The 1153433-nt window shown below is 46.4% G+C and overlaps 6 protein-coding genes, 1 non-coding gene and 1 pseudogene across 8 annotated transcripts; 4 read left to right on the top strand and 4 right to left on the bottom strand.

Annotated features, from left to right (window-relative positions):
* Positions 1-41344: 41344 nt before the first annotated feature.
* LOC133762245 (mortality factor 4-like protein 1) lies at positions 41345-42271 on the bottom strand. The gene has a single exon (XM_062195256.1). The coding sequence runs from the start codon at positions 42269-42271 to the stop codon at positions 41360-41362; it is 912 nt and encodes a 303-aa protein (XP_062051240.1). The 3' UTR covers positions 41345-41359.
* A 30790-nt stretch (positions 42272-73061) lies between these two features.
* On the bottom strand, positions 73062-80758 carry LIG4 (DNA ligase 4). 2 transcript variants are annotated; one of them, XM_062193950.1, is made up of 2 exons: positions 80685-80758; positions 73062-76731 (listed from the first exon to the last, which is right to left on the bottom strand). In XM_062193950.1, the coding sequence occupies exon 2, from the start codon at positions 76701-76703 to the stop codon at positions 73968-73970; it is 2736 nt and encodes a 911-aa protein (XP_062049934.1). In that variant the 5' UTR covers positions 76704-76731; positions 80685-80758; the 3' UTR covers positions 73062-73967. The 2 variants fall into 2 exon arrangements, with proteins under 2 accessions (XP_062049934.1, XP_062049933.1); XM_062193949.1 differs by lacking the exon at positions 80685-80758 and adding an exon at positions 79993-80335.
* Positions 80759-83183: 2425 nt separating this feature from the next.
* On the top strand, positions 83184-99556 carry ABHD13 (abhydrolase domain containing 13). The gene is made up of 2 exons (XM_062193948.1): positions 83184-83240; positions 94651-99556. The coding sequence occupies exon 2, from the start codon at positions 94671-94673 to the stop codon at positions 95682-95684; it is 1014 nt and encodes a 337-aa protein (XP_062049932.1). The 5' UTR covers positions 83184-83240; positions 94651-94670; the 3' UTR covers positions 95685-99556.
* Positions 99557-123728: 24172 nt separating this feature from the next.
* Positions 123729-156137, top strand: TNFSF13B (TNF superfamily member 13b). Its single transcript, XM_062195255.1, has 6 exons — positions 123729-124079; positions 124184-124271; positions 138041-138097; positions 149636-149748; positions 149840-149990; positions 154830-156137. Exons 1-6 carry the CDS (start codon positions 123729-123731, stop codon positions 154940-154942), a joined length of 873 nt encoding a protein of 290 aa, XP_062051239.1. The 3' UTR covers positions 154943-156137.
* Positions 156138-189984: 33847 nt separating this feature from the next.
* On the bottom strand, positions 189985-190721 carry LOC133762243 (rRNA-processing protein FCF1 homolog; annotated as a pseudogene).
* A 162773-nt stretch (positions 190722-353494) lies between these two features.
* Positions 353495-419937, bottom strand: LOC133762581 (plasma protease C1 inhibitor-like). The gene is given in 6 exon segments (XM_062195558.1): positions 353495-354003; positions 354006-354422; positions 355012-355135; positions 381607-381762; positions 419663-419749; positions 419836-419937. Coding segments are annotated over 6 exon segments (1395 nt in total).
* A 21268-nt stretch (positions 419938-441205) lies between these two features.
* LOC133762603 (U2 spliceosomal RNA) lies at positions 441206-441403 on the top strand. Its single transcript, XR_009866284.1, has one exon. It is a non-coding gene; the product is annotated as a U2 spliceosomal RNA (small nuclear RNA).
* Positions 441404-502392: 60989 nt separating this feature from the next.
* On the top strand, positions 502393-1016621 carry MYO16 (myosin XVI). The gene is made up of 34 exons (XM_062195254.1): positions 502393-502648; positions 561822-561892; positions 575392-575535; positions 628402-628510; positions 636898-637022; positions 648703-648828; positions 665326-665401; positions 668273-668426; positions 688020-688170; positions 696546-696656; positions 702774-702839; positions 709094-709221; positions 711411-711516; positions 719129-719246; positions 732305-732452; positions 769303-769414; positions 772603-772720; positions 773443-773514; positions 775572-775713; positions 800075-800147; positions 816100-816252; positions 820340-820540; positions 853497-853572; positions 865304-865479; positions 867906-867986; positions 869398-869603; positions 907845-907947; positions 925951-926047; positions 931267-931513; positions 933054-933268; positions 947204-948121; positions 972449-972607; positions 984486-984577; positions 1015530-1016621. The coding sequence occupies exons 1-34, from the start codon at positions 502423-502425 to the stop codon at positions 1015755-1015757; spliced, it is 5328 nt and encodes a 1775-aa protein (XP_062051238.1). The 5' UTR covers positions 502393-502422; the 3' UTR covers positions 1015758-1016621.
* Positions 1016622-1153433: the final 136812 nt, after the last annotated feature.

Raw genomic sequence — 1153433 nt, 5'->3', positions numbered from 1 at the left:
CAGGTTCTTGCCCTAGAACTTCTCTACAGGCAAGCTTTGCCAGGCTACACACGCGTGGGAGTTCATCCACTAATTCACCTGCGGCTGCATGACAACACATGGAAAGCATGAACCCTCACAGCTGCCTTGTAAGGCGTGCATATATACAAATAAGCAACAACTGTTTTAAATGCTCATTGAAATGTACCACTTAAAGAACACATAATACACCTGTAAAGCCATTTACTCTGGAGTTACTGTAAATAATAAAGCACATTTTACTCGCAAAAATGGAAGTAGTTTCCAGAGATTGTTAACAAAGATCATGGCTAAAGTGATGTGCGGGATAAATTCCCTTTCATGTATTTTTCCATTTATGTGTGAATGGACACACTGGATACTCCTGGAAGGAAATATAACAAATTATTATTTCTGAGAAGTGGGACAGAGATTTTAATGCACAGAAAGGAGACTTCATCTTGCATATTCCTGATTTTGAAATTGACAGGTGAATATCTTACATTTATATTAAAAAGAAGCAAATTTAAGAATTTTTAAAAACTGATGAGCAGTTAAAATTAGCAAACTTTTACTTATGACAAGAAGAAAGCCAGAAAGTAAACAAAGCAAAACACCCAAGAAGACATACATGCACATTTAGGGATATGACACAACATACAAGGTTAAGTTTTCCAATTAAAGGTGATGAGAATATAGAAAAAATTTATCCAAAACAAAATCCTTCTTGGTTCCTCATTTCACTTTATACCAAATTAGATTCTAGACAAATTCCAGACTCAGCTAAACAAAATACTAAGCTATTAAATACACCACAGAATAATTTGATCAAAATATAGCTAATTCTTAAAAAAAAAAAAAAAAAAAAAAAAAAACTTTAGGAGAAAGATTCAATAAATTTCAGATTAACTCAAAAGAAAATTTCTTTTTTTTTTTTTATTTGAAAAGCAGAGTTAAAGTGAATGAGAGAGAGAGATCTTCCAACTCCTGGTTCACTCCCCAAATGGCTACAAAGGCCAGGGCTGGGCCAGGCCAAAGCCAGGAGCCAGGAGCTGCTTCTGGGTCTCTCACATGGGTGCAGGGGCCCAGGCTCTTTCACAGGCACAATAGCAAGGAACTGGATCAGAAGTGAAGAAGCCTGGACTCAAACTGGCACTCATTTAGGATGCCAGATTACAAGCATGATTTAACCTACTATGGCCACAATGCAGGCCCCAAAAGAAAATTTCTAAAGAAAGTGATCTTTCTTGTAAAACTGGATTAATTTGTTTGGATGTTTCCAATGGAACCCACTGGGCCAAGCACAAAGGTACTCACAGTGCGGTTTGCAGGGAAGGCCCGTTGTCCCTCCCAGGTAGTTCCGATTCTTCAGGACTCCAGGATGCCCAAACTGCTGTTGCCAGAGTGAGCCAACTCAGCCTCAGAGCTGGCGTTGCAGGAGAGCTGACGTCTCACTCCAGTCCACGAAGCCCATCGCTGGCCACAATGTTGGCTCAGGGAATGCCCAGCAACCAGAGATGGAAGGTGTTCACTGACATTTCTAGCAGTCTCTTCTTTTTTCAAGGGAAGATGTGAGAGAGGCCTTCTCTCCTCTTGTGCCCTGTAGATATGAGAACAATGTCTGACCCAACAAAGCCATTCTGCCCGTTACACGAGGAAGGGCTAGAAGGAATCCACCCTCGGTGTGGCAGAGGAAGCCTCAGAATGAAACAGGGCTCTGGATGCACTGCTCGGCTTCACACATCAAACCCTTGTGAGCCAGGTTTTTAGTTACAAAATTCAGTAAATTCACTTTGTTGTTTGAAACAATTCAAGTTGAATTTTCCATAACTTGTAACACAAAACACCTGAAAGGATGCACATTTAAATAGATATTTTCTCGAGGCTTTCTCTTTTATTTTGAAGAGGGTTTCAGAGTCATTCACAAACAGTCCCCAAAGTATGAAAACCCACAGTTATGCCTCAGGAAGAAATTGTTCACTTTATAAATAATTCATGATGGAACTCCAGTGAATATAATCCACCCTAGTACACTTAAAATGGAAACTGACTTATAAACAATTTATATTCTTCTAACAGGAAAGTAATAGCCTTCATCTCTTAGGATTTCGCCGTTTGTAAAGCTGTTTTATGTGCATTATCTCACTCAGTCTAGGAAACCAGAAGACACCTGAGTTGGCCAGAATCCCAGGAGGATGCTCTTAGACAGAGTTGCTGTCTTCATTGCTTTGAGACTGATACTGATGCACCTTGCTGTCCTCTGTATCTGGCCAGCGCCATGCACCCAGAATAACTGCACCCCACCATTCACATCTGACCCCACGAAGTCTACCCACCATATTTCTGTTTGACAGTCACTGGTTCAGTAGCCTCATTGCCAAGTGAGGAGCTCTTGGTACCCTTGGAAGACAGATTGAGCTTGAAACTGCCCACATTCACTAAGTATATAACATTTGGAAAAGATATTTAAACACCAAGTCTCTGATTTATCATGAGAAAGTGGGAATAACAAACACCCACATCACAGATTTTTAAGTACCAAGCAAGAAAATTCCCTTCACATTTTTCATTTTTCCTTTGACCTGTCTTATCGTCTTCAATCCTATGTCCATAAAATATGCAAAAGTTGTTAGGCTTTCAATTTATAAGTTAGATCACTTTGTTCCCATGCTTAAAATCTTTCATTGATTGTTTGCTCCTAAGAAAATACATCCTGAAAGGTATATCAGGACTTCAAAATTGTCCCTACTCTGGGTCTACCTGGCCCTGGTGCTCACTTGCCAGTCCTCAATGCCTGAGGCTCTGCTCCAAGGGAAAAGATCCTGCCTGAGACAAGTTCCTCTTAGCAGGACTAAATTCCCACAGTTTATCAGAGCATTTGCTTTCCCTGCCCCAGTGTGATGTATTCATATGTAAATCTTAGCCTCAGGCAAGGTTTTACAACCAAGACTGCCTTTGTCAAGGACCCTGGAGTCATCTTTTTTTGAAATGAAAACCTTAAGGGAGTCAGTGCTCCACTTTGCATTTCCCTGGAAGGCAGAGGCACCTTGTCCCAAGTTGTGAAACTGTTTACTTTTGTTTTGGGTGAAACCAATCAGCTAACACAGATAATGAAACACAGGACATCTTGCCATTTGTTTGTATCTTTCTCAATTTCTTTCATCAAAGTTGATAATTTTTGGCATAGACATCTTTCACTTGTTTGAATACAATTATTCTAGACATATTGTTTTTGTAGCCATTATAAATGGGATTGTTTTCTGATTTCTTTTTCAGATAATTCACTATTAGCTATTCATTATTCATTAGCTACGTAGCATTATTATGTTAGCATTATTCATTAGCTATGTAGAAACAGTATTGATTTCTGTGTGTTGATTTTGCATCCCGCAACATTTGAATTTTTTTATTAGCTCTTATTTTTTTTTGTTTTGGCAGTCTTTAGGGTTTCCTATATATCAGATGATTTCCTCTGCAAACAGGGACAATTTGAGATCTTCCTTCACAAGAATGGCTTTTACTTCTCTCTTGCCTAACTGCTCTGAGCAGGATACAGCATTATCTTGAGTAACAGTGGTGAACATAGGCATTTAGTCTTGTTCCAGATCTAAGAAGAGGAGAAGCTTTCAACTTTTCCCTGCTCAGTACGTTATTAGCTTTGGGTTTACCATATGTGAACTTTATCACATTGAGGTACACACCTCCCATATCTAATTTATTGTAGCATTTTTGTCAAGAAGGGATACTGAATTTTGTCTAATGTTATAGTTCTGGCATAAAAACAGATATATAGGCCAATGACGTGCAACAGAGGGTTCAGAAATCAATCCACACATCTATAGCCAACGGATCTTCTATGAAAGTGCCAAGAACACACATTGGGAAAAGGACAGTCAACAATTAACGGTGCTGGGAAAATTGGAAATTCACATACAAATGAAACCAGATCCCCATCTCTCACTTACATACAAAATAATCTGAAAATGGACTAAAGACTTAAGTGGAGGATCTGAAACTATAAAAATACTAGAGTAAACAGGGAAAATGCTTCACTGTGTATGAGTAGGCAACAAAAGGGAAAACAGATAAATGAGATTACATCAAACTAAAAACTTTTCTAGAGTAAACAGATAACTTATGGAAGGAGAGAAATATCTGTAAACTGTACACTTGACAAGTGGTTAATAGCTGATATATAAAGAACTCAACTCCATAGCAAAAACCAAAAACAATCCAAATGAAGAAAAATGGGCAAAATGGGGGTGATCATTTGGCACAGTGGATAAAACATTGGGAAGCCTACATCCCATATCAGATGCTCCACTGCAGATTCCAGCTTCCTTCAGGGCACACCCTGGGAGACAGCAGGCGATGTCTGAAATAGAAGAGTCCATGCCACCCACACTAAGATCTGGCTGGAGTTCCAGGTTCCCAGCTTTGCCTGACCCAGCTCTAGTTCTTCTGGGCATTCACAGAATCAAATAGCAGGTAGGAGAGCTCTTTCTCTCTTTCTCTCCCTCTCTCAATAAAATAAAATAAATAATTTTTAAATAGGCAAAAATTCTTAACAGATATATCTCAAAAGATACGCAAATGTCCAACAGGTATACAAAAATATATTACCAATCAACAAAGAAATGCAAATCAAAATAATAATGAGATATAACTTCATTCTATTATGATGGCACTTATCAAAAAGATAAAATATGACAAATGTGGGCAAGGAAGTAGAGAAAAGGAAATCTTTGTTACACTTCAGGTAAGAATGTAAATTTTTGAAGCCATTATGGAAAACAAAATGGAGGTTCCATCTGGTATGGGAGTTTTTTAAAGTAGAACCATATGACCAGCAATCACACTACTGGAGTAATTATATATATATATATATATATATATATATATATATATATATACACACACACACACACACACATATATATAATATATATATGGAATGAAATCAGCACATGGGAGAGAAATCTCATCTCCCATTTTCATTACAGCACTACTCACAATAGCCAAGATTCAGAATTAACCTAGGTATCCAGCAAGGGCTAAACAGATTAAAAACGTGATATAGATATATAGAAGATTAGTTATAAAGGAGTACTATTCAGTCATAAAGAGAATGAAAGCTTGTCATTTTTGACAACATGGATGAATCTAAAAGACATTACGTTAAGTAAAACAAGGCAGACACAAAAACACAAGTACTGCATGATCTTACTTGCACGTGGAATTGAAGAAAGCTGTTATCATGGAGAATGGAACAGTGATTACCAGATACTGGGGACAAGAAGGAAAATGTTAGAGAGGCAGGTCTAGGGGTTTCTTGAAGGCAGATAATTTTATTTAAATGTTTGTTCTGGAAGTTAACCCATCATTATGGGCTCACTGAACACTCTACAAATGCTTGGTGTCTGCCAAACAGTGCACATCTTTTCTCATTTAGCTCCCTGTCTTTGCACCTGACAAGTGAACAAATTAGGACCAGAAAGGAAGTTGTATGTCAGAAGGAAGAGCCCCTAAGTAACAACCAGGAAGAAAACGCTGCCACTGCTGCCCAGAAAGATGACGGGGAAACTTGAATCACGTGCTCCTTTATTTCAGGAAACAAACTACCCCATGTGAGGGACGTGGGGGCTCCCAAGGAACCCTCAAAAGTGCAGCTCTCCAAGTAAAGTGGAGCCACCGCTTTGATATTCCTATGTGGGTCAAGAATGCAGTTCTCTTCCCAAGCATACATTAAAATGGCACATACTGAAAAGTAACAATTATAAAAATGGCAGGAAGAAGAAAAAAGAGAAAGAAGACTCAACATGTCAGGTACTTACAGTTTTCCAGGAACCACTGCCAGCAATCATAATGTGGCTGCGAAGTGAGCAGCATTTACACTGAGGAAACAGGCTAATGGAGGCTAAGTGGTGTGCCCAGGCTCAGTGAGCCAGGAAGCAGCATCCCAGGAATCAAAACTGGGCACTCTGGGAGCCTGCTGATCTTGCTCATTGCCTTATGATAAAGCAACACACTTGTGGATGAATTCAGAAATTGTAATGCAAATGACCCTGCTAGTGTTAAGAACCATTTGGATATGTATTTGAATTTTGTAATGAACTTTATAGAAAACAATAAGATTTTGCCTACATACAACCCAAGATTCTGGGGAGAGGATTGTATAAAATTCTTCTCCATCTTGCTTGACCAACCACATCCAGGTCACACAACACAGCTGGAAAAAAAGAAAAAAGGAAAAAAAAAAAAAAGCAGAATCTGTGTAACATAAGCCAAAGTTAAAAACAGAATTCTTTTTCCTTCAATTGGATGTAAGTACCTGGAATATTGTATCAGCCAGCAGAGAAAGCTACATTTGTGTGTACACACACATACACACACAGGGGCAGTTGTACTTTACAGACTATCCTGTTTAGAGAATGATGACATCCACAGAGGAAATCATTGCATTGCTGTAAGGGGCTCTGCCATTTAAAATTGCTTGGTACCTCGATATTAAATTACAGAAAGGTCCCATTGGTCACTGTTTGTTAATGTACACTGAGCTTGCAAAGGAACTGGCAATTGAAAAGTGTTTTCAGAGGAGAATCAAATATATTCATTTAGAATTTTAATAAGAAAACCCAGAAAAGCTTAATATGAAAATACTTAAATTAACTTTTAATTTTCTTGCAAAGGTAGAAAGTAGGAAAGCAATTTGGATGGGAAATAAATTAATTTTACTGTACTTTAGAATTTTCACATGGATATTAAGTACAACCCCTGAAGGCACAGTGGTTACATATATTTGGGAATTATAGTAGATAAGACGTTAAAGGCCAAAAATAATCGGGGGGAATGATAAACTGAATTTTGGTTTGAGGCATGTACTACTCACAAATCTAGGATCATATAACCTGTCATTTTAAATTTTTTTAATTTTAATTTTAACTAGATTTTAACATATCCAATGTGCTTTGTAGATACAGTTCTAAGAACATAATGATATTCCCTTTCTCCATCCTCTACCCCCCACCCCCGCTTCCCTCCTTTGACCTCTCTCCCTCTCACTTAGTTTTTGAGATAACATATTTTAAATTTACATTACAGTAAAAAGGCTTAATATGTCACCAAATAAGTTTAACAAGTAAAAAACAAAAAGACCAGGGCCGGCGCCCTGGCTCACTTGGTTAATCCTCCGCCTGTGGCGCCAACATCCCATATTGGCTCCTCTTCCAGTCCAGCTCCCTGCTGTGGCCCGGGAGGGCAGTGGAGGATGGCCCAAGTGCTTGGCACCTGCATGGGAGACCAGGAAGAGGCTCCTGGCTCCTGGCTTCAGATCGGCGCAGCGCCGGCTGTCGCAGCCATTTTGGGGGTGAACCAAGGGAAAAAGACCTTTCTCTGTCTCTCTCTCTCACTGTCTAACTCTATCTGTCAAATAAATAAATAAAAAAAACTCTTAAAATTAAAAAAAAGACCCTAGTTTAGTAGGAATATAGACAACAGCTATAAGCAATAATTGAATGGAAAAATGATCATCATTTCACCCATATGCAGTAAATTTTAAAGTAATCACAGATCATTAAAACTAGAGTAGCATAACTTTCGTTCATATTATCTGAGTAATTATTCTTTCTGCACTGAAAAAAGTCAGTTTACTTTTCAGTAAATTGCCCCCTGGATAATATAATTCTGGATAAATATATAGAACTCCTTCCACAACTATGTTAGCTTATTTTAAGATAATATTGATGTTGGCAAGAAACTTGTGTATCTAAAGATTAATGCTTTGTTCTGATTCTTTTTTTTTGGGGGGGGGGGGAGGTAAAATAGCAAGGTTTATTAGGAAGGGACATCTGTAAGGATGGCTGGGCACCTCTCCAGACAGAGCCTGAGAGACTGGGGAGGAGGAAGGAGGGAGGTTACATGTTGAGTGGAGAGATTACACCTGACCAGGCCAGGCGGGCGGCTCAGCAAAGATGCAGAGAGCTGAGCGCCTGTTCTGATTCTTAAATTTGACTTTTTTCTGGAATTTGACGCTATTTAATGCTTTTAAAACTTTTCACGTGTGTGTGCATACATATATGAAGTTTAACATCTGACTTAGGAAATCCAAATGAACAGCCCTGCATGACTGAACTTCCTTCTCTAGCTCTTGTTTCTCTTTTCAGGTTGAGATGGTAGTGCCACTCCCCACTCAGATAGCTAAGAGTAAGGTCTTACCCTTCTTATCCATCTTGTACCCATCCATCTATCCAGCCATCCAAGACCAGGCTGTCCACTCTCCATTTCTTTATATCTGCGTTTTCTCCAAGCATTGTGGGTTTTGCCTTGTAAACGTCACAACTATTCTTTCCCTTCCATCCTCATTGTCAAACAGGGCCTTGCTTCAGGCTCTCCATGTATTTCTCAAATGTCTCCCTGACATTACTTCTTATCACCTAACAGACTAGCACCACTACAATTCTACCACTTGAATGAATCTAAAATGCCATTGTGATCCCAATACTCTTCTTTGCAAATGTCTTCAATAGTCTCTCGTAACTCATTTGAGGAAAATCTAAGCTCCTTAGGAAGTATTGACCCACGTGTAATCTCCGTCTGCTTCGTCCCCTCCATGTGCATTTTATGCAATAACAATGCTGAGCTACTGAACATTTTGCAAACATAGTTCCCCTCACGCTCCTTCAAGTGCAGGTCCTTCCGACTTGAAAATCAGACATGCAACCCCACCCCTCTTCCATCTATCTATTTTCCTGAGAAGTCTGTGTTCACCCAACCTGGATGTCAGCTCCTCTGTGAAATTCCCTCATCTCTTGCTCCACTATCCCCCAAATTAGTCACTTAGGTTCATTAACAACTCCAGTAAATCACAGATTTCCCATGATTATTCATAGGATTGTACATTTAAATATCTGAAGTCAGAGTGCATGTCTTACTTTTCTACTCCGCTTACTTGAAGAATGCATGGTATCTGATAAAAAGTCAGCACATAATAGCTATTTCTTACATTGAGTAGAATACAGAGGTTGGGATTCTTGGATATTGAAATGACCCTTATTGACTACTTTTTATTTTACTTGCTTTTAAAGTGTCTTGAAATAATTGCTGAAAATTAGTAATCAGTATTTTAGATCTCTAGCTCAAAATTAAGATGCAAGTAGATGTGGTAGTCCCACCTTACTACCTCAAAGGGCTAAGAGGGTGTAAAATACTTATAAATATAAAATAACCATGTAAGAAAAAGTTTGTGCAACTTAATGGGCCATAAATTAAGAAATTCTGGAAAAAATAGTAAAATGGGATTTTCTTGTAGAGTGAAACATTGATCAAAAGGAGTCCAAAAGACTATGGCTGGAAAAGATGGGCTAGCACTCAGGGTGAGCACCATGAGAAACAGGGAGTTTTCAGTGTCAATCAATGTTGTGGTTAACTGGAGCATCATAGCAGAAGCACCAGGTGGACCTAGGCTTTCAAAGGACATTGCCCCCTCCCCAGGCAGACACAAACATTTCCCTTATACCAGTAGCCAGTGTGGCGAGGGGTGCAAGGAGTAAGATTCCAAGTAAAAGCAATGGACCTAAGAGATCAGCTAAAGGAGATAGATATATACTCTGTATTGCTAAGACTGTCCAGGCAGAACAAGGGCTATTCATCTACCAAACAAGATAAGCTGTCTGTTAGGAAGTGGCAAGCTTGCCCTGTCCTAAATAAGGTGAGAGCAAAGGCCTCAGGGCTGATGGTCCACTTCGAGTAGACCTTACATCAGCTCAGAGGCTGTCCAGCAAGGAATGTCAGCCCAGCACCAGCGCAGGATAAGGGGACAAAGCACTTGGGAAGACTGCACACCACAAAAGAGACAATGCACTTAGAAAGAAAAGAATTTACCGGCCAGGCTGGCACTGTGGGACAGCAGGTTAATAACGCGGCTGCCTCTGATGCTGGCATCCCATATGGGTGCCAGTTCAAGTCCTGGCTGTTCTTTTTCTTTTTTCTTTTTTTTTTCTTTTTTTTTTTTTTTGGACAGGTAGAGTTAGACAGTGAGAAAGAGAGAGACAGAGAGAAAGGTCTTCCTTCCGTTGGTTCACCTCCCAAATGGCCAGGAGCCAGGTGCTTCCTCCTGGTCTCCCTTGCAGGTGCAGGACCCAAGCACTTGGGCCATCCTCCACTGCATTCCTGGGCCACAGCAGAGAGCTGGATTGGAAGAGGAGCAACCGGGACAGAATCTGGCACCCCGACCGGGACTAGAACCTGGGGTGCCAGTGCCACAGGCGGAGGATTAGCCTAGTGAGCCGCAGCGCCTGCCATCCTGGCTGTTCTACTTCGGATCCGGCGCCCTGCTAATCCACCTGGGAAAGCAGCAGAGGACAGCACAAGTACCTGGCCCTGCACCCACATGGGAGACCCAGAAGCTCCTGGATCCCAGTCTCAGCCCAGCTCAGCCCCAGCTGTTGCAGTAGTTTGAGGAGTTAACCAGCCAATGGAAGAACTAACTCTTTCTCTCTCTCTCCCTCCCCCATCTCTAACTCTGCCTTTCATGTAAATAAGTAATCTTTTTTTTAAAAAAAAGAATGTACTTGCAGAGTGAGAAATTTGTGAAGATATTTAAAGCTCCCAGCAAAAAGTAAGGCAATAGTACCTAAATAAAATGCAACAAATTCTGGAAAATGTTCACAAAAGGGTTTGTTGAAATTCATATTTCCATAGGTGGCCTGAAATGTTTACATCTAAAAGACAATTTACTGAATTGAAAGGATGACCTCAGAAGTCTTCCCAAAAGCAACATAAAAAGTGTAAACGTAAGATTGCAAAAATAAAACATGGATGATGAATTCCAGTCCCAGCAGCCTTCTAATATAGTGATTCTCAAGCTTGACGAAATGTTGGGATTGCTTCCATATCTTTAAATAACAACGATGCTTATAACACACAGGCACTTCACACATACAGAAAAAGATATTGGAGTGGCCAATAAGCCTATGAAATAGCTATCAACATCAACACTAATCAAGAAAATGTAAACTAAAAACACAACAATATCCTATTACAAATCCATTTGCATGTCTAAAATTAAAAAGACTGAAAATGCCAAGGATATGGAGCAACTAGAACCCTATCTCTGTGCTCCAAACATTGCTGCAGGGAGAGGGAGATGGTCAGTGACCTCAAGGCCTTGGACAGTTGCCGGAAGTATTAGATCACTATATGCTCCAGCAATCCACTCCAAAAAATACAGCCAAGATGGATCAGCACAGATAATCACAGGAAAAGACTTGTACAAGAAGGTTATTGGTAGTTTGAGTCACATATTCCCAAACTGAAAACAGTCCCAAAGTCCATGAACAGGAAGATGATGGGTAAACAGAATAAATAAATTGTGGTACATTTAAACAATTGAATGCCACATACAGAAAAAAAGTATTAAAAAACATTCGCGAATATCATTGAAACAATGGAGAGCAAACAAATCAGAAAGAACGAATACATTTATAAGAAGTTCAAAAAGGAAAATCAGGGATGATGATAAAATGTAGGATATTCAGTGATGCAGTAAGCTCAAGGAACAGACGACAAAGATTAAGCTATAGTAGTCTGGATTAGTGCACGTGTTTTCTAATATGACGGAACTGATGGTTTTATGACTGTGTGTATATGCAAGTCTCTGTGTGTCTAAAATAAATATGTAATGTATATTTCACATTGATTTCTCATCCATTTTTCATATTTTATATGTTAATTTCAGAATGGAGGGGTCGGCATTTTGGCACAGAGGGTTAAGCAGCCACCTACAATTCTGGCATTCCCTAGAAGCCCCAGTTCAAGACTTGGATGCTTCACTTAGGATCCAGCTCCCTGCAGATGCACGAAGGGAAGGAGAGTAAGGTAGCACAAGTTCTTGGTCCCCTGCCATCCATGTGTGAGATTCAAATGGAGTTCCAGAATACTGGCTTTGGCCTGACCCAGCCTTGGCCACGATGGGCATTTGGGGAGTGACTCTGCAGATGGAAGATATTTCTGTGTTTGGTTGGAGTTACTGGCACTGGGGAGAAGGTCTCAGAGGCCAGAGGCGATTCTCTTCATATCACATCAACGGACATCCCACCTGGATGACCTTTCCTTGTTGATGTTATCTAGGCCACCAGTTGTCTTCTCCACAGTACAGTAGCTCTTTACCTTCTATTCCATACCACGGTATTAGAAGGAAGTCACTAAGTACACAAGGGAGTGAGCAGTAACTCTTTGCTCCTTGGAGCAGAGTGTCTATTGGCCAACACTTATGGAGAGGGGAGTGATACTCCATTCTCTGAAGACAGTGTCCATACACATTTTGGAATTCTGTACCAGAGAACTGTCTCTTTAACTATTTATTTATGTATCTAATCATTTGTTTAAAGTAGCATAAATCATGGATATTTATTTTAGACTTTGTGATATAATCCAATACTACCTTATATATTTTATTCCTAAATTGTTTTATTTTGGCTTTTGTGAGCTGTTTTGAGGTGCTTCCTGAGTATCTTTGACACACTCCATCACCATGGAGGTTCAGTGTGTGTGTGTGTGTGTGCGCACGCTCACTTGGGAATTGTCTCAAGACATTTCTTATTTTCTGGAACTATAAGATGCTCTAAATTCATCTTGTATACTTCCTGTGGGAGTATTAGGATTACTCATTTTTTAAAATTTATTTGACAGATAAGTTAGACAGTGAGAGAGACAGAGAAAGGTCTTCCCTCTGTTGATTCACCCTCCAAATGGCCGCTACAGCCCGAGCTAAGCCGATCCGAAGCCAGAAGCCAGGTGCTTCCTCCTGGTCTCCCATGCAGGTACAGGGGCCCAAGTACCTGGGCCATCCTCCACCACCTTCCCAGGCCATAGCAGAGAGCTGGACTGGAAGAGGAGCAACCAGGACTAGAACCGGTGGCCATATGGGATGCCGATGCCGCAGGCGGAGGATTAACCAAGTGAACCATTTTTACAAGAAGCCCAGGTTTCCTTTATTAGAGACCAGGATGATCCTAGACTGGGCCATGCTCATTGCAACTGGGTGGGGGGTGTCATCACTTTTTGGCCCTCTTAGCCGATGCAGAGAGAAATTTATGTGTATAAATTACTTTGCACACACATACATGCATGTAAATATTTTATATATAAACATCTGTATGCATAGAAAAGTAAACCCGACTTCTTCTCTGGCTCTGGCTTTGGCCTGGCCCAGCACTAGCTGTTGTGGGTTGTTGGAGAATGAACCAGCAAATGTAAGATAGCGATCTCTCTCTCTCTCTCTCTCTCTCTTTCCCCCTTCCCTCCGTTGATAACTCTGCTTTTTTGGATGAATGAATGAATGAATGAATGAATCTATCTTTCAAAATTTTTAGAATTCAGAAGAGAGAAAGATCTTTTTTTCCATTCAGGAACTGAGTCCTTCGTCTGGGTCCACGTCCCTCACCTGGGTGTGTTTGTTCTCTCTGCTCTGTCACCATGAGAGTATATCCCGGTTTGGAGGCTGGCTCTGGTTTTGGCCTGTAGAAGTCCTGGTCCAGACTGGACATCTCATATGAGGTAGACCTCAGGTACTCAGCCACGCTGCAGAGCTGAGGATGTCAAACAAGGAACTCCTGGCAGGCCTAAAACTGAGTTTAATTCTCTAGCCCTGCCGACTCCTCAGCCTGTAAGCGGAGTTCCCGTCTGTTTAGCTTCTTGGTGGACGCTGGATCCTTTGAGTGGAAAACAAGGCCGCACTGCCAAACCCGGCTTGTGCACATCTCTTTCTTTCAGGGCTGACCTTCTGAGTCCTACTCGTGCTGGTAGCTGGAGTTTCAATTTTAGTCTCCCAGTGCGGAGATGCCCCAAGCTCTGCTTACCCCTTGCTTTCTGCTCAGATTTCTCCTTGGGTTCTCAGCCTCTCGTGCAGATTAATTAAAAAACCACCAAAGGTTTCAAGGGCAAATGCAGGGTGGACGTCAGGCTCTACTCAATGATTTTATTTTCTCTCGGGATCTCCAAGTGTTGGCTGCCCGAGCTGCTTTCTGATGCTCCTGGACAAGGTTTTGTTTTCATTTTGAGGGAGGAGAGTTGCTTTATATGTAGCTTAAATAATATCTTTATTCTATGTGGGCTATTTAAATATTTATTTATTTGAATGGCAGAATGACAAAGAAAGAGAGAGTGACAGAGAAAGAAACCTTCCATCCACTGTTCACTCTCCAGAAGGCCACGATGTCCAGGGCTGGGCTAAGTAGAAGCCAGGAGCCTGGAATTCCAGTGCAGTCTACCATGTGGGTGTTGGGCCCAGGTACTTAGACCATAATCTGCTGCTTTCCAAGGCTCATTAGCAGGGAGCTGGGTCAGAAAGTAAGCAAATGAGAGCCAGCACTCGAGCCAGCACTTTAATATGGGATGCCAGCATCGCAGGTGGCAGCCTAACAGGCTGCCACTCCCTATCCTATGTGTTCTCATGTAGGCTAAAGAGGTTTGCTTTGTATTCTTTGCTTTGCAAGAATACAGTCCATCATAGCTAGAAACAGAAATTCCACTGGAGTATTTTAAGGCAAATCTCAGTTAACACATAATTTTGCCTGTAAATATCCACTTAAGTATTACCAGCAGGTATGTTTTCCTTTTTATTTATTTTATTTTTTATTTTTTGACAGGCAGAGTTAGACAGAGAGAGAGAGAGAGAGAGAGAGAGAGATCTTCCATCCACTGGTTCACTCCCAAATGGCTGCAAGAGACAGGGTTGGGCCAGGCCGAAGCCAAGAACAAGAATTTCATCTGGGTCTCCCACATGAGTGGCAGGGGCCCAAGTACTTGGATCACCTTCCACTGCTTTCCCAGGCACATTAGCAGAGAGCAGCACTGGAAGTGGTGTAGCTGGGACCCAATTGGTGCCCATATGGGATGCCAGCACTGCAGGCAGTGACGTAACCCACTCTGCCACAATGCCAGCCCATTATGGGACATTGTCATCTTCATGCTCACCCCAGTGTGTAATAAACACCAAGACTTCTTCCTCCTAACTAACCTAATTAACCCCTTAATCAGCCTATCCCCCACCTACTCTCCCTATGCTCTCACAATCATCATTCTACTACTCTCAACTTCTATGAAATCAACTCTTTTAGATTCCACATGTGGGTGAGATCATGCAGTCCATTTCTTCTCCTGCCTGGATGATGTATTGTATGTTTTTAAAGGTAGAAGGAAGGATTCTGAATATTTCCTCCATAAAGAAATGATAAATATTCCAGGAGATAGATGCGTTCACCCTGATTTGAACATTTCACAGTGTATACTATACAGAACCCTATAAATATGGAAATCTATGTGCCAGCTAAAATTCTTACAAGTTACATAAAAGGTCATCTTTAGATTCCTCACTCTTCCTAATGTTTACACAAAGAGAAAAACGGGAGTAAAAATGTTCTGTAAATGCTGCCAGGTTCCCCAGTCCTGGTGCTCTGTGATCACATTATGGCACAGAGAGCGTCAGGAGGAAGAAATTCTCCGGGAGTGAGACAGGGTCAGTGCAGCTCAGGACACAGGCATGCAGAGGCAGGCCCTCCCCGGCTGCTCCCCTGGACCACACCCGGCTTCTCTCACTTCTGGACCCTGCGCGACCCTCGTCTGTGCCTTGCATCAGGCTGCTGCAGTCATACCACGAAGCCCAGGGACTCCTGGAAGTCGACGTCTTTCTCTCACTTGAATGATTTGCAGTTTGATCCATAAATTTCTGTATTACTTCTTGGCTCCTAAATGACCTAATGACCTCTATGAACTAAGAGTGCAATCAGTGATCTCCTTGTGCAGTTATCTCTAATGAAGTCTCTTTTTCTGCAAATTTACTGTATTTTACCCAGCATTTTAAATTTTAAGCAGATATTATTTTTCCAACAATTAAGCAACTGAAGCCAAAATCACACCTCCTGTACAGAGTAGCTGTGAACAATTGGGCAAGTCCATGTCTGAATTTCCTTGTCTGTAACATGGACACAATAATAACACCATCAGGAAGGTGATGAGCATGGAAGATGATACATAGCAAGCAGTTAGAATAGTAGGAGTCACAGAATTAACACTCAATAAATTTAGCCATTATTACTGACCTTAGTATGATTCTATCTCCATACTGAAGTTATTTTCTTCTTTGCACATACTTTGCTACTTTCAAGTTAAAGAGGGAAGGAAAACTCAGTCACATGAAAAACCCTCAGGAGTGCATTGGCACAGACAGATATTTAGAGGCGATTTGGTGCTTTTATGGAATTATATACTGCCACCTGCTGGAACTAGTAGGAATTGTTCTCAAAACCATGAGGTCATTTAATGCTATGTTTGACATAATTTTACATTTACGCAAAATTAAAAAAAGCAAAATATGCTATGCAAAACTTTCAATAATAGCCATCTGTGTGGTCTCGTTCAATAGGTGGTTCTATTAATAACTACATGTACTCTTAAAACTCTTGCAAAGGCTGTATAGTTTGCCACAAGACACCAAACAATGAGTTTTGTTCTATTTATGTTAGGACTAAACGATCATCAAGGTTCTCTTAGTTACAAAATGCACATTTTGGCAACATCGTAAAGAAACATTAAATTTGAGATAAACGTTGCATTTAACATATCAATTTTCATTTAAAAGGAATTTAAATTATTGGTATAATAACATAGTTCTCCTCATTTATAAATACTTTTGTATAAAAATTTTTAATTTATTGCATACCAGGTGACCATGACATTAAAAAACCAAGATGCTCCTATCAAAACACTACAGAAAAATAAATATTTTAAACCCTTCCCCCGAGTTTTCCCACAAGATCAGACTTCTGTTTCACAGAGTATAGTGTTCTGCAGTGGGAGGCATATTTTTGTTATATACTATTTCTAAGCTTGGACCCAAAGTCAGAGATAAATTCACATGAAAGCCCAGAAAATGACAGACAGAAATTCCTAAATAAAACTTAGAAGACACAACTTCTTGTGATTTTAAAGTACTCAGCCTGCCCTAAATAGTGTATGAGACGGATTCCCGTAGCATGAGCACTGCAGACGACAAACCCGAGCAGTGGGTGCTGGGACACGTTTCCGGGAGCGCTGTACAGGTGTCAGCACCGGTCTCCCAGTGGCCACCAGAACACACAACACTGGGCTTCCCATTTTCAAGGGCACAGTGAGGGCCAAGCACACCAACAGGAAATGCGAAGTTTGGGCAGTTCTCCTCACTTCACTGCTGGAGGCACCTGTTCACAGGCTGGGCGTCAAGAATGCATCCTCCCCAGAATTCTGATCTCCATTCTCTCTCCCTGCCCCCCACCCCCACCCCCGACACACCCTGCCAGACCCTTGCATCTCTTGCTTGGGTCTTAATGGTAAATAACCCATAAGCTATCCCACATCCAGGGGAATTTTCAACACTAAAGTTCAAGTACTAAATTTGGTCTTGGTTTTAAAAAAAATGCATGAAAAAAATTGAGAAGGAATGATGCATGGTTTCAAAAAATTTTAAAAAAGGAACCCATGTCATAGTTAACACAGGCTGATTCGTGCACTTGGATTCTCAAGATACAACTTGTGAATTACTATTTGAATCTAGTCTTCTTTGGGCCAGAAATTTTCAAGAGCAGTTTTAAAACTTCCGTCTCTCTTATCACAGGATATTCCAGCCCAAGTCTAGTCCTGAAATGCCCTTACTCATGAAAAAAGAGAAGCCATCTGAATCTCCCTATGTGCAACATAAGCATTGAAAAATACTACTGTAACATTGTATTTAAACTATTGTCGGATTCACACGCATGATGTTACACAAATGCTTGGATATAAGTGGAAATTAGATAACTGATCCAAAAATCAATCAGTCTGGTTATATATCAAATATGAATTTCATTTTACAAGCATCAGCAATGTGCAGTAGGTTCCTGCCGGGAGACGTGGTGTGACAAGTTGGGTACTCAGGGTGTTTTTCCAGTAGCAATGTACAGAGTTGGCAAGAACTGCAGATGCCTCAGTTTGGGGCAGGGGCCACAGCAGGATGGGGGTGCAGTGCCCGGGGGGCCTCAAAGGCAGAGGGAGGCGGACAGGGTGCTTGTGTGTGGCAGCAAGGAGTGGGTAGTGTTAGGAGGGAAGCATGCATTGCCTCTCCCTGGGAAGCTGGAGGGACAACAGCTTGTAGTGGGTGCATTTCTCACAACGTGGGGCGAGGGCGCATAGGAACCCAGGGAGATGTCTCTCATCATCAGAGGTTCAAAACCGCCAGGCTGAATGCCCAGGACCCTGTAACGTGAGGGCCACGCGGGCTGCCACCTGCCGCTGTTTAGAAAGCCACCCCATGCCTTCGCTCCCAGAGTCCGTCTGGCCCCGTGCAGCGCATGGAACCCTTCCTGCCTTGGAGTTGGAGTTTCCGGGGTTTTGTCACACTCGTTATGCATGCACCCTGCTGTCAGCTCCCTAAAGAATTACTGGGTAAACAGAGTGGGCCTGACGCAGCGGCACTGACACCAGGGTGTGATGGCTGCGTTCAGTCTATTCTTGTTGCCTAACCCTTCTACACCTGTCTCCCTGTCTGTGAAAATGGTATGGAAACCTCAGGCGACTGCCTGAAGACGTCAGACCCATGACATCATATGTACTTGCCAGAGACCCCTGAGGTGCTTGTCTGATGGAAGAGGAGGAAGGAGAAGAGAGAAACTGGGGGGGCTGGGGTCACAGAGCTTTAGAGCACCTGGAAGATGCTTCAGAGCTAAAGGAAATGCCTTGTGTTGCTTTGGGGATGAAGGAACCAGCTTGGAACAGCCAAGGCAAGCTCCAGAAACGAACACATTCATCTTCTGCATTGCGATCCAGGACTCTTCCCACTGAGGAGGGGAAAGAGTGAGGCAAGAAAGACCCAAGCAGAAGAGAGGGCACAGGGCAGAACCCAGGCAGCTCTGGCAGTGACTGCATTTGTAAGTTTAAACTGGAATTCCAGCACTGAGACCAAAGCTCAAATATTGTCCTAACCAGTTACGGGGATGGAGGTGAGACTGCGTCCAGTTCCTCCCTCTGTTTTTCTCCAGGAGATATTTCCCCAGCTCCGACTTCTCTTTCCGTTTCCTGAGTAGAAAGGAGCACAGATGCGGCAATGTGGCTGCTGCTTCAGCACGGAGGCGGGATTGCAGGGGCAGCAGCCGTCCTGAAAGGCCTTTCCTTACACCTCCAGGAAGGCTCAGAACTGCCCAAGGCACAGCAGGTGCAGAGCTGTGGTGCCCGGAACCCGGAGAACTCAGGGTGCTCGGAAGCAGGGCTGCCCTACTCACTGCTCTGATTTTCTCTGAGTCCTCAGTCAACGGCTTTTGCTTTTCATCCTTCACAGACTCATCCTAAAGCAATGGCCCCAATTCACTCCTGACATCCTCTTCATGGTGTGCGGTGAATACACAGTATATCTCTATACCCAGGGTCCTTTATGGAGGGGGTCTATTTTCAGGTTATAAAACTGAGAGTCTGAATCCCAAATTCTGCCATCCAAAGCATTGTGGCTTCACGATGTTTGGCCACACGTGAGTCCTGAGACGCGTCCATTCTCAAGTGAACAGGCTCATCACACAGAAGCAAGAGCTGAGAGTGAGGGATAACAGGCAGGGAAGTGGCTGCAGCTCCCACTGGACTCTCCCTCCACATTCAGGAGCCACAGTCCACAGAGGAGAGCAAATAGTGGCCCAGTTGCTGGGTTATTAACCGGGTCACTCTGAACACATCCCACCTGCATAAGAAATATACGCACACAGACTTGCATGCATGTTAATTTTAAATCTAACTCTTTCCTACTTGCTTAGGCAGTTGCTCTTCCATGTTGGTACTTGTCCTCCGCAACAAGAGGAATCTCCTGAGAACAGGAGAATGCAGAAATTTTATCTGTGCCCAAATTTGATGAAAAACATGAGGTTCTAAATTGGTGGTATGAACTCAAAGACCCTCTCCCTTCTTTGTAGAACTAAGATAACTTTGATTTTATACCTTTGGAGATAAAATAACTTTTGAAAAGATTAAGCTTTTTTAGATTTTCTAAAAAAATATCTCAGCAGGATTAGCTGTAAGGGTTCTTGTTGTTTTATTGCTTATTTTTAAATTAACAGTTTCAAGCTTTGGATACTTAAGGCTTTGGCTTTGTACAAAGATTGAGTTATGTAGGATTTAAATAAAATTTTGCTGCCAAGATGATTACGTATTCAATATGAATAGGTAACTATTAAATTCTTTCAATGTTTATCTGCTATTTCTGCAAACAATGTAGATTCTATGGAAGTATAAAACAAGGCAAGCCTCAGACCAGCAATAAATTATTCACAGCAACCCTAAAAAGGAGACAGAATAGATGGCCAAACTGGAGCTCAAAGAGGTTGAGATTCTATTTGAAGTCAGATAACTTGGAAACCGCTGAGTCAGGCTGATATTGTGGGCATGCCTGGTGCCCACAGTACCTGATAACACATCCTCCCTTACAGCCAAACAGCTGGCACCCTTGAGGATGGGCTCAAGCTCCGCTCCTCTGTTTATCCACTGATGTTTTACCTTCATTAGAGAAGAGAACTAATACACAACCAGCTTAAATTGGTCAGAGGGAGATGTTGTATAAATAACACAGAGTGATTTCTTATAGAAAACTGATGCCTTGTTTTCCTGTCACACATGGTTCCTACATTCCATTTTTTGGTACAGATTTCGGGGAAAATTGGCTAACACGTTTCTTGTTTACTAATGCTAACCATTGATTTTCTCAGCAACTCCAATGTCGAAGTGCATTTCCAGGTTTAAAATGGTTGAGTAATTTATGCTTCCCATGACTTCACTGGAATAGGTTTCGCTTTCTCGTTGTCTCCTAGCTGCTGGCTCCCAGAAGCCTCCTGGGAGCCAGTCTTCTATCTTTTGCCATCATGGCTACAAACCAAAATGAAACTGTGAGTTCAGACATCTATCTTTCGAGTCTATAAAGAAAAAAGCCATGTGATGAAGTCAACTTTAAAATTCAAGTTAAGGAACGACGCTGCATCACCTGGCATTGGACATACTGTCCTGAGGACCTCCAGCTCTTAAAGCTTTTGCTCTAAATAATAATTTTCTGCTTCTTACCAATACTGATTTTCTGATTGGATTTCTTACATAAGCAGTAATAGCCTGACTTTTCCAAGAACAGAAGACAAGAAACAGAACAATTGGTTGCAAGCTAAATCAGCCTTGACGTGTGTGCTAACACAGAGATGTTATTGTTATCTCTCAACAGGTGCAGCAAGCTCTGTGCTTCTTGAACTGAATCATTCTGTAACAACATGAAGGAGTCACTCCTCACGTTCTGGAGCCACCAAGTCCTTGGCAGTGATAGCATCCAGGATTATCTGATTTCCCAATGGAAAGATTAAAGCTCCCAGACAAGACACACCCCTTCTATGACACAGTAAGGTAAGTGTAAGAATAAAATTTATAATGATATAGAAAAAATCAATATTTGCAATCTATTCTCTCTACAGCAAAGCAGGCATTTGGAAGGGGAAATGCATTTTTCTCTTCTGGAAATTGAAGACAATTTCATGGAAGAAGGAAAGAATGCTCTGAATTTAAGTTCTCAGCTCAATTTTTTTCCTGACTTTGGTTGATCACTGATCTTTTCTGGGTTTCTCTTTTCATTTGCAAATTTTATTTCTGCATCTTGAGACCTCATCTTCCAGCCGGAAAATGTCAGTCCAACTTCTGGACAATCATTGCCTACAGGGTCTCACACAAAACCCTAATTTGAACTACTAGCTTCTCTCTATGTTACATCTCTCACCAACTCCAAAATTCATACAATCACCTCCTGTTTTAAAATCTGTTTATAAGTTTCCAATAAACACCTGCAACTTAAAATATCTATAGAAAATTTTGATTGCCATGGTTTATCAAAACTATTTTCCTGAATCTGAATCAATATTTAATAATATTAGGAAAATACCATTCGTATCTTGGGAAAAACATCATGTGGTTGTCTTAGAAAGGATGACTTACCAAACAGATAACAAAAATAAAAGCTATGAAGCCCGAGATTTTCTGAAATAGTCCAGTGCAGGTGGTGGTGGTGGTGTAGGGAGAGGGGAACAAATCAATGTAAAGAGGAAGCAAGGATCTCAGAGAGTTGATGAGCGCTATTGTTGGACAACGGGCATGTGGGTTTCTACTGTGCTGGCTTTTCTAATTTTACTTACCCTTACATGTTCCCCTGATAAAACTTTCAAAACTACCTTTTTTCCAGCTGAATAAAGGGCATAATCATTAACTCAGTTGGTTTGATCAAAAATCTTGCTTTATTTTTTCTCACACAAGGGCTGTAAGTTAGGAGAGCCTGAATGTATTTGTGTGACTACAAGAAGCCTGCGGTACTGCAGCCATGTGTGTGAGGATGGAGGCAGTGGGCTCAGGGCAGTGTCTGAATGATCTATACAGTCATAGAGGTCACAATTAAATGCTTCTACTTTATGTTCGATTTCACTGTGTATGATGATAAGGGGTCAAGAGTGGAAAAGGCAAAGCAACCAGGTGCAACTTCGACAGTCCAGGGGCTACTTCAACAGAACAAGTGCTATTTCAAAAGGACAGGTGCTTCTTTAATAGTTTACAGGTTGCTTCAGGGGCTGGTGTTCTGGCTTAGCAGGTAAAGCTGCTGCCTGTGATGCCAGCCTCCCATGTGGATACCAGTTTACGTTCTGGTGACTCCACTTCCAATCCAGCTTCCTGCTAATGGCCTGGGTAAGCAGAAGAAGATGGCCCAAGTGTCTAGGCCCTGCTTTTCACGTAAGAGACCCAGATGAAGCTTCTAGCCTCAGCCTGGCCCGGCACTGGCTGTTGTAGCCATCTGGAGAGTAAATCCGTGGATGGAAGATCTCTCTCTCTCTCTCTCTAATTCTGACTTTGAAAATAAATAAAAATCTCTTTATAAAAATGTACAGAGGTTACTTTGGTAGTTTAGGTTCTATTTAAGTAGTCAAATTGATGCCTCAGTAGTCCTGTTGTTATTCCTTAGTTTAGAAGCGTCTTTAGCATCCAATTCCTTCTCACAGACAATATACATTCTATCTCCAAAAGCCTCATGATCTTAACCTAGTTCAAATTTAGTGCAAAAGTCCAAAGTCTCATCTGAGACCCAAGGTAAGTATCCTTAGCTGTGAACCTGTACAATCAAAAACATACTTGCAAGATACAATAATGGATCAGGAAGAAGGCAAAGATTTCCATTTCACACAGAAGAGATGTGGTTAACCAGGGCAGCATAGCAGAATAAGTATCAAGTCTTTAGGCTTCCTTGTCTGGCATCCTAGGCACGCTGTGAGGGATCGACTCCCAGTGACTGCCCTTTGACTGTGTTGGTCACAGCCCATGCTTCAGTTCTCACGGTTGGAACCTCGTCTCTGCAGCTAGACTAAGCATTGCCCTGCCGGGGACTCTGCAGCAGTCTGACACCACATTTCTGCTTGGTATTAACCTACTGGGCGCTCTCTGCAGTGACTGCACCCCTGCGACCAAGCCTGCCTGGGCCCCCTCTGTGTACACAGCGTCCTCTGAAATCTAGGTGGAGGCCTCCACACCTTCCTGGCTCTGTCATTCTGCTCACATGGCTGCTCTCTGACGCTGCACACCAAAGTCTGCACTTTCCCAGCCTGGATCACTGCTTGCGCTGTGCCCAGCAGGTGCCTCGTGTTGCTAGCACCTCTCTTCCCTCTCTTTTCTAGAGTCTCTTATGCAGTTCTACTCTCACAACTTCCCTATGCATTGCTCCATGCAGGGTCTCCAACCACGCAGCGCAACTCTGCCTGGCCACCAAGGCTTTCTTTTTCAAATATCGATGTAAGTCCCCTTGGCCCCATCAATTTTGCATTCTATACATCTGCAAAACTAGCATCCTGTGGAGAATTTCAAGGTCAGTAGCCTGCAGGAGTTGGACTTGGCAAGTCAGAATCCTGAGCTGGTCCTGGGCTAGCAGGGCACCCAAGGTTCTTTCCTATATGGATTCTGGAACAAATCTGTACTTGGAGGCATGAGATGAGATTGGGATGGGAGGGCAGTCAGGGACATATTGGAGACACCACAGGGTCTTTCTCCCATTGAGTGCAAGGCTCTCTTTTGTCTGAGCTAATTCTCCTTCAGCAAGCAGTTTCTCTATGTGATTTTCCTATCCAAATAGACATTTTCTTCCTTACTTTCCTGGCCAGGCTGCAAATTTTCCAAAATTTTTAAGTCTGCTCCCCTTTGCTCCTGTTTGTGACTGTAAGACATACTAACAGCAGCCAAGGACATCCATGCTGCAGCCTGAACACTTCCCCTTCAAATGTCCTCTGTGAAACAAACCAGTCCACCACCTTCAAGTTCATTCACCCAGAAAGTCTCAGTATAGGACACAGAAAAAGCTAGGTTCTTCTGCACCATGCAATGAACACAGCCCTCAGTCAAGTTCCCAACAGAATTTTCATTTCCAGCAGAGATCGCATCAGCATAGCCTCTCCTGTCCACATTTCCACCAGGATTCTCATATTCTGAGCCCTCCCCAGAATTCCCACAGTCTTCCAAACTTTCTCTAGCCTGCTCCTCCAAACTCTTCCAACGTTTTCTGGTAAACCAATTAGAATGATTCCTCCACATCTTCAGGTATAGTTAACAGTAATAGCCTCACTCCCAGGACCAATTTTCTGTATTAACCAGCTTTTCATTACTTTAACTAAAATATCTTAGAAAAATTGTTTTAGGAAGAAAGAAGGTTTAACTTTGGCTTAGAATTTTGGAGCTCACAGTGCAAGATCACTAGTAATCTCGCTAGTCTGGAACCTGATGAGGGCAGAATGGGTGTGGCATAAAGGATAGATGGTGCACCAAGAAGTGGAGAGACACAGGAAGCACACTTGACTTACATAATCAGTGTTCTCATGAGAACCACTTTCCAATGCCATGGCCCTGTGACCCAGAGACCCCTCATTAGGCCCACCTCCAAGACATCATAATTACATCAAGTCTGCACCCTTAATCCATTAACTGCTAACACAACACTTTAAACAGCTGCATGAATTCAGGATCCAAATGCTGTTCAAACCATTACCCCTGCAAAGTCATAGGAGAATTAAATGAAGCAGCATCACACTCTCCTGTATACGTCTATGGCAAGGCTGAGAAAACGAACCCCAGTCTTTCTCATCAAACTACCTAGCCTTTACCGAAGCATTCTGGGATGTTAGCCTACCGTGGACGTTGCCCACTTTCTTACACAGGATTCCTAGAACCATGGATCCTCTTCTTGCCCTTTTGTCTGAATATTTACATGTATTAGAGTTGAGTTGCCAAATCCTAGTCTTCAGAGAGGTCCCCCTAAATGGGGAATAAATTAAAAAACATCTTGAGTTTGAATTTTCAGTTGTTTATTTGCTAATTCATCATATCCAAGTCAAGAATACTCACATAGGGTCAGTTTTGCCTTCACCTTTCAGTAAAATCTCTTCCAAATGCAAAATTAATTATAAAATAAAACTTTCATCTACCCACATGTAACTACTTTATATTTATTTGTATTTTTCTTTCATTCCTTCCTTTCCTGTAAGCTTCAAATACTGTTCTACATGCTAATGTACATTCTGATAAGCAAAAAAGGGTAAGGGCATAGTGGGTAAAGCTGCCACCTGTGATGCCAGCATCCCATATGGGTTCAAGTTCATGTCCCAGCTGCTCTGCTTATAATCCAGCTCCCTGCTAATACACTTGGGATAGCAACGAAAGATGGCCCAGGTTCTTGGGCCCCTGCCACCCACATGGGAGACCCAGATGAAGCTCCTGGCTTCTGGCTATGGCCTGTCCCATCCCAGTTGTTGCAGTCATTTGGAGGGTGAACCAACCAATGGAAGACACCTCTCTCTCTCTCTCTCTCTCTCTCTTTCTCTCTCTCTCTAACTCTTTCAAATAAATAAATAAATATTTTTTAAACAGGATAGCAGGATAGAAAAATTGCATTGACAATATTAGTACACAATCTTGAGTATTTTAGTGGTACCTTCATTTTATTAATATTGGATAGGTATCATTTGGTAGTGACAAATCCAACTTTATGTAAAAATTAATGTTATTTGGGAAAGTGCAATCTTCTTTAAATTTATTACTATATTTCACTGCATGGATCTTTTGATAGAATACTCATTAGATGATAATTCTTCAGCTTGTAATTTAAAAATTATTATGGCAAGACAGCAGATTTCCAACTAAGTATAATGATATCTTGCTAAATCATCAATATCTAATGTGAATCATGACAGCACATGTTTAGATGGTCCAGTTATGAAGACAACAGAAAGAGCATGTGGATAAAACCCCTGGAGATGTGTCTGAGAATTCCTTCTCAGGTAATTACTTCTCTTGCTTCTCTTGGTGTGTAGCAGAGAAACCCTTTCTTCTTCATCCTGCTTCAAGTCCCCTCTGAATCTCTACAGAATTAACTACCTCCTTCTGCACCACCTTCCTCTCTTACAAACAATAAAACACTTCCAGACATTTCAAGCTGAATCTTCTAATTTTATCACCTTGTTTCAATTGTTTTTCATTTTTATTGTGTAGTAAGAATATCCTCAATCACATGACTATACAACCCATTCATCTTCATGCCCTGCAACGTGGCTGCCATGACTCATTCCCCCCACGAATCAAGCAGAATAAGGGTTTTCAATAGGCTCTCACTAGTTCCTGGTCGTATTTTTTACATAGCACTATCACGTCTAACCATGATGATGTGATTTACTCAAAATCTCTTCCCATTTTCAGCTCCATTGGTCCCTGAGGGTCAGGATCTGGTCTTATCCTTGTTGGGACTCTTCCTCTCTCCCTCAGCACATCCCGATTTCTTACACAGTTAGCATTCAATAAATATGTTTTGGTGGAGTTTATGGATAAAGAAAGTTTATGGATAAAGGTGTATATGGATAAACAACAACAAAATGGACATAACATTGAACTAAATCCTTGTGAAAGTATTGAACTAAGCACTTGTGAAAGGCAATGGCTGATCTTGGCAAACTTGCACTGTGCCTGTCTCTGTTGTCCACACTTTCACTTGCCTTCTAAGTGATGCCTTCATTCCTCTCCAACTCGTTCTCCCTATTTTAATGAAAGAGAGTCAAAATACTGAAAATAAACATTCCCAAAGGAGAATGGCTCTGCACAATAGAAATTTCTTTCTCAATTAAAGGTGAAAAGATGAGTATTCGCAGCCAACAGGCACCTTCTTCTTTGTGTTACTTCAGAGTAGGGCCCAAGTTCCTTTCATCAGTGGCTCCCTAATCCATCAGGAGGGAAGAAGAATCGAAGGCCTACAAGGTCTTGGCCCAGAGATGCTCCACAGCCCTGTGCTTACATTCTCCTGGGGATGCAGGTAGAGAGGCTGGGCAGTGTAGATGGTGGATCAGCAGTTGCCTCCCAGTACAACACTAAATATGGATGGTGAGCATAAACCAGAATGCAGCTGGCCATTCTCACCACCCCACCTGACTTGCCACTGAGGAAATTTAATCTTTTTAAAAAGAGTTTTGTTTATTTATCTTTATTTATCTGAAATAAAGACAGAGACAGAGAAAGAGATCTTCCATCAGTTGGTTCATCCCCCAAACACCTGCACCACCTGGGAATGGACCAGACTGAAGCCAGGAGCCAGGAATTCAATCTGGGTCTCCCATGTGGGGACACAGACCCAGGTCCTTGAGCCATTATCCGCTGTCTCCCTATGTGCACATTAGCATGAAGCTGGATCAGCAACTGAGTGAGATCAGCAACTTGATCCCATGCACTTCAGTATGGGACGAGGCTGTCTCCCAAGCAGTACCTTAGTCACTGTGCAAAATGCCAATCCTGGAAACTTAATTTTAGATACTTAATTCCCAATAAGCTAAAAATGATTCATAAAGCTTACTGCTTTGCCTCCCTACTGGCCATCTCATTTTTATCTGAGGTTAGTACTAAGATCCCAAGTGGGATTATAGTTATTAATAAGCAGACAGAAGGTGGTGGTGATGAGAATGTGAGAATACCTCTGAATTTATGCAAGACACGCAGTTACCTTAAAATCATGCATCATATCATCACAGCTGTGTGTCTGAAGCATTCCAAACAGATCCTCACACTACAGCTTGAGCCTACAAGAGTAAACATGTAATAAGACCTGGCATAAGTTCACATCCAGGTAATTCTCTGGAACAGAACTGCTTCCGTTTCCACCTAAAGCTATTGCTCTATCCAAAATATAACATTAAAGCTTAGACTATTTTTAAAAGATTCATTTATTTACTTGAAAGTCAGAGTTACACAGAGAAAGAAGGAGAGGCAGAGAGAGAGAGGTCTTCCATCCACCGGTTCACTTCCTAGATGGCCACAATGTCCGGAGCTGCATCGATTTGACGACAGGAGCCAGGAACCTCCTCCGGGTCTCCCACCAGGTGCAGGGGCCCAAGAACTTGGGCCGTCTTCTACTGCCTTCCCAGGCCATAGCAGAGAGCTGGATTGGAAGAGGAGCAGCCAAGACTTGAACAGGCGCCCATATGGATACCAACAATGCAGGCAGTGGCTTTACCCACTATGCCACAGAGCCAGCCCCTAAAGCTTAGAATATTAATAAAGATACTTCAGATGCCAAAGAAAATGCCCCTTTGGTGCAGTTACGGCCCAGTTCTAATGAACACTGGATTCCCTGTGGTAGGAGTGGGAGATTGGTACCATTGTGAGCCCAGGGAGAGATGGTCCTCAGGTGATGCTACTGCTCAGTATTGTGTGCAAACCTCTCATTTCAAAACAAATTGGCCTACATTATATAAAAAACAACAGAATGATGGCCTCATTTTGAAACATTCAGCTTTGAAGCTAATAAACAAGAACACAGTTCATTTGCTTTTGTGCATTTCCTACTTTAATTTGTTAATGCAGAAAAACTCAAATGTGATGATTTAATAGAAATGGAAATTTTTTAAAACGGTGATTTTCCTCAATTTAAGCTTTGCATCTGAGCATCATGAAAGTCCATAATTAAGTACCTTTAAAAAGTCAGTCACACTGTGAATTTGAGCTTTTTATATAAATAGCTACAAGTTCTAAAGATCAGGTAGATAGTCCAAAGACTACAATATCTATTACACAAAATAAACTGTGCAACATACAAGGGCACTGCACACAGTTTATGGAAAAATGGAATTAAAAGGCAAAATAAATTTTTAAATCCATGTGTAGTTTTTCCACAGTGCACAATGTCCATGCACCTTTTAAATATCCCTTATAAATTATCCACCTTTATTTAACTCTTGTGATCTTGTGATTAAAAAACTTTCATCTTTTTAAAAATCCCTTGAGGGGCCAGCTCTGTGGCATGGCATGTAAAGCCGCTGCCTACAGCACTGGCAGCCCATATGGGCACCAGTTCAAGTCTTGGCTGCTCCTATCCTGTTCCCTGCTATGTCCTGGGAAAGCAGTAGAAGACGGCCCAAGTGCTTGGGCTCCTACACCCACATGGCAGACCTGGAAAAAGCTCCTGGCTCCTGGCTCCTGGCTCCTGGCTTCAGATTGGCCCATCTCCAGCCATTGTGGCATTTGAGGAGTGAACCAGTGGATGGAAGACCTCTCTTCTGGGTCTCCTCCCCATGGGTGTAGGGGCACAAGGACTTGGGCCATCTTCTACTGCTTTCCCAGGCCATAGCAGAGAGCTGGATTGGAGGAGGAGCAGCGGGGACTAGAACCTGCACCCATATGCGATGCCGGCGCTTCAGGCCAGAGCATTAACCCGCTGCGCCAAAGTGCCAGCCCCCATAGCTTTATATCTTGATGCATCTAATTTATATAAGCCAGGCTTTTATAGCACAGGCTTCAATTATCATTCCTGTCTCTTTCTACATGCAGAGAACTGATTACACGTGGAAATGTCCCCAATAGAAAAACCTACTCCTGGTGCGTTATTGTGATGTCGTAGGAAGAAGGGGCACTTCAGGTCTCTTAGGGAAAGGGGTAAAATACAAAGTTCATTTTGGAAGGACACAGATGTTGCTAGAAATGATGATCTATCACATGGCATGGTGGACACCTTGGCCATATGGAAGGACAACAAGTGAGGCAAGGCAAGTTCTCCTCCTTCATGCCCAGTGACCCTCTCCACCCTCAGAAGGCAAGGTAAGGGGTAAGCAGACCCTGTTCTCTTGGGTGTCTGCCTCCACTTGGCCTTGGACTGCATCCTTGGTCCATGTTCCTCCTGTTGCTTTTGCTGCTGTTTCCTCTGAGATGGACTCCACTTGGGTTTCTATCCTGTGATTGCTGCTCTAGCTTTCAATTTGCTTATTATTTGGTGAGTTCCTTTCCTCCTGTCAGTTAGTAAGTGATCAAATACAAATGTACTTCAAAAAGTTCATGGAAAAATGGAATTAAAAGATAAGTGAGCCACCAGATGGAGGAGTACTCTGTCTCTCTGCACTTCAAATAAAATGAAAGTAAATTAATTAAAATTTTTAAAATGTAAGTTTAGATGTGAGTGGGACTGTGGTGTGGTACAGTGGGTTAAGCCACTGTTTGCAGTGCCGCCATCCCATACATTCCAGAGGTACAAGCAGCAGCTCTCTGTCATCCTGTGGAGGGTGATCCTCCCACCGTGATTTGTGAAAAGCCCCACTGCCTGCAATGAGACTGCCTAGGTTACTGCTGCTCTGTACACGGTACAGGTGCTTCTGATGACAGGGTATAGGGAGAGGCCAAAGGGCTCTCCCAGGAGGCCAGTGATGCTGGGCCAAGGGCCACAGTTGTTTCCAAAATGTGGAGGACAAGAACATGTGCCCATAAACTGCCGGATGTCTAACAACCTATGGGTTATGCTTGAGTGTACAAATACATCTTAATTACATTTTGACTTAACCAGGTTCCAATGTTGACTAATTTTTGTCAAAAAAGTCATTTCCTTTAGTTATCTCTATATCTCTGCTGAAACTGATCCAGAATATAGCATTCTAGTTATCTATTGTTACTTTTAAACAATAATTTCACTCCATCTCACAACGTCACAGTTACCAAGGTCACCCAGAAATCTGGTCTGGAGTGTCCAGGGCGGCTCCCTGTACATAGGTAAAAGTCAGTGGCTAGAAGGTTGAGTTCTTTCTAAACCTCTCTTCATTCCGTAGTTCAGGGTCTCATTGGATAGTCTCTTCAGCAGGGCACTGGACACCTCCCATGAGGCTCAGGTCCCAGGACCAAGATGAAAGCAGCTTATAGGCTGCTGTGGAGCTGGCAGCCTGCCACTTCCACTGCAATTGCGACAGGAGTCTCAGGGACGCTGCAGCTGTCTTGAATTCCCAAGTTGGCTAATGCCAGTGAGAAAACACACCTCATGCAGCCAGTGCAGCTCTGTATCCTGTGGGGAAGGGTGTGGTAAGGATGGGAATATTTATATTGTTCTTTCTCCCTTTATAATGTTGGCCATATATTTCAAGTTGAATTGTTTTTATTTTTATTTTTTTGACAGGTAGAGTTACAGACAGTGAGAAAGAGAGAGACAGAGAGAAAGGTCTTCCTTCTGTTGGTTCACTCCCCAGATAGCCGCCACGGCCAGCACTGCACCAATCTGAAGCCAGGAGCCAGGTGCTTCCTCCTGGTCTCCCACACGGGTGCAGGGCCCAAGCACTCGGGCCATCATCCACTGCCCTCCTGGGCCACAGCAGAGAGCTGGACTGGAAGAGGAGCAACTGGGACTAGAACCCGGCACCCATATGGGATGCCGGCGCCGCAGGCAGAGGATTAACCATCAAATTGAATTTTTATAGATCTCTCTTCCTTTCACTTGACTATTGTACTTGTAGTATGAAACACATTTAGGTTTGTAAATATGTTTTTGTTTCTATTGGAAATGTATATAGTCTCTATAGGTGTCACATTTCTTATTAAATTAAGAGTATGAAATTATAAAGTCACTGTCTCCCTGAAACTCCCCACAATTCTAAGATATTTAATCTATTCTACTGTCTCCTATGTAATAACTTTATAGTGATTTTTAAATATTTAACATATTTAATGTCTCAGGAGTATGCCCAACCAAAAAGTGTATGTGTGTGTATGTATATACACACCCACATATATCATTAGCTATTTATAACCTAACCATTGAATCTTTATTGCTAGCAGGTTATTCAAGATCTTCTGCATAATTTACTACTTATTTAAAGATTTATCACTTTAATTATAGACATTCTCCCTCTTTGAAAATCCTTTAGATGCTTAGAGATATCTTATAGTGCATTCAAACCATGTGATTTATTTATATTACATATTTTTAAAGCTTAACTAAAACATTCCCTAGGTCAAAATATTATTGACTATTTTAAATCTTTTGATTCTTTTATTTCCCTATTAGCATTCTCTTGTGGCTACAATTCTAAAATGTTAGAATATCAGAGATTAGTACCAACTTACTACCTCTGATCTATTCTAAAAAGAAGTTATAGTGACTCTTTGAATTGGTATGTAGGACATAGGATAAGGGAAGATAAAGTGATTACATTATCATAGAAATGACATCAACACTTCTGGAAGGTTCTTGTAAACTGCAGAACATACTGACTTTTAAAGGAATTAGAGGCGGGTGTTCTGACACAGTGGGTCAGGCAACCACTTGGGATGCCCTCATCATCCTCTATTGGAGAGTTAGTCAGAGTTCTGACTCCTCCACTTCCAAACCACATTCCTGCTACTGTGCATCCTAGAAGGCAGCAGATAATGGATCTAGTGTCTCGGCCCCTGCCACGCATATTGGAGACAAGAATAGAGTTCTGGGTTCCTGGCTTCAGCATGGCCCCGATGGGGCTGCCACAGGCACTGGAAGAGTAAACCAGAGGTGGAATCTCTCCCTCTCTCTCTCTCCCCACCCCCAACTCCTTTGTGAGTAGATGAAAATAAATAAATAAATATTTTCTTAAAAGAATATTAGGAAAAAAAAAACCCTGTGTGTGGGTATTGGCACAGTGTTTAAGTCACCATTTGGGGAGTGAACAGTGGATGGAAAATATGGAAATGCTCTCTCGCTCTCTCCCTCCCCCTCCGCCCCTTCCCTGCCCCCTTTCCCTGTCAAATAAATAAGTAAATTTAGAAAAGAAAAAAAAAATCAAATGCCTGATCATGACTAAACTGCATGAGTTCAAAGAAAGGGATTGGAATTAGAAAAGAAGATGTATTTAGACTTAATAAACTAAATGAGAGGGAAGAGAAAGACAACTCTGTTTCTGGAGAGAAATGCAGCAGTGTAGGGGTCTGAGATGTGGGGCTGAGTAGGTGAGGCAGATGCAGCTGCAGGATCACACAAAACACACACAATGGGCACCTACAGGAAATGCAAGCAGGGGCTGCGGCTCCAGACAAGAGCTTTACTCTCCTAGCTTTGCCAAAAGAATCATCCAGCCCACTAAAAATGTTAATTAATTCTTTATATTGACCCATAAAAATTGTACAAACATATGGGGTAACATGATGATTCAAATTGTATCTATGTTGTATAATGTTCAAATCTGAGTAAGCATGCATGCCTCTTCAAACACTTATTATTTCTTTGAAGTAAAAATATTCAAAATCCGGGGCCGGCACTGTGGCTCAGCGGGTTAACGCCCTGGCCTGAAGCACAGGCATCCCATATGGGCGCTGGTTTGACCCTGGCTGCTCCACTTCTGATCCAGCTCTCTGCTATGGCCTGGGAAAGCAGTAGAAGATGGCCCAAGTCCTTGGGCCCCTGCACCCACGTGGGAGACCTGGAAGAAGCTCCTGGCTCCTGGCTTCGGATCAGCGCAGCTCTGGCCGTTGCACCCATCTGGGGAGTGAACCAGTGGATGGGAGACTTCTCTCTCTCTCTGCCTCTCCTCTCTCTGTGTAACTCTGACTTTGAAATAAAACAAATCTTTATAAAAAGTATTCAAAATCCTCTCTCCTAGTGTTTTTAATATACGCAGTGCATTATCATTATCTATGATCTGGTGCAATGGAGCACCAGAACTGCTTCTGCTCTCCAACTGAAACTTTTCACTGAACAATCTTTCCTCACCCCCTTTTATTTTGTTTTTTGTTTGTTTGTTTGTTTGTTTGCTTTCATTTTGCATTTGAGCATTTATTTATTAGACGCTTATGTGACAGGTGATCGTTGCTCTTCTGCAAATATTTAAGCACTGAGAGAGCCCAAGAAAAGCACTTTGGCCTACCTTCTCGCTCCCTTTTAAACTGCAAACTGGAATCGTACTTCAGATAATTCTCAGAAATACATGCTTTCATCCCCTATATGGAAAACTCCTGTCACAGGCTGAGCTGTGCTTCCCCAAAATTCTTATAACAAGCCCTTAGCCCCAGCACCTCAGCATGTGACTGTATTTGGATACAAGGCCTCTAAAGAGAGGATGGAGTTAAAATGAGGACATGAGGGTGGGCTCTAAACCAGTCTGGGGTCCTTATAAGAGGAAAGTTGGACACGGAGAGATGGCAGGGATGTACACACACAGAGGAAAGACCCTAAGAGGAGAGAGCATGGAGATGCAACCTGAAGCCAAGGAGATAGGCTTCAGAAACCAGACCTGCCAAAACCTTGATCTTGGACCTCTCACCTCTAGAATTGTGGAAAAAAAAAAAAAAGTATTTCCGTGGCTTACTTCCCAGGCTGCAGTATTTCATGAGGGCAGCCCTAGGGTACTAGTATAGTACATTTCTATAATGCAAACCCTGGGAGTCTGAATCTCAATTCCACCATAAACTATGTTCTCTCAGATATGTTTCTAAAATAGACTTTAAAAATTTAGAATAGTTTTAGATCTACAGAAAAGGTACAAAGATAGTATAGAGAGTTCCCATAAACTCCCAATTCAATATTCCTTACTCTGGACAATCTTAGATTAATATGATACTATTAAAGATAGCAATAATTGTCAAAACTGATCAATCAATATTGATGAACTCTATCAAACTCACACTCACTTGACTTATCGTAGTTCTTCCCCAGCCATGTTTTGTGTTCTAGATCCCATCTGGAACATTTCAATTGTCCCTCAGTCTCCTGAGGCTCTCACTGTCTGTGACATTCTCTCACACCTCCCTCATTTTTGATGGCAGTACTGGTCAGGCACTTTGTAGAGTGTCCCTCTGTAGGGATTTGTCTTATGTTTTCCTCTGGGTTAGACCTGGGTTATGGGCTTTTGGAGGAAGACCACAAAAGGAAGAAAGGGTCTTTCTCATCACATGGGCCAAGGGTTTGTCACTATTAGTGATGACCTTCATCCTCTGATTAAGGTGCTAGGGACCAGGTTTTCCTTCAAAACATCAGTATCTCCCCTATCTGTATAATAAGCTGAAATTTAACCTATGCAAACCTCAGTTTCTTCTTAAAAATAAAAATAATACTGTCTCACATTGTTTGGGGAGCTTTTCTTTTCTTTTCTTTTTTTTTTAAGTCAGAGTTACAGAGAAAGGTAGAGACAGAGAGAGAGAGAGAGAGAGATCTTCCATCCCCTGGTTCACTCCCCAGATGGGTGCAACGGCCAGAACTGCGCTGATCCAAAGCCAGGAGCCAGGAGCCTCTTCCAGGTCACCCACGCGGGTGCAGGGGCCCAAGGGCATGGGCCATCTTCTGCTGCTATCCCAGGCCATAGTAGAGAGTTAGATTGGAAGAGGAGCAGCAGGAACTAGAACCAGCACCCATATGGGACACCAATGCTTTAGGTTAGGGCTTTAACCCGCTGCGCTACAGCGCCGGCCCCTTGGGAGCTTTTCTAAGAAATACTGCAAGCTTCTGGTTTTCAAGGCGCACATGGAACCAGGGAAAGGGGAACAGGAAGAGGGCGACTCAAAGCACCACAAAGCTGAGGTAGTTTCCGTTGTTTTTCTTGAGCAAACATTCTCTGGACTGTTGTGAACCTTTAGCCAATTATTAGAGTGCTGAAAAAGTGGATTTTGACAAGTTTTGCTGGTGTTTTTCTTATTACTTTCATGGAGAAAAGGATTTCTGAGAACTTCACTATGTCATCCCCACCTGGCCTCTTACACAACTTTGCATTCTTAATTTTAAAAGACTTTTTTTTTTTTTTTTCAGAAATGCTGGAAAATTTTATAACTTTAGGCCTCACAAAAACGTACCTGTCCCCAGAACCAAGCAACTATTTTTAGCCCTTTACAGATATTAACTGCTATAATCTTTAGCACAATCTCGTGAGGGAGAACTTGCACTATCACAGTTTTACCTAGGAGTGGACTTAAACTCAGTGGTACTACGTTGACGGCTGAGGCCATGTAACTTTTCAGTAAGTGAGCAGCCCAGCGCAAGCACCAGCAATGTGACTCAGGCACGCTGATTCCAGAGTCCCAGCACTACAGAATAACAATGTAAAATGGACGGCAGGTGCTTCCTGCTATTATCAGAACCCACTCCAAAGACACAAGGAACCATCCGACTTCTGCAATCTGCTTTGGGTATTTTCTAGGATTAGCGTCAATCCTTCCTTCCACCTATTCTATGCTTTCCTCTGAAATTCAACATAATTGAGCCACCATGGATCTTTCCTTTTTGCTCTAAATATTCACTAAAGAAATGAGCATTTACAGAAGTTATTCATCACCAAGCCTATGGGATATTTGCTTACCAACTTTTCCACAATTTTCCAATATTCATGAAAACATTGTTAAGGCAAAAAATATAAGCATAATGCATAACTGTACCATGGCATCCAATCAATTCTTTGATAGCTATTGACCGATAATTATATATAACTTATAAATTGAAATGTAAAAACATGTAAAAATATGATTTAAGAAACTAATTTTCTCTGAAAGGTCTGTTAAGACACCCTAGATAAAAGAAAAAAGAACCGTTCGGTACCACATTATATAATTAGACTAAAAAACAGTTTGAGTTCAAAGAAGGGAAAGATTGGAGGTGGTGTGTGAAGCACATGAGACCAGAAGGAGCTGTGTAAAATACCGTGAACTTTCACAGTGGGTCGGGGCACTTGGGAATCACCGTGAATACAGGCAGATGGGCAAATAGTGACACATGGATATTTCCCGAACTTTTCCAGAACTAATTTATGATAGGCTAGGAGAGCTGAGTCAGTGGGAACCTGAGGATTAGAGCAAAGACAGCTTGTTGAGAAATGGGAGTCGAATTTGAGTTACAGAGGCAGCAATGGTGACTAGGGATGGAGGTTACTGATGAGCCAGGGCACCTTTTATCACTAGGAGGTGAGAGTCTCTGGTTTTCAGGCCCACATTTTTGTTTATCTTCCTTATTAGCACAAACTTCCAGCAAGATGTATGATTTACACAGGGGTTAGGGAAGCGAAAGGCCACTAGACATGAGCCCCATCCCAAAGAGCCCTGAAAGAGAACAAAGAGACCAGTAGTCACATGATTGAGTTACAATGCAGACGCTGCTAGCCTCATAAACCACAAACATCTGGTAACTTTTACTTTTATTTTACTTTATTTTGATATGCAAAGTCAGTTATCTGTCTAAAGAATGTAGGGAAGAGCGTGCAGGGAGGTCTACTCTACAGGACTGCACGGTGTTCAGATCTGGAAGTCGTCATCTTCACATGACACTTCCCAGCAGGGGACTGAGAGAGGATTATCAGACTCCAAAATGTGCAGTGTCGGCAAGAGCAGCAAGTGCAGCTACTTTGTACCTGACCTATAACTAGGTGAGAATATATTCCCATCTTACCATAAATAAAAACCTGTGAGATTAATTGAATGATTAGAAATGAAAAGGCTTCTACAAAATTAAAATTACTCAAAAGCAAAAAAAAAAAAAAAAAAGACCTATCTTATGAATTCTGTGTGGAAACAAACTAAGATTTCTTATTTCAGGGTTAAGTGTCAATATATCCTTCTTAACTTCATACTATTACCTTTTCATTAGAATTTTCTTGTTGCTACATAAGTACTAGAAAAACTCAGGACACATACAAAGGAGAGAAATCATTCATAATTATTCCACCTATGGATAATCAATGTTCACATTTTGATATATGAAGTACACAGTTTTTTATGCATTTAAAGTTGTTTTTTTTTTGTTTTTGTTTTGTTTTGTTTTGTTTTTTACAGGCAGAGTTATACAGTGAGAGAGAGAGAGAGAGAGAGAGAGAGAGAGAGAAAGGCCTTCCTTCCATTGGCTCACCCCCAAAATGGCTGCTACAGCCGGTGTGCTGCGGTGATCCGAAGCCAGAAGCCAGGGGTGCAGGGCCCAGCACTTGGGCCATCCTCCAGTGCCTTCCCAGGCCACAGCAGAGAGCTGGACTGGAAGAGGAGCAACCAGGACAGAACTGGCCCCCCAACCGGGACTAGAACCTGGAGTGCTGGCACCGCAGGTGGAGGGTTAGCCTAGTGAGCCGCAGCGCCGGCTAAAGTTTGTTTTTAAAAACTGCATGCTAAACCAACAGTTTTACATACATCGCATGTCACTAAATCTTCCTCAACAGTTTAATGACTGTGAATCATATATCATATGATGTATTTGATTTTAATTATTTACGTTATTCCCAATTGCCAATAACACTGGGGCAAACACCTTCCTTATACTTCTTTCCATTTAAGTTTAATTTCACTTTAAAAAGTGATGATGACCGGGTCCGGCACTGTGGCACAGCAGGTTAATGCCCTGGCCTGAAGCGTCGGCATCCCATACGGGCGCCGGTTCTTGTCCTGGTGCTTCCTCTTCTGATCCAGCTCTCTGCTGTGGCCTGGGAAAGCAGTAGAAGATGGCACAAGTCCTTGGGCCCCTGCACCCACGTGGGAGACCTGGAAGAAGCTCCTGGCTCCTGGCTTTGGATCAGCGCAGCTCCATCCGTTGCAGCCATTTGGAAGTGAACCGTCGGATGAAAGACCTCTCTTTCTGCCTCTCCTTTCTCTGTGTAACTTTGACTTTCAAATAAATAAATAAATCTTAAAAAAAAAGTGATGATAACCAAGATCAAGATTATGAAAACGAACACTCCTTCATTCTCACTGTGTTCAAACAAACGAATATAATTAAAATTAGAAATATCATCTCCACCTCTCCCATCAGGTATTTAATGGTAACTGATAATTAGCAACTGCCCCTACAGTGATCTCCATTACACTAATTAACAAAATCAAATAAGGTTGAAATTTATTGTCCTGCTCAGTGAATCAGCCATGAGTCTGATAGCTGTTATGACCAAGGCAAGCATTTGTGCCTGGCTGTTAACAGATTGTCAGAAAAAGGCATTTTGCTGATTATCATCTAATAAACTTATAAAAAGACAGCATGAGGAGAAACACATCACCAGACTTCTCTGTAAAAAGGTTTTACATACAAAAGGGGAAGATCCTTCAATTAACACATTTCTGTTAAAGGAAACCAGGATACTTTGGAGAACATTCATTTGCGACACCTACAGAAGAAGGAAGGACTCTGGTTAGAGAAAGACAGCACTGCCAAGTGGAAACTGAATCCATCTGACATTTAACTGACCACTTCGCCGCCAATCTGAAAGACCCGTTGTGGACATCCTGGATCTCATCTTTTTATTCATATTCACAGCTCAAGGACCAATAACCAGTCATGTTTGGTACAATAACAATAAAGAAAGAAAGTGGATAATGTCTGCTGTGATTGGACTAAGCTCTTAGACTATCAATCTCAGGAAACAAAGACAAAACAATTTAGCTTGTTCTCATACCAAATATGAGTGCCAGGACAATCTAATCATTATAAAATGTGCCAAGAATATACTCAAGGCTTTCCAATCTAGGCTGCCCCACTCAGATGACATCCTTAACCCCAGTAGAATTTCTATGTGATTAAAATGGATTGTTTGCTTTTTGTGTGTCATTTTCAATAAAAACACATTTTCATTTTTTAATTTCTATTGATAGAATAACCAAATTTTATATCACTGCAATACCAAAACCAATACAAAGATACCATTTCTCCACCAGAAATATGGTCACTGTACCACATCAGCAAGGACAATGACTTTTCCGACATCTCTGAGCAGATGGCATGCACTTGCCTTAGCAACCAACAAGGCCTGGGGGGACTACGCGTGTTAGCGTGAGTGGGCATTTCATGTGGTGGGCCTTCCAATTTCAGTACATAAACACGGCATGAGGTTTGGGAGGCACAAGTGGTTGTGAAGAGGAAGAATAAATGCCTTTCTCGCATCTGCCTGCTGGATCCTGGCTTTCCTTCTTGGAGGGACACTGACAGTTCTTGTGTACCCTTGAAGAGATGTGACACCACACGTAAGCACATGAGCTAACAGCTCCCTTAAAATAATACAAATGGTAAAAACCTTACCGAGTGTCCCGCCCCTTTCTTTTCTCATCCTGCTCAGTGTATCCTGAGCATCCTTCTGTCAGCATGCATGGAGAGCCCTTGCCCACATCCACATATGCTGCTGCACCACCATTTACTTAACTGAACTTCTCGCGTGGAGAGCCCTTGCCCACATCCACATATGTTGATGCACCACCATTTACTTAACTGAACTTCTGTTGACTCCATGTGTTCCCTTTTCTTTAGCATATTTTACACTGACTTCCTTGTAATATACCCATTTTGTACATGTATAACTATATTCATAAAATAAATCTCTAGAAATTAAGTAATTTGACCAAAGTGTAAATGCATCTTTTTTTGAAATTTAAAGAAAAACTTTATTGAAGATCTGAAAAACAATTCCTAAAAGATCAACTTTTCCAGAAAACTGTAGCTACACAATGCATTGCTTCTGTTGTGTTAAAACGTGCATTAGACACAAATACAAAAACCATGAAACAAGCCACCGTTCTTCAACAATTTGAGCAAAGATAAAATGCCTAAGGAACCACGTGGATGACTTGCCAAGGAGGGCTCTTTACTTTAAGCACCATTAAAAAAAAAAAAGAGCACAAATGGATGAGTGTGTTCAGTTACATACACTGAATTGAACCTTTGGCACTAAGAATCAGAGCATCTTGTCACACAGCATTAACACATATTATAAAAGTGCGTAGTGTCAAAGGAATAGAACCACCAGCATTCAAAGCAGCTTTGTCGACCAGGCAATAAAACACTCTACAGCATGTCCCTCTGCTGTCCAGCACTGAGTACACTGGTAGCAACTTTGAAATGAAAAAGTAAGTAAAGAAAAAAAGGAGCTGCAACCCCTTTTATCTTCTCTGTTCAAAATCAAGCAGAAAACAAACATCAATTCTGTTATACACTAACATCTTCAAAGTACATCATTTGTACAAGAGAAGGACTAAAACAAAAATGTGTTTACAGAGATGCCAATGTTAGTGAGTGAGTGTGCCGCCTCTCACACAGCTGGTACCAGGGGGAGCCACTTCGTAATCACTGGCGCTAAACAAAGTTGCAGGATTCTCTGTACTTTAGGAAATCGTGAAGGTAATTCAGTAACAAAGCAAGGCTCTTCTCATCCAGAGGTGTATAGGCCAACATCGCTCCAATTCGCACAAATAATCGCAGTAGATGTGGCGCTCCACACACCTGGGACATTGGTGTGTCAGGATGATCTGCGAGGATTTCAGCGCACTGTGGTCTCTCAAATGTATAGAGCAGCTGAGTGCCCAGCATTACGTTGAAGCATTCTTTTATCCCTGCCACTACTTCATTAACAGCGTATTCCTTATTATCTGTGTTTCCACGAGATTTCTTATAATTTGCATAATCCTCCAGAATGGAGTCCACATTCTTCTTCGCAGGAAGATAAAACAGCTGTTTCTGTCTTGTAGTTAAGTCCCAGTCATCAACAAGCCATGGTTTGCGCTCTTCAGGAATCTTTAACTTCACTCTGTTCATGAATGTTGCTTCATTTTCAACAGTAGGATCTACACGGGCCCTCTTCTTCCGAGGAGGCTGAGGCGTCTCACTGGCACTGCCGCCGTCTCCATTTCCAGGTGTTTTCTGTTTGTTCTTTTCGGTTTTCACTTCTACATTTTTCAGTTGCAGACCAGAGGTCTTCTTTCCCGGAGCAGCCCCTCTCATCTTCCCCTCTGCATACTGCTCCTGGTTGGCCTTCTGAAGTTCTCGCTGTTTCTGCAGACCGGTGTCCACATATTCGAGTACTCTGCTCTCTGGAACCCATTCATCCCAATTTTTATTCCAACCACTGTAATGTATAAAATATTTCACTTGTTTGTCCTTCATAGCAACCTTTACACACTTTGCTTCATAAAGAAGGGGCCCGTGAAAGCACAGTACTCGCTCACCCTCCTGGAATTTAGGCTTCTTCGGGTCCTGCTTGGGTGCCATTTATAAGGGATTCGCCGCCGCCTGCTCCTCCAACCACCCCCGACTACCGCCCCCTACTCTCTACCCCACCCAGCTCAGCGTCAGACCAGCCGTCAGAACCACTGGCTCTCCATCCTGGGCCCGATTTGCCAGCGTCCGCACACCTCACTGCCCCGCGACCCGCGCAGGCATCACGCTTAAATGCATTTTAAAATTGGTAGGTGTTGCCTTGTGCCTGCATATAGAATCCTTAAACATATAACATAAATATAAATATTTGTGTAAAAAACTCACGAGGGAATTCACTTATACCTTACCAAGAAAAATATTGTTATAGTGTGTAATTTGAAAACAAAATCAAACTTTGTTAGGGTTTGCAATTTGAAAAGAATAATCCAACTTTAATTAGTTTCTTGTTGTGGAGGAGGTTGATATCTAGTAAGTTTTAAGGCCGTTGGTTTCCTTTGATCTATATTTTTGTGTTTCTGTACACTATATATGTCTATTTATTGTCATCTAGTTGATAGCTTTTATTATAGTATCCTCTATACAATAAAGGAAATAACACTTTTTCTATTTTCTTTCAAGTATTTTTCTTCTGTGTCACATACCTTGATTTATTTATGATGTTTTCTATGAATTTTATAATTTTACACTTTTATACATTAAATTTAGCTTTCTTTCATCCTTTAGCAATCTTCTGTTTTTCCTTTTTTAATGCTTTAAACATTCTTACCACAAATTTATATTTTTGTGTGGCTTCAACTAGTTGGATGACTCCAAATTCAGTTTTCCTAATGGCTACGCAGTTATTCCCAAACTCTGTATTAAATAATCCACATTTTCCCCATTTGACATGAGACATTGCCTTCCTTATAGGCAAAATCCACATACCATTGGGTCATTTTTGGTCTTTGCAGGTGTTTGGGCTGTCTGTTTAGTCATGTCACAGGGACATACTGTTTTAGTTACTAAAGCTTTGTGTACTTTATACTATCTTGTACTTTTCTCACTAGTGAAACTCAATTTCTAAAACTTGACTATAACCATTCCCTTCATTTCCCTTCCTTTCATATTTCTTTATCTCCTTTCATAATATTTTCCAAGTAATTTTTCAATCTTATTTCCTAGATTTAAAAGTGTTTATCACTTTATTTTTAAATCTCTATTTTTTCCTGATAGTATACTATTTATTAGGGTTGAGGATGTATAAAAGATATAATGTCTGCCATCCAGGAGCTTAAAATCCAAGGAAGTGAACACAGGTTTTGTCAGCAGAGATGGGTGGAATAGGCTCCCGTCTTCACCCAAGAGAGAATTCAGGCATGAGACAGAGAAGCGGTAAGCAAGGCAGCAAGGTTCAATGGGGTAGTGCAACGGCAGCTTGGCAGATGTTAGCTTATGTGTTTAAGACGGGCTGAAGAAAATGAGAAGTTTTAAAGAAAACAAATTTAAGTGCAATGGAATGAGGAAACAAGTTCTGAAAGCAAAACAAAGCCTCTCGTCTGCCTCCCTCAGCCCAAGGAGTCCTTGCCTGTCCTCCATCAAGAGGAGCTCACAGACTTGAGGGAGTCATGCAGCTGTCCTGACACGGGTCTGATCGCTGACTGAAGGACACATTTGCCTCTCTGACAGATGGATAAAAACCATGGTGTCAGGATCTTTTGTTTAGGGGAATTCCATGCCTAAAGTGACTGCTCTTGCTTTATAACCCTGTTAGGTGGGATTCAGCCCTCTCCCTGGGGCTTCTCAGGAGAATCTCCTCTGCCCTTCACCACGGGGATGGGAGAAGTCCTGGGAGGGGTCCCATGCCCAGAAAGTCCTCCACTCAGTCATATCCCAGAGAGGGTGGAGGAGAGACCAAATGGGGGCCCGTACTCATGTCCATAAAAACCCCAGTCTTTTCTGAGATGCTTGTATGCTCTATCAGGTGTAGGAGTTTTTCCTCTCTGATTTTTCCATAAACTATGCCATCTTGTCTGCTTGATCATTGGCCTCATACTTCGTTGTCCAAGGAACAAGTTCCTAGGATTCAAATCAGCAGTAAGAGCAGCGTATCCAGATGGGATCAGACAGACTATCTGTTCACACCGGCGAAAGCAAGGTTGCATGGTTAATGGAGAGAATTCACCTGACAGTCCAGGCGAGCGGCTTAGGAAAGAGCTGAGAGTCATTGTGCAGTCTGTATTCAGACTGGGGCTTATTTCAGAACAGGGCCTAGCTCTTCTCACTGTTTCTCCTTTCCTCTTCTCTTGGACAAAGGGTTTACTGAGTGTGAAACAGGTAAAATTCCTCCTCAGGTTTTATTATCCAGTGTTACAGACTGAGTAGCAGAGACAGTTCCTCTGGGGTGCCTGAAGGCTGAGACCACCTGTGAAGTTATCAGGGTATGAGCAGGACTTTGTGGTGTAAAATACTGTGCTATTTCCAAGGTGTACTTCTGAGCTTCCACTGATGTTTTGTTTTCCTTAGAACCCTCTCACTTGGGGCCAGCATTGTGGCGCAGCAGGTTAATGCCCTAGCCTGAGGTGCCAGCATCCCATATGGGCACCAGTTCTAGTCCCAGCTGTTCTTCTTCCACTCCAGCCAGCTCTCAGCAGTAGAAGATGGCCCAAGTCCTTGGGCCCCTGCTCCCACTTGGAAGATCTGGAAGAAGCTTCTGGCTCCTGGCTTCGGATCGGCTCAGCTCTGGCTGTTGCGGCCAACTGGGGAGTGAACCATCAGATGGAAGACTCCTCTCTCTCTGTGTAACTCTGACTTTCAAATAAATAAATAAATTTTAAAAAATGAAAAGAACCCTCTCACACACATAGGCAGACTTCTAACTTCCTACCTAACAGATTAACTTAAAAATCATTTAGAGGACTCGATCACAATTTTTCTGAGTGATCGGCAGCATATGCAGAAAAACAGATCTTAGTAAATTAGCACACACCTCTATTAGGCTAGAGAACAGTTCTTGTGCTCCAGGGTCTGCACAGAGTTTTCAGGAATACTGAAAATTTCCCCAGTTGAACCTCAAGGCTTCCTTGGCAACTCTCCTATAGCTGTTGTCTCTTAGGGTAACTAAGTTTCACTCTCAGAACGAGGCACCCAAGGGAAAATGCCTTCAGTATGGTTGCGAAGTTGACCCTCACTTGGGAATATGTCCCATCAACCAACCCAAACTCCATCGCCCTGACTTAGCCCTATACATGTCTGCCCAGATGAGATTTCTCCAGTACATCACCAGCAAATGTTTCATCCAACCTGACACCAAGTTAGAGACGGTGCTGCAGGCATTTCAGCACAACCCTGTAGAATTGCTACAGCTACAGAACTGGAGGTTACTCTATAGCCTAATGGAAAGAAGTCATAAGCAGTAAGACTGTCTTACAGTTTAAATACATTCATACTGTCAGAGTGCAACATCGTGTTTACAGGACATGATTCACATCTAGAGGAAAAACATTGTATCACTGCCAACACTTTGCTTGATCAGGTTTTTGTAAATCATGTTATTGCTTTCATCAGTTCCTATCTAAATAACAAACAGAAATTTATTCCTGTGAATTATTCCTTTTAATTATAATCATTAAAACTTGTTTCATATATTCTTGTTACTACCCTCTCATGTGTACATATGATGTAGGAAATTGGAAAAAATTTACTCCAAAATAGCAAATGTCTCAAGTAGCTCCTATAATTTTTCTGATCTTAATGAGTCAATTTATATACAGTCTATCCTAGATATCTAAAATTGGCCAGAACTCCTGATGACTATCTCATTATAAACATTCCATGTTATCAACAATAGTTCAGTATTGCTCAGGTTTGAGGCTTGGCTTGGCTTGTGAGCAAGCAGGGTCACAGCACGGGTCTTCCAGAATGGTAATTAATACTAAGTAGCGTTTACATGAGACTTTGCATCTTCAAAGCATTTGCAAACACTAATTAACCCACATACTAGCCCTTTCAAAGGAAGTAAGCAGGAGTTAGCATTTGTTTTATGAGCTGAAAATTGATTGCAATAAAGCTGTGATTACACATGGTCTAAAGGGGTACTTGAGAGTAATGCCGTTTCCCATTCTATTCCAGATGATTCTACAACATGCTGCTCAAGCTTTCGTCTGGAGAGTTTCTTGTGGTGGGGGCTGTCCAGTGCACCACCAGATGTTCAATAGCACCCCAGTGCCCAGTCACTAGATGCCAGGAACACCACCCTGGTCTTGAAAAGCAAAAGCAAAAATCATCTCTCCCCATGAACTACAGTCTAGAAGAAAAGACAAGCTTTCCAGTGCCTGTTGTAAGGCCATGTTTTGCCATCACTTTTTTTCCCTCACCATTCCATCTTGTTTTACTATTGTATGCCACAGCACCTCTGCACCTACCATTTTCCCTCTTACTCCACGCCTCCAAATGACGGCTACTGCATAGCATTCTAAGCATCAGTCTAGTACACACACACCCTTAATCTTCAAAACGACTCTATAAAATAGATACCATCATTATCCTAATTCTAGAAGAGGAATCTCAGGCATGGAAACTCACATAACTTGCCCAAGCAGAGAGTCAGATTCAAATGCAGGCTCATTGGTTTCAGGGTCTGTGATCTTTAGCACTGAGCTACAAAGTTATGCAGGTATATTGTTGTTCTCAAAGTCAGTGGAGATGGTGAAGTTCACATGTGACAGCATTAAATATATAAGGAACAACAGTGGTGCTGTAGATGAGAAAAAGAGGAAAATTTCAATGAGGAATAGGGCAAAACAACATAGTGTAGTTATACTCCAAAGAATTTTATGAAAACTGCAATAAACACAAGATACACTGATTTGCACAAGATTGACATAGAATGATTCATAGCTTCAAAGAGCCAAACCAAGGGATGATATTAGATAAACAGACTGTGAGGCAGAAAACTGTAAGTAGTTCACACAAAAATTTAAATTCCGAAGTGATAGGAAGAAGGGATTGACTCATCACAAATAGCGTATTGGCATGGATTTTGTGGATAAAAATGGCATATGATCTGTGACTGGAGAGGTGAATAGGTAGTTTGAGGTAGTTTGAAGACAGGGTGTTCTAGATGGAGACAACAAGATATTTGGGAAGTAAGCAATTGAAGCATAATGAGTCAGTTGGGCCAGAGCTGGCTAAACAGAAGACACATAAGAACGAAAAATAAGCTTGAGGTCGGGCCATAAATCAATTACATTCAGTTTGGATTGATTGAAGGGAAAAGAAAGGAAGTGTTTCTTTGTGCCTCCTGTGCACTAGGGACTGCTGAGCATTTGGAAGTCACTGCCTTATTTAATCATTGAAGAGTTTCAGAAAGAGGAGAGAGTGTGATGAGTGGTGAGTTAGATTGCTGTGTTCTCATCTGGAGACTCAACTGGGAGAACAGACGTTTTCCTGGAGCTGTCTGTCACAATGACTGCCGGTTTCTATACAAGTCAGCGAGGGAGAGAGGAAGACAGAGAGAAGACTGGGCTAACTTCCCTAGTCTAATCATGGGAGTATAATTCCCTTATCTTTGTCAAATTCTATTGGTAAGAAGAAAAATCACAGCTCCTGCCCCCAACCAACTGGAAGGGATTCTACAGGAGTGTGGACACCAGGAGGCAGAGATCATGAGAACCAATTTAAAATCTCGACACACAGTCCGTGCTCTGATTCCCTGTCCCCGCATAATGGTACACCCCTCCCAAGATTCCCAAGAGTCTCATCTCATTGTAGTACCAGCAAAGTATGAAACACATCATTTAAAGCAGCTTTGGGTACGGATGAAGTACCTGGTGTCCAATTGTTAAGAATAGCTCTCCAGCTATGGATCTGTGAAACTGAAGAGAACGTGTGACCCAATGAGCAATGGTGGGGAAGACATGCGATGCAGCAACTATAGACTTTCCACTTCAAAAGAAGAGGAAATAAAAGGTCAAAGGAGCAGATCTCAAACCCAGCCAAACAAATGCGAGCAGTTCCTTTGCTTTCACAACTTGAAAGCAATCAGGACTCTAGGCTCCACCCTCTAGACTCCTGGTTCTCCCTCCAGCACATCCCTCTGCTTTCATCAAAGAGAGCATAGCAGTGGAATGGCTCCCTGAGGCTGCCCCCTGCCAGCAGAATTCGGTGGTCCTCTGGCCTCTTCTCATCTCATGCCCTCTCTACCTTTAGGCCCAAGCTGGCAGTGTTTCTTCTGAAACCATTTCCTCAAGGTCCTTGTGGGACTCCTGAGGATTTCGACTGGGTTCACTACGTTAGACAAGAGCACCATAACAGAAGCATTGCTCTGCTTTGTGCCTTGGCTGAATTTGCTCAGAGACGACTGCTTCAATTTCCTGTAATCCCTGTGGGCTGAATAAGAGGATCTCTTAGAAGAACCCATTGTGAAGCTGAATATTCAGATCCTTAGGTGTATCTGAGGTCACAGCAAACCTTGCACAATCACACCTTCAGGGTTTTTTTCATAAACCATTCTTTTGGAAGAAAGTTCTTAATTTTGGCCGGCGCTGTGGCTTAACAGGATAATCCTCCGCCTTGTGGCGCCGGCACACCGGGTTCTAGTCCCAGTTGGGGCGCCGGATTCTATCCCGGTTGCCCCTCTTCCAGGCCAGCTCTCTGCTATGGCCCGGGAAGGCAGTGGAGGATGGCCCAAGTGCTTGGGCCCTGCACCCGCATGGGAGACCAGGAGAAGCACCTGGCTCCTGGCTTCGGATCAGCGAGATGCGCCGGCCGCAGCGGCCATTGGAGGGTGAACCAACGGCAAAAAGAAAGACCTTTCTCTCTGTCTCTCTCTCTCTCTCACTATCCACTCTGCCTGTCAAAAAAAAAAAAAAAGTTCTTAATTTCAGTAGCTTTTCTGGAGATGGTGAGGATTTTCAGGATCATAATTTGTGTTTTTGGTTCACAAGTAAAAACAGACTTGTTTAAATCACTCAGCATTTTACTATAAACAAAAAACCAGGCAGTCTCTTTATTTTTTTATTTGAGAGGTAGAGTTATAGACAGTGTGAGAGAAAGAGACAGAGAAAAGTCTTCCTTCTGTTGGTTTACTCCCCAAATGACTGCTACGGCCGGTGCTGCGCCAATCTGAAGGCAGGAGCCAGGTGCTTCCTCCTGGTCTCCCATGCGGTGCAGGAGCCCAAATACTTGGGCCATCCTCCACTGTTCTCCTGGGCCACAGCAGAGAGCTGGACTGGAAGAGGAGCAACCGGGACTAGAACCCAGTGCCCATATGGGATGCTGGCGCTGCAGGTGGAGGATTAACCAAGTGAGCCACGGCGCTGCCCCCCCCCCCCTTTTTTAAGATTAAAAAATATATAACCAACTATATAACCAAGTTCATCATCTGCAAGTTCTCCTTTGCTTTGAAAGAATTATTTATTTGGAAAGTCAGAGTTATAGAGAGATGGAGAAACATAGAGAGAGAAAGAAAAAGCTGGTTCACACAGCCAGTGCTGGGCCAGGAGCTTCATCTGGGTCTCCCGTAAGGGTGACGGGGGCCCAAACACTTGGGCCATCTTCTGCTGCTTTTCCCAGGCCATGAGTAGGAAGCTGGATCAGAAGTGGAACAGCTGGGACTTGAACCAGCACCCATATGGGATGCCGGCATCACAGGCAACAGCTTTACCCACAATGATGGCCCCAGGTTCTGGTTTTTACATAATTACAGTAACCAATTCCCCTAAGCTGTTAACCACTGTGTAACAATGATCCTCCTTCCTCCAGTGGCTCACTTCCTTCTGAGACCCCACTGGTGGCATCCTTAAACCCAGATTTTTATCGAGAGTCTGCTCAGTGACTAGGCTTCTTCTACCACATCCCCTCAGATTTCATCCAAACTCAGCTCACTACCCATTTGCAGAGTCACTTTTAAGGTATTTGTTAGGTAGAACCCCACTTCTGGAGCCAAATATCTATATCAGTTTTTCCATTGTTGCTTTCCCATCCTTTCCTATTCTCATAGCTATTGTTAGAACGCAGTGCCTTGAGGCTTATATCTATGATCTCTTGATTTTTCCCAAAGCAGCTGAAAGACAGCGAGAGAAAAGAGAGACTGCTCCCAACTGAGTCCCCAGATATAATGGAATCAGGATAAGACTTTCTTGCTGTCTCTAGTCTGAAGATCTATAATTAAAGTGGCTATTTTATGCCACTAAGTTTTGGACTGGTTTGCTGGGCAATAACAAAAACTGAAACATTCATAATATATGAGATCAATATTTGTATTATAATAAGCAAATTCAGTTTCATTTTTAAGCATTAAATTATCAAAGTGCTTGTGGATTGCGACAGAAATTTGAAAATTATGCTATGTGCTATTTTGGAACCTATTATGTATAAACATGTTAAAAATTAATTGTTACCACATCAAGAATATGTTAAAAATAACTTACTGATGTTTTGACACTTTTTATCTGTGTATTTAGGTATTTACTTATTTAAGAGGTAGAGAGAGAGAGAGAGCGAGAGCGAGAGCGAGAGAACTCCAATCTGTTGATTCAAACCTCAAATTCTTGCAGCAGCTGGGGCTATGCCAGGCCTGAGTTTGCAGACAGGAATGCAATCCAGGTCCGCTGCATGGACGGCAGAACAACTTGAGCCATCATCTGTTGCCTCCCAGGGTGCGTATTATCAGGAAATGAGATTCTGGAATCAGATGTGGAGCCTGAACCCAGGCATTCTCATATGGGATATGGGCATTAACCAATACGCTAAATGCTCTCCCATATGGCATATGGGCTTCTTAGCCAACAGGATACATGCTTACCTGGTTTTTAATTTTGAAAATAATACTTCAATAAATCAAGTGAAGTTTTTGAATATGGTCTTTTTTTCTCTAAGTGGTTACAGAAATGGAATGTTTGGAGTTGTTTGTAAGCATCACTCTACAAATAAACAAACAAACTGGCATTATGAAAAAATAGCATATTACTAACAAGTAACAGGCAAACTGGATATAATTGTTTCTTCTTTGTTTAACATTGTTTTGGAACTGCTATGGAAAGTTTTATATGAAGTATAAATTTTGATCAAATGAATAGAACTTATTAATCTGGTAACAAATCGCCCTTATATATTTCATATTATCTATATGTTATTCACTAAATTGTTTTCGCTTAATGTGCCTTATTTTCCTTATTTCATTAAAGATATGTTACTGGATGAGTTGTTACATATTACAAATGGCCTTCACCTCTATAGCAAGCAATGCTCAGCTGAGTGATCGAATAATTCAGTAAAGGAGCCATCAGGCTACCAGTCACACCAAACTAGTATCCATGCTTGCTTAGTTTTGACTCACAGGCCTACAGATTACTCCATTCAAAAGAGAACATTATCTTGCTTATAATTCATATGAAAAAATCAAAGATGTTAAAATAATTCTGAAGTTTAGGTGGAAACATATTTGTTAGCTTTATAGACCCCCAAACTATCAATTGAAAAATGACGCACTACCCTAAAGCCAGACACCCACTGGATCTCCTGTTGTCAGTTAGTGATGAATTACATAACTTACAACACTCTTGCTACACATTCTGAGAATTACAGGTGCCAGGTCTACACGTTCTGAGAATTGCAGGGGCTAGACTATGCCAGGTCTACATGTTCTGAGAATTGCAGGGGCTAGACTATGCCAGGTCTACATGTTCTGAGAATTGCAGGGCCTGGACTGTGCCAGGTCTACACATTCTGAGAATTACGGGTGCTAGACTGTGCCAGGTCTACACGTTCTGAGAATTATGGGTGCTGGACTGTGCCAGGTCTACACATTCTGCAGGGGCTGGACTGTGCCAGGTTTACACGTTCTGAGAATTGCAGGGGCTGGACTGTGCCAGGTCTACACGTTCTGAGAATTACGGGTGCTGGACTGTGCCAGGTCTACACGTTCTGAGAATTACGGGTGCTGGACTGCGCCAGGTCTACATGTTTTGAGAATTACGGGTGCTGGACTGCGCCAGGTCTACATGTTTTGAGAATTACGGGTGCTAAACTGTGCCAGGTCTACATGTTCTGTGAATTATAAGTGCTAGACTGCGCCAGGTCTACACGTTCTGAGAATTACAGGGCTAGACTATGCCAGGTCTACAGGTGCTAGACTGTGCCAGACTTTAACAATTACCTACAGTTCCTTTTCCTCACTTGCTACATATTTGATTGTGGAGTTTCAGCTGCTGTTCTTAGTCTTGCCTGTTGTGCCTTCTAGTAAATACCCGTTGGACACATATTTTTGAGTATCCCAGGTCCCTCAGAGGTATAAGCAATTCATTGGTTTTCTTCACATGAATTAGAACACCACACAGGTCTATAGCCTGCCTGTTTGTCCTCACTTAGTTGTGTTTGGCTTACCCAATAAAATGCTAGTGACCTGTAGCTTGCCCAATAGAATTGTAACACAATCAAATATGCTAATGCTGTGGTTTTAAGCTTTAAATACTCTGTAAGCTATTGTTTGCGGCCGCTCTCTCTCTCTGCACCTTACCAGAGGGTGCTGCTGAGACGGCCCATTTGCAAATGTAATAAACTTTCCTCTTGCCTTTTGCATCAATTGGAGTGGAGTCTGTGTTTCTGGGGTCCGGTTTGTGGGTTTGTGGGACGCCTGCTTAAGGGGTCTTACAATAACCTATTCCTCTAAATGCTACCCCTGGATTTCTGGTTGCTATCTAGTTGTTCTACATAGTTTTGATGAGGGGATTTGTAGTGATTCAAAAACTGTGTTGTCACTGCCATTATCTTAAAATTCCAAACACTACCAACTTCTCTTAAAAAATGTTTATGTTCTTAAGAAGTCTACTGCTTTTATTTTACTTAGTTTTGTTATCATTTTAAGGAAGAATGCTGTTTCAAATATCAAATTTTTATTGCCCCCTTTAATCTATTAATACAGTTACATGCCATAATATATTTTTAAATATTGGATCATCCTCACATTCCTTGCCATTGGGCTTGTTGTGGCACAACTAGTTAAGTTGCTGCTAGGGAAGCTCACGTATTATGTCTGAGTAACAGTTTGAGTCCCACCTGCTCTGCTTCTGATTCAGCTTCCTGTTAATGAGCCTGGGAAAGCAGAAGATGATAACCCAAGTGCTCAGGTCCCTGCTACCCACACGTAATGCCCAGATAAATTTCCTGGCTCCTGGCTTTGACCTGGCCCAGTCCTGTCTGTTATGGCCATCTGGGGAGTGAACAAGCAGATGGAAGATCTCCCTCTCCCTCTCCCTCTCTCCCTCTTCCTCCCTCTCTCTTTTCCCTCTCCCCCTTCTCTTTCTGTCCCTCCTTCTCTGTCACTCTGCCTTTCAAATAAATAATCCTGTTTAGAAATTGAACATTTGGAAATATGTTTTTGATCTTCTCTAATATTCATTTAAAATATATTTTGGGATTTTTGTCTCTAGGTAATCAAAAGCTGTTTTTAGTCATTTTTAATATTTATCAAATGTATTGTATATAATTGACACAGTAAAATGAGAAAATTGTGGTTTTAAGAGCTTTGACAAGAATGTACAACACCAAATATGACACACAAACTTCCATCACTCCAGAAAGCTCCTTGTGTTCCCTTCAGTTAACTGTCCTTCCCAGAGAGAAGTCTGATCTCATTTCTGTCACCCTAGATTGGTTCATCTGAGGCTCTTCACATCAATGGAAACACGTTACATGTATGTTCATGCTGTCTGGCTTCTGTCACTCAACGGAATACACTTGAATAAATTTTCATTCTTTTTTTTCCCTCACACATTACTGTATGAATTGGTTGCTGTCCTTTTGTTGTTGTTGAGTACAATGCCATCGAATGAACATAACACAACTAAACTATCTAGTCCCCTGATGAACAAACGAGTTGCTTTCACTTTGGGCTATCTTCAACAAAGCTTCTTCAAACACAGTTGTACAAATTGTCATGTAGACAGTGTTTCCTTTCTCCATGCAGACGATTAGGAGTAGATTTGCTGAGTCGCACAGCTGGTGTGTAGCATTTAAAATTACCTGTTTTTTCAAAGTGGTATTATTTTACATTTCAACTAGTGATATACAAAAGTGCTGGAAGATAAAAACACAAAATATCAAAATTATGTGATATTTTTGTGAAGTGGAAGTATCAAGATCACAATATCCTAAGAAATGATCTAGTAACAATCCATGGTTTCTATGCGCTCCAAAATATTTCAGATGTCAAGGGAGTTACATTGCTTCAAAGGCAACCTTCCCATGGGACCTAACATGAAGCCGCCACTAGCATTCATTTGGTTAATTGGTTCACCAGGTGGGTGTTCTGAAAACAATTGCACTTCTTTCCTTGGTGAAAGCAAGATGTCTGCCTCCCTTAGCAGTCTACAGCAAATTCTTCCCTTTATGAGCTATAGCAACAAAGATATTCAAGACTTTATTAGAAAATTATGTGTGAAGTTTTAAGAGTGAAAAGCATAAAATGAAAAGAAGTTTAAATAATTGTTTAAAAATGCTTGCACATGGAAAGAAATATTAAGAAAAAATTATAGGGTTGTTGAAAGGTCAGGGAAAACAGCCTCTAAAAGGGGGTAGCTGGGAAACCAGAGAGACAAAGAATCATAGATTATTCTTCATGTCTACACCACTAAAACAAACTCGAGGAAAGCAGGAGTTGCACCCATTTTGATTAATACTGCCTGATCAGGAGTTAGAACTGTCCCTAGAACTCAGGAGGCATTCATATTTGTGAATGGTTAAATAAAAGAAGGCAGGAGGAGAATCAATCAATAACGGTTACTTTTGGAAGTAATGGTAAGTTTATGGCATGGCCGGGCTACACTGATGGTCTCACACATGTATACTTATTGCCAAACTCCTAAATGGTATACATCAAATTTACAGAGTTTTGGGGTATCAGCCTTGTCTCAATAAAGTGGTCTAAAAATAATAAAATTAAAATTACAACTGAAATTGAAATTTGTTTTTAAAATAAGGAAAGATAGATAGGAGACTAATATATCTTGCCTCCTATCTAAGTATATTCAGTGCACTTATCGTGAGTTCAGAAACAATCCCCCACTGTGTACTATGCCATTTAAGACCTATCAAATTAGCTGGCACCACGGCTCACTAGGCTAAACCTCCGCCTTGCGGCGCTGGCACACAGGGTTCTAGTCCTGGTTGGGGCACCGGATTCTGTCCCAGTTGCCCCTCTTCCAGGCCAGCCTCTCTGCTGTGGCCCGGGAGTGCAGTGGAGGATGGCCCAAGTGCTTGGGCCCTGCACCCGCGTGGGAGACCAGGAGAAGCACCTGGCTCCTGGCTTCAGATCAGCATGGTGCACCGGCCGCAGCAGCCATTGGAGGGTGAACCAACAGCAAAAAGGAAGACCTTTCTCTCTGTCTCTCTCTCTCCACTCTGCCTCTCAAAAAAAAAGACCTATCAAATTGACCCTATTTCCCTATATCATGCCCTCACATCTAAATGTATTTAAATATAATTTTTAAAATATTTTATAAATGTCACCACTGACTTTTGAATTCTCACCACCCTCCACTGCTGTGTTTATAATCTTCAGCTAGGATCAAGCTACCATATCATAATATAGATGAAATTTTATATACTTTCCCAGAATCCATTCACTTATTAATCCCCTTGTGGCTAATTAATCCCATTGTGAAGGGCCTGGGTAAGAGAAGCAGATAAAAACAAAAACTCTTACTATATGCTATAATTCCATCCTCAAACATGCTGGTGGCATGGGGATCCAATACACTTGGAAATTAAACCACAGGTTAAAATAGGCACTGATTACAAAATAACTCAACTATTGGTGGTAGAACCGGAATTTAGCCCAAGATAACTTTATTCTAAAATTTTGTACTCTTTTCCCTGTACCCATCTGGCTTCCCATTGCAATCTGTAATTCCTTTAACTAGGAAAACACATATTCTGTGTTCCAGTTAGCTTTATTTTTCAGTGCACTGTGTGTTCTTTGGAGGCAGGGGCTGTCTTGTTCATCTTGTTACCCAAATAAATATAAAAGAAAGTCAGAACTTATACCAACTGAAAGTAAATTGTAGCCATTGTTTTCTGAATAGCTCTAGTGCTCAAAGAATTATGTATAAGGTATTCTGAAGTTAAACTCAACCTATTTTCCCCAAAGCAAGTATTGCAAGAGTCAAGAGGAGCCATGTGCATTCAGATCCCAGACAAAGCACATGAGAAGCAGCTACCCAGGCACCCTACAGCCTGAAGACAGCTCTAAGTCATCAGCTCTGCAGAAGAGGGTCTAGGAGTTCTTAGTAAAGGTGCTGTCCTCCTTCTAGCTAGAAGATGATAGCCTTGGATCAAAAAGCAAAATGTGATTCTCAGTCTGCTTCAGAATAAGTATTCCATAAATAACAGAGTGACTGACTACAACATTGGACAAAGCACATTGACGGACTTCATTCACAGATTTCTATTCTAGCAGTAGGAAATAAAGAGGTAAGAAATACAGTGCCTTGGAAAATAAAGCAGAATAGTTAGCAAGTGTTGGGAGTGTGGATGGGGCAAAATATAAGGAAAGACCTGAATGAGTTTCCAAGGAAAAGTAAAGGAGCCATAAGTGTGTCATAAGTGTGGTGAGCAAGGGGAGCAATTGGCAGGAAATTAAGTCAGAATGCTTAGAGAAGGTAGTCCACAACCAGCAGGCCACATTACACACTTCAGACTTCTAAGGAGATTCCAAGATGGTGGAATACAGAAGGAGTTCACTGCTCTAGGCTAAAGGAAGACAGTTTAAAACCAAGTGGTGCTAGTGTTATCTTCTGGGAAGAGTAAGGGACAAAATTTCAGTGGAAATTTCATGGAAGAAAGAGGGACTCTGTGGATCTATGTGGAGGGTGTGGACACACAACATGAGCATGGACACAACACAGAATCCTAGGAGCCAAGAACCTGAGCACCAGCTTTGGAGAGTGAGATGAGACAAGAATGCAGCAGCCTGTGCCAACATAGCTGTGGGGAAAGTCTGGTATGAGTCCGAACTGGAGCCCTGTGGGGGACAGGGTACCTGCCAACCTAGAGGAGAAAAGGAGGCATGTTTCTCCTCCCCATTCTCCCAACAACAGGGCGCAGCATCTGGCTGAGAGAGGGTGGGCACCAGTTTGAACATACTTAACAGCTGTACCAGCAAGCGTGCACACACCCAGCAACCAGCACAGAGGAGATGACTGAGTATGGCTAGGAGGATTGACAGGGGGCTGAGCACTCACATAGGACTGTGAGGTGCCCCCAGCCTCCCAACACATCACAGGCTCTGGGGCTCAAGCTTTCTAGGTGGAGTACCCACAGGCAGCTGGCTCTAGGAGCATCTCCCCCTTTCTGTGGAGGGACAGACTAGTGGGGCAGAGTGGTACCCAGTGACTGCGGGAGCCTTGTGGACTGAGACTGTGGGAACACTGTGACTGCATGAGAGGTCACAGGGTGTAGCTGTATCTCAGGGCAATCACTATCTGTGGGAACACCGTGACTGCATGAGAGTTCACAGGGTGTAGCTGTATCTCAGGGCAATCACTATCTGTGGGAACACCATGACTGCATGAGAGGTCACAGGGTGTAGCTGTATCTCAGGGCAATCACTATCTGTGGGAACACCGTGACTGCATGAGAGGTCACAGGGTGTAGCTGTATCTCAGGGCAATCACTATCTGTGGGAACACCGTGACTGCATGAGAGTTCACAGGGTGTAGCTGTATCTCAGGGCAATCACCATCTGTGGGAACACCGTGACTGCATGAGAGGTCACAGGGTGTAGCTGTATCTCAGGGCAATCATTATGAGCAAATCCACACGCGCAAAGCTTCCTGATTGTCTGGGGTGGGTTACTGTAGCGTGATCTCTGCTCACACTGGGGACTGCACAGATCCATTGTGGGAGTCTTGCGGCAGTGAGGATGAATACTGTACCCAATGGGGCTACTGCCTAGGTAATGATCACCTTGGAAGAGAGAAGGTGAGGGTATAACTACACCAACAGAACTTCAAAACATCTCCTCTGATAAAAAAGAGACCTACCACACCCAACTTGGGTGTCACTCTGGATACCCACTCTACCCTGCAGCACTGCCAGAGCTGTCTAATCACACCCAGCACACACCTCTGGGTATTCACTGAAAGAGCAGAAACTCCACTAAGCCACAGAGGGATAGTCCAAAGATAAAAGCCATTAGAGGGTAAAAGAAAGCCCAACAAGTATTTCCACAAATGCCTAAAAGTAAATGCAGAAATGCAAGAACAAAGAATAAGATGACAACATGATGACCCAAAAGGAGCACAAGAACACATCATTATCAGAATGTGAAGATAAGAGAATGATGAAATGCTGGAAATTGAAATCAAAAGATTAATCATAGGATTATTCAGAAGCAAAGCCACAAATTAAAGAAATCCACAGGGGCCAGAGCTGTGGCATAGCGGGTAAGGACGCCACCTGCCAAGCAGGCATATGGGATCATATGGGCACCAGTTCAAGTTCCAGCTGCTCCATTTCTGATCCAACTCTCTGCTGTGGCCTGGGAAAGCAGTAGAGGATGGCCCAAGTCACTGGACCCTTGCACCTGCGTGGGAGACCTGGAAAAGCTCCTGGCTCCTGGCGTCAAATCGGCACAGGTCTGGTCATTGCAGCCAATTGGGGAATGAACCAGCAAATAGAAGACCTCTTTCTTTCTCTCTCTGCTTCTCCTTCCCTCTGTGTAACTCTGACTTTCAAATAAATCTTTTTTAAAAAAAGAAATCCACAAATCATATGAATTAAATTTTTTTTCCATAATATTGAGATTTTAAAGAAAAATCAAAATGAAATGTTAAAATTAATTCAATATATCAAATAAAAAATGTGGTGGAAAATTTTAACAGACTAACTGAGGCAGAAGAAAGAATATCCAAGATAGAAGATAAATCTTTAGAAATTTTACAATCAGACAAAAAAAAAGGAAAGGAAGAAGCATTTAGAAAAATTAAAAATTAAAAACAATGTTGTAAATTTATGAGATACTATCAAATGAGCCAACATATGGGTCTTAGGAGTTCCTGAAGGCATGAAAAGAGAGAATGGATTAGAAGGCCTTGTAGTAAAATAATTACAGAAAACATTCTTAATGTGGAGAAAGAAAGGAACATCTAAGTACAAGAAGCACATAGAACTCCTAATAGATGTGACCAGAAATTCACCACGCCATATTGCAGTCAAACTTTCAACAGTAAAACATAAAGAAAGGATTCTAAAAGGTGCACAAGAGAAACGCCAGATTACTTTCAGAGGATCTTCAATTAGACTCACAGCTGACTTCTCATCAGAATCTCCACAGGCTAGAAGAAAATCGAGAGACATAGTCCAAGTCTTAAGAGGAAAAAATCTGTCAACCCAGAATACTATACAATGCAAAGCTCTCATTTATGAACAAAGGTAAAATAAAGACCTTCCATGACAAACAGAAATTGAAAGAATTTGTCACAACCTGTGCAGCCCTGCAAAAGATGCTTAAAGATGTGCTATACACAGAAACATAGTCATCACTATGAAAGAAGGTCAAGTAAGAAAGTCTCCCAATAAAAGCACAAATAAATCCAAAGTAAAAAATAGTAATATTTATGGAAAAATGATGGGGCAAAGTCATTTATCAATAGTCATTTAGAACATAAATGGCCTCAACTCGCCAATTAAAAAACACAGACTGGACAAATGGATTAAAAAATAAAACCCATCTACTTGCTGCCTACAAGAATCATATCTCACCAACAAACGTGCAGGCAGACTGAAAGTGAAAGGATGGAGAAAGATATTCATGCTAACAAAAACCAAAAAAGAGCTCTTGTAACCATCCTAATATCAAACAAAATAGACGCTAACATAAAAACTGTTAAAAGAGACAGTTGTAATGATGTAATGATTAAGGGATCAATTCAACAGGAATATGTAACTATTATAAACATATAGGCACCTTATTACAGGGCACTTGGCTATTAAAAGAAACCTAATGGATCTAAAGGGAGACACAGACTCAAATACAATAGTAATGGGGGACTTCAATACCCCATTGTCAGCAATGGACAGATAAACCAGACAGAAAATCAGCAAGAAACAACAGAGTTATTCGACACTATAGACCAAATAGACCTAATATCTACAAAACTTTCCACCCTACAGTTACATAATAGACATTATTCTCACCAATGTAGGGAATTCCTCTAGGATTGACCACATCCTAAGCCATAAAGCAATACTCAGTAAATTCAAAAAAATCAAAATCAAACCATGCAACTTCTAGGCTCACAATGGAACGAAGCTGGAAATCAGCAACTCAGGACTCTCTAGAACATAAGCAAACACATGGAGTCTGAACTTCATGCTCCTGAATGAACAGTGGACCATTGAAGAAAACCAAAGATAAATAAAAAAATTTCTGGAAACAAATTAAAACAACATACAACGTAACAAAATTTTGGGGATACAGACAGCAAAAGCAGTGTTAAGAGGAAAGTTTATAGCAATTGGCACCTACATCAGGAAATTAGAAAGGCACCAAATGAGCTATCAATGCATCTCAATAATCTAGAAAAACAACAGTAAACTATCCAAAACTAGTAGGAGAAAAGAAATAATAAAAATAGAGAAGAAATAAGCAAAATTGAAACAAAAGATCAGCAAAACGAAGAGCTGGTTTTTTGAAAAAATAAAGAAAATTGACACACCATTGGCCCAACTAACCAAAAAAAGGAGAGAAGACTCAAATCAATATGATTAAAGATGATAAAGGAATGTAACAACAGATACCACAGAAATAAAAAGAATCATCAGAAGTTATGACAAAGATCTATATGCCAACAAACTGGAAAACTTAGAAGAAATAGATTTCTGGGCACATACAATCTATCTAAATTGATTCATGAAGACATAGAAAACCTCAACAGATCCATAACCAAGAAAGAATTTGAATCAGTAATAAAGGCCCTCTTAACAAAGAAAAGCCCAGCACTGGGTGGCTTCATTGCTGAATTCCACAAGACATTTAAAGAAGAACTAACTCCAATTCTTCTCAAGCAATTCAAAAAAATTGAAAGGGATGGAATCGTCCCAAATTCTTTCTATGAATCCAGGATCAACTTAATTGCTAAACTTGAAAAATAGACAACTGAGAAAGAGAACAAGAGACAAATTTTCCTGATGAACATAGACACAAAAATCCTCGACAAAATTCTAGCCAATTGAATCCAACAACACATCACAAAGATCATTCACCTGGACAAGTGGGATTTATCCCTGGTATGCAGGGATGGTTCAACATTCACAAATCAATCAATGTGATATATTACCTTAACAAATTGATGAAAAAAACATATGATTATCTCAATCGATGCAGAGAAAGCATTTGATAAAATACAACACCTTTTCATGATGGAAACTCTAAGCAAATTGAGTATAGAAATAACATTCCTCAACACAATGAAGGCAATTTATGACAAACCCACAGCCAGCATCCTATCAAATGGAGAAAAGTTTTAAGCATTCCCACTGAGATCTGGTACCAGACAGGGATGCCCCACTCACCATTGCTATTCAATATAGTCCTGGGAGTTTTAGCCAGAGCCATTAGGCAAGAAAAATAAATCAAATGGATACAAATTGAGAAATGGATACAAATCAAAATATTACTATTTGGAGACGATACGATTCTATATATAGGGGATTAAAAAGACTCCACTAAGAATCCACTGGAACTCACAGAAGAGTTTGTAATGTACAGGATATAAAATCAATATACAAAAATCAACAGCCTTTGTAGACACAGAAAATTCCACTGCTGAGAAAGAAGTTCTAAGCTAAATTCTATTCACAATAGCTACCCAAAAAATCAAATACCCTGAAATAAATTTAACCAAGGATGTCAAAAATCTCTATGATGATAATTAAAAAACACTAAAGGAAGAAATATGAGATATGAAAATGGAAAAATATTCCATGTTCCTGCATTGGAAGAAGCAATCTCATCAAAATGTCCATGCTGCCAAAAGCAACTTACATATGTAATGCAATTCCAATCAAAACACCGAAATTATTCTCAGATCTAGAAAAAACAATTCTGAAATTTATATGAAAACACAAGAGACCTCAAACAGCTAAACCGATCTTATACAACAAAAACAAAGCTGGAGGCATCACAATACCAGATTTGAAGGGCGGGAATAATCAAAACAGCCTGTTACTGGAAACAAAACTGATGTGTTAGATAATGGAAGAGAACAGAAACTCCAGAAATCTAACCAAGCATCTACAACCAACTTATCTTTGACAAAGGAGCTAATATCAGTCCCTGGAGTGGGGACAGTCTCTTCAACAATCAGTGCTGGGAACACTGAATCTCTGCATGCAGAGGTGTGAAGCAAGGCCCCTACCTTAACACCTTATATGAAAATCCACTCAGAATGGATCAAAGAGCTAAATCTATGACACAATACCATCAAATTACTAGAAAACAGTGGGGAAACCTGCAAGGCATTGATGTAGGCAAAGACTTCTTGGATAAGACCTCAGAGGCAACAGGCAATCAAAGCCAATCAATTCACAACTGGAATTACATCAAATTGAGAAGCTTCTGCACTTCAAAAGAAACACTCAGCAAAGTTAAGAGGCAACCGATGGGATAGGATAAATTATTTGCAAACTACGCAACTGTGTAAGGATTAATATCCAGAATATATAAAGAGTTAAAGAAACTCAAAAACAACAAACAACCCAGTTAAGAAATGGGCAAAGGACTTAAAAAGGTATTTTTCAAAAGAAGAAATCCAAACGGACAACAGACATGCAAAAGTGCTCAGGATCACTAGCCATCACAGAAATGCAATTCAAAACCACAATGAGGTTTCATCTCACTCCCAGTAGAACAGCTTTCTTACAGACATCAACAAAAATGATGGCGAGGATGCAAAGGAACAGGTACCCTAATCCACTGTTGGTCGGAATGTAACCTGGTCCAGCCACTGTAGGAAACAGTACAGAGATCCCTCAGAAATCTGAAGACAGACTTACCATATGACCCAGCCATCGCACTCCTGGGAATTTACCCAAACAAAATTAAATCTGGGGCCAGTGCTGTGGCACAGCAGGTTAAATCCCTGGCCTGCAGCGCAGACATCCCATATGGGCTCCAGTTCATGTGCTAGCTGCCCCACTGCTGATGCAGCTCTCTTCTGTGGCCTGGAAAAGCAGTTGGAGGACCCACGTGGGAGACCTGGAAGAAGCTCCTGGATCCTGGCTTCGGATTAGCACAGCTCCAGCCATTTTGGCCATCTGGGGAATGAACAAGTGGCTGGAAGACCTTCCTCCCTCCTTCCCTTCCTCCCTCTCTCTCTCTCACTGCCATTCTGTAACTTTGCCTTTCAAATAATTAAATAAATTTTTACAAAACAAGAAATTAAATCAGCATATGAAAGAGTTATCAGTACACCCCATGTTTATTGGAGCTCAATTCACAATATCGAAGATACTGAATCAACTCAAATTTCCATCAACTGAAGAATGGATAAAGAAATTATGGAAATGTACACTATAGAAGACTACACAGCTATAAAAATAATGAAGTCCTGTCATTTCCAAAAAAAAATGAACGCAACTGGGAACCATTATACTTGGAGAAATAAACGAGTCCTAAAAACAAATACCTTAAGTTCTTCCTTATCTGTGGTAATGAACAGAGTACCCAAAAGGTAATATATAATCTATACAAGTGAAACTGACACTTTGAGATGCAGTGATTTTGAACAGCCCTTGTCTTGACTGTTGGGGAACAGTTTTTATTTTTTTATACTATTTATTGAACTCTTTACTTAGCATAAGGTTAATCTTATGAGTATAAATTAACTGAAAACAGATCTTTGTGAAAAGTAAGGATGGGAATCAGAGAGAGAGGAGGAAGTATTGGAGTATGGACAGAAAGATTTTGGACTTCTTAGTGATGATAATTCAGTGGTTTTGACCAGGGGAGTAATACCTAATTTAAATCTGTAAATATAAAAATTTTGTTGTGGGGGCTGATGTTGTTGTGTGGTGGGTAAAGCAGCTCCCTGCTACACCAGCATCCCATAAAGGGACTGGATTGAGTCCCAGCTATACCACGTTCCATCCAGCTCCCTGATAATGCGCCTGGAAAGCACCAAAAGAAGGTCCAAGGGCTTGGACCCCGGCACCCATGTAGGAGACCTGGAAGAAGGTCCTGGCTCCTGGTTTAGGACTGGTGGAACCCTGTCTGTTTCAGACATTTGGGGAGTGTGCCAGTGGATGAAATATCTCTATTTATTTCTCTCTGTAACTCTGCCTTTCAATTAAATAAAGTAAATCTTTAAAAAACTGTTTTTGGTTTGGAGAACAGGAAAAGTGTAAGAGTAGAAAGAGGACGACCAGTGGAGAAGCTCTCAGAACAATCCAGGAAGGATGGCACAAACGATGGTTATGGCTGAAACCACTGAGGGCCCAGACCCTGAATGCCTTTGAAATTCTACCTAACAATACTTGCTATTTATTGAAGGTATGAGAACAGAGGAAAAGATGATTCCAGTTTTTAGGTCATGTAGTGAGGTAAACAGATGTACTATTTAATGAGGAAGGGATTACAGGGAGAGAATGTAAATCTGAGAAATCAACAGTTCTATAATAAATTTCTGAAGATGAGATCATGTGTTAGAGGATTAATTCAAATAAAAGGTACATAATTATGAAAAGTTGATGATTTATAATTTTTGAAACTGGGAGATGGGAAAACACAGGTCTGTTTTACTATTCTTTACAGCATATTTTAACTTTTATGAAGAATAACTATACACATATTAAGATTGAGGGGCCCATTTGATTTCACGTGGAGCTGCAGTGCAGACAGATACCTGAACAGTAGCTCAGCAGTGAAATTGCAGGTAAAAGGAATCTGAGTTATCAGTATACTTAACACTATGGGGTGGGGAAGAACAGACATGTAGCACAGTGGTTAAGTCTCAACCTGGGAAGCCCACATCCCATATCTGAGTGCCTGTGCCTGAGTCCCAGCCCCACATTAATTCCAGTTTCCTGCTGCTATGCACCCTGGAAGGTAGCAGGTGATGGCTCTAGTTACTTGCGTCCCTACCATCCATGTGGAAGACCTGGACTGTGTTCTTGGTTCCTGACTTCAGATTGGTCCAGCGCTGACTGTTGTAGGCATTCAAGAAGTACCCCGAAGAATGGAATATCTCTCTGCCTTTCAAATAAATAAAATAATTAATGTTTTTTAAAAGTCACAAATAGCTAAGCAATCTTAAGCTATAAAAACAACACTGAAGTTATATTACCACATTCAAGACATGTTGTAGGGCAGTTATAATCAAAACATCCTGGTCCTGACATAAAGTAGACACATGGACCAAAGGAACTGAACAGAAACCCCAGAAATTAATCCACACATCTACAACCAACTGGTTTTTTTTTTAAAGTCATTTCATTTATTTGAAAGTCAGAGTTACACAGGGAGAGGAAAGGCAGAGACAGAGAGAGAAAGAGAGGTCTTCCATCCGATGGTTCACTCCCCAATTGGCCGCAACAGCCAGAGCTGCACCGATCCAAAGCCAGGAGCCAGGAGCTTCTTCCAGGTCTCCCACGTGGGTACGGGAGCCCAAGGACTTGGGCCATCTTCTACTGCCTTCCCAGGCCATAGCAGAGAGCTGGATTGGAAGTGGAGCAGCTGAGTCTCGAAACAGGTGCCCTTATGGGATGCCAGCGCTTCAGGCCAGGGCATTAACCCACTGTGCCACAGCCCCAGCCCCACAACCAACTAGTTTTTGAAAAAACAAGCCAAAATCTCTTCTGGAGAGAGGACAGTCTCTTCAAAAAATGGCATGAGGAAAATCGGATCTTCTCATGCAAAGTATGAAGCAAGACTCCTACCTTACACCCTATACAAAAATCAACTCACAGCAGATCATGGATCCAAAACTAAGACCTGAAAACATCAAATTACTCGAGGAAAACATGGAGGGGGATACTGCAAGACATTGGCATAGGCAAAGATTTCTTGGATAAGACCCAAGTAGCTCAAGCAATAAAAAGAGACAAATGAGATTATATCAAACTAAGAAGCTGGTGCACAGCAAAGGAAACCCTCAACATAGAAGCAACTGGAGAGATTTCAAATGGTGGAATAGGGAAGGAACAAACTGATCTAGTCTAGGTGAAGATAGTTTAAAAAAAGTGGAGAGAGCATAATCTCAGGGAAGAATTAGGGAAAAAACAGCAGAGGAAACCACACAAATTAGATGGGCACTGTAAATCTGCATGGAGGGTGTAGACATGCACAACTCAGTACCCCACAGCCAAGAGTCTCAGTACCAGCCTTGGAGAGTAAGGCAAGACCTGACTGCAATAGCCCAAACCCCTGATGGTAAAGCCGCGGGAAGAGCCTGGCCTGAGTCCTGCTTGGAGCCCTGTAGCAGACAGTGTACCTGCCAAACTAAGGGGAAAATAATGGAGAGGCACGTTTTCCTCTCCCAGAACACCCAGCACCAGCATCCTGTAACTAGCTGAGAGAGAGTGGGCACCATTTTGGACATATGTAACAGCTGCACCAGCTTGCGTCCATGTGCTCAGCAACCAGATGAGAGGAGACAACTGAGGCCAGCTGGGAGAACTTACAGGGGGCTGGGCACTTGTGACTATGGGAATCCTGTGTGCAGGGACTGTAAAAAACGCCACGGCTGTGTGGGAGGGCACAGGGTGTGGCTAGGTCTCTGGACAGTCACTGTGGGTGGCTCCCCACACTCAGGTCTCCCTGATTGCCTGGTGAGGGTCATAGCTGCAGGATGCATGCTCACTCTGAGGACTGCAAGGACCCTTTGTGTGGTTCTTGTGGCAGCACAGATAAATGTTGCACTCCCTGGGGTTAGCACCCTGACAATGGTCGCATCATAGAAGAGGTGAGCATGAGACTGCCAACAGAGCTGATCAAAATCATGATTTTGATAACAAAAAAAAAAAAAGAGGAGATTTACCATGCCCAACTTGGGTGTCAACTTGGACACTCCTGTCACCCTGGAGTACTCAACTAGAGCCCCCTGGCCAGACCAAGGACATGGCTCAGGGTAGTCACTGAAAAATCAGAAAGTCAACTAAGCCACAGAGGCATAGTCCAAAGATAAAAGCCATCACAGGGGGAAAAATACTGAAAAACCAACAAGTATCTCCACAAATGCCTAAAAATAAACACAGAAATTCAATAATAAGAAAGAAAACATGACGCCCCAAGGGAACACAACATTTCAAAACTAGAATGTGAAGATGAAGAGACTGATGAAATTTCAGAAACAGAATTCAATAAATTTATCATAGGATTACTTAGAAGTAATCAGAAGCAAATATACAAATTAAAGAAATTCACAGATGACATAAAATTATTTCCATGAAATTGAGATTATAAAGAGAAATCAAAATGAAATATCAGAAATGAAGAATTCAATAGATCATATAAAAATGCACTGGAGAGCTTTAACAACAGACTTGGTGACGCAGAAGAAAGAATATCTGAGTTAGAAGACAAATCTGGAAATTCTACAGTCAGACCAAAAAAAAAAAAAAAAAGAAATTATAAAACTAAAAAACAGTGTTGAAGATTTATGGGATACCATCAAATGACCCAACAGACAGGTCTTAAGAGTACCTGAAGGTGTGGAAAGACAGAATGGATTAGAAGGCTCTGTAGTGAAATAATTACAGAAAACTTCCCTAATTTGGAGAAAGGGACATCCAAGCACAGGAAGCACATGGAGCTCCTAACAGACATGAACAGAAAAGATCTTCACCATAAGATATTACAGTCAAACTTTGAATAGTAAAACATAAAGAAAAGATTCTAAAAGGTACAGAAGAGAAGTGCCAGATTACTCTCAGAGAATCTCCAATTAGACTCTCAGCTGACTTCTCATCAGAAACCACACAGGCTGGAAGAGAATGGCAAGATATATTTTCTGTCTTAGGAGAAAAAACTGTCAACCCAGAATACTATACCTAGCAAAGCTCTCATTTATGAATGAAGGTGAAATAAAGACCTTCCATAATATACAGAAATTGAAAGAATTTGTCAACATTTGCCAAGCCTTACAAAGGATGCTTAAGGATGTACTATACACAGGATCACAGAAACATGGTCAACACTATGAAAGAAAGTGAAGGCAAAAAATCTCCCCAAAAGTACAAATGAAATTCAAAGTAAACAATAGGGATGTTTATGAGAAAATGGCAGGACAAGGTCATTATTTATGGATAGTTACCTTGAATGTAAATGGCTTCAGCTCTCCAGTTAAAATATTCATACTGGCTCAATGAATTAAAAAACAGGACCCATCTATTTGTTGCCTACAAGAAACACATCTCACCAATAAAGATGAATGCAGACTGAAATGAAAGGATGGGAAAAGTTATTCTATGCTAACAGAAGCCAAAAAAGAGCAGGTATAACCACCCTAATATCAAACAAAATAGACTTTAACACAAAAACCGAGACAAAGGGTCTTATGTAATGATTAAGGGATCAATTCAACAGGAAGATATGACTATAATAAATGAATATGCACCTAATTACAGGGCACCTGGCTATCGAAAAGAGACATGTTTCTAAAGGGAGACAGATTTCAATGCTCCACTTTCAGCAATGGATGGATCAACCAGACAGAAAAGATTGAATAGTAAAGCAAGGAAACACCAGTTAATCAACACTTCACGCCAAATGAACCAAGCAGTTATCTACACAACTTTTCTCCCTGCAGCTACATCATACACGTTATTCTCATCAATGAAAGGAACTTTCTCTAGCATAGACCACATGCTAGGCCATAAAACAGTATCAGCAAATTGAAAAAAAAAAAAACAACAACAACAACAAATCAAACCATGCATCTTCTTTGACCATAATGGAATGAAGCTGGAAACCAACAATCAGGAATCTCTAGAACATAGGCAAATACACAGATACTGAGCAATATGCTCCTGAATGAACAGTGGGTCACAGAAGAAATTAATAGAAATAAAAAAAAATTCTGGAAATGAGTGAAGATGACAATATAACAAATCAAAACATATGAGATACGGCAAAAAACAGTGTTAAGAGGAAAGTTTATACCAATAGGTGCCTACATCAAGAAATTGGAAAGGCACCAAATAAATGAGCTATCGATGCATCTCAAGGACCTAGAAAAACAGCAAACCAAACCCAAAATTAGTAGGAGAAAAGATTTAAAATTAGAGAATAAACAAAATTTAAAAAAATACAAAGATCAGCAAATGAAGAGCTATATTTTTGAAAAAATAAACAAAATTGACACCCCATTGGCCCAAATAACTAAAAAAAAAAAAAAAAAAGAGGGATAAGACCCAAATCAATAAAATTAGAGATGAAAAATAAAGGTAACAACAGATACCACAGAAATAAAAAGAATAATCAGAAATTATTACAAAGAGCTACATGCCAACAAACTGGGAAACCGACAAGAAATGGATAGATTCCAGACACATACAACCTACCTAAATTGAGCCATGAAGATATAGAAAACCTAAACAGACCAATAACCAAGACGGAAATTGAATCAGTAATACAGATGCTCCCAAAAGACAAAAGCCCAAGATCTGATGGCTTTACTACTGAATTCTACTAGACATTTAAAGAACTAATTTCAATTCTTCCCAAGCTATCCAAACACTTAAAACGAAGGAATCCTCCCAAACCACAATGAGGTTTCAGCTCACTCCCATTAGAATGGCTTTCATACACACATCAACAAACAAATGCTGGTGAGGATGTGTGGGGAAATGTACCCTAATCTACTGTTGGTGGTCCAGCCACTGTGGAAGACAGTATGGAGATACCTCAGAAATCTGAATATAGACCTACTATACGATCCAGCCATCTCACTCCTGTGAATTTACCCAAAATGAAATGAAATCAGCATATCAAAAAGTTATCTGTACCCCTCCATGTTTATTGCAGCTTAATTCACAATAGCTAAGATATGGACTCAACCCAAAAGTCAACTGAAGTCCAGATAAAGAAATTGGGATATGTATAGCATGGACTACTACATAGCAGTTAAAAATGAAATTCTGCCATTTTCAACAATATGGATGAAGTGGAAAGCATTATACTAGTGAAATAAGCTACTCTCAAAAGGACAAAGACCCTAAATTCTCTCTGATCTGTGATAACTAATAGAGTACCTAGTATATAATCTACAGAAATGAAATTGACACTTGAGAAGTGATGATTTAAAATAGGCCTTGACTGTTTTGAAGTGTTTAATTTTTTTTCATACTATTTGTTAAAAACATCCCTTAGCATAGAGATAATCTTATGTGTGTATAGTTAATTGAAAATAGATCTCAGCCAAAAATAAGAATGGGAATAGGTGAAGGAGGAGTAAGAAGGGTTGGAGTGGGTGGGAGTGGAAGGGCAGGTGGGGTGGGAAGAATCACTATGTCTTAAAGTTGTATTTATGAATTGCATGAAGTTTGTATACCTTAAATGTTTCTCAGTTAAAAAAAAAAAAGCAACTGACATAATGGGAAAAATATTTGCAAACTATTCATATAATACAGTTTACTATCTAAAATATATAAGGAGCTCAAGAAAATAAACAATAAAGCAATCAAGACAGGATAAGGAAATGAACAGGAATTGTTCAAAGGATGAAATTTGAATGGCCAAAGCACACATGAAAAGATGCTCAGGATCATCTGCCATCAGGGAAATGCAAATCAAAACCATAATGAGGTTTCACTTCACCCATTAGAATGGCTATCATTGAAACATCAAAAAATAAATACTGGTGAGGATGTGGAGGAAAAGGTGCCTTAATACATTATTGGTATTATGTTAACTAATACAATGTTTATGGAAGACAGTATGGAGGTTCCTCAAAAATCTGAAAATAGATCTATCATATGTCCCAGCAACCCCACTCCTGGAAATTTACCCAAGGGAAATTATATCAGTGTATGAAAGAGTTATCTGTACCCCCAAGGCAGTAACAGCTCAATTCACAGTAGCTAACATATGGAATCATCCCAGATGTCCATCAACTAATAACTGGATAAAGAAAATGTGATAGATATTCACTATGTAGTAATAGTCAACCATAAAAATAATGAAATTGTCTTTTGCAACTAAATGGATTCAACTGGAGACCATGTTGACTGAAATGTCAGATCCAAAAAGACAAATATTGTGTTTTCTTTGATTTGTGGTACCTAACACAGAGAATAAAAAAATACAATGTAATTGAGTGAAATTGACATCTTGATATTTGATTGTTTATAGCTCTTGTCTCTACTCCTTCAGAACAGTTGTCTTTCTACTTTCTTTTTGTTGAATTCTTTATTTAGTTGAGGATTAAGCTTGTGACAATAAAATAAATTGAAAGTATGCTATTATAAAAATTTTTAAAATAAAGGAAGGAAGGAGGGAGGGAAGTACCACTGCGGGCTTAAAAATATATATATGAAATACATGAAATCTTCTCTTTATATAAAGGGAAAAAAAAACATGAAATATGAAAAGTGACTAAACAGAATAGGCCCAGCACTGTACAAATGGACTCTTCAACACTTAGCAATGAGGAAGATAAGAGGAATCAAGAGAAACCAAGATTTTTCAATGTTTATCAAGTCATTGAAAACACCCAACTCCAGGCCAGCACTGTGGTGTACAGGGTTAAGCCAAGGCATGTGGTGTCAGCATCCTATATGGTTGCCAGTTTGAGTCCCAGCTGATCCACTTCTAATCCAGCTCCCTGCTGGCCTGGGAAAGCAGAGATGATCAAGTACTAGGGCCATTGCACTCACAAGGGAGACGGTTAAAGCTCCCAACTTCAGCCTGGCTGTTGCGGCCATTTGGAGAGAGAACCAGCAGGTGAAGACTTCTTTCTCTGCCTCTGTATCTCCCTCTTTAAAAAACAAACAAAACCCAGAAAGACAGAGTTACAGAAAGGGAGAGACAGAAAGGTCTGCCATCCCCTGACTCACTCCCCAAATGGCCACATCAGCACAAGGTGGGTAGATCTGGAGCCAGGAGCTTCTTCCGGGTCTCCCACATGGGTGCAGAGCACTTGGACCATCTTCCACTGCTTTCCCAAGCCACAAGCAGACAGCTAGATGAGAAGCCAGGACACGAACCAGCGCCCATATGGGATGCATGCATCACAGGTGGAGTCTTAGCCTACTACATCACAGTGCTGGCCCCAAATCTTTAATTTTTTTTAAAATACCTAACTTTGAATCAGCACTTCTACTTTTAGGAAATCCTAAGAAACTAATAGGACCAGTAGATGCTTAATTAGAAGATTTTAAAAACCTGGGAGGTGGCATGGCCAGATAACCTTAAACAATAATGGACTAACAAGATACATCATAGTATTTAACAAGATATTGTAATCAATTAAAAATGACATATATTTTAGCAATCTGTAAATACTTCACAATTCATTAAGTGTGAAAAGTTGAATAAAGCTTTATAGTTTGCTTTATGCTTATTTGTTACACTAAATCTTTTACACTTTCTTTACCACTGATAACCTGAAATAATAAATGTTATTACCCTGGGAGGAAAGTCAGACATTTTCCCCCTCTACACCTACTTGAACTTTGTAGTTTTTCTAAATAGACATAAAAATATAAAAACATTTTTCGATGAAGCTCATTTAGTGAGATTAAACACAAAGGACCTTAAAGGGAAACCTTATTCAAACCATTAAAAAATTGTATGAGTAACAAAAATCTACATAACTGAAATCATGCTTATGAATTACTTTGAAATAAAGTAATATAACACAGAAAATGATGTTAATAATATATTAAATATTTTATTTAAGAACCAACAAAATCACATACATTTGTTCCACTATTTGAATAAAGCTTTGTTACTTTCAAATCATTTCCACAGTATCCTATGCACCAAATTCCATACATTCCAATACTGTCATGAACGTATTTTTCCAAAATATATAGGCTGTATTCCAACATTTGATATAAAAACCCAGAAATAATATTATATATATTCACTTTATTTAAATAACATAATTATAAAGTCATCTTAAAAAATGAGAACATTTCCCTCTAATGAAAGTTACAATGTGTATGCTATGTTGAAAACTGCTCAATGGATTATATCTAGGACTATTACACTTTGTGAATACTATTTATATTCAAGTACAAATTCACAGAAAAAATACTTTCTTAAAAATGTTTTATTTCAGAAAAAAATTAAAATCTGGTCTGCTTCTAAAATTGTATTTTTTTCAATTTTAAGTATTTAGACTTAAAATTTTCCCTAATTTAGTTAAAAAAATTGACAATACTTTAAAAAAAATTTTAAAGGTTCAATTATAACAATATTCCCTTTGTCTTGCAATGCTTTTATTAGCTAATGACTATCATTTAATTTTTAATTTTAATTCATAAAACCATGTTTGGAAGGTTATTTTTAATGCCTCAAAATTCTATATTTCTATAACTATTATGCAAATACTTCTTAAACTGTTAAATTATTTCATCTTTATAATAATCAAATATTACACTACCGAGTTGCTTCTTCATTTTGAGTCAGTTTTTTCAATCTTAAAAGGTAAAATTATTTTCTTACATCTAATAATACTTTTTTGTCTTTTAAAGTTTACACTTAAAAACTTTAATGATGTAACGGATTCACCAGATCACAGAGCTTTCCTCATTATTATGGACAGCTTTAAATCAAATACTGATTTTCTTCTTGTAATTCAGACTTGTCTATTGAATCAGTTATCCAACCTTCTTGCAGGATCTTAAACTTTCTCTTAAGAGTTCTTCTAAAAGCTTTAAAATCCGGAACACGACTATGATCGTCCCCAATGATTACATGAGACACTCCCTCAGCTAAACAAGAAACTAATTTTGCTCCGTGAAATCGAAGCTGCAAGGCCTTAGTAGCTAATCCTATTGCCTCAATTTTGGTGCTCAAGTCATTAATCACAGCATACAAGTCCAAATAGACAGTGTGGTGTCGAAACATACTGAGAGGAGACTGGTCCCAGGAATAACGAAATTCTAAATCAGGAATCACAGAAGCCATTTCTTCGGGAGTCTGCTCATCAGAATTTTTAATTCCTGAGAATACTTCCTTCAGTTGGTTCACATCTGTGTCAACAAAATAACTATCCCCATAGCAATCATATTCAAGGGCAAAATGTTTTTTTGTTGATGGACACATGTGGATCATAAAGCGTGGCTGCCAAGGCACGCAGCTTTTGGACTTAAAACACTCCAGAAGCCATGCAGGCTTGACAACGTCGTGCTTATCTGAAGAAATAATATTTTTCACTCTGATGTTCTCAGACCCTGCAATTACACAGTACGTGTCCGGGCCTGGATTCTGTACTATATAACCACCAAGTTCTGCGATTCTGTTCTCTAGGTCAGGCTTTGGATGGCTGTCTGTTCCACTCATGACACAAAACTCTACATCTTCAAATATATTAGAAACCTTGTTTATGTTAGAAAGGTTCGGTGCTTTTAAATGTTCAATAATTCCAATAACCTTCTTCATCTTGGGGGCAGCTTTACGCTTTTTTTCTTGGGGTTCATCATCAGCACCTACACAGAGGTGTTTAGATGCGAGCTTCCCAGATGCTCTTCCCCTGAGTTGTTCTAAGTCATCCAGAGTCATGCATTCATGCCATTCTTTGTCATCTCTTATCTTCTCAATTCGTGGAAAACGCAAGGTGCAGCCAGTTTTATACATAGTACTGGGGACAATCTCTGCTGCCTTAACTTGGACAATGACAGAATTGCGAGGTTCAATGTATACTTCCGGCTTCTCTGTTCCACAAGAAATACTACCTGGAGGAGCTTTTCTATGAAATGGCTTCCAGTGTTTGGCCAATTTCAAACCCAGATTGTATAGTTCTTTCATGGTGTATCCTGAGCCAACACGACAGAGAGTATGAAATACTGATGGCTTTTCACCAGGAGGGGGCCTCTCTGCCACAGCACACAAAAAGTGAGACATCATTCCACCCCGTAAACCTTTACCCCAATAGCCCCCAACAATTAAGATGTCCAGTTTATCCATTAGTTCACCGACATACTCTGGCTTAATTTTCAACCACCCTTCACCCTTTTTGTCTGGCTTGTAAATGGACAGAGGATGTTTTATCATGATTCCTTCTTCTCTCTTATCTATGGCTTCGTTCAATGCATCAATTACTTCACTCTTGGTATGAGCTAGTGTTTTCTGCACAATTTCTATTCTACCTGGCACTGGTGTAAAAACACTACTAAGAATCTCGTATCTGTTTCTCAAGGTCTCACGTCCAAGTTTTTTATTATTAACCATCAATACATCAAAAACACAGTAACATGTTTGCAGATCAGAATCTTCTACCATTTGTTTAATGTCAGACTTACTCCCCTTTTGCATAAAAGTCTGTGTATCTGGGCTGTAGGTCATCATCTCCCCATCGAGGATACAACTCTGTGACTCTGTTTTGAATGCACTGTGAATGAATGGGGTAAGAGAACCTTCATGTGGAGAAGCACCAAACTGGTCAGTGTAGTTATATCCATTTCGGGAGAAGTACTGATAGACATCCCCATCCTTGTGCATCTGCATACGCTCACCATCTAGCTTGGTTTCAATGTAGAAGCTCTGGTGCTTCATATCCTTTTCGATGCGCTCAATATCTGCTGCAGCAGCTAACATTGGTTTAAAGGCAGAAAATAAAGTGATAGAAATATCACTGAGTCCCACGGAAGGATTATGTAGTTGCCTACAGACCTTTTCCAGATCGGTGGTAACATTATGCAGCTCAACAGCATCAGCATGAAAGGCAGAGAATATAGTTTGCTCACCGACACCAAGCTTTAAGTCCTTTACGATCATCCGTATGAGCCACTTCTGTTCAAGTGCTGAACTCTGTGTTATGAGCTGAAGAAGACTCTTTTTGGTTAGGTCTTTTCTTTTGGCAGAGTTATTGCTGGCAACCGAGTCTAGAAGGTCGTTTACTTGCTGTATGGTTAAGCTTCCCTTCTGCAAACATCTTGGCTTCAACACAAAGTATGCAGTCATTGCAAAGTCACCAGCATCTCCATGTGTCGCAGCAGGTGTTCTGTAATTTAAAAGCTTAAGGGCATCTTTTCCCTCTCTAGGTAAATTAAGTAATTCAATATAAAGCTTAGCAAGCATAGTTTCCTTTATTCCATAGGCCATTCTCTCTCTCTCTAGGTGAGGAAGAATAAGTCTCATTGCTGGATAAAATGAGTCTGTGACATCATTTTGGTTCTTATGAAGAGCATCATGAAATTTCCTCCAAGAGTCCAAAAATTCACTAAAATGTCTGATTTTGTCTGCACGTCCTTTACTTCTCTGTATTCGTTCTAAAGTTGAACATAGATCTGCAAAAGGAACGTGAGATGCAACAGTTTGTGCAGTCTGTGAGGCAGCCATTGAAGCGATGGTGAATCCTTTGGTTTAACTAACAAGGCAAAAAGAGAATAACTTAAGAAAAGGCAAACTTCAACTAAATATAAAGATCTTATGACAATTAGATCATAATATTAATGCTTGCTAAATAAAAATATATCAATGTTATAAATGATGTACCTTTCAGCCTCTACTTTTAGTAACTATTGATTTTCAATATAAGTTGGTATTTATAACCAAAGTAGGGATGGGCAACATCCAGTCCACAGACAGTATAAGGCCCGCGGAGGCAACCATAAGTGGGATTCAAAGTTCATTAAATCTATAGAATCTATAGTAGGCTAATTTGTAAGTTAATAATTTTGTATGGCCCATGAATGACTTATAAATATTCAAATGGCCCTTGGCAGAAAAAAAGGTTCCCCACCCCTGATCTAAAGGATCATCATCCCCATTTCCTATAAAATGAAAAAAATCACTTTATATTTCTCCTTAAATTTCAATATTCACTGATTTATTTTATTGCTTGATTAGTTAGCACATATGCAAAATAATATCAACAGGGACAGGCAGAATTCATTTCATTTGTAAGGCCCTTCTTTTTATGTCTCTTCTTTACGTCAATTACCACCTAGCAGCAGAAACAAACTTCTGAAATCATGTTTTCAACAAGTCACAAGCTCACTAGATTGAAATGTGATTTCCTAGGATGTTTGAGATTCCAATCATTCATAGGGACCTCTTCTTACAGTCAAACAAAGATCACAGCCTACATCTACTTTTGATCTCATGTCTTTGCTGGTAGCTGTTCTACATCACTCCAGTGCTCAAAACCAACTCAATAAGCATCCTCACTTTCCCTATGTACTTTATCAGGGGTACTCACAGTCCTATAAATATTAACGCATCAGCATACTTCTTTTTGTTAGCATATCTATGCCAGTCATTCTCCAAGTAGCCAGTAATTACTTAAGAGTCAATCTCTGTGCTACAGGCAAATGCACTATGTTTCTACTCTCAAAGAGCATATATTCCATTAAGAAAAAGAGATATAATGGGAACTAATCATAATAAAATATTAAGTGGTCTCTGACAAACACAATGTAAGTACAATGACTTGAAACACAGCTTTTTATTGAAGAATCTTCTAAAATCAGCAAAGAAATAATGAATACCTTGATGGGGTAACATTGAGAATATTTCCTAAAGTTGTTAACATGGTGTGAAATTTACTTAAAGTTTTATACATTCGTGCAAATCCTATTGGAATTATAGCAGAGTTATTTAATATGGTTTAAAACATGTAACACTGGGGCTGGCATTGTGGCATAGCAGGTAAGGCCACCGCCTGTGATGCCAGCATCCCATGTGGGCACTGGTTCCTATCCCAGCTGCTCCACTTCAGATCCAGCTTCCTATTTATGGCCTGGAAAAAGCAGTGGAAAGTGGCCCAAGTACTTGGTCCCCTGCCACCCACAAAGGAGACCTGAAGAAGCTCCTGGATCTTGCCTGGCCCAACACTGGCTGTAGCAGCCATCTGGGGAGTGAACCAGCAGTTGGAAGATCTCTATCTCTCTCTGTTAACTCTGACTTTCAAATAAGTAAATCAACCTTTGAAAATAAATAAAATATGTAACATTAAAATAAATTAACTATCCCCCCACAAAAAGACATCCAAGTAAATTGTACACTCCAGAAATATAAACCATGTTTTATCTTGTGCCACATCATTATGTAGACCAGGCAGTAGGGAATCAGTGAAGTATCACAGGGAGTGGGGAGACCTATTACAGTGCAGAAACCATGAGATTTCCCACGCCCTAATTTTCCAACCCAATCAACAGAGAAATACACATAATCAACACAAGCTATATGATCTAATATCTAGTCAAACTGCTATTATGTAACTACCTAAACTCCAGTCTCTACAGAAACTATGCTAGAAGTCTTGCCAGAGGGGTGGGCATGTGGCACAGCAGTTAAGAGGATGCTTGGGACACCTGCATTCCACAGCAGAGTGCCTGGGTTCAAGCTCCAACTCAGTTTCCCATTCCAATTTCCAGCTAATGTGCACCTTAGGAGAGAGCAGACAATGGCTCCACGACTTGGGTGCCGGCCACCTGCAGTGAGTTACTGACTCCTGGAGTTCCTGGCATCAGCCTGGCCCAACCCCAGCTGTTGTAAACATTTGGGGAGTGAACCAGAAGATGGGAACATTTTTCCTCTTTCCTCCTTCCCTCTCTTTGCCTCACAAATATAATAAGCAATTGACAGAAAAGGATTCTATCAGTATTGGTGGATATAGAGTAGGTTTGTTTGCTGAGTGAATTTTTGAACACCTAGAGTTGATTCTTGAAAAAACATACTAGGGAAGGCTAAGGGATGGCTAAACACACGCACCCAACTTAGCTGGTGAGATTCAATTTGATTAAAAAATACTCTGCAACTCTGACTGCACCAGCAATGGCTCACAACAAACATTTGGTAGCCTACAAAGAAAAAAGCTGCATTTCTCAGTTTATTTTCTGACCAAGGAAACCCACCATCTACTGAGTGGATGAGTTCAAGACATCAACCCCTAAGAGGCCACTTCCCTGAGAGTTCTTTGATTGCAGTTAACTGCTTCCTCTGACTGCACCTGGTTTGCATAACTGCACCAGCTGGTTGAGCATGCTCACTGTGGTGCCTCCCAAAACATGCTCTCAACAGAATACACTAAGGTTCATCACGTTGTATTTACAATAACTTTACATCAATACAGCACATAGTGCTGTATGTACAATCAAGATATGTATGCAAAGTGAAGTGTATTCAGAAATGCTGCTTTGAATGTTCAAATACTAGTGTATAGTTTCTATCTGTAGAGCAGACATAGATATCTCAAAGCTTCCTTCAGCAAATCCCAGGCAGATTCAAATATTTTCATAAAAATGATGAAATTTAGGTGTGGGTATACATGCATCCTAAACTGGTTATATGATAAGGGTTGCAAAATTATTACAAAATGAGTATACCTCTGCTCCTTACACGTGCGTAAAAAGTTTAAGGGTCTCCATTGCTCCTTACCTGTTCTGTAGCCTTACTCTTTGGATTTTTGAAGGTTTATCAAATGCTATTTGCAATAAGACAAACCAGGAGGCTTTCGGTTAAGAGAGACTAAGTCTGAGTTCAAATGTGGACTCTAACATTTCACACCTGTGTGACGTAAGGGCAATTATTCAATTGCTGTAAAACTGAGTTTCCTGAAGCATAAAACGGGGCTGAAAACTACGTAGAACGCAGGATAATTCGGCTGAGGTGCTTAACACAGTACCTGGCATTTAGTAAGCGCTGAATGCGTTTAGTCCCATACTCGTGATGCCTGTCGATCCACAGAGTAGCAAACTACAACGCATCCGGGGCGGGTGGAGAAGACGTCACTCCAACGGTGGGTCCGCGGTGATGACCGCACCCGCTCCGCGGCCACAGAAGACGGCTAAGTGCTACCTCCCCAGCGACACTGAGTACCGAACACAGGTCAAGGCGGGGCTGACAGCAGCCCCCAGGGCCCGGCGCCTTCGGGGGGGCCCGGGAGAGACCCGGCCGCGCCCCCCGAGCCCGCGCTGCGCCGCTCCGGTCCCCGCACAGCGGCCCCGGCGGAACCGCACGGCCTCCACAGCGGCCTTGGAGTCGGCGGCCTCAGACACGGCGGCCTCAGAGTCGGCCACGCGGGCCGGCGCCGCGCGGTCCCGCCGGGAGGTCGGCCTCCGCCGAGGGCCTCCCCGGGACGCGGACCCCGGCGTCCGCCCCGGGAAAGCCGGGAGGCACAGCGAGAAGAGAAGGACGGCCCGAGAGGAGACGGCCCGGAGGAGACGGCCCCTCACGCACCCGGCCCCCGCGCCCGGCCTCCGCCTGCTCGCCGGGCGCCCCCGGCTCGCTCCGGGGAGGCCGCGGGCCGCTGTACTCACAGCCCCCGGACCGCTCCCGCACCGCAGCCCCCACAGACTTCTCCCCACAGACGCGCACCTGACGTCAGGCCGGGGGCGCGGCCGCCATGCCGGAAGCCGGGGCTCCGCGAAGCCGGTTCCGCCAGCTGATCGCCGCGCAGGCGCACTGGCGAGGTGAGCGCTGGCCGGCCGTGACGTCAGGGGGCGGCGTGCGCAGGCGCGGTGGCGTTCGGCTGTGGCTGGAGGTGCAAACAGCCCGGGTTAGCCTCAGCGAGCAGGTGCATCCATCGTGCAAGCTGTGGAGCCGCACGTCGGTGGATGACATGGGGCGTTTGAAAGCTGGGGCCGGTGTGAGGCCTGAGCGAGCGTCAGCCTTCCCGAGTGCGTGCTGTCCTTGGGCCTTTGAGCTGGGTGCTTGCAAAAAGTGTAGCTTCATTTAGACAGCAGAGTGGGCTTTTGCAAATTAGGTAGGGCTGTGTGCTTTTCATGTTGGCAGCTGCGGTCTGTCCTCTTATTAGGGAAACAACACACAGTCCACCGTGACACACAACACAGGAATCAAGACTGCATGGCTGTTCAACGACTCAGTTGTAGGGTAAGCCTGTGGTGCGCGTCTCGTGCGGTGAGAGTAGTTGTGGTAGACACTCGGGATGGCGAGGTGAAAACAAGCCCAATCCCAGGCCCCGTGGCTATTGATATCCACGGAAACTCTGCCGTGGTCTTGTCTGGAAGCTTGAGAAATCGCATATAAAGCACGGAGGAAATAGTTTGTGCGAGTATCGCCTTTTAGTATAAAATATTCTTGCTTCAGAATGAAAGTGAAATTCTCTGCAGTAGATTCTGACAAAGCAGTTTGGAGCTGTTCATTTTATTACAGGTGTCTAACCCAGAAACCCCCGCACTGATGCCTGTCATACAGTGAGAGTCTAAGGCCCCTGTCGCCCAACACTCAGTGACTTTATCAGTTACCTTCTGGGGAACTGAGAATCATTCAACGTAATTTTTCTCTGAAATCACGTATAATAGTCACGTGGTACTGATTTGCAAATTATTCCCATAATTGCTGTTCAGCTTAGATCAGCGCGCTCCGGAGAAGCACCAGCAGTTGTAGGCGCCCTCACTGGTCCACCTTGAGAGACGGGGCCCTGTCTGCACCTCGTTCAACATCTACTAAGCTGTGTATCCGCGGTAGGAGAGGAGCCCCAATTACGAAACCGGGCAAAACGCAGATTGAGGCCAGGCTCCAGTGTATCGAGCAATTCTGGCTGCGTGGTGCAAAGCAAAGGCGCCAAGCACCCCCAGCCGCAGCTGGAGGTGGGTTTATTGGACACCCAACAACCGGACACGGAGTCAGGATCCCGGCTCTCACCGGGCGCTCTCTCAACTGTAGCAGGACAAATACGCTTAAAAACGAAGCGGAGGGGGGAAAGCACCTGATGTCCTGTTTCTCAAGAGCTGTGCCGACAGCAGGGGACAGGGAGGCTGCCCCTGGGTAACAGGTGTCGCCGGGCGGTGCCCGGCTAGCAAAGGAGAGGGCGGGAAGGCAGCGCTCTGAGACGGGCCGGGGTCCCTGGTCCACCCCAGGCCCAACTATACACTCCTGGTGGACACCCGCGAGCGCCCGGCGGGCCTGACGCAGACGCTCAGGGACCCCTGGGCGCACCCGCGAGGCCGCGCCAAGGCCCTGGGGCTCCCTGCGGCTCCGGTCACCCTGCCAGTCCCGGGGCTCCCTCCGGCTCCGGTCACCCCTCCCGCTCTGGTCACCCGGACAGTCCCGGGGCTCCCTGCGGCTCCGGTCACCCTGACAGTCCCGGGGCTCCCTCCGGCTCCGGTCACCCCTCCGGCTCTGGTCACCCTGACAGTCCCGGGGCTCCCTCCGGCTCCGGTCACCCCTCCGGCTCTGGTCACCCTGACAGTCCCGGGGCTCCCTGCGGCTCCGGTCACCCTGACAGTCCCGGGGCTCCCTCCGGCTCCGGTCACCCCTCCGGCTCTGGTCACCCTGACAGTCCCGGGGCTCCCTCCGGCTCCGGTCACCCCTGCGGCTCCGGTCACCCCTCCGGCTCCGGTCACCCTGACAGTCCCGGGGCTCCCTGCGGCTCCGGTCACCCCTCCGGCTCTGGTCACCCTGACAGTCCCGGGGCTCCCTGCGGCTCCGGTCACCCTGACAGTCCCGGGGCTCCCTCCGGCTCCGGTCACCCCTGCCAGTCCCGGGGCTCCCTCCGGCTCCGGTCACCCCTCCGGCTCCGGTCTCCCTGACCCAGGTCAGCGCCCGGCGAGGCCGCGCACAGCCCCGCGCAGACGGCGAGGCGGGCACAGCGGCCGCTCGAGCGCCCTCCGCCCGCCCTCCCGCCGTCCGGGCCACCGTCGCGGGGCTCCCGGCCCGGCTTCTGCGCACGCTCGGGAGGGCGGGCCGGCTCCGGTCGGCGCCGAGGACGGAGGGCCGGCTACGTGGGCGCCGGCGACGCCGGGGCGCGGGCCGGAAGCGCAGCGGCGGCGGCTCGGGGCTGGCCCGCGGCGACGGCCCTGCGGCGGCGGGAGGACGATGAGGAGCGCCGGCGGCGGCGCGGGGGCTGGCTGCTGCGCGGCGCCCGCCTCGGTGCGCGCGGCCCACGGCGCGGCCTGCGCGCGAGCCTGAGTGAGTGCGGCCCCGGGGCGGCGCGGCGCCCGGCGGGGCGCGGGGGCTGGCCGGGGGCTGGCCGGGGCTGGCCGGGGCTCCCGGTCCCCGCAGCGCGGCACGCGGGGCGTCGTTTCGTGGCCGGACCCGGAGCGCTCGGCGTTGGACCCGCGGCCGCTGCCCGGACCCGCCCTGCCACGCAGGGGTGGAGAAGTCACGCGGGGGACCCGGTGCGAGCGCGGTGGGGTGCAGAACCGCGGGCTCTGCGTGGGGGTGACAGCTCCGGACCCGCGTGCCAGGAAGTTCTGGGGTGTTCGGCAAAGCCGTCCGGTTGAGTGGTGCGGGTTGGTTTTCTTTTTCTTTCTTTCTTTTTTTTTCTTTTTTTTTTTTTTCCTATGGTTCGTTTGGTGCAAAATGCGTCTTCCGTGTCCCTGGCCCGGTATCGTCGCGGAAAATAAACGGGTCGTTTTGCACCTGCCTCTGTGCACTGGGCGTCGCGTGGAGGACCCGGGCGGGGAGACGGGAGTGCGTGGACTTTGGTTCGGATGCTGGGTTCGAAGCCTCGGTGCCCCTCTGCGGGTCTGCTTGGATGAGAGCTTCCACGGGGAAGTTCAGCGCGGTCCTCTTCCACCAGTGTGATGTCATAACTGTCGCGCTCCGCGGTGGTTAGGAGAAGCCCACCGTGGTGCAGGCGCCGCTCCGGAGTGGACAAGCCTCAGCCCGGGCGAGCGGGGCAGTTCCTCCGCCACAGTGCGTGCCACCGTGCACCTGTGCACGGGGTGGTTGATGGACACCAGCGAGCGGGGGTCCGGGGAAAGCCTGCGGCAGGTGCCACGATGCACCTGTGCAGGGACTACAGTATAGGGGGTGGTTGATGGACCCCAGCGAGGAGCGGGGTCCAGGGAAAGCCTGCGGCAGGTGCCACCATGCACCTGTGCACGGGGTGGTTGATGGACACCAGCGAGGAGCGGGGGTCCGGGGAAAGCCTGCGGCAGGTGCCACCATGCACCTGTGCAGAGACTACAGCATACAGGGTGGTTAATGGACACCAGCGAGGAGCGGGGGTCCGGGGAAAGCCCGCGGGCAGGTCAGCTTTGGGGATGTTGAGGCATTGCCCTATTCACTTCCAGAGTGTACACAGGCTCTGGGCCCAGGGAGTCCTGCGCACTGTTTACTGCAAACCTAGCAGGATTTCTGGGTGTGCTTGCCTTTGCTTGCTTACCCTGCTGTAGCAGGTAATACAGTACCTGATTTCTGTCTCATGGGGTAGCTTGCGTTTTTACATTTGATCCCGGCAGATTTCAATTAAGTGTTTCAAACTCGTCTTTCATGCGAGAAAATATGTATTCAGAGAGGCTGAGTTGGTCAAAGCTACCTAGCTATTAACAGACCACGCCCCAAACACTGTAGGCTTCTTCCTGGGCTCCCTCTAATAGCCGGCATGGAATGGTGAAAGCCAGCAGCCTGGGAGCAGGTGTGCTTCAGGTAGCCCTGGGGGCTGGGCTCTTAGGCAGTGGACGCCACTGTGCCACCTGAGAAACAGGTTACTAAGTGGGTGTGGGCCGACGAAGTGGCTCACCCGGAGGTGCAGAAGACGGTAAGCCCTAAGGTCTTTCCTATCCTCTTTCCTCTGCTACTGCTTATCTCAGAGGAATCCTCTATTTCTCTGCTTTATTCATTACGAACCGGTTGCGTCATTGCTCAGAGAACCTAAAATCTTTGTTTAGTTGCCCCAGGAAGATCTGAGACTGTGAAAAGTAAAAGTACAGTACCCCTCTTTGAGTGGACCTCAAAATGGCTCCAGTTCTCCCAAGTAAGATTGTCCCCCCTCACAGATGCATTATTGCATCTTCCGTCGCTATTGCAGGAAGCTTAACACACAACAGTGCGCGCTGCTGAAATCCCTCCCAGGTGAAGTGTCCCAGGTCAAGACCCAAGCTGGCATGAGAATCTACTTGTGCATTGGTTTTATGTAAGAAATTAAATCCGAAGTTCACCCACCTAGTTTATAGGTAAATTCTAGAGCATTACCCGTTCAGAAAGTTGAAAAACTGAATTTCGGTATCCAACGTCCAACATCACTCTTCAGTTTTAGGCTTGTGGGGTTGTATCCCCCGCTGTGTTTTTAGCTTACGGACATTTATAATCTCAGCACAAATTGTGATTGGCTTCTGCAGTGACAATAATCTGCCATCTCAGTCCTCCAAAAGTTGAGTGTGTTTGCCAAGTCTCTCCTGCTTCAGGAACAAAGAAAGCACAAAAACGCTAAGTTGCTCCCTGGTGTAATTTTTGAGGGAAGCGCTCCTGCAGATGTAAATCCCGGTTTAAATGCTCTCCGAACTATTCAATTACTGTCCAGCGTTCTGTAGGCAGTCACTGCTCATCCGTCCCACGGGACTGTTAATACACACTTTTTCATTATTGATGGCATGTGGGCAGCCATTAGGGAAATAGAGAATTCATTCTGTGGTGTCTCCAGCACACCGAGAGCAGCTGTCTGTGTTTCGGTTTCAGCTGTGCAGCCTGGGTGCCGGCTTCCCCGCCCAGTGCTTAGCAGAGAGAGGGAGAGGCGAAGGAGTGCTGCGTCTGAGTCTCTCACTTGAAGTGTGCGATGTCTTAGCTCCGGGCGGTGCTGCGGATGCCCGTCACTCGTGGGCTTGCCTTCCGCGCTTTGCAGTCCTCGGAGGAACCTGCCTGTTGTCCTGCAGGTGTGTTTTCATGATGTGTGAGCAGTTACTGTTCTTACACAAGCTGCTCCTAAACTCACCAACTTAAGATGAACTTAAAATCTGTAAAAATACCAGGACACTTAAGACTTGCGTCTCGTGTATCATATTTATAGTTAGTTTTTAGCCAGGTTGTTTTTGGGGAGTTAATATTTAATCTACATGTAGGTAAAATGTCTTCTGTAGCTTACATCGCGCTTTTGCTATTGGCAGAATTAAAAAACATAGTATAGAGTTTTGCAATGAAAAATAATTAGAATTTTATGGGACAGTTCCATTAAGTAATCATTTTTAATTTACAGATAAAGTGCTACTGAGTAAAGAACATTGAAGATGATTGAAAGAAATATATTAACAGTGTTCCTTTAAAAAAATAATTTGAAAGATTTTCCATCTGTTGGTTCACTCTCCAGATGTTTGCAACAGCTGAGACTGGGCCAGGCTGAAGCCAGGAATCAGGAGCTCCATCCTGGTCTCCCGTGTGGAGTGCAGGGACCCAAGTATTTGAGCGATGACTTGCTGCCTCCCAGGATGCACCCAGAGCCGGAAGCTGAAATTGAAAGTAGAACTGGGACTGGAACCCAGGCCCTCCCACATAGGATGTGGACATCCCAGTGGTGCCTTAACCACTGCACAATACACCTACCCAGCGTCACTCTGCATTTGGAAGATGCAAGTCTCTGGGGGCAAAGGCAGTGAAGTTACATACACTTAGTACAGAACAGCGGTTCTGAACTCTGGTCCGAAGTCCTCTTTACATTAAAAAAAAGAAGAAAAACAAAGATCCTGTGTATTTAGATTATGTAGATATTTGTTGTGTTAGCAGTTAATACTAGGAGTTCATAAATTAATTCATTTAAAAATAGCAGTATGAATCCATTACCTATATATGTAAATAGTACTCTATGTGAAACAACTGTAATTGCAAAAAAATAGGGGTATGGTGTTGCTGTATGTTTTGTAAGTAACTGTAATGTCTGCTTAATAGAAGACACATTATCATATGTTTCTACATTCAGGATCTTTTAGGTGAAATACATGAAAATCAGGCTCACACAAACCTACACTTGTAAATGAAGGGGTATTTTAATCTCAGAAATGAGAATATTCTTTGGTACTGCAACATTAGGGCACCTGAAACCTTAATCAAAGTTCTTGTCTCTGTTAAAATTCACTGGTTTGTCTTACAACGAACAACCTGCCCAGGTCCCAGTGACTGTTTTGACATCACTCTGGTCATTTGGTTTACAGAGTTAGTAAATACTGGTTTGATGTGTTATACAGGTTTTCCGCATGGTGAAATAGAATATAAAGTAATAGAAACTCAGGTTTGTTAGCATCATGCCTCCCAACCCCTACAGTGCCATTAGAAAAAAAATCTCAAAAGTGTTGGGGAGCTATTGGCAACATCATTCATTTTCAAGAAAGTGTTTCCCCAACACCTGAATCTGAATAATCATACTAGATCAGTTGTCTTTTTAAATTAAAATGCTACCATTGGGCTGGACTTGTGGCTTAGCAGGTTCAGCTGCAGCCTGCAACACCATCTGCCTTGCAGACATCCATTGTGGGCAAGGTTTGAGTCCCAGCTGCTCTGCTTCTGATCCAGCTCCCTGCTAATGCACCTGGGAAAGCTGTAGAAGATGGCCCAACTCCTCAGGCCCCTACACCCACGTGGGAGACCCGGATGAAGCTCCTGGCTTCAGCCTGGTCCAGCCCCAGTCTTCATGACATTTTGGGGCGTGAACCAGCAGATGAAAGATCTCTGTATCTCTGTCTCTGTGTGTAACTCTGCCTTTCAAATAAAATAAAAAAATCTTCAAAAAACAAATGTCACCTGAAAACAGCTGATTTAGCTCACAGTTCAGATGTGTTTTGTTCAGTGTACAGCCTGTGTGGTTTCTGTATTTCCCATGTGGCCACAGGCTTATATGTGCAGTTGAGATACAATGAATACTTTTTACTGCTGCTTCCCTGATGTGCTTAAGTAAACTGGATCTGCTTTTCCCCCTTGGCTGCTGTCATCTCATGAGCATAAAGAATGATAAACAGTGACTGTGACGTTTGACTGCCACTGCAGTGACTCCCCTTCAGAGACCTGTAGCTTTACCCATTATTGCTTGCGCGCCGTCATGGGGAACATCAAGCAGTGAGAGGTAAGCAATGTGTCAGTATCATGACACTGCTGTCATGGACTCCCCAAAAGGGCCGTGGGGACTTCTAGGAGTCTGCGTCCACCTTTGGGGAGCGATTGGCGTTAGAAAGACCTCAAGTTTAATCATGGATCCAGCTTCATGACTGTGAATTTCCTCCAGGCTACCCCAACCGAGGATTATTTAGACTAGCTTGAATGCGTCCATTTCCTGGGAAGAACTGTGCTCAATGTCTAAAACAAGTGGTGCACATGGGTGTGTGATAGAGAGTGAGAGAGATTCTTTACCTCCCGAGAGGTGTTGTCTTGTTTTCAGAAGTGTATAGAGGATGCCAGTTCTCACAAGTAATCAAGCCTGGGGAAATCCGGAGTTTACAGGAATTCTGTGGTGAAGGATCCATAGTTCAGCTTTTGATTCCCCTTTGCGACGTAAGCGTGCCTCAGAAAGTTGGTGGAAAATGAAATCAAAAGGTAATGTACATTTCTGTGAACTTTTTGAAGACCCCTTCATATTGAAAAACAATTGTGATCTTTGGTTTTCCTTGTCTTCTCCATAAGTAAATGAACTTTAGTATATGGTCGTACATGTTCACGTCTGTCTGCTGAGTAGCTGGGAGTTGCCTAGGGGTTACTGATGATACCATGAGTCCTGTAGAGCAAGAACTGTAGCTTTTTTTTTTTTTTTTTTTATAGCCTGCAGTGCCTGAGCACTGCTTCACATAGCAGGTATCTGCACCTGTTCCTTGTGTCTTTGTCTTTAGTCCTGCACTGCATCTGATGAGCATCTCTCTGGGAGGAAGCGGGGAGGCCCGGCCTTGGGAGTGCCTCAGAGGTCCACACTGGGTTTGACAGCCCCCCTGGGAATATGCAGTGGTACTGAGAAGACCCCTGTCAGGAGAGGTTGGCATAATTCCAGTCTTGCACTCTGTTTTTCTTTTTAAACATTAGTCTATGAAATAATTATCTAATTTTCTTAAAAACAGCACCATTTGTGATCCCCCACCACCATGTGTGAGGGGAGCTCTTATTTAGATAGACTTCAGATGACTGGCCATCCCTCGCTGACTTACTCATTCACTCACTGTTAGCTCACACAGCCGGCCAACACCATAGTCTGACAGCTTACAGCTCTAAATTGTTTGTGTTCTCGTTCTTAAATTGGTTATTTTACACCCATAAGGACATGAATTTAAAGACAAGAAGTATAAGGAGCCCTAGAAGTGGCTGAGTTAATGAGGACCAGCCCATTCTCAAATGATCAGCATCATATCTGCTATTTGTATCATAGGACCAGAGTTCTTGTCTATATCTTCTTTATATTGGAATAGAGATGACTTATGCTTTCAGTGTATCATTCCGTGAGAACTTAGAGGCGTCACTTTTATATCAAATCACTGCATTTTGAAAGCACAAAAATTATTTCTAAAGCTGATCTTTTTCATTCAGATACAAAACCGGTACATGTTATAATGCACCTATTTTTTGATAACTGTTGCATAATTAATTAGTGGCTATATTGTGTACTGTAAAATAACTGCATTTCAGTCTACATATTGAGCCTCACAATCAAGCTTGTTTTTGTAAGAATGTGTTTGTTTATACAACATACTTTCTTGCTCATAACTAACAAAAACCTTGGAAAAGCTTGGATGGGAAGGAAGCTAACGTTTGGGTAAGTTTGGGATGTCAGTGAAGTGACGAGTAAATTGAGATTGTAGAAGAACAGTGCGCCTGCAGATTGGGAATAATTCATACCCAGCTGTGGTAGTTGGGGCCAGGAGAAGGAATGAAATCACAGATGGAATGAACGTAGTAACCTACGAGATGGTGGACAGGACCCTCACAGATGCCTGCATGTAGGGGACTGGCATAGAAAGCAGCAGGGATTTGAGTATCCTGGACGCTGGAGGAGGCGTCTGCAGTGACGGCCACTTTGGGGAGGTGTTGTCACGGTGTGGGCTGAGAAGTCCTTGGGTGCAGTAGTGCTGAGTTTTGCTTTTTATGAGGCCTCATTCTGAGAGCTTGCTCCTCACAGCCTCGGTGTTAAGGGGTTGATGAGTTGTTGGAGGTGATTACAGCCACTGATTAGTGGATTTTAGAGATATTTGACATGTGCGTCAAGTCTGATCATATACAAAGGCAACATTGAAAAATGAAAGTCAGTTATTCGTTCAAGATGTAGACCTAGGGCGAAAAATATAATAATGGTGTTGAAGAGATTTACTGATCTTTCCCACTAAGCAGCCTCACTGGTACAAACTTTGATTTTAGTACATTAAGCTCATCATTCCTCATGAGTTTTATGATGCTGAGATGTTACCAGCAAATGCATTTCAGTGTGCATGCAAAGGAACTTGACAAATAATGTCTCCTCCAGTGACGCAGTTCATAAATGTTTTGCATAGGAAGTCCTTTAAGGGATAACTAATTAATTGCCTTGCTTGTTCCTCATGACTACTCTTGGTGTCCCCTGGACACTTACACTCACTGAACTCAACAGACCATACTAGGCCCTAGCCTCTCTGAGCATTGTTGAAAGACAAGGAATAGAAAAGGCAGCACGTTGTCCACAGGTAACAACTCAGGTGGGTGGGAGTGGGCAGCACCCTGGCGTGGCTGCTTCATGCCCCACAGGAGACAGAACCCCTTGCGGCAGTATGTGGGGTGGCGCTCATTGCCCAGCGAAGAGCAAGCTGCTTCCCCAGTCGGCCCTTTCCACCACCACTGCTGGGTCTCAGAAATACAGCTGAAAGCTCACCCAATCCAGGTCTCCAGGGAAACAGTGCTGCAAGGTTAAATGGAGGTCATTTTTATATGGGAAAGAAGGAAGCTCTTGTTAACCTTCTTATTCAAGACGTAACTGAGGAAGTAAATAGAAGACTCCCTGCAGGTGCCACTGGGGTCATTGCGGCTGTCTTTAAGTTCCTTCTCTATGACCCAGAACTTCTCGGACGGGTGAAGTGTTTCACTCTAGGCAGAAGACACCCACTCATTCTGCTTTGCTGAGAGCTGAAGCATGTTGAGTGAATGAAAAAGCCTTCCTGGTATTAAGTCCACTTTTCTCAGGTCATTTGAGTTGGAAATACACTGATCAGGGAGTAGAGATGACTGGCAGGTTGGATAAGTAAAAGAAGCCTGGCAGTCTGAGTGGAAGTCTCGTAAACTGCCAGGATGCTAGAACGTGTTAAAAAGAGAAGACTCAGGCCACACAGCCAAGAACTGCTCTCGTTAACCTGTGCTTAACAAACTCTCATTTGACGTGATTCAAAGTGAATTGACTTCCATTCCGACTGCTGTAGTGCTAGCAATCTGTTTGTAAAATTGTTTCTCAGTCATTTAGTCAAAGTGACTGCAGGAATGTTTGTGAAAAACTGAAAGTTTATTGTATGATTCCTGACCAATTACAGATCCAAACAGATATGCCAGTTTTTCTGACAACCAGTCTTAAAGAAATATGCTCAGTTTCTGAGGATACGTGTCTATTTTCTTGGAATAATAATTGGACACCTTATTGGATTATTCATTTAAAAGATGTTTTAGTCTTCAGTTTATTTTACCTACTATCCTTAGCCAGGGCTGCCTCACAAAATCGGTTTTTGACATTACAGATTTAAGTTCAGTATTGGGTCTGGCTATTGTGGTGCAGCATGTTAAGCCACTTCTTAGGATGCCTGCATCAAGTGCTAGGGATAGGTCCCCACCCCCCACCACCCATTCCAGCGTCCTGCTAATGCTCACCCCGGGAGGCAGCAGCTGATGGCCTAAGTACTTGAGCTCCAGCCGTTGACATGGGAAACCTAGATGGAGTTCCTTTGCCCTGACTTCATCCTGCGCCAGCTCCTTCTACTATGGGCATTTGGAGAGTAAACCAGCAGGTTAAAGACCTCTGTCTGTCTCTGTATTTAAAACAAATAAAAAGAAACCTTAAAAATAGATGTTTTACTGGTGAAATCAAAAAGCTAGATGCTACTTTTAAAAAATACCTTTTCAAAGTTCTATAGTTGAAATCTTTAAGTTGATTTAATCCAAACAAATGTGAATATAAGCTTTGCATTTCAGAATCTGCTTTATCCATCTGTTGGGAGCTTTGTAGTTTGGGTATTGTAATACTTTTTGTAATGAGGACTTTGATTTGAAAACTGAATCAGTTTATCCCAGTGATCTAGTTACTGGTATGCTTTGCTTTGTCCTCATCAGACTTACAGATTTTTGAATATGTATTTGCTGAAATCTGATTTTTGGATTAATTTTAGCAGAACAGGGTTAAGAAAGTAGCAGCACACCCAGAAATGCTAGTCACAAAAGCAAATGAAATTAACATATTAACATGTCTTAGTTTCGAATGTGTTTATTGTTCATTCTACTTGATATTGCTTCCCAGACTTACATGGAGACATTTTAAAAATTCTTATTCTGACAAGGACTTTCCCTCTGAAGCAGGTGATAGAGTTATCAGCAAGTATGTGATACAGGAAAGCCTTTAAGGATGATGGAACTTAAGTATGCTTTTTCCTACTAAAGTCACCAAATCATGTGTGAATTGCACACTTCTAATACCTCTGTCATAACAGGACTTGACTATGGAAAAAACAGTAAATATTGACTTTTTTTGGCCAAAGAAAATCTTATTTACCAAATATTGTAGCTCTTTAATGCATATTTAGGATTTCAATCCTTGTTAATCCTAACCATTACACAAATGTTAAAATTCTTTTGATATATAAAATTAATGCCAGTATGGTTTCAGATCTGCCAATACAACTTATGGGCACAAATGAAAATCTTTAAGATATCACTTGTACTTAAAAAACAAGACTAAGTAAGTATTAGATGAGAATTTTAACTAACCAGTTGTGATAGAGATTTGTCAAAACATGAAGAAGTATAAATTGGCCCCGTCTAATTAAGCTGCTGACAAATAACAATGATAATAGATTAAAAAACAATTCTGTATAATAGATGTTTTGTAGTAATGTTTTGTAGTAATTTCTTCTAACTGGATTTTTAGCCAGGTTTAATACCTGCAGCGTTCAGCTGTTTAAGGATTTTTTTTTTTTTTGCCTTCCAGATTGTTTTTTTCTAGATTGCAGCTAGGGCTCAGTGTAGTAAAACTTGCTACAACTGGGTGGCAGTGTTGATTTCTGGGAAGCCAGAAAAGATGCTGCTGGGTTATGCTTAGAAAGATTCTTTCCAATAAGAGCTGAAATGTGAACGTCTTCATTCAGTGAAGTAATAGTGAAAAACCAAATGTACTAAGTCTTCCACCTCCTTGTCTTTAGTCTGATTTTATATTTTCAGTGTGTGTGCACTTCTAGTTTAGTACATAGAAAAAGGGCACATATTATCAGCTAATGGCACACAGCAAAATGTTTAAGAATCAATAATTATTAAAATGAAGAATGTCTTGTTAATAGTAATTTTGTTAGTGAATAAAAGGGAATTTTGCATTTTTTAAAATTTGGTAAGTAAATATAACCAGATTAATAATATATTAGATGTTTTGCTGTGTTAATACAACACATAAAGGTTTTTAAGAATTTATTTGAAAGAATTAGAGCAAGAGGGGGAGAAACAGGTTTTCTATCTGCTGGTTCACTACCCAGATGGCCACAGTGGCCAGGGCTGAGCCAGACCAGAGCCAGGAGCTTCATCTTGGTCTCCCATGTAGGAGGCAGGGGCCCAAGCATTTCAGCCATCCTCTGCTGCCTTTCCCAGGCCAGCCGCAGGAAGCTGGATCAGAAGTGGAGTAGCCGGGCATGTACTGCTGCCCACATGAGCTGCTGGCTTCGCAGGCAGCAGCTTTGCCAGTTATGCCACAGTGCAGGTAAAATTTTAGATTTGGTAACAAAATTATCTTCTGGTAGTTTCTTTTCTTTGTTATCTTTATTTTTTAATTCCATTCTATTTTTTAGTAATCTTTAATTTTTTTTTCTCCTGTAAGTAATTTTGCTTCATTCATTTCTGGTTCTCAGAGGTGACTGCATTTGTTTGCCACTTCCCCCGTGTGTACGTTGCCCTGCATCAGCGTGGTCAGTGTTGACCCTCTGGTGTGAGACTTCAGTAAGGACTGCACAGTGTTGCATATAATGTAAACATTTTTAATCACGTGCAAGACAAATTTTAAACTTAAAACTATGATAGTAGAGTCTAATGGTTAATTTAAATACATTAAGTTCCTCTGTGAATGCTCTCAGGTTGAGATGTTTTTATTCATGTCTTATATGAGCCTCTGTTTCGTCATCCAAAGAATGGGGAACATGGCATGACTTTGTTTTTCTCTCAGATCCGTGAGAACAGATGATTGAAGGTATCTGGCAGTCATTAAGGACTGTTTCTTTAAGTGGATGCATTTTATGAATATTTACATGTCCCAAGTGTGGCAATGGATGGTTACTATGGACTGGAGACGGTTAAGAGCAGAAGGTACAAGGGGATTCCGGTACCTGTTTTGTGCATAGATTTATGTAGGACCCAAAGACACTAGGTTTTTTATATCATGGATCTTTTAAAATAATAGATTACTGATCTTCTCTTCCTCTCTTTCTCCCTCTAGGGTACTTTCACAGAGCTACAATGGAAAAGTCCTGGATGCTGTGGAACTTTGTGGAAAGATGGCTGATAGCCTTGGCTTCGTGGTCTTGGGCTCTCTGCCGTATTTCTCTTTTACCTTTGATAGTGACTTTTCATCTGTATGGAGGCATTATCTTACTGTTGTTGATATTCATATCAATAGCAGGTATTCTCTATAAGTTCCAGGACGTCTTGCTGTATTTTCCAGAACAGCCTTCCTCTTCACGCCTTTATGTTCCCATGCCCACTGGAATTCCACATGAAAACATTTTCATCAGAACCAAAGATGGAGTTCGTCTAAATCTTATTTTGATAAGGTACACTGGAGACAGCTCACCCTACTCCCCAACGATAATTTATTTTCATGGGAATGCAGGCAACATAGGCCACAGGTTACCAAATGCGTTGCTCATGTTGGTTAACCTCAAAGTTAATCTTTTGCTTGTTGATTATCGAGGCTATGGAAAAAGTGAAGGAGAAGCAAGTGAGGAAGGACTCTACTTAGATTCTGAAGCTGTGCTGGACTATGTGATGACGAGACCTGACCTCGATAAGACAAAAATTCTTCTTTTTGGCCGTTCCTTGGGTGGAGCGGTGGCTATTCATCTGGCTTCTGAAAACTCACATAGGATTTCAGCCATCATGGTGGAGAACACATTTTTGAGCATACCGCACATGGCCAGCACTTTATTTTCCTTCTTCCCCATGCGCTACCTTCCTTTATGGTGCTATAAGAACAAATTTTTGTCCTACAGAAAAATCTCTCAGTGCAGAATGCCTTCCCTTTTCATCTCTGGACTCTCTGACCAGCTGATCCCACCAGTAATGATGAAGCAACTGTATGAACTCTCGCCATCGCGGACTAAGAGACTGGCCATTTTTCCAGAGGGAACGCATAACGACACATGGCAGTGCCAAGGCTATTTCACAGCGCTCGAACAGTTCATCCGAGAAGTCATGAAGAGCCATTCTCCTGAAGAAATGGCAAAAACGTCATCTAATGTCACAATTATATAATGTGTCTCTTTGATTAATGCATTGTGTTTTAATGTGTGCAGAATGATGAAGAATGTTCCCTTCCAGAAGTGCGTTACGTCTGTACCTGTCTGAAGGGTGACTTTAAACTATGAAAGGACCTCAGTGCTCCTTTGTTATGATCCAAATGGTTTTTTTACGTTTTTGGAACTATAATTCTTGGGATTATTTCATACATCTCCATCAAAACTTTCAATGTCATTATGTATCCATATCTTTATTATGTCACTATAATAGAGATGATTCAAAAGTTTCTTGTTGCTAAAATGATATAATCTGTGTTATACTTGGGTTACTGGCTATCTGTGGAAAGATATATGTAAACAAGAAACCTTTGGATGTTAATCCTGTAGTAAATATTGGACAATCACGGTAAGCAAACTTATTCTGTAACTGCATTTTTCACCTTAAAAGTTAAAATGAGATGCATGATGGTATTTTATTCCTTGACTTATGCAATGCAACATTTTTAATGTAAATAGCACTGATCATATACGAATGTATATGGTTACCTGGGTTATATCTATTTTTATGTAAATTCTATTTTGTTTTTGGCAAGAAGTGAAATTGAGGCCTGTGTGCAGGTTGCCATTGAATTTTGCTCTGGTAAATGCTGAGGTCCAGCTTTTTGTTACAAATAAATGGGACCCTGTTTTCCAATAGAAATGTACCGTGTTTTTGTTAGGTACAGCCTGGATCACGGCATGTGGAAATAGAAATCTAGAATTTTACTGCAGCTTTGGTGTGCATATTTGAACTTTTTAACATTTGTAATTTTGGTGGCAAAGAGAATTTTAGCTTCTGTCCATTTTGTAAGTCTACAGCTGAAACACTAATAGCAGTCATAGTGAAGATTAGAACTTGATAAAGAATTAAGTTAGGAGGTCTCACTTTACTGTACATAGTATTTTACAAAAATTTTCGTATTTGATTCTTAAGTTCCAATACCTAAGATATCTCAAACCCACCAAAAGTGAGATATCAATTATTGGACTTTTAAAAAATAAAAGTTAAATAAAAACACTATGTTCTTGGTTTGATGTTCCAGTGGTTGTAAGATAGAATTCCTGCATCAAAAGAGAATTTTAGAAGGTCATTTATTTACTTACATTAAAATATTTTACATGTAGGAATATGAAAGGAATTCTAGAACATTTTGATCCAGAACCCATTGCCATATTTAACTGTTAAATTGTAGGTGAGATGTAGTGTTTAGACATATGGAAGAGAAGAAAAATGTTTAAAAGATACTTGAGACCTACAGAATTTATTTTAACAAAAATATTAGCTATGCGGCATAATAATGCTTTTTGTCCATACTTACTCCAGGTTGTCCTCAACAGTTAGACATAACTGAACTGTGTACATTACTATGCCAGCTTTAACATGGTGTTTTGAATATTTCAGCTGTTCATTGGCTTTCTTCAGGCACCTAGAGCAGAAAAATAATCATTAATCTTGACTTTAATTTCAAACACTTTCCACAGAAACGGGGCTGGAAGTGCTCCTGCCAAACAGCATTACCGTTCACTTTGTGCCAGTATTTAGAAAGAATAAATTATAGCAAGTATGTTTCTAAGGAAAAAAAAAAGTTTTCTATAAATTATGAACTGTAAAAAAAGTCTTGCTTTTTAAAAAGAGTCAATAGTGTATATCATGGAAGGTGTATTTTGTATCTATAAATTCACCACAGTCAAAGGCTACTTGTCACCGTGTCAATCTTTGCAATGTAGAATGACTATCCTAAATAGCAATGTATGAAGAAAAAGGTTTATACAACAAAATGTAGTATATTTAGCCATGTACTTAACATGGAAACCCTTGCCCTGGGGTCATTTTTTAAAGTTTACAGAAAGCCTTGTGTTTTTGTGTAGTCCTTTAGTCTCCTACACCTGGAGGAATGTACCAGCTTTAGTTTTAAATGTTCCACTGGTGAAGTGTAAAGTTTTTCTTCATAGGTGTTCTGCTTTTATGCTGCTTTCCTCTGATACCACAGGTTGATAACTCGCGTCTGTTGTGTATGTGCACTTTTTTTTAAGCCACCAGTTCAAAAGATGTGGAGCACTTGTGGTGTGCCATCCCCTGCCTTCATTCTCTGAGATTTACAGAACCTGTCTTTTTTTTTTTTCCTTTTGTACCAAGGGCAGAGGCTGTGTCTAGGATTGTAGTCCACCCGTCTTCCCTGGCTTCTGTTGGAGACCATCTACTTACATAGGAAGGGGGTGGAGAGCGCACTGTCACTGCGGGGCCCTGAAGCCCGTGGCATCATTTTCTTGTGGCCAGGCTTCTTCGTGAGTCACCGCTTTGTTTTGGGCCTCACTCTTGGTGGGAATGGCAGTATGTCCATCTTGTACGTTAATTTCTGGCTCATTAATACAGGAGTGACCCTGAGTCCCTGTGTAATATCCAGTATTCGGCAATCCTAGAATGATCTTAAGTATGGCAAACCAATTCCTTTGGGGTAAAATCCAAAATCCAATATTTAAAGGGGATTTTTGGGGGGCCTGGGGGTAACACTGTAGAACAAGAGAAGAAGCCATTTGTGACAGGTCAAAGAATATTAACAGGATTGACTCGGGGAAGTGTGGCAGTTCTCAAATGTAATCAATAATTGTGAGATTGATGAAAAGCAAACATGCAAAACAGAAGCATTTCTGATGAAGTGTTGGGTCCCTGGTACTGTAACAACCCTCTGTTTCTGCAAGTATATTTTTGAGTGTAAAGTCGATATTTTCATTAAAATGCAACTCAATTTTTTTTTTTTTTACAGGGATGCTTGAATTTATTTTACTGTGATGAGTTGTAGTAGAAAATGGTGATTACACAGGTGACAGCCTTGGAATATTGATGATACTGAGGTCCTTACTGTTGAGAATCGGTGTGGTCTGATGCTTTTAAGAATGGGCTTGGGTGGGAATACCTGTTGCACACTGAAGGCCATTTCAGCCTCGCAGAAGGCACCATGCAAGCTCAGACGGTGCCAGAGTCGTTTCCTGTCAGGTTCCTCCCTCCTTGAGGTTAGGGAGGAATGAGACGTGGATGAGGTCGACTTTTAAGAGGGACGTCACGAAGTCGGGTCACCAGTGAAATACCACAGTGCTCCATGGGTCTTTCTCTTTTTCCTGTCACATTCGATGCTTGTTTCCTTAAAAGAACTGTGAAAGGAAAAATGAGTCATAACTTACCTTTGTGGATTATCCACTTAATTTTGTGTATTTTCGTATCACTCAGGTAAAGTTGGAAATGACAAGAGCACAGACATCTATTTTTTAAATTGATAAGGTAGAAAATGAAAAGCACTTCTGTTTATTCTAATTATCATATATGCACATCATCTTAGCTAATCAGAAATAATATATTCATTTGTTTGGAGAATTAAATACAGTCATCCTATTACTAGTCAAGAAATTTTTGCCAAATGGGACAAATATACCTCCACTTATATTTTGTATATTCAAAATGCAGTTTAAAATAGGAATATGTATGAGACACTTTTTTACAAAAAGTGCCAGATATACATATATAACGGGTGTGTGTGTAACATAATTTATAACAATTTCTGTCAGTGCAGCCTATACTGAAACTCAAGTTGTCTTCAACATAGTCAAGAACATTCAGAATAAAAGAAGGTAATCCAGTTTCATAATGTAAGTTTATTTTTGTTATTTGCCATATTTGGTTTCAAGCAGTAATAAAGTTTTATAACTCAGATTTGAATGTCATAGTACATTGTATGGTAACCACAGCAAGCAGACATTTACATTTGTTTTTTTACACTCAGTTTCTTTTAAAAGTATACTTTCTATTTTTCTGTACTGACATATGCAATAAATTGATACATTAAAAGTTTGATTAATGTCTTAAGATAGTCTGTATCCAGTCTTTTTAATTTTGTCTTCATCTAAATTCTGTGGTAGGACATTAAAGTTTCCTTAATGATTGAATGAAATTTCTGAATTTGTACTGAAATTAATGGATTTTGCTCTAATGATGTGTATTAAAATAATAGAATTTGGCCTTATATTGCCCTCCCCCATTAGTATTACTGTCCCACATACATTTTATTTAATATTAATATTTTCTGCATATGAAGTACTGGTGAATGACTAAGCCCAAAGCATTTCTTTAGTTGTTGTAGGAATGAACAGATTTTAACTACATAATCATGCCCTCAGATTTCATAAAATGCCTTTTCCAGAAATGTTTAGGGTTTGTTTTCCTGTCACTTGAGTTTTAATTAATGGTTTCAGAGGATTAAAAATGGCTGCGTATTCATTCACCCTTTAAGCGTCTGTAGCTTGCTTTCCCTAAGAACAAACTTTCCTGCTTGAACACTATCGGAATCAGTTGAGTGATAGGAAGTGTATGGTGCACCCTACATGGGCCCTTGCATGGGAAATGAAGAACTGGAGGCTCTCCCTGACTGGGTAGATCTGGTGGGAGGAAGAATCAAGTTCTACTCTGGAAGGTTATCCGCCTGGATCCCAGGATGAAGCAGTTGTTAGGCATCTAATACTTTTAAAGTGTGTGAATGTGTGTGTGTGTGTGTTGCTTGTGTTTCAGTCTCCAGCTATACATTCTATTAGTCTGAAAGGCATGAGCAGTTGTATCTGGCTAGGGAATGCAGTGCCTCTGTCTTGAGAGAAGATACTGAATCCCTGTGTAATATCCAGGTGTTCCATAAGTTAATGCCATTGAGTTCTTAAAATGTAAGTCATTTGTAGTCCCATTTTACAAGACACAAGCTCTGAGTGGCTGAGTAACGTGCTAAAGATTCCCCGGGATGGAGGCAAAGTTTGAGGCAAGGTCTCCAGTTCTAAATCTGGAACAAGTAAACGAGTTGACTCATTTCCTCAATAAACCAATTTGAAAGTTTTTATTCATGTTGAAATACATTAAACAGAATTACAAGTGGGCCGGTTCTTCAGGGTCATTCCCAAAGAATTGCTGCAAACTGAAAATTAAAAGTCTAACACAATAAACTACATTTTCTTCAAAGCAGGTAAACAGGTGCTCGTGCGAGAAAAATCTAGAAGTTAAACACATAAGACGTATCCTCTTTCCTTGGCCTTTTATAAATAACCAAGAGTATTTACAGAGTGATTTGTGGTAACCCCACACACATGGCTTCCATACCAGTCCCTGGAATTATTTTATAATAGTCTACATTTTTATTGAGTACTTGCTATATACCAACATTTGTTATGACTTTTTGTTTGTTATTTATTTTTAAATGAATAGACTACAAACTGGTTTATAATTTTACTGTTCCCAGTCCATGACCATTGTCCCTGTTCCTAACCATAAAAATGCAATGGTCGTCCCTGCCCAAGGGCTTGCAGTGGCTTCATTTCTCAGTAGTTCAAAGTCAGACTCCTCAGCCTTTTACACACTAACCTTAACACTGTAACAGGCAAATGTTCTTTCTCTTTCACGAATCGAATGCGTCCTCCTCCGGTGCATGGACTCATGCCTTAACTTCTAGATTCAGTGCCCTCTCACCTCTCAAGGTCTCTGAGTCTCGAACCCAAATTCATTGTAGCTCTTGGGACTATTGACTCTCCATTCCGAATACCTATTGAACTCAGTGTATTTATTTTAATACTTGGTTATATTCAATTTTGTTGTTGTTTTCTACTCCAAACTATCTTACTTTTTTCTGTGTGTCTTGTTCCTGTTGGCTGAATACTGGATCCAAAGGTAGCAGGTCCTAATCCCTGGAATCTGTTTGCTGCCTTATAGGAAAAGAGGATATTTGCAAATATAGTTAGATGAAGGCTCTCTGTGTTAGCAGCTTTGTGAATCCTAGCACCAGTGTCCTGGAGTTGGAGATTTGCAGCCACTGAGAAGGATGCATGAAGACAGGTAGATCACAAACCAAGGAAGCCAAGAGGTGCAGCAGCCACTAGGTCCTAGAAGAGGGAAGGAAGAGACCAGGAGACCCTCCACAGGGAGTGTGGCCCTGCTGACATTTGATCCCAGACTCAGAGCTTTCAGAGAGAGAATGTCTGTTGTTTGAATCCTCCAGGACTGTTGTAGTTTGTTTCAGGTTCCACAGGAAACAAATATGTTGATATTGGAAAATAGGATGTTGCTGCAGTAAATATCTAGAAATGTAGAAGTAGATTTGGAATTGCATAATGGATAGAGGCAGGACCTTGGGAAAGCATACGACAAGGGAGATTGCCTTGAGGACAGTTGCTAGACATACAGTCACTAAAGGCACTCTGCTGAGATTCAGAAGGAAGAAGGAACATGGTCGAGAAAGTCTAGGTCTGTAAATAGTCCAGTAGTCTTAAACTAAGGGACCCTACCTCTCACGTCTAGTGAAAGGAAGACAGGGTGAATATTAGCTAAGATTTAGTTACCTTTTAAGGTGTCAACAAATACACTGTGCAAACCAGAGGGACCCCAACTGCCTTCAGTCTAATGTCTATCTCAAATATGGAATTGAAATTTAAATAAAATATACAGTAAGGAACCTTCATGGTATTTTCACTCCTCTTTGAGAATTTTAAAAATGTGGCTGGCACCGTGGCTCAATAGGCTAATCCTCTGCCTGCGGTGCCGGCACACTGGGTTCTAGTCCTGGTCCGGGCATTGGATTCTGTCCCAGTTGCCCCTCTTCCAGGCCAGCTCTCTGCTGTGGCCCAGGAGTGCAGTGGAGGATGGCCCAAGTGCTTGGGCCCTGCACCCCATGGGAGACCAGGAGAAGCACCTGGCTCCTGGCTTTGGATCAGCGCGGTGCGCCGGCCACAGTGTGCCGGCCGCGGTGGCCATTGGAGGGTGAACCAACAGCAAAGGAAGACCTTTCTCTCTGTCTCACTGTCCACTCTGCCTGTCAAAAAAAAAAAAAAATGTATGATGTAGTTTACAGTTTGAAGTCCAGCTACATAGAATGTGTTTTCTCCTTGCAAAAATGTGGTTTATATTTGTACCAGGTGTCTTCCTGAAGTCCAATTTTACTCATTCATCTTGTGAATATAATTGAACTGCTCTTGAAAGTAATTTTCTAATATCATTATTTTAAGGAATTTTGTGACTGCAGGGTATTTCCATTCCTTGTCTTGGTTTCCTCATACACCAGATGGGATTTTGCTTAGTACCATTGTTCTCGTGGAAAACTAGAGCCATTATAGATTTCCACAATTTTGATCAAAAGCACAGGCTGTCTCCTTGTAAACATATGAATTTACTTTCAACAAGAAAACTCATGTACATTATGGATAAATATAATTTCCACTTTTCACTATTCTTCATTCAGTCATGGAATAGAGAAAATTTGTTAGCAGTCATTGAACAGGCATGTCTTTTATCAATTTAAATCCCCTGTGCATCACTCATGAAAGAACTACGAAAGTCCCTGTTTTCACATGGTAGTTGAATATTTAACTTCATCAATAGTTCTCACAGGCCAGTTGCAAGATCAATTAAATTATGTCCCATCTAAATTGAGTTTGTAGGCTCAATTTAGCGATTATACTATTCTAGGTGCTGACACACAAATCCTAGCATTGACATAGATAATATACTTAGGATATGATCATACAAAAATATTTTAAGTTGACATATCAATAACTTTCCTTAATATTATCCAAGCCACAGCAGCAAATCTTTTAAGCTTTATAAGTACCCTTTTAACTCAAGCTATAATAAAATTGTATGTGTATTTATTGCATTCGAGAGGTAAAGATGTTAGTCTTTCAAGAGAAATACCAGAATTTATGCTATACCAACTGAAATGTTCCGTTCTCTTGCAGTATGCTTGAGCAAGCTCCTACTGTATCTTGTAGTCACATTTGTAGAACAGTTGACCCTTAGAGAATAGCTATGATGTTGGATAATTTTTTATTAAAAATGAACAGCTTTTGTATCTTCAAATAGAGGACATTACAAAGAAATTATTTTTAAAACAAAGCAGGAATTATGGAGTTGAAATGTACAATAACTAAAATGGTAAATTCACTAGACAGGGTTACGTGTAGCCTCCAACTGGCAAAAGAAGCTATTAGCAAACTCAAAGATGGTCTAATGGATATTATGCATTCTGAAACACAGAGGGAAGGCATGAAGAAAAGTAAAGAAGGCCTCAGAGAATTGTGCCAAAATATTCATAAGGGATACCCAAAAAAGATAAAAAAGGAGAAGAAAAAGTGTCCAAAGAAATAATGAATAGAAACTTCCCCAATTTCATTGAAACATCAATCTAAGATCCAAGAACTCTAAGTAGAATAGGCACAATGTGACCTGAACCTAGAAACAACATAGTAAAAATGCTGAAAGAACATTTGAAAATACAAAAAGAAAATCATGTACAGTGGAAGCTGGGTAAGATTAACAGCTGACTAATTATCACAAATAGTGAGAGACAAAGGGCAATGGGATCATATATTCAAAATGAGAAAACTGTCCAACAGGAATTGCATTAAGAAAAACTCAGAGAAATAAAATATTACTGGAAGCAATTATGGAGAATTTATTACTAACAGAACCTCCCTTTTGTAAGTACTAATGGAAGTTAATTCATCATGAAGACAAGGGATCATAAGATAGTTTGAGTACACAGGCACACAGAAGGGATGAGGATAATTCTGTAATTAAAATAGGCAGAATAGATGCATATTCTCTTTGCCTTCTGTTATTTAAAAGGTAGTTATAAACTATAAAACATAAATATGTTTGTTATTTTACAATAACAATGTACAGGGAGTCTTTAGGAAAAAAAGTTGTTTTGCGGTAATGGAATGACCCCAGAGAGTAATTTGAATCCTTAAAGACAAAAAAGAAGACCTGAAATGATAAATAAGATACATAGCAAACTACAAATATATACTTGTTTTGTTTATTCTAGGTTTCCTCAAGAAGGAAATAAAGTTAATTACAGAAGTATTTAATTTTAATTAGAATTTATGTTGATTTTATAATGTATGGACAGTTATATGTATAACTTTGCCACACAAAGCACATAGAGAAGAGAGGTATACTGGAGTTGCATGTCTTTATATTGTTAGAATTAAGTTAGTATAACCCTCAAGTAAATCTGATATAATGTATGAGAAGCCCTAGAGCAACCCAATAAGAAATAACTTAAAATATACATGGAAAAAAGACATTAAATGAATTGTATATTACATTATATATTGTACATTACATTGAAAGTATTCTAACTGAAAAAATAGAGGACTGTAAAAGCCATTAGACATACAGTAAATAAAAACTGAAATTGCAAATATACATGCAACTGTATCAGTAACATTAAATGTAAATAAATTGTAAAATAAAAGGAAAATAAGTGATACTTAAAGCAAAGAGCAAGCATAAGAAAACTAAAGTGGCTATACTTCTAACAGACACTGTGATACGGTGATCAGTGCTCCCAAGTGAGATGGGGAGATCCTGGGTTATCGGTGAGCCTGATGAGTTTCCCAGTGTCTTTATGAGGGAAGTGTGATAGCAAAGTTAATAGTAGGAGCTACAATAACAGGAACAAGAGATAGTAGTGATGTGAAGAAGGAGTTACTAAGGAATGTAGGTAGATATGGGAAACTGATTTTCTCCTTACTAACTCCATAGAAGCCAGCTCTGCCAGTACCTTGATTTTTAGTCCATGGGAACCTATCTAGGTTGTTGCAGAATAGTAAAAGAATATTATAATTAAAATATGTTATTTTAAGCTACTGAATTTTTAATAATTTGTTATAGCATCAATAAAAGATTAATACAGGCAGAATAGTTTTAAAATTAAAAATGGTATTAAAGGGCACATTTTATAATGATAAAGGATCAACCCAGCAAGAAAATATAGCAACTATAGACATATTTGCATTTTACCATGACCCAAAATACACAAACAATGACAGATATTTAGGGAGAAAACAGACAAGGTGTAGAGTTGAATACCACACATTCAGTAATGGGATAGAACAGATCAGCAGAAGCTTAGCAAGGGAATAAAAACACTTTATACAGCACTAGTGACACTACAAACCAACAGACCTAATGCACACTTGAAACACTGGACACACACACGCCAGCGGAATGCAGAGCCTTCCCAATAAATGTGAACATCTTCCAGGCCACTACCTGCTAGGACACAAAATCTCAAAAGGTTTTAAAGGGTAGAAATAACACAAAGTATGTTCACTAGTGTAATCACAAATATTTGGAAATGAACACAATACTAAATAACAAAAGGGTGACAATAAATTACAAAGTAAATTTGGATATACTTTGAAATGAATGGAAATAAAACAGCCACCATAACAAAATTTAGTGTACAACTAAAAGCTTAAGTATACAGTTTCAGGGAAAATTGCAAACCTTAAATATTATCTTAGCTAATAACCTAATATTTCACCTTGAGGCACTAGAAAAAGAAAAGCAGATTAAACCCAAAGCAGGCAAAAATGATAATAATAAATATCAGCACTGAAATTGATAAAAAAGAGATGCATGAAATAATACATGAAAATCAATTAAACCAAAAGTTAATCCTTTGCAAAGGCCAATAAAATATTTAAAACATTTTACTACACTGATGAAACCAGAGACACAGAGATAGTGACAGCAGTAGGTACAGAGAGAAAGAAGAATCATAATAATAAAATTAAAAATGGAAGGCACATTACTATTGAAATTATAAAAAGGATTATAAGGAAATATTACAGCTGTATGACAACAATAATATAATTAGGTCAAATGGAGCAAATTCATAGAAAAACATGAACTCAAACATAGAAACTCAGACTTGTAACAAATAGAAATTAAATTAATAATCAATGTTCATGAAAGACAATTAAAAGATGTTTATTTTGGTGCAAAAACTTTTAAATCCATGCACAGTTTTTTCATAACATGCATTTCCATGAACTTTTGAACCTTATGCATGAATTTCCAACTTTCCGTACCAAAACAAACTCATCTTTTTGCTTTCATTTTTACAAACCTTTTGAAATGCCTTCGTATCTTCTTGATGTAAGCACAACCATCTAAGATTTAAAGGAAATGTATTATTTCATAGTGCAAGCATTTACAAAATAGTTAACCTCATACCTAATGATAAGAGACTGGAAACACCCCCAATATCAGGAGCAAGACAAGAATATTATGTCTTGCCACTTCTCTTCAACACTGTACTGGATATTAGCAATAACATAAAATAAAACTTTCCATTTGTGATCCCGAGATTGGACATGTTCGGGGTGGCATAGCCATAGATTTGTTGAAGTCTTAACTATTGGTACCTATAAGTGTGAACTTATTTGGAAGGAGGATTTTTGCAGATATTAAAATGTAAACTAAAATGAGGTCCTCGTGAGGTAGAGTGGGCCTTGAATCCAGTATGACTTCTGCCCTTGTAAATAAGAGAAGAGGGGAGAGACACACACAGATAGAGGGACACACACACATCACAGTGAAGATAGCCTTATGTCAATGCAGGCAGAGGTTGGAACGGCGTAGCTCCACTCCAAGGATTCCCATAAACCATTAGAAACTGCAAGAGAAATCACGGCCTGCTGCTACATTGATTTCAGACTTCTCTCAATAACTGGGAGAGATTAAATTTCTGCATTTTTTTAACCACATAATTTGTGGTCATTTATTATGTCAGCCCTAAACCAGAAAACAATCCCATATAGATTAGCATCAAAATGAATAAAATGCCAGCGCTGCAGCTCAATAGGCTAATCCTCCACCTGCGGTACCGGCACCCCAGGTTCTAGTCCCGGTCAGTGCACCAGATTCTGTCCCAGTTGCTCCTCTTCCAGTCCAGCTCTCTACTGTGGCCTGGAGTGCAGTGGAGGATGGCCCAAGTCCTTGGGCCCTGCACCCTCATGGGAGACCAGGAGAAGCACCTGGCTCCCGGCTTCAGATCAGCGTAGCGTGCCGGCCGTAGCAGCCATTGGAGGGTGAACCAACGGAAAAGGAAGACATTTCTCTCTGTCTCTCTCTCTCACTGTCCACTCTGCCTGTCAAAAAAAATGAATAAAATACTTTGAATACAATTAGCAATAAAAGCAAAATATTCTCCATATGCTGAGAGAGAAAACAAGACCCAAATCAATGGGAAAAAAGCACATTTTTATGAAATAGGAGACATTAATATGAAGATGCTAATTTCCTGCTGCTATAACAGAATACCATAGACTGAGTCACTTATAAGAAACAGAATTTTATTTGACTTGTTGTTACGGAGGCTGGAAGTTTAAGAACATGGTCCAACCAGCGCCGTGGCTCACTAGGCTAATCCTCCGCCTTGCAGCACTGGCACACCAGGTTCTAGTCCCGGTCGGGGCACTGGATTCTGTCCCAGTTGCCCCTCTTCCAGGCCAGCTCTCTGCTATGGCCCGGGAGTGCAGTGGAGGATGGCCCAAGTGCCTGGGCCCTGCACCCCTTGGGAGACCAGGAGAAGCACCTGGCTCCTGCCTTTGGATCAGCGCGGTGCGCCGGCCGCGGCGGCCATTGGAGGGTGCACCAACGGTAAAGGAAGACCTTTCTCTCTGTCTCTCTCTCTCACTGTCCACTCTGCCTGTCAAAACAAACAAACAAACAAACAAACAAACAACATGGTCCCAGCATCCAGTTAGGGCATTCATGCTTCAAGGATTTATTGAGATTCAGCCCCCTTGTAGATCAAGGAGCATCTGTATTTACATTCAGCAGATGTTTTATAAGAATTTGCAAGGCAACTCAATGGAGAAAGGAAAGCCTTTTCAGTGGATAGTGGTGTGTCACTGGCTATCGACATATAAAATCATGAATTTGGACTCTTATATCACACAATATTAAAACATTCAACTCAAAATGGTCCAAGGACCTAAATGTAAGAGCTAAAATGAATTAGCTCATTGAAGAAAACACAGATGTCAACCTTTGTGACCTTGGATTAGGTGACGATTTCTTATATATAACACCAAAAAACAAAGTGGCAAATAGAAAAGTTGGGCTTGTTAGTAAAAAAAATATATGCTTCAAAGGATATTATCAGCAAGGTGAAAAGATAAAAAAAGGAATGAGGGAAAATATTTGAAAATTGTGTCTGGAAAAAGACTTGTTTATAGAATAAGGAACACCTACAACTTAATAATATTGGGACAGAAAATCAATTTAAAAACGGAAAAGGATTTGAATTGACATTTATTCAAAGAAGACTACAAATAGACCATAAGCACATAAAAAGATGCTCAATGTCATTGTCATAAGGTCTTGCAAATCAAACCCACAACAGGTATTAGTTCATACACAGTAGGTTGACCGCTACCAAAACGATAGGCAACAGCAAGTATCAGCAAGAGCTATGCTGTGCAAAAACTCTGAGCACTCACACACTGCTGTTGGAAATGTAAAACTGAGTTACAATTTTGGAAAATAGTTCAGCAGTTCTTAAAATCTTAAAAATTGAGTCACCCTATCCAAGAGAACTGAAAATACATGTCCACACAAACACTTATACCTAGTTATCTATAATAACATTCAAAACAGAAGTAGAAGCAACCCAAAATTTCTTTAACTGGTGGTAGATAAATTAAATACGGTATATTCATACAATGTAAAGTTATTCAGCAGTGAAAACAGAGGAGGTAATAGCAGATGCTGCAACCTGGATGATCCTTAAAGACATCATGCCGAGTGAAAGGAGCTAGGCTGAATGATTGCATATCATATAATCCCATTCACTTAAAATGTCCGTAATAGACGATTCTGTTAACCGCAGCAGAGAAATTATTGTTACTTCAGTTCTTTGTCTCACATGGAGGAAGAATTTCCAAGTGGACAGCAAAGAGATTTAAAAGTATTTATTAGAATCAAGGACCTCCAGCCAGAGTGGCATGGAGGGGAGGCTTCCAACAGAGGAAAACCCAAAGGGGGCTGGTAGCAGTCAGCTTTAAGTACAATTTGGAAGGAAAAGAACTTGACAATCATATTGGCATTCGGTTATCAGGCAGGGACAAAATCATCAGAAGACCTCATTTACAATTCCCCATCCTGTCTGGCCTGCTAAGGGTGGGGTAGATAACTATAAGCTGCTAGCACAGGAGGAGCGTCCCTGCTGTTCTTATGGTAAATTCCCAGGAAGGAGGGCGGCCTGTGTGTTCTTGCTAAAGATGAAGTTTTGGCTGTTGAAATCTTCACTTAGTATATACTAAATTGATCTTCTGTATATAAATACAATTGAAAAAGAATCTTGATGTGAATGGGATGGGCGAGGGAGTGGGAGATGGGATGGTTGCGGGTGGGAGGGAGGTTATGGGGAGAAAAGCCACTATAATCCAAAAGTTGTACTTTGGAAATTTATATTTATTAAATAAAAGTTTAAAAAAAGATTAATTTTGGGGGAAAGAAGTAAATATTTTACACCCCAAATTCCACTGGGATCCCCTAACTATCTATTAACCCATCTGGCTCCTCACAATTCTATTGAGACATAAAGTAGTGCAGAAACTTCTTTGCTTGATGTAATCCCATTTGTCAGTTTTTGCTTTTATTTCCCATGCTTCTGGGATCTCTTCCAAGTAGATTCATGTTTGCTAATTAGGAGAAATGAAGAGTGACTGCTAATGGATGAAGGGATTCTTCTTGGAACTGAAGGAAATTTTCTAAAATTGATGGTTGTGACAGTTCCCCAATTCTGAAAATTATTGGCACTTACCTTTAAATGGGTTTACAAAAAATATTGCATATATGCTATACCCCAAAATTTTTTGTATTTAAACAACAGTAGTGGACCTGAAGAGATATGGATCAATTTTCTTTCTTTTTTTTTTTTTTTGACAGGCAGAGTGGACAGTGAGAGAGAGACAGAGAGAAAGGTCTTCCTTTTGCCGTTGGTTCACCCTCCAATGGCCGCCGCGGTAGCGTGCTGCGGCCGGCGCACAGTGCTGTTCCGATGGCAGGAGCCAGGTGCTTCTCCTGGTCTCCCATGGGGTGCAGGGCCCAAACACTTGGGCCATCCTCCACTGCACTCCCTGGCCACAGCAGAGAGCTGGCCTGGAAGAGGGGCAACCGGGACAGGATCGGTGCTCCGACCGGGACTAGAACCCGGTGTGCCGGCGCCACAAGGCGGAGGATTAGCCTGTTGAGCCACGGCGCCGGCCGATATGGATCAATTTTAAAGATATCCTTGGGTGTAACTGACATGGAGGGACTTGGGAAAGTATAGAATAAACACTTCTGCATTCCTGCCCTTGTGCCTGGATAAGTAGAACACAGGATAGGTTAGGGAGAAATGCCAGGAGCTTGCCTTAAGTTCTTGATGAGTCTGAAGTGCACACAAAACAAAGTGATGGGCATGTTCCATTCTTTTGGGCGACCAAAAGAATACCACAGTTATTTCATCCATTGTGATAGAACCTGCCTCCCACTTTGGGATGCTCCTGTCTCAGCGGTGGCACAGGTTCTGTACAAGACGCTGGTTTTTTCAACCAGAGACCCTTACTCTACCCTTGCTCCAAGGCAGGACTCATTCCTTCCATCACACACTCCATCACAAGTTCATTTTCATGGCTTCTACAGACAAGATATTAACTGTTTTTTTGCAGCACCCACAGTCATCTTTATCAGATACAGATATGCTACCTGTCAGAAACCTTGGCCTTTCTGGTCTCAGTCTCTTTCTCCTGTGCCTATCTGTCAGTATGTTCTGTGATTAAAAGAATTCACAATTGGCTGAGCGTGTAGTGGGCGTAGATTCTGAAGGATAAGGGTAGTAAGAAGGTGATATGCAAGAGAAGCAAGAGAAAGTGGCATTCAACCTGGAACAGACATTTAGCTGGAGTATTTTCACACCATACATTCAATTTCAAATGCAGTGCTATAAACAAAGAAATTATGGCCAATCAAAAGGCCATTTTGTATCCCAAATTTGCATCATTGTATTTATTTTTTTAGGAAAGTAGGACATAGTTGTGTAAAATGAGAGTTGCCTCCTACACTAATTCTGGCTTTCAAAAAATTGTAAATAGAAAAAAATGTGATTGAACTTTTGTTCTATTTAAATGATGCAAAATTTTTCATACCTTCAGAAATATTGAGAGAATAGTAAAATAGACAATCACTTATCACTTGGATTCAGAACTTGGTTTGTGCTTTTCTTCATATTTCCTCTAACTCTATGTCAATTTGTTACAACTCTCATATGCCTGGCTTATAGTTTTTGAGGCCAGGAATTCCAGGGTCAAGGACTTGCATCCAGTGAGGGCCTTCCTGTTGCGTCACCCCATGGTGGACGGCAGAAGGGGGAGAGAGTACACCGAGGGAGCAGGAGGTCAAACCTCATAACCTCAAGCCCTCTTACAGTTGGCATGGATCCGATCATGAGAGCGGAGCCATCCTGACCCAAACGACTCCCATTTGGTCCCATATCTCCTCACTATTGTATTGAGGATTAACTTCCCAACACACGATTTTTAGGGGGACACATTCAGATCCCAGGATTCTGCCCTAGCCCCTAAAATTCATCCCATTTCTTACGAGAAAACTACTTACTGCAATAGCTGTAGTAACTTAATTCATTCCGACACCAGTTCAAAGGTCAGAAGTCCAGAGTCTCACCCACATCAGATATGAATGAGATTCAAGGCACAGTTCATACTGAGCCAGGTTTCCCTCCAGGGTGAGTCTGAAATTAAACAGGTGACCTACATAGAAAACACGATGGTGGGATAAGCAAAGATCTCCCCATTCAAAAAGGGAGAAATAGGAAAGAAGAAAGGGGTAACTGCTCAAGTAAGTCCAAAAGGGAAAATAAGATTAAACGCTTAACCTGGAGGATAATCTTTGATTCTAAAATAATCACTCACTGTATGTGCCACCCCTGAACACACTGTGGCAGGAGTTGAGCCCTGGTGCCATAGTAAGCTCTGCCCTTAGGGCTTTCCTGGGCTCAGCCCTGGCTTCAGCCCTAGGTTAGTCTTATGCCTGAAGCTCTCCCAAGCCAGCATTGCATGCTACTAGCTCTCCAGATCTGGCTCTCAATGGTGACCTCACTCCTACAGCTGCACGGGTCACAGCCCTTGTGGCGACTTTGGCTCCACCAGACACAGTCCTCTTGGAGACCTCTGGCAGCTCTGCCCCTGTGGGAGGTTTCTGTCTGGGCCTCCTTGGACTGCCGTAACTGCATAGCTTGTGAACTCTTTGTGCCTGCAAACTTGGTACCATATGGATACTGCCATGGTTCTCTGCTTGGGTTCTCCAGGGTGGTGAGGAGTGAGGTGGTGCAAGGCAGAAGATGCTGAGGTCCCATGGATGGCTCTCTGGAAACCTTGTAGTCCTGGCCCTGCTCTGGGCCTGTGATGAGAGAGCCTCAGAGATCCATGAACTGCCTTTGGCAACTTTGTCTCACTGCACTGGTGAATAGCACCAGGCCCCCTTCTATCCATGACAGCTTTTAGCAAAGACTTGCCTGAACCTTGTGCTTGGTTTGTTTTCTTAAACATGGGCTTTTCATTCTTTACTTGGACAGGATGAAAAACATTTCAAACATTTTGCTTTCTGCTTCCAGTGTAGTAATACATTATGTCTTTAAATCATTGTTCTCTTCTCTCACTTTACTGTACGGAGGGAAAAAAAAAAAAAAAAAAAAGCTCTGTAGCCCATTGAAGGCTTTGTTGCTTGGCTGTTTCTTCCTCCAGACTTCAGTGCTCATCATCCTTGAGTTCTACCTCCTACCAACCCCTGAGACACAGATACAATTCCACCAAATTCTTGGCTTCGGTATAACAAGGATGGCCTTTACTCCAGAGCCAGTGCCTTGTTCCTCCGAGAACACATCAAGATGGCCAGATTTCTACCAGCATTCTGATCAGGACTGCTTAAGTCATCTTAAAGAGGTTTGGGCTTTCCCTGAAGGTCTCATCTTCTTCTAATCCCTCACCAGAATCACCCTCAGCCCCTCACTCATGCCTACCTAAGCTTTGTCTAGCTTGCGCCTCCAAATTCTTCCACCTCCATCCAGGTCCACATTCAGGTATGTGTTAGAGAAGCAGCCCCACTTGTTGGTCCGTTCTGTGCTGCTCTGACAGAAGAGCAGACACTGGCTGGTTAGTGCAGTAGAGAAGTTTATTTGGCTTAGCAGTCTGGGGATAAGGTGCTGAGCTGCTGGGGGACTTCATGCTTCATTATCTCAATGGTGTAAGATGGAAGGTCAAGAAAGCCTTCCTTGGGGCCAGCGCTGTGGCGTGGTGGGTAAAGCCACTGCCTGCAGTGCCAGCATCCCATAAGGGAACTGGCTCAAGTTCTGGCTGCTCCACTTCTGATCCTCCTGCTAATGTGCCTGGGAAAGCAGCAGAGGATGGTCCGAGTGCCGGAGCCCCTGCACCCATGTAGGGGTGCCTACATAGAAGAGGAGGACAGTATTTGTGGGAGAAAGGGAGATGAGATGCTAGGATCACTTTATAATAGGCCATTCTCATGGTAACCAGTTTAGTCGTGGGAGAACAGAAACTCATTCCCGTGAGAAAGGCATTAATCCCTCTAATAACCTAATCATCTTTTGAAAGCTCACCTCCTTCCAGCAGCATTATTTTGGGGACAAAGCCACAAGATGAATTTTTCCGGGGACAGCCGCATTCAATGCATAGTACAGTGTATAACCTGACCATATTTGAATCATAATGCTGTGTATATCCTAACCATAAGCAAAACATGGCATGGTATATATTCTAACCATATTCAAACTTCACCACAATGTGCCTCCTAACCATTTTCAAACCATAGTACTGTATGTATCCTAAGCATGTGCAAACCATAGCACATGTTCAAACCATAGTACTGTGTATATCACAACCATATTCAAACCATAGCAATGTGTATATCCTCCTTAATTTACAACATCTATAACCAGCAGAGATTTGCAAAATGAAAAACGTTCCTTCATCTGTGATGGAGTGAACATAGCAAATTCACAAGTCATAATATTAAAAAGAAATTGTTAGAGTGACTTTTAAAAAATAGCTAAAGATGATGAATTTACCATGAATTTTTTTTTTTTTCAAAAATAAGAAGAGGCTTTGGTAAACAATTCAAGACTGGTGTTCTAAAATGTGGACAGATTTCAGTAGTCACTTGCAGAGTGCAGCTCAAATGTTACTTTCTGACTTGGCTCGCCATCTTTGGTTGATTGTAGGTAGTTGTGGTGGTTGGTTAAGTGATGGTGAGAATTTCACGTGTATCTTGTGCTACATTATGACTGCTTGCCTTGAGTGTGGAAGCATCAAGGGTCTGGGTTGTGTTTAAGTGCTGAAACTGTTGCAAGCTCACTATTGAGTTTAAAATATGTAAACAAATGTGGCCATGATTGTGCTTTTAGTTAAAATTCTGGAAACCACCTCTACTTTTTCTTTATACCAGTGATAGATCAAGAGGTTTATATTTCAAATGAGTAGAAAAAAACAGCAGGTTCATCTTACATTCACTAAATTCAGAAGGAAATAATCCTATTTAAGCCATATTCCTAAAGTTTGGAATTCCTACTAAGTTCTCCAGGACAAATTACTGGAAACACACAAGAAAACAAATTACTTGTAGGAGAATTTGTCCATGTCCATTAGTGTGTGACAGATCATATAAATAAAAACCATAAGGACAATGCAGATTAAAATAAAAAAAAAAAACTAAGGACATAACTTCTTTTTAAGTGTTTGTGCCATATTTATATAAATAATAATATTGCTAATCCCTAAAGAAACTCTTATTAAGCTTTGTAAATAAAAATTATGAGAGAAAATTACTGAATGCAATAAAATAACCTAGAAATGATTAAAAATGGAAAAATTCCTGGAAATTAAAACAAATAAACAAATATATCTTGAATGACTTTTGAGTCACTGTGGAAATTCAAGCCAAATTTTCAGAATTTCTAGAACATATTAATAATAAGAATATATATCAGATACATTTGAATTTCAATAAGCAATAGTCATGGGAAGTTTAAAAACCTGTATTATTTATATAAGCAAACTAGAAAGGAAATGAATGATGAGAAATTTGGAGAAGTTAAAATGAAGAGCAATAAACATAAGGAAAGCAAAATGCAACAAACCAGAAAGATAATATAAAAGCTTCTGAAGATTATTTAAACAGGAACAACAAAATAGTTAATTTTAGCTATCCTTTCTTTTTTTGTTTGTTTTTTTTTTTAAGATTTATTTATTTATTTGAAAGTCAGTGTTACACAGAGAGAAGGAGAGGCAGAGAGAGAGAGAGAGAGAGAGAGAGAGGACTTCCATCCGATGGTTCACTCCCCAGTTGGCCGCAAAGGCCAGAGCTGCGCCGATCCGAAGCCAGGAGCTAGGAGCCTCCTCTGGGTCTCCCACGTGGGTGCGGGGGCCAAGGACTTGGGCCATCTTCTACTACTTTCCCAGGCCACAGCAGAGAGCTGGATCAGAAGTGGAGCAGCCAGGACTCGAACCGGCGCCCATATGTGATGCCAGTGCTTTAGGCCAGGGCATTAACCCACTGCACCACAGCGCCGGCCTCAATTTTAGCTATCCTTTCAAGAAATAAAGGAAGAACTCATATGCAGATTTAAAAAATACAATTAACCACAGACATAAGAGAAATTTGAAGCTACTCGTATTTTGCATAAATCTATCATGTGGTTTGAAATTGTTTGAAATGATCTTATACAATAGAAATTGACCTCCATTAGATAAGAGTTTTCAAACCTCCCTTCCCTCCCTGTTCTCTTGCATACCCAGTACTGAGAGCATTATTAAAGGAGTGAGTGGCTAACAACTTTCTTCTGACAACAGCTTTTCCTGTTTAACTTTGTCATTTCTGTTGTACTCCAAAGAAATGTATGCATATTCCAATTCCCTTTGTTTCCACTGCAAAAATGTGTTCAGGATACCCTTGTTTTATCTTCTTAGCTTCCATAATACTTCTAGAAATATCTTTTTCATCTGTTACTGAAATTTTATTTTTTTTTTACTTAAAGTTGTCTTCCTACAAATTATCAATTTTATTTGTTGTGCCAGAAAATGAAAAACTTCAAATCTGTCTATTGTATCATTATTTACCATTTCACTTATTTCTTCTCTTTTAAAATATTTCTTGTTTCAAAAAATGTCTTTATCAGTTTTGATCCAAATATAGTCTTATAAAACTTTGTTTTATACCTTTGTCAAATCAATGGTTAAGTGTTATACTATTATACTTTTAATGATCGGTGATTACTATAAATTTATTGTATGTAGGTGAAATGGTCATTTTTCCATTCAATTATTGTTTATAGCCTTTTTCTATATTCCCACTAAACTAGGGTCTTTTTGCTTTTTACTTGTTAAACTTCTTACTTGATGAAGTGTTATGCCTTTTTACTGTAATTTAAATTTAAAATGTTATTTCCAAAACTAAAAAAAGAGAGAAAGAGATAAGGAAGGAGGGAGGGAGGGAATCTCATTATGGTGTTAGAACTGTATCTAGAAGCCATATTGAATCTGTTAAAATATATTAAAAATTAAAGTAAAAAATTAAATAAGATAAAATAGTTCTTACAGCAATCTTTAAGCTTAATTTGTCTTCATCTCTTTAATTTTTATAATTCGGTCAAATGTGTGCTCCACTCATTGTTACCTGTTCTCTTATCTAAAATATGCAACAAAGCTGTCAGTTTCCCCATCAGCAGCTCTGCATGCAGCTCACACATTTGGATCCGGCTTTATCCTCAGCATATCCCACAAGTCTGCGGTACTCAGGAATGTCAGCAGACCTTGCTTGGAGGTGTTTTCTCAGCATTGCAACCTGGAACTTGGTGAACACTTTCAAACTGCAGTTTTAGGTCTTTCACGGATTAAACAGATTTTTTTCCCTACAGTTTTTTGTATTATTGCTTCTCTTTCATCTATATCATCCCTATATCATGCAAAACAGTGTTGGGGGCCAGCATTGTGGCAGAAGGTAAAACCACCACCTGCAAAGGCATCCCATATGGATGCCTGTTTGTGTCCTGGCTGCTCCACTTCCGATCCAACTCCCCACTGATGTCCTGGGTAAAGCAGCAGAACCTGGCCCAAGCACTTGAGCCCCTGCCACCCACTTTGGAGACCAGAATAAGGCTCCAGGTTCCTGGCTTCAGCCTGGCCCAGTGCTGGCTGTTGTGGCCATCTAGGGAACGAACTAGCAGATGGATCTCTCTCTCTCTCTCTCTCTCTCTCTAGCCCTGCCTTTCAAATAAATAAATCTTTATTAAAAACTACTGATTTTGAGGTTTCACTTCCGCTTGAGTCTGCAGGCCAGGAATTCACAGCTCTAAAAGGGCCATCCTCTCCTTCAGGATGTTGGAAATGGTTTACACGGAAAACGACAGGACCGTCCTTGCAATCGAGTCTTCTGAAGACCTCTGCCGATTTTTAGACATCACCTGTGTCGTGTGTGTGCTGCGGAGCTGGGTGCTTTCCCTCTGGGACTGTTTAGCTCCCTTCAACATCTCCTTGGTCGCCCTTGAGGGTTTGGCTGGTGCAGGGTGGTCCCAGGTGGGAGGAGATCGAGTCGTCCTCGGCTGGGTGAGCCAGCAGGGGAACGTCCCGTCTACTGGTGAGGCATTGAGGGGAGGCTCCTGTTTCCTGTGATCTGGGCCGTCTTCCAGGCCAGGGCCAGGGAGGATGAATAGCTTTACTTCCATTGGAGTCTCCCTGAGGTCCAGGAAATGGTGCCTTTGTGTGAAGCTCGTGGGGCCCACAGATTGCTGGCTCCCCGATAGCCACTGACCCTCCATTCTCTGTTCCAGGACTGTCCGCTCTCTCTGTGGAGCAAAACCCTCACCTTCTTCTTCTCTCTGGGGCCGACTGCTGCAAAAGACCTCACCAAGCGCCACGTTCTCTAGGCTCTCCACAGGTTAGCTCTGAAAAGAGAGGGAGAAAACCCGTGGAATGCCTGCTGCGTTCTCTCAGAACACCCTGGGCCTCCTTGGTTTTTCTTTGATTCTCTCCTTCTTGGAAATCAACAATTCTAACTTCATAACCTCCTTCCTGAAGGAGGTGAGTAGACAAGACAGATTCATTAAATACATCTTCTCATGACAGCAATGTGAACAATGTTATTCTCTTACGTTTCCTGATATCGAGGGTTTAGCTGGTGCAGTGTGGTCCCAGGTGGGAGGGGCCAAACATATCTGTGTGGTAGAACTGGACATGACACTTCTTTTTTTTAAACATTTGTTTGATTTATTGAAAGGCAGAATTAGAGAAAGAGGAGAGAGAGGGAGGGAGGGAGGGGGAGAGAGAGAGAGAGAGAGAGATACTTGGCTGGGGCAGGCCAAATCCAGGATCCCAAAATTCCTTCCAGGTCTCCCTCATGGGTGGCAGGGGCCCGAGCACTCGGTCCATCATCTGCTGCCTTCCCAGCTGCATTAGCAGGGAGCTGGATCCGAAGCCAGGCACTGGGACTAGAACTCGCACCTGGATATGGGATGCCAGCACTGCAGGTGGTGCCTTAACCTGTACGCCTATGGATGCTGACCTTTGCTCCTCACACTCTGGTTTAAAACAGTGGACATTTGGAAAATTTCCAAAAGAACTTTCTTGAAGTCACTTGCTTTTCAGGATACTATCCTCATGTGAGCAAAACTAGGATTCCTTTGGATGTCTTGTCTCAAAGTGACTTAAACAATAGAAAAAAGGAAGACCTAAATAAGGACCAGGAAGAGTTGGTTAACTCAGCAGCACCTCCTATCCTAGGAGACCCAGGGTCCCTCCAGGATCCCAGCCTGCCGCCTTCCTGCCCGAGTCCGTAGCGCTAGGTTGTCACACGCAGACTTGCAATGTCCAGTGAGGGAGACGAGCTTCTTTTAAGGTGAGGAGCACCCAAAGACCACCTGACATGGAACAAAAGTCCCTCTCGTCCATCCGTCCTTAGCAATTGCTGGTGGTGTTTCCACGACCAACCGAACACAGACAGTGGGTCTGCTGATGGGCGGCTGAGTCGGCCCAGGAGAGGCACCTTCCAGACTGTGGCAGGAAGGAGCCTGCACCCAACAGTGCCGACGGACACCCTGACTTCTCACATTGAACAAGGAAATTTCAAACAAGTAGGTAAAGCTTTTGCAATCTCTGCTTTATTTTTAATGGGGGGTGAGTCATAAGTAATGTTTCCTGCATGAGTAGAATGAAATTATCATTTCCCAACAATGTTTTTTAGATGATTTAATCTGACCCAGCATTACCCCTGTGTCTAAATGCATAGCCCGTATGATTGGGTATGGAGAAGAGGAAAATTCACCCTAAGTGACATATTCATCTTAATATAATTTAAATTATTCTTGTAAGTAATGAAAAGGGAATGAATAGCAAAGTGGATTATACTGTAATTGAAAATAGTATTGAAATAAACAGAAATTCTTCAAAAAACACATACTTAAGCTGTGATTCAAAAATATTAAGTATGAAAACAATTGCATGAAAAATTGAGGACATGATCACACTTGAACTTGATATATAAACTCTGGTGTCCAGGTTCTTAGAAACAGACTCTTTCCACGTTCTTCTTACCCAACAGTGGTAAAAATGAAGTTCCAGTGAGGGCACATTCCCTCCTCTCTTTAAACTCTGTTTATTTGAGGGACAGAGAGACAGATAGACATAGTGGGTCTTCCTGTTTGTTCAATCCTCAAATGTCCACAAAGACCAGGACTGGGCAGGGGTTGAAGCCAGGAGCCAAGAACCCAGTGCAACTCCCTCACATGTGGGGCAGGAACCCAATTACTCCAGCCATCACCTGCAGCCTCCCAGTGTGTGCGTTAGCCAGAACGTGGAGTCAGGAGCCAGAGCTGAGCACTGAAGCTGAATACTCCAGAGATGTGAGACGCAAGCATCCTAATTGGCATCTAACTGCTAAGCCAACTTCCTTCCCCCACACTTCTGTTTTAAATCTATTTATTAGGAAATAGAAATCACCATTTCCAGTCATTCATATTACCTTTTGTCTGTTGTAAGTAACATAAGCAATAGCCAGCGCTGTCTATTTTGAGTAATATCGCTACTTGTTGGTTCAACTACACAAGTAGCATTTGGCTTCCAAATCAAGTGCAGCTAGAACGGCCGCTGACTCTATCTGTGAAGCATACAGTTCTCTTGACAGGTGGCAGTCATCTGCAGGCAACTCCTCTCTGTCCTGAGCGCTCTTGGGTGCACATTGTCGCTGTGCCTGTTTGGGGTATGTCTGCCATGCTGCAGAGCTGTGCTCCCCGGTCTTCAGCGGTCCAGACCCTTCTGCAAGACATCTCTTTGCTCAAAGAATGGAGCATAGGACAGGTCCTCCAAGCCTTCATTCTTCACATGACTCTTGAGCCAAGAATTTATAATTACGCTTTTGGAACATTTATGAAATTGTCCATGTTAGAAGCGAGTAGTCAACAGGTGAAAATTTAGTTTGCTCTGTGGTTCTGGCCCTGGAGTAAACTCACAGCTTATTCTTTTCAGCCCTATGTGCTCAGTCCTGAGAGAGGAGGGGACAATGTGTGTGTGTGTGTGTTTTAATGCGATCGGTCTCTATTACAGAAGACTTTACGCTTGAGTTGAGGAACAAGCTTGAAAACGCAGTGAACACTGACTGTGTCATAAACCTCGCTGTATAATCTGTGGCTCCTGCACCATAGCGTTTTCTCGCTGAGTAAACGTGTGGCATGGTGTATTATTCAAGGCATATGAATATGCTCTTTGTTTAACAGAATTTCAGTTACGTTATCTTCAAACCATTTCCTCTGCAGGAAGTAGGTCTTCGGTTTATGGTGTAATAACTCCTCTTTGTTCTTCTCATAGGAAATTCAAGAGCCAGCGATGCCACTGCATTTTCTACCAGCCTTTAGCGAAAATTCTCTCATGTGATCTCCGGTGAGGACAGGCAGACACCAATGCTGCTGCCCGGCTGACCCACTGGGCACCGCGTGGCTCACAGCAGGAACCAAAGCCAGGGGCTCATGTTAAAATGGGCTGAGCGTAGGCTGCTCACCTGTCTCTGCAGGTGGTGGGGCAGGAAGGTCTCAGGCCAACAGACCAAGGGAGGAACCCGTATTTCCCAAGGCAGACAGACATAGCATTCCCTCCGGATGCCTGCCACTGAGGAGTGCGATGTCTCTGCCACACAGAGCAGGCAGTACCGCGTGTCCTGCACGTAGCCAGAAGCATTGGGTTCTAGCCTTGCCTTGAGTCTTTTGCTTTCTTTACGTATTCAGATAAGGTTAACACACACACACAATCTGCGGGAGTCTCCATTGCTCCCAGACCTTGATACATTCCCCAAGCTATTTGCATTTTTCGTTACAAGATTGTGCAGGGTGCCTCATCCTGACTGTTCCGGAGCATGACGGCCAAAAGAATTGTATGGTGTGACCCTAGGGTTAGAGTTAGGGTTAGACACAAAAGAGTCCCCATGCTTCCTCATCAAAGAAGAATTCCACCTAGGAGATTAGACAACAGCTTTCATAGGGGCCAGGAGAGCAACAAGCCATGGTGAAAAGGTCATTGGAACTTGTTGAAGAAAAGGGAAAAAGCAAAATTCTCGAAGACGGCATGGGTTCTTTGGATGACGTCACTGCACAGTGAGACAGTGAGAAGAGAGACCTGTCAGGTACCTCGGTGAGGCCTGTTAAAAGTGAGGATGTGCCTGGCCCTCAGCAGCTGTCTACTGGGGAACCCCTGCAGATGTTACAAAAGACTTGGACAAAGCTACTATTGGAACACAACCTGAAGCCATGAAATAATAGCTCATTCACACTTGGAATGCACTGAATGAAACCAAACGAGAAGATGAATGCGTCCAAAATGTGGTTTCCTTTCTTCCTTCCTGTAAACCTCCCTGCAAATCCATGGACAGCTGCTGCCCCCCTCCGCTTCCCAGACGAGGAGGCTGCATCACAGACAGGGGAGCCAGCATGTGGCCTCCAGAGTCTTCACTTCGCGTTGTGCTATTCCTGTAACTTCATTTCTTTTCCTTTTTTAGATTTATTTATTTGTTTACTTGAAAGGCAGAGTTACAAGGAGAGAAGGAGAGACAGAGATCCATCTGCTGGTTCACTCCCCAGGTGGCTGCAATGGCTGGGTCTGGGCCTAGCAGAAGCCAGGAGCCAGAAGCTTGGGCCATCTCCCACTGCTTTCCCAGGCTGTTAGCAGGGAGCTGAATCAGAAGTGGAGCAGCCAGGACACAAACCAGCCCCATGATGGGGTGCCGGGTCACAGGCAGAAGCCTAGCATGCTATGCCACAATGCTAGCCCTCCTGTGCTGTCAGGGAACACAGGTGACCATGGGAAGGCCACAGTGACACGGACACCTCCAAGCAGGCCCATGCTGTCTGTGGATGTGCTTTAACTGACTCGTCAGCCATGAATCTCAGAGGGAAAAAACTGCGCATGTTTCCCTCAAAACACATTCGCCCTGACATCCAATCCAAAATGCACTTGCATTTCTTGTCGCACTGGTAAATCCCAAGAATAATCCCCGCTGGATTTCCATGCCTTCCTTAAGGACTGCAAACACACCACTCTCCGGCTAAGCGGACGCCAATGCTAATGCACTTAGCTTATCTGACCTTCACATTAATTACTTTTATTGCCCAGCAGGGCGTTTAAGGCTCCCTCTCCGGTCCTTATGCAGTCACGTGGCCCCCAAGTAGACCCGAGTTCTCTCCTAGCACTGAAGAATAAGTGCTAAAGCCCTTGCATGTGCTGCAGGCTCTGTCCCCACCGGGTGCCCGTCTGGACTCCCAGTGTTTCGGGAGACTTACGGGACCTTAAATCTCCTTGAGCAGGAGCGTTTGAGATGGTATTAAAATTCTTGCAAAAACTGAAAGTGAAATGAGGAAGGCAGATTGAGCAATCCATGGAAAGGCGAACGCCAGTGCTGCGGCTGCACGGTTGGTGGTGGCAGAGATGCAGAGGGGCAGCGAGCAGCGAGTCGAGGAGAACTCTCCTGAGGGGCAGAGCCGGGTCCTGCGATGTAGTCAGTGCAGGGCACACACAGATACCAGGAAATGATCCAGCATCCCCCGTGGCCACTGTCTCTGCAGGCCCCAACCTTCCAAGGTCAAGTACCGAAATGGATGACTCCACGGAAAGGGAGCAGTCCCGCCTTTCCTCTCGCCTCAAGCAGGGAGAAGAAATGAAAGTGGAGGAGTGTGTTCCCCTCCTCCTGCAGCAGGAAAGCCCCTCTGTCTGCCTCTCCAGAGATGGCAAGCTGCTGGCCGTGGCCTTGCTGCTGGCCCTGCTGTCCTGCAGCCTCTCGGTGGTGTCTCTCTACCGGGTGGCCGCCCTGCAGGCGGATCTGCTGAGCCTCCGGGCAGCAGTGCAGGGCCACCAGGCGGAGCAGCTGCCTGCGCGCCCTGGGTCAGGAGCAGCAGCCCCCAAGGCCACCCTGGGGGAAGCTCCAGCTGTCACCGCGGGACTGAAAGTGAGTTCACCAGGACAAGTTGCCACCCAGGCACCAGTCTGCCTCTCCCCTTCTGCGCGCTGTGTGCTGCGTGTCCAATAACCTGGGGTTTTTCTCTTTCCTAGGGCATCTTGGCACCAGCAGCTCCAGGAGAGAGCAACTCCAGTTGGAGCAGCAGGAAGAAGCGTGCCATTGAGGGTATGGAAGAGACAGGTATGTCTGGGGCACAAAAGCATTTAGGAATGAGGGGATGGTGTCCACAGGTGACGCACACAGCACCTGGCTTGGGGGAACAAGTGGTGAACATGGCCTCAGGGAATCCATGAGTACAGCCTGTGGCACCGCTCTCTAAGGCAGTCAGGCTTCAAGCAGAGCTTGAACTACACACACACACACACACACGGCGGCACTGCATGCTCTCTCCCACATTGAGCAGCGTGTTGGCACTAGTGTTTATCTGAGCATCAGCAAATATTTATCTGTGCTGTGCAGGAAACACAGAGGGGACAACAGGGATGCATGTCTTCCTCAAACCCACAGCCCATCCCTGCAAGGAACAAGAACAGAGAGAAACCTAGGTCACCGTGGAGTTGGACATTGTCCATCTGGGTGCACTCATATCATGAAAGCAGGAAAAGATCAGGATGGGAGCCCCTGTAGGAGTGCGCTTCATTTTTGTGTCTTTGATAAAAGGAGTATTTTACACACTCAAACACACACACATGTGATTTTCAAGCTATTCTTAGTGCACGCTTTTCCAGGAGATCCATGCATTTACAACCTTCTTGTAATAGTTCTTCAGTGACTTGTGCCTTTCTTGATGTTCTGTTCCTTCCACAGAATTCTACAGAGTTAGCCAGGGCCATCAAAATAGTCAGTTCTGTTTTCCAATTTCCAATTCATTTGGAAGGTGGAAAGGGGGTGCTTGGGTTGCACAGACTGATCTTACACCTAAAAGATCCTCTGTGTGATTTCTTTTTATGTTCAAAGAACATTTTCTGAGCACGTGGAACAGGACAGGCAGACATGGTCAAGAACAGGAATTTTACACTGTTTTCTGGAGACTCTGCAGTGAGGTCCACAGAACACACGTCCTTATTTATCTGTAGCTTTACTTCTGCAGAGACGTGTGTGTCACAGTGAGAGATAGACCAGGTGCACTTCCGTTACACAGATGAGCACCAGGGGCTCTGTGCACTTGTTTTTTCACTGTATGTCTGATCCAGAAAAATAAATTATTCTTTATTTGGTGAAACCATCACTCTTTGTACCTGGTTACCTTATTTTTGTGTTTAGAAACAGATAGGTTTAAACATTTTCAAATTAACATACACATTTTTATTATAATACATGAATTATTTTTACATTTTGCATTTCTCTGTGTTTTATACATAATTGACAATGATACAACATATATACTAGATTTACTTTGTACTTACACTGGTAAGCATTTTTCATATTTCTATGTAATTCTCATAGAGTTTTGTTAAGTTATCACACAATTTTTAACATGCATTTTTTTGCTGTGGTGGCACACGCAAATTTTGTGCGTGTATCTTTGTTTCTGAGGAATTATATATTCAGTTTAAATCCCATAAGATGAAATTTCTGAGTTAAAAGGGTGAGCACCTTTATCATTCTTGCTTGCTTATTGCCATAGTGTCCTCAAAATCAATTGTAAGTAGATGCAGTCAAAAGTGTAGTATACCAGTTCTCCACATTCCTATTAACATTTTATCTGTTAAAATTTATTTTGGTTCATTTAACAGTTGTAAAACAGTTTCTAAAATTTATTTTAATGTATTGCATATTACTAATAAGAATGAAATTCTTCTTATTTCAATGAATTCTAACTTTACTTCCTGCTCATTTTTGTTTATTTAATTTTAAAGATTTATTCATTTATTTGAAAGCCAGAGTGACAGAGAGAGATTAGAGAGAAAGAGAGAGAGAGAGATCTTCCATTCTCTGGTTCACTCCCCAAATGGCCACAACAGCCAGGGCTGGACAAGGCTGAAGCTAGGATCCTGGAACTCTATCTGGGTCTCCCATGTGGGTGGTAGGGAGCTGTATGGGGAGTGCAGGGAACAGGACTTGAACCATGCTCCCATATGGGATGCCGTCATCATAGGTGGTGGCTTAACCTTCTGCATCACAAGGCTGGCCCCTAATTTTTATTTATAACTCCTCCCAACTGTGTATCCTAATTTTTAAAATGATTTTGAGTAAAGTCTTTCTAATTAGACATACTGATTTTTTTTCTTTTTTTTTTTTTTAGATTTATTTATTTATTTGAAAGTCAGAGTTACACAGAGAGAGGAGAGGCAGAGAAAGAGAGAGGTCTTCTGTCCGATGGTTCATACATACTGATTTTTTATCGAAGTTTTAAAATTTTTATGTTTCCATTTATTTGAATGATAAGGACACACACACCCAGAGACAGAGAGAAAGAGACAGAGACAGAGCAGAGAGAGACAGAGCAGAGAGAGACAGAGAGAAAGAGACAGAGACAGAGACAGAGAGAGAGACAGAGAGAAAGAAAGATAGACAGAAACAGAGAGAAAGACAGACATAGAGAGACAAAGAGAAAGAAAGATAGAGACAGAGAGAGAGAGACAGAGAAGGACAGAGACAGAAGACAGAGACAGAGACAGAGAGAGAGACAGAGACAGAGACAGAAGTAGAGACACAAAGGGAACCTCTATTTAGTGTGTCACTCCCCAAATGCCGGCACCTCGGGCCGTGCCAGACTGAAGCCAGGAGTCCATAATTCGGTCCGGGTCTCCCTTGTGGCGGCAGGGATGCCGGCGCTTGAGGCATCTGCTAACTCCCAGGGATTTTAGCCGGGAGCTACAGTTGGGAACGGAGCTGGATCTCGATCCCAGGCACTGATACGGGCTGGGATGCTCCGAGGGGCATCTTATCTGCAGCGCCAAATGCCTGGGCCTGTTTATCAAAGTTTTTGTGCAATATTTCCACGGGGTTTTTACTTGTGCAGAGACTCTGCCTCTATATGTAGTAATTATTTTCAACCTTTTTTGGGTTTTCTCCAATACATCAAAACTAAACATATATATGCTTGTGATTTCTTAAGTGGTCTACTCTATATTCTACTGCTTTGACTCGAAGCTTCGTATTTTGTTTGATTTTAATTCATAAATCCTTCTTGTGTTTACTTTCATGAATCATTTCGTACTGTCCTTAACTTCCTCCTTTCTCATCTATTTTTCCCTTCTAAACTGCTATCTCAACCAAATATATTAAATAATTCTTAATGCCTCTGAGTTAGAGAACTTACTGCATTGTATCAAGTCCCTCAGATATGATGGGATCTATCTGAAGAACTTTATTTCATTGAGTTGTTCTATTTATCTTCGTCAAGTAAATTATGTTAAACAGCTCTGTATTTCAATATCTAATAAGGTCACATGCCCTCCGTCTTCTTTAATCTTATCTGCCAGTATCCCCCTGCTTCTAAATAGTAGTTCTAAAAAGGAACCTTGATTTCATTATTCTAAATACAATATAGACTTATTTTAGCAAATTTAAGAAAAAATAAAGTAAGAAATAATCCCTGAGTCACACTTTCTTCAAATATTCTCAATTAAAAATTTTAAATTTGCTTAAATGTGCATATTTTACATGTTTGTGTTTTTATGACATCCAAAAATCTGATATTGATGAAAATTTTTAAGTAAATAATATGTGATTTGTAGAAAATTTAGGAAACAGCAAAATATTCTAAGTGCATAAAAACGTACTGATTTGCTTGACCCAGAAATAATCACTATTGCTATTATCATCACTTACCTTAGACCTTTCACAAACCTTGACTATGGTATGCATAAATATTATATATAGGTTATATGTGTTGCATAATGTTCATAGTCAACATTCACAGCTTGCATGTTGTTCTAGATACTATCCCTTGGTAGAGAGGAATTTTATTTTTTTGAGCACTACTCCAAAATTCGTGCTTATGTATCTGAAGAGTCCTTTGAACTTCAGTGATTTTTTTATTTAGTAGGGTCATTATTGGAATTGAGAAAATTCTATGTGGCTTAAATCTGAGCAGCTTATTTGATTTTTGTGTCCATTCTGGCTGTTGGGCTGACTTTTAGTAACTCAAAGTCTTATGTTGCCCTAATGACTGCGAAGTGTCCACCTGTGTTCTCCCTGCCAGGAAGTGAAGCACTAGTTTTAGAAGCACTAGTTTCCTTCTGTAACTCTACAGAAGCAGTGGTTGAAGGGATGGACATTACCATCACCGCAAGCCCCTGGACACCCCCTCCCAGCTCTCCCAAGGGTGAACGCTGACCTTACTTAATTTTACAGTTTAGTGCTTGGCTTCAGTTTTGTTTTTCTTAATTATTAAATGTTTCAACTAAAGCCTTATTACGCTGAGTGTGTTTCGTAAGGTCATTTTTGATTATTGTATAATAAACAGAAATGTGGGGAAATCCAAGATCAAAAAATTGCCAAGTAAGTCGTATCAGCCAAAAATTCACTTTTAAGCCTGCAAGTGTATTTGGAGATATTCCCAACAAAAGAAAAATAATTAAAGCAATATTACTTTTCAAATATTACAGAGTAAAATATTTCCAAACTGAATCATATTGATCTCCATTTTGAACAGAAGTTTTATTCATTTTAAGAACCTAAAAATAAGCACTAGAGTCTATCAAAAAATTGAATTATTTCAGATGGGTTATTACTGAATTAAACTGTTGATAAAATCAATTTTTCTCTTTGTTATTCAGCAGGGAATTTAAAAGCTATTAGAAATCCATGTGTTTTAGGTTATACAAAGACAATATTTGTATTGATAACATTTACTATAACATTCTTCATTGTGATGTTAAATTAGTGATGAGGAAATGAACAATTTAAAAAATACAAAGAAAATGGGAAAGATTGCTCCTATTTTACACTCCAAATAATTATTATAAGATTTTTCCCAATCTACTTCACATTCTTTTCCTCCATTTAAAAAAATAAGTATGGATTGTTTGAGTTGCAGAAAGTTTGCATAGAAAGTTCAGGGCCTATATTAACTCCTCATCCACTTTTTCTATTGCTAACATCTTAGTGTCCTCCAGTGTCTTGTACAACCAAGAGGCCAACACCGGGACTGAACTATTCACTAAATTCCAGACTTCGTTTGAATTGTACCAGGTTTCCCACTACTGTCCTTTCCATGTTTCAAGAGCTATCCAGGATACCACATTTCATTTTCGTAAGCTAGAATTTTGTATATAGTACATATAAATTAACACCGAATATTGTGACTTCAGTAATTCTCTGGCTAAAATCATCAATACGCTCTTCAAGTCTTCTTTTTCGAAATCTACAGTCTAACCCTTGGCAAGGAAAGCAGAGTTCCAGCACGTCCAGCCTTCACTCCGTTAACAGTTCTGGCTTACCTGACTTACAGGGCTGTACCACGAGTGCGGGAAAGCACGGAGCAGAGAGCGTGGCCACCCAGCCAGTGGAGGAGCCGGGCTCGCTTGGGCGGCTTACCCAGCGAGGGCACACTCCTGGAACACCGCCAGCTGGCTGGTGTGCGGATGGTTGACCCGTCCTCACTCAGCATTATTTTTCTCTTCATCTGCTTCAATAGTGATTCTATTTTTCAGTGTTGCAAGAGCTGGCTTCTTGTCAATTTCAAAAAAAAAAAAAGTATTTCAAAAAAGAAAAAAAAATAGTGACCTGATAACCAAATCCTTGAACCCTTTTCTCGTTAAGCTTGAAATTTTGGGAAACAGAAGAAGCAGGAAGCAAGGCAACCAATTCAATAAAGATGAACTCTGTGTCTCTTCCAGATTCTTACATGACAGTGAGGAAGAGACACACAGAAAATAAACACAATAGATGAGTACTTACAATTCTAGAAAGTGATCAATATATTGAAAAATTCAGCAAGTATGGTTAGGGTCATGAGTTTCCAAAGTGTGACAGGTGAGGCTGTGTTTCTATTTTAAACAGGGAGTCCAAACAGGAAAAACTCTTTACACTTTAAACTTTTTTTTTTTTTGCAGAAATCAACAGGTATTTTTTAAACTAAATTCAAAATATTGAAGAATATGTGTTTTTATTACTATTTCCATGTGAATGCACAGTATTTGTTTTATGTTTAATTGTTGCATTTGTAAGTGAACTTTCAAGAACCACACTGGGCAGTGGCAGTTTTGTTGTGGGTTTTTTTTTTTTTTTATGATTTATTTTGTATTTATTTGAAAGGCAGAGTTACAGAGAGAGGAGGGGAGACAAAGAGAGATCAGTCATCCACTGGTTCACTTTCCAAAAAGCCGCAATGAACTGGGCTGGGCCAAGCCGAAGTCAGGAACCCAGAGCTTCTTCTGGGTCTCCCACTTGAGTACAGGGGCCCAAACACTTGTGTCATCTTCTACTACTTTTCCAGGTGCATTATCAGGGAGCTGGATTGGAAGTGGAGCAGCCGGGACACAAACAAGGGCCCATATGGGATACTGGGGTGGATGACGGGGCGCTTAACCTGAGCTGGCCCCTGTTGTGGTATTTTCTTTAAAGGACATTCCCATTTCCAAAGAGTTAGAGAAGCTGTGAAGAGAAGCTGACAGAGCTGTGAATTTTCACTGTAGCTCTGTCTTTGTCTCTTCCATCTGCTGTTCTGGGGCCTGCTCTGGGAATTAGAGAGTAAGACATTCTAGGGAAATAGCATATAACCCTTTTTTTTAAATTCAAGTATTATAGTTACATGTATGAAGATTGAGAACTTATTCTTAAAGTTTTGTGTTAGGAAACATTTTATACATGACTGAGAGCTCAAAGTGTTGGTCTTAGTCCACAAATTATGCAAATAATTTTGTTTTATGGAACCCCTTTCCCCAAAACATTAAAGCATTAATTTGATTTAATGTGTATTCAAAATTTGCATATAAGAGTTCAGTGTCTAAGAACTGTTTGGAAAAGTCCAATGCTACTATTATGCCTATTTTCTTTCCCAAGTTGTGCACAGATCCTTTATTAAAGCAGGTTGTAAATCAGACCCTATGACAATTTGTAAAGGATGACCCTTAGTATCAAGCGACACACAGCCTAGAAAAGGTCACTGCTAACAGTAAAAATTACTATGCACAGTAACTTGCATTTCAGTACATGTATATGGCAGTGTCGTGGGGTGAAATATTCAGCTGGGAAAAATGAGGAAAGCACTGGTAGATGGTAGATGATCTGAGGCTGAGTGGAGCTCACCAGATGGAGAGGGAAGGTCTTTGCCAGAGGGAGCAGTACGCTGACAGTTATGCAAGCACTGAGGACGACCTCTTGTTCTGAAGTGTAAGTGCAGCTGGGAGCAAGTGGGTGACATGCATGAGTCTGTCAGGGTAGGCTGGGGCCAGGGCGCGGTGGACTTGGGTTTTGTTTGCCAGGCAGATACTTAAGGGATTATAAACTTTAGAATGAGACGATCAAGTCTGGTTTTGGGAAGATAATTCTGAAGGAAGTACAAGCGATAGGGTAGGAATTGTGAAGAAGAGGGGAGACACACTTAGAAGGCTAATGCTAGGGTTGAGAAGGGGATAGTGAGTTCTGAACTTGGACTGTCCCACTCCTCATCTCTCTCTCTCTCTCTCTCTCTCTCTCTCAGAGCCTCTCCCAACATTCCCTGGACTATCAACTTTGTCTGAAATGTTCCTACCTCCCCCTCCCTCTGATTTCATTTTATAAAATTTTGTTCTTAATTGATTCTTAATAATTGTACATATTTCTTGGGTTTAGTATAATGTCTTGATACATGTATGCTTTGTGTAAGAATAAAATCAAGGCATTTAGCATAGCCATCACGTCATATACCCATCACTTGCTTGTAATAAAACAATCAAATTTCTCTCCTGTAGACATTTTGAGATACATATTAAGTTACTGTTAACTAAAGCCATACTACTATGCTATAGGACACTAGAACTTATTCTTGCCATTGGGCTGCACCTGTGACCAGTTGGCCAGCCTCCCCATCCCGTGCTCTCCTTCCTTCCACACTCCCAGCCTCTGGTAACAACTCTTCCACTCTTGACTTCTATGAACTCATCTCCAGATTCCACAAATGACTGAGACCAGTCTGGCCTGTCTTTCTCTTCCTGACTTCATTCTCTAACGTAGTGTCCTCCAGGAGCCTACACATTACTTCAAGTGATGGGATTCCATCCGTTTTTGTGGCTGGATAGTATTCCAGTGCATGTATACATATCACATTTTCTTTACCCATCCATCTGTTGTTGGATACTTGGGATACTTTGTATCATGTCCACTGTGACTAATGCTACATGAACATGTTTCTCATACATACGCATTTCACTTACTTTGGATATACTTCTTGCAGTGGTATTGCTGGATCATATGGTACTTCTATTTTAAATTTTTTGGAGGAGTATCCATTCTGTTTTCTATCAAGGCTACAGTACTTTATATTCCCACAAACATTGCAGAAGAATTGCCCTTTCTCTTATCCTTACCAGCATTTGTTATTTATGTTCCTTTTTGATAATAACCTTTCTAATTGAAGTGAGGTGATATATTATTGTGAGTTCTTTTTTTAAAGATTTATTTATTTACTTTGAATGACTTAGAGAAAGAGGGAGACACACACATACACACAGAGATCTTCAATCTGCTGGTTCACTCCCCAGTTGGGCACAATGGCCAGGGCAGGGCCAGGCCAAAGTCAGGATCCAGGAGCTTTTTCTTGAGCTTTTTCTACCACGTGGGTGGTAGGGTCCTAAACACATGGCTTATCTTCTGCTGCTTTCCCCAAGCATCAACAAGGAGTTGGACAGGAAGTGGAACAGCCAGGACATGAACAGGCACCCACATGGCATTGCAAGTGATGGCTTTGCTGGCTTCACCAAATGCTGGCTCTTTGTGGTTTTGATTTGTAGTTTCCTGATTACTAGTGATGTAGAGCATTTATTTTTATTTTTTTCAACTTTTATTTAATAAATATAAATTTCCAAAATACAACTTTTGGATTATAGCGGCTTTCCCCCCATAACCACCCTCCCACCCACAACCATCCCATCTCCCACACCCTCTTTCATCCCATTCTTCATCAAGATTCATTTTCAATTACCTTTATATACAGAAGATCAATTTAGTATAAACTAAGTAAAGATTTCAACAGTTTGTACCCAAACAGAAAGACAAAGTATAAAGTACTGTTTGAGTACTAGTTATGCCATTAATTCACATAGTACAACACATTAAGGGCAGAGGTCCTACATGGGGAGGAGGTGCACAGTGACCCCCCGTTGTTGATTTAACAATTGACACTCTTATTTATGATGTCAGTAATCACCCAAGGCTCTTGTCATGAGCTGCCAAGGCCATGGAAGCCTCTTGAGTTCACCAACTCCAATCTTATTTAGACAAGGTCATAGTCAAAGTGGAAGTTCTCTCCTCCCTTCAGAGAAAGGCACCTCCTTCTTTGATGGCCCGTTCTTTCTGCTGGGATCTCACTCACAGAGATCTTTCATTTAGGTCATTTTTTTGCCACGGTCTTGGCTTTCCAGAGCTTTTTTTCTGTACGTATTGGTCATTTATATGTTTTCTGATTTTAGTTCAGTTGTCATCTTTCAGGGAAGTCTTCCTGAACAAATCAAATATCGGCCCTATGCACCATACCTCTATTACAGTTGCCACTTGGATGTTGCTGTCCATTCTGCTTGTGTGATAGTGAGTAGTGCCTATTCCTTCCCCTGAATTTTAAACTCAGTAGGGCTAGGGCTGATTTTGTTTGTTAACCTTAACACAACATCTGACATAAATTGAATACTCAGTGAATTTGTTGAGTGAGATGAATGACAGGTGGGATCTAGACTAAACAGATGTTAGGAATTCAGACTATTTGATCTTGATTGTTAGCTGAATTTCCAGACACAGGAGAAAGGAATCAAGCATGTTTATAAAGTTGCTAGCTTAGACAACACAGAGGATAGTTACGAATATGCCAACAGAAAAAAATGGAGAAGGAAAAGGAGATGGGCATTCAAGAGAAAAATGCAGAATTAGATTTGAGTTTGCCATGGTATGAAGTCCAGACAGAAACGTCCCTGGGGAAGTTTAAGATGTAACAGCTGATGATGCAATTTATTGGTATCTTTTAACCAATACTCAAGTATGTTTCTATTTTTGGCTTTCACGTATTGGGAGATATTAAAATACCATCTTTCTTTAGTCTGCTCTCTGTGAGGGCAAATCATTAGCTGAGTAGTAATTTATAATCTCAGATCAGATCTTTGGTAGGTGGGAAAGAGAGGCTTAAAAACCTGCATTGGAGTTGCTCTTAGATGTCAAATTTTCTGAAAGAAAGAGGTGCTTGGGACAGCCCAGTGACTGTCTGGGACAAGGACAAATGAGGAACTGCCCTGGCTTCACGAAGTGCGACTCAGACACCGCTGTTAGCTGTCATTTTGACAGCCGGTATTCTTTTCTGAAATAGGTCTTGCTTTCTAAAGCACGTTTTCTTCTAAAGTTTCAATTTCTGCTACTGCATCACAGAGTAGACCATTGTCTTTCAAAATGTTGCCTGTGGCCAAGTTTTAGTTGGGCTACAGGATTAAAATTCCCACACCCTCCTATCAGATAGGCAGTGTGTTGAGTGACTTCCTAGGTAAGCCTCTTTCTGACCAACCACAGTATCCGAGACCCTGTCTTTGCAGACCCGCATTGCTGTAACAAAGGACCATGGACCAGGTGACAATAGCAAGGCACCTGCAGACCCAGCATCCGGCAAGCACCTGCGTCCTGCTTCCAGATGGTGCCTTCTTGCTACAAGCTTGAGTGGGCTCTTTTACAAAGGCACTAATCCCATTCACCAGAACTTCACCCTCGCATCCTAGTCAGCTCCCCAAGCCCCGTATTCTACAACTATCAGATTCGTGGTGCAGCTTCAGTATAAGCCTCTGGGGGATACACTCAGACCACAGCGGTCTCCTGCAGAAACAGTCAGAGAAAGGGTGACTTGACATAGGAAACTATGTATTCCAGTGTTTCTTCAGCCTCTAGTAGGTTTAGTTGGGCTACATGCTTTCACAGTCTTTCCACTAGATTTCACATTTATTTGACTTGATACCATGAACAATGAAAATGCTCCCACCACTACCGCTAATAACCAAGATTTAATTATTTTTCATAATTATATGCTGGGTAGAAGGCTAAGTATTTCACATGTGCTGTTTCAGTTCACCTTTACAATAGACATACACACAGAACTGCAAAGGACAGGCGGAAAGTTTAACGTTCAACATCGTCCTCCCCCTCTTTGGTGTGGAGCTGGGGACACTCTGGTTAACTCTTGTTTCTCCTACTGAACCTGTGATCATGCCTTGTGAATCAATTACTTAAGAACAGTTTGTTGGGTGGGGCCTGTGCTGCGACGCCGCAGCGGGTTAACACCCTGGCCTGAATCGCCGGCATCCCATATCGGCACGGGTTTGAGACCCAGCTGCTCCACTTCCGATCCAACTCTGCTATGGCCTGGGAAAGCAGTAGAAGAGGGCCCAGATGCTCAGGCCCCTGCACCCAAGTGGGAGACCCAGAAGAAGCTCCTGGCTCCTAGCTTCAGATTGGCTCAGCTCCAGCTGTTGCAGCCAATTGGGGAGTGAACCAGCAGATGGAAGACTCTCTCTCTCTCACTCTCTCTTTGCTTCTCCTTCTCTCTCTGTGTAACTCTGACTTTCAAGTAAATAAATAAATCTTTAAAAAAAAAAAAACTTTGCTGGAAAATTAGGAGCATTTTACAAGGGGTCTAAGGAAGCGACTCTCCTGTGTGCTTTGGGCGTAGCTGCCTTGCTCTTCCTTTCTGTAAGTTTCTAGTGGACAGAGGCCTCCACCGTAACTGCAGAGCCAGCTGCCTTTGTCATTACAGGACTCACGGCAGCATCGGCACTGTGGAACACATGCTCTCTACTTCTGTCAAAGTGATCAGGTTAACACCAAATCCATCTGCAGCAGTGCAGTTATAAAGAAGTTGAAGTTTAATGTAATATTTCTACCTTTCAAAACCAAGGAGAATTTATTAATATACTTTCTTATATGATCAAATTTTTAGTGTGAATATGAACAACATCAAAATATTATATTTGCTGTTCCAAGTTGTAAATATTAGAAACTTTACTGTTTTAATCTCTGCTATTTCAAGTTCTGAAATTGAGAAACAAGTTTTTTTTTTTTTTTTTTTTTTTTTTTTTTTTTTTTTTTGACAGGCAGAGTGGATAGTGAGAGAGAAAGACAGAGAGAAAGGTCTTCTTTTGCCATTGGTTCACCCTCCAATGGCTGCCGCGGCCAGTGCGCTGCACTGATCCGAAGCCAGGAGCCAGGTACTTATCCTGGTCTTCCATGGGGTGCAGGGCTCAAGCACTTGGGCCATCCTCCACTGCTCTCCCAGGTCACAGCAGAGAGCTGGACTGGAAGAGGGGCAACCGGGACAGAATCTGACACCCCAACCGGGACTAGAACCCGGTGTGCTGGCGCCGCAGGTGGGGGATTAGCCTGTTGAGCCGCGGCGCTGGCTGAGAAATAAGTTTTAAAGAATTACTCCAATATTGAATAAAAAGTTTGCTAGGAAATAAGTAATCCAGATTAATAACTTTTTTAAAAAACACATGTTTTTTCCTTTTTTTAAAGATTTATTTATTTATTTGAAATGCAGAGTTACAGAGAGGCAGAGGCACAGAGAGAGGTCTTCCATCTGCTGGTTCACTTCACAGAGGGCCTCAATGGCTGAAGCTGCACTAAGCTGAAGCCAGGAACCAGCATGGGTCTCCCATCCAGTTGCAAGAGCCCAAGGACTTGGGCCGTCCTCCACTGCTTTCCCAAGCCATAGCAGAGAGCTGGATCGGAAGTAGAGCTTCTGGGAGCCCGGGCACCCATGTGGGATGCCAGCACTGCAGGTGGCAGCTTTACTGGCTAGGCCACAGTGCCGGCCTCTAGATTAATATCTTCTTAAAATAAAACATGCAAGTTTAGAGATATGCCTTGTGTTTTTCACAGATACTTGTGGCTTTGCTCTTTTACCCCTACAGATCCAACAGGTGGTCTTAGCCAATGGTGTTTCTCTTTATTCAGTGTGGTTTTTATTTCCTTCCTTGGAAATCCTCTGGCAAGTTTCGCATGTAACGAGTGGTGTGAATTGACGTTTCCAAGATACTTTACTTATTGTGCGGCCTCGAGAAATCTCCCATCTTATTTTTAAAAGCTATCTCTTTTTGGTCCAAGATATTTTACCAAAAAGCTTGATTTTGGATTCTAAATGAAACAGATGTGGCTTCAATTCTGGCCAAGTCACTTTCTGTCTCTGAGGCTCTGAAGAAGCTACTGATTCTCGGATTTGGAGCCTTAATTTTTTTTTTTTTAATTTAAAAAGAGTTATTAGAGTCAAAGACCTGCAGCCAGAGCAGCATGCAGTGGGGAGAAGCCTCTCTTCAAGAGCTAATCCTGAGGATTCCTGGAAGGACAAAGGACAAAAGGTGCTAAATATATTGTCTGTATTCACACCTGTCCAATACCCTTAACAATTATTTTGATTTTCCCCCATGTTAGCATGAGTATGGCTTGTAGCAGTTAATAATTATATAATGCTAGTTCTTTTTAAAATAAAAGATTGTTTTAGAATGACCTGAAGTTCTGTTGTTTCATGTATTTGGTGCACTTGAAAAATAAATGACTAAATTTGCTTTCTGTACAGCCTTAATATTTCAAAGCAGATTGGGCTAAACTGTATAGATGATATACTTATTGTATAGAGTTTTTCTATACAATTTCAAGTTCATGCTAAAATCAGTGGGCAAATTTCATAAATTCACTTTAAAATAATATCATTCAAGTGATGTGAAAAGCATAATTGATTTGGTGTTTCTGCAAGAATGGGTTTCCACCTTTTCCTCAATATCTTGGGTCCTTTGCAATTTCTGTTCAAGTAACTAAAATGATACATTTTTGCTTTTCAGTCATTCAAGACTGCTTACAACTGATTGCAGACAGTGACACACCGATCATACGAAAAGGTAATAAAATAGCTCGCTCACTTTTTCTACTTTGGATATAGTACCAGCCCCAATACTTGTAGGCTTCACATCTAAAGATTCTATTTGAAATACATCTCAAATCAACCATCCGCCTCAAGCCTTAAAATCAGAAGTAGCATGATAGATTTATATTTATTCTATATAACTGTAAAATAAATATGAAGCTTAATAATAATCTTATAGACAGAATATTATTATATATTATTAATAATTAACATATGTTATTTATTATATATTATTAACAGCAATATTAAAATAGTATTAGATATATTATATATAATACCTTACAGGCATAATATTTAGAAATTTTAAATAATTAGAAAACAATAAAATAAAACTATACTGAATCAAACTTAATTTTTTATTTAAAAATCATGTAGCTTCTAGAATGACTCGAGATCATTCTCACAAATGTTAATTCTTCTATTATATTCAATTGTAGAAGTCATAATGACATGAAGTTCAAACTGAACATATAAAATTGTTTTATGATATATATCTAGTGTGAAATTATTACTTGACAATTTACCATTTTATCTTAGAAACAAAATGATATAACTATTGCAGTTATTTGAAGTTTTGGTTAGCTTTAACCCAGTAAGTCACAAATTCTCAATTCTATGAATGTTTTAATGAAATTGACACAGTTGCATTTTGATAGGTTGGAAACCATAACCTAGAGTTTATATATCCTTTATTATCACCAAGAATAAAACTACAGATTGTTCTATAAGTAGGACACTGGGACAAACTAGTGTCAGGATAAGTAAGTGTTTTCTAGAATATGGCCTAAAAGTAGGTTCATGGCAAACAAGCCTTTATCATCACTTCCCAACATGTACCACCTGGAGCCTTCATCCAGACGAATGGTGCCTGAAATAGGGTTCTCATCATCAAGTCTGGAAATGCAGCATATATATATATATATGATATATCATAAATATATATAAATATACATATATTTATGAGAGTCACAAGGCTCATTTGGAAACCCTCTGCCAAAAAAGTGCCTGTTTAACTCCTTTTACTTCAGTGTCTCACACAGTCATGTGACCCTGCCACTCTAACACGCGTCAACATCTTCTTGAGAAACTATTTCGGGAATCACTGCTGCCATACAGCACAACTAATGAGAAAAATGTACTGGCAAAGATGACTCATTTATCCACTCACATGCTCATTAATTCATTTATTTTTGCATTTGTGAAAACCATACAATATTCCAGGACTGTCTGGGTTCTGGAGGTGGTGTGAATGAAATATGTGTGGTTTTCCATGTTGATGAAGCCAACCTTTGATGAGGAGAAAATGGAAAAGGAAACTCTCAAGTGAAGAAGTAACGTGAACCACAAGGAGAGGTCATGGTTATCAGGAGAGTGAGGAATGAGGACACGACCAGCAGAGGTGATAAGTGTGCCCTGGACTTTGTAACGACTCCCTGATGCACTATTTGACATCAGTCTTTTCTCTGTGGGTCTAATTACTCTATCTGCAACACAAGCACCCGACTATTTGAACATCTATTATTATTTATTGCTCAACATGTTCCAACTTTTAATACGCACCAAACTATTTCCTAAGAATTAAGATAAAGCCAGTAGAAGGCCCAAAGGAATAAAGATAAGATTGTAAATTATTACTTGGAAATGGTTTGGTCACAAATTTGGCTTCAATAATGCTGTATACTGCCCGAAATGGTGCAGCTGCTCTACCCCCACGTGAGTTGAGCAGTATGAGTTGTACAGTGCGTCATGAACTTCCTGGGGTGCCAACTGCTTCCCTCTGATTTAAGAGTGCTGATCTGGAATGCTTGAGCAAACACAGCTTCTAAGAAATAGTGCACCATCCTTGTAATGCATAGCATTTGAAAACAAGATTGTAATTAATTACTTTTCTAATTAATGTGCATTGCAGATTTTTTATATCTGTACATAAATAATTCCTATTTATTTTTAAAAGCTGCATGGTATTTTATTGTAAGAATATAATTTATTTAACCAGTCTCAAACCAATATGCTTCTTTTTAAAAAAAGATTTATTTATTTATTTGAAAGGTGGAATCACAGAGAGGGAGAGGCAGAGAGAGAGAGAGAGAGAGAGAGAGAGAGAGATCCTCCATCCACTGGTTCACTCGCCAAATGGCCACAATGGTTGGAGCTAGGCCAATCTGATGCCAGGAGCCAGGAGCTTCTTCTGGTTCTCCTACAGGGATACAGGGGCCCAAGGACTTGAGCCATCCTCTGCTGCTTTCCCAGGTATATTAGCAGAGAGCTGGATCAGAAGTGGAGTGGCCAAGACTTGAACCAGCACCCACATGGGATGCCACCACTGCAGGCAGTGGCTTTACCTGCTACACCCCAGTGCTGGCCCTCAATAAGCTTCTTGATGACAATCTTTTAAATGACAATGCTTCCAAGAATAACAACATACATTTATAATTGCTCATGTGTCAGTCTATATGTTGGATAGATTTTCAGTTTTGACAGTTATTGCCAAGTGGTTCTATAGGAGTTATAAAACGCTATGGTTCCGCTGGCAATGACAACAAAAATCCCTAAAACTTATTATCTCTTTTCTTCTAACAAGAAATGCATGAACCATTATTTTTACATGTTTTAAAACCCATTTGTAGCCCTGTCTTTACATTCCTCCAATTTTTGTTTGTATTTCTGTTTTTTTTTGTTTGTTTGTTTGTTTGTTTTTTTCCTGTGGGCTATCTGACCATATCCTTTCCATTCTCTATTGGATGTTTGGTCATTTGCCAACTGATTTTTGTGAGCTCTTTAAACAGATTAATTCTTTGTATTATGAATTGTATGCATTTACTACAGTGTTGTCATTTTCCTTTTTAATTTTCAAAGGGTTTCTTTGTAAATTTATTCATTTTTTAAGAATTTGGATTTTGACTAGTGATTAAAGAGATCCACTTTATCTTGTATTAAATTCCTTGTGTTTGGATACATTTATCTATCTTCCAGGTTTCTTCCCCAAATTTTCCATTACATATATTTGTCTGCATATTCATATTTCCCTTCCCCACCTCCTGCAGTGACTTTTGGTTTAAAGCGCTTTACACAAGCATTATTACCTGGCACTTCTAATCCCTGTTCATTTTTCTTTCACTTTCAAGGTTTTCATGTCCTTTATACTTTTCCCATAAAACTATTATCCACAGGGGCAGCAATATATCATGTTCCCACCAGCAATGTGTGATGGTTCTAGTTTTTCCACCAGTGTATGTCATTGCCATTATTACCATCACTATTGACCTTCTTTTTAAAATTTTTTTAAAAATCTATTTATTTATTCAAAAGTCAGAGTTAGAGAGAGAGAGAGAGAGAGAGAGAGGTCTTCCGTCTGCTGGTTCACTCCCCAATTGGCTGCAATGGCCAGAGCTGCACTGATTCAAAGCCAGGAGCCAGGAGCTTCTCCCAGGTCTCCCACGTGGGTGCAGGGGCCCAAGGCCATCTTCCACTGATTTTCCAGGCCATAGCAGAGAGCTGGATTGGAAATGGAGAAGCTGAAACTTGAACCAGTGCCCATATGGGATGCCAGCACTGCAGGCGGCAGCTTTAATCACTACACCACAGCACGAACCCCACTATTGACTTTCCATTTGGTGCAGAGTGGCATCTCATTGCAGTGGTAACTAGTGATGTTGAGTGTATTTTCATGTGTTTGTTGACTTTTTGTGTCTCCTTTGGGAAAAAAAAAAAACTATTCAAATCCCTTGCCCATTTTTAAAATTAGTTTATCTTTTTTGCTCTTGAGTTGTAAGTTTATATTTGATGAGTGTTAGACCCTTAAGAAATAGCTGATTTAAAAATATTTTCTTATATCATATGCTGTCTTTCTACTGTCTTGACAATGTCGTTTGATGCACAAAGGTAATCATTTTGATGAAGCCAACATATCTATTTTTCTTTTATTTCTTACCTGTTTGGTGTCATTATCAAAAGAATCTGTTACCCCTTGTAACATCGTGATTTACTCTTATGTTTTCTTCTAAGAATCTTTTGAGTTCATGTCTTACTGTAGGTCATTGACTTGTTTTTAGTACATTTCTGTACATAGTATGAATCAGGGCTCCAGCATCATCCTTTAGCATGTGAATGTCTAGTTGCTCCAGATTCATTCATTGATGAACAATTTTCTCTCCATTGAATGATCTTGGCACACTTGCCAAATAGCAACTGCTCATGGATGTATGGGTTTATTTCTGAATCAGTTTTATTCTGCTGGTTGATATGTCTTTCTTTATTCCAGACCACCATGCATTAAAAGTAATAAGGGTTTTTTGGGCCTTCATTTTTTAAAATTATGTAGAAAGCAAAAAAAAAATACAATACAATAGCAATGGCTTTTATATTTATCTAGAAAGGTGCCTTTATCAGTGGTCTTTTATTTCTTCATATGCCTTCCCGTTATTATCCAGTGTCCTTTTGTTTTAAGCCATAGGATTTCCTTTAGCATTTCTTAAAGGTTAAGTCCATTACTGATGAACTCCATAGTTTATGTTTACTTATACCATATTATTTTTTCCTTCATATTTGAAGGACATTTTTCCCAAATATAGAATATTTTATTGGCATCTTTTTCACTCATCAAATTAAATAGGTCATCTCATTGCCTTCCGGCATCCATGATTTCCGACAAGAAGTCAGTTGTTAATCTTAATGAGCACACCTTGTTCTTGAGGAATTTCTCTCCTTGTCATTGCCTTTTAATAGCTTGATGTATAATGAGTCTCAGTGTGGATCTCTTTGTGTCTACCCTAAATGGCCTTTCAAAATGTGTAGATTTATCGTTTTCTTTGAGGTTGGGAAGAGTTTGGTCATCATTTACCCAATTATGCAGTTTTCCCCTCCATTATCCCATAAAACGTATGTTAATCTGCTCGATGGTATCCTAGCAGTTCCTTATGATTTATTCACTTTTCTTAATTCTTGTTCTTTATTCTTGTTCTGAACATTTTTTAGAATAGTTTAAGAGTCACAGGAAAATTAAGATGAAGCAACAGAGGTATCCAATATCCCTCTGATATGCATGCATAACCTCTATGACCAAAATCCCCCACTGTAGTTCTACATCTGTTAAAAGTGGTAACCCATTTTCATACACAGTTCATGGTTTATGTTAGAATTCACTCTGTTGCAGATTCTACAGGATAGTAGCACCTATCCACCATTATATTATCCTAAGGAGGGTTCTCACTGCCCTCATGTTCGTTTGTTCTGACTATTCATTCAGTCCCTCACCTTAATCTGTGACTATCATTGCTCTTTGTTTTTAAAGATTTATTTTGTATTTAATTGAAAGGCAGAGTTACAGAGGGAGTTAGAGATAGAGAGAGAGAGAGAGAGACAGAGAGAGATCTTCCATCTGCTGGTTCACTCCCCAAATGGCTGCAATGGATGGAGCTGAGCTGATCCGAAGTCAGGAGCCAGGAACTTCTTCCAGGTTTCCCATGTGGGTGCAGGGGCCCAAGGACTTGGGCCATCTTCTACTGCTTTCCAAGGCCATAGCAGAGAGCTGGATCGGAAGAAGAGCAGCCGGGACTCCAACTGGCACCCATATGGGATGCTGTCACCACAGGCAGAGGCTTTACCTGCTATGCCACAGTGCCAGCCCCAAATTTTGATTTTGGTAATTATTAATAAAGCACTTATAATTATCTAGTGCAGGGTTTTGTGTGGATTTAAGTTCTCAGCTCCAGGTAAGCACACGATTGCTGGTAGTGAAGAGAGAAGATAGCTGTTGGTCAGGGAGTGCCAGCAACCTCTATAAGGTAGAAAAAGCAAGGAGGCAGATTCTTCCCAAGAGCCTCCAGGAGATGTGGAGTCCTGCCTGCATCTTGATGTTAGTCCAGTGAGACATCTGATATACAGATTTGTGAGATAATAAACTTGTGTTTTTTTAAGCCATTATTTGTGGCAATTGGTTGCAGCAGTGTAACAAATGTCATAAAGCTATACTGAACCAATGTTCCTCGGCACAAGCTGGGCCTGCAGTTTGTGGAAACTCTAGAATACTGCTCAGTTTCATCTTGTGTGGTTGGTGGGTTTGTCTTCTGCAGTTCCAATTCTGTATACGCTGTTGATCCTTTACCTTATATTGTTTTCTGGTTCCATATTTTTATTCAAACCCTGAACTCTTTACTTCCATGTCATTTTATTCAGTATCAAGTCTATTTTTCCTTCTGAAATTCCTCCTTTAATTAAATGGGCTTTGTTTTCTCAATTCCTCAAATTCTTTTAGTTAGCACTGGAACTTTCTGGATTGTCTGTATGCAAAAGGAGTTGGTGTGTGGGGGGTCCTTCCCTCTCCTGAGTCTTTGTGCGGCTTGTTGCAGCCAAGCCCTCTCAACACTGTCTATGATTCTCTTCACTTTACTGTGATCTCGGCTCCTTTGTCGATGCTTACAGCTGCTTTGAACATATGCACCTCTCTGTTTATTTCACATAAGTTTCAGGGGGTAGAGAAGGAGAGACAAATTTTCTACAATTGCGTTGTAAGTGGAAGTCTCTTATTTCTACCTTTTCATGTAATTATGTCATGAAGGCTGTGTTGAGAATTACTTCTAAATCTTCTAGAATTTGTTACTCGGTGACTGCCTTCTTCCTGATGCACATGGTTTCATTGGTTGTTTCTCTAACCCATTTTTCCCATCTTGTGGCCACTCCTTTTTAAGGTTTCACAACTTATTATTAAATGTAAATTGTAAATGTTGATGTTTTTTAGAACTCTGGCAGTAGTCCCTTTCTCTTTTCATTCTTCTTATTTCTTCATCGTCCTTACATTTTCTTATGGTGTTATTATCATCTATTTGCTAATTCTTAAGTACATTCCCAAATCACCCAGATGTTTCCCAGAGCTCCAGGCTGTGTACACCTTGGTCCATTGATCACCTGGAGTGTCCTGGCCTTGTTTTGGCTTGAGATCCAGAACTTACCCTGGATCTGTTCATCTCTCAGGGTTCCCTGTTCCAGGAGGGGCTATAACTATGCAGACAGTTGTCCTATGCAGATATTTTCTGGAATACTCCCTACAGCTCAGCACATATATCTCAAAAAATATATCAGTTATTCCTCCAACATATACTTTAAAAATATTTATTTATTTATTTATTTATATTTGAAAGGAGGGTGTGAAAAATTGTCCAACCATACATGGGTCCCTGGCTCACTCTCCAAAGGTCCACAACAACCAGACCTGAGCTAAGCCAAAGGTAGGATTCTGGAACCCAATCCAAGTCTCCCACTTGGGTGGCAGCAACCCAGTGTTTGGGCCATCCACACTGCCTACCAAAATGCATGCAAGAAGCTGGAGCCAGGACTTGAATCCAGGCACTTTAATATGGGATGCAGATTTCCCAAGCAGTGTTTACCTGCTTTGCTAAATGCCTTCTTTCCTTTGAATACACTTTTATTTAATCTATCTCCGTCCACAGTTCCATCTTGCTATCATAACACAAGCTACTGCCACTTGCATTTTGATCAATTTTCTTGCCTCCAGATTTGCAGTTTTCTTAACTGGTGGTCATATTGGGATGTTCCTAAAATGCAGTTACAATCACATCTCCCCTGTGCTTATAGCCCCTGGTGGCCTCCAGTGCCCCTCAGATGCTTCAGCCTCCTCGATCCTGCTGTCAGATTTGTGTGTTCTGTTGATTTTTCTGACTCCTCCTCCTCTACAGAAACAAGAATATGATTACTGTTAATTACAGTGCCAAAAACTCTGTATTTCTAACAGAGTTACTATTTCTTGATTTTCTCAGCTACTTTCAAAAAGCATTATCAGTATCTTCTGTCTTAAAACTATTTCAATCTGTTTTAAGACAGTAAAATAGGAACTCAAGAGAAGTAACCCAAGATGACAGCTTTGAATGACAGCTGCTCTTTGCGGCATTGATTTTCAGCCCTTGCGGGAGGCAATGCTGCAACTGTGACTATTTGGGAGGAAATGTCCTCTCTAGACAATAGAATTAAAAGCAAATATTAGTGAAAATTTATTTGCTATAAAACTTTTCATCCTGAAATTTATCTACACCTTTCCCACATACATCAGAAGAGGGAAAATGCTATTTTTTAAGGGCAAATGGTTTCAGAAACACATGCGAATGGTTTCACTTATTAGTACTGAAGCTATTTTTACTTACTTCCAGATATTAATGTAATTATTAATTTGCTCAATTTTCAAGGACATTCTAGTAATCAAATATTTAAAACTGATGGAGGTTGGAAAGCTCAGACATTTCAAATGGAGTTAGATTTGTATGAAGATGCACCTGTGTGTTTTAGCTGCTGTGTTATAATAAGCACTAATACTCTTGAAATTTATTTCTAAACTCTTAAATGTCTGCTATAAAGAGCGACAAATGACAGTTTAGAGAAGAACACTACAAACTAAGCAGTAATGCGTGTTGTCTTGTTTGCATTTACCTGTAGTCTCACTAGCATGCTAAAAATCTAAGACTATTTTAAGATGTAGAAACATGCTATAGGATTATTTTTGCTTAAGTTTATAGGTACTCTGACCTTAAATTTGTTATTTAGTTTGTGTTCTTAAAGTGCTTGGAATTCATTCACCAGCACATATTCATTGGCTGTATTGCTGTGTGCTAGCTTCTATTCCTGGCGTTTGAGTGTAAATGTGACTGTGTGTTGCAAACTCAGATCCCATGGAGGAGAATCCCTGTGTGTGTGTGTGCATTTATGCTTATAACAGTGTGAGTGTGAAGTGAGTGAGGCATACAGACAGCAAATAGAGGCAAGCAAACATGCACTCAGTCTCATTAACAGAAATGTTGCCAGAAAGAGCTGATGGATGCCAAGAGAAACTAAGAACGCAGATCTCATCATCAGTTTTCTTTCTGCTCTGACAATACCACCAAGAAATTTATGAAGAACTGGGTCATTAATTTGCTCAATATAGATATGGTATAAAGAAATAGGAAATGCATTTACATGATTACAATAGAAACTTTAGCAGATGAATATCTCTAGCCAGAATAAACACAAGTGCTTGTAGAAATATGTTTCACTTCAACTCAAGAGTGTATATGAGCTCCATGACAGAGTTTATTTCACTTCCCAGAATTTCAATAATTGGTACAAAATGTTTTTAAAAAACAATCAAATGTTTGTGATGAACTGTCATAGCATGCTGCTATTTTGAATTATTTTATGTCTAAAATTGAATTGGTTAAGTGAAAAACTACTTGCTGTGGGTGCTTTCACCATTTTAAGCCCCTGGGGAAGCAGGAGGGAGCCAAACATTAATTAATATAGATAGGTAGGTAGATAGATAGATGATAGATAGATAGATAGATAGATAGATAGATAGGTAGATAGATAAACAGACCTTGAATTCGCAGATAATAGTAGCTAAGACACCCACCAGCATTGTTCAGAGAGACTAAAACCCCTTTTGAACAGAGCATCAAGGCAGTATCATTAGACTATTGAAGCAATCACCTTCAAAGACACCTGTCTGCATTTTACAATTGTAGCAGTTGTTACACTAATTCCTCCTCATAATTTCCAGCACTTGACATTTAAAAACATGTTGGCTGCATCATCTTATTTACACAAAGTAGACAATGATTTTATTATAATCTTTTCACTGAAATAATAAAGTAGGTGAAGGTGATGCCACTTCTGTCATTTGCAACGCAGGTGATCTTTTGTCATTGTGATTGGCCATTGTGATTGACCATTGTGCCACAGGAGGAGTTTTCATTTAAGGCAAAGGTTTCCAAGAGCTCTTCTTCTTCCAGAAGGTTTACGTGTCAGGGCAAATGCATGTCCAGGGAGAGACAGTGATGGAGCCGGCCCCTGGGATGGGTAGAGGCACTAAGAAGGTGGTGGGGTCTCCCCAGCCATCATCTACCCTCCTCCTTCTCACTTACCCCCATTTTCCTTGGCATTTTTCCTCCCTCTGCCTGAAGGCACAGTTGTTCATTTTAACCTGTACTAATGGACTAATTGGCTCTAATCACCCAGAGTTCTCAACTCCTTAGAAGCATTCAGAAAACGTGTGGTTCTGGCTTTATATTCTTCCCTCAAGAACCTAACCTGGAAAAATTTCGAATACAGTCGGTTTCCCTGGAGGGCAGTCTCTGAAGCAGCATGCACGCTTGCAACTGTGTTTGTGGAAGGTGAAAGTCACCGTCAGCCCCGTGCCACACTGCGCCCTTGTGTGAGAACCCACAGGAGATTTTCTGCCACCAAAACACAAGGAAAACTCAATCTTCTCTTGGGCTTCTGGCCAGTTGTCTCTTTCAGATTCTGAGTTTTCTGTTACTTTTGTCAACTTTCTTATGACCAAGGAAAAATATGGCCCATCCTAGTCTGTTTTGTGTTGCCATAACAAAATACCTAAGATTGTGTAATGTATAAATAAAAGAAGTTTATTTTAGCTCAGAATTTTGGAGGCAAGAAAGTTCAAGATCAGGGGCCACATCTGATAGTGGTGGAAGCAACCTTGCTTTAAAATGACTTGTGCTCTGGAGCCAATCCAGTCCAGGAGAGCCAGAATGCCTGTGCCCACACTCATCCATCCATGAGGAAGAGCCCATAGCCTAACCAATACCGTTCCAATACCACTCCATTGAAAATCAGGTTTCAACTGAGTTCCAAACTTCAGCACCCACCACTACCCACTTTACAGGGACAGTTTAAAATGATTGCGGACTACCAAACCTTTGTTTTCCGTTGCATCCCAACGTGGCCATTTCCCTAATCTCCAGTCACATGTGTTGCACCACTTTATTTGTACCCCTCAAAATTCCCAGTCTCTACCTTTGGAGCTCACCCTTCCTCCAACCCTCACACAATGCAACCGTGAAGACCCCGGAGACTTGGGCTGTGCATTCTCGGGGAAGGAGTGTCTATATTGCTCATGTCCAGGGGCACCCAGACCTGCCCCGCCTCTGTGGCTGGTGCTCCCCACTCTGCAGCTGTTGGTTTCTGTCTGCCCAGGGGCCTCCCTGATTCCTCCCCAGTGATGCTCCAAGGATAATGCCGGGGGACCGGTGTTCTGCACAGTAGCCCCACGGCCGTCCCAGACCCTGGTCACAGAGGCCCTTGACCTTTGCTGTTGAGCGTCTTGTCGTGGCCACTGACTTCCTTCTTCCTGGCCTCTGCTCTGCACTGTGTTGTGGGGTACTCACTCGCTCCTGATGCCCTCTTCTTTGGGAACCCCAGAAAATCCCCCCAAGAGTTGTCCATGATTGAGTTCCAACTCACTCATACATATCAGGGTTTCCTGTGAATAATCTTAAACCCACAAAAATGAAAGAAAACCCAGACGCTACTTGCCATTGGTGCCAGGTTCCTGTATCTGATAGACACACAGGTTAACACATAAGGGATGGGGGGATCCCCAGGGAGTATCGTGTTTGGTCTCCTACTCTTCCGTTTTTCAAAGATGGAACCCTCCAAGTTTCAGATTCGGTTAAGCAACAAAGTTTGAGTTTTCTGTTTCTTTTCTTACAAATAATGCTCTTCCTTGTAGGGTCTTACACATTTGTTCCATGGCTTCTCAGCTTTAAAAGAGGAAGAGCCCTAGAAGAAAAAGAGAATAAAATAGTGGTCAAAGAAACCGGTTACTTCTTCATATACGGTCAGGTAGGTTTGCACCCAGACCTGCGCCCACAGCCCGCACCTCCCACCTTGTGCTGTGATCCCTCCTGACCACGCTCTTTGCCTTGTCTGTCAGGTCTTGTACACCGACAACACCTTTGCCATGGGGCACCTGATTCAGAGGAAGAAGGTCCACGTCTTCGGGGACGAACTGAGTCTGGTGACTTTGTTCCGATGCATTCAAAACATGCCGGAGACACTACCCAATAATTCCTGCTATTCAGCTGGTAAATATTAGCTCTCAGACTTGTTTGTTGTGGAATCAAGGGAGGCAATGGGAAAACCTGAGCTGCACGATGCAAACCACAAAGGAGGGTGTCTGAAACACAACTAGAAAAGACATTCTTTGGTCTACTGTGTGTCCTGTATCGCCAGTGAGGAGCTGAGACAGCCTAATCATTGCTATAGAAATGTAGGCAGGGGGAAGCAGGTTCATACATTCTATGTAGATCACTTCCTTCATCATCAATAGCAGCAATAATATTACCAGACTTTCACAGAGCCGTGCCAATCTGCCAGGCACTCTGTCCTATACTTGACACTGGCTTACTCATTTAATCTTCCCATGTGAGGGAGGTGGACTCTGAGACCCTGAGCTGACGTAATTGTCCCAGGATACATAGCTACTATGTTCCCGAACTGCGTGGTCCCCTGGGCTCTCCTGCCCAGGCTACAGAGACGGTCCTCAGAAATGCTGAGGGTGGGGTGAGTGACGCAGAGACTGCTCTCGGACTCCCACAGAGGTGACAGCAGGTGCAATGGGCTGTCCGACAGTGACCATGGATGTGACACGATGAGGAGGCAAAGGCAGGGGGCAGGCCTTGTTAATTTCAGGTCTGTGTTAGCTGAAATTGCCAACCTCCCTTCATTTTATTTCTGGAGGTCAATTGTAAATTAATCAAGGTTGATGATCTATTTGGAACCTGGGGACTGGCTTCAGTTCCATACAGTTACTGAGGACAGCCTGAGACACTGATCAGGGACTGGCTGTGCAATTGGAAGCACTAGGTTTCAAAGGCAGCTTGACAAATGCCCAATGAATCAGCTAGAAATGAAGAAAAATGGTTTATAATTACAGATGATGTCATTCTGGACCTGCAGACTTCAATGGGGGGGAAGAGGAAGTTCATTAAACAGGAATTCCCTAATTTTCATAAAGAAACATTTCTTGTACCCTGTGCTGACCAGCATTTTGGTATTGCAAAATGTTTATAAATGGCTAGGCCACCCCAATCTGCTATTTATCTATGTTCATTAGTACTTGGAGTTTCACAACTCTTTTTAAAGTTTGTAATCATCTGTTCCCTTCTCATTTCACTCCGGTTAGAGGCTTTGCCAGACTCCTTGGTGCTTTCCTTCAAAGGAGCAGTTGATTTGACCCTCATGGTTTAGTGTTGTGTGTGAGAACCACCAGTCTCAATTACACTGTAGATTTGCAATTTCATCTTCTGGGGACAAATTTTGTTTTAAACTATTAAAACATCACATTAGTGTATAAGGGCATAAAGTGCTTCCATAAAACCCTGAAAAAAATTAAGTGGCCAACTTCATAAGCCCAAGATAATTCCGGGGTCAGTGTCGTGGCACGAGGAGTTAAGACACTGTTTGCAGCGCCAGCACCCCATATTGAGAGCCAGCTCCAGTGCCGGGTGCTCTGCTTCTTATTCAGCCTCCTGCTAACATGCCCAGGAAGGCAGTGGAATATAGATAGCCCAAGGACTTCAGCCCCTGCCACCCATGTGGGGGACCTGGATGAAAATCCTGGCTTTAGCCTGGCACACATCCAGCTGTTGTGGCCGTCTGGGGAGTGAACCAGCAGATGGAAGATCGATCGATCTCTCTCTGTGTCCCTTTCAAATAAATAAATCCTTGAAAAAATACAATAAAGTAAGGAACCACTTCTATACACGAACCTGACTCTTACTTATTAATTCATTGACAAATATGTTCATTGTAGAAAAAGTATACAGTTCTTTATGGCCGGTTGTTGTCATCTGGAGGAATTGAAATAGCCACTAGCTCAGTGTTGGGAGGTTAAATAGAACCAATAGGTTCACACCCACTTAGTTGTTAATTGAGTTAATGTCACTCAGTATTCTACATTCTTTTTTTAAAAAAGATTTTATTAAAAAAAGATTTTATTTATTTATTTGAGAGGTAGAGTTACAGACAGTGAGAGGAAGAGAAAGAGAGAAAGGTCTTCCTTCGATTGGTTCATACCCAAATAGCCTTAATGGCCAGAGATGTGCCAATCTGAAGCCAGGAGCCAGGAGCTTCTTCTGGGTCTCCCATGTGATTTCAGGGGCCCAAGCACTTGGGCCTCTTCCACTGCTTTCCCAGGCCACAGCAGAGAGCTGGATTGGAAGAGGAGCAGCTGGGACTAGAACTGAAACCCATATGAAATGCTGGCACCCCACAGGCTGAGGGCCTATTGTGCCAGGGCACCAGCCCCCTCAATACTCTATATTCTACACCCTTGGATAAATCATGAGGTCATTTTAATTTCTACAATAATGACAAATATCTATTTACCAAATAAGTGTTTTGTTTTTTAAATCATTTGAGGCACTCTTCAAATGCTCTGCCGATGCTAGGAACCATGGACATTATCCTTGCACTGCAAAATCGATTCTGCTGTCTGTTGCTGGTTTGGGTTATTACACATACGTAGGACTTTTGGAGAAGGGAACCTGTCCACTTGATCATTACTCTGTGCCTGCTGGAAGGGTGTCTGGCACACAGGAAGTGCTCAGTAAACAAACTCTGGCCGGCTCTTGCCTCCGAAAAATCTGGGTGCTTTGGGCTTTAGGATAGAACAGACATCAGTGAACGCAGGTATTTTTATATTAGCAAATTTTCACTGTATGTGAAAGAAATAATACAGGCCAGCGCCGTGGCTCACTAGGCTAATCCTCCGCCTGCGGCGCCAGCACACCAGGTTCTAGTCCCGGTCAGGGCACTGGATTCTGTCCCCATTGCTCCTCTTCCAGTCCAGCTCTCTGCTGTGGCCAGGGAGTGCAGTGGAGGATGGCCCAAGTGCTTGGGTCCTGCACCCTATGGGAGACCAGGAGAAGCACCTGGCTCCTGCCATCGGATCAGCGTGGTGCACCAGCTGCAGCGGCCATTGGAGGGTGAACCAACGACAAAGGAAGACCTTTCTCTCTGTCTCTCTCTCTCACTGTCCACTCTGCCTGTAAAAAAAAAAAAATACAACTACTCTTTAATTTGTTAGTTCTAAGTATTAGCTACTCAGAAACCAGTGATTTTACTTGATAGTTTATTTTTTCTTCCTTGTTCCTCTTCTTTCTTCTTCTTCACATTTTCCCTTAAATCATCTGATAACCTGATTCCTCATTCTTAGATTTACGACCTTTTGTAGTTTAAGTGCATGCATATTTTTTAGTCACTCTTAAGGAACTAATTAATTTGGTGCATTTGATCATAGCAAGAAACTGCCATTTAGGGGAATAGAATATGGAAGGCACTAAAAGGGAATCCACATGATGCCTAAATCCATGTGCTTGATTCTAGAGAAAAACGATGTTTGCAGTTGTTCTGTGTTAACAAATGTTGTTTTAAACATTATTTGGGCGGCACAGAGATAGAGAGCTCCTATCTGTTGGTTCACTCCCTAAATGCCTGCCACAGCAGAGGCTGTGCTAGGCCATAGCTGGGAGCCAGGAATTAATCCAGGTCTCCCACGTGGGTGGCAGGAACCCAACCTCTTGAGCCGTCACTGCTGCCTCTCAGGGACCACAAAGGTGAGAGTGGAGTCAGGCCCTGGAGATCCAGAGCATGGAAGCCAAGTTCTCTGATATGGGATTCAGGCGTGTTAGTCACTAAGCTGTGCTCACCCTGATGTTCTGTTTTACTCTTTTTAACACCTACTGTTTTCACTCTGCCTCAGAATCAACCCTTGGGACATTCGGATCTGGCTAAAAGGTCCGTGAGAGTCTCACAGGCATGGAAAGCCATGACACAGTGGCAAAAAACAATCTAAATGAAAGACCCTGGTGAACAAGACCCCAGCAGAAGGAACAGGCCATCAAGGAGAGAGGCGCCTTTCTCTGAAGGGAGGAAGGAACCTCCACTGTGATATGGCCTTGACTAAACAAGTTCAGAGTCAGTGAACTCAAGGGGCTTCCATAGCCTAGACAGCTCATAGCAAGAGTCTCGGGTGATTGCTGACATCATAAATAAGAGTGCCAATTGTTAAATCAACAACGGGAGTCACTGGGTACATGCTCCCCACGTAGGATCTCTGTCCTTAATGTGTTTTACTATGAAACTTAAAAACACTACTAGTCAAACAATACCCCATACCTTGTGCGGTTGTGTGAGTGCAGCCTGTTGAAATCCTTGCTTAGTATACACTAAGTTGATCTTCAGTATATGAAGGTAATTGAAAATGAAACTCGATGAAGGGCGGGATGGGAGACGGAGAGGGGAGGGCCACGGGAGGGAGGGAGGTTGGGGGTGGGGGAAGCCACAACAATACAAAAGTTGCACTTTGTAAATTCACATTTATGAAATAAAAAAATAACTATATAACAAACAAACAAACAAAAAAAAAAACACTTACTGTTTTATGTGCACATTTAAAATTCCGTAAGGACTATTCAGAATGTGTGTATGGTATTTTTTTGTGTCTTTGGACTATTAAATATGAATATGTGTGATTTTTGTATTTTTGACTATCATATAAGTGAATATGCATTTTTTTGCATTTTCATTTTTCTATTATTGTGAAATACCTCCTTGTCAATAAAATTAAGCAAAACCCATATTTAACTATACAATATTCTATCAAGGGATGTGCTATGATTTACTTACTTTTTTTTAAGCTATGATAAAAATGCTTACATCTGTTGTAGCTCCCTCTTCTTATTTCGCTGATTGTTTAGGCTAAAGGAATTGTACCTAGTGTGGAAGTCCATTGGGGTGTACTTTGCAGCATGAGTGCCTATGTCAAGTCTTCTAAAACAAAAAGCTTTATGTAAGAATATTTTTTGGGTCTCTTTTCCATCATACAAACACTTACATTCTTGCAAATGGTTCTTTCCTAGGCATTGCAAAGCTGGAGGAGGGAGACGAACTTCAACTTGCAATACCACGAGAAAACGCACAGATATCGCGAGATGGAGATGGCACTTTCTTCGGTGCACTGAAGCTGCTGTGACCTGCTCTCCTCTCTTTCTCTTCACCTCCACCGGGAAAACACTTAGCGGAAGGAACAAGCAGTAGTCACCGCAGCCTGCCCTGCGAGCTATTTGTTTTGGTTTGCTGAAACTAGTCCAAAACAGGAAATTTAACAGACAACCACAGCCAGAGACTGTCATGTGAATTACGAGAAATAAAGCCCATTTAAGGAAAGATAGAAAGACATGCCACTATCATTCCACATTGAACAACTGAGTCATGGCTTCCTGTCTGGGAGGAAGCGCAGAGCTGGAAGGGGAGGGGATGGTTCCTTCCAAAGCGGGATTCCACAGTTTCCAATGGCAGGAGTGCCCACATCTGGGGGCCATCAAGGTATCCATGGGGAATCTCAGGATTTGTTCTTTACTGCTTTATTAACTATGTCCCTTTCCTTGTCAGTTAACATTTTAGAAGTAAAAGTAAAGGCAGATTTCTAGAAACCGTGCATCAAGTGCACAAATGAATGATTACAGGCTTAAATTTTGAAACTCAAACTGTTGAACTGACAGCAGGATACTATTTATGTCGTTTAGGACTTACGTTGTCATTTTTACGAGTTTACCCGAACATTTTTCACAGGAGGGAAGACTTTCCTCATCTGTCTGTTTATGTGCGTTTCTCACATTGAGTTTCAGCTACTTCAGAAGTTTTAGTGGAGGACAATTCCAGTTTATGCATAGAAAGCATATATTGGAAAATAATTGCTCTTCTTATGATAACGCAATATGGTTTCTCTTTATTTCCTGTTTTTCTGTTTCAAACGGCTGCTATGATAGTTCACATGGCCCAGACTGTCTTTAAAAAAATCCCATTACTGCGATACAAAAGCTGAGGTTGATTGAACTTCTTAGCACCCTGAACTCTGCAAGGGCCATGCTCTCTTACAGACATCATGCTAGCTCAGACGCCATAATCCTGACTTTCATTTCGTAAAGAATCGTACTTGAGAGCTGTAGTCCTGACCTTTGGTAACATCCCTTGCTTTGCTTGTCTTATTTCCTGTGTCAGCAGGTTTTTGCACTAAACAGTAGATGGAAAAATAGACCCCAGTCTACACTAATTGTCCCATCTACTTTTACAATATTTTTAAGATATACTTTTCAAAACACAGAACATGATTTAAATTTTGTGTCTAGAATCAAACTTGTTTAAATCTATCATTCTTGCTTTTTGGTTCAAATAAAATATATTTTTGCCACTTATTTCATCTTAGAATGTTATACTTAATGAAAAAATGATAGATGGAGCGGGAGTTTTGATATTGGAGGAATGGGTGGTATTTTTCTTTGTGTTGCTGCTAATTTGTATGTCAAATAAAAAAACACAGTGCCTTTTGCCTCATTGTCTGAGTTTATCTATCAACATCCATCTTTGGTTTCTCAATTCACAATTAAATGTTATTCTAGAAACCTAGTGAGGGACCAGTATTGTGGCTCCGTGGTTTAACCACCACCTGCAACACCAGCATCCCATTTGGGTCCCAGTTTTAGTCCTGACTCCTCCACTTCTGATTCAGTCCCCCAACACGTGCTCAAGAAAGCAGTGGAAGATGGCCCAAGTGCTTGGGCCCCTGCCATCCATGGGGAGATATGGATGGAGTTCCAGGCTCCTGACTTCAGCCTGGCTCAGTCCCAGCCAATGTAGCTATTTGGAGAGTAAAGCAGCAAATGGAAGATTCATTCTTTCTCTCTCTCTCTCTCTCTCTCTCTCTCTCTCTGTTTTTCAAATAAATAAAATAAATATTTTTAAAAATCTGGTGAAATATTGTGAAGTATTATAAAGTAATGTGTTGGTCGGCGCCGTGGCTCACTAAGCTAATCTTCTGCCTGCGGTGCCGGCACACCGGGTTCTAGTCCCAGTTGGGGCGCCGGATTCTGTCCCGGTTGCCCCTCTTCCAGTCCAGCTCTCTGCTGTGGCCAGGGAGTGCAGTGGAGGATGGCCCAAGTCCTTGGGCCCTGCACCTGCATTGGAGACCAGGAGAAGCACCTGGCTCCTGGCTTCCGATCAGTGCAGTGCGCCGGCTGCAGCGGCCATTGAGGGGTGAACCAACGGAAAAGGAAGACCTTTCTCTCTGTTTCTGTCTCTCTTTCTCTCTCTCTCTCTCACTGTCCACTCTGCCTGTCAAAATAAATAAATAAATAAATAAAGTAATTTGTTATGATAAAGTAGTTAAAGTGTATGAATATTTTTCATATTTTAAAAAGAATCTGTGAATATCTATATTTGTCTATATATAATATTCTTTCTTGGAGCTTAATGTTTAAAATATATAATATCATAGGGCCAGCGCTATGGCATAGTGGGTAAAGCTGCTGCCTGCAATGCTGGCATCCCATATGGGCACCAGCTCGAGTCCTGGCTGCTCCACTTCCAATCCAGCTCTCTGCTATGGCCTGGGAAAGCAGCAGAAGATGGCCCAAGTCCTTGGCCCCTGCACCCATGTGGGAGACCCGGAAGAAGCTCCTGTCTCCTGGCTTCGGACTGGCCAAGCTCAAGCCATTCATTGCAGCCATTTGGGGAGTGGAAGACTTTCTCTCTCTCTCTCTCTCTCTCTCTCTCTCTGCCTCTACATCTCTATACTCTGCCTTTCAGATAAATAAATCTTTTAAAAAATATAACATCACATAATTTGCTCACATACTAAGTTATTATAATGAACATCTTGCAAAATTGTTCTTTTAAAATGATTTCACACATTTTGTTAGCAAATGTAGAATACAGCCATGTAAAATATCTTACTTTACTGTTGTGTTAAAATATAAGTCCTGTCCTCATATGTGAAACTGGGACAAGAACAGACCCTGTTCAGGGACGTGCATTTGCATAACTGCAGTAGACGTAAGATGAGGCAGGTGCAGTGGTTGTGTGGGCACCTCCATTGCAACAGCAGAGGTTGGGCTCCCTTTCTGCAATATTTTTTTTAGGTAAAAAAGATGTTATATTGGGATTTCCTACAGCAGAGCGTATTTAAGGTTTAAGTGAATGAGCCCAGCCCAGATTTTCTGTTGACTTAAATCCCACATCAAGAGTCATGCCTGTAGATAAGTACTGGGGACTATTAAATTATCCCCTTGTGTGGGAGGTAACTGAGTTACTGGACACCCAGTGTAAAATAATGTGCAGCTCTGACTGGCACCTGGAGAGCTGCTCTGTAAGTCTCTGTGCAAAGAAGAGATCGTGCCAGCGAGGCTTGTGGTGGATACAGCAATTATTGACAGAGAACTTAATCTAAATTAAATTACATGTGTGACCTTGCATTTTCACAAAGTGGGCAGATTCCTGTAACACATCCAGAGTCTAAGCATCCCACAGACTCCCGTCCTCTCCTGTCTTTGAGGGCCACTGCCAGTGTCCCGACTTCTGCGATGTCGGAATCCTTTTGCCTGTTTCCCTTTTGGCACGGTGCGGCTGCCCCCATCGTCCCTGCTGTCTGCCTTCATTTGTGCACCAGTTTGTCTGTGAAATTTTCCCTGCTGTTGGAGGGAGCTGTACTGCATTCCTGCTCATCGACACACAGACTTTCTCTCTGTGACTGTATCACAATGCATCTCTCTATCTTTCTACTGAACAGCATTTGGAGTATTTTCAGTTTGGGACAACTATGAGTAATGTTGCTATGAGTACTTTCTTAAAATATTTGGGGGAACCCGTGTACAAGTTTCTGCTGGGTTTATATCTGGAAGTGGAATTGCTGCAACATAGGATGTGTGTACGGAGTGCTTCAGGGAATATTGCCAAAAATGATAAACAGTTTACAGAAGATCTAACAGAATAAGGTTTTGCAAAGCAGACTTGACTGGGCTCAACACCATCTACCCTCTCCAGCCAGACACACGGTCCCCTCTCCTGGACACCTGCTCCCACCTGGGCCACACCACATCTCCAGGGGATCACGGAATTAAATGCATTTCTAATGACCTGAGGACACGAGACTTTGTAAATTGATTTTGTAAGTGTTTAGAAGCTTTTATAACTCGGAGAGGGGATCCCAGCTCTGAGAATGGTTTCTCCTTTTGAATTCCTCTTGCCCTGAGATCCAGGCATAGGAATGTGGGTCTGGCACAGGGCAGGCGGCAACTAAGTGCTGAGGAGGGGCTGTGAGTCTGTTCCCAGACAGTCAGGAGTCAAATGCAGTTTTTAACTCAGCTTGAGGCTGTCCTGATTTCCTTGTGTTCATCATTGCTATTGTCCAAGTGGACTGAATCTTCTCTAGTTTGCAAAATCAAAAAATGGAATGATGTTTAACATAATTTTAACATAAAAAGTAGAAGTATACTAACAATAAAATACTGATTTTATTTACTAATAATGCAAATAATAATACAAATTTATGCTTATCTAGATCTACTCTACAATCTTGCAGATACTTAGGACATACAATACCTTTTTGCACAGTTAATTTTGTGCATGTGAAAAGGCTCACGGCATTGGCTTCATTTACCTAATCTTAGTTTGATCTCATTTTTGAGATCCTGCCTCAGTCATGCGCTGTGTTTAAAGCTGATAACAAAGATTGGAACAAATGGACTGAAACAGAACGTGTGGCTCTGTGTGACGGGGACCTGGTTGATACGGTTTTGTGACACTGTCTTCTTGGACCGCTCGGTGGCCAGCCGATGACTTGACATTCTAGAAGACTAAACAACAGAAACAGTGATGACTGGTACTCACAGGGTCTCACCTTGCACTGGGTCTCACCTTTTCCATCTGTAATCTGTGAGTTCACAAACCCCAAATCCACGGTAGAGTAGAGGGAGACACGGATCTTGCTCTCACCTGTAGGGGTGTATTCATGGTAGTAGGATACGTTCTGTGAGGTTCTTTGGCATGATGTTGGACAGAGCAGTAAGAGACAAAGTCAGACAGGCAGGCAGAGGAAGACCCTGACGCTGCAAGGCCTTGCTGGCCATGCTAGAAGTCCCTTTAAGCCTGCATGAGAAGAGAGGCCACCGGAAGGTTTTGAGCAGAAAGTTAAGGTGCCCTCACTTACTTTAATCATTTTCATTTGATTTTTTAAAATGATTTATTTGAGAGGCAGACAAACAGGGAGCAGTTTTATCTGCTGATTCACTCCCCAAATGCCAAAAATGTGCCCGAGCTGTGGCCAATGCCCAGAGCCAGGAGCTCAATCCTGGCCTCTAATTCGAGTAGCAGGAACCCAGTTACTTGACCCACCCATAACGACTTCTTCCCAAGGTCTCACTAGCAGGAAGCTGGCTCGGGAGCTGGAATCTGGAGTGAAACCCAGGCGATCTGAGGTGGGGCTCAGGTGTCTTAACTGCTAGGCTAGCACTCATCCTTGCATTCCTTTGAAAAGAATCACTTTGGATTCTGTGTTGAGGTTAGGAAGCAGGGAAACAAGGGTGCAATGAAGGAGACTAAAGGATTTATCAAAATAAACCAGGAGGTGCCGGCGCTGTGGCTTAGTGGGTAAAGCCGCCATCTGCAGTGCCAGCATCCCTTATGGGCGCCAGTTCCAATCCTGGCTGTTCCACTTCTGATCCAGCTCTCTGCTATGGCCTGGGAAAGCAGTAGAAGGTGGCCCAAGTCCTTGGGCCCCTGTGCTCACATGGGAGGCCTAGAAGAAGCTTCAGGCTCCTGGCTTCAGATCGGTGCAGCTTTGGCCATTGCAGCCAATTGGGGAGTGAACCAGTGGATGGAAGGCCTCTCTCTCTCTCTTTCTGCCTCTCTCTCTCTCTCTGTGTGTAACTCTGACTTTCAAATAAATTAATAAATCAGGAAAGGAATTATGATAGCTTGGATTAGGTGGGGGTTGAAGTCTCTCTCCTCTGCATGTGTGTGTGCCAGCATTTTGTATCTCTAAAGCTGGCCCTATTTGGAAATCAGATCTTTGAAGGTGTAATTATGATGTAAGTTAAAGTGAGGTCACACTGAAGCTGACAGGCCCTGATCTAGTAGTTACTGTCCTTACGAGACCACAGAAACATGCACGCAGAGGGCGGGGCACTTGAGCACCAAGGCAGCCATCGGTGGGATGTGTCTAGAAGCTATGGAAGGGCAAGGATCTCCAGAAATCTCCAGACGCCAGCAGAGGTAGGGACGGAGTGCTCTCTGGGATTTCAAGGGAGGCAGTGACTTGCCAACACCTCAGTCTTAGACATCCAGCCTCCAGAACAGTGAGAGAACAACTTTGTTATGGCAAGTGTGAGGTGACAAGGAGATGTTAAAAATGGTCAGATTCTGGGGGCCAGCACCGTGGCTCACTTGGTTAATCCTCCACCTGCGGCGCCAGCATCCCATATGGGCACCGGGTTCTGTCCCGGTTGCTCCTTTTCCAGTCTAGCTCTGCTGTGGCCCAGGAGGGCAGTGGAGGGTGGCCCAGGAGGGCAGTGGAGGATGGCTCAAGTGCTTGGGCCCTGCACCTGCATGGGAGACCAGGAAGAAGCACCTGGCTCCTGGCTTCGGATTGGCGCAGTGCGCCGGCCGTAGCGGCCATTTGAGGGGGTGAACCAACGGAAGGAAGACCTTTCTCTGTCTCTCTCTCACTGTCTAACTCTATCTGTCAAATAAATTTTAAAAAATGATCATATTCTGGATATATTTATAAGTGTAGTCCACTGTGTTTGTCCATTCTCTGAAAGTGAGGACTGAGGGAGAGAAATCCTGGATAATCCAAGTGTTGGCCAGAGTGACCCGAATGACAATTGCAGCCAAAGCCAGATGGCAAGGACCAGAAGGCACAGCTCCAGGGGAGCAAGAGGGGATCAAGAATTCAACTGTGAACATTACATGTGCATGGTAGACATCAAAATGGCTATGTCAGATAAACAATTGGAATACAATCCCCACGTGAGTGAGATAGAACGGAAGCCAGACTCATGCCACCAAGCCCCTGGACCCACCTCATAACCTGATCATGCCTCCAGCTCCAGTCCAAATCAATACGCAGTAATCAATGTTCAGGCCCTAAGAGCAGAAGACCTCCCTTCTGCTCTGTTAGGAACTTCCCGGACCTACACACCTGCCACAGCCATGGCTGGCTCAGGAAGAAGTCAGGAGCCAGGAACTCCATCCAGATCTCCCATGTGGGTGGCAGGACCTAACCACTTGAGCTACTAGATGTTCCTCCCAAGGTTCACATTAGCAGGAAGCCGGATGGGGAGCCAAGGCAGAATCCCCAGGCCGAACTTGATCCCAGGTGCTCTGATGGAAGGGAATATGGGTTTACCAAGAAATACCACACACTCATCCCAATAGATAGTTGGTGATATCTATTAGCTCTGTGACGGAAGTGCTGAGGACACGTCTGCCTTGCATATTGGAGTTTTCCCAATAGTTGTCTTTTTCCTTTTTCAATCAGGGCTACCCTGAACATTCTTGCGCTTGGAGCCTGGTGTGCATGTTCAGTTATTTCCAGTTATAACCCTTCCTGGGCACACAGTGGAACTGCTCCATCCTGTCACTGGGTGCACCATTTCAGGCTAATCAGTTGTGAACAGAATTCTTTTTTTCTATCTGCTCTGCAGTCCCCAATTTTTCAAAACAGTGCCAGTTGTCCCATCGTCCTGGATCCCTCAGAGCCTATGTGAGCAGAGAACTCCTCGCCCCCCAACCCACTCCCAAGACCCTACCAGCCAGCCACCCATCCTCCCACCCCCAGATTCATGCTGGAAAACTAAGGTGAGCAAGAAACAGACTTCTTGCCCAAAGCTGTTGAGATCATGGACGCGTTCATTTCTGCAGAAGATGAGCCCATCCTGCCTGCTTCTCTGGTGCACTGGTGAACTGCGCGGTGGCTTTCCAAGAATCAGAGTTTGGCAGTGCCATACCCACTCGTCCTCCTACAGAGCCCCTAAACCATAGCCCGGGCACGGATTTCCCTCTGTTATGGCCCTCACATGGCCCACCGCTGTCAATGGCCACAGCCTTCCTGTCAATGGCCATGACGTTGTTGTATGGCTCACCCTGCCAGTCTCACCAGGGACCTCAGACACTACGGGCCCTGTGCTCTACGCACAGCACCTTCTCAGGAGAAACAACATCACTTGTTCATTTCTGCAAAATTACAGTGAAGGGACCAAGCTGAAGCTTCTACATGGTCTCAGTAAAACTCACCCTGCCTTGAGTGGAAGTAATAACCCTTCGACTGCCAAACACACATGCACACAGTGCACACGACATCACAGGGCCACCCCACGTGTGCCCAGGGCCCCACACTCAGAAAGATGCAGTGCTTGGTGGAAAGTTCTGTTCTTGTAGCCTTGAGCTGCTTAATCATCTTGGACCAGGGACCCTGGATTTTCATTTTGCACTGCACTGGGTCCTACAATTGTGCTATGGTCCTGTTGGCAGGAACAGAGCAGGAGGGCAGGAGTAGAGACTGACAGTAAACAGCATCTGGTTCAAGCCCAGGCCTGAAGATGCAGACTCCAGCCTGCTCCTGACTGGTTTTATAATTGGGGATGTCTAGATAATAGGACCACCAACCCTGTGGAGTTGTGAAAATCTAATAGAATAAGAATAAGATGGGGGCCGGCACTGTGACTCACTTGGTTAATCCTCCACCTGCGGCGCCAGCATCCCATATGGGCACCGGGTTCTAGTCCTGGTTGCTCCTCTTCTAGTCCAGCTCCCTGCTGTGGCCTGGGAGTGCAGTGGAGGATGGCCCAGGTGCTTGGGCCTCTGCACCTGCATGGGAGACCAGGAGGAAGCACCTGGTTCTTGGCTTTGGATCGGCGCAGCATCAGCCATAGAGGCCATTTGGGGAGTGAACCAACAGAACCTTTCTCTCTGTCTCTCTCTCACTGTCTCTAACTCTGTCAAATAAATTTAAAAAAAGAATAAGAATAGCCCCTTGCATATAACACATGGCCAGTGCTTTGGCTTTGGGTATCTCTATTCATTTACACAGGCAAGGGGATATCAACGGCAAGTCAAAAGGAAAGAGAAGTAAACTGTCTGGTTTTTATTTTAGCAAGAGATCTAAAAACTCAACTGGCAGGAAATTGAGGAATGTCTGGTTGTGCTGTTTTGTTTTAAGACTGTGAACGAAATGAAGTCTCCAAAACAAAATGGAGACTGCAGAGGCCTGAGTCAGCCAGAGAACTCCATGCTAGGGAGAGGCCACGTGGTAACTTCTGTGTTACCTTCCCACCTGTCCACGGGACACGTGCTCCAGCCTGCAAAGCGAAACCGGGTAAAAGGAGTCAACTTGATGTCTCAGAGCTGCTAGAGGAAAATGACTCATCGCACCAGTACTAGCCACTTCTCAGGTTAGATAATACCAGAAGAAGCATGCCCTGCACCCCTTGTAATCGGTAGCCAAGAGCTTCTCTCCTCCCCCTCCCCTCCCCCTCCCCTCCCCTTCCCCCTCTCCCTCTCCCCCTCCCCCTCTCCCTCTCCCCCTCCCCCTCTCCCCCGCAGATCAGATGCCTTGTCACCAAATCTGTCTCCCAGAGCTGATTTTTTGCCTGTAGCAGTGAGGACAGGTGGAAGGGGCAGGAGTTCGGGGCAGTGGTTAAGGCCTCACTGTGAAGCCTGCTTCCCATATTGGAGCACATGGGTTTGAGTCCTGGTATTTTTTCTGATTTCAGCTTCCTTCTAATGCACACCCTGGGAAGAAGCAGGTACGGCTCAAATAGTTGGATCTCTGCCACCCACATGGGAGACCCAGCCCTGGCTGTTGCAGCTGTGTGGGAAGTGAACCGGCAAATGGAAAATCTCTCTTTTCTGTCTCTCTCTCTGCCTTTCAAATAAATCTTTAAAAATTAAAATTTGTAAAACAAGATGGACATAATACTTGAGCCTTAACAAAAATGGACCAAGCTGTCTGCTTGGACTTACCCACTGTTCCCCTGGGCTGTAGCCCTCACTCTAACTTTGAATAAACTCTGTATTTCACTCTTCAGCCAGACTGTGAACAGCCAACAGGTAGAAGATCGGAAACAAGAAGGAAGAAAAGAACAGGAAGGGAGGGAGGGAGGAAGGGAGGCAGGGAAAGAACAAGGGAAATTGTTCACACTGCTCCGGCCACTCTCTCGGGCCCCAGATGCCTTTGTCTTCCTAGCAGGGCAAATGAGGAAGAAAGCAAGTAGCCAGAACTGCACCCCAGCCTGGAGAGTCCATACTTCCAAGACTTAACTGGTGGAGCAAGGACTTCAGCCGGGAGCAGAAGGTGGCCTGAAGCTGGACCCAACAGGAGCAACCAGGATTAGAAACCCCATGGCAGCAGCACGAAGATGGAATAAGAGGGTCTTGGACAGGAAAGACCACATGTAGGGAGAAGATTCTTCCTGGGGCCCAGGAGTGCCCATGGGAGGCCACCCTGGAGATGGGTCGGGGAGAGGTGTAGGTGCAGTGTGCCGCCTACTTGCACTCCCCTGGACCTCTCCTCACAGCCTCCCTCTGCAATATGTTTCCATCGGAGGGAGTGTAGCAGAAACCCAAGGTGTGACCCATCCTGCATGCACAGTGTGGTTTAGCTGTTGCATGGGAATGAACATTGCCACATTTTTATTTGCATTTCAGAAAGAACTCTTGCATAATACACGGTAATCTGACTCCCTTGGAACTGAAGACAAATTGTTTCATTTTTCTCTTGAAGTGTAAGCTTCAAAGGGCTTCCAGACTCCTGTCCAAAACTCAGAGTAGAAATGAAGAAAAAGTTTTAAAACCCACAACCCTCCCAAGGAGGAATCCCCTGTGCCGCCCAGAGAGGTCCCAATCCAGTCCCACAGGAGACCACCTGTTCCCGGATTTGAAACCCAAGTCCCCCTGAAGGGCACGAGGACCTGGTTCACATGTTCTGAGCCCCATCTCACCACATTCCAGGAGAGGAAACCTGGCACACTCAGCTCCCCGTAGGCCACGCCACCTGAGTGGATGCAAAACCAGGAGGTAGAGTCTAGCCTCTTACTAGGGTCTGGGAAGCTGCAGTCACTGGAGACGTGCTGATTGCAATTGCAGAAGCCATTGCTGAGTGCTAACCCTTTCGCAAAACTCCCTTTTGCAAACGTGCAGTGAAAGGAATCCTGAGTTTCCAGTAGCCATGGCAGGTGACAGCTGCAGGAAGATGGGGCCACACAGGCTTGTTGGGCACCTGCCCTGGTTGTGAGCCCAGATGATGCAATGATAAATGCGGAGCCTCCTGCCCTCACAATGCAGTCCCCTGCACCAACCTCAGCCAATACCACAGTGTCCGCTTCCAAAGTAGATCCGTCCCATGAACTTTACAAATTAAAGAATTGTGAGAGCAATCCAGTGGGGACTCCACTGGGGACTCCAGTGGACGCGGGTTTGTCCATATATTCTGACCTGAAAATCAAGGCAAGCGATGTTACTTAAGCGGGAGGCAGGACATTTTAACTCACAGGAAGACTAAGAGCACAGCTGCTTATTGACTACACTGAGGACAACTGGATGCGTGTTTGAGAGCAGAGGCCCCGGCTTCCTGATCACCGGTCTTTTGAGATAAATAGACACACGAAGATAGATGATGGGTGGATGGGTGGGTGGATAGATAGATAGATAGATAGAGATGGTAGATTACCTGGCCCAAAACAAAAACACAGCTTTAAAAGCTAGGGACTGGTGTTGTATGAGTGGGTTAAGGCATTAACTTCAATGCTAGCATCTCATATCAGAGTGTTTCAAGTCCCTGCTCTCCTGCCTCTGATCTACCTTCCTGCTAAGGCACTTCCGGAAGGCAGTGGAACAGGTGCTTGGGCCCTTGTTTCTCACGTGGCTCCTTGCTGGTGCAGCACTTTGGGGAGTGAACCAGCTGGTGGAAGAACTCTCTCTCTCTCTCTCTCTCTCTCTCTCTCATTCCCGGTTGCTCTGTTTCTCTGCCTTTCAAGAAAATAAATAGATTTTCTTAAAAAAAAAAAAGCATATAAATCATTTTCCCATTTATTTTTTTTTTTTCAGCCCCCTGAACCTTTGCGGGCAGCCTGGGAGGCCTGCGAGCTCTAGAGCAGGGCCTAGGGCAGTGAGTTAGGTGTCGGGGTGGGAGGCACACACGCACAGTGCTGCGTAGCCCAAGACAGCACGTTGGGGACAGGGCTGAGCTCAGGTGCCCGGCCAAATGCAGGGCCAAATGCAGGCCGCGGCTTGAGAGAGGCCCGCGGTCAGGCCAGCAGGCCTGGCCGCGCTGGGCTTGGTCTGCCTCTCGCCCGGTGCAGGGCACGCAAGAGCCAGCCCGGCGCTCCAAAGGGGCCCCAAGTCCTACCTAGAGGCTGAGGCTGGCCTCTGGGGGCCTCAGGCACACTTTCCATTTATTTTAAAATATAAAATTGATTATTTTGTTTGCTGTATTACAGCAAGTAAACGTTTCGGTTTAGAATCAAGCTCAACTCATTCAATTCAATTTCTCCTCTGGTTTCTAGCATTGTATTGTCATAAAAGGACATTTCTCTTTTATGGGACAAGCAATTACAGGAACTGAAAAAAGGACTTGGTGTCATACAACTGGTTGAGACATTTCTTTCTCAATGGGTCACCCAAAGAGAAATGTTTTCAGACTTGGGGACGTGTCTAAGAGGTAGTGACCTCAGTGGAAAATATGGGAACTGTCAGATAATGAAACGTGAAGGGCCTAAAACTTCTTATATCAATGGAACAAAAGACACCTCCCCACTTCCTCAAATAGACAATCAACAAAAGGGAGGAGGAATGGAAGGAAGGGAAAGGGAAAATGACGGGGACTTTTTAAATAAAGATTTATTTATTTATTTGCAAGTCAGAGTTACAGAGAGAGAGAGAGGTCTTCCATCCGGTGGTCCACTCCCCAATTGGCAGCAATGGCCAGAGCTGTGCTGATCTGAAGCCAGGAGCCAGGAGCCTCTTGCAGGTCTCCCACGCGGGTGCAGGAGCCCAAGGACTTGGGCCATCCTCCACTGCCTTCCCAGGCCATAGCAGAGAGCTGGATTGGAAGAGGAGCAGCTGGGACTAGAACTGGTGCCCATATAGGATGCCGGCACTTCAGGCCAGGGCATTAACCTGCTGTGCCACAGTGCCGGCCCCGATGGGAAACACTTTCAACAAGGTTGTGGGTGAAGTTAGGAGGAAAGGACAGAGCTTGCAAGGTTTTTCCCAATAACTTTCTTGAGAAACAATACACATATTATAAAATTTACTTATTTTTCTGTAAAATTCAGTGTCCTTAGTACATTTACATCATTGTGCAAGAAATTACAGAATTTGTTTAAAAAATCAGGAACTTAAAAAGTAGATCCTGGGAAGGAAGGGACTTAGAGGATGATGCAAAATCAAAGAAAGAAAAAAAACCTTATTTTCCAGAAAAATCCTTTGAGAGAATAATTTTAATGTCCTTTTTGCTTGAGAACTGATGCAGGTTTAGAGTTACGAGACGGCACAGAGTCCCCCGTACCCCAGCCCAGCGTCACCGCCTGCTAACGCATCACCCACAGGACCTCTGTCCCAACAGGGAAGCCGCTGTCCACCACACCCCACGTTTCTAGTGGATGCTCATGGCCTTTGCACTTGTTTGTGCTCAGCTCCAGAACCCAAGCCAGCCTAGCTCATTGCACGCAGCTGATCTCTCCCATTTCTCAGTCTCTCCATATTTTCTTCGACCGTGACAGTCTTCCACAGTAAGGGTGCCCCCCAGTGTGAGTTTGTTGGTTTTCTCATGGGGTTGCACCTTTTAGGGAAGAAAACAACGTATTGTTCTCATCACACCAAAATCAGGATCCATGATCACCTTTCTAAGTAGTGTTTGCCATATTCACAAGAGATCACTTTTAAATTCATATTTTCCCCCTCTGTCTGTACATGCTACTCAACTGTACAGGCTACATTAATTTGGAAACAAACTCTCAAAATACCCAGAGAAGTGCAGCAGGTTTGTTCCTTTGCCTGTAGTGCATACAGACAACCACTAGAGGGAAGCACCTGGACAACCAACATAAACAGGTTGTGTTAGTCTAAAATGCAAGTAAACGAATCAACGCAAAAAGTGATAAAACCGTGAACTGGAAGAACGTTAAGAGTCCTAACAGGCACGTCTGGGGAGTCCTCAAACCACATTCCGTGTGCCACCAAAGTTTGCAACATCGCAGCTTCTGCTTGCTTCCTGCGGGACCCAGTTCAGTTGTATTAACTCAGCTGTTCATCTGAGAACTTTGACACAAGGAGAGACCTGCTGCAAGGGGCAGGAGGAATGTGGCTGGGCTGAGTACGAGGGAATCTGGGGGCAGGCTCCATCCTCAGTCGGGTCCAGTCCTTGGATTTCTTCCCTTCTCTGACTTTAGTGGCTCCTTCGCAAACTAGCCCAGAACTACTAGGAAAAGGCTAATGGGATTGTTGCTGGGTCAGACACAGGTTTTTTGTTTTTTGTTTGTTTGTTTGTTTTTTTCTGGTTTTTCGACGCCATAACTTCCCAATCCCTGTTGAGATTAGGCACCTTTTTTTAAAGATTTACTTATTTATTTGAAAGTCAGAATTACACAGAGAGAGGAGAGGCGGGGGGGGGGGGGGGGGTCTTCTGTCCAATGGTTCACTCCCCAGATGGCTGCAATGGCCAGAGCTGCGCCGATCCAAAGCCAGGAGCCAGGAGCTTCTTCCGGGTCTCCCACGAGGGTTCAGGGGCCCAAGGACTTGGGCCATCTTCTGCTGCTTCCCAGGAGCAGCCAGGACTAGAACCGGCACCCATATGGGATGCCGGTGCTTCAGGCCAGAGCGTTAACCCGCTGTGCCACAGCGCCGGCCCCTAGGCACCCTTTCTTATCCTCAGTCAAAAACATGCACATTTGACCAGTGCACAAGGACATGTGTCACAATGAGGACACAATGAATACACACCTGCCCTTTTCCTGTTGTTCTTTAATGCTGTAACACCTATATTTTTATTTGTCTACTCCTGTTTAATCATCAGACTATTTGTGTATCAGTCATTGCACTGAAACATTCCCCCCATTACCTAATTGGATTCTTAGACATTTTCAAAGAAGCGTTGGGTTTATAACAAAAGCAGAAAGGCCATTTTCAAGAGTCCCCCTCTTTCTCACTCTCTGGGTCCCCCACTGTGACCATCATCTCCACTACGGTGGTGCATTTGCTGCCATCAGTGACTGTTCTGGGGGTTCATTGACGAGCATTTATACATTATTACCAACCACACCTATGGTTGGCACTGAGGTCAACTCAGCATTGTTTAGTTCTGAGCTTTGACAGGTGTGCAGTGCCATGGGTCCACCTGTATAGAATAGGCTCACTGCCCTAATGTCATTCCCATGACAAATCCCACGGGTCAGACGGGTTAGCCCTTGTGGTGATGCTACTTTGCCTTCAGGTGGCACCTATACACTCTGGTAACTACTCATCATTGCTGTTACAGGAAAAACAAACACAACGATGAACATGTAAAGGAAAACCAAAGGACACAGCACCTCCCTTTAAGAGCAGGGTCTTGCCAGAGGTCCGGGTCCCAGCTCTGGCTGCCAAACACAGCAGTTGCCTGTCACATCTCCCTCTGACTTTTCCTTTTTGTAAGTCTCATGAAATTCTTGTCCAGAAAACAGACGCTGTGTCACCTTTTCAAATGAGACAAACAGCTCCCAGTTCCAAAAGTTCCCTGTGAGCTTCCGTCTTCCTGCATTGTTTTATATAGAGCATTTTGGGCACCGATTTTCAGGAATTGTTAATAATGTTTGTCCTGTGGAGGCTACGAGTTATTTTGAACAGGCAGTATTCTTATGTCCCAAGATGACCAGGAGATATTTACCTAATTAATATTCATGAGTGGACATGGTACAAGGAAGCCGCAAAGCAGCTCCTGTGCATCAGCTCTGGTGAATCCCTTCTCCTGATGCTCGGCCAACTCTCACAGTTTGTCAGGGGGCTTGGCGCTTAGTAACAGCAAATCTAAATCTTCAGTCATTTTTAGACTGGCCACGTCGAGAAAGCTTTTCCAGACTTTCAAGGTGATTATGGCTTAAATTGTGTCTTCCTCACTTCATCTGTTTTTTTTTTTTTTTAATTTTTTTTTTTTATTTTAAAGGAAGAGTTACAGAGAGGCAGAGGCAAAGGCAGAGAGAGAGAGAGAGTTCTTCCTTCCACTGGTTCACTCCCCAAATGGTCACAATGGCTGGGGCTGGGCCAGGCTGAAGCCAGGAACCAGGAGCGTCCTCCAGGTCTCCCATGTGCGTGCAGGGGCCCAAGCACATGGGCCACCCTCTGCTGCTTTTCCCGGGAGCATTAGAAGGGAGCTGGATCGAAAGTGCGGCAGCCAGGACTGGAATCTATCTGTGCCCACATGGGATGCTAGCACTACAGGTGGAGGCTCGACCCTCTGTGCCACAGTGCCAGCCCCTGTCTTTCCTTCTAACACAGGATTTTTTTCTTTTTCTGTGAAGCATAGCTGGAGTATTCAGCTACCTTGCTTTCCATTGCAGCATTTTCGTGAGGTCGGCATTTCCCACGCTGCACGGGCTGTGGAGCATGGATTGTGTAATTCCTCAGCACCAATACCAGCAGGGAGGAGCTGGGAGAAGCCCAGGGGTGGAGATGGAGCAGCCACCACCCAGTGCAGGAAGGCGGAGGGAACATGACTCTGAGTGTGGAGGTGATTCCTCCCCACAGTGGGGAGCGTCCCAGTGAGAGGGCAAACATGGAGGAAGGTGCTAGATTGCAGGTGGTTTGATGACCAACGCAAATGGCCTTTCAAGTGACTGGAGGATGACAGGAAGTGAGGGCAGGACCCGGAGGGGCTCCCCTGCAGGTGCACAGGCTGATATGTGAATTCAGAGACTGTGCAGGGAGCAGTAAAGGGGGATCGTGGAGGTGAGGGAGGTGGGGGCGGGGGTCCTGAGTACAAGCGGGAGGGAGCTTGAGCCAGAGCAACCTACTGAGAGGCGGGCAGTGCTCAGAAGTGCTTCTGTTTTTCAAACAATTTAATGAGCACAACAGTGAGTGAGATTGCTTTTAATAAATGGTTTGATGAACAGCTGGTGGTACTATAAAAATGAGCTGTACCTAGGAGAATGAATTTTCAATGCTCCCTGCAAAAGAAATAAGAAGTATTTGAGCTGATGGATACACGAATTGCTCTGATTTGGTCACACATTGTTTACATGGATCAAAATATCTCGCTCTACCCCCATAAACATGCACACTTGTCACATTCAGTGGCAAAGCTGTGAGCTGTGGGAACTGTGCAGTGGTGGGCTGGCACTCCCCCTAACCACTGACCAATTTGCTGGGCCAGCCCCACTCCCCCAGTGACCCTCACTCTTGTCCTTGAGAGCCACCGGGCATATGAAGGTGACAGTCGTCAACACAGAGCCCCCCTTTCTGTCCTCGGATGGCAAAGCTAGTTTTGTTTATATGGGATATCTTCAGGTCTCACTCAAGTTCTTAGCCACGAAGCTCCATTCAAGTTTTGATGAGCAAAACGCTCTCATTGTCTCCCAACCACAATACTCCAGCTCATGGGAGAGAAGGCATCTACCTTGCACTTTCTCCTCAGGTCTAATTAGCGTTCAAGTTTAATAATGAATTAAGTTTAATAGACCTGGGCCCTAGAGACAGCCTCATTGAATTTCACTGACTTTTGTTTGAAGTGGACTCTCCACGCATCACTAGGATTAATGACATTCATCAGTATTGTGAATGGCATTAATAAAGTGCTATGGAAATAGCAGACTTTTAATTGTTACGTTACTAATATCTAGCAATATTGTAATTTTAATGACTGTGGTATTCATAGTTATCTTGGAGTTCCAAATCATCAGTTTCCTTTTCAATTAATGCACCAGACCAAAACAATGGGACCAGCCAGTGCATCTTTGAGAGCTGAAGGGCAGTGCTCTTCCTTAGCAGGGAAAAGCCTTCTGAGAATCTTCACCCAAACGTTTCTCTGAATTTGCAAGCTGTGAATTCGTCATTGTGAGGGAACGTGCAGAGGCGTCGAAAATGGCAGCTGGAGTGGAATCACTTTGATTTTGTTTTCATTCTTCACGATAGGATTCCGTATTTCTGCTCACACTGGATTTCACTTTCTTTGCCAAGAACATTTTGCACACTTTGCTCTGACGCTGTAGCAGGATTCGTGTGCAGAGACGAGACCCCAAGGCCTTTTAGGGAAGTGGTCTTCTGTTTTTATGTGCATAAGGCCCAGGTGGAATTTCTCATCCAAAAGCTTGCGCCCAGAACAAAGAGGGGCATTTCCTTATCATGATTTTAGCTTCTTTCCCTCTCTTATATGGTTACATGCATCCATTTGATTGGATGTATCTAATGCTACACGGCAGTGGCAGGAATTGATACGACATGGTGCACGTGTATGTAGTTACTGATGGTGGTTTTTCCACACACATACTGAGCCATACCTGGGGCGAGCGTTGACACCACTGCTCAGTACCAGCAAGCAGAACCTGAAATGGTAACATGTTGTGGTTGAGTTCTCAACAATGTTGCAGTGGATTCCTTTCTGAGAGGAGGAGCGTGGTGGGGGCAAGAGGCACGGAGTCAACACACAGACCCCGGGAGTCGGGTGAAAGCAGGCCAGAGGTGAGCAGCCCGCAGACTTGTTTATTTCAGTTAGAACAACAGCTTATATAGCCAAGACCAGCCAATCCGGTCAAGGGGCGGTCTATGCCCCATCCAATCACAGCCTGTTGCCAGGCAGGCTCCAGCCAGGTGGGTTTCAAAGCCATTCCTGAGTAACTGACGCTCGCTTGCCAGCGGCCATCTTGGCATGGCCTTCTTCCACCACAGTAACATAGAAGCAGAGAATAACCACAGTTGAAGCACACACAGGTGGGCAGAAAATGACCACTTTCCATTCCCAGGGTGAGTTTCTTCCCGTCCGAAGCTCTGCGTCTCCAGCCCAATCCAGTTAACAGTTTCATGCAATTACAGAAAGTCCCTCATCTATAACACGTAAAACTGAACAGGCCATTGTGTATATGTGTTATCTTAATAAAGAGTAATGGGGGTAAATGAGGAAACAAGAATGTCTAATTTAAGTCTGTTTGCTAATGTTGTTTGGAAGGTTCAACGATTCTCAATTTAACCTTTCAAAACACAAAACATCTAAGAAAAATACCATATTGGTTTTGTAAATTTTTTTTTAAAAATATTTCTTTATTTGAAAGCAGAGTGTCAGACAGAAAAAGACAGAAGGAGGGAGAGAGATCGTCCATCTGGTGGGTCACTCTGTTAAAGCCCACAGCAGCCAGGGCTGGGCCTGGCCAAAGCTGGGAGCCTGAAACTCCATCTGGGTCTCACACATGGGTGGCAGGAACTCCTGTATCCACTGCCTCCCAGGCATATTTCCAGGCAGCTGGATAGGAAGTAGAAGTGGGACTCACTCCCAGCCACCCCGTGTGGGATACAGGTGTCCCAAGCCAGAGCTTAACTCCCTGTTGCCACAGTACCCACCCCAGTTTGTCTTTCCAGAACTCATTGCAGTTTCTCTTGGATTTAGAGTTTGTGAAAGCATACTGCTACCTCTGTTTATATTTTTTCATTTATTCATGATTAGCCTAGTTCATGTGGAAAACCTTTACCTGGTGTTCGTCCGCTTAGATTCAGATTCATTGCCTTCAGCCAGCATCATCGGGCCCACCAATCACACTTTGCCTAATGAGTTAAACGTCTCCCGAGACAGAGAACACTTGTGGTGGAAACTGGCACAGTCAGACGCTTGCTTTGCCACAACCCTCCGCGGCAGGAAAGTTTGCCTGGGTCTGCCAGTCTCCCTGGTGTCACGAGTTCTTCCTTTGTCCAGTCACTGTCTTTTTTTATGATTTTTTTTAAACTTTTATTTAATAAATATAAATTTCCAAAATACAACTTTTGGATTATAGCAGCTTTTCTCCCCCATAACCTCCCTCCCACCCACAACCCTCCCATCTCCCACTCCCTCTCCCATCCCATTCACATCAAGATTCATTTTCAATTATCTTTATATACAGAAGATCAATTTAGTATATACTAAGTAAAGATTTCAACAGTTTGCACCCACATAGAAATACTAAGTATAAGGTCCTGTTTGAGTACTAGTTATATCATTAATTCACAGTCACCGTCTTTGGCCATGGGTCGAAGGAAATTTGCCCCACGGGCCTCGCTCTGTCCTAACAGCATCGCCAAGGGGAAATTAATTCACCACTTTATAGCACTTCAGATTTTGTGGGGTGGCAATTGAGGAGGGGGAGGGGAAGGGAAGGAACAACTCTGGAACCTGGATTTGCAGAGGGCACAGTGGCCTGCTTGGAGGATGAGCCAAAGTGGAAGGAGTAGGGGCAAATAAAGAGTTAAAAAATGCGGAGTCCGGGGAAAAAAGGGGATCACACAGAGGTTGAAAATAGAATGATGGTGGCAGCGGCTCAACAGGCTAATCCTCCGCCTGAGGCGCCAGCACCCCAGGTTCTAGTCCCGGTCGGGGCATGGGATTCTGTCCAGGTTGCTCCTCTTCCAGGCCAGCTCTCTGCTGTGGCCCGGGAGTGCAGTGGAGGATGGCCCAAGTGCTTGGGCCCTGCACCTGCATGGGAGACCAGGACAAGCACCTGGCTCCTGGCTTCGGATCAGCGAGGTGCACTGGCCGCGGCGGCCATTGGAGGGTGAACCAATGGAAGGAAGACCTTTCTCTCTGTCTCTCTCTCACTGTCCACTCTGCCTGCCTGTCTAAAAAAAGAAAAGAGAATGGTGGTTATCAGAGGCTGGGGAGGGCAGAGGGCGGGGTGGGGTAGGGAGTGGGGAAGGATGATGGATGCTTTGATTCAAAGGCTATCCCGTAGAGAGGAGTAAGAAGTCCTGGTGTCTCCTGCGCAGTAGGGGGACTGTAATGTTAAAGTCCTATATATCTACCTATTAAAAACACTAGGAGATAGGTTTTGGATGGTTTCATTATACCTAAATGTTAGGTGCTTGGAAGGATAAACATGCTTACCCTGAGTGGACGTCACACAATGTGTACCCGGAACAAAACTGCACAAGGTACCCCACACATCTGTAAAACTGTTGCATGTCTGGCAAAAATTTTCAAAAATTTTAAAAAGACTAAATAAAAAAGAATCAGACAGAAGGCTTTGTCCACCTGTAAAAGTAGGGGCAGAGGCAACACCCCCAACACCCTCTTTTTTTTTTTTTTTTTTTGCTGTTTCTTTGAAATGTATGCCAATTCTTCATTTTCTTTTCAACATAGAATGTCACAGTCAATGCTTTTTCATTTTAATAAACAAAGTAGGAAACAGATTTTTTAAACTCTAAAAGCACTATAAATTCCTAGCATTTTTTTCCTTTGAGGTAAAATATTATATGTGACTGTAATAAAACATGAAAGTCACATGATCAGAAAATTTAACACAGTGTGTAAACCAAATGATTACACTGTAACTCATAGGTATGTAAAATTATTGTCTGAATTAAAAGTTGTATAAAGCAAAAGAAGATACATAGGATAGAAAATCCTTGCACATTTACTTGCAAGTGTTTCGAAGTCAGACTTGTCAGTTTCACAGCCGGTGACTACCTTTCTCAAAGACCTGGGAGCCATCTCTTTGGAATGTATGTAAACATGTACATCCCTTGACACTGTGAAATACCTGGAAAAGTAAACATAGGTCGGGAGGGAGGGTAGGAGGCAGGTTGGGCAGGTACCACGCTCCAAGTGGTAAAACTGCTTCCCGTCCTAAAGAGGGAAGTTTCTTTTTCCACCCAACTTAACAGGTGACCGCCCAGATGACCAGGTGGGTTCAGGGTGGGTCGCGTGGCGTAAATGCTGCGGCACGCGCTCTTGTGTGGGCGCAGAGAACACGCAGGTAAGGGGAGCGTGTCCTTGCTGTGGGAGGCGGCCTTTTCTTCTGTTCTTGCTCTCTCTTAGCGGCTGACCCGGTGGATGCATCACGGACAGAGTTAACGCTTATTCCGTGGTAAGACTTTCCTTGGTCCACCAACTGTGGCGAGCAGTTCTGGGTTGGAGGAAGAGTACCTTGCAAACTGTATTTCTCCAAAAGGCTAAAGTTTGAGGATAGGAAGGGGGAATTCCTGATGTCACTGTTAACCTTCACTGTAGTGTGAACATGTCAAGATTTGCTGTTAGACAATTTCTGCTTATTCAAATGCAATTGCTTTTCTAGTGGGTGGGCAAATTCACCCCTCCCGTCTGTGTCTTGTGTTGTGTCTTGGCTGCCCTTTCTCGAGCCATGGACATCCCCCACGAATCTGATGATTCTCTCCAGCTGAGCCCTGGGGCCCACCTGCGCCTTCACTGATATTGTTTAGCTGAGTGTAAATGGGACAATGTAGTCCAACAATAAGGATTATTATTTAAAATGTAAGAATTATAAGAAATGTAAGAATTATCATGTATTCATCCAACAGTGATGCTTCTGCCACATCACTAGAGTTTATAACTTTGAATATTTTCATCAAATGTATAGATCTTTATCAACATCTTTAATTTTGCCTTTATATTTTTTTCTAATGGACTTAATTCTGTTTTTAATATATTGAAGTAGAAAAATAGAAATAGCCTCTCTCAAAAGAACACCCACAAAACTAATCACCTAGAGATTCATGATCCCCAAGATTTGGGCATTTGTGTTTTCTTACAGTTTTGTTATTGTGAAGAGAACAAAACTGGAATGAATGAATTTAAATCAGAAAGACAGAGAAGAGACAAAGTAGAACTTTCTCCCTTCAATTTCTCATAACACATCATAACAGATCATTTTAAGGAGCACCATACTTAGAAAAAAAATCATCTGACAAATATTCCTTTTCAATTAGGTTTTATGTTGAACACCTTGGTTTCCACTCAGTTGCAGTAAGCCAAATTGCCTTGGCTAAATTGCTTTCAGCCTAATCATACACTATTTCTTAACACAGTGCCTTGTGTAACTACTACCTATTAATTGAAGTAATCGTAAAGAGTTCTTTTCCATTAGAGGGAGTTTCTTCAGGGATTAATCAATCATTTCCCAGGAGATGGGAAAAAAAAAAAAAAAAGGCAGGATTGAAACTGCTTCCAAATTGCAAAACATTTCCCATATTCTGCTGCTTGCCTTAATTTTTTTTTTTTTTTGATGTAAGCATTTAGCAACCCCTAGACAAACAATGGGTCACATTGCACAAACACAGCCACAGTGAGAGCTTCCTGGTCAGAACGCTAAGTTGGGCACTGAAGAATTCCACCAGCCGCGCAGACCTCTGGCAGGAGGAAGGGGTTCCACAAGATGGAGGCATCGTTTACTTAAGCTAATTGCAGGCTGTAAGGGCCTCTCAAAGTCCTCTCTCCTCTACTTTTAATTTTAGAAAAACACTTGCTTCTCTTCATTAAACATTAGGCTTGGGCTCCATGGGCTCATACTCTCACTGCCGAGGAAATTAGAAGACCCTTCTAGCTGATTTAATTTAGAACGAGCAACTAGGAGGTGTGAGGAGAGCTGGCTTTAGTCCCGCCCTGATTCTCAGTTTTGAACACAAAGGGTTGCTGGGCCAGGGATGGTACTCGTTCCCCACTTAAGGATCTAATAACAGAAAGCCTCTCTTCCCAGGAAAGACAAAAGCTGTAACCTCAGACACACGCACACCATCGTCCCTGGAAATTGAGAAACTGGTAATTCAATTACAGTGGAGCCTCACCGTGTGTTCTACCCGTTACCTGGTGTGAAATGGCCCAAGGCTGGGTCCCTGACACCTCTTTTTATCCTACCTCATTCACTTCTCATTTGCGGCAGGCACTGACGGCAAAGCTAGGTCCTGACTTACGGTGACGGCTACCGGGTGAGTGCAGGCAGTTTGGGAAACCAAGAACAGAGGGCATAAACTCTTTTATTGATCTATTTTTTAAAGATCTGTTCATTTATTTGAAAGTCAGAGTTACACACAGAGAGAAAGAAGGCAGAGAGAGAGAGAGAGAGAGAGAGAGAGAAAGTCTTCCATCCACTGGTTCACTCCCTAGTTGACCACAACGACCGGAGCTGCGCCAATCCGAAGCCAGGAGCCAGGAGCTTCCTCCGGGTCTCCCACGTGGGTGCAGGGGCCTAAGGACTTGGGCCATCTTCGCTGCTTTCCCAGGCTACAGCAGAGAGCTGGATCTGAACTGGAGCAGCCAGGATTCAAACCACTGTCCATATTGGATACCAGCACTGCAGGCGGCGGCTTTACTCACTACACCATAGCATAGGCCCCTTATTTATTCTTTAAAGATCTACTCATTTATTTGAAAGGCAGAGTTACAGAGAGGCAGAGGCAGAGAGAAAGGGGGGGGGTCTTCCATCTACTGGTTCACTCCCCAGTTGGCCACAATGGCTGGAGCTGGGCCAATCCGAAGCCAGGAGCCAGGAGCTTCATCCAGGCTTTCCACATGGGTGCAGAGGCCCAAGCACAAGGTAGAAACCACATCGAGTAAGTGTACAGTGTGGGTGCTGCCTTGTTGGCCTCTGATATGCACTCTCCTCTTCTGTTTGTAGAAACTGAAGTTTCTGTGAGGCTCGATGCTCTCACAACAGGGATTTCATCGCCTAGCGCCTCACGACATGAGTGTGTCTCAGCCGCAGACTAAGTAAAAATCTCGGGTGAGAGCCTGGGGTACCTTCAATGGGAGATGTCTGCGTATCCCCTTGGCTCTTTCTCCTTGGCCGGTACCACGCGTTGCGGTTGGAATACAGTCGTGGCTGGTGCTGGAACAGTAGCTTTTATGCATGTGCTGAGTTTGGGAATGACAGGGATGCCCAGCTGAGGACCAAGAACGCAGCTCCATGGGGACACTGCTGAACAGCACAGTGGCTGTGGGCAGGTGTCTCTGTGTTATGGGAAAACGCATCTGTTTCTATATTGCATGAGTCTACGTTATTTTAGGCCATGAATTTTATCCCTCCAGAAAACATGTGATCAAGTCCTTACCCCGGTACTTCAGAATGCCATCTCGTTTGGGCATTTGGTGAAGCGGTCTCTACAGAAGTCATCATGGTGACGTGAGACTGCTCTGGTGAGCCCTAGCTCAGTCCTTACACAGAGGGAAGGACTGGAGGCACACGCTCAGATCTGCTCAGGATAATGCCTTCAGAACACGAAGCCACTGTACATCCACCAAGAGCAGACGTGGCCCTCACAGGGAACCGGGACACCCGGGCCTGGGAGAGCCACCCCAGCCACACCTGGTTACCGCAGCCCTAGCAAGCTAACATTGTGTCTGGGTATGACGGGTGTTTCTTCAGAACACAGAAGCCGTTCTCATTGGTTCACATGCAGAGGACCTAACAACTCGGGGTTTCCCAAACCCCACACCAGGGCTGCTGCCGCTCACACAGCCCCCTGCTCGCTCTCCACGTTTTAGATAGAGCAAAAATAAAGCATGTTGAGGGGCCGGCGCCGTGGTTCACTTGGTTAACCCCTGCCTGTGGCACCAGCATCTCATTTGGGTGCCGGTTCTAGTCCTGGTTGCTCCTCTTCCAGTCCAGCTCTCTGCTGTGGCCCAGGAGAGCAATAGAAAATGGCCCAAGAGCTTGGGCCCTGCACCGCGTGGTAGATCAGGAAAAAGCACCTGGCTCCTGGCTTCGGATGGGCGCAGTGCCAGCCATAGCCGCCATTTGGGGAGTGAACCAACGGAAGGAAGACCTTTCTCTCTGTTTCTCTCTCTCTCACTGTCTGTAACTCTACCTGTTAAATACATTTTTAAAAAAATGTTGAAAGATAGAAGGGGCTGGCCTTGTGGCGTGGTGGGTCAAGCCTCCACCTGCTGTGCCACCATCCCATATGGGCCCTGTTTCACGTTCTGGTTGCCGCACTTTTGACCCAGTCCCTGCTAATGCCCTGGGAAAGCAGCAGAAGGTGACTCAAAGGTTTGGGCCCCTGCCACCCACGTGGGAGACAAGGATGAAGCTCCTGGTCCTGGATTTGGCCTGGCCCAGCGCTATGTGGGCAGCAGATGGAAGACCTCTCTGTCTCTGTCTCTCCCTCACTCTTGGTAACTTTGACTTGCAAATAAATAAATAAATCCTAAAAAGAGACAGAGAGAGAAGAAACAGACAAGCCTATACTGTGAGGGCCTGAACTCCAGCGGTCAGGCAGAGGAGGTGGAGAGCAGCCTGGGCCGGGTGCTGCAGGCCCACGGCTCAGAGAGGCAGCGATGGGCGATGTGGAGGGGCATGGCTGTGGTGTTCTGCCCCTCACCTGCAGCAGACAATACGTAGCGAGCCTGCAGTCTGGGCTCCTCCGGCTCATCCAGCAGCCTTGACCATGCAACGTCCTTCACACCCTGTGAGGGCCTGGGGAAACAGGGAAACCGTTTCTACGGGAGGTGGGACTTGTTCGCGGCCCCACAACATACACACTTGGACACTGCCTCCCTGCAGGCCCCAGCCATGCTGTGCATGCTGCTCTGAGCCCTGACCAGCCCCTGGGGCGTTGTCACAGTGCTTCCACATCATAACTAGACTGACAAACATCGCCAACGCACTGCAGCAGTCAGGAGGGCCTGGTTGCACAGAGATGAGGAAGCAGGGACTTCGCTTGTCTGTGAAGGGAAGGCGAGAGAGAAGGCAGGAGCAGCGTGAGGACGTGTCCCCTCATGTCGTCAATAGAAGCATTTTTACATTTGGTTAGCTAGATGGCACTTTATTTTAAAGCTTTGCAATCAAAGTCATCGATTGCATGATTAAGCATGACATGCCAGGAAAACTGACTTTCATCCTGTGATTTTTTTAAATTCCAGGTTACTCCTTAGCCATCAGTAAGAGCAAATCTGTAAACAACACGAACAAAATGTAAATGTAGGAAGTGACCTCACATGAGGCCGGCCGCTGTAAGTGTTAAGTGAACCGTTACATGCTTCGCTCTTTTTTTTAAGATTTGTTTTTTATTTATTTGAAAGACAGAGTTAGAGAGAGATCTACGATCTGCTGGTTCACTCCCCAAATGGCTGCAACTGTCAGGAATATGCCATTACTGAAACCAGGAACCCAGAGTTTCTTCTAGGTCTCACACATGGGTACCAGGGCCCAAGCACTTGGGCCATCTTCTGCTGCTTTCCCAGGTGCATTAGCAGGGAGCTGGATGGGAAGTGGAACAGCCAGGACTTGAACTGGCGCCTGTATGAGATGCCAGTGATGCAAGCAGTGGCTTTACCCACTATGCCACAAATGCCAGCCCCATATTTTGCTCTCAAGGACACATTTCAAAATACTCTCTCTTTTTTTCTTTCTTTTTTTTTTTTTTTTTTTTTTGATAGGCAGAGTGGACAGTGAGAGAGAGACAGAGAGAAAGGTCTTCCTTTTCCATTGGTTCACCCTCCAATGGCCGCTGCAGTCGGCGCACCATGCTGATCCGAAGCCAGGAGCCAGGTGCTTCTCCTGGTCTCCCATGGGGTGCAGGACCCAAGCACTTGGGCCATCCTCCACTGCACTCCCAGGCCACAGCAGAGAGGTGGCCTGGAAGAGGGGCAACCGGGACAGAATCTGGCGCCCCGACTGGGACTAGAACCTGGAGTGCCAGCACCGCAGGCGGAGGATTAGCCTAGTGAGCCGTGGCGCCGGCCTCAAAATACTCTCTTACTTCATTTGTCATAGACCAAAAAACTTTCCCAAATGAAATACTCAGGTCTACTTTGCCAGCAACAGATCCTAGCTCACGGGAGACACCACGTCGGAATCTGGACCCTTGAGTGGCTCAGACTTGCTGTCTTGTTTGTTTCAGGCACACTTTGTGTTGTAGAATAAACACTGATTTACAGGGGGAAAACGTGCAGATTTCTCACGAACTCTGTACCATGTGCCACAGCTAAGGAACCCTTGGCATCACATTTCCCCCATTTCTGCTCGTTAGTCTCTTCCTGTGCCAGGCCTATCCAGAAAACCACACATCTTAGTGCATTTTATGCTGCTATAACAAAATGTCACAGGCTGCATAATTTATAATGAACAGAAACTTCTTAGACTCATGATCCTGGAGGCTGTGACGTCTAAGTGAGGGGCTATATCTAATGAGGGCCTTCTTGCTGGCACCACTTGGCCCAAGGCATCACGTGGGGAAGAGAGCATGCCCACAGGAGAGGACCCGGCCAAACTCTTGCTGTGATCCAGAACCCACTCCTGCCATAACTAACCCACCCCCAAGTGATGACGTCAGACCAAGTCTTTGTGACCTCATCACCTCCCAACATGGCAGCACTGGGGGTTCCAGCACATGGGCGATGGGGGGCGCCGTCACCTTTGCATCATGTCCCTTCCAGCCCTCGCGTCCCCATCCTCTAGGCTGGGACACATCTTAGACTTTGCTTGTGCTTCGTGGCTTTGCCAGTTGTGCCAAACGCTGCTTGGCTGGCTTGTGGGGTGCCCTCTACTGGACGTGTCTGGTTATTTATTTTATTTTATTTTTTATGAGACTGGAGTTACGAGTTCTTGCAAGAAGCACAGGAGCGAAGGCAGTGTGGTTTCTGTTACAGCTCGAAATGTGCACATATTAGCAGCACATCTATGACTGACGACGTTGGCCTTGGTCCTCAGGAGGCAAGTCACTGTGTCAGACCACGCCTAAGGAGGAGAAAGGTTTGCATCACGTCTCTGAGGGAGGACGTAGCACCAATTGCTTGGAATTCTTCTATCTGGGACATTTAACTCCTTTCCTCTAGTTATTAACTTATTCAGTCATTTCTTTGTATCTCAGGACCCATGGGTGTTTGCTTTTACCTTAGGATATAATCCAGTGCCACTTGATTTTGTTCCTCAACCTGTCCCATTCCTGGCCATGGTGGCTGCTGGGCTCTTGGGCACGCTCCCGTCACTGAGGCTTTGCTTGCCATTTAAACATCTCCTGCTGTCTGTGTCCTGTGCTCTATGTGCAGGAAAAGGTGTCTGACTAAGGGGGGCTGTCAGGAATTGCACCTGGGGTTTTATCCTGATTGCTCTTCCGCCTGACATCGCTTCACCAAGAATGTGCTTCTGTCTTGCATCTCCCACGAAGGAGATTTGCATTGCTTGTGTCACTCGTTTTACTTCATGCTTTCTGTATATTATTATGCAACTGTTAATAAATCCTGTTTGATTTGACTCGTTCAATATTTTTGGCTCAGGTTCTACTTTGCTGTCAGGATCGCCACCTGGGCTTTCTCATTGATTGCATTTCCTTGTCCATCTTGTGGAGCCCTTAGTCTAGCTTTTCAGAATCACTGTGTTTTGCCTATGTCTTGTGTGCAGCCTGTGGTTGGCTCTTGCTTTGTGAGCCAAATTGAAAATATGATTTGATGGGTATGATTGGCCTCGGCCTGCCCTGTTACTGTTGTTGGATTTGTTACGTTGTCCAGTGAGTTTTCCTTCATGCCTGCAGGTGACCTGCATGGTTTCTGGGAATGTGGGATTCAGATTTAAGTGAGTGCCAACATCTCAGTCCCCCAGAAATGCCCCACCCCTATTTCCTTTTGATGATTCTCATTCTTCCCTTGCTCTCAAAGCAAATCTAAAAAGACAAAATAGCTTTGGGCTGCCCAAAATGGCTGCTATGATTTGTCACATCCCTATTGGAAGAGAATTAATACGCCATTCACAAAGAAATTAAAATGTATCTGACATTTCCAAAAGCCAATCAAATAAATTATACTTCAACAGTTGATCTCCTTGATATTGATATGCAAATTTAATGAAACCACAATTAAAATTCTAACAGAATTTATCCAATTTGGATTTGGAGGATATTCTTTTAAAACTCATCTGAAAATGCAGGTCTTGGGGAATAGTCAAGAAAACTCTTTGTAAAGCCTGCTTAGCAGATGTCAGCAAATATGATAAAGCTACTGGAGTACACTCGACGTGATGTTGGCAGTGGGAGAGACAAATAGATTAGTTCCACCAAATGGGATCCAGAAGCAGAGCCCAGTGTATGTGAGATGAAATATTACACAAAAGTCATATTTTAGTCTAAAGGAAAACGTGGCTTATTTATCAAGTGGTGCTGGTCTCAATGTTCTTCCTATGAAAGAGAGGACCTAAGGCCTTGAGATGGGAGCTGTGTGTCCCACCAGTGGCCCCACCTGACTGTGTGCATGTGATGAGAAGAGAGCGACAAGGGGTAATGCCGGCACGTGGATGGCTTTTAGACACGAGAGCCTTCCCATGCCGCAAAAGGAGTGTGAATTCAATCTTGTAGGGAAAAGGGGACCATATTTTGCTATCGAGCAGAAGCAAGACAACCGCGTAAATGATTTAGAAAAAGTCAGTGTGGATGGGAAGAATTTGTTGGGAGGGAGAAAATTGCAAGTGTTGCAGGGACAAGACAGGTGTGGGGACAGGAAGTGGGGAGAACCAGGAACGGGCCCTTGCAATCAGGAGGCGGAAGCCGGTGCTGACCTGAGCCTGTGTCAGACTTCGTCCTTTTCTTTTCTCTTTTTTGACAGGCAGAGTGGACAGTGAGAGAGAGAGACAGGGAGAAAGGGCTTCCTTTCCGTTGGTTCACCCCGCAATGGCCGCTGTGGCCGGCGCACCGCGCTGATCCGAAGGCAGGGGCCAGGTGCTTCTCCTGGTCTCCCATGGGGTGCAGGGCCCAAGCACTTGGGCCATCCTCCACTGCCTTCCCAGGCCACAGCTGAGAGCTGGCCTGGAAGAGGGGCAACCGGGACAGAATCCAGCACCCTAACCGGGACCAGAACCCGGGGTGCCGGCGCCGCAGGCGGAGGATTAGTCTATTGAGCCGTGGCGCCGGCCAGACTTGTTCCTTTTCTCAGAGCTGTCCCCTTCCCAGGCCGTGTAACCCTGGTCTCACGTTCCTTTCTGGCCTGTCCTGAAGTTACAGGGACTCGAGATGCAAAGACATGCAAGAGACTGGAACAGCGACGTCACGTTCTGCTGGGCTTTCTGTCCGTGTTTCGGAAGCTCTGCCACGCTATGACTGATGCCATTATCGTTGCACGTGTTATTCTTACCTTAAAGTCTTCAGTAAATATTTTGTGCCAGATGTCCTCAAAGGAATATTTATTCCCATTTATCCTTCATTCTGAAATCCTCTTATTCGCACAGAAATCTTTATTGTATCCCCAAGGATGCAAGATTAAGTAATTTCCCACAATCACGGCTGGGAAGAGAACAACTTGTAGTTTAACCCACGTGTATGGGACTCACAGAACAGGCTCTTCCCACAGCGTATCCCTGCTGAAGAGACCCCAGCCCCTAATAGACATGACCTGCTAACCCATGGTGCCTTTAATACAAATGGTGTTGGAGCCAGCCACCTTCACTTCGTTGGACAATCAGCCAATCGTCACGGTAGGAACACTGACTCTGAAGAGTGTGGAGCTGACGTTGACCATTTCTCCTCAGCCCGTGACTGACCAAGGTTAGTATCTGATATTCAAGAGTTACTTACAACAGGTCACTTCAATTCTTTAAACCATAGTTCACTCATCCATAAAATGGGCTGCTCCAGACATTGCATAAGAATAAATGTAAGCATATACAAAGAATCATAACCACTAACAGCGATGGTCTCTTTCCTCTCCATCATATATCTGCCCTCAGATCTACACTTGAAGTTTGTACTTTACATTTTTAAATAAAGCTCCTGTGGAAATGCTGGCATTTAACCCTAAGGACACATTACTCTTTTTTTCTTAAAGATTATTTTATTTATTTGAAAGGTGGCGCTACAGGGGATGGGGAGAGAGATATCTTCCACCACTGGTTCACTCCCCAAATGGCCACAATGGCCAGAGCTGGACCAAGCCCGTACCAGGAGCCCAGAAATACAGCCATGTCTCCCACGTGTGTACTACGGGGTCCAAGCACTTGGGCCATCTTCAGCTGCTTTTCCAGACCATTAACAGGGAACTGGATAGGAAGTGGGGCAACTGGGGCATGAACCAGTATCCATATGGGATGCTGGCATTGCACATGGTCCCAAGAATACATTTCTGATATTGGCATTTTAGTACTCTGGTGAATAAGGGAAAAATAATTCCAGTTACACGATCTTGGAATGCTTTCACATTTCAGCAAATTCTTGTCTCTTTCTTTCAAAAGTGCTGTGAAGTGTCAGTTTTGGCTAGGAGTCACAACAAAGTTAAGCTCTGCAAAGATGGGATGAATTGTCTGGAAGTGAAAGAATAGGACCGGAATGCAGAGGTTAAGGCAATGAACAGATTTCAGTGAAGACGTTGAACCTTGTGAGGGCTTGATGAGAACAGTCATTAAGCAAGCCATTTTGATAGGAAGCTTTGAGTGTGTTGTTAGCGCTTCCTATTTTCATTTCTGTGCTACTGTTGATAATGTTTTAAGCCATTTGGTTTGATACCAGTCCAGCAGGCATTGCAGGTCATCTAAGCCAGAGAAGCCAACGAAGCCTGACCTTCAACATCGGGGCTGCCCTCACTGGCGACAGAAGGCGAGGAGAGTGACAGAGAACAAAGCGCCTGGGGCCCATTGTTCCTGCAGGTAACAGACGCACATCCTGATTGAGCACTGAGGGGATTCACGTGCCTCTTTCTCTTGAGATTTCAGCGTGATTCTGCCGGGAAACCGTGTCTGACCCCAGTCTCACGTTCTCCCTCCTGCCCTTGGCTGTTACAACTCGGCATTCAAAGAGCCCAAGTGTCCTCCTCTGTGTTTCAAAGCACCTGGCATTCTGTGACAACCAGAGCAGAAAGAATGGCACTGTGCTGCTGGCATTCGTTGGACTGAAAATATAACTCAAAGTCTTTGCCAAGTGCTCCCCTTCCTGAGATACTCCCCCAAGGGCCATTATATTTAAAGTCAGAACGGAGCTGGGGCTACGCGTGACCTCCCCGTGGTAACTCAGGGCTCTCTCAGCTGAACAAGGCCCTTATGTCCAAAGTGATATACACAAATGTTCAAAAGCATATAATGTCAAAGAAGACAAACTGTGGAAAGTATCAAATGTATTTTTAAATTCGATGTAAAAAATGTCCTGTTGTTGGGACTAGGTAATTGAAGAGTCACAGAGTTGAAGCCTACACAGAGAGACAGGGAGATGAATTTAGCTTTCCTCTTCATCAATATAATATTGACGGGGTAGCCAACAAAATAACTCTTAGATGAAAAATTGTCAGTCAGGCTGACAGTGCCACTGCTAAGGTCTGTTCGCTTGCCTTGTTCTAATGGGTTTTCTGTGGTGACATGCCAGCCTTACTGAAAACATTAACTAGAAAATTGGGATGCAGTCTATTCTAAAAGCTTCACGTGTCTCACTTCATCAGTGACCGTTTTTGAGTGAAGCAAAATATATCAGAGATCCGCAGACTCAAAGACGTAAGACACATGGGCCCCTTGCCAAAGATCACTGTCTCCAGGGTTGCACAATTTTCCATCTCTCCAGAATGAACACGGGAGGCATTCGTTCAGTTTTGCTCTACGTCTTCCCTGGATCAGCAAATGAGGGGAAATTCATGCAATACTGTTTGATCCCCCGACATGTTTATGGTGTTCTTTTACTGCAGATGAAACCAGAGAAGGGATCACAAAGATGGACATACTTACCCAAGGAAGGACAGTGACCCTTTGCTAGTATTTAACCCATCTCCTGGGCAAGATCCGGAGTGATGCTCCCAGGACTGCCTCCACCTGAGGACCTCTGATGAGCCCTTAGAGGTCAAGGGTCTGAGTAGTGTGGAGTTCCATTGTGCTTTTCCATCTTATGAAGATTACATTAGTCACCAGAGCTGTTCAGTCTCCATATGAGAGAAGGTGGTGACCAGCCTATGGTAGGCAAGAAACTCCCACTGATAGGAAAATGATCGAAGTTCACATGAGACATATCCATTCCAGACCCCTTGTCATATACACAGGCCATGCCTCAGATATGAAGAGGGACATGAGTCTAGCTCTGCACAGGCTGTTGGTCAGCAGATCACACAAAGGCCAACTCTATTTCTCTGTTCATTTAACTGAATTTGCTCCGTTGACTTTCAGTTTTGCACCTGCAAAATGATACCCTTTGCCTGCTGTCTGAACCACAATGTCGAAGCTTCATTATTAAAGGACTTTGAAACACATTTTCATTGACAATCTATTGTGTGCAGCATCTTGTTCTATTCTTAGAGATGTAGTAGGGAACAAAGCGGACAGCAATCTCCGTCCAGTGAGTTCATTTTCCATGGAGCATGGAGGTAACAAATAAACTGAATAAATAAAATGCATGCTACAAGTAGCAGTTCTAAGGGTTTAGGAGAAAATATGAAAGAGGCAGTGAGTGTTGGCATTGAGGTAGCATGGCCAGAGACCACCTCACAGAGAGTAACTTTTGTTTTGTTTTGTTTGACAGAGTTAGATAGTGAGAGAGAGAGAGAGAGAGAAAGGTCTTCCTTCCGTTGGTTCACCCCCCAAATGGCCGCTATGGCCAGAACTACACTGATTCAAAGCCAGAAGCCAGGAGCCAGGTGCTTCCTCCTGATCTCCCATGCGGGTGCAGGGCCCAAGCACTTGGGCCATCCTCCACTGCCTTCCCGGGCCACAGCAGAGAGCTGGCCTGGAAGAGGGGCAACTGGGACAGAATCCGGCGCCCATATGGGATGCCAGCGCTGCAAGCAGAGGATTAACCAAGTGAGCCATGGCGCCAGCCGAGAGTAACTTTTGAGTTGAAGCTGAAGGAAATGAAAGAGCCAGTTTCACAACTAACAGGGAGGGGAATGCCAGGCTTCTATGGGCACTGGAAAGGCCAGTCCCCAGAAGACCTTGCGTGGACATTCACTTTTGATGCTCGTATGATTCCAAACAGGGCACAAGCAGGGTTTCTAGAATGTAGGTGAAAGGCTGAGCCACACAGTACATTTGGGGCTCATGACAGGTGGTTGTTAAAACTGTGAAGCTCACGTGTACCAAGTAGAGAGTATGATTTCTTAGAAATCCTCATCAGAGAAAGAAACAGAGACGTGGACAAGCTGGTAGGTGTACAGCAGGTCTGTGGAGGTTACTGGGGTGTCAGGCGAACTGTAGGCCCCACCTCTGTGCGCTGCTTCCACCTGGTACTTACACTGGATCACCTGCTCGCTGGGTGTGACCTGGGGTCCGGATATTACACCTGTAGAAGCCAAGGCTTCGTGTGCCGAGGAAGATGAGCTGCGATAGAAACAGGTGTTCATTTTTTTTTTTCAGGATAAAAAATTGAATATATTTCAACAAATTCAGTTCATAATACAGCAAAAGTGTGTAGAGAATAATAATTCCTGCTATAGCATGTTTAGTGAATTGGCAACAGATAAAGTTGGTCGAAGGAAGGCCAGGAAACTTTTTGTCTTGGAAGAATTAGAACCGAGGGGCTCCATAATCATCCGGCATTCGCTCGATGTTGTATCCGTGGTTAGAAATATACATGATAGGAACTCCCGGAATCTTCCGGATTCTTTGTTTTAGGTCCCAGTCAACTGTGGCCACAATGTAACACTTGTGCTGAGTCACTCTCTGGACTAGGCAGTCATCTGCATAGGTTCCTTTGTGTGCGCACGGTAATCGCTCGAATCTTGGATCCTTGGCAATCCTTAGTGCCACTCGATACTTCTGCCCCAATTTCTCAATTTCTGCCATTACACAATCAGTTATACAAGGAATACACTTGGCATATAGACAATCCATCATTGATTGTATTAAGTCCAGTTTGGCTTTAATGGAAAAGTTGATAAAGTTGGTATCAACGAGGATATGGTAAGGTGGGCCCAGCTGAGTGTTATATTGGAAGAATAAGCAGGAAGGGTGCTGGGGGACTTCTCTTTCCTTCAGTGCACTGGGGTCCTTCTTTTCCTTCTTCTTAGGTTTTAATCTATCCTTTTCTTTAAGCCTCTCATCTCTTAGACTAAGCATTCACTTCATGGTCGCATACTTCCTTGCTTTCTTCTGCTTCCCCTTGAAACAGAAATCGTAAAGTTAAAAGAGTTGGAAACGCACTGCATTTTGAAAAGTCCCTTCTTTATTCGTGTCCATTCCTGACCCCTCTTCCCGCGGATACACCCCTCTCCCCATTCGCTAAGGCATAACTGGCTCCGCTCGGGGGATTTTTAAAGACCAGAATGAGCACAAACTAGGGGAATGTGGGTGACATTTTGCCAAGCACAGAATCCCTCCGTACAGTGGCCTCAGACAGTTTAAGCAAATATCCTATCATAAAATAAGTACATATAGAAGTATACAATTAATATATGAAATATATTAACATGAAAGTCTATGCACTGACTATATATGTGCATATATATTTACACACACGTATTTAAACAAAATCTGCTATTCACTGAGGTTGTATCTGGCATCTTTGAAACCATTAGTAATCAATGATTGTGAGAGCTTTTAGTTGATTCATAATTATTTATCACAATAGCATGTCATTTAGAATTATTGATAATATATGCTGAGATTTTAAAATAGCACATAACTCAGAATATGTTAATACCTTGAGATTTATTGTCAGGATTGGCATCATAGCACACTGGGTTAAGCTGCAGCCTGTGAAGCCAGCATCCCATATGAGTTCCAATTAAATGAGCCCTGGGTGCTCCATTTCTGATCCAGCTCCCTGCTAAGGCATATGGGAGTTGGCCCAAGGGCTTAGGTCCCTGTCACCCACATGGGATACCAGGATGGAGCTCCAGGCTCCTGGATTCAGCCTGGCCCAGCCCTGGCCGCTGCAGCCATTTGGGGAGTAAACCAGTGATGGAAGATTCACTCTCTATATAAAAATATCTCTCTCTCTCTTTTTTTTAAATTTCATTTATTTATTTGAAAGTCAGAGTTACACAGAGAGAGGAGAGGCAGAAAAAGAGAGAGCGAGGTCTTCTATCCGCTGGTTCACTCCCCCAGATGGCCTCAATGGCTGGAGCTGCGCCGATCTGAAGCCAGGAGCCTGGAGCTTCCTCTGGGTCTCTCACACAAGTGCAGGGGCCATCTTCTACTGCTTTCCCAGGCCATAGCAGACATCTGGATCAGAAGAGGAGCAGCCGGGACTTGAACCAGTACCCATAAGGGATGCTGGCACTTTAGGCCAGGGTGTTAACCCGCTGTGCCACAGCTCTAGCCCCTCTGTCTCTGTCTCTATCTCTATCTCTACCTCTATCTCTATCTCTACCTCTATCATCTCTGTCTCCATCTGTATTGCTAGCTCTATATTTCTCTCCATCTCTTGATTTCTCTCTGTATCTCTGCCTTTCAAATAAACAAATAAATCTTTAAAAAAATTTATCATCAATGTTCATGTCAAAGAAAGTGCTTTGGATTTATCTTAACATGAATATCTGTGTTTAACAGTCTCTTGAAATATATATTTATTATTGCCAAAATTTTATGTAATAATTTGTGATGGTGATAATTTATCCATAAAACAATAGACTTTTCAAATAGTCAATAAATATGCACAGTAATTGAAAGGAAATAGCAGTAATAACAGCAAGTGCATTAGCTACTAGATATTGCTAAAATGAACATTGCATGATATTAATTGAAGAATTGTATATTACAGAGTTGGACAGTACCACAATATAAACCTTAAGGAATTATATGTTCCATTCATAGCATAAAACAACATAAATTTTAAAGCTGTACTTGTTATCATCAGTTTGGAATTTTTCTTTGATTTTTTATTTCATTTTTAAATTTTTAGACTTTTTTATTTAAAGGGAATAAATTTCATGTATTTCACGTATCGTTTTTTTAAGGTTTAATTTATTTATTTGAAAGAGTTACAGAGAGACGTAGAGACAGAGAGGGAAGTCTTCCATCCACTGGTTCACTCCTCAGATGGCTGCAACAGCCGGAGCTGCACCAATCTGAAGCCAGTAGCCAGGAGCTTCCTCCGGGTCTCCCACGTGGGTGCAGGAGCCCAAGGACTTGGGCCATCCTCCACTAGTTTCCCAGGCCACAGCAGAGAGCTGGATTGGAAGAGGGGCAGCTGGGACTCGAATCAGTGCCCATAGGGGATGCTGGCGCTTCAGGCCAGGGCTTTTACCTGCTGTACCACTGCACTGGCCCCTCATGTATAGTTTTAATAGCATAATGATACTTCCTACCCAACCCTCCCTCCCTCCATCGCGTCTCCTGCCTCCTTTCTTTCTTATTTTTCTTTTAATGTTTACAATGACATACTTTCAATTTACTGTATAGTCACAAACTTAGCAGCCTTCCACCACAAAAAGAATTCAATAAGAAGTGAGTAGAAAAACTACTGTTCCTCGAGAGTATAGACAAGGACTACAAACAATGCTCAAATTTCAAAATGTCAATTTCACTCACACATTTTTGTTTTGTACTCTGTTACTTACCTCAAATCAGGGAAAACAAAAGATATTTGTCTTCTGGGGACTGGCTTATTGCAGTAAGCAGAATGGTCTCCAGTTGCAACCAATTAGTTAAGAAAGACAGGATTTTGTTCTTTTTTATGGCTGAGTAGTATTCTATCATGTAAATACACTACAATTTCTTTAGTCATCAGTTGATGGACATCTGGGTTGATTTAATAGCTTAGCTACTGTGAGTTAATCTTCTGTAAACATGGGGTAACAATAACTCTTTCATATGCTGATAACATTTCGTTTGGGTAAATTCTCCGGAGTGGGATGGCTGGGTTATATGGTAGATGTGTTTTCAGATTTCTGAGGAATCTCTGTGCTGTCTTCAAGAATGGTTGTTCTAGTTTATATTTACAACAACAGTGGAATCGGGTATTTTTCTCCACATCCTCACCAGCTTTTGTTGTTTTTTGATTTTGGGATGAGAGCCATTCTGACTGGGGGGAGGTGAAACCTCCCTGGGGTTTTACTTGCATTTCCCTGATGGCTAGTGAAGCTGAGCATCTTCTCACGTGTCTGTTGGCCATTTCATCCTTTGCAAAATGCCTGTTTATTTCCTTAGTCCGTTCCTTAACTGGGTTGTTTGTTTTGCTACTGTTGAGTTTCCTGAGCTTCTTATATGTCTTGGATATTAATCCTTTATCAGATGTTTAATTTGCAAATATTTTCTCCCGTTCTCTTGGTTGCCTCTTTATGCATGTTTCCTTTGCTGTACTGAAGCTTCTTGGCTTGATGTAATCCCATTTGTCTCTTTCTGCCTTTATTGCTTGTGCCAATGTCTTGTGTGTTCTCCAGTGTTTTTTTGTTTTGATCTTGAGTCTTCTGAATACAATTTTGGTTTTGGCATTCTTAACATGTTGTAAAAATACATTAAAGCAGATGATCCACTTGATTTTCAAAATTTCAAAAGTAAGCGTGTATCCAAAACCATGTAAAAATTATCAGTGATTGTGTTCCTTAGAGGATGTGCGGATGGTGAGTGAGGGGACAGACAATGAGGCCCTCTGTGCAGGTACCACCTGTCGAAAAGAGCACGTGTCGGCTAGGTAAAGGTGGGTGTACTGCGGGAGGAGCCAGCCCTGGGGGAGGGTCCTGGGTCCCCTGCCATGCCAGACTCTGAAAATGAAGCCACTCCAGTTTTAAGAATAAAAGCCTTATAGTTTAAGAATTGACACTGCTAGGTTTGTTCCTAGGTTGAGAGGTTTATGCTGCGTCTTTGGAAGAATATCGGTTTTTAGACTCAGCCATTGGGAAGCTGAATAATGTGGTTTTGGTGTTTTTTCATCCTCTGACTCCCATTTTCCCAACAACTGAACATTTTTTGTTCTTGGTTATTTATTCTTTACAACCTAGAGTACCAACTAGGTAGTACTGTGTTTTCCTTAATAGGGAAAGAATTTTTTGCAGTTTTTGCACAATTCATAAGATCATTCGACACCTAGGAAGCACTGGATGAATACTTCTTTATTAAGAAATGGTGATTTTATAACCATGTTTCATTTTGTACCAGAAATGGTCGTGGCCCTTATTCTAGATTATTATGGGATTATATTTATATTTGCAATTTTATATTTAAATTATCTATACATATTATTGACATTTATAAATATATTATACTTTAGTTTGTTTAGGATTATACATAGTGTTAAACATATTTGTGTATATTAGAATAGTATTGTAGGAGAGATGAGACCATTGAAGGTGCATTGGTGATTTCCATTTTCCCAAGTGTATTTTGTCATTACTCATTGCTCCTCTCATACAGCTACCCTTAAGATCTCTATGCTTTAGCCATTCTCAGAAAACAGTAATTTAAAAAACTGCATGTCCGTTCTCAGATGCTCCACAGCGGCATTCCCTCTTCACTGTATTTTGACTACTGGTTCCTGTATGTAGACAGAATAAAGCTAAAAATACCAGCTGGGACAGCTGGGCTGTAGATTACAGAAACTGCAGCTGTTCTGCAGGGAATGCTGGATCCGCGTCATCTGGGTACCAGTTGTTAATTACTATCATAGCACAAGTCTTCTTTTTCTCTAAAAAACTAAAATAAAGTCACAGCATTTGTCCTTTGATGCAGTATGGAATACCTTTAATAGCCCCCCACAGTGTGGTAATAACGATGTATGTGGATTGAATACCACTTAAAGAGCAGTAACCAGATATGTGCAGCGTCATTGCCTAAACTCTGATAGAAAACAGCAGAGCAGGACAACGTCTTCAGACGACTGATGGCAGACGCAGTGATGAGCCTTCTCACACAGCCCTGCTGAGCTGAACTGAGCCCTGCACCTGAGAGTTGTGCTGGGTATTTTCACACACATGGTCTCATTTAACCCTAACAAGGATTTTATTTATTTATTTGAAAGAATGACAGGGAGAAAGGGATAGGCACAGAGACAGAGCTCTATCCACGGATTCACTCCTCAAATGGCCACAACAGCTGGGCCAGGCCCAAGGCAGGACCCAGGAACTCCAGCTTGTCTCCAACAAGGGTGCTGCACCCCAAGCACTTAGGCCATGTTCCACTGTCTTCCCAGGTGCATTATCAGGGAGCTGGGCCAGGAATACTGCAGCCAGGACCCAACCAGCATTCTGACAAGGGATGCCAGCATCGCAAAGATGGTTCAATATGTTGCACCACAACGCAGGGCCCCACACAACTCTGCAGATGTGTCTGTTTTCAATATTTCACAGGTGTGGACACTGCTCTTCATGCAAGACAAATTACCTACCCCAATTACCCATGAGTTGTTGTAGATTCACAATGTAAAATTAAAGGTTGCAATTTGAAAATCAAATTAGAAGGAATGGGAACTAGCAAAGGAGAAAAGAAGTGAAAGAAATTTGTGCAGCGATCTGCAAACCCATCCACAGGATGGAGGAGGCTCCAGGTATGCCCGCCCAAGAGTAGGTCAAAAAGGTCACCTGATACCAGACAGCACATTCCATGAAGACTGCAAGCTTAGCATCACAAGTGGCTGCCATTACTATGTTTTCACTTGTGAATGGAGGTGACAATGACATCCCTGAAGTCCATTGCCAGGCAACTAGATATTTTCTAGTTTTATAGTGATGCAATTATACAGCCAGGATGCTTTCAACCATGGTAGAAGAATTAAGAATTATACTCTTTGCAGAGTGACTCTCTATTTGATGGATTAAGTTTTACTAATGCAGTTTCGCTAAAATGTTAATGTATTCATCCAAGGTAGAAGTGTGATGTAAAATAGCAAGCATTTTCACCGAGAGCTCCTGCCTCTTTGCATTACCCATGTCAGGCCGCCACAAAACACGCCAAACACCGGAGTAAGGGGAAGGGTTTGTTGATGGGGAGATGTGATGGGTCGGAGGGAAGGGGTGAATAGAGAAGGAGCGCAGTGTACAGGAGCAGGGGGCAGGCAGTGGCAACAGCGAGTCTCTTCACGGTGGGGGTAGAGCTGACCCTGGGGCTTGGGCCATGGGGCTTAGGACCAAAGCTTACTGTGCAAGATGGCATCGGGGCACAGATGGCGCCACAGAGAAGATGGCACCATTTTACTAACAGCCCTACTTTGTGAAGAAAGAGAAAAACAGAACCTATAGACGTAGGTCCCATGGTGAAAAACACAGCTCACCCCTTACACACCATCAGCCTATAATTAGGAGTGGACCCCAGGGGTCTCTGTCACCAGGAACACCCCCTACTCTTCCCCAGGAGGGCAGGGATCCTGGTGGGACACAGGGACCTTGACTCCTAAGACTTGGCCCAGCCCTGTGCTCTGGCTGCTGATATCGGACACGACCCCTAAAATATATACAAAAATATGGCCCCTTAAAGGTCCCCAAAGTCCCATCTGGGGTGTCACATATGTTACTGGAATTCAGGGTGCCATACGATATCCCCACATGCTTATTACTAAATCCCCAGTATTAATAAACCTGAGAAGGTTCTTGCCTAATATTTAGAGAAGAATTCTAAATACCGGCATCAATGAGGCAGCATGGTACATTTTAAGCTTTTATTTAGTGAGAAAGATGCATAGGAGAGTGAGAGCTTTATTAAGAGAGAGGGGTAAATCTGGGTTCAGCCGGCGCCGTGGCTCAACGGGCTAATCCTCCGCCTTGCGGCGCCGGCACACCGGGTTCTAGTCCCGGTCGGGGCACCGATCCTGTCCCGGTTGCCCCTCTTCCAGGCCAGCTCTCTGCTGTGGCCAGGGAGTGCAATGGAGGATGGCCCAAGTCCTTGGGCCCTGCACCCCATGGGAGACCAGGAGAAGCACCTGGCTCCTGCGATCGGATCGGCGCGGTATGCCGGCCGCAACGCGCCTACCGCGGCGGCCATTGGAGGGTGAACCAACGGCAAAGGAAGACCTTTCTCTCTGTCTCTCTCTCACTGTCCACTCTGCCTGTCAAAAAAAAAAAAAAAATCAAATCTGGGTTCATACCGAGCACCAGGAACCAGCCACGTGGAGGAGCATCTAGGCCAGGAAGCCTAGAGCACGTGGCCCAAAGGCCACATGCACTGGGGGCGCAGGGCCACAGCCAGCCCCCTCCTGGCTAGAGGCCAGGGAAAAGAAAAGAGGGCAAGAGACACCGTGTCCCAGGCTTTTAACCCACTTCCAAAGGGGAGTGGTTAATTAACCTGAGTGGCTGGTGGGTACCCAGGTGTGGCCAGGTAGGGCGTGAGGTTACACAGGGGCGTGGCGAAGGCGTGGTCTTCCAGCTCACACAGCTAATCAGTTTTAACCTGTATGCCTGCCTACTTCAGCTGCCAGCTGTGCCACGCCAAGTCCTTCTGCACAAAGATGATGTGGCCTGTTCTGACCGCATCTCAAGGATCCAATGAGAGGGCTGGCCTTGGAGAAGAGCTCTGCATCTCTGCGTGGTGCCCCGAGAGGCAGGGGCTCTCTGCCTTGGCTGCACACTGGAATCACCTGGAGAGCTGAAAATTCCGAAGGCCAGGCCACGCTACAGGGTAAGCCAATCAGAAACGCTGGGCATGGGACCCAGACCGCACGGCCTGGATACTTTACCAAGCAGCCCAGAGGAGTCTGCTGGGCAGCTGAGGCTGAGAAGACCCCGCAGACACAGGCCCAGTCTTCCTTCCCAAGTGCCTCTCACAGCCGCTGGGGGCTCACATAGTGAGCTCCAAGGGCCACAATGCTGCCCTTGGAGCTCCTCTGGGACAGCCCTCCAGCCCCTGGGGTCAATGCTCCAAGTAGAATCTGGTGAGAAGGGCCATACGGCTGCAGCTTGTAGAACACCGGAGACCATGGCCAGCTGAGCTGACCGCCCACCAACTGCCCTTGTTGCTCTGTGCTATTTAACGCTGCATGCTTTAGCCCGGTGCAGCTGCTCACTGAGCCACTGGCTGGCTCCACAGGTCCCTCGTGTGAGTCAAGGTAAGCGCTACTCCCAAACGGACTTCTTGCTGGCTTTCTTTGGAATTAGTCAGTGTTTAGTGTGAGCTGTCTTGGACTGTTTTTCCATAGCACACAACCCATCATCTCTCACAGCCCACACCGTACACCTCCCACTAAGAGAGCAGCAAGACTGGAAAGTGCTAACAAATTGACAATTTGACTTCTGAGGAAGCGAGATAAAAAAGAGTCACGTACAATGTTTTGGTGACAACCCACAATGCATTGCACGTTTTTCCCCCAAGAGTCAGTTCCAGCTACAAACACGAAATAAGAAAATGTAACCCAGGGTAGGAAGAGTCATCTATTTACAGATACATGAACATCTCAAGTTCTGATTTTTTTAAATATGGAGGATGTGTTTAGCAAATGCTCCTAGACTTAACCATAATTATGACAAAATGACACTGTGGAGCATAGAAAGAGATGTGGTACCGCAGATTTTAACTGTGTTCTTAATAACGAGTGATACATAGTGTGTGGATTTCAACCGTGCGGTTACTCAAGTAGTAGCCTGCAGGTGCTTGTATAGGTTCCAACTGTACTTCATGTAAAGAAAATGTGTTTGCATGGATTCTACCGTGCTCTCACTCAAGAAATGGACCAGATGTAGCCTTATGGGTTCAAACCATGCAGTTACTGGGGAACCACATGTCAGCAGATGGATTCTAACAGTGCTTTTCCCCACCTCCTGAACCGAATGTGGTCACAGGAAGTTACGACTGTGCTCTTACTGAAGTAATGTACAATTGTACGTGGTCCATGGCTGCTAACTGTGCTTTTACTGTAGTATTGAACCGGATATGGTCTTGTGGGTTCTACCTGTGCTCTCTGTCAAGTGAGAAACCAGATCTGGTCGTGTGGATTCCGACTGTGCTCTTCGTCAACTAGGGAACCAGGTGTGACGATATGGATGCTGTTAGTGCTATTGCACATGTAGTGAACCAGATGTGGTTGTATGGTTTATAGCTGCACTCTTACTCAAGTAATGAACCTGATACGCTCATCCAGATTCCAACAGTGCTTTCACATGGACTGTCTGTGATCGCATGAAGTATCTCTGTGCTCTAACAAGTCATCAACTGGACGCCAACTGTGCTGTGATTCGGGTCGTGAACCGGATGTTGTCTTATGAGTTCTAACTGTGCCTTTCCTCAAGGAATGAAGCTGATGCCATCTGACAGCGTCTAACTGTGCTCATATGTGCACATATGTCTATATGTGGTGGACACATGTGGTTGTATGGAGTCTACCAGCTCTCACTCATGTAACTAACCAGGTGTGCTTGTGCAGAGTATAACTGGCCATAAGTGAAAGACTGGATGTAGTTGGTTGGACTCTACATTCTTCATGTAATGAACTGGATAAGGACTCACAGGATGAACCAGATGTCCCCTTACGGAATCTCACTGTGCTCTTTAACGAACCAGTTCTTAGGTCTTGCGGATCTAATGGCGCCGTGACCTGAGAGTGAAGCAGATGTGGCTGTGTGGTGCTTAACTGTGCTCTCACTCGTGTGATACAGCGAATGTGGCTGCGTGGATTCTAACCCTGCCCTCACTCGTGTGATACAGCGAATGTGGCTGCCCGGATTCTAACCCTGCCCTCACTCGTGTGATACAGCGAATGTGGCTGCGTGGATTCTAACCCTGCCCTCACTCGTGTGATACAGCGAATGTGGCTGCGTGGATTCTAACCCTGCCCTCACTCGTGTGATACAGTGAATGTGGCTGCCCGGATTCTAACCCTGCCCTCACTCGTGTGATACAGCGAATGTGGCTGCGTGGATTCTAACCCTGCCCTCACTCGTGTGATACAGCGAATGTGGCTGCCCGGATTCTAACCCTGCTCTCATTCAAGTCGTGACCAAGATGTGGTTTATGGATTTGAACATTGCTCCTACTTAGATAAGTCGATTTGTCTTTGAATGGCTGCTGAAAGCTACTTCTATTGCCTTTGGAGTTTAAAATATTATTTCTGGAAAAAAGGTTTATTTATCTAACTTTTGAGAGTCTGTACAATCCAGGAGGGTTCCAGAAATGTGTTGGGAGATCCATTTTTCCTCAGAGCCGGTCAGCAGCTCCTTACTCATCAGTTGTGTGATTAAGAGGCAGTAGCTCAGTGGTTAACAGCACTGCTCACAGTCACTCTGCCTCTCTGGGTCAAGAATTTTAACTCCGATTTTGCTTTTCTCCTGTCAAGGTTCATCAATTACAATCAACATTCCTCATGGCAAGTGTATATACAACAGAATCGCAACCAAAGAAGGTTGTGAATTTCAGGACATACATCCGGTGGGCGGTATTAATCTTTGCATTTTATTTTTCAAATGAACAAGCAACACAGGGCTCAGGGTAGCAAACACCAAATGCCTGATTGTTTCCAGAAGTCCTATGAAGAAGGCAGTGCAGGCTGATGGGCTATATTAAGCCTACCATGTATCTTAAACCTCCCTGTCTTCCACGTGCCTGAGAATTCCTATTTGATGAGAAATAATCAGATGAAAATCTACCTGAAAATTATCTAGAGAAAACATATTCCAGTCATTGAAGAAGGCTCTGTTTCTGAGTTATCTTTTTCTTTGCTTAACTTACTATCACTTTGTGTGAGAGGCTCTGATCTTTTGTTCCAAGGGAGTCAGGAAAATGAATGCATTTGGCATCCTCACTTCTGCATGCCCCTTGAGAGCCCAGAGCAGGGAGGCAGGTATTGGGAGTGTGTCCAGGAATCAGGTTGAAAACAAACGAAGTCAGTGTAGATTTAATCTGACAAGATAGGCCGACAACCTTCTTGGGCAGAAAACAAGGCCCAGGGAATCCGAAATGGAGGGAGGTAGATTGCAAACAGGATCAGAGCCAGCAACCTAGGGTGAAGCAGACAGGTGAGTGGACAGGCTGAGGACACACGGGAGCTTCCAGACATTGGGAGCGCCCAAGTGGGGTGACAGCCATGCCAGCAAGTTGTGCAGCTGCCAAACTCGGTGCACGGCGGCCACCTTGGTCGCTGGCCTGCAGGGTGGAAATGAGCCTTGCGTGAGAGACAGCGGATGCCGGTGGCTGGGGATGAGGCCAGGACACAGGAGCAGGCACTGCTCGAATGGCCCAGGGGTTTCCTTGGCGCTGATTCCAGAGAAAATGCAGAGCACAGCAAGGACTTCGAGTGGAGTCGTTGTGCTCTTGTTTATTCGTGTCCACTCATTAAAAGGTCAAGGTCAGCATGAAATGGACAGGTGCTTATTATACACCCATGAATATTTTGGGCTGTGAGCTAATACAATATGTGGCATCTTCAGAAAGTTCATGGAGAACATGAATGATGGAAAGTGAAAATTTTTTGCAATAAGATAAATGTATGGTTTTTTTTTTTAAGATTTTGTTTATTTGAAAGGCAGAGTTACAGAGAGGCAGAGAAAGAGAGACAGAGGTCTTCAGCTGCTCATTCACTCCCCAAATGGCTAGAATGACAGGAGATGGGCCAATCCAAAGCCAGGAGCCTGGAGCTTCTTCCTCGTCTCTGGGTGAGTGCAGAGGCCCAAGGACTTGGTCCGTCTTCCCCTGCTTTCCCAAGCACGTGAGCAGGGAGCTGGATCGGAAGTGGAGCAGCCAGGACTTGAACTAGTGCCCATATGGGATGCCAACAGTGCAGGTGGCGGCTTTACCTGCTATGCCACAGTGCCAGCCCTGAAAAATGTATCTTTTAATTCCATTTTCTCCAACAACCCAAAGTCCTCTCGTCCCACCATTCCGTGAAGGGAGGCAGCGGATGTGGAGGGGAGTGGCTCGGGTCACTGTCAGATCCCGACACTCTGGTGTCTGCGTTTGAGCCGCTGTGGGCCACTCTCCAGGCCTCTGACAGCTCCTCCACCTTTCTCTACTTCCGTTTCTTCGTGTGGACAATGGGATCTGCTTCTCACAGCCTAGGGTTGTTGCCAACATAGATACATTTTCTCTTGTGAACATATCATCAGCTATGATATCCTGAAAAGCCTTCTACACAGCAGATTAAACATACTCCTGTACTGTCATGGAACCACGTGAGTTGTCTTGGCCCTTTCGGCCCTGGTTGGCTTTATGGGGTGAATTCTTATGGTGCGCACCTGTGGCTCTCACAGTGAACTTCAACAAGGTATTGAATTCAGTGCGTTGGCAGGAAAGCAGCAACACTTGGAAAACTTGAAACTTCAAAAATGTAGCAAGGAGAATGCTGAACAATTTATGTTTAGAAGTCTTTCAAGAAGTTTGTGGGGAAAAAGAATTGGAAGTAAGCTTCTTTTAGTATAAAAAATTGAAATCCATATAGAAGGGGTCTTCAAAAAACTATGCATGATTTCAAAATTTTTGCACAAAAAACGAAAAACTTCTTTCAATTTCATTTCCCACTAACTTTTAGAAGTCCCCTACTGTGTTTAAGGAAGCAGTCAGAAGCACTTAAATAAAGCTGTTCAAATATTCCCTTCCCATATTTACTCCTCCAAAAGTCTTTTGTAACTGAAAATTAACATATATGTACAGGAAGCCCAGTGAATTCTAAGTGCACAGGATGAATTTTTCCCAAGTAAACAGTCTTGTGGCCACCATATGAACCAAGCTATAAAATGTGATGTCTAATATGTGTGACCACTTAGCATGGTCCATGCACTTGAAAAACTCACACTGGATTCATTTGTAGTTCATTTACACAACTCTTAAGTATATTTGGAAAAACTTGGGTATGTGAATCTACCTTGTATCTGTAAAGTTTACAAAGTCTAAATATAGTTCAAAAACAAAAGAATTAGGATCTGAGCTGACATGGGCCATAAATATCTAATATATAACTGATTTCAGTGACAATAAAAATGCAAAATATTTCATGAATACATTGTAAAGTGGTTTCATATTGGCTTAAATAAAATACATGACAGTCTTATCTGTTTTTAAAAATTTTATTTTTAAAAAGCTATTTATCTGGCCGGCTTCACGGCTCACTAGGCTAATCCTCTGCCTGCGGCACCGGCACCCCGGATTCTAGTCCCAGTTGGGGCGCTGGATTCTGTCTGGTTCCTCCTCTTCCAGGCCAGCTCTCTGCTGTGGCCTGGGAAGGCAGTGGAGGATGGCTCAAGTGCTTGGGCCCTGCACCTGCATGGGAGACCAGGAGGAAGCACCTGGCTCCTGGCGTCGGATTGGCGCAGGGCACCGGCCGTAGCGGCCATTTGGGAGGTGAACAAACAGAAGGAGGACCTTTCTCTCTGTCTCTCTCTCTCACTGTCTAACTCTGCCTGTCAAAAAAAAAAAAAAAAAAGCTATTCTCTGACAGGCAGATTCACAGGGAGAAAGGAGAGCTGGAGATGGAGAGAGAGAGACAGAAAGAGAGAGAGAGGTCTTCCATTTGCCAGTTCACTCCTCAAATGCCCACCAAAGCCTGGGCTGGACCCTGCTGAAGCCAGGAGCTAGGAGCTCCATCTGGGTCTCCCAAGTGGGTGGCAGGGGCCCAAGCATTTGGGCCATCTTCTGATATTTACCCAAGCACATTAGTAGGGAGCTGGATAGGAAGTGCAGCAGCTGAGACTCCAACCGTGTTCTGACATGGAATGCCAACGTCACAAGTGGGTGGCTTAACTCACTGTGCCTCTTCTCACTTTTAGAAATGTGCCAGTAAGTATGGGAGATCACGCATAGCTCACATGATGTTATGGTCTGGAACGAGGCCAGCACCCCTGAATCTGGCCTTGTGCTCACGCCAGGCCAGCAGCTGTGGTTGGTTCCTTTCACCACTCTTCTGTACGCCAGGGCTCGGGAACACTAGCATCTGTTGACCAGTTCTTGGATGCTTTGCTTTTCGTTTCCTTCCTGCTCTCTGATTCTAGAGGCCAAATTTCTCTAAGGTTTGGGGCCCTAATTTTTACTGTAGGGAGTTATACACTTATTTGTCCTGTCACCCTTCCTTCCCTGTTTTTTTTTTTTTTTTAAGTTATTTATTTATTTACCTGTTATTTGACAGGTGTGTGTGTGTGTGTGTGTTTACTGTGGTAGGGGGAGTTCTTTTTTTTTTTTTTTTTTTTAAGATTTATTTATTTTACTGGAAAGTCAGAGTTACACAGAGAGAGAAGGAGAGGCAGAGAGAGAGAGAAAGAGAGAGAGAGAGAGAGAAGTCTTCCATCTGCTGGTTCACTCCCCAATTGGCCACAATGGCCGGAGTTGTGCCGATCCAAAGCCAGGAACTAGGAGCTTCTTCTGGGTCTCCCACATGGGTGCAAGGACCCAAGGACATGGGCCATCTTCTACTGCTTTCCCAGGCCACAGCAGGGAGCTGGATTAGAAGTGGAGCAGCTGGGTCTCGAACTGGCCCCATATGGGATGCTGGCACTGCAGGCAGTGGCTTTACCCGCCACGACACAGCACCAGCCCCAGGGGGAGTTCTTATCCACTGGTTCACTCCCCAAATGCTTGGGAACCAGGAATCTGATCCCGGCCTCCCATGTGGGTGGCAGGGGCCCAATTAGTTGAGCTATCACCTGTCACCCCCAGGGTGCACATTAGCGGGAAGCTGGAGCTGGGAGTCCAGCCAGGAGTTCCTCCCAGGCACTCTGATATGAGATGTGGCTGTCCGTGAAGCAGCATCTAAACGCTGGCTTCTCCTCCATTATTTTCTTTTTTTTTTTTAATTTTTAAAAATTTTTTATTTTTTGACAGGCTGAGTGGACAGTGAGAGAGAGAGACAGAGAGAAAGGTCTTCCTTTGCCATTGGTGCACCCTCCAATGGCCGCCGTGGCCGGCGCGCTGCGGCCTGTGCATGGTGCTGATCCGAAGGCAGGGTCCAGGTGCTTATCCTGGTCTCCCATGGGGTGCAGGGCCCAAGCACTTGGGCCATCCTCCACTGCACTCCCAGGCCACAGCAGAGAGCTGGCCTGGAAGAGGGGCAACCGGGACAGAATCCGGCACACCGACCGGGACTAGAACCCGGTGTGCCGGCGCCACAAGGCGGAGGATTAGCCTAGTGAGCTGTCGCGCCGGCCCTCCATTATTTTCTTTGTTCCTTTCTGGTGCTTGATGAATGTGTGCATTTATTGCTGTATTTTGAAATCTATTTTTGAAAACTGATACACAATAATTGTACATTTTTATAGGGTATAATGTGTGATATTTTGATACATGGACACAACGAGTGATGATAAGATCAGGACAATTAACATTTCCATCTCAAACATTTATCATTTCTTTGTTTTGGGAACTTTAAAAATCCTTTAATCTAGCTATTTTGAAATATGTAGTAAATTGTAGTTCACCAAAACACAAGCTGAGTGAAATGAGCCAGTCCCAAAGGGACAAATACCATACATTCTCCCTGATCTGTGACAACTAACCGAGCACCAAAAAGGAAACCTGTTGAAGTGAAATGGACACTATGAGAAACAATGACTTGATCAGCCCTTGTCCTGACTGTCAAGGAACAACTTACTATTTTATTCCTTTTGGTATTTTTTTTGTTCTACTTAATACCATTGGTTGAACTCTTAAATTAACACACATTTATTCTTAGGCATTTAAATTTAACTGAAAAGTGATCTCTGTTAAATATAAGAGTGGGAATAAGAGAGGGAGATGTACAGTTTGGCACATGCTCACTCAGACTTACCCCTAATGGTAGAGCTAGAAATGTCCTAGTGGATTCCAATTCCTATTCAATCCCATCAAGGTGACATGTACCAATGCCATCTCACTAGTCAAAGGGATCAGTTTAAGTTCACAATTGATCATAATGATAGGATTAAGTGTCAAAGGGATCACATAAATAAGACTAGTGTGCTAATACTAACTGATAAGATTAAAAAGGAGAGAATGATCCAACATGGGAAGCGGGACACACAGCAGACCCATAGAATGGCAGATGTCCTAAAAAGCACTCTGGCCTCAGAATCAGTCCTTAAGGCATTTGGATCTGGGTAAAAAGCCCATGAGAGTTTCACAGGCATGGAAAGCCAAGACACTGTGGAAAAAAAAAATGACCTAAATGAAAGATCTCTGTGAGATCCCAGCAGGAAGAATGGGCCATCAAAGAAGGAGGTAAGGAAGTACCTTTTTCTGAAGGGAGGAGAGAACTTCCACTTTGATTATGGCCTTGTCTAAATAAGATTGGAGTTGGTGAACTCAAAAGGCTTCCATAGCCTTGGCAACTCATGACTAGAGCCTCATGTGATTAATGATATCATAAATAAGAGTGTCAATTGTTAAATCAACAACAGGAGTCACTGTGTACTTACTCCCCATGTAGGATCTCTGTCTTTAATGTGTTGTCCTATGCGAATTAGTGGTAAAACTACTACCCAAACAGTACTTTATACTTTATATGTCTCTGTGGGTGCAAACTGTTGAAATCTTTACTTAGTATATACTAAGTTGATCTTCTGTATATAAAGATAATTGAAAATGAATCTTGATGTGAATGGTATGGGAGAGAGAGCGGCAGATGGGATGGTTTTGGGTGGGAGGGAGGTTATGGGAGAGAAAGCCTCTATAATCCAAATGTTGTACTTTGGAAATTTGTATTTATTAAATAAAAGTTGAAAAAAAAATGTAGTTCACCAGAGTCACTTACTGTGCTTTAGGGCACTGGAACTCATTTTCCTATCTAACTTAATCTTGTACCTATTAACCAACTTCTCCCTACCTCTGCCTACCCCCTACTCTTCCCAGCATCTGAAAAATCACATCAGGTTTTTATTCTATGAGCTCAACATTTTTAGCTTCCACATAAGAGTGAGATCGTATAGTGTTTGCCTTTCCGTGTCTGATCTATTTCACTTAAGGTCCTCCACACTCATCTCTGTTGTATTTGTCTTCTCACGTCTGTATGTGGTCAAATGCCAACCTATATGTTCACTTCCTGTTTTGAAAAGTTTTACCTAGACGCATGGTACACAGATGGTGTTTTCACCATGCACTTCCTCATGGCAGAGCATGGATTTCCCGCCATCTACTTTATAAAACTGTTTGCTGACACAGCACCCTATTGCAAGGCCAAGACCACATATTTTAGATTTTTACTATAGCAACAGCTCAAGTCAAGAAAGCAATTTCTCCTTTGGACACAGTGTGTGGTCTGATGAAAAAAGTCCCCAGAATCTCATCTTACACAACAAAAGTTCACCTCTGCCCCATCTCACGGCATTGGCTTAGCAGTGGGTGCTTGTGGCCATTGGCACATCAGTCATTCATGAAACCATGGTTGTTGTTCTTTTCCCTTCAATTGCCTCCACCATTTTCAAAGATTTCACTATGTGAATGGGTTATTTGCATCCAAGCCGTACAGGAGAGGGAGAGAGAAGAAAGAAAGACAGACCAGGGTAGCTGAGAAACAAGTGGGAGTTGGCAGTAGAAATGGCTTGAGTGTTGAGGAGTCCATGTCCTTTGAAATGTTGTTTTATGTCTCCACTTGAATTCTTCTGTACTTCAACATTGGACATTTTCTTGTGTCTTTTTTTCATAATTTACTTCACTCATGCTTGGAAATTGCTGTAAATCTTAGGTTGTGCCTCCTGCATTGAAAGTCTATGCCATTGATCTCTCTTTGCCAGCTTCTTTTTCCTCCTTTGTTTTTTGATGTGTGTGGCCCTCGTAAGCAAAGTTCTAGGGGTGCTTGTTGTCGTTTTCACTTTCTGTTTCTTGACTTTGCTTCCTGGGCCATTTTGCTTGGTTTCCTTTTCCTTGGCTTTTCCCTTTCTGCTTCTTCTGCTTTTTTTTTTTTTTTTTTTTTTAAGAATCATTTTATTTATTTGAAAGTGTTACAAAGAGGTAGAGCCTGAGAGAGCAAGAGGTCTTCCATCTGCTGGTTCACTCCCTCAATGACTGCAATGGTCAGAGCTGAGCAGATCTGAAACCAGAAGCCAGGAGCTTCTTCAGGTCTCCCATGCAGCTGCAGGGGCCCAAGGACCTGGTCCATCTTCCACTGCTTTCCCAGGCCACAGCAGAGAGCTGGATTGGAAGAGGAGCAGCTGGGACTTGAACCAGTGCCCACAGGGGATTCCGGCACTGCAGGCTGGGGCTTTAACCCACTGCACCACAGCGCCAGCACCCCTGCTTCTTAAAATGACTTTGGTTGCCTTGTTGCTCACATCACAGAAAACGATGGAAACAGCTAAGCAGGAGTTGTGTGCTGTTGGACCTGTTACCTGGATGAATTCCCTCTGGTGACTGAGAAGGAGCCAGCCTGCAGCTGAGGGCTTTGGAATCTGAGCAGTGTTGAGTCAGCTTCCCACTGGATCCAAAACTGCTCAGCGTGCTCACCACCCTCTGTCCGTGTTTGCGGTCGTAGCCACAAGCGGTATCTGTCGTGTTTTGCTTATGCTGTGGATGTTACCTGGAAAGGTGGTTTTGCAGATAGCGCCAGAGAAGGTGATAAATATCCTATCTCGTTTCCTATTGACTCGTCTCCCGGGCTTGTGTCCAGTAGGTGGGCTCCTGCCTCTGCTCTCTGAGCCCATTTGTCAGCTCGATTCATCCATCTGTTCCCTTCCGTCTACGTTGTCTTCCAGGGTCTTGAACAAATCATTGTCCTCTGATGGCTTCTACACAAATCTCTTCCTTTGTATGTGCTTTCACGTTGTTTTCCTTTCTTTGCAATTATATCAGAATGTGGGAAGGAGAGGAGATTCCTTATCTATCATGAACAGAAGTCCCAGGTTGTTGCACTCCGATTGAGGGCCATTTCTTTTCCTGGAGGTCAATTGACAACTGACTGATGGAGTGACGGGTCAGAGTGTAGTGGAGCAGTGGGCAGCATATTAACTTCTCCAAGCTGGCCAAGGAGAGAGCGGAGCCAGGAGTTTGCTGTTAGGTTCTGGGGCTTTTCAGGTTCATGACAAGGTCTAACTGACCACACAGCCAGGAAATTACCTAGTTTTCCTTTCATACAATTCGGTATCAGTGTTATTTCACAAGTGTGGTTTACATTGCGTTTCTCCAGGCATTTCAAGTGACAGGGGTGAATCCAAGGTCAGCTTCCAGGAATGTCACCCCTCAGCCAACCCAAGTCTCAGGCCTGCCTGAAGTCCATTCCCACACATCAACAAACGGAGCTATCACACAGGATTGTTCTACACAATTTAACTAGATGTCATTATCAGCCAAGGCTCCATCTCCATGTCTGAATTGTTCTCTTTCTTATACATATACAGATGAGAAATCTGTCATAGTCGGTTTGGACTACCATAATGAAAATACCGTAGACGGGGAATTAACCAACAGAAATTTGGTTTTCTTTTAATTCTTTTTTTTTTTTAATTTATTTAACAGAGTTAGACTGTGAGAGAGACAGAGAGATAGAGAAAGGTCTTCCTTCCGTTGGTTCACCCCCCAAATGGCCGCTATGGCTGGAGCTACGCCAATCCGAAGCCGGGAGCCAGGTGCTTCCTCCAGGTCTCCCTCATGGATGCAGGGGCCCAAGCACTTGGGCCATCCTCCACTGCCTTCCCAGGCCACAGCAGAGAGCTGGACTGGAAGATGAGCAACCAGGACTAGAACCGGCACCCATATGGGATGCCAGCGCCAAAGGTGGAGGATTAACCAAGTGAAACCCGGCGCTGGCCCCAAAATTTGTTTTTCATAGTTATGGCGGATGGAAATACAAGATGGGTACCAGCTCTGTTGGGTTGTGCTGGTGATGATTCTGTCTACCTTACAGATGGCTGCATTCTTACTATGTCATTACATGATGCAAAGAGGTCATGTATCACGTATCTCTTGTATCATCATGAGGGCTCACCATCCAAGGGATCCCAGAGCCTCACCTCTTCCTAATACTGTAACTTTGGGAATGAGGACTCAGCGTATGAATTTTAGGGGGCACAAACGTTCAGTCCATAGCAGATCCCTATTCATTCTGACATCCAATTTACACTTCTTCCATATTAGCTAATACTTGTAAAGGTAAATTAAATAGGAAAAATAAAAATCTTACTTTGTGATTAAATGACATTGGATACATTATGTAGGTATCACCTAAATGAGTTGAGGTATAGTCTGTCTTTCATATCTCATACTTTGGGAAACTATACGCTGACTATTCCTAAAGTACCAAACCATTAGTCAACTTGGAAAACACTATATCAAACAGGTGGGCTATAGTTTTTTTGTTTGTTTAATTTACAAAAAGGTAAAATTGACTTCTTTTGTATGTAGTTCTGTGAGTGTTAACCCTTAACCAAGTAGCTTTGTGTAATTGCCATAGGATACAGAATCCTTCCATCTCCTCCAAACTCAGCATACACCTTTGAGATCCATCTAAGTTGTTGAATGTATCAGCAGTTAATTCCTTTTTATTGCTGGATAATATCTCATCCTGTGATGTTACCATAGTTTGTCTATCATTATTCAAGTTGAGAACTGGAGGTTACTTGGGTTCTGTTTGTGTTTTGGTTTTCACCATTATGAAAAGCAATTTCATAAACATTCATTGTAATCATACCAGTTTTTCTTCAAATAGAAATTTTGCTTCTTTAGAATAAATTCCCAAGAGTGATATTCTGGCAATAGGGTAAGTATATGCTTAATTGTATAGGAGCCTTGTAAACTAGTTCCAGAGAGTGGCTGTGTTATTCTACATTCCCTGAAGTATTTCCAGCAGTGTGTGAGCTCTCCAGGTGCATAGTCACCAGCACTTAGGATTGTCACTTATTAGACATTCATGTATTCACGTACTCACTGTCTTAACCATTCTAATACATGTGGAGTGCTGGCTGTTACTTTATTTAGCATTTAACTAGTTGGTAGAAATATTCAGCACCTTTGCATGTATTTATCTATTCATTGGAAAAGTGCATGTTCAAATCTTTTCTCATTTTTGTTGAATTGTTTTCCTGCCTTTGAATTTAGATAATTCTTTCAACATTCTGAATACATCTCATTTATTATATTTGCAATTTTCAAATATTTTCTCATAATCCATAGCTAGGTTTTTCATTGATGTAACCAGGTCTTTCACAGAAAATGTATATATTTAATTTTTCTGAAGTCCAAATTATTTATTCTTAATTCTTATACTTTCTAAAGATTTATTTATTTGAAAGGCAGTAATAGAGAGACAGAGACACACACAGAGAGAGAGAGAGATCTTCCATCTGCTGGCTCACTCCCCAAATGGCTGCAACAACCATGGCTGAGCTGGGCCACACCCAGGAGCCAGGAGCTTCTTTCCAGCCTCCCACGTGGTTACAGGAGCCAAGTACTTAAGCCACATTCTGTTGCTTTCACAGGAGCATTAGCAGGGATCTGGATCAGAAGTGGAGCAGCTGGGACGCAGGGGCTCCCACATGAGATGCTGCATGGCAGGTGGCAGCTTAACCACCTACACTTTTTGTTTTAAATTAAGAATTCCTTGCCTAACAAAGTCAGGAAGTTTTTCTCTACATATTCTTTTAAAAAATCATAGTGTTGCCCTCTACATTAATTCTATCTTTTAAAATTTTTATGTAAGGCATGAGGTTTGTGTTGCGGTTCACTTTGCTCGCTTGCATGTCCTATGTGTGTCAATGTCCCTTTACCATTTGCTAAGGAGATGATGCTTCCTCTATGAATGGGCTGGATTTCTGTCTTGTTTCATGACCGGTGCATCTGTTCCTTCATCGATATCACACTGTGTTGGTGAATATAGCTGTACTGTACTGTGCAATAGACATGTTAACACTGAGTGGTGTGACACTTCTATTTTCTAATTCTTTTGGCTAGTATAGTTTCTTTGCATTTTTGTTTACATTTTAGAATCAACTGTCTACATCCACACACTCAAGATCTCAGAAATTCATTTTACTTTGATTTGCAGTGATGTTTTCTCAGCACAATTATCTCTGATTCTGAATCTTAAACCGACGTTCCAAGTTACATCCCTGCTCGTGGTTGGAGTGCCATCCATCTTCTACTGAAAACTACTTAACAGCAGCCGCTCTTGTGCTGCAGTGACATAAGCCCCTGGTTGCTATGCCGGTATGCCACAGGGGCAGTTCAGCTGCTCTACTCTCTGACCTAACGCCCTGCAAATGAGCCTGGGAATGCAATGTCGACCCACAAGCCTGGAGCAAGGTCGGGAGCAGTCCCACCTCGATCCTCAGTTAAAGAGGGATGTGCTCAAACTGCTCTGGTGGGATGACCCAGTACAGGCGTTTCTGAGATGCCCACCTTTTAGAAAATGCACAGGCATGGTTCTGTTGTCTTACTCTTCACACCTGCGTATGCAGTTGCATTTATCTGAGAAGAAAAAAAAAAAAAAGCACTTTTGTTGTTGTTGTTGATCTGGTTCTCATGGGAGCTCTGGAGCAGGATTCCATCCGGGCTGAGTGCTTAAGCCGTGAGCAAATGTCCTCTTGAGGCGTTCAGCCGAGTTCCCACAGCACTTATTTCACTGAAGAACAATATCACTTCTTGTGAATTACAGTGGCTAAAGGATATGAGACAGAACATTGGACATAAAGTGCATACAATTTAATTTCCCCAACTACCATACCCTCCTCTAAAATCTTCCCCCATGAAAACTTGACTGTCTATTTGCTAAGTGTATTTGCAAGATATGTTAAGCAAGCTGTAGACAATAGATGCCTAGAAAATAGTTTATATTTAAGATTTTGAAAGTTTTTACATAGCTCATTTAGTTTTTTTTTTTTTTAAGATTTATTAATTTATTTGAGAGGGGGAAAGACAGAGAGATCCAGTACCTGCTGGTTCATTCCCTATTTGTAGCAACAGTCAAGGTTGGGAGAGGACAAAGCTCAGATCCAGGAATTCCATCCAGGTCTCCATATGGGGCAGGAAACCATGTACTTGGGCTGACACCTGCTGCCTCCAAGGCACGTTAGCAGTAAGCTCAACCAGAACTGGAGGAGCTGGGACTTGAACCAGATGTTCTGCTATGGGATGCTGCCACGTTAGGCGTGGCTCTACCCTCTGACTCACAACACCTGCCCCTCCATTCAGATTTATAGTCTCGGTTTATTGGGTTTTCCCAGCTGTGGTAGTATTGACCTTTTGGTCAATATTTCTCTGTTTCGGGGCTGTCCTATGCCTTAGAATGGTTAGCAGCATCCTGGACACCTGCCCACTAGATACCACTGGCCCTCCAGTCAACCCCTCGTCATTACAATCAAAGTCACCTCCATAGTTAGCAGACTGGGGGAGGGGAGAAAGTGGCCCGTGGTTGAGAACCACTGAGTTGGAAAATAATGGAAGCAGTAAGCAGTAGTCTATGTTGGCACATTGTTGGGGACTTCAATTTGGAAAAATGTTTAAGACAAAAACAAATCGCATTTCAGAAAAATTGTGTTAAGATCAGTAGGTGAAAGTGAGCTATAAAATGCACTGACATTTATATTAAGTGATGTATTGAGATAGTCCAACACCATATCATTTCCCAAATTTCCAACATCTCTTTTTGGGGCATGGGTTACCTAAAAATCAATCATTACACGTAGATGTCAAATTTATTTACTTCCCAGATTTATTCTTGCTGTGAAATATTTACTTTTCCTTCACAGACAAGTGTCATTTCCTGGCTGTTGGATATTTCTATTTTATGCTGAACTTAATGGACTATTATAGAGCAGCTATTTGTGCAGTTTTATAAAAATAGTCAAGTCATTTTATTTCAGACTCACACATCTTCATATTCAGTGATGCGATTTTATGTGCTTCGTTTATGAAATGAGCCTATTTTTCCAGTTTTTAAAAACTCATTCACACCCATCTAGGCACCTCAGAAGGAGGTCTTCAGCAACCAGGGGGCGGTATTTCTCTGTTTTGCACTGTTCCCTACAGAAGGCCCGTGACAGGTGGTCTCTCTCCTGCACACTCCAGCCTGTGGTTTGTGAGGTTAGACTGTTTTCTGTTAGATTTTAAGTGGACATTAGAATTATTCACTGCAACAATACATCATAACATCTTTCATTCATATTAGAGCCATTGATCATTCAAGGATATGATTGCAATGAAATAATGATTCAAGGATAATTTTCTATTTACAAGTAAAACATTTTAAACAATACCATTTATATCACATTTTTTAATATTTCCACACCCAGATAAACCTCAGGTAATTCAGTAGTAATAAGAAATGTTTTAATAGTTTCCAAAAAATTCAACATTACAGTACAATTGAGTTATATTTAAAAGTATAAAATTTTAATTTTTAAGCATCACTTATTAAAATGGTATGGGAGATCTGGTATTAAAATAAAACACTATACTGAAACATCAACTAAAAATGGTCACTTTGTTCTTTGGAAGCCATTGGTAACAGTAAATAACATGTTGCAATCTAGAATAGCTGTTGTCACTAGAAGCATAATTCATCTTTTCCCCTATCTTGGTGAAGGTGACTTTCATGGCTGCATTTAGATTCCCACTTGCCTCTCACTGCGAGCAATTGCACTTAATAGCTTGAGATTTGTGAAACAAAAGCAAAGCTCAGGGCCCAGGAAAGAACCGGACTTCTAATTCCAGTTTAGCTTGAAGGGGCTGCAGTAAGTTCATTCTGTCTGGAGTAGAAGCTCACTGTAGGAGGAACCTGCATTAGTGGCAGGTGGAGACAACCTAGCGTGATGGGGCAGGTAAACTGAAACCTGTAGTCCAAGGAAGGCGCAAAGCCACAGCACTAAGGAGAGCCCAGCACTCCTACCGGGAAGTAGGAGTGAGCAGGGATTTTCAAAGGGTTGGTGTATTTTTGGCACGCTTTAGCATACTTCAATTTTTGGTGCACATCTAAAGGGATTAGCAGACTTGAACAAAGCCAAACCGGACCCCAGAGATGGCACCGTATGCATTTACATCACACAGGTTCTTAAAGCACCCACACAAGCATTCGGAACAGAGCAGAGGGTGGCAGGAGGTGGGTGAGGTTTCCTGCCCCCAGGATCCTCTCTCAAGTGTGCCCACAACTTTGTGTTCAGACCTTTGCTACCCACAGTGTGGTCTCAGCCCCCACCATTTGGGAGGTTGTCAGCCCCACCCCCCATGAGTAAATGTCCCAAGTCACACAGGTCTGGACTGTCCACCTGGCACCCTGTCCTCCTAGCTCACAGCCGGTTGTAGGACTCCAAACCGTGTCCGTGGCTTGCTGCTTGAAACACGCCAGCTGACATTGCTCTGGACTCCGTGTAGACAGTTCTCATTTCGATTTCCTTAGTAGCACACCTGTGATGTTGCAAGGCGTCTCATGCCTCATCTTGTCAAGTGTCAGCAAGAGTGGCTGGTCTGGTCCGGGGTCAGCTGTCCCTCCCGTGACCCCCGCAGGGCAGACATCACCGACAATCAGCAATCAGCGTGCTGTCGCCAGCACTCGGGCTCAGCCCTTCACTGAACACCCCGTCTCCATCAGCCATTGCTAATTTACCAAAAAGGGACTGGAGGTGAAATTGCTACCATCCTCATTTTTAAGTCTTGCTACCACTCGAGTGTGCTGTGATTTTGAGCCAGCTTTATCCTAGGTCTTGATTTTTCATCTGTAACATAAAAAGGCACTCATTTTCAATTCTACCATCAGCAGCCTGACTCAAAGAATGGAAAAAAGTGAAATGTATGAAATTGGACATCTGTTCCAATTCATAGTTCTATTATGAAAATATGTAATAATAGGCTACCCCTGAGAATTTCAATACTTCACATGCTTATTATGACTTAGGTGTGAACAGATAACGTTAATCCAAAGTATTCTAGCTCTTAGAATCTGTTTCTTGCATTTCTCTTTATAAAATTAATCTAGATTACCCAGAAATTATTTCTTGATGCTGGTCAAGAATTCTGTAAGCTAAAGTCAACTAACATTAAACACAAATGTGTTTTTTTAAAGAATTCATTTTTCAAGAATTCCTTTGTAAAATTTCTCAAGTCTCAGTAATAGTAATTAACTCCAGCTTCCAATTACACTGTTTTTAGCACTGAGTGTTCACATGAGAACGACCCAGCCCAAATTCACTTAACATATGGCACTGCAGCTGTTCTGGAAAATGAGCTGCCGAAAGCTGATGTTCTCTTAGGTCCCAGGTAGAGTGACTCAAGCATCAAATTAAAGATTGCAATCTGCACAACTGGATCTGATTGCAAGAGCTCCCGCCACTGCTGGCAGTGAGGTTATGTAATAGACCCACTAGAAATGGCTCAGTTTTGGGGTGGGGTGGGAAGAGCCGTCCTGATGAGGCATGTGCCATAAACCACCAGCTTCTGGGGACAGCTGCCCTGGTGCATACACTTGTGTGACCTTGTGTGATCTTGGCAAGCTATTGAACATCTTTGTGTCTTGTTTCTTTTTTTTTTTAATTTTTTTTATTTTTGACAGGCAGAGTGGATAGTGAGAGAGAGACAGAGAGAAAGGTCTTCCTTTTGCCGTTGGTTCACCCTCCAATGGCCGCCGCGGTAGCGCGCTGCGGCCGGCGCACCACGCTGATCCGATGGCAGGAGCCAGGTGCTTCTCCTGGTCTCCCATGGGGTGCAGGGCCCAAGCACTTGGGCCATCCTCCACTGCACTCCCTGGCCACAGCAGAGAGCTGGCCTGGAAGAGGGGCAACCGGGACAGGATCGGTGCCCCGACCGGGACTAGAACCCTGTGTGCCGGCGCCGCAAGGCGGAGGATTAGCCTAGTGAGCCGCGGCGCCGGCCTGTGTCTTGTTTCTACTGTGCTAAAAGGGATAGCTCCTATCACATGGCATGCTTACATGGCAAACTTGAAAACTATACATGCGATGCTTAGAAAGCCAGGTGTCAGCCAGCAAAGGCCCAATATATGAAGATGATTCTTGTTCACAGAGAAGTGTTCCAAGTTTTTAGGTGTCGTGGCTGTTGACCAAGACTCCCGAGCCTGCACCCAATGCATCTCCTACAGTGTCCTGTGTCTGCAAGGCAGCCTGTTGACTTTCACACCCACAGAGCTGTGGGGCTGCACACCCCTGTGGCCTGGTGGTTGGGGCTTACGCAGGGTTCAGAGTTGTTGCCTTACAACCTGGGTCAACTGTGACTTTGGGATCAGATCAGAAGGCCATGCCCTGGACGATTCAGTTGCACCTGAGGCAAGTCAATGACCAGTGACGAGCTAGCAAGTGGCCTCTGTTCCCCTGTGGGACCTGTGTTCTCAACCTCGGAGGATCTGACAGTGCTGACGACGAGGAAGCAAAGGGCTGCTCCCTTCCAGAGGCTGCTCCTGCTTTGTGCTGGGCCCTCTTGGGCAAGGCTTTCCCTCACTCGCCCGCTGAACAGGGGCTCTGCAGAATGGGCCTCTCCTATCCGCCCTTCATAGGACGAGCAACTTCTCCAAAAGAACCACTGAGGTCCAATGCACCTTGAGGACAGGTCAGATAACATCTGGTCTCTACGGAGGCGGTCATCTTCAGCTTCCAGGGCCTGGCCTCGGTGCTGCGGGGCTGTTCTCCTGAGAAGGGCAGGGCTCTTGGCTTACAAGCAGATACTTGAACCTCAGCAACCTGAACACACTGGCTGCCCGTGAAACCAATGAAAGCAAGCATCTCAGGCATGGAACAAGCACATCACAGTTTCCCTCCTGCAGGTGTAGCCAGTGCGCCGTCACGGCTGAAAGCCACTTTGCATTTAGACCTTTGCTGCTCACGTGTGATGTCAGCACCCTCTCATTCGGGAAGTTGTCAGAAACAGAATCGCAGCCCCACCCGCAAACTGAATCAGAACGCTCTGCTGACTTGTGTGCAAAGTTTGAGAAGTTGTGGCACAGAAATGGCCCTCACGTTCAGCCATCCTCAACGACATCCATGCAGAAACATAGCTGGCATTTCCTGCGGCCCTTGGGAGTTCATGGGTCTGCGGAGTGGTATGACACAGCGATGTCGAAACACTCCTCCCAGGACTGACAACCACTGCAACTCCGCATCGTGGCCTTGACATCGTGGAGAAGAGGGATTGTCAGTAAGACTGGGTGTAGAATACAACAGGTCCAACAAGAAACTTTGAAGATACCAAAAAATAAATTCTTGAACTTTCATCCAGCGCTAAATTTCAAGCCTCAGAGTTCTCTTTCTCTAAAAGTTTATCTGTTTTTTACTTGATTTGATTTGAGATTTGGGAGACAGAGATAAGGGACAAGAGGAAAAAAGATCAATACAGAGAGAGCTTCCACCTGCTGGTTCACTCCCTAAATGTTCACAACAGTTCCCAGCTGTGGTGAAAACTGGCCGCCAGGAAGTTAATGGAGGTCCCTCATAGGGGAGGCAGGAAACTGGTTACTTGAGCTATCCCCACTGTCTCCCAGGCTGTGAACTGGCAGGAAACTGGAGTGGAATAGTCAACCCAGATGTTCTGATGTGGGGCATGAGTATCTTAACTGCTGGGCCAAACACCCACTGCCCTAAAACTTTAAGAACTAAACCACTACCACACTCAAAAATCCGTGCTGGAAAATACTTGATCATTTTTGACCTTTGCCTTCAATAGGTGTTTTTATTACAATGGATCACATAATTTCATTCAATGTTTTCCCCTAATACTATTGGTGGATGCTACTATTTGGAACTGCACGGTAACTATGTAGTGTGCACAGCATGGAAATGACTCACTTAAGATTCTGTTGTATTCTATACAACTGTCAAAGACAAATTTCCCGGGGCAGGGTTAAACAGGTGAAGAAGACTTTATTCAAGACTCACCCCAGTGGAGACGGATTGGAATGGACCCCATTAGAACACAGTGGGGAGTTTCTAAGCGTATGGAGTCAGCTGGAGAGGAAGAGGAGAATGGCCAATGTGATGAGGCCATCTGAACCCAGTGATCATTTCTGGGAAGCCAGGTTACAGAGATGGGGGGCCAGGGCCCTGTCCTCTCTGAAGGTTCCATTCAAAGCCATGGCTCCCAAGATCTTTTTTTTTTAACCTTTATTTAATGAATATAAATTTCCAAAGTACAGCTTATGGATTACAATGGCTTCCCCCCCCCCCACATAACTTCCCTCCCACCCACAACCTCCTCTTTCCCGCTCCCTCTCCCCTTCCATTCACATCAAGATTCATTTTCAATTCTCTTTATATATAGAAGATCAGTTTAGTATATATTAAGTAAAGATTTCAACAGTTTGCCCCCACATAGCAACACAAAGTGAAAAAATACTGTTAGAGTACTAGTTATAGCATTAAATAACAGTGTACAGCACATTAAAGACAGATCCTACATGATATTTTTAAAAAATTGATTAATTTTGTATGCAATTTCCAATTTAACAACAGGTTTTTTTTCCATTTTCAATTATCTTTATATACAGCAGATCGATTCAGTATATGCTAAGTAAAGATTTCATCAGTTTGCACCCACACAGACACACAAAGTGTAAAAATACTGTTTTAGTACTAGTTATAGCATCACTTCACATTGGACAACACATTAAGGACAGATCCCACATGAGACATAAGTACACAGTGACTCCTGTTGTTGACTTAACAATTTGACACTCCTGTTCATGGCGTCAGTAATCTCCCTAGGCTCTAGTCATGAGTTGCCAAGGCTATGGTAGCCTTTAGGGTTTGCCGACTTGGATCTTATTCCGATAGGGTCATGGTCAAAGTGGAAGTTCTCTCCTCCCTTCAGAGACAGGTACCTCCTTCTTTGATGGCCCCATTCTTTCCACTGGGATCTCACTCGCAGAGATCTTTCATTTAGGTTTTCTTTTTTTTTTTTTCCAGAGTGTCTTGGCTTTCCATGCCTACAATACTCTCATGGGCTCTTCAGCCATATCCGAATGCCTTAAGGGCTGATTCTGAGGCCAGAGTGTTATTTAGGACATCTACCATTCTATGGGTCTGCTGTGTATCCCGCTTCCCATGTTGGATTGTTTTTTCCCTTTGTGATTCTATCAGTTAGTATTAGCAGACACTAGTCTTGTTTGTGTGATCCCTTTGACTGTTAGACCTATCAGAGTGATCAATTGTGAACTGAAATTGATCACCTGGACTAGTGAGATGGCATTGGTACATGCCACCTTGATGGGATTGTATTGGAATCCCCTGGCACGTTTCTAACTCCACCATTTGGGGTAAGTCCGATTGAGCATGTCCCAAATTGTACATCTCCTTGAGAAAGACAATCCTGGGCTGGTAGCTGGGAGAAGCTTCCTAAGAGAATTACGTACATTTCAGAGGAAGCCCTGCCTGGGCTGGCGGGTTATCCTCCTGTGGGGGTTTGGTCTTTCGGCTCCTTTCTGGTCACTGCCACTGCAGAAAAAACAAGGGTCAGGTCTAGACAAGCCCCAGTGGGCAACAGAGCCCTCCTCCCCGGTCCTCTTTCTGAGAGGGGGTGCCACAGATAGGGCTTCTCAGATCTATGGCTCATTGGCGATGGGCTGCTTACACAACTTGCATTCGGCCAAGTCAAAAGGAGGCTCTGTTTAGACCTTAGAACACAGTAACACCCTCTACTTCATTTACGCCAGGATGAAAAAGTAAGCTCTTGGCTCACTGACATCACACAGACTTTGGTTTTCTTTATGTGTGGCTCTTCTCGGAAGCTTACAGAAAGAAGGCCTGAGTCTTAGGAAGCAATTCTCATACTCTTGGGTCCATACATTTATGTTTGCTTAACAAGTTTCTTTTCAAAAAATTATTTATTTATTTGAAAGGCAGAGGCAGAGAGACAGAGAGAGAGAGAGAGAGAGAGAGAGGTCTTCCATCTGCTGGTTTACTCCCCAAATGGCTGCAATGGGCAGAGCTGAACCGATCCGAAGCCAGAAGTCAGGAGCCTCCCCTGGATCTCCCACATGGGTGTTGGGGTCCAAGGTCTTGAGCCATCTTCTACTGCCTTGCCAGGCCATAGCAGAGAGCTGGATTGGAAGTGGAGCAGCTGGGACTCGAACCAGTACCCATATGGGATGTTGGCACTGCAGGTGGTGGCTTTACCCACTACGCCACAACACCAGCCCCTGCTTAACAACCTTAAGTGCTGTCTTCACCCCTCAACAAGAAGCCAGGCTGCAGTGCACTGGGCAATCCTGAGCTGAGGAATGGCCACGGGGAGTGCAGCCTCCTCCCCAGAAGCTGGGCTGGAAGAGAGCAAACCTCTCCTGCCCGTGACCTTCCTGGGCACGCCAAGGACAAGTCTTTCAGGATGATCAGCCCTACAGACTCTTACCCCTTCCTGCACTCTGTTTTGGGGAATCCTCCACATATTCAAAGAAAAAGGTGGTTGGGGACTTCCACTTCTTTCTTTCGGCAGTCCTACATCCAACTCTCCAGTGATGATAACTTTCATCATTCCTATGTGTTGCACACTCAGTGCTCCTATTCACGCAAACTTGAACCTACTGAGGGAACCCAGGACTAGAAGCCGACCACAGGGGCTCCTTCCTGCAGCTTCCTCCCAGCAGGTACACATTAAACAAACCAGGATGAAAGCTCCTTGTAACAAATACTTATCAGCGATGACAAGGTCTAGGTCTCGATAAAAATAAGCCAGAAAGGGCTCCATGAGAGTCTCCCAGCAATCACAGTAACTAAAGCTTGACCACTACCTTTGTTTCTTGGAGCGAATGCGGTAAGGACATGCAAATACAGGTAGACTGGAAGATCTCAGCGGCTTGGTCACTCTACCAGCCCCTCCGATCGTACTGTCCGGAGCTTCTCTTTCTCTTACTTAAGTAAAACTTCCGCTCTAAGCATTGTGTCCAGCCTGCTAAATTTTCAACATCAGGACATGAACTCAGACTCATCTTGCCAGGTTGCCCGCGACACTGCTTGGGCAGTGATGTTATGTTCTCCTTCCTACAGCATGCATGGATAAGCATCCAGAAAGGCTCCTTGGTGTGCTCTGTGTCTCTCGCCAACCCATCCGCACATTCTCCACAGATCAGCGTTCCCAGGGTAGCAGCAGCTTTGCAAGATGTAACACTGGAGGAAAGTAGGTGACAAGCGCATGGGATGTCTTCATATTATTTCTTACAACTGAATGTGAATTGGTGATCCTTTAAATGCAAAGTAGCGGAAATTATTGTACAGTAGGCTAAGCTGCAGCATGGGAACCTACATCCCACATCAGACTTCCTGGGATCAAGTCCTGTCTTTGCTTCCCCCCAACCACCTCAGTTGCACACCCTGGGAGGCCACAGGTGATGGCTCAACTACTTGGTTCCTGCTGCCTCCAAGAGAGACCCAGATGGAATTCCTGACACCTGGCTTTGCCCTGGCCCAGTCTTGATTGGCATTTACAGAATGAACCATAGGATGGTAGAAATCTCTCTTTCTCTCTGCCTGTCACTCTGCCTTTCAAATAAAAATTAACAAATTAAAAACCTTTTTTTAAGTTTAAGAAAAAAATTGCAACTCTCTTTTCCAGTAAGATTCTTGAATATCTTCCAGATTCTTCAGTTTCCACCACAACCTGACTTTCTGTGGGCCCAGCCTTACTTCTTGACATACTGTCATGGTTCTTTTTTTGAAAAAATGATTTTTAATTTATTTTTAAAGGTTTATTGTTTATTTGAAAGGCAGAGTTAGAGAGAGACATGACAATCCAACATGGATGTCGGAGCCCAAGCACTTGGGCCATCTTCTACTGCTTTCCCAGGCATATTAGCAGGGAGCTAGATGGGAAGTGGAGCAGCCAGGACTTGAACCGGCACCCATATTCAATGCTGGAATCCAAGGTGGCAGCTTTACCTGCTACACCAGAACATTGGCCCCATTAATTTATTTAAAAGGCAGATGGAGAGAGAGTGGGAGTGAGATGTTCCATCCACCAGTTCAGTACCCAGAAGCCCATAAAAACCAGGGCTGGGTCAGACCAAAGCCAGGAGTCAGGAACCCCACCCAGGTCTCCTGCATGAATGGCAGGAACTTGAGTACTTGGCCCACAGTACAGTGTTCTCCCAGGCACATTAGCAAGAATGCTGGACCAGAAGTGGAGTAGCCAGGGCTTGAACCGTCACTCCAGGATGGAATGCAGGTGTTCCAAGCAATGGCTTTTACAGCTGTGCTGCAATGTCTGCCCCATCACCAGGCTTTTCATTCAGCCATGTAGAACTGCCCACGGGTACCCGGCTCTCCATTTCTCTCACACTCTCGTCTTTGGAGGTGAGGCTTCTTTGGGCTTGGCGGCCCAGGGGGTGGGGCGGGCGGTCCTCAGCCATGTGTCAACCTGCAGAACTCATTTTTATTCCTCAAATCTCTGCTTGTAGCTCTCTCTATGGGACCTTTGTAGATGACCCAAGGCTGACCTAGAAGTTTCACATTTAAAACTGTTCAGCAGTTTGCATAGACATCTACATAAGCAAATACCTAGCATGCAGTCAGTGGTTTCTGGATGTTTGCCTACTGTACTGGGACTATGTGCACTATCCCGATGTCTTTTAGCTGAGACAAAACAGAGATTAATGAAGGTTTGTTACATGCATGGAGAAATCTGTTCTCTAGCTTTGACCAACAGCCTCGGTCTAAGCTGCATTGTTGTTTCCAAATATCATTGAAATTTATGATATTTCTGATACTAGTTGTCTACTCTGAGAACTACGTGAATGTTTAGGAAACTAAATAATCTTTTTGCTTCAGATAACTCAGTGAGAATAAAATGATTGAACAAGAGATTATATATTCAAACCATATCTTGCATTCCAATTTTTTTTTTTGCTTTTAAGATTTATTTATTTATTTGAAAGCCTTTCGGAGAGAGGGAGAGACAGAGAGATCTTCCATCTGCTGGTTCACTCCCCAAATGGTTGCAATGGCCAGGGCTGAAGCCAGGAGCCAGGAGCTTCTTCTGGGTCTCCCACACAGGTGGGTTCTTGGGCATCTTCTGCTGCTTTCCCAGGTGCATTGGCAGGCAGCTGGATAGGAAGTGGAGCAGCTGGGGCTTGAACCAGCACTAAAGGGGATGCCAACCTCACAGGCAGCAGCTTTACCTGCTAACCACAATGCCAGCCCCAAATACTACATTCTTGTCAGATAAATCAGTAAGAGGTCTAGTGTTGTGGTGCAGTTGGTAAAACCACCACCACCTTTGATGCTGGCATCCCATATGGGTACCAGTTTGTGTCCCAGCTGCTCCACTTACTATCCAGCTCCTTGCTAATGGCCTGGGAAAAGCAACAGAAGATGGCCCAAGACACTGGGCCCCTTCTACCCTAGTGGGGGACCCAGAAGAAAACTCCTGGCTCCAGGTTTCAGCCTGGCCCAGCCACAAACATTGCAGCCATTTGGGGAGTGAAACAGCAGATGGAAGCTCTCTCTGTCTCTCCTCTCTCTCTGTAACTCTGTCTTTCAAATAAATAATAAATCTTAAAAAAAAAAAAAATACTGGGGCAAGGAACCCATTGGAGTTCCATTTAAACAAAAATAAAAATGAATCAGGAAGTAACTAATTTCACCATTTTCCATGGGTATTTATTAGCTAATCTTCCTGGTTTTCATTTTTTTGTTTAACTGAATGGTTTTCACACAGAATGATGAGATATAAACCAACATAGGAACAAGTTGCAAACAAGTTGGAGATGAGTATATTAAAAATTAAATAGAAAAGTAAATAACACCTCAAGAGTAGCTATGCAAGTAACCTCAAACTGTGTGTAAGTTATTTCAAGGTATGCAGGCATGTTTCCACCTTGGACGAGAGGGCCAGCGGTCCAGGAACGGAGCGTCTGGTTAGTGATGTGAATACCCACAGTGTCGCTCCCGTGTGTCCTCCCAGCCTGCTGACCAGTGCCATCAAGACCCTTCCCTCCCCTCGCTGGAACCTGGCTTCCAAGAGGTTTCATCTCTGGGAAGAGACTGCTAACTGGGGAACGAAGGATTACAAGAACATTGCCTCTCTATGTTCCTGTAGGCTTGGATTGCAGTGCTGTTGGCATGCCAGAACACAACCACCACCGTGGGCTCTAACAATCAAATTTCTGAGCCTAGGAGAGTGCGAGCTCTGTTGGAATTAGGTAATTACACCAGCTTAACGCCACCCTAGGGGTCCTTCCCTTTCTGGGTGATCAACAAAGCTCGATTTCTCACCAGAAAAGCCTTTAGACCAGAAACAACTCTCCTGAGCAGATAACAGTCCTGGAGTTTTTACTAGGCCATCGGCATAATGAAAGTAACATTGCACAACTTGAATTAAATCAAAATTTCCCCATCACTTTCCTCATTACCTTATCATCCACGTATTGGGGTATGATTAGATCACAGTTGTTTCCATCTTCTTTCTTTCCTTCTTTTTAGTGGATATTTAGAATAAATTATATCATGTGTTAAGTAGGTATTTTACAGTTGAATGCTTTGTCTTTTAGAAAATGTGATTTAATTTAATTTAGTTTAAATTAGGAAAATAGCTTCCTTTAAATTATTAACTGTATATGTTTTTAATTTAAGCCAAACATAACAAGCTTAATGTGTCAGTTTACTACAGTCATTAAAAAGAAATATAGGGGCTGGCACTGTGGTGCAGTAGGTTAATCCTCTAACTGCGGTGCCGGCATCCTATATGGGCACTGGTTCTAGTCCCGGCTGCCTCTCTTCCAATCCAGCTCTCTGCTATGGCCTGGGAAAGCAGTAGAAGATGGCCCAAGTCCTTGGGCCTCTGCACCCACGTGGGAGATCTGGTGGAAGCTCCTGGCTCCTGGCTTCAGATCAGCACAGCTCTGGCCATTGTGGCCATTTGGAGAGTGAACCAGTGAATGAAAGACCTTTCTCTCTGTCTCTCTCTCTCTCTTGCTGTCTGTAACTATACCTCTCAAATAAATAAATAAAATCTTTAAAAAAAGAAGAAATATAATGTAATGTGTACTTAAAAAAATTGTAACTAATTCCTTTCAGGTTTTATCTGAGTGAAAAACAATACTACATTCCTTATTTGTAGAACAGTAATTTCATATAGAGCAATAAAACCATTGGTGAATATTATTTACATAAAATGAATCAATTTGTTTTCAGCACCATGGCAAACATATATCTTTTTTTAATTTTATTTTTTTTAAATTTTTTTGACAGGCAGAGTGGACAGTGAGAGAGAGAGACAGAGAGAAAGGTCTTCCTTTTTGCCGTTGGTTCACCCTCCAATGGCTGCCGCAGCCAGCGCATCATGCTGATCCGAAGCCAGGAGCCAGGTGCTTCTCCTGGTCCCCCCTGTGGGTGCAGGGCCCAAGGACTTGGGCCATCCTCCTCTGCACTCCCAGGCCACAGCAGAGAGCTGGCCTGGAAGAGGGGCAACCAGGACAGAATCCAGCGCCCCGACTGGGACTAGAACCCGGGGTGTTGGCGCCACAGGCGGAGGATTAGCCTATTGAGCCGCGGCGCCGGCCATGCAAATATATATCTTTTTAAGATATTTGTTGGCCAAATTCTATGAAATTCTGTTTAACAGAAGAATTTATTCATTAAATGTATATGCTGTAAGTGTAACAAACATGCCTTCCTCTACAACAAACCCAAGGAAGGGTGGTGAGCACACGGTGCTGGATTTTGCAACAATTTGGAGTAGCCAGTGATCCAAAAATATCAGCTTGGATCATTGTAAGCGGAGGTGTGTGCGTGATGGTGAAAGGAAAGCTACCAAGATGGCTCATTGGCTATCCAGGAATGGTTTTGGGGGCTTAGAATTTTGAAATAGATTCGAGATTTATTAAATGGTGAGAAGTATTGAAAGACAGAAAAATGACTCTTGGGTAACTGAAAAACAGGCACAATCGGTTCCTTCATGTCTCTGCTCCTGTTGCCATGCTCTGTATGCCACTGAGTCAGTTTGCTCATTTGTGAAGTGGAATAACCAAAATCAACACCTGGCGCAGGTGTCGCTCTCCGGAAGTGGCCCCTGATAGAGATTATCCACTCGTCCTCTGCCTTGTACCTTTCGGGTTCCTGTCACTGCATTTGCCATTGCAAAAGGTTTTGTTACCCGCCTCCCATTCTATAGACACCCCCCCCACACACACACACACACGCACACCCACACCCACACACGCACACACACACGCACACCCACACCCACACACGCACACGCACACCCCCACACACACACGCACGCAGAGTTTAAGTATTTCCAAAGATAGACCAGTGCCTTACAGTATTTCCTGCAGGGAACTCAACACATTTTAAATTAATTGAATGACATGAAAAGTATTGATTCTTCAGGAGAGTTATATGGATTCACTGAAATCCTTCATGTGAATGGACACAAAATGCTTCACACAATTTAGTGCTCCTTGTAAAGTTTAGGGTTTTTATTTTGTTTCCAAATGGCACAAAATGCCAGTTTCCAACTCCACAAGATTTAGGGCTAAGAAACACTCTCTAAGCCAAATTAAAATACTTGTAGAGGCACTGTAGACACAAAAAGTCAAAGACAGAAGCATTTCAGGGAGCTCAAACAGCCTTGGATCCCTCAAGGACAAGGCGTGCGTCTGTCCGCGAGCCTAGCTTGGTTCTGAGAAAGTGTTCAGTTAGCATCCTGAACATCACTGTTGGTGTCACTGTCACCCGGGTCTGATTGCTGAGCGCCCTCCGTTTGTCAGTAGATACTGTAAAAGGGACAGAAAACTCAAAAACGAAAGAAAAAACCTGTTGCCACCACTGACAGCTCAGGTTGCTTTTCTTTTTCTTTCTTTTTTTTTTTTTTTTTTTTTGACAGGCAGAGCAGATAGTGAGAGAAAGACAGCGAGAAAGGTCTTCCTTTTCCATTGGTTCACACCTCAATGGCCGCTGCGGCCGGCGCACCATGCTGATCCGAAGCCAGGAGCCAGGTGCTTCCTCCTAGTCTCCCATGCGGGTGCAGGGCCCAAGGACCTGGGCCATCCTCCACTGCACTCCTGGGCCATAGCAGAGAGCTGGACTGGAAGAGGAGCAACCGGGACTAGAACCCGGTGTGCTGGCACCGCAGGCAGAGGATTAGCCTATTGAGCCGTAGTGCAGGCCAGGTTGCTTTTCAACTATGTTTAATTGTGTTCGTTTTTATGAGTTTTTAACAGGTTCAGTGTGCTTGTAGATGCAATTCTAAGAACATTATGAAATTCCTTCCCTCCCTCCACCTCTCTGCCTCCCACCCCCTTCCCTCTCCCTTTCTTTTCTATCCAATATTTGAGATAACGTTTTAAATTTACATTACAGTAAAAGGCTTAAAAAAAGCATAATGACCCTAGTTTGGTGGGGATATAGACAATGGCTATAAACAATAATTGAATGGAAAAATGACCATTTCACCCAAAACCAGTAAATTTTAAAGCAAGCACAAATCTTTAAAACTACAGTATTGATTATTAGCCATTGGCTTGAGAAAGGAATAAAACAAAATTTTACAAAATTATATTTGCAAAATACTGATACCCACAGACATTTCTTTATTTTTTAAATTTTAACTCCCTCAAATAAGGGAGAACATGCAGTGTTTGTCTTTCTGGCTCTGGCTTATTTCACTCAATATTATGTCTTTCAGTTGTGTCCATTTTGCTGCGAATGGTAGAATTATAAAAATATTCCACTGTGTATGTATGCCACATTCTCTTTATCTATTCATCTGATGATGGACACCTTAGTGGACTCCAATTTTCGGCTACTGTGAGCGGCATCTCTTTGATTCATTGTGTTCAAATCTTTTGGGTTCATCCCCAGTAGTGAGATTGCTGGATCATATGGCAACTCTATTTCTAGTTGTTAAAGCAATCTGCACACTGTTTTCCACAGTGGGTGTACTGATTTGCATCCCGCCAACAGTGTGGAAGTATTCCTCTTTCGCCACATGCTCGCCAGCCTTTGTTACTCCTTGCGTTTTGTGTGTTAGTCATTCTGACAGGGGTGAACTGATATCTCATTGTGGTTTTGATTTGCATTTCCCTGATGGCCAGTGATGTTGAACATTTTTTCATATATTTGTCGACCATTTGTATTTCTTCTTTTAAGAACTGTCCATTGAAGTCTTTTGCCCAGTCCTCAACTGTATTTGTTGTGGGTTTTTTTTTTTTTTTTTGCTATTGTTGAGTTTTTTAAGTTGTTTATCTATTCTGCATATTAATCCTTTGTCAGATAAGTGGTTTGCAAATATACTTTCCCATTCTGTTGGATGTCTCTGCACCTAATGATCATTTCCTTTGCTGTGCAGAAGCTTCTGAGTTGGTAGAATCCCATTTGTTTAGCTTTGCTTTTGTTGCCTGTGCTTTGGGGATCTTGTCTGAGAAGCCCCCTACACCAAGGTTTTGCAGTGTTTGCCCTATGTATTCTACCAACAGTTTCATAGTTTCAGGTCTCAAATTTAGGTCTTTGATTGATCTCGAGTTGATTTTTGTATATGGTGAGAGGTATGGATCTGATTTCATTCTTCTACGTTTATACATCCGATTTTGCCAGCACCATTTGTTGAAGAGATTATCCTTACTCATAGATTATTTTCTAAAGTACAGTTCAGGTCCGAATCTTCAACCAAAGGGCAAGAGACAGAATTGCAGATTATTGGTTCTAATATATGTTTTAGTGAAAGATTATAATATAGAAATGTCTCTCATTAAGTTGAGAGAGCTCATGATTCTTTGGATATGTATTTCTCATCGTTGCAGATGTTGAAAACCTTATCAATCCCATCAAGGTTGCATGTACCAATGCCATCTCACTAGTCAAAGTGATCAATTTCAGTTCACAATTGATCATACCGATAGGTCTAAGAGTCAAAGGGATCACATGAACAAGACTAGTGTCTGCTAATACTAACTGATAGAATAAAAAAAAAAGGGAGAGAATGATCCATCATGGGAAGCGGGATACACAGCAGACTCATAGAATGGCAGATGTCCTAAATAGCACTCTGGCCTCAGAATCAGCCCTTAAAGCATTCAGATCCAGCTGAAGAGCCCATGAGAATATTTTAGGCATGGAAAGCCAAGATACTGTGGCAAAAAAAAAAAAAATGAGCTAAATGAAAGATCTCTGCGAGTGAGATCCCAGTGGAAAGAACAAGTCATCAAAGAAGGAGGTACCTTTCTCTGAAGGGAGGAGAGAACTTCCACTTTGACTATGGCCTTGTCTAAATATGATCAGAGTTGGTGAACTAAAAAGGCCTCCATAGCCTTGGCAAGTCATGACAAGAGCCTAGGGTGATTACTGATGCCATAAACAAGAGTGTCAATTTGTTAAGTCAACAATAGGAGTCACTGTGCACTTACTCCTCATGTAGGATCTCTGTCCTTAATGTGCCATACATCGCGATTTAATGCTATAACTAGTACTCAAACAGTATTTTACACTTTATGTTTCTATATGGGTGCAAACTGATGAAATCTTTACTTAATATATGCTAAATTGATCTGTAAATAAAGATAATTGAAAATGAATCTTGATGTGAATGGAATGGGAGAGGGAGCAGGAGATGGAGGGTTGTGGGTGGGAGGGAAGTTATGGGGGGGGAGCCATTGTAATCCATAAGCTGTACTTTGGAAATTTATATTCATTAAATAAAAGTTTAAAAAAAGAAAAGAAAACCTTATCGATCCCATTTGTGTATGATTTTTATGATTGCATTTTTCCCTCTGCGTATTGGTAGAGTCATTAGTTGATCTAATTATGTGAAAACCCAACTTCCTGCTTCAGTCTTATAATGAAAGGTCTGGACTTAGAACTGTCACCACTGGCAAGGGAGTCAGTTCAACAGATCAGCAGCAGGTCTGACTTTCAACATATTATATAGTTAGATTGCTTAGCCCTGTGATATGAGCAGTATCCCAATTGCTTTACTGATTTTCACTTGTAAATTATGAAATCCATGCCATGATTTTTTAGCTACAGAAGATTTTATATAAATTGAGCTTTTGTTTAGAATGCACAGATACCACATCTATGTGTGCATCTTCTTTAAAAAAAAAGATTTATTTTATTTATTTGAAACAGAGTTACAGAGAGAGAGAGGTCTTCCATTTGTTGGTTCACTCCCCAGACGGCCACAATGGCCAGAGCTGCACTGATCCTAAGCCAGGAGCCAGGAGTTTCTTCCGGGTTTCCCATGTCGGTGCAGGGGCCCAACGACTTGGGCCATCTTCCACTGCTTTCCCAAGCCAAAGCAAAGAGCCTGATTGGAAGAGGAGCAGCCAGAACTCGAACCGGTGCCCATAAGGGATGCCAGTGCTTCAGTCCAGGGCTTTAACCCGATGAGCCTCAGCACCAGCCCCTGTGTGTGCATCTTCTAAGAGGACTTGTAGCTCTTCAGAGATTTTTCAACATACATTTAAATAGTAGATGACTTTTCAGTAGTCAGAAGTCCAGGAGAAAATTGCTAATTGGCAGTCATTTGCTTATAATTGTTAGAAAAACTGAAGATATCCATTGACATGCATTCCACCCAAAAAGACATTATGGCCAAGCATATGAATGTATGGCTGCCATTTCATCAAGTCATTTTTAAAGCTTCCAACTGTAGAGGAGGCACAAGAACACACATTCACACATGCACACATGGGCCTTGGGGCTTGGGCATTTTCTCAGGTTCAAACCACATCTATCGTTCTAGAATTTTAGGTAAACGCCATGGTGACAAAAACCCCACTGCCATGATGACCAGGGTGCTGTAACTGCTGTGTAGTCTAGAGTCTCACAAAACATCACAGTGTCCTCCAACGTGTGGTCTTTGCCGTGAAATGAAAGATTGACAAGTTTGCATAAAAATGTACAACCCGCGTGTGCAAGGAAACCGGTCACAGAGCAGAGACCAGGAGATCCTCTGTATCTGATGACGGGGCCGTCACACACGTTTTCCGCTGTGGAATACAAAACACTCGCTAACACTTTCAGAGGTCTTCTTCCACGCATGGCTGAGCAGGTGAAGAATGAGGAGAGCTCCTACTTGTCCCAATGCAGCAAGCACAGGAGTCCAGGAGTGCAGGCAGCACTGGACCTCCTGGCCGTCCTGATGAGATTGCGGAAAGCAGGGGAGGACAGCTGAGGGGTGGCCTCTGGCCAAAGCAGGACCCCAAGCAGCCTTATGATCAGGAAGACTGCCCCGGAGACGACCGCCAGGAAACAGCTTTTCCCACGGGGGTCCTGGCAGGCCCTGGGAAAAGCACACACCAAATATTTCCCTCGGAATTCATCTGCAAACACAGGTTGCTCCTTCCGTTGCTATGGGTTGAATTCTCACCACATGTGTGCTTTTAAATACTTTGGTGTGGGAGGATCGATTGAGCTAACTTTAGAGAGGTTGACTTGGCAAAGCAATCAAAATGAAAAATGCACTTCTTTGAAGCAAGAATTCCACTTCTAGATTTAGCTACTCACACAGGTGCACACACGGAAAAAAATCCTTAAGAATATTTTAAAAGTAAAGAACAAAGGAAACAAATGAGTACCTATGCACCACTAAAAATAGCAGGCAATTATTTTACCCAAAAAATAATGGGTAGCTAGTCAACAAAATATAACAGGGATGTGTTTAATGCAGTGGCTTAAATCACACGTTCGACGTCTGCCTCCCAAATTGGAGTGTCTGGTTTGAGTCTCTGCTACTCCTGCTCTGATCCACCTTCCTGCTAATGTGCACCTGGGAGGTAATAGATGATGGCACAAATGCTTGGGTGCCTGCCACCCTCGTGGGAGACCTACCTGGAGTTCCTGGCTCTTGGCTTCTGCCTGGCCCAGCCCTGCATGTTGAAGGCATGGAGGGAGTGAACAGTGGATGGAAGATCTGTATCTTTCTCTGTCTTTCAAATAAAATGAAAATAAGTAAATAAAAATTCAAAAAGTAAATACAAACTATGATGATGGGACCAGCGTTGTGGTGTAGCAGGTTCAGCTGCAGCCTGTGACACCGGCATTAGAATCCTGGCTGCACCACTTCCGATCCAGCTCCCTGGCATTGAGCCTGGGAACGCAGCAGGAGATGGCCCAAGTGCTTCGGCCCCTGCACACACATGGGGATCTGGAAAAAGCTCCTGGTTTCAGCCTGGCCCAGTCCTGGCTAATTGCCACCATTTAGGGAATGAACCAGATGGAAGATCTTGCTCTGCCTTTGTCTTCTCCTTCTCTCTGTGTAACTCTGCCTTTCAGATAAATAAATAAATCTTTGAAATATATAATTAGAGGCCAGCGCTGTGGCTCAACAGGCTAATCCTCTGCCTTGTGGCGCAGGCACACCGGGTTCTAGTCCCGGTTGGGGCACCAGATTCTATCCCGGTTGCCCCTCTTCCAGGCCAGCTCTCTGCTGTGGCCAGGGAGTGCAGTGGAGGATGGCCCGAGTGCTTGGGCCCTGCACCCCATGGGAGACCAGGAGAAGCACCTGGCTCCTGGCTTCGGATCAACGAGATGCGCTGGCTGCAGTGGCCATTGGAGGGTGAACCAATGGCAAAAAGGAAGACCTTTCTGTCTCTCTCTCTCACTATCCACTCTGCCTGTTTTATATATATATATATGTATGTATGTATATATATAATATATATATAATTAGAATGATCCTTTCAACAATTTGTTAAATGATTTTATTTATTTATTTGAGAGGCAGAGTTATAGACAGTGAGAGGGAGAGAGAGAGCGAAAGGTCTTCCTTCTTTTGGTTCCCTCCCCAATGGCCGCAATGGCCAGAGCTGTGCTGATCTGAAGCCAGGAGCTTCTTCCAGGTTCCCCATGTGGGTGCAGGGGCCCAAGGACTTGGGCCACCTTCTACTGCTTTCCCAGGCCACAAGCAGAGAGCTGGATTGGAAGAGGAGCAGCCAGGACTAGAACCAGCGTCCATATGGGATGACAGTGCCACAGGCAGAGGATTAACATATTACGCCAGGGCGCTGGCCCCAACAGTTAAAAAAAAAATCTTTAAATCAAGGTAAGTGTGAATCTCTTTACTGTTTGCTCCACATCCTGATTTCTGTTGTGTGGCATCGAAGTGCTGATATTAAATTCCAGTTAAGAAAATAATTCTGGAGGAAATGTGCCTGTGGCCTGAAAGAGTAGAGGTGAATGTTAGCACTGAACATACAGCCAGAATGTTGACAGCAGGAATCAACACAATGCAACACCTTTTAAAAATGTTGGCCGGTGCCGCGGCTCAATAGGCTAAACCTCCACCTTGCGGCGCCGGCACACCGGGTTCTAGTCCCGGTTGGGGCGCCGGATTCTGTCCCGGTTGCCCCTCTTCCAGGCCAGCTCTCTGCTGTGGCCTGGGAGTGCAGAGGAGGATGGCCCAAGTGCTTGGGCCCTGCACCCCATGGGAGACCAGGAGAAGCACCTGGCTCCTGCCTTCGGATCGGCACGGTGCGCTGGCTGCAGCGCGCTGGCTGTGGCGGCCATTGGAGGGTGAACCAACGGCAAAGGAAGACCTTTCTCTCTGTCTCTCTCTCTCACTGTCCACTCTGCCTGTCAAAAAACAAAATGTAACTGGGCCGGCGCTGCGGCTCACTAGGCTAATCCTCCGCCTACGGTGCTGGCACCCCAGGTTCTAGTCCCGGTCGGGGCCCTGGATTCTGTCCCAGTTGCTCCTCTTCCAGTCCAGCTCTCTGCTGTGGTCCGGGAAGGCAGTGGAGGATGGCCCAAGTGCTTGGGCCCTGCACCCGCATGGGAGACCAGGAGAAGCACCTGGCTCCTGGCTTCGGATCGGCTCAGCGCGCCGGCCATAGCAGCCATTTGAGGGGTGAACCAATGGAAGGAAGACCTTTCTCTCTGTCTCTCTCTCTCTCTCTCACTGTCTAACTCTGCCTGTCAAGAAAAAAAAAATGTAACTGATATGAATCCCAGCCCACAAACTCAGGTCAGTACCTTAAACATATTTTAAAAATTGTACTATATCCAAAGTTTGGATTCCTAGAAGAAAATGGAGAATACAAGTTCATTTATTTTCTTTTTTTAAAGAATTACTTATTTATTTGAAAGTCAGAATTGCAGAGAGAGTCAGAGAGAGAGAGAGAGATCTTCCATCCTCTGGTTCACTCCCCAAACGGTCACAATGGCCGGGACTGGGCCAATCTAAAGTCAGGAGCTGGGTGCTTCTGAGTCTCCCACATGGGTGCAGGGGCCCAAGCACTTGGAGCATCTTCCACTACTTTCCCAGTTGCATTAGCAGGGAGCTGGATCAGAAGTGGAGTAGCCGGGACTCGAACCAGCACCCACATGGAATGCTGGCATACAGGTGGCGGCTTTACCTGCCATGCCCCAGGACTATACCCACCAGTTAATTTACTTTTGGGCTCTGAGGTGATGTAAGCACTCCCTGAGGCAATGGTGATCTCTCTCTCAGCCAGTTCACCCAATTCATGCCAACCGTGCATGTTCCCAGCCCACGGGAGCCCCGGCAGTGTGCTGGGAGATGCTGGGGACCTTACTCCCAGTTCCAGAAATAAAGGTGCACATCTCATCTAGTCTTGCTACCCACGGGGTCTCCGGGGGTCAGAGCTCCCAGCCCCAAGCTGGGGACCTGGAAACCGCAGAGCCTCCTGTGCCCGAGGTCGGAGACCCTTCTTCCAGAAGCTCAGACTTGGCTCCCCTTCCAGGTATCCCGGAACCAATCCCACTCCCAAGGCTTTCCTCCTACACAAATCCCCTCCGTGAACCCAAGGCACTGCCTTCCATGAGCCCAGGAGGAGACACTGTGCCTTTGCTGCCATTTGAACCCAAGTCCCGTGAGAGGAAGACTGTGTAGCAGACTTAACAATCCTGGCTGCATGCTCACTGCGAGGACAGAAGCACATCACAGGGAGCACAGAAACAATTGTGCTCTTTCGATTATGTATTTTGGCCACAGAAAGAAAAGATTTGTGTCTGTCATGTCTGAACCACAGCAAAAACGCTTATAGCAGGAACACTCGGGAGAAAAGTGAGACCGTTGTCCTGCTTAAAATCAAATTTTAAGTGAACTCGCCGCATCGGATTCAAAGAGAATTGCAAATAAGTCTCTGGATGCTGAGGAAGGAGCCGGACACAGAGCATTTAGAAACCGCAGGTTAGCAGTTTCACAGCACAAAGTTGTCTAGCACAAGATCCCAGCTCTCAGTGGGCTGCAGGACACTCAGGGTCGCAGCACCCATGGAGGGAGCCCAGGGAGGCACCCTCTGCTTATTCGACCCTGGGGGCAGCTGCACAAAAGATCAAATTCACCCAAGGCTGCTGCACACAGAGGTCCCTTCAGAATTCCTGATAAATAGAGAGCAGGTGGGGTAGTTAGAGCCTTCTACATCAAGCTGATTTTTCCAGAATAGTAATCATGTTTATCCTTGCATTTTTCCCCACATTGCAAAATGTCAACTGGAAAAAGTAAGTCGACTCTCTTCCACATTTCACCATCCTGGTTAAAAAATCCAAGAGAACCAGCCAGAGGCACGCATGCTTTTCCAAAGAGGCTCCGTGTAAATGCCCCTGACAGTTTTGCCGTGAGGAGAAACGGAAACAGGAGTTGGCAAAAGGACAACCAGAAGCTTGTTTTCTGCTTGTTTGTGAATTTGTCTCACCGTGACAATTAAAAGCTGTGCACGCTACTCCTAAACGAGACAAAGGGGGCCCGCATGAGTGAGTGGTGTCACGGTTTTGAGAATGGGGGCGGAAATAGTGCCCTGTGGGCTAGTCCTGCCGTTGACCTGAGCTGGGATCACGGTCAGGCTGTCCTTAGGAACCCGTGAAACAGAACCAGCGGCATTGGAGCTGAGTGCCGGCTGAGAACGTGGATGGTTCTGCTTCCTCTGTGCGTGGGAAGCCAGCACAGTAGCAGAGCGAGAGCTGCAAGCTTCGTGCAGCCCCACAGGTGCCCTTGCCTCCTGCTCCACGCAGGTCCTTGATGCCCTGAAACTTCTTCTTCTGTGGCTTCTTCCCCCTTCACGTCTGTATAATGCCGTGTCAGAGCTTGTCTCACCTTAAATAACCACAACCAACAGCTGCCTTTGGCCAGAGCCTCAGCTTATGCTGGGATCCAAGACAAATGCCATGCAATTCTGTCTTCTGGGGTGCCAACCAGCCCCTCCGCTCGCCTTCCCTTGGTGGGTGAGTGTCTGGGAGTGGTGTTTATGTTGCCGTCTGTACTTCCTACTTCCCTGGGCACTGTGATTTCTTTCCTGGCCCCACCAGTTCCCTGAAATTCTTCCAGGGTCCATCCATCTCCCAACTCAAGCACTGATCCGTCAAGTCCTCTGCAGAACATTCCAGATACTGCTACCTCGGCGATCCCACCTGCTAATGTCCACACTCTCCGTGACTCTTCTCTGGAATGCGGGCAGGATCTGGGACTTGCTTCCACCCAACAGAAGGTGGCGGAAGGGAAGGGATGCCATGCCGATGATTGTGGTACAGCATGTAAGATTCCTTCTCGGTAGATGGGAGCGAGTGGTTCTCCTGGCTGGCTCGATGAAGTAAGACATGAGGAAGTGTGCAGAAGCGTGGGGGCCTCTAGTGTCTGAGAGTGGCCACAGCCAACAGCCAGCAGAAGGCGGGGCCCCTCAATGACAGAGACACAGAAAGAAGCCAATAGCCTGAGGGGGCTTGGAGGCAGCTCCTCTCTGATCAAGCATCCAGGTGAGTGCACAGCCCGGCTGACACCTTGGCGGCGGCTTCCAGAGACCCTGGGCAGGAGCCCAGCTAGGCAACGTGCAGACTCCTGACCCATGGAAATTGGGAGCTAAGGAAAGACAAGCGGGCTGTCTTAGCTTCTGAGTGTGTGACCATTGTTACACAGCAGCAGAACAGGAGTGCGCTGTGCACGAGTTAACGAGCATTTGCCACTCTTTGCCATGTTCTCCCCCTTGAGATTCTCTCCCTAATTTCTTCTGTGGTGCCATATTCCTTTTTCAGTTTCCTGCTTCTCCTGCAAACATCCATTCCTGGTCTGGCGTACGGGCTGCTCCCGGCTCACATTCCGCTATCAGTGTCCCTCAGAAGTCCTTGCCCTTCCTGGCTTCTCTGGGAATCTGCCTCCCACTAACTCCTCAGCCACCCTCCGGGCAGCTTCCTGGAGCAGCGCTCGCTCGGCGTCGCTCTCTAGGTGTGTGTGCCTCATGCTGGAGATTGTGATGAACATGTGTTAGCTGATGTTAACTTGTATTTCCGTATCCCTTCCCTCTTTGTCCCTGCACTGACAACGCCGTGGTGTGGACAGTCATTTCTGGGCCACTTCATTGCAGCACACGTCACGGGATTCCAGCTTTTTCCTCTTTGTTGGTTAAGACCATTTTTCCGGAATGGGGGCAGTGCTGGGACTAGGGAATGGAGCACCCAGTCAGACACACCTGATGAGGTCACACTGGAGCCTGTGTATCTCACATCCAGAAAACTCAGCAGGGACTGGAGGCCAACATCTAAACAGTAGACCCCAAAGTCCTGCCCCACACACAATTAAGGAAACTGAATACAAATTGCCGAATGGTGTCTTCTTCAGCAAAGCCTATTTTCTTAAAAAAATCCTACTGAACAAAATAGTTAATGAAGTAGCTGGTTTAAATTCTGGGTGGGCTTCTTTTTTTAAGATTTTTTTTTTTTTGGCAATTCATGAAAGAGCCTAGGGTGATTACTGATGCCATAAACAAGAGTGTCAATTTGTTAAGTCAAAAACAGGAGTCACTGTGCACTTACTCCTCATGTAGGATCTCTGTCCTTAATGTGCTGTACATTGTGATTTTATGCTGTAACTAGTATTCAAACAGTATTTTTCACTTTGTGTTGCTATGTGGGTGCAAACTGTTGAAATCTTTACTTAATATATACTAAACTGATCTTCTGTATATAAAGAGAATTGAAAATGAATCCTGATGTGAATGGAAGGGGAGAGGGAGCGGGAAAGGGGAGGGTTGTGGGTGGGAGGGAAGTTATGGGGGGGGGGAGCCATTGTAATCCATAAGAAGTGCTTTGGAAATTTATATTCATTAAATAAAAGTTAAAAAAAGATTTTTTTATTTATTTGAATGTCAGTTACAGAGAGGGGGACACACACAAACACACACACACAGATCTTCAGTCTACTGTCTACTGGTTCACTCCCTAAATGGCCACAAAGGCCGAGGCTGGGCCAGGTCAAAGCCAGGACTGGACCCCCATCCAGGTCTTCCATGTAGGTGACAGAGGCTCAAAACTTGGGGCCATCTGCTGCTGCTTTTGCAGGCATTAGCAGGGAGCTGGGTTGGAAGCAGAGCAAGTGGGACACAAACCGGTGCTCACATGGGATGCTGGCTTCACAGTTGGCGGTTTAAACCACTGGAGCCGGTTCTTACCGTGTCTTGGATCTGTCAGCAGATGGTTTTCAGGCTGACAGGGCATCTGCAGACAGTGCATGTGTTAGGTAGGAAGTCAGTTATGAGCTTATGTGTGTGTAACAGGCCTAAAGAGAAGACATCTATGTCCAGCATATGCATCTGCATCTCAAAGTCATCCCCATAATGTTTCAGGGGCAGCCTGGCCCTCGCATCCTGCCCTGCCCCCTTCTGCCTTCCACAATCTCCCAGGTGCAGCCTAGTATCTGCATGTCAAACACCCTGCTCCCTTCCTCCTGTCTGATAACATTTGCATCCATAAAGTCCTTTGTTTCAGACCTTCAAGAGAAGTTTTTCTATTTACATCCAAAAAGCCCTTTGTTCCAAGAGGAGCAGAGGTGGGGAAGCAAGACCCATCTCCTTAAAAACCCCCAGCCTCAACTGGACTGCGCGCTCAGCTCTCTGCATCTTTGCTGAGCCGCCCGCCTGGCCAGGTGTACTCTCCACTCACCCATGCAGCCCCGCTCTCCCAAAGTCTGAGCGACTGGGCACTCTCAGGTCCTGTCTGGACCTCCAAGAAGTAAAAATGCCTTCTGGAAAGTAGGAGTTGTGTGGCGGGTAAAGCTGCCGCCTGCAGTGCCAGCATCCCATATTGGTGCCAGCTCAGTCCCAGCCGATCCAGCTCCCTGCTAATGCACCGGGGGAAGCAGTGGAAGTCAATCTTTCCAATGCACTCCACCTGGGCCCCTGCACCACACGTAAGACCCGGAAGAAGCACCAGGCTCCTGGCTTCGCATCAGCTCAGCTCCAGCTGCTGCGGCCATCTGGGGAGTGAACCAGCAGATGGAAGACCTCTCTATCTTTGCCTCTGCCTCACCATAACTCCACCTTTCAAATAAACAACTAAATCTATTTTTAAAAGAAAAAGAAAAAATAAAGTGGGAGTTGTGTTAGAATGCTTTCCCTATTCCGTACTCACATGGCTCTCTTTCCTTTACCAGATATTCTACAAATTCTTGTATTGAAAGACCTTAATGAATGGCCTCTCTGTTCCTAACTTTGTACTTTATTTTTTTATTCTATTTATTTGACAGGTAGAGTTATAGACAGTGAGAGAGAGAGAGACAGAGAGAAAGGTCTTCCTTCTGTTGGTTCACTCCCCAAATGGCCGCCACGGCCAGTGCTACACCAATCCGAAACCAGGAGCCAGGTGCTTCCTCCTGGTCTCCCATGCAGGGCCATCCTCCACTGCCCTCCCGAGCCACAGTAGAGAGCTGGACTGGAAGAGGAGCAGCCGGGACTAGAACCCGGTGCCCATATCGAATGCTGGCGCCGCAGGCAGAGGATTAGCCAAGTGAGCCACGGCGCTGACCCCTCAACTTTGTACTTTGGATTATGCTCCAGGCACAGTGAACCATCCCTGTTTCTGTGACCTTGATATTTTCTCTCCATTACGTTCTAAGTTACTCCTTCTATCCAAGAAGTCTCTTCTCGCCTCTCCTTGCTAAATGCTAACTCATTGCTCAAGGTCCAGGCCTGTGCCAGCACCCCTGTGAACTGCACTCTGCCTCAAGCTGTTTGGTACACAGCTGTATTTTAGTTGCACACTCTCTTTGAGGGTAGTATTGCCATTCGCTACACCAAGCTCTTTGAAGGCAATGATATTGTCTTAATCATCTGGGCCTTCCCAGAGCACGGCACAGTCCCTGGGTCTTGAGATACATGCATGGGACCAAAATCAATGAGTCTCGTCTTGGTCTCTCCACCCTTGGAACTATCCTTTCTCAGGTCTCCCATGTGCTTGCCTGGCACGTAACAACAAAGCATTCTGTATATTTCTGTGTTTGTCCCTAGAGACACTCATGTCACTGTAATAGTACCTTAAAAACAAATGATGGAAATCGGGCTGTGGAAGGACATCCCTGGGCACCACGATTTTACAGCTGATGGAATCTCATGCATAACTCACGCCCCTCGCTCAGCCCTGCTCTCCGGTCCTGCCCAGCGGGAGCGCTTACTTGGCTGTTGGAAACGGCGATGGATAGAGAACGGCGTGGGTTTGGAGCGGAGGCGAGGACCCGCGGTGCCTGTTTTCTGTCTGTTTTCTGTTCCCATCAGTAGGACCTAGGCTGAGCTTTTTCTCCAGTGAGCTGAGTGGTACTTCTGATGGGGAGGGTCCGTGAGCTGTCCTCAATGGGATGACAAAGGGAACGCCGATGCATTCTCAGTGCCCACATCCGTCTCCTTCTCAGGATAGGAGAGTCAGCCTGCACTAGAGTGGGGGCTACTCCACAACAGCCGCTCCCCAATCCCTCCCTTTGGACCCTGGTACTCCCACGGGTCTCAGATACCACTTGCCCCAGTACCAGCCGGGAGGAACTGCTTTCTTTCAATAGTCCTATTAGAGTCAGAATTAAACTTGCCACCTAATATTTATTAGCAATTTGCTCTTACTGATTTTGATTACTCATGAATCCCTTAACCAACCAAGACACTGGATCAATTTGAAGGGAGAAATCCCTAACCCAATGGCTTGTTTTTGATTCAGTAGCATGACAACAGGATGCTTCAGGAAAGAATGAAGAAGGCCAATGAGTGACCAGTTATCTTCTCATTTACGTGAAACTTAAAGGATTTGCATCACCACCATGTGTGCTTTTAGTCAACTGATCTGCAGATCTTTTACTCAGGAGCTAGTTTATAATGCAACTTTTTAAAAGAAAACGATACTTCAACCAAGAACTTCAAGTGTAATCTGCTATTCCGGATTAAGTCCATCTGAAAGAATAAAATTGGTGGCCACACAGCATGAATTCTCTGCGTGTAAAATGCCCGGGATGGACACATCTGTAGAGGCACAGAGCAGAGTGGAGTTTGTGTGGGGCTCAGAGGAAAGCGAGCAGAGGCGATGCCTACTGCTTGGGAGCCTCTGTGGCTGCAGACAATGCCCTGGCCTTGGAAGCCCCTGGAACGTACACTTCAGCAAGTGAGTTTGATCATATGTGCAGTAAGCCTTCCTACAAAGTGCTGCACACAAGGCCTCAGGCCCCTGCATTGCAGAGAGAGAGTTTTTTTTTTTTTTTTTTTTTTTTTTTCTGACTGTGCTCACTGATTCGAGAGCGGTGGCTGACATGCAGACTTGCTGACATTATGGTCTGTCACAGAGAAGGGTGTATACATTTCTGTTGTGCAACCTGTCATTTTGTAGCACCAGCTAATTAGCACATGCATCACTGCACATAGTTGTCATTTTTGTGGCGAGAACACTTTACCTCACTCTCTCCATGTTTTTCCAGAACACAACATGCTGTTCGCCAGATTCACTCCGCTGTACAATAGAGCCCTTGATCTCATCCTCCCATTAACCGTAAAAAAAAGTAGGCAATCCTGTCATTTGGGATAAGCTGGATGGAAGTGGAGGACACCATGAGGGGTGCAATAGGCCGGTCACAGAAGACATGCTGCAAATACACAGGTCTAGTGGGAGCGGGGAGTGGAACAGGGGTCAGCAGGTCAGGGAGGTGAGTGTTGGGCAAATGCTAAGACAGTCTTCTAGTTGACAAAATACATGGGGTTCTAGCATATGTGTTTTAGAAGCACTTTATGTTGAGGACTCCTAAGAAGTAAAAGTCTAGAAACCTAAAATGTCTTGGTTTTCCGTTAAGGACGTTTGTCCCCTGCACACATCTGCTAAGATTTTAGCCTAAGGATTGCTCCTCCCTGCTCAGCTCCCCGGCCCCTCCTTGCAGCAGCACAGTTCCCAGCACAGAGGATCTCTGAATCTCCTCCCTGCTCCCCTCAAGGCATCTGTCTCCCATCCTGGGAGCACGGGTCAGGAAGTACCGCTCTGACAGCCAGTCCTCTACTCTACCCTTCCATGGTGGCCTGATTCCTGTTCAGCCTTTTGTTCTTTTCTTTCTTAAGATTTTCATTTATTTATTTGAGAAACAGAGTTACAGAGAGAGAGGTCTTCCATCTGCTGGTTCACTCCCCAATTGGCCGCGATGGGCCAGAGCTGAGCCTATCTGAAGCCAGGAGCCAGGAGCTTCTTCCCTGTCTCCCTGGCAGGCGCAGGGGCCCAAGGCCTTGGGCCATCTTCTACTGCTTTCTCAGGACATAGCAGGGAGCTGAATTGGAAGAGGAGCAGCTGGGACTGGAATTGGCGCCCATATGGGATGCAGGCAGAAGCCTTAGCCCACTGCACCACAGTGCCAGCCCCCTGTTCAGCCTAAGTAAAAATGCAGCAGGGAAATGCTCATGTGTCTCTGAGGAATGCTTTGCATTTAACTCAGAGGAAATCATAAAGAGTGCAACACCAAAAATGTGCAAACGTGGAAAGAGCGCCCAGGAGCTGACTTGGAAGCACGTGCAGATGCGCCTGGTGAACTCTGTGTTAAAGAAGGAAGTTGAATATTTTAAGATTTTTACTAATTTAAGAAGCTTTGCCAGTGCTTTTTCTTTCTTGAGAATTCAGGTAAAATTAGCTTCCTCTCCAGGCAGAATTTGAATACATTATTTCATAATAGTTGTCTTTCATATAATAAATCAATTTACAATTTTTCTTATCATCTAAAAAATTTCACCAGACAACGAAGTGTATGTTAAGTCGTAGAACCAGGTTTACCCAAAATTAACAGCGATTCGCCAGTACAGATGGTGGTAACGTTTCCATTTTTTCCCCGCGGCTTATAAAGAATGCTGGACCAAAATGAAATGCACAGAAGATAGCAGTTACAGCCAGTCTAGCAAAAGCCTCAACAATTTCTGTTTAAAGAAGAGCTGATTTTAGAGCAGTAGCTAGACCTTGGTGTGTGAATGTTTTATAGTATATGCTAGTCTTTGTCCAAATTCAAGGGAGCAGGAAACCAGCAATGTCTTATCAAGCAGTAGAAACACACTGAAAGTCTCTCTCTCTCTCTCTCTCTCTCTCTCTCTCTTTAAAAGGTTTTGTTTATTTAATTGAGAGGCAGAATTATAGACAGAGACAGAGAGAGATTTTCCATCCACTGGTTCACTCCCCGACTGGCTGCAATGGCTGGAGCTATGCTGATCTGAAACCAGGAGACAGGAGTCTCTTCTGGGTCTCCCACATGGGTGCAGGGGTCCAAGGACTTGGGCCGTCTTGTTCTTCTTCTTCCTTTTTTTTTTTTTTTTTACAGGCAGAGTGGACAGTGAGAGAGAGAGACAGAGAGAAAGGTCTTCCTTTTGCTGTTGGTTCACCCTCCAATAGCCGCCGCAGCCGGTGCACCGCACTGATTCAAAGCCAGGAGCCAGGTGCTTCTCCTGGTCTCCCATGGGGTGCAGGGCCCAAGCACTTGGGCCATCCTCCACTGCACTCCTGGGCCACAGCAGAGAGCTGGACTGGAACAGGAGCAACTGGGACAGAATCCGGTGCCCCGACCGGGACTAGAACCCGGTGTGCCGGCGCCGCAAGGCGGAGGATTAGCCTAGTAAGCCGCAGCGCCGGCCTGAAGTTATACTTTAAAGACAGCGCCTAATGGATAATTTCATTAAACATTATCGATTCCAGACATGCTAAAAATGAGTTGTGTAATCAATTTGTGTTGAAAAGCCTTTTTCACTGTATACAAATAATTGTTACGAGTGTACAACGTGTAAAAAGCCTTGATTTATAACACAGTCACTGCTTGTACCATACAGGTGGAAAATCACACACACTCAGTGTCCTGGAAAGAGTGCCCAAGGGAGATTTGTTGGTTTTTATGTTTGCTTGTGTTGTGCTTATTTACTATTATTTTTTTAAGACTGAGCAAAGTTACTCAACAACTAAATAGACTTCCTTCCCTAGTAGTGGACACACACAAGCACGAAACATCAGGGGTATATTATCATTTCCACAGACACACACATGGTGGACTTCAAGCAGTTCATGCAAAGTGGAATTAAATGATGTTTAGTTTGGTGAAAAACTTTTTTGAAATCCATGCATAGCTTTTCCATAATATGCCCTTCCATGGACTTTTTTGATGACCCTTGTGTACCTTTTTGGATGACCCCTTGTGTACCAGGATATCAAAGCGTCAGACCCTCTTCCAAGGGAATGGAAGACTTTTGAGGAAAGACTGAATCTGTCCCAGTACCTAGAAAGTGCACACAGTAGGTGCTCACTAAATACTCGTGAAATTAATACTATGCATTCTGGGCAAGTTCGACTGAAATTACCTTTGGTATCCTATTATTTAAATAGAGTATGGAATCATTTGACAGAGAACTGTTAGGAAAATTGTAGGCCAGAAATGTTGGCTAAAAATCTTAACTTTCTCTGTGAGCTGCTGCTTCTTACTATTCTAGTTTTTGGTGGCTTCAAGATTACTAAGAATCGTGAAAAAGTAGGTATGTCATGATTGTCCACATTTTTCTTGAATTTGGGGCTAATATTATCGAGTGCTGTTTTGATCTTTTTAACTTAATCTTTGTGAAAATAACTGTTTTGGGGGCTGGAATTGTGGCATAGCAGGTAAGGCCACCATCGGTGATGCAGGCATCTCATACGGGCACCAGTTAGTGTCCCTGGTGCTCTACTTCTGATCCAGCTCCCTGCTGATGGCCTGGGAAAAGCCACAGCAGATGATCCAAATGTTTGGGCCCCTGCCACCCATGTGGGAGAATTGCATGAAGCTCCTGGCTCTTGACTTTGGCCTAGTCCAGCACTGGCCATTGAGGCCATGTGGGAAGTAAACCAGCAGATGGAAGATCTCTTTACCTCTGTCTCTCCTTTCTCTGTAACTCTGACTTTCAAAATAAATAAATAAATCTTTAACAAAATGAAAACAGCTGTGTTTAGCATTCCAATAATTAGTTTTATTTGTTTCCATGGGAAGTCAACAGGGAATCCAAACTACTGTTTAATCATTATACCTTTTCACCTTTAGAACCATGAAATAAGATACATTTCCCTTACTGTAAAAATAATTGAATATTTAATCCATACATGACGAAATACCACTCAACCATAAAAAAAGAATGAAAACCTGTCTTCCACATCAAAATGGGTACTTGAGTGCAATTGGAGACCATTATGCTTAGTGAAATAAACCAGTCCCCAAAAGACAAGTTTCATAAGCTTTCTCTAAGTTGTTGTAATTAATATATAAAGCACAAAAAGTGCAATGGATAGGAGTGAAATTGACATCTTGAAACTTGATTAGTATTGATTGCCTTTGTCTATACTCCCGAGGAACCGTGGTCTCTCTGCTTACTTGCTGAATTATTTATCTAGTGGAGGATTAAGCTTCTGATTATAAAGTAAATAGGAAGTAGATCATCAGAAACATTGAAAGAAAAATATGAAACAGGAGGAAAGAGTGTGGATGTATCATAATGTTCTTAAAACTGTGTATATGAAATGCATGAAATCTGTTCTATTCATACAAAGAATTTAAAAATATTGAGGTTGCATTCAGTTTCCTAGCATTAACTATCTGCACCCAAATGGTCACCAGCTTTTGGATTACGTGGGTTCTTTGGTTCCGACTATGCCAATCTTTAGTATTTCTCAATTCAGTTTCAGCGCCCTCGTCTAAGCACAAGTAGCAGGTGCAGAGTTGCATGCAGGACTCAGCTGCAAGGGATTCTGGAAAATGTGCCTTTAGCCATCCTACCTTCCTAAGTGCAGGTTTGGAATGGAGTTTCTCTTTAGAAGGGCACCAGGCACATTTGCTCTCTGTGTGGTTGTGGTTGCTATCTCACATACCGGAGGTGGAGGGAAGAGACAGAGACAAACCACATAGTCAGGCCAAGGCCGGGAGCTGGAAACTTAATCCAGGATTGTCATGTAGGAGTCAGGAACACAGACTGGGCCATCACCCCTGTCCTCCCAGGGTCTGCGTTAGCAAAATGTGGGGTCAGGAGTTGGGGGTAGGTACTGAACTCAGGGATGCATATTTAGGACATTCTAACAACTCGGCTAAATGCCTGCCCAAACTTGTCATTTAGCTGAGAGGCCCCTGTCTCTGACCAGGCGCCATCTCTGTGTTCCAGACATGATGCAAGGCCAAAGTCCTGTCTGTTCTGGATCCTTCTCTGGTGCCACACTCCTGTTTCCAACAGCATCGTACCCAGACCTCATTGCTCAGGAAGTTCTCATGAGCCATCCAGAGCTGCAAGGGAGGAGGGCAGAGGGCAGGGCTCTGCTCCGTCTCATCACCCCACGTGCAGTGTGGGAGTGTGTGGTCCATCCAAGCGCCAGTCAAGAATCAGAGAAACAAAAGACTTATGTTCAAGGACCCCTGCTCTCAGGAATCACGCACTCCAATCACATGTCCCCTTCCAGGGCTGTGCTGTGGGCTCCGAGATATGGGGGACTGCGTTTCAGTGAAGGCATCTGGCAGGAGATGTTGCCCAGGGCCATCCTAGCTTGGAGTCCCAGGGTGAACCCTGACTGAGCGGAGCTGGCCCCAGAGGGTTAGCAGGCTCTGTAAAGGAAAGCGAGACATAAGTCTGCTGCCCAAGGCAGCCGGAAAGGACATGAGCTGGTGTAACTTCAGTGTGCAGCGACCATGTAATGTTTCTTCCAACCAGGACACTTTGGAGGTGAAAGTTGCACTGTTTATAGCCATGGTACAACAGAAGGCTGGGATATATGGTCACTCTAAGTGGAAAGGAACAGAATCCCTGGAGAATTTATAACTGCAACCCTCTTCTTCAGCCAGTTTCTAACATGTGTGGACACTGCCACAAGTCAGTGAGCAATCTATGCAGGCAATTTAACTTCCAGAAGTCTCAGGGAGCAGGCGACCCGAGGAGCCTGGAAAAACAGGCTTTCCTCCTTGGAGGCAGCTTCATAACTAGGCTGAAAGGATTTACACACACATGTACATGCACATACATACATACACAAGTATAAACATACACACATATACACACTTTCACACACATATACACATGTACACACATATGCACACACACAAGTATAAACACACACACATAAACACATACACAAATATAAACATACACACATATACACACTTTCACACACATACACACACATACACACATGCAATGCATATGCACACACACATATACACACTATATATACCTAGACACACACATAGAGACACACATATGCACACACATACACAAGTATAAACATACACACATATACACACTTTCACATACATGCAATGCATATGCACACAATATACACTATATATATAAATATATACATAGACACACATGCACACATTCACACAGTTACACACGCACACTGGATGTGGACTTAGGAACAAATATCAGAGAACACACCAGGAATAAATTTTGAATGAAAACAGCAGAAGAACCAAGAACGAGTAAGACCCTTTTTCCAAAAATTAAAAATTTTCCATGGAATGCAAGACAAAGAGGTAAATGTGAAATCTCCAGCTAATTATTAATTCAGTAACACAGACATTTGAGAATTAGTCATTTGTATAGTAGCAGTGGAGTAATTACAAGGCAAATAAGACAAAATACACTAAGTAAAAGTCACTAAAGAAATACAAAAGTAATGAAAACAGCTATATGTGATTACACTGCTAAATGCAAACCTAATAACTTTAAATAACCATTTAAAAATTGAATGAAATTATTACCTAGGACAAACTAAATGTGTAAAGTTGATCTTAGGGAATGGGATCTAAAACAGAAGTTATTAAAATTTTTCTAAGAAAGCAAATACTTTCCAAATAGAAACAAATGAATGCATTAGAACACATTAATGTCCTGAAGGGGGAAAAGCAATATCTTGATGGAGGCCACAAATCTAATTGATAAAATTCTACATTTTCCTTGATGAAAGCTGTTTAATAAATTAGGAATTTGCAAGCACATTTCTCAAATCAAAACGCAGCAGATACTTAATAGTTCAAGACAAGAAATATTTATAGGGGCCGGCGCTGTGGCATAGCGGGTAAAGCCGCTGCCTGCAGTCCCGGCATCCGATACAGGCACCTGTTCAAGTCCTGGCTGCTCCACTTCTGATCCAGCTCTCTGCTATGGCCTGGAAAAGCAGTAGAAGATGGCCCAGGTCCTCAGGTTCCTGCACCTGCACAGGAGACCATGAAGAAGCTCCTGGCTCCTGGCTTCGGATCGGCACAGCTCTGGCCGTTGCAGTCATCTGAGGAGTGAACCAGCAGGTGGAAGATCGATCTCTCTGTCTCTTCCTCTGCCTCTTCGTCATTCTGCCTTTCAAATAAATAGAAGTAAATCTTTAAAAAATAATTTTTAAACAGCTCAAAAATTATTCAAGAACACCCAGTATCACTGATCCTTTATTATTATTTGAGACAATTAGCTAAAAGAATATACTAAAGAGAATGCAAAGAAGTGCAATAAAATTCCAGAAGTGGGAGCATACAAGATTTCCAAGAAATAAGGAAAAAATCCAAGAGAATGTGGAAAATGTAGATGGTGTGATAACACAAGAAAATGTAGCAGATGGGTTGAAAAACTAACATATAAAAGCAATAGGCTGTATTATACTAGCAACATCCATTCAGAAATGTGAAAAATCAGGAGACTTCATGTCCAAAACCATCAGGAAAGAAGAGTAGGAGAGCACGTTCCCTTCCGCTTGGATTGGACAGTAAATGATTTTTTTTTTAACAGGCAGAGTTAGACAGTGAGAGAGACAGAGAGAAAGGTCTTCCCCCATTGATTCACCCCCCAAATGGCCACCACGGCTGGAGCTACACCAATCCGAAGCCAGGAGCCAGGTGCTACCTCCTGGTCTCCCATGCGGGTGCAGGGCCCAAGCACTTGGGCCATCCTCCACTGCCCTCCCGGGCCACAGCAGAGAGCTGGCCTGGAAGAGGAGCAACTGGACAACTCCTCTCTGCCCAGTCCCATGCACAACAGCAATTTCCCCCCGCTGCTGCTTATGATGCACGGAACCCTATCCTCTCCACCCCAGAGACAAACTCAGCCTGAAAAGCCTAGTTTGGTGGCAGGAGCGAGTCTGCATCTATCAGAGAATGGCACACAGGTGTTCACAGCATCTTCATCTATGAAAGCCCCAAAGCGGGAGAGGCCCAAGTGTCCGTCAACAGGAGAATGGATACGGCAGCCTGGGACGTGGGCTTGGATGCACTGGCATCTTCCCCAGCAGCAGAAGGGGGAGGGAACGGTGACCGCTGCCTGTAGCAGGGGTGCCCCTCTCAGCGGAAGAAATCGGAGGAAGACTAGAAATAAAGAGATCAGACCGTGCAGGTCCATTTCATAGCCTGGACCTGGATCAGGCAAAGCCAATACACAGTGATAGAAACGGAAGCGTGATGGCTGCCAAGGTGCAGAGACTGACTTCGAAGGACAGTGGGAAGCTTTCGGGGTGGGAAATGATCTATGTCTTGATTTGATTGGCAGTTACATGAACACAAAGACACACATTTGCACAAGGTGCGTGTGTGTATCTACAGAGAGCTGAGCACACACATGTATATGTGACATGTATGTGTATATGTGCTGAACACGTGTACTCAGAGCTAAGCACACATTTATGAGACGCTATCTTTAGGCTGCCTTGGATGTTGTTTGGGAAGATATTTCTGTGGGTTTTCCTGGCAAACTCTGAACATCTCAGCACATGTTTTCTAACAGACAAACAAAACCAATTCTTCCAAGACTTCCATCTTATTTAATTTGTAGACTAGAACCCAACACAACAAGATAACAGAACCATCAGTGGTGTGTCTGAAGAATAGTATCATTTTGTTCTTTTTCAAGTCATAAGTTTTGAATAGTATCTGAATACTTTATGTCTTTGAGTCTGAGTTCTGCTTTAGAGCTTTGTCAATGCCTAGAGCTTTATGAAGAATTACTTCTTTGCAATGTAACCGTATATCACTGCTTTTGTTAAATCACACATCCCGCAGTGTTGAAAAATGCTCATGTTGTGATTTATGGTGCCTGTGCTCAGAACTGCACAGTGAACACACACACACACACACATATACATAGGTTATATATATAAACAAGATGGTAAGATGATAGATACACTTTTATATTTGACTTTAGTTTTTTTCTATGTCTTCAATTCTCAGATACGATTTTAGGCCATCCTGGGGGATTCTGGAGGAGCTGAGATTTGCCTGTGTTTGTGTGCATTCAACATTGCAGACCCTGCTTACTTCTGAACCGTGCCCTTTGCTGCTGGAGGCTGACCTGCGAGGGTGAGTTAACAAGGAGTTTGAAGTTGGCTTAGACCAGAGGCCCTAATCGCATGGAACGGGTGAGGGAGGGAAAGTACACTGGGCTTTTCTGTTGCCACCTCCTGCAGCTGCTGCAGGCTGGTTGGTGTGTTCCTCCCCCTAAGACCTGACCCTTATCCGTTATCCCTCTCCACACGGCTCGGCTCACCTCTTGGTATTCCAGGGACCACGTCCTCCTGGCATCTCCGGATCAAGGAACAGAGACACTTCGTTATTGGTTTCATGATACCCTGCGGCAGCTTCCTCAACAGCCCCTGTACATTCCTCACTTCCTCACCTTGACGGTGCCACGGATTGCTTTCCAGGTCTCTGACAGACTTAATGCCAAGAACGAGCATGCGAAGTTCACAGGCAGGTGTCAAAGTAAGTTTTGAAGGGTTATTCTTTTGTGATCACTAGTGATGTATCTGAGTAGGAAAAATAAGAATTAGATTTCTATGAGCAAAATAATAACAACAGGAAAAATGTTCTATTGAATTAGCCCCTAGAGGTATGCGGTTTGCATGAGAATCTACGGAGTTGGTGAAATCTGTGATGATCTGATAGCTTTGTGAAGCACAGCAGAGTGTGGAACCAAGCCTCATGTAACTATGGGAAAGCAAAGAAAATCTGAACGCAGACCCACGGACCTCAGCATCACGTAAGTCTTGTTTATCTTCCTGCTGCTCCTTAGAGTCTGACCTTCCTGGTTAGTATGCACCCAGCCTTTCTTTCCTGTCTCTAATCCCTGATATTCTCCATTCTGGGCCTTACTCTTTTCCAAGTTGGGTGATGTACTGCTGTACTCAAACAAGAATTTTTAAATGTGGTGAATAAACCAGGTGGCTATGGTCATTCATTCATTTAAAACAATTTGTTAGTCATCAGACCAATACAATAGTCACAGAACAGAGATAGCTATCTACAAGACACCCACAAGCAAGTGCAGCGCATGCAAACACAACTAAGCAAATGTGCAACTGAACTTCTGTGGAGTGAGTGTGATAAAGACTCCTTGTGGCATCACGTGAGGGATGGAAGAACTGTTAACTTGATCTAAGCTGAGACATAGAGACAATAAAATAGGAGAAAACTTTAGTTAAGAAAACGTAGAGGCCGGCGCCATGGCTCACTTAGCTAATCCTCCTCCTGCGGCGCCAGAACACCGGGTTCTAGTCCTGGTCGGGGCACTGGATTCTGTCCCTGTTGCCCATCTTCCAGTCCAGCTCTCTGCTGTGGCCTGGGAGTGCAGTGGAGGATGGCCCAAGTGCTTGGGCTCTGCACCCCATGGGAGACCAGGAGGTAGCACCTGGCTCCTGGCTTCGGATCGGCTCAAGGCGCCGGCCGTAGCAGCCATTTGGGGGGTGAACCAATGGGGGGAAGACCTTTCTCTCTGTCTCTCTCTCTCACTGTCTAACTCTGCCTGTCAAAAAAAAATAATAATAAAAGTAAAAAGAAAATATAGAATAAAGTGTTTTAAAGAGAATATTCCAAAGAAAAATTAGATGTAAAAACTAGACAGGAAATATCAGAGTCAGCGCACTGATGAGAGATCACAAAATAAAGTAAGAGAGAAGGAAGAATTTGAAAGCCTGTTATGTACCTTGAATTCAATTTCGAAAGTTTAGATTTTACCTTGAGGTTTCTGAAGTTCAAGAATGAGAATTACTTAACAAATATCATTTAAGAGCTTATGATAAGCTGGACTTTTTTTTCCTGAAACAGGGAATAGACAAATAAATAGATGGAGATTTGTGCTGGAACCAGAAATTTTGATTCCATCAACACATAAATGATATTTAAAGAAAGAGACTGGGTAACCTTGACCAGGAAACTTATATAGAAGCAAGAGGGGGAAGCCTTGAGCAGAGTCGCAGGGAGCATCCGACTCCAGGGATTAGGAGAAGGTGAGAAATCAGCAAAGGAGCTGAGAAGTAGCCAGAGGTGGAAGAGGTTAATTACAGGAGGAGGAAAGTGAACAGAAAATTGGAGTTCAAAAGAAGGGAACGGTCATGTGCCAGACGCTATAGAGAGGACGGAAAAAAATCCATTGATTTGCCTATCAATTTACCAGTGATTGTATTGACAAACAAATTCACTGGACTAGAACAAGAGAGAGATAGGTTCAGTTATTCACGGAAGGTCATGGAGAGATCTCTACGTGGCAGGACCGCCGTGAGGTGAGTTGCAGGGCAGGGAACACAATCGTCAAAGTCCCTCTCTGTGATCTGCAGATCTGCAACTGAGTGGCCCAGAGACACGTGACACGTCAGAAAGGGAGACACTCCAAGGTAAGGATGGCGTTTTACATCAGTGTCCAGGGAAGGATTCTCTGACCAAGTGTTGTCTGAGCAGAACCTGAAGACGGTGAGGAGCCGATGTGTGCAGGTATCCAGGAAGATGAACATCCCAGGCAGAGGAAGCAGAAAGAGCAGAGGTGAGACTGAAGCGTGTGAGGGCCGGGAGGTGGAGCAAGAGCTGAGCAGTGAGGGAGAGAGTGGCAGGGAATGGGTGTGCAAGCACTGGGCAGCCCAATCACAAAGAGACAGAGGACGGTCCTGATGGGTCTTGGATCCACTCTTGACAAGGTTCCAACAGTATAGTTCTCAAAAGAACCACGGTGTGCAAAATTCAACAATAGAAACCAGGGAGCTATGGGAAACACATTACTCAAAAACTCCATCAGTGACACAGCAAAAAAAAAAAAATTGTACCTACGGAAAATGTTAGCACAGTTTTCCATGCTAAGTGGCTAAGAAATGCATAATACTATAATGAGTATGAGATAGTGCGTTGACAAGGACCCAATGTTGCTTGTGGAAGAGGGTCTAGGGAGGGCTCCTGAGATGCTGAGAGGCCCAGGAGGGGTAACATGCAACTGCAGGGAAGTCGCATCAGCAGTGTGTGGACAGTGTGGCTCAACAGGTGGGGTGACCTCAGGTACAGGGTGGATCTGGGGAGCATATGCCTGCATGGATTTTGTGCATGGCTGCACGGCTGTGTATCTGGGAGCAGGTGTTTTTGCATACCTCTGATGTTTCCTGCAGATAAAATCAGGCATAAACAAAACATAAAATTCACACGAAGCTCAAATTGTTCCCTAACATGCCAATCATGTAGCAAGAAATTTTAGCTTTCAAAACAAGTGTTGTAGCAGAACTGACTGCACTTAATTATCTTTGATCATCTTTGCACATGTTTGAATACTCTGCAATAAAGGTGTCTTTAGACCATTGGTTCTCTACTCTGGCCATTAAGTCACCTGGGACCTTAAAAAAATTAGTATTGGGTCCATCATGGATGACATCAAGCCTTGTCCCTGTGCATGGATTCTGAGAGCATTGTTTTAGGCCCTAATGATTCTCATGTCTGAGCGAGATTGAGAACAACTGAGTTAGATACATTTATAAATAAGAAAATTATAGAGTTATGTATTTGTTTCAAATTAACATACATGGTATTATACTGTGAATCTCACTGTGTTTTCTTTATAGTGTATTTGAGAGCTCTCCATGGTGCTGCCTAGTTAATTATCTACATATTTTATTTACAGCATCCCCGTATAGGTATTTCCTGCATCTTGTTGATCTGCTACAACAGTAATCCTGTGTTACCCCAAACATCTGGTTTTACACACAGAGCTTGGCCTCGCCCTCTACTCTTCTCTGTTGATGAGGTTCCTGGTTCATGTCAACAACACAACCAAATCTCACTGAATGAGTTTCTAGATTGTTCTCCAGGGTGAGAGAACTGGCTGACTCACAGACTTCCTGTTAAAAAGACTCCCTAGAGCCTCCGGCTTTGGGGTCAGCTTGTGGTCTTGGTCTCCTGACTCCTTTTTGTTTTGTTACCTCTGCAATTTCATTCATTTTCTTTAGAGCCATAGGTATGTATTGAAAGATTGAATGTGGGAAAGCAGGATTGGCATCAGAATATGCAGGCCTCTGTATTAGTAGAAGCAAAGTTTTAAAAATAGTTTGTCCATTTCCATTATTTCCATTGCAATGGATGGAGTCTTACCTGGGGCAGCAATGACTTTTTTTTTTTTCTTAAGATTTATTTATTTGCTTGAAAGTCAGAGTCATAAAGAGAAAGACAGAGAGAGTCAGGGAGAGATGGTGTACTTCCCAGGCGGTGTTAACCACCAGGACTGGGCCAGGCCAATGCCAGGAGCTTCTACCAGACCTCCCATCTGGGTGGCAGGGGCCCAAGCACTCAGGTCATCTTCCACTGCTCTTCCCAGGCCGTTAGCAGGGAGCTGGATTGGAAGCGGAGATTCTGGAAACGAACCAGCACCCCCACATGGGATGCTGGTGTCGCAGGTGGGGCTTTGCCACCTACACCACAGTGCAGGCCCCAGCAGTGACCTCTTAATGATGACCAGATACCGGCTCCTTGTAAAACCTTTTCATCTGTGTAGGCTTATTTTGTGTCCTCCTGTCTTTAGCTTTGTAAAATTCTTCTCCCGTCTGTGTAGGTTAATTCCTAGACACTTTTAGACTCAAGCTGCTGTAAATGCTCTCGTGTTCCCATCTTGTTTTCCAACTGGTCAGACTGCTGCCATACACAGCATTGATCCTGAACACTGAGCATGCGTCCAGGGATCTGTCAGCCTGATCATTCTGGAGGGTTTTGTCCATGCTTCTGGGTTTTCCAGGTAAATATTTACATGTTCCTGTGTGCATACATGAAGACAATTTCATCTCTTTCTTTCAAGAGCTTCAGCTGACTCCTTTCTTTTTCAGTAGCGAGCTGGACATTGTTTACCCACAGGAAGAATGTTTGTCTTTTCCTCCACCTTAGAGGCAGGGTTGCTCCTCCTTCTTTGTGAAATGTGATGTTTTCTTTATGCCCTTGCAACCTGTATGTAGCTTTAGCAAGTTCATAAAGAGTTCTTTTAGAGCTGGCATTTTCAAAGACTGTTTTTCCCAAAGTAATTATGAAGTAATGCCTATCAAAACTCTTATAACAACCCTGAGATGGTTTTGTATTTTTTCTACTTCAAACCATTATCAGTGAACACATTTACAATGTGAAGCCACCTTTAACTTTCTAGCATAAACTATTTTACTTATTCCTATGTACACTTGAATCTGGGCAACAAATACATCGTGGTAGCTAATGTTTTGTGTAGAAGTGTGTCATCCATGCTGATACATTTCACAACCCCATTTATTTTTAAAATCACAGGATTCAACTCGTGTTTTTGCTTGTTTCCTATTCCCAGGCCCATTTTATCTCTTTTTCTGTTTTCTGTAGCATTTATATAATAGAGGGATTTCTTGAAATGTTGGCAGATTTCATCTATAAAACACAAGTTCCTATAACTGTCATGTGTTTGACGTGTGTTTTTGTGTGCACACAAGATCATAGAGATGAAAATATTTGGAATTTCATTGTAAGGTTTTTAATCATCATTGGTCAAAACAAGCTTTTCTATTTCTTGTTATGCCTTTTTATATATTTCCTAACTCTTTTGAAAACTTTAACCATTTAAGTTTTCAAATTCTTCAGAAATGGCATGAATGTCCACCAGGAAGCCTTCCAGGGCGGATAATCAGTGGCTACTTCCTCCTAAGTCTACTGTATCTGTACTTAGGTAAGATCAGTAGAGGCAGATAAAAGGCTAGGAATCTCAATAAACACATAGCAAGACCTGGCGACAATATTATTAGTCATATTGACCTGAGCAAAGTCAAGTTCTAGTGCCAATTGTGTTTGGTGCCACATTTAGTCAGGGGTTTGATTGACGCCTAAGTAAAGAATTCATTGTTCTGACTTGAGTACTTAGTTATCTTTATTCTCTTTGATTCCAGTTACGGAATGCTTTTTAGGCAAGTACACTTCCTAATAACTGAGCATTAGCCTGGTTTTTATACTTGCTTATCTTTAAAACACCACTTTGCTGGCAAGATTTTTAAAAGGATAAATAATATCAGGCATTACACAAAATTCTAAGTGTAAGCTTTGGATGGTAAAGATAATATTGTGAGTTAACTATTGAATTATTGTCTAGTGTTTTGTTTGATTTTGTTTTCTTCTTGTATTCCATTATCCCTCAATTAAATGATGGAATATAATGTGTGTACACTTAACTTGTACATTGTAAGAATTGGAACGAGTAGTCTGCTGTAACTTAACATGCAGTATTCGCAATCCAGATATTAATCAGGTAGCATCAACAGAGTGTATTGAGATCCTCAAAGAAAATCAACAAGCCATTAAGTCTGCCTATAGCTCATCCTGAAGAAGTTTAAAAATCTCGTCTTTAAATCTTTTGATCAGAAAGCAAGAAACTGATCAAAACAAAAACTAAGCGAGCAAACGCTTGGAGGCTCAACAAGACAAAGGACCTAGCCGAAGGCGTCCCACTACCCAAAGCCTAGCCTGCACTCTACCCCAAGAACAAGTGAAACCAAACAAGAAGATTCTACAAAGGATGTTGATGAAATTTCTGAGAAATTCGGAACATGGATGATAGATGATTAGAGTCAAGTGTCATATCCAGGGCAAACGTGGCCTTGCTAACTGTGACGTGGTTACATGAGAGAATGGGGACTCCCTTTCTTCAGAAACACACTGAGGACAAATCTCCTCCAAGGAGCTGTGCAGATGCAAGCAGACTGCGACAAATGCTGAAAGGAACAATGGGTCTGGTTAAAGTGGATTTAGCAGTTCTTGTACACGGTTTTCCACTCGTTCTATTAGTACAAAACTATTTCAAAATAAAGCCAAAAGAAAATTTTGCAAAAGAAAACTTGCCTGGTCCCCTTTGCCTGTGTTATGGGAAGCAGGCAGCAGGGGCCTTGGGACAGAGGCGGGGACACAGTTTGTGAGTCAGCCTGAGCCTCACCAGGGTCGCACATCACCGGAGCCTGGGTGAGATGGAAAGTGGGCGCTGCACAGGGGAGCGGCTGCTCCACGCCTGGTCTCTGGCAGCAATGCTGTTCTCTGCGGACAGCATTTATTTAGTTTGCATGATGAGTGAAATTGATTGAAAAATCTCTATATTAATTTTTGGTTTTCAGAAAATACTTATGTATATATTTGAAAGGCAGAGTAACAGAGAGGAAGACAGAGAATCTTCCATCTGCTGGTTTGCTCCCTACATGGTTGCAACTGCTGAGGCTGCCCCAGGTCAAAGCCAGGAGCCTGGAGCTCCATGTGGGTCTTGTACATAGGCAGCAGGGACCAAAGCACATGAGCCATCATTCACTGCCTTCCTAGGTGCATTAACAGGAAGCTTAATCAGAAGGGGAGCAGCCAGGACTCAATGGCAGTCCCATAAGGGATGCTCGTGCTGCCAGGAGCAACTTCACCCATGTGCCATAATGCTGGCAGAGTTCGTTAAAATAGTATCGAGCTCCAGTGCACAAAACCTGAGTGAGAGTGTGCATTGCATTCCTTCTACAGCTTTCTGGTCTTGCCCCACAATAGACGTATATCTAATTAAATGATAAGATGTCACTTTTACTGGTTAACCACCAACCATTACTTGATGGCAGCTAACCAGAGATGAACTCAGAGAAACAAAAGGAGCTTACACCTCTTTCTCTGACTCTGGATGAATGCCTGTCCTTCAGCTGCCTCCAGTATGCCCCAGTGACTTCTCAGAACCAAGGATTGCCTATTGAATCACTATCCCTACTCGATGTTTCTAGCTGGGGTCGGTGTGCTGGCAGCAGAAGTTGCAGGGTTTTGGCTGAAGTCCCAAACTCCAAAAATAACACAAGAACAGGGGCGGCCAAATGCATAGAACTTAGAGATTGCAGAATTCTAATTGTGAGTGCTGCCTGGTAAACATGACATGATGAGATGACACACATGTGATTTATATTTATATTTCCCATGTCTATTGACACTCATCCCTCAATATCCATGAGGGCAGAGATTTGCTTTCAGGATCTCCATCCCCTTGTGGATACCGAATTCTGCTGACACTCGAGTCCCCTCTGTCAAACAGCAAGGTGTCTATACCCACACATAATCATCTCTTCCTCTTTATGCCATCTCCAGATGACTTATCACACCTAACACAATAGAAATGCCGTGAAAAATTTGTTCTACTGTATTGCTTAGGGAAAAAACAAAAAAAAAATTGTACTTATTCAGTAAGATGCAGTTTGCTTCTTTGCATTTTTCAGCAGAGAGGATCTGAGTTTGGTTGAATCTGCAGATGGGAACCTGGTGCATGGGTGGGTGACCTGTACCTTGAAAACCATGTGCTCAGGCCAATACATCCAGTCCCAGCTCAGCATCTCAGGTACTTTGATTTCTTTTTCTCTGTTATAACTCCTTTCTGGGATGAGGAAAACAAACATATTTACTTTTTTGGTCACTGCTTCCCTCCATAACCAACTTCCTGTCTCCACATCTAGTCAGTTCTCATGAGCCCCCTCCTCAACATGCTTGTCCTCAACATGCTTGTCTTCAACATGCTTGACCTCAACATGCGTGTCCTCAACACACATGACCTCAACATGCTTGACCTCAACATACATGACCTAAACATGCATGACCGTAATATGCTTGACCTCAACATACGCAACCTCAACATGCTTGACCTCAACATACATGACCTCAACATGCTTGACCTCAACATACACGACCTCAACATGTTTGACCTTCAGACTCCAGGCCAGGGCAGCTCCTTCCCCATTCAGTCCCCAGCCTCCCTGGAGCTCTGTTCTGCTCCTGGCACAGGTGCCTGCCTGGCTTACATGCCCAGAGCAGTGTTAGGCTGAGCTGTCTGGCACATCAAGGGTAGGGAGGAGGAAGACAGGGAGGAGAAGGAAGGCCTATTAAGCTGTTTTAAGTAGCAGAATAAATGAAAAATATAGGACTTTCAATTCTCATTCCACTGACCCTGACACAACTCACTGGTGGTTGCACAGTGGCAGAAGCGGAAGGGCCTCGGTTGGTCGGCTGAATCTGCTGAAGCACGAGACAGCTGGATGCCTTGCTGGGCATGGTGGCCAGCTCAGGAACAACCAAGCGCACTTAGGTTTTTCTTCAAGGAGTGTTCAAATGGAAGAGGAGCAGAACATTAATTTTAAAGTTATTTCCAATTTTTCCTTGATGAGAAATGCTTCAAGGAACATTCTTCTAAGAAAAATGTGATAACATTGAAAGGAAGAATTCCTCAAATTTAAATAAAAGGCTGGTTCAGAATGTATAATTTTGAATCTTGATATGTAAATATGTATAACTGCCCTAAAAATAAGACTTTTTTTTTGACTGTACATAAAATATGCAAAAAAGCAAAGTGGAGCAAGAACGAGTTCATAATAGAGAGAAGAATCACATGTCATGTGTTCCACACCTATCTCTGCACTCCAGGACTCCTAGAACAGAAACCCAGGCGACCAAACAGGGATTTCACACCACACACACACACACAGTCACCTCAACCCCGAATACACACAAATATACAAGGATTCTCCAAAAACGTCATAGGAAATATATATTGCAAAAGCATGTGTGGATTTCAAAAACCGTTTTGCACCCAAATAAACGTATCTTAATTCTCTTTTACTTAAACCTCCTGAGGTGAGAGCAGCTTATATGAACAGTTCCTTCAGGTAACTGGTTGTAGACGATTGTTGCTCATTTTTCTTCAGCTGATTAGAGGAGCTGTACAGTCATTAAAAGTATTCATTCCCTGACCCTTATTTATGATGTAAATATATTTACATTTGCTTTATCATGGTTTTCTTTACAATGAAGACAGAAAAATGAGTTTGCTTTTTAAACAGATTTATTTATTTATGTGAAAATCAGAGACGGGGAGTGACAGAGAGAGAGAGAGAGAGAGAGAGAGAGAGAGAGGTCTTCCATCCACTGGCACTCCCCATATGGCTGCAAAGGCCAGGGCTGTTCCAGGCCAAAGCCAGGAGCTAGGAGCTTCTTCCAGGTCTCCCACATGGATGTCAGGGACCCTAACATTTGGCCCATGTTCCACCACTTTTCCCAGGCCATTAGCAAGGAGCTGGCTTGGAAGTAGAGCATCCAAGACACAAATTGGTGCCCATACGGAATGCCAGTGTTGCAGGCTGCGGCTTTACCTGCTAAGCCATAATGGCGGCCCCAAGTTTACATTTTTAAGTGGTAAAATATTAACATTGGACAAGGTTGAAATATTCATTCCCCCACTAACATAGTATATAAATGTCAACCTATATACTTTGTCAAATAATATTACGATTATTTTGATGTAAAGATACATCTTTAATTTGCCTCCACATCTCCTGCTAGTTTTATAGATTTATCATAATATATCCATTTACTATTGCTTTAAAGCAATCCTTTGCCATGCACTATGTTTCAAATATCTTCTCTGTTCCAATAGTCCAGTGTTTCATCTAGCGAGGTTTTAAGTTTTGCATCTTTTGATAATATACAGGGTATGCCTCTCATTAATTTGTTTTTCTCTTCTCTCATACAAGTTGTATTAGACAAGCTTTAGAGTTCCATTACATATTTCCAGAAAAAAATCACAATGGTGTTTAAATTGGAACTGAGGGAAATCTAGAGCCTTTGCTAAGTCATATGTCAGTAGCTTTTATTTTTAATGTTCTCTGTACCTCTAAAATTATCATGTAGGAAAAACTCCGCAATCACTCCTACACTACTAATCAACTCGCTTATATTCATATTGCTGCTCTTTAATTTGTATTTTCCATTTTGCTCTGGCTTATTTTAATGAATATGCTTATTATTAGTATGTAAAAAATTATTGATTATATGCGTATGGTTTTCTACTAGTCCTATTACAGAACTGTGGCATTATTTTAAGCAGATTTAATTTGATGTTTTGAGTTTATTTCTATATATATGTGTATCTAATGGGATTTCATCTTTTCCTTCTAAATATTGTGTAATCTATGCCAGCTGTCTGCTCACTGCCAACCCCCCCCACCTGCTACCCCTCACTTTTTAATAATACAACCTGAATGTTTGTTAGAAATGACAAGCAGAAAACATGCAGTTCCTGAGATTGCATGACAGCTCTGGAAATTGAAACGTGCAGGCAAGTTCCAGACATCCCTGTGGCTTTGTTGGCTATGGGGACCTGAGCAAGTCACAGCGAGTGACAGATTTATCACAAAGGCCAGTAGAAGAGGCACGGAAAGCCTGGACTTAACGCAGGCATTGAGTCTTGGGAGGGTCAGGGGCACCCGTGAGACGGGATGTGTGTCCACCCTACCAGCACATCACCGCACAAGACTATGTCTCTCCTCTCCTGGGTGCAGCTCTGAGAGGCTGGGCTGGAGGAGTCTGCTGTCCTGATAACAGCCCTACAGAACTGCACATGGCCAGGAATGCAGCTGAGAGCTGCCTCAACCAGAAAAATGCCCCACACCGTGGCCAAGCTCCACTTGCGGATCTGAGGACATGCCACATGGTGGCTGCCCACATTAGGGAGTAAAGTGGATGCCTTCTAAGCCGGAAGCCATGGTCACATTTCTTAAAATATTATTAACGTTTCAAAGGATCCTCTTCTTAAATTTTCAGTGACAAGAATCATACACGCAGGACCATAGCAGATTTTTTCACTCAACAACAAAAAGTAGAAAATTTAGTTCACGTGTGGAATGATCATACCACTTGATACTCGGCCTGAGCCCAGTAAATCGCCTGAGACTAAAATGCACACTTGGGTTTTGTCTGCAAAGTTTTGACTAGTCCCTCTACTGAACTATGGCATTAATGTAAGAACATGCAATTTGATCTTCTGTGTTTCGCACATGCAAGTATCTCTCTATATAACGTGACTTTGTCAAACTTAAAACTGGACTCAGTCAAACTAAGCAACTGATATTTTTCTTACAAAACTTAAAAGCAGAGCATGGAATGTAAGTCCTGAATACTCTGTGTTCTGCATCTTCACACCTATTTTTGGAGATAGTGAGTCTTCTCCTAGAACCATCTTCTCCTGTCTGTCTTTTTTAATTAAACCCCTCCTGACTCTTCCATTGTGTGGTTTCTCAAAACAAAGAAATGTGTACTCTTGACTTCTCATTAAAACTCATGCATTTCCACTTTATTTTAACTGAAAGTAGGGTAGGTGTATGAACTTTAAGAATATAATGAGGGGAGAGAGCTAGTATGTAGCAGTGCTAAAAGATCCTTGTAAGAATTCAGAAAAGCTAAGAAACAAAACTAATAAGAATTTATCTCAACCATGTTGTTTTGTGATTGGAAATGGGATATTGTGCAGCTTGAACTTCTGCCATTGGGAGAGAAGACTGGAATAGTTGGAGATAGAATTACATTGGCCCGAGTCTAAATTGCCACTGAATAAATTGTCTGTCAGCAGATTCAGTTCCCATCATCATCCTGGTGCTTTGATGGACGACCCTGATTTGTCAACATATGAGTGACTTGTTCTATTTGATTTTCAAGCATATCACAAATTTCTCTGTATGGCTTGGAAATGTAGTTGCTCTACATTTTTGTGAAGCTTCTGCACTTTTTTTCTTACTGGTGCATTTTATTTGTAAACATAGCTGTGTGTTATTATAGATCTGGTTAGCTATTAATTTCTGTCCCTCTGATATTGGAATTATAGATAGGAGGAGAAGCCGAAGCTCTTGCAAAAGGTGTCTTTCCAGCAGTTCGGCTCCTGCCTGAAATTTCTATTAAAACTGAATGAGATTAAACCCGCACTGAATTTGTATTTAGATAACCTTGTCACTTTTCATTACCTAATTCTAAACAGTTATGAATAAGTGAAAGCCCCAATTGTCCTTCTCGGATTATGCCAATGTCAGGGAAATAAACACAGCATCTACCCCAAATTGTGCCATCATCACATTGCCTTCAGCAGTTAACAGATCCTGTTTAAACAGGATGATAAACCAGACTCGGATTTTCTGTGGGATCAAAAATGACCACGGATCCTCTGTTTCTGTCTCTATGCCTTTCAAATAATTTTTTAAAAAAAGGAGAAAGAGAGAGAGAGAGAGGGAGAGAGAGAGAAAGGAAAGCAGGAAAGGAAGAAAGAAAAAGGGACAGACATTTGGCTGGTGCTTGGGAAACTCACATCCCACATTAGGGGAACAGGGTCCAGGCCTGGCTCTGCTGCAGATTCCAGCTCCCTGCTAATGAGCACCCTGGGAGGCAGCAGGTGATGTCTCAAGTACTTGGGCTCCTGCCATCCACAGGGGAGACCTGAATGAGTTCCAGGCTCCTGGCTTAGGCTTGGCCCATCCCCAGCTGTTGTGGGCATTTGGAGAGTAAACAAGGGGTTTGGAGATCTCTTTCTCTCTTCTCTCTCTCTCTCCCTCTCCACCCCCCTTCCTCTCTCCCCCTCACTCTCTCTTTCTCTCTCTTCCCCCCCCCCACTCTCTCATCTCTCTGTCTTTCCCTCTGCCTTTCAAATAAAATAAAGAAATGCAAAATTTAAAAATGAGCACCGAGACGAGACCTCTTTGTTGTCAGGTCGGTTAGAATCCATTGCTTTACTTAATCTTGACCTTCAATTTCCATTGCCCCAGGTGAAACTGCCCCTCTCTTAGCTGCACAAAACAGATGCTTCCATGCAACACAGCAGCTCCAGGAGCTGAGACACCTGCACAGTGGACACACCAGCTGACAATGAGGGCTGACGCCTAGGCTGTAGTCACAGAGTGAATACCTGATATGCTTGGAAAAATCACCGTCATCTTCAATGGCTCCATGGATATGATGCTTAGAAAAATCACCCCTCTAACAGCAGGCACACCAGCTACCATCATTGTTACAAAGTATGTAATAGCTCTGAATATTGAGAATGGGCACACCCTATCCAAAACCTGTTTTTAAATAAGTACTTTCTTAACAACAGACCACATCTAGGGTCAGCACACTACAGCCCACAAACCAAATTCCAACACCTATTTTGTACGGTCCGTGGGTCTCATATTTCAAAATTTGTAAATGGCTGGAAAAAAAATCAAAAGAGGGATGTTTGATAACACATGGAAATCATGTGAAATTCAAATGTCAATGTCCACAGCCAAGCTTCACTGGCAGACAGCCAAGTATGTGCCTCTCCGGTGCCACTTTCAGTCTGCGAAACAGAGGGCCCTGACCGGGCGCTGAATCAGCGTGAATACACCAGCTTCTCCCCACTCAGGCTTTGCCAAAAGGCGTGTCTGACGTCATTGCTCCTGTCCAGTGATGAGCTAAGCTCCTCGGCCACTTCAGCTGGGTGGGCGGCCACTAATCGCAGGACTCCCTTTGTGTTCCTTTGTGTTTAGAAAAAAAGTGACAGGTGCGGCCACACTGGCGACCCACACTTCCCTCACAGGGAGCTGGGGAGGAGTGATGCCGGCCACCATCTCAGAAACTGTGCCCCGGCCATTTTTTTCTTATGATGGGATGGATAGCGCATAGGTTCTACATCTCCTTCACGTCGTTATTAAAGAGGAGTCCCTTCTCACGCCCCTGTCTCCTCAGAGGTGCAGACACACCTGTTGTAAGCACGCACTTGCAGAGGCTTGCAACCACACAGGTGCCATTAACCCCGGCCCAGCACCCACCCTGCTGTCAGCTAAACTTAGTTCTGTTTCCCAGCTCACCTGATATGGGCTGGTTATGGAGGGAGAGGAGCTGAGCAGAGAGAAGCACATGCCTGAGTGATGATGAACTGACCCGAGCGCCTGCTCTGAGATCCCCCAGCTTGGGATGAAGCAGCTGCTCATGTGCAGGTCCGGGGCGTCCACCTCCTGTCCCCTTCTCTTACCTGTTTCTTTCTAGTGTTCCTCTGTAGATGGATTCCATGCAGTTTAATAATTTTTTTGAACTTAAAGACAAAACGATAAGGACTCATCTCAGCCACAGCATGGTCCCCACACCTTATCAACCCCGTGGACAATGGAGCTCAGTTGTACCTCCACAGTCTCTTGCCGTGGTTGACAGGGTCTGATGAGGGAGATCATCCGAGCTGGCTGCCTCTCCTCCCCTTTGCAACCCTGTGGGTTTGCTCTGCTGGCCTCTGAAATAACACGTAATTAAGCACAGCCCTCTTCTGCGCCGTGAGCGCGAGCATATCGAAGGCAATTATGATGTTTCTTGCAGCTTTGCCCTCCAGCTCTTGCCAGTAAAACCCCATTTTCCAGTCCTTCTTCAGCCAGAGCGCCTTCTCTTGGACTTGGCAGCCTGTCCAGCGCAGTGCGGGGAGCTCAGGTCAGAAATTCCGCGCACACAACCTCTGCCGAGCTCCTCAGATTTGACTTGGAGTGTTTTGCCTGGTTACGCACATTCCTGGGAGCTGTTTTCTGGGCAAAACCCTAACAGTGATCACAAAGACAAATGCAGCTAAAGCTTTGATGGCACAGATGTTTTCTTTCTCAGAAACACTTTGTTAATTTACAGAGGAATCTGGGGGAATTTTGAGCTCATCTCATCCACTATTTCCAAAAATCACTCAAGTATCATTCAAGGTGAAAACAAAAATCTTCTCAAAATGTCCCATCAACATGTAGTGCATTTTATGTGAGAAGACAGATAGGAGAAACGAGATTCACAAGTATTTAGAACTGAGCCAAAGGCTAACAAATTCAATGGAATTTTGATGTTCTGATTTCAGGATACTTTACTCTGTGAGGCACACAGGGGTTAACACTAAGCTGAATTTATTATGCGTCTTTATTTTTGGATTGGAAAACAAAGCCAAACCATAATCCCTTTGTTATTTCTGAACTGATCCCAATTTGGAATGTGTTGTAACCACCCCCAAGGAAAGGAGTGTACGATGCAAACGGCAAAGAGAAGTTAAAACACACACATGGGAAATAACAAGTCGTGTTGAGCCTGGCTAATTTGAGTTAATAGATCTGGAGACCAGCAATTCTGATCAGTCGGCAGGGAACTGCTTGGAAAGCCACGAGCAATGGTGGTGGGAGAGACCTTTTAGTTTCAAGACAGATACATTTGCGCTAGGAGGAGGTGAACGCAGCTACACCCCAGGAATCATTGAGCCCTGGGGTATTATTCTTCCCACTGTCGCAACAATGAAGCCAGAGTCGTCTAAGTGGTCAGAATGAGCCCTGCGACACTCAGCATGCCCCAACTGCAAAAGATGGGAGACAATTTGAGAGGACGTAGGAAAGGAAATAGCAGGGGAAGGAAAAATTTGCTTGAAGATGTTTTAAACGAACAAGAGTCTGCAGAATACTCTTATGCTTTATAGAAGACGGGAAATACAGGGAAGATATTTTTACAACAGCATAATATTATGGGCACCATTTAATTGCATGCAAATGATAGAGAGAGACTCAGAGCATAAAAATATGATTTCAATTCCTATCTCTAGATGCGAGGCTTCACGTGAAAATTGAAAAGCTATAAACAGGAAGGAGGTGAGGGGAAGGTTGATGCAAAGTCATGTAGGCAGAATCAGAGTCTGAGACAGAAACGGCATCACATGGAGAATGCGTGTTCCCAGAGAAGTGGTTTAAGCATTCTACCTCCTTTCAAATAGACAGCAGCTTTTGTTCCTGTGTCCTGTGCTATCAGGAGGCGCACAGTGCAAAACAGATGGCATCCATGGCCTCAATGCCAAGATTCGAAATTCCCTGCCCAACTGTAACAGCGATGTCCTTTCAAATTTTAATAACACCTGTCACCCAGGGACTCATGACCCTCCTCCAGTTTCATTGTATGAACCATTTCCATTAGGTTGCTGTCTGTTTTGTTATCCTCTGCCAGGGAAGTCTCACATGAGAGCTGTGCAAACAGGCATACACTGTGATTCTGGTTGGTTAATATATTTTTAAAAGTCCTGGATAAACATTGGATTCACAATTCCCTATGTATTAGTTCCTGGTGTGTCTAATTATTACCTTAATTTTTACTGCACTACATATCCCCGATCCATGCATTTAAAGAAACTGAACTCTAAATGTACTTTATCCTTCAAACATCCACAAAAAGTCTCTCATCTTCGTCCACAGTTCACTCGTGCAAATTTTACCTCCTTGGACCCGAGAGCCAAACAGCAATGGGACTGCCCGTATTCCTCGCATGGGAATATCTAGTGGGGTAAGGTCCATCGATTCATTGAACACAAATACTACTACTGAAAGATACTGAGGGGGCCAGCACTGTGGTGTAGTGGGCTAAGCCTCCGCCTGCAGTGCCGGCATCCCACATGGGCTCTGGTTCACGTCCAGGCTGCTCCACTTCTGATCCAGCTCTCTGCTAATGGCCTGGGAAAGCAGTGGAAGATGGCCCAAGTGCTTGGGCCCCTGCACCTACCTGAGAGATTGGGAGGAAGTTCTTGACTCCTGTCTTCCAATCAGCCCACTTGCGGCCATTGTGGACATTTGGGGGAGTGAACCAGTGGATGGAAGATCTCTCTGTCTCTCCCTGTCTCTGTCCATAACTCTGCCTCTCAAATAAATAAAGATATTGTAAGAAAAAAAGAAAGATATTGAGGTCAGTTTGGTCTCCACCCCACCATGTGCCATTTATCAGGTATATCTGTCAAATTCCCCTTGCACCTCCACCTACCCACCTCACCCTCACTCCAAAGATCCCAAGGTTCACTCCTTACTCCTTGTTACATTCAAGAAAGCACATAATTGACAAATACATTTATTATCATAGAGGAGTATTTGATTCGACCAAAATGAACTTCTAGCCGTAGTCCACTGATGGGACCAGCCCCACATTCTCACCATCCTCAGTGTTAATGTGCGTGTTGGTGATTTGTCCAGGGGGTATTTAGCCAAGTGTTCCAATCAGGTGTTGCATTCAAGACATGAACTCCAGCCGCTGATTGTTTGATTTGCCACTTTTACATACGCGACTTGGTGGATCAAGAGTATTGGTGACATGGTTGCTGGCAGCCCAGACCACACGTATTTTCCCTAGCAATTCACGACAACAGCACAACAGTAACCGGCACGTCCATGTGGTTTACCCTTGGCCGGGCTCTAACGTAAACACTTTGCCTACATTGGTTTCTGGGAATCCTATGACGTAGGCACCGGGAGGTTAAGAAACTCAGCAAAGACACGCAGGTGCAGCCCGTGTGCTCAGTCAGTCGCGGAAAGAACCCCAATCCAGGCCTCTGTCCTTACTGGATCACCCGTGGATCACTCTGTCCTTACTAGATCACCCGTGGATCACTCTGTCCTTACTGGATCACCTGTGGATCACTCTGTCCTTACTGGATCCCCGTGGATCACTCTGTCCTTACTGGATCCCCTGTGGATCACTCTGTCCTTACTGGATCACCCGTGGATCACTTTGTCCTTACTGGATCGCCTGTGGTGCAGAGGTGCTTACACAGGGCTGGTCACATAATCTGCAGGGTACAGTACCAAGGGAAGAGAACGCCCCATGCTCTAAACTTCTCTGAAGTCCCTGGCAGTGAGAACAGAGCCAGTGTGCACAGGTCCGTCCCCAGGGGGCCAGCTCTGCGTGTGAGGATCTGATCCTCCGCTGACCTGCAGCTGGGCACTGCACCTGCAGATTCTGCACCGGTCACCACTTCCTTACCGGACCCCAATCTCTGTCCTTCACAGAGGAGAAGGGAAGTCTGCATTCCCAGGTCAGTGGATGCCCCTTGGTTTCATCCATTGAATGCAATTTGGCTTCATGGTTAAGTCTTATCCACATGCAAACACAGCACTGCCATGGTTGGCATATGCATTGTGTGCACACACATACTCACACATTTAAAAAAATTAAGTTTGAATTGGACACAATATTTGTACATAGTCATATTTATGGGATGCAGTATGACAATGAGATGCATATGTACAATGTGATGGTTAGGTCGTGGTATGTGTTTGGAGCCCACAAACTCCTGTCTCCCGTTCATCACCGTACTGTGCTGGGATTACTGTTCGTCTGTAGAATTCACCTTTCTAAGGAGGATAGCACCTCATACATCACCAGGGCTCCCAGCCCCAAACTTCTGCATCACACAGCATTTCTTCCAGAGCTAGCAGGTTTTTTTGTTGTTGTTTTTTGCTTTTTTCCAGAAACACTAATGACAGAAATATGGTGGGTTTTTTTTTATTTTTAAGATTTTATTTATTTATTTGAGAGGTAGAATTGCAGACAGTAAGAGGGAGAGACAGAAAGGTCTTCCATCTGCTGGTTCACTCCCCAAATGGCCACAACAGTGAGCTGAGCTGATCAGAAGCCAGGAGCTTCTTCTGGGTCTCCCACGAAGGTGCAGGGACCCAAGGACTTGGGCCATCTTCTACTGCTTTCCCAGGCCACAGCAGAGAGCTGGATCAGAAGTGGAGCAGCTGGGCCCATATGGGATGTCGGCACCACAGGAGGAGAATTAACCTACTTCGTCCCAGCGCCGGCCCCAAACTGTTAGTTTTATATTCATATTTATTTCTTAAATTTCACAAATCAACAAAAGTCAGATTTATTCTGTCCTCATATGTTGTGAAAAAATGGCAATTTCTGATTTTTCTCATGAAGAATGCCTGGCTTGTTGACTTTGGGTGGTCTGTGTCTGCCTGACACCCCTTCAGACCCCACATTCAAGGAGTTAACGTGACAACTGCTCCAGATTCCCTGTTTTCCACTTCATTTCACAGTCAGAGTTTCCATTTGTCCCCTTGAACTTGGATTGCGAGACACCTCCTCCCAGTCTACCCCAAACACCGCTCATCCAGCCTCTTCACTCCTCGCAGAAGAGCTAACAAAGGTCACCTGCATGCTAAGGAGTTTGCTTTTATGCTTAGATTCCCTCAGACATCCTCATTTGCATACTAAATGGCTTTACACAATGCTTTGCATCTTATTATGTTAAATTTTTAGAGAAGTGAGTATTTTGCTTACCTTTTCTTCACCTGCCTCCCTCAACCAAAGGTTGGAACTGACTTCTCCCTGTGTGTTTCTAACCCCCACACCTAAATGAACCAACTCCTCATAGGCTTCTGATACCTGAAATTTTGCTTACAGAGTTATAAAAGTAAATAATTTTGCTCAACAAACTTACAGACAATTCAAATATTCAACCTAAAATTCATTCCACCAAAGAAGGTATTTAAACAACAAAGGAGCCCCCCCTCAAAGGATTGTAGCCTTGAGTTATTTGTATGGTGAAAAGACTGCAAAGCAAAGGCGTATTGCTAGCTGTGTTTCTGGATTCATTTCTCTTACCATAACAGAGAAATTTGTTGCTCATATTTGTGGGTGCTGCACAGTCCATTTGCCATGATGCCTGCATCTGATGAGGTTCTTTGTTCCATGTTCTGATGGGTAGAGGCTAAAGGGGAGAGGGAAAGGGAGCTGAACTTCCCCTAGTTAACTGTGCTAATCCCGCCCACAGGGGCAGAGCCTAGTCACCTTCCAAAGAGTCCCCCTCTCAACGCTGTCACCAAGGCGATGCGTCCAGAGGAAAGAGGGGCTCAGGCCACAGCACTGTGGCCATCAGCTTCTAAGAGAGCCTGGAGCTGATGCCACAGCATAGTGGATAAAGCTATCGGCTGCTCCATTTCCAACCCAGCCCTCTGCTATGGCCTGGGAGAGTAGTAGAAGATGGCCCAGGTCCTTGGGCCCCTGCACCCGTGTGGGAGACCAGGAAGAAGCTCCTGGCTCCTGTCTTTGGGTCAGCCAGCTCTGGCCGTCATGGCCATTTGGGGAGTGAACCAGTCAATCAAAGACCTCGCATTCTCTCTCTTTCTCTGCCTCTCTGTAACTCGGCCTTTCACATGACTAAATAATTCTTTACTAAATAAATAAGACAGAACATGCATCCCTAGTGCATCTTCCATCTTCCTGTTGGAAGGGGGCTGAGTTTATTGTTCCTAATATTAGAGTAAGATGGTGGGCACGGTATGACTCACAGGCCAAGTCACACATGGCAGCGTGATTCCTCTCCCTGTCTCTCTCCCAGGACCATTAGCTCCGATGGAAACCAGAGACCACGTTCCTGACCAACTGGGGCCTAAAGGTGAGACTGGTGGCCAAAGCTGATGAGGAACCGAGGCCTGCTCCCACTCCCAGCCAGAGCCCCCAGCCCAGCGCAGCTCTGAGCTGGGCCACCCCAGGGCCCTCAGAAACCACAGAGTGCTCCTTACTGCAAGCCGCCAGGTTTCGGGGTAATTTGCTGCACAGCAGCTGTAGCTAACGCAGTGGCCCAACCTTAGTGAGAACAGAGCTGAAGGGAGGAGGTCATTCCAGATGTTCGTCGTGCTGGACCGTTTGCTCTTGTGTTTCTTATTTAGGGTGCTCAGTTTTTATAGTTAATTCAAGAACGAATGACTGACTTGGACCAATTGGACTGGTGTTCTTAGAAGCAGAGGCTGGGGCCCAGAGATAAACACAGAGGAGAACCAAATGCATCAGTCTGCTTCCTGTACTGTAACAGCACCCTGGCGTGGGGGAATACAACAAAGCTGAGAGTTACTGCAGAGCCCGAGGCTGGGAAGTGGAGCATCCAGGAGGCAGCGTTTGGTGGGGGCCTTCCTGCCGCACTGAGTGCCGAGGAGGCGTCACACTGCAAGAGATGGGCATGGAAGTACGTTTCTGACCAAGCCACTCGGGTCTCACGGCCCCCGCTAACCCTGACCTCCCAAGGCCCTGCCTCCCACGCTTTCCACTTGTGAATCTGGAGATACCATTTCCAACAGGTGAACTTTTGAAAAACACACCTGCACAGACGTCCCCAGGGAAGAGAATAAGGAGGCAAGGTCCTCACTGAGGCTGGACGGGGCTGGGACCTGCGTTCAGGGCTTCGACTCCATCCTCAGGCTCCGGAAGGGTGCACACTTGGCTCTTAGAAGTTTCCTGAATATGCTTTCCTTTTTTTAACGGTCTTGACTTGACGCTCAACAGTTTCACCTTATAAATCTTTGAAAATAGAATAGGTCAAGCCAGTTAGGGTCAAGTGTACAGTCTTATTAACTGGTTTGTTCATAATGAGATAAAAACAATTTGAGATAAGAAGATTTTGTGAAGCGGCAGTTATCTTTGAGGAAGGCAGAGGTGAAAGAAATCCATTTTGTGAGTGCTTTTTATGAGGAAAAACGCGTGTAACATTTTGAACCTCACATCCTGAAACCCGCCTCTTAATGCCCCTCCTCATTCTCACACAGATTTGTAAAAAGCAATTCATTTGGGCCATTAAGAGGGTGGTGAGGTTATCAGAGATAAATGACATGATGTCTAGTGTTTGCTTTTCATGAGGGGAGGCAGATGAGATAAGATTGAAAAAATGTTAATAGTTCAAACTGAGTGGTGAGTACGTAGAATTCCTTTTACACATGTGTATTGTTTTTTTTTTAAATTATTTATTTATTTATTTAGACAGGCAGAGTGGATAGTGAGAGAGAGACAGAGAGAAAGGTCTTCCTTTTGCCGTTGGTTCACCCTCCAATGGCCGCTGCGGCCAGCGCATCTCGCTGATCCAAAACCAGGAGCCAGGTGCTTCTCCTGGTCTCCCATGCGGGTGCAGGGCCCAAGCACTAGGGCCATCCTCCACTGCCTTCCCAGGCCATAGCAGAGAGCTGGCCTGGAAGAGGGGCAACCGGGATAGAATCCGGCGCCCTGACCGGGACTAGAACCCGGTGTGCCGGCGCCGCAAGGCGGAGGATTAGCCTGTTAAGCCACGGCGCCGGCCACATGTGTATTGTTTTTAATATGTTTGAATTTTCCTAATGGAAAAATAATGGTAAACTCTCCACATATTGCCCCTGAAGTCATTGGCTTTAATATTTGGCAGCTTAATTACAAATTTCCCATCTTTACAAATACAGAGAAATAATTTTCAGGTAGGATCTACTTTGGTTTGGAGCAAGAGGGCTTTTTTTAAAATATTTATTTATTTACTTAAAAGGCATAGTTACAGAGAGGGAGAGAAGGGAGAGGCAGAGAGAGAGAGAGAGAGAGAGAGAGAGAGAGAGAGAGATGTCTACCATCCACTAGTTCACTCCCCAGATGGCCGCAATGGCCAGAGTTGTGCCTATCTGAAGCCAGGATCCAGGAGCTTCTTCCGGGTTTCCCACATGGGTTTCAGGGGACCAAGCACTTGGGCCATCTTCTACTGCTTTCCCAGACACATTAGCAGGCAGCTAGCTGGATCAGAAGTGGAGCAGAAAAGATTCAAATCGGTGCCCACATGGGATGCCGGTGCTACAGATCATAGCTTAACCAGCTGTGCCACAGCACCAGCCCTGGCTAATTTTTTATGTTTTATTTATTTATTTTGAATGTCAGAATTACAGACAGAGAGAAATCTTCTATCAGTTGGTCCATTCCTCATGGACTGGCACCATGGCATAGTGGGCTAAGCCTCTGCCTACAGTGCCGACATACCATATGGGCATGGGTTCAAGTCCTGGCTGTTCCACTTCCGATCTAGCTCTCTTCTATGGCCTGAATGGCCACAATGGCCAGTGCTGGGTGGGACTAAAGCTAGGAGCCAGAAGCTTCATCCAGGTCTCCCATGTGGGTGGCAGGAGCCCAAGCACTTGGGCCGTCTTCCACTGCTATTCCCAGGCCATTAGCAGGGAGCTGGACTGGAAGTGGAGCAGCTGGAACACAAACCAGTACTCACGTGGGATGCCGGCATTGCAGGTGGTTGTTTTACCTACTATGCCACAACACTGGTCCCAAGAAGGGGTACTTAGGGCTGTTATCTGTTCACCTGAGCAGGCTCTACATACTAACTCAACTACCTCATGAGCTTTTTCTTCTATAATAAAGCATGCTTCTTGGGAGGACCTCAGAGAATTAAACCGATAACAGCAACCTAGGGAATGGGCCCCAAGGCAGAGGATAAAGGGGAATCAGGCAACAGTACTTGGCATGGACAGCCATCTCTGACCCTATCCTTCAGTAGGCACTCTTGTGGGCATAACACAGCAGAGGGGAAAGCACTCAGTTGTGACTGGATGGCCAGGGAGTGTGGGAGTTGATGTAGAATCCGTCTGTAGCTGCCCCAATCCAAGATTGGCACTTAAGGGAACTTATTCAGCTAAGAAAGAGAAAAATGGCAAGGACGACAGTGCTGTGTGTGAGGAGGGACAGAGTCCCCTATTGTGATTGGAGATTTGGGAAAGGCAACTCTTTGGAACTAAAGATGAGGTAAGATTGACAGGTGCTCAAGCCACCCTGACAGCTGTGTCAGAGGGCGGCTGGGCTCCTGGCCAGGTTTGATGCATTGAATAGATTCTCTGGGGAGACAGCCCTGCTGGCAGCCTACCAGGGTGTGGAATTCCTAGTTTCTTGGATTTTCGACTGTTAACTTGGTGCCTTCTGTATGATCAGCTCAGATATTTGAGTGCTTGCATGATTGCCATTGTGTGTATATGATAAACAGGTTTATTTTTCTAAGGTAGAGATAAAGAAGACAAGATGTGATATTTATTTTTTTCCTTTTAATATAGCTTTGTTTTTTTCTTTTTTTTAACTTTTACTTAATAAATATAAATTTCCAAAGCACAGCTTTTGGATTACAGTGGCTTTTTCACCCCAAAACTTCCCTCCCACCCACACCCTCCCCTCTCCCGCTCCCGCTCCCTCTCCCATTCCATGCACATCAAGATTCATTTTCAATTATCTTTATATACAAAAGATCAGTTTAGCATATATTAAGTAAAGATTTCAACAGTTTGCACCCACATAGAAACACAAATTGAGAAATACTGTTTGAGTACTAGTTATAGCATTAATTCACATTGTACAACACATTAAGGACAGAGATCCTACATGGGGAGTAAGTACACAGTGAATCCTGTTGTTGCTTAACAATTGACACTCTTGTTTATGGCATCAGTAATCACCCTAGGCTCTTGTCATGAGTTGCCAAGGCTATGGAAGCCTTTTGAGTTCGCCAACTCCAATCTTATTTAGACAAGATCATAGTCAAAGTGGAAGTTCTCTCCTCCCTTCAGAGAAAGGTACCTCCTTCTTTGATGGCCCCGTTCTTTCCACTGGGATCTCACTCGCAGAGATCTTTCATTTAATTTTTTTTTTTTTTTTTTTGCCAGAGTGTCTTGGCTTTCCATGCCTGAAGTACTCTCATGGGCTCTTCAGCCAGTTCCAAATGCCTTAAGGGCTGATTCTGAGGCCAGAGTGCTGTTTAGGACATCTGCCGTTCTATGAGTCTGCTGTGTATCCCACTTCCCATGTTGGATCATTCTCTCCCTTTTTAATTCTATCAATTAGTATTAGCAGGCACTAGTCTTGTTTATGTGATCTCTTTGACTCTTAATCCTTTCATTATGATCAACTGTGAACTGAAACTGATCCCTTTGATTAGCAAGATGTCATTGGTACATGCCACCTTGATGGGATGTGATATTTATTAGTGATGTGTTTCTTGATTTGACTTTTTTTCTCATGTTACATTTTTCATGAACTTTATTTTATTTTTTTACTTAAAGAATACAAACTTCATGCATTTAATATATACAAATTTGGGAACATGGTGATTCTTCCTTCTCTAACTCCCTTCCACTCATACTCCCTCCCCTTTTCCTCCTCCTTCTCCCTTTCTCACTCTTCTTTTTTATATAGATCTATTCTCAGTTAATTTTATACTCATAAGATTAACCCTACACTAAGTAGAGAGTTCACTGAATAGTATGAAGGAAAAAGAAAAAAAGAATAAAGCAAATAAACAAGAAAAACATTGTTCCTTTACTGTCAAGACAAGGGCTGTTCAAATTCATTGCATTTCAAGATGTCAGTCAGTTTCACTCAGATACTCTTATTAGTTACCACAGATCAGAGAGATCATATGGTATTTGTCTTTTTGTGACTGGCTTATTTCACTAAGTATGATGTTTTCCAGTTACATCCATTTTGTTGCAAATGACAGGATTTAATTTTTTACCACTGTGTAGTATTCCATGGTGTATATATACAATAATTTCTTTATGCAGTCTTCAGCTGATAGACATTTAGGTTGATTCCATATCTTAGCTATTGCAAATTGAGCTGAAATGAACAAGGGGGGGTACAGATCACCCTTTCATATGCTGGTTTATTTTCCTTTGGATAAATTCCCAGGAGTGGGATGGCTGGGTAATATGCTGGGTCTATATTCAGCTTTCTGAGGTATCTCCATTCTGTCTTCCACAGTGGCTGTACCAGTTAACATCCCCACCTATGGTGGATGAGGGTACTTTTTCCCCATATCATCACCAGAATTTGTTGTTTGTTGATTTGACTTTTCAAAGATACACACGATGTTCTCTCTTTCTTGGCTTGCTTCTTAGCCATTGTCTATAGGTAAAGTAGATGGATTTAATGTGGAATATATTAGTTATATTATCAAAGCTTTTCTAGATGTCAAGGTTTTTTTTGAAAGAGTTTTGAGTCTATCTCTTTGTCTCCATGTGTTAAGCAGCATTTTAATCTGGAGCTTATACCTCTGGCTTATACCTTTTAGAGGTTAAAATGTGTCCTTCAAAAAGATATGTTCAAGTGCTAATCCTTAGAGTCTGCAGAGGTGAGCCTATTTGGGAACAGGATCTTTGCAGCTCTGATCAAGTTAGATGAGGTCATGGTAGATTAGCATGGGTAGGGATACAGAGACAGAGATGCATACGGGGAGAATCCCATGCGCCAATAGGTGGATTGGAGCGATGTACCTGGAGGCCCAGGAAGGCCAAGCGTTGTCACTAACCCACAGCAGCCAGGAAGAGGCAAGCAAGGGTCTTCTCCCAGAGCCATCAGAGGGAGCACGAACCTGCAATCACCTGGATTTCAGACTTCAGACCTCAGGAACTGGAAGAGAATAAAGTGTTAGACCACCCAGTTTGTGGCACGTTGCTATGGAAGCCCTAAAAAAATACAGCAGCCAGGGAATGGAGATGCTAAGCATGGGAGCCCAGTGCTTTTTGACCTCATTCCTATGATGGTCCACAGAGAATGTCCATTATTTCTGCGGCACTTTGGGGAAAGTGGAAATATTTGCAAAGGTGATCTTATGGGGTGTTGTGAAAAAAATCACTGTATTTTCTTTATACTACATAGCTGTTGAGAGACAGTTACCCATGGGTCTCCCCCAGTTTCAGACACCTTACATGTACAGTCACTGATTATTGTGGGAGAGACATGTTGTCATCCTCCGAGCAAGGTGGCGGGTACGCTTAGTCTCCCTTTTAACGATTCTGACTTTCCTAACATTAGAGTTCCTCTTCCGTAATGTAGCCCAGTGCATATGAAGCTGTTACCTGGCCCTGTCCATGCCATCCTGTGGGGCTTGGGCACTGATGCAAAAGTGCAGCTACTCAGGAGACTGCTACTGCTGCGAGTAGTATCTGCTTTCTGTCATCCAAAAAACTTTATCAGGCTAACTTGTCTATTTGCAAAGACCAATTCTTAGAGCCTTTGCAAGTCTCAGCAATACTTATGCCAAGCATGAAGATAAAAATATTAGATGCAATATTCATTGCATTTGGATTCACAATTCAAATCACTTTTCAAATATTTTAATGAGGAATATAGTTCTGCGCACTTACCTTTTGTATCAAGTTTTTTCCTTGCAATACTCACATCTCAGCTTCTGATCAAGGCTGTTCAATTTTGATCTTAAATTCTTGTCACTTGGGGATGGCTTTGTGATGTAGTGGGTTAAGCCTCTGCCAGCAATGCTAACATCCCATATCAGTGCTGGTCCCTTTCCAGGCTGCTCCACTTCTGATCCACTCCCTGCTAATGGCCTGGGAAAGTGGTGGAAAATGGCCCAAGTGTTTGGACTCCTGCCAGCCATGTGGGAGACCCAGAAGAAGCTCCTGGCTTAGGCCTGGTCCAGCCCTGGCCATTGTGAACCAGACAATGGAAGATCTGTCTGTCCATCTTTCTCTGTAACTGTGACTTTCAAATAAATAACTAATAAAAATCTTTCTTTCTTAAATTTTTGTGTTTCCCTGAAAAAACCCTTTATTTAAGGAATGCAAACTTCATGCATTTCTTAAGTACAACTAGTGATTCTTCCCACCGTCCCGCCCTCCCACTCCCACTCCCACCCCTCCCCCTCCTCCCTCTCCTATTCCTAGTCTCATTCTCCACCAAGATCCATCTTCAATTAACTTTATACACAGAAGACCAACTCTATACTAAGTAAAGCGTTCAACAATTTGCACAAAAAAATAAAAAATGTTCCTCAACAGTTGAGACAGGGGCTGTTCAAAGTCATTGCATCTCAAAGTTAATTTCACTTTAAAAAAAAAAAACTTAATTAACTTTAAAGAAGCAGCCAAGAATGATACATCTTTTGTGAGCACTCTGACATAATTATAACGTATGGGACATAAGAATATCCTCCACTTAATTCATTAAAAGAGAGTAAGTCCTTGAGAATGAGTTTTATCATTAACTAAGGAAGCACCTAAGAAAACAAGCCATGGAGTTGGACACTCAGGCATAACTAAAACTTATGCAGCATAAGAATATTCTCCATTTAATACACTAAAATGAAAAAAATCTTTGAGAACAAGTTTTACTATTAAGTGGCATCATACAATGCTTTGAGTACAGAAATCCTACAAGGGAAGTTAGTGTATAGTGACTCCGGTTGTTGATTGTACAATTAACACTGTTATGTATGATGACAGTGACCACCCAAGGCCCCCACATGAGCTGTCTAGACTATGGAAGCCTTCCAAATCCATGAATTTCATCAGTATTTAGACAAGGCCATAAGCAAAGTGGAAGTCTCTCCTCCCTTCAGAGAAAGGCACCTCCTTTCTTTCCACTGGGGTCTCACCCACTGAGGTCCTTCATGTAGGACACTGTTTGCCTCCGTGTCTTGGCTTTCCATGCTGGAAATGCTCTCGTGGGCTTGTGCATTGAGCTGCACTAAACATGGGGTGCAGATAACTTTCATATGCTGATTTATTTTCCCTTGGGTAAATTCCCAGCAGTGGGATGGCTGGGTCATATGGTAGCTCTATATTCAGATTTCTGAGGTGTCTCCATACTGTCTTCCACAGTGGCTTTACCAGTTTGCATTCCCACCAACAGTGGATTAGGCTACCTTTTCCCCACATCCTCGCCAGCATTTGTTGTTTGTTGATTTCTGTATGAAAGCCATTCTAACTGGGATGAGGTGAAACCTCATTGTGGTTTTGATTTGCATTTCCCTGATGGCTAGGGATCCTGAGCATTTTTTCACATGTCTGTTGGCCATTTGGATCTTGTCTTTTGAAAAATGTCTGTTTAAGTCCTTTGCCCATTTTTTAACTGGGTTGTTTTTTGTTGTTGAGTTTCTTGATCTGTTTATATATTCTTGTTATTAATCCTTTAGCTGTTGTATAGTTTGCAAATAATTTCTCCCATTCTGTCAGTTGTCTCTAAAAAATTTCTTCTCATGTTCCACAAGGAACTATTTTGATTCAACTAAATGGTGAAATTTTCTAAACCATGTTTTTCAATCATTTGAAAAAATTATAGTATAAAATGCAAACATGAATATACTTCAGAAAGTTCAGAGAAAACTAGAATTAAAAAAGAACTTTATTTTGGGCTCCTTAGTATGTGCGTGAAAAGTGTGCATTATGAAAATGTTGTGCTTAGATTCCAAAAATTTTTTTTGCTTCCCATAAATGTATCCTTTAATTCCACAAACCTTTTTAAAAATATTTATTTGTTTATTCATTTGAAAGACAAAGTTACAGGGGGTGGGGGAGAGACAGAGAGAAAGTGAGATCTTCCATCTGCTGGTTCACTCCCCAAATGGCTGTAACGGACAGGGTGAGCCAGGCAGAAGTCAGGAGCATGGAAATCCAACCAGGTCTCTCACATGGGTGCAGTGGCCCAAGCACTTGGGCCATGCTCCATTGCTTTCCCAGGTGCATTAGCAGGGAGCTGGAACAGAAGTAGAGCGACTGAGACTCAAACCAACACCCATAAGGGATGCCAGAGTTGCAAGTGATGGCTTAACCCCCTGCACCACCACGCCAGCCTCTCTACAAATTTTTTGAAGTCCCCCTGTAAACTTAAAATGTGGGAAAACTTTCAAATATAGTACTTTGAAATAATGGTCAAGAATTCATCAACAGAGAACACAAACTAGCTTGAGCCCTGCAGGCAACATCATCTGCTTAAAGGCTCAGAACCCCTCTGACTCCCTCTCTCCCTCCTGTGGGAGTGTAGCCCCCAGTGCTCACCTGTGAAGGGCAGCAGAGCCTTCTGGAGCCCACTGCTGCAGTAGACGGGTCGCACTGGGTAACAGCACTCTAGGCTGCACTGTGTTCCTGGGTTTTTGTCTGGACCCCGTGCCAAGTCTTCCCACTCCACTGGCCAAGGCTGGCCTCCTCCTTCAGGCCACCCAGAGGCCTAAAGCTGTCACAATTTCAGCGCACATCTGTCACCCATTTACACAATGCTCCCTTCAAGTGGCTCACTAGCTGCTTGAATAAAAATTGAGCTGGGAAGGCTCAACCCAAACATTTGGAATCTCAGCTGCCATCTCTTTGTCAAAGCAAACATTACATGTTGTCAACAGAGCATTGTACACCCTCTGCCCCCTGCCCATCCTCAAATAACCTGTGCGAGCTGCCAGGTGCATCCATTCTCTCTTCCTCCACTCGGTGCATCCGAATCCCTTCAGGGTTGAGCGCCAGGATCCTCCCACGGGCATATCCTGGCCTGTGGCTGATACCTTGCACCGTAGCCTGTCAACCTGGTCCCTCTCCTGTCCCAGCCATCCTCCTGCTCTTGGAAGCGATGCTGAGCAAGCTCTTCCTTCCTCAGCCACCCTGGATATATTTTTATTTTTGCTGCCTACTCCCTTTCCTACAGCCCCTGTGATATTAGCCTTTTTGATACTAATACTGATTGGAGTGCTTCTCATATTAATGCCAGGACCAGTAAAATCAGGGTAAGAAGAAAGCAGAATTGAGGTCAGTCAGGAAGGATGTCCGAATACATTTGTCAAAATAAAAAGGTAGATATGGAAGAAAACCTGTATGCAAATACAGAGAAACCAAATCCAACACAGAGTCGCAGCAGAGCGCCAAGGGTAAGGGGGTCAGGGCCTTACTGGACAGAGGAGGGTAGTCTGGGCCTCTGCTGTGTGATGGCCACTGGCACTTTCCTTCAAGTCACTCTGCGAGGCGCACAGAGAAGGGCCCCTCCCCCACTCTCTGCAGCAGGTTGAAGAGCGGCAGGTATCCTCTTTCTACTTGACCTAGGACGTAAGGAGGTGTCTTTGTGGTCTCCCAGTTGCGAGCAGATGTTTCTTTTGCTATTCCGAGCTCAGAAAGGACACCCTTTCACTTACTGATGAATTCACTTATTTAACAAAAATACATTAAATTGAGAATGTGCGCCAGGTACTGAGGCTATAAGGATAAACTGAGTAAACTGTCTTTGAGGAGCTCCCCAGCTAGTGAGAGGCACATAGAAATGTGTGATTTCTTTGCACAACAATTTTTAAGAAATTACTCTATGTTGATCCTAAGATAATTGATAAAAGGAAATCTTTGCACAAAGGCATTCCCAGTTAGATCAGTTATCTATGCCATTATAGTGCTGAATACTAAGGGAAACTGAAATGCAATGACTAAAATAATTAGCATGCATTTGGCCCAGGACCCTGTAGGTTGGTGCTTTGGGCAGGGCTCAGCTGCCGCTTCTGGTCTCAGCATGTCTTGCTGAAGTGTGTGGCTGATGCAGGACAGCCTTAGCTGGGGAGACTCCTTCTGCTCCTGGATCTCTTAATCCCCAGTATCCCAGCCTAGGCACATAGGCATGGTGACGGCAGAAGCAGTGAGCAAAACCCAACAGCAAACCTAAGCTAGCTTCACTTTGTTAAATAGCATCAGCCAAACCAAGCCAACGGACAATGAGAGAGAGAGAGAGAGAGAGAGAAAGGGATAGGGAGGGGGGGAGAGAGGAGGGAGAGGGAGAGAGAGACAGGGAGAGAGAGGGAGGGAGAGGGAGAGAGAAAGAGGGAGAGAGAGAGAGGGGGAGGGAGAAGGAGGGAGAGGGAGAGAAAGGAGAGAAAGAGGGAGAGGGAGAGGGAGGGAGGGGGAGGGAGAGGGAGAGAGAGGGAGGGGGAGGTAGGGAGAGGGAGGGAGAGGGAGAGAAAGAGGGAGAGAGAGGGAGGGAAAGGGAGGGAGAGGAAGAGGGAGGGAGGGAGAGGGAGAGGGAGGGAGGGGGAGAGAAAGAGGGAGACAGAGGGAGGGAAAGGGAGGGAGAGGGAGGGAGAGGAAGAGGGAGGGAGGGGGAGGGAGGGAGAGGGAGGGAGAACAGAGAAGGCACAGGCAGAGGGCTGAAATCCCATGGAGGTCTTGAGTCTGCTGCATGGCCCTGGGAGGCAGCCAACTGGTCACCCTCTTGCTTCTCTCAACAGCTTCCAGAAAGGAGGAGGGTTTTTCATTCAGGACACCAATGAGTAGGGCGGGCGTTTAAGCATATCTGAATGAGGCAGATGCAGGCCTAGGAACCTGGAGAGCTCATCTTCTAGCTGCGGCATCTCCCTGGGAGGTCCTGATGATCTGCTGTGCTCTTGGCCACACAGCCCTCCCCCAGGGTTGAATTCAACCGCAAATGGGAGCAGGAGGAGCCAGGAGTACCCTGCTGGGCGGGCAGGGTACTGCAGCTGGCAGAGAGGCCCTAGGGTCCCAATGTGACTCTCAACACAGCACCTGCAGATTGTGCGGACCGTGGGGAGACAGGTCCTCACCAGCCGTGGAGAGGAGGCAGTCAGCTTTGTGCAACCAGGAAGGGAGAACTGCTGTGAGCCGCACTCAAGGGGAGAGACTTTTGGTTGGTCCGCAGATGCCATAGTGAGCTCAGATGAGTTGGGAAGAGGCAGGGCTGGACCAAGACCTTGTCAGAATAGCTGGTGGGTCTTTCCTCACTTAGGGAGAGGCTAAGCTGCCTGCTTATCTACAGAGAGAGAACAAAGATACCTGCTTGTTTCCTCCCAAGCCTCCCCTGAAAGGAAGTAGGTTTTTCAAACAGTTTCAGCAGCTCAGCAGCACCGGCCATCTTCATCCCGAAATGGACTTAATTTGTTGCAGAGTTAGCAACCGTTACTGAACACACAAATCCATTACAGATCACTTAGATATCTGAAGGCATGAACATCTGATAAAATCGGCCGTGACTTAAAATATCTTTTAACAGATGAGTAAATAGACTGAATCGAATTACCTAAAGGAAAGCATAGGGTGTTTTTTTCTATTATTATTTTGTTGATATTTTTTACATTTGAAGATGTTTTGATTTCTGCATTTGAAACACAAGATCCTTATATCATGCGTTCTTTTCTTACGCTTTGTTGTATTTGGCGCACTTTTATTAAATCTCTGGGAAATGCCTTAGCTTGGCTAATTTTTATTTAATGATGTACATGTTTAGTTGGGTGAATACCCTTACCCCCTTTTAAATTTCTGTTTACATGACTGTACATAGCTTTCTCCGCTTCTGCAGGTACTGCTTGTCCTTCTGCAAATCTCAGCAAAGTAGAACCCGTCCCTGCACAAGAGATGATGCTAAATGTCTTCATTGCCTATGAGAAAGAGTCAGGATGACCTTTAAAAACACTTTGGTTTTCTACGAATATAGATGCAGCCCATTTTAAAATGTTGTGTCTTTCAGCTCAATAATCCCGCCTGCTTCATCCCCAGACGCTCGTTAGACGAGCCCTCTTCCCAGGATGTCAGTCTTGCTGCCATTTGCAAAATTTGGAAACTGCAAAACACGACAAAATCAAACACTAGACAAATACAAGCGAGATATTCCACAGTCATATTCTTCACTCAAGATGTTTGTTAAACCACTGAAAGCCATTTTCCTGGAAATAGTTAAAGACACAGTCAGGTTCTTATGTTTTAAAACAGGATAATTATAACTACGAGGAGCAGCATGTCTCCAACTTATAATGAAATCATTTGCAAAATATGTTTCAAAATGTTTGCACTGGGTAGAGGAGATATAGGTAATTTATATTTTTATTCTTTTCTAAGTCTCCACATTATATATGCATGGCTTTCAGGGTCACACAGGAGAGGGCAGACATTTTTGTACAGTGTGGGCATACATAGGCCCAGTTTAGGAAGCCAGCTGGGCACACAGCTCACCACATAACAATGCCTGTGGAAAAGCCTCCAGCTACGTTTTGATCCAGGCATCGAATCTTTCAATCTTCTGAGTCTGGCAGCGATCAAATGTTGAGCTTCCAAAATTATTCACACCACATGCATGGAAATGAAGTGTACCAAATAAATAGAAAATTTCTGGATTTATATTTTTAAAGAAAAGATTTATTTATTTGAAAGAGTTACGCAAAGAGAGAGGGAGAAACAGAGCAGGCAGGGGAATCTTTCCATACACTGGTCCTGTCCCCAGATGGCCGCAATGGCCAGGGCTGGGCCAGGCTAAAGCCAGGAACCTAGAACTTCATCCAGGTCTCCCATGTGTGTGCAGGGGCCCAAACACGTGGGCCAACTTCCCCTGCTTTTTCCCAGGCTATTAGCAAGGAGCTGGATTGGATGTAGAGCAGCCAGGACACGAACTGGCACCATCTGGGGTGCCCACGATGCACAACACAGGCACCAGTTTCAATGTGGCTTCTTAATTTTGAAACTCAACCTTAAAATATGTTACGGTCTTTTGTGAAAGGCAAGACACACACTTACGGTTGAGCTGAAGCTGCTCTCACGAGGAGCTGACAGCACGGCACCACAGGGTGGGTAAACAGCTCCTGCAGCATCAGGGGGTGGACAGGGTCTTTTTAGTGAACAATTCTGAGCAGAAAAGGAACAATGGGCCTATTTTAAAGTGCATTTTCAGAAGACTACCCGGAAATTTATTTTTGGAAATTAAAGCTAGAGCATACCAGTGAACTTTGTCATTACCATGGAGAAATATAAAATGTGTTTCATCATAAAACTCACGAATAGAGGTGACCAGCCCTGACCAACCTACGCCAGTAGGCTGTGCCGCTAATCCCTTCGTATCATTCTTCCCTTCCCAGTGGGCGATAACCACAATACAATGTTACATACACAACTTGTGCCAGTGCACGCTTTGAGGACTTTGCTTGTATTAATCACAGGACTGGGCCTGGTGCTGTGGCTCAGCGGGTTAAAGCCGTGGCCTGAAGCACAGGTATCCCATATGGGCATTGGTTCTAGTCCAAGCTGCTCTACTTCCGATCCAGCTCTCTGCTATGGCCTGGGAAAGCAGTGGAGGATGGCCCAAGTGCTTGGGCCCCTGCACCCACGTGGGAGATCCAGAAGAAGCTCCTGGCTCCTGGCTTCAGATCGACACAGCTCCGGCCATTGCCGCCATCTGGGGAGTGAACCAGCAGACGGAAGGCCTCTGTCTGTATCTCTCTCTGTAACTCTCTCTTTCAAATAAATAAAATAAATATTTAAAAAATCACAGGCCTGCTGAGAAACTGACATGGCAGCTGCTCTTCCGCCCATTTTGCAGATCAGCAAGGGTACATTGTCCTTGCGTAGCAACACCATGGAGCCACACCCAGTTCTCTGTGCCCCCAGGCATGCACAGAGCAACACTTTTCAAAAAGATTTATTATTTCAAAAGCAGAAGGTTGCAGAGCGAGAGCGAGAGCGAGAGAGAGAGAGAGAGAGAGAGTTGTGGGGAGGGCGATGGGGGGAGAGAAAGAGATCTTCCATCTGCTGGTTCACTCCCCAAATGCCTGCAACAGTTGGAGCTGGGTCAGGCTGGAGCCAGGAGCCAGGAGCTCCATCTGTATCTCCTACATGGGTGGCAGGGGCCCAGGCACATGGGCCATCCTCTGCTGCCTTCCCATGTGTGTTAGCAGGGAGCTGGATTGGGGTTTGAATCCGTACTCCAAAATGGGATGCTGGTGTCACAAGTACTGCCCAGCCTGCCGCCCAACAACACCAGCTTCAGCGATACTTTTTAAAATACATGTTAACCCATGGCTGGCGCCGCGGCTCACTAGGCTAATACTCCGGCTGCGGCACCGGCACCCCAGGTTCTAGTCCCGGTTGGGACGCCAGGTTCTGTCCCGGTTGCTCTTCTTCCAGTCCAGCTCTCTGCTGTGGCCCGGGAGTGCAGTGGAGGATGGCCCAAGTGCTTGGGCCCTGCACCCGATGGGAGACCAGGAGGAAGCACCTGGCTTCTGGCTTCGGATAGGCACAGCGCGCAGGCCGTAGTGGCCATTTGGGGGGTGAACCAAAGGATGGAAGACCTTTCTCTCTGTCTCTCTCACTGTTTAACTCTGCCTGTCAAAAAAAAAACATGTTAACCCAGCCTGCTGATCTGTTTAGACAATCTCGGTGGCATTGTGATATTTACTGAACTCTTCTTTCTTACCAAGAAAGTTGGAACTTGTGGCTATCACTGTGGTGTAGTGAGTAAAGCCACTGCCTGCAGTGCCGGCATCCCATATGGGCACCAGTGTGAGTCCTGGCTGTTCCACTTCCAATACAGTTCCCTGGTCATGTGCCTGGGAAAGCAGTAGAAGATGGCTCAAGTCCTTGGGCCCCTACACCCAAGTTGGAGATCCAGAGGAGGTTTGTAGCTCCTGGCTTCGAATCGGCCAGCTCCTGCCATTGTGGCCATTTAGGGAGTGAGCCACCAGATGGAGGACCTCTCTCTCTCCCTCTGCCTTTCAAATAAATAAATAAATCTTTTAAAAATAGAAAAAAAGAATGTTGGGAATCTCCTGCAGTGCCTTTTCTACCCCACGGTTTATTCTGCACTGTGTCTCCCTCTGATCGATCCCGACAGCTACATGACTAACAGTTTAACTTCTCAGTGTTTGAACTACTCGTGATTCCAGGTTCTTCTGAGTTTCATGCCTACTGTAAGCCATGGCAAGACCCTATTCTATGACCAGGAAAACCAGACTGAAGCCACCGAAGAAGTGAAATGCGGCGGGAACCACAGTCTAACACCTGCTGCACTGCTTTCAGCTAAAACTACGGAAAAAGCAGCAACACCTGCAACTTCTTCTTTTATTTTTTTTTAAGATTTATTTTAGGCCGGCGCCGCGGCTCACCAGGCTAATCCTCTGCCTGCGGCGCCGGCACCTGGGTTCTAGTCCCAGTTGCGGCACTGGTTCTGTCCCTGTTGCCCCTCTTCCAGGCCAGCTCTCTGCTGTGGCCCGGGAAGGCAGTGGCGGATGGCCCAAGTGCTTGGGCCCTGCACCCGCATGGGAGACCAGGAGAAGCACCTGGCTCCTGGCTTCGGATCGGCACAGGGCGCCAGCCGTAGCGGTCATTTGGAGGGTGAACCAACGGAAGGAAGACCTTTCTCTCTCTCTCTCTCTCTCTCTCTCTCTCACTGTCTAACTCTGCCTGTCAAAAAAAAAAAGATTTATTTTATTTATTTGAAAGGCAGAGTTACACAGAGATAGTGGGGAAGAGAGGGAGGGAAAGAGAGAGAGAGAGGTCTTGCATCTGCTGGTTCACTCCACAGATGGCCACACGAGCTGGGGTTGGGCCAGGCCAAACCAGAAGCCAGGAGCTTCTTCCAGGTTTCCCACGGGGTGCAGGGGCCCAAGGACTTGGGCCATCCTCTGCTGCTTTCCCAGGTGCGTTAACAGAGAGCTGGATGGGAAGTGGAGCAGCCGGGACTCCAATCGGTACCCAGGCAGGATGCCAGCTCTGCAGGCCGAGGCTTAACCTACACCACAGTGCAGACCCCAACAGCAACCTCAGAACTGCTCAGAAGTGTGCATGTGTGGCTCCCTGGATCCAGTTCCTTCTCTGACCAGTTGGCTGGATTGCAAGAGAAACAGGGAGGCTGCTTTCCCCTGTCTGAGTCGTCTCCAAGCCTGACGCTATCAGACAGAATAGACAGAAAGACCTCTGCTTGGGTCAGGGCCTACCAGCCCCTACCCCAGCAGCTCCAGCTTGGCTTCCGCAGGTGTGTTTGTCCGACACTGTCTGTGAGGTGCTCCCTTGGCTTGCTGTGAGTGTGGTTGGCACTATTCACATCTGGCCCCCAAGTGTAGACCCAGGGTAGGCCCTGGACTCTCAAAATTGGCTTCACCTTGCTGCAGACACCACAAACCAGAATTCCCTGTCCAAACTAAGATTTGGGATGTTGACTCCTTTAAACTGTGTTAGAAATTGTTAAATGTCTTGCTAAAATCAAGATACATGCTCTAATTTTGGTTGGCGCTATCAGTATAACATTACCAAGAAAGGAACCCATGCGAGTTTTGTCTACCTTGGTTTTTAAGGAACCTATTTTTTTTTTAAAGATTTTATTTATGTATTTTAGAGGTGGAGTTACAGACAGAGAGAGGGAGAGACAGAGAGAAAGGTCTCCATCCGCTGGTTCACTCCCCAGATGGCTGCAGCAGCTGAGGCTGGGCCAGGCCAAAGATAGGAGCCAGGAGCTACTTCCAAGTCTCCCATGCGGGTGCAGGGTCCCAAACACTTGGGCCGCCTTCTACTGCCTTCCCAGGCCACAGCAGAGAGCTGGGTGGGAAGAGGAGCATCCAGGACCAGAACTGGTGCCTTTTGGGACGCCAGTGCTGCAGGCAGACGCTTCACCTACTGTGCCACAGCACCAGCCCCGAGAACCTGTTTTGGTTGCAGTTCTAATGATTACCTCCCTTTTCAAGTAGTCTGCTCTGGGAAGACGCCGTTCCTCTTCTACATATTGAACCACGTCTCTTCATTTGAAACTAATTTGGTCATATTTGTAATTATCTTTAAGGACAATTAAGGGGAATTTAAAAGCAATTAATAGGAACCAAGCGATTTTAATCGTATTTAAAATCTTAAGGAAATGCGAATAGGTAATGGCTATGGAATCAAGCCCTGTGCTAGAAAAAGCCAAACGCAATTAAGAACCACGAAAAAGTAATTCATAAACGACTGGGAGTGTTCTGAATTTTCAGTGTGATGCAGAGTTAAGCCCCAGCAGAGAACGCTCATTTCTGTGTTTGAGTTAGAAATTCTGTGAACTTGTTGGAAATATGGGTTCCAAGAAATAAAGAATGAAAAAAAAAAAAAAAAAAAAAAGCCCAGGCTGTGAACATGAGTGCTAGCAGTTTTGTAAATCTGCCAAGATTCTCAATACGACTGCCACAGTTTGGATGTTCAGAGGAGCACAGTGGAACTGCTGACATGCGCCGTATAAACGACCATTCACGGAATGAATGCTGCAGCTATATGTGACCGCTTTCCCTGGCTGACTAATATATCAAGCGTGCTACTTGTTTTGTGCTCTGAAAAACTTTCTCCATTTCCATAGCAACCACTTACATGTTGGCGGAAGCTGATGTCATTCAAGGTATTATTCGTTCTTAGTGAATTGATACTCAGAATGCTAGTAACTCCCAGGGGGATAGAAAGAGCCGAGGACACACACCGGTTACACATGGCTTAACCCCTTCTCTGCAAAGTGTCCTCAGACGCCCACGGAGAGCATTACCCAGGGGTGTTGAGGACGCGTCTGCACTGGTGCTGACTAGGGTTCTTTGCCCGTGAGGTTACTAGCATTGCATTCGTCTGCTAGGGCTGCCATAAGAGATGTTACAGACTACAGGACTCAAAAAGCAAATATTTATTTCATCACAGTTTTGGAGCATGGACATCTAAGTTCAAGGTACCGGAAAACTTGGCTCCTAATGAGGACTCTCTTTCTGGCTTGCAAACAGCTGTCTTCTCACTTGCCTGGAAACCAGGCAAAGGAGTTCTTACCAAGATCCCGGGAGAGGATTTTCAAAGGGGAGGAAGGGCTGGCTGGCCCCAGGGCAAGGGAGAGTCAGTGAACAGAAAAGCAGCCCCTGGGCTTGACAACGCGGAGAACCGCGCTTCACTGGCTGCAGATGTGAACAGAAAGTGAGGAAGGAGGTAACTTCACTTTACCAGAGGTAAGACTTTAAAAAGAATGAAAATGGCAGAGTGATCGCACAGTGATTGCCAAGATTGGAAGACAATTGTGCGCAACATATCGGCACGTGCTATATGCGTACAGAAAATAGGTAGAGCGAGATACTTAGAACACACAAGAGCCAGAGACCTTCGTGAAGCAGCGTCACGTGGCAGGCAGGAGGGAGGCATTGTCCAGTGGAGGAGGAGGTTGCTGTCATGCAGGGTGCAGGGTGGGAAGACAGGTGCGTTCTCAGAGCATCCACAACCCCTCCCAGCCTAGAGCTGCACAAGAGCGCTTAGCGCCTGGGGCAGTCGGGGAGTGGGGGATGAGCTCTGTCTGCCACACGTTGTACCTTGGGCACATTGAAGGAGGGCTCAGTAACTGGAGTGAACTGTTAGGATTTTTAGAGTGCTTTTATAAAACTCTATAAGGAAAATATAAGTAGCCCTATACCCATGAATATTTTACTTTTTCTCAAATAACTCCAGTGTGCTTTATTTCTTTTGATCGTCCTCCTTTTCTCTGTCTTCTGGCTGTGCTGCTATCATGGAGCGAATTCAAACTCCCAGGCAGAAGTGCAGTGACTTGATCGAGGGGACACAGTTATAGAGTGAAAACATCCTAGTGAAGTTCCTCACCTTCCAGGAAATCTCCTTCAAGTGACAGTCTGCTGGATTGTATGCAAATACTGCCTAAAAGCCAATGAAGAGTTCCAGATCTCTGTGATGTCTTTGTGTTCCATTTCCTTTCTTATTGGAAGGAGAAAGGAATGCCAGGTGTGAGCAAATGGGAATTTTGGACTTGAAGCTGGGCTAATCAAAACTTTCAAGTACCCTGGGAGAAATGAGGTGAGAGTATTATTTAGGTTACAAACTCTTGGCAAAACACAGTTACACTAATATAGGAGCTAACGGAGCTTTAAAAAAATACTTCGAGAGTCCACTAAAGCTGAAAATCATTCAATGTCAATTATGGGTACGTGGGGGTCCAATTCTTCTCACACTTTTGAGCCTTTTTTCCCCCAGTCTTTCTGCGAGAATTGATTTGGTAAACAGAATAGGTTTTTCAGTATTCCTCTGGGGCGTTGAGACAGCGGTCGCATCACAGTGAGCGCTTCTGAAACCTTAGGTGAACTGGAGACCTGGAGACCGGCCCTTCATTTTCAGGGAGAGAAGCTGTTCCAGGATGTTGGAGAGAATGGGAGGGAAAGCCCAGGGGTGAATGGCGCATTCACTCATTGGGAGACTCAGGGAGCCACCGCTGTGAGCACTGGTCAGAGGGGATGCAGGTGGGAGCAGAGACCACGCCCCTGCTTTGAAGGAGGTCACTTGCTCTCTGGGGCAGACGTAAATCTGACGAGTTAACACGCGACGTATGGCTGAGGCTCTCATTTTGCCAGAATACAGCAGGGAAGAAGGATGGGAAGAAAGGCTCTCTGGGAAAGTGGCCCTTGGACAAGGGCATAAAGTAAGTGAGGAGGTGACCTTGTGCCCCGGAGCAGGACAGAGACCAGAAAACAAGGGGCCACAGGCAGCCAGAAGGGAACAGGAGGAGAGGTAGGGGATGAAGACCAGGAGATGAGGCAGTGCCCACTCAGGGGCCTCTAGGGGATGAACAAAGAGAAACACGGCTGCACTCGGATTTCAGAAGTATTGTCCTTGCTACTGTATGAAAAACGCACACAATCAGAGTTTATTGTGTTGGCTCAAGTCACAGATAGGTGTGGATCGGGCCAGGATGCTAGAACTGACAGTGATGGGAGGTGATTGGCTTCAGCCTGTAGTTGGAAAAAGGTAGATGCAAGAGCATTTGCTCAGAGATCAGTGTGCAAAGCAACGAGAGACCCAGGTTGACTCTAGGGCTTTAGGGCCAAGCAAGTGGTAAAAATCGAGTGGCCCCGTACTTTGATGGGCGAGAGTAGAGGATGATAGAAAACAGCCTTGGAAAACGGGTGACGAAGCAGATGGAAACAGACACTCATCAACAAGCAGCAGTCGATGTGGAATGTGGTGTTTAAATGCTTATGGGGCATAGAAAATTAATCAATTCTTAAAAAAAATATCATGTATGATCTCTGTCCTTAATGTGCTGTACATTGTGATTTAATGCTATAACTAGTACTCCAACAGTATTTTTTCACTTTGTGTTTCTGTGTGGGTGCAAACTGTTGAAATCTTTACTTAATATATACTAAACTGTTCTTCTGTATATAAAGAGAATTGAAAATGAATCTTGATGTGAATGGAAGGGGAGAGGGAGCTGGAAAGGGGAGGGTTGTGGGTGGGAGGGAAGTTTGTGGGGGGGAGAAGTCATTGTAATCCATAAGCTGTACTTTGGAAATTTATATTCATTAAATAAAAGTTTAAAATAAAATAAAATGTAAAAAAAAAATGCTTAGGGGAAAGTATGTCTGCCTCACGAGATGTCCTGTCGGCTTAGCAGGATACTGCCCTCACCGTGTAGGGAAACAGACACCGAGGAACGCGCTTGGGTCTTGAATTCCCATCCCGCACATTACCCAAGATGTGCTTACCACTTACTGCAAAAGGTGTCCACACGGGTTTGCAGCAGACACAAGCTTAGATTCAGTTCCTAAGAGAAATCTGACTTCGGGTCTTCACAGCCACCGGAGACGTAGTTTCAAAGGGAAGGTGAGGGTGTTTTCACAGACGCCCTGGCTCAGATTTGACCCTGCTCTGCACTTCTTCCCTCCCTCCCGGCATCCCCGATTCGGGTCACCTTCCTGAGAGGCAGAGACAGGATACAAAATCACTAACGACCCTACTTAGGGCTGCACATCTGATTGCCTTAGAAAGAAAGCGTTGCATCATCATAGAGATGATCTTGGATTGAGTTCAGGGTTCCTGGCTTCAGCCTGACCCAACCTTTGGCTGTTGTAGGCATTTGGGGAGTGAACCAGTGGATGAAAGATCTCTCATTGTCTGTCTCTCTTTCTGCCTTTCAAATAGAAATGAAAATAGAGATGAACAAAGAGGATCAACATCATTGATAACCCCATTGCCCACAGATAGGCAGTATTAACATTGTTTACTATTCTCGATGTCTTCTATGTATGTCAGGTTCACTAAATACCCATCCTAGTTCTCTAACTCTGCACTTGCTTATTCACTGAGTAACAGGCGCTTGTTGGCCTTCTCGGCTGTTAGATGTTCTTCTACAACGTCATTTGTAGGGGTGGCATGGAAGTCTACAATTTGGATAATCAAAATAGCAACTCTGGTCATCTGACTTCCTACATCATAGGTGACAGTGGCTCAAAATGCCTGCATAATAGACTGGAGAAAGTCCAATGCCCTCAGCAGAATTTCCAGAAATTGCTGGAGGTGTTATTTTTTTCTCTGTCATCCCAGCTCCCATGAAGTCAGTTTTCCCTTAGAATCTTCTCCCTGCTGCACTGTGACTTCGCACGCTAGGCCACACTGACCCAGACACAAAGTGCAATTATTTCCCTTAATAAAACAAATCACGAAGACGTGCGTGTGGCTGACTGCAGACTGGGGACGACGTGGGAGACATTTACTTTGCTAACGATCTAGGAACTGGCTGGACACCACTGGATACATTTCTTGGTTATGAACTTCATGTTCCTGTCGAAGTCCTTCTTCTATGCATGTTCACCAACCTTTCTGCCCTTTTCCTCCTTAGAGAAAAAAGCCAAATCATTTGCTTTCATGTTTGGAAAATAACTCAGCTCTAAGCAGTGTGACCATGAGTGGAGTTCTGGCTGCTCGTTTGAGAACTCTCAGACTTGGAGGGGAAGTCGTCAGTCCCGCCTCTTACTCTGTGCCTGGGGTCATTTGTCCAGTCAGAGAGGGTGCACCAAAATTCCTCCAATATGTCTCCTCTAAGTGGCCCACTGTGTTTTGCAGCAGGAATAATCCTGTGATAAATATCTTGGTGACCAAACTGCATTTTACATTCTCTGTCTTCTTAAGTACATTCCTGCTGTGAGAATTTGTATACAACGTATACAACATTTTTTAAAGCTTGCCATAGGATTGGTAACGGGTTTCTAGAAGAGCCGTTCCCATTTGTACTCCTCCGAGCAGAGTGTGTGAAGACATTTGTGTTCTCTGGATGCTTTCATTCCTTCCTGATTTTCACCTATCTGATATTTGAATATCCATTTTGCTTTTCAATGAGCATCCCCATAACTATTAATAAGGGTAAATATTTTTCATGTATTTAGTGGAAATATAATTTTTTTTCCTGAATTGTTTGTTGGCCTGCTGGAAGTTCTTTTAAATGATTTTCATACTGATTTTAAGAGCGTTTGCAGTTTAGACTGTCAACTTTTCTGGTTGTTCAGGTTTTGATGCACCCTAGAATTTTTATTTATTTATTTTATTTATTTGACAGGTAGAGTTATAGACAAAGAGAGAGAAAGAGAGAGAGAGAGAGAAAGGTCTTCCTTCCGTGGGCTCACTCCCCAAATGGCCGCTACAGCTGGCACTGCACCAATCCGAAGCCAGGAGCCATGCAGGTGCAGGGACCCAAGCACTTGGGCCATCCCCCACTGCCTTCCTGGGCCACAGCAGAGAGCTGAACTGGAAGAGGAGCAACCGGGACTAGAACCCGGCGCCCATATGGGATGCCGATGCCGCAGGTGGAGGATTAACCAAGTGAGCTACTGTTGATGGCCCGGCGACCTACAGTTTTAAACAAACACCAGTCAAGCTGTTGTGAGCCAGAGTTAGAGAGGACCTCTGCTCCTTTATGCTTTCTGCCTGGAGGTGTGGTGGGCGACCTCCAGTTATCCTCAGGACCACCAAGGAACTGAGATAACACTAGCTGATGCTGCAAAGTTTTGGGGGCAATTTGTTACACAACAATAGCAAACAAAAGCAACAGCTCTCTAAGTCTTTCAATCCTGTGTCATATAAAACATCTTACACGTGGTGGTTCAACTCACAGTTTTCTGGCTTTGTGGTGGTGCAGAAGCTGCAGGGTTTCAGTAGAGAACATCCTATGAATTTTGAATCAGAATCTTTTCCTGGGCTTGGAATGCGCAGTGTGATCTTCTTGGGGTGCTGAGTGGTAGCGGGAGTGCAGCACAGAGCCGGCCCCTCCATAGCCAAGGAGCTCACCCACACTCCACAGCGTGTGTGGTGCTCAGCACAGATGTTCCTGGGTGAGGACGCTTCGGTGCGTTTTGACCCAACATCTTCTGCCTAAGTACTTTAACTGATCACATAGTGTTATCGGCCAAGTCTCTTTGTTTTCTAGATTTTGGTTCTTTGACATCTTGGAGAGGTTGACATGATGTATATATATGTACACGTATATGTATATATTTATACATGTATGAAATATGCAAAATGGCACCTAATTTCTTTTTTTTATAAAATAATTCCTTGATTTATTTCAATCTTCTTTTTTTTCTCCATAGGATTTTTTTTTAATTTTGTTTTTTTTAAACTTTTATTTTTAGTAAATATAAATTTCCAAAGTACAGCTTATGGATTACAATGGCTTTTTCCCCCCCATAACTTCCCTCCCACTTGCACCCCTCCCAACTCCCGCTCCCTCTCCCATTCCATTCACATCAAGATTCATTTTCAATTATCTTTATATACAGAAGATCAATTTAGTATATATTAAGTAAGATTTTGTCAGTTTGCACCCACACAGAACATAAAGTGTAAAATACTGTTTCAGTACTAGTTATAGCACTAATTCACATTGAACAACACATTAAGGTCATAAGTACACAGTGACTCCTATTGTTGACTTAACAATTTGACACTCTTGTTTATGGCATCAGTAATCACCCTAGGCTCTAGTCATGAGTTGCCAAGGCTATGGAAGCCTTTTGAGTTCGCTGACTTTGATCTTATTCAGACAAGGTCACAGTCAAAGTGGAAGTTCTCTCCTCCCTTCAGAGACAGGTACCTCCTTCTTTGATGGCCCCGTTCTTTCCACTGGGATCTCACTCGCAGAGATCTTTCATTTAGGTCTTCTTCTTTTTTTTTTTTTTTCCCAGAGTGTCTTGGCTTTCCATGCCTAAAATATTCTCATGGGCTCTTCAGCCAGATCCGAATGCCTTAAGGGCTGATTCTGAGGCCAGAGTGCTGTTTAGGACATCTGCTATTCTATGGGTCTGCTGTGTATCCCCTTCCCATGTTGGATCGTTCTTTCTTTTTTATTCTATCAGTTAGTATTAGCAGACAATAGTCTTGTTTATGTGATCCTTTTGACTCTTAGACCTATCAGTGTGATCAATTGTGAACTGAAGATAATCACTTGGACTAGTGAGATGGCATTGGTATATGCCCCCTTGATGGGATTGAATTGGAATCCCCTGGCATGTTTCTAACTCCACCATTTGGGGCAAGTCCGATTGAGCATGTCCCCAATTGTACATCTCCTCCCTCTCTTATTCCCACTCTTACATTTAACAGGGATCACTTTTTAGTTAAATTTAAACACCTAAGAATAATTGTGTGTTAATTACAGAGTTCAATCAATAGTATTAAGTAGAACAAAAAAAATACTACAAGGGATAAAGTATTAAGTTGTACATCAACAGTCAGGACAACAATTATTTGGGGTATGGAATTGTGACATTCTGTCCTATATCTTCAGTGCCTGGGATGCACACGATGAGCAAATAGCTGGGGAAAGCAGTGTGCAGTACACAGCAGGAAGCCTCCCACATCTTTGGGAGTGACAGTCCTTGTTTGTGAACTGTTTCTTTACCTACACCACGCGTGAACGTCATGAGGCCCTCGCCAATGCACAGAGTGGGTGAGAGGTAGGAAGAGCCTCATGGCTAAGGGTGCGAACACCACCTTGCTGCCCCAATATCCTTGTGGCTTCTCTCGTTGAGATGTACAGTGTTTCTTCCACCAGCACAAAATGCTACGTTTGCCGTCATTCCCATCATTCAACACTGATAGGCACTCAGTGTGAGGGCGGTGCCATGAGGAGAGCGCTTCGCTGACCAGTCAATCAACCAAATATAATGCATTTGAGGCAGGCAATTTTCTAAGAAAATGACATAGGTGGTAAAACTTAAAGTAGGAGATTAAAGAGCAAATACATTTTAAACACCCTGACATATTGCATTTTTCTCACAAGGAAGAAAAGCCCTTAAGAATGTGCATATTTTTGACTGCTTTGCCAACCATACCGGAAGTTCTCCCCTTACCTGCTTTGATAGTCGGGGAAGGGAGAGCTAAGGAAAGACTGCGACTGTCATGAGACGGCAGCGAGGGACGGCAGGAAGCTGAAGGAAGCCTAGAAGAGCCACAGGAGAGGGGAAGGCCTGCGGTGGGTTCCGGGCAGCTGTGGGCCCGGAGTGTGAAGTGGGTTCAGAACCAAGAATCAGGACTGACCCTGCACAACCCCAACCCACCCCCAGAGTCCTCAGTCAGGCTGGATCCTGCACAGTTTTAGGCCACTCCTGGGCCTTGGGTGTGGGAGGCAGCGTCCAGCCAGCGGCACTGACAGGGGCTTGCTTTGTAAGGGATGAGCTGGGACTTGGTCTCGGGGGCGCAGATTCCTCTGTGCACTCCCAGCTCACGACTGCGCCACTTGGCAGCTCCTGAATTTGCCGCTGCCCAGTGCCCTGGTACAAGAGTGTGAGACAGGGGCCGGCACCATGGTGTAATAGGTTAAGCATCCGCCTGCGGTGCTAGAATCTCATGTGGGCACTGGTTCGAGTCCCCACTGTTCCACTTCCAATCCAACTCCCTGCTCTGGCCTGGGAAAGTGGTGGAAGATGGACTAAGTCCTTGGACCGCTGCACCAGCATGGGAGACCTGGATGAAGCCCCTGGCTCCTGGCTTGGGATTGGCCTAGCTCTGGCCATTGTGGCCATCTGGGGAGTGAATCAGCACATGGAAGACCTCTCTGCCTCTCCCTCTCTCTGTAACTCTGCCTCTCAAATAAGTAAATAAAATCTTTTAAAAAAAGGGTGCGAGACAAGGACAAGGTGCCCTGTGCTTTCTCCAAGGCAGTGGTGAGATGGTGCAAAGAGATAGTTTTACTGGTAAAAGAAGAACAATAATGGCAATTCCTAGCCAACACATGAAGCAAGGTTGTGAACTTCTCATAGGAGATACTCAAACGAAAATCTACAAATGGAAACACACCACATAAACCCATCATTAGGGTGTGCTAGAGACAGTCAAGCCCGCCCCACACTGCTGACTCAGAATCGGTGTTGGACGTCTCCTGAGGATCCTGTCACTCAGTGCCAGACACTGAGTCTGCTCTTCATATGGAGGAGAATTTCTTGGGTAAAGTTTACAGGCTAAAGGAATTCTGCCTAAGGCATCAAGCCACACTTGTCTCTGGACAAAATTAGGGGGAAAAAAATTCAATATAAGCTAAAAATATGCATGAGATGTTCAGAATAGATGTTTGACTCGTCTCAAATTCAGGAGCGCCCAATACAAAGATTATACAGTTTGGAATAATTGTTCCTGAACTCGAGCTCTAAATATTTCCCTTACCTATCAGGCAAATGGCACCAGAGCTGCTCTAAATTCAGGAACCAGAGACATTAAACAGGAGTAATGACATCATCACGTCTCAAGAATGCCAAGATTAAAAGAGCTATTTTATACCCACACAATTCTTAAGCTATACGGTAACATGTGCATGTTGTTATTTTTGCTGCTTTTTCCATTTTTTTTTTGTGGCAACAACACTTAACAGTCACTTTTTTTGTGTTTTTCAAGAAAGCAGTCGATGTATCATCATCAGCAACTATTCGCCATGCTCTTCAACACATCTCCTGAATATACTCCTCTATCTAACTGTAATTTTACATGCACCCAGCTGCTCCACTTCCAATTCAGCTCTCTGCTATGAGCTGGGAAAGCAATAGAAGATGGCCCAAGTCCTTGGGCCCCTGCACTAGTGTGAGAGACCTGGAGGAAGCTCCTGGCTCCTGGCTCCTGGCTCCTGGCTTCAGATTGGTGCAGCTCCAGCCGTTGCAGCTAGTTGGGGAGTAAACCAGCAGATGGAAGGCCTCTCTCTCTCTCTCTCTCTTTTTCTCTCTGCCTCTCCTTCTCTCTGTGTGTATAACTATGACTTTCAAATAAATAAATAAGTCTTTAAAAATTTTTTAGATTACACATATGGGTAAGATCATTGAGTATCATACTTGCTAGAATTAGTTACCGCTCTTCTTAATGTTTTTACGTGTGTGTCCAAATAAAACACCCCAAGGAAGTCATTTTTCTGAGGCCAAAATAACAAGAAAAGCAAGCATACAGAGCGCACTTACCTTGTGAGAAATACAAATACTGAGAAAGACCGTGTTTGTGCTAACTTTTACTGTGCAGAATTTCTGAAACCGTGGTCCACATCTCGTTTACCCTCACTGCTGTTAATCAGTTGCTTATTTTAGATGCCATTTTGTAAGACTACAAGATACACTGATGTATTTCAATTAATTCTCTCATTAAAAAGATTTTGTTTATTTGAGAGGCAGAGTTACAGAGAGAGAAAGAGAGAAAGAGAGAGAGAGAGAGAGAGAGAGAGAGATGTCTTCCCTCTGCTGGTTCATTCCCCAGATGGCTGTAACAGCCAGAGCTGTGCCCATCCAAAGCCAGGAGCCAGGAGCTTCTTCCAGGTCTCCCATGTGGGTGCAGGGGCCCAAGCACTTGCGCCATCTTCTACAAGCAGAGAGCTGGATTGGAAGAGGAGCAGCTGGGACAGGAACTGGCGCAGGTACGGGATGCCAGCACCACAGGTGGAGGCTTAGCCTACTACGCTACAGCACCGGCCCCAGTTCTCTCATTTTAATAGGCTGCCTCCATTTGGCTTTTGCCTTTGTTTTAAGCAAGCTTATTTCCTGCTGCTTTATGTCTTTTCCTTGTAAGCTGTCTTATGTCTTTAGAAAGAGGACATGTGAAAATAGAGTCTGCGTAATACTGTTCATAAACAAATACCATTGAAATAAGTATGTGTGTAAATGTACCTTAGATACAGTTCAAATGCATTTTATGATGGAACCAAATCACGAGAGTATTGAGTTCTGTAATCATCTGTCACAATTGTGCTTGCTGTTGTTAGAAAGACAAGCTGTTGCTTCAGATTCAAATTCAAGTTTTCAAAAAAAATGTACTTATCATTTCAAAGGCAGAGAGACAAAGAGATGTCCCTTCTGCTGGGTCACTCCCCACGGGCCTGTAACAGCCAGAGCCATGTGGCTAGTAGAAACCCAACCGCTTGAAGCAGTGCCTGTCACCTCCAGGACGCACACGAAGAGCAATCCAGGCAGGAACGGAGCCGGGACTCAGACCCAGGCACTTTGACACGGGATTAAGATTTACTTATTTGTTTGAGAGTCAGGATTAGAGACAGAAGGAGAGACACAGAGAGAGAGGGGTGCAGGCCTCTTAGACCAAGTGCCTGCCCCTAGAATTCAAGTTTGGAACATTGTATCTTCAGACACCAGTGATATTTTGCTTTTATTCTTTCTTTAAGATTTATTTATTTATTTTAAATGTGGAGTTACAGAGAGGCAGAGGCAGAGAGAGAAAGAGAGGTCGTCCATCTGCTGGTTCACTCCCCAGATGGCCACACAACAACCCAAGCTGGGCCTATCTGAAGCCAGGAGCCAGGAGCTTCTTCCAAGTCTCCCACACGGGTACGGGGCCTCAAGGACTTGGGCCATCCTCCACTGCTTTCCCAGACCACAGAAGAGAGCTGGATCAGAAGTGGAGCAGCCGGGACTTGAACTGGCACCCATATGGGATGCCAGCACTGCAGGCAGTGGCTTTACCCGCTATGCCACAGCGCCAGCCCTGCTTTTATCCTTAGCAGTTTATTCTCTGTGTTAATGCAGGGAAAATAATAAACCACATGAAATCTAATAGCAAAAATGAACCATGATTTATTTGAAATGATGACTCATTTCTGTTGGCAAGTGTATTATGGTGCAGAAGAACTGTCTAAAATGCCCAGAGGTGATGGTGTTTAGGGAATTGATTAGAAACCCAACAAGAAGACTGGGGGCAGAGACTTCAACACGGGAACAAATGGTGTTGCATTTAAGATTTAAGCTCGGTGAGAGGAGACCTGGCCTCGTGGGGAATGTAGCTGGGGCATAGCCATCCTCAGCCAGATGTTCTCCAAGCCTCAGGGGGCTGTAAAAGATGTCCATGAAGAGTCTCGCTGCCCTGTTCTGTAATGCAATCACCAAAGCTGGCATTGGCAACACCACAGCTTTGTTGGAATTCTTTCCTCCTGAACGTCTCCTCGGGGTTCTCCCATAACTGTCAAACGAGGAAGTGGAAAAGCACGGTTTTGCCATTGGCACTGAGGAGGAATGCTTGTGTGGTCAAAGCGCCACCTCTGTTGTTTTCATTTTTAAATATTTTCATTTTATTTTTCTATAGACAGAATCTGTTGTAAGAAATTTCACATAATAAGGAAATAGGGAAGTAGGTTTTTTTTTTTTTTTTTTAATGGGAGGGGGTGATATTCTTTCCTGACACAGTATCATATGTGTAAAGTCCTGGCTCATTTGTTCTCATGACTCCATACAAGATGGACTTCCGGAAAGGACCCGCGCGCCCACTCCCCTGAGCTCCGGAGCCCGTTCTCGGTGTTGCTGCTCCTCCACCCGGCGCCTGTGCTGGCTGCAGAGCTGGGGTCCGGCCACTTCCCAGCGTGCTGCTCCCGCTCCTCAGCATCAGCGTTTCCAGGCTCCCTGACAGGAGTGCAGAGACCGGTCACGGTGGCTGCAGGGCCTGACCCTTCCGTGGTGGGGGACCTGGAAGCAGCTGCAAAGGCTCTTACAGATCGACTTCTGTGATCGTCGAGAAGCTAAGAGCATCACAGAGGAAGGTTATGGGCAGGAGAATCCAAGACTTGAAATACATATCTAACATTTGTCTTTTAAGATCTGCAAGAGACCATTCTAAACAAAAAATAGTAACTATTATAAGTAATATATGCTACCCATTTAGCAGAGAAAAACTAAAACATTGGCTGCTAGAAAATAATGTTAGTTTGAATTTCTTGTCTAATTAGTATACATAATAAATGTGCAAACCACGAAATAGATCAGAATGTGTTCGCTGTGATGATAAAGTCCAGCACACGCAGCAGTCCTCGAGAACACTTGGAGCTGCAGTAAAGACAGGTGCTCCTCTCCCCGTACCCGTAGCAATATTCAGACGACACCGGGGAGAAGCGGAGGAGGGCCACACTGCTTCATGCATCTGGACGAGACACCAGCAAGCCAAGAGCTATGGCAGAGCATCAGCAATGCGCAGTGACAGCTCAGCCGACCAAAGAGAGCTGGGGGCAGAATCGGTTTCAACAATGACGGCAGTGATCTAGGGAAGGAGTTTTACTACAAATGATTTGGAGCTCAGAGGCGGAGGATTGGGAAGCAAATTTCATTTTAGGTTGGGGCACAAGAAGTCTACTCCTGGGAGAAGACCAGGGTCACTGAGGGAGGCCAAGCTCCACGCAGCCCTGAAACCTTGATGGGACAAAGCCTGGGGCATTAAGACCCAGGAGAATGGGTAGTAGGACAAAGCCAGGTCCTGGTGTTGCTTTGTGAGATTAAGCCTGGCTTTGGGGCTCCCATAATAAGATGCCACTGGCGTGTCCTGGGTGTGCAAACTTGATACTCACACCCCACAAGCAACCTGGCATTGGCCTGGTGCAGGGGAAAGTTGCGTAGGCTTGGCCCTGTGACGGTGCTGAAGCGGCTCTCGTGTCAGTTCACTCCTGGTTGTACAGCACTGCTAACTCACATCCACCTCCAGCAACAGAACCGGCAGGTGCACCTTGCCACTGCCTTTATCTCAGGGGTCTTCAGGGCCACTGATCATCACCCAGTACTGACCACCTGGAATCAGCGAGGGCCCAGCAACAATAGGCGATTATACATTGAAACTAAAACATACTTAGAGAAAAAGAAAAGCAATTCTCTAAAAAGCAAGGAAAATAATTACAAAAAAAGATTTATTATTGTATTTTTAAGTCAGAGTTACAGAGAGAGGCAGGCAGAGAGAGGGAGAGAGAGATCTTCCATCCATTAGCTCATTCTCAAACAGTGGCAATGGCTAGAGTTGCAGCAGGCAGAAGCCAGGAGCCAGGAGCGTCATCCAGGTCTCCCACGTGTGTGGCAGGGCTCAGTGGGCTAGGACGTCTCCTGCTTTTCCAGGCACATTAGCAGGGAGCTGGATCCAAAGTGGAGCACCCAGGTCTCAAACTGGCTGTCTGATGGATGCTAGAGTCACAGGCAGAGGTTAACTGACTGTGCCACAGTGTAGGCTGGAGAAAAAACGTAACTCCAAATGTTTCCAGTTCATTCTTGTGTTTATCAAATTGTGAACATGAACAAGTCATACATTTATGAACATATTTCGCAGCACAGGTGAGGGCCCAGTAACTACCACCTAATGTCTAAAGTTGTCTGCTTCACATCTCACTTGGTGCTAAGTTCAGAAAATGCAAATAACATCAGTGTATCCATGGTAACTAATGCCTGTTAACAGGTAGGTTAAAAACACAGATAACTTAAAATCAGAGTGAAATTGAAATGTAAAAGCTGTGTTCCTGGCTATAGAATATGTAAAGTAGTACCCAGCGTTTTTTGGAGAAACTAAATTCTGACAATTTAGAGGACAAAGGCATCGCTACAGCGTATGTGGGTCAGACACCTGAGGAGTCAGAGAATCTGAAAGGTCTTTATTTCTCACTCATGGATGTCAATACTCTCATTTTCTGAAGTGACTTATAAGACTAACAATTTTCTGTAAAGGTAGAGACTTATCTACTGTTAAGAAACAGTATTGATTTAGAGAAGAATTTGACCTAAAATTTGTGATACCCCTCAACTGATTATGTTTATAAGCTGATTGCTGAAAAATCTTACAGCTTGCTATGGCTATTTTGCTGTAAGTTGTACTTGAGATAAGATTCATTCAATGCTATCTATCTATCTATATGCACACACATACATGTATGCAAATGTCTGCTCACTTTGCATTGTAAAATTTTATATTCAAATAGATTTCCCTTATTTTCTCAAATGTCTTTGAAACAACTACAGACAGTGAATTTTTGAGAAAATTCTTGCAGGTGTTTAAGTGATCGCCTTAAAGAACTCATAACAGAGATTTCCATCTCCATTAGAGGAGACACCTCTCCAGGCTGTGAATGTATTTATGAATATTTTGTATTCTAGGGAAAGCTTCAAGATGGAAGTTGCGCATGTAAATTACAAGTAATCTGTTGGTTGTAGGAAAAAAGGAAAATCCCAGCCCATATCTTCCCACTTACCATCTTGGCAGTAGGTTGTATAAATGTTCTTTAAAAGATGATAAGAGCCACTTGTTTTGTGGCATGGAAAATAAGGTGAATATTGAAATAGTCATATTCCTATATATTCAAATGATTTCTATGAGTTAGAACCACAGAATACTTCAGGAGTTGTGGATTGTAATGGTCTGGTATATCAGGGATTTTGCCTTTGCTGGAGCCCTGGGGCCATCATCTATTGCAAGGAATATTGTAGAAGTCTGGACATGTTTGTAGTTGATGAAACATGGTGATGGCCTGGATCACCTATGACAATTTAACAATAAAACTATCTCAACATCAAAACTAGAAATTGGGGAACAGTGCCGCTTCCTTGAAGTTTTTACACGGCCTTGGCAGGGGAAAGAAGACGGGCCTTCCTGGTGATGGGCCACCTGCAGTGGAAAATGTGGAGACCTGGCCTGGGGCTGTGATAGCAGTGCAGCAGTCCACTCTCTTACCAGGCTCTGGGTATGGTAGGATGGGCCATTCCAGTATCAGTCTCGGGACGATAACAAGGAAAGCAACTACAAAAATATCCATACTGAGAATAAGCTCTGACCATCTTCTGCGGCAACTGGCACTGGTACTCAGCTGTATTTTTTTGAGAGTGGAAGTGGAAGTGAAAAAGCATTGAGTAGTTGAGGTTCAGCAAAGATTGTTGCTGTCTGATACTGAAAAACCACTACTAGCACTACAAGTTCAACCGATGACAGCTGCAACAACTCGTCTGGTCAGGTGGAATGGGGTGTCTACAGCAGAGGAGCCTGACTGTGCTGTGCCAAGTCCCATCATTCGTGCCAGGTGGGGAAGGATCCAGGAAAGGTAGAAATAACGTTGTTTCCAACAGCGTTGGAATTTCTCTGTGTACACAAGTGCTACAATGTCCTGACACAGCGATGGTGAAAAACCAGTGGTATCACTTGGAAGGGATTGTCAATGGCAACCAATCCGATCTGCAAGCATGGACAGGTGCTAATGCCAGTGCACGCTGAGTCTGGCAGCTGAGGCTTCCAAACCTATTGTCATGAGATGGGTAAGCTCAGAAAATCAAAGCCCTCCCTCTTCAGGAAGTGTCGATGAACTGAGTAGCCAGCTGGGTGTAAGGGATTTCTACATCCAGCAATTTTCAGGCACACAATCCATTGTAACCCAGTGATAGTGACTCCGAGGAGTAGCTATTGTGCACTATTCTTTCTCCTATAGTATATGCTGTCAACATCTTAGGAACTCTGTGTTCAGGTACTTCCTTTAACCTTTTTCACATGAACAGTGGTTTCTAACAACTGTCCTTTACTGTATAAAAATGTGTCATAGTCATTTTATTGGTCACCTGCTTTGGTTCCCTCTAAATTATTTACTTACAGCTAGCTCAAAACTTTAGAATGCTTCTAAAAGAAACTGCTTGAGAAATTCACTTTGCGTTCTTACAATTTCCTGAGTATCATGAAAAAAATACAAAATGAGTAATGGATTTTGTTGATTTTTAATCAGGCCATTATATTTGAATATATTTTGTCTAATTTGTTTAACTCAGATGGCCCTTGGTTTCTTCATTTATAAAATAATTTACTTGGCCGGTGCCGCGGCTCAATAGGCAAATCCTCCTACCTGCGGCGCCAGCACACCGGGTTCTAGTCCCGGTCGGGGCGCCAGATTCTGTCCTGGTTGCTCCTCTTCCAGTCCAGCTCTCTGCTGTGGCCTGGGAGTGCAGTGGAGGATGGCCCAAGTGCTTGGACCCTGCACCCCATGGGAGACCAGGAGAAGCACCTGGCTCCTGGCTTCGGATCAGCGCAGTGCGCCAGCCGCAGCGGCCATTGTGGGGTGAACCAATGGAAAAGGAAGACCTTTCTCTGTGTCTCTCTCACTGTCCACTCTGCCTATCAAAAAAATAAATAAATAAATAAATAAATAAATAAAAATAAAATAATTTACTTAAGGGGCTGATGCCGTGGCTCACTAGGCTAATCCTCTGCCTGTGGCGTTGGCATCCCATATGGGCGCCGGTTCTAGTCCTGGCTGCTCCTCTTCCATTCCAGCTCTCTGCTGTGGCAGGGGAGGCAATGGAGGATGGCCCAAGTGCTTGGGCCCTGCACCTGCATGGGAGACCAGGAGGAAGCACCACCTGTAGCGGCCATTTGGGGAGTGAACCAACAGAAGGAAGACTTTTCTCTGTTTCTCTCTCTCTCACTGTCTAACTCTATCTGTCAAATAAATAAATAAATAAAAAGAAATAAAATATAATAATTTACTTAAGATTGCTTTCAGAATTATAATCCCGTGTTTTCACAAGATATGAAAACTTTCTTGAGATGTGAAGTTGAAAGCTTCATAATTTACAATTCAAATTAAAGTATATGCTTTCCTATTGCACACGAAAACCATTTGAAGAGAACATAAATTTTGAAATAGTGTTTTGAATCCTTTTTGTAAATACTATAAGTGGTTTGTGTTAACAGTATCCACCTTGCAATGTTATAAGCTTTTTGCCTCCTGGAATCGAAACTTTGTGCAACTTTCTCAGGCTCCAGGGCAACCTTGCAGTTACAGAGGGGAGTCAGAGCCCTGTGCTTTCAGATGTTTCGGGAATGTGTCAGTCCCACTGGCTCTTCAGGCCCGGAGCAGATGGGTGGAATGGAACTATAATTGCAGACTAGTTTGAACTGAAGCCGCAGTGGTTTCGGGACACAGGTGTGTGTTTTTATAACACGTACCCTTATGCTGATTTAGCTAGACTGGGCAGCCAGGCCCCCACACTTGTGTACAAAAGCCTGATAAGAGTGGATTTGCTGGCGCAGATTCGATATGCATGCATGTTGCAGTTGCTCACTTAAGCACATGGGAGAGTTAACACAAAGGCTTTGTGAAGAAATAGGATTCTCTCACAACAGTATGCATAAACAATGTCTCATTATGTCTTTGCAAGAAAGCACGCAACCTGGCTGGTGCGTAATGAGTGTTTTCTGAACCCTAACGTTCACAAAAATGCACTACTGCAGTTTGGGTAGAAAACCTCCTTGTGGGTGCACGAGTCCTGAGTTTTGAGCGTGCACTTCACAAAGGCCCTGAGGAGGAGCATCCGGGTCCGTTGCCCAACACCTCCTTGGTGAGAGCTGTGCTCTGGTTTGCTGCCTCCCATGCCTTGCAGCTGGATCATACCTGCTTTCATGACTTGTCAAATTTGAAGGTTCTTCATCAGCGTGTTTCCGGCCATGTATAGGCACACTTAATCAAATGTTTCTGATACAGGCTAAACAAATACTTAACCACATTTAAAATAACAGGCAATTTTTCACATATTAAATTACACATGATAAGTTTATACACATCTAGGTAAAAACATGAATGAAAGGTTATACTAAGTGTGTTTCAAGAAAACATTTTAGAGGCCAGCACTGTGGTGCAGTGGGTCATGTTTGTCATGCTAGCATTCTAGATGAGCTCTGGTTCGAGTCCAAGCCACTTCACTTCCAATCTCGCTTCCTGCTAATGTGCCTGGGAAAGCAGCGGAAGGTGGCCTGAGTACTGGGCCCCCTGCACCCACGTGGGAGAACCAGATGGAGCTCCAGGCTCCTGGATTCCACCTGGCCCAGTGCTGCCTGTTGTAGCCATTTTGTGTGTATGTGTGTATGTGTGTGTGTGTGTGGGGGGGGGTTGTGAACCAGCAGCTGGAAGATCTCTCTCCCTCTCTCTCTCTCATTCTGTAACTTTGACTTTCAAGTACAAATTTTTAAAGCCTATTTTATTTTAAAATATTTATTTATTTATTTGAAAGGCAGAGTGGGAGCGAGAGAAAGAGGGGGAAAAGGAGAGTGAGAGATAGAGGGAGAGGGAGGGGGTGGGAGAGGGAGGGGGAAGGAGAGGGGGTAGGGGAGTCTTCCACCCAAGGGTTGACACCCCAAATGACTGCAATGGCCGAGGCTGGTCTGGGCCTAAGCCAGGATCCCAGATCTTCATCCATCAGCTGGAACTTGAACCCAGGCTCAGATATGGGATGCTGATGTTGCAGGCGGCAGCCTAACTCTCTGCACCACATTGCTATCCCTAAGAAAACATATTCTAATGCACAGTTTTCTTCATCAGAGAATCGATTCTGTGCCTTATCCTGGGCACCCATGAGCAATTGCTTCTGGAAGCATTTTTCTTAGTGAGACGATACTACTGTAAGTAAAGCATAGAATGTTTGTTCGCATGCACTATTCACATCTATTCAATATTTTCAAGTGTTTGTTTTGCATAGCTCTAATGCCTGTGCGGTTGAAGAGAGGGAGGTGGACACTGTGGTTCCACAAAGGACGTTGCTGTTCCAACTACAGCAGACTTACTAAACTAGATTAATGTTTCCACCTCAAGAACTGGCCAGTGCCTGCTATTATTCTCTGCCATTTGTGCATTAATCACCACCCACACTCATCTCTTGTATAAGAGACTAGTGACTTAAAGATATCACGGAGACATCTCTGTGACTTTGACATTATTAGATAAATGGTTTGGCATAAATAAGTAGAGCAGATCAGTGGGCCTCTTGATGATTTGCATATTTTTCTAATAAAGATCCCTGGTGTAACAATGGGGCATATTATACAGATGGAACTTTTCATAAGAGGATTTACAGTGAGCTAAATTACTTTCTTTATACTTCCTAATTGGATGAGCAAATCAGATGGAGCAAGTTTTGAGGCCCTGCCCACGTCCTACGCCCTCTGACTTTGCTCCCGCATGTAGCATACGTAAAGGCAAAGCGTGTTGTTATTATATTCTTATATCTAATGTATAACATGCTAAATGTGAGTGTTTCACAATTCCCAGTTCAAAGCAGCCATTGCAGGAAAGGACAAAAATAGGAAGAGCTAATTATATGCTTTTTACAAGAAACACTTTAAAGACCTCGATTACTTGCAAGTAAGAGTGTGGGGTAGGAATCTCGTGCCGCTACGTCCTGAGAGTCTGTGTCCACCTTTCTCTCCTGCTAACACCCTAATCCGCGGGGGAATGGTATCTGGAGATGGGTCTTTTGGAGCCAAGGTGAAGGAAAGCCCTTAGGATGGCAGTAACCTGTGACCAGGAAGTAGAAAGTCTGCCCATCCCTGCCTCTGAGGTTACAGTGAAACAAACGATTGTGTCTGCAAACCAGGGTGCACGACCTCACCAGCTGGCAGGTGCACCTGCGTCTTGGTTTTGGACCTTTCAGCTTTTAGCCTGCACAAAGTAAGTGCCTGCTGTTTAAGGCATCCGTGTATGGTATTGTACAATAGCAGCCTGAGCTGACTCGGACAATGCTCACACAGATCTAAAGAAAGCCAGTGTGAGGAGGAAGTAGGCTCCATATAAAATAATACTGTTACAGGAAAAGTGGGTCATTTCACAATGAGGAATGGGTCAGTTCTACAGGTGATAATATACATTTTTAAATGTTTATGCTCTGGAAATAGAAATTCTAAATAAAAAAGTAATTAACATGTTCAGAAGCCCTACTTCAGATCAGTAGACTGTGACTGGGCATGACGTCATAGACCATATTCTGGGTTGTAGAGTAAGATTCAATAAACTTGAGATGACGTTGCACTCAAAATACACTTACTGATTACACTGGAATTAAATTTAATATCAAGGACACAAAAATATTTCATAAGTCTACAAACATTTGGAAATCATATAGTGTGCATCTAAATATTTCATAAACCAAAAGGGAAATTATAAAGCCTTTTTGAACTAATGAAAGTGTAAAGATGTGCCAAAATGTTGAAGGGTGCAGCTAATTCAGTACTTAGTAGAAATTTTATAGTACTCATTACATAGGTATATAATGAAGAAGGGAAGTTTTGAGTTACTTGTCTAATTTATACTGTACAGTTTAGGTAAATAAGAAGAATTAAACCCAAATGAAGCTGACAAAATTATATTTGCAAATACATTTGAATAACAGAAAATAGAAGGCTAGAAAAATCAGTAGGGCTAAAAGGTAGATCTTTAAGAAGAGCAATGAAATTGATGAAGCTCTACTCAAAATAATCAGCAGGAATAAAAAGATGTAAGTTATCACTATTGGGAATAAGAAAGGAAACCTTATCCTCTATTCTAAATATATTAAAAAATAATAATGGCTACTGTGAACAGTTTTGTGCCAATAAATTTCAAAGCTTATACAAAATGGATAAATTCCTTAAAAGGCACAAACTACCAAAACTCTCTTAAAAGAAATGGATAATATCATTAGCCCTGTTAACTATTGAAGTAATTTAACTCCTAGCAGAAATATTGTCTCAAAGATGCCTTCATTGGTTAATTCTATCAATTTAGGTCATTCAATTGTGTGTAGGTTATTCCAGGAACATGTGGAGGATAAAATAGTTCCAATTTAGTGTTTGAGAACAAACAAAAACTGGAAAACAAAAGACAAAGTAAGACAAAAGACAAAGACCATAAAAGAAAACCAGACCCATGCCCTCAGGAACACGGCTTCAATAGTTCCTGACCAAACTTAAGCAAAGAACATTCAACAGTGGACTTGAGGGCAAATACAGCTTGTCCAGATGTGGCTTAATCCCAGAATCAAAGCTCGGATTCAATTTTGAAAATCAAACACTGTAAGTCACTATATTTAAAAAAAAAATTAAAAAGACTTTAATAGAGACAATAAACAGCCATCTTACAAAGTCCAATATCTGTTTCTCACAAAAACCAGCAAACTAGGACCAGAGGGAAGCATCCCCCCTCACAAAGGGCAGCACAGGAAGCCCACAGTTATCACCATAACTAGTAATGAAAGACTAAATGCCTGTCCTTAAGAACCGAGAGCAAGGCAGGGGTGGGGCAGCCATAATGTATTTAATATCATCCTGAGAGTTCTAATAACATACACTAGGACTGCAAAGGAAGAAGTGAGCCCATCTGTATGTGTGGAGAGAATGATTGTATGTGTAAGAAACCAAATAGAATCTACCAACAAAAAGCTATTATAATCAGTAGGGACATTTAGTGAGGGTACAGGATGTGGACATTTGGGAATGAAATTCAAAAACGGAAAGCACTTAAAGGATCTTTGAATCCATGAAATACTTGGAAGCAAGCATCACAAAACCTACATAAGAAATGTGCACTAAAAGTATTAAAATGTTGTTGAGAGAAAGTAAAGAAAACATAAACAAATTGAGATTTATATAAATGGAGAGGTTTAGACTGGGATTGTGAAAATGTCATTTATCTAAAATAAATTGACTAGCCAATTTTCCAATTTAAATGACAAAGTAATTATAGAAAAGAAAAGTTATTATTGAAGGCTTATGTCACCTGATTTGAAACTTATTCTAAGGTTTAATAGTTTAAAATAGTATCTTAAAAGAGTAACTTTCTGCAGATTAATGGAACAGAATAAAGTCCAGAAACAGAGCCACACATCTATAAGGTTAATTGATGTTTTTAAAGGTGCAAATAAATTAAGGGTAGAAAAGATAGCCTCTACAAGAAATGGAAGAAGGTCAACTGGATAGCCATGTTTCAAGAAGGAACGTTGATGTCTACCTTGTGACACTTACAGAAAGTAACTCTAAACAAATCGTGGTGGAAATGTGAAATCTAAAACTTACAAAATATCAACACAGATGTCCATCAACTGAAGACTGAATAAAGAAATTATGGTATATATTTGCTATGGAATACTACACAGTGGTAAAAAATGAAATCCTATCATTTACAACAAAATGGATGTAACTGGAAATCATTATTTAGTGAAATAAGCTAGTCCCAAAAAGACAAATCCCATGTTTCCCCTGGTTTGTGGTAACTAATAGAGTATCTAAGAGGTATCCTACAGGAGTGAAATTGACACTTCGAGATCTGATCATTTTTAATAGCCCTCTCTCGACTGTTGAGGAATGGTGTGTTTTTCTTCATACTATCTGTTGAACTCTTTACTTAGGGTTAATCTTATGAGTATAAAGTTAACTGAAAATAGACCTGCTTAAAAATTAAGAGTGGGAATGGGAGAGGGAGGAAGAAGAAGGGTTGGGGGCATTGGCAGGAAGGAGAGTGGGAACTATCGCTATATTCCTGAATCTGTATATACGAGATACATGAAATTTGTCTACCTTAAATAATTTTTTTTAAAAAAAGGAAGAATAAGTAGCATAAAAAACAAAAAAAAATCTATAGGAAAACATGAGAAAATCTTAAATCTTGAATTGTGTAGAAAAAATGATAAATAGAATTTCATCCAAATTAAGAATTTCTATTCTTTTAAATCCACTGTTAATGACAAGATAATGACACATTGGGAGACAATATCTACTCAGTACCTTGCTGGTAAAGAACCTGTATTTAGATATGAAAGGAAGTCTCTGAACTCAGTAAATCAAACTCCCCAAAGCACAGAGTGCAAAAGGCTGGACTGAAGCCTGGTAAAAGAAAACATGTGGCCGGCGCCGTGGCTCACAAGGCTAATCCTCCGCTTTGTGGCGCCAGTACACCGGGTTCTAGTCCCGGTCGGGGCACCGATCCTGTCCCGGTTGCCCCTCTTCCGGGCCAGCTCTCTGCTGTGGCCAGGGAGTGCAGTGGAGGATGGCCCAAGTGCTTGGGCCCTGCACCCCATGGGAGACCAGGAGAAGCACCTGGCTCCTGGCTTCAGATCAGCGCGGTGCGCCGGCCGCGGTGGCCATTGGAGGGTGAACCAATGGCAAAAGGAAGACCTTTCTCTTTGTCTCTCTCTCACTGTCCACTCTGCCTGTCCAAAAAAAAAAAAAAAAAGAGAAAAGAAAAGAAAACATGTGGGTGACAGCTGAGTGTCCGAAAATATGGTCATTGAGGTGGTGCTGTGGCCCAGCGGGTTAACGCCCTGGCCTGAAACGCCGGCATCCCATATGGGCACTGGTTCAAGGCCCGGCTGCTCCACTTCCGATCCAACTTTCTGCTGTGACCTGGGAAAGCAGTAGAGGATGGCTGAAGTTCTTGGGCCCCTGCACCTGTGTGGGGGACCCAGAGGAAGCTCCTGGTTCCTGGCTTTGGATGGGCCCAGCTCTGGCCATAGAGGCCATTTGGGGAGTGAACCAGTGGATGGAAGACTTCTCTCTCTTTCTCTCTGCCTCTTTTTAAATTTGCCTTTCGAACAAATAAATCAATCTTAAAAAAATAACATGAATTTTCAGAGCAGTGTCTTATTTATTTATTTATTTTTTTCGATTTTTTTTTAAATTTATTTTTTTTATTTTATTTATTTATTTATTTTTTTACTTTTTTGACAGGCAGAGTGGACAGTAGAGAGAGACAGAGAGAAAGGTCTTCCTTTTTGCCGTTGGTTCACCCTCCAATGGCCGCCACGGTAGACACGCTGCGGCCGGCGCACCGCGCTGTTCTGATGGCAGGAGCCAGGTACTTCTCCTGGTCTCCCATGGGGTGCAGGACCCAAGGACTTGGGCCATCCTCCACTGCACTCCCTGGCCACAGCAGAGAGCTGGCCTGGAAGAGGGGCAACCGGGACAGGATCGGTGCCCCGACCGGGACTAGAACCCAGTGTGCCGGCGCCGCAAGGCGGAGGATTAGCCTAGTGAGCCGCGGCGCCGGCCAGAGCAGTGTCTTTATTTATAATAGCCACGAATCAACAGCTCCAATGTGACTCAATCAGTAAATGAATAAACCTATTTTAAGCTGTCACATAATGACCTGTAGTAGCCAGTCCACAACTCATATACCATTAACTTCCCATTTTATAGGATATATGTGAAATTATTTCGATATTTGTAAGAGAAAAATGCATATAAATGATAGGAAAGGCACTCTGAACAGAGAAATCATTAATGTGGAAAAAAAAAAAAAAAGGCCTGCTCTTGACTGTAGTCAATTACCAGGGTTTTCAGCTATAAAAATGGCAGAGCAAATAAAACTGGATCAATGGGGCAGCTTTGGTGCAGCCGTTAAGATGCTAACAGGCACCTGTGTCTCATGTCTGAGTGCCTGGGTTCGAGTCTTGGTTCCACTTCCAACTCCAGCTTCCTACTAATGTATATCCTGAGAGGCAGAGTGAGGGACAAGTGCTTGGGTGAAAGCCACCCACATGGGAGGTTTAGTCGGAGTTCCTGGCTCCTGGCATATGCTTGTCCCAGCTCAGACTGTTGGGAGCATTGGGGGAGTGAATCAGGGAAGGTAAGATCTCTCTCTCTTTCTCTCTCTCTCTTGCTTTTCAAATAATTCAATGAAAAATTTTTGATAGACAATGACATCTAAAGGAAGAGATATTCTAGACATTTTATAATTTTAGATAATTTTCTGGAAAAAAAATTTCATTCAATGTCAAATCCTAATATTTAGCATTTGAAAAAAAAACAACTTTCATATGTAGTTTCATTAATAGCTGAAATAATGTACTAAAATGCCAATGTATTTATTCTGTTTAATTCAACCAATAGTTATTTAGCCTTGATTGAAATTCTTCTTTGATCATTGTTGTACGAAGAGGTGTAAAGCCTAGGCCATGTCTTTAAAGAACTTAGAATGCAATTTGAGAAACTAGACCTTGGTAGACATCAAGAAGCAGAACTTGCATCTGGGAACTGATTAAAAGGTATGTTTTCCAATAACACATGTGAAAGTCTCCATTTTCTGGCGCACATCAATACTTTAAGGATAAATGACCTTAAACTAGTGTTATTTTATTGGAAATGAATATCTTTGTTTCCCAGATAACTATTGAGAATTAACAAATTTCTTCGTTCACATTTCTGAATTTCTAGTTTATTTTGGAACGGTATATGTAGACATGCCACTATGTAATAAATGTGATAAAATACCAAGCCAGGGTGAGCAGTTAGCCTGGCCATCAACACACCTGGGAGTGCCTGGCTTCAGTTTCCAGCTCTGGCTCCTGACTCCAGCATCCTGCTAACAAAGACTCTGGGAAGGAGTGGCGATGGCTCAAGTAATTGGGCTCCGACCACCCATATGCGGGAAACCCGGATTGTGTCCCGGCTTCCAGCTGCAGCCCAGCCCAGCCTCAGTCACTGAGGGCATTTGGGGGAGTGAACCAGCAGATGGGAGCGTGTGCTCGCTCTCTCTGCCTAGCGAATACATGAATATATAGATTTTTAAAATGGCAGGAATGCACGCACTTTCCCGTAAGATGCTACTAGGAATTTATGTCCTGAAAAGTGACAACAGCTTTACTTCAGAGGTAATTGTGGCTGCCATTGAAGTTAATCCTCTTACTGCCGTGGACCTCCCAGGGTTGCCCAGGCTGAGCCGACAGTGCACACTTCTGTGCCAGCAGCAGAATCACTATTTCGGAATTGCATGTCTCCATGTAAACAGTGATCATCAATGGAAAGCCGCGTTTACATCTCACTTTAGAGAGAAAAATGACCACGGGGAACCAAATCAATATTGACATTCTTAATAATACATTGCCCGTATGCTTAGATAGCAGAACCGTTTTTGAAAACCTTATCTAAATCAGTTGTGTGTCCAAGGCTCCTGTGATTACTACATGAGGCAGAGTAGGAGGGGCACAGATAGAATACAAACACGATGTGTATTTAGGACTGGTGTTTTTTCTTCATGTGTTTTTCTCCTATAACTTAAAGCTGCTGATACAGAAACTTAGATGTACGATAACTACAAACATATATCAAATAGAGAACACGCACTCGGGAAGGGTTAGTTCTTAGGAACACGAGGCATGAACCCTAATGTGGAATCACGGTAGCATTTTATCAGCACGCTTTGCTTCCTGTCTGCCATGCTCATTCCCAGCGTGAACGTTTGCTGAGCTAAATTTGTGCAAGTTTCTCTCCTACAGTGATCTTACAATATCAAGAGAAACGGGGTAATTTTAAATATCGTGCAGCATGATACACACGTAGAAACAAGTACTGTTCCTCTCCCTATACTTCTGCTTCTCTGATGCTAACTGCATAGAAGGCAGGAAAGCCATGAGGTGCTGAAATGGCTATGTTTCTCCTAATTCACAGCCATTCTTGCCAACCTGCATTGTTCTTGGCACTACTGTTATGAGCCATTCAATAATTGTGTATGCTGCTTTTAAAGAACCAACTCTGAGTTGAGTCTCTAGTCTTGTCCCTTTATATATATATATGTGTGTGTGTGTGTGTGTGTGTATATATATATATATATATATATATATATATATATATATGGAAAGCATTTCATACATTCTCATAGTAATTGTAAGGTAGATTAGTTTAATTGAGCCTATCTTAAAATTCACAGGATATATTTTAAACCAGTCAAAAGACAAAATACAAATGTCAATTAAACAACATAATTTCTGAAATCATTCTATAGTCCATTCTTGAAAATGCAGTGTTGCATTATCACCTACGAATGATCTTTGTATTCCATGCAGAGACAACTAACTACCCATTCTCTACTTTTCCTGTAGGCGTGTCCCAATGATCTATCCAGATATTCCCAGTCTTCACCGTGATTAGTATGGTCATACACGCATGTGTACAGGACAGTTGTGTGTATACAAGAATCCTATGTGTGGCTATTTGTATATAATCACACGCATTCACCGGTCACATTAAGATGGCACGTAGCTCTCAGGCCAAGGGGTGAACCGTGTCCACGCAGCCAACGCAGAGCGAGACAGCGGGGGACGTTCTACTTCGTCCTGGCAGGGGCACCCCAGTTCCTCCAGGGCTGTGAGAGGGAGCAGCCCCCAGGGAAGGGCTTGCCCCGCAGAAGGTCCCCTTGGCCCAGACTGAAGTTCCTAACTGACAGCACACTTCACGCGGCTCTCCAACGCCAGAGGGAGAAGCCGGCTCTGGCGACAGCTGTCACAGGCCCCGCGATGGCCTTTGTTCTGGTCACTGTCCAAGGGGTCCCCTCTGCAGGCCTCGGCTCCCCAGGCACCCGTCGCCCTCCTGCTCCCTCGGGTCCTGCAGAAGCCAGGACGGAAAAGTTGGAAGCGCGAGCCCCGCGCTTGGCTCGCTGCACAGGGGAAGGCGGGAGGAGCCCGAGGAGGGGAGTGCGCGGCCCGCAGCCCGGAGAGGCGCGGTCTCAGCGCGTGGGAGCGCGTGGGAGGAAGGGAGCCGGGAGACCTGCGGGAGCCCCCGCGCGGGAACAGAAAGAGAAGCGGCTTCGGCGTCCTGGGCGAGGCGACCAAGTGAGAGGCAGCGCGCGGAGCAGCCGGGCGCGGCGCCCTGGGAGCCGGAGCGGGCGCCGCGCGGGGAGGGGCGAGGCGGGGCCCGTGTCGCTGCCGCCGCCGCGGCTGCGGGCGGTGGGAGAGGCGGGCAGAGCGGGCTGCGGCCGCCGGGGTGGCGGAGCGGCCGGCCCCAGCCTCCGGCCGCTGGCTGCGCGCTGCCGCGCCCTCCCCAAGCGCGGCGCGGGCCCGGGCGCACGAGCCGGCGAGCCCGCCCCAGCCGGAGCGCGGAGCCCGGCCGCCAGCCGAGCCCGGACGTGGCGGCGCGGCGCGGCCCCCGGCTGCCCCGGACCGTTCTGGAGCAGGTAGGGGCGGCGGCTGCGCGCCGTGCGCGGTGCGCCGTGCCCAGCGCGGGGAACTTGGCCTGGCGGCGGCGGGGCGGGCGGCTCCCGAGGGCGCTGGGCGCTGGGACCCGCCCCGCTGAGCAGAGGGCTGGGCGCGCCTGGAGGGCGTGGGGACGGGGCCGGCGGGGGTGCCTTCTCTGGCCCCGGGCCGGGCAGGTGTGGGGACCCCGTGGACTCAGACCTCGTCCCGGCGGCCGAGGCGCAGGGGCCCGGGAGCCTGGGGTAGCCGCGGGAGATGGGCGCAGCGCTGGCGCCTCTGCAGCCGGGCCGGGGGCGGCCCGGGCGCGCGTCCGCTTCCCAGGGCTCTGGGCCGGGGGGATGGCAGCGGAAGCCTAGTTTTGAGAACAAAGCTGTGGGGTGAAGCAGGGCTCTCCGGCTGCTGCCTCTCCGCCCCCGGCGACCCTCGCCGAGGCCCGCGGTGGGGAAGGGTCAGCTCCATTGTCTGGGAGGCCGGGCGGCCCGGGGACCGCCACCCGGGGGCTCGGCGGTGCTCCCTGGCCGGGCCGGTGGAAGCACCTGGCGTCCCTGGTGCCTCGCGCGCCCCCGAAAGCAGATGGAGATTTTTTTTTTCCAAGTTCTCTCCGTATTTCCGCCCTTGACACTCACTTGTGGCTCGGATCTCTGCCGGGGCCGGGGCCGGGGGCAGCGAGCCCACGCGTGACCATTGAGCGTTCACCGCGTGCCTCCTGGAAGGGAGGCGGGGCAGGAGCGGTCGTGTTGGGCTCAGCGGGGCCGAGGGAGCGAGCTCCTGACCTCTCCGGAGTCGTGGTGTTGCGTCCCTGGCTGGTGCGCTCCCTGGGGCGAAGTGAGAGCTCTCACACTGAGGCTGGCCGCGCGCTCCAGGGTGTGTGTGTGAGGCTCCGCAGTCCATCCGTGCGTCAGTGAGTGCTGTTCGGGGAGCCAGGGGGAACGACAGGGACCCCCAGGTCCTCAGTGAGTCACAAGCCTAAGTAGGGGCTCCCGGGGGGGGGACCCCTTGGACCCCAATGGCTCCTCCTTCCTGCACGGCTGCCAGAGTGAACCAAACTTTGCTCTTGGTGTTTTCAAAAAAACACTTTAAAGGCAATTTGTCATCTGTGGGTGGAGGGTGCTCACAGACAGGTCTGTCTGAAGTTGTTTTGGTTGATCTTGGGCTAGTGCACTTGGCGTGTACTTCCATGAACCCCCAGGGCCTCCGATCGCGCTGATCGGCTTGTGTGCACATGAGAGGTTTACGTTTGAGGGACTCTTTGGAAACTAGCACGCGTGTCATTGTTTTATAGACAGCGCGAACAGGTCCCAGGAATCCCATGCGTGGCTATAACTGTCATCGAGAGTGGGAGATCTATTGGCTGAGGAAAAATCAGTTTAACCAAGCTCGGGGCAGTGTCATTCGGAGACCGCCGAGCTCTGATGGAGTTTACCAGTGTCCTGTGAGAACTGGGCGGTGGGGGTGTGGTTTGCTCAGTGCATACTAAAACAAAGTGTTTTAGGTTAATGCTCTAAGGTTATTGGTTTGGTTTTCTTTCTTTCGCCTCCTCGGGTACACAAGCTCCAGTATTCTGTGTTTGATCATTAATGTGACCTGTGGGTAATCAGGACTCCTGCAGCGGAAGAGCTATCTCATCAACACCAGCCACTGCAGAGCATGGGTGTTCTTGAAGGAGATGAAAGAAAAGCAGAAAGAGTCCTTAAGAAGTCAGGAATTACAATCCATTGGGTGAAAGCCATAACCCCTCAAAGAACACGTGATCCAAGTTTATGTGTGTTCCCATGCATCTGTGTGTACGTACCTAACGTGCAGAACGTAACCGTGTTGAGACGTTGATGAGAAAAGATATTGCGTTAGAACAGGAATATTTGAACATGGTGTTTCCATACCTTGGAGCCTGTGCTCAGCTCCGTCCCTCTAGATTGTGCCTTTTCCAGATCTTATCAGCAGGGCAAATCTGCGCCAGCGACAGAGCGTGTTCCTAGAATGAGAAAAGGCTGGCTGCAAAGGAACCTCAAAAATGGTCGACTTGAGCTCCCAGTACTGTGAAGGAAGGGAAATAAACACACACACACATGCACACATGTGCACATGCACACACACACACACGCACGCGTGCATACACACACACACACCTAAACACTGGCCTGGTTACTGCACTGGGCCTTGCCCTGTCCACCACACTGGAGTATCTGTAATTTGGTGACTTCCTCAAGTCCACCTGCCACCGTCACCTTCCCGTGGCCTGACCTGGAGGTGGCAGCCAGTGTTTCACAACCCAGGGAACTCACGGGTGCGCTGGAAGCCAGCATTTGTACTCAGCTTGCCTCTTGCAAGCTTTTCAAGGGAATATGCAAACAATGATTTTGGTTTTTTTAGGCAATGGAAAGTTGATTAGCAGTTCTGCCATGACAGTGTAGGGAAGTGAGCGTCGGTTCAAGTGTGCAGCAACTTGACTTTGAAAGGACAAGGGCGCTGCCTTGGCCGACAACTCTGTGCTCCCTTGAGGTGCTTAGTGGGCGGTGGGATTCTCCGGTCTGCCCCAAACCTGCAGAATCAGAGTCTGGGGCTGGACACTCGGCTCTTGGCTCCTCTCCAGGAGCACTGCGTTTGCAGATCACAGTCCAGCGCTCAATCAAGAACCGAGGGCCAGCCCCTCCGGCTGTCCAGCACGGCCTCTCCTCTGCTGATGGAGGGCTCCACACAGATTTTTTTAGGTGATTATTCCCATCTCATTACAATAGCCAGGCAGACTCAGCAGTAAACCCAGCTATTGATTGGAAGGGAGTTTAGAATCCCGTGAGCTAGCTGTAACTAAAAGAATACAGAGACAAAATGCTGGTGTTTTCAAGAAGATTGGAGACGTTAAGTGCTGGGGTCTTATCAGCTGACTTCTTTTCTTTTCTATCCCATGTAGGATTTGAATGCTCTCTGTACAATTGAGTTTTCCAAAGTGACTGTTTTACATGGCCTGAGCTTTCTGCCCTCTGTGTGTGCTCATTTGTGTGGGTGTGGAGATGCCGGGTGGAGCTCTCCCCACCTCATTCACGTTCATGCCTCAGCCCACTAAGTCCAGCTCCTCTGACTCCCCCCGACTCTGGCTCTCACCTCTGCTCTCCCATGTGGGTTCTTCACGCTCTCTCTCCTCCTCCACCATCCCTACTTCTCCTGTTGCCTTGGGTTTCCCCGTTGGCTTTCGCTCTTGGCGTGCACGTGACTGGGCCCATGCACAGCCCAGTTCTGACTTCCTTCTCTACATTCAGACCCTCACCTGCTGGCAGGAGCCTTGCCTGGATGCTCCAAGCCGAGTCCAAGCTGGCATTCTCTCCATCACCTCTCCAAGCTTGAGTCTGTGGCTCCTGTCACTTTGTTTCCTGCTATGTTTCCTTCATCTGTGTGATCTTCCTTTTCCCTCCCCCACTTCCCATCAATCGGGAACTCTTTACAATTCATGTTACAAACGGTGTTTGGATTAATCGGCCCCACTCTGACCTTCTAGGACTGCCCTTGGTCGAGTCTTCATCACATCCTATCAGAGCTGAGGGACCAGGCCCTAGTTCATCTTCCTGCTTGTGTCTGGCCCCGTCTCATTCGCTCCTACAGCTGCCAGAGTGATTTATCTTAAATGCAAATTCAGCCATGAGACTGGCTTGCCTAAACGACTTGAATAATTTCCTGTTCTCCACCATGTGAAGAGCACGCAGCTCTGGGTCACATGCGGTGTCCTTCTTGACATGAGCCCAACCCATCCCCTACCTCTCCTTGTGACCCACAGCCTTGCCTCTCACGACAACACGGACACGCTTGTGGTTCTCCAGGCAGGACTCCACACTGCATCTGACATTGACTTTATCCCTCCTCCTGTGTGCCGGAAATGAGCTCTAAGTTCGTTACTCAGCTGGAATCAGGTCCAGAGCATCTTCCTCCAAATGTGCCACCCCACAGAGGTCCCTCTCTAGACCACTCCTCCCTGCATGCACCTCGCTGTGCCTAACCCTGTGTTGTAACACCTGCTGCCGGGCCTGACTTCCCTCTGTGCTGTGATGGCTGATGTCTTGGGCATCTCTGTGAAGGTGTCCAGTTTGGGCAAGTGTTCGCTGAATGGATACAAAGCATCATGAAAGACAAAGAACAAAGTCGTGTCTTTGGAGAATCCACCCCCCATAGCTGAGGACCGACCGATGGAACCCTCTCTCTCTCACTGCCGCATCTCCTGTCTCTCTCATCATCCTGGATCCTGCTCCATGCACCCTCTCCCACCCTCTCCCTCCCAGAGAAATCATCTGCTCACTTTACATGAAGGACGATAAACCTCCAACAGACCACTGACTTCTAGGTGACCCAGACTTGTACAGAAGTCTGATTATTTATGGTGTGCTCTTAGTACTTTTAAACAGTGGGAAAAAATTGCCTCTTTAACAAACATCATCTACCCTGGGGATGTGAGTTACCACTAGAGGCCAGGTCCAGCCCTGGACAGCCTGTGGACAGCCTGTGGACAGCCTGTGGACAACCTGTGAGCTGAGCTCATGTTGTCTATGTGTTTAAAGTCAATGACAAACAGATCACACCAAACCAAGAATGTGAAGCTAACACAGGTTCCAGGGCTCATATAACCTAAGATATTTACTATCTGGTCTTCTACAGAAAATATTTGCTGAGCCCTGATTCATAGGAACAATGAGACCCAAAGCACATTTAGTAAAATTTGTGTAGACTTTAGTAAATAATTCAAATACTAGAAAAAAATTGGATACATAAAACTAAGTTGTAGGCCTCCAGATAATATAATGAAGCTATAACCTATTCCACACTCAAATAGTTGATGTCATAATTATTTCTGGAGTTTTTAATGCTTGTTATTTGTCCACAGTAACTATAATAGACATAACTACTATGAGGATGTGTGAGGAAAGAAAGTTAATTCCTCATAAAATTATTGTGTAATTTTTGGTTAAATGTATGGTCAGAAGTGTAGTTTAGGGTGTTTGATGTTCAGTTTCTCATAAGCTAAATTAAGTTATACATGGATATTGTCCCTTAAATATTCTTTTCTTCTACAACTAAAATGTTAAAAGTATTTTAATTTCATTTTTATCACTGGAATTAGTTAGTGTTTTAAAAATAAGCCAGGGAGGTTAAAACCTCCAGCATGTGGTACAGTATGCTTTTAATGAACACATTTGAAATATTAAATAATTCCTTTAAGAATGATAAAGTCTTATTCAGGCTTACTCATTTTCTTTCCAATTTAGATTCTTGGTTATAAGCAGCTCGGTAATATGTGGCTTGGAGTCCCCTGATGGAAATAGTTTCATGAGCTCCCAAATCTTCTTTTTAAAAGTCTATTAATATGCCTTTTATCTCTATTATTTGGAACAGAGAGCTATTAACTTTACATTTATTTGAGTGATTTAAACCAATTGTTAGAGCAAGGCAAAAGAAATTTGGCCTAAGAAATAAAGGAACTTAGGAGAGAGTACTGAAAAATTTTTTATATAGAGTTGCTATTTTTATTTTAGAATATATAGACAAAAGGAATGGTTTTCTGGGGAGAACCTAAGACATGTTATTTTCCAGGAAGGAAACCTGCTACGTCTATAGATACACAGGTATTCAGGTAAGGATGGTAAGTGGAGTTTTCCTAATATAGCCAATGAAGCAGATATTGAGACAGGAAATTGAAATGTAGTATAACATGATCAGTAGGAGCATAAGCTTGAGCAAGACAAGTGTGGGTTGGAAGACAATTCCATTTCTTCCTCTGTGAACCAGTGAATACGTGGAAGAACCTCCCCAAGCCTCATCTCTGAGATGGGGTAGGCAGAGAGCCTGCCTTATGGGTTCAGTGTAGGTTTAGGAAGATAACATGCTCTGAATCCCTCAGCCTGGCAGGTTCTTAATGACTGCTGTGGGCAACACTTCCTGTGTGTTGAGACTCTGGCTAAGTTTCATTCTACAAAAGTTTGGGGTACTTCAAAAAGTTACTTTCTGACAAGTTTGTCATTGCAAAATCAAAATAATGAGAAGACGTGCTATTATGGGCTCAGTTCCGGTAAACAAATGGGAACTTGTTGGTGACCCCTCCGTGGCGCAGATCTTAGAACAAAATATTCCCCGTACATCTTGGTTCGTATTATGTTGAGACGGTTCGGTGGGTAGTCGAAACCTGGAGAGAGGATAGTGAAATGTTAGGGAGGAAAGATGATGATAACTCACTGGACAGAAATCACAAAATCAGATGTGACATAAATCTTAAAAAGCAAAATAATGGTTTTCTCATCACACATTATCATCAGGAAACAAAGAAGCCACAGGACTGTCCCCCTACTCGTCAGGATCTGTCCATGAGATGACATTGAGCTGGGACACATGCAAGTTGTCCAGGCAAAGGGAACAAAAGAAATGTGAACCCACACGAGTTGTGGGGACAAAGTCTGGGCATGAGGGGAGCTGAGAAGATGTGCATCTATCCCAGATTGGCTTTTGTCTTGTTCAGGGCGGCACGGCAGGGTCAGCCTCTGCTTGGCAGTGATGGTGGACGGAAAGGACATGTGACTTGAAAACGACTTAAAGATCCTCATGGCTTAAAAATAATTCTTCACCATTTTGACCTCTTTACTCTCCATCAAGAAAAACTCAAAAAAGTAAAAAAATAAAAAGGAATTAACGCTCAAGATAGGTAAGGAAGCTAAAACAAAAATTTACCTGGGTCTTATTTATTGAATTTATTTGAAAAACACATAAAGATCTCGTATCTGCTGGTTCATCCCCCCAGAATGCCTGAAATAGCAGGGGCTAGGGGTAGGGCGAGTGGAAGCCAGGAGCTGGGAGCTCAATCCAGGTCTTGCAGGGGGGTGGCAGGGACCACACACTGAGCATTGCCTGTCACTTCTCAGCGTGTGCATTAGCAGGGAGCTAGAATGGGAGGAGGAGCTGGGCTCAAACCCAGGCACCCCTAGATGGGAGGCAGGCACCCAGTGCCAACGTAACCGCTGTGTCAAACACCAGCCCCTGTTCTAGCTCTCTTATCAAGTTCACCACATTCCAGGATACTGAAAGATCGGAAAATGAGATTTGTAAGTGCCACGGTAATCTTTGGGGTGTGATGGAGAATGCTTTTCCACTTGAGTTGAGATGATCCTGCGACTCTTATCCTTTGTTTTGATAATGCAGTGTGGTAAATTGGTTTGTTTTCTATGCTGAACCATTCTTACATCACAGGAGTAAATCCTACTTGGTCACGCTGGATTGGATTTTTTTTTTTAACCTGCTTTTCATTCTCCTTTGCTAGTGTTCTATTGAGAAATTTGGAACAGTTTTCATCGGGGTATTGATCTGTGGTTTTCCTTTCTTGTACCTTTGGCATTTGTACCAGGATAATGCTGTCCTCCTATAATCAGTTTGGAAGTGTTCTCCCAGGCTGACACTCGGGGAGTGTCTGACTTGAGTTCGTCTTTGAGTCTGGTAGAACCCGTCAGTGGAGCCATGTGGTCCTGGGCTGCTCCTTGTGGGGAGATAGATTTGCCATCACCAGTTCAGCCTCCTGACCATTTACAGTTCTCTTCAGACCTGTTGTTTCTCCAGAATCCAGTCTCAGTAGGTTGTGTGACTCTAGGACTTCGTTTCAGTGTTATCTGCTTCGTTAAGTACAGTGGTTCATAGTTGCCTCGTAACCTCTGGACTCCTGTGGCATCTGTGAATTCTTTCCTCTTGCTGACGTGTGTTTGATTCACCAGCTTTTATCTTGCTCTATGAATGTGCTTGCTGATTGTGGTGGTCTTTTCAAAAACACTCAATTCTTGCTTTCCTTGATTTTAAAAATTACTTTTCTGTTCTCTGTTTCATAGATTTCTGATGCGATTTTATCATTTCATTCATTTTTCTGACTTTGGTCTAGTTTGTTTCTTTTTCTGGTTCCATGAGGTGTAAAATTAAGTTGTTGTCTTGAGATCTTTCTGCTTCTTTAATACAGACATTTATCACTATAAACTCCCTTTTCTTAATATTGCTTTTGCCACATCCCATAAATTTTGATTGTTGTGTTTTCATTTTCATGTGTCTCAGGTATTTTCTAATTTCTCTTGTGATTTATTTTGTGATCCATTAATTTCAAGATGGTGTTATTTAATTTTAACATATTTGTGAATTTTCCAGTCACTTCTGTTACTGATTTCTATTTTCATTCCATTGTGGTTATAAAAGATATTTTGTATAACTTCAAATTTCCAAAATTTGTGAAGGCTGGTGATCTATTGTGGAGAATATTCAGTGTGCACTTGAGACGAGAATGCATTCTGTTATTGTTAGATGCGGTGTTTCGTATATGTCTGTTATATTCAATTGAGCTACAGTATTGTTCAACTATTCCATTTTTATTGATCTTTGGTCTGATTTTTCTATTTATTATTAGTAATTGGGTATTGAAACTTATGACTGTGTTACTCTCTATTTCTACCTTAAGTTCTTTCAGAGTTTTCTGTATTGATGTGAGCACTGTGATGTTGCATTTATATTTATGATTGTTGTATCATTCCATCGTCTTGACTGTTTTATCATAAAATGTCCTGTGTTGTTTCTTGTGGCAATTTGTTACTTAAAGTTTATTTTGTCTGATGTAAGTATGGCCAGCCTGCCTACTGTGGGCTGCGCTTTCCATACAATATCTTTTTCAAGTCTTTTTCCCTTCTTTGATGTTTAACCTATGTCCTTAAATCTAAAGCAAGTCTCTTGTTTATTGCATACAGTTGGACTTTGTTTATTTTTAAATCTATTAACATACTCTGTATGTTTTATTGTGGAGTTTAATCCATTTATATTCAAAGTATTTTTTTTTTTTTGGTGTGTTTTGTGCTTCTTACGTTTTGCTGCCTTCCTCTGCGTTTCATTGACTGCTGTTGTTGGACATGTTCTGAGTCTCTGGTGTTTCTTTTCTTCTTTCTTACCTTTTATTTGGTGTGTCTTCTATAGGTAATTTCTTGGTAATCATAACAGGTATTACATAAAACATCTTGTAGTTACACCATCTATTTTAGGATAGTAACAACTTAAACTTCAATCACATGCATAACTTCTACCTTTACATTCCACATATTTTATGTTCTCGATGTCAAAAATTACACATTTTAGACTGTGTATTGATTAAGATAGTTTTCCAGTTATAATGTTTCTATGCTTTGGTCTTAAATTCTTGCTTTTCTTTGAAAATATCAATTGTCTTGTTCTTCATACTGTATGGTTTTCAATATTTTCTAAATGTCTTTGATTTTCATGAAAATCACAGGCACATCTCATTTTAAATACTGCATTTTATACACATTGAAGGTTGGTGGCAGCCCTGTGTGCAGCAAGTGTTCAGATTCCATTTTCCAACAGCGTGTGCTCACTTCATGTCACTTGTCTTGCTTTGGTAATTCTTGCAATATGTCAATCCTTTTCATTATTATTACACCTTTTATGGCGATCATTACTGTTGCTGTTATAATTGTTTTGGGGCACCATGAGCCATCCTTATGAGAGGTGGCAAATGTAGCTGAGGAATGTGGTGTGCGTTCTGACTGCTCCATGGACTCGCCATTTCCCCATCTCTCTACCCCCTTCTCAGACCTTCCCATTCCATGAGACATAGCAATTATGAAGAAAGTAGGCCACTAAATAACCCTGCTAAGTGTTGAAGTCAAAGGAAGATCACACATCCCTCACTGTCAGTCAGAGGTTGAACGTGAATCAGCTTAGTGAGGAAGGCAGGTTGAAAGCTGAGGGCGGACACAAACTAGGCTCCTTGCACCAGTTAGCCAGATTGTGAAAGTGAAGAAAAAGCTCTTAAAGGAAACTGAAAGTGCTACTCCAGTGTGCACACAAATGTTAAGAAAGCAAAGCATCCCTACAGTGTTCATAGAGAAAGTTATGGATATCTGGATAGAAGATCAAATGAACCATAACCTTCCTCTAGGTAAAAACCCAATCCAAAGCAAAGCCCTAACCCTTCCCTTCCCCTCCCATCTTCCTTTCCTTCCTTCCCTTCTGAAGATTTAATTATTTGAAAGAGAGATATATAGAGAGAGAGATAGAGAGAGAGAGAGAAAGAATCTTCCATCCACTGGTTCAGTCCCCAGATGACTGCAACAACAGTGTCTGGGTGAGGCTAAAGCCAGGAGCCAGGAATTCCATCCTGGTCTGCCATGTGGATTGCAGGGACCCAAGCACCTGGACCATTGTCTGCTTCTCTTTCGGGTGCGGCAACAGGATGCTGTGTTAGAAGCGATGCAGCCAGGATTTGAACTGGCACTCCCTTTTGGGATGCTGGCATTCCAAGTGGAGGCACTGTGCCACAAGGGCAGCCCCTCTGTCGTCAGTTCTGTGAGGGCAGAGGGAGTGAGGAAGCTGAAAATCTATCAGAGTTTGATTCATGAGGTTTAAGGAGCAAAGCCATCTCCCTAACAATCAGGAGAACGGTGAGGCAGCAGGTGCCGAGGTAGAAGCTGCCACACATTCTCCAGAAGATCCCAGGTAACCGACGAGGCTGGCTGCAGTAAACAACAGGTCTTCTGTGTGGACGAAACAGCTGGACTCTGGGGGAGGGTGCAATCCAGGACTTCGACAGCTGGAGAGGCAAAGTCAATGCCTGGCTTAGGGCTCCACAGGACAGGCTCTTTCCCATGAGGGGCCAATGTAGCGGATGGCTGACTGTAAGTTAGGCCCTGTGACCATTTGCTATTCCAAGAATCCCAGAGTCCTTTAGCAATGTAATAAATATCTTCTGCCCTGTGCTCTGTCAGTGGACTGGGAAGGCCTGGATGACAGTTTATCCGTTCACGTCTTGTATTACTGAAGATTTTTTAAAGATTTATTTATTTATTTGAAAGGTAGAGTTACAGAGAGGCTGAGGGAGGGGGGGATAGAGGAAGAGAGGGGGAGACAGAGAGAGAGAGAGAAAGAGAAAGAGAGAGAGGTCTTTCCTCTGCTGGTTCACTCCCCAGATGGCTACAACAGCAGGGGCTGGGCTGATCTGAAGCCAGGAGCCAGGAGATTCTTCTGGGTCTCCCACATGGGTGCAAGGGCTCAAGGACTTGGGCCATCTTCCACTGCTTTTTGAGGCGCATTAGCAGGGAGCTGGATTGGAAGTGGAGCAGCTGGGACTCAAACCAGTACCCATATGGGATGCTAGCACTGCAGGTGGCAGCTTTACCCACTACACCACAGCGCCTGCCTCGTATTACTGAAGATTTTAAACCTGCTATTGAGATCTACTGCTGAGAAGAAAGAAAAAGGTTCTATATCTTTCTCAGACAGGATGTGTTTTTGTGTGATTCCATGTTGCTCTCTGTCATCCTTTTATTTCACCTTGCAGCACTACCTTATGTGTATTTTTTTTTTTTTGTAAAGTAGTTTGAGGAGTGATGAACTCCTCTGCTTCCATCTGGGAAAGTTTCTATTTATTTATTTATTTATTTTTAAAGACTTATTTATTTATTTGAAAGTCAGAATTACACAAAGAGGAGAGGCAGAGAGGGGGGAGAGAGAAAGAGAGAGCAAGAGCGAGAGCGAGAGCGAGAGCGAGAGAGAGAGAGAGAGAGATGTTTTCCATCCAATGGTTCACTCTCCAATTGGATGCAACAGCTGGAGCTGTGCCAATCCAAATCCAGAAGCCAGGAGCTTCTTCTGGGTCTCCCACGTGGATGCAGGAGCCCAAGCACTTGGGCCATCTTCTACTGCTTTCCCAGGCCATAGCAGAGAGCTGGATCTCAAGTGGAGCAGCCGGGTCTCGAACCGGTGCCCATATAGGATGCCGGTGCTTCAGGCCAGGGCGTTAACCTGCTGCGCCACAGCGCCGGCCCCATCCATCTGGGAAAGTCTTTATTTCATCTTCATTTTTGAAGGATAGTTTTGCTGCCTGTAATGTTTATCCTGCCCTGTCCTTCAGGGTTTCTGCAGAAAAATCCACTGACGGTACCGTGGGTGCTCCCTTCTGTGTGTCGTCTCAGCCCCTTGCTGCTGCCCAGGCGATCTCTTGGTCTGACTGTCCATGGTTCACTGTCATGTGTCTTAGTGTGAGCCACCTTGGGCTCACCCTGCTGGAGTCTGCTGAGCCTCTCCAATTGGGACGTTCACCTCCTGCCTCAGATTTGGGGAGCTTTCAGCCTCTATTCAAACGAACTCAGGGTCCCTTTATTCTCCTCTTTTGGGGGCTGCTGGGACTCCAGTAATGCCTCTAATTTCCCATCTGTGTTCCGTGAATGCCTTCTTCATCTTCCTCATGTTTCTTTTTGCTCTCTGACTCAGTAATTTCAAATGACTTGTCTTTTTATCTGCAGTGCTTTCTTCTGCACACCAAGTCTACTCCTGAACACTTCTAGTGATTCTTTCATTTCAGTTACTGTGTTCTTCAGCTCCAAAATTTCTATTTAATTCTTGTTGTACTTTCCATCTCTTTTCTGGCAGTGTCATTTAGTGATTGCAAGTTTTCCTAAAGTTTCTTAATTTCATTTCTGTGTTCTATTTAAACTCATTGAACTTGTTTTGAAGATGGTTATTTTGAGTACTTTATCAGGTAACTCAAAGATTTTTGTTTCTTTAGGGTTGGTTCCTGGAAATTTATTTTGTTCTTTTGATTGAGCCATGTTTCCTTGTGTGGTTTTTTTTTTGTGTGTGTGTGTGTGTGTGTATGTGTGTTTGGTTTTGGTTTTTCTTTTGCATTTTTTTAAAACAAATTTTTTTTAAATTTACTTCTTTGCTGAGACTTGGGGCACTGGGGAATTTAAATAGAGCAGTCACCCTTCCCAGTCTCTACAGAGCATCTTCCTAGATGGAGAGAACTTCACCAATAAGCAAGGCTAGAGACTGGGGAACCTCTTATGGCTTTTCTGGGGGTGTACGTTCTCTGGGTTTGTGTGTTTAATGTGCTTTTCTGTAGCTTGCGATCTCTTGCTCCCTCTGGTGTTTGTGTGCCATGCTGCAGGGTTTCTGGTGCAATAGCCGAAAACTCCCAGCTGTTTTGAATTCAGTCCCCCTAGGCACCCAAAGCATGCCAGCTTTATCACCGCTGTGTCACACGGAGAACCCAGTGTCTTTGATATCTGCTGAACGCCAGAATAATGGGTGCATGTTCCTGTCTCTCCCTCTTGGGGCAGAAGCGATTGTGTCTGTCTCTCCCTCTCGGGACAGAAGCCAAATCCCGGATCCTTCAGCTCCAGCACCATACCTGTCCAGCCTCAGGACTCCCACGCAAGCAGTTTGCACTCGCATAGAAAATAGAAAAGGATTTTTGGTTGATATAGGAACAATACAAAACACAAATAAACCAAAAGAACAAAAATGAAATAATTTGTAATTCCACTGCTCTAGGAACCTCTGCGCCTGTTGCGTCGGCCTCTGTGCTTGCTTGGCGTCGTGTGTGTGAGTAGGTATGGTCATGTGTACGTGCCTGTGAGTGTGCGTCAGTCACAGTTCACTGTTTTCCTATGTGGAAACTGCTGCAAGATAAGCCAGCTCTAGAAGTGCATGGTGACTGCCAGTCCCTTTCGGTGGTGACTTTTCCCCTGGGGGTTTTTTCAAGTTTAAGATGAGGCCGGATGGTAGCTGAGGACTTTTCCTCCATTTTTGGGTGACTCTTTCCTTCTCTGTCTTCACTTTGTTCTGCTGGGGTCGTATTGCTTCCATGACAGAAGTCATCCTGTTACTAAAGCTAGCGCAAGCACAGCGGAAGTTGAGAGAGAGGAGAAAGGTGTTGAGGACATGATCAACTATCAGCGAAACAATCTCCCTCACTACCTCGGGGTCTCTGTGGGTTACAGAAAGACAGTACTGGTAATGGATTATGGAACTTCCGTTTTTTGTTGAGAACCCTAGAGGTCACAGAGACAAATGCATGCAACATGAATTCCCACCTAACATAACAAGCCTGAGCGTTAAGAAATGAGCTATTGGGACACATTGAAACAGAGCAGGTGAAACCGCTGCTTCAGATTCCATCTTAGAGACTGGTTCACATCCTGGCGCTCTACATCAGATCCAGATTCCTGCTAGTGTGCCTGGGAAGCAGCAGGTGATGGCCCAAGTGTTTGGGTTCCTGCTACCCATGTGGGAGATATTGATGGAGTTCGCAGCTCCCTGGCATTGGCCAACCCCAGTTGTTGGCATTTGGGAAGTGAACCAACAGATGGAAGATTCTCTCTCTCTCTCCTCTCTCTCTCTCTCTCTGTCTGTCAAGTAAATAAATACGTTAATAAATAAATAAATCGGCTGGCGCCATGGCTCAATAGGCTGATCCTCCACCTGCAGCGCTGGCACCCCGGGTTCTAGTCCCTGTCGGGGCGCCGGATTCTGTCCCGGTTGCTCCTCCTCCAGTCCAGCTCTCTGCTGTGGCCCGGGAAGGCAGTGGAGGATGGCCCAATTCCTTGGGCCCTGCACCCGCATGGGAAACCAGGAGAAGCACCTGGCTCCGGGCTTCAGATCAGCGCGGTGCACCGGCTACAGCATGCCGGCCGCAGCGGCCATTGGGGGTGAACCAACAGAAAAGTAAGACCTTTCTCTCTGTCTCTCTCATTGTCCACTCTGCCTGTCAAAAAAAATAAATCCTTTACAATAGGCTATTATAAGCAACCCCATCACTTACCATCCTTACTTTTATCATATTTATTTATTTAGTTTGCCTTTCTCTACAGTTTTGTCATCTGATTTTTATCCCTATGCATTATAATTTTGTTCAGTGTGATTATGAAATTTATGTTCGTAGAACCTACTTTGTAGGTTATTCAGATTAATTGCTTCATATGTATTCTTTTACTATAATTATCATTATTTGACAGTCAGAGGTATAGAGACAGAAAGAGAGAGCAAGTGAGCACCCATTTGCAGGTTCACTCCCCAAATGCCGGCAGTGCTTGGGCTGGGCTGGAGCTGAAGCTAGGAGCCAGGAACACAATCTAAATCTTCTACATGGGTGGTAGGACCCCAATTACGTGAGCCAGTACCAGTGCCTCCCACAGTCGGCATTAGCAGGAAGCTGGAATCAGGAGCCGGAGCCAGGGATTGAATCCAGGGGTTCCAGCATGCGACAGGGATCTGCTAACTGGCATCTTACCTGCTTGGCCAATGGCCTGTCCTCATATATTTATTCTTTTTTAAAATAAGATTTATTTATTTATTTGAAAGTCAGAGTTACACAGAGAAAAGGATAGGCAGAGAGACAGAGAGGCCCTCTATCCACTGATTCACTCCCCAATTAGCTGCAATGGCTGGAGCTGTGTCTATCTGAAGCCAGGAGCCAGGAGCTTCCTCCAGGTCTTCCCCCAGGTGCAGGGGCCCAAGGACTTCGGCCATCTTCCACTGCTTTCCCAGGCCATAGCAGAGAGCTGGATCAGAAGTGGAGCAGCCGGGACTTGAACTGGTGCCCATATGGGATGCTGGCACTGTAGGTGGCAGCCTCACCTGCTATGCCACAGAGCTGGCCCCGTTATATATTTATTCTTCAATGTGTAAGAATGAGTTTCTGGATCCTATTGTTAATGGGCTTTGGGGTTCTTGTTTGGGGTTTGGGTATGTTATGAACAATGCTGAGCAGATATAGATGCATAAATGTATCTGCAAGGAGTGTACCTGGAAGAGGGGTGTGGGATAATGGAAATGAATGCTCAAGCAGTCAACCAACATTTAGTAAGATCCTCTTAGGCTGACATTTCTGGCCACGAATAACAAGAGGGTGTTTATTTATTCAGGAGAGTTGCTGTTGGTAGAATCAAAATATCAGTGTCACAAGTTTAGAATGTCAAGGGCTTAACAAAACAACACTTGGAATAAATGTGTGTGCTAGTTGACCAATGCTTAACAACAATAAGCCAAGTGTCACCATAGCAAAAGCTGACGTGCTACTGAAATTGAAGCATGATGTCTCATGTCTTAAGTGGATGAGTTCATGTTTAGTATTCTGTATTCACTTTGGGAGACAAAAAATGAAGGGTTTCCTACACAGAAGGAATGGAGAGGAATAGTTAGAGCCCAGGAAAGTATGTGAAAAGTTTGTTTCTGGGAAAAGGGTAGAGAGACTGTGTCATCTTTCATGCAGGAAATGATGACACCTGTTTTGTTGCCTCCTTGACGTGGACCAGTGGACAGAGCAGGAGATCATATTAAGGCATCCTTCGCGTGACTCATGGTTTAATCGCAATTAGAATGTAACAAACCCCGGGGAAGGAATGGTGATCTTATAACACAGGGGTTCACTGGGGAAGAGGCGTTCTCACAGAAACAGGAAGAGCACCTGCCCAGGTGGCTGTGGGGTCCTGACTCTGCTGGTGGCTTCCAGAATCTTCTCCAAGTATATCCCATTCAAGGAAGACTGAAAAGATTCACGGCCCCACACAGGGTCCTTCCGCACCACCTGTGAAATGTCCTGCTCGGCGTGTGTTTCTGCTTCTTGGAGATGTGTTTCTCTGTCCTACATCACGGCATCACGTGCTGTGTAATGTGACTTCGACAATGATGGCCGCTTTCCTTGTGAATAGTTACTACTCGGAGAAGGGATAGGGTCAAAACGGAGGGAAAAGTAGCCTCTGAGGACGACACTTCAGACAGTCACACGCTGTGATAGCGGGGCCCCTTTTAGGTTTGGAACACCTCATTCAGCACTGTTTTGATTGATAGGAGCAGGAGATATAGCAGGGGCTGGTACTTCAGTGAGAAAAAGGAATGTCAGAATTCTTGATGTTTTACCAATTCGATGATTGTTTTTCTAAGACTATGTATTAGAACTAAAAATCTCAACCAGGTCAGAGGATGCACACAAGTTTGATGATGTGCCCTGAAACTGATGCTCTTAAAAAATAAAACAACAAACACCAATCCAAATGGAGTAAATGCAGCTTTAAAAGTATTGAAGAAAAAAATAAATTTTATTCTTTAGATATTTTCAAGATATCAGTAATGTAATCCCATTCCTAAACCTGTATCACCACCATCTTACCATTGGCAAGAAGTCCAGACTTCACACAAACGAGCACAGAATGGTTTAATCTCACACACCAGATGGCTCAGGTCAGTGGCCAATAGCACACCTGTGACAGTATAAACAATAACAACCTGTGACTTACCTGGGATAATGCAGGCAGAAACAACCTGTGACACTGTGACAGTGCAGGAGTACACGTGTGACACATGGTTACAGTGCAGGAGTAACAGAGTAACACCTGTGACACACTGTGACAGTGCAGCAGTAACACCTGTGACACTGTGACAGTGCAGCAGTAACACCTGTGACACTGTGACAGTGCAGCAGTAACACCTGTGACACTGTGACAGTGCAGCAGTAACACCTGTGACAGTGCAGCAGTAACACCTGTGACACACTGTGACAGTACAGCAGTAACAGCTGTGACACTGTGACAGTACAGCAGTAACACCTGTGACACTGTGACAGTGCAGCAGTAACACCTGTGACACTGTGACAGTGCAGCAGTAACACCTGTGACACTGTGACACTGTGACAGTGCAGCAGTAACACCTGTGACACACTGTGACAGAACAGCAGTAACACCTGTGACACTGTGACAGTGCATCAGTAACACCTGTGACACTGTGACAGTGCAGCAGTAACACCTGTGACACTGTGACAGTGCAGGAGTAACACCTGTGACACTGTGACAGTACAGCAGTAACACCTGTGACACTGTGACAGTACAGCAGTAACACCTGTGACACTGTGACAGTGCAGGAGTAACACCTGTGACACTGTGACAGTGCAGCAGTAACACCTGTGACACTGTGACAGTGCAGGAGTAACACCTGTGACACTGTGACAGTACAGGAGTAACACCTGTGACACTGTGACAGTACAGCAGTAACACCTGTGACAGTGTGACAGTGCAGCAGTAACACCTGTGACACATAGTTACAGTGCAGGAGTAACACCTGTGACACATAGTTACAGTGCAGGAATAACACCTGTGACACTGTGACAGTGCAGGAGTAACAGAGTAACACCTGTGACACTGTGACAGTACAGCAGTAACAGCTGTGACACTGTGACAGTGCAGCAGTAACACCTGTGACACTGTGACAGTGCAGGAGTAACACCTGTGACACTGTGACAGTACAGGAGTAACACCTGTGACACTGTGACAGTACAGCAGTAACACCTGTGACACTGTGACAGTACAGCAGTAACACCTGTGACACTGTGACAGTGCAGCAGTAACACCTGTGACACTGTGACTGTACAGCAGTAACACCTATGACACACTGTGACTGTACAGGAGTAACACCTGTGACACATAGTTACAGTGCAGGAGTAACACCTGTGACACTGTGACAGTACAGCAGTAACACCTGTGACACCCTGTGACAGTGCAGGAGTAACACCTGTGACACATAGTTACAGTGCAGGAATAACACCTGTGACACTGTGACAGTGCAGGAGTAACAGAGTAACACCTGTGACACTGTGACAGTACAGCAGTAACAGCTGTGACACTGTGACAGTGCAGCAGTAACACCTGTGACACTGTGACAGTGCAGGAGTAACACCTGTGACACTGTGACAGTACAGGAGTAACACCTGTGACACTGTGACAGTACAGCAGTAACACCTGTGACACTGTGACAGTGCAGGAGTAACACCTGTGACACTGTGACAGTACAGCAGTAACACCTGTGACACTGTGACAGTGCAGCAGTAACACCTGTGACACTGTGACAGAACAGCAGTAACACCTGTGACACTGTGACAGTGCAGCAGTAACACCTGTGACACTGTGACTGTACAGCAGTAACACCTGTGACACTGTGACAGTGCAGCAGTAACACCTGTGACACTGTGACAGTACAGCAGTAACAGCTGTGACACTGTGACAGTACAGCAGTAACACCTGTGACACTGTGACAGTGCAGGAGTAACACCTGTGACACTGTGACAGTGCAGCAGTAACACCTGTGACACTGTGACAGTACAGCAGTAACACCTGTGACACTGTGACAGTGCAGGAGTAACACCTGTGACACTGTGACAGTACAGCAGTAACACCTGTGACACTGTGACAGTGCAGGAATAACAACCTGTGACAGTGCAGCAGTAACACCTGTGACAGTGCAGCAGTAACACCTGTGACACTGTGACAGTACAGGAGTAACACCTGTGACACTGTGACAGTGCAGGACTAACACCTGTGACACTGTGACAGTACAGCAGTAACACCTGTGACACTGTGACAGTGCAGGACTAACACCTGTGACACTGTGACAGTACAGCAGTAACACCTGTGACACTGTGACAGTGCAGCAGTAACACCTGTGACACTGTGACAGAACAGCAGTAACACCTGTGACACTGTGACAGTGCAGGAATAATACCTGTGACACTGTGACAGTACAGCAGTAACACCTGTGACACTGTGACAGTGCAGCAGTAACACCTGTGACACTGTGACAGTGCAGCAGTAACACCTGTGACACTGTGACTGTACAGCAGTAACACCTGTGACACTGTGACAGTACTGCAGTAACACCTGTGACACTGTGACAGTACAGCAGTAACACCTGTGACACTGTGACAGTGCAGGAGTAACACCTGTGACACTGTGACAGTACAGGAGTAACACCTGTGACACTGTGACAGTGCAGCAGTAACACCTGTGACACTGTGACAGTACAGCAGTAACACCTGTGACACTGTGACAGTACAGGAGTAACACCTGTGACACTGTGACAGTACAGCAGTAACACCTGTGACACTGTGACAGTGCAGCAGTAACACCTGTGACACTGTGACAGTGCAGCAGTAACAGCTGTGACACTGTGACAGTACTGCAGTAACACCTATGACACACTGTGACTGTACAGGAGTAACACCTGTGACACCTGTGACTGTACAGCAGTAACACCTGTGACACTGTGACAGTGCAGCAGTAACACCTGTGACACTGTGACAGTACAGCAGTAACACCTGTGACACTGTGACAGTGCAGGAGTAACACCTGTGACACTGTGACAGTGCAGGAGTAACACCTGTGACACTGTGACAGTACAGCAGTAACACCTGTGACACTGTGACAGTGCAGCAGTAACACCTGTGACACTGTGACAGTGCAGCAGTAACACCTGTGACACTGTGACTGTACAGCAGTAACACCTGTGACACTGTGACAGTACAGCAGTAACACCTGTGACACTGTGACAGTGCAGCAGTAACACCTGTGACACTGTGACAGTGCAGGAGTAACACCTGTGACACTGTGACAGTGCAGCAGTAACACCTGTGACACTGTGACAGTGCAGGACTAACACCTGTGACACTGTGACAGTACAGCAGTAACAGCTGTGACACTGTGACAGTGCAGGACTAACACCTGTGACACTGTGACAGTACAGCAGTAACACCTGTGACACTGTGACAGTGCAGGAGTAACACCTGTGACACTGTGACAGTGCAGCAGTAACACCTGTGACACTGTGACTGTACAGCAGTAACACCTGTGACACTGTGACAGTACAGCAGTAACACCTGTGACACTGTGACAGTGCAGCAGTAACACCTGTGACACTGTGACAGTACAGCAGTAACACCTGTGACACTGTGACAGTGCAGCAGTAACACCTGTGACACTGTGACAGTACAGCAGTAACACCTGTGACACTGTGACAGTGCAGCAGTAACACCTGTGACACTGTGACAGTGCAGCAGTAACACCTGTGACACTGTGACAGTACAGCAGTAACACCTGTGACACTGTGACAGAACAGCAGTAACACCTGTGACACTGTGACAGTGCAGGAGTAACACCTGTGACACTGTGACAGTACAGCAGTAACACCTGTGACACTGTGACAGTGCAGCAGTAACACCTGTGACACTGTGACAGTACAGCAGTAACACCTGTGACACTGTGACAGTGCAGCAGTAACACCTGTGACACTGTGACTGTACAGCAGTAACACCTGTGACACTGTGACAGTACAGCAGTAACACCTGTGACACTGTGACAGAACAGCAGTAACACCTGTGACACTGTGACAGTGCAGGAGTAACACCTGTGACACCTGTGACTGTACAGCAGTAACACCTGTGACACTGTGACAGTGCAGCAGTAACACCTGTGACACTGTGACAGTACAGCAGTAACACCTGTGACACTGTGACAGTGCAGGAGTAACACCTGTGACACTGTGACAGTGCAGGAGTAACACCTGTGACACTGTGACAGTACAGCAGTAACACCTGTGACACTGTGACAGTGCAGCAGTAACACCTGTGACACTGTGACAGTGCAGCAGTAACACCTGTGACACTGTGACAGTACAGCAGTAACACCTGTGACACCTGTGACTGTACAGCAGTAACACCTGTGACACTGTGACTGTACAGGAGTAACACCTGTGACACCTGTGACTGTACAGCAGTAACACCTGTGACACTGTGACAGTGCAGCAGTAACACCTGTGACACTGTGACAGTACAGCAGTAACAGCTGTGACAGTACAGCAGTAACACCTGTGACACTGTGACAGTGCAGGAGTAACACCTGTGACACTGTGACAGTGCAGGAGTAACACCTGTGACACTGTGACAGTGCAGCAGTAACACCTGTGACACTGTGACAGTACAGCAGTAACAGCTGTGACACTGTGACAGTACAGCAGTAACACCTGTGACACTGTGACAGTGCAGCAGTAACACCTGTGACACTGTGACAGTGCAGGAGTAACACCTGTGACACTGTGACTGTACAGGAGTAACACCTGTGACACTGTGACAGTGCAGCAGTAACACCTGTGACACTGTGACAGTGCAGGAGTAACACCTGTGACACTGTGACAGTACAGCAGTAACACCTGTGACACTGTGACAGAACAGCAGTAACACCTGTGACACTGTGACAGTACAGCAGTAACACCTGTGACACTGTGACAGTGCAGCAGTAACACCTGTGACACTGTGACAGTGCAGGACTAACACCTGTGACACTGTGACAGTGCAGCAGTAACAGCTGTGACACACTGTGACAGTGCAGCAGTAACACCTGTGACACTGTGACAGTGCAGGAGTAACACCTGTGACACTGTGACAGTGCAGCAGTAACAGCTGTGACACTGTGACAGTACAGCAGTAACAGCTGTGACACTGTGACAGTACAGCAGTAACACCTGTGACACTGTGACAGAACAGCAGTAACACCTGTGACACTGTGACAGTGCAGGAGTAACACCTGTGACACTGTGACAGTACAGCAGTAACACCTGTGACACTGTGACAGTACAGCAGTAACACCTGTGACAGTACAGCAGTAACACCTGTGACACTGTGACAGTGCAGCAGTAACACCTGTGACACTGTGACTGTACAGCAGTAACAGCTGTGACACTGTGACAGTACAGCAGTAACACCTGTGACACTGTGACAGTACAGCAGTAACACCTGTGACAGTACAGCAGTAACACCTGTGACACTGTGACAGTGCAGCAGTAACACCTGTGACACTGTGACTGTACAGCAGTAACAGCTGTGACACTGTGACAGTGCAGCAGTAACACCTGTGACACTGTGACAGTACAGGAGTAACACCTGTGACACTGTGACAGTACAGCAGTAACACCTGTGACACTGTGACAGAACAGCAGTAACACCTGTGACACTGTGACAGTGCAGGAGTAACACCTGTGACACTGTGACAGTGCAGCAGTAACACCTGTGACACTGTGACAGTACAGCAGTAACACCTGTGACACTGTGACAGTGCAGCAGTAACACCTGTGACACTGTGACAGTGCAGGAGTAACACCTGTGACACTGTGACAGTACAGCAGTAACACCTGTGACACTGTGACAGTGCAGGAGTAACACCTGTGACACCTGTGACTGTACAGCAGTAACACCTGTGACACTGTGACAGTGCAGCAGTAACACCTGTGACACTGTGACAGTACAGCAGTAACACCTGTGACAGTGTGACAGTACAGCAGTAACACCTGTGACACTGTGACTGTACAGCAGTAACACCTGTGACACTGTGACAGTACTGCAGTAACACCTGTGACACTGTGACAGTACAGCAGTAACAGCTGTGACACTGTGACAGTGCAGCAGTAACACCTGTGACACTGTGACAGTACAGCAGTAACACCTGTGACACTGTGACAGTGCAGGAGTAACACCTGTGACACTGTGACAGTACAGCAGTAACACCTGTGACACTGTGACTGTACAGCAGTAACACCTGTGACACTGTGACAGTGCAGGAGTAACACCTGTGACACTGTGACAGTACAGCAGTAACACCTGTGACACTGTGACAGTGCAGCAGTAACACCTGTGACACTGTGACAGTACAGCAGTAACACCTGTGACACTGTGACAGTGCAGCAGTAACACCTGTGACACTGTGACAGTACAGCAGTAACACCTGTGACACTGTGACAGTGCAGCAGTAACACCTGTGACACTGTGACAGTGCAGGAGTAACACCTGTGACACATAGTTACAGTGCAGGAGTAACAGAGTAACACCTGTGACACTGTGACAGTGCAGCAGTAACACCTGTGACACTGTGACTGTACAGCAGTAACACCTGTGACACTGTGACAGTACAGCAGTAACACCTGTGACACTGTGACAGTGCAGCAGTAACAGCTGTGACACACTGTGACAGTGCAGCAGTAACACCTGTGACACTGTGACAGTGCAGGAGTAACACCTGTGACACTGTGACAGTGCAGCAGTAACACCTGTGACACTGTGACAGTACAGCAGTAACACCTGTGACACTGTGACAGTGCAGCAGTAACACCTGTGACACTGTGACTGTACAGCAGTAACACCTGTGACACTGTGACAGTGCAGCAGTAACACCTGTGACACTGTGACAGTACAGGAGTAACACCTGTGACACTGTGACAGTGCAGGAGTAACACCTGTGACACTGTGACAGTACAGCAGTAACACCTGTGACACTGTGACAGTGCAGCAGTAACACCTGTGACACTGTGACAGTACAGCAGTAACACCTGTGACACATAGTTACAGTGCAGGAGTAACAGAGTAACACCTGTGACACTGTGACAGTGCAGCAGTAACACCTGTGACACTGTGACTGTACAGCAGTAACACCTGTGACACTGTGACAGTACAGCAGTAACACCTGTGACAGTGTGACAGTGCAGCAGTAACAGCTGTGACACACTGTGACAGTGCAGCAGTAACACCTGTGACACTGTGACAGTGCAGGAGTAACACCTGTGACACTGTGACAGTGCAGCAGTAACACCTGTGACACTGTGACAGTACAGCAGTAACACCTGTGACACTGTGACAGTGCAGCAGTAACACCTGTGACACTGTGACTGTACAGCAGTAACACCTGTGACACTGTGACAGTGCAGCAGTAACACCTGTGACACTGTGACAGTACAGGAGTAACACCTGTGACACTGTGACAGTACAGCAGTAACACCTGTGACACTGTGACAGAACAGCAGTAACACCTGTGACACTGTGACAGTGCAGGAGTAACACCTGTGACACTGTGACAGTGCAGCAGTAACACCTGTGACACTGTGACTGTACAGCAGTAACACCTATGACACACTGTGACTGTACAGGAGTAACACCTGTGACACCTGTGACTGTACAGCAGTAACACCTGTGACACTGTGACAGTGCAGGAGTAACACCTGTGACACTGTGACAGAACAGCAGTAACACCTGTGACACTGTGACAGTACAGCAGTAACACCTGTGACACTGTGACAGTGCAGCAGTAACACCTGTGACACTGTGACTGTACAGCAGTAACACCTGTGACACTGTGACAGTGCAGCAGTAACACCTGTGACACTGTGACAGTGCAGGAGTAACACCTGTGACACTGTGACAGTACAGCAGTAACACCTGTGACACTGTGACAGTGCAGGAGTAACACCTGTGACACCTGTGACTGTACAGCAGTAACACCTGTGACACTGTGACAGTGCAGCAGTAACACCTGTGACACTGTGACAGTGCAGGAGTAACACCTGTGACACTGTGACAGTACAGCAGTAACACCTGTGACACTGTGACAGTGCAGGAGTAACACCTGTGACACTGTGACAGTGCAGCAGTAACACCTGTGACACTGTGACAGTACAGCAGTAACACCTGTGACACTGTGACAGTGCAGCAGTAACACCTGTGACACTGTGACAGTGCAGCAGTAACACCTGTGACACTGTGACAGTGCAGGAGTAACAACCTGTGACACTGTGACAGTACAGCAGTAACACCTGTGACACTGTGACAGTGCAGGACTAACACCTGTGACACTGTGACAGTGCAGGAGTAACACCTGTGACACTGTGACAGTGCAGCAGTAACACCTGTGACACTGTGACAGTACAGCAGTAACACCTGTGACACTGTGACAGTGCAGGACTAACACCTGTGACACTGTGACAGTACAGCAGTAACACCTGTGACACTGTGACAGTGCAGGAGTAACACCTGTGACACCTGTGACTGTACAGCAGTAACACCTGTGACACTGTGACAGAACAGCAGTAACACCTGTGACACTGTGACAGTGCAGCAGTAACACCTGTGACACTGTGACAGTACAGCAGTAACACCTGTGACACTGTGACAGTGCAGGAGTAACACCTGTGACACTGTGACAGTACAGCAGTAACAGCTGTGACACTGTGACAGTGCAGCAGTAACACCTGTGACACTGTGACAGTGCAGGAGTAACACCTGTGACACTGTGACAGTGCAGGAGTAACACCTGTGACACACTGTGACTGTACAGGAGCAACACCTGTGACACTGTGACAGTACAGCAGTAACAGCTGTGACACTGTGACAGTGCAGGAGTAACACCTGTGACACTGTGACAGTACAGCAGTAACACCTGTGACAGTGTGACAGTGCAGCAGTAACACCTGTGACACTGTGACAGTACAGCAGTAACAGCTGTGACAGTACTGCAGTAACACCTGTGACAGTACTGCAGTAACACCTGTGACACGGTGGCACTGTAGGCAGCCAGCTCTCCACAGAGAGCCTGCTCTGTGAACCACGACAGGCTGGCAGTTTTTCTGAGAGATCACAGTCAATTTCTTTCTCCTCTCCCCTGCCTCCCTGCTCTCCTCCTGCTCTCCGTCTCTCCTCCCTCCCGCTCTGTCTCAGCTATGGACGTAACCGTATTCAGCTCTTCTCTTCCTTTTGTAAAGGTACTACACGTATAAGAAAATCGAATACTTAAATGAATGTCACACATGGAATTAAACTATGCAAATAATGGGAAAATAGTATTTATGTGGGAAAAATAGGGAATTTGCAAATATCGTACATGCATGTTTATTAGAATGAAATCAAACTCCCCGAAGTTTAAGCATTGAGCTTAAAGGCTTATGAGAGCTATCTTAGGAATATACACGTCAAAGTAACATTGGGATGAGAGGTTGTAGGACCCAAGTAAAAGTGACCAGGAAAGTCTCTTCTAACACTTCTTTGAAAAATTACTGGGGCTGGCAGTGGCGTAACATGCAAAGCCACTGCCTGTGAGGCTGGCATCCCATATGGGTGCTGGTTCATGTTCCAGTTGCTCCACTTCTGATCAGCTCCCTGCTGATGGCCTGGGAAAAGTGGTGGATGGTCCAGGTGTTTGGGCCCCTGAAACCTATGTGGGAGACCTGGGAGAAGCTCCTGGCTCCTGGCTTTGGCCTGCCCAACCCTACCTGTTGTGGCCAACTGGGAGTGAACCAGCAGATGGAAGATCCGTCTCTCCCTAACTCTTCCACTGTCACTCAGCTTTCAAATAAATAAATATATATATATATGTTAAAAAATTAGTCATTTATGTACTTGAATCCATCCTGGTCTCCCATTTTGGGGGTGGAGTTCGAAGCACTTTGGCTGGCACTCAGACTGGTGCCTGACCTGGAATGGGTTGCTGGTGTCACAATGCTGGCTACACTCCTGTTCCTAATTTACAGCCATTATATAGACAAAGTGAGAACATAGACTTTGAACAGTTGGCTACAATGCTGTATCTATTTTATGAAAGAATTACGTTTAATATGCTGTATTTAAAGGAAGCTTAACTTTTGACCTTGAGACGCTAACCCTCATGCTGTCGGTAGCTAAGACAGCAACTTACCAGAATTTTTGAGTATACTGTCATGTAGAAAATAGTAAATGTGAGGATAAAACTTATGCATTTTCTTGGCATTCATCGCTCCCTCCTCATTTCTCCTTTATCTTGGGCTTTTGAAGTGAGCTTGGCTAATCACTTAATATCACTGTCATAGGTTCTGACTTACTTGTTTATTTGTATTAGAAAGGCAGAAATTCACACACAGATACATGAGAGAGTGCACTTGTATCTTGTGGTTCGCTCCCCAAATGCTGGGCCAGGTGAAGCCAGGAGCGCAGACTCAATACAGGGCTCCCACGTGGCTGGCAGGGAGTCAAGTACTTGAGCCATCACTGCTGCCTCCCTATGTCTGCCCTAGCAGGACTTTGGAGTTGGAAGTGGAGATGGAACTTGGACAGAAGCACTCCAGCATGGAATGTGGGTGTAGAAGTGTCCTCTGAACCAGTGTGCCAATTGCTCACTCCACATACTGTTCTTTTTTTTAAGATTTATTTATTTATTTGAAAGTCAGGATTACACACAGAGAGAAGGAGAGGCAGAGAGGCAGAGAGAGAGAGAGAGAGAGAGAGAGAGAGAGAGAGAGAGAGGTCTTCCATCCACTGGTTCACTCCCCAGTTGGCTGCAACGGCTGGAGCTGTGCCGATCCGAAGCCAGGAGCCAGGAGCTTCTTCAAGGTCTCCCATGTGGGTGCAGGAGCCCAAGGACTTGGGCCATCTTCTGCTGCTTTCCCAGGCCATAGCAGAGAGCTGGATTGGAAGTGGAGCAGCCGGGACTCAAACTGGTGCCCATATGGGATGCCGGCACCACAGGTGGCGGCTTTAACCTGCTACGTGACAGCGCTGGCTCCCGCATACTGTTCTGATGATGCAGTATGTGTCATAAGGTCTGCCTGGTTTTCTTCCATCTTAGTGAAAATAGAATCCAGTGATGCATATGACACTCATGTAGGACAGTGCAATGCACTGTGTACATATGCGCATATACTACTATTACAGTTGGAACCATAAGGAAACCAGTCATTTTATTTGAAAGAAAATCTAATTTATATGTGTGAATAAACATAAGTCTATACCATTTATTTAGTATTAGAGGTTATTTTTATGTCATTATGAGTTTAAATTTGTATAAGGCCTTGCCACTGCACTATTAATTTGGAGAACTTAGTTTCTTTGATTTCCTTGAATTAGGGGGGAAAACATGGCACATTGGATCAAGTTGATGTTAGTCAAGGAGAAAATTAACTACTAGAAATCTGTTGGCGGGGCCAGCCCTGTGGCATAGTGGGTACAGCTACTGCCTGTGACACTGGCATCCCATATGGGCACTGGTTTGAGTTCCAGCTGCTCCAAATTTTTTTTAAGAATTATTTATTTATTCAAAAGTCAGAGTTACAGAGAGAAGGAGAGGCAGAGAGAGAGAGAGAGAGAGAGAGAGAGAGAGAGAGAGAAAGTCTTCCCTCCTTCCATCTGCTGGTTCACTCCTCAATTGGCCGCAATGGCTGGAGCTGCGCTGATCCGAAGCCAGGAGCCAGGAGCTTCTTCCAGGTCTCCCACGCAGGTGCAGGGGCCCAAGGACTTGGGCCGTCTTCCACTGCTTTCCCAGGCCATAGCAGAGAACTGGATGGGAAGTGGAGCAGCCAGGACTCAAACCAGTGCCCGTATGGGATGCCGGCACTGCAGGAGGCAGCTTTGCCCGCTATGCCACAGCACCAGCCCCTGCTGATCCAGCTCTCTGCTGTGGCCTATGAAAGCAGTAGAAGGTGGCTGAAGTCCTTGGCCCCCTTCACCCACGTGGGAGACCCAGAAGAAGCTCCTTGCTCCTGGCTTTGGATTGGCACAGCTCCAGCCATTGTGGCCAATTGGGGAGTGAAGCAGCAGATGGAAGACCTCTCTCTCTGTCTCTACCTCTCTCTGTAACTCTTTGAAATAAATAAAATAAATCTTTAAAAAGAAATCTATTGGCAATATGACATGTTTTTAGGATTCAGTGCATTATAGCATACATTCAGGTTCTCTTCAGTGTCAGATACATTTAAGTCAATAAACACTTCACACTCAACACTATGGACACCATAGCTTAAAAGCATAGAAGGCAAATGAGATGTCAACAGAGTCAAAAACGTGTGTTTTCTCAAGCAAAGCCACTCAGTGATCACACTGAAGCAGGTGCCTCTCCTACCGAGCGTGGTGTCTCCTCTCCCAGCCAGGACTGGCAGGTGCCTCTGCCCCTCCGTCAGCAGAGCTCCATCCTTTGTGAGGATCTGGGTTGGGCTCTGAGCAGTGGCCAGGTCCCATCGTCCCCGTGTGCTTTCCTTCGTCATCCTCCATCCCTCCTCTTCTTCCTCCCTGCCCTAGCTTGGCTTCGCTTCATTTGCTGCCTTGTTTTCCTCTCGTCCCTTCTTCCTTTTATGCAAAGTGTATCCAGATTTATTGTGCTAGGCGTGCTAGAGAGCAGCACAAGACATGTTCTCTGGGCCCCTGGAGTTCAGAATGCACACAGGAGGAAAGAAGTCAGTGTGTGAAAGGGGCCTGGAAGGAGGCCTATCAGGGTGCCAGCACGTGAACCAATGAGCTCAGCAGCGAGAAGCGTCCGGAAAACACAGCGATGGGGATGTTAGAGTAAGGGGAAGGGTGGGCACACCTCGCGGGGGCTGCAGCTTTTGAGGGAGGCCTAAAGATGGATTTGATTAAGTTATATGGATAGAAAAGATTAGAGAACACTTTGTGGTTTGGTAGCTGTGTTTGCAAGGCAGCGTTGGGTGGGAAGCAGACGCTCGAAGCTTCACGAATGGATCCCAACTTCTTCTATCGAGCTTGTCCCACGCTGCTGTGTGTTAGGGAAGCCGTGTCTCTGAGTCCACTGGTCGGAGCGTCGCTGGCTGTGACAGCGTTGAGTCAGCTGTTGAACGCTGCTTCCACAGTCACGTTCCTGCCGCTGCCAGCTGCTCGGCTCTGTTGACCCTGAGAGCGGGATGATCTGCCTCTGCACCTGCCGTCTAGGGCCTGGAGCGTCTTGTCTATAAATGTGATGACGCCTGTTTTGTAAATACGATGCTTTTTCCTTGCTGTGTGTAGTCAAGTGAATCTGACTGTGGAAGAGATACAGAAGAGAAATGTGAGTACTAGACATTTCTTTTTTATAATTTTTTTTTATTAATTTGAAAGGCAGAGTTACAGAGAGAGGGGGAGAGACAGCAACAGAGGGGGAGAGAGAGAGAGACCTTCTGTCTGCTGGTTCACTCCCAAGATGGCTGCCGTAGCCGGGGCTAGGCCAGGCTGAAGCCAGGAGCCAGGAGCTTCTTCTGGGTCTCCCACACAGGTGCAGGGTCCCAAGGACTTGGGCCATCCTCTGCTGCTTTCCCAGGTGCATCAAAAGGGAGCTGGATGGAAGTGGAGCAGCTGGGACTTGAACCAGCGCCCACGTGAGGTGCTGGCATTGAGAGGCAGAGGCTAAGCCTCTTATGCCGCTGCACTGGCCCCGAGTAGTAGACATTTCAGGAAATGTGCGTCTCCTATGGTTTAGATGGACTTCAGATACAACTTCATCATCACTAATCTCTCAACATATAAATGCCATTTGCATTTATGTAGATATTCGTCAGAGGCAGAGTGAGTCTTACTTTATGCTGCTTCCAGTCTCCCAGAGAATAATTTCAGCGGTGTAACCGGAAGCTTTTCAAGAACTGGGTGCTGATGTTTTCCAAATGTAGAAGCCATTTCTCAATCAGGAAGGGGAGAGATCAGCTATCGGAGGACACACCAGGAGGGTGGTCGCGTAGCACAGAACTGGGCCAGAACCCTGAATACCCTCACTTCTTTCCTGTTCAAAAAGTTATGACTTCTGTGAATTATGAGATCCAAAAATGTGTCAAGAAGCAAATCTCCAGCAAGTGTTTTACTGTTCATTGACCTAATTTAAAAAATGAATATGGAAATAAGTTGCATTTATTTTATTATTTTTATAAATTTTTTATCAAGAAATACCACAAGTTGAAGATTTGTGTATTTGAAAGGCAGAGATAGAGGGGGGGAGGGAGAGAGAGAGAGAGAGAGGGAGGGAGAGAGAGAGAGAGAGAGAGAGAGATCTTTCTTCATCCTCTGGTTCACTCCTGGGCTGGGCCCGGCAGAAACCAGGAGCCAGGAACTTCTTCGAGGTCTCTCTCATGGGTGGCAGGGGTCCAATCTACCTGGACCATTCTCCATTGCTTTTCCATAGCAGGGAGCTGGGCAGGAAGTGGAGCAGCCAGGACTTGAACCGGCAACCCCTTGGGATGTGGGTGCTGCAGGCAGTAGTCCAATCACAGTTAATGTGTGTTGCTTTTTCCCACAGAATTTCAAACTGTGTTTGAGTCCCTGACTCCCTGTAAGAAGACACCCGTGCCCGATTTTCATGAGTGCTTACTTCCTAGGGCCGCCGTAGACCCTACGCGCAGACTGGGCGGTGTCAGCCACAGAAGCCCCTTATCTCACTGGGAGGTGGGAATCTGGGATGATGCGTGGCCATGTTGGCTCCTCCTGGGTGGAGAAGGACAGACCGCCTCATTCTGCTCCCTGGATCCCCGGGGTGCTGGCCACTGTGTCATCCCTCAGCTTTTAGACCTCTGCCTCGTCTTCATTCCCTGTGTCTGTCTGGCTGTCTGTATGCACATTTCCCCCTAATAAGGACACAAGTGATATTGGAATGGGGCCCCACCTAATAACCTCATCCTAAACCATGGCATCTGAAATGAACCTATCTCTAATTAAAGCAGAAACCTGGCATGCTGGGACGTGGGTCTTCCACACATGAATTTGGGGCAGGGAGATGCGAATCAGCTCACCACAGTGAGTGTCAGGAAAAGGACCCCGTTGTTTGCACCTAGGAGCCACGTCGACAGGGGAGAAGGTTCCCTGGGGACTCTGAGACGCAGCAGAGACTGAGCGAAGTGAACACTGGCGTGGAAGCAGCTGCCACCATGTCCAGGGCTGTGCTCTGTGCAGGTGCGGAAGTTGTCACATTGTGCAAGCTGATTTAAATATTCATTCAGATATCGTTCTTGCCTTCTGTGGCTTGCAGTTCCTGCACAGAAGGTGAGCTTGGGCTCCTGGCTCCCCGACCTGGCCTGGCCAGCCCCAGCTAGGGGCCTGTGATTGCGCAAGTCCTGACCCACTGATGCTCTGTGATTCCTCAGAAGCATCCCTGAGGGATGCACGGTGGCAAGTCCCTTAGCGTGCAGTACCCAGAGCCAGGTTTCCAGCCCCTGCAGGCTGACGTCTTGGACTAGATGGTGCTTTGTCGGGGGAGCTGCCTGGCCTCCACCGCAGGTGATAGGAGCACACCTCCCAGTTTCTTTCTGGACAGTGTGAAATGTCTTTAGATGCCACCAGAATGTTTAGGGAGAAACATTGCCTGACAGCCAAAGCCTCTGGTCTGTTATGTTCACACCAGCTCCGTGATCTTAGTTTTTGTTACTGAGTGCCCAAGTGCTTTGTGGAGCCCACCTACATGAGGGGCCACTGTGTGATTGCTTTTCACCCGTGTGGGGAGGCTGTATGGAGAACCCGAATGCTACAATGTGCACATTTAGGCTTCCTTTAACAGGTGCATCCTGCTTTAGTCACCTAGACATTCGCTTCTTTTTTTTTTTTTTTTTTTTTGACAGGCAGAGTGGACAGTGAGAGAGAGAGACAGAGAGAAAGGTCTTCCTTTTGCCGTTGGTTCACCCTCCAATGGCCGCCGCGGTAGCGCGCTGCGGCCGGCGCACCGCGCTGTTCCGATGGCAGGAGCCAGGTACTTCTCCTGATGCTCATTTTGCGCGTGTTCTGTGCCTGTTGCTTGAGCAACCTTTGCTGCTTCCTTGCTTTTTATGTCTGGCCGTAGATGCTGCTGTTCATCTCTTGACATTTGAGGGTTTGGGGGGCAGGGGGATGGGACCAGGAGAAACACCAGCTAGTGAGCCCAAGATTTAATTGCAGGTTATTTCCCTCAAAAAACACATACGTGGATGACCTGGAGTCATTTTGGCAGCTGTCCCTGCCCTTCTCGGGTCACCAGGAACTGGACAGATTCTTTATTGCGTATGTTGCAGATTTGGGGCATTGGATCCCTACAAACCCAGTAGGGCTGTATTTGACCACAAACTCAGACTGCACAAGCTGTTCCCACGGTCGTCCATTATCAACTGCATTTATTCACTAACATTTCAGCAGTACGGCTATTTTTGTTAAAGAAAGACTTAGTGCGGCTGGCACCATGGCACAGTAGGTTAATCCTCTGAGGTGCCAGCATCCCATATGGGCACCGGTTCTAGTCCCGGATGCTCCTCTTCCGATCCAGCTCTCTGCTGTGGCCTGGGAAAGCAGCAGAAGATGGCCCAAGTGCTTAGGCCCCTGCACACGCATGGAAGACCCAGAGGAAGCTCCTGGCTCCTGGCTTGGGATCGGCACAGCTCCGGCTGTTGTGGCCATCTGGGGAATGAACCAGCAGACGGAAGACCTTTCCCTCTGTCTCTTCCTCTCACTGTCTGTAACTCTACCTCTCAAATAAATAAATAAAATCTTTTAAAAAAAAGACTTACTAAGTAAACACATCTCAAACATGCTGGCATCGGGGCCAGATTTGTGGTACAGTGCATTAAGCGGCAGCTTGCGACCATGGCATCTCATGTCAGAGTGCTGGTTACAGTCCTGTCTGCTCCTCTTCATATCCAGCTCTCTGCTAATGACCCTGGGAAGGCAGGGGAGGTGGCCCAAGTGCTGCCACCCTTGTGGGAGACCCGGATGGAGTTCCTGGCTCCTGGATTTTGCCTGATCCAACCCTTTTTTTTTTTTTTTTCGTGGTCAGCTGAGTTTTATTTGTAGAGTGTGGTCAACTTGAACCAGAGAAAGCTGCAGAAAGTGCTTTGGTGAGCATGACAGGGCCTCAAGGAAGGGCTGATGGGAGCAGCTCCCTTTGCCAGCCCTGGAGGGAGCCCTTTGCGTGTGCAGTGGCTGGCGAGCTAGGTCCAGGCGGGCAGCGGCAGGGCTGCACCTGGGAGCGCTGAAGCTTGGGCGCAGGGCTTGCCCTGCCCTGGCCCCTTGCAGGTGTCAGTCCCTGAGATCGTGCACTCGCCCCATGAAGACAGGGACCTTGTGCTGTTGGTCCCAGAGTAGGAAAGGCTGCTGCACCTCGAAGACGAGCAAGCTGCGGGCCACAGAGATGGCTGTGGTGGCAGCCGCCTCCACCCCGGTCTCGGTCAGCTCCAGCACGGTCTGGTGCTGCATGGTGGACACCAGAAGATCCGGGTCATCCGTCAGCTTACACAGACTGAGGTCGTAACTACGGTCAAAGAACTCTGGTTTCTCCATGATTGACAGCATGTCTTGGCTGCTCCTCACTTTGATCCGGGGCATCAGCAGGAAAGTCGGCTGGAACCTGGACGACTCTAGCTTCATCAGGGCGGCCTTGAGGACAGCAGGGCTGAGAGCCTTCTCTACATCTTCCAGGCGGTGCTTCAGGCTCTGGGGCACCAGGATCACAAAGCTCAGGTTGTGAGAGAGCTGCAGCTGCCCTACCCTGGCTTTCAGAGTTGAGTCACTGAAATGAGCCACAGGGCACTTTTATCACAGAGTTTTTTAAGGTGGAAGGGCTCCATCTTTTTTTTTTTTTTTTTTTTTTTATTATCGAAGGGTTTCTTCCGCTTGGCACTCAGGTGCACAGCATTGAGAAGAACGAGGCTGGTGTCAGCAGGCAGACTGTCCAGCAGCTGGCTGATCTTGTGGTTGGTGCTCTCATCCACCCAGGCATTGATGAGCTTCAAGTTGACATCGCTGTCATTACTCAGGACTTTGGGGCTGCTGCCATACAGGCTCTGAGAGCCATTCACATAGGTGTCCTTTATGGCTAGGTCTGGACTGTGGAAGATCTGAGAGACGGAGGTGACACCTTTGGGTGTGATGGCCTTCAGGGCCTCGTATACACAGGCAGGGTCCTCGGGGTAAGAGAGGACATCCTCCAAGTTTAGTCCTGTTGTGACTATTTGGGGAGTGAACCAGTAGATTAAAGATCTCGTTCTCTCTGTTTCTCCTCCTCTCTCTGTCACTCTGCCTTTAAATAAGCAAACGCATTTTTAAAAAGGGGGAAAATGCTAGCTTAGATTCACAACAGATGTGTCTTTAAAGTAGAAAACTTTCAGATGTTGGATTTGAGAAGGAATAATCTCAAATTTCTTAAAGTGATCCTTAAGACTTTTTGTGTTCCTGGCAACAGTTTTGTGGGGACACTTCCCTCCATCAAATGCTGATTTGTTAAGGGTTTGATTGCATTTAAATATAGCTTTTCAACAAAACAAAGAAGGGCAAAAAATAGGATCATTCTTGTGCTAATACTGCTATATTTATAATTTCTATTAATGAAAGCTTTAATTTAAATTGTAAAGTTAAGGGATCTTTACCTCTAACATACAATTGACTGATGATTCTTGCAAACAGCCTCTATTTCTGCCTTCTGTTGTTAGTCACCAAGTGCTGCTGAGTCTACTGTTCACGCATCTTTCTAATATATCATCTCCTTTTCATGGGGAAGCAGAACAGAGTAACCATTACAGACAGACTTCTGGACAAACGGCCAGGGTTCACATCTTCGTTCGGCAACAGGCTGATCGTGGAGAGAGTCAATGCAAGCTGCCCTCTTGTTCTCTCACTAGCAAATAAGGTCAAGGCATTGAGTTTGGATGGAGTTACAAAATGCTGCAAGATCACAGATGGTGAGTTAATTACCATGAGGTTGGTAGATAAAATCCACCATCTATGACAAAATGGCTCATAACTTAGGAAGCACAGCTTTCTAAGACGAATTTGTAGTAAATGTCATTTTCTGCAATAAGCTATCACAAATGCAGTCATTGGGAATTTTATATTACCAAGACCTATTTTTTCCAATAGTTATAGGAAGTCTTTTTTACCTTTACCAGACTGATTGAGTTTATTATAAGATATAGTGTAAGTATCAAGTCAAGATATGTTGGTAACAACTACTAAGTAAACGTAGCCAAGCTTTTCTCTGTTTTGTGATGAGGTCGGTGGGTGAGTGCAGGATTTGGTAGATGCAGCTCCCGCTATCCGTAGTCACCCAGTTCTTTGGTGCCTCCTCACTAAACTGTTGATTAAGGCTCGCAGCCTCTGCCTTCAGTCATGGCTGAGTCAAGGATCAGGTGACAGTTTTCTTTTTTTTTTTTTTAACTTTTATTTAATGAATATAAATTTCCAGTGTACAGCTTATGGATTACAATGGCTTCCCCCTCCCATAACTTCCCTCCCACCCACAACCCTCCCCTCTCCTGCTCCCTCTCCCCTTCCATTCACATCAAGATTCATTTTCAATTCTCTTTATATACAGAAGATCAATTTAGTATAAAGATTTCAACAGTTTGCACCCACATAGAAACACAAAGTGAAACATACTGTTTGAGTACTAGTTATAGCATTAAATCACAATGTACAGCACATTAAGGACAGAGATCCCACATGAGGAGCAAGTGCACAGTGACTCCTGTTGTTGACCCAACAAATTGACACTCTAGTTTATGGTGCCAGTAACCACCCTAGGCTGTCGTCATGAGTTGCCAAGGCTATGGAAGCCTTCCAAGTTTGCCGACTCTGATCATATTAGACAAGGTCATAAAAGACAGAGTGAGGATAGTAACCAATGATCCTAAGAGTGGCATTTACCAGGTTTGAACAATTATACAGCATTAAGTGGGGAAGAGGACCATCAGTACACACAGGTTGGGAGTAGAGCCATTGGTGGTAGAGTAGAGGTTATGATTACAAAGGAATGAGGCCCAAGTGTGCTAGACAGGGTCTAGAACAAAGGACAGAGTCATTATTAGAGGAGCTAAGAAAGGTGCTGTCTAAGCTACAATTAAGTTTTCTGATTTAGAGGCAAATAGAACCTGATAGAAGGGGCTTGATAATAATCTGGTGGGCTTTAGGCCTTGTAAGTTAAGAGGCCCAGACCTATCTATCTCTTCACATGGGGTATATCCTAAGGGAGGTGTGAACCTCCTAGGGGAAGGCACTCTGTTGACTTTCATTACTTGGCTGGCCTGGGAGGAGAGCTGGCCAGGTAAAGGCAGGTGGCAACTCTAACAAGCAATTTACAGTTCTGCCTGCAGTGTTGCTGACCCTACTTGGCCGTCCCCTCAGCTGCAGTGGTCACTTTGGAAGTTGGGCTGAGTGAAGGGCTTTTCAGCTTAGAGCCAATAAGATCTGTGGCTCTGACCTGGGCATCCTTCGACTCCAGGGCAGGTCCATTTCCAGTGATCTAACTCTTGGCAGAGCTGCCAGGGCTCTTCACAAGCTGACTTCTGCTGAAGCCCAGGCTTACCACATTGAAAGCCACTGCAGTGGACTGGCCTGTTGGGTCTCCTTGAGGGCAGATCACTGTACAGATCAGCCATTAATAGGCCTGCCACCCATTGCTTCTAATGCCTAGCTTTCTTTTTCTCCTGGTTTTTGTTAAAGCAGACCAGAGGATGCAAGTCAAGGGAGTGCCCATGTCCCATCTCTAATCTTCGGTGGCCTGAACTACAAGTCTATAGTCACAGGCATGTTCTGTAGTAGTTTTTCTAAGGTAGACAATGCCCATGAGGAAAATTATATTCTTACTTTAAAACTTTCTTTCCCTTTGGTCTGAAAGGGAGGTTTTTTCTACTTACTGTATACTTCGCTGATGGCGAAGTGAATCTAGCTATGAGATTATTATTTAAGTTCTTATTTTGGCTATGCTATTACAGAAAAATGTTAGCCATCTCTTTTATAAGGTCTAAAGATTAAATTGTGCATCCTACAGATTCCTTCATAATAGAATTAGTTTCCTACCTTGAAGAGAATAGAGAAATGAAAGAACAAGTTGGGCTTAGAATAGAGAAATGAGGGAGCAAGTCCTAGATCGCTTGCTGACAATAGCAATATTACATGAATACTTAGCAAACCGTTTCAACCATTAGATAACAACTTAAGAAAACATTTACCAGAAGGTCCAGTGCCTTCTATAAGGTGACAGTTTTCTAAGGCTGCACGCTCTCCTTGAAGAATTCATTCCACACGGATTCCTGGGGGTGCTCAAAAGTGTTTGGCAGTTTGAAATCTGGAAAGGGTAGCAATCTCATCCACTCTGCCTGACTCCACCGAGAGTGGATGTTCTAGGAAGGAGCTGGGGGGCGCCGTGCCCCAAAGGGGGGGACCTGCGGCTTAGCTTAGCCCAGATGGCACCGCCCGAGCCCGTGTACTGGGATTGGAGGATAAATTTGGGACTTGCAACCTCAAGTTCAATGCCAAGAAGAAGACAGGAAACCAGTGCAGTGGAGCTGACATGGAAATTGGCCTGAATGAATGCAGCCAGATTTAAAGTGCTGGTACTTGTGTTAAATAGAGAATATTAATTCCCCAGATTATACGCTGAAACTGAGAGGAGATGTATTTCTTTTTTTCCCATTTCATTTCTCTTCTCTTTCTTTTCGCTTTCTCTCTGCTCCCTCCTCTCTTTTTCCTCCCCTCCTTCTGTTTCCCTTCCTCCCTCCTTCCCTCCTCTCGCTCTGTTGCTTTTTCCTTACAAATGGAGTTTTCAGTTTTTCTTTTAAGAAGACATAAAGAAAAGAGACACTGAAAATAACTTAGTGAAAGGAAGGGAAGGAAACTTCCTACGGAGAAGAGAGACCCGAAGGTTTCAACTTCCTACGGAGAAGGTGTAGTGGGTTAAGCCACCACCTGTAGCCCTGGCATCCCATATGGATGCAGGTTCGAGTCCTGGCTGCTCCACTTCTGGTCCTGCTCCCTGCTAATGTGCCTGGGAAAGCAGTAGAAGATGGCCCAAGTGCTTGAGCCCCTGCACCCACCTTGGAGACCAGGATGAATTTCCTTGTTCCTGGTTTTGGCCTAGCCCAGCCCCAGCCATTGTGGCTATTTGGGGAATGAACCAGTGGAAGGAAGATCTCATTCTCTGTCTTTCCCTCTGCCTCTCTCTCTGTGACTCTACCTTTCAAATAAATAAAAAAAAGGAATCTTAAAGCAAAACAAAACAAAAATTGTTCCAAGCAGTCTAGGAGTTAAATGTCTCCTGGCTGGGAGAGATGGTTTAATAGCAGTCTGAGGTCAAAGAACAAAAACAAAGACAAAACAAACTCCACATTCATTTTAAATTTTCTTGCATGTTTCAGTTTAAATTACCAAGTACCTCAAACCATAAATACCACTTCCAACAGAAATCCTCTCTTACAACGTGGAGTATTCTCACCATTTCCAGGCCCTAATGTTGTTAGTAGCTACATAAGACATTGTATTTCTGCCATCGTTCTAAATATTTCTTTAGTTCTGGTCTTGGATTCTCAACTCTCTGGGTCGAGTACTAGGACAGCTGGAGTGTAATCGGGTCAGGGGGAGTTTCATGCAGTCTCATCATTCTGGCACCTATCAGGACCCTTCAAGAGGGTGTGGTCTTCACTAAACACTGTATTTCTTCCTTTGCTGAACCGTCAGTCTGGATATCATTTGTGGTTCCACTTTACATTTATTTTCATATTGGAATAAGATGCTTTCTTTGGGAAGCACAGACGTAGTCTAGTGAGGAAGACAAATCTCTTTATTACTTTGTATTACACAATCCATCAAGTCCACTTCAGTATGCAACCTACAGGAAATGAAATCCACATGTCAAAAAGACACCTGCACTCCTGTGTTTATTGTAGCACTAATCATGGTTGGTAGGACACAAAATTAACCTGAAAGTCCACCGGCAGGTGAATGGATAAATAAATGTGGTATATAATGTAAACGCTGTCAGGGTCAGGCCTCTGCTCCACCCAAGCCAGCAATCTTCCCCATGCACAGGGACTGCATGTGTTGGGTAAAATCACAAAGATCACCCAGCCAGGGACAAACTGGGGACCTCAGTCTGATCTCAGGATCTTTTCCCCTTGAACTTGGCACTTGATTGTGGAGTGCATAACTGGATTATTGATTCTGAAAAAAAAAAATACAGTCTCATCCAGAATAAGGTTTCTTTAATTAATGCTGATTTGATTAACCTCCAGGGTTCTCATTTGTAACTTTGTAGAAATTCAAACGCCCCTTAGGCTTATCAGTGGCTCTGCAGAACCAGTCTTGGATCATCTTAGCTCAGTCAAGCATCCTCCTAATTCACATGAGTGCTGCCAGTGTTTTCTTAGGTCCACGTTTGATAGAGCGAGCGTCGTCTGACAGCGGTACTTGTACTAAACAATAGCCCTTTGATTTCCATCTCACCAGGCTTTCCTGGACCCCACATCTCTCCCAGGGCTTTTTTTTTTCTTCCTCCCTCCCTCCCTTCCTTCGTTTTTAAAAGATTCATTTATTTATTTGAAAGGCAGAGTTACAGAGAGGCAAAGAGAGAGGGAGAGAGGGGTCTTCCATCTGTTGGTTCACTCCCCTGATGGCCCCAACAGCCGGAGCTGAGCAGATCTGAATCAAGGAGCCAGGGACTTCTTCCAGGTCTGCCATGTGGGTACCGGGGCCCAAGGACTTGGCCATCTTCTACTGCTTTCCCAGGCCATAGCAGAGAGCTGGATTGGAAGTGGAGCAGCCGGGGCTTGAACCGGTGCTCATATGGGATGCCAGCACTGCAGGCGGCAGCTTCACCCACTCTGCCACAGCGCTGGCCCCTCCCATGGATTTTGTGCCATCCCACAGTGAGCGCCCCAGTTGATCCTGTGGGCCCAGGATCTCAGTTCTTTCCTGCTTGTGAGTGAGCTCAGAGCTGCCGCCTTTGCTGCATTTCCTGCTGCACAGACTCCCACATGCTGCGGCTCTACTTCTAGCCCTGCTGCTTCCAAGTTCTGTGCAGTGAAATATCCTAGAGAGAGAAGAGCTGAGAGAGCAGAGCCTGTTCTAACAATAACCACATGTGGGGAGGAATAAGTGGCCCGGAGAGGAAAGGAAGGAAAAGAAGACACACAGTGTGGAGCTTGCTGGGAGGGAGGGAGGGAGAGAGAGAGAGAGAGAGAGAGAGACGGAAGGTAGATGTTAGTGAAACCTGCAGAGGAGGGACAGTGGTTAAATGCATGGTATGATAGGGTTATAGGACCAGTGTCTTTTATTTCTAGCATGACTTATTTTTAGAAAAAAATGCATCTGAGTAAATCAAATTTCCAACTAGGTTACTTGCTTTAGATTTCCTTAAATTTTTATTTTTATTTATTTATTTGAAAGGCAGAGGGGCAGAAGGAGAGACAGAGAGACAGCTGGGAAGAGGACTTCCATCCTGTGGTTCGTTCTCCAAATGCCCACAGCTACTGGACCCAGGCTAGGCTGTGAGCCAGAACTCCATCCGGGTCTTCCACGTTGGGGGCAGAGACCCAAGCACTTGAGCTGTCATTTGCCACCTCCCAGTGTGTGCGTGAGGAGGAAGCTGAGTGGCTACGACTTGAATCGAGTTCTCCAATGTGGGATGTGAGTGCCCCGTGGTGACTGTAACTACTGTGCCACCCACCTTGACCCGGTTTGTGGTTTCCTCGTGTTGCTGGGACCTTAATTCATGGATCTCTCCTTTGCAGAGTATAGGCTCAGTGAGGACAGAGAATAGATTTTCACCACTGCCACCTTCTCAACGTTTTGCTAATTGCTTTGCTCGTAGCAAAAACTTAAGTTTTAGCATTTATCTTCAAATTATAGTAAAATTGTATCAGATACTTGTTACACTGTACTTTTCCTTTTTGGGAAAATTGTCACTGCCCATTTATTATTTGAATCTTAAAACTTTTTGTTGATTCACTTAAAGCTGTTCACTATGAGAAGTTTTGCCATTGTTTCCTGGGTTTTTTTGCTTTTGTTTATTATATATTTTTGAAGTGGAGACAACCTAAGAGTTACAAATCTCTGCTTTAGTAATTTCTTGCTCTGAATTTGTGTTTAGAAAGTATTTGGACATACAAGAACAGACTTTTCTGCACTTGTCCAGCCTGGTGGGTAAGGGTGAAGCAGTTTTGAGCAAATGAAAGAGAAGCTCGGTGAGGACAGGGGGCTTCAGGATGAAGTTAGAAAGGACGGACGGGCACTGGGAACGCGCTCTGAGACAGACGCGCCGCGGTGGAAGTGCCTTACCCCAAATGACTTAAAGAGCGTTGTGGGCCTTATAAAGACGGTGTCAGAAGGGGGCAGCAGGCAAGGGCCGTGTGCAGAACTGTCGTCTCTCAGAGGGAGAGCCCTTTGCACCAGTGTGGCAGGGGGCAGAGGGGCAGGAACGCCTTGGAGACCCTGTGTAAAGACTGAGCTGTTTGAATGCGGTCTGGGGAGAGGTGGAAGGTGTGCAGGAAGTCCACCGGGTTGCATGGAGATGCTGTGTATGAAGGCGGGGGAGGACAGGAGAGGAGTGCAGCTCACTTGGGAGCTTTTTCTTCTTGTTGTTGTTTGTTTGTTTGTTTGAGATGTCTGTGAGATATGTAAGTGGAAATGTAAATCAGAGAGCCTATATGAGCTCAAAAAAGAGGCTATTCCTAGCCTGGAAATAAAATATTTTAAATGTATAATAAAATACTTGGCCAACAGTTAAGCAACATTTGTGTGGGTGAACTCACATAGGGACAGAGATGAGGGAGAAGTGTAGGAGTAGCTCTAGGCTTTGAGGAATTCCTGCGTTAAAGATCAAACTAACAGAGTGACTTTCATCCCCGAAAAGTAAAGGAAAATCTACAAGCGCTGAGTCAGTAAGATCAGATAAAGGAGGAGCATCCCCTGTGCATTGTCCCGTCCGGTGGTCCAGTCAGAAGGGGACCAGCGGGTCTTCTGAAGAGCCGTTGGGGCAGAGCAGTGACAGCAGGAGGAGAAGAGAGCGGCAGGGTGAGAAAGTAGCACCCTTCTGCTCGTTTACAGACGAGCGAGGGTGGAACGGGAAGAGATGGGGAGCACACGCGGTCTGCGGCAGATTCTAGAGTGCGTGGGTGTGAGAGGGTGGGCCCAGCGGGATGGGACAGGTTGTTGGAGCAAGGGCAGGAGGGTGACAGCGACTTCCCTGGTAAGGTGGAAGGGAGTGGGATCCAGGACAGCAGGGGCCAGGTGGTCCTTGCCGTGAGAAGAGAGATTGGTCCATTGAAACGGCAGAAGAATGTGCTGCCTCTTTGCACAGGTGTGCAGATTTGTGGGTGGACGAAGGAAGGGTTCCCATCCGATGGCCTGCACTTTCCTTTGAAGTTTATGAAGCCTGGTTGTCTGGTGAAGACAACTGAGCGTGGTGGCGAAGCTGTGCAGTGGAGAGAACCATTCACGCCAGCCTAAGGGGTTTATGTGGACACCGGCAGCCAATGCCTTAAGGAATGTGGCCTCACTCAGAATTCTGGCCTTGGTTCCCAGCTCCTGCAAGGTAACTTAAAATTCTTGGGGTTTCTGAAGTGGTTGATGTCTTCGTTGTTCATGCTAACCCCTGGGACCACACACCTGGTGTAGTGTAAGGCTAATGAAATGACTCAGGGTGGGGCTGGTCACACTTGGCCATGCCAGAAAGAGGGCCACATTATTAACGGTGAGAGCAGAGCCAGTCTTCTGATCTGGGCACCAAGTTCAACCATGCAAGCCATGCCGCATGTACCACACCTCTGTAAGGAAACCTCAATAAATATTAACTCTGGACTCCAAGCTGGAGGACCTTCCTGGCTTGGCAGTGCTCTGTGCATCAGGCACACATCAGCTGGGCGTGTGCAGTGTCCCTGAGCGCATCAGAAACGTCCCAGTGCTGTCCTCCCAGACTCTGCCAATACACCTCTCCTCAGGGGGGTTCTCATATTTTCCTTGCAACAGGCAAGACCATGAGAATGGTACATTTCTGGGAGTCCTTCTTAGAAGAGTACTCTGTTGAGTTACCAAACCCAAGGGAGGTTTGGGGACAATCCCCTTGACCCAGAGTTGTCAGAAGTGGGAGTGCTCTTGGTGAACACTCCCTTTGACGTTGGTCCCTGCGTGGTCTTTGCAGTTGGGGTCAGAAGCTTTGGGCACATCTGATGATCCTAGAGGATATACCCTTAGCCTCACAAATTGGCTGATGTGGGGTGCAGCTCATTATATGTGTTACAGGATTTGAGCTTGACACGATCAGAGTTCTGCGTTGAAGAACGGTGGCTGAGCCATGTGTCAGGTGAATTACAACCATGGAGAGTCAACTCCTGCACTGTTCCCGGTTATGCCACCAGGTGGTAGGTGTGGTAGAGTAGAAGACTCCAGGGAGACTTTAGAGACAGAAATAACGGAACTTAGGAACTGATTTCTCTCCTCTTGAACATTTGGAGACATTGAGTCAGGATGTCTTTAAAATCCTGAGTACCCTGGAGGCAGGAGGCAGGCCCCCAGTCATGAGGATGGCTTCCGAAATATCGTGGTGTGTGTCTACCCCAGTCCTGAAGGGGAGACGTCATGGCAGGGCATGGGTAGTGGTTATGTCACCTGGGACATCTAGGTTGGGGAACAGCCTGGTTCTGATTTTCCTAAGAAAATGGGTGCCTCTCCCCCGTAACACAGATAGTGAGAGGTTTTAAGAATTCAGGCAGCACAACTTCTGTGAAAGAAGATTCTGTGTGATAGATGACTAAGTGCAGCAGCCACATGACCAGTGTCTGCCTCAGGTAGGCACAGAGATGCTTGTGTGAAATCGCTGGCAAACCCTTCTAACTTCACAGCCTTTCTGTGGTGGTTGGTACAGAATTGTGTCTCATCTGTGTTCATAAACTGTATAGCAATCAGTCAGAAAATAAACAAAGATTTCCATCTGAGGTGACATTGTATGTCCCATAGAAATGAATTTATATTTATTTAAATTAGAAGTTACTTTGAATAAAACGTGGATGTTTTTGTAGTGATTTCATGGCATAAATTCAAGGACCTTTCAAATGATTTTGATTTTAATAATGGAAATTTTTTTCTTGCTGAAGATTTCACATGACTTTCTCCACCCCCTAAAGTGGTTTTTATTTGTGTTTCCTAGGATGAACTATTACTGGAAGTGATAAAGTCAAATTAATGACTGCAGTCACCATGCGAGCATTAAAATGTTGCTTATTCTGAATTTAAGGGTTCTGAATTCAAGAGGCTTTGGGTTTCATTTGTCATAGAATGTGCTTGTGTCTGTATTTCCCTACATTACTGGGAAACTCAGGAGAGAGCTTTCAAACAAGAATATTATTCTCATGTCATCTTGTAGGCTCCTTTTCAGAGACTGTTTATGTCCTTGGACCAGCATTTCTATTGTGATTCCCGATGGGAGATTTTGCCTGTAGTGACCTAAAGGTTCTAGGGGAAGCTATCAGTGATGTTGAGACAGGGTTCATGAGCTCACAAGGAGCAGTGCTCAGAACACCCACACTTCTGTGATTGCTCCTGGAGAGGTTTGGTGCCTGGCGATGGTTTGTAATGGCAACAAGACAACAAGGAAAGTGGGTCACTCTGCTGTCAGAGCAGCTGACTCCTGGCGCTTCTCTTGCTTGTCCATTCACAAAGTACTTAACCCTTGTGTGGAGTCATTTTCCCAATTGTACTCAGGAAAGGTGAAGCTGGGAGCCGTGGGGTCTCCGCTAATCCTGGTTCTGCACGAGGAAGCCCAGGAGGGGAATCTCTGCTCCTCTCTGGCCCGTGAGCTGCAGCCGACAAACTCTGTAAGCCAAGGTCACACTGACAGGTCTTAATTTTTGTTTCAAGATTTGTTTATTTGAAAGGCAGAGTTACAGAGAGGCAGAGGCAGAGAAAGAGAGAGAGAGAAAGAGCTCTTCCATCTGCTGGTTCACTCCCCAATTGGCTGCAACGGCCAGAGCTGGGCCAATCCTAAGCCAGGAGTTTCTTCCAGGTCTCCCAGGTGGGTGCAGGGGCCCAAGGACTTGGGTCATCTTCTACTGCTTTCCCAGGCTGTTTCAGAGAGCTGGATGGGAAGAGGAGCAGCCGGAAATCAAACTGGTGCCCGTATGGGATGTCGGCACTGCAGACGGCTGCTTGACCCACTACCTCTTAGCGCTGGCCCTTCCTTACTTCTTTTTAAAAATTGTGTTTATTTATTTGTTTACTTAAGAGGCAGAGACACAGCTGGAAAGATAGATTCCATCCACTGCATTCACTCTAATGTCTGTGACAGAAGGACTGGGTCAGGACCAGGGCCAAAGCCAGGAGCCGAGAACTCAGTCCAGGTCTGCCACATCTCCATGAGCCATTGCTACTTCCTCAAAAGTTCTACATCCATGGCAGGAAGTTGGAGGAGCCGGAGCCGCCACTGGAATCTGACTGGCTACTGCAGTGTGGGACATGGGCACAGAAGGAATTGGATGCCTGGGGAAAAAACTCCTGAAAATCAACAGATCTGTTGTCTTCATTTGTGTTACTTAAACTCAGGCATGGAAAACGTGGCACAAACATCCAAAACAACTGGCCTAAGTAGTACAGATGTTTAGTTTTCTCTCCTAATTGCTGCCATGCACAGCCTGGAACTGTCTGGTGCTTCCACAATCACCCTGCACCAGGGCTCTTGCATCTGGGGCGTCTCACGATCCAGGAAGGTGGCTGCAGCCCCAGTGAGCATGCGCACATTTCAACTCCAGACCAAGGGAGGGAGGGGAGCATCTTGCAGGGCACTTGTGAAAAATCACTGCCATCAGTTTCCCTGACATTCTAAAGGATGGGATTCAGTCTGTGGCTTCAGACAGCCACAGAAGATGATGGGATACACAGTTTTTATTCCTATGTACCTTGCACCAAGCTAGTGTTCCAGGGTTTCTTACCTAGAATTACAATTTTTGAAATCTTAAGCTTTCTCTATATAACCAGTACGTAGATTTTATGTAATTCTGGATCTGTTGTTTGATTTCTCCTAATACCTTCTTTCCTGAAAACTGAAGAGTAGGAATCTTTTTTGATGTCAGACTTTTAGAAGAATGTTCACTTTTGTGCAACTCATGTGTATGATGTTTAATTTCACTGAGTACAGGAACATTGTACAGAAGTTTCTAAGAATCACTGGCATCAGAATAGATGTTATAGTTTAAGAAAGGGTAGCTGGGGCTGGCGCTGTGGTGCAGCAGGTTAATGCCCTGGCCTGAAGCACCGGCATCCCATACGGGTACCGGTTTGAGACCCAGCTGCTCCATTTCCCATCCAGCTCTCTGCTGTGGCCTGGGAAAGCAGTAGAAGATGTCCCAAGTCCTTGGGCCCCTGCACCTACCTGGGAGACCTGGAAGAAGCTCCTGGCTCCTGGCTTCAGATCGGTGCAGCTCTGGCCATTGCGGCCATCTAGGGAGTGAACCATTGGATGGAAGACACCCCCCCCCCCCACCCCGGCCTCTCCTTCTCTCTCCGTGTAACTCAGACTTTCAAGTAAATAAATAAGTCTTAAAAAAAGAAAGGGTAGCTATTTATCCACTCCCCAGCAAACGACTTCAGCTCAGCGTCAACCGAGTGGCTTGAAGAAGAGAAACAATTTGGGTCTTGGTGTGATGTGTTATGGACCAGTCATCTGGGAGCTGCGGGTCCACGCCGACTCCCTTGTGCTAGCCGCTCAGAGAATTGGTTTTGCAGCTGCCACACTGGACTTGCTCAGCTGGAGAAGATTGTTAAATTATTGAAGCTGAGGAGGAGATATGTTTTGAAAATGATGTTCCAGGAGACAGCAAATAGCTTAAGATACAAAATGCATAGAATGTCTTCATTTCTTGAAGCTCTATCCCAGGTCTGAAGGAGTCAGGGTATAGTTTGAATCTCAACAGTAACAAACCTTGGACAAATTTCACAACCTATCTACCCTTCAGTTTTCTTTTCCTCTATGAGAAAAATGAACTTTTTAAATTATTCATTTAATAATTAAAATCTGCCAATTTAACCACTTGGCAATAACTTTGGAAGAAGAATTAATGAAGGAAAATGTAGAACTTCTGATACCAATGAGATTTTCTTATTTCTTGACTTTTCTAGTTATCAGTAATTGAGCGCCTCATTGTATAATTATAAAATGTAAGAGAGTAAAAAATGTTTAAAATCTAACGCTGTTGGGGCTGGCACTGTGGCATAGCAGGTCCCACCACTGCCTGCAGTGCCAGCATCCCATATGGACACCGGTCTGAGTCCCAGCTGCCTCATTTTGGATCCAGCTCTCTGCTGTGGCCTGGGAAAGCAGTGGAGATGGCCTAGGTGCTTGGGCCCCTGCCCCTGCATGGGAGACCTGGAAGAGGTTCCAAGCTCCTGGATTCAAGCTCCTGGATTCAGACCGGCACAGCTCCAGCTGTTGTGGCCATTTGGGTGGTGCATCACCAGATGGAAGACCTCTCTCTCTCCCTCTCTCTCTCTCTCTCTCTGCTTCTGTAACTCTGCCTTTCAAATAAATAAATAAAATCTTAGAAAAAATATCTAACGCTGTCGTGGCACTGATAGGGAGATAGGATGGGGTGTTGACTGAAATGGAATGCACTCCCCAAGTCCGCCATGACAGACTGTGTTGTTGACACTCCTGAAGCTAACCCCTGGTTATGTTTTGTACCCTGTTTGTTTTACTGCCTGCAAATATCCTTGTGTATAAGAGATCATTTAATTCATGCAGGTAGATAGACAAGCATCAATGAGAAACATGCCAACACAAAACCAGGAGAATTCACAACATTTTGGGCTGAGAGAGTACAAGGAGCTAGAAGGGAGGTGAGAAGTATACAGCGATTTAGAGGGTGAACCAGAGAATATGGTATTCTGGGAAGACGAATCAGTGTCCTTGTGACGTGGGAGCAGGGTCCTTCGTTATGACAACTAATCTGGTTTCCCTGGCAGTGTGTGTGGGTGTGGGTCGAGGGGTCCAATCCAGAGCGTGGTGGGTCACAGGGAGAAGGCTGGGGTGATGAGGCGGAGGGAGCTGAAATTCATGGCTTGCCACTGCTGCTTGGCAAAGCTCAGGAGCTGGAGGACAGGGGGTGATCTTTCCAGGGAAGCTCGTCCTTGTGGCTCTAGTCATTTGAGAGGTAGCTGCTCAGATTCGTCTCTAGGGCTGTGATCTGTCTACCTCTCTTCAACTCCATTCTAAATCCTTAAAAGATTGGCATTTCCTTTTATTTATTTTTTTGCCACTAAAGTTTTTTAAATTTTTTAATATAAAGAGAACAGATTTCAGAGGTACAGTTCTAAAATGACAGCCATACTTCCCTCCTGCCCTCTCTCCTTCCTGCCCTCTCTCCCTCCTGACCTCTCTCCCTCCTGCCCTCTCTCTCTCCTGCCCTCTCTCCCTCCCTCAACCTCCCTCCTTCTTCCTTTCTTTTTTTTTCTTTAATTTTGCCAAGACATGCTTTTAATATACTCTGTAATCACAAAATTAATATGGCCAGAATACTCAAAGTCTCTGTGGGTACTTCACAAAGTACATAGAAAAATGGCATTAAAAGATTCAGTTCATTTTGGTGCAAAAATCTTGAAATCCATGCACAAGGGGAGTTCAAAAAAGTTCATAGAAATGCACATTATGACAAAACCTATGCATGCATTTCACATTTATTGTATTAACTAAACTTATCTCTTAAGTCTATATTTCTCAGGAGTTTTTAAATGTATACTTCATTTGTGGAATAAATACAAGACCTCCCACGACATTCTAATATATATATAAACTTGGATTTTGTGTTATGCCAGGCATCGCTTGTTTCTGGCCCTATTTTCTATAACAATATTCTATGTAGGTTTGAAAAAGAAAGAGCACGAGTATTAAATCCCCCTTTGTCTCAGTTCACCTGGTTAAACAGCGTTCACGGTTCAGTCAGATCCACTGCTTCGCCCCCATCTGCACCTCCCTGGCCTCACCTGCTGGTCTCCTCAGCCTGGATATGGCACCTGCAGCTCTCTTGCTACATGACCAGATTGAAAAAACACACTGTGCCTGAGTTGTCGTTTATCAGGAATATCGCTCTGCGATGTTTCATCTTTTGTAGTTGAAGTAAGAGAAGTGGATTTAACGCAGTGTTTGCCAAAGACTGTGTGTCTTCTGAGAGAATATCCTTTTTTGTTTTGTTTTTCCCCAGAAACCATTTATTTAAGGCATACGAACTTCATAAATACAACTTTAGAAACATAGTGATGGTGATTCTTCCCACTGTGCCCACCCCCCACCCCCACTCTCACCATCCTTCCTCTTCCCTCTCCTATTCCCATTCTTACTTTTTTTACTAAGATCTATTTTCAATTAATTTTATACACAGATTAACTCTGTACTAAGTAAAGAGCTAAACAAATAATATAAAAAAAGACTCAACCGTGTTTTGATTTCTCTTTTGGATTCTTCTGTGACCCACTGTTCATTCTCCATGTGTTTGCCTTTGTTCTGGAGGTCCCTGGGCTGTTGATTTCCAGCTCCATTCCACTGTGGTCAGAGAAGATGCATGGTAGGAGTTTGACTTTTTTTGAATTTGCTGAGACTTGCTCTGTGGCCTGGCTTGTGGTCTCTCCTAGAGGAAGCTCCATGCACTGGTGAGAAGAATGTGTATTCTGCAGCTACAGGATGAAACGTTCTGTAGGTATCTGTTAGGTCCATTTGGTCAGTTAACTGTTATTCCCTTGCTGATTTTCTGTCTGGTTGATCTGTACACTGCTGGACGTGGTCTGTTGAAGTCCCCCATTACTATTGTATGGGAGTCTAAGTCTCCCTTTGCATCTATTAACATTTCCTTTAAATAGCCAGGTGCCCTGTAGTTAGGTGCATACACATTTTTATAGTCACATCTTCCTGTTGAATTAATCCATTAATCATTGCATAGTGCCCTTATTGTCTCTTTTAATTGTTTTTGTGTTAAAGTCTGTTTTGTCTGATATTAGGATGGCTACACCAGCTCTTTTTGGTTTTTGGTTTCTGTTAGCATGGAATATCTTTTTCCAACCTCTCACTTTCATTCTGCGTGTATCTGTTGGTGAGGTGTGTTTCTTGAGGGAGCAAATAGATGGGTCTTGTTTTTTAATCCATTCAGCCATTTTATATATTTTAACTGGAGAGTTGAGGTCATTTACATTCAAGTGACTATTGATAAGTAACAACTTGGCACTGCCATTTTCCCATAAATATTCCTATTGTTTACTTTGGATTTCTTTTGTACTTTTACTGGGGATTTTCTGCCTTCACCTTCTTTCATAGTGATGAGCGTGTTTCTGTGTTTCTGTGTGCAGCGTATCCTTAAGCCACTTTTGTAAGGCTGGACGAGTAGTGACAAATTCTTTTAATTTCTGTTTGTTATGGTAGGTCTTATTTCATGTTGATTCATCAATACAAGCTTGGCAGGATATAGCATCCTGGGTTGACAGTTTTTTACTCTCTCCTAGCCTATAGGGTTTCTGATGAGAAATCAGCTGTGAGTCTCATTGGAGATCCTCTGAGAGTAATCTGGCGTTTCTCTCATGCACATTTTAGAATCTTTTCTTTGTGTTTTAGTGTGGAGAGTTGATTACAATGTATGGTGGTGAAGATCTTTTCTGGTCATGTCTGTTAGGAGTTCTGTGTGCTTCCTGTACTTGGATGTCCTTTTCTTTCTCCAAATTAGGGAAGTTTTTTTTGTAATTATTTCACTAAATAAGCCTTCTAATCCATTCTCTTCTTCCATGCCTTCAGGAACTCCTAAGACCTGTATGTTGGATCATTTGATAGTATCCCATAAATCTCTGACATTGATTTTTAGTTTTCTAATTTCTTCTTCTTCTTCTTCTTCTTCTTCTTCTTCTTCTTCTTCTTCTTCTTCTTCTTCTTCTTCTTCTTCTTCTTCTCCTTCTTCTTCTCCTTCTTCTTCTTCTCCTTCTTCTTCTCCTTCTTCTTCTTCTTTTTGGTCTGACTGCAGAATTTCCAGAGATTTGTCTTCTAACTTGGACATTGTTTCTTCTGACTCACTGACTCTGTTGTTAAGGCCTTCCAGTGCATTTTTATTGATCTGTTGAATTCTTCGTTTCCAATATTTCATTTTGGTTTCTCTTTAAAATCTCAATTTCATGAAAAACATTTTCTTTCGTGTTCAGTACGGGTTTCTTTAGTTCATGGCTTTGCTTCTGATTACTTCTAAGTAATCCTCCAATCAACTTTTTGAGTTCATATTTCTGGCAACTCTTCACTCTCCTCATTCTCGCATTCTAGTATTGAAGTGCTGTTGTTTTCCTTTGGGGGCATCACGCTGTCTTCCTTATTCTTGTTGCTTGAATTTTTGCGTTTATTTTCAGGCGTTTGTGGAGGTATTTGTTGGTTTATTTTTTGCCCTGTGATTGCTTTTATCTTTAGGCTATGCCTCTGTGGCTTAGTGGAGTGTCTGCTCTGTCAGTGAATACCCTGAGGCGTGTGCTGGGTGTGGCCAGGGAGCTCTGTGCAGTGCTCCAGTGTGGGGGGAGTGTCCAAGGTGACTCCCAGATCGGGCATGGTAAATCTCTCTGGTTTTTTTTCTTTTTCTTTTTTTTTTTGACAGGCAGAGTGGACAGTAGAGGGAGACAGAGAGAAAGGTCTTCCTTTTTGCCATTGGTTCACCCTCCAATGGCCGCCGTGGTAGGCACGCTGCGGCTGGCGCACCGCGCTGATCCGATGGCAGGAGCCAGGTGCTTCTCCTGGTCTCCCATGGGGTGCAGGGCCCAAGCACTTGGGCCATCCTCCACTGCACTCCCTGGCCACAGCAGAGAGCTGGCCTGGAAGAGGGGCAACCGGGACAGGATTGGTGCCCCGACCGGGACTAGAACCTGGTGTGCCGGCGCCGCAAGGCGGAGGATTAGCCTACTGAGCCGCGGCGCCGGCTAATCTCTCTGTTTTTTTAATCAAAGAGGAGGTTTGTTCAGGTCTGTTGGCGTAGTCTCATGCTCCCCTCCTCTCCTCCAAGGAGACCAATGCCTGGGCACTAGCCCCACCAGGTACAATATTCGTCCACACTGCTGCAAGAACCACACAAAGGATTCGTGCATTCCTTTGTGTGAGCACAGATCCCACAGCAATGACCCTCACCAGGGCATCAGGGAGCCCTGAGTGTGTGGAGCCACCCACAGTGACTGCCCAAAGACCCAGCCACACCCTGCACCCAGGCAGCCACAGTGTTTTTGCAGTCTCAGCACACAAGCTTCCCACAGTCACGAGCACCCAGCCCCCTGTCAGTTCTCCCAGCCAGATTCAGGCATCTCCTGTCTGCTGGCTGCTGGAGGTGTGGACTTGAGCTGGTGCAGCTCTTACGGACGTCCAAAATGGTGCCCGCCTGCTCTTGGCTAGTTACAGGACACCGGTTCTTGGTGACTAGGGAGAAATGTGCCCCGTTTTTTTCCCTCTAGGTTGGCAGGTGCCCTGTCCCCCACAGGGCTCCAACCAGACTCACACCAGGTTCTTCCTGTGGCTTTATTGCCAGTGTCTCAGGCTGCTGCAGTCTGGTCTCATCTCACTCTCCAAAGCTGGTGCTGAGGTACTCGGCTGCTGGGGTCCTGAGTTGTGTGTGTTCACACCCTCCATGTAGATCCACAGCTTCTCTCTAATTTGCATGGAGTTCCCTCTACCATTTTCTCCCTCACTCTTCCCTGAGATTGCACTGTCTTCCCCTAGACTAGAGTAGTAAGCTCCCTCTGTATTCCACCATCTTTGGTACCTCTCCTAGGAGAATATCCATTTTAATGTCAATAATTTGCATGATGCACAGACATAATATTCGGCATCTGTTTTTTTCAGAAGGTAAACCATTGTATAAACCTAAGATGTTCTCCCCAGTGTACACTAGAAAGAGTAGGAAACCCTCATTTCACTGGTGTTGGTCAAACAGCAATCTGCATGGGCCTTTGTCAGTTCTGTTCTTCGGAGCTAGCATTTCATCCTTGGAGCAAGTGGATGATGAAAGACCTAAAACATCTATTAAACTTCATGGCCTATCCTGGAAACCCGCACAAGGAAGTGTAAATTGATGATCCACCTCCCCGTGGGTCAGATGACTTATGATCTGTCAAATAATGAATGCAAGACTGTGGTCAAGAAGGAATATTACGGCAGTCCTGTGCAGATGCTTCTTACATTGAAAAATGGATTTATTAATGGCATGCTTGTGCAGAGAGCTCTAATCCAGGATTCTGTTACCGTATTTAATTAACTAGTCATCCGTTGAAGATCCATGTAGCTGAGGTCCAGGAGTGAGTGATAATCAATTTTTGGTTTTGCTCTACCCACAGCTAAGCAGAGGTTGGTCACACATCTTGGGAAGCTCAGTCTACAGGGGAGATCAATATTTCATTTCATCGTATTTTGCTACTGGGAATCCACTGGGAGGAAATGCGTTCATATTTTCCTTACTTCTTCTTTGGCCCTACACTTGCATAGCTTTCAAGGAAAGCTATTGAGGAAGTGGAAGTTGAAAAAGAGTATTAAATTGTTTGTGTCATTGCAAGATGATAGTTGCATGACAAGGTTATGCAATCAGTGTTATCACTAAACTCCAAATTCACAGTTCCCCGCAACAGGGAAGTCTGCATATCCTCAGAGGACCTTCTAAATAAAATGATGCGAAGCTTTGGGGGATAGTGATCAGCTTGTTTTCTGTAATTAGATGGCTAGCTTCATGCTTTTCCTGATACCACTAATTGAATGAGAGTCTGATTAGGCTAGACTATAATGAAAGACACGAGTTAGGAGATAGTTGATGTCATACTCACATACGCACAGTCATGCAGTGACCAAAGGACTTGTGGGGTAGGACTTTGGGATGCCTTCTTATTCTGGATTTTTCTTTGTAGCAATTCTAATTCTAATAATTTGTAGCACCATGCTACAATAGTAGCTCTTGTGTAAAAATGCAGATATTCAGGAAAAAAAAACTTTCTTTGGCCCATTCAGAAAGAGTCTTTATTTTACTAATGGTGGCACAAAAAGTTGTCCAGAAAGTGTGAACTTGGAAGCACCAAGAAAAACCCTTGATTGCTGAATGGTAAAACCTGAAGTGCAAAGATGAAGTTAATTTAGGACATGGGTGATTTTAAACAGTGATTTCCAAAGGTTTAGCTTTGCTAAAGGCTAGAAAATTGGAAATCGTTTTGCCATTCGCTGAGTGGAAGCATCTTCAGGGCTGTGTTGGGGGTGACTCCCTTGGGCAGGGCTGCAGCTTCCACACTTCTTCATTTGCTAACAATCTTGCCATCCTGGAATTCTTTACTGTAAGGATTTCAATTCTGAAGAGCTGCTCTTAGGAGGCCTTGGTGGAGTCAGAAGTACAAAGCTGGGGCCGGCAGTGTGGCGCAGTGGGTTAAGCCGCCACCTGCAATGCTAGCATTCCACGTGGGCACCGGTTCACATCACACTCTGCTGATGGTCTGGGAAAAGCAGCAGAAGATGGTCCAAGTGCTTGTGCCCCTGCCACCCCCATGGGAGACCCGGATCAAACTCTGGCTTCGTCCTGGCCCAGCCCTGGCCATTGTGGCTATCTGGAGAGTGAACAAGTAGGCGGAAGATCTCTCTCTTTCTGTGTGACTCTGACGTTCAAATAAGTAAATGCATCTTAGAAAAAAAAGAAACAGTACAAAGCTTCCCATTTTTCCATAGGCAAAACCCTTCTGAGACAGCATCCTGAGAATCGCTTAGCCAGGAAGGAGAAGGTTCTGTCTTATTCACAAATAAAAAGCAAACTCTTAATTTCCAAGATATTACAAAGTGCTAAGCCTTCACTCCAGTTGTCAGAACACAGAGGAGACACTGGTAGGTGAGACAAGCCCTGGGTGCAGTGGATGCTGCTTCCTTGTGGCCTGGCCTGAAACTCTACTTGGCAGGAGGAACTCGGGAGTTCCCAGGAGGACTTGGCCCTCACTGAGCCTTGTCACTCAGAGTTCGCCAGCAGCCTTGGACGACCCCTTACCATTGGCTGCTTGTCGCAGCCGTGTTCAAATCCAAATGAGGAAGCCGAAGTAAACATTTACACATTTTCCATAGGTGACTTTAAAGACCTACGCTGTGTATGTTTATTCTTTTTGTGTCTAAAAAGCATGTATTTATACATACACACTATTCTATAACAGATTTATCTTTTTGATATCGAATGGACAACTTGTTTAAATAAAATAAAATTTTAAACAGTGTGAGAGTGTTTTCTTTGTGCTTCTTGTTTTATGCCTTAAGAATCGTGGGCTCAACATTTCCTTTCATCTTTCATTGAACATTTTACCATAAGAATTTCCAGCAAATTAAACAGTTGATAGCAGTGGAACAAGCTGTCAGATATTCTAGACTCAGCAGTCAATGTTTATTTGTTTTTAAAAAGTTTATTTTTATTTGTTTGAAAGGCAGAACAATGAGAGAGAGAGAAGGAGAGAAAGAGAGAGAGAGAAGGAGAGAGAGAGAGAGAGAATCTTTCATCCATTGATTCACTCCCCAAGTGGTTGCAATGGTTGAGGCTGGTGCAGGCTTGAGCCAGGAACCAGAAACTCCATCTGTGTCGCCCATCTGTGTGGAAAGGGCCCCAAGCACTCGGGCCATCCTCCACTGCCTTCCCAGGCACATTAGCAGGGAGCTGGATTGGAAGTGAAGCAGGTGGGACTGAAACCGGCTCTGATATGGGATTTTTGGTGTTGCAAGCGGTGGCTTAACCTTCTGTGCCACAGCATTGCCCTGCCAGTATTACTTTTTAAATTAGCCATTTTCACAATAAGGATGTATTATTATATAAGAGTTATCACAGTGCATCATAAGTGTCAATGTCAGGGTAAAGGTGAATTGGATCAGATAAAACATTGTTTTGTATCCCACAGAAATCAGACATTTGATTTTATCAATATATCCTTTCACTGTTCTAGACATTATATTAGAAAAAGCATTTTTCAGTATCAAAAATTACAGGCCTTTCCATACAGAAAGTAGTAAATGAATATGTAATCATAGAAATTGATTGTTAAATAAATACAGCAATGATTTTTCCAGGATGAATTAAGAAAATAGAGATTTTCAAATTTTTAAAGTTTAATTATAATAATCAATGTTTATTTTAATTGTAAAATGATCTATAATATCAATAAATATTTGTATATACTTTAAGGATGATATACCTTTATGAAATAAGATCTTGGTATACTGGAATTTCACATTCTCTTATCTGACCATTAATATTTTAATATTATCATACCAATTTGTGACTTACTTAAAAACAGGTAGAATATGTAGGTTAATCCTCCACCTCGCTGGACCCTCCCTTGATCAGCAAGAAGTCTGCAGATGTCTCCTAACTGGAGAACTTAGGTGTTAGGTGATAAGGAGAAGGAGCTGTTGGGTCACATTTTAGATAAAAAGGGCCCTGGAAGAGGGATGGAGCTTGACTTTGCTTTGGGACAGCTTGTCTTAGCAATGATGACCTTGACACATAGGAGTCACTGGCTCTGGGTTCCAGCTGTGCCCTGTGTGTGTGTTGGACAACCTGTCTTAGCTTCAGTGAAGTGGAAATATCTAAGTCAGTTTCTGGGAGGATCAAATTTGAAAATGCGTGGGGAGGTCTGCCGGTCTGCCCGAATGCTGTCCCAGCCCGTACCAGTGAATGGAGGTAACGGTTTCCGTGATCTGTGGACTGGGACCTGTGACCTTCCCTGGTGCCCGACATCTTTGACGCTTTGCTATGCAGCCAGTGTCCTGCATGGGTGCGTGCCCTCGTGGCTGGCGTGTTTGGATGGTTGTGATAATGGAGGAATAGATCACAATGGGGTCAGGGGTCACCTTGGTGCACCTGCAAACGTGTAGCCCGGGAGAGTGACATTTGGGTGACTGACAGGTCCAGGGGCAGTTACGGCCATTTCTGTCAGCAGTCCCTAGGGTTATATTTGAGTACACAGTCTCCAAAAGGCAGCTCTATGTTTTCTATTCTGGTTTCTTTTTATCAATAAACTGAAGCTTCTCTCCTTCCCGGTCTCTGTCCCTGTCTCTGTCCCTCCCCCTAACCTCTCCCTTTTCCCATCTGTCTCTCTCCCTCGGTCCACCACTGGTCTCTCTCACACCCACTGACACACATGACCCAACGTGTAGCCTATCCCGAAGGTTGGTTGGCTCTTTATGGTTCATGTACTCTTTGCCTTCTGAATATGTATTTCCCTCGTTCACTTCCTAGATGTTTTGCAGAGAAACTCACCACAATAGAGTTTGATTGATAACTGACAGCATAGACACAACGTGGAGTGCCCCAAAGTGGGTGGGACGCTTGGATTTCTTCTTTTCACCTCATTTTTGTATTCTCAGTGCAATCAAAGTGATAGAATCATGTGTTTGTGTCACACATTTCAGAAATGAATTTCAAATCACTCCAGAGAAAAATCACGTGAGGCTGTTGAGGGCTGATGGTGACTGTTATTTCTCCTCCAGGATAAAGCAAAGAGCAGAAGTCAAAGCTGGTACAGAATCGAGTATTGAGCTCAGAGCAGGCAGAATATTGTCAGTTCAGCTATGCCTACATGCAGCAGTGTGCACATAGCTCTTCAGTGTTTGCTGCCTTGGAGTTTGGGGGCTCCTGGTTTCTGCAGTCTAAAAACACCCAGGCATAAAGAGGTGGCCGCAGAAGCTGGCTGCAGCACACCACTCTTTGCACCTGTTAAACACACCTTCTTGAATATTCATTAGTAATTTACTGGATTTCTGCTAGGCCATTTCCAAGAGCAACATGCTGCAGTTTTGAATAAATGGGCTCCATAGCCTCTGCCATCCAAGCAACTAAAAATAAAATTGGTGGATGGGATGCAGAAGGAACCCACCACGGTGCAGGTGGGCATTGGTTTTCTACAATTGCCATAGAAATGACAAAGTGAGTAACATCCCTCCAGGCTGGATGAGCAGGCCTTTGATTGACAGGATATAAGTCAGGGAGTGCTTGCAGTGCATATGGGATAGTGAGGGCTGTCCCAACCCTCGTTTTCTAATTTGGATCAAAATTTAAACTTGTCATGCGGCTCTCGCCATGCACATTCCAGGAGAAAGTGTGGTGTGGAGGAAATAAGGCCGACTCATCAAAAAATCTGTGTTCAGTGTCTTCAGTATTAGGCGTTGGAGAAGTCTCCCAATTTATCTGAGCCCATAAATGACATCTATGAGTTAATCCTTTGAAGCATTCTTTGCAAGTATGTTTTGAGGATAAATGCTGTATTTCAAAGGTTAAAATCATTTTACAAGCATGCAGTGTGGTACTGCTATAGAGAATGATGAGGGTGGTGATGATGATAAATATGTTGGTTATGATGACATGATATAATATGACACGATATAATATGGTGGCATTGGTAGTGCCACTGAAAGCAGGGTTGATGGTGATGAGTTCAAGATGGGTAAAAAAGGATTTCCTAAGAACTCACCAATTATTGTATCTAGTTGAACTAGTCCAAATTAGTAAAATTAAATAGGCAAGTAACCATAACACATGCAATTCCTGCTTATGCCTGGGTGCTGAGATCCTGTTTCCATCCTGTGGGGAGGTCTGCAGGCACGAGGCAGTTGCAGTATAAGTCCATACAAAGCTTGAAGATTTACAACCACCCTGTGCTTCTCTTCCCCTTCCTCCCTGCCTATGCTTGACCTGTTGCAATACTTGTATAAAATAAAAAAAAATTGTCAGAAAAATAATTTTCCGGGAAAGAATCATCTAATATTCACAGATGTGTGGCTCCTGCCATTCCGAATACGGTGCTGTGCTTGTCACAAGAAATAGTAAATGATCAGAACCTGCGTGGGCGACTCAGGGCAGGCTGGGCGGCATTTCATATCTGTAGTCAGTTTATGTCTGTAAAGAGCTACGCATGCCTTTCTTACTGAGTTAGGACTTGGCTTATACTTATGCTAGGATTATGCCTTGGTTTCATTCTCGGTCACAACTGTGTTGGAAAATATAAGCACAATTTCAGAAATCTACTCTTTTTGTTGGACTACTTTAAGAGGCTAAATCATCCGCTTGTTCATTCCACAGTTTCTCTTGGAGATGTGTGGATGTGGTGTTTTTGTGCATGTGTGTGTGTGTGTGCCCGCACACTTGCATCCTTGCACTTTATCAGCAATGATTCATTTCATTTGGGAGAAAATGGCCAAGGGGATCATCCATCACAATAAGCCTTGCACATGACAGTGCACCCCAGTGCTGCGTACGTAGGGTTTTACACCATCATGTCTGCGGCCGGAGCTGGCCCAGAATCTCTCTCTCTTGCAAAGATTAAATGATAAGGTTTGATGATTACTTATCGCTTCCAATTTATTTGCTGTCAAGGGGTTTTTGTTTGGTCAGACTTAACATTCTCTTCACACAGCTTCCCGGTCTTGCTGGTGAGGTCTGAGTCCCCCCAGAGAGACCAATATAGTATTGCCCAATGTACGTGCTTACAGATCCCCCGGTGAGCCCCTGAGGTCACCTGTTAACCAGGTGCCGCTGGCTGTGAGTGGGAAAATAAATTCTACATGCTCTAATGACAAATTTTACCTTACCAATTTACCTTTCAGCCCTTTTCCCTGCAAAGAAACAATTTTCTTGGCCTGTAACACCTCAGCTAGAGAGCTTTCTTTATCTTTTCAGGCCAAGAAAACTCGTGGTGAATTGCGTTTATATAATATGATTTTACAATGACAATCTTTTATTTTTCATCATGCTGTATAATTTATAATACACAAGTAAGGCTATCATTTCATAGCAGATTCACAGCTTGAGAATCCCCTCCACGTGCTATGCACTCCTGCCTGCTCAAGTCTATTTTTATGTGTCTCAGGAATGTGTTAGAATTGACGGTTTTCTGCAGATAGGTGTTGGAAATATGTGTGTGCATAGGTATATCAACGTGGGACTGGTGCCAGCATCCCATATGAGCACCTGTTTGAGTCCCGCTGCTCTACTCCCAGTTCAGCTTCCTGTTAATGCACCTGGGAAGGCAGTGGAAGATGGCCTAGGTGCCTGGGCCCCTTCCACCTGCACATGGGAGACGCCGATGGAGTTCCAGGCTCCCACTTTGGCCTGGCCTGGGCTTGGCCATCAGGGCCATTTGGGGAGTGAACCCGTGGATGGAAGATCTCTTTCTCCCTCTCTGTCTCTGCTTCTCTCTCTGTAATTCTGCCTTTCAAATCAATAAATCATTAGAAAGCTAAAATAGTACGTATATAAATATATGAATATATATTTGACACCTATATAAGGAAATAATCTATTTTTATTAATACATATTATATATCCCACATACCCATTCACACCTTTGTGAAACATTTTTCTGTAACATTTTCTATAGTACATTTATTTGTTGTCTATGTCTCTTCATAAATCCTGTATTTCAAGGAGAGAGATTATTTGTTTTGTTCATTTTTGTATCCCTAGTGCTATGCGTATTGTGTGACACACGATAAATACTCAGAATCGGTCCATGAATCAAAGTAGATACAGGGAAGGGTTTTCCCTCTTCCCCGCTCTCCCCTCCCAAAGGCGCACGTCCTTTCAGACAAGGTCTTGGGTATGGTCCCAGTTAGGCTGTAGTTACACTCAGGGGACATTTGTTATACTGTGCAAGGAGAAGATACATTTTAGAGCAGAAATTGCAAATTGGCGACTTCGTGGGAAGCCTAGCAGAGGCCTTTGGTCTCCAGACTTCCACAGCAAGCCACTGCGGTCCTGTGTTGCCGCCACAAGCCGTAGGAGTTAGTATGCAGCTGATGGCTGAGCAGGTGAACGGTGGAATGCAGCGAGTGGCGGGGCGCATTGGATATCAGGTTCAATGTGATTGGCAGTCAGCGCCTGGGAGGGGCCAGAGTGTGAGAGCTGGTGCAGGGGTGGCCGTGGGGAGGGGAAGGAGACCTGTGCTGGGGGCTGCCTGAGACCAACACATTTCAGGACGTGGAGAAATGGAGACGGCATGAAAGAAAGGGGAAAACACCAACCTGCCCTCCTCTAAAAGACATTACACAGTGATCGAAGGTTAAACAAGTCCTAAGAGATTTGACTTAAACTAGAACTCATTTTGGCAATAAGGTGCAGCAGGAGGAATAACAGGGAAGTCCCTGCACTGAAGTGGGGTGCGGACGCTCTGGCCTCTCCACGGACAGATACTCTGGGTTTTTCTCTTTGATGCCCTGCCTCGTGGCTGGAACCGGGTCCAGCTGTTTCAGGTCCACGGTGTCGGTAGGGCCAGCTGGTCAGCGGACCACGCAGCGGCCTTGGTGTGGCTACAGCCCTGACTGCTCATGGGCAAGGAGAAGTGGAGCATCTGAGCCACGCAAAAAGACAGGGGCCCCAGAGATGGATTACCACTGGCACGGGCGCGCCTGGCCCGTCTGCTGCCTGCCTGAACGGCTGGGGCACTCCTCCCATGGCGTCGGCCACTTGGCAGCTGTGCAGGGTCTTGCCTGCACTGGCCTGGTAGCCTGAGCACACTGCCGGCGTGAGCTTTGAACTGGAATTTCTCTAGGGGACAAGACACAGCATGTGTGCTGCAGTAGTGACATAAAATCATTCTCCAGGCGACACTGGTGCTTGACTTAGCTTCAACACCTTGGACGTGAATCTGGAGTCTTTGTTCTTTAGAGAAAGTGTAAAAATAGTTTTCTCTCACCTGCTAGAGTACAAACACTTTTAAAAATAGGACAGCAAGCTGGCAATGGTAAGACTGCTGTTTGTATTCTGTCCTGACTTTTAACTAAGGCACACAATGTTGAATCATTTATAGCACTTTGAGATTCATTTAAGTTATAATGCCCGTGGATGTGTAATAGAAAAGAACTAAATTGAAGAGCAAAGTAATGATCATCATTTGTCTTTATTTTATTATACTTACCAGAGCTGGCCCTCTCTTCCAAATTTGCTGTTCCAATTAAAAAGCATTTATTGAATTCCTGCTAATGCTTGGAAAGTGAATTATTGCATTTGGGGGCCAAGCAGCACATTATTTTCCCTTTCTTTGTTAGCGGTGTTAACTTGCTTTTTGAGGGTGTATTTTAAAGAGAAATGCTGTATGCTCAAGTGTAATGCATGGTTAAAAAGTGCACCTAATAATTTTATGAATTCAATATAGGTCAAGGGAGTCCATGTTTTGCAGTCTTTGGTGCTATGCCTTGTGCATTTTTATAGAAGCCTGTTCGGTTTTCATAAAGACAAGAGAACGTCACCCTCGATAGAGCATCTCTTTGCTTGGTTTCTGCTCCTCTCCTTGCTACTTTTCCTAAATATCGGGGTTCTAAACATCTCCACCTGCTTCATCTTCATGTTTTCGCACCAGGTAACCCCCCTGAGTAATTTCATGTTTCCTTGGTCTCATCTTGCAGCTGTACCTGGGAATGCCCTTGTCTACGTCTTCAGCCCAATCTCTCTCCTTAGCTCTGGACTCATCTACCCACCTGCCCAGTGGGCCTCTGTGCTCCCTCTGTCTGAGACTCTGCTGGTGACCTGCACCTGCTCCTTCCTTCCACATGGAGATGGCTGGCCCCTCCTGGCTGACGCCTCATTCTTAATCCTCACCTTGTCCTGCCTTGCCCACGTGCCATCTCTGAATCTGCTTCATTCTTGATAGTTCTATAGTTAAGACTCTTTTTCAGCCTTTTTTTTTTTTTTTACAAGAATTGTGCAGAACTCTCTTAACCAGCTTATCTACCTCTAGTCGAATTCTTCTCTCATATATTCTCCATGGTCATACCAGAATCACAAACACCATCATGTTGTCTATCTGTAAAATTTTTAAAGGGTTCTGCATTGCCTGTGGGATATATTTTTCACCCAAACACTGTATAGGAATGATCTTCTTACTGGATCCGTATCTACTTTTTTTTTTTTTTAAACCTGGTCCTCATCACTTTATCACTAGCCTCTGATATTCCAGGTGTACTAAATTTCTTGTGGGTTTCTTATGGTAAATTTCGTATGGTAAATTTCTTGTGGTTTTCCTATGGTTACTGCTGTCTGGAAAATAATCCTGATACAATTATCCCACCAGCCAGGCTGTTCCAGATTTTGCAGGACAGAAAAACTGTCACTCCAAATTAAAACACCAGAATCACTGTGTTCATGAACTAATTCAGATAAACACCAGTGAGCAGGGGGAAGATAGGAGACGAGTAAGTTAATTCACAGGATAGCTGGCAAGCAGGCAAGACCATGTCTACCTGAGTCCTAGGGACGATATGGCTAAGAGGACCGCGGAGAGGATTGGTGAGAGTCTCATGAAAAGAAGGTACATGTGTTTGCTTGGTGAGGGAGGTCGTCTTCCAACAGCTCTCACTGCCTGGGTGTTTCCCCAACTCCCATGGTCTTCATGTACTTTAATTGGATCAAGCGTTTAGGCCAGAATAGGAACCCACTTGGTGTTACCAGTGGGTGGCCAAGGGTAGATGGGCCATCAGCCCAGAAGGGATAAGGTTATCATTTGGCATTTCCATCCTTCCTGTCCATAATCTATGCTGTAGTTGGTCAAGTATAGTTTTTGTAAACTTATTTCATATATTTGTTTGTATGTATTACATCTGAATTCCTTCTCGCTTCTGCCCCAGGGCCCATGTTTACACTTTACCTATACTGATTGTACTGTGTGCATTTTCTCTGCACTGCCCTAGCTTCCAGCTTATCTACAGCATATGTACAACACCTTTTATGAGCTCCTCCAACATGCCTGCATGTCTTGTCTTTATAGTTGGATTCAATATTCTCAAATACAGCCACAGATATATGTGCTCGAATTCCTACATGCATTATAGTTTTGCACTGTAACAGGCCCACCTGTATTAACTCCTGCTACCATTGCGGCTGCCTTAGTTTGCTTCCTGTTGCTGGAACAGAATATCTAGGACTGAGTAGTCTATAATAAGAAATGTGTTTCTCGCAGCACTAGAGACTACAAAGTTAAAGATAAAGCTTCGTATGTCTGGCAAAGGCTGTCTTGCTGGGTCAGGATGTGGTGGAAGGTGAGAGGGCGAAGAACAACAGGGGGCGAACTTTCCTTTCTAACAGCACCAGTCCCACCTGTGAGGGTGGGACCCTCATGGCCCAATCCTCTGAATACAGTGTTTCTGTGTCAGTCCAAATTCAACACGAGTGTGGAAGGGACACACATTCAAACCACAGTGAAGTCTGTCTGCCTTCCCTCTAGCAGGCTCACCTTCATTCATCCTCCATGGTCCAATCCTCCCATCTCTAGGGAACTTCCTGGACTGTACTGATCTGAATTGGAGGCCCTGGAGATCATTAACTGTGTCCACGCCCAGCGTGGTGTCTGAGCGTCCTGTACTGAAGCTTCAGGCTGACAACTTCATTCTTGTATGTTGCACTAGGAGCAATGTTGGGTAGAAAGTCTGGTAGAATCTTTTATATGTTGGTATTCTGAATTATGCCTTGGTTGGGGTCTGAGGTTATGGTGTTGACACCAAATGTGTGTCTCTTTCTAGTTTTTGCTTTCACCCCCAGTTACAAGTATTCTGGTACCACTCTGGGTCCCCCCAACACTTTAAGAAGTTCCCAAGGGAAATCTCATGTTTTCGTGGTACAGCCTTCTAGAATGGCAACCTTCAAGTGGGGTCAACCATTACACTTTTTTCCTTCTCTTCTCTCTTAATGCAGTCTGCTATGATAACTGTTGCACTGAAGAGAGAAGAGAAAGCATACTTTGAGATTATGTTTCTGGGCTGCAGCCCATCAGCTGGTTTTGAAATCCAGCTGCATGGTCATGAGTATACTCCAATGTTCCAAAGCCAGGTGCTCTCTCAAAGTTACCATAGCATTGGTTTTCCCTGATGTGTCATACAAAGTGCCTGGGATTCTCTGCTATTTGAGACAACATATCTCTATTTTATACTCTGCTTCATGGATCTAAATCAACACTGCCTTGACTTGCCAACAATTCATAGAAATTGTGTACCAAGACATTATTTTTGTTTCCTGAAACTTTCCTAGTCTGAGTTTGGTTACTCTGCCTTTTCCCTTCCTTCTTTCCTTCCCTCCTTCCCTCCTTCCTTTTTCTTTTGGCTTCATTTCCTATGTCTGAATCTTGTGCTTCCTCAACTGAAGTCAGAAATCCAGGGTCTGCACTGGCCTTCCAAACCTTTCTATCAGTACTTGTCCTGGAGTGTTCATCTGTTCCCGTCCCTTTGTGCTGTTGGCTCCAAGTTTTATATTATTAGTTTTGCCATCTCATCTAAGCACTACTCATGTTCTTATCATTGTCGACTTTTGCAGGAAAGTTTTAACGTTTGCAACTTCATTAGCTTCCCAAATCCATGGATGTCATCATTCATCTGAAAATGACCTGTCTCCAGGCGTCTTTTGGTGATGGTGTTTCATAAACTTAGAAGAGATCTAGAAATTATCTAACAAATGAAAACTTCTCAGACCACAGAGACGTCTAATTCATCTATTTATTCCACTTGATTTGCTAGCATTGCACTTCTAGCAAGTCTTAAATAAGTGGTTATCAATTGATTGCCCATATTTCAAAGAGGATTATTAAATATGTGGATCTGTCTGTCCTCCTTGAAGCAATTATTCATCATTTCATCCAGGAAACCAGCAAGCTTTCACCAGGTGCTCATTGTGAGTTGGGCAATGAGCTAACTTCTGTAAGAACTTGACTAAAGAGTCACAGGCACACAGGAGACCTGAGCGCAGATGGTATCAGCCAGTGTGCAAGCACAGTGGGATACGTGTGTGCCGGAAGTGGCTTTCAGATGTTTTTTAAAAATCATGATGCATATTAAGAAATACATTTAACACTGCAACAAACATGCTTACATACCACACACACACATACATATACATTCTTGCATCTAAAACAAAAGCGTGACTTATAAAAGTTATAAGCGTAACTTACAAAAGTTCACACAACTGGATTTGTGGAGTGAGCAGTTTGCTCTGTAGTTAAGGTGCCATTTGGGATGCCCACATCCCACATCGGAGTCCCTGGGTTCTGGTCCTGTCTCTGCTTCTAATTGTTCTTCCTGCTGATGCACACCCTGAGAGGTAGCAGGTGATAACTCAAGTAGTGGGGTCACTGCCACTTATGTGCGAGATCCAGATGCAGTTTGCAGCTCCTGGCTTCCGCTTGTCTCTGCCTGCACTGCTGTGGTTATTTGGGGAGTGAACCAGTGGATGGAAGATCTCTCTCTGTTTCTGTCTCTGTCACCCTGTCTCTTTGCCATTTAATTAAAAAGAAATAAGTTAAAAACACCACGTCTGTCTTACTGTGTGATGTTTTCAGTCTAGAAATAGTGTTCTGTGTTCCCCACACCTGCATCCATGAACTACAGTTTGAACGACACCATTGTGGTTTACTTGGAGTCTTGGAAAATTGCTGTGGATTTTTTTCCTCAGGTGGGAAAAGCTATGTTTACCATAAAATCTAGGAAGAGGAGAAGAAGTTTTAATCATATGTATTAGAATGGGTAAACGTGGGTAAATACTTAATTCAAAAGAAAGAGTTGAAATGCTTACTCATTTGGCACTATCTCTGGAAAGGCAAAAGAGCCTATGAAAATAGAATTGAGTGTTCGACATACATTTTCTTACTTGATATCACTTTATTGTTGCGCAGTGATAAATCACACGCATTACAGATAGATGACAGATAGACACGTATACCCACGTGTGTCATCACTAGAGGCTACATTATTTAACTGAGCAAGAAACATCCAGTAATGTCTGAGAATAATTAATGCAATCATTCCATAAATTTCACTGTCAGCTTTCTTAAAGAACGATTCCAAACGTTGGGATCCTTTCAATAACATGAAAAATAAATCAGATTTCAGTTTCCCACACCCAGTGCTTGACTTCTCCCGGCAGAGGGAATGACAAGCATGTGGGTTCTCTTCCTTCCCGTGCAAGGTGTTCGTTGGGCCAAGGTTGCCTGCTGTACTCTGAAGTCAGGCTGGCTTTGGGATTCCTTCTGGCTCGCTGCCTCCTGTTGAACTTGCCTTCGGAGAGGCCGGCTCATTCTCCAGCCCTCTCACTTCTGGGGGTCAGTGTGTGAGGAGACATGGTCATCTCTTCCTTACTGCCCGGGGTCAAGGAGGGAAGGAGCTCCTGGGTGGGAGTGGGCACCCACATGGGGTTTTCTCACTGATTCACAGCTGAGGCAATAAATGTAGCCCCCGGGGCTCTGGAGAGAAGACAGCAACTGCTGCACAGCACGGTCACAGGCAGTGGAACTGCGCGAGGATGGTGGGAGGCCTGCTTTGTTGTTTGCCACCAATGCTACCTCCACTGCCCTTCCTTTGACCTTGTGACCTGGAAATTAGTGATTGAAAAATTGTTTTGGTAAAGGAAAAGCCCTCTAACACCCTTCTATAATGGTAAAGCAATTAGCCTGTGTTCTTTATTTTAGGCTTCTAGAAAATGTTTGAAATGCATCTAATGTGTTCCCTCCAACCTCAAGAACTACCCTTAGATTTGCTTTTCTGGTGTTAAAATATCCTTACTTGAAATTAAAATACCAGACTCAGAGTGGGCTTGAGAGGATCCATATTTATGAAGGCACGGAGCTGTCTATTCCCATGATGCCGTTCACCATGTACTGGGACATGAACAGCAGTGCTTGGCTGGCCCGTTACCATGTTGCACAGTTGCCATGGCAATATCAAACCAATGAATGGACCCCCTTCCTGAGACAGGGCTGTGAGTAAGTGTGAAATTGATTCAGTCGTACTCAGGAATACGTTCAAGCCAAATTTGTCAGGATAAAATTTCTGGTAGGAAACTATTTTTAATTACATAGATGTTATGATATTTAATATTTGTTTTGCATATTCAACTAAAATGGTATTTGAAAATTAGGTGTGCTATTTTGATTTTGTACATTTTGATTTAACATCTACTTTGCACTTATTTCAGGTAATACTGATTTTTGTTTTCATTCATTTAAATTTGGATATCTGATGCAAAATTTTACACCTGAGAATGATATCTTTTCTACCTGTGAAGTTAGTTGCTTTTACTTGATTCTAGACTGGTGTGCTTGTAGTTATGACTCTTTATGGAGTATTAACCAAAGTTGTTATGTATGTGCATTTATTTTTAGCTAGTATGTACACTAGGTAGTGTAGAATATCATTAGCAGTCCAAATCAGAGAGAATTAAGCAGATTTTAACCTTTTAATACTAAAGGAGTCCATATTTGGGTTTTATAAAACTAACATTCACATGATATGTTTTATTATGGTTCATACCCATTTTTGGGATACAGTTATTTTAGTCTAACTCTAGGTAAAGATGATGTCTTGAATTTAATCAATCTAATCCTTTTTGGTAAATTGTTGGTGTGTAAATTGCTAAAATGTTGTGTTTCTTTTTCCCCTTGCATTTCTTACCCACAGTGCCCAAGGCTTTGTCTATGCCATAAGGTTTCTGAAAACACTGAAGAACAGGGCAGGGTCTATCTGTGATGAGTTAATTACTGAAAAGCCTCTCTCTGGCATTCAAATGCAGTTCATATAAGCAACATGCATTTATCAGGCACAATCAGTTTGAAATAAGAACATACCGAATCCCAGGGGACCCGTCCATACTAAGGCCGTTTTGGTCCCCATTAGTTCAACTTGTAGAACAGAAGAGCATGACTTGTTTACATAACAGAAACCAATATTTGCTCTCTTTTCTTCTCTTGGCATGGACTTCCCAGGGTGGCTCCTGCCAGAGCCTGGCAAGCACCCTTGCTGACAATGCATTTCTTCTTGGGAGATGAGATGGAACTCACGAAACTAAAGCCGTGCTGCTTGGACGTTTTTATGACTTTCTAACAGTCACATGTGAAGCCCTTGATTTTTCTTTCAAAAACGTGCATCTGTTTTCAACTGAAACTGAGGTTGGAGCTTATAAAATGTGTTGTCTTTTGTTTCATGACCTAAAGCTGGGGTCATAGCCTGTTACTTCCTTGTAGGCGCTAGCATATTGAAACAGTGCAAATCAGAGCGGACTTGGTGCTCAATACCTCACACATACACATATCTATTCATAGCAGTTGGAATTTCCTGATTTTTTTTTTCTTTGTAAACCCAGGTAGAACTGTGAACACCTGAATTTAGGGAGAAAAATGCATTCCCAAAGTACTGTGTAAGAAGAGCCACTCAAGCACTAAGTCGGATCAATCCTCTTACTGCAAAGTCACTCTTGGACTTTTTTGGGGGTGTATTTTCTAATGTAAAGGCAGTGACCCTATTCAAAACAGAATCTTAGGAGACAAGAAAAATATTTCTAAACACATCACTCCATCAGTAGGTTTATGGCATTTCCAGGTCTGGACTCTATAATCAACTAAGCGTTTTACTTGCCCAGGTCAGCTTGGCCAGCTCAGCCTTGAGTAACAAAGCATCAGGGGCTAAGTGGCTTATAAATCATAAAAGATCCTTTCTACCTGGGAGGTGAAAGTGCGTGGTCAGGATCTGTCAAGGCCATATTCCTGCTTGGAGACAAACATCTTCTCAACCTAAGCTCACATGGCAGATATAGGGAAATCTCTGGGTTCTCTCTTACAAAGGGTGTGATCCCATGAGGGCCCCATATCCATGACCTCTCACCTTCCAAAGCCTCCATCTCTAATACCACCACATCAGAGGTTAGGATTTCAACATGTGCTTTATGAAGGATGCAAACACTGAGCCCATGGCAGTGCCACACTGAGAGAAGTAGGAAAAGGAATGATTCATTGTAAATTTCATTCAGTTATTATTTTATATGTTTATATGTTTGAAATACAGATGGAAACAGAGAGCTCAGATCCACTGGTTCACTCCCTAAGTACCTGCAACAGCCAAGGTTGGGCCAGGCTGAACCTGGGAGCTGGGAACCAAATGTATGACCCCCCTGTGGGTGGCAGAAACCCACGTACTTGAGCCATTACCTGTGGCCTCCCAGAGTCTGCAGGAGTAGGATGCTGGAATCTAGAACAGAGCCAGGACTCCAATCAGGCGCTTGGTTATGGGATGTGAACAGCCCAAGCAGCATCTTGACTGTTACACCAAAGTCCCCCATGGGAGGATTTTAAAAAAATCACTCACAGGCACAACTGATGCACCATTGGATGCAGGGTTTAAGCAAGACTTTTTTACACAAATAGATCTTTTTACAGCAAACTTACTATGGAAATTACTGAGAATATTTGCACCTACAATGGCTTTATGCCCAGACTGGTAAATTTTTCCACGTGTATATGTGCTTTTCATAGTATATACACATAGGTATATCAACCACTGTGTCTATACTTCTTGTTACAGGTCTGTAATAAATGCAGGTGTTGAAAGGCTGTGTCTAGAAATATGCAGACCAAGGTGGCACTGCTGTGATGTCCAATTGCTTGAATAGGGACTCTTTTCTTTGGTGTGGATCTGATAGGGTTTTATTGAACTTGGGTCATGGGTCAGAAGTGGCGTGGGCTGCATACTACTCACATAATCTGTGAGCAGTATGCACAAAATACGTGCAGAACCACATATTTCTCTGTCATTCATTTTAGAAAGGGCTCATTCACACAGACAACTTATGAATCATTGGTGTCGGACAGGGACTCTTTCCATCAAAGGGTCAAATGTCACGGTTTTATTTACTCATTGATGAACTCATATACTTATTCTAGAGTGTTTTATTTAGAGGAGAACATAATTGTAATTATGATGATAACAACAACAATAAGCAAAATACCTAGCCCTTCCTGAACACTAAATGTATTTTGGGCTCCATGCAGGGTTATTCTCTTACATTATGTTACTTAACCCTAAGAATCACCCTTTCTAGTGGGTGATACCCCCACACTAGAGACGAGGAAAGCCGCCACAGACAGTTCTTGTAGTTTTCCTGGATCTTAACACCAGGAAATGGTGGAGTTGAGATGCAAGCAGTCCTCCAAATCAGGCTGTCTTCACAATGCTGGGAGAGAACACACGTTTAATTGAGTGGACATTTGGTCTGAGATAAACGGTGGCAACAAGAAGGAGAACCTAGGCAGTGGAAGCTGTCACCCGCAGACTCTCGGGTGTGTATGTGAGGATAGGGTAGAGGAGGAGGGAATGGGGAGTACCAGAAGTTACGCAGGGAGACGTAGGGATGTGACCGAGGTGTGGAGGGCTTCAAGCACCAAAAGGTTGAGCTTACCCTTATGGGAAATGACAGAGCATTGAGTATTTCTAGGTCATAGCAATCCACAGGGAATGAGAGATGTGGGGATCCCTTGGCAACATGAATCAGAGAAGGAAGAAACTGGGCAGAAGCAAAAGTCAAGCGGACTTTGAAATATTCTGGGCTGCAGATAATAAGGTCGATGTATCATCAGGATGATGGGGATAGAATATTGAGGGAAGAACAGTGGAGAAAGGCCTTAGAAAAACAAACAGAAGCTGGTGACTGGGTGGAGAGGGAGGGGGAAATACAGATCTCCATTCAGGTCTTGGAGAGGGCTCTGACCGATAATGGGAGTTGACAATGAGGTGATCTTATTAGCCAAGGTGACAAGATTGCTTTGCCACCAGCACTGAGATACAGCAAATAAAAGTGGCTAGTGGCCAACTGAAAACACATGACGAAACCTGGGAATTGGGGAAGATTGTAGAGATATTTTTTAATTACCAAAAAGCTGCGAGAACCACAAGGAGAGCCCTCATGGCACCTGTGTGCTTTGTGCATTGAAATGAAGAGAACATGCTGATGGGAAATGTTTCTGGAATGAAGTCCTGGAATGCGTTAAAACATGAGTGCACAGGATTCCATCAGGTTTTGTTTGAAGACCTTTATTGGGATTTAATTCACAAACCATAACATTTATTCCTTGTAAGCATACAACTCAACACGTTGGCGTATTCACAGACTTGTACAATCATTGCAATTAATTTTAGGTGTTTATCAATGTGCCCCACCCCCAAGTCCCCATAGCTATTGGCACTTTGTCAGTATTCCAGTCCACCTGCCCCACTGGGCAAACACCTGGATGCTTTCGTCCCTGGCTGGACCTTCTTGCCCATATCGAATGTTCTGTGTAAAGAGAATCATACAGGGGTGCCCTTTGTGGCTGATGTCATTCTCGTAGCATATTGTCATCCATACTGTGTGTATGCTGGTATCTCATTCCTTGACACGCTGACTGCCGTTCCGTCGTAGAGATACACTACATAGGGTTTTTCCACTCATCACATGTGCTGTTTCCACTTTTTGTTCATTATGAATAATGTTGTTAAGACCATTCACGTGCATTGTTTTGGGGAGTTCTAGGCTTTCATTTTCACTTAGGAGTGCAATTTCTGGGTCATATGGTAACTCCAATTTTAACATTTCAAGTAGCTTCCAATTTTCTAAAGTGACAGCAGCATTTTTAAAATCCCACCATCCTAAGGGTTCAAATTTCTTAATATTCTCACTATTATCTATTATTGTCTGCATTTTGATTATGGCTATTCTGGTGTTTATAGGATGGTTTCTCATCATGGTTGTCATTTTCATTTTTCTAATAACTGATGATACCCAGCATCTTTTCATGTGATTATTTGACATTTGTGTACCTTCTCTGGAGAACTCTGTATTCAAATCCCTTGCCAATTATTTGGGCTATCTTTTTATCATTGAGTTATAAAGATATTACAGATTCTGAGTACCACTCCTTTGTAAGACATATTTTGCAAATATTTCCTTCTATTTTAAGGGTTTTCTCTTTTTGTTGATGGTGTCAACAGCAAGCCAGGAGTTTAAAAACTTTAATATCTTCCATTGTTATCTATATTGTTTTGGTATGTGTGCTTATGATATCACATCTAAAAAAATGCCACAAAAATTTACCGCATTTTCTTCTGTTTCTTCTGCTCCATTTTCTTCTGAGAGTTTTATAGTTTCATCTCATACAATTGGCCTATGATCTATTTTGATATAAGTTTTGTGTATGGTAAAAGGGAAGGGCTCCAATTTTATTATTTCGCATGTGTGTACTAAGGTGTACCAGCGTGATTTGTTGAAAAACTATTCTTTTCCTATTAATCCTTTTGTCAAATTCAGTTGACCATAAATGGGAGGGTTTATATCTGAAGAGCAATGCTAGTCCGTGGCTCCACGTGTCTTACGTGATGCCATTACTTCTCTTTCTTGAGTCCTGTAGCTGTGCAGGAAGCTTTGAAATTGAAAAGTGTGAGCCATGCTCCAACATTGTTTTTCCTTTCAAAATGATTTTGATTCCTCTCTTTCAGTTTCCTATAAATTTCATGATTATCTTGCCAATTTTGTCCCAAAAGTCAGAAGGAATTCTGATAGGGTGCATGCTGTCTATAGATCAATTTGCGAGGCATTGCCATCTTAATATTCAGACTTCTGATCCTTGAACATGGAATGTCTTTCCATTTGTTTTGATATTTAATACTATTCAACTATGTTTTATAGTTTGCATTGGACAAAGCTTGCAATTACTTTGTTAAATTTACTCTCAAGTATTTCATTGTTTTGATACTATAGTGAAAGGAATTTCCTTCTTATTTATGTTGGGTTATTCCTAGTTATTATAGGGATACAGTTGGTTTTTGTCTCTTAAAACCCATTGAGGCCGGCGCCGTGGCTTAACAGGCTAATCCTCCGCCTTGCGGCGCCGGCACACCGGGTTCTAGTCCCGGTTGGGGCACTGGATTCTATCCTGGTTGCTCCTCTTCCAGGCCAGCTCTCTGCTATGGCCCGGGAAGGCAGTGGAGGATGGCCCAAGTGCTTGGGCCCTGCACCCGCATGGGGAGACCAGGAGAAGCACCTGGCTCCTGGCTTCGGATCAGCGTGATGTGCCGGCCGCAGCAGCCACTGGAGGGTGAACCAACGGCAAAAAGGAAGACCTTTCTCTCTGTCTCTCTCTCACTATCCACTCTGCCTGTCCAAAAAAAAAAAAAAAAAAAAAATACCCATTGAGCTCATAAGTTCCAGTGGATTTTTGAATGTGAGGATTTCTTAGAGTTTTGTATCTATAAGGTCCTGTCTTCTTTGAATAAGATAATTTCACCTTTCCCTTTCCAATCTAGATGCCGTTTTTTCTTGTCCTGGCTAGTCTCTCCATTAGAGTGTTGAACAGAAGTAAAACAGAAATCCCTATTGGGGCGAGCGTTGTGGTGCAGCGAGTTAAGCCGCCTCCTGCAATGCCGGCATCCCATATGGGTGCAGATTCGTGTCTCAGCTACTCCACCTCCGACGAGGCTCCTTGCTAGCACCTAGGAAAGCAGTGAGGAATGGCCCAAGTACTTGGACCCCTGCACCCATGTGGGAGACACAGATGAAGCCCCTGCTCCTGGCTTCTAGACCTGACCCAGCCCTGGCTGTCGTGGCCATTTGGGGAATGAACCAGTAGATTCAAGATCTCTTTCTCTCAATCTCAACCTCACCCTCTTTGTAACTCTTTCCAATAATTAATTAATTAAATAAATATTTTTAAAAAAATAAGGAGTGATGCTAACTCTTTTGTTGTTGTTGTTGTTGTTGTTGTTGTTTGTAGATGCCTTTCATTAGATTTAGGACATTTCCCTCTATTCCTAATGTATTGGTGTTTCTAACTTGGCTGTTGTTGTCTATTAAAATAATTGTATGTTTTGTCTCCTCTACTACAAATAGAATGTGTTTGCTTTTCAAATATTTACTGAATGGTTTTTATATGATAAACTAATGTAGCATCTGTGTGATAAATTCTAACTGATCATACTGTACAATCCCTTTTATATGTTTCTGGATTTTGTGTTTCAGTTAAGTTTTTTAACCTTATTTTTCTTTAAAATAAAAAACCTTATTAAAATAAAAAAAACCTTATTAAAATAAAAATAAAACCTTATTTTTCTTTAAAAAAAAGAAAAATGTGCATTTAAGAAACAGGGAGACATCCACTCTGCCTGTCAAAAATTTTAAAAAAAAGAAAGAAACAGAGAGATAGAGTAGGAGAGTCAGAGAGAGACAGTCAGGAAGATCTGCCCTCCACTAGTCTACTCCCCAGGTGCTCTCAATGGCGAGGGCTGGGCCAATACAAAGCCAGGGACCAGGAGCCCAGTCCAGGTTTCTCACATGGAGACAGGGACCCAGCTACTTGGGCCCAAGAAATTAACATGTAGAAATGGCATTTCTTTCTCTTTTTAAAGATGTATTTATTTATTTGAAAGACGAAGATACTGAGTGAGAGAGGGAGCAAAGAGAGGGATTGAGCGCGCGAGAGAAAGATATCTTCTGTCCACTGTTCACTCCTCAAAACAGCCACAGTGGCCAGGTATGGGCCAGGCAGAAGCCAGGAACCTACAGCTCCATCCCCGTCTCCCCATGGGAGAAGGGACCCAAGAACTCGAGCCATTTGCTGCTGCTTTCTCAGGCTGGAAACCAGGGAACTGGATCTGCCAAAGCCAAGCAGCAGGGACTGTAACTGGTGCTCATATGGGATTCCAGTGTAGCAGGTGGTGGCTTAACCCACTGTGCCCTGCAATTGTATTTTTTTTTACCTATTTGCTTACTTTGGGCACAAGAATCTGGCATGTTCTGTATGTTCTGCTGAGGCTATGCATAAATGTAGGTCACTAATACTTATTTAATTCAGAGCCTTATAAAAATGCGAAGGAATACATCAAGAATGGTTAATCTGTGCATGGGATGGTTGTGGCTAACAGCTTTGCCTCTCTGCTGTCAGCATTACCATTGTTCTGTTCTACAGCAAGGCTCTTGAGTGGTTCTGCACTGGGACTTCCCTTTGACATGGCCATGGCTGTGACCGGAAACATCTGAGGCTATTAAGTACTAACACAAAGACAGTGTAAAAGGCAAAGAATTCTTAAGACACATTCTAAGGAGGCCTAAGGTAACACTGACAGATAATTGTAATTTTGATTGTTTTTTGGACTAAGTAAAGTTGAGTTAAACCAGACCATATTATTCTCCAGTTTAGTATTATTAAAGGAAAAAGGGTGTTGGGGGATATAACAAGGCAAGCAATTTGTGCTGCGGTTCACATTATTTTTTTTCCTTTGGGCTCTAAGAAAATGCTTCTTTGATGACTGATTCTCTGTGAATTGTAGAAATCTAGGAATTGGCTCCCTGGTTAAGGATGAGAGGATCCAGCAGAGATGAAAGCAAGATCAGAGGATGGCTCAGGGTTGGGGATTAGCCCCAGGACTGAGAAAAGCCAAAACTGTCAAGATTTGGGAACTGATGAGAGAGAAAAATGAGAGAAGTGGTGCCAGAGCTGAGAAGGACCGGAAATGTTTGCATCATGGTCTTGATAATGATTTTAGAAACTTCTAAAGTAACGAAAGGCTAATCATGGATATCAGATGGAACCATAATTGAGGGTTTTCATAAGCTATATACTGATACTGAGGTATTTTTCTTAATGATTTATTTATTTGAAAGGAAGAATGACAGACAGGGAGACAGAGAGAACAATCTTACATATGCTGACTCACCCCCAGATGATGCAGTGACCAAGGTTGGGCCAGGCTAAAGCCAGGAGCCAGGAACCCCCTCATACTTTCTCTTGCTGGTGCCCAGGACCTAAGTACTTGGGCCATCTTCTACTTCCTTGCCAGGTGCATTTGCAGGAAGCTGGATTAGAAGTGGAGTAGCCAGGCTTGAACCGCACTCTAAGATGGGATTCCATCATTGCAAGCATTGGCTTAACCCAGTGTGTCACAGTGCTGGCCCCAACATGTTTTGAAAGAATGTCTGATGTGCAGAATGTGGGACAATTGGGAAACGTGCACCATTATTGGTTGATAACCTTGCACCCGTCGGTGCATGTGTGTGCATGTGTACAGAGGGTTACATGATTGTACATGTGTGTACATGCACTTGACGTGAATGTACATGCCTGCATTGATAGCTGAAAACAGCCACAGAATCAAGCAGAGCTTTTATGTTTTTGAAAACAAGGTTGGCTAATTGGAACTTCTGATACATGTTTTGTATGTAAGTCCTCATAACATTGAGTAGAGGAAAATTTCCATATAAGCAATCATTGACACAATTCTTAACCACCTTTTCTTAATGCTGGCATCAAACTTTATAAATACTGAAGTTTTTCTATTTCTGTCAGCTACAGTCTGTTCCCAGTAGCTGTTCCCAGTGGCATGGTGTTTTTTCCACTTGCAACCTGTTGCTCAAAGCAGGTCAGAGGGCCAAGACCAAAATGCCTGTACTTACTACAGGTACTGCAGAGGCCTTGGGAAAGGGTGTGGACACGGGCTGTAAGGTAGCCCCCAGGTTATCTTGGATGGAGAAGCTAGATGCATTTTCTTTTTACCTTCACAGTTTTATTAATTTTTGTAAGAAATATCAGTTACTTTAGTAGTTGTCAAAGAGAATCATTTTTAGAGAGAGTTTTTTTTGACGTAGTTTTTTTTGGTATTAAAATGCTACTTAAATACAAATATTCATTTTTTAAAATTTGACATAATTTCCATGTGCAACATGTAAATCATTTTGGAATTTTAATAACTGAATCATTATGTGCATAGCAAAGTTGCCATAGCAGGAAATGGGGGTTCATCAGATCGACCAGGTGTAGACTGGTGATAGATTTTCCACAGGATGAGTAGGACCAGGAGGAAAAATCCCCTGTGTTGCCGTCTGGGTCCTGGACGTTAGAGCTGACCTGGGGTGTCTTCCCCACACGACTTCACCAGCTCAGGGGCAGGTAGCAGAACCTCAGGTTTACAAATTCTGTTCTTCACCCATACACGCTATTTCTCCATTCAAAAAGAAAACAAGCTAATAAATACAGAATGTTGGAGGGTCAGTTTCGGTGCTTCTTATGGGCTTGCCGGTTGGTTTTTCTTGTACTTTCCCCCCAAGTCAACAGCTGGCTGGAGTTGCTGACGATGTCCTCCGAGTCTTGTGTCCCCTGTTGACGTGCTGCTTTCTGAAGCTCCAGGGGACTCAGGAAATCCCCCAGGCTGCATGGCTGATGAAGTTCTACAGGGGCCAGCGTTGTGGCTTAGTGTGTAAAGCAGTGGCTTGTGACGCCTGCACCCACACGGGTGCCAATTTGAGCCTTGGCTGCTCGACTTCTGATCCAGCTCCCTGCTAATGTACCTGGGAAAGCAGCCCCAGATGGCCGAAGTCTTTGGGCCCCTACCTACTGTGAGAGACCCACAAGAAGCTCCTGGCTCCTGGCTTTGGATCCGCACATCTCTGGCACTGTGGCCATCTGGGGAGTAAACCAGCAGATGAAAGAGCTCTCTCTCTTTCTCTCCTTCCCTCTCTCTCTAACTCTGCATTTCAAATATAAATAAATCTTTTTAAAAAATGTTCTATGAACTTCTCCCCTTCCAGTGAGCGGAGAATTTCCTAGTTGCAAGAACGAAGCATGCCTGTGCTATCAACCTGGCACACAGGTTCCTTGATGGGAAATCATAAAATAAACTTTAAAATAAGCTTTATTTCTCACTAAACCATAAATGTGCTCGGTGATGACAGCATTTCGTCTGACAGCGGATGGAAGCCATGGCCATTCTCGCGAGTTCTCTGCTAACTCTTAGATAACAGGAGATCTGTATCACTTTAATTCTCAATAACGTTTTGACTTAATAACTAAAAATGTACAGTGTCTGAAAATTCTTATTATTTCTAAGGTAGGTTAAAGCTACATCTCCCTTTCCACAGTTGAAACCTTGTTCATTGTTATAGAGAGAAAGAGAAGCAGACAGGCTGTGAGAGAGAATAGGTGCTTTCTTTTTCTACCAGGCACCTCTTCTCCCCAAGTGTGTTAAGCAGTCTTTATGCCCAACAGATTCAAAGAGGAGTTAGGGAAAAAAGGGAGCATTCCCTCTTGGCTAATTCTGGGAACACACACACTCCTTGCTTAGAGCTAACCCTGCTGCATAGCAAGTGTTCTTGGGGTCATCAGAGACCGCCACACTGCCCGAGGAGACATTTCAACTTCCATCCATCACACAATGAATAACCTGTGTTTCAGAATCCACTTCTGAAGCCCCCATGAATCTCAGGACCCAGTTCTGGCTTTTGATCTGTTGGCGTTTGCTCACCTCCCAGGACAGTGGGTTGAAAGGAATCTAAGCTCTCCAGCTGGTTCTCCTGTGTGACCCACATCAGTCCTGGGTCCACAGTGTGCACCCTTCGCTGCACAAATTGTGGCAGAGCAGATGGTCTAAGAGATGTGGCTTTCAGGCCCATGGCCCCTCTCTGCCCTTCTGGGGATGAGTCACACCTGCATCTACTGTACCTCATGACTGTAGGGATGTAACGTGCTCTCCAGGGGGGCCTCACCAAGGCACCCTGAACCCATTTCGTTTGAAGGAGAGAGGCAAACATATTGCTCACCAGTAGGGAATTCCAAAGAAGGTCTCCTCTAAAATTATTATTTTCTCTCTATTTGCTGTGACCCTTTCGTCCCACTGATGTGAGTGTTAGAATCATCTGGCTGTTGGCATCGTAACTTCACATCTGCTTACAGAAGGAAGTAGTGGGTCACTGTTGCTGGTATGTACTTTGGTGAGCTCCCTCCAGTGTTTCTGCTGTGCTGGTTAATCCTGTATTTTGTGGCACCAACAATGCTGCTGGAAGTTCTGGTGCTGCAGTCTCATTTCCAGCAGTCGGGTTGATGTGATGGGGAAGCTAAATCCTTCAAGTCAAAACCTTCCATGTATACGCAGCCGGAGGTCTACAGGAGAATATCTAAGACTCAGCTGTGGCTGGGGCTGGAAGGGGTTGTGTTTGCCAGCGCTGGTATCCCAACAGTAAAGAGGAGAGACAAGTCTGGGAGACTGGATTTGAATCCATGGGTCGACTAACAAAATTGGTAGAGGTGGGCATTATGGTGCATATGTTAAGCTGCTGTGCAGGACACACACATCCCTTATCAGAGGACCTGGGATTAAGTCCTTGCTACTCCATTTCTGATCCAGTTTCCTTTGAGTGCTCTTGGGAGGCAGCAGATGATGGCCAAGTACTTGGATACCAGGTACCTGCACGGGAGACCCAGACACACTTCCTGGTTCGTGGCATTGGTCAGGCCCAACCCTGGCTGTTGCAGGCTTAGGGGGAGTGAATGATGGATGGAAGCTCTCTCTCTGTCTCTGTGTGTCTCCCTTTCAAATCAATCTTTTTAAAAAGAAGCTGGTAAATCAAGCTTCCCATACTATCAGAAGGACAAACACGGAGGTGGTGCCATTGGCTCTGGTGGGAATCCTGAGCTCTGTAAGGTGGTTTCTCATCATAGTTACTAATTCTTCTACATACAGCATGGCAAGTCCTGGAAGGCTGGCCCACCTTGGGGGAGGGGAGCACAAAGCCAAGATTCCTGTGGGAAGTAGGGAGACCAAGAGGCATAGGGCATTGGCTGCTGTCATACTGAGGGCACAGCCGGTCGATAATATTGTGTTGTAGAAACACCTGGAAGCATAGAATGCAGGATGGAAAATAATAATAATCCTATAAAGTATTCTCATGTATTAGGTACACAAAATGTAAGAACTGTGTTGTCTGTAAAACAACTTATTCCTTTAAATTGTAAAATAATTACTCTCTGTTAGAAGATTTTAATGGTGCTATGATAGTCAAAAATGAAAATTGATTTATAAATATAAAATTGTTTCCATAGAATTTACTGTAACCTGTAATTTTAGTAATCTTTGAGGTACTGTGGCTTTAATTTGAGTTCCCAGTGAACATAGAAATGCCTTTTCATTTGATTTCATTTTTCTAAAAGTTTCTCATTATATATTTTCTGGCATTCCCTCTTTTTGGAGGCTTTTGCCGGTTTTTTGGCTGGATGTCATGTGACGTCAGCTGACTCTGGATCCCTGTATGGACAAGAGTAAGACATGCCACTCCATGGTCACTGCTGCTTGTGGAGTGCGCTCAGAGGAGCGTGGTGAATGGGCTTGTCCTGGAGGTCCCTGGCCCATCTTGCTGCTGCCCAGCCTCGGGAGGGGACACTGCCAAGACTCCTCTCTGTGCTGTTGGGGGATGTAACATGAGGATGTGGAGGCAGCCCCGGAGCACCCCGGCTTCTGGGCATTAGCACAGGGACGTCTGCTTGAGTTGCACCCACATTCAGAACTATAATTTCTACTTCTGTTCTCTGTCCTAAACTTCATTTCCAACTTTTTTGGCTAGCATTAGCCCTGCCCTATACCTCAAGTGCTTGCTCATGTCCCCTTGGTTCCATGAACCTTTCCAAAGCCACTGTGCGCTGTTGTCACTTGGAACATTTCCTCCTCAAATGGCATTTTTCTCTTCATCATATGTTGCTAAAGATTGAGAGAGATCTTTGCACTCCTGTGCATCTTGTGGTCTTTTTTTTACGTCATAATCATTTTGACATTAGGGAAGGGGTCCAAGCAGTCTTTTTTAAAAATATATTTATTTATTTGAAAGTCAGAGTTACAGAGGCAGAGAGAGATAGAGAGAGAGGTCCTCCATCCGATGGTTTTCACTCCCCAATTGGCTGCAACGACCGGAGCTGCGCCAATCCAAAGTGAGGAGCCAGAGCTTCTTCTGGGTCTCCAACATTGGTGCAGGGGTACAAGGACTTGGGCCATCTTCTACTGCTTTCCCAGGCCATAGCAGAGAGCTGGATCAGAAGTGGAGCAGTAAGGACTAGAACCAGTGCCCATATGGGATGCTGGCACTTCAGGCCAGGGTGTTAACCCACCGTGCCACAGCGCCGGCCCCCAAATAGTCTTGTATTTAGAAGGTTTCCTGTGAGATTTCATTTAATGATTAATTGCCAGGAAAATATTGTATTCCTGTCTTTGTGAAAACATTCCAAAACTTTCTCCTTGTCCCCACCCCATGTCTGCTTCTGATCAGCTCATTCTATCTTGGGGCTCTTCAAGGAGCTCTTGAGTAGCTTAACTTAAGGCATAAATAGCCCAACTCATCACTTTTTTGTAATTTCCCTATATTAAGAATATCTTAGGCCGGCACCGCAGCTCAACAGGCTAATCCTCTGCCTGTGGCACCGGCACACCAGGTTCTAGTCCCGGTCGGGGCACTGGATTCTGTCCCAGTTGCTCCTCTTCCAGTCCAGCTCTCTGCTGTGGCCCAGGAAGGCAGTGGAGGATGGCCCAAGTCCTTGGGCCCTGCACCCCATGGGAGACCAGGAGAAGCACCTGGCTCCTGGCTTCAGATCGGTGCAGTGCACCAGCCGCAGTGGCCATTGGGGGGTGAACCAACGGAAAAGGAAGACCTTTCTCTCTGTCTCTCTCTCTCTCACTGTCCACTATGCCTGTCAAAAAAAAAATATCTTTTTTGTGTATCACTTCTTTTTGGATGAAAAGTTTATAGTTTTTAATTAGGTTTGGCAAATGAAATTCTCCAGATGAAATTAATTCTATCCTTTGATCTTACCAAGTTAAGGAGGAGTTTTCAATGTTAAACCTGGCTTTGAGATTAAATATTTGAGTTCATATTCAACATATTAAAAAGTGCCATGACTTGTCAGAATTTGTGCATTTGCCTGAAGTGACTTTTTGTATGGTTGGAAAAATCTGTGTAGCCTTCTCCCATATTTAACTTAGTGACTAATGTACTAAAAATGTTCCACAAATTGCCATTTGAAAAATAAAAACCAAATATGGAGAAACTTGTTTCTATAACACAATTTCTAAATGCAATCCACTCAGTGTCTGATGTAAACCCCAACGGGAATTACTGTACCAAATACAGTGTCAAGGGAGCTGCCCGGACTGAGTGTCCATTTGAGTCTTTAGGAGTAGAAACAACCGCTAGGGAAGTCATGTTGCAGCAAGGCCTTCAGTGCCATCTCTACAGGGCTGGCCTGTGTGTTTCTCAAGGTTCCCCGGGTGAGGGGAGCTGCCTGGGATCTCTTCCTAGGGCTCAACAGCTCCCAGCAGGGCTTTATCTTCTCTCCTCAGACCTGGCTGGGATGCAGCACCTGGGACCCAGCACCCATGCACTTCTTGTGTTCAGCTTCAGAATGTGGGTGCCAGTAGTGTGTCTGGAGGTTCATCACCAAGACCGGGGGCCATCCTCATGCTCTGGGGTCCTTGCTTTTCTCTCACTCCTGGGCATGCTCCTAGCTGTGGACCATGTGAGAGCACACTAGTAACTGGGTGTACACTTCCTGCTTACCTGTGTATTGTCTTATCCAAGTATCAAAATATTGTAAACATAATTGTTGAGGAATTGTATCTTTAAAGGCTTGTTACATTGAAGGTACATTCAGAGTGGGTTAATGATATATTGTTCCTCTTTTGAAAGAACAGAATCAAGAAGTCTGCATGGTTATTTCCATCGGTATGTGTAGAATTTTGTGTGTGTGGAAATCACCTAGGCTATCTCTGTGACATATGCTTATTAAGAGACAGTTTAAATCACTTTTCAATAACACTATTAATTTAGATCCTTAATCCCCAAAGAAGTTACACTGATGCTATCATATGGATACTTCTGTTTCGAGGGTAAGTTTTATTACAGGGATCTAGTCAAGATTAAGGGATAATAACTTGAGTTTTTCACAGGCATTGGCTGCAAGATTTCCTGTTAGGTGAATTTCCAGGGAAGGGAAGCCAGTTAATAACTTCTCCTAGAGTATCCCTTAATTTGCATGTTTTGCAATTCAGAAAGCAGTATATGTGTGTGTGTGTGTGTGTGTAGTCTAAAAATATTGAGCAAAATATATGAATTGCTTTATGAGGCTTAATAAGAAGGGTTTTTCTAAAATCAAGTGGAAAATATTTTCTATATTGAAATGCGAATGCTATTTTAATTCAAGCAAACAAATACACTGGATGATTGCATGGTGGCATTCGGATGCCTGATTAATACAGTAAGTTAAATCACCTCAGAGCATCCATTTTTGAGCAGATATTTTAATAAAGTGAGGAGCTGCAGGAACTTATTACTTACGATTCACTGAAGTCATATAGCAAATAGTCGAAGTGTATGTGTTACCCAAGACAGGATTTCTACATGGAGAGCCACATCTCAGTGATGCGAATATCATTAGTGATTCCAGGTTGACATTCTTTTTGGCTCTCAGAATCCTAAATCGTGAGTAGATGATATATGCATGTAATATGCAAGCTAAATTGAACGTGCTGTTCAAACTCTCCGCACCCCTTGTTCAAGGGTGTGCTCAGTAATTGAGGTGTCTTTTTCCACCTGCAGCCTCTCTCTTCCTCTCCCCTGAGTTTGTACATGTGGCCTTTCTTGTCATCATGGTCCCACTGGGATCTACCCTCCACCCTTTCTCAGAGGTGATCCTCGACAACGTTATGAATCAGGTGAAGTTTTCCACAGGCTTGGAAACTGGAGGAGCTGTTTAGATTATCCCAGGATTCCCAGGGAAGCAATGCACCTTTATTGTTTGCATTTGAGTGATTCTAATTTATTTAGGTACATTCAATACTGCATTGTCTGTGTATATCAACGTCATTTGCAGTAATATGAAGACCTAAATGTTTTACGTAATTTAACATACTTTATGCAGGCTAGTTCAGATTCTCCAGGACCCTTAGTCTCTTGATGGGTTGTAACTGTTTCAGGTTTACAGAGGCAGTAGGCATAGTGAAAGTAGTTTGAACTTAGAGATGAAACACCATTCAGTCATTTAAATTTTTATTTGATCTTGCGACCTAATTTGGTTCATGTCTGTCCAGTTTTATGTTCATGTTTCTGGCCCTTTCCTTATGAGTCAGTTTACTAGAATATGAAGTGAAATAGGCACAGTTTTCACAGTGGAAGGCCTCTAAGGATGGGGAGAATGTGTCACCACAGGTGGCAGGTGGCACACCCCAGCTCAGCGGCCAAACACAGGGTTGGCCAGGGGAGCAAGGAAGTGTTTCAATCTGTAGAAACAGTGCTGCAGGCACAGGTAGCAGGGACAGGTGCTAGACAGCTGGTAGTCCCTGTAGGGACTGGCTCCCATGTGTGTAGGATAAGCATGTTACATCTGGAGGGATTAATGAATATGGATTGGACAAGTAAAGGATATAAGAGCGTGTTTTGGAAGCATAGATGTTTAGGATAATGAAGAAAACCCTTTCATCAAAGGAAGACAAGATCTGCAGTCAGGCAATGTTAGGATGCACGGGGTTATTGAAGTTTATGGAAGGCTCTGGATGGGGGAGAATGATGGAGATACAGTCTTCTTTGCTGACCTCCCAGAGTTATAGGGTCCTTCTCTCAAAACACAGTCAGGTATGGAAAAATCAGTAGACGAACATCACACTGTGCGGTGGGCCTTTGGCTTATTGGTTAACATTCAGGGTGGGGCACTTACTCTGACTTTGGAATACCTGGGTCTGGCTCCCAGCTCTGGTCCTTGATGCTAGCTACCTGCTGATGCTCACCTGGGAGCAGTAGGTGACCACTCAGGTAGTCCCCGCCACCCATGTGTGAGATCCCTACTTCAAGTCCCACCTCCCAAGCCATTGTGGGCATTTGGGGATGGACCAGCTAATGGGAGCCTTCTCTCTTCTCTCTTTATCTATATGTAAATCCAAGCCCAAATACGTCTAGTTAATGATACCCCTTAGAATAATATTTGAAAATTTGTAAAACTTTATAAAGAGTTATATTTTGAGTAGGAAGTTATAAATTGAATTTTGTATAGTTTCTCAATCTATTTAACAGTTTCAGAACCCATGGTTTTCCTCCTTTTAGTCCCATAAAAAGTTATTTGTGTATGAGCAAGAACTTATTAATTTCTTGTGAACAGCTAAGAGTATTCACTATGGGGAGACCAGGAAGAAGCACCTGGCTCCTGGCTTCAGATCAACGCAGCACCGGCTGTAGCAGCCATTTGAGGGGTGAACCAATGGAAGGAAGACCTTTTTCTCTCTCTCTCACTTCTAACTCTGCCTGTAAAAAAAAAAAAAAAAGAATACTCACTGTGAAATTTTATAAATCTTTAAATGTTAATTGTAAATGTTATCATTAATTACATATATTTGAACCTAGATTTGCATATAGATTTGCAAAAATCTGAATAATTGTTTTTCAAAATTATGATAAACTGTGGGGTATAGAAATAATTCAGTGCTATTTCTATTAATGCCTAACTTTTTTAAAAAAGAGAGAGAGAGAGGGAGAGAGAGAAAAGTCTTCCATCTGCTGGTTCACTCCCCAAATGGTTGCAGTGGCCAGGGTTAGACCAGGCTGAAGTCAGGAGCCTGGAACTTCTTCCAGGTCCCCCAAGTGCATACAAGAGCACAAGGACTCAGGCCATCTTCTGCTACTTTCTTGGCCTTATTATCAGGGAGCTGGATTGGAAATAGAGTAGGCAGGACTTGAACCTGCACTCATATGGGATGTCAGGATCCCAGGCAGCAGCTCTGCCTGCTATGCCACAATGCTGGCCCCAAATGCCTGATCTTTAAAAAGATATTATAAACTCCCCAAGATTCAGCCTGTAAATTAAAATGAATGAAATATTGAAGGTTTTTAGAAAATATATTTAGAAATTATCTTGACACAGAACAAATGTTCAATTAATTATTTTAAATGAAAATATATTTTCTGAAATGTACAAAGCAGATGCTTCATATGTTTAACACACACACACACACACACCTACACCTACACACACACCCTTCTAGGATACAGTAAGAAAACAAGAAACTGAATATGGAGAATTAACGTTTTTCTTTATGAAATCTTTTATTTAGCTATTTTAAAAATATTTTTCTTTAGAAACTTCTCCCATCTTTATAACATTCTAAATTTTAAAAAAAATGTTTTTAAACTGGTTTAGGTCCTACTCCATTTGGTGAGCTGAGGTCCAGAGATCTATATAGTGGTCCAAAGAAGTACAGCTGGCAACTAGATGTTTTGGATTTCTGTTGTCAGAATCTCCACTCCTCCCTGGAAATGAAGACACAGCTGCAAATATTCTCTTTAGGTGGTGCATCACATACTCAGTCTACTTTAAACAAATGGCTTATTTACTTAATTTATTGGAGAGGCAGGGAGACAGAGGACACAGATACAGAGACGTTTGCTGGTTCAGTCCCCAAATTCCCACCATAGCCGGGGGCTGCCCCCAGCCAGAGCCAGGAGCTAAGGACTCAAGCTGGGTCTCCTACATGGATGGCAGGAACTGAGATCAGTTAGTTAGATCCCAGCATGTGATTCGCAGGGAGCTGGAATGTGGAGCAGAGTTGATGTCACCCAGACATGTGGGGTTTGGGCTTCCCAAGTAATGCTTTAACCACTTCAAAAAGTGCTCAACCGTTCTCTCTCTCTCTCTCTCTCTCTCTCTCTCTCTGGAAGAAGAGCATTTATATAATTAATGAATTAGGGTTCTGCTTGGGGCTCTCAAAGTTATCAAGGTCCAGATGATATTTTACTACCTTAAATTAGCAGTGACTTTAGAAGTGTTACTTATGTTTCAATTGATACCAAGTTTTAGCAACACATTTTGATAGCAGATTCTATAGATTAGTAATAGAATTTTAATTAAGATTTAAATGGTATTCTTCATGAAAGAGTATATAGGTTGAGGCTAACATTTGCTATTTTTTGGTATGACTGAAAATAATAATTCATACATAATCTTTGCCCACTATTCCACACATATATAACCACCTCTTTCACATTAATTTAGGAATGACCATATTAATCTGACTCTCTAATTTTTGGAGCACTGAGTTCCTCTACCCACACAATCAAATGGTCCAACAGCCTGCAGTTTTAATTCCTGTGAGCATCGATTCATGCCAACCGTGAGTCAACCTCTCAGAAATGACAAACACATCTGAATATACCCATTATCTGCAACACTCAGGTTCTTTTTTTCCTAAAACAATACTGTATTCTGTCTATAAACGTAACACACATGTACTGCAGAGTATCTGGAAAATAAGGAAGGCATCTAAAGAAAGGCGTGTTTTTAAAAATAGCCTCTAATTCCATTGTTCAGGAATAACAAGCTTTAAAATATTTTCTTTGAAGTTTGTTCATTATACCAATTAATGTTTAGGGACTGTCCCATCTGGGATTTTTGTGGGTGCCCTCTGCTTTAGGACCATTCTGTGGAATCTACTCAGGCATCTGGGTGTTGACTGCATCAGTCCTGTGTGTTAGAGTCACCACCCTGCCTGTCTGGGAGAAGGAAGTCCCCCTTATTCGTGCTTTGACAACTGTGGCTGCACTGATGGCAGAGACTGTGCCAAGACACGCATTGTTGCTTGCTAAGTGGTGAGCAGAGGAGGTAATAGTCGAGAGACACACTGAAAATGTGGTTTGTTCTGCAGCATTTTTTGTAGGAGGGGCAGACTTGGATATAGTTTTTAGAAAGGTGTGGAATCAATACAGAGCAAGACAGAAGTCAGAGAGAAAGATACTGGACTGCACACACCACACCCACTCCCACACACACGAATCAGGAACGGTCTTCATCATTCTGCGATACACACAAATGCTGAGTCTTGCAGATATTTTTATGCTTCCCGCTGTCCCCACCATGCCTCCTCCAGCCACGAGGCAGAGTTGCGTTTTGTGGTCTCTTTGTGGCCAGGTGGCACCATGGCATTAATCAGAGCAAATGAGACAGGAGAGGACAGAGGATGTGGCATGTGTCACTTCCAAGATCCAGCCCGTGTGTTGGTGCCTGCACTGAAATCTGTCTCTTTCCTCGGGCACAGGCACTGTCAGTGCTCACACGTGTGCTAAGTGGAGACCCTTGTGACCCACAGTGGGCGGGTGGGGGGAGACGGGTACCCTTGGTTGTTTTAGCTCCATGTAGTTCAGCCTATTCTTACTCTTGAGAACGATTTTACTGATTGTGAGAACAACGTTTTAGGATAGTTACTGAATAAGTGCACAGACATTAGAAATGGTTTCCAAGGGCTAAGGCGATATCGCCAGCAAAGTTGAGCTAAGAGCTGTGATAGTGAAGCCACACCATTGTCCCTGGGTTGGGGACAGCTCTGCTTGTAGTTCTTGTCCTTGCAGAATTAGTAATAGCCACTGCTTTCCTTCTTGAAGATAGCAGGTGGAGGGTGAATTGTGCCCTAGATCTGAGTAAACCTCACATGGACTTCTCATTCTTTCCTTGGCCTCCTGAAGAAGTCTGTCATTGCGTCATTGGTTAATAACAATGTTATTAACCTGATTAATATTTTTGATATAATTGCTTATTAGTATTTTCACACTTTATTATTTCCGATTTCTCAATTTACTAGCCTTGGTGTTTTCATTGATGCACTGCTAATTTTGTTGTGGTAATAAACTGTGTGCCACCTTGTAATAAGTTTGAGCAGACTGGAATTTATTATTTCATGAAATTGCTATTATTGTTTAGCGAGTGATCACTAAGACAACAAATAGTGGTGGAGAATTAGCTTCAATCCAAAATGAAAATGACACACAAAATTACTTATATAAGCTTTTATAAAGTATTTTCTAGGTCTCTAGGTCTGGTTATATATTTTGAACATTTCATTCTTTCTTATCTGATCTTTCTGCCTCTCTCTGTCTTTCTCTCTGAACCAAGTCATTTTCTCTATTTGAAAAACGTAGAAGCCAATAATTACCACGTGTTTTCTGGAACCACGACTCTGGAAAATTGGGAGCAGCTTGGAGAGAATAGTTTAAAGACGGTTCAATATTCCAGTCCCTTTGGAGCAGAATTAGAAATATATAACTGTGGCAAGTATAAGGAACTAAGAGATCATAAATGTATGCAGTTTAGCTTCCCTACCTCAAATTTCTTAATTTGTTCGTGTGTGCTTTCTTCTTTAGTCCTTTACCTTCATTTAAATGTGTACAGTAACTTCATACAGGAGGAAATACTTCCCAGTACACCTATGCCCCTTTAAAAGGGGATTGTTAAACATGTTTAATTACACCAGGGAGAAATTTTTGAGTTCGTGAAGACCATTATTAGAATCTTGTTTCCTAAAACAGCATATTTGTAGCATAAGCTATCAGTGTAATTTTTCTAGTATATAACTAGGAAAGCACACATTCTGTATAAAAGCATTGTACATTTTCTTTTTAAAAAAGGATTTATTTATCTGAAAGGCAGAGTTACAGAAAAACAGAGAGAGAAGAAGGAAGAGACAGAGAAAGAGAGAGAGGGAGATCTTCCATCCGCTGGTTCACTCCCCAAATGGCCACCATGGCTGGAGCTGGGCGTGTCTGAAGTCAGGAGCCGGGAGCCTGGAACCGGGAGCCAGGAGCCAGGAGCCAGGGCCTCCCATGTGGGTGCAGGAGCCCAAGCACTTGGGTCACCTTCTGGGGCTTTCCTAGGTGCATTAGCTGGGAGCAGCTGGGACTTGAACTGGCGCCCATATGGAGTGCTGGCACTCAGGCTGCGGCTTTACCGGCTACACTGCAGTGCCAGCTCCAACATTGTACCTGTTCAAAAGTCCTTGTGCAGTCCGTTCCATGTGCTGTGATTCTGAAACATTGGTCTGCTGTGGAGTTGAGAAGATTTAATGAATCACAATTCCTGGGATTATCTTTAATTTTTTTTCTTTGACAGGCAGAGTGGACAGTGAGAGAGAGAGACAGAGAGATAGGTCTTTGTTTTCCTTTGGTTCACCCCCCAGTGGCCACTGCGGCTGATCCAAAGCCAGGAGAAAGGTGCTTCTTCTGGTCTCCCATGGGGTGCAGGGCCCAAGGACTTGGGCCATCCTCCATTGCACTCCCGGGCCACAGCAGAGAGCTGGACTGGAATAGGGGCAACCAGGACAAAATCCGGTGCCCCGGCCGGGACTAGAACCCTGTGTGCCGGTGCCGCAGGCAGAGGATTAGCCTAGTGAGCAATGGCACTGGCCCCTGGGATTATCTTGAAGCCCCTGGTTTAATTGGTTGCAGCCAGCGTTGGTGCAGTTTAGGAAGTTTCCCTCAGTGAATCTGATGAGTGGTCCCTGTGGAGAACTACAGTTCTGAGAGACCTCAGGTTTTTCTGGGCATACTTTGGGTTGCATTGCATCCTTACAATAGACATGTTGAACCTCTAGGAGAAGGTACCCGTGTGTGTGAGACCTTATTTGGAAACAGGATCTTCACAGGCGTAATCAACACAAGAGGAGATCATATTGCAGAAGGTTGGGCCCTAATGTGATGGCTGGCATTATAGGAAGGGGGAAATGTGGCCACAGAGAGAGAAAGCCATATAGAGACACAGTGGAGACAAGGGAGAAGGCCACGTGAAGATGCAAGTGGCAATTGGAGCGACGCATGCATAAGCCAAGGAATCTCAGGGATTGCTGGCCGCCTCAGAAACCGGAAGTGGGGGTTCCTCCCTAGAGCTTGCGCCCTAGAATCAGAGAGCCTGCAGTACTGTGGGAGAGTTGGCTTCCCTGTTTGTGATACTTGGTTACCGTGGCCCCAGGAGAGCGACACAATGCATAATGATCCTTGGCTGAATTTCTTAGAGATAAGGGTGGGTGTCTGGTGCTGCAGTTAAGATGTCACCTGGAACGGCCGCATCCCAGGTCAAACTGCCTGGGTTCGAGTCCCAGCTCCGCCTTTGATTCCAGTTTCCTGCCAGTGCATACATCGGGAGGCAGCAAAGATGACCCAAGTCCTTGAGTCCCCGCCATCCACACCCTGGATGTAGTTCCTGGATCTTGGCTTCAGCCTGGCCCGGCCTGTTGTGGGCATTGGGGACCAATGGATGGAACATCTTGCACTTTCTCTCCCTCTCCCTCTCCCTCTCCCTCTCCCTCTCTCCCTCCCCGCCCTCCCCCTCTCCCTCCCTCTCTCCCTTCCCCTCCCCCTCCCTCTCCCTCTCCCCCTCCTCCTCCCCCCTCCCCCTCCCCCTCCCCCTCCCTCTCCCTCTCTCAGATAAAAAATGTTAAATAAACACTTAAATATGATGAGAGCTGGGGCTGGTGTTGTGGTTCGGAGGGTGAGGCTGCTTGCTGGCTGCAACACAGGCATCTCATGTGAGGGCAGGTTCAAGTCCCAGCTGCCCCACTTCTTATCCAGCTCCTGGCTAATGAGCCTAAGAAGGCAGCAGAAGGTGGCCTAAGGTTTTTGGCCCCTGTACCCACATGGGAGACCCGGACGGAGTTCCAGGCTGCTACCTTCGAACCCTCCCAGCTTGGCTGTTGTAGCTATTTGGGCAATGAGCCAGCAGACGGAAGATCTCTAACTCTGTAACTCTGCCTTTCAAATAAATAAATAAATAAATCTTTAAAAATAACTTTTTAAAAGCTGAGAGCTGCAGGCCCTGCTTGGATGCTCTCCTAGGGGACTCTCTGGTATGGGGCCTGGGTGCTGACTTGTGTGTGGCTCCCCAAGCCCCTGCCCTCCTGGACCACAGTGTGGGCACCTGGTTTCCACCGTGCAGCCTGCGGTTGAACAAGATCCCCAGGGCACTCAGTGCCCGCTGCACCTTGGGAGGCCCTGCCTGAGGGATAGTGAGGCCCCTGAGCTGTGAGCTTGGTTGCTGGAGCCAAGGAAATAATTTTTAAGATGAATAAGTTTCAGTTGTCCAGAAAGTGGAGTGGGCTGTTAAGAACATCAGTTTTTCCTGGACATAAAAGAGGAGCACCCAGAATTCCTTTGAAAATGTAGCTGAAAATTGAGTTCAACAGAAATTATTGATTTGCTTGCTTTTTAAACGGAAATAAAAGCGGGGCTTGCAGGCTCCTCAGTGGTTCTGTCTCCATCTTCTCCCTCTGAATGCTGGGTGATTTTGTGCTTTTCATTTTTAGCTTGCAGTCAATGGCTTTTCACAAGGACTGAGAGGAAACAAAGAAACCAATTTCATGACTTATTTTTTCCTGATAATACTGCACAATGTGCTTTGCAAAAAAACAAAAAATCGTGTTTGGATTTGGGTTTTACCATTGCTGAGCCTTGGTTTTTATGTTAACTGTTTTCTCTTTTTCCCTCCTGATCCTTTTCACTGTGTCAATGACCTACTTTGAAGTTGCAAATAAAAGGAAGTTAAATAGGCTTTTATTTGGCTCTTGATTCTGTCTTTTTCTAGCAAATTTGGAAAAGGTCCTGACTTTGAGAGTAAGAGAACAGAAGGAGCGTCTCCTGACTTGTGTCTTTGTGCTGCTACACTCTTGGGAGCTTCTGGCTCCACTGGCCTGCCGACGTCTACGCTCTATGGAGAGAATGTTTAAGCAAAGGAAAATGTAAGGAGCACTTGCCCTATTTTCCAGGGAGGACACTGAATGTGTGTGTGTGTGCGGTGGCCCCAGACTCACCCTGCTTGGGTGCCTTGGCGCTAGAAGTCATTCCCCACTGGACTTCATGACAAACACTGCTTTCTAATAAAAGCAACTCAACGGGTAGCGTGCTGTATTGAAAAAGACGATTTTTGTGTAACTATTTCTCGGAATTTGTCGGACATTGTGCTCTTTCCCAGAGAAAATTACAGTTAAAATTCAGAATAAAATGCCCCTTGCCATCGCATAGCTCAGTTTGAACTGGGGTAGGCTGAGGCACACCCTGGTTTTCCTTTCCAGTGCACGGGGTGGGCTGCAGTATTTTCCACCTTGAATCACTAGGAGAGTAACGCACTCTCTTTTCAATCTCATCCGTGAGGGTAGCGTTTCTATCTGGAAAGTACTGAGGTAAGGCAGAGTACTGAAGCAGGGGGCCTGTGATGTTAAAGAAATGACTGATAATTCACAGAGAGGGCAAGTTGGGGAATTAACACACAGGGGTTGAAATGAACGGAAAAAACCAGGCTGTTCCGGAGGAATTCATCTGAATGTGGGTGTGACTTAGGCTGTGGTCATGCTGGGGTTGGTTGAAAGGACAGGACAGAGTACAGGGTTCTGGGGGGACACGCCTGGGGAGTGCTGCAGGCGTGGGCACGAGATGCACCTGGGGCACCCACCATGGCAGAACGGGACACTCTGGTCTTCACAGTCTGAAGCTTTGCAGGTGAGTAGTTTTCCATCGCATGTTTCAGGTGAAGAGTACGGGCTGTGTTTACCTAGTGGCATATTTGGAGGTGTGACACCAGGAAGTTGTCACCTATTAAATGAGACGCACAAGGCGAGGGAGGTGACTTCGGATGGCCTATCTCAGACCCCTCCCTACAAATCCACTAGGTCCACCCACCTGTAGGGTCGGGGATCACCGTACCAGGTCACACACCTGTGAAGGAGCCCCACAGAGAATCTGCTGTTCAGCAAGCTGGCCTCCTGTCCACTCCCATGAGCTCCCCTGCGCTCACCTCCCAGAGGGACAGAGCGGGCCCTGCCATCCCATGGTTGCCTGGCAGGCAGGGCACACCCTCCAAGTTCTTCTGCTGCACACAATTGTGTTGCCAAACACCAGCAGCAGACAAGGCCCCCCGGGGTTAGTGATGGATCAAGAAGAGAACAAGGCCTGTTTGTAACGTAGAAACACAAATGCAAGTATTCTGCGCGCCACAGAAATGCCAGCTCTCCAAGCCACTCGCGTTGGTGGACACAACTGAACACGTCTGACCAACGACAGCTTTAGCTTGGCTCTTGTTTCCTTCCTTAGAGGTCAGATCATTAAGATGAGCATCGAAGAACGAGCCCATCCTCCTGACAGCACCCAGTCCACGCCCAGATCACGGGGCACAGCTGCGTCCTGTAATCACCCCCTCCTGAGATGACCCTCAGTTCTCCCGCATTGCAGCTCCTTCTCCCTCACCTGCTCCTGACCACGCAGCCCGCCTTCGCAGTTGCTGGCTACTCTCACTGACTGCTCCCAGGCTTTACTGAGTTCCAACTGGTGGAGCCTAGGTCCCGCCAGCAGAGGCCCAAGCCGGGTGTTTACTGTGCTGCTGTCTTTGGACAAACACACTGGGACCTGTATGTTGGTAGGTTGCTTAGTTTGCCTACATGCGGATTCCCTAGCTTCTCGGCTGCCTTGATGGGGCAGTTTGGTGCTGGACTTTTTGACACAGCTCTGGCCGCCTCATTGCCCCCTTGGTCGCAATTCCTGAAGCTAGGTCAGTTTTCTGAATGCCCACAGCACAGGGAGGCTGAGCAAATTGATGGGGCAGCCTGACGGGCAACAGGTGTGAACTTTCTAGAACTATTCAGAATGTATTGCAGGGGCCCCGTGTTGGAGCCAATAGTCAGTGAGAGCGCCTCTAAGTAGAAACTCCTGTGCTGTTAGGCACAGGAATACTCTGCTTCTTCCTGACTTTTAGGGTAAGGTGAGCCAGGGACGGCTGGGTCATGCATGTCAAAAATTTAACTTACTCCCTTCCTGACTTTCAACTCAGTCTATGCATTTCATGGATATTTTGGCTCTCTGGATGCTGCTGGAATTAAAATGTCAGAATCTGACTTCTCCTGAGTATGGGCTCTTGCGTCTTTTACACGAGCTGTGATTCTTTTATGCACGGATGGTAATTTCTTCCACTAGCCAGTCACAGAACCCTCGATGTCAAGTCTGGGCACTTCCACTTCATCTTGGCTTTGTTCATTTTGCTCCAGTTTTCATAGGAGTATTTGGCTTATTCAGTTTGTTCAACAAAATTGGATGGATTCACGGAATGAGGTCAGATCGTCCCATCCCCACGTGACATGTCTGACTGTGTTTTATGGGAGCTGGACCCAGTGCTTGCTTTCGAGTTTAAATAGAGTTTCTTCAGAGCAGTTTTGAATGTTCTTTGAGGTCTTGTGCTAAGGGGCGCTGCTCAGGTGGTGCCTGTTGCTTTGGGGCAGGCACAACCCCTGCAAGCACTGTGCGCTGTGCTGCTGGCAGGTGCCGCCTGCTCCTGGCTCCGTGAGCACTGGGAATCAGGCCCAGCTCCACCTTCCACGAGAGACGTTTGCATATGAAACCGGGACTTGGCCCGGAGAAGCCGCTGATCCCTCCAGCCAATAGTCACTGGCTGTCAGAGCTTTGCTTCCCCATGCTACTTGAGCTTCCCAGCGCCACCATGTTGCTCTGGCGGTGTAGTCGGCTTCCTGGGAGAATTCTAGCTTGACTTGTTGTGTCCATGGCGATTTCCATCACACTGGCTACTTGAGTGCCTCTAGAGGTCAAAAAAGTAGTGCCCTCATCAGCTCCTTACGAATTCAACGCTTGTCTATTTTTCACCTTGAGCGGGCGAAGGCATCATCCATTCCTCTGAACTAAAGATTCTCACTGTGGTCACAGAACGGTGAGACTGCTCTGAGATGGATTTGGGGTTGTCTTAAGTCAGCCTGTGATTCTGCTTTCTGGAATAGCTTTTTAAAAAAGGAGAGGCCGGCGCCGTGGCTCAACAGGCTAAGCCTCCGCCTAGCGGCGCCGGCACAGCGGGTTCTAGTCCCAGTTGGGGCGCCAGATTCTGTCCCGGTTGCCCCTCTTCCAGGCCAGCTCTCTGCTGTGGCCTGGGAAGGCAGTGGAGGATGGCCCAAGTCCTTGGGCCCTGCACCCGCATGGGAGACCAGGAGAAGCACCTGGCTCCTGGCTTCGGATCAGCATGGTCATTGGAGGGTGAACCAACGGCAAAAAGGAAGACCTTTCTCTCTGTCTCTCTCTCTCTCACTGTCCACTCTGCCTGTCAAAAATAAAAAATTAAAAAAAAAAAAAACAAAAAACGAGAGAAGTCTGGCTTTGAACTACAGGAATGGGCCAGGAGCTGCCTGTGGGGAGGAGGGGTGGCGGCTCAGGGATGGGGCTGACAGTGAGCGTGGGCCAGGCCTGCCTACACTCCCGAGCCGGGCAGCGAACGCAGAGGGGAGATTTGCAAAGGTTGTGAGTTCCTTCTCGTGGGAGCCTCTCGTCCACACTGTGCTAAGTGGTCAGCTCTGGTTCACTCTTCCTCTCAGGAAAGGAGGGAAACCCAGCACATTTAACCCTGCCTTTTCCACAAGGGAGTTTTAATCCCCTTATCTTAATTTCATGATGTGCAGATTTCAGTATCAAATGTTTTTTTTTTTTTTTTTTTTGGTTTGCCTTTGCTCTCTAATAGATTCAGCTCAGTCTAAAGCAGTCATTCTCGTCAAAACTCTTAGCTTTAATTAATACTAAATAGTAATAAGAAAATACAAACTCTGAAAATCTTCCTGAGTGAAGAGGAAATACTGGCAAAGCTTTGAAAGACAAAGAAGGCGACTTTCTCAGTTCTAAATGCTTTAGCAAAGTCTGTGTCTAAACTGAGATTGAAGCTGGCATGGGCAATAGCAATGTTTTTTACCCAAAAGACACACACAGACACAGACACAGACACACACACAGAGACACACACACTCACACAGACACACAGACACAGACACACACAGACACAAACACTTTCACACACACAGATACACACAGTCACAGACACACACAGACACACACACATGATTGTGAATGCTTCCACAGTGTATATCAGGCAGTGGAAAATTGCATGCGTTTTCCACAAATCACATGCAAGTTTTGCAGGATCAGTGTGTCTCGATTGTCTGGGTTTGTCAACAAAGAGGAATGGCTACCATCTGTGGACTCTTCCTTCAAATCAGACTGGTTGACCTTTTTTTTTTTTTAAAGATTTATTTATTTTTTTGAAAGTCAGAGTTATGCAGAGAAGGAGAGGCAGAGAGAGAGAGGCAGAGAGAGAGAGAGAGAGAGAGAGAGAGAGAGAGAGGTGTCTTCTATCTGCTGGTTCACTCCCTAATTGACTACAATGGCCAGAGCTGCGCTGATCTGAAGCCAGGAGCCAGGGGCCTCCTCCAGTTCTCCCATGTAGGTGCAGGGCCCCATGGACTTGGGCCATCTTCTACTGCTTTCCCAGGCCATAGTAGAGAGCTGGATTGGAAGTGGAGCAGCCGGAACTTGAACCGTTGCCATATGGGATGCCAGCACTTCAGGCAGCGCCCCCCTCTTCTACTTCTGTGTGCGTTACCTCATTACATACACACATCTCATGTGTTAGATAGTTTTATTAGTCCCTTAAAATACATTTACATCAAAGCAATACATATACAAGATTAAAATAAGCCAAGTCATCCTGGAGGTGCCTATGGAAAGGCTACACCTGTGTAAGCTGCTTTCACACCACAGAGGCAAAACTTTTCACGAGTGTGCATTTAACTCTCTGGGGACCTAACTCCACATACCTGACCAATACACAAACACCACAGCCATTTCCCTCAGACACTGTCTGCTGCTATCCAGCATAGTGGTCCAGGATTCGGACTTTCTTCATGCCACCCTCCATCTCCCCATCTCCTTTTGATGGATATGCATAGAAGTCTTTGTTTCCATCCTGTCCGTTATGGCAGTAACTTGAAAGAAAACTAAAACCTGTTTGTTATTCTGTCAACTGCAGACAATACCAGTACTTGTGAAAGCTCATGGAAAATGGAAGTTAAAGATGTTTCTTTTGATGCAGAATTTTTTTTAAAATTGATGCATATGAGGATTCAAGAACATGGAAAACATGAAAAAATTGTACATGGGTTTGGAAATTTTCTCTTGTGTCAAAATTTATATTTCCTTATTTTGAATATTTATTTTTAAGAGATTTCTTTTATATGAAAGGCAGTGCAACAGACAGAAAGGAGAAAGAGGGAGAGTGAGGAAGATTCTACCTGATGGTTTACTCCTCAAACGCCCACAGCAGCCAGGGTTCAGCCAGGCCAAAACCAGGAGCAAGGAGCCAGGAACTCCATCCTGGTTTCCCATGTGGGTGGCTGGGGCCCCAGTCCTTGGGCCATCTTCTGATGCCTTCCCAGGCGCATTACCAGGCAGCTGGATCTGAAGTGCAACTGCTGGGACTGGAGGGGGCTCCTCCACGATGGGATGCTGGAACTGCGAACAGTGGCTTAACCTGATGCACTACAACATTGGCCCCTCTGTTTTATCTTTAAAAATGTCTTTATTTTTCATTTTGTTTATTGGAAAGAGAAGGACACAGTGACAGAGATCTCCCACCCACTGATTTACTCCCCCAGTTCCACAATGGCCAGGGTGGTACCAGGTCAAAGCCAGGACCTGGGAACTTAACGCAGGTGTCTCACATGTGGCAGGGACCCAGCCACTTAAGCCGTCATTACTGCTTCCCAGGGTCTACATTAGCAGGAATCTGGAATCTGGAGAAATACCAGGAATCCAACCCAAGCACTCTGATAAGAAAGGTAGGCATCTCAACCGTGTAAGAACCGCTGTGCCAAATGGCTGCCCCAAATCCATTCTGCACAAGCTTTGGGAGAACCTTCATATTCCTGACTCCCAGTTTACAAAACACAGTTGTTCTCTTACTTTCCTGCCCTGCCTTCTTCCTCCTCCTCCCAATCTCCATCAGCTTGAAGCATGTGCAGTTGTTGCTAGGCAGTTGGTCCTGACCTGCAGAGATGGCAAAGCGTGGTTATGGTCAAGGTGGGGAACATGGCATTGCCTTTATTCATTCTTCCATGTTTGTGGGATGGTTTCAAAGTGCAAAGCATATTTACTTGTGGCCTTAATGTATGTAGCAGCAAGGACACACAGAGAGAAGATGGCTTTTGTCCTAGCCCGTCACAGGTGAGCAGTCCTTGTGTGGAGCCGTCTGCTGCGTTACCCAGCTGCACACGGGGCTGCCACACATTGAGTCAGTGCTGCTGTTCGCACTGGCAAGGTGAGTCATCCGCACCTTGGAGGTAGTCACCTAGGATGGAGGAGAAAGGTGAGAGGTGGTTGCCATCAGTGTTATTTATTCTGCAGATATTTAAGGCGCACTTGCTAGGAGCCAACCCAATGTGGCAAAGCCATGGCCGAATCCCAGAGATCTCTGCCTTCAGGGGGTGGGTACTCCCCTGGTACTGTTTTGTGTATGGCTGTCCACAGAATAAGCATCGCGTTGTCAGGAGGAGAGGGAGAAAGAGATCCAAATGTAAACTGGTATTCTGCCAAAGTTTACCAAGATTTTAGAACCTGTTTAGATCCTTTGTGACTTGAAGACTTCTCTCTTACTAGATAAGGTACAGATAACCTTGTTTCACTCTAATACTAGTCTTCTCATTTCTAACACAGAAATAGTAAAATTCTCATGTTAAGTGGTTTGGAAAGATTTTCTATTTTCCTTCTTTTTAAAATGTAATTCCAGCTTGTATAACAAGCCAAAGTGAACTGTCTTTGCCTGGTAGGGAAATTGTAGAAGTGTGGTGGTCATTTGAAGCTTTCTGTCTTGTTTGTTTTTAGCTGCTCCCGCCACAGGAGTTCCAAGTGTCTATTTTCTGTTGCTAGACTTGAAATTTTATAGGAGAAAACTTTGATGGTTTTAATGGTAGCTTAGGCAAAATTGGGCTGGTTCGTGTTGATTCCTCGTGTTACTGGGGAGGACAAGTGGGGATCTCACGCTGGTTTCTCTCACCGGAACATAAAAGAGAATCGCCTGTTTGCATGTATACTGCTTTGAGATCAAGGGCAGGAGATCGGGGTGTGTGAACAACTAGGACACTGAGCAAAATTACCTGTGGATTATGTGTTTTCCATGGAGGGACCTTGGGAAAACCAGACTTGTGCTCACTTGAGTCTGCTCATTTGTGCGTCAGTACCCATGGTAGGTCATGGTCTGCTCACGAGGCAGGTGTGTAGCGCGGGGAGTGTCTGCCCCGGGGTCTGTGCTCCTTGGATGGGCTTGGGATCTGTGAGGGCATGGGATGAATTCACATGTACTCCCTGACATAAAGAAATATCAAAAGCTTCCCTTCTTCCCTTGAGGTTTTTGTGAATTCCTTGGGTGTGACAGTTTCCACAGCTTTCCTTTTGATTTGAAGTGTTTCTTCCAGCAATTGGTAAATTTTCTGTTTGGCCCCCAAACTCCCATGACTTCCCAGTTTTCTGTTCTGAGTCTGAAGATGAAATGAAATGAAGTCCTTTCTTTGTTTTTTTTCACACCCTCTCACGTGCAGGAAAGAAAAGTGCACTGTCCTTGGAGAGCATGGCAGATCTTACCCAAAGGTTGGGGCAATTGTCTCCACTCTTGTGCACAGCGATTGACTATCCATTTGCAAAGTCTCCTCTGTTCAGATGCCACCCCAGGACCTGTGCATACAAGTGAAATTATTCAGCTGAATAAAGTCACCCCTCTCTAATTACTCCTCTTTCCTCTAACCCTTGACTTTTTCTGATGATGATTCCTCGTACTCTGATGCTGATGCAAAACCTTTAGAGAGCCTGGGGTGGGGTGACACTGATGAACAAACTCTTGGGGGATCTGTGGTGGTGTCAGAAAGAACTGGGTGTGCATTGTGCCTGTTGTTGGTCTTTGGCGTTGCTTAATTTGCTGCACTTCTCTTACCTGCCCCCTTCCTCATGTGAAACGTAGGTAATGACAGCATCTTACCCACTCCACGGAGCTGTGAGCCCCAAGTAACATAAGGCATCTGAGGCATGTGGATAAGCCTGCTGTCCCTTGCCTTTTGTGAACACTGAAATTAACTCGGCTACTGCTGACCCTTGTACACTCAGAAGACTGTCTTTGTGTAAGTTCCGTCAATCATCTTTAGAAATTTTTGCTGCTGTAGAATTTGCTGCATTTAAAAATAGTTCCAGGGAGAACAGCAAAACTGAGACACTGCATGTTGCTGTGGAAAAAGCAGTGCACCAGCCTTCGTGTCTCCACTGGACTCTGACTTTCTGTTAGAAATTCTAGGACTTTGAAGTGAAAATACTTTGAATCTTTTATCAATGGCTGCACCAATTTGCTCTCAATTTAGAGTTGCATGGGGAATTTAGTCCATGTAGCCCATGGCAGATCTCTGATAGTGCAATCAGAATTTCTTTATGTGCTCACCATTTATTTTACTATGGCTTTGTAATCAATCAGGTATGAGTTACTCCATATTTTCCAGCATATCTTATGAAAGAATATCTTACTACATTTTTTCACCATGCGGATTCTTTTTCCTGCTTTATAGAAAGAAACATGGAGAAAGGAAAAGCAAAAGCGACACCAGCTTCTTTTTACCTGAGGGGCTGCTGCCTGGCTTTGAGCTCAGCAGGTGGGGCAGACTGACCCACATGAAAGCCTCACTAAAGGGACTGCCTTTCCCAGGGGAAGCCAGAGAGCCTTGTGGACCGGGGCTTCCACTGAACGCACCCGTTTCTTACGAGATGTGCGTCCCATAGAGCAATGCAACTGAATTTTCTCTTTAAGTGAGTATTTGGCAGACTTTGTACTGTGTTGTGAGGACGTAGAAAATCGGAAAACCTCCTAAAACCCAAGCTACAGAATTTCCCGTTGTTTGTCGTTGTATACTTCATTCTCAGAGTAAACTGCTAGAGCATCAATAGGTCTCACCCTGGTGGACTTTTTTTTTTTTTTCGATGGGACAGACGTTTCCTATCATGTACACAGAAATTATCTGCATAAAAAGCTAATAGGAAAAAGCAAAGTAATCTTCCCTGTTTAAAGAACTGTATATTACGTGGTTAGTTAAAACTCAGTGCGAGGACTGGTTTTATTTGTTAATGAAACAACATGGTGTTAAGTTTGAAGGCGGATCTTAAAAAATAGGGCGCATGGGGGGTTGTGCCCAAAGTAGTCAGTGGGAGATCTCAGGGGCTTGCATTCATCCTCCTAGCCCCTCCTGCAGGTCAGCCTTCCTGGACCTGTGGTCTTGGGTTTAGAAGAAAACCTCCTGGTCTCTCCGAGTACTTGGTTACTTAGCTTTTCTGACGCTAGGGGGCGGTGTATTAAGAGCATCAGGAGCCCAGCGGGCTCCTCAGACCTCTGCCGGGGAACGTGGGGTCGGTGCCCTGCACGCTCTGACCTGCTGTGCACTGAACGTTTGTTCCCGTGAAGTCACGTGTTGAAGCCCAGGCCCCAGGGTGACATGTGATGGGATTAGTGCCCTTGCAAGAAGATCCAAAGGCCTTTCTGTGTCCCAAGGCTGCAGCGAGAGGACAGCCCAGGAGGTGGCTCTCGCCACACACAGGGTCTGCCAGTGCCCAGCCTCCAGAATTCTGAGACAGAAGTGTTTGTGAGGTGGCCACCCAGTGCAGGGTGTCGCTGACCATAGGCCACTGACACAGGCAAAGGTTGTTTGATGGACATCTATGACGTGCAGCGGGGATGTGGCCATGTGCAGCAGGCGACGTCACCACCTGCAACACCAGCGCCCATTTTGGAATGCTCCTCTGAGTCTCTGCCAGGTCCCTGCTTCTGATCCAGCTCCTGCTAATGTGCCGGGGAGGCAGCAGAGGATGGCCCAGTCCTTGGGGCCCTGCACCCCCATGGGAGATGTCGACGGAGCTCCTGGCTTCTGACTCTGGCCTGGTCCAACTGCACTTGTTGTGGCCATCTGGGGAGGGAACCAGCAGATGGAGGATCTCTCTCCATGTGCCAATCTCTCTCTGTCTCAGTCTGCCTGCCAAATAAATAAATGAATCTTTAAAGAAATAAAAAATGCATCTCCTACCACCCTTTGTTCCTCGTAGCCTATTTATACTGCTCATCTCTCTGATGTACTCTTTTTTTTTTTTTTTTTTTTTTTGACAGGCAGAGTGGACAGTGAGAGAGAGAGAGACAGAGAGAAAGGTCTTCCTTTTGGTATTGGTTCACCCTCCAATGGCTGCCGCGGCCGGCACACTGCACTGATCTGAAGCCAGGAGCCAGGTGCTTCCTCCTGGTCTCCCATGGGGTGCAGGGCCCTAGGACTTGGGCCATCCTCCACTGCCTTCCTGGGCCACAGCAGAGAGCTGGACTGGAAGAGGGGCAACCGGGACAGAATCCAGCGCCCCAACCAGGACTAGAACCCGGTGTACTGGCGCCGCAAGGCGGAGGATTAGCCTATTGAGCTGTGGAGCCGGCCTTGATGTACTCTTTAGGTTTTCAAGATAATGGTAGTGGTTTTGAATATGTTTTGGAAACTATTTCCTCCAATCAAAGGAAATTTTTTTTTTAGAAATAAAAATAGTCATACACTACACCAATAATAGGTAGAAATATTAAAATATCACAAAATATAGAAAATTTGGGTTGTTACTTAGGTCTGAAGTCTAGCTTTGAGAAATCAGTCTGTCAGGCTGTAATATGAAGTAGGAGATTTGGTCTTGTATAATTCTGGAGAACACAAATATTTTTGTTCAAGTAAATCAATATCTTTAGAATTTCCGTTTTTAAAATTTTAATTTTTAGGGGTCGGTGCTGTGGTGTAGTGGGCTGGGCCTTTGCCTGCAGTGCTGGCATTGCATATGGTGCCGGTTCTAGCCCCAGCTGTTCCTCTTCTGAGCTGGCTCTCTGCTATTGCCTGGGAAAAGCGTAGAGGATGGCCAGGTCCTTGGGCTCCTGTGCCCACATGGGGGACCTGGAAGAAGCTTCTGGCTTCCGATGGGCTCAGCTCCGACCATTGCGGCCACTCCAGGAATGACCCGGTGGAACAAAACCTTTCTCTATACCTCTCACTCTCACTGTCTGTAACTCTACCTTTCAAATAAATAAATAAAAATCTTTAAAAAGTTTTCAATTTTAATTTTTTAGATTCTCAATTGACATATAAAATTGTACCTCTTTATGGCAGACAATGTGATATTCTGATACATGTATACATTGTATAGTGTCCAACCAGGGTAAAAATATAAACATTTGTCATTTATATTATTTATGATGAACATTCAAAATCCTTTACTCTTTTTTTGTAAGAAAAACACAGTTATCATTATCTGCAATCTCACTACTAAAAATGTCGATTTCTAAACCACCATAATGGATTTTTAAACCACCTGGTCTCCTTGGAGCAAGCAGCCTGCTTGGAGGATTAGAATATTTCTGCTGAATTGGGAGGCAAAACTAGAAAGAATGTAGCAGGTGGTGCTGAGAGTGGAACGTGGGTGGGAGGAGCCCAGCATTCTGGACCTGACCCTTCTGCTGGGCCAACAGCAGGTAAAGCTGATGAACTAGAATCTGGTGGCAAAGTGGAAGAACGGATGTATCAGACGTGAGAATTTAGACTCTGAGTAACTGGCAAGGACTTACTTTGGCTGGTCGACATGCCCACATCCATATCAGAATGCCTGGGTTCGAGTCTCAGCTCCACTCTCCATTCCAGCTTCATTCCCAAGTTCAACGTGGGAGGCAGCAGGTGATGGCTCAAGGACGTGGGTCCCTGCCATTCAAGAGGGAGGCTGGATTGACTTCCAGGCTCCTGGCTTTGTCCCAAGCCAGCGCCAACTGTTGCAGGCATTTGAGGAGTGAAGCAGCACGTGGGAGATCCGTCCCTGACTACCTCTTTCTCTTTCTCGCTACCTTTCAAATAAATAAACAATACATTCTAAAAGGCTATCGTGAAATATCCTGCAACACTTACGTTGCTCAAAGAGGAGCCGAGAATTACTTTTGGTATGCATGATGGTTGTGTTGGGAATGGAGCAGTTGGGGGAAACGGTTTTGCTAATTAAGAAAATCCTGGACATGTTTACATCATACTAAAATTTGCAATCAATTTGTGAAGCATTAAATTAACTGCTTCTCCTAGTAGAGAGAGTGCATGTGTTCTGAATTGCAAATTGGCTCTGAGATCAGTTAGAATGTATTTAGCAATGGAGCCAAGGGTGCTGATACTATGGGATTCATCTGTAATAGGTGGTCCATCTGATGAACATATGCTTTGTTGTGTGATTTTCAATGTCAAATCTTTTGATATAAAATATTCACATTAGATGATGTTGATCTTTGAGGTTTGGGGTAGGCATTGTCCTTAAATGGAAGCTACAGATTTTTGCTTTTAAATCATGCAATTAACTTCTTTGGATGAATTTAATTTTCTCTCACTGTGGCTTCATTTGGATAACTTCTTTTTCACAGTCCTGCCTATATTTAGCTATAATTAGTAGTTTGCTAGCTATGCTCACACCAGATTAAATGGACAAAAGCAGTTACTGTAACATCTCGCTACATCGCACTTGTGTGTTTATGCTGTTTTATGTCAAATCTTTTTTTTTAAAGATTTATTTGAAAGAGTTGCAGATAGAGAAGGAGAGGCAGAGACAGAGAACTCTTCCATCCTCTAGTTTGCTCCCCAAATGGCCGTAATCGCTGGAGCTGGCCAGACTGAAGCCAGGAGTGAGGAGCTTCTTCTGAGTCTCCCACACGGGTGCAGGGGCAAAAGCAGTTGGACCATCCTCTGCTGCTTTCCCAGGCGCATTAGCAGGGAGCTGGATTAGAAGTGGAGCAGCCAGGAATGGAACCGGTGTTCATGTGGGATGCTGGCACTGCATAACCCAGTATGCCACAGCACTGGCCACTAAGCCAACTCTTTTTTTTTTTTTTTTGACAGGCAGAGTGGACAGTGAGAGAGAGAGGCAGAGAGAAAGGTCTTCCTTTTGCCATTGGTTCACCCTCCAATGGCCGGCACGCTGCAGCCGGTGCATTGCGCTGATCTGAAGCCAGGAGCCAGGTGCTTCTCCTGGTCTCCCATGGGGTGCAGGGCCCAAGCACTTGGGCCATCCTCCACTGCCCTCCCGGGCCACAGCAGAGAGCTGGCCTGGAAGAGGGGCAACCGGGACAGGATCCGGCACCCCGACTGGGACTAGAACCCGGTCAATAAATATGTTGCATATCTGTACTGTGTATGCATGTCTGTACTGTGTGTAGCCTTTTAATAGTCACCTGGTATACTTTGGGGGACAAAGGGCCCCCTGTTCTGAGGAATTAACTTGGAGACTCCCTTTTGAGGAGACCAGGAGGGGATCAAGTACTAACTTGTAGCGCCCAGGAGAAGAAGGCAGTGTGAAGGCTGAGTCATGGAAGCGAGTGCTTAGGGAAGTACAGACAAAAGTAATAGAGAACTGCGATGGTGGTGGCACAAACGATGAACCAGGGGTGGGGCTCAAACCCCATCATCAGAAGGGATTTGGAAACACGTGCATGGTTGAAGTCAGCTTTGCAGTGCAAGTTCAGCTGCTGCATTCCTACGTTTTATTTTAGGAGATTTAGGGTAATGCCTCAGTTTTCCTGGTATTTGATGAATGTTCCAGTAACTGATTCTTTCATTTAAAACTTAAGTAAGCATTTGCTGGGGTTAATTCCAACAAGGCTTCTGTGTCCTCCCTGCGTTGTTCACCTCTGAGGACAGGTGCAATGGTAGTTTATCCACATGTCTACCTCCCCACAGTGTGTGGCCCTGCTTGTAGACTAGATGTGTGGTTGCACAGGTAGACTGAGGAATCGGTTGATGTCTGCATGAATGGATGGATTTGGGATATGGCGGTAGAATGATGAACTTTTGAGATATCCAGTCCACGTGTGAGCATCTCTGCTTCTCCCAGCGTTGGCAGTGAACTGTTTTCTGGGAAACACACAGTATCGGGTAGTGGTCATTTGTCTAGGTTACAAAAAAACCCTTGCATACTTCACCACAGCCCGGCATCACTGTTGCCTGCTAATTTCCCTTCTTAAAGGACTGACTCGGAGATCCAGTATGGATTCCTGTAGAGGAATGTTACATGGGAGCTAAATACAGCTATGAGCGCCAAGAACTGAAGTATCCCAGCTCCTAAGGAGCCGTCGTCGTAATGGACCTCTGTGTATCTGATAGAAATTCTCCTCACCTGACTTACTCCATGTGAAAAGTTAATGCCTTCCAGCGTTACAGTCCCTCTTGATGGTGGCTGGTTTCCAGGACCCTGGGGGTGCTGTTGTGTGCAAAGAAAGGGACCCCACGTTCCCCCGAGCTCACTGTGCTCACGTGTTCTGCCGCTTGGTCAGTAACACAACAGTGTCGCACACCTGTCACACCTGTGTCCCTCAGAGCCTCGGTGCTGCTGCCATCCTTTCTTCCCTCTGCCTCCCTCAGTTCCCTGGTCTCAGAGTGCCCCCCCGCACTCCGTCTCAGAGGTCTAGAATGTTCCTGTCTTTAGACTGGCAGCGTGAGCTCTGTGAGTCCGCCTGGTTTTCTCTGCCAGACCGCTCTCTTTCCTGCCACGCCTTGCAGCTCTCTCCGTGATGGTTACTTTCAGGTTTGCAGACTGGATTGTCGTCTGCCTCTCTGGATTGGAAAGTTCACATGAACACTCCCATCGTGCAGGGCAGCATTGGGCAGTATTTCACCAGGTGCTCGCTTGTGCTGAAATCCGTGGATGCCTGACATCGAGCATGGCTTGGTTGCCACCCTGCCGCTGCAGCTACAGTGATGTTTTCTCACACATCTCTAAATAATCTTGCCATTTTTCTTCTTGCCTCATCACCTGAGCAGCCCATGCCGTGGGTTCTGTCTGGAAATTCTGCTCCTAAGCACCACCTGTTCACCTGCAACCCTCATCTTCAATCCACTTCCCAGTCCACACCTGGCCAGAGCCAACCCTCCACAGTTAAATCCCACCTCTTGTGTCACCCTGTTCCTGACTTTCCCAGTATTTTTCACAAATACTGTCTACGTACATGTGTGCTTTTGAGGTTCAAACAAACCTGAACCCATTTTCCAAACTCAAGGCACAGAGCAACATTTTTAAAGTCTATTGTTGTACCCAGAATCAGTGTAAAAGAAATTTCATTTTCTTTTTTGTTCTAAAGATTTATTTATTTATTTGAAGAGAGAGAAGGAGAGGCAGAGAGAGGTCTTCCATCCACTGGTTCACTCCCCAATTGGCCGCAACAGCCGCAGCTGTGCCGATCTGAAGCCAGTAGCCAGGAGTTTCTTCCAGGTCTCCCACGTGGGTATAGGAGCCCAAGGACTTGGGCCATCTTCTACTGCTTTCCTAGGCCATAGCAGAGAGCTGGATCTGAAGTGGAGCAACCAGGACTCGAACTGGTGTCCATATGGGATGCTGGCCCTGCAAGTGGCAGCTTTACCCACTATGCCACATTGCTGGCCCCAAGAAATTTGATTTTAATATAGATGAAGGACCATTGAAAGGGTACAGTATATATATGACCTCCTGCGACACTCTGCACAGTTTTTTTCCGTGATGCATTGTCCCATGGAGCAGAATCCATACTCTTGCTGGGCGCACGCCTTGCCAAGAGCCAGCCGCGAGTATGTGGAGCCCTGCGTACATAGTACTCTTTTTCCTACTTCTCAAGTGCTTCTCTGTGAGCTGTGTTCCTACTGCCTGGCTATTCTGATTCTGCAACCCAAACAGCTGGGGCTGTGTGCTTTGTGTGGGAGAGAAAGTACTAGAAATGGTGCAGAGACAGGGGCTAAGAGAGAAAGGGGGATGACCGGGAAGGCCTGCGGGGCATTGGTGACCAAAGGTCCCTAATGCTCATCAGGGGCCCTCTGAGGACAGGGCCACATCTGTTTTGCTTTCAGGCACATGCGCAGGTGAGGTGTGTGGCAGGGGTGGGTGCTCCAGATGAATGGAGCACAGATGGGAGCAGGTCATTAAGCTGAGGAGTAAGCGTGGTGCTGAACTGAAGATGTTAGAGGAAGAGCAGAGGGCTTCAGCCAGAGGAGCACAGCAGTAGCCTTGATTCAGCTGTTTGCTGGTGTGCAGATTGCTGGCTCTCCTCTTAAACATTACAGACCATGCACGGAATAATATTATAACTGTATGATTCTGAAAATTTTTTACCCTTAATTTAAAAAAAATTAAGAATTTATTTTATTTATTTGAAAGAGTTACAGAGAGAGAGAGGGAGCAAGAGAGAAGTATTCCATCTGTTGGTTCAATCCCCAAATGGCCACAATGGCTGGAGCTGGGCTGGTCCGAAGCCAAGAGCCAGAAGCTTCTTCAGGGTCCCCCCTGTAGGTGCAGGGGCCCAAGCACTTGGGCCATCCTCTGCTGCTTTCCCAGGAGCATTAGCAGGGAGCTGGATTGGAAGTGGATCGGCGGGGACTCAACCTGGTGCCCACTTGGATGCTGGTGCTGCAGGTCCGGAGCTTTAACCTGCTGCGCCATGGTGCCAGCCCCCATAATTTATCTTTTATGAAAAATGTGTAGTTGAGAGTCAGAGAGAGGGCACCCATGAGCACTCTGGCTCACTGGCTCACTCCACAAATACCTGAGTTAATGATGGCTGGGGATGGGCTGGAGCTGGGAGCTGGGAGCACAATCCAGGATCCCATGAGCGTGGCGGGAAGGAATCCAGCTACATGGGCATCGCTGATGGCTCCCAGAGTCTGCATTAGTAGGAAGATGGTCTCAGGAATCGTAACTGGGAATCAAATACTCTAACATGGGGTGTGGGCATAATAACCAGTAAACTGGTGCTCATTCCTAAATGTGTCTTCTAATTCTGTTTTCTACAAGTCCTGGTGTGTGTGTGTGTGTGTGTGTATGTGTGTGGTGTGAAATCTGAACTAAATGCAGCACAAATGTACTATGTTTTCAGTACAGGTTGTAGTGACTTCTACCATCTGTACAGAAGTGTGGAAAGAATGGGTAGGCGTTCTAGGAAGATGATACATACTTGAGTAGAAGTGTTGGGCATGGAATTCTATGACTCAAAGGGTTGCCTAGAATTATACCACTAACCGTAATCTGAAATGATAAGTTGTAGACACCTGGAGGGGTGTTTCAAAGGAAATTGTTAGAGCCTTAAAGGGTGCTCCTTATGTTCTTTGAGATAAAGTCGTTAGCATAATTATAGCGTGTATAGGGGAAGTAGGAAATTCCTGAGATAAAAACAGTGAAATCAGTGTGCAGCTCTGGGGGTAGACTTCATGGCTGAAGTAGAGATCCAAGCTTTGACTGCCACTTTGACCTTGAAGAATCACTTCCCTAGGCATCGCATCTTCATCTGTAGAAAGGGGGTGAGGATTTTAAGTAGGTCACAGGGATCAGGTGAGGGCTGAGGGGAGACATCTAAAGGCGTCCGCATGGGGACTGGCATGTTGCGGGAAGAACTTCGGGCTAACTCCTGGGTGGTGGGAGATGGAGCCCTTTGTGGTAAGACACCAAATTCACTGATATTTTCTGGCTTCCCCATTTCCTGTCTTAGATGCCCTTTTTAGTGATTACGTTGTGTCAGCGCTTTGTTTTTTCGGAACGTTTGGGACTTTGAGTGGTTATTTGTGTAACCCTGCTGCGTGCTGGCTCATATGGTGCACCTGCAATATGAGGTCCCAGCAGTGAGAAGGGGTGCAGCGTCGCCCTGTGGGATTGCGCAGGTTGTAGGGAAAGCTGCTGATGGAAGTGCTCTATGTTGGAACTGTGTGAGCTTTGTAAGCTCAGCTGCCTTCCCACTGCAGTTCGTGGTAATCCGCCTTTTTCTATTTGCTTTACTTCTGGCTTCGGTATTGTGAGGTCTGGCAGACACTTGATAAACGAATGGCCAAGAGCTATGTTAGCAGGGAGGAGGTGACCTTGAGCAAGAGTGGGAAGCCAAGAAAACAGGAGATAGAACTGGAGGATGGTTTCAAAACAAAACAAAACGAAAAGGCGCTTTGACGTTATGCATGACTTTCACCTTGTCTGTATCAAAGTATTCTCTTTTCCCCCAGATAAATAAGTCTGTTGAAGTTCATTCTGAGAAGCTTTAAGAAAAAATTATATCGACTCATTTTAATAAAAGAGATGATTGGAGAGTCTTCAGCAGGCACAAAAGCCATCATGTTCTGAATGATGAATTCTTATGTGAACTTTAAAAATTAAAGATGTCTATTAGGTATTACATGTATCATTCTGAAAACGTCACATCTTTTGTCTAAATTTTGACATATCACTGTAAAGATCTGAGAGCCTGTATGATTTGGAAATCTGAGAGTGAATCAGTGTGTACTATAAAGGGACACAGGCACAGAAACATAAAGCCTTCTAGTGTTTTTAATTTTTTTTATTTATATAAGGTGAGCACATTTTTGTATTTCTTATGTACAGACTAATAACAGATACTTCCAACCCTTCCTTCTTCCTCCTTCCTTCCTTATGTGTTCTTTTAATGTTTACAATGACATACTTTTTTTTTCTTGTTTTTTATTTTAGAGTTAGTGAAAGAGAGAGACAGAGAGAACGGTCTTCTGTTCACCCCTCAAATGGCCACTATAGCTGGAGCTATGCTGATCCAAAGCCAGGAGCCAGATGCCTTTCCTGGTCTCCCATGCGGGTGCAGGGCCCAAGCACTTGGGCCATCCTCCACTGCACTCCCGGGCCACAGCAGAGAGCTGGACTGGAAGAGGGGCAACCGGGACTAGAACACAGCACCCATATGGGATGCCGGCGCCGCAGGTGCAGGATTAACCAAGTGAGCCATGGCCCTGGCCCTGACATACTTTCAGTTTATTGTATAATCACAAGCTTGACCCTCCACTAAAAAAATAATTCAACAAGTAGTACATAGGAAAAACACTATTTTTGGGGCCAGTGCTCTGGTGTAGCAGGTAAAGCCACTGTTTGCCGTGCCAACATCCCATATGGGTGCTGATTTAAGACCTGGATACTCCACTTCTGATCCAGTTCCCTGTTAATGTGCTTGGGAAAGCAATGGAAGATAGTCCAAGTTCTTGGGCTCCTGCACCCACATGGGAGACCCAGAAGAAGCTCCAGGCTCCAGGCTTTGGGTTAGCCCAGCTCTGGCCACTACAGCCATTTGGGGAGTAAACCAACAGATGAAAGATATCTCTCTCTTTTTCTGTCTTTCCTTCTCTCTGTGTAACTCTGACTTTCAAATAAATAAATCTTTTTTTAAAATAAGAAAAAAAACCACTATTCCTCAAGAATACAGACAAGGACTGTAAACAATAATCAAGTATCAAATTTTCAGTTTCACTCATATACATCCATTTTTGTACTCTGTATATTAGTTTCCACAAATCAGGGAAACGTATTTGTCTTTTGGAGACCGGCTTATATCACTAAGCATAATGGTTTCCATTTGCATCCATTTTGTTGCAAAAGACAGGATTAATTTGTCTTTATGTCTGGGTAGTATTCCATAGTGTATATTTACCACATTTTCTTATTCCAGTCATCAGTCGATGGACATCTGGGTTGATGTAATAGCTATTGTGAACTGAACTACAGTAAACATGGGGGTACAGGTAACTCTTTCATATGCTGATTTCATTTCATTTGGGTAAATTCTCAGGAGTGGGATGGCTGAGTTATCTGGTGGGTTTTATTTCAGATGTATGAAGAATCTCCATACTGTCTTCCATAATGGTTTTTTTTTTTTTTTTGACAGGCAGAGTGGACAGTGAGAGAGAGAGACAGAGAGAAAGGTCTTCCTTTGCCGTTGGTGCACCCTCCAATGGCCACCATGGCTGGCACGCTGCAGCCGGCGCACCATGCTGATCTGAAGGCAGGAGCCAGGTGTTTATCCTGGTCTCCCACAGGGCCCAGGCACTTGGGCCATCCTCCACTGCACTCCCGGGCCATAGCAGAGAGCTGGCCTGGAAGAGGGGCAACGGGGACAGAATCCAGTGCCCCAACCGGGACTAGAACCCGGTGTGCCAGCGCCGCAGGTGGAGCATTAGCCTATTGAGTTGGGGCGCTGGCCTCCACAATGTTTTTACTACTTCCCAACAACAGTGATTAGGGTGCCATTTCTCCCACATCCTTGCCAGCATTTATTATTTTTTGATTTCTGTATGAAAGCCATTCTAAATGGGATGAGACGAAAGCTCCTTGTGGTTTTGCTTTGCATTTCCCTGATGCCTAGTGATCCTGTGCATTCATGCGCTTGTTGGCCTTTTGCATTTCAGCCTTTGAAAATTGTTCATATCCTTTGCCCATTTCTTTGCTGGAGTTTCCTGCACTCTTTATAGATTCCAAATAGCAATCCTTTATCAGTTGCATAATTTGTGAATATTTTCTCCCATTCTTTGCCTCTTCATTTTGTTAAGTGTTTCCTTTGCAGTGCAGCAGCTTCTCAGCTTCATGTAATCCCATTTATCTGTTTCAGTTTTGATTGCCTGTGCTTCTGGGGTCTTTCCCAAGAACTCTTTGCCTATGCCAATGGCTTGCAGAGTTCCCCCAATGTTCTCCTCTACTAATTTGATAATTTCAAGTCATAGATTCAGATCCTTGATCCATTTTCAGTTGATTTTTGTGTAAGGTGTAAGATAAGGGTCTTGTTTCATACTTAGGTATTGATCCAATTTACACAGCACTGTTGAAGAGACTGTCTTTTCTCCAGGGATTGATTTTAGCTTATTTGTCAAACATTAGTTGGTTGTAGATGTGTATATTGACTTCTGGGGTTTCTTTTCTTTCTTTTTTTTTTTTTACAGGCAGAGTGGACAGTGAGAGAGAGAGACAGAGAGAAAGATCTTCCTTTTTGCCGTTGGTTCACCCTCCAATGGCCGCTATGGCCGGCGCATTGCGCCGATCCGAAACCAGGAGCCAGGTGCTTCTCCTGGTCTCCCATGCGGGTGCAGGGCCCAAGGACTTGGGCCATCCTCCACTGCCTTCCCGGGCCATAGCAGAGAGCTGGCCTGGAAGAGGGGCAACCGGGATAGAATCCAGCGCCCCAACCGGGACTAGAACCCGGTGTGCCGGCGCCGCAAGGTGGAAGATTAGCCTGTTAAGCCACGGCGCCGGCCTGAATTCTGGGGTTTCTAGTCTGTTCCATTGGTTGACATGTCTATTTCTGTACCAATACCAGGATGTTTTGATTATAACTGCCCTTTAGTATGTCTTAAAGTCTGATATTGTGATGCCTCTTGCTTTGTATTTGTTACTTAAATTGCGTTAGCTATTTGTGGTCTCTTATGTTTCCATATGAATTGTAACATTTTTTTCTAGACCCAGAAGAATGCCTTTGGAATTTTGATTGGGATCATGTTGAACTGGTAATTTGCGTGGGATATTATGAACATTTTGATGATATTCTTTCAATCCATGGGGATGGAAGATTTTTCCATTTTTTTGTGTCTTCTATTTCATTATTTAATATTTTGTATTTTTATGATTTTTAGAGAAAGAGAGAGATGATAGAAGGGAGAGAGTGAGGGAGGGAGAGAGAGAGGTAGATCTCCCATCTGCTTTATCACTCCCCAAATGGCCACAATGACTGGGGACAGGGCAGGCCAAAACCAGAAGCTAGGAGATTCTTCCAGTCTCCTGTTTAGGTACAGGTGCACAAGCATTTAAGCCATCCCCCACTGCCTTCTCATGTGCACTAACAGGGAGCTGGATCAGAAGTGGAGCAACCCAGCCATGAACTAGTGCCCATATGGGAGGCTGGCACTGCATGTGAGGCTTAACCTTCTAGGCAACAGGGCTGGCCCCATAATATTTTGTAATTTTTATTGTAGAGATCTTTTACCTCCTTGGATAAATGTATTCTAAGGTATTCAAATTTTTTGTAGGTATTGTGAATGGTACTGATTTTACAAATTCTTTCTAAACCATGGCATTTTCTGTGTATACAAAGGCTATTGTTTCTTGTATGTTGATTTTATACCTTCAACTTTACCAAACTCTCCTGTGAGTTCCAATAGTCTCTTAGTGGAGTCTTTTGGTTCCCTATAGGTAGGATTATGTCATCTGCAAACAGGGATAACTTGATTTCCTCCTTTCCTTTTCATATCCCTTTGATTTTTTTTCTTGCCTAGTGGCTCTGCCTGAAACTCCCAGGACTATATTGTAAAGCAATGATGAGAGTGGGCATCTGTGTCTGGTTCCTGGTCTTAGTGGAAATACTTTCAGCTTTTCCCCATTTGGTATGATGTTGACTGTGGGTTTGTCATTAATTGCCTTGATTGTGTCGAGGAATGTTCCTTCTTTACCCAATTTGCTTAAGATTTTTATCATGGTAAGATGTTGTATTTTATCAAATGCTTTCTCTGCATCTATTGGGATAATCATGTTTTTATTCTTCAATGTGTTAGTGCGATGTATCACATGTATTCATTTGCATATTTTGACCATCCCTGCATACCAGGGATAAATCCCATTTGGTCTAGGTGAATGATCTTTCTGATGTGATATTGGATTTGATTAGCTAATATTTTGTTGAGGATTTTTGCATCTATGTTCATCAGAGATTTTGTCTATAGTTCTTTTTCTTGTATATTTTTCTGGTTTTAGAATTAAGGTGATGCTGGCCTCATAGAAGGAGTTGGGATGTTCCCTCCATTTCAATTGTTTTAAATAATTTGAGAAGACTTGGAATTAGTTCTTCTTTAAAAGTTTGGTAGAATTCAGCATTGAAGGCATCTGGTCCTGGGCTTTGATTTGTTGGGAGGGTCTTTATTACTAACTCAATTTCTGTCTTGGTTGTTAGTCTATTTAGGTTTTCTGTGCCTTCACGACTCAATTTTGATGTATGTGTCCAGAAATCTGTCCGTTTCCTCTAGATTTTCCAGTTTGTTGGCACATGGCTGTTTGTAGTAATTCTGGATGATTCTTTTTATTTCTGTGGTATCCATTGTAAAGTCTTCCTTTTCATCTCTGATTTTATTAATTTGGGTCTTTTTTTGCTGTTTAGGACAATGGTGTATGAATTTTGTTTACTTTTTCAAAACTAGCTCTTCGTTTCACTGATCTTTTGGATTTCTATCTTTTTTTGGTTGCAATTTTATTATTAATTTTCTTATTTTAATTATTTCTTTCCTCCTAATTGGGGGTTTGATTTGTTCTTGTTTTTTTAGGTCCTTGAGATAAAATTTAGATCATTAATTTGATGCCTTTCTAATTTTTTGATGTAGGTATTAATTGGTATAAACTTCCCTCCTACAACTGCTTTTACTGAATCCTGTAAGTTTTGATATGTTTTTCTTAGGAATTTTTTTATTTCCACTTTGATTTCTTCTGTAACTCATTGTTCAGGAGCCTTTTGTACACTACCCTGTGTTTGCATATTTTCTAGAGTTTAAGCTTTTCATTTCCAACTTTGTTCCATTGTGGTCATAAAAGATACATGGTGTGGTTTCAATTTTTCAATTTTGTGAGACTTGCTTTATGGCCTAGCATATGGTCTATCCTAGAGAAAGTTCCATGCACTGATGAAAACACTGTGTATTCTGCAACTGTGGGGTGAAATGTTCTGTAGATAGCAGTAAGGTCCTTCTGGTCCATAGTTGAGATTAGCTCTGCTGTTTCTTTGTTGATTTTTTGTCTAGTTGATCTATCCATTGATGAAAATGGGGTGTTGAAGTCCCACATTATTATTGTATTGGAGTCTACATCTCCTTTTAGATACATCAACGTTTGTTTTACATAGCCAGGGATGCCCTGGCATGGTGCGTATATATTTACTACAGTCAAGTCTTCCTATTGAATGGATCCCTTTTGCCTGTTGTTTTCAGTTGCGTTGCATCACAAAAAAGAAGCAAGAAAATACTTTAAAAAGCACTTATTCAATGAGTCAAATTAATCATTTTAAAAAGTTCCAATTTGGAAGTCATGTTGAAACAAATGAGAAAGGAAAGAGATTAACTTGGAACTACTAGAAAAATGACATGTAGCCAGTATTGGATTCATTTCAATTTAAAATCAGAGCAATTTTTATGTTTTACCATCTGCCTCACCAAGAGCCTTGTAAAATTTGAATACTACAATCTTTAGATATTCACATATGAGGGAAGCTTTTTTTAAAGGCCATTTAAAGAACATAAAACCAGAATGGTTGCTTGCCCATGAATAGAGTCAGTAATCATGATTACTGAAAAGATAGATCACATCTGTCATATTATGGACTCAAATATCCCACTTGAACTTGGACTCTACACAAAGCATCATGGTAGTGCAACAGATAGTCTCCCAGCCCATTTAATAGATGAGAAAATTGAGACTTGAAGAGGACCAGCAAGTGAGTCAGACTAGCATCCCTGTAAACTGAGATAGCTGGAGTTGAAATGACGGCTCCACACCGTTGGCTGTAGGCATGGCATTTTTAAAAAAATAGAGAGAAAGCTTGAAACAAAATAAGATTTTTCTACCAAGTTTTCATATTCTAGTTGCATGTTAAGATGAACCATACAGAGGGCAGATGACATGTGCTAGTTAATGGATCCTTTTCAACACATACACACAGGTGTGTGTCCTTGCAGATACATTGATCAGTTGTAAGCTTCAGTTCATGGCTAAGGTATAAATGTGATAACATTGCAATTACTAAATTTTAGTGGATTATTCTAAAGACCCTCTGGGTGTTCACTGTAACTTATTCATCTTTATAGTTCCTTGTCTTACATGTTGCCAGCTGAATGTGTAAATGAATGCCCAAGGAAAGAAAGAATTCACAAGAAAAGAACAAAAAAGGGACAAAGTGCTGATACCAGAGAAAAAGTAGTACTATGCTTGAGCCAAGGTTTTACTGAGGCTGATTATTTTAAGAAAATGTTGTCCAGAGCAGCACGCCTGAGTGGTGACACTGAAGAGATCAATCTAGCTACTGTGTCATCAGTCTTGAATGAAATGCCTTCGCTTTTAGGAATACTAAATTACTAACTACTTATTGATTTTGCTTTTAACATGTTCTGAGTACTTTTGGTTAAAGTGTTAAATAAGGTGTGCCCTTTGGCCAAAGGGAATTCCCAGGAGATACCCAAGCAGATGAATGAATGGTATAGAAAGTGACAGGTGTTGAGATTGTCCCTAAGCACCTGCAGGGGTTCTCAAAGAAGGAGTAGTGTCTACCAGGTGTGAGGCAGTGGGGCTAACTGGGCTAGGGGGTTATCTCTGCCGCCATTCTCCAATTGCATGATCACCTCATCCTTGGAGGAGGTGAAATGTAATGCAGGTTTGCAAGCATGATCACTATTCCATGTTCTTGTTCTTCTATTAAAAGCCCCGGTCTCCTCTGCTAAATGGAAGGGAAACCAAGAAAGTCTAGTCCCTGCTTGTGAACTAGGTCTTGAAATTAAACCGAGATGCACCTGCAAAGCAGTAACTGGGATTACAAGAGGGGTTATTGCGTCGTAAAGATTCTGAAGCAAGGAGTGGCATTTCATGTTTGAAGATGAATAAGTATTTAGATAGTGTAGCTGATAGGATCTAGACAACAAGTAAACTTCACTGAAGTGGTGAAATAATGTTTATGGATTAGCAAGATGTGATTATGACTACAATTAAAAGTAAAGAAAGCAAATTGGACCCATTGTCTTAGAGTGGCGAAAGTTCCATTAAATTTGATCAAAATATGAATATAATTGTTCTCAGCTTTTTCTGACTACATTTGGGCACATTTGTATGCCTAGGAAAATCTACATAATCTTTCTGGATTTGACAATCTGCTTGTTAAAAAATCGGAAATATGTAAACGAATGATTGCATCTAAATGTGTCCTCATTTCTGCGTGTGCTTGAGACGTTCTAAGATTCATCTTTATTTGTTCCCTCTTTTCGTGTCATCTGGTTCGCTGACACGCCCTGCTGGTTATGCTCATGTAAATTCACTTTTGCTGTCTGAAGAACCAGCCTCAAAGCCCAGAGTCCTAATAGAAGAGGAAGCAGCACTTCCTAAATCATTCTGTGTAGCCAGGATTCTGCTGATAACAAAACCAGACACAGATGTTCAAGACAATTACAGGCAAAAGTCGCTTGTGGATATAAAAGTGTTCAACAAAATACTAGCACTCCAAATTCAGAAACATATGAAAAGGTCACGTTACCATGACCATTTTGGATTTATCCCAAGAATGTGAGATTGGTTCAACATGATTATCAACTTATTACGTTGTGTTAATAGGATAGAGCACAAAAGCCACATGATCATAATAGACCAAGAAATATCTCACAAAATCTCACAACCTTCATGAGTGAAAACAGGAAGTAACCTGTGACGAGAAGGACCTCTTTCAACCCGAGAAGGCTTTATTCCTAAGGTCAGGAACAAGACAGGATTGCCGCTCTCACCACGTCAACTAGCTAACGTACTAGAGGTCCTCGCAGGAGCACTGAAGATGGAAAATAAAAATAAAAGGGATTCAGATTGGAAACAAGAAGTAACATGATCTACTCTCGGATAACATGATCTTGTCTATAGAAAACCAAAGGAATCCACACAGACAAGAGAACAAAGAAGTGAGTTCTGCAGATTTCCCGGATACGTGAGCAGCAAACACAAATCAATTGCATTTCTAAAACCCAGCAGCAAAAAATGACTAAAATACAAGAAAAAAGTTAACTTACAAATAGCACAAGAAAGAGTAAACTGGAGGCCGGCACCGCGATTCACTAGGCTAATCCTCCGCCTGCGGCGCTGGCACACCGGGTTCTAGTCCCGGTCGGGGCACCGGATTCTGTTCCAGTTGCTCCTCTTCCAGTCCAGCTCTCTGCTGTGGCCCGGGAGTGCAGTAGAGGATGGCCCAAGTCCTTGGACCCTGCACCCCATGGGAGACCAGGAGAAGCACCTGGCTCCTGGCTTCGGATCAGCGAGATGCGCCGGCTGCAGCAGCCATTGGAGGGTGAACCAACGGCAGAAAGGAAGACCTTCTTACTGTCCACTCTGCCTGTCAAAAAAAAAAAAAGTAAACTGGGGATAAGTTTAACAAAGGGCAAGATTTGCACATTTAAAACACAAACTGTTGTTGGAGTTAGCATGTTCTAAATAAATGGAAAGGGATGGGAAGATGCCAGTGCTCCCTACATTGGTCTATGGGTTAAATGCAATCCCTATTAAAATTACAACTGACATTTTTGGAGAAATTAAAATCTGAGCATTAAATAAGTATATCAATGCACAGGTCCCAGAGTAGTCAAAAAATCTTTTAAAAGAAGAAAAACTATGCACTGATGAGTCTCAATTTCAAAATTATTACAAAGCTACAATAACCAAGATAGTGTGGTACTAGCATAAGGCTAGATAAACTGATCATTGGAACTGATCAATAGAATTAAGAATCAAAAAATCAATATTAATAGTCAATGTTTGATTATAGCAACACCATTCAATGGGTGAAGAATTGTCTTTTCAACAATCGGTGCTAGAACAATTGAGTATACAGTTACAAAAGAAAGAGATTAACCCTTACCTCACACCATATGCAAAAATTAAAATGGATTATGGAACTAAATGTAAGTGTCAAAAACATAAAATACTTAGAGGAAAATACAGGATGGTGTCATTGTAATCTTGGGTTAGGCAATTGTTTCTTAGCTATAACACCAAGATAACAGTCATACAAATGAGAAGTGGAACTACATCAAAATTAATAACTATTATTTTCCATATGATACCATAAAGACACTGAAAAGAATACCAATAGAATGGGAGAAAAATATGTGAACCTTATATATCTGGTGAGAGGCTTTCCTCTACAATATTTAAGGTATTCTTAACAATATAAAGACATACCGCTTCTCGGCCTTTTGGCTAAGATCAAGTGTAGTGACAATATAAAGACAAACAGCCCAACTTAGAAAAACCTTGAGGACTTTCATGAACATGTCTCCAAATGCCTAATAATTGTGTCAAGCATCTTTTAAATATGCTTAGTAATTAAGGCAGTGCAAATCTAAACTACAGTGCGGTAGATCCTGTACCCACTGGAGAAGCTGAAAGAAAAATCCAGTCAACCATGAACAAGTGTTGCCAAGGATGTGAAGAACTTGGGGCCCCAGTGGTGAGCGTTGTGTGTAGTGGTTAAGGTGCCATGTGGGTTGCTTACCTCCCCTTTCAGAGGGCCTGGGTTCAAATCCTGGCTCTGCTTCTACTTCCAGCTTCCTGCTCATGCAGACCCTGAGAAGTGGCAGTGATGGCTCAAGTGGATGGGTCCCTGCCACTCACATGGGAGACCTGGATCCAAATTTCTGGCTCTTGGCTTCAGCCTGTGCTAGCCATGGCTACTGTGGACATCTGGGAAGTGAACTAGTGGGTGGAAGATTAATCCCTCTCTTTCTCTCTCCTTCTGTCTGAATTTCAAATAAAAATAAGCAAAAATTAAAATAAATTTGGATTCCAATAAATGGGTTGCAGACTTCTAAAATGGGAATCCAGTTTGGAAAACAGTTTGGCAGCTCTGTATAATATTAAACATAGAGTTACCGCATGACCCAGAAATCCTGTTTCCAGGTAGTCACCCAGGAGGGTTGAAAACAGAATTCCACACAAACGAATTATATATGAATCACAGAAACGTTATTCTTAATAGCAAAAGACTGGAAACAATCCAAGTGCCTATCATTTAAGAGAAATAAACAAATGTTGTTTATCCATATGATTGAATGTCAAGTCATTCCTTTTTATATTGATTACCAATCCATGCTACATGATGGACAAGCTGTGAGAACGTGTGCTATGTGAACAATGGTGACATAAAAGCCCACGTGTGGTGTGATTCCACCTCCACGAGATGCCCAGACTGGACAAATCCAGAGGGAGCAGAGACATTCAGGTTGGTCTGGGTTTGGTTTCCATTTATAGCTATCTACCTCTACACTGGGTGATCTATGATGGAAATGGTCTAGAAGCATAACAGTGCGTTTTCCTCCTTCCTGCAATCTGGACTTCCTTACCCGCCTTCCGTGCTCAGCTTAAATGCAGTCCCTTAGATCCTTTGGTGGAAGGAGTCACTCTGTCTTCAATACCCCCATTGCAGAAGTCCCAAGCTGGCCAGCGCTGTGGCTTAACAGGCTAATCCTACGCCGTGCACACCGGGTTCTAGTCCCAGTTGGGGCGCCGGATTCTATCCCGGTTGCCCCTCTTCCAGGCCAGCTCTCTGCTGTGGCCCGGGAAGGCAGTGGAGGATGGCCCAAGTCCTTGGGCCCTGCACCCCATGGGAGACCAGGAGAGGCACCTGGCTCCTGGCTTCGGATCAGCGAGATGCGCTGGCCGCAGCGGCCATTGAAGGGTGAACCAATGGCAAAAAGGAAGACCTTTCTCTCTGTCTCTCTCTCTCTCACTATCCACTCTGCCTGTCAAAAAAAAAAAAAAAAGTCCCAAGCTGACTTTGACTTGGCAGGAACAACGGTGCTTTGTGTTGAAATGCTGGTTTTCATAGCCACCTCCCTCCCTCTAGATTTTAAGGATGGTACACATGGCATTGTTCTTCAGTATCTTACACAAGTCAGCTTTCAGAAAAGAACTGTGCATGCAGTCAGCTTTCGATGACTGAATGTTAAATAGAATATTGGAAGGGGAACATTTTCAAACAAGAGTTGTGTTTGTAATAGATATTAGGAAGAGAGCCTATGTATTTCCTCTGTGTTTTATTGCCTATGTAATGAAGGCAGTTAAGTCTTTTTGAGCGAAATGAAATGTTTGAGTGAACTACAAGCCCAGTTTGTCCTGGAGGTTCTGATTTCATTGATATAATAAATCCATTTGATCATTGATAGAACAGTTGACAGTATCAACCCCATTGTCTCTCTCAGCTCACTCTTGGCCATCTGGTGTTGGGCCCTGTGGTGGCAAGTGATGAACCATGGACAACCATCTTCTTGCCTCTGTTAATCTGTAGACCAGTCTCTTGGTGAGGTCACCTGGAGATTCTTCTCTGAGCTCCTGAGGTTGGCTCTAGGGAACTAGGAAATCCTTTGTGTGGGACTTGAATTCCTTACTGTTATAAGCAGGTTAAATGTCATGGTGTTTCAGAAGCTATGTTTTGCTTTTTTATAAAGCAATTCAAAGCAAAGGGGAAAAGGCAGAAAGAGTGGAGTTAAGACCTAAATGTTTCCTTTTGGCTTCATTGGATATAAGAGAATAAAAGTTAGAGAAAGTTTAAGGTACTGTGTCAACTGAACCTGTTAATGAAACCACTTGTGTATTATACCCTTGGATACTCTTGGCCACTTCATTGATTGAACAACTGTGTTTAGCAGTAAAGATTCAAAGGTAAATATGGCTGTGTTTTTGATCATATTTAAGTGGACTGAGACTGAGATAATTGAGAACAGGGGAATATTTCCATCTCCTCCATCTGCTCTTTACTTGAGAGGTGGTGAGAGACTGACCAGCCGACCTTCCATCTGATGGATCACCCCCAGCATGCTCCCAGGTGTGCGGCAGGACCCAAGTGCTCGAGCCATCATCACCTGCTGCCTCCCAGGCCTGCACTAGAAAGCTGGAGTTGGAAGTGAAGCTGAGCTTTGAGCCCAGGCACTCCAGCATGGCGTGTGTGTCCTCAAGCGGCATCCCCACCACTATGCCAAGGCCTGTCCCCTCTGCACATCTTTCCCGGCCTCTTGTTCAAATACATGTTGTATCTCCACTTCCAGGGTTTGGCTCCAGGGCATTTTTTTGTTTTGCTTGCTAATTGGCATGTTCTTCTACCCTTAGCTTTAATGTAAATAAGCTGCTGATGCCAGTACCCGTTGTCATCTAGGTGTCTCTCTTAAGAGGTATGTAGATCCAAACAGCTCGCTCCCTACTGCAGCACCCGCCTGACAGTTCAACAGCAGCTGTGAGACAGAGCTCCTCCTGAGGTCTGCCCCACCGTGTGCTCAGCAGACATGTGACCTTACTCTCTGCAGACCCCGGGGCCCATCCTGACGGCAACACTCGGAAGTCAGTAAACCTCTGTCCTTCATGGATTTGAAACTGCTTTGGGGCCAGCGCCGTGGCTCACTTGGTTAATCTTCTGCCTGTGGCACCAGCATCCCATATGGGCACTGGGTTCTAGTCCCGGCTACTCCTCTTCCAGTCCAGCTCTCTACTGTGGCCTGGGAGGGCAGTGGAGGATGGCCCAAGTGCTTGGGCACCTGCACCCACGTGAGAGACCAGGAGGAAGCTCCTGGCTCTTGGCTTCTGATCAGCATAGCTCTGTCCGTAGCGGCAATTTGGGGGGTGAACCAATGGAAGGAAGACTTTCTCTTTGTCTCACTGTCTAACTCTGTCAAATTAAAAAAAAAAAAGAAACCACCTTTTCTCTCATTCTTATATTAACTAAATATAATAAACACATCTAAACAAGTACATAATTGTTCTCTCCTTCTTATATTATTAAATATGAACAAACATGTTTAAAAAGTATATAATAAGCTGGCACTATGGCTCAATAGGCTAATCCTCCACCTGCGGTGCCGGCACACCGGGTTCTGTCCCGGTCGCTCTTCTTCCTGTCCAGCTCTCTGCTGTGGCTTGGGAGTGCAGTGGAGGATGTCCCAAGTGCTTGGGCCCTGCACCCACATGGGAGACCAGGAGAAGCACCTGGCTCCTGGCTTCGGATCAGCGCGGTGCACCGGCCACGGCGGCCATTGGAGGGTGAACCAATGGAAAAAGGAAGACCTTTCTCTCTGTCTCTCTCTTTCATTGTCCACTTTGCCTGTCAAAAAAAAGTATATAATTTCCCTGCTTGAGAATTCACATTTGCTTATAATAACATATAACTTGCTATACTTATTTTTTAAAATATTTATTTATTTGAAAGGCTGGGAGGTGGAGACAGAGTGATGGGTCGATCTTCGGTCCTCTGGCTCACTCTGCAGATGGCTGCCACAGCCAGGACTGGACAAGTTGAAGGCAAGAGCCAGGAATACAATACCCTCCTGGTCTCCTACAGGGATGGCAGGGGTCCAGGGACCTGGGCCATTATCTGCTGCTTCCCAGGTTCACAGGAAGCTTAATTGGAAAACCAGAGACCCCAGTACTCAAGCTAGCAGCCTGGCCGTATGGTTTGTGGTCATAGCAAGCAGTGACTTCAACTGCTGCACCACAGTGTGAGCCCCTGTGCTGTTTTGTGCATTGCCTTATTTAATAAGATGGGAGTCTATTTTTCAGCTCATCCACAGTGTGCACTTCATTCAGTATTTTGTGGGATGGTGTACATTAGCCGACCACATCAGAGTGTATCCACTCCACCGGGCAACGTTGAGTGGTTTCCCACTTGAGGCTGCTGCGCACACCCAGGGATCATTCTTGCACCTCGTCCCAGCGTGCACTCACATTTCTTGGTGCTAGGACTGCCAGGTCCCAGCTGTGTGCCTTCAGCATTCGTGCATAACCCTGAAGTGATGCTATTTGTTTTTCTTTTTTTTTTAACTTTTATTTAATGAATATAAATTTCCAAAGTACAGCTTATGGATTACAATGGCTCCACCCCCCCATAACTTCCCTCCCACCCGCAACCCTCCTCTTTCCCACTCCCTCTCCCCTTCCATTCACATCAAGATTCATTTTCATTTCTCTTTATATACAGAAGATCAATTTAGCATTTATTAAGTAAAGATTTCAACAGTTTGCCCCCACATAGCAACACAAAGTGAAAAAATACTGTTAGAGTACTAGTTATAGCATTATATAACAGTGTACAGCACACTAAAGACAGAGATCCTACATGATATTTTTAAAAAATTGATGAATTTTGTATTCAATTTCCAATTTAACACCAGGTTTTATTTTTCATTTTCAATTATCTTTATATACAGAAGATTGATTCAGTATATGCTAAGTAAAGATTTCATCAGTTTGCACCCACACAGACACACAAAGTGTAAAAATACTGTTACAGTACTAGTTATAGCATCACTGCACATTAGACAACACATTAAGGACAGTTCCCACATGGGATGTAAGTACACAGTGACTCCTGTTGCTGATTTAACAATTTGACACTCCTGTTCATGGCGTCAGTAATCTCCCTAGGCTCTAGTCATGAGTTGCCAGGGCTATGGAAGCCTTTAGGGTTCGCCGACTTTGATCTTATTCCGATAGGGTCACAGTCAAAGTGGAAGTTCTCTCCTCCCTTCAGAGAAAGGTACCTCCTTCTTTGATGGCCCCGTTCTTTCCACTGGGATCTCACTCACAGAGATCTTTCATTTTATCCTGAGTCCCCCTGTACCTCCAAGTTCAGCACCTCACCACCTCTCTGCAGATTGCCTGCTCCTCTCTGCTTTGTGTGTTCCCTTCACAGCATTCTCTATTCTCCAGTGAGCATGATCTCTCTGCGATGCCTGGTTGTTTTATTCTAGCACTTGACCTCTGTTGGCTCTGAGGTGGAAAGGGAGTGGTTTTGTTTTCCCGTGGGTTGCCTGACTGCATGGTCACGGACCATCATCCCTATTAGCACACTTGCCCTTTGCTTTACTGCAGCCTACGGATGCTTCTACATCCACAGGAGGGACATGTGCTTCCCTTCTTAGAACAGTTGTGCCGTTTGTCTTCAGTGTTTGTCTCCCTAGAGCAGCTCTTCTCGGACTTGTGTGCATCAGAAGTGCCAGCAAGGCCTGCGGACACAGCCCGGGGGTCACATTCAGCACAGGTGGGTGGGAGCAGAGAATGGGAGTTCTCCCCAGTTGTGTGGGGATGCTGCTGTGGCTGGTTCAGAGACCTCAGTAAGAACCCCAGATCTGGGTCATTGCCTCCTACTCTTTCTTTCCTTTGCTATGTCTGCTTATCTTGCAGGTCTCAGCTCAGGTAACTCGTCCCCTAGAAGTTGGGTAGGGGCTCTTTTGTGAATGCTAGGCACTTGTACTCCCTCCACCGCAGTGCGTTTCAGTCTGCTGTTGTAGACGCCCAGATGCCATCCTTGGGGTGTGAGCTCCTCACAGCAGGGGCTTTGATGTGTGCTGTGTTTGTGTCTTAGGGTCCAGCCCTCTGCCTCACGGTGCAGATGCCGTAGAAATAGTAAAGGAGATGGGTTCTGAAAAGAAATGAATGGAGAACCAGGCTCCATGTCCAGTCTACCCTGGGCTCCTTCCAGCAGCAGCCAAGGCCTGTGTCGAGCAGACACACTATATATGCTGACTTGACAAATTGGCAGATGATGGTTTACAGGGATAGAAGGGTAAGTCTGAGTTCTACTCTAAGTTATTGTGTATTCTGCCATAGATGTGGCTTACATGTTTTATCTGCTGAGAATGACCCGTTGTCTTCCACGGAACCATCCATTGCTCCTCCATTCTGATTCCACTGATGGCCCCACCAACACCTGAGCACGGGGAACCTCTCCGGACTTTCACTCATTTCCATCTCTCACTTCTCATCTCGCCTCCCAGTCCTGCTTCTCTCCCGGGCTGGTTCACCCTCGCTACCGTGACTGCTACGGGCTCTCACCATCTTTGGCTTAGACTATAATAAGAGCTTACATATCCCTTTCTGCCCATCTTGGCTCCCTCAAATCTGTTCTCCGCAGTCTCATGTCTAAAATCTGCTAACCACTCTCCATCTGCTGGGAGAGCTCTTAATTTTCTGGGTCAGGGACCCCTTGAAGAAGCTACTGACTTCCTCCCAAGAGTCTAGGGGAATCCATAAGAAAGCCGACCTAGGCAAGGAAGCTCCTTAGTGTCGCAAGCTCTTTGTGATCTGTCCTTGCCTGCCTCCATGGGTCCAGCACTAGCTGCCTGCTCTCTGCAGTGTGAATGTTCCGGAATCCAGACTGGCTTACAGCAGCCGGAGGCAGGGTTTCTTTTCTGGAGGGGCTCCTTGCTGGGATGATCTCTTCTCTCCTCCCTGCCTGCACCTTCTTCTCTGAATTATGTGTGTGCCCCTCTTCTAGGCTTCCGTGTTGTAAAGCTGACCCCTGCTTTTGCCACCTTGCACTTACGTGTCCATTTACCACGCTCAGAAATCGTAGGAAGGACAGTGGCCTTTCCTTATTTGTGTGGATGCAACTGTGTACACCCCACAGCTTTTTGGTCAGCAGAATAAATGAGGAATGAACTGATACTTCTGACATACTTAAGCTTTACTTCTGACATACTTAAGTTTTATGCACTTGGAAATATTTTTATTCCTGTATCTATTGCTACTATGTTGGGAACTATGTCACTTTTTACAACACTTGAAAAAATAGATGTAATTTGAATGTAGTTAAATGTACAAATCTTACAAGTATGGCACCATAAATCTTTATATATCTTTATGGATCTGTGTTAATAACCTCTCAGACAAAAATATGAAATATTTCCATTCTAGAAAGTGGCTTGTGACTCTCCCTCTGTAGTCCACTCCTCAATTTCTGCAGTCGTAAGTTATTTGTGCCTATTTGGTCTTCATGTAAATGAAATCGTAACATTGACACACCCAGACTATCTCCCACCTGGTGTATGTGAGATTTTACCTCAGTGCTACTTCTTCACATCCATCACACTGTAGCCTACTTCAACCTGTTAATTAACACCTACACATTAGGGCCTAAAGACGTGGTGCACGATCCCCTGTGTCCTGGAAATAATTCCTAGAATATCACCTGCTTAGATGTAACTGCCAGCAATCATATTGTGATAACAGCTTGAAAAGATATCTTTTAAAATTGTTATAGCTTACCTATTTCATAAGACTCTAAAATCCCCTTCCTTTCTATATCCTCAAAGACATGCTCTTCTTTCCTGTCCATAGACTTTTCTTCCCCTGTCTTCTACGGTTATGCTCATGGTTGACGGATGCTGAACATTGCACTGTCTGCCTTGAGGCCATACTCGGAGGTGTACAAGCAAACATCAGTATATGAGCATCGTATTAGCATTTGAGGGGCATATAAAAACTGTAACAGGACACAGAGTCGGGCAGCATCACAGACATACATCAGCACAGTCAACCCAGCGAAGAGAGAGGGGTGAAGCCGGAGGAGGGGAAGAGGTTCCCCATGCCTGGTCCCTGAACGTTCGCTCCACCTCGTTTTACTCGGCTCTTCCCTTCTCCCCCTTTTCCTCTCTATCGGTCTCCCTGTGCACACCCTCCCTCCATGTGTACACAAGATGTGGAGTTGTCAGTCGTAAGGCAAGAGAGGATGGAGGTGAGGAGGGCAGGATGGAGGTGAGGAAGGCAGGATGGAGGTGAGGAGGGCAGGATGGAGGTGAGGAGGGCAGGATGGAGGTGAGGAGGGCAGGATGGAGGTGAGGAGGGCAGGAGAGAATGTGCAGACAGAAGAGGAAAACAAAACCATGAGGCTGTGTGTGCCGATCCATGGTGATCAGAATCTAACGATCTGTTCTAAACAGAGGCTTGGCCACCGGATTGAGGGTCTGGCATGACCTCTGTGTCCTGAGTTTGTGGTGAGAAGAATCATCCTGTTTGATTGCGTCAGTACCCTCAGCAGTTAAACAAAGGTGATGGTACCTCCCTCATCACTTTGTTAAGAGAATTAAGTAAGGCGATGCTTATGAAGCAGTTAGATAATATCTGGCACAAAATGGCACTTTTGATTTGCTGTGTAAGGTCATGCCTTAAGAAAAATTTAAGGTTACCTTGTTAGAACTTCTCACTTAGAACATTATTTGCAATTTTCTTATTTTTTCCTATGTTTTATTTGAGAGGCAGAGAAAGGGAGGGAGGGAGGACATGAACACAACAGACAAATTGAGAGAGAGCTCCCATCCACTGGTTTATTCCCTAAATACCCACAACATTTAGGGCCAGTCTGTGGCTAGAGCCAGGATCCAGGAACTTATTCAAGATCTCCTTATGTTGGGTGACAGGGACCCAAATGCTTAAGCCATCACCTGGTGCCTCCCAGGGTGTGCAGGAAGCTGGAGTCAGAAACCGGAGCCAGGAATTGGATCCAGGCACTCTGGCATGGTATGTAGTTATCTCTGCTCCCTAGGCTAAATCCTTGCCCCCCATTTTCTTATTAAATAAGAATATTTAATGTATATTTATTCTTACAGGATATCTCTATTTATTCTGGTGACCTGGATATTAAGGTGCTCCGATGTTTGAGATTGAAGCCACACTGGGGAGGGGAGGAAGTGGTGGTGAGTTGAAATTCCTTTTCCTGTCACCCCAGAACCATTGTTTTGACAACAAGCCCATGAGTGGAACTTCTGGAGTTTGGAGTTCAGGGATTGGTGATGGCAGACAGATGAAAGAGACAGCACGTTAGTTAAGGCGAAGTCTGTCCTTGTGAGGACACTGAAAGAGCCTGGGTGGAAATCTGAGAAGAGAGACGTACAGAGGAGAACGCCAACACAGGAGGCATTTGAGATGGGTCCTGCCGCGCGTGCCTGCTGCCTGAAGATGGGCACAGCCACTGTCTGGCTTCTGGCCCTGGCCCTCTCCCCTGGAGCCCTCCACAGCTGCCCAGCAACTCCCTCTCCCTAATGTCTCCTGCTCCAGTCACTTCCTGCCATCAGAATTACGTCACAAATCTAGTAGTCTCACCCCCTGGCATTGAAATCTTCCCTCTTTGGTGACTGATGGAAAGAAGCTACCCACCTACTGCCCAGCCTGGCCTCGGGTTACCTTTCTGGACTTGCTTCACACCTGGCCCTGAGTGTGCCTCTGTAGCTGGATTTTTCGTTCCCTCCTGAACATGTCAAACTCCACCAGCACCCACTTGCCCACCTCCCTTGCCTGGGTTTCTTCCTGTGGATTCTCACGAGTCGACTGGGCGCAGTTCTTCGGGGACACACTCCAAACCCTCAGGCTCTGGGGGCCTGCCCCATAATGCCATGTGTTTTCTAGAATAGTCTTCATGGTTCCTATTTGCCTGTGTGTGTAACCTTGCTAAGCTCCATAGGGTGGGTTCTACGTGTGACTCAGTACTGGTGTATGCACAGTGCTCAACATTTTTAGGGTTGGTAGAAATCTGTGATGTTTAGTTTCTTGTTTGTGAATTTCTTTAACTCATATAGACATGTGCAAGGCTGAAGCAAGGGAGACTGATACATTCAGGGAAAACCACATCATTAATATTTTCACTCATCTAAAGGTAGCATTGGTTAAAAAAACACCTGGGGTACACAAAATGTTTGGAAAATAATGATGGAGTTACACTTTTTGAACACCTCTTCTGTGTATAGTCTGTGCAGTTGGCATTGCTATTTCCATTTTCCACCTGAGGATTCTGAATTCCAGTCAGGTACTTGGACAGTCAGGTAATGGCTGACAAAGGAGGTTTACAGGTGGGGAAGTGAGGAAGGGTCACTCAGTAGAGGAGCCTCAATAATGAAAGGACTGTGCCATCCTTCCAGGACTTCCTGAGAGTTTCCTGGTGACTTACCTGTGGCTGTGCCTCTGAGAAGTCTCCCCAGTCATCCATAAAAGTGGGAAATATGGACGGGGGAGGGTTGGAGAAGGAGGAGAGGATATGGACAGGGGAGGGTTGGAGAAGGAGGAGAGGATATGCACGGGGGAGGGTTGGAGAAGGAGGAGAGGATATGCACGGGGGAGGGTTGGAGAAGGAGGAGAGGATATGCACAGGGGAGGGTTGGAGAAGGAGGAGAGGATATGCACGGGGGAGGGTTGGAGAAGGAGGAGAGGATATGGACAGGGGGAGGGTTGGAGAAGGAGGAGAGGATATGGACAGGGGGAGGGTTGGAGAAGGAGGAGAGGATATGGACGGGGGAGGGTTGGAGAAGGAGGAGAGGATATGGACAGGGGGAGGGTTGGAGAAGGAGGAGAGGATATGCACGGGGGAGGGTTGGAGAAGGAGGAGAGGATATGCACGGGGGAGGGTTGGAGAAGGAGGAGAGGATATGGACAGGGGGAGGGTTGGAGAAGGAGGAGAGGATATGCACGGGGGGAGGGTTGGAGAAGGAGGAGAGGATATGGACAGGGGGAGGGTTGGAGAAGGAGGAGAGGATATGGACGGGGGAGGGTTGGAGAAGGAGGAGAGGATATGGACAGGGGGAGGGTTGGAGAAGGAGGAGAGGATATGGACAGGGGGAGGGTTGGAGAAGGAGGAGAGGATATGCATGGGGGAGGGTTGGAGAAGGAGGAGAGGATATGCACGGGGGGAGGGTTGGAGAAGGAGGAGAGGAGACAGAAGACAAACAAGGGGATGATGTAAAGAGGAGAGAAGCGTACTGGCAGGAAATCTGAAATCCTGGGTCAGACTTTGAGATGCGATGAATTTGTCTTGACTGTTGAACAGATTTTTTTATTTTTCCACACTATTTATTGACCTCTTTACTTAGTGTAGGATTAATTTTATGAGTATAAAGTTAATTGAAAGTAGATCTTTGTATAAAATAATAAGAGGTGATAGAGGAGGAAGAAGGGTGGGAGTGTAGGCGGGAGGGAGGGTAGGTGGAAGGAGGAAATTACTATGTTTCTAAATTTGTATATATGAAAATCATGAAGTTTGTATAGCTTAAATAAAAGGTTTCTGGATAAAAATTATTTGTTGAATGAATGAACGGCATGTATGTGCACTTGAGTATTAAAGGTGACCCTGAAGGTAGTAAAAAAGAAAAAAAGAAAGAAATCTTGGGTTGGAGTCATTTATCACAGAACAGACTGCCTTGAATGTATCATTCCACTCTAGCCTGCAGGATTCTGCTGAGAAGTCTGATGTTAATCTGACAGGTTTTCCTTTCTATATAACTTGACCCTTTTCTCAGTGTGTTTAGAACTCTTGCCTTGTCTTTAACTTTTGACAATTTGATGACAATATGCTCAGAGAAGACCTTTATTTGTTTGAGTTGGCTTGGGGTTCTTTTTCATTCCAACGAAACCTTTTATTTAATGAGCACAAATTTCATAAGTACAGCTTAAGGAATATAGTGATTCTTCCCACCATGCCTGCCCTCCCACCCACACTCCCACCCTACCTCCTTCTCCCATTCCCATACAAGAAGAAAAACTCTATACTAAATAAAGGTTTCAACAATTTGCACACATACACACAAACACAACTGTTTGAGAATAAGTTTTATAGTTATTCTCATTATACAACTCATTGATGACAGAAGTCCTGCATGGAAAGTAAGTGCACAGTGACTCCTGTTGTTAATTTAACCATTAACATTCATGTTGTCATTTTGATATTTTGAATTTGCCAAGACTTGATTTATGGCCTAGCATAAGGTCAATCCTAGAGAAAGTTCCATACACTGCTGAGATAATGTGTATGCTGACACAGCACAATGAAAAGTTCTGTAGATATCTTAGGTCCATTTGGTCTACAGTGTTGATCAATTCTGCTGTTTCCTTGCTGATTTTCTGTCTGCTTGATCTGTCCATTGGGATGCTGAAATCCCTCGTTACTATTAATCTATGTCTCCCTTTAGATCCCTTGACATTTCTTTTTTAAAAAAAGATTTATTTATTTATTTATTTGAAAGGCAGTGTTAGAGAGAGAGAGAGAGAGAGAGAGAGAGAGAGAGAGAAAGAGAAAGAAGTCTTCCATCCACTGGTTCACTCTCCAAATGACTGCAATGGCCGAGTTGCACTGACTCGAAGCCAGGGGGTTCTTCTGGGTCTCTCACGAGGGTGCAGGGACCCAGGGACTTGGGCCATCTTCACTGCTTTCCCTGGCCATAGCAGAGAGCTGGATTGGAAATGTAGCAGCTGGGACTCGAACTGGTGCCCTTATGGGATGCTGACACTGCAGGCAGCAGCTTTACCCACTACACTACACTGCCAGTCCAGCATTTCTTTTAAATAGCCAGGTGCCCTGTAATTAGGTGCATATACATTTATTATAGTTACATTGCCCTGTTGAATTGATCCCTTAACCATTGCGTAGTGCCCTTCTTTGCCTCTTTTGACAGTTTTTGTGTTAAAGTCTGTTTTGTCTGATGTTAGGATGGCAACACCAGCTCTTTTTTGGTTTCTGTTGGCATGGGATAACTTTTTCCATTCTTTCACTTTCATTCTGCGTGTATCTTTGTTGATGACATGTGTTTCTCGTAAGCAGCAAATAGGTAGGTTCTGTTTTTTAATCCATTCAGCCAGTCGGTGTCTTGACTGCAGAGTTGAGGCCATTTACATTCAAGGTGACTATTGGTAAATAACAACTTTTCCCTGCCATTTCCCATAAATATTTCTATTTTTTTACTTTGGATTTCCTTTGTACTTTTACTGGCAGGTTTCTTTAGTTTACCCTCTTTCATAGTGATGACCATGTTTCTGTGCATAGCACATCCTTAAGCATCTTCTGCAGGGCTGGATGGGTGGTTACAAATTCTTTCAGTTTCTGTTTGTCATGGAAGGTCTTTATTTCACCTTCGTTCATAAATGAGAGTTTTGCAGGATATAGTATTCTAGGTTGACAGTTCTTTTGACTTGGAATATATCTCAGCATTCTCTCCTAGCCTGTAGGGTTTCTGATGAGAAGTCAGCTGTGAGTCTCATTGGAGAGCTTCTGAAAGTAATCTGATGTTTCTCTCATGCATTTTTTAGAATCTTCTCTTTGTGTTTTCCTGTGAAGAGTTTGATTACAGTGTATCAGGGTGAAGATCTTTTCTGGTCATGTCTATTAAGAGTTCTATGTGTTCCTGGGCTTGGATGTCCCTTTCTTTCTCCAAATCAGGAATATTTTCTGTTATTATTTCACTAAAAAGATCTTCTGATCCTTTCTCTCTTTCCACACCTTCAGGAACTCCTAGAAACCGAATGTTGGGTCATTTGACAGTATCCTGTAGTTTCCCAACAGTGTTTTTTGTTTTGTTTTTGTTTTTTAGTTTTCTAATTTCTTCTCTGTGTTTTGGTCTAACTGTATAATTTCCTGTGCTTTGTCTTCTAAGTCAGACATTGTTTCTTCTCCTTCACCGATTCTGTTTTTAAGGCTTTCCACCACATTTTTTATTTGTTTTATTGAATTATTCATTTAAAAGATTCCATTTTGATTTAAGATCGTGGGAGAAATTTTCTTTCATGTCATGTATGGATTTCATTGGTTCATGCATTTGCTTCTGATTTGTTCCAGTAATCCTATGATCTTTCTTTGAGCTTCTTATATCTGGATGTCCATGAAACCTGGGAAATTGTCAACTATTATCCCATATTTCTCATAGACTTTCTTCATTCTTTTTAATTCTTTTCTCTTTATTTTTGTCTGATTTTGTTATTTCAAAATTCTTGAACTGAAGTTCAGAAACTCACTCTTCCACTTGGTCTATGCTGCTGTTAGATCTAGTCTGGGATTTATCTCAGAAAAGCAAGGGTGGTTCAACATTTGCAAATCACTAAACATGGTAAATTGCATCAATAGAACAGAGAACAAAAACTATATTAACCTCTCAGTAGAACCAGAGAAAGCATTCGATAAGATTCAACACCCTTTAATGATAAAATGCCTCCACAAATTAGGTATAAAAGGAACATTCCTCTAAATAAGGAAGGCTAGATATGACAAACCAACAGCCAATATCATCAAATGGAGAAAAGCTGAAAGCATTTCCCCTCAGATCAGGGGCAAGACTAGTATGTCCACTTTCACCACTCTTACTCAATATAGTACTGGACAATAACAATTAAGGAGTAGAAATTAATACAGGGCATCAAAATTGGAAAAGAGGAAGTCAGATTATCCTGGTTTGCAGATGACATGGTGTTGTACATGGAAAAACCTGAACACTCCATCAAATACCTTTTAGAACTGGTAAACAAATTGAGTAAAGTTGCAGGATACAAAATAAGCATACAAAAAAATCTGTTTATGTGTTTTGTATAAACATACAAAAAAAGTAGCTTTTTGCATGCTAATGATGAATTCATAGAATGAGAAATCAAGAAAGAAATCACATTCACAGTAGCCACAAAAAAATCGAGTATTTAGGAATAAATTTAGCCAAAGACATGAAAGATCTCTACAATGAAAATTCTTAAACATTGATGAAAGAAACCATTAAGGTCACGGAGAAATGGAAAGATATTCCTTGCTCATGGGTTGGAAGAATCAATATTGCTAAAATATCTATACTACCTAAAGCAATCTGTAGATTAAATGCAATCCCTATCAAAATACCAATGTCATTTTTTTTTACAGAACTAGGGAATGCAATGCTAATATCCATATGGAATAGCAAAAGACCCAAAATAGAAAAGCAATCCTGAACAAGAAAAACCAAGCTGGAGACATCATCATACCTGACTGCAAAGCATACTATAACTATAAAGTTATAGTAATTAAAACAACATGGTTCTGGCATAAAAAAACAGACACATAGCTCAGTAGAACAGAATACAGAGCCCAGAAACCAATCCACATACATACAGCCAACTGATTTTTGAAGCTTAGGAAGTTTCTGGAAGAAAATGTGGGGGAAACACTCCACGACTTTGGTGTAAGGGACAAGTTCTTTGACAAAACCCTGAAAACACAGACAACAAAAGCAAAACCAAATAAATTAGGCTATATCAAATTTGGAAACTTTTGTAAAGTAAAGGAAATGATCAACAGAGTGAAGAAACATCCAAGAAAATGGAAAAAAGTATTAGTAAATCAACTATCTGACAAAGGATCAATTTCCTGAATATATATTAGCAACTTAACAACAAAAACACAACCAACCCTGTTGAGAAATGGCAAAAGACTTCAGTAGATAGTTCTCAAAAGAAAAAATACAAATGGCCGACAAATACATGAAAGAATGCTCAACACCACTACCCATCAAGGAAATAGAAATCAAAACCACAGTGAGGTGTCATCTCACTCCTGTCAAAGTGGCTAAAAACCAAAACACAGAGGGTAACAACACTTGATCTTAGCCAAATGGCCGAGAAGCGATCACAGAGGGTAACAAATGTTCACGAGGATGTAGCCAAACAAGAACACTTATATAGAAAAGTCCTGAATAGCAGTGGTGAGAATGGGCATCTTTGTCTGGTTCTGGATTTTAGTAGAAATGCTTCCAGCTTTTCTGTGTTCAACATGATGCTGACTGTGGGTTTGTCATAAACTGCTTTGATTGTATTGAGGAATGGGAGAGATGGGGAGGAAGGGAATATCATTATGTTCTTAGAATTGTACCTACAAAGTACATTGAATCTTGTTAAAAGCTAATTAAAAATTTTAAAAAAAGAAAAAGAGTAGAGTGCTTTTTGCTCTCAGAATATCCTATCACTGGATTCCTGAGTGTTAGCCTGTTATTTTTTTTAAAAAAATTACTTATTTTATTTGAAAGAGTTATAGAGAGGCAGAGGCACAAAGAGAGAGAGAGAGAGAGAGAGAGAGAGAGAGAGAGAGAGAGAGAAAGAGTCTTCTGTCCACTGGTTCACTCCCCAGATGGCTGTAATGGCCAGAGCTGTGCAGATCGGAAGCCAGGAGTCAGGACTGTCTTTTGGGTCTCCCATGTGGGTGCAGGGGCCCAAGGACTTGGGACATCTTCTATTGCTTTCCCAGCTGGATTGGAAATGGAGCAGCTGGGACGTGAACCAGTGTCTATATGGGATGCCAGCACTGCAGGCTACGGTTTTACCCGCTATGTCACAGAACTGGCCCCATAGCCTGGTGTTAGAATGCGTGCACAGCAGGGTGTAAAACCCTAACCTGGGTCCACTGGCCTGATTGGCAGCAAGCCAATCAGTGACGTCACAGTGGTAGAAGAAAGTAGACATTTGTCTGCAAAGCACAGAGCAAGGAGTTGGGCAGCTGTTGCTTGATTCTCAGACTCCCCAATGGTTTCAGAATTGGGGATCCCCAGGATTGAATTTGTGGATGAGTGGTACACGTTCAACTCATGTGCAGGTCTTTGACTGGTCCAGAGTGCTTGTAACCCTCCTGATTGATCATGGATGTCTTGTTCTTTTGGGAATTTCAGTGATGCCCAAGTGAGCTCCAGGTAGTCCTGGGGCCATGTAGGTAGTAATTTTTTGCAGTTTGTTCATGCCTAAGATTCCCGAGAAAGCTCTCCAGACAGGATAGAACATCAAGATGTTGACTCTAGAGAAGAGAAATTGTCTTCAGGGTCTGTCTGAAGAGTCTTGTCATGAGGAACCCTGTGGAGTCAACTGCACCACTCCCTGCATTGAGTGCATACATTTGAGAGGTTGCTTTGCAATCGTAGAAGCAGAGCAAAGAAACTTGAGGATAGGGAAGAAGACAGAGTTTGTCGGAGACGAGGGCCTGATAGTGTCTACTCTGCACAGACTGTTGTCTAGAGGCTCGATTTCACAGGGATTTTAACACAGCAGAAGAACCATAGAATGAGAAGACTCCATGCGTTCATAGATTTCTGGCACATCTGGTCAACTTCCTGTTCAGAGAGGGGTGTAGGGAAAAAGGGTGGGGAAAGAGGGAAGGGTAAGACCTATGTGCTGAAAGAGGAGGGGCAAGTCTCCTACTGAATCACCATGAGACATGAGGGAATTTTAAAGGTGATTCTCCAGGTTCTACAGAGCTCTATGCTCCCTCCAGCCTCCCAGGTGTGTTTCCTGTACATAGCTCCAACCAGGTTGCCAGGACTGTTCTGACTTGAGGCAATATTTAAAGAGAATTATAGCCCTACACCGAGTAATATTTCAGTGTACTCCAAAAAGCTATTGACTATAATTTTGGGAAATACTTTATATCACTTATGAATTTGATTAGTTCACTGTATGTTTCTTTCTTTAAAAATACTGTTATTTGGGGGATCTCTCTAGAAACAAGGCATTGTCTGCTGTATCCCAGGGGGGAATCTGCAACCAGGAAAGTCAGTTAAAAGAAGGAAGCCAACCATAGTGTCCTGTAGTCCATTCTAAAGAAGGCTGCATGAATAACATTGAAGAGCCACGTACAGCAAGCCCTCCTGGCCCACGTTCTCCCAGGAGGAAGAGCTGTCATCCTGCTCATTTTCTTTCTTTCTCAAGCATAGTAAATGACACTTGGCTAAGTGTTCATACTCTGCCTTTAAGAAAGTCCTCCTCCAGACACTAAGTGTCACCTCTAGGGGACGCTTTAGAGCAATTCTCTGGCTCTTCATTTGTGGCCTCTGATATTTAGGAAACAAAGGGGAAAAGATCTAAGCCTCAACTAATTTCTGAGCTAGGAAGTAGCTTCTCTGATGCAATTAAAGAAAAATATGAAGCATTGTGCTGTGAGTGCTGGATTGACTGGTACATGGAAAAAATGAATATTGGATGCAGAGAAGGTTAAGACTAGTGGAAGTCAAAAGCTGGAATAGTTGTGGATTAAATGGGCTTGAAGTGAATTTTGAAGCATGTATAAAATTGAGTAACTCCGTAGGTACATAGAGAAGTACATGGATGATTACATTGTGAAAAAAAGACAAGATTCAACTAAAGTGACCTTTTAAAGATTAATATTAAGTATTAAGGGGAAGCTCCGTACTTAATTACCTCAAAATTCCTTTCATCCTTTTCAGAAAAATGGAAATTACTTTTTAAAAGTCATTGAAATAACTATACATTCTATCCTCTGGTTGACCATTGTATAGGGGTCTACCCAACTCTCTTATTTATAGCATCACTAAACTGTTACCAATAAAAGCTTCATTATTTGCCTATTCTGCTAGTTACAGAAGGATGTATACTCCCTAAAGTGGTTGAAGAATAAGGCAGGGGATGCCCAATTGTCCAATTGTACAATGCACCCCTAATACACACATGTACAGAAAGTCAGGTTGAGCCATACACAATAAACTAACACTGTGCTTTTCTTATAGTGAAGATATGCAAACTCTCATTGAAGGTCAAACTTGAATGAGGTGCAATGACATTAAAAGGGAAAAGTCCTCCCAGATAGTTACAATATGCTGGACAGATTTCAAAGAGTTTTTTGCCATTGAAATGAAAATCTTTATGAATGCTTTGCAAATTCCGTTTCCTAGATACCCAGTTTAATTGGTAGTGGTACTCACTATTATTACTCAAATCATTTCATTTGGTTTAGGGGGAAAAAAGTCACAAAAGAATGTAGGTGACCAGATGATTGTAAGGAGCAATTAGAATTATCCCATATCCTGTGTAGGAGTGTATGTGTGTGTCTCCATGTCACTGCACATATATGCATAAGGTATTGTACTACTCTATATTGCATTACCTAAAGAATAAGTTTCAGTCTTGTGGAAGAAGTCTAACATTCCATTCTTTATCCACATGACACTGCTATTATATGAAAATATAAGAGTAACTGGTGATGAATATTTTCTAGCCCTTCTGTTCCATGTTCACCCTTCGGCTCTGAAGCAGTGCTCACCTGGTTCAGTGCTTGGCTATCAGAGGAACATCCACAATAACCTCCATCCTGTTCCCGCCATGGGGATCTGGACTGTAAATACCTGCTGTTTGACTCATGATTGCCCACAGCTGACTAAATGGCCGTTTGTTCTGGTTAGAACCAGAAGCTTGAAGCTGAGGCTAGCACAGAGACCTGCAGGCATGAATCTGTTGCCCAGAGACGTAATAAGCTGCAGGAAATCAAGACCAACCTCAACGTGTGGGGGCTTGATCAGCAAGGCAGGGGTTTGTTCATTCGTTCGAGGCAGGCTTGCTCCTTGTCCTGAAGCACCTGCGATTACTATTAAGTCCGATTTTATTACAAGGGATGAGTTCATTTATTCCTTTTTGTTTTGATGACTCAAGTCTTTCCTCCAGCTTTCAGAAAAGGACCCCACAAAACTCAAAGGACCCTTAATTAGTAGACCGGAGTCACGATCCCATGAGAGATCTTGGTTCCATCCACCCAGAAGCGGTCAATACTTGGACAGAGGACACTATAAACTTAGTATCCAGCCATTGTACATGGGTGCCCTGCGAAAGGTGTGTAAGCCCGAGTGTGTGAGTTGCTCCATCAGTGTCCAGAATTTGTAAACCCTAACCTATTCTCAGGGCAGGGACACTCAACCTCTGTCATAGAGCTCAAGTTTGCCTTACACAAAGCAGTTCATATCCTCTGGAAATCTTCCCATAACCTTCGATGAACACACACTGTCTAAACTGATGAAGTTTGCAATCTTGATTTTTAACTCCATCTTTTAATAATGTGTGAAATGCAGGAACTTTTATATTTAGGGATTATCTATTCAATTATCTATGATAGTTGCAGGTCGTACACCTTCCAAATAGGATTCTAAATAGGACACAAGGTAGTATCTTACCTGGGGGCTTCATAAGGATGTGTGTCTATATATCACATTTTAAAATTTATTTCCTAGGCAAATCTGTAATTTTTAAATGCTGTCATTCACTAGAATCACTTTTTTTTTTTTTTGGCTGGGCAGTAATTTAGACTTCTTTGAAAAGAGCTGGTGCATAGTAATGCTGACGCTTATAAGAATAAGCTGTGCATTGTTATCTGCAATAGTGTGAATTGTGAACAGCTGGTTGGTGTATTGAAGAGAAAAGGGAGCAGGTGTTTGGCCCAGCAGTTAAGATGCTTCCGATGCCTGCATCCCGTGTCATAATGCTTAGCTTTGAGCCCTGACTCTACTTCCAATTCCAGCTGCCGGCCGACGAGCAGCCTGCACTGTGCTGATGTCAGGGTCCATGTTTTGCCAGATTTTAGGCATTTTGAGGGCAAGGAAGGGTTGTATGTGTCTCTGGAAACAAACAATGACTTGGCAAATGTTCATGGAATAAATGAGTAAATGAAAAGTAAACACATTTGGTAAAGAGCCCCAGGAGTATGCGGGCAGGTGTAGTTTCTCACAGATCATTTTGGTCAGAGTTCTCCCAAGAGATGGTTTAACTTATTTAAAACAGTTTTCTAATGCTCTAGTCATAATATTTTCTTGGTCCAGTGCACACCATCCTTCTCTAGATCTTATACAATTTTTTTTTAGATTTATTTATTTATTTGAAAGAGAGAGAGAGAGAGAGAGAGAGAATCTTCCATCTGCTGGTTCACTCCCCAGATGGCCACAACGGCCGGAGCTGTGCCGATCCAAAGCCAGGATCCAGGAGCTTTTTCCAGGTCTCGCATGCAGGTGCAGGGGCCCAAGGACTTGGGCCATCTTCTACTGCTTTCCCAGGCCATAGCAGAGAGCTGAATGGGAAGTGGAGCAGCCAGGACTTGAACCAGTGTCCATATTGGATGCCAGCACTGCAGGCGGCAGTTTTACCCACTATGCTACAGCGTCGGCCCCTGGATCTTATCCATTTTTTTGTTTTCATTTTAAAGAGTGAGTTTTCATAAACTAAGTTTCTTAGGCTGTTTATCACATGAAGCTTCATCTATGCAGTGGTCTGCAATTCACAGAAAACCGAGAAATTTGAGTATTTAAAGAACAGATGTAGACACCACAGTGTTTATCTGATATTTTATGAGTGAAACTGACATTTTGAGATTTGTTATTTACAGCCTTTTCTCTCCTGTTTAGGAACAAGGTTTTTTCCTTCTTATGGCTTGTTGAGTTATTTACTTGGTGGAGGGTTAAGCTTATGATTATCAAATACACTGAATGAATGTCATTGTAAAAATAAAAAGAATAGAAAAGAAAGGAGGGAGGGTAGGGTAGGATGTATTACTCTGCTCCTAAGTTTGTATATATGAAATATATGACATTTATCTACCTTCTATAAATAAAAAATTGGAAATAAATAAAAGAGGTGAAGGTGAAGATATTAGAAGGATCTGGAACACTCATAACTCACAGTCACTATGCATATACAAATATGGGCTTTGATTAAGGGGAGATGGCCTTACTTACAGTCTTGGGCATTACAAAGCATATGAGGGAATCTTTAAAAATTGACTATCCATTTTACCTAAAGGCAGTTACATTAGACTGAGGAGACGTTTTATTTTCTGAAGAGCACCCCAAATGGTGACCGGCAAGACAATGACTTTCGATAGTTGTGGAACGAGTGAGTAAGTGAAGAGTCAGCAGTGCCTTGAGAGGCTGCAAAACCTCATCCTAACCCTTGGGAAAATGAGTTCAAGTGACCCTGGCTGGTGTTTCCCTCGTAGCTAAAGGTTGCTTCCCTTGCTGAAGTTAGCGGCAACTTTTTTTGCTGAATACCAACAACATAACCTAGAATATTTATTTCCAATCTTGGGAAGGGGGATTAGAAGGTGTAGTTAGCAGGCATAGGCGAGGAGCCATTGGCCCAGGAGACACTGGTCTGTGTCAGCCCTCCAGGAAGGAGGGAAGCTTGAGTGAACTCAGGGAGTTGTGATAGGAGCTTTGGACTTGTGGTTTAACTTTGCTCTACTAAAATGGTTAGAATGTTAAGCAGTGAAAATGTAATAGTCATGACTCTTAGTTGCGGGGATTCAAGTTTTATAATCTTACTTAATAAAGGCGCTGAGATTTACTTAGTGAGGGATTCAAGATTTATTCTTGTGTCCCAAAAGGACGTGGATATTTAACATACTGTTCATGCTTACCTTTGCCATTTCTCCACATCTGGAAGCACAAATGCTAGCCTGTGTCAACTTGCTTTCAAAGAAGATCATCATAAAAATGTACCCATTTACAAAAGCTTACCAGTGTGCACTTCTATGACCTTGTGCTTTGACTGATACGGCTATTGCACTGTGAACATATTTATTTTTATGACAATAACCCTTGCACGCACTGTATTTTTTTCTAGACCCAAGTCAGTCAGACATACTTCATCCAGCTGGGTTGCACAGTTAAATTCCCTGCAGTCTGCAGAGGTAGCAGGAGCCTAAGTTTTAAAGCGATGCAAACCAAGAGCTTTATGTGGATGATTTCAGTTTCACATTCTGCAGAGATCACCAAAAAGACATGTTGTGAAATGTAGTCTTTTTTTTTTCTGTCCATGACTACAGGCAGATCAAAAGATCTGTGATTGTAAGATGTGGCTATTTTGAGCACCTGCTATCCGTTGCCCATTCACACACAGCAACTGGTGGCTACTAAAAATAATCAGCTTTACCACCAGCTACGAATCTGGTCATGTTTGGCTGGTGGACAATGGGCACAGTAAGATTTAGGATCCTGCCTTCGCTTGCTTCTCTTTCAGCCTTTGAAAGCTATTGAAAAGCCATTAACAGGCAGGACAGGGGGAGCCGCACTGCAGCACACCTCGTGCCGGCGGAAGGTGGCTGCATGTGAGCGCCAATTAGAGCTGAATGTTCCCGGGCTCGTGGCATTAGGAGCCATGTCAATCAAGGGGGCTACAAAAGCACGTGCAGCCGTGGTGGTGCAGAACCCACCCGGGAGGCTGCTCTGAACTCCAGCTGCTGAATGAGAATGAGTGGGAAGCTCTTGGCAGGATCGTGGAGCGGAGCCTCTGTTCAATAATGCATCCCGAGGTAAACTGTTACCTGAGTGAGGCTAAATAATGCATTTCCTGGGGACAACTGTGGTAGCAGAGGAGAATGCTGGCACCCGTGGCAAGGTTGCTGTCTGAGATGGAAAGATGTCTCACTATCATTTTATCAAGTGCTGTAAGTAAGCTTGGCGTTTTGCTATGGGGCTGTTTGTATTCTTGAAGTATGATTGATGCAGAATTAAGGCAGGTCTTCTGCTATACCATGTCCAGACGACTGAGATAGGCTGGTGACTTTGAAGGACATTGTACAGGCTCGGGTTGTTTCTTCTTTTCAGGCTCTAGAATATTTCAATGCTCATCATACAGAAATATTTAAGAGCGAAGCTTTAAAAATAAATACTGCAAGTCAAAACGTTTTTTAAAGGCAACACATAGAAAAGAATTGCTTTCTGTATGCCACAGGAGGAGAATTTGTATGTATCAGCACATATTAATAAAGTACATAAAAGTCCAGTTTATTAATGTGTGGCTGAGGTCCTTTAGTCGTTATTTTACTTTCAAGTTTTACCTCTCAAAGGTTAGACTGGTGCTTGATCTTCACGGATCTCCTTGACGGTAAACTTTCGTCCTTGCCTGATTCACCTTGCAGTGTGCAGAGACCCCAGTGGCTCTGCCACATGCTACACACGGATGCTCACGTGTGAAGACTAGTTTGTTACCTGTTTTTTTCCCTCAATGCCTGAATTTTAGCTGAATTTTCCGAGCTTCATAGCACCTGCCTCTAAACCTTTTCTGGGTGGTGATAATGAAGAGGAAGACATATTTATAATGCAAATGGCTTGTTATATATACATTTTATTTTCCTCCTGTAGCACTTGTGAAAAGTTTTGTCCGTTTTATGTCATGATCTTAAAATGACAGATGGCATTTGTAGCAAATTGTTTCCTTTTTGGATGAGGGTTTGCTTGGCAAAGGACATCACAATGTTGTTTAATTACTATATTAAAGGAACACATGTTGTGAATGAATGCTGAGTTTTGCATTAATGGTGGGTGAATAAATGATGGTTGGGAAGGATGGAATATTTTGTCTTTTGAGGATGGTGTATACTGGAATCAAAAGTAAATCGTTGTAAAAATTAAGAGATGGAATGAGAGAGGAAGGAAAAGGAAGGGTGGGAATGTGGGAGGGGTTAAGGCAGGGTAGGGTGGGAAGAGTCACTATGTTCCTAAACCTGCATGTGTGAAATGCATGAAATTTGTTTACCTTAAATTGAAGAACTCTAATAAAAATAAAAATGTCTTACTCTTAAGAATTCCCAAAGGAAGCATGTTTTTAGCTTGCAGAACAATTTTCACTCCAAGCAGAATTCCCGGGTCTGTTTGGAAGTTTGCAGATTTAATGAATAAGAATGGGGGCATGTGGCCTATCTAAGAATATAGAATACACGATCTTTTGGTTAAGCATCTGAAATCTTGGGGTTGTATCTGGGTGAAGTCTGCCCAGTGGTGTCCGTACTGCCTCTGTGTGTTACTGCACTAGCCGAGTATCATTATACCTCTTTCTGTGCCTCTGCAGAGGGAATTCCTGGAGTCCTTGGCATCATTCCTGCCAGGAACCTGGGCTCTCTCTAGGTGAAGCGCACACGCCTGGTGGAAGGCAGCGCCGCGGCTTGGGAAAAAACACCAAGATAAAACAACACAGACATAGGGGGTCAGGGAGCAGTTGATCGGCAACTATGCCCCCACCTTATCTTACTTTGAGTTGAATTATTAGAATAAATTCAGAAGATTTTTAAAAAATGAATATGTCCTGTCAATGACATCATTTGAGGTTATTCTTATTGTCCACCAGTATGAAAGATGCAGTTAAAAATTAATGAATGAATAATTTAATGAAAAAACTTCAAGCACCTGGAAACCATGTTCTTGGTGAATTTATCAAAGTAATTAGCAAGTACTCACTGCTAACTCAACTGTTTTCTAAACTGAGTGTGGCCATGTCTATAAATGGAAAGGAAGTGTGAATAGTATAAATGCTAACTTCCCTGGAGAGGTGGCATGGTGTGCTAAAGGCATTCAGAAATCATACTCCATTATGGCTGAACTAGTCAAGCAACCGTGCATTGAAAGATATATGTGGAGCCAGACTCTGAGGATGACTGAGTAGAAGTCAGAGTGAGGACCATTTCGGTATCAGAAGGATTTATTGAAAAGGACCATGATTCATAGTTAATAGTTGTTCCTGCTTCATAAGATTTTCCCACATGGTGTTCCCTTGTCCACCCTATTGGTCAAATCTACTCGCAAGGTTTTCTTGGCTACATTCTTACAGGTGTTCCTTCCGACATGACCTCCATTGGCACCTCGCGCCTATTTTTTTTTTTTTTTCATTCTGCTCTTTGTATATCCCCAAACCGTATTCACTTCCAAGCCTGGCTGCAATGCAGGAAATGGTTGTGATTCAGCCATACACATGCTCCTTGTGAGACAGAGGACACCTTTGTGTGTGGGACATGGGTGCCTGCTAATTAATGCTTACAAGAGAATCATGGTCTCCTGGGCAAACGGTCGTGATAAAATGCTAAAGCTCATCAATACTGAAAAGTCTGAACTCACAGTCTAACAGTAGTTATCTCTGGTCTACAATGTTATCAGTTACCTGAAGAAAGCATTCTGTGTTTTCAAAATTGTGCACTATGGACCATGTTTTAAAATTAGACAGAACTTTAAAGCAGTGTAAGAGAATACTGAAAGAGTGAGTAGATCCGTTCCCCCACCCTTATCCCTATCTGTTGGCATGGGCTCTGACCTAGTTCTGGGCCTCTTCTTCGACTCTGTCTTCTATAGAAATGTTGACAACTGGAGTAGAAAATGTGCTTGTGGAAGCAGGAAATAGCAGGAAAGTTAGCAGCACCATAACCAAAGGTGTTGATGTCTCATGTCTCTGAAGTCAAGAAGTACCTTCAGATGGATGTGTAGTGAGAGTCTGTCTGACAGCCATGGACTTGGCCAGGGGCCCCAGCCAGAGTGCAAGCAGGAGGGAGATCTGGACCTCTAAGGAGCAGTTGGCTCAAGTGTCAGTGTCACGTGAGACCTGGGGAATATACTGCACTTTTAATAAACTGGTGCCTGCCTGGAAGACTGAGGTATACCTGTGGCATTACCTTTGTCTCTCTTGAGAGCCAAGGGCTCGTTTCTCTCCTGGTTCAACTGTTCTCAAAGCACTTGAGTTTGAGGCAACATTGTCTGTAGCCTGAGGAAAGTTAAAGTGATTTAAAATGAATAGTCTGCAAGATTGCTGATCCATTGACAGCAACTAAGATCGCACCAACTGAACCAACCAGAAAGTCAGCTAGTTTACCTACTAACAGCTTTCTAATCCCATGCTTGTGCTATTGTCAAGAATGTCACCTCTGTGCTTGCCTCCTTCCATCTCCCACCTACTGCACATGCTTCCCCCTTGTTCAAGAACCCTACAAGTTCACGGAAGCACATCACCCTGGCCCCACTGTTTCCTGCCTGTCTGCCCAATGCTGACCCCAGGGTCCATTGCTGAAGCCTCCCCACTCTCATCCACACTCTGTTGTACTCAGATGACAAACGTCTGTCCATAATCCTGCTTGAACCCACTTTCTGAGTTGTCTGTCCTTGTACCAGGTAGTTGGATGATCATAGAAGGAAAACAGGAGAGCAAATGCAGGTGGATTTCATGGTTAGAGCCATGATCACCAGTCTCCAGCAGGCAGATGACAAAGTAATGCCCTCTCACTGTGTTTCCCCAGTAGGCGCAGTTGTTCTGCCTAGAAATCTGTTTATCTTCCTTTAACCTCCCACACCCCAACGTTAGAAACCCTCAATTATCACCCCCACTTCTTCCCACCAGTGCATCTACACAGGTGCCTGCATGTGAATCCATTGATGCTGGCAACCTCATCCATTGTGGCTTTAAATGTTACCACTATTTCCCCAGATCTGTGCCTTTATCCCAGATACCCCCTTGTACATCACTGTCTTCTATCTCTTAAGAACAAGTACACCTTTTGTATCCAACAACAGACTTCTCAAGTAGTCTTGTTTTTTTTTTTTTTTTTTTTTTGTTTGTTTGTTTTTGTTGACAGGCAGAGTGGATAGTGAGAGAGAGAGACAGAGAGAAAGGTCTTCCTTTTTGCCATTGGTTCACCCTCCAATGGCCACTGCGGACGGCACATCTCGCTGATCCGAAGCCAGGAGCCAGGTACTTCTCCTGGTCTCCCATGGGGTGCAGGGCCCAAGCACTTGGGCCATCCTCCACTGCACTCCCTGGCCACAGCAGAGAGCTGGCCTGGAAGAGGGGCAACCGGGACAGAATCCGGCGCCCCAGTAGTCTTGTTTTGATAAGCAATATTCCATAACATTTATGAAATCATCCACATACTAATGCCTTCCCTTTTTGCTAGGTATTAAAACTTTATGTTCAGCATTAAATTTAAGCCTTTAACCCTAATCTCTTAGCATTGGTTTGCAAATGAAATAATATTAAGTCAAATGGCATCTGTGGCACGAGGTTTTTTAGCAACTGCTCCTGGGTTTCATTCCACCAGGCTGTAGCTCTTAGATTCCCACGGTCCTTGGAGAATGCACATCCCTGTATCTGTGCCAGTCTGAAAGGCATCTCCCTCCACAAGATGCCAGCTCAGTGGTTCAAGCATAGATTCTTGTGAGGTTTTCTTAACACTCAAACAACTGGTGTGGACTTCCCCTGATTTTTAATTAGCCCTGTTTCTTCATGTTCGTTTTTTTTTTTTTTCACCCCTATTGGACTTCATCCCTTTTCTTACCAGTTTTATACAATGTTTCATATAGGAAAATATCAATGTTTCTCTGCATATACCCTATGATTAAACTTTTCTTCGCAAGCATTTTAATAATTAAATAGTTTCAACTAATTTTAGATGAAAATAAGTCCTGTCAGGGTGTTTTTTTTTTTTTACCCAACAATTTCAATTTAAAAATCTGGGGCCTATGTTGTGGCACAGTGGGTTAAGCTGATGCTTATGATGCTGGTCTCTCATACCACAGTGACCGTCTCAGTCACAGCCCTTCCACTCTGTGCAGCTCCCTGCGAAAGCCCCTAGGAAGGCATTGCAGGGTGGCCCAAGTGTTTGGGCCTCTGCCACTCATGTGGGTAAGAGGATGGATTTCCTGGACCCTGGCTGTGCCTGGCCCAGACCTGGCTGTTGGTAGTCATGTGGGAAGTGAGCCAGAGAGTGGAAGCTTCTGGCCCTCCCTCCCCAATCCCCCGGTCGCTCTGCCTTTCAAACAGTAAATGAATAACTAAATCTTTAAAAATACATATTTTAAAATGTTAGAATAAGATATGTAGATGTGTAGTACCATATTCTAAATAGATTAGTTTCAGTTCATATCACAACTCCTCAGAACTGATACTTTTTTGTAACAGTGTATTTATAATTATTTTTTCCAACATTATTAAATATTATGATAATGAATGACACTGCCATATGAGTGACAAGCCCTGGACTCATTCAGTAGGTAACTGAGCAAAAGCAGGCAGCCTTTAAGTGTGCTGCTAAAGGAACCGCTTCACCCCAGGCATCTGCATCTGGGTCCAGGTCTACCCCGCCCTGCCTGCACACATAGCTCCTTTCTGGGGCATCACCGGTGAAGTGAAGAATGGAGTTGAATGATAGAATTTTGTTGTATTTGTCGCTCAGCCTTCGTCCACGTGACTTATACAGCCTGTCCTGGAGGCCGTGGGCCACTTGATGCTGGTGGTCTAATGTTGCATCTCCATGTTTTGCTAGTGGTGACCTTGCATTATTTTAACCTTGTCATTCAGCTTGGAGGCGAGCAGCCCCACGCCCTTACCTGCCATCTGTTGTTCTAACGTGATGCTGTCTCTGGGGACTAAGCATTTCAGACTTGGCTCACTCTCAGCATTGCTTCAGGAACATAAGCCCGCAGACGCTCACCTACTGAAGAGATCAAATGGCGTCCTTCTGCTCCCCCAAATATTACTAGACTCCTGTCCCTCACCAACCTCTGGCCTACCCGATAAGGATGTGTGGCTGAGCAGGTCAGCCAGCAGCCCCGCTCTCTGGAAGGCCCTGTACCAGAGGACGAGGTGGAGACGGAACACGTAAACAGACAGGTGGCAATCACTCTCTACAATAGCCATGGCGTGAAGGAAATCAAGGAGCTTATGGGGCTAGTGGGTGACCTGGAGCAGACAGGCCTGAGGAGCAACCCAGCATCATGGGTTGAGGGCATATTTTTTCAAGAGGTAACCTCTGAGTGACAGGCAGGAGCGAGGGCGGCTCCCGGGCGGGAATTTGCGTTTTGCTTTGAAGACTCAGAGAAAAGCGAAACTTTTGTTTAACATCTTGTTAATTCTTCCCACACTGGTAATAGATGCTGCTTTGCTGCTTTTTTTGTTTCAATATTCTTACATGCTAAAGCTGATATCCAATAGCTTCCCTTACTTTTACTTCAATACTTATTGGAAAAGGTCATTCATTCTTCTCAGATACTTGGGCATCCAGTCACTGCTTTTTAGCTACCACACCATGCATGTATCACAATGACCAAGAAATTACAGTCACGTGATTGATGATGCACTGTATATATGATGGCAGTCCCATAGCATTATAAGAGAGCTGAACATTCCTATACACAATAAGTAAGCAATGGAAACAATGCAGGTCCCCATCAACTGATCAATGGATACAGAAGATGTGGTGCATATGTACAATGGAATACTGCCGAGCTGTAAAAGAGATGGGACCTTGTCATTGGCAGCAACGTGGAAGTTGTTATGTCAAGTGAAATAAGGCAAGCACAGAAAGGCAAGCGCCGTATAAGCTGATTCATATATGGAGTCTGCAACAACTGATCCTATAGAGGTTAACATAGTGATGGTGTTTACCAGATGCAAGGGAGAGATGGGAAAAGGTTGGGTAATGGGTAGTAAACTATCATTTATGGGAGTAAGAAGCTCTGGGATTCTATTGCATAGTAGGGTGACTACAGATAGTGACAGTGGACTATATGTTTCTTGGGAAAAAATAGAAGATTTTGAATATTCATACTATAAAGAAATGTTCGATGCTTGAGGAACTGAATATGCTTCTCTTTATTGGATATCGCACAATCTATGCATGTGCTGGGACATCACATGGTACCCATAAACACAGACAATGTTTATATGTCAGCTAGAAATTTTACAAGCTGAAAAATTCCAGTTACCCAGTGACTCACTGTGGCTGTTCCAACATTAAGCACAACACATTGCACAGGTGGCTTTGGGGATGTCGGTGTAAACAAACCTAAGTTGCCAGTCATATAAAACGGTACCACATCCAGTTATATTCAGTGTAGTCTGTGTCAACCTTGAGTCTGATTTAGGATCGTGGAGGCTGAAAGAGAGGGAATGGGCAAACTGGCACTTTCACAAAATCGTACTGGAGCAGCTGTATGTGTTGTGGCCACTGAACTTCAGGAAGGAGACACAGGAAGAAGGCTCTGGTGCACCGAGCCCCCTGCCATCCCCAGAGAGCTGCCCAGTAGGTAGCTTTGTAGATGATCTGAGGCTCAGGTGAGTGACTTCTCTTTGAAATAGATGACAACATGTTGCCCTAATGAGAGGACATAGGCGGCAAGGAAGTAGATGGCTCAGGCTGGAAATTTAGAAAGAGAGCAAGAGTCATCCACACGACAGTGAAGTGATCATCAATCAGGGACTCGAGTAAAACTGTTTCCAGTGGCAGAGTCTCCTAAGCAGACTGGTGTGACGGGACAAGTGTGTTCCAGTAGAGCAGCCACTGGAGTGGTGGACAAGAAGGCCACCAGTGCCATATGTGGACACCAAGCAGTGCCTGTGGAGAGGCAGATTATCTTCAGACTTGAGCCTTTATTTGGAGAGAAATGAGAGCACGGAGCATATGAAGCCTTGGCTACTAAAAGAAACACAGATGCAGTGCAATCTGGGGAGGTGCTCAAACAGTGTTATTCTGGGGAGGCCAGCATTGTGATGCAGTGGGTTAAGTCGCTGCCAACGACACTGGCTTTCCACGGGTACTGGTTCAAGTCACACTGCTCCGCTTCCTATCCAGCTTTCTGCTAATGCACACGGGAAAGCATCAGTAAGTGGTCTGTGTCACCCACTTGGGAGACCTAGATGAAGTTCCTTGCTCGTGGCTTCAGCCAGGCTGAGAGCCCTCACTGTCGCAGTTATTTGGGAGTGAACCAGTGGGTGGAAGATCTTTTTCTCTGTTTTATTTTTGAAGATAGGAAGTATATGAGCAGTTTCTAATTGACTATCAAAAGTAAGTGGAGGTCCAGTGTATGCATCTACATCATCATCTTTGAGATCAGCTGTGCCTCTACATCCATCCTACTACCATGGGTCCGCAGCTCTCAGCAGTCTTCCCTTCAACAAGAGGGCAGAGAAAGTCCTGAAGCCTAGGAGGTGCTGTTTTGTCATCTTTTTGACATCAGTCACTTGAGAAATTAAAAGAATGCTAATGGGAACCCCAACAATAACAACAATGCTAATTGGGATAAAAGTTAACCTGAGGGAAACAAACTTTGTCTTTCACTAATTACCATTAAAACACCAATGCTGGACCAGAGCATACAGTATGTTCAAGAGTGACGGTCATTTGAGAATGAGCCCTTTGCTCACTGCTTTGGAAAAATCTGCTCCAAGCCACAGTGGAATTCTGTCCTGTGTTCCTAGAAGGATGCATCATGCGATAGTGGAGGCTGTGTAAGTGGTTCTGGAATGACTGAGTTCTAAACTGGCTTTTCCGTATTCAGGAAGCAGTATAGAGGTTGCTGTGGACAGTTCAGGGAATGTCACCTCCACCGACGGTTGTGGTCAAAAAGGCAAACCGGGAGTGTGGTGTACAAGGATGATAATCCTGTGTGAATCACTGGTGCCTCCTGGCTGCTCTCCTCGGTCTCATTTGGTTCATCGTGAAAGGTCTTTTGCTGATAGGAAGTGGTTGAGAGAAGGATAATTAAAGGCAAAAAGCTTTGGGATCTTCAGAATAAGGAAAGATTAAGAGACCTGAATTATTTATGAACTAGAAATGAGGAGTGGCAGGAGAGACAGGTACAAATTAATGAATGGTTTTGTGAAAATCATTCAGCCATTCTTCCGCATTCAGGCTGTTAATGGAAGAAAGGGGAAGACACTCACTGAAGCGGCTGGCGATAAATGTGAGATTAATGAGAGATGTGCCTTGTGGGCCTCCTGTTCCAAGACCGTAAAGTTATTTTTGTGAGCGTGTGTTTGAGGAAGGAAACAGCAGACGACTGGATTGTTTCTTCCATTTCTCCCCATTCTTCTTTACTCTGAACAGCTTTACCTCTCAGGGTTATGTTTGGAGCACCGAGGCTCCTGTGCCTGAACCCACCAGGGGACTTCCTGAGTCTCCGCCACCCGCTTTGTCCTCTGGTGACCCGTAAAGCACATTACCTGTGATGTGTCGGTTCTGCCCTGCAGAGCAGGCACTCCCCGCCACTGTGACTGTGATGACAATCACAGCCAGTACAGGTGCATCCTCTACCATCATTTGGGGGGTCCCTTGTTTCTTATGGGGTCACTGGACTTGATCGTTGGGTATTCTGCTCCAATCTAATTGGGTTTCATTTTGGTGGATCACTTAGCTTCTGTAGGGCTTAGCACTTGAATCCTCATTTGGAAAATGTGGCTAATAATACCACCCATGGTTCTGAGTATCAGTAAAAGTCAGTCAGTCTGCTAATAACTCCTTCACTCCCTTCCTGTCTTACTTTATCCATCCCACGTTTGCCCACAACTCCATCGGCACCTGCTGTGCTGCTGTGGACACAGCACAGAGACATGCCTAGCCCTTGGCACAGCGAATACAGATGTGAAAATGGCATGTTCGCTGTCCAAAGCCCACAGGACGGTACAGGGGAGCCCCTGGAAACCGGAGCACCCACTGAAGGCTGAGGGATGGGGCAGGATGAGCCACTGTGTTTCTCTTCCCCTCCACAGACACCCTGGCCATAAGGCTGTCTCTTTCTCTGACTCATTTGATTTTCAGTGAGCGACAGGGGTCCACATCTATGTCCAAGGTGCCTTTGCAGTTTCTTTTAAAATGTCTTATTTACGAGTCCTATCCATGAAAGTATCTTCTCCTTAAACATATTTACTGTGTTAATGGAGTATACCTCATTATTTTGTAATTCTAGTTCAATACTTTCTTACACTACTCTGAAAATCTGATTTTAAATTTAACTTTCTTTGTGTCTATTTTGTTAAGTCAGCATTACTGCAATGTAATTTGCATACTTGTTTTTTAGGAGGATAAATCAATAGGTTTTTCTTTATTTATTTTTACAGGCAGAGTGGACAGAGAGAGAGAGAGAGAGACAGAGACAGAGACAGAGACAGAGAGAAAGGTCTTCCTTTACCGTTGGTTCACCCCCCAATGGCTGCTGCAGCCTACACACCACGGTGATCAGAAGCCAGGAGCCAGGCGCTTCCTCCTGGTCTCCCATGGGGTGCAGGGCCCAAGGACTTGGGCCATCCTCCACTGCACTCCTGGGCCACAGCAGAGAGCTGGCCTGGAAGAGGAGCAACTGTGACAGAATCCGGCGCCCTGACCAGAACTAGAACCTGGTGTGCCGGCACAGCAGGCGGAGGATTAGCCTATTGAGCTGCAGTGCCAGCAAATCAATAGGTTTGACAAACATAAACTCTCACACAAGTGTCCCATAATCCAGACAGTAGAACTCTATTTTGTTAATCCAAGGACGTTTTTTTGTGCCTTTCATAGTCCGTCTTCTGCTCTCCCTGTAGTCACAGCCCTGACACAGAACTCACAGATCTGACTTCTGTCCTTGCAGCTTTGCCTTTCCAGGAAGTCCATCAGAGGAATCACACACTATGGTCTCTTGAGGTTGGCTTACTCAGCATAGTCCACCCAAGGTGTTCTGTCTACCAATGGCTCTTCCCTTTTATTAATGAGTTGTGTTCCATGGTATGGATGGACCATAATAGTTTGAAATATTCACCTACTGGGAGACATTCTGTTTGTTTCTAGTTTGTGTCTATTACAAGTAAACTTTCTTTTTTTTATTTAAAAGGCAGAGTTACACACACACACACAGAGAGAGAGAGAGAGAGAGAGAGAGAGGGAGAGAATCTATCTGGGACTCACTCTCCAAATGGATGCAATGCCTGGGGCTGGGCCAGACAAAAGCAACAAGCCAAGAGCTTCATCAAGTCTTCTGCGTGGGTTCAGGGGCCCAAGCACTTGGGCTGTCTTCCACTGATTTCTCAGGTGCATTTGCAGGGAGCTGAATAGGAAATGGAGCAGCGGAGACATGAACCAGCACCCATATGGGATGCAGGCATTGCAGGTGGCAACTTAAGCTGCTATGCCACAGAGCTGGGTCTCACAAGTAAACTTTCCATGTACAGTTCTGCACATAGTTTTAATACTGGTTTTTGTGTGGACATATGTTTTCTTTTCTCTTTGGTAAGCTCTCAGGAGTCCAGTTGGTAGGTCTGTGGTGAGTGTAGCTATTTAAAGAAACTCACTTCAATTCTGTAGTGCTCTGAGATTCATCGGTGTGGACACAGACGTGAGAGCTGTGTTGCCTCTTGTTGCTGAGTGGTAATCGCTTTCTATGGATGCCCCCAGTGGGTCTGTCCATTCACTAGTTTGTGGGTGTTTCATTTTTTCCCCTGTCTTTGGCTGTTATGAGTACAAACTGTAAATATTCAAAGGCAGGTTATTTTTAGAAGTTTTTTTTTTAATGAATACAAATTCAGTATGTACAGCTTTTAGGAATAAAGTGTGTCTTCCCCCCTGTAGCCCCCTCCCACCTCCACTCCCATCCCACCTCCTACTCCCTCTCCCATTCCATTCTTCATTAAGATTCATGCTTTTTTTTAAAAAAATTATTTGACAGGTAGAGTTACAGACAGTGAAAGAGAAAGAGAGACAGAGAGATGGGTCGTCCTTCTGTTGGTTCACTCCCCAAATGGCTGCAATGGCTGGAGCAGCACCGATCCGAAGCCAGGAGCCAGGTGACTCTTCCTGGTCTCCCATGCAGGTTCAGGGGCCCAAGCACTTGGACCATCCTCCACTGCCCTCCTGGGCCACAGAAGGGATGCTGGACTGGAAGACGAGCAACCGGGACTAGAACTGGCACCCATATGGGATGCCGGTGCCACAGGCGGAAGATTAACCTAGTGTGCCACAGTTTGGTTTTTTTTTTTCAACTTTTATTTAATAAATATAAATTTCCAAAGTACCACTTTTGGATCATAGTGGCTTTTACCCCCATAACATCCCTCCCACCCACAAGTATCCCATCTCCCACTCCCTCCCCCATCCCATTCTTCATCAAGATTCATTTTCACTTTTCTTTACATACAGAAGATCAACTTAGTATATACTAAGTAAAGATTTCAACAGTTTGCACCCACACAGATACACAAAGTATAAAGTACTGTTTGGATGGTAGTTTTACTGCTAATTTGCATAATACAACACATTGAGTACAGAGATCCTACATGGGGAATAGGTACACAGTGACTCCCATTGTTGATTTAACAATTAACACTCTTATTTATGACGTCAGTGATCACCTGAGGCTCTTGTCATGAGCTGCCAAGGCTATGGAAGCCTCTTGAATTCACAAACTCCAACCTTATTTAGACAAGGCCATAGCAAAGTAGAAGTTCCCTACTCCCTTCAGAGGAAGGTACCTCCTTCTTTGATGGCCCGTTCTTTCTGCTGGGATCTTACTCACAGAGATCTTTCATGTAAGTCATTTTTTTTTTTCGCCACAGTACCTTGGCTTTCCATTCCTGAGAAACTCTCATGGACTTTTTAGCCAGATCCAAATGCCTTAAGGGCTGATTCTGAGGCCAGAGTGCTGTTTAGGGCATCTGCCATTCTATGAGTCTGCTGTATCCCACTTCCCATGTTGAATCGTTTTCTCCTTTTTAATTCTACAAGTTATTATTAGCAGACACTAGTCCTGTTTATGTGATCCCTTTGACATTTAATCCTATCATTATGATCAACTATGAACTTAAATTGATCACTTTGACTAGTAAGATGGCATGGGTACATGCCACCTTGATGGGACTGAATTGGAATCCCCTGGCATGTTTCTAACTTTACCGTTAGGGGTAAGTCCAAGTAAACATGTGCTGAACTGTACATCTCCTCCCTCTCTTAGTCCCACTCTTATATTTAACAGGGATCACTTTTCAGGTAAATTTAAATGCCTAAGAATAATTGTGTGTTAATTAAAGAGTTCAACCAATGATATTAAGTAAAACAAAACAAAACAAAATAACTAAAAGGGATAAAATAGTAAGTTTGTTCCTAGACAGTCAAGACAAGGGCTGATCAAGTCATTGTTTTTCATAGTGTCCATTTCACTTCTACAGGTTTCCTTTTAGGTGCTCAATTAGTTGTCACAGATCAGGGAGAACATATGATATTTGTCCCTTTGGGACTGGCTCATTTCACTCAGCATGATTTTTTCCAGATTCCTCCATTTTGTTGCAAATGACCGAAATTCATTTTTTTTACTGCTGTATAGTGTACTATAGAATATATAACCCATAATTTTTTTATCCATTATTCTGTTGATGGGCATTTGGGCTGATTCCATGTCTCAGCTATTGTGAATTCAGCTGCAATAAGCATTAAGGTGCAGACAGATCTTTTATCTGCCAATTTAGTTTCCTTTGGGTAAATTCCAAAGAGTGGGATGGCTGGGTCATGTGGCAGGACTATATTCTGGATTCTGAGGAATCTCCAAACTGTCTTCTATAGTGGCTTTACCAGTTTGCATTCCCACCAACAGTGGATTAGTGTGCCTTTTTCCCCACATCCTCATCAGCATCTGTTGTTACTTGATTTCTGTATGTAAGCCATTCTAACCGGGGTGAGGTGAAACCTCATTGTGATACACACACATTTTTCAAAAGAGGAAATCCAAATGGCCAACAGACACATGCAAAAATGTTCAAGATCACTAGCCATCAGGGAAATGCAAATCAAAGATTTATTTTCAATTGACTTTATGTACAGAAGACTAACTCTATACTAAAGTAGAGATTTCAACTGCTTGCACACACACACACACAAATTATAAAGTACAGCTTGAAGACAAGTTTTACCATTAATTCTCATAGTATACCTCATTAAGGACAGAGGTCCAGCAGAGGGAGTAGGTGCACAGTGACTCCTGTTGTTGATTTAACAATCAACATTCTTATTTTTGATGTCAATGACCACCTGAGGCTCTTGTCATGAGCTACCAAGGCTATGGAAGCCTTTTGAGTCCACAAACTCCATTGGTATTTAGACAAGACCATAAGCAAAGTGGAAGTTCTCTCCTCCCTTCAGAGAAAAGTGCATCCTTCTTCGATGACTTCTTTTCACTGGGGTCTTGCTCACAGATATATTTCATGCAGAACATTTTTTGCCACTATGTCTTGGCTTTCCAAACCTGAAATGCTTTCATGAGATTTTCAGCTGGATCTGAATGCCTTAGGGGCTGATTCTGAGGTCAGAGTGCTGTTTAAGGCATTTGTTATTCTATGAGTCTGCTGTGTGGACAGCTTTCCATGTTGGAACTTTCTCTCCTTGTAATTCTATCTATTATTATTACCAGACATTTGGTCTTATTTATGCGATCCCTTTGATTTTTAATCCTGTCTATATGATCAATTCCACATAAGATGGTACCATAGTACCACCCAGCTTAATGGGATGTGGAGTCCCATGGCAACTTTTTAGCTTCACTCTTAAGGGTAAGTCTGTGGGAATGTGTGCTGAACTGTACAGCTCCTCCCTCTCTCATTCCCACTCTTATATTTTCAATTGACTTAATACACCTATGATTAATTTTATGTTAAGTAAAGAGTTATACCAATAGTATTAAGCAGAAAAAAAGAATAAATAAAAAATTAAACAGTAAACTCTTCTTCAACAGTCAGGACAAGGGCTGTTCAAGTAATTGCTTCTTGTAGTATCAGTTTCACTTCTACAGGTTACCTTTTAGGTGCTTTGTTAGTTGTCACAGATCAGGGAGAACATATGGTATTTGTCCCTTTGGGACTGGCTTCTTTCAATAAGTATGATGTTTTTCAGATTCATCCATTTAGTTGCAAATGACCAAGTTTCTTTTTTTTACTGCTGTGTAGTATTCCAAAGAGTACATATCCCATAATTTCTTTAGTCTTCTGTTGATGGGCATTTGGGTTGATTCCATGTCTTAGCTATTGTGAATTGAGCTGCAATAAACATGGAGGTGCAGATGACTCTTTTATTTGCTGATCTCATTTCCTTTGGGTAAATTCTGAGGAGTGGGATGGCTGTGTCATATGGTAGGACTAGATTCAGATTTCTAAGGTATCTCCAAACTGTCTTCCCTAGTGGTTCTATCAGTTTGCATTCCTACTATCAATGGATTAGGGATTTTGTTTGTTGATTTCTGTATGAAAGTCATTCTAACTGGAGTGAGGTGAAACCTCATTGTGGTTTTGATTTGCATCTCTCTGATGGCCAGTAATCCTGAGCACTTTTTCATGTGTCTATTGGCCACTTGGATTTCCTTTTTTTGAGAAATGTCTGTTTAAGTCCTTTGCCCCCTTCTTGACTGGGTTGTTTGCATTGCTATTGGGTTTTTTGATCACTTTATATATTCTGGTTATTAATCCAAAGGCAGATTATTACTTTTTGCATGGAAGCATGGTTTATTTATATGTAGAAGTGGAATTTCATTATCATCTTGATACACTGAAATTCCTGGTCTGCCATGGAGGGCCCATTAACAAGCAGAAGTCCTAGAACCACGATACTCAAACCACTGTGATTTAGTTATTAAGGTCACAGAGATAGGAAACACTAGATAAAATATCATACTTTTTACAAAGCTCTTAATCTGTCGTGTTCAGCCCAGAGGCATCCTGCTGGGCTCCCTCCCTGCTCTGAGTCCTGTGTGTCCCAAGTCAAGTATCCAGGTTCCTGGCTGGATCTGACGTGTTCAGACAGAGGCATCGTGCTGGGCTCCCTCCCTGCTCTGAGTCCCGAGTGCCCAGAGTCCAGTATCCAGGTTCCTGGCTGAGCTCTTTGCAGACCGTGCTCTTTGTTTTGTGTCCCCAGCACTCCCAGAGCTCATTCTGCTAAGATAACAGGTGTCAGGTGTCCAACCCTGTGTGGCCAGCACCATCAGCCCGCTCAGGGTCCTCGTGAGTGCCCTTCAGCTTCTCATCTCCTGGTTTCTGTGCCTCTCCCACTCCCCATGAGTAGATGTATTTGATCCTGGGTTCAAATAGGTACAGCATCGGTCTTTCGTATAAATGACTACAACCCAAGTGCTGAACTGTTAGAACACATCCCTATTTCACTATATCAGCACACTATGGTTTTTCACCCTAAATAATGAATACACAGGGTGCTTCTCAGTGGAGAACCTATGGTCTCTGTACTTCCAGCTGCTTTAACAAAGAAAGGAATGCCCAAGGAACTTATGTTTCTGTTTATATGGAATGCAATATACATAAAATATTTCAACATAGTTTTTCCACTTTTCATTATCGTGTCTGAATTCTGTCTTCATCTATGGATTTGAGCATAAATGAAGCTGTAGAGGTATGTCTTAACAATTGGCTGCTATGTTCAGAATATGTTCAGAGAGAAATCTGTGTTTGACACTCATGCAGATAAACACACCAGAACGCATGAACTGAAAATTCTAGCCTATGGCCGGTGCTGTGGCTCACTAGGCTAATCCTCCACCTGTGACACCGGTACCCTGAGTTCTAGTCCCGGTTGGGGTGCCAGATTCTGTCCTGGTTGCGCCTCTTCCAGGCCAGCTCTCTGCTGTGGCCCGGGAGGGCAGTGGAGGATGGCCCAGGTCCTTGGACCCTGCACCCACATGGGAGACCAGGAAGAAGCACCTGGATCCTGGCTTCGGATCAGCATAGTGCGCCGGCCGCAGCGGCAATTTGGGGGTGAACCAACAGAAGGAAGACCTTTCTCTCTGTCTCCCTCTCTCACTGTCTAACTATGTCTGTCAAAAAAAAATTATAGCCTGTGGTTCAGTTCCATGAAACTATTTTTAGGATTTTTGGTTCAAAATTTTTTATAGAACTAGCGGTAGTAATTTTAGTTAAAAATATAATCACACTAATAGCATCTTTAGTAGTTTTTTTTGAAATACAGAAGTTCCTAAGTATAAATTTAGGCTGCACTTTCAAGTAGTTTTGTGCCTTATCCTTGGACCCACACGCCCACAGGTGGTTAGCAGAGGGATCCTGGGTGGGGACGGGGCGGAGGTGGTGGCCGGCATGTGTCCTCTGTCATCCCTCACTCACCTTGAGGGCTGGGGCCTATTTCATGTCAGAGGCAGCCTGGATCTGAGCCTTCTGGCAAGGGAAGACTGATTGTACAGTAAACCTGGATCCATGTTGAAACCTCATGTATAGTAATAAGACCTGACACAGATTAAAGGCACTTACAATAAAATTCGAGAAATAAAAATGAGTCAACAATAATAATCAGTGCACATAAATGATTGCCATTAATATTCTTTAGCAAAGTTATGTTTTTAGTTTTTCTCTTTATTTCCCCAATGTTTGCACATGTTGAAAATAAAATCCTTAACCCTGTAAGATATTTTTGCAGAATTACATCAAGAGAGATGGAGGGACTGAGCAGGATCTCCTATCTGCTGGTTCATTCCCCAACTGGCCACAATGGTCAGGGCTGGCCACTCCAAAGTCACGAGCCAGGAGCTTCATCTGAGTCTCCCATGTGGGTATAGGGACCTAAGTGGTTGGGCCATCTTCTGCTGCTTTCCCCAGGACATTAGCAGGGAACCAGATTGGAACTGTAGCAGCTGGGACTTGAACCAGTTCCCACATGGGATGCTGGCATCATAAGCTGAGAGTTAAGGTTGACTATGTACCCTGTCGCCTTGTGTCTTTAAAAGTCCAGTGTGTTTCTTGGCATACAGAGATCTCAAGACTTGCCTCCCCCACCCTCCCCCCCCCCCCAGCCTCCTTGCACTGCCCATGAGGTGAGAACCATCTCGCTACCTACAGAGGTTATGGGACAAGTCCTAAGTGTCTTGACTGTGACTCTGCAGAACAAACTGAGATACAGAGACAGGATGGATCACATTGGACAGAATTCTGTAGGCAGCAACAGGATAGGAGGCTCTGGGTGTCCCAGTGGTATGGCCGTGGCCCCAAATAGCAGGAGAGCCCCACACTACCTTCCCAGCCTTTTGTCCTCCACAGGTGCCTTGTACCTCCCCTGCCTTTCCCTGGAGCCACAGGGGAAGGAGAATCCCCATCTTGGGGTGTCCTAGCTCAGACCACAGAGCGGGGCCGGCCCTTCCAAGTGGCACAGGGCTAGCGTTCTGAAACGAGGTGGGGAACCCTTCCAAGTAGCGTCTTTGAGATAAGCCGTCACTCCCAGCCCTGCAGCAGCTGTACCGTGGACTCAGGCCCACAGTATGTGGCCACTGTCTCTTTGGACGCTGTATTTTCCTCTTTGCTTCATGTGTGATGACAAAGTTTCTGTGAAGAGAAAACAACACATCAGTGAGTGGGAAACTGGGAGGAGGTGCGGCTTTTTGTCTGTTAGTTTGAGTTTGATTTTTTGGTGATTTCCTCAAATTATTTGAGCTGTCTGATCCACACATACTGAAGTGATTAGTGCTCTTTTCTGTCTATTATTTAATTATCTTTGAACATATCTCTAAGCATTTCAGAGGCACAAGATACCATTTTATATTTAGAAAGACATTTATGTTCATGTTTGATTCAAAGTCAGCCATGCAAGTATTGTATTCAAGAATAGTAATAAAAATGGTGGAAGTAAAATATCCATGTCTTTCTTTAATTCATGATTAACTAATTGATGTTATTCTGTAGAATTTATAAATTATCATTAAGATGACATGAGTTATTGTCTTATCAAAGTGTTCTGTGTTAAGATATTTCAAAAATAAACATATTGGTGATTTTGACATTATTTACAAATAATGAAATGCACCCCTTTCAAAATCAAATACTATGATATACCTTAATTTTTCATAAAGTTTAATAAGACCTAGTAGTCCATCAGGATGGGAAATCTTGCTTACATACAGAACTTTAGAGCTGCCTTAAAGAAATTAGATACAGCTTGTGTCTGTAAAATATTCCCGTTGCCTGCTGAAAATACCTTACCCATTTTGTCGGTTAACGCCATGAATACATGCTCCAGATACCTCAAGCCTGTATCAATCGAATAACGGGTAAATGTTAGTCACACATACCCACACACACGCGCGCGTGCGCGTTTTTCTCCTTCCACACTCAGTGACATGACCTCTGTTTAATAGTGGCCCCTCCTTAGCTCCACCCACTGCAGGTGGGAAGTACAGAGATGTTTCTTTCCTTGCTTTCTGTCTACACTTTCCCCTGTTGCCCACCTGCGGTCACGCGCCATCACTTAAGTGTTCTTATGTTCATGATTCCCGTCATCTGCTCTGGTCCTCCACCCCTTGATCAAATTCCGGCCTCCTGACTTTGAGCTGAGTTGTTGTGCCCCCTGTGTCTCCCCTGTTGCCTGCTGTATAAGCCCCCAGATTTTTTCAGACTCCACATTTTGATGGTAAAGTTGTTTGCAAGCCTTCAAGGCTCCTGTGACAGAACTAAAAATAGTGAAACTCTCTTTATGCCCTCTTTAATCCCTGGTGGTGATTCCAGCTCTTGGATTTTTGCTTTCTTTTTGACTTTTAGCTTTTCCATGTCTTTGCTCTGCCAAACTGAACAAATGCTTGTTGATTTTCTAACATCTGCCTATCTTCAAGTATTTTCTTCAAGTTTAGAGAATATTTTTCTTTAAACTTTAACATTTTACCTGTGATCAAATTCCAGATCAGCTGACCTGGAATCTTGACCTTCAGAACCAATTCTCGTTCCATGTGAGTGAACTGGGAGTGTTGTCAGTGTTTCTGTGTGGGCTTAGGATTGTGTGCTGTGCGCTACTCTGTAAACAACAAGTGAGTGAGTAAGCCTGGAACCATCCAATGTGCTAATATTAACTTTGTATATAGAAAGTTCTTAATAATTTGAACGACTGAAAAATTGATAGATAGGTGGATGATTGAATGTATTGTTGAGTCCCTTTGTATGACCAGCTCCTTGACGCGCTCTGCAGGTGCACCTGTGGGTCTGTGCTTTGTGGAGCTTGGTCAGGATAGCAGAGGAGGGAGACTGTTGACTGAAGCGTCTTTTTCATCCTAGGAATGATCTTACTAATCATACAACAAGACAACTACTTCACATCGATTTCAGACACATTCAGATGAAAATTTTAATTTTTTTAAATTGGGTTCTATGAGTTCTTATGACATAAAAAGTATTTTCCTGAGCTTGCACATTTCAAGAACAGGTTCTCTGTCCCTCCTGTGGCATGGAGATTCTTTGGGCATGGTCTGAGGAGATGGTTCATCCCAGTGTAAACAGCACAGAATTCTGACTTTCATGTTCTCTCCGCCTTTTGTTCCCCACGTGAATTCTCATTTCTAGACTTATTTCTTTGTGGCCATGGACATTAACTTCCACCTTTTCATGTCTTAGTCCCTGCACATGTGCAGAGAATGCTTTCAACAAATACTTTGTGTACTGAGCATCGGACTGGCAAGGAATTGTTCTTCCTCTCAGCACAGCACGAAACCATAAAGCTCTCTGAAACCCGAAAATAAATTCTTTGAAAAGGAAGGATAAATATGAAAATGTTCTACATAATAGAAAAATTTAACCTTTGCTCTGCTTGTGGAGATAAGCAATAGGCTCATAACAGAAGAGAACAGGTGCGCTCAGGGAATGATCCCTCGGCTCACTGGTTGCCAGTGACAGAATCAGCTTGTAATGGCATAAATACAAAAGGAAATGCACTACCTCTCATATGTGGAAATGGCTTGGAAAGTCTGAACTCATGTTTGTTTCAGTACTGCTACATCTAGGTAATTTAGCTAATGTTATTTATTCTCATGTTCACTCTCTCTCTCTCCCTCACTCTATCTCTGCATCTCTCTCTCTCTTTTCTGTTCCAGGAGCTATGGGCCTTGATTAAAAATGCTTACATCCTAGTTGTTTGATATTAAAACAACAAGAAAGGGCCTTTAAAAAAACCTCTTCCAGTTTCTATTTATCAGACTTCCTGGGAGGGTCCTGAGTTGTTCTCGCCCCAGTCTAGATCGATGCTCTAATCCCAGTTGTCGGGGCCTCTGTGCTGGGCCAAGCCTCAGCCAGGTTTTCGGTTCTGCACGAAGTTGCAGCAGGCCCACTTTCTAATAACCCACGAGCACCACGTGCAGTGATGGAGAGGGCTGACTCTCCATGGGGAGGGAGCCCCAGAATGAACAGTGCACCCAGGTAGGTAGTTAATGGAATGGAATATTCCATGTGGTGGAGTTGGAGAGGAACAGGAGTAGGGTGAAAGTTATGGGCAAGGCTGGTTGGTTTCTATGAAGCAGTAAGTAGCAATAACTTCAGAGTGCAAGGGGGAGCCTATGGACTCAGCTCTTGGATCTTGGCCACTTTCCTAGCTGTTCCGTTATTCTGAATGAGTTTGAAGATGGAATCATTTTTGAAAAGTCTCACTAGTCTGACGCGCTGCTGAGAGACTCAGCCAAGGGTGCTTAATGCAGTAATCAGCCCTGAGTTCAGGTGGGTCCTCAGGTGGGCATGGAGGTGCCTCTCCCTTCGTCCTACTCTTTACTGTGAGATAGGTTTTGGAATTGACCTTGAAGACGTTGATCTGAATGTGTCATACACGTTGTTATGAAGGGCACTGAAACTCACTTAAAGACACAAACTATAAAACTAAGAAAAGATCATAGAAATTTTATCACCCATTTTCTGCTAAAAATGTTTATGATGGAAGGGAGAATGAAACACACATCACACAGCCAAAATTGAATATTATAATGTTAAATTCAGTTTTGTTTCTGAGCTTCAGAAATGAAACTGCATAACATCTAAATAATATCAAATATATTTTAAATTTTTTGCAAGACTCATATGAAGAAATATTTTTTAAAATGTTCACAACCATGAAATTGTAGTTGCATGGACACATATACACCTTTATAAGCTTTTTTAGGTTAACATTTACTTATTTATTTGAATGTCACAATGACAGAGAGAAATAGAGGCGAAGAGAGAAAGAGATCTTCCATCCACTATTTTACTCCCCAAATAGCCACAACAGCCAGGGCTGGGCCAGGCTGAAGCCTGAAGCCAGGAGCCAGGAACTTCCTCCAGGTCTCCCACATGAGTGGCAGAGACCAAGCTCTTGGAACATCTTCTCGTGCTTTCCCAGGTGCGTTAGTAGGAAGCTGGTTTGGAAGCAGGGGTGCTGGGACTCTGACCTGCACTCTGAGATGCTGATGTTGAAGGCAGCAGCTTAACCCACTGTGCCACAATACCAACCCCACTCACAAGCTGTTGACTTCAACCAAAAAAGAGGAATTGTTACAGCTTGTGGTCATTGGTCTTGCATCTGGAGTATGCCCTGTAACTTTTACAGTGTCACTTCAGGACTCACACTAGTGGTACAAAGCAGCTGCCTGAGAGCTAAAACCCAGGGCTTCTGTTGCTGCAGCAGGCAAACAGGGAGGTGGAGCAGACTGGACAACCAGGGACTCACGTACTGAAGACCTGGGCTTGCTTGGGAGAACTGAGCCTCTTCCGATCCCCACTGAAGACGCTGGGAAGAGGAAAAAGACATAGATGTGGATGTAGAGCAGAGACTGAGGGCTCAAGATGTACTTGGGAGCAGACGATGAAAATTTATTTTACTGATTATGAATTCAGAGAGAGCTTCTGGCTTGAGCTACAGCCTGTTGAATGCAGTCATCGCAGCTTGCCAGGACTATTAATTCCAAAGTTCTACCTCTTCTGAAAGGACAGGGCAGCCATTGTGTTTCCAAACCTTGGGCACGCAGGAAAGGGAATGTGGTGTTTAGAATGACGGAGAAGACAGGGTCTGCTGTCCACAGTACAGCAGGACATCTGAGGACAGTGAACAGTCATCAGTGGGCAGTTGATCTTAAAGGAGCCAGACTTACTGGAAAAGTCCTCATTGAGAGAGAGAGAGAACGAGCGAGCGAGCGAGAGCATGAGCCACTTCTAACATCTCAAGAGCATTTTATCTCAGGATCTTTGGCCAAAATCCACAACAGTGAGCGGTGGAGTGAGGCTTTGGCATGCAGAGGTGCATCTGCAGGTCTCCAGGCTCTGCAGATACTGGACGTCACAGGTGCCTGCCGCGTGGCTAGGGCTGCACGGGTCAGGTGTCGTCGTGCCGGGGCATTACCACACAGGTATGACCCTGGAGCTGGTCGTGCACAGGACACAGCATTCATGTCATGGAACCATCCTGACTTCATTACAAGGCTGGGACCATTGAGATGATGAACTGGGCACATCACATGGGGTGACAGTCTTCAGTTTTATTGTTGTTGTCCTGAAACAAATCCTGGAAGCAATTAAGCAATTACGGCTGCTAATTTGCATCCACTGCAAAGCTGTTTGTCATAATCCAATCACTTCTGCTTATTATTAAGGAGGTACTGTTTGGAAGTAGTCAGCTGAGGCATGCATAGATTGATGTGCAAAAATATGGATTGTGCAGTAATTTTGTGTCATGTGTGTTTGTTTTATTCTCACTTTTTAAAGAGAAAACATCCATCATGTTGTCTTGTTAGAAAACCATGCTCAAAAAATGGAAACGCAGAAAATGGTCCCTAGATACATAAATTTATAAAGATAGCTCTGAAGGAGTGAAGAAAAATATTGTTGGTTTTCTTCAAAAGAATTGAGATTATTTAAGTTATTTAAATACTGTAAATTTATTTCTTCATTTTTCAGAGCAGTGTTTCAATATGTGATTACAGGAGACAGGTGTTGTATGCCTAAATCCTTAGCTTATTTTAGGCCCTAACGCCCAGTCTTTTGCCAGATGTAATTTCTTTGTACTGTTTTTTTTTGTTATGTAAATAGGGATGTGGGGTTGCAGCTTGATTACAAGGATGCTAAAATCTAGCACTTTTTAGACTTCAATGCTTAAGGACTTTGTTTTAAGCTCCGGAGGAGTGTGTTGAAATTGATTATACTCTTGTCTTTGAAAATTCCAATTGTTCCTTTGTTTCATTGTCACTGTGTACACAGTAAGAAGAAAACCTCTAGAAGTTTGTGATAATGATGGATTCTGAGAATAAAACTTTTGTTGGAAGCGTTGTTGGATGCACAGACACCAGTGTGTGTGTTGGGGGATGGTGTGCATATGTGTGTTTGCAACACTGTGTAAGCACACTCAATTCTTTCTAGACAATTGTCTTCTAAGCTCTCAGAATTTATTATACATGTTTATATAAAGTGGGATAAACCTTAAGTTGGCTGCTACATGTTTCATGAAAAATTTTGTTTATTTGAAGGAGAGAGAGAGAGACAGAGACAAAGAGACAGAGAGAGAACGAGAATGAGTGAGAATAAATGAGAATACATGAATAACTTCCATCTGCTCTTTGAGCCCCTAGATGACGACAAGAGAAAGGGACTTAGGTAGGGGCTGAAGCCAGTATCTGGAAACAGGATTCAGTTCTCCCATGTGGACAACAGAACCCAATCACTTGAGGTGTCAGCACTGCCCCCAAGGGTCTGCAGTCGCAGGAAAGCTGGAGTCGGAAGCCAGAGTCAGGACGTGAGTGTAGGCGCTCCCATGTGGCATGTGAGCTCCTGAACCGCCAATCAAGCACCCACTCTATACGTGTGTATTTAACACTCCTGTGATACGGCCTTTTGTGTCTTATTAATTTTTTTATATTTTTTAGTTGTCAGAACTTCCACTTCTTGGCTATTATGAGCCATGGTGTTTATGCACATGGAGGTATAAATATATCTTCAAGAGTGTGCTTTTAATTCTTTTGAGTTTATACCCAGAAGTAAGATTATAAGATCAAGGAAAAGCTCGATTTTTAATTATTTTAAGAATCTCCACGATTTTGTCCGTAGAAGTTGTCCTGTTTTAGAGTCTTACCAAGCGTGAACAAGGATTCCAACCTCCTGTTCCTTTGCTAACAGACATCCAAATGAGTGAGATTGCATCTCATTATAGTGTTGGCTTCAATTTCTCCTCTGATGAATGATATTGGCCCTCATTTCTATGTTTATTGGCCATTTGTGTGTTGTCTTTGGAGAAATGTCTATCAAGATCTATGACTAATTTTTAAGTAGACAATTTGTTGTTAAGTTGCAAGATATCTTTATTCTGGATATTAACCTCTTATCAGATTTATGATTTGCAAATACGCCCTCCCATTTCATAGCTTTTCACTCTGTTAATTGTGGCTTTTGACACACGAAAGTTTTTATGTTTGATTTAGTCTCATTTGTCTAATAGCTTTTGTTGTCTGTGCTTTTTGTTTTTTTTCCGAGGGATCATCATTACATTCAACATCATAGGGACAGCGCCGTGGCTCACTTGGTTAATCCTCTGCCTGCTGGCGCTGGCATCCCATATGGGCGCTGGGTTCTGGTCCCAGTTGCTCCTCTTCCAGTCCAGCTCTCTGCTGTGGTCCAGGAGGGCAGTGGAGGATGGCCCAAGGGCTTGGGCACCTGTACCCGCGTGGGAGACCAGGAAAGAAGCTACTGGCTCCTGGTTTTGGATTGGCACAGCTCTGGCCGTGGCGGCCATTGGGGAGTGAACTAACAGAAGGAAGACCTTTCTCTCTGTCTCTCTCTCACTGTCTGTAACTCTACCTGTCAAATAAAAAAAAATCCAACATCATAAACATTTTCCCTTGTTTCCTTTGATGACTTTTATAGTTTTAGAGCTTATATTTCAGTCTTTATTTTTGTATATGATGTGAAATAAGGGCCCAACATAATTTTGGCCTATGTCTGTTATTATTTATTGTGACTTTATTATTATTTTCTATTTTTAAAACCCACATCCATAATTTCATTTAAATCTATATGAATTTTGTATTTATTCATTTTCTATTTCTTCTTGAGCTGCTTTTTGTAAGCTATATTCTCTCAATATTGTGTGTTTTTATGTTTGTGCTCATTTAATTTATTTTTTTGAAGATTTATTTTATTTATTTGAAAGAGTTACAGAGAGAGGTAGAGACAAAGATAGGTCTTCCATCTGCTGGTTCACTCCCCAGATGGCCACAAGGGCTGGAGCTGTGCCGATCTGAAGCCAGGAGCCAGGAGCTTCCTCCAGGTCTCCCAAGTGGGTGCAGGTGCCCAAGCCCTTGGGCCATCCTCTACTGCTTTCCCAGGCCACAGCAGAGAGCTGGATGGGAAGAGGAGCAGCCAGGACTAGAACCGGTGCCCATATGGGATCCTGGCCCTCAGGCCAGGGCGTTAACCTGCTGTGCCACAGCGCTGGCCCCTGCTAATTGACTTTAAAACTGTATTCTTTTCTAATATGCATTTAAAGCTACAGGTTTATTTCTTTGAGCTCCTTTATTTCATCCAGAATATTTTGATGTTGATTTTTTCCCATCAAGACTTGGTTCTAAAAATTTATTTATATTTTTCCCAATAAGTATTTTAGCCAAGTTTAATGAAGAAAAATGCACCTAACAGATTAGGTGGGCATGTCAAGAAAGAACTGAGAGTCCAGTCTGTAATCAGACGTCTGGTGTTATTTGGACATGAGCAGGGGCTCTCCGCTTCTCCTCCCACCTTGTCTGTTAAGTTATGGCTGGGTGGAGGAATTCCATGGAATTCCAGAAACTCCCCCAAGAACTTCATAATGGTCCTAAAAGCCTATTTGGCGTAGGATGAGGAAGATTCCCCTAAACTGGGCCCCAAAGAGGGTTGGGACCCCACCCCCCAAGAAGTGTATCAACCCAGAACAAGACTTCTGATGTGTGAATGCTGGTCTGCCTGCCTATACAATTTTTTTTCATATTAACACATAAAATTTGCCACATACAAATAACATTTTGTTTGGACCCTCTTCTACCCATATACTGATGTCTATCTTGTTAGCTCAACATTCTCCCCTCGAGAGAAATAACCCATAATATATTATGGGTAGCGTGGGAGAAGGATCTGGCTTCTGATTTTCTTTGAGCTGGCATATCGGCATAGAGCTGGTTATAGGCATTCTTTTTTGCAGACTGTCCTGTGGTGTTCAGAGTTGGCCTGGGGAAAGCTGTTGTGCGGTTTGGTTGCATGGTCACATCATAAACAGGATAGTCAGGAAGCTGTGCCTCATGACCGTCTGGAGTTGGATGGCTTTTATTCTGTTAGAGACAAATGAGGGCATTAGAGACACATGGTATACAGAGAAGCAGTAAGAGGAGGGGAGCTCTATGGGGTCCAGGAGAGGCAACAACCAGTATTTCCATGACCCAATGCTGGGTCAGAAGTTCTAACCCTGTTCAGCCTCGTCCTAGTCATATGACCTCCTATAAGAAATGCTGAATATATTTTCACATGTTCAGTTTGACTCAAAATCAACATTTTTGGAACATGGCATGGACACCCCCTTGGGCAGCACATTTCTAAGGTCCGTCTGCATGGAAGGACTGCACTTGGCAGCCCTAGCATGGAGACCATCGTCAGGGCAGCCTGTCACTGGGATCAGGCTATGTTTTGTTCTCTTTCCCAAAGGAAGAGGCCCAGTTTTGTATCTTGCTGGAGAGTATGATGCAGGAACTGCGCTGTTTCCATCTACCTAGGGTTAGTCCAGCAAATGCCTGTGCCTATCTTAAGGCTATAGCAGTAGGAATTTGCTGCATGGTCTTTAAACTCTCTGGGTCCACTCTCTGTTCCCCAAGGTGAAGATGAGCCCTAAATAGTTAACTCCCTGTAGGAGCAATGGTTTTTTTCTTTGCATACCTGGAAGCCACAATCTTTAGAAATGGTGTCAGTAAGATGCCCAAACTGGAGTCTCAGGTAGGGGAACAGACCAACAAATCATCCGGTCCTTTAGGTCTTCCACAAGGGCTTGTCCAGATGGGTGCAGGCTGGCTCTAAGTCCTTGTGGCAGGACTCTCCGAGTTAGCTGTTATTTTGCACCCTGTTTTCTAACCCATTTAAAAGCAAATAGGAAGTGACAGGAAGACTTTCAGGCTTAATAATAATCGAGCAGGCTTTCGTGCCCTGGCCAGGTTATGTGTGAGGCCCAGACCTGTGGGTTAACCTGCAGAGCTCTCTCTCTTCACATGGGATCCTGGAAGAGGCATTTCAAGGAGGTGTGGACCTTGACAGGGAGAACACCCTGTCAACTCTCATTAACCACCTGGACTGAGAGGGAGGCTGCCCTGAGCAGGAGCCTAACAGAGTAGGCAGCTACTATATCTAAAAGAAAATTGCTAGCCTGCGGTGTCAAAAATGACCCTAAGCTCTGTCCCTTCCACAGCGGTGGTCAGCCTAGGAGCCAGGCAGAGCAAAGGGGCCTCCCCGGCTTAGGGCCAGAAGGGCCAGTGGTTCTGACCGGGACTCCTTTGCTCTTAGGGAAGTTCCATTTCCAGTGACTCAGCGTTTGGCAGAGCTGACAAGGCACTTTTCAGAGGCCAGCTTCTCTTGTGGCAGTTGCTTCTCCAATGTCCTGGCATCCCACATGGTAAACAGGTGCTGTTTGGGGGTGACTGGCCGTGTGGGTCTCTGATGGTAGATCCCCATGTAAAGCAGCGTCATTGGCCTGTTGTCTATTCGTACATTGCTCCTATGCCTAGCTCACTCTTCTTCCTCCTGACCTCTGTTAAAACTGACCATAGGGACAACCATGAGACTGGCATCCAAGGGGGTGCTTGGTCCCATCCCTAATTTCTGAAGCTCTTGTTGTGTTAAGGAGTGACCAGAACTAGAAATCTATAGTCTGGCACTATTTATCTTCCCTTGGAAGTTAAGAGAGTTCCCAGGAGGTGAACTATGTCTTTTTAGGTAAAGAAAAACCTGTCAATCACCTTCCACCATCCCTCTAACCACTTTTAGGGTCTTCAGTGAAGCCTCTCCCCTCCCTTTGTATCTCAGATCCTGCGTTGTAAGGGGGACTCATCCTAACAGGGCTCCCCAGTCCCGTAGTCTGTGGGGCTGAGGGCTGATTCTCCAAGCAAGGGGAAGCGGCTCACTTGTCAGGAAACAGAGGGTGTGGAGCATTTGGAGTGTGCATGGAGCACTGTTCTGCAATGGTTTTTCTTTTGGTTTTGATTCACAGTTGGCTCTTGGTTGTAGATTCGGTAAGGCTGGCATAGCTGAGTCCATCTTGCATTTTTTTTAAAAAGATTCATTCATTTGAAAGTTAGAGTTACACAGAGGAGAGGCAGAGAGAGAGAGAGAGAGAGAGAGGTCTGTCATCAGGTGGTTCACTCCCCAATTGGCCGCCATGGCCAGAGCTGCACCAATCTGAAGCCAGGAACCAGGAGTTTCTTCCAGGTCTTGCACTTGGGTGCAGGGGCCCAAGGACTTCGGCCATCTTCCGCTGCTTTCCCAGGCCATAGCAGAGAGCTGGATTGGAAGAGGAGCAGCTGTGACTAGAACCGGTTGCCGGCACCTCAGGGCAGGGTGTTAACCCACTGCACTACAGTGCCAGTCCCCCATCTTGCAATTTTTACAGAGTTCATGATTTTCCCTCATTGCTGTGAAGGCTGGTACATAAGGGGCTTCTATCTATTTACCATGTCTGCAGCTGAATAAATGTAGCTTTAAAATGGTATTATGATTTAAGGTACCATTTTCTGGCCAGGCTTCCTGGTCATCTAATTTATATGGTGGCCAGATGGTATTACAAAGAGGAATTAGCCTTTTTCTTCAAAGTCAGGGGGTAAAACTCAGACCAGTTTTTGAGAATACACTCTAGTGGTGAGTCACACAGTAAAGAGGTTTCCCCACCTGAACGGGAATAGAGGGGAATTGTGGTGGAATTCTGTGTCAGCAAAGGGGAGAGCAGGGGTCTCTGCTTCTACCTACACACCAGTGAAGAACTTCACTAAGTTCCTCCTTGGGCTTCTAGATTTTCACTGTGTAGCCCAAGGATTATGAGCTAGGAGTTTCTGGGCTTAGTTAGTATTACTGTGTAACCCATGCAGTTATCCACCACGTGACCCAGCTATCTAGTGTTTGTATCCCCTGTGTAACCAGTCTCCAACTGTCTGTAAATTTCTTTTTCAATTTTTTCCTCTCTTCCAGCTGAACCTCCCTTTTTGGCTCATTTTTCACCTGGCCATGCCTGGCTATTGAATGTCAAGTCTGCCCTGCATGCCAGGATCGGTGGCTTGACAGAGCAAAAGCCCCTGTTGACCCTTCCCCTCTTTTCTTTAGCTGGCTATGACCAGAAAGACACGTGCATGTGCTTCTCCCGTGCCTGCTGGGCATCTCCCTACCCCTGATGCGGGTGCTCTGCACAGGGGTAGAGATTCCCCATGGATGCACTGCCCTAGACCCCTACACAGATGGTGGCACACTCCTACCCACTGGGGGTTTTAACCCTTAGTGCCAGGATATGCTAGGCACCTGGAAGGGATGGGGGAAGGTTGCAAGCAAGGATGGAGGAGACAGCACACATCTCCATTACCCTCAGCATCCTATAACCAACATAATATGCAGGACAAGCTATCTGTTATAACAGCACAAGGAATGGGTCCACTCTGGAACCGTGTCTCATTACCAGAGACTGACCATGGCACACTTATATACGTATGCAAGTACAGCATAGGTTTGACAAACCTCCAATTTATTTTATACAATCTAAATTAACTCAGATCATTATCACTCCAAGTTGAGAGTCATCCTTTGAGAGATCCAGAGATCTGACTGCAAGCCTCCAAGTTAGAAGACCTGATTTAGAAATGTAAATCTGATTAATTGTTAGAAATTGAAAGCGTTCATCAAAAAGTTATCTTCCATTTAACCTGAGCAGTTTAACCAGAGCTGTGGGTCAGATCTAATCAGAATTAAGGTGCTTGTTCAAACATTAAAAATAGGCAGATAATGTTAACTCCTTTAAGACTCACTTCTCCCAATCAAGACTCCACAATGACAACAGAAAGACATACAAAACCTTCCCCAAGATGCACACAATTCTCACTGCTTAGCTCAGTTACTAAAACACAGGAAAACCTTGATCAAAATGATTTGCACGTGGCATCAGACTAGGACTCCATTACTTAGAACAGTTAGATACATCTTGGGATGAAGAGGGAAGAATCAGGTAGTCCTGCTCTCTGGACTTCCAAGATAGCAAAGCTCACTAACTTTAAAATAATTTCCTTGTAATCTCATCCATCCTAATCTTACAGTCTTCAGCTTCCACAAGCCTTCTACAACACTCTTAGCCCAAAATTCCTCTATCAGAGAAAATCGTTTCTTAACTTTCCTCACCAAGAATGTTTCTTATGCTTACTGCTTCATCCACAACTTTCTTTCCTATCCACTGATCCTTCACGTCACATCCTGCAAGAATCCTCAACATCTCTAAATTAAGAGAAAACCATCTTTTAAAAGAAGACATGGAATTTTATGCATAGTTGCACTTTATCGCTGTTTGTACAATTTTACTTTACCACTGTGCTGCAGACCTTGCAAATCTCAGGAAAACCTAGAGCCTAGAGGGCAAAACATTTAAATATAGAACCAACAACATTTTGTTCAGAGACAGAGCTCCATATGTATAATTGCAAATATTTTAGAGACTCACAACTGGATGGCAAAAGACTGGAAATACATGGTCACAATAACAATTCAGCAATTCACAGCATTTTAGAAAGCACACTGGGGTTTCACAGACGTCTATGATTTCAAGCCCCCAGCCCTATAATGGAAGAGGCAATGGCAATTGGAAAGCTGTGAATTTAACAAGGGAGACATTGGCCCCAAACGTAGAACAGAGCAAGCTTAATTATGTGGACAGAGAGACTTCCATAATTTAGTGAATGAGGAAATGGGAACCCCTTGTGTTAGAGGGACCATGAGGCCTGTTCTTGCTAGTCTAGGGAAACAAAGCAAAACAAGACTCAAAAGGAAGTTGGAAAACATGACCTTGCAGGGATCCTGGTTGTGGGTAAATATAACAGTTTTAGAGACACCAACTAAGAAAAGTTCTTGCCAGTGGTTTTATTATTTTTTTTTTCCAAAATGGTAGCAAGGGCGTAGGGAAAATGAGGCACATGGTGTCCTTTAGGAGGGAGGGCTGACTGAGACCAGATGTTGGGCGTTGGCTGAACTGCTGTGACATTCCCCGCACCTCCCAACATTTGCAATGAAGGAGAGGGGTTGAACAGACCCTGGGCTGCTCAGAAAAGACAGAGAGGGCCGTGACGGCCCAGATAGAGGGTCTGAAAGAGAGTCAGTTGGCCTTGGTCTCTTGTAAGCTACAGCTCCTGCATGAGTTTGGCAGACACTGGCTGAAAGTGGAGCCGACAGGCAAGGGCAGGGTGTCTAGGTTCAAAGAAAGTGGGCAAGCCTCTCTTTCCAGAAATATCGGCAAGGAGGCTTCGGCTGCCACTAGACGTGGCATGAGAAAGGATAGATGTAGGGTGGACAGGGAGCATTCCTTAGGGTGGGGGTGCCTGGAACTTGCCGCTGCTCTCTTCCTCCCCTTACTGGCTTTGTCGAATATGTAACCAGAGACAGCTGCTAGGAAGTTCTTGCCTTCATGCAAGAAGAAAAATCAGATGTGAGACAGAGTAGCAGTAAGCATGCTAGTCAAGTTTAACGATGAGAATACACCTGACAGACCAGGTGGGCATCTCCGGAAAGACATGAAGGCAGGACCTATATATTCTGAGATAGTCTCTCCTTCCAATCACGCTTGATGTAGAATCAGCTTTATATATTCCCACACACATTAGGAGATGTGATTCTCTTTCGGTAGTTGATACCAGGTTCTCAATTGACTTATGAAAATGCCTTTGTGATTTTGGTTTTTCAGTATTTATTACTTTTTGGTTTGGGCATAAAGCAGTCAATTTCATAAATCACCCATGAATTTTTGAAATAATGGTTGTTTCCTGAAAATCGGGTGACAGTTTTCAAGAATGCCTTTTAAATCAACTTTTCTGTGCTCCCTGTAATGGAATTCCCTCTTCCCTGCAGTGGTCATAGAGCAGTACCATAGGGACCTCGGAGTTGAGTGTGCGTGAACACGTGGAGATTTCCATTCCAGGTCTGGTGGAGGTTGTTTGATATTTGTACAACACAGTAATTCCATTAGCTCATCACCTTAGCTCCGTTTCTCCTTTATGTACAGTGTAATACCATGAGGTCACGATACCGGGCACAGGACTCACCAAACCAAGGTGGTAACTACTCTTTCAGCAGCTGTCACATCAGTGTTCTGGTTATATATAACCCAAAATGTCAGTGGCAATAAACAGTGACAATTAATATCTTCTCAGATAAGGTTAAAATAAAGGCTCATTGGTGGAGGGCACTCTTCCAAGCGGGGACTGAGGGACCAGGGCTCCATCCGTAGGTGAGCGCCCTTGACAGGTAACTTCTGTAGGTACCCTGCACACAGACGTCAAGCTGGCAGGGTGGCAGAAACATAGTGACCTGTGTGTGGTCATTGTTTTTGAAGCAAGCCTGGGAAGCTGAAAAATGGTGTCTACTAAGGTGGAGAAAAACTAGTTTTATGGAGGGCCAGTCTCAGCCACAAGGAAAACATGGTCTGTGTTGTTACATGTGTCTCTATAATACTCACGTACCCATGTATTATTGTGACAATGGGGTCTTGTACAATGTTGACATTGAGATAGCGCCTATGTGTTATTTGCCAGGGAGAGAAATTGGGGGGGAGGGAGGGAGGGAGGGAGGATAGTGGGAGATGAAAGTAGGGTATTAATCTGGGAAGAGACCTCAGCTCACTTGCTGGCCAGGCAGTACACTAACTCTGTTGTACAATAAAAAATTAGTGCCAATACCCAGAACACCTGTCCCAGAGAGATCCACCATGGGATGCCCAAATTGCCACCTGAAGTATTAATTACTGTCACACTGGGTGCTCTGGTTACAAAATTTCTCTAAACCTAGGTACCCCATGACCTTTTGGGTATGTTTTCTCACAGACCAATAGATACACACACATATGACATAGCAAATCTACTGTTATTGGACGAAAATAGTCACAACACAAAGTATCTTTTCAGATTATAAAAAATCAACTTATGAAATAATGGAAGTCGGGCTGGCGCCGTGACTCACTAGGCTAATCCTCTACCCTGGGTTCTAGCCCCGGTCAGGGCACCAGATTCTGTCCTGGTTGCTCCTCTTCCAGTCCAGCTCTCTGCTATGGCCCGGGAAGGCAGTGGAGGATGGCCCAGGTCCTTGGGCCCTGCACCTGCATGGGAGACCAGGAGTAAGCACCTGGCTCCTGGCTTCAGATTGGCACAGTGCCGGCCATAGTGGCCATTTGGGGGGTGAACCAAAGGAAGGAAGACCTTTCTCTCTCTCTCTCTCTCTCTCTCTGTCTGTCTAATTCTGCCTATCAAAAAAAATAATGGAAGTCAAAGCATGGGAAAATATTTGGCAAAGAAATATGAGTGTGTTAAAAATCAATATTGTATACATGTGTGGATATGAAATTTAATGACTGTGCCCTTGTATTTTTCCCAAATCATAAGAGGAAATAAGGAAATTCATCCAACAGAAACCCTTAGTGCTACTTTTTGACAGCCTGTGAGGGATTACCCAGTGAATCATGAGCTGTCACCACAGATTTCTTGAAAGTTAATTGAGAATTTCACCACGAGCCCCTTCCTAAGAGTTAAGAACTGGAGGACCGCTGTGTCTAGTAGATTATCCTCAACTGTCAGCCGGGCGCTCGTCAGCACAGGACACTGGGATGCTGTTTTACTTCTTCAGGTTTCTCAGAGGTCTGACGATTCCCTGGGCACAGAATGACAAGATGGGAAAGTCACGGAAGTCGAGGTGTCATGAGCGTCAAAGTTAATACATCAAACCCAGTGTCATTTTCTAAGCAGATTGGAAAGTAGAAGACGTCTCCTGTTCACTGTTAATGAGTGCTCTGGACAGCTGTGGCGCTGAGTGTGGCTTTTATCAAACACACATGCTCCAGAGAAATTTGTCATTGTTTCGGGACCACTAGTGTCTGTTTGTGTTTAGGTCTTTAGAGAGGGAACCATTGACGTGTAGCTCGTCGGTACGTCTAAGATCACTTTTACAAATAGGGAAAGTATTATGAAAATGGGACTCTAAAATGTTTGCTGAATGCAAATAAATGAAAGAAAATTCTCCACCACTTCAGTTCTTCTTCCTGCCTCCCTTTTATGTAAAAGCGCTTGTGTATTAAAAGCCAGGCTTCAGAGAACCAACAAGTTTTGTTTTGTTTGTTCTTGAGCCTTTATGGAGACATATTTGACTTTGTTATTGAATCATTTCTTCGGCCTTAGACAAGTCATAGCCTCGCTCAATTTTCTTTACTTGCACACCACAGATGATCACATTGATGCTCCTGGTGGTTGTGAGAATAGGTCATTGCAAAGTGTCAAGACAGCCAGAAATGAAAATAGCATTGTCGTGACTTAGACTTTCAGTGGAATAGGACAGATTTCCGAGATGAAGTCGACTCTTAGTGTATGATCTTCTCAGATACAGCATACGGTCAACCGCATTTTGTGTATTGTAATTGCTTCAACTGACTTGGAATTGGCATCATAAATATGAAGAGAACATATACACACTGTATTTGTGAATTAGATTCTAGAATTTTCAGTGCTTTAATGTTAATTTTTCTGTCAGTAAAATATAGTAAATATAAGTGCACAATTCCATTACAGTTGTTTGGGGTGGTGTATATAGGAAATACCATCTTGAAAATGAGTATTTTCAGTTATATAACAGAAATTAAATTTTGACTACTCTATTAGTAAAACAAAGGCCATTACAGCTACAATCCTTTGCATGATTTTGATTTGCTCAGAGATAAAAGATCTCTGTGCCATCTCTCAGCGTTGATATGGAACCACAATTAGGTCTGTTAGAATTGCTGTCACTGGAAAGGAAGGAGAGGATTCAACAATAAATATTTTTAAAATTAACCCGTGGCATTTTAAAAAATTGATAGCATGTGTCTATTCTATTATATTGAATGAGCAGAGTCAACTTGACATGGAAACCCAGCTTTAGTACCATGTTCTGAAAGACTTCCTGCCAAAATTTAACATGTAAAACCTTACGTGTTAAACGTTACTCAATTTTACAGAAAGAAATTAACACAATGGGAAACATTTAGATTTGGTACAGATTTAAAGCGGTAGGAAAAGATGAATTGTTGATAATTGTGTGTGTGTGTATATATATATATATACCTAACTCTATTCATTTTATTATCATTTTTTTCTCTATTTGAGTTTTTGTCTTTGTTAGTCTGGCTAGAAGTTTGTCTAATTTGTTTATCTTCTCTAAAAACCAGCTTTCCATTTTGTTGATCTTATTTATTTATTTATTTATTTTTTTTTTGACAGGCAGAGTGGGTAGAGAGAGAGACAGAGAGAAAGGTCTTCCTTTTTGCCATTGGTTCACCCTCCAATGGCCGCTTGCGGCCGGCGCTGATCCGAAGCCAGGAGCCAGGTGCTTCTCCTGGTCTCCCATGTGGGTGCAGGGCCCAAGCACTTGGGCCATCCTCCACTGCCTTCCCGGGCCATAGCAGAGAGCTGGCCTGGAAGAGGGGCAACCGGGATAGAATCCGGCGCCCCAACCGGGACTAGAACCCGGTGTGCCAGTGCTGCAAAGTGGAGGATTAGCCTGTTAAGCCACGGCGCCGGCCTCATTTTGTTGATCTTTTGTGGGTTTTTTTTTTTTTTTGGTTGAAATTTTATTTATTTCTGCTCTGATCCTTATTTCTTGCTTCCTACTGATTTGCATGCTGATTTGTTCTTGCTTTTCTGAGTTTTTGAGATGTATCATTAGATCACTTATTTGAGACATTTCTCCTTTTTTTAATGTAAGCACTTAATGCTATAGTCATACTTTTAATTCTGCTTTTGCTGTATCCCACTGGTTTTGATACATTGCATTTTCATTTTCATTTATTTAAAGAAAGTCATTGACTTCCTTTTCATTTCTTCACTTACCCATTGGTTATTCAGTAGCATTTTGTTTAATTTCCACATTTTTGTGACTGTTCTTTTGTTCACCCTGCTGTTGGCTTCTAGTTTTATTCCTTTGTGGTCTGAGAAGACACAAGGTATGATTCCAATCTTTTAAAATTTACTGAGACTTGATATGGTTTAATATATGGTCTTTCCTAGAGAGTTCCCCATGTGCTGATGACAAGAACCTGTGTTCTGTAGCTATTGGGAGAAATGTCCAGGAAATGTCTGTTAGGTCCATTTGCTAACAGTGTGGTTTGACTGTGATGTATATTTTCTTTTTCTGTGTGGATGACCTGTCCACTGATGAGAGTGAGATGCTGAAGTCACTCACTATTATTGTACTGGAGTGTGTCTCTCACGTTAGGCCTGCTAGCATTTGGTGGGTGGTCTTGTATCAGGTTTGTATATATTTAAGATTGTTACATCTTCTTTTTTACCAATTTTTTTATCATGGAATCTTGACTAAGACATCAACTCTTTGTTCTCACCTCAGTGTATAGAAAGGGCTTTGTGTTTGTAGACCAAGCATGGAAAGAATTGAATGAGTGTGTGATGATGTGTGGAGTAATGGGAAATCCAGCGTGCTCTGCGGTGCTGCTCTGTTGGTTGTAAGACTAGGTCTAGTGACCTTCCCGTTTTGTTTCTTTCAGGTTGCTTTCAGCTATGTAACGTTTTTCGATCCCATGAAATGGAAATTGACCAGTGCCTGTTGGAGTCCCTTCCCCTGGGCCAACGGCAGCGTCTGGTGAAGCGCATGCGTGGTGAGCAAATCAGAGCCTACTATGAACGTGAGAAGGCTCTTCAGAAGCAGGAAGGCTTCCTGAAGAGGCTGAGGCATGGGAAGTGCCAGAAGGTTCACTTCAACCTTGCCGACATGGTGCAGGATGCAATTGTCCACCACAACGACAAAGAAGGTACCTGCCTGGGAAGGAAAATCCTCTCACGTGTCTGTCGTGACCTGTCTTTGCTGTGTGTTGCTGGGGAGGAGAGGGGTAGACATAGTTTTAAGTTGTAAAGGCTACTTTATTTCAGCTAGTAACAACATTCAAGACCAACTGATCTTTCCAAAGATCACCATTAAGAGTTGTGTCTTCTCGCAAAGGTGAAAAAATGTAAAATTTTGGATCACTCCCCATTGCTTGCAATTGAGGCCAAAACCAGCAACTGAGAACTCAGTCCAGGTCTCCCACCTGTGGGACAGGAACCCAACCCCTTGAGCCATCATCATTGTCTCCCAAGGTCTACGTTAGCAGGAAGTAGGAGTTGGGAGCAGGAACCGAGTATTGAGACCAGGAACTCCAGTATGGGATGCAGCTGAATTTTTAAACAATTATAAATGTATTTGATAGCAGAGATCTTGCATCTCTTGGTTCACTCCCCAAACACCTGCTGCAGCCAGGGCTGAAGCCTAGAACCCCATCTGTGTTTCCCAATGGATGACAGGGACCCAAGTACTTGAGCCATCACGTACAGCTCAATAGAATCTCATTACCAAGAAGTTGGATTCGAAGCAGATTGCCTTGGACTTGAACCAGGCACTCCAACATGGCATCTGGGCACCCCAGGTGGTAGATTAGACTGTTGTACCCACAAACCCATCCTGGGATGTATTGTCTTAACTGGCATCTTGACCGCTAGACAAATGCCTGCCCCAGGTATGTTCTAACGTTTCCCAAAAACATTATGATTTGAGAAAACATTCAAGTCATGAAGTCTAAATTAATGATTTTGTCTGCACATGCAGTAGGCATGGGTTTATACTGTCACTCTGGTCATCAAACGCCTGGAAGAGCTGTGAATTTTGCCCTCACATGTTTCCAACCTAATTAGAATGAGAATAAGAAAACTCAAAATACAACTTAATGCAATTAATGAACAAAAGGGAAGTCTCATAGAAGTACACTAGTCAGGCGATTTCGTAGAGAATATGATGTTTGAGAGATGTGGATTTTGATGGCTTCTATAACTTAAATATTTGAAAGAACAAGAGGCAGGCGCTGTGTACTGGGCACTGCAGTGTGGGTGAGCAGCTACAGACACTGGGAGTGTCCAGGCACAGAGACTTTTGGGAACAGTGGAAGATGAGCAGGGTGGCTGCTGAGGCCTTTCTAAGTTGAATGAGATTATGGGGGACATTTCAAGGTTTGATTTGAAGCAGAAAGCAATGGGCAGCATTGTGTATTGTTCAGAAAGCTTATTTCTCTGCAGCCTATGATGCCTAGCGAAGATTAATGAGAGTTATTTGTCTATATGATTAACTAAAGGGTGAGGGTGATAACTGGAAGCAAACATACCAACCAAGAACCTGCTGATGTAATTTCAGCGTAAGAAGAGTCAGCAGGGCTGGGGCAGTTTCAGTGGGAATAAGAAGCAAAGAATACAACCGAGGGTCATATTCCATGGAAAAATGCTGAATTCACCAGATGGGTATTAAATCTTTATTATGTGAAGTCTGGAGGACAGTGGTGAATGGATCAGACCACCTCTCTGATGCCCGCTGTCTAGTGTGGGTGGCCATCTATAACAAACGTTAAACACATGGTGTGCTGTAGAATGTCGGGTGCTGGGGAGTGGGGGTGAGCCTGTCAGGCAGGTGTGAAGCCCTCAGGGCAGGAGCACCCCGGCCTGTTGAAGTCAGAACAGCAGAGGAGCAGTGTGAACAAATGGGGGGAGCAGAGTGAGAGGAGCCAGCCCAAGCGGAGGCTGGGAGGTGCCCAGAAGGGGTCTGGCTCTTGAGGGTGGGCAGCACTGAAGGCACTGGTGGGTTTTGCTCAGGAGAAAGCCTGAGAGATACCATTCTGAGTTGACTGAAGGGTTTTGAGGACAGAGGCAGGGCCACGGGCTGGGAGGCGCCAGCAGTAAGGTAGGCCCTGCCTACACAGACGCTGAGTAATCAAGGCCGTTTAAGAAAGGCCCAAGAGCCCGTGGTGCATGGAGAGGTCAAGAACCTCCAACGTAGGGTAAAAGTAGATGTGAAGGAGCCAACGGAGCCCTGTCAGGATCACGTGCTGACTGACAGAAGAACCTGACCAATCAGTGGGGCCGCTGGAGGAGACAGGAGGTGCTGTGCTGGTTAAGGAAAGCGAGAACTTGTAAGACGAAGCCAACTGAACAAACACAGGATGCACAATACACAGGAATTCTACAGGCTTACGTGTAAGATGAGACATAGAAATAAGAACGTAGAAGAAGGATCAGATGTAACTGAGGGGTTTCAGAAATGGTCTGGCTTAGCCTCTGCATGACTGTATCCTCTGTGTGTTCCTTCAGTTTCTATTCATTTTTATTTTCTGAAATCTTCATTTATTTATTTGAAAGGCTGAGTTACAGAGAGAAAGGGAGCAGGAGTGGGAGAGGGAGAGGGAGAGAGAGAATCTTCCACCTGTTGGTTTGCTCCCTATCTGGCCGCGATGGCTGTGGCTGGTCTAGGCTGAACCCAGGAGGCTGGAACTCCATCTGGGTCTGCACAGGGCTCCAAGCACTGAGCCGTCTTCCATTGCTTTCCCAGGTGCATTGGTAGGGAACCTGCATCCCTACAGGATGGTGGCAGCATCTTAACCCACCATACCACGGTGCCACAATACCAACCCCACCTTCAGTTTTTAGGCCACAGTTTTTCCATCATTTGCCTGCACTAAAATTATTCCACATTTATATACAGAAAACATTTTGATGCAATATTGTATAATAGTATCAATAGGCACTTAGTATTTCTTGCCTAACTAAAATCTTTTGGCAACTGTACATGGCTGATAGGAGTACATGAATGCACATTTTTAAGTATAATAAATGATTGAGCTTATCATGAACAGAGGTTGTTTACATATGAATGTTAGTATAAAGACACTAAAATCTAAGCGAGCGTTCAGATTTGATTTTTCAATTCAAAAGAATCGAGGAGTAATGTTTTATTTGAATGATCTATGATTAGCTTTGAGTTTGGTTTTGTTGAAGAAATTGCTTTTTGTATATTTGATTTTTGAACAGCAATGGAAAGAAAGAACTGAACACAAAAGTTCAGCATTTATGCTTGATCTAGTAATTAATTTAATGTACTCAAAGTGATGGGGGGAACTGGAAACAGAAAAGAATAATCAGCTCACATGTGAAGATGCACATATACACAAGCTAATGTTCTTTGAGTGTTTACTACACACAACAGATTGTACACTAGTTTGTTAACTATGTATGAGGGAAATAACTCAGGAGAAATTTCTGACAGTATTGAAGGAGAGCACCCCTAGAAGGGCAATGTGTGTGATTCCTTAACTCCCAAGAACTAAACTCCATCGCTCAGAAAGCTGAGATGATGGATATTAAAGGTTGAAAGCTAGTGGTGGCATCCAGTGATGAAATAGATGGAAAGTTCCAGGACTCAGCAAGAGTCTTAGTTGCCCACAATTATTAAAGTGATAAATACGTTCCTGCAATGTAAAAAATACAATAGTTGGATTCTGATATTTCTTAGTAGCTCAGGGGGTTGAGTCAAAGCATTGTAAGTTGAGTGGCTGTGGCATAAACAGCCCAGTGCAGTGGTTCTGGAGGCTGGCAAGTGCAGGGCCAGCTTGCCTGGCCTGCAGAGGGCGCCTTCTTGCTCTGTCTCCCACAGCTGAGGGCACTGGCTGGTACCTCCTCCCGTTCTAGTAAGGGCACCGGTCTGTCCTGGGGTCCCCACCTGATGACCTCATCTAACCCGGATCACCTCCTAGATGTCCCACCTCAGCCTTACTTGCGGGGTGAGGGCTTCCTCCTGTGAATTTTGGTGGGAGGGGGAGTGGATAAACATTTGAGCAGTAACAGGGAATATTTTCGTTCATTCTGTTCTTGGACCTGGCCCAAATCGTGAAATACTATTATGTACGTATTACCGCCTTTGAGTCTCTCCTGTGCTTGGGAAACTCCCTCTTGCATGCACACAAACCTGCCTAACTAGAGGAGCTAACATGCATCTGCACAGAGCCTCTACAGCTTCCCAGAGACGTGGCCAGGAAGAGTTTGCTGATTCATGGGCTGACATTTTCATTTGTTTTTAGGACACTGAAATAGTCAAAAGTATATGTTTATGCAATTTGGAAAATTAAAAAAAAAAACCTGCCTTAAGAAAAGCCCCTTTCCATTTAACTTACTGCTGAAGCTTTGCAAATTATATATTTGTGTAAACAATTTGACCTCATATTTACAAGCACTGTTATTGGCTTGCTGAGTATAAAGAATCAAATGCAGTCTTTCAAAAGACAACATGTTTATGGTATTATTTATGCTAAGATTTGTAGCATGCCATCTGAAACTATTTCAGGATCTTGTTTTCTTTCACTTTATAAATGTTGCAATTTTGTTAAGTGTAAATTTAGAATCCCTGATGCTTTATTGTTCTCTCCTGGGAGCTAATGATATTTTATTGTACACTTTGTCTTTTTAATACGCTGCATTCATCTAGACTGTGTTCAACAGCACTGTCCCTCTACGAGGAAAATTTGTTCTGAATTTTCTTATAGGGTTGTTAATTCAAGCAAAGGAGAGAGGGAAAAGAGAGAGGTAGATTGAGTGGGAAGGGTAGAGATAGAGGAAGAGGTAGAGAGATTTTCACTGGAATACAAACTCCTCTGATGTAGTTGCCTCTTCCAGATAGCCACTAGGTTTTGCTAATTAGTCAACAATGGTTTTTTATTGAGTGTGATGGCTAAGGTTATTATCTGGTACATTGCAGGAATCCGGAGCCCTGTGCACCTTGCCTGGCTTCACTCATTCATCCTCTCTTTGTAGTTGGCAGGATGTTCTTCCCATGATACGGGTGAGGAAAATGATCATAGGACCTGAAGTTCGAGGACCTCACTCTTGTCCACAACTTCACTGTCTCTCAAAGGTCATCTAAACTGTGACCCCCACAAGTTGTTTTGCCAATGTTTTTGCCATTTGCCATTCCCTTCCTGGCTTCTGATGGCACTCTGCCTGCAGCCAGGGCCAGAGGCAGGTGGAATGGGTTTCTATCACCTCTCCTGATCAGCACCTCCCCACTCTGCTTCTTTTTTTTCTGTTAGGAGTTTAAGATTATTTTTCTATTTGTGTGCCACATGTTTACTAGGGTCCTGTTTTATTCCAGCCACACAAAGAACCCGAAACGTAGTCACAAACCTATGAATGAGCACACTTTTTGCCACCATTTTTTTCTCCTTTTAAAAAGGTTTGAGGTAGAGGCGGAACTAGACAGCACACATCCATCCACTGGTTCACTTCCCAAGTCCTTGCAGCACCTGGGCCAGCACAGAGCCCGACTGAGAACTCACTTCAGGTTTCCCATGTGGGAGGCAGGAATCTAAGTGCTTGAGCATCATCTGCTGCCTCCAGGGGAGTGGGTTAGCAGGGAACCGGTGTCGGCAAACCTACACACTTTGATGTGGGACGTGGGTGTCTTATGCACTAGGCTGAACCAGTATTTTAACACAGAATGCCAAGTCTCTTAGCAGAAAAGAAATGATGATCTTGTAACAATGTGATACCTCTGCTGTTTCTCCGGATTCTCGGGTCCCTCGTCCCGTTTCCTTGGTGGATTCCTCCTGCCCTTGACGGAGGTCTAAGGCTGCGATCTTGACTTTCTTCTCTTTCCATGCGGTGTTCCCTAGAAGACCTCGTTTACCATCCCTCACCTGCTCTAGGGACCCCTGATTGCCCGACTTCTCCTGTGCTGCAGTCCCATGTTTGCTGTTAGGCTTCCTTTCTTTCTTTTTCTCTTTCTTTTTATTTTGACAGGCAGAGTGGACAGTGACAGAAAGACAGAAAGGTCTTCCTTTGCCGTTGGTTCACCCTCCAATGGCCACTGCGGCCTGCGCACCGCGCTGATCCGATGGCAGGAGCCAGGTGCTTCTCGTGGCCTCCCACGCGGGTGCAGGGCCCAAGGACTTGGGCCATCCTTCACTGCCTTCCTGGGCCACAGCAGAGAGCTGGCCTGGAAGAGGAGCAACCGGGACAGAATCCGGTGCCCCGACCGGGACTAGAACCCGGTGTGCTGGCGCCACAAGGCGGAGGATTAGCCTAGTGAGCCGCAGCGCCGGCTTTTTTTTTTTTTTTTTTTTTTTTTTTGACAGGCAGAGTGGAGAGTGAGAGAGAGAGAGAGAGAGAAAGGTGCTGTTATGCTCCCTTTCTGACGAGAGCGGGCGCGTTCAGGGTGGTATGGCCGTAGACAAATGCTCCCTTTCTAACACACGTGTTCCGAGTTGGACCGCCATCCCCTACCCTTCCCAAACCCAAATCGCTGATCCACTGCTCAATGTCAGTGTATGCCCCCCCTCCCCCCCCACTCCTGTGGTCTTCTGGGATGCAATCTTTCTGGACCGGAGTCTTGAAGTTACTTTGACTGAGGTGTAATTTGTAAAGTGTTGGTGGTTAGACCTCCTCTGAATAAGCATGAGAAACATCAGCTCTGTAGGCCACGCAGAGCCCTCTAAAAATAGCCCTGCTCCTGGCTCTTGTCGTCATTTGGAAAGTGAACCCGTGGATGCAAGGTCTCTCTTTCTCTTTTGCTCTGCCTTTACAATAAATCAATGCATGGCTACACCTTAAAAGAGAGGAAACATGGCAGTCGATAAGCAGATGTGTGATGACCATTGTGAAATTGTCACCAGGCCCTGCTGCCTTTACAATGTTGGTCAAACTGATGGAAATGTAGCCAATCCTGGATCCCCGTGTGCACTTTCTAGGAACATCATGGGGTGTGCTAGGTGCTGAGTACTCTACAGTACCAGTATTTCTAGGACTCAAAATTAGGAGGATATTTTGACCTGAAATGTGTGTAACTCTCCCCAAAAGAGTTGAATTCAATTGACATGAATATTGCGTAGACTGGATACTTTGGATTTTAAGACAAATGAACAGCTTCTTCTAACCTTGACTGAGGAAACAGGAGAAAGGACATCTCAGGGACAAGAAGTCATGCTGCATTGCTGTTTGCTCCCCCCGTGGTCTAGGAAGGGCTCCCAGCCTAAGCAGCGTGAGGGAGATGACAGCTATGACCATCGCGATCAGGATAGCTGCTCCAGGAGGTGGGGACAGCCAGCCCTCGGGGAAGCAGCGGTGAAGTCACCCTTCCGCTGACCAGCCAGGGTGCAGGACGTGTAGCTGAGATGTTGGTTGGACAGGACCCAGAGGATGGCTTCTATGTGTTGGGGAAAAGCATGTGTTTCCTAGCTCCCTGTAGCGCCCACATCAGAGATCCGTTTGTGTAGATGTATGCTCATCCCAAGCTGAGTCCAGAGATCCTAGGCCCATCAGACTTGCAGATGCTGTGTCCACTGGGCTCTGATGCTTCCAGTAAATAAGTAGTGTGGGTAGGTAAATGAGGCGCTCATTCACAACCGGATATAAACACAAGAAAGCTTGGGGATGAAGCTCTGAGGTTCTGTATGAAGTTACTGCATGCCTTAATATTTCACTAATACTAAGACATATTCCTGAGAATTGTTAATTATCTTAACTACTTTTTAGTCACAACTTTAGTAGGCACTGTGAGAACAGTTGCAAAAAGAAGGGACCTATATGCTTTGTAAGCATTTATGACTTAAATTAGATGATGCACAGTTCATTAAAATAAAAACCACTTAGTGAAAAGGAATTGCATTGACTGTTCTGTGGAGTGAGGTGAGCATGAGATGAGCCTGATGCTGTGTTCTTTGAAAGAGTTTGTGATTTTGTAGGAGGAGGGAGAGAGACTTTTCAGCTGTAGAAGAAAATGAAAAAATAAAAATAACTTGAGTGTGGCAAGAGAGTGAGGGGGTGAGCTTCTGATAGGAGAGCATGGGGCAGAAGCGTTATGAGGGTTTAGCATCCAGGGCTCCAGCCGTGGGGCTGGGTTGATGCTACCTGGCCAGGACGTCATCTGTGCTTCCCTCTGCCACCTGCAGGTATGGTTAAGAAGTGAGCGCCAGTGAGTTAGCACATACACAGCCTGTCAGCTGTGTGTCATGCTACATTTGTCAGCTACTATTATGACATGAGAGGAGTTAGGAGCTGTGATTTCAACAGTAAAGAATGGCTAGCTAATGACCTTGACTGGTGCATGATTCAAGGATCATCTCTGGGTGTAAATATAGAGGTTTGAAAGCACAGCTTTAGGAATGTTTTGGAGAATCACGTTGCAGATGATAAAGAAACAGAGGCTGACATTAGATGCATAAACGTGGAGAATTGATGTAATCACAAGATAAAGAGAAGCAGGAACTGGATAGTGCCTTTGGAAATTGACGGAAAGGATAGAAGTCACCTTACAGAGCAGCACTGAGCGAGCGTTGCACCTGTTTTCTGCTGGGACCGTGTGCTGCTGGTTTCCTCTCGTACTTGGCATTTGACCTCCTTTCATCACTGTGACAAAATACCTGGCAAACTTTCTCGTGGTCTGGAGGTTTGCAGGCCAGCACCCAGGAAGCCCGTGGGCTGGTGTCTGATGCCATGGTGGGCTTGATAGTGCTCCAGGGGTCAGAGAGAGCAGCAGGGCCCCCCAGCTTTATAGCCCGCCCTCTTCTGGAACCACCTTCTGAAGGCACGCCCCCAATGGCTAAGCCCCGCCTCCTGGGCCCAACTCCTAAATACTGTACTTGGATCAAGTTTCCATCTCCCTAAAGCCATTAATTTATGATTCCAGGAACCAAATCCTTAGCACTTGGGCCTTTGGGGAATATTCAGTATCCAGGTTAATATCCAGGCCATTGCAACTTTGGGTTGTCTCATTCAATCCCCACACATAATGCTGTGAGCTCCTGTGCTGGGATAAATAATGTCCTCTGCCCAAAACTCACATCAGCTGGAAGCCTGTGTGTGTGGCTGTGTTTGGAAATAGAGCGTTTGGAGATGGAACTAAGATGTGGTGAGGTTGTACTGGTTTAGGGTGGATCCTAATCCAACTATTGATGTCCTTATTAAAAAGAGAGGGACTTAGAGACATGCAAGGGGAAGACAGCAAAGTGAATATGGAGACAGAAACTGGAGTGAACCAGCTGCACACCAAGGAGAAGCTAGGAGAGAGGCCTGGGACGGTTTCTCCCGACAGCCTCCAGGGTGTGGTGGTCCTGCCCCTGCCTATTTCAGGTTCTGACTCCCAGAATTATGAGAGAATAAAATTTATTTGAAGCCACCCATTTTGTGGTAATTTGTTACGGTATCCCTTGAAAACCAAACCAGGCACACACAAATACGGCCCAGTTTTAGAGATTAGGAGACAAGGGTTTTAGGAAGTCGAACAAATTGCCCAGGATTAGTACTCGTATGTGATAGACTGGTTTTCAAGCCTACTCCGTGGCCACTGCCCAATGTTGCCCAGCTTCATGGAAGGGTGACCCTGAGTTCTCCCAGGTTCCGTGAGTCTAAAGGAGCAGGCATGTAATTCCTCGTGCACCTCTAACATCTAAGAGCCTGAATTGCCAGACCAGCTGCTCTAACAACTGAAGTGCCTGTCACAGACGTGAGGACACTCAGAACACAGGGGCTGAAGTTTGCATCCAGCAGCCTGAGCACCAGGGACAGGCTCACGGGCTGAATAGTTTTTCTCCATCCTTGTTGTCGGGACCTCTGACGCTCGAGTTCCTGTCTGGTGAAAATGTTGTCATTAAGCCAATGTTTCCGAGGACATCGGTACATGGGATCTCTCTGTTGGCACCTAATAGGATGTGGGTGTCATTCAAGGCGAGGAAGCAGTGTGGGGTGCCGGAGACACCTGGGCTGGGCTCTGTCTCCTGTCTCCTGGGAGTAGAGTTTTGTCTGCTTTTGGCCTTCTGCTGTCCAAAGTGTCAATCACTCTTCCTCTCTTACTTTGCCCTTTGCCCTCTTTTCCCCCAGAGTCTCCTGGGCAGTGGTTGCTTCCCTGAAGCCCCTACCAACATCCCCAGTCCCCAGAGCCACACAGCATCCCTGAAGCTACACTATACCTCCTGAGAAAATTAGCTCATGTATTCTTAGGATTACAGCTGTAATGAATCTGGGACATTCAATCCTGGAGTTGGTGGAAATTGGAAGGAATCTAGCCCAGATCTAAGATTAGAAACTCTCTTCCAGAATGTTCTGACCTTCCTGTTTTTAATCAATTTCTTTCTTGCTTACACTGAAGCTACTTTTCCTGTAGGGCATCTGAGGATGGTCGGTTCCTCATCCATCCTATGGTGGCAGCTCCCCTGCCCCGGCTTAGCCGCCTGTTTTCCAGGCAGTAGGTGGCAGTGAGGGAGAGGGGCTGACAGCAGTGCACTGGAACTCTGGGATCTGCAGTCCACACATGGAGAACGCACTTTCCGATTGCCCCATATGCTGTCTTTGCTCCAGTTCTCCCCCTGAAAGAGCACCGTGCTCCACGCCCATCAGATGAACCTGTCCTTGTCCAACGGAGCCTTCCCTGGCCCCCTGAGACAAAGCACAGCCTCCCTCCCTGTGTTAGCACTACCGGTTCCTTGACATTGGGATCGCGTGTCCGCAGGGCCACGGCATTCACTGGAGTGGGTGCTGTGCAGAGGGAAGGGTGTGTGCTTGTCTGTCACTGTGTCTCTTCCTGCCATCTTCCCTGTCCTCAGCCAGGTGCTGGGCGTGCTCAGAAAGGAAGGCAGATTTGGGGACAGAAAGAAAAGCTAGAACAGAAGTGCGATAGGACACAATGTTGCCTTTTCATATGCTAACGATTTCATATTTACATTGTAGTTCTAGAAAGCTAGCTGGGAACAAATAAGACTCTGTGTGTGTGTGTGTGTGTGTACTTTATCCCAGCAGTATTTTTTTTTTTTAAGATTTTATTTATTTGTTTGAGAGGTAGAGTTACAGACAGTGAGAGGGAGAGATGGAGAGCAAGTTCTTTCATCCACTGATTCACTCTCTAAATGGCCGCAGCCAGGAGCCAGGAGCTTCTTCCAGGTCTCCCACGTGGGTGCAGGGGCCCAAGGACTTGGGACATCTTCTACTGCTTTCCCAGGCCATAGCAGAGAGCTGCATGGAAAGAGGAGCAGCCGGGACTAGAACCAGCGCCCATATGGGATGCGGGTGCTGCAGGGAGAAGATTAACCTACTGCACCACAGTACTGGCCCAAACCCAGCAGTTTTCATATATTAGATAAGGAAAGTTAAGTAGTAGACTATAGTTTGTACAATTAAATAGCACATCCTGATTTCAAAATCTCACTTCCTCTGTGTCAACTTCTTGCTCAATGAGGTGTTCTTTTATTTTTTAAAGATGTATTTATTTGTTTATTTGAGAGAGTTACAGAGAAAGAGGAAGAGATGAGAGAGAGAGAGAGAGAGAGAGATCTTCTGTCCACTGGTTAACCCCCAAGATGACCACATGGTCAGGGCTGGATCAAGCTGAAACCAGGAGCCAGGAGCTCCTTCCTGGTCTCCTATGTGGATGGCAGGGGCCCAAGTGCTTGGACCATCTGCTTCTGCTTTTCCCAGGCCATTAGTAGGAAGCTGCACCCTAAGTAGAGCAACTGAGACTGGTACTGGCACCCATATGGGATGCTGGCACAGCAGGCAGTGGCTTTATCCACTCTGCCACAATGTAAATCCCTCAGCAGGGTGTTATGTGTTAGAGCTACCCCTTTACCAAAGTAAATGTCTAAAATGAATGAACGGCAGGACATGGAATCTGTACTTTCTAACTCTTTGCCATCTTAAGTGTTTTATTAGATTGATGCTAGAAAAAGCAGAAATTCCAAAAGCTGCAGATGAGGTCTGACCCATCACAGTTTATATGGTGCTCCCATCATTGCCATGGAGTGTTTTGATTTCTTGTGCTCACAATAGTCCATAAAGACATTTTTTAAAAAAAATTTTTGACAGGCAGAGTGGACAGTGAGAGAGACAGAAAGGTCTTCCTTTTACCGTTGGTTCACCCCCCACTGGCCGCTGCGGCCGGCGCACCACACTGATCCGAAGCCAGGAGCCAGGTGCTTCTCCTGGTCTCCCATGCGGGTGCAGGGCCTCAAGGACCTGGGCCATCCTCCACTGCACTCCCTGGCCACAGCAGAGAGCTGGCCTGGAAGAGGGGCAACCGGGACAGAATCTGGTGCCCCAACCGGGACTAGAACCTGGTGTGCCGGTGCCGCAAGGCGGAGGATTAGCCTATTGAGCCGTGGCACTGGCCAATGAAGACATTTTTTTGAAAGGCAGAGTTATAGAGAGGCAGAGGCAGAGAGAGAGAGAGAGAGAGAGAGAGAGAGAGAGAGAGAGAGTCCTTTATCCGCCATCTCACTCCCCAAATGGCTGCAATGGCTGGAGCTGTGCCGATCTGAAGCCAGCAGCCAGGAGCTTCTTCTAGGTCTTTCACATGGGTGCAAGGGCCCTAGGACCTGGGTCATCTGCTTTCCCAGGCTGTAGCAGAGAGCTGGATCAGAAGTGGAGCAGCCGGGACTTGAACTGGTGCCCATATGGGTTTCTGGCAATGCAAGTGGCAGCTTTACCCTCTATGCCACAGTGCTGGCCCCTCCGTGGAGACATTTAAAAATGGCTTGCAAGTCCCATTGGAGGAAAGCACAGTTCGTCAGCAGCCCTGCCAGTCACTTAGTGTCCCAGTGGGTCACATTTAAGCCCTGTGTGGGTCACGTTTGCTTTGACAGTGCACCTGCTCTTTATAGGGAAGTGCAGATTTGCCCTTTGGAAGATCAGAGAGAGTGGTTAGCATATGCAGCAACGGACAGAGCAGAACGTGTCGTCAGGGGTTCTTGGAGCTTTTGCGATACACACAGAATGTCCAGACGTGGGAAGTGGGAGGCGCCGTTGGGGGTGACTTCATGGAGCTTGGGGTCCAGACTAAGGACCTGCCCTTGTGGGTCTTGTCTTTCTAATCCCCCTCAGCTCTCTCCTTTCTTTCATCCAGAATGTGAGCATGAGCTCCTTTGTTATTAACCCTGCTGGCACACGTCATACAGCAGTATAGGGAGCGAGGGATGGGTGATGGATGGGTAGATAAGACAGATACATGGATAGACAGATATGGTTGTGTTCTCTCACAAGAGATGTCTCAAGGTGCCTAGCTCTTTCCTGTTCTTCTCTCAGTTTTGAATGGAGTGGAAGTGGAGGTAGACATTTGACTTCAGAGGGTCTTTGTCCCTGCACCCGTGTGCTGCTCATGGCACTCCACCGTGGGACTTTGTTTCTCTGTGTGTACTCCACAGACAGGGCTGCCCTGGGTGTTCCCAGGACAGCAGCACCTCTTTCCCGGGGAACTGGTTACAAATGTAAATTGTCATTTTTGGGCCCCACCCCAGACCTGCTGGATCAGAAACTCTGGAGTGTAGAGTCAGGAATCTGTCACAACAACCCCTTCAAGGGACTGTGATGCACCGTTGGGTTTGAATTAGACTCCTGTGGACCTCAGTGTGGCCTGAGAGCCACACATACACTCATGGGCTCCCCTGAGTTCTCTGGTAGACAGAGATGCTAAATGTAATGCAATATAGGAGGCAGTGACCAACAGAACTGATGGTCCCAGTCACCTCTGTTGAGGAATATGATGCTTGCAGTCTAACAGAACCATCATCCTTTCTTGAATGTAAAATTGCTTTCCTGCCTCTGTGTGTTGCCTCTGTTTCTTGTTCTCACCTTCACCTCAAAGCTCTATTCATTTTTTAAGACATAAATATCACCTCCTTCGAAAATCTTCCCTGATTTCTTCAGCTGAAAAAAACGGAGTTTCTCCTCTGCTGGTACAGACACACTCTCCGTGGAGCTGACATTCACTAGTGTTCGTGTCTACCTTTTAATACAATTCTCGGGGGAGGTGCCTCACCCTTGGCACTCTGAGCGGCTCAGGCCCGGAGCAGGTCCTCGGTCACTTCCTGTCCCAGGGTTTCTGGCTGGCACTGGACTCACGTAGAAGTCTCCGTTTCTTTCCTTTCTCCCTATGCTGCAGGTGCCCCTGAGCACAAGATCTGCAGGAACTGCTGATTGATTTCGCCATCTGTTGAAATAAGAAAAGCTGTAAAAGAAATACGCACACTTTACAACCCATGACCAAACTCTGACGAGAAGCAAGCACACGCAGGAAACGTGTGTGTGATAGATGAGCCGTTGAATGCAGAATTGGCCCATGATGAAGAAGCTGTAGTTCCAGTTCACCACAGCTGTGTGATTCTAGAAGCCATTTTTGAATTCCCTGGGGCCACATAGATTTAACAATCACCTCTGTTTCCTTCTCAATTGAAAATGTTTCTGCACAGAAACAGGATTATCTTCTTGTTCTAATCAAGTGCAGATCACAAGGACAATTAATTTTATGCCCAATTTGAAATGTTGAAAGATGGGGCTTGAAGCTAAACCTGAGAATCCTGGCCACTGCGTTTATCCCGTGAATTTCTTTCTCAAGAGGGACACACGTTAGGAAGACGCACACATCATGTCTCTGGAAATTCTCAGGAGTTGTGATGGCTTCTGTCCTGCAGGGACACGGAAGGGCATGGGAGCCCCATGGAATTCCCTGCAGCTTACAGAGCATTTTTCTTTCATCATTTTTCTTCACCTTTGATATTGTCTTAACCTGAAAGATGTTTCTCTTCAGGAATCCTGTGTTAGTTTGGGCCCAATGAAGAGCATACAGAAAAATCAGGTTCAAGACGTAAGCGATTTGTGAAGGGAAACAGTAGCCAGGAGAAAAGGCAAGTGTGATACTGTGAAGTAGCAAGAAATATGGATTTGGTCTTTGTTCCGTGTTCCTAACTGAGAGATCCTAATCCCTCAGGTTTTTCTAGGTGGGATGGCAGCAACCTGTGTGCTAATAGGGTGACTCTTGGTGGATCCTGAGTGGAGGCCTTGTTATCAGAAAAACCCTGCCATGATTAGAAGCTTGGTGCTATCAGCCCTAAACTCCGTACTCTGGAGAGGGCAGAGGGGCCGGGGATTGGGTTCCTAACTGATCTGCCCATGTCACAAAACCTCCACAATAATCCATGAATAGCTGGATTTGTGGAACTTCTGGGTTGCTAAACACTTGGAGGTGGTGGGAGAGTGGTACCCGTGGAGGGGGCCTGGGAGCTCGAAGCTCCTGATCCCTTCTCATGCCCCTGTACCTCTTCCTCTGGCTGTCCTTCTGTGTTCTTTACAGTATCCTTTATAACAAGTGGATAAACATAAGCATGGAAACTTAAGTGTCTCTGTGGGTTCTGTGAGCCACCCTGGCACGTTACCGAGCTCGGGGAGCTCAGAGTCCAGGTGATAACCTGGGACTTGTGATTGACATCCGAATCAGAGACCCATTTTGTGGAACTGAGCTCTTAACGTGGTTCTACACTATCTGTCAGTTGGCATCAGAACTGAGTCGAACTGTGGGGTGTACAGCTTGTGTCTGTGTAGAGGGGTTTGGTCTGGGGAAAAGACTCCACACATGTAGAGAGAACATTCCGTGCTGACTAGTGAGAGTGTAATAGAAGGCTTTTGCTATTGCACATTGCACAAGGGAGGACCCAGGTGAGGCCTGGGGTCCCTTCAGAATGCCATGAAGTATGATGTCAGTTGTATGAACATGGGGGGCAGCAGTAACAAAGCTCCGTGGACAGTCCTTCCACAACAGAGGTGGATTTTCTTAGAGTTCTGAAGGCTGCAAGTCCAAGATCAAGGAGTCAGCAGATTTTCTCTCCCCTTGGTTTTCAGGCAGCCGAAGGGCTTCTCTCTGTATCCACAAGTAGTCATGCTTCCTTCTGTCTCCCGATCTCCTTTTTTCATAAGGTCATCGTGATATTGGAATAGGGCTTCCAGGAACGAGTCCTGTGATGACCCTGTCTCAGAAGACAGCCACATTCTGAAGTAGTGCAGCAAATTTTGAATTTGGGGAGACGGGATTCCTCCTGCCACACCAGTGAAGGAGAGAAAAGTGGAAGATGAGACAGAGGAAGCTACAGAATGCAGCAGAGGTCTAAGAAACTGGTCCACTGGGCTGGGAGACAGCTCTCCAGCAGAGTCTGCCCATGGAAGCGGCCCCACGTCCTGCAGGAATGGCCCTGCCACAGCAGTGTTGCTCCTGCACTCCACTGGGGAGCTGGTCAGCCACAGCTTTTGCTACAGGAGATATGAGTGGGTGTTTTCAAGGTTACTGCAAACGTTTTTGTCATGTGTTAAGGAAAAAAGAATTTCAAAGATAAAAGCCCGTTGAGACTGACATTAAGAATGGAGATCCAGGTAGGAATAAGGGGGCAGGAGCTACGACCAACATATAAGGTGAAGAGACCTGAGATGGTTCATAGTGTCGCAAAATATGGTCAGAGTCTGAACCAGGAGCTGTGGAGGGAAATCTTGTCTTAGAAACTGGGTACTGGGGCCGGCGCTGTGGTGTAGTAGGCTAAGCCTCCACATGTGGTGGAAATGGTAATGGCAAATCCATGGTCTGGCCCTGGGTGCGAGTCTCTGTACCCTAGGTGGTGCTATGCGTGCCATCTCTTCTGTGTGTATCTTGATGCATTTCCCAAGGAATGACTAGAAAACACACCTAATGTAGAACAAGAAACTAGAAGGGAGTTGGTGGTTTTGATTGAGATATTTAGTCCATGATAGGAAATCAGTATGGACAAATGTAAATTCTAAAATATTGATGGTGTATGCAAAGAATTTGGAAGTTGATAATTTTGGCCAAAGCGCGCTGATATAAAGGAAGCAATTTTATACACTCAGAATATGCTAGCTGGAGAGAGTGGGGACCTTGGTTCAGACGCAGGGCCTCACCTTTCTTGCCTGTGGTAGTATTATCCCTGTCATAGACAATAGGGATGTGAATTGGAGGTTGTATGAATTACAGTTTTCATTATTGTCATTTTATTATTTTGTACATAATTGAATTGCTTGGTCTTCAAGATTTTTATCCATATCATAATGTGATTTTAAAGTTTTTGATACTGAAATGGTTTACATGTTTGAACTTGAACTATAGTCTTCAACAGGACTGCTTTATATTCCAGGGAGTCTCAGGACTCCAGCTCCCATGGGTTTAACTGTCACATAAAAACTATGTTCTGTGTCAAGATAGGAGGTGATTTAGCCATGAATACCCTCCTTGAGGAACCCTCCTCTTTTCCCCCCTGACCTTTCCACAGAGATTGGCACTTGAAGATCTGTGGGACAAAGCATGCACAGCTGTATGATTTCATTAGAGTAGTTCATGAATATCTATTTTAGCAAAGACCATAAGTTTTGTGGTCAGTTATAAATCTTGTACATGGCATTTATATAACTTCATAGCATCATGTAAAGCAACCTCTTGTCTTTGAGTCTCAGTTTTCCCACCAGTTAAATCGAGTCATTGGCTTATGAGCTTGTAAAATCACTCAAGGTGGATACTTGTTAAGTGGTAGTTTTTGTAGTAATAAACTACCAAGAGGTCACTATGAGCATGTGTTGTCATTATAATTCTTACAACCCATAACTATAACAAAAGCCATATGGAAAAAGCGATTGCTATAAAATACTGTGAGAAATTTTAAACTTTAGGTTATAAACTTTAAGAACATGCATTGTTATATAACATCTAAGTCTTAGTTCATGGGGTCTCAAACATGCTAACCCAGAGTAACACTGATATTTTGATCACACTTTAGTAATAATATGATTTTTATCACTAAGGAACCTCAAAAATATATTTTAGACATTAAAATATATTAATTGTAATTATTTAATTAGTTTTTTAAACTTTTATTTAGTAAATATAAATTTCCAAAGTACAGTTTATGGATTACAATGGCTTCTCCCCCCATAACTTCCCTCCCACTCGCACCCCTCCCATCTTCCGCTCCCTCTCCCATTCCATTCACATCAAGATTCATTTTCAATTCTCTTTATATACAGAAGATCAGTTTAGCATATATTAAGTAAAGTTATAATCGGAAAGTTATCTAAATATATACAGAACTGCCTTAAATGTCATGTACACGCTTTTTTTCTGTGACCAGACATTTTTTCATAGAAAACTTTTATTTAATAAATATAAATTTTTTTAATTAAACTTTTATTTAATGAATATAAATTTCCAAAGTACAGCTCATGGGTTACAATGGCTTCCCCCTCCCAAAACTTCCCTCCCACCCACAACCCTCCCCTTTCCCGCTCCCTCTCCCCTTCCAATCACATCATGATTCATTTTCAATTCTCTTTATATACAAAAGATCTACAACTTTTGGATTATAGTGCTTCTTCCCCCATAACCACCCTCCCATCTGCAAACCATCCTATCTCCTACTCCCTCTCCCATTCCATTCTTCATTAAGATTCAATTTTAATTATCTTTATATACAAAAGATCAACTTAGTATATACTAAGTAAAGATTTCAACAGTTTGCACCCACACAGACACACAAGGTGTAAATAAGACCATTTGAAGACTAGTTTTACTGTTAATTCACATAGTACAACTCCTTAAGGACAGAGGTCCTACTTGAGGAGCAAGTGCACAGTGACTCCTGTTGTTGATTTAACAATTGACACTCTTATGGATGACATCAGTGATCACCCGAGGCTCTCGTCATGAGCTGCCAAGGCCATGGAAGCCTCTTGAGTCCACAAACTCCATCAGTATTTAGACAGGGCCATAAGTAAAGTGGAAGTTCCTTCCTCCCTTCAGAGAAAGGTACCTCCTTCTTTGATGGCCCCTTCTTTCCACCAGGATCTCACAGAGATCTTTCATTTAGGTCATTTTTTTGCCACAGTGTCTTGGCTTCCATGCCTGAGAAACTCTCATGGCCTTTTTAGCCAGAGCTGAATGCCTAAGGGCTGATTCTGAGGCCAGAGTGCTGTCTCGGGCATTTGCCATTCTATGAGTCAGCTGTGCATCCCATTCCCCATGTTCGGTCATTCTCTCCTTTTTAATTATATCAATTACCATTAGCAGACACTGGTCTTATTTATGTGATCCCTTTGACAATCCTATCTCTATGATCAGTTATGAACTTAAAATGATCACTTTAACTAGTAAGATGGCATTGGTATCTGCCAACTTAATGGGATTTGGAGTCCTATGGCAAATTTTTAGCTTTACCCTTAGGGGTAAATCCGAGTGAGCATGTGCTGAACTGTACATCTCCTCTCTCTCTTATTCCCACTCTTATTTTTAACAGGGATCAATTTTCAATTGGATTTAAATACCTAAGAATAATTGTGTGTTAACTGAAGAGTTCAACCAATGGTATTAAGTAGACGAAGAAAATACTAAAAATAATAAAATAGTAAGCTGTTCCTCGACAGTCAGGACAAGGGCTGGTTAAGTCATTGCTTCTCATAGTGTCCATTTCAGTTCTACAGGTTTCCTTTTAGGTGCTCAGTTAGTTGTCACAGATCAGGGAGAACATATGATATTTGTCCCTTTTGGACTGGATTATTTCACTCAACATGATGTTTTCCAGATTCCTTCATTTTGTTGCAAATAAACAGATTTCATTTTTTTTTTACCATTGGTACACAATTTTAATCACACTACTAATTAATAATTTTAAAAGAACTCAATTTTATCATGATACTATATTGAAATAGTTAAAATTAATTATTTTACTTGAATGATCCATGGGAACCTCTAAGTGAATAATAGACATTTTAACTTATTTTTGCAATTATCATATTTATTGAGAATTCAATTAGCTTTCATGGTAAAATCTTGCCTATGCTGAACTCAGACTAATAATCCATTTTCTTTTATTAGTTGTCATTTTCTATACAGTGAATGAATATAAAAATATGGGCTGTCTGAAATATGAAGGATAAAAACACAGCAAAGAAGTTAAAGCTGAGAAGAACAGCACTAAACTGGAAACTTAACATTTATTTATTTATCTGCAAGGCAGAGTTACAGACAGTGAGAGAGACAGAGAGAGAGGTCTTCCATCCGAGGGTTCACTCTTTCAGATGACTGCAAAGGCCAGAGCTGGGCTGACTCGAAGCCAGGAGCCAGGAGCCAGGAGCCAGGAGCCAGGAGCCTCTGGTGTGAACAAGAAGGAAACATTGATGACTGCACTCACCCAAGAACAGCACAGCTCTCAGAAAACCCTGCCTGCCCATCGCAAGCCACAATAAATGTTGTCCAAACATAAAAAGCATGACAATGTACTTCTGGATTCCTCAAATTTTCATTGGGATTTAATATGTTAGAGCTCAGAAAATGAAGAAATTAATGAGAAGAATCAAAGGCACTGCATATACATAGAATTATTCCCCACCAGAGGCTGATGGAAAAGAATTAAAAAATGAGTCGTCCATCTCTACCCAGCCCCTCCAGTTCTTGGGTAGCTAATGAGTTTGGCACTGTGTGTGCAAATAGGGATGGAAATAGCATGCAATAAAAATTGGCAGGGAACTTGCATTTTAAAAGTTTTCAAAAGAGGAGAAAGGATGATACAAGAAAGAGGGTGATGGAAGGGTTGAGGATGTGAGTGACATGACTCATTCCATCTCCCAAGCCTCCCCACACGGTCTGAGGCATCCACAGAAGGTTTTGTGAATGCATTCTTGCTTGTTTTGCTTGTACCTATCTTTCAAGACAGAGGGTTGGACCTGTATACTAACAATTTACAAGCAGCTGGAAGAAGGCATTAGATTGCTAAGCTGGGAAATGAGAATTTTAAGCAGTGGAGAAAACAGGGGGCATCAGATGAGAGCTGGCTCACACACAAATTTGGTAAATAATGTAGATTTGCATGTAATTCACCGTATTCTGTGAAAACACAGGTGATATTCTCAGCTCTCATTGCATGCTGTTGGGTGCAGTCTCATTTTGAGTAGTTTCTCTCACATCCTATTCTCTCTGATTCTCAATTCACTTGCACCTTTCTTTTGGAAGTGAAGCAACTGTCACCACGCTGGCTGCATTGGTTCAAAGCTCAGTTTAGGGCCCAGCGCTGCAGCATAGTAGGTTGACTCCTCCTGCTGTTCCTGGAAGACCTTCTTGCCATGGTGCTTCCTCCTCAGAAAGCTGCCTGCTTTTCCCCCGGCAAAATGAACCCATCTCCATATCACTTAGCTTCCAGGTTTATGTAGTGTGACCTCATGTAGTTTTCACAATCCAATATGAAAATATCTTAAAGGATAGGCAAGTTAGGTAAGACTGGAATATTAACATGCATTGCCAAGAATCTTCTGAACATATGAAATAAATTATACCTGATTTAAATCCATCTAGTAGAATGCAGTCACGTTTTGTTCCTTGTATTTCTTCTCTACATGCATTTTCTAAGCTTTGTTCTGCATAATCTCACCAGTTTTCTAATTGAACCACTTGGACCGATTGCCCTGGTCATCAGGACTGATTGCTGTAACCATTGAAATCAAGGTGATCCCATCAGCTCAAACTGTTGCCGGCAGTTCTCTCTCTCCCCCATGCACACCTAGTTATGCTGTTCCATACCACGTGCATTTGCTGTCTCCCATCACTGCCTGTCGTCGTCCCCAGATGATGTGCTAATGGAATGCCTGTTTCTTCCGCCTGCCTCGGTAGTTCCTTCTGATTGATCTTTCCTGTGGCTCGCCCGCCGTGCCATTTCACATTCTCCTGTCTCCGTTTCATTGCTTCCCTGATGTCCTCTCAGTCCCCTAATTCGGGAGGGTTGTCATTTGTCTGTTTGCTTTTAACTCACTCTTTAATCCCTTAATCTATAGACAGCAGCGTATCTTGACAGTCAGCTGTGGTCTAGACTATAGCTTCCAGTGTATTAAATGCTTCAAAGTTACTAAGTCGTTCTGATCCAATAAAAATAAAACCTGCAATCCTTCTTGTAGTTTGGAGCTTAAATGTTTTTATTACACATGGAAAACCTAGATACATATTTATTATAAGCTCTTTTTTCATGAATGTGGATATGTGATTACAGAACAGAAATAGTTTTGATGATTTGAAAATACAAGATACAAAAATGCAACTTCTCATAACTTCCGTAGCCGAACTTCAAATGCAGTAGACAAAAATTTGGATTAATATTAAACCACATGCTGGTGGAAATAATGAACAGTGTTTAATACATACTCTAAAGTGACTTTTATTAGACCTGGGTATATGATAAAGAATTTACTTTCCAGGATAAAGTAAATAGAATTTGCTGGATAATGTATGTTCATGTAGGTAAAAAAAAATTTTTTGGTATTTTTATGACACGAGTAGGGAGGGAGGAATGAGTTATTTTAGGTTTTCTTATTGGATTTTCTAAAGTAACAGTCCCTCCACCTGTGGGTCTTCGTGAGTTTCCCAGAGGGGTGTGGTATCCAATGGACCCCTGCAGAAACACAAAGCCTGGGAGTGTTCTGGGGCAGAGGGAGCTGTGGGAATCACAGATTTTATTACATGCCATGATCTTGCCTTTCAGCTAGATTAATACATTTAATGTGAAAAAGGGACATTTAAATATACGTCTTCCTCCATAGAATAGAATAAATATCATTTATTTTACTGAAGTTTCCATTTGAAGGGACTTTAGTTGGCAGTGAATCTCGGATTTACACCCGGTTACCTCTTTCATTTCCTTAGAGTAACAAACTTAAGTGTGGCCAAATGTCAGGCCACTCTACTTTAATGTTACTGAAAATATGTGAAAGTTTTCTTGGAAATTTGTTTTTAAAATGAAGTGCTTTTTAAAGCAATACTTTTTTCAAGATGGCATGTTTTCAATGTATATTATAGTCAACTTCTTAATTGTATTTGACAAACCATCAGGAAATATCGTACTGAACCGATCTGGAACAAGACAAGGATGTCCACTTTCACCACTGTTACTCAATATAGCATTGGAAGCTATAAGGAGGATAAAATTACAGGGCATCAAAACGGGAAAAGAGGAAGTACAAATATCCATGCTTGGAGATGATGTTGAACATGGAAAACTGAACACTTCACTGAAAAACTGTAAAATTGATAAACCCGCTCACACAAGTTGCAGGTTATAAAATCAACATATAGAAACAAATTTTCACACTAATGATAAACTTGCTGAAGGAGAAATTCAGAAAGAAATTCCATCCATAATAGCCACAAAAAAATCAAATATGTAGGGATAGATTTAACCAAAGAAGTGAAAGAGCTCCCTCTGCAATGAAGATTATAAAGTACTGAGGGAAGAAGTCAGCAACAGCACAAAGAAATGGGAAGATACCCCTTGCTCATGCATAGGAAGAATTAGCATAATTAAAAAATCTATACTACCTGAAGCGATCTACAAATTCAATGCAATTCTTTTTTTTTTAACTTTTATTTAATGAATATAAATTTCCAGTGTACACCTTATGGATTACAATGGCTTCCCCCTCCCATAACTTCCCTCCCACCCACAACCCTCCCCTCTCCCGCTCCCTCTCCCCTTCCACTCACATCAACATTCATTTTCAATTCTCTTTATATACAGAAGATCAATTTAGTATAAAGATTTCAACAGTTTGCACCCACATAGAAACACAAAGTGAAACATACTGTTTGAGTACTAGTTATAGCATTAAATCACAATGTACAGCACATTAAGGACAGAGATCCCACATCAGGAGCAAGTGCACAGTGGCTCCTGTTGTTGACCCAACAAATTGACACTCTAGTTTATGGCGCCAGTAACCATCCTAGGCTGTTGTCATGAGTTGCCAAGGCTATGGAAGCCTTCCAAGTTTGCCAACTCTGATCATATTTAGACAAGGTCATAAAAGACAGGGTGAGGATAGTAACCAATGATCCTAAGAGTGGCATTTACCAGGTCTGAACAATTATACAGCATTAAGTGGGGAAGAGGACCATCAGTACGAGCCATTGGTGGTAGAGTAGAGGTTATGATTACGAAGGAATGAGGCCCAAGTGCACTAGACAGGGTCTAGAACAAAGGACAGATTCATTATTAGAGGAGCTAAGAAAGGTGCTGTCTAAGCTACAATTAAGTTTTCTGATTGAGAGGCAAATAGAACCTGACAGAAGGGGCTTGATAATGATCTGGTGGGCTTTAGGCCTTGTAAATTCAGAGGCCCAGACCTATCTATCTCTTCACATGGGGTATATCCTAAGGGAGGTGTGAACCTCCTAGGGGAAGGCACTCTGTTGACTTTCATTACTTAGCTGGCCTGGGAGGAGAGCTGGCCAGGTAAAGGCAGGGGGCATCTCTAACAAGAAGTTTACAGTTCTGCCTGCAATGTTGCTGACCCTGCTTGGCCGTCCCCTCAGCTGCAGTGGTCACTTTGGAAGTTGGGCTGAGTGAAGGGCTTTTCAGCTTAGAGCCAATAAGATCTGTGGCTCTGACCTGGGCATCCTTCGACTCCAGGGCAGGTCCATTTCCAGTGATCCAACTCTTGGCAGAGTTGCCAGGGCTCTTCACAAGCTGACTTCTGCTGAAGCCCAGGCTTACCACATTGAAAGCCACTGCAGTGGACTGGCCTGTTGGGTCTCCTTGAGGGCAGATCACTGTACAGATCAGCCATTAATAGGCCTGCCACCCATTGCTTCTGATGCCTAGCTTTCCTTTCCTCCTGGTTTGTGTTCAAGCAGACCAGAGGATGCAAGTCAAGGGAGTGCCCGTGTCCCATCTCTAATCTTCGGTGGCCTGAACTACAAGTCTATAGTCACAGGCATGTTCTGTAGTAGTTTTTTCTAAGGTAGACAATACCCATGAGGAAAATTATATTCTCACTTTAAAACTTTCTTTCCCTTTGGTCTGAAAGGGAGGTTTTTTCTACTTACTGTATACTTATCAAAACACTAGTTGGGGGCAGAATCGTGGTGTAACAGGTTAAGCCTCTGCCATGACACCAGCATTCTATATGGCGCTGGTTTAAGACCTGACTGCTCCACTTTCCAACCAGCTCCCTGCTAATGCACCTGGGAAAGCAGTGGAAGATGGCCCCAGTGCTTGGGCCCCTGCACCCACGTGGGAGAAGTGTAGGAAACTTTGGGTTCCTAGATTCAGCCCTGGACGCTGCAGCTATTTGGGGAGTGAACCAATGGATGAAAGTTCTCTCTTTCTCTCTCTCTCTCAGTGTCTCTTGGTCTCTCCATCTCTCTAACTGTGCCTTTCAAAGGAATAATAATAAAAACCAGTGACATTCTATACAGAATTAAACAATATAGTCCTAAAATTCATGTGGAATCACAAAAGACCCAGAATAGCCACAGTAATGCTGGGGAGGTCACTTCAAAGCATACTAAAAGTTACAGTAATTAAAATAGCATGATGCTGGCATAAAAACAGGCAAATAGATTAATAGAGAATAGAGAGAACAGGAGTTAAGCATCACACATACAGTCAACTGATCTTGATAGTAGTGGCCAGACCATCCATTGGAGAAAGGATAGTCTTTTCAATAGACGGGACTGTCAAAACTGATGTCTACGTGGGGAAGAATGAAATTAGATCCATACCTCTCACCATGTACAAAAATCAACTCAAGCAGGATGAAAGGCGTAAGTTAAGACTGTGAGACTGTTAGAAGAAAACGTAGAGGAAACACATCAAGACTTATGTAGGTAATGACTTCTTGGACAAGGCCACCAGTGCACAGGTGACAAAAAGCAAACTAAACAAATGAGATCATTTCACACTCGGTCTTCTGAACAGCAAAAGCAAGCAATCAGCAGAGAAACATCTAGCGGATCGGGGGAAATATCTGCAAGCTACTTATCTGACGAAGGATCAATATCCAGATTATATCAGCAACTCAAAAAATTCAACAATAAAAACCAACCCATCTGGTGAAAAAATGGGAAAATTAAGGAACAGACAACTTTCAAAAGAAGTGTAAATGGCCACAAATATATACAAAAAATGTGATTTATGTGAATGAAATTGACATCTTGAGATGTGATTATTATTTATTGCCCTTGTCTCTACTCCTGTAGAACAGCGGTCTTTCTATTTATTTTATTTTTAACTTTTAATGTAAAGAGAATAGATTTGATGCATTCTATAGTACTGTTCCAGGAAGACAGTCATACTTCCCTCACTTCCTGCTCCTCTTCCAACCCGCTCTCTTCATCAGTTTTTTTGCAAGCACACAATTTTAATCTACTCTATATTCACAGCCACTAGGCATAGTTATTTACAAGTAAAAAGTAGGAAGACCTCGATTTGACAGGAGAATAAGTAAGGATTAAAAATGACGATCACGTTCCAAAGTGACCATTTGATTCCTGTGCATGTTTTTGTATTCCATATTAGCTGCTCATGTGTATTGCAGCTCAATTCGCAATAGTTAAGATATGGAATCAGCCCAGATGTCCATCAACTGATGACTGGATAAAGAAAATGTGGTATGTGTGTACTGTGGAACCTACTCAGTCATAAATCCTGTCTTTTGCAAGAAAATGAATGCAACTGGAAACCATTATGCTTAGTGCAATAAGCCAGTCTCAAAAAGGCAGATATCATATGTTTTCTGTGATATGTGATCTTTCTACTTTCTACTTATTTAGTGGAGGATTAGCCTGTGACTATAAATTGACAATATATTATTGCAAAAATTAAAAGGAGGAAAAACAGGAGGAGAGAGACAAGGAGGATGAAAAGTAACATGTGCTCACAACTGTGTCTATGAAATCTGTTCTTTTTACACAAAATAATCATTTTTGATATTTTCTAAAAGACAGTAGTTGTCATGACTATATTCATGTCATTTGTTCGCATAAGATTGTTTAAGATACACGCAAACCTGAAATTTCTGAGTTATTGTGTAGGTATTTTCAAATTTATAGGTGCCATCATGTTGGTTCTCAACCATTTTTTGCCAATTAATACTTCCAATAGTTACATATGAAGAACTGGATTACTTATAACTTATTTCATCACAAACATATGGTGTCTTCAGACTTAATGTTTGCCAGTATGGGGCTGCATTGTACTGTTCTCTAGTTTTAATTTTTCTTTTTTTTTTGTTACTGAAGAGGGGAACAGTAACTTCCCAAATGTTTATTGGTCACTTGGATTTCCTGTTGTGTTCATCTCCTAATTTCTGCCTATGAATTTTCCTATTCAATTGTTTATTGTTCCATGTTAGGAATTCTTTATTACTTCTGAGAAATAAATTATTTGCTAAAGTAATTTTTTTAAAAAAAGCTCAACCTCACTGGCCATCAGGGAAATGCAAATGAAAATCATAATAAAATACCACCTTCACCCCTGTCAGAATGGTTATTTTCCAAAAGACAGAGTAACAGCTGCCAGTGAGAATGTAGAGGAAGGGGGCGCTTACACACTGTTGTTGAGACTGTAAATCATTGCAATGTGGAAGACAGTATGGAGATTTCTTAAAAAACTAGAGACAAAGAGCATTCGCCCTTGACTGCATTGTAAATTAAAGATATGTTATCCTAGAAGTGAAGGGGGAATGGGAGAGGAAAGGTGGGGGAGAAAGGGAACATCATTATATTCTCAGAAGTGTGTCTATGAACTTGTTAATAACTAATCCATACATAAATAAGAAATAGATCTGACATATGATGCAGCCATTCCACTACTGGGTATGCACCCAAAATGGCATGATCTCATTTTATCCATGGGACACCGTGTTTATAGCGTGCACTTTCTAATAAGTAGAGCCATTGCCCCAGAAGACGCTCCTGAAAACATTGACATTTGTGAAGGTGGTGTGAGGACAGCATTTCAGTACAGCAGTATGAATTCTTCACATTGCTGAGCACCCCACCTCCATCAGTCACTGCTATACGGTGACATAACCAAGCAATTCTGCATGCTCTGGGTCACCGCTCTCTCCTGTTTGTAAAATTATCATTCTTATTGAAGTTATAGATTTTGATTATTATTATTATTTTTGACAGGCAGTTAGAGAGAGAGAGAGAGAAAGGTCTTCCTTTCCATTGGTTCACCCCCCAAATGGCCGCTACAGTCGGCACGCTGTGCTGATCCGAAGCCAGGAGCCAGGTGCTTCCTCCTGGTCTCCCATGGGGTGCAGGGCCCAAGCACCTGGGCCATCTTCCACTAAACTCCTGGGCCACAGCAGAGAGATGGACTGGAAGAGGAGCAACCGGGACAGAATCCAGCGCCCTGACTGGAACTAGAACCCGGGGTACCAGCGCCACAGGCGGAGCAAATGCCCAGTGAGCCACGGTGCAGGCCGATTTTGATTATTTTTAACGTGGCCGTAAACGTATAATCAAATTGTTACTGGTATGGTATTCTCAGTTTGTTCTTCCTCATGTCGCAGTTAGAGTCCACGTTGATGTTTACAGCATCTCAGTTTGCAAGGTACAGTCTTCAGATGGTGATTGAGTGGGATGAATTCTTGGGCAACCTGGACATGCTAGAGGTACATAAGAGTATCGTGATTCTACTTCATTGATTCTTTACAGAAAGCTGCTATTTCGTGTGTGGTCTGCTAAGTTTTTGCCTGTTAGAATATAGTTTGTGGAACAGAAGGCCAAAGTGGTCTGTGCAGAGCAGTGTGTGTGTGTGTGTGTGTGTGTCTGTGAGAGAGAGAGAGAGAGAGAGAGAGAGAGAGAGAGATTGAGAGAGAGAGAAAATCTATACTGAAATAATTAATCCCAAGCATAAATTATTTGATCCTTTGGGTTTTGGGCTACCATGTGATTTTTTTTAAAGATTTATTTTATTTATATTTATTTATTTGAAATCAGAGTTACCCAGAGAGAGGAGAGGCAAAGAGAGAGAGAGAGAGAGAGAGAGAGAGAGAGAGGTCTTCCTGTTCATTGGTTCACCCCCCAAATGGCCGCTATGGCTGAAGCCGGGAGCCAGGTGCTTCTCCTGGTCTCCCATGGGGTGCAGGGCCCAAGCACTTGGGCCATCCTCCACTGCCTTCCCGGGCCATAGCAGAGAGCTGGACTGGAAGAGGAGCAACCACGACAGAATCCAGCGATACCACGTGTTTTTAAAATAAGGATTTATTTCACCTTGATTTTGAATGGGCTGAGGGTGTTCTTGTTCAGTAATTCATGTCACTTGTTTTAGTTAGTGCAATCTCTAGCTAAACAAATCCTGCATTTGAAGCAAGGTGACTTTTGCAGTCCACACTAATAGTTAGTGTGGACTAACTACAGTCCAGAAAAGAGCTGGGGCTATAAAAACCATCACAGCCCTGAACTCCCTGGATGTCAGACTCTGTGGTTCAAAGGTTGACTTGGTGCCGCACAGGAAGTGCCCCTTTTGCGACAGGGGCAGGTTCACTTTTAGTGGCTCCAAGTTACTAGAGAGGCACTCTGCTCCCAATAACAACAGCTGGAAATCTCCCTGAAGCCTGCTGTTACCCTTGCCTCTGCCTTTTTGAGCTTTCTGTTCATATTTCATAATGAATTTTTAAACAAAGAGCATCATGAATCAAATGTGAGCGTGTGAATGTGCAGTGCATTTGATCTGAATCAGACTCGAGCACCAGGAAGGATTTCTTTCCCTAGCACCTCCCTTTCAAGAACAATGCCCATCATGCGTGCCTTACATTTACCTGGGTTGTTACTGACACAGGAATGTTCTCAGCTCTCCGGAGACTATTGGGGTATTTATCACCATAGCCTGGTTGGTTTATAGATTGGATTTTAAACAATGTTGAAGATACAACTACAGATGGGTTAATTACAAGTATCCATCATGCAAGGACATTAAATACTGCTGATTTTGCCTTTGTAGGGTCATTGTTTCATGTAAAGGCCCAACACTGAGAGAAAGGTGTTTTTGGCAGCTTTTGTGGTCATTGGCAGCTGGGGGTGGGGGTGGGGCAGACTCCCTCAGTGCTGTTGATAAATACTGAAATTGGTCTGGCTAATATCCTAACGGGCAGCATTTGTTTCTCTTCCCTAATGTGTCACACGGCACACATCTTTTATATGAGCTACTCTGTGAACAGCAATTATAAATGCTTAGTGGGGCATTTGAGATTTAACCATTGACACTCTTATTTATGGCGTCATAACCACCCGAGGCTCTTGTCATGAGCTGCCAAGGCTATGGGAGCCTCTTGAGTTCACAAACCCCGACCTTATTTAGACAAGGCCATAGTCAAAGTGGAAGTTCTCTCCTCCCTTCAGAGAAAGGTACCTCCTTCTTTGATGGCCCATTCTTTCTACTGGGATCTCACTCGCGGAGATCTTTCATTTAGGTCCTATTTTTTTTTGCCACAGTGTCTTGGCTTTCCATGCCTGAGAAACTTTCATGGGCTTTTTAGCCAGAGCTGAATGCCTTAAGGGCTTTTTCTGAGGCCAGAGTGTTTCTTAGGGCATCTGCCATTCATGACAAGAGCCTTGGGTGATTACTGATGTCATAAATAAGAGTGTCAATTATTAAATCAACAATGGGGGTCACTGTACACTTGCTCCCCATGTAGGATCTCTGTCTTTAATGTGTTGTACTATGTGAATTAACTGTAAAACTACTACTCAAACATTACTTTATACTTTGTGTATCTGTGTGGGTGCAAACTGTTGAAATCTTTATTTAGTATATGCCAAGTTGATCTTCTGTATATAAAGATAATTGAAAATGAATCTTGATGAAGAATGGGATGGGAGATGGGATGGTTGTGGGTAGGAGGGAGGTTACGAGAGGAAAAGCCGCTATAATCCAAAAGTTGTACTTTTGAAATTTATATTTATTAAATAAAATTTAAAAAAGAAAGAGGAAATTGTGCATATTAATGAGATACAAAAAGCAAGGTAGTGGTTGACACAGGAACCTGAGAAAGAGCAGCATCCACTTACAGCCTGGGAGCTGGTGGCTGATTTGGTTTGAGTTGAACCCCGTTAGAGCAGGTATGCACAGGGAGACAGGATTTGGACTTGCTCTGACTGTTAGAGCTGAGCACTCTAAGATGATCAGAAACTACCCATGAAGTCAGAACTGTTTCCACAGGCCGTTCTCGAGGATAACTCCATATATATTTTGCAAAGCAGGAAAAAAATGTCAAATAATATCAAACAGATAGCAACACTTAGTTACTCCCCAAATTGTTAACTTCCTACCTACAAATCACAGAAAAACACAAGCAGAACTTAAGCAAAAAATTCATATAACAAATTTTTATAAAAATAGTTTTATAAAACATAAGTATATATGGTTTATGAAATTAATAAAGTTTAAGAATATCACTTTCAGAAAATGATGGCTTTTTAGTGGTAGGAAGAGATTCCTAAAACAACTGCATCAAGCTGTCCAATTCAGTGACATTTAAGCAGTTGCAACATTGTATATACGTAACTACTGTCTAGCCCCAGGACAGTTTCATAACTCCAAATGGAGACTCCATTGCGATTCATCAACCACTGTCCATCTCTCCCACTTACTCCAGCCTCTGACTATCAATAATCTTCCCTTCATCTCCATGAGTTTCCCTATTCCCAATATTTCTTATACATGAGATCACACAATGTAGGGTGTTCTGTACCTGGCTTCATTTACTTAGAGTAATATTTCTGAGGTTCATTTGTGTTACAGCATACATTGGTTCTTCCCTTTTTTTTTCTCATAGTAATATGCCATACAGAAATATGACAACTTATTTTATTTTTTTAAAGATTTATTTATTGACTTGAAGGCAGAGTTACAGAGAGGCAGAGACAGAGAGAGAGAGAGAGAGAGGTCTTCCATCCACTGGTTCACTCTCCAGATGGCTGCAACAGCTGGAGCTGAGCTGATCTGAAGCCAGGAGCCAGGAGTTTCCTCTGGGTCTCCCATGCAGGTGCAGGGGCCCAAGCACTTGGGCCATCTTCCACTGCTTTCCCAGGCCAGAGCAGAGAGTTGGATCGAAAGTGGAGCAGCTGGGACTCGAACCAGCACCCATATGGGATGGCGGCGCTGCAGGTGGCAGCTTTACCTGCTACGCCACAGTGCAGGCCCCCACAACTTAGTTTACGCATTGATCCTCTGTTGGGCATTTGGGCTGTTTCTGATGTTGGAAACTGAATTGTGCTGCTCTGAGCATTCATGAAAGACGTTTTCGTCTCTGTTTTCAGTTACTTTGGATTTATACATAGGAGTGGGATTTCTAGTTCATGTGGCAATTCTGTGTTTAATGTTTTAAGAACCACTGAACAATTTTCCATGGTGGCTGAACATTTTACATGCCCAATGACAATGCACGAAGATTCCAGTTTCTCTACTTGCTTGCCAATATTTACTTTGTTTTAATTGACTTATTATTGTAATCATCTTTGTGGATATGAAGTGTCAGCTCTCTGTGGCTTTGATTTGCAGTTCCCTAATGACTAATGGTGTTCAGCATCATTCATGTGTTTGTTGATCCCTTTTGTATCTCCCTTGGAGAAATGTCTATTCAAGACTGTGTTTGTTTTTATTTGATGTCTTGTTCAGTTGTCAGTGTTCTTTATATATTTTATACACTGGACCTGTATCAGATTTATGCTTTGCATATATGAGGGGACTTTAAAAAGTTCACGAGAAACTCATCTTATCTTTAAACTCTTTTTTTTTTCCATGATTATTTGGAAACCCTTTGTATTTCTTATCATTCTGTGGATTTTCATTGTATTCTCTAGATAGTGCTTTTCTTAAAAAATTGCTTAAGCAATACAACTCCATGGATTTAATATATACAAATTTGGGAATATTGTGATTCCTCCCCCCACCTCCCTCCCACTCATACTCCCACCTATATTCCTCCTCCCTCTTCCATTTCCATTCTCATTTTTACCAAGATCAATTTTCAGTTAATATTGTAAGATTAACCCTACACTAAGAGAGTTAACAGAATAGTATTAAGAAAAAAGATAAAAAGAACAAAAACAAACAACAAAAATATTGTTAATGAACTGTCAAGGAAAGGGCTGTTCAAAAGCATCATATCTGAAGATATCAGTTTCGCTCCTCTAGATTACATTTTCTAAAAGATTTATTTTATTTATTTGAAAGACAGAGTTACAGAGAGAGGTAGAGCCAGAGAGAAAGAGACAGACGTCTAATATCTGCTGGTTCACTCCCCAGATGACCACAACAGGCCAGAGCTGAGCTGATCTGGAGCCAGGAGCTTCTTCTGGGTCTCCCATGAGGGTGCAGAGGCCCAAGGACTTGGGCCATCTTCTACTGCCTTCCCAGGCCAGAGCAGAGAGCTGGATCAGAAGTGGAGCAGCCGGGACTTGAACTGGCGCCCATACGGGATGCCAGCCCTGAAGAGAACAGCTTTAATCCACTGCACCACAGCACCAGCCCCCATTAAGTACTCTACTAGTTACCAAGATCAGAGAAAGCATATGGTATTTGTCTTTTTGTGACTGGTTTATTTCACGAAGTGTAATGGTTTCCAGTTGCATCCACTTTGTTGTAAATGATAGGATTTCATTTTTTTTACTGCTGTGTAGTATTCCATGATGTATATATGCCACGATTTCTCTATCCAGTCATCAGTGGATGGATATCTGGGTTGATTCCTTATCTTAGCTATTATAAATTGAGCTGAAATGAACTAGGGGGTACAAATCACTCTTTCAAATGCTGATTTCATTTCCTCTGGGTAAATTCCCAGGAGTGGGATGGCTGGGTCAAATGATAGGTATATATTCAGCTTTTTGAGGTATCCCCATACTGTCTTCCACAGTGGCTACTCCATTTACATTCCCACCAACAATGGGTTAAGGTATCCTTCTCCCCACATCCATGCTAGCGTTTGTTGTTTGTTGATTTCTTTATGAGGGCCATTCCAGCAGAGGGTGCAGTGAAACCTCGTTGTGGTTTTGATTTGCATTTTCCTGATGGATAATGATATTGAGTATTTTTTCATGTGTCTATTGGCCATTTGAATTTCCTCTCTTGAAAAATGTCTGTTCAGGTTCTTTGCCCATTTCTTGACTAGGCTGGTGTGTGTGTGTGTGTGTGTGTGTGTGTTTGTATGTGGTTATTTAGTTTCTTGAGCTCTTTATAGATTCTGGAAGTTAATCTTTTGTCAGTTTCATAGATTTCAAATAATTTCTCCCATTCTGTCGGTTGCCGCTTTGCTGAGTGTTTCTTGTGCAGTGCAGAAACTTCTCAGTTTGATGTATTTCCACTTTTTAATTTGGACTTTGATTGCCTGTGCTTCTGGGGTTTTTTCAAGAAGCCTTTTCCTATGCCAATGTCTTATAGCGATTCCCCAAAGTTCTCTAGTAATTTGAAAGTATCACAATATAAGTTTAGGTCTTTGATACATTTTAAGTGGATTTTTGTGTTAGGTGTAAGGCAAGGGTTGTGTTTCATACTTCTGCATGTGGAGATCCAGTTTTCCCAGCACCATTTGTTGAAGAGACTGTCCTGGCTGCAGGAATTGATGTTAGCTCCTTTGTCAAAGATAAGTTGGTTGTAGATGCATGGATTAATTTCTGGAGTTTCGTTTCCGCTCCATTGGTCTACACATCTGTTTTTGTGCCAGTACCAGGCTGTTTTGATTATAACTGCCCTCTAGTATGTCTTGAGGTCTGGTATTGTGATGTCTCCGGCTTTGTTTTTATTGTTTAGATTGCTTTAGCTATTTGGGGCCTCTTGTGTTTCCACATGAATTTTAGCATCATTTTTTCTAGATGTGAAAAGAGTAGTTTTTCTAAGGTAGACAATGCCCATGAGGAAAATTATATTCTCACTTTAAAACTTTCTTTCCCTTTGGTCTGAAAGGGAGGTTTTTTCTACTTACTGTATACTTCGCTGATGGCGAAGTGAATCTAGCTATGAGATTATTATTTAAGTTCTTATTTTGGCTATGCTATTACAGAAAAATGTTAGCCATCTCTTTTATAAGGTCTAAAGATTAAATTGTGCATCCTACAGATTCCTTCATAATAGAATTAGTTTCCTACCTTGAAAAGAATAGAGAAATGACAGAACAAGTTGGGCTTAGAATAGAGAAATGAGGGAGCAAGTCCTAGATCGCTTGCTGACAATAGCAATATCACATGAATACTTAGCAAACCGTTTCAACCATTAGATAACAACTTAAGAAAACATTTACCAGAAGGTCCAATGCCTTCTATAAATTTTAAGAATCATGTATTTGAAAACACCTCTTAAATATCTAACATGGTGTAGTTTGTTTAGCCAGTAAACTTAAGCACAACCATCTAAAATGTTTTTAGTTTCTTTCTACCAACAAGTCTAAAACATATGATACACAGATTCAGGTCCCACAAATTAAAATGTATCTTTGATTGATTTTAGCAGCTTAAATTTATGGACAATCTTATCTATAAGCCATTTAAAATAAAACTCTTAATAAAATTTCCCCATGTGGACATACAATATGTACACACATATAACATAGCATAATAGACCAATATAGCAATTTTAATAATAGCCTTTAAAATCTTTAACTCTTTTTGTAGATTGCCAATTGATTTGAATTGCTTTTTGTTTTTAGTAACCTCAGTTAACCATACTTTCTCTCAGTTGGTACTGTTAATACATTATTGGCTTCATCTGTTTACAGAGCCATCCCAAAGTACTGAATACAATAAAAGTGGCTGGAAAAAGTCCATAGGAACCTATAGGAGGACAGCTAAACACAGAACCAACAACACTTTAGTTTTATGAGCAGCAGATCATATATAACTGTGGATGACAAAAGACTTTAAGTCGCCATGTTTAAAATTATAAACTCATCAACCAACAAGAGGCACTTGCTTACTTCACAGTATTTTTGAAAGCACCTGTAGGATTTTACAAGTATTTAACCCTTTAAGCCTCTGGGGCTTTCTCATTAAGATAACTATCATGTCTAGTAACACAAGATCATTAGACTTTTTAATTCTCAAACATTTGTATTAATAGCATTTTCCATTATAGAAACTTAAAGTCTGGTACCACATCACATCTTGACAGTACTTCTAATATACTCCAAATAGACTGATTAGTTGGTGTCTCTATAAGATGAGAGACATAGGTCCTTCGATTTTTTCAGTTGGGGCCAAACTGGAAAAACCAAAGTCCAGGATTTACTGGAAATTTTAGAGACCAGATTGTTTGAAACTTTGATTTTTTGAATGCCTGTCAAGAATGCCAAGAAGGCTCAAAATCCAAAATATCTGGTTGAAACAAGATTTCTTAAAATCATGACATAACCTAGACCAAATTTGATCATTGTTACAAGGTGATTATTCAAATTTTTGAAAAAAGCACATATTTTGTGGTATTTTGGTTAGGATCACAATGCACCTACAAATTGCTTTTGGTAGTATGGACATTTTGATGATGTTGATTCTTCCAATCCATGAATTTGGAAAATTTTTCCACATTTCTATGTCTTCTTCTATTTATTTCTTTTTTTAATTTTTATTTTCTAAATTTATTTGCCAGGTAGAGTTATAGACAATGAGATAGAGAGACAGAGAGAAAGGTCTTCCTTCCATTGGTTCACCCCCCAAATGGCCGCTATGGCCGGCACGGCGCTGACCTGAAGCCAGGAGCCAGGTGCTTCCTCCTGGTCTCCTGTGCGGGTGCAGGAGCCCAAGCACTTGGGCCATCCTCCACTGCCCTCCCGGGCCACAGCAGAGAGCTGGACTGGAAGAGGAGCAGCCGGGACAGAATCCGGTACACATGTGGAATGCCGGTGCCACAGGCAAAAGATTAACCAAGTGAGCCTCGGCGCCGGCCCCCTTCTATTTATTTCTTCTTCTTCTTTTTTTTTTTTTTTTGACAGGCAGAGTGGATAGTGAGAGAGAGAGAGACAGAGAGAAAGGTCTTCCTTGGCCGTTGGTTCACCCTCCAATGGCTGCCGCAGCCGGTGTGCTGCGACCGGTGCACCGCGCTGATCCGAAGGCAGGAGCCAGGTGCTTCTCCTGGTCTCCCATGGGGTGCAGGGCCCAAGCACTTGGGCTATCCTCCACTGCACTCCCGGGGCCACAGCATAGAGCTGGCCTGGAAGAGGGGCAACCAGGACAGAATCTGGTGCCCCAACCGGGACTAGAACCCGGTGTGCCGGCGCCGCAAGGCGGAGGATTAGCCTATTGAGCCACGGTGCTGACCCCCCTTCTATTTATTTCTTTAATGTTTTGTAATTTTTCATTGTAGAGATCTTTGATGTCCTTGTTTTAATTTATTCCAAGGTATTTACATGTTTTGTATCTACTGTGAATGGGGTTGATGTTAGAAATTCTTTCTTAGCTATGGCATTGTCTGTGTATACAAAAGCTGTTAATTTTTGTGTGTTGATTTTTTATCATGCTACATTACCAAATTTTTTATGAGTTCTGATATTCTCTTTGTAGAGACTTTTGGGTGGTTCCCTTATATAGAATCATGTCATCAGCAGATAGGGATAGTTTGACTTCTTCCTTCTCTATTTGTATCCCTTTAATTTCTTTTTCTTGCCTGATGGATCTGACTAGAACTTCCAGGATTTATATTAAATAGCAATGGTGAGAGTGGGCATCCTTGTCTGGTTCCAGATCTCAATGTGAATGCCTCCAGTGTTTCCCCATTCAGGAGATTGCTGTCTGTGGGTCTGTTACAAATTGCTTTGATTGTGTTAAGTAATGTTCCTTCTAAACTCAGTTTATTTAAGGTTTTCATCATAAAACGGTGTTGAATTTTGTCAAATGCATTCTCTCAACCTATTGAGATAATCGTATGGTTTTTGGTTTTCAGTTTGTTAATGTGATGAATCACATTTATTGATTTTCAGAAATTGAATCATCCCTGCATACCAGGGATAAATTCCACTTGGTCTGGATGAATGATCTTTCTGATCTGTTGGATTTGATTGGCTAGTATTTTGTTCAGGATTTTTGCATCTATGTTCATCAGGGATATTGGTCTGTAGTTCTCTTTCTCTGTTATCCTTTTCTGGTTTAGGGTTAAGTTGATCCAAGCTTCATGGAAGGAGTTTGGAAGAATTCCCTCCCTTTCAATTGTTTTAAATAACTTGCAAAGAATTGGAGTTAGTTCTTCTTTAATTGTCTGGTAGAGTTCAGCAGTGAAGCCATTGGGACCGGGGCTTTTCTTTGTTGGAAGGTCTTTATTACAGATTCAATCTCTGTTTGTTTATTGGTCTGTTTAGGTGTTCTACATCTTCATGACTCAATTTAGGTAGGTTGTATGTGTCCAGGAGTCCATCCATTTCTTCTAGGTTTCCCTATTTGCTGGCATACAGCTCTTTGTACTGATTGCTGACGATTCTTTTTATTTCTGTGGTGTGTGTTGTAACATTTCCTTTTTCCTCTGGTAGTTTTTTATTTAGTTGGGCCAATGTTATACCAATTTTGCTTATTTTTTCAAAAAATCAGCTCTTCATTTCACTGATCTTTTGTATTTTTTCTTCCAATTCTGTTTATTTCTTCCTTATTTTAATTTACATTTCCTCCTACTAATTTGGAGTCTGATTTGTTTTTTTCTAGGTCCTTGAGATGCATTGACAGCTTTTTTGGTGCCTTTCCAGTTTCTTGATGTAGGCACTGATTCTATAAACTTCCCTCTGAACACTGCTTTTGGTGTATCCCATACGTTTTGATATGAGGGATTGTCATCTTTGTTTGTTTCCAGAATTTTTTTTATTTCTCTTTTGATTTCTTCTGTGATCCACTGTTCATTTAGGAGCATGTTGTTCATTCTCCATGTGTTTGCATATGTTCTTAAGATTCTTGAGTTGTTGGTTTCGAGGTTGGTGGAGAATAGGGTGTATGGTATGATTTTGATTTTTTTGAGTTTGCTGAGACTTGCTTTATGGCCTAGTAGATGGTCTCTCCTAGAGAAAGTTTCATGCACTGCTGAGAAGAATGTGTAGTCTGTGACTGTGGGGTGAAATGTTCTGTAGCTATCAATTGGTCCATTTGGTCCATAGTGTCAATTAGCTCTGTTGTTTCCTTGCTGACTTTCTGTCTAGTTGATCTATCCATTGATGAAAGTGGGGAGTTGAAGTTACCTGTTACTATTGTGTTGGAGTCTATGTCTCCCTTTAGATCCATTAACAGTTCTTTTAAATAGCCAGACTCCATGCAATTGGGTACATATGCACTTATGATAGTCTTGTCATCTTGTTGTATTGATCCCTTAATCATTGCATAGTGATACATTTATGATAGTCTTGTCATCTTGTTGTATTGATCCCTTAGTCATTGCATAGTGTCCTCTGTCTCTTTTAACAGTTTTGTGTTAAAGTCTATTTTGTCTGATATTAAGATGGCTACATCTACCTTTTTTACTTTCTTTTAACAAGGAATATCTTTTTCTATCTTTTCACTTTCAGTCTACGCGTATCTTTGTTGATGAGGTGTGTTTCTTGTAGGCAGCAAAAAGATGTGTCTTGTTTTTTAATCCATCCATCCAGTCTGTGTCTTTTAACTGTAGAGTTGAGGCCATTTACATTCATGGTGACTATTGATAAGGAACTACTTGGCCCTGCCATTTTTCTGTGAATATTCCTGACATTTACTTTGGATTTCCTTTGTACTTATACTGGGGGATTTTCTGTCTTAACATTCATTCATGATGGTGGCTTTCTCTCTGTGTTCCTGTGTGTAGCACATCCTTTAGCACCTTTTATAAGACTGGACAAGTAGTGGCAAATTGTTACAATTTCTATTTGTTATGGAGGGTCTTTAGTTCACCTTCATTCATAAATGAGAGCTTTGCAGGGTACAGTACTTTGGGTTGACAGTTTTTTTTTTTTTTGACAGGCAGAGTGGACAGTGAGAGAGACAGAGAGGAAGGTCTTCTTTTTCCATTGGTTCACCCCCCAGTGGCCACTGTGGATGGTGTGCTGTGGCTGGTGCACCATGCTGATCCGAATCCTGCAGCCAGGTGCTTCTCCTGGTCTCCCATGGGGTGCAGGACCCAAAGACTTGGGCCATCCTCCACTGCACTCCTGGGCCACAGCAGAGAACTGGCCTGGAAGAGGGGCAACCGGGACAGAATCCGGTGCCCCAACCGGGACTAGATCCCTGTGTGCCGGTGCCACAGGCGGAAAATTAGCCTAGTGAGCTGCGGTGCCGGCCAGACAGTTCTTAAGATTTGGACTATATCTTACCATTGTCTTCTAGTCTGTAGTGTTTCTGATGAGAAGTCAGCTGTGAGTCTAATTGGAGATCCTCTGAGAGTAATCTGGTGTTTCTCTTGTACCCGTTTTACAATATTTTCTTTATGCTTTACTGTGGAAAGTTTGACTTCAATGTGTTGTGGTGAAGAGCTTTTCTGGTCTGTCAGGAGTTCTATGTGCTCTCTGTACTTGGACATTCCTTTCTTTCTCCAGATTAGGGAAGTTTTTTTTGTAAATATTTAACTGAATAGGTTTCCTAGTCCCTTCTCTCTTTCCACACATTCAGGCACCCCCAAGGACCTGTATGTTGGGTTGTTTGATAGTATCCCATAGATCTCCAACACTGGTTTTTTTTTTTTTTTTTTTTTTTTTGGTCAAATTGTAAAATTTCCAGTGATTTGTTTTCTAGCTCAGATATTCTTTCTTCTGCCTCACTAACTCTGCTGTTCAGGCTTTCCACTGATTTTTTTTATTTGATCTATTGAATTCTTCCTTTCTAATATTTCATTTTGATTTCTCTTTAAAAATCTTAAGTTCATGGGAAAAAATTTCATTCATATCATGTTTTTTTTTTTTTTAGTTTGAGGATTTGCCACATAATCCTATATTAATTTTTTTGAATTCTGCCTCCAGCATTTCCTCAATCTCTTCATCTTCACATTCTAATACTCAAATATCGTTGTGTTCCTTTGGGGAGGGGAGGTCATAGTGTCTTCCTTATTCTTGTTTCTTGGCTTTTTGCATTTGTTTTTAGGCTTTTGTAAAATGCTGTCTTATTTTTTTATTCCTCTGATGGCTTTTGTCTTTGAGTGATGCCTCTTTGGCTTAGTGGAATGTCTATATTTTCAGTGAATACCAAGAGATTTGTGATGGGTGTGGCCAGGGAGTTCTGGTCAATGCTCTAGAATGGGGCAAGTATCCAAGTTGGGCATGGTAGCTCTCTTCTGGTTAATTGGATGGAGAAGAATGGTCACCTCTGTTGGTGCAACCACCCCTTCTCCTCCAAGCTGAGGAGTTCTCGGGTGTTAACATCAAATGTGTTCAACACTCATCTGCGCTGCTGTATGAACTGCTCATATGATCTGTGTAGTCTTTCCTGTGAGCACCACTCCCTCTGCTATGAGCTGCTCTAGGCAACCGTGGAGCTCTGAGAGTACACTGTAACACTCTGTGATTGTCCAGAACCCAGCTACACCCTGCCTCCTCTCACACAGGCACAGTGTTTTCTCAGTATCAGTACCAGGGCTCTCGAGGAGTGCAATTGGGGCACTCTACCCCGCTAGCCAGTTCTATCTGCAGGGAGACTGGGGTGTTCCCAGAGCCACTGTCCGTATGTGTTACAGCTTGCTGGATTGAATTGGGTCCCCTCAACCAGATTCAAGTCAGTGGGGTACGTGGGTTTTTCCCTCTGGTAAGTTCTGTGGATCAGGTGCACACAAAACCCACCAGCCACAGCCCTGCTTGCTTCACAATTGTGCTGGGCTTGTAGGAGAGTCCGGCCGGTGGCACTTCCTTTCTGTGGGGATGGCTCCCCCTCCCCACCTGTTGCTAGTGGGTGCAACTGGCTTGGTGGGGGCAGCTGGCATGGTGGGGCAACTGGCTGGTGGGGGCAGCTGGCTGGTGGGGGCAGATGGCATGGTGGGGGCGGCTGGCATGGTGGGGGCAGCTGGCATGTTGGGGGCTGGTGGGGGCAGCTGGCTGGTGGGGGCAGCTGGCATGGTGGGGGCGGCTGGCTGGTGGGGGCAGCTGGCATGGTGGGGGCGGCTGGCATGGTGGGGACCGTCCCCATCAGCTATTCTTGAACTGTTGTGATTGCCACAGCTGACTGGGTTGGGGGTGACCCTAGTAGTTGCTGTGTGCATACACAACAGCTAGAGCAGCTGCTACCTGGTTCTGTCCAAAAATGACAGCAGCCCTCCCACTGCTGGCTGCTGGTTGCTGTTGTAGGGGGAGAAGCGAGAGAGAGAGAGATGCTCTTCTGCCCTGAGGATCCAGGCTGGAGTAAAAAATGGTGGGGTTCACTAAGCTCTCGCTCCAGCTCTATCAACAGCAGCACATGGCTTGTGCAGCCAGATCTCATCTGATTGGTCAGGCTGGCTCTTTTCTCCGGATCCCAGGTGCTGGCTCCTTTGTTGTCTCCTTGCTGTGCATCTGCTCCTTCCACAGGGGTGCTGGCCAATTCTGCTGCTTTCGCAAGACCTTCCACTGCAGTTTCCACTGCAGCCTGCCCTGAGAGTGCACTTTCTCCACTTTTTTTTTTAAAGATTTATTTATTTAAAAGGCAGAGTTACACAGAGAGAGGAGAGGCAAAGAGAGAGAGAGAGAGAGAGGTCTTCCATCCTCTGGTTCACTCCCCCAGATGGCTGCAATGGCTGGAGCTGGGCAGATCCGAAATCAGGAGCCAGGAGCTTCTTCCAGGTCTCCCACGTGGGTGCAGGGACCTAAGCACTTGGGCCATTTTCTACTGCTTTCCCAGGTGCATTAGCAGGGAGCTGGATCAGAAGTGGAGCAACCAGGACTCAAACCAGTGCCCATATGGGACATTGGCACTGCAGGCATTGGCTTTACCCACTGTGCCACAGCACCGGCCCCTCTTCACTTTATTTTATCTTAATTTTGTTTAACCTAAATCAGACTACCCTGTCGCTATTCTGCCATCTTGGAACCACACTAGATATGTCTTTTGGTGTACAATTTTTAATTTAATTTTGTAGAAGTACAGTTTATCTTTTTTTTTAATTCTGTTACTTGTACTTCCTGTGCCCTCAGAAAGCATTGATGAATGCAAGATAATGGGCTTAAGATATTTTCTTCTAAGAGTTTTATAGTTTTAGATTTTTTTTTGTTTTTTAATCCACTTTTGAGTTATTATTTTGTTTGAGGTAATAGTCTATCTTCATTCTTTAGTACGTGGATGTCCAGGTTTCCTAGCATCAATTATTTAAAAGATCTGAATGATCTTGGAACCCTTGTTGTATATATATGTGTAGGTTCAAAGGTTCTGAATTCTCAATTCCATTTCATTGATATATGTGCATATCTGTGTCAAACTGCTTTGATCACTATAGTTTTTCAATAAATACTCATCAGGTAGAATAAATCCTTCTATCTTTTTGTCAAAGTTGTTCTGGCTATTTAGGGTCTCTTGCAGTCCATATGAATTTTAGGGTGAACTTTTTCATTTCTGCAAGAATGGTCATTTGGATTTGGGCAGGAGTAATTTATGACTTTCTGTTAAATAGGAAAACGTCCTGAGAAATGTAGGAGCAGTTGCAATCAAATATCTCCTTTTGTCCATTGGGCAAGTTATATTTTTCCTTACTGATAATAGTTTCAGTAAATCAGTTTAACACAATAGTTTTGCTTATTAACTAGTATTTTAAAATGTTAATGCCTATTATTTAATGACAATATAGCAGAGTTTTCATAATAACATTTTAGTGTGAAATAATACATGTTGAAATTTCACAAAAAAGTATAATTATGAGTTATCAAAAAGTAAACAGTTGTGACTTCCATTAAGGAAAAAAGTAGAAAATTTCTAGTACCCTAGCAATGCAAGGTTGGATTAACATTTGACAGCCAATTGGCTTTGCACATTAACCAAATAAAGGAGAAGCAACCATTTACAATAGATGCATAACTTCTACAAATTAATAAAAATTACTATTAAATGGACTGTACAATATTGAACTGCAAAATTACAATAGGAGTAATTTTTCCTTCCCATGAGTATGCTTTTTCTAAGTAATCATTGATCTATAATTAATATATTATTGATTGAATTCTGTAGCCATTGAATATAAAGTGGTATAACCACATTTAAAAACCGTTGGGTAATTTCTAATAAATTTAAATTTATGCCTGGTTAGCAGTTACTTTGCAGTTCCATCTCTAGGAACGAGATCTATCTTATAAAAATAACTGCATGATTTTTCAAAAAAGATTTATGCATAAACGTTTGTAGCCTTTTTATTCAGAACAAACACTAGAAAAACTCAAATGTTTTATGTAGGAAATTGGATGAACAAAGTATCCTATTTTTATATGAAGGAAGGCTGCACAGCCATAGTGGAAGAAGGCAAACCATTGTTACACACTGCGCTTTGAAGAACATTATACATCATGTTGAGAGAGGCCAGACACTCCGGAAGATACATGCTACATGTTTGCATTATGTGACTCAAGTTTAGCAAAACTTTTTTAGCAAAACTAATTTGTGATGATTCTCTTCAGAACAGTGGTTACTAGAAAGGGTTAGGAGAATACTTTTTTGGGTGATTGAGATACTAGGTCATCCTGAACTAAGTGATGGTTTCACAGGTATTTTTATAGGCAAAGTCTCCCGTGAGTCAGCTGACACAAACTCCAGAGTGTGGCAGAGCAAACTTTGCTCCTATGGAATTTCTGTCTTAAAATGAATAACAAATAATGAATATCTGTGATGACTTTGGGATGCAAAAATATCCAGTTCTCAGTGTTACATTTTTCAGTTTGACTGGAGAGGAAAGCAATGAATGCCTGCATTGCATCCACGCATCCCATCTCCCTTGTGTCTCTCTTGCTGCAGGATACCCATTTTTTCCTCCACTGCTGTCCATCCCTTAGAGAGTGCTGCTCTTTGCCATACACCCTGACAAGGACTTTAGCTAAAGGCCCAGCCCCAGATGTCCCCAGACTTATAAATGGAGAGTCCTGAGAACACTCAGCACAGCCAGCACTCTCCTCCATGAATTCGGGTTGTACCTTGAGTTCAAGTGGGATTGCGTCCTTTACTGCAATACTTGAGTCCGATTTCGGACAGAGCCACTGCCTCGCATCCAAATTAACTGAAAATTAATCTCTCCTGATATTTACTCGAGGAAGAGGGAAGGAAGGGAGAAAGAGAGCTCCCATCTGTTGGTTGCTCCCCCAAATATCGGCTACAGCCAGGGCTGGGCTGAGACTGAAGCCAGGAACCAGAGATGCAATCCAAGTCTCTCACATGAGTGGCAGGAACTTAACTGTTGTAGCCATCCCTGCTGTCTCCCAGAGTGTGCATTTGCAGGAAGCTGAAAATTCAGAGCTGGACTCAAACCCAGGCACTGTTATGTGGGACACAGGTATCTCGGTTGGCACCAAGACTGCTATGCCAAGTGCTTGCTCCAGGAGTTTAACTTGTATGTATCTGTAGATGTGTGTTTTATCTTCAGTGTCTTACTTACAATAAAATATTTTAAACGTAATTTACAAAGAGGACTATATAACTATTATACAGGATTAGTATCTACATATCTACTCCTGAATAATTTTTCTTAGTGCTTGTCAAGTGTACAAACAGTTTACATGACCTAAAAAGATAGTGTATTCTCACCTTTTTCAAAGGATTGGTTATAGAATTCTTATTACTTGTGTCTTTTAGTCCAGATTTTTTAAAGCATAGAATATTTTTGGTTCCTATAATTAAAAAGCAGTATCTTGGTTCTTCTGTTAATATTCGTCTGAGTCATGGCTTCAGTAAAGGTAAATCTATTTTAGGTTAACTAAAGAAGAACAGGGGCTGGCGCCGAGGCACGCTAGGTTAATCCTCTACCTGCAGTGCCAGCATCCCATATGGGTGCCAGATTCTAGTCCCGGTCACTCCTCTTCCAGTCCAGCTCTCTGCTGTAGCCTGGGAGGGCAGTGGAGGATGGCCCAAGTGCTTGGGCCCTGTACCTGCATGGGAGACCAGGAGGAAGCACCTGGCTCCTGGCTTTGGATTGGCATAGCTCCGGCCATAGCAGCCATTTGGAGAGTGAACCAACAGAAGGAAGACCTGTCTCTCTGTCTGTCTCTCTCTCTCTCTCACTGTCTGTAATTCTGTCAAATAAATAAATAAAAATCTTAAAAAAAACAAAGAAGTTAATAAAAAGCTATAATTTGATAGAAATTGATATGCTAAACCTTCTATCGATCTCATCATTTCTTGGTGATGCTGTTCTAAGGAGGAACAGCTCTGGGCTAGGTGTTCGGCACCGTGGGTAAGGTGCTGCGTGGAGCGCTCACATCCCCTGTCAGAGTGCCTCAGTTCTAGTCCAGGCTCAGGCTGCTGTCCAGTGTCCTGCTGATGACCCCCTGGGAGGCACAGGCGACGTTTCCTGTGCTTGGCTCCCTGTTACCCTCAGGGTGACGCAGGTGGAATCCCAAGCTCCAAGCTTCAGTGTGGTCCAGTCCAGACTGGTATAGGCGTTTGGAGACTGAACCAGCAAATGAGAGATCTCTCTCTTTCCATCTCTCTCCGCTGTGTGTGTGTGTGTGTGTGTAAAATTAAATAAATTAGTTTTTAAAAGATCTCCTTAAATAAAAGATAGTCTTCTGGACTTTGTTTACTTTAAATACTGTAAAACAAAAAAGGTTACAGTAAAATACATCACATATGTACCAATTAGAATTGTGAATTAACGAGGATTGTCATAGTCTGTTACAGGCACCCCATTCTCTGCCATCAGGCCTCTGACTTTTTTTTTGACAGGCAGAGTTAGAGAGAGAGAGAGAGAGAGAGAGAGAGAGAGAGAGAGAGAGAGAAAGGTCTTCTTTCCGTTGGTTTACCCCCCAAATGGCCGCTACGGCCGGCGCACTGCGCTGATCCGAAGCCAGGAGCCAGGTGCTTCTCCTGGTCTCCCATGTGGGTGCAGGGCCCAAGGACTTGGGCCATCCTCCACTGCACTCCCAGGCCACAGCAGAGAGCTGGCCTGGAAGAGGAGCAACTGGGACAGAATCCGGTGCCCCAACTGGGACTAGAACCTGGTGTGCCGGTGCCGCAGGTGGAGGATTAGCCTAGTGAGCCGCGGTGCTGGCAGGGCAATGGGTTTTCGAAAGCTACTGCCATCTAAGGAGGTTAAAACATGCATCCAGTTCTTTGAACCTCCACCTATAAAGCTTAGAGGAGTCTGCATGCTCTCCGTCAGAGCAGAATTTGGCCTACAGATCTCGTGTGTGACTTCAGGTTAGATTGGAAACAAGGACGTTTGCTCTGAGACTCTGGTTCCCGCCTAAGACTCCCAGCCTGCCTGGAACAGCCAGGTCAAGGTTTCACAGGTGAAAACCTTACATATGTTAATATATCAATGTTGATGCCTACATCTCTATATTCATATTTATATACCTCTATCTATACCTACCTGTCTATCTGTACCTATATCTGTCTATTTCCATATCTCTATCTTTGTCTTTATCTCTCTACCCATCTCTGTTTTTCCAGAGAGAGAGAGAGAGAGACCACAAAGACGTGAGCTACACTCCCAGGGCCCCAGCTATTCCAGCCTGAGTCTTTCAGCCCAGGCCCCACACGTGTGATGGAAGAAGCATTCCAAATAACCCATCTTACCCGACCCCACCCCCACCGACATGGGTGATCTTGACAGATAACATGTTAAAGGAACCCTGACAAGTCTCAGATATGCGAGCAAAAGGAAACACTGACATTATTTAGTTAGTGTCTGGCAGAATTTGGTTACACAGCAGTAGCTGTGCGGTAACCTACTGTCCCCTGTCTAAACTGAAAGTTCTTTCCTTGTTGCCTCCTAATTCAGAACTTTCACATAAACATCGGAAAGGGTGGGTGACTTTGCCATCAGTTACCTTGAACCTGAGGAATGCCTGCTGTGCACCTGTCCTTGGAGTGTCGCCTTTGGTCCCCGCGTTATCCCGACTTGAGCACCAATGAACATCAGGGTTTTGTTATAACAAATATAAACCAACTCGTGCTTAAGGAAGGACATACATTGTAAGAATGAGGAAGCATTTCACAAAATTAGAGTACAAAAATGCACACTACAGTTTCCCCGTGGGCTGGACATGAAACCAAGGAGCTGGAAAGTGGTTAGAAACTGTACCTCACTTTCCTTCTGGGCTCTGTGTCTTTCAGGGAGTACTCCCCCTCTCTCTGCTCACTCCTCCTTCCTCATGCTGGTTTGCATTTGAGCTCTCATCGCTACCTCCAAGAGATGCTCTGCTCACCCTCTGTGTCCAGTGCCCATCACCAAGTATCTGCTCTCTGATCCCAGCTGTGAAAGTCCTCCATGCTCCATGTGGGCCAGACGCCCACTGCTGTTTGGAGAATAAAGATGGCGTGTGCCTGCCAGGACCCTTCACTGACAGTTGAAGGTTTAATGTTCAGAAAAGCTGGGTGGATGGCTGTTGGCTGCAGTTATGTCAAGAAGGGATGAGTAAACAAGGCTGGAGGTTGGATTTCTGTTCTCCCATTGGGACGTATCCTTGGGTCATCCCCATGGTGACTGTATCACCATTGTTCCCAAGGATGTGCGAGCTTTTGTGATCCTGTGAATTTTCCTCAAATCTCATATCACAGAATCCCAAAGACTGTATATTGGAGATAAATCCCCTCAGTTAATGAAAATATGATAAAATAAAGATGCCATAGAATCACCTAAGGTAAAAGGAAAGGCATGGTGAGCCTGGGGTGGTGGGGAAGTGAATTCCATAAAGGCATTTTCCAGACGGGACCGCACATGCTTCAAAGGCAAATGGGAGAGAAAACCGGGGGAACCGGCAGATCGCATTTGAGAGTTCTCTTGCTTCACGCTCCGTATTTTCACTTTCTGAAAATGTTTCCTCAGAGGGTGCCTGTGCCTCCCTTAAGCTTTCTTTCTGTCCCTGAGGTCAGCCAGGTGGTGATCCTCCATAGCATGTGTAGCGTGTCTTGTTTTCCATGATCGTGCTGCACTGTTACCCCGGTCTAACAGGTGAGAAGACTGAACACAGAGAAACCCAGGAGCAGAGCAAGCATGTCCGCTGCACTGGGAGCGTGGCCTTGTCTCTGGGTCATGGTCAAATGCATCAGTGGTCAGATATTCCTCTCCCCCTTAGCTTTGAAAAGACTGTGCATGTGTGTGCATGTGTACCCTTTAATTCAAGCAAATCACATTTTAGTAACTGTCACAAACATTGATTGAACTTTTTTCTTTTTATCTTTTGTTTTATCTTAAGATGTGACAGAATTTCAGATTAGTAGTCCTCTCAGCTCTGCACCTCATTTTTAAACTCATAAAATTATTTTTTAAAAAAAAACTTAAAGTAACTTTTAAAATTTCTCATAGAAAAAGAGCACTTTAAATTTACACAGCAAAAATTGGCAGAAGAAATACATTTAGAGAGGGAATAAAAAGGGAACCATGTATTTATACCGTGGGTATTCTGGTTTTACTGTTCCTGCATGAAGGTCTGGGGAAATATGCAGTTAAATTTATGTTGGCATAGAGCTGTCGCTGTGAGTCTGTTCTGGAACATTTAGAGAGCCATGATTAAGCAGGCTGCTCCTGAGTCCCACCCCCGCAATTTCTACCACAATATATACGGGAGAAACCCCGTAGACATGGTGAGCTTGAGAATAGTATTTTTGAATTTCTTATCATCTTAAAGAACCTTAGGAATTTAATCTTTAGCAAAAAAAAATCATTCATCCTAATGTGAGATAATTCTTTCTTATTTGCAGTGGAAGATACACATTTCAGTAGTTCTTTTATCATTTTTACGTTATCCATAGAAGTGACTACTTGTGCTGGGATTACAGAGAAAGGACCACGGAAAATCTTCCTTCCTTAAGAGCAATAAGAACGCTGGCGCAAAATCATGATAATGATTAAAATAAGTAAATAAAACTAAAAACCGCTTGAGATAAACCATAGGGTTGCAGGAATCTGAGGAGCGTTTAGTCATAGAAACAGTTGAGTCTCAGTAGGAACACTGAGCTTTGTGGGATTTTAACTTATCTACTTGCACCCCCTTCTCTACAACTCTGTGGCAGCCTTGAAAACCAGTAGCCTTGCCGTCCTGGTAACCATGAAAGCCAGCACCGTGGAAGCCACTGGAGGGTGGCTTGGAGCTCCCCACATAGCTCCCTCCCCAGGAGAAGTGTCGTTGTCTGAACTGTCTGGCAAATCCCTGGAAACTCCCATTCTCGTGGCTTGGTTTTATTGATTGATCCATCCATCCATCCATCCATCCAGACCCAGAATAAGCTCACCACAAACCTCAGACACGCAGCATTTGTTGAAAACAACCAGCAGTAAATGCTTAGCATTGCATCTGTCTGAAGCTGCAGCAGCAACTGGGATAAACAAGAAGCTGGCCGAGATACATACAAGGAAAAGCTGGGGCATGAGAGGTCTACAGGGAGCTCTGAACAGCTGCCACACGTTCTTTGGGCTCTAGGAGGCCATGCACATGTCCAGGGCCGTGGGCATTGTCAGGAAACACCCAAAGAGACTCTAAATTCCCACCCAGGACTGACCCTATGGCTTTGCAGGAGCAGGAGATGTAGAGTAAGGAAAAGACGTAATCTGTCCGAGCACCCAATGAATGCCCTACACATTACCAAGGGCTCTTCAGCAAAGGGCCGGAGAGTTACTGCTCCAAGCCATGGGAGAAAATCAGTTCTGTTACCAGCTTTCCACCAACATAACTGAGCAAATGTTTTACTGGCCACATGTGACAAAGAATATAGACATAGCAGTTTTCGATCTGGAAAAAAATAAGTAATGGAGCAAAGAGCAGTTAGGATAGGGAACACGAAGAAGCTCTCTGGAGGAGAGGGAACTGACTTCCAGCATCTCCATGTTTGATTATTTCTGGTGCCCGCCTGTAGACCACAAGTTATGAGCGGTGCAAAGACGCAAGAGTGTGGGCTCCACATATAAAGAGATGAAAGTGCTGAGAGGTGGACAGCAGAAACTGTCCCTGAAAGAGCCGAGCCATTAGATTTCCTAGAGAGAGACTTTAAATAAACATCTAAAATATGTCCCAATGACTAAAGTAAACCATGTCTAAATAACTAAAGTTTGAGAATCAAATCTTATCACATGGAGAAGAAAAACGGGGGCCAGCACTGTGGCATGGTGGGTGGAGTTGCCACCTGCAGTGCTGGCATATATGGGCACCAGTCCGAGTCCTGGCTGCTCCACCTCTGATCCAGCTCTCTGCTGTGGCCTGGGAAAGCGGTAGAAGATGGCCCCAGTCCTTGGGCCCCTGCACCTGTGTGCAACCCAATGGGACAAATACTATAATACAAGTTTGAGCAGAAATGAAAGAAGTATAAAGATAAATTAATGAAACAAAAAGTCAGTTTTTTAGAACTGTCAGTCAACACAGTTAAAAAGCATTTAGTGAAAGTGAAATTTAACCCCTTTCAGAAGAGCCAGACTACTGAAATCAACAATTAAAGGTGATATATCTTTACAAAACTTATAGAAGTGAAATGCATTAAAAGGTAATGCTATTATAATTGCACGTCAGCTCAGGCCATAATTGAATCGAGATTATCTCGTTCCCTTGTTACTTGCCAGTTGTTAAGGTGATTATTATCTGAGAAAATAAAAATTATCCAACAATTCTACCATTTTAATATCTAACAAACTATCAACTGAGTTATATTACTGATAGACATACCAGAATATAGGATTAAGAGAAACAACAGACCGTGAATCTAAAACTCACAGGTGATAAAGTTTTATATTTTATTGCACAGTAACTTAGAACAATGTGCATAAAAAAAGAGTGACAAGACAAAACTTTTCACTAGAGAGCTGAAACCTAGATGAAAGCCAAATGAAAACTGTAGAGCTAAGAACTAATGTGGCTGGAATTAAAAATGGAATTGATGGGTTTAATGGTTGATTGCACACAGTCCTGGAAAGGGTCCCCTGTTGTGCTAGGACAGCAGAAAATATTTGGGAAAGAGCACAAGACATGTCAGGTTCATAGTGAGAATGGAAACCAAATCCATGTCTGTATAGTTCACAAAAGAGGAAAGGAATTGAGTAGATTAATGGTTAGTAATTTTCCAAAACAGATTCAAAATATCCATGCACTGATTCTGGAAACATTATGAATCCCTCACTTGTCTTCTATCTCCTACCCCCACTAATACTTGCTAGATTACAAACTGTATTGTCAGTTTTTTTTCTGCTATACCCTCAACTTCTAAAATATAGCACTTAGCACACTGAAAACCACAAGATCTGTGTTTCGTTAGTCCCAAGTGCACAACTGGGCTGGAACTGGGAGTCTGGGCCGGTCGGGCAGTGAGGACCTTACACTTGAGGCTTACAGTTTCCAGACTGTAGTCAGATCCAGTTTTGCCCAGGTTTGATAGGAAAGCAGAAATCTTAAACCCATCACCCAAATAATAGGAAATTTACCTGGTCAAAGCGAGGCGGGTCCGTGTGGCTAAATGGGCTCAGCTACCCCTGATTCCACAGAGAGGCTGGCTGGTTGGTTTAGAGTTTTCTCGCTATGTCTACACAGCTAGGGCAGCCAGCCTTCAGGGGTCACTTTTCTTCCTTTTTAAAACTTTATTTATTTATTTATTTATTTATTTAAAAGGTAGAACAACAGAGACAGAGGGAGATCTTCTATTCACTGCTTCAATTTCCAAATACCTGTAACAAACAGCCAGGCATGGGCCAGGCCAAAGCCAGGAGCAAGGAATTCCACCTGGATCTCACACATGGGTGGCAGGGGACCAAGCACTTAGTCTACCTTCTGTTGCCTTCCCAGGTGCTTTAGCCGATCGGAAGCAGAGTTGGATCGGAAGCAGAGCAGCCAGGACTCAAACCAGCATTCTGATGTGGGCTGCTGCCATTGCAAGCAGCATCTTAATGCGCTGTGGCTCTGGGCCAGCCCCTGTGCATCTGCTTTCCCTACAGCATGGCTGGTAGCATCCTGGAACATACATTCATGTATGTGGCCTTGATCCAAGTCAGACCCAACTCGCCTGCGTAGGCTATCAGGCAGCCCCTCTCTGTCAGTGTCAAGACCCTGATTAGCCCCTCTTAGGAACTATTACGGCTGGGTTGGCATCCAGCTCACAGACCCCTGGACACTGACTTCCATTGCTGCCTGCCCCTCTCTGTGTTATGAGCATTGAAGATTGTGGACGCAGGGCCACGTCCTTGTTGGAGTTTGAGCATCTGGGGACAGGACCACATGTGTATTTTCACGAAGTTCTGCTCACTGCTCTGATGCAGAATGAGGCTCCGGTGGATCTGAGGTGTCCCCGCCCTCTGAAGCCGTGGCCGTCTTCCTAGATCCCGGTCGGTCGGAGAGGCTGGACTCAGTGTGTGTCTGGGAGGATACATTGTGTGTTCTGAGGGATGCTGGGGCACACACAGAGCAGCGCAGGCTAGCAGCTCCATGGCCAGTAAACAGGAACGGCTCCTCCGTCACAACTTTGCCATTGGTGATCCTGTGCTCACAATGAGCTATGCAGGGATAATTTCCTGAGATTATAAAAATCCTAGCCTTTAAAATAGTTTTATATTGTGCCCACAGCTACTGAAGCAGATATGGTGAGGTGGGACTGGGGCAGCGTCCTAAAAGGGAGGAACAATCTCCCAATGGTCAAGTGTTGGCTCTTGGGAGAGAAACTCCCAGGTGTGGCGATGGCTGATAAGCATGCAGGGTGTGGAATTGTTACAGTTTCATGGGGGAGGGGTAAGGGCAGTAATGAAAAATATGGCGAGAAGAGCTGAACCAGGAAAACCTGTTTTACACAATCGTCAAGGCTGGGAGCAGCCTTGCTGTGCAAACGGACTTTGCTGTTGTATTGATAACTCAATGTCTGTATTCCTGCTGTCTGCTTATCTTCCTTACTGTTGTATTAATGGGATAAGGGGTTTCTGAAAGGACTATCAACTCCTCTAAATTCTCACCTATCCATTTCTACAAATCTTAACATTGATCGTTCTATTCTCATTTCAAGAAAGATACTTGGTTTTTTGCTGTTCATTGGAAATAAAAGCCTTCAGAAAAGGTGCTCAAATAAAACAAATAACTCAAAGATATTCTCCAACCAAGTTTACTGACTACTAATATTTTCTTATAGGACTCAGCCTTCCCTTTCTCTAGAAAATGTATTCGGCAAGGCTGACAACTGACACAAAATTCAGAACCCACATTGTTTGACTTTCCCTTTGTTGATTTTAAGTGTCACTTCTTTGTGAGGACAGAGTTGATATCATCATGGGATTGAGTGACAGATCTAGGTGGCCACACAGTTCACTGCCCACACCAGCTAATACCATCTCCAAAGCACTTTACTGTGATATTTCATCAGCACGCGTAGATCATGGAGTTATCTTGAAATGTCAAATGCTGCTTACCAGGTGTACTGTTATATTTGGCTATTGTTGGTGGGAACCAGCTCATAGGCCCCAAGGCTCCTTAGCAAACGTTTAAGGTGCATTTTAGTCCATGCTTTTGCTCTGACAACTGAAGATCTACAGACTGAAACTTTGGCTTTAAGAATCAAGGCCACCCTGTGTGCCCCATGCTTCGCAGAGCTCTGCCATGGCCTGAGGGGACCAGAGGTGCACAGGCAGGACACCCTCAACGGAAGCCTCCACTTCTCTCCTGCTCCGTGCCCAGAGGGCTGTTGGTCCAAGACTGTTCCCTCACATTTGGTCACAACAGAAAGATGTGGCGAGTGAGGTTGTTTCAGTGGACTGGCAATGAATCGTGTTGTTTCAAGAGTGCCAGGGACTCAGACCTTTCTGGAGAGAGCATTCTCACCTGAATTTGAGCAGTTTCCTGGGAGATTGCTGCCTTAGAGGGCGTTGGAATGCATCTTGATTCCTGGTGTGATTTCAAGATTTGGGGTTAAGAGCACAGACCTTGAATGGGTGTCAGCTCAGTGGCTGAGACCCCTGAGTCTCACGTCACGGTGCCTGGTTCCAGTTCCTGGCTCCTGCTCCTGATTCCTGCCTCTACCGATGCAGACCCTGAGAGGCAGCTGTGATGGCTAAAGTAACCGGGTTCCTGCCACCATTATGGGAAACCTGGATTCAATTCCCCCAGCTTCAGCCTGGACCCAGCTCTGGCCCCTGCAGGCTTTAGTGGATGGGAGATCTCTGCCTGTCCATGTATGTGACCTCCTGACCCTCTCAGGTAGATAGGAAACAAAAATACTGCAGTCTCTGGAGTGCTGCTGCTGGGCTTGGGTTCTGATCCCTGGCTCTGAGTGCCACCTGGTCTGCCAGTGCCTCCGTTTCTGCATTAGTAAAACAGTGCTCATTGTAGTACCGGTGCCGTAACAACATAGAGAAACATTAAGGTCTTATATGTAAAGTACTTACAGTAGTGTTAGACCAGGACTTCTCTAACAACTATCCAATGTGTGTTAGTTTTATAAAGAAATGCCCCATTTTAAATCAGAACTCTTCATTATAATTGGACTATTATACAGGTGACATCTTAATACCTAGGTACCTTTGCAGTTCAACTTTTCAAATTTTTCTACCAGACTCTTTGTTTTAAATTCTCAGCAGAATCATGGAGTTTAATTCGCGCTACCATTTGTGCATACAGGGATGTGCTTTTTCTTATTTTATCAGTAGTTGATTCTGGTCTTCACCCATGGTAACCAGGGGACAGTACTGTGAGTACTCAGTCTGTGGCACCCACTGGTCCAGTCTGGTGAACAGCCCATCTCTGTGTAGAATAAAGAGAAGGCTGTGAAAGACCTAAATCTGGGAATCCAACGTGCTCGGGTGGTCACCCAAAGACCCAAACTCCAGCCCAGTAGATGCAAGAGCAAGAGGATTTTTATTAGGCGTTTGCGCAAATGGGCTCCCCAGCACCACAGGCAGTTGAGAGAGTGAGAGAGCCCCAAGGAGGGGTTACAGGCACTTTTTAAAGACAGTAGCCACCTGATTAACATATGTATGTGGGGCGTTTGGTGATTAGCTATTTTGAAGGGCAACAGGCATGCAAACTCTTGTCGCGATTTTTAGCGAGGGAAGGGGTAAGTTTATACAATGGTCACTAAGTTACAGAACCTTATTGCAACTCTTCTCGGACTCCTGTAAGCGTTATCGCATGAGACAGTTACACAGAGCAGCTTTTTAAGGGTATTCTGCAGGCGGGTGGAGACACAGTTATTTTAAGGAATGTCTACCGCCAGTAGTTAAACTTTTTAACCCTTTAGTATAATATTATTTTAATATTTACTTTTAGCAGGGGTCTTACAGCTGCAGCTGCCCCGCCTCCTTCCTGTCTGTGGTGGGGTCTGGGGTCCACCTGGATCACCTGGACGCCAGGAGCAGCTTGCTCCCCTGTGCTTCTGTGGCAGGAGGGCCCCCCGGGTTCTCACTGTGGGGCAGAGCTCCCCCGACTCCTGGTTGCTCACCACGAGTGCCAGAGCTGCCCTTCCCAGCTCCAGAGAGCCAGCTGTGAGTCAGCTGTGAAACCATTAATGTCTGTGCTAAAAACTCAGGGTGCAAGCTTACAGCATAGTAGATTGTATTGAAAATGAAGGCCATCGGTATTCACTTCCCGTGCCCCCATTCTTCTGTGCCTGCTTCGTTTTGCCTTTGTGCACCTGTTGCTAACAAGTTAGCTGCTCATCCTTCAACGGGATGTCACTACATTTGCATTGCTTGCATTCTACACTTAAATTCAACATATTTTTATTTATTTATTTGAAAGTCAGAGTTACACAGAGAGAGGAGAGGCAGAGAGAGAGAGAGGTCTTCCATCCATTGGGTTACTCTCCAATTGGCCTCAAAGGCTGGAGCTGCGCCGATCTGAGGCCAGGAGCCAGGAGCTTCCTCCAGGTCTCCCATGTGGGTGCAGGGGCCCAAGCACTTAGGCCATCTTCCACTGCCCTCCCGGGCCACAGCAGAGAGCTGGATGGGAAGTGGAGCAGCCAGGTCTTGAACCGGTGCCCATATGGGATGCCTGCACTGCAGGCGGTGGCTTCACCCGCCAGGCCACAGCGCAGGCCCCAAATTCAACATTTGGAGCCAACATTTGGCAGAGGTTAAGGTGTGGCTTGGATGTCCACATCCCATCTGGACATGGATTGAATCCCAGCTACTCCACCCCGATCCAACTTGTTGCTGAAGCGCACCCTGTGAAGCAGCAGCTGATGGCTCAGGTAGACTTGGGTTCCTGTCACCCAGATGGGAGACCTGGATGGAGTTCCTGCCCCCGGGGTTCAGGGCAGCCCAGCCTACTCTGCCTGTTGCTTGTATTTGTGGAGTGAACCAGCATATGGAAAATCTCCGTCTCCCTGTCTCTCTGCCTTTCAAGCAAAATGAAAATAAGTAAGATATTTTTTTTCAAAAAAAAGCCCTATTTAAAAAAATGAAATTTAGTAGTCTGAAAGTTTAAATAAAATTTAGAATAAACCTTAAAATATGAATGCTGTGTTTTATTATGGAGTTTGATGGTTGTGGTGATTCTACTGTCAGAAGTCTGGTGGTAAAGTTACCGAGCGCCTGGGGGTGTCTGAATTAATTCTTGCAATACCTCATGACGTGTCTCCTGCAGCTGCCCATTGTTTTACTTACAGAAAACCGAGGCATAAAATTCGGAAACTTTCTCTGCAGGGCCATGCATCTGTTTACTCCCAAACCAGAGAATAGGAATCCCCAGTTCCTAGTACATGGAACTCATTGCCTGGATGCGCAGTGCAGTCTGACCACACCTGCTGATGTTCTGGCATAGCATCATCGACCTCACGTTCTGTTGTAACGCCGCGCTGTTGCAAGTGCTGCTCTTGTAATGCACTCTGCAGATAGTATGTGATTGAAGGTGTGGAATTTCATTTGCTAAAAGGAAAAAAAAATAGGGAAAAAGTGCTCTTTATATTCTGAGAAAACCATTGGAAAACATGTGTAATGAACTTGCTTTTATCTTGGATGGGATTTTACCAGTTAAGGGTAACAAGTATTTGTGGGAGCATGGATACCTTCATAGATTCTACATCTGCATAGGGAGAGGCAGAGCAAGGGGGTTCGTGGAAATGCAGGTGGGAGCAAAGGAGGCAAGGGCCTCACCCTGCTCAGCTTGTCTCATTCCAGAGACAAAAGAACAGAGCATCTCATGTCAGGTGTAGTTGATCCTAGAAGTTTGCACACTTTGAGAATTATTTTGTGACTATCAAACCTTAACAGAATCCAGGCTCTGAAAGGAGTTCAGTCTTTGAAGAGAGACCATTCTCAAAAGAGAATCCCTTGGTCAATGAATGGACATGACTGTGCTTCTCCATGAAGTCCTCTCTGGGAAGGGACAGGGGAAAACAGGTTGTATGAACAATGAAGCCAGGTCAGGCTTTGCTCTTGTTTAGAGAGAAGGGGAGGGTTTTGACTTCTCTGATGACAGGTGCTTGGATTTAGGGAACGGATTCATGGAATTCAGGACTGAGTGCCCCTCTCACCATATCACCTCCAGTGCTGGATGGGTGTCTCTGGCTCCCAAGGTGGAGGCATGCCCACTGCACCTGCCACCAGCAACTACAGACTTCCTGGACAGGAAGCCTTATAGGAGGGACTGTGTCTGCCAAGACTCAGAATGCTTGTGCAGTATGCAGTTAGAAGGGGGAGATGGTAGGAGACTAGACGCTGGAACTCATACAATGGTTGGGGTGCCACAGAAAACAAGCTACCTTCAGGTAACCAGAATTTCATGGAAAGACGGTGTGCCCCCATGAAGTACATGCTTGTATCTGAGCCATTTTATACAGTTCTGTTATAATCAAATCGAAGGATGACAGTTGCTTTAATGATGAGTGCCTGTGAAAGTGCACTAACGATGTCTTATTAAAACCACGATACTGCCGTTAACAGTAGCGCCCGAGGGAACTGGTGAACCTTTCTGAGGGGCTGTCTCCCAGCTCCACTCTGTAACACAACCAGCCTCTCAGAGCCATGTGTCGTTTCATGTACTAATAAACACACTGTTGCCATTCAGGTTCGAACACGGGTCACTGTTCAGCATGAATTTGCCTTGTTAACGGTTTGGCGTTTTTTCTGTTCGACACTGCTAACTTGGATGCCCGTGGCTTTGCCCATGGTGCTTTGTGAGCATGGCGGAAACTGCTGAAAACTCAGATGCTAACGGAAGCTTAAGATGGAAATTGTAAACTTTCATTCCTTTAAAAATTCAGTGGCCTCATGCCCACATGAGCCTCGTGTAGCAATTTCTTTCTTTTTTATTCAGCAAAGGATGCCAAATCTGTACACGTCAAAATACTCTCAACTAGAAAAGTCTGTTCCACTTTCTCGTTTATTTGCATGGCTGGAATAGCTAATTCTGTGGCCCACGAGAAATGCTTTCAACCAGGAGACATGAAGTGACCTCAGAGGGTGATCGCTCCCTCCCGCTGCCTTCAGGGCAGCTCACAGCCTGGATACCAAGGAGATGCTGCGGATCATGGTTCTGGGTGTGGGAGACAGATCAGCTGTAACTCCATTCCTCTCTGTTTTTTCTCAGTGCTCCGGCTCCTGAAGGAAGGGGCGGACCCGCACACTCTCCTGTCCTCGGGCGGATCCTTACTCCACCTGGTAAGAACTGAAATGTGTGGTGCAGATTCCCAGCGACACCTGGAGAAGGGGCCCCTCATGGCTGACAACACGCTCACAAAACACGCTTCTGACAGAGGACCAGAAAATGATGTGTTTCGGGTTGCTAGACTCGGGTACTCGGCTGTGTCCATGACCAATTCTGCACTGCACTTTGTAAATGTCCTAAAACAGAGGGAGGTAGAGTCACGTCCCTGAAGAAAGTGCTTTTCAGGATGAACAGAATCCAACAAATGAGTGAAATACTGTTGGCTCATTCATACTGTGGTAGGCATCGTCCTCTCTCCCTCCATCAGTCTCCTTTACTGCACTAATGACATTTTACTCTACGGTGAATGACCTGGCTCATAAAACCTACCTTATATTCTTCTTCTGAAAAATACTCATGTGTTTATTTAAAAGGCAGAGTATTGGATAGAGAGGGAGAGACAGAATGAGATAGAGTAAGGCAGAGGTTTCATTCACTGTTTCACTCCCCCAAATACCTGCAAAAGCCAGGTCACAGACAGGCTGAAGCCAGGGACCAGGAGCTCCATGTGGGGCTCCCATGGAGAGGGCAGGAACCCAGCTCCCTGGGCCTTCATCTGCTGCTTGCCAGGCACAACAGCAGGAAGTTGGATCGGAAGTGTGGGGTAGCCTGGATTGGAACCGGGCACTATGATGTGGGATGCAGATGTCCCCAGTGGTGGCTTAACCTGCTTCTCCACCAGCCCTGTACCTTATATTCTTTTGAGAGAGATGATTCAGTGAGTAAACAAATGAAGAACTCCTAATCAAATACATAAACATTATATTGTGTTCACATGCAAACATTTTTGCTGGTTCAGTTAGAGAAAATGTATGTAAAAGAAAAAAATCAAGTTATTTTATTTAGTGATCTTCATAAATAATTTAAAAATGAGAAACTAACTTTGAAAAACACCAGAATTATCAGCAGAGAGGAGTCTAACTTGTTTATCAGGTCAACAAGAAATGCTGCTTGCCTTCACCTTGTAGCACAGAGTAGAGAGGGAGCCACATCTCCATCATCCAGAGGTCCTGGGGCAGCCCTGGATGTCCACCTCGAGTGCACGTGGAATCCTGGGGGAGCTGTGGAATGCAAGCTCCAGACTCCACGCCCAAGGTGTCCTCAGAGATTCGGACTTGGGTTTTCCGGGATGCAGTTTGGCCATGGGCAGTTTCCAAGCCTCCTCCCTGAGTGGCTCTGATTTGTTGTCAAAGGAAGCAGCAGCTGGAGGCAGGCCTGTGTCCTGTCTGCAGATCCTGGTGAAGGTGCAGGTGTCCCATGTGGGCGTGGCTTGGTTTGATTCTCGGCTCTGGCTCCTGATGGCTGCTTCCTGCTGCTGCAGATCTTGGAGGCAGGAGAGATGGCTGTGGTATGTGGGTCCCTGACACGCATGTAGGAGACCGGAATTGCATTCCTAGCTTTGGCCCGGCCCAATCTTGGGGGTGCTGTAGGCATTTGGAGAGTAAGACAATGGATGGGAGGTTGTGTCTGTCTATCTCCCCCTCGTCTACCTCTCTGCCTCTCAAATAACTTACAGAAATGTTGTAAAAATAGAGAGAGAGAGGGAGAAAAAGGGAGGGGGAAGGATAGGGAGAATGAGAGAGAGAGAGAGACAGACACTGGTGCCTACTAAAGTCTCAAGAAATCTGGAATACAACTAATGTTATCAACCAAGAGAACAGAAAAAGAACTTAAAACATAGATAAGAGTTTGCACATTAATATAGATCATTTCTCTGCAGCACTGGAGAGTGGTTTTCGGTTAAACCTTGCCTTTTCTGGAGTGTTTCAGCTACGAGACATGTCCATTTCCTACTTAGATCCTTACAGGACTTAGAAAGCACATTTACGGAGTGCTGCTCGTTGATCCTTACCTACTAGATGTAATTCTAGGCTGCCCTAGCTGGGGATATCCTGCTAAGAGCCTTGCATTGACTAAAATTCCCTTTCTGGTCATATCATGAATCATCGGGAGGTTGAGTGATCAGCATGTTTGTGTCTGGTAGTGAAGTCAGAACTTTTCCACGCACAAGTCAGGGTAGGTTGTTGGTATTTCAAGGAGAGTGTTGTATCTTTATAATTGTGTGTGTGTGTGTGTATGAGAGAGAGTGAGAGAGAGAGAGGGAGGGAGGGAGGGAGAAAGTAGAAGAGAGAAGAGAAGAGGCTGGGGAGGGGAGGAAGCCCGCAGAGACGGGTAGGCCAGCGTGTCTGTGACTTCTGACAAGCACATAATCCTACCGAGTGGCAAGTCAGCAGGTGCTTCCTTTCCCTTAAAGATGAGGCCTGAAGGCTGCCGTGTGGCACGACCTGGGCAGCCCCCGCCCTGTCCTACTCCTCCGTCCCTCCAGCTCCCACGCTGTCTGCCTGGTGTCTTTGCCTGAGTCTTACTCTGTCCTGGCACGGCAGCCAGACCCTGTCGCTCTGCCACCCAACATTCCCTGATCACTTCATGTCCCTCTCAGAGAAACAGCCGAACTCCTGCCACTGTGACCGGTTCCCAGTCCCCGCACTCCGGAGACCTTGTCTCCAGTCGCTCCTCCCTGTCCACGTGGCCATTTTGCTGCTCCTTAAACGTGCAGCCTGGGGACCTGCACGTGTCTCCTGCTTATTCTCTTGGCACCTGCCTCTCCCCGTGGCCACATGCCTGCCTGGTCACTTGCTGTGAGTCTCTGTGCACATATCTCACCCAACAGCCTCCCTCAGCGTGCCCTATAGAAAACAGGCACCCACGGCTGTCACTCACAGTCACCTCTGCTCCATCCCTTTGCCTGTTTTCCTGTGATTTGTAATACAGTTGCCACTAACGAGACTACAGGTTCACATGACTGTTGGATGCCAGTCCCATGAGAGCAAGAGCAAGAGATTGGCGTGTTTCCATTACTGTTCCACCCATAATTCCCAGGTGAGACCCTGGCATGTAGAAGATGCTCAGTAGTATATGTTTAATGACTATATATAATATTTATATTATTATTATATATTACATTATATATTTAATTAATATTAGTGCTTATCAGGATACATATTGGAGGAACAAAGGTGCAAAAAATGCATTCTGTGCCCACATTGAGTTTGGTTTCCTAAGGGAGACGGAAAAGTATTGAGTGCAGCAGCCCTGGGAGCAGAGGAAGTAGGGGAGGGCAAGAGTGAGACCCCAGAGCCGCCTTTGGGGTCAGTGACAAAGCCTTTGCTCGCTCTCCTGTCAAACCTACCCTTTTATCCGGCTCACAAGAGATGGTTGCTTCTTCATAGATCTCGACACAGTGAGTGGTAATTCACGGTGTGTGGACCTTTCCCTCTGTGCTACACTGGGATTTCAAATACCAGGCGCCTTTCTAGTCTCAGCAGGTGATGCGCAGGAAGCGCTCAGTGCGCAGTTAGGGGTGGGACGGTAGTTACTTGAGAGCCTGGTGGACAGGTACACATATTTAGAGGTGGTCGAGTCAGAAGAGAAGCAGAGTGAAAGTGATCAGGTAGAAGGGAGACACAGGATGCCATCTCCTAACACATGTCGATTGCAGTTTGTGTCACATCACGGCTGTGAGTCAGAGACAAAGCTAGGGTGGATCTGAAAGACGAGAGGAAACCGAATGCCAGCAAGCGAGCCAGGGCTCAGTGCTGAGCCTTCTCTTCCCAGGGTTACTGAGTAAATAAAAACAAATGAAAAATTACAGGTTGCCAGGAAGATAAAATTACAGGGTTTCCAAATGCCTTAGGTACTGGAAAGGGCAATTTAGTCATCTAGAATGTCAGGTGTGAGATGAGTCTCTGTTTACCCTACCTTTCGGGCAGCCCTGTGATTACCCCACAGATTCGGGCACCCCTGTTATGCAGCCTGAAGCCCTAATTACTGATCCTCAGCCCCACATTTCTGAGCGAAAGGCATTCATGCTTGTGGGGCCTTGGGGTGCCCTGCTGGGATGGTGAGAGTCCCTGAGCTGTGAATATTTTGCAGTTCTTTGTAAAAGGTGCTGTCTATAGAGCGAGCCTCCCTACAACGTTGTGCAGGGTCTTTATCTGCCGCCCTTAGTACATGAGCAGTTGAGAGGACCCAGAAGGGAAGCAGTCCTCTGACGTGGGATCTGATGAGCCTTTTCTTTGACTGAAGAACTCCTGTTTTGACGTCAAGATAGCCGTTTAAACAATGGAATTCACGCACCGTTAAAATATAGAGTTACAGCAGATACAGAAATATATCCAAGGTGAATCAGTAATACCAAAGGTGGGTTAGAGAAAGTGCGCACAGTACAGTCCGATGGAGGATAGGCAGGCAGACAGACGGATGGAAGAACACCCTTCCCAATAGTCAATGCCTTATCTTAAGGCAGGATAGAACTTTTGTTAAAAATGACTCTCTTGAGGATGCGACAAAGTCTTTTTTTTTACTGTTTTCTTTTGTATATTACTTAACATTTAAAATAATAAAACATGCATGTTTCATGTAATGAAAGAAACTAATAAAATACTAAGGATTATGTGTTTATTTGAGGCTTAAATTTTAAATACTTTAATGAATTTGCTGCTTTTATAAGAAAATCTGTTGCTCAAGACCAAGATGGTCTTTGAACTTCACTATAAATTTCTCTGATATCTCAAGTGTGGCCAGAAGTAGAGATAATTAGCAGCTGACTGCAATGCAAGTGATTCGGCAGCTAATATCTCCAAAACTGAACTTCCGTATTTTGTAAAGAGGCAGCCTATCGGGACTCCAGAGGAAGTACTTAGAGAAATGTCTTCGTCTTTCCAAGGTCTCAGTGTTAAAGAGCAGAAACGGCTGGTGTGCAGAGGCTTCCTCAATGATACCCCATTCACCAGCCCAGAGCATCTCGGGATTGATTGTGTAGCTCAACCCCTTCTTTGCTTTCTCAGTGGAAAAAACATTGCACCAGGAAAATCCATCCTAGCAGAAGGCAACATACCCTCTCCAGGGGCTGTTCCTGCGGTGTTTCCTAGGGGACAGGTCATGGGAGCCCCTTATGTGATAGTGCAGCAAGACGTAGAGAGGCAAAAAAGGGGACAGGAGGAGGAGAATGGGAGATGCCAGTGAGAGAGACAGCTCTGGTGTCTCAGGGAGCGTGACTGCAGGGCGCTCAGGATGCTGGAAGACAGGCAACAGAGTGGCTGTGGGCTGGGAACAGGAGTGGCTGTGGACTGGCGGTGGGGAACACAAAATGCAATGACAAAGAGTGGGAATAGGAATTGCAGTGGCCATGGGCTAGTCCCAGGAGACAGAGTGTCCGTGGGCTAGGAACATGAAATTCAGTGGCTGTGGGCTGGAAACAGAGTGGCCATGTGCTGGGAACAGGAAACACACTCAACAGGAAATGGAGTGACCATGGGCTGGGAACAAGGACTCTTCAGTGTTCCCAAGTATGTGATTTAAGTTTCAAATTCCTGATGAATTTGCTTTTTGAAATCCAGCGTCGCTTTGGTCTTTGAGAGCTGCAGCATCCAGAACTGGGAAGTCCACGGTGCAGGATTTTAGATCATTAGGAAGACATCTGGCTGACCTTGAGGGCGGCTACAACCTGGACCTGCACTTTGAGTGTTTTCAGTGTGACTGCCTGCATACAGGACCTGGCTGTGAAAGGACAAGGGGAGGGCAAATTGTGACGATGCTTGAGATCTTCCAGAAACTGAAGGGCTGGATATCGCTTTTGAGTGCTAGCATCACCCAGGCCTGATTACTCCAACATCAGATGGTGAAAAAATGGCATGGTGGAGTTACCAACCAGATTGTATTGTTGTCATTTTTCTTTGTCTCTAAAGCAAGGGAGCCCAGGTTATTAAGAACAGAACCCTTTCTTGTCAGAGTAAACCCAGATAAGCAAGAAGTTTCATGCAGACTCCTTATGGAAATGTACAATCGAGGGCTGGCACTGTGGCTCACTAGGTTAATCCTCTGCTTGCGGTGCCAGCATCCCATATGGGTGCCAAGTTCTAGTCCTGGTTGCCCCTTTTCCAGTCCAGCTCTCTGCTGTGGCCCGGGAGGGCTGTGGAGGATGGCCCTAGTGCTTGGGCCCTGCACCCGCATGGGAGACCAGGAAGAAGCATCTGGCTCCTGGCTTCGGATTGGCGCGGCACCAGCCATAGGAGCCATTTGGGGGGTGAACCAACAGAAGGAAGACCTTTCTCTCTGTCTCTCTCTCTCTCTCTCTCTCTCACTGTCTATAAGTCTACCTGTCAAATAAATTTTTAAAAAAAGGAAATGTACGACCAAGCAACTTGAAAACCACTGGTACAGAATGCTTTCCAACAGAAACGTTAGTGTTGCACCAAGCCAGGTGTCCCTTCAGGCACCAGCCTGAACTCACCTGCTCAGGAGGACTTCCTCAGACAGTGCTGACAGTTACATCGCTATCTAGATGTGCCCAGCTGCTCATCATTCCACACGTGGCTACTTCATCCCTTCTGCACATTTCTTATGCTGGCTCCTGATTGCTCTGCCATGATGTTCAGTCGCCTGCTGGCCTCAGCTCTGACTTGGCTGCATTGCCCCCTCACATGTTAGCTGCTGACTTCGATATGGCTCCTAGTTTATAATCTCTGCCCTCCGGCTTAGCATGGCCCTGGGCGCAGGGCAGGTTCTCAGCAGGTGCGTATTTAATACATGGATGTGTGAGTGTCTGAACCCCAGCCCCGGGATTCTTCAGCATGAGCTCTGTGTTCCCTCTCTGATTGTCTCGCCCTTGTCCTGCTGTCAGCTGTGCTGTAGGTGAAAGAGAATTCCCAGTCACTATGAAGGCTGACTTTTATGAGGATGTTAGAATTCCTGAATGTTTATTAATAGTACATTGGAATCTCGGCCGGCGCCGCGGCTCACTGGGCTAATCTTCCTGCACACCGGGTTCTAGTCCTGGTCGGGGCACCAATCCTGTCCGGTTGCCCCTCTTCCAGGCCAGCTCTCTGCTGTGGCCAGGGAGTGCAGTGGAGGATGGCCCGAGTGCTTGGGCCCTGCACCCCATGGGAGACCAGGAGAAGCACCTGGCTCCTGCCATCGGATCAGCGCGGTGCGCCGGCCGCAGTGCACTACCGCGGCGGCCATTGGAGGGTGAACCAACGGCAAAAGGAAGACCTTTCTCTCTGTCTCTCTCTCACTGTCCACTCTGCCTGTCAACAATTAAAAAAAATAGTACATTGGAATCTCTTTAGTCATGGCCTACCTCCTACTTAGAGTCTGCATCAATTGACCGGAACTGACAGCTATTCAGACTTCAGGTGGAAATGCTATGTACAGTTCAAGTCAAAGTATTCTGAAGAGTTACCCATGGGAAGGTGTCTGGAGAATAATGTTTTTTTAAAAGATTTATTGTATTTATTTGACAGGCAGAGTTACAGAGAGAGGTAGAGACAGAGAGAGAGGTCTTCCATCCACTGGTTCACTCCCCAGATGGCTGCAACAGCTGGAGCTGTGCCGATCCAAAGCCAGGAGCCAGGAGCTTCCTCTGGGTCTCCCACATGGGTACAGGGTCCCAAGAACTTGGGCCATCCTCTACTGCTTTTCCAGGCCACAGCAGAGAGCTGGATTGGAAGAGGAGCAGCCGGGACTAGAACCTGCGCCCACATGGGATGCCGGCACTTCAGGCCAGGGGGTTAACCCGCTGCGCCTCAGCACCGGCCCCTGGAGAATAATGTTTTTTAGAGAGAAGACATGCAAAAAGCCAAAGGGACACTAAGATGACTGTGCCCTTTGATGTGATGTCTAGGCTGTGATCCTGTAGAGACCCCAGCATAGACTGAACAGGGCAGTCTCTTGTATCCATGTTGAATACAAAGGACCACATGGAAATTAGAGTGATGTCAAAATTTTGTGAAATCAAGACAAATTTGAATTAACTTTGCTGGTGAGATAAATCTGTCCTTGTCTCTGTCTCTCACTATAGAATGTGTTTCAGCTACTGAGAACCCACATGGGACAAGAAAATGGACTGCCGCTAATCCAGAGTGTGCAAATCACATCCTCTACCTTCTTCCCACTTACCAAAAATTTCACATATAAAGAGAAATCTCTCTACATGGAGATAGATATAAAGATATAGCTGTAACTATAATTTAGGAGAACTATACTTAGTACGTGATATTCACTCCATAAATGATCCTGGTATCAAATTGAATGATATACCAGAAACTCTTGTCAAGACTTCTTGCCATGATCATTATGTAATCAAATGAAGTGAAAAGCAATTTTCCATCTTAAAATATGTAGACAGAGAAAATGAATGTTACAGTAGATCCAGCCCTCATTTAAAAAAAGTAACTTCTGTACATGAACCATGAAATTTGATGAGTGAACTTTGAATATTTGAATTGATTGTTAAAATTTCTGAGGGATAGATTTCAGGGGTATTCGTGACATTCTCATCAGCCAACCAGCAGACTAAAACACAAGGCACCCCTGATGCCCAGACAGAGGGAAAAGACAACAGATTTTAAGGTTAAAATTGTCTTTGTCATTTGGTTTTGGGGGTCTGCCGGGCGCCATGGCAGGCAGAGGATGGAGACGAGAGCCTGAGCATAGAACAGGTGGTGTCAGAGTTCAGGGGAGCCTGGCAGCCTTGGGCTCAGTCACATTCTTGGTGCCTTCAGTTGTCACCAGAAATCGGCTGAAGTGATGCCATAGATTTGCTACTGAAGTAAATCCATTCTAGGGAGAATCTGGTTTACTTTCTAACAATATTATTGTAAGAACATTGTGGCAGGGTTGCTAAACCATTGTAATCTTTTCAGACAAGTGTGATTAGAAGGTATTTATTGCTGTCAAATTATTATTCATAGTCCTCTGAAATGTGAATCTGAAAATCACATCACTTGACAGAGTTGATGTCACCTTCAACATTGTAACTAATTAACTCTTTTGGTGAAAGACACTAGAGATCCAAACCTCAGGTATCTTTGAGTTACAGATGTGGATCCCCAGGGGCAGGGTTGGGGGTATCCTGACAGGCAAGGGAGGAGGTCAAATGGCTGTGGATTGTGCACAGAGCCATCAAAAAGATAAAGGGAATAGAAAAGGAATTACTTGCATATGAATTTCCTAAAATAAATAGGATCTGGGACTCACATTCTAAAACCAATTTATTGAACTGTAATGCTCTGGTCCTCCTTCTCTGTCATAGTCAGACCTGTCAGGGCCCTGAGACTGACTGTTTTGACTGCTGTCAAATGAGCATCAGATTCACAAGTACCTGAGTTCAAACCTGGAAGCTATTTCACCACGTTGCCTGTCTGCCATCACTCCAGTTCCTTCATTGCATCCTATGAATGAAATCTAGTAACCTCCTCCCTTGGGAACTCACGTGGTGGTTTTGCATTATGCTATTGAGACTCACAGCCTATGGGAGATGATCTGACTATTCAGCTACTATGTTACAATTGTGAAGCACAATCCATATGTTACCGGGGAACAGCAGGGTTCTTGTCTTTGCGCGAGAAAGAATTCAGGTGTGAGAGAGAGTAGTGGAAAGTAAAGTAACAAAGTTTATTAGGGTAGGGACATCCATAAGAACAGATGGGCACCTCTCCAGACAGGACCTGGGAGAGAGTGCCCAGTCACTAGGACTGGGGGAAGAGCGAGGTTACCTGATTGAGTGGAGAGTACACCTGGGCAGGCAGGCGGGCGGCTCAGCAGAGAGGCAGAGGGCTGAGTGCGCAGTCCGGGTGAGGCCGGGGGTTTTTAAGGAGATGGGGCTCTGTCTTCACACATCTCCTCCTGAAACAAAGGATTTTATGGCTGTAAATATTAAGAAGCTCCTATCTGAGTTTTCCCCTGAAGGTATCACCAGGAGGAAGCCTAGCTGGTGCCGTCCTGGGTTCAGAGGAAGGGTGAGCAAGACCCCCCTGGAGAATGGGGATCCAGAGCAGGGTATTTGAAACGTAGATACTGGGCTGCATCTGGGAGATTGTGGAAGATTTGCCAGGCAGAAGGGGCGGGGACCCCCACCTGGCAGGTTATCAGGTAGAAGGGGGCAGGGCAGGATGCGAATACGGGGCTGCCCCTGAAACGTTACCGGGATGACTTTGAGATGCAGATGCATATGCTGGACATAGATGTCTTTTCTTTTAGGCCTTTGTCACACACACATAAGCTCATATCTGACTTCCTACCTAACACATACAGCATTGTTTAATGGTTTTAACATCCTGCTTTGATTATTCTAACATGTTTATCACTTCTGGATTGGTTTCTACTGATCACATTTTCTCCTTGTTTTAAGTGCTGTGTGTAGGCTTCTATGCATACTTCATAAGGATTTTATTTTTATTTGAAAGGCAGAGCGAAAAGAGAGAGAGTCAGATAGAGACAAAAAGAGTTCCCATTGACTGGTTCTCTCCCCAAATGCTCACCACAGCTAGGACTAGACCAAACTGGGTCCAGGAGCTAGGGACTCAGTCCAGGTTTCTCCGGTGTATAGCTGGGACACAAGTACTTGAACCATCACCACTGCCTCCCAGAGTTTGCATTGGCAGGAATCAAGCCCATGTACCCCAGTATGGGACGGAGGCCTCCTAGCCAGCATCTAAACCACTAAACTAAATGTCTACCCCATAGCTGGTAACTTTTTATTGGAACCTAGACAATAAATTTTGCCTTGTTGAGTGATGATTTTTTTTTTTTTTTTGACAGGCAGAGTTAGACAGTGAGAGAGAGACAGAGAGAAAGGTCCTCCTTTCCGTTGGTTCATCCCCCAAATGGCTGCCACGGCCAGAGCGCTGCGGCCGGTGTGCTGCGCCAATCCGAAGCCAGAAGCCAGGTGCCTCCCCCAGGTCTCCCATGTACGTATAGGGCCCAAGCACCTGGGCCATCCTCCACTGGCTTCCCGGGCCACAGCAGAGAGCTGGGCTGGAATAGGAGCAACCGGGACAGAATCAGTGCCCCAACCAGGACTAGCACCCGGAGTGCCGGCGCTGCAGGCAGAGGATTAGCCAAGTGAGCTGCGGCGCAGGCCGAGTGATGAATTTTTAAACATCCTTATATTAATCATGGTTTCTTTTGGAGGCTGTTAAGTTATTTGACAACAGTTTGATCCTTTCAGGATTTAAGGTCCTGTTTAGCTGGGAACAGAGCAGCGTTTAGAGTGTGACTGATAGTTCCCTTCCACTGAAATAAGACTGGTGCTCTATCCAATGCCCCAACAACAACAAGGCCAGTGGTGGAAGCTGGCACTTGTTACAACTGTGAAGTCGGAGCTGGCATTGTGGCATAGTGGGTAAAGCTACAGCCTGCAATGCTAGTATCCCAGATGGGTTCTGGTTCCAGTCCTGGCTGATCTTCTTCCAGTCCAGCTCCCTGTGAATGGCCTTGGAAAAGCAGAGGACAGCCCATGTGTCTAGGCCCCTTCTATACATGGGAGACCTGTAAGAAGCTCCTGACTTCTGGATTCAGCCTGGCCCCGCCCTGAGGATGAAACTAGCGGGAGGAAGATATGTCTCTGTCTCTGCCTCTCTCTGTGGCACTCCGAGTTTCAAAATAAAGAAGTAAATCTTTAAAAAGAAAAAGAGCTGTAAAGTTGTTAAGTGTTTTCTCTGCGGCTCTGTTTTCTCGGCCACTTGCCTCTGTAAACGTCACCAGCTTGGTCTCCAGATGTCTTATATGAGTAGGCCTTGGTCAAACATGGGTCTTCCTGTGTTGCTACTTGGGAACTCATGCAAGTTAGGAAGCTGGAATAGTAAATAGTAGGGCCCATCTTGGCTTCCCCTCTTTCAGAGGTCATAGATGCTGTCTTGTGGCTTCACTGAGTTAAGCAGGAAAGTCAAGGACTTTGTATTCAGAAGTGGAAGCTCCACAAGGATTTGTTTTCAATTTACCAGCCAATGAGCTGTGGCTGAATCTGTGTGACGGTGCTTCTGGTAGGAGTGGCGACTGGGATTTCTCTGGGAATGAAACTCTGTTCAAAGCATCCAAATCCTATAAAAAGCATATATCTTACATCCCATAAATTGTACTGGCTTATTAATAGTGCTCCTGAATGCTTAGTCCATGTCCCTGGTATCAAATCAAAAAATAAGGACAAGGGTTGGGGTAAAGGAAAGAGAAGGTTGAATTCTGTTGACAGATGAAGGCATAGAAGACCTCCAAGTCTCAACAACCACCCTCCTGAGTGAGGGTGCGTTAGGGGTTTTAGAGAGGAGCTAGGGGTAAGGGGAACACAGCACAGGGGCAGCCACATGTTGGCCTGTGGCCTGGGGATAAGGGCCTGGCTGGAGTCACAGTGGTTATCTGGTCCAGTTACACGTTAGGCTCATGTCCAAGTTCCTGGTTGGTCAGCAACCAGGTCAGCTTTCTTCTTCAGGGCATGGTTATGATGGCCAAGTGGGCTTCAGTCAACCAGGGGGCAACATGCAAGAGGTAGGACATTCTGTCTCAGAACTGAAATTCCCCTGCCCAGACCTGGGCTTCCTTAAGTAAATGGAACCCTGGAGACAACACTGGCCAAGGTGTCATCTGTTGGAGAAGCCAATGGCCCCATGGGTCTGGTGATGAGGATCTTGGGAAGCCAGCCATGCCACTCCCTCAGTCCAGGGAGGTAATCTAAGATGGCTGCTAGGAGCATGGGCCTGATGGGATTTTGCACCTGCATTCAAGGTGCTGATGGGGGATTTGGTTTCAATAAGTACCTTTATTTTTCTAACATTACCAATATGCATTTGGTGTTAATGTAATGCATAGACATAAATATGGAAGTCTGGTAAAAACACTAGATGATTTGCAGAGCCTAGTGCAAAATGACTACTTGGGACTTTTCAAAATTTATTACAAATTCAAGGACCCACTCAAGCACCACTGCACAGATTGTACACTCACGAAACCAGCGCTGACTTTTATACGTCATATTGATTATTTATGTTTCACCTATAAATAGAAAAATAAGACCAATTTCAGCTTCTGAATAGTTTGTAGATTATGGAGTATCTATAAAATACAATATTATAAACTCATGAATATGCCAGAAAACCTAAATTTCGACGATTTTCTTGTCTGATATGGCATGTGGAATGCCTAGTGGTCTTAGGCCACACGTCTGAAGGCCACATGTGGGAATGGTGAGACAAGAGAATTGGTACATTTGAAGTCTTGTTTCTTGGGTAGACTTTGTTCTTTCTGTAAAGACAGACAAGACATGCTTTAAAGTAGAAGAAACATGAAGTCAAGTCAGTGTTTTGGAGATAATCGTTATAAATGGGTCAGGATTTTCTGCTAATCCCATCTGCTAATGAGAAGACCAGTGACTTGTCTGTAGTACCTTCTTCATATGATCCAATGGCTCCTTTTCTTCTGCCCTGTCTGTCGACTCTGTCTCCCGAGTCTGGCAGATGCCCTTGGCCTTCCAGGCTAGTTGGGGACCAAGAATGTGTTCGCTCCCAGTTTGGAGTCTCCTCTCAGCTTTCAGAAGTGTCACTGAAGTTTTATGTCCAAGAAGACTTGGAAGAACCTGTATTGCAGGTGCTTGAAATTTTGTTCTCTTTCCTTCTTTCAGTGTGCTCGGTATGACAACGCCTTCATTGCAGAGATCCTCATCGACAGAGGAGTCAACGTCAACCACCAGGATGAAGACTTCTGGACACCAATGCACATAGCCTGTGCCTGCGACAACCCCGACGTGGTCCTGCTGCTGGTGTTAGTGAGTAAACTATCCCATCATCCTCAGGGGTGGTTGAGTAGCATGGGCACAGCTGCATATTTAACTAATACGATTTCGTCCTATGTAAGCACTTCAGTTGAGAAAAAATGTGTCTATGTCATCATTTATTCACCTAGAACACAAGATAATTAGAGACTAGGTTGTGAGTCACGCAGTTCATGAAGCAAGTTGTGGGGAAGCCGTGCCAAGCTTGGCTGTGGTGGTCTTTCTTTAGGAATTTCTTTGCTATGACTTGGGTTTAACTGGAATTGTTTGATAATTCCACTTTCCAGTTCACTCTCACTTGTTAAAGTTTTAGCCAAAGAGACGTGCAATCATAAGGAGATATGACTTACAGTGAATTTCTTTTTCTAGGCAATGTTTGCTTATGTGAAAGTGAAAACTTTAAATATGGAAACCATGGGAGTCCATTATAATGGTGTTTGGTTGCATCTTAAATCCTGACTTTGATCCTTACACATTATTTTTGAATTGACATTTTTCTCCAAATTAATTCCTATGCACAAAGATTTTAATAAGTTATGCAGAATTTTCACAATAGGATAAGAATAAGAAGGACTTGAATTTAGCCCCTTTTAGTAATACAAATTGTCTAAGTGCCTGGCATTTCACATACATTATTCCATTTAAGCTGTGAAAATTTTACATACAAGCAAATTGATGCCCACATACTTGAAGCAATTTTTCATTAGTACAAGACAAACTGCAGATTTGCACTCAAATTTAATGACGAAATTCCTTTTTTTCACTGGCCATGCCACTGGCATCAGCTTCCTGAGCTGCCATCACAGACCACCACATACTGATGCTGAACACAAGACAATTTTGTTATCTCACAACTCTGGAAACTAGAAAGCTAACTGAGGTGTAGGCAGGACCTTGCCACCACAGCAAATTCTGGAAAGGATTCCTTCCTTGCACCTCTGTAGTACTCCTTGGCTTATAGAAGTTTCCCTCCAACCTCTGCCTCCTCCAGCATTTCTGTGCCCAGTCTCCCTCTCACTCCTCTTATTTTACTTTTTTAAGATTTTTTTTTTGAAAATCATAGTTGCAGAGAAAGAGGGAGAGACAGAGAGATCTTCCATCCATCCCCTGGTTCACTCCCCAGTTGGCCACAACAGTCATGGCTGGACCAAGCCAAAGCCAGAGGCCAGAGTTTCATCAGGTCTCCCACATGGTGAGAGGAACCCAAGCACTTGAACCATCTCCTGCTGCTTTTCCCAAGCCATTAACAGGGCGCTGGATCAGAAGTAGAGTAGCTGGACTTGATCCAGTGCCCACGTGGGATAGCATTGTTGCTGGCAGTGGCTTTACCTCCTAGCTACAGCACTGCCCTGTCTCATTCCTTTTAAAAAGACCCCAGTCATTGGATTTAGAGAACTGTTTTCTGCCAGTGCAATATGGCCTCTTCTTAACTTGATTTCTTACGCAAAGAACTTATTCCCAGAGAAGGTCATGCTCGTAGGTAGCAGCATTAGCCCCTGAGGATATCTCTTGTGGGAAACAATTAAATAAACTACACTGCAGAAGCTTTTAAGGATTAGAGGCCATGGGCTGGGGCTTCCTTCATCTTTCAAGATGCTTAAATTCATCCAGTTTTCTGAGTTGTCCCTCAAGAATACGGATACTTCTTTTCACAGTTGAAATGTATGTCACCGATGATGCTTTATTCTGCCAAATCCTGGAAGAGGGAGGCTACATTAAATAGATTAGGAAAGTGAGGGAGCTATAAACATCACTGAGCTATAGGTGACACTCATGGAAACTTGGTGGACTGGTCCTCCGCATGAAGATTGGACAGCGTCTTTATGTTGTAGGAAGAGGGCCTAAGAGCCATTCACAATAAAAACCCTCACAGAGATCTCCCTCACCATGTTAGTGGTCACTTGTGAAAGGACCAACTGTAGAACCCGTGGGAAGGCTCAGAATTCACGGAACACAGGCTGAGTTCTTTAGAAAGGGGCCTTAGCCTTGGTAGCTTTTGGATGCATTACTTTTGATAGTTCAATGACAGGAAGACTTGGAAAAATAGCTGCTTTAATTATATGATAATGGGATGAAAGATTCAGTTTCTGACTTGGTGGTTTTCCTATGTTCTGATTTATTTTTTCTCTGCCTCTTGGTCTATTCAGAAACTTTCTCCATGTCCACTTCCATTTATTTTCTCCAATTATTATTAATTACACTAAGTGTTTGCCAAAAGAGGCTCTTTGTTATTTCTCTTGCATGAGAATTGGTCATATTTATTCTCAAGAATCAAAAGTCATGTGCTTTGCTTGAAATTTTAAAACCCTTCATGTTTCCTTAATGCAAATTACTGGGCAGAGACTCGACCTTCACGAGTTCAGACAGGTTTATCTCAGTTCCCTTTCCAGCAAGATTCCGTTGCTCTACTCGAAGACCTCAACTTCTTATTTATGATGGAATAGGGCAAGCGGGTTTATTGCACATAGTGAATCTTCCACTGAGTCCAGGTCTAGGCATCTCATTATACTCAAAAGTGAAGGTCACAAAACATCCCAGAATCAATGCACCAAATTATGACCAATAAAAAACACATAAACAAAAACAGAGCTCAGTTCATGATAGCTTCACAATGTCGAGGTGCAAAGTTGTACATACTTGCAAACCTCTCCCCTGACCTACGCAGAGAGTAGAAATCTCAGAACCATCACTGAGGGTAGAGGTAGCAAACAATGAGACCACCCTGAGGGTGGGGAAAGGCACAGGTTTATAACCAGACGTCGGGTTTCAGCAGGCCACGAGAATTAGTACCTATGAGTCAATAATACAAGATAGTCTGTAATGGGTCCCTGTTGTGTGCCTGGCTGGCCCCACGCATCATTTCCCATCAGCTTTCACAAGAAAATTGATGCTCAGATAAATTAAGCACCTTGCCATGGGCCAAGAGACTAGCTATATATTCGCACTCCAGTTCAGCGTCCAAAGCCTGTCCTGTTTTTTGCTGAGCCACGCTGCCTGTGCAGCATCGGGCTTCCTGAGATGCCACACAAATGACTGTGGATTTGGTGCACAAATGGGGAAGTGTATGTCAGTCTTGTTCCTGTTGAGGTGAAACCACCAACTTGCAAGGGAAATCAGTGAACAGTGACATTCGTCTCACTCTCCAGAGTAAATGCTTAGAGAAAATCTAAGGATTTAAAGGATCAAATCATTTTACTAACTGGAAACACCCTCCAATCATTGTCAGACTCAGCCTCCTTTCGTTGGGAAGAGCCTTATTCTCCTTTTCCGTGCGTTTCCCCTCCTGTGTTTTTGATATTTGCTCATTTATTTGCGGGGATTGTAGGCACGTTACCTGTGAATATTGTACTTGTTTAAATAATGATCTATTTTTCCTCTTCGTTCTCCTGAGACACAGTTTCTGTAACCCCTATTTGTTCCCATGGCAACCACTCAATCATATTAAAGGCCAGTTGCCTTCATAATGAGCATCTCCTCTGCCTGGAACAATTTGGTTCAATAATTTTTATCTAACTTGCACTAGTGCTGTTCATTAGGGAGCATTGAGTTGGTCACCTGCTTAGCAATTTGCTTCCAGCAAGTCACCATAGAAGCAAGTTAGTGCGTACTTGGCTGTTGGTCACAGAGCTCCTCGCAGCTGATAGATGCTCATTGTATACCTGCAGAATTCACAAGTCAACAAATGAGTGAAAGAAAGGCCAATTTCTGAAAGTCAGCCTGCATTTGTTATTGCCAGTATTAACTTGTATCTAATACAACTGTCATATACTCCCATTCAACTTTGTGCTTATTCTAGTATCCCTCATCCCATCAACTCAATGATTTAGAACCACTTGCTTTAGCACACAAATTCTCTTTATAAGACAGTATTGAGAAATATAAACTGATTGCACTTAATGTATGATCATAGAATTAAGTCTGTAGTTTTTAAATTACTAAGAACATTTCCATGGCTGTCCAATGCCCTGTTTCTCACTTCACAGAATAATCCAGTTGACTGTCTATATTTGCTAACTTCTTTCATTCAATGATGTTCACTTGCTAATCACTATCTCCATTCACACACAAATAAATATTAATTCATCAGTAACAATTTGCTAACATAGGACTTGCCTTAAAGAGATAATATTTTATGTTTGCTATGTTCTAGATGTTACACAATGAGCAAGAAGACATCTTATGTCCTAGATTAATGGCAAAAAATAATGATGCAAGTAATAAAAGTGTACTACTGAAGAGCTTGATTCATGAATTAAGCAACTCTGAGTTGCCTTACTCATATCATGTTATACCCAACCCAACTATCCATCCATGAGTGTAGTTTACTTTTAAATAAATACTGGAATAATGTATTGTCACAGAACTTCTTTTAAAATATTTATTTATTTGGAGGGCAGAGTTATAGAGAGAAGAGGAGAGAGAAATCTTTCATCTGCTGGTTCACTCCCAAAATAGCCACAAAAGCCAGAGTTGGGCCAGACTGAAGCTAGGTGGCTCGAGCTTCTTCCGGGTCTCCCACATGGGTTCTGGGGCCCAAGTACTTGGGCCATCTTCTGCTACTTTTCCCAGGCTATTAATAGGGAGTTGGATTGGAAGTAGAGCAGCTGGGACTTGAACCTGCACCCATATGGGATGCTGACATTGCAAGCAGAGACTTAACCTGCTGCACCACAATGCTGGCCCCATAAAACTTCTGATTACTATAAAAATGTTATTTTCATCAACCTTCAAAGAGAGGTTATTTTTATTTGCAGAATCAAATGTCATTGTACATGGTTTAGCACTGTACAGCCCGTAGTCAGTTTCCAGAGCTGGTTGATCGCTAACAGAGATTGTGCTCTTTATTCATTGAGTCAGTTTTTATATCTCTCTGTCTATGCTAAAGGGACTCAGCAGTGACCCAAAGAAGAAAACCTCTGTCCTTTGTAACTCAGATTCTGCTGGTTAGAAGTGGAAGAAAGTAGACACATTTGGCACAGGAATATAATGCAGACTCTAAAAAAGAAGGGGCGTCATGGATGACTTCACTTCTTAGGGGTCCTGCGCTCTAGGTGGTTGGCATTATAATTTGTGTATCCTGCATTGGATATTGTGAGGGGTAGGAGATTGGGGTTACAATATTTTTGAAGCACATTTTTCAAATTTGTCAGGAAATCATCTATAAAAATTGATAACTACTGCAGATTCTTGTTAAGTAGTGGCATGTGTGTGTGAGCATTGTATACATGACAGCACTCAAATGATGCTACTTTAATTGAATCACAAATGTTTTATGTTTAGGAGTAGGCTTTATTTTACCAAATGATCTAATAACTCTGGTGGATACTAATAACTTGCTTTTACACAGCTTTTCTTAATGTGTCAGATATTTTTATACATATTCTGTGATTATTAACTCACTTAGTCCTCCCAAAATTCAATTTTATAGATGCTGGTGTTTTTTGATTTTTATGGGTGAGACTTGGATACCTTGGAAGGTGACACTACACACTGAAGGCCAGATATCAGTGGCATAGACAAGAATTGACCCCAGAAATTCTAGCTTCAGAATCTGAGCCCCTAGCCACTGGGAACTACTGCTCTACTGCTTCTAATTAGTACAGAACTCTAAGTCAGATAACTGGGCTAAGATCATGATTCTCATTCCAATATCACACATTTTTCTTTAAAACACAGCCTTCTGTATCTGTAAGTATAGAGTCACTTGTCATGGTTTGACAGAACTGAGCTCTCTAGGGCTCATTGCAAGGTCAGATCCTTTCCACTCTCTGTTCATAGTATTCTCAGCAACATATTCGTGCATAGCTTCACTTTGTGTATGTTGTTGTATGAAGACACCTTATTCAATGTCCGATGTGGATGCATTAACATTGAACTCAGGACCAATAGCACCATAAGGATCCCTCAGTGAACTTTATCCAAGACAACTGATTTCTCTGCTGTAGTACGTCATAGCTTTCTTCCACTTAGGAACCATAGACGGTACTTTAGAATAACATGTGGGGAATTTTTAAAAGCTCAAAAATGTGAAAAATGTTAAATGCACCAAAAAATAAAAAGGATTCTTGATTACTGTGACAAGCTGAAACAAGAAGCAGAGATTATTATGTAGCTTGACCTCAGCTGTGAATGTGCACATTAGGTGACTAAAATTGTTGATCACTCTGTGTATATCCACTAATGACCACAGAAGTGTTGAGAGTATACCTTCTAGTACGTCTTGAAATCTGGTATTGGGATGCCTCCAGCTTTGTTTTTGTTGTATAAGATTGCTCTAGCTTTTTGGGGCCTCCTGTGTTTCCATAAGAATTTCAGCATCATTTTTTCTGGATTTCAGAATGTCCTTGGTATTTTAATTGGGATCACATTGAAGCTATAAGTTGCTTTTAGTAGTGTGGACATGTTGATGATATTGATTCTTCCAATCCATGAATAAAGAAGATTTTTTTCAATTTTTCTGTTCTTATATTTCTTCATTTAATGTTTTGTAATTATCAACATAGAGATATTTGATGTCCTTATTTAAATTTATTCCAAGGTATTTAATTTATATAAAGCTATCGTGAATGCGATTTTTCTTAGAAGTTCTTTTCCCAACCATGGCATTGTCTGTGTATACAAAGCCTATTGATTTTTGTGTGTTGATTTTATATCCTGCCACATTACCAAACTCTCTTATGAGTTCCAATAGTGGATTCTTTTGGATCCTTAAATACAGAATCGTGTCATCTGCAAATAGGAATAGTTTGACCTCCTTCCCAATTTTTATCCTTTTGATTTCTTTTTTCTTTCTTAATGGCTCTGGCTAAAACATCCAGGACTATATTGAATAGTAACGGTGAGAGTGGGCATCCTTGTCTGGTTCCAGATCTTAGTGGCAATGCTTCCAACTTTTCTTCATTCAGTTAGATGCTGGCTATGGGTTTGCCATAAAGTGCTTTGATTGTCTTGAGGAATGTTTCTTCTACACCCAGTTTTCTTAAGGTTTTCATCATGAAAGGATTTTGCATTTTATTAAATGCTTTGTCCGCATCTATTGAGATAATCATGTGGAATGTGGTGTATCACATTGATTGATTTGCGAATGTGAACCATCCCTTCATACCAGGGATAAATCCCACTTTTTCTGGGCAAATGATCATTCTGATGTGTTGTTGGATTTGATTGGCTAGGACTTTGTTGAGGATTTGTGTGTCTATATTCTTCAGGGAAAGTGGTCTATAGTTCTCTTTCTCTGTTGTATCATTTTCTGATTTAGGATTTAAGGTGATGCTGGCTTCATGGAAGGAGCTTAGGAGGACCCCCTCCCTTTCAATTGTTTTGAAAAGCTTGAGAAGGGTTGGAGTTGGTTCATCTTTAAATGTCTAATAGCAAGCAGCAATGAAGCCATTTGGTCCTGGGCTTCTCTTTCTTGGGAGGGACTTTATTAATGATTCAATATCCATCTTGTTATTGGACTGTTTAGATTTTCTATGTCTTCATGGCTGAATTTTGGTAGGTGGTATGTGTGCAGGCATCTATCCATTTCTTCTAGGTTTCCCAACTTGCTGACATACATCTCTTTGAATAATTCCCGGAGATTCTTTTAATTTCTGCGGTATCTGTTGTTACATTTCTTTTTTCATCACCAATTTTATTGATTTGTGCCTTCTCCCTCTTTGTTTAATTGAGCAAATGGTTTATCATTTTGTTTATTTTTTTAATCTACCTTTTAAATATATCTTGTCTTTTGTATTTTCATTTCAATGTTTTAAATTTCTTCTCTAATTTTACTTTTTTCTTTCATCCTACTTATTTGGGGTTTGTTTTGTGGTTGTTTTTTTATGTCCTTAAGATGTATTTATAGCTCATTTTTGGGTACCTTTCCAATTTTTTCACCTAGGTGCCAATTGCTATAAATTTCCCTCTTAAATGCTTTTGGTGTATCCCATAAGTTTTGATATGATGCATTGTTGTCTTCATTCATTTCCAGGAATTTTTTTTATTTCCCTTTTGATTTGTTTCTGTGACCCACTGTTCATTCAAAAGATGTTGTTCAGTCTCCCTATGTTTGCATATGATCTAGAGATTCTTGAGTTGTTGATTTCTAGCTTCACTCCTTTGTGATGAGAGATGCATGATATGATTTTGATTTTTTTGAACTTGCTGAGACTTGCTTTATGGCCTAGCATGTTGTCTTTCCTAGAGAAAGTTTCATTTACTGATGAGAAGAATGTGAATTCTGCAACTGTGCTGTGGAAATCTCTGTAGATATCAGCTAGGTCCATTTGGTCCATAGTATTGGTTAACTCTGTTGTTTGTTAACTTTCTGTCTAGCTGATCTATCCATTGATGAAACTGGGATGTTGAAGTCCCCCATTCCTATTGTATTGGAGTCTGTGTCTCCCTAAAGATCCCTTAATATTTCTTTAAATTAGCCAGGCACCCTAAATTGTGTGTGTGTGTGTGCATTTATTATACTCACATCTTTCTGCTGAATTGATCTTAATCATTCCATATTGTGCTTTTTGTCTTTTTAAACAGTTTTTGTGTTAAAGTCTGTTTTGTCTGATATTAGGATGGTTACACCAGATCTTTTTGTTTTGTATTAGAATGGAATATCTTTTTCCATCCTTAACTTTCAGTCTCTTTGTATCTTTGTCGGTGAGATGTGCTTCTTGTGGGCCTCAAAAAGTTGGGTTTTGTTTTTTAATCCATTCAGCCAGTTTGTATCTTTTAACTGGAGAGTTGAGGCCATTTACATTCAAGGTGACTATTGATAATTAACGACTTGACCCTGTCATTTTTCCATAAATATTCCTATTGTTTGCTTTGGATTTCATTTGTACTTTTACTGGGAGATTTTCTGCCTTCACCTTCTTTCAGAGTGCTGACCATGTTTCTGTGTTTCTGTGTGTAGCACATCCTTAAGAATCTTTTGTAAGGCTAGACAAGTGGTGACAAATTCTTTCAATTTCTGTTTGCGAAAGGTCTTTATTTCACCTTAATTCAAAAATGAGAGTTTTCAGGGTACAGTATTCTGGGTTGGCAGTTTTTTGCTCTTAAGATGTGAAATCTCGCTGTTCTCTCCTAGCTTATAGGGTTTGTGATGAGAAGTCAGCTGGGACTCTAATTGGAGATTCTTTGAAAGTAATCTGGCATTTCTCTCATGTACTTTTTAGAAACTTTTCTTTATGGCTTACTGTGGAGAGTTTGACTACAATATGTCATGGTGACGGTCTTTTCTGATCATGTCTATTAGGAGTTCTATGTGCTTCTTATTCTTGGACATCTCTTTCTTTTTCTAAATTGGAGAAAGTTTCTGTAAATATTTCACTAAATTGGCCTTTCTAGTCCACTCTCTATTTCCACACTTTCAGGAAGTCCTGAGACCTGTATGTTGGGTCTTTTGATAGTATCCCATAAATCTCCAACACTGCTTTTTTTTAAGATTTATTTTATTTATTTGAAAGACAGAGTTACAGAGAGAGGTAGAGACAGAGAGAGAGGTCTTCCATCCACGGGTTCACTCCCCAGACGACCGCAATGGCCAGAGCTGAGCTGATCTGAAGCCAGGAGCCAGGAGCTTCTTCCAGGTCTCCCATGTGGGTGCAGGGGCCCAAGGACTTAGACCATCTTCTACTGCTATTCCAGGCCATAGAGAGCTGGATCGGAAGAGGAGCAGCTGGGACTAGAACTGGCGCCCATATGTGATGTCAGTGCTTCAGGCCAGGGCTTTAACCCACTGCACCACAGCACCAGCCCCTGACACCCCAACGCTGCTTTTAATTTTTCTAATTTATTCTTGCTTTTTTTGTTTGTTTGTTTGACTGAAAGATATCCAGTGATATGTCTTCTAACTTGGATCTTCTTTCTTCTGCCTCACTGAGTCTGTTGTTAAGGCATCCCACCATATTTTTTATATGCTCTGTTGTATTCTTCCTTTCTAGTATTTCATTTTGATTTCTGTTCAAAATCTCAATTTCATGGATGAAATTTTCATTCATGTCATGTATGATTTTCTTTACTTTGTAGATTTGCTTCTGATTACTTTTGAGTAATCCTATGATTAATCTTTTGAATTCTATTTCTTGGATTTCTTCAGTCTTTTCACATTCTAATATTGAAATCGTGTTGTTTTCCTACGGGGTGTCATCCTTATTCTTGTTTCTTGAATTTCTGCATTTATTTTTAGGCGTTTGTGGAATTCCTTGTTGGTTCTTTCCTCCCATGGCTTTTATGTTTGAACTATGTCTCTGTGGCTTGTTGCAATGTCTTCACTTTCAGGGAATGCCAAGAGATGTGTGCCGGGTGTGGCCAGGGAGGTTTGTTCAGTGCTCTAGGGTGAGGCAGGGATCCAGGGTAACACCCAAGTTGGGTATGGTAGATCTCCTGCTATTGACAGAAGAGGGGGAGTGGTCACCTCTGTTGGTGTGATGATCTTCTCACTTTCTCTCCTCCAAACTGAGGAAAGCCCAGGTGTCAGCCCCAGTGGGTTTCATACTCATCTGCTCCACCATATGAAATGTAATAACAATCTGCACAGTCCTCACTGTGAACACAGTTCCCTCTGCAATGACTTGCCCCAGGCAAACAATGTGCTCAAAGCGTGTGGAGCCACACCCAGTGATTACCCAGAGGCCCAGCTACCCCCTGCACCCTCTCATGTAATCACCAACTTCCAATAGTCTCAGCACACAAGGCTCCCACGGCCACTGTGTGCAAGAGGTTTCACTCTGTCTGCTAGGCTGTCCAGTCAACAGAGAGGCAGATGTTCCCCGAGCCAGCTCTGCCTGGGTGGCTCAAGCCCCAGAGCCTGTGGGCACCTCACAGTCCTATGTGGGTGTCCAGCTACCTGTCAACCCACCCAGCTAGGCTCGAAGTCAGTGGGGACTGCAGATGTTTCCCTCTGCTGGGATCTCTGTAACACGTACTTACACAAGAACCACTGGCTGCGTGTTGCTCTCTCGCTGCTGCTGCCACTCCGCGAAGAGGGCGTCCTGTCTCAGCCAGTTGCTGTGTACATGAGCAAAGACTTTCACCCAAACCCAAAATGGCAGCTGCACCTTCTCAGCCGGGCAGCAGGTGCTATTGTGGGGAGACTGGAATGAGGTAAATGTACCCCTTATACTTCCACTGGGCCCATGAGTTGCTGCAGTCTGGTCTCATCTCCATCTCCAAACTGCAACCCACTCCAGCCTTGGCTGCTGCAGTTGTGTGTTGGGTCTGTGTGCTACGCCTTCACACTTTCTACACAGACCCATGGCATTCCTCTTTTGTAGAATTCCCAGTGTGGTTTTCTCTCTAATCTCCCCTGAGAGTACGCTTCCTACACTTTTTTTTTTTACTACTTATCTCTAGCCTTGTACAGTACATCATTCTCCAATCTGCCATCTTGGAATCTCCCCCTGCATATCTTCTAGAGATTCTTGACTTGCTGATTTCCAGCTTCATTCCATTGGTTAGAGAAGACACGTGGTATGATTTCAATTTTTTGAATTTGCTGAGACTTGCTTTATGGCCTAGCATGTGGTCTCTCCTAGAGAAAGTTCTATTCAATGGTGAGAAGAATGTGTATTCTGCAACTGTATGATGAAAAGCTCTGTAGATATCCAGTGGGTCCATTTGGTTGATAGTGTCAATGAGCTCTGTTGTTTCCTGGCTGATTTTCTTTCTGGTTGATCTGTCCATTGCTGAAAGTGGGGTATTGAAGTCTCTCATTACTATTGTACTGGAGTCTTTGTCTCCCTTTAGATCCATTAACATGCCTTTTAAATAGCCATGTGCCCTGTAAATAGCCCTGTGCCCCGTAATTAGGTGCATATACGTTCACAATAGTCATATCTTCCTGTTGACTTCATCGCTTAATCATTATATAGTCCCCTTCTTTGTCTCTTTTAACAATTTTGTCTTAACATCTATTTTGTCTAATATTAGGATGGCTACACCAGCTTTTTTCCTTTTATTTTTCTTCTCTTTCTTTCTTTCTTTTTTTTTTTTTTTTTTTGTTTTTTGGTTTCTGTTAGCATAGAATTTCTTTTCCCATCCTTTCATTTTCAGTCTGGGGTATCTTTGTTGATGAGCTCTGTTTCTTGTAGGCAGCAAATGGTTGGGTCTTATTTTTCAATCCACTCGGTCAGTCAGTATCTTTTAACTGGAGAGTTGAGGCCACTTACATCAAAGGTGACTACAGATAAGTAACAGCTTGGCCCGGCCATTTTACAGGGGGATTTTCCACCTTCACATTCTTTCATAATTATGGCTGTCTTTCTGCTTTTCTGTATGTAGTATATCCTTAAACATCTTTTGTAAGGCTGGATAAGTGGTGACAAATTCTTTCAATTTCTGTTTGTAGTGCAGGGTCTTATTTCACCTTCATTCATAAATGAGAGCTTTGCAGGGTGCAGTATTCCAGGTTGACAGGTTTTTACTCTTAAGACTGGGAATATACCTCCCTGTATATCTCAGAGTCTTCTAACTCAGATATTCTTTCTTCTAGTTCATTGAGTCTGTTCTTAAGGCTTTCCACCACATTTTTTATTTGCTCTATTGAATTCTTTCTGTCTAGTATTTCACTTTGCTTTCTGTGTAAAATTTCAATTTCCTGGGAAAAATGTTCATTCATGTCATGTATGGTTTTCTAATTTGTGGATTTGCTTCTGATTACTTTTTAGTAATCCTATGATTAATTTTTTGAACTCCATTTCTGACATTTTATCAATCTCTTTCTTCATCTTCTAATATTGAACTGTTGTTTCCCTTTGGGGGCATCTTGTTGTCTTCCTCATTCTTCTTTCTTGAATGTCTGCATTTATTTTTAGGCGTTTGAGGAGATACTTGTTGGGTTTTTCTTTTTCCTCTGATGGCTTTTATCTTTGGACTGTACCTCTGTGGCTCAGCAAAGTATCTGCTCTTTCAGTGAATACCCAGACGCATGTTTTGGGTGTCCCAGGGTACTCTGTTCTCTGCTCTAGGGTGAGGGGACCATCCAAGGGGACATCCAAGCTGGGTGTGATAGATCTCCTCTTTTTTTATCAGAAGGGAAGGTTTGATCAACTCTTTTGGCATAGTCTCACCCTCACTTTCCCTCCTCCAAGGGGACCAGTGCCTAGGCGCTAGCCCTAGTGCTGCAACATTCGTCCATGCTGCCACAAGAGCCACACAGAGGGTCCATGCAGTCCTCAGTGTGAGTGTGGATCATCCAGTAGTGACCCATCCTGGGCAATCAGAGAGCCATGAGCGTGTGGAGCCACCCCAGGGACTGTCTAGAGACCCAGCCTCACCTCGCACTCTTCCACAGTGTTTCCACAGTCCCAGCATACGATGCTCCCACAGTCACGGGCACCAAGGGCTGCTCAGACGCAAGCTAGTCCAGTTGTTTTGTACAAAGTGGTGCCTGCCCTCTCTTAGTTGCAGGGTGCTATTGCCAGGGGGTCGGGGAGAGAGAACATGCCCTCTTTTTTTTTCTAGGTTGGCAGGTACACTGTCCCCAACAAGGCTCCAGGCCAGACGCATGCCAGGCTCTTCCCACAGCTTTATCACCAGGGGCTCGGGCTGCTTCAGTCTGGTCTCACCTCACTCTCCAAAGCTGGAGCTGAGGCTCTCGGCTGCCGGAGTCCTGTGTTGTGTCCATGTTCGTGGTGCACATCTACACCCACCATGTGTATCCACAGCATCCCTCTAATTTCTGTGGAGTTTCTGCTAAGATTGCACTCTTTCCTAGACTAGAGCAGTAAGCTCCCTTCCTATTCTGCCATCTTGGAATCTCTCTGAGATATTATCTTATTGTGGTTTTGACTTGCATTTCCTGATGGCTGGTATAGTGATATATAGTGATATAGTGATGCCTGATGAGTGATATAGAACATTTTTTCATACATTTTTTCATACATTTTTTGAGAACTGTCGATTGAGGTCCTTTGCCCGTTACTTAACTGGATTGGTTGATATTTTTGTAGCTGATATTTTTGGAGTTGTTGATATATTCTAGGTATTAATGCTTTGTCAGATTAATATAGCTTGTAAATATTTTCCCATCCTGTTGGATATCTTTTAACTTTATTGTTTCATTTGCTGGATAGTAACTTCTGAGTTTGATGTAATCCCACTTGTCTAACTTTGCTTTGTTGCCTGTGCTTTGGGGATCTTATCCAATAAGTTATCACCTACACCAATGTCTTGAAGTGTTTCCCCTACATTTTCTTCCAGTTCAGGTCACTCCCAATAAAACAACATTTTAATGCAATATTGTTCTATATTTAATATATGTAATTATGTGTTTAAATAATTAAACATATATTAAGTGAGATGAAGTATGTCCACTGACAATTTTTCTTCATTTACCCTGTATTAATAAGTTGAATACCTCACAAATATAATTTTATTTTAAATTCTTCATAACCCAAGTTTTTTTTAAAGATTTATTTATTTATTTGAAAGGTAGAGTTACTGAGAGGGAGAGGGAGAGGGAGAGACAGAGAGAGAGAGAGAGACAGAGAGAGAGAGAGGTCTTCCATCTGCTGATTTACTCTCCCAAATGGCCACTGTGGCTAGAGCTGGGCTGGTCCAAAGCCAGGAACCAGGAGCTTCTTTTGGGTCTCCCACGTGGTTGCAGGGGCCCAAGCACTTAGGTCATCCTCCACTGCTTTCCCAGGCACATTATCAGGGAGCTGGATCAAAATTGGAGCAGCTGGGACTCAAACCAGTGCCCATATGGAATGCCAATGCTGTACACAGCAGCTTAACCCGTTATGCCACAGTGCCAGCCCCATATAACCCAAGTTTGTAAAAGAGTAAGTTATGGAGATGAGGGAGAGACAGAGAGAGAGAGAGAGGGAAAAATCTTCCATCCACTGGTTCGCCCTCCAAATAGCTACAATGGCTGAGTCTGTGCCAGGCCAAATCCAGGAGCCAGGCACTTCATCCGGATCTCCACGTGGGTGGCAGGGGCCTAAACAAGCAGTTGGGCATCTTCTGCTGCTGTTTCAGGCCATTACAGGGAGCTGGATCTGAAGTGGATCAGCCAGGACATGAACCGGTGCTGTGTGGGATGCTGGTGTCAGAGGCGGTAGCTTTACCCCCTGTGCCATAATGCTGGTCCCCATTATCCAAGTGTTAAAATATTTTAAACTCCAATGTTCTATAAATTTTTTTCTATCTTTTAATATTCCCAATTTTCTCCCTCCTAATTTTGAGACTTTTTGTTACTAAGCCATAAGTTTACAAGACAGAAAGTGATTAATAGAAACCATGTCGTGTTTTATTCTCTTGAAATTTGTGAGTCTGTATTTATCTCAACGTTTTGTGATCCTATTAATTTCATAATCGTGTGTGTGTACCAGCATGTGGGTTCAAGGCAGCTATGCCCTGAGTGTTCGGAAAATATCCGCAGAATCTGCTCAGTCACTGGCTGGCTGGGACGAACAGCAGGTTCTCAGCTCTCGGGCCTTGTGCACGCAGGGAGTGGCCTCTGAGGGGGTAGCTCAGTTCTCAGCTCTTTCCAGATTCGATTTGGGATGAAGCTCTCCGTGCACCTGCAGCTCGCTAGACCTCAGATCTGAACCTTCATGTTCAGCGGTGCAGCGTGGCCACAGCTGCTGCGCTCTGCTGTATTTCAAGTCATCTTGCAGCTGTAATGAATGTGCATGTTTTAACAGTTCGCTGCATTTTAAACCATAAGAAACGAATCCCTTTATTTTGGTGTTAATTATTTTGAAGGGAAAATAATTTATGGTGCGTGTATTTGTGCAAATGATTACCTGGGTTAGTGACAAACCATCTCACACTGTTAATTATTGAAAATGTGGTGGAGGAAGTGGTCTGATACTTTGTGTGTCCTGGAACCATGTAAGAAATTTTACTCTAAAGGGTCTGTATCACACAGACTCTCAAGAAATTCCTAGTAGAGAACTAAAGGGTAAAATATTACTTTGTCAGTTTTGCTTTGGAAAGGCTAATGGGGAATAGCTCTATAGTTATTATAACTATTATTATTATTATGTAGCTATTATTATAACTATTACATATTACTCTGAGAATTTGTCAAATTCTTTCCTTACTTGAAAACAGAATGTGTAGGAGGAATTGTTAGCCAATGGATGCTACGTGGGCTCAATGATGACTGTACCTCTGTTTCACTCTGGTAACAATAGGATGATGACTTGAAATCGCACTGGTACTTATCCCAGCCCTTGGCCTTTGTGTGTGAACATGTGATGTTTGTAACTTCTTTGCCTGTAGGGTGGAGCGTGCCATGGACTGTCTCTAATGGGCAGGGTGGGAGTAGATCATTTTAATGGGTGCCACAGGCAACTGCTGGAACCAACCACCTCTGTTGCACCTGAAGTAGGAAATTCCATTTACACACAGGGCTTACTTTGTGTTCAGTGGCTCGAGCTGATGGGTCACCATTAAATCTCTCCAGAAGTTCAGTCATTAGTTGCTGAGACAATCCCTGGGTCGAACGTGGCCGCATGCAATTTTATGTTGTTCGCTTGTAAATCACCCTCCCCGTCACTCTGATTTGTGATGTATCAGCGTACGGCTGCGCTCGCTGATTTGGAAGGTTGTATTCCTCCCTAGAAAATGAGTGCGGATGGACGTGGTTCATGTGCGTCTGATTTCCGGAATGAAGGATGGTCCAGGGTGCTGGCCACGCACCGATTATCAAGTCTTTATGTAAATGACCACACACGTGATTTCCCATCTCTTTCTCAGCAGTCATCTCACCTTTCAACTCTGCTGAGGAAACAGAAAGCTACAGGCTTGAATGTCTTCAACCTCCTACCAGCAAACTGCGGGGTGTATTTCCCGTTTATTCACTATCTTTTCTCTCTTTCCAAGGTTATTTTTTCTCTTTTTATTTATTCTCTTGTGTAAGTTTTTTATTCTCTTTTGTAAGTTAAATATTTATTTATTCATTCTCTTTTGTAAGTTAACTCCTTCCACATCCTTTTGTAGACTTTCCTTGTCAACTGTCAAAGGATTTCTCCTTTACTCCTCTCTTGGGTTCCTAGGCATTGCCAGCCTTCTCCTGTAAAATCAAGGTTATGTATCAACACCTCTGTTAACTAAAAAAAGGTAAAATGGAGCAAATATATTTCCTTTGTCACTCTAGCCCATAGGTTTTATACGTGTGTATGTACCTGGGTTAATGAACAACTGGTTACACATGCAAGCATTTATACATGTGTGTGTGCATCCGGGTTACTACACACACATGCATCTCACAGTCGGATGAGAGCCTGGAAGCATTGACAGCTCAACAGCATTGAGCACGTGGAGTTCCAGAATCTTGGTTCCTGATACAGTTCTCCCACTCAAGGGACTGGGGAGCCTGAGAGACGTGAGTGAGTCGAGGAGTGGGCTATAAAATTCTCAAGATGAGCCTGCATGCACTTATGGTGCCCAAAAGTCAGGAGGTGCAAACAAAAGACTAAATAGAGGGTATGAGCAGGACAAGAGCAGCGAAGCACTCCCTCTCGTTGGCCCAGGCTGGAGCTCTGTGAGCAGAAAATAGCAGTATTGGGTCATAACCCAAAATGTAGGCAGATACCTAGAAAACTGTGCTTGCATAGGTGAAGGGAGGAGAGCACACAAGTCCACGCTGTGCAGAGGAACACCACGTCATTCATGTGAGTACCCCACCCCAAGGAGCTGGAGCCTGAGCTCCGCTCCTGAAACGTGGGCCACACACGGTGACTTCCCTCCCAGTTGCCCCTGTGGACGGGGAGGAGGAAGAGGTCTCTCAGGACAGAGACTTGATGAACCTCAGCCAGGTGGCCACAGGTGGTGCCACGGTGCTGAGCCGCATGGCTATTCTGTGTGCTTGAGGTACCATCATGAAGATGGCCTTCTAGAAGCCTCTGTGGCTCTACTCCAGGAACACACAAGCCCAGTTGCTCACCAGGAAAACATCACACAAACAGTAACTGAGGACCACTCCTCAAAACCCCTCACGAACGCTCCTCCAGACTGCCACGGCTGAGATACCGTCCGAGTGGGAACGACCCCAGGCAGATGGGACCCCCGTGGTGTCCTGGGTGGGATCCTGGGTCGCGGGGAGACGTGGTGTAAAGACGAGGGAAGTTTGCTCTTCTGCTTATGAGAATGAGTCAGTAGCAGTTAATAAGTTGTGACACACATGTCCACATTAATACCTGAGGGACGTCGGGACCAGTCTTGTGGCACAGCATGTGAAGCCATTGCCTGTGACTCCAGCATCCCATAAGAGCTCAAGTTCAAGCCCTGGGTGTTCCACTTCTAACCCAGCTTCCTGCTACTATGCCTGGGAAGGCAGGGGAGGATGGCCCAAGGGCTTGGGCCCCTTCAGTCATGTGGGAGAAGTTCTAGGCTCCTGGTTTCAGCCTAGCCCAGCCCAGGTCCTACAACCATTTTGGGGAATAAAACAGCAAATGGAAGTGCCTCTCTCTCTCTCTCTCTCTCTCTCTCTCTCTCTCTCACACACACACACACACACACTTTGCTTTTTTCAAATAAATAAATCTTTTTTTAAGATTTATTTTTTTTACTTGAAAGTCAGAGTTAGACAGAGGAGAGGCAGAGAGAGAGAGAGACAGAGAGAGAGGTCTTCCATCTGCTGGTTCACTTCCCATTGGGCTACAATGGCCGGAGCTGCGCCGATCTGAAGCCAGGAGCCAGGAGCTTCTTCCAGGTCTCCCACGCGGGTGCAGGGGCCCAAGGACGTGGGCCATCCTCTACTGCTGTCCCAGGCCATATCAGAGAGATGGACAGGAAGTGGAGCAGCCGGGTCTTGAACCGGTGCCCATATAGGATGCCGGCGCTTCAGGCCAGGGTGTTAACCTGCTGTGCCATAGCACCAGTCCCCAAATAAATAAATCTTTAAAAAATAATTCAGGAAAGTGGATATGGGGTATATGGCAATATTATGTAGTACTTCCAAATATTTTCTATGAATCTGAAACTGTTCTGAAATAAAAAGTTTATTTAAAAATATCAGATGCAACTTTTATCTGTAACTTTTAATTCCTTTTCCAGAAAAATTCCTGTAAAAATATCTGTACCAGTTCATCCGGTACTGAAGGTCCTTTATAAAACTTACATGGCGTTTGGTTAAGTGTGTTAGTTAGGAAGGCCACAAGTTCTTACAGAGGTTATATTTAATGTCATAAAGTAGTTAAACAAAAGGGATTGCTAGCATTCTGTGACTGCTACATGAGTGCAAATGTTATAGTCATTCTCTACCGGCATAAATTGGAAGAGAATTTCAATTAACTCACTGCTCAATGACATTTGAGAGAGTTAATGCTATTTAAACTTGAATGAGGTGGGAGAGTTCCACTTTAATTTGCAAGAATATATGACCTTACTTCATAGTGCAAGATGGTGATGTAAAAACATTAAACATTCTATATATCAGAAACTTACTAAATACATCAAAAGGTTGGAGTAAGAAATACGATAGATGAAAGTGGTACTCAAGTAGGTAATAATAGAGACTTGATAGCAAAGAAATATCATCCATTTCTTTGGAAACTATGTTTCTATATCATCTGAAAGTAGTCTTTGTCTTTAGGAGTTATTTCTATTTAGAACAGCTTATTGAGTCATTCCCTAACCAAAAATGTAAGAGAATGGTAAAACAGTCCCAATGTTAGTCCTACTGTTCTGTTACCTATAGCAAGGAAGCAAAGTGGATTTTAAAATAGATTTGAATTAAAATCCAGATCCTTAAATTTTTTAGCAAGGAAGCACAGAGACGGTAAAACACGCTAATGTCTGCTGATCAGACGTGCACATGGCCTGTGTGCGCTCTTGGTGCAGTGCTGGAAACATCTCTCCTTGGGGCCACCAGAAGGAACCTGTGAAACGACAACTTGTAAAAGAATCCAGAGCCACTTCAGCTTGCCCCAGGGTAGTTAAGAGCCAGAACGTTTCAAGTTCTCTACCTGTGTAGTCACTGCAAAACATATGAAGGATCTTCAAAATGCTCATGGAAAATGAATATTTTGAAAGGAGACTGCATGAGATTCGAAAAAAAATTGCATCAAGATGAACTTATCTTTTATTTATTTATTTATTTATTTATTTATTTATTTATTGACAGGCAGAGTTAGACAGTGAGAGAGAGAGACAGAGAGAAAAGTCTTCCTTCCATTGGTTCACCCTCCAATGGCTGCTGCGGCCGGCGCCCTGCGCCCATCTGAAGCCAGAAGCCAGGTGCTTCCTCCTGGTCTCCCATGTGGGTGCAGGGCCCAAGCACTTGGGCCATCCTCCACTGCATTCCCGGGCCACAGCAGAGACTGGCCTGGAAGAGGAGCAACCGGGACAGACTCTGGCGCCCCAACCGGGACTAGAATCCGGGGTACCGGCACCGCAGGTGGAGGATTAGCCTAGTGAGCCATGGAGCCGGCCTATGAACTTATCTTTTAATTCAGTTTTTCCCACAGACCTTTTGAGTAGCCTTGTGTATAGAAAGAGTGGCTGTATTTTGAGAGTTTGGCAGTCTCAGATGATTGACAATGTGTGTTGGTTTACAACAGAGCTCTCACATCACCTTTTGAGCAGTGTTTGCATTACAGAGGAAAGAAGAGATCAACGTGGTGTTCTTTGAGGTAACCATGTGTTCTGGGAGAGCTGCTGCCGTCACACACCTCCCTGGCATCACACACCTCCCTGGCATCACACACCTCCCTGGCATCACACACACAAGAGGCAAGGATGCTTCAGGAGGGGAAGCGAGTTAATGCTAAAGAACAGGCTAATGCGTGTGTTACTGGTGCACAAGCTCTCTGATAGAGCTGAACACCATTTCTTAGAATGAACGCAACTGTTAGTAAAAGATACTGACCATAGTGGCTTCATAGGAGAGTACTTCAAAAAGTTTGTGGAAAATGGAATTTAAAAAATAAGCTTTTTTTGCTGAAAAAATTGCAATGCACATGTAGGAGAGGTCTTCATAAAGTTTGAGAAGCAGATATTATGAAAAAATTATGCATGGATTTCAAAAATGCTTGCCCCAAAATAATCTTTTCCTTTTTCCTACAAACTTCATCTATGAATTGAAAGAGCTTACAAAGGAAGACGTATGTAGCAGGAAGGGTTCCTTGGTCTCAATGTAGACATAAAAGGCTGTGGCTAATTGCAGATTTCAGAGCCAGATACTCCCATGTGTGAGCCTGAGAGGCTTTGCGAAAACACACTCTACAAATCTGTACAGTCAGAACTTGATCTGCCCCTCATCCTGCCCCGGCTGCTCCAGCCGTGTGACGTCCCCCAGACCAGGTGGCTGTGCAGCGTGGGTCAGACAGGACGCTACACTCTGACAGTAGTGTGGACTCGGGGATAATAAAAGCATTGGTACTATCAGCAAGCGATAGCAAGGATGCCACCCAGGCTTGGGAAATAAGTGAAATATGAGGAGCAGAGAGAGAACACGCACGTGCTTAGTAGCAGGCAGAGTTAAGAGTGAGCATGAAGTTCTGGGACAGGAAATGGGGTGCACTCAAGAAATGTGAACGGTGCAGAGTAGACATGGACTCTGTGTTGAATTCAACAGTTCAATGCACAACATATTGCAAGTCCTTCAAGATACGTGAGAGTATACCCCAAGGCAGGTTCGTTTATTTGTTTACTGAACAGCAGATACGAGCCCAGCACAACCTTAATCTTCCCCTGCCACAGCACTTCCAAATTTCTTTTGAAGAAAAAAGTGCAGCATTTTATAATATCTGGAACATAATTACTAAGAACAAATTAATAGTTTTAAAATTAGGATACATAGATCTATCCTGGGATATTTTTCTTCTGGTTGCAGTAACATCACAAGACATGTATCTTAAAAAAGAAGTGAATATTTAAAAAAATTATCTATTACAGTACTATTTATGATTGCTTTTCAAGTATAATGAAACTTCAAAAAATTGAAATAATTGTTAAAGAACACCTAGGTTTCATATTCCTGAGTTCTGATGTTTTGTACATTTGTCATAGCTTCCACTTGTTCACTGAAGTCTTGAAATGGAGCAGTCAGGGTTAATAAGTCCTGGGTGCACAGAACTGTGGACCATTCTGTAAAGATGTATTAACTATTCAGGAGTTTTCTCAATCATGGATATTAATATCCGACATAACATTTGGAAGTCCTTCAGTTATTTTTGTGTAATATTTGTGGCACAAAAGTTAACCTGGGGCAGGCATTGTGGTGTGTACCAGATTAAGCCACTGCCGGGGGTGCCCGCATCCCATATTAGTGTGCATGGGCTCGGGGCCACCTCTGCTTACGATCCAGCTTCCTGCTTTGCACACCACAGGAGGCAGCATGTGACCGGCCAAGTACTCGGGTTCTCTGCCTCCTGTGTGGGGGACCCAGATAGAGTTCCAGGCTCCTGGCTTCAGCCATCCCAGGACTGGCTGTCCCTGGCATTTGGGGAATGAGCCAGTAGATGGAAGATCCATCTCTCTGTCTCTCTGTCTCTCTCTCTCTCTCTCTCACTGCCTTTTAAACAAACAAATACATTTTTCAAATTAGCGTTACTTATAATATCTTAAAATGAAATTGCTCTTCTTTTGAGCATGATTTTGGTTTGCCCTTGAGTTTTCTAATTTCACTATTTTATTCAACATAAATTATTTATACATGAAGGTGAAAGACCTGTATTTGCACATCGGATATGAGTTAACTTGATTGATTGTGACATTCTATATCATTAATCAACATTTTCAAGGACTTATATATTAATGATTAGTATTTTTCTTTTTTGACATATTTTCAAGTGGAGGAAAAAAATCTTTAAATACAAAAACATAAACTAAAAATAAGTGCTTCATGAAATTACTGTAATGCTACACAAAATTATTTGGACTATGTATGTATGAGAAATACCTGAATTGCAACATCTAAGAGAAAAATGGGCAAACTGAGTTTTTCTGGGCTTAAAAGGTTTGGGAAACACAGATCTATACCCTCTGTGACCGAGGTCAAAGAAAAGTTTCTTGGGGGTATACTGTTCATTTATTTATGCTTCCAGTTTTTATCAATTGCATTCCCTTTTCAAAAGTGTTTTTCAAGAAAAATACTCTTTTTCACCTACATATTATTAAAATACTTATAAAATCTAATCATTTGCATTAACATTATGAGGCATTTATGTCTGAATTCTTTTTTAAAGATTTATTTGAGAGGCAATGTATTTTAAATACTCCTTGAAAGATATTTTTCTAATTATAGTAGCAATTTATATTTGTTTTAGGAGCACTGGAAAAATGTATGAGAAATTAAAAAGGAAAAGTTACTCATGGTCCCTCTCGTAAGCCTTTTATTTTACCTTCCTAGCATTCAGACTATCCTAACCCCTCAGGTGTGCTTAAATCCCAAATCTAAAATTCGTATTTATATTAAACTCATATAAATATGTTCTCTTTTAAACTTCATGAAATCTTGTGAACATTTTCCCATGTTTTTATATATTTTTCCAAAACATGAATTTAGTGGCTGATGTTCCGTATCTAGGTACCATAAACCTTCATTAAACTTTGGGGCACCTTACGCTGTTTCCAATTCTTCACACTTATAAAGGATGACTAGTTATTCATTTAATAGATCTACTAGTTATTCTTTAGATCTTTAGTTATATAATAGTTATTCATTTAACAGATCTATGTTTCCAGTATCTTTGCTCTATGGGTGAGATGTAATCAACTCAAATAGTGGAATCTCTGATGATTTACGTGGGTGCTGACAAATCTGGTTCTGCATACACTAGGCATGCTGAATGGAATGAGTCTTCCAGCCATTGGCAACTGACTATCAGTGAAAGAACTGACCACAATGATCTGCTATAAGACATCCATGATATGAAATGACTTGACCTATACCTCCAGAGCAATCCTAGTGAAGTAGTCCTTATGGTAATAGAGACAATAATCAAGTCCAGAGCTTTGGTTGAGAAAGGTGTTCCATTGTGCCCTACAACATTTAAAAAAAAATTTTTTTTTGACAGGCATAGTGGACAGTGAGAGAGAGAGAGACAGAGAGAAAGGTCTTCCTTTACTGTTGGTTCACCCTCCAATGGCTGCTATGGCCAGCGCGCTGTGGCCGGTGCACCGTGCTGATCCGAAGCCAGGAGCCAGGTGCTTCTCCTGGTCTCCCATGGGGTGCAGGGCCCAAGCACTTGGCCATCCTCCACTGCCTTCCTGGGCCACAGCAGAGAGCTGGCCTGGAAGAGGGGCAACCGGGACAGAATCCGGTGCCCCGACCGGGACTAGAACCCGGTGTGCCGGTGCCACAGGTGGAGGATTAGCCTAGTGAGCCACAGCACCGGCTTCCTACAACATTTTAATATGGCATCTGTGGTACTACTGTAGGGCCAAATACATGTTTCCATCAAGAGGAAATCATGTAACATCTCTGTCATGCTGTTCCCCTCTCTGACTTTGCTTCCTGCTATTTTTCCTCAAGAACAGCTTATCATAGATATGTGTGCCGTTATATGATATGGTGGACTTGAACTTTGAATAGACCTTCTATGTAGATGACACTGTACCATGTAGAGAATAATGAAAGAACATAGGGGAGGCCTCCGTTGACAACCGGAAGGGAGAATTCACACTTAAATATGAAGTTGAATGAAATAGTGTGATTATAAAGTCATGGAGTAAGTTTCATTTCCAGGAAGGATGGCTCATGTTCTTAAATAGCAAAATAAGTAAATTTCCCAAGGGCTGTGGAATTGAGAGGAGGAGCACTCCACTTGGAACATGGAATAGCACATCTGGGATTAGGACATAGACAGGAAGTAAACTTCATGGTATCAGTAAGTAGACCGCTATCCTCTGTATTTCATTACAGCATGAATTTGGTTTGCAATTAACAGTCGTGAGTTCTGGATAAAGTATGAGATATTTTAGCTGAGTAACTCTCCTAGAACCCTGTAGGAAAAGTGATTGACATGTGAAAGTGCAGGATCTTGAATGATGGGCAGTGCATGATAATGTTGATCCATGAGATTCTTCTCTTTGGGGGCACACTAAAATAAAGGGAGAGGCCAAGGTTTTGTGGAGACCAGGCAGATGTGATAGAAGGTTTAGGGAGCCTTCTTTGAGTCCTGCTCAGCCAGAACCAAAGGATGAGCCTTGTACGTCAAACCAGTGGGGGGAAAGAATGTTCCAGAGTTGAACAATTGATGTGAAGGAGCAAGTCTGAGAGAAGACCAGTGTGGAACCCATATTGGAAACCACGGAAGAGTTTTGAATGAGTGTCAGTGGAGTATAAACTCACATGGTCCTGTGGAAATGTCTCCCTCGATGTGCAGGAGACAAAAGATTGGAGGGTTGGATCTGCCGCTGTTGGAATTGCTGCAATTCTGTTGTAGCTTATATGAGGAGAGGCGGGACCTTGGGTCATGGTGAGGAGATCTGGAAGAACTTGGGCCGATGAATGGTAACAGGTGATTGTTAAGCAGTGAATAAAATGTGGTCCTGATTTATAGGAAATAATGGAGCCACATGATTGTGTTTATATATGATCCTATGGATAGATATACATTTCTGTGAATATGTCTACATAGGAAGCTGTATGGCTATACAGATGTGGGTGTGGGAAGAGAGAGAGATCAAGTGATTAAAGGATGAGTTTGATAATGGAGGCTAAGGATTCCTTCCATCTGCCCTCTGCAGGTGGAGGAAGCCAGTGGTGACATTTGGTCTGAGTCTGAAGGCCTGGGGCAGGTTGGGAGGGTACAGACAGTCAAGCTATCAGTCCCTTACTACAGCCAAGGCGAGAGAACCACAGTGGCTCATGGCTGGGGGGCGGGGGGGATGTGGATGCCCAGTCCAAGAGAAACAAAGTTTCCCTCCCTCCAACTTTCCGGTTTATCCCGCCCCTCAGAGGTGTTCACCCACTCTGGGGAGAGCAGTGTTGACTTGGTCTGTGGATTCAAATGCTCATCTCTTCCAGAAACTCCCTTTCAAGCGCACCTGGAAGTAGTGTTCTGCCAGTTATCTGCACACTCCTAGTCTCAGTCCAGCTGACACATTGAAATGACCATCACACAATCTGCACACGTTTTGATAGAGCTGATTTTATGGTGTTTATAAAGTCCAGCAACTCAGTTACTGTATGGATGGCCTCATATTAACTTACAAGGGTATCTTAAAATGGGTATAATAACCCTTCACTCATTTATTCTTCATATTACAATAAGGATACTGAAGTAGAATACCTAACACTTGTTTTAGAGATTCTGATGAAATTTCTTAAATAGTGTTACTATAAATATTATAAATTTAAATTTTATCTAGGAACGTGAAATTTAAAAAGTAAATATTCTCTCTATTGGGAAAAAAAGAAGCCCATGTTTATCATGAGCCATAAAAGAAAAGTATTGGGGGCCAGTGCCATGACTCACTTGGTTAATCCTCCGCCTGCAGCATTGGCATCCCATATGGGTGCTGGGTTCTAGTCCCGGCTGCTCCTCTTCCAGCCCAGCTCTCTGCTGTGGCCCGGGAAGGCAGTGGAGGATGCCCAAGTGCTTGGGCCCCTGCACCCCATGAGAGACCAGGAAGAGGCACCTGGCTCCTGGCTTCAGACTGGCATAGTGCCAGCCGTAGCGGCCATTTGGGGGGTGAACCAACGAAAGGAAGACCTTTCTCTCTGTGTCTCTCTCTCACTGTCTAGCTCTATCTGTCAAATTAAAAAAAAAAAAAAGAAAAGAAAAGTATTGGGAGATGTTCAAGAAATTTCTGAAGGAAATCCATTTGCATTAAGCCAGTCTTGGTTAAGTAGTAGCTCACTTCCAAGCAGATTGTGTGTGTGATCTGTTCAACAAGAGAGCCATGCTTTGGATTTGTGATTGTCTATAGAATACTGCGTTGCTAATGCTGGAAAATAATTTATAATAGGAGTTCCCAGCCCACTATTGATGGTTTAAAGGTGTAGATCAGAAACACCTGCTCATCTGTGGTCTTAAAGTCGCACTTTACGTTGTCTTCATGATAAAGGTGGTTTGAAAGCATCGTGGTGTTTCACTTAGTGCATTTATGGATTCATGGCGAGGCAAATGCCACTTCCCAGAGCCCTGTAATCCATAGGTGATTGAACGTCTCCATGGGATGGACTGAGTGTCTGCTGTTCTCCAGACTTGAATGTTGAAATCCTAGCCCCCTGGGTGATGGTATTGGGAAGATGGGCCCCGTGGGGTGTGGTGAGGTCGGGAGGATAGGGCTCCCTGATCGGCTCCTATGCCCTTGTAAAGAGACAGCAGGAAGCTCCCTCTCTCTGCCTGTAGGAGAGGAGGAGTGGGGAGCTGCTGACTGTGAACAGCAGCAGGGCTCCCCCGACACTGCCTCTGCCACTGCCTTGGTCCCGGCCCTCCCAGGTTCCTGATTCTTCCAGAAACGCACTTCTCTTGTGTATGAGCCACAAAGTCCAAGGCATTCGAGTGCACCAGCCTAGATGAATGGATGCACTTCTCGGTCGGTACTTCCTTCCTACCTGTCGATGTGGAATGACACAGGCAGAGTGGCCCTGGGTGTGTGTCTGCCAGGGCCTTGTTCTCGGTGTTTTACCTCCAGTGAGTCACTGGACCCACGCTGTGCGAGACCACAGCCATCAGGATTGCTCAGTGATGGCAGTGTTGAATTTTCCTACAATCTTCTCAGCCACAGGGGAGGGGAAGGGGCCCAGCGTTCCCCTGTGCACAGCACATGGAGACAGGTGGGTCTTTGCACTTCAGATGTTAGGCTCACTGTTTTATCCTGGGACTCCATGAGAGCAGACCTGGCTGTCACCCTGGCTGGCAGCTGTGCCCACAATGTATTTCTCATTCAGTTTACCACGCATCCTGAGTAGCTGCAGTCCCTTCACGTTGGCATTTAAAGAGATAGTCAGTCACTAGAGCCTATTTGAAAAGTGTGTTCTATCAGGGTGATAGTGATGCGGTTATTCTGAAGGGAACTCAAGCAACAGCCCCAGCGTGGCGCTCATTTCTGAGCCGTGATGGAGTGCCTTAGCTCTTTCTTCATTCAGAACTTTTGACATCCTTATTTCTCTTATTCATCTTTCAACTACCACATTTGAGTCTTTTAATATTAATGGAAATATGGTGTTACATAATTTATACTTTAGCTATTTTATCCTTTTCAATGAAGGTTTCATGGAATCTGATCTGTGGGTTTTTTTTTTTTTTCTTTAAATAATTTAATTTGGGAAGGCCGAGCCAGGACTTGCCAAAACAAAATCACTTTCTGACATTTTGTATGCTGTGTCCTCTTAATGATTATAGCCTGTTTTTATAAAAATAGCATCTAGACCTCCTAGAGATTTCTACTTTAAGAACAGGATTTCAGAATTCCATGTGAAGTATGGGTGATTATTATCTGCTTTTATGAAATGAAGCAGGAATTAGTGTTTCACAAAGCACACACGTTATTCTGCCGTATTTACTTCCATTCTTGGATTTTTGGTGTCATGTTGGCATGTGCTACTGTTACAGTGTGTTAAATCATTGACGAATTTCTACCTGGAAACCGAGATAGAAATGAGGGAGTCCTGTGTGAAGGAATGATGTGAGCAAATGTGATAAAACTAAGACATACTTGAATTCAGTTCAGTTTGACAACTCCGGGCCTGTAGACTATAAAAAGAACATTGAATTTGGGAACAGCTTGGCAGACAAAGTACTTACACCCCTTCCTGCAACACGTAAAGCATGTGGGTTAAAATTTCAAAGACCGTAAGTCAGTCAGGAATGTGCACATGAATAAAGAACATTTTTGGTAAAGATGATAATTCTTTTCACTTTTGGCCCCGGAATGTAAATTTTTTTCAAAAGCCAAATGATACCAAAGACAATCGAGTTACCTCTAAGGAAGTTCTGTCAGCCAAGGAGAAGCAGTTATGGAATAAATCTGTAAATTCAGTTTCTAAAAATAACAGGAGCTAAGGGTGCACTTGATGGCATTAGCAGTAGGATTTTCAAGTTGGTGACAGAAATAAGCTATCTCTGCCAAGAACTGTAAGTTGAAGCAGAAGAATTAGCTGCAAGATTGTCCAACACCTGCTTCTGAGAGAAATGTGTGCAGCCTAAGTTGTGGCGTCCTCACCTTTGAGCTGTTTCTCAGAATCAGCAGATGTGGGTGGTAGAACTGCTCGCGAGTGCCGGTACCTACCTGCTGCTGTCTTCTCCCACAGGGAGGTGGGCATCTCCTGACCCTCTCCCCGGGTAAATAAATGAGGTAGTGCAGACCAGTGTTTGAGGGCAGCTCCAGTGCCCATGAAACCATTAGAGCAGGTGCCTGGGACTTGATGGCCAAGCAGGGCCTTCCCCACAGTGTTCGGGAAAGCGAGTCCCATTCTTGCCTGGACTCGTTCCAACACAGAGACATTGCAGGGCTTCCATGCATTACGGTGTCCTGAGAGGGGTGAGGATACAGAAGCCTCTGCAAACACATTGGACCTTGAACACCTTTCAAAAACATCGTCTTTTACCGACACAGGGTTACTGCAGAATGCATTCCAAAACTGACCAGCTTGGCTAATACAATCAGGGAGAGCATCAAGGACATTCCGAGATGGAAACAGCCATCTACGTCACCACTCACGCGTACAACTTCGTAGGTGGTGAGAATATGTCCATGAGTGTCCACCTAGAAGGACTGAAAGACGACAACTGCACAACAGCGCAGCAGCAACCACACCTCCTGGGCCCCATGGCAGCCTCCTGTCCAAGTGAGAAGACACCTGTGCTTAGCGAGGTCATTGCCGCGTCCCCAGCCCAGGAAATGTCAGTGCTGGGTGGCACGGGGTCACTCACCTCCATCATCTCTCTTAACAGTCATCTCTGTCTGCCACCTTCCTAGGCTGTTGGGTGCTGATTGGGGTTGTTTTGTAGATTGTATTGCACTCTCTGGTAGACTGTACACACCTTGAGAGTAACTTCTTGTACCGCTTCTACATCTTCCTCTGTGAAGAGCAGATAATACGGTGCAGAAATGGGGGTGGGCATACGTCCTACCAGGCTAACAGGTCCCCTGTCCCATATCTGAAGGCCTGGGTTTGATCCCAAGTTCCAGCTCTCAATGCCAGCCTCCTGACATTGCAGACTCTGGCAGGCAATAGTGATGGCTCAAGTGGTTGGGTTCCTGCCAGCCAGGGGGAGACCTGGATTGGCTTCCCAGCTCCCGGCTCCCAGCTCCCAGCTCCCAGCTCCCAGCTCCCAGCTTCAGCTCAGCCCATTTCTGGCAGTGGTGAGCATTTGGGGGAGTGGGCCAGTGGATGGGAGCACTGTTTCCCCACTAAGACAGTTCTGACACCACTCCATCTCTGTTTCTTAGAAAAATGTTTAAAATGAATCTCTCCAAAGGGAGGAGAGAACCTCCACTTTGACTATGACCCTATCGGAATAAGATCAAAGTCAGCGAACTCTAAAGGCTTCCATAGCCCTGGCAACTCATGACTAGAGCCTAGGGAGATTACTGACGCCATGAACAGGAGTGTCAAATTGTTAAGTCAGCAACAGGAGTCACTGTGTACTTACACCCCATGTGGGATATGTCCCTAATGTGTCGTCTAAAGCCAAGTGATGCTATGACTGGTACTGAAACAGTATTTTTATACTTTGCGTTTCTGTGTGGGCGCAGACTGATGAGGTCTTTGCTAATTATATACTGAAGTGATCTTCTGTATATAAAGAGAATTGGAAATGAAAAAAAAAAAACAACCTGGTGTTAAAATGGAAATGGCATAGAAAATTAATTAATTTGAAAAAAAAAATTATGTAGGATCTCTGTCTTTAATGTGCTGTACATTGCTATTTAATGCTATAATTAGTAATCCAATGGTAGTTTTTTCACTTTATGTTGCTATATGGGCAAAATGTTGAAATCTTTACCTAATATATACTAAACTGATCTTCTGTATACAAAGAGAATTGAAAATGAATCTTTACATGAATGGAAGGGGAAAGGGAGCGGGAAAGGGGAGGGTTGCGGGCGGGAGAGAAGTTATGGGAGGGGGGAAGCCATTGTAACCCATAAGCTGTACTTTGGAAATTTATATTCATTAAATAAAAGTTTAATAAAAAAAAAACTCAAAACACAAAGCGAAAAAAAAAGAAAAATGTTTAAAATGAATCTACAATTTTTAAAAATAACAAAATGCAAAAGGAGTCTTCTGAAATGTACAGTAGAATTCTGGGACTTTGGGGTCTGGCAAGGATCTTGCCCCATTTAAAGAATGATTTGTGGGGCTGGCTCTGTAGGGGGCTAAGCCTCTGTGTGCTGTGCTGGTATCCCATATGGGTTCCTGTTTGAGTCCCAGCTGCTCCTCTTCCAATCCAGCTTCCTGCTAATGCACCCGGGAAAGCAGTGGGGGATGGCCCAAGTACCTGGGCCCCCGCACCCACATAGCAGACCCGGAAGAAACTCCAGACTCCTGGCTTTGGGTCAGCCCAGCTCCAACTGTTTTCCGTCTTTAACTCTACCTCTCAAATAAATAAATAAATCTTGTAAAATAAAGACTTATTTGAACTATCCTAGTAAAGTAACGGCTGGGGGATGGGCTCAGGGAGCATCCCACATCTTCCCTCATCAGAAGCCACAGGAGGATCTGTTCTACAATTCTCTTTGCTTCCTAGGTTTGCGCTTTCCCCTCGTCAGTCAAGTTTACCTCCTGCAGACATTCTGTGTTCCCAGTCACACAAAGCCCAGTTAATAGTTTAGAATAAGAAATGAGTCGATACACATTGTAAGTCATGACTCTTATCTCAAATTCAGGATAATGGGAACACTATTTTTACAAAGATCTCAGTTAAATTATGATGCAAATCCATGCATTCATTCATTCATTCATTCATTTCTATGAGTTTTTACTTGACCTCTCTCCTCCTGCCCTCTTCCACATACATAGGGAAATCCTTCAGAAATCATGTTATGTACACATTGTTTTTTAAAAAAGATTTATTTATTTGAAAGGCATAGTTAAAAGACAGAGAGAAAAAAGAGAGAGGGGCCAGCACTGTGGCACAGTGGGTTAACACCCTGGCCTGAAGCACCAGCATCCCATATGGGAACTGGTTTAAGACCTGGCTGCTCCTCTTCTGATCCAGCTCTCTGCTACAGCCTAGGAAAGCAGTAGAAGATGGCCCAGGTCCTTGGGCCCCTGCACCCATGTGGGAGACCTGGAGGAAGCTCCTGGCTCCTGGCTTCGGATCGGTGCAGCTCTAGCCATTGTGGCCATCTGGGGAGTAAACCAGCAGATGGAAGACCTCTCTCTCTCTCTCTCTCTCTCTCTCTCTCTCTCTCTCTCTCTCTGCCTCTCCTCTCTCTGCGTAACTCTTTCAAATAAAATAAATAAATATTTAAAAAAAAAAAGAAAAGAAAAAAGAGAGAGAGATCTTCTATCTGCTGGTTCACTCCCCAAATGGCTGCAACAGCTAGGGCTGGGCCAGCACAAAGCCAGGAGCTTTACTGGGCCTCCCACGTGGGGCCTAAGGACTTGGGCCATCTTCCACTGTTTCCCCAGGTGCATTGGCAGGGAGCTGAGTCAGAAGTAGAGCAGCCAGGACAGTGCCCATATGGGATGCTGGCACTGCATGCAGCAGCTGAAACCGTTACACCACAGCACTGGTGCCCTGCACACATCTTAGGAGCTGAGCTTCCTGTACTCATTTTCTGCTCTTCTCCAGGCTTTCAAATTTTCCTCAACGTGGTTTTCAATCATGTGCAAATGTACCACGTAAATATCAGCAAGCATTCCCCTGTTTTAGACTATGCCAATTTTCACCACCTTTTTTCTAATTTGACTACACTGTTACATAATTTTATATCATGGCAAGAAGTATCTCCCAACAGAAATATTTTATGCATGCTGTTATTTATTTTCACTTAGAATTTTTAGCTGTCTTAAGTATTCAGATTCAGAGGGACACATAACACACATATCTTAAGATGCCTGTTAAGATTCCCCCATCCCCTATGGGAGCTCCTGGGTTCAAGTCTCTGCCCAGCTCTCTACTCCGGCTCCTTGCTAATGCAAATGTCTAAAGTATTTGGGTTCCTGCACCCATATGAGAGACCTGGATTTAGTTCCTGGCTCCCAGCTATGGCTTGGCCCAACCCTAGCTATTTGGAACATTTGAGGAATTAACCAGCAGATGGTAAATCTCTGTCTCTGTGTGTGTTTATGTGTGTGTCTGCCTCTCAGTTTTTTTTAAATATAAACTTATTAAGGTGGAAAAACAAGGTTGGATGGCTTACAGGTCTGGAAACAGAGTCTCTCCCCTCAGCGCTTCCTCTCTAGTGGTTCTGGCTCCATACCACAGATTCAAGTCTGTTGTGTGGTTCTTCTGGGTTCTGTCTCAATTTTGTGCTCAATAGCAAAGCTCCTACTGCCACACATGGGTTTCTCATTGGTAGTGTGGAGGAGAGGATTCAGCCTTCTGTCCTAGGCTCCCCAAGCCCCGCTGGATACAAACTCTGCTCAGAGCCCAGCCCCTGGTCACCGCAGCGAACGTATATACTAGAGAGGTCTTCAGGTGATGATGAGTGCTGTTCATACTCTGGTCTCAGAATTCTATGGGGCCCAGCACTGTGGTGTAGTAGGTAAATCCACCACCTACAGTGCTGGCATCCCATATGGGTGCTGATTTGAGTCCCAGCTGCTCCACTTCTGATCCAGCTCTCTGCTATGGTCTGGGAAAGGAGTAGAAGATGGCCCAAGCACCTGTGTCGGGGACCCAAAGGAAGCTCCTGGCTCCTGGCTTTGGATTGGCACAGCTCTAGTTGCTGCGGCCATTTAGGGAGTGAACCAGTGGATGGAAGACCTCACTCTGTCTCTCTCTCTCTCTGCCTCTGCCTCTCTGTAACTCTGCCTTTCAAGTAAATAAATAAATCTTTAAAAAAAATTCTATGGCTACTTTTTCTTTCTCACATATTTTGTTTTGTTATTTAGGATGGCAGCAGTGCTGCACACAAATATTTTTGCTCTCCCGACGTAATAATTACTGACCTCTAGTGTAGAGAGAGCGCTATAAAAATGTGTTCAAATATAATTCAGCTGCTATAAAATTTTTAATGGCTGTAATAAAAGATTTAAAATTTTTATTACCATAGGAATTCAAATCGTTAAAATCTCAATGTACACTTTAGCCATCATAAGGGCTTGGTTCATCGTTTCGTAATGAATAAATGAACTCCCCAGCTGAATGGCCTCCTACAATATTTGCCCAACATCTAGAATCTGGAAGATCCTGTGCCTTAGTTTTCTCATCTCTGTATAAACCTGTGGAGAAGTCCTGAGACCGGCATTGCATGAATCATCTTGCTGTGCCCTGAGTGTTCACTGTCACAGCTTATGGAAGCGCAGTGTCCTCTGGCTGGGCTGACAAGTGCACGGGGCTCTGTCTGGAGCCTGCAGACCCTTCCTTCTCAAACCCAACGAACAGGATGCGTCAAGAGGAATCCCTCTGACTGGTGCCTGCTGGCACGTCCACACGGGCAGCCTCTCTCCCTGAGTGTCAGGGGACTTTTAACTGTGAAGTCTCCGCTCGGCACTGGGATGGGAAGGCACCATGCGATGGCTTTGGGTAGCCAGGTTTAAGAGTGTCTCCACCAGTTCCTCTTTGTAGCTTGGGTTTCCATCATGAGAGCGTTACTAGCTAAACAACCCGTGGAAAAAATCACATCCCTACCATGGCCTGTTTCCACAACAGAAATATAAAATGATGTGTGGCTGGGGGGAGAGGCAGGTTCCATTCAAGAACACGTGCATCTGTTATTCCGGACTGTAGTCAGGTGCCCTTTGGGGGCTTTGCCTAACTTTTTATCTTCAGTTACTCTCAGGTTTACTTGTTTATTATTTTTTGAGAACTCTGATGATTTTGTTTGTCCTTTTAGGAAGACAGTCTGTGGGCTTGGCCTTGATGATCTGAAGCTGTAGAAGTTCTTGGGACTCTGTCCTTGAAGATAAAGGGCAGAATTGTGAAAACTCATAGATTTGGTGGCAAGCAGTAGAGAAAGCTCTGCAGTGTTTTCCTGGATTGCCAGCTGGGATAAGCTTTCAGAATATTAAATGTATTGTCTGGAAATCATCGATTTGAATGCATTTTTTTGGAGCTCTCTCTCATCAGTACTGGCAGGTCTCCACTTACATGTTCATAAATGTGTTCTGCTGTACCTGGGTAGTTTTTAAGAAACAGATTCCTGAAAGGCTGTCACGTATCTCAGAGCACATCACATCTTTTTCCCTGTAAGAGAAATGATGGAGTATAGTCTGCTATTTGTTCTGGTCTGCTATAAATACTGAACTAGCAACTGTTAGCCTTGTTGGAATTGGCATTCTGGGAACAACATTTTATGAGCATTTATTGCCTTTAGCAGAAATGATTTTATTGCTCCATTGCTGATTCTGTAGAATCATAGGATGAGAGCAAAGGGAAGATGGGAGGTCGTCACACCCACTCTCCTGTCTTGGGCAGTTAGGGAGCCTGGGCTGAGTGCCCTCTCCTCTTCTCCTCCCAGCTACCAGTATTTCATTCTGTCTCACTCTTTTCAGGGCTTGAATTTTTTTTTTTTTTACAGGCAGAGTTAGACAGTGAGAGAGAGAGACAGAGAGAAAGGTCTTCCTTTTGCCGTTGGTTCACCCTCCAATGGCTGCCGCGGCCGGTGCGCTGCAGCCGGTGCACCGCGCGGATCCGAAGCCAGGAGCCAGGTGCTTCTCCTGGTCTCCCATGGGGTGCAGGGCCCAAGCACTTGGGCCATCCTGCATTGCCCTCCCGGGCCACAGCAGAGAGCTGGCCTGGAAGAGGGGCAACCGGGACAGAATCGGTGCCCCTACCGGGACTAGAACCCGGTATGCCGGTGCCGGCCAATATTCCCTTTTTAATAGCTTATCAAACCTGCTACTTTCTGGACTACAAGATTAAATCCTCATGTATGTCTTCTGCATGAGAAGCTCAATTAGATGTCTTGTTCTTATCAATATATCTGTCTCTTTCCTTTGGGTATGTATTTCTTATATAGAGCAAACTTTATTGTTTAATTAATAAAAATGCCATAAATACTTGAACAATGAATATCATTTCCAAGACACAGGGTATTTTTGATCAAGTTTTTTTGAAAAACCCTGGAAGTATCTTAAACTAATCTTTATTGCAGAGTTTTTTTTAGATACTTTAATAGGCTAACATTCTCCAAAATGTTATAGGACAAGAAGATAGTGCAAAATATTTTTAATATAGCTTTTGAAATGAATTTAAATCAAACAATTCATGTGATTCATCTGATGATTATATTTGAGAAAAACATAATGAAAATAAATTTAATTTTGTTACATTTTGTAACTTATCATTGCCTGAATACTTAGTGATTCCAAGTAGACTGCTTTTTTAGGATCTTTTCTCCAAAGTGTTTGCTGAAAAATGGCAAGAATGTTATAATGTTAACTAAAAGCACAACCTCCGTTTTAAATAGCCAAAGCTGATTTATGAAAGAAGAAATGCACTGAGCATAAAACTGGCCGAGCAATAGTTTTTCCTGGAATTAAAAATGTTCTGTATCAATCATCAGTGATAAAATACATTGTTGAATATTATGGATAATTAATTTATGCACTTTCCGGTATTTCCTCAGCACCTACCATCTGCTGGATACTGTGTGAGATCCTGTACACACAGTAGAATCAGAAGACTTTCCTTCAGGGAGCTTATCATGTAATAGAATATATTATAAATTATTAGCTCTGTATATATTTAAAACACTGCACAGTGGTAATGGCTGTGAGAAAAGTAGAAGAGCACAGGGTACCATACAGTGATGAAGTTCAGGAGGAAGGCTAGAATAAGAGTTATCCCAGGATGCCCTTGGGCAGTGGACGGTGCAGAGGGTTGAGGGTTCAGAATCCGGAGCTGGGCTGTCTGGGGGCGGTGAGACCTGTGTGGCTGGAGTACAGTGAGCCCCGGGGAAGTGGAAACAGAGCTACAGAGGACTGGAATCAGAAGGGGAAACCTGAGAGAGTGAGTGAGAGAGAGAGAGAGTGAGAGAGAGAGAGAGATTGATTGATCGATCCCCATTTACTGGTTCATTCCCCAGAGGCCCAGGATGGCCATCGCTGGGCCACGCCAGGCCAAAGCTTGGAGACAGGACTTCAGTCCAGGTCCCCAGTGTTGGTGGCAGTGACCCAGCCACTTGAGCCATGACCTACTGACAGGAAGCTGGGACCGGGGGCACAGCTGGGACAGGAACCCAGGCAGTCCAGTGCAGGACTGAAGTGTCACCCACTCGGCCAAGTGCCCTCCCTCTGCACGGAGTTGACATGCTACCAGCAGTGAGGAAATCGTCCAGTTCTCTGCGTTCTCACAGTGTTTTCTGTTGTCAGGGCGCTGGTTTTGGCCATCTGAATAGGTGCATAGCGGTGTCTCCTTGTCTCCTTGTCTCCTTGTCTTGTCACTTTGCGTTTCCCTGATAAATGGGATGTGCAGCATCTGCTCACGTCCCTATTTCCACCTCCATGTCTTCTCTGCAGAGGTCTCTGTTACAACCCCTCTCCTCATTTTTATTCAGGTTTTTTATGATTTCTCATTGATGAGTTTCATGGATTCTTTGTATATGTTTGAATAACTTGACAGCTATGTTTTTTGAAAATATTTTCTTCAAAACTATACCTTCTCATTCTCTTGACATTGTGAAATGGAGCTTATAAATTATTTATTTTGGAAAGTATCACTATGCTCTTAAAACTGTATTTCAAAATACATGAAATTTTTTCCCTTTACATAATGTAATACATAAAAAATAATCTGTTTTGTAGATTTATTTTTGATGCTGTATCTGAAATGTCACCACCATGCTCAACAATAACATTATCTCATAGAATTTGAAACTTTCACATTTTACAGTTCGGATGATGATTCATTTTGGATAACTTTTTGGGAAAAGTGAAACACCTGTGTCTTGATTCATTTTTCTTTTTTCGCCTGTGGGTGTCCGCTTGTCCCTGTGCCATTCGCTGAGAAGACCGTCTCCGCTCCGTTGTGTAGTGTTGTTCTCTCTTGAAAGACAAGTCGACTCCATTTCCGCGTGTCTGTGTCTGCGCTCTCTGTTCTGTTCATGGATCTGTGTGTCTATTCTCTCGCCAGTCGATACCACACTGTCTCAGTCATGTAGCTGCATAGCAAATCTTGCAGCCAGGTGGCATTTTTCCTTCAACTTTGTTCTCCTTTCATATTTCCCTGGCTATATTTTTCCAGGACCTTTGCTTCTATCTAAGCTTTGGAATCAGTTTTTATATCTATAAAGTAACTTGCTAGGATTTTGATTTCAATTGTATTGAATCTGTAGATCACATTAGGAAGAACCAATATCTTGATGAAATTGAGTCTTATCCAACACCATGGAATGTCTCTTCATTTGTTTAGTTTTTATTTGATTACTTTCATCAGAGTTTTATGATTTTGTAGATTCAGACCCAAGTAATTCCTTTTCAGGAGTGTTAATGTCAGTGGTATTTTTTAAATTCGAATTCTGAGTTCGAGTTTTGGGTATTACCTCATATCCTGCAACCTAGCAACAAGCACTTGTGAGGTAAGGGAGCTTTGTTGTTACTTCTGGATGTTCTGCATAGATGTATCATCTGTGAATGAAGGCTGCTTTATTTTTTCTCTCCAATCCGGGTGCTTTTACTCCCTTTACATCTCGTATTGCGTACAGCTGTACAGGGGCCATCCTTTCCTTGTTCCTGATCTTAATGGGATTCTTGGTGGGAACGAGCTTTCCTCCCTCTAAGCAGATCCTAGCTGGCAGTTTGTGCTGATGGTCTCCGGCAAGTTGAGGAAGTTCCCCGCTGTGCAAGGTTCACTGAGAATCTTTATTATGAGCAGATCTTGGGTTTCGTCAACGCTTTTTCCTGCATCTACTGAAATTATCATGCGATTTTTCTTTCTTAGCCTTTTGATATGATAGATTCTACTAATTGATTTTAGATGTTGAACCTGTCATGTATACGTGAGTCCCACTTAATTGTGCGAATTCTTTCTTATGCATTGTGGGAGTGAGTTTGGTAGCATTTTGTTGAAAATGTTTGCATCTGTGTTAATGAGAGAGCTCGGCCTGTAGTTTGTATTTCATGTAATGTCTTTCTTTGGTTTTGATGTTAGAGTTGGTTTTTCTGGCCTCACAGTTTCAGGAAGTAGTCCCTCTGCTTCCGTTTCTCTCCTTTCCTTGATTTATTCTCACTTCACTTGAAAGTAGAGAAACAAAGAGACACGTATGCCACCGGCAGGTTCACTCACAGATGCCCACAACATCTGGGATGGCACAGGCGGAAGCCAGGACCCTGGAACCTCGTCCAGGTCTTCCACGTGAGGGGCAGAAACCCAGGTACCTGAGCTGCCACCTGCTGCCCCACAGATGCGCACGAGCAGGAAGCTGGATTGGAGGTGGAGCTTTGGCACTCCACTGGGCCAAATGCTGTCCCACTGCTTCTGTCTTCTAAGACTGTAGAGAATTGACACATTTTCTCCATTAAGTACTTTGTAGAATCCACCAGAGAAACCATCTGGGACTGGTACATTATGTCTAGGAAGTTATTAATAATTGCTTCAATTTATTTAATAGATGCAGCCTTGTTCAGATGGTCTGTTTCCTAAGTGAGTTTGGCAGATTTTATCTTTCTAGGAATTGGCCCACTTCATCTACATGATAAATTCTGTGGGTGCAGCGTTGTTCCCAGTAACCCTTCGTTATCTTTTCAATGCCCAGGAGATCTCTAATGCTACCTACGCTCTTATTGATGATTTCGGTCATTGGTGTCTTCTCCACTTTTTCTTTGCTACCTAACACTGGAGGCTAACCAGTTTTGCTGATCTGGGATTGTATTTTTTTCTTTTTTTATAAAGGCACTAATCTCAATCATGAGGTGCCTGCCTCCCCAAGGTATCCCACCTTCAAACACCATCTTCTTAGGGGTTAGCTTCAATATACAAATTTGCAGAGGGACGTAAGCTTTCAGTCAGTTGCACTGGGTAGTGGAAAAGGTACTGTGTTAGAGTCCTAGGACTGCCCTAATGAAGAAACATGAGCAGCATGGCTTAAACCATGAAGATTTACTCACAGATCTACAGCTGCAACCAAGGTGTCCCAGGCCCTTACTCCCTTTAAGAACTTGCTGCCTGGGGTGGGAGAGACCCTCTGCCGTGTCTTCCAGTTCTTGGTGGTCCCAGGCACTTCCTCCCAGCTGGCCCCATAACCCTGATCTGTATGACGGCTTCACGTGGCTGCCTTCCTTCCGTGTCTGTATCTGTCTCTGGTCTTACGAGGCCAGGAGGCATCCTGGATTAACCAGTTAGTTAACTAGGTACATCTGTGGCTGGTTTCCAAACAAGGCCATATTCAGAGGTGCTGGGTGAGGGTTTCAAGATGTTGTTTCTGATGGATGCAGTGGGACCCCTGATGGGCACACAGGAGTAATATGTACTGCTCTTTTATTTTCTTTTCAACTTTTATTTAATACATATAAATTTCCAAAGTACAACTTTTGAATTATAGCAGCTTTTCCCCCCATAACCTCCCTCCCACCCGCAACCATCCCATCTCCCACTCCCTCTCCCAACCCATTCTTCATCATGATTCATTTTCAATTATCTTTATATACAGCAGATCAACTTAGTATATACTAAGTAAAGATTTCAACAGACTACACCCACACAGACACACAAAGTATAGAGTACTGTTTGAGTAGTAGTTTTACCATTAATTCTCATAGTGCAACACATTAAGAACAGAGGTCCTACCTGGGGCGCAGGTGCACAGTGACTCCCATTGTTGATTTAACAATTGACACTTTACTTATGACGTCAGTAATCACCCGAGGCTCTTGTCATGAGCTGCTGAGGTCATATGAGTAATATATACTGCTCTTACGGGAAATTCAAAACTATATACAACTAAAATATCCCCAGAGAGCTTCAGCATGTATCAAAGTGGTATTTACTACAGTGCCAGCAGACCAGCATTGTGGTGAACCAGAAACCACTGCCAGCATTCTGTTTGAATACTGGTTTGAGTCCCGGATGCTTCACTTCCAATTCACTTCCCTGCTACTGTCTCTGGGGAATAAGCAGGTGATGGCTCTTCTCCTTGGGCCCCTGCCACCCATGGGGGAGACCCAAATGGAGTTCCAGGTGCCTGGCTTCGGCCTGGCCCAGCACTGGCCAGTGTAGCATTTTGGGAAGTGAACCAGCAGATAGAAGATCTCTCCCTGTCTCTCTGTCTCCCTCCCTTCCTCCATTCCTCTTCCTCTTCCTGTCAAATAAATAAATAAGTCTCTTTTAAAAATGCCATTTGATGTTCTCATTTACATCTCAGTATTAATAAGAGAATTATTAACAAGTAAAACAGTTTACAAGTATACATTGAGATTAAATTACTCATAACATAAATGAATGAATGTTTATTTGTAGGACATGTGTACCCATTGGTTCAAATGCCATCTGTCTTCATTTAACTATTTTTTCTAAATATGTATTTATTTATTTGAAAATCAGAGTTACAGAGAGAGAGAGGGAAAAACAGGGAGAGATCTTCCATCTGTTGGTTCACTCTCCAATTGGCTGCAATGGCCAGGACTGGGCCAGGCTAAAGTCAGGAGCCAGGAGCTTCATCCAGGTGTCTTGCATGGGCGTCAGGGGTCCAAACACTTGGGCCATCTTCCACTGCTTTTCTTAGGCCATTAGCAAGGAGCTGGATCAGAACTGGAGCAGCCAGGGCTCAAACCAGCACCCATATGGACTGCTGATGTTGCTGGCGGCAGCTTTAGTTGCTAAGCCACAATGCAAGCCCCTGGTTTCGTTTTTGTTTTTTCCAACATTTATTTATTTACTTGAAAGGCAACATGACAGAGAGTATGAGAGAGATTGATCTTCTGTCCTCTGGTTCACTCTCCAAATGGCTGCAGCAGCCTGCCTGAGACAGGATGAGTCCAGGAGCCTAGAACTCTGGGTCTCCCCATGGATGGCAGAGGCCCAAAAACTTGGCCCATCATCTACTGCATTCCCAAGCGTATTAACAGGGAACTGGGTCAGAAGCAGGGTAGCCAGGACTGGAACTGGCATGGGATACAGATGTTGCAAAGGGTAGCTTAAAGCGTTGCTCCACGAGAGCAGCCCCTGGGTGCCATCTGAAACAGTACCTACAGTCCCTATCTAGGGGGAATGATGCAACGGAGACCCAGATACAACTCCAGGAACGTGGGCTTAGGGCAGCTTGGAAGTTGATCAGCCTTCAGTTTCAATAGAGAGAAAGTGTGCTTAGGTCTCCTGGTAGGAACTGTGCAGTCCTTAACGGCAGAAGTTATCTGAGGGCTGCTGGTGATTGTGTTTATATAACATTGGCTGCTTTCATTCCCCTGTTGAAAATCAGCCGTGATATTATTGATTGATTGATCTTCTTACAGAAGCCGGATGGGAAGAGCTGCCTTACGTCTGCACTGCACAAACAAAAATGTTTTTGTTGAACTATACATTAAGTAGTCTTAATTTGGAAATTCTTTTTTGAGTGAGATGAAGGCTACTGATTATGGTCAGTTTAAGAAATTTGATATCTGGTGATTAGGTGTAGGGATGGAAATTCAGAAGACATTTCACACACATGCACACACACATAGATACATACATATGCACACGTGTGTACACACACATGCATTCCCACAGGGCATCGTCTATTAGAGGGCACCAAATATCACTTGGTTCTCTTGAATCCTGCTTTCACCTGCTGTCACTCTCGACATCCTTTTCACTCCCCCAGTTCCCAATCCATATTTGTAAAATATTGTTATTTTAAAATATTAAAGGCTTAGGAAATATGCCGATTGCTAGGGCTGTTACTACTGTATCATAACTTTCAGGCCGGGATGCACTTGGCTTTATATTTTGAAACAGCCTGAAATTCTCAATCCTTTAGTTTCCCAGTTCCTGAAAAAAAAGAAGAAAAGAAAAACCCTGCATACAACCAAATGGACACGTCAACACAGGAGAAAATTAACATCAGAGTTCAGTGTTGATTCCTCGTTCTGCACAGCAGGTATCAAGCCGTGTGTCCAAGGAGACAATTAGTGCACTTGTCGGTTCAGCAGTGTTTTTCTCTCATTTTTATATACTGACCTCTTATTTCTGAGGAATGCAGTGCAGGATGTAAAAGGGCATTTTAAACAGGTGCCTTAGAACAGCAAGTTGCTTGGTAGTTAAAATGTTGATGGAGACGCTGTGTCCCACATAAGCGCACTTGGCTTCGATATCTGGCTCTGGCTTCTGACTCCATTTGACTGCTGATGCACACCCTGGGATGCGACAGTGAGGCCTCAAATTCTCGGACCCCTGCCACCCACATGGGAGACCTGTGCTGAAGCCTCAGATCCCAGCTTTGGCCCAGCCCCGCCCCAAAAGTTGGTGGGCATCTGGAGAGTGAACCAGCAGATTAGAGCTCTCTGTGTCTCTGCGCTCTTGTCTCTCTCTCTCTCTCTCTCTCTCTCTCTCTCTCTCTCTCCACCTACACTCCCCTACACCTTTCTAACTCTCTACATCTACCTCTAATCTTTCTCTGTTTTTCCGCCTCTCAAATTTCAAACATATATTAACTTCATATCTTAGAAGAGAAAAAATAAATTATTTTAGAACACACATATAAAGTTTCATAAATGTGTAATATGAAGAGTGATTTTTTATTGAATTGTTTCTTTTACTTCACAAAGTTGGGTAAATTGATTTCCTGTGCCAAGATGTTCAAAGTATTTTCTAAAGTAAGAAATAATATAAGAGCATAAACATGCTACTGACTCCAAATCCCGTGTGTATTTCCCCTTTACTCTGCCAGAAATTAAATCTTTCTGGCAATGTGAGGGCTTCTCCTGACCTTTAGAGGAGACTTCTTGCTTTGCAACTCTTCAGCTCTTTAGTTCCAAAGGGACCCATTATCTTTTAAAGCTGCACGTTTGCTTCTGAGTTAGTCAGATGATAATAAAAACCAGATGTGAATCTTACCAGTGATGTTAATATTCATCTTAATGTGCGGTAAAAATAACGAATTTTGAGATGTAATTAATCCATACAAAGGGGAAAATGTGTGTGTGTGTGTGTGAGAGAGAGAGAGAGAGAGAGAGAGAGAGGTGTCAGTCAAGGCAGCCAGGCTGTCTTCATGCATCAGAGCCCGTTGGCTCTCAGGCCTTCTAAAGGTCTGAATGTTCCAGTGCAAAAATGGGTCTGGGGCACCCCTGAATCTCTGGGGTGCAGGCTTTGCCCACAGGAGATTTCTGGCTCAGTCTGTTGTAGCTTGAGAAGCAGCAAAAGCTCTGCTTGCCGGAATTTTTCGCTCTATTGTGCTGAGTGTTCCTCTCAGCCTGGAGGTTGCCCTTTTGTGTCAAGACCTTCTTCCCAAATGCAAATACTTTACACTGTTTTGTGAAACCGCACTGGCAGCCTCCCTAAGGGAACTCGGATCTTTCACAATGGGACGTGGGAAGAGCCAGGGACCAGAGAGAGAGAGCTCCACACAGAGAATGAATTAGGAAGTCTCCGGCATCCAGAAAAGAGACAGAAGGAAACCGAGGCGTGGATTTCGCAGGGTCAGGTACTAGGGACACCTGCCTACTCCAGGATTGCCAGGGGCCCACTGTTGGAACTATTCATCCATAGACCTTTTGTCTTCAGGCCCTCGACTCTCTGTAGAGTTAAATATTTAATTAATAGCTGCGTGTTCTTCAGCTTTGGCACAACCATCTTATATATCGATTCCTGTAATCCTTAGTGGAGAGTTATTACTTTCAAGGGAGTTTGTCTCCATGTACGCTTCCTTGTAGCAGCCACTGAACCGTGGACTAGGCACTCCTGGTGAGGATACCCTCCAGGAAGCTGTAAACGCTCCCTAGGATATGGGAGCCGTTTTGCTGGCTGTACTGTGTCCTGTGATCCAAACACGGAGAGCTCTTCTTGCACCTGTTACCTACTATTAGTACTTCACTAGAATTGTGTTTTCTCTTCGTTTCTTTTCCTCTTCACAACAGACCTGTTGTCTCCAGTAGTGACACGGACACTAAGTAACTTATCCGGGTTCCTGGGGCCGACAGGTGAGTAGGCAGGAACCTGCGGCTGCCACTCAGGCGTCCTCAGGTGCCCTGCTGTCCCTGCGAGGGGCCCTGGCACAGACACATCCTCAGGGCCACGTGGCTGAGAGAGATTGTGTGTTCTCAGCACCAGAGGGGGGCGTGCAGGCACCTTTTCCAGGTGGTGTATAGGATTGTTGTGCCCTGTTTTTACGTGATAGGAAACCAAGACATGAGAACCTTAGGGAGTTTGCCCGGACCTTAAAGGTAACTAGTGATAGGACCCAGGTTGTATCACACATGTGGGACCCTGGAGCCTGAACGTTAGCCACCATGCCACACTCTCTCTCTAAGGGGGACAGCAAGGAAGGCCATGAGGGCGATTCGGAAGAGTGAGACACTTGGAACAGGGACGTTCAGCGTGAGGAACTAGTAACTTGTGGAGGAGCACAAGTGGGAGAGCCGAAGATGTGGGGAGCAGCTGGCCTCCCAGAAGTGGGGGTGCCAACCCAGAAAGGGCGAAACCCTGGAGGAGCCTCCAAGGATTGAGGGTTAGGCCCTCAGGGAGAGGGTGTGCCTGGCACCTGCTGGATGGTGGGGCTTCACCCATATGCCGAAGGCTGGTTCTGGCAACAAGGAAGCTTCCTGCTGGGCGTCGGCAGAACTGGCTGGCTGGCTTGCACATGCTGGGTCCCCTTTCCCACAGGGAGCAGCGCCCCAGCAGCCCGGGGAGACATCCCGGCCCTGCTGCCCACCCCTGCCCCGTGCCCAGGTGGTCCACTCACTCCAGCAGCCCTGTCTCCCAGAACACTTAGCTTCATCCTCTCAGTGAAGCCAGAGAATTTGTGGCATCACAGTCTCATTAGAGACAGGCTACCGTTGTATCCAAGTTTTGGTGAGCCAACAAGGAGGCAGCCTGAGCCGTCGCCAGCTGCAGGAGCTAACGTGTCGCATCTACAATCTCCACTAAGTGCACCCGTGTCGGTGAATTCCTACTGCGCAGTCATTTGGCCAAGAATTCATGCATACATGTGTCCTCCAGATGTGCGTGTGTGTGTGTGTGCAGAAGTCTCGTAACTCTCCGATGTGATGGAACGTGGTGTTTACTCCCCTGTGAAGGACAGTGACATTTCTCCAAAGGTTTGAGTGTAGAGGAAACAGAGGCTGGTGTGGGGGATGTGGAAGAAAATAAACATCGCCCGTCAAAGCCTTCGTCCCACGTGAAGTCAACCAGGGCTTTTAGGGGACCCAAGGGGCTTCTTCTCAGGCAGAGAGGGGGAGGCTTTTGGGGACCTGAAGCTTTGCTATTGTCTGTTTCATTGACTCTAGCGAGACCCTGCATTCCAAGTGTCAGAATCCCATCTCATCACAGCCCATGAGGACTTGCAGATCAAAACTCCGACAGATGAGGAATCCTACTGACATTTTGTAATGGCATTCAGTACGCCTACCCCTCATATTTGACTCTCAGCCGTACGGGCTCTCAGTCTGAATGCACACGGTCTCAGGTGCACCGTGTCTGGTTCTCCACCTGCGACTTGAGCTGACAGTGAAAGGACTTTGTTTCTGTTCCTTTGCCTCAGAGCTGTCACTGCCCACAGGGGACTCTGTGCGACACCACAGACCTGTGGTCACCGTTGCTGCCGCCAGGGCCGGTACTGCAGCCCCTTGGACTCCCACAACACTTGCTCCTGTTGGCACTTAAGCACAATCTGCCACAGGTGGTGGCTCACGTGGTGCACCCCATGTGCTATGGATAGCTAACGCCTGCCTCGCCTGCACGGATCTTGGCCCAGACAACAGCTGCCCCAATCCCAAACCCCACCTGGGAGAGGCCACGGTTGGGGACCACTCCATTTTTTGAACAGAGTCTGGTTAGGATGTAGCCAGGAGCCAGAATTCTCAGCAACAGTTTGAACGATGAAAACCAAACATGAATCATTGCTGATGACTAAGAAGGAGCCAACCTTGGAGTATGATCCAGGGATGGCAGGTGCAGGGGTGAAGGAGGGGACCCAGGGAGGGGACATTCTCAGAAACGCCCCCTCTGCTGAAGCTGGGGCTTGACCTCATTGCAGAGGGTGTGGCTGAGGCAAGTTTCAGGAAGGTGCCTCCGGCCAGGGCTGGCGAGCAGGAAGTGGTCACCAGCAAAACTTGAGTAGGACATTGGCTGGTGTGCAACAATGTCCTGGTGGGGTGCTGGGGAGACTCACTGAGGGTCAAGCACCACAGAGCCTCCTGGACCCCAAAGCCAAGCCTTGGAACCCCAAGACCACAGTCCCCCCCACCCCACCCCGCCCTCGCAGTGTGCCTTTAGCGCCCTCTACTGGCAAGAACCAGTCCTGTCCCAGCTGGGAAAGGAGCAAAGGCAGGAGCCGGGCACCAGAGCAGAGGGGGCGTGGCCTGGGTGGGTTGGTACTTGATGACTGGCACAGCATAGAAACCTGAAATCACTTCTCTCATGTTTCCAGGGCTCCGCCTCCCAACAGAGGCAGAGTATGAAGAACAGCTCACCTTGTTGGATTAAATAGAGAAAACTATCCATCATCTTCCTGAGTGTGATGTACTGTGTTAGAAACTGCTTTGCCCGGGGCCAGCACTGTGACACAGTCAGTTAAACCTCTGCCTCTGGCGCCGGCATCCCATATGGACGCCGATTCAAGTCCTGGCTGCTCCGCTTCCAATCCAGCTCTCGGCCAAGGCCTGGGAAAGCAGTGGAAGAAGGTGTGGGTCCTGCGTCAGCCATTGTTGCAGCTGTTTGGGGAGTGAACCAGACCTCTCTGTCTTTTCTGCTCTCTGTCTGTAACTCTGCTCTCAAATAAACAAATAAATCTTACATTGCTCTCTGCAGTTCAACAGAAAGTCACAAATGTCATTCATCTGGAAAAAGTGAAGGCAGGGAATATAATTCTACAGTAGCGTTACCTATAAACTCTTGAAAACAAAGGTCATAAAATTTGAAAATGGACATTCTTTGTCTCTGTTTTTAATCATGTTGGCTCCTTATTTTTCGATTGTTTTCTGAGTATGCTCTCGTACCTAATATGTGCGTGCGCTGTGGGAGGTTCTAGGAGGATGAGGAGGAACACGGCACGGTCAGTGGCTGTGGCAGCTGCCAGCTCTCAGGAGGACTGGCTTCTGTCCCGAGAACAACACCTGGTGGTCCAGCGGCACACACAACGCGGTGATCAGTGAAGGAGCCCAGCTAAGCTTTCCATCACCGTGTTTCAGGGTGAGGCTGCCTTTGAAAAGAGCACCAGTACTTCTCGATGTATAGGAGATACTGTCTCCTAGCGCACCGCCCGCTCAGCCCCAAGTTATTTTCCTGTTTGTTTCCATTGTGATTGATAGTACTTAATCGTCTGCCCAGGCACTTGGCATATATGGTTTTCTTATCTTTTAAGATTTATTTATTTATTTGAAAGTCAGAATTACACAGAGAGAGGGAGACACACACACACACACACACATACAGAGACAGAAATAGAGATAGAGATAGAGTGAGATCTTCCATCCTCTTGCTTACTCCCCAAGTGGCCACAATGGGCAGGGCTTAAACCAGGCCATAACCAGGAGCTTCAGCCTGGCTTCCCAGGTGTGTGACAGGTACCCAAATACTTGGGCCATCTTCTGCTGCTTTTCCCAGGCCCTTAGCAAGGAGCTGGATTGCAAGTAGAGCAGCAGGGACATGGACCGGCACCAATAGGATGCCAGCATTGCAGGCAGTGGCTTTACCTGCTACGCTCCAGTGCTGATCCTTGCGTATATGGTTTCTACTTCAAATATTTATGGATTTGGAAATAAGAAAGAACTTGATTCATTCCCACTGATTAGGATAGCAAAGGCTGGAGTAGCTACGACAATATTGAAATCAGGAATGACACTCTGAAGTTTTGTCTCATGCTATTTGACTTGTTAACAATACATATTTGGGAAGGAGTGCAAAATTTTTTTTCTATTTTTTTTGACAGGTAGAGTTATAGACAGTGAGAGAGAGACAGAGAGAAAGGTCTTCCTTCCATTGGTTCACTCCCCAAATGGCCGCTACAGCTGCGCTATGCCAATCAGAAGCCAGGAGTCAGGAACTTCTTCCTGGTCTCCCATGCAGGTGCAGGGCTTAAGCACCTGGGTCATCCTCCACTGCCCTCCTGGGCCACAGCAGAGAGCTGGACTGGAAGAGGAGCAACCGGGACTAGAACCGGCGCCCATATGGGATGCTGGCGCCGCAGGCAGAGGATTAACCAAGTGAGCCACGGCACCGGCCCGAGTACAAAATCTTAATCTTGGCGTTTGGAGAATAAAGAAAAGCCACCAAAGTCTATTTAAGAATGTGCCTAAGAACAGTGTTTTGTTTTTGCTTTTCTTTTCTTGCTATTTGTTGAATTTTTTGCTTAGTTGAGAGTTAATCTTGTGGTTATAAAATGAACTGAAAGTATGTCATTGTAAAAATTCAAAGAAGAACAAGAAAGGAAGGAGAGAAGGTAGAAGCGTGGGTGGGAGGGAGGGTGGGGGGGAGTGTCACTGTGCTCCTACTCTGTGTATATGAAATACATGGAATTCACTTATTTATATATAAATAAAAAACAAAAATCCTGACCTGAGAAAAGAGAATGTGCCTAAAGTAATATTTCTCAAACTATGAATAACAAAAATTAAGGTGAATGTACCAAGAAGAGAACTTGACATCTTCAGGACCTTAAGATTGGGCTGGAAAATGCTTTTGGGGCTGTGGTGGTGTCGCAGCTAAAGCTGCTGCCTGGGATGCCAACATCCCCTGTGGGTGTTAGTTTGAGTCCCAGCTGTTTTACTTCCAATCCAGCTCCCTGCTGATGACCTGGGAAAGCAGCAGAAGATGGCCTGAGTATTTGGGCCCCTGCACTCACGTGGGAGCTAGAAGAGGCTCCTGCCTCTTGGTTTTGGCCTGTCCCAGCCCTGGCCATTGCCACCATCTGTGGAATGAACCAGTGGATGAAAGGTCTCGCTCTCTGTCTCTCCCCGTAACTCTGACTTTCAAATGAATAAATAAATCTTTAAAAATGGCATGCTTTCCTAGGAAAATGAAAATTTAGTATAAGTGACAGCTTTCTCACTCTGTTCAAATAAAGGAATCCCTTTACATGGTTATAGAAAATTGAGGTAAGCAATACAGCTTACCTTGGGAGACAATTTTAAGATACAGAATATTTTACCACTTTAATCTTCTTCTTTATTTGTTTTTGCAATATATTTGGAGTTCTTTAGAAGGAAGCCCAACTTGAGAAGTTATAGGAAGAATGTTTATTTATATGCAGAATGACAGAAGACAAAAGTCCTAAATATTTATATAGAAATGTGAGTCACACTTTCATATGAAGTTATGAATTTTGACAGCATAAGAACTATGTTATTGGCACTGGCATTGTGGCATAGCAATGCCAACATTCCAAATGGGCACCAGTTTATGTCCTGGCTGCTCCACTTCCAATCCAGCTCCCTGCTGATGGCCTGGGAAAAGCAGCTGAGGATAGCCCAAGTGTTTAGACCCCTGCCCTCACATGAGGGACCTGGAGGAAGTTCCTCGCACCTTGTCTTGGCCTGGCCCTGCCCTGGCTGTTTTGGCCATGTGGGGAGTGAGCCAGTGGATGGAAGATCTATAGTTCTGACTTCCAAATAAATAAATAAATAAAAAGAACTATGTTATCATTGTCACACAGAGTCCTATTGCCTGGAGGAAATAGTGGAAAACGTCCATGTACCCTGCATTTATTCACATGCTATTGGGAGGCATATGGAAAACCTTAGAGGATGGGTGTGTTCACATCATGCCTTCGGGGAAAGATATTAGCTGTGTTGGAAAAACTTAGTGGCACTCATTAAGGGATGTGAGGCATAGTGACAATTCGTGTGATCTGTTTTTAAGAATGAAAGAAGCAGTTCAGTTTTTTAAAGATTTATTTATTTATCTCAAAGGCAGAGTGACAGAGCTAGCATGGGGGACAGAAGTTTCGACTTCAGGTTCACTCCGCAAATGACTGCAAAGGCTAAGGCTGGACAGGGCTAGAGCCAGGAGCCTGGAACTCCATCTGGGCCTCCCACATGGAGACAGGGACCCAACCACTGGTCCATCTTCTACTGCTTTCACAGGTGCATTAGAAGGGAGCCAGAATGGGCCGGCGCTGTGGCTCACTAGGCTAATCATCTGCCTACGGCACCGACACACCAGGTTCTAGTCCCGGTCGGGGCACCGGATTCTGTCCCGGTTGCCCCTCTTCCAGTCCAGCTCTCTGCTGTGGCCCGGGAGTGCAGTGGAGGATGGCCCAAGTGCTTGGGCCCTGCACCCACATGGGAGACCAGGAGAAGCACCTGGCTCCTGGCTATGGATCAGTGCGGTGCGCCGGCCGCAGCGGGCCTGCTGCAGCGGCCATTGGAGGGTGAACCAACATCAAAAAGGAAGACCTCTCTCTCACTGTCCACTCTGCCTGTCAAAAAAAAAAAAAAAAAAAAGGAGCCAGAATGGACATGAAGCGGCTGGGACTCAAACGGGCTCTCCAGAATTAGATGCCAGTGTCACAAGTGGTGGCTTCACCCCCTGCATTGCCCCATGGAGGTTAAGCTGAGGCGCATCCTGGCTGGATGACTCAGTGCACTCAGAGTTCTGTGCTGATGGGGACGCTTCGAGGCGAAAAGGTGGAATAATCCTGTTTGATGTAGTCAGTCCACTTCTTTTATAGGTTGTGCACTCAGACCAGACAGGGTATGCTTTTAGTTAGAGAACATTTTCTAGGAAGAGGAAAACTAATCTGCAGCCATTAGCATGGGGTTTGTGAAAGCACTGTAGTGTGAAAATAGTTCCCAGACGATTCTTGGTGTAAGTGGGGCAAGCTCGTTCGAAGCTGCGCTTGTTCACAGAGGGACCCACCCTTCAGACTCCCTGAAGGCCGTGGACACAACCCTGGTCTTAGAAACAAAGGAGACAAAGCCGGGCCACCTCAACAGATGCCAACTGCCTCATTGATTGTTTCAGGCTGAAGTCACTTGAGGAAGTGGCACGTCAGGTGGGGCCATTTGGCTGTGGGTTCCAGCCTGCGGCAAGAGATGGAGAGTCTGTGGGGATGGATGTCCTTACAGCGAGGCCACAGTAGAGCCTTGACCACCAGAGGCTGCAGACCGAGGCTGCAATGGATCTGAACAGACAGCCTCGTGGAATGCCCCTTACCAGTACAGGCCCCTGCTCCCCTCCTCCCGTCTCTCAGTGACACCCCGGGAATGCTCTGCCCTAGTCCAGAGATCCATTTCTCCTGTCAATCACCATTGCTTGTCTACGGAGCATAAGAGCGTCATGCTTTGGTACCTTCCTCAGACTTTCCGGTGACGATACCCATGTGCGTGTAAATTTAATGAAACCTTTATGCTTTCCTCTGGTTAACTAGCCTCGTATTAATTGTGTTCCAGCTGAAGAGCTCAGGTAGGAACCAAAGAACGGAGAGGCCACCTCCCTCTCCTCTCCTACGAAACCAGACAGCATATGGAGCCAGCCGACACAGAGTATGGTGTAGTCGCCATTGATTGATGACTCTGGGTTTAGCAACCCAGGGTGGGAGAGGAAGTAGCTGGTGGCAAGGTGTAGCAAGAGTAGTGAACATTTGGAGAACATAGGAGCCCCTGCAAGTCTTTGAATATCTTTGTCTTAAAAATAATTCTAGTGTCCTCCATGATGCTTCAAGGTTGTGTCTGACATGAATTAATTCTGGATATTTCCTAATAGTAGAGTAAATCGTCTAACTTGCTTTTCTATCTAACTGTATAGATGATGCTATTTTTTTCCTTTTTTTACGTAGGCTGGAGCCAATGTCCTTCTCCAGGATGTCAACGGAAATATCCCATTAGATTACGCCGTAGAAGGGACAGAATCCAGCTCTATCTTACTGACCTATCTGGACGAGAACGGTAGGCTGCCACTTTGTAAAGCTATAGAAAGAAAGAAACTGTCGGATTATAAGCGTGCGTTCCTTCATGTGGGCAATGCTTGCATGACTTCTGATTGGTGTCGTTTCCTTAGATGGTGTAAAATAAGGTATTTTTCTGTTCAGCATTTCACCGTTCTCTCTGCACTGCACTGCCAGTCTGGTCAAGGCGGTTTTTTTGCAAGACAGCAGAAACCCGGAGGCCAACAATGAAGGAACGCGTAGCAGGCATCTGAAGTCCATAATTAGTAGGACTGGGTTTCTAATTATATTCTGTTCTCCCCTGGGAGGGGAAGGGACGTGAACCAGCACAATTGAATTTTAAGCTAATGAGAGCAAGGTCAAATCAAGTGTATTCTCCCAGGAGCAGGTGGTCTTTGTGAGAACTGGAGAGGGAGGGCTTCAGTGTGCACGGCATACAGGAAGTCCCTCGGGTGACACTTGGATGCCCACGTGTCATCAGGAGACAGCCCCCGGTGGTGAGGCCGGCTTGCAAAGATGAGACTGAGCCCAAAGAGTATTCACTGACAGCGTTTAATTAAACCAACCCAGCATATAATTTTGTGAGTAAGTACAGCCGTGAGAAAACAGGAGGTGAGCCCAATACAACATGCAAATACAGAGTTGTGTGTGTTCTTTTTCTGCTGTTTAGGTATAAATACCAACACAGGAAGTAGAGTCCCCTCAAGGTTGACCCCTGGAGGGAGCCACACAGTATCTAGACTCCCCCCCTTCTCCTCTTCCCGGAGACGCTCTCCCATCGGCCTCCTTGTCCCCATGCCCCCTGCCTCCTCCATCTCGCTGGCATCTGGGAATGACTTGGAATAATCAGTTAGTACTCCACAGCTTGATACTTGAAGAAAGCAGCCCGTGCGTTCTGGAAGCAAAGAGGCCTGGTGATTTCTGTCGGGGGTGGGGGGGGAGGACGGGTGTGGAGCCCTCTGTGCCGAAGGTCGCCGAGTCAGGGCAGACCCCAGCCCCTCACCCCTCCAGACTCCCTGGCTTTTTCCAGATCCTATCAGCTGTGAGTTGATGGAGATGAGTCCATTGCTTCCACAGGAAATGAAGTGTGAAACAAAGCAGATTTCACTGTGGCAAAGGCAGTGCTTTGGGCCTTTGTAAAACTCCCTGTGTGACACGCATTCGGAATTTGCACGGGGAACTTGGCTGTGACAGTGCCCACAGGACCGGCTGCTGTGGTGTTGCCTGCTTCAGAATCGTCTGGGACTGGTAGATCCTACGTGAAGTGTTCCCACGTCCCTTATCCAGAGGCTGCGGACCATGCTGCTTCAGGTCCCAGAGCCGTTTGAACTTGGAATGTCTGCACAGACTCTACTCATTCAGCATCCAAAATCCAAAATTCTGACACTGGAAAATGCTGCGAAACCTAAAGATGTATTTATTTATTTATTTGAGAGAGCGTTACAGACAGAGAGAGCGAGGGACAGAGAGAAAGGTCTTCCATCCACTGGTGCACTCCCCAAATGGCCACAACAGCCAGAGCTGGACAAATCCGAAGCTGAGAGCCAGGAGCTTCCTCTGAGTCTCCCACATGGGTGCAGGGGCCCAAGCACTTGGTCCATTCTCTGCTGCTTTCCCAGGCCACGAGCAAGGAGCTGGATCAGAAGAGGAGCACCAGCGCCATATGGGATGCCAGTGCTACAGGCAGAGGCTTAGTCCACTGTGCCACAGCTCTGGCCCCAAAACTTGTTAAGCATCGTGTGTGCACTCCAAAAGTTTCAGACTTCAGAGCATCTCTGACTGTGCAATTCTGATGATGGATGTCAACCATAAGAAGAAATGGAGAGGTGACAGCTCTGTGTATGGCATTGACAGTGCTGACCGACTCACAGATCCGTGCACATCTTCAAATTCATCAGCTTGCGTACAGTAACTCTGGAGGTCAAGCATAGCTCAGCGAAGTGGCTTAAAGATAAAACACAACTCCTGGTGTGCAATCAAAAAAGGAAGAGAAAATAATTTCTGTGTGCAAAAGCGTTACCATCACTGTGTGTTTTCCAGTTCACTTGAGCATTCGTTCGATAGGAAGTTTCGGCGTTTGCCTACTATATATTTCCTATGTAAAAGGAAAAAAAAAATGGAATGTTTTCATTTCAGAAAGTACCGATTCTGGAAGGTGAGGAGAAAATCGGTCGTAGCGGTGGCTGTCACAATCGGTTTGCAAAACCCAAGTTTGCTGGAACAAACTCAATTTATACCTCTTAAATTTTTAATTCCATTTTCTGTGCGTGCCTGCTGTTGCCTGGGCTCTGCCTCCGTGTCCATCTGCCCTCCCTCCCTCCCTCCCTCACAGTCTCCCGCCCGCCTGTCTGCATCACCGGCCCATCCCCAGGGAGCACTGTCCGATTCCATTTATGCTCTGGGCTGTGGTTGGTGACTCTGCTGTGACAGAGGGCGCTGATGATGTCCTCACACGTTCCCGAGATTCCGAGAGGAGACTCTGCCTGGTGGCCCTTGGTACTTGGGTGCTGCGCATCGCAGGTGGCAGGAGGAGGCAGGCGACCTCGCGAACAGGCTGATTATGTGGAAAATTGCTGGTCCTATTATACTGTCACCACCAACGCACACTGTACCCCCGGCACAGCAATTAACCCTGGCTCACCGCTGGCCGTAAATGAGACAACCAGGCTCATGGAAGTTTGACGGATTCGAGATGCCCTGGGTGAGGCCAGCCGGCTGGCATGCGGGGAAAGCCATCGGTTCCGAAAGGAGCAGCAGGAAGAAGGGGCTGAGGGGAGCGCTCAGCGTGGTCTAGGGTGCAGACACCTGCATGCACGTCCCTGGAAAACGCAAAGGCACTGCTTGGCTCTGCCCCTCCCTGCAAAAGATAAGTAACTCTGCCGAGTTCCTGTCTCCTGTTACTTAGCCACCACCTTCAGCTCCTGAGCCCACCAGCCCACGGCTCCCGCAGCTCTCGGCATTGTGGTCCGTGGTGTTCCCTCCAGCAATCTGTTTCCTGTTCCCTCCAATACCTCATCTCCCTGCCATTCTCGGGAAAACTCTGTCTTGCGATGATCTCCCCAGAGTCCATCTGCCCTCTCCCCAGCTCCTACTGACCTAAGTTTTCTTCCACTGCTCAGCTTGTGTTTTCACAGCCCTAAGGGTGGGCCATTCCCGGGCTTTGTTGTTGAGAAATTTGTCTCCACTCACTCTTGCTGGTCATCTCACCCTTGTATTTTGACTCTGGGCCTGTTCCCAAGAACACTCCTGTAGCTGAATTATATTTTTTAAAAAGATTTATTTATATTTATTTACTTGAAAGTCAGAGATACACACAGAGAGAAGGAGAAGCAGAGAGAGAGAGAGGTCTTCCATCTGCAGGTTCACTCCCCAATTGGCCACAGTGGCTGGAGCTATGCTGATCTGAAGCCAGGAGCTTCCTCCAGGTCTCCAATGTGGGTGCAGGGGCCCAAGGACTTGGGCCATCTTGTACTGATTTCCCAGGCCATGGCAGAGAGTTGGATAGGAAGAGGAGCAGCCGGGACTAGAACCAGCACTCATATGAGATGCCAGCACTACAAGGGGTAGTGCCACAGTGCCGGCCCATAATTATATTTTTTTTAAAAAAGATTGATTTATTTTTATTTGAAAGCTAGAGTTATGCAGAGGGAGAGAGAAAGAGAGGTCTTCCATTCGTTGGTTCACTCCCCAAATGGCCACAATGGCCGGAGCTGGGCCAGACTGAAGCCTGGAACCAGAGGAGCTTCTTCTGAATCTCCCATGTGGGTGCAGGGCCCAAGCACTCAGGCCATCCTCTGCTGCCTCTGTCAGGTGCACTAACAGGCAAGGGAGCTGGATCAGAAGTAGAGCAACTGGGACTTGAACCAGCGCCCATATGGGATGCCAATGCTGCAGGCAGCAGTTTAACCTGCTAAGCCACAGCTCTGCCCCCTGAATTATGGGTTAAGTTCTTCAGTCCTGCATGTGCAAATTTACTCAGTCTCTTGACTTGGATGTCAAATAACATGAAATAGCCTGTCCAATGTGGAACTTATTACTGCCCTGTCAGGCTCTATCCACCTTCCGTATTTCACAATTACAGTCAGGAATCCAGATATGTGAGCATCACCCCCCACCACCACCACCCATCTGTTACATCTGATTCTCGTCAAATCTTAAGATTCTGCTTCCCTGACTTCTTGGAAACGAGTCCACCTCCCTCATGGATTGTGCCGTCTCTGCCTCCATTAAACCCTGGTCTTTCTACTCTGGGTACTGCAGTTGTCTCTGCCAGTGCTCATGTCTGGGGGGCCCAGTCCTGGCCTTCCCCGTTCCCTCGCCAGGGAACCCCCAGACCGAACAGTCCCCCAAAGGTCTTTCCTCGGCTTCCTGGTTCTTCACGGTGCTTTCCTGCACCAGCCTTTTCACCATCACACACTGATAGGATGCAAGTGGGTCCCAGGGTGCCCGGTGCAGTCCCCGGCTGTGGACCGTATCAGGCCCGAGGGAGAATGCAGGGTCACAGGGGCCTTTGGGCTCAAACACGTTGATTCCTCTTTGCTGGGAGCCCCTCCCCTTATTTGCCTTCTCAATTCTTTTGCTTCCTTGGATCTTCCAGGACACTTACTCTGGAGATAAAAATTAGGGTTAGCCGCGATTCTGCGAGCTCAGAGAATCGCGTGTGAGAATCGTATAACAGCAAATTGCATGAGCCCGTTTAGCTTTCTTCCTGTTTTGAGGTCCAGAAATATTTTATGTATCTCCAAGTGATGATGCAGTGACCTATCATAGTGAGTGAAACCAAAGCGCTCACGGCCATTAAAACACAACAAGGTGGAAGGAAGGGATTTTCCCCAAGAGCGCGCAGGAGGCCTCAGAGAAGTGAGTCACTCCAAGCCTTAGGTGAAGAGCCGTGCCATCCTGTAGAAGCCGTGGTGGCTGCAATCCTGGCGTGGTGTGGTGCTCAGAGAGCAGTGCAGGAGACGTGCGGTGACGGCCTCCTGAACCCAGGCCAGGGAGGAGAGACATTTCCAAATGTGCACCCAGCGCAGTCGTACGTCCTCCGTGACAGAGTGCGGAGAAGCCCTGGACAGAGTACAGCACAGAGCTCAGACTTCTTAGCTACGAGGGATGGATCGGGACGGCGGGAGAGTTCAGGCTGACTTGAGGGGTTAAAGTCATTTCAGCTTTGCCTACACATATATGGATATTCTCAAACGTGATCAGGCAGTGACAGGAGGAGACCATGTGATGATTTGTGAATGTCGGGTAGATCACTTTGTTTCTTTACTTTTAAATCAAGAGGAGCCACTTCTCATCAAAATAATAAATCTAAGCTTATGTTAAATTTATTTTCAGATGATAGTATAATAATTAAATGCTTTTTAGAATGTGAGATTGGTCCATTATCCTCTACAAAATAGACTTCATATGGCTTATAATTGTCTTGGTTAGTTCTATCCAGGAGGGGTTAAGTTTGTCTGATAATGAAGAGAAAGGATTTCTGTTGAATTGTGTCATCAAAAAGAGAGTTGTGCTTCTTTCGTGGAAAATGTGACACAGATCTCAAAGTCACATCGCATTTTAATTGGTGTAGTATTTGGTTTGAAGTTGGGTTTCAGAGTCATAGGTACAATGTCCTCACCTCCCCCGGAGTCTCCACAATGGGAACCAGAAGTGTTTTGTTCCTGTGGTACAGTGCGCTGTCAGCCAGAGTGCAGTGGAGGAGGGCGTATCTGGGTTGGCATCTTTGTTTCTGTCATTGGGCCCTGTTCAGTTTTTATCACTCAACTTTAATTGCATGCCTAACGAATCCTCTAAAGGAAACATTCACCTTCCGTAAATGCTACAACGTTATAAAATTTGACAAAATAATGTGACCATAGGGTAGGGCACCATCACGTTCTTCCGCTGCTTCCACATGCAGAAGTCAGTGCCGACACCTGAGACGTCATAGTCCTCAGAATTAAATCTCAGGTCAAACCCCGTTATCGTCAAAGCATCAATGGCATGGCAGTTTGCCTTCTCCATAACAGACCTCAAGTGCCCCACAGGGAGTTCTTCCAGGGTGATTCAGAAGCGGGGAGGGGTCCCCGTGTTCCTATTTCAGGCTTTTGAGCAGAGTATTTGAAGAAACCGCATTATTTGCATATTGCATTTCTTGCTTGGTTGCTCCTTGGTTCTTCATCGCAAAGAAAACCACACCTGTAGGCCGGCGCCGCGGCTCACTAGGCTAATCCTCCGCCTTGTGGCGCCGGCACACCGGGTTCTAGTCCCGGTCGGGGCACCGATCCTGTCCCGGTTGCCCCTCTTCCAGGCCAGCTCTCTGCGTGGCCAGGGAGTGCAGTGGAGGATGGCCCAAGTGCTTGGGCCCTGCACCCCATGGGAGACCAGGAGAAGCACCTGGCTCCTGCCATCGGATCAGCGCGATGCGCAGGTCGCAGCGCGCCTACCGCGGCGGCCATTGGAGGGTGAACCAACGGCAAAAAAAAAAAAAAAAAAAAAAACACCTGTGTGCATCGCATGTAATCCATGTGCCGGAAGGCTGATGAAAAATCACAGCTCTCCTTTACTGAATGCTTACTGTGAACCCAATAGGATTTCATTTGTGTTTATGCCTTAACTCATCTTCATAGAAAATGAGGGAAGAATTGCGCCATTTGGCCAGTAAAGAAACAGAGGCACCTGCCCACATGGGCGCAGGTCATCATTAACAGGCACAATCCTAAGCCCAGGCAGGTTGGCTCCAGAGTGACCCAGAGGATGTGCTGTGTGGTGGGGCACGTGGACAGTGCCCAAGGGAAAAGATGACAGCAGGAGGGCAGCAGGCTTCCTGGTCTGTGTCACAGAGGCAGCTCCGTTCCTTGGGATCTGTGTCGTTATCTGAGTGGCTGAAGCCCAGGCAGGTTGAAAACTGTGCCGAAGTCAACCACAGACTAGGCACATCTGAGACCATCGCTTCTGGGTTTCCGCTCTGGTCCACTGTGCCAGGCTTTGTCAGTGTTGGCAACCAGGACTCAGTCAGATAAGATGTGGGAAGTGCTCAGAATAATGGCTGCTGGTTCATAAAAAAGCACTTGCTAAGAGGGAGAAAGCATCAGCCATTGTTGTCACCCCCACCATCATTACCACCATCCCCGTCCCCACCACTGTCATCACCATCACCCTCATTATATCATCATCACTTTCTCTGGGAAGAAGGGGAATTATTTCCCCCTTACACATATCTATTTTGTCCCTGAACCAACAATGCTAGAAATAGGGTGTTCATCATTAGAAGGATGCCAGCTACTACAGAGAGTTCACATTTAAATAAATGTTGCATATAAATGTAAGTAGACCCGGGTCTTTCATGAGTCAATCACCCACCTCAGTTGAGAAAGACTGAGTTCTTCACTCAGTGTCATTTGCCTTCACTAACAAAATACTCAGTGGGTGCATCCTTTTAAAAATTATTTTTAAATAATTATTAAATAATACTTAAAATTGTTTTTAAATTTTTAAAAGATTGGTTTACTTGAAAGGCAGAATAACAGAGTGAGAGAGAGAGAGATAGGTAGGTACCTTCTATCATCTGGTTCATTTCCCATATGCCCACAATAGCCAGGAGTGGGCCTGGCTGAATTCAGGAGCCTGGGTCTTCCATGTGGGTAGCCAGAACCCATGTACTTGGGCCATCTCCACTGCCTTCTCAGGTATGGTAGAGGAAGTTGGGTGGGAAGCAGAGTAGCAGGGACACGGACCAGAACTCTGATAGGGAATGTGGGCATCTCAAACCATGACCACAATGTGCATCACATTTGAAATCACTTTAGATGTACAGGAAAGCCTCAAAGTTAATATAGAGAGTTCTCAAATACATTCACAGAACTCCACTGTATTCTAACACTCACAAAGGCATGGCACACTCATCAAAACTGAAGTTAACATGAGTACCATGCTTGATACTAGATGAAATATAGTACAGTCAATATTGGTAACCTACAGACCTTATTCAGATACCACCAGCTTATCATTAAAGTCACATTTCTGTTCTGGTATGCCACGCTGCTTTTAGGATCACCTGTTTGGTCCAGGAACAGAAACTGTATCTTCAACTCAATGTACTTAGACTTTGAGTAGTGTATGTCGATGACATGTGCTAAAATGGGTATTCACTGAGCACCTACCTGGTCTAAGGCATCATATCACATCCGAGGGTATAACAAGACATAAGTCTTTCTTCCCTCAGAGACTATAATCCAATTAGGATGTCTGAATGGGGAATTATTCATGCTGAGAATGAGAGTCAAAGTGGAAGGGGCTTCAGAGAGGAACATGGAAAGATTATCCCGGGAAGCAGGGCTCTGGCCCTGACCGGTAGTGCCGGGGCTTCTCTGTGTTTGGTCTCAATGCCCTTTGTTCCCCCAGGGGTGGACCTGACCTCACTGCGCCAGATGAAGCTGCAGAGGCCGCTGAGCATGTTCACAGACGTCCAGCACTTCTTGTCGTCGGGAGGCAACGTCAACGAGCAGAACGAGGAGGGAGTAACCCTGGTAAGTTAGCGCAGTTGACGCAGACCTTGACCAGCAGAGAAGTTACTTTGGTTTCTAAAGCGTGGAATTGGGTATAATTCACATGTAAGTAATGCTTCCTTTTTTTCTTATCACCAATGTAATGGATATTCACTGCAGAAATTTTGGACAGCATGTACATACGCAAAGAAGAAAATGTGTAATACTTTTGCCAGTCCTGTAAGACAACCCGTGTTTATATGTTGATATGGTTTCTTCCATGTGTGTTTTTCCAACAAATTTAAAATGCTTTTTATGCTTTATTTGGTCAATATGATTTTCAGGATACAACTTACAGGGAAAGTCTTTCATTTTAGTCTTAAGCAGAACAAAGTATAGGTTGCTCTGGTGAGTTAATTTGTAAATTGAAGAAAACTCTTGTAACTATCCTGTTACTCTCAAGTATTGTTGCATTTAATTAAAATTAGATTAATTTATTTTTTTACTAATTTTTAATATAATCTAATGTTTAATTATCAAAATAAGAACATTTTGTCCTGTTGACATATAACATTTACCTGGACTGGGTATGCCCAGGTTAAAATTAGTTAAGAAATGTCTTAAGATTTGGGGCAGGGTGATGATTGGTCAAATGGAAGAGCAAAAGGAGGTATGGAATTCTGAAATGTGGGTTTTATAGAAATGGTTGGGATCAGTGGTTCAGTTTCTCCAATGGCAAAAACACGGTGTGAGGTTGAGGACAGGTGATGAAGAAAGTGACCTAACCAAATGGATTAGAGCTACGTCATCAGGAATGTTTCCAGGAGATCGGACACATTGTAGACCATTTAAGTCCAGGTTAGTACCATGAAACCTCTAGGTGGAATTCTCTTTCTAGATGTTGATTTTGGAAGACAAAATTTAAAAGAAAGCAATTTAAAACTTTTATGGATTTTGAAATACTATAAAATTTTATAAATATAGTCTCCTAAGACATATTTGTAAATTAAAAATATAAGTCTAAATAATTAAGGTGTGTTGAAAAATAACAATATTAAGTGGCATGTGGTCCAATTTACTGAGGAAATACTGTCTCCCACGTGCAGTCAGCAGCATAGTGAGCAAAGCCACAGCGATCCTCATGTGGAGTCACATTCATGAGGAAGGTGGGTGATGGATACCATAACGGAGCGGTTCTGTCATGTGTGTCAGTCATGGCACATGCCAAGGAGAGAGCTCCAGTGCCCTCCGCGTGTGCCGCTGCTGTACTGGAGAGTCCCCGAGAGAGGAGCGCGCGGTCCTACTCCCATCATGAAGGGCTTCCTCCTTGTGCAGCCACTCTGTTAAGGAGCAGCTGTGAAGGCTCATGGTTGGGGAGTAGCTGAGAGCTCAGAGAGGAGCTTTTCCAACAACCCAGGTGTTTGGTCACGTGGCCTGCACAGAGGGGCTAGAGACTTAGGTGCAGGAGAATTGCTAACTTGAGGCTGTGTTTAAGAGATCCAGTGGGGGTTCGTACTCCCTGCTTAAACGAGCAGTGTGGTGGGGCTGCCATCCAGTGAGCCAGAGAAAGCTCATGGCACATTGAGCTTGGAGCAGGGATCAGATTCATCTTGGAAATGCAATGTTGGAAGGGCCTCTCGGCCATCTTAATGGGCTGTTGAGTTTGCAGTTGGATATTGGAGTCTAGAATTCAGGAGCCATCTAGACTGGAGAAAGATTTGGGGAGCAATAGCATCCATAGGATATTGAGAGCCTTGATCCTGGACACATAGCCAGACTGATACTGAGGGAAGGGGGATTTAAGGAATAAGCCAGGAGATGAGGGAGAAGGGGCAGATCCAGGCTGGAAAGACAAGGAGCAAATAAGACTGGGGCAGGAGGTGGTCCCAGAGAATCCTCTGGCCTCGGAGCCGAGAGAGAGGAAGAAGGAGGTGAAGTCAGTGGAGCCTGGGAGTGGCTGCTGGATTTACTGACTTGGAGGTTGCTTGTTTTCTCCTGGAAGGTGGTTTCCGTGGCCTGGGAGGGTCCCGAGTCCGACTGAAGGGAGCTGTTCAGCAGAATCATCGCATGCAATAATAAAGACCAGCACATCAGAGAAACAGAGTAGAGCCACCTCCTTTGTGTCAGCAGATATCGTCACTTGATGTGTGATTTTAGTCAGGGCTAAAGGAACACAGCATATGTGCTTTGGTCACAGCTAAATAAACATGCACTCTTCAGTAGAGAAGCTATTGAAAGAATCAATACAGAGAGTAAATTGCTATCGCTTTCAACCATCTAATTTTGACATCCTTGTGACTTTTTATTGAACGTAAAGCGTAAATGTTGCAAACGATATCGTTCTGTGGGGACTGATGGCCATGTCTGAGCTTTAACCAAGACAGTCACGGCGAACAGGCTGTGTCAGAGAGTTGAGGATCACAGCACTTAGCGAGTGGCAGGTTAGTTTGATTCCTGTGTCGGAATCGGTGAGCGTGTTTATGTTCGTGGCTGCCGTCGGCCAGTGTTTACTTTTCTGCAAGGTGCACAGTGTGTTGTGTTTTCCTGTCTGTTGTTGGAGATAAGCAGCGATTGTTGTTCATAGATCAATTTCTGTATTCTTGGTTGGAACATCGGTTGTATTTCACAATTAGACAGAATTTCCCATTGTTAAATTGTTTGTTGCAAAAGATAAAACTACCAAGAAAAGGCTCCAAGGAGAGAACTTCTGGAAAGTTGTTTTCATGTTGCCTTCTCCTCTATTAGAAGTGCAATAAAGTCGCCAAATATACCACAGCTAGTGTTTAGAAGATCCTTTAGTGTACACTAATATTCTTCTCAAACCAAACCTCAATGAGGATACAATTTTTTTTTAAACTTTTATTTAATGAATATAAATTTCCAGTGTACAGCTTATGGATTACAATGGCTTCCCCCTCCCATAACTTCCCTCCCACCCGCAACCCTCCCCACTCCCGCTCCCTCTCCCTTTCCATTTGCATCAAGATTCATTTTCAATTCTCTTTATATACAGAAGATCAATTTAGTATAAAGATTTCAACAGTTTGCACCCACATAGAAACACAAAGTGAAACATACTGTTTGATTACTAGTTATAGCATTAAATCAAAATGTACAGCACATTAAGGACAGAGATCCCACATGAGGAGCAAGTGCACAGTGGCTCCTGTTGTTGACCCAACAAATTGACACTCTAGTTTATGGCACCAGTAACCACCCTAGGCTGTCGTCATGAGTTGCCAAGGCTATGGAAGCCTTCCAAGTTTGCCGACTCTGATCATATTTAGACAAGGTCATAAAAGACAGAGTGAGGATAGTAACCAATGATCCTAAGAGTGGCATTTACCAGGTCTGAACAATTATACAGCATTAAGTGGGGAAGAGGACCATCAGTACACACATGTTGGGAGTAGAGCCATTGGTGGTAGAGTAGAGGTTATGATTACAAAGGAATGAGGCCCAAGTGCGCTAGACAGGGTCTAGAACAAAGGACAGAGTCATTATTAGAGGAGCTAAGAAAGGATACAATTTTTAAAATGTCGTGTTATAGAACATATGGCAATCAGTCCCTGAGTTTGAGTGTGTAAACACTATGAAAATATTAGTGTAATAGCTAACATAAACATTTTGAAAGTTCCGTTTCTTTACTGTTGTATCACAGGATTTTCTCTATTATTCTAGACTTGTTTACTCAGTTTGTTAGGAAAGGATGGGGGGGATGTAAATATCCATTTTATTTTTATTTCCCTTTGTGCTTTCATAGTGCTGGTTCATCCCATTCTTCTGGCCAGCAGGTGCCATTCATTTTCTACTCATTTTTAGGGAATTGAGCTTTTACGGTCATTTTATGTGACAAAGCACAACCTCAATTTAGAGATTAGAATGTCTGGTCTGATATGTGAGTAACAATGAAAAATCCCAGTTTAAGTGAGGGGTAGCAACCTTGTTGCGTGTCACTCCCTCTGCCATCTGGTGCAGTCCGTGGTCCCTCATCAGAATGATGTTGTGAATGTAATTTTAAAAAATGGCTCCTAGGATTACAAAGAAAGCCAATGATGCTGAGGCCTAGTGATCGTTAACATTGAAATTAAATTTGTGGCCCCTAATGGTGTCCCACAATTCCTCATTCCTGTTCTGAGCCACAGATGTCGTAATTGCCGTGGTTTCAAGACAGTGTTGGTCTTTTGAGTGATATTTTGAGACCTGTGCTGCAACAGTAATATGATATGAAAATAATGTGATTTCTTTTGATGCTAAGACCATGACACAGCTGCCTATGGTCACCATTGAGGAATTTGCTAAATTGCAGCAAAGGGTCAGAAAAATATCAAAGTAGCAGCATTCTACATGGGATCCCAAAACCCCTGAATGCCATCCAGACTCGGGCCCGGGTGTTAGGATCCTGATTTCTGTCAAGTGTGGAATCTCCCTGCTCGGTGCTGGACGTGGTTGGGAGCCCATAGAAAGGAGAGTGGAGGCGGTTCACTCTCTGCCTCCTGCCACATCTCCTCTGCCCCCTCCCTTACCCGGCCCCTCTGAGGCTGAAGGAGGGGAGTGGGCCTGAGTGGACACAGTGAGGGCGAGGAGGCTTGTGCGTGGCCTTACTTGAGAGGGGACCGTGCCCTCTGGGGAGAAGTGGGCTCTTCTTGTGAGGATTAGCCAGCTCTTCAGCTGCCACCCATCCACCCCCATCACGGGCAACTCAGCCTGCACCAGGCCTGGGTGGGTGCAGCTCTTCCGAAAGGCCCTTGACACCTGCTCGGCTCGCAGGAGCTCGGGCAGCTCCAGATTCTGAGCTGCGCTTGCCGCTTCCTGCAACCCCTGAAATAGGAGCAGAAACAGCACAGTGTCTCCCTAGGAAAACCTCCAGAGCCTTTGCCCTGTGAAGCCGTGGTGCACCTGGGTCTCAGCGTATCCCCAGCTCCCCAGCCTGCACACCAGATCAGACCAACAGCCGTCTGTGACCATTGGCTTTCTCCTGGTCTCTCCACACGGCTGCCCAGGGCATGCAACTTCCCTGGTGGACCCTAAAGCGGGGAGCTCACACCTGCACCAGCCCACAGGAGCGACAGTGGCTCCACCCCTCCCCCTGTGTTCTTCCTCTGCAGGGACCACCCAGCACTTTCTCTCCCCTCATCTTCAGTGTCCTTGGTCTGGAGGTAGAGTTGAAAATCCATGGAAGCCATATGCATGTGGTGCCACTGTGGGATAGGGTGCATGGTCTCATCATACCTCAGGTACCACATGCATACGGATCGTATGTGTCATCAAACACCTGTAGTTAGTGGTCAAAGTCCTGAACAACCCTAGAAGATACAGAGTGGTGGGTCCTCCAGGTTTATTTTCATGTACCCTTAGCACAGCTGTTGTCAAAATGTGGCCCTAGCCTTGGCAAGATCTTCAGACTTAGATGTGGCCAAAGCCAGCAGGGAAATATTTTATGGTTTATACACAAATGTTCTTGAAAAGAAGATACACAGCGTAAAAGTACGTGATTTGAAAACAACACCTGACTTCCAAGTGAGGTGTTCAGGAAAGTCTCAAGCCCAGGCATCCAAGGCCCTACTGATGTAACAGCAGGAGGAGACCCCAGGAGGAATACTGAAGTCCTTGACCACAGTAGAAATTAAAATGAACATTTTGCACTAAACAATGAGCAAACTTGAGAGGAGAGTAATGAGTATAGGAGGCTTTCTGAACTTTTAATCTTTAAAATATGCAGAATTCATAGAAATAAAAATTGTCAATCTCTTAGTGGAAAATGAAGCAACAACAAGAGTCTGTTCACAAAAGGAAAAATACAAGTGGCCTCTAAATACAAGAAACTAGGAGCACCCTTCCCACTGTTGGGAACTAAAGCAATGCAAATGAATCTGTAATCATTTTATAGACAACTAATAATGAAGACCAGAAAAGCTAAGGATCTGAGAAAATGGGTTCTCTCAGGCACGGCTGGATGGGGCGTGGATGGATACAAGCAAGCTGAGGCGTGGGTGTGGGGCAGCACGCATCCAGAACCGGAACAGTGTGCATTGTCTGAGGATCAGAAGGCACCTGAGAGGCACTTATGAGTAACAACAACAATAACAAAAAGGGGTTTTGATGATATCAAAAAATGTCACAAACATTTAAAAACCCCGGTCATTTTGAGCTGGTGAGGTGAAATCTGAGGGGTCCCTGTGACTGTGTGCTGTGTGTTCCTGAAAGACGCGTAGAAGAGCAGCACGGTGGGGAAGTGGCCGGGCAGACCTCAGTCCCTGTGCACAGCCCCATCATGTCCAGGCTGTGGCGTTATCTGGTTTCCTGCATTTGCTGAGTCCTCATTTTCTCACGTTGGGCGCAGTAGTGCCACACTGTAGGAAGAGCAGGTGCAAGGAGACCGAGCCACCCAGCCACCCAGCCCCTCGCCCAGCTGGTGCACAGTGAGCTCGCTGCCGAGGTGAGCCTTCCTGTGCTCAAGTCAGATAGCAGGAAATGTTTGACATATTTAAGTAAACTTAGTCTTGGATTCATGGATCTCTTTGTATTTGCACCATCATAATTGGCAGAAAGTCACAGTTGAGTACATTGATGGAGTCAAATGTGACGCTTTGCCGTGTGGATGACCAAATCAAGCTAATCAATGGGACCGTCACCCCGCCAACATCGTCTATTGTGATGCGACATTTGAATTTACTCTCTTAGTTGTTTTGAATTATTTACCAGGTTATCAGTGTCTGCAGTGACCTGCCTGTGCGATAGGTCTTCAAAGCTATTCCTCCTGTCTAGCTGAGACTTTGTACCCTTTGTCCAGTGATTCCTATTCCTGCCCTGCTCTCATCCACCACCCAGCCTCTGGCAACCATCACTCTAGTCTCTGTTGCCATGAACTCGAGTTTTTCAGATTCTACCCATAAGTGAGATCCTGTAGCATTTGTTTTTCTTTTCCTGGCATTTCATTTAGCATAATATTTTCCATCCAGTTTCATCCAGGCTGTCACGAATGGAAGGATTTCCTTCTTTTTCTAGCCTGAATACATTCTTTTTTTTTTTTTTTTTTTTTTTTTGACAGGCAGAGTTAGACAGTGAAAGAGAGAGACAGAGAGAAAGGTCTTCCTTCCATTGGTTCACCCCCAAATGGCTGCTACGGCTGGCGCCTTGCGCCGATCCGAAGCCAGGAGCCAGGTGCTTCCTCCTGATCTCCCATGCAGGTGCAGGGCCCAAGCACTTGGGCCATCCTCCATTGCCTTCCCGGGCCACAGCAGAGAGCTGGACTGGAAGAGGAGCAACAGAACCAACCAGAGTGCAGGTGCCAGGCGGAGGATTAGCCTAGTGAGCCCTGAGCCTGAATACATTCTATAATGTGTTAATACTGCATTTTCTTTATCCATTCATATGCCAATGGACCCTTAGGCTGGCTCTTGTGAACAGTGCTCTGCAATGAACAAGGAGAGCAGAAATCCCTTGGACATACTGATTTCAAGTCCTTTGGATACATACCCAGAAGTGGCACTGCTAGGGGATTTGGTAATTCTAGATTTATTTAAAAAGGAACCTCCATACCATTTCACAGATCCTAATTTGCATTCCCAACAACAGTCCCCTTTCCTCTGCTTCCTCACCAACACTTGTTATCTTTTTGACAATAGCCATTCTAGCTGGAGCAAGGTGATACTGTGGTTTTAATTTGCATTTCCCTAATGAGGAGGAATGGTGGGCATTTTTCATAAAACCGTTGCCATTGATACATCATCTTTGGACAAATGTGTATTCAGGTCCTTTTTTCATTTCTAAATTGAGTTATTTATTTCCTTGCTGTTGAGTTGTTTGAAGATCTTCATTTGATAAAATGAGTTGCATGGTTACTAGAAATAAATAACCAGCATGTGAAAGGCAGTTTCTATGGGAGTGCGACTGTAAGCTATTTTAAATTGTTCTGTATTTCATACATTTTTATACTCTGAGAGATAGATATAAGCCAATTTACAGTTAGAAAAACATCTCTGGATTTTCAGTTGGTTTTTGGGAAGAACCAAGAACATGTCATCTGTAAAGTGCTACAGTGAGACGGGGCCACGTGAGGACTGAGCGGGGATGTGTCGTCCTCGGCTTAGCTTACACTTTGTCAGAACAGTTGATTTAGCTGAGAAACCACATCTACACACGTGATCACTGAGGCTTCTTTTTATTTTTATAGCTATTGTGTTAGACAATATTTCTTCTGAATATTAGAACTATCATTTATTTGAGAAAAATTGCACACCTTTAACTCAAGATAACTGTCAGTAGTACCCTACTGCTGATTGGATTTCTAGCAATGGAAGCTGCCATCAGATGAAATAAACTATTTGCTGAGAGGTGAGGTAGTGAGGTGTGAAATGGGTATAGCTTTCTTAGCTTTCACCTGATGTGGTTAAAAAATATGTCCTCATCCAGGCTCAGAAGCTGTTCTTGGGACTGAGTCAACTGCCTCTGGCCAGGCCCTCAAGCTTGTGAGCAGAGAAAATTGTAGACAGCATTCTTGCTGGAGCGGACTTTGACAGCCAGTGTGGAGTCTCAGAGTCTCCTGTGCTCTCCTGCCTGAGACAGGCCAGAACTACCTGCTGGCTTGGTGAACGAAGCCAGGAGTTGACATGTCACATTGAACAAATGAGTCTGTGCCCACGCTGGCACTGTGCCCAGGACATTGGAGCAAGCACAGAAGTGTTGCACCTGCTACAGAGGCTGAGCTGGAACACAAGGTTAGGTGTGGGGTCAGGGAGAGTTAACAGGAAGACAAAAGTTTTATATTAAAACAATTACTGATGGGATTAATGCAAGATGTGCTAGGAGCATTGATTTTTTTTTTTAGTGTTAACCTGGTGGCCTGGCCACCTCAGTATCAACTCTGCTGTTTCCAATCTGAGAGCAAGAAAATGCAGAAAAATGTGACCTCGGGTCTCACGGCACTGCTTCTTTGGGTCTGTTCACTACACTGACCAAACCACAGTTTTCCATTTGCAAAATCAAGGCACCAGTCACGGGGAAGTTGTAAGGATTAGAAGAAACAGCTGACAACTGTTCCAACTGGTGTCTGCGGAATCACTCCAGCCTCTTGTCCTGAGCTGATGTGATAGGCGACTTCCAGACTGCGCTAGTTTTCCATGGAGCTGTGCTTCCAGACGGGCTGCTGCTAGCGCAGGCAGAAGTCAGACCCTCCCCTGTGTTTCCCACAAGACCCTCGAGCAGCAGGAGAGCAGTAAGGTGAGACAACACTGTGATGCCTCCTGGCAAACCTGGGCACCTGGTATCTTTCAGCCACTCAGCACAAGGGATAGACTGTAAGTTCCATTTCAGAAAACAATTTAAAAAAACTCTAAGTTTCATAGGCTTTAGTGGAGAGAAACTATACCTGTGATGTCTGCTCCTTTGCTTTATGACCTCAGACACTGTCAGTGGAATCCAGGGACAAGCTCTTTGCTGTGGATACTTGATTATGATGATTTTTAAATTAAAAAAATCCATTATCTCTTATCATGAAGCTGAAATGTTCCTTGAGAGTTCTATTGTTGTTTGTTTGCTTTTATTGAAAACATTTTGGAAATCAGAGCTACAGAGACAGAGGGGGACAGAAAGATTTTCCATCTGCTGGTTCACTCCCCGAATGGCCACATGGCCAGAGCAGGGGCAGAGGAAGCCTGGAGCCAGGAGCTTCTTCCAGGTCTCCCACATGGGTGTGAGGGCCCTAACCCTTGGGCCGCCTTCTACTGCTTTCCCAGACACATCAGTAGGGAGCTATATTGGAAGTGGCACGGCTGGGGCATGAACTGGAGCATATTGGATGCCGGCATTGCAGGCCGCAGCTCTACCCACTGCACACAATGCCAGCCCCTTGCTGTTTTTGTGACGAGGGTACCTACAACGCAATTTGCCAGCCTCCACAGATGTCGATGGTGGCTGATGCTTTGGACAGCTTTTCTGGTGAGCTGGGCTCTCCTGCTTCTGTTTCCTCCTGAGCTATGCGAGAGATGACCATCTGAGGGCAGGGCTGGGTTCCAAATGGTGGAACTCAACCTTTGCTGGATGCCCAGCAAATCAACTAGGATTGGGGACTTGGTCTTGTTTATATCCATTGCCAACTAACATCACATTCTTGCTTCAGTTTTACAGATCTGGTTTCGTACTAAAAATGAAAATCGTCTTAAATTCACATATCATTGCATGTGGCACAGAGCAACCTGCCAATCATTTACTGATTAGTCGCATCATGTAGAATAAATTTAGAAGCAGGTAAAAATTTACTTCTCTAGAACATCAAGTATATAAAAATATATTTTCTCATATATCAGTGGAAGTGTCATCCTTGGGAGTATTTCCTAGAATTCAACTATTGTGAGATGAATTCTTTATGTAGGGAATTCTTTCTATGGGAAAATGTACGTGAAACTTGGTGTCTTGTGGTATGTGCCCTCAATTATATGGATATATTGTCCTAAGGTTGTTGAGAGTATGATAAATATGTAAGCAAGCACTATGGATTGTATAACATAATGAAGTCCAAAGGTAGAAAAGCACATTTCTGCTCAATTTTATCAGAATATATACATTTAATCAGCCTTTTAAAATTTACTATGACTTTATCTTTGCAACGAAGACAGCAAGGAAGAGAGCCAAAAAATTCCATGCCTCAAATCTAGAAGATTCTTTGATTTTTACTACTTCATTTTTTTCTTTTTCCTTTCCTGATAGTTTCTTATATTTATGTTCATGAAATAAACTGTGCAGATGCTCTGTAACTTTGGGTTGGCTGTGATGATACTTTACTCAGAAACAAAGAACTTCCCAATATGAAAACTTCTCAAAACCTTGACCTCATGATATGGTTCCTCAGGCTTCACTGGATTCCGCTAGAAAGTGAACTGGGAGTGTTACAATGGTAACTGCATGATCATTTTAGAGCCATCCGGGATGAACCAATCCTAACGTTCCTGTAACTTTGGCATATACAGACACACGTCCTGCCTTTATCTTTCAATCTCTATCCCACATCAGCAGGTGCAGTGTCTGGAAGATTATAGCTAGTTGGTACCTTTGACCTTTGGGCAAGGAATAGAAAACTAATGGATCGTTACATTTTCCATTTTAACAATCAATTAGGCTGGCACCGCGGCTCAATAGGCTAATCCTTTGCCTGCGGCACTGGCACCCTGGGTTATAGTCCCGGTCAGGGTGCTGGATTCTGTCTTGGTTGCTCCTCTTCCAGGCCAGCTCTCTGCTGTGGCCCGGGAAGGCAGTGGAGGATGGCCCAAGTGCTTGGGCCCTGCACCCCATGGGAGACCAGGAGAAGCACTTGGCTCCTGGCTTCGGATCAGCATGGTGCGCCAGCCATGGCAGCCATTTGGGGAGTGAACCAATGGAAAAGGAAGACCTTTCTCTCTGTCTCTCTCTCTCACTGTCCACTCTGCCTGTCCAAAAAAAAATAAAATAAAATAAAAATCAATTATAGTGGAAAGGAGTGGGTGGGAGTTACATGAAAAATGCACATTATAAGAAATAGAAGGAAAGCAATAAACCAGATTTCTTTCATAAACGGTAATGATATTCATTTGTACCAAGTAAATAAAACTGCATTCCATCCTTCTTGTTGATGGTTTCTTTACTCGAGGTCCAGTGGTTTTCTTGGTAGCTCTCAAGTGCCTGCATGAACTGCACGGCTGCCGCTGTTGGATCTCAAGTTCGGTCACCGAGTTTCTCTGCATTGCAGCTGCACATGGCCTGCGCCAGTGGCTACAAGGAGGTGGCTTCGCTGATCCTGGAGCACGGCGGTGACCTCCACACAGTGGATGACCAGCGCTGCACACCCCTCCACGTGGCTGCCAAGTTCGGCCAGGTAACGAGAGTCACCGAATTATTTCCGAGAAACATTGCCATCCATAAAAATCGCTTCAGAATCAATAACTAATTTCTTTTTTTTATTAAAAACTTTATTTAATGAATATAAATTTCCAAAGTACAGCCTATGAATTACATTGGCTTCCCCCCTCCCATAACTTCCCTCCCACCTGCAACCTTCCCCTTTCCCACTCCCTCTCCTCTTCCATTCACATCAAGATTCATTTTCAATTCTCTTTATACACAGAAGATCAGTTCAGTATATATTAGGTAAAGATTTCAACAGTTTCCCCCCACATAGCAACACAAAGTGAAAAAATACTGTTGAAATACTAGTTATAGCATTAAATAACAGTGTACAGCATATTAAAGACAGAGATCCTACATGATATTTTAAAAAAATTAATTAATTTTCTATGCAATTTCCAATTTAACACCAGGTTTTTTTTTTTTTCATTTCCAATTATCTTTATATACAGAAAATTGATTCAGTATATAATTAGTAAAGATTTCATCAGTTTGCACCCACACAGAAACACAAAGTGTAAAAATACTGTTTCAGTACTAGTTATAGCATCACTGCACATTAGAAAACACATTAAGGACAGATCCCACATGAGACGTAAGTACACAGTAATTCCTGTTGCTGACTTAACAATTTGACACTCTTGTTTATGGCATCAGTAATCTCCCTAGGCTCTAGTCATGAGTTCCTAAGGCTATGGAAGCCTTTAGGGTTCGCCGACTTTGATCTTATTCCGACAGGGTCATAGTCAAAGTGGAAGTTCTCTCCTCCCTTTGGAGAAAGGTACCTCCATCTTTGATGGCCCCGTTATTCCCACAGGGATCTCACTCGCTGAGATCCTTCATTTAGGTCTTCTTCTTTTTTTCTTTTCCATGGTATCTTGGCTTTCCATGCCTACAATACTCTCATGGGCTCTTCAGCCAGATCCGAATGCCTTAAGGGCTGATTCTGAGGCCAGAATGCTGTTTAGGACATCTGCCATTCTATGAGTCTGCTGTGTATCCCGATTCCCATGTTGGATTGTTCTCTCCCTTTTTGATTCTATCAGTTAGTATTAGCAGACACTAGTCTTGTTTGTGTGATCCCTTTGACTCTTAGACCTATCAGAGTCATCAATTGTGAACTGAAATTGATCACTTGGACTAGTGAGATGGCATTGGTACATGCCACCTTGATGGGATTGTATTGGAATCCCCTGGCACATTTCTAACTCCACCATTTGGGGCAAGTCTAATTGAGCATGTCCCAAATTGTACATCTCCTCCCTCTCTTTTTCCCACTCTTATGTTTAACAGGGATCACTTTAAGTTAAAATTTAAACACCTAAGAATAATTGTGTGTTAACTACAGAGTTCAACCACTAGTACTAGAACAACAACAACAACAACAACAATGACAAATACTAAAAAGGATAAAGTATTACATTGTACATCAAGAGTCAGGACAAGAGCTGATCAGGTCATTGTTTCTTATAGTGTCCATTTCACTTCAACAGGTCTCCCCTTTGGTGCTCAGTTAGTTGTCGCCGATCAGGGAGAACAAATGTTATTTGTCTCTTTGGGACTGGCTGAATTCACTCAGCATGATGTTTTCCAGATTCCTCCATCTTGTTGCAAATGACCGGGTTTCATTGTTTCTTACTGCTGTATAGTATTCTATGGAGTACATGTCCCATAATTTCTTTATCCAGTCTACTGTTGATGGGCATTTGGGTTGGTTCCAGGTCTTAGCTATTGTGAATTGAGCTGCAATAAACATTAATGTGCAGATGGCTTTTTTGTTTGCCAAATTAATTTCCTTTGGGTAAATTCCAAGGAGTGGGATGGCTGGGTTGTATGGTAGGGTTATAGTCAGGTTTCTGAGGAATCTCCAGACTGACTTCCATAGTGGATTAACTAGTTTGCATTCCTACCAACAGTGGGTTAGTGTCCCTTTTTCCCCACATCCTCTCCAGCGTCTGTTGTTGGTAGATTTCTGAATGTGAGCCATTCTCACCAGGGTGAGGTGAAACCTCATTGTAGTTTTGATTTGCATTTCCCTGATTGCTAGTGATCTTGAACATTTTTTCATGTGTCTGTTGGCCATTTGGATTTCCTCTTTTGAAAAATGTCTATTGAGGTCCTTGGCCCATCTCTTAAGTGGGTTGTTTGTTCTGTTGTTGTGGAGTTTCTTGATTTCTTTGTAGATTCTGGTTATCAACCTTTTATCTGTAGCATAGTTTGCAAATATTTTTTCCCATTCTGTCGGTTGCCTCTTCACTTTCCTGACTCTTTGTTTTGAAGTACAGAAACTTCTCAATTTGATGCAATCCCAAATGTTAATTTTGGTTTTGACTGCCTGTGCTTCTGGAGTCTTTTCCAAGAAGTCTTTGCCTGTACCTATATCTTGCTGGGTTTCTCCAACGCTCTCTAATAATTTAATGGTTTCAGGTCATAGATTTAAGTCTTTAATCCATGTTGAGTGAATTTTTGTGTAAGGTGAAAGGTAGGGGTCTTGCTTCAAGCTTCTGCACATGGAAATCCAGTTTTCCCAGCACCATTTATTGAATAGACTATCCTTATTCCAGGGATTAGTTTTGGATCTTTGATCAAATATAAGTTGGCTGTAGATGTTTGGATTGATTTCTGGTGTTTCTATTCTGTTCCATTGGTCTATCCATCTGTTTCTGTACCAGTACCATGCTGTTTTGATAACAACTGCCCTGTAGTATGTCCTGAAATCTGGTATTGTGATGCCTCTGGCTTTGTTTTTGTTGTACAAGATTGCTTTGGCTATTCGAGGTCTTCTGTGTCTCCATATGAATTTCAGCATCATTTTTTCCAGATCTGAGAAGAATGTCTTCGGTATCTTGATTGGTATTGCATTGAATGTATAAATTGTTTTTGGGAGAATAGACATTTTGATGATATTGATTCTTCCCATCCATCAACATGGAAGATTTCTCCATTTTTTGGTATCCTCTTCTATTTCTTTCTCTAAGGTTTTGTAGTTTTCATCGTAGAGATCTTTAACGTCCTTGGTTAAGTTTATTCCAAGGTATTTGATTGTTTTTGTAGCTATTGTGAATGGAATTGATCTTAGCAGTTCTTCCTCAGCCGTGGCACTGCCTGTGTATACAAAGGCTGTTGATTTTTGTGCATTGATTTTATATCCTACTACTTTGCCAAACTCTTCTATGAGTTCCAATAGTCTCTTAGTAGAGTTCTTTGGGTCCCCTAAATAAAGAATCGTATCATCTGCAAAGAGGGATAGTTTGAGTTCTTCCTTCCCAATTTGTATCCCTTTAATTTCTTTTTCTTTCCTAATAGCTCTGGCTAAAACTTCCAGAACTATATTGAATAGCAGTGGTGAGAGTGGGCATCCCTGTCTGGTACCAGATCTCAGCAGAAATGCTTCCAACTTTTCCCCATTCAATAGGATGTTGGCCGTGGGTTTTTCATAAATTGCTTTGACTGTATTGAGGAATGTTCCTTCCATACCCAGTTTGCTTAGAGTTTTCATCATGAAAGGGTGTTGTATTTTATCAAATGCTTTCTCTGCGTCTATTGAGAGAATCATATGGTTTTTCTTCTGCAGCCTGTTAATGTAGTGTATTACGTTGATTGTTTTGCGAATGTTGAACCATCCCTGCATACCAGGGATAAATCCCAATTGGTCTGGGTGGATGATCTTTCTGATGTGTTGTTGCATTCTATTGGCCAGAATTTTATTGAGTATTTTTGCATCTATGTTCTTCAGGGATATTGGTCTGTAATTCTCTTTCAATGCTGCATCTTTTTCCGGTTTAGGAATTAAGGTGATGCTTGCTTCATAGAAAGAATTTTGGAGGATTCCCTCTTTTTCGATTGTTCTGAATAGTTTGAGAAGAATTGGAATTAGTTCTTCTCTAACTGTCTGGTATAATTCAGCAGTGAATCCATCTGGTCCTGGGCTTTTCTTTGTTGGGAGGGCCTTTATTACTGTTTCAATTTCTGTCTCAGTTATGGGTCTGTTTAGTTTTTCTGTGTCTTCCTGGTTCAATTTAGGTAGGTTGTATGTGTCCAAGAATCTGTCCATTTCTGATAGATTTCCCTGTTTGCTGGCATACAAGTCCTTGTAGTAATTTCTGATGATTCTTTTTATTTCTGTGGTGTCTGTTGTTACGTTTCCATTTTCATCTCTGATTTTATTGATTTGGGTCTTTTCTCTTCTTTTTTTAGTTAGTTGGGCCAATGGGGTGTCAATTTTGTTTATTTTTCCAAAAAAACCAGCTCCTCGTTTGGCTGATTTTTTGTAATGTTTTTTTGGATTCAATCCTGTTGATTTCGTCTTTGATTTTAATTATTTCTCTTTTCCTACTGGGTTTGGGTTTGGTTTGCTGCAGATTTTCTAGATCCTTGAGATGACTTGAAAGCTCATCTATTTGGTGCCTTTCCAATTTCTTGATGTAGGCACCTATTGATATAAACTTTCCTTTTAACACTGCTTTTGTTGTATCCCATAGGTTTTGGTATGTTGTGCTGTTAGAATCAATAACTAATTTCAAATCATATAGTCATCATGATTCAACTTGACTTTTAAAAAATTTAATTTTGGTTTTTGAGAAACAAAACATACACCCAAAGAGGCAGAGCTCCCATCTGCCGGATTATTCCTCAAATGCCCACAACAGCCAGGCTGGGGCAGGCTGAAGCTGGGAACCAGGAAGTCGGCCCAGGTCCCCCAGGTGGATGCCAAGGACTGACTGCTTGAGCCCCCACTGCTACCTCCCGGGTTCTGTGTTAGAAGAGAGCTGAAGTCAGATGTCGGAGCTGGGACTAGATCCACTAGATCCCAGGTGCTCCTGTGTGGGACAGAAGTAGCTTAACTGCCTGTGAAACACCACCACTGTATTTGACTTTTAAAGACATCATCTTACTAAACAAATATATATTATAAAATATGTCCTTTAGCAACAGGACATAAAATTGTATATTCTGGGGCCAGTGTGGTGGCATAGCAGTAAAGCTGTCACCTGCAGTGCCGGCATTCCACATGGACACTGGTTCAAGACCTGGCTGTTCCACTTCCGATCCAGCTCCCTGCTATGGCCTGGGAAGGTAGTATAATATGGCCCTAGGCCTTAGGCCTCTATACCTGCGTGGGAGACTCAGAGGAAGCTCCTGCCTCCTGGCTTTGGATCAGCGCAGCTCTGGCTATTGTGGCCAATTGGGGAGTGAACCAGCAGATGGAAGACCTCTCTCTCTCTCTCTCTCTCTGTCTCTCTCTCTGCCTCTCCTGTGTTACTCTGGCTTTCAAATAAATAAATAAATCTTTTAAAAATTGTATATTATTCATGCCTCCAGATAATTGTAGCAAAATCATTAAAGAATTCAAATTTATGAACAGTCTTCATAGAATACAATAAATATTGTTTTCTTGACATAATATAGTCCTTATAATTTTATCAGACAGGAAGAGTTCTGTATGTTTTCTGCACTCAGCAGGTGTAATGAGTGTAGGATGAGCAGCAAATTTCTTTGTCTGACTCGATTTCCGTCTGTGTAGCTAATAAATGAGTTGTGATTTCATATGTGGATTTCTCAATAGACATGTTAAATCATGGAGAAGAGAACTCTTTTAAATGATTTATGTGGGAGAACTTAACAAGGCAATGTTGAAAATAATTTATTAATATGAAATTCTAATTCTGAAACTCTGAGTAATATTTCATGCTAGAGAAAGTCTTAGTAATTGTATAAACAAAACTCAATTATGCATGTTCACAGAGACACAAACTAAACCTGTTGATTTTGAAATATTAGTTTGGGGTAAAAATCACAACCAGTGAATTTCTAATAAGTTAAATATCATAGACAATAACTACTATGCAAAATATGTCATAAAGTCCGAAGTGTGCAGCTGATGAAAGACTAGAAACATACGCATTTCAGATATTTTTAAAAAGTTTATTAATTGGTGAAAGTCTTTCCAGCTAACAGAGACATGTTCTTTAATGGTTGTTCATTCATTCTTATTAATTTGGAAGACATAGTGACACAGAGAGAAAGATAAAGATCTTCTGTACACTCCCCAAATGTTGGCAACATCCAAGGCTGAGTGATCTGAAGCCAGGAACCGGGAACTCAATCCAGATCTCCCGTGTGGGTGACCGGGGCTTGAGCCATCATTAAGTTCTAAATTTCCCTGTCTGGCCTCCTGGGCCCTCCATGGTGGAGGCTGGGCCCCCGCTGGCCTGGGCTGCCTCATCTCTGTGGCTGTGCTGGTCACAGCCCATGCTTCACCTTCCACAGGTTAGAGTCGTCTCTGCAGCTCCACTAGACGTTGCCCCGGTGGGGGCTCTGCTACAGCTCCAAACCTGCAATCCCACGTTGCATTGTCTTATTTGCAGTGACTCCCCTCCTGCAAGCAATCTCTTCTGGACCCCTGACTTGTCCAGAACATTCTTTGACTTCCAGGTGGAGGCCTCCATGGCTCCACTGATCTCTGCCCACATGCTGCCCTTGATGTTGCATGCTGAGGTCTGGGGCTTGCCCGGCCTGCTGCTTGCTGCTTCCTGGGTGCATGGCTCACGTTGCTGGTACCTCTGTTTTTCTGGGGTTTCCTCTACAGTCCCACTCTCACAGCCTTCCTGCACATCACTCTTGAGGGGATCCATGCCTACAGCACAACTTTGTGTGGCCTCTCAAGCCTTCCTTGGAAATCTAAGTAGAAACCCCATGATGCTGTAACTCTTGCAATCCTCACGCCTACAAAGTCAGCATCATGTGGACCAGGCCAAGGTTTGCTGCCAGCAGGAGCCATAACTGGGCCCACTTGAGTCAAAGCTGCATAGTGGGCTCTGAGAACTTTGCCAGCGAGAGAGAATCCAGGGCTGGCCCTGTCGTTTCTGGAAGCAATTCTGCCCTTCTGAGCCCTTCTGGGCGCGTGATGGGAGGGGCATCGTGGAAGGTGCTTTTGGACATGTTATCTGAACTAATCTCTTTAGCAAAGGATTCCTGGTGTGTGCGGGGTGGCACTGGGCTAAGTGGTCAGGAACCCTCTCGGCATATCTGCCTTCCATGTCGGTCCCTGCTCTCCTGCTGCTCTTCAACTGCCCGGCAATGCACACCTTGGAGAGCACAGATGTTTGCTCAGTACTGGAGGCCTAGCCACGCACCTGGGAGGCCCTCACTGAATTCGTGGCTCCTGGAGTTTACCTGGTCTTCCCCTGGCTATTGTGGGCCTTTGGAGACTGAATCAATGGGTGGAAGATTTCTCTCTTCCCCCTGCCTCCTTCTATTTCCCTAAGTAAAAATAAATAAATAATTAACTCTCTGCATTTGGTCCAGAGGACACCCTTTCTGCCTGCCTTCCCTGGCCTGGCAGAATTCTCCGTATCTTCCTGCTCTGTTCCCTTCTGCTCCTGATTCTCACTGTGAACCTTGCTAGCAGTGGCCAAGAACACCCAGGCTGTAGCCTGGACACTTTGCAGCCTTGAAATATCCTTTGCCAGACAAACCAGACCACAACTTTATGTTAAGCTTCCCACAAAGCCTCAGAACAGGGACACTAATGACAGCCAGATTCCCTACCACGGTGCAGCCAGGGTGGCCTTTGGTCCGGTTCCCGGTAGGTCCACGTTTGCATCTGCAGCCTCACCAGCAAGGCCTCTCCTGTCCCCACTTTGTGAGCATCCCCATCTTGGAGCCCTCATCAGAATCACCCGTAACTTCCCAGACGTTCCCTAGCCTGCTCCCAGCCTTTCACGGGAAACCAGTCCCAGGTGCTCCGACACATCAGCTGTGGTTAACAGAGACGGCCCTCACTTCTCCAGTGCTAAGTTTCTGAAGGCGTCAGCCCTTTGTTACTTTAACACCTGACAAGCGCTACTTGAAAAGTGTTCTTGTGGCTCTCAGTTTGGAAGTTCACAGTTCAAGACTTGGCACTTCCTTCCTCTGGTGTCTGGTAGAAGCCAGCAGTAGGGGAGCAGGTGCAGAGGAAGGGTCAGAAGTTGAGCCGGGAAGCAGAAAGAGAAACACGAGAGCCGTGCAGCTCTCATAAACAGCCCCTCCTATAGGACCACCTTCCAAGGGCAAGCGCTCAGTGACCTGAAGACCTCCCACCTACCCAAGGTCGTGATTAGATTAAGTCCCCACGGCGAATCCATGAAACAAATCCATCATCCATTAGCACAAGATCTCCAGTTTTAAATGACTGCGTAAATTCTGGGAACCAAGTTCTGTTCAACCCATTCCACTGACCCTGGAGGGCCACGCTGAGCTGTCACTCACTGGCTGCCTTCCCTAACTGGTGGCAAACACACGAGATGCTTCTCTCCCTGCACCCTTCTGTATTCTGTTGGAACCTGATCTCGACTTGTTGTACTTGTGTGTGTGTTTGTCCTGTCTCCCTCTAGACGGTGAGAAGTGGGCGCAGGTGCATCTGAGTGGCTTACCAGTCTATCCCAGCACCTGCCACAGAGCATCACCCAGTTACCACTCAGTGAGAGAATCAATGCATTGCTAGTTTGATAGATGCTATCTTTTATCAGAGGAGCACGGGTATTAGCCCATGCAGCATGGGCGAGCGAGCACAACCCTTGAGACTGCATGAGAATCCTTCTGGAAATACCCAGGGGAAGCACGGCATCAGATAGGGCCTGATGTAGAGACCCCGGATGGATGACTCAGCAAAGTTAGGCCCCTTGCAAAGGAATTTCAGCCAAGGGCAAAATACCATAAGCAATGCCTTATTTGGTTGATGCTGTGGTCTGAATGTGCCCCCCCACCCCAGTACTCACATGTTGGCAACTTAATTCTCACTGCAGCGGCATGAGTAGATGGTGTTTGGTCATGAGAGCTCTCCTCCCTTACGAATGCTTGTGGACATGGCTGTCCCTCCCAGCCCTCCCACTACTACCTGACGCCCGCCCCTCCCCAGAATGCAGCTTGCAAATGACCATTTTGGAAGCAGAGAGACCAAGCCCTAACCTCCTTCCTCGTCCCTTGACCTTGTTCTTCCCAATCTCCAAAAAAAGCCATGAGAAATAAATCCCGTTCTGAATAAATTGCCCATTCACAGAATCAGACTAAGACAAGCGCATAGCAGACAGCTTCCTTCCCAGGGGTCTGACGAGGGGCGGCCAGCAGATGAGTGAATGAGGTTTGCTGTGTGCACATAAAGGGTGAGTGTTTCAGGGTCATGTGGAACACTGCAAGGATTGGGAAGCATTCGTTTTGCAGGATGAAGGCAGAACAATGGTAATCCCAGTGATGGATCAGATGTTTGTTCCTACATCTGAAACATGTAACACTTGCTCGTCAGCATCATGGTGCAGAACAAGCTCCACTGAGCCCAGAAGCGTGAGATTCGAGCGGGGTGTCCACATTCTGGTTCCCGAGGACCTTTGACATTCTAATACCCTTAGGAAATTAACACAAGCCATTTGTCCCAACCATTCAGTGCTATTTTTAAGCTTTAAAAATTATTTCGTTTGAAAGGCGGAGACAGCGAGATGGGCATAAAGACAGATCTTCCCCCAATGCCCACAGTAACCCAAGCTGGGTCAGACTGAAGCTATGAGTGTGGAGCTCAACCCAGGTCTCCAACGTGGGTGGCAAGGACCCAGGTATTTGACCCATCACCGGGTGCCTCCCACGGTGCGCATGGTGCACATTTGCAGGAACTGGATAGGAAACAGAAGAGTGAGGAGGTGAACCAGGCACTTTATGGCTCGCACACATCAAGCCACGACTTGATTGCTGGACAAAACACCTGCTGCTATTTTATAACTTATTTAAAGAGATACTTCTAGGAAGGCACTTTCGGGGACAGGGGTTGTGGTGTGGTTGGTTGAGCTCCTGCTCGCGGTGTTGGGGTCCGTATCAGAGTGCTGGTTCTTGTTCCTCCCGCTACTCTGCTTCTGATGCACTTCCCTGATCATGCATCTGGGAAGGCAGCAGATGGTGGTCCAAGTGCATGGGCTCTGCTACCCACATGGGAGACGCAGAGCTCCTGGCTCCTGGCTTCAGCCTGGCCCAGACCTGGCCACTGTGGCCATTCTGGGGGTGAACCAGCAGATGGAAGATACCTTCTCCCTCCCTATTTCTCTCTCTCTCTCGCTCTTGCTCTCGCTCTCACTCTCTCTCGCTTTCACTCTCTGCCTTTCAAATAATCTTTAAAAAAAAAAAAAAAAAAAAAAAAAAGGACTGGGGCCGGCACTGTGGCATAGTGGGTAAAGCTGCTGCCTGCAGTGCTGGCATCCCATATGGGTGCTGGTTCTAGACCTGACTGCTCCACTTCTGATCCAGCTCTCTGCTATGGCCTGGGAAAGCAGTAGAAGATGGCCCAAGTCCTTGCACCCCTGTACCTGCATGGGAAGACCTGGAGGAAACTCCTGGCTCCTGGATTCAGATCGGCACAGCTCTGACCATTATGGCCAACTGGGAAGTGAACCAGCAGATGGAAGACCTGTCTCTCTCTCTGCCTCTCCTTCTCTCTCTGTGTGTAATTCTGATTTTCAAATAAATAAATAAAATCTTTAAAACAAACAAACAAAAAAAGGACTATCAAGGAGTCCATTTTGATGAAGTTAACCAAACTAAAATAAATACAGCCATCCAAAGAATAACTGAAGTCTATATGCAATAATATATGTAAATTGAAACTTCAGCTTAAATACATTTTCTTTTTTTAAAAAATGTATGTATTTATTAGAAAGAGAGAGAGGGAGGGAAAGAGACAGACAGAGAGAGATCTTCCATTCACTCCACAGTTGACCACAACAGCCAGAACTGGGCAGGGCTGAATCCAGGTCAAGAGCTTCATCCGGGTCTCCTATGCAGGTGGCAGGGGCCCAAGCACCTGGACCATCCTCTGCTGTTTTTCCCAGGCTGTTAGCAGGGAGCTGGATGAGAAGTGGAGCAGCCAGGACACGAACCAGTGCCCATATGGGAGGCCAGTGTCACAGACAGCAGCTTTACCTGCTGTGCCACAACACCAGCCCCTTACATGCGTTTTCCATTACTACTTTGTGTTTCCCCTGATAGACATGTGCACAGGCATAGACACAGACACGGCGAGCAACGTCAGTCTTCTAAGCCTGATAGCTTTCTGATTGTACAGTTCTTTTAATAGTGGATTTGAATTGTTGTTGACCTACACCTTTGACCTGTTCACATCGGAAGTAATTTACCTGAAGCTCTTCTGTGAGGTTGAAACAGATGTTGCAGAGTGGAGTAATTGGAATTAGCGCCTGGTTGCTCGATGCAGCTCTGTGATGTGCCTCACTGACTTCTAAGTGGAAGCTCCTGCGAAATATTGACTTCATGAAAATAAAGGAATCCCCCTCCCCCGTGGGAGAAGCTCCCTTGTTCCACACATCAACGTTTGTTGATGGCCTTGACATAAAACAGAATTACTTCTTTGCTAAGGGTTTCCATGTAGGAAGCACTTTGCTTTTATTACTGGCATGCATTCTGCGTGATAGTTGAAGATGTGCAGATGTAGTTGATCGAGAGTTTTTCCTTTGGAGTTGTGTGAAGAGCTAATTGAATTGAAAAATGCTAGCATAATTAATCCCTGTCACGCTGACATTTTCACAAAGCTGCAAAAACCTCTAGGTTTACTGCTGTTCTTGCAAGTGTGTAAAAGTGAAAGTGGTCTTGCCTGATTCTTGGCTTCTTTATTCCTCTTGCATTTCTTCCCCCACTTCCCTCATCCCCACCTCACTCTCACTATTTTTCTTTTCCTCCAGGCTTTCTTCCTTCCTTTCAGTCCTACAGCTTACAAATTTATCTGTCAGATCTTTAGTAAAAAATAAAACCCTTTCTTGAACTTTTTTTTTTCAGTCTTATTTATTTGAAAGGCAGAGCAACAGAGAGAGGGGGAGAGAAAGTGATCTTCCATCCACTGGTTCACTCTCCAAATGGCCACAATAGTGGGACCCAGGCCAGACTGAAATCAGGAGCCAGGAATCCATTTGAGTCTCCCATGTGGGAGGCAGGGGCCCAGGCACAAGGAGCATCCTCTGTTGCCATCCAGGCTCACCAGCAGAAGCCCAGATCAGAAGCAGAGCAGCTGGGACTCAAATAGACACTGAAACGAGATGCTGACATCACGAGATTAACCTGCTGCGCCACAGCGGTAGCCTTTCTCGTGCCTATCTGAATATCCTGGGAGTCTGCTCTACACTTGAATAATTTATTTTCCTTGTTTTAGTAATTGTTTAATAAAAATAAAATAATTTATTTTCCCCTTGTCTACTTTTTGTTATAGGAACACGTTACTTTAAAACCTACTGTTCTGAAAATCATAAAGATAGTCTACAGATAATTAGAACAGATGCATAATGGAAACAGCACACTGTATTTGTCTCTGTATGAGATACAAAGTAAATGGTGTTTAAGTCTTAATCTACAGGGAGCCAGCATTGTGGCACCGCTGGTTAAGCTGCAAGCCTGTGATACCAGCATCCCATGTTGAAGCGCTGGTTCAAGTCCCCGTTGCTCTGCTTCTGATCCAGCTCCCTGCTAATGAGCTTGGGAAGGCAGCAGGTCATGGCCCAAGTGCATGAGCCCCTGCACCTGTATTGGAATACAGGATGAAGTTCACACTTTGGGTATTTGGGATCTTTTGTTGGTCCATGCAAATTTTAGTAGTGCTTTTTCTAATTCTGTGAAAAATAGTCGTTGGGATTTTGATAGGACTTGCAATAAATTTGCAAATAACTTTGGGTAGTATTTCCATTTTAAAGATATTAATTCTTCCAATCCATGAACATGGGACATTCTTACTTTTTTTGTTTCCTTGTCAATTTCCTTCATTTATGATTTATAGTTTTCATTGTAGAGATCTTTTATGTTTTCAGTAAAATTTATTCCAGATATTTTTCTTTGTAGCTATTAGAAATGGGGTTGCTTTCTTGATTTCTTTTTCAGATGATGTTAAAGACTTTTGGTCTTTAACAATGCTGCTGATTTTTGCACATTGGATTTCTATCCTGTAACTTTACTGAAGTTTTTAATGAGTTCTAATAGATTTTTGTTGGAGCCTTTGGGTTTTCTATGAATAAGATGATGTCATCAGCGAGCAATCACAATTTTACTTTCTCCTTTCCAATTTGGATGTTTTATTTCTTCCTCTTGCCAAATTGCTCTAGCTAGGACCTCCAGTACTGTATGGAATATTTACTCCACAGCTAAGAGTCTGGGAGCAAGGCTGGGGACTCAGGCTGATTTTTTTTGCACTGGGATGTAACTTACTGTCATTTCCCCTAGTTGGAGGCATCTCTCCACAATGCACTCTTTGCAGCTGGGGCAGAGGTGATGCAGGCAACTGCTTCCTTCTGGCTTTCGTCAATGCAGCTTTTCTTATCACGAGATAAGGCACCATGGTCTTTCATCTGACATCGTAACTCTTGTGAAGGTGACCCGGTGTGTGTGCAGCTGTTCCCGCTGCTGTCTCTGCAGGGAGAGCTGCTGGGGACCCTTTCTCAGCCACCATCTTGGATCCACCTGCAAGAGCAAAAAGAAAAAAAATGAAGATTTATTCATTGATTTGAAAGAGTGATTGAGTGGGGAGATGAGAGAAGGGGTGGGGGGGAGATCGTCCTTCCACTGACTCCGTTCCCAAATGTCTACAATTACTAGTTGAGGTCAAAGCCAGGAGCCCGGAATTCCATCCAGGTCTCCCATGTGCGTGCAGGAGCCCAAGCCGTTTGGTCGTCATCTGCTGCTTTCCCAGGTACATAAGCAGGGAGCTGGATTGGAAGTGGAGCTACTAGAACTTGAGTCATCCCTCAGATATGGAAAGTGGGCATTGCAAGCAGTGACTTAACCCTCTGTGCTGCTATACCATGCCCCCAGAGCAAAAATTGAACTGTAGAGAAGAGACCCAACAAAAAGGATCAACAATTTCCAAAAATTGCTTCTTGGAAATATTAATGAGATGAATCAAGTTCTGGAAATATTTGCAGAGAAACAGAGAAAGCAACAGCCTTTATTGCGTGTGCAAAGGAAATCAGAGCTATACAAATGGCATAGCTATTACGAATATAATAAGAGAATCCGTGAGGGGGACAGAACCGTCAGTTTGTGCTGCTATAACAAAATATCCAAGACTGAGTCTTTGTAGAGAGCAGATATTTATTTCTCTGACTTATAAGCCTGGGAAGCCCAGATCCAGGTGCCCGCAGGTTTGGCTTGGGTGAGTGCCTGGCCTCTGCTTCCAAGATGGTGCTTTACTGGCTCATTCCTGCAGAGGGGCTGAGCACCATGAGCCCACATGGTGGGAGGGATGTAAGGTCAGCAGGGATAAAAAGGCCTGGATAGCCCCCCTCCCCATCTTGTAAGACCCCAGTCCAGTTCACAAGTCATTGCATTCAAACCGGGCAGGCATCAGCCATGTGATGCCAATAAATTTGAAGACTTTAATAAAGATGGCAAATTCCCAGAAAATCATGGGGTAGAAAAGTAACCGAAGAACACAAAGGAAAGAAAGGAAATGAGAAGACTCCAATAGCTGCTAGAAATTTGTCTTCAAAACAATGTATCTTTATTTTGACTTTTTTTTCATTTTTTTTCTATTTTTGGGGGGAGAAATGGCAAGTTAGCCTTACTGATTTTTATTATCCATGATTATATAATGTCATTCCATTTGTACCTCTCTATTAGGTCTTTATTTTTTTTTTATTTGACAGAGTTAGTGAGAGAGAGAGACAGAAAGAAAGGTCTTCCTTCCGTTGGTTCACCCCCCAAATGGCCGCTACGGCCGGCGCACTGCGCTGATCCAAAGTCAGGAGCCAGGTGCTTCTCCTGGTCTCCCATGTGGGTGCAGGGCCCAAGCACTTGGGCCATCCTCCACTGCCTTCCCAGGCCACAGCAGAGAGCTGGACTGGAAGAGGAGCCACTGGGCCTAGAACCTGGCCCCCATATGGGATGCTGGCACTGCAGGCGGAGGATTAACCAAGTGAGCCATGGCGCCGGCCCCAACAATGTCTCTTTAAACCACAGCGTCCTGTTCTGTGCCCAGGTTTTGGTCTGATCCCAAAACCAGTGTCTAGAATGTGGAGCAACAGAACACTTGGGAAAAGTGGGAATGTACTTGTGATCAACCAGTTTGAAAAAAAAGAAAATTTGGAGCCATCTTTTCACTTTAACGCCTTAATTCACCGTCCAGCATTTTCAGGGCTAAGTGCACACTCCTGAAGAAACGCTTGCACCGTGAAGTATGAACAGGGATATTTAGAGGAACATTATTTGTAAGAATAAGTGCATACGGCCGGAAGCGCGGCTCAATAGGCTAATCCTCTGCCTGTGGCGCCAGCACCCTGGGTTCTAGTCCTGGTCAGGGCACTGGATTCTGTCCCGGTTGCCCATCTTCCAGGCCAGCTCTCTGCTGTGGCCAGGAAGTGCAGTGGAGGATGGCCCAAGTGCTTGGGCCCTGCACCCCATGGGAGACCAGGAGAAGCACCTGGCTCCTGGCTTCAGATCAGTGCAGTGCGCCAGCCACAGCGGCCATCGGAGGGTGTACCAACAGAAGGAAGACCTTTCTCTCTGTCTCTTTCTCTCACTGTCTACTCTGCCTATCAAAAAAAAAAAAAAAAAAAACAAGTACGTAACTGCAAACAATTTGAATGTCTCCTGAGAGGGTGGTGGATAAATTGCGATTTGTATGTGCAGTGTGAACCCGTGCAGCCCGTGAAAGCGTCTGCTTTAGCCTGGTGACTTTGACACGTGTGGGTCAGCCACATTAGCAATGCACCAAGGCACACGTGTTGGAGAACCTCATTTTCTTAAATGTCACAGACTAAGCAATATGTCCTTTAGTGGTACCTTTGTGTGTGTTTGCCAAGCACATAAAGAGACTGATGATTAAACTTAAACTCACGACAATGGTCAACTCCAGGAAGTGGAAACAGGGAGAGTGTTAAAAAGAAACACACAAAGATTCCATAAATGATGTATTTTTAGAAGTTGGTTGTACTGAAGTTTATATCTACTGCATGTAAGTACATTATATATCCTTTGTGTGTACGGTCTAATATTTTTAAATCTATTAATCACTGATCAAGCTGCTTCATTCTTAGAACTTGAGTATCCAGTTGTCCCGATGTGACTGTAGGCTCTCAGTGTCCATGATACAACCATGGAGGGATAATTCCAACAAGTAAGACTTTGATGAACTGTCAAATTAAGACACAACACAACGCACTGTGCTGAACAATTCCTTATATAAACTTCCCTCAATAAACTTGTGAGGTATAAATAATCCTTTCAACTCCTCAGCAATAGAGCACTCATTGGTTGAATAATCTTGTTCTGCATCCGTAAGATGCTGAGACAGTTTGAACATGGGGCATTTTCAGAAGAGAACATGAGAGTGGAGACTTCAGAAACTCCCTGGGAGAAGGCGGTACTTTCTTGTTCCACCGGACCGAGAAGGGCCCTCGAAGGCCGCCCCTGGGTATTTGCCGTGTGGTTTCTCACCCAGTTCTCTTCAATGTTTCAGACCAGCCTGGTGAAACTTCTCTTGATGCATCAGGCAAACCCAAACCTGGTGAACTGCAATGAAGAGAAGCCCTCAGGTAGGTGGTGGCTTCCTGGGACCCCCAGGCAGTCACCCTCTCCTCCCTTTCACATCCAAGGGCGCTGTTATTTAACTGTTTTTCATTATAATGGATACAAGCTCACTCATCAGGGTACTTTTAAATAACATACTGTTTTCTGAGTGGACTGTAAGAAATAAAGAGATGAACTCTTGCACGCTAATTCAAAAACTTGAAAATCTTGACTGGATGTTGCTTATTTTTAGTAAATCTTTTTGAAGATTTCTCCAATCCCTTTGTAAAATTTTATTTAAGATATACAAATTTCATGCGTTTCATATATACAGATTTAGGAACATAGTGATTCTTACCACCCTACCCTCCCTCCCGCCCACACTCCCACTGTTCTTCCTCCTCCCTCCCTCCTATTTCCACTCTTAATCTTTACAAAAATATATTTTCCGTTTACTTTATACTCATAAGATTAACCCTACAGTAAGTCAAGAGTTCAACAAATAGTGTGAGGAAAATTCTTTTATATGTTTGTACAGTTATTTCATAAATGGTTGGCACAAAAATTGTATCTTTCATCAGCAAAGTTAGTACTCAATTATTTGTGCAACATTAAAAATAAGAATTCTAAACATTGGAGGGGAAAATCTAGCATAAGTAACACAGCAAAATACAATTTTTAAAGGGAACTGTTCTCAGTAGCTGATGTTCATTTTTCTTGTTGCTGTACTTCTAACAAAAACATTTTGCACTGACATTTCTTAGATTTCTTATTTGCTGTACTTTTAGGAGTATGGTTAGGTTTATATTTTGTCAGAATTAATATCATTGTTAATGTATCTTTGTTCATTGTGTCTGCTAAAATGAAGATCAACAGAAGTATAAATAGCTTAATGTTCTCAAACTTAAGAACTCGGACTAATATTAGTGAGACAGTCTCAACATTCACTATAAAATATGACAAATGGTAAATATTAAAAGAACAAACAGAAATTTCTACTGTCAGTGAAGGTAAATTTGTAGCGTCTTTCCTATCTTTGTAAGTCATGGTTTATTGTAAATGCATTGCATACTCTAGTGCTAACAGGAGAGCACCTTTTCCAAATCCATACTCCTGGTCTCTTTCCCACAGCAGGGAGGAAAGAGGTGGTTGACCTGGGACCACGTGGATTCCCGTCTCTCACACTCTCTCCTTCTAAGTCTCACATCACATGTTCCAAAACATATCCAGAGTAATGAGCACTGGACATCTTGGGACCCCGTAAATGAATAACCTTCTGGTCTGGATCAGTTCTGGTCCTCCCAGTACAGCGCATGAGGAGGTTTCCACAACAGCTTCCCCTGTGGGCCAGGTTCCGTCTACCATGTGCATAGTCCCTGTGTTCTGGGGCACTGGCGGGAAGCAGTGTAGTACTGGGCCCTCAGTACATATCAGTTAATTGAGTAAAAATGCACGTCTCAGACCCGAGGGGCAAAGAACTATGATGCAGTGAGAGACTGCAAAGAAACTTAGGTGGTGCCACCTCCTTATCACAGAAAGAGGGATGGGCACAGAGAACAGGAAGCGAGAGAGCCGTCTAGGGACGGGGCCAGTGGAAATTGCCGGCTGTGTGTTACAGCCTCACTGTTCCTCAAATCTGGAATGGATGCAGTTAAGCCAATCTGGGGAGAAACCCAGTTTCGGGAATAGCTGTTGGGTGGACAGAAACTTAACCTCTCAAAGTGAAGAAGCTGAGCTCTCTGCTACCCCTCACATGGATTCCTCAGTTTGAGGCAAATAATGGCACAGTCTTAGCATCAGCATCTTCTTGTGGCACCCAAATGACCTGGATCAGCCCATAAAGTCACATCATTGCATGATGATTGAAAAGAGCACCTGCAGCCGGCGCCGCGGCTCACTAGGCTAATCCTCTGCCTGTGGCGCCAGCACACAGGGTTCTAGTCCCAGTCGGGGTGCCGGATTCTGTGCCGGTTGCCCCTCTTCCAGGCCAGCTCTCTGCTGTGGCCCAGGAGTGCAGTGGAGGATGGCCCAGGTGCTTGGGCCCTGCACCCCATGGGAGACCAGGAGAAGCACCTGGCTCCTGGCTTCGGATCAGTGTGGTGCGCCAGCCACGGCAGCCATTGGAGGGTAAACCAACGGCAAAGGAAGACCTTTCTCTCTGTCTCTCTCTCTCACTGTCCACTCTGCCTGTCAATAAAAAAAAAAAAAAAAAAAAAAGAAAAGAAAAAGAAAAAGAGCACCTGCTCCCAGTAGGTTCTTAATTTGATGCTAATGTGGATTTTTCTCCAGAATCTATCAAACTGCAGGTTCAGTTGTTGATAAGTGTAAATTTGGTTGGTCCATCTCTCTACAGCTGCTCATATTTGTAATTATGTTAATTTATAAGGAAATAGGCTTGTTTGTCTTTTCAATGGAACAGAAGAATATCGTAGAAGGAGGCTAGGACCACGTTTGTGATAAGACAAGACAGTGAAGTGTTTATTCATACATCTACCATGTAGTGGATATTGGCAGGTTGCCCATCACGTGTTTTCTCATGATCCAGTCATTGAGAAGAGGTAACTATTTTGATCATTTTGACTCATTCACCAAGGTGGAGCAAGAATGAGATGACATGACCTTCTTCAAGCCCAGCTTCTTAATGGTTTTTCATTTTATACATCACCACCCAGTGACTGTTATAGTGATTCATTTGAATTAAATATGCCACTGATATAAAAGTAGATAGTCCTTTCAAAGGGCACCACTGCAATTTCATACCCACCACAACTTACCGTCTTGTTGCTTTGCTCCGTGATTTCGTCGATCTTAACATTTCGCACACTTCAGGGTCATCGGAAGGACGTGATTCCGTGTTCTCACTGCTCACTGTTCTCTGGTTTTCCTGCTGCTTGTAGATATCGCGGCATCTGAGTTTATTGAGGAGATGCTGCTGAAGGCGGAAGTGGCCTGGGAAGAAAAAACGAGGGACCCTTCACCTGTCCCTTGCTCGGCCCAGGAGGAGCCCTACGAGGAGATCATTCACGAGCTCCCGGCACTTCCCAACAAGCTGTAAGTGATTCCTCCTGTCACTCCCAGTCACCATCTTCTCCAGCTGCCGTTCACTTCATAGCTGATATTAAGGTTCTCTCTCAACTAAGAGAGTGAGAGAAGTCGAAACTGCTTCTCAACATATTGACCAGACAAACATATTGATGATTTTAGCATCATTTTATGAAAACCCTATGATTTTAAAAAAAATATTGCCAGTTGAATTATCCCTTGAATTTCAGGTGCCGTGAGCTGAAGGCAGGAAACTGAATACTGCTAGCGCTCGGTTAGACTGATTGTGAGTCTGCAGTAAACGTTGCAGTTGCTAAACTTCCTCTAGTAGGAAATGCAAGTTTGCACGTATTTCTCTCTCAAGTACAAAACTACTGATTTCTTATTGTCATAAAACAGTAACCTTCTTGCTTCGGGATAATCTTCAAGCTGGGGCTAGAACACTGCCGTTGTTTGCGAGCTCTGAAATAAGCACTAGACTGTGTGATGGACAGGGATGATTAAGGATAACTCCCAGTCTAATTCGTGTTCCGTTTCTGGGAGAAGAAGTGTTCATTCAATCGGTCAGATGATGAGCATGCTTCTGGAGTCTGTCTTTGCTGACATAATATTTGTGCACACGGTGTGGTTGGCTGTGGATGTCTGTGACACACACAGGAAACCTCCAGAACAGACAGACGCATAGGAGCAGGGAGTAGTTTCAGTAGCTGCACAGACTTGGGAGTGTGCTAACAACACACAGCTGTACACTCCGGAAGTGTGGTGTTTATGCTACGTGAGCAAGTAGATACATCAAGGAAAGAGTATTTCATGATGAAGATGAACTCTGCTGTGTTCCCACAGTGAGGTCCTGGGAAGTCACTTCATTTCTCTGCACCTGTTCCTTTTCTGAAAACGAAGGTCATGCCTGGTACGCCTGATACCGAGATACTTGGGAGTGATGGATAAATAGCACGGTGAGGGTTTGACCATCTGAGAAATAAGCCGACAGTCAAGCTGGAGGCCAAACCCACCTGATCGCTGAGGGAGGACGTGGTGGAGGCTGGCGCGGGGTGTGGCAGCCCAGAGGCATTCTCTATGGAGTCTGTGCAGTTTACTTGGCAGACCTGGCCTACCGCAAGGTCCCCACCAACCAGGTTAGGCCTCTGATCAGAGGGGCTCCCCCAAAGGCTCCCACCGGGAAGGCAGCAGGACACCTGTGCTGTCTGAGAGTAGGGCCCCTCCAGACACACGGGAGGACCCAGGGCTGGAGGGAGGCGGGGTTAGTGTGACCCAGCTTCCCCGCCCACATAGTAGAAGAGGTGCATTTGACAAAGGAGCCACACACGGTTGCCTTGAGTGAGGGACCTCTGGGGGAAGCTGGTGTTTCAGAGCCCGTCCCACCACAGGCACTCGTAGGGCTGTGTAACTCCAGCTGTCCAGGTATCTCAGATGTTACCGCAGGGTGTAGTGCATCGCCCACTGCTTTATGACCACATCCACTCCTTGTTCTGCATTTGTCCCCTGGGTGTGGAAGGAGCTCTGTTTTTATGGCACTATAGGAAGAATTTTCATTGTCCCGTCTTCAGGAGCTAGAGACTGACCGATCAGGATTTGTATCCCAGCCATCAGACCCCGGATCCCTGACATATACTCCCTTACCCTGTCCTGTTGAAGGTGGGATATAACAGCACCATGTTTGTGTAGGAGAAAACGGACACAGAAGTGGAAGTCAGTGTCACGTCCAGAGGTGGCTGATTGATAAGATCATCCAAGTGACTGAAATTGATTTTTCCAGTAGTTGGTCTCGCTACTTACATTATTCTGTTACTATCACAAGGAGAAGGGAGTAATTCAAATATTTGCTATGGGAAAAATTCATTTTTCAAGTGTAGATATTAAACCAGTCTCCAGTATGCTCTATCCTCCTTTTAATATAATGTTATCTCTCTCTCTCTTTCAAATAAAGAGATGAAAATCTAAGCAAAATTAAAGTCTGACTTAACCCATTCAGTTATTTTGGATGAATATTAAGTTATGTTCAGGGGTCTCCAAAGGTCACAGACAGGATGTTCTGTGCGGACGGGCCTTTGCAGAGTGGTTGGCAGGTGCGCGGGACACCCACGTGCTGTAATGATCCGCCCAGTTTGAGTCTTGTCTCTGCTTCTCAGACCAGCTTCCTGCCCATGTGCATCCTGGGAGGCCATGTGGGCTCAAGTGCCCAGGCCCCTGCGGCCTGTGGCAGACCTGGCCTGAGATCTGCAGTCCTGACCTCAGCTGGCCCAGCTGCGGTTCTCACAGGTGTTAGGGAGTAAACCAGCGAGCGAAATATCTGTCTCATTCAGCCTCCCTCCCCCCTCCCTCCCTCTCTCCCTTTGTCTCTCCGCCTTACGAATGAAATACAATCAACAAATAAAAATAAAATAAATCGTAAAAGATGTGTATTAAAGCCGGCGCAGCGGCTCACTAGGCTAATCCTCTGCCTGCGGCGCTGGCACCCCAGGTTCTAGTCCCGGTGGGGGCGCCGGATTCTGTCCCGGTTGCTCCTCTTCCAGTCCAGCTCTCTGCTGTGGCCTGGGAGTGCAGTGGAGGCTGGCCCAGGTCCTTGGGCCCTGCACCCCATGGGAGACCAGGAGAAGCACCTGGCTCCTGGCCTCACATTGCCGCAGTGCGCCGGCCGTGGCGGCCATTTGGGGGGTGAACCAACGGAAGGAAGACCTTTCTCTCTGTTTCTCTCTCTCACTGTCTAACTCTGCCTGTCAATAAATAAATAAATAAATAAAATCAAATAAAAGATCAAAGATAGTTTAAGGTTTTAGTATGAAAAATGATGAAAAGAATTTGGCTAATTTAAATATTATTCATCAACACGTTTGAAAATTTTCTTTGCAGGGTTGTGATAGGTTTATCTGGTTATTTGCATAGCCACATGCATACTGTGAATGACCGTGAAGCTGGAGAACATACACTTGATGAAAAAGCAATTAGACATCGTGTACTTCCAGAACTTCCAGATCCAGATTGAGAAGAATGCTGCTTTGTATCAAACCATCTAAGCAATAAATGTTACATTCTAAAAATAGCAGATTGCTTGTCAAAAAAAATTTTAAAGATTTATGTGTTTATTTGAAAGGAAGAAAAAGAGGAGAGGAGAGGAAGAGAGAGAGAGTGATTGATTGACATCTTCCATCCATGGTTCACTCCCCAAATGTCTGCAGCAGCCAGGAATGGGCCAGGCCAAAGCCAGGGGCCGGGAACTCCATCCAGGTCTCCCACACTGTGGCAGGAACCCAAGCACTTGAGCCAGTTGTCTTCTGCCTCCTAGGTACAAAGGAACCTGAGGTGGAACTCCGCTGTATAAAGTGGAAGAGTTTGATTTCTGTAGTCTGCTCTCTCAGGCGTTGCTCTGTAGGAGAAGGAAAAACACGAACACCTGAGGATTTCTCTCTGCCATTGGTGAATGTGTGCGTTGTTGCTCAGAATCAGTGCTGGGTTACTAAGTGCATTTCATGTTAGAGTGGTGATTGGGGCAAATTTTGAAACATTGTGGGACATTTTCTAAATGAAATAAGTCAGAGACTTGATGTAGATACAGCAAATACAATTGTGTTTCTTTCAAAAATCTCTTCCGCATCATGGAAAATGCAGTTTCTTCAGACACCTGTGGTTTGACGGCGTGGGGCGGGCCGTGTTCGGGTCTTCTGCCTCTCTCCTGTCTCAGCGTTGCTCAGTTTTCCGCAGACTCTTCCTTCAGTCAGTTGCACTTGTTAAGGTGAACGCGTCGCATGGCTCCGTGAAAACCCATGTTTCACTCCCTGAAACCAGGTGCGTGCTTGGGAGACTTGCTGATCTCAATCGTCAATACCCAGGCTGGCCTGCCAGCTGCCTGTGACAGTCCCCCGGCTTTAGGGAAAACGCAGGCCATGGTCTGAAACCAAGGACAGTGGATAAAGCATGTAGACACGGAAACCTGTCAGGTGCTACGTTGCTCCTTTAATTTCATTATGTTGCTTCCCCACCAAGACCCAAAAATGCATGTGCACTGTTAGGAGCAGCGCACCCTAGAATCTCAGCAGCCATTGCAAAGCACCCTCTGCTGGGTGCGGGAGCTTTTGGCTTACGTGATGTGTTTCAGAAAGTCTGCAGAAAACCGGCATTAAAAGATAAGTTTATTTTGGCACAAAAAAGATTTTGAAATCCGTGCTGCTGTTCTCTAATATACATTTTTGAAAATGCTTTGCATTCTTCCTAAAACTGGAAGGAAGAAATGAGTGATTTGCTCATTCTCTTATCTCAGCACACAAGGAACATTTACAAGGAACATTTTTTTTTCCTCTGTGACTCTTATTTGTTGTCCTGGGAGCCTTTTGTGCAGTCAACATGATTTAGTGAGGTAGGAATGTCACTTCCACTGTGCTCCGCTCTCAGCAGCGAATCCCTGTCTTTAACCGTCCAGTGCCTAGGAAACCCCAGCGTTGCTGCTTTATCGCATGTTCCTTGTTTTGGACGATGTCTTCTGTCTGGTTGACACTGTCAGGCTCTGTGTGTGTTGTCCACCTCAAGTTCCTGTCTAAACCTGTGCAGGGCAGAGTAAGCCCCAAGGATCTTTGCAGCTGTGCTATTCGGTATCTGTAAAGCCAAACCCTTTTAGCAGTCTTTTCTTTAAAACGGCACGGTCACATCGCTGCCTGCTATGCCGGCAACCCCACGGGTGCTGATGTGAGCCTTGGCTGCTCCACCTCCCATCCGGCTCCTTGCTAATGCACCTGGGAAAGCAGCGGAGGATGGCCCAAGTGCTTGGGCCCCTGCACCCATGTGGGAGACCCTGATAAAGCTCCTAGATCCTGGCTTCAGCCTGGCCCAGCCTTAGCCATTGCAGCCATGTGGGGAGGGAACCAGCAGATGGAAGATCTCTCTCTCTCTCTCTCTCTCTCTCTCTCTCTCTCTCTCCCTCTCCCTCTCTCCCTCCTCCCTCTCTAACTCTTTAAAAAATAAATCTTAAAACAAATTGCACAGCCAGTTCCATACTTGACTGCTATTTCCTGCTCTCTTTCCTGCTCTCTGGGAGCCTCCTCTCGGTATTGTCTTCTCCCTTCTTAGATGCCAAGTGCTTCATTGACTGCCATTGATACTGAGGGAGCAGCTCCCCTTGGTATACCTCTTGGTGTTTGGACTGGAAATGCTACACAGGGGTTATTGTGTTGGCCAACTTGTGTCCCCAATGCTCTGCCCCATGGAAGCCTTGAGAGAGAATCCATAAATATTGCACATTTTCTAAGTAGAGCAGTTTGCTCCAACACCAGGGGAGTTTCACTTAAACAATAACAACAACAACAATGTTAGGAGCTGGTGTCAGATTTGTAGTTAACAGGATTCTGGTTTTCTCAGAGAATTCCATTTAATACTCAAAACAACACACAAGAGCACTTTGTTACCGATGCCCACCTGCCTGAGGCGCAAAGCTTCAGTGACTTCACTCACGTCATAGCTAGTGCCCGGCCTGTGCTGTTCCAGTGGTGAGTCCAGGTGTTCATTTTTGCTTTTATGTATTTGAAAGAAAGAGGCAAAGAAATACACAGAGAAAGAGAGACAGAGAGGCAGAGAGAGAGAGAGAGAGAGAGCGAGAGCTCATCTGTTGATATATCCCCAAATGCGTGCAATGGCTGGGGATGGGACCAGACTGAAGCCAGAGCCTGGCACTCAATCCAGGTCCCCCCCCTGGGTGGCAGAAGCTCACTCCATGTCCTCAGGTGGGCAGCAGGAACCCAATTGCTTGGAGCTATGACCACTGCACCCCAAGTTCTGCACTTGGAGGAAGCTCCAGTTGGGGGCTGGATCTGGGTATCTCCCTCAGGTCCTCTGATGTGAGATGTGGGCATCTTAACTTCTAGGCTAGCTGTCTGCTCCCAGAAGCTTGGTTTTATTGATGATCCTAAAAGTCCTCATTGTCTTTAAAGAGGAATTGATAATATGAGCTTCACTGGTCAGTCGGCTTCTGATGCAGTACGTTGTCAGCTGAGGGATTTTTTCCCCTCCAGCCAGCTTTGGATAAATATGCAGCATTCTGGGGCGTCATTGTGGTGTAGCAGGTAAAAGCTGCTGCCTGCAATGCTTATACCCCATGTGGACACTGGTTCATGTCCCCAGCCCCCTGCTAATGCATCTGGGAAAAGCAGCAAGCGGAAGATGGCCCAGGTTCTTGGGCCCCTGCTACCTAAGTGGGAGACCTCGAGGAGGCTCCTGCCAACTGGCTTTGGCCTGGCCCAACCCTGGCCATTGCGGCCATCTAGGGCGTGAACCAGCAGGTGGAAGATCTCCCTCTCTCTGTAACTCTGACTTTCAAATAAAAAAAGTGAATCTTTTTTTAAAAACTGCCCCAATCTAAGTAGAGAAGACAGGCTATAATCAGGAAGAAATTTCTCTTTTACAAAATTGTAAGCACTAACGTAATTTTGCAAAACAAGTTGCTGCCAAACTGCTTTTCAGTTAGAGATGCACGTCAAAGTGGAACCAGAAGGGGCGCTGTTTCCTGCTTGCCAGGTTGGGCACCGAACCCTTTGCCGGAGTTCTCTGAGCTGAGTGCTGCTGGGAGCCACATGCTGTTGGGATTGTGGACGGTTGCAGTAACTTGAATCAGGTCTGGCTCTGTGACCTTGAGCAAGATGGTCAATCTCTCTGTGATTTCTTTTTTAAATTCAAGTTCAAAATGTGGGTATTGAAGTATGAAAAATTAGGCTGGCCTTTGTCCCTGGTTCCTGGGAGGGGGAATTCTGTATCCTTGAAATGTCCCAAGGATAGGTCACTGTTACTCATGAGTGCCTTGGATCACTCCTGATTTCAGACGACTCAGACTGGTGGCTGGGCGCACCAGAAAGGTTCACCATGCAATGGAAGGTTTGGAGTTGGAGCCAGCATTATCTCCAAGAAGGGAGGGGAGGTACAGATTGAGCTCAAACACATGACCAACGATGGAATCTGTTATATTTATGCAGTGAAAACCCAGTAAAAACTCTGCGTCAAAGCTCACCAGAGATTCCCGATTGATGAAGCTGGCCGTGCAGCTGGGAGGGCGATGTGCCTTGCTTCCCTGGGGCGGCCCCAGAAGCCCTGCATTTGGGATCCTCCCTGACCTCACCCTCTGTGTCTGTTTGCTCGATGGGTCCTGACCTGTGTGCTCTGTGACAAAGCTGCAGTGGTGAATGTCGTACTTCCCTGAGTTTTGTGAATCATCTAGGGAATTATCAAACCTAGGGTGTTTGGTGGGAATTCCCAAAGAGTAACGTGGATCCCCTGGGGACCCCAAAATTGTCCTGACATCTGACGAGGACACAGTCTTGGAGACCATGCCCTTGTGGAGTCTGGGCTATCCCTGGCTGGTTAGCATCAAAACTAGAGTGTAGGACATCACAGGACATTGATGATGATGAAGGCTAGGACGACGATGATGATGATGACAATGACGATGATACTGCTGCTAACTTACAGGGTTGTTTGTGGTGAATGGTGACTTGATCTTTATCACGTCCATGGAATGGTAAATGCCTCATTGTAAGTAATATATAAAGTGCTTGAGAAGGTTCCGGAAGGAACAAACCTTATTCATCTGGGAAGCAGCAGCAAAGTCATTGAAGGAGAACGGCCTTGCAGCAGGAAGCTGAGATGCAGAGAGCTGGACCTTCCACATGGTGCTTTCGAGCTGGTCATAACCACACAGAGGACTTCTCCCTTTGGAGGAAGCTGGAAGAAGACCCAGTGTCAGGAAATTCTAGATTTGCTTGGGCTGTTTCTCTGATGAGGTTGCTGGAGCTGGGACTTCAGGGCTTCAGAGTCACTAGAGTGTGGGATGGAGAGGAGACCCCACTCCACTGTGTAGGGGAGGCAGTAGGGGCTGGTTAGGAATGTACCCGGGGTAGCTGCAACCAAGCGGCCATTAGTGAGGAGAAATACCCCATGAGGAGCAACAAAATGGGTCCCACATTGCCCTTCTTGGCCTTGGTAATAGCAGAAAATGCCCAATAGGCTTGGAAAAGCTTTTGCGGAAGGTGGGCAAGGCATAGCATGTTGTGGAATAGGTTCACCTGTGTTCACCCAGCAGACAGCTAGCCTGGGGCTGTTTAGGGCTTCCTCCCCAGACCTCTGTCACTCATGTGAAAATTATTATGATTGGCATAACCAAAGCAGCATTGACTTTAATTCCCATCAATCTTCATCCAAGCTCCTCTACTTAGGGTGGGCAGACACAATTATCCACAGTTCATTTATGCAGACATGGAGTCCCTGATGTGTGGCAGCCCTGAGGGCATTGACGGGAAGGGACGGCTATAGTTAGCACCCAAACCTTTGGACTCAGTTCCCACTGGACTGGCTCAGACAATGGACATCGCTCTGGTGTCATGGTACGTGCAATTTGGCGATGCAGATATAAGAAAAATTCACATATGAGGGAGGGAACCTTTGACCCTTGCCTAAAGGCACAGGTGAGCACATTCCTTATGGAAATGTCACCTTGTAATTGAGAGGGGATGATTGGATGAGCTCCCAGGATGCTCCTCTTTCCTCTGTGACCCATAGACAGTCGCACTGCAGCCGCTAATATCCTTGCTTCAGCTGACTAAACCCCACATCTCCTGTAACCCTTGTGAGGCAGTTGCTCTCTCACTGGTGATGCTGAGTGATCTGGACGTTTTCACAGCCAGTGCAGTTTCATTCACCATTTGCAGTACCTGGGACAGAGTTCGAGGGGACGCACAGCCCCAGAGTCTGCAGTGCCGCCCAGAGCCCCACACCTGCTGGTGCCAGGTGGGCATGGGCGTCTTGTTAGCATGTCTTCCGGAGGGACGCAGACGTCCGAAGCACGCGCGTCTCAGCCCTTGTGTGTCAGTGTTGGATTTTATTACCGCCATTTAATACATGAATCTCCAGGGAACCCATGCTTGCTCACGTGTGAAAGTGATGATACGTGAGCCCAGTTCAAAACTCCTGGTGCTTGCCATTAAAAAGGAAGTGGTGTCTTACTAAGAGATATGATCCCCTTGGAGCAGGACTGGGATTTGGACTGGAATCCCATTGTGCAACCCCACTTAAGAAGCAGTTTTGTTCACCCTGGACCTTCCGTGATGCGCTGACCGCATCACAGTGGGACTTGGGGTGCTCATTGTCTTTGTTGCTGGTTTGCCTGGCTGCTTCTTTCTTGGGTTAGTACACTGACAAAATAGTTGTGAATTGTTTTCAGAGACTCCCCTGAACCAATGAGTAACAGATCTTGAGAGACCAAGAGCTGGCATTAGGCTGGTTTAAACTTCCATGTGGGGAGACAAGCATCAATGTGAGGTAGAACCCCGGAAGAAGAGCAGGTGGTGTGCTGGCTGCTGCCTACTCACATATGCAATGCTGAAGACAGGAGTATCCCCTGCACCTGCAGCCTCGGCACCTTCTGCTCGCACAACTGAGGCCCAAGCACTCCACATGATTTTACTGCATGAACAGAGCCCCCAAATTCCCTTTCTCTGCCTCTGCTGCTTTATGAGTTTGGGGAGTGATATGCCTAGAGCTGATGACTTCTAGCTTAACCCAGACCCCTAAAGGGATGCAAACAAAAGGTTTCCAGTCCATTCTGCATCACAGAGCCCTGTGGATTCCTCTGTGCAGAGTGAGGCTGCACGCTCCCTACCCTGACCTTGTAAAATGTGAGCGGGCCAGGCATGAGCCAGGCTGTACAGAAAGGGCTTCAATATGATGTGGTCCTTGGAGCACTGCAGTGGTGAGGCTGAGCTGACTTCGTGGAATGCGTGCTGGGGATGGTGCGCGTGCTGCATCATCCACTGACCAGTGTCAAGCTTAGTTCTGGGCTGACACTTGCCATTGCCACTCAGCAGAGCAAAGGCCCCGTGGTTACTAGAGGCTCTTCCGCCAAACAGGACCCCATCGTGTCTCGGAGCAGCGCGGTTGGAGGCAAGCACCCTACTTGAGTTGGTCTTCCTTCCTAGGTTGTGTGAAGTACAGGAAAGTGGCCAGCTGAAAATACTCCCCAGGCTATGCGCTCTCCCAAGTAGGGATTGGCCACACACAACTGCCTTCATCCCCCAAGGCAGCTGTGGCCAAAGGCTGTAGGCTGGGTGACTTGTATACAGCAACCTTTACTGTCCACAGTTCTGGAAGCTGGGGAGCCGAGCCAAGGCCCCTGCAGAGCTAGTGTCTGGTAAGAGCCTGTTCTTATATGGTACCTGCAGGCCGTGCACTTACCTGGTGGAAGCACAGGCAGCTCTTGGTGGCCTCTTAAGGATGCCAATTGCATTGATGGGGCTCAGCCTGCACGGCCCAGCCACTCCCCAGAGGCTCCACCCTTAACACTGGAAGAAAAGCCGTATCAGCAGAGACCAGTTATGCTTGAGTGGTTGCTCTGATGAGGTTACTGGAGCTGGAACCCCAGGGGATCTGAGACTGGAGTGCGCGATGGGGATTAGTTCGACATTCACATTTTAGAAGCACACAAACTTCCCAACCCTTGCAGCCACTGTCCCGGCTCCTGGAATCAATACAGATCCTGTGGGCTTAGACTGGTCAGCTAAATTTGAATTTCTCACAAAAGTGATAGTTTAGTATAATTATGTGCCTATGATTGCATTTTTTGTTTGCTAACTAGAGCAAGTCTTGCTGGATAGGGCTTGAGGGGAGCTGCTGTTCTCTTGATTGAAAGGGACAGATTTCTTTAGCAAACATTGTTGTTTTGTGCCTTTCTGTCACCTTCCGGCTTGGCACATATCCCTGTTTCCTGGAGTTGCCAAGGGATGTTGCTACCAAAGGATGAAAATAATTCTCTGGGAATAAAAAGACAGGAGGCTAGAACAGACCCACATCCTGGAAGATCCCATGAGGAGCTTACCATTCCTGGGATGCTCCCTTCTGGCTTTCCTATTTGAGAAAGTACTCCTCATTTCCTTAAGACACTACACAGAGCTCTTGACTCATGCAGCCTAATGTGACAGCTACAAGAACCTGAGGGTAGCACGCCTCTGGGTGCCTCTCTTCCTGTTGCACAGTGTGGGGACTGTTCAGAGAAGTTGTGGTGATGGTACTGCACTATGTTTTGATGTTTCACGTGGATTTTTATGACGCCCAGCAATCGTTTAATCCACTACTCCTGGAAGGAGATTCCCATAGCTGGAGTGACTGTACCCTCCAGTCTGGTCCAATCAGTTTAATGCCTTTCATTAAGCACAATTATGAATAAAGCTCTTTCCCAGCTTAAAACCGTACTGATTGGCAACTTACTTTCATTCCACTTTTGCACAATCAGGGAACTCTAGAATAAAATTTCTTGTGTGGCTTCAGTTCACATTAATATTTTAAAGATCATCAATGGATAGCGATTTCAGCAATAATAATCCATACTTGTATGTTGTCTGTTAGATTACAAAAGACTGTCACATCTAATAATACTTCATTTGGTGTAAGTAGGATACTTGTGCTTAGTATTAAATTTTATAAGACATTCATCCTGCTTGCTTATCAAATATAACTGCACTGTCGCTAAAATTCTACAGAAGGTGATGGTCATATATGGAGAATTGAACTGTGAATAGATTCTCTAAAATGTTTCCCATAGAAAGGTATTCTATAGTCCAATAATGTGCAGAGAAAATGGAAATAGAGTATAGAGACTGGGTGGTGCATTTAGGAAGACGCTTCTAGCAAATGCAACCTGGAAGCTTGCAGAAGCTCTCCTCATATATGTATAAAGCTAATGGATTCAATTATTTTAATTTAAATTTCTCCCATAAATGAATTATTTTTATGGTTTTGTTTCTACCCATTGAGAACCACTGAGATGAATAATGTGTCTTTTTTAAAAAAAGATTTGTTTATTTATTTGAAAGAGTTACACAGAGAGAAGGAGAGGCAGAGAGAGAGAGAGAAAGAGAGAGAGAGAGGTCTTCCATCCGCTGGTTCACTCCCCAGTTGGCCGCAATGGCTAGAGCTGCACCAGTCCGAAGCCAGGAGCCAGGAGCTTCCTCTAGGTCTTCCCACATGGGTGCAGGGGCCCAAGAACTTGGGCCATCTTCTATTGCTTTCCCAGGCAATAGCAGAGAGCTGGATCAGAAGTGGAGCAACCTGGACATGAACTGGCACCTGTATGGGATGCTGGCATTGTAGGTGGGGCTTTACCTGCCACGCCACAGTGCTGGCTCCATAATGTATCTTAAATAAAGCAATATAAATTCCATCTGAGCCACATGATACATTGAAAGTTGTATTGTTGTAGACACAAGCAATGTTTTATCAAAAATGTTCTTTTGGGCCTGCGCCGTGGCTCACTTGGTTAATCCTCCGCCTGCGGTGCCAGCATCCAACATGGGCGCCGGGTTCTAGTCTCAGTTGCTCCTCTTCAACTCCAGCTCTCTGCTGTGTCCCAGGAGGGCAGTGGAGGATGGCCCAGGTGCTTGGGCCCTGCACCCGCATGGGAGACCAGGAGGAAGTGCCTGGCTCCTGGCTTCGGATCAGCGCAGTGCTGGCCATGGCAGCTGTTTGGGGAGTGAACCAACGGACGGAAGACCTTTCTCCCTATCTCTCTCTCTCACTGTCTGTAACTCTACCTGCCAGATAAAAAAAATGTTCTTTAAAGTATAAAATGTTTTCTTACACAAAGTGATGTAATTGGGGATAAGAGAGAAAATATAGCAATTAAATGAACTTTCTCCAAGTATTGTTTCATTTAACATTAATCCTTAGGTCATTGTCTTGTTTTATTGGAGCAAAAAACCTCCAAAGTTAATTGAATTCCTGAAATAGTCCATGAATGTGTGTTTGGCATATTGACACCAAGCTCTGTCTACTCAGTCCATTACTGGGAGCACCAAACAAGTGAGTCGCGAAGGCTGTGTCTTCATGCTTGCTTGTATTATGTTTTTGTTCTGCTTGACCTAACGTATCTCGGTGTAGACAGTTTTATTTCATCTCTTTTTTTTTTAAATTGCTTTAGTTACACTGGACAGTAATTGTTGTCCTTCTTGGTTTTATGATATGATGTTCCTGTTTTCATTTCCAGAGGTAGAATCCTATTTCCTGGGGCACAGTCGCTCTGCGTGAAAAGCCCTCTACGTTTATTGAAAACGGTCAGTCTAGAATAAATCAAGTAGAGTTCAAACACTGTTGCTGGCAGACTCCCGTCTAATTTGTTCCGTGGTCACAGGTGCAGCTCTCTCTCCAGTGTTGGTAGAAACTTCTGTTGGACGAGAGCTATTTCATTTTCTTTATGAAGGCTGCTCGACCAAAGGCCTTCTTTTAGAAAAGAGCATTATTTCAGGCCTCCTGTTTCTCACAGATCAATTTATATTGCCCAACTCTCTAGGCAAAGAGAATTAGGAAAGTGCAGAAAAACATATAGGAGTGTGAAGATCACTCATTAGCATCCAAGAACAATAAGAATGTTAGAGAAGTTAAGCAGGCAAAGAAGACTTACTGAGGAATAATGTAAGAGAAGAGAGGGGTTGAACCCTACTGCCAGGCCAGTGTGTGTGTGTGTGGCTCATGTGTCCACTGCCTGTCCCTCCTCAGAGTTAGGCTAACCCTGACACCATTCTTCTTGCCATTTATGTGTTTACTCTTCAGTATTAAACACAGTGACTTCTTTCTTGAAAAATAATCTTATATAAATTTCACCATGATTAACAAACATTTAGTGAGTGTTCAGATTTATACCAGGGGCCAGTGCTGTGGCGGAGTGGGTTAAGCCACGGTCTACAGTTCTGGCTTCCCATGATGGTACTGGTTCGAGTCCCAGCTACTCCACTTGTGAGCCATCTCCTTCTAATGTGCTTGGGAAAGCAGCAGAAGATGGACCAAGTGCGTGGGCCCCTGCCCCTACCTGGGAGGCCTGGGAGAAGCTCTCGGCTCCTGCTCCTGGTTTCATCCTAGCTCAGCCCTGGTCATTGTGGCCATCCTGGGAGTGAAGCAGCAAATGGAAGGCTGCTCGGTCTCCGCCTCTCCTTCTCTCATCCTGCAACTCTGTTTTCAAGTAAATAAATAAATCTTTTTAAAAAATGTTTGTACAAATGATTAATAATTATTTTTCCTAGAAAAAATAATGTTTTAGTACTTGTTTCTTTAAATTCTACAAATGGATAGTCAATGGAAATTTAAAGATATAAAAGCATATGGGATACTTCAAAAAGTTTGTGTAAACATGGAATTAAAAATAATTTTATTCTAGCATAATAAAAAATTGAAATGTACAGAAATCTTCAAAAAGTTCATGGAAAATGTATATTGTAAAAATTATGCACAAATTAAAATTTTGAAAAATTATTTAACTTTGAAAAACAGAATTACAGAGAAGAGGAAGAGGGAAAGGGAGAGGGAGAGAGACTATCTTCCAGCCACTGTTAACTCCTCAGATGGCCTCAGTGTCCAGGGCTGGGCCAGGCTGAAGCCAGGAGCCTGGAACTCCATCCCAGTCTGCTATGTGGATGCAGGGCCCACGCACTTGGGAAATCTGCTGCTTTTCCAGTGCATCAGCAGGGAGCTGTACTGGACGTGGGGTAGCGGGAACTCCAGCCGACTCTCATATCGGATGGGGGCATCACAGCCAGCAGCTTAACCTGCAGTGCCACGATGCCCCCCAACTAAATTTTTTTGTCACCAGAAATACCCTTATCTTTTCATTCCATTTTCCATGAATTTTTCAAGTATCCCTGTGTGAATGATATTGTTAATCAAAATGGTTATGGATAAATTGTTTCCTTTCTAGAAGATACCTAGAAACCTAAAGAAACTTCTTCTGTAAAAATCTAAAATATTATTGTATTCTGTCTTCCTAGGTGCATGTTATACATTTTCTTGCAGAAAACATGGGTGTGACTAATTAATTAATATGTTCCCTTTCAAACCAGTTGCAATATTTAGAGTCATTGTTTTCTTTGGAGTATTTACAATTATCTACTTGCAATCATTGTTACTAGGAGCATTTAAATTATATAACTTAGGGTACAAAAAGTTGAGTAAACTGCTGATCTTCAAAGATGCTTATGAAAAATCACATGAAGAGAGATTGTTTATTAGCACCATCAAACTGATATTACTTCAATTTGCAAAGGCAAAGCTAGCTAGAGATTTGGAAAGCCGTAGAAGATCGGGTGGTAGCAGCAAACTTGAGTGGGAACCCTTGTCTGGTTCCACATCGTAGTGGGAATGCTTCCAGCTCTTCCCCATTGAGTAAGGTGCTGGCTGCGGGTTTGTCCTACATTGCCTTGATTGTGTTGAGGAATGTACTTTCTATACCCAATTTGCTTCAGGTTTTCATCATGAAAGACGTTGTATTTTATCAAATGCATTCTCTGCGTCTATTGGGATAATCCTGTGGTTTCTGTTCTTCAGTTTGTTTATGTGATGTATCACATTTATTGATTTGCAAATGCATAGCAGGCATAAATTCCACTTTGTCTAAGTGAATGATCGTTCTGAAGTGTTGTTGGATTCAATTAGCTGGTATTTTGTTGAGGATTTTTGCATGTCTGTTCTGCGATATTGGTCTATAGTTCTGTTTCTCTGGTTTTGGAATTAAGGTAATGCTGCTTCATAGAAAGAGTTTGGAAGGACCCCATCCCTTTCAATTTTTTGAATAGCTTGAGAAGAATTGGAGTTAGTTCTTCCTTAGATGTCTGCTAGAATTCAGCAGTGGAGCCATCCAGTCCTGGGCTTCTTCGTTGGAGGGTCATTCTCATTGATTCAATCTCTGTCTTGGATGTGGTCTTCAAAGTGATGCTGAGATGGTTGAGAAAATAATGGGTGTGGCCTCAGGTATAGCAACTTACATCATGTGCCACTCACAGTGGATCAGAGACATGAATACCAACTGTGTGCTTTCTTGGACAAATCTGAAAGAGAGCCTTATTATGGTATGTATTCACTGTGGAATACTACTCAGCCTTAAAAACGAAGGAAGTCCTGTTTTTTGCAACAAAATGGATGCAACTGGAAACCATTATACTTTGTGAAATAAGCCAGTCCAGAAAAGAAAAAATATCATATTTTCCCCTGAGCTATAACTAATAAATTACCCAAAATGTACTGTATACAAGTGAAATTGATGTTTTGAGATGTGATAATTCTTTACAGCCCTTGTTTCTACTGTTGAGGAAGTGTTTTTTCTTTGAACTATTTGCTGGACTCTTTACTTAGTGTAGGGTTAATCTTATGAGTGTAAAGTAAACTGAAAGTGGATCATAGTAAAAATTAAGAGAGGGAATAGGAGAGGAAGGAGGAGGAATGGTGGGAACATGGGCTGGAGGGAGGGTAGGGTAGGAGGTATCACTGTGTTCCTAAATCCGTATGTGTGAAATATATGAAGTTCTTATGCCTTAAATAAAATTTTAAAAATAAGAAAAAAGAAAAAGAAAAGGAAGAAAACATTATTGAATGGGTGCTGGGAAAAGAATGATTAGATATAAGAAGCACAAAATGTTAAGAGGAAGAAAAAAGATCCCTTGAAACACACTATTATGAAAATGAAAAGTTAGAGGAAGAAAATGTTTACCAAGTACCTATCTAATAAAGGATTTGTATATAAAATATACAATGTAATAATCAGACTACAAAGACCATAGTAAAAATGTTTAAAGATTTGAACTCCAGTTCTGGTGCTGTGGCATAGCTGATAAAGCTACCACCTGCAGTGCCAGCATCCCGTATGGATGCCAATTCAAGCCCCCAGCTGCTCTGCTTCCAATCAAGCTCTCTACTGTGGCCTGGGAAAGCAGTGGAAGATGGACCAACTCCTTGGGCCCCTGCACCCGTGTGGGAGACCCGGAAGAAGCTCCTGGCTCCTGGCTTCAGATTGGCGAAGCTCCAACCATTGTAGCCATTTGGGGAGTGAACCAGCAGATGGAAGACCTCCCTCCCTGCCCCCCCCACCTCTGTAACTCTGACTTTCAAATAAATAAATAAATCTTTTTAAAAAAAAATTTGAATTCACAGTTTACTGGAGAAGAGCTAGTTTGTGTGCAATCACAAAAGATCCCAAAGAGTCAAAGCTGACAGCTTCTCACTCCTGATTGAAACTATGTTAGATAGCTATAGTAATACAAACAGCACAGTTCTGGCATAAAACGAGACCCATGGAACAGAGTACAGAGCCCGAAAGTAAACCAAGAGCTGGTCACCTAAGCTGTAACAAGGGCACCATCAGTGCACAGTGGGTAAAGGAAAGTCTCTTCAATAAATGATGCTGGGAAAACCAGGTGTCCACGTGCAAAAGAATGAATTTTGATCCTTGTCTTGCACTGAATAGAAGGAAACCATAAGACTACCAGAACAGAACGTGGTCTTGGTAAAGATTTTCCTGCATTGCTTCCAAAGGACAAAATAAGCAAGTGAGGCTACATGAAACTAAAACAATTCCTACAGTCTACAGAATAAAAAAAGCATCCTTAGAATAGGAGGCAATATTTTCAAGTCATATATGAGCACATGATAAGGGGTAATGTCTAAAAAATACTAATAAAATTCCAAACAGAATGGAATTAAAAGGATAAGTTTGTTTTAGTCCAAAGCAATTTTGGAATCTGTGTATGTTTTTTTCAGTTTTAACTTTCCATGAAGCTTTTGAAGACTCTTCATATATCAGGAACTCATGCAGTTCAGTAGCAAAACAGGAAGCAACCTAACTTTTTCAAAGGACCTGAATAGACGTTTTTCCAAAGAATATGCACACGTAACCAGCAGCTGCATGAAAAAGTGCTCAGCGTCACCAGTTACCAGGGAAATACACATCACTGCCACAGTGAGATACCACTTCACTCCTGGTAAGAGTGGCTGTTATCAAAAGACAAAAGATAACAAATGCGGATGAGGATATAGAGAAAAGAGAACATATATCCAGGGTTGGTAGGACTGTAAATTTACACAGCCAGTATGGAAAGCAATGTAGCAGTTCCAAAAAAAAAAAAAAAAAAAGAAGCATAGAATTATCATATGATCAAGCGATTCCACTCGAAGCATATGTAACATGGAGATGACATTAAAGCTTTGAAGAAATATCTGTACCTGTGTTCATTTCACAGTTATTCACAATCTCCCAGGTATGAAAACACTCCACGTGTCCATCAGCAGATAGATGGGGGAAGGAACTGTGCATCCATGCAATGGGATAGTATTGAGCTGTTAAAAAAGGACGTCCCGTCGTTTGCTGTAACATGGATGAACCTGGAAGACTTTAAGACAGGTGACATAAGGCAGACACAAAGAGCAGATGATATATGATCTTCCTCGTGTGTGGAATTTGAGAAAGTGGAACTCACAGAAGTAGGGAGCAGAAAGGTGTCTGCTGGGACTGGGAGGATGTTGTCCACAGAATTAAAAATTTCCAGTTTTCACTTACAAGATGAGTCACTTCTGGGGTGGTCATGAGTTTGTTAATTAAGTGAGTATGATTGTGGCCATCATAGGACTTGTAAGTAAATCGTCATCAGGTTTATACCTTGAACATATTCAATGTTTGTTCTGTTAGATGTCTTAAACTAAAAAATTCAAATTAAAACCACAGTGTGATGTCATCAACATACCTAATAACAATTGTCTACAAAAGGCACAAAGGGGAAGACAAAAATTTTCATATGATGCTGGTTATTATACAAAAGTATACATGGCATATTTCTCAAAATCCATCATTAACTACCTACATGGGGTTATTATTACTGTATATAAATTAGACTTCTATATAAAATGACTGAAGTTTGTATTCCTTAAATAAAAGGTTTCCTTGGGGGGAAAATAAAATAAAAAATAAATTAGACTTCAATAAATCTGAAGTTTATAAAACAGAAGAGTGTGTTAAGCTCTAATTAGAATCACAGCAACCTTTGTAGACTCATGAAATAATAATGCCTACATGTGTTATAGCTTACTTAATATATGCATGCTTTTCTGCTTGCATAGTCATATTTATGGAGACACCTTTTAAAATCTTATTATAATAAAGTGTTATAGCACAAATCCAACACTTTTTATATTGTGGTTGTTTTGTATGAACATTACAAAATACTGGCTTTCTTTTGACAATGAGGCTTATAGAACAAACAACGAAGTAGCTTTCATTCTATGCCTGGTTTGAGCTATATAGAATTTCTTCTGCTTTTAATATTTCAATCCTTAAATATGTAATTTCTCTCTAATTCCTATAGTATTATTTTATTATAAGCTCAAAATACTGTACATGCTTCTACGTTTTAAATTGCAGATGAATAACTGAATTAATTATAAATCATGCCTTTCTTTACTTGCTTGACACCCATTTCTACATTTAAATATCTGCTTAGCTCAGTCATGTATTTCAACCTCAGCTTTTAATTTGCTTATTGATTTTCTATCTGTTGTTGTTAGATACACAGTCATAAATATTTTCTTCCAGAATTGAAATGAATATCTTTTTCTTTTAAAGGTAAAGTTGAAGTGTGGAATTAATAGAAAACTTTACATATTTCTCATTGATATTTTCCTTAGCACTGATAGGAATTACTTCTTATCTGAATAGAACAAATGTCTGTGGTCTAGCCAACCTGTGGTCGTGATGTTTGATTGATACAGCGCTGTGAGGAGGAGACTAATTGGAGTATTGATTATTTCCTGTAGCAGACCCCTGGTGCTACCAATCGCCAAGCAAGACAGCTTGCTGGAAAAAGACACCATGTTCAAAGATGCAAGCAAAGGTCTGTGTGTGCCGCGATCTCAGGACAGCACGCCTGAACACACGGCGCTCAGTGACTCCACCAAGCCCGAGCAGGTGAACACACCCTTGCTGCATGTCTGCTACTGTTCTTGCATATGAAGTCACGTTTAAAGCCAACGTACTGATCCATGTCCACTGGTTCCCATTCCAAGAAAGAGTCGTAATTGTATAAGTTAGTATTTAAATAGCTTGGACATTGTAATCGTCTTTAATGAATATAATTGCTGTTGTGTTTTTATAATGATTTAAAATTTAGAGTCTATTTATATTCCAGGAATACAAGTTCAGGCAGAGTGTTACTTTCTGAATGTTTCCGGTTGAGTCATTTTTCTCTATTTTGATGATAATACAGTTTCTGTTGTTTTGTTCTCTCAACTACCCAAGTATTTTACACCAAAAGCAGCAGGGCGATCCAGTTACTAAGAGTCACTAATTCTGCAGGTGACTGTGCTGGTACGTTATATCACGTATGTGTGCATGTGTGCACACGTGTGCAAACCTCAGTGCCCAAGTTCTGGAAGATCACTTTGGAGATGGGAGGGTAATGGATTTGGGATTCTAGAAATTAACATATTTCATCATTACCACAGAAATAAATGACTTTGGTGTTTTGTATTTGCAAAGAGGAAGAGTAATTTGCATCCTTAAAAATACCTTCTTTTAATGTACCTAGTTTTGAATATTTCATTTTAGCCAGATTTTCTACAGACTTTTTTTTTGTTTTTTGTTTGTTGTTGTTGTTGTTTTGTTTTGTTTGACAGGCAGAGTGGACAGTGAGAGAGAGATAGAGAGAGAGAGAGAGAGAAAGGTTTTCCTTTGCCGTTGGTTCACCCTCCAATGGCCGCTGCGGCTGGCACACCGCGCTGATCCGAAGCCAGAAGCCAGGTGCCTCTCCTGGTCTCCCATGCGGGTGCAGGGACAAGCACTTGGGCCATCCTCCACTGCCTTCCCGGGCCATAGCAGAGAGCTGGCCTGGAAGAGGGGCAACCAGGACAGAATCCGGCGCCCTGACCGGGACTAGAACCCTGTGTGCCGGCGCCACAGGCAGAGGATTAGCCTAGTGAGCCGTGGCGCCGGCACAGACTCGTTTTTAAAATTAAATTTTAACTTCATTAATTTCTGTTATTTAATTAGAACAGAGAGCAAGACACGAAATACTTTTATATTTTCTTGGGTGGACAGTAGACCCTCTGCATGTACATCCTCAGATTCCAACAAACACAGGTTGAAAACATTTGGAGAAAACACTGTGTCCGTGTTGAGAATCCCCAGACTTTTCTCTGTCATTATTTCCTAAACAACGTAGCATTGCAGCTATTCATGCAGCATTTGCATGGCATCACCTGGAGATGACGTGACCTTGTATGGAGGGGGTGCACCGGTCACACTTTACCTTCTTACACGATGGACTTGAGTACCTGGATATTTTGGTATCTGAGGTGGAGGAAGGGAGGGAGATGGGGAGATCCTGGGTCTAACTCTGCGGTGCTGAGTTCGGCTGCCTTCGGCTGCTCAGGCTGCTGTAACAAAATGGCACAGCCTGGACAGCTTGGAAAGTGCAAGTCTGAGGTGTTGGCTGCCGTCATCCCTGGGGGGGCTCCTTCCTGCTGTGACAGCGCCTGTGCTGAGAGAGAAGCTCTGGGATCTCTTCCTGAAATCACACTGCACATGGCAGCAGGGGTTCCCTCCTGAGGGGCTGTGATGGCGTGGGAACACATTGGAGGCTCCCAGGCCTGGGTGCTAAGTCCCGTGGTGCGCAGTAAGCAGGGACTGTGCGATGGAGCCCCGGTGTGGTACAGACAGGCACAGGGACGGGAAGCGGGTGGGCTCCCTGTGTCTCTGCCTCCTCTGTGTGTTCTGCCCTCCTCCGCCCTCATCAGACATCAAATGCGAGGAACCCCCATCTGGACTTGAAGCTGAGATGAGCCTCCTGCTTCCTAAGCGGTTCCTCTGCGGTATTTTGGTCCTACTGATGTATAACTAATGCAAAGGCCGTATCTCCAAATACAGTCACATTGGAGTTGGGCTCAAAGGATGGATTTTATAAGATAATTCAGCCCATAGCCACAGACAAATTAAAAGTTAAGTGGAATTTGAGGCAAATTTGTGTGTATAAGCTCTGAAGTGACTTTCAGCATGGAGTTACGTTTTAGGGATTTCCTGAAATTAATGTCCTTTACTGTAGGAAAACTAAACCAGCCAGTGTCTGCCTCATCCCTTTCTACCTCATAAATTATAACATTTATACTCATAAAAATTAGTAATTTAAAATCCCATTTTTGTTTATAGTACAGATGTATATGAACCAAAATAAATTAGTTTGGGGCTGGCATTGTGGCACAGGGATTTAAGCCACTGCTTGCAACGCCAGCATCCCATATCAGAGCATCAGTTCGACTCCTGGCTGTTCTTCTGATCCAGATCCCTGCTGTTGTACCTGGAAAGGCAGCAAGTGTTGGCCCTAGGACTTCAGACTCTGCAACATACATGGGAGACCTGGATGAAGATCCAGCCAGCAGCCTGGTCCAACCCTGGCTGTTGTGGCGATTTGAGAAGTGAATCAGTAGATGGGAGATCTTTTTCTTTGTCTCCTTCTCTCTTTAATGTTCTCCTTTTCAAGTAAATCTCTTATCTTAAATTTATTTTGTATTTATTAATTTGATTTTTTAAAAAGTATTTATTTGAATGTCAGAGTTACAGTGAGAGAGGGAAAGAGAGAGGGAGAGGGCGAGGGAGAGATCTTCCAAGAGTTCATTCCTCAAATGGCTGCAACGGCTAGGGCTGGTCCAGGCTGAAGCTGGGAGCTTCATCCAGGTCTCCCAGGTGTCTGAGCCATGTTCTGCTGCTTTTCCAAGACTATTAGCAAGGAGCTGGGTTAGAAGCGGAGCAGCCAGGACATGGAGTAGTGCCCAAATGGGACAAAAGCAGCTGTATCCATGTTCCATTTGCTTGTTACTCAAGTGTGACTGACAGCTGCTTGGGTTCTGTGCCCCAGTGTCATCGAAGTTCACCCACTGCTCATAGCACCCTGTCACATGTCCCTGGCCCTGAGGTGCTAGAAGATTCTCTCCAGGGAGGAGCAGAGCAGTCCTGACTGGATGGTGCATTCCCGTTTCATGGAAGGGTTTAGGAAAGACTTTAAAGCAACAGGGGGATGACAGTAGTCATTCAGCTTAGTAGTTAAGATACCTTCGGCCCACATTCGAACGCCTGGGTTTGATGCCTGGGTTTGATGCCTGCCTCCAGCTCCCGACTCCAGCTTCCTGCTAGTGCAGAGCCTGGGAGGCAGTGGAGATGGCTCAAGTAACTGTGTGTCTCCCTGCCACGCCCATGGGAGACCTGGATCAAGTTTTGCCTCCTGGCTTTGGCCGAGGCCAAGCATGTGGGGAGTGAGTCAGCAGATGGGAGCTCTTCCTAAAAGGAAACCTGTAGAAGTGAAACTGGCACTATGAGAAGCAATGACTTGAGCAGCCTTGTCTTGACTGTTGAGGATCAGTTTGTTTCATTTCATTTTATTTATTTATTTATTCTTTTCTTATCTACTTAATACCATTTGTTGAACTCCTTACTTAACATAGAATTAATCATAGATGTACTAAGTCAATTGAAAATAGATCCCACTTAAAAATAAGAATGGGAATGAGAGAGGGAGGAGCTGTACAGATCGGCACACATTCCCACAGACTTACCCTTGAGGGTGAAGCTAAAAACGTGCCATGGGACTCCACGTCCCATTTAGCTGGGTGGCACTGATCCAATCTTATGTGATAAAGTGATCATATTAAGTATGGAATTGATCATATGCATAGGACCATAAGTCAAAAGGATCACATAAGTAAGACCAAGTACCTGGTAATAATAATAGATAGAATTACAAAGGAGAGAAAGTTCCAACAAGAGAAGCAGTCCACACAGCAGACTCATAGAATGACAAACGCCCTAAACAGCACTCTGACCTCAGAATCAGCCCCTAAGGCATTCAGATCTGGCTGAAAATCCCATGAAAGCATTTCAGGCATGGAAAGCCAAGACCCTGTGGCAAAACAGTTCTGCATGAAAGATCTCTGAGTGAGACCCTGCCAGGGGAAAGAACGGGCCATCAAAGAAGGATGTACTTTTCTCTGAAGGGAGGAGAGAACTTCCACTTTGCATATGGCCCTTTCAAAAAACCGACAGTTTGTGGACTCAAAAAGCCTCCATAGCCTTGGCAGCTCATGTCAATAAACTCCATGATCACTGACCATGCTAATGGCACACTCTTGGCTACATGGCAGGCCCAGTGCCAGGCCCTGGGGTACATTCAGCTCTCACAGCCATCTTGGTGAGGAATAAAATGAATCATATTTTGTAAGACAATTAGAATGGCTTTATAGTGTTCAGGTAGAAAAACATTCAAGACTCCATGGGGGTGTTAACACTGATCACACATGGCAGTGTTTTGAAACAAAACAGTTGTCTTAGATTTAAATGAACTTGAATTTTTTGGCATTCAAAATGGAAGATCGAAAATCAGTGCTAAGTTTTTTTTTTAAATGTATTTATTTGTTTGAAAGGCAGAATGTGTGTGTGTGTGTGAGAGAGAGAGAGAGAGAGAAAGAGAGAGAGAGAGATAGAGAGAGAGAGAGAGATAAATTTTCCATCTTCCAGTTTATTCCTCAATTGACTGCAACAACCAGAGCTGCTCCAGGCCAAAGCCAAGAGCCCAGAACTCCACCTGCATCTTCCGTATGTGTGGCAGGGGCCCAAGCACTTGGGCCATCCTCTGTTGCTTGTCCAGGTGCTTTAGTGGGATGAGAAGCAAAGTGACTGAGACTTGAATCGATATTGTTGTGGACGGGCTGCCAATATGGCAAGCACTAACTTAGCCCACTGCACCACGATGCTGGAGCCCATGTCCAGGATTCTTACCTACTGGTGAGCACAGAATAAAGGCTGCCCAGTTCAGGAAGACCAGTGGTCACTGCCTTCAAGTGCTGGCCCCAGGCAGTGGTCATCTCTTCCCAGCCTCTTTGTGCCTTTGAAAGTCTTCCATGTGTTGGCTGGCACCGCGGCTCACTAGTCTAATCCTCCGCCTGCAGCACCAGCACCCCAGGTTCTAGTCCTGGTTGGGGCGCCAGATTCTGTCCCGGTTGCTCCTCTTCCAGGCCAGCTCTCTGCTATGGCCTGGGAGGGCAGTGGAGGATGGCCCAAGTGCTTGGGCCCTGCACCCCATGGGAGACCAGGAGGAAGCACCTGGCTCCTCGCTTCTGGCCGCGCCGGCCATATTGGCCATTTGCAGGGTGAACCAATGGAAGGAAGACCTTTCTCTTTCTCTCTCTCTCTCCCTCCCTCCCTCCCTCCCTCCCTCCCTCCCTCCCTCACTAACTCTGCCTGTCAAAAAAAAAGTATTCCACATGAAACCAAGTGTGATGATAAAAAGTTGATATCATACATGCTGGTGTTGACACCCCAGAAAATAGGAGAGCTGGGGCCTTAGGGCTTTTTTAAAATCCATTTGTATAAGGAAGTAGAGAGGGGGCTGGTGCTGTGCCATAGCAGGTAAAGCCACTGCCTGCAGTGCTGGCATCCCATCTGGGTGCTGGCTTGAGTCCAGGCTGCTCCACTTCCCATCCAGCTCTCTGCTATGGCCTGGGAAAGCAGTAGAAGATGGCCCAAGTCCTTGGTCCCCTGCACCCATGTGGGAGACTCGGAAGAAGCTCGTGGCTCCTGGCTTCAGATTGGTTCAGCTCTGGCCATTGTGACCATCTGGGGAGTGAACCAGCAGATGGAAGACCTCTCCCCCCCCCCCTGCTTTGCCTCTACCTCTGCCTCTCTGTAATTCTGCGTTTCAAATGAAATAAATAAGTCTGAGGAAAAAAGAAGCAGAGAAGAAACTCTGGTCTACTGATTCAGTCCCCAAATCCACACAGTGGCCCAATGACAGTGGCCAAAACTCAGTCCAGGTCTCCTATTTGTGGACACGGTTTTATCTTCAGTGAGACAGCCCACTGCCAGGGGGCTGAGCAGGGGATCCATGACCTTCTAATGTTCAAGGATCCTCATGCAGAGTTTGCATCTCTGGTGCTCATACGTTAGGTCAACAGTGTTGGAGCCAATGGACTGACTTTATGATCTCATGGGAAAGATTTTACTGTGTGAAATGGTTACTAATTGGAGCTGGTGCTGTGGCATGGCATGTTAAAATGCTGCTTGCAAGGCCTGCATCCCATATGGGTGCTGGTTTGCATCCCAGCTGCTCCACTTCCCATCCAGCTCCCTGCTAATGGCCTGGGAAAACAGCAGAAGATGGCACAAGGTCCTGGACCCCTGCACTCACTTGGGAGACCTGGAAGAGGCTCTTGGCTGCTGGCTTTGGCCTGGCCCAGCCCTGGACATTGTGGACATTTGGGGAGTGCACAAGCAGATGGAAGATTCTCTCTCTCTCTCTCTCACACACACACACACACACACTCAAATAAAATAAATAAATTGTAAGAAATTTTCACTAGTATCAGAAAACTAGTCCTAAGTTTAGGGGGTTTTTAAATGTATTTTTTCTGCATAAACATTTAATTTATAAATAGTAACATTAAGTTCAAATAGTTATCAATGCTTCATGCAAATAATAATGTGATATATGATGAAAACGTAGACACAAAATGCACACACACACATCAATACAAGCCATGGAGACTGGCTGTATTAAAGACTAATTAGTAGCATCAGTGAACCCACGGAGGCTTGGCTGGAATCATGTTCTCTCCTTCCTCTGTGTTGATTGATGTAGGGAACCCAGCACTGCTATTTCAAATGTCTACTTTTCAGAGCATCTCTTGCATACATAAAACTAAACATTGCTATTTCTAATTTGGAAATGACAGATTTTCATTAATTAAAGAATACAGAACCATCTTTTTATATTTGAAAGACTGCCCAGTTTTAAACCCTGTCACTTTTTATTAAATTGAAATACACAGTATTTATTTATTTATTTTTGCAGAATAAAAATCACAAACCAAGATCTGGACTCTAGCTTTAAAATATCGCTCATTCCACATGACTAGGATACCAGATTCCATGCACATTGCTTCCTTGGGTTGCTAACGATAGTCACATGTAAAGTCTTGCTTTTGCTTTGAGAAAAAGACAGGCACTGTTCAGCTGTCTGTGTTCCCAGCATGGGAAGCAGTCCATACAGCAGAATCATAGAGTGACAGTCACTTTAAGTGGCACTCTGACCTCAGAGTCAGCCCTTAAGGCATTCTGGGCTGGTTGAAAGGCCCACCAGAGCATTTCAGGCATGGAAAGCCAAGACACTGTGGCAAAAAATGTCCTACATGAAGGATCTCTGTGTGTGAGACCCCAGTGGAAAGAAGCAGACGTCAAAGAAGGAGGTACTTTTCTCTGAAGGGAGGAGAGAACTTCCACTTTGCTTATGGCCTTGTCAAGTTAGGGGATCAAAAAGACTTCCACAGCCTAGGCAGCTCATGTCAAGAGCCTCGGGTGATCACTGATATCATATGTAAGAGTAAGAGTGTTAATTATTAAATCAACAGCAAGAATCAATGTGAACTAACTTCCCATGTGGGACCTCTGTCCCCAAAGAGTCGTATCATGAGAGTTAATAGTAAAACTTGTTCTCAAGTGTATTAAGTGGAGGATATTCTTATGTCTCATAAATTATAGTTATGTCTAAGAGCTCCAAAAGATGTGTCAATCTTGGGTTCTTCTTTAAATATAACTAAGTTTCTGAAAGGAAAGAAGGGGAGGAAGAAAAGGAAAAGAGGAAGGGAAGAAAAAGTGAGAACATCTTCTAGATGCAATAACTTTGAACAGGCCTTGTCCTCACTGTAGGGGAACAGGGTTTTTTTTTTTTTTTCTTTTCTTTTTCTTTCTCAGACTAAGTGTTGAAGTCTTTACCTAAAGCAGAGTTAATCCCCTGCATATAAAGCTAAATGAAGATAGATCTTGGTGAAGGACAGGACAGGGAACAGGAGAGGGAAGAGGAAGAGGGTTGGGAGGGTGGGTACAGTGGGAAGAATGACTAGGTTCCTGATGTTGTATTTATGAGGGGCATGCAAATAAATAAGAAAATAAAAAATAAGAGGACTCAGTACAACATAGACCTGTGGAACTTACAAGCAGAGAACCTGAAGAGTCAACGTGTTGAATTGATCTTGGCAGACGTGATGACTTTGATTGACACGAGCCATTGTGTGGGTTGTGTATGTGTGCACACTTGTGGGCCTAGAACACAACTTCTCATCTGAGTATGTTGTTCAGTGCCTTTGATTTTGTTTTCCTTTTCTATTGAACCATTGCATCTTTTAATAACAGTTTCTAACTCATGTGATCTTGAACTTCTGACAGGCGGTGGAAAACAGAGCCTCCAGTTGTGAGGACAGTGGATAGGAAAGCAATTACAAGTGATGACACTTGTGTTTTCTCAGGTCAAGCTCATGCCTCCTGCTCCAAACGATGACCTGGCAACGCTCAGTGAGCTGACGGATGGGAGCCTGCTCTATGAGATTCAGAAGCGCTTTGGGAACGATCAGATCTACGTGAGTGCCTTGTAGTAGCCTTTTGCATGGTTTTGTCTTGCCGATGTTTTCATCTCCCTTCAAGGCTGCAAACCTTGCAAGGAAAGGGTCCCTGGGGGCTCCTGGTCCTGGTGAACTCTGAGACTCCAGGTCTCGTCTCAGCAAGGTTCCCGATTTTGGATTGGAGAATGAGAGCTAATAATTTTGGATTTGAGCGTGAGAGCAGGACTCGCTGCTGTTAAGCGTCCCTGTTGGGGGGACTGCTGTGGAAGATCTGACTGGAACCCGCAGGATCTGCCCATCACTTGTGCAAATGCTGCCTCTCTCATCAGCTTCACTGTAGCCTGTTCCGTGTGCAACAGGAAGCTCAAGCAGGCACAGGTGGATGTGACCATGCCTCTGTATTTGTGTGGAGGCACTGTTGCTGCTCTAAATGATCAGGAAACGTCTTGGTAAGGTGAATAATTTATGCACAGATCTCTGATAATAAGCTGCAAAAATATCAGATGACAAACAGCATGAAGAATTAATTTACTGTGGCTCAATCCAATACTGTTAATTTAGACAATCTGTTATCTCAATATCAAGCTCCCTCTCTCTCTCGTTGATTTTGTTAGATTCTACACACAGCACAGAGCAATTCAATCAGAATGTCTATTGGGAAATCTGATTATGCACATAACTTGCTATCTCTTTTTGATAACATCATTTTTTCTTGTCTATTGAGAAATTGATTAAGTAATTTTCATGTAAATGTGAAGTCTTGAGATTTCCTTAAGAGTAATAAATTGTCAGAGGTTGATTAGCCTTATGAAAATGCAATACAGCATCTTAATGCTTGGATAAATGGCCTGTCACCATAAATACACTGAAAATTAAATACTTCTATCAAAATTAATGAATTTGAGTCATTGGCATGAAATGCTGAAAGCGGAGTACCTGGGGGCTCTGTCGCCACCCGGCAAGTCTTGAGAAGTGTGCGTTGTTTTATCCCATTTTCTCATCTGGTTCCAGCATCATGTTGGCGATTGTTCTGCCCTTTCTGAGTCCGGGAAGACTGTAGTGCTGGAGGACGGCTGGAATTGTTGTGCATTTCTTCATCCCATTCGTGCTTTCCCCCTGGCTTTGTCTCCTGAACGTGCATTCGGTCCACTTCTCTGCCCCTCCTGTCCGGCACCCTCACCCCAGCCACCGTCGTCTCCAGCGCAATCCTGACTTCCTGGAGGAGGTGGCCTTCCTTTCAATCCAATCTCACCGTGAACAGCTAGTGTTTACAAAGCACAAGTGTGTCCTCAAACCTCCCACCCTAAGTCTCCCCTGAGCGTTCCTCCCGGGAGGAATCCAGAATCCTTGCTCTGGAGGCCAGAATCTTGAGGATGAGATCCCCAGGGCCGGGCCCCTAGCCGCAGGCACCAGGGGCTCCTGAACACTTGATGTCAATTGTGTGACCAGAACCCTGCTCCCTGCATAAGGAGCTTTCCTGAGACTGGTCTTCTGTCCCCCAAAGTTCTGGCTCTACCTCCAGGAAGTACGGAGCTATAAACCCCCTGCCGAGTTTTCTCATCTTCACGTCAGCCTCCCCAGGGCGTCCCGGCTGGTCATGGAGCCATTCTCGGGCGTCCCTATCACGACTTTTGATTCCGTACCTCATCAAGTCGTGTTGACTACAGGCTCCCTCACAGCTGACCCTTACCTGCCCACCGTTCTCAGTGGGAGGCCTGGCAGGTGCTCTCCAATCGTAAACGACAACTGCTCTGTCTAGCAGGGTCCCAGCTCTGTCTCCATGGGTACCTTTTCTCCACTCACTGCCTCTCTGTGCCTAGATCATCAGAATTTAGTATCTTCTGCTTGCTAACGTTGACCTAAAATATCACCTGCCACTGTGCGAGTTGTGGTTTTCCTCACTCCCATTCCTGAAATACTAAGGAACTAAACCTAGGATTGATGTGGTTGCAGGAATGTCCTACGTTATGGTGGCCAACACACAGAAGAGAATGTAAACCTTATGGATTGAACAGTAAGGGCTTCTCAGGGGTCATCTGACTGGTGGATACAGAACTGTTTACAACCAGTCTGTGAGGAGATTAAGAAGAGTTTTAAGAAATGCTTAAAGCATGTTGATATTTAACTTCTGTCTGTTAGAACAAGTAAGAATCAGAGGATGCAGTTTGTCTGTCTTTGTCCTTTTGCAGGCTCGTTTTCTACTTATTCATCTATATTGTGTTTTGTGAAAATTTTAGTCCACGATTCATTGAAGCTAAAAGCAGGTGTTACTTTCCCACCAATAGAGAAGCACTGGGTTAGTGGATATCTCAAATCCTAGTGCTAAATGTGGTCATTTGAGCTCCTCCAACCTCCTCCTCCCAGCCAACCCCACATGGGTCTTCTCAGGCCACACATTTGGAAAGAGCGCTGGAGCTGCTATGTCTCGCCTGTGCGACTTGCGTTTCCCTATGGAGCTCATCAGCCCTACCTTCAGGATAAATGCCAGATACCACCTCCACCACTGCCTCCAGGCTCAGGCCTTCCTATAGTGGCTGCATTGTGCACGGGCCTTCAAAGAAAGCAATGGCTTCTCTTGCCCGGCCTCGCATCCATCTGCAGGCAGGATCCTCCATGGCTCCGTTAGAATAGCCATTGTGTCGGTCAGCTCTCTGCTGCTAGGACGTCCAGCTTGCTCAGGGCCAGGGCTGGAAGAAAGGTCCCCAGGACTGGACCTGGGCCTCCTGCCCACTGCCTTTCCCACTGCAGGTGCTTCAATGTCCCTTAACTTCTGCATCAGCCCTGCTAGTCACTTTGGTGTCCCAGGAGCTTGGCCAGGACTTCTGCGCATTCACTGCCCATAGCTGAGTGCCCAGGACTCCTTGTCTCCTTCAGGTGTTTGTGCCAGAGTCCTGGCTCATGGAAGCCTGCACATCGGCCATTGAAAACTGACGTGATCTCAAATAGTATTGTCCCCTTGGCTCACTGCGTTTTCCCCAGAGATGTATCACCCTGTCGAATTCTGCATATTTTCCTTCTGCGGGTTCACTGTCGTCTGCCTCTCCTGACATGCACACACGCTAGCACTTACACATGTCAGCGTGCACACATATCCCTGACGACACCAGGCAACATGCAAGCTCTATGAGGGCAAAAATTGCTGTTTTCACTTCTGTGTCCATAACACAGAATATGTGCCCCAGAAATACTGGTAGCCCTCTTAGCCAAATACTCGTTTTAGCACAAGAGAAGTCAACATGCCACTGTCCATGTCAAATGCTGGAGGCTGGGTGGAGTGATAACTTCCATGGGAGCCAAGATATCATTTCAGCTGCATCGTTTGAGCAGCGTTTCTACCTCGTGTTTGCTGCCATCTGACTGGTTATCTAAGGTGATGTTTCCAAACAAACTGTCCATTGCTGTTTTACTAAGTGTATAGCATTCCGTTTGGACCTCAAAAGGGGGAGTTCCCACAGGTCTGGAGCAGAAGGCAACTCCGACATCTCCAGACAGAAAAGATGCTGTAGGCAGTGGTGCACCTGCTGGCAGGGGAGCACACAGAACAAAGCCCTGCGCCCCCTGGGAGATCTGTGCCTCAGCACCAGCAAGAGCAGAAAAGGCAGTGCGAATCCTTCATGGACCACACGGAAGCTGTGGGAGCAGCGTCCCCTGGGTACACCCTTGAGATTAGTGAAGCAAAACCTACAGGATAACCACAGGTGTCTGCGCAGTGACTGCTCAGCAGGAATGTTCTAGAGCCCACCTAAGTGGCACTAAGTGAGCCCAGGTAAGGAGAGCAGAGCCTGAGAGCTTCTAGCACCCCGCCTGGCTCATCTCAACCACACCAGGCCTGTTAGTGACCGCCCAGGGCGGCCATGTGGATGGAGCTGGTCCCTTTGTCACGAGCACTTCAAGAAGACAAAAGTTGTCAACTTAGGGTCTGAAGTTGAGCTTTCCCTCACTTCACCGTGTGGACGGAGATGCTTCTGCCCTGTAACACTGCCCCACATCTATGATGGGATAAGTTCTGCTACGCAACATCTGTCATATTGTCACCTACGACTCCACTCCCGGGAAGAACTTCCAAACCCTGAATACACTTAAGCTTTTTGGGGAAAAGTCATGTATTAGAATGATGAGGGGAAGGGACCATCCAGGTGTGTACACAGTTGGACATTTTTCCCTCTGTGCCGTACGTTTACATTGTTGTTTCATTAAAACTATCTCTTCAGTTTTGAAGACTTACATGCGAGTGCTTCAAAATGTTCATGGAAAAACAGAATTGAAAGCAAAGCTTATTTGAGGCAAAATCTTTTAAGTCCATATGTATGTGAGGTCTAAAAAAACAAGTCCACACATGAAAAAACGCATATCATGGATTTTTGAATTCTTTTGCACAAAAATGAGATTTTATTTTCCATGAAATTCTTGGAGTCCACTTGTACAATAAAATATTTATTTCCCTTCTCCTGTGATCAGGGAGTGTGCCCTGTGTGCCACACACCCTTTCTGATTAGTGAAAATGGTCTGTGTTCAGTTAGAATGAACGGACATTCAGCTGTCGTCAGTAACACTGTCACACATCAATCGATAAAATCAAATCTTGTGTCTGCTTGTTCTGTGATTTTACTTAGGAAAAATGCGAACTTCCCCACCATCGCTGTGAACTTGTGTTTTTCTCCGTCTAGCTCTTTTATCTGGATGCATTTCATGCCAAACTTTAGTTTCATGGACATTGAGAATGACTAATTTCTGATTGAACTCTCATTGTATCATTGTTAAGTATATCTTTTTATTTCTGTTGTTATTTCTTCCTAAATCACGTTATCCATGCGTTGAGTGTTTCTATAGGCCCCTTGTTTGCATGTAGAGCTTGCTTGCACTTTTCCAGGCTTTAAATTTTTCTATTAAAGGTGTTTGTCTTTAAATGGCTATGTATTAGTATTTTAATCTAGTTTATAATCTTTGTCTTTTAATTAGAATATTATTATCTTAACCTGTGATGCAGTTACTGATGTATTCACATCTAAATCTATTATTTTATTATTTTTATTTTTCTATCTATGTATCTCATTATATCTCATTATTTGTTCATTTAAAAATATTTATTTTATTTTTATGCCTAGATAACTTTCATTATGTGGGTTTTTATTATTATGTGGTAACGCAGTATGCTAGCTCAGATCACTTCTTCCTGTATATTGTGTTTTATAGTCTCAGTTGGACAAATTGCCGTATGTTTAATTGGTAGTGAAATGTAACTTAAAGATTTATTTTATTTATTTGAAAGGCAGAGTGACAGAGAGACAGGGAGAGAAAGAAAGAGAGATCTCTGTCCTCTGGTTTACTTCCCAAATGGCCATAAGGACTGGTGCTGCACCAGGCCAAAACCAGGAGCCTGGAACTCCACCCAGGTTTCCCACATGAGTGGCAGGAGTACAAGCACCGGGGCCGTCTTCCGCTGCTTTCGCAAGTACATTAGCAGGGAGCTGGATTGGAAGAGGAGCCTCCAGGACTCAAATTGTGCTGCTGTGGGATGCTGGTGCTGCAGTCACCCCCTGCATCACAATGCTGGTCCTAATCCTTTATTCAGTCTTGCATTCACAAAATCCCTTTAAGATAAATTCTTAGAATCAAACCATTACTAGGGCCAGTGCTATCCCAGCTGGCCCGTATAGGTGCCAGTTCTAGTCCCAGCTGCTCCTCTTCCAATCCAGCTCTCTGCTGTGGCCTGGGAGAGCAGTAGAGGATGGCCTAGATGGTTGGGCCCCTGCACCTGTGTGGGAGATATGGAAGAAGCTCCTGGATCCTGGCTTCAGATCGGCACAGCTCCAGCCGTTGTGGCCATTTGTGGAGTGAACCAGCAGATAGTAGATCTCTGTCTCTCCTTCTCACCGTTGTAACTCTATCTCTTAAATAAATAAATAAAATCTTAAAGAATCAAACCATTTCCTGTATATGTTTATTGGAACAAAGCCTATTTGCTTTAATCCATTTGTTTGACTTATCTTTTCATTACAAACTTTTGAAACAATTTTCAAAATTTTAAAGTGTGATTTTTTTACTTCTGTTTTTAACAATTTTTAAAATGTAAGTTTTTAGTTTTTAAAAGTACTATTCATAAGATTCATGAGTTATTTACTTCTTTATCAACAGACTTTCATTGGGGACGTCCTGTTGCTTGTCAACCCTTTCAAGGAGCTTCCCATTTATTCTAACCTGGTGAGTACGAAGTCACAGTAGCTTTTCCCCACACAGAACACAGACTGTCCCTCAGGAAGCAGAGGTATTTGTATCTGACGACTCATTACAAAGGCAAAGCAAAATAATAAGTGAGCTCAGGGGCCGGCATTGTGGTGTTGCGGGTAAAGCTGCTGCCTGCACTGCCAGCATCCTACATGGGTGCCGGTTCAAGTCCCAGTTGCTCCACTTTCCATCCAGCTTCCTGCTAATGGCCTAGGAAAGCAGTGGAAGATGGCCCAAGTGCTTGGACCCCTGAACCCATGAGGGAGACCCAGATGAAGCTCCTGGCTCCTTTCTTAAGCCTGGCACAGCCTTGGCCATTGCATCCACCTGGGGGAGTAAACCAGCAGATGGAAGATCTGTCTTTCTGACTTCCAAATACAAAATAATAATAATAAAAAAATAAGTGAGCTCAAATTTTTCAGAAAATTTTAAATATTCTAAATGGAATAGTTGCATGATAGTGACTTGGATTTCTTAGGCAGCTTTGCAAATCAGAGTATTTTATCAAAAGTTTCCTTTACACTAACTATAATTTTTCTGTAATTATCATGAGGCAGGATTCTAAAATTCTGTAGCATATAACTGTGTTTCACATACTGTTGTGAGTAATCCAGTTGGTTTGGAGCCCCCATTTGAACACAAGTTCTTTCAGAAGCAGTGTGGGTAAAACAGGGTGATACCTCACCTGACCCTTTTACCAGATAACTTCCCATTTCTAGGTGTGACACCCTCACAATCAAAGGAAGTATTGCTTGTGGAAAATTACTCCAGCCAACAGCACAGGGTGACCCAACACTCTCGGGGGAGCACTCCGAGTTGTGGGCTGCTCCAGGTGATGCAGGATCTCTAACGTCACCCAGCAGGAGATGGGGCGTGCACCCGGCTCCTGAAACACAGCTGTGCTCACGGGTGCTTGGTGGTGGTGGTGGGGATGGAGAGGAGAGACACAGACACAGAAACTGCTGACTTGATGACAAAGTCCTCGCACAAGTAGCTCCTGGGAACAGGAGAATGCCCCTCCTTACCATACTCTCTCCATCCTGCGTCTGTGCCACGTGACTTTAAAACTGTATTGAGATTTGCCCACTGCGCTCATCCTGCCCAGTCCTACCCCAGCCCTACCCCAGCCTCAGCCGCTGGCAGCCGAGCAACACAGGGCAAGGGGGCTCCCCTGCAGCCGCTCCTGCAGTTAAAACCCGGGAACGAAGTTCGTCTGCCACGTGGCTCTTAAAGGTTGTGAGGGAGAACTCATTGCCATGCCCATCACTTTGCTGTTGAGTCAAGACGAATATTTGCATAAAATGTTTATTCAGGCATAATATAAACATTGTACAGAGTACAAATAGGAAGTGTTCCATTCACCTACTTTATACAGAGTGAGAGCACTCTTGCAGCCATCATGCAGGTAAAGAAAGAAATAGTCAGCCACTCTCAGATGTATTTCCCAGGCCACCTCAATAGAGACACCCCGATCCCACAGGGCCACACAGCTCTGGCTGGCTGCTGTCACCCTGTGTGTGGACAGCATTTGTAACAGCAGAACCTTAAAGAAGAGCTTTCTCTGGATCTGGCTTCTTTCTCCCACTATTTTGGAGGGGAGATTCATCCGAGATTTTGCATGGAGCTGTCCATTCCGTGCACAGGGATTCTTGTATCACTGTTTAAAAACCCCCTCTGTGGATAATCGGCAGGTTAGTTATCGTGGGAGGCTGTGGCTTCTGCGAGTGTTTTCGCTCATCTTTTGGCTATCCCAGGCACTGCCTTCATTAGATCTAGAGTGGAGTTTCCAAATCAATGTGTGCAGTTTGGCAAATGCCAACAGCTTTCTAAGTGAGTGTCCTGCTGTGTGCTCCCACAATAGAATACAGAAACTCCAGGTGCTTGTCTCTTTTGCCTACAATTAATTCATCTTGTTTGTCCATTTATCATGCTACTGGGTATATATCAAGAGTGACAGAGAGGAGAGAGCTACAGGGAGAGATATTCCATCTGCTGGTTCATGCCCCAGATGGCTACAATGAATGGTTGGGGTTGGGCCAGGATGAAGCCAGGAGCCCTGCACTTCATGAATCTCCCATACGAGTAGCAGGGGCCCAGGTACTTGGGCCATCTTCCGCTGCTTTCCCAGCCGTATAAGCAGAGAGATAGGTCAGAAGCAGAGTGGCTGGGACTTGAACCCATGCTCTGATATAGGAGCCATAGGTTTACCCATTGTGCCACAACGGTAGCCACAGACATGTAGTTTTTACTTGCTCTTGTCCATAAGGTACCTCCCTCCCAGGCATCAGCTGATGGGTTGCAGGATGTCCATTTGTCTTTCCAGCATGGCTGAGCCCTGAAGCCCTGTCCCCACAGTGCTAAAGTCATTTAGCTTTCCCGATGTCCACATTTGCTTTCTCTGAGGCCGCTGAGTTTACACAGAAAAGTGACAATGCAGGCCAAAAAAAGAACCCGAGAGGACCCTTCTTGGCTCAGCGAACGTTGATATTTTTCAGGATCTCGGCTTCTGACATCCAGGTTGCTTATGTGGTTTCCCAAGGCACAGTTAGATGGTTAAGTTGCACTTTACCTGGTATTTGCCGTTACTCATGGTAAGAGAGAGAGACTGACTGCAGCTTCATGATAGCCACAGGGTAAAGTAGACCGTATCTGCTTTTTAAAATATTTTATTTGGAAGGCAGAGTGACAGGGAATGAGACAGAAAGAGAGAGAGCTTGTATCCACCGATTTACTCTCCAAATACACCCGACAGCCAGAGCCAGGAAGTCCGTCCGGGTCTCCCAGATGGGTGGCAGGGACCTCAGGAAAATTAGCAGGAAACTGAATCAGAGATGGGCGAGCGGGGACCAAACCAGGCTCTGCAGGGAGGCCTGCTGACGTCGCCGTGGTGGCTGGACCTGCACCACACGCCCTCCCTGGCCCCATATACCCGCCCTGTTTTTATCCCTAGTGTCAGACAATCGTTCTCCTTCAACGCATGTGCTTGTTGGAGATTCTGTGTCCATTACCACTTAGTTCCGTCTTGAGGATTGCATGGGGAGACAAAGAACAGTTGCTATTTAAAGTTGACTATCAGAGGCAGGCATTGTGGTACAGCGGACTAAGACACTGCTTGGGATGTCTGTGATCTCACGCCAAAGTGCCTGAGATCTTGTCCAGCTCTGGCTCCTGGCTCCTGGCTCCTGCCTGGCTGTTGTGGGCATTTGGAGAGAGAACCAGCAGATGGAAGATCTCTCTCTCTCTCTCTCTCTCTCTCTCTTTCTCTCTGGCTCTGACTCTCAAATAAATAAAATTAAATATACATTTGAAAAGATAAGTTAACCATTACTATATGGCCCATGACTTATATTTAGTTGTCCATAGAGTTAGCAAGAATTTTAGGGTGAAAGAAAAGTTAGCTTCAAATACTTAGATGACAAATACACATACATGGGTGGTGGAAACCCCACCACTCGAGCCTCACTGCTGCCTGCCAGTGTATGTATTATCAGGAGTCTGTAGGCAGGAGCCGGAGCCTGGAATTCAGTGCAGGCACCGTGATGTGGGATGCAGGCCTCCTGACCAGCGTCCTGCTGGCTGGGCTAAGCAGCCTAAGATATAATAGCTTGGGACTGTTTCCAGAATAGTTCTTTAAGATGTAATATGATTAATGTAACATGTAATTCATGAAATTATAAGCATGTAATTTATATAATTCACGTATATTTTTATCACTTACATAAACTGAATCATAAGTTTAAATATGTGAGTATTAAATATACATTAAACATATGTTTACATATTAACTATTTAACATGAATTGAATTTTAATGAACTGTCCACAAACCTGTTCACATTTATCACCCATTACATTAATCTACATTAATTTCTTACACTCTCTCTCAGCGAGTGTAGGAAAACAGATAGAAAATTAGGTCAAATGAACACTAATGGAAAGCTCACTGTGAAACTTCCTGCTTTTCACAGGAGGTGATGGACCACCCTGTAGGGTACTTTGGAAATCCACATCTCTTATGTGGAATCAAATAGTTGGCACTGGCCCAGTGATAATTATAGACATTGGTGTTACAAAGGATTTAATTTTTCTGCTGAATTACTGGGTATCCTCTGTAACAATATTAGGGCTTAAAATGTACTGTCAGCTGCTCGTGTTAAAGTGACACCGTTGTCCGGTGTTGATCGGATGTCTGAGTCTTATTTTAAATGATACATTTGGGTCAGATATTTTGGATTCCTACTGTGCTGATTAATTTAATAAAAGACTGAAATAGTGCACTAACTATGACCCTATCTACGAAGATTATGAAGGGCAGTAGGATGTCTTCTGTGCGCCATGTTTTTGTAAAATTCGCAGGCAACATCTGTGTTTTGCTTTTCTTTTGTTACCCTCAGCTGGGTTGGATTCAGCCTTTGCCTGACACCCATTTTCTTCTCCAGCCTTAGTCACGGGTGTAGAGAGCCCTCCATGGCAAACTGCTGTGAACACAGGGCAGCAGGCAGCGCCGCCCGCCCTGGGGCAGCTCCGAGCTGTGACCTGACGTCCCGGCGAGCAGCACGTGGGTCTGGATGCAGGCTGACCCCCGGGAGCGGGCTTCATTATGGGATGCCCATTTATGGCAAGGAAAAGTCACATCATTCATTTTAAACTTGCAAGGGGTAGGGGGGGCAGAGGAGAAAGTGGAAACGTGGCCGGGTCGTTCAGTCCTGGATCTACGGACAAACACTTTAATAGCAGGAGCAAGAGTGCTTTGCCAAGCCAGCGGGCGTCAGGTGACTGTGTTAGGTGGTTATCCATGCTGAGTACGGGCGGCCTCAGCCTAGGAACTGCACAGACATTCTGAGAACAAAATGCCAATCACAGCCGAAAATGAGCAGAGACCTCCCTGGCTCCTGAGAACCACCCAGAGTAGCTGGGTTGACGACGTGTGCTCCAACTGGCCAGTCAGTAGCTCAGCAGGGAAAGAAACCCTGTTCTCCTTAGGAGGGGCTTTGCTGGGACCAATGCTGTGGCTTAGCAGGTAAAGCCACCACCTGCAGTGCCAGCATCTCACGTGGGCGCCAGTTCGAGTCCCAGCTGCTCCACTTCCGATCCAGCTCTCTGCTATGACCTGGGAAAGCAGTAGAAGATGGTCCAAGTCCTTTGGGTTCCTGCACCCGCATGGGAGGCCCAGAAGAAGCTCTTGGCTCCTGGCTTCGATTGGCCCAGCTCTGGCCATTGTGACCATCTGGGGAGTGAACCAGCAGATGGAAGACCTCTCTCTCTCTCTCTCTCTGCCTCTCTTTCTCTCGCTGTATAACTCTTTCAAATAAATAAATAAATCTTTAAAAAGGCCTCCTTTCCTTTATAAACCGACAATTTAAAACTGATGTAAGATGTACAAATGACTTTTTTTTTTCTCGACTGTGTTTAAATGGCTTGCTGGTGTGTGGGCCCATAGGCTTACTGAGTGTTTTTGACAAACAAGGACATCACAAAGCCTTGACAATCAGGACAGTCACCTACAGTCCTGATGTCCCACTGTCCTAGAGATGCTCACCCGGCCAGAGGGTCAGGCCGATTTCCCCGGCCACCCGAATCCTCACCCTCCTCCACCAGGGGGCAGTGCTCCCACCTCTCAGCTGTCTCAACTTCACACCTAACCTGGATTTTCTGAGACAAAAAGTCAGCTTGTCTCCTGAGCCAGAATCTTCCTGTGGCTGACTTCTTCTGTCACAGACTTCGCTGGACACTCAGGGGACTGAAAACGCTGCCAGTGAGTCGCTTTGGCAATCCTTGCGAGTCACCACTTCCCCGAAATGAAGTTGATGACATTTCTGTTTTCCTGAGAACTGTCGATTCGTGGCATTTCAGCTGCAATGCCTCCTGGTGTCCCAGTTTAAAGTCCCAGCTGCCGTAGGTTATGGAAGTTGCTGAGAGGGGTCGAGTGTGACGTGAATTCTCAGGGGTTCCGCTTCCTTTCCTGCCATCTATGAAGTTGGATGTTTCTGAGTTGTTCCTAAAGCCACCAGAATCATTCAAAGCTTGCAAGCGTTGAAAGATAAACTGTAAGCCTCCAGTTTTGTCGCTGTGCACGCCTCAGATTTGCTGAGGGAGAAACTTTATACTCGCTTTGTGCTGGAAGCCAGAGTCACCAGTAGATGCGTGCACTTTGGTGCAGAGTTGGGTGGATGTCGGCTGCGTCCTGGGATACGGGAGCCTGAGATTCTGTCTTCTCTGTATCCCATTTCAGGTCTCGCAGCTGTACCTGAGCGACACGGGGCGGCCGAGCCCCTCGCTGCCCCCGCACCTCTTCTCCTGCGCCGAGAGAGCCTTCCACCAGCTGTTCCAGGAGCAGCGGCCACAGTGCTTCATCCTCAGGTGAGCCCCCGGCCCATCTCCCGCGCCCAGGCCGGCTCTGCGGGGCCTCCGTTCCCTCCACCGGGCGCTGATTCCCTTCCTCGGCAGGTGCAAGCCGTCTCTATGGCAGCAGTGAGTAAGTTTGACCCCTTAGGATGGGCCCGTGGCTTGGCTGCTGGAAGAAGCCCCAGGTGGGTCTGGATCAGTATCCACAGCTTCCGGTTTGAGGATTCCAGGTGGATCTGCAGTGTTTCTGGTTTCAGAGCTGAGAAAGCGTCCCCAGGGGTGAGCCTGGAAACCTGCTGCTGCCAACATAGAATTTCACTTCTTCATAGCAGGCTGCGTTCCCGCCCCACTTCCAGGTTTTGCCCAAGCTCATGGTCTAACAGATTATTCCCCACAGATATGTTGTATTTGAAGCATTAGGTTGACGTTAGATTGCAAACCTTAAAATGCCCAGAAGGATGATTTACCACAATTCTCCAAAGACCAAAGAATAGGAGTGGGCACCTGCATCCTTGCATGGCGGTAAAGCCGCCACCTGAGACACCAGCATCCCAAATGGGTGCCGGTTCAAGGCCCTGCTGCTCCACTTTCAATCCAGCTCCCTGCTCATGGCCTGGGAAGCAGTGGAAGATGGCCTGAGTGCTTGGGACCCTGCCACTCAAATGCCGCATCAAAGACTTGGATGAAGCTCCTGGCTTTGTCTTGGCCAGCCCAGGCTGTTGGAGCCATGCGGGAGTGAACCAGTAGATGGAAGATCTCTCTCTTTCTCTCTCTCTCTCTCTCTCTCTCTCGCTCTTCCTGTCTCTCTCTCTCTCAAATAAATATTAGCAAAAAAGAACTAGGAGTGTAATGTGATGATATATTGATAGAAGGTTGAAGAAATACTTAAGTATTAACATAGGGAATGCATTAGGAAATTATGATTTATTTCAAGCCAAATCTCAATTAAAGGAAGACTTCTATTGATACAAATGGCTTTACCTTCCTATTTGTTGGAAACTGGGCATATAAATCAAATAAAAGTGAAATAAAAAACAGAGTAAAGATAGAACCTGGATAGAAACCATGAGACTTGGGTATGTAAACGCGTGCTGACGTGGTTGCTTTCACGGTATTGATTCTATAAAATGCCCATGTCCACGGAGGCTCAGACTGATGGGTGTGAGCTTCAGTGTTCACCATGGGGAGCCTCAGCTGTCCCCAGCACCCCAGGGATCAGAGGGCCTCTGTGGGGGTCTCCACCCATGCCTGAATCAAGAACTCTGTATGTCTGCTTTATTGATTGGGTTCTCTGGTCTTTGCTAAAAAGAGAAACACTTTCTAAAAACTGAGGAGCCTGCACAGTGGTGTTGACAGTCATGCCAACTAACAGTCACTGCGAGCTCACCTCGTGCAGAGCCTGGGCCAGGTGCGTCCTGTACAGGAGCGCCCAGAAGGGTGCGTGGCCTTTTCCGAGAGAGGCCGGGGCATGAGGCTCTGTGGCACACACACCTCCCTGTCGACGCACTGGCTTTCCCCTGCAAAGCTGAGGGTGACCTTCTGCTTGGCCGGGTGTCTGTCTGCCTCGCCTCCCCTCGGTGAGGGGGTCTTTCACTGCAAGACAGCAGGTGGCAGAAACTGCCTCCCCTTCATCTGTGGTTCCAACATCTAATGTGTGCCCGAGGCGTGGGATCTAACATCCCTTTCCAAAGTGTTTGGAATGAACACATCAAACTGAAGAACAGACTTCAACCATATTCTTTTTTTTTTTTTTTTAGATTTATTTATTTCTTTACTTGAGAGGTAGAGTCAGTCAGAGAGAGGGAGAGATAGAGAGAAAGGCCTTCCAGTCATTGATTCAATCCCCAGATGGCCACAACGGCCACAGCTGAACCAATCCGAAGCCAGGAGCTTCTTCCAGGTCTCACACAGGTGCAGGGGCCCAAGCACTTGGGCCATCTTCCGCTGCTTTCCCAGGCCATTAGCAGAGAGCTGGATTGGAAGAGGAGCAGCTGGGACACGAACCGGCTCCCACAGGGGAGCTGGCATCACAGGCAGAGACTCAGCCTACCATGCCACAGCGCCAGCCCCTACCACATTCTCCTGAAAACCTGCAGTCATGTTATCCCCGCATCACGGGTGTGTCTGGGAATTGTCTTTGCCCATCTGATTGTTAGACTGCTCCTACCACACCAGTCAACATGTGTCTCTCCTCTATTCCTTAGTGGAGAAAGAGGGTCTGGAAAATCGGAAGCCAGCAAACAAATCGTGCGACACCTCACCTGCCGCTCCAGCGCCAGCCGGGCTCTGTTTGAATCCAGGTTTAAGCATGTAAGTTTCTTGTCTGCCCCAGAAGCTAGGAGAATGAATTATGTACAATGCAAGGGAAATGTCATTTACAAATAGAGGGGTCAAACTTCGAGGAAAGAAAGGAAGAGCACGAGCCCGGGGGTGAGTGGATATTTTCCCAAGTGCACATTTGTTTCCTTTTATGCATTTAAAAATATCTTGAAGGCGCTCTCTCTTTGTGTTTGCTCTAAGTTGTTGGATCTAAAACCCGCGATACTGTTAGATTGTGGTTCACCTAGAAGGCGGTCTTTCTGAAGATTGGTACCCTTGTTGTCTGTGGCCTGAAAAGCAGTTAAATGATTGACAACAAATGTCAGTTTATCCAAAAGAACTGACAAGAGTAAACCTGAGTGATGTTGCTAGGTGATAGACCTTCTTCTCCCACCGTGATTCTAAATCATATTGGAAATCATGGGTGCGCTGCGTTCCGTGCCATCTGCAGGCACCGTGTCCTGCTCCTTCAGCCACTGAACACACGACCAGGAATGGAGAGCACACAGAGGCCTGTCGCAGGCAAGCTGAAGCCCAGAGAATTTCATACGGTGAAACTCGGAAGCTGTCAGAATGGCCCCTGCAGGTGCCTGTCTGTGCCCTGCTGCTCTTGTCTTCACACACTGCTGGCAGGTGTTGCTGGTGGGGCTTTCCGAGACCTGGGTCTGAAGTGGAGGCTCCTGCTGTCTGGCTGACTGACAGGTGTCAGAAGGGACCGTAGAGAACACACAGAGCAACCCTCTGTAGCCAACCACAGAAATGAGCAGGACTCAGCTGCCTGTCTCTCGGGGCCTCCCCCCGTAGATCAGATGCCCCCACATTTCAGCACTTGCTTTCACAGCTTGACCATTTTCTGATGTGTGTCCACACAGCGGTCAGGGCTCACAGGGCAGCCCTGCTCCCCAGGCCAGTCAGGACCCACACACTTCCTTCCCAGTGCTGAGGAAGGGGGAGGAACTCCTGAGCCAGGAAGAGGCCTCACTCAGTCCACAGATTCAGGCTGGAACATAGCCACACGCCGTGTAGACAGAACTCATCTCCAACCAGGCAGCCCACTATTACCTGCAGGAAGTGGAGAGAGAACTTCTCGCAGTCTGTCTCCCCGTAACTCCCTCGCTCAAAACCCTGGGCTGGTCCTCGAAGCCCAGAGGATGAGCGACACCCAGCGTTCTTCCCGACTGTGCTGGGTTCCTGTCCGGCCTCCTGGCGCTGTTTGCTGGCCCTCTGGCTGTGCTGGACCCACCTGTGGACATGCATCCCTCCCAGACAGGGCCACGCCGTCTTGCTCATGGGTTTGCTGCTTCAGCGAGGGTCTGTGACATGTTCCCCAGTGCCTGTCCCTGGAATCCAGGGATGCCATCTTTCCCTAGGAGACCCTAGGTGGTGAATAAATCCAGAGAAGCATACAACACCTTTAGATACTTCAGCAAATCTAGGGAACATTGAGATTATCAGCCAAATGTAATAGGAATAAATGTGGGGTGTGCAATCAGGACTCGGTACGTTTGTGTGTGAACGTATGTGTGCGGTGTGACTTATGGAACCAGCATTGGCATCTTCTCATACCTGTCTTACCCTCTCTGCCTTTATTACATAATTGCTCCCCTCTTTTAATAACTATCCGCTTATCTAAGAGTCGAAAAGATACATTATTCAACCTATTTAACCTCTCAGTTCCAGAGATCATTGAATGTATGTATCAATACTCATGTTCAGTTCCTCACACACAACAGATGAATACAGATTTTCCTAAAAATACATCCGCATGCGCCGTAGAGCAGTCCAGACAGCGATGCACGCTGGTGCTCCCTCATCGCCTCGGCACAGCCCAGGCTGCTGCACCACGTGCCGCTGTCCGTCAGCACTTACTCAGCGTGAGTTCTCACAGGTGCAGTGGTGCAGCCCAAGTGCCCGATGACGATCCCCAGCCTCTAGCTGTGCAGCTGTTTGCAGGAAGACCCTGGCATTTTATCTCGGCAAATTTCTGTCTCACAATGTCAGCATACACTGGGACAAAGCAGCTGCTCTTCTTCCAGCTCATTCCCATCATCAGTGTCATCGGAAAACTCCAAGTTTTGAAATCTAGCGATGCATGAAGCCGTGAATATTGTGCTATTGGTGTTTGTTTCTGGGTCACCTGCTCTGGGCAACGATTTCTGCCGGGTGGTGCTTCCTGGGGAATATGCTGGAAATTTGTAGCATCTGAATCCTCATTTCGAAATGAAAGGAACTCATGTCTAATCCTGGAGTGGTGTTTGCCATATCTTCTACCTTTGGTTCTCTTTATCAGTCCTTAACATTTAAGGATGCTCTAATAGATTCCTAAGATAATGGCTGATTCTGGAGACTTTCCCTTTAAGACTCACTTTCAATAAATAGTTTGAAACCTTTCTCTATGGCTTCATATGAGACTATTGCTGACTTTAATTTACTTCCATCTTTAAGGCTATACTATATTGAGCACTTGCATAATTCTGCTCAAAATATTTTAACATGTTGAGATAATGTGTGAAGAACAGAGTAACCTCTCTTGCTTCACATAGAATACACTGACAATTACTTTCTAACGTTTAGAGCATGCATAAAACAAGGTCACACATCCTGTTGACATAACTGTAGTGACAAGGAACAATGGCTCTCCCTCTAAATTGCAGACTAAAATAATCATTCATTAAAAAGATTGTGAGAGAACAAGCTATGTACATAATCTCTAATAGGCAGTCTAGATTATGTAAATTGGCTTTGTATTTTAGTTTAGGTGAATGTATTCTAGTTTGCATTCCTTTGAATAAGATAGGTGACATTTTCCAAATCAACTAGTCTAAGAACCAAAACTATAATGTCTTTGTGAAGTTCCAGTACAACCACTTCTGTATGAGTTGTATTCATTCTTATGACAAATAAAATGTGTCATAAACTTGTGATTTCTAATCTCAGAAGAAACATTGCCCACTTTTGTGCTCTAAGCTCCATGTCAATTATGCTTTGTTTCTTTCCCTTTAAATTATCATCTCCATGACTACAATTCAGTTTCCAAGATGTTCATGAAAATTACCCAGCCACAGGCTTGCAAAGCATCCAAGCATATGTACAGGAATTAAGTGCAACCTCGGATACATCTGTGGGTTGTCTGTAAATTTTTAAACCATTACAGAGGCTCAGTGAAACAAAGGACGTTGGAGAGATGGGTCATTTTTTTCTGCGTGAAAGAAAAACTTTGGTTACAGAAACCAAGAGAAAGGAGCATCTTTGATCTGTCTGAAGTCCAGGATGAGACATAGGGAAAGGAACACTCACTAGGTAACCCTAGAAGTGGAGCAGAGTGAGCCAGGCTGGAGGGACAGGCTAGTCAGGTTCAATGGGGGACATGACTCTGCATTATCACCAGGCATCACCAGGCTGCAGAGCACTGGCCCGTGGGGTCAGGTGCACCCCAGAGGCACCAGCAGCACCTTCCAGAGGGAAAGGCTGGGAGGAGAGCAGGCGGTGTCGCCTGGATCCTGGGACAGAATGGAGGGCGGTTTGGATCAGCAGTTGGTAAACAGAGTGGTGGAGAAGTGAAGCGAACGGCATACAGGGGTGGGGTCCAGGTGTCTGGGAGAGAGTGCTGCAGAGGCGCCGTGGTTGTGCAGAGGTTGTGTCGAGCGCTTGGTGGCAGGTGGGGAGCCAAGGAGCAACAGGAACGGGCTGGGTGGTCAGTGAGTCTCGCACACTGATGGGGAGGAGAGAGAGCAAAAGAAAGGTTCAGCTGCTGCCTGGAAGGGGAGGGAGAGAAATGATTTTTGGTAATAAGATGCAGATGACCCACTTGTGTTATTAAGGGACCTACAGCTGAAATACTTCCGACTGTCAGTCTTCCACTGCAGCTGTCCCATCGTAAAAGGCTGCTTGGGTCAATATTTTGGCTTTGCCATGTGGTTCGGTGGATGCACAAATCCTAGCACCAGACACACCGCCGCTGTCCCCTTGCACCATTTCAGGGCAGCTAGGAGCAGGCCAGAGGGGCTGTTTGGGTTCTGACGCCTGTGTTTGTATCTCGGGTGTCAGGAGCAGGGGTTTTCCATGGCACTGGATTTATTGGAACAGAAAAGTCATGTTCTGGAAAGACTGCCTGTGGTTTCTCGCCAATTCTGGACCAAATACATTTCAACTTTAACAAACATTGAGTTGCATGCGAAGCACTTGAATCAGCATTTATTGAGCAATAAATTGATGGGCTCCACTTGGTGAGGGTATGGTTTGTTATTGAGAAGGCCACCCACTTTTACTTTTACTTTTAGAAAATACAGCAGGGGCCAGCTCTGTGGCCTAGTGGGTAAAGCCACTGCCTACAGCACTGGCATCCCATATGGGCGCCTGTTTGTGTCCTGGCTGCTCCACTTCCCATCAAATTCCTGCTAATGGCCTGGGAAGATCAGAAGATGGCCCAAGTGCTTGGGTTCCTGATAACGTGTAGAAGACCCAGATGAAGCTACCAGGTCCTGATTGCACCCATCTGGGGAGTGAACCAGTGGATGGAAGACATCTCTATTTCTCCCTCCCTCTCTCTGTAACTCTCAAAATAAACAATTCTTTAAAAAAAGAGAGAGAGAGAGAATTAACTACTACAGTAAGAGTGGATGACTTTTAGTGGCAAAACTACTGAAATTATAAAAAAGAATACAACAGTGTGAGTAGAGAAATGTCATGCCAATACAATTTGAATCAGAAAATATTAACGTTGTATATATTTAATTTCCTTCACTTCTCTGCTAATTGAAATTTTTCACTGTGCAACAGTCTTGTTATTTGTTTCAAAGTCTGGCTGAGCTATGGAATAGAATTTGTTTTCTCCATACGTATAATATATTTACTTGGTGCCACCTGTTGGTCAAATGGCAAATTAAAGATGAAAACCATTGGCTGTTAGAGTCTGACTAGCATTTTAACCTTGAACTATGAAACAGTGGGCGATGTGAGCATGCTGTGTGAGTATTTACATGTTGCTAGATGGTTTTAGCTGTGTGTTAGCGTCATGCCCTTTATGCCTTTGTTGTTATTCGAGCAGTGAGGGCTGTGTGGTGCGGTGACTCAGTGTGGGATTCTGCAGCCAGAGTGCCTGGAGTCCAATCCCAGCTCCGTTATTTAGAAGCTCTGAGCTGAGCCTCAGGAAAGTTAACCTCTGTACGTATTTCCCCTTTTGTAAAGAGACACTGTGAGGGTGAGAAGACAGCATGCTCCCACCTGCACACACATTCTCACTGTAGAGCTGGCCCGCAGGAGGCATGATCTACCTGCACCTGTCACTCTTGACCATGTTGCGTATTCACAGCGTGTGGACATGCCTACCAGACAGCCTCGGAAGCACTTCATTCCTGTGCTGGAAGAGGGGGAGATGAGTTGGGGAGAAGCTCAGGAACTTGCTCAGTGTCACATAAAGTGTCGCTCGCTGAGCTGGGCTGTGCGGGGTTGCTGATTCTCACCACAAGCACGCGCATCCCACCATGAGCCGTGCTTCCTATTGGTGACCATTGATGGTCCCGAGATGTTTCACCTGGAATGACAAACAGCACTTCATTGTCAGGCGCAAGACCAAAAAGATTCATCCTAAGCATTGTGAGGACTTTTTAAGTAAAATTATAGATGTCAGAGATATGTTCTCATCCCACTATTAATTCCAGTATATATTTGATGTATGTATGATACATATGATATAATTAAATATAATGTATTTAATATTATTGAAGCAGGAACAAAAAATAAGAGTTTAGTGAGAACTAAAGTCAGTGAGAATTAAGTCAGCTCCTACCTTCAGCCTGGCCCAGCCCTGGCTGTTGTGGCATTTGGGGAGTGAACCAGCAGAGGGGAGCGCTCTCCCTCCCTTTCTCCCTCCCTCCCTCCTTCCCTACTCCCTCCATATGTCTGTTTCTTACTTTCTCTCACAAATAAAAAGATAAAAATTTCTAAGATAAGATTGTTATTTAAAGACCTAACACACAAGAACTCCATAAAGATATTTATCTCCAAAGCTTCAGACTTCAAAACCAGTTAAAAATTTCAGCACTTTGGATTGTTGGTTATCATCAAAGTGTTATTTTATGATCTTTCCACAATGTAAAAAACTCCTGAAACACTTATTTAATGTAGCAGATGTCATTAAGGAAATTAAGATAGTAAGATCAAAGCATCTTTTAAAATGTGAGACTAAAGTTTTCCAAAAATCTGGCACCAGAAATTACAGAGAAGGGGAAATCTACCCCGTGTTTTCAACAAGGTGCTGTGCTCCCTCTTGTGGCTGCTGCAGAAACTGTACCCAATGTTAACTAGAAAGAAAAACACCGGGCCTGTTCTGTGGCATAGCCAGTTAAAGCCCTGGCCTCCAGCGCCGGCATCCCATGTGGGCACTGGTTCTAGTCCTAGTTGCTCCACTTCTGATCCTGCTCTCTGCTGTGACCTGGAAAAGCAGTAGAAGATGGCCCAAGTCCTTGGGCCCCTGCACCTGCGTGGGAGACCTGGAAGAAGCTCCTGGCTCCTGGCTATGGATCAGCTCAGCTCTGGCCATTTGGGAAGTGAACGAGCAGCTGGGAGACCTCTCTCTTTCTTTGGCTCTACCTCTCTCTGTAACTCTATATTTCAAATGAATAAAATGAATTTTTTAAATGGAAGGACTCTCTAGACTGTCATACCTCTTGGTCACCATCAGCAGCACAGCTCGAGCTGGAAGGTGGAGAGGACGGCCAGTCAGATGCTAGGGTGCCGCAGAGGGAGGCTGAGCAGGGGTGCAGGCTGGAAGACAGTGGGTGGAAAAGAAATGAAATTCAAGGCCAGCGCCATGGCTCAATAGGCTAATCCTCTGCCTGCGGCACCGGCACCCCAGGTTCTAGTCCCAGTCGGGGTGCCAGATTCTGTCCCGGCTGCTCCTCTTCCAGGCCAGCTCTCTGCTGTGGCCCGGGAGTGCAGTGGAGGATGGCCCAAGTGCTTGGGCCCTGCACCCACATGGGAGACCAGGAGAAGCACCTGGCTCCTGGTTTCGGATCAGCGCGGTGCGCTGGCTGCAATGGCCATTGGAGGGTGAACCAATGGAAAAGGAAGACCTTTCTCTCTGTCTTTCTCTCTCACTGTCCACTCTGCCTGTCAAAAAAAAAAAAAGAAATGAAATTCAAAAGGACGTGTCCTGCCTCTCCTCAAGCAGATTCATTACTCAGAGGAATTCTGGCTGTTGCTTCCACCAACTCTGTTCTTCCCCTCCAAACTGGCCAACGCTCTTCTTGTTCTATTCCAATGGAAAGTCTCAAATAACATTTGCTATGTCTGTGTGTGTACACAAGTGAGTGTGCTCCTGTGTGTGTTCACGTGTGTGCAGGCATGTACAGGTGCAGGTTCACATGTGTGCAAGTGCACAGGGAGAATGGCCGCGCTGCCTTGCAGGGAGGCAGTGGACACGGAAGCCATGTGCACAGAGACAGAGGGAGCTACACGTTTGCGTTTTGGGAAACAGCAACCTTACTGTTCAGTACAGAACCTTTCAGGGACAGAATATTCCCCACCTCCCTGCTGACTGTTCCTCCCCAATTGGTTTGTTTCACAAACGGATAGATCGCTGACGCCCTCTCCTCCATCACAGGTCCTGTGCATCTTGGAAGCCTTCGGACACGCAAAGACGACACTGAATGACCTGTCCAGCTGCTTCATCAAGTACCTGGAGCTGCAGTTCTGTGAGAGGAAGAAGCACGTCACGGCAGGTAAGTGTCCGTTAGCAGGCGTGCTGTAGAGGAGGGCAGGGCTGGGACCTGCCATCACGGCAGGTAAGTGTCCCATTAGCAGGCGTGCTGTAGAGGAGGGCAGGGCTGGGACCTGCCAGACAGGGCCTCCTCCTTCCTGGGCAGGAAAGCCCAGGTGAGACCAGGAGGGAGGGAGGAAGACGTCCTCACCAGCTGTGCTTGGAGACCCCTGGGCTCTTCTGCGCCATGCTCACCAGGGGAGGACGAGGATCCACACCCAGGCACGCAGCAGGTGCCATGTCTGCAGTGTCAATTTAATGCCGTCCAGCGTAAGGTGAACCTGTTGAAGATGACAGTTATGTGTAAACAGTGCAATGTGGAACCCAATCCCAACCCAAAGAGCTGGATGGGATCATCCTTGTTGAACACAGAAAGGAACCCAAGTGCATAAAGAAATCATAACGTTAGTCTACAAAGTCCTGCGCATAACACACTGAAATGTTTCTACACAGGACTGAATATGTTTTAAATGATCGAATTAAAACAAAGCCAAGCATCGTGATGATCCCAAACTAACACCAAAGGGAATCTGTTTCTTATTTAGATTAAATATTTACTTTGTATTTCATGAAACTCCTTATTTAAAATTCAACCAATTGAGAATTCCCCATGGATGCTACATCTTTCTAATCCAAACAGTTTATCCACATAAGTTAATAGTGTAAGCACAATTATAGGGGACATGTGTAGCCTAAAAAATCTACAGCAGTTGCCAGCGCACAGGTATTGATTTGCTCTTTATAAATGATTTTCTAAAGAACTCCGTTTCATGTGGCTTTTTCAAGTTACCCTGTCTTCCCTTCAGGAAATGAATGTTAGCGTTGATTATAATCTGGGCACAAGCTGTGTGTTGCAGCAAGTGTTTGCCAAAATCAAATTTCTACTAAATGAAACCCAGCAATGCTCATAAGAGGAGAAAGGAAAGCTCATTTTAGATGTTGAAGCTGGAAGCTGAAGTTCTCATTTTTTTCTTTTCTATTTTAATGGATAACTAAGAGTTCTGAAGATCCACTCTTTCATAAGTGAAATGTCCAGGTCTGGTGTCTTGGGCCCTCAGGGGAGGACTCTCCCTGTGGAAGCCTTGGCCCAGCCTTCTCCATCACCAGGGCAGTTTTCCTTGTGGGCCTGATAGCTACAAGAGGATTCAGGAAGCTTGTGTACAATGAAGTACAAGATTAGAATTAAGAAATGCAAACTGTAGTTCTCAACACGAGCCCCATCAAGGTCAGGACGCCCTTGCAGGTGATGGTTCCAGCCATGTGGTCCATCCCTAAAGAGCTGCAGATTGGAGGGTTTTAACCATGTAACACAGTCTTTTTCACAGACTGGCTGGGTAACCATGAGTGTCCTGTTGTCGCCAGTAGCAGAATTGCAGTTCTGTGAGATGAAAGTAAGGATAGAGGAGCAAAGTTTATTATTTTTTAAATATTTATTTATTTGAAAGTCAGAGTTAGAGAAGGAGGCAGAGAGAGAGGTCTTCCATCTGTTGGTTTGCTCTCCAATTGGCCACGATGGCCAGAGCTGGGCCAATCCGAAGCCAGGAGCCAGGAGCTTCCTCCAGGTCTCCCACATGAATGCAGGGTTACAAGGATTTGGACCATCCTCTGCTGCTTTCCCAGGCCACCAGCAGAGAGCTGGATCAGAAGTGGGGCAGCTGGGTTTTGAACCAGTGCCCATATGGGATGCTGGCACTGCAAAGTGCCACTATGCCACAGCGCCAGCCCTGGAAAGTTGATTAAGGCCTGCTCTAAAGGAGGAATGGGCCAGTCAAGAGAACACAGCGATCGCTTCCTGGTTTGGGGATTTTCCCCTAACGTGTGAGGGGCGTTGACTGGTGATGTGGCAGTGATTCTCACGATTGGCACTTTTGATTGACATCTGACAGTGTCATGCCTTGAGTTCTCTGTGTTTGCAGCTTCCCGGTGTGGGACCAGACTGTCTAGGGAGGGGCAGGGCTCAAAACTGCAAAGCTAATTATGTTCTAATGATTGTTGAGTGAAGCAAGGTCACCCCAGTGTCAAACTGGGTCTCATTGCCCATGTGCCATAACCTAGGCCTGGTTTGGCTGAGTTCCTGTTTTATCAGAACACTCTCACCACAAGTGAACTGCAAAGCGGGTGTCTTGGGTGGGCCCTGAGATACAGCAGGGTCCTTGGTTTCACCCTTGGAGGAGGGTCTTGTGGCCCCTTCCTAGTCACTTGTGTAAGTATCTGCCTGACAGCTTAAAGTTTTTTTAGAGATTCATTTATGGGCTCAGCGCTGTGGCATAGTGGGTAAAGCTGCCACCTGCAGTGCCGGCATCCCATATGGGCTCCAGTTCAAGTCCTGGCCGCTCCACTTCCGATCCAGCTCTCTGCTATTGCCTGGGAAAGCAGAAGAAGGTGGCCTAAGACCTTGGGCCCCTGCCCCCATGTGGGAGACCTGGAAGAAGCTCCTGGTTCCTGGCTTCAGGTCGGTGCTTCTGCAGCCATTGCAGCCATATGTTGAATGAACCGGCAGGTGGAAGAACTAACTAACTAACTAACTAACTAACTAACTAACTCTCTCTCTCTCTCTCTGTTTTTTGGCCTCTGCCTCTCTGTGACTCTGCCTTTCAAAAAAAATATCTTTTTTTAGATTCATTTATTTACTTTAAAGGCAGAGTGAGTGTGAGAGAGGGGAGAGTGAAGGAGAGCTTCCACCATTGGTTCACTTCCCAGATGGCTGCAATGACTAGAAATGGGCCAGGCTGAAGCCTGGAGCCTGGAACTCCCATCATTTCTCACATGAGACGGAAGCAGGGGCCCAGGCCCTCAGGCCATCCTCCACTGCTTTCCCAAGAGCATTAGCAGGGAGCTGGGTTGGAAGTGGAGCAGCCGGGACTCAAACTGGTGCTCATATGGGTTGTCAGCGTCACTGGCAACTGCCTAACCCACTGCACCACAGTGCTACCCCTTACTTGAAGAGTTGTTTTTAAGATTAGGAAACAAAAAAAGAGCTCATAAGGGGCCAAGTTAGGACTGTAAAGTGGATGCCTGAAGATTTTCTGGTGAAAACTCTCACATTGCCCTTGTCTGATGTGAGCAGTCGGTGGGAACACTGTCGTGGTGGGGAAGGGCTCTCTGGGATGCTTTCCTGCCAAAGCCTTGGCTGACTTTCTCAAGACACTCTTGTAACAAGCAGGTTTACTGGGTTTTTTGTTTTGTTTTGGCCTCCCAGAAAGTCAACAAGGCAATGCCTTGAGCATCCCCAGAAAGCTGTTGTCATTTCTGTTGCAAGGTTTGCTTCTCCTTTGCAGCACATCCACCTCTTTGTAGCCGTGGCTTTGCTTGTGTTTTTTCGTCTGGGTTGTACTGGTAAAGCTGTGTTGGTCTCCTGGTACAGTTCCTTGAAGAAGATGTTGATGCTGCTTGTCTGCAGCTGATCCGGGTGCGGAAATTGACACCCATGACGCAGAAAGTTTGTTCCATTTTAATTTTTCAGCCAGGATTGTGTGAGACATGCGAGATGAGACACTTATGGTCCTGGCTGTTTTATCTGCTGTTAATTGTAGGTCCTCTTCAGTTAGGGCACAAAGGGGTGACTGTTTCCTCACTAGTGGGCGTGGATGGTCTTGTGCTGTGGGCTGCACCTCCATCATCTCATCCACTCTTAATAGGACTGTCCATCTGTCATTGCTGATTCCTTGGGCGCGTTGCCCCCACCAGCTTTTCATAAAGCTTAAGTGGTGCCACCATCTTTTCACTCAAGCTTCATGTCGCTTGCCCCTGCTTCAGTTTAACAGAACCCACGCTGCTGTGATGGGGCTCTCTCCAAACTGATGTCTGATCTTTCTTAGAGCCTCAAACTAAGTCCTGCTTAGGCGTGTTATACCAAGTCAGTATGAGCTTATTTTCTTGCAAAAAAAAAATTAATGTACACATAGTTTTTTCACAATTTGCATTTCCATGAGCTTTTTGAAGACCATGCTTAAGTGCATAGCAAGTTTCCCAAGAGTAAGAGGCTCAGATGTCAGAAGCTGGGGTTCAGCTCGTCACCTGTGAAATGCACAGTCCAAGGACAAGCACTGCTGGCCTAATGGACATGCTCCTTAGGAATGCCGAATGTCAGGCCCCTCCAGGCCCCAGCTGAGTGAGACCAGGATCCCCAGGTGGCTTCCAAACTCTCAGTTTGTGAACTCTACCCTAGCTCAACCTCAAGTAAAATGGACCCTTGTGTGTATGCACAGTTGGTACTGAGAACAAGTCGGTTATCTGGATGCGACCAATGAGACGTTTTGGAGACAGCGTCACTGGCTGCTGAAGGTGTGAGCATCCTTAGTTCTCTTTGTCCTCCGTGGAGTCTAGCATGTCCTCTCCCTCAGGAATGTTAATTTAGAAAAATAACTAGCAGAGCTGGATGATCTGCAGTGCATACTTGTCTGTTAACACGCAGCCTCACACACCTGCAGCGCTGTCGGATCCACAGGCACCCTGACCAAGCACGCTGGGCCTCGGTGAGCCTGAAGCCGCTCGGGGTCCTATAATGACCCGTGGATCCTCAAGGAGCTGCGAGCACCAATTCCATGTAAAGTCGGCGTTGTGCCTAACTTAGTGTATTCTCCTAAAGGCAGTGCAGGCACTGGTGCAGCCATTCTCTGCCTTCCCTCGCTTTCCACGCGTCTCTCTTCTTCCTGTCCTAAGGAACACCCTAATTCAGTCCCCATTGCCTACAATTGTTATATAGCCTCCTGCTGTGTTCCTTTAAAACTGTGGCCAGAGGCTTTGGGGATTTTATGCGTGTTGGGAATGAGAAAGACAAGTGCCAGTGCTACTGATAGGAGAACCCTTAGAAGTCAGCCCAGAACAGAGGGTGAGAGGACCCCAGGGCCCGGCAGGGGTCAGCCAGGGAGCTCAGACCTTTGTTTCCAAGGAATGTGTTCAGAGGGTGTGGATCAGGAGCGTGAAAGTTCCAGGGTCTTCCCAGTGAGTACTGACACAATGGAACCTGTTGACAAGGAAGAGGAAGACTTGGGGGAAATAGGGCAAGTTTATCACGCAGAGTCTCAGGGCAAGGACTTATCTCACCTGCTGCAAAGACCTGGTGGGTGCTCCCCTTGATCAGGAGGACTTGCCATCGCGCAGCCTCCGGTTCCCTGTGTGTGTCTCCACGTGGAGGCCCTGAGTGTGCAAGCAGGAGGCAGGAGAAGACCTCAGAGTGCTGGGAGGAGCTGGACCCACTGATCTCCAAGTACAGGCAGGAAGTGCTCTGTCCACTGCCACCGAGCCACCTCACAGCCAGCCCAGTGATGTGGCGACAGCAACTTGTCCCCCGGTGCCTGTGGGCACAGAATCAACCAGCCCTGTGCATCTGCATCAGTGTGTAGGGCCCACACAACCTCAATGGCGTAGATTTCCAGAGAGTTACGGCCCCAGAGCAAGAAGCCTGGAATTCGGCCGTGTGCCGAGCCACGCGCTCTTGACGCCCCTGATGTCTGCAAAGAGGATCCTCCTCCCTGCTCCAGCCACACGGGGCTACCGCCTGTCTATGCTCCTCGACTTGGGGGCGCCTCACCTGCCCCTGCCTCTACTGACACCCAGCCTTCTCCCTGCACCTGTCCTCTTCTTCAAGAACGGGCGACGCTGGCGCAGGACCAGCCCTACTCCAGGACGACTTTGTCTCACTGACTGCACTTGCAGGGAACCGATTTCCAAGTAGGGTCGTGCTCACAGGTACTGGGACCGAGGGTTTGAACAAACCTTTTTCTGAGACATGACTCATCCTACGAGAGAGAGTAAGGGGAGACCAAAGGATGAATATCATCACTACACAAAAGATAGACACTGGAAGCTTAAAGTAAATGGGATGCTTGTGAATAATTTCATCTCTATCAAATATTCCTTTTTTGAAAGAAAAAATAAAAGATAATTTATACAACTTTTACATACAGCCATGTGTTTCACTAGTGCAAAAACCTCTTAACTGTAAACGTTAGCTGAAAAAGTTAATCAGATAAAACTAGTTCAAATGAATGTAGGTTGTGTTTGATTTTACACTTTGTGATAGATGAGATTTCCATAAATTATCGACATTTATACCAGAGTCGTTACATTTGTTGAACAGAGTGCGTTATTGTACTAATTTTAAGGTTGAAGATTGATGGATGCTGTATGTTTTGTGTGCTGTTACTTTTAATTATCCTTTCATAATTAAATGCAATTCTCCCATCAGGGATGCAGCCACAGCTTACAATGGGAAAATACCAGGCTCAGCTCGAAGAAGTGAGCATTGCTTCTAATTTGGGGGGAAATTGAAGGAATAAAGAACCTTCCAGTCTGGCTTCCTAGCCAGTGTTCCTCCCCATCTGGGTATTTGTGTCACTGTAAGCTCACCTCGGGGTCCCCGGTGTGTGGGGCCAGCCTCCCTGAGCACTGGCTGATTGGCAAAACCTGTGCTGTCACCCCACAGAGAGTTCAAGAAAAGAACTGAAATACAGAGCAGCTTCACCAAGCTTTGGGGAAAATGGGGTTAGATAAAGTGACTTTCCATGAACTTTATGACTCCACTCACGTTAGGGAGACTTTGCCGGTGACTACATGGCTTTAGCCACGGGGCCTGGGACTTGGGACTTGGAGTGGGTTGCTGGGTTCACTGAATCCCTAATGCGCTGCATTTCCATCTGAGCGTGCACAGAGGAGTCTGGTTCAGCCTGCAAGTCCTCGTGGAATCAGTGGCAGAGGCTGTGACTGTGTTGTGGTCAGTGTCTTCCAGAAGCTTCTTCATCCCAAAACCCCTCTTTTCTCTCATTATTACAGTTTCGCTTCAGACACAACGGCGAGCTCTGTGCTCCTGCCTTCGGAAGACCGGTAGGGTCAGCAGCCTGAGTTTCCGGCTGCTCGTGCTCGCTCCCACCTCCCAGCTCCTTGAAGGTTTTTCTTAGAACCCTACTCATCAGCATCCTCTCATGCTCAGCACTTGGCACTGTGGGGAAGAGACAGCCAGGGCCATTAATGATTACCCCGACTTCGAATTCAACTGCAGGCTTGGACGGCACCCGTGCTGTGCAGTTCTGGTAGCTCTGAGCTCTGCTTCCAGCCCAGCTTGTGCGTCGGCTGGGATGAGGGAGTGTGGTCCCCTTGTCTCCAAGAACAACAGCAATCAAATCTCACGGGCCTCTAGCTCCCATGCTCTCTCACCTGAAGACTTGGGAAAAAAAAATGCAAGAGATCAATTATGTTAAAAAATTATCCTCTTTAGTATTAAATTAATTCAGAATGAATGTAATTCATATTAACCAGAACAGGCTTTCAGCAAAAAATTGTTTAAGAAGAAAAAGGAGGCCAACACCACGGCTCAATAGGCTAACCCTCTGCTATGGTGCCGGCACCCCAGGTTCTAATCCCGGTTGGGGCACCGGATTCTGTCCCGGTTACCCCTCTTCCAGTCCAGCTCTCTGCTGTGGCCCAGGAGTGCAGTGGAGGATGGCCCAGGTCCTTGGGCTCTGCACCTGCATGGGAGACCAGGAGGAAGCACCTGCCTTCTGGCTTCAGATCAGCACGTTGCGCCGGCCACAACACACCAACCATAGCAGCCACTTGGGGGGTGAACCAATGGAAAAGGAAGACCTTTCTCTCTGTCTCTCTCTCACTGTCCACTCTGCCTGTCAAAAAAAAAAAAAAATGGAGAGACTGGCATGTGGGTTAGCAGGTAAAGCCTCCACCTGGGACACTGGGATTCCATATTGGTGCCGGTTTGTGTCCTGCCTGCTCCACTTCTGATCCAGCTCCCTGTTAATATCCTGGAAAAGCAGTGAAAAATGGCCCACATACATGGGCTACTGCTACCCCTAAGGGAGACCCGGGTGAAACTCCTGGCTTCTGCCTTCTTGCTCCTGGCTTTGGCCTGGTTCAACCCTGGCCATTGTGGCTGTTTAGGGAGTGAACCAGCAGATGGAAGACCTCTCTCTTTATCTCTCCCTCTCTCTATAACTGACTTTCAAATAAAAAATATTTTTGAAATGAAAAAAGAAAAATGAAAGAAAATTCAGAAATGAAGACTTTAGTTTGAAATGATGACCTGTGTAAACATTCATGGGATGTGTGCACACATTTTCACATGCACACACTCAGAAAAGTGCATACATTCTCACATACATATGTACATTACACACTTGCAGAGACACACACATGCTGTGTACTCACATATGTGTAATACATGCATTGCATACGTTCTCACACATACACATGGATACACAGGTATCCATGCACATACTCTCATATGTGCACATGGACACGCACTCTAACGTGTGCACACACACTGAAGTTGAAATCAGCACTGTCTCTGTTGTAATTTTAAACCTGCTGGAGTCTTAAGTCATGAATTAAAGAGATTTTGAAGAAACTTTCTTTACACATCCATGCTAACTGTTCTGAAACTTGTTTAATAAGTCAGGCTTTCTTAGCGGGGGGAATATTAATTCTGAGGGGTTTTTTTTGACAGGCAGAGTTAGACAGTGAGAGAGACAGAGAAAAAGGTCTTCCCTCCATTGGTTCACCCCCCAAATGGCCAATACGGCCGGCACACTGCACCAATCCGAAGGCAGGAGCCAGGTGCTTCTCCTGGTCTCCCATGGGGTGCAGGGCCCAAGCACTTGGGCCATCCTCCACTGCCCTCCCAGGCCACAGCAGAGAGCTGACCTGGAAGAGGGGTAACCGGGACAGGATCTGGTGCCCCAACCAGGACCAGAACCCGGGGTGCCGGCGCCGCAGGCGGAGGATTAGCCTAGTGAGCTGCGGCGCCGGCCTGAGGTTGTTTTAATACTGAGAGTTGTTCTGATGAGCAAACTTGGTTCCTCACTAAATGAACCTGAGATAGAGCACAGTGAATAGAGTTTGTAACTGCGAATTCAGCACGCTACCTAAAAGCAAGACGGAGAGCCCTCTAAGTTTTGCTTTAGAGACTGGACTATAGGATAATTTTTTCCAGATTCATTACAAGGGATTTTTTTGTAGTTCAAATGCAGGAATAATTGCATCCATTCATCTTTCTACCACCCTTTGATAAAAAAAAAAATTGTCGGATGAATTCTTATTTCAAAAAGGAACTGACAGTTATATTTGCATTAAAAAGTCAAATAGATAATTTTGAATGACCGCTCACAAGGACAAGAATAAACTTCTATTCAAGTACAAAGATTGCCCCAGAAACCATAGCATTTTCTGCAGGGCAGACTTGAAGCCATCATGTCGATCACCATGGGCTTCTGTGTTGCCGTCCACCTCGGGAAGCAAAGCAGAGGCTCCAGTCACTGTATTGCACTCTTAGCATCATTCAGCCACCGTGAAATAAGTCTCAACACTGTACTTATGCTGTGGGTTACCTTTTGTCTTCGTCATGTTTTGAAAGCAGAGGATGAAAATAACCGGCATTACATATTGAGATTTTTGCTGTGAGTGTGAGGTCATAATGACACAGGAGGACGAGTGGGCACTGCGCCCATTGGGCACGTGTTGGTCACAGACACACTGCCCATCTCACCCCCTTATGTAGCCCAGTTTTGTAATTCCGGGCTAGTCCTTGAAACGTTTCTAAAACAATTCTCCGTACCAGTTTGCATTTGCTGCAGTGAGATTCTTCCAGTATCGCCAGCAGCGAGAGAGAGACAGTTGTCTACAGCGCGACCACACGCAACCCTGACTCACTTGCCAGTAATGTTTGCAGGTGCCTACAGCACAGCCCTTCACGAAGAGCGTTGGTTCATATGCAACAGGGCAACATGGCTGGCACTTTCACATTGTGGGACATGAATGAAGGAGACTCTGAAGCTTCTCTTGCCGCTTTGGTCTTAAGGGCAAGCCTTATTTGTGCACCACATTCTCTGCTGGACATGGGAAAAGACAGGCTGTGCTCTCTCCCCACTTCTTTTTAGCATTGTGGTGGAGATTCTAGCTAATGCAATAAGATAAGTGAAGAAGGAAACCAACCTTTATAGAGGGCATGATCATTTACAGAGAAAACCTGAAAGACTTTACAAAAAAAGTGAAAAATAATGAGCATTTGTAACAAGGTTACAGGATACCAGGTTAAAATACAAAAGTCATTCACGTTGCTATAGATCAGCGGTGAACAGTTAGAATTTGAGGTTAACATTTTACAGCATCATCCAAAAAATGAAAGTGATAAATCTAATAAAATACACACAAAATCTATACAAGAAAAAGTAAAATCTCTGATACAAGAAGTCAAAGAAAATCCAAACAACCAGAGGTTTATGAATAGGAATGCCTGACATTGTGAATATCAGTTCTTCCAGAACACACTGATTGATTCAAAACAGTTTCACCCAAAATCCCAGGGATGGGGCTGGCGCTGTGTGTGGTAGGCTAAGCCTCCACCTGTGGCCCCGGTGTTCCATATGGGTGCCAGTTCCTGTCTTCTTCTGATACAGCTCTCTGCTATCCCCTGGGAAGGCAGTGGAAGATGCCCAAGAGGTTGGGTCCCGGCACCCACGTGGGAGACCTGGAAAAAGCTCCTGGCTCCTGGCTTCAGATTGGCCAGCTCTGGCCATTGAGACCATTTAGGGGGTGAATTAGCAGGTAGAAGACCTCTCTCTCTCTGTGTGTGTGTGTGTCTCTCCCTCTGTAACTCTGCCTCTCAAATAAATATGTAAATCTTCAAAAACAAAAATCCAGGGAGTTTCTTTGTGGATGATATCAATCTGATTTTTTTTTATTGAGAGAGGTAAGAGATACCTTGAAGAACCAGAGAACTGAGTGATGAGCCCACCCACATCAAGACCCATAACAGCATGAAAAGGGGGTGTGGTGTTGGTGACAGCTCAGACACCTACACCAGTGGAGCTCAATGCAGGGCCAAGGATGGAGCCACACGGACATCAGCCACCCCCTCTTGATTTCAGGACAAGGACATGCAGTGAAGAGAGGACAGTCTTTCAACGAGCTATGCCAGGACAGCGGGATCCATCCTGGAAGAAAGAATCTAGACATGTAAACATTTCCAGAGATGGATTCAGAATAGATCCTAAACCTAAATATAAAAGCAAAAACATGAAACTTTTAGAAGGCAACCTAGGAAAGATTCTAGGTAACTTTGTGTTTTGTTTTTCTAAATGTTTACTTTTTATTTCCTTCCATCTACTTGAAAGACTGTGTGTGTGTGTGTGTGAGAGAGAGAGAGAGAGAGAGAGCAGGAGAGAGAGAGCGCGAGCGAGCTCCCATTCACTGATTCACTCCCCAAATGATCACAATAGCCAGGACTGGCACAGGTCAAAGCCAGGAGCCTGAAACTCCCCCCAAGTCTCCCGTACGGGGCCCCAGCCTTTGAGCCAGCATCTGCTGCCTCCCTGGGGGCATTAACACAGAGCTGGCGTGGAGGTAAAGTGGTCAGGACTCCAGCCAGCACTCTGTTAACGTATCCGCACATTCCTTTGGGCACTTAACTCACTGTTCACAACACCCACTACCCAGAGGGAACATTTCAGATACAGCACCAGAGGCTTAATCTACCGAAGAATTAATTTGTAGGCTGGACTTCATTAAAATAAAAACAATTGCTCTATGAAAGACACTAAGAGAGTGAAGGGATAGGCTAGGGGAAAAAATATTTCTAAAGCACATACTTAATAAAGGTTTCTTAAAACTCAACAACAGGAAAATGAACAGCAAAACTTTTAAAAATGTGCAGACAACTCATCCAGAATGCATACAGAAGACAGATAAGCTCATGGGAACAACGTGGTACATACATCCTTAGGCTCTGACAAGTTAAAACAGCAACAAGACAACCTCACATCTATCAGAATGATGGAAACCCCAAACGCTGACAACCCCCCGTGCCAGCCAGAACATGCAGCAACAGGATACGCATTCATTGCAGGAAAGAGAGAATTGTCCAGTTTCTCACCAGAGACTTCCTGTGTGATCCAGGAGTCGTTCTTGGTTTTTACCCAAATGCAATGAGAACTTAACGTCCACGCGGACTGTGGGTGTTGGTGTTTCCAGCATCTTGAATCACTGGAAATGGGGGGGGGGTGTTCTTCAGTAGCTCAGTGAGTAAAGCAGCCGTGGTGTGCGGGTACGAGATGTTTCTCACCAATTTAAATGTGCGCTAACAAGTCATGGTCAGACACCAGTGAGTCTCAGATGTGTGTTGCAAAGCCAGAGAAACCAGAGTGAGAGAGCTGCATGTGAGTCCGACTTCATGACGTTCTTGCAGAGTGGGACATGGGGACATCGTGAGAAATCTGCGTTGGCCAGGGGTGTGTGTGTGAGGGGGTGACCGAGCAGCCGAGGCACACGGACAACGTGACCCGTGGATCCTGTCGACGGGCGGACACGTCCGTCAGGCATTCCTCAGAATTCCTAACTGCACAACGCAGGGTGCACCTTGGGCTGTTGCTAATGAGAGTGCCTTGATACCCTCGCATCCATTAACAAATAGACCAGGCAAGCGCAGGAGGTCGGTGACAGAGGGGGGGTGACCGAGGCCCATTGGGACACTCAGTGCCTCCTGCCTAATGTTTCTGGGAACCTAAAATTGCTCAGAAAATGAAGCCTTTTTTTTTTTTAATTTCCATGTTTGAACAGGAGGGACAGAGATCGATCACACATGGGAAAATGTCTCTGTGCACATTCTGATTTCTATCCTCTTCTTTCCTTCTGGAGAAATAATAGAACAATGATCTATACAAAAGATAGTTATCATTACTTCAACAAATGTTTATTGAACAACATCTGTCTGCTTAGGCCAATGCTATCTGATAGACGTATAATGAGAAATGCATCAGTAATTAGAATGTCTAGTAGCCATGTTCAACAAGCAAAAAGGTAGATGAATTTGCTTTTAATACCATGTTATCTTTTACCAAATATATCCAAAAGATTGCCAATGCAACATGGAACCCACACAAACTATGATGGAGAAAAAAGGTTCTGTGTTGGAAAAGAAAGTGCAGAATTATCTCCTTGTAGTTAGTGTGTGTCAATCTATGGAAGTGCAGCTACCATGCTGGCTAACAGGGTAACTCTCCTTTTCTCAACCAGCCAGAATGTCGACGTACATGCTAGAGAGGTCCAGACTTGTGTCCCAACCCGTCGGCCAGAGCAACTTTCTCATTTTCTACCTGCTGATGGATGGGTTATCTGCTGAAGAGAAATACGGACTTCACCTGCACCCTGTGGGTGCACACCGGTGAGTGTTGCAGTTTTCTCACTTAGAGTTCTGCCTCCAAGTTGTGATTGCAATGGAGTGGTCTCAAAAGGACTCCTCATTCTTCAGAGAGGAGTCGATGACTTGAAGAAATGTTGGATACAGTTAGGATAGAACAGTTCCTGTGACAGGGTTGTAACTGTTGAATGTCTTGGAAGTGTTCTGTGTGTGTATGAATGAAGCTTCCTGTTTTACTAGATTTCAGATCAGGCTGAAAAATCCTGGCACGTCTAGGAACTTTTCCTTTGGGGTATTTTGGAGATACAATGAGGAGTGTGTTCCTAGTCTTTGCTTGTGTTTTGAGATGACTGGTAGGTATTATTTAAGAAATTACTTGTGGGTGATGGAACAGGCTACACCACAGATTAGGACACACAGCTCACCGGAACTGAAGGGGGTGGGGCTTCCTCTCTGGAGGCAAAAAGCGTTTGTGTTCTAAGGAGCAGGCATAGGGCATGGGCTGCTCCTGGGAGTGGGCGGAGACTCAGGAGGGAGCTGCAATCCTGCCAGCTGACCGTGTGTGCTCACAGAGACCGCTCCACTTAGGTGAGGATGGAGACCAGAAACAGCAAGGGAGGCCAAGCTCGCTCAGCAGACAAGTCAGAGTGCAGGAGAGATCCAGCCCCTGATCCACCCACCCTCGGCAGGGGTGGAGAACTGTGTCTGGGGTGGGGGGGTTGCTTCAGGTTGCTCTTAATCCCCCTTGGTGGCTGGATCTTGAAGGATGAGGTGTGTTTGTGAGAAAAAATACAGGCTAGGATAGAGCAGCCCACACACAGTCGCACTCGGAGAGCTGCTTCCTTCTCGGGGTTTGCCCATGGCCAAGCAGTGGCCCTGCAAAGTCGGGATGGAGGAAGCAGGTGGCAGCTGGCCCTGTGCACACACACAGCCTAGCTGTAGCCTGCAGAAAACCTTGCCCAGTTGCCCCTAAGCCTGCTCTGTTGATTTGTCCCTTACTCTGTTATGATCTGGTAGGGGAAATGTGGGACGTGGATGATGCGGTAAAAATCAAAGGTTGGGGACAGAAGCAGCACTGGGGTCCTGATGGAGCTGGGTTCCTTGGGGGAGGAGGACTCCTTTCCTGTGGTGGGGGGCTGGAATGCAGACGCCTGTGGGCCGGGCAGAGCTCTGGGGGCAGCATCAGAAGAGATGTATGGCAGACAGGGGCTCTGAGGGAAGGCCCTGGGTGTGGGGGGCTGCAGGCAGGCAGGGGTGTGGTGGGAGTCGATGAGTGGGAGGACAGCAACCCAGAAAGGACTGTGTGGGTGGAGATTTGGATTTCATGGTGGCAGTGACCCCCGTGTGACTGGGACCCTGAGTGTGGGAAGAATCGGTGTTCACGTTGACGGTGGCTCCACGTCAGTGGGGCTGTCTCTGTCGTCACAGATAGAAGCAGAGATGCAGCTCTTGGGGACATCAAAAGCTAGGGCTGCTGCTGAGAAGGTGATGACAGCAGTGCAGGGGTGAGATGTGGGGATATGAAGGTGAGGCTCTCGGGGTAGACAGGGTGGGACGTCGGCATGAACCACACACGGACGTGAAAAGACATACGTCCCAAAGGACTCCTGTGACTGGCCTGGCAACAGCAGGTGTCAGGTACCGAGATGGTGAGGCTAGAGGGAGGCTGGATCCTTCTCTGGGTGGGGGGTGGGGGGGAGAGACAGGGCCAGGGTGTCCACCGTGGCTGTGAGGTGTGCAGGATGGCAGGGTGGGGCCGGGAAAGAGAGGAAAGGATCCCAGACAGATTTACCACTGCCTCACTAAGGTTACTGCTGAATTCCAGTGAAAATGTTACATCCGGGGCATAGGCATGATGTCATGTTGAGTGGGACAACAGTGGTTAAAGAGGAAGGCCATTATGGGGGTCACCATCCCCTAAACACAGCACAGATTTGAAGGAAAGCATCAGTGTCAAAGTGATGACAACGTGTTGGAAACTCCTCGCTTCTAGGATATCAGAAAGTTTCCGCATCAAAACCTCTCATTTTGTGTCCGAGGAAATCAAAGCCAGAGCCGTGAAGAAGCTGAATGTTATGCTTAGTGGTGCCTTGTGCCTGTGACTACAGGGTGGAGTGAAATTAGGTTTCTGCAAAAATTAAAGGGAAATAAGGAGAGAAGGAGAGGGGTGGAGGGAAGGAAGTGTGGTTCTCTTCCTAGAAATGCGTCTGTGGGATGCATGAAATCTGTTCCCTATAAATTGATAAAAATTTTAGAAAGTTTCTACTGACATGGATACATCACTTGATGGAAACTCAAAAAGTGTGCGCAAAAAATGAGGCAGCGATAGGTTTACTGTGCTGTAAAATATTGAAATCTGTGCATGGCCTTGGCTAGATCGGCGCTTTCCACGGAGTTCCTGAAGAGCCCTTTCTGCCTTGAACAACGATGCACTCAGGCACTGGGTCAGATACGGTGGCCTGGAGGTTTGCATTTCTCTGCCCCATGTTTCTCACCGGCCAGCGCTGCAGTCGGGAGCAGACACTGGTTGTGGGGATGGGAAATGTCCCGCCCCCACAAGCATCCGGAGTGACCCTGCCAAGGCAACCCCGACTCCAGACCCAAATTTCAGTACAGCCGTAGCAGGTTCATTTTTAAGTGGATTGTTTTCTGTGGCCCACGAATGGTGGTATAAATACCCAAATGGGCTTGGCAGAGAAGGAGTTCCCCAGCCCTGGGCGTGTGCTTGTGTCCACGCACAAGCATTCGTGTGCTGTGTGGCTGCACACGCAGTTACGTGTGCCCCCACGTGTCCTCAGCAAGCGAGGACAAACAGCCATGGGAGAGTCCAAGGCAGTGATCTAACCTGCCATTCACTTCTTGGTCTGTGGCTTGGACGCGTCTTTTGAAGTGTGTGCGAGAAAACAAAGATTTCTCTATTGAGCTTCAGTTCTTGACAATGGTTTCTTTTAGCAAGAGGGTTTGGACTCACTTAGGCGATTTAGAAAGTCAAACTGTCAGCAGTGCTTTTGTGAGGCGCTCCAGCAGGAAAGAACTCGGGAGTCATGAATAATTCAATTCCCCCGAACAAAGCAGTTTTTTTTATTAACAGTATTAAGAATATAAAACAACATTTTCCAATAAAAAAATGCCATCATCACTCCAGGTTCATAAAGGCATCAGAACCCTTGTGCAATGACAGGAACAAAATTCACTCTTTAATGGTTAGGCAACTGTTTCTCTTGCTTCACCAAGCTGCACACCCCGTGTGTTGTGGTTTGTGTCTGTGTTACTGGATCTTCACATTTTACAGGGCTGGAGAGACCTGTGGAGTTCATATTAGTTTGTTATTTGTATCTGGGTTTGGATCTAATCTTTGATTTGTTTACGATCAGAAATACAGACCTGGCCTTGCTGGCTTTCTAAACTTTCACAAATCCTTCGTGGGGAGTCTTGGTGTCAGATCTCTGCGTGCAATGCCGAAGCTTTGCTGGCAGCACGGTGTGGTTAAGAGTGCCTGGTCTCTGCCTCTGCCTCTCTGTAACTCTTTCAAATAAAAAAAAAATGGGGCCAGAACTGTGGCGTAGTGGGTAAGGCCCCTGCCTGCAGTGCTGGCATCCCATTTGGGCGCCGGTTCGAGTCCCGGCTGCTCCACTTCTGATACAGCTCTCTGCTATGGCCTGGGAAAGCAGTAGAAGATAGTCTGAGTCCTTGGGCTCCTGCACCCGCGTGGGAGACCTGGAAGAAGCTCCTGGCTCCTGACTTCGGATCAGCACAGTTCCAGCCATTGCAGCCATCTGGGGAATGAACCATCGGATGGAAGACCTCTCTCTCTGCCTCTCTGTAACTCTGACTTTCAAATAAATAAAATTAAAAAGAGTGCCTGGTATGCATAAATAATAATATACTGTTAAGAGTGCTTGCACTGTCATCAGAGCTAGTTACCTGATTTTCTTTTTTAAGATTTATTTATTTGAAAGACAGAGTTATAGAGAGAGGTAGAAACAGAGAGAAAAAGAGAGGAGCTGAGCCAATCCAAAGCCAGGAGCCAGGAGCTTCCCCTGGGTCTCCCACGTGGGTGCAGGGGCTCAAGCACTTGGGCCATCTTCCACTGCTTTCCCACGCGCATTACCAGGGAGCGGGATCGGATGGAGCTGCCGGGACTCAAACCAGCGCCCATATCGGATGACAGCACCACAGGCCAGGGCTTTAACCGTCTGTGCCACAGCAAGGGCCCCAGCTGATTTTGTTTAGAACGATGTTGACATTTCTGTTACGTAGATTTAGACTGTACCAGCATCCGTGTATCCCGCAGCCTCTCTCCTGACACATGACACAGTGCAGCTTGGAGTGACATCTTAATGAAGTGCACTCAGTCATTCCAACGAATTACCGGCATGCTTCCTTCAAAGGCTTTCTTCCGCTTTATTCCTAACAACTCCTGACCCACGTGAAGTGATGTGCAAACATGTAACCGGAGCCGAAGATCTTCTCAATACGAACATCTTCTTATGTAATCGGAACTCAGAAGAAAAGCATTGCTGTCGCCGATGGGTTTATAGTGAAGGCCACAAGCATGATTTTTCCCTTTGTTTCTGGAACTCTAAAAGTTTTCCATGTATCACATAAAAATGGAAGGAGCTGTGAGTCAATATTAAAATAGACCTAAAAATACCTTGCTGTTTCTGATCTGAGAACAGCACTCAAAGTAAGCAGGGAGCATCTTGTCTAACTGTAGGAACACCCGGTGCAGACAGCTCAACTGAGAACAACACTGGTGATGCCTTGCCTGCTGGACCCCACACCAGCCGCAGTCAGCACACGGAGTCTGCGTGCACCCGGAACAGCCAGCAGATGGCGCGCTCGCCACAAAGTCAGGCAGCACCCAAGGACAACAACCGCCCCAAACAAACAGCTCCGGCTCCTCACTGAGCGTTTCCTCCTGAGTTACAGTGTTTCCCACGCCACGTTATTTTTTCTTCCTGGACGACTGTGTTTCCTTCTTCTACGGAATATAAACATGGCACCTGGGGAATAAGTGCAGTTTATGTGCCTGAAAACATATTTAGTGAAAACTGGGGTGATTTGTTGCTTATCTTTATTCTACCCTCAACAGCTTTTGTAGGCTTAGTGCCAGATGCCTTGGGCTCCTAAATCCAAGAAATTATTCGTGATCTTCCTTCATACTGCTGCTTGATGCAAATGCTTGTGGTGCTGCATGATCACTTATATATATATAAATGTATATATTATATATATGTATACATATTTATATATATATATATATATGTCAGATTTTGAATTACAGGCTGAAAGCAAGCGATCCTTTGACTCAGAGCCTGTGACCTTCTCCTAACCTCGGTGTCAGCGAAAGGAAACGCTGACTCACCGAGTGTTTGAACTTGTGACCGCGCCCAGGAGCGCACCTGTCATCCGAGAAGCTGCAGAATGAATTCCCAGCTACTGTTTGGTTTTTGCTAATGGTTTATTATGAACTTTGAACTTAATCTGAGAACATTTCACATGTTGTTTTTAAAGGCAAGGAAAATTAATTGCAGGTGATTCTGCATAATTTTTTGATAGGATCAGACACTTAGGCAGTTGTAGGTTTTAGGCAGTAGAACTTGCAGGTGCTCCCAAGACAGAAGTTTGAGAGAGAAGTGCTTTAAATATGTTTCCCACAGGACGGTCATCAGAGGGAGGGACAGCCATTGTCAGGACACGTGATGGAGCACTTCCCCAGCTCCAGGCTCCGTCCATGTGCTTGTCCCCTCACTCCCACGCTCAGTGGTACCCAGGCAGGGGGCACAGAGTGGGGTCTCCTTCCTGTGGCTTAGGGGCTGGAGACAGAGCTGTCCACAGGAGCCCAGGCCAGACCTGGGTGCTGCTCAGTGAATCTTCTCCCTGTGTTGTTTCCCCAACACGGAGCCCGTGAGCCAGCAGTGCCCACCACGCCTCCTGCCCTGTGTCAGTGAAGTTTAAAGAAAAGAACAGGAGAAGCGCAGGGTGGAAGTCTGCTTGTGTGGGGGAGCAAACCTAGCTAATGACCTTCTACCCTTTGTCACCTCTACTGAAAAATAAGTTCTGGTTCATTTTTAAATTTTGTAACACAATAAAAAAAAATTGGCACTAACAGAGCTTTTATGGCCCTAGCTGAAGAGAACAATGCAGCAATTACAGAAGGGGGGGGGGGTCACCTGTACAAATCAACAGGTGATTTTCACCATGAAATGCCAATAGGAAACACTAGCTTATGATTGGCCTTGCAGAGCTGTGTGTACCTGAAAGCAGAGAGACAGACAGACAGACAGATAGGCAGGCAGACAGACAGATGGATTTCAGGCTCTGGGCTCTGCCTCCTGCATTAACCCTCACAGCCTTACCCAAGAGCTACTGGCACCCTGGCGTTTTATTTCTAATGGATCTGTAGCATAGGTGCGTGCCTTTCCCAAGGACATTTAGTGGGTGAATGTCGAGGTGTGAGAGAGAGATTCCAAACCCACACATGCATGGCTTCAGATGTTCTGTTGATCAGCACATCCTTGGCTTAGGAGGGTCAGATACCAAGTGTTACACGATCGGGGAAGCCCGATATGCTGAGGGTGTGGGCGGGGAGAAGATGGGCCCATGGCGGGGGCCCAGGCAGTGCTTGCCCGGGGGACTGTGAGATCGGGACTCAAGGCTTCCTCCCCAGTGTGTCTGTCACACACACACACATACACACACAGACATTTGCCCATGTCTCCCAACACTGACCAGGAACACCGCCAGCCCTGGGCATCCCTCGTTCAGGAGCTGCAGAGAGAGAAATCGTCAAAGAATTCATCTCAGTGGGGCCCAGCGTGGGGCTCCAGCCAGTCGCTGCTGCTCCCGAGTCAGGCAGCTCCAGAGCAGGAGAGCAGGAGCCGGAGCCGTTTGGCAGAAGCTAGGGCACGAGACGGTTGGGTACAAACAATGGCAGAGCCCCAGCTGCCCCCGGCTTCCCTATGTCAGACTCCACCCAGGAAGCTGCTGGCCAGCTCTGTGCTCTTCATGCTGCAGGCTTTGGGGTGAGGAGTCCTGGTGCAGAAGCCAAAGCCCGTTAGCCGCAGCCGGCTCCTTGTGATAGTCCCACACACTGGTAGAGGCGCCACAGCCCTCACCCTCACATCCCTGTCCCTTAGCTGCGAGGCCCGGCACTGCCCCTGCTGACCTCTCTCTGTGCTCTGCCCCCCTAGCATCTCATCTCCCCGCCCTCACACTGGACACTCCTCGGATTGGCATTCCATCAGCTCCGGTTTCACCAGGAAACCCTTTGGCTCAGAAATCTTTAATAAGCATTGCCTTTCTGCCACATGAATGCAATGCGCTTGATGACAGCAGGTGGCAGATGGCCGGGCTGTAGGGACCAGGGTGAGGGGCTGCTCCCTGTCTGTCAGGTTGTCTCACTGCTGCCCCAAGGAGTGGTGATGGAGCCCAGTTGAGGAAGATGTAGTTCTTTCTTTTTTTTTTTTTTTTTGACAGGCAGAGTTAGACAGTGAGAGAGAGACAGAGAGAAAGGTCTTCCTTCCGTTGGTTCACCCCCCAAATGGCCACTACGGCCGGTGCGCTGCGCCAATCCGAAGCCAGGAGCCAGGTGCTTCCTCCTGGTCTCCCATGCGGGTGCAGGGCCCAAGCACTTGGGCCATCCTCCACTGCCTCCACTGCACTCCCGGGCCATAGCAGAGAGCTGGACTGGAAGAGGAGCAACCGGGACAGGATTCGGTGCCCCAACCAGGACTAGAACCTGGGGTGCCGGCGCCACAGGCGGAGGATTAGCCTAGTGAGCCGCAGCACCGGCCAAAGATGTAGTTCTTTGCTGAGTCAAGATAAACACACTTGTGCCAGGTGGGTGGACATCGAGTGTCCAGGTGCGACCCTTGGCGAGGAGGGGAGTTTGAGTACAGGTAGGACCTTAAACACATGAGGTCTGCTCCTCCATCACCTGTTCCTAATTCCAGGATTCAGAGCGTCTGAAAACCACACACCGACTTAGGACTCGGGGAGCAGCAAAACCTAAGCATGCACTGATAGTGGTGAGAATTACCCTAGTGCGTCTCTGCACATCTGTGTGGCTTCTCTTCCCCAGCGTTAAAACGTCTCAGGAGAGGAAGCCGTCCAGGTCTGCCAGGGGTGTCCACATTGCGTGGCCTTAAGTAGCTCTGGGTTCCAGGACATACTTGTGCCCTGAAAGTTTAGGATGGGGAGTTTCAGGGTGTGCTGTGGAGCTGGTGCAGGTCTGCAGACGGGGCAGGCCCGCTGCCTCTCTCCTGGCTGCCCGTTGAGAGCACAGGGAAAGTCACTGGCTGGAAATGGCCAGTGTGTTTGCTCCTGGGCCTGGACAGAAAGACGCTGCTCTCTCCCCGGGCCCTCCCCTCCTCCTCCGTCCTCAATCTCTCCCTCCCTCACTCCCTCCCTTCCTCTCTCCTTCTCTCTCTCTCTCTCTCTCTCTCTCTCTCTCAAATCATTTAGTGTGTACCGAATTGAGAACTGTGCGGAGCTCCTGAGCAGCTGTGGGTTCCGAGGACTCTGGCATCACTTGGCCAGCCGTGGTTGTCAGATCTCGGTAGACGGGAATGGGGCTGTACCTCCTAGACCTGTGAGGGTGCAGGCTGTGGCTCAGGTGTCTGCTCTGCTGCCATTTTAGAGACGAGGGTGTGCACAAGCGTGGAGGCTCGGGGGGGAACCTGTTCTGCTGCCCAAACCTGCCCGTGTAGCCGCACAGACAGCCCCTGTCCTGGCCGCCCAGCCAGTGTCGCCAGTGTCCCACTGGTCAGGGACTTTTTCTTTCCTGGTCCCTCTGGCCGGACTCTTCCTGCTCTGTAGGACATCCTGACCCCTTGTGTTGGCAGCCACACCCCACCATGTCCACTGGGCCGTCCTGTGTCACACGTGACACACCTGCCATGTGAGTTGACCTGAGTTCTGTGGAGCCCAGGTGGGCATCACCCATGTCCCAGCCTGAATCCACCCCAGCCTGGCCTCGGGTGCTTGCTGGCTCAGGGTCCGATTGCCATTTCTCCTGGACAGAACCAGTGGAACCACGTCTCATCAGCGTGTGCCAAGCGCACTTCCGGGTCTCCCTGGTAGTGGCCAGGACTTAGAACGTGGTGGGGCACCATGGAAGTGAGATGCATTTCTTGGTCTCCTGCATGAAACCACACTGCAAAAATCACTGTACATGAAGCGCTCTTAGCAGAATCCCAGCTCCGTGGGCCTAGAGAGTCAAATCTTTCACCAGCGCTGACATTTCGAGAGCTTATGTCCTCAGTATGGGGCGCCTGTCTTTGCAATTCATGAATATTCGATGTAAATGTGTGAGAGCTGCTAAAAGCAGCACCGTCCTGGATGAACACGCAGAGTTTAAATCGGGACCCGCCTCTCCCCGGCTGGGGCCTGGGGAAATTCAGGCCACCTCTGTGCCTCCCTTCGCTCAGCCAACCCCACGTCGTGTGCGAGGTCTGTGTGAGCTCCGGATGTGTCTTCCAGCAGTATGAGACGGCTCCATCCACCAGGGGTCATGGGCAGCAGCTGAAATAATAATTTTTAACATTTGTGTATTTGAGAGGCAGAGTGAGAGATACAGACAGAGGGAGGGCTCCAGTCCTCTGGGTCACTTCCCAGATGCCTGCAAATTCCTGCACTGGGCCAGGGCTGACGCCAGGGCCAAGAGTCAGTCTGAGTCTCCTTTGTGAGTGACAGGGACCCAGTCACTTGAGCTGGCACTGCTGCCTCCCAGGGTCTGCCTTAGCCAGAAGCTCGAGTGAGGAGCGGGGACCAGGAACCGGACCTGGGTGCTCTGGTGAGGGACAGGCAGCCACTGGGCAGGCTACCCTTGAACGAATCATCTGTAAATAGTGAGAAGCCACCGTTAGGGCTTTAAGGTCCATGGATGAGCTGGGATCCGCCAGTGTCGTCTGGAGCCTCTGTCTCCAGCTTGGCGGAGCGCCTCCAGGTTATTTACTCTCCGTGAGCTATTCATGGCACATTAGGTCCGCAGCAGGTGCGCCAGCCCAGTCCATAGAAGAAAGTCCACGCGGTTTCAAAGTGAGAGGCTCTGAGGATGGAAGTGGGAAGTCACAATGGCTTCCCTGCGCCTGTCCCTGGAGCAGCTCTGTAAAACTTCCTGTTTCACATCTTCCCTAGGGCGAGAAATCCCATTTGTTTGTTTGCAAGTCTTTGTCAGGACCCGTGTTGGGGTGCAGCCAGGTAGGCCTCTGCTTACAAGGCCGACGTCCTATATCCCACTACTGCCCGTGTGGGTCCTGGCTACTCCACTTCCAATCCAGTTTCCTGCTGATGCTTCTGGGAGACAGCAGGTGTTGGCTCAAGTACACGAGTGCCTGGCACCCATGTGGGAGACCCAGGGAGGGGTCCTGGTTCCGGCGTCAGTTGGCCCAGTCGCGGCTGTGTGGTCATTTGAGGAGTGAACCCGTGGATGGAAGATCTTACTCGCATCTCACCTCTCTCTCTGTCTCTCCCTCTCCCCTCCCCTCCCCTCCCTTTCAGATAAATAGATAAATAAAAGCTAGTGCTTTTAATTCACAAATGTATGTGAAGTCAGGTGGGAACTGTAATTAAAATCATAATGACATTTTCTGGCACTGGGTTTAGGAAGGAAATTGTGCTGAGAACATGATGTTTCCCTGGTTGGTAGCATTGCTGGGTGCTGTTTTCATAGACCTGTAGGCCAATGTACTTGATGTTTCCTTTTGAGAAATGTCTGTCCAGGCATTTTGCTCATTTTTATTAGGATTATTTGTGGGTGTTTTTTGCCGTTGTTCCTTACGTGTCCATGACATTCACCCCTTATCAGCCGAATAGTTTGCAAACATCCTCTTCTTCTCTGTGGTTGTCTCTTCACTTCACTCTGTGGTTGTACAGAGCTTTTTAGTTTGATATCATCCTGTTAGTATTTTAATTTTGTTGTCTGTGGTTTTGGGGTCTTACCCAAAAAATGTGTATTTCAAAATAGCTAGAAGAGATGATTCTGAACTGTTTGAGGTGAAAGATAGCTAATCACGCCTTGATTCAATCATACGCAGCGTGGATACATGTACCAAAACATCACAGCGTGCCCAGAAATTTGTAAAATTATTTCCATCCATTAAGAAATTAAATGTGAAAAGAAAGAACTTGATATACATCACCTCACTTTGTCCACAGCCCAGGCTAGAAGCAGGCTCCTCCCCTTGCTACAGTTGAGAAACCTGACCCCAGAGTAAGTCTCAGAGAGGCACCCAGTTCTGTTCTAGGGGTGTTTCCAGCCCTGATTGATCCACAGCAGGTGCAGGATTTAGGGGGCATATTTATAAGGAGGCTGGAGAAAGGGCACAGGAGGCGTGTGTGCTGAGGCCTGGTTGATTTTGGCATCTCTGTGCCAGTGTGAAGAGGAACCACACCAGGAAGACACCGGTGGCCCCAGAACACAATCCCGTGTGGTCAGGAAGGGGAAATGCTGGTGGATAAGCAGGTTGAGTCCATTTCCTGGCCACTGAGTATCATGTGGCAATAAACGTGGACTCAACCAGGAGGAACAAGATAGAAACTGCAGGGTCTCACTCGAGGCTGTAGTCCGGTGATGCCCAGAGATGGGGGCTGGGAGGTGGCAGGGACAGGGAGAAGAAATTCACCATACATTCCAAGCAGAGGTTGTATTGGTTATGAAGTAGATCCAGTCTCAATTTTGGCATTAATCAGAAAGCTGTGATCGACATAAGAGAAGAAAATAAAAATAAAAATTATCAAGGAGAATTAAACTAAAGCCACCATCGTTCATAAACAATACGATGGCAAAGAAAATTCAGTAAATTAGGAAAGCATTTGCTCTAACATTTTGGTCACGTTTTGAGTTGCAGAATAATCATATGCAAGAATGAAAAGATCTCACATATATCAATCATCACAATTTAGATAACTGAGGTGAATGGAAATGGCCTTTTTAAAGGTGTGCTGTACCTGTGAATGAACCCAACAAAACACTGATGAGTACGGGAGTTTTCAGACTGGGCTCTAGCTGTGGCACATACTCTTCCCACGCGTGCACCCATGCACGCACATCTGCTCTCAGTCTAAGCCGTGTGGCTTTACTTGTTTTCTATGTTGGAGTTCCTTGTACCTCAGATGCAAAGATTGCCCTAAGCCACTCGTATCTGCCTAACAGTGCGCAGTCCACACGTGTGTCTGTTCTTCGAAGTAATCTCCAGTTTTCCCAGTTCTCCCTGTAGGTCTCTGTCCTCCAGCTAACAAAGCATCACATGACTCTCGCCCATTGTTTGGTGAGGACAGCATCAGTGATGTGTCCACTGCTGTTCTTTCTCGGGCAGAAGACGCACGCTGAGGGCCTGTGCTCCTCACTGGAGCACCTGCTTAGTCCTGTCGCCATTTTTCACAGTCACAGGTGGTCCTGCACCTGCTGAGCAGCCAGGTGCTAGGTGTGTGCACCTGCTGTGGGGTTCAGCCCAGTTACCTGTTTGTTTGCATCACTACCATCTGCCCCCCCCAAAAAATAAACACATGAAATTTTGGACTCTGGGTCATACCAGGTATGAGATAAATGGGTGATTACTCACACAATTCTCTGTGTGTTTATGTGGATTTCTAGTTTACAACAATCCCAAATAGGAATTTCAAACTTTAATTCTGTTTGATACTTGATTCGCACTCATCTAAAGCATTGATTTTACCAAGTTTGACAAGTTATTGGGCTAATATTATCCTCTGTCTCCTTTTTGGGGTCTCTTCAGATGCACCCTCCATTTTCCCATTCCGCCGTCCGTCTCTGGCTCCGCTTCTGTTTTCCTCTCCATACCCCTCTGTTCTCCGGCTGCGTGACTTCTGCAGGACCCTGCTGTATTTTCCTCTTCCTTGAGCGAGCAGTGATAATGAGATTTTCATCTCATTCATTGCGTTTTAATTTCAGTGACTTTTTCGCTTCCAAAGTGTTCTACTCATGTTTTTCCAGGTACACTTTGTCTCAAATGTTCTTTCCTGTTCATTCCGCATATTATACGTCCAGGTCTTTTTGTATCTGAAGTTGTCTTAAGGATACTGGTTCTGCTGATGGCTGCTCAGGGATGGCTTCTCTGTGCATTGTCACGGCAGGGGGTGGCTTGGTGTCCCTGGTGGCTTGGCTGTGAGACCTGGCTGCAGGCTTATTTGTCCAGGGAAGTTTTCCTTTTCCTTTGGTCAATGCTCCGAGACTTGCCCAACCTAAGACCATGTTTATGTCAATGCTCTATTTCAAAATCACCAAACACATATGTAATGTAAATGTAAGCCCGCAGATCCAAGTGGCTGGCTGGGGTTGTGATTTCTCTGTTTGCCATCTCGGGATCCGTCCCAGGTGACTTTGTGGTCGTAGCTCCGGGGGCAGCCTTTGCAGCGTGTGCACTACCCCTGAGCAAGTGGCTGATCGTCCGGCTCTGTGTAGTTTCTAGGAGCAGCAGTGTGCGCTTTTTCCATGAGGTCCTGAGGAACACAGCCTCTGGTCACTGGATTAAGCTGACCCTCCCATCAACCCTGGGAGTCAGCGGGAGGCTCTGGGCAGCCCAGCGGCGGCTGTTTCTGGCTGAGACCTCAGCTCTCCTTGGTGAGTGCTGTGTTGCCAGTTGATGTGGCCTACGTGACCCCAGCCGTGGGTTAGCCAAGGTGTTCTTCACTGATACAGGTTGAGTGTCCCTTATCACAAGTGCTCGGAACCAGCACTGTTTCAGACTTTGGAGTGTTTCAGAGTTTGGAACATTTGCATAGACTTTGCCGGTGGAGCATCCTTAAAATGAAAATATTTGAAATTCTCCAAATTTTGAAACATTTTGAACAATGTGTTGGTACTCAAATAGTGTCAGATTCTAGGGCAATTCAGATCTCAAAGCTTTTTGGATTTGGATTTTTGGATTTTCAGATGAGGGATGCTGAATCTGTAACATATTTCCTTTTGAAGAAATAGAGAGTCTTTGTTTCTCTTCATTACTAATCTGGAATAAATAGTAATCTTAGGTTATTTTAAGATACACTCTTATAGCTATTTGTAAATGTGATAAATCACTTTAAAGTATGTTGTGTGTGTATGCGTGCATGTGTGTGTTTATATGCGTGTGTCTGTGTGCATGTGTGTATATATGCATGTGTGTGCATGAATGCTCATGTGTGAGAGTGTGTATGCATGTTTGTATGTGTATGGTTCATGTATGTGTGTGGATGTGTGTGCGAACATGTATGTGTGTATGTCTAAGTGTGCACATGTGTGTGTGTGTCTGTATGTGACTCTAAATCATCGAAGCTGTAGGAGTGAACTGGAAAGCATCCTTGCATCAGCTCAGAAAATGGATCTTACTAAATTCCATTACAGCTGTATATTCTGACAAATTAAAAAAATGTCTGTACTACTTCAGGAATTTCATTAGAGATAGCTAAACCAGACCTTTAGATTTTAACATTGATCATTCTATCACTCTGATTTGAAATAAAGCACTCCCAGCATCATTTGCACAGAAGGTGCTGGGTGGCATTGCCCACGGTGTCACCATGTTGTCACGGATGACCCATCACACATATCCTGTACGTACCTGTGTTGCCATAGCAACATTCAGAACACTGTGCTGGGTGTGCTGGAGCCCTCCCCTGCTGAAATATTTCATGGGGACAAAAATCGTGTACTGTGACTGACTTTTTATCAGTTTATCAGTTGCTTCTTATGGCCAATGCATTTGCTCTGTTGTACCATAAACCCTCACTTCAAAATTGCTGCTTGCTAATAATCATTGAAAAGTACATTAAAAATAAAAAGACCACACACTGAGAGCAACCAGGAAACTTGCACGAGAGTGAGGGGCTCAGGTGACAAGGTTCTGAGAGCCACCGTGTTGAGCAGTTCATCGCAGGAAGTCCCGCTGGATCAGGGAAGATTCGGGTATTCCAGGTTGCGTTCCACATGAGCAGGGTCATGCACAGCGTGTCCTGCAACCTGGGGCCTCCTCCCCGTCGAGTTTCTGTGGAGCAGGAGGGGCTGCCCCGTGGCCGCCTGTGCCTGGCACACGGTTTTGGTGGAATCCGAGGGTCAGAAATCCTCCAGGAAGAAGCTGTCAGCCTGGAGAGGTGATCGGAGTGGATGGAGAGCACAGCCAGGGATGGGCTGTGACACCAGCCCTCTCCTTGGGCTCCTATCCACCGTGCCTTAACTCTTTGGAAGATGTTTTGGAGTGGAGAGGGATTGTGGCCCTCGTGGTAGGATCGTCTGGAAAAGAATGAGCTATGGAAGTGCGGAAGGAGGCAGGAGACGGGTGTGCAGGCTGCTGGCACCTGTTTTTCTCAGTGCATCACCGCTTGAGTGAGAGATGGGTCCTTTCTTTTTGGTATGGTGTGGAACTCACTGCCGTAGTCAAAGTTCACATCCATCCAAACCGCACATGTCGTGGGCAGCTAGCTGGATGATACAAATATGTTTTCCTCCTTGACTCCAAGCCACTCATTTTGTTTAATTGACTTTGGATTTTCTTAAATACCTAGAAGTCAATTTAACCATGCATACATAGGGTAAGCTATTTCGTGGGTTAGCTGGCATAAAGATAGCATGTTTTGGGTTTGCAGTACTTATTATACTACATTTGCACAACACACCAGAGATGTGCATGTGTGTTTGTATGAACATGTGTGTATGTGTGTATGTTTATGAGTACATGTGCGTGTGTGAGCATGTGTATGTGTGTACATGTCTGTGTGAATGTGTGTGTGCATGTGTGTATGCATGCACATGTCTGTGTGTATGTGTGTACATGTTGGTGTGAATGTGTGTATGTTTATGTGTGCATGTGTGTATGTGTGTATATGTATACGCATGTATGAGAGGCCACCAAGTCTGCATTTCATGGTTCCTGTGACAGCACAGTTTGTATTTTATTCCAGTCTCCTGTAACTAGAGATTTGCTTGTTAATCCTTCATGGCTGTTTCAAACAGTCATTCTATTGTTTGACTAGGTTTTGTCTAATATTCTCATCGCAAGTACATCCGCGGAAAGCATCTACATTACTCTTAAGTTCACGTCCCCTAGATAAGGGGATTTTTTAAAGTTTGAAGGGTGCTCAATATTATCAAGCCCAGTAGAAAATACGCTAATGAGAGTCTGTGCATTTGAGGAATGGTTAACATGTTACTCCATTGCTAATTGAAATGCACATTTGGAATTTCTGATCAAGCCAGTTGTTTCTGGAACACGCACCAGAATGTCTCTATTTTAAGAGAGAGAGAGAGAGAGAGAGAGAGAGGGAGGGAGAGGGAGAGAACAGCACATTTTAAATATTGATTTGCCTTCCTCGACTTAATAATTAAGCAATCATTACCATTCCTATTCTGTGTAGTGTATAATGTGATGTGCGTATATGCCATTAAAACGTGGTAGTTATGCTCTGTCTCCCATGCTGGTGTAGTTCATGACTGAAGACAAGTGCTGTGTCTCATTCATCCTTGAATTCCTGAAAATCACAACTGTTGGCACTTGGAGGAACTCAGTATTTTTATTTTGTTGACAGAAGCCTTACAATCTTTTTTTTTAATTAAACTTTTATTTAATGAATATAAATTTCCAAAGTACAGCTTATGGGTTACAATGGCTTCCCCCTCCCAAAACTTCCCTCCCACCCACAACCCTCCCCTTTCCCGCTCCCTCTCCCCTTCCAATCACATCAAGATTCATTTTCAATTCTCCTTATATACAGAAAATCAGTTTAGTATATATTAAGTAAAGATTTCAACAGTTTGCCCCCACATAGCAACACAAAGTGAAAAAATACTGTTGGAGTACTAGTTATAGCATTAAATCACAGTGTACAGCACACTAAAGACAGAGATCCTACATGATATTTTTTTAAAAAAATAATTAATTTTCTATGCCATTTCCAATTTAACAGCAGGTTTTTTTTTCATTTCCAATTATCTTTATATACAGAAGATCGATTCAGTATATAATTAGTAAAGATCTCATCAGTTTGTACCCACGCAGAAACACAAAGTGTAAAAATACTGTTTCAGTACTAGTTATAGCATCACTGCACATTAGACAACACATTAAGGACAGATCCCACATGGGATGTAAGTACACAGTGACTCCTGTTGCTGACTTAACAATTTGACACTCCTGTTCATGGTGTCAGTAATCTCCCTAGGCTCTAGTCATGAGTTGCCAGGGCTATGGAAGCCTTTAGAGTTCGCTGACTTTGATCTTATTCTGATAGGGTCACAGTCAAAGTGGAAGTTCTCTCCTCCCTTCAGAGAAAGGTACCTCAGAAGCCTTACAATCTTAGCAGCTTATGATAACAAAAACCAGGAACGCTGTCTCACACGGGCAGACGTCATGTCTGTCTTGGTATATCCTCTCTGATTCACCCAAACAACGTAAACTGCCCAGTGGCTGTCTGTGTTCCAGCAGTTCCTGTCCCCTCAGTTCTTGTTGTAAGTCCTCCGTATGCACGAGTAGCACAGGAGCAGGAACCCTGCCTCATTCAGGCCGGGACCCTGCGGGGAAACTTGACTGGTCTTAAGTTAAGCATACAGAGATAACTGATGCGTCCACGAGCAGACCCCGACTGATTTGCTGTGGTAGTAAGAAGGTTTGTCTGGAAAGGAAGGGAACATGAACACGCTGACTGTAGGGAGAACAGGTGTGACGGGAGCCTGTGTCCACTCCTGAACCCTGTTCCAGCATCTGGCACCGAGGAAGTCAGCCGATGGCGGATAAGGGTGCCTTCCCATCGCTGCCTTAACTCTGCTAGTATTGTCCACACATCGTTACAGGAGCGTGCACAGATCTTCAACATTGGTTTGCATCAAAGTAAACTTTTAAACCCAGCCCACGAACTTTCTGAAGTACCCTCATATGTAATGCACATCCCACTGCCAAGAACCGTAGTGCTGTATCACTAAACCTACAGCCGTTTCCTGATCTGGGTCATTGTAAAGATGCAGGGCCAATGCTTGAGAATGAGATCAGAAACTTGAAATTTAAAACACAACATTTTAAATTGCTGAGTAACCTTGTATGTCCTCACCATGCGCAGCAGCATCTATGTGCGGTGGGAGGGCTGAGTCTCCCTGCAGAAGGCATTGCCTGTGCTGACAGCCCTATCGTGCATCCTCTTGGGTCTGCTCCCCCCGTATCCATGGTGATGCAGGTTTTGACCAACGCCTCTCCGTCCCTGCTGCCGGATGCCTTGGAGCAGCTCTGGGCTTCTCTTTGCCTACGATGTGTGGCTGGTTCTGTTCAGCGACGACTTCCACTTCGGCAGGGGGAGACTTCCTGTCTGGAAACGGAGCTGAGTGGGAAGTGAGAAGGACATGGAGTGTTGCTGGCGTGAGTGACTCAGCGGAAGGGGGTTCTGAGCCAGAACAGGCAGCCTGGCCCAGCCCACGGAGCCAGGCGACGCGAAGTTCTCCCCGAGCCTGGGATAGAGCCCCTGTCCTTAGCCTGCCTGTGGCAGGAGAAGAGATGAATGGAAATGGAGGAGAATGGAGACCCACCCTATCCTGAAACACCACTTTCTGGACTGTGTGAGTGCCCAGTCTTCACAGACAAGAGTAGAACTCAGCTGAGAGAAAGGAAAGAGCTTATTCCAAATACTTAAAACTTCCTTCCAATCCCTGTTCTTTCAGGAGATCTTGGCTGTTTTGTTCTCAAAGCCTGTAGTATTCTGTGTGTGTTTACTTTCCTATGACACATCCAGTTTTGGGCAAATCGGGGAGGTATTGATAAGGAACACTGGTTTTCATTGGTGTGACTTAATCCCTCTCCCACTTTCACTTTTAGATTCTCTAACAATCAGAGGCAAATGCCTGCTGATTTAAATCTTGCTAGCTTTAGAAGCCGCATTTTCATAACAGTGGAGACTGCTTGCTGGTTCCTTGAAATGTTTGACACTTTACATACTCAAGTATATATATACATAAAGTATATATATATATATATATATATACATAAAGAATCTCTCAGAGAGGTGACCATAATGTCTAAAGCTTCCCCCATAACGTGATATAAATCCATCGAAATTTGTTTCTAAGAAAATATACATTTTTTTTTGAGAGGCAGAGTGGACAGTGAGAGAGAGAGAGAGAGAGACAGAGCGAAAGGTCTTCCTTTTTGCCATTGGTTCACCCTCCAATGGCCGCTGCGGCCGGCGCATCTCGCTGATCCGAAGCCAGGAGCCAGGTGCTTCTCCTGGTCTCCCATGTGGGTGCAGGGCCCAAGGACTTGGGCCATCCTCCACTGCCTTCCCGGGCCACAGCAGAGAGCTGGCCTGGAAGAGGGGCAACCGGGATAGAATCCAGCGCCCCGACCGGGACTAGAACCCGGTGTGCCGGCACCACAAGGCGGAGGATTAGCCTGTTAAACCACGGCGCTGGCCGGAAATATACATTTTTTACACTTGAAAATTGGAAATAAATTTGATATTGAAGATATAGTGAAGTTTAATCCTGTTTTTCTTATAATCTTGGTAATATTTTTAACTTGGAAAACTATTGGGTGATTTTCCAAGTATGAGTGATCTTATTCTATTGTAGTACTAGTAGTTAAAGGTAAGCTGCTTGGTTGGTCAGAATGTTATTTTCTAAAGTGTCAGAAATTGTTTTGCTTCCTAAAGCGTGAATTATTCCTCTGAGTTGAGAAGCATTAATTCCAGAGTAGTCAAGCCTGCGGTTCAGATTCCAGAATGCTCCTCTAACAAGACGGCTCTTAACTCCTTCTTGGTAACGGGGACCTGTCGGGCCGACAGCTGTCTGGGGATGTCCCTGTGCAGCTACTTTGATGTCTCGTGTCTCAGGAAGGGACTAGCAGAGCCGGAGCAGAAGCACGTCGTTCTGCCCTGTACTGATCATACGTTTCCAGAACTTTTAACTTTCAGTTAATTTTTAAAGGTAAACATAAAAGGACATTCAGTCAGCATGCTGGTGTCTTTTCCACAAATTACCCTTGATGTAGAAGTCATTTTGACCTAAAAGCACTGTACATAGCCAGGGACCACTTATTTGAAATATGAATTCATTATCTGAACCTCATTCATTACTTCATGGTAGTATTTTATTGTGATTAATAAGTATTTACATTAAATTAAGTCTGGAGGGGCTGGCCTTGTGCTGTAGAGGGTTAAGCCACCTTTGATGCTGGTATGGGTGCTGGTTTGTGTTCCGGATGCTCCACTTCTGACCCAGCTCCCTGATAATGCACCTAGAAAAACTGTGGAGAATGGCCCAGGTGCTTGGACCCTGGTACCCACATGGGAGACCAGGAAGAAGCTCCTGGCTCCTGACTTCAGCCTGGCTCAGCCCCAGATGTTGTGGCCATCTGGGGAGTGAACCAGCAGATGGATGATCCCTCTTTCCCTCTCCCTCTGTGTGTGTGTGTGTATCTGCCTCTCTCTATAACTCTGCTTTTCAAATAAATAAATAAATATTAAAAAATCAAATAAATAAATTCAGCCAGGTGGTAGAGGTGTTGGAACACTGCACAGCAAAGATGAGAACTGAACTGAGAATAATGAAGGAACGTTTCTCCAGGGCTTGTAAGTTCCTTCCAATAATTTTTAGATGACCTAGACTGTTTATTTAAAAAATATATGTTGTAATACTCAATGTGAATTATATGTTTATATGATGTACATGAAAATATATAGGGGCCAGCAGTGTGGTGCAATAGGTAGAGCTGCCACCTGCAGTGCCAGCATCCCATATGGGCACCGGTTCAAGTCCCGTCTGCTCCACTTCTGATCCAGCTCTCTACTATGGTCTGGGAAAGCAGTGGAAGATGGCCCAAGTCCTTGGGCCCCTGCACCCATGTGGGAGACCCAGAAGAAGCTCCTGGCTCCTGGCTTCAGATCAGCACATCTCTGGCCATTGCAGCCATTTGGAGGGCAAGGGACCAGTGGAAGGAAGACCTCTGTGCCTCTCTCTCTGCCTCTGCCTCTTTGTAACTCTGCCTTTCAAGTAAAATAAATAAATCTTTAAAAAAAAAAGAAGGAAAAGAAAATATATAGCATAGGAGGAATCACAACAGGTCCAACAGACACACTTGATAAGAAAACATCCAAAAATAGTAGACAAAGTGATGCGGCGAAACAGGGGGTCTTAGAGGAGAACTCACTTTCCCAGCCCTTTCTTCCTGATTTTAAATGAGAATTGATATTTAATTACAAGAAAGATGGAGGTTATGTGTTTATGAGTCTGTCCTAAGACAGCAGTCCCCAAGATCCCGGTTCTGACATTGTTTATTTCCATGCTTTGTCTTGCACCAGGCTGCTTCACGAAGTACAGTCTGCACTGGGGCAAAGCGTTGAGTTTGAGGATATATTCCTGAATTATATTTTTAAACTACTTTTACTGTTGCACATAGTTTATTTTTATGTCATTCATTTCAAAGTCTTTTTAAAATCCTGCTTTATCATGGAAGTGCCGATGTCCCTTATTAATGACATTTTTGGCATAGCTGCCTGGTACTCTAATGAGGCCAGGCTCTGGAACTTTGCATGTGGGAACTGTATCTGTGTGCATGAGTGTGGATGTGCAGTTTTTCAAAGATCAAATTTGCTGTGTGTATCTTATCAGGAAGGCCGTAAGACCCATTAAGTGGACTATTTCTATGTTGTTTAACATGATTTTACTAATTCTTTATTCTTTAGTTCATTTCCATTCTCTCCTACCAAGCCTAAAATGATTCAAGGCATTTATTTGAATATTTCTCATACTCAGATTTCTTCCATAGGGAACATTTCCTAATGAATACTTCATTATGGCCTCTGGGGAATTTTTGTGTGTTTCCACTTGATGTTGGCAAAATAATCATTGATTTTTTTTTTTTTTTTTGACAGGCAGAATGGACAGTGAGAGAGAGAGAGAGACAGAGAGAAAGGTCTTCCTTTTGCCGTTGGTTCACCCTCCAATGGCCGCTGTGGCTGGTGCTCTGCGGCCGGCGCACCGCGCTGATCCGATGGCAGGAGCCAGGTGCTTATCCTGGTCTCCCCATGGGGTGCAGGGCCCAAGCACTTGGACCATCCTCCATTGCACTCCTGGGCCACAGCAGAGAGCTGGCCTGGAAGAGGGGCAACCGGGACAGAATCCGGTGCCCCAACCGGGACTAGAACCTGGTGTGCCGGCACCGCAAGGCAGAGGATTAGCCTGTTGAGCCACTGCGCTGGCATAATCATTGATTTTTACAGCTTTGATTTTTTTTACTTACCTTTGCCAAGGTTTGTCCAAATGAAAAGAGTAGAGCTTTGTTGGTTACCATCTTCATATGATACTTCTCAGATACACGGGGGTCCTAACATGTAGAAATGGAACCAGCTTGGTGTATATGGAAATTTCCAAGTATCTATGGAAATTTTCAACATATATGAATCCTTCCATACACACAATGTTGACTAGGATTTTTTGAGAATCAGTAGAGAATCTCCATCCATGAAGAATTAAGTTGGTGACATTTTTTGTTGTATGCTAAATAAGAACTACTGAATATTAAAATCTGTAAATAAGTGAAATAGGGCAATAGTCATTAGGATTGTCAGGAGAAACAGAATCTAAAGACGTGTACACAGAGAATTATTATAAGGAACTGGCTCGTGGGACTGTAGAAGGTGAGGCGTTCTAGGATCTGCTGTTGGCCTGCTCACGGCCCAGGAAAGCTGCTGGCGTCCATTCGAGTCCCCGTCCAGCATCCTAAGAATCAGGGAGCCCGGGATGTAGGTTTCAGTGTGAAAACTGTGTAGCTGAGCCTCCAGAGTCACCATGCCACTACACTCTAGGGGCAGCAACCACGGACGTCCCAGCCCCAGCTGCCAGGGGGAGCAGTCCCTCCTGTGCAGCCTTGCTGGTTCCATGCAGGCCTCGGACTGAGTGGACACAGGCCTCCCACAGTAGGGTACTGTGTCTGTGGTACGCAGTCCATGGATTCACAGTAGGGTACTGTGTCTGCGGTACGCAGTCCATGGATTCACAGTAGGGTACTGTGTCTGCGGTACGCAGTCCATGGATTCACAGTAGGGTACTGTGTCTGCGGTACGCAGTCCATGGATTCACAGTAGGGTACTGTGTCTGCGGTACGCAGTCCATGGATTCACAGTAGGGTACTGTGTCTGCGGTACGCAGTCCATGGATTCACAGTAGGGTACTGTGTCTCTGGTACGCCGTCCATGGATTCACAGTAGGGTACTGTGTCTGCGGTACACAGTCCATGGATTCACAGTAGGGTACTGTGTCTGCGGTACGCAGTCCATGGATTCACAGTAGGGTACTGTGTCTGCGGTACGCAGTCCATGGATTCACAGGCTAGTCTCGTCCAGAAGCACCCTAGTAACACACACCCAGAGTAATGTTTCCCCGAATGTCTGGGCATCCCAAAACCCAGCCAAGTGAACACAGCAAACCAACCTTCACAGAGCCCACGGCTCGGTCAGGCAGAGAAGGCCCATCTTGGATTCCTAGCTCATTCTGGCCAGGGGAAATGGGTGTCGGTGAGCCAGGAGAGAATCTTGGAGAGGAGTGGCAAAAGAACAAACTACAGATCAATCATTAATCATGGGCAGGTGACTGGCCCAGCGGTTGAGTCTCTAGCTACGACGCCCAGGTCTCTACTGGAGTACCTGAGTTCAATGCCTGGCTCCAGCTCCCTGCCAATGCAGACCCTGGGAGGCAGTGATGGTGGCCCAAGTAATTGGGTTCCTGCAATGCACGAGGAAGACCTGAATTGAACTCCCCTCTGTTGGGTTCAGCATGAGCTGCAGCCATTACAGACATCTGGGAAGTGAGTGGCCCTCTTTGTATATCTCCTTCTGTCTCTCTGCCTCTCAAATAAAATTTTTTAAAAATTTTGATTAGTAATATGGTGACCAGCTCTGGTGTGGAGGAGGATGTAGAGTGGAAAATATTGTAAAATAAGAGTTTGATGAGTTAGAGTTTTGTTACAGGGGTCTTAGAAAATATGTGGGGGATTTATTTGAGAAATGCTTCTGTGAAGATTGGAATGATGAAAGTAAACTTTTTTTAAAAAAATTTATTTATTTGAAAGACAGAGTTACAGAGAGAGGTAGAGACAGAGAGAAAGATCTTCCATCCACTGGTTTACTCCCCTAATGGCCACAATGGCCGGAGCTGCACTGATCCAAAGCTAAGAGCCAGGAGCTTCTTCCAGGTCCCCCACATGGGTGCAGGGGCCCAAGGACCTGGGCCATCTTCTACTGCTTTCCCAGGCCACAGTAGAGAGCTGCATCGGAAGTGGAGCAGCCAGGTCTTGAACTGGTGCCCGTATGGGATGCCGGCACTACAGGCGGCGATTTTACACACTACACCACAGCAGCGACCCCTGAAATCTGATTCTCTAATAACTTCAGCCATGGTGCAGAAAGTAGATTGGGAGCAGGCAGGACTGTAGGATGTGGACACAGGCTGGTAGAGCACTGGGGTGGCTTGGAATAGCAGCAAGAAGTCTTCTAAGGCCCGGCCCTGGGAATCAGGCAGGAGAATCCCTGTCTTAGCCATTGATTACGTGGGAATCAGAGAGGGCAGGATCTGTTGAGATTGAAGATTGGGCCCCATCAGGTAACTCCCACCCATGGCAGCAAAGATAAAGGTCTGGGCATTGGCTGTAATATTCTAACAGGCGAGAGAAATAGGGTATACGTTGGAAATCGCTTGACCAAAAAACAAAGTTCTCTCTTGGGGCTGCCATGTTGAAAGGGATTGCCTGACATCCGTGTGGGCTCCGGTGAGCGTCTCACACATCATTAACGTGGGCTGCGTGTCAGGGGTGGGACCTGGATGGAACTGGGAAGCAGTGGGCTAGCTCATCAGCAGTGACAATCAGGAAATGTGCTCCCGTGTCTGAATTTACCCACCACGAAAGTTCCCGTGTGGGCGGCCACCTCAGTCAAGTTCCTAGGACACGGGGTTTTGTGTAGGTCTGTCCTTCATAATGGTGTAGTGCCATGACCTCGCGAGATGCATGTCAGGAGCCATCTCCCTGGAGGAGGATGGGAGCACTGTCGTGCCTGGGCCGCCATGGGCTCATTCACACAGGCACACGGCCCCTCTCCCATTACAGAGCCCTCCCTCCTCTGGCCGACCCCGGGAGACTTGGTGTGAAATGGGGAAACCTCCATCTCCTCGCCCCTTGGGTAGGCACAGCCCCTAGGCCTCGACCTGTCGATGGGCTCTGCCTCCATCCGGACTCTGCTCCATCAGGGCCGGGCACATCTACACATGCTGAGCAGAGACGGAGCTTTCTCCCCCATTTCCTGATTCACGGCTGGGGGTGTTTCTGTGGGAAGGAAATCCCTGCCCTTGTCCTAGCAGATGGGACGCCGGCTGGGGCCATGCTGGGGTTCAGCCCCCACAGCCCTTGCTCAGGCCGTGTGTGTGGGACTCTGACCCCATGTCTCCACCCCCAACTCTACCATCTAGACGTTTTCCAGAAGCAAATAAGACCACACGGTGTGCCCTAGCTCCAAGACTGAGAGTGCAGACTCTGTTTCCACAGATGTTTTGAAGAAACATTCTGACTGATTAGAAAAATCTGGACAAACTATTCTTGGAGTGTCACGAGACTCTTTCCTTCTGAGAGTGTAACTTGTAAGAGATTCTGTCCTCTTCTGGAGACCTCTTTCCAAACAAAACAGCTTGTGCCTAGCGCATTAACATGTTCGTGGGTGGAGATTTAGGTACCTGAACCTGTGGATAATAATAAAGCAAATTTTATTGCACTGAGAGAGACTAAACGTTAGTTAGCAGGTTCCAGGCAATTTGAAAACAATGAAGACAGGAGTTTCCTTTCCAAGGGCAAGTTGTTGGGGTGAAGACGGTGCTACCCTCTTGGCCAACTGTGCTGTTTCTATTGATGCCAACGGTTTCATTTTGCCTTATCCGGTTTCTGTTTACGTATTGAACATCACCAAGTAAGAGGCATGTTTGCCCACAATACAGAAAACATTGCTCTTTGATAAAAAGTTGGGCAAAATGTTTTGCTCATTGTCTGAAGCCTCTGACGGGCTGAATGGGCTGTGCCGATGTGTTTTTACGTGGTAATGTCATTTACATCCGAGCCTCCCATGCCAGTGTGCCTCGGATGCATAGGGGACAACACCAGGTCATTTCCTGTCCACTGGATGGCAGTGCCTGCAGAGTGCCCAGCACCACTGAGACACGGCAGGTGCAGGCACTTGGAGAGGACATGGCCCCTAGAATCCGATGATGTTTGTCTTGTAAACAGTCATTGTTTGTATTTGCTATGTAGATCATTCCATTGCTACCTTGAATTCCCAGTCTTTAGGGTGATGCCACAGGCAGTAGCATTTAAACTCGCCCCCTAGGCAGCACATCCTGAAGTGGATTTCCAGCATGGGCTCCTCTGTTACCAGGGAAAAAACCCTCCTGTGATTTAGTGCTTGACTTTAATCCATCTACTCTCAAGTGACATAAGAAACTTTCTCTAGTACCTGTTGAACTTGGTAGCAAAGCAAAAATTATCAGTGTATACAGATACATACACGCACACACGTGCACCCCAAACACATGCAGATTCTTGGCTGGGTCATTGACCTCCCTTGGAAGATACACCATCATCACCCCTCCACAGATTGATACATTGGAAAGAATACTCGATTAGGAATGGCACATAGTCAACAGTTGCTCTTCTTTAGTTAATTAATTTTTCTTGTAATGAAAATCTTTCCTTTCTCAAAACCCAGGTGTAATTTTGCTCAGTTGTAACACATGCTCATCAGATTTGCTTTTTCTCCTCTAATACAGATGTATGTTCAGTAAAGTTGTGCTTTTTCACAAGGATCTGTTAAAATGAGATTTACAAACTGAGTTAAAAGAAGGCGTTCATCAGGTTTGTGAAAAGGGGGTGCAGGTCTCCATGGAACTTACCAAGGTGTCTTCTAAAACTAAGAAATCAATCCAGCAAGTCACATGCTGCAAGGCTGATAACATGGATCACAAACGAGGGGAATTCAAACAAGTTTCTGGAAAATGGAATTAAAAGGCAAGTTTAGGCCGGCGCCGTGGCTCAACAGGCTAATCCTCCGCCTTGCGGCGCCGGCACACCGGGTTCTAGTCCCGGTCGGGGCACCGATCCTGTCCCGGTTGCCCCTCTTCCAGGCCAGCTCTCTGCTGTGGCCAGGGAGTGCAGTGGAGGATGGCCCAAGTGTTTGGGCTCTGCACCCCATGGGAGACCAGGAGAAGCACCTGGCTCCTGCCATCGGAACAGCGTGGTGCGCCGGCCGCAGCGCGCCTACCGCGGCGGCCATTGGAGGGTGAACCAACGGCAAAAGGAAGACCTTTCTCTCTGTCTCTCTCTCTCACTGTCCACTCTGCCTGTCAAAAATACAAAAAAAAAAAAAAAAAAAAAAAAAAAGGCAAGTTTAGGGGCCAGCACTGTAGTGTATTAGGCTAAGCCTCCACCTATGGCACCGGCATTCCATATGAACATTGGTTTGTATCCTGGCTGCTCCTTTTCTGATCCAGCTCTCTGCTTCTGGCCTGGGAAAGCAGTGGAAGATGGCCCAAGTGCTTGGGCCCCTACACCTGTGTGGAAGACCCGGAAGAAGCTCCTGGCTCCTGGCCTTGGATGGAGCAAGCTTCAGCCGTTGGTGGCCATTGGGGAGTGAACCGCAGATGGAAGACCTTTCTTGTTATCTTTCCCTGTCTGTAACTCTGCCTCTCAAATAAACAAAATCTTTAGGGAAAAAAGGCAAATTTATTTTTTTAAGATTTATTTTATTTATTTGAAAGACAGAGTTACGGAGAGAGAGAGAGCCAGAGAGAGAAGACCTCCATCTGCTGGTTCACTCCCCAAATGACCACAACAGCCAGAGCTGAGCTGTTCCGAAGCCAGGAGCCAGAAGCTTCCTTCTGGTCTCCCATGCAGGTTCAGGGGCCTAAGGACTTGGGCCATCCTCTACTGTTTTCCCAGGCCATAGCAGAGAGCTGGATCAGAAGAGGAGCAGCTGGTGCCCGAACCGGGGCCCATATGGGATGCCAGTGCTGCAGGCTGTGGCTTTAACCCCCTATGCCACAGCGCCAGCCCCCAAGGCAAGTTTATTTTGATGTAAAAAAATTTGGAAGTCCATGAATAGTGTTTTTTAAAAAGATTTATTTATTTGAAAGTCAGAGTTACACAGAGAGAGGAGAGACAGACAAAGAGAGAGAGAGAGAGAGAGAGAGAGAGAGAGAGGTCTTCCATTCAATGGTTCATTCCCCAGTTGGCTGCAATAGCTGGAGCTGTGCTGTTCCGAAGCCAGGAGCCTTCTCTGGGTCTCCCATGCAGGTGCAGAGGCCCAAGGACCTGGGCCATCTTCTACTGCTTTCCCAGGTCATAGCAGAGAGCTGGATTGGAAATAGAGCAGCCGGGTCTCGAACCGGCTCCCACATGGGATGCTGTTGCTTCAGGCCAGGGCATTAACCTGCTGTGCCACAGCACCAGTCCCAAATAGTGTTTTTCATAATGCATATTGTCCATGATCATTTTGAAGACCCACCAAGTCTTAACTGCAAGTATGCTACATTAACAATGGACGTGTGAAAACAAAACTAAGAACAGAATACATTTTCTGCTTGCTCCAAGGAACTGAAATATCTAGGTATACATTAACCAAGGATATGCAGGATGTGTATGTGGAAATGACAAAATACTGATAAATTAAATCAAAGGAACCTGCCATGTTTACTGACCGGAATATTCAAATGTGAAGTTGTCAGTTACTTCCTCTACTGTTGACATCTCAACAATTTTGTGACACACACAGAAGCTTATTTTTGAATGTATATGCAAAGATCCAGGTCCTGGAATTGCTAAAATAATCCTGAGAAAGATGACTGTATCAGAGGAATCAACGTGCCTACAGTAAAGCTGACTGTGTATTTAGTCGTTCAGAGAGTGTGGCATTGACAGATAAGCAGACAGAACAAAGTGAGACACACAGAGAAGCAGGTGAGAGCACACAGAAACAGACTCACTCAGGTGCACTCAACTGGCTTTTCACAAAGGCACACAGCAACCCACTGGGGGAAAGACGCCTCTCACCAAACGATGCCGGAACAATGGGACATCCGTGGCAAATACAAACAAAGCAAGAAGCAAAGCAAAGCCAAAGAACACTCACACCTTAAATTTAAAAAAAATTCAAAATGACTCACAGGTTTTGAAAGCATAAAGTTGTGAAATTTTTGAAAGGTCTTAATACCAAAAGCACAACCATCAGAGAAAATTGATACATGAAACCCCATCAAAGCAAAACTCTTATTCCACAAGAAGCTGCAGTAGGAGGAATATAAAATAAGCTACAGACTGGGGGAAAATATTGAAAATCTCATACTAACAAAGAACTAGTATCTAGAATATATAGAGAAATCTCCAAATTGAATAGGAGAATTTTAAAAATTCTAGTCCAGCTAGAAAATAAACGCAAGACACAAAGAGACATTTTGCCATAGAGGAGAAACAGATGAGCCATGAGGCATGGAAGATGGCTAGTATCGTTAGCCTTTAGGGAAGTGCACATCCAAACCCCAGTGAGCTGTCCCCACACGCTGACTACGATTGTCCTCACCACTGGTGAGAGTGTGGAGAAACTGACTCACTACGCCTTGCTGTTGGGAGTGTGAGGTGGTAGCACAGGAACCCTGGAAAAGAATGTGGCAGATTCTTACTCATCTACAGATGCCACCGTACAATACAGCCCAGCTGTTGCACTCCTCGGCGTTTGTCCGTAGAATGGAAGACAAGTTTACACAGACACCTGTGTGTGAATGTTCATAGTGACTTGGTTCATACTGCACCAAACTGGAAACAACCCTGATGTCCATCAAGTGGCTGAGTAGTTAGACAGGCAGCGGTCCATCCACATGGCTCAGCACTAAGTAGAACAGTTCACAGATACACACAGCGGTCTAGATGCATCTCCAGAGAACTGCACTCAGGGTTTTTGATATTTGTAGTTTGGTAGAGCTTCTGTTTTATATAACACTCCTTGATTTTTAGGGGAAAAAAATGGGAAATCTAGAAAAGAACAAAAAAAAAAAAAAAAAGAGAAAAAGAAAAAGGAAATGCACCTTAGGACAATGACTTGGAGAAAAGCCCCGTAGATTTCTGCATAGATTCCACCGACTCTTCTAACTCTTCTCTTTCTTTTTGCTTTGTTTTGTTGGGACTGTTGTGTAGGGCATGCAGAGACAAGAAATACCAGCACTTCATGACTGAAGGCTAAGAAAGAGAAAATGAGTTGACATTCAAATCACAGAGGCTGTAGGAGCTGGATGATGGGCCCTGGGAGGGTGGAGTGGGCTTGGATCAGCTGCCCTGGATGGGAGTCAGGTGGCGGACTGTGGGCTCCAGCTGGCCACCTCCCCAGGGCCTGTTTTATTCTGCCAAGCAGATCCATGAACAGTGTTTGCCTGCTCGATAAGCATATTATCCAGGGACACTGAAGACTTTTATGTGATTGGTGACTTCCAAAATGTAGACATTTATTTCTTCTGGCATTTGCCTCAAGGAGACATGCGTCTCCTTAAAACACAGGTTAATGTTTCGAAAGAAGGATTGAACACATAGAAATGACTAAGTTAGAAAGGCACACCAGATGTGTAGATGGGCTTCCGCTGGGAAACAGTGCCAACAAGTCCCTTCCTAGTTACGACTTAGCCAAAGCTTTATGGCCTGTAATCTTCTCACGTAGGAAAAATATAACTCCATCTAATTGATGACTATTGCAAAGTTGGCAGAGGTGTGGACTCCCAGGTTTCAACAGTCACTGATCCTTCTGTTAGTGACAGATAGAGAGGTGGCTTTGAGCAGAGGAGGCGGGGATTCAGGGTGCCCCAGCCCCTTCCACCCTCCCTGTGAGGCACTTGTGAGGGAATTTGAGGAGTCTCGGAGTCTGGGGGAGGAGTGTGTTGGTTTGCCTGTGAGTAGCTTTGTGACCTTAAACGGCGTCAGTGTCTCCCATCCAAGTACTAACCAGGTCCGACCCTGCTTAGCTTCTAAGATCGGGCATGGTCAAGGCCGTATGGCCACGGATCAGCGTCGGTTTCTAATGTCGGAAGTGGGTGAGCTAGTAGCTGCTTCTGTGAGTCAGCGTGAAGTGTGTCGAGGACATGCCTTTAAAGATTCCTATGGAAGACCCGGCTGCATCAATATGACCCCCACCTCTTCCCCTTTGAGTGGAACGAGTGCAACAGTACCAGCCAATCCCCGGTTCTTCCCCCATCGGCTGCATTCCTATACTCCCTCGGTGGAACAACATACACAGCATTGTGGTCATCTGCCAACTTGATAAGCACGAAACAGCGGTGACTCTTACCAGAGGACTAGCTCTGCGAGTTCTTACCCTGAGCCTTGACAAGTGGGACCTCCCCATGGCCAGTGCTGCGGCTCACTAGGCTAATCCTCCACCTGCGGCGCCGGCACACCGGGTTCTAGTCCCGGTCGGGGCGCCAGATTCTGTCCCGGTTGCCCCTCTTCCAGTCCAGCTCTCTGCTGTGGCCCGGGAAGGCAGTGGAGGAGGGCCCAAGTGCTTGGGCCCTGCACCCGCATGGGAGACCAGGAGGAAGCACCTGGCTCCCGGCTTCGGATCGGCACAGCACGCAGGCCAAAGCAGCCATTTGAGGGGTGAACCAACAGAAGGAAGACCTTTCTTTCTGTCTCTCTCTCTCACTGTCCACTCTGCCTTCCAAAAAAAAAAAAAAAAAAAAAAAAAAAAAAGTAGGACCTCCCCGAGAGACGTGTGAGAGTAGGACCTCCTCGAGAGACGTGTGAGAGTAGCACCTCCCCGAGAGACGTGTGAGAGTAGCACCTCCCCGAGAGCCGTGCGAGGTCTAAGGGGATGGTTAGAATCAGATGTTTTAAGCTATCAGCATGTGCTTTTGATTCCTAAAAGGAAGGATATAGATGACATTGAATGTTGAGTTCTAAGTCTTGAATTCTGGGGATTGTGGGACCCCTGCTCACTAGGTGAGCAAAGACGGAAGTCCTTGGGCAGCTGGAACACTGGCTTAGCGCTGTCTGGGGTGGTTTTCACCCACTGTGTTGAGATGAGTGGAATAACCTCCGTGGGGTGATAGCTGGCCTATAGGAGGTCCCTGTCACTCAACCCACAGTCATTCTTACCTTTTTAAAGTGTTAAAAAGCGTTGTCACCTTACATATGATTGTCAGCTTACAGGTGACTCACCTGAGATCATAGTCAAATGAGAACTATCATCTTTCCCTTGTAATTATTTCTTTCTTTTATCTGAGAACAGGAAAGCCGATCTTATGACTTGAGATAGTTCCCATTGGTAATAGCATTTTGTTAATGTCTCAAAGTGTTCCGTTATTTTACTTGGCTTGGTTACTTGTTAGGTTAGCAGCTTCATCAATGACAGAACACATGGACTTAAAGTTCCCCATACAGGCAAGGCATAATTTTTCCAGGAATTTTTCATATTGTATGTGTGCAGTAAAAATCAGAGTCTAGGGTCAGGTGCCTGGCACAAGGCCTGGGGTGCTGCTCAGGACACCTGTGTCCCCTGTCAGGTGCCTGGCTTTGAGTCTCTGCTCCACTTGCTGTCCAGCTTCCTGCTCACGTACACCCTGGAAGGCGCCAGTCCCTCCTACCACATGGGAGACCTGGCTTGGGTTCTCCATCCCCAGTGGTTGTGAGCATTTAGGGTGTGAAACATGAGATGGGAGATCTATGTCTGTTCCATCCAAATAAAAATAAATAGCAGAGAAAATGAAATTTGAGTGTAGGAAGCATTCCACACCCAACATCTCAGTTGCTTCTCACAGAATGAACTAGGAATGTGGAGTGTTCTTTACTTTACTTTTAATGTATATTACTCAGTCTTCTGGTGATGAAATGAAGATTTAAACGTTTCCAGAAAGAGCCCAATGGGACTCAAATGTTGGTCCCCAGAGTCTTGTTTTCAGTATTTTGCCAGGCCTGTTTTTCCGGCTGTTTTCTGTGTCCCGGAGTGAAGTTGCAGGATTGAATCCCCGCAAGCAGAAAATCAGAACGGTGCTTTTCATCTGCAGGAATCAACATGCGATGCTCTGCTTCCGGGTACGAATCCCCTCAATTAAGAAACGGAGTCCCATGGGGCAGGGCTGTGGCACAGCGGGTTAAAGCCCTGGCCTGAAGCGCCGACATCCCATATGGATGCCGATTCTAGTCCCGGCTGCTCCTCTTCCAATCCAGCTCTCTGCTGTGGTCTGGGCTAGCAATGGAAGATGGTCCAAGTCCTTGGGCCTCTGCACCTACATGGGAGACCCAGAAGAAGCTCCTGGCTCCTGGCTTCAGATTGGCGCAGCTCTGGCCATGGCGGCCATCTAGGGAGTGAACCAGCAGATGGAAGACCTCTCTCTGTATCTCTACCCCTCTCTGTAACTCTGTCTTTTAAATAAATAAATAAATAAACCTTAAATCTTAAAAAAAAGAAAAGAAAAAAGAAGAAGCAGAGTCCCTGATATCTATGAGCTGTAGAGTTCTAGAGAAGTCATCTTAAAGAAAATTTGAATTTGTATAATAGACATGGCGTTCTACAGATGTTTTTTAAATCCTCTTCCTGTCTGGTACTGTGACTGCACAGCCAGTCTGGGAGCAGAAGCCCCGCCCCCTAAAGTGGTCTCTCTTGGTTTCCCCCTCATCCATGACAAGCAAGGAATCTTCTGGAAGTTCATGGAGAAATGGATTGGAAAAATTTATTTTTCTGCAAAATAAATTTGAAATTCCACGCATGATGTTTTCATGACACTCATTTCCCATGCATTTTGTGAAGACCTTACACGGCTGTCAGACCTGTCCAAACATTTCCAGGAGGAACCTCACTGACTCCTTCCACCCGCGAGTCACCTGGAGTGACAGGGCTGCTCTACTGATGCTTCCTGGTGAAGGAGGTCATCTCGGTGAATCCTGTGCTACGGGACTCAAAGAGATGATTTGGCCTGGTGATTAAAATGCAGGCGGGGAAGCCTGCCTCCCGCATCGGAGTGTCTGGATTTGCTACTCCATTGTGGCTTCTGACTCCAGCCTCCTGCCCTGGTGGACCCTGGGAGGCAGTGGTGGGACACCTGGATTAAACTCCTGGCTTTGACCCCAACAGGACCTCTCTCTTTCTCTCTGATTCTCAAACAAATAAGATAATTTTTAAAAATAAAATAGAGGGGAGATGGCTTAAAGAAATGCTTCAGCTAGTTGTGGGAGGAGTATGCTAATTGGTTACTTTTAAAGAATTCTGCTAGAAATGATGGCCTTGGGATATTTGCCTGTAGTGGTAACGGCAGCCGGTTGTTCTCTGTAATACGATAATGAACTCTCTCAGTCGGACACTCTTGCGGTGATCGGCAAGTGGGAATGAAGCGAGGCCTGCGGGAAACCACATGGAAAACTGCTTTGGGAACCAGCCGTGCCTGCAGCAGTTGGAATTTCTTACCAGGAATACGCCGTAGTCATTAACGTTGCGTAGCATTTTTAGGCGCAATGAGTCTGACCATCATAAACCAACTCGTACTGACGCTCTTGCCCCTGACTTCTCCTTTTCTCCCACTGCCCAAACCCCAGCTCACCTGTCCAACCTTGGGCATGGGAGAAACTCTAGAGAATGAGACCCCAGCCCAGGCCACATTGGTCTCCACTCCCCCAGCCCGGGCGCTGCACAGCCCCAGCTGGCCCCCTGTGTCTCCCTACGCAGAGCCCAGTCTTACTCTTTTCCTCACATTGCCTTCACCGGGGCCTTCATGCAAAGCCCAACCTTGTTGTCCCCTGGAAACACTGACGTCTCAGGACAGTGCCCTGCTCCCTGGCCTTTACAATTCCTGCCTTACCTGGTGCAAGGTGGACAGCCGTGTCCTTCCTCCTGGGGTTGCTCAGGACCCCAGCCCCCCTCCCCACTTTCAGCAGCTCCCTCCTCTTCATACCCATGATCCCCAGGTTTCAGTTTCCCTCACTGTCTCTTTTTGCACCTGCTCAGCATCTGAACCCTGCAAAGCCTCTCCCACCTCCACTTCAGCTACCAGACCCGTCTTCCACCCTTGCAGCCAAGATGGGGACAGTGACGTCCCCTCAGACCTCCTCTGCAGCCCTGCCCCCACCCCTCACAGAGCACCCCCACATCCAGGACCCGACTCCTGGTTGCCATGGTTGCTTCTCAGTCAGTACCCATCCATTAGCCTTTACTTTGAATGACTCCAATTTCAGCCCTAAAACTTTACAGAGTCTCATTTCCTGTGACCTTGTCCACCCCGTGGGCTCTGTCCTCTGCATGTCGATGAGTTGCTGACCATACGAGCATACTCCAAAAAGCTGGCACAAAATGGAATGAAAGGGTAATGTGCATTGTCCGTGAATGTTCGGAGTGTCCCCTTATTTCCTAGTATCTCCCGACTTCCTGGAACTCCACCAGGGCTTTAACAAGTAGCTCATACCCAACAGGAATGCTCTACTGTATAAGGCTGGCGCTCTCACAGTACTCATCCCTCGTCTTCACAGTGCTCCCTGGTTGAATGGCCCATGGTCCTCCATCTTCCCCAGGCATTCTTAATGCCTCTCCTTCCTCCTTCCCTGTCCCCAGTCGGCCCTGGTCCTGCCACCTCTGCATCTCCCACCCCACTGCTCCCCTCTGCTCATCTCTCGCGGGCTCACCCGTCACCCTTGGCTCCTCAGCTCTCCCAGAAGATCTTGCACTAGGGCACCAGGATACTCTTTCAGAGACAGCAGCCCAATCACCCCTTTCTTTCTCTTCTTGAAATGGGCCCATGAGTCCCCTAGTCAGTCTCCCATTACTGCATTTTTAAAAAGATTTTATTTGATTTATTTGAAAGATAGATAGAAGAGAGAGAGAGAGAGAGAGAGGTCTTCCATCTGCTGGTTCACTCCCCAAATGGCCACAACAGCCAGAGCTGAGCCAATCTGAAGCCAGGAGCCAGGAGCTTCTTCCAAGTCTCCCATGTGGGTGCAGGGGCCCAAGCAGTTGAGCCATCTTCCACTGCATTCCCAGGCTCATTAGCAGGGAGCTGGATGGGAAGTGGAGCAGCTGAAGCTCAAACTGGCACTGCAGGCCAGGGCTTTAGCCCACAGCGCCATAATGCTACCCCCCACCCCCCATCACTGCTTTCTTGATCTTCAGGGCTGCCCATTGCTTCCAAGACACCACAGAAACTTCTACAAGATGCACAGAACCCTCTGAGCGCATCGCACTGAGGCCCAGTTTTGTAGACGTATGTTGTCTGCATGCATCGTGTTTGACCAAGGCTGGTGCCGTCCTAAACACTGCTGATTGTTCCAGGAGCAGCCTTCAAGTCCAGCGTTTGCTTGGCGAACACTGGCCACTCGTGTGACCAAAGCCTGCACCCCCCACCCCGGGTCTCCTCATCCACCTGTGGGAATAACCCCTTCCCACGCACAGCGGAAGCTTGCATTCAGCTCTGTAAGGGCGTTCCACCTGCTCGCTTGTCTCTGCCCCTGCACAGGTGCTCTGTGGCCGTGGGGGATCCAGGCACGAGTGCTTCTCTTGTGTCCAAAGCGGCTGGTGTTGCCGGCATTTGGAAGGTGATTGACATGTGCTTGATAAATCAGTGAGTGCATCAACCACGTCGTGATGCAAAGATATTGACAGAAATAAGAAATTGCTCTAAGTGTTGTTGCTGCAGATGCTAAGACGCCACAGGATTGTCCCTGGCGAGTCTCTGTAGGCGATCTGCAAACCGCCGTGAGGGCCCCACTAAGGCGGGAAGTGTGGAGAGCAGTGTCAGTGGGTTCCAGGATGGCTAGAGCTGATTTTGCTTTCCTGAAGTGTCATGTGGTGAGTTTCAGCCACCAGATTTTGCCTAGCAGCCGAGGCCTGAGCCGCGTGCTTTGTGTCCTAACAGGTACTTGAAGCAGAACACGCGGGAGGAGGCGTCGGCGGCCGAGCACGCGCTGAACAGGGAGAAGCTGACTGTTTTGAAACAAGCTCTGAGCGTGGTTGGCTTCAGCACCCCGGTGAGTCGTGGCATTAGGGTTTCACGGGGAAAAGCAAACTTCTGATTTATTCCAAGTTACGCATTTGAAAGCATTACTGAGTCTTATTGCATTGCCGCTGTGAGGGTAGCCATTGGGAACTCAAGGTCCAGTCCCCATCACCTAGGGGTTACTTTGGGTGGGGTAGTGGCCACAGGCAGACAGCACATAGAGGGCAGCGTGGGAAGCATGGGGAAACAGAGAGTGGTAAGAGGAGGGTGTTTGTGGCTTACCAGAGAGCAGGCGCAGCTCTTGCCCAAAAGGAGAATTGCATGTATCCATGCAATTAATGAGATCAGTTCCCTGAGAAAACTGGTAGTTATAAAGTAGCAGTTTTTACTGCTAAGAATCACTATGAAATGAATCGCATCGCTTTGTTGAAATAACTTCCTGCACAATGTTTATTTGCTTCTTAATGAATTACCAAACATCTGCAAGCATTAGCCTCCTCGTGTGTGAGACCTCCCGCTGTGCAGTGATGTCTCCGTGAGAACAGAGATGCTCCAGCCCATGCCAGAAACCTGCAGGCTGCTGGCCGTGTGCACACGTGGCCAGGGAGATGGAGGAAATGAATGTTTCACATTGTTTGATTTTAGTTCATCTAATTTAAACAGCCCTGTGTGCTTAGAAATTGCTGCATGAAACAGTGCCAGTCTAGAGGAGTGGGGCTAGGACAAGGGCCTCTTGGAGTTCCCACAGTTCTCCGTTTCACCGTGTGTTATCTCTGGTCTCCCCCACACACACCCCCATTCATTACGGCTATGCTGGGGTGACTGCCAAGCCCTCATGAGCCATCCATATCAGCCTACAGCGGCCACTTTGGGATGCCAGGAATTCGAAGCCTGGATGGACTGTCAGTCTGAGACGTCCCTTCTCATCTCGGAACCCAGCGCTTGGGTGGACTCGGGTCTTTGTTATTCCGCTGCCCTCATAGTGACAGCAGTGGGCAGAGGGTGGGCAGGTGTGTGCAGAGAGGGTTAGGGAAGTGGGATTCGGCTGAGCAGATTCACTGCCTGCGCTTGGCTCTGCCCACCCTTGCTACACTCGGAGGCTGGAATCCAGAGTCTGCAGTGCCAGCCTGTCTGGTTCTCTTTGCTCTGCCCGTCCCGTGTCTGCGTTTCTGTCCTCTTCCGATTCCTGCTCACTCACTCTCTTCCATCTTTGCATTTGCTGCTTCTGGGCTTTCCACTGTCCTTTCCCCCCTCCCACCATGCCTGACATTTCGGCTTCCTTACAGAAAATGGGGACACAGATAGGGGTAGCGAACCATTCTGCCAAAATACCAGTTGCTTGGAAACGGGGCTTTGAAAATCCATGATTGATCCTCAAAGGCAGGGCCAGCAAAATGCACCTGCTGACCGAGCCAGCTGATGGAGAATACAGCAGCCTTTGCGGTAGGAGACACGTGTGCATTTTAACAAAAGGCGTGCGGTTCATCTCTTCATCTGGACCCTTTGGAGTGACTTGAAGTGGATGAGGATTCCACTTAGGAGGGACAGGCTAGCGTCCAGCGGGATGTGAATGATGGTTCTGGGCCGGCAAAACCCTTGAACAAAAACGTGTGCAGGTGATGATGGCCACGTGGTGTTCATCATGGCACTTGCACCCTTGCCCTGCATCCAACCAGCCGGGCGGCAGGGCGTCCCTGTTCACCACCTAGAGTCACAGAGCAGCAGTCTCTCCTCCACTCCCAGCGGTACTTGTTCTCTCCTTGGTCCCAGCCCCCATCACACTGTGACACACACTCAAGATGGTTCCACAGAGCAGCCAGGACCTCAGTGAGAACAGTGGCCGTGCAGAGGTGCCCAGCTGGCAGGACGCCAGGACAGTCACGAGAAGCTCCCAGGGCTGCTTGGAAAGGGAAATCTTGGGGCTGGTGCTGTGGTGCGTAGGTTAATCCTCCACCTACAGTGCAGGCATCCCATATGGGCGCCAGTTCTAGTCCCCGCTGTTCCACTTCCGATGCAGCTCTCTGCTGTGGCCTGGAAAAGCAGTAGAAGATGGCCCAAATGCTTGGGCCCCTGCACAAGCATGGGAGACCAGGAAGAAGCTCCTGGCTCCTGGCTCTGGATCGGCGCAGCTCCGGCCATTGCGGCCATTGGAGAATGAACCAACAGACAGAACACCTTTCTCTCTGTCTCTCCCTCTCACTGTCTGTAACTCTACTGCTCAAATAAATAAATAATCTTAAAAAGAAAAAAAGGGGGGGAATTTCTGTAGGCTGCCGGCTACTTGAAGAGGCTGGGAAAATGTTATCCTGTTTAGCATGACAGAATTAAATTTGAAAAACTCACGTAGGACTCAGAAGCTACCCCAAATGTGGAGTGTTGTGCCACAGCTGTGGGCTGTCTGAACCCCAAGTTGCGCATTAGGAAACCGATGCCCAGAGGCCGGATCGCTTGTCCCTGTAGGGCTCTGCCTGCTGTAAGTGTCTTGATCATCCTGCTACACAGTTGGCGCTCTGCAGAAAAGCAAAGTCTACCTTACAGCTTTTTCTCGACTTTTCATTCTTGCCACCAGGTAACTGACCTAAACCCAGTTTAAGGTCTTGCACCTCTCCTGCCTTCGAACACAAACACTCTCCTACTTCCTGCCACCTTCCTTTTCAACACAGCTCTTGCCAACAACATCCTTCTCTTTTTCCCCTGAGCTTTCCTTAAAATACATTACAAAGCAGTTAGCATTTGGCTGAAGCAGAGTTGTTTGCATGCGGCTGCCTGTGGCCTCCAGCAAAAGGGAGCAAGCAGTTCTGTGGTCGGCCATGGAGGCATCTCTTAAGAGATGTAGAAGAGGGTCAGAGTGGGGGCCGCAGCAACTGCCCCTGGCTCACCTGCCTTCGCCCCAGTCTCCCCAGAGCACAGCCATGAAGTCTCATCTCCCAAGTGCCCTCCATAGCCATGGGCATTTCAATGTCTAGGTGATGTCAGAGTCATGACTTTGCATCCAATATCATTTCCTCACTCTCTCATATCCTAGAGGGGACCTAGAGGGGACTTGGAGGGGATCGGGAGAGCCACAGAGATTGGCAGTTCTGGGATGCAAGGTCTGTGACCTGCAAAGTCGCCACCCTTCTCAGGGGTCCACCTGGGTTTTGCAGCCCACTTTGAAGTTTTAAAAATATGTGTCTTTTAAGCAATCGGATTCATTCTGTGCATTTGCAAAACGCCCAGGAGGTGGAGAACCTGTTTGTGATCCTGGCAGCTATACTGCACCTGGGAGACATCCGGTTCACGGCCCTCACGGATGGCGACTCCGCTCTGGTCTCTGACCTCCAGCTGCTGGAGCAAGGTCAGTGGAAGCCACCTTCCCATAGCCACCTTCCGAGCTGCAGCTCTGCAGAGGCACCGGTAGAGGGAGACAGAGTACGGACAGCTGTGCTCCTGAGGCCCCGGAGGGGAACGAGGGTCCACTTTGTTCTTGTTCCTTATAGACTGCTGTGGGGTGGGTGAGTAACGAGATGCGCTGCTCTGTTCTCATCCCCACGAACAGCATGGATGCTGCAGACACCAGGGCACGGTACTCTCCCCCCTCACCCCACGGCCCGGCGTATTTTGGGAGCATGTTATTAGCTAAACATTTTCAACAAATACACTTCACTTCCTGGCACAGATCATGCCGAAAAACTCTCCTCTTAGAGAATGTCTTCTGAGTCATTCCTAGATTCTTTTCAAAATATCTTAAAGCCACAGAAACCACGGGTAGTCGTAAGCAGCGAATCTTCACCCACATCAAAGCGATTGAGTCTGTATTTTGGAAAAAAAAATCACTGGATGCCATTGTGGGTACCAGGAGCGAGAAAACCCAGCTGGGCTGCACTGCTCAGAGCCACGAGAATCCCTTACGGTGTGGAGTGAGATGCTTCTCAGCTTGGGTTACAGCGGCCGTTCCTTGTCTTTAATAAATGCATTTTCTAACGTGCATAAATGAGTAAGTTATAATCATGAAGCCTAGTGCTATGGTGTCAAGAAATGGATGCTAACTTTTCGTTCGTAACACTGCTTTGATTTTAGTGGCTGGGATGTTACAAGTGTCAGCGGATGAACTGGCGTCTGCCTTAACAACTGACGTTCAGTATTTTAAAGGTGAGTTTCCATGCCCTAGCGGGCCTCCTGGGGGATCTACAGTAGATACAGCTTTGCCCATCTCCACCCTCCGAAAGCGTGTCTATGAACTGAATGCCCACGAGAGGACCATTGTGAGCCTGTTTGGTCCCTCTCAGTGACCCTGTGTCTGAGATCATCGGATGGACTGGTCACCGCTGTGAGCTAATCTGTCATTTTGCAGAAACAAAGCCAACACTTCTACAGGATGCATCAAGGACAACGTGGGGCCGTTCTGCCTGCGGGGCTGTGCTGCCCTCTCCCCCTCTCCCTCTGTTACTGGGTCGCAGTAATAGCTGTCATTTGTTGGGTGTTTCTGAACTGACCGGCATGGTGCCAAGTGCCACAGACGTTATAGTTTTTGGTTTTTGGTTTTTTTTATTTTATTTCTCCCACGTCTGCTGTGAGTTGGGCATAACTCTTTCTATTTTAAAACATGAGAAAACCAAGATCCAATGAGATCAGATTCCCGTGCATGCCACGTTCCCAGCAAATGGCATGTTTGGAATGAGAACCTAAAAGCACCTGAGTATTTTTAGTGATTAGCCTGACCTCCATGCCACAGCCCCTCTCGCCACTCAGTGAGCACCCAGGTCGGTTTTCCACCTGCTCCTCAGTTGTTCACTGTAGATCCAAGCCCCACACCTTCCTCTCTGTTGCAGCTGCCGGAGCTCAGCATCCAGTTGAGTGTTCCCTGACCCCTTGTGACTGTTCCTTATTTCCCCAGAGACCACACCTGCAGTGTTTGCACACGTGGCTAATGATTGCTGAGTGGCCCCTCCTCCCAGAATCCCCCTGCCACATTCTTGATTAGTGCATCTCCCCATTATCCACCCAGTCTCCCCGTTATCCACCCAGATGCCAGCGTCTCCCTTGGTTCCTCCCCTCTGTCTCCCTCTGTGAAGCAGCGCAGACCATGCCAGTTTGACCCTTCAGGTTCCTCTCATTGTTTCTAATGTCCCTTCTTCATCATCCCATCCCCTCCGCGGTCAGTGGCCAGAGCCTCCCCGCTGGTCTTCCATCTGCCTGGTCTCCTGACGCTCTCCTTCTACCTGGCTCCAGGAAGGCGAAGGCGGCTTTCGCCCGTGGGTTACAGTCTTTGGCAGACACCCTCCTCGGGGTGGGGAAGCCCAGCACCGCAGGATGGCAGGGGAGGCCCCTTCCCACATGGGCCATATCAGCTTCCTCCACCACGTGGACTCCGGGGACCTTGCTTGTACACCTGCTTTCTCTGCTGCTTTGTGCTGCTGTGCCCCTGCGGCCTTGAACTTGGGGCTCTCTGCCTACAGTGCCCATTGTTGCTTTGTGGCTCAACCCATTCCAGCAGCAATTCTCCTCCCATACTTGTGCCTCTGACCGACTGACAACCCACTCAGCCCTCGCCTCCCAGGGTCCTCAGCCTGTTTCCATCCCCCACCCAGACTGAGGCACAATCGTGAGCCCCCGTGGCCAAGGCCTTAGAGTGTGAATTAAAGACCCCCGTTCACTCACAGCTCCCCAGCAAGCTGTAATGGACTCAGTTTATGCTCATCCTTTCTCTTCTCGTTCCCTTCTCTGATTTAATCTCTATGAAAACCCCCGTACCTCAAGATTTTCGTTGCTATCTCTTTGAGAAAGATGTAGGAATTCCTTCTTTGAGGCTCCGTCTTACTGCCAAGTGCCAGCCCCGCCTTGTGCCTGATTAGACCACGTCCTTGGAAATGTCTAATTTTCCTGATGGTCAGGATGCCTTGGGATGATTCCATATCCAGCCCAGTGTGTTGCTGATAGAAAACCTGTTTGGAGGGGCCTGATTGACAGTTGCCTCAAAGTCAAGAGCTGTGGTCAACCTGTGGAATAAGACTGAGTGCATATGACCTCATTTGGGGGGACGTTTCACACAACTGGGGGAGACCTTCTCCGTTATGAGAGTCGCAGTCTCATTGTTTGATGTCCTATGACACACGAGGCTGTCTGGAGAATGAGTAGGATGTGAGGTTTGCTGACCTGAGCAACGGAAAACCTTTGTTCCTGTGCCTCCCTCCCCACTGCTGCCCTAGGCGATCTGATCCTGCGGAGACACACCGTACCCATGGCTGACTTCTACCGGGACCTCTTGGCCAAGTCCCTGTACAGTCGTCTGTTCAGCTTTCTGGTGAACACCATGAACTGTTACCTCCAAAGCCAAGAGGAACCCAGAAGGTAGGAGCCCCCGGATGCTGCCCCCCCACTCCTAAAGCTGCTTCGCATCCCAGCGTGGCCCGTAGTGAAACGTCACCCGAGCATTTCAGTTTCACCGGGTCACTCCACTTGAAGCGTGTTATTGATTATTCTTTAGCGTTTTGAGCCAGATGGAATGACCCTCCCATGCAGATATGCAAATGCGTCTTCCCTGCATTGAAGGCGCCTATGGCCTTTCACGCACCAAGAAGCATAAAAGCTTTAGGAACGAAGGCCGAGGGGAGTCTGAGTATCTAAAGCACTTGTGTCTGTGGAGTCACCCACGTCTTTTTTGATGGGGTCTGCAAAGCGCTCTCTTCCCGCCTCCGTGTTTCCTGGATCCTTTGACAAAGGGTCTCCGTGGTCATCACGAGGGCTCGTACCTTGCATCGTTGTTAAGCAGCCGTGTTTCGGGCTGTTTGATCATCTAAACATTGTAGGTCTCTGTCGCAGCTGTCGATGGAGAGCTGTGTTGTTAGTCCTGTCACTCAGCGTGGCCTTGAGCGAGATTGCATCAGAAGGCTTCCCACGTAGGCGCATCACTGAGTGGAACCTTCTGAGAATTTCTGTGTTGTCCACAAAGACTTCATCAGATTCCTGAAACTTGCTGCCTGTAGAGATTTCTTGGAAAACATCAGCACCAACACATGTCGATGAGAAAGTTTTAAATAAATATAGACATCTCAGGTGATGCTGAAGGTAGAGGAGCACCAACATTCTTATTAAAATGTAAAATGGACACATAAAATCCCACTGAACACAGATAACATTTTCAGTCTGTGATTTGAGGGCAGCTGTAGGGTACACCACAGTTCAGCAGAAATATATCGAGATTTCGTGTGGGGAGGAGTCTTGTTTTCACTAAGATTTCTGCTCTCTGTCGGTTAACTTGTGACTTCAGCTGTGACGGTTGCTCACAGAGTGATACTTTTGTGCTACATTAGTGCAAATTATTGGGAGGATTGCTGGCGCTGACATTGCACAAATTAATATCTAAACCCACATGTGCATAGAAACTTGGAGAAAGTATCCATCTGACATCTCAGGCTGACAGAGCCCTACATCTGTATAACTGTGAATACTTCTATGTGGTCTCGACTCTTAACACATGGAAAAAACAGACACAGACGTGGAAGGCACGCGACTCCCCCTCAGTGGCTGCGTTGCCATTGTGTCAGTGGGTAAATGTGTGATGATGGTCTTGCCTCCTAAAATTGTCTGCTAGCCAATGAGTGTAGACAGGGATGAGTGAGTACTGAGAGGTGAATGAACATCTGATCAGTGTAACTTCTACAGGGTAAAGTCTCATGTTCCATCTCCATTTCCTCCATGGGTCACTCAAATCTGAGCTTAAGTCCCCAAATACCACAAGAAAAGGTTATATTTGCAGTATTTCTCACTCATAGCAGTGCATGCAAAGCTTAAGGTTTTGCAGGTTTACAAATCCACTTTCTAAGTCACAGAAAGGTCTTGAAATTTTGGATAACCTTAAAATAGGCTTTGGCGGTTGACTGGTACCTGTTGTTTTGTAATTTAAAAAAATATTTATTTATTTGAAAGTCAGAGTTATACAGAGAGAGGAGAGGCAGAGAGATCTTCCATCCCCTGGTTCACTCCCCAGTTGGCCACAATGGCCAGAGCTGTGCCGATCTGAATCCAGGAGCCAGGAGCTTCCTCTGGGTCTCCCATGTGGGTGCAGGGGCCCAAGGACTTGGGCCATCATCTATTGCTTTCCCAGGCCATAGCAGAGAGCTGGATTGGAAGTGGAGCAGCCAGGACTTGAACCAGCGCCAAGATGGGATGCTGGCACTGTAGGTGGCAGCTTTACCACCATAGCACTGATCCCTCTTTTGTAATTTTTAATCATATTGAGAAGGATGGCATAGATAAAAAAAAAATCATATCCCTGTGGCCAAAGTTGCTGACCCTTTTACATAGACAGGATAAAGATATTTCCATGCTGCATTTTTTGATAAATTTTGCAAGAATGAATAAATGTAAATAAGGTTATTCTAACAAGTAGTAAAGAGAGAACAGGAAATCAAAGCAGGTGAAATGTTTGTTCTTGGAGTGGAGTATCTGTTTCCTGGATTATAGTAATATGGGTGCACCATGAGCAAACAAAGGCATTTGATTGTTCTACTTTCTCTACCTAGACTCTCAGTAGGTTTGCTTCCAGGTGGGTTGCAATGCAGGTGAAGCTGATAACCAGTTCATCAAGATGAGCCAAGAACGAAGCCACGTTTACCCAGCCAGAATCTCCCGTCTTCAGGGTTCATGTGTGACATTCACTGGGCCATGGCCGGCCATGGCCTGCCGAGGCCTTAACTGCTGTGCAGCTGTCCGGCCTGGGAGCTGCAGGCATGGGGAGCATTGGGGCTGCACAACTCCTTCCCTGGGCCACACAGAGGGGTGAGGATGCCTGAGACCTTGAAACACACGGGGACTTTATTCTGCTTAGTTGAAAATGATGGCGTCCAAGCAGGTGAAACGGAATGAGGATTAACAATGAGAGTTAAACAGTGCCTTGTATTGTTGAAAACTCTGCTTCCTGCCATGTGTGTGAAAATGCATTGGCCTTCACAAGAGGCCCCAGTGAATGGCTGAGAATGACACGTGCATGTTATTGTTGACGAAGAGGCCGTCCTAGGCCATCGTGGAGCGTGGGCCACAGCTGCTTCCTCTGTCCCCTTTCCAAGGCCCTTCTCTCTGTGTCACTCATCTCAAACTGAACTAGCGTTTTACCCATTTCCCAGGGCATCTCTGTGTGGCTTCAGCATCGGGGATTGCATGGCATGGTTGTCACCCCCCACCTGCCATCCCCACCTGCTGTAAGGCAGGCTACCCATGGCCAGCCCGGTGCCGTGTTTCTCTGCTGTCCCCTCCCTACCAACCACGCCCTCACCTACAGTTTGTGGCTAGCACCAGGGGTTCACATTTGTTCACTGCGGGTATAGGCATTCTGGGAGGTTACCTAGAGCACCTGTCTGTCTCTCAGCTTCATAATCCATTGAGAAGTAAGTCCTGCAGTGATAAGAGTCACACCAGCCATTCTGTGCGTGAACAGCAGGTGCCAGAGGGTACAGCTCCCACCAGGAACAAGTTGTTCTGATCATTCAGCCAGGGTCATCCTGACTCACTCACCTGCCCACGGCCCTGGAAAGCCTGCCTTGTCCAGCCTCCTCCCAACACCGCTAGAATGAGGGGCCTCCTGTGGGGCATAGGACTATGAGTCAGCATTTCTGCCCAAGGGATGGGGGCGCTGACCCAGAGCCCCTAGACTGGGCATTCTGAGGGCCCAGCTGTGCCAGCGGGCATCTGGGCTGTAGGTTTGCTATTCTGAGTGATTTCCTGTCTGTAATCTACTGTTTTTTAGGGTACAGAGCAGAACCTCTCTGTCGTGTCGAGAACTAAATGTGATATTTAATGATTTCCGAACAAAAACTAAGAAGTTGTTGAGCTTGACCTGACTTCCCTAGTATCCGTCAGCCTCGTGCCTTTGTGAATAGTCAGCTGATAGCTGATGACCTCTGTAGCTGCTAAGAAAGTCTCTGTTTCCTCCATACCGAGGTCCCAGGTGCAGATCCCTGTAACTTCGCCGCCCTGGGTGGACTCAGACACACAGACCTTCCCTTCTGCCCTGTTCTCTTCTCCGGCTGGTGAACCCAAAGGTGCACTCAGGCCCTGGGTGCTTCAGTATTGCAATCAGACCTGCTCTGCTCATTCTTCATAGGAGTGGATGTGACTGCTATCAGGGTCACTTCTACCTGGCCTGGGCACCCTGGATCGGGAAATACCAGAGTGCAGGTGTCCCCCAGCGGCTCAGGAACCCCTTCCCCATTACCACAGACCCCCACCAGGGCAGCTGAGAGAGAGCCAGCCCCTTGGTTTCTGCAACCATGAAGAGGTTTCCCTCCAGACGTATCCCCGTGTCTTGGGACATCGTCCGCATGCAGACCTGGGAGACCTGGGAGGTTCTGTGGGGACTCCTTCACCCCTCTACTCTTGCTCCTTCCCGGGGAAGTGTTTTTTTTCCCTGTTTTGGATACAGTATTCACAGTGCAGGGGCTCATCATGATGCATCTGTTATTGTTTTCACTAAGGAAGTGGAGAGCTAGGGAGACACATTCCAACGGACCCTGATCTGCAAAGGCAGCCTAGGAGGGTGACCACAGGAAATGTGTGTGTTGTGTTGTGTCCACCTTGAAAGTAAATCTGTTCACCACTCCAGAGTCCTGTGGCTGACTTGCCCCAGACTGTGGTGAAACCACTCTGTTAAAAAGTGGGGGCCGGCGCCATGGCTTAACAGGCTAATCCTCCGACTTGCGGCACCGGCACACCAGGTTCTAGTCCCGGTTGGGGCGCCGGATTCTATCCTGGTTGCCCCTCTTCCAGGCAAGCTCTCTGCTATGGCCCGGGAGTGCAGTGGAGGATGGCCCAAGTCGTTGGGCCCTGTACCCGCATGGGAGACCAGGAGAAGCACCTGGCTCCAAGCTTCGGATCAGCGCAATGCGCTGGCCGCAGTGGCCATTGGAGGGTGAACCAACGGCAAAAAGGAAGACCTTCCTCTCTGTCTCTCACTATCCACTCTGCCTGTCAAAAAAAAAAAAAAAAAAAAGTGGGATTTGCTGTTGGATGAAAACACAAATTTGTTTTAAGCTCTGCCTCCCTTTAAAATTTATTCAATATACAAATCATATTTTTCTGATCCTGATAGGAAACAATGCAGCCCCAACCCCGACTTTTTGGCTCACTCTTAAATAAGTCTTACTTCTGTAACTCCTTGGAGTCTCCAAAGGTCCAGTGTCTGAACAGAAATGACGAGTGTCCACGGGGTAGAGTCCTCCCCATCAGCCCTGCCAGAGCCCGTGGTGGCCACGGTCCCCCTTCCCAGCCGGCATGGGTGGGCCTCTGCACCCCCAGCCTGCAGACTCTGCCTCTCCTTCTCATGGGAAAACTGGGGACAGGAGCAAGGATTGGGGCCGTTTGCAGTCTTGCTGGTGTCTCGAAGCTTTCCTGGCCATGAAGATCAGGACCCCTGGCACTTTCTTTTCAGTTCTACGTAGCTCCTGGGGTGGGACCCCTTCCCCTGCAGCCTTGGCCATGTGAGCACGAGGCTCTCGCCTCTGCCTGTTGCTCCCACCTCCTGGCACCTCCCAGCATTGCAGGGGACTTGGACTCAAGGTCCACAGGCCAAGTCCCCATCCTTCCCACACAGGACTGCTCTGGGGTGAGGCCAGAGAGGGGCTTGGGAGTGGGATGTGCCTGGGGTGTTGTGGACACTTCAGCTGCTCACATTTTGTAATTGCTCCTCCCAGGGCGTGCTCTCCAACTGCACTGAGTCTGTGTGAAGGATGTCGTCTGGGTGGTTCTGAATTGAGATGAGTGTTTAGAGACTTGAAAGTATATTGATTAACAACTTACAACTTATTTTTATAAAAAAATATTAAATGTTTTTTGCAGTTCCTATAATTGGGCCTCTTTCATGATGTAGCCTGTATATCCCCGAGACTGGATTGTCAGTGTCAAATTTCGAGGTGTTATTGTTCCTGAATCGAAGCTCTCATCAGTATTTTGCTAAGGTATTGAGGCTCGGGCAGGAACAGGGCTGTGGACTCTTTGAGGTTCTTCTGCAAATGTCTTTAGGCCAGACAGCTCATAGATGGCTGACTTCAACTCCTTCTTATCATGAGTTCTGGACAGAACACACACACACACACACATACACACAAACACCCTATCTGTTACATGTGTCCATACGCACAGCCCCCATATAATGCAGTACACACGGACAAAGAGAACCCAGACCCTTTTAACCATAAGAAACACGCTACAGATAAGTAGACTTAAGCTGGAAATAAATGAGCTGAGAAAGATGACCCAGTAATTCACAGGAGAGAGACTAAGGATAAACTTCCATTGACTTGTTAAGGTTGTATTCACTCATTATGTCTGCAAGGTCTGAAATCCCATGTCTGCACGGCGTAGCTTGGCATACATACACAGCATAGTTCCAAGTGTGCACTTGGAGTTTTTGTTGGTTCTTTCCACTGAGACTTCACTCTCTAAGGTACTGTTGGGCTGTTCTATGTGCTTATCCCATCTGGATTGGCCTAACCATAAAGATTTACAAACCCCAGGGTGCATGGTGTCCAGCTTCCATGAGTCCCCCATTCTTCTAAGCCTGTCCCTATGGCACTGGGGGGTCTGAAGGTCCATCTTGTGTCCAATGTAATGGCCCTGGTTGCTGCTACGGTAACAGAGGCAGCCATGGCTGGCAAGGTGTTTTGGTTTCCATTAGGGTATTCATGGGCAAGGGAAAAGTTGTTAAAAAAAAATTGCAGATGACATGGAGGGTGGGAATCCAAGGCAGTTCTGTCTCGTCCTCTCGAGTTTGCTCAGTAATCTTGTTTGGTTTGGACAGTAGCAAATAGAGAAAACCACTTGTTCTTTGGTGATAGCAATGTCACAGTGCACCTAACACCCATCGGGTAGTAGGTTTTTTTCCCCAGATGTTTTGCTTGGGTTTGCTTTGTGCTGAGCGGACTATAGGTTTGCACAGAGCAGTTGCATGGCATGTGTCTAGCATGCCCAACAGTGTCCATTTGTAGCCTTTGATTTAGAAACACAAGGTCCCGGTAAGTTAGAAACACTGACACCTCCTAAGTAGTAGAAGTTCCCTGAGAAAAACCAGTAACATGGATGGACATTGGGTCCTGACAGTGGACATCTTGCTTGGACTAAGGAACTGGCGTCCCAGGTAGGGTGTCTGTGGAGCAGGAACCAGATGCTCTGTTAGTATGCAGGTGCCGTGGAGTGCCTGGGGATGAGTAGGGAATTGAGGGAAATGGGTGAAGGAGGAGAAAGACTGGAGTGTTAAATCTGAATGTCTTAGTGAGTGGGATGGGTTTGCTGTCCCAATGGTTGTCTGGGTTTTGTCCTTTACCCCAGAAACTGAGGTTGTTTATAAAGCTGGAACACTGGCTATCAAAGAAAACTGTCATTTGTGAAAATCTGCCAACCGTTAGAACCCGCCTCTGCTCCCAGTGTGACTGCGGTGTGGCTTTCTCTAACAGAGGGAGCAGTGAGGAAGACGGCCTTCCAGATAGAGGTTGACATCGTTTTCTCCTGGACTGATTTTCTGTTTAATTAGCCCATCGGTTCAGCGATTTAATTTCTCAGATATCACTAGGGTTTGTTACATCTTCTCCCATGCTGAGTGCTGGCTCCAGTCCTGTCTGCTCTGCTTCTGATAGAGCTTCCTGCTTATCTGCCCAGGAAGGCAGCAGAAATGACTCAGGTCCTTGTTCCCCTGTTACCCATCTGGGAGATGGAGGTCCTGTGTCCTAGCTTTGGCCTGGCCTGGACAAGGCTGTTGTGGCCATCTGGGGAGAGACCAGAGAATGGCAGATCTCGGGGCTGGCTCTGTGGTGTAGCAGGTAAAGCTGCCATCTGCAGTGCTGGCATCCCCTATGGAGGCCAGTTCGAGTCCCGGGTGCTCCAATTCTGATCAGCTCTCTGCTGTGGCCTTGGAAAGCAGTGGAAGATGGCCCAAGTGCTTGAGCCCCTGCACCCGCATAGGAGACCTGGAAGAAGCTCCTGGCTCCTGGCTTCTGATCAGCACAGCTCCAGCCATTGCGGCCATCTGGGGAGTGAACCAGCAGATGGAAGACCTCTCTCTCTCTGCCTCTCCTTTCTCTGTGTAACTCTGATTTTCAAATAAATAAATATTTTTTAAGAGAGAGAGAGAATGGCAGATCTCTTTCACCTCTGTCTTTTCCTCTGTCTCTGTCACTCTGCCTTTCAGATAAATAAATCTTTAAACAATTAAACGCATGCATTTAAGGAAAAGCAGCATTTCTGTGCATTAATTCTTGAAGTCCCAGATTATAGCAATTTCTTAATTTATTCATTAAGGAAATTCCTACATTCTGAAATACCTTCAGCTTTGATAGTATTCTTGTAGGGTTTATTTTATTTACTTAAGAAGCAGAGAGACTGAGAGAGAGAGAGAGAGAAGTTCCTTGGCTGATTCATTCTCCAGATGCCCACAGACAGGATAGGGCTGGGGCAGATTGGGCTGGGAACTCAATTTAAATCTCCCACGTGGCTGGCAGGTGGCCAAACACAGGCGCCATCATGCCTGCCTCCCTGGGTTTGCATGAGCAGGAAGCTGGAATCAGAAGCTGGTGTTAGGAATTGAACCCAGGCCCTCTGCTCTGCAACACTGGTATGTTAACCTCTGGGTTAAACGCCCACTCCTTCTGGGTAGTGTCAAGTCTATGTATTTCCCTAGTGATTTTATCATTGACTTGTTTTTAAATTAAGGAATTCATTTTTTAAACTTTATGTAAAATGTATGATTTTAAAAGTATACATAGCGAGATGCTTCATAGTAAGTAAGTAGAACTCCGTAAGTGTGTTAGTCTCTTTTGTGAGATGATTTTTATGGCTAAGCTTTTCATTGTTTGTCAAGGATCTTGTTTGTTAGGGACAGGAAGCCAAGATCTTGCTTGATAAAATGCTCAGACACCTTCCTGTTGCACTTGCAGGCGAGCCATGACGGCTTTACGATGGCATTCTATGAAGCCTTCACCCAGCAGCCAATGAGAGTCTTTGTTTCATCTCAGGACTCTTGGCTTTCCATGTGGGGGGTTTGCAGAACCTTCTGCAGGAAAGGTTACTGCTCTGGACTGTGACGCCCCTGCTGTGTTTCACGTGTGCCGTAGCAGGTGGAGACGGGTTGATAAGCTCTACACTTCGGGAAACTATTTCCTATCCAGATGTAGCCAACACTCACCCATGCATTGCGGTGCCCTGAGGCCCAGGGGTTCAGAGGCCCACAGCACCGGTACCACCCTCAGGGGTTCACCATCTTCTCATGTTTTGTAGAATACACAGGCCTGAAACTCGGATCAGGAATACATGTGTGTGTGCATGAGTAATTATGGTGTTCTCAAATTACGTAACCAAGAGGTTTTGCTGCTTTTTTTAAAAAAAAAAAAATATCAGAATCAACTTGTGATTTTTGAAAGGACTGGAATATAGCCATGGTTGTAATACATCTTTTAAAGATTTTATTTTTTTTTTTTAATTTATTTGAAAGGGAAATTTATAGAGAGGGTCAGACAGATTTTCCATCCGTTTTTTCACTCCCTAAGTACTAGGGCCATTTTTTCTTGCTTTCCCAGGCACATTGACAGGGAGGTAGATCAGAAGTGGAGCAGCCGGGACACAAACAGGCACCCCTATGGGATGCTGACGTTGCAGGCAGAAGCTTAACCTGCTGCACCCCAGCGCTGGTCCCAGTATACTGTTCTCATAAACATATAGTTTGTTTATCCTTTGGGAAGAAGTGGTTCAACCCAAGAGGGTTTATGTTGGCTCATCCTGCAAGGCCCACACTGTCGGGATGGTGGGGTGACGGCATCCAATAAGAAGCACTGGAGACAGTTTCGGTGAACATGTCCATTTATTAGAAATTAGGCACGAGCTTTTATAGGGCAGGCAAAGGGGAGTAGCTAGGTCAGGGCAACACTAATTCTATAGGATAAAGTTGACCCTGGTGCCTCTATGCCTCTCTGATCAGCTTGAAGGTCACGTAGCCCGTGTAGCCTTCCAGGTGGTCTTATGGATCCAGCCACATCTGGGAGCTGTTTATCTAGCTGAGAATTACAAGGCTCCTCAACAGGAAGTGGGGTGGGGGAAACGTGCCTGGGGCCCCTGCCGCCTGCCAGCAGTCAGGTCATATGTGGGGTGGGGGGGTGTCTCAGTGTGTTGAGCCCTGCACCAGGGTCTTTCCCAGGAGGCATGGTGTGCCGTGCCCTCTTAACCTCCTGCCTGGGCTAGGCAGGCAGTCTCCCAGCCAGGCACAGGATCACTCATAGGCTTACTGGGTGAGTTAAAAGTTTGGAGAGTGCCTGGTCAAGTCCTGGATACTTGGCTTCTTATCCAGCTCTGCTAGTGCACCTGGGCCCCTGCCGTGCACGTGGGAGACCCTGATGCAGTTTTTGGCTCCTGGCTTTGGCCTGACCCAGACCCACTTGTGGCCATTTGGTGATTAAATCAACAGATGCAAGACTTTCTCTCTGTCTCTCCCTCTTCTCCAGCCTCCCCCCAACCCCTGTCACTCTTCCTTTCAAATAAGTAAGCAACTCTTTGTCAGAAATGTTTGAGGAGTAGCCCATTCACAGAGTGGCACCTGCTCAGAACCGGGCAGGTGTGGGAGAGTTGCCCCCTCCTGGGACTGGGACATCTCCATGGCTCTGAGTCTTCCTTACAGAGGGGTCTCCTTCCGTGGCTTTAGGTGGGTGTGGGTCGTCATTCCCTCCAGCAGGGGGTGTTCCAGGTGATGCTCCCTCCACTCCCATGCAAGTGGTTGGAAAATATTTTAACCAAAAGAAGCGACATGGTATTTTTCAGAAGGTATGTGCCCACCACGGTAAGGAAGGGGGGTTGTCCGAGCATCGCCGAGCTCCAGACTCTGTGTCATTGCCTCAAGGACCCACACGTCTCCAGGCTGTGGGTGGTGAGGCACCACGGCCGTGGCAAAGCTCAGGAGTATTCACCTTAATTTACGAAGTTTGCCCTGCCACACAGCTCCCCTGACACTCCCACAGTCGCCAAGCGCACTGCACAGACCAAAGTAAGAGACAGACCAAGGAGAGAAAAACAGAGCATGAGAAAATGTCTCTAAGTCGGGTGTGTTTGTAAAACTGGGGATTAACTTTCCCAAGAAGACATCGAACAGTGCGATTCAAAATCTCGTTTCCTCTTTCCCCTGCCTACTTCTCTCTCCCTTTCCCCCACCTCTCATCTTTCTCTTATTAGATCTGTATTTCATAAATTGCTGCGAAACATTCGACAAAGGCCAGGAGATGTAATCTGTCCTCATTGAACAGACAGAAAAACAACAGTGCGACTTGCTTTTGAAGCTGCTCTTAGGCCTGCATAAGTGAATCTAATTAAACCAAATGTCTTCATTCCATGTGAGTTTCAGGTGTCTGTCTTACTGAACTGATTATGGCGATTGGAACTCACAGATGGGAATTACAAATCAAAAATGTATAAGTAGAAAGGATAAAAATCCCAAAATGTACAAATCAGTGCATAAGTAATTGTTTTGTTTAGAAAGTGACGGGGCCGGCGCCACGGCTCAATAGGCTAATCCTCTGCCTTGCGGCGCCGGCACACCGGGTTCTAGTCCCGGTCGGGGCACCGATCCTGTCCCGGTTGCCCCTCTTCCAGGCCAGCTCTCTGCTGTGGCCAGAGAGTGCAGTGGAGGATGGCCCAAGTGCTTGGGCACAGCACCCCATGGGAGACCAGGATAAGCACCTGGCTCTTGCCATCGGATCAGCGTGGTGCGCCGGCCGCAGCGCGCCTACCGCGGCGGCCATTGGAGGGTGAACCAACGGCGAAAAGGAAGACCTTCCTCTCTGTCTCTCTCTCTCACTGTCCACTCTGCCTGTCAAAAAAAAAAACAGAAAGTGACGTTTTGTGAATTACATGATTGAAAACACTTAATTCTTACCGAATGGGTTTCTATTATTACTTTTCAAGTGTTCATAAAAATGATAAAATATCTGTAGTGTGTGAGACAATGAAAATAGATTTGTCCAGTTTTTTTTTCTTTTTAATGTATAATATCCTTTATTATACAGTGGTGTTTTTCTTTTCTGAAAAAAGAGGTAATTATCAAGAGGATCACCTAGAGGTACAGCAAACCACCCGTCTGCCCACTGCCTGCGACTAGACGAACACATCTTGAGCTTTTACTCTGGATTTTTATTTAACATAAAGAAATGGACAATTGTAACCAGAAGCTGAGTTCCCTTTTGTTTTCCTATGTACAAGAGGTCTTCAACACATTCATGGGAAATACACACTATGAAGAAGCCATGCATGTATTTCAATTTTTTTTTTTTTTGTAATATAAAACTTTTCTTTCAGATCTGTTTTTCCACCGACTTCCTTTATGTCCCATCAGGCCCAGCTCTCTTCCCCACCCCAGAAACCACAAGATCCTCTCCCCTGCTCCAGACTTCCACCATTCGTTTTCATCCCTTTCACTGTTGGTTTTGCATGACCAACACAGAGCATCGGTGGGGTGTTTCCTCCTTACTCCCTCCTTAGCTCCTGGCTTTCACAGCTTCGCTGTATTGATAGGTGATTGTGAACTGCTGCGTTCTGTCTCACAGGTGAAGAAAACACCCAGCTCTCACCTGTTCCCCTGTTGAAAACACTGTCTCTGTGCCTTTTCTCCCTCAGTGATGGTGTTTCAGGCCAGTGCTTGTCTCCTGAGATACACGTGTGCAGTTTTCCCTGCTGCGTATTTAACACTGCCAGGAGGGCATTCGTATGCAGCTCCCAGGTTGCCAGCCGAGCTGCCTGTCTTCCGGCCAGGCTGTGCACAGAGGAACTGTGACCTCGGGACTTGTAGGCGTTCCTCTTCTACTCCAAGCCCATAGCTGGATATTCAATGATTGTTTATTCCTAGTGTTTCTTCACTCCCCTCCTGATTTCTAATCTGTTTAAAACTGTATCAAGAATATACTGTTTTAATTATGTAGTTCTTATACAAAGTTCTTATTTGTCTTGATTATCCTTGGATCTTTTTTTTCATATGAATTTTATAATTGCTTTGATGCTATTAAAAATTCTTTTGGGAAGTTGACTAGAAAACTATGCATGGATTAATACAGAGAATGATGGCTCTTTTAGGCTACCGATTCTTTTCTTCCCACAACTATGATCTATATTCCAATGGCTGTTCATGTATTTATTTATGCCTTAGTGTTTTTAATTTTTTACATCAATGTCTTGGACATCTTTACTTGCCTTTTTGTAGGTACTTTGGACTTTATGTTGCTATTTTTCTATTTTGTTTATTGGAATACTGAATCTTGAGTTTTCTATGTACATCTTCTATCTAGAAATCCTGCTGGCTTTCTTATTAGTTCTCATAATTTTCCTGGAGAATGTCTTACTGTATTGACATAAATTAGCACAGTTATATTTTCCTCTTCTCTTAATGTCGTTTTATTATTTTATGGCATTGGTCTGTAGTGCTGGAGCAAAGTAGATTTGTGATGACAGTACATCTTCTTTTATTGTTTCCAAATTAATGGCAACATTGCTAAATATTTGCCATGAAGCAATAGGTCTACTTCATGTTCTAGTGTACAGTCCTTGCAAAGCGTTTTCAGTTATGGATGTACACTAAATTTTATTGAGTGTTTTCCCTTATCTGTTGATAAGCATAGGAATTCTCGCCTCTTTGTTCAAATGGCAAATTGTGTGGATGTATTTCTTACAATATTGAATAACGCTTCATTGATGTAAACTCAATTTAGCCCTGATGTACTGGATTCAGGTTTTTAGTCTTTATTTAGGATGCTTGCATTTTACTAATGAGAAGAAATTCAATTTTTTTCTTTTGTACAAGTTTTGCATCAATTGTGCATTAAGGAGTAAACTGGGTTGCCTTCTTTATTTTTCTTCTCTCTAACGGAGTTTATGCTACATGAAGTTGGTATTTTCATTTGATGTCTGCTGAAATCCCCCTAGAATCTCCTAGCGGGTAGAGGAAGAATAACTTTGAGATTCTAAATATCTAATGTTCATATGTCATATTAGGTTAGTTTATTTATTTTTTTTTTGTTTCACATAAACTTTCCAGAAAATTGTCCATGTCAACTTTAAGATTTTTAATTTATTCACAAATTAACTTGTGGCTTTGTTTTATAATCTTGAAGTCTTATTGAACAACTTTTACTTTTCTGATATGATTTATGCACATTCCCCAGTGTCCTTAAGTCTTGCTTAAAACTTGCCTATTAGGGTTATGTTTTCCTGAAAATCAGATTTTGGTTTGTTGACATTTCTTGAAGATACCTTTTTGCTCATTTCTGAAGTTTTATTGCAGCCTTATTTCTACTCTCTTTGAATGTTTAGCCCTCTGCTTTTTTTCTGAATTCTTGAGTTTAGTGCCTGTTGCATATTTTCCAAGGACTTTTTTCTCTTAGTCTGTAAAATATCTTCTAAATACTTTGTAGTGCATTCCAGAAAGCTATATGTCATGCTTCCCTTGTTTAGTTCTAAATATTTTGTCTTTATGTTGTTTCAGAGACAAAATAGCCAGCAATTTGTTGGGAAAATAAGCTTGCCACGCCATGTTTTTCCCTCCTTCATCCACACTGAGGGATTTTCCCCATTAAATAATGAGATTTCTTTGACTCTTGAGTATATGAGTGACTTCTATTTCTGAGTAGATTTATTTAAATCATCGTGCTTATTACCATGACAACCAAAACTACACAATTTAGCAAATATCTGAGACAGAACCTGCTTTCTAAATAATTTTCCTTCTGCTCCACTTCCTTACCAAAACACCCATATGTATAATGATTTCCTAAAGAGCTGAAAACCTTTTCCTGGTAATTGTGCATTTGTTTTTCATTATTTTGTGAGATAATTTTTATTTTCAAATAGGAGACTCCAGAGAATCAAAAGTACTGGGGTTTTATGCAAGCATTGGGCACATAATAATACTCAAAAAATTTTAATTGCTACCTGAGAAATCTAAAGTAATAAAGATTTGCGACTCACGCTAAAAATTACCATACACTCTGGGCAACAGGGCGGCTCCATTTAAATGTTAATCCTAGCGCTTGTGATCAGCAGCTTATTGGTCCCCTAGGGAGCTTAATACTTTCACCTCCCGTCCTTGTTTTCGGAAGACAAGGAGGAAAACAGGTTGATCAGATCTGTGAGATGGGGGCATTGCAGCGGTAGCAGTAGTTGTCTCTGTGAAAAAACCATCCTGTTATTTGTAAGCGCCTTTGAGATACGCCTGGAAGAGACGCGACTGCTTCCACAGTGCTTCCACGGTGCCTGAGAACCTTCTAGCACCCAGCTTTTCAGCCCCGAGGGCAGAGGCTGAGCGCTTGTGTTCCAGAGAAAGGAGACCCATCGCGCGGCGGCCTGTCCCCACTCTCATTTCTCTTCACTTGGCCCATGTTCAAGCCCTCAAAGCCTGTCCTGGCCACAGAGTGACGGAGCCCAGGCTGACCCTGGGCTGAGCCTGGGGCGGCTGGGCCACAGGGAAGCAGGCAGCAGAGAGGAAGCACAGCAACCCGCTGGCCCCGGCCGACCCTGTCTCCCTGAAAACACCGCAATGGGTGTGTCCCTCCCCCTGTTGGGATCTTCGTAGCCTTTTTGAGTGATATTTTTCTAACGGAAGATGGTGTGCTTCCCCAGTAGAGCGATGTCTAAGTTTTTGTGTGCCTTGAGCCTTGAACTTCTCTGTCTTCACCTGCTGTCTTGCTAAATACACATTTCCAGCCTGGCTGCGTGGTGGCTGCCGGTGTGATACGTGGAGAAGGTGCCGTCTTTTGGGTTATTATTTATGGACTATTACCGACGAGACAGCCAGGGACAGAGCTGTGGAGGACTGCAGTTTATAGCAACATTAGCTACAAACATTAGGCGCTGTTGTCTTCCTTTTTCAAATAAAGAACCTGGGAACCAGAAAAGTTAAGTAAACGACCCAGTCACACAGCAAGGAGGTTACCTTCCTCTGTCCCACTACAGTGAACATGTTACTGCGTCAGGTGACTTAGAGCATCATCTTGAATCCCGAAAATACACATAACAAAGCTGCCTCAGGGTGTGCATCCTACTGGGTCTCACTGAAAAACCCTAGCTTCTACCGGAACACCTCCTTCCTGGAAGACTCGCAGAAGAGTGAGAGAGAACTAAAGAGTAGCCTTTTAAGATATGCAGGGGCCAGGGCCATGCTCACTTGGTTAATCCTCTGCCTGCGGCGCCGGCATCCCATATAGGCGCCGGTTCTAGTTCCGGTTGCTCCTCTCCAGACCAGCTCTCTGCTGTGGCCCGGGAGTGCAGTGGAGGATGGCCCAAGTGCTTGGGCCCTGCACCTGCATGGGAGACCAGGAGGAAACACCTGGCTCCTGGCTTCGGATCCACATGGTGTGCCGGCCGTAAGCGGCCATTTGGGGGGTGAGGCAATGGAAGGAAGACCTTTCTCTCTGTCGCTTTCTCTCTCTCTCACTGTCTGTAACTCTACCTGTCAAATAAATAAAATAAAATCTTTTTTTAAAAAGATATGCAGGTAATTTCTTTATTTCCAATTAAATTCCATTGAAGGTAATTAGATGCCTGAGAGTGGACATGCCCGGGGCAGTGCCGCTCTCTGCTCCTGTGCCCCGGGGCTCTGCTCCCTGCTCTCCAGAGCGCGGTGTGCAGTGCAGACTTTCAGAACGGCGAGTGAACGAATCAGCGACTTCAGCTACACCTTGCACAGAAGCCACGATTCACAGCAGAGTCACCTGACACATGGCAAAAGTGGAACCAATCCTTGGCTGCTCTCTGTATCCAAGCCGGTGCACTACAGCTTTGCTATTTCTCTGGTCAAGAACACAAATCCCTTCCTCTCCCTTTGAACCACAGCTGGCCTTGAGCCTGGCCTTAGCCAAGAACACACAGCCAAACAGTGGTGTCCCAAGTCCACAGCCTGGGAAGACTCCGCGTCCTCAGATCCCTGTGGCTGCGCTGGGCAGACACCCAGGCTCCCTGCTGGGAGGTGAGAGAGACATTGGTGCTGGTCCAGCCAGCGGCCTGCCCATAGCCAGCCCCGTGGATGGCACAGCCTGGGAAGACTCCACATCCTCAGATCCCTGTCTCCGCGCTGGGCAGACACCCAGGCTCCCTGCTGGGAGGTGAGAGAGACACTGGTGCTGGTGCAGCCAGCGGCCTGCCCATAGCCAGCCCCGTGGATGGCACAGCCCCAGAGGACACACAGACTTGTGAGCAATCGTATACCTCTGTTTAGAGCCTCTGAGTTTTGGGTGCGAGGTTAGCCCGTTGCCTCCACCGGCTACAGGTCACTATGTTGGGAGTTTTCCTAGCTGCTGCTTGTGTTAGCATGGTAGGAAGCCAGTTCTCGCTTTCACAGGGGGTGTGAAAGGTGCCCCTTCCCCGTGCTCCCTCAGCTTCTGGGCCATTAAGGTCCTGGACCTGTGGCTATTGAAGACTGTTGTTTGTCAATGCTTATTTTACATTGCAAAGAGATCTGGACCAGCTTTGTAAAACACTTCGCTTCCAGAACCTCATGAGGCGAGGAGAAGTTTGGCAGAGGTTAAAGGACGCAAAATAGCAAATATGTAGGAGGAGAAAGTCAGAGGTGAACGCACAGCGTGGGGACCGCAGTTGCGAACAGTGTGTTGTGCGTGCTGTTCCTCCCACAGGCGGGAGGGGCGGCTGTGCGATGGCAGGTTCACTTCCCCTGTCCCTCTGCAGTCAGTGTGTTACGGCATCAGCGCAGCTTAGAGCATCATGTTGTGTACCTCAAGTACACGTAATAAAGCGTATCTCCTTTAACATTGTTAGAATCTATTTTAAAAGATAAGGAAGATTTGGATCGGAAGAGATTCACTGTGAAGGAAGAGAAGGAACTCTGTGAAGCCAGAACATGCTAAACAAACACCAAACAGCACGTGTCCCTGTAGCCTACGCTAGAGGGTTGAGTGGCGTGCCGATGTGGTGTTTTGTGTGGGTGCTTGTCAAGTGATTAATTTGCAAATACAGTAATTTTATCTTTTAGTTCGGTTCCAGGGATTTTTTTTTTTTTTTTTTTACAAAGTAATAAGAAGCGAAAGGTCTGGCTTCCTGTTCTGAGAATACCACTTCGCATTAATGGAATCTTGAGTAAAACATTTATGTCTTGTGAATCTTAATGTTCCCTCTCCCTAAAGTTGGGATAATCACAGCCCATCTGTGCACATATGGAGCTGTAGCCCACATATCTCCTTGGCTTGATTTTGATTCCAAGACCTATGAGTCTGTGATTCCTAGGGTAAGTTTAAACACACCAGTCGCATCCAAATGTCTGATGCTCTCGAAATACGCTGTGAGCGAATCTGAGCAATTTCTGGTTTTCAGTATCCCATGACACGGTCCACTCTTGACTGGAGTGGGCTCAGATGGACACCTGTGTCCTTGTGACTACACTGATCTTCTGTGGGGGAAAGGCCACACAGGTTCCGTCAGCCAAGGCCAGTCCCACCACCAGTTCAGTTCCCATCGCTAAGGCTCAGCAGCTCTGACACACCGTCACCATCCTTGATCAGGAACACGTCCCCTCTTCACATGCAGCCTTCTCATCCTGTGCCTTCGTGGATAAACTCTGAGATGGCCCTCCCAACAGAAGTTATACAGCCAACTCCACGGATCGTTGAATCTATAGAACAAGCGGGGCACCATTAGTGGGTGAATTTTGAAGGCTACAATTGAGAAGATCGCTCCTGTAAACCCTCACATCCGGGCCCTGAGTTAGCCAAGCTCTTCCAACTTCTGTCCTAACAAGCCCAAGCTGCAGACAAGGTTAGACCTCCACGGAGAGTCCAGATTCCTTCCTGTGTTGGAATCACAGCAGAGTAGCCTGTGCCTGCTCCAACTTGTCCACGCAGGCACCCAGGGCATCACCCACAGGGGAAGCGCCCTTCTCCACCATAAATAACCACACCTCCTCTTCAAGGCTCACAGGAAATCTCCCACCTAGCCTACCTCGTTACACATTCTGATGGGATGCTACCTTTGTGTCTTCCTAAATTCCTGGCTACCAAACCAGACCACGTGGGTGGGTTTCATGCCTCCCAAGGTTTTCCCCTTGGCCGTGTTCCCTAGCTCAGCATCTTTTCTGTGTATGTAAGGTTTGTTGAAACCCCCTGGACCTTCTCTCATCTCAAGCTTCTCCCCTTTTTTGATGTGCATGGGTTGCCCAGGTATCACTGGGAAACTTGGCCCCAAGTCCTGTCCCACAGCTGTGTCCTCTAGCCACTTACCTGCTGGCACAGGTGGAAGGCAGGGAGGTATCTCCTTGTAGGACTGAAATTCCGTACTCCCTTGAAAAGACAAAGAAGCAACAGAATTCTTGAATCTCCTTGGAGGTTTTGTCTTGGCCTTACTGTTTCACAAAAGGTAAATCAAGCAAACACACAGGATCCTGGTTTAGAAGTCATGTTAAGTCATAGAAGACACCCCTATCACCACTGCGTGTCAGTGTATGGCCTGCGGTATACTATTGACGGCCACTGGCTTTGAGCAAACAAGAGCCACAGTAGTGCAACCTGAGCTGATTTTGTGTTGCGTCTGTTTTGTTTCCATTGAAGCTTGTTTGCACAGTGTGCTTCCCCAGTGCCCGTGCTCTGCTGGAAAATGCATCTCTCCCTTGCTTCTAGAATGTCCTTCAGCCACCGAGAGCCCGCCGCCCGCTGCTCTCTCTGATCACTTATCCAGCAAAATGTGGAATAGAACTCCCTCTGTTTACTTCTGCTGGAGGGAATAAAGTCGCCCAGCTGAAGGCATCCCTGAGAAATGGAGCCGTGCCGCCAGCGTGGCGAGTTGTTCCCCACAGTGTCGGCTGATGTGGGGAGGAGGGCGGGGGTAGATCCTACACAGCAATGGAAACAGGAATGGGGTAAACACTGCGTCACTGACGTTCAAGGTCTTGAAGAATGTTCTCTCTCCCGCCTTTAGCCCTGGGACTTTCAAACATCTGGTTTGTAATTTGCTTCCCTGCTGCTCTTCATATTAATAAATGGCACTTGAGCCTCTTGTGGTGGCCAAGGTCAACCCTAATGCAGCTTACTCTTCTCACATCGTGTTTGACTAGGCAGTGCCAAGATAAATATGGCTTTAAGTGCGTCTCACTTATCAAATATTTAACTAGCAATCCCTACCCCATGCATCGTGGTGATCCAAGTGAATGTGCTGTGCTTTTACTGTTTTATTGAGGTAGGACATTGTTGAAGTGCATGTATCATGCATACAGCTCGATGGAGCTTTACATGTATGACGTGGCCATGTAGCACAGAACCCCATGGACATGGGATGCATCCAGTACTCCAGAAGGCTCCTTGCCCAGTTCCTCTGGCTCAATGTTAGTATGTGACATGCATGTATGATGCTGAATGTAGCTACCTTGTATCCTTATTTTTATTTCCGTGTGCTATTCCTTTGTAAAAATGCATGCAAACCTACCTCTCTGTGCCACTGTTTAGATAGTTCTACTGTTGATGGACATCTCAATTGTTGCCAGTTTTTAACTATTATAAATGACACATAGCCTTGCACATTCTTGGGTATGATTTTTAGTGGCCATGTGTACTTATTCTCTCTCTCTCTGTTTTCTTAAGTATTTATTTATTTGAAAGGATGAGTTACAGAGAGCGAGAGGAAGGTAGAGAAAGAGAGAGGGAGAGAGAGACAGATAGATATTGTCTATCAGCTGGTTCAATCACTAAATGGCCACAACAGCCAGGGCTGGCCAGGCTGAAGCCAAGAGCTGGGAATTCCATCCGGATCTCTCACCGGGGTGCAGGGCCCCCAACCACTTGGCTCATCTGCTGCTCTCCCAAGCGCATTTGCAGGGAGCTGGCTTGGAAGCAGAGCATCGGGGTTTCTAGCTGGTCCTAATATGGGATGCCAGCAATGCAGTTGGTGGCCTAACCTGCTATGCCATGACACAGGCCCTCCACTGCTCATTTGCTTTGATACAAGCCCAGGAGTGGGATTTCTGGAACATTCCAAGTCATGTCTTTGCGTCCCTAAACTGATTCAGAGTTAGGTTACGTTCTTCGGAATCTCTTCCTCTGGGGATGACTGAGGAGGAAACCAGCCTCTACAAACTAGAACCCCTCTGCTCCGAGTAGGGCTTTGTTCAGGTTCAAAGGTAGACACTGCCATTAATTCAGACTTTTCTTCACTCTCTACCTACACACCTGGAAGGCAACATCAAAACCAGACAGATGGCTTGGCACTGACTATTTTTCCAGACATGAAAGATGTTGTATTTTATGGCTTTGTTAACTACCGGGGAAATCTCTCTGGAGAATTCTAAGGCACAATTTGCATTAGCAGAAGCCATCTCATTCATATGTTAATTTTGCCTATAGGATTGAATCCTGGTTGATCAGCTGGCTCCTCTGCTGTTCTTGTTAGAAAGTGGGGTTGAGTGCCACAGCGGTCAAGGTGTCAATAAAAGCGGTGGCCTTGTTGTAGACTGCTGCACAGTCCGGGCGTGTGGCTGGCTGAAAGGCCACATAGCTCCCCGACGGAGCTTGCTAGGGCAATATCAACACGCTTCCTGCAATGCTAACTGATGAAATAGACGTGTAAACACATGTGTCTGTCAGGAATTGCAGAAGCCTTCCTGAAAAATGCTCCAGCCTCGCGTTGAATTTTTCTCCTGAGAATGGGTTTTCTTTCCTCATCATCTTTTTGAAAATAAGTTATGTTTGGAATCTTGGGTTTATGAAATCCGGGGTTGAGGGGGTGCCCTTCCTGCCTCATGCATGCTCCCAGCTCCTGATTCCTGGTGGATGGCCCCAGCCCGGCCCAGTTTCGCCAACGTCGCCTGCTCTCCCGTGTTCCCCGGGTGGCTGGTGTGAGCACCAAGCGGCACCCTCAAGGGAAGGCGAGATGTACGCCCGCGGTGGCCTGGTGTCGCTGCTATCTCTTGCCCGTTCCCCTAGACTCTGTCCAAACTGCAGGCCACGGCCAGCTTGGACCCAAGCAGGGGAGGCCCTGGGGGAGCTCCTGACACCAGTGCTCAGGAGGAGCAACCGTACTGAGCCCTGCGTGCGGCCTTGGCCTTTAAACAGCTGCCCTCCCACTCCTGCCTCCTGGGGTCTTGCTGCCTTGCCCCACTGGCAAAACCAGCACCTTGCTCCTGCCACCGGGGCCTCCTCCTCTCTGCCCTGAAGTTCACTGCTGTGCTTCTGTCCCACCACATCAGAAAACCCCCCGACGTGTGCGGAATCCTATAGGTTTTTAAATAAAGGGTTTTAAATAAGGCTAAGGATAAATAGTATTCCAATGCTCACTAGAGAATATGTAGAAAATCAAGCAATCCCCTCCAGGCCTAAGCTCCTACGAAAATACGTGCTGCATTTTTCCCGTGGCATGGGCTGATTTTTTTAGCGGAGTTGAAATTACACTCCCCTAAAGACAGACATCTGATTCCCAGCTTTTGTTTTTGGCTCCATGTTGCTCATAAACATTTTCCGTATTTTCATATAGTCTTTCTGGATATCAGTTGAATTTTCACTGCTTATAGGAAGCAGCAGTGTTTCAATAGAGAAACCTTGGGAACTTTGGATCAGTGAAAGAACAAACACAAAACGATTCTGTGTCCTCTTACCTAGCCGTCTCCGTTGCCTTCCCGGGCTCTGGATGGGTAATTGGGTTGTTCTCCACACAGAATTTATATATTGCTCTCTGTTAACCAGACAGTTTCATTAAATTAATCCATCATGGGGTGAGTGCCATTTAACTAATTGTGTCTTTAGTGTGGGATATTTGTTATTTCTTTGTGTAGTTGTTCCTGTAATTAAGATAAGAACAGACATCCACGGAGGTGCTAATAGTTATTTTTTAAAATATAACAAAATGAATGATGCAATTTAAAAGAAGACCTCTAATAGAAACTCTCCTTATATATTCTGCAATGGCGCGTGAGTGGCAGAAGTAGCTACCAGTTATGTAGTCAGACCTTGAAACACTTCTTTTGACTTTTTTCCTAACAGCCAGAGAAAATGATCGCATTTGTCTTAACATTTAATTCTGGGTTGAGCGTTTACAGTTGCTGGTTTTAACATTTAACTCCGTGTTCGGCATGGAGTTTATCTGAGCACTCTGCACGAGGTACTGAGAGAGGGTGAGACTCATTCAGGGGGCATTCCTCCTCCTCCTCTCTGCTGGCTTGGACTGTCAAGTTCATGTCAATGACTTTAAATGCCCACTTCCTCTCTAGGAGACTCGCGTTTCTCCCACGCACAACAAATAATCTTCCAGACAGGATGTCACAGAACCATTCCTCCACATTTCCAAAAGGGAAAAATAGTTGTTGGAGCAGAGCATTGCAGACCGCAGGGTGATTATATAATGATCCTGAAAAACAAAACACAGGTTCACAAGCACAACGGTGCTGCCAATTCGGGCTGCAGTTTGCACAAAGCAGGTGGAGAGGAAATAGCAGCAAACAAGAATTCCCAGTGTGGCCTGCATAAGAACGCTCATGGCATCAGAATAGCACAGCCAGGGGCCAGCTTTGTGGGTGTGGCTTCCTTCTGTGATACCAGCACCCCACATGAGCACAAGTTCAAGTCCCGGCTGCTCTGCTTCCCATCCAACTGCCTGCTGCTGGCCTGGGAAAAACAGTGGAGCATGGCCCAAGTACTTCCATGTGGAAGACCCAGAAGAAGCTCCTGGCTCCTGGCTTCAGCCTGGCCTCACCTTGGCCATTGTAGCCTTAAAGGGCAGTGAGCCAGTGGATGGAAGATCTGCCCCCCGCCCCCACCTCATAGCTCTGATCTTCAAATGAACGGATAAATCATTTCAAAAATATAGAAAGAATAGTGCAGCCACAGCTGTCCTAGGAGAGGCTAAGGCAGTGACTTGGACGGGGACACACCCAGCACTGGGGTTGTCCCAGGCTGTCTGTGAAAGACGAAGGCAGCTCCTGCCCCACCCTTCCCAGAGCCCCACGGGTGTCCTCCTCCGTCCTCACTCAGGAATCTGAGATTTCCTTCTCATCCAGAGCCGTGCTAAATTCCGAGAGCCAGAGTTCCTTGAATCCCAAGCCTGGTTTCTTAAAAGTTCCTTCCAAGTTTCCCTTTCGCAAGTCTCCACTGTAAAGATTCCAGTTGAAGACACAGTGTGTGTTTTTTGAAAAGGCAGGGTTTGACCTGCAGAGGGGGCTCATGGGACGTCAGAGTGATGGACTGCATATTGGCCTACGCCGAAGTACGGAGTTCTTGATTTCCTGCAGACTGAGGGCTTTCTCAACCCTTTAAGCCTCAGTCTACTCACCAGTGAAATGGGTATAGCAGTATGTCTTCTTCCCAGGGTTACTGAGATACAACAGGCAGGATTTTAACGTCTGAATGGTCCTGGATCCAGAGAGAGCCAAGAGACACGTGGGTTCAAGTTCCTTCAGGGAAAATGAGGCCCGGTAAGAAGTCAGCACCACACCCATTTCAGAGGATGTTAGCCCACCTATATGGGGTTGCATTTGTAATTAGAAAGCAGTGTAATTATATTCATGTGTCTGTGTGAGTCCAAGCGTTTCAGCCACACTTCGTTGCTAGCACTCGGAATCTTCTGCAAGACGCTAAGACAATTCTGCTCCTATTTCTAGTCTAGACTGGCAGTGGTGTGCTCTGACCGGCTCCTCTAACCTGGAGTGGCCTTGAGCGCAGGGTCGGGGCCGGGACTGAGGGGCCTGAGAATGCCCGATCACTCACGTATTGTTTTCTTTCAGCACACAGATACTGAGTATTGGAATTTTGGACATCTTTGGTTTTGAAGAATTTCAAAAGAATGATTTTGAGCAAGTGAGTAGTTTTTCTTTTAAAATTTTCTGAACTGTGATGACCTGTTTCAATTCTTAGCTCTTTTTTTTTTACTTCAGTGACAATTGTTAACATAATTTACTTTCAAATGTAGAATCAAAGTCAGGACTTTACCCTCATGTCATGAATGAATATCGCAGGTTTGCTCACCTCTTCAGCATTTCTGTGTGGCCTCACGCACAGATGCACTGCTCCCGCATTGGGAATGCCTCTTGTCTTCGAAGACAGCACAAGGTGAAGACCTGAGTTGTGTTTAGCAGGTGCTATTTCTGCAGGTCAGAGGGAGACAGGACACAGGAGTCCGAAATCAAAGCAAAGGTCTCTGGGAACCCTGGGCAAAAGTCAGAATGGAAATCCTCTGTTGCTGTTCAGGGATTCGTCTCGTGTGACATCCGTGCAGGGGACAACTGGACAGTCATATATCTGCGAAGTGTTAGCTATTTCTAATCGTCTACAATTTAGGGCATTTAAAAAGTACTAAGTTATTTAAGCATCTTAACAGTATGACTTTTTTTTTTTAATCAAATTAAATATGTCCAAAACTTCAGTGTTGAAGAAGATCATGGAAATACCACGTGGCTTAGCCAGCAGAAAAGGAAAACACACACTAGAAAGACAGAAAACCTGCATTGTGTTCCAGGAGCAGCTCCAGAGAGGCCATGTTTGCAGCAAACTCTGATACTTGTGTAATTGGTTTGGCTCTACTTTCTCAGGGTAGATAAGTGACTAATGACAGCAGGTATGAGATTGAATGGATGTATTTGAAGTCTGACTCTATGATGTGTGCAAGCGGCACTTTCCCAGCCAGCATGAAGAACGGTAGGACTGGGGGCAGTAATGGATTTGTGGAGTTGTGCAGTCATGACGGAAGTGTGATAGCGCAGAACCCTGCTGTCATTCACTGTCACAGCGGACGTGGGTAGCTGTCGTCACTGATGTCAATAAGGACGCTTGGAGACCTTGTCCCGGTCAGCCTGTTTGTTTCTGGGAGAGCCGGCTGCGTGCAGCGACTCCATCCTGCTGACTCACCCAGCTCACCTAGCTCAGGTGAGTCAGCAAGAACCCAGCTCTCTGCATGACGTTGCAGAAGTCCAGTCTGAAAGAACAAGGAAGCCTGACCTTTCTTCTCTCTTCCTGCTTTTCCGGGGATCAATAGAAAAGGGAAACCTTTGTGTTTCTTGGTGATCTGTCACCATGAGTAAAACAGCAGTCAGCACAAGGAAAAGCGCAGCTGACCGTGACCTGCGGAGCCCACAGCGCCCAGCGCCCCTCTGAAGGCTGACCTGGAGGGCAGCATCGCAGGCTGTCGGCATCAGTAGCATCGGGTTGCCATGGAAACACACACACAGCAGGTGCTTGTCCCTGACCTGGTGGGTGAGTGCGGAAGGCACAGCTAGAGTGACGTCACGTGACATCACTCCCTGTCCTTAGCTGTCGCTCTGCACCCAGACACAGCGTTGGTGCCATTGCTGCCGTCTGTCCTCACAGCCCATTCGTGCTCAGTATTCATGTTGTTTTCTTATTGAAATACACTTGTTTTACTACAGTTAGGTAAACCCATTGTTCTAATGATATATTTTAGAATAGAGTCATGGGCTGAAATTTCTGTGTCACAAGAACTGACATTTTGTTCAAGTCTAAAGAGTGAATCTTTGCTAAACACCTAAAGCTAGTTTTAGGAATTTATGGATAAAGATTATTGGATATAAATTATGAAAAATAATTTTTAAGATTTATTTATTTATTTATTTATTTGAAAGAGTTACAGGGAGAGAAAGAGAGAGAGAGAGATCAAATGGCCGCAACGGCCTGGGCTGGACCAGGCCAAAGTCAGGAGCCAGGAGCTTCATCCACATCTCACACATGGGTGCAGAAGCCCAAGGACTTAAGCCATGTCCATTGCTTTCCCAGGGCATTAGGAGGGAGCTGGATTGGAAATGGAGCAGCCGAGACTCGAACCAATACCCATATGGGATGCTGGTGCTGCCAACCAGGCTTAACCTGCTATAACACAGCGCTTTTCCCAAAGATAAATATTATTTAAAAAGCATGAATAGGTTTGTTTTACTATTATGCACAATAGCAACCAGACATGGAAGGGACATTATTTTCTCAACCTTAATTTGCATATCGGTGTTTATACAGGTCACTGTTTTGAGTGATCCATCCTAGAGTCCTATGTCATTAACACAAGGTGGATTTCTTATTTTATATTCTTCTGCAAACTTCAAATACTTAACAGATTAATGCTATATTCAGAATCAAACCTAGAACAATGTTAATGCTTTTCTAAATGTGTATTTTACCCTGTTAGGGGTCCAGGGGCTCACCTGTCAGCTGTTGGTGACAATGTCAGCTCCACGTGCTACAGTCACGTCTGAAATAGCAGTTTGTGTATAATAGAAATTTAGTGAGCGTCTTTTCCATCGGAATTTAAGAAAAAGCAAACTAATGTAAGAAAAGACTTGGATTTCCTAGTGGTTTTCCTCGCTCGAGAATAAATACCTGTGTTTGTTGAGGATTGTCCCTCTCTAAGAAGCTGGACCAATGTCTAGCACAGGGACACAGTTGAGGAGCTGTTCAAAAACACCCCAGACCTCAACGTCCCCTCTTGCAAGAATCTCCAGGAACTCTGAAGGATTAAGTGGCCATTAGGGATATTCTTAAGTGAAGATCTGTTTCAGTTTAGTAGGAAATGTCTTTGCCTCATTCTGGGCTATGGTAACTAAACACCACAAGTGGGTGACTGACGGACGGCAGGAACTGACTGTCATGTTACTGGAGGCCGGAGGAGGGGGCGAGGTCGAAACACCGGTGGTCTCAGCGTCTGCCAAGAGCTCTCTGCTCCCTGCACGGCGAGTTAACCCCAGGTCCTCACAAGGAGGAGGCCTAAGGCCCTGAGGAGCCCCCTTCACAAGGGTGGAGCCCAGGGACCCACCTCAGCACCTGGCAAAACTCCGCCTTCCGATCCCATCACCTGGGACACAAACATTCAGACCATCACAAATGTGTAATGAATCCTTTCCATTCAAGCTACTTCTTATTGTAATGAAGACGATTTTTAAAGTGAAAACGCGTTTATGTAACTCACCAGTAGTTTTATACTTTAATGAGAGGCATTCTGAATAGAATATATTCCAAAGTATAACTTGGAAGAATCTGACTTTGTCACTCTGATTAATTAGTTATATTATTGTTGCCACATTTCCTGTTATGTAATATCTAAATTTAATCAAATCTACTTTCCTTTATTATGGAGAGTTTAACTCTAATACCAAAGAAATACTTTCCAAATCTTTGCAGAGAAAACCTGGAAGTAGAAATACTCTCCAGTTCTAAGTGCTCGCTCAGTGAAATCCAAGTATATGAGGCTGGATAAATAGATAGTAAAGGAGACCAGGACACCTGTTACACACTTCAGTGCCAGTGATGTTAGCAAAGAGAATGCACTTTGGGACATACGAAGTGGAAAGGAAAGGTAAAAATATTTCTACTTCCCGATATGATTGTGCATCTAGAAAACCCAGAAGAATGAATAAGACCATTCATACAAACAGCAAGAGGACTTGGCAGAGTAGCAGGATGTAAAGTTAATAACACATACTCCAAAAATAACTGGTTAGATGATATAATGGAAAACAAGTCAGCATTTCCTTAGTCAAAAATAAGTAAACAACCTAAGTGTTAGAACTTTAAGATGCTTCTTGAAGTCAGACAGCATTTATGGAGATGCCAAGACACTGCATTTTCAGACAGAAAAGCTTGATATTAGAATAAATCCAATATAGTATTTATATGTTAACTTAGGGAAGAGTTCTTAGTCAACTTCATATTTGTAAATTAGGAAGAATTCCTCCCTGTGTTAACTTACAGCATAACTTGAAGCAATGCCACTACAAGTAGATGAGGAATGAATGATAGAATGAGAACAAACCAATTGTGTAGTTCTGAATAAGTCATGAATCTAGGCAATGAATATCAATGACTGCTAACATTATTGAGAAAAAAAGCATACATAAGACTACCATCAAGTATTACTACTAAGCAGGAAGGGAGGGAAGAAAGTGGGAGGGGGGAGAGGAGGAGGAGGGGCAAGGGAGCTGAATTCACTGAAGCTTCTCCATGCAACTATTAATTAGCAGAAACCAAAGATGGAGGAAAATGATAAAGTAGAGCAAGAGGCTGTTCGCTGCAAAACCATAGGGCAGGAAAGTGTATGGGCAGAGACCTGACTTCCTCAACATAGAAGACAGAGAAAAGCACAAAAGGTGGGGAATCATAGATTAAAAACAGTCTAAAGATATCTACATCCATTAACGCGTGGACATTACTGGACCCTAGTTTGTTGAAGTATAAAAAATTCCAAGACCATCCAGGGGAACATGGAGCCGGGATATCTAATTTCAGCAGCAATGATCGATTCTACTCTGTGTGATGACAGGACTATAGATGTGTTTAAGTTCTTATATTGCAGAGAGTTATAGTAAAATATTTGCTGGTTTGTAGATTCTATGTCTGCAAAACATTTCAGATGAGTCCTCTGGTGGGGGGGGGCAGCAGGAAGTGGAGAAGCAGAATCACCCATGAGCTGCTGCTTGGTGCTAATTGGTGAAGTCAGGTGATGAGGAGTCCTTCTGTTGTTCCTTTCATGTTGAACATGTTCACAGCTATCCATAACATGCCATGGGAAGCAAATGAGAAAAACATTGAGATGATGTAAATACTACTTAATGAATGTTAGAATTTGTCTTCTCCAAACACGTTAGTACTGAGTTTTGCCTTCTACATCTGCACCGAAGAGCAAAGTAGTGGGAAGAAATGACTTAACATGCAGTGATTTCCCCAAGCTCCCCCTATGAAACACATACACATAAAGATAGATCGTGAATCTGCGGAAGCTAGCGGAATTGCATATCAGCAGGCTGCTCTAGAGTTTAGAGAATTTGGAGAGAGAATGCATTTGTTCGAAGTAGGAACGGCTGCCGCAGAAGATGGAATTTTGATGTGCAGTTGTCTTCAGGCCGGGCTTTGTCTTGACTGATTTCAGAAGAGGCACCGAGGACTGGAAACATTCCCTCTTACAGATGTTTCCTACAAAGCAAGATTTCATAGAAAGACCAAACTTGAAAAGACGAGCAGTGTGCTGTGGCGACTGAAGCTTTAAAAGCATTTTGGACAGAGGCTGTGTTTCCAGCTCTTGTACTTAAACTGAGGGATGTGTGTTCTGTATATAGAATCATACAAATATCCAAAAATATTTTTTAATTTTTATCTTTCAATTCTGATCTTAACATATTATATAGAATGTGCAATAAATTTAGCTAGTTGGTTATTGACTTACCTCTTTTAAGAAAGAAAAATCTGTATTTGAAATTTAAGAGACAAGAGAGAGAGAGCACTTCCGTCTGCTGGCTCACTTTGTGAATGCCTAAAATGGATGGGTTAAAAACAGGAGCCATGAATGCAGGCCAGGTGGACTGCAGTAGTGGGCAGGAACCCGACCACTTGAGCCAGTACTGCTGCCTCCCAGGGTGTGTGTAGGAAGCTGGAGTCAGAAGCCAGATGCCAAACCCACGCAGAGCGAGGTGGGACATTACCCTCTTAATCTGCACCTTAGCCACTAGGCTAAACACCTGCTGCTCTTTAAACCCGTATTTATTTGAGAGATGGGGAGAGGGAGTGAAAGTGGGAGAGAGATGGATAGACAGACAGAGAGAGGTAGAGAAAGAGCAAGCAGACAGACAGCGCGCTGACTGCTGACGACCAGCCTGTCCAATCTCAGAGGCTTGGATTGAATGGCAGGTCGCTATTGCGGGTTGCCTGCTGTAACAGGATTCCTGAGGCTGGGTGACTTAGAAAGCTCACGGTTCCAGTTCCGGAGCTTGGAACCTAGGAGATCAAGGCACCGGCAGGTGTGGTGCCTGGGGAGGGGCCATCTCGGCTGGCTCCCAGAAGGGTGCCTGAACAATGCAGCCCCCAGGGTGTGGAGAGGCAGAAGAGGGACAGAGCAGGGGCGGGACTGAACGTGTCCTTTTGTAAGCACAGAGAGGGCATTTATCCTGGCAGGAGGGCAGAGTCCCCGTGCCCAGAGCACCTCTTCAAGGCTCCGCCTCTCAGCACCTCTGCACTGAGACGCCCTTTCCAACACTGGAGCTTAGGCAGTGCCCTCTCACAATGCGTGATGCAGCTGGATTCCCAGGGCAGCAGCACCAGGAGCCCTGGCCCTCGGGAAGTGATGTCATCTTGAGAGATCCGCCCTCAGGGATGAGATTGGCAGGTGCCCTTAGGAAAGAGCTGGGGTGCCGGCTGCACCCTGTTGCCCTCGAGTCTTCACACGAGGACAGAGGGACCCAGGCAATGCAGCAAGGCAGCCTCCCGGAAGCAGAGAGCAGCCGTCCAGAGACCATGCTGCTGGCACCATGAGCTCTAACTGTCCACTGCTGATAAGTGACCCAGTCTGCTGGAGTCCTCTGTTAGAGGACAAACACAGCCCTGACACCCAAACAGCAATGGCTGACAGTACCGGAGAAGATGCCATGGGTTGGAACTGTTGCATTTGTTTAATGTGGAGTACGAGAGTAGCTCAAAGAAATGAGGGTAGAGAAAGTGATTTTTTAAATCTGTATAAAAATAATATCTTTGTGCATGTGCAATAGCTGCTTTTTATATTTGTTTAAATCTATTTTATGTACTTTGATGTTAAAATATCTTAGGCAAACCAGAGAAGGACAGAATGTCTGGTTGCTGTAAGAAACAGCAACCCACCAACAAAGAAGGGACAGGGGAAAAGAGAGTAAGGTTTAAAAACAATGGAAATGAAAAGCACTGGACAGAACCAGCAGCCCAGGCTGCAGGCGGGAAGCAGTGGGTTTGGCGGTGGATGCATGCCAGGTTCCTCTGCATTGGCCAGGGCTCCTGGTGCAGGCCCCTGGGGACCACACAGTCGGGGCACACGTCACCTGCATAGCCCCGTGCTCTGCTCTTATAAGATCTGATTGTTGGCAGAGCGCTGGCTGGCTGGTGCTAGGACGAGAGTAGGTACAGTCTTTTCCAGACAAGGATGGCAGAGAACATGGGGCTGTATAATAATTGGAAATTTGGAGATGATCTACTTTGTTACAGAGGTTTTTTGTTTTCAAGATTTTATTTATTTATTTGAAAGGTAGAGTTACAGACAGTGAGAGGGAGAGACAGAGAAAAAGGTCTTCCTTCCACTGGTTCACTCCCCTAATGGCCACAACAGCCAGAGCTGAGCCAATCTGAAGCCAGGAGCCAGGAGATTCTTCCAGGTCTCCCATGTGGGTGTTGGGGCCCAAGGACTTGGGCCATCTTCTACTGCATTCCCAGGCCAGAGCAGAGAGCTGGATTGGAAGAGGAGCAGTCAGGACTAGAACCGGCGCCCATATGAGATGTCGGCACCACCACAGGTGGAGGATTAACCTACTGCACCCCTCATTACAGAGTTTTGAAATGGATGCAAACAAGGGAGAGGCTGTCCCCTCACAGCCCCCATGTGGCCATCTGGAGACAACATGAAGAAATCGGGGAGAAGCGAGTTGTGAGGGGCAGGCTCAGGAAGCGGTCTGTTGGGTCCCCAGCATGGGCTGGGGGTGCAGAGACGTTCATCAGATGCCCACATCAGAGCCCGTTACCTTAGCTCACTGCAGTGTTTCTCCACTGGATGTCTGTGTGGTTAACATTTGTTTAGATGAGAGCTATTAACGTCTCATTTACTTAATGTTTGTTGAGCACATCAGAGAAACACCAGGATCTGAATTCTGACGTCACTCCTCTGGGTGTGCTCCCTCTCCTCACTCTCTCTCCGCCTTTCTCTCTTTCATTGATTTTGTCATATAGGAGAGTCTTTCAAAAAGTTCACAGAAATGAGATTAACCTAGGAGTTTATTCTGATGCAAAAACTTTTTGAAACCATGCATCATGTTTCATAACACGTGAGCCTCGTCAGATCCCTCATATGTATGGATTTCAAAGATTTTTTTGTACCAGAATAAAGTTTTCTATTTTAATGCTAGTCTTCCGTGAACCTTCTGAGGAACCCTCATCCACACGGAATCTGATGAGTAAATTAGTTAATGGATTGTGTGTTCTTTGTCCCATCGTCCCTCCCAGGGAGTTCAATCACATCTGCATATTAGAATCACCTGGAAGGCTTTTAAAATCTATCAATGTCTGGGCCCCCTCTGATTTAATTGGTTTGGGGTCAGGCCCAGACATGGTCCTTTTTTAGAAAGCTCCCCTGTTAATTCCAGCGTGCAGATAGAATTGAGATTCACCGTCTAGTGCCTGGGGCTGTGCCTTCAGCTGGAGTCAGCTTTAATTAATCTCCCACTTTAATTCTGTGATGTATATGTCATGCTCTATTATATTTTTGCCTCCGATGTATTTCACTGAGTAATAAAAATAAAGGGAGAACAGTTGGTAGAAATTTACTCAAGAAATTAAGTTTGTCATCAATACAGATGACGGGCCATCTGGATAAGCAGTGCGGTTCTGTAACTAAAGAGTGTTTTCAAGGGGCGCATAATTTTTATCATTAAACCCGTTAGCAACGGCATTTAATGTACAAAGCAAGTATTTTAATTAGAGAAGGGTGCATGCTAATTAAGCAGTTACTAATTATTCATCATCGCTTGTGAATCCTCTCCTCTCACCCACATTCGGATTGACCTGGAGGAACACCTGCAGGTCTATTGCAACCCAAACAGAATCCCGAGGGTAGAGATAAGAAGCAGAAATAATGATCGGCGCGTCTAGGTCTCTCACCTGGGTTGCGTGCACAATTCTCCGCTCCGTCTTCCTCTGATTATGTTGAGTCCATTAGTTAATGCGCCCCCACACACACACACGCATTCACACAGGCGCAGTCCCGTGGAACAAAATGAAGAGCCAACAGGTCGCGATTCCTGCAGCGTGTGGTGGATTGCTTGGGGGCATGCTGGCTTTTCGGCTGGGTACCTGACTTTGGGAGGTGGGTCTGTGCTGTGCACGTGGGCAGTTTTGAAGTTCTTGCAGCACCACGGCTGTGTTTTAACTTCGGCACAGGCCATCAGTGCTTTGAACGCTTTAGAATAGGGAAAGGCGAACTTTTGGCAACGCATTGTAATGTATTCCTTACACCTCGCCCCTGAACTGTACATGGTCCTGGTGATTCACTGCGCCACTCAGCCTTTGCTTTCCCCTCTTAGAAATACAAATATAGATTGAGTTCCAGAAAGCAGCGCTGTAATAAAAGCTACACGCTGAAATTCAGTCCACAGGCTATTCGGTTTTATACTTCAAACTGGAATGTTCCCTGTGGGATTTTAATAAATTACTTTAGGATTCTTTTTTCCATTCCGGAATACAAAGAACATGATGTACGATAAAAGGCCCAGGTATATTGTAAAGGTCATCGCATGCCACAAAAACGAACAGCCACAGGACACAGCCGCTTCGAAGTGTTAGAAGTTCAATCGAGGCGCTGTGTTTTATGAAGCGTTTTGACCAGGAGAGCAGTAAATTGGGTTGCTCCATCCCGAGCCAGAGGCCAGATCACAGAGAGTGAGCTGACGAGGGCCAGATCTTTAGAACCTCCTGGGACTGGAGGGAGAACAGGGGCACCTGGCCCTCCGGGGTCTCCCACTCCGTGTGGCCTCCTCGGCCTTCGTGCCCAGTGTCACCGTCTTGATGAACCCAGGGAAGCCAGTGTTCCGCCTAGTAATTCACTCAAGGAAACCTCTACCATAGCGGCCTCCTGTTATGGAAAGGCTCCGGGCAGGCACACGGGCCCCAGATGGTTGGCCCCTGACAGTCCAGGCTGGGGGTCTCTGTCAGGCAGAGATGCAGACCACCCGCGGAGTGAGATGCGGGGCCGATTCTATTCATGTGCCAGGGGCATGCACGTGCCCCCCCCCCCCCCCCCCCCGCGTGCTTTCCGTCAGAGGGTCTCAGGAGGAGAATGGGTCTGGCTGTTTGTCTGGCATCCTTGATGAGCCAGCGTTGCCTTTGGCTGTTTCATACGGTGACGGACAGCACCTTGCTCTCCGTGGCTTGAACAGTCTGTTCCTTCAGATACATCACACTCATGGACACTGCCCGTGCTACCTCTGATCACACTCCCGAGGGCCAGAACCTCAATGGACTAGCAACGGGCAGAGTTACAACGTACAGATCCCGGGACCAGAAACTTCCCAATAGTTCCCTTCCATGAAAGAGGTCGTTTATGTCCTGTCGGTTTGCTGTAGGTATTCACCTGCCTTAATAATTTTATACGATTTACTATTCATTGGTCACAAAGTTGCCTAGTGATAAGGGAGTTCAGCAAACTATTAGATGGAGGGAACACATAGAAATACTGGTTTTGGTGCTGTGGTGTAGCAGGTAAAGCCGCCGCCTGCAGGGCTGGCATCCCATATGGGCATCAGTTAGAGTTCCAGCTGCTCCACTTCTGATCCAGCTCTCTGCTATGGCCTGGGAAAGCAGTGGAAGATGGCCCAAGTGTTGGACCCTGCACCCACATGGGAGACCTGGAAGAGGCTCCTGTCTCCTGGCTTCAGATCAACCCAGCTCCAGCCATTGTGGCGTTTGAGGAGTGAACCACCGGATGGAAGACTTTTCCTCTCTCTGCCTCTGCCTCTTGCTTCTCTAACTCTGTTTTTCAAATAAATTTTAAAAAAACCCTGTTTTTGAAGCAAAGTGAAATAATTTAAAATAAAATAATTTAAAATATCTCAATTTTTCCTAGCAATAATTTTTATTTCTGTTACATTAAGGATTGATTGAAGTGTCAAGTAATCATATTACTTGAACAGTAGTGATATTATTGTGGAGAGATAACACATAGTTTTGTAGGAAAAAAGTTTATCTTTCAAACCATTGCTAGGTAACACAAGTGCAGTAGGAAAAGACACACATATTTATGTCCTGTAGATTAAGGTACGCACACAGATGTGTATCCTGTTGGATGAGTTATGTGTAGATTTATGTGCTAGAGAATATGGTAAAAATAGATGCATGTGCTATGGGATAAAAATGCATTTATATCCTATAGGATAAGTTACACACAGATTTATGTATTGTAGGATAAGATGCACACAGATTTATATCCTGTAGGATATGATACTCACAGATACGTATCCCATAGGATATACAGGATATATACATAGCTAGCCCATAGATTACATATAGATTTATAACCTATAGGATAAGTTACACACAGATATATGTTCTCTAGGATAAGTTACACACAGATATATGTTCCCTAGGATAAGTCACACACAGATATATGTTCCCTACGATAAGTCACACACAGATATATGTTCCCTAGGGTAAGTCACACACAGATATATGTTCTCTAGAGTAAGTCACACACAGATATATGTTCCCTACGATAAGTCACACACAGATATATGTTCCCTACGATAAGTTACACACAGATATATGTTCCCTAGGGTAAGTCACACACAGATATATGTTCCCTAGGATAAGTCACACACAGATATATGTTCTCTAGGGTAAGTCACACACGGATATATGTTCCCTAGGATAAGTCACACACGGATATATGTTCCCTAGGGTAAGTCACACACGGATATATGTTCTCTAGGATAAGTCACACACGGATATATGTTCTCTAGGATAAGTCACACACGGATATATGTTCCCTAGGATAAGTCACACACAGATATATGTTCCCTAGGATAAGTCACACACAGATATATGTTCTCTAGGTTAAGTCACATACAGATATATGTTCCCTAGGATAAGTCACACACAGATATATGTTCCCTAGGATAAGTTACACACAGATATATATTCTCTAGGATAAGTTACACATGGATTTCATATCTGAGGATATGATGGATGTAGATGCATATGCTGTAGAATGAGATTTGTGCAGATTTGTACGCTGTAGGGTAAGGGATACGGTATACATAGATGTATATGGTATAGGATACAGAAAGACTTAGGTCGTGTGGGGTATGATAAAGATTTAATGCTGTGGGATATGATACACACAGGTTATAGTTGTAGACAAGCAGATTTATGTGCTGTAGGGTGAGGTAAACAAAGATCTAATTGATGTAGGGGGTGATACACATATGTTGACATGCAATAGGAGGTGATAAACATGGGTTTATGATGTTGTAGAGTAAGACAGATGTAGATATCTACGCCATAGGATAACAGAAACATAGATGCATGTGCTGTAGGATATGATACAGGTTTATAAGCTGTAGGATGAGCGATGATTTAGATGACAGAGGATAAACATATATTTATGTGCCGTAGGAGAAGATAAACATGACATCAAATAAGCCAATTACAGATTCTGTGCTGCTGGGTGTGCTAGACGTGAGTGTGTGTGCTGTAGAATATGATAAACATAGATTCATATGCTGTAGGATATGGAAGGCTTGGATTTATATGCTGTAGGATAAGACGAACATAGATTTATATGTTCTAGGATGTGATAAACATGGATTGGTATGGTGCTGTAGGCTCAGACAGACACAGTTTGTAGGCTGTGGAGTAAGATAAATGGACTCCCTGCTGGAGGATAAGATAGCGTGGAAGTAAATGTGAGGATCTGGGTCCAGTGACATCGCTTACTTCTGATGGGGTAGCTCGTGGGAATGGGCATGCCAGGCCACACCAGTAAGAGGGAAGACAGAATTGCTCGTGTGATACTTAAATACTGACGGCCTTCCCTCTCTTTGCCAGCTGTAATAGAAAATATTGGTTTGTGTCGATACTGAATTGTGTTTGCCTTAAGAGCAACACATATGTTTAGTGTCTTCTATGATATATTCTTATCGAAAGTGACTGTGTTTTTCATTCATAAATTGATCACTGAAAGTGTGTTTATAAGAAAAATTTAAATAAGATTTATATACATCTCCTGACATCTAGTGTTGAGGATCAGAGAGGAGCGATTCTCATTAATTACTAGCCAAAGTTAGAAGGGTGAAAATTCTAGAAATCCAGGGATCACAGGTGGGGTGGAGGGAGAGGAACGTGACTCAAAGAGAGATTCTGACTTTAAACAAATTGCCAGTGTTTCAGGTTTTAAAACAGCTCTGGGGCAGCACGTTCAGGCGCCAGTGTGATTTTAGCTGAGGTGTGGCTGTGTGGTGGACACATGAGGGTGACTTAGGCTACAGAAGTTAGTTACCTCTGGATTTACAGAAACTGCGTTTTACTGGGAAGTCACAGATGCTGGAAGAGCAATGGGAAGTAGCAGTAGGCTTAGGCCATCAGCTTTTGAGCTGGAGCTAAGAATCCTTGTTATTGTCTGGGTGTCATTATAAAATATGTAGCTGATTAATTATTGATTGATTTGAAAGGCAGAGACACAGAGCACTCAGCCACGGGTTCACTTCCCAAATGCTTGCCAACAGCCGAGTGTGGGTTGGGAGATTGGAGGTCAATCCATGTCTCTCACGTGTATGGGGGGACCCAGTGACCTGAGCCATCACCCGTAGCCTTTCAGGAAGCTGGATCAGATGTGGGGTGCAGGCTGGGACCCATGCACTCTGACATGGGTGCCGGCATCCCAAGTGGTGACTTAACCACTGCCCCAAACACGTGCACCAATATATGATACTTAGGTGTTATTTTTAGTATATAGTTTTTTCTTTTTTTCTTTTTTTTTTTTTAAGGGATATTCCAGAAGGGCATGGGAAAACGCACACTATGAAAAATGTTTATTATGAACACATTTTGAAATCCATACATAGTTTTTTCATAATATGCATTTTCCATATGCTTTTTGAAATTCCTTTCATGCTTGAATTTCAAAACGTTGCTCCAAAATAAGCCTGTCTTTTAATCTTCAACATCTTCAACAAAACACACTAACTGCTATGTTATTTGGTATATTTTCACTGTACTAGTATTCTCCACCTATTATCTCAGTAATGAAAGAGGTCTCTATGTTAATCACCAGAACAGAGAGGCTACTGCAGGCCTGCAATTGTCTCACACACTGCTCACCCTGTTTCTGACGAGGTTTGCGCCGTCTACACCTACTCGCACGATCCTGGCCTCACAAGGGGCCAGCCCTGGTGAGAACAAGGAAGGGAACTCTAAAGCAAGTCACCCCGTCTCACAACAGACAGGCGTGCTGCGCTGTGGTGGGGTTTGTGTCTTTCCTGAAATTCTCTGCGTCTGAGACGTCTCCATCCCAAGACTCCTGTACTCTTCCCTCCTCCTGAGTAGCTGGACCTGTGAGAAAACACCGACTTCCTTCCGTGTGCAGGAATTTGGCAGTGCGATAACAGCCACACTCTGTGGCTCTGCCCCATTGAGCACCAAACCTTTCCTGACGGGGGTCACTTGGGTGGGGGGGTGACTTGGCAGCTGGGACTTCAGGGATGTGTCCACACGGGCACAGAGGAGACAGGCGCTCCCGGGAGATGGGCTCTCAAACGCCTCAGAGGAGCTCCTGGTGCACGAGAGCCGACCCCAGGCACGGGGAAGGCTCTTTCTTTCACTGGGACTAGTTATTCCAGACGAGTGTTCTTTACACAGGCTCTGGCATTTCCATTATATGAACACAGGATGTTTCGTGTTAAAAATAATCCTCGATGTCCTTCCCCGCACGCATGGAAATGTTCTATCAGTTGCTTTCCTCTGTACAAGTATGCTCGTCCTGAAGTACTTGGAGCGAGGTCCTGAGCTCTCGGCATCCTAGCCGGTCTCTGGGTGTTGCGTGGTGGGCGCGGTGGCTCAGGGGGTGGCTGAGGAGCACCAGGAGCTGAGAGACTGGATGAGCTCCCGAAAGCAGTGGGTGCAGCGAGCAGAGCTGGGGCTGCAGGTTGAGCTCTGCACACTGCAGGTGGAGAGGGCTGGTGGATGGGCGCTCAGTGGGTGACAGAGAGCAGAGGCCAGCAGAGCGAGCATCCGGGTGAGAAGTGACCCAGGTACGCAGAGGAACCAGCACTGTCAGAAAAGTGAACACGGCGAGACGTGCGCGTTCCCAGAGGCTGCCAGAAAGGCATTCCTGGTGAAGTCGTGGGAGCAGACATTTTAGGAGACTGATTCCAGGGAACAGTGGAGAGGGGTTGGGGAGAGTAAGTACAGATGAGGATTTCTTAGGTTTTTTTTTTTTTTTTTTTTTTTTTTTGATATAAAAGGAATCAGAAAAGTGAGAGAGAAACCTAGAGGGTAAATAAGATCTTATTTTGGTTGGCTTTAAGTTGTGTTTATTTAAAAATAATAGTTGAAGGTGAAGAAAATTTCGTTTTTTAAGATTAAGAAATGAAGACTACAATTCAGAAATAACATCTCGATTTGCTGGTGATGGGTCTGTCCTTGTGGGAAGAGGAACCATTAGCAACTGAAGGGTTATAGGAAAACATTTTTGCAAGAAAAAAGGATTTTTTTGTCCTTTGAAAAAGAAAAAAAATTTTGCAAAAAAAACTTTCTGATAAAGAAAAGTGTGCAAAAATAGATAAATAAATAAATAAATGACGTTTGACTGGTCATGATTGCTCAGAGAAGCCCGCGTTCACTCCAGGACCCTACCAGGCAACCGGAAGTGAGCGATGCGAGCAATGTTCCTCTTGTCTCGGGGATCCTAGGGCAGCCCAGCTTTGGCTATCACTTGTTGGAAGGACACATACCTCATCCTCTTGGAGTTATTTTTAAAGGTTCAAATCTATTTGAGACACAACATTCGCAACTTATTGCTGCGATCACCCTTTGTGTTGCTTTTAGCCTGTTCATTTTAAATTGATCAGAGAACATGAAATGGAACCGTGTCATGTGGAACTCTGAGTTCTCAGGACTGCCCAGGCGCTGGGTCTCGATGGGCTAATTGCTGTGGAGGTCCCTGAGGCGGTATCTCCCCACCATGAAGCTGTGTCGTTGAACGCGTGGGTCTGGGCTGCCGTGCCATCCTGGTGAACTGTTGTCTCTCTCCCCTCTGTAGCTCTGTGTCAACATGACCAATGAGAAGATGCACCAGTATGTCACTGAAGTGCTTTTTCTACATGAGCAAACAGAATGTGTACAAGATGGAGTTGCCATGGAAACCGCATATTCCCCTGGTAACCAGACTGGAGTTCTGGATTTTTTTTTCCAGGTATTCATATAATATAATTAGATACTTAACAGGATACATGCGTTTAAATATACTGGAGACAAAGCATTTTCGTTCAGGAGGCCTGTTTCTAAGATATATATGAGATTCCGTGACATATTGTAAACTTTTAAAATCTGTTGAGAAGCTCAGTTGTCTTCTTCTAAAGGGGTCTATGAAGAATCATCAGTTCATTGAAGGGACAAGAAGCATCGCATTAATTTGATACAAAAATACTCAACATTGTTTATCCAACATGGCTAAAATTCTGCTAGCAGTTATGAGTGCCCAAAGTATAAAATCCATTCTGTGGTAAAATAAATACCTAAGGTGAATATCATAAAACAAATTTATAGGAACTGGTTTTCATTGATCTTCAAAGTTTATAAAATTTAGATTTGAAAAAATTGACAGAAAGATATCTACGTGCTTAGATACTATTTAAAACGAAGAGTCTTTGCCCTCAGCTGTTTGTACCCTCATTGTTCCGGCTCTGCAATGTAAAACTTCGGCGTAGTATCTCTGTCAGATAAAAACCCATCGTAACACAGCCGTCCCTCTTTATCGACGTGGGAAGACAGTCTATGGATTTTCCCGTATCTCCAGACACTTGCAGCTGAAGCCGGCGTTCAGCTGTTTAGAGAGCGCCGTATTTCACGTTCTGCTCTCTGTTTCTATGGAGGTCGATTTCTCAGGTGCATCATTTTATGTATTTTTCTCAAACCGTGCTTCGGTTCCTGGCAGCGACTTGTCAGTGGTACTTTCATCATCGCAGAAGCCCTCTTTCCGCAGAGCCGTCCGTCGGCAGGACGTGCGTGGTACAACATTCCTCTCTAGGTCTGAAATGCCTTCCACGGACACAGCGTGCACTCAGCGGTCAGTGGGAAGTCTCGGGCTTCCACCACCCTCATTTGGAGCTCACTGTCCTGGACTGTTGGACCTTACACTGCTTATCATGCTTGGGGTTTCATCCTTGGAACAGTTACTTTAACAGTGGAACCCTCGTCCCAGTGAGTTGAAAAGGAAGATGGACATTTCTGGCTCCTTTCTTTGACACTCATTAAAATGGGTGAGCAACACACAAAGTAAGGGGTGAACTCTGCTTTTTTAATCTATAAACATGGAGGTCTGTCTACCAGGCAAGCATATTCTGTAATACAGAGCAAACTTACTGTTTCTTTTCTAGAAACCCTAACCCACTACTCTTCACCAACATTTGTAAGATTTGCATGGGCCATGGTTGCATTTCGGGGATTATGTATTTATTTTATGTCCTTGAAGGGAGCTACTCACCCAGGTTCTTGCCACACTCCCCTGATGTGTAGTCTGTTTTGTTGGCTTCTGTGGCTTGTGGATGCCTTTTGCTGTTGAGGTGAAACTGCTTATAATAACATTCCACTTACAGCACCACGATTCAGTCTCTTCTGAGCCTTGACTGTTGAAAAAACTGAAGGCCGCTAATTTTTTTCTTATGATTTATTTCCCCATGTTCTATTTTCTTCTTCAGACATTTTCACAGGTTTCCAAAGTCTAGAAGATTGGTCCCCACCATTCTTTCATGGCTTTAATTCAAACATCTAGAAAACATAACACAAAATGTTTTTTTTAATTATTGGTTTGTTTAATATTTTGAAAGGCAGAGAGAGAAAGACACAGAGAGACAGAGGGCGCGCTCCTGTCTTCCGTCTCTCTCTGAATGCCTGCCATAAATGGACTATGCCAGGCTACAGCCAGGAGCCAGGAGCTCAGTTCGCATTTTGTGTGTGGGAGTCGGGGACACCAGTACTTGAGCCATCGCCTGATCCCTCCTGGGATCTACATTAGCAGGAAGTTGGAGTCAGGAGCTTGGGTTTCAAACAGTATGAGATGCGAGCATCCTAAGGGGTGTCTTAGCTGCTGTACCAAACAGCCGCCCACACACAGATTTCTTAAACATTTGGAGACAGTACAAATTATGATGCTTACAAATATCTTGCTAGAAACCAGTACCTCTTCCTGGAAGCATATCAGCTTGATTTCTTGAGCAGCATGATTTAGCAGTCTTTGGCCTCTTCTCTTATATTACATGGGGGCCCAATCTTTGAAACACTGAAATACCCATGACAGACCTTACCAAGTAAGCATCCTTGGCCCCAAAGAGGAGCTGTGTCATGGCCCCTGGGGCACAAATGCACTGTAGATGACCTTGAAGCAGCTGGTGCGTCCTATTCCACCTGCTGGATGTGCGTGTGTGTGTGTGCTTGTGTGTGCATGTATGTGGCTGAGAAACGGCATGTAGAGAAGACATGCCATGACAGGACACACACATGCTGAAATGGCCTGCAATTGTAGTGACAACAGTGTACTTACTCTCGAGCAAATCCATTGCTATAAAGGGAAATAAACAATGTTGCTTTTTGAAGCATCTCTCACACGACCAGTCCTTGGCAGGCTCCTGGCACAGCCTGTCTGCTTTGGCACCACTCCCTACCGACTTTGGAGACCTGGACCTCGCCTCTGAGCTCTTCACGGGGACTCTGCCTGGGCCCCGGGCTGATCTCAGCCATACGGAGCTGCCTGTTGGTCTAACACACTCGCCTCCCGCTTTCTTCTCCAACTTCCCTCATTGAGCCTCCCTGTTGTGTTAGCAACAGCAGTCTCTCCAGCTGTGGGCGATCTTGGCGTGATGAGCTGATCTTGGCAGACCTCTCTCGTGCTGCTCTCCACCCCACCCATCCTTCCTCGCGCTCTTTCCCAGCCAGACCATGGGTTTCTCAGGCTGGAAATGCCGTCCTCATTGCCAAACAGCGGTCGGTAGCTGCAGCTTCCACATCTGTGGGTTCAACCAACCTCAGAACAAAGCCGTCTAAAGAAAATTGCATCCGTCCTGGACATGTACACATGTCTCCTTCCTGTTCTTATTCCCTAAGCAGTGCAGACAACCACTACTTACATGGCGCCCACTTTCTATCGGATATCAGAAGCAATCTACAGAGCAGGTGGAGGGTTGCAAAGGCTGTATGCAAGCTCTCCCCCGTGTTATAGAAGGGACTGGAGCACTGGAGGATTTTGGTGCCCTTGAGGCTTCCCGGAGCCAATCCTTCCCCATGTGGGTCTGGAGGGGGGGCTCATCTCAAACACTGCCCTCTGCCTGCCAGCCCCCACCAGGGTGGTTCTTTCTCCTGGTTGGCACTGACCCGGTTCTTTCCCACATCCACTCCCTGTGCTGGCTATTCCTACAGCCTTCAGAAAACTGAATACAGTCTTCAGATTTTTGTTCCTATTAGCAAGAGACTCAAAAAGCCTTAAAACAACCATAGCATTTAAGATACAAGGAAATGGCCTTCTAGTCACCAAAAATGACACTACAAAAATTCTTCTCACAGTGTTCTATATGAGAGAAAGAAATATCAGACTGTCACATTGTTAAGCAGCATTTTATTTCAAATGAGATTAATTTTAAATTGTTGCTTGCAGCTCGCACACACACAGCCGTGAGTAAAAATAGAAGGGTATTAAAAGCAAAGACTGATTCATTTTCTGAGTCTCTACATGAATCTACTAAACTATAAATGAACATGCGCATACATGAACAAAAAATAAAAAGTAAGTAATAGAAAAAAAGCTACCTCTTCTTAACTTTCAGAAGCTGTCTGAATTTCAGTCTTTGTTGGAAGTAAATGTTAGAGAAATACTTGCCCTTCTTAGTGGGATTTTACCACAATTTTTGTGACTTGATATCATTGTGGGTTTTATTGTTTGATGGTTCTTGTCCCAGTATGAATTTAGGGTAGGAAAAATTAGGGTTTTCAAGTAGACTAAATTTTTATTCTGCTTGTTAAGATGAGAGTATACTTTTTAAATTACTCCAGTGTTGTAACAACACTAAAATACATTTTTCACTCGTGTGTTTATTCAGCTATTCAGCAAATGCTGTTGAGCACCTCTGTACTGGGTGGTTAGAATACAACAGCGAGAAAACTAAAAGTGAATTAAAAGCAAAGACCAGTTGATTCTCTGAGTATCACAACATAAGTGAACATGAATGTACCCCAGCAATATTAGCAAGTTACGTCATGGAAGAAAACCTCTATCTCTTCTTAACTTTCAGAAGCCATCTGGATTTCTGTCTTTGTTGGACGAAGAGAGTCAAATGATTTGGTCGATGGAGTCAAACCTGCCCAAAAGGCTGCAGAGCCTCCTAGACTCGGCCAACACGAACGCAGTGTACCCCCCCACGAAGGACGGGAACGGCAACGTTGCCCTCAAGGACCCCGGCACGGCGTTCACCGTCATGCACTACGCAGGGAGGGTGAGTGAAGCAGCGGCGTCGTGACAGCGTGCTCCAGGGGGCCCAAGGGCCGGGGCCAGGCTTCCGTGCCTTCCGTATTTTAGGGTGCATTATTTTGGTCCATGGAAGCTGGGTGAACAGCCTACAGCATTTCTACTTTCCTAAGCTCTTTCCTTTTAGCCTATTAGGAATGCACGTCTTGGGGTTGGGTAATGAGCAGACTGCGTGGTCCTTCTCATGACAGCCCCAGCATGATAGCTTGATAGGAGCAAAGGCCCTGGGCTGAGTCCAGAGAGCTCTGCCTTCCAGTGGTGGTGGGGGAGGTGGTTTTGTGATACAGATGTTGGGCTTCTGGGTTTGCTTCTCTGGAATTTTTAGTGTCTTTTTCTTAAGGCAGTCAACCCAAGAAAGAAACCTATGTTGAGATCTCTTTCCATTCTCTGAACTTTGGAAAACAATCTTCTTTCTCCCAAGCCTCCCAGGACTTCCTCTCACCTGTACGGAGGTGGTCATGCTCCTTAGTCTTGACTGGCATCAGGCTGCTCCAATCAGGTTGCCTCAGTTCCCACGAGCTACCTGTACTTCTGAGCAGTCAAGCCTTCCATTCAGGTGTTTTTGTTTTTGTTTTTCTTTTTTTTTTTTCTAATCTGTTTGATTTCCTTGCATTCCCAACCCCATTAAACTCTCTCACGCCCACTCTCAAAGCATGCCTCTGAACAAGATCCCATCTCATCCACTTTTTAATGCTCAAGTCCATGTCCCTATATCCCCAGTCCAACTCCCGTCTAGAGCGAACATCTCCACCTTTGAATCTGTAGCCCTGCTTTCTCACATGGGCACTATTTATGTGAACCGGAGGGGCCCGGTCTCGGGTCAGTGTATTCTGGAAACGCCAAACACGGAGAAGCCCAGAGAACCCAAAAGCAGAAAGCATTGTCCCTGTCCTCAAATAGGGGAGAGGCAAATTAAAGCATATTAATATACTAATATTATTCATATAACACTGTTCACATGTGTATACCGTGCTATTGAGAAGAAAGCAATTATTTGACTAAAAAAAAAGTGTAGATACATTTTTCACAGGCGGTGCACTCTGACCTGGATTGCGAGGGTGAGTTGGAGCTCACTGATGGTGAAAGAGGGCGTGGTATGGGTATCACTCAGGATCTGGCTGCGTGGGATGAACCCACATAGCCCTTTATGTGGTGTATAATTTAGTACAGGGAAGTAATTGTTGGTGACACTAAGCTGAAAGTTCAGAAATGCCCTTGAAACCGCAGCACAGAACCTGCTACCGAGGCAGGTCCGGCGTCAGCCCGCAGCAGGATGCCTCCCGCCACAGCCAGAAGCTTCTGCTACTGCTGCTGAGCCTCTGTGACCTCCTGCCCGCTGGGAATGTCCATCCCCTCGACTCCACACCAGGAAGCCATGATGGCTCAGGGGCCCTTTGGGCTGGAGAGGAAGCAAATATTTCTGTAGACTCACCCAGCCAAAGAGCAGAAACCGCAGCAGGTGGACCCCACCACCTTCTAAACCCTCTGGTGGTGCTGGCCTGGTGGAAGCTTAAGAACAGCCTTGGTCCGGCTGCAGAGGAATCTGGGAAGGTAGCCTTCTCGCTGTCCAACCCCTGTGGTGCAGGAAGCCACCTGCAGTGGCCAGGGACCATTATTCAGTATCTACCCATGTAAGAAGTTCAGTGATGTACAGATAGCGTGGCAGTGGGCGTGGCTACAAAGGTTGTGTTTGGCCAAATCATGATTCAGTGTGCCTGGACTGTTGAGGATGTGTGCTCTTGACTGTTAACTTGTGCAGTTCTTTTATTCCCCCCCCCCCCCCACAGCCAAACCAAATGCACTTTACTAACGATTCTCTTCATACACAACTATGGCATTTCAGGCAGGACACAGGCAGGCAGTCATTCACAGAATCCAACAACATTCCGTCTTTCTTCTTCAATAGATTCCTGAAACCGCAAAGCCACTCTAAAACCCAGTGAAGTGTTCATGTGATGCCCTGAACAGGGGGAGTGCAGAGTGAGGGTGGACATTTCACGGTTAGCGTGTTGCTTAACGACTCTTCCCAGGCCGAGCCCGGCTTTCTGGAGATGAGATGAGAATGGCAGAACGATGGATCTGATGATCTGTGATCCAGAAAGGGAGCGTTGCTGTTCCAAGGGACACATCTCCAGAGTGTCACCGTGAAGCCAGATGGCCTGTTGTGCTGGGCAGAATTAGAGGAAGGAGGGGGATCAGCTCCCAGAAGGTCTCCTGGTTTAAGTAAGGAGTGAGGTCCATGCTGAAGGCAGACAGGAGACAGAAGACATAAAATTGAATTTATCTTTTGCTCATCACTGGGGTCCTGGGAGCCCAGAGGAAGTCTCTTGCATCTACAAGGGCAGGGTGTTCCCCCCCACCATCTGTCCAGCCTTGGGGCCATTCTGTTAGTGACCTGTGCCCCTTCCCCCAGAACAAGAATGAACTGTCTACTGTGCTAGTACCTAGCTTATAAAATAAAGCAAAATTCTGCATTTTTATAAAACTTGATAAAAAGTTTTTCCTACTGTGCAGTCCCCAGAAGTGCACAGCCATCAAGAACGCACAGCTCCACTCAGCGTTTCCGGCACCTGCCGCTCCCTGAGCCTGGTCCGCTGTGGCACCTCTGTCTCCTGCAGGGCTAGTCCCACCTGCTGATGCCAGCCTCTCCCATTTCCCTGGGTACCTCCTCTCCCTTTTGTGCAGTGGCGTCCTGGGCTTGGGTTCTGGCTCCGGAGGAGCTGCTGTAGCAGGCGGCACTGCAGGGTTTCTCTGTTTCATCCTTCACCTTGGCCTTGCCTCCTCATCGTCCCCTTCAGTCTTTCTCTTGGGCCTGGTGGCAGCATGGCAGGGTGCAGGCGTTGGGCACAGGGATGCGTTAGGGAGTGGGCTGTGGTCAGCCCAGGAGTCATTCTCGCCTCCTCTTCATACTCAACTCAGGGTGGAGAGGTGCGGCAGTAAAGGAGAACAGAGGATGTGATATGGGAGAGATCGGTAGGAAAGTCAAGGCGGTTTTGGAAATACTCAGTGAAGGCCTGAGCTTGAGCCTAGCAGGGGGACAAGAGGTGGCAGTGGAAAGGGAGAGGAAGCTGGGGCCGTGCGAAGGGAGGCAGGCGTAGCTCCGGACAGCGAGGGTTCTCCAGTGGCTACCGAGGCAGGATTGTATTATGTGTTCTGCAGAGCGAGAGGAAATCTTGGAGAATGAAGCAGTTTGGAAGGCCTGGTAGTAGATGTCAGAGGTACTAAGTTGGAGGTTTTTAATGGAAATTCAGTTACAATGCTGAAAATACTTGATGCTGAGATAAAAGAGGCTGGTTGGTTGTAGACGCGTGGTTAGAGACCTGGAAATGTCTATCTTGATGGTTTTGCCCTGGAGAGGCATCAAGAAGACGGAGAAAAGACATTCTTAGGAAGAGAAATATCGCAAATACCCTGAGACAAGGAGGAGAGAGGGGTAGATGGGCTGTGCAGCCCGGGTGATGTGGCTGGCAGTCAGGACAAAGTGCCCACTGCAAGAAACTGCGACATAACGTGTCACGGGTGGTGTGAGTGGTCAATGAGATGCGGAAGGGAAGCAGTGGGGGATTTTATGTGTACATTCCTAGGGAGTTATTAACTTCCTTTTACATTTGAACGATGTAGCTTTAGAATTTACTTATAGAAATAGGAATATTTTAGTCTTGTATTTGGATGTTTTAAATTTATATTTTCTTCATGTTAAATGTTTATTGAGTATATAGGATTATTTTAAAGACTTATTTATTTAGTAGAGAGAGGAAGAGAGAGATAGAGAGACAGAGAGATATTCCATCCACGGGTTCACTCCCAAAGAGTTACATCAGCTGGGTCTGGGCCGGACCAAAGCCAGGAGCCTGGCATTTTTTCCAGGTCTCCATGTGGGGGCAGGGGCCCGAGGACTTGGGTCATCTGCTGCTGCTTTCCCAGGCTCATTGGCAGGAAGCTGGATCAGAAGCGAAGCAACTGGCTCCCATATGGGATGCTGGTGCTGTAGAGAGCAGTTTAACCCATGGTGCCACAGTGCTAGCCCCCAGAATTATTTTAAAACTTACAAAAAATATAGTGATTTAGGGAGACAGTTTTCCTAGACGTATGCTACTGTAAGTGGGTACGCACTTGACCCGCCGTGTAATTCTGATTGTGTGTTGGAAATGCACCAGATGTTTGACAGATGAGGAGAGATGTGCTTTGGAATCTTCATTTATTTATTTATTTGACAGATGGAGTTAGACAGTGAGAGCGAGAGAGAGACAGAAAGATCTTCCTTCCGTTGGTTCACCCCCCAAATGGCTGCTACAGCCAGAGCTACGCCGATCCGAAGCCAGGAGCCAGGTGCTTCCTCCTGGTCTCCCATGCGGGTACAGGGCCCAAGCACCTGGGCCATCCTCCACTGCACTCCCGGGCCACAGCAGAGAGCTGGCCTGGAAGAGGGGCAACCAGGACTAGAACCTGGTGCCCATATGGGATGCCAGCACCGCAGGCAAGTGAGCCACGGCGCCGGCCCCTGGAATCATTTTTAAAAATTATTTTAAGTCAGATTTTAAATAAAGTTATTCAACAAACACTTATATTTTCCATTTTGAATTTATTTGTTCTTCGAATATTTGGTGGGAAAACAACTAACAGTTTAAAATAATGCAATTATTTTACTACATTCAGATAGAAATAATGCAAAACAGAGAAAATCAGTCGGTCAGTTGGGGCAGAGTCAAAACCCCTGAAGAATCGCGAATGTTCCTGCAGCAGCACCTTGACTTGTAAGCCAGCTTCCCATGGTTGGAGTCGACTTCGTGGTCTTACACAAACCTGTGGTTCCCCAGAGGGGCACTGATGAGTCTCAGCCTAGGGACTCCCCAGGGACTCACTGAGGCGTTCCCATAGTCTGTGTAATCTGTGGCAGTATTTCAAGCCGTGTGCCATCCACCTCATCACACAGCTACACACACAACACATGTGTTGAACTGTTGCATTTGGAGAAACAAAATGGAACAGCAACACATTTGGCATTTTGCAAAGCAAGGGGTGTGGGAAGCTCGGTTGATGTGCAGCTTACTTGGGACGGCAGGATGGACACCCCGAGTCGATCTTTGACTGGCAGTGTTGCCCCACGGGAGCTCCGTGGTCCTGGGGCTTCTGGTTTATTTCTTGTCTGATCATCAGTGGGGTGGATGGGTGGGGGTCTGCGGGGTGGAGGGGTGGGGGTCTGCGGGGTGGAGGGGTGGGGGTCTGCGGGGTGGACGGGTGGGGGTCTGCCGGGTGGAGGGGTGGGAGGCTGCGGGGTGGATGTGTGGGGGTCTGCGAGGTGGAGGGGTGGGAGGCTGCAGGGTGGATGGGTGGGGGTCTTCAGGGTGGAGTGGTGGGAGTCTGTGGGGTGGAGGGGTCAGGGGCTGCGGGGTGGACGGGTGGGGGTCTGCGGGGTGGACGGGTGGGAGTCTGCGGGGTGGGTGGGTGGGGGGCTGCCGGGTGGAGGGGTGGGAGTCTGCAGAGTGGAGGGGTGGGAGGCTGCACGGTGGGTGGGTGGGGGTCTGTGGGGTGGACGGGTGGGGGTCTGCGGGGTGGAGGGGTGGGAGGCTGCGGGGTGGAGTGGTGGGAGGCTGCGGGGTGGAGGGGTGGGGGTCTGCGGGGTGGATGTGTGGGGGTCTGCGAGGTGGAGGGGTGGGAGGCTGCAGGGTGGGTGGGTGGGTGTCTGCAGGGTGGAGGGGTGGGAGGCTGCGGGGTGGAGTGGTGGGAGTCTGCGGGGTGGAGGGGTCGGGGGCTGCGGGGTGGACGGGTGGGGGTCTGCGGGGTGGACGGATGGGAGTCTGCGGGGTGGGTGGGTGGGGGTCTGTGGGGTGGAGGGGTGGGAGGCTGCGGGGTGGGTGGGTGGGGGGCTGCCGGGTGGAGGGGTGGGAGTCTGCGGGGTGGATGTATGGGGGGCTGCGGGGTGGAGGGGTGGGAGGCTGTGGGGTGGGTGGGTGGGGGGCTGCGGGGTGGAGGGGTGGGGGTCTGCGGGATGGGTGGGTGGGAGGCTGTGGGGTGGGTGGGTGGGGGTCTGCGGGATGGGTGGGTGGGAGTCTGCAGAGTGGAGGGGTGGGGGTCTGCGGGGTGGGTGGGTGGGAGGCTGCCGGGTGGAGGGGTGGGAGTCTGCAGAGTGGAGGGGTGGGAGGCTGTCTCTCAGCACCCTGTGCTCCCATAGTGGCTTGCGTGGCTTCTCCGTGGATCATGGCTCCTCTGGTGCGATGCCCGGCCCTGGCCTGTGCTGTAGCTCTCATGCAGAGACGGTGCCGGTCCGGAGCCCTGTGCGGAGCAGAGACCGGAGGTGCTTTCAGAAATGCTTAAGCAGCCTGATGTGAATTTGAGCTGAAGATCTTTCCTAAACACATTTGAATTTTTCATTTCTCGTAGGAGCGGCGCGTGCTTTTCAATCTCCATTACAGAAATATTTTTAAGTAAATGGGAAGGGGCTGTGCATGAAATATTAACAAGGTCTCATTAGTGATCGTGAATCTGAATCAGAGGAGGCTTATGGGGTTTTTTTTTAGTTGATTATTTGCTTTAGCAAAGTTTAAATCATATATGGGATTACCTGTTTGCTCTTAAATGTGTTCTGCTGATTTAAATGACTGAAGAGCATTAAATCCAGAAGTGTGTCTAATTTTATTGGCTTTTCAAATTAAGAATCTTGAAGTGCAGGTGAATTATAGCTGACAGAAGGCATTGGCTCTTAGAGGAGCCGAGTTCCCAGTAAAGTGATTCTAAACTGCCGCTAATAGGAAGTAGTATTTTAAAGTTCCTAAATTTTGATGTGCAAAAAGTGAATAGATTAAGAGATAAAAAAGCAATCTGAGGTAATAAAAAGAAAATGAATGAAAATATAAATCAGAGTGAATCATGCAGAATATAATACACATATGTATGTCTATGTGCGTATGTATGTGTGTCTATGTATGTATGTGTGTGTCTATGTGCGTATATATGTGTGTCTATGTACACATGTATGTCTATGTGCGTATGTCTATGTACACATGCATGCATGTCTATGTGTGTATGTATGTCTATATACGCATGTATGTGTGTCTATGTACACATGTATGTGTGTCTATGTACGTACATATGTGTGTCTCTGTACACATGTATGTGTGTCTATGTACATATGTATGTGTGTCTATGTGCGTATGTCTATGTACACACGTATGCGTGTCTATGTGTGTATGCATGTCTATGTACGTACGTATGTGTGTCTATGTACACATGTATGTGTGTCTATGTACGTATGTATGTGTGTCTATGTGCGTATGTCTATGTACACACATATGCGTGTCTATGTGTGTATGTATGTCTATATACGTATGTATGTGTGTCTATGTACACATGCATGTGTGTCTATGTACGTATGTATGTGTGTCTATGTGCGTATTTATGTATGATGAGGCTCTTGTCTGTTGTCTGGTCATGAGATCCTTGTTTGAAGTGTTTCTTGCAATCATTTCTTTTTGCTAGCATAAAACAGTTCCTTTTGGATAAGGACTTACTTCTCCGTGTCCGGTTACGGAATGGTTTACGTGCACCAAGTTGTCAGTCTTGCTCTTACCTGCCTATGTTTTAGCTCCATCTGTCCTCAAACACTTGGGCATTGCACTGGGTCAAATGGTGGTCTCCCAAAACATACCTCCTTGGAAGCTGTGACAGGGATCTGCTTGGAGAAGGGGCCTGTGTGTCTGTAACCAATTTAAGGGATTTGAGATGGGATCATTGTGGCAGGTGTGGGTTGGCTCTATTCCCTGGGGGGATGTACCCTCTCAGGAACAGGACCAGGGCACACTTGAGAGGAGGAGTAGGTGCTGTGGCCATGGAGGCAGCGGTTAGTGGGGTGCAGCCATCAGTTGAGGAAGGCTGGGAACCATCAGACCCTGGGAGAAGCAAGGACGTTTCTCCCCCCAGAGCTTCCAGGGTGCAGGCCTGCCAGTTCTAGAGTTTTGGCCTCCAGCATGGAGAGAATAAACTTCTCTTTTTGGGTCACCCAGTAAATGGTTATTTGTTGCAGGTGCCCTAGGAAGTCTTTGCAGGTCCAGTGTTACACATTATAAGAAAATGAGTCATTTGACACTTTTTTTTAACTTTTATTTAATGAATATAAATTTCCAATGTACAGCTTATGGATTACAATGGCTTCCCCCTCCCACAACTTCCCTCCCACCCGCAACCCTCCCCTCTCCCGCTCCCTCTCCCCTTCCATTCACATCAAGATTCATTTTCAATTCTCTTTGTATACAGAAGATCAATTTAGTATATCTTAAGTAAAGATTCCAACAGTTTGCACCCATATAGAAACACAAAGTGAAACATACTGTTTGAGTACTAGTTATAGCATTAAATCACAATGTACAGCACATTAAGGACAGAGATCCCACATGAGGAGCAAGTGCACAGTGACTCCTGTTGTTGACCCAACAAATTGACACTCTAGTTTATGGCACTAGTAACCACCCAGGCTCTTGTCATGAGTTGCCAAGGTTATGGAAGCCTTGTAAGTTCACCTACTCTGATCATATTTAGACAAGGTCATAAAAGACAGGGTGAGGACAGTAACCAATGATCCTAAGAGTGGCATTTACCAGGTCTGAACAATTATACAGCATTCAGTGGGGAAGAGGACCATCAGTACACACAAGTTGGGAGTAGAGCCATTGGCGGTAGAGTAGAGGTTATGATTACAAAGGAATGAGGTCCAAGTGCGCTAGACAGGGTCTAGAACAAAGGACAGAGTCATTATTAGAGGAGCTAAGAAAGGTGCTGTCTAAGCTACAATTAAGTTTTCTGATTGAGAGGCAAATAGAACCTGACAGAAGAGGCTTGATAATAATCTGGTGGGCTTTAGGCCTTGTAAATTCAGAGGCCCAGACCTATCTATCTCTTCGTATGGGGTATATCCTAAGGGAGGTGTGAACATCCTAGGGGAAGGCACTCTGTTGACTTTCATTACTTGGCTGGCCTGGGAGGAGAGCTGGCCAGGTAAAGGCAGGGGGCATCTCTAACAAGAAATTTACAGTTCTGCCTGCAATGTTGCTGACCCTACTTGACCATCCCCTCAGCTGCAGTGGTCACTTTGGAAGTTGGGCTGAGTGAAGGGCTTTTCAGCTTAGAGCCAATAAGATCTGTGGCTCTGACCTGGGCATCCTTCGACTCCAGGGCAGGTCCATTTCCAGTGATCCAACTCTTGGCAGAGCTGCCAGGGCTCTTCACAAGCTGACTTCTGCTGAAGCCCAGGCTTACCACATTGAAAGCCACTGCTGTGGACTGGCCTGTTGGGTCTCCTTGAGGGCAGATCACTGTACAGATCAGCCATTAATAGGCCTGCCACCCATTGCTTCTGATGCCGAGCTTTCTTTTCCTCCTGGTTTGTGTTAAAGCAGACCAGAGCATGCAAGTCAAGGGAGTGCCCAAGTCCCATCTCTAATCTTCAGTGGCCTGAACTACAAGTCTATAGTCACAGGCATGTTCTGTAGTAGTTTTTCTAAGGTAGACAATGCCCATGAGGAAAATTATATTCTCACTTAAAAACTTTCTTTCCCTTTGGTCTGAAAGGGAGGTTTTTTCTACTTACTGTATACTTCACTGATGGCGAAGTGAATCTGGCTATGAGATTATAATTTAAGCTCTTTTTTGGCTATGCTATTACAGAAAAATGTTAGCCATCTCTTTTATAAGGTCTAAAGATTAAAGTGTGCGTCCTACAGATTCCTTCATAATAGAATTAGTTACCTACCTTGAAGAGAATAGAGAAATGAAAGAACAAGTTGGGCTTAGCATAGGGAAATGAGGGAGCAAGTCCTAGATCGCTTGCTGACAATAGCAATATTACATGAATACTTAGCAAACAGTTTCAACCATTAGATAACAACTTAAGAAAACATTTACCAGAAGGTCCAATGCCTTCTCTAAATTTTAAGAATCATGTATTTGAAAACACCTCTTAAATATCTAACATGGTGTAGTTTGTTTAGCCAGTAAACTTAAGCACAACCATCTAAAATGTTTTTAGTTCGTTTCTACCAACACGTTTAAAACATAAGATACAGAGATTCAGGTCATGTGAATTAAAATGTATCTTTGATTAAATTTAGCAGCTTAAATTTATGGACAATCTTATCTATAAGCCGATTAAAATAAAATTCTTCATAAAATTTTCCCATGTGGACATACAATATGTACACATATATAACGTAATATAACAGACCAATATAGCAACTTTAATAATAGCTTTTAAAATCTTTAACTCTTTTTGTAGATTGCCAATTGATTTGAATTGCTTTTTGTTTTTAGTAACCTCAGTTAACCATACTTTCTCTTAGTTGGTACTGTTAATACATTATTGGCTTCATCTGTTTACAGAGCCATCCCAAAGTACTGAATACAATAGAAGTGGCTGGAAAAAGTCCATAGGAACCTATAGGAGGACAGCTAAACACAGAACCAACAATGCTTTGGTTTTATGAGCAGCAAAGCATATATAACTGTGGATGACAAAATACTTTAAGTTGCCACGGCGCCGCGGCTCACTAGGCTAATCCTCCACCTTGCGGTGCCGGCACACCGGGTTCTAGTCCCGGTCAGGGCACCGATCCTGTCCCGGTTGCCCCTCTTCCAGGCCAGCTCTCTGCCGTGGCCAGGGAGTGCAGTGGAGGATGGCTCAAGTCCTTGGGCCCTGCACCCCAAGGGAGACCAGGAGAAGCACCTGGCTCCTGCCATCGGATCAGCGCGGTGCGCCGGCCGCAGCGCGCCTACCGCGGCGGCCATTGGAGGGTGAACCAATGGTAAAGGAAGACCTTTCTCTCTGTCTCTCTCTCACTGTCCACTCTGCCTGTCCAAAAAAAAAAAAAAATTATAAACTCATCAACCAACAAAGGCACTTGCTTACTTCACAGTATTTTTGAAAGCACCTGTAGGATTTATTTTTTTACTTTTGACAGGCAGAGTGGACAGTGAGAGAGAGAGACAGAGAGAAAGGTCTTCCTTTGCCATTGGTTCACCCTCCAATGGCCGCCGCAGCCGGCGTGCTGCTGCCGGCGCACCGCGCTGATCCGAAGGCAGGAGCCAGGTGCTTCTCCTGGTCTCCCATGGGGTGCAGGGCCCAAGGACTTGAGCCATCCTCCACTGCACTCCCGGGCCACAGCAGAGAGCTGGCCTGGAAGAGGGGCAACCGGGACAGAATCCGGCGCCCCTACCGGGACTAGAACCCAGTGTGCCGGTGCCGCAAGGCGGAGGATTAGCCTGTTGAACCACAGCGCCAGCCACACCTGTAGGATTTTACAAGTATTTAACCCTTTAGGCCTCTGGGGCTTTCTCATTAAGATAACTATCATGTCTAGTAACACAAAATCATTAGACTTTTTAATTCTCAAACATTTGTATTAATAGCATTTTCCATTATAGAAACTTAAAATTTAGTACCACGTCACATCTTGACAGTACTTCTAATATAATCCAAATAGCCTGATTAGTTGGTGTCTCTATAAGATAAGAGACATAGGTCCTTTGATTTTTTCAGTTGGGCCCAAACTGGAAAAACCAAAGTCCAAGATTTACTGAAATTTTAGAGTCCAGATTGTTTGAAACTTTGATTTTTGGAATGCCTGTCAAGAATGCCAAGAAGGCTCAAAATCCAAAATATCTGGTTGAAATAAGACTCTTTTAAATCATGACATAATATAGACCAAATTTGATCATTGTTACAAGGTGATTATTCAAATCTTTGAAAATAAGCACATATTTAAATAACCCATAGCTCTTAATAAAAATTCAGCTGTTTTGAAAAAATTAGAATTTAACAGACATCAAGAGAACATAATAGATTAATTTAACACATTGATTTAACAGAGCATCAGAATTTAATTCTATGTCAAAGAGAAATTGAGCTTCCTGTGATCTTTTGCTGTGAGGTTTCCTTCCTTTACCTTCTTTCATATTGGTGACCATGTTTCTGTGTTTCTGTGTGTAACACATCTTTAAGCATCTTTTGCAGGGCAGGACGAGTGGCAACAAATTCTTTCAATTTCTGTTTGCTATGTAAAGTCTTTATTTCACCTTCATTCACAAATGAGAGCTTTGCAGGATATAATATTCTGGGCTGGCAGTTTTTCTCTCTTACTACCTGGGCTATGTCTTGCCATTCCCTTCTAGCTTGTAGGGTTTCTGATGAGAAGTCTGCTGTGAGTCTAATTGGAGATCCTCTGAGAATAATATGATGTTTCTCTCTTTCACATTTTAGGATCTTTTCTTTATGTTTCACTGTGGTGAGTTTAATTACAACATGTCATGGTGAGGGTCTTTTTTGGTCATGTTTACTAGGGGTTCTATGAGCTTCCTGTACTAGGATGTCTCTGTCCTTCTCCAGACCCGGAAAGTTCTCTGCAAGTATCTCACTAAAAAGGCCTTCTAATCCTTTCTCTCCATGCCTTCAGGAACTCCTAGAACGCGAATGTTGGGTTTTTTAATAGTATCCTGTAGATTCCCGACAATATTTTTTAGATTTCTAATTTCTTCTTGTTTTCTTTGGTTTGCCTGTTTCCTTTCCTGTTTTCTGTCTTCTAAGTCCGATATTCTCTCTTCTGCTTCGCCCATTCTGTTTTTAAGGCTCTCTAATGTGTTTGTCATTTGATCTATTGAGTTCTTCATTTCATTATGATTTCTTGTCACTATCACAGTTTCTTGTTCTACTAGTTGTTTCATTTCATTTTGATTCCTCCTTAATATTTCATTTTCACGAGAGAGATTTTCTATCTTGTCCATTAAGGATTTCTGTAGTTCAAGAATTTGTTTTTGAGAACTTCTTAATGTTCTTATCAATTTTTTGAGATCCGCTTCTTGCATTTCTTCGATCTCATCATCTTCATAATCTTGAATTGGGCTGTCTTTTTCATTTGGGGGCGTCATAGTGTCTTCCTTGTTCTTGTTAGCTTGGTTTTTGCGTTTGTTGTTTGGCATGTTGGAAATATTTGGTTTCTTCACTGTGGTGTTTTTTCTTGTTACACTATGGCTCTATATTAAGTGGATTGTCTGCTTTCAGTGGAGCCTTAGAGGCTTGAGATGAGTGTGGACTGAGAGCTGTATTTGGTTCTTCAGGGTTGAGGGTGTGTCAAAGATGACACTCCCAGGTTAGGTGTGGTAAATCTCTTTCTTTTTTTGATTCAAAAGGGAAGTAATTCCGCACAGCTGAACGTAATTGGAGGTAGTTAGCAGGCAAATGATATACCCACAGGAGCCAGAGATTGGAAGCTCTTTCCCAAGGACCACACAGCGAATCTGTGCTGCCCTCAGTGTGGGCTCCAATTCTCCTGCAGTCTCCCACTGGGTTGCCAAGTTAGATGCTAATCTCCTGTTATTTCACCCCTCCCCCCAGAGTCAGGTTTTTCTGCTAGGGTGAGGGCCAGAGGAGACCTGAGGTCGCCCTGCTTATGACGTATGTCCAAAATGGTGCCTGCTCTGTCTTGCTCGCCTTTGAGAGGTGAGCGGAGAGAGAGAAACTTGTGTCCGTATTGGTCACTTTTTTATTTTTTTCCTCTGTCTCTTCTAGTTAGCCTGGTGAATTTTTCCCCACGGAGTTTCAAGCCTCGTTCCCTCTAGCCTCCTCTTTCCGCTTGCCCGCTGGTGTCTCGGGCTATTGAGGTTCGGCTCACCTCGCGTTCCAGCACTGGTGTGTTGAGTTTGCCGCTGGTGTCCCGAACTTGGGCTCCCACGCTCTCCACTCAGGTCCACTGTGAATCACTAGTTCTGGAAGAGTTTCCTCTGCTGTTTCATCTCCTACTCTTCCTTGACCCTGCGGTATCTCCACTTTTATTAAACTGTCTCTCCCCAGACTATCAGTGTGCTCCCTTCCTATTCCGCCATCTTGCCGCTCTCCCCTCATTTGACTCTTACTACTGCGGAATTTCTTCACTGTGTTTTTTTTCCAAGTGGCCCCTTGGTTTTCCCCCTCAGTCCATGTGGGTTTCCTCACCTTGGGTTCCCTTTTCTTCCATCTTTACACATCTTTTACATCTTCTCAAGGTCCAAGTGCTGGGTCTAATCCACTTCTCTTTGATCTCTCCTTACCCTCACCAATAAAAATGCCTGATGCCTGCACAGCTTCTTCCAGTTTGCCCAAGTACCACCCGGATGTTTGCATCACATCCTTGTGTAGCGACATTGCTATGTTGGATTTCCAGGTAGATAAGCCTGGTGAAGTTCAGGATCCATGAAACATCATACTGTTATGTATGAGAGCATTTCTAACAGTCTGTGGAGGTACCAGCATTGTGGCACCGCGGGTTAGGCCACTGCCTGCGATGCTGGCATCCCATAGTGGAGCCCTGATTCAAGTCCTGGCTGCTCTACTTCCTATCCAGCTCCATGCTAATGCACTTTGGAAAGCAGCAGATGGTCCAAGTGCTTGGGCTCCTGCCACCCACATGGGAGACCTGGATGGAGGTCCTGGCTCCTGGCTTCAACCTGGTACAGCCTTGGCCTTTATGGGTATTTGGACAGTGAACCAGCAGATGGAAGGTCTTTCTCATTGTCTCCCTCTCTGTGTGACTCTGCCTTTCAAGTAAATAAATGAATCTTTTAAAATTTCAATAAAAAGTTTATGGGAACTCTGAATTAAAAGATAAGTTTACTTCTGTGCAAAAAGAACTTTGAAATCCACATATTAGGTATGCAGTTTCCTGGGGCTGTCGAAGTGAGGGACCAGTGACTGGTGCCTTCAACAGCAGCAGGTCAGCCTTTCACAGCGCTGGGCACAGAAATCCAAAAACCAGGTGTGGGCCGAGAGGTGACTTCCGGAGTCTCTGGGCGAGAACCCGTCCCACGCCTCTCCTGCTTCCTGGTGGCTGCCCACCATGACATTCCTCACTTGCACACACATCACCCAGCTCTGCCTGCATCACATGGCCTCCCCATGTGTGTGTCTCTGGGTGCCTTTTATGAAGGATGTAGACCTTCTACGGAGGCCTCCCTACTGCCACAGAAGGTTCTAGTCTGTGGTTGCAGGTGGATGTGGGTGTGGAGCCTTGCTAGTCAATCCACTATGGGCCGGCTGCTTTCTCCTTTTCCTCCTGTCTCTTGGGATGAAATCCTCCAAGTGTCCATCCTCTGTGTTCACAGACTCCATAGGGCACGGTGGGAGGAGGCAAGGCGGGGGGCCGTCCACCTAGAGTCGAGTCCCAGCTGCGTGACCGGGAGAATCCGAGGAGCACAGAACTCTGTCGCCACATCCGTGAAATTTGTAATTAAAGAAAAATAACTACAAGCCTCTTAAAATTACCCCGCAGGTGCAGGGTGGGCAAGCAGTCTGTGTAGACACAGCGGTTTTCCTATGTTGCCTCAAATACGAAGGAAATGATAAGTGCCCTTGACAGTTAAAAAATTAATTCCTGCATCTTGTAAATGTGTTTGCATCGCGTGAAGCAACGCTGTCGACATCAAATAATGAATGTATTTGTATGTCACAATTTTATTAGTATCACTTCAACAGATGCTAGGAAGGATGTAGGCACTCAAGTTATACTAAGATAGTTTTCTCGCTTTTCCTATCACACTTGAAAGACTTCAGTGGAAGGTAAGGGCAAAACAATTGAGTATTCCCTATGCAAACTATAATATCGTACTAAAGCAGAAAACAGGTACATTTTTTAGTTAGTGTGAACATTTCTTCTGTTTTTCACTGAATATATGAGTTGTTTTTGTGATGAATAGCTGGACCTAGATCAAAGAGAATTTTGTAAAAAATTATGGTCTTTACCATTTCGTGTTGTGACTCATTTTTAATTGAGCATACAGGTGTGTGAAATTTTACTGCACGTTTTGAAAGATCCTTTCAATATTATTTCCCTTAAGAAACAGAACATCCTCTGCCATTGCTGCACACATTCTGAGTTGTGATTTTAGGATGGAATAAAAATTCATGGCCGCTTTAGAGGACGTGTCTGTAGCTGCGGCCTCCCAGGGGTGGGTTTTGAAATCCTTCTCCATCGCTGTCCACGTCCCCACAGAAGCAGCCGAATTCCCAGACACGCAGAGCCTAATTGCATTGTTCTCGTCACCCACGTCCACGGGCCTCGGGGTGGGGGGGGGTCACATTGCTAAAACATCACTGATGGGAGGGATGTGTGGAAAGGCAGCTTGTTAACGGATTCATGGCCCATTTGTACAAGACCACTGTTTTTTTTTTCCTACCCCTGTCTTTGAGCAAACTGAATTGGAAAACTCTCTCCTGTTTAGGTTTATGCTGTTAGCCTCGTCTCTTGAGAAGTGGGAAGCTGTATCTCGTTGATCTCAGATTGATGCCAATCTCTCCATGGATAGGTGTAGGTGCAGGACAGGTGACAGAACCTTGGGCAGTTCTGCGTCCCATCTCCACCTGTGTCGGGAGCGCCTTCTGTGGCTTGTCCATTCGTTCCTCTTCGCTTGTCCATTCGTTCCTCTTCCCTTGTCCCAAGACTTGCGGGAAACACAGTGAACCAGAAAAACTCCGGACGTGAAGGAGGTGGATTAATCGATAGGGCAGCTTCTGTTTGTTTCTCTCTCTCTTCTCCAGGCAGAATCCCCAGACACAACAATCAAATCTGTCTGGTCTCAACCAAACGGATGCTATTAAAGGTTATTGGACAGAGGTGTTTTGACCAGCACAGAAAGAGCTCCGTTTACATCCGTGTGTGCTCACCTTTTGAGCAGACTCTCTGAAAAATAAGAACACACACACACACACACCCCCCAAACTCCTGCTTCTCTGTTAGTCTCTCCTTTGGCAGGAATGATCACGCAATCCACGTTTCCTTTGCTGGTTTTCCTGGGAAGAGAAAATACAGAACCTCGTTTGGGGAATCCTACTGTTTCTTCAGAGATTTGGTGCATTCTGTTCTGCAACTTTGATTCACTGTAATATCCGTATTTGATTGTTAATTGATTGATCTGTATTTGATTGTTAATTGATTGGTACCTTTTTCCCTTTAAAGTAACAAATGAGGCATGTCTGCGAATGTCAGCTGTGTCGATTCCAAAGGAATATCTCTGAGGAGGCTTCTAGGCTTCTGGTTGAGGATTTTAACATTGCCACGTGCCCCTCAAAACCTCGTTTACTGATCAGTATGTAACAACTTAAGGTGAACCCAAAGGAAAGCAAATACCGCGACAGCGCAGCCACTGTGTGGAACAGCGATGAACCGAAGCCTCGGCTGATCCATTCTGGAGTTGCCGCTGCCAGCAGACCCTGGGCGGGAGCTGCAACCAGGCATGGGAAGTCAGGGGCATGTTTTTGGCTATTTTGCTACAGCCTGACCCACACATACACTGTGCTGTGGTAGATTGATTTAAGAGTGCATCTCAGAAATCCTGCGTTTTTATCCCCTCTTCAGCCCACACGCCAGCTTCCTAGGGGCCATCGTGGGCATCTCATGAATAATGTGATGGAGAAAGGGATTATAGATTTGACTGAAGTGAGCATTCGCCTCCACCCCGTACATACGGACACTGGTCCGGGTGGGAGCCGGTAGGGAGCAGCGTGTATGTGGGAAGACTCCCAGGGCACCCAGTGATTTCTCTGTGTGCACAGTGGCCTTCCCATATCTCTTTTTTATCTTTATCTTTTTTTATTTAATTAATGCATTTTTATGTAGATACAACTGGTATCCCCCATGCCCCTCACCATGCTCCCTTACCACCTCCCTCTCCCTCTCCCACCTCCTTCTTCATTATGGATCATTTTTAGTATGACTTTATATACAGAGGACCAACTCTTTGCTAATCATAGAGTTCAGCAATTTGCCCCCATGCCCCCACACACATATAGAGTACAGTTTAGGGAGAGAATTCACAATCGATTCTCATGTTGCAATTCAGTAGGGGCAGAGGTCCTACCTGAGGAGCAAGTGCACAGTGACTACTGTTCCTTTAACAATTGACACTCTTTTTTTATAATGTCAGTGATCATCCGAGGCTCCTGTCATTGGCTGCCAGGGCTATGGAGGCCTTTTGTGACCATAGACTCTGTTGTTATTTGGACACGGCCATAAGCAAAGAGGATGTTCTCCTCTCCCCTCAGAGAAGAGTGTCTCCTTCTTGGATGACCCTTCCTTTCCTCCGAGGTCTCACAGAGATCCTCCATGTAGGTTTTATTTTTTTCCACAGAGTCTTGTCTTTCGATGTCTGAGATGCTCCTGCAGGCCTTTCAGCCCAACCAGGAAGCCTTAAGGGCTGATTCTGAGGTCAGAGTGTTATTTACTGTGAAAGTCATTCTAGGAGTCTACTGTGCAGACTGCTTCCCATGTTGGCCTTTCCTTCCTTTTTTTAATTCTATTATTTTTACCGGGTATTTGATGTTAGTTATGTCGTCCCTTTTAAACTTTAACCCCTCTATTTGTTGCCTTTAACATTTAAGTTGATCATTGTAGCAGTGAAGATGGTGTTTATACCACTGATTCTTATGGGTTTGGAGCCCCATGATGAGTGCTTAGGCTGTACCCTGAGAGGTGAGTCTATATGCCTGCATGCAGAACTGTACTGTTCTACAGCTTTAGACTACCTCTTCCATCTCTTATTCCCTCCCTTGTTTTTAACTGGTATCTTTTTCCATTGCTTTACAATACATGTAATTAACTCTGTGTTACATAGAGTTCAGCCTATAGTGTGAGGTAGAGAGATGAGAGAGAGAGAAAGAAAACAGAGCAAAAAGAAAAAAAAATCAACAAAACAAAACCAAAAGTAAACAGTAAACAGTAAAAAGTAACCATAGTTAACTGTCTCTCGACAATCAGGTCAAGGGTTCTTGAGGACATTAGTTCTGAAGGTGATTATTTCGCTTCTATAGCTTTCATTTCAGCTGTGTGTTAATTCTCCTGAGTCAGGAGAACATATGCCGTTTGTCTCTTTGGGGCTGGGTTATTTCACTAAGTATGAGGTTCTCCAGCTTGCTCCGTTTTGTTACAAAGGACCAGATTTCATCCTCTTTTACTGCCCTGTAGCATTCCATAGTGTACATTTCCCACAATTTCTTTATCCAGTCTTCGGTTGCTGGACATTTAGGTTGCTTCCACACCTTAGCTATTGTGAATTGAGCTGCGATAAACATGGAGGTGCAGATTATCCTTTTGTTTACTGATTTCATTTCCCTTGGGTAAATTCCCATAGTGGAATGGCTGGGTCATATGGTAGGTCTGAATTCAAGTTTTTGAGGTATCTCCATGCTGTTTTACACAGTGGTTTTACCAGTTCAGGTTCCCACCAACAGTGGGTTAGTGTCCCTTTTTCCCCACAACCTCACCAGCATTTGTTGTTGGTTGATTTCTGTATGAGGGCCACTCTAACTGGGGTGAGGTGAAACCTCATTGTGGTTTTGATTTGCATTTCCCTGATGGCTAGAGATCCTGAGCATTTTTTCATGTGTCTGTTGGCCATTTGGGTTTCCTCTTTTGAAAATGTCTGTTAAGGTCCTTGGCCCATCTTTTTATTGGGTTGTTTGTTTTGTTGCTGTGGAGTTACTTGATCATTTTATAGATTCTAGGTTTTAATCCTTTATCAGTCGTGTAGTTTGTGAATAACGTCTCCCATTCTGTCAGTTGCCTCTTCACTTTCCTGACTGTTTCTTTTGCTGTAAAGAAACTTCCCAATTTGAGGTAATCCCAAATGTTCATTTCGCCTGTGGCTACCCGTGCCTCTGGGGTCTTCTCTAGGAATTCTTTGCCTGTTCCAATGTCTGTAGGGTTTCCCCTATGCTCTTGTTTAATTTGATGATGTCGTGGTGTAGATTTAGATCTTTAATCCATGCTGATTGGATTTTTGTATATGGTGTAAGCTAGGGGTCTTGTTTCATACTTCAACACGTGGACATCCAGTTTTCCCAGCACCATTTGTTGAAGAGGCTGTCCCTGTTCCAGGGGTCGGTTTTAGCTTTTTTTGTCGAATATGATTTGCTTATGGATGTTTGGATTGATTTACGGTGTTTCTATTCTGTTCCATTGGTCTATCCATCTGTTTTTGTACCAGTACCAGGCTGTTTTGATTATAACTGCCCTGTAGTATGTCTTGAGATCTCGTATTGTGATGCCTCCGGCTTTGTTTTTATCGTAAAGGATTCCTTTAGCTATTTGCAGTCTCCTGTTCCTCCAAATGAATTTCAGCATCATTTTTTCTAGGTCTGTGAAGAATGACTTTGGTATTTTGATTGGTATAGCATTGAACTTGTAAATTGCTTCTGGAAGAAGGGACATTTTGATGATATTGATTCTTCCAATCCATGAACATGGCAGATTTTTCCATTTTTTGTGTCTTCTCCTATTTCTTTCTTTAATATTTTGTAATTTTCATCATAGAGATCTTTGACATCTTTGGTTAAATTTATTCCAAGGTACTTGATTGTTTTTGTGGCTATTGTGAATGGGATTGATCTTAGAAGTTCTTCCTTGGCCAGGGCATTGTCTGTGAATACAAATGCTGTTGATTTCTGTGTATTGACTTTGTGTCCTGCTACTTTTCCAAACTCTTCTATGAGTTCCAATAGTCTCTTAGAGGAATCTTTTGGATCCCCTATATATAGAATCATGTTATCTGCAAATAGGGATAGTTTGACTTTCTCCTTTCCCATTTGTATCCCTTTAATTTCTTGTTCTTGCCTGATGGCTCTGGCTAAAACTTCTAGGACTATATTGAATAGCAGTGGTGAGAGTGGGCATCCCTGTCTGGTGCCAGTTTTCAATGGAAATGGCTCCAACTTTTCCCCATTCAATATGATGCTGTCCATGGGTTTGTCATAAATTACCTTAATTGTGTTGAGGAATGTTCCCTCTAAATCCAATTTGCTTAGAATTTTCATCAGGAAAGGGTATTGTATTTTATCAAATGCTTTCTCTGCATCTATTGAGATAATCATATGGTTTTTGTTTCTCGGCTTGTTAATGTAATGTACCACATTGATTGATTTTTGAATGTTGAACCATCCCTGCATACCAGGGGTAAATCCCACTTGGTCCAGGTAAATGAACTTTCTGATGTGTAGTTGGTTTTGGCTGGCTGGGATTTTGTTGAGTATTTTTGCATCTTTGTTCATCAGGGAGATAGGTCTATAGTTTTCTTTCTCTGTTGTGTCTTTTCTGGGTTTAGGAATTAGGTGATATTGGCTTCATAGAAAGAATTTGGGAGGATTCCCTCCCTTTCAATTGTTTTGAATAATTTGAGAAGAACTGGGGTTAGTTGTTCTTTAAATGTCTGGTGGATTACAGCGGTAAAGCTGTCCGGTCCTGGGCTCTTCTTTTTCGGTAGCACGTTTATTACTGATTCAATCTCTTTCATGGTTATGGGTCTGTTTATATTTTCTGTGTCTTGATGGCTCAGTTTCTGAAGGTTATATGTGTCCAGGAATCTATCCGTTTATTCCAGGTTTCCCAATTTGTTAGAATACAGCTCTTTATAGTGGTTTCTGATTAATCTTTTTTATTTCTGTTGTGTCTGTTGTTACATTTCCATTACCATCTTTAATTTTACAGATTTGAGTCTTCTCGCTCCTTTTTGGTTAGTTGGGTCAATGGTGTGTCTGTTTTGTTTATTTTTTCAAAGAACTAGCTCTTGGTTTTGCGGATGTTTTGTATTTTTTTTGTTTCAATTCTGTTTATTTCTTCTCTAATCTTTAGTATTTCTTTTCTTCTGCTGGATTTGGGTTTCGTTTGCTGCTGTTTTTCTAAATCCTTGAGGTGCATAGAGAGGTCATTTGTTTGGTATCTTTCCAGTTTCTTGATGTAGGCACCAGTTGCTATAAACTGTCCTCTTAGCACTGCTTTTGCTGTATCCCACAAGTTTTGATAAGTTGTATTATCATTTTCACTTGTTTCTAGAAATTTTTTGATTTCTCTTTTGATTTCTTCTATGACCACTCTTCACTCAGAAGCATGTTGTTCATTCTCCATGTGTTTGCATATGATGCAGAGATTCTTGAGTTGTTGATTTCTGAGTTTCATTGCATTGTGCTCTGAGAAGATGCATGGTATATTTCAATTTTTTTGAATTTGCTGAGGCTCCCTATATGGCCTAGCATATGCTCAATCCTAGAGTAAGTTCCAGGTACTGGGAAGAAATATGTGTACTCTGTGGCTGTGGGATGGAAGGCTCTGTAGATATCTATTAGGTCTATTTGGTCTATAGTGTCAACTAGCTCTGTTGTTTCCTTGTTGGTTTTCTGTCTGGCTGATCTGTCCATTGGTGAAAGTGGGGTGTTGAAGTCCCCTATTACTATTGAATTTACATCTATATTTCCCTTTAACTCCTTAAGTAATTCTTCCAAGTAGCCAGGCACCCTGTAATTAGGTTCATATACATTTATAATAGTAACATCTTTGTGTTGGATTGATCCTTTAATCATTATATAATGCCCTTCTTTGTCTCTTTTAATAGCTTTTGTGTTGAAGTCTATTTTGTCTGATATTAGGATGGCCACACCAGCTCTTTTTTGGTTTCTGTTAGCTTGAAATATCTTTTTCCATCCTTTCACTTTCAGTCTGTGAGCATCTTTGTTGGTTAGGTGTGATTCCTGAAGGCAACAGATTGATGGATTTTCTTTTTTAATCCATTCAGCTATTCTGTGTCTCTTGATTTTAGAGTTGAGGCCATTTACATTCAGTGTGACTATTGTTAAATACTGTCTTTTTCCTATCATTTTTCCTTAAAAGAGCTGTTTATGTATTTTGAGATTTGTTTGTAGTTTAGTTGGGTTATTTTCTACATTCATCTTCTTTTGTAGTGAAGCTCTTGTTTTTGTATTTCTGTGTGCAGCATGTCCTTGAGCCAGTGTTGTAGGGCTGGACGTGACGATACAAATTCTTTCAGTTTCTGTTTGTAGTTGAAAATCTTTATTTCCCCTTCATTCATAAATGACAGCTTTGCAGGGCCCATTATTCTAGGCTGGCATCCTTTATCTTTTAAAACTTGGAATATATCATGCCATTGTCTCCTTGCCTGTAGGGTTTGTGATGAGAAGTCCAGGGTGAGTATGATTGAATTACCTCTGAATGTGATTTGTCATTTCTCTCTGGCACATTTTAGGATTTGTTCTTTGTGTTTCACTGAGCTGAGTGTTGCCATGATGTGTCGTGGTGAATTCCTTTTCTTGTCAGATTTGTTAGGACTCCTGTGTATTTGTTGAATTTGGTTGTTTCTTTCAACCTGCCTATGTTGGGAGTTTTCTGATAGTATTTCATTGTAAATGCCTTCCAATCCGTTCTCTCTTTGCACACCCTCAGGGAATCCAATTATCCATACATTACAACACTTGATTGAATCTTGTACATCTCCAACCATGTTTTTTAATTTTCTAATTTCTTCTTCCTGTGTTTTATCTGACTATATCATATTTGGAAGTTTGTCTTCGAGTTCTGATATTCGCTCTTCTATTTCATCTGTTCGATTTCTGAGGGATTCCATGGTGTTTTTTATTTGGTCAATTGACTTTTTCATTTCCAGTATTTCATTCTGGCTTCTCTTTAGGATCTCTAATCCTTGGGCATGCTTTTTGTTCAGATCTTGTTTGTTTTAGGCAGCTCCACCTTCTAGCGTTTATTTCTGGTAACTGAGGGAGGCAGGTACTTGAGTAGGCTGGTACCTGGGCTGTGAGGTACTAAGCTCCACCCCCTGGGGCCAGTCTGCCTGTTCCTTTGTTTGCTGGAGAGTGCCTGGGTCTCCATTGCTCAGCCCCACCCCGTCACTGTGCCTACTGCGTGATGAGTGGGGAGTCACTTCGAACCACTGTGATCCTTGTTCTCTGGGTGGGGTGGCCCCACCACTGAAGTTCACTTTCAGGAGGCAAAAGCAGAGCCCACCCTCTTTCACTGCCAAATGTAAACAAACAAGATGCCTGCTCTCCACCCGCTGCGCTGCAGCTCCGGTTGTGTGTGGGGGGAGACACCGAGGGATCGTGGCGTGTTCAATCTCTCAGTTCGTCCCCCAGGATCACGCCCTCTTCCCACTTACAGCAGCAAGCACTATTCACTTTTCATTGATTTCCTTCCCCACTCAACCACTTGTGTCCACCTGTCCATGCCAGGGTGGGTCGGCGGTGGAGGCGGTGGGTGCCGGTGGTGGCAGTGGGGGCGGCAGTCGTCCTCCCACTGGTTCTTTGTTCTGTTCTCTTTCTGCAGTTCTGGGCACCTCTGTCCACCCTGGGTGGTCCCCAGCACTCTCTGGCATGCTCCCGTGCCACTCTACGCCAACCTTTCATGGTTCTGTCGCCTGACTGCCCCCTCTATTCATCAATCCTCTCTGTGCTACTCGGCACACCTTGGTGCTATGCTGCACTCTTGAGCCCCTTCCCCATATCTATTTTTGGGTGCCATCTTAACTTCAACAGAAGCAAAATAAACTAAATCCCTCACCCGTCTCCCAAATACTTTCTCTCCCCCTCCCAATTCACCTAAAAAAATAATTATCAAAAACTGTCACCTGTGTCCCAGGCTTCAATTCATTGTAAAACCAGAAACTCAGCCACACCTTAAGTGTGCATTATCTGAAATGCTCACAACTAGAAATAGGATTTCAAATTTTTTTTTTAATTTGGGAATATGATCAGTTGAGCATCCCTACTCTGAAAATCTGCTATTTAAAATGCTCCAAAATCTAAAAGAGCACCAGCCTAGCACTGGCCCATGCTCCAGTGTGCAAGCAGCTCTTAGCTGGGAAATTATACAGAGTGCCCGAGGGCCCCAGGAAGCATCTCCTCCCTTGGCCTAGGGTGGGGAGGAAGAATGTGTACAGAAGTGCTTCTGGATGTTGTTATAGCAACGGAGTAGCCCGCGCTGTGCACTCACATTGGGTGCAGGACCCACAGATCCATAGACAGACACGTGCATGGAGCCAGATACCAAGAACAGGCTGATGGATGGATAGAAGAATATGCAAACATACACATATGCGTAAGTCAAATACCAGAAGCACATGTAGTGGATCCAGGCTGTGATCTGGGACACATGCAGGTGCCTACACGGCCCAGAAACCACGTGGAAATGTAGCCCTCCTGTCGGAAGCACACTCACTGTGATGATGTAGTTGCACCTTAGCACACTGCCTTAGAAGGCAGAGACCATAAGCTTGGGAAATGGTCTGACGGCAGTGCAGTGTTGCATATGCAAACCCTTAGCAGAGCTAGAGAGCACAATGAAGGTATTGAAAGTCTGAGTAGCGAATTCCCTACCGGGCTCCCCATGCCTCTGATCTGTCGTCCCTGACTGGAGCTGAGCAGTGCTGGGGGCTCCTCCCGTGGCATTGTTCAGCCTCTTGTACCCGATAGCTGCTCCTCGTGTCTTCCTTCCCTTTCTCACACCCCTGCCGGGTATGCATGAGCCCCATGGCTCACTCTCCAGGCACAGATGCCATGGTGCTTCTACAATGAGTCAGCCTTATCGCTGGGTCTGGTCCAGCCATCAGCCACACTGAGTCCTGCCAGCGATCACAGGGAGTAGATTACACAGAGAAGCGCAGGCAGAGAGGGGAGGACAGCGAGGTGACCTGGAGACTGCGCACAGCTGGTGGCAGCCACCTTCTCTAAGGCTGGGAGATAACGGGATGAGAAGTTTCCCCCAGAGCTCAGGTGCTGAGCACCTGGGGGAAGCTGGATCCACAGCAGCAGCCCTGGGCACGGGGAGCCTGGAGAACTGTTGCAAGGAGATGGTGGAGCCAGGGAGGGGGAGATAGCTGCATGCCCCTAGTCCTCCATCCCTAGGTGTCGGCCCTGCCTCCTGAACCCCTTGATCTCAGGGACGCCCTGACACCACAGCACCTGCCGTGCCCAGCAGAGACCACAGGGAGGGCCCCTGGACAGCGGCTGGCCCCTGCACGGGAGAGAAGGCAGGTGACGCAAAGCACAAGGCGTGGCAGAGTCCAGCCCTCGAAGTGCATCAGAGACCAAACGAGAGGGGGAGAGAGAGAGAGAGAGAGAGAGAGAGAGAGAGAGAGAGAGAGAGAGAGAAAGCAGGCCCTCTCTGCACAATGGTTAATTTTACTTCTGTTACTGTTTCCCAAATGTTATGCATGTGCTTGTGTGAGGAGAAGAGTAGTGCCCACAATTTTCCTTGATTTATTCTAAATCAAGTGTTTCAACCCTGATCGTCTTCGCAGTCCACGCTGATGACATTTTAATCCCTGTTGATGTTAGCAATTTGAAGCTCTAATAGCTGGCGTCCACAGACGCCTGTGTATGACTCTCAGCCTCTTTAATAATGTTTTCCTTGATGAGCTGTGTTAATAATGCCATTCAGCGTTACTGTGAATCAGCCAGCACTCAGGACTGAGCCGAAGACGAAGAACCGGAACCCCCCAGGCTCCCGCAGTCAGCACTCACCACTCACAACCCTCAGTGACAGGTGGAAGCTAGGAGAGCCCCTCTGCTTGGCCCTGGTACCCCTTCTGCTTCACCATTCTGAGTGGTTTCACTTTCTCCAAACCCCAGCACCAGGTGAGGGGACTTCAAAAAGTGTGTCGATGAGGCTGGTGCTGTGGTGTCGTAGGTAAAGCCACCACCTGCAGTGCCGGCATCACCTATAGACTCCATTTGCTCCACTTCCAATCCAGCTCTCTGCTATGGCCTGGGAAAGCAGTGAAGGATGGTCCAAGTCCTTGGGCCCCTGCGCCCGTGTGGGAGACCTGGAAGACGCTCCTGGCTCGGCCCACGAGAGCGATGCGGAAGCAGACAACAACTCAAGCCTCCCATCGCTGGCCAAACCCTGCACGCTCTCTGACAAAGCAGGGGACGCCAGCAGCTCTTGTCTGCAGTTCAGGGAACGAGACGCCCGTGTTGGTAGCTGGAGCTATTTCTGTGGAGCAGTCTTGCCTTTGGACTTCAGTTTCCTTGGCCATCAGCCATGCCTGAGCCTGACAGCCTTCAGTTAGGCAAAAGCTGCACGTGGCTGGCATTTAGTGGCTTTGCTTCTCCGGGGAGCCGGGAAGGTCAGTATCTGGCTGAATTGGGATTCCTGGCCACGGGGAAAGCTGTGCACCTCCATTTTCCCTATAGAGAGCGGACATCGTTTATATTTTGATTGTGTTTACTGTCGGAATACACTTATGTTACAGCAAGTGTTTGCAGAACAAGCAGCATCCTGCCACCGCTCCCCAGTACGCCCTCACTCCCTTCCTATGGCATCCACGCGGAAGCATTCTAATGAGGGTTGCTAACTGCCGAAACACAAGCAAAATGCAGTTTTCTTTTGAGTCATTTTATGGAACAGAATCACGCCAAAGGAAGTTTTTAATCTGTGAGCATCTCCTTCAAGATCCGCACCAGGCTGTATGCATGTAATTGTCCCCATTACACGCAGGAGGCGTGCCTGACACCTGCAGCGCGAATCTGACTTCCAGAAAGGGGTCAAGTGCAGGGAGACAGTGGTAACCTGGCCTCAAGCTTCTGCTACTTGCATAGTGTTCTCCTTTCATCCCCCAGCTAATAAGCCAGCAAGAAAGAGGAACAGGGCCCCAGGCAGAGCTACTGCCCGGGTGACCAGGAGGGCCTCTGCCTGTCTCCTGTTCCCTGCGGCTCCCACAGCCAACAAACCTTCCTCTGTTCCCCCCGCAGGCCAGGCGCTCCAAGCCCCAGCGGGTTCCTGGGAGTGATGGCGATTTTCCCTTTCATAGGAATTCTTGTGTCCCTTTAGCTCGGCTTTGAGGCTCCTTTCCCTTTCAAGTGCCCAGCAGCCCTCAGTGGCCTCGTCCCCACCAGGGTGTGCAGCTTCTCTTTACCGGCTGTGCTATGCCGTGTCCCGTGGCTGATGGCCACTCCCGGGGAGGCCGTTGCTCTGGGGATGTCCACATGCTGGGGTAGAGCTGGCTCCTGACTTTCATGGGCTCGGCCTCTACAGAGACTCGTTCCACTTGGAAGCAATTCCTTCAGAACATGGTCAGTGAAGACCAGCTGGCTAAACCACAGGTCTAGCTAGCATCTTGTTGGGCAGGTGGCCCAGGTAGCAGCCTCGGCATAGATGGCTGTGCGACTGCAAGGGTTCTTTTGAAACCAGGCGTGTGCAAACTCTGGGGAAAGGCAGAGAAGAGGTGCAGGTGAGCTCTGGAAGCAGGCACGAGGGGTGTTTGTTAGAAAACTGTAGGTACTCTGCAAAGATGCCACAGGCTTGTTGTCTTCAAAACCACCAGGGAGAGAGAGAGACAGAGATCAACATCACCATCTGTGCTTCACAGATGAGAAGTCTTGGAGACTCAGGGTCTTAAGCTGGGGCCCTGGAGGTGTGATCCATGCAAGCCAAACGCTCTTTCAGCTGCAGCTGATGCCTCCCAGGGAGTGGGGACTTCACAGGTGGACCTGGCCTTGGGAGCTGGGAAGGAGTTTCCTAGAAGGAGTGATGCCATCCACCGGAGATTGATTAGTGGACATGTGGTCATCGATTTAGCAGGATCAACCCAGTCAACTTGATAAGGAGCAACTACAGCACGCCTACTGCTGCCATGTTTACTGGTGACGATGGAAAGTTTTGCTCCTTAGGTCAGAATAAGGCAAGGAAATCCACACTCACCACTCTTTTTTTCTTTTCTTTTTTTTTTTTTTTAGAGATTTATTTATTTATTTGAAAGAGAGAGAGAAGAGAGAATCTTCTTCTGCTGGTTCACTCCCCAGGTGGCTTCAATGGCTAGTGCTGGGCCAGGCTGAAGCCAGGAGCCAGGAGCTTCCTCCAGGTCCCCCATGTGAGTGGCAGGGGCTCAAGCACTTGGGCCATCTTCTGCTGCTTTCCCAGGCACATTATCAGGGAGCTGGATCGGAAGTAGAGCAGCTGGACACGAACCGCGGCGCCCACATGGGATGCCAGCATCCTGGGTGGTGGCTTAGTCCCCTGCGCCAAAACGCCGGCCCCCACACTCACCATTCTTACTCAACGTAGCTCTGGAAACTCCGGAAAGTGTAATAAGGCAAGAAAGGGAATATGAGCAGTCTTTAAAAAGATCATGGAAATGTGTATTATGAAAAAATATGCATGGATCTCAGTGTTTTTGCATCAAAATAATTTTATCTTTTAATTCCATTATTCATGAACTTTTTGAATTAACTTCGTAAATGGCAGACAGATTGGGAAGGAAGATGTAAACTTGTGCCTATATGTACAACAGATAATTGTCAGTGGATGAAATCATAAAGAATTACCAAAAGAAAGGAAATTCATGGAGCTTATAAGTGAATTCAGCAAGGTCACAAAATACAGAATAAACATGAAACAATGAATTGTATTACTAGGTGCTAGAAATGGGCTATGGAGTTAAAAATATGACTTTTATAATTGCTCATTAAAAATGAAACACCTAGGCATCGATCTCACAAAGCATACTCGTCTAGAGAGTGCGTATACTGAGAACCTGAAAATGGAAGGAGACACGCCACGCTCATGGACTGGAAGACAACACAGCGAATCATCAGTTCACGAAGAGGCAGCATGTGAGTCAGTTCTCCCCAACTGACATACAGGTTTATCATAATTCCTATCAAAATCACAGGAAATTTTTGAAGATATAGACAATATTATTCAAAAGTTATTTAAGGGTGACTGGAATAAGATAATTAGGGACTTAACAAATGGGCATGAGTGGACATACGTTATTTAGATTTTCAGAATTTCAGATTTTCAAAATCAAACTTCATTGTATTAAGGAAATTATCATGATTAAAGACCAAATTTGGAATCAAGATGCATTTTATCTTTAAATGAAAAAAAGTGTATGCACGTGTGTGTGTTCAGGTATATTTTCAGCTCTGTCCCCTGGAAACATTGATTCATCCAATAACAACAATTATAATCATAATTACTATTGTCTACACCAGGGTCAAGTGAGGGTCTCGGAAATCTTTTTCCACCAAAATATGCAAGGGCTCAGTGGAGATATACTTGACTTCAGATCTGAAACCAGAAAAAATTATCTGAAACCATGAGTTAACAATCCACTAATGCCAATCTTGTGTGGTCAGTACTCCATCATTTGTGTGTCATATTAATTACAATAAGATAACTGTGCTATTTGGGTTGTGACTAAACAACCCGAATCCTGCCCATCCCATGCTTGTGTGCATCTTATAGATTGGGCCAGAGGTCCTACAGCATCATGTACTCAACATGTGAAGGTCTCCAGGAGCTTAAAGACGTCGCCCAATAACTCAGAAGTAACGAGGCTCCCTTGCTTTGTGATTCATTAGTTTTTTTTTTTTCATTTATTAAACTTTTATTTAATGAATACAAATTTCCAAAGTACAGCTTATGGGTTACAATGGCTTCCCCCCTCCCATAACTTCCCTCCCACCCGCAACCCTCCCCTTTCCCACTCCCTCTCCCCTTCCATTCGCATCAAGATTCATTTTCAATTCTCTTTATATACAGAAGATCAGTTTAGTATATATTAGGTAAAGATTTCAACAGTTTGCCCCCATATAGCAACACGAAATGAAAAAAATACTGTTGGCGTACTAGTTATAGCATTAAATAAGAGTGTACAGCACATTAAAGACAGAGATCCTACATAATATTTTTTTTAAAAAATTAATTAATTTTCTATGCCATTTCCAATTTAACACCAGGTTTGTTTTTTTTTTCTTTTCCAATTATCTTTATATACAGAAGATCGATTCAGTATATAATTAGTAAATGTCTCATCAGTTTGTACCCACACAGAGACACAAGGTGTAAAAATACTGTTTCAGTACTAGTTATAGCATCACTGCACATTAGACAACACATTAAGGACAGATCCCGCATGGGATGTAAGTACACAGTGACTCCTGTTGCTGCCTTAACAATTTGACACTCCTGTTCATGGCGTCAGTAATCTCCCTAGGCTCTAGTCATGAGTTGCCAGGGCTATGGAAGCCTTTAGAGTTCGCTGACTTTGATCTTATTCTGATAGGGTCATAGTCAAAGTGGAAGTTCTCTCCTCCCTTCAGAGAAAGGTACCTCCTTCTTTGATGGCCCCGTTCTTTCCACTGGGATCTCACTCACAGAGATCTTTCATTTAGGTCTTCTTCTTTTTTTTCTTTTCCATGGTATCTTGGCTTTCCATGCCTACAATACTCTCATGGGCTCTTCAGCCAGATCCGAATGCCTTAAGGGCTGATTCTGAGGCCAGAGTGTTGTTTAGGACATCTGCCATTCTATGAGTCTGCTGTGTATCCCACTTCCCATGTTGGATCCTTCTCTCCCTTTTTGATTCTATCAGTTAGTATTCGCAGACACTAGTCTTGTTTGTGTGATCCCTTTGACTCTTAGACCTATCAGAGCCATCAATTGTGAACTGAAATTGATCACTTGGACTAGTGAGATGGCATTGGTACATGCCACCTTGATGGGATTGTATTGGAATCCCCTGGCACGTTTCTCACTCCACCATTTGGGGCAAGTCCGATTGAGCATGTTCCAAATTGTACATCTCCTCCCTCTCTTTTTCCACTCTTACATTTAACAGGGATCACTTTTCAGTTAAAATTTAAACACCAAAGAATAACACAGCCAGGCACAGAGAAGCCAAACCCCAAGGCTTCTCAACCCCAACATGTGAACGTTCAGGGCCAGGGGACTCTTCTCTGCGGGACCTTCCCATCCCTTGTGACAAACACAAGTGAATCCAGACACCGCCCAGCGTGCTTGGAAGGTGCCATCAGCCCTGTTGAGAATCACTGCTCTGGATTACATAAAAATGGTTCCTATTTACTAGTGTGTAATATGTAACATAGTCTAGAACTCTCAATTTTAACATTGGCAAACTATGTTCTGCCAGAAGTACAAATTGGATAATTAGGTAATGATTCAGCACTACCTGGAAGTTGTTCAGTTTTTTGTTTTGCTGTTTGTTTGGTTTTTTGGTATGACCACTTAGGTCCGTCTTCTGAGCGATATTCATTGAGAACCTGGGAATCTTCAGGATGTCTGGAGATTTCTGTGCTGTTTAGGATCTTAGGACAGCAGTGGATAGTGACTAAGTAAGTCTCCATTGTAAGGATGGACACGTTGGTCCCTGGAATTGAAAGGCCATGTAGGACGCGTGCATCTTCGGGGACCATCTGCGCCCTCTAGGAGCCCCAGGGCTCCTTCTCATGGCATCTTCGTCTGGGTCTGTCTGGTCCGCTCTTGCTGCCAGTCCGTCCTGGGTCTCTAGCTGAAATTGCCAGAGGGGCAGGGTGGGTGTGACCACTCAGACTCCCCTGGGTTACAGAGCATTCTTGGTGAGCTGCCTTCCCCACCTCCCCAGATTCAGTCCCGGTCCACTTAGGACAAAGGACAGCCCTGGATACAGAGGGTTTCTACAAGAGGGAAACTGGGAGGACTTCTGATGGATGTGCGACTGATTCGGCTTCTCAGTGGCCCATTGGTAGTCCACGCATAGCTCAGACTGAGAGAGACCATCAAACCCTTTCCCTCCCCAGAGATGGAGTCTCCCAAACACAGGCTAGCATGGTAGTAACTCCAGCCAATGAGGTCATTTCAGTGCATCATAAACAACCTATGGTGAGTCCAGAATTGATCCTTTCCCATGTTTCCTTCATTCTAGAGATCTTGGACTCACTGTTGAAATAACCCAACAGAGTCCCTTTGGTGAGGTGGCCACTAAATTGCTCAAACTGAAGTCCTCCTTCATTCCTGAAGTGCCCCGGAAGCTTTTTTATTGGTTTAGTGCGTTTTCTGAACAAGTCGGAACCACAGGAACGTGGCTCAACATCTGCTCTCACGTGCAGGACTGGAGAGAAGCCGCAAGAGACAGAACAGGAGAGGGGTCCCCCTGTTAATGCACAGAATGAGAGCTCACAGGCGATGGGTTTGAACTTGCGCGTCATGTGGACGCTACGATTTGAGGACACTGCTGTTATGAATAATTTCAGACTCTAGCTGAATCAAGTGATTCTTTAAGGGAATTCATTTTCATGGTCATGATTAATCATTAGCAATGATTCTCTTCTTTTATTATAGGTAATGTATGAAATTGTTGGAGCGATTGAAAAAAATAAAGACTCCCTTTCACAGAATCTTCTGTTTGTGATGAAAGGTAAGTTGATTTGTTCCTCCTTTACATTGGCTAAAGTGCGTTGCATCCTTGGTTTCTTTATCTCTGAATACTCTCCTCTAAAATATGCGAGCGGTTGAAGAATAATTGAAATATCTTTTGCACTCTAACGCTCAGAAATACAAGGAATAGCTCTTGCACACGAGACACACATTGGTTACAATTTAATCTGGAGCCCAGTGGAAACCATAATTTAACTAAGCTTTTAGCACATAGAAATGTAAAACACCTTTACAGCTTTAGTAGTCTGAATATAAAAAAGCTTTTCTCTGGAGACTAATGAGGATGAATTTTGCTTCCAAAGTTATTGAGGCCTCAGGCTGGTGAATTTCATTACTCAAGAGGACTCTGGGCACGACTGAAGGTGGTGTTTTATTCTTCTGTACACCTATGTCACTGGGTGGAAAAGCGTACAAATTTAAATAGATGTGCATATAACATATATGTGTGTGTATGTATCTATACATGTATATACATATAACTAAGCAATATCTCTTAGTAGCAAAGGCCTATGCATATATGAATTTATAGTCCTTTTTCACCCTGTGAACATTAGTACTTTATATGTATCTATCTGCCATCATTTTGGCCTATATAAAGCTATATAGTAAATGTACAGATACTATAATTATATTGTATATATGTGTATATAACTATATGTGTATATATGTGTATATATGTATATATAACTATATGTGTATACACATGTGTATATAACTATATGTGTATATATGTGTATATAACTATATGTGTATAAAACTATGTGTGTGTATATATGTATATATAACTATATGTGTATATATGTGTATATAACTATATGTGTATAAAACTATATGTGTATGTATGTGTATATAACTATATGTGTATACACACGTGTATATAACGATATGTGTATATAACGATATGTGTATGTATATGTGTATATAACTATATGTGTATGTATAATTCTACTGTAGCGATTGTTTTCTCAATAGCAGTTCTGCAGTGATTCTCATTCTTGTAGTCACCTTTTTGAACAAATTAAAGGCTGTCTTTTTTGGGGGGTTGAAGTTGTTCTAAGTGAGACCGAGTCATTTCTCTCTCCAAGGAAAAGCTTATGATGTCTTCTATGAAAGATTTGGATGCCTTCAAGTTGCAAGTCCATGTCCCCTCTGGTGACAGCACAGCTTCAGCTCCTGGCAGAGCAACATGGGAGTCTGGGCCTTTCCCAGGGGTTACTCTGCCTGTCGCTAGGACTTACACTTGCTTTGAGTCTCTTAGCTGAGACTAGCAACAGAACATGGACTCGGGATAATATCACGGAGAAACATGGACCTGAAATAACCAACCCTACATAGTATCATTGGAAATAACCTTCCTTCTAGTTGGCGGTTGTTTGAACTTTCATTAGTAACGCACTTCCCTTTGGAGCCCATCTCTCCTGAGGATCTAATACGTAGCAGGTTTTAGAAGTTGATGCATTGCTTTTTGCTTTCCTGTTGTATTTCTGGTGATAGAATATATACATTTAAAATAGAATTCCAGTCCCCAGTGATACTGTGATTCTACTTATCTTTAATAGAGTCCCTATATTCTAGTCATTCTTTTGTGTGTACTTATTAATAAGTTCCAGGAAGAAACATGAGTGAACCTTGCTTTATTCTAAGGAAGAGGAGAACTTACAATGTTCCCTTATGTGCTTATATTCGAGGTGCAAGAATCCTCTGTGAGGCGCTGGAGAATCTTTGGGAGCCAAGAGGTCTCCTTGCGGGATCAGCTTTGTTGTGACAGTGGGAACAGTGTGGACAGCACAAACGAAATGGCGGGGTCCCAGTAGACCTTTGTTTACCAAAACCTATGCAAAGCACATCTGGTCCCTGGCATTTTGCCTGCCCGTTCCATCAGTTAGGCCAATGCTGCCAGGTTCTGATAGCATTTTAGGGATGGTGGGAGACTTTAAAGCTGTGGAAAGTCACTAAAAGCAGATAGAGTTTCTAATATAAATGACATTTTTTTTCCTTCTGGGAGAGGCAGAGAGAGGAAGAGAGAGGATGAGCCCCCATGTGCTGGCTCACTGCCCTGTACCCACAGTGGACAGAGCTGGATCAAGGCCACAGCCAGGAGCTGGGAACTCCCTGCAGGTCTCCCCCCTGGGGGGCAGGGACCCGTTATCTGAGCCGTGCTGCTTTCCAGGGTCTGCACTAGTAGAAAGTTGGAATTGGGAGCCGGAACTGGGTGTTGAACCCATGTCACACATGGGGCTCCTTGACCTCTATGCCAGGATCTTTGTACATACGCTGCTTACGCTGTCTTCGCATTGTCGGAAAGCTCCCAGCTGAGGAAGGTGGTAGCTCTGCGGTTTGATCTGTGCAAAGAACTGGGCCTATGAGACATCTAACCACGTCAGGTAGCTTGCAGCACAGCTCAGAGAAATGCAGCCAGTATTCTCATTGTGCCTGAGGTTAACTTTTATGGATTTATATGAAAAGGAGAGAAAGAGAGAATTCTCCCACTCACTGGCTCATTCCCAAATGCCTGTCACAGCTAGAGCTGGGCCAGGCCAAAGCCAGCAATCCAGAACCCAATCCAGGTCTCCCACATGGGGAGGCAGGGACTCGAGTTCTTGAGCCATCATCAGCTGGTGTGCACCAGCAGGAAGCTGTAACTGGGACCTGAGCTGAGGCTGAAGCGTAAGCACTGGTAGGTGATGGAGGTGTCCCAAACAGCGCTGCAGCACTGTGCCAAATGCCCACACCCACCTGAGGTTGGAACTGAAGCCAAGGGGCTTCCACTTCTGTGGCCATCTGGGGAATGAACCAGTGGATAGAAGACCAACGGATCCCTCTCCCTCTCCCTCTCCCTCTCCCTCTCCTTCTCCCTCTCCCTCTCCCTCTCCCTCTCCCTCTCCCTCTCCCTCCCCCCTCTCTCCCTTCCCCCTCTCCCTCTCCCTTTCCCTCTCTCTCTCACTCTGCCTTTCAAATAAATAAATAAATCTTCAACCAAAAAAAGTGAAGTCAATTTGGTTCAGAGGCAACACCTAGACTAACAAGGCTGCTCCTAAGCACAGGGAAATTCAGGATTCGCTGTCAGTAATGCTAACCGTTTGTTATTGAGTCTTAAGTTGCCCAGTGTCTGTCTATGGGGGCACTTAGGTCCGTGTGTTCCATTTGAGGGCCAGGAAGATGCCCTGGGCAGACTGTAGGTCCAAGTGAGAGACACTGCCCATCTCTGTGAGTGTTTGGGGTGACGTGAGGAAAGTGGTTGCCACGAGTGGCTCCTTGCAGGAGCAAAGACAGGATAAAACCACCTCTTCACAGGGGTTCCTGCATCAGCTTCTGATGGGCACAGCAAAGCAGGACGTCTCTCCTGCCGCTGGCTCAGCTGCCGGCAGGGCTCTGATGTTGGTGGGACCCAACGGCACCTCCGTATTTCAGCAGATGACACGAGTTCTCTGTGGTTCAGAGGAAAGCCAGAATAGAACAGTTAGATGAGGGGGCTTCTTCTGAAAGCCATGGAAAAACAAAATTAAAAGATAAATTTATTTTGGTGCAAAGATTTTGAAATCCATGCATTAGGGGAAGTCTTCAAGCAAGTTCATAGAAAATTCACATTATGAAAAATCTATGAATGGATTTTTTTCTTTTAAAATTTTTCTTTATTTTCACTTTATTGAAAAGCAGAGAGACACAGAGATACAGACAGACAGACACACACACACACACAAACACAGATCTTCCATCTGATGGTTCACTCCCCAAATGGTTACAGCAACCAGGGCTGCGCCAAGCCAAAGCCAGGAAGCTGGAACTCGATCCAGGTCTCCCATGTGGCTGGAAGGGACTCAGACACCTGAGCTGTCCCCTGCCATCTCCCAGCATTCACAGAACGCTGAATTAGAACCAGAGGAGCCAGGGCTCAAACAAGAGATTTTAATGCGGGATGCTAGCACCTGGCTTGATGCCTCAACTGGTAAATCAGACCCCTGTCTCCATGCATGGATTTCACAATTTGTTGCACTAAAACCTAAATTTTGAAAAAAAAAAATCAAAATTTATTTAATTTCATTTATTTGAAAAACCCAGACAGGGAAAGGCAGAGAGAGATGGTCCATCTGCGGATCCACTCCCTAATGTCCTCGACAGTTGGGGCCTCCGGGCCAAAGCCAGGAGCCCAGTACTCAGTGCAGGCCTCCGTCATGAGTGGCAGGTGCCTTAAACATGTGAGCCATCGTCTGCTGCCTCCCAGAGTCACATTAGCAGTTGGAATGGAAGCAGAAGCCAGGCACTGCTATGGAACACAGGAGTCCCCAGAAACATCTTTTTATATATATAAAAGATTTATTTATTCATTTGAAAGTCAGGGTTACACAGAGAGAGAATGAGAGGTAGGGAGAGAGAGAGAGAGAGACAAAGGTCTTCCATCTGCTGGTTCACTCCACAGTTGGCTGCATCCGAAGCTGATCCGAAGCCAGGAGCTTCTTCTGGGTCTCCCATGCATGTGCAGGGGCCCAAGGACCTGGGCCATCTTCTACTGCTTTCCCAGGCCACAGCAGAGAGCTGGATTGGAAGGGGCGCAGCTTGGTCTTGAACAGGTGCCCATACGGGATGCTGGCACTGCAGGCAGCAGCTTTACCCGCTATGCCACAGCACTGGCCCTCCAAGAAGCATCTTAGCTACCGCACTAAATTCCCATTCCCAAATGTATTTGTTGATTCCATTTTCCTTGAACTTTCTGACACATACTGATCTATTTTGGCCCTTTTTTATTGTAGTGTTTCCAGTTTTATTAAAGACTTTTTCTCAATTATAAGAATAGCATTGCACTATTTATATGTAAATCCATTCATCATAGACTTGCTTAAGTATAAATAGTAATTATTAAGTTCAATGGGCTCATGATGTATGTTTATTATTTAAGTGTTAGTTTGAAGTGGTTTCAAACTTAAAGAAAAAAATACAAACAACGTAAAGTGTGCTCTGCCCACATTAGTTCTTTTCATTCTTTCTCCCTCTCTCCATCTCTTCTCTCTCTCTCTCCCTCTCCCTCTCCTCCCTCCCCTCTGTGACCAGCTGAGAATAAGTTACTTGTCCCTTCATATCGAGATACTTGGACATGCATCCTAAGAGAAAGAACATAATGTCACATAAACTCTGAATCACCAGATCCAACGCCAATATTGGGTGCAGGGTTCATACAGACTTTCCTAGCTGTCTCCCCCTCTGTTTTATGCAGGTTCCCCTCAATCCAGCGTCACCCATTGCATCTCGTGCTCCTTTCTCTGGGACAATTCTGCAGCTGGCTTTTATGGGGCGGGGGGTGGGGGGGCTTTCCTGCTTGTTTGCTTTCTTGTTTGTTTTTCCCTATTTTTTGGAATTTTTTTTAAATTTAAAAAGCTCTAACATACATACAAAATGGTGCATGGTTATCAGGTACTGTGTGAAGGCTCGTCCTATATATGCATTTTGTAGTATCCAATTAGGATAAATATATTTATCCTGTCAAGCATTCAGCATTATTTTATAGTGAAAGCATCAAAAATATGACCTTCTAGGCTTCTTTAATACAGAGATAATTAGTGCATTATCATGGCCTATAGCCACCCTGCTGTTCCACAGAACCCCAGGAGTTTTCACGCCTATAGAGCTGTAACCTGTGCCCAGAGATCAGCACTTCCCCGTCCCTCCCTCCTCCTCCCGACCCAGGCGCTGGGGAAAACCATGACGTTTTTAACGTCTAGGGGATTTCCTGGTTTTTTTCTTTTCAATCCCACAGATGACAGAGATCATGTGATCCTTCTTTTTCCGAGCGTAGCTTTTTTCACTCCATCTCCAGTTCCCCTCATGTTTTTAATCTGTCATGACATTGATTTTTTTTAATGAAAGTTCAGATAGGGGCAGGCTTTTGGTGCAGTAGTTATTCCCTTGGGGCCAGCGCTGTGGCATAGTGGGTTAACGCCCTGGCCTGAAGCTCCAGCATCCCATGTGGGCGCCGGTTCTAGTCCTGGCTGCTCCTCTTCTGATCCAGCTCTCTGCTATGGCCTGGAAAGGCAGTGGAAGATGGCCCAGGTGCTTGGGCCCCTGCACATGTGTAGGAGACCCAGAAGAAGATCCTGGCTCCTGGCTTCGGATCAGCCCAGCTCAGGTCATTGCAGCCATCTGGGGAGTGAACCAGTGGATGGAAGACTTCTCTCTCTCTGCTTCTACCTCTCTCTGTAACCCTGTCTTTCACCTTACACAAAAATTCACTCAACATGGATTAAAGACTTAAATCTACGACCTGAAACCATCAAATTATTAGAGAGCATTGGAGAAACCCTGCAAGATATAGGCACAGGCAAAGACTTCTTGGAAAAGACCCCAGGAGCACAGGCAGTCAAAACCAAAATTAACATTTGGGATTGCATCAAATTGAGAAGTTTCTGTACTTCAAAAGAAAGAGTCAGGAAAGTGAAGAGGCAACCGACAGAATGGGAAAAAATATTTGCAAACTATGCAACAGATAAAGGGTTGATAACAAGAATCTACAAAGAAATCAAGAAAATCCACAACAACAAAACAAACAACCCACTTAAGAGATGGGCCAAGGACCTCAATAGACATTTTTCGAAAGAGGAAATCCAAATGGCCAACAGACACATGAAAAAATGTTCAAGATCACTAGCAATCAGAGAAATGCAAATCAAAACCACAATGAGGTTTCACCTCACCCCGGTGAGAATGGCTCACATTCAGAAATCTACCAACAACAGATGCTGGAGAGGATGTGGGGAAAAAGGGACACTAACCCACTGTTGGTGGGAATGCAAACTGGTTAAGCCACTATGGAAGTCAGTCTGGAGATTCCTCAGAAACCTGAACATAACCCTACCATACAACCCAGCCATCCCACTCCTTGGAATTTACCCAAAGGAAATTAAACTGGCAAACAAAAAAGCCATCTGCACATTAATGTTTATTGCAGCTCAATTCACAATAGCTAAGACCTGGAACCAACCCAAATGCCCATCAACAGTAGACTGCATAAAGAAATTATGGGACATGTACTCTATAGAATACTATACAGCAGTAAGAAACAATGAAACCCGGTCATTTGCAACAAGATGGAGGAATCTGGAAAACATTATGCTGAGTGAATTAAGCCAGTCCCAAAGAGACAAATATCATTTGTTTTCCCTGATCGGCGACAACTGAGCACCAAAGGGAAAACCTGTTGAAGTGAAATGGACACTATAAGAAACAATGACCTGATCAGCTCTTGTCCTGACTCTTGATGTACAATGTAATACTTTATCCTTTTTAGTATTTGTTGTTGTTGTTGTTCTAGTACTATTGGTTGAACTCTGTAATTAACACACAATTATTCTTAGGTGTTTAAATTTTAACTGAAAAGTGATCCCTGTTAAATGTAAGAGTGGAAAAAGAGAGGGAGGAGATGTACAATTTGGGACATGCTCAATCGGACTTGCCCTAAATGGTGGAGTTAGAAATGTGCCAGGGGATTCCAATACAATCCCATCAAGGTGGCATGTACCAATGCCATCTCACTAGTCCAAGTGATCAATTTCAGTTCACAATTGATGACTCTGATAGGTCTAAGAGTCAAAGGGGTCACACAAACAAGACAAATGTCTGCTAATACTAACTGATAGAATCAAAAAGGGAGAGAAAGATCCAACATGGGAAGTGGGATACACAGCAGACTCATAGAATGGCAGATGTCCTAAACAACACTCTGGCCTCAGAATCAGCCCTTAAGGCATTCGGATCTGGCTGAAGAGCCCATGAGAGTATTGTAGGCATGGAAAGCCAAGATACCATGGAAAAGAAAAAAAAAAAAAAAAGAAGACCTAAATGAAAGATCTCTGTGAGTGAGATCCCAGTGGAAAGAACGGGGCCATCAAAGAAGGAGGTACCTTTCTCTGAAGGGAGGAGAGAACTTCCACTTTGACTATGACCCTATCAGAATAAGATCAAAGTCAGCGAACTCTAAAGGCTTCCATAGCCCTGGCAACTCATGACTAGAGCCTGGGGAGATTACTGACGCCATGAACAGGAGTGTCAAATTGTTAAGTCAGCAACAGGAGTCACTGTGTACTTACATCCCATGCGGGATCTGTCCTTAATGTGTTGTCTAATGTGCAGTGATGCTATAACTAGTACTGAAACAGTATTTTTACACCTTGTGTTTCTGTGTGGGTACAAACTGATGAGATCTTTACTAATTATATACTGAATCAATCTTCTGTATATAAAGAAAATTGGAAAAGAAAAAAAAAACCTGGTGTTAAATTGGAAATGGCATAAAAAATTAATTAATTTTTTTTTGGACAGGCAGAGTGGACAGTAGAGGGAGACAGAAAGGTCTTCCTTTTTGCCGTTGGTTCACCCTCCAATGGCCGCCGCGGTAGGCGCGCTGCGGCCGGCGCACCGCGCTGTTCCGATGGCAGGAGCCAGGTGCTTCTCCTGGTCTCCCAAGGGGTGCAGGGCCCAAGAACTTGGGCCATCCTCCACTGCATTCCCTAGCCACAGCAGAGAGCTGGCCTGGAAGAGGGGCAACCGGGACAGGATTGGTGCCCCGACTGGGACTAGAACCCGGTGTGCTGGCGCCGCAAGGTGGAGGATTAGCCTGTTAAGCCACGGCGCCGGCCAAATTAATTAATTTAAAAAAAAATATTATGTAGGATCTCTGTCTTTAATGTGCTGTACACTCTTATTTAATGCTATAACTAGTACTCCAACAGTATTTTTTTTCACTTTGTGTTGCTATATGGGGGCAAACTGTTGAAATCTTTACCTAATATATACTAAACTGATCTTCTGTATATAAAGAGAATTGAAAATGAATCTTGATGTGATTGGAAGGGGAGAGGGAGCGGGAAAGAGGAGGGTTGTGGGTGGGAGGGAAGTTTTGGGAGGGGGGAAGCCATTGTAACCCATAAGCTGTACTTTGGAAATTTATATTCATTAAATAAAAGTTTAATAATAAAAAAAATAGAAAGAAAGATCCCCTTGGGATGCCTGCACCCTGTATCAGAATGCCTGGGTTGGAGTCCTGGCTCCACTGCCTCCCCCAGCTCCCTGTTGGTGCACGGGCTGGGAAGCAGTGGTAATGGCTCAAGTGTGTGGATCCCTGCTACCCACATGGGAGGCTCAGACTGAGACAGACTGGTCCAGCCCTGGCCGCTGCAGGCATCTGGGGAGTGAACCAGTGGATGGAAGATCTCTGTCTGTCTCTTTCTCTTTGCCTTTCAGATAAATAAATACTAATTAATTAATTTCAAAGAACTTCAGAAGACGGAAGGCCAGACACTGTGTAGGGCGCCCCTCACCTTGGGCTCACTCGGCGTTTCCTCCTGTCGGAAGCGAGTTACACATCTTTGCCAGGAAGTGCACAGGTGTCGGGGCCCCTTCTCAGAGCACCGGACCCACAGGCAGCGCCCGTGGGAAGCTGCAGGCCCTTGGATAAGGCAGTGGCCCTCAGAGTCTCCCCGTCTAGGATTGCTGCTCTCCCTTTCGTACTGATGGGTACCTGGGGAAGCCCGTGGGGGCTGTGGGAGTACTCCACTCAGTAAGCTTCCGCCCACTGGGTGTGCAGACGTGAGCGATGCTCACTGCAATCAATTATTTCCTGAACAATTGCAGACTGGTTTTCTTTTCTTTTCTTTTCTTTTCTTTTTTTTTTTTTTTTTTTTTTTTTTTTGACAGGCAGAGTTAGTGAGAGAGACAGAGAAAAAGGTCTTCCTTCCATTGGTTCACTTCCCAAATAGCCACTATGGCTGGCGCACCGCGCTGATCCGAAGCCAGGAGCCAGGTGCTTCTCCTGGTCTCCCATGCGGGTGCAGGGCCCAAGCACTTGGGCCATCCTCCACTGCACTCCAGGGCCATAGCAGAGAGCTGGCCTGGAGGAGGGGCAACCGGGATAGAATCCGGCACCGGGACTAGAACCTGGTGTGCCGGCACTGCAGGTGGAGGATTAGCCAAGTGAGCTGTGGCGCCGGCCCCGGCAGTTATTCCAGGGAGGCCACAGAGGGGAGGGATGGACTGGGGAGCTGGGCAGCTGGTGGAAGATAAGGGCTACTCCGAGAAGCTTGTTTCTCCCAGTCCACTGCAGCCCAGTTACCAGGCTCTCTTCCGGCCTTGGTGTGGAAGGACGTCCCTCCCAAAGAGTCTTTATTCCTTGCTGCACGCAGGGAAGGACGGGCCGGATCTCCCTCGCTGAAGCTACAGTTCCTCAGGTTGCAGCATGAATGGATCTAGATAACAATTTGCACTTTTTGCTGAGCCCCTTCAGTCGTTCTGTGTACTGTAATGCCCCAGTGTCTCCTTTATTTGTTACCAGACTGGACGCGTGAGTTCTGTCTTTATTCTGTGAGCCATAATCCGTTACTATCACTATGTTGTTGCTGAAATTGTCCAAACTTGGTCACAGAAGACTCCGTCGGGCCAGCTCCTGTGTCCGTCTGACGGGTTTTCCGTGCTTTCTAGCAGTTTCTGTTCTGGAATGGTCTCCTAGGCTCAACCCAGAGGCAGGCATTTGTCCAAGAACCTTGACTGATCCTAGAAGCAAATGGCATTGGGAAGCACAAAGGCCTGGGGACTGGGTGACGTCGTGCCTGCTCTTCTCAGAATGCAGAAGCGTGAGAGACAAATAGTGATTATACGTGGTCATGGAACTACGCATTGAAAACCATGGCTCTGTCGCGACTCCGGTTCTTAGACGACAGCGCAGGATTCCTTCTTGTTCCTGTCTACGGGCGCAGCTCCCTTCTCTGACAGCTCTCTGCTTGCGTATTAATGCGCTGATTCTTCACCAGAAGCTGTGGATGGATATTTTATCTGCAGTATTTTGCACCTGGGCAGACAAAATAACTCAATGTAAGAAAGATAGAATTAAACTGCTGGGCACTTAAACGTTGCTCCCTGATTGATGGCCTCACTGTGATCCTATGCGATTTGGTCACGTGATGTCACATTTTAATTTTGCAGTAATCTTCAAGGTAGGCACATTCGTCATAGTTTTATAAAATTTGAGCTGAAAAGCTGTCTATATACAGACGTAAATAATGTAAGTAATGTCCCCTCGGCATCCTTAACTGTCTCTGTACGTGTTCTCCCTCCTCCATTCTAGTTTGTAACCCAGATTCCCCCCATTCAAGCTCCAGTGTCCCCCGTGAAGTGGCAGGAAGGACTCTGGACCCACAATCAGGAGATTTGTGTAACTTAACATCAAAGATAGAGTAGTTTGCTTTCACCTTCACAGATGATCAACAACAAAAATGCCTTTTCCTTTCTTCAGTCTAACCACCCACGCCATCACTGCAGGCCGGGTCTCCCACAGGTGTCTGCACACCACTCTGAGAGACAGCCAGTCCCCAGGGAGTGTTTCCTAGGTGGTCTTTCTCCTGCAGTGGGGACTTGGTGAGAGAAACCCCCAGTCTTCGTGACAGAAGCCCGTTACGATTGAACAGGTGTAAGGAGCTGTCCTGACTAGCAGGTGAAGGGCAGAGTTAGTCAGAGAGCCGGGGGCCAGGTGCACAGGGCGAGCCGGGAAGGAGATCTGGACTCTTGGCCGAGGGCGAAGAAGGTCAATGAATAGGGGAGGGAGACTCCTCCAACCTCCACACCAAGTACCGGATGCCTTATTGGTCAAGGCGCTTGTATAAGGAAACACACAGAATGCTCAAGGAAATAAGGGTTCTAATGCCACTTACAGTGTTCATTTATTTATTTCCCAGCTAGTGAAAATGTCGTCATCAATCATTTGTTCCAGTCGAAACTGTCGCAGACGGGATCGCTCGTCCCTTCCTATCCCTGCTTTAAATTCCGGGGACATAAATCCGCCCTGCTCAACAAGAAAATGACAGCGTCTTCCGTTATTGGAGAAAACAGGAATTATCTTGAACTCAGTAAGGTAGGAGTTGTTGTGATGCCCGTTTGGTTGTTTTTAAGTTTGCTTGGTGTGTGTGCAAAGCGTGGTTTTGAACACCAACAGAAAGAAATTGATGTTCTAATAGAAAGAGTTCCAGGAACGGATGCCTGCCTGGGATGTGACCTTCAGAGAGAGAGAAGAGCCTAGCAAAGCATCCTAGAGTCACCATTCGGTAGCGTGCAGGGCCACTCATTGTATTGGCCGACTGTGCAAGGTTCCGTTTCATGTCCATCACTGTCTGTGTGATGAGTGAACGGTAACTTAAGGGCAGTAGACGTAGAGGGAACACACTTAGCTGCGTCTGTTACTGATACGAATTAGTGCAGCGGTTTCGTTCTTTAAACAGTTCATTTCTTTATTATAGAGTATTTTCTGTATGCTGGAAGATTTTCACGGTGTATTTTTAGTTTTTAACTTATGTTTGCATTATACTAATTTTGTTCTAAACATTTATTTATTTATTTGAAAGTCACAGTTGCAAAGAAGGAGATGAGGGAGAGATCTTTTTCATCCTCTGGTTCACTCTTCAGAGTGTCAGAAATGTGTGTTACTGTGTGTGTGTGTGTGCACATGTGTGTCTACAGTTTAGATGACAGACCCTTGGAGGTAGTCGTTACAGAAGTAGGTGATGGGGCTGGCACTGCGGCGTGGGCCACTGTCTGCCATGCAGGCATCCCATTGGGCACTGGCTCGAGTCCCGGCTGCTCCACTTCCAACCCAGCTCCCTGCTAATGCACCTGGGAAAGCATGGAGGATGGACTGAGTGCTGGGCCCCTGCACCCACATGGGCCACCCAGAGGAAGCGCCTGGCTCCTGGCTTTGGCCTGGCCCAGCCTTGGCCTTTGTAGCCATCTGGGGAGTGAACCAGCAGCTGGACGATCTCTCTGTGTCTCTCTGTCTGTCTCTCTCTGTAACTGTCCTTTCAAGTAAATAAACTACATCTTTAAAAAAAAAAAAAGGTGATCATAAGAGTTCAGTGTCATGGCCCAGAAAAGGGCGTTGCTTACATAACCAAGGCAGAGCCCGAGCCGCCCGCTCTGAGGAAGATTCTTTCTCAGTCTCCCGGAAAATCAAGAGCCAGGAATCTCCACGCACCTCTGCACTGGGCTGTGCAGCCTCAATTATTAAACAGTGGGAGGCCCACCTGCCATTAGTCTGCTCCCTAAGGGCTGCGAGAGGGAGATCACTCCCAGCCCTTCCTCCACTCAGAGAGGGAAATCGAGCGCTGGATGTCAGGGGTGGAGGTGTGTTTTTTGTGGTTGCTCTGCAAGCGTTCCATCCCTCACATCCACATTTCCTCCCTCCCGCCTACCCACTGGAGCAGTCGGGAGAGTCGAGTTGTACCCACTCTTGAGCGGCACCCTGCCTTGTGTCTGTGGACAGCAGTTTGGTCTCGTGCCCACAGTTTCATTGGACGTCCCCTTGTCGGTTCCCAGGAGTCACTTCAGCTCTGCGGTTCACCCTAATGGAAGGAAGTGAGCTGTTGTCGTGGCGAGAGCGCCCGCTTGTCAGGAATGTTTTACCAGAACTTTTCCTTCCATCAAGACTTTCTTATTTTGAGAGGGAGGAATGATTTTAGATCAATAGATGGGCTGGCCTGAGTCTCTGGGACTTTGTGAAATGTGCTGGTGCATCAGCGGCTGAGGTCCTTGGGCCCTGACAGATTTCATTAATTAACTTCTGCCTTTTATTTCTTTTCCCACTGGCCTGCCTTCCACTGATTTTTTATCTCCATTATCATCTAACCTTTGTTCCATGTGATTTTTAAAGAGCCATACATAATTGCTTGTTTAAAAAGACAGTCATTGTCAATTTTCACAGGCGCAAAATTTACTAATCCTTTTTACTAATTAAAAAGAGAAGAACAAGAAAAGGAGGGGAGGCACCATGAGTAAGAAGGCATCAAGCCCGCATATATTCAAAGAATTCCTGACTGCAGTTAAATGTATGGGGAAAATCCGTGATTATTACAACATCAAATCGTCGCATCATAAAATAGTATAATTTGGCCCCCAAAGGAAGCTACATTTTGTGATAAATGTGAGCAGTTAGGGACACAACCAAGATACGGCAGAGAGTTTGTCCTACCACGTGAACCACGTCTTTTCTCAGATCAGAGCGAGAGCGACGGCGGTGGATCTGTTTCACACACCAGCCGTGTGTTTGAAAACGTAGCAGGAACGATTCTTATTCCAGTGTGGTTGCCCATTTCTCCCGTGTGCAGTAACATCACAGCACATCGTTTGGATTGTATTGTTTGTGTTTCAAGTGTGTTTGCCTAGAAGTGAATTTACATTGACACAAGATTTAACGCTTTTTTTCCCTTCAAACTAAAATTTACTAAAATCAGCTTACTCCTTTTCCTTCTTCCCGTCCTCCCCCCTCCTCCCACCCTGCTTTCATTACAGTTATTAAAGAAGAGAGGGACGTGTGCAGTTCTTCACAGGCTGGGAAGAGGCGACCCCACCACGGCAGCGTCACAGCTCAGGGTGAGCGGAGTTCTAGATCCTGCGGGCGGAGGATCTGTGGAGCCTGCTCCTTCCATTGTTGACACATGAGTGCCTCAGAAAACTGAGACACACACACACACACACCCAACACACGCCCCCCACACTCACACACACACACTCACACATGCTCCTGCGCACAGACACCCACTCACACCCCACACACTCACACACACACTCACACATGCTCCCGTGTACAGACACCCACTCACACCCCCCCACACACACACACACATACCCACACACATTCACAACACTCTCTCATACACACACACACTCACACATGCGTGCGTGCACACTCACACACTCACACATACTCACACATGCTCCCGTGCAAGACTCTCACTCACCCCCACACTCTCATTCACACACTCACACACACTCACACGTGCACACACATGCACACACACTCACACCCCCATGCACACACTCACACACCCCAACACACACCCCCATTCACACATACATTTACAAACACACACTCTTTCATACACACACTCACACACTCACATGCACACACACTCATGCCCCATGCACACAGTCACACACACACCCCAACTCATGCTCCCCCCACACTCACGCCCCCATGCACACACTCACACACATACCCCCAACACATGCCCCCCACACTCATGCCCCCATGCACACAGTCACACACACACCCCCCAACACATGCCCCCCCACACTCACGCCCCCATGCACACACTCACACACATACCCCCAACACATGCCCCCACACACTCACACCCCATGCACACACTCACATACACTCACACACTCACATGTGCACACACTCTCACGCACACACACTCACATCCCCATGCACACACTCACACACATACCCCCAACACATGCCCACCACACTCATGCACCCATGCACACACACATACTCTCACACACGCCCCCACACTCACACACACATTCACACACACTCTCATACACACTCACACTCACACACACACACTCATGCCCCATGCACACAGTCACACACATACCCCCAACACATGCCCCCACACACACTCACGCCCCCATGCACACCCTCACATACACTCACACACTCACATGTGCACACACTCTCACGCACACACACTCACACCCCATGCACACACTCACACACATACCCCCAACACATGCCCCCCCACACTCACACCCCATGCACACACACATACTTTCACACACGCCCCCCACACTCACACACCCACTCACACACACATGCACACACCCATGCACACACATGCACACACACACCCCATGCACACACATACACACACACTCACACACACATGCACATGGTAAATAAAGCACAATACAAAGAGCCATGGACTGAGATAAAGACTCTCACTTTTTGGGTTGGTCTTCCCTGGGAGAGTCACTGGGTTACTTCTCTCCACAGAAATCGCTGGCGGACATCATTGGAAAACTGCAGAAGTGCACCCCACACTTCGTTCACTGCATCAAGCCCAATACCTCAAGGCTGCCAGACACCTTTGATAACTTCTACGTGTCTGCCCAGCTACAGTACATTGGGGTCCTGGAGGTGGTGAAGATTTTCCGATGCGGATACCCTGCCCGTCTCTCTTTCTCAGATTTCCTGTCGAGGTCAGTCCCCTGCCGTTCGGATCACTGTTTGACTCGTGGGTCGGTGTAGCATGCTAGCGATACCTAGCAATACCTTCTGGTTTCTGTTGTTACCGTTGCTTTCATTGTTTCTACTCTTCTGTGTTGAGTCAGCGGAATATTTGGAGACTGCATGAAGGCCCTGACAAAGCTTAGATAACAGGTTGTTAGACTTCTCTGAAGCCAATACCTTGGAAACTATTTTCGTATTCCCTTAGAGATTTGTAAAATTATTGCCTATAATGTTTTCATGAGTGCATTTATGATCTAAGCAAAGAATACTTTATATGACTTCCTTATAGCTATAAACAAAACAGTATTTAGGTCAAGAAATGACATTCGTGGGCCAAATCCCACCCAGTCTATATTTTTGTAAATAAAGTTTTATTAGAGTATAGCCATGAACATATGTTTACATGTTGTCTGAGGTATGCCACACCACAGAGTATCTGTGAAACATTTATTACCTGGCCCTTTAGAGAAGAAGTTTGTTAGTTCTCGCTTTAGGTAAATTCGACTGACAAGCATCGTGTGCACAAGGACTGCACAGATTACCCGGGAAACACGCACAGTGCAGCCATGTTTGGAGGTGCGCGAGCCCTTCTCCCGCAGGGCTTGATCCTGGTGGGCTGCAGGGAGCGCCCATTTTCCCAAAACCAACACCGACCCCTCAGGGTATATATGTCAGGGTATGCATTTTGATTGAATTAGGAGCCTTCGTCAGATTGTGACCTAATAGTCACAATGAGTTGCTGTGTGGTAACTTAATATTCACTGTAGACCTGGTCTTTCTTTGACCACCTTGCTGTGCCTGTGCGCTCTGCCTGAGAAAGTTATCAACTTTAAAAGCTTAGCAAATAGTGGTCATGCTATGCTATTAATGTCTGGGCTGTGCACAGAAGCACAAAAAAGTGGCCACTTGGAATTAGAGATGACTTCTGAACGAAGGAAATATTAATCTTGGTGAAAATCATGTAAATGTCTGTTTTTAGGCAGTTAAAAAAATAAAAGGGAGAATGGACAACCAGAAAGCAGAAAGCAGTTAATCTTGTAGAAAAGGAGATGAAACTTTAAAATAATACCACTATAAAGTAGTATCCATCTTAAGACTATGAAATCAAACATTTATGGTGAAAAGTTAATTATATAACAATGTATGGAAAAATCTGCCTGGTAAACCATCTATCCAAAGAAGATTTTAAACCTGTTATTGGCTCATTCAGAAAAAAAAATAAATCAGAAATATGTAAACCTCTAAATTTGCAATATTTGGTTGGGAACAAAGGGTAAATTTAAACTATGATTGAAATCCTGTCTTCAATTTTAAAGCATTTGTTCTAGAAGAAAATAGTAGCCTTTGCTTATTATTCATTCTGATTGAGTTCACGAAGAAGAAGGCAGCATCGTGGGACTTCCGCTTGTCCCAGCCAGTCTAAGTAGAATACCCTTAGGAGACAGGGGGGAGCTCCAGCTGATGGAGGAGGGGGTGTTTAGGCTGCAGAATGTCTGCTTCCCACAGAGAGATACGTGAGTCTGCAATCTAAAAGATGCGTTTCAATGAGAGATTGGACATGTTTGTCTCTTAATTGATAGGCAATAGCTGCTAGGTTGAGTATTACATAGGGAGAAGTTAAACTGGACTGCAAGAATTAATTGTGTGGGTTGTTTTGATGGGAGACATGGGGTCATAGCAGCAATTATTTTGCATTATTGCCTTTCGTGAGAGAAGCGCTTGTCTGCCTGACTCTGTTCCCCAGGTGGAAGTCCATTCATAATCTTCAGGGAGGTTTGGCTGCTTGAGGAAGTGTTTCTCACACATTACAGTTCATGTATTAAAAATCAGCCTCCCCACCCCTTTAAGAACAAGTGACCTTTGGGTCCATGAGTTTGAAACCTGCCTGTATGTAAGTTTAAAATAGTAATTCAGACCTTCTGAATTGGAATCAACAGAGAGTGGATTCCAAGGACCCCTGGGTGTGAGGGCTGCCCTGGGCTTAGGGATAGGGTGAGGTTGTCTGCCAGTAACAGGTGGTCCCACAGGATCCCAGGCCTTGAAACATTCTACTTTGGTTAACAGTGCAAACCCTTTCCGAGTAGTTCTCCAACATCAGGGCCCATCTGACCCACCTGAAGGCATGCTGCAGTGCAGAGTCCTGGGTACCAGCCAGAGTTTCAGATTCTGTGGGTACAGCTGAGGCCTGGGGGCCAGCATTCTGAGCATCCAGGTGATGTGGAAGGTGCTGGTGCCCTGTGCGTGACACCTGGAGAGCCTCCAGGCACTTTGGAACAATGATTTTGTTTTGCTTTGCTGTCACCTCGTCAAGCGTTGAAAGGATGCCAATGCTGGACAAGCAAAGTGCACTTGAGGGGATATAAAACCTCCAGCCCTGCCCCAGACTGACTAGCAAAATCTGCAAACTGGTTAGGATTCCCCAGTGACACGTGTGCACGCAGTGTTGGGGAAATAGTGTTGGTGGGTTCCTATGCTGGGTACGAACCAGGATTCATCTTGCGTGATGAATGATCGACAATTGCATTAGTCTATTTTCTTCCCGTTTGTTGTGAGAGTTTCTTACAGTCATGTGGCTCCCCATAGCCTTGGTAGCCACACGAATCTCCCTATCCATGGTTCCAACAAGCAGTTGTCCAAATAGCCTCTTCCTTGGCCAGCACCGTGGCTCAACAGGCTAATCCTCTGCCTGTGGCGCCGGCACACCGGGTTCTAGTCCCGGTCAGGGCGCTGGATTCTGTCCCGGTTGCCCCTCTTCCAGGCCAGCTCTCTGCTGTGGCCAGGGAGTGCAGTGGAGGATGGCCCAAGTGCTTGGGCCCTGCACCCCATGGGAGACCAGGAGAAGCACCTGGCTCCTGGCTTCGAATCAGCGCAGTGCGCTGGCCGCAGCAGCCATTGGGGGGTGAACCAACAGAAAAGGAAGACCTTTCTCTCTGTCTCTCTCTCTCACTGTCCACTCTGCCTGTCAAAACAACAACAACAACCAAAAAAAAAAAATCCAAAAAACAAACCAACAAAAACAGCCTCTTCCCCCAGAGGAGAGTGAGGAACATGGCTCTCGCTCTCTCTCTCTCTCTCTCTCTCTCTCTCTCTCTCTGTGTGTGTGTGTGCACAGTGATATATAGCATAATGTGTAAAAAATTATTTTGCCCTTATTTCTGTATTTGTCATGTGTCACATCAGGACTAATCTTTGTTAAATAATTTTTGTTACTATGTACAGATAACATACTTTAAAATTAGATGTAGTTTTTCATATACATGTATTTCTCCATGATTTCTTCTAGGCAAGCACTGTATCTTACCCTCAGTGTTGTGCCTTGTAGGTGTTTAATGTTCTCAGAAGGAACGTGGCGTTGGAGATTAGTGGTTGTCCAACTGAAAGTCATGTTCTTGGGAGATGGAGACCAGACGGTGCCTTAGTAATGAGTAGGGCGGGAAGGCATTTGATCCTCTCATCCCAGTCCTCCCTCCGGCATTCCCTGCTTCAAGTCCTCTAGTGACAGGTAACGGCCGATGTGCAGTGCTGTGGCAGTGGCAATGGCATGACTAATCTGTCTCAGAGGAAATTCGTCACCATCTCTCTTCAGTGAACAGATGTGGAATCATAGCACAGGAAACCCTGACCCAGAGGAAGTTATCGGCGTCTACAGCACTTTAGCACAGTGCGATCAACATTGGCTCCGTCCGGAACGAGGCTCACTGACTGTTTCTTGAGCATCCTTTGGGCTTTGAGGTCATCACAAACGACTGTGCAGTGCACAATAGAGTTGTGTCACCACAAAGATCTTAGAAAATTAAAAAAAAAGATGTGCAGCTTTTCAGTTTGGAAGCAGACAGCTGCTTATCTGAGCAGTGTTTGTTATTTCTGGGATGCAGTGTGAATACTGGATGTTTCCTTGGAACCTCCAGGCAGACGTGAGCCCGTAGCTTTGCCTGGTGGCGTCCTGGCTCCAGGGACTGGCAGCACGCCACGTCTCCTGATGGAACCTGCAGAAAGACGTCAGCATAGGGACCCTGTACTGAGCAGATGTAGACGTGTGCTTCGTGATCGGTTCCCTGTGCGCTTTTTGTCCAAGGCAGCTTCAGAGTGGGATGGTGAGGGCCCCAGGACCCGGTCTTCCAGGGTCAGAGACTTCATGAGCTTGCATATGTGAGGAGCAACGCGGGGTGGGGGCAGCACTGATACCACGTGTAACCGCGGTGCCCAATTAGATTACCCATAGCGGCAGACTGAACCCTGCCCCTCCAAAATCCTTATGCTGAAGCCCTGGCCCGCTGTGTGGGTGCAGAGGGGGAACGAATCTGTAACACAGTCACTGAGGTTAAATTAGGTCGTAAGAGTGTGGCTCTGATGGGTTAGGATTGATATCCATATAAGAAGAGATAAGGAAACAGGGCCGATTTCCCTCCCTCTTCTCTGTCTCTCACTCTCACTGTCCACCACATTTGGACACAGCAGGAATGCATGTGACTGTGAGACAATCAGAAGCCGGATCTGCTGGCACCTAGCCTCGCTTCTGTGGTTGAAGCCGCCCAGCCTGTGGTTCCTGGTGGTGGCAGTCCAAGGCGACGGAACCAGCCATGTTTATAGTGTGTGCAGTAGGTGGCCGAGCAGGACAAATAATATTGGGAAGCCTTGGATACAGCTTTCTTGTTACTGGGTCCCTCTTCTGTTGACAGAAGGCAGCCCATGGCTTCAGAACTCTGGGGCCGCCTTCCTATGATCCTGCTGTCTTCTCTATCTTTCCTCCTTCCCATGCTATTTAAGATTCATGCCAGTCTCTTCCATGAAAGACCTGTATAAAACCCAAATAGGTTTGAGTCTCGTCCCTGTGCTCATCGCACAGCTTGTTAGATCACGCTGGAGCAATCCACGCGTGTGTCCATTTCCTACACTAGCCCAGAGACGTCAGAACCGCAGTCCCTGGGCTAAACCTGGCGTAGTGCTGCTGCCGCCTGTGTTCAGCCGAGATCTGAAGTGGCCGTGGAAGTGCCTACAGAGCTGCACCCTCAGCTGTGCCCCTTGGTGTACAAAACATACACTATCTTCTCTCTGGCCCTTTAGGGAATAGTTTGCCTATTTCTGCACTAGACTGGAAGAGAGACGTGCCTAGCCTCAAGGGTGGTCGTCTACCATGCTGGATCCCAACTCTGTGAACCTAGTGCAAGACATCTGTGCTGCTTCTCTATACCGGTGATTGCTAGTGTTGATCTGAGTCTTCAGTGTGACAGGTATTTTCTGATACTGGAGGTGTTTTATAAACCAACTCCCAACAATCAGAGTGAGCAAAACAAAGGATTATCCCTTGACCATTACCTGGAACTGAGGTTTGGAAGGAGCATACCTGGCCCCACATCACTCTTGTTTCATTATGGAATGCAGGGTTAAGGGCGGTGCCGGTCTAGGAAATACTCGGGCTGTGTTGGAGGCTGAGCGGGAGTTGCAAGCCCTGCTGAGCTGGGCGCCTGCCACTGCCTCGTAAGCCATTGGTGAAAGCAGTGGGTTGACCAGGATCAACGTAGGGTGGAGAAGGACCCCCTGGTAGGAAGTGACTGCAAACACACAATGAAGAGTGGGGTCTGTGAACTTCTGGCTCAGGTGTCTGTTGCTGTGTATCAGACCATCCCAAAGCTCAGTGACATAAAACAGTGATGTACCCCGACTCCAGTTCTGTGGGTGAACCGGTACAAGTAGGGACCACTCCTGTATGAAGTGTACTCCCCAGTTGTCAAATAGCAGAAGAGGGTGGCTTTGCCAAAGCCTGGCTGGGCTGGGGGCACACGATGGTTTCTTCGCTCACGTGTCCGGTGCCACAACCCTATGGCCTGTCTTTCTCTCTAGTTGAATAGCCCAGACTTCCCTCACAGTGGCTCAAGGTTCCAGGATACAGGAAGAGAAGCCCATAGTCATGAAAGGTAGGCCTCACACTGCAACACAGAGCACGCTCCTGTTCCACTGGCCGGAGTTGTTCAAGAGCAGTCCAGGCCATTGACATGGGAAGGAATCAGTGGATGGAGCCAACGCTGTCACAGCCTTGGAAAGAAAGACCATGCAGGGGTCGGTGCTGTGGCACAGAGGGTAAAGCCGCTACCTGCAGCACCAGCATCTCGTATGGGCTCTGGTTTGAGTCCTAGCTAAGCCACTCTGATCAGACTCCCTGCTAATGCATCTGGGAAGGCAGCAGAGGATGGTGCAAGTGCTTGGGCCCTTGTACCTGCGTGGGAGACCCGGATGAAGCTCCTGGCTCCTGGCTTCAGCCTGGCCCAGCCTTGGCTTTTGTGGCCCTTTGGGGAGTGAAGCAGCGGATGGAAGTCCTCTCTCTAACTGCCTTTCCAATAAATAAATAAAACTCTTTAAAAAAAAAAAAACAAAAAGAATGAAAGACCGTGCATATGATTAGGAATAAAGCAGTCTTCCACAGTTCTGCTGACAGGGTTGACTTGCAGTTACTTCTCTCTCCAGTAGGGGTATGTTAGCTCACTAGGTGGGATAATATGAAACACTGTCCGAGACTGCTGGAAATGTGGATCTGAGGAATTCTCCAAGGACATGTCTCACCTGCACCACCCATCTTCTCTGAGCTCTCATTAATAGTCTGGTTGCCTATGACATTGTAACTCATCCGTTATTTTCAGCACAGTGATCTGGAATGAGCCAGCTTTAGTTGTACTTCTCTTCTTGGACTGCCAGCCTTCCCAATGTCATTCTCTCCGGGATCTGGGGGAACGTCTCTTGGAGGCTAACCCTAGGTTGTGGGTGGCAGACTCCCAGGGGAGTTCATAGGGGTTCTTTACGGTTGGCTGGGAGGGGTAGGGTGGCCTCACTGCATGGGGAGGTTACAGATTTGGCCGGGACAGAGGACTTGAACAGTGAAAGCGGCAGAGTGGTTGAGATTATGCTTGGCACCAGAGCGCCCAAGAACTGTGTCTTCCGTTTGTCATTGGATGAAATCCCTCTTAGAAATAGTCTGAATCATTTGGCTTGTTTAAAGGAAAAAGTTGTAAAAGAATACAGACATGATATTAAATTGGGCATGGGGAGAGGGATGAAAGAAGACACATTTGGGTTTACTGGATTAAAACTCCTGAACGGTGACTGTTCAGAGGAGCGGACAGTCACCAGGCACAGCTGTGCTGATCTTCTGGAAGCGTCCTTGAATGTTGGTGATGCCAGTTACTGTCCAGAACTCTTCAAAACGAATGTGAATTAGTAAGCCAGGAGATAGTCAACATTCTAAAAGCTTTAATTGGCAAAGGATATATTTTATTCGAGATAATTCTGCCAAGTCCAACCTTTGAGCTGAAACTGTTCTGCGGGGTTGGCTGATTGGATGAGATTTAATGAAATTTGAGCATAAAATGGGCCTGCAAGTTTTTTTTTTTTAATGAAATGTAAAATACAAGGGAGAAGCTTAAGTCACAGCTAGACGTCAAGTCAACTTAATTAAGTATATCTTTGTTTGGAATTTGTTCTACTGCTCAAGGGATTTTGGATCGTAAGTTCCCCCTAATCTACTGCAGCGATGGGCAGATTTTCGCTTTGATGGGCCAGGTGGTAAGAACTGTAGACTCCCAGACCCTGTGGTCCTGACCCAGCCACTCAGCAGAAAGCAGCCATAAATGGCTTCTAGAGAAACAGGCCAGGGCTGTGCACATGAACCTGCATAGCTGGGAGGTGGGTGGTTCAGGCTCAGTGGGACACGTTATGGTCCAGCTTAGCCTCCTCTGACAGCATCCTGCGAGCACCAGTCCTTCAGACAGAAGGACAGATATGAACGGTGAGTGGGACGTTTGCTCCCATGGTCTGGCCCACCGCCCAGTGTCTACTCCATCAAGTGAAGTGATCCCCATGACAGCCATTAGTCATCCATCCATCCTTTTTTTCTTCACTTACTCTGATTTTATACAAGTGGTTCTCTCAGTCAGAATGGCAACATGAGTTGGGACTCACCACGGTTGTGACCATCGGCACTGGAAACCATCAGGGACCATCTGGTACCCACTGTGAGTCAAGCTCTGGCTTCTGCACCTGTTGTCCTATTCCTCATAGGGAGCATCCGAGGTGCGATGTCAGTTACTATGGAAACCCTGAGTACCACGTCTGTGATGCCATTTTCCCCTCAATGGCACTTAGCTCTGGGCGTTATCTCTTTAATCCTCATAACACACCCGTGAGTTCCATCATTACCCACACACCTCTTTTATAGCTGTCTATGTTTGAACGCTGCTCGTGTCCCTAGGCAATAGCTCAGCTGTGCTGTGTCAGCCGAGAGGGAAGGAAGTGCCTGGAGACTTCTGGAACCAGTTCTGGGCCCTACACGCTACCATTTCTGTTTCCCTGAAAGCAATCCAGGTAATGTCGCTGGTTTTTCAGGCTTGCAGCCTCTCCCACAATGGTGACAATGTGGCTGGAGGAGTGGGGAGACTGGCCTCCGAAGAATTAGTTTCAAAAATAAGAAAAGCGGTACCTAAAATTGGAGAACTGTAGTTTTTCATTTAGAACAATGTGAGAAACAAAAGTACATATTTAATTACTTCCTAGTAACTTTGGGAAAAAAAATACCCCCCCAAGCTGGCCAGCCAAAATAGTTTAAAACAAATATGGCGTTCCACTGAGCAAGCATTCAGTACAAGGCAGATGAAACCAGGGTGATGATTGCCGTTCTAAGCAAGTAGACGGGGAGCTGTTTGCAACAAGAATTCAATATTTTGACAGTTGCACTGTATTTTTAATATGATCATTAGTGTCCATAAAATCATCCAGTGCCAGGATTCTGAATCACGGAGCTTGGAGACGTGGAAGAAAACAACTGTTTCTCTGCATGTCGTTTGTCCACAAAGAGCTGAAAGTGATCCCTGCCTCCCCACCGCTGATTAGGTTAAATCTTCGTTTGCCCTTAGCTCAAAGATTGGACAGTGACCCAGAGGGTGCAGGGTCTCCATCTCTACAGAAAACAAGTGTCCTGGACCAGTCCAGTCAGTGGTGGTGTCTGGGACCCTGCACTCACCCGGACAGGCTGGGGAGGACGGGGTGTGGCTGTGTCCGGGGACTCTCAGCCTTTCAGAGCGCTCTTTCTCCCTTCTCCACCAGTGTCCCGGGGCTTCCTCGTGCATCCTTGATCAGCCATGTAGATGGTGCACCCCAAACTCCTGGGATGGGTCAATAGTCGTTACCTTCTTGACCCTAGACCACTAAACATTCACAGCTGGGCCTGTGTCCTCCTTCCCACCCAAGCCTTGTCCTGACACAGTTTCCAAAGCGGTTCATCAAAAATCCTCCATCCAGAGTACAAGAAAATGTTAAAGTCATGCAAAACATCAATTCTAATAAAATCCCAATAGCCCAGATAGTCCACATTTTGGACCATAAGTCTTCTTCTATTATTAAGTTTCCAGCAAGGCTAAAAGTTCAAAGATTAATATGACTTGTAAATGAAAGTCCAGAGTTATTCAATTAAGAAATTGGAATCTCAAATCTTATTAATTTGCCTTTCTGAGTTAAAGTCCGAAGTTCCATATCCATGGTTCCATTATTGTCCCGAGTTATCCTTTCCATTTTCCTATTTGTCTTAGTCTTAGCTAAAGAGGTTTCGAACCTCCTGGTCCAGCTGGGGACTGTTCAGCACGGCAGGCTGAGCTGTCAGTCACTGTATTAGCTTGCCTGAGTTGACAGGGAAGCAGAACAGAATGCTGTGGGCTGGCAGATCGATCTCTCACATCTGGAGGCTGGAGGGCTGAGCTCAAGGCCACCTGACGTCTGAGAGGACTCTCCTTCGGGTTGCCCTTGGCGGCCTTCTCACGTGCGCTCACACGGCCTTGTGACCTTTCTTTGCTGGGGCCAGGAGGGTGGTGGCTGGGGAGGCAGGGAGGTGCTGTCGGATGTCTCTTCTGAGAGGGCCCTGTTGGACCAGGGCCCCACCATCCTGGCCTCTTTTAGCCTTAATTACCTCTTGAAGGCTCTATCTCCAAACACAATCATGTTGGGAATTGGGTTTCAATGTAGGACTTTTAGGAGGATGCAAGCATTCAGTCCACAGTGGTCATCTCAACCGGTGGGGCTGATCAGAGCTTCATGTCCTGTGTCACCCTAGAGGTCCTCAGACAGTGAGTGAATGGTAGACAAGGTTGTTAGCAGATGAATCCCATACATCTGTGTCAACTTTGGGAATCTCTCTGCAGTCTTTAGAGCAATGTATTATGGGTAGAAGTATTCTAGATTGCTTTATTCCATGCCAACATTTATGTTGCCAAAGACAAGGGTGGCCATACAGCACTTCACCAAACCAGAACATGTTGATAGTGTGAAATGGGTGCTACTCATAGTTTTTACGGGGATACATGTATCAGCTGGGACTGTTTGACGCGCCAGGACAGAGGGCCTGCTAACCATCCTCCATCGCACCATCCCGTGTCTGCACACTTGACTGCTAGCCTGTTTATTTCCTGCCATTCTGGATACATTGTAAGCCGTGTCCAGGAACATCTCCTACAGTATGCCTGTTTCCAGACACATGATACTGGTCTTCAAATATTTGTTGAATGAACTAAGAATGGATGACTGATTTTTTTTTTTAAGATTTATTTATTTATTTATTTGAAAGTCAGAGTTATACAGAAAAGGAGAGGCAGAGATAAAAAATTTTCCATGCACTGGTTCACTCCACAATTGGCCGCAATGGCCAGAAGAGTGTCAATCTGGAGCCAGGAGCCAGGAGCTTCTTCCAGGTCTCCCACACAGGTGCAGGGGCCCAAGGATTTGGGTCATCTTCTGCTGCTTTCCCAGGCCACAGCAGAGAGCTGGATTGGAAGTGGAGCAGCTGGGTCTCGAACCAGTGCCCATATGGGATGCCAGCACTGCAGGTGGTGGCTTTACCCACTACCCAACAGTGCCAGCCCCATAACTGATATTTTTGAACATTTATTTATTTACTTGAAGAGTTACAGAGAGAAGGACAGAGAGGGAGAAGTCTTCCATCTGTTAGTTCACTTCCCAATAGGCAACAATAACAGGTGCCGTGCCAGGCCAAGGCCAGGAGCCAAGAACTCCATCTGAGTCTCCCATGTGGGTACAGGGGCCCATGTACCCCACGTATCCGTGCTTTCCCAGGCACATTCGCAGGGAGGTGGATCAGAAGTGGAGCAACCACGACTAGAGCTGGTACCCATATGAGATGCTGGCATCACAGGTGGCAGCTAAGCCCACAACATCACAACGCAGGCCCTGAGTGATTGATGTTTTAGCTTTCTGAATAGTTATATAGCTGAGCTCTAAATTTTGCATCCAAGATGTAGTGTTTATTGATATCCCATAGAAGATGTGTTAATGGGCCAAAATAGTTGTCATTGTCTTGCCTAAATATTCCCATCTTAGGGCCACCGTTTAGACTTTTTAGTATGAGATAATGACCCCAGGTCCTACATTTGTCACAATTGAGTAATATTCTCACTTCTAAAGAAGCACTCTGAACTATTCTCTGGGATTTAAGTCACAAGGTAACCATACAGCAATGTCTGAGTTAGTAGTTTTATTTTATAATTTAATAGGCTACATTTAATGTTTTCTTCTTAGGTCTTTGAAATGCTTTATTAGCTAAACTACCTCGTAATATGGCCAAGGTAGATGATGGATTTATGGGGCATAAATATTTTAAGAATAAAACTTTCAAATCACAGTAGACCCTGTATTGGTGATCTTGTGTTTTGAGTAGAAGCTATTTTTTTTGACAGGCAGAGTTGGACAGAGAGAGAGACAGAGCAAAAGGTCTTCCTTCCGTTGGTTCACCCCCCAAATGGCTGCTACGGCTGGCGCTGTGCTGATCTGAAGCCAGGAGCCAGGTGCTTCCTCCTGGTCTCCCATGCGGGTGCAGGGGCACAAGCACTTGAGCCATCCTCCACTGCCTTCCCAGGCCACAGCAGAGAGCTGGACTGGAAGAGGAGCAACCGGGACAGAATCCGGTGCTCCAAAAGGGACTAGAACCCGGGGTGCCGGCGCCACAGGTGGAGGATTAGCCTAGGGAGCCACGGTGCCGGCCAAGTAGAAGCTATTTTTAACCAAGGAAAATTCACAGTTAGAACTGACTCACTCCCACAAACTGCATAATGATCTGTGTTGGTGCGGGGCCCTAGTACTTGAGCTTGGAAGCTTTTGTGGCAAGTCAGTTGGGAAGCATTTTTATGGCATGGAATAAAGATGTCCACTTTAGCAGGTGTTAACTTTTGAATAAAAATAATGTATTATAAATAAATCCATGACCTAAAAAAATTGCTAAAAAGTAATAATGAGGGTGAAACATTTGAAGTGTTAATAATCTTACAAGTATCTCCAGTTTATGACAAATATATCTCTGTACCACACACCACATTTCTCTGCAGGTCATCGATGCTCCACAGCTATCAAACGTTGGATTGCTTAGATTAGAAAGGAATTTTTAATATATTCAAAACTTTGGAATTTTCAGAAGGATGGATGATATTATGTGATGACCTGAAAATGGTCACGTATCTAGTGAAGGAATCAATGGGAGAATTACGGGAATGATATGCACAGTGCTGGCCATTGATGACTGGCTGTGAGGATAAGTAGTGCCGGCCATTGATGACTGGTTGGCAGCAGGAATCAAGTGTCCTTTTTGCGGCTCTGATCATCATGACACTACAAAGCTGAGTCCCATTCACAAACGTTAATACCAACTGTGGCATTCATCACAGCCATGGGCTCTGACTTGAAAGAGTTTGCGTTGAGTCTCCACAGAGCTAAGAAGCAGAAGTAGGGCCGGCGCCATGGCTCACTAGGCTAATCCTCTGCCTGCGGCACCAGCACCCTGGGTTCTAGTCCCTGTTGGAGCATTGGATTCTGTCCCGGTTGCTCCTCTTCCAGGCCAGCTCTCTGCTGTGGCCCAGGAAGGCAGTGGAGGATGGCCCAAGTGTTTGGGCCCTGCACCCGCATGGGAGATCGGGAGAAGCACCTGGCTCCTGGCTTCAGATTGGCGTAGCATGCCAGCCGTAGCGGCCATTTGGGAGTTGAACCAACAGAAGGAAGACCTTTCTCTCTGTCTCTCTCTCTCACTGTCTAACTTTTGCCTGTTTAAAAAAAAAAAAAAGGCAGCAGCAGCAGAAGTAGCCATGTATACGTAAGATTTAGTAAAGTGGTACTAATCTAACAACACGTACAAGAAAGTGATACCTACACGTTTGTCATACATGATGACCTACACAGCACTTCAGTATCAGCTTTGATAGAATTACCATGGGTGTTATCTCGTAGGCGATATCCCCGTGGGAGGTGTCCTTGGGCAAGTCTGCCTGAGAACAGCCCATTGTCTATGTCCAACACACTGCCAGGCTGAGAGCAATGCCATAATCCCCTGCTCACCTTGAACTAAACATTGCAGCACTTACTTGCGTGCTTGTATGTGTCGACGTCTAATTCTTTGTTACGCGTTGATCATTACTCTCGATAAAACCTACACATTTTGCAGTCACACCTCCTCCTTGGTTGAGGAAGGTCTCAAGTTAAGGCTGCTTCCACCCTCTTGTTGTTGTTTTTCTTGTTTCCTAGGCTCAGCAGCTCCATGACCCAGGCTGGTCCTCTTCATAAACCCCCTCACGGTGTGTGTTCTCCAAGAACTTAACCATTTCTGCACTTTCCTGGATAATGCACCTTAAAAATGCAGAGGTGGAGGTCTTTTCCCACCCCAGGTCTTTGTTACTGGAATAAGGTGCATTGTTCACACTGAACCATAATTATCTTTTCACAGTCTCATCTAGAGGCATGAAAATGATATATACAAGGACTTCGTTTCAGATTGTGTGTCCAGCACCTTACACTGAACCCAATTCAAGGTCTGTGCACATAATTATCTGGTCGTCCTTGACATAATTCATACAATTTTCAAATCAACGTCAGAAATTTTCCAGTGAATGCTCTGCTGTCTTGTGCTGCTGCTAACGTTCATAACAACCTGTGGCATTTAGCACACATGTTCCTATGTGTATGCACACATACAACACACACACACACCCTGACATTCTTCAGTGCAGGTTCTCAGGTTCATGGCTGCCCAGCAGGGTCACCAGCAGGTGTTCAAAGTGGGGATGGCTGGGGTAGGGCCTGGGGTGAGGCTGCTGCTAAGACTCCGGATGTCTCTGGAAATCAGCAGTGTTGCAGGCTGCCATAAACGATGTCTCGTGAGGCCGCGTGGCTTTTCCTGGATCATAATTTTGACTGCCCCCTTCTTTCTGGTCGCTTTCCTTCCTTTTGCTCTCATCTTCTTTCCTTTATCCTTGACAACACTTAGGGACCATCTGCCACATACAAGGAATTTTTAGCTATACTGGCTGAGTGCCCTTGCAATTTTTGTAAACAACACAAAAATATTCAAACCTATTATTTTGAAACATACAGTTTTTGTTTCATTTACTTAAATGATTGTCAAGTATGGAGTACAAGGATTGTAGAAAACCATGATACATCTTTATATCCTGGTGTGAGTCTAAATTTGTTAATCTGCACTCAAATTACTCAAAACTAAGAAGTAAAATTAATTTTTTCATCCAGTGGACAATTTAATTTCTGCCCACTGTTCAGAGATATGAGGTATTTAAGCCTAGAAAAAAATACCACAGGGATATGTATTTTCACGTCTTGTTAACCAGTCACAAGCACAAATGTATATAGAAGCGTTGCAATGTGGGAAGTGAATTGATCCTGGGACACTAACTGAACCATGCACTATGATCGTGTCTCTCTGACAAGACCACAAACACAATGATGAAGTAGCATCTGTTGTTTTTGCTACATCCTGTTGAGACCAATCCTGGGACATTCAGTACGTTCACAACCATAACTCAAAGATACGGGTGGACATTGTGGCACAGAGGCTAAGCTGCCAGCTGGGATACCTGAGTCCCATATCAGAGCGCGGATTCAAGTCCTGGCTACTCTGCATCTGACGAGAACAGCTGAGAAGGCAGCAGGTGGCGGCCCACGGACTTGGGTTTCTACGCTCACATGGGACACCAGGATGGAGTTCCAGGCTCCTGGCTTTGGCCTGGCCCAGCCCCGTGTCTTGCAGGCATTTGCAGAGTGAACCAGTAGAACTCTCTCTCCCCCTCTCTCCCCCACCTTCTCACTCTCCCTCTGCCTTACAGATAAATACACGTTTTAAAAATATATAATACTTATCAAATAAAAATGACTGATATTTTAGATATTGGCTGTTGGACAAACACTGTGAAATCACGTGGTGTGTAATTGTACGGATCTTATTTCATTTATATTCATCTCAGTTCAGTTTATTCGTGTATTTATTTTTACAGTTTACTAAACAAAAATTATAGAGTTGTGCTAAGAGGCCCCATAACCACACAGCCAACTTCTGTTGACATCTCGCATTAGTGTATTCTTCCTAATCCGCACAGCACACCCAACCTCCCTTGTTCTTTTAATCCAAACTCCTCTGTCTCCTGCCCTGTCTAGAAGGATTTTTTTTTTTTTTTTTTTTTTTTTTTGGAAGCAGCTTAGGCTCAAAGCAAAACCGAGCTCAAGTCCTGGAGATTTTCCAAAGATCCTCTCCCATCCCTTACACACGTCCTCCCCGCTGAGAAAATCCTCCTCCCGAGGGTACATTCTTACGGCCCCTAAAGCCACCTGTCAAGTCCTCATCACACAGTCCGTGGCGGACGGCAGGGCTCACTCGTCGTCTGTATGTTCCCACTCAGTTTTTGAAATACATTTTATGAAGCAGGGCGTTTTAGCTTGACCTGTTTTTCTTCTGGAATTTTTAAGGTGTTGATCCTCTGTCTTGCCCTTTTTCCAACAAGAATATCAGCTTTTTTTTTTTTTTCTGAAGAGCACAAAATGAGAGGAGAGAGAGAGAGAGAGAGAGAGAGAGAGAGAGAGAGAGAGAAAATGAACTAGCATTCCCATCCGCTGGTTAACTCCACAAGCACTTGAAATGGCCGGGCAGTGCCAGCTCAGCCAGGAGCCAGGAAGTGATGACTATTGTGGTCTCCCCTGTTGGTGCCAGGGACCTAGTTACTTGAGCCATTGCTGCTGCTGCCCAGGGTTTGGTTTGTAGTAACAGGAAGCTGGAATTAACAGGAAGGCAGAGACAGGTGCTACACCTAGGTACTCCACAGGGGATGTGGGTATTTTCACTGTGGTGCCCCAAACCCACCCCTCACGTGCTTTTTCCCTCCTCCACTCCATCGTCCCTCCTCCTGGAGTGAGGTTCCATGTCTGTTAGGCCATTTGGTTCTGCCACAGGTCACCCATGCTCTGTCTGCCTTCCGGCCCTTTTTCGCCATGTCCATCGGATCGTGGGATACGTTCCGTGGCTGTCCTCAGCGCCACTGCTTTCTCCTTTTTTCTGTGATGTCCAGTCTTCTGCTAATCCAATTCAATTCGCCTCTTGTTTCACTTATAATTTTCATTTCTAGAAGGTCAATTTAGACCTTTAAAAATTATTCATGTCTTTAACATATCTTATTTTTCATCAAGTATCTATTCATCAACCAATTCCATTATCTCTGTCATTTCTGGGTCACTGAATTGATGGTTTCTCTCGTTATTACAGACTATATTTTCTTGCCTCTTTGCATGCCTGGCAGTGTGTGACTGGATACCAGACGCTGTGAATTTTGCTTTCTCAGGGGGTCCACATTTGTGTATCTCTACAAATTTGTTGAGCTTGGTCTGGGAAACCGGTTACTGATGAGCAGTTTGTTGTTGGGCGGGGTTGGGGGGTTGCTCTAAGCTGTGTTAGGTAGAACCGGAGCAGCATGTGGCCCAGGGCCCAAGGATGGCAGAGCCCCTGGTGTCAGCTGACAGGAGCAGCATGTCCTGCCTTGGCCTTGGGCACAGTTCCCTGTCCTCCACATGGGGGTTCCTCCTGGGAATCGGGGGTCCCTTCACGCACATGTGTCGCCAGCATTCTGCTGGACTCTTCCCCGTGGAGCCCTCCTTTCCCTGACCCTCTGCAGCCATGGGGCACCCTCGTGCCCCGGCCTCAGCTCCTCCACCCAGAGTTCATCAGTGTTACTGGGCCCCCTCTGTCTGCTGTAGCCCAAGAGTCTCCCTCGTGAAGTCATGTGGGGTCTCGCTTAGGGCTTCCTCTGTCTCTCAGAGGCTACTGACTTGATGGGCTGCTGTCCCCTGGCCTGCGACCCGTGGATCCATAGGTCAGCAATTTTCAGTCATTTTCATCTCGAAGGTAAATCTAATCGTTATTGCTCCATCTGGGCTAGAAGCAAAAATATGTAAATTTATTTTTGCTTTGGTCCCTACCAAATAAGGAATTTATTATACATTTCTGTGCTAGCTTGTGAGCCGACTACAATATATTTTTATAATAGAGAACTTCCTACGATGCTAGTATTATTTGAACACGCATGTTTTCTAAATTTATTTGAGACACACACACACACAAACTCCCATCTACTGGTTTACTCCACAAATACCCACAACAGCCAGAACTGAACCAGGCCCAAGGCAGGAGCTGGGAACCTCATCCCCGTCTCCCATGCAGGTGGCAGGGACCCAAGCACTTGAGCTATCACCAGGCCTTCCAGGGCTTGCATCAGCAGCAAGCCAGAGCCCTGCACCAGCCCCAGGCACTCTGGTGTGGGACACTGGTCTCCTACCCACTGGGTGAACATCCACATGGGGCATTTTTAAGGTAAGTTTTAATTGTGTGGACCATGGTACAGTTTTCTGATTTGATTACTCGGTTAATGTATAACAGCTTTTCCCAAACAGACTTCTATCTCTGTCCAAACACGAACACAGAGCAGTGTGCATCATTATAAAATGATGGTAGTAGACATGCGTTCTGGGTAGGAAGTGGAGGCGAACACTGTATCTGTTTAAATGTACATGGGTTCTAATTAAGTTAAAATGAAGCGCACTAGACAGTGTCCAGGAAGCTGATGGCTCTCCTGATTCTTAGGGAAACCTAGAGCTGGAGCCCCCACACCACGTGGCCAGAGTTCTGCAGGCTCCAGCCCCTCCGCCCACGGCAAGTGCTGTGGCTCTGGCCAAGGGCCACCTGCTTCGTCCACAGCAGCAGTTAGCACTTAGCAGGGAGTCTTCCCCTCTCTTGCCAATGGTCTCCTCTACCAGGGCTTTAGCGCTGGGGAACTAGGAGGCACTGAAGAAGCCTTCAGGGGTTTCAGAGTTTGTGGGTCACAAGGGCAGGAGGCCACGCCTGTGAGAGGCCCCTTTAACTTGCGCTGATCGTCCTCAGCCCTGCATGTTGGCGTAGACACTTCCCAGGCATGTGGCAGTTCAGGAAGAAGACTCAAAAAATTAAGATTTAAGCAGACGGTCTGGCCTTTCTAATGTGCTGTTGCCATTTAATTACAGTCATCAGGGTAATTACATATAAACTCACATTAGCAGTAATTGATCCCTTTTGAGCAAACAAAAATCCTTATAAGTCAGGCCTTGCAAAGTGTAAGCTGTGTAGACATATATGTAGCAGTCTTCTGTGTGTCTCCTCAGCATTCGCCTACATTATTTATTCATTGGGTTGAGAATATAAAGCTGCAGACCTCTACTTCCTCCAGTTAATTCATTGAAACGTTTAAACATCAGAAATTATTCTAAACTAAATGGAACACAGCAAAATGCTATGTGGTGCATTTAATTCCATCTAAATGCAATTTAATAAAATATTTTATTTGAAAGGCAGAGTCACAGAGAGGTAGAGGCAGAGAGAGACAGAGGCAGAGAGCGAGAGAGAGCGAGAGAGAGCGAGAGCGAGAGAGAGAGTGAGAGAGAGAGAGAGAAAGAGAGAGAGGTCCTCCATCCACTGGTTCAATCCCCAAATGGCCTCAATGGCCAGAGCTGTGCTGATCAGAAGCCAGGAGCCAGGAGCTTCCACTGGATCTCCCACGTGGGTGCAGGGGCCCAAGGACTTGGGCCATCTTCTGCTGCTTTCCCAGGCCATGGCAGAGAGCTGGACTGGAAGTGGAGCAGCCAGGACTAGAACCGTCACCCATATGGGATGCCAGCACTGCAGGTGATGACTTCACCAGCTACGCCACACCGCCAGCCCCTAAATGCAGTTTCATTCCTTGTCCTGAATCCTACCTGTGTAAGAGCTGAAAGCTCTAAGCTCAGAAGTTCTTGGGGCAAATATCGAGTTCCCGCACACGGCCTGATACTGTCGAGGGGCTGTGGTAAGACATGATAGTCTCACACAAGCCTCAGGCATCCCACAGCAAAATGCGTCAGCCCTACCCTGGGTGTGGTTGCCTCCTAGACGGAGACTGTATCCTGACACCAAAGGGGAAAGGAATTCCTGGAGGTGCCTCAAGCTGCAGGGGCATCAGCACACCCAGGAGGGGAGGGAGACGCCCCAGGTTTGGGAGTCTGAAGGGTGAGGGCAGCTGGGGTAGCAAGAGGTGGGGGATGGGGCTGGCGCTGTGGCATAACGGGTTAAGCCGCCGCCTGCAGTGACAGCATCCCACATGGGCGCCGATTCGAGTCCTGGCTGCTCCACTTCTGATCCAGCTCTCTGCTGTGGTCTGGGAAAGCAGAAGAAGATGGCCAAGTGCTTGGGCCCCTGCATCTGCGTGGGAGACCCAGAGGAAGCTCCTGGCTCCTGGCTCCTGGCTTCAGATCGGTGCAACTCTGGCCATTGTAGCCAGCGGATGGAAGACCCCTCTCTACCTCTGCCTCTCTGTAACTCTGCTCTTCAAATAAATAAATAAATCTTAAATAAAAAAGAGGTGGAAGAAGGAAGAGAGAAGAACGCAGGGCACCTGCCAGCAGCAGGAGGCAAGTAGAAAAAGAGAAAACGGGAGAAGCCAGGGTTCAGATCTTGGACTGTATTTTGAAGCTAAGTAGGCACTAAACATTTAGGACAAAAGGGATAATGTGGTTTTCTTTTCCTTATTTTTAAAAAGATTTCCTTATTTACTTGAAAGTCAGAGTTACACAGAGCAAGAAGGAGAGGCAGGCAGGGAGGGAGGGAGGGAAGAAGAGAGAGAGGTCTTCCATCCGCTGGTTCACTCCCATATGGCCGCAACTGTCGGAGCTGTGCCTATCCGAAGCCAGGAGCCAGGAACTTCTTCCAGGTTTCCCGTGTGGATGCAAGGCCCAAGCACTTGGGCCATGCTCCACTGCACTCCCGGGCCACAGCAGAGAGCTGGACTGGAGGAGGAGCAACCGGGACAGAATCTGGCACCCCAATCCGGACTAGAACCCCGGGGTGCCGGCGTCGTAGGCAGAGGATTAGCCAAGTGAGCCACGGCGCTGGCCAGGACTTGGACTTTCTTCTATTGCTTTCCCAGGCCATAACAGAGAGTTGGATCAGAAGTGGAGCACCTGGGACTAGAACCAACGCCCATATGGGATGCAGGGCTGCAGGTGGCAGCTTTTACCCGTGGCACCACAGCACCGGCCCTGGTTTTCTTTCCCTTTAAGTTAAATCATGGATCAGCTAACTTTGTCCCTCAAGCTGAACCCAGCCAACAGCCTGTAGGTAAAATTTTCCTGGGACCTGTCCACACCCATGTGTTGCCACCTGTGGCTCCTTTCAGGTTTCAAAGGCATAGCTGAGCATTTCTAAATCTTTCTTTCTTTATTTGAAAGGCAGTTACAGAGAGAGAGAGAGAGAGAGAGAGAGAGAGAGAGAGCCTCTACCTGCTGGTTCACTCCCCAATGGCCACAACGGCTGGGGAGCTGGGCCAGCCAGAAGCCAGGAGCCAGGAACTCTATCATGGGTGTGGGTGGCAGGGGCCCAATCACGTGGGCCATCATCTTCTGCCTTCCCTGAAGCAACAGCAGGGAGCTGGCTTGGAAGCAGAGCAGCCTGGACTCAGACCAGTGCTCTGATACGGGAATCCGGCATTGCGGGCAGGACCCCAACACACTGCACCACGATGCCAGAGCTGATGGCTGAACATTTCAAAAGAGACTTGTGGCCCGTAGCTCCTGCAATCGCTACTCCCAGATTCTCTAGAGTGTGTTGCTGACTCCTGTACTGGGTGCACTAGCAGTTTCTCAGCCTTGGTGTTGGACACTTTGGGCCAGGTCGCACCTTCTAGCAGGATGTTAGTAGCTGGGAACTGCTGCCATGATCCAGAGGTACGCATTCCCCATCGTGACAACAAAGACACCTGCAGACATTGCCAGCAGCCTCACAAAGTGCCCAGATCACCCTAATTAAGAACCACTGGCGGAGTAATATTGTGGTGCCCGCATCCCATGTGGGAGAGTCAGTTCGAGTCCCAGCTACTCTGCTTCTGATCCGGCTTCCTACTAATGCACCCGGGAAGGCAGCAGATGAGAGCCCGAGAACTTGACCCAGGTGAAGTTCTGAGCCCCTTGGCTACAGCTTGGCCCAGCCCTGCCATCTCTCTCTGTCTCTCCCTCTCTCTTGGTCAGTCAGACTTTAAAATAAATAAATCTCAAAAAAAAAAAAAAAAAACCAACAACAACAACACTACTACAGGAAGAGATTGGCTTTGAGTGAAACTACTAAAGTTAATATAATGGTAATTTTAAACGATTTTATTTATTTATTGGAGAGGTAGAGTTATAGACAGAAAGAGGGAGAGACGGAGAAAGGTCTTCCATTCACTGGTTCACTCCCCAAATGGCTGCAACAGCTGGAATTTGGTCAGTCCGAAGTCAGAGCCAGGAGCTTCTTCTGGGTCTCCCATGTGGGTGCAGGAGCCCAAACACGTGGGCCATCTTCCACTGGTTTCCCAGGTCATAAGCAGGGAGCTGGATTGGAAGAGGAGCAGCCAGGACACGACCTGGTGTCCATATGGAATGCCAGTACTGCAGGCAGATAGATGCTTAGCCTACTACAGCTAAGAACTGACTCCATAATGATGATTTTAAAAAAATGTTTTGTTTATTTGAAAGGCAGAGATAGAGAGTTCTTCCATCCTCAGATCCACTCCCTGAATACCCACAACAGCCAGGGCTAGGAGTCAGGAGCTCCATCCTGGTCTCCCACCCAGCACTCGAGCCAGCACTGCTGCCTCCCAGGGCGTGTGTTAGCAAGAATGCTGGAAACAGGCACAGAGCTGGGACTTGAACCCAGGCACTCCAGCATGGGATGTGAACATCCCATAAAGCATCTTAACAAGTGTACCCAATGCCCGCTCCAAACAGTGGCACTTTTAAAACATTGCACTTTATTGTTAACAGTTGAATTTATTTACTTTGATCTACTCGAAAGGCAGAACAACTGACAAGAGAGTGAGAAAGATAGGGAGAGAAAGAGTGAGAGGAGAGATCCATTTGCTGGCTCACTACCCAAATGGCTGTAACAGCCAGGGCTAGGCCAGATGGAAGTGTGAGCCTGGGACTCTGTCTGGGTCTCTCACATATGGGTGGCAGTGACCCAAGTACGTCAGTCATCATCTGCTGCCTCCCGTGGTGCCTCAGCAGGAAGCTGGATTGGAAGCAGAGGATCCAGTGCTTGTACAAGCTCACCAGTGTGAGATGTGGCTGTCCCAAGCCACGGTTCCATCTGCTGTGCCACAGCGCCTGCCCTCCAGGGATAATTTGAATGAACTGAAAGGACAAATGTGAACTTAAAAATTTCAGGAGGCTGCTGTTGTGGTGTAGCAGATAAAACTGCTACCTGTGACACTGGCGTCCCCTATGGGTGCCAGTTCTTGTCCCAGCTGCTCCACTTCGGATCCAGCTCCCTGTTAATGGCCTGGGAAAAGCACAGAAGATGGCCCAAGTATTTGGGCCCCTGCTACCCATGCAAGAGACCTGGGTGAAGCTCCTGGCTCCTGGCTTCTGTTTGGCTCAGCCCTGGGCATTGTGTCCATCTGGGGAATAAATGAGCAGATGGAAGATTTTCTCTCTCTCTCTCTCTCTCTCTCCCCACTTCTCCCTCCTACCCTCTCTCCCTCCCTCCCTCCCTCTTACTCTATCTTTCAAATAAATAAGAAATCAGTTTTTAAAAAATGCAGCAGGAGCTGGGGCTCAAACCCAGGCTCTTAAAAATAAATAAATAATAAAATGTGTTTGGTCTCTTCGAATGTGGCAGGAGCACTATTCAATGATGCTACATGTGGAACCTCAAATGATAACTGCAGATGACATCTGGGGATATGGCTCAGGTTACAGAACAGGTGTTGAAGCCCCTTCCCCGGGGGACACAGTGGAAGAGGAGAAGCAGGTGTCAAGGGGAAGAGAATGAGCCATTTAAATGAGATGGGGTCAAGGTAGCCGTGACCCTCCGAGGTGGCGGGCTAGAAGACAGCCCACAGCAGGAGGGCTGTGTTGGACGTTGCCAGGATACAGCGCCTATTAGAAACCACGGTAACGTGAAAACCAGAGTGCAGTGTTAGAACAGCCAAGCAAACAGAAAGCCTATGGAACTGACCAGACACCATGCCTGGGACCAGGAGCGTCTCCGCAGGGGGCGGGGCCAGCGGCTAAGGACTGTACCAGCCCAGACCTGTAAATAGGCGGGGGTTTCCTGAGGGCGCTGGGTGGCAGACAACTTGCATGGTCTGAAGCCCGCGTGATCTTCCAGAACTTTTACAAGATATAATGTTAGAGGTTCAAAAAGGTGGAAGATCAAAGGTCAAAACTCCATGGCCTCTGAGGAGGTATCTGAGTGGGAGTCACCACTGGATGCTGGCCAGAAATGTCCCCCAGAGAAGGTTAAATGCACAAGATGCTGGCTTCCACTCCTCGGCCTGTGGGCTGTGCAGATCCGACTTGGTGGGCGGCGACCGGGATAGCGAGAGTGGCCAAGGACACCAAGTCACTGGGCGTGTTTGTGAGTGTCCACAGGTGTGATTGAGCTCTGGGGGGAGCCCGTGAGGCTCCGCCCACATCAGCCTCTGCTCTCAAAGTCCAGCCGCGTGGTCACAGGAGGCATCCGTCTGGGTAGGAGCGCCTGGGCTGCGCTGTGTCTTCCTTCACACAGGCGTGAAGTCCATTTCGCACCACCACTGAAGCGATCCACTGCACAGCCTTTGTTTTCACTTGGTTTTTAGATGGTTAAAAGAAGCTGCTTTGTTGTTGTTGTTGTTGTTAGATTTATTTTGTTTAAAAGGCGGAGTTAAGAGAGAGAGAGCTGGGGAAAGACAGAGGTCTTCCATCCCCTGGTTCACTCCCCAGGTGGCCGCCAAAGCCAAGAGCCAGGAGCTTCATCTGGGTCTCCCACGTGAGTGGCAGGAGCCCAAGCACTTGGGCCATCTTCCTCTGCTTTTCCCTGGACATTAGCAGGGAGCTGGGTCCAAAGTGGAGCAGGCAGGCTACAGACTTGAGCCCCTCCGGGACGTTGGCGTGCTAGGAGACTTGTGGTCTAATGAACACAGGAGTGCAGGTGTCTGACATCCTCATGTGATTTTCTCTGAATACATACCCAGTGGTGGGATTGCCGGATCACTCTGGATCTCTGTCTTCCTTCCTTCCTTTATTTACTAACTCAGAAATAGGTTGTGTATGTTTTCAACACCAGGGACTATGGGGCATGTTCAGGAAAGAAGTATGGGGTACATAAAATAGTCCATCTGCACAGCCTGGGAAAACAGAAAGTGGCAATGTGGAGTGATGACGTGGAAGGAAGTGCGAGAAAAGCACACCTGGCCCTGGCGAGGGGGGTCTCCAGGTGGGGCAGCTGTAAGGTGGCCTGGAGTGAGTGACAGTGAAGTGAGTCTCAAGGATGCTGAAGAGTTAGACTACAAAACTGGGCCTACGTACCAGGGTCAGGAGTCACTGGCAGCGTGACACCAGCTCCAAGGGGCAAGGCAGATGGACTTGGGGGCCATGGGTTGGGGTGCTCCCGAGGCATCATGGAGAGATGTAACTGAGATGAAGCGAACAGAGCCTTGGAGATGCTCAGGCCGTCCAGGGGTCAGTGTGTGCGGATGAAGGTCATGAAGGCTCTGGGTTCCCAGCAGGGAACTGGGTGGACAGCATAGAGTGGTAGACTGGCAGAAGGGGGAGAGGGATTCCTTGGTCTTGGGGTGTCCTTGGGGGATCCAAGTTGTGCTGTCCAGTGGGCAATACAACAGATCCATGTGAGGTCCAGAGACTGATGGTTGTGTCTTGGGTGCATAATTAGGGATGTTGCCTGTACCTCCCTTCACTTCTCACATGCACTGTTTGGTTGGACCCAGGTACCCAGTTAGTACACTTACAAGAGAGAAGCATAAAAACCACTGAATTGACACACACCTGGGGGCCTTCATGGGGAGTGGAAATTGAAGAAGTGATGACAGCAAGGATGCTTTTATCCATTTATAGAAGCAATCACCGTGTGAAGGCAGGACGGGACGGATGGAGCCTGGCCCTGGGATAGTAAATTCTAGAATGTCATCAGGAGCCGTGTGGAGGGAGTGTGGGGGCTCATGGATGATAAGGGCACCCTGAAGAGTTTGATTCTTCAGCTTCGCTGCATCCCCAGTCACCAGTCTCGTGCTCATGGCTGTGTCCTGGCCCTGCCCTGCACAGGGCGTCCCTCCCAACAGGGTCTTAATGACTTGCTGGTGTAGGAAAAGGCAGCTCTCTGAAGTCACACTTCCTCGGCTTGGGTGATTTCAGCTTGAAACAAGCCGTCTCTCCACTTGGCGTGATTTGAGGTGGTGTGACCGTACCTCCTCCACATACATACCATCTTAAACCATTGATTCATAAATGATCTTTTTTAGCCTTGAATGCACTTGAGATTGCTGTGGTCAGACACTCCAGAAGGCCCGAGAAGCAAATGCTAAGGACTCTCACATCTGCCTAGAGGCTGGAGGGAGGGGTTCTTACTGGGGAGGCTGAGAAGTTGGGAGACAGTAAAAGGGAAAAGCAAAGAACAGGAAGGTGATCCTCTGAGGGTGCTTTCCACGTGAGAACAGTCAGTGGTGCCATATGCGAAGAGTAGGTTCCCCTGGAACCACAAGTGTGATGTGGCATTGCTAGCGCCCTTGACCTATGGAGTATTGGCAAAGTGGCGTGCACAAAGCAAAGAAACTAGATGGCAGAGGTTGGTGAGCACCTTGAAATGAAGGAGCGAGAGCAGTTTCGTTTTTGTTGGAATGCTAACCACCTCCCTTGCTCACTCTCAATTACCACATCCTAGCAAGCTAAAATATCTTCAGAAAGGTAAAATCATGACTGTCACAGAAATTCATCAGAATTACATCTTAATGATTTTATTAAGCTCCCTACCAGATGAGGAAACTAGTAAGATGTTTAAACCAATTCCTGTGAGAATTTGGTGCGTAGAGACTTTGCTTCTCTGCTGTGTGTTTGTGCTATCTGAGACGGACGTGCAACGTGTGTGTGTTTGTGCTATCTGAGACGGACGTGCAACGTGTGTGTGTTTGTGCTATCTGAGACGGACGTGCAACGTGTGTGTGTTTGTGCTATCTGAGACGGACGTGCAACGTGTGTGTGTTTGTGCTATCTGAGACGGACGTCGTTTGCCTTGCCTGGGACAGGCGTTATTTGCGCCATCAGTTTCCTACAGCTTTGGTCCCGTTCTGAGAAGTTGCAAAGCAAACTAGGATCATGTCTCAGAATTCTCTGCTTGCCAGAGAGATACTCCAAGGCAGGACGCACTTTGTTCACTGTTGTTCCTACAGCACCAAGCACAGGGGTGTGTGTGTGTGTGTGTGTGTGTGTGTGTGTGAAAGAAGCAGATGGACCAGATGGACCCAGACTGTCAGGTGCGTGCTGTGTAGAAGCCCTGTGGTTTAGTAACACACCCAGAGTGGGCGAGCATTTTGCATAAGTCCTCTTGACTGCCAGTTTGAATCATGACCTTTTGGGGTTAAGGTTTCCACTACGATATTAGTGCCTATCAGTGAACGATGATATACTTCAGTTTCCAAGGTCTCTCTGCTCTCATGTGTGTAACTTTTCTCATGTGGGTCTCTCCATCCCGTGCTCACCAACAGTGACAATAAGTAATCAAGACTCACTGTGATACTTAGGTGCGGAAGTTCTTTTCTCTCCAATTCGAAGTGTCCTGGATTCTAGTTTTTATGGCTGCTAGTCATCCCTTACAGTTACCCAGGCCTCTGGGTTAGATCATTGAGAAGGAACACATCTCCATTTAATGTACCTCACAGAGGAGCAGAAACTCCCTTCTCCATGTTAGAATGTATCACTGTGCTTGTGTTTTCTTAAAATGTAGCCGCCTGGCGCAGGGCGTCGCTCAGTGCCAGCACAGTGAACTCCCTTTAAAAGTCCCTGTCCCTGGTGTGTGCTGCCTTCCCAGAGTTTATTTTGTCGAAGTCCCGGCTGACTTGGTTTTAAAATCAGACTTTCTGAGATTAACAGATGCACTTCAGTTGAGACGCCACACCCTAGTTCTTGATGCAACCCCTGTTGCACTTTCAAAAGGAAATTCTCCTGGCTGTGGGAATAGTGGTATCTGCCCTCCGTACCAGACTCTGCTCTGGAGAAAGTCGCGGTTTCAACCTGAGCTTCTTAGTGACCTGCTGGGCAGTTGTGTTCTGAGCACGTGGTAGTAAGTGGCACAGTGGAGTATTGGCAATGGGCATAAACATGTTGAAATGATAAAATTACTCCACCAATCTCCACAAAACGTTCCAGCTATTAAAAATTCTATATTTGAAAGGCAGAGAGACAGAGAGAGATGTCCCTTCCGACTTCCTGCCCCAGATGCCTGCAACAGTAGGGGTTAGACCAGACCAAAGCCCGGAGCTGGAACTCAGGCTGGATCTCCGGAGTCGGGTGGCAAGGAACCACCACTTGAGCCATCACCTGCTGCCTCCTAGGTGTGCATTAGCAGGAACTAGAACTGAAAGTGGAGCAGGGCTTGAACCCAGGCTCTCTGAAATGGGACATGAGCATCCAAAGTCCTGCCTTCACCACTGGGCCAAACTTCCACCCTTAGCCAGTTTTTAAGAAGAAAATCCCCCTCTTTGTAGTCGAGAGAAGAAACACTAGAATTACAAATATCTCCACCAAATAAATCTACCTGCTTTAGCTCTCAGTCCTCACTCCAAGATGGGAGGTCGGAGTGACCCTGCTGAATATTTGATGAAGGAACAAATTGCCTTGGAATAGAATGGTTTTCTTTAAACCACAAGCTTAAAGAGGTCCCTTATTTAGGCTTTAACAACAAATGAACATCTGTTCTTTTCAGTTTCACTAAACAAGCTGTTCTTGTACCTGATAAATACAAGCTATGGCTCAGCCAGTAAATTAGAGAGCGCGTGGAGGGAGGCGAATAAAGCACTCGGGCGTCAGTGTGGAGGACGGACTGTGCTGGGCTCCCTCCGAGCGCCGGGAGCTCCCGCAGAGCTGCAGGTTGGGTCCCTGGTTTGCAGCGGTTGTTTCAGTCCCCTGGGGACACAGTTTATGATGCCTCCTTGCTGTAGGTGGCTCTGGGCTGTCCTCTGTGCATGGGTGACATTTCTGCATAGAAAACCATCCAGGGGCTGTGTGAGAGGCAAGTCCAACCCTGGCTAACGTAGACGGTGCGCATTGCAGAGGCTGCTCAGTGTACCCTTCCTGGGGAAGCATCTGTAATTCTGTGTTTCCCTGTCTTCCATGTATCGAGTAAATAGGATGCCGCTAGGCTGCACAATTAAAACGGAGCGGAGAGACCAGCTTGGAGGGAGAGACCTTGGGGCATTGTCATGGAAATTCTTAGCAGATGCTCTATCCTCTTTTTTTTTATCTCAATCCTCATTCAGCTGACTTTTTGAAAATTATTATTATTCCACTCTCCTATTACCTGGGAGAAGAGACCTGGCCCAGTTACAGCAAGCCCAGGAGTGAATAGCACAGGGCCAGCTCGCTCTCTTCCGGCGCCGTGCTGTGCCACAGGGCTGGGTGTGAGCTGCTTGTGCACGCGTGTGGGCTGTGGTCATTCACACCCACCTCCCCCCACACTGCAGCCTCTTAGCGCTTTGGCAGCTCTGGTGAAAGACAGCACAGCTTCAGTGGCCTCCAGGCCCTGGTAATGGCTGTGCCAGGGCTTCTCACTGGAGTCCGGGATCCCCCCTCCCTTCCAGCCTCTCTCCTCTTCCTCTGAGCTTCTGCCCATGTCTTTAACAGTGCACTCTGCAGCATGCCTGGCAAACATGACGATGTTAAAATCGTAGTAAGAAAACCACCCACCCCTGCAGAGACTATGAACATGACTTTGATTTAGAACAAGAAGACTTCGAATCTGAGGGACCAGCAGGCAGGCTCTGCACCTTAAGATTCCCGACTTGCTCATTCTGTGTTGGCTGCCTTAGTCCTCCCAGCCAAGGGCGCTGATGGGCCCCAGGTCTGTTTTTATCCCAGCTCCTAGGTGTAGCCGAGACAAGCACATTTGACCCGAGATCCTCCAGCCTGGGTTGTGGAGCCGGCTTGGCCATGCGTGGACTCTCCGATGTTCCCACGCAGGAGTGTGTGGCAGGGGAGAGGGGCAGTGGTTGTGGGAGGAGGGTACTGCCTTGCTGCAGAGGGCAGGTGGGAAGGTGTGAGGCCCAGGCAGAGATGCGTGGGTGCCACTGATGAAAGGAGTGTGGTACAGGGAGTGTGGAGGCTGCATCCTGCCGTGGGGAGGTGTGGGGTCATGGGATGGCAGAGGGAGCCACGCAGGACAGACTGACGGTGGGCAGCGCCTGCGCTGAACCACCACAGTGTGCGGGGCTTCGTAGCCACAGGAGTTAAAGAGGAAGAAACAGAACGCACAGAGCAGAGGACATGGAGGTTTCCCTGGGAACGAGATGAGGTGTGTGTGTGTGTGTGTGTGTGTGTGTTTTTCCTGACAACTGTATCTCTTTGCTTCCTATCCAGTTGCTTTAAAAAAGAAAAAAGCCCCCTTGAACTGAAAAGCAGGTCTGCAAATCCCCTCCCAGCACCCTCCACCGGGGAAGCAAATTCCCCTCTCGCCAGCTCTTGTGCACATTTCGACCACATGCTCACTGTGGCCTGGATGGGGGTCCCTCCTGCTCCCCGGAAGCTGCTCCCCTTAACCCACACCATGCAGCCCCAGTGAGAGCAGCAAGTTGAGGGGCAGAGGCCCCAGCGGGGTGAAATGTGTCCCTGCAGTGCCCCCCGGGAAGCCCCACAGGACAGTCACCAAAACAGATGAGAGCTGCAAACCAGTAGGGAGCTGTGTGGGGAAAGTGCAAAGAGAGGTCAGAGAGAACAGGACAGGTGTTTCTCTGCCAGTAGTGCTGCTGGTGGGCACTGTCAGTTTTTCCCTGCCTCCAACAACCAAAGCACACAAAGAACTTCCTCAGATTCTCTTTCACCCTCGAGCTGCTCATCTTGATTTATGCTCTGAACCACTAGAGCTGAGCCCTTTGTCTTCTCCACCATCTGCTAAACACCTGGTGCTGTCCACAGTGGTCTGGTATCTCCCTTCTCCCTCCCATTGCCAGTGACTCCACAGCCAGCAAATCCCCTGCCTTTGCACTGCCTGCAGGCACTGTGCCCTCTGTAGCACACCCCAGGACAAACACACCTCACTCTGCCTGCCTTGTCTGCCCATGGACTGTGTCTGCAGCATGGCTACACTGTGACCACACCTCACTCTGCCTGCCTTGTCTGCCCATGGACTGTGTCTGCAGCATGGCTACACTGTGACCACACCTCACTCTGCCTGCACTGTCTGTCCATGGACTGTGTCTGCAGCATGGCTACACTGTGACCACACCTCACTCTGCCTGCACTGTCTGCCCATGGACTGTGTATGCAGCATGGCTACACTGTGACCACACCTCACTCTGCCTGCCTTGTCTGCCCAGAGACTGTGTCTGCAGCATGGCTACACTGTGACCACACCTCACTCTGCCTGCCTTGTCTGTCCATGGACTGTGTCTGCAGCATGGCTACACTGTGACCACACCTCACTCTGCCTGCACTGTCTGTCCATGGACTGTGCCCTCTACAGCATGGCTACACTGTGACCACACCTCACTCTGCCTGCCTTGTCTGCCCAGAGACTGTGTCTGCAGCATGGCTACAATGACCACACCTCACTCTGCCTGCCTTGTCTGCCCATGGACTGTGTATGCAGCATGGCTACACTGTGACCATACCTCACTCTGCCTGTCTTGTCTGCCCAGGGACTGTGTCTGCAGCATTGCTACACTGACCACACCTCACTCTGCCTGCCTTGTCTGTCCATGGACTGTGACTGCAGCATGGCTACACTGTAACCACACCTCACTCTGCCTGCCTTGTCTGTCCATGGACTGTGACTACAGCATGGCTACACTGTGACTATACCTCACTCTGCCTGCCTTGTCTGCCCATGGACTGTGTCTGCAGCATTGCTACTCTGTGACCATACCTCACTCTGCCTGCCTTGTCTGTCCAGGGACTGTGTCTGCAGCATGGCTACACTGTGACCACACCTCACTCTGCCTGCCTTGTCTGCCCATGGACTGTGTATGCAGCATGGCTACACTGTGACCACACCTCACTCTGCCTGCCTTGTCTGCCCATGGACTGTGTCTGCAGCATGGCTACACTGTGACCACACCTCACTCTGCCTGCCTTGTCTGCCCATGGACTGTGTCTGCAGCATGGCTACACTGTGACCACACCTCACTCTGCCTGCCTTGTCTGCCCATGGACTGTGTCTGCAGCATGGCTACACTGTGACCACACCTCACTCTGCCTGCCTTGTCTGCCCAGGGACTGTGTCTGCAGCATGGCTACACTGACCACACCTCACTCTGCCTGCCTTGTCTGCCCATGGACTGTGTATGCAGCATGGCTACACTGTGACCATACCTCACTCTGCCTGTCTTGTCTGCCCAGGGACTGTGTCTGCAGCATTGCTACACTGACCACACCTCACTCTGCCTGCCTTGTCTGTCCATGGACTGTGTCTGCAGCATGGCTACACTGTAACCACACCTCACTCTGCCTGCCTTGTCTGTCCATGGACTGTGACTGCAGCATGGCTACACTGTGACTATACCTCACTCTGCCTGCCTTGTCTGTCCATGGACTGTGTCTGCAGCATTGCTACTCTGTGACCATACCTCACTCTGCCTGCCTTGTCTGCCCAGGGACTGTGTCTGCAGCATGGCTACACTGTGACCACACCTCACTCTGCCTGCCTTGTCTGCCCATGGACTGTGTATGCAGCATGGCTACACTGTGACCACACCTCACTCTGCCTGCCTTGTCTGCCCATGGACTGTGTCTGCAGCATGGCTACACTGTGACCACACCTCACTCTGCCTGCCTTGTCTGTCCATGGACTGTGACTGCAGCATGGCTACACTGACCACACCTCACTCTGCCTGCCTTGTCTGTCCATGGACTGTGACTGCAGCATGGCTACACTGTGACCACACCTCTCTCTGCCTGCCTTGTCTGTCCATGGACTGTGTGTGCAGCAGTGCTACACTGACCACACCTCACTCTGCCTGCCTTGTCTGTCCAGGGACTGTGTCTGCAGCATTGCTACTCTGTGACCATACCTCACTCTGCCTGCCTTGTCTGTCCATGGACTGTGTCTGCAGCATTGCTACACTGTGACCAGACCTCACTCTGCCTGCCTTGTCTGTCCATGGACTGTGCCCTCTACAGCATGGCTACACTGTGACCACACCTCACTCTGCCTGCCTTGTCTGTCCATGGACTGTGCCCTCTACAGCATGGCTACACTGTGACCACACCTCACTCTGCCTGCCTTGTCTGCCCATGGACTGTGTCTGCAGCATGGCTACACTGTGACCACACCTCACTCTGCCTGCCTTGTCTGTCCATGGACTGTGTCTGCAGCATGGCTACTCTGTGACCACACCTCACTCTGCCTGCCTTGTCTGTCCATGGACTGTGTCTGCAGCATGGCTACACTGTGACCACACCTCACTCTGCCTGCCTTGTCTGCCCATGGACTGTGTCTGCAGCATTGCTACACTGTGACCACACCTCACTCTGCCTGCACTGTCTGCCCATGGACTGTACCCTGTAGCATGGCTACACTGTGACCACACCTCACTCCGCCTGCCTTGTCTGTCCATGGACTGTGACTGCAGCATCGCTACACTGTGACTATACCTCACTCTGCCTGCCTTGTCTGTCCATGGACTGTGTGTGCAGCAGTGCTACACTGACCACACCTCACTCTGCCTGCCTTGTCTGCCCATGGACTGTGTCTGCAGCATTACTACACTGTGACCACACCTCACTCTGCCTGCCTTGTCTGTCCATGGACTGTGTCTGCAGCATTGCTACACTGTGACCACACCCCACTCTGCCTGCACTGTCTGCCCATGGACTGTGTCTGCAGCATGGCTACACTGTGACCACACCTCACTCTGCCTTCCTTGTCTGCCCATGGACTGTGTCTGCAGCATGGCTACACTGACCACACCTCACTCTGCCTGCCTTGTCTGTCCATGGACTGTGTCTGCAGCATGGCTACACTGTAACCACACCTCACTCTGCCTGCCTTGTCTGCCCATGGACTGTGTCTGCAGCATTGCTACACTGACCACACCTCACTCTGCCTGCCTTGTCTGCCCATGGACTGTCTGCAGCATTGCTACACTGTGACCACACCTCACTCTGCCTGCCTTGTCTGTCCATGGACTGTGTCTGCAGCATGGCTACACTGTGACCACACCTCACTCTGCCTGCCTTGTCTGCCCATGGACTGTGTCTGCAGCATGGCTACACTGACCACACCTCACTCTGCCTGCCTTGTCTGTCCCTGGACTGTGTCTGCAGCATTGCTACACTGTGACCACACCTCACTCTGCCTGCACTGTCTGCCCATGGACTGTGCCCTCTACAGCATGGCTACACTGACCACACCTCACTCTGCCTGCACTGTCTGCCCATGGACTGTGTCTGCAGCATTGCTACACTGTGACCACACCTCACTCTGCCTACACTGTCTGCCCATGGACTGTGCCCTCTACAGCATGGCTACACTGACCACACCCCACTCTCTGCTTGGGGTACTCTGAAGTTGGACAGCTCCAGTCTGTCTATCTTGCCTACTCCTCTGCTCTCTCCCCCTCACTGCAGTTTTGGCTATGGATCCACTTGTGTGTAGCTCCCACACCATCCTGTCCTTCTTCTCTTTCTTTTTCTCTCTTTTTGTGGATTAGCTGGGCTAGAGGAGGTTACCTACATCACAGTGATGTAGTTAATATATGTCCTTTATTGGATTAATTTCATCAGGTCTTGAAATAAGGACAGGGCTTCCATGAGTTGTTTTATACTTGTTGGTGATCTGAGTGTTTCCTGGCAGAGAATTCTGCTCATAATAGGTGATGTGTGTGTGTGTGTGTGTGTACTGAATACAATCAGAGGACACTGACACAGCAGAACTTTGACAATGGGATTTCCTTTGGGAATGCAAAGATAAAGCCAGTACCCAGCAAACAGAAACTATTTCAGGGAGACAGCATCGAAGGTTAAAGAAATAAGCTTGATCTGCACGCCTTGTATTTTTCTAAGAAAATGATTCCCATGTTTCCTGGGACTCCATTCAGAGTCACTGTGTTTTACCCGACTCCTGTGGCCAGCAGGTGCACGTGAGACAGAACTGAGTTCGCGTTGGAAACGGGAGGCAACAGTCTCCGCAGACAGAACCGTCTACTTCTTAGGTTCTATTTTATGCCCTTCTGTTGTTGTTGCCTTTCCTGTACTTCTCCCAGCCAGCCCATCCCCCTCAGGAGATAGAGGCCCCACAAGGCGCGTGACCTGTGGTCCTCCAGAGAGTCCCTTGGAGTCCTCCAGCCTGCTGTCAGCCTCGAGTCAAGTGTGTGGACTCCCTGCTCCAGCCTCACTCCCCAGAGTCAAGGCCAGGTCCTCACCGTCACCCGCAGAGTCGCCTCTTTCGCCCCGTGTTTGCTTTTCTCCTCGCTCCCTCTCCTCGCTCCAGCCACACTGCACCCCAATGGCCTGGGAACAGGTGCTTCCACCCCACAGCACCAAGTCCCCGTTCCCTCCTGCAGGCTGCAGCTCCCCCACTTGCTGTCAGGGGTCCCTCACCATGGGAGCATCCTGCCTTGTATTTCTCCTTATCTCTCATCCTGTCTGGAACATTTCCTTTCCTCCTTTTTCATTCTCTGTCTCCATCATGGAAGAGTTCCCAGCACATACTTGGTGCTGAGTCAGTACTGGTTAATTGATTGATTGATTCTGAAGGAATGAACCTTGGGAAGAGATGGCAGTTATTCCCCTCGTGCTACTCCAGGCTGAAAGGATAAGAGCAGGTGACCGGAAAAGTCACGGTTTACTTTGTAGAGTCGGTTGGTTTATCTCAGTGGCATGGGGGGTGGACGCCCAGATCTGGGGTTTTCCACTGGATCAACGTGACTTTTCTGGAACACAGAGTCGGGAGGGTGGGTTGAGAGATACAGAAACCCCACCTGTGATTGCACACTGCAGTCGGCTCCGTGTTTCCTTGCAGTTCCGGGAGAAGGTGATGGAGCTCAGGTACCGGGGCGGTCACGCTCTTCCACCTGGAGATGACACTCACACCCCCACAGACAAGATTTCCAGCTTTCACTAATAGACAGCATCTCACCCTGTCTAAGATGATGCTTTTGCCTTTTCAATTGAAATGTCAGAATTGTACCTTTGAAGTGTCACAGGAACAATAAGAAATGAGAAGAAAAGCACCAAGGACAAGAATTTTCATTCTGACTTGTTAATACTATATTCAGATCCTTGAATTATATCACTTAAATCCCTGGTTATAATTAACAAAGTTCCCGAATGAGACAATTAGCAGAGAAGAAAAAGATCATTTGAGTGACTCGCTGCATCGTGCAGCTCCAGCTAAGCGGTGGATATGTGTCAGCCTGTGACCCTAGGTGGGGCATGGGTGGGTGTGACCTGGCCAGGAGCCCCCGCCAGCCAGAGCTCAGCACAGCAGGGCAGGGGCCCCTGCACGGCCGACATGTCAGCCATCGGCCTTTTCCACAGTAGAGCCGTTGGGGGTCAGGGGCCCTGTTGGTCTCGCAGAGGCTACAGCAATGGCTTGTCTCTGGAGTCAGGTCGTGTGGGGTCCGAATTCCACAATCAGAAGAGGGTTGTCATGTGGGCCCCACGTCACCTACACTCACTCAGCGCTCAAGGAGGGGCATCCCCAGGGCCTCCTACTAAATCCATTGCAGTGTTGGAACCTGAAGCTCGGAGGTTTCATTCTCAATGCAGGTTCTCTCCTGTTTAGACAATGTGGTCACATCACCGACGCCTTTACCCCCTTGAATGCTGTGGAACACAGTCTGTCTGAGTCATGGATGTGCTGCTGCCCCACTGGCAACATCCTTGCCGGAGAATGTCCCAAACCCACACCCTGTCCCCACAGCCCACTGACCCTCCAGACGCGTGCTCCGTGGTCCCAGTTTCCCCTGTTCTGTTATGCCCTGGGAATTCCTTTCCTTTATGTAGCAACTGCAATATGGCCATGAAAAATACAGACATAACTTCAGAGCCTGGTGTATAAGAAATCACATTTTTGTCACCTATCAATAAAGGGGAAAAAATTACTGGATACTACAGTCACCCACAAATCATTTAGGTCCTTCCGGTGTTATCAAAATGATGAGCAGCATTTTCCATATCCTTGCCTCTGGGGCTACAATTTCAGTGTTCAGTTTCCGTGGCTGTTCTTGCTATTTCTGTACCTTCCTATCCTGAGTGTGATACATGAGCAAAAATCTATATTTGAAAAGGGAGGGTTGTTGCTGATGTTGATCCATTTATTTTGTCTAGCTCATGGCTAGCAAGATTACGGTGATTCTCAACCCAGGAAAAAATAATATACTGAGTTTCCAGTGACAATGCTAAGGATTTTAAAAAGAAAAATGTCTTCTACTGATAAGTGAAGTAGGCATTGTCTTGGTCAGTGCAAGGTGCGACAATGAATTGCCACAGACTGGCGGCTCACATACAGCAGTCACGGACTTCTTAGGGTGCAGGAGGAGCACGGGAGAAATACAGCACCCTTAGGGGTGCTGCTGAGGGGCTGCTGCCTGGGTCATGGGGCGGGCGGAGAGAACGCTGGGTTCTTAGCTCCTTCTAAGAGCACCCTCCATCCTCATGACCCATCACCTCCAAAGACTGCACGTCCTTCTACAATCACATTGGGAAAGAGGATTTCAACCTAGACATCTTGGGGACACAGCCTGCAGCCCATAACAGGTGCATGTCCTCAGTCTGTGCTGCACCCCAAACCTATCATTCCTGCCACCCTCTCCCCCAGGCTGGCTGCAGGTTTATGCACAGCACTGGCAGAAATAAAGAAGTACATGTGAGGCCAGTGTGGCTGTCCACAAGGCTTGCTCAGAGCTCACTGCCTCCCTCCTCCTCACTGCGAGGGCGGTGAGTGTAGTGTGCAGGCCCTGCACTGCCTGTCTTAACTGCCCCGAGGAGGGTGAAAAACTCACTCAAAGAGGCCCCATCTGTTGCTGCAATTTTAGATGACACACAAAGGTATGATGCAGAATATAACAGAGAACTTTCGTGAGTTGAATTTTGGTGTTGAGTTCCTACCAGCTTGAAGAACAGCCCAACTTGAGAATTAGACAAAATGCACTGGGCTGTGATCGCATAGCTCTTTGCTCAATTCTTTCTTTTTGCTTTCTCCTCTTCCTCCCTCTTGACATCCCTTGCTTATATGTCGGCTTAAATTCCAAAGGGAACTTTAACAGATTTTTTTTTGTTAAAATGAACAATCTAGTTTTGAAAGTATATTTTTTAATCTATAGGAAATTATTGTCTGCTGTGAATTTCAGCTAGGCAACGGAAGTCCATTACGCAGAGCTACTTCCCAAACTAAATGTCCCTCTCGAAAGTTAAAATGCTCAGTACCTAATAGGGCGGGGGGCGGAGGGGGGCAGCTGTTCTGCCTGGGAACTGAGTCTCCAGGCTGTGGTGACCGTCCTCTACTAGGGACTCTGACTGCTGCTAGGTTCTCAAGTGGCAACGAGAAATCCATCACTCTGTGAACGGTAGATCAGTGTCCAGGTGGCAATGCTAGGTGGATTTCATTCTCTTCCAATCTTCACTGATAAAAGGTTTGTATCATTCCATGATGGCACTACATATGAAAGACTAAAAACTATATTTGCCTCTTTGAAGATCCGTGGTCCCTGGAAAAGATGAGGCTCCATCAGCGTTGTGCAGTGGCTGGGGCATTCGGGCTCTGCGGGGATCGCGGTGGATGGAGAGAGTCCCGGGAAACACGCGGCAGGGACAGCCCTGTTGAGTTCGCTCTTTGTTTGGCAAATCCAGTCACTGCTTGCTTATCGCTGCCGCCTCCACAGGTACAAGCCGCTGGCCGACGTTCTCCTGGGCGAGGAGGAAGAGCTGTCTGCGGAGGGCAGGTGCCGATGCATTCTCCAGCAGTGTAGGCTGCAAGGCTGGCAGGTGGGTGACCTCTGAGCTGGGCACACAGCCGCTGAGGATTTTCACTCGGCGAGCCGAGTCCTTGTGGGGAGCGCCAGAGTCCAGATTCCTTTGCTGCTTCTGGCGAGGGGCCACATTAAGTGAATTTCCCGGATGCACTGGCTTGAGCGTCGTGTAGCTGACATGCCACAGAATCCAGCAGGCTTCGTTGTACAGCCGTGTTGGAGACCTCAGGATGTTCTAGTTGACCCTTTTGCAGAATCGCTTCCTGTCCTTGAGGCTTTCTGAGGCACCTAAACCATAGCAGAGGTCAGAGAAGCCGAAATGTGCAGACCTGGGGTTGACACCCAGAGCTGGTGTCCCACAGTGTTCTGCTCCTTGGACCTGGACCTCCAGGCGGCTACAAGGCTTGGTCGGGCACCTGCTTGGTGGCTTCTCTTTGCCCCACTTCTCAGCCTGCCTCACGGGAAAGATGCTACTGTGCTCTGAGCCCGATTTGGTGGGAAACTTTCCCAACTGGGGACATGCTGTGGTCTGAGATCCACTTGAGTGGCAGGGAGCAGGGGCCTCGCAGAAGCACGGAATGACTGAGACAAGAGAATGTGGGTCTTAGCACTCCCAGGGCCAGGGGAAGACAGCTGTGGGTTTGGGTGAACACCTCCAGCAATGTCAGAATACCACCCTTGACTCGTGTGAGGAGGAAGGGGGGAACTGAGAAAGTAGCGTTAGCACAGAAAACAGAAAAAGAATCAAGTCCGTGACGCCAGCGTTGTGTGGACACCCCCAGCCATAAAACAAAAAGGATGCTGTGGCAGAGAGAATGGTGATCAGTGGCTTTGGCGAAACCTGACAATAACCAGAAAGCAGAAATCCATCTCATTTGAAAGACTGACAGCAAGCACATCTCCCGGTGAAAATGTACAGTTGCCAAAGCCAAAGCTGGGGGCTTAGCCCGAGAAGTGGAGAGAGCCCGTGGTTCAGATGGAGTTGCCAGAGATGTCCAGAAATGGCTCCCTGGGTAAAACTGGTGGAGGATGCCGGGGTGACACCACCACCCTCGTCCGCCCATGGCCAACAGCAGCTGACCTAGAGTTGGGCAGGGATGAGCAATGACTTCATTGAGTCAGCCACCAGACTCCTCCTTTGTTCTCGTCCCCCTTGTCTTCTGTACTAACTAATAATGGAAGGTGCACTCTAAATAGCTGTCTGAAGGAGGAAGTTTACTCAGTCTGCAGTTGCCACGGATGCACGTCAGCACCAGAAGACGGGAGAAAAAGGAAGGAGGAAGGAGGAATTACTAAGCCATGATGTCAGCTGCCCACTCGGGCGTCAGTGGCACGGGCGGGCGTGGGGTTTGAGGCAGCCTCATTGATCAGTGATGTCGGCTGACTCACTTCTGAGATCTTACAATAAGTAACAGTGCAGTAGAGTTCCAGGGACAATGTAACAGTGGGGTTCTCATTGGCTTTCCTTTACAAATACAGAGAAGAACAGATCTTGAGTTGCAGAACACAGTGAGGGAACGTGGGACAGGTCTCCTGCCCAGGAAGCACCTGGCAGGAACCACAGTGCCTGACCAGCAGTCCATCCACACAGCACCCAGAAGTGCGGGTTTGAATGTGGGAGGAGACTGGGAGGTGCACCTGCGTGGGCTGGCAGCCGCCAGTCTTGTCCCTGTGCTGGTGCTGGGAGACTGAGGCTGTCACTGGGGGTGGTGCTCATTTGAAGCATACATGAGACATTGGGTAGAGCCAATGAAAACCAAAATGAAAAGCAAAGGAAAGGGTTAACCATTTCATGGGCTGCTCCATTTGACCCTCTCTCTTTCACTCCCCACAAGGAGAATCAAGGTGTGAGACCACAAAGAAATTCAGAGGAGAGGAAATATAATCCATGTGTGTACTCCATTGTCTAGTTAGGAAAATGAATTTTCTGTAGCTTCTTCAAACATAACCTTTTATGTAGTCTATATTACGAGATAAATAACTGACTTCACGTACACAGGGCTTGTTTGTAATTCACTTTTCCTACTGAGACTGAAAAAAAGACTTGTTAAGCCGCTGCCTGGGATACTCACTCCCCATCTCAGAGTGCCTGGGACTGAGTCCTACCCTGCTTCCTATCCACTCCCTGGCAACGCCCCTGGGAAGCAGCAGCAGCTGATGTCCCAAGGCCTTGGGTTCCTCTCCTATGTGGGAGACCTGGATGATGCTCCTGGCTTTGGTCTGGCCCAATTCTAGCTACCGCAGGTATTTGGGGAGTGAGCCAGTGGATGGGAGCTCTGTCTCTCTCACTCTTGCTCCCCTCCTCGCCCTCCCTCCTCTCTCTCTCCTACTTTCTAACTCTCCCTTTGTAACCCTGCCTTCCAAATAAATAAATCTTTGAAAGCAATCGTGTATTTCTGACCTGGAAAGTCAGACTCCTCCAATCTGCAAGCAGAGCATTGAGTGAAATGCACAGATCATGACAGGAAGGGCTGTAGTCACCTCTACCCTGGGAACTAATCCGTGCAACAACTAAACAAGGAGCTATTTGCCCGCAGAATTTAATATTTCCAGATGGCTAAGAGTTCTGCTGTGGGGTTTAGTAGCACTGCTCCCGCTTTGGCCCTGAATGTTAGCATGAGATCCATAGTTCTTATTCCCATATTCTTTAAAACAACACAAGAGCTTGGAAAAGACTGGAGTCGTCTGTGGCTGTGTGAATCTAACTACGGTGGACACGAGAATTCGGTTCTCTTAACAGGCTGTGTCAGCCTCTTGCTGTCAAGCCAGTATGCTGTGGAGATGCCACGGCTTTGTCATTGCCCCTACACTCTAGCCAGGGGAAGCCTGAACCACCAGAAAGGGGCTCTCACGCTGTCGTCATTAAGGGACATGCGCCGTGAGGCCAAGACAGCCAGGCCCACCCTCTGCACACAGCACCTGCAGTGCTGTCACACAGGCCTGTGCAAGCTCTTTATTCTCATGGAGTTGGGTTTAAAGTCCGTGTGTGAGCTCCCTGGAATTTTTAGTATGTAATACGTAAATAATAATCCCTTTCACGTAGAGAGGGCGTTCCAACGATGCCGAGTTTTGTGGGATTTTTTTCTCTTGCCTACTTGACGCCAGCTCTGTGCAGTGAGAGGAAGCAGGCAAGGTGGGCGCGCATGGCTTTGGCTGAGCCAGAAGGAAATGGAGCATCGGAGAAGGCCCTCGTGCTGGAGATCAGGACGTGGCCTGCTGTTCCCGTGCCGTGTGCTGTGTGGGGTGTGGGGGGAGGGCCGCTCTGCCAAGGCGGCACTCAGCCCAGCCTGGAGTGTGTTCTCTCCACTCCATGCCACGCCACCTGTAGCCGCTGACACAGCACGGGAGGTCATTTTGTCTACACTGCATCAGCCGGAAGGGGTGGATTGTGCTTCCCAGTACCAACTTCGCTCCAAAGCACATGAATATTCCTTTAATCGTCTGTGCGCCTTGCCGGGGGTGTCTGTTTTATGTTTATAACTCAGCATGGCGGGAAGAAAGACCCAGAGACTGCTTCCTGTCCCAGGCCGGCCCCATCAGAATCTTTTCACGTGAGCTGTCAGCCCACGGGGCCAGGGCATTTGCCCTCTGCTTTCCAAGTTGGCAAGGAGAGGCCCAGGAGGGGGCAGGTTGAGAAGAGAGAGAGAGGGAGCAGGACACGAACCCAGAGAGTTCCAGCACTGTCGGGTTGCATTCTGGCTCTGAGAGCTAAGGCCCAGCTCGGACTCAGGCCATCAAGGGATGTTACAGGGCTGTCAGTCAGTTTAGGGCGTGCCAATCAAGACACAAGTCAGAATAAAAGTGCTCTGTGTTCACTCTACAAGCAAAGCCATTAAGGACAGTTTTATCAGCTCCAGGTGAACCTGGTCGCCTGCAAGACATCCCCTGCCTTGGAGTTCAAGTCCACTGCACGCCGCCTCCCTGACCCACCCCTGCCTTCTTCCTGTCTGTGGTACCCAGGGCCTGGGCTGCTATCTGCAGTGTGGCTGGTGGCTCCCTCCTAGGGGATTTGTCTGTTGCTTGGTGGCTGTGTCTCCAGCGTGGGGGCAGAGAGGTGCAGAGTGAGTTTGCTGCACCATGCGCTGGACCGTGAGATGAGACTTTGCAAATGAGAAGCTACTGAAGGAAACTTCACATAAGCCTAAGGAAGTGCTTAAAACCCAACTGGTGATCCTGGAGAATTGCTTTGTGCTGAGAGTCTCAGGAAATTGTAGCTTGTATCTGTTTATTTTATTTTTTTGTGGACAGGCAGAGTTAGACAGTGAGAGAGAGAGACAGAGAGAAAGGTCTTCCTTCCGTTGGTTCACCCCCTCAAATGGCCACTACAGCTGGTGCTGCGCCAATCCGAAGCCAGGAGCCAGGTGCTTCCTCCTGGTCTCCCATGCGGGTGCAGGGCCCAAGCACTTGGGCCATCCTCCACTGCCTCCCCGGGCCACAGCAGAGAGCTGGCCTGGAAGAGGAGCAACTGGGACTAGAACCCGGTACCCATATGGGATGTTGGCACCACAGACGGAGGATTAGCCGAGTGAGCCATGGTGCTGGTCCCCATCATATCTGTGTTTATAAGTGTGTTAATGCATTGCGTCTGAATTAGAGATGGCTTTGGAGTTAACAGCACTACACAGACAGAGTGTGCACACGGACTGTGGAATAGAGTCCAGTTATTAAGCATCTGGTGGGGCACAGGTTGCTTCTGTGTGTTCTGCACTGCCCACGGGCAGGCTCTTGCCTGTGACTGCTCCCTGGCCAAACACAGAATCACTGCTGTTGTGTGACATGGTTGAATTTTTAAGGAGAATGAAGAAAATCAGTATGTAGTGGCAGCCGGACTGTTTACTCCCAGATCACACGCTGTAAAAGCAGGTGCACAAGTCAGCACTGTGCCCTTATCTGCAAGGCAGAGTTTGTGCAGCTTTTCCCCAGGGAGGGACGGAAGCTTCCGGAAATGACCTGGACAGAATCTGCGCCACTGCCCTCCAGGGCCAGGCCCTGACTCCCCACACACATCTTTCCATCTGAAACAGAGGCCATGGGTGACTTCATTTCTGGAAAAACGAATCCACATGCTTTGAATTAAGCCACAGTGTGGGAACAAGTGGAGTCACTGACTTAACTAATCGTCTGGTGATTATTACTGTTGTTCAGTTTTTTTTAAAAAAAAAAGATTTATTTTATTTACTTGAAAGACAGAGTTACAGAGAGAGGTAGAGACAGAGAAGGGTCTTCCATCCACTGGTCCACTCCCCAGATGACTGCAACGGCCAGAGATGCTCCGATCTGAAGCCAGGAGCCAGGAGCTTCTTCTGGGTCTCCCACACAGGTGCAGGGGCCCAAGGACTTAGGCCGTCCTCTACCACTATCCCAGGCCATAGCGGAGAGCTAGATCAGAAGTGGAGCAGCCGGGACTAGAACTGGCGCCCATGTGGGACGCCAGCACTCCAGGCCAGGGAGTTAACCCACTGCACCACAGCGCCGGCCCCCAGGTATTTTGTGTTTCTAAATATTTACGTCTGCAGCCCGGTGCTTGTTTGAAGGCAGCTCACATAATCAAACACCAGCTACCCACATTGCCTCCGGCCATGGACAAGGCTGCTTTTGCACGCTCGGTCGTTTGTGTGAAATGCAGGCCTTTGGAACCCACTGTACGGGGAGAAATAAGCTGTGTAATCTGATTGCCACACACTCTGTGTGCATCAGCCAGCGGCTGGGGGTTCCTCCAGTGTCGCTGTGGGGACACGGTGTTCACTCTGAAGCCATCTGGACAGAAGATGGGTGCAGACGTGAGTCCAGCGGGAGGGATTCCGGCCGTGCCAGGGCTGCCGCCCAGAGCAGGGCACTGGGGCCCAGAGGTCAGGAGCCACGGTGGGCTTCGAGTGACACTGCGAGGAGGGTTTAGACTGGGGAGGGGGACACTTTGTGGACAAGATGTCGCTCCGTCTCAAACCTGCAGACGCCACTTCCCCGCAGTGCCTTCAGGACGAGGGGCCACACAGAGATGCTCCTGGGGACCCCAGACTGACGGGCAGGAAGCAAGAGGTAGGACTAGAACCTCGGCTTCATCCCAGCCACCCACACGATCTGCAGCTTGCTCCTGGGGATGCCTGTGTGAGAGTGTGTGTGTTAGCGTCGTGAATCAGTGTGTGAGTGTGAGAGTGTGTGTGTTAGTGTGTGAATCACTGTGAGTGTGTGTTAGCGTGTGTGAATCAGTGTGTGAGTGTGTGTTAGCGTCATGAATCAGTGTGTGTGTGAGAGTGTGTGTGTTAGTGTGTGAATCACTGTGTGAGTGTGTGTTAGCGTGTGTAAATATGTGTGTGAGTGTGAGAGTGTGTGTTAGCATCGTGAATCAGTGTGTGAGTGTGTATTAGCGTTGTGAATCAGTGTGTGAGTGTGAGAGTGTGTGTGTTAGTGTGTGAATCACTGTGTGAGTGTGTGTTAGCGTGTGTGAATCAGTGTGTGTGTGTCAGCCTGTGAGACTGTGTTACTGATTGTGAGAGTGAGTGTGTGAGAATGAGTATGTGTGTCACTGTGTGAGACTGTGTTAGTGTGTGATTGGGCATGTGTGACTGTGATTGAGGTTGTGTGTGAGGATGTGTGTTAGCATGTGTGGATGTGAGTGTGTCTGTGTCAGCATGTGAGACTGTTAGTGATTGTTACTGTGTGATTGTGAGTAGGTGAGGGTATGAGTGTTAGTGTGTGAATGACTGTGTATGTGCGTGTGTCAGTATGTGAGGCTGTGTTACTGTGTGGGTACTAGTGTGTGATTGTGAGTGTGTGAATGTGTGTGACTGTGTTAGCGTGAGAATTTAAGTGTGTGGTGTGTGTGAGTCAGCATGTAAGACTATTAGTGTGTGGGTGTTAGTGTATGGTTGTGTGTATGTATGAATGTGTATGTGTGACTGTATGAGAGCATGCATGTTAGCATGTGTGTGTCAGTATGTGAGGCTGTGTTAATGTGTGATTGGGTGTTAGTTTGTGATTGGGTGTATGCTAGTGTGTGAGTATGTGTGTGTGTCAGCATGTAAGACTGTGTTCGTGTGTGATTGAGTGTTAGTGTGTGAATGTGACTGTGAGGGCATGTGTGTTAGTGTGTGTGAATACGAGTGTATGAATGTGTGTGTAGCATGTCAGTCTGTGTTAGAGTGTGAGTATGTGTGAGAAAGTGTGTGTGTGAACAAAGACTGAAAGAAAAACAAAGGGCACTCACAAGACAGCCCCAGATTTAAATAAAATTTGCTTATGAAACGATTTCAGTGCCTTGAGTTTCTGTCTCCCCATCGCCGAGTATAATTTTCATCCACTAACCTAGGTCTTGCTGTGACGTTGTGAGATGCATGGTCTTTGAAGGATTTGCTCTTACAGTGCTGAGAATCCAGAGAGGAGCATTTTACCATAACATTAAATAAAATCAGTCAGGTGAAGGATTTATTACTGCATTAATGTAAAATAGTACAGTAGAAAAAGATAATAAAAGTAAGAGCAAGACGCTGGGAAAGTTTTCACCACCCCTGACTTTCTCTGTGTCTCCCAGGGTGAGATGATTGTATTAGGGCCCTGGCTCTTATTAGTACAATAAATTAATGGTTTATTACCTTTGTTTTATTACTCAGGGAGCACTTCACAAATCAGCTGTAAGCATGAGCTGGAAAATAGCCTATAAAATGATTCTTTATCTTGTGTTCCTTCTCTTTGTCTAGAGTTATTAATGTTGACAATAACGCACACGGGGAAGCCAGGGATGTGTCTGTTCTGCCATGAATGCGCACATGCATTGATCTCCCTTTCTTCCATGCTAAAGCTTACATTCATATCCATGCACATACATGGATACTTACACGCATATACATGGACTCCCATGCTAAACATGTACACGCATGTATACACACTCATATGAACACATTTGTATAAAAATAGTATGCATTCTTGACAAAAACATTTGGAAAAGTAGAAGGAAATACAAAACACCCAGCATTGCCTGCCTGGGGACGAGCCTTCCAATTGCTTGATGTGGCTTTGCGCACACGGTTTTAAAACAGTAGCACACATGCTTGATCCTTAGCGCCTCCTTTTCCCTTTTCACCTGGACTGTGTGCACCAGTGTCCTGTCTGGTTTCTCACGTACGTTCACCCTGGGTGTGCCCCACTGCCGCACCTCCTGCGGGGTCTTGTACGTTACAGATCCCAGCCAGTGTTTGTGCAGTGAGTGAATGAACAAAACTCCTTCCTTCCTCCATTTCCCTCGACGGTGTCTGCGTTCAGGCTTCCGTGATGTGTGAAAGTTTCTGCTTTTACGGTAATGTTAGATCTTTTATCCCAGCTTCATCATGCGGAAGCCTTAGAGGATCCTCTGCACTTAATGACATGAATCAAAACTGTGCCTGTGCCCAATCCAACCGTCCTTCTTAAAACTCAGTCTAGCTGGCGCCGCGGCTCACTAGGCTAATCCTCTGCCTGTGGCGCCAGCACACCGGGTTCTAGTCCCGGTCGGGGCGCCGGATTCTATCCCAGTGGCCCCTCTTCCAGGCCAGCTCTCTGCTGTGGCCCGGGAGTGCAGTGGAGGATGGCCCAAGTGCTTGGGCCCTGCACCCCATGGGAGACCAGGAGAAGCACCTGGCTCCTGCCTTCGGATCAGTGCGGTGCGCCAGCCACGGCGGCCATTGGAGGGTGAACCAACCTCAAAAGGAAGACCTTTCTCTCTGTCTCTCTCTCTCACTGTCCACTCTGCCTGTCAAAACAAACAAACAAACAAAAACAACAACAACAACAACAACAACAAAAACTCAGTCTAATTGCCTCTGCCACAGGTTGGTCGATCTGTTGGTTGACTGATGATTGATGGATGATTGGGGTCTAGAGTTGTGCAGGGCACTTGTCATGGCTCACAGTCCAGGGAGGGAGGCAGAGATCAGGGGGAGAAGTAGCAAGGCCATCAGGACAGCGAATCCAAGGGGCCCTCCTTCAGGTGGGGCAGTGGTCATCACCTCCGTGAGGGTCCCAGTTAGGCTGAGAGCCGAGCGGTGAGGACAGGCCAGGCGGCAGGATGCCGGGAAGGGAGCACCCTGCACTAAGACCCTGCGGTGCAGGCCGCAGACTGAAACTTGGCCGCAGCCCTGGGAAGCAGGTGGGACAGGAGGCACTGGTGCCACGGATTGGTGCTTCTCAACCTTCTGTTTCAAATTAGCACCTCACAGAGAAAAAATTATTGAGGGAGTTACTAAAGAGCTTTGTCCCAGGGAGGCAGAAATATCTTTGCTCTTATCATGGCTTATGAGCTCGCAAAGATCAACCCTCCTGGATAACATGTGGCTCTTAAGCACTGAAAAGTGGCATTTACACTTGTGCCTAATCCAGCCCTGTGTCTTCAGTAGCAACCTACGTTTCTCCAGTTTCAAGTTCATTTAGTCATTCAACAAGCATTGGTTGAGCACCTGTTTTGTGCCAGAAGCCTTGTCTTACCAAAGGTGCTTTTGCCTATCCAGAGTTGTTTTCCCCATTGGGGTTGGGGTAATGGGGACCTTGTGAGCATCCTAGCACCACATGGTGTGTGAGCTTTAAGAAGGGTTGTACGTAACACAATCTGATTTATCGACCGTGAACTAAGTAAGACTGCGTTGATGCTGTTAGTGGCTTAGGTCATCCATGTGACCTTACGTAGGCCATTTGATTAGAAAGAAAGATCTCTGGTGCTTGTTCAGGGCGCCCTCCTGTGTGGTTCTGACGCTCTGTTTGCTTTTTCACAGTGTGTATTTTTTGGGAGAAGGGAATTTTTGAAGTGCTGTTCGCCATATCAATAGGATTTCCATAATGAAATAATACATAGGATCTCATAGGGAGTAAGTCACCAGTGAGCTCAAAATAGTGGTTTTTATTCATTGTTCCCTGCTGTTCGGGTCATAACTGTTCTAGGTGAGATGACTTCATTTTTCTTAACCTGTAATTACATGTAATTCAAGCCACACCGCCTTCTTCCAAGGCCACAAGATATGCCAAGGGCTGTTCGGTGTGTGGTTGTGATTATCTTTGCTGCAGGATGGCCTATGTGTAACAAAGGGAACTTGCATGTGCATATGAATGTGTCCGCTGAGGATCTTGAAAAGTCTGTTCAGACTTCCCGCGCCAGGCTGGAGATTAGACTGTTTCTGTCGGGTAGTGTCTGAGAGTTACCGCGGAAATGTAAAATGTAGAGATGTTAGTAGTAAAATACACACACACAGTCCCGGTCATCCTTCAAACCTGGATGACTCGAAGAAGCACATGAGGGACACCTTTGAATGTGGCCTCAAGAGGACAAAGCTTTCCCTGAGACACAAGAGTCGCCTGTGTTTAAGGGCACAGTGTGGTGATTCCACACGTGGGGAGAACGTGCAGTGATCAGCTCATGTTAGCAGCGTACAAAGACAGGTGCCTGGTTCTCACTCAGATGGGAGGGCTGCAGAGTTGATCTCGTGGAGGAAGAGAGTAGAGTGGTGGTCACCGATGCCCAGGAGGGGGCACTGCGAGGGATAAAGGGGCTTGGATAACAGGTACAAGACAAGGTGAGGGAGTGGAAACAAGTTCTCCTGTTCCACTCCACGGTGGGGTGACCATAGCTCACAACGCATATTCTATATTGATGAGGAACTCAAAGAGAGGAGTCTCAAGGTTCCCAGCACAAAGCAACGCTGGATGTTTAAAGAGCGGAGGAGTTTTATATCTCAGCAGCTTTACGGAGCATCTGGGCAGGACAGCCCATGTCCTGAGCATCCTTGTGGTCCCAGAGGCTGGCACGGTGCCGGCCGGAGCTGAGCCCTTGGCAAAGGTGTGATGGATGGATGGATGAAGGCAGGAAGGAACAGATGATGGCCAAAGGCTGTGAAGGGAACACGGAAGGAGAGATGATGGGGGAATAAGTGTGAGACGAGGAAACTGTATTTTAAGAAGCACGGTGCTTCTGAAGCCCTGAGGAAGCCACAGGTGGGGGACGGCTCACAGCACCCCCGTGGGAGGGTGGGCTGGCGGGGGTGTTGCTGTTTGGAAGAGATGAGCTGTTGTGCGTGGGGAAAACAGAACGCACAGTGTTGTAGAGGAGCACAATGACATTCTCAGATCAGCAGGAAGGAAAACAAGTCTAAGGGGAGACGCACGCAGACATCAGAGCACGTTAAAGAACGCCAGCATTGTTCCGAGCGTCACCGACGAGGCCTCTGGGAACCAGGCGCTCATCCCCACTGCTGCATTCTCTAAGAGATGCCGGGGGTTAGGGTTCTGGCGTGCTAATGTGACAGGGAAAAAGATGACTTCTTTTACAGCGTCCCTGATGTTGTGTGTTCGTCGTTAAGTTGCAATATTCCAAGAAGGGGGCTAGTATTTGTAGAGCAGGGGAGATGAAGATTTTTGGAGATGACTTCTTCCCAGTAGCAATGAACATGAAGTGTTCTTTGTGCAGCCAAGCAGCCAGCTCTCACAATCTAACACGTCCTGTTAAAATATGGCCCATATTAATAAAATACGCCAGCAACTGCAGAGGCAGAAGTAAAAGGCTGGGGTCTCACCCACCACCGGCAGCATCTTAGTACCATGCAGTAGGGTCTCCACCTGAGATGCATGGGAAAAAGGCTCACAGTGTCTTTCTGCTCCAAGGGAGGGTACGTGGAATCAAACACCAGTAAGCAGCACCCCCTCTGGAAGAGGGAAGGCCGTCTCTCCCGCGGTTGGTGAACACCGCGTCACGCAGACTTTGCTGAACCCAGAGGGATGCGTTTTCCGCTCGTGGGCAACATGAAGCCTTTTGCTGTTTCTGAGGTCAGAGGCAGCGCGCAAGGTCAATCAAGGATCGGAAAGGAATAGGAATCCAGTGAACCTCCAGGCTTTCACGTACAACAGCAATCTTATACCCAGAGTGGCACCACTGGAACTAGGAAATGTAACGTTTTTGTTTCTTAATCACATTCCTGTATTTCTGTAATATGAATTAAATAGATTTAAAGTGTTAGGTGAATGAACATTTTTAGTGTCTGGACTTCTATTATGGCTACTATCCACTGAGCTCACTTTCTTTGATATCCTGTCTTCTCTATTCCACTGATTTGTTTACTTCCATTTTTTTTTCATACATACACATAAATTATCCTTGTATGTTTTTCAACATCCTGGCCCATAGATATCTCACAGTTAAGTTTAATAGATAATTCTGAAAATAATCACAAGTCAAAGCATTAAATAAATTCAAGGTTTCTTGTATTTATTTGAAAGGTAGAGTTACAGAGATAGAGGAAGAGACAGAGAGAGAGAGAGAAATCTTCCACCCTATGGTTCACTCTCCGAATGGCTGCAACAGCCAGGGCTGGGCCAGGCCAAAGCCAGGAGCCTGCGGCTCCGTCTGAGTGGTAAGAACCCAAGCACTTATGCCGTCTCCTGCTGCTTTCCCAGGTACCTTAGCAGAGAGACGGATCAGAAGTGGAGCAGCCAGGACTTGAACTGCCAGCCAGATGGGATGCTGGCATTGCAGGCAGTGGCTTAATCCACTGGACCACAACTCCAACTCCACAAATTCCCATTTTATGTCAGTGAGCAATGCAATATAATGTGGGAATAGTTGAGCCTGAATGTGTTGCATTGTAGAGATCTGGCATTGTTAATAACACTGTATTGTGCAGCTAACATTTTAAGAGGGTGGATCTCCTGTTATGTGTGCCTACCACAATTTTTCAAATAATAAAGTTAAAAAGAAAAGCGACCAAACAGAGCCATGTGACAGGAGTCCAGTAAACATTACAAAAGCATTTGAACATCATCTAGAAAATCATAGTAAGTAGTTTTAGGCAACAAAGTAGCAGAATGAGGTCGATGTTTAGAACTCTCACTCTGACGATAGTAAAGGAACTGGGATGGGCCCATATGGACCCAGGGTAATGCAGGGAACTTCTGTGATTGGTCAGAAAAGCACAGGCAGTGAATTCTAGAGAAGTCGATAGAACACAGATGGCATTAACTTCCTTACCACACAGAGCACACAGTTTTGGAGTCCACAGTCCAGGATCAGATGTCTCCATTGGTTCAGCATCCGTGGTGGTGTGCTTGTTAGCAGGGTCCCAGGGAGGCCCAGAGCATCACATGACACGTGACAGGGAGCACTTGCGTCTTTATAAAGCCACCGTGATTTGATCAGAGGCCCCGCCCAGCAGCCTGATCCAATCTAATCACTTCCCAAAGACCCCATCTGTGAACATCATAATTGGACTAAGTGTTTACCCTCTTGGCACCATTAACCTAAGACTTAGGAGACTAAGCCTTAACACCTGGGTCTTCCAGCGGGGTGGGGGTGGGGCGCTCCCAAGCCAATAACAAACATAGTGGCTGCTAAGATGATGATGGCTCAGTAGCCCAGAAGGGAGACAGTGAGTACAAATGGATGCAAACTGTGCAAGAAATGAAGCCTATACACATTTTCATATTTTTCAATTTTTTCATATGTTGAGGGGATGGCCCTCCTATTCACTGAGGCAGGAATACAGGGTAAAAAGCCCATTTGCAGGAAAAGCAAAACTTAGGAGGCTCACGGACCTGCAAAACATTGAAACAAACGTGCTCAGGACAGGGCTTACGAAGGTTTGGCCTCAGGGATGGGATAAACACAGAGAAATTTATGTGTAGTCTGCAGTGGAAGTTTTAGGGATCAGGAACTTATCCAGGCAGGCTGTAGAGAGTGAGAGTGGAGAGCTCTGAGGATGGCTAACGTTCCATGAGGGAGCAGAATCCGAGCAGCCTGGGGCAGTCTGGGGAATACAGGTGACAGCAGCAGAGCGGGCGGCCACAGGAGCTCGGCACAGACGCGAGGCTTCTAGGGGAGCCAAGATCTGCAGCCGACCCCAGGCCCGTATCAGGGACATCAGCGGAGTTTGTTAGGAAAACAGGATCGGCAGGTGACTGGTGTGCACGCTGCAGGTGAGATGGCCTGGGGTCTCTTGGCGGGCCCACAGCCGTCTCCTCGGCACCGGCTTTCTGGAGGACCCGAGGAATGCCGTAAATTCTGTCTGGTGTGCCTCTTCGTCTCTCGTGGACGGGAGGGCTTCAGCTACGTGATTTCCAAGACCTAATCCTGTGTGTTATGGGCGCTGCGTCCTGTGCACCCCCCCTCCACCGCCCTGGGGATAATGAGCCCTCTTCCTCTATCCTGCTCTCGATGTCATTTGGGGGGAAATTGTGCGAGCATTCCAATATAAATTTTAGTCATTTTTCTGTTTCACCCATGTGTAACCAAAAAGCCACGTGTCGTGCAAATTGATGTGCCCTGCGTTTGTCAAAGCAAAGCCGTATTACCTGAACTTTCTGCTCTAACTTAGCTCCATGAGAAATGGTGACTCATGATGTAACCTGGCAGTTAATGAGCAAATGCAATTAACTCACGCTTGGACACAAGCAGTATTTGAAACTTCTTCAAGTTGGTAACAATTTGTGGGCATAATAAAGTGAGGGGCGTCACTATTTTTCTATATACCATCAATTTGTAAGGTGATTTCTACATTAGTCATTTCTGTCAATGTCATTAATACAGAGGAAAAACATGTGCGTCATATAGACTACCCAAGGATAATAGCTGGATTTTTTCTTTATAAATGCAGTTTCAAAGGTTCTGCCAGAAACACGCGGTACTCCTAAAATGTCTAAAGAAAGAGGGGAAAAGTGCCTCGTGGTTTTTCTTGATGTTTCCCACGAGTGCAGCCTCCACACCACCCACACAGTCCCCGCCTTGCTCTGCACGTCCACAGCCCACACTTCTCAAACAAACAAACAAAAAAAAACATGAAAACTGGAGCAATAATTGCAGCTTTGGAAGTCATCAATGACGATTCTGCAACCTCTTAAAATCTGTCTCTTCCAAACACACACACACACACACACACCAACCCCTGATGGTTTTCTAATAAAAATCACGGTGCCTGTAATGCACAGATGGCTTCGTTTCGCAGGAGTCAGAGTGACAGTAACATTTTCATCTCAGATAGGAACAGTCTGCCTCCAGGAGTGTGGGGGAGGGGCTCAGTGGGCGAGCGAGCGGCCCCGCCTCCTCTCCACTGTAGCAGGGATGCTGCTGAAATCAAGAACGTAGGGGATGTGAACTGTGTTCTCATTTTTTAAAAATATTATCTATTTGAGAGGCAGAGCCACAGACAGAGAGAGAGAGAGAGAAAGAGAGAAAAAGAGAGAGAGAGAGAGAGAAGTGTCTTCCATCCACCGGCTCACTTCCCAAATGACCACACTGACCAGAGCTGCGCCCATCTGAGGCCAGGAGCCAGGGGCTTCCTCCGGGTCTCCCACGTGGGTGCAGGGGCCCAACTGTTCCACTGCCTTCCCAGGCCATCAGCAAGGAGCTGGATGGGAAGTGGAGCAGCTGGGACTCCAACCAGTACCCCCATGGGATGCTGGCGGGCGCAGACAGAGGTCCAACCCACGATGCCACAGCGCCGGCCCCTCCAGTGAATCTGAACTGATTAGAGATGCTGTAAGGCAGCAAGACACTGATCGCAAAGTGACATCCCTTCCATAGCCGGAAGAAAAAGGCAAAAATGGCCAACAGTTCTCTCCTAGCCAGTGTCAATATAGACCATGTAAATTCCTGTGATCTTGTCCGAGTTTTCCTGTTGAAAACCATTCTTAGCTCCATGTACTGGTGAACGTGTAGGATTGGAAGGACTGAATGCAGAATGGGTTTTAAGGAAAAACTCCAGATTACTGGTAAACTCCTAGTTTCATCCTTTTTAATATAGAAGAAACACTATAAATTCTGCATGTCTGAAAGACCAGCAGAGTTAAGCAAAGGCTAAAACTCTCAACGGCATCTCCCAATATTGTTAATATATTGTACAAATGTATTACACAGAACAAAATAATATGAAATGAATTAGTCCACGGGATATCTGTGAAGTGTGCCCAAGCAGTTGAACAAACCATCTCTTTATCTTTCTGAATGTAATTGTTGCAGGCTCCAAGCCGTTTCCTGGCCTTAGCCATGTCTCAATGGGACACTTGTGTTGGGACTTCTACCTTCTGGTCCTTCTCCCGTGGTCGCAGAAGTCTTTTGTCACTTACGGAATCCTTGGATGCACCTGCACAGGGCACACCTGCTCAGCCACACCGTCACCAAATTCCACCAGGGTCTTGGGGGCAGCCTCACCCTCCGACCCCCACCACGTCATGGATCTGCCACTCTTGCTTATCCCTGAAGGCCACGTGGCTGTCACTGTCACTTCTCAGAGACTGTCACTGACCACAGCCTGTCGCATTCCTCCACCACGCCTCCTGCATGGCTCGGAGTGTGTGGGACTGTGGGGATTTACTGCTCACTGCTGACTTCTACCAGGGAGCTCGGAGCTCTCTGAGGACAGGGTCGTCCATTGTGTACCCTGAGATAAATCTGCTTTGGCTTGTGGGCAGCTGTTGGGACTGTCACCGAAATATGTCTACATTGTCCCGTCCGCCTCCCTGGCAGAGCCTGCACCTGTTGAGGGAGAGGAGCCAGAACCTAGTTCCCCTTCTTCCCTGGCACAGGTCCTCTCCCCATGAAGCCCCCTCCCATCCCGAGGCAGACCCCCCCCCAGTGATAAACATTGACCCCATGAGTCTTGGCAGCACCAGCCACCCTCCTGCCTTGCGGGATGGTTTGTCCCCCAGAGGGTGGGGGTGAACAGAGAGGTGGCATCTGTCTCCCTCCCTCCCGATGCCTGTCTCACAGATTGCTTCTCCAGAGCTCACTCCAGGGCCAACTGCGCTTCCTGCCTGCCGGCTGCCTAAATAATCGGCATTTGGGAAGAAACAAGAGGACGTGGGGAATTCTGGAGCCCAGCACAGGAGCCAGAATGACAACGGTGGGAATCGCGACCGCTCTCGGCGGCTGCCCACTGGCATCTCCTGCCACGGGAGGGAATGGGAGCCAGGAGAACATCTGGCCAGGCGGGGGTCCATGCAGGAGCCCAGTGGCTGAGGGCTGGCTCCATTCATGTGACTGATGAGCCCTGTGCTGCCAACAGTACACAATGTTGACCACAGTTCCAGCAAGACTGGGTGTCTCCTGGTGCCTGTGGGTGCCAGCTAAGGCAGTTAGGTAGAATGGGAGGAGGCAACAAAGTGTGTCAGTGTGAACTCAGTGTCCCCACGAAAAGGCTCTGGAGACGTCTCAGGGCAAGCTCTGGGCAGGTGCATCTGGCCTGGGAGCCTCCCAGTGCCCAGTGGCAAGCCTCCTCTATGCAGGCCACAGGTGTCACTGCTGCCTAGTGCTGGTTTGTCCTTCTGTGGACCCCGCCCCCTGCTCTGAGTGGAGGAGAGGGGTCACACAGGGAGCTGAGGGCCGGGCTCAGCAGCGTGCAAGTTCAATCTTCAATCCCATGGTGGTTTTCTTTTTTTAAGATATATTTATTTATTTGAAAGAGTTACACACAGAGAGAAGGAGAGGCAGAGAGGGAGAAAGAGAGAGAGAGAGATGTCTTCCATCCGCTGGTTCACTCCCCAGTTGGCCGCAATGGCCAGAGCTGCGCCCATCTGAAGCCAGGAGCCAGGAGTTTCTTCCAGGTCTCCCACGTGGGTGCAGGGGCCCAATGAGTTGGGCCATCTTCTACTGCTTTCCCAGGCCATGGCAGAGAGCTCAATGGGAAATGGAGCAGGTGGGACTTGAACCGGTGCCCACATGGGATGCCGGCACTGCAGGCGGCGGCTTTACCCCCTCTGCCACAGCACAAGCCCCTGTGTTGGTTTTATCCTCTGGAGAAGAGTGTCCATCTCTGGTGCACCATGGGGTGCTAGCGCCGTGCCGGTAGTGAGTAGGACCTGCTGACAGTGTGAGCACACAGCTGCCCTACTTAACAGAAGGAAGCCTGGAGGATCCACGGATCGGGATGAACTCTCGCCCTTAGAGGAGAGGCCCTGGGCGCAATGGTGCTAGCTTGTTGCTCCCGATTCTCTGCTGCAAAGAGCTCCTGGCCGACTGTTTTCCCAGCGTCATGTGGCCGCCTTCACACCACTTACTGTTTGCCTGCTGTTTGCCTTCCAGATGGGGATCCACAAAGTGTTTCTAAAGCGCTGGCATGCAGACCAGCTCAGCGACCTGTGCCTGCAGCTGCAGAGGAAGATCATAACCTGCCAGAAAGGTAACTTGCATGTGGCCGCTCCTGACCACCCAGAGCTGGGAACACACAGCTCCCAGGCTAAAGGTCAGGGGGCTGTGCATCAGAGTCCGCCACGCTGTCTGCTCCCCAGCGCCCCCTAGGGAAAGGGCCTGGGGTGTGTCGGGAGCGCTGTGGCTTCCTGCGCTGGGTGTCTGTCGCTGACTCAGCATTTGGAGACACTGCCCGTCCTGTACCCAGTAGTCATTCGTATTTCTGGAGGGAATATGCCCGTCTTATGCATCCCCCACCTTGCAAATATTCAGGATATCAGGGGGCGCTACGATTGTACCTGTGAATCTGCAGTGGGCAAAACTCCTGGCTGGCACGTGGGTACAGCAATGGCACCAGGTTCCTATGCCAGTCCTATGCCCATGCCACTGTCCCCAGAGTCTGGAGAACCGGAACAAGCTAGTCAGTCAAACAGCATTCTAGAACGGGAACAGGCAAGTCAGTCAAACAGCATTCTCTGTAATCCTATGTGAGCCATGGAAATTTCTAGATTTTTTTTTTCTTATGACGTGATGATCCTAGTTGGAAAGCTTATCTATTTCCTTTAACTTTGGGAGAAATTCCATTTAGGATTTTTTTTCCCGTGAAAATCCAAGTGACTATTGAAAATGGACTTTTTTGGGAGAGACAGAGAGAAAGGTCTTCTGTCCACTGGTTCACTCTCCAAATGGCCACAACAGCCAGAGCTGTGCCAATCTGAAGCCAGGAGCCAGGAGCTTCTTCCAGGTCTCCCATGCGGGTGCAGGGGCCCAAGGACTTGGGCCATCTTCTACTGCTTTCCCAGACCATAGCAGAGAGCTGGATCAGAAGAGGAGTAACTGGGACTAGAACCGGCGCCCATATGGGATGCCAGCGCCGCAGCCAGAGGATTAGCCTACTGCACCAGAGCACTGGCCCAAAATGCATGTATTTTTTAAAGATTTATTTATTTATTCAAAAGGAGAGGGGAGAGAGAGAGATCTTCCATCTACTGGTTCATTTTCCAAATGACCTCAACAGCCAGTGCTGGGCAAGTCTGAAGCCAGGAGCCAAGAGCTTCATCCGGGGCTCCCACGTGGGCCATCCTCTGCTGCCTTCGCAGGAGCATCAGCAGGGAGCTCGATCAGAAGCTCCCTGGAGCAGAAGCTACATCAGAAGCAGCTGAGACTTGAACTGGTGCCCATACGGGACACCAAGACGGCAGGTCATGGATTAACCTGCTGCACCACACCGCCGGCCCCCAGAACAGATGTATTTTTCAAAACATAACTGCTTCACATAATGTGTATGTGCTTCATAGACACTTACATTTCCTGATGTCTTACCTAGAGTTCAGTAATTATGTATCCCTCACAGGAAGGTAAACAGGGAGAAGTCATCTAAGTGCTACCTTTCAGTGACCTTGGCGTCTGCTATGTCTGAAACTTAGTGTAGCAAGGGGACCTGGTGGGAGCTAGAAATGAGTTTAATTTTGTTGCAGCCTCTGTCCACCTCCTTGGTGGGGCTCATGGGGTCTGCAGTGGGTCCCCATCGTGTGGTGGTGAGCAGCCTGCATGAGCACTAGTTGGAAGTGCAGAGTTCCAGGCTGTACCTGGGACCTCCCTCCCACGTGGACTGACAGCCACAGCTGCCCCTGAGACAGGAAGAGGCGTGTGTACTATGATGTTGCAGGTGCACAGCACAGGGTAGCGCAAATTCCCTTGGAAGCCTTCCTGACTTTAATTTGTGTCCAGTCTTCCATCAGGGGAGCCTGTTAGAAATCTCGCTTCTGGTTAGTTACAAAGATTGAGTTGCTGTAGCCTGCTGACCTGGAGCAGAAGAAATGAACAGAACCCTAATTAGCAGTTCACCTTTCCAAAGATAAAAATTGAGCGTAGTCTAAAAATACGGCCTCAAGAAAAAAAAGCATAATTTAATATTGCATAATTGAAATAATGGACATAAAAGCATTTTAAAAATTACAGGCTCTTAAATGCAAAGTACTAATTATTGATTTTTATTTTTACATCTCTTAGAATAGTGCCCACAATACATTTTGGTAATTTTATTTTTGCTATTAAATTTACTCAAAATTTATATAATTTGGAGTCGATTCCAGTTTTTACAGAGTTCTATTTTTTCTTTTGTAAATGTACTAGGGAAAGAAAGCTGTAACTTTTAGTTTTAAATGTAATCATTTTAATTTTAAATTATTCCTAGCAGAAATTTTCTCTGTGACTATATTTGTTCATTTTACCCTGGATGAACAACGGTTGCGAAGAAGACCTTGACGTGGTAGCTGTCATGGAAACTGCCTACTGAAATTGCTGGAAAGACCACAGATACCGGCTTCCAGTTGTGGCCTGCTTATTTTTATTAGTTTTCCCTGATGAGAGATACTGGTTGTTAGTAACGGGCATCGCGTTCGTAAAACATCTTAGGCCGTGCGTCTGAAGTGGGAGAAAACAGCCCTCAGATGCGCGCCTGAGCACACAGTGAACAGCTCTGCCATGGCCGCTGTCAGAGGTCTGGCATAGCCACCTGAATCCTCCCCAGTGCCAACGGAATAAGCATCGTGTGGGGCTGGCACTGTGATGCAGAGGGTTAAGCTTCCACCCTCAGTGCTGGCATCCCACATGGGCGCCAGTTCAAGTCCCGCCTGCCCCACTTCCAATCCAGCTCCCTGCTAATGCACCTGGGAAAGCAGCAAAAGGTGGCCCTAGTGTTTGGGCTCCTGCATCCACACGGGAGACTTGGAGGAGGCTCCTGGCTCCTGGGTTTAGCCTGGCCCAGCCCTAGCCATTGCAATCATTTGGGGAGTGAGCCAGTAGACAGAAGATTCTCTCTCTCTCTCTCCCTCTCTCTCTCTCTTTCTCTGTCCTCTCTCTTTGTATTTCTGCCTTTCAAATAAATAAATAAATCTTAAAAAGAATCTTGAATATCCTCTCACTTTCACCCTTGCAAAAGTCAGTATCTCGATTTTTTTTTTTTTTTTTTAATGCAACGAGAAGGAGTGGATGAATGAACAGGGCAGTCCAGGGAGTTCTGCCTCTGTCTGTCTCCGTGTGTCTGTCACACACCTAATATTTCTTCAGTTTGCTCCACATTCTGCATTCCTGGAAGTCTGATTGTACCCTTTATTGTTTGACTGTTTTCCCTTGAGATTAGTTCAGTGTGACTGTTCGGCAGTTAACTGAATACCACTACATCTCAAAGTAACTCAACATTCGGTATTGTGAGCGTAAAAAAATTAAATAAATAAGCCATACGCCTTTAAGATGTCTGGCTCCTTTTCCAGAATGGTTGTATTTTGCTTTCCACCATCTAATCAGGTCAGGGCATTAGTGCAGAGGTCAAAGGTGACCCACATAGTTGTTCGTTTACAGCCATGGGATATCTTGGAGCTTATGTTTTATGGGCCTCTCCCCCAGAGACACAGATAAAAGTGGTTTCCATGAAATTATGCATCTTCCATGGTCAGAACAACTCCTTCTAACCTTAGAGCTGAGAACTGGAAGGTTCCACTCAGCCTCACAGAGACCTCAGCCTGCACCTTGCACCCGTGAGCAGCTTCTAGGAGAACAAGCCCTGGCACGCGTCGTGCCCAGGCGCAGGGACTAGGAGCCAACTGCCTTTCTCTCCACTTCCACCCCGTGCCCACCGCTTGCCGATTTGTCTCCCTGGGACTTCCTGTGAGCGATGTGCCCTAGGAGAGGTGCCAATCACCCCGTGAGACACCACCGCAGGCCGCGGGAGCGCTGTGTGGCCTCCTGAGTGCAGAAGGAGCGAACCCTGGTTCTGTCCTTCATTGGCTGCACTTACTTTGATGAATTTGCTCTTCTACTATTACAGATTGTTTTTTAATTATCTGAAAGCCCGAGATAGGCAGACGGTTTTCTCCTGCCCACTGGGTCATTGCCTACCTGCCTATAACAGCCGGGGCTGCACCAGACTGTAGCCAGGGGCCCAGAACTCAATCCAGGTCCCACTTCAGTGGCAGAGACCCAACTACTAAGCCATCACCCGCAGCCTCATTATCAGGAGGCTGGAATCAGGAACGGAGCCGGGACTTGAACCCAGGCAACTGTCACACGTGGCAGCGCCTGAACAGCTACACCAAACACCCACCTCTTGAAGAATTTTCTTAGGCCTCCAAAACAAATCATCCTTATGTCCAAAATGGAGATGACGGTATATTTTATCACTGCATTCCAGCACTAAATGATAAAATTTAAGTGCCTGACACACAGAAGTGCCTTAAAACGGTGATCTTTTAATCTTTATCTTAATTTCTTACATTTCTAATTCATTTCTCAGTGATCTCAAAACATCCTTGGGGCTGGCATTGTGGCAGAGCAGGGAAATTCTTGCAGCGCCAGCATCCCACATGGGTACCGGTTCATGTACCGGCTGCTCCACCTCCAGTCCAGCTCCCTGCTGATGGCCTGGGGAAAGCAGCGGAAGATGGCCCAAGTGTTTGGGTCCCTGCCACCCACATGGGGACCCAGAGGAAGCTCCTGGCTCCTGGCGTCCACCTGGCCCAGCCCTTGCTGTTGCAACCATTGTGGGGAGTGAACTAGCAAATGGAAGATCTCTCTCTCTCTCTGTCTCTCTGTCTCTCCCTTTCTGTCTCTCTCTGTAATTCTCTCAAATAAATAAATCTTTATTTAAAAGTATTTTAAAAGAATTTTCACTAACTTCCTCCCTCCAGTTTTCCCACATTTTTCTAGCCCTCCTTTCTAGAGTAGCAGACATCTGGAGTAGTTTTCTACAGTCTCTTTCCAGAGTCTTCCAGGCAGTGCTACTCTCTCCGGGACCTAAATCACATACACGCTGAACACAGTATTCCAGGATATATTCAGAGACTAACTCCATTGTCCCTGCATGCCTCTGTACTAATCTGGTACTGTAGGAGGTCACCAGATGGGGCCGTTGCAGTCACACCCCAAAGTCTCCAGGGTTTACCGCAGGTGCTTTGCCATGACCCCTGTCCATCCTGTGTGAGCTTCTGCTGTGGGACCTCCTGTGCGTCAAGTTGGCCATCGTGTGATCCTTGCTGACTTTATATGTGTCCTTATCCGATTCAAATGACGTTTTGGTAAATGCTCGTTCTGGGTTAACCAGAGCTCACTTGCTAGCTGCTGAGCTGTAAGTGGGCTGTGGATTTTGCCTGCGGGTCGGGGCTTTTCCCCGGTGCTCCGTGCGCTGACCCAGGATTGTGTTCTTTTATGCAGTTGTACGAGGATTTCTCGCACGCCAGCACGTGCTTCAGAAGATGTGCACACAGCAGCGAGAGCAGACGTCCATCAAAAACTTCCTGCAGAACACAGAGGACATGGCGCTGAGAACCTACGATGCCCTGGTCATCCAGAATGCCTCCGACATCGCCCGGGAGAACGACCGGCTCCGGAGGGAAATGAACGGCCCCCTCCATAGAGAGAAGGCGGAGGCCAGGAGCAGGCCCGAGGAAGGGATCCAGAGGTAAGGGCAGGCCGTGTGCAGCTTTCATTACCTGTGTGATAGATCCCGCAGGGTCCTGAAGATTCCCTCAGCCCTAATGCAGCGCTCCATCCAATCTGACAGTAGTTACAGGAACAGGCGTGCGCCATCTGCGATCTGAGACCTGTAGCAGTGGCAGCATAGCAGGGTGCCTTCCCTGTGCGCCCTGCTCACAGCTTAGACTGCCATAAATATGACTTTGGTCCTGCTTCACCTGCCGCCCCCGCCTAAGTGTCCCTAGGACACTCAGAGTTTGAAGGCATCCGATGTCCCCGTCCTCCACAGCGCTATGCAGCTGGGCCGTGGACCTTTTTATGCAGGTGTCACGTCTGTGAGGCTGGCTCACGGAAACTTGTGGACATGTGGCCAGAGACCCGAGACTCGGCTCGGAAGACCCGGGAGCGATGGGCGCTGTGCACAGTGTATTATATTTCCCTGCGTGAACGGTCCCATTTTCTTTGCCAGTAAGGAAAGCTCTGGGAAAAGCTTTGCATCAGAGAGCTCACTGCGGATGCTGAGCCTGAAATAGAACCAGGAGGACGCCCTGGCCTTCTGCCGTCTGCCGCCCACCCCTCTGTGTGGATGAGGCGCAAGGGCAGGGACCTCGTGTCTTGATCCAGGGCGGTTTTTCCATGGACCCTGATCGTCTGCTGTTTCTCCCTGAAAACAAATCCCCTTTACCGAATGATTTTTTGTTAAAGTGGAACCGGCAATGTGTCTCTGGCTAATTAGCTTCAAATATCGCAGTGATTAAATACTGAAAAAATTCCCTTTCTACGGAAAACTGTAATTAAACATTACAGGGAAAACAAATTATCCCCGGAGTGCTGTGTGCTCTTGTGTTCAGCGAGTTCATTTGCTGCCCCAGCTCCCGGCTCTTCCTCGTGGTCAACCCCACCTTGCAGGTGCCTTGCCCCTGGAAGAGGGTAAGATCAAGGCAAATGTTCACCAACGCCTTGTGTCTTCCTGGGGCCTGAGTCCACTGCCGTGGGGAGTCAGAAGAGACCTTTAAACCGGAGAAGTGTTCATTTATAGGGCTTCCAGAGCACTATTTATTATTGGGTTTGCTGGAGCTCAACAGCCACCCATTTTCTCAATTTGATTTTGTCTTTATTTGCCTTAGCTAAAATGCAGGGAAGGAGCAGCTATCTGTTTATTTAAGGGACGCCAGCCGTGCCCTTGGCTTGGGGCCCTGGGCAAGCAGTGGACTGAGCAGAGTGGGGAATCCCCTGCAAGGCCTTAACCAGTCGCCCGTGGATTTAAATGAGGATGGGGGCGGGCGCTGAACCGGAACCTGGGGTCCTTTGGCAAAGGGACGTGGCCATGAACTTCCAGGGTTTGCAGCATGGGTGGCTGCCTAAGACGCACTTCCCAGAGGTCATCATTCAGCTAGAAATGTGGGTGCTCTGATCTGCTTAATAGCCAGAGTGTGAAAAATGCACGAGTAGTGCAAGTGCAGGAGGAGGGGACCCCGCACCCCCCAGGCTAACACATCTGGCATCCGCTTCTGTCTCGCTCTCAGGCCCGAAGACAAGGCCGGGCCCCGGCGCGCCCAGGCCGCGGCGTCCGTGCGGTCCCTGTCGCTCCACTCCGTGTCCAGTGCGGAAGACAGCAGCGGCCTCCCGTCGCCCCGGAAGCAGCCTCCGCCCAAGCCCAAGCGGGACCCCAGCACGCGGCTGAGCGCCTCCTACGAGGCGGTGAGCGCCTGCCTGGCGGCGGCGCGGGACGCAGCCCAGGGTGAGCCCGCCCCACGGGGAGCAGCGGGAGTTAAGACCCGGAGCGGGCAAGGGCCTGCCCGCAGCTGGCTCCTTCCTCGGGAGCCCGTCCTGTGCTGCAGCCCTGAGGCCACGCGTGCCCACGTGCACCCGGAGCAGCCCCAGGCCAGGGCTGGCCCGGGTCAGGAGTCCTGGACGGGGTCAGCTTTCACTCGGGATTAGGAAGTGAAGCCCACGGCTTCCGCTGCACCTGCAGGGCCCCCAGGGAGAGCTGCTCGCTCCCGGCCAGCTCTCCCGGGAACCGTCCCTGCAGTAGCGGTGGCGGTGGCTCAGTTAGTAATTCTTAGGATCCCGAGAGCAGAGGGCTTCGTGCCAGTGCGCACGGATCGACAGAACTCGCGGGCCATCTGCCGCGTGGGGGGCCCTGCTCTGCACCTCCGCAGGGCACTTCATGCGGGCACCGTGTGGAAAGCGTGGAGTTCAATCTCCGCAGATAACCCCAAAATCCACGTTTGTAATGTGCGTGTTCCACAAGATGAAAATTATCTGCATAATTAACCTGTAAGTTCCATTTTCCACACTTGCAGTACCCCCATTCATACACACTTGTCTATGCACTGTGTGATCACGAGTTTGTGTATACAGGCATATGGGTATCGTGTATCCATGGGCTTGCATGTTAAGTATTTATGCACACGTGTGTATATATGTGTACGTATGTAGACTTGTATGTTTGAATGTCTGTGTGTATATTTGCCCATGGCTACGCAACAAAATACCCAAGACAGGCTGGCTTGGAGGAGCACAGTTTTGGAGGCTCAGTGGCATCGGGTCAGCTCTGGAGAGGGCCCTCAGGGTTGTGTCAGAGGGTGGAGGGGGCAGTGGAGGTGGCCGAGTAGGAGGGTGGAGGCGGCAGTGGAGGTGGCCCTGTCAGAGGGTGGAAGGGGCATTGAGGTGGCCGTGTCAGAGGGTGGAGGGGCGGCAATGGAGGTGGCCATGTCAGAGGGTGAGGGGGAGGCAGTGCAGGTGGCCGTGTCAGAGGGTGGCGGTGCAGTGGAGGTGGCCGTGTCAGAGGGTGGAGGGAGTGGCAGTGGACATGGCCGTGTCAGAGGGTGGAGGGAGAGGCAGTGGAGGTGGCTGCGTCAGAGGGTGGAGGGGGCAGTGGAGGTGGCCGCGTCAGAGGGTGGAGGGGGCAGTGGAGGTGGCTGTGTCAGAGGGTGGAGGGGGCAGTGGAGGTGGTCGCGTCAGAGGTTGGAGGGGGCAGTGGAGGTGGCTGTGTCAGAGGGTGGAGGGGGCAGTGGAGGTGGCTGTGTCAGAGGGTGGAGGGGGCAGTGGAGGTGGCTGTGTCAGAGGGTGGAGGGGAGGCAGTGGAGGTGGCTGTGTCAGAGGGTGGAGGGGAGGCAGTGGAGGTGGCTGTGTCAGAGGGTGGAGGGAAAGGCAGTGGACATGGCCGTGTCAGAGGGTGGAGGGTGAGGCAGTGGAGGTGGCCGTGTCGGAGGGTGGAGGGGGAGGCAGTGGAGGTGGTCGCGTCAGAGGTTGGAGGGGGCAGTGGAGTGGCCATGTCAGAGGGTGGAGGGGAGGCAGTGGAGGTGGCTGTGTCAGAGGGTGGAGGGGAGGCAGTGGAGGTGGCTGCGTCAGAGGGTGGAGGGGGAGGCAGTGGAGGTGGCTGTGTCAGAGGGTGGAGGCGGCAGTGGAGGTGGCTGTGTCAGAGGGTGGAGGCGGCAGTGGAGGTGGCTGTGTCAGAGGGTGGAGGCAGCAGTGGAGGTGGCCGTGTCAGAGGGTGGAGGGGGAGGCAGTGGAGGTGGCTGTGTCAGAGGGTGGAGGGGGCAGTGGAGGTGGCTGTGTCAGAGGGTGGAGGGGGCAGTGGAGGTGGCCGTGTCAGAGGGTGGAGGGGGAGGCAGTGGAGGTGGCCGTGTCAGAGGGTGGAGGGAAAGGCAGTGGAGGTGGCCGTGTCAGAGGGTGGAGGGTGAGGCAGTGGAGGTGGCCGTGTCAGAGGGTGGAGGGTGAGGCAGTGGAGGTGGCCGCGTCAGAGGGTGGAGGGGGCAGTGGAGTGGCCATGTCAGAGGGTGGAGGGGAGGCAGTGGAGGTGGCTGTGTCAGAGGGTGGAGGGGGAGGCAGTGGAGGTGGCCGTGTCAGAGGGTGGAGGGGGCAGTGGAGTGGCCATGTCAGAGGGTGGAGGGGAGGCAGTGGAGGTGGCTGTGTCAGAGGGTGGAGGGGGAGGCAGTGGAGGTGGCCGTGTCAGAGGGTGGAGGCGGCAGTGGAGGTGGCTGTGTCAGAGGGTGGAGGCGGCAGTGGAGGTGGCCGTGTTAGAGGGTGGAGGCGGCAGTGGAGGTGGCCTGTGAGGGAGCAAGGGCTCCCATCTCAATACAGGAAAGCAGAGAGTGGGGTGGGGCCGGTGCAGAGTTTCAGAATAACATTTGCTAGTGACCCAACCAGGGTCCCACAGGAAATACTCCTTTCAAGAGCGCTCTCTTGTTGACGTGAGGATGTCACAGTGGCCCCAACTCTAAGCCTCCCACCATCTCCCAGTACTGCCACCCTAGACACCAAACTGCCAACCCATGAGCCAGTGGGGGTGCCCAAACCACACCCAAGCCACAGCATCCAGCCACGGATATGCGCGGAGATAAATATGCCCGCACCCAAACAGTATCTTTTATTTCCACATTTCCACACAGTTTTTGAAGTACCCTCCTGTGTATCTTCTTCCATTATGGAATTCACTTTCCAGTGATAAGAGATGATAAAAAGTAAATACATAGAGTATTTTGGAAGATCATCACTTGAGACAGAAATACATAGGGCCAGGGTTACGGTGCAGGCTTGCGGTTGAAATTCTAAATGAAATGGCAGTGTAGTCCTCATTAGAAAGTAGTACCTGAATCTAACACAGTTCCTCACGTAACGACTGAACCGAACCATGAAAGCACAGAACAACCATCCCAACCGTGGGAAAGGACGATTGAGAACCCGGTGGAAAGATCACAGGGCAACAGCCGAGAGCAGTGGGACCTGGGTCACCTTTGCAAGGCTCTCACCTCTGGCTGTAAGAGGGAGAAGTGGATCTGTAGAACTTGGAGTCAAAAGGCTGCCTTCCTAGCATAACACTTAGCTGAAGGCACAGTAGAAATCCACAAGGTTGGGGAGAGAGTCCAGTGTGTGTGTGCAGCCATGGTGATGTGGACACAGCAAGCTGTAACAGGGTGACCAGGAATCTTCCAGGTGGACGTCAGCCTGCACACAGGAAGTGAGAACAGGGTCTCCCAGGAAATGGGGTGTTCTCCCGGTGAACCACACAAACTGGAAGCAGCCTACAGTCTAAACAAATCACAGTGCGATCCCTGGGGAGGTGGAAGGAGCCACATTACTGCGTTGGGAACGCTGTGTTGGATTTGCCATGAGAGGCGGAGGATGGGGACTAAGACCAGGAAAGCATAAAACTGAAAGGCAGTACCAGTAAGAGTGAGAACCACGGGTGTGTACAAAGGAGCCCCAAGCCAGCATGCACACTGGGGTAAGCAGTGGCCAACTAGGAGACAAAGTAGTGAGGAGAAAGTTGGGCTCAAAATGGAGCTTGAGCTGCCTACTAAGAGCAGAGGAGGGAAAACAAGAGTTGATGACAAAAGAAAGATCCATCAAGAGCCACAGATTTAAAAGATGTAGTCAACCCTCTGCATCTGAGGTTTTCACATCCACGGGTTCACCCAACCATGGATCAAAATATTCTAAAAATAACTGCACCTGCTCTAACTTGTACAGGTGTTTTTCTGGGTATTATTCTCCAAGCCATACACTATAATGGCTACTTACGTAGGATTTACATTGTATTAGGTATTAAATGTAATCTAGCAATTCTTTAAAGCGTACGAATGTGTGGCTTCATGCAAATACTAAGCAGTTTTCTATAAAAGACTGGAACACTATGGATTCTGGTGCCTGACGGGGGTCCTGGAACCGATCCCCGTGGAGAGCAAAGGATGAGCATATCTACAAATACAAAGTGACAGAGAAAAAACTGATTAATGAAGAGGGTGCAAGAGCTCAGGTGTGGAATTCTGCCAGTTCTGTGTTACGGTCCAGAATCCAGCATGTGATGTCATGACACCTGCCAGATGTGTATGGGAGATTTTGTTTCTTGGAATTTACCTTGGAGCTGGTTCCCCTCTGAGTCCCAGCCCAGCGAACACATCTTTGGGAGGCTGGAAAGGGGCAGGAAGAAGACACATCCTTCCCTGTTTACCTTCTTCATCGTTTGCTTTTCCTCCTAATGCCCCATGCCTAACACGGATGACTTAATGCCCACTACCACGGCCACATGCTGGGGATGTACTCCAGATGCAGTTTTAAGAATAAGAAAGTTGAACACGTCGCTCGCTGTTGAGTGTGTTTTCTGGTGAGGTTTTTATCACGAGTCAGAAGGGGCTGAAGGGGACTGAGTCCCTCAGTGCTCTGGGAATCTAATCTATGATAGAAAAGGCAGTGTCTCCCAGGTAGGATACGCCAGCTGTTAGCAGTGGCTCTGGGCCCATTTGGTGGGAGAGATGGTGGCCTCAAAGATAACGATGACACTGAAGACATCTCCCCCCGCACCACACAAGCCCAGTGCATTCTAGGCCTGTTCAGATACCATAGCCACTAGCCACAGGCAGCCATCTCAACTCAAAGCAGCCTAAATGTTTACATTAAACGCCATTTAAAGTTCAGTTCCTAAGTTATTAGTCATCTTCCGGTACTCAGCACCCCCAGAACTAGAGCGTTCTATTATCACAGAAAATCGTAGCAGTCAGCTATGATAATAAAGGCTTTTTTACCAAGTGACAATACTGAACTTTTTTGCATCTAGAAGCGTGTCACAAAATTACCCTCGTTTCTCTCAGTGGGTTGGAAGAAGAGTTTAAAAAGTTTCGTCAACCCCGGTTCACGAGGAGCAAACTGAAGCTGGCTTATTATCCAGCCCACCCCATGTCACATGTGGAAAAACTCAAGTTCCTTTGCCTTGCAAATAAACTTACCAAGCAACGAGAGGGTTGTAGAGCGAGAGGAGACCTTGTGGGTGAGGGAGAGCCGAGGACTTTAGAGTAACAAATAATGAGGCTGTGGGAAGGCTGCCCTGGTCGGATCTTGTCTTCTTAGCCACGCCTTTTCCTCCAAGCCCTCTCCCAGTAAACACAGGTGCATTCAAGAAAGGCAGGAGGAAGGTCTTATTATTTTTTTTTTCACTACCTTTGTGCCTGAAAAACATGAGACATTTTACAGGCTAATAAATGTTTACACTACTCTGCAAACCATGACTGAGCTAGGGCAACAGTCGGAAATCAGATTGACTTTCTCAAAGTCGGGGGCCGTGGTGGCTGGGCCGGGAGGGAGCGGCTCCATCTCTGTCCCTGCTAGGAGCTCCCTACGGGGGGCCCTTGTGTAGAGCTGCACAGTTCCCCCCACGCCCTGCTAACACACTGGTGCACTGGCTCCTGGGCTGCGCCTCCTGGGTGGGGCCCTGGAGGGGACTTAGTCTTTCCCAGCCCATGGGGGGTCAAGTGTCAGTGACAGTAGACCCCTCAGGAGGGCTCTTTTGGGGGAATGAAGACAGCCCGGGTTACAAGGATATGGCCTGGACGTAGCGAGCACTCAGCACAGCTACACAGCTCCTTACATGCCTGTTGCTGACAGCCCCACCCAAAGGCCAGTTTGCTCATCTGAGAAATGGGTACTAAATGCTCCCAATAGGACTGGGGATTAAATAACGACATAGGGCAGCTAAGTGGCTGCTCTCAGAGAAATGGGAAAGCAGGCTTTCCGGGGTGCTCTCACCTCTCTGTGTGACCGTCTGCACTGATCCACACTGCCCGACCCTTCACTCCTGATGAGCACATGACTTCTGAAAAACGGCTGTACCGGCTCCTTTGCCCATGGACTTGGGGTACACGTGTAGCCACAGCAGTGCCTTTGCTCTGTGGTTGAACGTGGACACCACGTCCTGTTTCTCTCCTTGGCTGTCTTTTTTTTTTTAATTTTTTATTTGATAGGTAGAGTTATAGACAATGAGAGAGAGACAGAGAGAAAGATCTTCCTTCTGTTGGCTCACTCCCCAAATGGCCACTATGGCTGGCACCATGCTGATCCAAAGCCAGGAGCCAGGTGCTTCCTCCTGATCTCCCATGTGGGTGCAGGGCCCAAGCACTTGGGCCATCCTCCACTGCCTTCCCAGGCCACAGCAGAGAGCTGGACTGGAAGAGGAGCAGCCGGGACTAGAACCCGGCGCCCAAATGGGATGCTGGCGCCACAGGCAGAGGATTAACCAGTGAGCCACGGCGCCGGCCCTCCTTGACTATCTTGTTTGAATCTTTTCTCTGGAGCAGACTTGCCGTGTCATATGCACTCAACACATACTTGATGGAAACGTGCCTAAGAGTATGTCCACCTGGAAATGGAATGAAAACCCAAGTTCATTTGGGTGCAAAGAACTTTTCTCGTAGGAAGTGTTTTCTGAGGACTTTCTGAGGCTCTGCTCTTACGTTGTACACATGCATTTTTGTGCTGTGTTCATTACAACGAAGTTAGCTTCTCATCCGCAAGTCAAAGGCAGCACATTTTGGCAAAGTTCAAAATGTACCCGTGAGATGTGTCATACTTGGTTTGTCAGCGTAAGCCCCTTCGTAACAGTCTCTTCTGGTACCTGAAGTTGGACAGAAATTAGGGTTTCCATGAACGCTGTTCTGAGAAGTGTGTTATTGGAAATAACAGGCGGACAGGATTGCACAACTCCCATCTCTGACGCAACTGTTCATTCACCCAACACTAATTAAGTGTCTTCTGTGAGCCCGGCTGTCTCTCTGGGGACCTGGCAGGCAGCAGGAGGGATGAATGGACAAACAAGTCATGTGCTAAGCAGAGAGCAGTGAGCTCAGAAGGCTGGGGGCACAGCCAGCGAGTGACTAACCCTCCGCGGGGCCTGGGGCCTGGGTGCAGAGAGGAGTCTGACCCAGCAGCAAGCACACGGAGTGGAGAGAATCTGATGGGGGGAGAGAGGAGGGGAGGTGATGGTGCTGCACGGGCCGCCCCTCCCCCAAAGCAAAAAGTGATGCAAGCCATCACAACCCAGCAGAAGTCCTTTTTGTGCAGGTGCAGCTGCTCGTTAACCCACACCTCACTAGCTCACGTACCGGCCAGCCTTGAAGTCAGCTTCGTCCGTGCCCTGGGTCTGTGCCTTTGTAGGTTTGCTCGGAAGCTAGGCAAGGCCACCCTGGAGGAGCTGGGAAATGAGGGAGCTGCCACACGCAGGTGCACGTGTTCTCCCAATGAGCAGGTTTCTCACTCCCCTCGTATTTCACAGATCCAACAGGCAGGACTCTTACTCCCGGTAAGGACAGCCCCCAGGCACTCGTGTCTTGGGACAGACGGGGACTTACAAGTCCTTGACGTGCCTTCGCAAAAAATTCCAAGGGGCAGCTCTGTGTAGGGTGAAGTATCTGTCCACTAACAGAACTTGAACGCGACACAAGTCTCTAGATCATTCTACGGTGGGTCAGATAAGAAGGCTTCACTAAATGATGCGGTGGCTTGGGAATGCAGTCCAGCCCTTAGGACAGAACTGGCCCTAAGAGTATCCTCTGATCATGGAGCGTCTTCCTGACTCTGTTTCCCTGACATTTCCAAGAAGATGTTGTAAAGGTTTTACACCTAAATCTTAGGGCTAAAAAATATAAGAAAACGCTCCGTGAGCATTCAATTTAATAGCCCTCAAGTCCCTATTTGCGAACGGAGTTTCGGCATGTATACGCACGAAGACACACCCCCAAACAGCCGCAAACCAAAGTAGCCTTTAGTTCTCTAACCGTAGCTCTCCACCTGTAGTTTTAGAAGAATGAAGACCCAGTCCCGACACCCAGAGGTTCCAGCTGAAGCCAGGCAGCAGGACAGGACGTTGGGCTGTCTGGAAATCGGTGGGGCTTGCCGGTGACCCCACACTGCTGACGTGAGGCCGTACTCAGCAGGAATGCTATTCTGTCTCCCATGATTTCCTCCTGGCTGTGTGGCACTAACCCTGTTGACAGCTAGCGGCGACGCCAGCTGAGTGTTTGCCATGTGCGGGGCATGTGCTAAGCATCCCAGATCTTCAGGACATCCTGGGGGCGGGACTACTCAAGTGGCCTCTGGACAGGGGTACGCCGAGCCCCAGAGCTGAGCTTGTGCCCAGGAGGGACCCCACAGCCCCCTCCCCATGGCCTCCATACAAGCCCCGCTACTTCTATTCATAACACTGTAATATAAAAGAGGCGCCCCTCCACATCTAAAACAAAGCTGGAGGGAATATTAACAGTTATCTCTTGCTCACATCCCACCCAAACGTCGTGGTCTAAATAAGGCAGGGACCCTTCTGCCCACATCTCTCGGGCTCTGGGGGCTTCACCGGAGTGGCTCTGACTCGAAGTCTCCAGGCTGCTGCGGTGGGGTGGCTGGAATCATTGGAGAGCCAGTTTCTGGCATGTCTGAGGCCAAGGACTCCCCAGGGACCGCCATCATCTCCTCTCCATCTTTCCACACTGCCTGGGAGGCACGGAGTTCTTAAAGGAAAAACGGAGGCTCCAAGGCAGACGGTTTGGGGGCGGGGGGGAATGCAGGTGGACGCTGCATCTCCTTTGTAAATCAGCCTTGGAAGCCGCGGGGTCTCCCTGCTGCCCATTCACCCACCAGGGCCGTCCCAAAGGCCCATCCAGGGTTAGGGAAGGAGAAAGTGATCCTCCCTCTTGGTAGGCCCGGAAATACTGTTGTAGCCACTCTTTGTAATCTCAGTCCGCAGTCTGGACAAAACCATCCACATGGCTCCCACATACGAGTATACTCACCTCTCCCTCAACTCCCCAGAGCCGCCACCCATCCTCACGTCTCAACGAAGTCAGATTGGGAGCATGGCCCCTGAGGCAAGCCACTTCCACCTGCAGATCTGTGGCCCGAGAATGCGTCCTGTTTGCCCACACAGCCTGGACATTCACTGTAACTGCCTCTTCAATGGGGAGGCAGGTATGGCACAGTGGCCCCGGAGTGCTGGACAACACGGGGACCCCTGCTGCCAGGGCCTTGGAAGGACTTAGTCCTAGCACCCGGCCATGGTTCTCCACGGTTCTCAGCCCTGTGCTGTAGAGTCCAGGCATCCCCTTAGAATGACAATCTGCAATCTGTGAGGGGCTACTGTCTTCTCAGCCTGCCACCTGCTCGGAAAATCCCGAGGGACCGCAGAGTTCGTTTTGTGTGGATTCTGCCCCACCCAGGGGTAGCTGGGGCAATTTCTTTGAAAGCTTCATGTGTTTCTTGTCAATCAATTTCTAATCCGCTCCTTTAGTCCAAAGCATCCACACACCTGTCTGGGATCAGCTTTGCCTCGTTTGGGGCTCCCTGCAGTACTTTTGTGGGGCGATTCCCTTGATGTTCCTGGAGAGCTCGTAGTTTTGCCCGTTGGAAGTCTGTGAAGCAAACCTTCAGCTTTCCTCGGGCCTCACAAAGGGTCTAACAGGCCTGTCCCCGGCTTCGTCTTTAGAGCCTGTGTTCCCGAAAACTTGTAAACTCCACCTCTGCTTAGAAGTCACTTCTCGGGCCGGCGCCGCGGCTCACTGGTTAATCCTCCACCTGCGGCGCCGGCATCCCATAGGGGCGCCGGGTTCTAGTCCCGGCTGCTCCTCTTCCAGCCCAGCTCTCTGCTGTGGCCCAGGAAGGCCGTGGAGGATGGCCCAAGTGCTTGGGCCCTGCACCTGCATGGGAGACCAGGAGGAAGCACCTGGCTCCTGGCTTTGGAGCGGCGCAGCGCCAGCCGTAGCGGCCATTTAGGGGGTGAACCAATGGAATGAAGACCTTTCTCTCTCTCTCTCTCACTGTCTATAACTCTGTCAAATTAAAAAAAAAAGTCACTTCTTGAGAACTGTTTGCCACCTGGAGATCTTGGCATTGGAACATTCTGTCAGCCCTGGGAAGTTCTGGTCCATTCTAGTTCATTACTCTTTCTTTGCTCCAACCCTTTTAAGATTTATTTATTTGAAAGGCAGAGTACAGACAGAAGGAGAAACTGAGAGATCTTCCATCCACTGGTTCACTCCCCAAATGTCTGCGATGGCTGGAGCTGGGCCGGTCTGAAACCAGCAGCCAGGAGCGTCTTCCAGGTCTCCCACATGGGTGCAGGTCCCCAAGCACTCGGGCCATCCTCTGCTGCTTTCCCAGGCACATTAGCAGGGAGCTGGATCAGAAGTGGAGCAGCTGACAATCTCTTCAAGGTCCCTCCCTTCTGCTTCCAGCGCCACGTGCATGTATAGCAGCAGCCATCTTCCAGTTACCAAGCCCTGCGGTAGTTGTCACGTTGTCACCTAACAACCCCCTCCAGAGTGCAATGTCTTGGGTACCAAGGGTGGCGTACACGTCATCCCTCGTGGTCCCATCGCTGGCCCGGCTACACGATGCGGTTCTCAGGCAGGCTCTCCCAGCTGTGGTCAGACAGGCAGAGACCAGATCCTGGGTGGACATCGCTGCTTCCATTTCTGGTGTCTGGGTTGGGAAAGCCCACGCTGAGGGTGGAGCAGATGGCCGTTCCCTCCCTCCCCGCGTAGCTTCTGCACAGGGCGTACGGACTTCTTGCAGGGAGTTCAGGCCTTCCAGGCAGTGTCCCAGGAGGGCAGGAGCCAAGCAGAAGCTGTATTGTCTTTGGCAGGAAATAGCGTCTTCTCGATGTTTTATTCATTGGGCAGCCACAGAGACTCTCCCAGGTTCAGGGATCTGGAAGACCACGCGGGACTGAAAATATTACTGAAGGCAGTTTTGAAAAATACCATCTACCACAAATCCTTTGAATTATTCATATATTCAGAACAACTCTAATGTTAAAAAATGGGCTGGTTCACTCACTTTCTAGAAGTTTGTGAGCTGTTGTGGTTTAGCCCATGGACAGTCCTTAGAATGATGTATATTAATTAAACAATGTGCACTTGGGCATTCCTTCTTAAAAGTTGTCTACTTGGGGTGCCTTGAATAGTAGTGGCATACAGAGACATCCTGTGAGTTAGGGCATTAGCTCTGTTCTTTCCCACTCCCACGTGAAGGATTCCCCTTTATTCTGTGCCCACAGAACCAAGCTGAGAACTTTATATCCAGCTTCTATTCTGTTCCTTTGCCATGGTTCTCAACATCACTCTTGTGTGCGTGACTACACAGAGGTTGACAGAGGTCTGCCCAAGACCTTTGTTAGAACTGCGACCCCGCACCGCTCCCACGCCCAGCACCACGCTGTGACTGTCTCCCAGGAGCGTGTCTTCGTAGCCTCTGTCACTTTCTTGCGCACTGTAGAGCTGTCTTGTTTGCTCTAAGTCCTGTCTGTTGTTCTCGTCACTGTTGCACTGGAGTAGAAGGCAGGGAAGTTTCTCTCTTTATTCACTAACGGATCTTAGAAAACACTAGGAAAAGCAGGTAAGTGAATGGGTGAGTCACAGTTCAGAGCTGAACCCCGGTCTGCCTACCTCAGTGGCCTCTTATGTTAATAATTCTATTTCCCCAAACTGGGACCAGAGGGCTCTGTTCTAAGGTACAGTCACTGACAGATATGGCTAAGTTAAATAACTCAGCAAGGTGACAACATCAGATGTGCTAATATCAAAAATTCCTACAGATTCACAAAATACCAAATTATTAAAACAATCCAAGATATCTATTGATATTTCAGTAAAATTCATGTATTTTTCTAAGATTAACATCTGTGCTTCCAGAGAAATAACCTCTGATAAACATGCAATGCTCATACAGAAGATTTGGCCTCTTTCAAAATTAACTCTAATAATTTGCTATTTTTCAAAGTATTGCACCTTTTTGCAAGTTACAAAGTCTGCATGTAGTAAGTCTTTAGAGATTATGTTCTTGATTTTCTTGTTAAATATATGTTTGTGTCAAGGATCCAAATGTGTTGATTGACTGTAAAACCTATCCTTGGCGTCATTTCAGGAGAGCCCCTTTCTTTAAGTGTCCTCGTCAGTACAGATGTGCCGTGCTGGTGGAGTTCTGTCCTGTCCCCGTCGGTACAGATGTGCCGTGCTGGTGTTCTGTCCTGTCCCCGTCGGTACAGATGTGCTGTGCTGAGTTCTGTGTCGTCAGTACAGATGTGTTGTGCTGAGTTCTGTGTCCTCGTCGGTACAGATGTGCTATGCTGAGTTCTGTCCTGTCCTCGTCGGTACAGATGTGCTGTGCTGAGTTCTGTGTCCTCGTCGGTACAGATGTGCTGTGCTGAGTTCTGTGTCCTCGTCGGTACAGATGTGCTGTGCTGAGTTCTGTGTCGTCAGTACAGATGTGCTGTGCTGGTGGTGTTCTGTCCTGTCCTCGTCGGTACAGATGTGCTGTGCTGAGTTCTGTCCTGTCCCCGTCGGTACAGATGTGTTGTGCTGGTGGAGTTCTGTCCTGTCCTCGTCGGTACAGATGTGCTGTGCTGAGTTCTGTGTCCTCGTCGGTACAGATGTGCTGTGCTGAGTTCTGTCCTGTCCTCGTCGGTACAGATGTGCTGTGCTGAGTTCTGTGTCCTCGTCGGTACAGATGTGCTGTGCTGAGTTCTGTCCTGTCCTCGTCGGTACAGATGTGCTGTGCTGAGTTCTGTGTCCTCGTCGGTACAGATGTGCTGTGCTGAGTTCTGTCCTGTCCTCGTCGGTACAGATGTGCTGTGCTGAGTTCTGTGTCCTCGTCAGTACAGATGTGCTGTGCTGAGTTCTGTCCTGTCCTCGTCAGTACAGATGTGCTGTGCTGGTGTTCTGTCCTGCCCTCGTCGGTACAGATGTGCTGTGCTGGTGTTCTGTCCGTGTCCTCATTCCGTACAGATGTGTTGTGCTGGTGGAGTTCTGTCGGTGCCACATCACTGGCTTAGTTGAGCCAGCTTATTTCCTGCAGGAAGCTTCCTGGGCCCTGGAGAAGCTCACTTAGCTGCCCCTCTGGCTTTCTCCCGCCTTATCTCCAAAAATCACTGAAACCCTTTCCAGCACCCCTACCTCACATAGGCCCTCAGAACAGGGTGGAAGCACATTCTTCCCCTCTCCACTCCAAGTTTCTTATGAGGGTATTTTAAAAGGTTCCCGCAAAAAAAAAAAAAAAAAAAAAAAAAAAAAATTAAAAGATACTTTTGTTTCTGGTCAAACATTTTTGAAATCCATGCATAACTTTTTTATAATATGCATTTCTCCGGGACATTCTGTAGACGGTCTCCCATGTACATGCTGCAAAAGACTTGGCGCCACAATCCATTTTAATTCTGTCTCCCATGAGTTTTTGAAGTTCACTTTTCAGACTGCTCATATTCCTTGGATCCCTCCCTTATATCTGACTTCTTCCTCCAGTGGTAGGAGTTGCCGCCTAGCTCCCAGGTCAAACATCCTTATCCTAGCTAGAGTCTTGGAAGTCTAAGGTTTGTCCAGAACCATAGGGGTCTCGGGGCCACAGCCTGGGCCCCCACGCCCCGCGGTCGCTCTCCCCGAGGTAGGCCTGGGTCCCCGTGCCCCGCATTCCGAGGTGGGCCCGGGTCCCCACAGGCCCCAGGGTCGCTCTCCCTGTGGTGGGCCCAGGTCCCCCTCCCTATGATGGGCCCGGTCCCCACAGGCCCCAGGGTCGCTCTCTCCCTGTGGTGGGCCCGGGTCCCCGCAGGCCCCGGGGTCGCTCTCTCCCTGTGGTGGGCCCGGGTCCCCGCAGGCCCCGGGGTCGCTCTCTCCCTGTGGTGGGCCCGGGTCCCCGCAGGCCCCGGGGTCGCTCTCTCCCTGTGGTGGGCCAGGGTCCCCCCCAGGCCCTGGGGTCGCCCTCTCCGAGATGGGCCCGGGTCCCTGCAGGCCCCAGGGTTGCTCTCCCCGAGGTGGGCCCGGGTCCTCACAGGCCCCAGGGTCGCTCTCCCCGAGGCGGGCCCGGGTCCCCCCAGGCCGGGCGGCCCCCGCTGACCTGTGCGCGCTCTGTTCTGCCGCAGCTCTGTCCCGGCCGCGGCCGCACAGCGACGACTACAGCACCATGAAGAAGATCCCTCCTCGGAAGCCCAAGAGGAGCCCGCACACGAAGCTCAGCGGCTCCTACGAGGAGATCTGGGGCCCCAAGCCCGGGGACGCGCGGCCCCCGGCGGCGGCGGCGGCGGCCGAGGACGCGGACGCCGAACCCGTGTACATCGAGATGGTGGGCGCGGCGGCGCGGCCCGGCCCGGGGCCCGGCAGCCCCGAGCAGGCCGAGGCCGTGTACGAGGAGATGACGTTCGCGCCGGCGCCCGCGGGGCCCGACATCCCGCCGCCCTTCCCCAACCTGCTGCCGCACCGGCCGCCGCTGCTCGTCTTCCCGCCCGCGCCCGCCACCTGCTCGCCCGCCTCGGACGAGTCGCCGCTGACGCCGCTCGAGGTCAAGAAGCTGCCGGTGCTGGAAACCAGCCTCAAGTACCCGGTGCAGCCCGAGGGCTCCAGCCCGCTGTCCCCGCAGAGTTCCAGGCACCCGAAGGCGGACGCCGAGGGGCCCGCATCGCCCGGCCTGGCTGCGCTGGACGGCGCGGGCCGCGGCTCCCCGCCGCCGCCGCCGCCGCCCGCTGCCCCTCGGCCGGCCACGCACTTCGCGTTCCCGCAGGACGCCGCCTCGGCCCCCCACGCGAGCAGGGCGGCGGCCCCCGCGGAGCCGTGCAGAGGGCCTCCGAAGCCGAACTCTGCCCCGGCCGCGGGCCCGTGCAGCACCTTCGCCAAGGCCCCTTGCTCGCCGGGGCGGGCAGCGCGAGGCGACCCCCGCAGGGGCAGCTCCAGCGCCTCGTCCCCCGGCCCCTACAGCCCCCTGGACGAGCTGGCCAGCCTCTTCAGTTCCGGCCGCAGCGTGCTGCGCAGGTCCGCCGCGGGCCGCAAGATCAGGCAGGAGGCAGGTGAGTGCGCGCCCGCCTGCGAGTGCGGGGCGGTGCGCGTGTGCACGCGCGCGGCGTGGAAATGCGGGCGGGGGCGGGGGTTCGGGGCAGAAGCCAACTGGAGAGGGTCCCAGGCAGGTAGGACCCCGCGTTCCAAGGTGCACGGTGGGACTAGGAGGCTGGAGGTGCGGAAACCAGGAACCTTTCCTGCATCTGATACATTGTAAGGGCGTTTATTAGCGCAGGATTGTAACTTGGCATCCACCGGGGCTCCCTCGTGGCCTGGACACAGTACTTCTCGTAACCTTACAGTGCTGGCTTCCGTTTGATTCCCGTCTGTCTGCCCTTAACCCCTGGGTGTCCGCCTGCCGACCCCCGACCCTCCCACCTCAAATGTGGGGTGACTACCTGCGCCTTGGTACCGCTCTCTGGACATCGTTTGAATGGACTGTGTTTCTCCTGTTCGCCCGCCACCCCAGGAACCGTCTTACTCCAGCCGCTGCACCTGCGTGGTCTCCTCGGAGCGCTTTAACTTGGTTCCGTTATCCGTTACACCTGCGTTTTCTCGCTGAGCCGACCTCACCGTGCGCACTGGAAGGTCCGCTAGCATGGGCTCAGCACGAAGCCTCGGCAGCCGGGGGCTGTTATCGGCGTTTGAAAGCACGTGTTTTGTGTTCCCTTAGCAAAAGTGCTCTCGGTTAGCATTTTCGCTTTTTTTTTTTTTTTTTTTTTTGCTGCTCTCCCCCAAGCAGCTCACCCTGTGCCACTTTGTTCAGATCCGGTTGCCTTGGTGCAGGGTACGCTGTTGGTACAGATGCCCGCTGTTAATAATCCCAGAGCATTGAGTCATTTCCCCAACAAAAGTGACAAAGGCTTTATTAAAAATAATTCCTGGTGTTCTGTCTTTGGGAGAAGGGCGGTCGGGTGAAGTGTGCTGTCCTTAACGACACGAGGGAGTGGTGATGCTGCCTGCTTCCCCCGATGTACTGATGGAAAAATTCAGGGTGGAAAGGTTATGTGTGGTCCCTGGGGTCTAGTGGTGGGATTAGATAGAAGATTTTGATTCATGGTGTCACATTTTATGCGTATATCAACATACTCCTTTTCCAAAAGAAAATTCATGAATATTTATTAATTCCCTCCATTTGATTAGGAAATGGTTTTCAGTATGAACACTAGAAGACCTAGGAAGCACTGTGAAGAAGTAACGTAGGTCAAGGCCAACAACCCTTAGCAAATGAGTGAATAACCCACTCTATTCTTCGGACAAAAAAAGAAGTTAATTGTTTGGCCAACAAGTCCTTCTTCATTATAGGCCATTAATGAGTGAAATTATAAGTAGCAGAATATTTGAATCTCACAGGTCATGTTTCATTCCAAGGTACACAAAGGAATGTAAGAGAAAATCATTGAAAGAACAAATTGGTATTTGCCTTAAAACCCCATGAACCTCATTTTTGCTACAGATCAGACATGGGTGGACTCCTCTCGACTCTATTCAAGGAAGTGAGGTTAGTGAATTCTAGACAGATCTAATCCTTTGGAAATCCGGGAGTCTAGGGCTCAGAGGAGAGAGAGAGTGAGGTTTCCAGGCACCGTGTGTGGATTTGTAATCATCTCCCCCTGTGCTGACATCAGCTGGTATTGGAGCGTTCCTGTTCAGAACCCCGAAGTACAACATTGTTACCAACTCTCAAATGATGAGACATCGAGTTTCCTATCGTGGGCTTTTACAAAATACTTTCCCAATTTGCAAAGATTGGTTTGAGCCACTTACGACTTTCTCATAAATACGTGAATTGGCAACTTCTGCCATTATCACAGTAGCTAAAATAACAGAAAATTTAGTAAAATGGGGCTGAATCACTCCCACACAACAGATTCTAGGAGTTCTGATGACACACTGGAGAGCTCGTGAGTCTTTGTGGCCTGTGATGGGAGAAAAAAGCTGACGGGTTTGCACAGCGTTCCCAGGGGGCGGCGCCAGTTACTCCCGCAGAAAGGAAAAGGGGTTAAAGACGAGATATGGAAGGGGAAACTGTACGGCTAGTGCTAAGTGCTGGAGCTGCTTATACGATTACGAGGGTTTATACAATTTAATCCTGAGCGCAGTAATCCACTTTCCTTCTGAAGGAATTGCACAGTGGTTGTTCGTGACTTCCGATTGTTTTGGGATTTCCTTCCTTTAACATCCTAAATCTCATACTTTGCCTTCTTCCTAAAGACATTTTTATTTTCACCTGAAATGGCTTACCTGCCAATTAATCCAGTGGGCGTCTAATTCACCCCCAAGGCACCCCGTGAATTTCAGTTCCCTTCTTGTACAGGTGCGATAACAGGGAAATTGCTCTGTTAATTTTTTAGAAAGGTTCCAAAGGCTCCGCTTAGCTCCTTGGAGCAGGGACCTCAAAGACAGAACAGCCCAGTAAGTCCTGGCTGGAGGCATTTCCGGTTAAAAGGCGGTGTTCTGTGCTGTGTGGTGCGTGAGGTTCTTTGATGTGCACTTCTACTCGGCCACTATCCCGAACACGTGCGTGGGGGAAGGTTTCACGATGGGGTGCTTATTTTCCATAGGCCCTTGGGCATGCAATTTGAGGTGTGCAAAGTCGTTCGCTCTCCCGGAGCCCAGGACACCTGGAAAACATGGCAGCGCAGATGGTGGCTGTGGCAGCAGCCTGGGGAGGACCCCGGCTGCAGCGGTCACGAGCCTGCTGCTCTCCTGGCCCCCAACTCCTGACCCACCAGATCTGCCGACTCTATGAGCTGTTGGAGCCAGGATTGAGGTTCACAAGGGTGGTCGCCTTGCTCAGAGTTCCTCCGCTCCTGAGTGACTTGAGTGTGGTGATTCTTGTCTCCCGAATCATACAGGAAGCTGCTAGAACAGCAGGGGCTGGGTGCAGGGTGGGGTGGGGGTGGGGGACAGCCGCATCAGCTCACCGAGGCCCTACAAGTTAGCGGTGCAGAAGTGCTGTGGAAACACCAGGTTGCAGAGCACACGGGCAGTCCCTGGGCCCTCCCAGGAGGAGGGGGGCAGTGCTTCCTTCTCTGTTCTGTTCTACATGTAAGGACCCCCTTAGTCCACAGGACGGCCCGCATCTCATCACGTGGCCACTGTTGCCGTGCTGATTACTTCTGGATCCTTGGTTTTTTAAAAAAATCCCCAGCCCCATTCACAGCCATGAATGTGGGGACCTGGTCCCCGGGTTCCAGCCCCCCGGTGCTCCCCTGCTCCGTGGCCGAGAAGGACTCGCGATAACCGGGCCTGTGACTGTGCGCTCCCTGAACACCAGCGTGAGGTTGTGACCCCAGTGCAGGGTGGTCCAAGAATCTGGGGAAGCAAGTGGACAGGAACCAGGGGGAATTCAGGAAAAACCCGATCCACGGGATATTTTTAAAAATTATTTCATTACTTTCTTATTCTGTGCATCCTCAGCGTATAAGATGCAAATAGGTACTCAAAAGTGATGAAAACCAGAAAGCTGTAATATTTGTTACCTCTTGTCACGTGGCCGGAGGCTGTTAAATCGTCGTTAGGGGAAGACCCCACCTGAAGAGAAACCAGTCTGACCCAGAAGCATATTTCCTAGATTGAGCCCTCGTGGCGCTTTGAATAAAAATCACTTCAGCGAAAAGCAAATCACTGCTAATCTCAAATATCCGTCCGATTACAGAAATATTCCAAATAGGAACATTTTAAGTTTGGCAGTCACGGTGTTATAGAAACAGATTTTTACACTATGGTATTTTTATTCCATAGGGCCATTTATTTAAAAAGGAATCCTTTTTTAAAGTTTGCCTTATGGAAAATTTCAGACATATGGAGAAGTAGAGAGAAGACATCAGAACACTCCCAGGGCCAGTCCCGTTTCACATCCTGTCCGTTTCCTCGCTCCGACACTGGTCTGCTTTGAAGTGTCCCACTGTGAAGTCACTTTATTAATAAATGCTTATAGGTATTTTATCATGGATATTGCTTACGGGGGAGGATACAATTTTAAGGCATTGTAATTAGTACAGACTGGTCTGTCCATTTCAGCCTTCACAGACACAAAGCTGATGTTGGAGACAGAAACCTGACTCTGTTTGCCATGCCATAAACAAAATCTTTTTAGGGGCAAGCATTCCCCCAAAGCAGCATTGCCCAGCCAGGGCTCCTGTTTGAGCTGCAATGCCAGTCCCTGGTGGCTTGGATAACTGGTGCAGACAACCCCTTGTCCTCTTAAAAAGAAAAAAAATGTGGATTTCTAATTACGACATCCAAACAGAGCTAAGTATGGAAGACCAAAGTTCAAAAAAGAATTACAATTGCATCTTGAGCCAGAGTTTTACGAGGTTTAGATGCCTCTCTTCCAAATCAGTGCAGTTCCCTGAAGGCGTAGAATGCCTGCAGTATGCCTGCATGGCCAGCAGAAGTCCGTGCGACAGGGCGCGGGCGGCATGTGACGTGGCCGCTCTCTGCTCCGGGTGTCTGGTCCAGGAGTCTCTGCAGCACCGTCATCGTTTCATCTCTGTCACGTACAAATGAGCTTGCAGCATAAGAAATGAGGCTGCCTTATGCAAATCTCGTATCCATAATGGGATGCAGAGCCGACACCCCCTCAGCTCCTTGTCTTCCTGCAGCCCTGGTGGTACTTATCCTGTCCAAGGCAGTTAATCTTTCTCACTCCCTCCCGGGGCGAGTTCTCTTCCTGGAGGTTTATTTGTTAGGGGCGGGGGGCACAGTTTGCTGATGTCTGATCCTCGTCCTCGCTGATATGCTGCCTTCCTCCTGTAAAAGTCAAGCATTCCTGTACAATCAGAAGGAACCATTTTTAAAGGTTTATTTATGTGAAAGGCCAAGAGAGAGAGAGAGAGAGAGAGAGAGAGAGAAGGCACCTGCAGCAGTGGGGGCTCGTCCAGGCCACAGCCAGGAGCCCGGAACTCCACTCGGCTCTCCCAAGTGTGTGGCAAACACAAATACTTGAGTCGTCATCCTCTGCTGCCTTCCCAGGCATGTTAGCAGGAAACTGGGCCGGAAGTGGAGTAGCCAGGACCAGAACCGGCACCCCCCTATGGGCTCAAAGCACCTCAAGATGCAGCTGAACCCTCTGTGCCGTGATGCCGGCCCCTGGAATGGAACCCACTGGGTTCAGCACGAAATCCCCCCATTTTCCAAATGAGTAAGTGTCTTGGGGAAACTCAGACTGTGTTCTCCAAAAGGAAGTCCCCGTGGGTAACTGAGTGTCGCTGAGCGTCCACTCAGGGAGAAAGTGGCTCTGCACTGATCGCTTGTCCCCTCGGCAGTAACCAGGTGTCTGCTTGGGACTCTCAGCAGTGCACACACACTTCCTGATTCTCCAAATGCCTGGTAGGAATCGCATCTTACTCTGGGATGGCGTTGTGGCGCAATGGGCTAAGCCTGCTTCTGGGCCAGCTTCCTGCTAATGTACCTGGGAAAGCAGCAGGTGACCAAGTATATGCTGGGTCCCCTGCCATCCTTGAGAGAGACCCAGATGGGATTTCTGGCTCCCAGCTCTGGCCCTGCTGCTGGGGCCATTTGAGGAGCAAAGCAGCCAATGGAACATATCTCTCCCTGTGTGTATGTGTCTGTTCTTCTCTCTCTGTCACTCTGTCTTTCAAATAAATAAAATAGACCTGGAGGCGGGGAGGAGAGAAAAGAAACCTGAGTTAGGAATCAAACCCAGGTACTGGGTTTGGGATATAGATATCTTTTTTTAATATTTTTACTTATTTATTTGACAGCTAGAGTTACAACAGTGAGAGAGAGACAGAGAGAAAGGTCTTCCTTCGGTTGTTTCACCCCCCAGATGGCCACAACGGCCGGCGCACTGCGCCAATCCAAAGCCAGGAGCCAGGAGCCTCCTCCTGGTCTCCCATGCGGGTGCAGGAGCCCAAACACCTAGGCCATCCTCCACTGCCCTCCCGGGCCACAGCAGAGAGCTGGACTGGAAGAAGAGCAACTGGGACTAGAACCTGGCGCCCATATGCGATGCCGGCGCCGCAGGTGGAGGATCAACCAAGTGAGCCACGGCCCCGGCCCCGGCTCCGGGATATAGATATCTTAAACTGTCTTTTAACCTCTAGGCCAAATAGCTCCCCACTAACTAAATTCTTACAAAGGTTATTTGAGCAGTCAAGAAAATTGACCCCTAACTAAACTGATCAATAAAAAAGAATGAACACAAATTACCCGTGTCAATAAAAGAATGGTATTTCGCACAGGTCTCAAGTGCTATTTAGGCAATGGTAAATAAACACTATGAACAAAAGAAGTAATACTTTATTCATCTGTGCTTGGAGATGAGCTCTGCATTTTGCTGACTTGATCAGTGGCCTGCTTACCCAAGACGCCTTTGCCCTCTGTATCAGTTAGAAAGACATTTTTTCCTAAATGCCTGAGTCTGTGTGGCAACGTCTTTCCTCACAGTTTACAACACTTTCTCTAAATGCCCAGAAGTTTAGAAGGCAAATTGTGCAACCGGGGGCCTGTAAACCAGACTTGCGTTAACTTGTTTAGCTCATTCCTTTAGCGTCATCCAGTAAGCATTTTCTCAATGTGAGCGTGAGGCTGCTACAGGGAACCCAGAAGTGAGTAACTCTGGCACGCACGGCCCCTGCCCTCTCCCAGAACAGGTATGGGTACACAGGTACACCCCAGTTCCGGGAAAGATTCTGATTCAGGAGAGAAGCATCCACCTGGCAATCCTCCATTGCTCCTGGATCCAGGGTTGAGCTCCAGGGGCCCAGGCCCACGAGATGCAGGCACCTTCTGGGGGAGAAGCTTCCTCCAAGTCCCCAGATTCTCACGTGTGCCCGTGACCCCGGGGGAAGCGCAGGTAGAAGCCCCAGAGAGGCTCCAGGTAGAGGTGGAGGAGGGAGGGCAATGCAGGCATAGCAGGACTTTGACAACCCTTTTAGAATATAGCATGAATTTTCTGGGAAAAAATAAAAAGGAGAACCACCGACCCTTCCTTGCTGGGACCAGCGTGTTACGAGCTCTGTGCTCGGAGGCTCCTTCTCAGGCCCAGGACGAGGTGCTGAGTTACCTCCTTGTTTCTCGGGGTCCCCAGGAGTTCAGCACGCATGCTGAGCTCTGCAAATACTGGAGAGATCCAGAGAGGAAAATGAGCGATGATGGCAGCGATTCGAGATGCCTGCACGCGACTCCATGTCACAGGCAGCACCCGGAGGCGGTGTGTGACCCGTCGTCGGTCCTCTGTGTGCAATGTCAAGAGCTGATGTTTGTAAGCCGCCGTGTCCTGGTGGCAGAGCGCGCTGACATCTGCTCTCTCCCTGGGTCCCCATCTCCCTGGGAGGTGGACGAAGCAGGTGTCACCACCCGTTTACTAACAAGCAACTTGAGACTCGGGGATTAACTGATTTTCCCTTCACCACAAAAACAAATCCATCACAGAGTTTGGATCAAACCCATCTTCTTTCTCACAAACCCTGGACTCGCTCTGGAATGCCATTCTCACTCTTAAAAGAATTAAAAGTAAAATAATGATACCAAGTCTCTCCCTGGGAGAGTAATTCCCTCCCAAAGCCAAACCCAGGGACAGATGGGGGAGGCGGCAGCAAAGACCCCTCTGCCCTGCTGTCAGCGTTCCCGAGAAGCACGCGGCGTTTCTACAGTGCACCGTGCTCCCATGCTCCTCCACCTGCTCTTCCACCACATTTGTCTTCTCGACGAGAGCCTGTGTACCTGCCGGTCCCACCCAGTGTCCTCTGGGGTACCAGGGGCTCACAGCATCCAGGGCGGGGCCAGGATCACTTCTCAGATCCAAAGCTAAGGCTCCTCCTCCATCGCCCTGTGTCTCAGCCTCTTGGAGTCTGAGTCCCTGCTTGACCACAATCAGACTCACACGGACATTGCCTTCACTGGCAGGGAACGCGCCAAGCCTCCTCCCTGAAGAAGCGGCCGACTCACGCAGGGGAGGTTGACTTCAGTGTCATTAGCGGGGTGTCTGAGCCTGCCCAGGACCTGGCTGGAATTCCGTGGGTGGTGAACCCAGACCGTGGGCCGGGAACCATGCTAAGAGCCCTACAGATGAACCGCAGTCCTGTGGTTTGGATATTAGTCTGGGTGTCGCCCAGAAGCCCAGGTGTTAAAGACTCGTTCCCACCGAGTCTTAGGTTAATGGGACGGAAATGGAATCCCATGAGGGTGTGGGTGGGCGGGGCCATTGGGAAGTGGTTAGATTGAGTAGGTTGTTAGGGGAGCGCCCGTGATAAGGAGCGACGGAGACAGGTCTGCGCTCGCTCTGGGCACGCTGCCAGCAAGAATGCCCTCGCCAGATGCCCACACAACGGGGCCACCCAGTCTTGGACTGTGAGCTTCCAAACCCACGATCCCAAATACGCCCTCCTTCCGTTCCCAAGCAGCCTGCGTTGTCATAACGAAACACAGACCAATATAAGCAGCGACTGGCAACAGCTCCCTGATGGGAACGGGAGGCGGACACGTGCTCAGAAAAGCCCGCACCGTCTGTCTGTTCATCAGCGTTCTAAAAAGAAAATCGTGTGAACGCAGAAATGGAGGCGAAGATAGTGGCAATGCCAGCAACCTGGGTGGAGAACCAGGGCCAGCCCGGGAGCCTGCCCCTCTGCGGCCGTTTGGGGGCAGAGTATGACTCTCTCTGACCTCATGACCGTGGTATTTTAACTCGGCTTCATTATTTTTTGAAACCCAGGAGCAAAACCAAGCCGAGGGTCATAATTAAATATTTAGATCCATCTAATCCCCAAAAGTTGACATTTGCGTTGTGCGAATTATCTTGGGAAATCACCGTCCCATATTGGCTGTAAGTTACGAGCTGCCAGCACGCCAGTCGGACCAGAGAGCTTGTCCAGCGCACACAGATGCTTGCTGTTGAGATGGGCGGGCCACGGCGAAGAAGCCAGCACAGCCGGGTTGCTGTGTAACACGCGATCAGGAGGAAAAAGATCTATTGTACCTGAAATTCTGATCTTTTCAGAAGTGGATTATCTTTCCTAACCAGTAAATATTTTTCATGCTATCAACCATTAAAGCAAGCAGCTATTGTATATTGCGTGTCTACACTGGATTGCAAATTAAAGTCCCACTGAGGGTTCCAAAGGGAGACTCGGGGCTTCATCCTGCACCCCCTTGCTAGCAATGCTTACGCGAGTTAATAAAGATCTTCCTGGCTCTCTGCATCTCATTATTGCCACGTCCTGGGGTTTTCCTCGTTCTTGAAGAAATGGCTTAGACATGACGTGGTACGTGGAGTGTTTTCCCGAGATGGGAGCTGGACCCGTGCCGCAGCCTCTCTCTCCTGAGGAGTCCACGAGAGAAAAACCCATTTCTTAATTAGCTTGCAGTGTTTAAGGCCCTTACGCCTGACCTGACTCATTTTGATGATTAATCCCCAGGTTAGTCTGGGAAATCGCACACTATCTGAGAGCTGGTCCATTCAGGGTCGTGTTAGCCAGAGCCTTGTTCTCTGCACTGACCACAGTGTCTAACCTACGTGTGCATGGTTTCTCCGTCAATCCCCGTGTGTCCTCCCTGGAATCTTCTCTTTGCCTACTCAGACGTAGCAGCATTAATCATTACTTTTGTAACAAGACAGCAAAGCTGTGTGATTCATTTACCCCCCATACCCATGACTAGACTTTAATGTAGGCAGGTCCCCCACAAGAGTGGACATGAGCTAGCCCAGAGGCTTAACACGGATCCACAGTGGTGTGCTGCCTGGACCAAGGCCTGAGAATTTGCATGGTACCCAGAGTCCCTGTGAACACTCCAGCAGCTTCTTCATACCCCAAATTCATCATCAAGGCGACTCTCCCAAAAGAAGTTGCCAGGGCTGTGGCATAGCGGGTAAAGCTACCGCCTGCATAGCCAGCATCCCATATGAGCACTGTTTTGAGTACCGGCTACTCCACTTCTGATCCAGCTCTCTGCTACGGCCTGGGAAAGCAGTGGAAGATGGCCCAAGGCCTTGGGCCCCTGCACCCATGTGGGAGACCTGGAAGAAGCTCCTGGCTCCTGGCTTTGGATCAGTTCAGCTCCAGCTGTTGCAGCCATTTGGGGAGTGAACCAGTGGATGGAAGACCTCTCTCTCTGCCTCTGCGTAACTCTGCATTTCAAGTAAATCTTTAAAAAAATTTTTTTTAAAAAGGTATTTTCTGGAAAATGTGCATCCTGTGGCTTTTTATCTTCATTTTATGTGGGAAGAATTGTGATCCAGGAAAGGTGGGTGAGGAGGAGCAGCTGTGGGCAAGATGGTGGGTGGACCATCGGTATGCAGCTCTCCTGTGTCACCCAGAAGAAAGCCACAGCTTGGAACTGCCAGGTTCCTTGTTGAAGCCCTTCTGTGTGGGGAATTCCGTTTCTTAATTCCAGTTCCAAGGTGAGCTCAGCTGTTGGTTGGGGCCGGGCTGGTTTTCGAAGCTGACTGGAAGGGACGGTAAGAGTGCCAGGAACTAACTGAGGCTGGCTCCCGCTAGACTCACATCCATTCATACACCTCTTCCTAAGTCAGTGACCAAAGCCCGGCTGCAGATCTGCCAGGACAATAGGGCATTTTCCTTTTTAATTTTCACGAGGGTTGGATTGACTCTTGGCTCTTTCTGTTGAGCTGTCTTTATATATTACTGGCAATAAAGTCCCCCTGGGTTGTTAACAGATGAGTTGCCATAAGAGTAACTGCTTCAGCCCTTAAAAGAAACGTAACGCAGAGTTGTTCCATTTCGCAGGCATTGGCTCGCTCTCCCCATGGGAAGCACCGTTCCAGAGCCTTCTCCGTCTCCCCTCCTTCCACCACATAAACCTTTGGCACGACGAGCGACGCGGGTGAATCACTCGCACGCCGCACCAGACAGTGAAACTCTTGATTATTAACGTTAATTTCCCTGAAGTCATTGCAGCCCAGCAGGGGGTCTCCATCATTCATTTCCCCGAGCCTGAAATCATCTTTAATTTAGAGGTTGGGAGAGCGACACAGGAGAGAGGCTGGGTATGGGACAGCAGCCATGCGGGATCATAACAATGTCTTTTTAATCTGATTGTCATTAGAAAACCCAGTGATGTGGCCCAGCTGCTAATCTGAGTGCATTTCTGTGGGGATTCAGTGTGTCTCAGGGAACCCTCAGTAATGATTCTAGGGAAAAAATTCTTTTCAGGTAGCAAAACTACTCTGTGATCTGTCTTCAAAACATACAGTTTTTTTCCGGAACTTAAAACAGCCCAGGTTAACTTTTGGCAAAAGCGATAAAACTAGCAAGAATATTTTACATGACTCTTTGCTGTTGGCCTCCAGATTTTAAAAAGGTTTGGGAAAGAAATCATTAGAGAAGAAGGGCAAGCTTCATGCACGCATTCAAAAAAACACCCGTTGATCTGCGTGGCACCAGGCCCGGTGCCCAGCTGAATGGATTCTGCAATGCAAGCGTGCGCCCTGCTCACAGGCAATGGAGATCCCCGGGGATCCAGTGGTGGGAAGCCCCAGGATCTCTATTTCCCAGGGGACACCATCAGGCTGCATGAGACACGCCCCTCCCGCCGCGCCTGGGGGACTCTGCGTCTGTAGTCGGAGTGTTCTCTGCCCCGTTTTTATGTGCCTCTTGTGACCCACTCCATCCACGTCCTGGCCCAGGACTGTGCGTCCTTGGAAACACTGGCCCACAAGGGAGGATTTACTCGCAGGCGTGGATGGAGAGGAAGGACCGGGACAAACGGATGTCTGTGCAGCAGGCCAGAGACCAGGGTGAGCCTCTGCCCGTTGGAAGGGTTTTTAAAGGGCCAAAGGAGAGGATGTTTGGAGAATCCACCCAGGCTGTGTGGAAAGAAAAGCTTTTCTTGTGATTTCTCTAGTCGTTGATGTGTAGACTCGCACGCTGTAGGAAGGACTAATCACACGTGCCTGGCCAACCCGCGATCTTGCACTGTGGTTCTGGGTCAAACGAGGCACCCACCCCCGCCCTTTCAGGATGATTGGCAGTTGCTCTGCGCCATGGCCGCTGCATGGATCCAGGGAAGTTCGGGCACAGGAGCACAGCATTTGCAGACGGAATGAGTAATGCCAACCAAGGACACAACTACTAAGGCTCTCCAAGAAACAGCCCCTGGAGCTTGTTGACAATTCTGATGAGAATTTAAGTCCATAGGTATGTTTGATTCATTGTTCAAGGCCTCTGAAGAACCAGCTGGTGACCATCGGTGCGTGCCGGTGGGCCGTTCTTCAGCTGGTAGCCATGGTGCCCCCCATGCCATGTGGACATGCCAGCCAGCACGCAGCTGAGCTCCCTGGGCCCCCAGGGGTCCTGGCCTTAGGTCTGCCACATTTCCCGCGGCTCGCTGGCAGCTGTCCCCGGCTGGGCGACCGTGGCCAACTGCAGATCCTCCCCCATAGAGAGGCAGGCCGCCGTCCTCTCACTCGGCTTCCTGGGGAAAGCGAGGAGCAGCCATTTACCCGAACAAAAGCAGGTGCTGCGGACCGCCCGCTGTGCCTCACAGCCACGGTTCAGGGCGTCGGCATCAGGTGTGGAGGTGTGCAGGCTGGGCGACCTCACGGCCTGGCAGGTCGTATCTGCAGCGGGCCTGGGCCAGGCCGGCCCGTTGTGTAGGGAGTGCACGGCCAGCTAATTGTAGAAAAGGAAGCTGTCGCAGCCCCAAGGAGGGGAAGGAACTGAAGCGTTTTTTTTTTTTTTTCTCCATCATGGCAGGGGCAGAAGAAATGGGCACAGAAGGATCCAGTTGGTAAAATGAGAGGGAAGTTGGCACGGCGTGGTTTTCTGTGCATTTTTGGGTCCTAAAAAGCCGTATTTACACTGACAGTCACTTTCTAGCTTCCCCACGAACGTGTTCCTCCTGCACGCGGCACATATGTTGCTGTTTCCCTCTGTCAGTTCATGCTTCCTCACGCAAGCCTTGTGCCTGCCCTTGGCAGGGGCGGGGCAGCAGGAGCTGGGGGCAGGGACAAGCAGGTGAGCATTTGTGGCGCTTTGGGCCCCGGAGCAATGCTGGAAACACGAGTTCAGGGGGAATTTGGATTTGCGCGAGAGTGGCAGTGCCGTAAGGGGGCGTTTGAAAAGCAGGCGGGAGCCCCGGGGCCAGCTCTAGACACTGAAGGCGTTGAGTTTTCTCCTCGCCCTCTGTGCCGTGTTTTTCTCGTTGTTTCTGCAATGATGGATTCTTTGCGACACGTAGGCAGTGCGCCACACACGGTGGGGCAGCTGTGTGCGAGCAGCAGCAGGGGGACCTGGCATCCCCTTCCCCTGTGTGTGTGTGTGTGTGCGTATCTGTAGGAGGCGCTGGAGCCCACTCCTGGTACATTTGTGCAAGCATGAACAAGGCATTGAGCAAAATCCACCTGCTCACCGCCATGGCGCCCGGTCGGTCAGAATCAGGCTGGGCCTCAGCCAGCCTCCTTCTCCACTTACACCTGTGTGTCGCCACGCTGGACGTCTCTCTCCAGCTCGGCATTCTGGATGAGCCCCAGGTGTCTGCGGGCATCTTTGTCCTTGATGGCTGTCCCGCTGAGAAGCCCCCTGCACACCACGTGGGTCATGCCACCCAGCAAAGGGCCAGAGCAGCCTGGTGGGAGGAAGCTGGCTCTGGCTCTGGCTCTGGCTGCCCGATGTGGGGGTGATTCCCGGGACCTCGTCTGTGCCTCTTGCTCACGTGTCGTGAGAGAGATCTTGGCGGAATCTGAGGTTTCCAAGGAGCCGCCCCGTGGGACACAAACCGGAAGCCCCCCCGGTTCAGGTCTCAGCGACCTTTTGCAAGTGCCAGTGATGCTTTGTCTCTCTGCACACTGGGAAGCTGCCGCTTGCCGCTCCAACCCCAGGAACCTGCCCTGCGTGCCAGGCGGCTTCTCTCCGCATCTGGGCTCTTCCCTGCTGCCGGGCGGGCGGGGAGAGGCCGGCATGCAGGGCAGGCACAGCGGCCTCTCTGCAGGGGAATTTTCCTATAGCACCGCAGAGTGACTGGCAGCCCGTGTGAGTAATGGCTTCACAATGCATTTTCACATTTTTTATGCCTGACATAGCGCTCTCAGGATTAGCTCAGCCAAACTATCGTTTGTTTTTCTCATGCGTTACAGAAACCTGGATCTCATGTTAGGGTAACGAGAGCAGGGATGCCTCGAACGCTCTTCCCCACGGTGGGGTCCCTCGCCCTCTTGTTTCCCTGCTTCTCCTGGGCCTTCCTGGGGCCCGTGACATGTGGGCCTCCCCTGGCTCACCAGCACAAGGGCCCTTGGTCCCTCTCGACCAAGCCTACACCTGCCTTCTGCCCACCATCCCCAGGGCCTGCTTGCTGTGTGGCTGTCAGCTCCCTGTCCCCTACTCAGCTCCTGAGTCACCATCTGCGTCTGGCACACGGCCCCTCCTCCATGCTGCCCCTTGCACTGGTCCCAGCCTGCCCGTGCCCGCATCTCAGAGGCGTTTCTGACCCACATCCTCCCCTGCTTTCCTGCTCAGCCTGCTGCCATCCCGGCCCCAACCCCGGCTGCTCGTCTAGTTCCCATCTCTCTCCAGCACCCACCCGGCACTGCACTTCTTTTGTGAGCTTCATTTTCTAAGGAAATTCTCTCTTCTTCCTGCCCCACCCTTGCTCAGGGCACCTGCTGGGCTCCACTCCTGTGCCCGCCTATGGCCTCCACCTCCTCACCCTTCCCAGCACGGTGCGGCCCCCTGCCTCCGGTGCGGCCCGTTCCGGCTCTGCCCACACCTGCCCTGCCCTGCCCTTTCTGTCCTCCGCTCCAGACTCTGCCCATGCCTCATGCTCCAGGGTTTTGCCTCCCGCCCACACAGCGGAGGCTCACCTGTCTCGTGCCCACCCAGACTTCTCCTGCAAATGCCCGGAGCGTCGTGTGCAGCTTACACCTCCAGCCTCCAGCCCCTCGCTCCTGAAAACCCTCCTGGAAGGGGACCAGCCTGTGAGCCTCCACCTAGGAGCCCAGGAAAGGACCTCTCTGGCAGCTGGGTTGCTCCCTGAGTTAAAACCCAGTAGCCAAGCCAGCAAGCAGGCGCTCGCCTCCAGTGGGTGAGAGTCCATCCTCGACTCTTCTACAACCTTCCTTCCTGAATCCCCCCCAGGCCCACCGACCCTCAGCGCCCTCCCCCCACTCCCCCATCAACCCCCATCACACCTTGTGTCCCCCACAGCCCCTCACGAACGGGGGCTCTGCAGGGATCATTCCTGGAGCAGTGCATCCAGCTCCAGGCTGCATCCGGGCCTGAAGTGCGGACCTCTCAGGGTTGAATCCAGAATGGAGGAGTGTGGCTGGCTCTGGGCCTGCGCGTCCCTCCCACACGGGGCTCTCCAGGTGCTGGGAGTGACCCAGGCCCCCGGCCCCTCACTGCCCACCTGGGGGTGCTGAGCGTCGTGTGCCTGCTGACACGGGAGCTCTCATCTCAGGCACCCGGGCTCCCTCGTGTTTCTCTAGCTCCCTCCCAGCTTGTTCTAGGACCCTGCTCTTTCCCCCACCCTGTGCCCCTCCCCGAGGGAAGGAAAGGTCCTGTCCTTCGTCCCCCTCCTGCCTCCCATTCCCCTTGTTTAAAACACCCGTGCGCCTCTTCTGAGGTGCGACTGTCAGGCAGTCCTGGTGCCGAGTGAGTAATTAGGGTTTCTCACTCGGACACTGCCCTGGTTGTCCTCCAGCCCAGGGAGCAGTTGGGCGGCCTTGCGGTCGAACTCAGTGTGGCCGCACCTGTTCCTTCGGTGGCCCTGCGGTCAAACTCCTTGTGGCCACACCTGTCTCTTAGATGGCCCTGTGATATCTCTCAGTGTGGCTCTGTGATATCTCTCAGTGTGGCCGCACCTGTTCCTGAGGTGGCCTTGTGGGGCTAACTCGCTGTGGCCACACCTGTTTGTCTCCCAGTGAGGGTCAGTTGCTCCAGGGTAAGGACTTTGCCGTACAGATGTCTACTAGAGCCCTCTGTGCGTGGGGCACGTAGTATTTTCCCAGACCCTGAAGTGTACACAACTCGGGGAGGGGTAGATAATGATCTTCATTGTGAAACAGAATGCAAGCGACAAGTGGAAATGGAGAGTGAACATTTATTTAAAATGAGAAAAGCAATGAAAAGGAAGTGTGCATTTACAGTGGCTTGCAGATACTACCCGCACACGTTGGGTGAGTCCCTCTCTGGGCCTTGGGAGGGGGCTGTGCCAGTGGGGGGAAGGCACCTGGAACCCCCACTCAGCATGCTTGTGCCCCACCCTCCACCACGCAGACTCACGCGGCCTCGAAGAGGCTCGCCAACTCCTAAAACGTGGACTTTAATTTCCTGGTTCTGAAGGTTGCAAGGCCGTGAGAAGTGAGGTTTGAGACAGCCGAGTGTGTCTGGACTCTGCCTGTTTGGCCATCAGTAGGACAAAAGCAAAACTCCAGGAGTCCTCGGACCAGAGGCCAGGCCCACCTCTCAGATGTTCGCTGATCTGTCCTCCCACGAGCTGCTTTGCTCAGGTAGAAGCAAAAGCTCCGGCCTTTTCAACATTTAGAACACGTTCAGCTCGTGCGATGGGATAATTTCTGCACCTTATAATTTTAAATAACTACAGGCTGGAGCGCAAAGGCATATCGCTAACGTGGGAAATCCTTCCAGACGTCTACAACGGCCCCGTGCGGATGGGGAGACATGGCCGCCATGGTGCGTGATCTCTCCGTACCTGTGCAGAGTCCTCGCTTAGTAAACCCATCAACCGCTTCAGTTACGGAAAGGCCAGTTCTCTTAGACAACAGAATTCCTACCAGCAGCGTCCTTGGCACAATTTCTCTGCTGGCACAGTCATCTCTTTTCTCGGCACAATCTTGGCACAGTCATCTCTTTCTACCAGTGTTTTCTGAGCACCTCCTGTGCCAGGTGCTGTCCCAGGCCCCCGGAACTCAGAAGATGTAGAACTTGAACTTGGGGCTGTGTAGAAGACCCCAGCAGGGCGTGGACTGCCACTGACCCAGAGTGGGGAGAACCAGGGGAGGGGCTGCTTTCCGAAAGGTGACCTGGAAGGCCTTTCTTCTGGGCAGGGGAGGGTTATGACTGGCGCAGCCCCAGAAGCAAATGCAGAGGCCCAAGAGCCCCAGTGTGGGGAGACCAAAGGGTGGGGCGACCCGCGGGGGTGGGGGGTGAGGCCTGTGGGTGGGAGGAGGAGACCTGCCCAGTGAGGAAGGGGCAGGTGGTGGAGCGTCCTCAGGGCTCAAGAAGCCTGATATATTTTTAAACATTTATTTATTTATTTGAAAAGCCAAGTTACAGAGAGAGGGTGAAAGACAGAGAAAGAATTCATCCACCCACTGGTTCACTAGGGGTAAGCCAAAGCCAGAAGCTTCTTCTGGGTCTCCCACAAGAGTGCAGGGGCCCAGGCACTTGGGCCATTTTCCGCTGCTTTCCCAGGCACATTAGCAGGGAGCCGGATCGGAAGTAGAAGAGCCAGGACTGGGACCAGTGCCCATATGGGATGCAGGCAGCAACTTTACCCACTGCACCACGAAGCCAGCCCTCGACCTCACCTTTTAAAGCTCTACACTGTGACAAGCTGGGTTAGGGGTCGTCTTGTGTGTCACCAGATAGCCACATCCCTGGCCTGCATCACCAGACGCCAGGGCCATGGGGAGTTCTGCGGACAGCAGCGAATGTCCCCTGAGAACAGATCACCTCCTGTCCCAAAGCCCAGCTCCGGCGAGATCACACACGGCCACCCTACTAGTTTCCCGATATAACGATGGCGAGTCCTTCCTCTTCTGTGTAAACATTTAGGGATTTGCTGAACTCCTGACCCAGATCAGAGCTCAGCTGGAAGGAGAACATACCACTCTTTAATTCTGTCTTTAATCACGGAACCCCAAGGTCAAGGCCAGGGCTTCGTCTCTTGAGTCAGACCCCGACGTCTCTCGCGTCTCCAGTACCTGCAGCCACAGCACCAGGCAGGGAGAGGTCACGGAGCAGCCCTATGAAGAAAGCATGTGGGTGTTCAGACCAACTCCTGTCACCACCCTCCGGCCCGGGGCGCCCCTGACCCACCTGCACCCCCTCTTCCTTCTGGAACACAGACGCCAACACCAGTGACAGCCAGGACTCACAGGACTCCCTCCTCCACTTGCTTGCCCTGAGTCTCCCATGCTTCCTGTGCGATTTGTCCCGGGATCCTTCCTAAAGTGCTCCACGCAGCGCTCATCTTCAGACCTAATGCCACATCCTCTGGGGGTGTCCTGGCTGTGGTCCCTGCAGAGCCTGGGGGCAGAGGACAGGAGTGCTTTTTTTTAAAAAAAAAAAAAAAGAATTATTTTATTTATTTGAAAGAGTTACAGAGAGGTAAAGCCAGAGAGAAAGAGAGGTCTTCCATCTGCTGGTTCACTCCCCAAATGACTGCAACGGCCAGAGCTGTACCAATCTGAAGCCAGGAGCCTCTTCCTGGTCTCCCATGTGGGTGCAGGGGCCCAAGGACTAGGGCCATCCTCCACTGCTTTCCCAGGCCATAGCAGAGAGCTGGACTGGAAATATAGCAGCTGGGACTCGAACTGGCACTCATATGGGATGCCGGTGCTGCAGTCTGGGGCTTTAACCTGCTGCGCCACAGCGTTGGCCCCGACAAGACTGCTCTCTCGGCATCCAGCAGCCACTGTTCTGGAAGATCTCATCGTGGCGCATTTCTGCCGTCGAGTCTGAGGATCCACATGTCGGGCACAGATGTGCTTCCGTGTCTGGATTTCACGGGGAGCAGGGTGTTGATCAGCCGAGCCTGGCGTGCAGCTAGGAAGTCAAGGCTCCCATGGCTCATCCCGAATGAGAACAGCCGCCAAACGGGGATGCCTCGTGTTGATGTTGCAACCCCATTCCAGCTGCAGGGGTGCAGCTCCCAGCTCATGGCCGCGGAGTCACAGATGATACAGGCACAGGGAAGCAGCCGCCTCACCCTTCACACCAGCCGATGAAATAGGGCAAACTTTACATGCAGGAGGCAAGCCTGGAAGAAGGAGTGTGGGCGGGAGGCAGGGCCCCTGTCCCTGGGTCGATGTCAGTTGCAACACTGGTGGTTGTGAAATGTTTGCTTGTAAGATTAACCTGTGCAAGCCTCGGTGACCTCATCTGGGCAGTAGCATCTTCCTGGTGGGTCTGCGGAGTTGTTGTGAAAACGAGAGCTACGTCGTCGTCGTGGGCACCACGTTCAGCAGGGAGTCGGCCCCTCGTGGGAGGTGGGAGGTAGGAGGCGGGTCCCCTCGTCAGAGCAGAGAGCTGAAGTATCACGCTCTCCCTCCATTCTGAGGCCTCCCCTTTAGAAGGTCCCGCCCCCTCATTACTGTTCAGTAGGCATTTGTTTTTAAGATGAAAAATGGACATTCCCCGGATACAGTGAGGATTGCAGTCTAACTTCTCTGGCAGATTTTAAAACATGTCTTCACTGTACTTGGACCTACCGAGTGGAAACATGGAAACATTTTTTTAAAAATATTTACTTATTTATTTGAAAGGCAGAGTTAGAGAAAGAGAGAGAGAGAGAGAGAATCTTCCATCTGCTGGTTCACTCCCCAGATGGTTGCAATGGCCAGGGATTGGCCTAGTCAAAGCCAGGAGCTTCTTCTGAGTCTCCCACGTGGGTGCAGGCCCCCAAACACGTGGGCCATCTTCTGCAGCTTTTCTCGGGTGCATTAGCAGGGAGCTGGATCAGAAGTGGAGCAGCCGGGACTCTATCTGGCGCCCATATCTGGTGCTGGCATTGCAGGTAGGCGTTTAACCCCCCTACACCACAATGCCTGCTCCAATGTGAAAATACTCTTAACCCTTGTTGGTGAAAATGAAGTTGCTGGTTCTCATTTAAGTGCATCGATTCTTTATGAGATAGAAACGAGTTATGAGTGAAGCCATCATGTGGTAATCCTGTGGAAGCTGTCTCAGGTGAGGGAGCCCTTCCCTCACGTGGAAGACAACTGGAGGGGTGTTCGGCAGAATACCCACACCGCCCTTCACCTGTAGCCTCCCGCGGCACTGTGAACAAAGCCCCCGCTCCTCCTGGGTGATATGTTCCCATCTCCCTTGTCTCCCTCTGGCCTCCCAGCACCTACCTGTGAGGACGCTGTCACCTGGCTCTTCCCTGCCTCCAGCCTGCACACCTGTGTGCCCAGGTCTCCTTCCTACACACACTGCCCCCTGCTCCTGGGGACTTACCTGCAGCCTTGGCGTTCTCGCTCTGACCCCGGCTGCCAGATGGCGTGGCTGCCCACCAGTGTTCGTGGCTGCCCAGGGGGAGTCCCCAACCCCTGCACTGATGTGAGTGTGTGTGTGTGTGTGTGTTGCTTGCCTATATCAGCTTTCTGGGAGGCACACTCTGAGTACCCCTAGGTTGGGGCACTCATCTCTAGCACCTAGGAGCCTGGCCCGATACATGACTGAATAACTCAGCAAACAACTGCATTACAGGCGAGAACTGTGAAATAAAAGAGCCAGGCAGTAGAAACAGGCGATGTGTCTCAGTGTCGCAACATAGCTTGAGAACCAAACCTGTTTCCCTGAGCGGCTGAAGGCAAACTACGGCTGAGCGCGCTCAGTAGATGGCCTTCCTTTTAGATTGTTCCAGAATTTCTCGCTGTCAAGAGCTGAACCGTCCAGATCGCTCACCTTTGCACCCACCTCAGTGTCCTCACAGCCTCTGGCATGGCCAGAGGTCTTTTTGCTCCCCACCTGCACAGGGGCAGAACCTCACTGCTCGCTGCTTTGGTTAAAGATGACATCGCCCGCCGCGTCTTCCCGCCTCTGCGTCTCCTGCCTTCGTGCTCATCCCGCTAGTATTTCCTGCCCCTGAGTCTCCACAGCTCCCGCCGTCTGGGCAGAGCACACTGTGCACCATCCACGCACCTGACAGGTCTCTGTAGGTGATCTGGCCCGGGGCCGACTGGCGGGGAGCAAGGTGCAGGCTGATGGTGGGGAGCGACTGCAGGTGGAGGCCAGGTGCACGCCAGAGTCCTGACTCAGTCCCCGTGCAGCGGTGGGATGCGCACTCACTGCTGCTGCACCAGATCCTGGGCACCGGGGCACGGAGCAGTGCTAGGAGGGGGAGTAGCAAGGACCAAGTCAGGGCCAGGCTCCAGAGGCAAGCTGGGGAGGGGCGGGCCTTCCTCCCTCCTCCCGCCTTCCCTCTCTTTTCCTCCCTCCCCCTACTTCCCCACTCCCTCCCTCCCCCCTCCCTGTCTCCCTCTCTCCCTTTCTCTCCCTCTCTCCCTCTCTCCCTTTCTCTCCCTCTCTCCCTTCCTCCCTCTCCCTCTCTCCCTCCCTCTCCCTCTCTCCCTTTCCCCCACCCTCCCTCCCTCTCTCTCCCTCCCCCTCTCTCCCTTTCCCTGTCTCCCTCCCTCTCCCTCTCTCCCTTTCTCCCACCCTCCCTCCCTCTCTCTCCCTCCCCCCTCTCCCTTTCCCTGTCTCCCTCTCTCCCTTTCTCTCCCTCTCTCCCTTCCTCCCTCTCCCTCTCTCCCTTCCTCCCTCTCCCTCTCTCCCTCCCTCTCCCTCTCTCCCTTTCTCCCACCCTCCCTCCCTCTCTCTCCCTCCCCCCTCTCCCTTTCCCTGTCTCCCTCTCTCCCTTTCTCTCCCTTCCTCCCTCTCCCTCTCTACCTTCCTCCCTCTCCCTCTCTCCCTTCCTCTCCCTCTCTCCCTCCCTCTCCCTCTCTCCCTTTCTCCCACCCTCCCTCCCTCCCCCCTCTCTCCCCCTCCCCCCTCTCTCCCTTTCCCTGTCTCCCTCACCCTCCCTCTCTCCCTCCCTCCTTCCCTCTCCCTCTCTCCCTCCCTCTCCCCCTCTTTCTCCCTCTCCCTCTCTCCCTGCAACAGCGATTTCGTTGACTTATAAGCATGCTAGTGGCACAGGACGTCTTTATTCCCAGACGCGTGGCAGTGAGGAACCCTGATGCCCTCTTCATTAGAACAGATAACATCGCCACCCCAGCTGACACCGTGTTTCACTACACGAAAGAATAATAATGTATCTGGTGCTTCTTATCTCCTTTGAGTCATTTGTTAGCCTAGAACTTTAGGAAGGTTTGTCTTCAGGATGGTCACAGTGCACTGCATGCCAACAGGAAGTCCTGTGTCTGCCGAAAACCCAGCACCCGTCTGGGCGGCTGCTCCATTTCTGAACCAGCTCCCTGCCAATGCGCGTGGCAAAGCAGCAGATGATGGCACAAACCCCCGGGTCCCTGCCACCCACCTGGGAGACCAGGATGGAGCTCCAGGCTCCTGGCTTCAGCCTGGCTCAGCCCTGACTATTGGGAGCATTGGGGGATGAGCATCTCTGTCGCTCCTTCTCTCTCTGAAATTCTGCCTTTCAAAAATAAATGAATAAATCATTAACTGCAAAATATTATACTTCGTGAAATAAGCCAGTCCCCAAAGGACAAATACCATATGTTCTCCCTGGTCTGTGGTAACTAATAGAGCACCTAAAAGGTAGTCTGTATGAGTGAAATTGACACCTGGAGATCCAATGACTTTGAACAGCCCTTTCTCCACTGTTGGACTCTTTACTTAGCATAGGATTAATCTTATGTGTTTAAAGTTAATTGAAAATAGATCTTAGTAAAAAAATAAGAATTGGACTAGGAGAGGGAGGAGGAGGAGGGGTGGGAGTGTGGGTGGGAGGGTGGGACGGCGGGAAGAATCCCTGTGTTCCTAAAGTTGTATGTATGATATACATGTATACCTTAAATGAAAGGTTTCTGGGTGAAAAAAGAAAGAGAAAGTTGGAGACATCAGTGGTTCCATATAGAGGAAGGATTAAGTAGGTTATGCTTTACCAAATGTGCAAAACATCCTGTAAAAATGATAAAAAATAAAACCAAGAGGTGGGCGGTTTTCTGCAGCTTCCTGGGGACCAAAGGGCAATCCCTGCTGCACCTGCACAGCCTGAGAGAGAGGGGCTGTGTGGGACCCTGGGGGACACGGGGACAGGGGCTGTGTGGGACCCTGGGGGACACGGGGACAGGGGCTGTGTGGGACCCTGGGGGACACTGAGAGAGGGCTGTGTGGAACCCTGAGGAGAAACGGGGACAGGGGCTGTGTGGGACCCTGGGGGACACTGAGAGAGGGGCTGTGTGGGACCCTGGGGGGACACGGGGACAGGGGCTGCGTGGGACCCTGGGGGACACGGGGACAGGGGCTGCGTGGGACCCTGGGGGACACGGGGACAGGGGCTGCGTGGGACCCTGGGGGACACGGGGACAGGGGCTGTGTGGGACCCTGGGGGACACGGGGACAGGGGCTGTGTGGGACCCTGGGGGGACACGGGGACAGGGGCTGCATGGGACCCTGGGGGACACGGGGACAGGGGCTGTGTGGGACCCTGGGGGACACGGGGACAGGGGCAGGATCAGGCAGTGGTGGGGACAGGGGAGGGGCTGCATGGGACCCTGGGGGACACTGGGACAGGGGCTGTGTGGGACCCTGGGGGGACATGGGGACAGGGGCTGTGTGGGACCCTGGGGGGACACGGGGACAGGGGCTGTGTGGGACCCTGGGGGACACGGGGACAGGGGCAGGATCAGGCAGTGGTGGGGACAGGGGAGGGGCTGTGTGGGACCCTGTGGGGACACTGGCATTGGTCTGCAATTTCTGCTCACTTGGGGACCCTGCCTGAAGATCTGTGGGAACCACAGGGACCTGAACCCGCCTAAGCCCTGGCATCGCCTGCATTTTCCTTGGTTTTGGAGAAGTCACTGCATAGCTTCCGTGTGGATCAGATGTGGGCCACGGCTTCTGTGTCAGCACATCCCAGAACACACAACGTGGACACACATTCCTCACTGCAGGAATTAGTGCGTAGAAAGTAGAGGTGGAGTCGTGAAGATCAATATTCCAAAATGGATAACGAAATCTTGTACAGTCACATTGTATATGTTTGAAATTATAAGATGGACCTTCAGAGAGTCCATAGAAAATGTGTATTATGAAACAAAACATGCATGGATTTCAAAAACAACTTTTAATTCCATTTTTCATGAACTGGTTGAAACTACCCTTGTATCTCCTGTTTCGTCAAAGTTGTAAGTTTTCCTTCCTCTATTTAAAGTTAGTAGTTCAGAAAGCTCTTGGGACATGAACTTACTGCCTTCGAAAGATGGGCATCCTGCAGTAAGTTCTGTGATCTGTGTATGAATATGCTTGAAAAAACGAATCATGAGTTTATTCTCACCACAATACTTCCCTCTCTGTTTAACATTGCCATTGCAAAATTTGATGAGTGTTAAGTGGGCCGCAACTTGCGTAAGGATTATTATCAATTTGTTTTAAACATAGTTAAGATTTGATTTCATCAATTTTATGACTTTCTTTCAAACGTTTATTCAAGTTTTTGGTACATTTTTATCAGAAAGGAATAATTTCTTCTGAAATTTATTTTAGGTTTTGAAACAAACATGAACCTGACTACCCGGGATGATCTCTCTACATCAGAACTTGCTTCGGAGACTCAAGACAGAAATGCAAATAACCATGGAACTCAGTTATCCAACGCCCTGTCTAGTGCCATCTCTGCTGAAAATGGAAATTCAGTCTCAAACGGTAAGCTCTCTCTGCACCCAGAAGCAAAGGGAGAAAAGCTTTAAGCTGTATCAACTTTCCACGAAGAGTGGACTTAAAATACAAAGACGAAGACGGCTTAGGAACGAGAAAACGGAACATTAGCTGTGATTCCACCATAAGTGTTATTTTCAGCAAATTATTACGTAAGGTAAATAGTCTTCTAGCTAGTATTTGTTGGCTTGTCAGGGATCTGGAGGGTCAGGAAGAACTGCTGTAAATTGAATCCTACACTGAGTGGGAGACGGATGCTCTACCAGCAGTTGTAGTGTAAAAATGTATATTTTTCCTCATAACTAAGAAACGTGGAAGCAACAGCTACTTCCTGTCGTGTTTTAGGTGCATCTGTGAGTGTATCATCTCAAAGTCAGCTTGCTTCTGTGTACCCAGTAATGTGGAATAGATGCTGAAACAATTTTTTTCTCACTTATAAAGGAAGTCCAGGGCCTCTAGCAAAGACTGGTGGGAAAATTCAGGCCAAGCGTTCCCTGAGACTATGCAGGCGAGTGGAACAGAGCGTGGTTTTGTTAATTCCCATCAAAGGCGCTAGAGGTTTTCCAGGGACCGTGAGAGCCTGGGAAGGCACTGGGGGGCGGAGAGGGGTGCAGTGTCACCAAGGGGGCTCACATCCAAGCTCTCCTTCTGGGCACACTGGGGGCACGTGGCTGTCCAGAGAGGGCAGCTGAGACGCCGAGCTGAGCTTCTCCCCAGCCTCCTGGCGTGGCAGGGAAGAGAGTGGGTCTGGGGCTCACCAGCACCATGGGCGGGACCTTCGAGGTGTCCATCGCAGAGTCAGAGTGAGCCAGAACCAGGCACCAGAGCACAGCTGTGCTCTGTGCACAGAGTAGGATCGAGATGCCCCAGGGGAAAACAGGGCCTGTGGGTTCCTGGGAGAGGCACAGGTAAATCTGGTCAGGACCATCGGAGCAGCTTGGGCTTCGAAAGAGTCTCACACACAGTCAAAGCTAATCAGGCACATAAGTATGCAAAATACGTTAAATACAAGCAGAAGTAGCTGTCGGCTGCAGTGCAGCCACAGGTGCTCAAAAGATTAAGCCCAAATACGTGTAGTGCACCGGAAGATAAATGTTCTTCTCTGCTCCAAAGATTCGAGAATAAGCCATTCAGTCGAAATGGGAAACCAGACAAAGACTGTCTCATGGAGATTCTGAAGCTGAAAAAGACAGCAATGGAATAACTACAGCAGAGAATGAAGGCAATTTGAATTAGACGCTTGCTTGAGACAAAACCAAGATCGGCAGAAAAACAACTGGAGAGGTGGAAGAGAAGCCAGAGAAAAATCTCCAGAATGAAACACAAAGAAGCCGGAGCAAGGAAGGGGGGTTCCAGAAGGTGGTTAGCAGGTGCAGAGGACGCAGTGAGAGGCTCTTGGGATCTTGGGGACCGGAGCAGGAGGAACGGCAGATAACAGCCTGCTGAGAAATGTCAGCGAAGTCCCGGCCCCACCAGAGCACCAGCACACACGGTGGCCGGCAGTTTGTTGCCAAGTTCAGCGTAGACTTTGCAATGACGCAGGGACCCTACTCCTCGAGTGTCCGTGTCGTTCCTAGTCGTGGAAAACTGGACGTCAGTCGGGAGTCTGGCTGGTGACTGGACTGCGCTGTCCATTTCTGTGTGGCAGATTGCACCCCAAACTCAGCGCAGCAGGGATGAGCCGATGCTAGGGTTGTCTCGAGCCTTGACTGAGAGATGTCGTGTTTTCCAGGGTGCACACGTGACCGTGTCCGGTCTCGGGACATTCACATCCAGGCCCTGTCACGTGGGCCTCCGGTCAGGGCAGCCTCACAGCAGGGTGCTCGGCTTCCCCCGGGGCAAGCCCCCCAGAGCCGGCACCCAGTCTTCACCTGCGTGACCTTGGAGTTGCATCTCTATGCTCAGTCACATTCTGCTTGTTGGGAGCGAGTCCCTAAATCCAGTCCTCGCTCCATGGGAGGGGATCCCAGGGTATTGTGAGGGCCCAGAGGTGCTCCCTCTGGCTGAGCCAAGAGAGAGTGATTGACTTGCACAGGACAAAATGGGCGGGTCCAGCACATTGCACTCGGTGAACAGAATCAGGAGACCGGAGGGGCGATTTCTGCTGTGTGACACTTTGGAAAAGGAGAAGCTCTGGGGACAGCAGCAGAGGAGTGGCTCCCAGCTGGCGTGGCAGCAGGAGACGGACAAACGACGGCAGGTGTCCTGCAGGTGCAGGGGTGTGCACCTAAGAGGGCTGACGCTTGCTGGGTGCATTGAAGCTCAGTCAGTCTCACTTGTGTAGAAAAAAGTAAGACAAAATACAAAAGCAGACACCTGTGCAAAGCCCAAGTAGGAGAAACAGGAGGAAAACTACTACCAGGTACCATGGGGAGATGGTCGTAGAGACTGGGAAGCGGAGAGAACACGCACATTGCCTTCAAAGGAGCAGCAGCCAATGAAATGTCAAAGCAACACGCCCAAATGCAGCCCCTGCCAGTTCAGAATTTTCTAAGGAACAAAATATTCCTGCGAAGATGAAGGAGAGTGAAGGAACTGTTTAGAAACAAACTGAGAAGTGGAACACTAAGACTCAGAATGGGCAAAGACAGTGGAGTGGCGGGAACAAAGAACAGCAAAGTGTGTGTGCGTGGGTGTGGTCAGGCAGGGGCACACAATGCCCGGCACCCACCGACCTTACTTGCAGTCAGATCTCAGAGGCAGCCCCTGAGAGTACCAGTGGGGGCTCCACTTCCAAACTAAGCAAAGAAGTAACACAGACGAATAAAAAGTCAATCCATCAAATTACCGGGAAGGGGATTATCTGAGAGGTGAGCAAGTTGAAGTCTTGGATGGTGGATCCAGAATCACATGGGGAAATGACTATATTCAATTATGTAACCCTTAAAGAGATTCATTCAGTGTGAATCTATGTTGAAGATAATTAACAGAGTATTTTATTATGAGTTTTCAGTAGGGTTTTTAAGATGTATGTATTTTATTTGAAAGGCAGGGCGATAGGGGAGATCGAGTTGGGGAGACAGAGAGAGAGAGAGACAGAGATTGAGATTTTCCATCTGCTGGTTTACTCCACAAATACCTGCAACAGCCAAGCTGGACCAAGTTAAAGCCAGGAACCAGCCGGCGCCACGGCTCACTAGGCTAATCCTCCGCCTCGTGGCGCCAGCACACCGGGTTGTAGTCCCGGTCGGGGCACCGGATTCTGTCCCGGTTGCCCCTCTTCCAGGCCAGCTCTCTGCTGTGGCCAGGGAGTGCAGTGGAAGATGGCCCAAGTGCTTGGGCCCTGCACCCCATGGGAGACCAGGAGAAGCACCTGGCTCCTGCCATCGGATCAGTGCGGTGCGCCGGCCGTAGCGCGCCAGCTGCGGCGGCCATTGGAGGGTGAACCAACGGCAAAGGAAGACCTTTCTCTGTCTCTCTCTCTCACTGTCTACTCTGCCTGTCAAAAAATTAAAAAAAAAAAAAAGCCAGGAACCCCATGCTGGTCTCTCATGTGGGCGGCAGGAACCCAGGTTCCTGGGCCATCATCTGCTGTCTCCCTGGCACATCGGAAGCAGGTTGATCAGAAGTGGAGGTGAGATCGATCCCTGACAGTGCAGCGTGGGATGCGCCTTCCAAGCAGCAGCTTAACCTGCTATGGCACCATGCCCACCCAACACAGTATTTTAAAGACCAACATTTCTGAAAGTGAAATACCTGAAGGACTAAATGAAAAGGAACAGACAGGACAATGTATGATATGCATGTATTAAAATACAGTAATGGCGGTGCACACATTGTTTCGGAGGTAAGAATGGCATCTCTAAGGTAGTGGGAGTTCGGTGCAGCTGCTAAGCCGCCGTTGGGATGCCTGCATCTCACAGCAGAGTGCTGGGTTCCAGTTCTGGCTGCGCCCCTGCGTCCAGCACCTTGCTCATGCACACTGTGGGAGGCTGGAGGTGATGGTTCCACAAGCTGGGTCCCTGCCACCCACACGGAAGCCCCAGGTTGAGTTCCAGGCCCCCTGGCTTCAGCCTGGCCCACCCTGGCCTTTAGGGGGCGAGAGCCACCAGACGGAAGTTGCATTCATAATCTCTCTCCCTCTCTCGCGTTCTGTCTCATTGCCTTTCAAATGAATGGAAATAAACATAGTTTGAAAGAGAAAAATCTTTACAAAAGAATTATATCTGTAAGTCTTCAGTGAGTCTGAGAGGAAATTATGATATAAGTAGAAAAGCAAATGAAGAAATGACATAAAAGTCGTTCTGGGACATGGCTGACGTCTTAATGAGCGGGAGGCTTGGCTTCTGACCTCTGCATTACAAGAGAAGCGAGACTGGGAATCCACGTGAAAATGTCAAGTTAGAACAAGAAATTAAGCAGCAAAAAAAAAAATCAATAAACACGAAAACTTCCTTTATAAAATAGACAACAATGCTGAAATAAAAAAGCAAATTCTTTCAAAAACTTGCATTTGAGATCATTAACAAAATTGACAGTTCTCTTGCAAGGATGACGGAGAGACCCGGGACATGGGCTCTGTGGATCTTGCAAAAATTGTTAGCACAGTGACAGAAGAATGACTTTCTGCCCAGAAAAGTGCGTGAATTTATGCGAACGACACGTTTCTCCCTCCACCCTCCGAAAAATAACCGAAGTAGAGAAAAGAAAGCAGTAAAGTTATAAAAAATGCTATCAATTCATTAATTGCATTTGTAACAGAATCACTCAAGGCATACCTAGGCCTAAATGGTTCCTCGGGTCAGTTCTTTCGAAATTCCCAAGATGAAGTCATGCCTGGGCCACACGAACTCTCCCGGAAAACAGGAGGAAGAAAAGAAACTCCCCCAGGATGAGATCCCAGGAATAGCTACTGGATTTCTACAACTGGCACTGTAGGGCCTTTAGGGCGGAGCCCCCTAGGGCTTGGGGCTGCCCCAGCTGGACCCTGCCCCGGGCAGTATACATACACGAGCTGCTGGTGACCACAGAGGAAAAAGCCAAGCATGAGATTGTAAAACTTAAGGAAGAAACATTAGCAAAACACCCCTTCTAGCTCTGAGCATGTCAGGAAAGGGCTGATTGAACAGCACACACAAGGGTACTGACCATAAAAGAAGTCAGAAAAAAAAATACCACATAAATTGGGAGACAACATTTTCAATATATTTAACCAACAGAGTTCGCTTAAAAGAAAGTTGAACAGAGATCTGGGCGGGAGACAGGAGGAAGCACCCCAGGAACCATTTTAATGGCGCCCAGCCTCAGCAGTCCATCGTGTGACAGGTGCCTGTCGGGGATGAAGAGCTGGGAGACAGAAATTTTCAACAAGAAAATACGGTGAGTCCTAGTCTAAAGTCTAAAGAAAGCCGAAAGCCAGTAGAACCTAAAGAAACCCAGGAGAGAACAGAAGTGCCCGTGGGCATGACTTGGTGAGAGGAGGTGGCAGGAGCCCCCAGCTCCGACTGCAGCCGGCTCCAGACTCCGCACGTCCCACCCAGAGCACTGGTCTCAGTCTCCCTGCAGGGAATGCATTTTACAATGAAACCGGTTCCCTGTTGTCACCTGTGCCAGACCCCTTGAAGAGCACAAAACTTATGGGCGCGCACATCATTTCACCTGGAAACTTGTTCTTTCAAAGCAGCTTGGCGTGCCTGTACTGATCTGCTTTTGGGAACGCTAGATTTCTGGGGCTTCCCTGGAACTTCACCGTGATTGCTAGAATATCCAGCCCAATGCCCCAAGCAGTTGGACCCCCAGAAAGCACTGAGTGAAAGAAGGGAGTGTCACCTGTGAATCAGAGGGCATCGAGGGAAAAACGGCGTTAGTACCCTAAGACCGCAATGGCAGCGTGCGGGATCTGCATGGTCCTGACGATGCTTAAAGCAATTGTTAGCACCGACTCACGGTTCTCAACATACACTCAATGAAAACGAAGGCTCGAGGTGAAAATGTTTAACATATCTTGAAGTTCTCACCGGATCCCACATAGTGTCACTTCCTGGAGAGGGCTTTCTCCTGTGAATGCCAGGATCTACGTGCCACCTCTGCTTCCCCGCCGTAATTATCTGTTTGTTCATTTGCAGAAATATAGTTATGTGTGGGTAATTATAGCTATCACTTACTTTAATTGCCAGCCTTTTGCTGATGTGCACACAGGCTCCCGTCTTTTTTTGTACCCTTAATTATTCCCTGGACTTGCGGTTACTTATCATTCGATTAGAGAACGGTGGTTAGTGTCAGCACGTTTTCTCCCTATCAAACAGAGCAGCGTGAGCATAAAGATGTTTATTTTGTGAGGATAACAGCAAATCTTTTTCAGATTCCAAGCGGGGCCTTTTCTGATGGGTGAGGTTTTCTTTCTCGCCGCTCACTGAATGTATGCGTCTAGAAAAACAGCAGGCAGGGAGGCCACCCCTCCTTTTGGGTTTACTTTTTCTATGAAAACTGTCTGGCTTGCACTGTGTTCAGCCTCCCTGCACGCTAAGGGTTATCTGTGCTGATAAGCGTCTTTCGAAGGGCAAGCCCCGGGTGAGATCATTTATGGGACCGGGAAAGCTGCATTTTTGCCCTGAGCCAGGCACCCCACTGAACTCCGCACCGCGCTAGCTCCAAAGCCGCTGTTCGTGGGACCGCCCGAGAATGGTTGCCATCAGCTTCCCCTCAAAATAGATCCAGACCCCTGGCTGAGAGCCCGTGAAATGGACTTCAATATGCATTTTGCAGCACACTTTGCTTATGGAGATTGTACAGATTCTTTGGAACTGACTCTGTCCCCTGACTCAGAGCCCAAGGGCCAGAGAAAAGGAAGGGTGTCTCCGCCTGACTCTCTGGGATATTTTGCAACGATCTCTTTTGAGCAACAGAGGTCTCTTTGCAAAGAGGAAAGCTCCTGGTGGCATCTACAAGGCCTTTCCCCTCTCCTCCTCGTGAGAAGCATTTTGAAGTCCTATGAAATAATTTCTTAAAAAAAAAGATTTTTATTTATTTATTTGAGAGGTAGAGTTACAAACAGAAGGAGAGGCAGAGAGAAAGGTCTTCCATCCATTGATTCACTTCCCAAATGGCTGCAACAGCCGGAGCTGGGCCAATTGGAAGCCAGGAGCCAAGAGCTTCTTCTGGGTCTCCCAGAAGTGCAGGGGCCCAAGCACTTAGGTCATCTTCTACTGCTTTCCCAGGCCATAGCAGGGAGCTGGATTGGAAGAGAAGCAGCCAGGACATGAACTGGTGCCCATATGGGATGCTGGCGCTGCAGGCGGAGGCTTAGCCTATTACTCCACAGCACTGGCCCCTAAAATAATTTCTGATCTGGTCATCCTTTACATTCAAAATGACAGAGATGGTGACTAACAGGTCCTCCTCGCTCAGCACGCACACACACGCAGTGTCCTAGCTCCTTCACTTCTCACGAGACTTTCCGTGAACCCTCCTGGACCCTTTATGTGGATGCCAGGACCCACAGGGCCTTCGCAGTCGAGAGAGCTCCAGGCGGCAGATCCACACCGTGGCCGACCAGAACGCCCTCAAAGCCGTGCTCTTTATGCCCTTGGGGAAGGACATGAAGCAGCACTGGGCACCCTAGAAGAGGGAGGGAGCCTACCCTGCAGCTGCACCCTCCAGTGTGCCTGGTGCTCATGCAACTCCTCCCCTACCCTCCAGTGGCCGAGCAGCAGGTGGTGTCCTGGGTAGACAGCTCTGGGGGACTCCCACTCTGCATTACAACTCTGAGTAGAAGGCCTGGGGGGTTGGAGGGCAGAACGGATGCAGGCTGTGAAGACCTTGACCATCTACAGTTTGGGCAGGTGCAGCCTTTGAAAGTAGAGGCTAGCGCCAGGGTCGTGCTCGGCTTTTGGAGGGGCCCTGGCGTTCTCGACACTAGTTAAAATGCACCATGAAATTCTCTGCCCCCAAGACTTTGGGCATTTTCGGGGGTCTTTTCTTAACAGCATTCCCCTTAGCTGCATGAGGAAATCATTGCTATGCTTAAAAGAAAGATAGGCAGTGGCTTAGGGACACAGGCTCCGTCTACTCGGTGCGATGACGCTCTGTGTGGGGTTTGTCAGAAGAGACAGGGAGTGACAGGTGATAGTGTGGAATGCTGATAATCCCAAAGGTCGCCGTAGGGACATGGCCTTCCACTGCACACTCCCTCTGCTTTACGTGTCTTTCAGATTCTGTAAAACAAAGTTCTGAAACCCTTGTTAGTTTGGCAGGCAAAATGGGTTGGTTATTGGAATCTTACCTGAATCCCTTTGCACACTCAGTAGTGATGGCTAATCTGTTCATTATGTGCTGGCTGTTTAACCTGGGTCTCCTTGATTCTCTATACTTCTTCTTGGACCATTTTTAAAAATCTGAGGGTAGGTCCTTTATTTTGTCTTGGAGGATATTTTAAGACTTTTTTTTAAAAAAAAAACTTATCTAGTATTTATATTTATTTTATATTTATAATATAATATTTATAGTACTTATATTATCTAGTTTTTGAGAGTTATAGAGAGAGGTGGAGACAGAGAGAGAGAGGTCTTCCATCCTTTGGTTCACTCCCTAAATGGCTGCAATGGCTGGAACTGAGCCAATACAAAGCCAAGAGCCAGGAGCTTCTTCCAGGTCTCCCACATGAGTGCAGGGGCCCAAGGACTTGGGCCATCTTCTACTGCTTTCTCAGGTGCATCGGCAAGAAACTGGATTGTGCCGGCACTGCGGCTCAATAGGCTAATCCTCCACCTGTGGCGCCAGCACCCTGGGTTCTAGTCCCGGTCAGGGCCCCGGATTCTGTCCCGGTTGCTCCTCTTCCAGTCCAGCTCTCTGCTGTGGCCCAGGAAGGCAGTGAAGGATGGCCCAGGTCCTTGGGCCCTGCACCCACATGGGAGACCGGGAGGAAGCACCAGGCTCCTGGCTTCAGATCAGCACAGAGCGCCAGCCATAGCGGCCACTTGGGGGGTGAACCAACAGAAAAAGGAAGACCTTTCTCTCTGTCTCTCTCTCTCTCACTGTCTAACTCTGCCTGTCAAAAATAAATAAATAAATAAAAAGAAACTGAATTGGAAGTGGAGCAGTCAGGACTCAACCAATGCCCATCTGGGATGCCGGAGCTGCAGGCTAGGACTTTAACCTCCTGTGCCACAGCGCAGGCCCCATAAGACTTTTAATTGCTGTAAATAAATGTTCTATGTTGTTCTTTCTAGATTTGCATTTTATTTTTGTGATGTTTCTGGCATGCATTTCTCGTGTGTCTTACAGAGACATCCATCCAGTTTTTCCTTCATGGTTTGTGCCTTTGGTGCAATGTGTCATTAGATAATTGGCCTTTTAACGTGGCAGCAATAAAGTATCGTGTTGGCTGGGAAATGGATGTGTGGAAGCCCTGCCATCCAGCCTCCCTGGCAGCCTTGCCGCCCGCGTTCAGGCTGTCCCTGTGCTGCCCCCAGACCACGCTGCCTTGGTGTGCTGCCCATGGTGAGCGTGGCTGCAGCCTGGAGCATTTATTCCACCAGTCCCAATTCCACCACTCAGTCCCAGCAGCTTTGTCAGCTCCTCCTGCACTGGGGTTAGGACATTGACATTGTCACAGAGGGCCTCTGCAGCCCCCTCCCCAGCTCCCTCCAGCTCCCTCCCTCTCCCGGTGCTCACTCCTGGTTGCCTCTGCATAGCCACCTGCCTAGCATGCACCATGCGTCCCTCTTGGCTGAGGTCCGCCGCAGCTTCTGGGACTGGTGATTTCTTTAGTGCAGGGGTGTGAGATGCCTCTTAAGTCACTGCTTGGGTAATGAGGGCCCCATCTCTCCAGTTCGCTCCCCGCTGTCTACCAAGTGTGGTCACATTTTTATGAAACCTTCTGAGGAGCACGCTGCCATCTGGCCTGCCTCCCTTCCACGCCTTCCCCAGCATCTCCATCCACCTGGATGTGCAGCAACCTGGCATTCCATTGCCGTGCCTCCCTGCTTTCCATCCGGGTGTGCCCTCGCCAGCCCTCCTCACCTTGCACAGACCTTCCCGGCCTCGAAGGCTCAGATCCTTTGGCAACACCTCCGTGAAGTGTCTTCTGAGCCTTCTGTCGGAGTAATCCACGCTGTCTCCAAGTTCCTGTTCTGTGCCTGGCTCTGTTTAACCCTGAACTCCCTCTGTTGTGTTCGGGTCAGGGGTCATTGTCATTAAATTAGAAGCCCCTCGAGGGTGGGGGCGTCCCTTCACTCCCCAGTGTATTTCCCGAGGCCATATGCAGAAGCTGTCCGTCAATATCGCTGAGCTATATCTAATTGACCCTATGTAATGCGCGTGATGCTATTGATTTTGTGCTGAGTCTGTACCCTTTTCATCTACACTAAGTTTCTGTTCGGATTCTGACAGCAAACATCTAACGTGCCATTTAGTTTTGGAAAAAGCAAGTCACTGTTCTCTTCCCCTGTCTCAGGAGGCAGCCTGTCCAGAGGCCCAGCTGCTCATCCTGTTTGTCCATCAGCCGCCTGCCTCTCCTGCCACCCATCCTTCTCCAATCCTAAGCTTCTTGCGGTGCCGGGATTCGTGGAGACGTTCCGTTGTTTGGTTTCTTGGCCAGCTCTCTGCTGGTCTCGTTGCCTTGTGCTGATCCTAGGTGATTCAGGCTGCCTTCTACCTGTCTGAATTCCCGGCTGCTTTGCCACCGCCTGCTTGGGTGCAGGCTTCCCTGCAGGGTGCAGTGTGTCAGCCCAGCGTCCCCGCCTGCCCCCTACACCTGTTGCCTTTGCTCATGGCTGAGACCAGTCCCGAAGCAGCAGTCTGCCCTGTCTCGATGAAGTTAGCCCCTCGGTGCTGAGCTAGAAGATCACTTGGCGGGCCTCGCTATGTGTTGACAGGATGGTGTAAACTTCCCCGAGGAACTCGCTGTCCTATAATTGGAAAAAACGTGCCGTGATTTGCTAATGATTTTTCATTTAGGAATCTTGTATGTGTTTAATCAATGATGCTGTGCTAGTTAATCATGCTCTCAAGTGGGAGTGGTAAGCGCTCGGCATTTGCATTTCTCCAGGTTGAAGTCATTGCCCTGGCTGGTGATTTCTCCTCTCTCTGTTTGCGTTCATTCGTCAAGTCCCTTGTGCCGATAGAAGACACATCCGGCACAGAGGTTCTCTGCCGTAGTCGGGGAATGGCTGTGCTCCCCAGGGGACACGTGGCGGCACCTGGGCACCTTCTGGGTTGTCGTGATCGGGGGCGCAGCTGGCGTCCAGTGGGAGGATGGCAGGGACTCTGCTCAGTGTCTTGCCAAGCACAGGGACCCCCACCACGAAGAACCCCACCGCCCCCACCACGAAGAACCCCACCGCCCGAGGTGCCGGCAGCACTGGGGTTGAAGGATCGCTGCTGAAAATCCTTGGGCGCTTCTGTATTACTGGGGGGGAGCAGGTGGACTTCCTGAGTCCACGATTTATCCTGTTGTGTGATAGTTAACTCATGGGTGTGAATCGATGTTTTGTGAATGGGCGCATCCCCAACTTTTCGTCCTGGAACCTCAGCCAGTCACCTCCCTCCCTCTTGTGCAGAATGAAATACCCACAGTGGGATTTACCCAGCACGGAGACCTGGTTACGTCCTCCAGCCTTGTAACCCCTACTCTGCCTAGCAGCTGCCCTGCCCTCTGTGAACCTGAGTGCTTCATCCCCTCAGGAGCACCCTCCCTTCTCCCCTCCAACGACTTTCCTGCTGCCACGACAGTTATCTCCGTTTTCTCATCCCTCCTGCCAGTAGATGCCTCTCCTGCTAAGTGAAACTGCACCTGTGTTTCCTATCCCTCCGTATGCACTGACGATCAGATCGGCGCGTGATGAGGCCAGGTTTTAGGTCCCTTACACGAAGTACAAAGGGGGCAAGGAGACACTGCCTCACTCCTGATTTCTGTTGACCTCCGCAGGTTTATCCGAAGACGACGGGTTCTCCAGGTTGTCTGTGAGCAGCACAGCGATCCCCTCATTTCAGAGGCACCGGGAGAGTCACACCACGCAGGTAACTGTGTTCCCAGATGCAGTAGAAACAAAGAAATTACGAGACATTTGCTGAGTGGCGACCAAGGCGTTCGCCTCCTGCACCCTGCAACATGGTTACTCTCACCCACGCTAGGTGTCTTCAACTTCCGGTTCTTCTATCTCCTCTGTCTCTGCTAACTGCAATTTCCTGCTTCTTTCAAAAAAAAAAAAAAAAGGAATATTCAAAACAACTAGAAATTAATACATCATTTTTAAGGGAATATTTCAGACATAATTTATATTGTGGGACTTTAGAATCGCCGTCAGGTGACGATGCTATCAAACCTGCTAAACGGTGCTGGTGTGTTTTCCGCATCTGAGCCTACATAGGAAGACTGCTGGTGATCAGAGCATGGAGATACATTGCGTGAAGCACCTGCAGGTTTTATGGCATGCCATTCATTGTCTCTGAATTCCTGCCTTCAGAGTGCGTGTCATTCAGATTCCTTTAAAATATAATATGATGGCAGCACCGTAAAATCAAAACAAGACCGCCCCTCACAAAACGGCAGAGATGAATATCGCTGATTTCCCATAAAGGTTTAATTTGGCCAGAAGAAGTTCGCCAAAGTAAAGAAGGGATCATTCCGAGAGAAAACCACCAGTGTTTTAGAAAGAAAGATATTTTTTATAATTGAGTGCTTTCTTTCTATGATGAATTTTAGTTTACTACTTTTACTAATTCTCTTCAAAAAATATGGCATTGCATTCAAAGTGATATACAAACCTGTCATTGTAAAGACAATATACTCAGAGATTATTGCTTTAACAACAGGATTGTTATTTTATAGAACGTTTCAGTATAATTTGTATTATGTCAGACATCCATATAAAACCTAAATGTAGCTCAGCCAGGTCCCCAGGTGTCCCCTGCAATCAGCCGTCCAGCTAACTAACCACCCGCTTTCATCCGCATGTCTGGTGTTACGTAGGCGCAGCCTCGTCATCAGCCGAGAGTTTTCTAAAAACCACTGACGAGGCAATGGGGGAAAATCAATGGTTTTATCTGATAAATAAATCTTACAGTAGAAATTTCTGCTGAGGTCCATTGCACCGACACGGCGACAGTGAAACAGGGCACGCCGGCTGGCTGCAGAAACGGGTCACCCTGAGCTCTCCTCTCTTCCTGGGAGACACAGCTGCTCTGCCCGTCAGCACTGGACCCAGGGGAGCTGCCTGCTCTGGATGCCAGCATGGTTTTTGTTTGGGGGCTGACACCTATCCCTTAGAACAAGGGGCTGTCAGACCCCCTTCCCAGCACCTCCGCTGCCCAGTGTTTCCTAGAGGACAAGAGCATTGAGAAGGAAGCTGCATCCAACAGGCAGCTCGGTGAGTCTCCCTCTGATCGCTCATGGGTTTGGCTAAGAAGCAAAGGGAGACGCGAAAGCCTTTTCCACTCCCGGTTTTCAATTCCAGGCAGCTCCGATGAAGCCGCCGCCACCAGCCATCTTGCCACTCGTTTTATTTCCAAGGAGACAGAAAACCAGACTCTTTCCATACAGATTGTGGGCCCTCGCTTGGTGAGGCAGATTCCTCTGTGCTGAGAAGCCGTGAGAGTTATGTGCAAGTATGCATTTAACGGCCACACGTCTTCCAGAATTTATCTCCCGCGTGACATTTACGGGGGAAGTCTCCACACACACAGGCAGACCACGTCGTAGATTTTCCACTAATGCAATGCAGCAGAAATCCCATAAAACAGGCCCCGGACTCAGGGCGCTGTGGCAGTAGCCTTGAATGTTGACTAAACTGAATTCCTCTGTTTTAATCAGCATCATTAGTGATGTTCATGAAATCCTTTTAAGGAAGATAAAACGCACAGCGTGTTGCTGTAGATGAAGAAAAGCAAACGGGGCAGGTGTTTGCTCCCATCTCAGGGTATCTGGGTGAGCGCCCAGCACCGGCTGCTGACACCAGCCAGTGCAGACCTCAGGGGCAGCAGGCGGTGACTCAAGTAATCACATCCCTGCGGCCCACGAGGGATACCCGAGCTGCATTCCCAACTCTTGGCCTCGGCTCCGGCCCAGCCCCGGCTATCGCAGTCTGGGGGTAAAGCAGCAAGCTACCGCTCGGCCTGTCTGGTTCAGCCTCTGTGCCCCTCGGGTTCCCTGGTGGGGTTGTCAAAAAGAGGAGCTGGGTTTAGTGACTCCCCAAGTGCTGTGCCAGACTTTCACGGCGTCCACAGTTGGGGTGGGTGCCAAGGTTGTCCATCCTGTTTCTGAGATGAGCCTGCCACGACCCGTTAAAAGGCCTGCAGGAGTCAGACGGCCTTCTCATGGAACTTTAGGAATTTTTGGTTCAGGATAAAAGTCCAAGCAGCCACAGAGAACATTTGTGATTCGGATTGTTGGCTGCCTGGCCCACGGGTAAGTTTTTCAGCCACCGCAGTGAAAATCCAAGAGGTGCGCTGGCTTCTCCTCCTCCCCAGGTGGTCTGAGAGATGGGCTCGGTCAACCCAGCTACCTTGGAGAGGGAGTGAGAAACCGTGGAAGGAAGGAGAGCATGGGTGTGGTGGCACAGGGCGGCACCTGGCAGCAGCAAGTGAGGCCGGGGCTTCTGCTCCTCTCCCGCCCATCCACCAGACCATCTTGTAACCTCCTGACCTTCTCTGGCCTGCCGGTAGAGCCTGCACCTGCTCGAGAGGCCCAGGGTTGGTTTCTGCTGCTTGCAAGTAGGGATTTTGACCGACATGCACATCTCATTGCATTGCTGTCCTGCACTAAGTTCATTGTACATCTGAAGAGGTATTTGACACTCAGCTCACAAATCCTTTTACCGGTTCATAATAGAGACAGAAGGCTTAACGTATTCTAACAGGGGTGGAGCCTAGCACCCAGTAGTTGTTTGGTTCCTTGAGATAAAGAATTCAGAGAGCACAGTTTAGGCCCAACTCAATTCTGATTTTATGAATTTGCAAAATAGCACGGCTTTACTTAAAAGTAGGAAAAATGAATTTCGCTTACAACATTTGGAGCTAGTGCAAGTCTGGGGTGTCCGGCCGTATCTGGAATGGTGGCCGCGTGCTGTGAACCACACTAAAACGTGCACGACCTCCCTTGTACACTGGGCACAGATAAACCCAGCAGAGAATGGGTGACATCCTGGAATGCCGTGCGCTGACGCCGGGGGATCTTCGTGGCCCTTCCCAGGCTCAAACGTGGAATTTCAGAGGTCACAGAAGCATCGTGAACTGGTTGCAAATAGACAGCTTCTATAAAAGCCACAGGACCCTTTCCACGTAGCGTGTTAGGAGACTGGCGTGTTTGAGCATGTGCAGCGTGGCGTGACACAGGGCTGCAGGCTGAGCAGTGAGTGACACAGAGAGCACCTGCCAGGGCACAGGGCCTCCTGGCATTAGTGTTTTGTTTTTGTTTTGCTGTGACCCCAACCTTCTGCTGGAAGGCCCTGGATTGTAAAGAGAGCCCAAGGGTGGGAGCCGCAGGGGGTCCTGAGCAGATCACACAGAGCTTGCTCTCAGCGCAGAAACTGCTGGGGACGGAGCTGCGTGGGGCTCACGCTTGACAGCGCAAACCGAGGTGTTCGCTTTCTTCCCTTGAAGACAGCCTGTTTAGGTTCCCACGCCACCTCGCTTTGAGTCCTTGCTATCTCTTTTTCGGTGATAGGAAATACTTTTTTGATCTTTCCCAACCTTATGGACATTTTTCATAGTCCTTGCCTAACTTTAAAAAGTATTCTTTTACTTCTAAAGAATAGAAAAAGTTACAAACATTGGTCATATTCACATACTCATGGTGCAATGTCATTGATGTTCTCTGATAAAATAGTGGCGACCCAGCCCCCAAGACCTTAATGCGAACCTAGCCCACGCCCCACATAGCTGCCAAGGAAGCCGTAATATAATCAATACACAATCCCTCCACATCAAGAAACAGCTCGGACATGGTTTCCTTTGGCTGAACCATCAAAGAAAGCTTTCGGTAATGGCACATGTCGACAGAATTCCGAGTCGCAGGGCACTAACACGTCCAATGCCTTCTTTTCTATTTATTTTACTTGTCATAAGGATGGCTCAAACTGTGTTATAGCAGAGACTCCAAATAATGCCTGTGTTAGATAAAACAATGGCATGCCGACACATTTATTTCAGTTATTAACCGAGAATCCTGAAGCAGATTTGGGGAACAAAGTTAAGTAACCCTTCCACGTGTTCATCTGTGAGCTTCAGAGGAAAGGGAACGTTGTGGAGAAAGCTCCTTAGTGCAGACTCACAGCTGAGGTCTCAGGGAATCGTGTTCACCGCTCGTGACCTCCATGTTATAGGCAAGAAATGAAGGCAGTAAATTAATTTGATGGCGTCAGTGACATGGCAGAATTTTCAACAGAAAAAGGTCAGGTCCTGTGTAGATACACAGAAACTCAGAAAACAAAAACAGATCCTGGATTTATAGTATTTGTCCACCGTAACATTGCACCCGACACCCTAAATATGTTTAATGCATAGTGCTTCTCTAGCTCAAACAGGACCTGTGTACTACCAGTGAAGTGAATTCAGTTGTAGGTCACATCGGTGAGCAATCAGAACAGGAACTGTGTTTTTAAGGAGGAGAAAAGATCTCACTTCCCCAGTGGTCTGTCTACTCCTAGGGACACCACTGTGCAGGCGGGGGGAGCGGCCATGGAGTTGGGTCTGAATTCTAGTGAACCTGAACCCGAGTGAAAGTAAGGCGTTTAGATTCACGGAAAGAAGAAAAGAACCGGATATGAATCCCAAAACTATTATGTAACCTACAGGTATAGAAAATGGTCGTTACCTTCTCAGGTTGTTTATGGAGGCTATATGTAGCATGCCAGCACATTGCCTGGAATTTGGAATTTCATAGGTAAAAAAAACAAAAAATGCCCCCCATTATAACCATGCTACTTCCCCTCTTTGTTCAGGGACCCCTCGCTCTGACTGTAACAGAATGTTCAAGAGACTCGATGGAACAAATAGCACCCCACACATATCTGGAGTTCGAGCACATCTATCTGGTGTGATTTTTAAGAAATATTTTATTAGGGAGTATTGTAAACTCAGGGCAAAAAGCACGGTGATTAGTGAGACACGTGACTTCAATAAACTTTAACATTTTGCCATAATTGCTTTAGAACTATTTTTTCAGAGCGAGAAACATTCCAGTTCTCTATCTCATGCCTGCCTACCACACCAGGAGGGAACCCTCCTCTTGGTGGGTACATGGTCCTTGACCCACGCCGGCACTGGGTATGGTGCATCCACATATCACAGGGCTCCTGTGGTTCACAGCCATGCAGCTAATGTGTCAATGGATGTCACAACCCCTTACAGATCGTTCTGCAAAGGTTTTTGTTGGTGGTGTGATTTAGGTGGTTTTTTTTTTTTTCTGTTTTGATACATGTTGCTCTGCTGTTTTATTGAGTATGGACTCCAGGTGGCATGCAAAAGCCTTGGGGCTGAGATGACCATTCTAAGGGAGAGTACAGATGACACATACCCACCTGCTGACAGCAGCATCCCACCCGTTATCCTTCAACAAGCTCCTGGGGAGTGAGCCAGTGGGGACAGGAAGGACATCAGCAACACAACCCTGTCCTGAGGATAGGGGTCACCCTACCTGGCCACTGCTGGTCTCGGGTGCAGCTGCACCTCAGGTAGCCACGTATATCTTCTTCCATATGGGCGCAGGGCAGGTGGGGTTGCTTGTGGGTTATCCCTCCTTCCTGTGTGTGGTCCCCAGGGAAGAGAATTCTGTGAAGGGTGCAAAGAGATGAGTGATGCTCAGACCTCAGGCACAGCTTACACAAGAACTTTCGCTGGAGAATCGAAAGTTCCCCCAGCCATGGGCCTGAGCCCAAGTTCTCGTGAGCATGACTTGGTACTGGGGCCCCGGTAAACTCTGCAACAGTCTGCCCCTCCTCCCCACTGGGGTGCAGACGATCCACCTCCTTTTGAAACATCTCCCTGAAGCAGAAGCAAGGTTTCCATCAACACGATCAGGGCATGTATTAAGAACATGTTTGCAGTTTGACAAGGTGGGGTGCGAAACTTCTATGCAAAATAGGTTTCTGGGGCAGGTGTGTGATGCTGTGGCCAAGATGTTGCTGGAGATGACCGTATCCCGTATCAAAGTGCCAAGGTTCAACTACCGGTTCTGCTCCCAAATTCTAGCTTCCTGCTGCTGTGCACTCTGGCAGGCAGCAAGTGATGCTCTGGCAGTGAAGCCCCTCCCGGCTTCAGCCTGGTCCAGCCCCACCCCGGGCTGCTGTGGGCATTTGGGAAGTGAACTAGTAGACAGGAGATCTCTCTCTCCCTCTCCCTCCCTCCCTCCCTCCCTCTCTCTCCGTGTGTATGTGTGTGTCTCAGTGTGTGAATGTCTTTCTTTCAAATGAATATACAAATAAAAATTTAACAACACAAGTTTCCAAGTTACCACTGTTGAAAGCAATGCTACTGTGAACATCACTGAAAATGACTCATAATTGCCAAAAGCAAACAAAAAAATTGCTCCAAGAAATGGAAGTGCTTTGCCTCTGAGTGTTTTTCAGCTGTAATACTTCCTGCTAAACTACTGCCTGGGGCTGGCGCTGTGGCATAGTGGGTTAAGCCACCACCTGCAATGCCAGCATCCCATGTGGGCACTGGTTCAAGTCCCAGCTGCCCCACTTCCAATCCAGCTCCCTGCTCATGGCCTAGGAAAAGCGGTAGAGGATGGCCCAAGTGCTTGGGCCCCTGCACCCACACGGGAGACCTGGAGGAAGCTCGTGGCTCCTGCTTTCAGCCTGGCCCAGCCCTGGAGGTTGTAACCATTTTTTGGGAATGAGCCAGCAGATGAAAGATTGCATGTGTGTGTGTGTGTGTCACTTCCTCTATCTGTACTTCTGCATTTCAAATAAATAAATAAATCTTAAACAATGACTCCCCAGAAAGGCGAAGTCGGTTTCGAGGCGCACCCCTCTGGAAGGCAGCGAGGGTGCCTGTTGCCCCCAGGGATCAGTCGGTTTGCTACCATGCCCCGTCTCTGTGCCGGTGTGCACAGTGTGGCGAGGGGCTCACTCGGGCTTCACTCTGCATCGTCCTGGCATCCGTGGAGGTTTCCACCTGCTCGTCTGGACTGTCGTCTGTCCTCTGTTCCTAACTGGTGCCTGTGGCAGCCCTCCGGTGGTCTGCGAAGGACCCCTTGGCAGTCCCAGGAGTAGCATTTCCTTTGCTCGTTTTGTCTTGGCCTGTGTACCTGGAATAGTGTCGGCTTTCTTGGTTCCTTTTCAGATTAGCTTTTGGTCACATTGATTTTTCTCTGTGTGGTTGATTGTTTGGCTCTTTATTATTTCTTGTTTGCTTTGGGTTTGATTTTCTTTGGGGGAGATTCTTAGTAGCATGGATCATTTATTTGAGATGTACCATTTTTCCTAATAAATGTATTTAATGATATAAATTTCATATGAAAACTGGATTAGCTCTATGCAGGCAAGGCTGGACACATTTTGTTTGCATTTTCATTCAGTTCAAAATAACTAATAATTGCCCCTGAGACTCTCCTTGACTAACGCTGTTTACTTTAAATCCTAGGAGATTTCCCAGACATTTATTTCTGATTTCTCATTTGATTCCATTCTGAACCAGGGAAATACTTGGCCTGGTTTAGGTTCCTGGGATTTGCTGTGAGGCCCAGGGTGTAGCTGCCTTGGTGGAGGTTCCAGGCGCACCTGGGAAGATGCGCGTCCCACTGCATGCAGCTGGGACCTCCGGATGGTCCAGCGGCGTCACGCTGGTGAGTGGCGTGCAGGCCTTCGTCCTGGCTGACCTCCTGTCTGCTTTTTCTCCTGGCGGCTGAACAAAGAGTGCGCACATCCCAGCCATGAGTGCACACGTCCCAACCGTGACCGTGCCGGGTCTGCTGGTCACCTCGGGCGCATTGGTGTTGCCTTCCCCACATGGGAGTTCCGTGATCAGCATACGGTCACCACCATCGTCGCTTCTTGCTGAGAGCCATCTATCATTATGCAATTTTCCTTTCTATTCAGGGTGTTCCTTTTTTTGGAAGTCCGACTTATCCAAATTTAATAGAGCCACTCCATCAGCCCTTTGATCACCGTCTGTGAGGTCTATTATTTTTAATCCATCTACATCCTTTTAAACGGCATCAGTGAGGCACAATCTCCACGCCACGAAAGTCAGAACCTTAGAGGGCACAGCTGAGTGTCGCTACGCCCACAGCCATGGCTTTACCTTAATGCACATAATTCTATTTCACACGGGATTCTTGTAGTACCATACACACGGGTCTGGTTTATTGCTGTCCATTGTCCGACCACTTCTCAATGTAACTGCACAGTTGCACTTAGATGTATGTGTCTGATTGTGCATTTTCTGTCTCCCCTGTGTTTTTATGCTGTCTTCCTCTGATGGCTTCCTTTGGATTATTTGAATATTCTTAACTCCGTTTTAATTCACCTGCTGGCCTCTTAGCTATGTCCCTCTATGCATGTTTCTGGTTGCTTTAGAGATTGTGGCACACACGGGGTTCCCTGTGCTCTGTGTACCCTCCACCACGTCGGTCCCCTTGTCTGCAGCTCTGGACCGGAACCTCTCAGGAGTCCCCTGCACCACGCGCACGTATGGGGAAGCCTCCCGGGCTTGTGTAACCTCTGCTTCCGTCTTCGTACGTGGCAGGAAAGTGTTCTGGCAGTCACAAAGCTCAGTGTCCTGTTGCCTCCTACCATGCCCGTACTGGGATTCTCCATCATGTAGGTCTTCCTTTAGCATTGGGTCTGTGGGAGCCCCAAGAAGTTTCTTCGCCGTCTTCTGTTTTTAACCCAAAAGTGTCCTTATCCTGCCTGCCTTCTTCACGCGTTGATTCCTACCGTAATTTGCTTGGTTCTGTTCTTTCCTGTGATCCCTCTGACAGATGTTTTCCTATTTAATCCAAAGTTTTAATCAGTGGAAGAATTATGCTAGAGTGGGCTTACTGCATCTCATCCCACTTTATGTGTTTATACTGAATATGTTTAAAGTGTGACACAGGCAAATGCATTAATCCTTGCTGATCCTTTTGTTAGCCTGTTGAAGAAAACCTTTCTTATTAAAATAAATGGCAAACAAAATCTTTCTACCCTACTACATATATATCCTACATCCTTTTTTTTTTTTTTTTTAAAGTTCAGGTTTAGGAATTTAAGCTACCTAGACTTTATTTTTTTAGAATGGTGTAAGTTAGCAAGGTATGCCATGTGTTTTTGTTCGGATAACAATTTCCCCACACTTTTTGTACCACGCGACTCGGCTTCTGTCACCTGTGAATGCTACGTGCACCTCAGAAGGAGCTGTTCGCCATGCCATCTGTGTCCCACCAGATAATGCTTTGGTATCGTACTTGTAGCCAGCTCCTTCCTTCGAATCAAATGTGCTACCCCTGGGGTGGTGTTGCCGTAAGCCTGGAATCCATTGCTCTCTTTGACAGCGACTTCTGAGCCTGTAGAATATCCGCTGAATGTTGCATAGTTCTCACTTTCCTGTCTCAAACACAAACTGTTCAGTACATTGCATGCCGAACTCATGCCTGACCCAGAAGTATTTATGCTTTTTATTTATCTATTTCCCAGAAAAATACAAAGTGACTGCATTTCATAAATACAACTTTAGGAACGTGGTGATTCTTCCCGCCATACCCACCCTCTCACCCACACCCACACCCCTCTTCCTCCTCCCTCTCCTATTCCCATTTTGTTTTAAAGATTTTTATTTATTTATTTGACAGGTATAGTTATTGACAGTGAGAGAGAGAGACAGAGAGAAAGGTCTTCCTTCCGTTGGTTCACTCCCAAAATTGCTGCAACAGCCAGAGTTGCGCCGATCCAAAGCCAGGAGCCAGGAGCTTCCTCCTGGACTCCCACGTGGGTGCAGGGGCCCAAGCACTTGAGCTATCCTACACTGCCTTCCTAGGCCACAGCAGAGAGCCAGACTGGAAGATCAGCAACCAGGACTAGAACCGGCACCCATATGGGATGCTGGTGCCACAGGCAGAGGATTATCCTAGTGCACCATGGTGCCGGACCCTCCCATTCTTATTTTTCATTAAGATCTATTTTCAGTTAACTTTATACACATATCATTAACTTTATTCTTTTTTTTTGACAGGCAGAGTGGATAGTGAGAGAGAGAGACAGAGAAAGGTCTTCCTTTTCTGTTGGTTCACCCTCCAGTGGCCGCCGCGGCCGGCGCACTGCAGCCGGCACACCACACTGATCCAAAGGCAGGAGCCAGGTGCTTCTCCTGGTCTCCCATGGGGTGCAGGGCCCAAGCACTTGGGCCATCCTCCACTGCATTCCTGGGCCACAGTAGAGAGCTGGCCTGGAAGAGGGGCAACCAGGACAGAATCCAGTGCCCCAACCGGGACTAGAACCCAGTGTGCTGGCGCTGCAAGGTGGAGGATTAGCCTATTGAGCCACGGCGCTGGCAATTAACTTTATTCTAAGTAAAGAATTAAACAAGTAGTATGAAGAAAATTGTTCCTCAACAATCAAGACACGGGCTGTTCAAAGTCATTGCTTCTCAAAGTGTCAATTTCACTTCCATAGATTACCTTTAGGTGCTCTGTTAGTTACCACAGATCAGGAAGAACATATTGTGTTTGTCCTTTTGGGACTGGCTTATTTCACTAAGTATGATGTTTTCCATTTTGTTGCAAACAACAAGATTTCTTTTTTTTTTTATTACCGCTATGTAGTATTCCATAGTGTACTTATCCCATAATTTCTTTATCTGGAATTCAGTTGATGGGCATTTGGGTTGATTCCATGTCTTAGCTATTGTGAATTGAGCTGCAATAAACATGGAGGTACACACAACTCATTCATATGCTGATTTCATTTCCCTTGGGTAAATTCCCTGGAGTGGGATGGCTGGGTCATAAGGTAGGTCTGTATTCAGATTTCTGAGCTATCTCCATGCTGTCTTCCACAGTGGCTTTACCAGTTTACACTCCCACCAACAGTGGATTAGGCTACCTTTTCCCCCACATCCTCACCAGCATTTGATGTTTGTTGATTTCTATATGAAAACCATTCTAACTGGAGTCAGGTGAAACCTATTATGGTTTTGATTTGCATTTCCCTGGTGGCTAGTGATCCTGAGCGTTTTTTCATGTGTCTGTTGGCCATTTGGATTTCCTCTTTTGAAAAATGTCTGTTTAAGTCCCTTGCCCATTTCTTCACTGGGTTGTTGCTGTTGAGTTTCTTGATCTCTTTGTAGATTCTGGTTATTAACCCTTTATTGGTTGCATAGTTTGCAAATAAGTGCTCCCATTCGTCAGTTGCCTCCTCACTTTCCTGTTTCTTTTGCAATGCAGAAGCTTCTCAATTTGATGTAACCTTATTTTTCAATTTTGGCTTAGATTGCCTGTGCCTCTGAGGTCTTTTCCAAGAATTCTTTGGCTATGCCAATGTCTTGCAGGGTTTCCTCAACGTCCTCTAATAATTTTATGGTATTGGGGTATAGATTTAGGTCTTCCATCCATTTTGAGTGGATTTTTGGTGAAGGTATAAGGTAGGGGTCTTGCTTCATACTTCTGTAATTGGAAGCCAGTTTTCCCAGCACCATTTTTTGAAGGGATTCTCCTTGCTCCAGGGATTGATGTTAGCTTCTTTGTCAAAGGTAAGTTGATTGTAGATGCATGGGTTCATTTCTGGCGTTTCTGTTAGGTTCAATAGGTCAATTCATCTGCTTTGGTACCAGTACCAGGCTGTTTTGATTATAATCACTCTGTGGTATGTCTTAAAATCTGGTATTGTGATGCCTCCAGCTTTGTTTTTGTTGTATAAGATTGCTTTATCTATGTAGGGGGCCTCCTGTGTTTCGTATGAATTTCAACGTCATTTTTTTCTAGATCTGAGAAGGATGTCCTTGGTATTTTGATAGGGTATCTCAATGAATCTATAAATTGCTTTTGGCAGTTTGGACATTTTGATGATATTGATTCTTCTAATCCATGAATATGGAAGATTTTTCCATTTTTTGTATCTCTTCTATTTCTTTCTTTAATGTTTTGTAATTCTCATCATAGAGATCTTGGACATCTTTGGTTAAATTTATTCCAAGGTATCTGATTTTTATTTTTTTTTTTTTGTATCTATTGTGAATGAGATTGATCTTAGAAGTTCTTTCTCAGCCATGGCATTGTGTGTGTATACAAAGGCTGTTGATTTTGTATATTGATTTTCTATCCTGCCACTTTGCTGAACTCTTCTATGAGTTCCAATCGTCTTTGGTAAAGTCCTTTGGATCCCCTAAATATAGAATCATGTAATCTGCAAATTGGAATAGTTGGACTTACTCCTTCTCAATGTGTATCCTTTTGGATTCTTTTTCTTGCCTAATATCTCTGGCTAAAACTTCCAGGACTATATTGAATAGCAATGGTGAGAGTGGGTATCCTTGTCTGGTTCCAGATCTCAATGGGAATGCTTCCAGCTTTTCCCCAGTCAATAGGACACTGGCCGTGGATTTGTCATAAATTACCTTGATTATGTGATGTTCCTTCTATACCCAAATTTTCATCATGAAAGGGTGTTGTATTTCATCAAATGCTTTCTTCACATCTATTGAGATAATCATAAGGTTTTTGTTCTTCAGTGTGTTAATGTGGGGTATCACATGGATTGATTTGTGAATGTTGAACCATCCCTGCTCCCAGGGATAAATCCCACTTTGTCTGGGGAAATGATCTTTCTGACGTCTTGTTGGATTTGATTTGGAGTATTTTGTTAAGGATTTTGGCATTTATGTTCATCAGGGATATTGGTCTATATTTCTCTTTCTCTGCTGTATCTTTTTCAGGTTTAGAAATTAAGGTGATGCTGGCTTCATAAAAGGAGTTTGGGAGGATTCCCTCCATTTCAATTCTTTTGAATAGCTTGAGAAAAAATTGGAGTTAGTTCTTCTTTAAGTGTCTGGTAGAATTCAGCAGTGAATCCATCCGGCCCTGGGCTTCTCTTTGTTGGGAGGCCCTTTATTACTAATTCAGTTTCCATCTTGGTTATGGGTCTTCTGTTCTTCGTGGCTCAATTTATGTGGGATTTATATGTCTAGGAATCTACCCATTTCTTCTAGGTTTCCTGATATGTTGACATACAGCTCTTTGTAGTAATTTCTAATGATTCTTTTTATTTCTGTGGTATCTGTTGTTACATTTCCTTTATCATCTCAAACTTTATTAATTTGGGTCTTCTTCATCTTGTTTTTTTGTTAGTTGGGCCAATAGTGTTTCAATTTTGTTCATTTTTTTCAAAAACCCAGTTCTTCATTTCCCTGATCTTTTGTATTTTTTGTTTCAATTTTGTTTATTTCTTCTCTAATTTTAATTATTTATTTTCTTCTAGTAGCTTTAGGTTTGGTTTGCTGTTATTTTTCTAGGTCCTTGAGATGCATTGATAGCTCATTTATTTGGTGCCTTTCCAATTTCTTGATGTAGGCAACAATTGCTACAAACTTTTCTCTTAACACTACTTTTGCTGTATCGTATAAGTTTTGATATGTTGTATTGTTGTCTTCATTCATTTCCAGAAATTTTTTTATTTCTCTTTTGAGTTCTTCTGTGACCCACTGTTCATTCAGGATCATGTTGTTCAGTTTCTGTGTGTTTGCCTAAGTTCTAGAGATCCTTGAGTTGTTGATTTCCAGCTTCATTCTACTGTGGTCTGAGAAGATGCATGGAGTAATTTCAATTTTTTTTTTTAATTTGCTGAGACTTGCTTTATGGTCTAGCATGTGGTCAATCCTAGAGAAAATTCCATGCACTTGTAGGAAGAATGTGTATTCTGCAGCTGTAGGATGAACAGTTCTGTAGATATCTGTTAGGTCCATTTGGTCTATAGTGTTGATTAACCCTGTTCCTTGTTGATATTCTGTCTGGTTGATCTGTCCATTGCTGAAAGTGGGATATTGAAGTCCTCCATTGCTATTGTATTGAAGTCTATGTCTCCCTTTAAATCCACTAACATTTCTTTTAAATAGCCGAATGCCTTGTAATTCGGTGCATCTACCTCTATTATAGTCATATCTTGGACTATGCCTCTGTGGCTTAGTGGTGTGTCCACTCCCTCAGTGAATACCCAGAGCTATATTTTGGGTATTGTCAGGGAGCTCTGTTCTGCGCTCCAGGGTGAGGGGAGTGTCCAAGGGGACACTCAAGTTGGGTGTGGTAAATCTCCTTTTTTTCTTTTTTTTTTTAATCTCAGGAGAGGTTTGCTCCACTCTGTTGGCATAAACTTACTCTCACTCACCCCCTCTCCTCAAAGGAGACCAGTGTCTGAGCACTAGCCCCAGTGGGTACAATATTCACCCACACCCCACAAAAACCACACAAAGGATCCGTACAGTCCTTGGTGTGAGCACAGATCCCACAGCAATGACCCTCACCAGGGAATCAAGGAGCCCTGAGCATGTGGAACCTCCCATAGTGACTGCCCACCGACCCAGCCACACGCTGAGCCCTCCCACACAGCCACAGTGTTTCGCAGCCCCTGCACACAAGGCTCACACAGTCACGGGAACCCAGCCCCCTGTCAGTTCTCCCAGCCAGACTCGGTTGCTGGGCCTGCAGACCCCAACTGGCAAGCTGTTACATATGTCCAAAGTGGCACCTGCCCTCTCTCAGCTTGTTACAGGACTCTGCTGCTGGGTGGTCGGGAAGAGAAAAACGTGCCTCCTTTTTTTTCCTCTAGGTTGTCAGGGACACTGTCTCCCACAGAGCTCCACACCAGACACACGGCAGGCTCTTCCCACAGTTTTATCACCAGTGGCCTGGTTGCTGTGGTCTAGTCTCACTCCCAGGCTGGTGCTGAGGCTCTCGGCCGCTGGAGTCCTGAGTTTTGCTTATCTACAACCTCCATGTAGGTCCACAGTGTCCCTCGAATTTGCGTGGTGTTTCCTCTGCTTTTTCTCCGTCACTCTTCCCTGAGACTCCCTCTCCCCCTTTATCTTTCCCTAGACTAGAGCAGAAATCTCCCTCCCTGTTCCACCACCTTGGAAACATCCCTCAGGCCGCTTTCACAAGCTGATACAATGTTTTGTAACATTATTAAATGTATCAGATTCGCCATGTTAAAAATATACCAATAAACTTGGTAAGTATGACTTAGGCAGTGAGTGGCATCTGTGGTGGTGAATATCAATGTGAAGTCACGTTTTATATGGGGGTGGCTTCTGAAGTTATGTACTTTGAAAATTGCCTACGGTGAAAGCAGTTCTGGGGGATTCCTTCCACTGCCCATGTAAAACGTATACATAGTCTTCCTGAATATAACTCGCACAGTTGTAAGCGTGCATTTATACATAATGTATCAAACAGCTCAAAAGAACAATAGACGCCTTACAGGCTGAATTCTAGGAGAGCAGATGGCAGGACATTCAATTTTCGGGAGTTCATCTCCATTAGTCAGCAAATTTTTATCAAGATCCTATTTTTTCCAGGAACAGGTCCAGGTCCCAGAGACACCTGGGTGTACAACCAAACTTCTGTCCTCATGGAGGTTAAATTGTAGTATGGGAAAGCAAACAATATGCAACATTTAAGGAAAATGTGTATAATACACTCAAGTGTTTAAAAAATGTAGAAGGAGAAAGGCAAGAGTCAAACAGGGCAAGCAGGATGCAGGAACCAGAGTGGTGTGCAGAGAGTGAGCGTGGCTTGCAGCTGTGAATCACCGGACCGTGGAAGCTGCACGGAGCCGCGCCGTTGGGCTCCAGGGAACCGCGCAGGTGTTGGGGCAGCCTTCCTGGCCGGCTGCCCCAGCTGCCCCACAGCCTTGGGGGCTGCACAGCGGTGGCTCTGCCGGTGGCCACCCAAGCATGTTTAAGTGAACTTGATATTGGCCGTAAGTGTCTGCTCTAGAAAAGCGAGACTGCTAACGGTATACACCAGAGCGAGAGGCTCGATGTAAAACGTCAGTTATGACTGCATGATGTCACGACTTCCCTCAAAATCATTTTAGCAGTCGGGAGACTTTGATCCACTGAGTGTGGGTAAAGCCAGATGTCCGCCTTCCCTGTGACTTGGTGGTGTTTGACCTCTATTCTTGCTCGAGATATCGTAGGGTTGGAAGAGAGACTGCAGGGTACCTGGACCCCATAATTTTCTGACCACTTCAAAGCAGAATCCAAGCTAAAAGAGGCAGACGACACCCATTGTGCTGAAATTTAGCAAGCTAACACTGATGAAGGGACTTATCTCGAGACCTCGGACGACCCGGTAGGCCTGGTTGCTGTCTGATTTCTGTGATTACATTATTATTTGAAACTATAATTTTGCATTTCTTGTCTGTCAGATCCTTAAAAGATGAAGGGTGACACTGGGAAGGAGAGTTGCGAGGTCAAGGACGTGAAAAGCCTCGGTGTTGAACCCCTAGTGGATCTGCACTAATTTTACATACTTGCAGATAACTTATCATCTGTTTCTGGAAAGGCTTGATTTAAGCACTGTGCTCCCATGTTTTGCCTACTTTGGCAAAGTCCTGTCTCTTTTCCTTCCTAATCATAGCCCCTCCTGAAGTCTGTTTTCTCTTTCTGTTGCGTCTGTATCATGTGATTTCCCCTGGCTGTAGGTGACCCCAGGGTCACAGTGCCGGTGCTGAGCTGCCCGCTCCATCGGATGTTTTCCTTGAGCATGTGGCTGGACTACATTTCCCAGCTTCCCTGTGGTGACAAGGAGTCATGTGACTGAGAGTAGCCAGTGGAGTGGGAGCCCTAGTGCTGGGCGCCACCTCCCAGCTGAGCCTTACAAACCTGTGCCTGCCTGATCTTCTGTGACTCTCCCATGCTGGAGCTGGTGGACCAGTGCTCCAGGGAACAGGCCAGCACTCCAGGGGACAAGGATTGACACCCACTCATCCCGTTCTGGCCTGAAAACGCTCAGGAGACAGACTTCCTTGGTGCGGGGCTGCTGACATCTGGTGCGTGTGTGCAGCCCGCGGGGCGGCCCTGCCTAATGGGTCCTTACGTCTGTTGTTCTTGCTGAGCCGAGTTACCTAAGTTTAGCTCCTGTTAATCAGCAAACTTCAGTGTTTAAAGACTGCAAAAATTGTGCTTGCCCCTGTCTTCCCATTAAGGACTTAATCGTACCTTTTTGCTTATCAGAGATTTTGAGGCAAGAAGATGATCGGGGTGCTGCACCAAGCCATCCTTACACAGACACACAATGTTCTGTGTCTAGACAGAAAGTTTGCACCTTGAAATTCCACAAAAATCAAGATTTTATTTAAAATATTTATTTATAAAGATTTTACTTATTTATTTGAGAGGTAGAGTTACAGACACAGAGGTCTTCCATCTGCTGGTTCACTCCCCAGATGGCCGCAACGGCCAGAGCTGGGCTGATCCAAGAGTTCTTCTGAGTCTCCCCCATAGACCCAGGGGCCCAAACACGTGGGCCATCCTCCACTGCTTTCCCAGACCTTGGGGCGGGAACTGGATTGGAAGGTGTGGACAGAGCGGGCACACCATCACCTATACCATGCAGCCAAATGGCCCTTCATCTCGTTGTGCGCCTGGGTCGAATCGCATGTCCTGATGGTCATATTGCCTTTAAATGAATGGTGTCTTCCATGTTCTGACAGTGGGGGTCATGTGCATAGTTCCTGATCAGTTAATACGATACCGCCTGAGGTATCTTCACATTCGTATGCTGTCCAAGCATCTTTGTCTGTTGACTTGTTCATGCATTTGTGTCCTGTTGCTCGGCTTCAATGGAAGCCCCCGATGGAGCAGGTTGTGTCCTGCCAGGTTCTTTTTTTTTTGACTGGCAGAGTTAGACAGTGAGAGAGAGACGGAGAGAAAGGTCTTCCTTTTTCCGTTGGTTCACCTCCCAAATGGCTGCTATGGCCGGCGTGCTGAGCCGATCAGAAGCCAGGAGCCAGGTGCTTCCTCCTGGTCTCCCATGCGGGTGCAGGGCCCAAGGACTTGGGCCATCCTCCACTGCCTTCCCGGGCCACAGCAGAGAGCTGGACTGGCAGAGGAGCAACTGGGATAGAATCCGGCACCCAGACCGGGACTAGAACCCGGGATACCAACGCAGCAGGCAGAGGATTAGCCTAGTGAGCCAGGTTCTATATAACCTATCCTGTCAGGTTCTACATAACCTATCAGAGTGCCTTCATCATTTAAAGCCCATTTGTTGGTTGATTAAAAGACAGGGAAATCGACTTGGAAGTCAGTGTAATTAGCTCGACTGAACTTTGGGTACCTGAATTTGCATTCTGCCTCTGCCACTTAGTAGCCAAGTGACTTGAAAATGAATTCCTGTAGCTATGAAAGGAGGCAAATAGTCGTTAACCCGCCTGTTCCGTGTGGTTGCGACTCGCTACTAAAATAAGAACAGGTGGGGATGCTTTAAGGACAGAGCGGGATCATGAGGCTGGAACTAGAGACGGGCCTTGGAAACCTCAGAGGCCTTCATCAGCGGGAGGGCTATATTTGGACATGCAAATCAGGACTACTGTAGGGAAGAGGAGCAGAGTGTGTTCTGCATATATCTGCTTGGGTGGAAATATAGAGACTATTTGAGAATGGATGATGGCGAGGCTGGAATAATCAGTGTGGCCAGAAAATCCAGAACTCTCTGGAAGATGCTGGAGCACGGGGGTTGATATTTAGGAGGGGGAAGGCAGTGACATCGAAGACTTGGGGGCCGCCAGGTGAAATGAATATCTGTTCTTTGAGACATTTCTTGGGAGAGAGAAGATCTAGTTGCTTCACTATCCTCAGGCGTACCTCTTGATGTTAGCAGTAAGCCTGGCGACTCATCCCAAGAATACCAGTGCTCTTACTTGCTATGATTCCCGTGTAACAGATTTATGTTTTTCCATATATTCTCTGTATTTGAACTCTAACCACAATGCCGCTAATGTAAACACACTCTAAATATGTGACGTGGGTCTTTGCTACACTCTGCCACGCACTTTTGTGGCGACTGCAGTGTTTTGGGGAGTGAACTGAGGTCAGAGAACAGATGTGTACTCCGCGTGTCACAGATTCATTCTGTGGCTTGATGCGCACCAGCTCCCCGAGTGTAGCCTTCAGTTCACGTGAGACACGGACGCACTCGCTCATCAGAATGCCCTTCTGTTGGTTGCTATGAGCTGAGTGATTGAACCAAGCTGCAAAACCCGGAAGTCTATTTAAATTCTACGCGATGTATCCAATATAATGTCACTCGCTAGGTATGTCAAGAAGAGTTGTTGAATCTTTTAAGAAAGCAAGGCTGGCGTTGTGGTCATTGAGTAAAGCCGCTGCCTGCAGTGCCGCCATCCCACATGGGCACGGATTTGGATCCTAGCTGCTCTACTTGCAGTTCAGACCCTGTGGGAAAGCAGCCAAGGACGCCCCAAGTCCTTGGCCCTGTCATCCACGTGGGAAACCCAGATGAAGCTCCTGGCTCCTGGCTCCAGCCTGGCCCCTGGCTTTGGCCTGGCTCAGCACTGGCTGTTGCAGCCATCTGGGGAGTGAACCAGCAGATGGAAGATCTCTCTGTCTCTCCCCCTGTCTCTGTAACTCTGACTTTCAGATGAATATATGAATCTTTGAGAAGGAAAAAGAGAGCAAACCACCCAGATAAGGCTAACAAATTAAACTCCTCTGGTTTCCTCAACTCCCATTGTCCAGATATACATAATCTTATTTCTAATAAAGCCTTTCATGTGCTTTTCAAATCACATTCCCCCTATATTTAAACTGTAGGCGGCACAGGACATGAACTTGACTGGGTGCTGTGTAAATGACTGGTATGAGTTAGGAAGGAACAGCGCTTCCCAGGCTAAGCCGCAAGTGCTATGTTCACTTTCGGATGGTGTTCCCGGTATTTTAGCGGTACAGACATGTACAGTCCCTTCACAAGCATGGCGCTGAGTCATCTATTTTCTGCCACATTTTCAGGATTTATTTCGGTAGAGCTCAGTTTTACCCACTGTGGTTTCCAAACTCTTCTTTTAAGGCCTGTTCCCTCCAGTGTCTTGTTAGCACCTAGTGGTAATGAAATTTGCATCTTAAACACTAATGTTCACTCTTCTGTCAGCCAAGACACTGCCTTCTTTTAATTTCCATAAATGTCAGTAAATGCCTCTTTTCACCTGCGGGTGAATAGTCAATAGAAAAATCAATTCTGTGACAAATGAGCAGCAACATGATTTCACATATGAATTATTTAACAAAGATTATTTTTATCCTTGAAGAGAAAGACAAGATAAAAATCAGCAGCTATCTACTACTTTATATGTATTAGTATAACCCATAGAAATTCGTGTCCACATGAATTTATATCTCATTTCTAGTTAGTTCAGCTCATAGAACTCTATTAAAGGCACAATAAAGAATTATACAAAATGAGTAGATCCATAAACCATAAACCTCACTAAGCCTCCAGCTCATGTTGCATTTTTCCTCTAGGTTATAGAGGTTCAGTGTTTTGGACCCCTGCAAATAAGTGAACTACTTACAAAGGCTGCGCGTTCAAGGAAGATCTCACATGAGATCAGTCCTTAAGTCACTGAGTGGAGCTCTGTCTTCATATCCTAGATGTTGGAAGACAGGAAACACGTTGCAGTCTGTGTTGGGACATGGAAGCTGGATTCCCACCTAGAACTTGTGGACATCAGGTCCTCTCAGGTCAGAAGGAAGCCCCTGCTGCCCGTGCTGGGTCGTGGGGCAGCCATCGCCAGAATGCATGGGCAGTGCTGCTGAGCTCTGGCGACAATGGTTTCTAGGAAGGAATCGTTTGACATCCTGATGACGGGAAGGGGTTGGCTGGAGGAAGAGTCTCCCGCCTGTAGGGAAATGGGTCTGGAAACTGGTCCTTGTGTGTCCCTCGCACTGGCAGGGCTGACGTGTACTTCCCATGTGCACAGCAGACGTATCTGTTGCACCTGCAACGTGACCCCGAAGAGTGGGAGAAAGTGGTGCGGGCGTGTGGCCGCCCTGTCGTGGCGGTGTACGTGGTCTAAACAGACAGGAGCGCAGAGATGAGGACCACAGCCTCTCTTTGGCACAGCCACCGGGGGGGGGGGGGGGGAGGAAGGGGGCGGCTCCGCCAACACTGCCCTTGCGGTTTCTGAAAGGGAATCTGTCTGTTGATCTCTTTCCAAGGCTCGGATTTCCCCAGCTCCCCGTGCACTGTGGCTCTCTCATCGCAGGATCACAAGCGACCCCCAAGCTCTGTCAGGTCTCCTTTGAACGCCAAATTTAAAAATAAAAACCACACACTGATTCCCAAGCATCTCATTAGATCCTCCGAACAATTTTGTTTGCAAAGACATTTAAACTGCTAGAGAGCCCATGGCCTTTCCTAAAAGCCTGTTTGATTGGTTGTTGTTTCTCTCTTTAACCCTGTTCAGGAACAGAGTCGTTTTCTCCATGTCGTGCAGAAATCACAGTTCTGGATCTAGTATGAGCTTATTAGAGCCTTTGAGCCACGGGCAGCAGGATGCCCTGGTGACCGTCACGCTCTGCCTGATGGCTGTCGGAGCTCAATCTGACGTTTAGAGGTGCACACAGCAGGCGAGGGCGGAGGGGCCACCAACCCCCCGTGTGATCTCCCAGCAGCCTAGCATCATGATTGAGCTCCCAGGGCCTCCTTGTATCTGAAAAGTCGTTCTCTGGATGCACGCCCCGAGAGGGCATCTCCTAGGTCCACCTGGCGTGGCTTGAAGACACCCGCTCTGTTCCTGTCCCCGGGCCTGCGGGAGGGGAGGCGTTCACCTGCTCCTGGTTCTAACCAACACAAACACTCAGCGCAGGTCTCATGTGCCTTCGGTACAATAACCCCCTTCCCTCAACGTGGGCCGGGTGTCCGTGCACGTCCTCTAACTCGAAGTGAGAGCTAAGTGAGATGTTACTTGATTCGTTTTGGATCACACCCTTGATTTCTCAAGCAGTGACTACCTCTACTCAGGGCTAGATCAACACGTCTCCAAACTGCATAATATAAGAGGGTGCTTCAGACACGCCACAGATAAATGGAAACCCACGAACAGGAGAGGGTCCCAGAATGTTCCCGGAAAAATGTGTGTTGTAAGAAATTATGCGTAAATTTCAACAATTTTTCTACCAAAATAAACTGATCTTTTATTTCTGTTTTCCCACAAACTCCTTCAAAGTCCCCTCACATAGCATGGCTCTTTGGAAATTGGAAGAACTTCTCCTTGACCCTTAACATTTTTGTGTTATTTTGCGGCAGAGTTCATCCAATGTGTACGCACACACATGAAATCTCTGTGCTTTTAGCTCATGTAACAGCCGTAAAACCAGAGCAAGTGTATAAACTGAATAGAATAAAAGCCCACAAAAGGAATAAAGAAAGTTCCAGAAATCGGTGTTAGATGTAAGATTGTGTTTGGCTGAAATGGCTCGACCATTGGAAGCATGACCCTGGCCATCAGCGGTGTCCACCTGCACGTGGGGCTTCCTCCCGGTCCCTGCCCGGGGCTCAGCAAATCTCCCTTGTTTTCTGCTACAAAGGCTGGGAGGCTTTGCACTTCCCCACTTCCTGCTGTCACTCTGCTTTTCCTGGAGGAAAAAAAAAAGAAAATTCATTTGCGTATCAAATGCGTCTGCTCTTTGGTTGTTAACCTGCAACAGTATAAATAGACTTACTTATGTTCACCCTCCCATAAATAAAATGTAAAGGCAGAGAATAAGATCTTGAGTGCTAGCTTGAGAAGTGGGTGTTCAGATGATACACAGCAAAAAAAAAAAAAAAAAAAAAAAACCTCTGGAAAATACAAATGCAAAAATATTTGGTCATGCAAAGAACTTGAAGACCTCTGGAATTCAGGAGAAATAATTAACATTTGCTCCATCTGTCACTATGTCCTTTATTACTTAATCCTAAAATTCAAAAAACTCGTAAACCTTTCATCATTTGCCTCCTGAAAAGCCTTCTTTAGCCTTAAATCACACATGTGTGTGTCTCTCTCGATACAGACACAGAGATCCTAGCTCACGTTGTAATCCCAGTGAGCCACTCAGTATTTTGGTAACTTCTTTTCAATAGCAAAGGAAGAAAAGCTGTTGTGCTCACACAGGGTGGCAGATCGTGGGGAAGAACTTTAATTTGGCGTCGTTCAGCCTGGCCACCCTAACCCTAACTCCGCAGTGTGTAGGGAAGGGTTTCTCCACTCGGAGAACTCACGGGGGCCAGACCCTAGGGGCCGTGCTCACAGGGCTCTCCCCCTGAGCCACCTGAGGTCCCTGGCTTCTGTATCCCCTGCTCAGGAGCTGGGGAAGCTCCTGAGCCAGGGCAGCCACACGACACGGTGCCAAAGCCCAGACCCTCCAGCCACACGGAGCCTGCTCAGAGCCAGCCTCACCTCCTCGTGCTGTGTGGAATCTGGTGTCCAGCGGCATTCCGGCCACCGGTCTACGTGATGCCCAGGGGACATCCCACCCTCACCCTTGAGGCCCACCCACCCCATCCTTCCCCTTTCCAACTGAAGCCCCCTTTCCCAGGGAAATGGTTAAAAAAATTGATCCTCCCGCATTTTGCCCTGCTCTGAGTCTCTGCCAGGTAACCCTGGAAGACGTGTGTGTGTGTGTGTGTGTGTGGCATGTCCACAAAGCCCTGTGAAAAGCCAGGCACTTAGCGTGTTCCCCAGCACAAGGGAACAGCACAGGGTTAGGGTTAGGGTTAGGGTTAGGGTTAGGGTTTGGGTTAGGGTTAGGGTTAGGGTTTGGGCTACGGTTTGGGTTTGGGTTAGGGTTAGGGCTCCGGTTTGGGTTTAGGTTTGGGTTAGGGTTTAGGCTAGGGTTTGGGTTTGGGTTTGGGTTAGGGTTAGGGTTTGGGCTATGGTTTGGGTTTGGGTTTGGGTTAGGGTTAGGGTTAGGGTTTGGGTTAGGGTTAGGGTTTGGGCTTGGGTTAGGGTTAGGGTCACTGTCACTTGTCACTGTCCCTGTTGGTGCACTTGTCGCTTGTGCAATGCAGAGCCACCATGGAAACAGCTCCTTGTTCTGTGGTTTGCTATTCTACAATGTGGAAGGTCTCTCACTATCTATGACAGGTGTGATTCTCACGCTTTACAGTCTAATACATAGAATAAGATCTGAACAAGGCAGGTTAACCATCATGAGCCCAGGATGCTCTCCTCTGCTTCTGATCCTCGCCTGGTCCTAACAAGGGTGCCCCCTCATTGGAGGGAGCCACCCACCACAAGTCTTTACCCGGAATTCTTACCTTCATTTCAGACATAACCTGGGAATTGTTCCTTTTTTTAAAGATTTTATTTATTTATTTGAGAGGTAGAGTTACAGACAGAGAGAGAGAGGTTTTCCATCCACTGGTTCACTCCCAAATTGGCCACAACGGCCGGAGCTGCCCTGATCCGAACCAGGAGCCTGGAGCTGCACAGGGGTGCAGGGGCCCAAGGACTTCATCCTCCACTGCTTTCCCAGGCCACAGCAGAAAAGTGGATCATAAATGCAGCAGCCAGGACACAAACCAGCACCCATATGGGATGCCGGCGTGTCAGGCGGAGGCTTAGCCCATTTCACCACAGCACCAGCCCCCAGTTCTTTGTTTCAAATGAAGATCAGTAATGTCGCTATCTCAGCACCTCACTTACGCCACTGTGGCAAGGATCCTTGTATTCCTAGGAGGCTGCACTCAGTCCCCCATCACTGTGATAGAAAGAAAACAGGGAAGTTCCACGGGCTCCCTCCGTGAAGGGCTGCTCCTGGGTGTGAGTGAGTTGTCGCAAGCATCAGCCACATTCTGCTTATCAGGAACCACGCGAGCTCTCCCTGGGACTCCAAGTGGGCGTCTTCATGCTCACTCCATCATTCCTGGCATCGACAGCCTCATTAAGAAAGGGACTTTCTCATGGTTTGTGTGCATAAGCCTCACCTTTTGTAATGTAGCTGGGAATTCAGATATTTTTAGTAACCCCCGAGAAGCTTTGAAAGGGTAGAGAGTTTATTAATTTATTTCAAAAAGAAAAGCAGTGACTCGGGAGATTTGGGACGAGCCTGCTTTGGATCAGCCGCCATGAGTCTTGGGGTAGACGCACCCTGCCCCGTGCCTCTGTGGGGCAGCTCCAAGTTCATGTCTATTCCTCTTGAAAGGCTGGCCGGTGATCTTGCAGTGCCTTCTCGGTCATGGTGAAGATCTGTCATAAAGAGGATCCACAAGAACGCAGGATGGATCCATATCATGCTCCGTGTGGAGACAGTGCTGGGTGGTGGCTCAAGCTCAGTACTCTCAGGACACAGTGCCATCAAAGCACCAGCAGCTGGGTGGATATTTGGATTCTATTCGGGGGATTTTTTTCCTAATTTTATTTATGTGTTTTCTTTCAATTAGAGAGACAGAGAGAGAGGTCTTCCCTATGCTAGCTCACTCCTCAGATGCCTGCAACAGCTGAGCTGGATCAGGGTTCAGAACTCAGTCCGAGTCTCCTACGTGGGTGGGAGCTACTTGAGCCGTGACCTGCTGCCTCCCGGGATGTGCACTGGCAAGAAGCTGGATCAGAAGTGGGGCCGGGGCTCCCACAAGGCACACGTCTGTCTCACCTTTATGCTTTGCTCTTTTATGTAGGGATTTCCCTCTGTTTTATATCCCTTTCTGTACTTTTCTTAGGTTAATTATTTATTGTTTCATATTTTCCTCGTTGTCACTCACTGATTGAATGTTCTCTCACTGGTCTCTAAGTAGCTTCACTAGAGAACAAGGCACCCCTCCTTGACTTACCGAATCCTTACTAATTTTCCACTTTGCTAATGTTGCTGGAAACTCGAGGTATCTCAACTCTAATTCCTCCTGGCTTTTGCAATGGTTGCTGGCATGCATCCCTGTCTTACATAAAATTTAAAATCTTCCAGACATTCCGAGCATACCATTTGTATTTACCCAGGGGCTCACTAACTCTTGCATTCCTAATGCCTTCTGAAATTTTCCGTTTTCCAGGGTTGGCGTTTGGCCTAATGGTTAAGGTGCCCCTTGGGACACCTCCATCCCACATCACAGTGCCTGGGCTTGAAGCTGGCCGTGCTCCCAGCTACAGCTTCCTGGTAATGCAGGCTCGAGGAGGCAGCAGGTGGGGGCTCAAGCACTTGGGTCCCTGCCACCCACCTGGGAGACACACAGTGATTTCCAGCCTCCTGGCCCAGCCCCAGCCACTGTGGGCATCTGAGAAGTGAACCAGCAGAGAGGATAGATCTCTCTGTCCCTCTCTCTCTGTCTGTCTCTCAGCATATATCGTAACCCTGCATGCTCCTCGGGATACCTCCAAGTTTGGTTCTTTAAAGAAATTATGTCCATTTTTCCATTTGGCATTATTTTCAGTCATCCTAGAAAAACTTCATGATGACAAAGTCCTTCATTTTACTTCTTTGTCCAAAAACATTGTTTTCACTGTCATTTTTTTATTGAGTTCAGCAGTGTTGGCTGACGTGTTCTCTTTCGAGAATTTAACCTGTCGTTTGCTGTTTCCTGCTCTTGGTGTTTCTCTCGAGAAGTTGCCAGTCACTCTGCAGCGCCTTCGACTGGAACGCGACTTTTTCTCCTGCATTTTTAAAGCTGTTTTCTGTGGTTGGCCTGTGGCACTTTGAATATGATCTAGCCTTGGCTTCTTGTTGATGCCAGCACAGGGCTGGTGTTTATCTTCTGTCTGACACGCTGGGCTTGTGGACGTGTGTTGATGCTGTCCCCAGCTCTGGAAATACCTCTGAATATTGCTTCGCCGTATTCTTTCTCTCTCCTCGACGTCCAGTGCACCTGTTGTATGGTTATTGTGATATCTCTTCTATTTGGCATTTTCTCTATTGTCTTAAACGCCGAATCATAGGTGCTTATGTATTTGAGACTCACAGAGACAGACAACTCCTGTCCACTGCATCACTCCCCAAATGCGCGCAATGGGATGGGGTTGGGCCCAGCAAAATCCAGGAGCCAAGAACTCATCCCAAGTCCTCCCGTACGGGTGGCAGAGGGCCACTTGCTGTCTCCGTGTTAGCAGGAAGCTGGAGTCAGAAGCTGGAGTAGGGACCAGATACTCCAGTGTGGGACAAGGGTGTCTCAACTGCTCGGCCAAATGCCCGTCCCATCATCCAAGGCATTTTAAAGTCTTTTTTTTTTTTAATTTTTGACAGGCAGAGTGGACAGTGAGAGAGAGACAGAGAGAAAGGTCTTCCTTTTGCTGTTGGTTCACCCTCCAATGGCCGCCGCAGTTGGCGCGCTGTGACCGGCGCACCGTGCTGATCCGATGGCAGGAGCCAGGTGCTTCTCCTGGTCTCCCATGCAGGTGCAGGGCCCAAGGACTTGGGCCATCCTCCACTGCACTCCCTGGCCACAGCAGAGAGCTGGCCTGGAAGAGGGGCAACCGGGACAGGATCTGGCACCCCGACCGGGACTAGAACCTGGTGTGCCGGCGCCGCAAGGCGGAGGATTAGCCTAGTGAGCCGCGGCGCCGGCTATTTTAAAGTCTTTATCTGTTAACTCCAAGATCTGGATCATCCGTGAATATTCTCTCTTTTGACTTTTGGTAAGATTTTGTTGTTTCTTTCTATATACAAAGGTACTTTTAAAAATCCCTGGGGAAAAAATGAAATTAGTTTTGGTGTATTTGAAACCCATGCATACAGTTTTTTGGTTTTGGGGGGTTTTTTTGCACATTGTCTGTGAACTTTGGGGGCCCCTGGGGTAGTGATCGCTCAGGGGGTGGTGACCGAGGGTGCGTAGCTCTGGGAGGGGCTCAGTCATGTCAGAGCAGAGCTGGGCTAAGAGCTGGGCCGCCTCTGTATCTCGTCCAGAGCCCCTGGACCACCTGTGCTCTGGTGATGGCTGCTCAGGGCTTCGTCCCTCGGCGCTGAGAGCTCCCTCACACCTGGCTCCACACCCTCCGGCCCCAGCGCCACCAACAGCCGCAGGACCACAGTGTGTCAAGTCTGCAAGTGCCTTGAAGTTGGGGCTGGCCATGGGCTGGAGGCCATCATGGCCCCTGTCCAGCGTTTGCTTAGCTGGGGGGAGATGTCACTCTGCTAAGGCACCAGTCACCCTGCAGTGCTTAACCAGTGTCCCTTGTGGGAAATGGCTGTGCATTTAGGGAACCTCAGGTTTCCTTTTGTATCTGGAGCCCTGTGTAGCTGGGAAGCACCTCACGATCTCCTTGCCTGTGCCCCCACCCCCAGAGGCCTCCATGTCTGCCGAAGAGCTCAGAACTGGCAAGTCTCCCTAGAAGGAGGCAGCCAGTCATCACCAGTCAGCACGGAAAACCTCGCGCCATCCGGAGCGTTCTCAGCCTGACAGAGCCCTCTGACGTTATTTCTGCAGCTGACCCTCTTTCTCTTGTTATTTGTGATGAAACAGGAGCCTGCCACCAACTGTGATTTCCTGTGCAGGAGTGGAAGTGGGCTTTGCTTTCTTTTTGTTTTTTTTTTTGTTTTTGTTTTGTTTTGTTTTTTTTTTTTTTTTTTGACAGGCAGAGTGGATAGTGAGAGAGAGACAGAGAGAAAGGTCTTCCTTTTGCCGTTGGTTCACCCTCCAATGGCCGCCGCGGTAGCGCGCTGCGGCCGGCGCACCGCGCTGATCCGATGGCAGGAGCCAGGTGCTTCTCCTGGTCTCCCATGGGGTGCAGGGCCCAAGGACTTGGGCCATCCTCCACTGCACTCCCTGGCCACAGCAGAGAGCTGGCCTGGAAGAGGGGCAACCGGGACAGGATCGGTGCCCCGACCAGGACTAGAACCCGGTGTGCCGGCGCCGCAAGGCGGAGGATTAGCCTAGTGAGCCGCGGCGCCGGCCTTCTTTTTGTTTTTTAAGATTTATTTATTTATTTATTTATTTGAAAATCAGAGTTACACAGAGAGAGAAGAAGAGGCGGGGGGGGGGGTGTCTTCCATCCACTGGTTCACTCCCCAGATGGCCACAATGGCCAGAGCTGGGCCAATCCAAAGCCAGGAGCCAGGAACTTCTTCCGGGTCTCCCACATGGGTTCAGGGGCCCGAGGACCTGGGCCATCTTCTACTGCTTTCCCAGGCTGTAGCACAGAGCTGGATCAGAAGTGGAGCAGCTGGGAATTGAACCCGTGCCCATATGGAATGCCAGCACTACAGGTGGCGGCTTTGCCTGTGAGGCCACAGCACTGGCCCCTCTGGCTTTGTTTTCTATTGCATGGCTCTCATGTTTTTCTGCCTGAAGAAATGACAGCTCAGTGTACCTTTGGAGACATCGGTTGAGCTGGTTGAGGCACTTGTCCATCAGTCATGTGCCGTCTCCTAAGGATGAGGTGCTTGTCCGTCAGTCACGTGCCGTCTCCTAAGGATGAGGTGCTTGTCCGTCAGTCATGTGCCGTCTCCTAAGGATGAGGTGCTTGTCCGTCAGTCTCATGCCGTCTCCTAAGGATGAGCCTAGCAACATTATTTTTCAGAGAGTGCTGCAAGCAGCCGAACGGGTGCCTGGGCCCGTGGACAGGGAGGTTCCCCTCCACGCATCTACAAGCCGTCAGCACAGCACGCACTGGTGAAGGATGCTACAAGAACTAGAACACCTGTGGGGAGACACCCAGACCCCGCAGGAATTCCCGTTAGACAACACAGGGCAGAGGGGCCCAGCACCTGTGAAGGAAGGTTGTGCAGGGCGGGGCCATGGCTGCAGACATGGATGGGGCCAGACTGCCTGCTTCCTCCCCTTTCCTCGGTTCTTTGGGCCAGTTCCCTGGCCTCTCTGCACCTTGGTTTCCTCCCCTGCCAATGGCAGCACCTGCTTAAGAGCAGCACGTGGGCTGCTGTTTGCCAGGTGTTCAGAGAAGAATGTCATGCGCACTTGGCACCCAGAGCACGCACTAAGTAGCTGTGTTCTACAAGTCCTCCCTGGCAGGCGTCCTCTCGGCTCATCCCACCTCCGGGAGAAGCCACCCAGCCCCTCCAGCCTCTGTCCATCCCCTCCAGTCTCTCATGCCTGCATCCTCCCAGGGCCGGCTTCCACACTGCCTCGATGCTCCCTCTCCATCAGTGCCTGGGGCTCGCCGGGTGTATGCTCTGCCACATCCATGCTTATTCGGTGGTTGTTTTTTTTTTTTTTTTTTGGTTGCCTAGAAACTCAACTTGGGAGACTCCTTTGGCTGATAAGCAGCCAGAGATGGAGCTATGGCCTCCAAAGATAGATTGACCTCCATGACCTCCGTGGCTTCTGTGTCTTGTTAATACCCTCCCCTTGATTGAAGCCTTGGAACTCCTCTTCCTTGGGAAAATAGAGGGCTTTGTTGTTGATTTTAGAACCAGGGCTGGGGCGCTAAGAAACCTTGCTGCCCTCTAGGTGCTGCTGTCTGTGCAGGACCCTCGCCACTGAGTTCTGCTTGGTTTCATTTTATCCTGTGTTCAGGGGGGGCCGTGGTACCAGGACAAAGCCCCTGATGCTGCAGGAGTGGCACGCACTACGTCGTTTCCGCTCGGTTCTCCCCAGCATCCCATTCTGACTGCACGGTCTCATTTTTAACTCAGCATACTCACGTCATGAGTGGGCGTCTGCAGTGTCCCCTTCTCCCGGCCACAGCTGCCCAGCTCCTTGTCCTGCCGTGCCCTGCTGAAGTCAAGGGGAGCTCTTTCTCCCCTCACAGCTGCAGGGAGCGATGGGATGCAGCCGGTGTGGTCTGGGCTCAGGTGCCTTCGAGAAAACTGACAAGGGTTCAGGCCTTCTCGGGCTCAGCTGGTCCTCCAGCCGGTCCTCCACCGGTGGGTGAGCAGCTCCTTGTCGCAGTGGCTGTCTTCCAGCGCTCACTGCTTGGGAACACTTGTGTGTGCACTGATGGGATGAGGGGGCTGTCCTTGGCGTCCGGTTCCACTGGTCTTCATTCAGGGGTTCCCCAGGGGCTGTCCCACCTGGAGCTCTGTAGAGAGCCCGTTCTGGGCCCCCAGCAGGGCCCCTGCTCCCCGGTGTTTCTGCTGCACGCCGCACTCACTGCTGCTCTCCTCCGTCTCCCTCCCGCAGGTCATCCACCAGCTGCGGCTCTCGGAGAACGAGAGCGTGGCCCTGCAGGAGCTGCTGGACTGGAGGCGGAAGCTCTGTGAGGAAGCGGAGGAGTGGCAGCAGATCCTGCACCCCGCCGAGCCCAGGGCGCCTCCCCCGCCGCCCTGCAAGAAGCCCACCCTTGTGAAGAAGCCAGAAGGGGGCCCCTGCCACAGGCTGCCCTCCGAGCTCTGGGACAGCACCATCTGACGTGGCCGCACCGCCACGCACAGAGCCCCACGGCCCAGCCACGCCGCACCGCGACGCCAGACGGTGCTCTCGTGCACACCGGGGCTGCCTCCAGCCATTTCCACAACAAAGCACAGGACCCTGGCGCTGAACACATGAGGTTTCCCGTGTGTGTGTGCATGTGTGTATGTGCACGTGAGAGCGTGTGTGCATCCATCTGTGTGTGTGCACACATGAGAGCGTGTGTGAGTCCATCCGTGTGTGTGCACTCGTGAAACTGTGTGAGTCCATCCGTGTGTGTGCATGTGTGTGCACATGAGAGCGTGTGTACATCATCCGTGTGTGTGCACATGAGAGCGTGTGTACATCCATCCATGTGTGTGTGCACACTCGAGAGCATGTGTGAGTCCATCCGTGTGTGTGCATGTGTGTGCACATGAGAGCGTGTGTACATCCAACCATGTGTGTGTGCACATGAGAGCATGTGTGAGTCCATCCGTGTGTGTGTGTGTGTGGTGTTTCCTACCCGTTTTGTGGTGATGCACTCTGAGTTTTAGGTTCCACGTCTTCAGGCCATGCCACCCATCGGTGGCAAGAGAGACGCTGGGAACAGAGTGTTTGAGGAGCGAGAAGGGAAGACAGAGGTGGGCATGGAGCGACCCACGCGCACGCCCTGTGCATTTTTACAGAAATCAGCAACAATGGCCGCGTATGTCCGAGGGTTTTAATACAGTCCAGAACGTGGACAAACATTTTACTTCTGTGTAGGCATTTGTGTCTCCTGACCACTCTTGATGTGTTTATTACTGTATTTTATAACTTTATGCAATTGGTGGTGCTCCTTGCCTCGAAATATAGATTTTAAAACATCCTTTCTAGATCTTTCTTTCTCTCCACCCCCTTCTTTTGAACTCATCATACATAAACCTGTCACGACCATCTTCTTCACCAGCTTTGCCGGTGTCCACCCCTGCGAGAGCTCGGACGGAGCTCCCTGCTTTAGATTCTGCCGTGGGTCAGGAGGCCGTGGTCCCTGCCCGTGCCCTGTGCTCCTGTTCTCGGGGGTGGCCCGTGCGCACCTCGTTAGATGTCACCTCCCCACTTCTGCGTGGCTCCAGGAGCGCCTACAGCACTCGCTTGCACACTTAGGGCTCCAGATCCATAGCTGGTGGCAGCCAAGGCTCACGTGCACCGAGGGGCTGACACGGGACAAATCCACGGAGACTCTGCATCACAAAGCAGTCTCCCTCCCAGTGTCCACTGCATGACTGACTTGCTGCGTGCCCTCGGCCCTCCTCACGCATGGATGCGGTCCCCCCGGCTGTCGGCACACTGGGAGCAGTGGTCCCAGACCACCATGTCTTGCCACTTCAAACATTCCCTTCGTACCAGCCTTTGAAAATCGAATGTGCCAATAAAAGGGTACAAGCACACTCTCCTATGGGTCTCCTTGTTTGTTATTGCTATGGTCTTCCTGGGACACGCGTGCTCTCTGCTCAGATGAGCACAGGCGGTGAGGTGATCCCTCCCACCCACCGTGACAGGTGCCGCCTGGCTGCATTGTGCAACGTCAGGTTCCAGAGCCCTGCTTTCCACACAAGCTTATGTTTATTCAGCTATGGTGAAACCAACAGACCCAGAGGCAGCTGCTATGAGAAAGGTAGTTGGTCGTATTCAGAAATCACAAGAGAAGCAATCATACCGTGCCATTTGGAGTGGGAGGGGGCGCATGGAGGAGGCCTAGGGCTGGCCAGGTGGCAGGAAGAAGCCAGAGAGCTGTCGCTGCCACAGAAGGAGCAGAGAGAACAGGCGTGACCAACAGCAGTGGGTTCTCGGGGATAGAAGCTGTCTCTGGGGGTCGCTCCCCAGTGCTGGGACCAGTGGATCGGGCAGATGGTGCCTGCAGTGGGGGCCCAGTGAGCTGGTACGGGAGGGGGTTGAGGCACGGGCTCTGGAGTGCGTGGTTTGCATGTGAGAGCTATGTCCTTGGGTCAGTGAGATAGGAACATGGTCAATACATGCTCTCTATATCACTGCTGCCGTCCAGCCACCACAGGAGGCGTTCTGCCTGCTCGCCCCGCCTGCTTCTCCCCAGGCTCTCCCTCTGACTTCCTAAACCCGACCAGGAGCCACAGGAGAGCCGGCGTCCCTCAGCCCCACGGCTCTCTGAGCCCTGCCTCGCGTGTTGTAGGCACTTTGTGTTCTTGGTTGTGTAAAAAGCTGGAGTTGCATCCTCCACAACACATTTTTTATAAAGATAGTTTATTTATTTATTTATTTACTTGAATAAATGAATGAATGAATTAGAAGAGAGAGGGAGAGGCAGATCTTCTATCTATCTGTTGGTTCACTCCCCGGTTGACCACAATGGCCCAGCTCGGCCAGGCTGAAGCCAGGCGCTTGGAACTCCATCGGGGTCTCCCACGTGGATGGCAGGGGGCCACGCACTCGTGCCACCCCCTGCTGGCTTTCCCAGGAGCATTAGCAGAGATTGGCAGTGGAGCAGCCGGGCCCGGAGCTGGTGCTCATTGGGATGCCCGCGTCACTGGAGATCCAGTTCGACCCACTGCACCACACTTATTTATTTAGACCGGTGTGGCAGATGACTCCTGACGTAGACATCTCGCGAGGGCCTGTGTCCAGGCTCCACTGAAGCACCTGGTGTGATTTCGCCAGGTGCTCAGCACATAGCAGTCCCGAAACTCACTGTTTTAATTGATTTTTAAAAATCTCCATAGGCTGGGGAGCTTACACAGTGAGTATCGCCTTTCCAGGTGGGGAGGCTGAGAAGCCCACACTTAGGCTCCCGGACCTCGTGTCCGTGACGGCCCCACTGCCTGGTTTGCAGAGAGCAACTCATCGTTCTGTCCTCACGCAGCAGAGAGAAGACAGACAGCAAGCAAGCTCTGTGGGGTCTCTTCTTATAAGGACACCAGTCCTACTGGGAGGACTCCAGGCTCACGACCGGAGCACCTCCCATTGTTCTAGAAACACCATGGGGTTCCAGCTTAGGCGTGCACTTGTGTTTCGAGGGAATGCAGTTGAGTCCGTAGGCAGCCCTGCCAGCTGCCTACAAGGTGTTGACGTCATCTGCCCACTGACAGTGCAGTGAGCTCAGGACCTCAAGTAGTCCCTCATCCAGGAACCCTCGTCTTTGTGACCCCAGTGGCCATGCCACTTTAACTTGATACGCAGAGATTGTCAACTCAGTGTATCAGACTGTATCTCAAAGCTTCAAATCAAGTCTTTTCCAGAGACATAGTTGCAAGAAGCTATGTGGCAAAGCCACTCTCAGGAGATTGTCCATGAAGTGAGGGGTCCCAAGTCCGGTAAGGGTCCTCGCCATGCTCCTGTGCCCAGTGGGGCTTGTGCAGTGTTGTAACTGTCACCGGCTAGGGAACCAGAGCATCATGAAGCATTATCTGTGCTTTCCTCACTCCTCACCAGAGGTTTGTCCACCTTCTGATGTTAGAAGGCCACGCCTTGTGGATTATTTAAACAACATCTCCTGCAGCCTCATCGCTACGTTAGCACCATCTGATTGCACCTGCTCCACTTGCGTGGTAGGGCCGTCAGCAGAGAGTCCACGGCAGGAGGGTCTGTGGTAGGAGTCACAGTCTCACTAGTGGCGATTTGAGATAAAGTACAAGACTCTTTGTGGATGAATGGTACCCTCAGGTGACCCTCGGGTGGTGTTACCCTCGTCGAGAAAATTAAACAGATACTATTCTCAATAATTAAGCACTGCTTATTGTTCCACACAGGCAAGCTTCCCACAATTGTGAATGTTTGCGAAACAAGGATAGTATTTTAACTGCCACCAGGCCATAAGGTATGAATTACGATATATGATCGGGCATGCAGCCTTATGTTTAGCAATATAATTGGTATGAATTATTACCCTCTGTTCAAACACTGCCCAGTGCTGTTGCTTTTGTAGAAGGTTATTTATGAGAGAGCTCTAAAAACGATAAAATGTTTATAGTGGGTTAAAATGATTTCAAATGTGTTTTCTAGGGTGGAGGGATACATCATTACGATTCTTAAATAATGGTATCTAATTTAGTAGAATTGTGTGTACGTTACTCAGTGAAAACAGCCAATTACAATCTTGGATTTATGATGGACTCCAAATGTAAGCATTATGCAACTTGGACACAATGTGTGTTATGTAGTCCATAGGATTCTTCTAGAAGGAGAGAGAACCTCTCCATTGCTGTTAAAAGTCCTTAGCTGTCCATGTCCAGCCAGCTGTCACAGGAAGCTCAGCTCACAGGACAGGCAGGACGCACAAGAGAGCATCTACAGTGGGACACGAACAGCGCCCACCCCGGCCCCCACTTCTAAAATGTATTTCTTCCGTGAGAAGTTAGTGGAATTGATTTCTATTTTAATCCTCATCAGGAAACTCTCAACAGAAAACATCCTTAAATTAGCTGAGGGAGAAACTGTATTCCAAGTAAATGTTTAGAGTCATTTCATTACATTTTTCAAATTGTTTTTAGCTGCACATAAAAATCCATAAAATGAAGCTGAAAGCAATTATATTTCTATTTACTGTGGAATGGCAAGCTCTCTACAATGCTCAGCGTTTCCCAAAACAGTAACACTGCATCCAAAAAGCTAAAAATAGAGTCTCCACCCCCAGTCTTCCTCCTTTACATCTTACTCACCAGCAGTGACTTTATGAAGCTCGTTCTGCAACCAGCAATGTTCTGCCCGACACGGTGCCCACAGCAGGTGGCACAGGGCTGGAGCACACATGACACAGGCTGGGGACAGTGACCTTTGTGGTTGTACACTGGACCCAAGGACTGAAGACCCCTGTGCTGTTCCATAATTGTGATCTGCAAGTTTCTCTAAAATCTGGGATGCTTTGCAAACTTTAAAAGATGGCATTTTTCAAAGGGTGCGTCTTACCAGAGCCCCGCGGTACAACCCCATCCCCTGCAGGAATTCCTCAGATCATTCTCCAGGCCTTTAGAAAGGCATTTAGATTTTAAATGTCACTTTCCGACATCCGCACAGCGTAATCTGGATTTTATGTCATCTGCTGGATCATGACAATGGAGAAAATCTTGAGGTCTTCGCATAAGGAAATAATTAGAGAGGAATACATCCGTGCATTCGTTTCCATTGTGCTCCGTAGTAGGAATGCCTCGAACGTGCTGCTGTCTGCCTTTGAGTTAACCATCCACAGCCGCTCAGCCTCTCTGCGGGCTGGCCTTGTCCCGTGGCCCCAGGGAGCGCGTGTGCTTCAAAGGGAGGCTGGCCAGTGCACGCAGATGACATTTTCCTGATGTCACCGTTTGGTGTCCCAAGTCTAAAGAAAAATGAAAGAGAACGAAAGGATTGTGGCATTCCAAGGGGGGAATCAAAGCTCTAAAGAAAACTGCAATAAAACCAAATTCGACTGGAGGTTTTGATCTTCTTTTAAAATTTCAACAAAGGGGCTGAGGGTCCATGATCTAAAGCAACTAGGAGAAGAATGGTAAATTCTGTCCCCCTCTGAAGAAGAGGCTTTGTCTCCAAACCTACGTCTGGGGATCTAAGGAGCCGAAGTCAGCCAAGCTCGAGTGTGACAACAGGGAGAGCAGGTGCAGCCAACAGAGGCCCCGTGGCTGCCCCTCAACGGTGCTGTTGACCAAAACGAGTGGTTGTCATGTTGCAAAACTAACTTTCCAGACACTTTTTTTGTTGTTGTTGCTCGTTCATAGATACATACGAATTGCCGGGAAAGCAGTTCTTCAGAAAATTATAACTGTATTTTGCAGTTGGCAAAGTATCGTCAATCCCTTGGGTTTGGAAACTTTTTTTAAAATAAAAATATTTGTGACTCAATTTCTATTTTTTTTTAATTTATTTATTTGAGAGGCAGAGTTACAGAGAGAGAGAGAGAGAGAGAGAGAGAGAGAGATCTTCCATCCTCTGGTTCACTCCCCAAATGGCCACAAGGGCTGAGCTGATCCAAAGCCGGGAGCCAGGAACTTCTTCCGGGTCTCCCATGCAGGTGCAGGGGCTCAAGCACTTGGACCATCTTCTGCTGCTTTCCCAGGTGCATTAGCAGGGAGCTGGATCGGAAGAAAAACAGCCAGGACTTAAACCAGCACCCATTTGGGCTGCTGGTGCTGCAGGTGGAGGCTTAATGTATTACACCACAGTACCAAACTTGGTATCTTTTGTCCTCGCCGAGGAGGGTGCACCCCACAGAGACGTAACACACAGTAGTCATGAGACAGAAGTTTGCCCACGGAGACAAGCGGCCACATCTCCCCCCAGGAACTCCTGACACTGGCATTTGGCCCCAGGAGCCACTTTCTTGTCTGAGTCTAGCCCTGCCCGTGTCTGTTACTCAAGTAGGCTGGCTGCCTTGATGGACAACCACAGGATCCAGCGGCTCAGCCTATGAAGCCTGCATTTCCGTTCCCCTGCTGCCCCCTGAGTGCTGGTTGGCTCCACACGCAGTCACTAGGAGACCCAGCACCCTCCCATTTAGTGCCCCGTAGCCCCTTTGGCTTCAGGGTGATCCCCACTTCGCCAGCGGCTGGGGACTGGAGCACCAACATCACTCCGCGGGACAGTCACAGCCGGCCTGGAGTGGCTCCATCTCTACCGCCCCCTTCTGTCGGCTGCGGCTCAGTCGTGGGCCCACGTCCTCCTGGAGGGAAGCTGGGCGAGGTGGCCCTGCTCTGTGAATGGGAGGGGAGGCAGACTGCTGGGTCAGGAATGGGCTAGCTAGCGTCAGCCACACCATGTGAGGCAGGGAGCTCCTAGCCACAACTGCTTAGTCTACTTTGTGTTTCCTTCTGGGTTCAGAGGTGCCCAGGGCCACGAGCCTGCCACCGCCCTGACATCAGCAGCCACTGGCCCACTCTTTCCCAAAGGTCCCTTAGAAGTCTTCATTCCACCAGCCCCCAAGGCCAGTGCAGAGTGATGGATGGGAGGGGCATGGGAGACAGGACAGCTGTCACTCGGCTGCAAGGGGTGGGGAGACCTGGAGAGTCCTGCTCCACGCCCAAGACAGACAGCTGCCCCTCTGTTCCCCGGGCTGCTGGACTCCTCCCCAAGTCCCTGGCTTCAGGAGGAGACCCTCTATGAGGTCCCCTCCACCATCACCCGGGCCCTGCAGTGCGGACCCGTGGCCAGCAGCATGGTGTTGCCCCGGAGCAGAGTCAGAGTTCCACAGGATTGTGTGAGAAGACCAGCGTGGGGGGCTGGTGCTGTGGCGTAGTGGGTAAAGCCGCCACCTGCATAGCCAGCATCCCATATGGGCGCCAGTTCTAGTCCTGGCTGCTCCACTTCCGATCCAACTCTCTGCTATGCCCTGGGAAAGCAGTAGAAGATGGTCCAAGTCCTTGGGCCCCTGCACCCACGTGGGAGACCCAGAAGAAGCTCCTGGCTCCTGGCTTCAGGTTGGCACAGCTCCGGCCATAGCGGCCATCTGGGGAGTGAACCAATGGATGGAAGATACCTCTCTCTCTGCCTCTCTGTAACTCTGTCTTTCGAATAAATAAATAAATCTTAACAACAACAAAAAAAAGGCCAGCTTAGGAGGTCACTGTGTTGGAGAAGCCAACTCAGCACTTGCCCCAGGAGGGTGGGCGGAGTCCCGGGAGGGCGGGCAGAGCCCCCCCCCCCCCCGCAGGGCAGGTGGAGCCCCAGGAGGTTGGGCAGAGCCCCCGCAGGGGGCAGAGCCCCAGGAGGCTGGGCCGAGCCCCAGCAAGGCAGGCGGAGTCCCCCAGAGCTGCTCTCGGGCCCCATGTGCAGAAAAGGAGGCTCCAGGCTTCCACGCTTCTCCAGGAGGCTCCCACCAGCAGCTCCCAGTGGTGCCGGTCAAGGGCCAGGCGTTGGTTCTCTGCCTCCTCGGTGCAGCGCCCTCTCGGTAGGCCACACCCCTTCTGCCCATGGTGAGGATGGGTGGGGTATAAGGTGTGGCCCAAGAAACCCGTTCATGGAGTTTCCCCACTTCTCTTGCGGATCCTCTGCACCGCCGCCTCCATCTTCCCTAGGACCCAAGAGACGTGGGTTTGATCCCTGTGAGCGGGGCGGGGCTGCTGTGTCACTGGCTGTAGCATCCCTTCAGCATCATTTCAGCGTCCCAGTGGAAGCAGAAAGGGTCCCAACCGAATGTCCCCGCACAGCCCTTGCGTTCAACGCATACAAGGCACGAAATTCCTTCCACCACCCCACAAGTCCGCACTGAATCACAAGCCTCCCTCTGCCTGCCAGGCACCAGCCGCAGTGCACACGGCTGCTTAAAGATTTCTCCACCCGCGTTGTTCTGCAGCGGAAGAAAGCATCGCGCAGAGGTCCCAAGCCGTCTTCCCCACTCCCTAGATGGAATGGCACGGCCAAGGTGGAAACTTAACGGATCCAGCGGACAGCTCCTAAAAATCGCCTTCTCCGTTTGTTCGCCTGCCTCATGCTTTGTCTCAAGTAGAACAAGTTCCTGGGGACCAGGTAAGCTATAACAGACACCCCAGCCACTGTCACGACCCTGACTAGAGAGCCGGGGAGCCACCACCTGGGCAGCCCCTCCTGCCAGACCCCGCAAGCAGCAAGCCAAGGATGGGGAGCGCAGGCTGGGGTTCAGCACAAGCTCTGAGTCCACCGAGCGGTTTGAGGAGGGGAACTTCAGGAAGTCTGCCATTCCTGCCAGGCTGGTGGGAATACCAGCAGGAATCAAGTCTGGGAAAACTGCCCGGGACCCTAGAAAGGGCTAAGCAAGCCGAGGTGCGGGAATCCTCCCTGGGGACCAGGGAGGGAACCAAGAAGAGGGCATCCCAGGAACCCCAGCAGGCAGCCAGGGCAGGTGCAGGACCCCTGCCCCTCCTCCCACCCTCTGGTAGGCTGATTCCTGAGAAACAGGAAACCTTGCTTCTTCCCTAACAGAGACTGAGGGAGCAGATTTCCAACTCATCGCATCCCACCTAGGGAGGAACAGAGCTCTGCACCATAGGGGGCCCACTTTCTCTTTGGAACCTGCCTATGTTGGGATAATTCAGGAATTTGTGTGAGATGGTCTCCAAGGAGTTGAAAATATGGGCCCAGCTTTCTGAAGGAGGTCCAAGCTATAGACAGAGGGATCCAATGATGCATCACCTCGCCATGCTTGCCCGCAGCATGGTGCGTGTCACAGCTCTACTTGGTGCACTTCCGTGATGGCAACGAAATCAGCAGAATGAAGGCAACCCCCTTATTCACCAGGGCTCGCTGTGGTCAGCAGAGAGGGTTCTGCATTATCTGAAGTTGCTCACACACATTCTGAAAACCAGGAATCATACAGGATGCAAGCTCTCTGGGTGGGGGCCGGCGCTGTGGCGTGGCAGGTAAAGTTGCTGTGTGCAGTGCCGGCATCCCACATGGGCTCTGGTTTGGGTCCCGGCTGCTCCACTTCTGATCCAGCTCTCTGCTGTGGCCTAGGAAATCAGTGGAAGATGGCTCAAGTTCTTGGGCCCCTGCACCTGAGTGGGAGACCTGGAGGAGGCTCCTGGCTCCTGACTTCGGTTCGGCACAACTCTGGCTGTTGCGGCCATCTGGGGAGTGAACCAGTGGATGGAAGACCTCTCTCTGTCTCTCTCTCTGCCTTTGCCTCTGCCTCTGCCTCTCTGTAGCTCTGCCTTTTGAATAAACAAATAAATAAATCTTAAAAAAAGAAAAAAACTCCTTGGGTGTTTCCTAGAGGTTTGGTTGTGTGGCTTTTTTGAGAGATTTGGGGTGGGGATTGTTTTTGTCTTAGTTTTTGGTTAGAAAATGATTGCCTGAAGTCTTTGTGAAAGACACAACAGTAAGGGGAGATCTAAAAATAACTTCCACGCAAGACACTGGCCTCCTCCGAGTCTCACCAGATGACCAAGTGCGATGTGCTCTTCTCTGTGGCTGTGTAGCAGCTCACCCCGACTCTGGGCTGGGTTCCCTCACACCCCCTGCAGGTTAGGACTCCAGGTGCTCAGCTTAGGTCCCCATCACGGCTGCACTCCACGGTTAATGCAGGACTGCCATCATCTCAGAGCCCACCTGGGAAAATCCTGCTTCCAGGCCCCTCCATGCAGTTGTTGGCAGGATTCGGTTCTGTGTGGGCTGTTGTGTCCAGACTTCAATCCATTGCGGGTTGGCAGCTGGCAGCCCCCTGGTTCCTGGCTATGTGGGCTTCTTCCTAGAGTCCCTTCACTCAGAGCAGGTGAGTGAGAAAGCATGGGGGTGGAGGGGAAGCCATCAGTCTAGCCATATTTTATGTGTGAGAAAGAAGTAACCAGGTCTAGCTCACATTGGAAGTGCGGAGACACAGGGCCCGAGGGAAGGCGTGGGATCCCTGGGAACCGCTCTCAGTGGGCTTAGTAGTAAATCAGCAGCCATAAAGAGAAGGTCTCAGTAGGAGCTAAGTCCAGTTCCTGTGTCCAGGAGAGATGACTGCTTTGCTGGGGAGCCCAGGGTCTCTCGCTTCCTCTGAGAACTCGTAAATCCATTCACGTTTGAGCAGCTGAACCTCGGAGACCATGCAGGAGCTCCGTCACTGCTGCTCTCTGCCTGCCAGGAAAGACTTGGAGTCGTCTCGGGTTGGGTAGATTGAGGCTTGGAGTTGTCTCGGGTTGGGTAGATTGAGGCTTGGAGTTGTCTTGGGTTGGGTAGATTGAGGAAATGGAGAGCGAACTCCAGGTGTCTGACACCCAAGTTAGCAGAAGCAGCAGCCTTGCAGGGGAGAACAGGACAGAACAGCCATGAACACCCAAGACTTACGCCATCGGGCAGCCCAAGCAGGTCTCAGCCAGGAGACAGATGTTGTGCACGGCCCCTTCCCTCCTGCGTCCTGAAGGAAGACGTGGAAAATGATGGAAGAGCGAGAGACAACTTAGGGAGGTGGCATTAGATACACAAGCAGGATGGAGACAAAACAGAGCTGAAGACAGGGTGTGAGTACTGTAGCCAGGCAGCAGAATGTCTCCAAGACAAGGCAGAAGGGTGGGGAACGGGCCCCGTGATGTGGATGTGGTGGCCAGCAGGCAGGGACAAGCCAGAAGAGCTCCCCAGCAGGGCCCAGCTGGTGCTGCACGGCGGGCAGAGTCATAGGCTGACGCTCCCGGGAAACCTGAGTACCTGGCATTCCCCAGGAAGAGGGGCCCAGACAAGTGACCCAGCCACTTAACTGATGGAGGCTCAGCTCTCCCCTTCATTGCTTTTCCTAATAAAAATCTCCAGAACTGCACCCTTCTATCAAAAAGGTTCAGTTGAAAAAGCCCGTGCTGCTCACAGGGTAAGGACGATGGCCCCACGACAGAGGCAGGTGTTCCACGGTGGAGAGGGTGTTGGTGTGTTCATGCGCAGATGCTGGCTGTGTCGACACGGCTGAGACAGACACACAAAGTCAGGCCACCCCAGGACAGTGAGCACCCCAAGCCGTAGGCGAGGAGGGTGGCTGCCAGGAGACCTGCTCGTTCAGCTACCCCCGCCCGTCAGACTTCCTGCCGCCTTCACCTTTCATTACGTATTCCAGCCAGCAAGCAAAGCGAGTTTGGACCTTCTCAGCCTTAGTTCCCTTATCCGAAACTATAACACAGGGGCGGGCGTTGAGCCTCCGCCATTCAGGCTCCCATGGTGCCCATCAGTCTGGATTCATCCCAGGCTCCTGCTCCCGACTCCAGCTGGCACTGGGAGGCAGTGGTGACAGCTCCATGTGGTCCCCACCATTCGGTTGTAAACTAGATTGTGTGTTCCTGGCTCTCGGCTCCAGCCCTGGCTCACCCCCAGCCATCCGGGCATTTGGGGAGTGAACCATCAGTCTGTCTCTGTCTCTATCTACCTACCAGTCGTCTACCATCTGTGTCTCCCTACCTCTCACACAAATAAGCAATGATTTTGAGAAGTGTAAGAATATATACGGGATGGAATAAATGCACAGGCACGGCGTGTATCTTCTGATGTGCTCACGGTACTCTTGGAGGAGACACGGCAGCAGTCTCACCCTGAAGCTTATGCACGTGTCTGTTTCTATCCGGAGGGTGTAGGGGAAGCAAAGCCCATTCTATTGGGTAGCTGCCTCATTGCTTCCCAGGAGGTAAATCTTCAGCCCTTCTTACAGGGCGTCGGGAAACTGGGACTCAGGAGATGTGGAACCAACCTGAGGTCTCCCTGCACAAGTTCGTCTGCAAGCTTTCCCCCTCCACGCAGGGCCCAGCCCCAGCGCTCCCCCCTCCCAGGCCAGGCCCTGAGACCCGCTGCCTGCGGGGAACAAACCGTCTACACGCACCTTGTGTTTGCTGTATAACACTGCATCCAGAGACACCCGGTGGAGACGACCCCGAGAAGTCCTCCGAGTGGGGGTGGGGGCCTCCCCGCCAGGCAACATCTGGGGCCTGCGGATTGGACGAGGTCAGTGGCATTGCTCTGCGGATCCCCCCATAGCTCATATCCCACCACCTGAGGGCAAAGGACAAAGGGCAAAGGGCAAAGGGCAAAGGGCAAGCAAGACAGGGACAGGTCTACATTTCCCAAAGCTTCTTCCAGGTCCAAGGGAGAGATTTTTTTTTTTCTTTGTCTCATTTTGCCTGATTTGTTTGAGAAACATTTTGGAAACAACAGTCGAAGGAACGTGGTGCATGCATGTCTAAAGCTCATTGCCTTGTGTCTCCCTAATCCTCCACTTTCACTCTCATTTCTGGGAATGGTGGCCCTCTGATAGGCTACAGATAGGACGTGAATGCCAATGGTGCTGTGGGCATGACTTTCCGTATTTAAGTAGCGATTTGTTTTATGCTGGTCTCAAGTGATGCTGATATTTTCATCTATAGCTCTTCCTGGCTCGAACTTTCCATCCAAAATCCATTATGTTTTTACCTAACATTGAATGGGTTTGAATTTTCATCTCCTAACCAAGAATAAACCTTCACGTGGCTCCTGTCAAACCATTAATACCAGGTGAAATGAAGCAAAACCGGGTTTGTTCTTAATGAGTTCACTTGGCGTGTGGTCTGTGCTTTCGGTCTGGTCCTTAAATAGGAAAACATAGGAGAATATTTCACCCTGAGATGCACAGCCCTGGAAAATAAACCACAGAGACGCATGTTCCAAAACGGGATGCCTCCCTTCCAACTCAGACCGAGGTCTACTCCTCCAATATCCCCTGCTTCCTGCGGGCTTTGCTCTGTGCTACCTCCATCTAGCACCATTTTCTATCTTCTCACTTTCATGGCTGTTGCAATAGCGTTGTTCCTGGGCCCACAAATGCTCACTCGAGGTGTAAGCTGGGTGATTCATTTGCTCAGAAGAAGCAGCAAGCCACTGGCAGCCCCCTGTGGGTGAGCGGGATCCCCCTGCCTCATGGCATGGCTGCTGGGGACCTGCCTGGAGCTGGGGGAGCTGGAGAAAGAGCCAAGGCGACTGCGCCCTCGACGCGGCCAGAGAGCGGCGGGCAGAGGGGACCCGGAGAGTGGAAACCTCGTCACTCCCTCGGAGCCACGGGAGTGAGAGGGAGACAAAGTGGAAGCACAGTACGTGCGTCTGGCAACTGGCAACGGACGGGATGCTTTGGTACCTCGGGATGTTTCTCTGGGATGGATACTAAGTGTGGAACACGTGAGGCCAGCCTGCTCTTTAGAACTGAGCCCCTGTTTCTAATGGTCCTCCTCTGCGTGTTCGGCAGTGCATCCTTGCCATTGTTCCGACGGATGCAAGTCTTCATCCCAGGAAGCCATGATGTCACAGGGAGAGGAGAAGCTACCAGAATACATGCACGGGCGGCCATGTAAACAGCAGGCACCAGGGGTGGGCATCGCGGCACGGCAGGTTGTGGTGCCATTGGGACACCAGCATCCTCTGTCAGAGTGCCTGGTTCACACCCGGCTGCTCTGAGCTTCTGATCGAACTTCCTGCTACTGTGCCTGGGAGCCAGCAAACGATGGCCCCAGGCTGTGTTCCTGCCACCCTCAGGGAAACACGGATGGAGTTCCTGGCTCTTAGCTTTGGCCTGGTCCAGCACTGCTGATGAGGGCACTTAGGGTAAACCAGCAGATGGAAGATCTCTCTCTCTCTCTCTCTCGCTCTCGCTCTCTCTCTCTCTCTTCCCCACCACCTTTCAAATAAATGAACACTTTTTTAAAGAAGCAGGTACTGTGAGGGTACTTGGGATGCCCATACCCCATATCAGAGTGCGAGTCCCAGCTCTGCTCCCAGTACCGGCTTCCTGCTGATGCACACCCTGGGAGGCAGCAGGTGGTGGCTCACGTACTCGGGTCCCTGCCCCTGCATTGGAGACCAGAATGGAGTTCCCAGCCCCCAGCTTCAGCCTGACCCAGCACGGGTTACTGAAGGCAGTTGAGGAGTGAACCAGTCAATGGGAGATCTCTCTCGCTCTCTCTCTGCCTTTTTCAAAAAATGCAAACAAAAATAAAACAAATGGAGCAAGGAGTCCATGGCAGAAATGGCAATAAAAAACAAAAATTAAACATCTGAGCTTTAAAGGCAGTCTAAGAGAAAATACCATTTACTTAAAGAAGTCGCCAAGTTTATATTGAGCTGCAAGTTTATATTGAGCTGCAAGAATAGGCAAACGCAAAGGCAGAAGGTGAAGGCGTATATAACTCAGTGACCAGGGTGAACACAGAAAATCCAGGAACCGGGAGCTCACATGGGATGGACTCTTCCAGGTGTTCTTCTCTTCCAAGGTCTCCAAGCTCCTGTGCACAGACCTTGTCCTTGTAGCACTTGTCAGCTGGCCCCATCATGTCTGTCGTTCCCATGAATCTGTGGGACTGATGAGACCTTGGAATCCCTGGGACTCTGGAACAGTCCTTGGCACATAGCTACAGCAACCTATCGTGAATGGACGAATCAAGCAGCAGGTGCCTACGGGAGTGGACGAAAGCCAGGTTCATTAAGAGTGCTTGAAGTACCAGGGTGAAGCACTTAAGTATCCTCGGCTCCACCCCAATCCCCCAAACAAATAATAAATATTTGTTTAGTGCTCAAGTCTTTACGTGGGACTCTCCACGGACCAGGGAATGGGAACAAATACAAAGTGGGCACCTGGCACGCAGAAGTAGGGGCAGCAGAGTTGCAATAGGAGCCACAGCCTGAGGTGTGTGCAGGGGAGCAGGTCCCACAGCCCTCCATGGAATCCAGGGCATCCCTGGGATACCCAGCAGGGCATAGCCTCACTATTGGTCAAGCAGGACACAGAGTGTTCAGTCAGAGAGAAAGGCAGTGCCCCAGGGCCTGGGATGGACCCTGGGGTGGGGGCAGGGGCAGGGGTGCAGTTGTGAGGGCTCCCCTCTGATGAGTGGGTGATGAGTGCCTTTATTAAAGGGACCTGGGCAAGATGCCTGCCGCTCCCCAACCCCTCCCGGAAGCAGGGAGACCCGATCGCACACTGGACCACTGACACTGTGATCTTACGCTTCCCAGCCTCCAGAACCGTGAGCAATGCATTTCTACTGCATTTGTTAAAGGTTTACTCATTTATTTGAAAGGCAGAATCACAGAGAGGGAGAGAGAGAGAGATCTTGCATCCACGGGTTCACTCCCTTGAGTGGCCACAACAGCCAGGGCTGGGCCAGGCTGCGGCCAGGGGCTGTTTATACATGACCCAGTCTATGAACTGCTGCTATGGCCACTGTAACAGATCAAGCTACCCAAGGACAGGGCACCCTCCGGGCCCTGGCATGAGGCAAGGAGTTCACACCCTCCCGTCTCTCATGAGAACAAGCCCAGGGGAACCACAGGTGCACAGCTCACTGCTGCTGTAAGCGGCAGCAGAAAATCCACCTGCCCCAGCGTAAGCCGCGAGTGCACAACCTGGGCCACCAAGCACTGGAGGAAAGAGGTGGCAACTTTGACACAAGGCAGAAACCCGGCGTGGAGTGGTTGGTGCAGGCAGAAGGCTGTGCTGGCACCGGTGGGCAGGGGAAGGGTGCTGACAGCTTCCCACTCAGCAGGTGCGGAGGTGGCTCTGGAGCCGGCTAGCCCCTCCTGCAGATGTCCTCGTTGTGTCAAATCCGGCACGCCCTTGGCAGTCAACGTGGCGATCTGTCCTCAGTGCTCCACCTGGGGGCTGCTCGTCAGTCCCAGCCAGATTCTGGGTGCAGCTGGCACCCTGTGAATAATCCGGGTGAAGTAGCGCCTTCACCTGAGCCGCCTTCTGCACAAGAACTCGTTGCTCTGAATACCAGAGGTCCCCAGCCCAGGAGCCTGCCCCTCCAGCAGGGACCTCCTCCTTAGAGACCAGAGACTGAGCCGGCCAGGGAAGTCCTGCCTGCGACACAGGGCATCTTAGCCTTGGCAGCATCTTCCAAAAACCCTAACGTCCATGCTACTCCTGGACCAGCCCGCCTTCCATCTCTAGTTCACTCCTTAAATGGCTGCAATGGCCAGAGCTGGGCCAGGCTGAAGCCAGGAGCCAGGAACTCCTTCTGGGTCTCCCATATGGGCACGGGGACCCAAGTCCTTGGGCCATCTGCTGCTGCTTTCCCAGGTGCGTTATCAGGGACTGGATCAGAAGTGGAGCAGCCATGACATGAACTGGCGCCCACATGGGGTGCCGGTGTTGCAGGGGGCAGCTTAGCCCACTATGCCACAGCGCTGGGCCCGTGACATGTTCTACTGTGCGTGTTTATGCAGCACATCTCCTGCATCCCCATGGCAGAATACGAGCGATAAAGGGAATGGGATTTCTGAAAGCATCCTACAGGACAATCTCCCCCATGCTGCTAGGTGAGGTTTTTAGAGTGAGGGGTCTACATGAATGCGTGGGCAAAGGCTATTGCCTTGGCTGGAAAACCCAAACTGGAAGATGGGTGATACAGGAGAGGTTGGTGAAGGAGTGAGACAGGACCTTTCAGAGTTGAATCACAGGTGAATATTCTCCAAAAACACTCACATTGGAGGAGATCGCGCATGCTGAGCCCACCTCCCCTGGATGTCAATCATCCACATTTCCCAGTTACTCCAAGGACAGCCTAAACGGGCTTCCGAACGCTGTGGCCATGGTGACCTTGATGGAGAAGCCGCGTGAGCTTTCACATGGGAATGGCCCCTTCCCAAGGCCCGTCTGGCTATGGACACCTTTGGGTGTCCAATCTGAGAAGCTGTGAGCAGCACTGAGCACCCAGGGTGGCCCCGTAAGCCTCAGCACCAGCCGGTCACCTGGGGCAGGTCAATGCAGGTGCACTCCAGGGAGAACCACACTCACCCTCACCGGAACGGACACTTACGCTGCTTAGAGATCTGTCGGCCCTTCCTGCCAGGCTTCTCTGAGCAATGACATCCTTATGATTAAAGGATGCCTTGTACCTGTCCAGCACCACATAGCGCTATTCTGAGGGGAACCCTCCTTTTACAGAGCAGTGGGGTGGAGGACTGGCACATCTGGCTTTCCCCACCCAGGAGCTTCTTGGCTTGGAGGATGGTGAGGTTGGCTACTGAAGACCTAGGTGGGCACGAGCTGGTGTTGTGCACCATGCGAGGGAGGTGTGGTCTGATAAAACGCAGCTTCTTTCCTACACAGAGGCCAATAGATGGCATTGATTCCCCCATACCCAGAACTATGGGTAAGAATCCAAGGACAGGAAGTGGGAATGAGAGCTACTCTTTAAAAACAAATGACTTATTTTACTTATTTGAAAGACAGAGTTACAGAGAGAGTCTTCCATCCACTGGTTCAATCCCCAAATGGCCACAATGGCTGAGCTGATCCGAAGCCGGGAGCCAGGACCTCCTTCCAGGTCTCCCACATGGGTGCAGCAACCCAAGCATTTGGCCCACCTCCTCTGCTTTCCCAGGTGCATTAGCAGGGAGCTGAATCAGAAGTGCAGCAGCCAGGACTTGAACCATACAGGACGCTGGCGCTGCAGGCCCGGTCTTACACCTGCTGTGCCACAGAGCCAACCCTGAGAGCCCACTTTACAACTTGCAGCACACTCACAGAGTTCCTCCCACGCTTCCATTCTTGGCACAACTACCAATGTTCCTGTCGTTTCTGCGTGGAGCGCCAGCAATCTAGTGGCTCTGCACCCAAACAGAGAATCTGTTGACTGACCCACGGTGGGGCCCTTGTCCCACTGGACTGACAGCGGATCCTGTGTCCTCTTCATCACAGGAAAATGAGGAAGCAGCAAGCAGGACTTAGGCTCTCTTCTACCACAGTGGCAAAAGCGGAATAATCGACTGATTATTAACGTAGATGCCCGGGACCCAGACATCCAGGTTTGGGTGGTTCAAGGAATTCCTTGGCTGCGAGGAAAGGAACTTGGAGGAGGTCATCGAAAATCTCAGGTGGCAACCCCAGCTGGGAAGTGTCACGTGAGTTCAGAATGTGACCTCCCTTGGCTATCCATTGAGCTTGCTTCTTTACTGTGAGAAGTGAGCCTAACACTGAACACACACACACACACACAGGCAATGTTCCAATCAAATCACTGGTCACGTTCCAAGCAATAAAAAAACTAATTCTAGTGGCAATTGAGCAAGGGTCCTAACTGTATCTTTGCTGAAATACAGCTCAAAGAGACCTTGACCTTAAAGCTTTGTTGATAGCATAGTATTATTTTTTAAAATATTTTATTTATTTATTTGACAAATAGATTTACAGACAGTGAGAAAGACAGATAGAGAGAAAGGTCTTCCTTCCGTTGGTTCACTCCCCAAATGGCCACTACGGCCGGAGCTGCGCCGATCTGAAGCCAGGAGTCAGGTGCTTCTTCCAGGTCTCCCACGCAGGTACAGGGGGCCCGAGCATGTGGGCCATCTTCTACTGCTTTCCCAGACCATAGCAGAGAGCTGGACTGGAAGAGGAGCAATCGGGACTAGAACCTGGCACCCATATGGGATGCCGGCGCCACAGGCAGAGGATTAACCCAGTGCGCCACGGTGCCGGCCCCAGCATAGTATTATTAAAATAACTCCGAGAGCATTTTGTGTCTGTAACGACACGCATCCAGTGCGGAGGCGTGTTAACCCTGTTGGGAATCCAAGTCCTCCCCAGAGAAGGGAGATGCAGAAATACAAACAGAGAGATGAGGAAGAATGCTATGGGTTCAGATTTGATTGGGAGGTTTCAGATGTAAGTATGCCAAACCCGGCTGGCTCCACCCACTCCCGGTGCCCACAGGGACAAACCCTACTGGTGGCCAGTGTCCCTGCACACAGACCTGGGCTTCTCAATGGCTGACTTCCCTCTGGGGCGGAGAGGAGTCGAAGCAAGCCTGGAATATCGCATTGGGTCGGAAGGTGAGGAAGAATTCAGGACAGCAGCACGCAGCCGGGTGCGAGGGGCTCCCCCTGACCACCATGGCCCTCCTCGCACTCACAGTCTAGGTAGAAGCCCACAAGAACTCATAGAGACAGCTTAGGCTGCAAACACATGGAAGAAAAGCTCTCAATGGGAACCTGTAGCCCAGGCAGGGTGAGTGAAGGCTGCAGTCCCCAATCCTGGTGCCTGTTACTTTATGGAGGCCACTGTTGCTTTGTTATGTAACTATCCCTGGCTCCCTAACTAGCAAAAGGAATACTTGGGCTCCTCTGAAGTGAGTTCAGACAGCCCTCGGGTTAAAAAGGAAGAAAATTGTTAAATATATGTCCGCACTTGTTATTCTGTCTCTTCGCAGGGAAGATGGGATCCATAGACCAGTCCCCGCAGTGTGCACGGGGTAGGAGTTGGATATCCATCCACTGACAGGAGACACTGGGCCAGAACTCTGGGGAACTGGATGCTAATCCTGGCTTGTTCCTTAGCTTTCCTGTTCTGGAGAGGAAGGGAGAGGGAGAGGCGAGTGGAGGAGATCGGGGAGGGGAGAGGATGGGAGGGGAAGGGAGGGAGGGAGGGAGCCCAGGGAAGAGAAAAGTTGGGAACAAGAAAATGAGAAGGTGTCAAGTCCTACGTGAGTGCTCTAAAAACTCCTGATTTCTATCTTAGTGGGAAGTCTAATGCTTTTGAAAAAAAAAAATAGTTAAAGGATGTTTTGTCAACCAGAAAACACACAAGTGATGGTGGACCTCCCAAAGCCAGGGAGGCCTCTGTGTACCCCGAGGAAGCAGGGAACTCCTGCCAGGGGCCCAGGAAGCCTTGGGAGCAAGCACGTGACTTACACAGTGACAGCCGCAGAAGGGCGCCAGGGACGCATGGACGCCGTGGGTGCAGAGGCCAAGCTGGCTGTCTCTACGGTGTACACCGACACAGGTCCCCAGGATGGCCACTCCTCTCTGAATGATGAAAACACAAGTGCTTTGACTCTGTCAGCGTCGCTTAGACCCTGCCTGGCATGAGCCGCAGAAGGAGACAGAGACACAAGGATTCCAGGATGCCGGAGTTTATCAGAGCCAGACAACATCTTTCTAAAACCAAGTAAGGTTTAAGAGATGCTCCCGGGGAATGGGAACACTTGCCCGAGCAGGTGGGGCCCTGAGGAGGAAGCGGGGGTCTTGGAACGCACAGCTCTGCCAGGACAAAGCCACCTGGGAAGGAGCCGAGAGAACCCTGTAACATCTAAGCCTGCAGTGAGAACTGTGCAGAGGGAGTGCAAGGGGTCAGCAGAGGGTCTCCAGGAAATCAGAACAAAGGGAGTAGCCCAGAGCTGCTGTCCCGAGCCACGTTATAAATACCCAGGGTGTCACTGAAATTGAAGTAGACAGATGGTGTAACTTTTCCAGTTAATTTGTCATGTGTTTGTCTTAATCTATAATAATCTCTTCCCACTGATTATTCTGAGGGAGGAAATGTTGCCAAGTGAATGCCTTTGGCAGGGCCACTTGGCCCTTGATACAATCAATCAATGGATACTTTTTTTTTTCTTTTTTTAACAGGCAGAGTGGATAGTGAGAGAGAGACAGAGAGAAAGGTCTTCCTTTTGCCGTTGGTTCACCCTCCAATGGCCGCCGCGGTAGGCGCGCTGCGGCCGGCGCACCGCGCTGATCCGATGGCAGGAGCCAGGTGCTTCTCCTGCTCTCCCATGGGGTGCAGGGCTCAAGGACTTGGGCCATCCTCCACTGCACTCCCTGGCCACAGCAGAGAGCTGGCCTGGAAGAGGGGCAACTGGGACAGGATCGGTGCCCCGACCGGGACTAGAACGTGGTGTGCCGGCGCCGCAAGGCGGAGGATTAGCCTAGTGAGCCGTGGCGCCGGCCAATCAATGGATACTTTTGAGCGGTTGCTAAGTCCCAGGGTTTAGTCCAGAGCTCCAGGTTTTCAGTTTGGAACTACCTGGAGACAATGGCAGCAGCAATGCTTGAAGCCCTGGCATCCAGCCCTTAGGAGGGTGCGCTGTTTGAAGATGAGATGGCGATCAATGGTGAAGAGGAGGAAGATGGAGCCCCCCCCCCCCCCCCCGTCTGCCGTATGCCGCTGAAACCCGGGACAAGCACATTAGATGCAAAGCACCAATACCGTCCCTTAGAATAAGCAACCAAAGCCGGCGCCATGGCTCACTCGGCTAATCCTCCGCCTGCGGTGCCGGCACACCGGGTTCTAGTCCTGGTTGGGGAGCCGGATTCTGTCCCGGTTGCTCCTCTTTCAGTCCAGCTCTCTGCTGTGGCCCGGGAGTGCAGTGGAGGATGGCCCAAGTCCTTGAGCTCCTGCACCCCATGGGAGACCAGGAGAAGCACCTGGCTCCTGGCTTCAGATCGGCGCAGTGCACCGGCCGTAGTGGCCATCTGGGGAGTGAACCAATGGAAGGAAGACCTTTCTCTCTGTCTCTGTCTCTCTCTCCCACTGTCTAACTCTGATTGTCAAAAAAAAAAAAAAAAAAAAAAAGAATAAGCAACTAAAGAAACTAAAGAAACCCATCGGCAATGATGAAGGCACGGAGGATCTTAGGCAGTGCAGATTCTTTGAGAGAGCTCCCCGTGGGGGAGGTTTCAGGGCACAATGTGTGTTTTCTTGAGCTGCGTGGGTCTGTAGCCATCCAGACCCCAGATCCCCATCTGTGGATCAGCTCCAACCTCACCAGCAGCAGGAACCCTCTGTCTTGGGCCACATGGGAAGCGGAGGCCAGCCCAGGACAGGACAGGCCCCTCCATGCACCGACTCAAGGCGGGAAGACCCAGCTCTGCTCCCTTCAGTGGGTCCCACCGCAGCAGGGAGCCGGGCCGCCTCCTGCCCCTCTGTAGGCAGTAGGCATGGTTGCAATGCATCAACCTTGCCTTCACTTGGCTGTGGGTCACCGCCCGACGGTTTCCATGAGGTCACTCCTCGTCCAGCCCCCTCTGGGAGGTTTGCTCACGAGCAGCGCTCAGAAGCACAAAGGGGAGAAAGCCCTCAAAAGGGGAAAGCAGCAGAGAGCGCAGCCAGCTCGCATATTTTCCATGTCACCATCCCACAGCTCACATTCCGTTCTCGGGGATGAAGAAACAATAATGTACAGGCCTGTCACCATAGCTATTAATATCTTGGGCAGCTTCCAGAGGCACACGGGCACAGGGGAGAGTCGGTCCCCGGAATCGCACAGGGCTGGATGGTTTCTTGGGGAGAGGGGGCCTCTCTGCCTCTAGCCCGCCACGTGGGCAGGTTCTAATTTTCCAGGTACACAGAAGCCCTGGGCAGGGGTGATAAGGGCAGTAGGTAGGACTCATTTCTTCTTCTTTTTTTTTTTTTTAAGGGACTTGGAAAACCACAAAGAACACTAAGTTCCCAAACACTCGATTAGCACTTTCCGATCCTATTTTAGAAAACCAATGGGAAGAAATGTAAAGTGGAGAGGGCTGGGGCCTGTTTTCTCATCAAAGTAGAGTTGCGATTGTCAGTAGGAGTTTTGTAGTCAAAGCCCTGAACCGCAAGGGTGATCAAGGGAAGTTTGGCTGCGCTGTTTACAGCAAACCCGGATTAAACACAGCCAAGCAAATGGAAAAGGAAAAGGAAAGACTGTAAAAAGAAGAGATCCTTAGCCGGAAGAATGGTGCTGGAGGGAAAACCAAAAGCCCCCAGCATCGCCCACCTGTCCCCCTGCATTTTGTGTGTCTGTAGCCCTGGCCTGCTCCTGACGTCTGGGTTTCAGCTTCTCAAAGGTTAGGAGCCGCCCTAACATCTGCCACTGTAGGCTTTGTGGAATATTATGGAATAATAAGACCTGTGGGGACCCTGGGGCCTTCTGTGAAGCCAGGAAGTCCCACTGTCCTCGTCGGCACCTGCCCTGGGCCTCCCATGCCAGGACACCCGGAGCCCAGGAGCAGAGGGGACAGAAAGGACAGTGGTGGGGTGCTGTGCATTCGCGAGCTGCCGTCCGGTACCTCTCCCCCCCCTCCCCCCTCTGTTCCTGCTTCCGTACAGAGCGTGAGCACACCACAGCTGTCCAAAGCAGCACCGGGGAAGCAGAGGGTCCTCCTGTCAAGGTGAAAGAGAAAATCCGTGTGGCTACAGAGCGGCCATAGCCGAGTGAGGAAGGAGAGGATGCTAGCGGGCTGGGGGAACCCGCTCTCAGTCAGCGAACCCAGCTCTGAGCTAAGGGACGGCTGCAGGAGGAGGAAGAGGGGACGGGGAGCACTGCCCTGAGCCCAACACCTGCCAGGTGGCGTCTCAGGCTAAGCCTACAGACAGGCGGGCTGAGGCCGGGAGCCCCAGTCTGTCCACAGCACGGAGATGGATCGTGTGGGGGTGGAGAGCGCCGTGGTTTGCCACGGCTTCCCCTCCTGGAGGGATGGTGGGCTCCCAAGTATTCCAGCCTCCCCTCCCCTTTCTCCCTCCACACCTCCCTTTCTTCTTCCTACCTGAACACAGTGGGAGTTAGTGCATTTGTCTCCCTGCATCAGCTACATAATACCCTTCACTCAACATTTTCTTTCTAATTCCAGAAAAGGAAGGGTCACGAGGAATCCAGGAGAGCCGTCTCCCCGTCTTCCACGGTGCCCAAAGTGATGTCTGCTTGTTTCTTATGCTCAGCACTTTTTTTTCCAGAAGCCCTGTTTCCCCCTTAGAGAGTCATCCCCTGCAAGGTGGGCTTCAGTTCCCACGGCTTTGCTTTGGTCTTGCCCTGTGCTCCCCACCTCTGGCTTTGTTAACTATTTAGAAACACTCTGGGAAACACAGCTTTCTCCAGGAAGTTCCCCAACAAGTACCCTTTTCACTGGCTCCCAGAGCAGAGGAAGTGAGAGTTCCCAGGGCTGTACAATCAGGATGGAGGGGGATGTCTAAGAAAATAAATAGGGGCCAGCGCTCTGGTGCAGTGGGTAAAGCCACCGCCTGCAGTGCCGGCATCTCATATGGGTGCCTGTTCTAGTCCCAGCTGCTCCACTTCTGATCCAGCTCTCTGCTATGGTCTGGGAAAGCAGTGGAAGATGGCCCAAGTCCTTGGGCCCCTGAACCCGCCTGGGAGACCTGGAGGAAGCTCCTTGCTCCTGGCTTTGGATCGGCACAGCTCCAGCCATTGCAGCCATTTGGGGAGTGAACCAGTGGATGGAAGATCTCTCTCTCTGTCTCTCTCTGTCTCTATCTATCTATCCATCTATCTATCTACCTCTCTGCCTCTCAAATAAATAAATATTTTAAAAAAGAAAATGAATACAAAATTATTAATAAAAAATATGATACACGACAGCGATTCCTGCTTCTGTCCAAGGTGGAGTAGCCGGTTCAGAATTTATCCTCTTAGATAGAAAAAAAAGGACTAAAAGTATAGAGAACAATGGTTTTGAAGACATTGTTTCCATCGGGGAGTGATGGAAACAAATGACGGCAGCTATAAAGGTTGCCCTGCCTACTGCCCTGAGAGAGTTCCCAAGCCACAGACCACGCACCAGGGCTGAGACAGATCCCGGTACTTGCTCTCACAGGGAACTGGGACATCCCAGGAGCACAGTTCTCGGGACCGAGTCACAGCAGAGTTCTGCAAAGGGATGGTGCTCCAGAGGGCTGCACACATCCTCAGAAGAGCAGCAAGCACCCGCATCCACGTCCCGAGGAGTGGCTGGAACCACACCTGGCACGGCGAGGGACAGGGGCAGCACCTGCTCCCGTGAGCCCGGAGTGAGTGCCGGAGAAGAGGGGAAGAGTCAGCCTGACTGAGGTGGATCCAGGCCTCGCCCACAGAGGAGAGTCAACAGTGTCCTAGATGAGTGGGCTGGAGACCAAAGCCTACATGGAGAACGTTTACGTGAATACCCATCAAGATAAAATTCAAAATCTCTGGCAATCCATCAAAACCTCCCAGAGAGACACAATCTAAAAAGAGGAGAGAAATCAGTTATCTGACACTGATGCAGAAATGGTACAGTTGTGAGAATTAGCAGACAAGGTCATTGATACAGTGATTATACCTGTCTCCTATGTAGTGAAGAAGTTAAGAAGATAATGGGAGATGTAAAAAAAACTATCTAAATCATAGAGATAAAAGCTGCAATGTGTAGGATAAAAACACACTGGATGGGAGTGTGGAAGATAAATATTTGGAAGAAAGGTTAGTGACTTTTTAGGATTTAGAAATAGAAACCATCCAATATGACACATGGGAAAGAGAATTTGGATATAGAAGATATATAGATTCAGATACAGATACAGATAGATATGTAAGAGTGTCCATGAGCTGGGAGAAACTTCAAGAAGTCTAAATAAAGTGTAACTGTGTCTTAATGAGGAGAGAAATATTGGAAGATACAGTGGCCGAAAATTCTCCAGAGTTAATGAAAATAAGGGACCTGTAGATATAAGAAGCTCAACATACCCATAGCACAAGAAACACACTGGCAACAGTCCCCAGGCACACCATAGCCAAATAGTACCAAAACGATGACAAGGAAACAAGTGAGCAGCAACAACAGCAAACGCACTTACCCACAGCAGCAAGAAGCGATGGCGGCATCCCTCCCACAGGAGACCAGGCAAGCGACAAGATCGCTGGGCAGCAGTGTGGAAGCTCCGAACCCAGACAGCTGTCAATCTAGACTTCTGCGAGCAGCAACATCTCTTCCAAAAAGGAAGCTTAAATGAAGCCTATTTCAGATGCGCAGAAACAGAAAGGACTCGACGGGAGCAGAGTGGTGCAGTCAGTCCTGCAGGCGGAAGAGAAAGACAGTGGCTGCCGGCGGGATCTACCGGGAGAAACGACCATCGCAAGGCATGAAAACCTCATGCGTAAAACATGAGATAGTTTAAGTTCCCTTGAAGGGAAAATTGGATACCTAAATGCTTATTTATTTTATTCGTCTTCTTGAAAGTCAATGGGGGGGGGGGTGTCTTCCATCTACCCATTCATTCCCCAAATATTTTCAACAACTGAGTCTGGGCCAGAACAAAGCCAGGAGCCTCAAGCTCCACCCAGGTCTCCTCCATGGGGCCAAGCACCTCGGCCATCACCTGGATGTGCCTCCCAGGATGTGTTAGTAGGAAGCTGGATCAGCACTGGAAAAGCCAGGACTCAAATCAGCTCTCCAGTATGGGCTGCAGGCTTCCAAAGCAGCGGTTCAGCCAGCTGTGCCACATAGTCACCTCGAAAATCGGTTATTTAAGCAATCACGGGTGGGGGTTATCACATCTGCATAATGGATTACAACAATAGCACAAAGGCCAGGAGTGGAATGATGGAAATATACTATTGTAAACTTATTGTAATATGTGCAAAGTGGCATAGTATGGGTGGTTAACGTGATGAGTTAAAGTTCATACAATATACCTCAAATAAACAATAGCACACAAAATGCTGTATTTACAAATTACAAATATTATAACACAGTGTGTAAATATATATGTTTATATATATATATATATATATAACGTTACCATATCTATGTAACAGGAGATTAAATGGAATTAAAAAAACATACTCAAATCCAAAGAAGACAAAAAAAAATTTTAAAAGGACAAGAAAACCCAAGGAGCAAGATGTTTATTTTGAATTGAGCCATGCAAATAATTACACTAAATACAAATGCTTTTAATACTCCAATTAAAACACTGAGATTATCACATTAGGCAAAAGACCCAGACCCATCTCTTTGCTGCAAAAAACCAAAAACAGTGGAAATAGAAGCATAAACTGTTTAGAAACCAGGAAAAGTCCTTATGCTTAAACTAACCAAAACATTACTAGAGCCACTGCATTACTAACAGACAAAGTAGATTTCAGAGCAAAGAATACCAGAAATAACAAAGGCCACTTCATAAAATGTCAATTCATTAAACGTGCATAATAATCATCGAAGTTTGTGCACATAGCAATAGCTATTATAAATATGTGAAAGGCGTAAATCAACCATTGATAAAGTACATATATCCAGAATAAGAGAAACTCTGAAATTCAGTAATAAGAAACAAATTGAATGAAAAATAAGAAAAAAAGGTTTGAAGAGATGCTTGACGAGGTGGTGGAAGGTGAAGAGACAGGAAGCTTAAGCCTCAGCAGCTTAGTCAATATTCCGCTTCCCAGAGCACCTCCCAGATCCGCCTTTGTACCCCTGTGCCTACCGACTGTCTCACTGCAATTCTAACTGAATGGTTGGCAGAGGAAACCATTGCTTAGGCTGAGTGCGTCTCAGGTCGCGACACAAAGCCAGACAGAAGGCAATGCGGCATTGGAGCAGACAGACCTGCAGATGCGAGGAAGCAGCATTCTATCAAAGACGCGTGGCCGCTAGGAGGTGTAAACCACTCAGGCGAGCATTGTGGAGCCCTGGGTCAAGCCTCTACATGTGTCGCCAGCATACGTATCAAAGCACCGCTTCTAGTCCCAGCTGCCCCACGGCCAATACAGCTCCCTACGAATGCTCTGGGAAGGCAGTGGATGATGGCCCAAGTGTCTGGGCCCCTGCCACCCATGTAGGAGGCATGGATGGAGTACCAGGCTCCTGCCTTTGGCCTGGCCAACCTTGGCCATGATTTGTGGAGTTAGTGAGTGGATGGAAGATCTCCCTCCCTCTCTCTCTCTGCCTTTCAAATAAATAAACAAATCTTTAAAAAAAAACACTATACATAACAAAAGGATTGTTTTAGGTTTATGACCTAACTCTGGGAGCTGATTACTCATTCAATGGGAGACCATTTTCTCCACTGGTGCTGCGACTTGAACAGAGAAAACCAGAAGTGAGGTGAAGGTGGAGGTGATGAAGGTCGTGATGGTGTTGGGGAACAGGACTGCAGCTGGAGGTGCAGGTGGAGAGGATGGAGAAGTGGAGGTGGGAGATGCAGAAGTGGTGGTGGAGGTGGAGATGATGATGGAGGTGGAGGTGATGTTGAAGTGGTGGTGGAGGTGGAGGTGGAGAGGATGGAGGGGTGAGAATGGTGGAGGTGGAGGGGATGGTGGGGGTGAGAATGGTGGAGGTGGAGGGGTTGGTGGGGGTGAGAATGGTGGAGGTGGAGGGGATGGTGGGGGTGAGAATGGTGGAGGTGGAGGGGATGGTGGGGGTGAAGATGATGATGGAGGTGCACAGGTAGAAGTGGAGGTGGAGGTGGAGGTGATGTTGAAGCAGTGGTGGTGGTGGAGGTGGAGGTGTCAGTGGAGGTGGAGGGGATGGTGGGGGTGAGAATGGTGGAGGTGGAGGGGTTGGTGGGGGTGAGAATGGTGGAGGTGGAGGGGATGGTGGGGGTGAGAATGGTGGAAGTGGAGGGGATGGTGGGGGTGAAGATGATGATGGAGGTGGAGGTGGAGGGGAAGGTGAGGGTGAAGATGATGATGGAGGTACACAGGAAGTGGTGGTGGAGGTGGAGGTGATGCTGAAGTGGTGGTGGTGGTGGAGGTGGAGAGGATGGAGGGGTGAGAATGGTGGAGGTGGAGGGGATGGTGGGGGTGAAGATGATGATGGAGGTGCACAGGTAGAAGTGGTGGTGGAGGTGGAGGTGATGCTGAAGTGGAGGTGGAGGTGGAGGTGATGCTGAAGTGGAGGTGGAGGTAGAGGTGTCAGTGGAGGTGGAGGAGATGGTGGGGGTGATGTTTTAGTGATGGTGGAGGTGGAGGTGGAGGTGTCAATGGAGGTGGAGGGGATGGGAGTGAGAATGGTGGAGGTGGAGGTGATGATGGAGGTGGAGGTGATGCTGAAGTGGAGGTGGAGGTGGAGGTGATGTTGAAGTGGAGGTGGAGGTGGAGGTGTGGATGAAGACAGGACAACAGCAAACAACTGAGCGGGGGGCACTCCTCCACATGGCCAGAATATTTCAGCTTCTCACTGCCTCTCGTCATCTACCCTTAAGGAGGAGAAACTGACCTGTTTGCCGTGGAGAGAGGTGACGACAGTTGAATCGCACATTTTTTTCCCTGCAGAGACATAAGCGATGCTGCCATCCGTCATCCTCTCTGTGCTGTCCCATCCAGCACATTGATCTCACTCCACGGCTTTCCTCATTGCCTGTTGTGTTCACCTCTCCCCTCTGCATGACTGGACCTGTGCAGAGTGAGACCCTGTGATTCTTACATGCCCTGGCCGACCTTAGAGTCCTCTGGAGCCACGCCATGCCCTGCGTTTGGCCTATTTATTTAGAAAGTGAAATCTGTGCACACTTTGTGACTCACCCATCGGCCAAGGGCGCAGAGAAGTCTGCGGGACTCCCAGAGCGACCTCGGTTTCTTTTGCTGTTTGAGAAGTTGAAGTAGTTTAACTCCATTGCCGATGGAGCCAGTGGGATTTATTCAAAGTAATGTTGGGAGTTCTCTAGATCAATATTGCCAAGTGCGTTCATTACCAAGAATCCCTGGAATCCCACCTGCAAATCGGAATGGTTGACTTTAGGAAATTGATTTATTTCCTACAAGTTCCCGGAATTAGTACTGGCATTGTTTTCCAACCCTGATAGTCCACAGGGCATTTTATGAGCTCCCTGCTAGACACAAATAGATGCAGCTCATCAGAGGTCATTGAGATGGGTGAAAAGGTGCAAGAGAGAAAGCCCGGAAAGTCAGAGAGCTCGGATCCTGGGGGATTTTCTTTGACGATAGGATTTTTTTTTAAAAAAATCATATTGACAATACAGTGGAGACCCGACTGGAAAGGGTCACAGAATATCGCAATACTCATTCCCCCTACAGAGTCATTCCCGTAGTGAAGGAAAAGTGTATGTTTCAGGGAAGGATCTGAAACAGTGATGAAGTGATACTTACTGTGAACCTCAGATTTTAAAAGCTGGGGTAGGAATGGAAACAAGTAGCCTTTCGACGGGTTAAAGCCAGAGCTGGAACTTCATAAGTCTGTTTCCTCCTTCAGGCAAAGTGCAGAAAATCAAACTGTGTGAGTTCTGAAGACAGTGAAAAGCCTCGTCGTTTCTTCTGAAACTCAGTCGCTTCTCCTACCTGGGAGAAACGGGGAGGAGCCCCCTGCAGGGCTGCTCTGAGAATTTTCCGGGAAACCCACAGTGGCTGCCTCTCCAGGGCATCGCGATGGGGACAAGACCTGGGTCAGAACCTCTCCCATCACAGCCGGAGAAGCAGAATTTCCTGGGTCGGTAAGAGAGGAATCTTTTTCTTTTTTGGTAAGGAAGTTCTCAAGTTTTCTGAGCTAAATAGTTTAATATTTGTTACAGACAACGGTTTTTTGTTATTAGGGAACTTCACCTTTTGCAAGCCAGCGGGAGAATTCACGGAAGAGGCTGGGAAAGCAGGGTCTGGTGGCTCATGTGGTTTTTGCCCCTTCTACCACGTCTATCGGACAGCCACGACACTTCCACTCCCAGGTCTCACCGATTCTTCACATGAGATGCCTTCTAGCTGGGCAAACCCATATGTTCTGCTGTGTGCACTCATGTTCATTCAGTTCTGTTTGTTTTTTTTTTTTTAAGACTTACTTATTTTATTTCAAAGTCGAGTTACACAGAAAGAAGGAGAGAGAGAGAGAGAGAGAGAGAGAGGTCTTCCATCTGCTGGTTCACTCCCCAACTGGCCATAACAGCTGGAGCTGTGCCGATCCAAAGCCAGGAGCCAGGAGCCAGGAGCCTCCTCCAGGTCTCCCACATGGCTGCAGAATCTTGGGCCATCTTCTACCACTTTCCCAGGCCACAGCAGAGAGCTGGATCGGAAGTGGAGCGGCTGGGACTTGAACTGGCACCCACGTGGGATACCAGCACCGCAGGCAGCAGTTTTACCCGCTACACCACAGCACTGGCCCCAGTTCACCTCTGTTTTCTACCAACGATATTCAGGATGAGTCTGACGGAACCATAGCCAATGTGGGAAGATAGAAATAGGTTTTACAAAAACAAAACAGGAAGAAAAAATATTAAAAAAAAAAAAAACAATGAATCAAGAACAAAAAAATAAATCCATGGGGTGGGCACTTGGTGCAGAAGTTGGGGTGCTCCCAGGACGCCTGCAATTCCTAATGGATGCCTGGGCTGTGTCCTGGATCTGCTCCCAGTTCCAGCTTCCTGCTGGTGCACCCCAGGGAGGCAACAGTGATGGTGCAAGTGCTTGGGTCCCTGCCACCCACATGGGAGACCTGGACAGAGTTCCCAGCTCTGGCTTTGGCCTGGCCTAGCCCGGGCTGTTGTAAGCATTTGGAAAGTGCTGCAAAGGAGTATCACACTAAAATCGAGTACGGCATCCAGGACATGGAACACCATCTTTCTACCAAATGCCGTCTCATCTTACTCTCTGGGGGCACACAGCCTCCGTGACAGTGGGATGCCATAGGCCCAGGTCCCAGCCGCTGGGGAGCCACTCCCCAGCCTGGCCACAAAACCCTCCATGCCTGGCCCTATGGTCCTTCCCACGTGGTCCAGATGGGGAGATCCCACACCCTAACGCATCCCTGGAAGGCATGCTGGCCCTTGTGGGACCGAGACCAGGGAGAGACACAGCACCTTGTGTGACCGCAGCTAGATTGCGGGGGTTTGTCACCACAGCATAGCCTACTTGCACCTACTGTAATTACTGGATTGAAATGTAAGCACCTGACTTGTAATCTGATTGAGAACATTGAAAAGCTCTTTGTGTACAGTGCCTCCATCTCTGCTGGAATAAAGGAACCCACACAGATTTGAAACTGGATAAACGTGTAACACACACACAGGCACTGATGGACAGCGGCAGGTGCACCCAGCGCGAGGATTCTGGCTCTGCGTCCTGCAGGTAGCACCCTTCCAACACAACTTGCGTGTGCTCAGTGCATTGACCTGTTACAAACCCAATTTATTGATTCACAGGACTTATAATAAGTATTCTTTTCACAATAGACTCGAGGGACCATCTTTCTAAAAATCTAGAACAATCTGGTGAGAGGCAGATTACTAAAATAGAGCATAGGTTTAAAGATTCTGTTGCTATCTTATCTCCTCTGCTCTTTGGCTGCTCCAACTTTGGGTAATACTGTGTGAACCTTGGTTTCCTTCTTTGTCAGATGGGGGTAATGCCTTCTTAGAGAAATGACTGTGGAGTTAATCAATCTTGAGTGTGGAGTGGGTGCTACCAAATCAGGAGACTCTCACCCGGTGGCAGGATGAACAGGCTTCTGTGTACAGCTGTGTCACCAAAGGTCACGGGAGACTAATTTACAATGTGGGGGCACCTGCAGGGCCAAGTATATTCCAGTTCCAACTCGAAACATTGAGCATCTTGGCAAACAAACCTGCAGTAACCTAGTTAACCACCGATTTCTTTCTAATGAAGTCAACACTGTAGAATTTCAAGAAACACAAGAAGACAAAATCCTGGCTTGCTTTCTGCAGACGTAATCGCCTCAACGAAGCCCCAAGACTCCATTGGAGACCTCATGGGTTCTTAGACCATTCACTGCTCAGGCTGTTTGCCAAAAGAAACGTGGACGGTCACCAGCGCATTCCACTAGTGGGGCAGTGACCACGCACCACGGAAACACGAGCATTGAAAATTGTGTGGTGCAGAGCACGCCCTGGCACGATGAAGCGTGAGACAAACGTAGTGCGGAACTCAAAACCCAGCAAAAACCCGCGCTCTGGCTCCAGTGGACTGCTGCCTGCTCTGGGCACGCAGGCAGAAATGGTCCTCTCCTTCCTCCTCCCACCTTTGGTCTCATCTACAGTGATAAGCGCGTGTTTCTTACATAGAAAAAAAGGTTGCAAAATCCTCTTTCATCCCAAATAAAATAAAATACACAGAGGGAAAAACACGTAAGTTTTACAGCATGTTAAAGTGCCAATGCCTGTAAATACGAAATCCCTTTCTCCTTTGAAAACAGCCCAAGTTTGTGTTCCTAAGCAGCATTTAGGCGAGCAGCTGTGTGCCATTCCAAAGAGCATGAAAGCTGTGTGCCCAGCTCACAAATATAACAAAAGCTATAACTGAATGTTTGCCATTGCATGTGCATTGCTTGGCCCTCGTGCTTTTAGGTCAAGAATAAAATAGAGAGTTTCAGAGAAGAGTGTGAACATTTCGGTTCCTGCAGGTTCCTGTGTGTTTGGCTGTTGTCCACTGGGGGTCAGGGGGTTTGAAGGGTTGCGGGGTGCTTGTTTCCTGAGGATCTCCAAGTTGGCTCAAGCTCTGCCGGAACGCGCTACAGTAAACGGAGCCAACAGGGATTGTGTCCAACTATTTGACTTTCCAGGTCAGCTACCAAAACAAAAACGGTGGGATTACATCAGAGAGCATGTTAGAGATTCCTGAGTGAAGGGGAGAAAGGTGTGTAGCATTCCTAACTAGAGAGATGGGGGTGGGAGCTATATAAGGAAAGCTATTATCACCATTGACAAATATTTGTTCTCAAAGGCACAGGACTCCCTGTAAAGAATGTGAATACCATACCAGGCATTCAGGATCCGAGCAAGCCCAGGAGATCAGCGCTGTCTGCACACAGGCAGGCAGCCAGTCTCGGGCGGAATCGCACACCCGTATGGCACAGAGCTCTCTGATGGGACGCCCGGCACAGACAGTCCAAGCCGCTCCGAGGAGAGAGGCAACAGCACGTTGCACAATCTGGCTCTCTGGAATGTTAGTGTGATGCATGAATCACCTGGCAGGATTTGCCTGAGTCCATTTAAAGACATTACTCAAAGGCGCTCTGTCCACACATCGCTGCCCAAAAAGGAGAGTTTTCTCCTTCAAAATGCAGTCCTCGGCCAGTTTGTCAGCAGCAGGTGTCGTGATGTCCAACGTGTGGCGAGTACTTATGAGTTCCAAAGGACGCATGGTGGGAAGATACCGACTTGGGCAGAGCCCGGGATTGAGAGCCAGGAATCCTGGATTCTCAACCATGCAAAACCACTTCCCAGGCCTACGACCTGGGACAGGTCCCGCAATCTCACCGAACGTTCCCTGTTTCTGTGCTAAAGAGAGCAGTGACACTTCCTGAAGTGTTTATCACAAGAGTTGCGTGAGGATTAAAGGAAACAGAATCGCACAGCAATGCTTGATAAGCTCCAAGGTAGCTTACTGCTACCATTGTAGTAGTTACTGAAGTAGGTTTATTATCACAGAAATAAAAGTTTCGAGAAATATAACCGAGCAAAAGACAAGGAATGGATAAGACTGTCCAGAGGACTTGTAGCATACATCAGAAAGAGGCAAAAGAAAGCGAGGCCATGGGGGCACCATCCGTTTCCTGCTACTAGAGCAGAACACCTGTGACTGAGGAAGTGATGAAGAACAGGGGTTTGCTGGACACGGACTTCTGGAAGCAGAGAAGTCCAAGAGCGGGCATGGCGCGGGAGTTTGGCCAGGGCCTTCATCCTGTGTCAGCCCACGACTGAGGGCAGAAGGGCAAGACACGGTCAGAACAAGTGAGCCAGAAAGGGCCAAACTCACTTTCCTAACCAACTCCTCCTAGGAAAACGAACTCACTCCCAGGGGAATGACACGCATCCACCCGGGGGCTCTGCTTCTTGCCACACTGCATCTCCCAGTGCTGTTGCGTTGGGTGCCAAGTGCCCAGCACATGAACTTCAGGAGGCACACACTGCAGCTAATACCAGTTCTTGGAAGTGAGGTGAGTCCAAGAGCCTATGCGGGGAGTAGAAGACGGGCTGGGAGCAGGAGTGATGAGGGTCGTCCTGTGTTGGAGAGAGAAGAGTGGTTCCAGGCATCGTGCAACACAGATGGGTCAGGAAGAAATCAGAGATACGCTGGAATTGTTAGATGTCTTCATCAGGAGGTGTCAGCTCTGTCCCTGTTAGTGATGTGGGGCACGCTTCCCCCCTCCTCCACGCGCCGAGCGATCTTAATCAGATGTCTGACAACATCAGCGCGGTTCTGAGTCTGGAGGTCTGTCTTTCTTTGAAGACAGGAGAGCAGTTAATTTATTTAAGGATCAGCTTGATCTAAGTCTTTCTTGGGGAGTTTTGAGGCTTTGTTTCAGTGAACTTAATCTTGCTGTGGTCCAGGCCCCCAAGGTAAGACTTTTCTGGAACATGTACTGGCTGGCCCCGGCGGTTAACAAGGTCTTTGCGCTCTGGCTGGTTGGAATCCCAGTGTTTCCCGGCTCCAAGGAAACTCTTGTAAGGATTTTTCTGCTGTGGTTCTCCACCCATTATCTTTCCTTAAGTTGGTCCTTACCATGTAAGTTCAGATGAGAATTCAAAGAGTCAAGGAAAATTCGCTTACATTCTGAGTTCATTCTCCACATGGCTTTGCTCTCCAGTACTCCAGCCCCCAGATTCTTGTTGTGCATTACCTAAGTGATGACCTTGGAGCCAGCAGTCTTGACCTTCCCGAACTCTGACCGCTACACCTCTTCTCTGGGAAGCTCCAAGCCCTGCTTGGACTCCCGCTTCCTGGGCCCTGGTCCAGGCGAATCATCCAGGCAGAAAGCCAAGGCTTCGAGGGAGCAGCTCACTAGGTCCTTGCCCACTACCAATGATACTCCCCTGCAGCCTTGCTTCTGATCTAAGAAAGATTTTCCTTCTACTTTTTCTATGAGTCTAGGGCTGGGGGATGAGCCCAGTGCCAGTTACCTCGTTTGGGTGGAGTCAGAATCCCACAGGGGTCTTCAGAAAAGCATTTACTGTAGTAGCAGAGACAGCAGAAATGAGATTGCCGGAGACAAAAAAGGTGTGAACAGCACACAGACGGCTGCCTCCCCCAGGAGAAGGATCGATTGAGATGTGACTGGAGTCGAGATCTTAATCCCATGTATTGATATGTGATTAGTTATGGCTTAATGTAGGCAGTATCTCTTAGAGTTAATGTTTGCGAATTCTTAGGGTTTGGCTAATGGTAACTACTAATATGGATGGAGTCAATAAATTCCGAGTGTACATGAAGATTCAGAAGGTCAGCGCTACTTATCAACAATTGCAATAAATTATTGTGAATTTTTTCTTGAGTGGCCCTCTCCTGATTCCAGCCACACATCCCGTGTCCCAGGGACTTGTGTAGCCCCACCAATTTAACCCTCATCAACCTAAGGGCTCAAGAAATACTTGCTGAACCAAGGAACAAAAGAGTGAGCCAACGAGTGAACAGAAGTGGGAGGGCAGTTTCTGCCATCCATATGCTCAGAACATGAGTCTACAACGTGAAAGCAACACTTGTTTGTCACAGGACATGGGCATTTTATTTCTAGCTCAAGCCACAGTAGAAACCAATTCTATTTGTTTTCTTAAGGAATGAGGTCTGTCTGCCTCTGGAATGTAGCTTCCTTGAGGAGTCTGTCATTTTAACTTTGAGGAATGCAAACCAGAAAGGAACAGTTTGTGCTTTGAGAAATTTGAGTAGATAAGCCAATCAGAGGGCAGCCATCCTCCAAAATCCACCAGTCACATGACAACAGTCCTTCAGATCCCACCAATCAGACGACTGCCATCTTCAGAATCATGTCTTAGAGGAAATGAACAGCTCTATTTTCCTGGCCAAAAATAACCCCCAAAAGGCCTTTCCATTACTTAACAACTAACATAAGAAAACGTTAATTCAGACTTAACACATAGCACCGGAATGTTCTCACCTGGGATAGATTTTGCGCGTGCAGGCAGGTGATCCATATTAGACGACAGGTGACCACACGTGGGACATCGCTGCCCCTCTCTTCCACACAGGATTTTCAGAGTCTGGCAGCAGAAGAGTTAAAACCATTAATGATGCTTTCTGCACAAATTGAATTCTTGGCAATTGACCATTGAGGTTTTGGAGCTGTTGCTACAGTGAGAATTTTTCTTCCATCCAACGTGTTGTGCAGCTTATTAGCCTACCTCTCTGTAAACAACTCTGTCCCTCCTGCTCCCCAGGCAAACGGGGAGAAAGTGAAGAAAGGCGGCTGGGGTAGCAAAGAGACTGCCGGGCGTGGATGGAAGATGAAGGGACATTTCCCCTGATAAATGGCAAACTGGAAACACCTAACAGAACAACCCAGCCATCTCATTTTTAGGAATCTATTCTTCTTTTAAGTTTATATATTTGGAAGGCAGAGTAACAGAGAGAGAGGGAGCAAGGGAGAGAAAGAGAAAGAGAGAGAGAGAGAGAGAGAGATCTTTCATCCACTGATTCACTCCCCAAATGTTTGCAAAGATCGGGGTTTGGCCAAGCCAAAGCCAGGAGCCAGGAACTCCATCAGGGCATCGCATGCGGGGCCCACATACTTGAGTCATCTTCTTTTGTCTTCCCTGGCACATTAGCCAGGACCTGGATCGGAAATGCACCAGCTTAGACTAGAACCAGCACTGCAGCATGGGATGTTGGTGTTGCGAACAATGGCTTAACCCGCTGCACCACAATGCCGGCATCTATGAATCGATTCTGAGAGTACACACACACACACACACAGACACAGAGAGAGAGGGGGAGAGAGAGAGAGAGAGAGAGAGAGAGAGAGAGAAGTAGACCTGTGTGAGCCTGTCCACTTCAGCATTGTGACAGAAAGTACACAATGTCCCCTGGTGCAAGGCTCATTTCACACACTAAGCTACAGCCCCAATGGAGAAGTAAACAGTAGGTGGTTCCGCATACATTTGGCTAAGACAAGTATGTGAGCTTATACACGTGCATACAGAATCTGTTTGATTTGAACGACTTTAAAGTAAAAACAAAAACTATGGAGGAATAGGACAGATACAGAAGACAGAGACAGAAGCAAGTCTTCCCTGCACACTCACTGCTTTGTGTATTTGCAGAACTCGTGCAGACACTTGCTGTCACGTTAAGAGTAAAGTTAGAAAGTTCTTCAATATCAAAATCAAAATGAAAGCAATGAACCTGTTGTGCAAGTTGGTATTATAGTCAACCAGAGAGTGAAATCCTGTATAACCTCAGTGAATATTGATTGGATGTATCCCCACTGGGTTAGACGTTGGAGAAAAATCTTTATCTCTTTCCAATAATCAAAGTGTTAGCGACGCTAACAATATAGCTATCCTGAGACTTCAGGGTTACATTGTGTGTGTGATGCACAATCATCGTGAGATCAATCCAATGAGAAATTATGCCACTGTCAGAGAAGACTGGAGCTCTCAGCATAGGTGAAAGAACTTCCACGCTCACTGGGGTAAGAACTTACAGGCCTGAATTCGATTTGAAATTAGCGAGCCAGGTGAGCCCACGTTGTAGTCCACCTTCCTGGATTTCTGTGTGTGTTTCCTAGGTCTATACTCTGAAAGTCTCGAAATAAGAACTAACCCAGCAGCAATCAGCACCCTTGGCATCAAGATTGTAGTCTGCAAATGCTATTCCCTCCAAAAGCAACCAAGACTCCTTGGCAAAACGGCTGCTTCCGGTATAGGGAAGAAAAGGTGACAGAGGAGTTTGCAATCTCTGTTTTCTTTCTAGAAGGCCAGGATCTAACGCAGACTTCCGGTGTTAGGACCGGAGAAGTCAGGACCCATATTCGATGGCTTCTACCAGCCACTGATGGGTAAATTTGAATATGAGTAAGACTAACAGATGCAGTACTCAAAGAAGATCAGAGATGCCGTTCCGTGTGTTAGAGGATGCTAAGAAAACAATTGATTTAGCCAAGTACTAAGGAGGCAGATTGAGCCCAGCATGTGCATGGCTTGTGTTGTAATAATTCTGCCTCAGAGGTGGAGAAAATCAGTGACTCCTCGCAGGGCGGTGTCTCTGGACGGCTCGGGCTGCAGCTCTGGGGCCATGTGCTGTCCCATCCAGCCATAGTGGGCATGTCGTTCACAGCATCCAACCTCACACAGACAGCAGCACTTCCTGATTTAGGAAACAAAGAGAGGCTGGCACTGTGGTGCAGCGGGTAAAGCCTCTGCCTGCGGTGCCGGCATCCCACATGGGCGCCAGTTTGAGACCCGGCTGTTCCACTTCCCATCCAGCTCTCTGCTATGGCCTGGGAAAGCAGTGGAAGATGGTCCAGGTGCTTGGGCCCCTGTACCCACTTGGGAGACCTGGAGGAAGCTCCTGGCTCCTGGCTCCTGGCTTCGGATTGGGGCAGCTCCGGCCATTGTGGCCAATTAGGGAGTGAACTAGCGGATGGAAGACCTCTCTCTTTCTCTCTCTGGCTCTCCTTCTCTGTGTATAACTGTGACTTTCAAATAAATAAATAAATCTTTTTAAAATGAAAAGAAATGTAGAATGATGTCTGAGGAGTTTTGAATAAAATGTAAAACATACAAAAAAAAAACCTGAATATTTATTAAATTTAGGTCTACCAATTTATAGGAAATGCAGGATTCAAGGAATTCTACAGCAAACATATAGCAAATTCCAGACTGTCAAATTCTTCTCAGGATAAGTGATCCAATTTCTTCGATAAACAAAGGAAGAAAAGAAAGGGGAAAAAGAAACAGGATCTATGTGTTAAAGAGATCTAAGAGGTAAGACAATCCATGGCAATACACAGACCTTTGGGAAATGTTGAGTCAGACTTTTTTTTTTTTTAATTTGAAATGCGAAGTTACAGGGAGAGAGAAGGAGAGGGGTGGGGTGGGGAGAGAGAGCAAGCTGGTTCACTCCCCAAATGGCCACAGTGGCCAAGGCTGGGCCAGGCAGAAGCCAGGAGCCAGGAGCTTCTTCCGGGTCTCCCACGTGGGTGCAGGGGCCCAAGCGCTTGGGCCTCGGGTGGGAAGCAGAGAGGTGTTTCTCAACCCCTCATCCGAGGCACTGCCTCAGGATTTCCTCTAAGAAAGGTCGACAGGAAGCTGAGCGGACGCGCACGGCACCCACAGAAACGTGCGGGGATCACAGGCTCCCGTCTTAGCCAGTGAACTAAGAGAAGAGAGCTGAGTGAGAATGCCATGTTTGACAAGGAGCCCAGAGATGGCCTGTGAGCCGGCCCTGGAGTGTTCAACACGGACCAGGCCCCCCGATGACCGGGAAAGCCCAGACACCCCAACCTGAATCTGAGTTCTAATGTTGCCTCTCGTCCCCTAGCAGAACTGTGGGGGAGGACAGAAGCCATTCTCAACCACCACAGGGGCTGCCGAGACACCACCCGTGTCGCCTCCGCCCGTGGGACAGAGCCCCTGCCAGCAGCAGAGGTGGCGTGGGCCAGCCGGCATGACTTCGCCTGGGTACTACCACACTGGGGCACCTGCTGGGGTGCTGGGGACGGCGCCCCAGACCGCAGCCTTCCCACAGCCTGGGTGATGACCTCAATTCAGCCTCCTTCCCTGGCCTCCACACCTCGTAACACCTGAGCCTTGTTGTTCACTGAGAACTTCCGAAGCCTCACACGGTCTCCATCCCCTGTACAACGGAGACCTCAGGCCTGGCTGCCCAGTTTGACACACGGAGCAAACGGAAGAGCAGCGCCAGGAGCTGCCGGGTGAACCTGCTGCTGTCTCTCGGGTCGGGGACCTCCTCTGATGGAGCAAGACACGGGAGAAAGCCATTTCCTTGTTGCATAAACACAAGCGTGCGGATTGCGGGGGAGCTGTCATACACGCACCTGCTGAAGACACTTGCATACAAGTGACAGGCCGTCATCACTCACGCTAATGTCTATTTGTGCAACTCTATTGTCTGAAATAATCAACCGATTCATCAATGGCAGCGGCAGCCACCACGGTGGAGGTGCTGTCTCAGCACTAAGGGAACAGATGACCATTTGTCAGTGTTAAAGGGTCCATCAGCGTTTGTACCGATTTCCAAATTTTGATCTGTCATTCCCTCCTAAAGATATGCAGTTTTTAAGATTTATAGAGAGTGCATTTCTCCCATAGCATTCATCTGGATAATTTTCCAGAACCATTCTCTGTGTCGCAAAAGTTAAATGCGTGATACAACGAATGTCTCTTATCGGTTGCAATTTTCTAAAGAATGGTTCTCTTTTCAATCATCAATTCAAATATAATAATGAGCATTGACGGTTCTCCAGTGCCACAGGTTGATAATGAACTCGGTGGCATAGAATGGCTTTTGCTCTGGGGGAAAATGGTTTTCATCTCAAAGCAGATGGGACAAAGGCAGAGCTCCAGGTGGACGGTGACTCACAGGGTCCGATGCCCCCTCCTACCACAGCTCCACTTTTTCCAAGCCAGCTCCACCAGGATACCACGCTGGGGCCTGGAATCCAAAGAATGGGTTTGCATTATCCAAGAACTCTCCCTTTACCAAAAGGTCCACCCCGGGGATTCCATTCCAGTGACTTTGAAAAGACATGTAACTACTCCTCAGTTATGGGCGCACCGACTTGGAAGAACTTGTTTTTGTGTGAGGGTGGTTATGTTCCTGTTGACTCATCCCTAACCAGGTCTGTGTTACAGAAAGCCACCTCTGCATTCCTGAGTCACTGAGGTGGTGGGAAAAGGAAGGGTTCTGCGTCTTCCCTCTGCTTTAGCAAATGATACAGGTGACTGAACTCCTTCTGGGAAACCTGCCCAGGCACCGCCACTTCGCGGTGTTGAGTGAGGGCTTGTTGGGCTGAATTCCCGCACCGTGGCGTTGCTTCCCTTCCTGTATGGTAGCTGGTTCCACAAAGCACAGAGCAGCCCTGCAGGGGGAGGGAGCCCTCTTGGGAGGCCTCTCACTGTGAGGCAGGAGAAGAGCCCCCCCCCCAATCCCACCTGCTCCAACCCTGCCGAGATGTCCCAGTGGTGCCAGGACAGATCCGCACATGGGGAGCAGAGCCCAGGCACTGGTCCTGCTACACTTGCTCATCATTCGCTGAGAGGACGAAACTGTGTTGTCTAGGGAACGGAGTGGGAAGACAAGGGTTTCGGGATTTTCTCCTGGCTCAGATGCTAATTTCCTTGTGACCTCAGCCAAGTCCCTTAAATGGTTACTCTCTGGTGAAGGAGAGATAATGGACAAGGCCTACCCATCCTAAAGGGTGGTGGGGAAGATTAATTAGGCCGCTCATTTGAGATGCAAAGTGCTGGATGGAACAAAGACCGGCTGGCTCTTGGAGCTAGCAGACGGGACCACACCGGGGACACTCACTGGAACCCATCCGGTGGCAGCCGTGTTTGTTAATTAACTGGGATTAGGGAGTCGTCAGGGTCACAAGGGTTAATGGAAAGATTGAACTCGCTAAAACGGGGCTGTTGGAGGTATAAGCCTGGGCTCGCTTCTTCCAAAGGAGCACAGGGCCCTTGAGCCCTGGTCCTGCTTCCTGGCCTTGCAAATCGGAAGCAGGTAGCTTGGAGTGCGAATGTTTCTCCCAGCTACTCACTGTCTGAAACCAACCTGCTCAAAAGGACAAAAAGGCAGGGGGCAGACTTAGGATGCCCCAGGAGCCCGGGGAGGGAAGAGCGCTCCAGCTGTCTGTCCTGCACCTGTGTAGTGGATACACACGTGCCTGGGCAGACACACACACACATGCACACACACACGCACACACACGCACCCAAAGCCACACCAGAAGTCCAGTGAGGAGCCAGCCTCACACTGTAGGGAGGATCCGGCAGCCGGCACAGAGATGCTGGCGTGAAGTCCACAGGGTAGAACACAGTCCAGCCCCCAATTTCTCCAACACGAGGCTCGGGTTTGCCAAAGATGCCCCGGAATACAGACGGCCTGGGGAAGTTTGAAACCAAGCAGGACGTTTGTCTTTTCACTAAACGTGCCTTTGAGGGCAGACTTTATGAGCATCGTAAGAGGGAGGGAGGGGTGTTGATAACGATCCAAAGTATAGGATCCCTGGGCTGGCTGCCACCTCCAGAGAGTGCAGGTCAGCAGGTGCACCTCTCACCACCCCGCCCTCCTGGGTTGCACACAGTTCTCTGTAGACCAGGAGGCTGAAGGAGCCTGTTCGCACCCGGCAGGAAGCTGTAGTTCGACCTCTTGGGCTTATTAATATTGGGGATTTATTAATAAGCATATGGTGATATCATACGGCACCCCAAATTCCGGTAGCATATGTGGCACCCCAGATAGCACCTCTGGAGAACTCTAAAGGGCCACATTTCTGTATAGATTTTAGGGGGTCATCTCCGATTTCAACAGGAGGAAGGGAGAGGGCCAGTGAGGCCATGTGGGCACCAGCTGTAGCCCCGGCTGCTCTACTTCCCATCCAGCTCCCTGCTAATGCACCTGGGAAAGCAGCAGAAGATGGCCCAGATTCTTGGTCTCCTGCCACCCACATGAGAGACCCAAGTGGAGTTCCAGGCTCCTGGCTTCAGCTTGGCCCAACTCTGGCCATTGTAGCTGTTAGGGGAGTGAACTAGCAGATGGAAGATCTCTCTCTCTCTCTCTCTCTCTCTCTCTCCCTCAACTCTTCCCCCCATCTCTAATTCTGTGGTCCCAATGCATAAACAAGAAATAAGCCTTTTACAAATAGAACAGGGGGCTGGCACTGTGGCAAAGCAGGTAAAGCCACGGCCCGTGATGCCAGCATCCCATATGGGCTCCAGTTCATGTCCCCACTGCTCGACTTCTGATCCAGCTCTCTGCTTATGGCCTGGGGAGGCAGCAAAGGATAGGCCAAGTGCTTGGTCCCTGCCCCCACATGGGAGACTGTCAAGTCACAATCAAAATGGAGTAAGTGAGGCTAACAGCTAATTGCAGATCTCTGGCTTTTGTACATATAAGCTTTGCTTGCTAAAGGCCAAGGGTGCATCTTGTGCAACTATGTGGGCCCAAATTCCAGGAACTGAGCAAGGGCACAGCCCGAGTGTTCTGCCTAAGTGGACAGAAATGCGCCTTGCACCATTATCCTACAACCATCTTGGGTTTGTTATTGTTCCTGGGTTTGTTACTGTTAACTGTTATCTTACAATCATATTCTGGATTTGTTATTGTTCACTGCATACCAAGGGTTCGAAGCTGTGATCCCTAGTGGACAGAATACTATAAAAAGCTGTGTAACTCGCTGTTGGGGACCGGGCTCTGGTAAGGAGTGTTGGTCCCGATCGGTTGCCTTGCCTCTCATTTTTCAATAAAATTAGTGTGTGACTGTCACTGGTTTTTGTAATATTCCATTTTAGCTGACGAGTGGATGCAACAAGACCTGGAAGAAGCTCCTGGCTCCTGTCTTAGCTTGGCCCAGCCCTGGCCATTGCAGCCGTCTGGGGAATGAGCCAATGAATGGAAGCGCGCTCTCTTCCTGTCCCTCTCCGTCTCCCTCTCCCTCTCTCTCTCTCTGTCTCTCTGTCTCTCTCTCCGTAACTCTGACTTTCCAATAAATAAATAAACCTTAAATAAAACAGAATGAGTTGTACATGAAGGAGCAGGAGGGAAGGAAACACAGAACTACTCATGGGTCCAGGACACGTCTGCCCCCAGCCCCAAGCACGTCCCCCAAGCGTGGCCCCTGGCATTGGAGGAAAGAGCAGGCTGGAAGCCTCTGTGACCTCCTGCCTTGCTTCCCTGAAGCGGCTATGGAAGAACTCCTGAGCATCCTCTGGGGAGGCGGGACTCTCCTTACCGAGTTCTACACCGGGAGTAAAGGCACAGAGACGCAGAGACACCAGTGAGGCTCCAAACACTGGGCGCCACTAGGTGCCCCCAGCCTCCGATCTCACAGCCACGCCCTGAGCGGTCACCCTCTCTCTGTGAACCCTGGGCCCAAGCTCATGCAGATTCCCTGTTTGCTTTGGCTCCCATGAGTCACATCAGGCTGGCGCTGAATTAGCTGTCCTCTCTTCGGCTCATCTGTCTTCTTACCTTAGCCTTGACCTCTGCGGTGGGCCCTTCTCCCCTACACTCTCCTCTCTGCCCGTCCCACCGGTTCGCACAGAGAATTCACAGCTGTTTCCAAAATACATGAACGTTTCTGCAAGTCCCCCAACGGCGGCATCCCTCTGCAGTGTGCATTCAGGAAGTCCTGTGCCGTGGGCTGAATGTAGGCTCCCAAGCAGATGTGTTGGAAACTTGACCCCCAGGGCACAGGGCAGCAGCGTGCAGAGGCTGGACCTAAAGGGGGCTTAGTTGCCAGGGCTCTGCATTTTTGAGCGGATCGATGTCCTCATGGCAGGAGAGGAGGGTGGTTTTGTTAGTTCCCGCCCCTCTGGTGCTCTCTGCTGCACACGCTCTCTTTGCCCTTCTGCCTGATACCAAGCGATGGTGAAGCTGGAAGGCATTGCTTGATGTGCAGCTGGGACCTCAGACTCCCGGGCTCCCGAACTGTACGAAGAGCATCTTCGCTTTCCTGCCGCTCATCAACAGCAGTGGGGAAGGAGACGGAAACCAGCCCCCCAGGCACGCCCCAGACGCTGCTGCCCAAGAGGAGGAGCAGCCTAGGGGCTCCTACTCTCTCGCCTCTCCCAGGCTCTCTGTTGGTCTTTCTCCACACTGGACACCTGGGCTCCCGAGCCGTGGCCCCCGGCTGGGTCTCTGCAGGCTGCCAGCCCTGCTCTCCTGAATAACGTTCACGTGCTGTGGGAAATTTGCCCACACATCTGCTGGATCCTGCCACACGTGGAACCTGCTCATCTGCGTGCATCAGTGTGTGTGATGGGGCCGGCGCCGTGACACACAGGGCTAACGCTGCGATGCTGCAATCCCATGTTGGAGCAGGTTCGAGTCCCTGGCGCCTCACTTCCTATGCAGCTCCCTGCTAATGCTCCTGGGAAAGCAGCAGAAGATGGCACTCAAGCCTGGGCCCCTGCAAGGCCCAGCACTCGCTGTTGTGGATATTTGGGGAGTGAGCCAGCAGATGGAAGATTTCTCTCTCTCTCTCTCTCTGTTACTTTGCCTTTCAAAAAAAATAAATCTTTTAAAAAGAGATGTTGTAGAGTCCGAATTTCCCAATCAAGGCACAAGGCACAGTAACGGATGCAAAAGCAGAGGTTTATTCGTTACCAGCCAACTGGGACCCCCTACCCACACACAGCCATTTAGTAGCCACACACAGGCAAAAGGCCCTCTCGTTTGCATGAGAGAGGTTTTTATAGCCTCACACTTGCAAGGGTGCAGGTCATCTCCTACTTAGGTTACTTTCTTACTCTCTATAGGGCAAGGTATTAGGACCTAACATATTCATTGGTTCATTTAAACATAAAGGCTATACAGTTATGTGGTGGGAAGGCCACACAAAGGGGAAGGCATGGGGAGGCAATGGCGGGAAGCATCTGGCCATAAATCCCAGGGGAGCTGGTGGGGGGCAGGAGGTCATAAACTCCAGGGGAGCATAGCAAGCAAGCCAGCAGCCAGAGTACAGAAGAGAGACGGGCATTTAGCAAGCTAGGGACTCCAGTCCCTACAGTGTGTGTAGCCTGACTCTGTTCTGCCTGTTCAGGAATGTTTTCCACCACCATGTCTCAGACCCCACTGGGGCGCTGGGGTGAGTGGCCCACCGTGGGACTGGTGGGTCTCTGAGCTGGTGGCTCACCTTCCTCGGTGAGGAAGACCAGTCCTGTTTGGTCTCCAGACCAGTCCTGTTTGCCCACATGAATCTTCCCCAAGGCGTCCACCACTTTCCCATGACTCCTGGAGCCCCTCGGCATGAGGCTCCTGGCCAGCTGTGCTCTTGCCTGCAGGGTTTGGCTCCAAGTCCCCGTCTGTCCTTTCTGGGGAAGACCCTGTCCTCTGCCCTCCACCTTGCTCCCTCTGCCTTCACAGCATTTATCAACACTGGGCATCCGACGGCAGCTGCCTCCCGACCTGCACCGGGTGTGTCCCCCGCCTCTGAAGTGGAGTGAGACACACACAAACAAGGCGAGTGCTTCCACGGTGTTAACCAGCCTAATCCTTCCAGAACCTGGCTGAAAGATCAGGGGCTGACTTCCAGGAGGCCACAGCCCTTGTTCACACTGCTAGTCTGTGACAGAGCCAGAGGACTGCTACCGGAGCCCGAGATCTTAGCTGATCCATGCTGCCTCCTAGGTGCTCAGTACTTCCTTGGGGAAGATGAGATATGGGCAGTCGGCTGCCACCAGCTGCAGAATCCCTCTGGGTGAGGGGCGGGGGGTGGGGGGGCTTGTTTTGTGTGCCTTTCCCAGTGCCCAGCAGTTCGGGGGCTTCTTAGTAAACTCAGTGCCCGTCAATGACCATTTCCGCCGATCCTGTGCTTTCAAGGATGCTCCTCCTCGGAGCAGGTGCACGCTGAGACTCGTCACCAACGCACATCAGTGAGAGTCCCTCATCTGGGCAAGTGCTCGGCACCCACTCCGCAAAGCCTGATGGTGACCACAGGGACTTGGACTCACAGTGGCCTGGATCCCCAGGGAGTGTGCCAGTAACATGGAATAGGGCCATTCATGTATTCATTCCCCAAATATTTCCCGAGTGTCCGGGATGGGATGGGATGGCCGGTCACGGTGAATCCAACGCCTCTTCTTCTACAGTGTGGATCCCACGGTGCTCTGGGAGAACTCTCCTGGCATTCCTAGGAGAGAGACGGGGCTGTCAGTCACGGTGGAGAGGAGCTGAGAAAGGCGGACATTTAGGTGCAGCTGAGAGGTTGGCCCACATCAGGGACTTTGAAGGCAGCTCCTTCACAACCGTGTCAGAAAGAACCGGGCTCTGACGTTGCCAACGAGGCAATGCATGCAACACTCAACAGGAACCACCAGAGCCTCTTTGGAGATGATGAGGGGGGAGTGACCAGGAGGGTGGCCGTCCCGTCCCCGACTGGGTTGGAGCTCAAAGCGGAAACCTGAAGACTGGCGAGAGAGCTGGGCTCGGTGTTGTCTTAACCACAGAGCAGAGTGGGCACTCCCATCCCCAGTGGCACGGGTGCAGGGCTGCCTGATGGAACGCAGCCGCAGGGCGCGTGGGATTTGGAGGTCAGGCACACAGCAGATGCTTTTAATATAAGTAGGTCCCAAATGCTGCACACGATGCGCTAAAAGAATTTTCACTAAAACGTACACTAAGGGAGTTATTGAGTGTGCGTGTGGAATTCAGATGTAACCAGTTACCCTGCATTTGCTAACGGGGATGTCACCCCTCTGCCGGGGACGCCTATTAAGAAATGGCAGCTCATTGGGCAATGCAGGTAATAGTTGGGATGTGACACAGAAAGAGAGCCCATAGAGTGTGTGTGTGTGTGTGTGGCTGTGTGAAAATGTGTGGGTGAGAAAATGTGTGTGTATGAGTGTGAACATGTGTGAGTGTGAACATGTGTGTGAGTGTGTGAACATGTGTGGGTGTGTGAGAAAATGTGTGTGTAAAAGTGTGTGAGTGTGAGTGTGAACATATGTGAGTGTGAACGTGTGTGAGTGTGAACATGTGTGTACGTGTGTGAAAATGTGTGGGTGTGTGAGAAAATGTGTGTGTAGAAGTGTGTGAGTGTGAGTGTGAACATGTGTGAGTGTGGACATATGTGAGTGTGTGAAAATGTGTGGGTGTGTGAGAAAATGTGTGGCTGTGAAACTGTGTGTGTGAGTGTGAACATGTGTGACTGAAAATGAGTGTGAACATGTGTGAGTGTGAACATGTATGATTGTATATGAAAATGTGTGAGTGTGTGAGAAATGTGAGTGTGAAAATGTGTGGGTGTGCAAACATGTAAGTGTGGGTGTATGTATAGATGTGTGTAAAAATGTGTGTGTGTATAGACACATACACAGAGGCTGAAATCTACTTTAAGAAATTGGCTCACACGACCTTAGAGACTGGTCAGGTGTCCAGCGGGCTGGGGACCAGGGAATTGTGGGGGCTGTGGCTCGAGTCCCCCGCGATGGCCAGCGGAAGTCCCCCCACGTCGGAGGAGTGCAGCTCCTTTCCCTCCAGGCTTCAGCCCACCAAGATGACCCAAGTCATACACTTGGCTCCACATCTACTGTTTTAAAGTTTAAAATTAAGCCCAAATTTAAATATATCTTCACGGAAACACCCAACATAATTTCTGACCAATGATATGCGGGTACTGTAGCTCAGCCGAGTCCGTAGTGGAGTACAATAACCAGCACGTTTGGGTAGGCAGTTGGCTGGCTGGCATTGTGTTTGAAAATCTCAAAAATTTAAGCAATTAACAACATATTCGTGGGAATCTCATCCCAGAAGGATGTGTTGAATCATCAGGCTAAACAGCAAACATATATATTGCAACAACCAGGAGCGCCTGGGCATATGCCTTGCTAACAGGGGAATCTTATATTTTTTTTTACCGGTTGCCTAGAGATGTTTTGTTTTGTTTTGCTTTTTCCTCCTTTTTTTAAACAACATGGATCTCTGGGTGAAAGGGAGTGAAGGTTACTGTTTGTGCTCTGTCCTGATCACAACAGAATCTCCGGAGAAAACCAGTGACTGAAAGCTCACAGCTTGTGGAAGCCAAGCTCCATGGGAGCCCCCCGAGCGGAAGCCAAGCTCCGTGGGAGCCCCCTGAGCGCGGGAGACAAATCAGGCTCCTACTCAGCTCCTACTCAGCTGGCCGCGGAGGCGTGGTCTCGGCTTCCCATTCAAAGGCTGAATTTAGCAGGAGAGATGCCAGCCAGCTTCTCAGACTGAAGGTGTGTGCGCACAGGGCAGCCCAGCTCCCGGGGACCCGCGTCCACTTTGTCCCACATCCCCACGCTTTCCACGGTGACAGCTGCGGGCTGGGGCTGAGGAGGACCTTGCTGGGGGTCAGGAGCCACCGGGGGGATGGGTGGCAGGTGGGCAGCCTCCTCGCCCGGGCTCTCAGTGCCTAGCAGAGTCCTGCGGCTCCTCCTTGCTTCCGCTTGGCTTAGAATTGACCAGTTTTGCAGAACAGAGGTGGTGATCAGAAGGCAAGTTCCTGTCCCCGGAGTCCCTCCTGGGCGAGGGACTGGGAAGTGTGGACCACAGTAGCGTTTCTGCCTCTCTGGAGACCGAGGGAGGGACCGCCCTTGGCCTGCGGGGAGAAGACAGGGGATTGAGTATTCCCGAGAGAGATGCAGACCTTGGGTGGTCCCGAGCTCTACTTAAAGCCGGCTCTGAGAAGATACCATGAGAGGGATCCTTCCTTTAAGATGACCCAGGGGAGGAAGTGGCCCCAGGGAGACCTGTTTCCTGCATTGACACAGCAGTAGATGAGCACAGCCCTCTCACCTCCTTCCCAGGTCCCCGTCAGCGTAGTGGGGAACACGGCTCGGGAGGCAGTGTTCTGTTCTCTACTGAGCTGTCACCGTAGGCAGAACCTGCACCAGGGAGCTTCCGTGGACCAACTTACTGCACCCAGCAACCACGCTGTGCGGCAGGCATCCAGTGGCACCTGGCTTCCAAGCTCTGTGTCCCAGGCGTGATCGTTTTTAGACATTCCGTAATGACTGCTGTCATTCAGACAGTCCCCTCAAACTCTAGAAAGCATTCTTTGCAAAACTCTTCTGAGTTCTTCCTCATCACCACCTACGAGATCGGTGTTCAGCACCCCATCTCCTCCACTGGAAGATGGAAGATCCCTCTGGAGAGGCCGAGGCGGGATCGGCAGGTCCTCTGCTTGTCTCCGTGTGCCTGTGGCTGGAAATCAGAAATTCAGTTCCCAGCTTCCTGTCCACATGTTCCCAAAGTCAACCTAGCCAAAAATGAGCTCGTGACCGTCCCTCCATAAATCATTGGCCCGCATTCCTCTGCTGTTGCCAGCGATGGCGAGCGTCTCCTGGTCTTCTGGGATCAGCACCTGGGCATCACCACGAAGCACCCCTCCCTCTTCCTCTCACACCCACACTGGGCGCTTGGAGTGTTCTTGCGATTGTATGGATCCCAGAGCTATGGGGAGCCCCAAGGTGGGGAAGGCAAGATGGCCCCAGAGTGTGGAGCTGTAGCCCCGGGTGTGTAGGAGGGGGTGGGCGGGAACGGGAACACAGCCCATGAAATGTGAGGGACAAAGAGCAGTGGACGAAAGCAGGCTCTCAGAGGGCTTGGTTACCTGCACGTGGCCCCACACAGGCAGTCACATGGCATCTGACCCGAGACTGGAGGGGCTCAGATCTCACAGCAGCAGGAGAGTAGACTCAGTGTTGCAGCTGGGTCTTTGGCAGGTGACACTGAGGACAGCAGCTCACACAGTCGCGATCCCCTGGACAGTCCATTCTCCCTCCGCTCTGTCCCCACCTTTACCCCTGACCTCACAGGCCACGGCCGACACGTGGCTTTCAGGCTGCATCGTTGGTCAGGAGACTACTCCAGGCACGGCACCTGCTCTCCTCCTCCTTCCTTGCTGCTCTGAGCTGCAGGCTGCGACTTCCCCTGGCCTGGGGTCCCACTCACTCTCCTCCTCGCTGGCCCGGAGAGCACCTCTAGTGCAGCCCACCTGCACCACCCCCCCTCACCTGCCGCTTACCTTAGAATCATGCTAATAGCAGAAAGTATCGCCTAGCCAAGGCGCAGTAGTGGGCACGGGCTGCATGCAAAGTGTGTGGAGGGCGGGGGATGAGGCACTGGGGAAGCTCCAGCTCTGAGCACTTGCTGGCTTCCGTTCACTGAATATGAGACACACATGCTGCTCTCTACGAAATCAGTCTTTCACCCCATTGCATTTGATACTGTTACTAGGCAGCGTTTTTTATAGCACATAAAATCACGGTATAGCTTACCATTGATGATAGCTCAGATCTGATCCCTTACATCATGAAACACCTCACTGCCTGAGTTCTTGCTTATGCAGTCGGGTAATGTACCCAAACCTCAGGGTGGCGGTGATAACTGAAGACGGGTGATACGTACCAGCCCTGAGACGAGGGTGTGCGACGGGTGTGTGTCAGGAACAATCACCGCCTCTGTAATACTCAGGGATGTGCAATGAATGAAACAATACCGCATTCTTCAACAGACTGTGTTCCCCGGTGTCTCTAACTCCTAGCATAGCACCTTCTCTATCCTGGTACTTATCATACAATTGTTTAGTGTGGAATTTACAAGGGAAACGATGACCCCAGCATACGGACCCCTACCTGTGTGAATTATTTTTATTCCCCATATTTTCCACCTGAGGTTTCCCTATAGTAGACCTCTACTGTCTAAAATTCCATCGAGGTACCAGCGTGTGGCGTGGCAGGGTAAGCTGCCACCTGAGACATTGGTGGCCCATATGAGCATCAGTTCAAGTCCCGGCTGCTCCGCTTCCAATCCAGCTCTCTGCTAATGCACCTGGGATAGCATTGGAAGATGGCCCAAGTGCTTGGGACCTCCACGCATGTGGGAGACCCAGGTTGAGTTTCTCGTTCCTGGTTTTGGAATGATACAGCCCCAGCGTTAGGACCATTTGGGGAGTAAGCTAGCAGTGTAAGTTCTCTCTCTCTCTTTCTCTCTCTCTCTCTCTTTCTCAGTCTCTCTGCCTTTTGAATAAATGAAAGTAAAATCTTTTTTAAAGATTTATTTATTTATTTGAAAGTCAGAGTTACACAGAGAGAGAAGAGGTAGAGAGAGAGAGAGAGAGAGAGAGAGAGAGAGAGATCTTCCATCCAATGGTTCACTCCCCAATTGGCCGCAACGGCCGGAGCTGCGCCTATCCAAAGCCAGGAGCCAGGAGCCAGGAGCTTCTTCCACGTCTTCCACATGGGTGCAGGGGCCCAAGGACTTGGGCCATCCTCTACTGCTTTCCCAGGCCACAGCAGAGAGCTGGATTGGAAGATGAGCAGCCGGAACTAGAACCAGTGCCCATATGGGATGTCAGCGCTTCAGGCCAGGGTGTTAACCCACTGCACCACAGCGCCGGCCCTGAAAGTAAAATCTTTAAAAATAAAGTAAAATCCCATCAATTTCATCGACACATTTAGTTTAACATCCAGAAATCACAAACTTCAAAATATACTTTAAAATATCTTAGCAACATCTTTGCAGGCAGAAATGCGACAGATGCCGCCTGTACCCCTCCAATGTCACCGTTCAGAGGCAAACATGAGGGTCAGTGTCGCTCTTTTGCGATGATCTTGCGGCAGCCTAAGGCAGAGCGCGAGAGCTGAGAGAAGCAGTGGGTGTGGGAGCCCTGCTGAGACCACGCACTGCCCAGGGTTCCACGTCACCGGGCCCTGCAAAGCTGCCCAGCCTCCCAGCCGCCGGGGCTTCCTTCCTGCTGTGACTGGGAAGCCCTAGGCAGTGGAGAGGAGAACTGTGAGAGCAGAAGAGGGGCCACCAGGTGCCTAAGTCCCTGGAGACGCCCTCCTCCTCAACTGCAATAGTCCACCTTAGCTCCTCCCCTTCTCCTCCAGGGTTCTCTAGGGCACTGTCAATTTTCCAGCCTCTATGGATAGCCCACTGGCAAAATGACTCAGACTTCGGAAGTCAACAACCTGGACCCCAGCAACTGCACAGGCAGAGACTTTGGAAGGAAGCAGGAGAGCAGGCACACAGACAGGTAAGTAAGAACGTTTATTTTCCCAACATACTTACGCGTTCACTCTTTACAGCCAAATACTGGCCATGTGCTGTATGTGTTGTTTTGAGATACGTATACCTCTGGAGCGGCTGCATGGAGCTACTTAACATATGCACGCCTTCACATACTTGTCACCTTTCTGTGTGAGAGCATTTTCAATCTGCCCTCTTAGCAATTTCCAAGGATACAATACATCGTTACGAACTGTGCACGCCAGAGCTCCTGAACAAATTCATCACAAAAAAACGAAGTTCTGTAGCCTTTCACCAGCATCTCACCCTCTGCCCACGACTGTTCTCTCTGCTCCCGTGAGGTCAGCTTTACCCAGCAGTGCTTTGAAGTAAGAGATTCCACAAAGGGAATGGAGGAATGTATCGCCAACAGGGACATATGAAGCCATTGTGGGCGCTGCATAGGAATAGCAGGTGTCAGTCAGCAGCAGTGAAGTGTCTACATGGCTTGGAAAAATTAGGACAGATAGGTTTTGGTTTTCTTAAAAGATGTATTTATTTATTTGAAAGTCAGAGCCGCGGAGAGAGACAGAGAGAGAGAGAGAGAGAATCTTATCTTCCATCTCTTGATGACCACAACAACCAGGACTGAGCCAGGCTGAAGCCAGGAGCCAGGAGCTTCATCCAGGTCTCCCACGTGGGTGCAGGTGCCCAAACACTGGACCATCTTCTGCTGCTTTCCCAGGGTATGAGCAGAGAGCTGGATCAGAAATAGAGCAGCTGGAACAGGAATGGGCGCCCATATGCGGTGCCAGTGTTGCAGGCGGTGGCTTGATCGGCTGGGCCATAACACTTGTCCCTAGGCAGTGTTTTACATCCATCTTCACAGTCCCTTCCCCTCCCTTAAATCAGTAGCCGGGTTTTGAGGGTCCCCGAGTGATGATGTTAGCCTCGCCTCCCAAGGCAGTGGTCACAGTGTGGGCCCGCCCACCTCGAGAAGCCCAGTGTTCCAAAAGAGAGCAGCCGTGTTGCCATTGAGAAGGGAGAGGGAGTGGAGAGAAAGACAAGGCAAGGTCAAGGCAAGAGAGAAGAAAACAGTGGGCCAGAAGCAGGGGAAGGTCTGGAAAGATTCAGCCCAATTTGCCTGTGAGTTATTTTGCCGTCACGTTGCTGAACACTCGTGTGGAACCACACCGTGAAACCCTAGAACACGTGAAAAACTCGAAAACACTCTGCGGTGCCAGAGATCGCCACTCTCACTCCTGTGTGACTACAGTGACAGACAGACGGCTTCCTCCATCCACACACTTAAGACCTGGGCCAAACCTAACACAACCTGGGTCCTGCAGGTCATCACCATTTTAATAAAATTGACTGTACATTTACTCTTTCCTGTGTAAGTAAGAGGGAGTGATTGATGTCTGGGACACTTACTTTTTAAAAAATATTATTTATTCATTTGAAAGACAGAGTTATGGAGAGAGAGAGAAAGAGAGAGAGAGAGAGAGATTAAGAGATCTTCCATTCGCTGGTTCACTCCCCAAATGGCTCCAATGGCAAGAGCTGGGCCAGTCCAAAGCCAGGAGCCAGGAGCTTCTTCCAGGTCTCCCACGTGGGTGCAGGGGCCCAAGCACTTGGACTGTCTTCTGCTGCTCCCCCAGGGGCATTAGCGGTGAGCTGGGTGGGAAGTGGAGCAGCCAGGACTGGAACCAGCACCAAGATGGGATGCTGGTGCTGCAGTTGGGGCTTTAACCCACTACACCACAGTGCCAGCACCTGGTAGACTTATTCTATACAGTTTGCAAAATCAATTCTGGAGTAGTTTCTGAGGTTGTAATGATCCTTGGAGGAAAAAAAAAAAAAAAACAAAGCAAATTGAAAATTCTCGTGAGATTAACATCTAGGCTATTTTTTAATATTCCACCTGTTTCTGCCTCACATGACTGAGCTCGGTTGATGGCCACTGTGTTCCAGGGAAAACTCATTCTGCTCCCACACGTGTAGCACCTGAAAGAGAATCCGGCTTGGACGATGTCCCAACAGGTCACAGTGCCGGCCACCTCCCGAGCGGACAGCCAGGTGCTGAGAAGCCCAGGGCTCCGGCTTGTTCCCGTCAGCCTCTCCGCACAGTTGGCTGCTGTATTTATTTTTATCAGAAGCACAGACTTGTCCTTCTAACACGCTGCCCCTGCATCTGCACAGAACAGCATGCTTGGAGGGGTCAGACGCAAACAGGGTGAGAAAGATAGTGGCGCTTCTGTTGGAAGCAACAGAATGTGTGCGAGAAAGTGCCAAGTGGATCCCATCAATGAGCCATTGTGGTGGCCTGGGGAGCCGCACGGGGGCTGAGGGCTCGAACAGAGGGCATGGAAGGTGACACCAGACTCAGCTCCTGAGGACGCTTAGTGTGCTCCTCTGTGTGATCTTCCAAAGTGCGCCTTGGAATGCTGTTGGCTTAGTTACGATTTGTCGCCTCCATCCTACCTAAACTCTACACAGCAGACTGCGTGGCGTGTCCACCGACAGGGGCTCAGTGTTTGCCACAGAGCAGGCACTAAACAAATTGCTGAAGGAAGGCAGAAAGGAAGAGGGAGGGAGGAAGAGAAAGGAAGACAGGAGGGAAGGAGAGAGGAGAGGAACGTGTGTGTCTGCAGTTGCACTCCCCTGCCGCCGACACTCGGATGGCCGGGATGCGACAGCGCCTAGCGACGCGCCCGGCAGTGAGCACAGTGATCAATACGTGTCTGCTGCATTGAGTGTGTTCTTCAGAGCTCATTGGATTAACTCCGGATTAAAACCGATAATAGAGCAAGAAAGGATGCTAGTGTAGATACGCTCGTAAATAAGCACTCGAGATGAATTGGTCTTAGGAAAAACAAGTTTTCGAATCCATTCCGATGGTTCATTCTTTTTATCACCGAATCGTTCAATCTTTTTACAGATGCCATGGAAGGCACTGTAGGCACAGCGGCCTCCCCGGGGTCGGCTGTGCCCGGGGCAGGCAGTCTTCCTCTTTGAATGGCTGTGGGCAGATCAGGGCTCGTGCCAGGCCCCACTCAGCGGTTTGCATAGCAAATAGGTCGTTGTGCGGCACCTGCTCCCATGGCATCCTCCTGGGAAGACAAACCACTGAAGTGCAACGTTCACTTTGTGGGGGGTGAGACAGACGAGCTGCTTCATGGAGTCTGTGGAAAGTGTGCATTACGGAAAACTATGCATGAGTAAAAACACCAGAGTAAACTCGCTTTTAAATTCCATTTTCCAAGAACTTTAGGAAATGTGCTCACATCTGCACACGAGAATGTTCACAGCACTGAAATAGTCGATGATCTGAAAATCCAGGCCTGGCATGTCTTCAAGGAGGCAGCGGCTGACTCTCGCCATTCTCTCTCTGCTGTTTATCCAGGGCCGGGCCTGGCAGCCCCTGCCTAGAGCAGCCACTTGGGCTCGTGGCCACACCCGATGGGCTTCAGACAAGACAGGCTGGTGGAGAGCACCGGGGAACATCTCCGTAGCCACCTCTGGGGACATTCTTGGGGGGGCACTGTGGCTCCCGGAGAGTTCATCAGGCTGAAGCCGTGGCAGATCAACGACAGAGATCCTTTGTGAAATGTGACCTCAGCATTCTTCGGTTCAAGGTCAACCCGGACAAAATGGATGAAATAACATAGGGCAAAATAAAACGTCTGCACGGAAGCATGGGCAGCATTGATTCCTCCCCGTGGCACAGCGCACTGCAGCTTGTATCATTGCGTCCGAGACGTGGCATCGGGAGAGATTCCGGTTGCGTGGTGCGTCTGGGAAGCGACTCAGAGCTCACGGCAGACGTGCCTGCCCTCGTGAGAGCCTGTGACCTTTCAGCCTGCCCTCAGGGCCACTCATCACCAGCAGGATTTCTCCCCATGATTTAAGGGAAGGAGAAGTGATCCAAAACACTCACAGCCTGGTAGCGACGAGGAGAGGAGGTTTGGGCTGTGGTGGCCACGCAAGGCGGCTGTGTGTGGAGTTGAAGGCGCGTGATCCGCTTTATGCTACGTAAGCGATGGAGGTTTCCCACTTGCCAGGTTGGAGCAGGAGCCAGCAGGCCGCAGGGGTGGCTCGAGTCCAGGCACTGCTGTGCTTTGGCGCCTCTGCAGCTCCCCGCACGTCCCCCACCCACTGCCTGCAGCCACTTCCAAAGCGGCGGGGACAGGAGTGGCACAGACACCTTATAACTGAATTATCTAATATCCGGCCCATCACAGAGCCATTCTGCCCATCCCTGCTCTAGACAGGCTAAAATTCCCGATGATTTCAAGTGATTTTCTGGGGGACGGTAGAGTTAAGAGCACGTGCGAACTTTGGAAGCCCAGGGACCCGGGCTTAAACTGGGATTCACGTACCTGCTTGGTAGATACTACTGGGACATCCGCTGGGTGGCAGGTGCTCTGCTAGGTGACGAGGACCGAGTGAATGAGACAGGGCCACGCTCAGCAGCCTCGTGTCCCAGGGGGTTTGCCTGTTGAGTTAGACTCTATGGGAAAGCTATTTCTCACAGGGTCAGTCTCCTCAGTAGCGAGAGACGTCTCCTAGTACATAATTTGTGGAGTTGCTATGGAATCTGTAATAGAAAATGTGTGCAATAATTTCGTATGGTGCCCGGCATGAAAGATAATGCAGTAAAAATATTAATTAGGGGCCAGCACTGTGGCATAGTGGGTTAAGTCTACACCTGTGGTGACAGCATCCCATATGGGCACTGGTTCTATTCCCAGCTGCTTATCTTCCGATCCAGGTCTCTGCTATGGCCTGGGGAAGCAGTAGAAGATAGTTGAAGTCCTTTGGCCCCTGAACCCATTTGGGAGACCCGGAAGAAGCTCCTGGCTCCTGGCTTTTGATTAGCCCAATTGTGCCCATTGCAGCCATTTGGGGAGTGAACCAGAGGATGGAAGACCTTTCTCTCTGTCTCTCCCTCTGTCTGCCTATAACTCTACCTCTCAAATAAATAAATAAAAAGTAAATTAAAAGATTAATTACACTCTGATTAAATAGATGCATGAAAGACTACGTGATTATTTCAGGGTCAACTTTCTCAACAAATAATTCAATCTCAGGTCCGGTTATTGCACTCAGGACAACGATGTTGCATAGATGAGTCTCGGGAGGTGATGAAGATGAGCCGGGGGTGGTGCAGCCAAGGAGACTTTGCCGGGGGCCAAAGAAATTGGGCTTCATGGATGAGGGGCCAGTGTAGAGCTGAGAAAAGCTATTACGAGGGGTTGATGGCAGCCAGATACCTGCTCTGACAGAGTTGGCATGATAGGTTTGATTGTTTAAAAGACAAATCACCTAACAGCAAATAGTACCACTGAGTAACCTAGAGCTGTGCTGTCAACGTAGCAACGCTTAACCACACGAGGTTGTTTAAATTCAACGAATTAAAGCTTACTAAAATGTAACAGTCATCCCACAGTCACGGTACTAACTTTTTTTTTTTACAGATTTATTAATTTATTGAAAGGCAGAGTTACAGAAAGGCAGAAGCGGAGAGAAAGCGAGGTCTTCCATCCGCTGGTTCACTCACCAAATGGCTGCAATGACCAGAGTTGGGTCAATCCGAAGCCAGGAGCCAGCAGCTTCCTCTAAGTCTTCCACGTGGGTGCAGGGTCCAAGGACTTGATCCATCTTCTACTGCTTTCCCAAGCCATAGCAGAGAGCTGGATCGGAAGTGGAGCAGCTGGGACTCAAACCGGCACCCATATGGGATGCCGGCACTGTAGGTTGTGACTTTACTTGCTACACCACAGCGCCGGCCCCAATATTCACCTTTCTAGGTGAATATTATATATGGCTACCATACTGGACACCACAAATATAGGATTGAATGACCATAGAAAGCCCTGTTGGATAACATGCATCACTCTTTGAGAAACTATATTTAATTTTTTTAAAATCATGCTCTGTAATTGTTTAGGGTCAAAGATTCTCACTCAATGGTTCCAGGAACTCGGTAACTTTTCAGCAGGAATGAGGAGGCTTTGGGATTAGGGAGGAATGGAAATCTCTCTTCTTTGATTTCAGCCCAGGTTCTGCAGCATAGAGAGTGGCGGGGTCGTCCCAGCCATGACAGAGCTCTTACCTGACTTGCGGAGGCAGATTGGGAACAAGGGCTCAATCCACTGCCACTGCCACGGACCGGGGTCCGAGCCTTGGCAGCTCTGGAACTCAGGATCTTCCAGGACAGCCGGCCGCCAAGGCCACTGTGGTTGATGTGTGCAGCCTTAACCGGGCGAGTGAGCTGTGCGTGGATTCTTGCAGTCAGCCGTGGCGGTGGGATGTGCGTCTCAGCACAAAAGCAGTTGCATCATCTTCCTGAGGTCCTGCGTGACGACCTGTCTCCAGCCCGTGCAGCCGTGAGCAGCAGACCGGCCACCTCGAAGAGTCATCGGCAGTGGGGACAGCACCAGGGACACGCAGAACCTCGGTGAGGGTGAGGGGATGTCTTACAGGAACAAGAATCCCAAAGAACTTGCAAAAATACCCGGAGGCACTTTTGAGGGGAGCTGATAGCCATCAGGTCGGTGGGTCATGTTACATACCACCAAAAACGGGGATGCAAAGGAATACCCCTCCCATCACAGAGCCAAGTGTGGGGAGGCTGATAATGTGAGCGATCTCTGCCCGTGACCAAAACCACTCTGTTTGAGAACCTTTTTTTGCATTGTTGAATTCGATAATTCATCATTTTATTTTGGAATATAATAAAGTTGCTTAGTTGGAATGGATGCATCCAGGGAGATTAGTCTAAATGACCCAGTATCCATTAGCAGGTCTCCCTCGCCCCCTCTCCCTTTCTTCCCCCTTCCTGCCTCTCTTCCTTCCATCCTTTCTTCCTTTCTTCATTTCCCTCCCTCCCTCCCTCCCTCCCTCCCTGCCTTTTCCACTTTGATTTCTTGCATTGGGAAACAGCCTTTGTGATTCCATACTCATCATTCTCTCATAGAGAATTCCAGGTTTTTAAAAGGCGTGTTTATTTCCTGAGACTCTGAACAAACCTCAGGGCTCCACGCTCGACGCAGCGTAGCCGCCTCTCCCTGCCATCTGAGAACGACTGGATGTGAGCGGCTTTTCACGGCTCCGCACGTTAGAGAGGATGGCGCAAGCACGCAGCCAGGACTGCCCGTCCCCCACGAGGAGGACCGGGTCCTGCTGAGCAGCCCCGAGCAGGGTCGCGACGCCGTTCGGGTGCACTGCTGTGCCTTTTTCTCCTGTGATGTGGGCAGGAGAGGAGCAGGCTCTGGTCACTCATCAATAGCTATTGAGAAGCACGCGACCTAGAACTGTGGGAAGCGTTAACATGTTTTGGTCCAGGGTCAGCGATACATTGGGTACGGAACCTGGTCCTTGGCTGTCTCAGCGCAGAGGAGCAAGAAGTGGGTGCTCACGAGTTCACTGGGTGCCTGGGTCAGTGGGAGCTAGCGGCTAGCTTGTGAGGATGCTCATTCCCTGAGGAGAGCTCTCCCCATCTACTCAGACCCCGTTTCACGACTCCTGGGCTTGTTTGCGAGCTGAGCCTCCTGGTAGGGGATGCTGGAGTCAGAAGTAGCTGTGTGTGCCACCCTCTTGCAACCGTCTGTGGCCAAAACTCTCTCTGGAATTTGACCAGGCAAGGGAACCTCACTTTCGGCCCGCTACTGGGCTTTGGCCAGACAAATCCTCCGCCCAAGCTGCAGGACTTCTGCTGGCCACCGTCTTTACCAAGGTGGCCCTGGGTCTTCAGGGCCGTGTGCAGGGAAGTCCCTAAGTCCCCTGTGCCAGGAGCAGGCCGGCTGGGAAGCCCGTTCTCCCGAGAGCCCCCGTACTGCGCAGGCACAGGTTTGTCTTCTGCTCACCGATGCCCGTCCTGGGTTAGCACCGTGGTCTCAGAGCACATGAAAGGAAGTCAGACATCTGCCTGTGAAGAAACTGTAGCTCGCCCCACGTGCTGCACTTGTGAGCGTGGAGCCACACGCAGCCTCCGCACACAGCTGCCCACACTGCAGGCCACTGTCACAGCCGCTGTCTGTCCTTGCCATCCCCTCCTTTCCCCTAAACCGTGCACACCTTCACAGGACGCATTTGCAGCATCCTGACACTGACCACTAGAGTTCCGGCATGCACCAAGCTGTCGTTGGGTCACGAGATTTTTCAAATGTATTTCTCAGCTGAGACCAAAGTGAGGTTACGTGTTCATGTGGCAAATCCTTGTAAAATAGAAATGTTTTTATAATAAAGCTTAAAGATATCTATCTTTTGCTTTTCTTTTTGGGCTAGATGTGTGGGAATAATTACTATCCCAAGCACGGTAATGAAAATAATATAATGATGTTAGCAAAACAAACAAAAATCATTTGACATATTCATGTGGTAATTACATTAAAAAGATTATTTTCCATTAGTCTTCTTGATTGTACCCAGCCATCTGTGCTTGTAAAAATAATAATACACAATGAAAATCATAGGCCATATGTACTTTGTTGTTTAATAGTAATTAAGCAATAATCCTGCAGCCATCACTTGTTAACTGTGATAATTACTTAAAGGTAATTATTTCATAAAAATGATAATCAATTATTTATGCTAACAATAATTTCTTAATTTTTTTACCTTTGTACATAGCTGGTGGCCATCACCGGCTCAGCAGCTGTGTTGGAAATGAACTATTCTGTTGTGCTAACACAGATTACACACGAATCCAAATTCTAATTCTGGGCTATTAGATTTATGATAGGTATTTATGGTGTTCTCCAAAGTGGGACTGCTAGAAATATCTCATCCACCTTATCCCTAAAAATAAATGATTTTAATAATAATACTTCTAGCAAAATGTGAAGTGTGGAGTAATCTAATCGATCACACAGTGCACAACAACAACGTGAACTCACAGCCCACGAGAGAACGTGTTGATGGAAAACAGAGGCGGCATTTTGGGGAACAAGAACTATCACTGCTTCTCCCCGCCAATGGGTCAATCCTGGTTTTAGCTTTCCGTCGCCTACTGAGTCATTTCAGGAAACGGTGCATGGTGTTACACTGTGGCGCCCTTAAGTGGCGAAGGGATGACCTAAAGCATGCATGTTTAAACAATAAAGCGATTTAGAATATTTATAATTCCCAGAAGGTGTTTTGTTCCACTTTCATACGGCAAAAAAGAATGCACCGGAGGAAAACCGTCTCTCTGGATTTCACATTCGAGGAACAAGGTGCTTGGTTCCGTCTGCTCTCTCTGTATTCCTTCAGGAGAAGGAAACACTCAGAGGAATACATTGTATCTAGATGCCTCTAGTGTGGCCATGTCTGCTCACTGCAGAAGCACATGACCTTGTGGGTGGAGCCCAGGGGACAGTGTGTGCCTGCTACAGTGCACGGGACAGCCCCTGCTGCCAGAAAGTATTGTTAAGGATTGATTTATTTATTTGAAAGTCAGAGCTACAGAGAGAAGGAGAGAGAGAAAGAGAGAGAGGTCGTCTATCCTCTGGTTCTTCTTGTTGCCTGCAACGGCCGGAGCTGCACCAATCCGAAGCCAGGAACCAGGAGCTTCTTCCGGGTCTCCCATGCAGGTGCAGGGGCCCAAGGACTCAGGCCATTTTCTACTGCTTTCCCAGGCCACAGCAGAGAGCTGGATTGGCAGCAGAGCAGCCGGGACTCGAACCAGCTCCCATATGGGATGCCGGCACTGCAGGCGGCGACTTTGCCTGTTAAGCCACAGCCCCAGCCCTGACCAGGAAGCATCTGGCCAAAGAAGCCCCGAGGATCCAGTCGAGAAGCCCTGGCCTCACTTTCCGGTCTTGCAGTCAAACAAGTTCCAAAGGAGGGGAACTGTTTCAACCCTGGAGATTCCAAATGGAACCAACAGCTCCACCTGCCAGGAACTTTCTTTCCCGTCGTGTCCCCCCACAGGGAGCAGGAGGTACCCACGGAGTAGAAGCTGCTCCCTGCGTGACGTGGTAGCAAGCTTCCAAACACTAGAACTTCCCCTGGCTACTCTGTGCAAAAAAAAAAAAAAAAAAAGGAATCATTTTGTTAAAGGAAATTAGCTCAGAAAAATGATCATGAACACCACTGAGACCCATGTCCCAGGGTCAGCAGATGCGGTCACGTGCTTCCCGGGACCCCCAGCCTCTGTCTCCACCTGGGAAAGGAGGTGCCCTCGGAGGCCGATACTCTTTGCACACTGGATAGTCAAGGTCTCCTGCAGCTCGCTTTGAGGGAGGGCCCAGCGCCTGGGTGGGCACCCCTGCCCCGAGGAGAGCCTTGTTCAGAGGACAACCGTGGCCCGACCATGGCCCCAGATACTGTTCTGCTCATCTTGGGACCACACACAGTGGACACAAGCAATGCTGTTTGGTTTTGGAAGCACTGGGGCTAGGAAGGCTGGCGGTCACGATGTTAGGGCTGAAGGAGCGCTAAGACGGTATTTACTCTGACCATGCTCTGCACCGCAACCTCTGCCCCACGCTCAGGGGAGCGTTCACATTTCTTCTCTCTACTCTCACTCCCAGCTGGGGTGTGAACCAGCAGGTGTGAGCTCTGCTTGTCCGTCTTTTGTTCAATCTGCCTCTTGAATAAATAAATGCACACAATCATAACTTTTAAAATAATAAAAGACTAGCCAGTGCCATGGCTCAACAGGCTAATCCTCTGCCTTGCGGCACCGGCACACCGGGTTCTAGTCCCAGTCGGGGCACCGATCCTGTCCCGGTTGCCCCTCTTCCAGGCCAGCTCTCTGCTGTGGCCCGGGAGTGCAGTGGAGGATGGCCCAAGTGCTTGGGCCCTGCACCCTGTGGGAGACCAGGATAAGCACCTGGCTCCTGGCTTCAGATCAGCACAGCGCGCCGGCCGCGGCGGCCATTGGAGGGTGAACCAACGGCAAAGGAAGACCTTTCTCTCTGTCTCTCTCTCACTGTCCACTCTTTCAAAAAATAAAATAAAATAAAATAAAATAAAATAAAATAAAACAATAAAAGACCAAAGAAAGCAGATATGACCATGAGAGTATGTAAGTATGTTGTGAGTGTGAGTGTGGGTGAGTGTGAGAGTGAACATGAGTGTGACTGTGAGTGTGTGTGCAGGTGTGGGTGACTGTGTGAGCCTGTGTGTGGGTGGAGTGTGTGCGAGTGTGCATGTGTGTGTGTGTATCTGTACTTGAGTGTGTGAATGAGAGACTGCAGGTGTGGGTGTGTGAGAGGATCTGTGAATGCGAGCATTTGAGTGTGTGCAGGTGTGGGTGTGCGTGTGCATGAGTGTGTGCAGGTGTGAGTATATGTGCATGTGTGTGTATCTGTACGTGAGTGTGTGAGTGAGGGAGTGTGTGCAGGTGTGGGTGTGAGAGTATGTGTGAATGCGAGTGCACATGCAGCGATGAGTGAGTGACTGAGTGTGAGTGTGTGTGAGTGTGAGCAGGAGTGTGTATGTGGGGGGGGAGGCAGTGGCTCTGTTCAGAGTGCACGCCCTAGTGCCTGCTCCAGTGGAAGGTGAGTCTACAGAGTCAGGACTGGTGTGGCCTGGAGAGGGACATGCGGTGGTCTCAGGGCGTGGGTGTGACCTGGAGGTGTGCACCTGAGGCCCTGGGGGAGTCTGGGTAAGTGAAGAAGAAAGAGGGAGCAGGCAGTGGCCTCCCCAGGACAGCAAAGTCCTTCCCTCTGTGCCCCACGCACAGCCTGTGGTCACGAAGAAGCTTCTGGAAGCTCTCCGACACAGGATGTGCTGAGGTAGCAGACGGCACCCGGCTCCTGTCTCACGCCGCCCACTTCTCCCAGGTCTCCCACACGCCGAGGTCCTCACCCTTTGCTCTCTGAGCACAGATGGCTGCTGAGATGCAGAGTTCTTGGCTCTCTCTGATGTGCTCAGAGCCCACCGTGGCTGACCCTCTGGGAGAGCATGGGAGCCTGCCCCAGGGACCTGGACAAGGAGCCCTTGGGCTCCCACGGATGGGGTGGTGTGGACGGGTTGCAATGCTTGTGTTGTGAGGGCGTCCACCAGGGATTTGGAGCCGGCACCTCAACCCCCACAGCCTCGTCCGGTGCAACATGTGGGACAGGACTGGCTCCCGCACCAGCAGCTTGGAAGGCGGAGGGAGCAGAGACTGCGTGGCTACGGTGAGGTCTGTGACAGGTGTCCAGGGGTCACTAGGGGCCCACCCACCTAGGAGATCCCAGCTGTGGGTAGGACATTTCTAGGACAAAACTCAGCATGTGTCCAACCCCGACTGCACATTCGAATCTCCCAGGAAACCCCTGGAATGTGCAGAGCCCCTGGTGACCTCCTGTGTGGCCAAGGCTGATGGTCCGTGTGACGGAACTCTGAGGGACACACGCAGTTGTCAGCACGCGGCTGGCCCTGCGTCACCGGAGCGCATGGTGCCTCACTCTGCCGTGTGCCTGTGTCACGGGCCGTGGCACTTTGTGCTTACACAGGTTTTGGCAAAGCTACCCGGATGTGTGGAATAACGATATTTCAAAATCCAATTCAATTTGTGCCTTCTTTCAAAAGGGCTTCCTTCTTAGAATTCAACACCCATCAAACCCTTCTCCAAAACCTGGCCCTAAGGATGGAGGGTTACGTGCCTGACCACCTAGTCATCTTCTGACCACCTAGTCCCTTGTCATCTTCGATTGCTCTGGCCCGTAAACCTTCTCACCCAGCGTATATACTCCTCTGGGGCGGGATGACACTGCCCTGTTTTTCTGGAACTCTCCATGGCGGGGCCCACACTGGGAGAGGAAGGCGCCAGGGTCAGGGAGGGGGCTGAGGGCGTGAGCGTGTGTGATTGAGCTCCTGACGCCCAAAACAGCCCTCCCAGTGCTGCAGAAACCAAGAACGCCAAGTTCAGCGCTGGCCGCCTGCACGCTAGCATGGTTCACTAGTCAGGGTTAAGGGCCAAGATCCCCGTGGCACACACCTAAATGCTCATGCACACTCACCCACACGTACACTCACACTCTCATTCACACACTCACACACTCACATACTTTCACACAATCACACACTCACCCACGTGACACCCACACTCTCGCACACTCACACATGCTCTCACACACCCATACACACATTCACTCATACTCTCACACACTCTCCCACACACACACTTACACTCTCACACAGTTACCCCACACACACACGCACACACACTCTCACACACTCACCCACACGTGTATTCACTCATACTCTCACACACTCACCCACACGCACCTTACACTCTCACACAGTTACCCCACACACACACACGCACACACACTCATGCAGCCCGGTTGTTGGGTCAGGTGTGAAACCTTTGTGAAACGGTGGATTTACAACATTAAGTTGATCCTAGGCCAGCAAGGTTGAAATCCTTTTTTCCACCACATGCATTCCCCACGCCCTTGCTGGAGACCTCCCTGTGTGTGGATTTCAGAATGTTCAATCACAAAATAAACTCGTCTTCCAGTGCCATGTTTCATGGAATTTTTACTTCACTTTTCTAAAGATTTTATTTATTTATTTGAAAGAGTTACAGAGTGAGAGGGAGAGAGAGATATCTCTCATCTGAAGGTTCATTCCCCCATGGTTGTGATGGCTGTGGCTGGCTCAGGCCGAATCCAGGAGCCAGAGCTTCTCCTGGGTCTCCCACGTGGGTGCAGGGGCCCAAGCACTTGGGCCACTGCTTTCCCAGGCAGATAGGATCGGAAGTGCGGAAGTGGAGCAGCCGGGACTCAAACTGGTGCCCATATGGGATGGTGGCTTTAGCCCGCTCCCGCAACACTGGCCCCTTTCATGGACTGCTGAAGTGTCCCAGTCTTGAAGACACAGCCGGGCTGTTTTCATCCAGCCTGTGTGACGAGGATGTGGCCGCTGTCGCGGGTCACTTTTCCAGTGCACCAACCCCAGCAGACATTGGGCAAACACTCGGATGATCCAATCCATGAAAATGCTCAACACGGCTGCTACTGGCAGCGCTGAGAGCATTCTCCTATTCTCAGCAGTAGATAAGCGACAAGGGCTCTGGTGTCCTGCCTGGCCTGGGTGGAGAGAACATGTGATTGTAGCCAGCAGCAGGTGCATAGGGATGAGGGTGACACGGTGACACTGAGACCCACGCAGCTCAGAGCAGCGCTCCCTCCTCCGCTGAGCTAACCTTTATCTGGCCTGGGTGGAGAGAACACGTGAGGGTGTAGCCAGCAGCAGGTGCATAGGGATGAGGGTGACACGGTGACACTGAGACCCACGCAGCTCAGAGCCGCGCTCCCTCCTCCGCCGAGCTAACCTTTATCTGGGCTGTTCAGCTCAGCAGGTGCTCTCATGGCAGGAAGAGCCAAACAGGCAAGTTTCCCAATACTTCATGAAGATACTCTTTGACTTTGGAAGGAGCTCCGTTGCAGGGCATGGTTAACCACTCCCCAGAGCTGCCCACGCCTCTCCGATGACGCAAACAGGAGCCTGATGAGAACAGAGCAATGGGACCCGCGGAGGAAAGCCCCACTCAGATCCAGGATCGGGTGCGCAAAATTCTTCCACCTTTGCACCAAAGATGTGTCCCCTGTTTTCAAGAACATTTGATTCATGACGACGGTGGTGAATGGAGGGCTCAGGGGCTGCTGGGCTTGGGCTTCACACATCTCACTGCTCAGGGCAGTCAGGAACACACACCCTGAGAGGCCAAGGGCAAGGCCAGGTGCCTCCTCCTCCAGGAAGGCGCCCCTGATGACAGCTCATCTGGGGGTTTGGTGACCCCGGCCCCTCCTGTTCCGCACTGTAACCAGCAGCCTCCTGCCCTGCAGGAGGTTCTGCTCGTGTTGCAGGGCCCAGTGCTCCTTCTGGAATCTTTCTGGAGACTGTCAGGAGTCACCCCTTACAGACAAGGGCCCCAGAGGCCTGCCCAGAGCATCCATCACTCTATAGCACATGGGCCCGTAACACTGGAGTGAGGCACTCCCCCTACTCGGAAACTGGGAATTACGGGGCCCACACCATGCGCACGCCACGCACAGCCACACTGGCGTTGCACATGGGCGCAGATTTGAGTCCTGGCTGTTCCACTTCTGATCCAGCTCCCTGCTATGCTCCTGGGAAAGCAGCAGAGGATGGATGGCCCAAGTGTGCAGTCCATTGCTACCCACGTGGGAGACCCGGGAGACGCTCCTGGCTCCTGGCTTTGCCCTGACCCAGCCCTGGCCAGTGGGTGAAAGAAACCCCTCTCCCTCTCTCTCTTTCTCTGTAGCTCTGTCTTTCAAATAAATCTATAAATCTTTTTAAACAATCGGGATTTACGCTTTTTTTGTCTACTCATCCCCACGTGGGAAGAAGTAAGGGGGACAGACATGGGGAAGCTCCACGCCTCAGCTCTTAATGCAAGGGGTTTTCAAATTCTCTTTGTCCCTGCTTACGGCAGAGCCCTCAGCCGTGCCCGGAGCACTGACAAATCTGAGAATTGCTGTGGATCACAGGATACAAAGAACTTTATCCTTGAAGATGGAGCAAAGACGGAGAACAGCCCCATCACAAGAGACACAACCGCGGTTCTGCAGGCGGAGAAGCAAACCGCGCACGTAATGCGATACACATTTGCAAAGAAGTTTCATTCAATATTTGAAAAGATATGCTGGGCTGGCGCTGTGGCTTAACAGGCTAATCCTCCACCTTGCGGCGCCAGCACACCGGGTTCTAGTCCCGGTTGGGGTGCCGGATTCTATCCCGGTGGCCCCTCTTCCAGGCCAGCTCTCTGCTGTGGCCCAGGATGGCAGTGGAGGATGGCCCAAGTGCTTGGGCCCTGCACCCGCATTGGAGACCAGGAGAAGCACCTGGCTCCTGGCTTCGGATCAGCGCGGTGCGCCGGCCGCAGCGGCCATTGGAGGGTGAACCAACGGCAAAAAGGAAGACCTTTCTGTCTCTCTCTCTCACTATCCACTCTGCCTGTCACACACAAAAATAAATAAATAAATAAATAAATAAATAAATAAATAAAAAGAAAAGATATACTGGTGGGGCGGGCACTGTGGTGTAGTGGGTAAAGCCACCGCCTGCAGTGCCGGTATCCCATATGGGTGCTGGTTCAAGTCCTGGCTACTCCACTTCTGATCCAGCTCCCTGCTATGGCCTGGGAAAGCAGTAGAAGATGGCCCAAGTCCTTGGATCCCTGCACCAGCATAGGAGACCTGGAAGAAGCTCCTGGCTCCTGGCTTTGGATTGGCGCAGCTCCAGCCGTTGTAGCCATTTGGGGAGTGAACCAGCAGATGGAAGACCTCTCTCTGCCTCTCCCTCTCTCTGTGTAACTCTGCCTTTCAAATAAAATAATAAAATAAATCTTTAAAAAAATTTTAAAATCTAGCTATTCTAGTAAGAGTTAATAATTATGACTAGAAACCGAAACTCTTATTCATTTAATAGAAGGCTATTCTGGAGGAAAAGTGGAATTCTGTGTGGGCAAAAAGCCCCAGTGTGCTCCCCATCGGGACTCGGTCGTCTGGTCAGAGTGCCTCATGCAGATTTAGCCCAGTTCAGTGCGTTCTGCTCACAGTGCTCCATGCATTACCGAGAGAAGCAGGAGGCGTGGGGGTGAGGGATGGGGTGCTGGACAACTCATCCGGCTGCATCCGTGTCCCGGGGAGCTGTCCACTTGGACCACTAGCTCTGAGGGAACGAGCTATTACCTAGAGTGGGAGGCGGGGACGTCAGAATCAGCTAAAGTGTCCTCAAACTCTCTCCCTGGATTCTGGCGTCCGTGTGGACAGCACTTGCCTGTGTTCTGCAGGGAGATGCAAGAGCGAAAAGGTGCTCTCGATAGATGATAGTTTTATTCTTTGGTTGAACTGGAATAGAGAAACAAACACTGAATTCAACGTATTTGAAAAGCAAAAGGAACTTGCAATGCAGTTAGCTACCCCCTAATTTCTTGGGGCATGGGTGTTGAAAATTGAGGGGCATCTGTATTGCCTGTTCCGTCAGTGGGAGGTAGAAAACTCAGCTCCTGTACAACCAGCAACGTTTATCTCGGACGTGACCGAGCTGGGTGGAAGGCGGCTCTGCGTTCTCCAGGTGGCTACAGTGACCAAGGCCACGAGCCGGTAAACGGTGATGCTCTCTCTGACCCTGGGGAGGCATGCCCGGTTTCTGCGTCAGGGCATGGGTAAAAGGAGCCATCAGACAGACGCAGCACACGGCAGGAAGAGCCCATGGACCGCTCTCGGCAAAGCCACCTCTGGCTGAGTCGGGAGAGGACACTCCTGCCGCTGCCTGGCTCGCATTTCTGCACCACTAAACAGGATTTCCCAGGGGAACAGGTCTAGGAGAACAAGGTGGCCCATCCTCAGCTGGGGACCAGTGAAGAGACAATTTTTCTCTCTGCCAGTTGTCACTGGGTGGCACGCAGACACCCACGGCTGTTTCCTTGGCTTCCAAAGTGGACAGAAGCTTGAAAAGTGATTCCCTCCCCCACCCTGCCAGATCCACTGCAGCTCTTAGGGATGCCCAGAGAAACCAGAGGAGGTGTGTTCTCTGCTAAGGGCATGACCGCTCCTCCTGTCTCCAAACCCCTCCTCCCGTCTTATTTGCTTCTTCCTGAAGCATAACTAACAGTTCGTCTGCTTTGAAGAAGTCAGTTTTTTGGTGAGCACATTCTCTTCAGCCTAACAAAGCAGCCTCACAAGTGTCAACTCTGTGTCTCCCACGCGTCATGGAGGGGTAGCCCATCACTGGCAGGTGGTGCTCCAACAGGGGGCGCACCACCTCCTGGGAGCATCCTCCGTGCACTGGAGGGCTGGCCCGGGGCTGGTGAGCTCCTTTCTCCAGCCCTGTAGAATTTCTGTCCCATGCAGTGTTGTCTTTCGAGATTATCGGGAGCAAATGAAGACAGACACACGCCCCGCAGATGAGACGTGGCTCCCGAGTGTACTAAGATAATCGCCGTGCATTGGCCGGGCTGCTCCGTCTGGCTGCCACTGTGGCACCTCTGACTGGGTCATCATTTCCATTCGGACTGCCGTTTAGAAGTGCTCATTACTGATCCTGAGAGCCAATTAGACAGAAGGACTTCCGAGAAAATAATCCGTGGCCAAAGCTCACCAGCAGGAAGGGTCGTGTGGGCTGTTATTCTTGAGAACGACTTCGGGGACTCTAACATGACTCCAGTCTCTGCAGGGGCATCCAATTCCCATGTCCCTTTTTGCACTTATATAACCTCTTCTGAGGTCAGATTTTATACTTCAGAATTCTCCAGGGGCCGGCGCTGTGGAGTAGGGGGTAAGCTGGCGCCTGCAGTGCCGGCATCCCATGGGGTGCCGGTTCGAGTCCCAGCTGCTCCACTTCCAATCCAACTCTCTGCTATGGCCTGGGAAAGCAGTAGAAGATGGCTCAAGTCCTTGGGCCACTGCACCCACGTGGGAGACCCGGAAGAAGCTCCTGGCTCCTGGCTTCGGATTGGCACAGCTCCGGCCATTGAGACCATTTGGGGAGTGAGCCAGTGGATGGAAGACCTCTCTCTGTCTCTCTCTGTCTCTCTCTGTCTCTCTGCCTCTGCCTCTCTGTAACTCTGCCTTTCAAATAAATAAATAAATCCTTTAAAAAAAGAATTCTCCATTTGTTCGTGAATTTATGGGGAACCCTGTAAAACTCAACACACTTGGTATGAGAAAAAAAAGTCTGTGGCTTGAATATTAGCTTCTAGGTGTACTTTAGATTCAGAAATTGAAGCAGATACTCTGAAAAAAATCTCAGCGTGGTAGGTCAATTTAGCAAATCCCCATTGCTTATTGTGTATAATAGACCATGCTACATAGAACAATTGGATAAGCGTCCTCCTCCCTCCCCAGGCACGTCTCCGCCCACCGTCATCTCCGACTTAGAGGAGGCTGGGAGACCCGGTGCTGGTAGCAGACTTGAGGAGCAGGACACCCAGATGGGACTCTCCTTCCACATCTGCCAGTGTTGGATGAGCACACCAGTCCTCCGTGAGCTTGCCACTCCTGTTAACCTCGGGCAGCAAACTCGCCTTGCTGAGACTCGATTTTCTCCTCTGTAAAATGGGATCGACGTAACTACTCCTGTCTCAGTTGTGAGAGCTGAATACACCATGGGGACGCACCACCTCATTTTTTAATTTTAAAAAAGAAAGATTTTTTTTATTTGAAAATTAGAGTTATGGGGGGAGAGGGAGAGAGGGAGAATCTTCTTTGTTTGATTTACTCCCCAAATGGCCATAATGACCAGGGCCAGGCCAGGCAAAGTCAGGAGCCAGGAGCTTCTTCTAGGTCTCTCCCGTGGGTGACAGGGGCCCCAAACACGTGGGCCATCTTTGTTGCTTTTCCCAGGGAGCTGATAAGCAGGGGAGTGGAGGGGACATGAACCAGCGCCCATATACTATGCAGGTGTCGCAGAGGGCGGCTTCACCGGCTTCGCCACAACGCAGGCCCTACCTCAAGCCCTTTAGTGCCCAGTGCAGGTGAGACCCTCGGGAAGCACTGGCTCCAATTAGGCCAGTCTGGGAAGATAAACCCAACATTCCTCTTGGGGCACTGAGTAGGAACATCTCTTCCTTCCAAGTCAGCTTTTCTCCCAAGACGCAGAGGCGAAGGTGAGCCTCAGAGAGAGGCACCGCCGGCCTCCTGCAGGTGAGCACTTACCTGCAGGAACAGGTCTGCTTCAGCCGCACCAGAGCGCGCGGTGGGCTGGCAGGGGCCTGGCCGGGCTGGGGTCCGCATACCCGGCTTCCTCAGGTGTCTTCGGCATCTGTCGGCTTATGTCATTTTCTTGAAGAACGATTAACGTGAAAACTGAGAAACCGGGCTTGGATGGCGCGTTCTTTGTGGGCACTAAATACCCTGCCGTGTGTCTTTTTGGAATGGTACATGAGGAAGTCCTGGTCCCAAAGAGCCCCAACCCGCAGCCAAAGCAGGGAATGAGAGCAGAGGCGCTGCTTGTGCCCTGAGTGTCCACAGACTGGCCCAGTTAGCCCTGGGCCCGAGTCAGGCCCGACACCCTTGGGTCTGCTGAGTGATGCGGAGCAGGGTGTGTCTCTGACCCCACCGCACTTGCCCTGTCCCACTCCCGTGGCCAAGGCACAGAGAGCAGGATCTGTGTGGTGGGAGGGAGGCTGCGTGTTGGAGGTGGTTCTGTAACATCGGCAGGGCAGGGTGTGTGACTCCCTGGCCAGAGCAGGTCACGTGGTCCTTCCCAAAGTCAGGGACCGGGCAGGGTGACCCTTCTAGCTTCTCAGCAGGAGGGACATGGGAGGACAGGGCATCCGCTCGAATGAGGCTGCGTCCTCTTTCTTCATGTTTCTCCCAGCCTCCAAGCCAGTGCCGGAGGCCAGGGATGGACGGGGAGCAAGGGCAGGAACCATGGCACGGAGACTGGATGTCTCTGCTACTGTTGGCTCAGCACGTGGACAGGCCAAGGGGGTGTCACCGGAAACAGCCACAGACTCTGCCATTGTGGAAAACCCCTCCTCCCGGGACTGCCACCTGCTGAGCAGCACTGGGGAGAGGGAGGTTCCCAAGGCCCTGGCTCTGCCGCCTCTGCCCAGGTGAGACACCGGAGCCAGGGACCAGCACTATCCACGGGGTGCTGATGGCCTCCAGCGACGGCGGCAGCCTCAGCACGGCACACACAGCTCTGAGCAGGGACAGAAGGGCGCCGTCACTCTGGGTGTGTTTCTACGGAGCTGAAATCAAAGACAGATCAGTGAGGCTCAGACCAGTCACCTCCAGGTGTTCCTTGTAGCCGGCTCGGCTGTGTCACCATCAGCCAATTCCAGAAATGTAGCAATGCCCGCGGGCAGTCTGTGTCGCTGGGATGTGACAACCCTGAGCTCACGCCGGTCACTGAGCGGTAAGACGGGTCTGTGTTACATGCTAAGACACATGGTGTTCTTGCAATGCGTACCCTGGCCAGGTGATTTGCAAAGCCTTCCCCCAACAGCGGCTCAGCACAATGGAGGAACTTGCTAGAAATGCCAGCACCAGTCTCTCATAGGCCCACCGAGACAGAGACGCTGAGGGCGGCTACACACCAAACTTCCAGAATTACAGAAATCTTGGAGGGGTCATCTGTGTCATAGCTCTCAATCCTGGGGGCAATTAGAAATGGCTAGAACCTGGGGCTGGCACCGTGGTGTAGCAGGTAAAGCCGCCACAGGCATCCCATACGGGTGCCGGTTCATGTCCTGGTGGCTCCAGTTCCGATCCAGCTCCCTGCTAATGCGCCTGGGAAAACACCAGAGGACGGCCCAAGTGTGTGGGCCCCTGCATCCACGTGGGAGACCAGGATGAGCTCCTGGCTTCAGCTTGGCCCAGTCCTAGCAGCAGCAGCCATTTGGGGAGTGAGCCAGCAGATGGAAGATACCTCTCTCTCTCTTCTCTCTCTGCAACTCTGTCTTTTAAGTAAATACATCAAGCTTAAAAAAAAAAAAAAAAGAGGAAATATCTGTTACGCTTATGTAACAGGTGCTAAAGTCCGTGTATCCAGGATGGGGCCCCAGCACCACATTTTAAAACTCATTTCCAAGCGTTTCTATCACGTTAGAGGAGGCGGGGGGTGAAAATCCTCAAGCAGAATCTGTCAGGTGACTGAACCGATCATCTTGCTAATTTTCTTAAATCCATCCTTCTACTGAAACGTACCAGGATATCCCAAACTGCCGACCCAAAGCCCAAAGCCCGGAGCCAGCAACTGCCACCCACGCACAGTGACCATCCACCCACGCACAGTGGCCATCCCTGCGGCAGCTAAGGCACAGTGTGTGCTGGCTATCGGAGGATCAGAGACTCCACGCCGAGCTGCAGGACTCGTCAGCTGTCTGCGACCTGGATGAGTCACCGGCACAGCCCTGTGTCTGCCTCTCCCCGCGTTAGCAATCCCTTGGTTTTCACAATGACCTCAGGTTTTTCAACCACATCCACAAAACCGCTCTTTCTGCGAGATGAGAACCTTTTGACGTGGTCATGATGACCGCAGCAAACAGGTCATCATTTTCCCATTAACCTTAATCAGGATTCTTTCCTGTTCGCATTTGCCAAGCCGGCAATGTTGCGTAAATACCACGTTCCAAGCACAGCCACGCTAAAGAAGGACTCTATTCCTGGGCTACGTGGTTGAAGCATGTTTCCTGTGCGTCATTTTTCTGAGCCAGTTTAATTTTCGGGGAAGCACTACCTAACTTTCCCTTGTTGTGGCCAACGAAATGCCCGCTGCAGGCAGGCCTGAGCCTCAGCCCAGCATCCTGCACCCCACCGGTGCCCCCAGCCTCCTCCGCAAGCCACCGGGAACAGCCACAGCGCTGCTCGGGCTGCCTCCCGCCTGCCCTGCACAAAGGCCCGTGCGAAGGGAAGGCTGTGTTTTGCTGTCACTCTGTACTTCCACCTGCGCACAAAAGAACTTCACCGACTGCCTGTCTTCCTTCCGATATAAACCGTTTGGGAGAGGAGTTCTGAGGACCACGCGCTGATGCAACCCCTCGGGAAGACAAAAGCCCACGTCAGACTGCGGTGTTTGATGATGTTGACGATCAATATTTGCAGACCCGCGCCGTCTGTGATGTCCCGCGTCCCCACCCCAGCTTCCCGCGAGGCCCAGCCCCTCTCTCTGCTGGGAAATCGGCTGTTCATCACACAGGATGTTGTGCGGTGCGGCTGCCCTTGGAACCTGAGACTTTCCCCATTGTCACGGGCTCAGTCATCATAGGCGGATCATAAAACAGACTGGAGGTTACCATAGCAACGCTAACCAAACCGCCGCGAGGCAGGAGGCCTGCGGACTGGGAATGTTGTCCTCGCAGTCCCGACTCTCGGGGTTTGGAACATGACTCGAAACTGAAGTATCAGAATACAAAGCATCGGGCTTCGCTGAGAGGCCCGCAGCTTGGGGGTGTCAGGTTTCCCGACAGACTCAGAGAGAGCCCCGGATAAATCAGCTCATTACAGAGACCTTAAGAACCATTTCAGCGGCCGCCATCGCTTTCCAAGCAGGTGTACGGCCTCAGCTTTCAGGAAAAGCTCGGGCCAGCCACGCTGGGGACCAGAAACAGAGAGGAGGTTCAGGGCGCTGGGCCCTGCAGAGGCAGCAGCCGCCCAAGGACAGCGTGCTGCTGCAGAGGGTCCCTGGGGATGCAGGGTGGGCACCTCCTCCCGCTGGCCCAGGGGGCATGCCTGTGTCCAGAGGCGGTCCCTCCCCTCACATCTCCATCACAAAGTCCCTCCACTCTGGCTCCTGGCACTCCAAGCCTTCCTCTCCCATGCACAGGCCGTCACCAGGATCAGCGCAGGGTTCCCATGCATCCTTCCACCTTTATTTAATGCTTGCTAAGCTCGCGCGGTGAGAACGGGAGCAGGCAGGGTCCTCACGGGGCAGCTGGGTGTGAGAGCCCTGCTCTGCTGTGCCATGTGAACAGGGACACGTGACTCACCCCCTCCAAGGGCCCTTTGCTTGCTCAGCGCAACCCCACCTTGCAGGCCTGTAAGGGGCAGATGAGAGAGAGCCGACCCCCTGCAGGGACTGAGACCCCAGCCCAAGAGCACTGGCTGCCGGGAGCCGCTCTCAGGCTGAGAAGGTGGGGCTCTGGCGTGGACCTGCGATTCCAGGGCCCCTGGCAGTCCTCTGAGCCCGAGAGGCCTGACAAGCCCAGGGGACCTTGTCCTCCGGCCCCTCCGTGTCCTGTTCCCGTCTCCCATCAGGGCCCCGGAAAGTCCGAGGAAACCAGTCTTGAGTGGCACTTGCCTTGCCGCTTCCCTGGGAGCCGCGCGTGCGTTTGTGGGTGGAATCCAGGTTTGAGCGCGGGGCGCCCCCGTGCACACAGCTACAGCCAAGCCGGGTAGAGGGGGACTTGTGGAGCCGACGCTCCAGGCTCCTCTCTGTTCCAGCTGGGCGGCTGGAGGGGCCTCAGAACCCTAAACTGAGCCAAGCTTGAGGTCCTTGGCTCAGTACCTGGCCAGGTGTGTCAAGGCGGCCCTGCAGGACCATCTTACTTAATGGAGCACTGCTTTTGGTATCACTTTGTAACGTGCATAGATATGGGATAATGCGTATGCATATGGGGTAACGCATATGCATATGGGGTAACGCGTATGCGTATGGCGTAACATGTATGCATATTAGCTATAAAGGCTCCATTTGCAGCACCACGTGGCCCCATAGCGCTTTGGGGTAGGTTTCACAGCAGCAGAGGCATTACACAGAGCACAGCCCACAGCAATTTCCTTGACTTTTTAATTTTTTTTCCTTATTTAGAAATAGATTTTTTTGCTTAAAAAATAGTGACTGACTAGCTGGTGTCCGAACGGACGTTGGATATACACAGTAACCAGGACACTGAAAGACAAGTCAGATGAGAGACGCAAAGAGCTGAAATGTGTTTCTGATCAGAACACCATTCAAGCACCTGTCTCGCCATCTTCCTAGACAGTTTTGGAGAATCTGTACCCCCGGCAAACCTGCCAGCAATGCCGAGAGCAACGTGTCCCTGGGTTGCAAAGAGGAACACAATGCAGGGTGGTGGGGTGAGGGCTCAGCGGTCCATCTTACATTAGCATGCATCGAGCTGTGCCTCTGCTCCGGCCCCAGATTGTCTGCTCGCGATACGGCTCCACCCGGCAGCCATGAATTGAGTTGTTCCAGGGATGGGCTTAGCAGGCAGGAAGAGCAGGTGGCTGCCTAGGGCGGCAAAATGTTTTAGTGACTCTGTGGTTGGAGGGTCTGTGAGCTGCGAGGGGGCAGTCTGGGTTTGTGGCTCTGCTCCCCCATTTTGCCTAGGGCAGCAAGCTCCCAGCGGTACCCTAGGGTGGCATCCGGGGAACACTGGCACACATTTGCATCTCTGATTGGAACTGAGCAGGGCGGGGCCGGGACAGGGTCTGTTTACCAGCTCACGTCACTCCTTGGCGTTCTGTGTCTGGTGGTACAGCTGCTGTGACATCTCACGGCAGGAAGAAGTCAGGCTTTGGGACAGGTGCCGGGGAAGGGTGTGTCAGGGTGTGCTGGTCCAGCAGCCCACAGGAATGGCTGGCACTTGGGGCCTCCCCTTTCCTCGCCACCCCCTTTGTCCACCGTGTGCACCGACACAGCATGGAGGATCCCAGCTGAAACCGGTCCAGATCCACACCTGGCTCCCCCAGCTGCCAGCGCCATCTGTTTGGGTTATCTTATCTTGGGAAGCCTGGCTGATGGGAGGGCGTTCTGAGAGCAGAGCTGGCTCTTCGCTATTGCTCGTTCACCGCTCCATAGCCATTACGCTCTTGTGTCCGTCAAGGTGACAGCTCAGGAGACGCAGGTAGGCTGCAATGCAACACAGCGCAGCATGCACGGAACAGGAGGAGCCCACATGGATGCTGGCCAACACGGATCCTCCATTCTGCACAGGGAGCTGTGTCAAAGCGCTAGTCACACGTTCAAGTTCATGACACAGCCAGGCAGGCCAATGAAGTGTGAAGGCTCGGCCAGCTGCCAGGAACTAGCACGTGGAGGGAAATATCCAGGAAAGGTGTCTTGAATTGGGAAAATGGCTGAGTCACTTAAAGACCACAAGTGCTTCTGATGGAAGAGGTTCGGCCCTGGGCTCATTCATAGTCAGTTCCGCCTGTGCCTCCCGGGCCAGAGCCCGGGGCCCTGTGTTCCACCACCAGGATGCGCCACCAGGAGGGCTGGAGCAAGGCCTGGCACAGTTCTTGCCAAGTCCCTCCTGCTGGGAACAGCGTCCTATCAGACCCAGGAACTGGTCTGGCTCCTACAGCCCATTCCTTCCCCGAGTCAGCAAAAAGATCGGTCCTGTTTTTTCAAAGTAATGGCAATTCTTGTCCGACCTGCGTGTCATCTGCTTTCTCAAAAGTATTTCCCAAAGAAAGAAAATGTACTCGGGACACAGAGCCCAGGGATCTAGTCTCCCGTCTGTCTGCCCAGGCAATTCACTCCTACTGCCATGAATACGCATTGAGCCGCGCACCACTCAATGACGAAGCTTCATGAAGGCAACGCTGTCGCTGCTTTTTCCTGAGAAAGCGCACTCCAGCCTAGAGCTCAGAATAAATCTGCCAGCAGGCAGTGGAGACCGACTCAGCCCAAAAGGATCTGGAAGGTGCATCAGGCCAGAACTCCAGAGACCCCATTGGAGCCACGGGTCTTCAGTCAACTGCAAGCCCCCAATGGCCACAGGCAGCTGTCCGTGCAGGGATGAGCTGACGGGGAGTAGCACCTTGGAGATGGAGACGGACGCTTAGAAAATGCCCAACTTCACTGCAGTGCGATGCAACGAAGCTCACGCGATGAAATGACCATTTTTGTGCCGGAACTACGTACACGCATGTTCTTCATACCTCTGTAATCTTTGGTCTTGCGGATGCTTGTTTGCAACAGCTAAAGTCCTCGAACGCTTGTGAGCAGATGAAGATCGACCGTGGACCTCATCGACTCACTGCACACGAAAGCAGAGTCGGTGACTCAGACAGAGAGCCAGCTCGTGGCATCTGGGGTGCCCGGCCTTCTCACCAGACCGGTCGCCACCCACTCTGCTGCGCGGCACACTTGAGCGGTGCCTCTCAGGACAACAGGGAAGCTGCTGGCATTTCACCAGCTGATGGGCTTCTGGTTGCAAGAGTAAAATTGTCTACGCCTGTTGGGAGAGTGTAGGACAACGTAATCAAACCCTCACAGGAAAAAGCAAGTCACAGCGCCTGCAGGTGTAACTCACCTACTGTAGTTAAGGCGGCGCAAAGTCAGCCTTGAAGACGAGCCAGCAAACGCAGACGAGGCTGCAAACCCAAAGCGCCGACGTGAGCGCTCACGGGGCGGCAGTCCTCCACGCCGCCTCTTCCTGCCGCTTTTTCAATGCCAGGTGCAGTGGCTCTGTTCTCAGAATTCGATTCATAAAGCAGTCACATGCTGCTGCGTGGGATTTCACATCCTCTCTGTTCCCTTCCTCACTACAGGAAGAAAAAGAAACAGAACCTGAGACAGCACAGACAACTCCTACGTCATAGTCTCACCTCCATGAACCTCGGTGATTCACAAGGCATAAACAAAATGCATGCAAGCGAATTAGTCAAGGCCGGCGCCGCGGTTACTTGGCTGATCCACCGCCTGTGGTGCAGGCACTCCGGGTTCTAGTCCCGGTCGGGGCGCCGGATTTTCTCCCGGTTGCTCCTCTTCCAGGCCAGCTCTCTGCTGTGGTCCGAAAGGCAGTGGAGGATGGCCCAAGTGCTTGGGCCCTGCACCTGCATGGGAGACCAGAAGGAAGCACCTGGCTCCTGGCTTCGGATCGGTGCAGCGCACCAGCCATGGTGGCCATTTGGGGGGTGAACCAACAGAAGGAAGACCTTTCTCTGTCTCTCTCACTGTCTAACTCTGCCTGTAAAAAAAAAAAAAAAAAAAAAAAAAAAAGAATTAGTCAAAAGCGCTAGCATGCTATATCGCCAAAAGTCTCCTTCCAAGTGACCAGTCACTCACATTCAGCACCTCCCTGATGGCCAGCTGACTTCTCCAAAGAGTTTAATTTTGAAGAGAACTCTACTGAGTTTTCAGATGTTCCTGTGTGTACCAGGGTCGGGGTGGGGGGACTTCTCACTGAGCAGATTTCACAAGATTCCCACGACGGCTGTGAGCCGTGGCCACCGTGAGGACAGAGTGCGGGAGGTGCAGGCAGCCATCTGACGCCAGTACGAGCAACGTGGGTTTCGTTTTTACGCGCGAGTTTCGCTGCGTATCCATCACGGGGCGAGGGACCGGGGGCCCCAACCTCAGGGCTTCCTATCGTTTGTTCGCACAGGACTTCAGGAAATTTGCTTTTGACAATTCATTTCTTATGTGAGGAAATAGACTTGTTGTACATTCTCATTAGTTTTCAGCGCTTCTTTTTTTAACTGAAAGACTTGGAATGTATTTAGTTTTTTTAAAATTTATTTAAATTTAACTCACTTTTGTTCACAATCTCTGTTGATGTTGAAAATACCTTTAGAAAAGTCCAGTATCTATTCCTGAGGATAGGAATTTTCCGTTTGATAAAATAGTACTTTAGAAATGTTTTCTTGACAATGAGGTGTACGCCACACAGAGACAGATGTATGAGTCCTAAATGCACCACACTGAGCAGTGGGGAACAACAGGAGGTACCTGGGACATCTCCATTAGGATTGGAACAAGATAAGGATGCCGGCTACCTCCACAGAGGAACTAGCCAATGCAATTATACAAGAAAAATTAATTAGGGGCATGAGAGTGGACAGGAAACAGTGCCTTGTTCTCTGTTGACGGATACTATGACACTGCACTTACAACATGGAGAGAATGAATGATGAAACTTATCCAGGAAAAGAGTGCAGGGGAGGTGCTTGGCCTGGTGGCTACGGCTCCAGCTAAGACACCTGTGTCTCACATCACAGTGCTGGACTGGATCTCAGCTCTGGCCCCCAACTCCAGCATCCTGCTAATGTGGACCCTGGTATGTGATCCTTAAAACTGCAAGTGTCTGTTGGAACACGGCATCGGCTGCAGCCCAGGGGGTTGGGTGTGCTGTGAGTTTCATTTTTCCCGTCCTCTCACTTTTAGTCAATTTTATTTCTAGAACAGACTTAGAAGCACAGAAAAATCGGGGAGTTACTGGAGGTCCCGCCCACCACACCCTGGCTTCTACTGTCATCCATGGTGCCCTAGCGCACGTGTGGCCAACAATCGTCCTTATTAGCAACCACGGCCAAACTGTACCGAAGTCTCCTTGGGCTCACCTCGTGGTCTCTGGCCATCATGCCTGTCCCAGCTCCTCTTTGGCTGTGCCGGTCTCTTCCATCGCCGTGTCGTGGTGAGGATCCTGCTCGGGAGTTTCTACGTTGCCCATCTGTGCAATTGGTCTGGTGTTTTCCTGATTAGGCTGAGGTTGAGGGATTTTAAGAAACAACTGCAGAGTGCAAACGTTCCTTCCATCATCTTGTATGGAGGGTGCAGACTGCCCACAGGCCCAGGGACTGTGGCTGCCGCCTCAGCCACTGGGCGGCTTCCCTGCCGTGGCATTGCTCCCTTTCCTGCTGCACACGCCCAAGGAAGCCCCCATGTGCTCCAGTCAGGGGCTGGAGGCTCTGCTCCCCGTCTTTGCAGGTGTAGCATCTACACGGAGTATAATTCATGCACATGTTCGTTTGTCTATTCTTCCGTGTTTTTAAATGCATTTTTATTTATTTATTCAATCACTTATGGATATCAGTATGGATTCTTTATCCCTTGGCATACTCTATTTTCTACCCCATCTTGCCAACATGCAAATGTGTTTGGAGAATGAATTTCTAGAAGTGAAATCGAGACTCACTCTGAGCCCTTCAACTTGTAACAAATGATCCAATCGACCCCTCAAAGTTATTGGCACGTGTGTCCCCCCAGAAAGGAAGGGAAACGGCCTCTTTGGTGGCGCAGGAAGTTGAACTTCGGCCAAGACCAGTCTCGCTAGAGCTGTCATGTGTTTACTGATCAATTGGCGTAGTAGTAAAATGAGCTGAAGTTTCCGTATCATCTGTGGAGTTCTCCCACAGCTTTGCTCTGAGGTCCGCCGTGGACTGCCTTCTGGAATTGTTATCTAATTCCGAGTCTGAGTCTTTAAAAATTACAGTAATCTTTACTTTACAATGCTAATGGCATATTTTATGCTCAGAATTCCGTGCCTTTAATCTTCACTGTGGAGAGCAATGTTTAACCACTCAAATACCTCCCTGTCCTTTTTGATGTTGTTGTCCAGGCGGAACCTTATCTGATATTTAGACTTTGATGCGTTACGGCAGGAGCATTTTAAAGGTATATTCTTTCCAATCTTTGATTTTCAGCATTGTGAAACACATTTTTTAACCTTGTTTTTATTAAAAATCCATGTCCCAGCTTTTTGTTTTGTGGTGTGCTTTTTCTCGCTGCATTGAGGCGTGATTGACAACTATTTTATATATTTTCAGTGAACACCTTGTGTTTTGGTGCACGTGTATAAAGTGAAATGACTTCTCCTATCAGGCTTAGCAAGGATCTTTGTTTCAATGGTTGAGACTGGGTCCTCTGTATTTATCACCTTTAGAGAGAGAGCTTTATTCCAACGCTACCACCTCATCTCTCAGTGTATCATAGCTCACTATGCATCTTCTCTTGCGTGTTTATACTTGTCTATTGAACTGAATAAGTCCTTTTCATCTGTGGGTTGACTTCTGACTATGGCGCCCACTGTACCATTCACATAGGTATGTACGGTGCACAAGGCACAACCAGTGTGCCCCCGGGTCCCAGCCCGGCTCCTGCTCTCCTGGAAGCCGGGTGCCAGTGGTCGTCGTGAGAGACTGGAGCAGCAGCCCATGCCCACCGGGACCACCTCTCGCCCCTGAGTGGACCAGCCTCAGCTGCTGCAGCCTGGCCACATCCCAACCACAGTCTTGGGCCCCCTGAGCCACAACTGCTCTTCAGAAGCGACACGGACAAGGCCTGTTCTGTAAGCCACTAAATTTGGGGGTGATTCACCAGATAGCAGCAAATAGGTCACACAGTTGCCACTGCTTGCTTGCTCCTGCGGGAAAGTCTGGAGAGGTTTAGGTTTCTGACGTTCGACCTGATAGGAGACATTGTCTTTTGTTTTCTGTGCTGGACAGAATGATGCACCATGCCCCATGCCCAGATCCTAACCCAGGAAAACTGTGAATCTGCTACCTTCAGCAGGTGCCTTGCAGATGTGGCCAGATTAAGGTTCCTGCAGGGGAGGATGGTCTTGGACTCACTGGGTGGGCACCAGTCCCATCCTAAACAGGCAGGAACATCCGGGGCAAGGCAGGAGAGAGACGGTGGCTGCAGATGGCAGAGAGACACGGAGACGGCAGAAGGGGACCAGAGGCCAGAGTGCAGGATGTGCCCCCAGGGAAACGGGTTCTCCTTGAGCTCTGGAAAACCAGCCGGGACTCTGACCACCAGAACTGTTAGACGTCCACTGCGTGCTGTTTGGAGGTACTGTCTGTGTTTCTCTGCAGTAGCAACAGGAAACAAACACACCTTGTGACTCCAGGCATCCAGAATGTTGGCCCGCTGTGTCTTATGTTCTACGTGGGTTTTGTCAGGCACGTGTTACTCTCTCAGACTGGACATGTAAGCCCTTGGCTTCAGGATTTTTGTTTTTTAAATAAGACTCAAGACATTTGCTATTTTGTTATTCTGTCGCTTTCCCTAGATAAATCTATCACACATCACAGATCTTGCATGATCATCGTAATCTCATGAACTCTGTTTATTTCCATTTTAATCTGTGCTTCTCATTCCTGCCGCCTGGCCTGGTGCTGTAGGCGGAGTGCACCTGCTCACTGCTCCTGCCTGGTCTGCCACGGTGATTTCATGCCCACCCACTGTCAGCCTGCACAGCGCCTCCTTCTGATGCCGCGCGGTAGCACACAGGCGCAGTGCGTCTTGGCTGTGTGTTTTTCCTTTTTTAATCTGCGAAGATCGGTTGGTTGTGATTTCCTCAATTCCTGGCCGTGTTTTCCGAATGCATCTTTTCACCTGAAAATTCTGTCCTGGATTCTTTCTTCCCGTTTGTGAAATTGTACGAAATCTGGATCTTTGATCCTATCTGCGTGCTGTGTGTCTCACATTGTAACAGACAAAGCTCTTGCTGCGTCAGCTCCACCTGGAAAACCCGCCCAGATGGGAGCAGTGAGTTCTTTGGGAAGGCAGGTGGTCTGGGCAGGACCAGGGTCATGCAGGTGCCAGGTTCACAACGTTACCTCGTGTTGGCCGAGAAGGCTCAGCTCACAGGTGGCCCCAGCCGAGCTGCTCTGCCTCGTGTGGCCACTGAGCACCATCTTCCACAACGTCTTCTTGCAGTTCCCCTCCAGGTGTCTCCTCTACTTTTTCTCAGCACCAAACTCATCCGGGAAAGCTCCCAGGACAGGCATCCCCGCGTCCCCGCCTGCGGGCCCGAGGTTGGATCAGTCTAATGTGCACGGTCTCGTAGCCTGCTGGGTGGCAGCACAGGGCCCACCCCCAGGGCTTCCTGTGCTGTCATTGTTGGGGGTCCCCTGATCATCTCCGTCTCTCTTTGTGTGCCGTCCAAAGCGAGGTCCCCTGGCTGCTGTGTGTTCTTAGTCTGGAGTTATTTCTTAGACGGGGAGGAGAAAGCCGATTTTAATTCAATTCAGGATCAGAAATCCCTTAGCAGCTCGGGATGGATGGGTGTCTATCATGTTTTAAAGGATCTGTAAGGAAGAAGTTTCTGACTTTTCCTTTGGCTTCCTATGGGCGTGTCTGGGTGATTTGAATGTTGATGGACCCATATGCCATAGTAGATTTGCCCTGATCCCCGGATCACCCGCTAATTCAAGAAGCGTGTTTTCTATGCCTTCAAGTAAGTGAATGATAAAAGCATCTGTCCGGACTTAATCATATCAGAACCTCTTGGCTCGCTGCTAATAACTTCCTTTCGGGTTGATATCGGTACATTAATCACGGCTTTTTGAAGCAGTTCCTCACTGCTCTCCGTGTCATCCAATTTTACTGCCAATCAGCTCATGTCACTCTTCTGTTTCTGTGCACGCATTACGCGGGCTCTGCCATGGGCTTTGACGGGACCCAGACGTGCCGCACCCCCATCCTCAGAGCTGTGGGGCCAGTCACTGCGCCGCAAAGCAAATGAAGTCCCACTCGTCCTCGGGGAAGCCTGCGGACTTCTGCCCCTCCAGGGCGTGTGCATCGACAGCCCGGCAGCTGGCATCTGTGTGCATCCGCACTCTGTGCTTCTACAAAGACAGCTGGATTGGGTTTGCAATCACACATCCGAGTTCTCTGCTGACCTCTGGACCTGGAACCTCCTTCCCAGTCCAGGAGCAGCTGCCTGGGTGGCTGGGGCAGTGCACACCCCGGGGCCCAGGTCTGTGTTCCCTGCTTCCCTTTAAGGCCTGCTCTTGTCCAGGGTGACGGCTGGAAAACACCTCTGGCTTCTGCTCCTGTTGAGCCAGAACTGTGGGCCCGTGCGGTGCCCAGGAGCTTCTTGCCGTAAGCGTTCCGGAAAGCTCGCCAGGTCTGCAGGTCCTGCAGTGAATCCTGACTCCACCAGCAGCTGCTAAGTGCGGGAGATGACCTGACTGACCCCTCCAGGTGCTCACAGGACGCACTGAACCTGCCTTGGGCCGGGCCAACGCCCCTGAGCGCAGAGCCAAGAGCAGCCCCTCCTTGTGACGCCGTCCCACGTGGCTGCGTTAGCGAGGGCCTCCCACGTCCACAGCCGACTGCGGTGCTGCCCTCCCTGTCCTTGTCACCCACAGTTTCAGAAGCTGAATGCTTAGAGCGCTCCCTTGAGAGGGGCAGGTTTATTACTCCCCTGCCCGATTTTCTTTCCCAGCAAGTTCACCAGCAGGCTAAGACGGAGGATGTTTATAAAGATACTTACCTCTGCTGGGCAAAGCCCACTCTGCAGAGCCTGTGTCCGTGGGCGCGATTCCCTGCGTCCCTTTCTCCCTCTCTGGCCCTCCCCACACCTGCTCCTGTCTAGACTTCCCTCCCAGAAGGGGACTTGTCAAGCCACCTTTGTCTCTCCCTACCTCTGCCTATGCACTACAGCTACCAAGGTCTGCCTGACTCCATCTTTATTGTTTATTTCTTTGAAAGGCAGAGTTACAGAGAGAGAAGGAAAGCGTGAGAGAGATCCCATCCCCCCACTGGTTCACTCCCTGAATGGCCACAATGGCCAGGCCTGGGCTAGGGTGAAGCCAGGAGCTTCATCTGGGTCTCCCAGGTGGGTGGCAGGAGCCCAAGGACTTGGGCCATCTTCTGGTGCTTTTCCCAGGCCACCAGCAGGGAGCTGGATCAGAAATAGAGCAGCCAGGACTCAAGTCGGGGCTCATGTGGATGCCGGCGTCACAGGTGGGGGCTTAACCCGCTGCACCACAACGGCAGCACCAATCTCCATTTGTTGGCACCAGCTCCTTCTCTTTGCTGCTGTCTCACTCTGCAGCCTTGCACTTCTCCATCTTATTAGTTCAACATGCTGTGTGCCAGGTTTCCCACCACCAGATCTTCTCTCGTCTGCCAGATAGGTATTCCTAAGATGTCGATTTGATCGCCCCACTGCAGTGCGGAAGATTGCTTAACATACTGAGGTCTCTTGTGAATCAATAATCAAGAAACAGAAATGCCAGTTACAAATCAGCCAAGATCGTGATGGGCTGCCTCATGCTGCGATTCAGCCCACGCATCAGCAATGAACACACAAGTAAGAGAAGTTCGACAAGGCCACTCGTATAAAAGCTTTCACATGTTTTCCGTTAGGCTTAGAACTGTAGAGAACAGTGAGTGTAATAAATCATTCTTGGAAATGTGTGAAAATGTAGCAGCTTGGTTATCTTTTAATGTTTCTTGGAGTTGGCTTCGTTTCTGAGAGTCCGTCTACTGGAACGTGCTGGGATAGAATTCCACCCTCCAGCCCGGCTTGGAAGTCCCTGATGGAGCTGTGTTGGGCACCCTTAGAAGAGCAAGCAGATAAGACACCAACCAGAAACCAGAATGCTTGGGGGAGGAAAAAATGCCAATCAGAGCAGCCAGAATTTTTACTAATTCTCCCATGAAAACTTTAACATGTTTACTTCCATTGGAACAAAATCTGCTGTGTATAAGAAAAGGTTTAGGTGGAATGTTTGGCTTGAGAAGTTGGAACACATTGTTAAACTGTCATGTGCAACCCAGCGGGAAGCTTCTGCACAGCAAAGGAAACACTCAACAGCATAAAGAGGCAACAGACAGAATGGGAGAAAACATTCGCAAGTTATACATCTCCTAAAGGATTAACATCCAGGATATACAAGGAACTCACGAATCTCCACAACAACAAAACAAACCACCCCTTTAAGAAATGGGCTAAGGATATAAACAGGCATTTTTCAAAGGATGGAATATAAACGGCCAACAGACACATGAAAAGGTGCTCAGGATCACTAGCCGTCAGGGAAGTGCAAGTAGAAACCACAGTGAGATTTCACCTCACCCCAGCTAGAATGGCTCTCATCCAAAAATCAAACAATAGCAAATGCAGACCAGGTTGTGGGGAAATGGCGCCTTAACACACTGTTGGCGGAATGTAGACTGGCACAGCTGAATGCCAAGTCACGGGATCTGTTTAAAAAATAATAAAAAGAAAGAGATCTTCAGATTTTGAAGTTCACCCCCTCCTTGATTACCTTTTTGGTGCCAGGTGATCCTGGGGGCATCGACTGTATCTGTAACACGGCTGTATCTCCCCTGAAGCAACTGGCAGTGTGCCACCAGGATGTACCTGAGCCCACCTGTTTCACGCCACACATCTTTTTGTTAGAACTAGGTGCCAGTCCACCCCGACTTCACCTTACCTGATTTTCCAGCAGTTGTTCTAAATGTTCCTCTTTCCTAGAATGCTCTTCTTTCTCTCTAACTGACCAAGTCTTAGTCATCATCCAGTCAAGTTTCCCCAAAACAGTGCTTGCAATGGCCCTAGCACAACAAAACTGTTGCTTTTGCTGGAACTGCCCAGCCCTGGTTTGTACATCTGCCAGGCTTTGCTGCCCCTGGTCTTCCCCACGCCCTGCAGGTTCGGGGTCACCTCTCTCTCATACACAGCACGCTCTGGGCCCCTGCAGAGCCAGGCACATAGCATCCTGGACGAGGCAGCCACAGTTCCTATACGGATTGAGAACGCTTCCTTTGTCCTGTAATAGGCTGGCGATTGCCATCGAGAGCTAGATGTAGTCAGGTTGCCAGGTAAACCACAAACAGGGACGTATCTGGGCCATCTACTCAGTAATACTAAAGCATTGCATTGGGTCTTGATGGAAATTTAATTAGTTAAAAAACCTGCATTTTTCATAATTTAGTTGTATTGTGTATGAGCAAACATGGACGCATTTACAGATATTTGGTCTATTGAAAGTACTGTTGATAAGAGTTCATTTTACTATTTTAAGTTGTTTCATATCCATATGTGATAGAAATAAATGATTGGCAATAATTTCTTTCTACCTGTGGAAAATTTAGATTTTCTTACAGTGTTGCGGCACGGTGGGTTAAGCAGCGCCTACAATGCTGGTTTCCCAGAAGGCAGCACTGGTTGGAGTCCCGGCTGCTCTGCTTCTGATTCAGCTCCTGCTAATGCACCCGGGAGGTTGTGGAAGATGGCCCGAGTGGAGGGCTCCTGGCTCCTGGCTTCAGCCTGGCCCAGCCCCGGCCATTATGTCCATGTAGGGAATGAACTGGTGGATGGAAGATCTCTGTGTCTCCTTCTCTCTCCCTGAAGCTCTGGCTTTCAAAGGAGTAAATACACCGTTAAAATAAGACAAATCGCTTACGTGAGATGTAGGAGCTCCTGCTGAAGCCATTTTTTGTTAGTGACAATCACCCCAATGCCTTAGGTAAGTCTTCCCTTTTAACGAAAGTTTATCTTGACAGAGGAGTCAAACTTTAGAAATGCGACTTAGAAGCAGTGAGATGTTTAACCTCTTCCAGAGAAAGAACATTTCACATAAGGAATTTCAGCTGGGGGATTTTTCAGCACCGTCTCCCAGCTTCTCAAGTGAGAGTCAGAGGGTGGTGCCCTCGGGTCCAGTGCTGTCCAGGTGGACACTCCCTCCTCCCTCTGCTTAGTTTGCAAAACCTGGGCTGGGGCGTTCTGTGAGCGCAGACTACTAAAAGCACACATTGATTCCGTGTTGACATAAAATAATTTGGACATACTCACTTAAATAGCACATTCTTGGAATGAAATTCCCGTATTATTTCCTTTTAGCTTTAAACATGCAGCTACTAGAAAGTTTCAGACCACAGGCAGGGCTCCACCCTGTTCTGTCCCACATGGCCGCTGCGGACCGTGAGGGGCGGTGTTGGGCAGCCCTCAGCCCAGTGCTGGAATCGCCGTGTTCACAGAAGGCTTGGGAACAAGGCTGGTCGCTCCCACGCATTCTAAACAGGAGCACAACAGACAGAAAGAAGGCACCGGTGGGAAATTTCTCTCAACTGTTGCTAATCTAGAACCTTTAAAACAGCCCACACGAAGACCCCGGTTTTCGGCGTTCGGTGGAAATACTGATTCGGGGAGAAGATTGAACCCACATTCCCACGCGTGGCGAGCGCTGTGAGAAACAGGTGAACCTTCCAGCTCATAAGAATGCTGCACCACGGCTTCCCAGAGCACGGGTTCCCCTCGGTGCCTCGCTGGTAGGAAACCTGACAGGTGACATCGAAAAGCCATGGCGGGAGGCTGGATACGAGGAATCTCATTCATAGTAATCAGGGTCATTTTTCCTCCCCAGCCCCCGTGGCTGACACCCTGCCTCTTCCAGGTCAAAGAGCTCAGAGGCCGGCGCCGCGGCTCACTAGGCTAATCCTCCGCCTTGCGGCACCGGCACACCGGGTTCTAGTCCCGGTCAGGGCACCGATCCTGTCCCGGTTGCCCCTCTTCCAGGCCAGCTCTCTGCTGTGGCCAGGGAGTGCAGTGGAGGATGGCCCAAGTGCTTGGGCCCTGCACCCCATGGGAGACCAGGAGAAGCACCTGGCTCCTGCCATCGGATCAGCGTGGTGCGCCGGCCGCAGCGCGCTACCGCGGCGGCCATTGGAGGGTGAACCAACGGCAAAAAGGAAGACCTTTCTCTCTGTCTCTCTCTCACTGTCCACTCTGCCTGTCAAAAAATAAAAAAAAAAAAAGAGCTCAGAGGCTCAGCAGCCCACGACACTGACAACATCATCTTGTTTCTGAAGACCACGTCGGGTTCCTGGAGCAACTTCGGAGCAGAAAATGTTTATTATCTTCTCGCCCAAGGCCTTCACATAGCTACACTGTGGATTTCTAAACATGATGCCCGATGACGAGACAGCACGCTTGTCATGAAGTCCTTGTGCCTCCTCATCACCGGGACACGCAGGGACACATCAAAGGAACCGGCTTCCTTTCCTTGTCTAAAGAGTTCCTCTGGAATGCACTATGGAAAATCGTGACCCTCGCCCTGTTAGCAAGGCTTGCTGGGAACAGCGCGATGGTGATTAATATAATTGGACAAGATGGACTTCCTGCGCGGGGTCCAGCCTAGAATGCTGTAATCTCGTTATTCTTTGCATCCATCTACGGGCTCAGAGCTGGTGCGCACGTACGAAGGGGACGCCTGTCTCTTGGCAGCCACTGAGGAGCGGAATCCGACCATCTCTGCGGCCTCCCAGGCTGGCGTGGTGGGCACCGCTGGCCAGACAGCCTGCCCTTCACCAATGCCCCAGCCCCGGTGCCGCTGGGAAATCGCACGGCTCGCGGATGTTAATGCCAGTCTAATTACATATTTGGGCTTCCGTTCTGGCAGTAGGCTGTACTTAAGCAAAATTTAGTGCCGTCTTATGTGTTCCTACAGCTGGGTAATTACAAGGCACTGCAGTTCTCGGAGCAGGAAATTAATGATACGAAAATCGGCGGCTCTTTAAAGGGTGGTTATTCTCTGTGCTTCCAGGGACCCGTGACTGGAAGGCACAGGAGCTCAGGGCAGACCCAGTCCAGAGCGCGGAGGGAGGCAGGGGCAGCTGGGCTTGGCCCCGCGTAGGGGTTGCCAAGGCTGCTACAAGACTTCATCTTGGGGCCAGTGCTGTGGCGTAGTGGGTAAAACTGCCACCTGCAGTGCCGGCATCCCATATGGGCGCCGGTTCAAGTCCCGGCTGCTCCACTTCTCATCCAGCTCTCTGCTGTGGCCTGGGAAAGCAGTAGAAGATGGCTCAAGTCCTTGGGCCCCTGCACCCCCATGGGAGACCTGGAAGAAGCTCCTGGCTCCTGGCTTCAGATCAGCACAGCTCTGGCCATGTGGCCAATTGGGGAGTGAACCATTGGATGGAAGATCTCTCTCTCTCTCTCTCTCTCTGTAACTCTGACTTTCAAATAAATAAATTTAAGAAAAAAGAAAGAAAGAAAATGCGCTATGATTCCCAGATTGGAATCAGGACAATGACGTAGGTAAAAATATTCTGCAAGAGAGCTTGCATTTGGCAGAGTCAAGTCCCTGTCTTAATTAATACAAATCCTTGAAGATGGGGAAAACAGGAAGGCAAATGCAGGATTTTAAGTGAACCTATTCAGTTTTCTTCCCAGGAGGCGGGACTTGGTCTGGGCTACTTAGCATTCAGCCCTGGCACATATTGAGGGGGTCCGGGTAGTGGTCGGGACAAATCCTCCAGGCCAGCAGGCCCTGGGGGACAGCAGAACGTCACCTAGGTGCAGAGGGCCCGCCCGCCTGTGGTTTGGCTGAGAGGACCCAAGGTCCCCACGTTGTCTCTTCCTCAAGCATTGCTCTGTCCTCAACAGAAGCGAGAGGCCAGATGTGATGCCTGCGTGTGCAGGGGGGGCCTGGAGTGTGTGTGTGTGTGTTTGCTTGTCCTGCCCAGCACCAGGCCTGCAACACAGAGGGAGCCAGCAGGCCCAAGGTGTTTCCCAGGCAGCATCACCAAGTCCCAGACGGGCAGGCTTCAGCAACAACAGCCGCCCGTCTCACAGAGCTGCAGGCCAGGGGTTCGAATCCGGCCAATTCAGGGCCTCACTCCCTCTCTGTTTCTGGCTTCTAACAGAGGTCTGGGCATTCCTGGGTTGGCAGCTGCGTCACTCCAGCCTCTGCCTCTGCCAGCCCTTGGCCTCTTCTTCACAAGGGGTGTCCCCTTCTCTAAGGACATCAGTCATGTTGGCCCAAGGTCCATCCTCCAAAGATCCCACTTAAATGGGAGCTCCCACTCATAGATAGGGAGGGTTAGGACCCCAACATACCTTTCTGGGGGCTACAACTCAGCCCATATCACCATCACTATTCATGAAGTCAAGAAACATAAAATATCTGTAGGAGTCTTATCTCTTCCCACACCCTCTTCCGGCTTCCGCAGCTTTAGAGAGCTGTGAATGTAGAAGAATCTAGAAGCCTAGTGTGGAATGCCAGGTGTTGCCCACTTTTCCCTGGCGCTCACTGAGGTCTCTGACAGAGCCTGAGGAAGGGCACACCTGCTACCATGCACCCACATGGTCTCCCGATGCGAGGGGCTCACAGCAGCAAAAAGTCATTGATTTGCAAGAGTGCCCACTCGTGCACCAAGCAATGCCATGCCTAGAAATTCAGATTTTATGAACCACCCACCGAGGGTGTTTCAAAAGCCATTTTAGGGTGTGTGTAAGGCGATGGAGTTGTTTCGATGACATTTTTCCATCAGCACACATGACAGCTTCGTTGCACACAAGAACACGTGTATCATTTTCTGAAAACATCTCTGTATCTTGTCTTCTCTCACATGCAGTGCAGTAGTCTATGTACTACGTCAGGTTCCAGAAGGAAAAGACGTATGGTGATGACCTCGGGCTATGCTTGATGGTAGGCTCCTTGCAACGCTTACCATGGGCTCACTAGTCTTTGGCTTGCCAAAAGATAAGACGCAATATGTAGGATCTACCCCAAGTATTTAATTACAACCCCCCATTAAGATGTCCTGTATCATAACATAAGAAATCAGTAGGCCCTCAATGGGGAAAATCTGCACCAAAAATGAACAGGACCCAGCGTGTTGGGCACGCCCATCATTCTTTAGGTCCATACACTAAATCTAGGCCCGCTTTTTGATGTGCTGGCTTCAGCAACACTGCAGAAAACAATTGTTGCAAAAAGGTAATAATTATAAAAGAACTATTTCTCTTCTTACGTGGCGCTATGCATGCTATCCACCAGCCGTCTCCAATCTGAGGAAGAAGAGGAAGTAAACTTTGTTCTTTGCCACGTGGAAAATGTTTTCAGGTTTAATATTGAGATTTCCAGTCCTGGGAGCCCAATAGGATGAGATTCCTCTACATTCTTTTGAATATTTCAATAGTAGAGGTTTAAAGTCCGATGTAAGTAGTAGCCTTTTCTTGTGATTAAAGAGAAAAAAAGAAAGCAATATTTCAAAGTAATGGCCTCACAGGCGTGAAGTATTGTAGCCCTTGATTAAATTTTGCAGCCTCTGATTGCAGTGGATCTGAAATATGAGTGGCCCACTAGCCGGCCATGGATTGACTGCTGATCTCCCTCTATCACTGTGGCATTTCAGGTTATCCAGATCCTGTCGACTCGGCCTAGACAGATGAGGACGTGTGCAAGGACACGTAACACAGAGCTGTCACGGAAGCTAAAGAGACGCAGTGGCTCCCACACTCTTCCTCACGTTTCCACTCTGCATGATCCTTCATCATGGAAAGACGCCACTGGCTCTTTGGTTCACCTTCCATTGTAGAGTGTCTTCCTGCCGCTAGCTCGCGACACTCCAGCCCCCTCCTACCCAGGCTGCCGGACCCCAGCACTGCAGGGGGGGGGCACCAGATCCTGCCTTCCACATAGGTACCATGCCCCGGAGCTGTCGAAATCTCTGCTGTGAATTCTAACCTGAACTACTGTAAGAAATCACTAGAGCCAGGCCCCGCAGCCAGGCTGGTACTCACGGTGCAGACTCACACAGCCTTGCTGTCCTGTGTGCTGGAGTTTAGCGTTCGTCCGTGCCCCTTGGTTTGTCAGACACCAAGGAAGTCTAATTCTCCCACGGCCTTGTCCCTGACTCCTGCTTCAACTGTCACTCACGTAGCCCTGGACCCCGGTCTCTGCTCAGACCCAGTCAGCCAATATTTCACACAACGTGGTGGAGAGTGCACCAGTGCTCCAAGGACATGCGGGCATCCACACTTCCCGCAAGCGTGGACACGAGGTCCACACAGCCTGCCCCGCACCTCCCTCAGCGCCCAGGGCCCAGGAAGGCTGTGCGTGGCTGTGCAGCGAGCTTTGCTGTGGCCGGTGAAGGAGCCGTGAGCAGGAGGCGGGTGCCAGGCTACCCCGCCTCTCCTGTTCTCCGTCTCCACGTTCTGATCAGTGGACGTGACTGACGCCAAGCAGGCTGCCCACGCTGTCCATCTCTGAGGAAGTCAGAGACCGAGCCAATCAGGAGTCACCACTTCACTCAAGGAGGAGCGTCCCTCACTGCCTGCCCCGAAGTGTCCCTTCTGTCTTTGCGGTTCTGTCCCCAGGATCACTCCTTAGCCTGAGAGCACTGGAGACTTAAAGTCTCAGGATGAGACAAGGAAGTGCGGAGGCGCGTTCTCCACCCAGCGAGGCTCTGCTCTCGCCACACCCACGCGTTCTCTGCTTTATGTCTGCGCCATTGTCTCCCCGCCCTGCTGGGCCAGCTGTGGGGCTCTGTGCACCAGGACAGGCCTCCAGAGCAATCCGGGTCTCCTCCTGCAGGTGGACTGAGGGGTCCCCTGTAGGCTCCATGTCCCCAACCAGCAGCTGCAGGAAGACCAGGGTTCTAGAAACTTCCTCAACACTTAATGTCATGATTCAAACATGACCTTTGTTACCTGATTGATGAAAATAAAAAAATGAACCAAACAAAAAGATATTTTAAAATAATTTACAAGCTCTTAGGGCTGTCTACCAAAATAAAATCGCACTTGGTGGATTAGTTGAATAATAAAGAAATATATGTGGAATGACAAGCAAGAGTTGTCCAGACCTTGGCCTTGAAGGATGGGTAGGAGAAGAGAAGTGAGGGGGCCCCACCACTGGTCTGACCCCCAACTGTCAGCCTTCCCCTGTCTTGCCTGGCACGGTAGTGCTGGGGACCGACTCAGAGGATAACCGGGTGGTGACGCGCGGGAGCATGGCGTCTGCGTGCTCGTCCTTAGCTGAAACAAGGTCCTGTGGCCTCCATCTCCCGCCACCGCAGGCTGAAGGCCCAGGTCTGGGGCAGCTGGGAAGGGGGAGGAGCCTCAAGGAGGCAGAGCTGGATGCCTGCACCTGTGCGGGCGGTGCATCCGAGCAGCCGACGGCAGCGGGTCAAGTGTGGTGACCCAGTCACCACTGCAGCCACACTTCCTGGTGCCAGCGCCTCCTCCCCTCCCTCTCACAGCACCGGAATCTTGTCTCTGCTCTCACTGAACCAGTGAAGCCCATCGCCCAAGAACCCAAGCCTGTAACTCACCTAAGGGCCTGGGCTGATGCCCCCGGCAGCAGAAGCCATTGCCTCTGCACAAGCCTCTCCCTTTGTGCTAGCTTGCATCCATTTCCTGGTCACTCACACCTCCCTGTCTCCACTTCTCCCCTTTGCCTTTGTCTTTGGGCCTCTTGGAAGCTTGAGTTCTCTGGGGACTTCTCTGCTCACCTTGCAGACCTGAGCGTGCTTGCTGACATCCTAGGAACCCCTCCACCTGGGGTAATTCAACCGCCCTTAGCTTCGGTTACTGGTTACTGAGGGCAGCTGATGGAGGAACAGCTTCCGCGGGTCCCCCTGAGGACCAGACGAGGCGATGGCTCTGTGCTGCTTCGTGCGGCGCAGGGCACACACAGGCAGCCAGGCGGCGCGGTGCCGCTGCTCACGTTAAGCCTTCACAAAAGCAGTCCTTCTTCATGATCTGCCCTCCCCATCTGTCCACGCCTCCTCTCTCTAGTCACATAATTCTGCACGGATTTCTTATAGACTTTATTAATTTATTTGAAAAATAGAGTTATAGACAGAGAGAAAGAGAGACAGGCAAAAAGGTCTTCCATCCACTGGTTCACTCCCCAAATGGCCACAACAGCCAGCCAGAGCTGTGCCGATCCGTAGCCAGGAGCCAGGAGCTTCTTCTAGGTCTCCCATGCAGGTGCAGGGACCCAAGGACTTGGGCCATCCTCCACTGCTTTCCCAGGCCACAGCAGAGAGCTGGATTGGAAGTGGAGCAGCTGGGACACAAACCGGCGGCTATAAGGGATGCCAGTACCACAGGTGGAGGTTTAGCCTACTGTGCCACAGCCTGGGTCCCCCTGCCGTTGTCTTTTAGCTCCTTCATTTGTTGGTGTCTCTTTGTAGACTGTGAGATTCGTAAGAACCGGAAGTCTCGCCTTGCACTAGCTACGTTGATCCCAGCCTGGAGTGCGTGCTGCTGTACTGTTGATCTGTAGCTGTGTGACAAATGACCTTACCTCGCGGCAGACGTGTGTTGGCCATTGCATTGGGTATTTACCATTCTGTAACGCATGGCTCCACCTTGCTCCCAGCCCAGAGCGAGTGGGAACCCAGTGCACGCTGGCTGATCTATAAGTAAACAAGGAGTCTCTACTTCCTCCCAGTGTGGGGGAATGGGGAACCTGCTGGCTGTCGTGTTGCTTGTCTACAGCTAACTCCCAGACTTAGCAGCTGGACCATACCGGCCTGTGTGGGCTGCCACAACACAACGCCCACCCAGGGGCAGCGTGAACAGTGGGAGTGTGCTTCCTCGCAGTCCTGGAGGCTGGAAGTCCACCAGGTGGTGCAGGTCTGTTGTCCCTGGATGCCTCTCTCCATGGCTTGCTGGGGCTGCCCTCTGTCACACACGACCCTGCTCCTCTGCCTCTCTCTGCAGTGATTGGTCAGTGTCCCAGCCTATGATCTCCCTGTCTCAAAACACAGTCGCACTGTGGGCTCAGGGCTTCGGGAAGCTGGGCGGAACTCAATTCCCTTTGTCAAACATCTCAACAGCACTTACTAACTGACCGCTTCCACAGATTAGCAAGCCAGCCATGGCGAGGCTGGAGGCCCCTGCTCGGGGTTTCCACAGGCTGCCATCCGAGTGTCATCCTGGCTGCATTTGTCTCAAGGCTCTGCCGGGACGACTTGCAGCCATGGTTATTCCCGTAGTGGCCGGCGGCACTGGCTTCCCGTGGAGGTCAGACTGACGGCCGTGGTTCCTCCCTGTGATCGCCTACAGGCTGCCCTCAGCACCTTGGCCTGCGATCTTGGCAGCTTGCTTTATCAGAGCAGGAACGGGAAAACAGAGAGAGGAGAGACCACCAGCACAGCACCGGAGCTGCCCTCTTTGGTAAACATCCCATCCCTTCTGCCGAACACCATGGATGCCTATGGTTTGCTGCCGGTGGTGAGATCCTCTGGGTGCTGGTGCACTGGTGGGGTCTCTGAGATGCACAGGGACAGCGCTGTGGTGTAGCTGATGAAGCCGCTGTCTGCAGTGCCGGCATCCCATATGGGCGCCGGTTCAAGACCCAGCTGCTCCACTTCTGATCCAGCTCTCTGCTATGGCCTGGGAAAGCAGTGGAGGATGGCCCAAGTGCTTGGGCCCCTGGACCCACATGGGAGACCCAGAAGAAGTTCCTGGCTCCTGGCTTTGGATCGGCTCAGCTCTGGCTGTTGTGGCCTTCTGGGGAGTGAACCAGCGAATGGACGATCACTCTCTCTCTCTCTCTCTCTCTCACTCTCTCTCTCTCTCTCTCTCTGCCTCTCTGTAACTCTGACTTTCAAATAAATAAATAAATCTTAAAAAAAAAAAAAAAAAAAGAATGAGTTGCTACAGAGGAGCAAGACTGGTCCCTCCCCACCCCTAGCTCCCTTGCTCGCAGGGGGCCCCTTCTGCACCTGCCCAGCTCCCCTCTGCTCCCCACCATGCTGTGAGGCAGTCAGACGGCAGGGCCACCCAGTGTCCCTTGTACAGGCGTCTCCCCAGCCTCGGGACTCCAGCACACTGCACTCTCTCTGCTCGGCACCAGCAGGCCGCTGGCTCCAGCCCACACTCAGGGGCAGGTTTTCCTAGGGACGTGCCCGCAGCAGGGGAGCAAGCCGGAGGCAGTGTGAAACACTCCTCCCAGGTCTGGGGGTGAGGGGGCACCTGTCCGGGCCAGCAAGACTCGCAGTGTTGGAAGAACAATCATGGCGATGGGGATGCTAACGGTTCCACCTGGGCCAGGGTTTACAGTGCACGAGGAACTTTCCTGAACTTCACTTCCGGGGCAGGCGTTCGGCCAGCAGTTAAGACACCTTCGTCCCACATGGGGGGGCCTGGCTTTGATTCCTGGCTCTGGCTCCTGACTCCAGCCTCCCGCAAGTGCAGACCCTGGAAGGCGGTGGAAAGTGCCCCAGTGATGGAGTCCACGCTGCCCTGTGGAGACACCTAAGCTTCGATCCCAGCCCAGCACTGATGGCTGTGGGCGTTTGGGGAGAAAACCAGGACACTGGAATGCGCTCTCTCTCTCTCTCTCTCTCTCGTATATAGCGCTTACTAACAAGATTATTTTTAAGAATTGGGACTTGGGTCAGAACACATTGTCTCTCTCTCAGGACCAGACATCTGGATCAGGTCCGTACACCTGCTGTCTGCTTGGAGATGCTTTATTGCGCTTTGGTTTTGCCTGTGCACAGCCTGCAAGGATGCCGGCAGCGGGGAGCCCCCGGGAGGGATGAGGGTCCCCTGAGGGCCAGAGTCCGCTGGATCAGGCAGGCTGAAAGTGTCAAGTACACCTGTGTTTTATGAATCCTTTATAACACGGGCTGCTCTGAGTCCAGGATTGTGGATTCATGGCCAAGTATAACATGTAGCTACTCTGAGTTATTAAATATTCCTTATTAAATATTTAATATTTGCCAGGGTTGTTTTTCATACAAACTAATTACATACAGGTCTTCCACTGCCAAGAACTAAATGCTGGTAAAACTAATTAGCATCACAGTGGCTGCCCCTTGTGTAGGTGGGGTTAGGAGGGATCAGGATAGATACTGAATCCTAGTGCATTGGGAAGCTCTCCCTGGCGGCTCAGGGAGCTCAGGCCAGAGGTTTGGGAGCTCTTCACGGTAGACAGGTGACACGGAGCACGTCTCTGGGACGAGGGGTGGTTCTCACCAGTGCCTCTTCTAGGCTGAATTCTGTCCCCTCAAACTACGCAGTGAAGTCTGGCCTCCGTGGCCCCCGAATGCGGACTTTATCCATCCATCAAGCTAAGACGAGGTCATTAGAAGGGGTTCCAACCCGAGATCAGCGGCGTCCTTTTGAAAAGGGGGGATCTGTGCCCACACAGGGAGAGAAAGCAGAGCCGGGGGGTGACGGTGCAAACCTAGAGACCCCGTGCTCAGCCAGCACCACCGGAAGCTGGGGAGACCCAGAGCCCTAGAGGGAACAGCCTGAGGGCCCCGGGGCCTTGGGCTTCTGGCAGCCAGACTGAAATCCAACTTCTGTTGAAGCCCCTACTGTGTGGTGCTTCTCGGCTGTGCCGACCCAGGAAGCGAACGCAGTGCTCTACTTACTAGCCAACGGTCGGCGGTTTTAACCCCTCAACTCCTGCCTCCCTTATGAAGCCCCCGGCAGACCCCCATCTGCAGGGGGACCCTCGTGCAGGTTTCCATCTTATCCAGCCATTCCGACCCCAGCATTTAGGAGAACAGATTCCCCGGGATTTGGCCTCCGCCCAGGCATTCCGTGCAGCCATCTCGTTTGTGTGATGTCACCATCGCTTTCTTCCTGGGCCCCTGAGCACCTCAGAGGACAGTGAGGGAGACCCCCGAGGAGGAGAGCTGGCACAAGCAGTCTTTCCGGCAACGTCCTAAGAGAAATCAAGGCCTAGTAGAGGCAGAAAGCCCTGGGCAGATGTTTGTATCTAGGTCACAACAGAGAAATGGCTTTAAGAAAAGATGAGAAAGGTAGGAGCCCGCAAAGCGATGTTTTACTCATCAACACACACTGGCAGCACAGTTTTAGCCCGTATTTGTGGCCTGATATTGCATGAGATAGTGAGGCCAGAAAGGTGGGCGCATTGTTACGTCCAGGGCCCCTGGTTTATCCTCTGTCTCCTCGGTGGGTTGATTTTTAGGTGGCTTCTGCCCCAGAGCAGCTCCTGTGCTGGTGTCACGGCCTCAGGGCAGCCCCACCTCTGGGGTTGACCCTCACTGCCCAAGGACATGGAGCCGGGAGGTATGGTGGTGGACAATCCTGGCTGAGCAGGCACCTGCCCACTGGGAGACAGCACAAACACAGCACCCTCCTCGGCTGCCTTCGCCCAACAAGTTCTCAGCCTCCCACCGGCTTGCTCTGTTCTGAGCTTTGCTGTAAGTGTGCCCCTCTGGCATTCCACTCCCCTCCACATCCACTCTGGTGTATACTAAAAGTCAGGGTCAGGCCTGCGTTGTAGCACAGCAGGTTATCCACTGCCCGAGCTGACATTCCCGATTCCCGGCTGCTCCACTTCCCATCCAGCTCCCTGCCAGTGCGCCTGGGAGAGCAGCAGAGTCCTTGTGTCTCTGACACCCATGTGGGACACCCAGATGAAGCTCCCGGCTCCTGGCTTCAGCCTGGTGCAGCCCTGGCTGTTACAGCCATTTGGGGAGTGAAACAGCAGATAGAAGACCTTTCTCTCTGTCTCTCTTTCTCTGTTTCTCTAACTGCAAAGTAAATGTACGAGATACTACGCACGTGAATTTGCTTGATTTCTCACTCCACAGCACATGTGTATTTCAGACCAGCAGGCAGCAACACGGTAAATATGTACGACGTTTTGTCAGTGAAAATGATCAAGGCTGGCTGCCGGTGTGCTTGTGTGCACGTGTGTTTGTTCTCCTGTCAAGCCCCCTACGGCTGACGTCTCACAAGAGGCGGGCTAATTCTCTAAATAGCTCTGTAATTTACCAAGACACCGAGTGCTGATTTACAGCCACCCGGCCCCTGTGGGCACAGGACAGGAGCCAGGGCTGCCGGGGAAGTGAGAAGGCAGCCCAGGGGCTCCTGCTTCCCTTTGTCACCCCTCCCCTGCGGTCCTGGCCCTGCCCTGTGTCACGTTTTGTCCCCACCCAGGCAGCTGTGCCTGCAGCTGTGGGCGGCAGTGGCAAAAACAGCAGGGTCCATTCAAAGCCTCAGGTGCAGGCTGAAAGGAGGGCCCGAGGCAGCCCCGGGGCAGAGGGCAGGGACTGAACGGGCGCCCGTGTCCATCCCACCACGCTCTGCTGCTCTCCTGGGGAGCCCTGGTTCCTTATTCGCTCTGCTTATTTAAGCTGCCGCCCGTCTCGCCAGGGCTCTGGGGACCCAGGTGGGGAATGATGGTGCCGCCTCATCAGGCACCAGCGCCGGGGAGGGAACAGCTCAGCGCCAGTGGACGAGGGACTCAGGTCCTCTCTCAGTATCCCTGCTTGACTGGGGGGCTTCCTTGGTGTCCTGAGCATCAGTAGGGCTGGGGTTGTCCCAGGCGGCTGACTCGGGACCCGTGTGTTTGTGGCTCATTGTCTCCAGTGTGACCCTGCGGAAACAGCCTTCCTCTCCTTCTCTTCTTTCCTTTTCTTCCTGCTGCCCTCCTGGGCCATGCGGGCAGACCCTCGCTGCCAGCACCTTGCTCACAGAGGGCAGAAAAGCAGGACCCTCGCTGGGAGGCTGAATCCCCCAACACACGCAGCCTGAAGCCTGCACCGGACCCTGCTCCTAGGCACCCACGCACCTGCTCTTGGGAAGAGCCAGCTGTCTGCCAGGAGGAATAGCACAGGGCTGCCTGTCTCATCTGGAAATTTTAGCCCCAAAGACGTCTCAGTATGGCCGCCCTGGAGCTGGGCGCAGCACCTGTAACTCAGGGGGCGTGGGCTTGGTAACTTACACTGGAAGCTGTATTTCACTGGACCAGTCGTGTAGGGGCCAGTATCTAACTTCTGCTCACCAGTCGGTTCCAAGACTCTGACATAATAGAAACAGATACAAGCTTGCTTTTTTTTTTTAAGGAAATAATGTATAAGTTTGTATGCATTGTTCCCACATGGCATTGCATGTTCTATCTGATACTGCATTTAAAGCATTTAGTGTATGATTTTAATATCCTTTGATTATTTCTGTATTGTTACAAAGTCTCCATGATCATTAACCCATGCAGCATAGCGTCCTGCAGAAGTGGGTGGAGGGTTGTTGTAATGGTTCCTCAACTGTTTTTCTCTTTGCACCTTATAAACAACCCATGAAACGTGAGACCCAGTCACACCCCTACGGGTGGGTGCGCTGCCTACTTTGCAAGACTATCGAAGCTGTACCAGGGGATCGGGGGATCGGTTTTACAGTTGTGAGAGCAGGCAAGTGAACATCACAGTCCCGCGTCGTTTGCTACCATTGTGTCCAACACTTGAGGATCTTCTCCACTGTTGCTGACCTGCAGCGTTTTCGTTTTACCCATAGCCTGTGCCTCCCGCCCCAGCCCCAGCTGCGTGGTTCCAGGTGACTTGATGCATTTGTTCAAGTCCGGCCTGAGCCAAGCAGCTGCCCCAGCCTGGGCCCCACAGGTCCCCAGGCAGAAGGGGGCTCCTCCCCGTGCCTCTGTACCTGGAGATCCCTGTGCAGCAGTCTCGGGCGCTGGCTGGAGCCAGGTGCCCTGTGGAGTAGCTGCTGCCTTCCTTCTGTGGTCTGAGCCTAAGACCGGGTGGCAGCCACAGGGGAGGCGGGAAGGAGACCCTGCTCAGGGCAGGCGGGCACTGCGGGCCAGCGTCCCCAGACTCCCGGAGCTGCTGTCACAGGGGAGCACAGGTGGGTCACAGACTCTGGCTAGCTGGTCTGGCATGGCAGGTCACTGCCCTGACCCTTCTCTCTCCCCCGCTCACTGCCCATAGCAGCCCCAGTGTGTGGAGTGTGCAACCCTCGCAGTCCCCAGGTCTGGGGTGGGGGGGGGGGGGGCGGAGCTTGCGTGCCATGGCACCTCCCCTCCTGCTCCTCACTGTTCTGCCCCAACATGACTCAGCTTCCTCAGAAGCCAGCCCCCGCGGTCCCCTGGCCCTGCCCTGGTACCCACCCCGTATCCCCCGTATCCCTTCCTCCCTGTACAGAGGCTGCGCTGTGCTGGCTGGGTCCCACTGGGCCGGGGAAGAAAGGTGGGGCGGAGTCCAGCTGCAGGTGCCCGGGGGTGTGGAGGGCAGGGCAGGTGTGAGCCTTTCACACGGCTCTTCTGCAGGCTCCCGGGGTAGTGGCGGCTGCACAGGGGCGCTGGGGCACCGCGCCGACACTCACCCAGCGGCCTCTTCGCGGGCTAATTTGCTTTTACTCTCATTGGCAGCTGCGGCGTAAACAGAGCATTCAAAACGGAAAAGGAATCTCTCACAAAGCAAGCAGCCGGACAGAAAACGGACTTGAAGGAGAGCAGCCGCGGCAGGCTCTGCCCTCTGGCAGATCAGTTTATTTACACGTTGGTTTTCACTTCCAGGACTGTAACTGTAACAGGATACAGTCCGACTTGGAGAGAAATACCGTCAGCCCCGTTAACCCACAGTCTCCAGCGGCAAGCACAAATGTAGCTGTGTGGGTGGCGGCTGGAAATGAGCGAACCCCCGCCGGCCAGGCCGGACACAATGTCCACGTGGGTGTTTTGATTTGATTGTACCTGGGCAACATTGTCATCCTGGAGGAAATCCACACCTTCAGTGGTTGTTACTTTCGCCCAGGGGTTAAAAATATTCCATAAACGATAAGTGAGTGTCTCAGGGTCCATTAGAAAGCTAAGTACTTAGGGCTGACAACGCAACTCGCTTAGGAGATGTCAATTAGATTCGCGCTTTGTTTTCCCCGGTTTTCCTACACAGTGATCTTTGTATTTCCCTGTAGTTCCGCCGTAATTGGATTTGTCCTGTGTCGGCGGTGGGAAGGGAATTGCAAAGACACGATGAGCGATGGCAGTGGGAGTCGCAGCCGCCTTCAATCCTCAGGTACGGGACCACAGAGCAGAGGGGACCCTTGTGGGCTTGTGTCTTCATTTAGCACTTACTTTGTGTCCAGCAGGGTTGGGAGGCACTGTTGTCGGTGAACCACATCCTGAAAATTGCGTGTTCAAGTTTGGAATGAGGGCCCCCACAGGTGTCATCAGGTGAGGTGGGGCCCTGGGTGGGCCCTGGTCCCGTGGGGTTGGTGTCCCTCTGGGAAGAGGCACAGAGCCACGCACGCAGGCCCAGGGGCTCAAGGTATGCTGACCCAAGCAGGGGCAAGCGGAGAGCGCTGAGGGCCACGGGCTACCTGCCCTCCCCAACGTCCTTGGGCAAGAAACAGACAGTGTGAAGGCCGAGACTTGAGACTTCCCGAGTTACACTCAGGGTGCCTTGAGGGATGTGGGTGAGACCCGGCCAGCACCTGCTACTTGTTCCTTCCACCGCCCATGAACGGGAAGCTTAGTGAATCAGAGGGTGAGTGTGGCGAGTCCTAGCCAAGGGAAGTGGCTAAAAATCCCGAGAGAGTTTTTTTTTTTTAAAGATTTATTTATTTATTTGAAAGTCAGAGTTACACACTGAGAGAAGGAGAGGCAGAGAGAGACAGAGAGAGAGGTCTTCCATCCACTGGTTCATTCCCCGATTGGTAGCAATGGCCAGAGCTGCACCGATCTGAAGCCAGGAGCCAGGAGCTTCCTCCAGGTCTCCCACATGGGTGCAGGGGCCCAAGCACTTGGGCCATCTTCTGCTGCTTTCCCAGGCCATAGCAGAGAGCTAAATCAGAAATGGAGCAGCCAGGACTTGAACCTGCGCCCATGTGGGATGCCGGCACCACAGGAGGCAGCTTTACCCGCTATACCACAGCTCCAGCTCCCAAGCAACCTTTGAAAGCTGGGTTCAGAGGTGACGCTGTTGGTGTCCACACGGATTGCTTTCATGCGGAAGACAGATGTGTTACACTGACCTTGCAGCGCAGATTAGCCAGCCTTCCGTTAGCCACTGATGCTGTTTCTGCAAACTCACCTGCTTCTGTCCCCCAGTCACCACTCAGAGTTCTTTCAGGGTCCCCCAGGGACAGTCCGCAGTGGCCCAAACTCGAGGCGCCCCTCCGTCTTGTCCCAGCTCTCAGTGTGAGCAGGGGTCCTGGATGCCACGTTTCTCACGTCTGTTGGGGATTTTTCTGTACAGTGGTCCCAAGAATGGTGCTACCATTCCCAGATGGGAGAAGGCTGTGCTGCTGGGGCTGGCACCGTGGCACCTGTGGCACTGGCATCCCATATGGGCACCGGTTCGAGTCCTGGCTGCTCTACTTCTGATCCAGCTCTCTGCTATGGCCTGGGAAAGCAGTAGAAGATGGCCCAAGGACTTGGGCCCATGCACCATGTGGGAGACCTGGAAGAAGCTCCTGGCTCCTGGCTTCTGATTGGCCCAGTTCTGTCTATTGCAACCAACTGAGGAGTGAACCAGCAGGTGGAAGACCTCTCTCTCTCTCTCTCTCTCTCCTTCTCTCTCTCTCTCCCCCTCCCTGTCTGTAAGTCTGCCTCTCAAATAAATAAATAAAATCATAAAACAAACCCAGAAAGTGTAGCTGTTAGACAAGCTTCGTTGAGACATGAGATGGCATGAGCGCCATGCCGCTGGCAGTGGGTTCAGTGTTTAGGCGCCGACAGCATACATCCAGTAAGGTGACTTCAAACAGAAACATGCATAAAACACATCTTCGTGTTCGTCAGTCGGCACAGATGCTGTGCCCAGAGGCTCGAAGGCGTCTGCCCCCATCTGTGTCCCAGGAGAAATGGTTCAGGATTTGCATCATGGATACAACATGACCACTGAGAGTGACAGAAGAATTTTAGCCAACTTCCTTTGTCCTTATAGGAAAGCATTACTATTCCACTTTTATTTTTCTTGAACCATTACATGTAAGTAGCCCAACGCATGACAATATTTGTCTTTTTCATTCAGCTTCACCCCCTAGGTCATGTTGGCAGGGTCCTTGGCTTGGGAGTGAAAAACCAGCGCACACGTACATGCACAGCATTGCTCAGTTTTGTTTGTGAGCACAGGAGCAAGAGGTTAAAGTGAAGTCCTGTGGTCCCTTGTCCCTGTTAAAGTAACCAAGAAAACAGGGGTGAAAAGCAGTGGAGCCAAAGTTTGATCCTGGAGATTATTTCTTAAGAAAGCTAAGCTGGCATTCGCCCAGCGACCACCAGGGCGGCGTGCTGCTGAGATCGTACCGGGTAGGGGAGAAGCAGAGCGAGGGCTCACTCCTCACAGGGCAGCATTGTCCGTGGGCTCGGCTCACTGCATTGTTTCAGAAGGTCGCAAAATGCATGGGAATCTTGACATTTTTGAGATTCAAGGCCCGCCGTCCATTCTCCTTTCTTTCTTGCGTTCATTGTTGTCGGCTCCAAACCGTTCATAAAAACTTCCTGTGCAGCAGGCGTGTGTGTGTGGGCGCCAGGGCAGGCCACAGAATGCAGCCTCTGTTCACCGCCTCCCCCTGGAAGTGGCGCCCGGTCCCCGCTGCGTCAGAACCTCCTCCCTCTGCACTGGAGCCTCTGTGCCCCCTGCCCTCGCATGCCTGCAGAGTAACCCCAACGCCATCACAAACTTCCCAATTCAGCAGGGGCCTTGGTGGGAGCGGAAGGAGCTCCGGAATGTTGCCCAACATTCCAGGTGATGGCCACACCCTGCAGGGCTGAGAAACCTGGGAGTCTTTCAGGGTTTCTGTGCGATCAGAAAAGGAGGAGAAATTGCGTGTCAGCTAAAAGCAACCAAGACTGGAGAGCTGAGGACCGAATCCATTGGAAAAGCAGAAAATGCAAGAAAAGAGAGAGGAGGAGGAGAACCAAGAGGCCCAAGATTCTGCTCTACCGGAGCGAGCCCCTGCGACTGGGTGTGGCCGAGCAGCAGCCTCACGTGGGCTGCTGTGTGAGGGCTGAGCGGCTCTGCACATCTGGAGTGCAGGTGCCCTGAGCTCGGGCATGCGCTTGGCTCCCTGACATCTCCCCTGGCCTGCAAGCCGCTCCTGAGCTGCAGGGCTGAGTTGGCCCAGCATCCACCGCGGCTCTGCCGTGAGCAGTTCAGCCCTGTCTGCCTGGGCCAGGGAACACGGAATGCTGAGCGCTGAGATCTCTCTAGCTTCTGTTGGGAGTTTGTAGAACCAGAGTGAATATACCAGGGACCACGGCTCCAGAGAATTCAGATCACCTGTTTAGGGAGGTCTCTGAGTAATGAGCTGATTTTTAGGTCTGAGCTTGCATTTCAGCAAAGCAAATCTGGCCTGCACCAAATAGCTCGTGCTCTAAAACTCCCCATTTAAAAATACCGTCCCCACAAAATGTCCCAAGCCTTTGCCCATCATCTCACATCTGGGAATCGATCCCAATGCTATAATCGGAAACACAGGTGAGGATTTATCTCCAATGAACAGCAGGTGTAAGCTAAGCACAGTAACAATATCTGTGAATTATTTGTATTATCCACATTCATGTAAAGTTGGAAGCATCTCCTGGTCTATGATTTAAACAACCATGCTGTGGGAAGCCCATCCCATAAACCTCCCAGGTGTTAAAAATACCATTCAATAGGAACTGTTAGCAGAATGGAAAAGAGCATACAGTAGAATATCGGAAGGACACAATAAAATTGACACACAATAGAAGAAGGCAGGGTTGTCTCATCAACTGAGTAAAAAAAAAAAAAAAAAAAAAATGGAACGGCCGGGCAGGGTCGAGCACAGCTTGCCGTGGGAGTCACTCAGACACGGTGAGGTGGGAAAAGCCAGAACGTGGAACAAAGCCCTCCACGTCGGACTGCGGGTGCCTTTGTTCTCTGCGCCCTGTGCATTTGCTAAAGGTTCTAGAGGGGACGCATACTGCACGATTAATTAAAACCAAGTTACTGACATAAAGGGACGAGGAAAAGACATTGGCACAGAGGTTTAAACACCGAAGAAGCCGTTGTGGCATCCGCACGGTGAGACACAGAAACAGAGCAGCCTGCGGAGGGGACCGAGGGGACCCCACCGCCGGCTCCCAGGGGACCTGCGTCCTGCAGAGGAGCTGTTACTCATTGGACGAGAGAGAGAGAGAGAGAGAGAGAGAGAGAGAGAGGGAATCTATGAACTTTTTCCCCAAATCACATATTTGACTACTTTCTAGGAAGTTTCGAGAAAAATTGACTAGTGGGGGCAGTCAACAGTGGCGTCTCTGTGGACCACAGTGACCTCCTGGTACAGAATACAGCCCTGCGCCTCCCTCCAGGAACCACTCCGCCTCGCTGGAGCTCCTGCGAAGTGCAGCAACGTGCAGTTCCACGGGCCCTCGTGGCACGGAAGGTGGTTCGTGTCCCTGAGAATATCCCCGTTCAGAACGCTGGTGAACACCTCCAGGTGGAGATGCACTGTGAACTCTGGAGCCCTGGGCGGGGTGTGCACAGGACACAGGTGCACCCACCAGGAGTGTGTGCATCTGAGCCCCTGGGGACCTCACCCTGGAATGTGTCTACTGCCCAGTCACTGTGTTAGGCAGCGGGAATATCCATTCCTGGGATTTGTAACAGATTTGTTTTTCTGTTTCTATATTTGTTTCCTGGTCTTTAGGAGGAGCAACAAGTCGATGAAATAAATAACCAGACATAGTGAAATCAGTGGTTACTCAAAACTTGCTCCTCCGACCCACATTGCTGCAAAGGTGGAGAGCCACTGGCCTCCTGTAGTTATTGCCACACCATTGCAAAAGAGCAAGTGGGCTAAAGTTCTTTCTAGACAGCCTATCTGCCAGAGAGCCCAGATTGCACCACTCCTGTCACTCACACTGAAAACTCCGGAACAGGGGCGTTTTCATAGGCAAATGGATTTGCAAAATCAGACCTACCCTTTCAGACGATGCTGCCTTAGCTACAAATATCAACAAAGTCAGCAGATAATCAATTCTCAAAGGAGCCTTCTAGCAAGTTCTGCTAACATCCCTGGGATCCTTTGGGAGGAATTATACACCCATTGTTTATTCATCCATCCTTTAACTAAATCAATAAATATGCATTGAGCGCCAGCTGTGTGCAACGCACTGGGCAGAGAGGGGAGAGGCCCCCATGGTGTGTAAAAGGCGACCGGGCCAGGAGAGGAGGCAAGTGCCTGATGCGGGCATGTGGAAGTGTGGGTGCAGGCCGGTCGCGGCTACAGGAAAAGTCCCTCCTCCCCAGCACCTGCTACTCTCCCTATGGGACTTGGAGACCGGGCGGGGGCAGTTGGGCTTCTTTGCTTCCTGGATCGATGTATCTCACTCTCGCCTGCTTCCTGGCCTCCCCCCTTCCTGTCTGGAGCAGGCAACCCTGGGCTAACCTCCAAATCCGTTTTCCTGTGCCTACTCTTGCAACTTCTGCCTGCTGCAATTAGATGACATTTTAAAAGCCCAGCTCGGAGCGGTAGATGGCTAAGACTCTCAAATAGCCTCCCATTTCTCTTCGGCGTAAAGAGAAAACATTCCACCACGGCCCACCACACAGTGAGCAACCAGGCCCCCACCAGGCTCCCAGGTTGGTGCTGAGCTGTTCCTCCCCTGTCTTGTTCTACAAAGGCCGCAGTCCTGGGCCCTTGGCCGTGTGGGCATTTTCACGACACTGTCCCCTCACGTTCTCTACAATACGCTCCTTCCACAACTGTGTTCAACTCCAAGCGTGCAGGTGTCAACTCCGAGTCCATGGTACTGTAGGGATTCCACTGCAGCACCAGGCTGGACCATGTCATATGTTCTTTTTTTTGACAGGCAGAGTGGACAGTGAGAGAGACAGAGAGAAAGGTCTTCCTTTCGCCATTGGTTCACCCTCCAATGGCCACCGCGGCCAGCATGCTGCGGCCGGTGCACCACATTGATCCGAAGCCAGGAGCCAGGTGCTTATCCTGGTCTCCCATGCAGGTGCAGGGCCCAAGCACTTGGGCCATCCTCCACTGCACTCCCGGGCCACAGCAGAGAGCTGGACTGGAAGAGGGGCAACCGGGACAGAATCCAGCACCCCGACCGGGACTAGAACGTGGTGTGCCGGTGCCGCAAGGTGGAGGATTAGCCTATTGAGCCGCAGCTCCAACCTTTGTCATATGTTCTTAGCATGTCCTACATTTTGGGGTTGGCAGTCTTGTTTTAGTTAGACACAAACATGTGTAGTGGAAAACTTGGAAAGCCAACTATTACAAGGGTTAAAACAAGAAGACGGGGCCGGCGCTATGACATAGTAGGCTAAGCTTCTGCCTGTGGCACCAGCATCTCATATGGGAGGTGGCTCGTGTCCCAGCTGCTCTTCTTCTGATCCAGCCCCCTGCTAATTCACCTGGGAAAGCGGTGGAAGGTGGCGCAAGTGCCTGAGCCCCTGTATCCATGTGCGAGACCCAGAGGAAGCTCCTGGCTTCAGATCAACCCAGCTCTGGCTGTTGCGGCCATTTGGGGAATGAACCAGTGCATGGAAGACCTCTCTCTCTGTCCTCCCTCTCTCTGTCTGTAACTCTACCTCTCAAATAAATACATAAATCTTTTTTTAAAAAAACCAACAAGACAATATTCTTCTTAAAAAGTGCAGAGCTGAAGAGAACAGTGGGGCTTGGAAGAAGGCAGAGACCCAGAGTCCTTGCACCCCGGTCTGGCTTCTCCTGTGGGGGCCGTGGGGGCTCACTCAGCTCGGGCCTTCCAAACCATGTTCTCTTTCTTTTTTTATATATGTATTTTTCATTTATTTGAAAGCCAGAGTTACAGAGAGAGAAGGGGAGATGGAGAGGGAGAGAGACCTTGCATCTGTTGGTTCACTCCCCAAATGGCTGCAATGGCTGAGGCTGGGCCAGGCTGAAGTCAGGAGCCAGAGCTTCATCCAGGTGTCCCACGTGGGTGTCAGAGGCCCAGGAACCTGGACCTTCTTTTGCTGTTTTTCTAGGTGCATTAGCAGGGAGCTGGGAGCGCCTGGGACTTGAACCAGTGCCCACATAGGATGCTGGTGTCATAGGCAGAGGCTTAGCCTGCTACTCCACAATGCTGACTCCTAAAGTTTCATTTCCAAGCCACCAGATAGGGAGTAGATAACTGCCTCCCTAACTGGCTAGATGACACGCCTGTCACTTCAGGACTCTCTCACGGAATCTTACGTGGCACCCAACTGCCTGGCCAGGGCTTTTCCCCACGCCCCATCCAGCTGCAAGCTGTCTGAAGAGTGAAGTCTGTGATGTGATACTACGGTCCAGATAGAATTGAGAGTATGATATGGGATAGGCAGGCAGCTGCGATGCTGGAAGTCTCAAGCCACACTCCCGCCCCAGCCCCACATACCCATCTACTTGTCAATCAAAACACCTGCCTTCCCGTGATGCATCTGTGCATCTGAGATCAGTGCAAATAAAGAGGTGGAAAGCGGGAGAGAGCTCTCTTTCCTCCTTGGACCTCACTCAGAGGTGCTGCTCTTGTCTTTGCTTTGCTCTGATGGGGTGTTCCACAATGCTCATGCCCTGTCCTCGAACAGAACTTCCAATTACAGGCGTCATTCTTGGCTTTTCTTTTCTCGCTGGTTAGTGGGCAGCTCTGTGGCCACTCACCTGGTGTTTTCCTGCGTGTGCATTTGTGCACCTGCTGCAGAATAAACTTCATCTCCATGTTCACACAACGCCAGTCTCTGCTTAGTGTTCTATCTCTGTGGGAGACAAGAACCAGGGTGAAAACTAACAAGTTCATCGCCCGCATCTGGCACAGAGGGGCAGAGTGACTGCTGGGGCACCTTCTCTGCCCTCTAGAACTTCTCTAGATTGTAAACGAGACCCACGTCAGGGGCTCACGGCACCGCGGGAGCCCATGGCACACTCCCAGGTTGTTGTGGACTATCCATCATGCTCTGCCGACTGGGAGAGCAGGTGGAAGGGTGAATACATGTCCCACGCGTGTCCAGGGACAGCATCCATTCATTTCCGACTGGAGCGTGGGAGGACTCGACCTGCAGGAGGAGAATCAGCTAAGCACCCTTGCAGAAATAGGATGTGAATGTTCCAGAAGGAAACATGCTGAGCGCAATGGCCCTGGGAGAGGAAGCCTCGCAGAAGAAGCCACCGTGAAGTGGAGAAATGTGAGACAATGCTGAAGCCGACCAGGCTTGGCCGGCAGAGCATCCGCAGAGCAAAGCCGCTGAGCTCGGTGAGCGGCGAGGGCTGTGGCATCAGCGCAGCACACAGGGTTCCCCTCCAACGGCCCCGAAACAGGGGCAGGAAGTCCTCGTAGGGTGCACAGGTCATGCCCAGACCAAAAGAACACACACACAGCCTCCACCTGCAGCCTGCAGCTTGAACACACTTTGCCGCCTACAACAGCTTTGCTTTCAACTTTCACGACGCCCACTGCCCTGTTTTACCCAAATCAGCCTCCTTTGCTTGAACTGAAGTGTTCAGAGTAGAGGAGTCTCCTTCTAGAGTTGCCACCTGTGTCCAGTGACTTTAGACGCTGTCTATCCGTGACTCTGAAATCTGTGTCTCTAGCTCTGATCCTAGGCTGGGTTTCAGGCTTGTGAACCGAACACCCAGTGTGCCAGGACATCTCCACGTGGAGAGCGGATGGGCGTTTCAAGTTCCCTTGGCAACCGCGTTTCTGATCCCCACCCCCGACTTCTTTGGCCGGGTCTCTGCTGCCTACCCTGAGGCCCCAGCAGAACTCAGAAGTCATGCATCACTCCCTGCTACTTCACACCTCCGCCATCCAATGCTTCCGCGAGCCATGATGCCTGCATTGAAGACGCCAACAGTGAGTTCCCTCTCACTGCCTCTGCTGTATCTGGCCAGCCCAAGTCTTTAGCATCTCACTCTTGGAGCATATCGAGAGACGTTCCGCTGGGCCATCTGCTTCTGTGCTGGCCTCTCTCACTGTGCACCGCACAGCAGCTGGTGTGTCAGCGTCCCCCATGGCCTGTCAGTGTCCCCCGTGGCCTGTCAGTGTCCCCCGTGGCCTGTCAGTGTCCCCCGTGGCCTGTCCTGTGGAACAGCACAGCCACGCACACACCTGCACGCTCCACCTCATCTCCTGCCCAGAATGACCTGGTCCCTGGTGGTCTCCCCACCCTGGCCTCCCCTGGGCGTTCCCTTCCCTGTGCCCACCAGCCCCACTGGTCTTTTATGTGTGCCTCACACGTGCCGGAGCCCCTCCGTCTTGGCCTCCCACCCATCCTCCCACGAAGACCCATGTTTGCCAGTTGTTTCTCTTTCCCAGTGGCCTCCCTTCAGGGCGCCTTTTTGGTCTCTGATGCTAAGATACTTCCCACAAGAGATCTCAGCTTTTATCACCTCTTTCTTCTCCAGTAAAACTTAGTAATGATTTAAAAAAAAAATTAAGGATTTCCTTATTTATTTAAAAAGCAGAGTTACAGAGAGAGAGAGAAAGAGAGAGAGAGAGAGAGAGCTTTCATCTGCTGGTTCACTCCCCCACAAGGCGGTAGAAGCTGGGTCTGGGCCTGGTAGAGGCCAGGAGCCAGGAGCTCCATCCGGGTTTCCCAAGTGGGTGCAGGGCCCGAGCCCCTGGGTCGTCTTCTGTTGCTTTTCCATGCGCATTGGCAGGGAGCCGCACGGGAAGTGGAGCAGCCGCGACTGAACCATGGCAGCTTTACCCACGGTGCCACAATGCCATCCTCAGTAGCTGACTTTTTTACTCAAGGACTTGCCTTTTCCTTTTGAGATTCTCCCCGCATGGTGTGGAATAAACACCATGACAAAGGGAGTTTATCAGGTACCTGCCCTGAGACAGCTTCAAGCTGACCAGCGTCCGAGACCCAGTACATGCAAACATCACACACAAGTGTTGGAGAAAGGAGGAATACATACGGATGCATGTATACATATGTAGGTGTGTAGACATGTATGTGTGCAGACATATGTAGATGTGCAGGCATGTATGCGTGTAGACATGTAGGTGTGTAGACATGTATGTGTGTAGACATATGTAGATGTGTAGACATGTATTGTGCAGACATGTATGTGTGCAGACATATGTAGATGTGTAGACAAATATGTTGCAGACATGTATGTGTAGACATGTATGTGTGCAGACATATGTAGATGTGTAGACATGTATGTGTGTAGACATGTGTGTGTGCAGACATATGTAGATGTGTAGACATGTATGTGTGTAGACATGTATGTGTACAGACATATGTAGATGTGTAGACATGTATGTGTGTAGACATGTATGTGTACAGACATATGTAGATGTGTAGGCAAATATGTGTGCAGACATGTATGTGTAGACATGTATGTGTGCAGACATATGTAGATGTGTAGACATGTATGTGTAGACATACGTAGATGTGTAGACATGTATGTGTGCAGACATGTATGTATGCAGACATGTATGTGTGCAGACATATGTAGATGTGTAGACATGTATGTGTGTAGACATATGTAGATGTGCAGGCATGTATGCGTGTAGACATGTAGGTGTGTAGACATGTATGTGTGTAGACATATGTAGATGTGTAGACATGTATGTGTGCAGACATGTATGTGTAGACATGTATGTGTGCAGGCATATGTAGATGTGTAGACATGTATGTGTGCAGACATGTATGTGTGTAGACATGTATGTGTGCAGGCATGTATGTGTGCAGACATATGTAGATGTGTAGACAAATATGTTGCAGACATGTATGTGTAGACATGTGTGTGCAGACATATGTAGATGTGTAGACATGTATGTGTGTAGACATGTGTGTGTGCAGACATGTATGTGTGCAGACATATGTAGATGTGTAGACAAATATGTTGCAGACGTGTATGTGTAGACATGTGTGTGCAGACATATGTAGATGTGTAGACATGTATGTGTGTAGACATGTGTGTGTGCAGACATGTGTAGATGTGTAGTAATTGTCACTGGCAGGTGAGGAATTGCAGGTGGATTTGAGGAAGTAGCAATAACCAGGAAAGTTTAAGAAGCTTCAAATATCTTCCGCACCCTCTCTATCACACGGGTTCACTCTGTAGGGAGCATTCAGTGGACGGTGCTGTGTGTGGGGTCTGGCCCTGCAGTGGACAGAAATCTGTGTCCCCCACAGTCTCGTGTTGTAACCTCAGGGATAGTAGTTGGCGGTGACTGGGACCTGAGGGAAGAGCCCGCCAGAGTGCAATCCCGGCTTTTACAGAACCGAGAGAAGTCCCTACCCTGACTTGCAAGGTGCAGCCGGGGGGCGCTGGTCTCTGAACCAGGAGACGTCCTCAGCAGACTGCTCCTGCTGGGGCTGAATCGGGGACTTCCCGGCCTCCAGCGCCACGAGCAATCCAGTTATTTTGTTTGTGAGCTGCCCAGTTGTTTACAGTACTGTTTATACAGCGGCCTTTTGTGCCATCAGCCCAAGGTAGGCTTTGTTCTACAATTTCCTGCATGCCAGGGGAAGGTGGATCTGAATTACAAAGCCTAAGCAGTCTTCCTTGTGGATCAAGTTTCTCGAAAGGTGGACATAAGATCTTAGAGAAGGAACGACTTCATGGGCGACACACCAATGCAGTTCTTACTCCGATGTAGTCAGTGTTCTCGGTGGAAAGGGCGCCACTGGCAGCGACACTGGGAGAACAGGTGGAGAGCCAGCCCGGGAAATCACCACAGATGGACTCCAAACAAGAATGAATGGAGAAAAGCAGGATAGAACACGGTGATGCAGGTGAAAATACTGTTAACCATGAGGCAGTGAGTGCCCCGGCTCGTTAACACGCAATCAACAGAATAAAACACACGGAAAACAAACCCAGGGAAACACAAAGGCCAGGGAAGGGCCAGCCTCTGGTGCGGTCACGGCCAGCGCTTCGGGGCAGGAGAACAAACAAGAATCACGTACTCCCCCGGTGCAGGGAGGGTGCCAGGGTCTGGAAATTGAATCAAACTCCGCTGAGCATCCCCTAGGCTCTGGCACTGGCGGCCTGGCGGGCGGCAGCTCAGCCACGCTAGGCACCGCTCTGTCCAGATGCTAACCTGCAGCTCGTCTCGAGAAAATACAACCCAGCCATTTGATTCCTCATCAGTCGCTCCAGTCAACTCAGATGTGACATGATGCAACACACAGCCCGGCGAGATGCGGCTCGCTGTGAGACTGGCGGGGGTGGCAGACCCGGCGCGAGTGATGGGGCACAGGAAGCGGAGAGGCTGATGCGGCAGGTCCCAGAGCACCTTGCATGCAGTAAGGGGCCCGTTCGCGGGTGCAGGTGAGTCCTTGGCCCCTGCTCACCAGCAGCAGAGGGGGAGCTATGCCTGCATTGCCTTCTTTGCTGCTGGGGAAGCAATGATTGTTTCAGCTCCTCCAAAGCAAGTTTCTGGAAGAAAGTAGGGGAGGTGTGCAGCAGCGTGTCTGGGTGGATGGGCCAGGTGGGCAGCCTGCAGGGGCCAGGAGAGCAAGTCCCCCCCCCCCAACCAGGCTCTGCTGCGTCACCGTGGGGCTAGCAGTGGAGGAGAGCCACCTCCCATGCTTCCTTTCGGAAAGTGGCAATTTCCTTCCCCAAGTTCGCCCAACGCCCAGACGTGGCTCTGGATGGGCAACACTTGCCTGTGTTTATTAACTCAAAGGAGAGCACTGGGGGAGGGTGGCGTCACACCTGCCGGATGAAGTGCGGAGTGACTCGGGGAACCCTACGACGCCAACGTGGGGGTTCCATGAGCAGCAGGGCTCCCTTCCTTTGGGAGCGCTGTCTTAACCATCTGACTGCTTCCACTGCTCCACCACACATGTTTAGAGTACCGCCGGTGTTTCCCACTTTCAATCTGAACGGAATTTCTTGGAAGCATTCCTCTGAAATGACCGAGATGTGATAATGGTGCGTCCCGTTAGGTTTCTAAACCCTTTTCCATCCCTCGCCACCTTTCCAGATGACCTCTTCATGGCTTCCAGCTCAGTCAGCAGAATTCTGGGAGAGCAAGTATAACCCACGTAAAGGCAGGGACTCAGCTAGACCTGGTGTTTTCAGGACAAGACCCAATTTCCAGAAGTTTCGCATTTGCTTCCCAAGTCTCCGCTCTGCCCAAGGAGAACCTGGCTGCTGCCTTCCCCCTGCCAACTGCTGCTTCCAGCATTACTTGGCAGGAGGGAGAAAACCGACAGCCCCGTGGCACACAGCCCTGCAGGGTTAGATGCTAAATGCAAAGGAAGCCACTGGGGATGGAAGGCAGGCACTAAAGAGCACTCTGGAAAGATGGCCCGGCTCTCAGGCACCAAGCAAGCGCCCTGGAATCTCTGTGCCCCGGGTTCTCCAGTAGAGGGAGGGAGTGCACTCGCTGGCCTGGGTTCCCTGAGAATCCCAGTCCCCTTATTGCTTAGGGCTGCTCCAGTGGTGGGAAAACACTTCTTCCAAGAGAACCTTCACAAGTGGATCTGCAAAGAACAATTTTCTATCTTCATGGACTGAGCAAGAGCCACCATGGCCACGACAGAGGAGCCCACGTGGTCACATTGTGAAGACCGTAGGGAATGGGTGTCCACAGCTCCACCATAGACTGAACGAGAGCCACCAGGGCCACGACACAGGAGCCCAAGTGGTCATGCTATGAAATATTAGGAAATGGGAGTCCACAGCCTCACCATGGACTGAGTGAGAGCCACCATGGCCATGACAGAGGAGCCCACATGGCCATACTGGGAAGATGTAGGAAGTGGGCATCCACAGCTCCACCACAGACGGAACGAGAGCCACCATGGCTACGACTGAGGGGCCCACACTGTCACACTGTGAAATGGGAGTCCATAGCCCCACCACGGGCTGAGTGAGAGCCACCAGGGCCACGACAGATGAGCCCACGTGGTCATACTATGAAATATTAGGAAATGGGAGTCCACAGCCTCACCATGGACTGAGTGATAGCCACCATGGCCATGACAGAGGAGCCCACGTGGCCACACTGGAAAGACGTAGGAAGTGGGCATCCACAGCTCCACCACAGACTGAGAGCCACCAGGGCCACGACAGAGGAGCCCACGTGGCCACACTGGGAAGACCACAGAGAGTGGGTGTCCACAGCAAATTCTTCCACTCCCCATCCTGACCCTCTCTGAAGTGATTCCAAGGCCTTGACGTGGTCTTGAACCAGAGACCCCGAAAGCAGATACAATAGGAAGGGAAACGCTCACCGGTGTGGTAGGTTGAAGACAAACCTTGAGCAGGGTGATGCATATTACAAGACCTGTGACTGCCTTTAAACACTACTTTGCTGCCCACACCTACATTCTTCTTCAATATCTACATCTTCTCCTTCTGCAGAAATACAAGATAATGACCTATTGTGAATATGTGTCCATTGCTTTCTTTCCTGAATGAAATAGCTGAAAAATATGAAGCGCTTTTGAAGGCATTAATTTCAGTAGCAGCAAAGGAATTTGCTGTCATTCAAAAATTCAAGCACCAGTCATTTCCGTATTCTCACTTGTACAGCCAGCACTGCTGAGCACGCTTGGACAACGCTGCATCAAGATTACTTCCTGTGATAAATTAGTATTAATTTTTAAAATTCACAAGTCCTGGCTGATGCGGTCTTTCTGTAGGGTGCCACGGCACCGCATTGTGGCTGCCCTCATGATGTGATGATGTGGTCTTTCTGGAGGGTGCCACGGCACCGCATTGTGGCTGCCCTCATGATGTGATGATGTGGTCTTTCTGGAGGGTGCCACGGCACCACGTGTGGCTGCTCTCGTGATGTAATGATACAGTCTTTCTGGATGGTGCCACGGCAGTACACATGGCTGCTCTCATGGTGAGCGGCGTCAGGCATCTTTCCCTGTGCTGCATAGCCTTCCGGATGGCTCCCTTTGTGAAGAGACGCTGGGAGGCTGTTTTCTCTGCCTGTCTTCCTGTCGGATAATGTGTGTGTGTCGCACCGATTTTCCGGAGTCCTTTGCGTCCTCCAGACACAAGTCTGTTGCGAACATCTTTCCACTCTGCGGTTTCACTCTCTTACCGCTCTCTTCGGAAGAACTGAATTCATTCATGTCTATGTGGTCCTCTTGGTCCTTTTTAATGATTCACATTTGGGGGGATCCTAGTTAAGAATGCTCGTTCACGATCATCAAGGTCCCCCGTGTTCCGCCCTGAAACCTACATTGCTTTACCTTTCCATTTAGATACATTATCTGGCAGGAGTTGACAGAGATAATGGGAGGCAGGCCCAAGATGTGCCTGTGCCATCTGGGGGGTTCCCAAATGAGTTACCTAAAAAAGTAATTTAAATTCTAAGCAGCACCCCCTTCCGGAAAGACGAGGGCCTTTTGGCATTCCGACAACCTCTCATAGTCACTCCAAGGACAACCCCCCCAGCTGGGGGCGCGGGCGGCAGCACACACAGCCTGGTGGGGGAGGTGGTCTCACTCCCCCTCCATAGCTGACGACAATGAAGCAGCTTGCCCCAGGTCATAGGGTTAATAAACAGAAGAGGCAGGATTCAGATTCACATCTTCTCTGGCCCCCACACCCACACGTTTGCACTCTTCCTTAGTGCACGGCGAGGGATTCACGTCGAGAGGACGCACTGGGCTTTAGTTTCAGACCTGCAGCCGCTGGGACAACCAGGTGCAGCCCCGGAGCAGCGCCCGGTCTGGAGCCTGCAGATGCTCAGGTGCGCAGCTGGGCAGGTCCGCTGCACTCAGTCTGCTGTGTGTTCTAAAGTGGCTATAGGAACCGGACTGGTTCCGCCACGGCCCACGTACGCCAGATACACGGGCAGTCCCTAGGGCAGAGTCATGTGGCCGCGTTTGCCACCAGCTCCATGGGCACTGGCAGGAGCTTTTCAGACCTCCGTCGGCAGGAAGAGGAGCCCTGTGTGTTGCCCCCTCTGGGACCCCTCTTGCAGCTCACTCCCAAGAACCACCTCTCTGAAGTGCCCATGGTGGAGACCAATCCCTCGCCTAACTGCTGTGGACATCCGAGCATCCGTCGTGTCCTCCTGGGCTCCCTCCCACCGCAGCAAGAGGAGCAGCTGCTTTGTGGTCCCACTCCCTCCAGGGGGAGGAGGGCCAAGCAACCCCGCACCACGCGGTGCATGCTGGGTGCATGGAGCCCGGCACAGCTCACATCCTGAGTGCTCCGGCCGGATGCCTCCATCCGGCCAGTACCGGCTGAGAGCGCAGACGGTCCTTCCCCACCTGGGTCTCAGTGCAGCCCAGTGCGGCCATCGGCGGGAGTGCATTTCCACTGTCATGACGCCGCCGTGCTACACAAACAAAGGTGTTGCATCAATGCAATCAATGCCTTGTGAACCTGGTGACCGTCAGGGTTATGGAAATGCATTTTGTACATCTTCAACGTTCAGCGAGAAATCAATACAATTCCATTATCTCATATTTCAACTGCTCTGCACTGGAGAAATGATTGGAAATAAATCCCCCCCAAAGAAAAAAAATTAAACTGTCTTCCGCCATTCCTAATTATTGATATTTGCTTCTTATAATATCATACCTGGTGGGCAATTATTGGTGATTAAATGTACAGTAAATGAGTCTCAGAGGAAAAGAAGCGTTAAATTGATAGACGGTGGTCTTTGCATGCATGTCCGTGACTGTGTCGGTGAGTATTGAGATGTTGAGAGAAAGCCAGGGGCTCGATATTCTTGGATACTGTTTCTACATGTTGACTTAGCTTTAACGTGTGTATCCAGGCAGCACAGACAATTAATTGGCAGTAAAGAATCATGAAATACCTGTTGCAGCCACCGGAAATGATGATAGATTTAAACGAAGTCAGGAGACACACAGAGGCTTAGATGCTTGGGGCGTAACCCGCAGCTCAGCACACTGCCGGGAGCGGAGAACCTGGAGGCCGTAAAACGAGACCGCGGAATGGGCTTAGGACGCAACGTTCTTAAGCCCAGCGTGGCTGCAGGTGGACGTGGACTTCCTTAAAGCATCCTCACCCCCACCCAAAGAAAAGGCCACGCCCTGTGGGCGGCTTGCGTGCAAACTCCGCAGACCCGGTGTCAGCTAAAGGAACTGAGCTCAACGCTCCAAGATGCTGAGGGAGTCGGGGCTGCAAGTACGAGCCTGTGTCTCTGCAGAACCTCCCTGGCCGCCAACAGCCCTGACATTTATTTGCATTTCCCTGTCACTTCTTATCTGAGGCCCGGGTCAGTTCACAGGCGGGACAGCTGCTTGGAATCACAGCACTGGGGGAGACACGGCGTACCCCAAACACCACAACCATGAGTCATCTTTGCCACCTCGCTGGTTCCAAAATCTATGGAGGTCCAGGCAGGGACAGTTCCTGGAAGAGCAGCCGTGCGTGGATTCAGTCAACAAACACTTGTTGACCGTGCACTGTGTGCCGGGCACCACCCAGAGCCTGTGGGACCAAGTACATCGGCAGAGATGGCATTGGAAGGCAGGAGACACGGCCTGCTTGGGTCGCTGCCTCCCCCTTGGGAGGTCCAGACTGAATTCCAGGATCTCAGCTTTGGCCTGGCCCAGCCGTGGCTGCTGCGTGCACACGGGGATGAACCAGTGGATGGAAGAACTCTGTCTGTCTGTCCCTCTCTCTGTCTCTCTGCCTTCCAAATAAAGTGAAAGTAAATTTAAAATACGGCACATATCATTAGGGACAGAGCATAACACTTGGTAATGAAAAGAAAGGACTGTGTTACTGACTTATGTATCTCCTACAGTTTTGGTCCTAATTTTAGGGTGTTCTCTGACTTATACAAAGAGGGCTGACTATCACAGACTGCTGAATTCCTCCGGCAGCAGCTTGGTTCACCTGGTGGTCACTGCCTCCCTGTTTGCATCATTGTTGAGGTGTTTGGACCATCTTGGCCCCTAAGAATACAAAATCCCCCACTTACAGTGCCAGTAAGAGGCCGAGTCACGGTGCTGTTGGGTTCTGCCAGGGGACAGTGGGCCACGCCAACCCCACCACGCTCGGGATGTTCACCACAAGGGCAACACGGCGCTCGGACCGCATGTCTGTCACTGAGCAAAGCATGGCCACAGCGTACGCAGTCCACTGTGGACAGACCCCTGAGTGGGCCTAGCGTGGGCTAGGGTGTCTGTGTGGAGCAGGTGATGGGAGGCCTGAATTTTACCCAAGAGGTAGGACAGTGTCCGACAGATAACGGAAGAGGAGCATTCTGGGAGGCGGGGGCCTCAAGTTCAACATCACAGAGGCTTGAACATGGCAAAGGTTCCTAAAGAGAGGGTGAGCGTTTCTGTTAGCCCGATGGCTGAGGGGGTCAGCAAGAGGAGGCGTGGATGGCTGTGGTTATGAAACTTGCTGTATTTGCGATTTATCTCACGGCAGTTGGGAGCGATTGAAAGATCTGGAGTAGAGGAATGGCAGAACCCTGTTTGGCTTTAGAAAAACTCTCTGCTGCATTGAAGGGGTGATAAGATGAGGCTAAAGGGCAGGGAACCCAATCAAGAGGCTGTGGCAATGGCGAGCTGACAGCCCTGCACGGACACCTTCCAGGTCGGGAGAGTGGAAGTCCAGGGCCGGTGGCCGTGGGCCGGTGAAGAGGCAGAAGCGGGGACAATCTCGGGTTCCCTGTTACAGAGCCCCACACGATGTCCCACGGGCTGGGGATGCAGGAGAGACAGGGGACAAGGAAGGTGGAGGAACTCAGCACCACAAGGGTCTCGGGGCCGCTACGTGGTTATAAAAATGCCAACCGTGGAGCAGGTGTTCAGGCCAGCCGGTGAGCTGTCCACACCCCACGGTGAAGTGCCTGGGTTCAATTCCCAGCGCCTGCTCCTGATTCCAGCTCCAGGCGGCTGTGCAGCTGGGAGGCAGCCGTCACAGCTCACGTGACTGGGATCCTGCCACCCGTGCGGGAGCCCAGGATGGAGGTCCCAGATTCAGTCTGGCTCAGAGGCCGAAAGTGGGGCATGTGGAGGTGGGGTACGCACATCGTCCCTGAGCCCCTCCCTCACAATCACTCCAGTGTTGAAAGGCTAACGCCCTTCCTTGATTGAAACTTCCAAAACAGAGACCCTCACGCATGATAGATACTTTCATTTTTGCGAGACACATATGCTAATTTGGTGGTGTGGGAAATGAGACACATTATCATGGGGCTGCCTGGTAAAAAGAGTTAGGTTCTTTCCCTAGAAAATTATTGTTGCAGAATGTAGTTTTCTATTTTTTGGAAAAAAGCAACTTAAATATATGAATGCCAATAATAAATAGTTTTAAAGTCTTGTAGGTTAAATTCAAAGGAAATGATTTTTCAACTTTTCTTTTTTTAATTTTTTTATTTTATTTGAAAAGCAGGGTTACAGAGAGAAAAGGAGAGACAGAGACAGGGAGAGAGAGAGAGAGAGAGAGAGAGCGAGAGAAAGGTCTTCCATCTGCTAGTTCACTCCCCAAATGGCTACAACAGCTGGATCAGGAGCCAGGAGCTTCTTCTGGGTCTCCCACGTGGGTGCAGGGGCCCAGCACTTGGGCCATCCACTGCTGCCTTCCCTGGCTCATTAGCAGAGAGCTGGACTGGAAGTGGAGCAGCCAGGAATCGAACAGGCGCCCACAAAGGATGCCGGCGCTGCAGGTGGCTGCTTAACCCACGATGCCTCAGAGCAAGCCCCAAATTTCCAACTTTTCTAAGTGGCGAGGCATGTGTCTTTGGAGCCAGCACCGGGAGGGACAATTCAGCACCAGGGCGTCTTCCTGTGATGTGTGCAGTGCACCTGTTCAGTTGAACATTTCCCTGTTTTTAGCACTTGTTGGTTTTCCCATTTTCCTCATTATAGTGACCTGTCTCTGGGCACTTTTTCCAAGAACAATTTTAGATTACATATCAGGCATAAAATTAAGTGCTGGCCCATATGTCTAGCATCTATAAAAACAGACGAAAATAGAGTCTCTGCTGTTTGGGACCATCTGTGGCTAGAGGAGCCTTTAGCAAGCTTGGCTGGGCACAGGCGAAGCCAGGACTTTCCTGGGAAGACCAGAGCAAAGATAAACACGGGCCCAATGTGACAGTCACACTTGGGGGCCACTTTCCCCAGGTTTTGCAGGGCGTCACCAGCTGCTTGTGAGAGAGAGGGAACCAGCTGTCCGGGGAAGGACGAGCCTGGCTGTGTTCTTGGACATGGAGACCAGGGCGGCAGGACAGCCCACTGGCCACTTTTCTTTGCTCACGGTGAACCTCTCTGACATGAAGACAAGCCCTGAAAATGTCCCCACCCTGTAACTTTCAGGAAACTCACCTGCCCAGGCAGCTTTAAAATGGGCACTGGGTTCTAGTCCTGGCTGCTCCCCTTCCAGTCCAGCTCTCTGCTGTGGCCTGGGAAGGCAGTGGAGGATGGCCCAAGTGCTTGGGCCCCTGCACCGGCATGGGAGACCAGGAGGAAGCACCTGGCTCCTGGCTTCGGATCGGTGTAGCTCCAGCTGTAGCGGCCATTTGGGGGGTGAACCAACAGAAGGAAGACCTTAAAAAAAGAATGAAATGCACCCCAAAGTTATAAGGTTTAATTTCACTTCTATACTCTTGCAGGACAAAGGAGTGTGCCTGCCAGACTAGTGGGAGGAGCTTTTTGCGGCTGTGAGTTCAGGGATCAACGCAAGGAGAAAGTTTGTTCGAAAATCTGCCCCTTCTTAATCACATTTAATCCCACTCAATTCTTGTTGGAATATAAAATCCAGGGAAGCAGAGGGGTTGCCTCCACAGTTGCCTGAATTCTGAATCTTCGAGTTTTTCTAATCCCGGGTTGAAACCTGACTTGAAACAAAATATGCAAACAGAGGTTTGTCTTCCAGCAAAAGCACTACCGGACTCAGACAATTTACTGTTTGCAGTTGTGTCAACTACAGTGCCAGGTGGGTGACGCTGCCCTGAGCGTGTGTCTGGATCTGTGGAGCAGAGTCTGAGCTTCGTGCACAGAGCTGCACAGGCACGCACACACGCTGCAGGCACTGTGTACACACAGACAGGCACGCACACACACACCTGTGCGTGCACGTGCACACAGCAGGCGCCGTCAGCTAAGCCCATCCCGCCAGCTCTCCTGTGAACTCTGCATTCAGTTCCCTGCTTCTCTCCCTGCACGCGATATTCCCGGAGCCCTCAGCACGGCAGTGCTCCCCAGACTGTCTGGCCTGGGAGCCTTCTGTGTCTGGGGCGGTACCATTCCGTCCAGACAGGGAGAGAACATTTTTGGTTTGCTATTCTCCACCCACAAAGCACCTCCTTCCGGCCCTTTGCTGAGGCCCCCTTTTACAAATTGCGAATTGCAAACAGGCTGGCCGCAGACACCCCAGCAGGTCACACTTGGAATCCTCAACATTGTATCTGCTCCTTGCTCCGCACAGCGCCGAGCCCTCTGCAGCTGTGAGCCGCTAGCACAGCCACCGCCACCGCCGGGCGCGTTGGACAAAACTCCCCTCGGCCATCCAGAGGCACAGGCTGAGGTTTCAAACGCTGCAGCTGGGAAACAGCCCAGCACCTCTCAGTTCCCAATTAGGCCGCTCTAAACGCACAAGTGTTAGCCCGACAGGGAAAGGCTCAGCTGCACCCGCTGGTTCCAAGAACATGAAACATCAAACAGAAATATGATCATCCGCACGGAGCTGATTCCTATGCAGGTGCTAGCCAGCAGTTCAAAGGTACTGCTTCTACTTAACGAAGGGAATTAGTTCAATAAAAGTTTATATGCTGCGTGTTTCCCATATTGTGCTCGCATTCCTCGTATTGTGTGTTATGCTCCTTGCTATAATGAAAGCTTCAAAGCACCCAAGCTCCCCGCGGCTAGCGGCGTTCCCAGAGCAGACACCATGGGACAAATAACTTGCACGATTAGATTGTGCGCAGTGAAAGCAGTTTTATTTTGGTTGTCGTGCTCAGATGAAAATCCAGGACTCCCTTTCTCTGAGCGTGTAAAGGATTTATCAGGAAGAGGGTGTAAAAGCCTGTCCGTGTAACTGATCGTAACATCCCCTGGCCAAGAACCTGACTCTCCCCAAAAAGGTACATTTGGAAGAGAGATGTTTGCCCTTGTTTATGAAGAAGTCTGACTCTAATTTAGAGAGAAAAGAAAAGCCTGCTACCTAGAGCCCGATTCTTTCCTTGAAACACACATTTAAAGAAGTTTCTTTTTGTGTGCTTCAGTTTTTAATTTTTTTTTCTCAATGAAAAAGGGCCCACTGCATTCGACTGTCAGGAAAGTATAAAAACTGCGACCCCGTCTCTTCTAGTGCATCTAGTTCCTCATTTGCACGTGAACAAATTGTGAAAACCCAGCCTTGCTCAGCGAGTGGCCCAGGTGAAGGTTTGAGACCTGCAGCTGCTCCTGGGAGGCCTCTGTGGCAGGAGCAGGGCGTGTAGCTGCCCCCCAGCCTAGGCAGCTCCTCAGCCTGGCAGCTACATCCTTGCCAGTGTGCAGCCCAGGGCTTGACCAAACGCCCCACGTGTATTCAACCAGACTGGTGTGACATCATCCGATTGTTTTCCCTGTCTTTCAAGTGATGAAAATTATGGTTTGCACGCAAGGACTGGGGCATGTTAACCATGATAGGAAACTCTGTAACACTTTTGAAAAGATCTATTCTTCTTTATTTGAAAGGCAGAGTGCTAGAGAGAGCGAGAGACAGAGAGAGAAAGGTCCCTTCCATCCGCTGACTCACTCCCCAGATGGCTGCAATGGGTGACAGGGTCCTAAGGACTTGGGCCGTCTCGTGCTGCTTTCCCAGGCTCGTAGGAAGGGAGCTGGATCTGAAGCAGAGCAGCCAGGACTCAAACCAGCAATTCCATAAGGATGTTGGCGCCACAGGTGACAGCTTAACCCCCGGCACCACAATGCCAGCCCAGACATTTTCAATCAGACCCTACATTTAAGATACACAGGTGTTCCTACTAAATATGGAAAATGGGCGTATTAAACAGAATTCCTGTGCATTTTCCTGTTATTAAGTTGTACCAATAAATAAAAAAAATGATAGGGAAAGAGAAGGAAGAGAGAGAGAGAGAGAAAGGGGAAGTTAAACAACACATATTGTCTATTCTGCTCCATTCTTCTAAACAGCAAGCTCTTGGGTCGTAGCTAAAATTCCTGTCAAATAAAATGAAAACTTGCAGACACGGAACAGCTTCTTGAAGAAAGTGCCTTTTAACTTGGCACCTGCTATGGTGTCTCGAAGAAAATACCAATTTAACTGACAGTTTCTGAAAGAAAGTGGATATCATAACATTATTAAACTTCAAAATATTAACTCGGGCTTGTGGCTGTCTTGGAATGTCTTTTACCCAACCTAATCGCACATCCTGAGAAACTGAGGCAGAAGGTTAGCTGAGTTACTTGTGTTAGGGCACGGAAACTTCAAATAGAAGTCCACTCCGAGGTCTAGTGGGAGAGGGCGTACGAGGATTAACTCCCAGTCATGCCTTATGCACCGTAATTCCCATAGTTTATCCTGAGATTTCTTTTCTTTCCTCTGTTTTAATAATAAATTTCCCAGGGAATTGCCCAATAACTGCCACATAGAGGAGACACGTTGCAGAGAAAAGAGTAATTTTATTGTATCGGATATCTTTTACCATATGCGTGTGACGTCTCATAAATTGTCTAAGAGCAGCAACATTGAATAAAAGGTAAGGCGATAATAGGATTTGGAAAATGTAATTCTGCAAAAACCTGGTGTAATATAATTACGTGAGCTTCTAAAGATCAAAATTTCTCAAAGCAAGAATTTCGAGGATCGGGAAAAGGGTGGGATGTGTGCTTTGTAGAGGCACCTCATTTCCCCAAATATAACTTCTCTAACTCTAGTCTTCTGTCTATGATTCCAGTCAATTTGAAATAAGGGTTTCCCCCATAATAGATGCTAATAATATTCCTTGTGAAAACGGTAGGGAAAAAATCAAAACAATCAACAGTAAAAGTAAAGTTTCCCCACAATACTCTCCCCTGGATAAAAGCAATGTTAATTTGTTTTATTTATCTCTAGCAGGGGAAGATATTGAAAATCACGTGAATATGAATGTGCCGAGTTTCTTTCACTTTCATGCATGGGCGTCTCCGTGTTCCTCCCAAATGCGCAGCTGCCTTGAGGAGGAGGAAATGAGAGTGGGTATCAGAGATGCCCAGAGACTCATCTTCTGTCGATCAGGATGGGGAAGCCCACCTGCCCCGCCCCCAGGAAACGCGGCTCAGACAGACAGAATGCTGTTGATCTCAGAATCAGAGCATCTCCACTCATGGGACACTTCTCTAACTGTTCTGAGAGGAGAACAGGTGTCTGAATGCCACCTGCGAGGTGCCTCGGGGCCACTGACTTCAGCCAATAGGAATCAGGCAGTCGGAGAGTGGGCGGAGCGAGGCTGGGCTGTCTGATGCTCCACTCCCACCTGCCCCTGAGCTCGCAATTTTGCTGACTCAGCCGTTTAATTTCGGGGGGGGGGGGGATTGGAGGGGCTCCCGCAGGCAGACTCCTCAGAGGGACAGTGTCTTACAGAAAGAGCCTTGCTTGCCTGCCTGAGCCAATCCCGGGGGCAGCCTGTGTGCAGCCAGCATGGCCGAGGTGAGGCACGAGGTGGCCCGGCTGCTCCTGTCCGTCAGTCTGGCTGGCTGGCTAACTGCAGTCTGTCTTTCTCCCCTTCTACCTATTCCGTAGCACAAAACGCTCAAGTGTGGTGTAGACTGTGACTCCCACTGGCGCCATGGAGCTGTGACCTCTGCTTCTTGGCTATGTGTGGTCATGCAACGGCTGTGATGGATCAGTTGCAGTTTGTTGTCCAGCGTGAAGACCATCAGATTCATAGCCTGGTCACCGCACACCGTTGCTCCACTTAGAGGATTGTGGATAGAGAACCTCTTTCTCTTTAAAAACGTCAGTGTCTAGGACACCCAGAGCAAGCCATAAAGCTCGGAAAGTTCTGGATGGCCCCGCATACTATAATAAGGTGGGGGCAACTCTTCCTGGTGTAGGTCGCTTATCAACACAGGGTGATCTGAACACAGCAGTGTGATGGTAGATATTCTTAGTAACACAATGGAGGCGAACAATGTGAACTGATTTTTATCTTACCGTGACTGTTCCCTTGGGACTTGAATCCAATCTGGACTCCTTGTATAATCACCCAAATACGGTGTCGCCGAATAATACATACACAAGATTTGGTAGCTTGTATGCCAACCTTCGTACAAATACATTCCACTGGTACATAACTGAAAATGCTGCTGTGAAATGTTTATACCATTTAGCTTGCACTTCGGATTGCTTCTCTGGAAGAATTATCATGCAGAAATGGAGACAGACTGTTGGGCTTCTCAAGGTTTATCAGTAAGCTGTGTTCAGAAAGGACGTGCAATTAATTACGAGGCCCCGCTGTACCCCGGCATCACATTATTTTCCATTCTAACGTTTTGTGGGTTTTCACTTTTCATTTTGAAATAATTACTGACTTCATAAAAGCTGCAAACACAGTACCAAGAATACATTGTGTTCTTCACCCCAATTCACCCAGGGAAAACAGCTCAGACAGTCACCATACAGGCACAAGCATCAAATGAAAGGGATGTAGACACAATCCCGTGTCCCAGCGTGTACGTGTCATCCAGAGTCCCCCCTGTCCCATCAGTGTCTATTTCCTGGTCCAGGTGATAATTTGGAAGTCACTTGTTGATGGCATGTCACTGCGGTGGTACAGGCACTGCCTTGGATCTGGAATGTTCCACAATTTGTCTTTCATAATGAAGCCGGCCGGTTTGGTGTGATGTCCCTTATTTCATTTCACCTGACATTTCCTTGTCGGTAATTTCGGTTCTGTCCAGGTGACCGAAGAGGTGTGTTTTTGGTGCACCGAGTTTCTGATGGACGTTACTTTGGAATATCGCCGGTGTGGTTTCAGGAGGCCTTCTGCGCTGACAGATAAATCGTTCCAGTAGAATCCCAGTTAATACGTGGAGAAGAAATCATAGAAGAGGAAAATCATTTCTCAGACCCCACAGGCAGTGGCGTCGTCCAGGCTGTCCACTGATGAAGTCCGAATTTCCAGAACAATCCAAGCAAACACAGAAAGGACAAAAATAGAAAATCTGCACTTGGCAAACACCAGAGTGATCAAAAAAATCATCACTGGATGCCAAAAATAGTACCCAAAACATGATGAGAAATAGGATAGCTACATATCGCAAATTATGTATCTGAGATGTGCTGTTAAAAGGGGAAGATAGTAACTACAGTGGAAACACAGCAAGCACTAGAAGATATTTTTGTATGCATTCTCGGGGAAAAAAAGCTGTCAAAGAGATAAAGTTGTTTAAGAAGAGAGATACACAAGAGTACTTGAAACGTTTGTGGAAAATGTGTATTATGAAAAACCAGACGTGGATTTCAAATATCTGCTGCACCAAAATGAATTTCCCTTTAATTCTACCTTCCATGAGCTTTTTCGAGTTTCCCCGTGAACATTTAGCATACGTGCTGATCATGTGTTTTTCCTTTAATCAACGATCCATTCGTGCTCCTTGCAGACTCTGCTCCTGGAGGTTTTAGTGTTTTGTCTATTGATCATACTCTGTTTTCAGGCGTGGAAAGCCTAGCATTAATCAGTGGTTGGTCGTGTGTGCTGTCCTTTGCCCTGTATTGTTGTCTGCCTTTTAAGGTTGCTTAAGCTGATTTGTGAACTACAACAGCTTTGTGCACTGCTCCTTATGTACTCCTCCCTCGCTTTTATCATTATAAAGTTCTTTGCCATTTTTATTTATTTTCTTAAGATATATTTGAAAGGCAGAGTTACAGAGAGGCAGAGGCAGAGAGAAAGAGAGGTATCTTCCATCCACTGGTTCACTCCCCAGATGGCCGCTATGGCTGGAGTTGTGCCAATTGGAAGCCAGGAGCCAGGAGCTTCTTCCTGGTCTCCCACATGCATGCAGGGGCCCAAGGACCTGGGCCATCTTCTGCTGCTTTCCCAGGCCATAACAGAGCGCTGGACTGGAAGTAGAGCAGCCAGGACATAAACTGGCCCCCATATGCGATGCTGGCATCGCAGGCAGCTGCTTTACCTACTATGCCACAGAGCCAGTCCCTATTTGTTTATTTTTTAAAGATTGATTTATTATTTGAAAGACAGAGAGAAAGGGGGAGATCTTCCATCTGCTGGTTCACTCCTCAATTGGCTGCAATTGTCAGGGCTGGGCCAGGCCAAAGCCAGGAGCCTAGAACTCCATTCGGTTCTGCCATGTGGGTGCAGGGCCCCAAGCCCTTGGGCCGTCCTCTGCTGCTTTCCCAGGCACATTAGCAGGGAGCTGGATCAGAAGTGGAGCAGCCAGGACTCAAACTGATGGTAATACGGGATGCCCTGTGATTTTTTCCACATCACGCCAGTTTGGTGCTAGCTCACCTCTCGAATCTCTGGGTCCATCCACCAGCCCCAGGTCGTCTACCAGTGAAGTTTCACGTCTGGGAGGAAATGTCCCTCATTTCTTATTTCTCAAAGCTCCCTCTTCATGCCACGAGGTTGAGCTTCCCAGCACACTCCAGACATTCTGTCTATAACTCACGGCCCCAAAATTTCCCTTGGGCATTTTGATTGAAATGACACTAAACCTGCAACATAAACCGACTTGAGAAAGGAAGATCATTATGGTAGTCAGCTTTCTGAATTTCTAGAAGCATTTAATGACTTCTTTATGTTCCTTTGGGGACAAAAACAAAGCTAGATATTACAAATGTTAACAACTGGTACAACACTATATAATACACTTTGATACTTTATGTATCAATTATAAGTCAATTAATTAATTATATATGCCTTACAGATAAAAATATATCATTGATCCCATAACTAACAGAATTAAATATACATAATGTTAAGTGTTTACCAAGCGACATGGTTAGTACAGCTTTCGCTAACATCGTACCAATTTCCAAATTATTTGTTGATGTTTTAAAAATTCATTTCTGTAATCTTTTCTGCTGCTGCTGTCATCAGCTATTGATGACCTGTCAATGCCATGGGTTGTCCTGATTGCACCAAAGCCTTCGAAAGATCCTCCATTGACCCCATAGCCGTTGGCTGACTTGTAGCTTGGGTAGAGCAGTCACAGCGTGGCTGATGGAATCCATCATACTGCTGAACGCTCAGTCTGGTGCAGAACTAGATTTTTTTTTTTTTTTGACAGGTAGAGTGGATAGTGAGAGAGAGAGACAGAAGAGAAAGGTCTTCCTTTTTGTCATTGGTTCACCCTCCAATGGCCGCTGCAGACGGCACATTGCGCTGATCTGAAGCCAGGAGCCAGGTGCTTCTCCTGGTCTCCCATGCGGGTGCAGGGCCCAAGCACTTGGGCCATTCTCCACTGCACTCCAGGCCACAGCAGAGAGCTGGACTGGAAGAGGGGCAACCGGGATAGAATCCGGCGCCCCAACCGGGACTAGAACCCGGTGTGCCGGCGCCGCAAGGTGGAGGATTAGCCTGTTGAGCCACGGCGCTGACCTGAACTAGATTTTATATTCAGAATACTTGCCGGTGTGAGAATGCACTTTAAACATCTCTGTGATCAAACACACGGGCGTGACTCACTGGCTTGTCCTATTCATTCGCAGACTGAGATGTAGTAATCAGATCGCTTTCAACCCAAGGAGGTTTCCAAGCACAAGACTCATCTCTGGGAAGCCAGAGAGTAACGTGTTCTCCAGAGCGGGCTCCGTGGAGTCCCATTTAAAGGAGTTACCATGCGATGTCTGCATGAATTGCCCTCATGGGGAATGTGCAGCTTTGACGCGTTTCAAGCTGTTGTGGGATCCCCGGCACTGCTGTCCCCTGGGCTGTGCACCTGCAGATGGCTGAGCAGCCTCCTCGCCATCCTCACTTCGATGCCTTGCCTCACAGAGGCTGCTTGGCTTTATCTGGCCCGTGGCCCGTGGTGAGAACATGAGATCTCTCAGGACAAGTAGTAAAGCCGCTTACTTCATGCGTACCTCCTGCAGCTCACCCGCTGGTGGCTATGGTGACTTAGATGCCGATACATTGAAGTCTGTGCAGATGCTTCCAAATTGTGGCTGGATGCTCAGGCCGACCCCATAGCTGCATCCCGACGCCATCCGTGAAAGCATCGTGCAGCTTTCTCTTCAAAAGATTTCCCCAGGTGGCAACAACACAGCTTTCTCGTTTTCCGATGACATTCCTCACAGCTCCTTGAGATCACCAGGAAACACTACTGACTTCAAAAAGACTGAATTTCCCATTTCAAGAATATTAGTAAAACACTTCTATGTGAAACACTTGTCAGCAATGGTGAATGAAATATGACGGCCTCGCTTTTTAAAGGTTTTCCAAAACACCGCTCTTTTATTGGGTAGATGAAAGTCTCCTAGCAACAGGACTCAGAGGGCTACATTTTCACAGACAGTATTTGGCCTAGCCCCTAAGATGCCATTAGGATGCTGAAGTCTCGGCGACCCTGCCAGTGAGCACCCTGGGGGCAGAGTGAAGGTTCCTGTAGCTGGATCCTGAGTCCCACGTGGGAGACCTGGAGCTGTGTCCCCCAGTGAGCACCCTGGGGGCAGAGTGATGGTTCCTGTAGCTGGATCCTGAGTCCCACGTGGGAGACCTGAAGCTGTGTCCCCCAGTGAGCACCCTGGGGGCAGAGTGATGGTTCCCAGCACTGAACATTGTAGATACCTGAGGAGTTACCAGCAGATGGGAATTCTCTCCCTGGCTGGCTGTCACTCAAATATAGTAAATAAATTAATAAATACTTAGAAAAGAATAATTCTTAAGATGACACCCACATTGATAATACTCTTTTTAAAGTTCTATTTCATATTGACTGTCTAAAATGCTCACAATTTTCTGGCTATTAAGTCGATCTAAAAATCCTGGTACTACTTTCTAAACATTTTCATTTGACTTATCAGCCTTCTTTTGATAAAATTTTCAGACCATTTTAGTATTCAAATGCCTTATAATATTGCAATGATTCATAATGTTATCTTAATGTTCACTTCATTGATACTGATAAATTGTCTTTACTTGAACCATGGAGATTCATTGTTAGTGACTGTGACGGTGAAAGAAATACAAGTTCAGCACTCTTCCTCTCCATGATGAAGTCGTGAGCAACATTTGCATTTGATATTTACCCCAGAAGCCATATTAAGGCACACATTTTGTCACTGGAAATATTCATTTCTTTGCACAGATGCAAATTCTTTTTTTAAAGATTTATTTATTTGTAAGTTGGAATTACAGAGAGAGAGGGAAAGACAGAGAGAGAGAGAGACCTTCCAACCCCTGGTTCGCTCCCCTAATGGCAACAACAGCCAGGGCTGGGTCAGGCCGAAGCCAGGAGCCAGGTGTCTCCCACGTGGTACAGGGGCCAAGCACGTGGGCCATCTTCTACTGCTTTCCCAGGCCACAGCAGGGAGCTGGATTGGAAGTGGAGCAGCCGGGGTTCAATTTGGGGCTCCCACGGGATACCAGCCCTGCAGAAGGCGGCTTAACCCACTGTGCCATAGTGCCGGCACCAGGTGGAAATTCTTTACTTCAATGCTTACTCTAGCAAAAGATTCTTCTGGGAAAGCAGTAGGAGATGATCCAAGTGCTTGGGCCCTGCACCCACGTGGGAGACCCGGATGAAGCTCCTGGGTCCTGGCTCCGATCATTACGGCCATCTAGGGAGTGAATCTCTAGATGGAAGACCTATATGTAAATACATTAAATCTTTAAAAATAAATGAATGAAAGACACTTCTGGCTGCTTTGGTTCTTGAGCTTAATCACAAGATATTCTGGTTTAATTATGTTTAATTATGAAATGTCTTCTTTGTTGTACAGTCTAGAAAATCCATGTGCATTGTCCTTAGACGGGATGCGTAGCAATGATGTGAGAACCGTCCTTGGAACCCACGCCCAGCCCTGCCCAGCTCCCCTGGCCAGTTCTGGCCCTTCATTGGCCACACTGCGGGACTGAGGTCCCGCGTCTCCTTAACCATCCTCCCCACGACCGTGTCAGTTTTAACGTAGTTCAGCGAAATCTGAGACGTTCCTGCACAAGGGACTTGCACGGTGCCTGCCGGGACATGTTTTCCAGATGAGGGGACGGTGGCTGCCCTGGTGTCTCCCTCACTGACCGGCTGCTTCTGCACCAGGTGGGGAAGAACTTGACGTCACCAACCCCACATGCAGCCTTGCTCCTGCTCTTCCCCCAGGGGCTTCCTGCCCCAGGACTTTCCGAGAGAGGGAGGGGAGAAATGATCACCTGCCACCGTGAGCCTGAGCCCTCAGCTCCACACGGTCACCCAGGAGCTTCAAATTAGCAAGTTCTTGCATCTTCAGAAAGACCCCGACCCACTTCCCACAAGCCAGAGAGGGTGTGTGTGTGTGTGTGTGTGTGTGTTAGACCCTTACGTGGGTTTGTTTAATAACTCCCAGAAGCAAGCATGAAATACTTCATCAGTTATCAACCAGGGTATGCAGTCCAATGAGAGCAACAGAATTCTGAACTTGGCCTTGTTCCCTCTGATACATATTTTCCAAAACGATTTTATTGAGATAGAATTCCCATCCCCTTAGATCCACTCCTTAAAGTACACAATTTGTGGTTCTTTTGTATTCCAAGTTGTGCAACCATCACAATTATCCAGCTGTCATCACCTCGTCCATTAACTCCTGTCTGTGTTAGCTCCGCTGCTCTGGGTGTCCCACCCGGCCGAGGGCCCAGGCTGGGTCACCCTTGGGGCCACGTCCTTCGTGTGGTGGGTTGCAGGTTTGCACAGGCTGTGTGGCACGTGCTGGGAACTCACTCCTTGTGTTGCCTGATATCCTCCTGGGCTTTCAGGAATGTCTCGGTGTGCAGGTGGCTGGGTAAGCTGCAGGAGCCCCGCGGCTGCTTGCTGCTCTCCAGGTCTGTCTCTGGTGGTCTCCGTTTACTACTGCACCCGTGACTCACATCACAGGGCGCCTGGGACACGATGCCCCCCAAAGCCAGGGTGTCAAGCCCATTTCATGACAATGGGTGCACGTTTGAACAGAAGAGGGGACGCAGGCAACAGCAGACATCTGCGGAGTGGCTGTAGGGCACCAAGCAGTCTGACTTATACCCACAGCTCACATAAATAGAACTTGAACAGCTTACCCACGAGGTAGGGGCTGTTGGCGTCTTCATCCCGCAGCTGAGGAAAAGCCAAGCTAGAGATATTAGACCCACCCACAGCTGGAGACCACGCCCACACCTCCCAGCTCTTCAAGAAAGGAGAGAAGGGACAGCCCAGGTTCCTGCTCCGGTGGTTGGCTGTCTCCCTTGTTCGTGGCTTCTCCAGCGTTCTTGCATTCCACACACACGTGGGTCCTTTGTCTCCATAAGTGCACAGCAGAGGGGTGGTTTTGTTTGTTTGTTTGTTTCGTTTTTTTTCTATTCTTTTCCAACACTCTTCTCAGGGCAGGTAAAAGGCCACTTTGGCAAGCACCCTAGAGGAAGCACTCCAAGGGCACAGTGTTAGGCTGCAGAAACCACCAACCTTCCTGGGGGGAAAAGCTGCTGGAGCCTTTAAAACCAGATTCTGAAATTTATCGGCCCACGCTGACTGCTAACAGCCCCAAATGCCTCCATATATGTGTGCCTCAAGCAGAATCTCACCTGCACATTTATTGTCGAGTCATAAAAACGTGTAGAGAAAGGGCTTGACGGTGCCGAGCCTTTATTAAACCAAGGAGTCCCACACACAACTCTGACATGACACTGGCCAGATAACGCCCACCGTCTATCAGTCCATCAAGGAAACAACTTTATAAACACCCCTGATGGAGTCGGAGCCCAAACAGAAGGCTCAGTGTGTCTTATTGTTGATGGATATGAAGCCAGATTAGGGGGCGTGTGTCCCTGGCCTCGGAAGGGATGGGACGCTTGGAATCCTTCCGATTTCCTGCAGCAAGGTGAGAGTGAGCCCCGCCACCTGGGGCCAGGGCGAGTGCCTGCTGCTCAGTGGGAGAGCACTGCAGGGAGATTCTCTCCCAGAGAAATCGACCAACAATGCAGACTTGTGGGCATTCGAAAGGATCAGCCCTGACATGGGTGGGTTATTTTTTCCCTCCCTTTGTCAT

This window comes from Lepus europaeus, chromosome 6 (assembly GCF_033115175.1).
Source record: "Lepus europaeus isolate LE1 chromosome 6, mLepTim1.pri, whole genome shotgun sequence".
Taxonomy (NCBI): domain Eukaryota; kingdom Metazoa; phylum Chordata; class Mammalia; order Lagomorpha; family Leporidae; genus Lepus; species Lepus europaeus.
Note: the sequence above shows the minus strand (reverse complement) of the source record. Positions and strands in the feature narration are given on the sequence as shown.

Bases quoted from the DNA above. Each gene is read 5' to 3' on its own strand.
- LOC133762245 (XM_062195256.1), bottom strand. From the start codon at position 42,271: ATGGCACCCAAGCAGGACCCGAAGAAGCCTAAATTCCAGGAGGGTGAG.
- LIG4 (XM_062193950.1), bottom strand. From the start codon at position 76,703: ATGGCTGCCTCACAGACTGCACAAACTGTTGCATCTCACGTTCCTTTT.
- ABHD13 (XM_062193948.1), top strand. From the start codon at position 94,671: ATGGAAAAGTCCTGGATGCTGTGGAACTTTGTGGAAAGATGGCTGATA.
- TNFSF13B (XM_062195255.1), top strand. From the start codon at position 123,729: ATGGATGACTCCACGGAAAGGGAGCAGTCCCGCCTTTCCTCTCGCCTC. The intron at 124,272-138,040 runs GTATGTCTGGGG...TTTGCTTTTCAG, and splicing joins TGAGGGTATGGAAGAGACAG to TCATTCAAGACTGCTTACAA. The intron at 138,098-149,635 runs GTAATAAAATAG...TCTTCCTTGTAG, and splicing joins CACACCGATCATACGAAAAG to GGTCTTACACATTTGTTCCA.
- MYO16 (XM_062195254.1), top strand. From the start codon at position 502,423: ATGGAAATTGACCAGTGCCTGTTGGAGTCCCTTCCCCTGGGCCAACGG. The intron at 702,840-709,093 runs GTGAGTACGAAG...ATCCCATTTCAG, and splicing joins TTCCCATTTATTCTAACCTG to GTCTCGCAGCTGTACCTGAG. The intron at 926,048-931,266 runs GTAACTTGCATG...TCTTTTATGCAG, and splicing joins GATCATAACCTGCCAGAAAG to TTGTACGAGGATTTCTCGCA.